General features: G+C 35.7%; 22 protein-coding genes and 4 long non-coding RNA genes across 38 annotated transcripts in view; 14 read left to right on the forward strand and 12 right to left on the reverse strand.

The window, feature by feature from the left end:
- Positions 1 to 776, forward strand: part of LOC140744733 (homeobox protein SIX6) — a 2,451-nt gene extending 1,675 nt beyond the window's left edge. Inside the window, exon 1 of the mRNA XM_073076374.1 lies at positions 1 to 776. This exon is cut by the window's left edge and continues 1,675 nt beyond it. The gene's annotated coding sequence lies outside the window, so the exon portion shown is untranslated.
- Positions 777 to 198,433: 197,657 nt separating this feature from the next.
- LOC140744734 (epoxide hydrolase 4) lies at positions 198,434 to 203,112 on the forward strand. Its single transcript, XM_073076375.1, has 6 exons — positions 198,434 to 198,840; positions 199,297 to 199,607; positions 200,089 to 200,212; positions 200,595 to 200,703; positions 201,142 to 201,330; positions 201,659 to 203,112. The coding sequence occupies exons 1-6, from the start codon at positions 198,625 to 198,627 to the stop codon at positions 201,781 to 201,783; spliced, it is 1,074 nt and encodes a 357-aa protein (XP_072932476.1). The 5' UTR covers positions 198,434 to 198,624; the 3' UTR covers positions 201,784 to 203,112.
- Positions 203,113 to 203,244: 132 nt separating this feature from the next.
- On the reverse strand, positions 203,245 to 214,472 carry Remo (Remoulade). The gene is made up of 9 exons (XM_073076376.1): positions 214,010 to 214,472; positions 212,586 to 212,651; positions 211,737 to 211,952; positions 210,413 to 211,308; positions 209,750 to 209,901; positions 209,350 to 209,517; positions 208,772 to 209,000; positions 208,128 to 208,268; positions 203,245 to 207,833 (listed from the first exon to the last, which is right to left on the reverse strand). Exons 1-9 carry the CDS (start codon positions 214,219 to 214,221, stop codon positions 204,997 to 204,999), a joined length of 4,917 nt encoding a protein of 1,638 aa, XP_072932477.1. The 5' UTR covers positions 214,222 to 214,472; the 3' UTR covers positions 203,245 to 204,996.
- Positions 214,473 to 214,624: 152 nt separating this feature from the next.
- LOC140744736 (uncharacterized) lies at positions 214,625 to 227,020 on the forward strand. 2 transcript variants are annotated; one of them, XM_073076377.1, is made up of 14 exons: positions 214,625 to 215,089; positions 215,666 to 215,920; positions 216,531 to 216,659; positions 217,349 to 217,465; positions 217,840 to 217,990; positions 219,397 to 219,589; positions 220,254 to 220,402; positions 220,908 to 221,034; positions 221,836 to 221,980; positions 222,902 to 222,994; positions 223,150 to 223,185; positions 223,508 to 223,592; positions 223,850 to 225,983; positions 226,813 to 227,020. In XM_073076377.1, exons 1-14 carry the CDS (start codon positions 214,736 to 214,738, stop codon positions 226,946 to 226,948), a joined length of 4,104 nt encoding a protein of 1,367 aa, XP_072932478.1. In that variant the 5' UTR covers positions 214,625 to 214,735; the 3' UTR covers positions 226,949 to 227,020. The 2 variants fall into 2 exon arrangements, with proteins under 2 accessions (XP_072932478.1, XP_072932479.1); XM_073076378.1 differs by lacking the exon at positions 226,813 to 227,020 and adding an exon at positions 226,237 to 226,770.
- A 522-nt stretch (positions 227,021 to 227,542) lies between these two features.
- Slu7 (Pre-mRNA-splicing factor Slu7) lies at positions 227,543 to 235,475 on the forward strand. Its single transcript, XM_073076379.1, has 12 exons — positions 227,543 to 227,848; positions 228,360 to 228,514; positions 228,941 to 229,033; positions 229,389 to 229,578; positions 229,808 to 229,890; positions 230,368 to 230,513; positions 231,216 to 231,399; positions 232,467 to 232,612; positions 232,947 to 233,052; positions 233,190 to 233,295; positions 234,095 to 234,270; positions 235,269 to 235,475. The coding sequence occupies exons 1-12, from the start codon at positions 227,680 to 227,682 to the stop codon at positions 235,440 to 235,442; spliced, it is 1,728 nt and encodes a 575-aa protein (XP_072932480.1). The 5' UTR covers positions 227,543 to 227,679; the 3' UTR covers positions 235,443 to 235,475.
- Positions 235,476 to 236,378: 903 nt separating this feature from the next.
- Snx3 (sorting nexin 3) lies at positions 236,379 to 243,013 on the forward strand. Its single transcript, XM_073076380.1, has 4 exons — positions 236,379 to 236,652; positions 236,809 to 236,904; positions 239,555 to 239,657; positions 240,290 to 243,013. Exons 1-4 carry the CDS (start codon positions 236,479 to 236,481, stop codon positions 240,415 to 240,417), a joined length of 501 nt encoding a protein of 166 aa, XP_072932481.1. The 5' UTR covers positions 236,379 to 236,478; the 3' UTR covers positions 240,418 to 243,013.
- A 591-nt stretch (positions 243,014 to 243,604) lies between these two features.
- LOC140744740 (cAMP and cAMP-inhibited cGMP 3',5'-cyclic phosphodiesterase 10A) lies at positions 243,605 to 252,137 on the reverse strand. The gene is made up of 15 exons (XM_073076381.1): positions 251,800 to 252,137; positions 251,614 to 251,712; positions 250,979 to 251,181; positions 250,295 to 250,468; positions 249,891 to 250,039; positions 249,502 to 249,671; positions 249,092 to 249,225; positions 248,669 to 248,787; positions 246,420 to 246,657; positions 245,871 to 246,026; positions 245,569 to 245,670; positions 245,367 to 245,444; positions 245,149 to 245,247; positions 244,661 to 244,830; positions 243,605 to 243,761 (listed from the first exon to the last, which is right to left on the reverse strand). The coding sequence occupies exons 1-15, from the start codon at positions 252,122 to 252,124 to the stop codon at positions 243,632 to 243,634; spliced, it is 2,346 nt and encodes a 781-aa protein (XP_072932482.1). The 5' UTR covers positions 252,125 to 252,137; the 3' UTR covers positions 243,605 to 243,631.
- Positions 252,138 to 252,731: 594 nt separating this feature from the next.
- Positions 252,732 to 256,878, reverse strand: LOC140744741 (ashwin). Its single transcript, XM_073076382.1, has 3 exons — positions 256,695 to 256,878; positions 256,276 to 256,608; positions 252,732 to 256,044 (listed from the first exon to the last, which is right to left on the reverse strand). Exons 1-3 carry the CDS (start codon positions 256,767 to 256,769, stop codon positions 255,982 to 255,984), a joined length of 471 nt encoding a protein of 156 aa, XP_072932483.1. The 5' UTR covers positions 256,770 to 256,878; the 3' UTR covers positions 252,732 to 255,981.
- A 266-nt stretch (positions 256,879 to 257,144) lies between these two features.
- Positions 257,145 to 328,085, forward strand: LOC140744743 (popeye domain-containing protein 3). Of its 4 annotated transcripts, XM_073076387.1 has the most exons (8): positions 257,145 to 257,993; positions 293,072 to 293,229; positions 309,054 to 309,156; positions 309,484 to 309,624; positions 310,536 to 310,671; positions 326,629 to 326,753; positions 327,513 to 327,683; positions 327,965 to 328,085. In XM_073076387.1, the coding sequence occupies exons 1-8, from the start codon at positions 257,505 to 257,507 to the stop codon at positions 328,082 to 328,084; spliced, it is 1,443 nt and encodes a 480-aa protein (XP_072932488.1). In that variant the 5' UTR covers positions 257,145 to 257,504; the 3' UTR covers position 328,085. The 4 variants fall into 4 exon arrangements, with proteins under 4 accessions (XP_072932488.1, XP_072932486.1, XP_072932487.1 ...); XM_073076385.1 differs by lacking the exons at positions 326,629 to 326,753; positions 327,513 to 327,683; positions 327,965 to 328,085 and adding an exon at positions 317,249 to 317,554; XM_073076386.1 differs by lacking the exons at positions 326,629 to 326,753; positions 327,513 to 327,683; positions 327,965 to 328,085 and adding an exon at positions 313,503 to 313,602.
- Positions 287,379 to 288,135, reverse strand: LOC140744742 (uncharacterized). Its single transcript, XR_012102581.1, has 2 exons — positions 288,100 to 288,135; positions 287,379 to 287,921 (listed from the first exon to the last, which is right to left on the reverse strand). It is a non-coding gene; the product is annotated as an uncharacterized LOC140744742 (long non-coding RNA).
- On the reverse strand, positions 298,002 to 299,092 carry LOC140744636 (uncharacterized). The gene is made up of 2 exons (XR_012102564.1): positions 298,985 to 299,092; positions 298,002 to 298,806 (listed from the first exon to the last, which is right to left on the reverse strand). It is a non-coding gene; the product is annotated as an uncharacterized LOC140744636 (long non-coding RNA).
- DnaJ-8 (DnaJ (Hsp40) homolog 8) lies at positions 322,258 to 324,154 on the reverse strand. The gene has a single exon (XM_073076388.1). The coding sequence runs from the start codon at positions 324,012 to 324,014 to the stop codon at positions 322,998 to 323,000; it is 1,017 nt and encodes a 338-aa protein (XP_072932489.1). The 5' UTR covers positions 324,015 to 324,154; the 3' UTR covers positions 322,258 to 322,997.
- A 543-nt stretch (positions 328,086 to 328,628) lies between the features above and the next one.
- On the forward strand, positions 328,629 to 700,801 carry LOC140744754 (max dimerization protein 4). 2 transcript variants are annotated; one of them, XM_073076403.1, is made up of 7 exons: positions 328,629 to 328,845; positions 328,976 to 329,069; positions 329,181 to 329,210; positions 633,876 to 633,990; positions 665,227 to 665,455; positions 695,891 to 696,048; positions 696,517 to 700,801. In XM_073076403.1, the coding sequence occupies exons 1-6, from the start codon at positions 328,791 to 328,793 to the stop codon at positions 696,046 to 696,048; spliced, it is 681 nt and encodes a 226-aa protein (XP_072932504.1). In that variant the 5' UTR covers positions 328,629 to 328,790; the 3' UTR covers positions 696,517 to 700,801. The 2 variants fall into 2 exon arrangements, with proteins under 2 accessions (XP_072932504.1, XP_072932503.1); XM_073076402.1 differs by having other exon boundaries at positions 328,632 to 328,845; positions 328,961 to 329,069.
- Positions 700,802 to 706,592: 5,791 nt separating this feature from the next.
- Positions 706,593 to 712,216, reverse strand: LOC140744745 (uncharacterized). Its single transcript, XM_073076389.1, has 7 exons — positions 711,924 to 712,216; positions 711,735 to 711,853; positions 711,581 to 711,661; positions 710,891 to 710,999; positions 710,048 to 710,139; positions 709,159 to 709,303; positions 706,593 to 708,641 (listed from the first exon to the last, which is right to left on the reverse strand). The coding sequence occupies exons 1-7, from the start codon at positions 711,949 to 711,951 to the stop codon at positions 708,487 to 708,489; spliced, it is 729 nt and encodes a 242-aa protein (XP_072932490.1). The 5' UTR covers positions 711,952 to 712,216; the 3' UTR covers positions 706,593 to 708,486.
- Positions 712,217 to 712,993: 777 nt separating this feature from the next.
- Haspin (haspin) lies at positions 712,994 to 739,143 on the reverse strand. Its single transcript, XM_073076390.1, has 12 exons — positions 738,675 to 739,143; positions 737,042 to 737,109; positions 734,782 to 736,965; positions 734,444 to 734,526; positions 734,315 to 734,372; positions 733,271 to 733,460; positions 729,958 to 730,134; positions 729,400 to 729,517; positions 717,257 to 717,469; positions 716,075 to 716,170; positions 714,936 to 715,135; positions 712,994 to 713,510 (listed from the first exon to the last, which is right to left on the reverse strand). Exons 1-12 carry the CDS (start codon positions 739,034 to 739,036, stop codon positions 713,309 to 713,311), a joined length of 3,951 nt encoding a protein of 1,316 aa, XP_072932491.1. The 5' UTR covers positions 739,037 to 739,143; the 3' UTR covers positions 712,994 to 713,308.
- Positions 739,144 to 740,187: 1,044 nt separating this feature from the next.
- Positions 740,188 to 745,403, reverse strand: LOC140744748 (uncharacterized). Its single transcript, XM_073076391.1, has 3 exons — positions 745,175 to 745,403; positions 743,764 to 745,087; positions 740,188 to 743,264 (listed from the first exon to the last, which is right to left on the reverse strand). The coding sequence occupies exons 1-3, from the start codon at positions 745,324 to 745,326 to the stop codon at positions 743,106 to 743,108; spliced, it is 1,635 nt and encodes a 544-aa protein (XP_072932492.1). The 5' UTR covers positions 745,327 to 745,403; the 3' UTR covers positions 740,188 to 743,105.
- Positions 745,404 to 745,852: 449 nt separating this feature from the next.
- On the forward strand, positions 745,853 to 762,523 carry Sfxn2 (sideroflexin 2). The gene is made up of 9 exons (XM_073076392.1): positions 745,853 to 746,005; positions 748,721 to 748,881; positions 751,641 to 751,811; positions 758,435 to 758,636; positions 759,093 to 759,171; positions 759,621 to 759,708; positions 760,290 to 760,415; positions 761,062 to 761,109; positions 761,282 to 762,523. Exons 1-9 carry the CDS (start codon positions 746,003 to 746,005, stop codon positions 761,391 to 761,393), a joined length of 990 nt encoding a protein of 329 aa, XP_072932493.1. The 5' UTR covers positions 745,853 to 746,002; the 3' UTR covers positions 761,394 to 762,523.
- Positions 753,474 to 755,809, forward strand: LOC140744750 (uncharacterized). Its single transcript, XM_073076393.1, has 3 exons — positions 753,474 to 753,549; positions 753,837 to 754,788; positions 755,561 to 755,809. The coding sequence occupies exons 1-2, from the start codon at positions 753,519 to 753,521 to the stop codon at positions 754,778 to 754,780; spliced, it is 975 nt and encodes a 324-aa protein (XP_072932494.1). The 5' UTR covers positions 753,474 to 753,518; the 3' UTR covers positions 754,781 to 754,788; positions 755,561 to 755,809.
- Positions 762,524 to 765,436: 2,913 nt separating the features above from the next.
- Positions 765,437 to 873,566, reverse strand: LOC140744751 (uncharacterized). 4 transcript variants are annotated; one of them, XM_073076395.1, is made up of 6 exons: positions 873,360 to 873,566; positions 770,447 to 772,931; positions 769,290 to 769,921; positions 768,058 to 768,373; positions 767,387 to 767,729; positions 765,437 to 767,162 (listed from the first exon to the last, which is right to left on the reverse strand). In XM_073076395.1, the coding sequence occupies exons 1-6, from the start codon at positions 873,492 to 873,494 to the stop codon at positions 766,751 to 766,753; spliced, it is 4,323 nt and encodes a 1,440-aa protein (XP_072932496.1). In that variant the 5' UTR covers positions 873,495 to 873,566; the 3' UTR covers positions 765,437 to 766,750. The 4 variants fall into 4 exon arrangements, with proteins under 4 accessions (XP_072932496.1, XP_072932497.1, XP_072932499.1 ...); XM_073076396.1 differs by lacking the exon at positions 873,360 to 873,566 and adding an exon at positions 869,007 to 869,424; XM_073076398.1 differs by lacking the exon at positions 873,360 to 873,566 and adding an exon at positions 854,336 to 854,585.
- Positions 873,567 to 877,584: 4,018 nt separating this feature from the next.
- On the forward strand, positions 877,585 to 879,021 carry LOC140744753 (protein FMC1 homolog). Of its 2 annotated transcripts, XM_073076401.1 has the most exons (3): positions 877,697 to 877,771; positions 877,862 to 877,925; positions 878,558 to 879,021. In XM_073076401.1, exon 3 carries the CDS (start codon positions 878,565 to 878,567, stop codon positions 878,889 to 878,891), a length of 327 nt encoding a protein of 108 aa, XP_072932502.1. In that variant the 5' UTR covers positions 877,697 to 877,771; positions 877,862 to 877,925; positions 878,558 to 878,564; the 3' UTR covers positions 878,892 to 879,021. The 2 variants fall into 2 exon arrangements, with proteins under 2 accessions (XP_072932501.1, XP_072932502.1); XM_073076400.1 differs by having other exon boundaries at positions 877,585 to 877,771; positions 877,862 to 878,698.
- Positions 879,022 to 879,038: 17 nt separating this feature from the next.
- Acade (acyl-coenzyme A dehydrogenase) lies at positions 879,039 to 897,149 on the reverse strand. The gene is made up of 9 exons (XM_073076399.1): positions 896,998 to 897,149; positions 896,690 to 896,810; positions 890,818 to 890,918; positions 890,129 to 890,335; positions 884,160 to 884,330; positions 881,409 to 881,572; positions 880,843 to 880,987; positions 880,069 to 880,204; positions 879,039 to 879,319 (listed from the first exon to the last, which is right to left on the reverse strand). The coding sequence occupies exons 1-9, from the start codon at positions 897,025 to 897,027 to the stop codon at positions 879,141 to 879,143; spliced, it is 1,254 nt and encodes a 417-aa protein (XP_072932500.1). The 5' UTR covers positions 897,028 to 897,149; the 3' UTR covers positions 879,039 to 879,140.
- A 1,609-nt stretch (positions 897,150 to 898,758) lies between these two features.
- Positions 898,759 to 903,962, forward strand: Ahsa1 (activator of 90 kDa heat shock protein ATPase homolog 1). The gene is made up of 4 exons (XM_073076404.1): positions 898,759 to 899,402; positions 900,633 to 901,169; positions 902,038 to 902,194; positions 903,044 to 903,962. Exons 1-3 carry the CDS (start codon positions 899,046 to 899,048, stop codon positions 902,167 to 902,169), a joined length of 1,026 nt encoding a protein of 341 aa, XP_072932505.1. The 5' UTR covers positions 898,759 to 899,045; the 3' UTR covers positions 902,170 to 902,194; positions 903,044 to 903,962.
- Positions 903,963 to 904,718: 756 nt separating this feature from the next.
- Positions 904,719 to 921,398, forward strand: LOC140744756 (uncharacterized). The gene is made up of 15 exons (XM_073076405.1): positions 904,719 to 904,854; positions 907,461 to 907,511; positions 909,577 to 909,798; positions 910,093 to 910,178; positions 910,603 to 910,666; positions 910,981 to 911,112; positions 911,654 to 911,707; positions 912,501 to 912,539; positions 912,956 to 913,147; positions 917,167 to 917,397; positions 917,579 to 917,613; positions 917,717 to 917,777; positions 918,112 to 918,258; positions 918,836 to 919,066; positions 919,750 to 921,398. Exons 1-15 carry the CDS (start codon positions 904,819 to 904,821, stop codon positions 920,104 to 920,106), a joined length of 1,938 nt encoding a protein of 645 aa, XP_072932506.1. The 5' UTR covers positions 904,719 to 904,818; the 3' UTR covers positions 920,107 to 921,398.
- A 1,761-nt stretch (positions 921,399 to 923,159) lies between these two features.
- Positions 923,160 to 1,142,029, reverse strand: rols (zinc-RING finger and ankyrin repeat domain-containing protein rolling pebbles). Of its 4 annotated transcripts, XM_073076409.1 has the most exons (16): positions 1,113,360 to 1,113,621; positions 954,958 to 954,989; positions 947,279 to 947,689; positions 946,454 to 946,567; positions 931,717 to 931,892; positions 930,848 to 930,992; positions 930,583 to 930,711; positions 930,369 to 930,500; positions 929,847 to 930,052; positions 928,025 to 929,719; positions 927,621 to 927,906; positions 927,304 to 927,414; positions 926,848 to 927,005; positions 926,524 to 926,603; positions 925,654 to 925,888; positions 923,160 to 925,277 (listed from the first exon to the last, which is right to left on the reverse strand). In XM_073076409.1, the coding sequence occupies exons 3-16, from the start codon at positions 947,622 to 947,624 to the stop codon at positions 924,981 to 924,983; spliced, it is 4,110 nt and encodes a 1,369-aa protein (XP_072932510.1). In that variant the 5' UTR covers positions 947,625 to 947,689; positions 954,958 to 954,989; positions 1,113,360 to 1,113,621; the 3' UTR covers positions 923,160 to 924,980. The 4 variants fall into 4 exon arrangements, with proteins under 4 accessions (XP_072932510.1, XP_072932507.1, XP_072932509.1 ...); XM_073076406.1 differs by lacking the exons at positions 954,958 to 954,989; positions 1,113,360 to 1,113,621 and adding an exon at positions 1,141,504 to 1,142,029; XM_073076408.1 differs by lacking the exon at positions 954,958 to 954,989.
- On the forward strand, positions 957,636 to 958,605 carry LOC140744757 (uncharacterized). The gene is made up of 2 exons (XR_012102582.1): positions 957,636 to 957,867; positions 958,273 to 958,605. It is a non-coding gene; the product is annotated as an uncharacterized LOC140744757 (long non-coding RNA).
- On the forward strand, positions 1,009,001 to 1,009,972 carry LOC140744758 (uncharacterized). Its single transcript, XR_012102583.1, has 2 exons — positions 1,009,001 to 1,009,601; positions 1,009,831 to 1,009,972. It is a non-coding gene; the product is annotated as an uncharacterized LOC140744758 (long non-coding RNA).
- Positions 1,142,030 to 1,153,433: the final 11,404 nt, after the last annotated feature.

A 1,153,433-nucleotide genomic window follows, 5' to 3' on the forward strand; every position in this document is an offset into this window, starting at 1 on the left:
ATGTTTAATATTTTCATATTAATAGACTTGCTATCGTATGATTCTTGTTTTAAAAAATTAGGTCCGAATAATTTTGAAAAAATGTCTTAAATAGATTTTTAATCACGGCAATTGTGTGACAATTTATTACCGATTTTTTTATACATTTACTAAAGGCTAACACATTTCGAATATTGATCATCATTTACAATCTTATGTAGAGTATCTAACCTTGACACGTAAAATTGAAATAATTTGATTATTAAGTAGGTACTATTTAATTTAATGAAAATCGTTACGATGAGAACGGGACTCTACCCTTTTCATAATATTGAATACAGCACAAAGTTTTTGCAACAAAGCAATCGGCTCTTTATTTAACATGCTTTTAATTTAATTATTTTATTAGGCACTAATTTAACATAAATCTTATCGTAAACTCTACTTCAATTTAAATTTACTTGTTTAATTTTTTATTTAATTAATACGTATGTACCTACTAACAATCTATGAGGTTTCCACAACCAGGCACCATGACATGTAGGTCACCGTTCTGACATGTAGAGTTTCGGGTTCGATCTTCGAACAACATAACGATCCATTTTGAACTCTACTCTGAAGATTGAATGTCTACGTTACCACTTCTATAAAAACCTAAAAGAAAAATACTTTATTTCCAATCGTTAAATTTTCGTTTGCTGTTTTATGAAATGTTTGCAAATAAGCGTAACACAATTCACAGCAGGAGGCACCCTATCGCTATATAGGTATATACTTAATAACCGGGTCTAAATAACTCTAATATGTAATATCTATATACGACAAAATTTAAACAGACGTTATTACACACTTCGATTATTTTGGTTGTTAAAATGTAAAGCTTGCCGTAAAATTATATAAATTTAAACTTAAATAAATATCTTAACCTTTTTTAATAATTATTAACATTGAAAAATATTTACTTAAATTTGGCTCATTGTGATGATATAGGGTGATTATAAAATAATTTAAAATTATAACCAACATTAAATTACACTAAACCTACTTATGTTAATTTGTTTTTCGAAAAACATGTTTAACTATTTTTTAATATTCCATTTGCTCTTTACAATATATTTATAGTATGGATAGTGTATGTATGGTATAGGTATAGTACCTATAGGTATTATAGGTAGATAGAGTACTTGTTTCAAATTTAAGTTAAATTCAAACACCTGAGTAGCTATATTTTCGGTCTCTATGTGTGTTAGGCTTCTATTGTACAACTCTAATCCCACACACACGAGACATTACAAAATATTTATGTACCAACATTACAATTTTATTTACATAGAGTCGGTACAAATGCATAATATGAAACTTAAAACAATAACGGATGGCCATAAAACGCATAAACGTTAATAAGGCACTTTTTCAAAGTCGATAATGTATGTAGTGTAGTCTATTGGTTCTATAACTGCGAAATTATAATTGTAATTAATTGGCGATCTGCTGATTATGTGCAACAGTGTTGCTTGCTGAATTGATAAGCTTACATACCGGGGGAGCAGGTGTTAAATGGAAAATCGGACGATTATTTTTATATCGTGTTATAAAATATCTATGTTGCAAAACTGATTATGATGAGATATCGATAACGTATCTAGCAATTAAAATCTGTTGGATTACTTTGTACCTAAATTAAGTAAATATTATACCTAGGCACTTCTTGTACGTTAAAATTGATGAATACCTATAGGTAGGTCTAGGTAAAGATTTAGACACTTATTCTACTTATAAAATGATTATTTTGAAAATTGGTTGTAAAACATTTTATAAAACCTCATCATGAAATATTAATGTTGCAAAATTAAGGTATTGATTGTAGGTAATAATGATAAAATATTGATAAAATTGCGTCATAAATCAAAATTAATGGAATCTTTGGTAAATTTGGTTTAAATTTAATTATTACTATAAAATTATAAATAATTCCGATAGGTCGGTACTTGTAAAAAATATATAGTAGGTAAAACACAAAATCTTATAGGTATTCCTTTCAATCGACACAATGCATTCTTGGTTTAAATCATGTTGAAACGATTTATCATGGGATGAAGATTTGTAATGGGTTCTGATAAAAGTCAATTATGAGAATCTGTCTTGTCTCCTAGTGTGTGTGATTATCTTTGTATGACATATGCCTACATTCCGTGTACAGTACTAACGCCCGTTACAAATAAATAATCTTAGTTAGCCAATTTTGGCTTACCGTGTTTTAAAATTTGATAATTTAGGTAGACGTTGTGTAATTTAATTCATTATCCAGCTTAAATCAAATCTAAAATACACTTTGGAAATATGCACTTAATAGTGCGTTAAATATTAAAAGTACATAATAAAACATGAAGCAATTACTTAAATATGAAAGCGTTAAATGGGTATCTGATAATACTATGTGTGAATTGATGATACCTTAAATTAATTTAATGTAAATCTCTGTTCTCATAGATGTGACGTATTTGTCGTATTTGAAAATAAAAAATATTTAAACCTAAACCTAATATTAAAAGTTACATTTATAAAATACAAAATGACACAGTTACGTATGGCATAAACGGCGTGTACATGACCGTAGATACGTTTCTATTATCTAAATGATATTTCATGAATTATTTTGATAAATTTGATAAAAAATACATATAATTTTCAATATTAATAGGAAATAAATATCCGTAAAATATATTTTTATTAAAGAAGTATTTATATAGGTACCTACCTATAAGTTCTTGTAATTAAAACAAAGAAATATTAATTTAACGACTTGCTCAGAACGATTCAATCTAATTTTTATAATATTACCTTTTCGTTGAATTGCTACATTTTTTGTGGAAAAAACCTTTATCATACAATTACGTACATGTGTTTATTACTCTTTAACGAACGTAATAAAGGTAAGACATAAAATTGTTTTAAATCGCAATTTGAATGTAATACCTACTAAACGAGTATAAATGTATGTAGGCATTATTACTGAATGTAAAAATACTATTTTAAATCAAACATTATAGGTACTGCTACGTACCTATCTATATTTAAAAAGTTCGTAAATTATACAACTATAACACAGAATATAAAGAAGAATACAGATTAGTACAAATTTGGAAAACATATAAAATATTGTAGTTCATGAGGGATTTCACCATTGACGCTTTATCCATCAAATAGGTATACTTATATCCCCAAACGAGGAATCCCTGTGTCATGGGTTCCTAAGATACCAAAGAAGATTACACATAGACTCAAAGACCTCAAATAAAAAAATATATCCGACGTCGATTGAACCCGGGACCATTCTCGTGTCAGACCTCATTCCAGTACGGTGACCAATACATTAAGCGCGCCCTTAAAATAGATCTAATTAGGTAGATCAATTAGCATATCCGTACACTATAGAAATTATAACTCAATACTTTACTAGAACTAGAGCCGGTTTATAGTTCAAATGGGTGAAATGTAAGCTAAGTTGTTAGCTCAACCATATTTATTGAGTTATCTATTCCTGAGGCATTCTTGGAATGATAATGTAAGTATACCGATGCGTTACTCATCCCTTTAGTATTGTAATAAGCATTGGTTATACTGGTCATTCTAACATTTACTTCGATAAAAAATAATACTAAAATCAATTGTGAACTAAGTTAGTATCCATTCAATTAACAAATAAAGATCTTCTTTATTATTATTATAGCTCTACGAATTTGTTTCATGACTAACTACTCACAAAGATGAGTTCATAAACATCAAGAATTGTATTAGAAAGTCAATTAATCATCGACACCCATTAGTGGCATGGCAGTGATAGCCTAGTGGTTAAGAAACTCGGCCTCTCGATCGAGGGGTCCGAGGTTCTAATCCCAGGCACGTACCTCTGATTTTCGAAATTATGTGCGTATTATAAATTAATTATCACTTGCTAAAACGGTGAAGGAAAACATCGTGAGGAAACCTGCATACCTAAGAGATTTATAATAAAAAAAAAATCTCAAAGGTATGTGAAGTCTACCAATACGCACTTGGCCAGCGCGGTGGACTATGACCTAATCCTTCTCATTCTGAGAGGAGACCCGTGCCCAGCAGTGGGTCAGTAATGGGTTGATGATGATGACCCATTAGTAATGCTAATGATCAATCTTAACCAATTTTTGTCAACCAACGTAAAAAAATTGACAATGGTAAAAATTAGTTCACATTGAACAGAAGATCTAATGGGCGTCAGATTTTGACTGACCCGATACTTATTCAGATACTCTACACTGGTAGTCAAAAATAGACCTGTATCTCAAATAGACTTTTTTCATACTTTGTAAATATATTTAGGAGTGCTATAGTTAAGTCATATAGGGTGTTTCAACATTTGAATGTAATTTTTCACTCATTACAGCATTATATTAACGTGAATAACAAAATTTATTTCCTAAATACTACTGTTTAGTATTAATTAGTTAACTAAATTCCTACGATAACCAGTAACTAATTTGATCAACGACTTGTTCCACCGCCAACGAGTAAGCGACGAGCGATGCTAATTATTGTTGTTGAGAAATTAATTTTGAGACTTAACCATATAAATAAAATGCAGCATGTATTTTAGTTACTAAAAATGAGGTACCTACTTTTCAGACTGATTTTTTGAGTTTTAGAGACATATAAGTTGAAATGTCACATGATGGAATTCTTATTTTAGTGTTCTAAATTTGTAGATTTATATGTAGGTAAATGTTTATAATGGTAAATTACTTCAATAAAGTGACTCTATCTGCTGTTTTTATTGGTTACATTTATTGAGGATGTATTTCTTGTAGGTATAATCCGAGTCAATAAAGATTGGAACAAAAAATGGAGGCATATACACAGCAATATTTGAATAACCCAAAAAATAAACCACTAAGCGTTTATTGTTTATTCTACGCGCTCATTATAATTTCAAAATAAAATTCAAATATAAGTGTGAGCGAAAGTGTTTACGGCCGTCATTTATGATTCTATTTTTTAATGATTCGAATTATAAACAAAACAAAATACTCATTTACAACGTTAGCACCAATAATACTTATTATTTGATTTACTGTTTATATTATGCTATCTATAAAAAATAATTGTATATGGGCACTGCAATTTTATTTAAGTTAAATGTATTAAAAGTGTATCGCTAGCAATCGCTTCTCGTTTCTCGTCAGCAGTAGGTACAGTCCCTCGCGAATTAGTTCACCCATACTCTAGGCTTAGGCGCTCGAGAGAGCTTGTAAAAATGTATATTATAAACGCAAATTGTAAATATGATATCGACTTACAATACAGTCATTAAAGTAAATTGTTAATAAAATTATATTCGTAAACAATTATCTTGTATTATTTCATGACTCTACATTAGTTCCTATTCTTTATATTTTTTATTTAATGCTATCTTTTAAACATAGGACAGCGCTACGTAACGTTTTAATTAAAGTTCAATTTATTTTATGAAATAAATCTTAAGTAAAATATTATCTATTAAATATTGAAGATGAGAGTAGCCGAAATATTTAATCCATTCAAACAACATTGATAACAGTAACTCTATCACAACATAGAGGCAATAGAAATTTCCAATTTAGGCTATATTTTGTTCCCATAATCCCCTTTGAAATTAAAACATGTATTTTAAGATGTATAAAACATTTTGTCTAGGAACCTGAAAAGGTAGAACTAGACGATTAGATTTCAGAAGGTATCCTAGATTTTTTTGGAAAGCGTAGTATACATAAATATTGTTTCCGAAGTATTGTTAAAATTGTTTCAGCCTTTAAACTACTAACCTATATAATAAAATGGCTATTTCAAAATAATCTTAATTTTGATTATTCTCATATTGGATATCTGCTACCACAATTAGTTGAGATTATTTTTGCAAATACTTTTCAAGTAACTTTCACGTCTATTAAAAACATTAACATTTTTTATTCACGATTATCACTAACTAGCTGACCCGGCAAACTTTGTACCGCTTACAAAATCTATTTATTCATAAAATATAGCCTATGTTACTCGATAATGTAGCTTTCGAATGGTGAAAGAATTTTTAAAGTCGGTCCAGTAGTTTTTGAGCCTATTCATTACAACCAAACAAACAAACAAAGTTTTCCTCTTTATAATATTAGTGTAGACAACATAAGAAGACAGTTGGCGATGACAGTAGATACTTAATACCTTACTATGGCTAAGAAATATACATTAGTATTTTATTTAACTTTAGTTAACACATCTGTTTTAATTTCCTAAAATATCAAGGAGAGGTGTCCATAATAAATATCCAATAAGGTATTTATTAATTTTATTACTTGCTTAATTGTGAAAGACAATATATTACAGATGTCCATGGAAGGTAATGATAACTGATCCAACCAACCAAACAACTTAATCATCATTTTCAACTATTAGAAATAAATAATATGATACTTTTTACAGTTTCTCTTTAAGTTAAATCTGGAGAGACCTTGACGAATTATAAAATGTTTTTTAAACCGTCATTTACTCAAACCCACAAAGCTACTTACATTTCTCTTAAACGGGCCCTTATAAATACACCATTACGTTACAAACAGCCCAAGTATTTGTACTTAAGCAAAACGGTTACAATTTAACCATTCTCTATTTAAATCATGGCGCTGCATTTGAATGTCATTCCAATACGTAATCTGTCATCGGAATGATCTTATTTTTTCTAAATAAAGCAGCAGAGATGGTCAGAAATGTGGTTCCCGGCAAACTGATCTTTTAAGAAACGGGCAGGTTTCTTATAAGGAAGTCGACTTACTTTCAAGAATACCTAAACGAATGATTGAATAATGAGTTCCTTTTAATTAAACGCTTAAGGAAATGAGCGGTCAGGCCTCCTTAATCACTCATCTCGGTTATATAGATAGGTATTTTGAGCGATTGTCTGTCCGCGCCGGATTTCTTCTGACGGTAGATAATGATGACCAATCAAATTTCTCTTGAGACTTGTGACACTTTTATGAGTATTAATAAATAATACCATGATGAACCAATGATATTGTAGTAGAAAGAAAATATATGGAACCTTTACATAACAGGGAGGTTTCTTGTAGTAGGTCCGCATTAGTTACCGAAGTGGACACACTTTTTGGGAAGTCGCTGGTTTTAATACTTTAGTTTACATATGAAATCCATAGGAAGACAAGGAGTGGTGGTTATTCGGGCTAACATTAAATGCTCATAGCATATTTTTGTTATATAGAGACATTAGGTATTGTTATAAAAGTTGGGTATGTAAGTCATAGATTAGTAAAGATACTTCGCCGTCTTGAAACTGAATGAAGCCACAAACGGCTTATTTTAGTAAGTTCTTTTTTTGAATTCTTGACAAATAAAAACATTTTTAGAGAACATTTCCGAATAAATAACCAATAATGCGTAATTTACGTAATAAATAAATAATTATTTCAAATATTTTAGGGATATTTTAGCACGGAGACGTGGCAAAACTTTTTTACGCAACTACTTCAATTCTCAAAACTGGGTACATTTTCTTGTTAGGAGTGAGTAATCTTTACTACTTAATCTATCATGTAAGTTTTCATAATTCAATACAATATCAACCCGTCCGCAGTTTTTTTGATTTGAAGCTGAAAGCATAGTTATAATACCTCGAAATAGCTAACTTTTTAGTTTTCTGAAGTCCCTTTTATGATCTTATTTTGCTGCTACCTACTGATAAGATATTATCAGGCGATATCAGTCCATTGGTAGACATATAAGAAAGCCATGTTTTGAAGATGATAAGATTTTCTGGAAACTGCGTCGGCGTCACCTCCACATATACCTATTTGTGTAGTTACGTTAATACACATTACTTTAGTATAAAGAGTATAAATACGTATTTGTAAACCTTTCAACATCACCCTTAGGAACAATAACACATCTTTTAGCTCTTATATGTACTAAGATATAAAACATTAATTAAATATTATAACTAACTCCAAAGATTATTAAAACAGACAAAATGCTTGTAAAAAACTGTTATTTGAATTAATTCGAAGTAATACAGAATTATTGATGTAATCTTGAGATTACAGACATAATCTCATTATATCTGTTAGAACATTAACTATTAACCTACAGTTGCGCTGTGAATAATAAGTTTCAAACTTAGGTAGGTATATAATTAACTCCGGTATATAAAACCACAATATGTTTGATTATATTTTGTTTTGACCTTAATAAATTCCGTAGAATTAATTTTGTTATAGGAACAATTAGGAACAGTAATTTCACAGAGACAAGGATACCTATCCTATTAAGTATTTTGTCTCTAATTTAAAATATATATTTATTTATTTATAGGTAAATATGGGCGTATTTACCTTTCAATGTATAACCACAAGTTTTTATTTATATAGGTAAGTTGTGTGACAAGTATTTATTTTCATTTTAGATTGTATGTTTGTGGAAATTGTGTTGATGTTGGTGTGTCGTAGAACCACGAATGTATACGGCCACTACGACTCAAATATTCCCGATAAATCTTTGTAATTTCCGTGTCACGGAATAAGTTAGAGTAAAAGGATATTATGATATTGATGCTCGAATTTTCAATCTACCTGTGAACAATGAAGAAGACAAGCCTGTGTAGGTAATAAAATATTATCACGTTACTTCATTTATATTCTTTTTTGATATTAGATAAGTGATAACTTACAAGTAGGTACCTGTTGTATGTTGTAAGGTATAGTAGAATATTACAATCATGACATATCTATGCACTTGGTTTGTTAGTCATTAATAAGGACTAAAAAGTTGGGTATATCTATATATTAAATAAAACTTTTCAATGTTTTTAAAGGAGTGTAAAGTCTATCAAGATTCAGCTTCTGGTCAGGAGGGATATGGGTAAAACTCTTCTTATTCTGAAACACATAGATTATTACCCATAGATTATTACACATAGATTATTACACATAGATTATTACCAGTTATTTATCAATATGTATCTTCTGTCGTATTATCTCTGTACACACTTGAGCAGTTGGTACTTTAAAGATTTTGTTAGCGCAATTTTCAAAAGTGCTCGGGGACTATTTAGTCGAGTACCTATGCAGTATACAGACACATAGACAATCGGTGTTAATAGATTAATTAAAATAAATGCCACTCGTTAGTCGCTCAAAAACCAATTGGAGTGAACAGCAGCGGATTGAGCGACTGCTCAGTAGCTCAAGCGACAAATTTGTAGTTTATGAAGCTATCAAACTATCGCCTTAGGATGCTATAGAAGTTTTCTTTTTCAAAAATATTTTTTTAAATAGTTTATTTCGAATAAAATTTTTGATATGATTCGATCGGTTGTTCTTATTCTAATTGCGTGAAAACGACTGGTTATAGATATTAGGTACTAGGACATATTAATTATAACCAACTATTGTTACTGAGCCATTTACAAATAACTAGCTATTATTATGATTATTATTTTATTTAAATTCACGGCTTCGTGACAGATTTTTAATGATAACTATAATTTCACAGTGACCTGGGATTATGAATAATAATATATTTTTGCTAATGATTACGATAAAATATAAGAAATTATATTTTTAAGTTAAGATTAAAACTACTTCGCAACAATCCGCTGCAAAAATGTATGATAGTATATATTTTTTAAACCATGCAGTATGTACCACCCTCTCTCCCACGAAGAATGCGTGCATATGCAAAAAAATAAATAAATAAATATACACCACCACCAACATGCAAGGTAACGCCTGATACAATTAACTAATTATATGTTTTACTAATGACAATTCATTTTATACAAAATATACCTAACTACTTACAAAAGAAGTATAAATAAGAATAGGTGCGCAATATGCAAATGATTTAATTTATGTATAATAGGAGAATAAGTATTTGTAGAGATCGTTATATTTAGTTTTAATATTTAAATAGTCTTAAAAACTACTTTTTCGTAATAACTATTAGGTTCCTAGCAATGAAAATACTTTAATTAAGTACATAGAGTTCCTAGTGTAAATGTAAATATAGAAAATCTTGTATACAAAATTCTTGTGTCAAAATGTTAGTTACCGTACTCCATCGAAACGGCTTTACCGATTTTTTACGAAATTTTATATGCACATTCAGTAGGTCTGAGAATCGGCTACTATTTTTCATACCCCTAAGTGATAAGGGTTGCTCACCCTTAACATTTTTTTATTTATTTGGCAACACAACGTTTGAGACAGCTAGTTCTTTTATATTTTTCCTAATACCTATGACTAATATTAGCGTTTCACAAGTACAAAGTAGTTAACTCTGATAACTTGAGATAAACCTTTTAGTTATTATAATCCAATCCAACTATCTTTATAAATAGAATAAAGTATATTATATCTATCTATAGACCTAATTATAATACTTTTTAACGAACCACAAAGTTCTCTACTACGATAATATTATAATACTTAACTTAAACATATTTCGTACCTCAATTTACAATATTTCTTACACACAAGCAACTTATATGACATGTTTAGACAGTTCTTAGTTAGTCACAAAGGTTGTTGGTATTTAGTCACTTACACAATTACGCTTATTTGACTAACGACGTCGACCGGCGGCCATGTTGACGTATCTCGTGATCTTACCCTTACTATGAGTTTTTAAGTTTTGACTAATATGACTGTTTTGGTATTTGTTTACGTATTTGCCCATACTATTTCCAAGTTCTGATATAATCCGCTAGGGGCGCTGATTGGAAATAGTATGGGCAAATACGTAAACAAATACCAAAACAGTCATATTTGTCAAAACGTAGAAACTCATGGTAAGGGTACTGAGAAGGTACTTAGATCAAATGACGTGAGGTGTATACATGTTTTGAAAATATAACAAAGTTGCTAAAGTTGTGGCCGGTTTACAAGTTTACGAATTGTTAGAGGTTCGTAAACGACTTTTTTACGAATTTCGTAGCTAAAGTTATCACTCTGCCTATGTAATTCGTAAAGGACTCTACCAACTGGGGGGTTAAGATTAAATATCAATGTATTGTAAAAATGGTTCTTTGCACCTTTTAATTTTATGTATAAGTAATTCGATTTAAGTTTCAAAATATATTAAGAAATATATAATATGATTTTATTTTATATATCGAAATTATTTATATTTCACGTCAGGTATATATACGCAATTTATGGACTACAGTTTTCTTTTTTTCTTATTATCATAAATAGCATCACTCTACCTTATAGAAATATAATAAAGGTCTCATGATATGAATAATAATTTCTTCTTTAATATATTATAGGCCATTGCCATAAATATTTTTAAGCAATCTTTTTAGGTTTATTTTTACATAAAACATATCTCTTGGAAATAAATTGTAACATATTTTTAAGTTTACTTATTTATTTGTGCATATTTTGAGTTACTTGAGGTGGAAAAATTATAGGCACCAAAAACCTTGACTTTTACACATTTTAGTAACCGTATTATAAACTCCTCTCGAATAAAAATTCTTACACAATTTAGTCGCTTACGATCGAGAGAATCGCCTCATGTAAGCCAGTTTTAATGCTTGTCATGTTAACACAAACTTGTATTATATAAAATATTTTAAATGTTAAATTATTACACAGGCTATAAATATTGTAATAGGTTTTTGAGGTGACATTTTCTTGGTCCGTTTCCTAGATGGCACGGTATGATAAAGATATGTTATTTTTATTTATAGTTTAGTTGGTTTAGTGACAGACTTATTAAAATTTAAGTTTGGACTTTATAGTAGGACTAGTATTTTATAGCATCACCTGCTCTGTTTTGATAGATTCTGATAAGTTATTATATTTTCCATTTACGGACCTGTTATATGATTTAGAATATTATAAATAAAAAAATGTTAAGGGTGGACAACCCTTAGCACTTAAGGGTATGAAAAATTGATAGTAGCTGATTAGCAGACCTACTGAATATGCATATAAAATTTGGTGATAATCAGTAAAGCCGTTTCGGAGGAGTATGGAAACTAACATTGTGACACGAGAATTTTATATATAAGACTATCGCGGAATTGATAGGTATAATTGATACCTACCTACCTAGAGATACATTATTTATTACGGCTTGAGTAACATATGACTTTTAGCATATGAAACATTTTCAACATAAATCTCCAACTAACAATTGCAAATAAAGATTTTATATTTTAATTTGTTTTGAAAAAAACATAAATAGAGAGATCTTATAGATATAAAATAAAGAGAAGTAATCTGATCTTATGTTTTATATATTTCTAATAACATATTAACTTATTAATATTACAGTTAATATTCATTTTAACCTATAACAAAGATGACAATAAATTTACTTCACGCAATTTCACAACTTTTCTCTTAAAAAAATCTCAGGCATGTAGATGATTGTAGGTGTCCTCACTTTGTCTTCCTTCACCGTTATAGCAAATGATAATTAAGTGTAACTGCAATAACTAACTCAGACCACAAGATTGAGAAGACGAATCTCAATCCATGAGACCATTGCATACACATACTTTTCATAGTAATCTATTTGTGTAACATTTAAATAAATATGCCGGCAAAACCACAGAACACGGCTTGTACATGTTAATTAGTTTCGAAATAGTGGGACAGAGCGACACTCTCCTATATATAGCGCTGGAAACACAATCCAGAATGTTTATGCAAATTAACAAAAAGAGGTATCGTGTTACAGACAGAAAATATAATTAGCTGATTTGCTTAAAACTTAGGCCGTACGACTCTATCCCTTGCTCTGTCTTGTCGGCGCCTCTGTTTTTGTTAAAAATATTTTTAGCCATATTTGTATCTGTGTCCTGTTGTTCGTTTATGGTAAAAACATATTTTTTACCTTTTCTTACTTCATGTACTAGGCTTATCTATTTGGTAAGCTATTTCTCTTGAGTAGAAAATTTTAACTATTTAATACTAAATTTACAAGAATTTTCTCATCAGTTTACTTTGATTATCGAACAAAAAGTACTTTAATTAAATTTTCAGTTTTACTTCAATATATACATTTATTAATTTAACATATACTTAAGAATGGGCTTTTGTAATAATACTATAGTAGATATTACCTACATAATTCTTAACAAATCCTACACATCACAAATAACACGATCCTATACATAACAAAAATAGGGCCAGTAGAGTATCTGATGTAGAGGGCTGTTCAATATTCATCTTTTGCCCATGGTCATAATCAATAAGCCATAATTATTAGAATCGAATCGCTACTTCTTCGGGGGATGAACTTTGAACTAATTATATAACTTGTAGGTGATTTACACCTACTTAGACTCCCTAGTCTAGGTTATACTCCTGTATATGGTATGTGGTCGCTGCTGCTTAGGGAACTGTAATCAAGTCTATATAGAGCAGGGGTTCTACCTGAAACAGATCACAAATGAAGCGAACATCCTCATATTGTGAAAATCAGTCGGCATCCATACCATTTCACCTAGACTTGAGTAGCTCGCGAGTGAGTGATATAAAAGATATATATCTTCACCAAAGAGCTAATCACTCATCAACTCCGACGAATTTGAATTATATCTTTATATCCGCGTCACATGGTTGAGTTCATAGGTCCATACGATTCCGGATATAAGATCTTCTTCAACTCAACAGTTTTATACTCGCTCGCGAGTGAGTTATGAGTCAAATGAGCGACTGACTGAGAGAGTTTGATTCGAGTCAAATGCATTACGTCTTAAACACTAATTAAAATCTTTTTTCTTTGCTAAGAATATGAAAATAGGGATATACAAATAGTGTTGGCTGTGAAATTTATATATAATTTCTTGCCAGTTTTGTATTAATTATAGGAATCAAAAATGTTGTCAAAACATTTTGATCTGATTCTCTGATATACTGATATAAAATGTCGCTTATATCTTTACAGAGCTACTGAGCTAAAGTGAGTTACTGAGCTAAAAGAGTGATATATATCACTGAGTTGAAAAGATATATATCTCTCTTTTCACTTCAGTGATATATAATGTGCACCTCTAATTTCACCCAAACGCAAAACTTCACACTACACTTATGTGTGACGGTGGTACCCGGTCCAACCATACTAGTTCTACCTTTCATTGTTATGTTACACAATAAAATATAATAGCAGATGTAATGCAGGTCATTATGTCCGTGCATTACCTTTTAGTCATTATACGCACTAAGGTCGAAGTTATTAGTTACCGAGTGCGGAAATGAGTTATTACACGCGTTATGTAATATTTTTTATATAACCATCATAGATGTCATCATAGATGATTGTCATGTTATGTATATCAAAATAATGTTGTTATAAGAAGCCTTGATATTGATTGACGTTAGTGTGCTAAGCGACAGTTTATGAATATAGATGCGGTCTTAAAGTAAGAGTACGCTTTATATAAAAGTAAGTGGGTGCCTATTATTTTATGAATATTAAATAAATATATTTCAAAAAACTAAAAAACACGCTTTTATGATAAAATCAACTAAAAAGTAGAAAAGTATCCTATTTCATTCTTTCATACATGCAGAGTAAGATGTATGTTGATCTCTTTCTACTGAAAAACGGAGTTACTCACTGACAAACATACAAGTGAAGCTAATATAAAGCGTGTAAAATAGTTTTCAAAGGTATGTGAAGTCTACCAATTCGCACTTGGCCAGCGCGATGGAATATGTTCTAATCCCTCTCATTCTGAGAGGAGATGAGCGCCCAGCAGTGGGACAGCAATGGGTTTATCTACCTATAAATTAATTCAATAATGAATTATATTTATAAAGCAATTGTTGTTGTTTTTGTATATGTATTTCGCTCATAAATCATAGGGATAGAGTGGGAGAGGAATACAAATATCTAATGCTAATTTAGGTATCTACCTACCTACTTGAGTACTTAATACTGCAATTTAATATAAAAGCCTTTGTTCTGGAAAGTCGGCTGAACTTGTTAAACTTACATATTTTTATGCACATGTAGAGACATAGGTAATTTATATCTACATACTTACCCACACATAACTGTAAAATCTGCTGTACCTATGACTTATACATATAATAAACGCTATCTACACTCACAGCCCCACACTAGGATTCTCTGTGTCGTGGGGGCCATGGACACACATAGACAAATACACAAACACCCAGACCCAGAAACAGAAACCTATATTCATCATTACGATATCTGTCTGGCCGGGGATCGAACCCGGGATCCTTTGCGCGTCAGATCGGTATGGTGACCGCTCCGCCACGCGGGTCGTCAATACATATAATTCTTTAGTTCATTAAACGGTAAAACATGAAACATTATTATTCCTGTCCAAAATACGTGGAAATGTGTGGAAAAACAGCGCTGCATGAGGTCAACATTTTGATGCAAATCAAACCACAGGTTCCGACATACTTTTAATGAATTTTACTCACTTACATAATGCAAATATATTGTAAGCATATATAATTTCTGTATCAGCCCATCAGATGTTTGTCCTTTTTATCCGACTTCCCAAAGAAGAGAGGTTATGCCCATTAATTTTGACTCAAAATTATCTTTGTGTTTCGTTTTCGTTTTATGTAAAATCTATTTAATATTTTCAAAATGACAGAATTCAAGTTTAAAACTGACACAATTGAGGTCTGTAACTGTAGGTACGCTAATATTTCACTCAAGTATTTTAACTAGTTTTAACTAGAGTTTAACTATTTAAATACCTACCTATTGAGTACTACTAATTACTAATTAGTGAGTAGTGACTAGGTGTGTGAAGTTCACCAATACGCAATTGGCCATGCCGGTGGACTATGGCCTAATCCTTCTCATTCTGAGAGGAGACCCGTGCCCAGCAGTGGGACAGTAATGGGTTGATGATGATGAGTAGGTTGTGTTTACACTATTATGTTTAAGTTAACGATAATTCCGTTACAAGCTATTGTATTTTAATATTATAACCTTTACTTACTATTTAATAGTTAACGTATTATACATTAGGTAGGTATGCTTAGTAGCTGTAACTAACATTGTGACACGAGAATTTTATATATAAGATGATAAGTTGAAGCTTATTAAGTAAACGTAATTATAATTTTAAACTGTAAACTTTACATAGACATCTTAATAGGTACCTATTAGATTTAATAAGCTTATTAGCTAGCATCTAAGGTCCATATTTCACAGTAGAGATGCAATAATAGACCTTGAATAGCATTCTCCGATCCATTAGATACTAACAGTGCTTTCTAATTAGCCTGTAAACCTTGACATGTCTCGTTAGTAAGTTAGTATTTGTTTTTAGCCTGTGGTGCTATTCTATGAAGTAAAATTGAAACATGTATTTAATCCCTAATGCATTGTGACCTGTGTGATTGTTACATGCTTTGAGACAACTGAAGTTGAGACAAGTTTCGAAAAGAAGTTTTTTTTTTATAATATAGGAGTAGCAGACAAGCATGCAGTCCATCTGATGGTAAGTGGCTACTGCCGCCCATGGACATCTGTAATCAACCCCAGATAGGATTAGATATTTCTACCTGAGGTCGGCCACAGATGCGCCGCTACCCCTGAGAACTAAGCTGGAACGCCCCGGAAAAGTATGTCTCCCTTACCACACCCTTCAAAACGGAATACAGCAGCGCCTAACACTGCTGTTATTAGGTAGAAATAGGCGTGGGGGTGGTGCCGCCGCTATTTAGCTATTAAAAAAACTTTACATGCGTTTTATAATATACAAATTCCAATGTTTCTCTACGGTATTCGTCTCAAGAATAGCTACATCTTTTACGTGTCAAAATTAATTTCCAAAAAAAAGCTACGTTTGTAAAAGCAGTGTGGCTTTGACATGTGCTAATAAACTGAACGAGCATAGAGCCACCTGATGTCAAAGTGGCCACTGCTGCATTAACTGACCCCCAATAAGATTGGGTCATACCTGTAGGTACGCTTATCATTTTATGTCTATCGTCTACGCAATAGTGATTATATTGGCAGCTACCCAAAATAAAATCTAAGATCGATTAGTTAATGGATGCTATTATCACATCTTATTAATATCATATTGTTTGTATTTACAGAGCACGCATTCACGATAACACGCATTCGTCAAATTTACATTTACATTTCGAAAATTCGGTTACACCAATTTTGAATTTTAATTGGACGTAATAAAGTATACGACTAATTAGTAATTACAAATAAACTCGCATAGATTAACTTTTTTAATCGGTAAGCGGTTGCGCTGTCAAAATTCGAACGTCAAAGTTTTTTTTTAATTTTTTGTTGAGTGTTGGACAAAAAGTAAGCTGGCCGTCGATCTGGACACGTTAATTGCAACTCAAATAAATTAACGGACGTATCGTTGGCTAATGAGACTAACGGCAATGTTTTTGTTTAGCGCAATGTGTGGATCTGTAAATCACTGATTTCGATATGTACTCAGCATTCTTAATTATTCTGAAGTAACTACCTATGTACGGTTTTAATTATCAATACTAATAAGTTGATTAAAAAAGCTAGCGTTGAATTGTCACCGGAAGACAAACTAAAATTGCTTTAGGATTACGTTTAGATATTTCAGATTACCTAAAGTCCTAAAGCATAATATTTCTTAAAATTTAATATAGTAGGTAAACATTTTTAGCTCGTCATTTCTTAGTATAGTGTTTATTATAAGCTTAAGTTAATGTATGAAAATATGCCACGTTTTTCTTGCTGAACACCATTTTTTTGTTTATGTTAATACAGCTATCAAAATATGCAGACAATATTGTCTTCTTAATTTTTTATCTGTGGCGCGTAGGCCTATTGCCGTCTCCTCGTATCGAGTTCCCGCCGCTGTCACGCACTTTGACAGCTCATAAGAGTTTTTTTTACATTTTATTTTTAAACATAATTCTATTCAGCCAGACCTTTTTTGTTTTTATTAGTTGACAAAACGTTTGAGATGTGTCCGATTAAGTCGCTTGGTTTTACTGTTTATTTTATTGCTGACGTTTGTCTAAATATCCCATTGTATGTCTACATGATGCTCTTACGAATGTTTATTAACAACTTAATCTGTTTTGTGGAGGTATCTCGATTTAACTAAGTTGACAAGGAAAATAATGGCATACAAAAAATATTTGAAATAAATTTAAATAATATTCAGATATTATTGTCATATAAGTTTGTGTTCCAACTTACCTAGTCCTCGGAAGCATCACCGGATCAGCACTAATAATCATTTATATGTGTATTTTGGCACATTTTATCGTTTTTTACCATATATTAGTAAAGATACTTCGCCGCCTTGAAATTGAATGAAGCCACAAACGGCTTATTATTGTAAGTTCTTTGTTCTTTGTTGAATTCTTGACAAATAAAAACATTTTTTGAGAAAATTTACGAATAAACAAATAATTATTTCAAATATTTTAGGGACATTTTAGCACGGAGACGGGGCAAAACTTTTTTACGCAACTATTTCAATTCTATTCTTAAAACTGGGTACATTTTCTTGTTAGGAGTGAGTAATCTTTACTAATCTATGCTTTTTACATACACATTAAACTTACATACCTACCTAAACGTACTACACATAGAATATACAGATAGAATAAATATTCTATTTATTTCGCCTGTGTACGTTGATAGGTGAAATAAGTAATTATTATACTTATCAAGTATATCCTATCAAATAAACATAACAAAAAGTATTAATTCCGTAATTACCTACCTAAAATCATTCACACCCATACCATAACACTACAAATGTAAAAACTACCGTGCGTTGAAGCACCCCACAGGAGCACTTGTTTAGGATAATTAGTTTCTGGTGGCTCGAGGCGAAATTATGATTAATGATTCGGCCATCTATCAAAGTAAGTTTGGGCACGCGAAACGGCTGTCACTGTGATCCAACAGCTGATAACGTAATAACAGAAACAGTAGTATGGTTTGTGGTATCGTAACCGTGTAAGGTGTTTGTGATATTTGATTGTGTAGAAGTAGATAACATTTACAATGTGACTATTTGTACAGGTACTGGACTAATAAATTATATTTATTCGTACATTTATTCACATTCACATTTTGTGACAAATTCATTTTTTTTTTGTAAATATATTTATTCGTACATTTATTCAATTGGTTAGGTTAGGTTAGGTTAGGCTTTTTTTTTTTTTTAAATATACATTTATTCAATTGGTTTATTCAATTGGTTAGGTTAGGTTAGGTTAGGTTTTTTTTTTTTTTTTTAAATTGATTTCGAACTAATTAGTATTAATAATTATAAATTGTTCGTACAGTACCTGTATTGATAGACTCAGCCTAACATTTATGTGTCGAGTTGTAGCTACCGTTTTATGTTATTACGCGCAATACCTACTAAAATATGAATCAGATTTTTTTAGAATGTGGTTCATTTCGGATAAAGCTGAAGCAATTTTAATGACATTTTTTCATAGTTATTCAGGAATATTATTGAGGAATCTTAAAGGAATGATAGTTTCTCTTGAAGCGTCATTAAATATATTTTTGTATTGAGTCAATTTTAGTACTTTACCTGCCTACCAAAATAAGAATCACTTTTTTTCTGAAAGTACTTAGTACATTTTGTAAAATACGAAGCAGTATTATTGTGATTTACTTCATAGGTATTATTTAAAGGGTTTAAAGGAAGGATATACATTCAAGTGTCATTAAAGATAGTTTTTTATTGGATCAATTTTGATAATATTTTCATGTATGTAAAGACAATGATACTGGCTCTGTTTACTATTTTTCTTTCTACTATCATTATATTAGCATACTAGTTCAATAGTAAGTACAAGAAGGTCTAATATTACTAAGACATAAAAGAAAAAATAATACAATCTACAGATAATAATCTACCACAGTCCATTTGTCTGATAATAAACCACAATGAAATATAAGAAGCAAAGTACAATTTAAACAGTATTATTGTTTCACATTAACCTCACTTACATTATAAAAATATTTGTGAAGGAGAGCTACTTAGACACAAAACGTTTAAATGTTTCAACTCAGTCAATCAGGGGTCGTAAACGTTAGGGCTCAATAAGTTGTTGTTTGAACCAACACTTCTCCCCGAGTTACGTACCTCTGGCTTCAACTGTTTAAGTGAAAAGCGGAAGAGGTTTGAAAAGACTTAAGTATGCCATGTCCGCTTTGCCGCAAATTCTAACGTTATACAAACGATTTGCCTTTATTTGGGGAATAAAAAGATCGGTTATGCGCACTTGCAATTTTACATAAATTAACTCAAGCATGCTACCCCCACGTTTAAATTTGTGAGTTTGTGTTACAGTTTATTTTTATCTACAAACATAAGTATTAGGCATGTGCCGTAGAGCGATGAATAAGTAAACTTCTATAAAATGTGTATTAACATAATATGTAATCTACCGTAACCTAGCTCTGCAGACTTGGGCCATGTCTGTCAAATTATTGTACCTAAAGAAAATATGATTTTACTTGCTACATGACCCGTGTCTAAACAGGACTTTAATTGTACAGTTGCTGAACATGCTCATTTAAAACTAACTACTTTTCCGCTGCTTTTTTAAAATCAAAGCTTTTTTATTTCCCTTAGACCACAACCGGCGTCCATTTTCAATTAACCGTTATTTGTAAAAGGAGTCAGAAGTACCGGGAAACACCGAGGCACATTCACTATGTTTTCCTACCTTATTGAACTTTGTACGGAATTTCCCGGGGGAGTGTCAACCTCTTGTCACTTTGTTACCTACTTTTACGGTATTAATCGCTTGGAAGAAATGTGTTAATATGTTAATACTCTTAAAAGGGTGATATAAAACGCTCGTATGTATTCTTCTGTACAAATGAATAAATGTAAAGTATTTGTCTCTGGTTTAATATTAATTAGATACTGTTTTTAAGCTCGAATAGGTATACAATCTTTGTCTGTCTGTATTTTAATAGTATTAGCCATCTATTTTGAAATATGAGGGTTCTTTTCCAAATAACTTATTTAGAAAAGATGCGTCAATTATGTACAGGTCCTTATTCTTTTTAGATATAAACAATTGTAAATCATTATCGATTAGTTGATAGTTTTGTCAATTTAAGGAGACGGTATTCGACTCAAAACTGATTTTTTCAATTGAAACCTGACATATTAACCTGTATCTTTTTCATGACACAATTTCTTAACAGTAATCTTTGTTATTCTGATAATATCGGAAACTGTATATTAATTTTAGGCTATGTGAATGCCTTAAAATTACTACACATACACATTAAAATTATACAATTGTGTTTGAATGCGTGAATCTTAAGAATAATCTAATGCTATCTACATATATGACACTACAACCTACACGATACCTTTACCTTCTAACAATGTCTCCAAATTGTATTTCAATACTAATACGATTGTATAAGATTACCGACGGAGAATCGACGAGTTCCCCCAGCAGTTAGCTGTTGCACGTTATTGAGTTGTCCAACCGACCCACAGATTACTGTAGGGAGAGCGTCTCTACATGTATAAGGTGAGTATGATTTTAGAGAAAGATGAGTATTGCGTTTTAGGAGGTATCGCTTCATGTTTAGTTTTTTTGACAATTTTTAACAGATGGCAAGTATGAAATTTGTGTTACAAGAGTTAGTTATTATAGTGTGAAATTGTAAGCATTTTATACTTACTAGACTAGATACTCTAGTAGGTAGTGTTTTATTTTTAAGGTTGAATACACATAAATTTAATCATTAGTTAAATAAACAATATTTTAAAACGATATACCCACTACGCTAAAGATGATAGACTTGTCTTTCCTAATCTACTTTGATAGTCTCTACATCACCGTTGTTAAGTAAACAATATTTTCTGATCTATACACAATAGTAATTTTTAATACCTAGAAATCAATACAGATTTATCATTATCATCAACTTTATCATCATCATCATTATGATCAATAAAGCTGTCTTAAAAAAATTAAACTCATACTTCATCTTGCCTTTCATTATACATAAACAAAAACTTAACTCATTTATACTTGTCTTCCATAATCCACAATATAACACATGATTCAAATATATGACGAAAAGGGTTGGTGATCTGTATTCCTACCCCAATGCCCCATTGCCCGGGGCGGCGCCAGACTCCGGATATTGCGATTTTCACGCCACCAAACTTATTATCACTGATATTCGTAATAAATTGAATATTTGCAACACAAAACTGTTATGAATTTGTATAGGTACACACAATTTTGTTTTTAAGTACCTAGAAATATAAGAAAAGTTTTAGGCTTAATTGTTACACATAATATGATTATGAGATAAAAATGATTTTAAAATGTGTTATAATAGTATTATTAAATGGCTTTGTTAATGAATTTATGACTTTTATTACACATCAACCCCTTTAAACTCCGTTATATGTATGCGATGTAATTTAGTAATTGTTTACCGAAAAATGCTTTTCCAAAAATGTAATTATTTATTTCGGATAGTATTCTGAACGCAGTTATTTTGTGAGTAGGTAGGTTTAGATCTGTAAGAATACATACAATAAACGTTGAAAATGTTTATTAGTAATGTCAAAATAACTACGACTTTAATATAATCCAAAATTGCAGAGGAGATTATGTAGAGACCATATAAGTATTAAGATAAAAGTCATCAAAAATTAAATAATTTTTTCAAGCCGAATATTTTGCTTTCGGTTTATAGGTATGTATCGTTAGGTTTTAGGTATGTATATATTTATTACCTACCTATCAATTATTTATTATGTGCTTTTCTATGCCTACATTTATTTTTTTGTACTTAGCAAATCCCTTCCAAGGACTTCTAATATGCTCATTTATGAGTGTAAAAAATAATGACCCGGGTCCCTACCCGGGTCATTATTTCTACCTCTAGACGCAGGCGGCACCCATCATAAATATAGGTAGAGATAGTAACACGAGGCTCATAGTCCGCCATACCCGGCTAGTCGATTACCGGGGCGGGCAAACGGATATTAAAATTGCGCGAAACTCATTGCTCGTAAAATTCGTTTTTGCGCCCTGAAAAACTATAGTGAGAATTTGGTTGAATTGATTGTAGATTAACCTTGTTTTTGCAAAAGCATTATTTTTTTAATTGGAGCTAGTTGTGATGATTTCTTATATCTCGCTGCTGGGAAAGAAACTGGAGACAGGTGAGGCTTCAACTATATTTCTTTATCTAGCTTCTCTAATGCAGATTTTTAAAACCTTAGGTAAATATTTCTTCAAACATCATTTAATTTACCTATCGTCGTCAACCCATTACTGTCCCACTGCAGGACACAGGTCTTATTTCTAGCTGGCCGAGTGCGAAATGGTAGACTTGACATACTCGTACTTGTAAGAACTTTTTGTGAAATATATTTAAACCTGTCAAATGCTCGCGTTTCTTTACCTTTTAGATACCTACTATGCAAATAATTTTGAAAAATCAGAGGCCAAGGATTCGAACCACAGTCCCTTCGATTAGGGGCTAAGTTTTTAACCTCTATTCTACGTTTAGTTTAGAACAGCAGCGCTATCCCATGATAACAAATAGGTACCTACCTATATTCTCCGAAGAGCGAAAGCGCAAATTAAATTCAGCCATTGGCGGTCACCCATCTAACTTTCCTATTCACAATTACTTTAATAAAGGTTAAGTATTAAACACCTATCTATGTTTGAATATAAGTACATCGATAGTAATAGGGATAGTTATCCCAATGTCATGCTGCCCGGGGCACAGGATATTAGGACTGCTTCGGTTCTCATTACGACTAATATTAGTTTCTAGTTTTCGCGTGCATTTCTAGTTTGGAAATAGAAGGTTTGAAGCCACCATAAACATGTTTCTATTCCACTGTTTGTAATGGGTCTCTTCTTGGAACGAGATTTAGAACGTAATCCACCATACTCATACTGGCCAAAGACGGATAGGAAGACTTCATACACTTTTGAGAACTTACAAGTCTCAGGCACGTAACTAAGTTTAGGTATACTTATGATGACTTATTTACTTTTCAAGCAAATAATAAATTAATTGATACTAACTTTAAACTATCAATAGTTAGCCTGAAATTTATTGAGACTTATGCTCCTAGTATAAGAGCATGAACACTAAGTTACCATCGAACATATATATCTGTAAGGTCCCTAAAGGATTAAAGTTTTACCTGAACACGGCATTGTTATTATTCTAAATTGAAGAAAATACCTTGCATGTGTATTTTACTTACTTCCCTTCAACAAACAGCCGACGTACGCTGGATCCATGAAATAATGCACATATAATTGAGTTATTTATATTCCTATTAATTATACAAACAAAGTTGTCAATATTGTCAATATATAAACCAACGAAGTCCATATATCGTCCAACAGAAACATTACCATATTTTCTACTCGTACAAGCAGGTTTCGTAACATTGTACGAATCCACCTGTTAGCCAAATACAAAACATAATTAGCACAAGAAGCTCTCACCGGCTAATGGCTTCATACGAAATGAACTTATATTAATTAACACCCTTCAAAGGCAACGTATTATTATTGGAACAATACGAGTACCGACGCGCTCGCTCCTAAAGGCAAACAGAATGTGTCGTCTCCTCAATTGATGCTCCAATAAAAACTCATTCGTCGAATAAAAAACAAATTACCTTGATATACGACACAATAGCACCATTTATTGGACAACTCAAGCAAAATGAACAAAAATGATGGAACACAATTCGTTATGGCAATAATTCCGTTTTTGACGTTAATGGCGTCGAAAAAGGCGCGAAATCCATCTAATTATGGACACAGATAAATTATTTCTTTTTGTTGGCATCGATTTGACAGACATACATTGTAGACTCGCGAAAGTGTTAAAATAGTGGTTTTAGGGCCCATTTGAATTTCAAATAGCAACAAATTGTGGAGTTGAAGGAAATAGTTACTTTTTACGCTTACCGGCTGAATATTTTTTCGCGCCAATATTAGCACCTTGAGTGACAAAAACGAGATCAAATTGATTGAAGATAACACCGCCGAGTTTTACTCTGTTAATAGATGGTTAAAGGGGAAATAAAAAACATATTTACATCAAACAAGATGGAAATAAAATAAAGTTTAATGTAACAAACATTATTGTGGGTTTTGCTGGCTGGCAATAAATTTGTTTTTTATTGTTCGAGTATTTTTAATCGTATCATAATGTAACTTTGTTGGTTTATTGTTTTATTATGAGTTGTTTTAAATTGAAAACAACTAAGATAACGGAAATATAAAACTATTTATTCCTGTACAAATGTTTGTATGGAGCTGTCATTTTATGTAATTTTCAAGTCATATAACCTTCCAGTCACACAATTAGTGCTCATAATTTTTTCTTCAGTAAATCTCTGTTGTATACAAAACATGATTTGTCGAAAGTATGCATGGTAGAATAAAATGTGAATGCGTAATAAACACCAATATTTGGTACACATTTAAAAGTGATGAAACCTTTCATGGGTCTAATAACGCCTATTTCTGCTAATAACAGCAGTGTCCAGCTGCTTTGTTTTGGTTTCAAGGGTGTAAGGGAGACGCACTTTTACGAGGCGTTCCAACTTTGCCCTCAGACGTAGCAACGCATCAGAAACCGATCTTAAAACTCTGACCCTATCTGTGATCAATTATGGATGTCCACGCACGGCAGTCGCCACTTACTATTAGGTAGACTACATTCTAATTAGCTTCTACATTATAAAAAGTTATAGTAGCTATCAAGATCTTACAAGACTGTGTGAGGTACTTGTTAAGTACTTTAGTTAATTGTAATGCAAGAACAGTGCATCATCTGTTGCATAAAGTGCGCTAATTAATAAAACTGGTTAATTATCTGTGCTGTTTAATTTAACGCATCGTTGCTGACTTCGTGTTGGATGGGTTAGTCTCGATTCTCGAGTGGGGTAACTTGATATTTTGGAAACAGGATTTTCTGTGCAATGGTAGTCGGTAGTTCGAAGGTGGCAGAACCCTTTGTGATTCGACTCCGGCGGCACCACTGCCAAACCTATTTCTGCCTAATAACAGCAGTGTTAGGCGCTGCTGTGTTCCGGTTTGAAGGGTGTGGTAAGGGAGACAGACTTTTCCGAGACGTTCCAGCTTAGTCCTCAGCGGTAGCGGCGCATCTGTTGCCGACCTCAGGTAGGCTTATCTAATCCTATCTGGGATTGATTACAGATGTCCATGGGCGGCAGTAGCCACTTACCATCAGGTGGACTGCATGCTCGTCTGCTACTCCTTTTCCTGTTCGGTTCCACAATACATTTGAATATGCACACTAAGCTACATACGTTACATACCACACCTCAATATTATAAAAAAAGTTGGAATTTACAACTGATGTAAATTGGTCATCATATGAATGGTTGACCGAAGTACTAGTCGTAAAAATTGTCTGTGGGAAATAAGATGACGTCTTGGTGTATGTATGTTTGTTTCTTGGTGTATGCACGAGTGTTGTAGAGCTCAGCAGAATGTTTAGTGTTTCTGAAAAAATCACAATCTATGATTGTTTCTGTAAAGCAAAATAGGAAAAGGCCATCTGAATCAAAGTAGTTGAAGATTTCCCAACTAATATCCCAACAACTAGGGATCCATGATAGACACAAATTCTATGGTCTTCGAAGATATCAAAATTTCTACAGATATCAATCTTCTGAAAATAATGAACGCAGGGAAATAACATTTCGGAACCACTGATATACTGTCTCATATTACTTACCTTGAACAAAAAGTTTGAGAACCGCTGATTAACCTCAAATTACACAAAACTGCTTTCCATCAAGATAACAGCAATGCGCAATTGATTAATACGTTCATAGCAGCAACCATCAAGTACTTAATTCGCAAAAACAAATTAGTTTTCAATTTTAAATTAGCATTGAGTTTGTTTTACCCGGCACTTATGTTAATAACAAAATTATCGGTTCCATATATACGGGATCCCCACTTTTCTGGTATTAAGTTATAACACATGAAAAAGTGATTATTAAATTCAATGAGTTATACGATATTGAGAATGTACCCCTTTTGTGACCTTTTCTCGCATAATATCGCAATAAACCTTCATTATGGCGATTGATAAAAACAGAAGCTGTTAGACGTATGTGGTACTGTACGCGAGTTAACGATGTTTCAGCTTAGATAAATATTTTTATTTTTTATAATATAAGGGTAGCAGACGAGCATGCAGTCCACCTGATGGTAAGTGGCTGCTGCCGCCCATGGACATCTGTAATAAACCCCAGATAGGATTAGATATTCCTACCTGAGGTCGGCCACAGATGCGCCGCTACCCCTGAGGACTAAGCTGGAACGCCTCGGAAAAGTCTGTCTCCCTTACCACACCCTTCAAACCGGAACACAGCAATGCCTAACACTGCTGTTTTAAATATGGGAAAATTAGGGCAATTTCAAAATATTATGTTAATAAGTTTTTATTTCTGTTTAACAGCTGTAAGTATTTCCTCATAATTCATTTGTTTATTATATTTGAAATTTAAAAATTCAAATGTACTCGGTACGTAAACTCTAATGATTTACCTTATTCGAACTCGTACTCGAAGATAAATAAATAAATGAAAGAATACTTAATTATATTTTGGCTCTGTATAAAAATTGCTCTCTTTATCCGTCTCGTGTTTTTTATACGTACCTATTCTACAAAATTAGACAACGTCAGGCATAGTCGGACTTTGGATAGGTGACCATTGGTGGTTAAATCAGGCATCTCCGAGTTGTTGAAGAGTCACGTGCCCAACAATGGTATACATAAAGATGCGATCGGAACTGTTAGAAGCGTCACTGATGGCTTTGCAATCGAACCATAACTTTCAGGACCCATAATCGCTATACACAAATATATCGCTCGTCTTTATCGCCGGCAATGTGCCCAGTACCTAAGGCTTAGTGGCTGGCACATTGTTTCCTATAATTTTAAGTTGACTTAAGGTTTTTGCGTCATTGTTTCGGCTGGGAAAGCGACTAGTGACAATTCGCTGACGAACTAGGAATGTCTTAAGTGTACTAAGTAGTAAGTACAATACTTATTAATACAAATATTTTTCATTGTATACATGTAGTACAAGGAGTAAAGTTTTACATGGTAGACGATGATAACAAAGATGTCACCAGAGTCATGAGCGTATTAAGTTAGAAATTAATTATCACTTACTTAAAGTACTTACTAGTGAAGGAAAACATTCTGAGAAAGCTTATACGCCTGAGAATTCTTCATAAAAGTTTTCAAATGTGTAGAAAATTCGCATTTGGTTAGGGCGGTACCTACAGCCTTTTCACTATGAAAAGAACCTCGTGCCTAGGCATTGTGACAGTAATGGTTTAAATATATTATTACTTATTATCTTAGACTATAGTAAAATAATTTTAATTTTTCAGATATTCACTCAGAATTAAACCTGGACCCTCAATGAACTGTAACCAGCCTAATATTCTTATTTCAAATCAATATATAAATAACCTAGTTGATGGATGCTTCATGCATATTTCTTTCCTTTTTCTGGTACGTACGGCAATAACAAGTTTAGGGTTGCCACCTAGACATGGTTGCCGCTTATCATTTCTAAGTTTAAGGGTTACCAGCTAGAATTTTGGATTAACATTTTTTTTAAATTGCCATTCTATTGGGCTGTGGTTACATCGAAGTGTTTATTTTTGATTTTTATATTTATTACTTATGTCATGACAGGCCCTACGCTCTCTACCAACAATGTGAATGATATTCACCATTCCCATTAGATTCGCAGGGTTCTAGATTCAATCCTTGATCAAGCGGATGTCCGAAAGAAGCGATGTGCGGAAGAACGAAGTTGACTTATATTTTTGGTATATTAAGTGTGTTATATTTGGGGTCTATTAATGCAAAACATATTAGTGTAATTTTACTAATTAAATTGCTTCAGATCTTTCAGTGGTGAAAAGAGACTATGGATCTTTTTTGTTGAACAGATAGAATTACAGCCGTAGGTATTGTAGAAAATTCCCGAAAAACAGGGTAATCTAAATTTTGATCTAGCAACCCTAAACAAGCTAGATGTAGGCAGGCGAACGTCCAATCTCATGGATTTCCGCCGCCGGCTCTGCTTCCTGCGCCGCGGAAACGAACCCGCTTACTCACTTGCTGCCCTGCGTGCCACCAGGACAACATAATCTTTTAGACTCTAAGTGGATAATAAGCTACTATTATGTAACTATATTGGTATAATAGTAATAGTAAGTGAAAGGTGGTAGAATGCACAGAGTGAATTTATTTATAATTTAGAGGTATAGGTGAAGATTACAATTTTTTTATAATATAGTCTGCCTGATATATTTGACTACCTCCACCCATGCATATCTTTACTCAAACCCTTAAACTACTGTCTACTACTAATCATTAAACTACCAATCATTAAACTATTGTCGAGGTCAGCCATAGATGAGTTGCTACCGCCGAAAATCCTAAAACACCACAACATGACTTTTTTGAGGTATGCTTAGCATATAACTTATGCTAAGTAGATAGATTCATGGTATGAAGTGTAATTGGTACTGCGATTTCGTACCTACTCTAAGAGAGGATTTATTTTTTCGAAGTCGTATTAAAAGTAAATTATTATTTCCCGAGAAGAACATTGCAAAGAAGACAGGTGTCTATATATCTGATGGCTGACTATTTTTATAAATTTAAAGCAAATGAACACACCTGATGGTAAGTGGTTACTTCCGCGGGCATTTTAATGAGCCTATATAGAATTAGAATCTTACTTGATGTCGGCCACAGATGTACTGGTTTCCTGAGGAATAGTTGGAACGTCTTGAATAAGTTTTTCCTTTCAAACGAGAACACAGCAGCGTTTAACACTGCTGTTGTAAGGTCGAATCAGGAGCCTCTACTACCTTCAAGTTTGGCTATAGGATTCTATATGGTCATAAAACAATTTCAAATGAATTATCTAAACGGAGCGTAGGTAATATAATAAAATGAAGTAACAAAATAACGCATAATCGCCAAATTATATAGCGACCTTGTCTGCAAACCACAAAATGGCGTAAAAAGTCCAAAGCACTGTAATGATAATGGCTGTGGTCCCAAGGTTGTATACCAAGGTTGCGTGTACAAGTAATTTAATAAGTTAGTACTTATAAGGTCTAATCAGACGTTTACAAATATGAAATATTTAAATAACCTAGAAGTATGATTTCGCTGCAGTAAAGATATTTTAAGGTCTAAACTAGATATTTATAAGTAGGTATAAAGCATTTAAATAAAGCAGAAATATGATTACGTTTAAGCAAAGGTATCTTGGAAGTAAACAAAATGCAGTTAAAGCAATGGAAAGATAACGAAATGATTAATTAAAATTCCATGAAATTGAATATACAAATAGCTGTAGATAAATAGATTATTTAGTGATCATGGACGATGATTATTTATGTATAATCAACGTGATAAATGTATATTGACAGACAGAAAGAAAATTAGGTCTAGATTTTTAGATACACGAAATTTTGTGCAGAAATTCGCTGAGTCCACAGATAACCCATAAAGAAGAATTTTAGAACTTTTCAGTCTTCAAAAATATGAAGTTGAAATTTTGCACAAAATAATATGTCTGTGCCTTATCTAGGAATCTTAATCGATTTTGATTCTACTTTATGTATGTTTATCGTCTTTTTGATGCGTATTTATTGCGTAGGTAATAGGTACATAAGTACCTACATTTTACTTCTAAAAAAAGCCTTTAAAATTGTACTTCTAGAAGAAAAGTTTGCAATGTTACATCAATACATATTACAGTCGTCACAATATTTTCAATATGAATAAACATGAATTCTCAATATTTATAAATATTTATTCCCAATATGAATATGAAGTACCGAGACCCTATTTCCAAAAGCTCGATAATAACAAAGTAACTACAGGCCTCGCAAAGCGGCTTAGAGGTGAGCTAACTTTTTCAATTCGCCAACTTTGTGGAGATTGAAACAATAACAGCACGAAAAGTGAAATCCCGGGGGAAGCCGGGGTATTGATTCGATTTGCGCACACAATGATATTACGAGTTGCTATTTTATAGGCGTGAAGAGGGGAGGCGCTGGTTCGAATCCAGAGTGCTTTTGGTTTTGACGTCATTTGCCTTTTCGAAATTGTTGCTATTTGTGTTAGCGGTGAACGTAAACGTACTAATTACATGTGTGAAAAATGCTTCATGTATATGTTCTTTAGAGGTGTGTGCACATCCCTTAAATATAGGCGTCGATTTTAGTCTCCGTGAGCTTTAGGCTGTTTGTCCACTGCACCGTCACCGAGCCGATACCGAGAATGAGATTATTTCGGGTCGATTTTAATTATGACGACGTGACGGCAATAGTTTGTCCACTGCGACCGATATCGGAGGTTTATTTTGTTCCAGCTGTTATCCGTGTGACGGCAGTGTAAGTTCCCATGTATTTTACATTGCCGGCACATCGGCGTGTCAACAACTCGGTGCCGATTTAGCGGTCACGCCGATCTACTCGGAATATCGGCAGCCGGGATGACGGTGTTCGGGTGACGGACGTTCGGTGGACAAGCTGCTATAGTAAATGTATGTACGCTACTTCGGCGTCGTCATTAATTATCGGTATCGGCTCGGTATCGGTGGTTGGTGGACAAACAGCGTTAGGCTTTGAGTAGAACTAAGTATGTAGTTGGTAACAGATATCACGTGCGACAGTGACAACTTAGCATCAGATGGACCGCACTGTACCGTTTTCATAAAAAATATAAAGTAGAAGTAAAAAACTGTGCCGCTAAATTAAAATAACACATCTCGAACATCATCCATCATTCATCATCATTCATTCATCATCATTCATCATCATCATTCATCATCATTCATCATCGTATCATCATCATCGTGTACGAGTTTACATCTCGTAAATTGGAGCGACTAGCTAGTTTATGATTAGACTAAAGAAAACTAAAAATAGACGATAATCAAACCACAATCCACAGTGCCGTTATCGAGAGCAAATCGAATCAACGGAGGCTCTCGGGGATTCATCCGAGTTCAACCCCTCTTATTGTTTCAATCATTCTGACTTCGAATTGACTTCTTTGGTTCTAACCTTGTAAACTTAACGAACTAAGTATAACTAACGCCAGTGAGAAGAAATAGGGAAAACACTGAGTTATTAGTTTGTTATAGACAAAATTGTTTTTAATCTATGGAAATAAATTTAATTTTCACTCTGAGGTGAAATAACCAGTTTTTTAATAAATACCATAGATTAGTAAAGGTACTTCGCCGCCTTGAAATTGAATGAAGCCACAAACGGCTTATTAGTAAGTTCTTTTTTTGAATTCTTGACAAATAAAAACATTTTTAGAGAAAAGTTACGAATAAATAACTAATACTGCGTAATTTACATAATAAATAAATAATTATTTCAAATATTGTAGGGACATTTTAGCACGGAGACGTGGCAAAACTTTTTTACGCAACTATTTCAATTCTCAAAACTGGGTACATTTTCTTGTTAGGAGTGAGTAATTGTGTAGCATTTATTTGATTTTTTGTATGCCCATTACTAATAATAAAATTTTTGCCTACCAAGGATGGAAATTCTATTAGTCGGAAATTGTCTAATTAGAGTTTAATAACACGCAAAAAAATCTATCCATTCTACTTACTATATTTTCTCGACAACTGTTTTGTACCTACCTGTAGGTACTATTTGTTGATGTACCTACACACAGAGTATTCATTAATATTGAATTTAAAATTCAAATTCAGGAATTAAAGATATGCTTCAAGCTGGCTTTAAATATAAGTACCTACCTTGCGCAGGTACTTAGGCTTCTGCATTAAAATTTTGTCAACATTTTCTTTCCTTAAAGTTTTTGTCAAATATTTTTTGCACATAATAAACAGCCTGGCGATGTTACAAAAAAGGAGGCAGTGGAGAGGTGTGTCAAATAAAAAATGGGTATTGCTAATGTTAACGTCAAAAACTTAATTTCATATCAAGTCTTCAGTGTTTTTTATAAAAAAAAGTTCAATTGGCTCTTTTTATGACACAAATGTTATACTTCACTTGAAGTAAGTTACTATAAGACAGGGAAATCTGTCTAACTGCTATATTTGACTCACTTTAAAAGTGCCTTTTGTGCCTTTAAACGCCCTTCTAACCACAATACATTAGCGAGCTCTAAAGCCATTTAAAAGATACTGGGTACATATAACACAATATTTTAGTAAGTATTACAAAAGTGATATTCAAACATAAAATGTATTTATTAAGTATGGTTCGTACAGAAAATAATGATATCTAGATGGATAGAGAATGTACCTTTCTTAAAAATGATTAAATGGGTTATTGAAATTTTTACGTAAAAAATGGAAAGGAACGGTATGCGAACAACACCATTAGCGAAAACAACTCTAATTAATATGAAGACAATTACTTATTTTTCTCAGATTATTAATATTTTATTATATTTACTAAAATTAAATAGGTTAATATTGTTTAACAGTCAAACATTCAATAAGACCTTAATGATCTCCAAAAAAAAAAAGCATCAAATTGGACAAATAAAAAATCTGGACATACAATCTCACGTTCACTTGAAAGGGTCGTTAGAGGGAGACGGAGGATGATTGTAGAACAAAAAGATGGTCGCCATTATACGGAAGCCGCAGAACCTATCATTATGTCGTTGAGACTATCTGATGGGCACAGGCGCCCACCCAACGGATTGTGACTGTCAGACTTGGATTTTTTGTTCGACCAACCACTTACTACGTCTATGGTGATATTCCCACAGATTAGAAAGGTGACGCGATACTTAGGAGATGTGTACTTAAACAGATATTTAATTTTCCTTTGTCCCACTGTTGGACACGAGATTTGAAGTGTGATTTAGACCATAGTCCACCATGCTGGCTAAGTCTGTAGTATACTTTACACTTACAGACCTTTTTAAAGTACTCTCAGGCGTTTATGATATTTTCTGTCACTGTTATCATATTTTTAAAGAGAGGAAACAAACGTGTTGCGTGCTTGTTTAGTTAAGTGTTACTGTATCTGCAGCCAACTAATTTGTCAGGAGTTTTTTGAGGTGAATATTGCGATATATACAGATATATTGCGATTTCTTGCATCTAAAATGTAACGCTTCACTGCTGCCATGAGGTAGAAATAGGTCTTGAGGTAGCATCCGTGCATAAAAAGCGACAGAAACCTTGGCAACTATTTTTTTTAGTATTATTTCAATAATATTATGTGTTAGCTTCTTGTCAAGCTTATCATTTGGATTACCCAAATTTGACAAAAGAAGTGTAACTTTAAAAAACTCTGAATAAATATTGGCCGTCTGTGCTGTGCTGGCTACTGACGGCCATGGATATCTGTAATCAACCCAGATCAAACAAGATTCCTACTTGAGGTCGCCCACAAACGCGCCGCTACTCCCGAGGACTAAGCTAGAATGCCTCAGATAATTATGTCTCCCTTACCACACCGTTCAAACTAGAACACAGCAGCGTTTAAACCACCCTTTTCCAGCAAGAACTTCACACTAATTAAAGGTGTGGCGAGCTTAATCACCGCTACAATTTAATATTCGTAATTTTTCATTTTGCTTTCCTGTAAAAAATCGAAACCCGCTAGTATGCACGGACAGATTCTTGTGAGAAGTTTTTGTAAGTTTTTAGCATAATTACCAAGATGGCTAACCAATACGCTTAATTCGAAACCGTTACCCGTCAACAAAAAGGCACTGATAGTTATCCATCGTGGATCAATTGTGCTGCTTAATAGTTATGCGGAAAAACTGTTGATTAGTTATTTATATTGGTAGGGTTGTCAGTCTCTTACGGTTATTTTTTATTATAGAAATAGCAAAGACGTTTAATTCACCTGATGGTAAGTGGCAACTATCGCTCAATTGGAATCTGCAATCAACCCTAGATAGGATTAGAGTAGAGTAGAGCGTCTGAGGTCGGCCACAGATGCGGCGCTACATAAGAAGGGTAATCCCTGTGGTTAATAATCAATCTATGCGCTATGACATGGGGCTCTACAAAAAAGGTGCAAAAAGAGCTCTCATACAAAGCCGGCAATGCATTGGCGACTCCTCTGGTTTTGCAAATGTCCATAGGCGGCGTTGACTATTGTCCATCAGCTAGCACGTCTGCCAAATCGTTAGGTTAAACTATAAAAAAAACGTTTTTTACCTAGTTTCGAAATTTTATAATTTCGTATAATCTCTCCTTTACCACATATGCTTTAAAATAGAATCAAGTAGTGCTTATTGTAAATCAAAAATACTTGTGGCGGTTGTGTCTGCGGAGTCGAACAACGAAGAGCTCTACCATCTTTTATAACCATTTATAATGTATGCCACACCATATAACATTTATGCAACCCTATGGGTATGATATAGCGACTTCAATGAAGCATCGAGAGATAGCCATCGCTTGCACACCGGAGCACTGAACCCGGTACAGGAAACAACATGGAAGCTTATTGATTTATTCACTTACCATATTACCCTAAAAAGTTCCAGACTTTAATAAAACATTATTTGCATAAATAGGCTATTCTAGAATACGAGGGTGGTGGTGAATGGACACACACAAAGACGTGAGTATAAACACCCAGTCCCAGAAAAAATATAAATATATAGTTACTAGCTGACCGGCAAACGTTGTGTTGCCATATAATCAAAAATGTTAAAGGTGAATAACCCTTATCACTTAGGGGTATGAAAATAGATAGCCGATTCTCAGACCTACTGAATATGCATATAAAATTTGGTGAAAATCTGTAAGCCGTTTCGGAGGAGTACGGTAACTAACATTGTGACACGAGAATTTTATATATAACATGTGATTGAAGGGATCTTTTCGGGATCGAATCTGGAACTCTATATGTGAAAGCGGTACGATACTCAGTAACAAGCTGTAATACTATTAAACTGTTTTCTACGTAGGATCACTTTAAAAAATGTGTTCATGTTCAATGAAACGAAAAAGATATTTAATCAATTTATTTTCTAAAGTAAAAAAATCTGTAAACTTAAAATATAGGTACTACATTGATATGCTTTTAAGTTCTTTACGTTATCACACCATTCATACCAGAACACAGCAGCTCTACACTGCTGTTATACCGGAATAAGTAGCAATAGTTCTTCCGGAGTCGAACCACAATAGATTCAATTTTTTCTTCCTTGTTTATTAATTCTTATCAACAACACACACTGATAAATAGCGTCATAAACTTGTAAAGGTCGCCTATAATTATTTATAACATTTAGATTGACAAAAATTGAAATAAAAACGTAATAACATCAGAACTTAATGAGAGTACTAGTAAATAATTACAAAAGCAACTTAAAACTAAAATTAAAAGAACATTGGGATCAGGCTTATCGCTAAGTGATGTTCTTTCAACATAATTTCAGTGTTTATCGGAAGTAGTACGTTATCGGGTACATCACAAAATGACGCTTGCATTACATTCGTAACACTATGTGACTAGTGATATATGGGGACACACGGACGTGGCGACACGCGAGCTAAAGTTTTTTTTTTTTATAATATAAGAGTAGCAGACGAGCATGCAGCCCACCTGATGGTAAGTGGGTACTGCCGCCCGTGGACATCTGTAATCAACGCCAGATAGGATTACATATTCCTACCTGAGGTCGGCCACAGATGCGCCGCTAACCCTGAGGACTAAGCTGGAACGCCTCGGAAAAATCTGTCTCCCTTACCACACCCTTCAAACCGGAACACAGCAGCGCCTAACACTGCTGTTATTAGGTAGAAATAGGTGTGGCGGTGGCGCCGCCGGAGTCGAACCACAAAGGTTTTTACCACCTTCAAAGCTAAAGTGACATAACAACGAACAATATTTCATTATAATCCGCGTGGCAGAGTGGTACCCATACCGGTCTAACGCGCAAAGGGTTGCGGGTTCGATCCCCGGCTAGACAGATATCTGAATAATGAATTTAGATATCTATTCTGGGTCTGGGTGTTTGTGTATTCGTCTATGTGTGTGTCCGTGGCACCCACGGTCCAAGGAATCCTAGTGTGGGACTGTGAGTGTAGAAATCGTATTGTTTATTATTATTAACTTACTTTTTGCTTGACAGAAATATGTTTTAAGAATAAGAAGATTGGTAAATTTTACATACCTTTGAGAACGCCAAAGTAATTTGTAATTGAAAGGTGCAATTATATGTAATTTGTAACACTAGTGTCCCATAAATCTACAGACGTTGAACGTGTCGTTTCAGACCTAAACATTTTTCCTATACAATATTTTGATAGGGACGGCTCATGAATATGGCCATATGGTTCCATTACATTTTTACGTGCAGAAAATCAGAAGCGTAAATCATAACTACACGGCAATAATTACATGCATGCCAGCATTGCAAACAGAAATCGGAAGACAAGGATCTAATAAATAAATAATAAGCTATTGATTGTCACCGTTACCGTATACTGCAATTAAACAATTAAATCTTCACGTCGTAAATCTATCATGTAACTAGCAAGGAATTGTTCAGTAATTAGTGTGTTCATAACTTAATTGAACTGCAATTGAGTCCACCGTTATACACGCAAAGATATTGATTCGTTTGTTTTTTTCGTCAAGAGGAAAGAAAATCGATTGTCACATTTTTTCATGTTTAATTACTTACTCTGTTTAATGCTAGTTAATGAAGGGTGCTTAGTTTGACACGTGTCTTCATTTACAGCTATAAATAAATTTAAAGGACGTATTATATCTTAACGTAAAGTAATAAATAGATTGTATGCTTTAATAAATACAATTAAATCTTAATGTCATAGACGGAGCGCATGGATACTTCTTTAAGGACAACATACGAACATTAGTGACCTCATTACACGAGTATCAGATGAACATTGAAGATCGCCGATTGTTTGCTGTTTATTGCTGCGTTGGTGAGACATCGGTCACTGACGACAATGAGCGACAGTCGAATAGTCGGCAACGATCTCCGAGGACAGTAGGCTACTGTAGGCCATGTCCCTGTAGTTTGGGGACCAGAATAGGGCTACGGTATCCCCTGCTTGTCGTAAGAGGCGACTAAAAGGGGGCCTCCGGGGTTGCGGGCGGCAAGAGTGGGTAGCTCGAACCGCCCGGTAAGCGACCCCGGGAAGGGCGGCGGTGTGTGTGGTCGCATACCGTCGTACGCACCAGACGGTGTGGCGAGCGTCAAGCTCACCAGGGCAGAGCCCGACGGGGCAACGCGCTAAGAGGACTCCGGTTGCGTTCCTTTGGAGATCCCGGAGCCCTCTACGCAGCGCCGAGGACGGCCACCGGGGGGGTTTTAGTGCGGTAAAAATCCCACATAACCCTGCGTCGCTCCCACGGCGCCGGGTACCTTTTGAAGGTATCCCCCTCGTAAACAAAAAAAAAAAAAGAAAAAAAGGCTACTGTTGGCCAACGCCGACCGCGGTTGCCGATGAGAGGCGGTGACAGTCATCGACATGAGCTGTCGCATGAAATGACGCTATAGCATTATATGAATTAGACTAAAGTGATCGCGGAATTGAGATATTTTAATATGAAACGGGTTCTCACGATACGCTGATAGGGGCAATACGTACAACACCGCGTACCGTGAGTACCCGTACATATTAAATGACGTGCACGCCAATCCCCGTACCCGTGTGTCGCAGACGATGCACGTTGTAGTAAACTTTTCCTCTGTATCATTAATCACGTTTCTTTTTTTGTGTAAATGCGATTTTTATTGTCCGCGCGCGAGTCGTGAATCCATTTGTGTTAATGAGCACCGCAAGGTGGCCTTTCGGATTAATTCAATGTCATTTCATAATAAAGTTTGTAATCAGGGTCCCTTCTGTTTTTTGCCACTCTCCCCTTCACGAAGTTTTTGTTTTGGGATGAAAAAGTGCGTGTGAAATGGCCAGTTGGAGCTAAGCGCGGATTTGCGCGGATTGCGGCTTAAGTGATAAGCGGTAGGGCGGATGTTGTACAATGCGATTCCGCGTAAGTCTTCAGATATGATTTTAAGTTACTACTTACATGTGGTAAGCTGTGGTTTAGACCTATGTCTTGGTATTCTTTATGTAGTAATATTGAAGTTTAGTTGTTATCTTAGTAATGCAATACTTAAGGCTTAACTAAAGATCTACGCATTCACAAGTGGGTCAAGCGGGAATATTAGAATTTTGCTTTTACTCTTGTATGCCCTATAAACGAGATCGTAAGCGAAATTACATAGACTTTTGAGAAGATTCAAGTATTATTGGCCTATAATTTGCGGTTATACGACATTCTAATCAACCCTATGTTAAAATTAACACCAACCCCACAGAGAAACAATGAAAATAAAAAGAGAATAAAAATTGAAATTCAATTCAAATACATAAAAAGGACTTGTATGCACTAGCAACACATCTGTGTTTGCTGTGGAATAACTTATGAGGACTAATTACGTAGTCGGTGGAATGGTTAGTAGTTCAATTGAGGCGGCACCATCGTCACACTAATTTTTAACTTTTAAAAGGAGTGTTAAATGGTTCTGTTTTGTGATCGATTTTGATAATAATAATAATAAACGTCTAATAAACGCTTTCTACACTCACAACCCCACACTAGGATTCCCTGTGTCGTGGGTGCCATGGACACACACATAGACAAATACACAAACACCCAGACCCAGAAACAGAAATCTAAATTCATCATTTAGATATTTGTCTGGCCGGGGATCGAACCCGGAACCCTTTGCGCATCAGACCGGTATGGTGGCCGCTCCGCCAGGCGGGTCGGGTTGATAAACTAAAACACTAACATGAGGCAATCAAACGAAGCCCTAAGGGGTAACAATACATCAAATTTGACCACCGATTGCGCGCAGAGATTAATATATTGGTCTGACACCCAATGGATTCCGGCTTCGACCCCCGGCCAAATAGATATCTAAATGATGAATTTCTATTAAACTTCCGGGTCTGGGTGTTTGTGTCTTTGTGTGTGTCCATGGCACCCTTGAAACAGGAGAATAGTGTGGGGTTATGAGTGTAGAAAGCGTTATTTTTTATCTGTGGTATAACCTAACCACGTGGTAGAGCTAATCTTATTTGAAGTCTACAGATGTCCACACGGCAATGACTTACCATCAGGTGGACTGCACGCATAAAAACTAGGTTTAACTAGGAATCCTGTTCGATTAGGAATTAGTAACAAGTGCATGGGCGGTAATACCACTTTATCAGATCGATATTACACCATTTCATACTTTTATGCGAACCCGTTTACTGCTCTATATAAAGAACTTACTGCACTTATGTGGTCCAATTATTACAATTGTCCAATTCGCATACTGATAACTACTTGTAATGAGTTGGTTAGCATCTGCATTTTAATTGAAAAGGTCTACGTATTGTAGGTGGTCTGTTGTTTTTAGATATTACGTTGCGGCATGCAATTTTTGTTTATGTATTGTATTAAGCGCTGTTTTAACTGTTTTTAGCTGTTTTTGTATTTGTATTTAAAGGAAATGAGCATGCAAATATCTCAAAGGAAGTAGTCACTGCCACGCATGGATGTCTGTAATCAACCCCAGATAGGATTAGATTTCTACCTGAGGTCGGCCACAGATGCGCCACTACCCCTAAGGACTAAACTGGAACGCCTCGGAAAAGTATGTCTCCCTTACCACACCCTTCAAACCGGAACACAGCAGCGCTTGACACTGCTGTTATTAGGTAGAAATAGGTGTGGCGGTGGTGCCGCCGGAGTCGAACCACAAAGAGTTCTACCACCTTCAAAATTAGATAGGTATTACGTGTGGCATGCAGTATTTGTTTATTTATTGTATTAAGCGCTGTTTTAATTTGTATTTGTATTTAAAGTAAATGTTGCAGTCTACCTGATAGAAAACGGGCACTGTAACCATCTGCATATAGTAAATACCTGAAATCGATCACAGATGGGTTGTCCTTCCCGAGGAAGTGAGGACTAAGAGAGTCACCTCATCTTATATGTATATAAAATTCTCGTGTCACAATATTAGTTACCGTACTCCTCCGAGACGGCTATACTGATTTTCACCAAATTTTATAAGCATATTCGGTAGGGCTAAGAATCGGCTACTATCTAGTTTTCATACCCCTAAGTGATAAGGGTTGTTCACCCTTAACATTTTTTTATTTATATGGCAACACAACGTTTGCCGGGTTAGCTAGTAAGTAAATAAATACACTACTGCGTGTTTTATAGTTTAAAGTGATATAGAGTCGCATTAAAAAATCCTATATGCGTTCTTATTCATATATACAAAATTGAAAAGCTTTAGATTATGTTACTCTTAAGAGTTACGTTCTCAAATTTATTTTATAGAAAAAAAATGTGTAATTTTAAATGGTGATGAAAAGATCGTACATGCTTTATAACTTTCTACATAATTCTTATCGTGTGCGAAGTCTTATGTCTGCATGCGTCATCACGCCCATCATAAGCTATACCTTAAATCTGAGGATTAGTCTATAGCCCACTTAGCTTACCTTAAACCCTTATCATATATTATCCGTCATGAGAAACCCGATCAAAGTAGACCAGTAATGGGTCGATGACGTCTCCAGATTCCATCAACAAACCAGCGTAACCAGAGCCAGTAACGAGGAGTGGTCAGAGCATGACGCTGCAGTATGGCCGGCGCCAGCCCGATTACACCTAATGGCGACAAGTGACTGGTTGAACATTCTTGGAATACCTGGGTAATTCTACGTTTTCGGTTATAGAGCTTGGATTGAAAGTCACGGAAATTATGTAAGTAGTGGTAAAGAGAAGTTTGGTAGAACCCTCTGTGGTCAGACTCGAGCGACACCACCGCCACATCTATTTCTAATTACGGGAAACGTACTTTTCCGAAGCTTTCCAGCTTGCTCCTCAAGGTAGCGGTGCGACTGTGGCCAATCTTAGGTAGGAATTTAATCCTATCTGGGGTTAACTCCATACGTACAATCGATCTGCTACGCGAATCACCTTTCTTTTAAGCTCTCAATTAGTTTAATTAAAATCTAAAATATCTTGAAATTCTTCACACCAATTGAAACCTTTATATTATCCTCCATGTACGAATCATTAAAATATCTTCCATTATTCGTTACAACTATCTTAAAGCCATTCGTATCAGTGTGACAGTCAGCGCCGGGCTCCCACGGGGTGCTCCAACGTATCGCCCGATCAGTATTTACAGCGCGTCATCGTGCCGCTATCCGCGTCAACGGCTGACAGATACACGACGACTCTATCTCGGTATCTGATTTGCTCAGCTCTATCTCCGAGCAAGTACCAACTTTACTACGAAGGTTATGTGGAAAAGTAACCGATCTTTAGCTTTGTGGGATTTTCAACTTACTTATTAGTTACGTTGGGAGTGCAAATCTTGCCGCAGGCCACTTAATATTAGTTAGTTAGTATTCATGTACTGTACATTAGTACAGTGCAATGTTTAGTGGTTGAAACTTGGTTGTTCTGTGGTGTGCTTCCAAGGCTCGAATCCCACCTACCACTGATTTTTAAAAAATGTGTGCAGTCTATCGTTCGCAGTTGACGAGCGCGGTAGCCTAATCCTTTCCTTCTAAGAGGAGGCTCGTCTTCTATATAATAAAACATATAGAGATAATAACAAAGTAAGTGTGACTTAATTTTAAAGGGGAAGAAAAAATAAACCAAACACACCTTATGAAACAGTGTTACAGAATGATTCAGTTCTGATTATGTAACCACTCAAACCACTATTAATGGTATAGCATTGCATTATCTTAATGATTCTAGGTCGTATCCATCACGACGCGTATACGCGTGAGAAAAACTATATGTGAATGCAGAAATAATTTGATTTGATTCGTAAGAGATATATTTAGAACGGGGGTTAGGTATAACTATACAAACAGAAATTAGGTGGTCGCGAAATGCTTACATACTATGATGATTACATGGCATGAAAAAGATTGAAAAAACTTGTTTTTAAAGACTGGCTAATAGCTCTAAAACAATTACCTAATAAACGAGCCGTTAGGCGAATTCATACGGTATAGTACATATGCCATCATCATCAAAAACAACAGCAACATTGATTACACAGAACACAGCCGCAAGATGTATTACACTGTTACATGCTTACGTCAACGCCGTGATCAAGCATCGAACCTTGTACCGCCCCACGTCCATATTAAAATGATGTCAGACAAAACAACATTTCATTCGGAAACAATTTTCTCGGCCGAGACGATACACCTACATGATAACATCTTACGGCGGCGTGTCAGACCGAACTGTAATCGGTGAGTGATTTTGTTCTAAGTTTTTTTATCTATAAGTGATAGTGGTTGGAACTTGGCTGTTCAATCAGTCCAAAGTTCGAATCTCAGGAACTGACAATGTTCGAAATTGTTATGTTGCTATAAGGGCAAGGAAAACATTGTAAGGAAACCTTCACGTCTGAATATTCCTAAAAAATTGTTCTTAAAATTGTGTAAATTAATTCACAATTGGCCAGCGCGGTGGACTATACCTTAAGCACCTCTCACACCGAGAGGAGATTCGTGCCCAGCAGTGGGTCAGTAATGCGTCAACGACGTCGACATTTCAACGTAAACTTGAGTGGTAGTAACGCATCCCTGACCGACCTCGGGAAGGATTCTATTTCTTTTAAGTTATAGAAGTTTATAAGCAACAGAGATCAATTACCATCATGTACACTCCATCCTCATTTGCGTCTCACAGATCACAGAAAACCTGAATTTTATCCAGATATCTCATTTATAAGCATAACCAGATAACGGGACTGCGTTTTTCCGTCGCAACGCAGACGTAAGTAAATAACCCCTATTTATGTGCATTGGGGGACATAATCGCCGCAATTTATCTAGATTTTCCCGATGCGCAAGCGCTGCCCGGCCTAAAAACTTGCTATTTCCTTTCCTGAGAAGATAATCGATGGCTACGGACAAAACTGGCACCGCTTAATAACTGTATTGAGTGTTACGCACTTAGAATCGAACAAAAAGTTATGTTTATTGAACTTGCCGATATCTTGCCTCAAGTATTCAGCAATTAAGGTAAATACGAAAAGGGAGATAATAAAATGACCGGCTTCTAATGGGCATTTAGAAAATCCATTCCGATTGTATTTATTCTTATAGGAGGCCGGATTGTCTGGTGTAGATTATTTATCATAGAAAATATAATGTTTTCACGTACAGGATGAGGTTGGAGGAAGCGTAAGAAATAGTTTGGAACTCTTCAAACAAAGTAAATAAGCTATATGTAGGTAAGATAACATTTATCCTTATCCGAATCTTCTGTTTCCATCAATCCAAATCGCGCATGAATTGTTATTGTGATAAAACAATTTTGAAAAATTTCGTGAAGAAGACAGTCAAACTTTTGATCTGATGACGTCAACAACTTAGGTTTCAATGTTGTCTATCTAAGTAGTTCTTTTTGCTTCTGGCTGTAATAACCATATACGTATGATAGAGTCAAGTTTGGTTCAGAAAGAGATCAGATAGTATTAAATAATTTCCATACTAATAAAAATATTTCAACATTATGTTAGGAAATTGACGCGTTACATCACCTGAACTCAAAAAGGAAATTCGATTCACAAGTATGAGAATCTATGATTAGGCCATCGATGTCTATTTTTAAAGAAAAACAATAAACCATTCTATCAGGGCGCAATCAGATCCAATCTGACACTCATCAAGCTTAGGTTAGGAGCAAAACAAAGGTATTTTAATCCTAAAAACCATCCGATTTTTTATCGAGCCATCGTATGGAAACGAAAACCACCGACTCATCACACTGATATCTTTTTTCGATCTCAACAATGAGAATCGGATACAAAATAAATAGTTAGGACGCAGCGTGGAGTAATTACTACGTTAATAAGTACAATGGGATGTTGGAATCAATCGATCGCCATTGACGTTTCAATCAGCGTGCTTTGTTTGTATTGTGTTTAATACGCATAGATCGTGTTACCGATATACTGGTTTTTTGTTCAGGCTGTGAGATGACGGGCGGTTTTGTGCGGCGCCGGGCTTAGGGCTGGCTGTTGGGAAACTTTTGCAGTTGTCTGCTATGATAAAAGTGATGCAGACATCAAGTTCGTCATCAACCCGTTAGAATCCACTGGTGGGCACGGGTCTTCTCACAGATTAAAAGTGGTTTAGTGACTGATAATGTTTTCCTTCGTCATTTAAGTAAATTATAATTTATTTCTAATATGCACATAACTGGAAAAAACAGTGGCGCCCAGGATTTAAACCTCTGACGCCCCAATTGAGACGTCAAGTTTCTATCCAGTAGGCTACAGTGATAGCACTATGTTAGTACATAAGTCGTACATGGCATCCTCCGACTAGAACGATTTGAAAAACAGGTAATTTTTGGATGTAGAGTACAGAATAAATATGGTATATGATCATATAATATATGTATATCTTGTAGATTGCTACCAAAAGATGGATGGATGGTAGAATAAATATAGATTTTTTATTTTAATGATACCCTATGCTTACGCATGTTTAAAAACAATGTTTTAGTGATGTGGCAACCCTACCCATCGATGGTCCGACGTATTGAGATGTCTTATAATTTGTTATTGAGTAGTGCCCGTGGAGCGATTTTCTGACCTTTTCCTGGAAGGCGATACAGTTGGAAGGTACGTTGAGGTCACTTTGAGCTCGGTTGATTGAAAACGAATGTTTTAGACTGATTGAGACTGATGAGGGATCGTGGTATGACTTGCATAGATACTTTGGGAGACTAAAGGGTGATAGGTTAGTGTGGATTCCGGAGGTTTTCGAATTCTTGGTGTAGATTTCGACCTTTTGGTATAGAGCTCTAGTATTTTAATCCCAAGGTCATCTGTGGTTTTTTAAAGTTATTTGCATATTAGTATTACAATAATGACTGAAATCTATTAGCGTATTAGTAATTTACCGGATCTTCTCAGTAGATATCGCGTTACGATCCGGTAGTAGTATAAGAAAAATATTGTAACTGACAATTTGTAAGTGCCGCCGTTGGCCTATAAAACATAAATATATATATTTCATTTCATTTCATTTTACTGCTAATTTGTACTGATAAATCGGTAATTGGATGTATTTTAAGTTAGTTACAGATGTCAGATGAATTTATTAATGTGACATCCACCGGATGTCAAATCTGGCACCATTACACAGCAAACCGTCATAGCCATGATTCCGTCAACATGCATTGGTTTACCATCTGAATTAACACCTACATTAATTCTTTATCTAGGTACTCTTAATAAAATATAATAGGTACAATATTTCCATTGATGCTTCGACGAGAAAATATGTATTGACTAATATGATTCGTTTCTTAACAATAACATTACACCCTCTATACCCACAGGAAACATTTAAAAATGTATTATGTTATAAAAACGCAACTACTTTGAGGTTCTACAAAAAATTATCATCAATGGTTCGTATTAAGGGGAGGTTTATTTGCGTTCGCTTTTTGCGTATTTAATAAACATCGAAAATATCATTTACTTTGCACCTGACTCCGGCCCCTTAAACCCCCTGTTCTACTTTCGACGAGATGGGCGATAGATCTTCAAAAAGATTATAAGAAGTTAGATTATTCTTGTTAGGTTGTTGCGATTATTATAGTACTAATGTGACTAGTCTAGTTTACAAAAATCTACAAATAGAAATATATTTTTAGTTAAGTTTGCTATTGGTACAAAACAGATACCTACAAGTCTGTGGTTTGCTAACTATACAGAGGGCTATTCTTGCTATTTCTCTTCCCAACAAAATCGGTAGTGATGATATCTACAGGATAACAAAAAATATCGAAAAATGACTTATCAATACAGAGTTAATAAACTAAATTGGAAGTAAGCTGATCACATAATTCGTGGGCCAAATAACCCAAAGATTTTTGAATTAACACCACTAGAGCAAAAGGAGTACAGGATGTCCCATACAAGGCGGACAACTAACCTGAAGAAGAAATAAGTTTCAGGAATCAATTACGGTTAAGGGAGGACATGTTCAGCAGTGGACTATAAACGGTAGACCATAATAAAAGGTGTCGATTTCGAATATAATGATTTATAGTGCATTCAATATTTTGATTACGCACGATTTTACTATTTTTAATTCTAACTTTATTTGCATGCACCTGGTCAAATATATAAATATTAAAACTTGTTCATTATGTAGCTGTTTGTGCAGACGCACAGAAATATTTAATTTTTAACAATAAATTTATTTACATCATTATTATTTACCTGTTTTTCTATTATCATATTTTGTATCTGTTACATTTCCAGAGTGAAACAAGTGCTTTACACAAACGTAGACCGTTATGAATTATGATCTAATGACTTCGATTCTTAAAAAAAGTTGAGAAACGTCAAAAATGGAATTAAAATAAATACGCGCGTTCCAATTTCGAACGCCACATGCCTGATGACTTGCGGATTTCAAAATGGCGTCGTCCGTTAGCTTCTAGTTCAATATTTATTTAATTTGAACTATGAATGCGAACAGGTAATATTGATTAGGATATAATTTGAATGATAGGGTGAACAAGCAAAGGGTTGTTTTTAAGCAAATTGGCGCGTTTTCGAGTAAATTTTAAGATATTTTTTTTATATTTGACTTATTTAGTGAGAGAATACATAGATTTTAAATAATTATATAACTTTGTGTTCTTGTCGGTTGAAACCAAGTGCAAAACTTGTTAATTATTTATTGGTTTGCATAGATTAGTAAAGATTACTCGCTCTTAACAAGAAAATGTAACCTTTTGACAATTGTCACTGTCATCTCTTTCTTGCATGAAAAATATTAAAAAAATGTAGTTTTTTTTAGATAATTTACGAATGAGACGATTATTTCTTCGCACTTTTTCTTCGATTTCGTGTATTAACTGCGCATGTCGGCATTGTTCCGTGTCAATTACACCATGACAGCCATTAAACGGCTGGAAAAATTGTCAGCCGTTTAAGTCATTTAATGGCTTTCTTTAATTACAAGGCGGTGAGATACTCGTATGTATACTTAACTATGTTGGTTTGAGACATTTTTGACTAAGCATGGCTCTGACTTGTCGTCTCATTTTCACGTTAAAGTTAAACTCATCCAGATTAATCAGAAGAAAAAGGTACTGCAGTCGTACCTCCTTACTTTGAGGCCTAAGTTGGAATGTCTGAAGCGGGGTCCTATCTGAAACAGATTACTGTCATCGTCCCTTCTGAGGAGTAAGATGGTAGAATGAAATTAGTACTATTAGTATGGGCTTTTTCAAAAATGATTATTTTTATATTTGTTTACGTATTCCCATAAATTTTCAATCAGTTCTGACACAGTCCGCTGGGGGCGCTGATTGGAAATGTATGGACCAATACGTAAACAAATACAAAAAAAGTTATTTTTGTGAAAACATAAAAACTCATACTAAGGGTACTGTTGACATTTCAGAATTGCAAGAGCAAAAATTAGTAGGTATGTAGGTGGTGAATCATACCACCTCAAACTAAAAACTAAACCAGCGTACCACATTTAAAGTACTTATGTAAAGAATGAAAATTAACCTATAATTGTAAATATTTGTATAATAATATAATTAAGTGTGGTAGCAGTGACCATTTAATGGTAACCACATTCTTATGACACTATGACATTAAAATATTATATCGAATTAACATCTCTTAATGTATATTATAAATACAAGATGACACATTAATTTTATTAATGTAAGCTAATTGAGCAAAATTATGCGGCCATATTAATTCAGTTTCTTATTATTGTGGTATAATTTATCTGTTTTCATAATATCATATTTTATTACGACCGCCAATGATAAATAGCGCGACTTAAGCGATTTCTTCTTCTACTTCTGAGTCGCTTCTTCATTGCTGAATGTCGTGCCTGCTGTGGTGGTCTACTGTGCAGGTGTGCTGCAAATTTCGCCAAAGTGCTCGGTCTTCTGCTTGCCTTAGGCATTTTGTGACAGACATCTTAGTTAAGTCCTTGATCTGGTCAGACCATCTTGTTGGCGATCTTCCTCGAGGTCTTCCACCTTCCAGCGGTACCTTCCAGCGGTTTCTTAATTCTATTTTATTTCAAGTATTTATAAAAACATATTCCTAGAGAATTAGTAATTTAGAAATTATTTATCACTTACATATTAATATTTTTTTTAACCACAGAATGAGTGTTTTGTGAAGAAACCTACAACCTGAGAGTTCTTTAAAACAAAAAGTTCTCAAACGTATGTGAATTGTGAAGTCAACCAATACGCACTTGGTCAGCAATATCAACTATGGCAAGCACCATTTATTCTAATAGGAGTCCAGAGTAATCGTGTCCAGTAGTACGAAAGTAAGGGATTGAGGGTAGGTATATTTATGCATTTAAAAATAGCATTATGCGGTATGTTCTGGGGGCCTACTACCATCTCTTAAAACAATATTATTTTAATCATACATTGAAATTTCGTACCACGACGTCGTTAAAGTAAGATTGTTTTTACAATATTACATTAAGCAGTTTTGTATGATGTAGGTCGAAATTATTTATTATTTTTTTGCAGAAAATTAAAATTTTAAGCAAAATATGACAATTTCAGTTGGTTTTATACAATGGATAAGAGAAAAATGAATAAGGGATTAAGTTTGTTCAACTGTGTATGACGGAAGACAATCAAGACCGTGGTGTGAAAGAGATGACACTAGTTTCGAAGTTTCGTTTCCTCTTGGATAAGGAATAGACAAATTACTCATTCATTTACATCGTTCGGCAGTAATAAAACAAAACTGTTTTAAGGAGGTCGTGGTAACAAAATAATGTTGATGCAATATTGAAATAAAACTTTCCTGAACTATGATGGTAAGCCCCCTGACCCTATGATGGTAAGCCGGCGACAGATTTTAGTCCCAGAATGTTTCGACAAGGGAAGCACCATTAGCGTAAAGTATTTCTGCGTTTTGGTGGAAGAGTGTGGTTGCTGGCTGATTTATTTATGAGGCGATCAGCTTAGCTCTCAGGAGTTTCAACGCATCTGTGATCAACCCCGCATAGAACAAGTTTACATGAAGTCAGTCACAGATATTAAACCGCGGTAATATCACTGAGTGATAATTGAAGGTGGTAGAACCCTTTGTGGTTCGACTCCGGCGGCACCACCGCCACACCTATTTCTACCCAGTAACAGCAGTGTTAGATGCTGCTGTGTTTCGTTTTGAAGGGTGTGGTAAGAGAGACATACTTTTCCGAGGCGTTCCAGCTTAGTCCTCAGGGGTAGCGGCACATCTGTGGCTGACCTCAGGTAGGAATACCTAATCCTATCTGGGGTTGATTACAGATGTCCATGGGCGGCAGTAGCCCCTTACCATCAGGTGGACTACATGTTCGTCTGCTACTCCTATATTATAAAAAAAGAACTTAGTGTTTTAAGTGTAAATAAAATAAAAATGGTACTAGCTATTGAAAGTACAATAATACAAGCGAAACCGCGACCGAAGCTAGTATACAATTATAACGCTTCACATACCAACAAAAGCTAAAAACATATTAAAACCTCTTTCAAAAGCCGTATTTGTATTTGAAGTGCTTATGGAGATGACTTGCAAAAAATGTTACAAATAGTTTTTTTAGCAATAACATGCAATTCTAAACATTTTTAACAAAACATGAAAGATGAGGTTCACTCGGTCTCATTAACCACTCAACCCTTTTGATGCTACTTCAACGACGGGACCTTTTGATACCGGCGTTTTGTGTTTTCCTATTATTTCTTTATTTTATCTTTTTATCATGATTTATCTTTGTATCATGTTCTTTATTTTATGGTCTGTCAGATGTATAATATTATGAATTTGAATGAAACATCAATAAGAATGAAATGAATGTTGCAGTCTCGGTCCGTTTAACCCACCTGTGTCTCCATATCATATATGTATTACATTTTTTTTATATTATATAGGAGTAGCACATGAGCATGCAGTTAACCTGATGATAAGTGGTTACTACCGCCCATGGACTCCTGTAATCAACCCTAGATAGGATTAGATTCCTACTTGAGGTTGGCCACGGATGCGCCGCTACTCTTGAGGACTAAGCTGGAACGCCTCGGAAAATTATGTCTCCCTTACAATCAAATCAGATCCCTTCAAATCAGAACACACAGCAGCGCTTAACACTGCTGTTAGGCAGTAATAGGTGTGGGAGTGGTGCCGACGGTGTCGAACCACAAAGGTTTCTACCACCTAAAAAATCTTATAAGATATTCTACATAATGTTAGTAATGTAAATTACATAATGATGTTATACCATCAGGTCACGAAAACTAGAAACATGGATAACTATAATAGACAAACCTTTGCACAAAGAGCTAGATCACAACACTTGTGCTACAATCACCGAATTGCTTGTAAATCTATTATAAAGTCATTCCAACCCTATCAAAGCGTACCAATTCGTAGCATTAGACAAGTCATCAAACCTCCCAGTTGTCAGTCCCCGCGCACCGGTGCGTGAGTAACGCCCTCTGACGCACAAAGCGCACATCGACGCGGAAATATTGCGCCACTGGATAAGGGGTCGGGCGATTGAGAGCGATTTTATTGTCATTTACAGAATAATCTGTGGTGTACGAAGGTTCTTGTGTTATTTTAAGGCGTAAGTTTGAAAGATGTCTTTAGTAACTAACTTAATATTACTCTAACACTAACTTATACACCTTAGGTCTACACCACAAATCATAAATAGTACAACTTTTCGTGGTCAAATGAAATAACTACCGTTATCCAATTATATCTCGTAGCAATGAGAATAACGCTACTAATTGTTTATTGTAAGGTATGGATTCAGTGGATGACGAGCTATTTTAGTGCTTTAGTTACATAGAAAGTTATTCTATGTACATATACACCGTAAACACCAAATGGCACGAATAAGCAAGTAGCGACTGAAAAACATATATTTTTTTAATATTCATTTAATCCAGCAGGCTTTCAAGAGAAACACATCACTATCTTCTATCGCATATTCCACGAAAGGAAACATTACATACTTAAATTCTCTACGATTATTTGACAACATTCATCGTGATACCTAAGTTATGACTTGTTTTTTTATAGTGTGTACCTGAGAATAATACTTTTAGTAAACGTTAATAATTGTAAGGTTTAAAATTTTATGCTTTTCCACCCGCTGTCTGTTGGCCGCGACTTTAATTCTCAACCATAGATAAATGGGGTTTGAAGCATCAGCTCTTAATATTTCACGCGATTTTGCCCCACAATGGGATCGTGTTTCGCGGCCTTTTTACAAAAATGCATGTAAACGCTAATACGTTGCTCTTTTGAGCATGCGTTTAAGCTGTAAATAAATACTTTACTTTGGATGTTATATTAGGATTATTATATATATTTTTTTTATATTTTGTATACAACGTTAGTGGCAAATGCTCAAGTAGGTTAACTCGTAAGTAGAGACATTGATCATGAATATCTATAACCTGTCTAATTCGAATAGAGATCAAATAAGAGCCTATCTTGACTTGTTGGAACAACTCAAATTAATTAGGCTATAATAGTCTTGTGTATTTCAGAGCCCCTAAGTGGATCAAGCAGGAATAACAGAATTCTACTTTTACTCTTACATATCTCGTGATATGCGAGATCACCAGATCATAGATTTGTCAGAAACTTTAAGCCATAGTTCCATATTAAATCATGATCGTATTCGATCGTATTGAACCCGATGTAGACTGTAATACCTACTCTTAGTGGAAACACGACAGTGTAAATAAACTTGCGAATAAATTTGTTTTAATAAAAAACTATAACATTTCTATTACTTCTTAAAACAGAACAGAGAACGCGAACTCTCTACTGAAACCTGGATACATGTAGCCAAATACAAGCGGTTCTAGCATTACGAGACTCTATCATACGCCACTTAGATAATGATTATTAAAATAATATATAATTGAAAATACAATACCCTTAACATAGTACCTAGTTAGTATTAGGTATATATATATTTTATAATATAGGAGTAGCAGACGAGCCACCTGATGGTAAGTAGCTACTGCCGCGCATTGACGTTAATAATTAACCCCAGATATTATTAGGTATTCCTACCTGAGGTCGGCCACAGATGCGCCGCAACCCTTGAGGACTAAGCTGGAATGCTTCGGAAATGTATGTCTCCCTTGCCACACCCTTCAAACCAGAACACAGCAGCGTTTAACCCTGCTGATATGAGGCAGAAATAGGTGTGGCGGTGGTGCCACCGGAGTCGAACCACAAAGGGTTCTACCACCTACAAAAAAATGTATGTATTTTTTTACGTATACCTACCTAAAAGACGTATACCATTTTATGATAACGATTTTAAAACCAAATTCGGTGTTCAATCTACTTACCATAACATTTGGGATGAACAAAAAGGCAAATCACGCCCTCAGAGCCCTCAAAGCCCTCAGCATAACGACACATGTCCTATCTCCGAGTTCATAATCTCGGTTCAATTAAGGGGACAGCGATTCGATTGAGCGTCAAACGCGGGGACAAATTAAAATAAATGACGTGGTATCCCTACGCTGTGTAAAGCTGCTTGTGCATCAACCGATATCCGATATTTCTGCTTATTTACTACGATGTAGATAAAGATAAGTAGCGTAAGTTTTAATGTATATATGCAAGTTTGTATCGTGTGAATCCTAAAAATACTACAGGAAAGTTTTAAAGGTTATTTAAACGAGTAAACGGCGTTTGTATTGTAGTAACGGTCGATATGAGGTGTCAAGTATCTACGTATCTATCTACAAATATTCTGTATTCAATATAATAATGTTTTCTGTGGAATTATTGATTTAAGTAAATTTCTAGAGACAATTTGTATCGAAGAATCTTAAATCAAGACTTACTACATAATCTATGTTAAGATTTATCTGATTTGTCGTCACTGTGTAAGTGCTTTTGTTCAATTTCAAGACACACAACTTCGTCCATTCCGACAAAATGAATGGACTTTTACAAACAAGACATATGTTTGACATATACCTTGCACAACTCCGGTTTAGTGCCTTGACGCAATAAACCTATTTCTGCCTAATAACAACAGCGCTGCTGTGTTCCGTTTTGAAGGGTGTGGTAAGGGAGACAGATACTTTTCCGAGGCGATCCAGCTTAGTCCTCTGGGGTAGCAGCGCATCTGTGGCCGACCTCAGGTAGGTATCTAATCCTATCTGGGGTTGATTACAGATGTCCATGCGCGGCAGTAGCCACTTACCATCAGGTGGACTACATGCTCGTCTGCTACTCCTATATTATATTTAAAAAAAAAAACAACTTAATGAAGTTACGTCATTTTGCGACATTGTATAACTTCGAACGGAGAGTGCGTACAGACTATTATCACATCATAAGTGTTGTCAGTTTAAAAAATTAAAACACCATTTGAGGGGCGTGTCAGTGGGCGCATCTCAATCAGATGAGCGACGCAAACACTGCTGTTTGTTTGTGTTTGGGAGTTTGGACGAACGGTAATTAGTTCGTCCGGAACGGGGTGACAGCTAGCAGCCGTAAAGATTATATCACAGATATGTTTGTGGATTATGTAATAAGGTTTTAAAGAGATTACATATACATATGTGTAAGCCTATATAGGCTTAATAAGCTAAACTGCATGAGTCAGTATGAGTAGTGATAGCCTAATGGCTAAAAACTACGCTACTATGAATGTTGCATGTTAAAAAAAAATAACATGTTTAATCTCCTATGGAAAACATTGTAAGGAAACTTGCAAGCCTAAGAGTTCTGAAAAAAGTTTTAATATTTTTCAAGGGTGTGTGAAGTCTACCTATCAATTAACACTCTTAGTTAGAGGATACCCGTGTCCAGCAGAGGAACAGTAATAAGTTGACGATATGAAGGTAAAGTTCACCAAGAATGAATTGACGACAAAGTAAAGTGCAGCATCGATACTGCGACCGTATGCATTAGTCGCCAAAACGTGATGCACTATGCAAACAATCGCCAAATACTGAATCGCTGCAGCGTCGAAGCAATCGCCAAAAACCGAATCGCCGATACTAAAGTACCTATCTGGTAAAGTAATGCTACAGTATTTACTGTGACAACATTATGACAGCTCCACATACCCGTAGCCGCGTCCTCGTTAAACATAATTCCTTAAATAGGATTGAACTGCAGCTCAATTTGTTTGTATTGACATTAATTCGAACTGTAACGACGCTCAGCTCACGCGACCGCTATTAGTCAGCCAGTTTGATTACTGATAAAGTTATGTCAGTCGAGCTGATAATGTTCTTTATATACGGGAATTTATATATCAAGGAGTTCATAGAGTACGTACTTATTTATATATTAGGTACGAAAAATATGTATAACTTGTAAATCGGTCATAACAGAAATCAGATAGATCAAAACAGAACCGATTAAAGTGGTACCGAGGACTTTTACTGATTTCATAATTGGACTGCGTCGACACCACTATATCTTTTACGATATTCTCTTGTAAAGGTGTAAGGAAGATACACTAGCACGAGGCATTTAAACTTAGTTCTGAGGCGTTACAACGCATCAGTGGCCGACTCTACGAATCCGTTTTAGTCTTTGCAGTTTTAATTTCTTCACGGGGAAGGTCACCCACGCAATGGACTGACCAAATCAAATCAGCCGTGGTCGGCCCATTGCATGAGGGCACCAGAAAATCGGCTAGCCGCGAGAAATGGAGAGACATCGTGAGGCGAACCACATCAGGCTCCCAGGAAAGACAAGAAACATGATGACCACGACCGCTCTGCCAAGAGTGCAATGACAAAGAAGAATTTCGTTCCAGTTACATGAACCGTGGTCACGACGAAACTTCGTCATCACTACTTACTTACATATTTAAATGTATCAATTCGACTGTAATCAGCGACGCACATGACACAGTAGACGTTTCGTGCTTTACTTTTTCTAAATAAAGGATTTCCTAGTTTGATCAGACAAATATCCAAAATTTGAATTTTGATACCTGTTCTGACTTTCAATATTTGTTTTGAACAAAAGCATAACTCACACAACATAATTCTAATATAGGCAGTATGTAATGTACCTACCCTTTCCACTATAACTGGTAGTAAAAAGACCCGAGACAACTTTTTTCAAAGTGAAAATTTAGTATGAAAATGTATTTATAAAAGACCTACCAGATGTCGGTAAGACAACCCGCCGTATTCCCGGTAGACGCGCGATACGTGGGTGATATCGCCGGGATTCGCTGTTCTTACTTGACACGCGTTATGCATGCGTCGGTGGATACACTTGGGGACTTAAAAACTAGCACGTTCAAATCGTTGTTTAAGAAAAAATAGTAGGAGGACATAGTAAATAGCGTTTACTAGGCGGATAGCTATAAAGATGTTTCCTTGTTCGATTTCTGGACATGAAAAATACGTCAAGGTATTATCTGTTCTGAGGCTGGGTGTTACGTGTCGTTGTGTGTGTAAGTGAGACCCACAACATACATAAAAAATCTTAATGTGCTGAGAAGTACTAACAGTAATAACACTTTTCACTATAACTGATATGAAAAAGACCCGCTTTTTTAACGGAATACTTAGTACTCAAATGTATTTATATGAGACCTACCAGATGTCGGTAAGACAACCCGCCGTATTCCCGGTAGACGCGCGATACGTGGGTGATATCGCCGGGATTCGCTGTTCTTACTTGACACGCGTTATGCATGCGTCGGTGGGTACACTTGGGGACTGGAAAAAGACCATATCCAAATAGTTTACATACAAAAATTGAACAAAAGAAAAACGTTTATATCGTGGACATAGGAACGACATTTTGAAAAACTCCGTGGAAAGTAAATGGTAAAACTGGGCGCATATAAGGGAAGCGGGGGGTAAAGGGTCTGGAACTCTGAACTCACCTTAGCATAACAATTTCGCTCTTTTTTGCCTAATTCAGAGACTAATTATTCCAGACCTCAGACCGCCCAGATACAATATACCCTTCGATCACTAATAAGAACAATATACCTTACATTTATCACATTCTTCAAGCCATAAAAAATCGCTAGTCTTCTTCTAAATATATATAACTCAAAGGTGACTGACTGACATAGTGATCTATCAACGCACATCCCAAACCACTGGACGGATCGGGCTGAAATTTGGCATGCAGGTAGATGATATGACGTAGGCATCCGCTATCCGCCAAGGGGATAAAATAGGGGATGAAAGTTTGTATAAATCTTCTTGGTTAATAATATAACTTCGTAACGCGAGCGAAGCCGCGGGCAAAAGCTCGTTTAATAATATTTGTGGTCATTAATACAATGTAAAAAAAATGTAAAAACACATTCAGGTATTATTTTTTTAAGCATATTTTCATACTTTAGTTACAAAAATTGATAACATACCGTAGTACGACAAACATTTTGCTACCAATTGATTTGATAACATACTTCTCATTTTCGATAATCAAATACGCAGTTTTATTTAAATTAACGAACCAAGATATTAGTGAAAGATCCGGAATTCGCACAAAACTTTACTATCTTTTATCTAGATTAAAGATAAGTCAAATGCATACTTAAATTGGCCCGAGTAAGGTCCAGAAGCCAAAGGTCCAGAATGTTGAAGATAATTGAGGCTGCTAGAACCAGAGTGGCCTAACTGCATTTAATGATTTTTGTCCTATCTGTATTTTCGTAATTTAAAAATGTTGTATAGTCCGCGTAAAACTGCTAGTCCGCTCTGAACATAGAAATGAATCGCGTCGCCATGATAAATCGTAAGACTACACCTCCTCGCAACAACTTCAGAGCGGACTATACACTTTTACTTTTCTCCATATTGTAAATCGTTGTGTGTAGTTAGGCGACTCCGGTTCTAACAGCCTCAATTCTTCATTGAATAGATTGGAAATATTAAATTTGTCCCGAGTAAGGTCCAGAAGCCTAAAATAGCGAAGGTAATTATTGATTTAAAAGATTGGTTATATTACTTTTAGTCACATTGAGATATTTTGCTGGCATTTTACTCTTCTTTACAATTAATTTTGAATTGAGTAATGAATATCTCATTTATACCACTTCAAACACGACAATAATTATTATGTAATTATTATAAATGAAATGTACTGTATGTTTGATAGGTGGAAAACCTAGTATGGTTCGAGAGGGGAGGTCCATCGTCATACCTACCTATTTCTAGTTCCAGTTTTGGTAGAAAGGTTTGGTGGAAGTCATACAGTACCAGAATTGGGGAGACTATCTTAGTCGTGAGGAGTGACAAAGCACCTGTGATCGGCTTCAGATAGAACCAGTACCTTACCATGAGTTTTTACGTTTTGACAAATATGACTGTTTTGGTATTTGTTTACGTATTGCCCATACAATTTCCAATCAGCGCCCCTAGCGGATTGTATCAGAACTATAGTGTCAGTAACGTAACATTAAATGTCTAAATTGACAAAATGGCGCTTTATGTTTTGTCTCTCTTTTATGCGAACATGTAAGGCAGACAAAAAGACTTGAGCACTTACTTTTTGTTACGTCTACTCAGTCTACTAAAGTAAACGGAACAGAATAATGGATTGAGTAAACATAACGTAAAATTGTGGGATGTTTTGAAAACTCATGGTAAGGGTACAGTTCTAACTGGAATTGTTCGCTCATCTCCATGTGAAGCAATATCCACACCATTAGAGTAACTATCAGATTTAAGAATTGTGCATGAAAAATATTGAAATAATTAATAAACAGTAATCTTATATATAAAATTCTCGTGTCACAGTGTTAGTTACCGTACTCCTCCGAAACGGCTTTACCGATTTTCACCAAATTTTATATGCATATTCAGTAGGTCTGAGAATCGGCTACTATCTATTTTTCATACCCCTAGGTGATAAGGGTTGTTCACCCTTAATTTTTTTTTATTTATATGGCAACACAACGTTTGCCGGGTTAGCTAGTAATGTCTAATGATTCTAATAATAATACAATGATAATAGTTCATGCTTATTTAAAATTACATTAATGTTAATAGAATAGGTTGATTGTAATTAATAAAATATATTGTAACTACTAGCTTCATAAGGTAATTGATTTAAGTAATTGGTTTTATGTACAATTATCCATATAAGTCCTTTATTAAAGTGGCTTATAAGGATAAGTTATTAATATATTATTATTATGTTGCAATTTATTTCAGGATCTTAAAGAGAGATAACATACATACTATCTCTAATCTTATGTGTGTAATATTATGAAGTAATAAAAATAAAGAATATTCTAGTTACAATCTACATACTCGTATAATCCAAAAATCAACAAATAACTCGACTTATATCAAAGAATCTTTCTAAATAACTATGGTGTGAAATAAAATAGGAACAAAAATGACGGCCTTCTTGATGTAGACAAAATCTTTTCCTTTTTTTGTTTTCGAGGGGGAAACCTTCGAAAACCCGGTGCCACACTAAAACCCCCGGTGGCCGTCCTCGGCGCTGCGTAAAGGACTCCGGGATCTCCAGAGGAACGTAACCGGAGTCCTCTTAGCGCGTTGCCCCGTCCGGCTCCGCCCAGGTGAGCATGCCGCTCGCCACACCGTCTGTTGTACACGACGGTATGCGACCAAACACACCGCCATCCTTCCCAGGGTTGCTGGCCGGGCGGTTTGAGCTCCCACTCTTGCCACCCGCAACCCCGGAAGCCCCTTTTAGTCGTCTCTTACGACAGGCAGGGGATACCGTAGCCCTATTCTGGTCCCGGAACTATAGGGACAAGACAAAATCTTTTCCTAAAAATTCAATAGCGATTCGAAACCTTAGTCCCCCAACTAAGAGGCTGAGTTACAACCACTACATTATTTTGTTTTTCTATATTTCTGTATAGAAATAAATATTTAGAGTGGGTATATTGGTACTTAATTAAAAGTCGATTATAATTTAAACTGTCCTGCGGTACACATCCGTGATACAATATCAGTTGCACAGCGCCACCGGCGTCCGGCCGCTGGACCCACCAGGACTGGAGTATTGGGCTAATGGGTTATTTGATCAGGTTGCAATAGCTCTATTTATATAACACACTAGAGTGCTCAGGTGGATAGTCCTAGCGCAAAAAATCTCGACAGCGCCGTTTATGGGGTCCAAAGTTTTTTTTTTTTTAATATTATCGAAGTAGCAAACGAGCCTACGGTTTACTGATCTGCCCATGGACGTCTGTAATCAACCCCCGATAGGGTTAGAGTACTACTTAGGTCGGCCACAGATTTGCTAATCCTGGGAACTGAATATGAAAATCTCATAAATATAGTTATGGAAACATTGCCACAGTCCACTGACCCACTGTAAGGAAAGAGAATCCTCTCAGAGTAAGAGGGATTTTGGTTATAGTGCATCGCGCTGACCAACTGCTAATTGATAGACTTTTATATACTTTGTGAAGAACTTTCAGGCTCTATGTAGGTTTTTTTTTATAATATAGGAGTAGCAGACGAGCATGCAGTCTACCTGATGGTCAGTGGCTACTGACGCCTATGGACATCTGTAGTCAACCCCAGATGGGATTAGATATTCCTACCTGAGGTCGGCCCCAGATGCGCCGCTACTCCTGAGGACTATGCTGGAACGCCTCGGAAAAGTATATCTCCCTTACCACACCCTTCAAAACGGAACACAGCAGCGCCTAACACTGCTGTCATTAGGCAGAAATAGGTGTGCCGGTGGTGCCGCCGGAGACGAACCACAAAGCGTTCTACCACGTAAACGTAGGCTTACGATGTTTTGGTCAAAATTAATTAATAACCAACAATTAATTTCTAAAATGCACATAACCTTGAAAAATCAGCGATGCGTGCCGGCGATTCTAATATGTAAATAACCTAGAAAAAATCAGCGATACTTGCGCATGATTCAAACCTCGGACTCCCCGATAGAGCTTGCCGCTCTGATATGAGATCACCCATTGCACATTTTTGCTTATCTATCATTTGTTGTAATTTTTTGCATTCCTAATAGGCTTTAGATTAAGTCCCTTATACCAGGTGCATGCTTATTAGCCCCTATTTCCATACAGAAATAAAGAATAACCGTCTTACTTGGTACCATTATAATTCAATTTTATCTTGTTTATCATACTTTATCTTAGTTTATGCAGAAAAATCGCACAGTCAGTAATAAAAATAGTTTTACGATTTTTTTATGAACCAAACGAGCATGTCCACCTGATGGCACTTACTGCTCATGGACATCTGTAATAAGATTGATATGATGTCTTACTTGTCGGCCACATACGTCGGCTCTGTGTAGGTAAGTTAATTTATGGTGGTAGAACCCTTTATGGTTCGACTCCGGCGGCACCACCGCCACACCTATTTCGGCCTAGTGTTAGGCGCTGCTGTGTTCCGTTTTGAAGGGTATGGTAAGGCACACAGACTTTTCCGAGGCGTTCCAACTTAGTCCTCAGGGGTAGCGGCGCGTCTGTGGCCGACCTCAGGTAGGAATATCTAATCCTATCTGGGGTTGATTACAGATGTCCATGGGCGGCAGTAGCCACTTACCATCAGGTGAACTGCATGCTCGTCTGCTACTCTTATATTATAAAAAAAGGTGTTTACGACGATACGCGACCTTATATACCGTCGTCCTCCCAGGGCCGCTTTCTGGACGGTTCCTGCTCCCACTCTTGCCGTCCGCAACCCCGGAAGCCCCTTTTAGTCGCCCCTTACGACAGGCAGGGGTTACCGTAGCTCTATTCTGGTCCCGGGACTACAGGGACAACAACTCATTAACCTATCAGCATATATATATTTTCGAAATTTTAATAGGAAACCGCTAAGGACACCATCATACCTGTTTTTCGAATAATGAGCTAGTTAGGCCTGTGCCAACGGATTCGCATCAGGCCCTCGTTAACATAACTTAGGTCAATTACAGAACACTTAACTACTGAGAAAAAAGTGAAACTAGAATTATTACAGGCGTATAACGTATAGCTGATGTGACCATGTGTCCAGTTTTGAGCGGGATTTTCCGGTTTTTAGGTAGTCTGCCTTGGTGTAACTAAAATGACTCGGAGATGTGAAAATGTGCTATTTTGGGAAATATGAAAATAGCAACGTTACTGTCGCTATATTAGTTGCTATTTATAATAAAAAATATATATATTTTGTATGTACTCGTCTTATTAATACCTTTTTCTCGCCTAAAAATCGGAGACTCATTTTTGACTATTTAGTATTAAAGACAGTTTTTGTAGACGTTTAGGGACCGGCAAAATGACCTTATTAAATGATGATAAGAATATTTAACCAAAATATCCTGCATAGAACAGGTGTCCCGTTTTAAACTAAAAATATGGTCAGTATACGTATAGGGCATGTCGCAAATATAAATCAAGATGATTATGTTATGTTTGTACCTATAAATAATTCTGTATGCATGTCAATTAATATGAGATATTCCACTGGCCTATTTAACGATCCCTTTTTTGGGTTCCGTACTTGCACAGAAAAACGGAACCCTATTACTGAGCCTCCGCTGCCTGTCCGTCCATCAGTCCGGCTGTCACAGACCTCGATCTCGTGAACCGTAATAGATAGACACTAGCATTTTTTTCAGAGTATGTATTCAGAGGCCGCTATAATAACAAATACCTACTAAATATATATTTTTTGTTTAAATAAACGGGGATGGTCATTAAAGAAACCGGTACATTTCGGCGTTTTTCGTTTTATCTTTTGAACCGTAATAGGTAGGCAGTTCAAATTTTCACAATAAATTTACTTTTATAGCTGTTAATAAATACTAAAAAATAAAGAAATAAAAACATGATAATACGGAACCCTCGGTGTGCGAGTTCTATTCACACTTGGCCAATTATCTTTGAGTTATTTCGAAATATTCTGTCAGCTCTAAATAAGGAAGCTGTAACTCAGGTTCCACTCATTAATACCTAGAGTAAACAAATGTTGAGTTGTTTGTTTTTTAATATCAGCTTTGACGACGGGATATTTATTGTTTTTTTGTAGTCACGTGTCTTGGATACTGTAAGTCTGCATTTTTAGTCTGTGAAAGAATCAGAGTAAAAATCAGATACGGGTTGTGTACTTCTTAATAGGGTAGTTTAGAAGGTGGTAGAACCCTTTGTGGTTCGACTCCGGCGACACCACCACTACAACTATTTCTTCCTATTAACAGTAGTGTTGAGCGCTGCTTTGTTCTGATTTGAACTTTTCCGAGAAATTCTAGGTTAGTCTTTAAGGGTAGCGTCCCATCTGTGGCCGACTTCAGGTAATCTAATCCTATCTGAGGTTGTTTACAGAGGTTCATGGACGGCGGTAGCCACTTACCATCAGATGGACTGCTTGCTCGGCTGCTACTTTTATAATATAAAAAATAGTTAGATTTGTTTTATTAATTTAGACTTAAAGTATGATTTTTAGCCGGTATAATTTATATGTCAGGAGTAGCAAAGTAGAGTCAACTTGTCTGTGATTGATAGAGCCAATTTTTGGTTCATTTGTAGTCTATAAATGGGTGGCAAGGAAGACTTTAGATACCTGCTTTCTCATTTGCTATTACATAAGCATTATTCATTAGCACGAAATATCGTAAACTTTCATATTTTCGCCGACACGATCAACTGTAACTAACAATATTTGTGGAAAGCACCGGAGCGGCAAGGCACGGAACAAAGCGCATTACACAATGGTTGATAGGATAATAGCGTTACTCGATATTTTGCAAGACATCTTTATAAATATTTTAGCGGCCGACAACGAGCGTAACAAGTTTCGATTTGCACAAACCTTTAATTACAGCAAAATACTCCGTAAGTCGACGAGTTTGAGTGTAGACTTGTTTGTGGTCAAATTATCGAATGCACATGCAATATAATAATTACTGTAATCGATACGCTATTTTTACGGTACAGATGAGCATAATGAGATTATAGAGGAAACTGGCGAGGCGTTCCGTGAGCTGGCTTAGCGCAAAAAGGACAAGGGATTGTCTAATGAGCCGAGAAATTAGGGTCGGCCGCCTAAAGTCGAGTAGGGCCTATTGTGTTACAAGGCCTTAATTTCATGAGCGGAGCGGTTTTATTGTACCAAAGAGTTGATATATGAACTTGTTTGATTTTTTATTTCAATTTAATTAAATTAAAAAAAAAAAACAAGATGATTAAAATATGAAATCTTTCGGATTTGTGAGTCATTGTTTTATTTCAAAAGTGGCCTTAATTTTAATTCACTTCTTAGGTGGGTATTATCAATAATTATTTTGGTCAAATGTGTCCTTATGTATTAAAAAATGCTTGTCATTAACGTGGACATTTATGATATTTTTATTTTATGGAAAATATAAACGAACTACAATATTAAAGGAATTACACGTTCTTCGCCTAAACCGTAAACTATACAAATTGTAGTAATTTTTAAAAGCCTAATTAGTTTGCTTATACGCGAAAGATTAAAGAGAAAGTGGGTGTACTGGACAAACAAACTACGTCGTTTTTTGCTTTAATTAACAGTTACACAGTTTGTGTTCTTCATTTTTCACAAGTTTGTTCAATAGAATTTTGATTCTCTTGTACCTATATCTCTTGATTTTATCGACTTTACACCGGCTTGTCGGGAACATTTGAGTTATATTTAGTATATAATCAATCCACGGTCCTATGACATTCTAATTAACCTGATGTTGTATTAACATATCGAATATTAATAAAGGAAAAGAATATTAATAAAGGAAAAGAAAGGAAAGAGATGCCGTCAAGTAAAAAAGGACGATTACATTTACATCCTTACACTAGAATTCCCAGCGTCGTGGGTACCATAGACGAATACACAAGGACCCAGACCCGGACAAGAAATTTTCAAATTCATTTAGATATCTGTCTGGCCGGGGATCGAACCCAGAATACTCTGCGCATTATATCTCTCCGCCATGCGGAATAAGAAACAAAATGATTTTTCACTAATTAACCTATTAATACATTTATTTTACCTAAAAAAATCTCATCACAATAAGACACCCATAATAATGATGTCTTTATGGAGTATTTAGGGTGTTCATTGATGATTTGAAAAGGACAGGAGTAATAGTGGGATCGGATTACCAGATACAAAAACTCTTCCAATGCCCACGATTCGCGGTAAAACGCGTTATAAATGTGGTTCAGTTTGCGTGTGGTGCAAGTGAGAGGAGTTAGCGACTCTGCTGAATTCAAAATCTATTCAGAGGTATCTATATAAATAACTGTCTGTGATATTAGATTAAGTAACATAAACAAGCAAAACTCATAAGCTTTAAATAAAGCTTATGAGTTTTGCTTGTTTGAGTCACAACATAAAAGTGTTTTACCTAAATTTTAGGGAAATTATCTTACACATGATTGTCAATGCCCCAGGCATGTTTTTTATATACCTATCACAGAATTAAAAAAATAGAGGTGTGCGCCTGAGATATGAAGCTTGGACTCCCCGAATGAGAGACCCACCTTCTGACCACTAGACTATCACTGCTGTTAGGGCTTACTGCCTGACTACTATCATTATCTGATAGATCATACCACATAATTCATTATCAACCCATTACTGTCCCACTGCTGGGCACAGGTCTCTTCTCATAATAAGAAGGATTAGGCCATAGTCCACCGCGCTGTGCCAAGTGCGTATTGGTAGACTTCACATACCTTTGAGATTATTTTTTAAATCTCTCAGGTATGCAGGTTTCCTCACGATGTTTTGCTTCACCGTTTTAATAAGTAAAAATTAATTTCTAATACGTACATAATTTCGAAAAATCAGAGGTGCATGTCTGGGATTTGAACCTCGGGCCCCTCGATCGAGAGGCCGAGTTTCTTAACCACTAAGCTATCACTGGTATACCACATATGCTACTCCATAAAAAATGCGTAACCTACAAACGTGCAACAAAAAATATAAACAAAACAAGTAAAAAATGTGCCAATAAGGTTGTAAGAGTAACAGTATACGGTCGAGCGTGATATTCCTGCCACCTGGCCACTGATATTTAACCGATGGGTTACCGAGTACGAATTATACTCGTGAATGGAGATGTGGTTCCGAAATTTTGGTTTAGATTTCAATGAGCTCCTTTTGATACATGATATGGTGCAGTGGAGCACGAATTTGAACGTTGGTCTTGTAAAGGAGAAAAAGAAAATAAGGTGCAGTTTTCTAAGTTTGTATCGAAGTTAAAGCGAAAGTTACAGGCGAACTAGACGTAGGGTATCTACCCTACGTCTAGTTCGTTTAATTAATCTATCTTAATTTGATTAATCTATCTGATTAATCTACCACTAGTACTTGTCAACGGTTTCTCCCCTCCACCTCAGTTTCGCCGTGACCACGATCCATGCAACTAGGTCGTAATATCGGCAATGAAAAACGCATGTCGTGAGTACCCGTTACATAATGAAAATTATGTCTGCCATTTTTTAGGTTATTAGGAGTATTTGATTAGGTTTGTGATCTACCATGTTAGCCGCTGATGCTGAGAGTCCAGGAGAATTCGAGGTCATACAAATTATTCGATTAGAACTGTCAAATATTTGATAAAGGTAATTTTTCTAAACATGTCCATTAAATTACTTAATTTAAATGTGTAATTTATTTTTTACAAACCACAAACATTTAGTTTTATTTTCACATCAAACACTTTGTTTTACCGATTTTCTTTAAACATTAGTTATGCATGAATATATCAGATTTACAGAACGTACGTACCGTGCATCTTAGTATTTAATTTAAGAAAAAAAACTATCAACATTAAGGTCATGCCAACAATACACAGAGCATGAATATTAAGATATCAATCACATTTAATTTCTTTAATTAAATAATTACTATAAATTGTAAGGAAAAAATCTTTAACCAATGAATACAGTCATTTACTTACACATAATTTATTTTTTGGCTGTTAACAGATGACAACTTTAAATGGTTAATAATGTCCTTTTTAGTCAATCGAACAAGTAGGAACTTTTTCCTACTAAAAAATTCTTAAACACACAAAAACGAAGAAATTTCCACGGTTATTCAAACTCGATAAATTACCTATTAATCAATAATCCTCCGAGGGCTAACAAGCACTAAATACTTCATGAATGGTACGTTTATTTAATTATATTTACAATTACCTCATTTTTCCTCGCAGGTGGAACTGTCGTGCACTAATTATGAAGCGGCATAATTAATAATTAAAAACGAAGCTAAATTATTTGAATAGTTTGCGGGGTGAATGTGTCCTTCGATGGATTGGTTGGCAGCTTATACACAGTGTGGTGTTAATCTTAAAAGGTTTTTGTGATGTCTATGTATAAAACACGATATGAAATATGTTCTAAGACACGTGTACTGTCTATTACCGTCTCATTTAATTCGTCTTCCTTGTATATGTTGATGTTAAGTTTATGTATGTAAGTTTATCATTGTACATATTATTAGAATATGTTTCAACCATAGATAAGTATAGATATCTCACCGCCTTGTATTGAAGGAAGTCAATAAATGGCTTAAACGGCTGACAATTCTGTCAGCATTTAATGGCTGTCATGGTGTAATTTACGCGAAACAATGCTGACATGCGCAGTTAAGTGGTGCAAAAACACGAAATCGAAGAAAAGTGCGGAGAAATATTTTTTAATTCGTAAATTATCTAAAAACTACATTTTTTAATATTTATCAAACGCGAAAATAGATGACAGTGACAATTTAAATTGTCAAAACTGGTTACATTTTCTTGTTAGCAGTGAGTAATCTTTGCTAATCTACGGTTTCAACAATACCCGGAAATGTAGTCTGTAGAAATTGAAATGAGATCAAACTGAAGATGAATCAACGATAGTCCGCGAAATATATATATATTTTACCAAAAGCTAATACTTAAATTAAAATATGTTAGACTTATATCAAACACCCAAATATTTAATTAATGATTTTTTTAACTTAATGTAGAGAAAAACAGTAGGTACACGAAACTCATCACATTTTTAGTGAATGTTTGCTTAAAGATTCCCGTGACATATCACTCCTTACTACGTTTCATTAATATAACCTGTAACATTTATGTCAAAAAAATAACGCTGTACAATTTATTTTAGTGCATCTTTCACACTACCTCGAGTACATCTGTCCATCCTCTCTTAGATAACACCCTGTATATTATTCCTTTCATTAAGAAATTATAGCGGTATGCAAGTGCGAATAGTTCGTCACGACATCCAACTAGGGTCCTTGCGCATACGCATAGAAATTGAACATTTGGTGTGTTTGTACCGCGTAGGTCCCAATTAAAAGTAAACTTGCTTGTTTATGGTCAAATATGTTTCCTGTTACGTGGATTCTCGTTATTTCGGGCATTTTATAAAATCTTACTTAAATTTTAATTATAATTAAAAAAAATAATAAAATTAATTATTTTGTTTCAAGATAACTTAATTTTAGTCTAATTCAGACTAAATTGGAATGCCTCGTATTCTATTCCCGCACCCTTCAGACGAAATACAATACTTAACAACGTTGTTGTCAAGCAGAAATGGTATGACGGTGGTGCCGCTGGAGTATAACCACGAAGGGAAACCTTTACAACATTACAGATAAAAGGCGGACACGACAGTCACATAAAAACATTATTTTATCAAACGAGTACTGTTAGATACTGTGATTGCAACAACTTGTAGCTTTAGCGATTATTCCCGTAATTTATAATGGAACTATCCAATGTTTTGCCTGATCTATCTGATCGATATTTGACAATTTTTGACATACAGTAATTTCGATCGAATTCGACCGACAATTTCAATTTTCAATTTCAAAATTTCAAAATTTGGATAGTTTGAATATTAATAATGAGTATGAGCATGTAAGATTTAACGCAATAGTTGCTCGGCGATTATTTTGTAGCTCATATATCAATAGTTCTGTATCAACTCGTACGGAGTCGACTGTGGATATATTTTTTGAACATCAATCATGTACCGTATCAGTTGTCCAAATAACACCTATTTCTGCCTCATAACAGCAGTGTTAAGCGCTGCTGTGTTCTTGTTTGAAGGGTGTGGTAAGGGAGACATACTTTTCCGAGGCCAGCTTAGTCATCAGGAGTAGCGGCGCATCTGTGGCCGACCTCAGGTAGGAATATCTAATCATATCTGGGGTTGATTACAGATGTCCATGGGCGGTAGTAGGCACTTACCATCAGGTGGACTGCATGCTCGTCTGCTACTCCTATATTATATAAAAAAAACAAAATGGACGCCTGAGCGATAGGGGATTAAGCTATAGCTTAGGAGCTTAAGCAAATAATAGTCCACGCAATTCGCTCAACCGCTAGCCAAAGCGCAATCAGCCGTACCTACTTACCATTAGCAATAAATATGTTAAATAAGATACATTGCGTAGATTCACCATTGTCGATGACTATCTAGTTATTGGATGGAACAGACACGCAAGTAACAAGTACTGAACAAGCAATTACTCAGTATTACTTATAACTTAGAAACGACTTAACACGTTTTTATATATTACATTAATTATGCAATTGGCTAACACTTACTGTGTTGATTATGAGTACCTGGATGATCGAGCTTTGCTCAGTGTTGTAATAATAAAACAAAAATATGACATTTTCTGAATATAAAACCTAGCTAGATCGATTTATCGCCCCCGAAACCCCCTAAATACATAATTTCAAGAAAATCGTTGGAGCCGTTTCCGAGATCGTTGATATAAATATACAAGAATTGCTCGTTTAAAGGTATTAGATTAAATTAACAAAGTTAGTGTACCTACGTTAGGCTACCTAAGTTAGGCTACCTGATGGAAAGTTGTCAGTGTCACCTATGGACATTTGCAACGCCAGTGCATTGGCAGCTTTGAAAAAGACCACTTTTAGCAACTATCTGCCCTATAATATTTATCTACACCGTTGTCAACTGTCCCACTGCTGCGAGTCACTAACTTTCGTACAATCTCTTACTTTCGTACCACAGGTCACGAACCTCCTATTATAATGAATAGATTACCTTCCAGGCCAAATACAGATTGATTCCACATAGAACCTTTGAGAACTTTTTTTATAGAACTTTTCATGTTTTCATCAAGTTGTCATGCCCCCTTTTAAAAGATGATAAATAATTATTAATACGCACAAGTAATCGGAGGATCAAAATCTTGAACCTTCAGATTGAGAGGCCATTTTCAAACCATTGGACTACGACTGCTTCATGCCCACAGACACCAAGTGAACTCTGACGATATCAGAAACCCCACACATGTGATAGCGGTTAACACACTGCCGCCAGTTCGGCACAATAGCTGTACCACTAATCGAACACGGAAATAGCTATGACATAGTCACTATACAACTATAATAGGTTTTAGAACTCATTATAGGACTATTATATATAAGTGAAGGTATTATATATAGGTGAAGTGAAGGTGGTAGAACCCTTTGTGGTTCGACTCCGGCGGTACCACCGCCACACCTATTTCCATAACCTAATAACAGCGGTGCTAGGCGCTGCTGTGTTTGTCCCTTTAGTTCCGGGATTAGAATAGGGCTACGGTATCCCCTGCCTGTCGTAAGAGGCGACTAAAAGGGGGCTTCCGGGGTTGCGGGCGGCAAGAGTGGGAGCTCGAACCGCCCGGCCATCGGCCCCGGGAAGGACGACGGTATGTGTGGTCGCATACCGTCGTACACACCAGATAATGTGGCGAGCGTCAAGCTCGCCTGGGCGGAGCCCGACGGGGCAACGCGCTAAGAGGACTCCGGTTGCGTTCCTTTGGAGATCCCGGAGCCGTCTACGCAGCGCAGAGGACGGCTACCGGGGGGTTTTAGTGCGGTAAAAATCCCACATAACCCGGCGTCGCTCCCACGTTGTCGGGTACCTTTTGAAGGTTTCCCCCTCAATAAAAAAAATAAAATAAAAGGCGCTGCTGTGTTCCGGTTTGAAGGGTGTGGCAAGGGAGATAGGGTATTCCGAGGCGTTCCAGCTTAGTTCTCAAGGGTAGCGGCGCATCAGTGGCCGACCTCAGGTAGGAATATCTAATCCTATCTGGGGTTGATTACAGATGTCCATGGGCGGCAGTAGCCACTTACCATTAGGTGAACTGCATGCTCGTCTGCTACTCTTATATTATAAAAAAAAAAACATTATCGGGTTTTTTGGTAAGGTATAATTGATATTCTTCACTCTATTGATATGACTCACTTATCTTTAACTGGATAATGAATATTTGTGAATATTTTATCAACACCACATATATAGCTTATTGTTGCCTTGTAGTAGTAATGTAGCGTTACTATAGGTATATCTTAAAGATGTAATCAGTAGCACTACCATGAGTTTACAAAAGTATTACTCGCTAGCGACTGCGTAAAATAAATGTATGAAAAATTGTACAGCGCCTCTGGTGGTTACTCGTAGAAGTAAAATCCGTAGTGGCGTAACTCGATACGTGAAAAACCTATCGAAATCAAATCGCTAGCGAATGTCATTATGATCTATTGCCATACAAATTCGGTCCCATGAGTCATTAATTTGACAGACGTTGTCAAGAAATACCGTAACGATAGTAGTTATGTTATTCACTAGCAAAATGACAATAGTTTTCTATTTACAATTTCTATAGTGGCGTTTCTATGCCAACTCATGGTAGTGCTACTGGAAGGCAAACTTGCTAATATCTTGACGCTTCCTACTCAAAGTGACACACTGAAATGTTATGTGTGTAGAACAGAAAACTAAATTCATCATCTATCAATTGACAACTCCAAAGCATACTCATTCTAACCGTTCTAACCGACCTCAAGTAGACATCTTATCTGGGATTGTGGCTACTTACCATCAGGTAGACTGCACCGTTTTCTACATTAATTCTACTACTATTTCCACATTTTAAAAAATCATAAAAAAATACTAGGAAAACATAACACGAAGACAACACCATCTGTTCGTACGTAGGTACTTCGTAACCTTGCCAACAGTACCAGGCTAGCATAAAGAACGGATGATCAATCAATATTATTGTCGGGCTCTTATTGACTCAATAAGTCATCAATAAGCTTTGTGTTCCCGACGTATGAAGACGTCGCCGTAATTAATGGCAGCCGCCGCCCGCTGCCGTAACATAATACACGCTGAGGTGGCCTTTTGTTTTTGGACCATATTGAGCCGGTCCATCTCAATAAGGTATTTGGACCTCATAACAGCAACTGAATTCTTGTGTGAAGGGAGTGAAGGGACAGTGATCTATGAATGGATGGGTCTGTGAAATGAATAATCAGCCAAATCAGAGCCAAACTAACAGCATCGAATTCCATTTTTATTTTATTTTTAAGTATTATTGTAGCGGCCCGTAATAGACTGATAGACGGCTACTTTTTTGGAATTTGCAAATTGTTTTAAAGGTTGTACAATATACAACCCTTCGTAGTCCGTTTCCAAAGCCACCGCCAAATCTATTTATGCTTAATAACAACAAGCTTGTGTAGCGTGTGCGTATGTGTGTTTTGGTTTCTGTGGAGAGACACGAGACATTCAAGTTTAGTCCTCAAAGCTTCCAACGCACCTGTGACCAAGTTTAGGTAGGCCGTCAATCCTATTAGGAGTTGATTGTAGATGTCCATGAGCGGTAGCTGAATTATCATCAGAAGTATTATATGCTTATGATATATGATACTTCAATTTCAATAACGCAAAGAAAAAAACAACTTTAGCATTTAGGTCATGTCGGACAATATTGGACAATCAGTACTTTCCGTTTAAGGCCATAGCTATGTTTAAGCGTCTCTTCTGAGCTATCGGACGGTTATACGGACTATTTTTAGAGAGAAACCTTACAAAGTGACTTTTCGATGTCGCTTTAACAAGCTCATTACTACGTATTGCACTTTTTTCTTAAAAACTTAATATTTTTTATTGCTGAAGTCTTTAAAACAAAATATCTTCGATTGCTGAGGTGCCATATCCTTAGAAAGATAAAGTCACCTCAGCAATCAAATATTTTGTTTTAAAGAAAAAGTGGTTAGGTACACCGCCACAAAGTTATGAGCGCGCCATCAAAGCGACATCAGGAGTCGCGGTTTAAAGCTAGTTCGTGCTATCATTACCGTATATGTGACGTGTGATCAGAGGCTATTCATCTGGTGGTGTGGCGAATGTCCACAGCCGCGGCCTTAAACGCTTTTCCCAAACTCGTCATTAGCGACGGTGTGTGGTGCAAGTTACAAGCGGAGCGATGGAACTTCCGAATGGACTAACGAAGAAATATTTTTTGACATATTGCTGTTATGGTCCTGGAAATGGTTTGAGAATGAGTTCCTTTCTCAGTCTACGTGTAAGATTTTTCTTTTACATGAAAAAAATAAGAGTTAATTTCACAGTAGCACGTAATTAACGCCACAACGACTTCATCTTGCCCTATAGTGTGTTATTTTCTGCTGCATTTAAAAGTCTACATTGATACCTTGGAGAATAGATTTTAAAAATGATTAAATAGAATAATAACACATCTTCGAACCTCCGTCCTAGAGGTCAGGGTGTAATCGCTAAATGCAAAGATCACGAAATCGGTCTGAGTGGCACCATATAGGAGGGGCCTATACGCCCCTAGCAATGAACCTTCAAAATCTGACGGAGGAGTTTTAGCCTTTAAGCCGCGTTCCGCTTTTCCGTCCCACTTGCACCAAACATGAAAAAAGCTGACCGAAGTTTTTACCACGCGTGTAACGAGTGTGTATCAAATTTGATGCCGTCCCGCATTCCCCCCACATTCCGTGAAGTGAGACGCACAAATGGACCGGCCATAATTTTTATAGATGATATCTGATTTCGACGCTCCTGATTGATTGCGAACAGGTGGGGAAATGAACGAATGGCGTTCGTTTGACACGTTTGTGTTGTTTCTTTTTCAATGTGGCAAATAAAAATATCTATAGGTATAGGTATACGTTATGTCGACTAAGTACGATTGAATGGGCTATTGGACATTTTCAACTTTGGTAAGTAGGTACTTGTTTTGGCTCTTTCTCTGCAAGTGGCTATACTGCGAATGGATGACGGATGATGTTTGCTGCAAGTGCAAGCAATACGACTGTAATTTTCGAGCCTATGTACCTTTGTGTGTCCCTCATCCTTTGGCACGCCCTACTAAACCTAAAAGGATTGATGGATTTCAACATAGCATTCGTTTAGATTGTGAGAGTGCCCTAGGCATATATACCTTCCTTTTCAGTTATTTTTTTCTAAGCAGTCAATTTTGTTTTTTATATTAATTATAGTTCTAATATAGAAGCATACAGTTGACTCGATAAAACGTAGATAGTAAGGATATAACGTTAAATAAAATTAAAACTCTTGCTGAGTAAGTTAAAATACCCTGTATAAGTGTCTACTATGTAAAGCAGACTATTTTGTTCTGGTTTGAAGGGTATGACTAAATAAATATTAGGTGAAAATAGATGCGTTAATAGAGTTTTACTAACTTCAATGTTGCGCTAAAATGTTAAGTAGGTGTTAAATCCGCAACGTAATACACAAACATTTTAACTACTAAATCCCCAACATAATACACATCATCATCATCATCAACCCATTACTGTCCCACTGCTGGGCTCGGGTCTCCTCTCAGAATGTGAAGGATTAGGCCATAGTCCACCGCGCTGGCCAATTGCGTATTGGTAGACTTCACATACATTTGAGTTTTTTTTTATAAATCTCTCAGATATGCAGGTTTCCTCACTGTTTTCCTTCACCGTTTTAGCAAGTGATAATTAATTTCTAATACGTACATAATTTCGAAAAATCAGAGGTGCGTGCCTGATATTTGAACCTCGGACCCCTCGTTCGAGAGGCCGAGTTTCTTAACCACTAAGCTACCACTGATTTACATAATACACGCTAAAAAATATGTTTGAAACGAAAGCTAAAAATAGCAATAAACCTAACATTAACGACCTTTGCAAATTAAAGTGCAAAAAATCCTGAATTCCCGAGATTTGTAGACACCGCCCAGAGGAACATAAAAACGTTTTCATTAAATTTGCTTTGCTTGTTAACTAAATGGCTTTTTGTAGTTATAAACGTTTCGCAAGCTCGCTTATTAAATGTGAGGCGTATTACGTGTTAAATACAGTGCCGGATTTGGTGGAAGCAAAATAGACAAATAAGAATTTCCTGGTTCTTTTCAGGCAAAGTTTATTTTCTCTAGACTAAGGCGAATATATCTTTATGTTTTCATATTTTTACCTTTCAGGAGTTTTTTATTTTAATTTAAAACATTATGTTTAAGTTTGAATTTGGCCTTAATTTATTTTTTAAATCTTTATTCAAAATTTTTCATCTCATTGTTATTGTTTATTTACATTCATAATGTCATGATAAAAGGTTCTTATTAGTACCCTGACACTACAATACAGCACTTTATGCTAATTTATAAAGTCGCAGTTAAACTACAAAGAGTTCTAAAAAATCCAGTAATTCAAATGTTGTACTTCTTAAAGGATAATATTTTAACCCAAATTTGCTAGTTACAATCAAGATTGCACCATAATGCACTAATAATAATAATGCACCAATAATTCAAATCATTTGACTGCAAGCATATTTGTTTCATAGGTATACGACAGAAAGCTTGCACTTTGTGTTGTCATCGCTTCTAAAAGCTCACTGATTAGCCTCTTCAAAATGGATCAAATAACAGTCCAGATAGCATCACGTCAAACTGACGTCTTTATTAGAATTCGAGCGGATTCCGACAATCTAAATTGAAATCGGAAGTACCGAGCTGTAGATGCATCATCAATTCCTTAACGTATCAATTTTAACCCCTTAATTACGGGTTTGCCGAGACCGCCGCGGCGACACTAAGTGTTATTGATGTTTCAACATTAACCACCCCGGGGCAAATTAAAGTTGCTATCACGCAGGTGTCAAAAGCTTTACCGAAGTGGGACAAAAAAGGTCATCAGACATAAAACGCGGAGACGGCGGATTGCGGGCATAGAGTAGTTTGGTGTTGGTGGTCATACTTTTGTGCCTACCGCAATGACGTTAAGTTTATGTTTATATTGAAAAGGTTAAAGAATTTCTCATTTAAGACGTAAGTAACTTAACACCAGTATTGGAGGAAGTAGGACAATACATTTAAAACAGCTAAATGTTTACTTTGATCCAGGTTTTCAAAAATCCAACCATAAAAGTTGTAATTTATTAGAGAGATGCCAACTCTATAGAATTTTAGTTCTTTAGCTGTTTACTTTTTAATTTACTGTTTACTTTACTACGTAAAATCGTCGATTTTGTATGAAAATTTTGCAAGTACAAATTAAATTCTAGATTTCTATTAAAATAAATTAATTACACCTACTTAGTATCCTGCTGCTGCTGCTGCACTGTTATACTGTGTTGGCGACCACAAAAGAGAAATAAATTAGAGCACCGTCACTACTTACTTCCTAAAATTAAATCTCTTAACAATCTACATCTACGGAAAAAGGGGGAGGTGCCATCCGAGGCCGTCACTAAATAAAATATGGCACCAAGTCGACGTATCACAATGGCGCGTCTGCACCACCACTTGGTGCATGTTCCCGATGCGTTAACGTGCGTTTTTATTATTATGACAATATTAAATCAGGGGGCGGGCGGCCACGAGATGATTTATTGGCACCTCGTTGTAAGCGCGAGTCGCACGGCTTAGAGCCGCGGGTTTAGTGAATTAGCGATGAGCCCGCTTCATTATATGCGCGCCTGGTACTTTTTGCTGAAACTTCAATGCTTTTTGTGCGCTTTAGAGGGTCTTGATACAACGATTTGCATAGTTTAGCTTGCTCCTTTTTTAGACCTCTTCACAGCAGCCATTGAAGATACCGCGATTAGAAAATTAGATAAGCCCTCTTCATTTTATATTATTCTGGTTGTTTTTATCATTGTAAATGTTAATACAATATTTAGGTATGTAAGTAATTTATGGCGTCTTATAGTTTTTTCTGTGTCATTTTTGTCTACCACTGTAAGTAGGACAACTCTTCTTCTTAAGCGTTACGCTCTTGTCAGAGTGGTCGTGGTCAATATGTGGTCCTAGTGGCACGCTGAACAATAGCGGACAGGGCAACTCGGTTATGGCAATTCTGTCACTTTATTCGAAGATTGCTCCATACTGCACCAATATTAATTATCTCCACTGAAATTTAGATTTTTAATCGTTCATAAGGCCAACGACAAAGTTCAACAATTGTTGTCTAACAATATCAACTTAACATGCCCTCTGAAACAGAATTTCTATATTCTTATATACATTGTAACACTTTTACTCTGTTGTAATTATGGATTTTATTCACACGTTCTTAAGATTCACACCGTTTATTGAATCAGTTATGCTCTAGTTTTGTTCTTTAATAAGGTTAACCAAGTTGAGTAGTAGTACTTAGTGGTAGTTCTGAGAATGTTTGCATATAATCTACAGTATGTTATCAGTTCTATTCAGTGACTATGCATTGTTGCATATTATAACTTTTTTCTGTAACTAATTGTAATACCAGTGAAAGCCTAGTGCTTAAGAAACTCGGGTTCTTAATCGAGGAGTCCGAAGTTCAAAACCCAGGCACGCACCTCTGATTTTTCAAAGTTATGTGCGTATTATAATTATCGCTTGCTTAAACGATGAAGAAAAACATTGCAAGGAAACCTACACACCTGAGAAATTTTAAAAAAAAGTTTTCATAGGTATGTAAAGTCTAAAAATACGCACTTGGCCAGCGCGGTGGACTATGGCCTATTTCTTCTAATTTTGGGAAGAGACCCGTGCCCAGCAGTGGAACACTCATGGGTTGAAGATAACTTATTGTTATATTACAGAAATTTGATGGAGACGGCGGTACATACGAGCCTAGAAGAGTTGTAGCAAATTAAGATAGAAAACTGACTATAAACATGCACAAAATAAGGTTACATTAACTCTTCGGTAAAGAAACATTAACAACCCTTTCTTCTTAAAGGTAATATTTATCTGTAGACAACGTATAAAATGATTACCCAAAGATTGAACAATACACTGTGCAACCCGATTTTAAAAACTTGTGTTACTTAATTTTCATAAACAAGTTACTTTAAAACATGTCGGTACATCAGTTAAAATACTAATATTATGTTCGTCAAGAGATCTTTCTTACAAATACATTTACTTCATGTTTCTCAATTTACAAAACCATTGTTCTAACCAAATGAACCATTGTGAAGGAGAAACATTGACAAAGTTAATTTCGAAGCGCCACCGTATATTGAAGCCTCGGAAAAATACGTCGGTACCCAATACATAATTAGTAATTCATTATAACAGTCTAACTAAAGATCTGGGCTAATGCATAAGCTTTAGCGGGTAAAATCCCAAATCCACTCTTATTATTAAACTCGGTACCGTAAGTTCAGTAATTTTATAAATGTTGATAATTTAGAGAGATAAATAAAGGTAAAATATAGAGCGTGTTAAGATAACTAAAATATTTATAAAATACAACCCAGTTAGACTGCAAAAGTTTCTTATGTTAGTGCTATAACATGACAGTAAGAATGACGAGGTATTTATCTACAATCGGCATAAAGAAAATTGTGAGGATTGATTCCTTCCTTCCTTCGGTCGTTCGCTCACAGCTGAGCATCGTGATGACCCGCCTCGGTCTTTTTTCGTACGAGCTCCCACCATTTGTGGCGGTCAGTGGCACAGTGCAAGGCACCGTTGACCTTGGCATCCAGTTGCTCGGATATCTGAACCGACCACCTCTTCGGGCTCCTCCCCCTAAGTATCTTTCCTTCTACCTTTCCAGTTATAATTAGTCTCTCCAGGTTGTTAGCGGTTTTCTTAATATGTGTGTAAAGTACGTTAGGATTCGTTCTAGGCATATATATTTATTTTGTAATCAACTCGGAAAAATACGTATGTAACACGGCAACGCTTTCTTATACCTTGTATAGTTATTGCCAAACTGCTAGTCCGCTCTGAAGTTGTTCCGAGCAGGCGTAGTCATGCAATTTGCTATGGCGACGCGATTCATTTCTATATTCAGAGTGGACTAGCAGTTTTACGCGGACTATACCTTCTCGTCCCTTATGACTTGTACCACTCATCTATCAAGGCGGCGTCGTTTGAAGTGTCCGCGGCGAATGAGCGGTGTCGTCCGCTCCGCTCAATGGACTCTGGACGGTTCATTATGTATCTGTGCTAATTTCGGTTCATAAGGACTACATTATTAGTGTTTACCATTAGTTCTGTTTGAGTGATTAGTCTAGCTCTACGAGTAAATTACATCCTGTGGGAAAATTTTCCTGCAAGATGCCTTTATATCTTAATATAATGAACAAAACTTAAAGCTGATTTATGCTTCGATTTTGGAAGCACCATTGCCATACCCTTTTTAGTAATGAGGGGGGAAATCTTCAAAAGATACCCGGTACAGCGGGTTACATTTCTACATACATATGTACCGCGGGGACATATTATGTGAAATTGTAACCCCACTAAAACCCCACGGGTGACCGGTTACCGGTTACCGGAGCTGCATTGAATACTCCGGGATCTCTAAAGGTTCTTGTTTCAAGGGTAAGGTACAACTTAGACCTTAGGGATCAGTCGCTAACCTCAGTTACTAATTCAATTTCATTTGGAACTAATAACAAATATCCATGAGGGAGAGTGACTTGCCATCCGATTTCTTTGCAACTTTAATTATGAAATATCTTTTCGTATTTATTAAATTAACTACTGGATGTGGATGCGCAATACCAACCCGCCAAATGCTCGCTCTGCTATGCGAAGTTTTCCGAACTTAATTCCCCCTTTGGGTAGACATCTAAATAATAATGAAAGTATTTGATCTGAGTGTACCTAAGCCTGTTTGTGTGTTTTTAAATACAATATAGAGCCGTATAGAAACAGTAAGATATACTATATCTGTCAATGCATATGACGAGCAAACCCGTGGAATCTAGTTAATTACCTATACCTAACATATTTTCAAATGAAAATAAATATTCTCTTCTCCATCCCGAGGTATCAAGCCTTGAAACATACAAAAAGCAATTACAGTTCCAACGTTTAGAGTCGGTTGCCTATGACCATGGACTAAGTTATTTAATAGACTCCGAATTTAAGACGCATCAGTCATATAGATCTTATGTAATGTAGACGACGTTTGGCTTCGTTATGTGACGCGTTAGATAGAGCCAATCAGCAAATAGTTCAAGTTTTTGCAATCTACTGGATCGATAGCGTTAGAGCATTAAATAAAATAAATATTAGACAATTTTACAAACGGAAAAAGACATGCACGCTTGTATATGATTTTGAACTTTTATGCAGGCTGGAAGATTTTCAGTGTCTTCTTTCTTTCTCAACCGTTCCCCACCCATTGCTGAGCGTAGGTCTCTTCTAATGCACGCCACTTTTTTCGATTTTGAGCTTGAGTTGTCCAAGCTTTACCTGCTACTTTTGATATGTCGTCAGTCCAACGTATGGGCTGTCGCCCCACATTTCTGTGCCCTGTCCTAGGCCTCCACTCCATAACTCTTCTTCCCCATCTTTCGTCTTGGCATCTGCTAATATGTAGTAATTTTCAGTGTAAATAGTGCCTAATTCATTTTATCATCTGTAAAGTTAAATCTTTATTTTGTTCGCTTAAAAATCAGCACATACAGACAAATACAAAAAGTTTTGGTATTCAACATCATATCGTATAGTCCGAAATTAAAGTCAATATGTTTTGATTCAGTAGAGATTCTTTACAAAATTAGTTTAAAGGCATCATTTTAACATAATTTTATATGATTAGCGTAAATGTAAAATGACTGTATGTGAGATGACGGAGACTTCAATTTTGTAGGTAAGTTAGTAGGTATCTATACAGATTAGCAGTCTATTTCGTTACTTCGTCAGTGCCTGCCTAATTTGCCTTAACGACCTCCAATATTTCGTGGCTGCATACCGCTCACATACCTACAAATTGCTTCTTAATAGCGTTATTACCACTGATAACGTGGGACTGTGTGGATCCTTAAGTAATACGCCTCAGTAATAGTTCTTAAAGCTTATGTTGGTATTAAATTATATATTCTTTATGAAGTTGAAGTAGCGCTCTACATAAATGTTAGTTGGAATCGAGCCCCAAAATAGGATGGAAACTTTCTACCTTTTGTCAGGAAGACGCTACCTTTGAGGACTAAGTCGGAACGCTTCTTTAAGTACTACCTTATAGAATCTAATCTACAAACCAGATTTTAGGGGCAATAAGCTGCAGCAAGTAAGGTAGAAATTAGTACCTACACGGTGGTGACTCTTTGACCGAACTCGGTGACCGAACCGCAGAATTTCATATCTTTAAACAATCTTAAGAGCAAGTAGAAAATGTATGATGTGTCAGAATAAAAGAAGATTCAGACACAAGTTTGCTCATGTATTGCGGGTTGCTAGACATTAGATGGTAGATACAGAACTTTGAAGATTGTTAGAAAATATTTTTTATCAGCCAGACTTTAAAGAGTCTGCAATTTGTATCGTAAGTATACAGAAGCTATTTGTCATCATCACATTTTACACATCAAAAAGCACGAAGTGCGTTATAGTCCGCGTAAAACTGCTAGTCCGCTCTGAATATATAAATGAATTGCGTCGCCATAGTAAATCGTATTACTACATGCAACAACTTCAGGGCGGATTAGCAGTTTGGCGTGGACTTTACTAAATTTTGACAATATCTACACGCGAAAGGTATCAGTGTGTCTTCACCTAAGCTTCACCTTAATATTTTAAGTACCTTTTTTTTCGTATAGGAATGATTTTTTTTTTTTACATGAGTGTTTTTAATTGGATTTTATTTACCTTAAAACAACAACAGTAATGATTACAACAGTAACACTTTTTATATCCCGCTGCAGAGCAGAGTTCCCCCAAAACAAAAAAAAAGTATCTTAAATTGTCAACCATATTATTGTATATCATTGATCATACCATATGAGTTATGCTCCAAATACAATTATTAGGCAAACCAAATCAAATCTCACGCAAACATATGAAAAATGACTCCCAATAAATCCCACAGAGCGTCATAATAGCCAATTAATGTCTCTCAGCTCAGATCTACCCTATGACAATACAAAAATCTTTGATTCCTCGCCCAATTAGTAAGAAAAACACCGAGCGTTAATCCACAAAACAACCGGACATTGAAACATTATTTCGATTTACTCCCAAATAACATAGAAACTGATTACTAGCTTTTAATGTTATAGGATAATAACCCTTAATTAGAATGGCAATACAGCCGTGAGTTGCTTCATAGCTGCTGGTCATAGGTCTGCTTTCGTCTATTGCTTAGTCCAGTGATTCCCAAAGTTTCTGTTACTGCAACACCTTCCCTATTTTCGTGGCGCTCTTCGTGAAAAAGATACATGAATGTAGCTCTAACATACATTAAAATTTTATATTTTTATTAATTTAAGGTTAAATTAATACAAAACTTCATGATTTATGTTAGAAAATAAATAAAATGAAATAATACAACTTATAAGAACAATCAAGTACCTCACAAAAAAAGTATCTTAAGTCGGAGATAAATTATCGCGTAAAAAGTCGCGTGGAAGCAAACAGTGCATATCGTCCCGCGAGTCCTTCCAATAGCGCCCAGACATCTCAACGCAAAATTTGAGAACCGCTGGCTTAGTGAATGTCTACACTTTATAAGCTTCAACCAAACATCACATCCAACTTTTCATTCATGCGACTCTACTTCTTATTCCAACTGCAGTAACGGTCAAATCTCCATACAAGTTTATAAGAGTTAGGTTATTTTTGTTCGTATAGCCAGTACAAACAGTAGGAGGCTTATTATGACGGAGGTCCGTGTGAATCGAAGGCGTGCGTTTGACAATCGCCAGATAGAACTGACCGCTTTTGTACGCATGATTGACCGATGGCTGAATGCTTATAATAACTGACGAAATACTAGAGATCAATGGGGAATAAGAAGGGAATTGTCGCTGTCAAATTGCCTTGTCTAATAGAATAGGTAGGTATTCATTTTTCTAACTTTCTTAATGTTATTTATTTTTTTCTTTAGAATCTGATGGTTAAAATTAATAATATGCCTAAGCAGGCCAGTATCCAGGCAGTTGACATCATTCATATGGCTACCGCATAATTTTTAAGAGCCTTTAAAAATATTGTCAATCAGATTGGGTGCCATGAACAGGGCCCAAAAATGTTAGTAAGGACGCTGGAAATTTTACTGAAAACTTTGAATTGGCATGATGACAATATAAAAAATCAAATAATAAATGATTTAAGAAAACATAGTATATTGAAAGAATTCTCAAAAATGACGCAGTTTAAAAAAATCTTTAAGATTATATTTTCAATTAAATAAAAGTATAAAATACTGCAGTCGTCCATGTTGTCTGAAACGCTAATCGGGGCGCGATAATGCGCGGGATGTTCTAACGTGACGTCACCATCGGACGCCATGACACTCGCGAGCGTTTTCGCGCTAAATTCAAAATGGTTATAAACAAATGTTATTATTTTCATTAATACTGAATTTATTACCAGAATAATCCCATTTTTGGAGTCGGTAGACATGTACCTACGTTATAGAAGGGGTTTTCAAAATTTGTCATCATGCCTATTCAGAAACCTTATTCTTAAATAATTCAACAGTATATGTACAATATTATTTAGACGATAATAATTATTGAAATTACTTCATTTGGATTGAAATATATGTATATGAGTGCTAAGTACAAACACAATTCTTTGGAAACGTCAATTAACAAACACCGTTTGAAGAAACCTCATTTATAATTTTATTATCCATTGTATGTCGATGTCAATCCATATTTATAATAAACTAAGTAATCTTTGCCATTGACTTCAACAAGATATTTAATAATGTCACAATTATCGATTATTGAGACATATCCAATGTGTTAATGGCCATAATCCGCATAGTTTTGTCAATACAAATAACTCCATTGAAACATATGTACATACATTACTTATAGATCCATTGAAACATACTTACAATGACTTTATTAGTATCGAGATTAGGGTTGCCACTTTTTTGAAAAATTGCATAAATATTGCAAACGTCTATAATGGGAAATCTACGAAAATATAAAACATTTATTTTTCTAATGACCTATAGATACTATCTATACAATCTATCTGTACAAAATAGTAAACCATATTATGAGAGTACTCGTAAAGTCACCTTTTCATAAATTTTGTACTATATTATTTTTATAAAACATTTACATTATTTATAGTTAACTAAAATTTTATACGATTCTAGATTGTACTGATGGCAACCCTAAACCAGATCCATATTTGTACTACGTCCGCTATGTGTTGTTAAGATCAAAACATGGATAAGTTTCTGTTCATAAAGTCAATATTTTTACAAGATGCCAACCTATTTAATTTGATGACATAATTTTATTTACTAGAATTCAAAGCACTATATTTTAGAAATTTGTTATAATTTACCTACAATTAGATATAAATAGAAAGTGGAAACAAAATTCATTTACCATTTACCACACTGAACATGTCGATTCTCGATTAAAACAACTATTTTTTTTTAACAAAAAAACATGATATTTCTCTTGAAATTTCCTCGAATTTTTTCGAAAAACCGATATAAATCTGATTCCAAAATGTAATCCCACAATTAAAATAACTTTTTTTTTATAATATACTGCTGCCCATGGACATCTGTAATCAACCCACATAGGATTAGATATTCCTAACGGAGGTCGAACATGGATGCGCCGCTACCCCTGAGGACTAAGCTGGAAAGCCTCGGAAAAGTATGTCTCCCTTACGAACTCCTCAAACCAGAAATCAATAGCGCTTAACGCTGCTGTTATGGCAGAAAAGGCAGAAATAGGTGTGACGGTGGTGCCGCCGGAGTGAAATCACAAAGGGTTCTACCACCTTCAGACTAACTAACAATTGCTAAATACTTAATCTAAAAAAGTAAGATAAATCACAGACTTTTTCACTTAAAAGAAAACAAAAGCGCGGCACAAACAGCCAGCGCAAAATGCCAAAAAGCCGCCATCTTGAAAAGAGCAAAAAGAACAACACAACTAATGAACAGCCACCGTATTATTCGAGAACGTGTCATATTTCTAGTAGGAATATCTGCACACATTAGCTCGCATTATTCCTGTATCGTGTTTCGTTCGTTCACAAGCCATTCACCGGCTGAATGACGACAGATCCATTCATTCGAAACAATAAACCGAGGGATAAATAAAATAATTAGTACGAGTGTTGAGTCGCTCAGCAATAATTGATATTTGAATAGGTTTGTTTTTCACTTGTCTCTCAAAGGAAGCTCACTTCGATTGAAATGGAAAGGATTTTTTCGCGTGAAAGAGGATATGATTTTGTTAATCCATTTACTAATTACGATATATCTATTTCACTTTATATTTCTTTGCAATGTTAATATCAAGTAACTCGATATATTATTAGCGTATCTATAATAATTATCTACTTACTGATATTGACACAACTTAACCTTATCTGAATAGAAATTGTTATCCCATCATCATCACATCCCTTTTTTATTCATTCAAAATTTTCAACGAATATTTTTTTGTTTTGACTAAACAATGAGTATATCCATCACCTCCAAAAGTATTCCTTATTTTGCTTGAAAGGCCTACCTAAATTAGTTTTGCCGTAGAGACAGAATAAAGAGACTAAAAGCATTAGTCCACAATTGCCTTTAGTCTTATTTGTACAAGATGAGTTTAAAAACGGTCGTATTTTGATAACCATAAACGAACATTTTCCATTTATTTAGATATTTTTGTTTTAACATGGGGCAATCAGCATTTAAAGCACTAACCTAAACAAACCATCCTAACCTATAAAATGACAAGACATTTTCCAAATCAGTACTTATCATCTCAATCCGTTGACGAGCGCTTTTTGAGGCATCGAGGCGTTATATTGTTATGACCGCTTAATTGAATTTTGAATAGCATTTACGCTAACAAGGCACTAGGCTATCAAATAACACTCAACAAGCGAGCGAGCGGAAACGATCATCCGAATCTCCCGCCATTTGTCGACGTTGATGGATCTCGTTTTTTTTTTTAAATCTAAAGGGTTAAGACGCTTGATGCCCACAGCCGGATTAGTTCGGATGAATGGAAAATAATGACGCCTTTTTAGTTTTATTGTTAGTTGGATTTATTTTGTATCTGTGGTTTCAGTTTTGTGTGTTAATTGTAGCTAATGGTCATGCTACCCAGATGTTAAGTGGTATCTAGATCATGGAAATGTAAAACCAATTCCAATTACAACACAAGTCTGATCTTATCACTGATGACTGCTCCTCAGAAAATAGACTGTATATTTAATAGTGGTAAGTAGATATAAGGAATTTATTCCGATTTATCACATTGTCTTGTTCTACTATAGCTATAATTGCTTTAATACGATAAAACTGTATAACGCTTTAAATCTGTTCAATTTATTTTAATTTCTTTCGCTTTGAATAAGCTTCTTTTAAAATTAGAATGAAAAAAGAATTCACCGCGTATTCTGTTTCTTTACATATTTTTTTTATTGTTTTTCTCAAACCCTGGATTCTTTCCTTTTGGCCAAACGCTTTTTATTTTAATTGTGACAAGTGCTTCATTATGCACTACTGTTCGGACAATTAGCTTGAATGTCAGTTCTCATCAGCGCATTATTCACGAGATAACATTACATGATCGCTCTTCGATGAAAAAAGAAAGTGTACCGACAGGATTGCCACGCGTACCCACTAGGGATGTGCGGAGTTCCGAATATCCGACATCATCGGATATCTTGATATAAATAATAATAAAGATTTTTTTACTCATCACCAGATTGATCCGCTCATTTCTGTTACGTGTGCTACGGATACACACATTCATTCAGATCCAGAATATGCTAGTCATCTAATAAGAAATATACATATCTACTGTTTTTAACTAAAATGAGTTACAAGTTTGACTCTCAGTTTAGATGGAAATTTAATTGATGGTTTTTAATGTTTCTTAAAGTAGCTGTGCATTCACGAGTGCTTTGTGTGGAAATTACAGATATTGATAACCTTTTTTATAAGACTATCGCATCGAGCATGTAATCCTCCCGATGGTAAGTAGTAGCTACCGCCCATGGACACTCGTAACCAACTCTATATAGGACAGAGGCTCTACCTGGAGGCCATCGGAGGTAAGGATAGATAGGCGTATATAGGCTATAGGCTCATATGTAACTGATCCGTAACCTAATTAAAGTAAGCGAGGCCAGAAGGATAGATTCTTAAATTATCTCTATTCGTATCCAGTTCCGATAGCACATCCGAACAACCCTAGTAAATGCATACAGGTAGATAAAATTACGCTTTTAATTACTAAAGGGCTATGTAGAGTGTACGAATGGCTGTTAAATGTGCCATAATTTGTGTTGAAAACACCTTTCTTATAGATTTGTATTTATTTGATTAGGATGGGTGAGAGATAAATGGAAAAATGTTGACGACCTGCGTGTTACGATGATGTCTTGCTGGTTTCTCACGCAGACATGTTGGATTGTTAGGGATATGATCTGTCTGTTTATATATCTGCTACTATTTTTTTTTATACCAGCTACCGGGGATATATTCGAGAATTCTTGATCTATGCTTAATACCGTAAAACATCAAAGTATTTTAATCACATCCGAATCGTTATTATCATTTAATTTATATTATTAAACTTGAAAATCTTCGAAAGTAAAACATAAGTAGGTACATGAAGCATTCGATGACCTGGTGCGGTTCCATGTTTAGTTCCCAACCAGACTGAAGATTTAGATAGAGCAGACAGATCTAAGTGATGAATTTAGTTTTCTATTCCGTTTGTATCACCAAGTTAAACTTTATTATCCAACATTAAAATCCCAGTATGACTTGAAACTTGTGAGAATAATCATTATTCTGACTTAAGTCTTTAGGGGTAGGTAACATAAGATGATCTTCTTAATAAGACTTAAAATAAGTGAACCGAAGGTAATGTGTCTTTCACAGACCTGTATTTGACTTGCGTGTATTTGTATCTCCCATCATATAACAAAACCTTGATTACCTTTGGTCACTGTAATATCGATGACAACCCTATCCTGTCTTCGCGGTACTCGTTTTTGCCAACAAACCCATCGAATTTCTGGTTATTCAAGACAGTTTTCGGTTCTAATTAATACATGGCAAGGTTTTAATTAAGAGCAACAAAGGGCGCAATTAACGCTGGATCGTGAATGAGCTGTGTCCGTCTGTCTGTCCTCGCTCGATTAATCACGCCCGCGATTCGCGAATGACAGTTAATATCGAGGTTTATGTGGCTTAAGTGAAAGGCGAAAGCGATTGGATGTGTTAAAAAAAATTGAATATGAGACGACCAACTCTGTACTTAGAATGGTAACGCATCTGTGATCGGCTTTAAGTATACCCCTTGTTCCATATGAAACTGGTTACAGACGTTCAATGAGGGGAGTTCAATCTCATAATAATAATTGGGTATTAGATGATATTATTGAATTGAATTGGGTTTAAAGAAATAGAATTTGATGAATAAGATCAACCACTTGTTGTTTATACATAAGGGTTTAAACGAACACAAATAATGCGAAATTATAAACGGTGCTCTCTTTTTTAATATTTAATGTTCAAATATTTAGCACATTCCCATTAGTTTTAATGTGCCTATGCGATTAAGTTTAAGTCAGAAATAACTTATCAATATAAATTTGTTATTCTAAAGTTAGGTGACTGATATTTCATGTGTTGGTTTTACAAAACCTTTTGACTTTATGGACTAAAGACTTCAGTAGATATTAAAACTAGCAGTTTGCTTACTTATTTACATAGTTGTACGAGTATTATACTTATGGGGTATTATAAAAGTGAAGTAAAATATTTGCAAGTCAACATTACTTATTATGTACAATTTTATTGATTTAAACTACAGATAATAAATATAAATAAAACCGAGAGTGTGTTTTTATATTTTTACTTTTATATTTTTCTTTAAAAATTCATATAACCGCTAGCACTTATGACATGGCGGCTATTAACGGCAGTGTAAAGCTCTCCCGAGTTGCCGTGGTTGCACTTCACAGGTGGCATTATGCTTATTGCTTCTTTGCCGTAGTGCTTATTGCTTCTTTTGCCTATTGCCTTTTGCTTACGTTGCTTATACCTAAGTATGTGTAGGTTTCTAGGTGTTTCCATGCTCAATTCAATACTTGCTGTAAGTCTGACGACAAATGGATATTTATATTCTTTTAACTTAAAAAAAAAACTATTTTATGAAATAGTGAATTTTGTTTATTCTTAAACTTGACATAAATATAGCGCCCCTGATTACGTTATAGGATATCGTCAGTACCCGATTTCGCAGTAATATGTATAAGGCGGAACTCTTCGCGCTTTAACTACGTAGGCATAACCACCATTACGGTGTTAAGCACTACTGTTTTACAGGACGTTTCGAGTTAGCCTTCTGGGAGCAATAACACATATTTGGCCTATCTCAGGCCCTAAAGAATCATAGTTGTGGTTGATTAAAGATGTCCAAGGGCGGCATTCGTCGCTCACCATATTCAAATCAAATCATTTCTTTTTATTCCAAATAGGTTATTTACAAAGCACTTTTTGAATGTCAATACAACTACCACCACTTCACAAGGTGTATCGTTATGGAGAAGAAGCGGCGAAAGAAACTCCATAACACACATCTTTTAAAAATTTTGTGTTTTACAATATCAACTTAATGTAATGGTTCATGTGGAGCTGGAGCTAATTCAGACCACACCGTTTTGTCAGTCAAATAATCACTTAGTTTATTATACGCTTTTTTACATAGCGTTTGTTTTACGACATGTTTGAACATTTTTTCTGTGAGATTCAAAATGTGGTCAGGTATTTTATTGTAGTAGCGAATATCGTTGCCCAGTTGTCGTTTGCTACTTCTTTAATAAAACAATGTCGACATGGTAACAAGAGCAGATTATTTACAAAGTTTCAACATTCAATTTAGCGACCCCAAAAAACTAAAATGTTGTCTTAGAATTAAATTAATCCGAAGCGTGCCCCTACAATTGAACAAACAGTTCTAAAACAACAAACATGTAAAGGCATGTTCACTGTCAACAGGGGTTGTGCAATAGGCCGCGCGCACACTCGAGAGGCCTTTTGTCTTACACTCGAGTTAATGGCATCGATAAAGCCGTTGTCCTTTTCAGTGTTCATTTAGCGCTAGTGTGCATCGCACTTTATAGTGAGTGAAAAATAAATATGGCGTTTTCCAAGCGTTTAAGTGTTAAGTGGTTGATGTTTGCTGTTTGCTGTCTTTTGTTTTGTTAGTATAATATGGCACATGTTCTTATGATACGTATGTTGACGTTGATACATCAAGGATTTCGTTATTTTATTTTAAAATATTGTTTATTTCATGAACGCACTTTACTTAATATAGGTACTTTTGAACGTAATCAATATTTTTATCATAATTTTTATACGTTCAAACAATCTTTAAGAGAGCAAACAAACATAAGTAAATACAACAAATATATAATGTGTTACATCATATAACAACACGCGCAACTTCGTCCCGCACTATAAATACACTCTGATCTGTTTTCCCATACACGTATAAAAGTTCTCTATGTAAATTACTATTTCAAGATTAACCTCTACTTGCAGACAGGCATCGGTTTTAAAAACAGATGTTAACATTAGTTTTGATACAATAGCCAAAGCTTAGCGCTTAGGAGCAGTAGAGTTTGGAAGCGTTTCCTTCAAAACCAAAAGAATTCATATACTTATTTGTAAATATTAATCAATCCCGGCAAGTGTTTACGTCAATAGAAGTCAATCACTTTTCACTTCCGGCAATCCACTGAACACTAATCCCTGCGAAGTGGCAAAGGATTGCTTCCTATACCAAACATAGGGTCGCAAGTGGCTTGTACCACGACGTCCAACTCTATCTCTTATCTCTTTCCTTTGTTTTACATTAGAAAGAGATGGTCGAGCATTTAGGGGAGCTTTTCCGATCGTATCACACCGTGGTAGAGGAAGGGTGAGAGCACAATGAGGCACGCGGGCGATTAATCGATTTCTGCACACTCGTTTTGATGTAGTGTTCTGTAAGTGATTTTTCAAGGGCGTTGTTTGTCTTTGATCAAGACTGTTCTTACGGTTTTCTGGAATTTGAGTTTTGGAATTGTTGGGGGTTCAGAATTTAAGCAAAACATACAGAACGATGAGATTTCTGCAGTTTGATACGACCGGATTTAATAAAACTTTAAGCAGCGCAAAAACTGTGGTATTACCTCCTTCTCAAGTGCTGGGACCGTTTTTATTTAGGTCTGCTTCTCCCATTTGGGAATAATTGATATAACATAAGAAATAATATGGGTATTTTGAAAACCTGCGGGGATTTTTATAACGTTAATAAATCGAAAGCGACAACATCTAAGCAACAAACTCTAAGCAACTGCGAATAGAACAGAAGTGTTACCTAGGGTCACTTGATATTAATAGTAACGAAAGTAAGTGAGAATTGAGATGGTCGGGTGTCGCCTCATATGTAAATCAGCCAGCATCTACACCGTTAAAGACACAGGCAAGCTCAAGACTACATTTCGGTGGTATGCTTCGTCTTCAGAGTCATCACCGCCCACCTAATTCTGTGTAGCAGTGTTAAGAGCTAATGTGTTCTAGTTTGAAATGAGTTACCTTAAAGGGATATTTTAAGAGAGACTAAGTTAAAACGCCTTTAACTGAAATCTCAAAACAACAAAGGAGTATTACAGGTTACTAAACCAAACTTTAAAGTCTTCATGGAAATACCACACCAAACACCATGACCCAAGGATACTGAACAGAAACTAATTAGCACCGGTTTAAAACATTTAAATATTAACGGACCTCCAAGAGGTATCTCGGCGAAATAAGATATTAACCTTTCATGAGATCTGTCCACTTCGTCCCACTTGATCCGGAGGGTATACCGGGATTTCTTTGACGATTCCGTCCCTCTCACACCTACCCAATTTCCCTAAGACAGAGAGAGATGCTATGTCAGCAAACGCATGAAAATTGAATACGTTTGTCATAGGGAGTTTCTTTGTAAGTAAAATTGAATATTCAGAGAGAACGAAATCTCAGTTATCCGGCCTTGATGGACTCGGAGTGTCCTGTGCGTTATTACGTATTCTAATAGCCATTGCAATGGCTTTCCCTTTAGCTTAACTTACACAAGGCTAACTTAGTTCTCATGGGAAGGAACACTTTTGTGGCAATTGGTTTAGGTTTTATGTGGGCCATAAATGTGAAAATTTGAATTTGATTTATGCATGTTATACCTACTAATAACTTTGCTTTTTACACGAACTTAAGCTACCTTAAAATACTATAGGAGCTGCAAAAAACAAGACAAACAGAGATAAGTTTATCGCTCCGGTACGTACTCTTTAAATAACTGACATAATTATGTATGTTATACTTAGAATTTTATCTAGAATTGAACGCAATATAAAACGTAGAGACATTTGCTTTATCCATCTAAAATTGTAAAAAGTAAACATTTAAAAAAAGGTTTTCCGAAAGAAGTCCTAAAATTTGTAAATTATACATATATATTTTGTAAAATAATGTAAAACTTGTTAGTTACAATCTAATTAAGGTATCTTTGACTTTAAACTTTAGATAGCCTTTCACTTGCAGATAGCAACTCGTACACGTAATATGGCGTCGCCCAGGGGTGCTCGCGGTAGAAAATTAAATTTCTCCAGCAAGGCAGCGGACATTGCTGCTGACAGCAATCATTTTTTCTACCCCCACCGCCCTTAAGTGGTTGACGGTATAATTTAACTGGACATTATTAATATGTCGTAATAAAGATCTCTTTTACGTGGTAGGTTGTAGGCAATATTTTAACGTTTTTTTTTTTTTATTTCGCCCCCAAAAGTTACCTCTCATTTCAAAATTTAGTTATTGAATCCAGCGATAACTTATATTTTAAAAGGCGTTAAGCCATTGGAGCTGCATTGTAGTGTGTCAAAGAATAAGACATAAATACCCTTGAAAAACATTACCCTCAGATTTCGGGGTTACATACGGGATTGAACAGAAACGCATGAGGACGCCAATCCAAAACATACCATGAGATGCCCTACAAGTACTAACAATTACGAAACCCTTATCTGTATGTCATCTGGATGCACTTGAAGGTTTGACAAGTTATTTATATGTTGGTCCAAACATTCGCCAGCTATAACAATGCCCCGCTGCGCCGCTGACGTATATTGCGGCCGCTCGACCGTTCTCAAATAAATTAAATCGCTTCGCTCAGGGTGGACGTCACTCTTCAGGGCTGGCAATTTATACTATCACATACTTTCTTGTACTTATCAACACATTATTATTTCGCAGCTCAGCAAAGGTATTCTCTTAGAAAAGGTCTTAGGGTACAGTCCAACACGGTGGCTGCTAGCGCATTTATAGAGTTCACAAACCTTTGAGAATACTTACAGAACTTTTAGTGTCGCCTGTAGGTGACACAATGTTTTTTTATTGATAACACAAGTAAAAAAATCTAATATGCACATAGTTTGAAAAATCACAAATGTGCACCTGGAATTCAAACCTCGGGTCTCAGATTGAGATGCAGAATTTTAACTACTCCACCACAAGCACATTATATACAACTGCTTTCGATTGAAAATGGCAGCGATATTGGCTAATTCATATATTTCACTCTTTTATGTTTTATGGTCGTAAAAAATATTTTAACTCATCAGTGACAACCCTACTTGACCAAAAGTCGTGTCCGAAGTGACGTGGAATTGAAATCTAAATCGTTTTCTTTGAGGGTCGATTATGTCAATTTTTATCAGAAATATTGAAAGTTTATTTATAATTTTTATGGTGATGAAACTTCTCGATTGAAATTGACGGTTCTAAGTTCGATTTAAATGATAAATTTTAAATTATATTCCAGCCTTTATAATTGTTCCACTTTTGAAAAGATAGTACCTATCTTTTTTAGTACTGTGTAATTTTTACTACTGTGTTATGAATAACGTGGATGCACACAAATACAAGTAGGTACACACCCAGCCCAGAAAAGAAACCTAAATTCATAATTTATATTTCTCCACAGCTGAATATCAAACCCGGAACCCTTTACGTGACAGACCAATATATGTAGTGACCGCTCTGCCACAAATATGCTTACCACTTACCTACCATTTACAAATTACCTTTTAGTCTTGACTAATTATTGAGTTCTCGTATATAGCACTAAAACGATGAACTAATTTAACGGTATCACGGTAGGAACAAAACATACAACGAGAGCGACGATCACAAGTGGAGATTTATACGCACTGCCGTTTTGGATATTAAGATCAAGATTAAATGGTACTTTCTGAATTATAGTTTTCTTTTTCATTTATTTTTTACTAGCAAAAAGCGCAGCTTTATAAGGGCTCGCGTATCGTGAATGGTATATTCAGTTTAAGATCCTATATCAAGGATAATCTGGTCACTTATTAATTAACAATAAATTATTAAATCTACCTTTCGTCAGAAGACCTATGAAGAGCAAAGCTACCTTAGAACCAGAACCAGTTTAAATGCTTGTGGTGGATACCTTATATTAAATCCATTTTTTGGGATTGTAATTTTTTTGCGATTTATCCTTGGTATCTTTTTACTCTTGAATTTAAACTCCGCCATACTTATAAAATTACTAGTTTTTGCCCGCGGCTTCGCCCGCGTTTAAAAGAAAATAATATAACATACTAACATACATACAACTGAAAATTCATAGCTTCAACTTTGCTAAAGATCATCACTTGATCAAATGCATATTTTACGATTCAATCCTTACTAATATCGATTAAAATAATCGATGTTTTGGGTCCAAAAGATCGATTCTCCGATTAATCGATCTTACATCGCCATCCCTAGTTCCCTATTTCCGGGATAAAAACTATCCTATGTTCTTTCTCGGGTCTCAGACTATCTTTGTACAAATTTTCATTAAAATCGGTTAAGTGGTTTGGGCGTGAAGAAAAGACAACCAGACAGACAGACAGACAGACAGAGTTACTTTCAGATTTATAATATTAGTAAGGATTGCGTCTGATTTGCAAAAAATATTTTTTAAGCATAAGCTATTGTGGATGTCTGAAACATTATAAGCTAATCTGGGGTCTGTTACCAATCAACAAGATGGTGAATGACCTTTATTATTCTTTTCATGTCGATTTGGGTCATTTATCAGTGAATGTTGAATTCACCACGACTTCTTTAATTTACTAAAGCTCCGAGGGATACATTCCGTAAAGCTGCGAATGAGCTACTAATTAATTCTATTAAATAACATTTTTATCAATTGTTAAATTAACTATTAAATTTATGAATTAAATTAATGAATTATGTGTGTGGCCTGCTCAATTAGTTTTGTATTTTCTTTTATGTTTCTACCTAACATAACCAATTCTATACAATACAGGAACGAATTTCCGTAAAACACAATGTGATAGTCGCTAAATTGTAAATTTGTCACTGGGCTTTTTGTCACAAACAAAGTATTTTTTGACGATGGAAATGAAATTTGCGGATGGATTCTAAACGGGTAGTATTTAAACGAGTGACTGCAAATAAAAGTTTTGAATGACAAAAATAATGAATTTTGGTTATAGTATTACTAAGGGAGCAACTGGCTGCGAGTGACGAGAAATCAATAGAACAGCAACTTACAAACATTAATTTGAGCGACCTAATATTTTTCTAAGTGTAAACATTACGTCCTGCGTTTTATTCAATATTTAGCAAATGTTTTTTTTTTTTTTAATACTGAGCAGCATTTTATTTTAAATGAAGTGTTTCGAATACAAAAATCACTTTGAAAAATACTATAATAAGTAGAATATTGTGTGCTCATGTCATTGATCATGAATAAAGGTAAGGTCTGAATTCATACAGATTGGGCCCAACCGCTCGCTGGTCGCTGTCGCGCCCTGCTCGCTTCGTTTTATATTGTCTTATATGTTCCAACCTAACCTAACCAATTCAATTACAAAAACCTAATCTATCTTAATACTAAAGTTGCCTCTCTATATTTCCAGTCGCTCACTTAGTAATGTAGTCGCGCAAGTTATTAAAACAGTATGTCATTATCAGTCGCTAAGTTTTTTTTTATTTGATCGTTTTATAATTTCCCACTGTAAACAAAAACTTAGATTAATCGGATATGTGGAGTTTTTGAAACTGTACTGCGTCAAAACATTTATAATATGCAACGAATATTATAAAGGCGAAAGTTTGTGAGTATGGATGGATTTTTGTGCCTTATATTAATCGGATTTGAATGAAACTTTACAGTATTATAGTCTATAAGTACACCAGTATAACCTGGAGAATACAATTCATAAAGATATGGCTATACTATACTTAGTTGTCAGAGCTATATTGATGTACCTACCATACGATGATACGTAAATTTTATATGAATGGATTAATAGTAATTAATTAGATACATTTTCGGTACGCATATTGTAAATAGATTAACTTTTTCTTTGACATTAAATAAATCGGACGGATAGTTTAAATTAAGGTGGTAGAACCCTATGTGGTTCGACTCCGGCGGCACCACCGCCACACCTAGTTCTGCCTCATAACAGCAGCGCTGTGTTCTGGTTCGAAAAGTGTGGTAAGGGAAACATGGTTTTTCGAGGCGTTCCAGCTTAGTCCAGTTTAGTCCAAGGGTAACGGCGCATCTGTGGCCGACCTCAGGTAGGAATATGTAATTCTATCTGGGTTTGATTGCAGATGTCCATGGACGGCTGTAGCCACTTACTACAGGTGGACTGCATGCTCGTCTGCTACTCATATATTATTAAAAAAAAAACTTATCTGAGACGTTTCAGTTTAGTCCTCAGGGGAGCGGCGCTTCTGTGGCCGACCTCTGTTAATTACAGATGTCCATGGGCGGAAGTAGCCACTTACCATCATATGTACTGTATGCTCGTCGGCTACTCCTATATTATAAAACAAAGAAAAACTTGAAACAAAACGCTTTTAAAATACGCCGGTGAAACCTCGGTGAAACGCTGCCACCATAGATAATACACTGGCTGCCACGTTAGCGTTTTCATATTTTTGATTGACATAATTATGTCATAAATGTCTGCATTCATCATGACGTTTTTTTTATTCTGCCATTATTTAAACAAAAATAATCCAAGTCATACAGCCATCAATGTTACACTAAATTTAAATTTGATACAAAGTGTTTTTTTTTTGTGTACAAAACCTTATTTCAATTGTGTTGGTCCAATCTAGACATGACCTAAAGTAACTATGTTAAGTTTCAAATTTATAAGCCCTGTAGTTTTTTCAAAAAAGGGATGGAAAGCTTGCAAGATTTTCGAATTATAGTGGACTCGCTTCGCTCGCCCTAATTATACGAAAGTAGCACACGAGCATGCAGTCCATCTGATGGTAAGCGACCACTGCCGTCCATGGAAATCATAAGAATCATGGAAATCATTATGAGTCAGATATAAGTGTGGCGGGGCGGTGGTTCCTGATTGGAACCACAAAGGGTGTTAGAATCGCTTAAATTATATATATAGTAACTTAATATTCATAGTATACCATCTTGGGAACCATAGTGCGCAAAGACCTTCAGACTGTACTGTTTGATATATCGTAGCTAGCAGTGGCAACTCGCTCCCACGAGTGATTGCAATCGATAACCAGAATTAACTGATACAAATTGACATTCACTAGCACATGATTATCTGCAGTATAACACACTTATTCTGTGATTAAGGTTTTTTGTGCATCGTCTGAGTGTGAATGAGGTATTGTCGGGAACTCTTTACTTTCCACTGTAGGGTGTGGGGTGTTCTTTGTATAATTATGGGCAATAGCTATTCTTGTCTTCTGCTTACTAAAATTATTTTACCCTAATAAAGATCATCCTTACCTCTTTATTTCACTATGTCACGTTTAAGCATTTATTTCCGAAAATCAATGAATATATAAGTATTTTTCTTAGTTTTAAATTGATGTACCTATTTATTATTTGCATTCGATCAAAAAACCCCATTTTAATCTTACATCTAAAATTCTCGTGTCACAACGTTAGTTACCGTACTCCTCCGAAACGGCTTTACCGATTTTCACCTAATTTTATATGCATATTCAGTAAGTCTGAGAATCGGCTACTATCTATTTTTCATACCCCTAAGTGATAAGGGATGTTCACCTTTAACATTTTTTAATTTATATGTATTGTATATATGTGTATGCAATTTTCTATTTGTGTTCATTGTATATTTATTGCCGAATAAATTATTTTCTTTCTTCTTTCTTTCTTTCTATATGGCAACACAACGTTTGCCGGGTCAGCTAGTATAGGGAATAATATATTCCTTTCCCACTCTAAACAAGTCAACTAGTACAATAAAACCTACAAAATCTAAAAAGAAAACACCACACCACTCAACTATATACCAAACGCAAACAATACTGTATAAACAACATACAATACGGGCTGTACCCGTTCCTAATTTTGTTGCAGGACCTTTAAAGGCGCCGCTCGTAATTAAGTGTTACCTCCATATTAGCCGCCATCTCACCAGATGATCGCGCCCCGGCGAAATGTTAATTGTTGACTATGTACGCGCACAGATAGGCTGGACACACGGACGGTTAGAAACTTTTGAAGGTGTTAGAACCCTTTGTGGTTCGACTCCGGCGGCACCACCGCCAGACCTATTTCTACCTAATAACAGCAGTGTTAGGCGCTGCTGTGTTCCGGTTTGAAGGGTGTGGTAAGGGAGACAGACTTTTCCGAGGCGTTCCAGCTTAGTCCTCAGGGGTAGCGGCGCATCTGTGGCCGACCTTAGGTAGGAATATCTAATCCTATCTGCGGTTGATTACAGATGTCCATGGGCGGCAGTACCCACTTACCATCACGTAGACTGCATACTCGTTTGCTACTCTCATATTATAAAAAAAAAAGAAACACGAACACTTCTCCAAACAAATGAATACACAGACACTGACGTATGGATATTTGGAAATACGGACACATGAACATAGGTAGGTACGTAAAACAGGCGGAGGCTGAACACGTGGAGACCAGGAAAAATACAGACAAGCGAAGACTGGGCATAATGAACACACATGATTGGATTGTAGTCACATCGAAACTGCAATGGCAAGAAAAATAAGCACGTATTACATTAATTTCCCTGCTTATTCTTACTATCGCCTACCTTGCGTCTTGTTCATTTTCGTTAAAATAATATACTTACTCAAATTAAAAAAGGAAAGTTATACTTGCCTTTTTATCGCTATCGAATTACCTATTGTATCATGATGCTGTTGATTCAAGTTAAATCAAATTACGCACATAATACCAACTGAGACCGATGACTTACTAAGTTTAGCGACTAGCACTTACCATTTCGATTCTGACCACATCACTTCGTACTTGTGTTACGACATACACAATCTGCGTTAATATATACACTTCTTATAAACCCTTACTTTTAATTACAAACATATCTACTGTGCGTTCTCTCCGTCCGTGAGTCCACTAGACGGCGGTCGTAAAACTTTCAGTTTACGCGGAAAGGGCCTATCTGATTCGCTTTTGTTAGTCGGCACACTAGCGCCAAAGAACTAACAACGCACATTTGCATATGAAGCTCCGCCATTATAATTAAACAGCAGATATCATTTATGATCGCGATTTTTATTTTTATCCGCCAATGCATCCCACCTGCCGAGTAAACGCTGTTATTCCACACTATTTATATTTTATTCAGTCTAAATAAAGTGCATCGGTGTGACAGATTAATCATAATAATCCAAGATTATTATTTTATTAACAAACAAGGTGCTCGCTTCAATTGACTTGTTCGAATGTTCGTATTTATTAAAATTGTTATTAATACTGTAGCTACTTAAGTGGACACGCTGCTTAAATGATTTATTATGGTGTTATTGTTGCTATTATAATAATGAGTAGGTATCTAGATTGGTATGACGTTATGAATGTGATAGTATCTGCAAAATGACGTATGCGTTTGTGTTTATTCATAAATATGACGCATCTGTGACGTTCATTTACATGTAATTGTAACTTAAGTCAAAATATTTTAAGTAAAATTGATATTATTATGATAAGGAGCATTTAAATTAAAATTCGATGTTGCTAAAGAATAAAGTGAAAATGAATGTTAAAGTTTAATTTATCATGATCAGACGAATATGACAGTTCGTCTCTCTACATGTACCTAAGTGATATGATAGAAAACGAAATTTAATAATAGTGACTATGATTTTTATTTTCTAAAATAAAAAAATCTAATATTAAGTAAAATATAACGTGAACTATTACATAACGCGAATCCCGTGCAGTCATTACCGGTTTTCAGCTCTACACATCACTATTACCACATTGTATTTAATCTGTGCTATACTGACCGGTATTTAAGCCGGTCTTTTATGCAATTGTGTAAGACTGTCAACTTGTCCGATCTAGCTAATCTAAATATCCAAAACACGTAACACAGCAATAATATGACAGTCTGAAAATTAAGTGTTACTTAAACCTTACAACTACATAATTAAACAAATGTGTATGAACCTCCGGTATTATTAAAACGACTACATAACAACTGTAGTGTCATTTATTACCGGTTTCGTATCACGACGACACCTAGCATTTAATCTCTGCTACACTTACGTCACTTACCAGTATTTACATCCTAATACGCAGTATGCACTCACCTCCTAATAGCCACATGTGACGGAACCCGGCCGTCAATTAGGACGCGTTAAGACGCGCTAGTGTCGCATAATTGGCAACTGAGATGCAACACGATTATACCATATCGCTGATCGGGAATCCGATCTGACGACAATGTTGAGATCTGCACGTCTAATCTGCAAGATTATAGGTAGACTAAAATATACTCTGAAGATGTTTTGATAGTAAAAAGACAGAATAGCTTAATAGAACCCTTGGTAATCCTACTTTAGACCCATCATAATTTAATTTTGATAAATCAGCCAAAAGTCTTTGTGGCCTTACTGATAAAGTGTCATCATCGTCAGACGAGCTGAATAAAATTACCGTGAGCTGAGCTAGTTTCAGATCAATTACGCATTTTAATACGCATGTTTTATGATAAACAAATCCTAATATGCAGTATGCACTCACGTTCTAATAGCCACATGTGACCCGGCCGTCAATTAGGACGCGTTAAGACGCGCTAGTGTCGCATAATTGGCAACTGAGATGCAACACGATTATACTGTATCGCTGATCGGGAATCCGATCTGACGACAATGTTGAGATCTGCACGTCTAATCTGCAGAATTATAAGTAGACCAAAACATATTCTGAACATGTTTTGAAAGTAAAAAGACATCATTATTTAATTTTGAAAAATCAGGCAAAAGTATTTGTGGTCTTACTGATAAGATGTCATCATCGTTAGAGAAGTTGAATAAAATTATCCGAGAGCTGAGCTACTTTCAGATCAATTACACATTTTGATAAGCATGTTTTATGATAAACAAATCCTAATACGCAGTATGCACTCACGTCCTAATAGCCACATGTGACGGAACCCGGCCGTCAATTAGGACGCGTTAAGACGCGCTAGTGTCGCATAATTGGCAACGGAGATGCAACACGATTATACTGTATCGCTGATCGGGAATCCGATCTGACGACAATGTTGAGATCTGCACGTCTAATCTGCAAGATTATAGGTAGACTAAAACATACGCTGAACATGTTTTGAAAGTAAAAAGACAGACATGCAGCTTAATATGACCTTTAGCAATCCTACTTTAAACCCATCATAATTTAATTTTGAAAAATCAGGCACAAGACTTTGTGGTCTTACTGATAAAGTGTCATCATCGTTAGAGGAGGTGAATAGAATGACCCGTACTCTAACCTAGTTTCAGATCAATTACACATTTTGGTAAGCATATTTTATGATAAGCAAATCCTAATATGCAGTATGCACTTACGTCCTAATAGCCACATGTGACCCGACCGTCAATTAGGACGTTAAGACACGCTAGTGTCGCATAATTGGCAACTGAGATGCAACACGATTATACTGTATCGCTGATCGGGAATCCGATCTGACGACAATGTTGAGATCTGCAAGTCTAATCTGCAAGATTATAGGTAGACTAAAACATACTCTGGACATGTTTTGAAAGTAAAAGACAGATATGCAGCTTAATAGAACCTTTGTAATCCTACTTTAGACCCATCATAATTTAATTAGAAAAATCAGCCTAAAGTCTTTGTTGTCTTACTGATAAGGTGTCATCATCGTTAGAGTAGTTAAATATCCGCGATCTGAGCTACTTTCAGATTAATTACACATTTTAATAAGCATGTTTTATGATAAACAAATCCTAATATGCGGTATGCACTCACGTCCTAATAGTCACATGTGACGGAACCCGGCCGTCAATTAGGACGCGTTAAGACGCGCTAGTGTCGCATAATTGGCAACTGAGATGCAACACGATTATACTGTATCGCTGATCGGGAATCTGATCTGACGACAATGTTGAGATCTATGCGTCTGATCTGCGAGCTTATAGATACTTATACGTATTTTGAAGGCGTTTTAAATAATGAAATCTTGCTTAATACCATTATGATCTCTGTTCGTCCTATTTGAGACTAAAGGAGACACTACTCTTTGTGGTCATTGTGGACTGCATCTCAATTTAAAGATCCGAGGTTCATCTGAGTTTTCAAAGTTTTGTGCGTATTATTTAATTACTACTTGATATCATAGTGACGGAAATCATTGTAAGATAACCTGTAATAATGTGTAATAATAAGATTCCAAATTCCAATTCACAATTGCCTAAAACCTTCTCTGAAATAAAACCCAGTAGCAGGATAGTAAAGACTTGACGACAAGACGTTTATAAGAAAGACATAGATAGGCGCGGTACGAAACCACTCTACTCGACTCACTACACTCTCATATCTAAGGTATGCGGCAAAGCGTGTGAAACAACGCAAAGAGATGAATATATATTACACCGCTAACTCTAGACATAAGCTAATAATCTTCTCCTCGCTAATAAATAGCATCTTGTAAAACATTAATTACAGAACACAATTGAGTGAGGACAAAAAGTTAGAAAACGGTCGCGACGACAACGCCGCCTGGCGGTGTTACTTTCATCCATTTACATATAATGTGTAGTGACGCAAAAACACTAAACACTTGCTCTATCACACGCGAGTGGTAAGGATTTTCTCGCTATTAAAGGAACAAAGTTTTTAAGCACTAACGACTCTACTTTTACTTAAGATGGAAAATTGTATTTGGCAAAAAATGTGTGAAGATGAAATCGTTTAAGTGATCTCCATTATCTTGGTGTGTATATTATTATTCAAATAAAATACATAACTTGGTGTTCTCTAAAAGGGGTGTTACAAGATTCCATAAGAGATTATGACTACTTTTCATCAGAAAGCCAATCAATCTGCTTTATATGGCCTAAGTACCTATGGTTATTACAAAAAAAAAAAACAAAATTCGTCCCAAACATTTTATTCGCTTGAAAAATAGCGATGTAATTGATTACTGTAAGACGCGGTACTTATGCGATTATAAATTTAGACAGAAATCTAAAAAATATTGCCACAAAAATTTTTTTGATCATCGATAAAGTAATGAATATAATTGAGTGTAAATGTCTTCAAAATCACAGTGTCATCCAAACTAAACATTTTTTTAACGGTTCATATATTTTGCTGTCATACCAGTAGAGTTTTTAGCTTCAAAAACGGCAATTATTGAAATTACAGCCAGCTCGCCGTTATTTATTTGTATAGCCGATTAATACAGGATGGGGCATAAAAATACGTACAGCGATCGTCTGGACCGAAGATATCATAATTAAGTCTCATGGCGGCGTGTTCAAATTAAATTATGTCGAAATTAAACGTTACGGCGGCTATAAATCGGCAAACTGCGCAGGCGCCGCTGTTACGCCGGCGTGATGTATCGACCGACACTCCTATCCGATACCGGCATCGTGTCTAGAGGATGGTCTAAGTTATAAGAATAGGCGGAACGAATCCTGCGCAGTCTATTGAACAAACATAACAAGATAATAACATAACAACATAATAAAATATAAAGACTAATCTGGTTTGGACACCGTAGCGCAATGATCGATTGTGATTTAAACTAACGATTATCGTAAATTTAAAATGCTTCATACATAACTTTGAGTGATTTGATACGCCAGCAGTCAGCACTATAACATTGTATAGACATAAAAATTCAATCAACTATTGACACCATATTACAATTTCAAGCAGAAAGGTGGTAGAATCTATAAGGTTGGACTGAGGACGTATCACTGCCGCACATATGAATATGAAGTAATATTGTCAAAGTAACGAGGAATTGTGTACTCGTTTATATTCCTTATTTTGATAATTAGTATTCGTTACTTTCGTATCGTTATTTTCGATACTATCTCAGTTCTTAGGATAAACAACGCATCTGCGATCTGCTCCTGGTAGACCCCGTTCTATATTAAGTTAGTTACAGATATCCAGCAGTGACTGTGAACATCCGTACATATTAACATAGGAGAGACCGCATACTTATTTGTTCCTTCTATATTTAAAAAATACCAAGTTCCAACTTCTGTAGACTAAGCTTCCTTCACTCCTGCATAACTTGGGCCAGGTATCAATGAACATACAACTTAATCCGCGGTAGTGCTCCCAGTTAGCGTTGTTTGTTTTCGTTCGAATCAATAAAGTGAACTAACCGACACCGTATTAACGATATCCTCGCGACTGCAACCGAGATGCTGTTTGTGGTTCATTTGTTTTATTCTTACTTTAATAGGCTTATAACGGTTCTCATGGTTCTTAACATACCAAAGGAACGTAATCAAAACGCACGGCTGTGCATTGGTCAAATTTAAGGTGTCGAACGCATAAACCTGTTTATATAATATACGAAACGTTTCAGCGTATTTTTCTCCTATTATAACTCCGTTATCTTTTCCACCTATTGGCTTCTTATAGGTATGAAATTTAGTATAAACATGGGCATTAATATTTGTTTTATCTATTAGTCGGATTTTTATGCGATCGCAAATAAATAAGTCGATTCATATAATTCAAACGGTATGATAGGCAGCTAAGTTTACCAATTTTATGAAAACTGAAAGGTGGTCAAATTCAAATTCAAATTCAAATCTCATTTATTCAAAATTAATTTATATAGAATACTTTTTGAAAGTCAACAAACTACCAAGTCAAACAAGTAATGTTCAGGAAGGTATCACTGCCACCTATTTGTTGCCTATAGCAGTTCTAGCATTTGGGTGGAAGGTTGCTGATACGGTCTAACTAACCTTAACCTTAGAAGCAGCAAGTCATCTGAGATCGGCTTCCAGTAGAACCTCTATTTTGTCCCACAATTAGACAGTCGGGTTTTACCTCAGCATGACATTTATTAGTCAACGAGCTTTTGCCCGCGGCTTCGCTCGCGTTACGAAGTTATATTTTAATCCCAGTCCAGTCACCTTTGAGTTATATATTATTACATTTATCGTATTACGGAATCCTAAAAATTAAGTTTTAAATAAGTTAGGGCCTGTTAGTTTTCCACTCTATTAAGTAAAAATCTTTTAATTACAAGGTTTTATCTACAATCCTGTACGGTTAAAGATATTTGGGAATTTGGCTCGTGGCGCGTTAGGGTTTTAGGGAAAGGTTAAATGCCAGCCGCAGGTGCGTCGAAATCCCCGAGATTTTCAACATTCCTTAACTAAATACGGTGGCGCGAATTGTAATGAGCGTTTTAACACCAATATAACCTTTTTATATTTTTTTCATTGCTTAAGTACTGATGGTAATAACTTGGGTCAATAAGGTTGTAGGTAACCAAAATTTGTGGTACTTTTTGTTCTTGTTGTAAGTGAAGAACAAATACAAACAAAATTGGATTTAATTTTTTATTAAAACATTATTAAGGAAATTATCATAAAATGATTCTTTACTAACAAGAGAAAAATTGACTATGAGTTAGGTAATAGTAGTTATTTATAGTAAGTAGTAGTAATGTATAGTAAATAGTAGTCTATATTTATTAAAACGATATTTATTAAAAGATTTAGGTATACTAGACCTTGCACTGTGGTATATATCTACAGAATCTTAATCGAACAATATAGGGTTTTTTTTAAAAAAGATATTCGTCTAAAACTCTAACATCCTATGTTACTATTATTGTAACAAAAACAACATTATTAAAATAAAAAATGATATCTTTAGACTTTCCCATTCGTATCGGTCAACCCGTTACATAAATTAAGGTACAGAATACCCAATCAGATGTATCATGACGCGAAGTTACATGCGGCAGCGGCAGTGTTGCATTGCGTGCAAAATTCAAGCTTAATTTGTCATTCGCGATCGGACAGACGGACAAAACGAAAATTGTATGGTAACGCGTGAAAAATTCATAATTAAGTCTTTCTTCGTGTTTATTGTCGTACCGCCCTTGTAACCCTGTAACGATTCTATCCCTTACTTCCTAATACATTGCTTAGTCTGAACGCATATTAAAATTGACAGTGAAACAAAAGAAGCGATGGATGTTTCGAGGATTTTAGTAGTGGATTGGTTACAAATATTGGTTAGCTCAGTACAGTAGATGGCTGCAAAGACAACACCCAATATGCGTATACAATCAGATAGCATTAAAACAAATTAGCGGCAAGAAATAAACAAATACAAGTCTTGTAGGCGTCCCTTGAATTATGTCTTATAATTAAAGCCTACCGTATCCATGCCGACCTGTTTCTGTATTAATACATACGAATAAATGTAATTGAAGTGTCCGTGTCTGTCTGTAATTTCGAATAACTACTAAGTCTTAAGATGATATCCTGGTTATAAAAGTAGAATAACAAAATGGAATTCGAACTAATTTATAAAATTCTACACTGTACTTTATTTATGTCTAGCGGTGTGAAATTTCGCAAACTCTTGCAAGTTTTGTAATGGCATGGTAAGTGGCTACTGACACCCATGGACAACTGTTATTAACCACAGACAGGCTTTAGGTGGTAGAACCCTTTGTTGTTCGACTCGGGCACCACCACCGTCACACCTATTTCTGTCTAACAACAGCAGTGTTAGGCGCTGCTGTGTTCCGTTTTTATTAATACGCTTTTATTAGCTTCAGACGTATGTATGTTGGTATGTTGGTATGTTAGTATGTAACGGAATCTTTGAACATGATTTTAACCCCCTTCAAAACGTCGGATTAACTTGAAATTTGGCATACTTATTAAGGACCGATGACAATTCAATATTTTAACCATTCTGACCCGTTATTCTTACTAGGATAATCAGGATCAGCGATTTTTGTTTTCCTGAGACCCTACCAGAGAATCTACCAGGCGCGCCGATCACCTAACCTAACCTGATCTGACCTGACCTAACCTGACATGACCTGACCTTGACCTGACCTGACCTGACCTGCCTGACCTGACCTGACCTTGACCTGACCTGACCTGACCTTGACCTGACCTGACCTGTAGCACTACCATGAGTTTACAAAAGTATTACTCGCTAGCGACTGCGTAAAATAAATGTATGAAAAATTGTACAGCGCCTCTGGTGGTTACTCGTAGAACTAAAATCCGTAGTGGCGTAACTCGATACGTAAAAAACCTATCGAAATCAAATCGCTAGCTAATGTCATTATAATCTATTGCCATACAAATTCGGTCCCATGAGACATTAATTTGACAGACATTGTCAAGAAATACCGTAACGATAGTAGTTATGTTATTCACTAGCACTACCATGAGTTGGCATAGAAACGCCACTATAGAAATTGTAAATAGAAAACTATTGTCATTTTGCTAGTGAATAACATAACTACTATCGTTACGGTATTTTTTGACAACGTCTGTCAAATTAATGACTCATGGGACCGAATTTGTATGGCAATAGATCATAATGACATTCGCTAGCGATGTGATTTCGATAGGTTTTTTACGTATCGTGTTACGTAGTGGCTCACACTACGGATTTTAGTTCTACGAGTAACCACCAGAGGCGCTGTACAATTTTTCATACATTTATTTTACGCAGTCGCTAGCGAGTAATACTTTTGTAAACTCATGGTAGTGCTACTGACCTGACCTGACCTCAACTTCGACGCGTCCGTTGTTAATAGCATCATGAAGCGGTGTCTCATCATCCTTATTCAACATCTGCACCTTCCTTTAACAAGATTTCCACTATTTCATTGTTCCCATTTCTTGCTGCCAAATGTAAAGGCATATATGATTTCAGCTCATCGTCATAGTCACAACTTATATTATTAACTCGAGCTGTAAAATTAATTAAACTACTAACAGTTTTAAAATCTCTGCAGGCAGCAGCAACACAAAGAGAAGAAATTCTAGAATTATTTTTGATATTAACATCGTCATGCTGTAATATTAAATCGATGATTGGACGACGTCCTTTTGAAATGGCTAGATGTAAAGCAGTTGACCGTTTTTCTCTTGAGTATTGCCATCAGCGCCTGTTTTTAAAAGATGCTCTATCATCCTTTTACCGTGATTACTTTTATCCAAGATAGAGGACCTGGGATATGGTATAAATTATGAAAGAAAGCAGTTAGCATTGGCAATTCGGATGTCATTCAACAACTCCTCTGGGATTTTCACGTTAACAATAAAAATAAACACCAATGTAAAACACCACTTCGTACAGCTGCGTTAAACAAAGACCCAATATTCATTTTTGCACTGCTAAGCAAAGGTGCTGATGCTGATTCGAAAGATAAACTTGATAATACGCTACGTAATAATCGTTAAAATAATCGCTAAAATAATCACTAAAAAATGAAAAATAAATAATAGTTAAAAAAAACTAAAAAATACGCTTTTATAAAAAATTCGACCAAAAAATGAAAAATAATGTTTTTAAAATTTGAATTAAGAATAGTGTAAATAAGATAAAAATATTTTTTATTGTAAAAAAAGCGTGGGGTGCTTTTTAAGATATTATCAAAATGATAATCCTTCTACTCAATATCTATCAATAAAATATTTATAACTATTGACACCATGCACCCCACGCTTTTTTTACAATAAAAAATATTTTTATCTTATTTACACTATTCTTAATTAAAATTTTAAAAACATTATTTTTCATTTTTTGGTCGAATTTTTTATAAAAGCGTATTTTTTAGTTTTTTTTAACTATTATTTATTTAGGGTGTGGTAAGGGAGACAGACTTTTCCGAGGCGTTCCAGCTTAGTCATCAGGAATAGCGGCGCATCTGAGGCCGACCTCGGGTAGGAATATCAAATCCTTTCTGGGGTTGATTACAGACGTCCATGGGCGGCAATAGCCACTTACCATCAGGTGGACTGCATGCTCGTCTGCTACTCCTATATTACAAAAAAAAAGATAGGATTAGAGTTTCCTACCTAAGGTCGGCCACAGATGCGCCGCTACCCCTGAGGATTAAGCTGAAACGCCTCGGAAAGGTAGGCATATAACTCAATCTTCAGGAGTCCGTAAAACCAAAAAAAACACAACCAAAACCGCGGGGGAACCTCGTTAAATACGCGAGCGTTCGATAACACGTCTTTTGGACACGGATAATTATTTACTGGTAAATTGGTCCTACAATTATTGCGGCTGAGATCAAGACGTTGGGGTCACTGACTCGGATCGGAATGACTTCATGGATTGTTCGGGATGGCTTGACAACTCAATCTGAGCGCTGGGTATGCTGAAGTTTAATGTAGGATAAGGTATAGGTAGTTTCCTGATTTTTTAAAGATAGAGTTTGTGTTGTGTGGTGCCAAAAAGTCAAACCAAAAAGGGTTCTACTAGCTTCGTGGATTTACCTATTCCATTTTCTGCCTTATAAGAGCAGTATTTAAGTGAGTACTATTTCTAGTTTGAAAAGTGTGTTACGAGAGACACATTTGTGAACGCCCTCAAGTATTAAGTACAAGTTCTCAGGATGTACGCTTGCTTTTTACTTACAATTTCATCTAATTTGATAAAAACAGCGGTTTTTCTGATTTGTTTTAAAAAGCGCTGTGAAACAAATCATCTTTTCAAAACAGTCCGTCTAAGTCCTCAGAAGAAGCGATGCGTTTGACACAAGCCGTAACCAACCGAATCATATTTGGGATTGCTTACACACGTCCATGAGTGATCAAATTGGTACCTACTGTCGTTTGTACTGAAAATCGTTTTCTATTACAATTAAGAAAGAATCTCACACTCACATTACATAACTCAACTGGCAGGATACATTTAAACAAATACATTAAAACGGAAAATGTGCACGCTAGCGTCACCACGAGCGGAACTATAAACGTAAGCGTAGAGCTGTCACAGCACATTGCATAGCGTGTACAAATACATTGCCAATTTACGTTCAGAGATCTAGATCGGACGGCTGGTACTGCAATATTAATCGTATTTTGATATCACATTTCATTTGTTGAATTATCAATATATTGATTAATTGCTCCTGTAACGAGAACGATCGCATGTAGATTGCGAGCCTCGCAACGATATTCATTGCGAAATGCAATTATTTTCCGTCATCTAATTACGTGGAGCGACTAACGGAATAGACTTATGCGGGATACTTGGTAAGACCACGCCTACGAAAGTTATTTTTATTGAACATGATTGTTTTAAAATATAAGTAAATACGTTAAACATGCAAGCAGAGACAGCTGAATGATTAGAAACTCTACATCGATCGGGATGTCCGAGGTTTGAATCCCAGATTCGTACTTCTGATTTTTTAAAGTAATATATGTATTAAAAAAATATCACCTGCTCAACGGTAATAGAAAACATAGTGAGCAAACCTGCCTGAAAGTTATGAAAAAAGAAAGTTCTCAAGGATGAGTGAAGTCTCCCAATCCGCATTCTGCCAACGCGATGGAGTAAGACCCCTCTCATTCTGGGACTCTCCTCTCTTCCTCCCCTGCTTAGCAGGACGCTAATCAGACGGTATCAGAACCCGGTAATCTATATGGCGTGGTATTCTTTTGATAAATCAGTATTTATTAGGTGTATTTGATTAGTTAGTCTAAGTTTAATTATGAAGGCTTATTGACTTTTATTTGTGCATAGGTCCTCCAGCACACATTCTTCCATTCTAAAAAGTACACATGTTCACTTTAACTGAGGAAATATATGTCTACCCTTTCTTCGAAAATATTAGGCTCGATGTTTAACCTCAAGAGGTAAACAAAAATACATACAAAAATATCTGCACTCTAAATATTTAAATATGGTTTTCTTAATAGAAATATAATAGAAATGAAAGAACTGGCCATTGAAACAAGATGTCAAATATCCGAAAATAAAATAAAATGTGGAAAATGTGCGGCTATCCTTAGACTGGAGACATAAAGTATCGCAATGCAATTTATTGCAAGATCAACTGCGCTTAGATTACTTTGAGGAGTTTGTCAGATTTTATTATAGATAGAGATATTGCACAGATAGAGCACATGGAGCTCAAGATTGAAGCCAAACTCGATGAAAGATCTCTCAATGCAATAGGACGTCGTCAACCCGCTACTGTCCCACTGCTGGGCATGGCTCTCAGAATGAGAAGAGTTTAAGCCATAGTCTGCCGCGCTGAGCAACTGCGAATTGGTAGACTTCACACTTTTGAGGACGCTTTACTACACTATAGTCTGATTCATAATTAGGTGTCCAAAATGTAAACAAACAAATGTCACTGTCAAAATTAACAAGAAACAAAAACTTTAGCAAACTCAACAAAAAACGAAAATTTTACAATTATTCACAATTTAACGAACGCGCTATGAAAACGGTTCCGATTGTGTTACCATTACCACATTTTAATTTTCTACCATAAACCTTGTTTTTTATTATTATTACTGTATGGAACGAAATTAAGGTAATATAAATATTAGAAAATTTGAATTGATCTGAATTTATTTACACTATTATTTTATTATTGTTGCATTAATTTAATATTGTCAAAAATAAGAAACTACCATTTGAAACGTATTTTCTTGATAGGACAACACCTTTGTTTACATTTTGGACACCTAATTATGAATCAGACTATACACTACTACACTACTACTACACTACACTCACAGCCCCACACTAGGATTCCCTGTATCGTGGGTGCTATGGACACTCACAGACACAAATACACAAACACCCAGACCCAGAAACAGAAAACTAAATTCATCATTTAGAAATCTGTCTGGCCGGGGATCGAACCCGGGAGTCTCTGCACGTCAGTCTGGTTTGGTGACCGTTCTACCATGCGGGTCATTTTTTATACAGCTCTAAGGTGTGTAGGATTCCTTATGATATTTTCTTTCATCACTTAGGTACTTAGCAAGTATAATTAATTTCTAATACGCACATTATTTCTAAAAATACATCAGAGCTACGTGGTTAGGATTTGAACCACGGACCCCTCGATTGAGAGGTCCTATTTCAACCACTAGGCTATAACTGCATTAACCATCTATATATCTCGCTTAATTATCATTATCATCATCATCATCATCATCATCATCATCATCATCATCATCATCATCATCATCATCATGAATCCGTTACCGTCCCAATGCTGGGTGCGGGTCTCTTCTCAGAATGAGAAGGATTGGAGGTCGTGCCTAGGATTTGAATCGGATCCCTCGATCAAGAGGCCGCGTTTCTTAACCACTAGGCTAGCACTGCTGATGATATCTCGCTTCACGCTTACCGTTACCAATAAAACCAGTTCCTTACCAAATCTAATTTGAATTAACAACTCATTTTCATAAACATTTTAGCTAGTTACAAAACAAATAATCGCGTGTTGATTGTGATCTATGAACGTTCAAACGCCACCGCTTACCGCGGTTTTGTCCGTCGAACATTAATTAATTATCTCTCTTATTATGGCTTCAGAGTCTCGCATCCCACTTTTCTTAACACCGCTCATTGTTATCATTGGCCATCGCAAAAAGTTGTATCGCGCCGACAAAAGCTGATACACTAACATAGCTGTGCAGGAATCCGACGGAACCCTCGCTCATTAACGCTTCTCATGCGCATCTATGACTAAAATAACCAAAATGTCCTAGATCCCACAAAAAGTCCAGTCAAAAAACCACTCTACAGCTTTAAACCTACGGCTCTTTTTACTACCACGTTGTTATGTACGAAAATAAAGGGAAACAGTCGTATGTACTGCTGCATTAACCGAAAATTAAATCTAACTTTAGTTTCATTAACATAGAAGTTACTATAACACAACAACAAGGTAGCCGTGTACATCGTTTAAAGAAACGCACAGACATTTCCACTTAAAACAAATAGTCGTATCTACACAACTTATTTTTTTAAAGGCAACCGTATTTGTAGCTTTAAAGCTCCATTTTACGACAACCCTTTGAAGGAACATAGTTAGTTTAAGGTTTATAAATGAGTATACGATGTGCGATTAGTGTTTTTGCGTCGGCGGCGTAATTAGGGGCTATCGGCGGCGCGTATGAAGACATAAATAAAAGGGGTTCAGAATTAGCGGCCTCTCGTAGGTTCACTTGAAATTTCGATCGATCTTACCCACAGATATTTTATCTGAACAAGGATGGAGATTAACTTGCTGTGGTGTACATGCGTAATTGACTGGTTATAAATAGCAAGGTTGCTAGATTGTAATCGGGTTCGGTAGACGAAAATCGGAATTAAGTTGCAGAACTAATCCGCAAGTGTTGCATTGCTGGGTATACGTGTTTATTTCAGGAGTGAGAGGGGTAGACCATGGCCCACCGAAGTGAGAGTTGGTAGAGTTTTTTTTTTCTTTATAATATAGGAGTAGCAGACGAGCATGCAGTCCACATGACGGTAAGTGGCTACTGCCGCCCATGGACATCTGTAATCAACCCCAGATAGGATTAAATATTCTACCCCTGAGGACTAAGCTGGAACGCCTCGCAACAGTATATCACAGTTCACACACATTAGAAAACCTTTTTCAAAAACAAACGACGTGTAGATTTCTTAACATATTTTCGTTCATTATTAACATGGACACAATTTCGAAAATAAGAACTGTCTAGGTTTTGAACCTTTGACCCGCAGATAAAATAGGTTCAGTTCAAATCGGTTGTTCAAGCTCGTCTAAAATGCGAATCTTAGAAGTAGGGAGAAACCTAAAATTCTCACATTTGTTTACTACTGATTCTTATAGTATAAGAGTAGCAGATGCACTTGAGGATAAGTGGCTACTGCCGCCCATGGACTTTTTAATATTTCATAGGATCAGATATTCCTACCCGAGGTTGGCCATCCTTGAGAACTAAGCTGAAACGCTTCGGAAAAGTATGTGTTAGCACACCTTTCAAGCAAGAACACTGATTTTTTATTTGATTTCAGCCTTCAGTAGTAAAGGATACCAATTTATACGAGATTTTTAAACATCAATTCTAACAATACCAACTTCTATTTCAGTTGTAAGTCCTATTCTGGTTATTTCACATCGCTTGAAGTGCATGTCAATTTGTAATATTTATTTTATTTACTAAAACATTAATTTACTATTTATTTGAGAATTGTAATTACATAAAAACTTAACGCGATAGACGTAAATATTCAATTTATTTATTATATTATTACAGTTACACAATTATTTCATTCAGCAATTATTTGGAAATCATATATCTAATGATATTGTTTTTGTAAAAAATAAAGTGAAATCTAAACCGTTTGTAGTTATGTTTTAATACAGGATAGATATCACTTGTAAACTGTAATCATAATTAATCTACTGTTTCACATCTCAGACTAAAAACAGAACGACAAAGTTTTGGAGAACATTGAATTGGTACCTAATACCTATACAACTTATGCTTCCATGTGTATGTTATGATCACACTGAAGTGTTGTTGTATGAACACAACTCACACTTCCATAAGTGTAGCTGGTGTTCCTATGCAATGTTAAAAACCCCATAGCCGGATTGACTGAGCGCCATCGTATATTTTGTGAATATGGTGAATTTGATTTATTAAACGTGATATGATTATTATTTTTGCCAATTTGACGACAGAGAAATTGGCAAAAATAATATACTATATAATACATGAATATATAATATATAATACATGATAATTTTTTTACAAGCGGTCAGTATAATGGACTCTCTTCAGATATTCTCGGATTAAACCCAATCGGCACGATTTGTTATTTTGTTCGAAATGCTAGGTCTATAGTTTTTGCTCTTAGTTCGATATTAATGTAACAAGGTTAATAAATGTAACTCAGCATGAATCCTATTAAGGCGTAAATATTATTAAAGTATTATATTAATGTCAATTTGAAAGTGTTTTAATTACCTACATGTGTTAATCGAATAAAATAATGCTAATACTTATCTACTATCATACATTTTTTTTGTTATTTTATTCAATTTCATCCTTGTCTTGTGATAATATTTCACAATATTATGGTTTTTATAAATAAATACAAGACATTGAAGATTACTTTTTTATCAAATATTATTATTTGATTATCGCTTTAAAGTACTATGTACAACAAGTGGCTGAGAATTGACAATCAGGCAACAAATAAGACTACTGAATATTTCAACTAGGGATGGGTATGTATGATCGTTGATAGAACCAAACATTAATGTTCAAGGAATTAATAAATCGCCTTCTGACACCAGAAAATTGCCAATAGACATTTTCTTTGCATTTCAAAAGCACAATATAAAAGTTTCATAGCTTTGTCATATTCTTTTTGTTGTTTAGCACAGCAGGAAATATATCGAAAATAGATTAATGAGATATCGATTTTTTTGAGGATCGATTCGAATCGATTTTAAAATCGTTTTGAAACGTATCGCCAACCCTATTTCGAACGACTTCTGCGCGCCGAGCCCAGATTTGTAGCAATGCAACAATGTAAGTAATTTATGGATGCCTCTGTTGTATCAACCCATTACTGTCCCACTGCTGGACATGTTCATAGAAGGAGTTTTTGAACCGGTTTGAAGAACAGTTTGGAGAAATTTGGTTTTAGTTTAGTTATGATTTCCCACGATCACGATTTATTATGACCATTAAAATTATTGTTATTACATAATCTATATCATATCTATATCAATATCTTTGCACACGGTTTGAAGAACAGTTTGGAGAAATTTGGATTTCACACGATCAATATTTATTATCACCATTAAAATTATTGTTATTACATAATCTATATCAATCTATATCATATCTTTGCATTTCAAAAGCGCAATATAAAAGTTTGATAGCTTTGTCGTATTCTTTTTGTTTTCAGCAGTGCAGGAAATATATCGAAAATTAATGATTATCGAAGATTAATGAGAAATCGACTTTTTTGAGGATCGATTCGAATCGATTTTAAAATCTTTTCGAAATCGCCAACCCTATTTTGAACGACTTCTGCGCGCCGAGCCCAGATTTGTAGCAATGCAACAATGTTAGTAATTTATGGATGCTTCTGTTGTATCAACCCATTACTGTCCCACTGCTGGACATGTTCTTAGAAACAGTTTTTGACCATCCACCATGCAGACTCAGAATTCGCACGCTTTTTAGAGCATTATGGAGAAATTTGGTTTTAGTTTAGTTATTATTTCGCACGTACACGATTTTTATCGCCATTAAAAATTATTATTTTTACATAATTTGGAAAATTTCAGACACATTGGATTCGAACCCTATGCTTTTCCTTTCTAGTAGGTATAAGAGGCCGAATTTCTACGAGTCATATTTAACCAACAATTTTTTGTTTCCTTAAACTCATTACAAATATTATCGTGCTTTTTTCATCATGTTTTTTTTCGAAATTACAAAGAGCATGCAGCTCATCCACGAGTTACTATTTACATTGCTATTTTTTAAGGAAAGCTCCTTTAAAGATGCTGTCAGTTCATCTGTTTGCTCATTGCGACAGATGAACTATTTCGGAGGAAGTCCGAGGCTACTTATACACCAATTGCAATTATATATGAACACACTACAATTCAATTTGTAGGTATAACGTTATAAAAATAAAAGGTCTATTTACTTGTATCTTGTAGTAATTAAACCGATAGTTTCCACAACGTTCTTATTACCATTCTAATTTGTTACATCATGCTTAGAGTTAGCAAAAACCTTAATATAATCATGCACGACAGAAAATTTGTTCGGCGAACATTTACAAATATTTACAAAAAACAAAACAACTAAAGTGGGGACGACAAAAACAGTTTATCGCAACAGCATTGTTCAATGAACCGATGTTAATATTTTAATTTATTGGTACAAATGTAATCAGAATGCGTATGCAAAGTTCTTATTAACACCTAACTCTGAAGTTGCTCAAGTATCAGTAATTATTGAGTGGAGAACGTTGCGTCTACACATCAGCATATCTAGTAATGTGGCCACATGTTTGGGTTTTGCGAGACTTTTATGTGTAATTTTAGGTCATCTTTGTTTTTGAGTGCTACATTCCCTCCGTCCATTGTAAAATGCTTGAAAAATGTTGTATTATTTTTAAGTTAAAAGTAGGTACACGTTGAAATACAATTATATTAAATGAGTAGCGCTCTTCAATTTGTAGGTTTTTCATCTGTACATCAGAATACAGAATATAAAGTTGCCGAAAAAATAAATAGCTAGATTCAAATCTAAAACAAAATATTTCCATATAGACTTAACAAAGTAATTAGATCTGATCAAATCCTAAAGACAACATCTACTGCTAAGAAAAACCTCTCTGTCACCGTGAAAAGCAATTAGACTATTTGTCATTTGTGTTATTATCATAAACTTTGATAACTGAAGATGATTCTTTTGATTAACGCTTTCCTTCTTAAAATACACTCTTTTATTGTGTATATATTTTTTGTCAAAATAAAAAAAATCTCTTATGAATGTTTCAACTTGGAATATTTCCCATAACACCAACTGATGGTCACCCCGGTATCGGCGATTGTACATCGACATGCAAATAGTGGTAGCTGGCGTGACGGCCAGAATTTCAAGCTGGATTTATTAGCCGTCCTACAATATCATCGGTCACGCCAATTTGCTCGCCTCCATTCAATTTATCTTCGTTTTTGCCACACCTAGCAACAGGAGCCTCTGCGGTTTTAAGCTCCATTTGCTCTTGTGTGTCTGGGTTAGTGTCTTTGCCAGCATTGTTTTCAATAAATATAATTTTAAAACTGTCCGTTTTCAACTTAACGTTGACGCTTTCACTATCCTACATTTCATTAGCACTTTGAGTTGCCTTGGATCACCATAAAAGTACCCTGGGCCGTATCTGTACTGAACTTTTACATAAAGGTTCACCATTCGAGAGAATTTCTTCTCCAACAGTTACCATCTCATAGTATACTGAATTTGATACATTGCCGATATTGCCATTGAGGATTGATTTGGACAACCATTACATGCCCTCTCGTTTTACTTAAAAGAAACCATCGAAAAACTGCTATGAAGCCGAAATATGATGATGACAATCTCAAACAACATTCTTCCATTTATTATCATCAGCCAATATCAGTAGGTACCTATCAGTAACTGTTCGACATAGGACTCTCCCAAGGTGCGCCACTCGGCCCGCTCTTCTACACTTAGCATTAGCTAGCTCAGTATTTAGCTTCACGAACTTTATAAACGAAATAAACATGATTGTAAAAGTAGAATAAAAATAACAACAGATTTTCCTTTCGATGGTCTCATTACGCGAGTATTTCGCGATACACGATCAGTTTCATCGCAATTAACGATCGTCACACTACAATCGATTGGCTATAATTGGCATTACTTGTCGCGGGAAGTGCGTCGGTACATTGTTTATTATGTAATAGTGTTAGATAATTGCCAATTAACCTTATTATGAAGTGCACAGCCCCGCGGTTTGTGTATATCGTAACTGATTTAGGAGTTGAGCAACGTTTGGCGCGGTTGGTATTCGGATGGGTGACCGCTAGTTAATTGTGATAAGAATTTTATGAGCTATTGTGATTTGATTTAATGGTAAACCTAACGGCAGGCACTTATTAAGCAATCTGATTTACAAAGACAAAGGCAAACAAAGAAAATTTTGTAGACGACATAATACTCTACGTCGACTCTCTCCTAGGACTCCTACGTGGATTTGTCTACAGATGTCTATGGGCGATAATGTTCACTTATCATCATCTGAGGTGCTCTATCATTTACTTCCGAATGTTATGACTAACCTGTTCGCTAACTACTTCAAAAATTATATATTATATGTATGTTAAAGGCCCTATATAATATTTTCTCATAACACAATATGCCTACACCACACTTACAATACTAGTACTAGTAGGCCTACTGATAAAGTGATAAAAAACACATTATTTCCACTATATTTGGTATAACACTAATTGAACCAAGCAAAGACCTGTACCTAATATTTAAAACAATTAATATGCAGATGGGGCCATAAAGATGTCTTCCACTAAATTATATGACGAAGCCAATTCATAACTTAAATTATAAAGTTTTTGCTAGTTTTAGATGTTTCATGATAAGTTAAACCCAATATTTTTTTTCGCACCTCATCGCGATGTTATTAAGAACTCATTATGGCCGCATTGTATATTAATTTCGTAATGTACGAGGGGCAGGAATAATTTACATAACGGTGATCATGTTACGTATTCATAGCGCGTAGTGCGCGCGTCATGTGAAACTGACCACCTTTATTGCTTAAGCTGGGGTTGTATTGCAAGCGATGATAATATGATCTTTTATAAGTAATACTAGCTGACCAAGCAAACGTTGTGTTGCCATATAAATAAAACAAATGTTAAGGGTAAACAACCCTTATCATTTAGGGGTACGAAAAACTGATAGTAGCCGATTCTCAGAGCTACTGAATATGCATATAAAATTTGGTGAAAATCGGTAAAGCCGTTTCGGAGGAGTATGGTAACTAGATAACATTGTGACACGGTAGCTAACATTGTGACACGAGAATTTTATATCTCGTCTGATGATTATTTTTTATCAAATCGAATTAGCAAAAGTGCAATACATTTGATGGTATGTGGCCACTGTGGTCATTGGAAACTAGCCTAGTCGGATAGGATTGAATACGTAATAATCAGTTTAACTTAGTCCACTTAACTACATACCTAACTCTGACTACGTGCGGGTTAAAAGATTTTAAATAACTTTATGAACATCATATTGACATGTTGATCTCCTCGCGATTTTTTTCTCATTTAACAAACGCTTAATAACACTTATCAAATATTACCAAAGTGATAATAAATTCGTAAACTGTACATAACGTATTACTTCAGAATTTCAGAGGTCCGTCAAATTTTGTTCTTGATCTCCTGACTGAAAGATTAGAGTTTATAAAACACTATTTTTTAAGTTTTTAACGGTTAATATTCATACAAATTCACTACTCTATTCTGTAACATAGCACCAAAACTTTCGTTTATCTGTCACAGTAAAACACTTGGTTTATTATAATTTCCACTTAACCACTTTTTCTACCCCGAGATGAACTCTTGACATGAGTTTTAATTACTTAGAACACTACCCACAACTTAATACAGTAGCAACAAGTTTTTTAGCCATTTCTAGCAAAAATGAAGTATCCGGGAGCTTGATAACGATGTTATGATAAGAAATGAAGGTATGCACACCGCATATGCAATAATATTATCATACAGGCGCCATTGACCAAAAAATAGACACGTATTGTCATCCAGTATCGTAATTTTTATCGTATTAGCCCTAGCTTTTTATCATCAATTCATTATTCTTCCTATACTGGAAACGGATCTTCTTTTCTAATAAGAAGTGTGTGTAGACTAGAGCTTTAGTCTACACTTCCCTCAAAACCACTGCGACAGATTTTAATTTTAAATAAACGTTCATCAAAAAATGTAAGGTTACTTTCTACTTGTTTGAATAATTTCAGCAATTAACGTGTTTCTTATTTTCTCTTCATGTTACTTACATAAACTGATTCATCGAAATGAAATGAAATGAAATGAAATATATTTATTTTATATAGGCCAACGGCGGCACTTACAAATTGTCAGGTACAATATTTTCTTAAACTACTACCGGATCGCAACGCGACCTCTACTGAGAAGATCCGGTAAGAAACTCAGTGGGTTCGTCTTTTTTAATTTTAAAAATAATTATTCTCTTTTTCTTTTTTTTTAAATGCCATTATTTTTACATACATCGGCTTCAGATATACTCCCTTTCCTTCAAGTGAACTGCATGTTAATTTGCTACTACAATCTTATAAAAAATCTTCTGACATCCAGGTGTAAAGTCATGTCAACCAACCTCCCTACCTCCCTCCTGCTACGGTTAGACACTATTTTTGAACATATTTCGAATTAGGTACAAATAAGACACCAAAAGCCTTATACCTACGTTAGCAATTTAACTGCAGCAAGCATTTGCATCAAATCACAACTGTGATTAGATGCAAAACAACACTCTATTGCAGTGGGCCGCACTGACCCAGTTGTAATATCCCAAGTCGAACCAAGTACTGCTGTATTCAGTGTGTCAATTTCCGCCTAATAATAGTCTGTTATGACGCCAAAATTAGTAGAGCGGTGGTGCGTCCAGTACTGAACTATTTTTTTTATTTATTAAGTAATATTAGTGCTTATAAATACTCGTATAAAACTTTTCTTCTTTCTTCTTGTGACTGAGGGGAATTTTCGGTGAAAATGTCAAGTAACACTTGGCAAGGTTTTTTTTTATAATATAGGACTAGCAGACGAGCGTGCAGTGCACCTGATGGTAAGTGGCTACTGCCGCCCATGGACATCTGTAATCAACCCCAGATAGGATTACATATTCCTACCTAAGTTCGGCCACACCTCTGAGGACCCCTGAGGACTAAGCTGGAACGCCTCGGAAAAGTCTGTCTCCCTTACCACACCCTTCAAAACGGAACACAGAATTGCCTAACACTGCTGCTATTAGGTAGAAATAGGTGTGGCGGTGGTGCCGCCGGAGTCGAACCGCAAAGGGTTCTACCACCTTAAATATAACCAAGACTGTGACCGTAGGAGATACATACCATTTTTGCACACATTACAGATAAGGTACTCATACAATAAATACACCAAAGAACTCCTTATACATGAACAATTTTACTGCAACCAGTTGTGATTAGATGCAAAACAATACGCCACTGCAATGGGTAGCACTGACCCAGTTGTAATATCCCAGTGGAGCCACGTACCCCGGCAGCCGCGCGAGACGGTACCCGGTATAATTACTAATTAACTCTCATAACTCATCAATATAGCAATTTATACGCCGCGGAGTAGAGCTGCTTATTTAACTAATTGCAACTGATTTTCATAAAAATCGCTATTTTGTAACAGTTTTGCGTTAGACGGAATTATATAGAGATGTTACAACCGCAAAGATTTATTTCACAGCTTTGTTTAGTAGTTTGTTGGTAGAGTTCTATATGCAATTCTACTCTCCTATCTATTGCACGTATTCGGCCTTCTGTGTTCAGGAAATTTGATCTGGTGTTTAAGATAATCTGGTTTTAATTAGGCTACCAAGCCTAATGGTTTTAAATTATAATTTTAATGTTTTTGATATTAATTTAGTGTAATGATTATGTAAAATAAATATTGTACTGATTGGATTCGTTTGGACTGAATTGAGGTAGTTTTTTTCTTCAAATTTTATTACACGAAATTCACCAATCATTCGGGGGCTTTAATAAATATAAGCCTGTATTACTTAATCAATATAAGTTCAACAAATTCATGTGCAAAAACATAAGTCAAAAAAACATACAAAACATTAATCATTGTTAAACACATTCTACCCAATAAATAATTACGTCGCCATTGAAAATAATTTACATTAACCATAATAATAACAACTAAACGTATCTAATTGAAAAATAGTCATAGCAACTAAACATGTTGCATACGTAATTAATCCCATTAAACCATTCATGAATAATTCATGTACTGGACTAGATCAAGAAAAGTAGAATTTCTGAAAAACTACTAGTTCCAGGCCACGACGTTCCCTATTAGATAACTATAATTTATATATTTAATTTAATTTGCTTGTACTGATATGGCAGCTCTTTATAGTTCCCCGCGTTGAGGCGCGCGGCCGTTACAACAGGTCCGTCCAGTTTTTGTCGCGCGCCCGCTCATGCCGTACGTTGATAAGCGGAGCAACCCGCCTCCGCTACCGCTTCCGCTACATCTACCAATGTAGAACAAGGATAAAGAGGATTTTTAGCGCGCGAAGTTCATTCGGAATAGTCTCTTTTCCTATTTTGTTAAAATTAGTTACCACCAGAAACAAATTATTCCCCTTTTTTCCTCGACTACAGAGTTCCATTGATAACCACCGTAAAATGATATTGTAATAACTTAATTTATATAGGTACCATAAATTTTAAGTTTATAAAACTATTACAATTTTATAATTATTTTCTTGCAGTATCAAAAGTAATGCAAGTCAATTTATTGGTCAATATAATTTAAATATAAATTATCTCTCAATATAAATTAAAGTTTAAACAAAATAAGGAATACTATATAAACACAACACGTTATACCACATTTCTTACCTACTTATAACAACACAAAATCTAAGTTAATAAACAGACAATTGAAAACGCTCGTTACTTCTCACTTGCACCACAACATAATGCTACAGTTTTTGTTTATTATCATTTAATTAGAAGACCAAAGTCTTATGATTCTTTAAGTATACAGTGACGTCTCATTCGTTACACATATAATTGTGGGTACCGGTGTCGCTATGACCTATTCGATTTGTGCAAACCACTAATCAAGACGAATGTGCCTTTTGCGGTTTTCTCTATCCTGACGTTTTTGCAGTAAAAAGCAAACAGCAAATTGATCGTAATTATTGGATATAAAACACACACATTCAAAGATCTTGGGCCGTATAAGTCCTTTAGCTCGCTACGGAAGTATGTGTTACACTGAACCTGCTTTAGCTATAAGAACCCGGTGCTTATCCCGGTAAGGTTTGAAATATCTGGACATTTCAAGTTTTCCAGGATACCTAAAGATGTCTTTATTTGAGTATGATCACATCTATTTCTTGAATGCAGCAGGTCTGCTGCTGATAGCGTCAACACAATCTACAATCTACACCCTTCCTCTGAAACACAGAATGCGTATTAAGCGATCCTCGTAATCCTTAGGAGCGGTAACGTTTCAAGGTTGCGGTTTGAAGGTGGTAGAACCCTTTGCGGTTCGACTCCGGCGGCACCACCGCCACACCTATTTCTACCTAATAACAGCAGTGTTAGGCGCTGCTGTGTTTCGGTTTGAAGGGTGTGGTAAGGGAGACAGACTATTCCGAGGCGTTCTAGCTTAGTCCTCAGGGGTAGCGGCGCATCTGTGGCCGACCTCAGGTAGGAATGTCTAATCCGATCTGGGGTTGATTACAGATGTCCATGGGCGGCAGTAGCCACTTACCATCAGGTGGACTGCATGCTCGTCTGCTACTCCTATATTATTAAAAAAAAAAAATATATCGACTTCGGTAGAACCGAAGAACCAAGTAAGTTATTCTATATGGAGTTTCCTCTGTTTCATATGGAGATATTATAGATTTTCATGCATGTGAGGGGTATGGTCTAATATTTAATCTTAGCATTGGTAACTCCATCATTCGTAATTTACAGACACAATTTTACTATTTACAAAATTGAAATAATTGGAATGAAGTTATAAATAACTAAAAAAGGGCGAACTATTTTAGCAAGTTTTAGACCTTAACTGATGCCAGGAGTCCTTTTAAGGTATTTTAATCCGAGGGTTGGCTGTCAATGTCACTAAATAACATGTTCGTTAGTAGCTTTAGCACAAAAACCCTTTCGCTATATACTTTTTGTCTTACAATAATTTTCGATGTAAAGACGTCCATTAGTGGGGTCGAAGTCTTACTAATAATCGATTGTGAAACAAACAGTTTGGTGTGGTCTCGGAGTTATAAATAATATAGAGTGCTATAATGCCGCCAACACCATAGTGCGAATTGTAGACAGATGTACTACAGCTGTTTGGAGTAGCTTAGTTGTCAAAATACATTATATTATTAGCTGACCCGGCAAACGTTGTATTGCCATATAAATAAAAAAAATGATAAGGGTGAACAACCCTTATCACTTAGGGGTATGAAAAATAGATAGTAGCCGATTCTCAGACCTACTGAATATGCATATAAAATTTGGTGAAAATCGGTAAAGCCGATTCGGAGGAGTACAGTAACTAACATTGTGACTAGAGAATTTTATATATAAGACGGACTAAATTGTGAATCTAAACCATTCTCAAGTCCCCTTGAACACACACTACAAATTTCATCAAAATCAGTCCAGTCGTTTAGGAGGACTTCAGTGACATACACACGCACATAAGAAATATATATATAAAGATTATTTAAGGCACCATATTTTTTTCAGAATTTTAATTTTTACTTTTAATTCCACAAAATTATCTAACTCGGAGTGAGTTTTTGAACTTGAGTTGAATAATGATTATGCACCCAATGCCGCGCACGTATAGTGAAATACATACACACATATAAATTATAACATTTAACTTACACAATACACAAAAACCCAGATGCAGAAACGAAATCTTAATTCATCATTTAGATATCTGGCTGATCAGGAAACTAAGCCAGAACCTCAGACCAGACCAGACGGAATATCAGACCGGTATAGTGATCGCTCCGCTACGAGACATGTCATAGTGACGGTGTTCTGATCTATGCCTATTGTCTCAGTATTGTATCAGTCTCGCTCTATACTTTACAACCTAAGGTGTGTTAAACATGACATGTATCAGCTGACCTTTCTCTAGCTAGAGAGCATGTTATTCACTAATTACATTTTGACAGGCTGACTGGACACTTGGCTTGTAAGTGTTGTATCATACGAAAGGCGTTTAAGCGGCGGCGTTAATTATGTTTTCAGGTATCAGCGCGTTTACATGTAAGTTAAATTTAATTTTGGTGTAATTATTGAAATATTTTTTTAATATGGGTAAGTTGTTAAAATATTATTATTGATACATAAAATTATTATATTCCCTTATATTAATACACATACACTGTATTGTTTTTGAAATAAGGAATTTAAAAGCTTATAATATTTTATTTAAGACCCTCCTTAAATAAAATATTATAGGCTTTTAAATTCCTAATATATCGTAGATAAAATATAGAAAGCAGTGATAGCCTAGTGGTTAAGAAACTCGGCCTCTCGATCGAGGGGTCCGAGGTTCAAATCCCAGGCACGCATTTATTAGAAATTAATTATCACTTTCTAAACGGTGAAGGAAAACATCGTGAGGAAACCTGCATACCTGAAAGACTTAAAAAAAATCTCAAAGGTATGTGAAGTCTACCAATACGCACTTGGCCAGCGCGGTGGACTATGGCCTTATCCTTCTCATTATATGAGAGGAGACCCGTGCCCAGCAGTGGGACGTTAATGGGTTGATGATGAGATAAAATATGTCAAAACATGTAGCAAACAGAACTATTTTAATGTTAATACAAAAAATCACTATTAATGGAAATAAATTATACTTTATTAATTAAGGCACAAAAATGTATTCCAAAAATCGTTTTCAAACTATCTGTCCCTTGCCCTCAGGCTAAGACATTTCAAGACCAACCGCCTCACATCTGTGCTAGGTCTAAGAGGAGTCATTCAGAGTCACTGTCTATAATGAGTGACGTTGTCTGGAACACGACATAATAATGATTGCTTATGAGAAATTAATTATATCATTCATGTATCACTAGCCGTTGTAAACAGTGCAATTGGAGCTAGAAACGCTGTTCAGAAATAGCTATCAATCTAGCTGTCCCGATAAATAATCAATATGTTTAATTATACTATGGGTTAAGCTACATTGTTGTTATAAAAATGTTTTAGGTTTATTTTAAGATTAGAATATTTGATAATGTATGTTGAAGCAAAATAGAACTGATGTTTGGCTGCCGTGGCACCATCAAACTTTGACTGGTATCAGTCCTTTGAGCTGTACCCTTACCATGAGTTTTTACGTTTTGACAAATATGACTGTTTTGGTATTTGTTTATGTATTTGCTCATACTAATTCCAACCACCGCCCCTAGCGGATTGTGTCAGAACTTCGAATTTCTATGGGCCAATACGTAAACAAATACCAAAACAGTCATATTTGTCGAAACGTAAAAACTTATGGTACGGGTACTGACTGCGGGAATAATGTTTTTTGACAATATATATGTATATGAAAGTAAATATCGTGAGGAAACCTACAAGCTTGAAAGTTTTTTGAAAAAAAAATAGTACTCAGAAGAAGTGTAGCAATTCGTACTTGGACGTCGCAGTGGGTAATGGCTTATCTCCTCTCAATCTGAGAGTAGGTACACTCGGATCCAGCAAACGAGTAATAATAGGTTGATGACAAAGAGCTTCGATCATCGATGTATTAATAGTTAACCACCGTATTTATAAGTCTAACTCGACTAATAGTTAACCACCGTATTTATAAGTCTAACTCGAAAAACGCAGTAACTAACATCAGGTGAACTGTTCTTGTTTTCCATAAAAAAAACCATTACAAGTCATTTGCCGTTTAATTATAGAAAAAATAAACGAACCTATCAAACTATCTGTCCCACTAACACCTGGAGCGACTGATACAGGCCGACAGTTCCACTGCATTGATGAGATCGATCGCGTGACACTAGTACAACATTTAATTAACTCTTTAATTGATAGCAGATAGGCCATTTCGTGTTTTATTTGCAGTTTAATTGTACAAGCTATGACTTAAGTTAGAATTTAAAATTCTAGCATAAATAGTAGCGTGTTGAGCTGGGTTATAATATTATCAAAGATGTGAAGTACCAACACTTAAAAGTGATATACTATAGACTACTCTGGGATCTCGTCATTAAAATACCACGTTATTTTAAAATATCTTCTCACTATTACTTTTAATAACGACGTGTTTTCATTTGAAACCATTTCAAATCTAAAACCGATATAATCCTACCTAGTTCAAGATGATAAAACCTTTTGTGGTACGACTTCGGGGGCACCAATGCGAAATAGAATTTCTTTGAAGGACGTTTAAGGACTAATTTATAGATTAGTAAAGGTTACTCACTCAACAAGAAAATGTAACCAGTTCTGACAATTGAAATTGTCACTGTCATCTATTTTCGTTTTTAAAAAATATTAAAAAAATGTAGTTTTAGAGCACTTACGAATGAAACGATATTTCTCCGCACTTTTTCTTAGATTTCGTGTTTTTGCACCACTTAACTGCGCATGTCGGCATTGTTTCACGTAAATTACACCATTAAATGCCTAACAGAATTGTCAGCCGTTTAAGCAATTGAGATATCTATACTTATCTATGGACTACTTAATCAAATACATAATACATACTCTTTTACTCAAACAACTATAGTTTCTTCATCATATTGTACGACATTATCTTTTATACCCTTTCTTACTTGACTATAATATCTTTCTTAGCCCATAAGTTTATCTTTTCAATCTTCTCTCCTCAAATACCTATAGTATCTCAGACTTTCTCCAGTTCGCAGCGAGCCTGCGGTGCAAGGAACCCCCATTGATTTATGGTGTCTGTGATGCGAGTGAAGAATCTTAATGGTGCGCTCACCGATGCGCGTGCTCGGATGGACATTTTTATTGTGGAAGCCTTTTTAGGGCTTAATAGCTTCTGGGCTTGACCTCTGGTCGCATTACCAGGATGGAGAGATAAGCGAAGGACGGTAGCAACTGAGATTGTGATCGATTGAAGCGGGTTTTTGTAAGTATTCGTGTCTCATTATTGATAATTAATCGATTCGTACCGACCGAAGATCGAAATTTGATAATGTTTTGAATGAAGAAATTATCAAATGTCCAACTTAGTATGTAAAGTACGGATAGATTGATTGTAAGTAACGAGCGTTATTGCGTGAATTCATATTTTATGTTACGATGATTGCTACGTTTCCCGTTTAGGCTATCACTATTTTACTTAGTATATGAATGGTTCCTAAGTATTGAGTATGTACAGCTGTCACAGCCGTTTATAACTCCATCAACCCCCATGCATCATATATAATTTATTTATTTTTTTGGTTTTCCAACCAAATCCTTGCGGTAGAATTTATTATCGCATGAACCACAACATACAGGAGTTTTATCACCAGAAAATCTTCCATTTGAATTTCACGAGACCGAAAAACCTCGTAATAGTTTCTCGCGTTCAATACGACCGCGTACAAACACTTTATTATAATTAGCGCGAGAAATTACTATCAGTACCGCGTCTTATCGCCCATAAAAATGTCGATACTCACTCATCAAGTGAGAAAATTTGTTTTATATGCCCACTGATCAATAAACGGTGTTTGTTAGTGCCCACTATGACTATTTTAGTAGTTAATTAGGCAAAATGTCTTAATTATTATAATATATGGAGCATGCAATTCTGATAAGTGCCGGCGTGAATAGCAAGCAGCTATCAGTAGGCTGAATTTCGTTGTGTGTTCAATTAAAAAATTCACACATGCCAACATTCTTCGTTTTTGAAGAGGGTAAAATTTACTTTATAGTACGTTGATAGGGAACAAAATTGAGTGCTGTAGTGGATGATACTTAATTATTGTTTGTTTAGTAATATGTAGAATTTTATTTGAGGGATATTTATCTAAGTGCTTATTTATGTCCTAGGTGTGCCTGGAGCGATCTGCCAAATGGAAGGAGGCAATGGACAACGTAACTGACAATTAGTGGGGATGTGGGGGACGGGGAAAATGTTCTTGAACTCACTAAGACCATTAATATTAGACTCTATTGTTTCTAGTAATAAAAAAAATGATTTTTTTGGGATTTTGCGATGCAAACAAAATAGTTTTGAATGTAGTGTACAATCGATAAAGTGCAGATACTTTAGTAATATCAACAGTAACTTTTACTTTATTAGTTATTCAAAAACCAAATTCAAGTAGATTAATTATCTGTTTCAGAATAATAAAGCAGGCAGCAGTTACTCCATCCAACTGTTATTTATCGCAACTTAAGAAAATGTTGTTCTTAGCCTAAAAATTGTTTTTAATAATTTGTCCATCTATCTACATATATTATATATGTACCTATGTCATGTGTCACGGCATTTCGAATACCTGTCCCTTTGTCAATGTCTACCTGTATAGTCTATATTTCCTACAGTACACAGACCGCCATTTTAAATTATAATCTTTATTTAATCGACGGATACTGAATTAGTAAGCATATACTATTTATGGTCATCCTGGATAATTATAATCGGCGAACTATGATCCCATTTATAACTTGATAATGAGGTTTTTGCGAGTTATTTAGTAATTGCTATTGAATTCCTGTGTCTATGTGTTACATTATTTATGGCTTCCTCGGATCGACCTTTACTATTGAAACGTCCATGTCAGATGGATAATTCGATCGAATATTTTCGTATATTTTATTCAGGGTTTGTCAAAGTGGGGTTCGCGTAGGTTATTGTATCACGATAATCGAACAAAATTTATAAAATGATCGTTGCTTAGCGATCAAAGTGCACTTGTTCCTAGATTGGACCCAATGCGACAGGAAACAAGCCCGGCCATAACCAGCGTCGTACGAGTAGCTGGTTGGTTGTCGGGCGGTTCTCAGGGCTAAAACCTTCAGGAGAATGCACTCTTGACTCCTACGAGAAATTTAAGTATATAATTTATCTGCATCTATTACGTATAATGAATCCGCGATAGGTCGTTAAAGTTTTAAAACTTAATTGATAACGATAACGATAATTTTCTTTCTAGAAAAAGTGTCGGATGGTGTAACTTCAAATAATATTAGACACTTACGACCTTAATTATGATTAATAATTAATAATACACGTTTATTTTGTTCTATTTGTAGTCTTATAGGGGGACGGGGAGGGTCCCATTGGTTTTGAACATAATGGGGGTACGCGAAGCTACAAGTTTGAGAAACTGTTTTGCGCGAATTGGTAACAAAGTTAAATACCTTTTCAAGGAAGCTAAAGCTTGCCTAACTCGTCTTTGAAAAATGTTGGCCTTTTGTCAAAAAGGAAAAGGATGTCTATCACATAATAATTATATCATTAAAAAACACGTGTCAATGAAAATACAATGGGAGACGATTTATGACGTAGACATATTGACTTATATTTTGTCGGTAGTTATAAATAAATAAAATAAATAAATTATAACATAATTCGTTATTTTTTTTATCATAAATATATTAATTTAAATTCAAATAAAAATGACGGACAGGGATACGGTCGATGGTATGGTGGAATGTGTGGTGTGAATATGTGGATGATATGTTGAAATATCAGTATAAAAACAAAGGATGTAGCAATAGTGATTTACACGAGGCATTCCAACTTAGTTTTCAATAGCAATGCATCTGTACCCGTCCTCACGTCTACTCATACTTACCAGAGGAATGCGAGCTCGCCGCTACATAAAAACACCTCTTCGTAGCGCAGCATGATCCCGAAATTCCTAAGCCCGTCACGAAACGTACTTAAAATTTTGAAACAAAACCAGAAGCCGCGATTATGTCATTAGCCGGCCGGTAAAAAGCGCGGATGTTTGAGTATGCGATGATACAGCGCAATGAGTGCGCGGCGCATCGCGCGCATAGCGGCTTTGCTGCGCCGACGCACCCGCGCGATGTTCGGCGTTGCGACGTTTTTGTGGTAATTGGCGGAAACTTAGGCGTACCACGCACTGGATTGTAAAATCTTACCGATTATTTTTTATATAATAGCGAAATCTTATATAAAAACGATTTCGCTTCAGCGTGGGTTTTATAAAAAATATTTTCATCAACGACCCATGGTAATTGTGGCTTCGTCAGGTGTTTGTTATATGAAAAAGAAGCGAAACCAGGAGTTCATAAACTCTACTTAAGATTTTTTTCTCTAGCAATAATTTATATCTGGGAAGGATTCGATTACACTTGTATTGTTACACCAAAGGACTTATTTTGAACACTTCTCAGAACCCATATAAGTTTAAACAAAATCAGAAACCGCGATTATGTCATCAGCCGGCCGGTAAAAACGCGGATGTTTGAGTATGCGATGATACAGCGCAATGAGTGCGCGGCGCATCGCGCGCATAGCGGCTTTGCTGCGCCGACGCACCCGCGCGATGTTCGGCGTTGTGACGTTTTTGTGGTAATTGGCGGAAACTTAGGCTTGCCGCTCACTTGACTGTAAAGTACTAAGAATTCTTTTTAATACCATTTTTATAGCGAAAAGATACATTAAATCATTCGGATTCAAAATGGGTTCTTTTCTAGCAATTATAGACATTTTAGACCTGAAGAGAATTATATTACTCTTACTACACCAAAAAAACTTATTCTGAAAACTTCCCATAACCCAAGTACCTAAGTATTAAACAAAACCAGTAGCAGCGATTAAGTCATTAGCCGGTCATTATGTCATTTAATTTATGGACAAAAAAAAATAGAAGCTCTAAAATAGCAGTGGCCAACTTTAGTTATCTCCAAAAATATTTTTTACCTACCTTTACTTATAATAAAAAAATACAGAACCCACGAAGCTGTCTCAAATATAATTGATCTGTATTTATTTTTTACAATAAACCTAGAGATAGAGCAGACAAGCTACTTAATGGAAGCATTCACCAGCAGCAACAACCGGCTCAGATGACATGAGGTGCCTCCGAATACACATTAAGCCACAAGCTATCACCTATCCAACTCCTGACCGCACCCGACGTTGCTTAACTTTCTAGATTAAAAACAATTATAGTTATTTTAATTTTTATATAATTTATTTATTTTCGTAGTAAATTATTTACAATATTAACCTAATAGAAATACAAAAAATATTAATAAAACAGGATTTAAAATAGTTATGTATGAAAAATAAATTAAAAACAATTTATATACACCAGTTAAATAGTTCAGATTACTGAGACAAAAGTGACCGTAAAACAAAACAATCAATTGTACACTTATAAAATAACCGCTTAGTGTGAGACCAGCCTTACATTAGTCCCAATAATTAACACATAAAAACGGCATCTCGTGATAAGGGGTTTTGTAGCACGGTGCCTGGAACAACGAATTTGCTTCATTATTAAGCAATTACGTACATTTCTCGGAGTCTAAGCGTAACTAAATGGCTCTCGTAACACCTATTAAGTTTTGACTACTCGATCATATCTTTACTTTAATCGAATAGCTCCTTTTATGTACTAGATACAAACTAGGTATTAATTGTTATGTCTATAAACTTGTTTGCTCTATATTGGATGGTTTTATTTCGAGAACTCTGACTGCTGTTATTAATAAAATAATCAATCGTTGCAAATTAATCGATCAAACCAAATCGAATCAAACCGAATTGTCACAATGACTTGTAAAGGGAAATTGTTATTTCTTTTTTTGTAGGAAAAACACTAAATACTTTTATTTTAGAAGTTTTTTAACTTACAATGTTTGATAACATAGATATACGTTTGATAATCATAATTTTTTTTCGTGTTTGACGCCTATATGTTAGTTATAGTTTGACCGATGTTTTTATGCTAGACTTATGGTCTATAGTATAGGCCTATAGTAGGTAATTATTGAACTTGAATAATATAAAAAACGCGGGTTTCTGTGTGGTTCTAATACTAACATTGCAAAGAGTAACGCAATAAATATCTTCTGTATTTCAGGCAATTAACCTCTTTTTACTCAAAATAGATCTTTTTGATTTTATTTATCTAGTTATACCTAGGCGGTAGCAAAATTTTTTACAAATATAATACCAAATTCATTATGAGATATTTTTTCGCTTTAAAACTCAATACAATTGTATCATGCTAATCTTTGTCAATGGATTTTTTGGTTTATTTGCTCCACATAATTGGTAGATATATCCTCCTGGATTCTCAAAGAAAGGGTAGCGTAACTGTCGCCATATACATCGTTATAGCTAATTAGTTTCAACTCACCTCGGCAGCGCATTCTGATAATTCCTGACTCAAAAACGCTCACAAAAACCCGCGAATGGATACCGCCATTTTGTGTAGGATTGCCACATAGAAAAAACTTAATTTCAAGGAGATTCCCTATGTTTTAGAGTTTTATGTAAAGAACAAAAAACTGACAATTATATATTATTATATCCACCTAATAATTTGTATAAAATCGATGATAATCATAAATTCAATGTTTTATGTATTTATTTTTACCAAAAATGATTTTATTGAATCAATGGCATTGGGGTAAATCCTAGACACCATATTATGTTTATACAGATTAAGTACGTAATTTATACCTATTAAAATTATAAATCCCATTTTATGATTTTAGACATAATACCATTATCGTATGTAATGAGACAATATGTCCTTCGTCATCGTCTTTTCATTTGCTTCTATGATGTTGCAAATGTGCGGCTTAGTACGAAAATTACCGGCCGCAGACTACTTGATAGCTTAAAAATAATTCACACCTTTAAACATTATTTTTTTTATCAATTTGTCCAATAGCATTTGCAATTGAACAAAACTGGCAACCCTAACCGCCGCCATCTTACGTTACAATTACGCAAAATGGCGGAATGGCCAGCGATTGGCCGGTAAAAAGCCAACAAGTGTTAATCGTTCCAGATTTGTTGTTAACGAAGTGTGATTTAAGATAATTACTCACTCGCCGCAGCCGTCATTAAGAATAATAAGACACCGACAGCGTGGGATACTGGATCTAATGACGAGATTAACTACGGGGTAATTAATATGTGTACTTACAAATCACACGTTTTCTCCGTGGCTTCTTGGTGTTAATAAATAACACTGTAACGCAGTAATTACTCACATATTATTTTTTAGGGTTGTAACTCTATTAGTCTACGGTGTTTGATCGTCTGTTTGTTTGTCTGTTTGACGTACCTACGTTCTAAATCTTTTTGGGATAAAAGATCGCCTGTTAAAATTATGTAAATACACATATTACACTAAAAACAAAAATACTCTACTCAATCAAAAATACTTCACTCTAGAAAATGTAAATCGGTAATACGTCGGCAAACATTACATTATGTGTGATTAAACCTAATTAAAAACGCGAACTTTGATTAATTTAATACAAACACTTTAGAGGTTTACACAACCTATTATATGCAACCAGTTTCAACAAGTTTTTTTAAATAATACAAAGAGATGCACATAAAATATAACGGTGGAAAACTTTAAAAATACGTTGACCTCAACTTTAAGGCTGAATTAAAGCCATTTATTTCCGAAGCGCGGACATGAAAAGCAGTGTTAATCCGAAAAACACACATTAAATCCGATAGTCCCGTAAAGTATGTGAAAAACCCTTCAGTTTCGTAAAATATCTCATAAAAATACCTACAAGTGTGTGGTGTTTCGCCGGCCGACAAAAAGCGGGCCGCAATGGTCCGTACAAAAAGCGACGTATTCTGGGCAATGGTTTAGGGATGTGGGAACATGTGAAAAAATCGATTAATTAATAATCGATTTTTGAAACTAAATTAATATTTGGCCGACGAAAAAAAAAGTTCCTGATAATTGACGAAAAAAGACCACATGATATTTGCTCTGTTATTCAATATCCAATTAAGACGCAGGAATAGGGTCATGGAATGTGTGTTACCGACCCCTCATTTCAATTATCAATTTGTAAAAAATAATTCATTTATTCAAAATGAAGATGAGAATGATGAAAATGAACTAATCCTATCTGGAGTTGATTACAGATGTCCATGGGCGGCAGTAGCCACTTACCATCAGGTGGACTGCATGCTCGTCTGCTACTCCTATATTAAGTAAAAAAACGATTATTACTATTAAATACACAAAAACGGTTAATTTCACAAAAAATATTCGATTATTATAAACATCGATTATTTCTTCACATCCCTACAGTGGTTGCATTTCATGTAATTCCTTGTACGGCTGCAGACAGACTGTAAAGCACGTAGTTTTGAGAAACGGAACGAAAGTTGACTAATTGGCTACAATATGTACTTATTAACCTGCATAATTCATGTTGGCATTGGTATTTAGTTTACAAAAAACGTCTTGATAAATATTCCTTCAACAGCCCTTGGAAGGTCATATGATGTAGGTCTTCGTTATAAAGGAGGATATTTAGTGATCGCAGTAGGTACATGAATAAATTTACATGAAGATACTTCTGCCCATCTCCTAATTTTTAATGCCTTGATCGGCTCCAACGCAGAAGTGCCCCCAAAAAACCGACGAGCCTGACTCGCACTTGGTCAGTTTTTTTGTTCGTGGGAAAACACTGCCATTGGGGTAGCGGAGAGGATATGCCGGACCTTACCATAAATTTGTTTCTTTCGCACCAAAAGAAGTATAAATTTAATTAAATTTATTAAAAAAAACTTATTACTATTTAGTTCTAAATGAAATTAACCATAACTCTACTCTAACTCTCTTTGTCTCTACATTAAACACGAAAGGACATCTTATTTATTTAAGGTCCTCTAACATAGTCCATCATCAGACCAGCTCAACAATATCATATTATTGCATTGTTAAAAGCGCAATTCTTTCTCCTCAGATGTTTATGTGATAGTACTTCAAAAGTTAGCAAGACTCATACATTTTTTTTATTTTTTTTTTTATATAATATAGGAGTAGCAGACGAGCATGCCGTCCACCTGATGGTAAGTGGCTACTGCCGCCCATGTACATCAGTAATCAACCCCAGATAGGATACCCCGCCGCTACCCCTGAGGACTAAGCTGGAACGCCTCGGAAAAGTATGTCTCCCTCACCACACCCTTCAAACCGGAACACAGCAGCGCCTAACACTGCTGTTATTAGGCAGAAATAGGTGTGGCGGTGGTGCCGCCGCAGTCGAACCACAAAGGGTTCTACCACCTTCAATACATATTAACACAGCAAGTTTACAAAAAAAGCAAAAATATTTAGATTAGTCCTTTCTCCTTACGTAGTTTCATATCGCTATAACATACAAATAGCAGTTGATATCGATTTCGTAAGCAATAAAAGTGTTGTGTGGGAGTGTGTAGCCGGCGGCGGTGATATTTATTGAGGCCGCGATAACGCCCAAATATCTTCATTAGCAAATCTGGTCGAAAGCGGCGTGTAGACATGCTTTGGTTGTAGTGTTGTGGATTTATTTTTCATTGTTTCAAAGGTGAAGGAAATAGTATAGATCGACTAAGGAGTTAGCGCCAATTACTTCTTGCGTGAACCAGTTATTTTGTTTTGTTTGAAAGGAATGGATAGAATTAGCGAACAACCTTACCCCTGATGATAAGCCGTCTTCGTTCCATCTAAGACCAAATCCATATGGAACATGCTTGATATGGTTCGTCCTGAAGGCGATCAACGATAAGTAGCCACTCATAACGAATAAGATGCTCGCTACAAACTGACAACCCACGTGGCAAAGTGGTCACCATACCGGTCTGACGCACAAAGAGTTCCGGCTTCGATCCCCGGCCAGACCTATACCTAAATGATGAATTTAGATTTCTGTTTTGGGTCTGGGTTTTTTTATTCGTCTATGTATTTGTCATGGCACCCACAACATAGGGAGTCTTAGAATAGGGCTGAAATAGGTGTGACGGAGATACTTTCTGGGTCTAACTATACTAACTCTACCACATTTCTTTGTACTATCAGACTAAGATGAAACACAAACTTACAAAAATATATAAAAATCTGACTTCCGCCCAATTGCAAATAAATTTCACCTGACATTATAACAGAAATCAAATTGTTGAAAAGCTTTACCACTTATTATTACGTTATTAACACCATTACCTAAATCTCCCCACATAACTTACAGAAACTAAAAGATAGTTGCCATTAATCTACAGTGTTCTAGCGCCATAAGTCAGGGGTTCCGAACGGTCGCGGGGCGGGCCCGCTGTCTCGTTAATGGGGCTCTAATTGTTGCCCCGAGATTGAGACATGGAGCTGAACTTTGGCCCGCTTGCGCACTCGTTAGTCATTAGTCACTTGATGACTAACGGGACTAACGTTTTATTGGATGTTGAAGGATGCTAATTAGACGCTACTAGGTTAGATTTGATGGTGATTTATGGTTGAATGTTTTTGAAATCGCTCAAAGCGTACGTTAATCTTAAGGTATAGGTAGTACTTCATGACGCATAGATAATAATACAATTTCTCATGGTAGTAACAGAAAATTTAATATATTTTTTTTAATTTAGTGTGTAGTAAAATTTATGAACACTTAGAATAGCGGCGAAGGTAAACATAGTGAGTAACTATATGCTAAAATTCTCGTCAACATTCTCATAGGTGTGTCAAGCAATTAATATTCAGCGAGTGTGGGATTGCAGGCTCAAAGAACCAGTAAAAATTGTAAGGTCCTACTCAAAGAACCAGAAAAAATTGTACGATCCAGCTCGAAAGCCAGAACATATTGTACGTTTGCGGCACGGTCACGCTTTCCTGACGACATAAAGTGGTGTGTAGGGCGTATGATTGTAAGAGGTATGTTCAATCCTGGTCAACTTTAGGTAATTAGGCAAACAAAACTACCAATCTTACCTTCGTAGTCGATCTGCGGGCTCGAATCGTGTCAAAGTTGATGCGCACGGCGTTGTCATGTCGCTCAAGGAAGTAAGCACGTCCTGATCATCACTCCACTTTACACTTCACAATACACACGCGGTAGTATGGCTAGTCCACGTGAAAAACAGGAGCGAGAGAGAAGTATGTCCTCGCCGCGCGCAAGACGACAACTGGTCGCACGAAGTGACATTGACAAGACAACTCTGGTGGAATATTTACATCTACCCACCTAAAGTTAACAAGGATTGAACACATCATTTACTCACTAACCTAATCTATCAGTCGGCAACCTTTTTGGCAACACAGCCACATTAGCTTCATGAGGAAATGGTAGGCTGCATTTTGTAATTGTATCTAAATTGATCGGTGAAAAAAATGATGAGTCAACAAATAATTACTTTCATATGGGATTTGAACTTACTGTATTTTAAATTAATAATAGCACTCTTGATTCATATTTTGGTTAAAAACGCTACTTCCTTTTTGAGAGGATATGATGGTTGTAATAAAAAAGTGTGGATATATATGTTTGTCTCTTTCTACGTTACGCCTCAACTTTTCGTGTTACACTTGATTTTACTCCTCATAAAATTTCCGTACCAGGCCTTATAACGCAAATCGTTTCTTAAGGAGTAAACTCCAAAAGATTGTCAAGTATAAACACAAGTAGGCTAACGCAGGGTTCTAAGAAGCGGGCTGCATATAGAGGTTCTAAAACCCTTGGGCCGTAAGGAGAGTGTCGCGGGCCATGGGTTGCCGACCGCTGAGCCCTAATCGATAAAGATATTCTATAATGTAGGTACATATTTTTTTCTGAAAAGAACTTCCCTTAACATTTCCTAATTTATTATTCTCTCTCATCTAGACCAATTATGGTTACATTAAAATTTAAGTCCTACGACAAAATCGTGACTTGAGTTCCTTTACATAGTAGGAAGGAATAAAATCCTAAACACAATGACATTCAAATGCAGCTTCGTGTTATGCAGCCAACCAGACAATGGAATTTGTGTATGCTGAACACGTTTCAGTTTTTCAGCGGCGATCAGCATGCAACACGCCCCTCGCGTCAAATGTTCTGAAAGCACTCTACATATTTCAGTGAATCTTTCTTTATCTTTTTGCTCGTAATGTTGACTGTTTAGATTTTTTCTTTTGTGAAAAAATATTATCAAAGAATCTCTTTTCCTTTCTCAGTTTTTTATTTCTTTACCACAACTCCGCATATTACATACAGTGAGTCTATGACGGCACGACGTAATTATCTTTAATAATGCATTTTTGGTGGTGGTTTGATGGACAATTGCAATGGAAGACTGTAATCTGGGACAGGTGAAGTTATAAGTCCAGGTTAAACGGGTTTCTCAATCTATTTCTCTTTTAAAAGGAGATAGCGATCTAAGATAACCTCTTGTGAGGTAAATCTTTATCAAATTTGTTTTCCTTCCAACCTTGTATTCAGAAATTGACTCCTTGTCTTAGTATAATAACTGTCATATGTTTCCATGCGTTGTGTTTGGATACGGCCACTGGCAACGTACCACTGGTAACGTCCTGATGAGATAGAGATCTAACTGTCTCTACGTTATGATCCTAACAAAGCAGAACACAGGAACTCTTAACACTACTGAAGCTGACCATGTTCAAAGAGCATTTAAGTTTATACAGAAAGCACACTACTCCTTCTATTATATAAAAAATCACAGAGCTTCGAAATATATAAAGTTCTTTCAGCAGCCAGCCACTGAACGTGTATCGCATGTTGATGCTACCGACACTGAAAAGTTAAACGTGATCAGAATTATATTGATATCCATGATCGCTATTGAAGTTTATTACCTAAGGATTTTTATCTCATACCTAAAAATAATAAACGAACTTATATTGCACTCAGTGTCTAACAGTTTTACTGTAGTTATGACAGAACCCCAGTTAAAAATAGAAAAAAAGATTTGAAAGGTTGAATATTTAAGGATTCAGCGTTGTCGACCGCAGGACTTTGTCTATTTGGGGTAGATGAAGGTGGAAAGATGTCATTGGATGGTACTGATAACTTGCAACAGTTGGACTGCAGTCAATTGCTAATTAAATTTCATAAAAATAACCTATTTTCTTGATAGAAAATAATCCACGCTATACTCGCATCATTCCGCGAAACTGCTTCAAAACCACAGACCTATATTTAGATATAGGTCTGTGTTCAAAACCGCTTCTATATTCCCTTAGCCCGAGGCGAACAAACATACGCAATATACGTATGTATGAAAACATTTAAACTGTTAGGTACCATTACAATTAGTAAGGTTACTTACAAAATAGCTTAAACTTTATATTGAAATAACATGTAAACCTTAACATGAAAGTTAAGAAACAAAATTACATTAACCCCACACTGTATTAAAACATCAAAAATTATAATTACTTTCACAATTGAACACCTTGCAACAATTTTAACAAAACAGTTAATAAAGACATAACTCCGAGATACAAATCACATTTTTTCCAAACAAACCAAGACCGAGCCCCTATGGGGATATTAACACCTTTGCGTCCAAATTACAGGGAGTATTCAAATGTATGGCATCCAGTAATTACTGGTCCGCGAGCGTCCATTACGTAAACACTCGATAAAACACCCGATAGTAATGTGCTATCTCCCTCTAACGTTCAGGAAGAAACGAGACAGACAGACGGGTCATTTCGTATCATTTGGAGTGATTCTATAAATGCTATTGCCTTTACATTAATTTATACTTTTGGTCAGAAATTGTTTGTGCTATAAATCACGCATTGGCCTTTCATTTCACACTTTTATGATTATGTTGCACGGCGTGCACCTTAGTACCGACTTCGGAATTGACGCTAGTTTAAAATTTCATAAAAGAAGTACTTTTAACACTTAAAAAATAATCTAACAAAGGTAATTCTAGGTTTTAACCTTTCCTGGGTTTACTAAAAAAAAACCGTCTATTAGGTACTTACACCTCTTGCTGTTTGACTAGATTTGCTTGCAATGCTCATGTCTTTAAAAAAATCAGTCTATGGTTTCTAATAAAGCATGTCAGAATATTTTTATTAGTTATAATCTAATCAAGCAGCCTACTAACAGCAACCCCCTATTACAACACACGTTCTTAGGACATTCGAACCGAGCCACGCACCATCAAACGAAAATGACATTTAACTTGCAAACGAGATCCGCGTAAGTATTCCAAGAGATTTAAAATCAGTATAATTAGGTTTCTTGCTATCAGATAGCTCGGTGGTTAGCCATGATGCATGAGGGGCGTGGCCGCGAGGTGTATAAATCGAGAGATTGAAATCAACCCGATACCCCCATTATTGATACCTGATACCGCTCTTTGATACCGATACACGATTGTGTTGGATCTTTAATAGGATTCCGTTGTCCGAATGCTCGATGGTTCCGTATGCGATGTCTCTTATTAGGGTTCTGTACTCCAAACCAAAACCCTCTATGGGTTTTGAGTATATTTTTTCCTAATTAAGTTAGGAGTTCGTTTCTAAAAGATAGGTCTCGTAATTTGAATGGCACCTTCAGGGTATGGTACAATCAGAAATGTGCGAGGTAGCTAAGCTATGGATAAACGTCAATTCGAGTGATAAGATAGCTTGCTTTTGATTAAATGAAATTTCATTAAATTAAAATAAACAACCCCATTGATGCGCTCGCAACCCTTTGGTAGAAATGCACAACAATAGTCCTGTGCAATGGATGTCTTTTCATACTATAGGTTGGCATGTTAATTGGAGATCCTAGAGTCCTCTTCATAGCACTAAGGACCACCCAGGATTTTTTTAAATAAAAATCCTACATAACCCGGTGACGCTCCCACGGCAACAAATACTTTTCGAAGACATACCCCACTTTCAAAAAATGTACTTAAAACAAAGTAAATTTAATCAAGCCCCAATCTATTAAACCCTCAACTATTACGAATAAAACCTACAAAGTACAAACCAAATAAGCGCAGCATAATACGGCATCAATTACCATTCTTTAGCCGTATATTATCATAATGAGCGTTAAACTCAGCTTATGCCAACTCGGTTCAAATTAGTGGGCAGATGCAACACATCTGTCCATAAGCCTGCACTGCGGATATATTTTAAATATATTGTCACATGCAACAATCTTAGTTTTGTAGCCGAGACTAGACTTGGGGACATTTTTGCAAATATTCCGAAATAATTAAAGTTGGTTCGACTCCGGAGTTACAACCGCCTTACCTATTTTTGCTTAATAATACCAATAATAAGCGCTGCTGAGTTATGATTTGAACGGTGTGATTTGTATCTAAGTTGGTCTCCGATGCGCCGCTACCCTGAAGACTATCTGGAATGCCTCGTTCCTTCTTTGGAATCAAAAGTATGTCTCTTTCCTCACCCTTCAAACCAGAGCACAGTAACGTTAAACTTTGCTCTTGAGGCAGGAATAGGTATGGCCGCCGGAGTCGAACCACAGAGGGGTCTGCCACCTACACTTTCACTTCTCTCAGGTAGTTCATCGGAGCAGCATGGTAGAGTACACTCCAGGCCTCCCACAGCTGTCGATCTCTATCTAGAGTTATAGCAATGGACATCAACTGAGTTACAGTAAACTAGCCATTATAATTACTTTCAACGTGACAGTTATTATTTTTTATCAGCTACCATTATGTGTCATCACGGTAAAGAGGCATATTATGACAAAGAGGAGCTATATAAGCAGAAAAGTCATATACAATTAACAAAAATCGTTATTCTAAGTTAACGATGTGCAAACACGACAGCTATCACTTATGAGGCGCCTCGTAAGTACTTTGTACCTACAGGTGTCGCTAAGTGAGTTTTTGCTACCGCTTTTTATTATTTACGAAACGAGAGCGAAGTTTTAAAAGCAAACTCGACCTCTCACTCGGAAGTTCGAGGTTCAAATCCCAGACATGAACCAATCACTTTTCAAAGTTATGTGCGTATTAGAAATTAATTATCACTTGCATAAACAGTGGAGGAAAACATCGCAAGGAAAATTATACGCCTGAATTAAAAAAAGTTCTCAAGAGTGTGTGAAGTCTACCTATGCATTTGGCCAGCGTAATGGACTGTAGTCTAGACCCCTCTTACTCTGATAGGAGACCCGTGCTCAGCAGCGGTACTGTATAGTCACGAAATCCGTCCAAAGTCGATATTTTTAAAAAGAAGTTCCTTTTAATTGTATATAGGACTCGTTATACCTGCCTCCTACAACTTTCTCTCCCTCTTTATCTTCTTCTTACAAGACAAATGTGTGTGTGCAAGTAATTTCCAACACAACCACAACTTATTTATATCAAAGAAAAAGAAAACAATATATATAAAAATACCGATACAAATGTATAATAATTAATATAATTATGCAATACTTTTATGAGCAATAAAATGTCGACATGTGTTACTACGGGAAGTGTTCAATTGCCACCACGAGGCGCCAACTTGACCTTCGATTGAAGGGTTAACGAGGGCCTAAGGAAATAGCCACTTCAATCATCAGTCAATCGTTTTATTGTTTTACAACTGGTCTAATATCAGACGAGAATCAGTCAATCCACAAGTCACATGACACACATTGGGTTCCAGATTCGACCCCTGCCAGATATCTATGAGATATCTATGAGATGAGTTAAGTAATCTGTTCTGGATCTGAGAGTCTGTGTATTTGTCATTGTGTGTGTCATGGTGACCACGACACAGGAAATTCCTAGTGTGGGGCTATGAGTGAATAAAGTGTGCATTTTATTTAATAGTAAATTAAATTCGGTTGATATTATATGTGTTTAGTTACGTTTATGCTGAAACTTTTCATATAAAATAAACCTGCATGCAGGACGTGACAGAAGTGAAACTTCTTTTGAAAGGTAGAATGGTAGAAGTGAAACTTCTTTTAATAATTCAACTTACTCTTTTTCGATTCAGTGGCCGCATTTCAAACACTACGCTAATACAATGATATAAAAAGTATTATTGTCATTGGGCTATCACTGTTTTACACGTCAATAATGAAATGAGAAACTAAATTATCCTTATACGGGTACATAATATAATAAATCATACCACGATATGAATTCTACATCGTAATATTCAAACTGTATGAGCCGGCGACGCAATCAAACTACATTTGTCGGGGACATTGAATAACTTCGTTACCCGGACAAAGGTAACGTAATAGTCCTGGCCGAGCTCTATGTGCTATACTGGACAGGACAATAACATCCGCCTGCATTTTCTTTTATATTGTTACAAAATATAACATAGGCGAATTTTTCATGCCTTATTTTATCGTCATTGTTGTAACTGTTTCACCTACCTGAGTACCTTTCATATATCAGAAAAGAAAAGACAATGATTGAGAAATCTTTATTAAGAATTCCCCACTTTTTTTCAAAACATTGAATGGTCCGCCTTATGGTAAGTGGCTACTGCCATGAGATTAGATTCCTACCTCAAGTTAAGGGCTCGAACACAAAACTGCGATGCGACGCGATGCGAATTCGCAACGCAGAAAATTGCGATGCGAATTGCTGCGATGCGATATCGTGCGGCGTAGCGTCTCTCAAGGTGACCAACAACAACAACCACTGTGCGATGCGAATCAATTGGCAAGTTCTTGCGATGCGTCGAGGGAGCTCGCAGATTTTTGCGATGCGACGTCGCATCGCAGTTTTGTGTACGAACCCTAACCACGGATATTTTGCTACTCCTGGGGGTATATTGACACCCTTCAAAACGAAACATAGTACTGAACACAGCTCTTATTAGGCAGAAACAGGTGATGCGGAGATGCTTCCAGCGATTAAACACAAAGATTTCCATCCCCTTCAAAACATGTACAATTCATTTTGATGCCCTCAATATTAAAGTAATTATTACGTCATTTCTAATAAGCACAAAAACAAATATTTTTTAAACTTCTAGGCTTTATAATTTGGCACATAGGATAGTGTCTGTAAATGGATAAAAATATATAAAATACCTATTATTTTAACGGCCATTCGACTTGTTACTTTACGAATTCTACAAACATCTATCTTATTTGATAAAAAATTTAATTAATACAACTGAATTTAATTTAAATTTATAGACCAAGCTGCAGTGTAGCAAATGTAACAATAAAAATTACATTCGATACCATATCTACCCGTAAATAGGATGACCACAAATTGTGTTAACCTCGGACATGTTTCATATTATTATGATACCGATATTATTTAAAAATCTTTTGCTAAGAACTGAAGTGATTGCAATTATCCCTACCGTTTCCGTGTTTTGACATAAAGACACAGTCTTTTAACTGGCAACTAAGTATGGCAAAAAATATATATACATGAAGCATTTAGATAGAGCTCCTGCTTTAAGGTAAGTAGGTAAATTTTGTGTATCTTTGAAACATGACGTTTAACATCAGATGGACTTCGTGCATTTTCCTCATTATTTACATCAAAGAAACATTGCAACTGTATTTCAAGATAGCATATAAATTCATTAGATTCAAATTCAAACAGATATATTTGAATTTGGATATATAAAACGAGTTCTAAATATATTCCAAATCCTACATTTTTCTAGTCACACATAGCCACAAAGCAGTGATAGCCTAGTGGTTAAGAAACTCGGCCTCTCGATCGAGGGGTCCGAGGTTCAAATCCCAGGCACGCATCTCTGATTTTTCAAAGTTATGTGCGTATTAGAAATTAATTATCACTTGCTAAATGGTGAAGGAAAACATCGTGAGGAAACCTGCATACCTGAGAGATTTATAAAAAAAATCTCCAAGGTATGTGAAGTCTACCAATACGCACTTGGCCAGCGCGGTGGACTATGTCCTAATCCTTCTCATTGTGAGAGGAGACCCGTGCCCAGCAGTGGGACAGTAATTGGTTGATGATGATGATGACATAGTCACCCTACACGCAGTCCTAAAGTTAGCACGGAATGGCACGATCCCCCGAGATTATGGTTATCTATTACAATTCCACCCACGAAGCCTTAACACGCTAATTCTTTGTACGGTCTCGTTATGAAATGCTATTAAAAAACTCATTTCATTCGTATTAATAGCAGATGTTCTTAATAGTAGGTTAAGAAAATACTTCAATTAATGCTGTGGTTCCGTAATGGTGGAGTTTTAATTGTTTTTCCTAACTTGTATTTAATTGGAGACGATGTCATCATCATTATGGATAACTGTCTTTCTGCTGGACCTACGTCCCTTAATGTTTAAGGGTATAAGGGTCTGCCTTGCCCTTTTTCTAGTTTTAAACTTACACGAAGTTTTTTAATCTTACAAGGAGAAAGATTTTTTATATATATTCATGTGCGGCCTTAATATAATTATCCCAGGATAAGGCCTTTGATCATATATGACTGCATAAACTCCTTTCACTCCCATACTAAATGTATCAAAAAATGTGTTTTTATGTAAGAAAAATACTGTTTTTTTTAAATAACTAATAAGCTTATAAAATGTAACCGATTGACAGCCCTTTTATTTAGGGTGATCAATGGTCTTATAAGGGTTTTCGATGATGCTTACTACTGCATTATGTCTGTAATACAGTAGCCATGTGATATTTAGAAAGGTAAGGTAATGCTATTTAAGGTTGATTTATAAGGAAACATGACCACGACATGATCCTTTTAGATTCCACCTCGAAAATTCTATGGAACATAAGCCCATCTCTAGCCCTAACAGCGGCACTTTCACATAAGACTTTAGTAACATGATAACCACCAATGTTATATACATTAAAATATCCCAATTAACAAAGGAACCCAAGCCAAGTGAAGACCGTTAAGGTTATCTACAAACACAGTTGTCGGCTTGTCCGTGTGTACGTGATACGAACCGCGATATATCCGGTAATGCATGGCCGCGGGGCACGGAACATAGCTTTACTTACTTACATGTAGGTAATGTAGGCTTGATAGATGAACTTGAATCGGAAAGATATACTTATCGTAATTGCGAATGTGTATTCATTTTACGTAGTCAGCCGTTTTAGTGGAGCATGGATGGGTATTTGTATATTTTTATACCTAGCTGACCCGGCAAACGTTGTTTTGCCATATAAATAAAAAAATGTTAAGGGTGAACAACCCTTATCACTTAAAAGAAGAAGAAAAATACTTAGTAACCGATTCTCAGACCTACTGAATATGCATATAAAATTTGGTGAAGATCGGTAAAGCCGTTTCGGACGAGTACGGAAACTAACATTGTGACACGAAAATTTTATATATAAGCTATAGAAGTAGCAGACTAGCATGCAGTCCACCTGATAGTAAGTGGCTACTGCCGCCCATGGACATCTGCAATTACCTAAGATCTGCCACAGATATGCCGCTATCCCTGAGAACTCAGCTGGAATGCCTCAAAAAAAATATATCTCCTGTATCACACCCTTTAAACCAAAACACAGCAGCCCTTAACACTGCTGTTATTGGGCAGAAATAGGTGCAGTGGTGGTGGTGCCGGATTCGAACTTCAAAGCGTTCTCTGTGACCTGAGGTAGGTCACATATACATTACCATACTTAATAACAAAAAAGGAACGCCTTGTGTAAGTGTCTTAACATATTCTTTAATATAATAACACAGCAGTCACTATCATGACTGTTATAAGACAGAAAGGTGTGTGGCGACATAGTCAAACTATAAATAGGTTCCACGATCATTCAATATTCTTTACTACCGCTATATCTAATGCGTTCTACTATATTTAAGTAATATTACATTTTAATGCGTACAATCAAATTCATTTACATTACCTACATGGAAAAATAATTGAATAAAACATTTTTTACATCGTCCACTTTGCTAAAACATGCCGCCATTTTTTGTTATAATTTTACTACAGATTATTTCTAATTTACGATATCAAAGTGCATCTATTGAGCTATAAAATAGTATTTACATACGAACAAATTAGCATTGATAGGTTTAGCATTTGCTAATTATGCAAAATGTCCTAGAACTAGATCAATCGGAGTTTTTATAAGTTGCTTTTATGTCATGTAAGATGAGGGGACAGATTGTAATTTTATTACATAAACAATTCCATCAGTATGAGTATGAGTGGTTTTATTAGTGTTATTGCTTAATCGACTATATTTTTTCTTTATAAGTCATAAATGTAGCAAAAGGGATTACAATCCACCTGACGTTAAGTGATCAGTGGCTGTGGACATCTGTAGGACTACCATGAGTTGGCATAGAAACGCCACTATAGAAATTGTAAATAGAAAACTATTGTCATTTTGCTAGTGAATAACATAACTACTATCGTTACGGTATTTCTTGACAACGTCTGTCATATTAATGACTCATGGGACCGAATTTGTATGGCAATAGATCATAATGACATTCGCTAGCGATTTGATTTCGATAGGTTTTTACGTATCGAGTTACGCCACTACGGATTTTAGTTCTACGAGTAACCACCAGAGGCGCTGTACAATTTTTCATACATTTATTTTACGCAGTCGCTAGCGAGTAATACTTTTGTAAACTCATGGTAGTGATACTGTAAGTGAATGGTTAAATAGTGTAACTATAACTGTAACGAACGACAAATTGTAAAACTTTTATGATGCTATTGTTCTCAAGTAAGTGACAATGTGTCTTTTTTGAGAATAAATTCATTAAACCTAAACCTAAACCTAAATCTTACTATACATATACATAATTGTAATTTCAAACGTATAGCGCTATTTCGTATAACAGTAAAGAAATAAGAACAATGAAGATAGTTAATGGCATGAAGGTTCATAACGCGGTTTGCAGTAGGAGTTGTATTGGACCAACCGTCACGTAAGATTAAAGCGTTATGCCTCTTCATGCGACTTTGTATTACTCTACATGGAAGTTGCGAACAAAAAGTTTTGTTATTTGTTTTTATTTTAAATTATAAATGATAATGGCGTTATATTCGCTTACAGATTGACGTCCATTAATTTGTTATCGTCAACCCATTACTGTACCACTGCTGGCCACAAGAGAGAGAGGAGCTTAAACCATAATCCACCGCTCTGGCCAAGTGCGAAATGGACCTCGCACACCCCTGAATTTTTTTAAAAACTCCCAAGCGTATAAGTATTCTTGATGACGTGGATGATATGCGACTTATAAAGGAAGTGATGATTAACAATTTATTTCTATTTCTAATAGCACATAACTTTTGATAAATCAGAGGTGTTTTGGATTCGAACCTAGGACCCATTGATTAAGAGGCTGAATTGCTATTACTACTAAACTATTCAGATGAGATAATTACCGCAAATTAATTTCCATCACAAAAAAATCCATCATTTATACATTAGGTCATGTTAGTATAATTTAATTGTTTAATTACACATTCAGGAGACGTAGGGATGTCTTTATAGGGCAGGTGTTAGTCCACTTGTCAATATTCTAATTTAGTTTAATGTTTGCATAGATTAAGAGCCAATGTATAACATGCATGTGTTTTGTAATGAGTTCAACTGTGACTTTGATCGCGTTCCCTTACATTGTTTCTCTTTTAAGCTAGATCCTAGATGATTTGAGATAAAGACATGAAGCCTTTAAAAATGAGATAGCAAAGGAGAAGGTATTCTATTTGAGGTGATTACCGGTTCTACCCATAGATATCTAGAATTAAACTACAATAGGAGTAAAGTCTTATCTGAGGTCGACAAATGACGATGAATGATGTGGAACACATCCTTACCAAAATTTTCAAAAGAAAATAGTAATATTGTAACAAGAAAAATAAAGGTTTAGCGGTGGTGCATCCAGACTCAAATCGTGAAGGGTTCTACCACCCTCACACCTGTTTGTATTTGACATAAACATTATGGGTTCTACCACCCTCATTTTTTTTTAGATTTGGCATATGTACACATAAACTAATGAATGTTTTACTTGTAACATCATATGAAGTGGCAATGACAGACAGAGCTAGTAAATTATTAGACTACCAAAATCATAATAAATAATTACGTGACTTATAATCATTCTTGCAATTTCCCCGAGATTAATATTAAAGCTGCGATACGTTTCAGTCTCTCAACCGCCGTTTAATACAAGATGAGTTTGTATCTCGCCCGAAAAGCCATCATGGTGGTAATTATTTTGGACCAAAACCTCGTATATCAGGTAAACGAGGTTGAAGACAGAGAGAATCTAACCGTTTAAATTTCGCTTAGGCTTCACTCACACGTACGATTTTGAAGGGTTTTATGATTGACATAGGAGTACTATGGTGTCACTGCTACTTTTGTTTTATTTAGAATACTATAATATACTTCAAATCATAATAGACTTCTAATTTCTGATTAATCTTATTTCTTATAACTAAGTGAGTTAACTTGCACAAAGCGCGAAGATTAATAACTGCGTGTTAATTGGCCTGGACAACTATGTTATACTCGTAAATTGAGATCTGAACTCTTTGACTTTACATAAGATCTATTCGGCTGATCTAATATCAAAAATTATCAAGTAACAAACGAGCATGCAGTCTATCTATAGCATATGGTAAGTGGACTCTACTGCAGTTACTACCCCTGTAGACTAAGTCGAAGGTGGTAGAACCCTTTGTGGTTCGACTCCGGCGGCACCACCGCCACACCTATTTCTACCTAATAACAGCAGTGTTAGGCGCTGCTGTGTTCTGATTTGAAGGATGTGGTAAGGGAGACAGACTTTTCCGAGGTGTTTCAGATTAATCCTCAGGGGTGTGGCCGAACTCAGGTAGGAATATCTAATCCTATCTGGGGTTGATTACAGATGTCCATAGACGGCAGTAGCCACTTACCATCAGGTGGACTGCATGCTTGTCTGCTACTCTTATATTATAAAAAAAAGACTAAGTTGGAACGCCTCGGGCAAGTATTCCCCTTACTGCAAACTTAAACCAGAACACAGTAACATTTAACACTGCTATTAGAAATAGGTGTAGCGATGATGTCTCCAGAGACGAACAAAGGGTTCTACTAAGATCAAAAATCACGCCTTGAAAGTATACCTTCAAAAAGTAGCCCGTGTGAGTATCCCAGGTCTCGCTTGAGAGCCCCCATGTCCTCCGGGCGCAATTAGCGCCACAAAGCTACTCTGTGTCGACTCCTTCCTGAAAACGAAACATCGCTAACACAATTGTGTAGGCTACCGGGACGTCTTTGTACAGCGATTATAAATTGGTTAAAATTTTCATCGGAAGACAGCTTTTCGCATGAAGGCGCTGGGTTATTTAGGGATGAATTAATAAACCTTACGTCACTACGTAAAAGTATGAGATTCTATGCTGCCCTGTCACCTTTGTAGATCGTGATGTACAGAGTTCAGCAACGTCAGGCACGGTCAAGAGTTGGATAGGTGACCGCTAGTGACTAAACATATACCCTATTGCACGCTTCTATGCGTTGAAAGACATGTTGAACCGTTTGTCTCTGTTTTTATATAAGGCCTTATGAACTTGAAAACATCCTTTCCAACCTTTCACTTTGCCCGTGACCCGAACGGCCTGTAAGCCCGTGCCTTAAGTCCTAGACGCCTAAGAGGTGCCTAGACCAGGACTCAAAAAGAATAGTAGGTACCAAACGGGTGCCATGAACTGAAATAAAACTAAATTTAAAGTCATTACCATGATATTAATCTAACATGGAAACCATCATATAAAATTACCATAATCTCTTAGACTTCCAGTATTCTGTGGTTGACTTTCATGACTGCACTTTTTTCATACAAAATTCATCTAAATTTCCAAATAAGCTACACACAAGCGAAGTTACAAATACATTGGATATCTATAGAGTTAATTTACAACCAGAGATAATACCAGATCGGTCCCAACTCCGAGCCGGGTATAACGAGATCGTCTCGGTCGGGCGACACACAATATTGCCACCGAGCCTGCGGCGATAGACGACGATAGCAATATTATATCTATAGCCCAAGTATAATGGTCTCTGAGATTAACTCGAACCAAAGACACATAAAACTATTGTTAATAATGAATCAATTTTTTGTGAATGTGAATCAATGAATATTTTTTTAAACACCGAAGATTGAATTTTGACAATGTCTAGTGCAAAAAAGCTGTCAAATGTCCATCGTTGGTAGGGACAACTATGGATAGGTGGATTATTATTTATTAATAAAGGACAATAGCACAATAGCAGCACTAGATCGGACATGAGGTGGAAATATGTCAGCCACGATTGCTGAGCTCGGGTCTTCTCTCAGAGAGAGAAAGGTTTATGTGGTAGCGCTGACCAAATACGGATTGGTATAATTCCACATTCATGAGATCTTCTTTATGTTTCGGATTTCTCAGGCACGCTTATTTCCTCACAAAGTCCTTACACCTTTTAAACAAGTTCTACGAAAATTACTTTCTAATATTTTTGATAACTCAGCGGTGCGTGCATGAGATTCTAACCTAGGACTTTGCAATAGAAGACTGAGTTGTTAGAAAACAACTAGTCTCTCACTTTTATAAGCCGCTGATTAATTATTACTCATACTACCCTTTCAAACCTTAATCAGTAAATCGGTATTAACTCAGTAAATATGAGCTCCCTATTTTCGGCTCGTATTACAGCATTTGTGGCGCGAAGCATGCGGCGCTGTTATCCTCATTAGGCGGACACCAGACTCCGTAATTGTGTAGATTGCCAAGGGACGGGGTTCGGTGCTCGGCGGAATCAAATTCTGTTCGCTTCGAATGTACTCTGAAGAGTTTGTGAATGTGGTTCTTGCCTTTAATAAATTGTATTCGATAAAATTATTTATTTTAATAATTATCTTTTTCTATAATAACTACGAATCAATTTAACTAAATAAAAAAAAAATATTTTGTACTAAATATAACTCTTATCCACAAAGTTTCGTTTAAAGAGCATAAAAAGAAAGATGTCCACAATTATTTTCGAAATTAAAAAAGACATTGCAATTTATATGCAATCAAATAAGGGATCTATTCGTCTTTTTCGCAGACTGAATACCTGTTAGTAAATTTTATTTGTAAAAACATACCAAAATTTCCCCGACGTTTCCGAAAATGAACACTTAACTTCAATTTACGTAAATAAACTTGTAATAGAACCCAAATATCAACCACCCCAGGCCGTCTGGCAGATTGGATCAACGGATTGAATCTGCGACTCACCAGAACAATATGTCCCCGGGATTTGAGCTGATTCGATTTGGACAGATGACTGATATCCGGAGAATGTTCATAAAGTTAGCTCCGATATTTGATGAGAGTTGTACTATGACGTGACGTCACTCTTCATATTTATAGCGAGTATAATGCGCTGGCCAAGTGCGGTTTAGTAGATTTCACAACTTTGAGAACGTCCTTCTTTTGTTTTTCAGAATTTTATATGTAATTCAACCAGCGTCCACACACTCATCGAAATGCAAGAACTTCTTCACCATGCCATAGAAATAGGTGTGGCAGTGATACCTTACCGATCGTGCGTATTGTTTCTTTTACAATCTATATTATATATAAAAAAAAAACTTCAAATATTTTACAACAAGGAATACAAATTGTCTTCGCAAAGCAAAACAGCTGAAATAAAGAAACTTGATAAAGTTGCAAAACAGCGCAGCGCACCGGCAAACGTCGTTAGGCGCGGGTTCCGACAAAAATACCACTAATTTAAATTGCCATGTTGACAGAGTCCTGCATTATCCACAAACATAAAAACGACTCTACCTGAAGGCGGTCATAGATGCAGTGGCACTCCGGAGGGCTAAGACAGTTGACTCATACGTAACTTAGACGGCATTCACACCTTGAATCGAAAAGCAATTGCTTCACGCAGGAATCACCCACCACCACTACCACCTCAAATATTTTAATAGTAAGACATTTTTTTTTATATTTCACAACAAAAAAAACAAAAACTGCCGTTAGACTTTACAAAACAGACTCGTTGAAATAAAGAAACTTAATAAAGTCGCAAGACAGCGCAGCGCACCGGCAAACGTCGTTAGGCGCGGGTTCCGTCAAAAATACGACTAATTTTAATTGCCATGTTGATAGAGTCCTGCATTATCGTGTTATTTCGCCCTCTGCCCACCCCCTCGCTCATTTTTATAACGAATTAAGGCCTTTGTTACGGATTTTCACTGCATATTGTTTTGTGTAGCTTTTGTTAGCCATTCCGTTTACTAAACTGTAAATATTGAGTCGTCGCCGTGAAGCGAAAATCCTATCAAAAATGTTTAAGACATTGTAATAATCAGACAATGTATGATGTACGAACGACCCATTTTTTTGATTTTGGAAACGTACTAACTGTATGATTGACATTAATAATGTGAATAATATTGAAGAAATATAACTAAATTGATGTGATAGCTTAGTGGTTAAGTAACTCGGCCTCTCGATCGAGGGGTCCGAGGTTCAAATCCCAGGCACGCACCTCTGATTTTTCAAGTTATGTGCGTATTAGAAATTAGTTATCACTTGCTAAATGGTAAAGGAAAACATCGTGATACCTGAGAGATTTAAAAAAAATCTCAAAGGTATATAAGGAAGTCTACCAATACGCACTTGGCCAGCGCGGTGGACTATGGCCTAATCCATTATGAGAGGTGACCCGTGTCCAGCAGTGGGACAGTAATGGGTTGATGATGATGATGATGATGATGATAACTAAATTACATTCTTTACTTCATTTCAAAGTCCAGTACCTGTCATACGCATCTAAAACTAATATGCCAACCATTACACCAAATAGAACACGAGTCCTATTTTATATTTGTTAGTTGTTATATTCAAGTAATAATGCTGCCTGAAATATCGTTCAAACTAAAAACCAACAGCATAGTTACCAATTGAACATACGAGTAAGAATTACGTCCAATCCATTTAATAATTAAAATATACAAAATATTCTTCTGTTAACAAAATTCAGAAATCCGTGTATTACGTATAAAATATTAAAGTGAAGCTTTATATGAAATGTAAATGCAATAAATGAATATTGCAAAGAACAAAAGCGTAAAATATTCGCAACAAAAGCTTTATTCATGAAAGTTATGGCATTAAAAATGGAGCGGTGGGGTGGGCAGCGCGCGGAATAACGTGATAATGTGAAACTCTATCGACATTGCAATGATAATTACTTTTGTTATTGACTTCAATTAGAAAAGGCACTGAGACACCTGGTCTTGTTCCACTGCTATGCACGGGTCTCTTAAACTAGGAGGTTTAGGCCATAGTCCAAATCACTGGTCAAGTGCGAATTGGTAGACTTTTCACACCTTCCAGAAATTGTGGTTATTAAAGAAATCTGTGGCGTGTTACCACGGAATGATGTTGTAGGAAGTAATAATTTATTTGCATTAAAGTGATATCTTAGTCATCTCTAGCAGAACTCAAATAAGACGCTAACCCTATTAGAAATTAGGGGGACATCACACTTGTTTTGTACTTCAGTTTAATTTCACAATGATATTGTAATCTAAGATTTAGTCATATGTATTTAATTTTTTTTTTAATTTACCTCTACTACAAAACGACAAACTTCAGGTAGAGCTTGTAACAGATGTCTAGCACTGGCCACTTAACATTAGTTAGTCTCAGCCACTTCAGTTACAAAAAAGCGGAAAAGACGCAAAACTGTTCTATCAATTCAGTGCCTGATAAGTGGTCTGCAGCAGTAAGAGGCTGGCAGAGCCGTAATAGCTCTTAATCAGTGACGCAACGAAAAAGTGACCTTTTTGACGCTTTTGGCCGTCCAGACAATCACGTGTGTTCGGCCTAACGAGGACACTTCAACATTTAACGATGCAACTTCGCTCCAAAATTTGAAGCGTTCATTAGTTTTGAAAGAGGTCAAAAAGCACCAGAATCTGCATTTTAAAGTCTTTGTGTAATCTAAAATTTTGGTCTTTTCTGAGCATCGTTAAACTTGATTCTTTAAGTCGTTGCGATTTTTAAACTTAAGAATTTTCACTTAATAATGTTTTATCTTTGTAAGCATTTAAATCAGTGAAATTAAATCATATAAGTACTTTAATACAAACAACTTAAAAGTTTCTCAAAAATCTATTCTTAAGAAGTATATTAAATTAAATGAGTCCTTCAAACATTTAATTTCACATCACCCAGCATCTCACAATAAATTCGAAAAGCCTTTGCAAAAGACTAAACAAGTAATGCATTTGCTTCTATAATTACTAGTATTTCTAAGGCACTCGAGAAAACAAAGTTTCAAATCTTACAAAGCACTCCTTACAGTCAAAAAATAAGTCAATTTTCCCACCGATTGAGAAGGGTGACTTATATAACAAATGAGTTAATAATTACTTAGTAAGTAGTTAGTAATAACTCATTGTATAATCGATTTGAAATAACAGCGCACACTTGACGTTGAAGTCAAATATTACAAGGTATTTAGTTCCCACAGCTGATGAAGGGTTTTATAATAATGTTGTTATATTAAGGGCTCTCAACCCTTGACTAATCAAGGGTCCTCGGCCCGGCGAAGACAAAGGATGCCCGTTTAACGTTATTTTGCAAACACCTCTCAAGTGGACTAGAGTTCCCTTTACATTTGTTACGGTTTTATTTGACCGCGAAACTTTGTATTCTTGCCTATAGTAATTTTCAAACGGTTCACATGGGAAATAGTTTATTGTAAGATTGTTTTATGGCAGCCGAATAAAGAAGTTGAATTTGGAATTCAATTCAGTTGTGAATACGAATGTAATACATTTGTATACTTTTCTATGTTCGTCTACAATTTTGCAGATTGATGTCGATCGGACTTTTAGTAGATAATATTTACTGGGTATCGTATGTATAAGCTAACCTCAGTAACTGTTGAATCAATTTGGAGAGGATTTTACTTAAAAGAAAATATTGGAAATAATTTTATAATTAAAAGGCAAAGACATGAACTAGACAAAGATCGATTTTTTTTCAAAATCCAACCTTGAAATCAAGAATTATTGACAGTCCAAATTCTCAAAAATATAAAATACTCTTTAAGTAAAACTGGTCCCAAAAATAGCATCGTATTTTTTTGTTTCGGCGTATGATTTAAAGTCAATAGAGTAAAGGGATTTGCGCGGGGCGATAAGGCGTCCACATTTTAAAAGAGCTCATTAGCGCCCTCTACAGCAGGGGTTAAGCTTGGAGAGGGTTATGTAAGAATGCTCCAGTTTTTAACGATGTCACAAGTTTTTAAGTTAGGCTTTTTGGTGAGGTAAAGATGAAAATGGACTCGAGATAAGGAATCTGCTACAAGTAGAATTTTTATTTTGTTAATTAAATTGATAAATTGTTTACTAACTTTAAGTATGGTCATTTAACTTAATTTTAGATAATTTTCCTAATTGTAAGTTGTTGTTACTTAGGCCACTACGAACAAATATTAGATTAAACTCCTAAATCAAGTTAAACATAAAATTTCTAGTCTAACATTTTCACTTTTAAAGTGACTATAATGTTAAAATGCCTACATGGTTCCATCCTGCATACAGCTATCCAGTTTTGTTTGATTTCTCGCGATGTTTTATGCACCATCGGTCGCCGTGATCGCAAAGTCGAATCTATATTTGCTCAATCACAGGGGAACTTTGCTACTATACGACACGAATACAAACGAATGTAATAGCTTTACATGTCGCCCAATTGATCGGGACATTTTATTATACGTGACAATTTGACAGATGAAAAAAGGACAGATAAAAAATTTAATTTACTTACACCTGCAATTAAGTACGTAAGTATTTACATCTATGCAATAGTTAAACTAAAATACAATTTAAAAGAAGTATCAAAAAACAATGAAAAAAAATGTGATATCTACGTAATTTAAATTATGGTAACATTAGCATTTAAATTACAAAACCACGTAACAGCCGTCTATATTAAATAAATGAAACGTATTTTAACACTAAGTCGCTCTGTAAACACGACGAAACGTTACCGAAAACCATTAACCGCATTTACTTTCCGAACGTATCAAAGAAAATCCACGGCAGCCATTACACGAATTAGAAAAAAAAATCTAAATGCATTTCCCGCCGTTTCGTGTTGCTATTCAAAATAGGAACGTATTACCGGCCGTGAAAAGAACTGTCTCAAATTACTTCGCTTTGCTCGTCCCGCTCTTACTCACAGCTGAATATATTGCTGTCTCGTTCCGTCGCTATACAAACTCAGATAAACAAATACAAAGGGCCTAATTGAGTAACTAGTAAAACGAACATCTCTGTCCCTTCGCTTTTGAGACAAAGTTAAATTCACATTCAAAATTCACTTGTCGAGCGAGTTTGAATCTTACTCTGTAGAAATAAATTTAGCAGGAATTTTGACAGATATTTTTTAAGATGGCCGCCCATACAATTTCGTAGTCTCGCTCTCAAGTGGTAAGGGAGTTCGAGTCCGGGTAGGGAACTTAATTTGTCAACAATTTCAGATATTTGAATACGTTTCGCTGTTCAATGAGCTTCTGTCAGCTTAAATTGTTTTTCTTTCTTTAAAATAATTTGGCTCGCTTCCTGCCCGAGCGCCACGATGCCGTATTTAGATAGAATTTGTACTTAACCAAGCATACAATTTATTTATTATGAATTACAGATATAGTAGGTAGGTGTAGCTAAGTTACGATGATAAACAGTAATTTTACTTGGTTTTGTAATGTCCGGACTCCGGACTGAGTTAAAAAGTTTGCTTTTAAATATTTTCATTTATTTACTATTAACGTGTATAAATAAATTATACATTATAAAAAAGTGCATTTACTAATGATTACTTCTATATTAAAGTATGGGATCAAGTATCTACTATCATTGTTATTAAAGCTTTTTAAAAAAAATACACCAAAAAAAATGGATACGAAATAAAAGCTTTTTAAAAAAAATACACCAAAAAAAATGGATACGAAATAGGTAATTTAAAATTACTTGTCTTCTTTTAATTACTTCAATGTATCTGCCTTTTATTACATAGGTATAGTCCGCGTAAAACTGCTAGTCCGCTCTGAATATAGAAATGAATCGCGTCACCATAGCAAATTGTATGACTACACCCGCTCGCAACAACTTCAGAGCGGACTAACAGTTTGACGCGAACTATAGGTAGTTATGGTACAGGATCCCTAGTATAGTTTTCATCATTTATTAATAACAAGCTGATTTTTCGTGAGTAGCTTCGTTTCGACAAGACGCCCAACATTTTTCCTTACAGCAATGTTGGTAAATGGTAGCTTGATGGGGCAGCAAGGATAAAATATTTTGACCGGACGAATTCTAAAAATTTATTACTAACCAAATTTTTCTTTGTTAATTATCAAGATAATTATTTAAATAACGTGAAAAAATATTTGTCCTACAAAATATAAGGTTTTTATTAAGGCGTCCCCCCTCTCCAACATGTATCATAAACAAGGCCATGAAAAATAATTACTAACCAGCTGATTTTTTTTTTATTGGCTGTCTACCATTTACATAGTCTACCATGCACATTGTCCTACAAATTACATGGTATGTCATCTCGGACCTACACTTAAAAGTTGTAGTACTAATACTTAATGTAAAAATAATTAGTATCAAGCTGAGTGTTCCAGAATAGCTTCGTTTCAATGAGACGCCCAACAAATTCTCGTACGAAAGTTCTCGATTGTGGTTTATAACTAAAATAATAGGGATGAAATATGTTGATTTGACGAATCAAAAAAAAATATTACTAACCGAATTTTTTTTATTAATTATCGAGACAATTATCTAAATAACGTGAAAAAATATTTGTCCTACAAAATATAAGGTTTTTTTTAAGGCGTCCCCCCTCTCCAACATGTATCATAAACAAGGTCATGAAAAATAATTACTAACCAGCTGATTTTTTTTTTATTAGCTGTCTAACATTTACACAGCTTACTACCCACATTGTCCTACAAATTGCGAAGTACGTTATTCCAGTCCGCCAGTTTTATAGTTTATTTATATTATATTATAGTTAAATTACAAATCTTGTAGGATTAATAAAAGTTACCCTTTTTTTTGTAGGACATTGTTTTATTTAGATAAAAATTATATTATCCTATCACGTGATACCTTTGTCCTACAGTTACTAATAAAAAAAATAATCCTGCGGAATTAACATCTTTTCAGCGTAGGTCCGAGATGACATACCATGCAATTTGTAGGACAATGTGCATGGTAGACTATGTAAATGGTAGACAGCCAATAAAAAAAAAATCAGCTGGTTAGTAATTATTTTTCATGACCTTGTTTATGATACATGTTGGAGAGGGGGGACGCCTTAATAAAAACCTTATATTTTGTAGGACAAATATTTTTTCACGTTATTTAAATAATTATCTTGATAATTAACAAACAAAAATTTGGTTAGTAATAAATTTTTAGAATTCGTCCGGTCAACATATTTTATCCTTGCTGCCCCATCAAGCTACCATTTACCAACATTGCTGTAAGGAAAAATGTTGGGCGTCTTGTCGAAACGAAGCTACTCACGAAAAATCAGCTTGTTATTAATAAATGATGAAAACTATACTAGGGATCCTGTACTATTATACAATAAAATGTCCTAAAAGTACTAGGTTAATATCAATAGTTAAACAAGTTTCCTTATAAACATATCCTCTACAATCATAACAGCATTCTCTAACACTTTAAAAGAGCGGATGGGCACCACCATTAATGTCTTACCACCAAGGGTCGGCCAATAAGGCACCCTCGAGCAAGCCAGTTCAGGTGTCGGCAAATATTGATCCGTTGTCATCGAGGGCTAATTGGCCGCGGGAATGAGGCTAAGGCAAATACCAGTGTGTGCTTAGGGAAAGGGTGACATTGTAGCTCGAATGTTGAGGTGGCATTTTAATAAGTGTTTCATATGTGTGTCTTTGATCTGTTTTATTTTGTCGATTTATATTGTTCGACAAACTTTTCTGTTTGTGTGTGGGGTACTTCTGGCCATTATAATGTTGCTAGTATTTCAAAACTGTCTAAGAAGTAGAACATTTTAGTTATTATTTTTGTCAATATTTAACATAATAATAATGTGAAAAAAAGAAAATTTAATTCCATAGATAAATAATAGGTAATTTTTTTTTACATCGTATTTTTATGTAATTAATGTATTAAAATACTTACTTTATTTCGGGAAATTTAAAATTCGCTTGAATCGAGGCTGACAACACATTGTTATTTTCGAATAGCTACTGTTAGGTATTTGAAAGGTGGTAGAACCAGTATGCATTGAACGACTTGCCACCGACACATCTAGGTATTCCTGGCATGAAGCAATTATTGCGTTTTGGTGGAAAAGTGTGAATGCCAGCTGACTTGTAGGTATATGAGCAGATATGTTAGTCTTTAGGAGTGGCTAAGCAAGTCTGTTTAAGATAAAAGTTTTCTTCTATTGATTTTTTTTACAAAGAACACTGATGAACGGAAAGATCGTTTTCTACTCATAAAAAAAAAGAAAAATATTTTCAAACAAAACAATATGCATATATTATGTAGGTGTGCTATACCTACCTAACTAAACTACAAAACACAGCAATAATCTTCCGTTAGGTCCATTGTAGCTGGCCAATACTGGGCAGATTGCTCCCATCCTGCGCTCAATGAGGATGCTCTCATCGCCTCTATTGGTTCATTGGGGACATCCAGAGCTGGTGACTGTCAATCTTGATTATATGACCTATCAAATGCTACTCTTGTAACGGGAAATCATGTCAGTGAAATGACCCATGTTGGATTCTTGCATTGTTTTTTTTTTTCTAAAGCTTTGTATTTTTAACCGACTTCAAAAAGGAGGTGGTTATCAATTCGGCTGGTATCTTTTTTTTTTTTATGTATGTACACGAATTACTCCGCCGTTAGTGGCCCGTTTTTAATAATTCTTTTTTTGTAAGTACGACATAGGGTCTCTGTTCTTACCATTAACGTAAACCGTAAAATACGAGTAATAATAACAATTAATGATAACGTATGATTATATTAATTATTAAATTATGTAATTGCAGACTCATCCTTATGAAAAAGTCTCCACTGATGCGAGCCCTGACTTTGCTCAATGGCTTGGTGGAGTGGAGTCCAGCTGTTGACATTTTCTGCACACCTCTTGCTGAAGTTCGCAGCGCGGCAGGAGCGTACATTGCAAAGCTTTGAACGAATTGGAAAGAGTTTCTGTAATGTTTTATTGCTTTATTTTATGTGTTTAATAAATGAATAATAAAAAATGCCAAATAATCGTTTTTTTGTCAAAAATCAATAAGTCGAAAATCGATTTCGTGTATTGGTACCACATATATTTTTTACTTATTATGAAGTACATATATTTTTTACTTTTACCTTTTTTTTCAAGTGTTCACCTATGTATTATGATTGAAGGAATAGAGCCCTGTCATAAACGGACAGATGGATAAACAGCGGAGGCTTAGTAGTTGGGTTCAGAACATAAAAACAAAAAGGTACGAATGTAACAGGATCAATGGTCTCAAACCGAAGGAAAGACTGTACAAAAAAAATTGTGGCCTTAACTTACTTACTACTTACTTACCTATACCTACTTACTTACCTATAGGTATCGTGTAACGGAACAGCCTCTCAGTGAGCGAGTAAACCGGTTTCAAAAGTGTTGTAAACTTACGTAAACTACTTAAACTCTCTCCTATTTTCAAACATCTCAACCCGTCATTTCCCATTCATCCTTAATTGTTACAATCAAACAAAAATACGTTTTAACGGACAAATGCTATCGTTACTATCAAGCCGGTAGCAGCCGAGCTGTCATAGTCCATTGTGCACACGTCACAACCTCCCGAACTAACGACCGAATGTTTATACCTGAGGTGACCAGACGTTTCTTTTTGAATGGGACTGTCCTGTTTTCGGCTATGGTGCCTCGATGTCCCAAAGAACAAGTTGGAGACACGAAAATATCCCGTTTGAGGAAAATTACACATTTTCCAAAATTAGTTACCAAAAAATTAAAATAAGAGGACCATTTTTTTCGCCGACAATTTTAGAGACATTTTGCCTTTTTCCTCGACGTACCTAAATCTGAACTAAAATTATCCATATATTTTCGATTTTTTATGAAAAAAATCCTATACAGCAAAGATGTCCCGTTTGAAAGTAGAATATAAATGGTCAATATATTTTTACCACAAGAGGCTTCCGTTCTTGCCATTGTTGTTAAGGATTCTACGCCTAATTGTCGGAGGCGGTGAGAAACGTTTTTCGTTAATCAAATAAACATTAATTTCGACTGGAAGTAATTATTGTCAGCTCAACCCGTCAGAGCGTGTGAAGATTATTAGCTCCCAGTCAGCCCGGGATTTGAAGGAAAACAAATTGATATATTTATTTTTGTTTATAAAGTTTACTGAACTGATTTATGTTTATGTTCTATTTCACGATGGCCTGTTAATAATGTTTAAAAGAAATAATGAGAAAATGTTAAGGGTATCTTGATTTTTGTCATCTCAACTTGGAACACCAAGAGAGTCAAGATTTTTAATCAAGAGCATATAGGCTACTTTTAGGGAAGCGTGCCACATCTTAGGCCTCATCATCGCTTACCATCAGGCTATATCGAGGCCAAACGCGTGCCTAAAATAAAAAAATAAAAACCCAAGTTACGCGTTGTTTTGGTCAGCTGATCTACACAGTTAAGACACCCCTGACATGACCGGAACTTGAATGGGTTACCGTAGGTGACTAAATTTCATACGTGCTTTAATATAAGCTTATAAGAGCATAAGTTTAAGTCAATCCCGTTAGAGCAGTCCTTATAGCGGCTAACCCATTCTATTATTCATAATGAAATAGCATGGTCAATAAGGGCTTAGGTCTTCCATACTTTTCGGAGAGATACCTATTCAACGGGACCTTCTTATATTCCTCCGCAACAAGAATCTCCGACAGTCGAAAGAAAGAAAATTGGAAATTGCCTTGAAATGCAATATTGCTCTACGTTATAAGATAAACGAAAATACTCTCATTTTTCAATCCACATTACTCATCAATTCGGTCGTAGCGTAATAGGTTGAATTTCTTCAATCCGTTATCCCATCAGGCCATCACAAAACAAATTACCCCGTCGAATACTTTCCACTGCGCCCCCTCGAGGGGTGAAACTCGACACAGTTTGAGACGCGGTGTCAGTGCAAGCGGCTTCGAATCCGCTATTCTTTTAGTAATACATAATACAGATAATGATTAAATCAATATTAAAACACGCATACGGTACCTACTGAAGCAATTAATTTTCTTTTTGATTTTTGACAAACTAAACTGTAATGAACTTTACTAACTAACTTAACTATTTTTATTAAACGAAACATAAAAAAATCATTATTAAGATATGACCGTGAATTCGTATCTTGCATATTAGTATGATATGAGTTACCTACACGTAAATTAATCTCCGAAGCGGCAAACATTTTTTTTAATTCTGAAATAATATCAAGAACAATGACGTTATTAGAACACTACAACAAAAGAACGAGTAAAGAAAAACATAGTGTGGAAACCTACACGTCTAAGAGCTCTTAAAAGTATTCAACCCCTTTAATTCTAAGAGTAGATCTATACCCAGGAGTGCGACAAAACCATGAATATGTATTTTCGTTGTTTCACCCTCTGTCTCTTACGCCATACCCTACCATGTAATCGTGCGCGAAACTTATCACATTATCAAAAAGCTACAAATCGCCGCATCCTTTGATCTCAACGACTCGCTAATTTGACAATTACACCGCTCTATGTCAAGCAAGGTCTGCTATCGATAGCGATATGAAAGCGAATGCCTGCAACAAATTTTACAACTGTGTAAAATTAGAACTGCAGACAAAGATACCGTCCGAAGAAATAGGTATTAATTTTTTTAATAAATTAAGATATTTGCATTTGCAATTGGTGTGATAATCTTTCTTTACATATGCATCAATATAACCTTGTATATCGATCTAAATGAAGGTGATATGTTTTAGGATAATTTAATGTCTAATAAAACATTACGTTTTTATGAAATTCAAGTATCAAATGACAATGCAACTCACTAATGGTAAATTGTCATCACTGCAGTTTAGGCATAGTATAGTCCCAAAAGGGTCAGACTAATAACTTATATATTCTTAAACCTTCCTAATATTGACTACAAATACCTTTCCACCCACCTAAAAACTAAGCTCCAACGCTTCTTACAAATGTTATCTAACCTAAAATTTTCACCATTTTTAAAATAACCAAAAATCACTATCCTAAAATAAAATCAGTCATCTAGTACTACGAATACGATACTATTATCATCGATATTATTATCGCGACAATCGCCAATCGTTACGCCACCACCCACCACCTTACACCCTGCACACAAAGGCGCCTGATGACGGGTCACGTGCCGACCTCACTAACTTATTCAGTTAACGGTAATAATATCCAGTGATACCGTAATAGATGGATCGAGTACCGGGTAGTAGCAATGAGACGGCCTTAGGGGTATTTAAACCCCTTACGAAATGTATACGCAAATGGTAATATAATAATAAAAAAAATCTAATCTCATACGTCTATAATAACCAAGACCCAGGTCTGGAATCATTTAGATGCCCTTCTAGATGAGGATAAAACCTGAAATCCCCTGAGTATTAGCCCGCTGCCCTATACCGTATTTAGAAGAATTTAGATTATGGTGCCCGCCTTTTCAACCTACCACGTAAAGCCCCAAGTAGAGACCCAAGTACTCGTTCGTACCTTGTTTGAACAGACACAAATAATTAGGTTTCAATTCTAAGGGTGGGTGTTGCATTGTTTTTGTACCACCATTACATCCACTATGCAAATCGCCGTACGTGATTATAATATAAATAAGCAGAAAGATTGTTTTGTTACTCGTACATTCTAATCTTGAATGTATTCTCATCTTTTTAATTAAAATGTAACAAATTTTACAGACACATCATTGAAGTGCTTCGCATTGTACCTGCATTTATGTGTCAATATTGCAAAACAACCACGCTAAGTATAATAATAACTACATTCTTTAAATTAATTCGCACATAACCACTTAAGTAGAATCACACGACCTCATAAGCCCTTCTCTCTAACTGTAGAGTAAAAGTACACCGCCCGATTCAACCAAAAAGGTCGATTCAACTTTCTCGCACAAAACCCTAACGAAATGCGATAACCCTACAATTGTGCCACAGAATACATACATTACAGAAGGTCTACTCAATATAATGTGAATGAATATACCTACTGCTATACATATTTACTGTCATAATAGTGGTTAGTTAGTTGGTGATAGCAGTGATAGCCTAGAGGTTAAGAAACTCGGCCTCTCGATCGAGGGGTGCGAGGTTCAAATCCCAGCCACCTCTGATTTTTGGAAATTATGTGCGTATTAGAAATGAATTATCACTTGCTTAAACGGTGAAGGAAAACATCGTAAGGAAACCTGCATTCCTGAGAGATGAATAAAAAAAATCCCAAAGGTATGTGAAGTGCACCAATACGCACTTGGCCAGCGCAGTGGACTATGGCCTAATCCTTCTCATTCTGAGAGGAGACAAATAATGGGTTGATGATGATGAATAGTAGTTAAATAAATGTCAGGCTTGGTCACGAATGAATTAATAAAAAAAAGACAAAGTACTCAAAGTCCTAATTGGAAAATGGGAAAATATAACTAAATAGCACCTTTAGAATTAAAATAACAAGGTGTTACTTAATTAGTATTTGAAATATATTATGTAATGTGTTTAAATACAAAAACTGAAAAGTGAAAAATATTCTAATCGAAACATTTTTTTATTCGTATCGTAATTGTCGTATGAATTTTAAGTATAATCCTTGTTATAATTAACAATATTGACAATATGTTAAATGACATAATACCCTGTTGTTAATTTCATCACATTCACTAAAATATAAATTATACGTTCCTTTCGAATAACTTAGCCAACACATACGAAATGATCTTGTAAGAATTGTACCTTCTGTAATTTCAGCATTCAGTAGCCGCGATCCGAGACGCATTCCTACTAATTTCACCTTCCAATTTGCAGATCATCTTTCGCAGAAATGCCTGCATACAAAGCGGTCGTCTTTGAGGGTTTACAATACGGCGTTTACCCCGCTTCCTCTGCACAATGAGCCTTTTATTTTATTGAGTATTTTGTAGGAATCACCGCGCCTATTATATGCTCATTTGGGGCTTATTCACGGCAGCAATCGGTGACACTTGGTATATCCGGAGCGGGATCAATTAGCCGTTTGCACAATGCGAGTGTCGCTAGTGTCGGCGCGGTGTAATGTGATGGATGCATGTGAATTGCGGTTTAGTTTGTCTTTAGATAACTTCTTTAGTTGTCTATGCTTTATTCCCAAGTGCGTTCAGTTACGTTGTTGGTTCTAGTCAGCGTTGCGTTCGCCAGGTTGGATTCTGAATGGAAAAAATATGGTGAATTTTCAAATTTCTATTCTCTAAATAGTACAAAAAAGGCACTGTAGTGTATCATATTGTGGGTAGTTTGTCTCGAGCGCATACGACACGGAAGGAGAGGGGATTGTGTGGGGGCAGTCATGCTAGACCGTCGGTGAGTACGGGCGTGTTGGTGCGTGAGCGAGCCAAATGGGGTTTAAGTGATACTACTATCCCGGCGTTGAGTCGGGAACACTACAGGCACTGTGTGTCTGCCAGTCTGTCTGATAACATGCCTGTCTGATTGTTCATCTTTCTCACTGCCTATCTATTGTTCATTTGGGACAGCAGCGGTCGGTGACACGTCAAAAAAGAAAGAGAAGTCAAATGTCACGACTCGCGATAGAATTTTCTCACCAAAAATTCGGAGTACATTATAGGTAATACTTAAGTAGCGCGACAAAAAGCAAGATTGCGCGCTTTGATCACACTAAAACAAATAAACGGATCGGTAATTGAAAATTCGGCAACACCGCGTCGCCTTATAAATTAACTCAACAGGAGTTGTTGAGGTGTCACTGTGGCACTTTGATCATCGTGTTCCCAACGACGGATTTTTCCTTTGTCGAGTATCGCGGGATGATTGACGCCCGATTCGCCGCGAACATTACAATACCAGCACACCCTTTCTATCAGAATTCAGGCCACAAGCGAATCCGAGCTTTATATTCCATGCTACAAGCAATACAATAAGTATAGATCGAGTTTATCAGAAGCAAAAAGAGATTTGTCACCGTGCCGCGGAACAAATCCTTTTACCAACCCGAGATATTGATGTCAGTGGAATATAAATCGTATTTCAAGTTGTTAAGAGGTAAGATAGTCTTTGATAGATGTAAAAGTAAGTTTGTTTCGGAGTAATAAGCAGCGGGGTTGCGTCGTGTTTGGAAAATGAGTTTCCTTGCGCTGTTAACCACTTGTCTGATCAAGATGGAACTAGCGAAAAATACTCAAATGTTATGGTTGTCGATACTTACTCGTAAATTGTATTGTAGAATAATGCTTGTTACGCTTCATATTGTAGAGTCTACGCTTAAAAGGAAGTTTATTAATACACATATAGTGATTATTTTCTAATGTATAACATAATTTTTATTTCAGTAATTGACGAATAAAGGAATCATGAATCTGATAGTCAATAGATGCCCGTTAAGGCTGCATGAAGACAACAAAAAGAGAATCTTAGGCAGACTTTTATATTCATATTGAACTCAATTATTTTTTATGACCCACTACTATGGCTCTGTTTACGACTGTTATAGCTCTGGAGTGTATTATGTGCGGCGCTCATCCACATCAATCAATACTCCAAAATCGAAAATAATAATATTTTTTCCAGCTGCACCTACCTAAATATAACAATAAATTCAGAGACATTTATTATCACAATTATTTGAATTAATATTATCCTTTTATTAAATTAATGATATGTAAAAATAATGGCATTTAAAAAAGGGGAAAAAGAGAATAATTATTTTAAAAATTAAAAAAGACAAACTCACTGAGTTTCTTACCGGATCTTCTCAGTAGAGGTCGCGTTCCGATCCGGTAGTAGTTTAAGCAAATATTGTAACTGACAATTTGTAAGTGCCGCCGTTGGCCTATACAAAAAATAAATATATTTCATTTCATATATTACATTAAACCCGTATATTCATTACACACGTCAAATATATACGTACCTACAACAAAAACAGACGAACTTTCTTATTAACTTTCAAGCGAGAAAATTTCATCACCCGCGATCCACGACTATATTATCGCCGGTGGTGCGACAATCCGGTAAGCATCGTAATTGTCGCAGGCGGTGCCTCTGATCCCGCGCGATCCGCGGCGCCTTTTGATTGTTTTTCCAGCGATCGCCGTTTTTGCAACCTGTCCGAGTAATAGCGCAATGCCGGCTTATTTACGAGGTGTTCCAATATTGCAATGATATTTGCTAGGTACGTACTGTACGTAGCTCTTCCCATGATTAGGCTATCGATTATGAGTAATTGAAGATATGGGACTCTACAACGTTTATGACATCCTATTGGTGACTGGACTTTTACAGTAAGATGAGGCAAGTATTACGATTGATAAATAACTTCGCAGGAAGCTAGTGCCAATCTTCTCTGTTAGAAGAACAATTTTAGATTTTAGAGTTTAGGTTGATTGAAAAGACCACGTCACCACCATTTCTGCCGTATAACAGCAATACAGTCCGTGTGTTCGGTCGAATGGGTGGTGAGGTAAACACTTATGTTAGAGCAGTTCCAAATTAATTGTAAAAGCAAAAAATCATATATTTAAGGGTAAGTCTTACGTATTTGGAGTCCAGAGCAGATGTACCTAGATGTAGACCTATTACCACTTGATATCAGATGAGCTGTAAAAGATATCCTTTTATAATCATAAGATAATAGGTTTGATATATCAACATGGTCCACCAATATAGGCACATAACTTATTTAAAGAATAAAATGAATTTCGATTAAATTAAGGTTACTATTTAGGTAGGTACTTATTTCAATACAAGAAATGCTTAAATATTCAATTGTTTCCAATTTTACTTATCCTTATTTCTACATTAGCCACTCACTGTACATTGTTACCAGAATACTTGAAAATATCCTTGGATGTTTTTCTTTTTTTCTTTCTTTTCTATCTTTCTGTTATTGTAAACTCGTAGTTAGTGTTTGCTGATGGCGCCCGGCGGAACGGAAGAGAATATTGTTTTAAAATCGATCCGTAACCCGACCTCGGCGTATTTGCTCAGTTTTAAACACACGTCACTGGGACCCTGCTAACTTTGGCTAGGGTTGGCAAAAATGTTTTTTTTATATTTTATTTTCTCTACAAATAAATGTTGTAAAGTTTACTTCAGTATATTCGTATTTTGAATAAATAACTTGTACATTCTATTTTCTATTTAGGTTTTTCTGATGTTTTAATTATTGAACTATTTCATGACCTGAATAAAAAAATCATCACCATCATCATCATCAAATAATTTTCTTTACATATGCAAAATATACCTACACATTATTAATATAACATTTAATAGAATTGAATCCAAATTCTGTTCATAATTGTGAATTGAAAGCATTAAAATATTTATAATATACTATGTGTATATGAAAAACCGAAATACTAATTAATTCATGAAAAAAGTTTTAAGTGCTCACTCAATAAATTCGTTTTCTAAAAGATACAAAATCAGTCAGTAAAAAAACAGTATATTGACAGCCCTATGTAGCAGAGTGTAGAAATGCGACACGTATCGAGAAGTGGTTGTTTAAAAACATCTCGCGACGCGGACACGCAAACAGAGACACAACGCGGGCACACGAGCACATGACGGACACGTCACGCCTCGCGCTTCCCACGACACTACGGTAGACACGTACACTTATCATTGTTTTATTTTTGATCCTTGTTAAAAATTAGATACTGTTATGTATAACGCTTTCTACACTCACAGCCCCACACTAGGATTCCCTGTGTCGTGGGTGCCATGGACACACTTATAGACAAATACACAAACACCCAGACCCAGAAACGGAAATCTAAATTCATCATTTAGATATCTGTCTGGCCGGGGATCGAGCCCGGGACCCTTTGCGCGTCAGACCAGTATGGCGGCCGCACCGCCACGCGGGTCGTCTAAATGTAGGTATATACTAAATGGAGCGGTAATCATAACGGTCTGACGCTCAGGGGTACCCCAGCCAGACAATATCATAACGTCTAAATTTTTGTTCTAGGTCTAAGTGCTATTCAATCGCCTTTATGTGCCTCCATGGCAATAACGATAAATCCTAGTTTTTGATCAATTCAATTTTCAGACTTATAGATTTTAAAGTTGACAGAACCCCTTAAGATTTGTCTTTTACTATTACCTCCCTTTCAATGATGTCACAGCTGTTTGTATCTCATAACAGTAGTACCAAGCGTTGCTGTTGTTGCCCAGGTGCCTTACTACAAAGGGTTCTACCACCTTCAAATACTTTACGCTTAGCCGGACTAACTGAAAAATTCAATACACGGTTACGACCAAAGCTATTTTAAAAGAATATTAATAATTATGTTTATTACAAACATTACTTAAAAACCATCCTAATTTATTCACTTAATACACATTTTAACATGTTCCACAGCTAATAATATATGTGTAAAACATTAAAATAACGTTAACAGCTCACATAAACAACAAAACACTTAAACATAATCACCTGTTAAGCTAATTTAGCATATTTTCTAATTAATGCACGAATAACTTATATTGTCGTGTACAACAATAACGTAACGTTATCATAGTGTGTTCGAGTGTGAACAACGGTTGCAACCCTTCGGGCCCATTAGCGAACAATTTATAATCAAATACCAGCAATAAATAGGACTCTTTGTAAAACAATAGACGTACGAAAGCCGGTGTAATGATATTACTGGCAAAGATTAGGGGACAGAGGAGATGGGTTTTTGTTTTGTTTAGTGCCTACGCGTTAGCGATATCTGAATGGAAAATCACAAAAAATAGACGTATGGATAAAATTGTCAAGGAAAGGATGTGATTCCTTGTAGGGTTCCATACCCAAGGGGTAAAAAGTGGACCCCCGTTAGTCTCTACTATTTATTCGTCATTTACAGGTTTTTGTCCCTTAAATCGTAATAGATAAATACTTGATTGTTTATATTGTGTATTGATATATCTTGAAATTAATTTTCCTTATTATGCAGAAACTTACTGATTAGACATATATAATTCAAATTTCAAAATAATGAATGAATAAATCGATTAGAAACAAATTAAGATATTGGTTTTATTCATTGTCCTATTTCCCACTTAATTTCACATTAAATAAAGAATTATCCTTGGTCATAATTCTAAACAATCTAGTTTATTTTTTGCCCTACGTTCAAGTTACCTTAGTAAATTGGCACATATAATAAGTGGATGCATACATTCTATAACAAATAATAATAAGTACCTACCTACTTTACATAATTAAATTGATAATCATTACCGGACGATTCCGTCCGATTTATGTAAATGTTCAATATAAAATAACCAATATAGAATAATTAGCTCGTATAAAAGACTACGTCGTCGAATTGTCACCTCTTCACATTTACTGCCCTTTTTATCTGTGACGCATAAACATTGTGGTGGAATAAACGGTGTAGCGCGTATGAATAAATGATCCTGTGTCCTTATAGGGTTGCATTAAAAGTAATGAGGGTTGCACTTTTCAACTGCATTCGCCCATTAACCGGTAATGCTGGATAATTTATATTATCAGGTGGTCCTTGTGATATCGTCCGATTGTGGATCGGTTCGCTCGGACCACCGAACGGTTTGATCACATTTTTTAAATACCACACACGGATTATAAGTAATACTTGGATATTATTTAATTGAATCGTGCAAGGCTATGTTTTGCTAGTATTTTGTGCAACAGATCTGTAAGTTAAGTAACGGAACGCGGTCGCGAGTAGGATGGATAACCGCTAGTGGTGAATCAGTGATTTGCCAAAATCTGGATTAGGATTTGAATCATAGCCTAGAGGGTCATTCGCACTTATGCTATAACTTATAAACAATATATCTTTGGGCCCGAGCAGACATACTACTTTTAGCATTGGTAATCCGTAATTAAACTGCTTTTCAGAAGTTACATGCGAGAGATCAAACACTGCACTTCCCACACGTATGGACACCGGTGACAGCTTTTAGTTTAATACTCACAATGCACCTACTAATCGCGAAACGCAATCGCCAAAACGCTAATCACCAATGTTAAGCGCAGGTCTGCTATAATCGTAAAATACACCATAAAAATTAAGTCTTCATTTTTTGTACGATTTTTTATCAATACCTATTAATATTCTCACTGACCCACACTCAACGTATAACGGACAACTTGACCGGAGTTACCAAAAAAAGTCATCAGTCCCTCCCATCATCAAGACGCCCACAAGATATTCGGTTGGCAAAAAACGTTAATACATGTTTAATTAAAAGGAAGCTCGGTGAAATGAAGTCATCTCCGATAATTACGCGTTTGGTCGGCGGGGCTGGGTAATGAGTCAGTTAAAGTAAATGAGTTAGGGACTTGCGGGACATCCCGCGAGGAGAGATAGGCGATTTTTTTTTACTAACGAGTATACACTTCACGAGTTAAGCGGTGAATTTGAATTTTATAATGGTCATTTCCTATGTTGAAACAACGCCAAATAGAATTGATTGACGTCTTTAGAGTATTGATGGTCGGACACAGACATTTTTTTATATAATATAGGAGTAGCAGACGAACATGTAGTCCATCTGATGGTAAGTAACCCCAGATAAAATTAGATATTCCTACCTGAGGACGGCCACAGATGCGCCGCTACCCCTGAGGACTAAGCTGGAACGCCTCGGAAAAGTATGTCTCCCTTACCACACCCTTCAAAACGGAACACAGCAGCGCTAAACACTGCTGTTATTAGGCAGAAATAGGTGTGGTGGTGGTGCCGCCGGAGTCGAACCACAAAGAGTTCTACCACCTTCAAAATGCCACCTTCATGTTATATGTTTGGCCTACAACATCCTTCAAAGCAAAGCATGAGAAAGATGAACATGTTATAAGGAAGAAAATGTCAATAACGAGGGCCTCGCCACGTTTTTAAAATGAAAATTTTAATATTCACTATGTTATGAGCGCGATAGACATAAACAAAGACGAGCAAAACACTCTCAGACCAGGACAGAATTTTCAATTCATTATTTATGTCTGCCTGTCGTAGATAGAACCCCAACCTGTCTGTACCTATATATCAATACCGGTATACTATACGTTATCTTTTTGGGTTATTATCATAACTTCTCCTGGCCTATCGCTTATCTTTACCAGCTGACAGTATAACAAGTGTTGGGATTGGTAAATTAAAAGATGGCGCACGAGACAAGCGAAATAATGCCGAGCACCTGTCCTCAGGAGGAAATGCAACTGCATTCGCTGAGAAAAAATACAAGATTGTTATATTTGCAACAACTTTGTTTGTCAGTACTCAAATATATTGTACGGGTACATTATTATATCTACCTCATGATAATATTAGTTGTATACCTATTATCTTCTTTGATGTAATTTATTGGTAATATGACTTATATTTTTTGTAAACAAATAGCACTTAAATCGATTTTCAATTTCAATGGCGCACTTTAAAATTATTGATATAACTATCGACTCATAATATCAGTGACTAATGAATTAATTTATTTTTAACTACAAAGCTTATTTAACTAAAAATAAACTTAAGTAGTACGGTGTTTACTTATAATACATGTATAGGAGCCGAGGAGTAAGTATTACCACTACCCTTGTACCATGAGTTTTTACGTTTTGACAAATATGACTGTTTTGGTATTTGTTACGTATTTGCCCATATAAATTCCAATCAGCGCCCCTAGCGGATTGTATCAGAACTGTAGTGGCAGTAACGTAACATTAAATGTCTAAATTTACAAAATGGTGTTTTATGTTTTGTCTCTCTTTTTTGCGAACATGTGAGGCAGACAAAAAGACTTGAGCACTTAGTTATTGTTACGTTTACTCAGTCTACTGGAGCAAGCGGAACAGAATAATGGATTGAGTAAACGTAACGTAAAATTGTGGGATGTTTTGAAATCTCATGGTAAGGGTACAGTTTAGTGGTAGGTATGTATTTTGGCCTCCGAATTTCGGACCCTAGACATGCATCTGATTCTTCGTAAGTACAGGAAAAACACTTCCTTTAACGATGAAAGAAAACATCTTGGATATGGCAGGAAAGGTATATAGGTATGCCAAATATATATATATAGGTATGCTATAAAGTGCTATGAAAAAGGTTCTCAAAGGAGTATGTCTACTAATCCGCACTAGATTAGCGTGGTGGCTTAAGGTTTAACCTTTCTTACTGTTAGGGGAAGTCCATACCCAGCAGTGGATTTAAAATAGATTGATGGTGATACCTCTATGCAATTTAAAATGGATCGATGGCGATAGATAACTTTTAAGTCTAACATTACTTTAACATTGTCTATTATACCAGATAATTATTTAATAATTATAATCACTCATACGAAAGGTCATTAATGGAGATAAGTATATAGATTTTATCTAAACTGTCTGCTAATTGTAGCAAGCGAACAGCTTATCCATCATGCGAAAACACATTTGACATAAATTAACTTTCCATGTGCGCCACGAACTAGCAGCGCCATCTAGGTGAGAATCATCGCAACTTATTCTAATTAAGATTTATATAGATGTTTTCAAAAAGAAATGATTTGTATTGAGATTTGTATCGATATTTTCGAATGCAATATATTTATATTGTAAACACGTACGGAGCGTGACTCCAATTTGAATAATTGTCAAATACTATTTTTTTCTCTCTAATCGAAACACGACCTACTTATACGACAACATTTCTCGTATAATAAATAATTTTTATTTGATGTTTTTGTACTTTGGAGGCTGACTGTGACTTACAGCCCAGTGCATTGACCAATGACTATACCTATCTGATTTGCATGGGATATTTAAGTAATAGACAGGAGTGGATAGGCAATATCAGTCAAATTATTCCTATACCGAATTATATCTACAAACAGTAAAATGACTCGCTTGAGACTATTCTACTCGGTTGGAGCTGGTTGTCAATTAGCTAATAGTTTCAGCTAAACCAAAAGGTCAACTAATAAACTTACACGAAGAACTTAACAATAAGAAGTCAATTAAAGTCAGTTTTAGAACTTGAACAATGTGTACATGTAACCAATCTATGACTGTCGAGTATACGTTACATCGTGAAATGCTCAAGCTGGCCGAGCGTAAACGAAACCACTGGGAAAAACTAGTCTCATGTTATTGTATGTCATTCACGCTATTGAACCGTCATAAAAACATGGCGCCAGCGGCAATATGAATTTTAAATTCAGAAAGGCACAGATAGCATTGTAATGTAATACGTAGACTTTAGGTTTTTGCGAAAAAACGCAAAGTTTTTATAGCACAATAGAGGAAGCGTATCTGAGTGTTTGTTTAGGCAGTGACGGTGGCCTGCCGTTCGGGGTTTTGTCGGATTGGTCCTACTTTGGAGCGTTCAACATTTATACGATCTCACCCGGTGATATTATTAATAAGTGGTAGTAATATCAAAGGAATAACACAGGTGGTAATATCATAATATAGGTGGTAATATCAACCTTTCAAATAAATTTGTTAATAAACTCTGCACCACTGCAAGACCATTGGTCAATTATATTCGTAGACATGGCTCTACATAACACCTATTTGACTGATATACTTGGTATTATCTGATTATATATGGTACTGCTTTAGTAAATGCAAATTAAATCATGTTAGTTTATTTGTCATAAAATAGATATCATAAAATAGATTTAGATATATTTATTGTACAGAAGACAGTGCTAAAAAAACCATTTCTTGCATGCTGTAAAAGCTTTTCCTGCTTGTCCTTTATGAATGTGTTGTCCTAGTTTTAGAATCTCATATGGTAACCCTACATCAAGTTGGTTGGTATAATGGGGAATAATATTTAGTCGCCATCGCAAATATTGTAGGTAAGCGGCGTGTTTTCACTGCAAATACGTTTCACAGTAACTGTATTTAGTGTTGCTTTAAAGATTATTAGCTGGAGCTTTTACCCTTCGAAATGTATCGATGCCAGTATGCCGGGACTTAGAAAGGAAAAAAAACATTTTGTAAATTTTGTGAATGCATCGATTTGATGATTAAAATGTTGATAAGCTAATCTGTTATGTTATACTCGTATGAATAATAATAGTGAAGGCTGTTTCCACCAATCCACATCAAAGCAACGTGATGGTATATGTTCCTGGCCTCCTGAAAATGTGCGCAACAGTGTGATCAACTAGGATATATAAAAATTAAAATTATCTTTGATAGAACCAACGAGTGAGATAGAGATCTTTTAATTAAATCCAGTAATTACGATTCTACTTCCAATAGACTAAAACTAGAAGTCCTGAGTTCAATATGGACTCTCTACATCTAAAACACTGGAAAAGTACATTTAAAATATAGGTAGGTATTTTTTTTCCTCACATTTTCCGATATTATTTTGAAAAATCTAACCATAGCTCGTATCCATTATTTTTTAATAAAACTTTTTACCACATTTATTCATTAAAATAAAGAAAAAAACTCTACTACCTCAACATTATTTACCTATGTGAAAACTTGTAATCGGCGTTCCCTTTCTATAATCTACTTATAATCTAAATGATCTGTAAGTTTTCCAAATATATAAATATACAATTTACATATAGAAGAAGGCCACACTACCTAAACAAATTTGAATGAATAGGTACTATAATGAATGTTATTATTCTAATCGCCTACGTACTTAATAATGCTACTTCAATTTAGTTTTTTATAAGCGACGCCGGTGCAAATGTACACGCCTATACATGGCATTCTCTAATTAACATTATTCTAATTAAACTTGTAACAATGAACCATTCTTTCACCCCTAGACATCGGAACAATTGATTTAAATATTGAATACATGTTGTATTACCCACACACCCAATATTATATGTTATTAGGTACCGATACTGAATCTATACAAGTTAATAAAATTGAAGTTTCTGTATGTGAGCAAAATAACAGATTTTTTTTACTAAATATATATGAAAGTAGGTATTTTTTTCTGTTTGTACTGGCAAATCTTTGAAATGACTGGAGGGATTTTAACGGGTATTGCACTGGCAGTGATAGCCTAGTGGTTTAGAAACGCGGCCTCTTGATCGAGAGGTCCGAGGTTCAAATCCCAGGCATGCACCTCTGATTTTTCAAAGTTATGTGCGTATTAGAAGTTAATTATCAATTGCTTAAACGGTGAAGGAAAACATCGTGAGGAAACCTGCATACCTAAGAATTCTTAAAAAAAAGTTTTCAAAGGTATGTGAAGTCTACCAATTCGCGCTTGGCCAGCGTGGTGGAATATGGCCTAATCCTTCTCATTCTGAGAGGAGACCAGTGCCCAGCAGTGGGACAGTAAAGGGTTGATGATGATGCACTGGCAGTTGACTGATGCTAAAAGGACAAAGGGTACCTACTCTTATTTTAGAAAAATAATTAGGAGTACGCGCAATAAAAATCCCTTCAAATCTCCAGAGTATTTTCAGTTATAGACACGGGTAAAACCGCACGACTCAACTCGTCAATAATATTATATGAATAATGTATGTCGCCGCTACCCCTATTAGTGGCTTATTCAGAAATGTAGGGCCGTTGTGTTTTGCTGTAAAGATTCTGTATTAGTCCTTATCGGTATTTACACATATATGATCAATACGAGGTAGATAGTGAGTTGACACCTGTCATTCATAATTCACACACCAATTTATGAATGATCAGTCTCCAGCTTGTAGTCGAGTAGGTAACATTATGGTCCCCTACATTTGTAAAAAAAACAAAATAGCCTTAAAGAGCAGGAATCCATATTTGGACGATGGATTATACCTATTACCTACCTTTTTTTTTACACTCACAGCCCCACACTAGCATTCCCTGTATCGTGGGTGCCATGGACACACATAGACCATTACACAAACATCCAGACCCAGAACAGATATTTAAATTCATCATTCAGATATCTGTTTGGATCGTCTGTCTGTCTGTCTGTCTGTCTGTCACGTGGGTCGTCAATTCTATCTGAGGTTAGTTGGAGATTGCTCATTATCATGTATGCTTTTTCGTTTTCAGCTTCATCAGTTATACAGTGCATTGTGTTGTCCAACATGATTCGGTGTAAGAATAAAACGGTATTACGTTACTGCAGATGGATAGACGGATGCGCTGGCGCCGGCGCTCACAGATGCCGCTCGTCACTCCTGAAATGTGATTGTGGAGTAAGGCATAGGATGGAGCGGAAGCGATTATAGAAAATATAAAGTGTTTGATCTTTTGCTTATCTATTAGGCACTTAATAGAAAGTATATTAAAATCTAATTAGATCTTTAGAGATATATAGAGACAAATCAAAAAATTGAAACCATTTTATCGGGATTTATTTAAAGAAATTACATATTGAATGTAAAAGAGTTTAGCAAAGGGATTGGATTGATTGGCCAGCGTATCAGCTCACATAAATGGTGAGCTCTTAAATGAAGAACATACCGTAGAAAATAATGACATTAAGGATATACCGTGGATTTATACATATACCTACATAATTTACTTAGAAGTAATTAATGATGTATAATATCAGAATAACTACCCTAGCTTTCACGCTTCACCAAAACATTTTTCTAAGGACAACTGCAAAACTCTACATTTAAAGTATTTTGAAACCAAAAATGATCCACTACTTACCTACTTGTAGTTTAAATCAAATTTTGTAAAAAACAACATATTACGTAAAGTTGTTATAACTTAGACCACACTCCTGAAACCCGATCAGCGAGGTTCGAAGGTGATCACATAACTAAAATCACTCGTGACAACTGAAATGAACTGCTAAATACAGTGTCAACACTTCACATCACTCCCTTACAATCGTAACGCCTGTAACTTGTGCCATGCAGTGAAACCTTGTGGTGTACGCGTTTACGTTGAAATTTGTTTGGCAATGTTTTGTACATACGGCGTTTTAGAAGCTTTAAATCAAATATAGCTTAAGGAAGGCAGGGTAACACTATCTGCTAAAATGATAGACTGGTGCAGGATGCTTTCCAGGGAATCGGCGTGTTCCTCGTCTCGGCTGTTGACCTTTACCTTGCGAGAGTGGTTCAGACTTTGGGGAAATCACGGGAACATATACATAAGGACGACAGAGTGTTTATCGGACCAGCAGTTCTATTAAGTCCACTGCTGTAAATAGGCCTAGAAAGATATGCGCAAATTGTAGCGAAACTTCGTAAGAAGATATTCCTATTCCGTGGATTTCATTTATTAACCAGTTCTTTTGATAAAAAGTACCTAGTATGTTCCACTCTTGTATGAAGCTACGTTTTCAATACTTTACTAGGTATCTACCTATGTTATGAAATCACAAAATAATATTAAATCTATATCTGTTTTTTAATCTGGTATTCTAAAATTATAGAGCATAGACAACACACTAAACTGAATATTTATATAGGGCTGCTACAACGCAAATTGAGTAGCAAGCGACAATTCCGATTAAAACAAACAGTGAGAACCGCGAATTAGTTAATTAACCGTACAAACAGCAATAGCGTAACTAATCTTTACAATCGGAATTAGGATTAGCATTCAAATTGTGCAAAATCCAGCCCGTAATGAAACGTCGGGCAAATTGGTGGGCGAGTAATTCTAGCAAACAGTACTAACTGGTCATCTGTTAACCCTTCGATGTTTGCGGGCCCCACAGACCCGATGAATTATTCATGGTTGCGACAGCTAATTGTAATGAAATTTATGCCCCCCTCTCACCCCTGCCGGGTTCACATGCCGACGTAATTGTGGTGTAATCATCTTAAAATGTCAGTGCAATTGCATTGTAAGTAACATTACCGTAACGTTGCCTATTCAAGGCTACTGATCGGGCTATTTGTAGAAAGTTAACGCTAATTGTTGTAGCTATATCTATGTTTACGATCGATTTTTATTGTCGTCGGACTTGTCTAAAGATAAGTTACTTCTACTTATTTGAAGGAATGGTTTTAATGTCATCTACAAATCTGTGAAACTCTTTAAAGATATCCCTCAATTTTCTTATGAATATTTCTTTATTTTGCAATGAAAATCGTCCTCCCTAAAAATCTTCTTTGAAAAGCATAAACATTGTACCTAAAGCTTAGCACACGTTAAAAACTTTTTCGTGTTCGTTACGCTACCGTTTGCTAATTAAAAGTCAGATATAATTTCAAACTTAAAAATAATTCATTATGTTTTCACTAATGAAATTCTAAATTGAATATTCCAGCAGGAACACCTACGTTTTGTTGGTAAAAACATTAGGAAATTCATATTTTAGACCGCAATTTCACGCACAAACGCCGCGGATAGGAAGCGGGTACATTTGCATAGACTATATAAGCAACACATTATTATTCATCAACCCGTCAACGCCGCCATGTAAGCCAGTCGTGACGTCAAGCGTTAGAGAGCAAGTCTTATTATTTTATTAGTTGCCGCGCGATTTAATCACGATTGTTGGTTTTGGTAAGTTAATAAGCGGATGGGGGGTTAACTTGACGAGTAACGAGTAACTCTTTAGCGTCTGTCATGCGTCTATAAATATACATGAAGGAGGATATTTCCCTACCTCGGAGGATATTTGATTAACTCTATGATTCTCTAAGCATAGAATTTTCTTGCAAGGAGAGTCTAATTTTATTTTATATCACAAAAAAACTTGATGTTTGATTGAGACTCTCTTAAAATATATTTCAACATAGAAATACTCTGACGGGTATAGATTTATTTTGTTTTTTTTTTCAAGTTTAAAGTTAATATTAAATATTTACTTGCTATTTGTATTTATATTGGACCCATCTACTTCGGCTTAATTTAGTTTTCTGGTCTGGTTCTGGTTGTTTGGGTATTTGTCTTTGTGTGTATAGGACTCACGGCACAAAGAAATCCTATTGTGAAACTATGAGTGTAGTAGGAATACGTTACTTTTTTTGTAGATGTAATTCGTTCAAGCATATTACTTCTTCATATTAGGTACCTATATAATACACCCCAAAATAATTTTCTACGCAGACAGAGACAGATAAAAGATAAAGATTTGGATAGATAAAGATTACTAAGCTTCAGACAGGAAATTACTCGCACCCTAAATGTGAAAGTGAAAAAACTCATCGGAGACATTTTGAAAATCCTCAATAGACGTCTTTGGTGATCGTTACAATAGATACCGGGTGAATAGGGGTGTTGGCAGGCCTTTTTTAATACTGAAAAACAACTTTACATTGTCATTCATCTACCTTCAACTTTTTCTAAATCCAACTTACTCCCTTTGTAATAAGGGTCAGAAAATATTTTGTGTCTGAACAATTATGTTTGTTTGAAGCAATTTCGGGTAGAGTTGGGTGTTATCGGCGCTGTGTCCATCTATTTACTAATGACTTCCGGCGTCAGGTGCGCCCTGCCTCCCCTTTCGGTTTTTTTGTTTTGTTTAACGTTAGAATGTCAAATACGAGTAGTAAATATTTCGGGAGTGTAAACGTATGGCTTTTGTAGCAACTTGGATAGGTACCTCTGATGAGCAGGCTTCATATGTGAGTACAGTTTAGGAAGATACCCTGTAGGTACCTATTATGTACCATTTTCTTTATATGTAGGTATATGTTTCAGATTAGGTAGGTAACCTGCCTACTAACATTAAGATTACTACGATCATTACGATTTTATTATTTCCATATTAAAACCGTTACTCCGTTTTTAACCCCGTAAATTAGCCCCTCTCACTTCGAAAGCGAGACCTGTGCCCTGCAGTGTGACAGTACCTAATGGATTGACAAGAACCTATATATTTTATATTTTTAAAATAAAAGATTTTTTAAACATTTTATAGCTAATCTCAAGCTTTTCGTGATATTTTATAAATGTTAGACACAACAAATCTAACATCGTACAAGTAATAATTCACAGTTAGTTTTATAGTGATATGATAGAGAAAGTAATCTTTATTTATGACCATATATTATGTAAAGTCCTCTACCTACCAATAAAATAAATATCATCACGATATTCAACAACAAACCATACATAAACCGTTAAATACAAACAACATAATGTTTTAGGTACGTACATAACATTGGACAACAATCACTACATACAAATCACTCTAAATAACACCAATTTGGGCTCAGCGTATCAATTACAGTAACATGCTGCACCAATACCATACTTACTCCAACGTAATAAGTAACAAAATTCCTTGTCATACCATAGACAAACTAGGGTATCGCTTACAGAACTTCGTATTTCTGACGCGGGAATTTCCGCTCTATGGTACCATATTAAAGGTGGTTATACTCTGTGGTTTGTTTAGAAGAAGTAGGGTATCAGTTACAGGATTGGCTGTCCCGGACCCCGCCCAGTAGGGACGTGTATATTACACCGTACCTAAAGGCCTCCCACGTACATTAACATTGTAAGTACAAAGTACCGTTACGTCACTATTGCCGGTAATTGAGGAGTGACGTGTGAGTGAACTGAGAGTGAGGGTAATGAAAGTTATAATGCCGATAAACATCTAAACAGATAGGTAACTAATTTATAAAAGATCTTTAAATTTGAAATAAGAAATAAGTCAATGAACTTAGACAATGGTCAAGATTAAAATGTCTAACTGACAAGAAATCGCAAAAAATAGTGTTAGAAAATGTCACATTCCATTTTTAATCTAAATGTAAGTAGGCACGAGTAGTTAGTTACATCTCCGATACCTAGTGATATTTTAAAACGTAATTAAATTCTTAACGCCTCTTTCATAAGGCTACACTTCCCTTCTACGACATCATTTTGTTAATGGGTTTCTAATATCTGCTCATAAGCATACATTTAAAATAAACTAAAACAATTATTATTTATTCTCATTTAGATGAACATTTTATCATTTACAGTATGTAGGTAAAATACAGTAGATCTTATTCTTACCTACGTATCTATAATGTAAGTACATATCGAAGCCAATAAATTAATCTCTGTATTATGTTTGTATCAAATTTGAATCTGAATAGAAGGTCAAAATCTTCATTTTAGACGTTACACCATGTTTCGTTATCATAGACGCATCAAAAATTATAGCACGCACTATTTATTTATATTCCGTAATTATCAAAACATTTCAATAAAATAAACTAAAATAAAACTCAAGTACCCCAATTTATATTCAAAACGATTTATCTTAAAAAGATGGTCCAGTTGGAATAACACAGCATCCCGCATATTTTGACTGTCATCCCGTTACCATAGATAATAACGGACGTGACCACAGACAATAGATGACCACTTCAGCTCGAGTGACCGGCCGGTATCAGTGACTCAAGCCGTTTGGTCAGCTGCCGGTGTCGTCAATTAAATTAGAATACTTTTTAATCTACGCACGTAGGCCTTTTTATCTTTCTGGGATTTTTAAATAAATGTGACATTATAATTTCAAAGATTAAATATATTTAACCTTTTCTTTGACTACAAACCTAACATAAAGTCTTCACGTACCTTAATTTAAAGAAAACTTAAAAGTTTTACTGTTTTTAAATAAGTCATCCGAGTTAAAATAAAATAAAGTGATTTATTGCCCAATTCGCGAATTAAAATAATCTACAACATTATTTAAGGTCTTGTCAGAATACCAAGTTATTTAATAGTAAACTTTATTCGCATAGGAATCAATATACGTACCTACTAATCATTACCACTTAACTTATATGTGGTAATGATAATGTTGAAAGCAAATGGTAATTGGTAATGAGAAAACAAACGATAGACTATACAGCCCTCACTTAGGAACTAGTCTTAGGCAGTCTATGCCAGGACCCCATACACCGGAAGTACCACTAACATCTAATCACTAACACTGAAGCTCTTAATTATAAGCTGCAGCTTGAATAAATATAATTAATTCAATTTTTAATCAAAAATATTAAAATTTATTACTCATGTTATCAATATAATTCAGTTAAGACAATTAAGTATACCATAGCCAAAGTAATTCCTTACTAATATTATAAATCCGAAAGTAACTCTGTCTGTCTGTCTGGTTGTCTCTTCTTCACGCCCAAACCACTAAACCGATTTTAATGAAATTTTGTACAAAGATAGTCTGAGACCCGAGAAAGGACATAGGATAGTTTTTATCCCGGAAATCCCACGGGAACTAGGGATGGCAATCTAAGATCGATTAATCGGAGAATCGATATCTTGGACCCAAAATCGATTGTTTTAATCGATATTAGTAAGGATTGAATCGTAAACTATGCATTTGATCAAGTGATGATCGTTAGCAAAGTTGAAGGTACAAATTTTCAGTTTTATGTATGTTAGTAGTATTATTTTCTTTTAAACGCGGGCGAAGCCGCGGGCAAAAACTAGTAATTCAATATTTTTACATGATTTAATAACTTGCCTGTTCATAGCGACGATAATTCGAAGTAACGTACTTACTTTATTGAACATGACCTAGTAATTGGCAGTAATTTTTAAATTATAGTCTGGCTCAACTTATTTATTTGTATAGATTATCTATTTAATGTAGAGCCCCGTTTAACAAGACAACATAAAATACGCATTAAAAACTAGAGAACTAATTTCAATAATAAGTAGGTATTTCCAACATTAATAAAAGCTAATTTATATCTCGCCCACCAACGTTTCCCCTCAGGATTCATAATTCAAAGACAGGAACAGGCTATAACTAATAATGATGAGTGGGTACAATAAAGTACAAATAATGTACCGACCGCATTTAAATTAGCCGCTTCCCTTATTCGTGATGAATAAATTTGCTCGCAGACGATAAGCGCTTGTTATAGTATGTTTATTATGTTTTAGTGTACCGTACAATATAGATGTACCAATAATGTAGGTAGATGTTACAATGTATGTGATTAAAAAAGAGAAAAATTGTATAAGATTTAGTACGACCTACATGTTTTCTTAAATACAATATACTTTCCGTATTTGAATAAGTTATAGTCAATAACAAAATAGTGCTTATTGCCTACTAGTATATTGAGTATTGACTCACATAACATGACGGCGATTTTAATCCCCAAGAATTGCTTTCGGCTTTAGGTAGAGCTCTTGTTCTATGCGGAGATGGCCATAGATGTCCCTGGGCGGCAGTGCACACTTGTAATAAAAAAGAACAGAAAAATTAACAACCTAAATTTTTAAATACCCTGCTTATATACACGATATAAAAATTGATATTAAAATTTGCATGCATTTATGATCTGTATGAAAATTATTTTGCTTAAAAATGCACACATATAGGTACTTTCCCTTTACTTGGAAAAGAAAGCCGAGGTAAGTACCTACCTACATTTATCAGGAATCAGAAATATTAAGTTCATTACTAACAACTAAAATTCAGTATTCCTCGAAACTAAAGTTCAGTTATTCCTCAAAACCTTACTTTAGTATTAAAATAACTTGGAATTTAATACAGTTAAAAGTAGAAATGTAGCAAGTACTTGCAGAGACGCGCTCTCGACCAACGAAGCCACTCGGCAGACAGACACCTGCCCGTCATCTGTAGCACCCTACAACCCTCGCTGTAAAGAGGAGGAAATGATATTATTATATGCAGGAAAATTTTAAATTGGATTTTCGTGTTAAAATTTGTCTAGGGAAGTAGTAAATTTTTACAGATGATATAAATGATATCACTTGGTTTATTGCAAAAGGACACATCGTGCTATGAGCTACATGCCTGAGAGTTATTTTAAAGTAAATACAAGTAATTATAATAAAAACAAAAACTTCTTAAAACTTACAGAGACTAAACTTACTTATAGCCTTTAACACTACCATATTTTTGACGAATCATACGTCACTACATGTTAAAATTTGTCAAATCCGTATGGGGTGTAGGGCGTGGTAAAGAATGAGGCATACATACAAACATAATAATGTACCTACATACATATGCTTGAAAAACATTACCCTCCGAAATCGGATAAAAAGCTATCAAAAAATCTGTGTGAAGTCCATAAAATTGCACTCTGAAAGGAGCCGTGCCCAGCTGAGTTGAGCCCAGTTGAGTCAGTTCTAGTATAAAGAATACCATACTTTTGGACTTATATACTTACTTATTTGGGACAACGTTCACCCGTCTCCACTAATATTAAGTAAGTAGTTAGGCACATATATAAGTTAGATTTTTTAGATATGATGAGACATCATATCTAAAAAATCTAACCAAGTCATTAGACATACCTTCATTAGATACACGATATACATAAGATCCCTCAATGGCATCAAAATGAAAATCAAGTTCTTCCAAAGTGTTATGTAATCACGTATCCCGCCCCCATATCTACTGCTCCTGGGGTAAGCACGTGCCGGCAGGGTGTTGGAGGGTTGAACGTGACATTGCATAGACAGTGCCTCGGAGATGTCGGTGATATTGCATGAATTTATTAGTGGATGAAGCGAAATTTCTTTATATATAAAACATGTTACACACTTGAGTAAAAGTTTGAAAGGTAGAACGAGTAACTTTAGTTCGACCGGAAATCTACCAACTTCATACCATATTTTTTATACCATATTTCTAGTGTGAAGCATTTCTGAATTTCGGTTTTATAATGTAGATGCCAGCTAATTTACACATGAGGCTATGAAGCAGTTTCTGTGATTCGATTTTTTTTTTATAATATAGGAGTAGCAAACGAGCATGCAGTCCACCTGATGGTAAGTGGCTACTGCCGCCCATGGACATCTGTAATCAACCCCAGATAGGATTAGATATTCCTACCTGAGCTCGGCCACAGATGCGCCGCTACCCCTGACGACTAAGCTGGAACGCCTCGGGAAAGTATGTCTCCCTTACCACACCCTTCAAAACGGAACACAGCAGCGCCTATCACTGCTGTTATTAGGCAGAATTAGGTGTAGCGGTGGTACCGCCGGAGTCGAACCACAAAGGGTTCTACCACCTTCAAAATGGTAGAACATTCGATGCTAGTAGATGTGGCACATGAAGCGACCCTCTTATTCTGCGGGAATGGCAACGCATCTATGAACGACTTCAGATAGGACCAGTAGTGTATATGTAGTTGTTTACAGACTTTTTTAAAATACGGAGTAGCAGCGAGCATGCAGTCCACCTGATGGTAAGTGGCTACTGCCGCCCATGAACATCTGTAATCAACCCCAGATAGGATTAGATATTCCCACCTGTGTTCGGCCACAGATGCGCCGCTACCCCTGAGGAATAAGCTGAAACGCCTCGTGTCTCCCTTACCACAAACCAGAACACAGAAGCGCTTAACACTGCTGCTATGAGGCAGAAATAGGTGGCGGTGGTGCCGCCGGATTCAAACCACAAAGGGTTCTACCACCAGCAAATGTCCATGGGCAACAATATTCACATACCATCAGGTGGACTCCATCCTCATTTGTTACTACAACCATTAAAAAATAGACAGAAAATATTATTAAGCTACCTATATCTAAAACCCCACTAGTCTGCGAAGCGAATCAAGCACATAAGTATCCAGTACATAGCCCTCGGGGACTGTCAGTTGTCATGTAAATGGCGGCGGGGGAGACACGGACACGACGCGGTTACGTGACGGGATTACTGATTAGGGTACGCTTTTTATGAAATTGAAGTACCTAACGAGCATGCAGTCCACTTACTGGTAACTGCTCAGTACCTATGGTCCTCTGAAATCAATCCCAAATGTTGAAGCCACTTGAAGTCGGTCACAGAAGTGGTGTTACTCTTGAGGCTAAAGTTTGAATCCTCCGGTAAGTTTATTTTCCTTAACCCTTCAAGCTAAAACACATTTCTACAAAGATGCAGAAATAGAAGAGGCGGTGGTTTAGAGTTCATCGACAAAAGGTACTTCTAGAACAGGGAATTATACCTATAATTTTCCTATACACACATAAAGGCGAATGTACCTATATTTTGTGAACAATATTTTTATTTGACAAAACTTTATTAATACTTCGCCATTTTGAATCAGTATTTTTATCGTAACAAATTTCAAATACCGATACGAAAACGAGACGCAAGGCGTCACATTAACCACAAACCCACATCAGGGTATACAAAGGCGATGCCTTTTCAATTTCACACCCAAAATTATATTTGAAAGCATTCGCTAATCGAATAATAGCCGGAATCCCTAAGGATGGGGATACTTATCAAATTATCGAGCATAATGGCCCAGGTACCATGGTGTCTCGTTGCCAGTAACACGACACTGCGGCTCCGTTTGCAATTTTAGGGCTCTTCAATCAAATTTAAAAACCTTTATATCATAAATTTATATGCTTTATTTATATGGTACGTTTTTAAAGGTACTTGCTTGCCTGCTGACCTGCTCCTTTCATATAATGATATAACATATACACAACAATATATACACAAAAAATGGTTTTATGTTCATCTTAGGTCTTGAAATGATTATACATATTTCAAAATTAAGTGCACTCGAATCTAACATAGGCATAAAGGGCCTTAACTAAACCCAAAGAGAATAATATAACCACTACGTTTACTAAACCTAGAATTTAATAAAGTAGGGAGATATTTCTAACCATTTTACACATTCTATGAATAATCATGAAAGATTTTGTTGTACCTGTTATACATCTTTTTTTGTACTTTTTTAAATTATTTCTTTGGTACGGAACACTTAAGATCGACTCTCACTTGCTCTTTTCAGACCAATATTATAACATTTATTGAGACATCCGGGCTCACTTTTGTAATATATCACAAACAGAATTGGGTAATACCTATACCTATTTGTATTGTCGTTAATTATAAAAGGAATAATGTAGGTAATTACTTAAAAATCAAATTAATCTACCGAAACGTTTCGTTCAGGTCAAACGTAACAAGATTCATCAATTTTTCCTAGCTGGAACGTCAATCAGAGACTACAAAAATAACGAAGTCTGCTCACCATTTCGCAGCTTATTCCGCCTAACTGACTAACGGCTGTGAATTCCGTTTTCAAATCAGCGTTCCCCACACGTTCTAAAACGGAAAAAAAAACAATTCGCAGATGCAATGAACGCGGGAAAGCTGACGTTATCATTTTTTACTTTTTCGCTGCATTAGTATGCTCTGCCGGTGACTGGTAACCACATTATGCATTTTTACTCTGTGCGACTTTTATAAAAGAAACGGGTAATTTTTTATAATAAATTGGTCAGAGTTAAATGAAAACTTAAATATCATAAAAAAAATGCTGAAAAACACGTTCTAGGCATAAATGAACAAGTAAGTTTAAAATTTACAGACGCTGTATTATGTTGATTTGTTATTATATCTTTACATATAGCTTTCCATAAGCTGTAATCTTAGAAACTTATTTATGTATAATATGTACCTAATATATGTAGATCTACTGAAGTAATTTAAAAGTACTGAAGCATGAGTCGGTTAATTTTATTCTTTTTAAGAAGATAGAATAATATGGACTATAATAGCAATGTTTTTATATTGCAATTTAATCTTGAGTGTATGATGGACGTCTTGCAAAAAATAACGGCTTGTTAAATACTAGCTGAATATAATATACTTTTTTCTAGCATTGGTTATGGTAACAGCCTGAGCAAGGGAGCCACTCGTTGCGTACTTGACTGTGTAACTTCGTTTGTTCCCTGCCAAGCTTGCTATAGAGCTTTGTGGACTTTTGTTTAATTGCCATATTATTATGCATGTAGGCGATGTTGACATAACATTATTTCCTTTTAATAGAACCACAAGGAACTTATTTAATAATAATATTGCTTTTTCAATACCAGGGTGACAGTAGTCTTTGCTATTTGACACCATCATCATGTTCACCCTACCAGTAATTTTTTATTCAAAACTTATTTTCTAATCATAACACTTAGCTGTATCTGTGATTCAAGATTAATACGAAGGTAAAATAAAGGAATAAGTAAATTCCATATTCAAAAAATCTCTAAATAAAATGATAAGATGACCATTGAACTCACATGCCTAAAACCAATCGTTTTGATTTCTTATAGGGCGCAGAGAGCTCGCAACAGACGCAATAGCTATTACGGACCCCAACGCAGATTCATTTTCAATATTATTTAACACCAGGACTTCTATTGTGTTCTTTTCTATGTGCAACATTATTAAAATTTTAGCGGGAATAATATTGGACTCTCGACTCTACGACTTTGCCTCATGAAAAAATAATAGTTGACATGACGCCATCTTGTTTCGACATAAGGGTGCGTAACTGTTATTGACTCGAGTTATTGAGTTATATTGAGTAGTTACGGTTACGCTTTAGAATTGAGTAGACGGTAACGTTTCTATTATAATTAGAGGGGGTAATAAACGTTAGAGTTATTGTTATAGAATTGACTAGTTTAAACTCAATTAACATTTAATTTTCAAAAGTCACAGTTATGCTGTTATTTTGCACTCCACAAGTTAACATAGGGGACTTAACATCTTAATTATTAAATCCAGCATGTCGGGCTTGTGGTTCCAAACTAAAATTTCTAAAGGATATAAAGGATCCAAGATCCGAAGATTCTATCTGTCTGTTTTGGAAATTCAATAAATATATGTACAAAATTCTTCCCAAAAATAACAACAAACTTTTTGTAAAAATATAGACGGAGTATTATCTATCATGTACATTACTGTAGGTTTACATTAATTAATCATTATCGTTTTTGTCATAGATTAGTAGTTTTTGTTTATAAAAATTAAGTACCATATAAGTATGTGATTCCCCTGATAGTAAGCTATCACCATAGATTAGTAAAGCTTACTCGCTCCTAACAAGAAAAAGTAACCTTTTGACAATTGTCACTCTCATCTATTTTCCTGTTTGAAAAAAATTAAAAAAAAAGTAGTTTTTACAACATTTACGAATGAAACGATATTTCTTCGACTGTCTTAACTGCGCACGTCGGCATTGTCAGCCGTTTAAGTCATTTAATGGATTCCGTCAATTACAAGGCGGTAAGATATATACTTATCTATGGCTATCACTACCACCCATGCAAATCTATATCAGAAACGATATAGAATGGGAAATAATAGTAATGTTGAAACCTCCTAAAATAATATATACGATGCATTTGTCTAAAATATGCATTGTAAATGTACCTCGTGCATAAGATTCGTTAAATAGTGCAACGCTACACTTGCACTAACGAAGTCAATTTTCCGTCGGCGTAATGAAGCTACGACCCGCGCGCCAAATAAGAGCACTTCCAAACTCTAGCCTGGGACGTTAAAGCTAGATATGGTTCATATTAATGTAGTGTGTGTAGGACTCATAGTTATATAAGTTAGGTTAAGCTCAGTATTAAGATAGTAACAATAAAGTCATCAAACAATTAAGACGCCTCTTCAATACCTAAGAGCCTGCTTAGACATTACATGGCGACCCTGCCAGTCCGGTGCGCGTGTGGCGCTGCCACGTTGCACGCGCACCGGGAGGCGTTCAAAATGAAGAATAAATAATAAGAAGAATTAAAAAACAAATTAAAATGAAGATCGAAGATGAAAAAGTAATCTATTATAGAAGAAGAAAAAAAACAAGAAGATGAGTAAAATTTGCACCGGAAATTAACGTTGAAGATCACAAAAAAAAAACGAAGATGAAGAAAGAAGAAATTCAGTATAAATAAGGAAGTTGAATAAAATAAAGTATGGAAGAAGATCACCCACATCGTCATCGTGAGGAAAAATATTATGGAACTGAAAAATGTCGTCGACCCCATCAATCGTCATAAAACAGTCATGGAAGAAAAGAGTGAAGTAATTACCAAAAGAAGACTATCTACATCATCAAAGGACACCGGACCAGAAATTTTACTGTGAACGGGGACCAGCCCTTCGGAGAACTCTTGGCGTAAGAAAACGGCACAAAAATCATCGTGACACGAAAAACAACTTAAAGGTTGCGTCATCATATACAACAGGTATAATATGAATCGTATAGTATAAACTAAATTAAAGTAATAAGTTCTCTAAGTCTGTACAAGTATTTAAATTAAATATAAAGTAAATTAATTTCCTGTTACTCGTATACGTAAATTGATTTGATTGTTATTTTTGTATCATTATTATACTTACAGTAATAGTATTAATGTCATTTGTTTAAAGTTAAATTGCGTGTTATTTTATTATTGAATCATATTTGGTAAATTTTGTTTTAGCAATTAAGGTAATGTTGTAATATAACGAGCAAACCAGGTAGCAATACTAGTCTTTTCGTTCTTTGTTCTATATCGCTGACTACCAAAAACGTGTTACGATTCATGTTACCCATCCTTTACGGGAATGGAATGTTCTTGGGTTCGGATTGCAATAATGATGCAATACCGACGCCGTTTCTAATTGCATTACATTCTTAGATATTTGATTCTAGCTTAAACTCATAGACTGTTATATGTTATTGATTGTTATTTTGTGTATGTAACGAGTACTTAGATAAATAGTAAAGATGATTATGATGATATTAAATATGATTTGAGACTAAAACAAAATGTTATGTTTGGAAACAAAGGAATGGATGAATGTTTACAAATGGATCGTTTGTATGGATTTTTTTTATGGATTTCTTCTGTAAATTAGTATTTTTGGTAATGATCGAGATTGATCCCTCGAAAATTAAGAAGATACCTAATATACTGATGAAATATATCGATTGTTAGTTAATGTTTATTGTTGGTTAAGGCAGAATATCTTCACGCTGCATGATCTGCAGTCATCTGCGTGCAAGAAGTAGATGGAAAGAAACTGAAAGATGAGTGTTAGGACTATAATGAGAATTGAGAAAAAAATATATATTGAGAAGTATGCCTTTTACATTTTCTTGATCATGTAGTTACGCGAGCCGTATACGTGAAAGAAATGGATCGAAAGGATATTTGAATGTTATAGAGAGAGTTTTAATTATTATAAAGAAACCGTTATCTTGATCATGATGTACGCGAGACGTCTTCGTGAAAGAAATGGAATTATGGAAGGATTATCATAAACTTAATGAAGTTATGTAACGAATAAGAAAGGAAGTGAAATATATGAAATGATCAATAATGTAATAAAGATATGAAGGGATTAATAATATAATAAGAAATATTAAGTAAAAATTATTATAAAAGGTAAAATGTTTGCCTAATTAATTAAATAAAAATATGTGTAATGTAGTACAAGGATTTTACCTACCTACAAATATGACTGATGCTTCGATTTGACTATAGGCCACATGGTTAATTCAAGCAAATGCATAAAGTAGGTATTTACTTTATATGATTATGTGATATGAATATGAATATATGAATGATATGTTCTTATACCTAATTATGAATATAAATGTTACTGGATATAACAAGTGTACACTTAAACTTGAATTTGACTTAAACTTAAATAATTTAATTTTATCTTGAATAAAACCGAACGGATATGACTTTAAACCGGATAAGACAATTGTAACGCGTTTAGAATAAGTATTTTTTAATTAATCTATAAACATAAAATATGAAACATAAGAAAGGCTTTTTTTTCATGTATTTTTTTATATTCAATTATTAGTAAACGTTAATTAATATTATACATAAGATTTTTATGTATATTCTTTTTATTTTTTTAAAGAGGCCTTAACGTGCATTACACCTACCAAATTTGTGGTAAAAATAAAATATTTATAAATAAAATTTTATTTAAAATAACCCCCGGAGGTGTAGTGTGTGTAGGACTCATAGTTATATAAGTTAGGTTAAGCTCAGTATTAAGATAGTAACAATAAAGTCATCAAACAATTAAGACGCCTCTTCAATACCTAAGAGCCTGCTTAGACATTACATTAACACTAACTACATTTTTGAGTTATTAAATATGATATTGGGTAAGCAAACTGAGTAATAGTTTAATAGTTGGTCATAGATTAGTAAAGATACTTCGCCGCCTTGAAATTGAATGAAGCCACAAACGGCTTATTAGTAAGTTTTTTTTTTTTTAATTCTTGACAAATAAAAACATTTTTAGAGAAGATTTACGAATAAATAACGAATACTGCGTAATTTACATAATAAGTAAATAATTATTTCAAATATTTTAGGGACATTTTAGCACGGAGACGTGGCAAAACTTTTTTACGCAACTATTTCAATTCTTAAAACTGGTTACATTTTCTTGTTAGGAGTGAGTAATCTTTACTAATCTATGTAGTTGGTACAACTTTCATACAAACTGCGAAAAATTGACTGTGTTGGTACCTAGTTATTATTATAACTCTTAATTGAATAAAGAATAAGTAAATTGATGTCTGTTTACCCATTAAAAGGCATTAGCGACACTAAAAAAACATTTTTACTTGAGACTTGAAACATCAAATTAACGTAATAATTAATAATGAAATTAATATTCCTACGTACTAGATACATGACAACAATAGTTACTTACTCATGGCTTTACAGAAATCTTAACAACGGATCAACTTCAATCTGTTTACAAGTGCATCAACGATTAAAATAAGTTGAAATGTTGTGGCTGTGAGATGAACGAGATGTCGATGGTCAAGGGTTTATTTAAAAACAAATTAAGGTTCCGAGACAGGAGGCACTCAGGCCTCGTAATGACGACAAACGCAGAAAGGGCAAGTCATGTTGCCTAACGATGGGATAACGAGAGGCCAGTCGCCGTAACGTTTAAATTTGCTCACAACGCAAGGCAAAGGACTTTGTGACGCCTACGACAAAAGCAATGAGTAACCCCCGGCTACACATTGGCGCCAAGACCAATTTGAATTTGGAATGCATTCTTATAAATCGTGTGACGCTCTAAAATGATCAAGTGATGTAGGACAGCTTATGATTGACTGAGGATGCGTGTGAAAAGAGAAAATGACAACGTATTCTAAGCTTGCAGTTTAAGACTGCAATCAGTTTATTGTAATAGATAGTTAGTATTAATAAGGATTAATCATATAAGAGGTTATATTTAACGCTGAAATTTACAAAGAACCTTGAAAACTGTTTTTTATTTAAAAATAATAAAAAAAATAACTTACCTAATAGGTACTCAAATATCATATATAATTGTTCAACGTTAAAAACCAATATTCGCTGGTAGGGAACCGTTCAACCGATCAACTGAACAGCATCAGTCACTCCAATGTGTGGAAGCGTAGTGAAGATTTTATTTCAGTAGTCATTGCCTGATGGATGACGAGCTTATTCGCCTCGCAACGACTTATTGATAGACTTAAAAGTTATCTGTCATTATGGTGATTCATAATACAAAGAGGAGCACATACAACTTGCAACCAGATATATTTTAAAAGTTTATCCTTAAAGCGATATACCTAAATGATAGAAAAATTGTATAGATTTCAATACAAAGCTTTAACTTAAGCATTCATATAAATCCTTGTAAAAGTAGATACATTTTATGATCATTTACATTTTCTCATTTTACATTTTATCTGGAGTTATTTTATGTTTTATGTTATTTTATGTTACGTCCACTCGAAACCATCTGATGTTAATTGATCACTGCAACCGAGTAGTAAAGAACTTTTTTTTTTATATAAAGCGGATTGCATTCCCATCCTATTAATAGAGAACTTGTGGTAGGAAATTAGTAAAAAATGTAGTTACAAAATATTTGCTTTCCAATATATTCGTTTTTATAAGTTTAAAACAAACAAGCTAATGGTTAGTCTCATGATGCTCATGAACTCACGAGTATCCAACTCCATGTAGAACAGAGTTTCTATCTGAAGCCGATCACAGAGGCGTCGTCACTCCTGAGTAATTATGAGTTCTACCAACTTTTCCTTATGCGCTTACGTACAGCATGGTGCATAAGGTTATAGATTTCCTTTAAATGAAGGAGGAATACCTCGCTAATAATAACATGCTTGTTACGATATTACATATAAAATATGCTAACTTTTGTGCCAACTTTAATTATCATCTATACCTATTATTAGGTAGTAATGAACTAGGTACCCGTTACCAATACTAAAACACTCATTATGAACATTACTTATTATTTTTTACAATGTAGCAAAAACCAAACTCGCAACATGACAGAACAAAGTCACATTACAATATTTGACAATTTTAACTTTTGACACGCTGTCTCATTGACAAAGACACTTGACAGATGCAGCTACATCCGTTTGGTTCAAATTAAATCGAATGTCGAATGATAAAAACTGATAAGGATGCGTTTGCCACAAAAGATCACGTAAGCGCCGTGCGTGTATTACTTTTACGTTTAAAATATATAGGAATATTGTTAAGTTAGCTATTTATTATTTCTAAATGGGTGCAAAAAGCCACAAAGTGTTGCAAGTGGTGTCAGGATGGCCTGCAGTGGAGCTGGCGTTGCAGTGCATCTTCATTGGACTGTGGCAACTGCTACAACTCGCGGTACGAAGGTTATGGAAAGGGCATCGCAGGAAATGGGCGAAGAATACGCCGCCGGTCGAATTAACAGTGGATTCCTCTGTCGGAGTTCATTGCTACATTAAGATTATGGTATGTTTCTTTACTATTATTGTTTGAATTAAAATTTCTGTCCTAAATTAGTCAGGTATTTACAGTAAAGTCTTTTAAGAGTACCTAATTTTTGAGAAGTAAATATTAGAGGGTACATTGTAATTTGAAATTTATATTTTTCTATTTTCTTAGTACCTTCAATACTTATTCTATGAAAGCTATGAAAAAACACAAATTCAAGCATAATTATATAGTCTCAAACCCACAAAAGAAATTTAAATTCATTAATTTGTGATACAGCTCTGTCTGGTCTGAGTCAAACCTGGTTCCCTAGTCATCACCAGTACCAACATATCTGTGAACTGCTTCTAACAGAGATCCTTTTATATATGATCATTTGCTATTTTAATCTTATGAAAGATAAATTTATAATTCCAACAATAATAACATTACAATGAATCACTGCAACTATTATAATATCCTAATACTTTTCAGGGAGTAAAATACCACTATGTGGAAACTGGTCCAAAGACAGGACAACTGGTTCTTATACTTGGAGATGCACCGGACACCTCCAACATGTGGGTGCCATCCTGGTCATCTGTCATCAAGAGACTAGTCGACACCGGTCATCATGTAGTCACTTTAGATCTGAGAGGCACCGGTGGCAGTGAGGGTGGTAGCAGAAGTGATCTGTCTCCACCTCAAACTGTTGAGGAGTTAGCCGGTTTGATGGATGCATTAGGTGTGTCAGATAGCCGTCCGGCCATTGTTATTGGCTTCGGTATTGGGGGCATGGTAACTTGGTGAGTCAATGTCTTATCTTACAAAGATGTTTTATTATCTATTGATTACTTACAAAATTTGGGCTATATTTTATTTACTATGTAAACTATGATGATGCCCTTTCTAAATGTTATCTACTTATAGAAATAGGATATATATAAAAAATATATAAAGATTCCAATTATTCAAATAAGGCTTATCATAAGTACATACTTACCAACTTGGAAAGGGTTATAAATAAGTAACAATTTTGGTAACCTTGAAAAGTTCATAGAAAACTTAGAATACATAACTTAAATTTATTACTATACACATGATGAATATTGAATAATTAGTATATAAAATCATATTCATTTAATTACAGACTATCACTTAACACTCTTAATATAAATATAAATTTGTAAGTGTGAAGACCATAATATTTTCCACAGTTTAACCATAAATGGACATTATATTATAATACAAATATTGTATATTTTTATATGAAATCTCATCTTACAGGTACTTAGCACACTGTCAAGGATCCCTAATAAATAAATTTGTGGTGGTTGGGGCTCCACACCCTAATCTATTCTGGCAGTACCCTCCTGCCGCATTCTGCGATCGGGTCTTGCATTTTATACAGGTTTGTATTTCCAAATCTTCTATGATCTATCAATATTTTGGTGAATTGCATGACATTCTGTGATGTGAAGATGTCTAGCCAGAGCTCCTATAGAGGTTGAGTCCCTGAAGGCTTTGAATTTTGAATATATTATTACTAAGCTGTTATGTCATAAAAAAACACCTCTGCAATAAAGAAGCTATCGCCCAATCTGATGCGCTGCACTAGTGGAAAAAATTGAAGATATATTATTCATAAGATTAAAATCGTCAGTTGAAATCGTCGCGAGAATCTTGCTAGAAACCAGAATCCACATTCTCGTTCCTCGTGCTTCACACTCGCGTTCCACATTCTTGCGAGAATTTGGAGCGGGCTTTATAATGTTGATGATGATGCTCCCCAGTGGCCATACTTCCCCGAGCGCTGGCTGGCAGAGAGCGAAGCGGCGGCGGGAAGCAGCTGGGCCAGCTCCCGCGCTAGGGACTGGAGCGGCGCTCTCAACTACGTCAGAGGTGACTCTTCTTAAGATTCCATAGAACTTACATAATAGTAATTTATACAGAATTTAAACTTCTTTTTATGGCTAAATGGTTTACTAAGTACGGCTATGAGTGTCATGTGCCTATCAGGTAAATTATTTTTTCAATGTCGAGTAGTTTACAAATTACTAGGATGAGTGTCCCTATCAGATTAATTAAATCAGTCATCATTAAATACAAGAAGGAACATTCCATGGAAATTATATTTCCCATTAGTGTAATGCATGCCACTAACAATCATCCATTTAATATCTGACCACACTTTGTTACAACATAATACTATACATGGAAAATGGGGAGGGTAGTTCATTAAAAAGGAATTAAATCTGTTATTGATTGCAATATAAATGATACCTCCGCAATCAATAATAGAAACTGGCAGCCAAACTCACTAGAAACCTTTCCATGCAGGAGCGGCTTGGTGGCGCATCCACCCCGACCATAAGATCCAGGCGAGAGGGCTACTAATAGGGTCGAGGGACAGCGCCGCCCAGTTGGTAGCGAGCGCGCAGCACTGCGGGAGCCCTGCGCTGCGACTGGTGGCGAAGCCCGACCCTTCCGACACAGAGTTGCAAGGACTCATATTGGATTATTTAGTTGGTGAGTGAAGTTATGAAAATACATTTTAGTTTAATAAAACAGGGCAGTCTTATTAAGTTTATGGCATTATTGGATTGGTAGTACTCCCCTGTTGGTAGTGCTTATGTGACATAAAGTGGCAGAAATTTCGTGATTAGAATGTCCTCCATAATTCCTGTCTTTATATTCAGTCAGTAACATTTTAATGTTTTGAGATTTAGATAAGTGTAATTTTTCATAGTATAAAAAGCTTCCACAACACAAAATCCTACATCTTACATCAATTTATTCTATTATTGACCATTACATTAAAATACATAAATAAAATTAATCCTATTTTATGCACCAGGTAAAGAGAAACCACCAGTAGTGGAAGAAGTGGTCCCACGCGCCGGTCTAATGGGCCGCGTGCTGGGCGCCGTGGCCGTCCGCGGTAGAGGGCTCACCCGCTTGGCTCTGCCCGCACATGCGTAGCATGCATGCATACACCATGCTTCACATGCATGGAAGTTACTTACAAGTGATGTGAAATGTATCTGATAGTGAATGTGTTGTGCCGTGAGTGTGTAGCATGGTAATTGTGTCATTAATGTAATTTACTAGTTACTGTGTGATTTAAGTTCTGTAGTGAAATTAGTGTTGGAAAAAGTCAGCAGTAGTCCAGTATATAAACCAGTCGATTAGATTTTATAGTGCTGTATGTATAATTATATAGAAAAGAAATATACACTTGGCAATATAGACAATAGAGAATAATCATATGAAAATACTATAAGATAGATGAGGGACCATTGTTTTTATTTTTAATATATCAATTTGTTATTTGTTGTCTGCATTATTTTGTATTGTATGCTTTTGGAAGCAGCAATAAATTACAACAATTAAATAATCAGTTTAAAATAAAAAAATTGCTGACTAGAAAATCTCTTATAATTATTCAGTCCCTTGTTTCTGTGCAATGTTATTCATATTACATATTGCATTCCATAATATGTAAAATTAATGCATTTTTAATATATTATTTCTTCATTGATTTCCTTTGTTGTTTAAATGTAATGCTAGCATTTTTTAATCATAATGTAACTTTATTTCATTAAAAATATTTGCATTATTTAATTATAAGAAAGTTTATATGGTTTAGATTACAAAACTAAAGGTCGCAGTTTGATAATTATGTTAATGAGAAATTGATAAAAGGTCAAAGGTGTTTGTTGCATGAAAAGTACATAATATTGATTCATGCTTGCACTGATAAGAATTATAAGTTGTACTGTAGACTTGTCACAGTATAATTGTTTTTCATAATGATAATTTATCGTTTCATAATTATTATAAATTAATTGGATATTGGGTTAAATGTATTAAAGTTTAATTTATGTACTAATTAATTGATAAGGCATTTGCATTTTATAGGTTGACAAAAAATAATAAAAAAGAAATGCTTTATATAATACCAATGAATGATATTCCATGTCTCACGGAAATTAATATATAAATGTAATTAATATATAAATAATGTAAGGTTTTTTATTATATTTTTGTATCAAAATTATATTTATATTTTGTGATATTTAGAATTTTTAACTAAAGAATGCATTATGTTTAAAAAATAGTACATGAACAAAATCACTTAACTTATTGATCATAAATATAATTATTCTTTTCCAGTTTTATTCTTAAAACTGTTATAAGAAATTAAACAGTAATATGTTGAATCTTTGTAAAAAATATAAATTTATTTTTCTACAAAGTTTGCACAATTTTAATATTTGTCTTACGAAAATGAATGTTCCTATATCATTGTGATTTTAGTAAAGACTCCTACCAAATATATATGTAATCACCTAATCACTAACCAAAGATTTTTTACATAATTAATACTTAACGAGTAAAACAATTTTATATGTATGATTTTGATGAAATAAAAATTCAAAATAAGTGCAAATGCATTTTAATACGCAATATGCCCACAAAAAGCTAAACATTATAAATTTTCACTATTCAAATGTTATATTACATACAATATTCACAAAATGAAAAATCTTAAAAACAGCTGCCTAATATTTAAACGCATTGAACTGCGCGAACATCGAAGGAAGATATTATATCACAAGAGATCTTTTATACATAATTTGTGCTAATTTGTTTACTAAACTAACATGATATTTTTATAGAATACGATAGATGCGCCATAGTACGACTCACGTCCATTATTAATAATCAATCTATCGAATGTTTTGTCGTAAGATCGTCATTTAACATTTACATCATACTACAAAATGTCATATTTCGATTTTTAGTAAGTACAAATTTCGATAGATTGTATATTAATAACTGCCTCTGAAGTTTGTTTTATAAATATGCTTCACATAAATGCCCTCTTTGTCAATTGACTATAAATGCATAAATAGCGAGAAAAAATTATTACCAGACAATATAAAAAAAAAACCTCTGCTCGTTAACAGTAAGATATAAAAATTACAGTTGTGTAAATACAACTGCAGCTGAGCAGTGCTTTGGTCAACCAGTTTTACCAGAGAGTAGGGGAAGATAGTTGGTTACTTGTGCAGGTAACCAAAAATTTATGTTCAATGTGAGCATTTGTTTTTATAAAATTACAACAACAAAATTTAAGCCAACGAATGCCCCTATTTTCACATACAAAGTAATATCGGGAACTGTCTGTATATATTTATTACATTATTATTAATACTAAAAAATAACAGAAGTAATTTGATACACATGACACACAGTCTACAATTAAAAATTGTTGAGTATATTTTGTGCCCAATTTTACGTATAAATTAAAAAAAAACTATCAATTTCTCTATACTATAACGCATCTATATTCCGCTACTTTACAAAACGTCACACTTTAGGCCACAACACGTACTCGTAACAAGAGAATTTGTAATAGGCACACTTCGAAATACTGCAGCCGCTTACTCACTCTAAACAGTGTATAAAAAGAGGGACAGACGAACCGAAGACTAGACTTAGGCGGGGCAGAATTTCAGTCAAATTTCGTGTAGACAGTCGAAAATCGCGAAGGAACTATTAATATTACTCACTCTTGCACAATTTTGGCACATGGTACAAAAAACCTTATATTTATGAATAATTTATGCGAAGACAAAGTACATTAAGCCAGTTATAATGTTCCCTAAGTTGCATACTCTTTTAATTAATTTTCTTCATTATATTTCCAAATATATGTAGAGTTGCGTACATAAACATTTCCTTTTAATACTGTAATTCTATTATTTATTACATAGTTGCCAATATAACAGCCAGATATTTTATATAAATGTAAAAAGAAAATTCGAGTATACCACTCAAGTTACAACTCTATCAGACCCAAATAATATCCTTACAAATAAATAACTTTACAATATAAATTACAGTTAAAACTCTACAATTTACAACCTTAAGATAATGGCACTATTATAACAGATTTACATGTATCATAAATTCAAATTATTTCTCTAAACAAGTTTAAAATGATACATATAGATCTATCTGATATTTTATATACTTATTACTTACACTCAAAAATTGTATAAAATCATTTTATAGTGTCAACATTTTATACTTAAACTTGGAAACATACACCAACTTATTTGTCAATGTTCATATACATATGTAAAAATAAAATCACTGGTCACAACTACGTTCATTAAAACAGAACTAAACTGTTGTTTCCCCTCTCACTTCCATATCGGACACCGCCTCACTCACACAACTGTCACTGTCCGTCGGTTTGAGCGTGACGTCACTGTTCACAGTCACATCTAACCCTAAGTCCTTCCGCGGCGTTCTGTCCTTATCCCTACTAGTTATTTGCGTGTAAAGTTCGTCTAACTCACTCGCGAATGAGACGGGACTGTCTCTATTTACTTCAGGACAGCTGATAGCTGGCGTTGGCACGTATTTTCCTAATTTCGGATTGTTCTTTATCGTTTCACGCCATCCAGGGTCATAATTAACGTACTGGCTCTCTATGGTTGAAACGTCGTCATTGCTGAAGCTTATTTCGTTCGGACACATAGAGGACGGTGACGGAGCGTATAGGCCATGACTTCGTATACTGACCTCCGACATTTGGTAGTTGGGACAGTAAATGTCGCTTTCGTTTTCAAAACCTTGCTCGCTAGCGTTTGTGCTGCATGTCTCGAAGTCGTATGTCGTTTTCGCCATAAAGAAAGTTTCTTTATCATCGTCGATTTTTTCCTTGGATCCATGTATGTCATCCGGATTTTGAAGTAAATTGTCCATTTCTCCCAAACCACCGTCCTCTAAATTCTGAGGAGTGCCTATATGGTTAACATCAACGTCATCGCTGTTCATTGTACACTCTTCCGAAATGTCTTGCAAGGATTTGTCGATACCATCCTTAGTATCTTGAGTCTTATTGGGTTGTAAGTAATCTATGTACTGGCCGAAGCTTTCCGTGTCAGTGATTTCGTTCGTTGAACATAATGCACTATGCGTCTCTTGGAGTGACGTCATTTCGGAATGAGTGTTCAAAGTTTGGTCTGAACAAGTGTGCGGCATCGCTATTTCGGAAGCTGAGCTATATTCAAGACTGCATTGTTGAGAAATGGTTCTCATTTCGGGTTGCTCACTCGCGTGGCTCTGAAGGCACTCTTCAGAAACGCTACTCCGTTGGCCGTTGAGGGTTTTTGGGATATTAGCCTTCACGATCTGATGCTGCGGTACTTGTGTCTCCGGAACATTTGTGTAGATGTTCATTATTTGCGATCTCCCGTTTTTGGGATCATCGTTCTTGATCCACGATTTGCTGTCTGATGCGTAATTTTTGAAGTTATCTTTCGGATCCTCTTCCAACAAATTCGGATTGTGAACATTTCGTGTCTCTTTGATACCATTGTTTGACCTTTCAACATGTAAATTTGTGTTGTTAACTTTGGTTCCAGCATTAATAATGTTTGCGACACCATTATAAGCTTCCTTGGTTGGCAGAGGAAGGGAGATATGGGAATCGTTGTCACAATCTCTTCTTAGTGGTAACTCCAAACAATTTCTCTTCATATTCTGTCTTTGTTTCTTGAAGAATTTCTTAGCGACGTTCATTTGGTTTGGGTTGTAGAACATTTCCGGACCAACATTGCCAGGTTCCGGATACGTCATCATCGAGTTATTCGATCTGTACTGCTGTCTGTGTAGAACCACTAAGTTTATATTCGGCGTTTTACCATTTGTATTTTTAAGTACATCCTTTTGGAGAGTCTGACCATTTAATTCAGCGCCAGCTTTGTATGTGGAACTGTTATTTGTTTTAGAATTAGTTCTATTTGAACTCCTACTGTCTGATCTCGATCTATTGTCATTAGGAATCGGCTGCGCGGTCGCAGTAGTTGTCTGGTTTGGTGGTAAATTTTGTTGGTTTGCGTCAAACACGCTTCTATTCCTACAACACTGTTTACTATTTTGAAAATAACAATGCATTAGCGACCACTGAGCCCGGACATCGCTCCTCGCTATTCCATAGAAAAATAAAATGAACGTTCCCAAAATAGTAGCACACAAAGCATAAATAATACTGCAAATATCTTCTTGATACGGTAAATATGCCGGTAGTGGTCTGTAGACAGTAATAGCACCGCACGTCCAAACGGACATATAGAGACACAGTACAATCACTTGAGCTCGTAACTGAATGATCGGTGTGCGTTCAATATCGTCCACTTCTGAGTCTAAAGCAGACTTTATACTACGTCTTTCTGCGCCTTCAGTACCTTGATTAGGTTCCCACATTTCAAGGTCTACGTTCTCAGTCGCCTGAGTTCCTTCAGAAAGCTGCACATTCATATTTCTTATAGTACAGCGTATTAGTAGAAACAGGATCAGTAGAAAGAGTAGCAAAATACCACCAGGAATGAACAGAGCGCTTAAAGCCGCTGCAGTACTTAGAAAACATTGTGAGTACCCAGCATAATCCTTCAAATTAACCGCGCCTGAAATCCCGCATACGATCAAGGCAATACCCCATCCAACGAGATACAAACCCAAAATTGGTTTCTGTATAGGAACGTCTGGTGGAATCTCATCTTCTGGAGTTCTCACTGGATTGTGTGTCTTTGTCACCCATTTGTACATGTTGCTCGCAGACACACACATCCACAGCAAGCAAGAAAGAGACAGATAGTGTATCAACAGCCCCAGCTTCTGACAAAGCTTCACGTCTTCTGTTTGGTAAATGCCCAAAGTGTACATAAAGCATAGCAATACTATCGCTATCCAGGTATTTATCAAAGCATGTTTAGTTTTCTTCGCCATTTGTATGGCAGGGTAACACATGATGTATGTAAGAGTGGCGCAACTCATACATCCGATCAGAATTAGGCTTCCTACGTATACCGCTGGGTGGGAAATCTTGAACCTCGCACCGTCTATTGGAGCTCCGTAGATACCAGTTTCTACGTTTTGCAGAAGACCAACATAAGCTAGTCTCGTACACCTGATGATGATCATCTCGGAGACTACGTGAGATACTTTACAATCTGAAAAATAAAAGAGAATATGTAAATAATGCAAGAAATTTTTTAGATCTGTATGATCTGTAATGCTAGTAAATTATTGTTAAAATACTTTCCTTGTAGGGTGTAGTTGTGTATGGTGGTACAGTGGTGGAGTATTGTGGTGTGCATTGACCGGATTACAGTATAGTATGATGGACTACCGTCGCGTAAGGTCGCCTTACTACCCTTGTAGTGTGTAAGTAATAGTGTGCGATATGATGGAGTGTAGAGTATATATCTGGCTGTAGTAAGATGGGGTATAGTGGGGTACGTTACCCGAGGCGTTATCAGTCCAGCGTCGTGTGTGCGGGTCCCACGTGGCGGCGCGGCCGTCGCCGCCGCCGGGCGCTCGCGCTCGCAACGTCGCTATCACCGGCTCCAATAACTCCCCGCTTGTTCCCTCTGCACCACCATGCTCTGTAAACACCCATACACATTACTAATATAAAAATAGTACATTACGATACGCGTGGCCAAAGTAGCCTATTATTGCACGGCGTGAAGTTAGCGCCCGAGTGCTATAAAATATTTTTTTATAAAATTTAAATCATGCAGAAAGGTCAGGTCTATAGCAAAATGTGATTTATCTTGCTACGCTAAAAGCACTGTGTCTATCTATTTCATACACCCATAACATCCCTGGGACAACTATTGTAGTGAATATTGCTAACGGAAATACTATATATCCGTTAATATTTTTTTCTAGTAATGCCAGTGCTTTTTCCACAAAGTGTTGTATTATTTTACTTAAATACATTTGTATAACTGTTGTAAGATAATAATCTTATTCAACCTCAAATTCAGGAACATGTAAATATATAATTAAACTATGTGTTTGTAAAAGACAGTAAATACAAAATTTAGGATACTCAGGATACCGAAAACCAAATTTCAAAAATATATCATCAAACAAAACTCACTAAGCTGAAAGCCGACAACCGGCGACGTGATCTCCATATTCATATCTTCTCTTTTAGTGCTCCTGCCGTAGCAGTCCTTCGAGCGATGTCCCCTCGCAGGCCCATCATCCATGACGGGCAAAAGAGGAAACAGGGACGCATCTTCAAAGAATGACACTACCAGGTCGTGGGGTTTGGCTTGTAGGAGATCGCCGGATTCTGTAGTACTGTAGAGGAGAGATGTTGGTATCTGAAAAGTGAATGATTTTAGGTTAATTTTTTATTGCATTTTTATTTGCAACGTTTTTTGATTTCTCATCTGAAACTTTCACGTTATGGGTGTTTCTTTGATGACTGAGAAGTATTATAATACCCAAAGTTCAACTTATACGAGTGTAAGCTGGCATAACACGCAGTATGTGGCGGCGGCATCCAACTGATTTGGAGAAGCAGTACGCAAGCAGGCGCCCGTCACGTGAAAACGCGCCGTGCATTGGTCGCCTGCCGTGCATAATATCACTTAATTTGTACGCTGTGCTTCACACACGTCACACCGCTGTAACACGCACACGTCACGCCGCTGACGTCACGGCCGGTACCTGCACGCTGGCGTGTATGAGCGCGTCGGACACGGTGAACAGCGGCGCGACGGTGCGGTTGGTGGTGGAGCAGTGCAGCCGCGGACCGCCGCCGCGCGCGCTGTGCCACACGCACGTGACGCCAGCGAAGCCCTCGCGCGCTGGAAACCGCTCCACTGCTAGATTCGCCTGTGAATATAAATAAGGCTCTTTTCACATCTGCCCACATTGTACGATTCAAAGGAATAAAGATAAACCCACACTTCATAGTCGAAGCTTTTCCAATAAAGTTTTAGTAAGAGGCACTTGTATTTTTATTATATTAACTAACTTAACTTACAGGCCAAATACAGTGTGCAATACCACATGACACAAAGAATCTTATTAAAGAAATATTCAGTAGGGAACAAAATCATCATACCTTATGCCCCTGCACAGTATTCGCTGTATAAGCAGATATCTCCTCGGCAGCGCGCAGCAAGTCTGTGGCGGCCGCGTATCGCACCTCGGCACTGGCCATCACAGACGACGATATGTTCATAGCAGCACTAATCACATCTAGTAGGGATGAGCCTGGAATAAGAACAAATTTAAATATTAATACTAGCTGACCGGGCAAACGTTGTGTTGCCATATAAATAAAAAAAACTATAAGAGTGAACAACCCTTATCACTTAGGGGTATGAAAAATAGATAGTAGCCGATTTTCAAACCTGCTGAATATCGGTGAAAATCAGTAAAGCCGTTTCGGAGGAGTACAGTAACTAACATTGTAACACGAGAATTTTATATCTAAGATTTAAGTGTCTGTCTAACATAAGGTCAGTCACAAATACATTACTCTCCTTAAGGTTTAAATTAGGATGATGATGATCCTGTATGGTGAAGCAGACTTATCATATTTATAATTTAGAATATTGTAAAAAAGTTGTTAACCTACATAACCCCGTGTCGCTCCTACGACACTGGGTACTTTTTGAAGGATTCCCCCTCGTAAACAAACAAAAAAAAAAAAAAAAAAAGTAGCATGCAGGCATAGGTGTACTATCACAGTCATACTACATTCTATTATAATAAAACTTACCTAAATCTCTTTCTTCAGCAATATACTGCATGTAATTCCTAACAGCTTGAGCTATGAACATGACGTCATCTGGGTCGTTGATCTCTGCTAAAGGATATGTTTTCTCTTGAATCAGCATAGCCAGCCTCTCAGTGGCGTTCAGCGCTGAGTACTGAACCAGACTGACGTTTAACAACGCAAACTGTTGTAGTAACTTTGTCACGTTGCTAATGTAGGAGCATTCTGTTGTGTTAGCTGGTCCCCAAGTCCCATTGGTTCCCGCATTCTCGTTAGCATTGCAGTGTCTGTACGCCATTCCTTCCCCACTGCGACAGGGCACCGTTGCTGTGTGATTCAATAACAACTGGGGCCATGAATACAGTCCTTTATTATCAATTGTATGGCCGGTCATACAGTACCTAGTCCTATTTGAAAGAACAACAACTTCTACAGAATGGTTCCGCTTTATGTGATTCTGGTCTCTATACATGCACGTCCAGTTGCCCATGTGATGGTTAGTAATGTTTGGGAAGTAGACAGATGTCTCCGCGATACCCTCCTCCTGCATATCAGTGTTGGTGACGTTGACGTCACATATTTCAAGCATGGGATGAACCCATTTCAGTTCGTAATTCGCTATAACGGAGGCGAATGGGGCATTGCAGGTCAACCTAAGGGTATCCCCTTCAAAAACCACTTGGCCATTCTCTGGCCTCACCATCAATGTGTTTGATGGAAGAACACTGCCACATGCAGGTAGGTCTAAGTAGATCTTCAGCTTCTTTATGGTATTGTTCACCATGTTTTCGGGGAAAGCGCATTTAGGATTGCCGACTAGTTTCACACTCGTATTCCTCGCCCAGTCGCCAACCCATAGTAACTCACAGTCACATATTAATGGATTTTGTGTTATATCTCTGAAAACAAAAACAAATATGTCATTATAATCTGTTTGACTGTTTATTACTGAAGTAATCACCCATTTTATAACTGTATTCTTCCACTGCTAGACACAGTTCTCTTTCCAAACTAAGAATGTTTTAAGCAATAGCCCATGATGCTAGGCTGATGTTGGTAATTGCTAAAATTTATTTAATTTTAATTAAAAAACAGAGAATAAGAACTTAGGATATCACACAATTTTTTCTTTACGCTTATCAAGTAATAAATAATATGCAAACCCATATTCAAAAGTTAACTAAATAAAAATCCAAATGATGTATTTAAACACCTATTTGGTGTCTGACTGCTTGCATGTATGCCTGTCTATTTCTGTAGCCCCACAATATGGAGAAATGTAATGTTTTCCTTATTTTAAACAACAAAATATACAACTCATACTCACAGTTGTTTCAATCCAACAAGATAGTCAAAGGTGCCGGTTGCCAGCACAGATATGTGGTTTTGGGACAAAACCAATCTCTCCAGATTGACGAGGCCTTTAAACATCTCCTTATACACATTGCTGATTTGATTGTGCGAGAGGTCTAGTCGTTGCAATGAAGTCATGTTGTAGAATGCATCAGATTCTATGAGGTTGATTTGGTTTCGACTAAGATCCCTGTAAATTAAAGTGATAATTATGAATTTATCTTCTTTTTAAATCAATTAAGCAACAGATGTTCTAAAGTGCTACTTAGTATAAGCATGCAGACCACCTGATGGTAAGTGAAAATGCTGCTCATAGACCTAATTATCAATCTAGATAGAATTAGGAATTCCTCATAAAAGTGCCTCCCCCTTACTACATCCTCCAAACAAGATCACAGCCTACACACTGTTGTTATAAGGCAGTGTGGTGCTGGGCCTTCCAGCATCACAACACAGAGTTCTAACACAGTACCATATGAAAAATAAACACATTTCATAGCATAGTGACTAAATAACATCAACGAGACTGCATGCCCATTTGGTATTTGTATTAAACTCAGTGATTTAACATCAAACATATATTTTAAGTCCGACAATGTTATAACAACTCTTGGCACAAGTTTTTAGTGTTTCTTCACGAATTGACTAATGAAGTTTTTCATTTAGGTTGTAAACTAAATATATTTACATATTAATTTAGTATACAAAGTTTGGAGTTTGTTACATGGTTACATAGTAAGTATCTATACCCACTATGTAACCATATGAAAGTTTAAACAGTTATTGTACAATTTCCAAAAAGATAATAGTCCTGAAAACTTACAATTTCTGTAGATTGGGAAGATGTAGTTCTCTTGATAGTGTAGATATAGCATTTCCAGACAAGTTCCTGTAATATTAATATTTGTAATATTTGTAACATTTTATTCTAAATCATAAATCAAACAAGTGTGTAAAACTTAAAAAATACAATATATAGTTAGTAAAATGTTTTTTTTTTACAATATAATTGCCTGAAAAGGTAGAATGAGAGGAAATTGTAATTTTAAGACCTTTTGTTATGTTTATTATGATTATGAAATTCATTGAATGTAAATGCGATGCAAACCGTGCGTGCCCATGCGATGTAAACCACTTGAGACCTGCACTTAGTCCACATGTAGACATTTAATGTCTAAATATTGCCTTTTTCATTTAAAATAGTTCTATTGAAGGTATCTCTCACAACATTGTATAACTTATAATCATTATTATTTTCAATTCGTACAAACACAACACTGTAATGTCTCATACACAGGACTTTAGTTATATATTACAATTCATTCCACATCCACCATATTATAAATGTCATGCTCATTTATTTGTCCTTTCAAAACAGAGATTGGCAATTAGAACATTAAAACAAAAGGGCACATAATTGAACCTTCTACTTTCCCATTCATTTATTTGTATTGTACAAATGATTTCGACATGATATATTTCAATTTCCAACTTTATTAGCATAAGTGAATTGCTATCCAGTCTCATAAGTAAAGATGTCCTATGTAGGTGAGGAAAAAAAAGCAGTGATAGCCTAGTGGTTAAGAAACGCGGCCTGTTGATCGAGAGGTCCGAGGTTCAAATCCCAGGCGCGCACCTCTGATTTTTCAAAGTTATGTGCATATTAGAAGTTAATTATCACTTGCTTAAATGGTGAAGGAAAACATCGTGAGGAAACCTGCATACCTGAGAATTCTTAAAAAAAAAAAAAAAGCTTTCAAAGGTATGTGAAGTCTACCAATTCTCACTTGGCCAGCGCGGTGGACTAAGGCCTAATCCTTCTCATTCTGAGAGGAGACCCGGTCCCAGCAGTGGGACAATAATGGGTTGATGATGATGTGAGGACCACACTATAAAAATACAAACTCATATTACTGAAGTGTTTTACACTCAATCAAACCATTCTTATCATATACCTGCCACATCAAGTTCATTGCCAATCCCTACTCCAGGACATTATTATAATTATGTTAAAATTGTACTCTCATTTATGTTAACACTAAATAAACCACTTTAACTTTTAATATGTTAGAATACCTATAATGATAGTTTAATGCACTAACAGATTATACATTGTCATTGTGAGCACATATACTGTTACTTTAGTTGATATACTTAACTCTTAAACAAAATAAGTGGCCAGTTTATAATTATATTTAAACAGTCACACATAATGTAAAACATAAAATAAGGTGGTATTCTACTTACAAACTAACAACGACAGTCCAAAGCTTGCTGAGATCAATTTCCTTGAGCTCCGTGATCTGAGCCGGGCTGCCGCCGCACTTCAGCCTCAGGAGCTCATCAGGCAGCGGCTCGACCACGTCTCCCGACTTGTTACTCCTACACACACACAGCGACGGACAATAACCCAAAGACCCTTCCACCAAGAATACCACTATCACGAACGAGAACTTCATCTTTACTGATTCCCTCAAAACGGACCGAGAATATGGCACAAAGCCAAACCCAAAAGAAATCTTCACATCTTCAAAGATTCTTCAACCCATTAATGCCACATCTCAAACATCACTAAAACCGAACCCACAAATAACTGTCAGTAATAAATGAACTATAAGCGAGACATTTCTCTGTTGGCACCGTTTTAATTTTGCAAAAATAGAAATATAAACAACCCTGGAACCATACACAAGCACTCGCCCGACATTTGTAAAATGACTGACTGAGTGAATGATCGAATGATAGACCGAATAATATTAGTGATGTCCGTACAAAAGATCTGACCGTGTATATTAAAATCCTTTGACACTATTCACATTAGAAAACAAAACTTACCTCTATGACATTGTAGTGACGTCACGCATGACATTCATTCAAAAATTCAAACGAAGACAGTAGAGCCGTTGATGTTTATTATCGTCGTGTTTTGTAATTTTCTAAATGTTTTAGCTTTTAGTTTTATGTAGTTTTAAAATGTATGAACAACGTTTTTCTGACAATGATGTGTCGAGGCGCGACGTGCCTTCGTTTATTGAGCCGAGGCCCCCGTTGATTTCAAACCCTTTTATGAGACCTAAGCCGCAGAAAGGTACGAACTTATTGGAGTTATTTGAAGAGGATTCGGATTGTGAGGAGCCTGAGTTGGTGCAGGTGTACTTGAGGTTGAAGCCGTGTAATACACCAAGCAATTTGTACGAAGTGCGGTCGGAGCGCTGCCTCATAACTTCGTTGGACACTACCACAGCTGGCCACGGACGGCGCACACAACACAATGTATCAAAAATGTACACATTCTCCCATATCTTCGGGCCTGAAACGAACCAGAAAGTAAGTGGATCTTTTTGAAATAAATTATGTTAATATTTAAGAAATTAAAGTTAAAGTTACAACTAATGAAACAAGTTTTAAATCGTCTGATATTAAATTTCTTTAAAAGAAAGGTCTATAAACTAAATTGGTACAGGAGTTTTAACGATGTGATTGTTATTTTGCTAGAATTTTGAAAATAGATTTGTGCCCTGTTACTCCTACATTACATTGCATGTTTTTTTTTTATACATATTATAGGAGTAGCAGACGAGCATGCAGTCCACCTTATGTTAAGTGGCTACCGCCGCCCATGGACATCTGTAATCAACCCCAGATAGGATTAGATATTCCTACCTAAGGTCAGCCACAGATGCGCTGCTACCCCTGAGGACTAAGCTGGAACGCCTCGGCAAAGTCTTTCTCCCTTACCACACCCTTCAAACCGGAACACAGCAGCTCCTAACATTGCTATTATTAGGTAGAAATAGGTGTAGCAGTGGTGCCAAAGGTAGAAATAGGTGTGGCGGTGGTGTCGAAAATAATATTGTTAATAACAGTCATAACTAAATCTTGATACATCATATATATTTTCAGGAAATATTTGAACATGTTGTAAAAGACAATCTAAGGAAACTACCAGATGGTCACAACTTCACACTGCTGACATATGGAGCATCAGGCTCCGGGAAGACATATACCCTGATGGGGACGGTAGCGTCGCCGGGGCTGGTCCCCAGGTCCCTAGAGTATGTGTTCAGGGTGGTAGATGCTGCCCAGCAGCCGCAGTATAAGCCATCCGAAGGTGGTGCTGATAAGCTGAACTATGCTGAACAGGATTATGAGTTGCAGGTAAAAATTAATAATTTGGTTAGCTCAAAATATTATAAAACACAAGAACAATGTACAGTAGAATCCGTTTACTATGACTCCGTATATATTGACAAACCGCTTATTATGACGTAATTACACAGCGAAGTTTGGTTTTCATATAAAATTATTTGTAAAAAAATTGGATATAATGACTTCCCTTACACTGTGTGACACTGTGACATGTCGCTTATTATGACCTATTGTCGAAAAATGATGTCCGGTTTGAATAACCGATATGACAACATATTTTTTACATCTTCGGTAATGTTTGTTGATCTTTGTGGTCACGAAACCTTAAATTAGGCTAGATTGTAATTTATATAAAGTACCTATTACTCACTCGGTACTTTATACAAACAAAAAAAATCTCAAAATAATTAGAGAAAAATCCTATTTTAGTGAATAATCGAAATAAACACACCTTTAAATTGATGTAGAGTGTGAGATGTGCAAGTATGTTATATTTTAGCATTACCTACATCTGAAACCTGAATAATCCTGAATACATACACTGTTATCTCTCCATTATATATCAAATATCTCTATATGTATCTTAAAATTTTATTTAAATTATTAATTTCTGTTACAGTGGGTCAAAAGGCTACGACACGTTTCTGCGCCGTTACGAGAAAAATACCGGCGTATGAGTGCTCGACTGTGTGGGGATATGACCGCCAGTACTATTGACCTTTCAAACAGGACAAGATATTATGTTTGGGTAAGTGTAACTGACAAGCTACATATTCCTGATATTATTATTATTTTTCTTATAATATAGGAGTAGCAGATGAGCATGCAGTCCACCTGATGGTAAGTGGCTACTGCCGCCCATGGACATCTGTAATCAACCCCAGATAGGATTAGATATTCCTACCTGAAGTCGGCCACAGATGCGCCGCTACCCTTGAGGACTAAGCTGGAACGCCTCGGAAAAGTATGTCTCCCTTACCACACCCTTCAAAACGGTACACAGCAGCGCCTAACACTGCTATTAGGCAGAAATAGGTGTGGCGGTGGTGCCGCCGGAGTCGAATCACAAAGGGTTCTACCACCTCCAATGGTAATTCAAACAACAAATAGCTGCAAGCAGTGATAGTCTATATGTAAAATACTCTGCCTTTCATGCCATTCAAGTAGTTGCTGCTGTGTTCTGGATTGATGGGTGTGGTAAGGGAGACATACTTTTCCAAGGCATTCCAGCTTAGTCCTCAGTGGTAGTGGCACATCTATGGCCAGGTAAGAATATTGAATCCTATCTGGAGTTGATTACAGATGTTCATGGGCAGAAGTAGCCACTGCATGCCAGTCTGTTACTCCTAAAATAATAATAGTATCTAAAATTAACCTGCTTACAACAATATTTATCTTACTATTGGTATTTTTAAATATTTTTCATCAATATTGCAGGTCTCCTTTGTGGAAATATACAATGAAGCCATATATGACTTACTGGCTCCCGGTGACAGAAGAACTGCTTCTAAGCTCCTCATTCGAGAAGACTCCAACGGAAATGTATATGTGAAGGTACTTCACTTTTAATTAAGTCTCCGTTACTTCATGACTAATAAAATCCTCATGTACGAAGCATACATTCTTATGAATGATGTACCCTAAACATTTTTACAGTAAAAAGTAGCCACTCTCACATCTAATGAGTTCTTTGTTTTCATGTAAAAGTACTACAAAAATCAGTAATTTCCAAGATTAGCACACACAAAAGATACATACAATATTCAGAAATTACTATATTTTGATGTCCTGTAAACAAACAATGCGCGAAACTCTTCCTTGGCAGGTGGGTAAAAACAGTTTATAAAGAGAATCTTATAGTCATAAAGAGAAACTTACGAAGTATATAAATAAATATATATATAATATCTTATTTGTATTTATATCAGGGTGCCACTCAAGCTTTCGTGCGTACCGGCGAGGAGGCGTACGACGTGATGGTGGCGGGGAAGCATAATCTGCAAGTGGCTGCCACTGGGGTCCATGCACAGTCTTCGAGATCCCATTGCATATTCACCATAACTATGTTGACTCATACTGGTTAGTAAATTTAGATAATAGAGAACAGTACTCTAATATTTTGTATATAATACTAATAGGTAATAGGATTACTGGATGAAAGGGAATATCTTGACCATATCTTGGCATTCTTTACAGGACCCATTTTACTGTAGCCCTTTAAACTAAGTTTAATCTATATTGCCCTTTGTCGAAGTTTTGGGTTCTACCGAAATTTATTTTGTCAAAACTACTATTTTTTCACGTAAGTCTTTCTTAAGTCCTACTTAAAACAAACATTTTTGTGCATGTATGTTTGCATGTAAGTCTCATTCTTTGGGATGGCCTACAGCACAAAAGCTTGAGGCATTGTAAAATATGAGGTGTTGGATTAGTCTAATTATTATTATTGTTATTGGAGTTTACTCCTTAAGAAACGATTTGAGTTATAAGGCCCGGTACGGAAATTTTATGAGGAGTAAAATCAAGTGTAACACGAAAAGTTGAGGCGTAACGTAGAAAGAGACAAACATATATCTGTAGGATTGAACGTGTAAAAGAATGAGATGGAATACATTACACAGCGTATCTCATTCTCGGGGTCTCCTCTTTGCGCGATACTTCGTAGTCTCACAGTCTCACTGTATAGTTCACTACCTCCAGTCTGAGAGTTGAATGTGTGCGTATGTTTGTACGTGTGTGTTGCGCGCCTGCGTATTACGATAATTACAGTATTTAAGAATGATAATAAAATTTCAACGGGAACAGAAATCAATCATCCTAAAATTGGATTTGTATAAATTGAACACAATTATTATTATTATTATTTATATTATTTTGTAACATACTTTACGTAATACGCATTATTGAAGTAATATAAATAATCCGAATAATTACAGATTACGTAATACGCATTATTGAAGTAATATAAATAATCCGAATAATTACAGATATATGTTTGTTTCTCTTATCATTTTAGCAGATGCGTTCATTTACCGTTTGTTTCTATTCGATATATATCATAATTATCGTTCGTAAGGAGTAAACTCCAATCGTGCGTCGTAGCTGACACACACACACTTTTTTTTTTTAACTCCTATTGTCCTGCAATCTGCCTTTCAAGGCATTTAGCTGGAGGTTATGTGGTTTCTAGTAGGCATGCATGGTTTACGCCCAGTGGCGCACCCATTTATAAGTATATCCTTGGAGGTAATTTCTAAGAAGGGAGAAGGTCCTGGGGAGCTCTCCTTTTGATGCGCTTAAAGGTGTCTAATTATGACAAAGGCTATATTTTTAAGCAGTTGGGCCTTTTGTTTTTATTGACGTCAATCTGTCTCACTGCTGGCCAAGTTATATTAGTAGACTTTACATACCTTTGAGAACTACAACTTTTTTTTAAATCTCAGATATGCATTTGTGTTTATGATATTGTGTAATTGTTTCCCCAGATGAAGGTGTAAGAATATCATGTGTCCGTCTATGTGACCTGGCGGGGTGTGAGCGCGCGCGTCGTACTCGCAACACGGGTGCCAGGATGCAAGAGTCCCGAGCTATCAACTCCTCGCTGCATGTACTCGAGCGATGCTTGCATACTTTGCGACGGAAGCAACGGGCTACTAAGACAGCTCTGGTGCCTTACAGGTAGGAAACATATCATAGTGGCTTGCATGTAGGACTATCACCTACCTTCATACTTATTGGTGGAGCCTTTTAACCATCTATAAGTTACTAAAGCACCTTTACTTTATTAATTTATATTTCGGAACTGGTGGTTCTTTATCGCTCATCGTAATCTTCTGTGGGCTTCAGTGGTCATTATTACAACACAGGAATTACTTCGATTATAATTAACTTAGATTAAGTTAAACTTAGATAGGTATAAGTAGCTCGAGGAACGCGTGATAATTTTAGTGTCCGCAACGGCCGACCGCCTTGCTCGCAAGTCTTGCTCGCAAGCCCGGTCGGTTCCACACCGGCGCATTCCAACACTTAACTTTATCAAGTACCACTAGATGGCGCTAGCGCTCCGGAAGCGCCTCAGTACCGCCATTTCCGACATATACGTATATGCTCTGTACATAATGGAAAACAAAGTCTGTGACTTACAAGGAAGCTAACAGAAAACAGGGGATATACCTGACGCCGATCACAGATGCATTGTCACTTCTGAGGTCTAAAATAATAGGTGCGGCAGTTGCCTGGTGAACCATGTCTTTCAAATGTTTTGTTTATTGATCAAAAACTGGCCAATCGTAATTACATAATATGTTACATGTATTATTAGATCTGTATTATGTTGTAACAGGGAATCAAAGCTGACCCGACTGTTGGGTGCGGGGCTATCAGGCGCTCGTGGGGAAGCAGTGAGCATGGTAGTGACTCTTAACCCAGCACCGGAGTATGCGCACGAAACTCGTCACGTGCTACAGTTGGCCGCAGTCGCTAAGGATATACGTGAGTAACGTTGGTAGGGTGGTAGGGAGTTAAGGGGGACTTCCGAGGATTACGACCGGCGGCGCCTTGAAATGCCTGCCTATAAGAATAACACTAAAGGGCATAAAAAGTTTTTGTACATCTGTCGTTCCTTCTTTCTACCTGTATGTCTGTCTATATATTTCTTCAAGATTTAAACGACTGCACCATGTGAACCATGTTGATTATCATAAAATACTTAAAATAATAATAAAAGATTTTTGTGGCATTATTTATATATTTTGTTTTTAGTGTATGGATTACTGATCAATATAAATTAGTATGATTTTGAAATAACCTTTAAAATAAATATAATAAAAACCCATAAAAAATTGCTGCATATTTTGATCGATTTTCTCCCGATTACAAAATTAAAAATAATAACTGAATTTTTTAGATACCCCCCCATAACCGACATAAACGATAAACGCATAACAATTCACTTATTCATGGATGGATGATAATCCAAATATTGTTAATTGTACAGAAATCAACAACACGATATCAGACTATGCGAGTACTTTAGAGACTTCTCAAGATTCGACGCTGGGCGGCGCTGTCGACGTCATGAAACTGCGCGCGGAGAACGAACGACTACACTTTGAGTTGGTCCAGTGAGTATGCTGATCTTTATAATAATTCTTAGAGGATTAGTTCCATAAATTAATAGGTGGTGGACTTGTTTTTTTTTGTTACGCGTGGGAAATCTTCAAAAGGTACCCGACGACGCAGGAGCGACGCCGGGTTATGTGGGATTTTTAACGTGGACCTAAAGAGATACCACGGTTTCATCCATTTCTCGCTTTAAGCACTTCTGCGTATCGTAAGGATGCCAGCTGACTTACATAAAGGCAACCCATAGATGGCAACACCTCTGTAAACGTTTTCAGATATAATGGATATTTCAGATATATATATTTTATACGGAATTGGTCGCAAACGTCCATGGACAGCTACAATCACTTATCATGAGATGGACTGCATGCCGTTTTAAGTGGTAAAGCAAAGTATGTAATCGAAAATTTAATCGCTTTTTACCCGATTGCGGAGGGTAATGTTTTCAGCGTATGTATGTACGAGTATGTCTCATCCTAAATCAAATCAAATCATTTTTTTTTTAATTCAAAATAGGTTCTTTACAGAGCACTTTTTGAATGTCAATACAACTACCACCACTTCACAAGGTGTTACGTTATGGAGAAGAAGCGCTAAGCACGCCTTATAGTTCAAAAGACGTGTTATATGTGGTGGAGTTGGATTCGTCTTAATTGGGAGTGACATCGGCTATATTTTTATGGGTTTAGGTTTTTGTTTCCACAATAATTCCATGATCAAACCATATGATTGTAACGCGATGTACAATCATATATTATGATATACTAGAGAATCCTTGTAAAACATGTATATTGATACAGATCACAAGCGCGCAACAAACAGCTCTGTGCATCGATGGAAGAGCGACAGGCCGCCGCCGCGGACATGATGCGGGAGGTGGTGGAGGAAGCGAAACAGATCACGAAGCAGTACTACGAGACACAACTGACGGCACTCAGGACTGAGGTGGGTGGTGTGAACTGTGCCGTTGTTGTTGTGCTGTTATATTGATGATAAAACAACTTGGGACTGATCAATGACAAAAGTATTAGTTCATTAACAAAATGTCAAAGTGTAGCATATCTTGCTGAACAAGCTTCTTTTTTTAGATAAATGTAAAGCAAGGTACTGGAGTTAATGCTTTATGAATTACATGTAAAAATGATGGCATTTAAAAAGAAAAAAGAGTTTCTTACCATCCGGTAAGAAACTCTCCTTCCCTTCTCAGTAGAGGTCGCGTTCCGATCCGGTAGTAGTTTAGGAAAATATTGTAACTGACAATTTGTAAGTGCCGCCGTTGGCCTATACAAATTAAATATATTTCATTTCATTTTATTTCATTCCGTATCTATAGGGTGGCAGTACTCACAAAATGCCACGGGCCCTCAGCCGACGGGAACCCTGCCCAAAGGTTGCGAGTTCAGAAGTGACCAGATAAAAACATAATCAGCGATAATTAAATTCTTTTGAACCTTAAAAATAGGTCGCCAGGACTAAAGAACCACTAAACTAGGTATTTGTGAGCGAAAATCTCTTAGAATTTACTTGAGGTGCTGCTATGATATATTTACGCCACTGGGTGTAAAGACCATGTTTGAGTTTGTATTTTGAGTACTTGAATCAATTGTATCTTCAGCTATATTTTGAAGGCTCCAGCCTTACAAAGAATCTTCAAATTTAATTCCTAGCGCAGATGCACGCACGCACACACATACAAACATAACCTCCAGCCCTCGAGCTTGAGTATTAAGTAGGAGTAGCTATTTAAACAATTATTAAGACATATCAAAAAGATCTCTGCTACATTGGTATTTTTGCAATAAATTATACTTATATGAATATAAAGTGTACAGAAAAAATATATTATCATGTATATAATTTTTCCAGATGGAAGAAATGGCTGAAGAATACGAGGGCAGACTGAATAGTGTGGTACTGCCACCAACAGTCGAAACGTCTTCGCAATCACTCCAAAAAAAGGTAATATTAATTTGTCACTGCAAATATACCATTTAAAAAATAGCAATACTGCGAATAACAAAATGTAAATTATTTAGACTTCATGTTTTAAATGAACTATTTAAGTGTTTCATTACTATTCACTAAATAACTTCTAACTATTTTATTATTTTCAGATTACGGAGCTCATGACAGAAATCGCAATTTTGGAGGTACAATGCAAATATTTTTAAACTATAGATAGTTATAAGTATAACATTTATGTATTTTACTTAATCACACGATTGGTGGAGTGGTAACCTTACCAGACATCAGTGGGTTTTGGATTTGATGCTTGGTTAGATATTTTTCTCAAAAAATCTTTTTCAAATGTCTATTTGTATCTGGGTCCTGTATCCATGTCATCTTAGTGTGTTTCCATAGGACTCATAACGCAAAAATAGAAATTGTCAATTTTTTTATCTTTAGTATGTGAAATTTTGATGGATACAGTGATAATGTGTATATTATTACGTTATATATTATTAATTATAGGAAAAGTTGAGTGCTGAGAGACTCGCAAGAGCCAGAGCGGAGGAGGAAGTGCAGCATCTAAGAGCCTGTATTGAAGAAAGAGATGGTAAACTATTGAACTATTGTTCATTTACATATAAATTTTCCTTACACTATTAGTGTTTGATGACTGAATTTATTTGAAATATTAAGGATATAGCTTATTAAGTTACAGTCAGTTACAACTCCAACGTCATAAAATAATTATATAAATTGTTATCGGAAAAAAATATATGCAAAAAAAGCAAAAAATGCACAAGATATTTTTTTAAACAATTCTTCATAAATTCATAATAATTCATAATAAACATATTTTATTTCTAGAAAATGCAGCTACTAGTAATGAAGAAGTAATGTCGCTAACAGACAGTGACAATGATAGCAGCGATGTAGAGGACGATCCTTGTAACGAAAGCCTAGAACCGACATTTAAGAAGGAAGATATAAACAGATCCCGTTTGATTCGACAAAGCCTGCTAGAGCAACCTAGCGTGCACAACGAAAGCATCGATTCATCTGACAAATCAGAGGACAGCGTTCTAGAAACGTCCACAGATACGATTAAAGATAATAAAACCAACAGTCTTGATGATTCTTACGCAACTGGCAACGAAAGTGACTTAAAGAAGGTTGATCAAACAGACTGTGATATTAAACGCTTGACACAAACTGAAAGCTTAGATAAATCTGACGACGTTTCTTTAATAAAAGATACAACTTTGGACAAAGTAGAAGATAAAACAAGTTATTTTGACGATGGAATGGAAATCGGCGCCAATATACTTAAAAATGTAACTATAGATAATAAGAAATGTTACTTTGATGATGAAATAGAAGTGAAATCTAACGAATTTAAGAACGATACGAGTTTTAAAAGCGTTTGTCGCGGTACGTACTTTGTTTCTGAACCAAAAGTCCAGAATGTGAGTGCAGTTAAAGACTTTGATAATACAATCCCGACTATTGATGATATTGAAGTTAGAAAAACTATGGATATAAAGAACAATAGCAATGCACTCTACGAGACTATTACGCAAGACAATGATGTACCAGAAAAGATTGAAACTTATGATATCAAGAAATCTATAACCACACAAGAAAGTATGGATGTAATGGATTGTGATACAGAAATTGTTTCTGAAGAAAGTAAAGAAGTTGATGATGATAAGTGGGAAATACCACGTAAGGCGTCGGAAACGCTAGTCAGTAAAATTATAAGCTCACTGCAATCCACAACAAACAGTAATAGTTCGTTGGCGCAATTCGAACAACTAGAAAAAGCCACGAGAGACTGTCAAAGCGTTGGTAAAGAAGAAGCTGATGAATTCTGTAACATCAATATTCTAAAAGAGAAACGTAACTATTTTGATGACATTACAAAGGAGAAAACGGAAGAATCGAAAACTTTGGAAAGAAAAACTTATTTCGATAACATAAGCGTCAATTTAAATAAAGTTGCCGATAAGAGATTAACTGAGATTCGCTCTGATATTAAAACTGACGATGATTTAAGGTCGCCGTCCATTGTTAAAGAAGATGTTACAAATGATTTTGAACCAAGTACAATAAAGAAACTACTTGGAGAAAGTATAACGCGTCATCCAGACGTGACGTCAACAACTCAACAAGTGTCAGATCATAATATAAAGAAGATATTAAACAAAAAATGTGATTCCATCGACGTGTTTGATTCTCCACAAATACCTGCGGTAGCGGCAACATTTGATAAAAATATGGAAAAATTAAATGAGCCTATTGAAAACATTGTATTAGAAAACAAAGTTAAGCCCAAAAATGTTAAGATACCAGCTATAAAAATTGAACAATCATCACTGGAAAAAGATTTTGATAAAGAGGAACACAATGAACCAAATCATTCATTTGGAAATAATTTACCTTTGAAAGATGAAAAGCAGGCAACATCTATCAAACAGGAAGATACTGTAGCACCCAACATTAACCAGAGTAACACATCAAGTTATAAAAGCGATAATACAATAGAGGAATTCGAAAATATTTACAAAGATATAACAGCACCTCGAGCTACCGAATTCGACTTACTAGTTTCCCAAGAGGTAACCGAATCAAACAATGAGACTGTACCCGAACCACCAGACACTTCACAAGACAAAACAAAGTATAACCTACGTGATCGGTCCCTTAAATTGGATAAAAGCAAAACAAACGAAGATGACAATACAAAAACGAAAACTACGAAACGAAATCTAAGGTTACGCAGACGTAAGAATATGACGGATGAAGAACGTAATGAAGTGGATGAAATGGAAAGAGATGAAAAATTAAAAGACATTGTGAACCTCCAAAGTGAGTTCTCTGATGTCACTATTGATGTGCCCGCGAAAGAGAAAGAAGTAAGAGATATACCGTCCCCGGAGAAAGTGGAAATGGAAGAGAATATGCCGCCCATGATGGGAATACAAAGTTGTCCGTCTAAAAGGTAACTATTAACATAAACCATTTTCTAATTAAAACTATCCTTGTAGTAAATTAATTTTAAAAGAGAAAGACATCGTTCATAAAGTCACATGTACTTCAATGTTTAATTCCTAGTGATAGACACGTAAGTTTTTGGACGGCGTTTGAACCGAATATTCAGTTTGCGTGTATACGCACTCGAACAAAATATATAACAAATTCCATTAATATTGTATTAATAAGAAGTTAATGTTTTTACCGTTTCTTTTTTATAGGTAAACCTAACGGTAAGGCAGGCAGGCTACCTCATATAATGTAGTCACCGTCGCCTATGGACATTTATGGAGTCGTCAATACATCACTGACATGGAAGGAAAGCTTTTTTGCAATCCTTTTTTTATATTGCATTTCTATTTTATATCTATATTTAATTACGTTTTTATTTTTTCAACGATAATTTTACAATATCTTCATGAAAAAGCTTGGCACCGAGAATGGTAGCTCTCTTATTATCCAGATTAAAGTAATGTAAAATATTGCTTAATGCCTATATGATAAGTTATGTTGTGTTTGCAATAAAGCTATAAATGGTATAGACCGCGTAAAACTGCTAATACGTTCTGAATATAGAGATGAATCGCCTCGCCATAGTAAATTGTATAACTACACCTGCTCGCATCAACTTCAGAGCGGACTAGCAATTTGGCGCGAACTATACACATCACATAAACTTTATGTCTATATTTTTCTTTAGATATATGTGTATTTCTGCTTATATTATGATGATATTCAGTCGTGTATTTCTTATTTTGTACAACAATAATTTTATTTATATTTATTTTACATCCCAGCGTGACCCGCAGCCGTCGAAAGCTATTTACACCCCGCGCAGAACCATTCGACGAAAGCTTGCAAGGCAACAGCGGAGAGAGGGTATGTGTACCGCGACCATCCTACCACCGCCCGCGAGCTCGTCGCAAGTTGTAAATAAGACATGATGACGTGAAGTTTATGCTGATTATAGTTATATTTTGTATCCAATAAAGAATATCTAATGAATTTGTTTTTTTTTTATAAACTGTGATGTACGTAAAAAAGAGGGTAGTAAATATTCTTGAGTTGTATAAAAATGTATGTTATCTTTCATACATTTCCTATCATTAAAATTTTATAAGGAGACTTGAGGCTCCTGCACACCTAATAATCCTTATTATTACAGTTAAAAGATAAAAATGAGGCATGGTTTTTATCAACCTTAAAATTGGCTCTGCATTTTATTGTTGTCATAAAATATATTCATCTACTAGCTGACCCGGCAAACGTTGTGTTGCCATATAAATAAAAAAATGTTAAGGGTGAGCCCTTATCACTTAGGGGTATGAAACATAGATAGTAGCCGATTCTCAGACCTATTCGGTGAAAATAAAGCCGTTTCGGAGGAGTACGGTAACTAACATTGTTTATATATAAAGAATATTATTCACCTTTCCTCACATTGTCAATAATCTGTTCGTTGTCTATGGTATCACGATATTTTTAAATTTTAGTCTGTGGTCAATGACCCAATATGACGTACTGTCAATGTCAAATTATTTTACGTCATTCTTGTAAATCGCAAAACGTATTTGTGTTCAGAATCTGACTGTATTTAATAAGTTAAATGTAAATATTATGACGGTTTCCTTTTATTAAATCCCATTGAGAGTTTAACAAGCAATATGGCTGTAAACGTGCGGGCATCGGTGTCGCAAATATTGCGAAACAAAGATGATATTGGAGAGGAGGAAGATGAACCCAAAAAGAAGTCCAGGGAAGACTGGCGTAAGGCTAAGGAGTTGGAGGAGGCGAGAAAAGCTGGTACAGCACCCGCTGCTGTCGATGAAACTGGTATGATGTGCATTACTTACTATAATTTATGGGACATAGTAGTCAAACTTATACCTACATAACTACTTTAGTTGATGCTTAATATTAGGCATGATATAATCTTTTAAGGAAATAGGACGTAAATGTTATTTATATGTAACATATAAGAAGTAGCACATCATATTCATTTGCACTATATAGTTTTTATAATCAATAAATTCGAAACAAACTTCATAACTACAGAACAAAGAATGTAGGTACTTTTTGCCTTCTATACACATACACAAGGACATGGTCACAGCCAATAGAGTTAGCCTCATAGCCTATTTAAATTATCAAACATAACAAAAACACACATTTCAATCATATGGTCTCTCCTGCTGGTATTGTACCATCCATAGATTGCAAGTCATAACCTACAAATGTATAGTTTTTAACTATATGTACTGAAACAAATATTTTTGCATACAGTTAAGTAGTTAACATAAAACATTACTATTTTGATTAATACCCTATTGTTTTATTTTTGTAGGAAAGGACATAAATCCCCACATCCCTCAGTACATTTCGTCAGCACCATGGTACTATGGTACAAGTGGTCCGACACTCAAACATCAGCGGCCACAAGAAGACAGAGAGGCTCAGTTCACTAAACTCGACACATATTATAATAAGGGAGTTGACTCAGTAAGTACTTTCAAATATTATTAGAGTGGTTTATTAAACACTACCTGTGGCTTCCTCCGTTTTTTATTCAATCATAATAAAATATAGCCTATAGCACTCCTGAATAGTGTAGCTTTCTGATTGTAAAAGAATTTTCATGATTGGTTCAGTATTTCCGAAGATTAGCTTACAAACAAATAAACAATCAAAGCAACAAACTTTGCTATAATGTTAGTGTAGATAAGATACTTTGTATCAATAATAGATGTGTATGTTGTAATTACATAGAATAAATGATCTGTAGTAATTACCAGAAATAGCTAAATTCTAGCCTCTAGAAATTTGTTGATTGTGGTACTCAATTTTTGTATCATCCAATCCTTGTCTTATATACAGATTTGTCATATTATATTGACTTTTGTATAAACAAATGTTTTCTCATTTCAGTCAAAGGTAGTAACAAAATTCAGAAAAGGTTCATGTGAGAACTGTGGAGCTATGACACATAAAAAGAAGGATTGCTTAGAGAGACCCAGAAAGGTAAGATATTGCTTTATTTTGGTGTTAAAAAGTCAGTCAACAATAATAATAGTTTTAAGAATAGTAGTTATATATGATTTTTAATTTTCTTTTTCCAAATTTACTTAAAATAGCAGCCTGTCTTGGATTAATATTGCATCAATCTTGTTAGAAAAAAAATATTATATCAACATTTTTGTATTGTTTGCATGCATACTTAGGTAACGATACATCTTTTATTGGCTTCTGGTAATCATATTCTTTATGCAGTTGGTGGCTGAGATCCATGTGTGACAGTAACCACTAACCTTCAGGTGGCATGCAAGCTTGTTGGCCAACTTTCAACCGTTAAAAAAATACCTCTTACTATTTACAGATAGGTGCAAAGTACACAAATGTGGGCATAGCACCAGATGAGTTCAGTCAGCCGAACCTCAACCTCAGCTATGACGGCAAGAGGGACAGGTGGAACGGCTACAACCCTGAGCAGCACAAGGCTATCATCGAGGAGTACCAGAAAGTGGAGGAAGCTAAGAGGGAACTCAGAGCTAAGAAGTTGGATCAAGGTAAAATAACATTCCTTGTATAAGTTAATTTTAAAGTAAAAAAAAAGTAAAGTAAAATTTAAGGCTGCAACTGAAATAGAAATTATTTTAAATTTACAAAAACAATCCCAAGTTTAAGATTTTGATTTTCAAAGAGTATAGTATCTAAAGAGTGGAGTAAAGAGTTTGAATCTTCTATTGAAATTTTTATGTTGAAAAAATCTATATCTTGATTATATAATAATTGCAGATCCTGATGCCAAAGATGATGATGAAATTGCTGAAGAAGATGAGGACAAATATGTGGATGAAGTTGATATGCCGGGTACTAAGGTATAGTTTTGTGTTCCAATGGAATTGAGGCCTTTCAAACTACGATACTGCCATACCGTTATTTGTTTCTTAACATTTTTTTTATAATATAGGAGTAGCAGATGAGATCTGTAATCAACCCCAGATAGGATTAGATATTCCTACCTGAGGTCGGCCACAGATGCGCCGCTACTCCTGAGGACTAAGCTGGAATGCCTCGGAAAAGTCTGTCTCCCTTACCACACCCTTCAAAACGGAACACAGCAGCGCCTAACACTGCTGTTATTAGGTAGAAATAGGTGTGGCGGTGGTGCCGCCGGAGTCGAACCACAAAGGGTTGTACCACCTTCAAAATAAGCAGTAACATGTTATTGTAAAGTCTTAACTGAACTTAGAATAGCCTCTTTTTAGAAACTGTTTTGTATATAACTTAAAAAAAAACAGCTGAAATTGACTCAATAATTAAAATGTTAATATTCTCTTCCTTTGAATTTACAGGTGGACTCAAAACAACGTATTACAGTGCGAAATCTGCGTATTCGTGAAGACACAGCCAAATACCTGCGGAATCTTGATCCGAATTCAGCATACTATGACCCCAAGACTCGTTCAATGAGAGACAATCCCAACCCAGAAGTAGCTGAGTAAGTAGTATTAAAAAATATACATTCCGAAAGTGTATAATTTGCTTTTAAAAATATGTTAATTTGTGGAAGATAGGATTGGTGTGTGTTATACAATTTTCACACATATACCTCTGATCGATTTGAAACTTTGCACAAACCTTCCTTTGGATGTTCAAAGACAACCTAAAGGGATTTTTGGCGCATACCAATAGTTTCCGAGAAATTAAATTTTGAAAATTGGTTTTTTGACCTTCAATTGAGTTGTAATTTTGCACAGGCCTTGTTTTTGCTATTTTGAGATGATCTAAGGATTTTTGGCGATTTACTGAAATTAATGAAGTGCACCCCACTGTTCTTTTGTAAATCACGCCGAACATAAGTACACAATTCGTATTTTATTTAAGTTTAACAACAATATAAATTTAAACAAAAAACAATTTAACACTATTTAAAATAAAATAAAACTAATACAATTAACACTAAAATTTTATAAATATATAATACTTAAATGAGCCAAATCGCTACCCGTGGAAGTGTACTCAAGATACTAGCAGCATTACCTCGCTGAAGTACACATACATTTTGTTGTTTTAATTTGATTGATTGATTCTCCTTCCTTTCCCCCACATCGCAGTACACACACTTTTTTACTATTCTCTTATCAACGTCAGTGACGTGACTACACGGACCGAACGAACTAAGTACCCGCTCACTCCCCAGATCGGAGTACCTCGGCGAGAACTTCGCCCGCTTCTCCGGGGACACGCGTGCCCACGCGGCCGCCGCGGTGTTCGCCTGGGACGCTCGCGCTCGCGGACTGGACGTGCACCTGTTAGCCGAGCCCACTAAGCTACAGCTGTTGCAACGGCAGTATGATGAGAAGAAGGAGCAGTTTAAGACGCAGGTGAGTGCCGCTGAAGATGTTGTTTCTCACTGCTTGTGAGTACGGAAAAGTAATTGTGTAGGATGCAAAGGGGGTTGAAGTTAGAATAGCTCGGTCGGGAAATCGGGCGCCTTAAAACGCGTCCGATTGTTTATTTTTGTCCCTGTAGTCTCGGGACTAGACTACGGTATCCCCTGTCGTGAGAGGCGACTAAATGGGGCTTCCGGGATTGTGGACGGCAAGAGTGGGAGCTCGAACCGCCCGGCCAGCAACCCCGGGATGGACGGCGGTGTGTGGTCGCATAACGTCGACGCACCAGACTGTGTGGCGAGCGTCAAGCTCACCTGGGCGGAGCCCGACGGGGCAACACTAAAAGAGTTAGTCGAGCCCACTATGATGAGAAGAAGGAGCAGTTTAAGACGCAGGTGGGTGGTGGTTAGTTGCTACTATTTAACGGTTGTTTGTAGTGGTGAGGATGAGGTACTAGAATGTATATACAACTTCGAGACGCAGGAGTTGATTGAGAAGCAAGTTCTGATGCTGGTGGAGATAATGTTTTCGTGTATGTCCCATCACAACAGTACAATGAGGAGTTGTTTTAGACGCAATCGGATGATGAGTCATTTATAGCATTTTTTGTGGAGTCATAGAGTTAATCTCGCGTCGCCTACCTTTACAAGCCTGAGAAGTAATATTGTAAGATGAACGTCAGCGAGTGGTAGGTTGCCAATCATCCCCTTCTTCTGCTTTTGAAGGATGAGAAGGAGCTATTCAAGATACAGATGGTAGGTGCTGTTGACGATGTGCACTGATGGAGTGATATGATGAGTTTGAAGTGTATGAAAAAAAATAATGTATCTTCAACTACATACACAGTGTTGACTTTGATTGTTTCACAATGATATTTTTCTTATCCAATCCAACATTCTTACATTCAAACATTTTTACACTTTGGTACTATTTGACAAAATACTCGCAACTTCTGCAAAATAACTCAAAAAGTTATTTTAAGTCTAAGCTAATAATCATTATATTCTATTGAATCGCAAAGTATTTTTAAAAGACCATTCCGTAATTATTACCCTCAGGTAAAACAAGCGGTCCTAGAGAAGTATGGCGGTGAAGAGCACCTGAAAGTGCCGCCCCGGGAGCTGCTACTCGCACAGACTGAGGTCTTCACTCGCTACAACCGCGACGGAACTTTAGTACAAGGGCCAGAGAAACAACTCGCTAAGTATGAACAATGCAGTAATTCTAGAATATATTGATTAAAGACGAAAATTGCTTAAGGACGACTGAGAGACTAAAAATTTATCTGTTTTGAATAGTTTACTCACTCCAAAATATTATAATAGATTTTTTACCATCAGATATAATTTATATAGAACAAACATTATGCAAAAGAGCCAGCTACAATTAGCCAGAGATCTCTCCCCATAACTTGAGAAAGGCAGGATTATACTTCAACATATGCTATTGGTTTTTTTGGTGTAAATTTTCGAATGGGTACACGGTGACATGGAGGGCCGTCCAATCTATAACTTTAATAAATCATGTTATATTTTCAGGAGTAAATATGAAGAAGATGTGCTGATAAACAACCACACGTCAGTGTGGGGATCATATTGGAAAGATGGGCAATGGGGATTCAAGTGCTGCCACTCTTTTATAAAGGTATTTGAATTATTTCACTTTAATGAAAATTTAAAAACTCTCATATCTATAGACAAAGCTTATTTATCCAAGAAAAAAAATAGGTAAATATGATTACTATTTTTCTGTATATATTTAATTAAAATCATCTCTTTCAGATGTCATATTGTGTTGGCGAGGCTGGTAAATCGGTGGTAATGGAAGTACCAGAACAGACTGGAAAACATACCGCACCGAGTGAAGTTACTGAAAAGAAAGAAAAAGGTATAAAATTTTAAATACATACATTTTACAATGTACATATCTTTAACAATTTTATGGGTATTATATTTCACCTAATGATAAGTGGTTGTAAAAATCCAATAATATGTTGACTCTGACTTCAAATAGAATAGAAATCCTACCTGAAGTTATCCTATAAACATACCTTGACAGTCAATAGAGCACTTAATCATAAGTAAATCTTCTATACCATACTTTCAGTTCAGAAAACAGCAGTCTAACTGCTATAAGCTAGAAACAGATGTAACTAAACTCTGTGTTTGTGTACGTGTGTGTGCGTGTGCGTACATGTCGCTGCTTCAATTCAACAATATCACATATCAAAATAACACTTTTTTTTACAGGAGAGCTAATTAAAAAAAGTACTTTTTTTCCTTTATAAAATTAATGTATAACACAGTTTAGTTTTCGAGATGTGGCACTATTGTACAAAAGAGACGTGCTTTCAGCTCGTTTGTCGACGCGCAACTAACAATATAATAGTTTAGACTTTAAATTATATTTCGCGCGTTGAAAACGAAAATTCAGAAGTAACAGATCCGTGGGTTTTGTATCTCAGAATGCAAAATCAATGGGAGTATTGGCAGTCTACACTTGTCAGATGTTGCTAGGATGTCACCCGAGGAGGATGGTGTTTATGGTGTCTAGGATGTTTTCAGAGATGATGAAACATTGATAAACACTGTTTATAAACAGTTTATAAACAAATGTTGCCTAATGAATACAAGGCTTTAGTGTTAACCAATATACTTTTATATACAGTCAATAATTTTATTTCCAGCTAAATCGGACAAGTCTTCGTCGTCGTCAAGTTCGGACAGCAGTTCGTCTGACTCGGAGCCCGACAGTCGCTCCAAGACGGAGAGAACTAGCAAGAAGAAGAACAAGAAAAAAGCCAAGAAGAAGAAAAAGAAGGAACTAAAGAAGGAGAAGAAACTAGAAGATAAGCTGAAGAAGGTAATATTCTACTAATTTATTTCTAACTAGCTGTGACTCGCGGTTTCACCCGCGTTAATAAGAAATCTAACAATATCATAAACAAAAAAAATCGTCAAGACTAGATGGTCTTTGTAATTTGCCTCCCGGGGCCGAATTTAATTTCAAGGTCTTCCTTTATAATATACACGTAAAATAAAACATAAACCCTATTTTTGCCCCGGCGGTAGAACCCTTTGTGGTTTGACTCCGGCGACACCTCTGCCACACCTATTTCTGCCTAATAACAGCAGTGATAAACACTGCTATGTTTTGGTTTGACGGGTGTGGTATAGGAGACATACTTTTCCGAAGCGTTCCAGCTTAGTCCTCAGGGGCAGCGGCGTAACTGTGGCCGACCTCAAGTAGGAATATCTAATCCTATCTGGGGTTGATTACAGGTGTCCGTGGGCGGCAGTAGCCACTTACCATCAGGTGGTCTGCATGCTCGTCTACTACTCCTATATTATAAAAAAAAAACCTGTTTATGTGGAGTAGAGAAAAATGTATAATTTGGTTATAAAGTAATTGATGTATGAAAAAGCGATCATATCACACAAAAAAGGCAGCTACATAGTCTGCCTATTATAAAAAAAGCATATCTACCTTTCGGCAAGAATTCTAAGTATTTTTAAAATAATCCTGCCCAAATTAATGTTAAGTTTTAAGATTTATTGATCAAAGATTAAAAAATATTTTGGCATTACATTATTATTTTAATAGACAATCTTATATATAAAATTCTCGTGTCACAATGATAGTTACCGTCCTCCTCCGAAACGGCTTTACCGATTTTCACCAAATTTTATATGCATATGCATATTCATATGATAAGGGTTGTTCACACAAAACATTTTTTTATTTATATGGCAACACAACGTTTGCCAGGTCAGCTAGTAGATTTGTAAATTTATATTTGCTAAAAAACAAGAATAAATTAACTCTGGGCTATTCTATATTCTATTCATTTTGTCCATCAGGCCCTTGAAATGGAAGAAAGGCAACAGAAGCATGCGGAGTACCTCTTGTCAGTGGACGAGAGGAAGCGGCCTTACAACAGCATGGTGCAGGTCCAAGCGCCCACGGAGGAGGAGCTGGAGGCCTACAAGATGAAGAAGCGACGAGAGGAAGACCCCATGAGCCAGTTCTTGTGAATTGTGAATAAATAAATATAAGTTTATGAGTAATGTGTGTTTTATTGGGGAAAATAATCCGTAATAGACGTATTGTTCCATTGGCTGGTTATTTGGGACAATTGGATACATGTTAGACAAATAGATCCTAGGTGCATGTTTAAGCACATATTCATTCCGAGGCTAAAGAATACAGTATGAGTTAACAGATAAAAATATTAGTAAATTGATTACTACAAGAAGTCTAAGTCCTAAGTCTTTTTCAAAACTCAAAACGTGTGTTTACAACATAGAGTATTATTATATACAGGGTAGTTTACAAGTAAAAGCACACACTTATATCACAGAATATCAATTCTGATTATCATCGGGTCTTGATCATTACATCGGCCTATGATAGTCGATCTTTATCTTGGAAGATACTATATGACCAAAAAACATATATTATTACATGGTCGAATTGACAAACCGCCTTTTTTGATGTCTGTTAAAAAAATACGATTCCACTGCCAAAAAATAAGTTAAACAATATAATGGGTTATTTGACTTTAATATTATCGTGTAAGAAATAACCTACTTGTTGCCCTCTTTGTTACGAAATTGCATAATATTAACTTATCCTCCTCAATATACATTTTATTAAAGTCTAGTATAAAACTGGCTTGGCAAGTAACATTCCTTAGTCATCGTTGCATTCTGCAATTTAAAAAGATTCTTGTTTCAATGTTGCCATTGCTACTTACATTTTTATTAGGTAGATTTAGTCTGAGTTAAAAATTTAAATTTTAATTAATAAATCAATTTGATACTTTTCGTCAATAATCACAAAAAATGACATATAATTTTTGGCCTGACGTGCATCTAAATAAAACGAAATTTTTAGACGGTGAATTACAAGAAACATAAAAATGGTAGATTTTTGAAAACAGCACTGACATTGACATATCGCCATATTTTTTCAAACGTCAAACTGTTTCATTGATGTCAGTTTCATTTCCTTTTGATTAGTGATCCGTCTTTTAATAAGTTTGTGATTGTTTGTTAAAAAAATAGCGTTATGATGGCTGAGGACACAACAGCCGACGCTACGAGGCGGCTAAACGTTAAGAAGCAGACCTTAGACGATGCGTATGCGGCGCCCGCAAATTTCTTAGAAATTGACGTGGTAAACCCAGTGACCACTATGGGAGTTGGGAAAAAACGCTACACCGATTACGAAGTTCGCATGAGGGTAAGTCGACGTCGGAGCGGTCCGATGCCATTGTCAGATAATTAGATTAACCGCTCACGAGATATTGACAGCGGCGCGCGGTAGTGGTGGGCGTATCGGCGGCGAGCGATTGAACTCTAGGGTCGGTGTGTACGATAATCAATTTCCTGCTTGCAGACAAACCTGCCTGTGTTCAAAGTGAAGGAGTCGAGCGTGAGGCGACGGTACAGTGATTTCGAATGGCTGAGAAACGAACTGGAGAGAGATAGCAAGGTAAGCGAACTTGTGCAGATAATGTCTGATTCGCATTTTTTAACTCTTTGTTTTTGTTACTATCAGGTCGATGTTTAACCTTTAGAGTTTGTTTTACGCAAATCGGTCTTTGTTGTTCACCTTGTACTTGCATGCATATTTTGTATTAACGTCTGCAGTAGATGAATCATGCAAGGATGCATGCATATGATTATATAAATAATGCTAATTTGTTATAAGGTATATGTAGGTGAAATATTTTAGTTTCCATTCTTACCACCTAAACAAATAGAAATTTCTTTGTACCACAAATATTCTGACTCATCATCGACCCAAATTGCATTTCTATTATATTGTTCTAGGAAATATTAAAAATAAATCTTATAAGTAGAATAAGTCAAAAACAATGTCTTTATGGTAGATTTGGCATTTCATTCATATTTTGTACATTGGCACTTATATACAATGCTTAGATAAGAGTTTATTGACCAATCAACATATAATATTTTACTTAACACACATTGATGTAAACTTTGCTGTTTTAAAATCACTCGTAGAATTTCTTCTCTGTAAGTGCTTGCAAAGGATACATCCATTTTTGGTATAAACAACTTTATTGTATTACAAATTTCATATTAGAATTATCACTTGCTATAACAGTGAAGGAAAACATTGTAAGGAAACCTACACATGAGAATTAAACTTAAAAATCAGATTTGTATAAATGTTGCACTTGGCCAACGCAGTGGACTATTGTCTAAATCCCTCTCACTCTGAGAGGAGACTTGTGCCCAGTAGTGGGACAATAATGGGTTGACAATGATTATCTTAAAAAATGTCCCATATAAGACAAACTTAAGCTGACATGACAAAATAAATACATAATAAGTACACGAATATTTTAAACTGCATGTGTGAAATGTAGATAAACGAAGTCATACCTTTGTTGTGATGTACATCACCTACTTTCTATTAATTATGAAGTCACTAGATGCTTAGTCATTAATATGAATAACTTTTTTATTTGTATAATGATTGTTCATGTTAACTTCAAATAGAATTAAAGGAATTCAGGTGTTACTGAAGTAGCATTGTTAACCCTGAGGATAAATATAAATGCCTCATATAAGCATCTCTCCCTTATTGCAACATGCCAAATAAAAACAGAATTAAAAAAAATACAGACAACCAAATATAGCACCTTGTTCTGTTTCAAAGTCAGTCAAATCAGATGATTATCTCAAGCCCATTATAAATTCAATTTACTTAACAAGTTGAATACATTGTATAAATAAATTGTTAAAATATGTTGATCTTTAGTACGAAAAATTGTCGATAGATTGATTATCAAGAATGGGCATTATAGTGACCCGAAGCTGTAATGAGCAATCATTATGCCGAATATTAATTAACTCTAGCTCTTATCTATAGGCAAATATCAGAAAATAATTATGAGTCACCCAATTCTGTTAGTGACTCATGTTTTATGTTACATATAATATTGTTACTATGATGAACCCATTACATTCATTTTTTCGCAAATGTTTATATGTTATTAATTTCTTGTTTTGAAAATGTTTAGAATTGCAATATATATCAATACCTTAATTCGCAAATCAGCCAACTCCACTTCTTTTCAAAATGTTTTCTTTTTATTTATTATGAATTCATTCAATGCTATTTATTGTGAAAATAAATAAAAAAAACATTTTGACAAAAAGTGGAGTTGGCTGATTTGCGAATTAATTCTTTTTATCCAAATCCTCTCATTAGTGTGTAAAATGTAATCTTTTTATGCAATATAAAAATATTACATTTTACACACTAATGAAAGTTGCAATTGATTTGGATTACAATGGAAACATAGTTTAAACACATGTTAAGATCAAGATTAAAGTAATGTAAAACAAGATGCATGGGCATAATTCTTTTAATATTTGGATGTTGTTTATGCAAATATGCTTCATGCAAATTAATATTGCATAGTTTGTATTAAATATGTCCAATGTCAACAAAAATTTCAAAGAAAATAATGTGATAAAAGTAGAAGTATTTACCTAATAGTGTGATGATTGTTTTATTGTATCATGTTGTGAAGGTAGATAACAATCAATTTTTTTTAGATAACTTTCCATTTCATAAGTTTATTATCAAAATCATCATGAGCAATTCTGATAAACAAAATGTAGTGAAACAACAATATTTATGTGTATACATGTTCCTGACTAGAGCAACAGGTATTGTAAAAACTAATGATGTAATTTTAGTTTTTATCAAAATCAGTCTTGTATAGTCTGCGTAAAATTGCTAGTCCGCTCTGAATATAGAAATGAATCGCGTCGCCATAGCAAATTGTATGACTACACCTGCTCACAAGAACATCAAAGCGGACTAGTAGTTTGGCGAGGACCATAACTCCTTTCAGCATTTTTTGCTCACCCTTATAGTTTCGGATTTAACCCTGAAGGCCATATAATACCATAAATATTTATTAAAAATATTCAAGGATAAAGTAGGAAAATCATATTCTCTATACAGCGAGGTAACACTGCCAGTGTTCTAATCACTATGCCACAAGTGGGAGTTTTGGATGACATCTTTATTGTATAAGTATAATTTATTAATTACTTTTCAGGATAAAGCTACTTAAGTATTATTTCACTGTTTACAGATCGTAGTTCCCCCACTCCCCGGCAAGGCTTTAAAGAGACAACTGCCCTTCCGAGGTGATGATGGCATCTTTGAGGAAGAATTCATTGAGGACCGCAGAAAAGGTAATTTAATTTATAATCAACTTATCCACACTATTAATGGTTGTTCATAGAAATAAAATTGAATAAAAAACATTTTAGAATTAATTGCATATTAAATTTATGTACGAAAAAATGTAGGTGTAAAATGTAAACAAATATACTCTCGAAATTCAGTTCCATTTTTCAAATATCTACAGTCTTAAAGGTGGTAGAACCCTTTGTGGTGCGACTCCGGCGGCACCACTGCCACACCTATTTCTACCTAATAACAGCAGTGTTAAGCGCTGCTGTGTTCCGGTTTGAAGGGAGTGGTAAGGGAGACAGACTTTTCCGAGGCGTTCCAGCTTAGTCCTCAGGGGTAGCGGCGCCTCTGTGGCTGACCTTAGGTAGGAATATCTAATCCTATCTGGGGTTGATTACAGATGTCCATGGGCAGCAGTAGCCACTTACCATCAGGTGGACTGCATGCTCGTCTGCTACTCTTATATAATATAAACAAAAAAAAAGTCTCCGTACCGAAAATAATCTACCAATTAATTATGATCCTCTTGATGGTTCAAAGTTGGATGTCTACAGTATGCAATGTCCCCTTAACGTAACATGGGCTATACTATTCATATCCGCTTGCTAATAAATATAATAAAAATTTTCAGGTCTAGAAGTATTTATCAATAAGATAGCTGGCCACCCTCTAGCGCAGAACGAACGGTGCCTCCACATGTTCCTCCAGGAGCCGACAATCGACAAGAACTATGTGCCAGGCAAGATACGGAACACATAACCACCCCGCACCGGCCTCGAACTCTCAAGCGATTCTCCCGACTGCCCGCTGTGCAGATTCCATAGATAAGTATAGATATCTCACCGCCTTGCAATTGAAAGAAGCCATTAAACGGCTTAAATAGCTCACAATGTGTAAGCCATTTAATGGCTGTCGTGGTGTAATTTTCCGCGGAACAATGCCGACATGCGCATTTGACACAAAATCGAAGAAAAAGTGCGGAGTAGAAACGATATTGTTTCATTCGTAAATGCTCAAAAAACTACATTTTTTTATTTTTTTTTTAAACACGAATATAGATGACAGTGACAATTTCAATAGTCAAAACGGTTACATTTTCTTGTTAGGAGTGAGTAATCTTTACTTATCTATGGCAGACTCAAAAGTGCCACAAAAACAGGGGTAGCGCTGAACAACAGAAGTATAACTTCAATATCGGTTAGTTTTATCTATGCCACTTTTATTATCATTTGTGATAAAAAAAACAATTGTTGTTTATGGTCTCAAGTCATGGAGAATTGTTTAAGAGTTCCGTCCTTAATGTAATGCAGTTGTAAAGAATGAATACACTATTTTGTTTAAAATCACAGTATGAAACGCCAGTAAAGTAACGCACTTCATTCCATAGAGAAATAAACAAAAAATGACATTGTGTGTCCTCCTTTATCGATTATAGGATAGGACTATTTAGTTTAAACTGTTCTCGAACAAATTCTAATTATATTCATATTTAAGCAATATAATTTTATTCAAAATTGTGTGTAAGGAGTTATGGAAGTTTGCCACATTGCCATTATTTTTATGGCGAATACTCGCATATAAACTCATATTGTTTTTAATCAAAATTTTTGTCGTTAGAGTCGGTGTATTTATTTTGTATGAACGTATCATGCTATATAAAGAATATTTTGGAGAATATAATCTTTTGTCAGTGTAGTTAGTATCCAAATTAAGACAAATTGAGTAATCTTGGATAGATGTAATTAGTTTTAATTTTCTTTAATAACATAGGAACATGACTGTGTTTTGAAGGTTTATTTCAGTACTCAATGGCAGTGCCAGTTCAAAATTTTCAAATATTTAATTTATTAGAACGTTGAATTGAATTTCTGTGTGGAACTCTTATAAAAAAAATATTACCAAAATTAACATTTACAATAACATAGGGTCGGTATCAACATATCGAAAAAACTGATCAATTTAAATGTACATACAATTGATGCCCAGTATTGGGCAAAAACGTGCAGTTTAAACATTAAACCTCAGAGTTTACTAGTAATTCGTAATAACAAAGGGAAATCGTTGTGGCGAGGCTAACAATGAAAATACAGTTGTTATGGAGTCGAAGTAATGAAATATTTATGTAGCGTGTATGTCTATATTATAATTTATAAATCTATAAGTTTATCATGAACTATTTGTTTATATTGGCATTATTGTTATAAAATGTGTAGCTTAAGATTTAAGACCTGTATGGACAGCACTAGAAAACAATCTAAAAAAAATAACTTTTTATTTTAACTTATGAGTCTGAATACTGTTGCTATTGTAGTAATGGTTTACCATATTCATATGTAATCTTTCCAAATATAGTTTAATCTGAGTTCAATAATCTTTGTTTTTAAATATGTTGAAAAGTGATTCACGACTATATCCCAGTTAAATTCAGTAAAGCCCGTTATTGATAATCGATCCATGCAATTTATCAAAAATGTATGAAGAACTTGTCAAACGTCGATCTTTGGTACGCAAAACCTTGGATAGATTGATTATTAATAATGGATAAGTCAGTCGTTTTTGGCGTTAAAATGGAATGTACAGTTGATGTTGACTGTGGGTAGTATCTATACCGTACCATTAAATTATCTATTTTTAATCTGGTATAGTATCATATCATACGTTTGTTGACGTTTAACATTTTTGTCTAACTTCAATTAGTTTTTTTATTATATAAATGTAACTATTTTTCAAAATTTCAAATCTGATGTTATTTTTAGAATGCTTATTTTGTAGACGCTTGAAATCGCTTCCGCTTTGCATTGAAGTCCTGGAGTCTAGCATAATTGTTATAAATAATAATAATAATGTATTAAGAATTTTGGTTTTTGATTACAGATTTGAAAAATAAATCGCACATTTTGTTTGATGCACTACCGCTAATTTTCAGCGTTGCCGAATTTTACTTTGCTATAGTTGAAAATGAATGTTCTTTCATTAATGAATGCGGAAGCGATTAAGGCTTGTTGTAACATGTTCAAAAGATAAATCAAAGCGATCTAACAATACAAGCTATTTAGTTACAGTACTTAGTCTATCTCATTTCTGTTTTGGTCACAACAGTGTAAATATAAATAAATTTTATCATAACTATTTATGGTGTAATAACCTTAGATTATATTTCCTATTGTATGTTGTGTACATCAGATCTTGCGTCTAGCTAGCCAAACGGCCAGCCCAGGCTAGGCTAGGGTATTCCTAAATGTTTGTATAACTGTAACAGAGTTGTTTAGTTTACAACAGTTGATTTTTGGTTACACTGTACTGTATTAGTTATATATCATTAATAGGATAATGAAATAAATTTGCTATCATGTCACTGGTTGTATGAATTTGAACCTTTTATCAGTATCGCATTTCCTTCTCATGCATACCAATATAGGTATATGAAATAGTGGTTATTAATTTATTATCATTAAAAGAAATTAAGTAGTCATTTTGAGGGAACTGTAAATTTATTCAGAACTTGTATAAAGGTACTTTGAATCCAGGAAAAGTTAAGGACCAGTAAGATCTCGGTTAAATACTTCAGATTTTTGGGCATAGCTTTAGCATTGGTAAGGGAAGGGTGAGGGGAGGTATGAAACATAGTAGAGACTTCGGTCTCTGATTTTTTCTCTCCCTACACTAAGGGTCTGGGTCCGGAATAAATCTTTGAAATTTGGTGACGGGAAACAAAAAGGTTCTAGTTTGAAGATTTTTCTCGCCTATGCTAAAGCGGGGTATCTGAAACACTTCAGCCACTCTCCTTATATACACCTATGTTAAGATTTGTAGACTTTGGTAGTTGTTGACATCTTGACGACAGCGCAATAACCTTTGCATATATTATTCAGAAAATTATATATTATTCTGTAAAACCGCCCGCATTGCTATGCTACGTATATTAAAAATATATTACACATTCATCCAATAACATTTATTAAAAATAAACCTTTCAAAGTAACTCATCAGACTTGGTCTTGCCGAGCAGGCGGCCGCGCCCCATGCTCGGCAGCGACTCGTCTTGCCGCCACAGCTTCTGACCACGAATTTCTATCTCCTCGTGCCAAGCGTCCTTAGTTTTTCTGTAAAAATATTTAATTAAAATCTATCAGCATTTCATTAAGTATGAAGTTTGTAGGTGCTAAAAGTGAGTAAATTGTATTGTATTATATTATAAAAGTAGTCTTAAAACACTTTCAAAATTACTGCCACACGACTACCAAACTGATAAAACCTATTTTTCTTTACAATCTTAGAAAAATATTTCAGTTTGACGTTTTATTCGCTGACTGTATTTCCTAAGTCAGCGAAATAAAGTAGGTAATTAAAGTATAAAGTTTAAATCCCAGCTTTATATGAAGTCTTAAGGGGTCGTTCAAGTATCACGTAACGCAATTTTTTCTTGTAAAACGTTACGATGCGTTACAGGGGCGGGAGGGGGTCTTCCGTAATACACGTTACGTAACATTTTTTTAATAAAAAAAATAGGGAATTAAAACTCCTAAATTGGCAACCCTTTTCATTTACGTTTTACGGGAAATCCCTTGAATGAGTGGGTTCAGCCGACTTAGTTCGGCCTTTTCGGAGTTGATGTTTTATTAGTTTTTACTCTTATTCGGATTAAAAATCTCTTGTTTTATTTCTTAGTATTATAAAGTAAATAATATGTAAGTAAAAGTATCCCAAGGATAAAAACTATAACATAACTTTATAGCGAGTTTAGGGTAAAAATTGACACTTGAGTGTTACGTAACGTTAGGGGGGGGGGGTATAGAAAAACGTTACGGTGCGTTACAAGGGGGGGGAGGGGGGGTCAAAAATCTTCAAAAATTGCGTTACGTAATACTTGAACGGCCCCTAATGACTCTGCCTCTACCACACCTCTGGAAATAGAACACAGCGGCATTCATATTTTTTATTTATGAAGTTGTGACATAATACGATAAAAGAAAAAAAACACAACTGGAATAGCAGAAATCACCTGCAATTGTCAGTCAGTGGACTAGTGTTGGGAAAGAGATTCTGCAGCAGCAGGAGACACGGCAGTACCACCACCGAGAGGAACTGGATCTGCTCGGCCGGCTGGTTCACGCTGCGACGCCGGTCCATCATGCTGAGAGGGGTGTAGCCCATCTGCCTTTCTCTATCTCCCTAATAAATTAGTGTACTTATTTATAGATTAGTTATTTATTAATGAATATACTTTGCAATAATAAAATAGAACAGTAGCGGCACTAGAATGAAACCTTGTAGTATTCTTTAGCGTGTTATGAATCTCTAATTACCGTAAATACTTTCGCTTTTTCTGTGGCCGATTTTCGAAGATTCTAGTTTTATTTTGGTGGTCCTCAAATTCAGATTCTTAGGAAAGATACTGTTATGAAAATTTATTCTTAAACGATACTTACTGGTCCTAGAATAGAACCTTCTAACGGCCTGTAAATTACAATAATACGAAAGTTAAATCACCTGATTATAAAATTCTTCGTAAACGGCTTCAGTGATGGCTTTTGATATGCCGAATGGCTTGCAACTTCCCGATAAATCACTCGTTGTCATTAATATACCCTGATGGGATTCAATTAAATACATTATTATCAAAAGTCTGAGGTAGGAAGAGAGTATCTTTATTTTACGGCACAGGATGCACTCCAATTTAGTTTATTATTATTACTATGAGCATGTACCTTTAAGAGCCTGCGGTGCGAATTATCCGTCCAATCAAAAGCTCGTTCAGCTAATAAAGGCGTTAGTTGTGCACGCACCTGAGAATTATCACACTTCGTAATACTGTAACTAACTACATAGTTTTACGCAAAATTTTACCTAAAATAGGTTCAAAGTATATTTTATGATTATTATTGGATGCTTAATAGGATCAAGACGCACCTGAAAATATAAAGCCAAATCCGTACACAGGATATCATACTTCATTTCCTGAAGGATTCTTTCCCGATCTGCTATAGCTAACTTGCCTAGGAGATTTTTATCCTGTAAACAATTTAAAAACCCTTAAAAACCGATGAATCGATTTAAATATAAGTAACGAAAAAAGGCAGATTATTGATTTGATTAACACCTCATTTAAAATCATCTAGTAAACTGTTTGAACATAAATTGCAATATGATCTAATCGACCCGTCAGATCTTAAGATACTATTTCTACTTCCGTAAAATATAAAAACAAAAACCTCGATAATCTTCTTAGCAAGGAAATAGTGGTGGTTCTCCAGCATCGAAGACTTATACATCTGCGAGAGTGGGTGTTTGCACAGTGCGAGGAAGTTGTTGTTGTAACCAGGGTGGTCCAAGTCGTGGCACAGACCTGCTAGCATCAACGCGGCAGTCTGTCAACAAAGTTGTTTAGTCATCAATAAATTACTGCACGTGCTCCGCTCAGCCTCTCCAAATGAGAAGGATTAAGCCATAGTCCACTGCGCTGACCAAGTGCGTATTGGTAGAATTCACATACCTTTGAAAACGTTTTTGTTTAAGATTTCTCAGGTTTCCATAGGATGTTGTACCTACTTAACCGCTTAAAGAAGCGCTTATAACTTTGAAAATCGGAAGTGCCTGCCTGAGATTTGGACCTCGAACCTCGGACCCCTCGTTCAAGAGGACGAGTTTCTTAACCACTAAGCTGTCACTGCCTGCCAGTTGTTTAGTATTTAATTGATTTTTTTCATCTTCTGTCTATATCTCTTTTTATCTATCATGATCAATGCATTGTCTAGACATACCTCAACAAAATCGAAGTACCCACAATTATTGATCAAAATAAGAAACATGGTGTGGGTGAAACAGAAGGCGTGCTCAGCGTTGTGGTACGGATTGTTTCTGTAGCAGCTGAGGATGGTGAGCGTGAAGTCGGCGAGGCTCTGCCGTTCGAAGTTGCGATCCGCGAACGTTTCCACATACATGTAGCAGACGAGCCCTGGCATGTCTTCGCGGCTGCCTTCGCTGATGTGATAATCGTAGCTGAGAATCAAGAAAGTATTTTGGACAATTACTTCTTGATGTTATTTGGTAAGTTATTATTATTACTATGTAGGTCATTAAAGTTGTAGGTACAGCTTTGGGCGATTGCATAACCTAATTTTACGTCTACGATTAGTTGGTATTGTTAAATCAAATCAAAATTTTTTATTCAAAATAGGTTCTTTACAGATCACTTTTTGAATGTCAAAGCAACTACCACCACTTCACAAGGTGTTTCGTTATGGAGAAGAAGCGGCGAAAGAAACTCCATAACACACATCTTTTTAAAAAAAAATGTTTTTGACAATGTTAACTTAACGTAATGGTACATGTGGAGCTGGAGCTAATTCAGACCACACCGTTTTGTCAGTCAAATAATCACTTACTTTATAGTACGCTTTTTTACATAGCGTTAGTTTAACGACATGTTTAAACTTTTTTTCTGTGAGATTCAAAATGTGGTCGGGTATTTTATTGTAGTAGCGAATACAGTTGCCCACGAAAGATCTAGCCACCTTACATAATCTATGTTTAGGAATTGCTAATTTATTTCTATTTCTGGTATTAAAGTTATGGTGGTTACTATTTTTTTCAAACATATCAGTGTGTTTTCTTACATACATAATATTTTCATAAATGTATTGACTATGCACCGTCAATATATTAATAGTGGGAAACAGTTCTCTTAGGGACTCACCACGCCGCAGACTATATATTGACCTTATTGCTCTTTTTTGAATAGTAAATATAGAGTCTATGTCAGCAGCACTGCCCCACAGTAGAATGCCATAAGACATAATGCTGTGAAAGTAACTGAAATAGACAAGTCTGGCAGTGGGTATGTCTGTTAACTGTCTAATTCTTCTAACTGCAAAAGCTGCAGTACTAAGTCTGCTGGACAAAGCAGAGATGTGGGGACCCCACTGGAGTTTAGAATCAATGGTAATCCCCAAGAAAACAGTTTCATTGACGAATTGCAAAGTCTCACCATTTAGAGCGACATTCATCCCCGTACTCCTTACATTTGGTAGCATAAATTTAATACATTTAGTTTTATTAGAATTTAAGAGTAGGTTGTTTGCATCAAACCAGTTCTGAATCCAGCAAAGAGTTTCATTAATATCGTTCATATCCTGTGATTGTCGTTTTACTCTAAACACCAAGGAAGTGTCATCAGCAAACAAAACAACCTCAGATAAATCCTTTACTACATTTGGCAAATCATTTATATAAACTAAAAATAGAAACGGACCTAGGATGGAGCCCTGAGGTACACCTATTTTAATATTAGAACCTGCTGATAATGCTCCATTTACTTGCACTCGTTGGACTCTATTGTTTAAATAAGAATTTATCAACTTTAGAGAATTTCCCTGAATACCATAATATTGTAATTTTAACAATAAGGTTTTATGATCAACACAATCAAAAGCTTTAGACAAGTCACAAAAAATACCTATAGCATCATGTGCTTGTTCCCAACAATCAAAAATATGTCGCAGCAATTGAACACCAGCATCTGTGGTAGAACGGCCTTTAGTAAAGCCAAATTGCTTTTGATGTAAAAGATTATTTAGTTTAAAATGAAGCAACATTTGGTGTAAGAGGATCTTTTCAAAAATTTTACTTAGAACAGGCAGTACTGAGATGGGTCTATAATTGTTGGGATCTTTAGTATCACCTGCCTTAAACAATGGAATTATTTTGCTATGTTTCATTAAATCAGGGAAACAGCCCTGATCAACACACATATTAAAAATAGTGACTAAGTAGGGAGCTAAAGTTTTAATGATTGAAAAATGTTTTAATGATGTTAAAATGTTGATCGAAGTTTAGCGTTAGAAATTTTAGTTTACGATCTTTAAACTTTCTAAATTATTTGAAGGATTCGCAATGCGCAATAAAGATTATTCTGTAGGTTGGTTCTTATTTTTATTGTAATTTCATTGTAATTACTCATGAAATGTACCTAAGTATAATCTACAAAATATATTGTAGGTACAGTATTTACCTTCTAAAATTATTGGGTGGTAAAACGATACCGTTCGTCTCCATTATCTCGTCCATGTCATGTCTACACGGAACCAGGTGAATGGTGAGGAGTTCAGAATATACTTTGTTTAGATTGTCCTAGGAAAGTAAACATATTTTTACGTAGTTCATTATCAAAAAGGAGTCATTAAATAATCCTCTGGTTATCCTCTGGTCCTCCTAGAGTGCTTTCATTATAAATAAGTATTTTTCTTCTTCATTCCAAGAAGGCACTATTAAGTATGTCACACTTCTAAATGTGCCAATGTGTGCGGGGCAATCACCTATGCAAAAATAGCGCAAAAGTAAACTATGGGCTTTGGGTATGGGTATCTACCTATTGATTGATGATAAGGAAATATGAATAATGGGAAAGAATAGAATTAATTCGTTTGAGTCGTACATGGTATATTTTCCTCTGCTGCATGTTATAAAAATGCACGATCAGCGAACAGTAGTTGACAAACACACTGAATATCGCTTCGTCATCTGCGTCGAACGGCTGGGCGTTGGTTTTATTTGTGAGTTGTACCACACCTGGAAAATTGTCCAGCAATTAAGAGTTTAGACAAGTAACTTTTACAGTAAACATCACATTTGTAGACGTTTGTCGCTTCTATTTAGGAACAGTAGATCTTTGATACGTTACCAATTAAAGGAATATCCTGAAAAGTGCAAAATGTATTTAATTCAATGTCACAGTACAGAAGAAAAATCGGATTCGTACCTTGTCCTTGCTTGACGAGGAATATCTTTTTTTAATTCAGATTCAGTTTTTATCTCTAAAATGTGTTTTAAAACAATGAAGCCTACCTATAAGGCCTCTCTTGTCCATGATAGGATACGCCAAGCAGGACCTCACCACGGTGCCAGTGGTCGGATCTACTTCCTTCACGAAACGAGGATCCTTGTATGAGTCTTGCACGTTCAACGGTTCCCCAGTCCTAGCGACCAGACTAGCTGGAGTTTGTTCTAGAGTTAAGCTGAAATAAAGTCAATAGTTGAAATACATCGTTAAGCTGCGAAAGGAAACCTTTCATCTTTGTACTTGGTTACACATGATCAGAGGTGAGACCATGTCTGCCAACTCTGAAATTGCGAGCGTGGTAGTTTGTGACAAATTAAGCTCATGCTGACTTTATCTTAGACTCTTTTTCAGTGATGATTGCTATTCAACATAGCAATTGAAGATCATAACTTACTTAACCTTGTTCTTTCGCTTGGGCATGGCACTTTTCTCTGAGGTCCAGCCGTCGTCCCACATGTCCGCCTGCACGTGCTCCCCAACGTGTTCCTTGTCCAGGATGTAGAAAGTGCTTCTCATCGCGCCTATGAATGATTTCACTACGGCCTGTGAAAGTATTTGAAGTTTCAGATTCAGTTGCTAAGATTCATGGAACTCAAAAACACAAAGATGTTTATTCTCCTTACTAATTTACCCACAACCCACTGCCTCACTTCTGAATATTGTTTTGGAATTTGAAAACGATAAAAAAACGGATAAATAATAAAAGCATAAGTGATGTAAGATGGAAAATTAGTTTAGGATAAGGAGGGACAACTTTGCTTAATAATAACAGTGTAGCGCTGTAAATCACGTAGGTACCAGCATGTCAGTAAGCATGGTGTCGATGGATGCCAAGTCGCAGAAGTAGTCGTGGAGTAGTGCTCGCAGCTCGCGGTTCAAGTGTGCTGTTCGCTGGAGCGTTACTCTCGCCTGAGCCTGATGTACCGCCGCGCCCGCCCAGCATGCCACGCTTACTACCGTGTACAGGATGTTCTGGACGGGAGACATACAGGAATTGGACTATTGTAGATAAATAGAAAAATATGACACTTTTTATAGTCATTAACCTACATTAATATCTCATTTTGTTTATTCCATTTATGGATGCATCTATAAACAGGTACCTAAATATGTCGTTAGTGTCGGTTTCTGGAACCATACGAGTGTTAGAACAAAATGGCAATTGCCCCACCACGCTAGTCAACAATGAGTAATACAGAATATGGTATTTTTTTTCTTATATCTGACAGCAGTGGTGCTACCGCCAAATGGCAACCTTTCTTATGTCCTACGGCTTGGTTGCTGGGCCGTGTCTTCTCAAAATTGATGGAGGCCAGAACCATTCTCCAATTGGCTGAAGAACACACATTGATAATCAACCACTATCAGATATCGTCAAGCCACCAGATTCAGATATAAGGCTTATACAATTATATAAGATAAGTATGCTACCGCAGTCACGTTAGCTATTGACTAGCTACACAAATATAAAAGAGTTATTACATTATCATAAGGTTCAGCGAAGGTCCTATAGAGCTCGAGCACAGCATAGCAGTCCCCGTCAGGCTTAACGATCGGCATACAGAGCGCCACCTTTGCGTCGATCCATCTCAGGCCCTCTGCGAACCGACGGTCACGCTGTACGTCCTCCAACAGAAGGAAGTCTTTGGTGGCCGCCGCGTGCGCTGCTGCTACCTTCCCTTCCTCTGGATGGGGGGAAAACAAGTGACTGTGTGTATCTTCTCGCTAATTTTAGATCGTAAAAATCCTAGTTCTGGTAGTAATAGTAGTGTCATCATTTATTGTAGGTACCTACCTCCTCAAATGAAAGCCTGTACGTAATCACGTAAGGGGGAAATATAAGTTGAAATTGTTGTGTTTTAGTGTTTTTAATTATCGTTAAACATGCTTTAAACAAATCTAGCAGACTGGCTATCTTCATGGAAACGAGAAGTGAGGAAGCTAAAGAATATTCACGTAGGTACGGGTAGAAATTTCAGAAATTATATTATATGTATCTTTTTTCCCAAGAAAAACAAGCATTTTGAAGGCATTTAATAAGGTAAGGGCATTAGAAGTTGGTATTTTAAATTACCCAAGTACCTACTACTTTTAGCTAAATTTATTGAAATTCTAACCGATCGGAATGTTTACTTCGTGTCGTTCCGGATTTTTTGTATTAGGAGTCATCAGCACTATTTCATTTCTCAATTTGTTCACAATGTAAACAAAAACACCTGGAAATCAAATTTACTTAGATATAATACAAGACTATAGCTGAATTACATTGCTGCTTCAAGGCACAAACTACACAGTTTCATTACCTGAACTCCCCGTAACTGTTTTCAACACATTAGCAGTTTCGTTCAACAGCGAGTCCAAATCTACCGTATCTTCGAGAAATACGTTAAATCTATTGATATCCAAGTAAGTCCCTTCTCTTTGCTCATCTTCCTTCAAACCCTTGCGCTCTATTTGTGCGTAGGGTGCTATGACGCGTCTCGTGACTTTGTCCAACTTCTCAGATGGGACAAGGAAATGAGACTGAGTTTTTGTTACCGTGGCCCTTTTACCAGCCTCCTCGCTTTGAATAAAAGCATCCAATCTGCTTTTCACAGATTTTGCAGCTTTTGGCACCGGATCAGTCATTGTTTGTTAGTATTCTTTACCTAATAGTGATTTTAAATTACGTAATTTGTTTGTGGTGTCTTGCTTGACAAATTGTTGACAAAGGAAACTAATGTAACTGTAACTACTTTTTATACTGATTGTATAAAAGAGGCCATTCGTTGTTGTTAATTTAATTATTTTTAAGCTAGGTTTTTATCAGTTTTTAGGATTGGATTTTTTATGGATCAAAATTTCCTAAATAGGTGTATGTAGTCTATGAAAATTTCAGCTGCCTCTTTTGTTAAATTCAGTTCGTTCATTTGGTAGTATATCATTCTCAGCTTAATAATAGTAATCCTGGCAGACTTAGGCAATCTTGACTTCTATATACCAAGCGCAATTAATTTTATTCTGAGCAGTTAGGAATTTGCGCCCATCCAGCGACACTACATCCAACCACCATTAGAAAAAAAGACAAATAAATCACGCGAGGAAAATAACAAATAAAACATTTTTTAAATTATTCATAATCTATTTACAACACAACATCAGGAAGGATCACATTTGCTTATCAATAAATAAGACAGGAAAGTTATAGCAGGGACAGCTCCATACAACATTTAGATCAATACAAAATATATACATAAAGTTTGTGACAGACTTATTTAGTTTCGTGCTAACATTTAATATTTTGAATAGATAAGTATGAGTACAGTCAGCGCCTACAAATTGTTCGGCAGTGGTTTAGGCGTATGTAAGATATTTTCTCGAGCAACATCTGCATCTGATGATAATCTATCGTCCGTTATTAATACCCTATCTATCCAAATGTTGCCTAACAAAGACCGAAATTTGATTTTTTTATTACGTACAAATTGTTAAATATCGATATTTGGATGACAAAACATTAGATAGATTAATAATAACGGGTGTATATCTGTAGGATTGGAATCCTACAAATAGAATAGGAAATAAGGCACTTAGCATACGCTATTCCATCCACCATCCACAATTTTACATTTTAATACATAAAATAATTCATACACAGATTACATATTTATGCTAAAATAATATCACATAAATTAGGACTAAAACATATACGTATAAGACATGTACGACGTCAAGCCATCGTATTCCAAATTGATATTTGTACCGTCAAAATCAAAGACGTGCATTGTAAAAAATCACCACAACATAGGTCTTGTTTATTTGGTTGTATGTTTTACATAATGCTTACATAATATTTTACATAATGACTTGTCAGAACGATTAATTGAGTCAAAAAAATCATATATAATTAGAAACTTGTTATAAAAAAGTTAAAGTAATTTTTATTTTTAAAAAAGTTCAGGCGAATGAAGTGTGTATGGTACAATAAAATTTAAACACACACTGTACTCAAACTCAAGAAATACTTAATGAAATACATACATTTTCTCTACTATTATTTTTCTCACAACATCGACTTACAAAATCTGAAATATATATGAAATCTTTGAATACACAAACATTTATTGCCTCTACTTCCAATCGATCCTAGAGCCCTTATCAAGTTTGCAGAGATGTCAGATCAACTATCGTGAACAACAATTAGACTTTATTTATAAAGCAGCATTTAATAAAACGATCAGCAAAATCATTTAAAAAGTTAACAAATAGTAAAACAATATTATGAAGACAGGATACTGTTAAAACTATATTTATGAGATTTAATTGTAGAGTAGATTTAATAATTATGTGGAAGTTGACTTTCATTGCATCCAACTTATTAATAGCACACATAATTCACATTATACATGAATGCATGCATAGTTGTATTTCATGAAGGCATAGATTAGGAAGGATTACTCACTCCAAACAAGAAAATGTAATCAGTTTTGACAATTGAAATTCTCACTGTCATCTATTTTCGTGTTTAAAAAATTAAAAAAATATGTAGCTTTTAGATCATTTACGAATGAAACGATATTTCTCCGCACTTTTTCTTCCATTTCAATTATTGCACCACTGAACGCGCATATCGGCATCGTTCCGCGTAAATTACACTATGACAGCCATTAAATGGCTGACAGAATTGTTAGCTGTTTAAGCCATTTAATGGCTTCCTTCAATTACACGGCGGTGAGACATCTATACTTATCTATGCATGAAGGTTATTCTAATAACATGTGCCAGGTATTCTTGAGTGCTTGAGTTTAAGATCAGAATTGAGTAATTGATATTTATTTTGTAGTGAACAAGGCTGTTCAATCAAACATGAGTGATATTTTACACAATTATGAATATTTACCAATATTTCATTTTTCTTTATTTCTCACAAACAATTGATACCATACTACATTCAAGTAATTATTTCTCCATGCTATCAGTCAATTCAAATACTGGAACTCAACCCTCATACATTTACAAATCGTATTTTAAAACTACATTACACAAATATTGTAAATCATAAATTCATCAAAGTGTACACTTAAAAAGCAGTTGAAACAGTAAATTGAGCTTCACAACAAACATATAAATAACAAAACAAAAATAAGCATAAAGTTTGCACCTACAAAACATGGTTTACTCACACTTATCACCTTATTATTTACATAACAATATTTACTAAATAGCTGAAAGTCATACAATAAAAGTTATTACTTCAAGTCATACAATGAAACTTGTTCTTTATTGAATTAAGCAATACTAACTTTGTTTCTTTCAAAGTTTATTCATTTATGGTATAAATTTATTTCCAGTTAAAAGGTTACACAAACAATAAATTTCATTTAAACGAAAGTAAATGACATAAATGAAGCAATTAATTAATATAAAATACCTTATAGACTTTTAGAATTTCATATGCTATCTTCTTAAACCATGTGATATATTAAAAATAAATAAATCACCATTTTAATAAGTTATGATGAATATAGTAAGTAATCTTGCATATGTTACTTCCACCTTTAAACTTAAAAATGATAAAATAAAAGCTGAGATGCCTAACAACCCCTTTTACTTGTCCTAATAAAAGTGGTTCTGTCATGTCCCCAAGACCATATTTTTTTAGAAACTATATCATACAAGTCAAAGTCTAGTGAAAGGAAAAGATAGACCTTTGTATTAAATAATTTTAACATATTCAATAGAAAGTACTATAATAATGCCATCTACGTAGTACAATTCCACTGCAAAAAATATTCTACAAATATTTTTGAAGACTTTCATGTCATATGTAGTTGAGTAAATGTACTGACACAATGGTTTGATACATTCTCTTATATGCTGCAGAGATTTTAAAGCATTAAGTTCCATAAGAAACTTTTGACCACATTATGAATTATCTAGTAGATATAGGTAACTCTTCAAAATTCTTTGCATTAATACAGCAAGTCAGCCGCAGTTTCCTGTACTGGCTCTTTGAGTTAACTCAAAAGTATACCACGGTGCAGTAAAATGGAATAGGCCGATTGAGCTGCACTGGTGCATCACAAAGTTTAAGAAAAAAGATACTCATAGCCCCGTACCAGGATTCTCTGTATTGTGGGTGCCATGGACACAGATACAAAGACAAATACACAAACACCCAGACCCCGTATCGACATCCAAATTCATCATTCAGATGTCTATCTAGCCGGGGATTGAATCTGGAATACTGTGCGCATCAGACCAGTAAGGTAACTGCTCCGCCACACAGGTCATCAATATGTTAACATCTTTACTATTTAGCATTTTTATTTCTAGTCCCCAGGTTACTTCATTTATTACAAATCGTCACCTACAACTATCTTTACCTTTTACTAGTCATTGTTTATTTTACAAAGAATTCATCTAAACATACTCGCTCCAATCACTTTGTATAAAATATCAAGATTATTCTTAGGTATAGTATGTAGATTCTTTGCTGATGCACTTCATGGCCATGTTATTGGTTTTCTCTCTTTTTTCTGAGGAGGGCTGTCAGTACTTAGTGTGTCCTGGAATTACATAAAGAATTTAATATACTTAATAATCTGCTTTATTTATTTTGATCGTAATGAAATGAAATCATAATCATTATATGAATCGACTCGGACAATTTATGATTTTCACTCCATGTTTTGAACTTCCCAAAAAAGTTAGATTAAATCAAAACTGTATGTATCTGAAACAATCATAAAATTAACATTGATTGATTGATGCATATTTTGTAATGAAATTTTACTTACAGTGATCTTGCGCTTAAGATTATTGTCAATAGGCAAAGCTAGAGTTGTGATCTTAATCCTCTTCATGTGTCCAGCCAGGGCGTCCGGGGGTGGCTTCAGCCTTTCATAACCATCTGAGTGTAACATAGTCTTATTTTGATTACTAAAAACTGGATGGTTCATGCTGTTTAGGTTAAATGGGCGTTCAGGGCTCATCTGTCGAGTCTTATTGAGAATTTTACCTCTCCCTCTATCTCTGTATTTCCTCTGGCCGTACGGGACACAGAAGTTATGAAACAATTCCAGTAGATCATCCCTAGGCATACTCTCGACGTTAGGAATACGTAAGTGCCTCTGAAAATACATAAAAACAGTAAATAACACAAAAGTCGGCGAACTGAACGGACCTAGTACCATGAGTCCTTGAGTCAATAACTCACCTCATGAATCACTGCTAATAATTGCTGGTTTGACAATAGTTCCGGGTGCGTCAACATTTCCAAAGGCACGGCCATATCTGTTATATAATCTCACATAATTTTTTAAGTGACTAATTTGTGTGCTTCAAAATATTTATATTATTTTTGTTAACTTCAGAACCGCCATTTTCGATGTCACTGTCACTTTAGAACACAGACAATTAATATGATAAAAATAATCTATTGCGATGTGACCAGACTGTGATTGAAATACGAATATGTATTGAAAAAACCTTCAAACGCTTAACTCAAATTTTAAACTTAAATAGTTATATTATTTTATTGATAGCATACATAAATATTTTACTTGTAAAATACTCGATACTGTTGGCTGAAAAGGATAAATTTGTTAGGTTTGTATCATAATTACGATAAAAAACGACCTTGATTTGTCAAAGAACTACTGTCAAAAGTGTCAATAGTTGCTGTCATTCTGCAGGCTTCGATTGTTTGCTTCACTGTTTCCTAACATTTTATTTTGGAGTCTCGGAGGCATTATTTCGATTTGAGTTATTTCGTTTAAGTTATGAGCATTCGTTAAGTTTTCCTATAAGTGCTTCTTCGCACGTCAGTTCAATGCAAGTGGACCGTTTTGTTAATTTTATTTCAGTTGGTTAAAATAAAGCTCGCAAATCGTGTAAATATATCCATGTTACCCAAAATACCGCGGGTGCCCGTGTGCTGCAGTGGGATAGAATAGCGCGCAAATGCCCGTCGTCGGCGGGAAGATATCGATGTGCGTAGTGGGCCGGGGGTGCGTCGGGTGGGACTATGTTGTTTCTCAGTGCCTTAGCGTTCGGTGTGATGACCGGCTTGCAGAACGTGACGGAGGCGCCGAGCGCGGGCAGTGACGTCACGAGCGCGGTGGCGGACGGCGAGATGGGGTTGCTGGGCACCACCAAGCTGCCGGGGCCGGTGGGCGGCGACTTCGTGAACGTGACGCTGCAGGAGCGGCCGTCGATGTGGGACATGTACTTGAACCACTGTCCGAAGTGGCGGCCGGTGAACCACATATTCTTCCAAGTGGCGAACGTGTTCTTTCTCCTGTCGTTCCTGGCGCCGCACACGAGCAGCGGGCTGATCTGGCTCCGAGTGGCGCTGATCCTCGGGTGCGCCTTCTCCGGCATGTGGGCGTGGAGCATCGAGTGCTACCTGGACGCCGTGTTGTGGAACAGTGCATTTATAGTGATAAACTTTGTATATTTCTCAATACAGTTCTACTTGATGAGGCCCATCAAGTTCCATAAGGATATAGAGGAGGTAAGTGTATCAGACTTCTATTTTTTATAATTCATAATTTCTTAAATTAACAAATCTTATTATTGAAGATCTATAGCCTGCACTATAGCATTAAGACCCCTCAAAGAATGTAGTAACCTTCTGGTTTATCTAGCTCTATCTAGCTTCAAGACTACAATATATCTTGCTATCAAACATAAATTTAAACAGACATATTATGCAAATTGAAATAGAAAATGTACACAAATGAACTTTTGTGCATGTGTCTCAAAACTTGATTTTTAGGGATTAGCCTTCATCTCTTAATTAAAATTCATGCCCTTATTTATCCTTGAGGATAAATAAGGGCATGAATTTTTGTAAAGCTTTTTTAGTACACATCTATATTATATAAGTTAGTCCTATGTAAAATTTTGGTATACCCACAAGTGCAAATGGTATGTTGTCATTCAGTTATAGGGGTAGATTTAAGAGGGAGGGGCTAAAGGCCTCAATCTCTCCTCCCAAATCCACAATCATATCCCTCACTCCATCCATGAAATTCGAAAATTAGGAGGACATTTTTGATGACTTATTTTGGAGACTGCACCCACATATTTCCCTTTATAGAAAGAGCTTTATTCTCTGACCTATTGCTATGGAGGGTGATATTCTTTTAAATATTCTTAGATGGGCCAAACCATTACCAAACAAAAATCCTAGATCCACCACTGTCAGTTGGAGTTAGTTTTTTTCGTCAGATAGACATTTTACAGGACAATGAAACACATCTGCTGAACAACAAAGCCTCTTCAAACATTACATCATATTAAAGCCTATTATATAATGTATAAATACATAATAATACCAACCTTTATATATACAATGCTAATCACAATCATTTGATTAATGTGTGGGTTGAACTGGCCAAGTGTTATTCAATTAGTATACTGTAAACAGTATACAATGATAGCTTAGTAGTTTGAAATCAGGACTCATAGAGTCCAGGATTCAGATTCCAGGCAAGCACCTGTAACTTAGGGAGGTTATGGGTATATTAAAAAATAATTATCACTTACTTTACTAGTGAAGAAAACTTTGTAAGAAAACCTGAAAAATCTAAAAAAAGTTCTCACAGTTGTAAATCTCTCAATCTGCACTTGACCAGCTTGGTGGATATGGTCTACACCCACTGACTCTGATAGTAGACCCATACCTAGCAGTGGGATAGAAATGGGTTGATGATGCAATATTTTACAGTAAAATGCTCCTAAATCAAGTGTGACATTTTTGTTACAAATGAGTGTGACATTTCCTTAAAGTCAAGTTAATCAATATGAAACACAATTTCACTTTGGTTCAGTTTAGGCAGCGTGCCAACTACATTTACTGCTAACAGATTATTTTAGGGCAGTTAAGAAAAAATATGTTCCTTTTATAGTACCGGTTTTTGTGGGCGAGTTTTATATGCTGCTATAAGTCTTCAATAGTCCTATCAAAATAATTATTAGGTATTTCCTTTGTGGAGAAATTTTGTCTATTATATTATAGAGATTAACTATAACAGAAATAATAGTTTAAGACATTCTATGTACAATCTGTCTTACAATAGGTAAACTAATTAAATCTTTGTGGGTGGTGAGAGTCTTAATAACTTTAAATTCTAAGGACCATAAATTTTAGTTTTTGTATGAATACCCATTAAGTTCTATGCTGGACACAAACTCCTCATATAAAAGGACGCTCTGTCGTAGTCAAAAAGCTAGGCTATGTTGACTGCAGTATGTATAACTTCCTAAGAAAGTGGTGCTAGGGTTGCAAAGTTAACGAGAATGTCGATACGAATACCGATATTTTTTTCGAAGGCTCAAAATACCTATAAACTATAATATCGGTTATCGTTATATGGATAATACAAAAGATCCACAAAGTATACGAATAGTAGAACCTTTTTCGCCGACAAATTTCAAAGACGATTTATTCTTGACGATATGGCGATCTCTTTTTCGCTGACAATATCGTCGATATTTTACGGTCGTTATTATCCAACTTTCTATATATAGTTGCATCGATAGCTGCTGCACTTCTTCTCCTTTTAGTTTTTCTAATTCTTCGTTACCTCCGAAATTCATAGGAAGAGGGTAGCGCCACTCCAGGCCTACATACACCGGATACGAACATTTAATATAGTTTATCTATCTATCTAATAGGTAATATACTTTATCAGATATTTAGTTTCATATTCATAGCAACCTTGAGTAAAAGTGATGATAAATGCAAAACGATACACGTTATGCGTCATATGATATTACGGTGTAAAAGAGTATAGAATGGGAATACATTATATGCGCAAATCAGGCTATAAACTTTGGTATTTAGTATTGATTTCAGATTATAATATTTTTATGATTATTACCTACGAAATTTAGACGCGCGATACCACATAAAATGTTTCGCGCATAGTTTTTCATTTTAACCAAAAAAGGATTTCTCAATTCGACGGTAATTTTTTACACAACAATTAAACAAAGTTGGGGTAAAATGAAGTTCTCGTTATTCTTTTTTTATATAATATAGGAGTAGCAGACGAGTATGCAGTCCACCTGATTATAAGTGGCTACTGCCGCCCATGGACATCTGTCATCAACCCCAGATAGAATTAGATATTCCTGTCTGAGGTCGGCCACAGATGCACCGCTACTCCTGAGGACTAGGCTGGAACGCCTCGGAAATGTATGTCTGCCTTACCACACCCTTCAAACCAGAACACAGCAGCGCTTAACACTGCTGTTATAAGGCAGAAATAGGTGTGGCGGTGGTGCCGCCGGAGTCGAACCACAAAGGGTTACCTACCTACCTTAGAATTCGATTCCTCGCGAAATCTTCTATTTTTATACGTAACATTCTAGTCGTAAATTTCAATCATTTCTTAAAAATAAATCCCGTACTTAAGTGACGTACATACGATATTTATTTATTTACTCTTATATATACTTGTTATATTTTACTATTTACTTTTATATCTATTTGCATTGAAAATTGTGTTAAATTACTTTATCTTAATGAGCATAAGTAACTAAGTGGTGTGCATTAATTTATGTCGTAGCTATTGATAAGAAATGCAAATACTAGTGATTTGAATAAATTCTATTAGCTTTGGAGGTTCTTAGACAGAACAAGATTTGTATGCAACCTTTAAAATAGAAGAAAAAACTGCACATTCTCGTTCTTTTTTATCCGACTGTGGAACACACCCTACATCTAATGATGATGATCAATTTTAACATATAATGAGTCGTTAGATTCGTTCAAATTGTTTAACTAGGTTTTACTAGCGACTTTGCACGTGGTATAAAGTCGATAACAATACAACAATTTGATAACATCGATCTAACTATTGATCAGTTAGTATGTGCACCTTAAAAGTTGTTTTTATCTGTCGCTCAGGAAAGTTCCTTTTTCGAGAATAGTTGTAAAATTTCATAACAATCTTTTAAAGCGGCAGTTAAAGCGAAACTGTAGCAAACAAAGAAACAAGCACATAATCGCATTTATAATATGAATTAGGGTGCTTTAGTATAAAAATATCCCTATGGAACGTAAGAACCAGCAATATAAACAAATTTAGTTTCTGTCGCTTACGTTGTGTGTAGAAAGTTGGTTACAGATGTCCATTGGTTGCAGAACTCATTAGTATTCATCTCATGTGTAATCCCAATTGGTACTTCTATTACTTTTAAAAAATTACTTTGGACTATGAGAACACGCTTAGCAACAATTGTTATCTTAATTAAGTCGTATCGTACTTTCTCGGAATATTTTAAAGAAACTACAAAATATGGCTGCTTATATAGGATTCTCTTGATTCGTAGTGTAGCATCATGGTATATCATGATCCAGAGTTACTTGAGGTGTATCGCGCCTCTACACTCAAATTCCCAAAGGTCACCCGTTTCTAAGGAAACTTCTGAACTTGGACTCCCTGACCACCGAAAGGACATCCGTCAACCCAACTCGAGTCTTGATAAAAAAGAAACGGCGGAAAATATTACCGGGGAAAGTCAGACCCTTGAGAATTGCCCGGATATAGAGGAGTACCTCGCGACCCGTATATCCCACTACGAAGGCCCGAAAACCACATATTAACCCTCGCTTAGGTTCAATTCTGAGTCAAATGCATCTTTTAAGTCTGCCAGACTTAGCGAATAACAAACCATTTTGTTATTGTGCAAGGGTTCAAATTGGTATCACTTCAAATGAACCAACATCTATATTTATGTCAGAGTAGACATGAAAAATTTAGCAATAGCGAAAGAGGTCGCACAAATGAATCATATTGGTTTCGAAAGGCAATAGGCTGGGGACTGGCGTGCGGCGTACGCTCGACGCCTAATATAAGTACGCTCTAAGTTATAAGCCCTAGCATAATGTTGATTACCAGCTTTATACAGCGTAATAATAAAAAAATAAAATTTATGAGTTGAATGGCAGTTCAACACTAAAAGGTGTTCGTTAATGTGAGGCTTTCTAAGAAAGTATATTTTCTTTCACAGCTGCTATACTGCTATTATACATTAAAAATACTGGTGGATGTGGCGGTAGTGGCACCTTAGTTGATTACGGAATTATAATAAAGCGCCTTTAAAATATTACTAAAATATATTGTTTCCAGGGATATTTCCGTGTAATGCATGAGGAAATTCTCTTTCATTAATTATTTTATTTTATCATTAAAAAGTGTTTTGTAAATAACATGTGTTACGGAGCATTTCTTAGCACATAACACGCTGCCAACAAAATTACTTTATTTTAATATTAAAACGCTGTCGTTTATGACTTAATATCCACAACCAAGAACGTTGCATTCGAGCTTATTGCTTAACTTCGGCGACAAACAATATTATTAGTACGTAACAGCCGCCTAATTGTTTTCCTTTAACTTCGAACATGAATAATAGTTCAACCAAAAATATATCTCTTGACTAATAAAATAAAGATATAATTGCATTTTTTCAACCATCGATGCATGACTTAAGGAATCAGTTCTGGAGTCCGCAAAAACGGGGTACGCCATAATTAGCCTGTTTGTGTTTGAACAGATGATTGATGACATTTTATGTCCTGAATTGAATCCCTATACGAAAATATAACAATCCCTATATAATTGCCATAACATGGACAGAGGTAGAGAGTAGTGTTAATCCAGCCGCCACCACAAGAAACGTATTTTATGCCACATTCGAACAAAATTAAGTAGGTAAACTTTGGATTAAAACTACTTCGCAACAATCCGCTACTAATATGTATAATGGTATATTTTTTAAACCATGCAGAATGTTCCACCGTCCCTCCCACAAAGAATGCGTGCAGATGCAAAAATAAAAAAATATGCACCACCATGCATACCACCACCAACACGTTTCGCTCCAAAACGGAGCATCATCAGGGTAAGTTGACTCTACGACGGTTAATCGTTAACCAAAAACTAATAAATAATCTTCATCCACCAATCTGTTTTGGAGTGCAAATTATCGGAGCAGCAAGAGTATGATCTAGCTCTCCTCTTGCGGTACGAGACCGGTTAAAGTTCTATCTCATAGATGAGTAATTTAGATATCTATTCGAAGTCGATGTGTGTCTTTGATTGTCTTGATTTTGTGTATGCGTGCACCAACTACAACACATGGAAATCTAGGCTAAAGTTACCCAAGTCACACAAACAAACTTATAATATTACTTTGAAAGCATTTCGGGTGGATTTAGGTAGTTTAATTCCGCGCATCTGCAGTATTCACCCTCGGTTAGTATTCGTTAGTTTTACGTTTTAGAAAGCGGCAACTTTGCATATTTATGTACTTTGCGTTAAAGAACTTTGCATAAGGTGCGTTTATAGCATAGTGGAATGTTCAAGTGATTTGTGGTTTTACTTTTTAATTACCTTTATGTAACGGGACTTAAAACTTCAGTCTTCATTAAATGCATTTGACTTTCAAACAACATAGTCCTAGTTAGCCCTATTAAGGGATAAATAGCCCCACTGTTTTAATATCTCTGTCAAAACAAATGAATGACTTATATTGCTTGACTGCTAGCTGCACCGCCACGGTGCAGCTGAGCCTGAAAGTTCTAAAAAAAATCAAAATTGTTTGGTGTGTTTCACCTTTGGTCAACGTGGTAAACTATCGAGTATAACTCTGTTCCCAACTTGAGAGGAGCCTAGGAATAAGAAAATAATGGGTTGATGATGAATTCAGCAAGCGGTAGAAAATTTTGAAGGAGGTAGAACCCATTGTGGTTCGACTCCGGCGGCACTACCGCCACACCTATTTGTGCCTCATAATAGCAGTGTTACGCACTGCTGTGCTCTGGTTTGAAGGTTGTGGTAAGGGCGACATACTTTTTCGAGGCGTTCCAGCTTAGTCCAGTTAGGGGGCCGCATCTATGGCCGACTTCATGTAGGAATATCTTATCCTATCTGGGGTTGATTACAAATGTCTATGGACGGCAGTAGCCGGCATCAGGTGGACTGCATGCTCTCTTCTGCTACTCTTATATTATATAAAAAAAAGGAATCACATCGTGTGCACTAAAGTAAAATTGCGTTATATATAAAGAGGTCAAAACCTTAAGGTTCCTGTCGGCTCCAGGAATCTGCGCCGTTATAACTACATCCGTCGTCTTGGGAACGGATTCATCATTTCCCTTCAGATGCAGATCATTTCCTGCACAGAACTGGTTCGAGGAATAAACAGTGCTGTTGTTGTAAATCGACGAAGCACGGATTGAACTTTAACTCCAGTTATGACGTTAAGATTAGATACCATAATCTTTTTACGCTATCATTTTATGCTTTAAAGAGAATACGTGGTTTGTTAAAAGTCTTGATATTATCTATTTATACAATGTATCATAAAAATTACAAAGTGGTTATGCTCATTAGTCGAAATGCTTTTGCATCATACATAATTACATTTTCGTAATAATTTAAAATATGACTTTAATTTATTTGCGTTATCAAATTAAATTTCGCATAATTGGATAGATAATTTTTTGAATGCTAGTATATCATCTTTTATATAAAATTCTCGTGTAACAGTGTTAGTTACCGTACTCCTCTGAAACGGCTTTACCGATTTTCACCAAATTTTATATGCATATTCAGTATGTCTGAGAATCGGGTACTATCTATTTTTCATACCTCTAAAGTCTAAGTGATAAGCCGTACTTAAAACAGAAATTTGATTTTTGCTTTGCCGAGAATTCATCTTGCACTCTTTGCAAGTCAGACCGATGTGACACCGTGACGATTATCACTTAAAATAAGAAACAGTTACAGTAATAGTATTATATCTATTTATATTTTTTGATTATCTTCACATTCGAAATTTTGTAAACTGACAAGTATCGGACAGCTTCGGAGAGCAGAAAGTTTTAATGATGTCGCCATTTCGAGACTTACATTTTGAAAACAACGAACTAGCAATTGTGAAATGTCAAGATGCTCGAACAGTTTCAAAGCATATTCAATTTACCTGCTCCAGTTGTGCTGTCGATGCAGGGGACTTTTATTTCCGCTAACATTCCAGTTACTGTCATAACTGTTGTCCCTTGGTCTAGATTTGTAGATATTTTTGTACTATAAATTATAGATGTTGAACGTGCATGAGGTCCACGTTTTTCGTGTAATTAATGAGTAGAAGACAAGCACGCAGTCCATCTGATCATCTAAGTTGCTATTGCTGACCATGGACATCTGTTATCAACGCCACATAAGATAGATTCTGAGCCAGAAGCTGAAGTCGATCATACACTTGTCCCCTGTCCAACTGGACTCACTCGGAAGATTATGTCTCCCTTATCGCACTTTCAAACCAAAACAGCGCTTAACACTTTTATTATTTGGCTGAAATAAGTGTGCCCGGTGTCGAACTACCACCCAAAACCTTGCTAATTAGACCAATATGGTCACTAGGTTCGAAACACGGGTCAAATGTAAAACTATACTAAATACTGGACTTACAACCTCCAATGTTCAAAGTTTCGAATCCAATAATAACATCCTATCAAAATATTAGTTAATTATTCGTTGTTGGTACATATTACAACAACATTCGATGTCTCGGAGCGGTTCTGAAGTTTCTGCATGAATAAAGCACCCACTCACACGGAACAAACATCGGTAAACATATAAAATGGAGTTAGGATTAGTGACACAGAGAAACGGGCGTTCCATTTCGCTGAGATGTCGTAACCTCGATTGTTAAGGCACTTGTGTCACTTTACGAGATCATGCTGTACATGGAACGATAAACGATAAATGCGAAACGTGTACGTCTGTTAATTCAGAAATGTCGCAATTTCGCTGCCGATGAGATGTGACAAAGTTATTAGCTTTTTGTAAATGGTGGCACTGTAAACATGTTAGTTGTCATCAGCCCTTTACTGTCTCATTGCTGGGCACGGGTTTCCTCTCAGAATGAGAAGATTAGGCCATAGCCCACCTCGCGGGCCTAGTGCGTATTGGTAGACTTCACGTACCCTATAGATTTTTAAAAGATCTCTCAGGTATGCAGGGTATCCTCAGGTTTCTTTCATCGTTAAAGCAAGTGACATTTTCCAATTTTTATCCGTGAATCTTCTAAATATTTTACGTAATGCCTACAAAAACAGAAATAAAATTTTACTTTTAAGTGGGTTTTTCTTATTTATGAAACGGAACAACTGCACGAACTTAAAAAGTAAAAGTATTTAAAATCTATGTTACCTGTTTTCTCTGTATTATATAATAGGAAATGTTTAATTGAAAATTGAAACAAGCCTTGTTATAGCGTGCCGTCCCTCCATTCTTCCTGCAGTTATTCGTTGCTAGCCGATAGTCGATAACTTCCTATAACAACGTGCCCACACAATGGGCCTACGCGGTTATTGCATTAGAAATTGCGTGTGCCTCACACATTGGATGATAATTGAATCGATCGATCGCTCGTGACTAATTTCATTAATTGCGTAATCGTTTTGATTGGGATACGTTTCCCCAATTTACAGTGCTGAATGTAATCGGTTGGTGAATTGAAATAAAAGTGAAACTTTAAGTGTTCCGTTTTTATGTAACAGAAGAATATGGCGTGCTGTCTACTTGATGAAAACTATTTTCTGTCATCATCATCATCTAAGGCGCAGCAGCCGAGGGTGGGCTTTGGCCTTAGGTTCAGTTCTTGTCATGCCATGAGGCTTTAATTGAATGACTATCTACGCACCTGAACTTTTGCTTCCCTCGGTTTCTTCACCCACCCAGTTTACCTTATATGTAGTAAATGTTCGGGCACTCTGGTTTTATCCATATTTCAAACCCTTCAAACGGAACGCAGCGTTTATCATTGCTTTCATTAGCCAGAAGTAGGTGTGAATTCGGAGTTGAACCACAAAGAGTCATACCAGTTTCAAACAAAACTTGCTAACTGCTTCAAATGTATCTTGAAAAATATAATAATAAGTGTATTATTACCGCTGAGTAAGTAGCCTTTAAAAATATTAAAAACTAAAATTCAAAAGGTGTTTTGAGTTAGGATCGCCTGAACATTTGAAAGCACTTAGCGAAATCCATTCGGAATGATATTAAAATCAAATTATTCAAGTCGCTGCCACTTTTCTGGAAAACTCGTGCCCTAATGACTAATCTAATCTAGTGCTGAATACAATTTCCTTTGGGAAAATTAATGGCATCTCGGGATACGATGACTGTCATAATGCTAGGAGTTTGGGATTCGATTCCTGGTCAATTACATTTTTAAATGTTTTTTCTGGTTTAAGGCATTTGTGCGCTTGTTTTACTGTATGTGTACACACTCATACAAACAGCTGATAAGCGAATTAATGTCTATGAAATAGTTTCGGATCCGACTCTCGCTCGAGGAGATATCAAAATTATTATTTGAAAAGTGTTAAAATGAGAATGATTCTACTCGGCATATATCACCGCCAAACCTATGTCTAGTGTGAACCAGTTCTAGCTTTTCGGTTTACATAACATTATATTAATTATAAATTAGTTAATTTTAAAGCAACAATCTTTATTCTCGGAAGTGCCAACGCATCTGTAATCTGCTTCAGGTGGAACTCCTGGTCTATATAGGATTGATTACAGATGTCCATGAAAGGCAGTAACCACTTACCAACAGGTGAACTACCTCTCGCTAGTTTGCTACCTCGATCTCAAAAAAATAATTTGTATATAACTATACTTGTCTACGTTTGTGTTTATTTCATCATTATGTATCAGGTTGGTGAATTCTGTAAAACAGTGAATCCAATTTAGGTGATGCAAAAAGGTGTTTGACGCAGCGTTTAGCGATTCATAAAGCATTATGGTCGGCTTTGATTAAAATGTATAGGGAAATGCATTCAGGTCTGAAGTCCACTTTGTTCGAGTATGGAATTATGTTGCGACGTGCTGCAGTGTTTCTGTAGTATAGTGACTAGGGAGTAGGGATGCATCTCGTTTTTGGTGATATTATTGATATGGATATCGATATTTTTATTGTAAGCGTATTTTTAGCGATAACCGCTAGTATTTAAAATTTCATAGCGTTATCGATGTATTCAAAACTTTCACAAAGTATATCTTTCTACCGACATATTTAAAGAAATTTGTTGACCTTTTTCGCTGACGTATACATAAAATATTTTCGATGTTTTCGATATTTTTGATATCGACAATTTAGTTTTTTTCGATAGGGTAATATCATAGCAAATTATGTTCAATGTCGATGTTTTTAAGTCGATATTATGGAACTTTGGATATATCGCGTACTAGTAACCACACTGAGGAGGAAGTGCTTTGTTTACGATCCCGACGTGGTTTGATTTCGTTGCAGTGATTGCGGCGTTTTGAGAGCAATCGTAATATGTACCAAATTTGGTACGACCAAATATTATATTCTAGAAGTACGAAATTTTGTATTAATGGTTGGTTGGCGAGTGTTATGTATTTTCTTATTTTGCTTGTCTTTATTCGTGTATTATGAACGTGTTGTTGGGCGCGGGTTTCATCATATTCATATAGAATTTCGGAACATGTGGACTTCTGTAAGATATTCTTCTCATTGATAAATATTTTCTTACAAGTGACGTGATATTCATTAGGCCTGAAATGGCAAAGGTTCAATCGGACTTGAAATCTTAAGTTCATTTACACCCATTATTAGACACAAACTTAAACAATTTTTGTCTATTAAAATTCGATATTGGAAATTGTTTGCTTACTTAAATTAGTTAGTTAGTAACAGACGGCAGCGTGTAAACTATTTAGTCTTTACCCTTAGGGCACAGGGCTTAATTTTCTTTACGCGGGAGAGTTTAATCAAATAGTCGGGGAGCTCACGATGCTAAATGTGTAGAAACTCGAGCGTCTTTGGGACCTTTACGTTTGTGTAGATTAGATATTAAAATGAAGAAATGGTTATATGATATTTTTCGATTCAGCGGGGGGTTTTCTTATTCTGACAATTTGAAAAAAAAAGTATGAGATTATATGAAGAATAATGTATTTTCCCAAAAATGAGCCTTTTCCTTTAGTTTGTGATGCATCATTACTTCCCAGGGGTTCATGCTAATAAGTGGCACTATCAGAAAGCATAATAATACAGGATGTTTTTTTTTTTTTCAAAATGATTTTTTTTCACTACTTCGACGTGTGGTAATCGGCAGATTATGATGTTTCCCGTTTTCTAGCATTATTTCCTTTATATTAAAAATAAAATTGACCACGCTCGAGCGTATCCAGTGATCGATTTTTTTGATTCTGCAAACCCCTCGACGTATAAAGCTCATTTAGGGTTTAGGATACTCTACAGGGTGTAAGGTATCTCCCATATCTTAGTCTGACGCGCTCGAGACACTCCCGAAATCCCCTCTTGGGCTCCCCAACTAAAAATATTAGTTTTTTTCGAATCAGAATGGGAATCATACTTCGTACACCTTTTTTTCAATGATTGCACCAGAATGTCATCTGCATGCCGAGTCAATGTCATAATTATAAAACCGTTATCACTCGACCGGTTTTCAGCAAATCTGGGCTTATTGAAACAAAAGCTTTTATGAAATTCCGTCCCAGTCGTACATTTTAGACATTTCGTTAGTTCAACTTCATTACGTAAAACGACCGATTGTGGAATGTGTTGCGGTATTTTGGTTTCAAATTTGACGTTTATCGATTTCCATATTTTTTGATTCCGTGAAATGCATATAAAAATTGTTACAATGTATTAGTAATGGAGCTTTTGGTTTAGATCGCTCAAAGAACTTACCTTTTATCTGAACTACATACGTGTCGATACTATTCTGGTACTACTTAAGTCTATGTAGTCAATGACTATACGCTTTTTGCTATGGTGGTATTTATGAATCTAATGTAATCCTTTTTAAAATGTGTTATAAGTTTTTTCAAGCTTTTTTTTATATATAACGTAGGAGTAGCAGACGAGCATGCAGTCCACCTGATGGTAAGTGGCTACTGCCGCCCATAAACATCTGCAATCAACCCCAGATAGGATTAGATATTCCTACCTGAGGTTGGCCACAGATGCGCCGCTACCCCTGAGGACTAAGCTGGAACGCCTCGGTAAAGTCTGTCTCCCTTACCACACCCTTCAAAACGGAACACAGCAGCGCGTAACACTATAAGGCAGAAATGGGTGTGGCGGTGGTGCCGCCGGAGTCGATCCACAGAGGGTTCTACCACCTTCGATGCTACATGGGATCCTCACAGTAGTAGTAGTAATTCAAACAAAACCAAGAATAAAACCCATATAACTCTAATAAAGGAGCTTATTAATATTGTAAAGTAAAAAAAATCCGATTGAATTTAAAAGCAACTTATGAAAAATGTTATACGTTCGTTTCCTCTCGACTCATTGTCAAAGCCACTAGTGTGTTTCATTCTCACATAAAAGTAAATCTTGAAGTGCTTTGACGACTTTTTCAATATGATTCCACAAAAGGAAATTCCATCGTTGAGCGAAAGTCAAATGGTTATGAAACGGTTGCGAATACTCCGCCAGCTTTTAGCGATTCTCGGCTCATTGGAACAAAAGCTTTTATGAAACGTTCATTCGTGCTATTTTTTGGCCTTTTCAAACGCTTTGAAGTTGTGCACGTGGTGAAGCTGATTGATTTTGTTGTGTCATAATTTTTGAAGCTTCAGCAATATGTCGAAAACGTCTGTAGGATTTACACTTTGTGATGACGAGATGAGACCCGCTATGGTCACATATTGTTTTTGGTCACGAAGGCGGCAAAGACTAAGAATTGTTTGCTCGAGGACAAGCGTAAGGGAATCACGCAAGGGAAGCATCTTTTTTTTTTTAGTTGTTTACGAGGGGGAAACCTTCAAAAGGTACCCGACGACGTGGGAGCGACGCCGGGTTATGTGGGATTTTTACCGCACTAAAACTCCCCGGTAGTCGTCCTCTACGCTTGTTGGAGAACTCCGGGATCTCCGAGGGAACACAACCGGAGTCCGCCAAGCGCAATGCCCCGATCGGGCGACCACAGGGACAAAGGAAAGCATCCTGCATTATTATTTCATTGGAGATGTCAGCATTTCTCTGCATCGGTAGGGCAGTATTGAAGAGTTTTTACTAAGTTTCATAGCCCAATCAGATTAAATATAAAAAAAGGTCAAGCCATAAAATCCCTTCAAAGACTCCTAACTAAAGAATAAAAGTGACGCCACGGATTGGACGGCCTAAATAAAGAGTTAGACCCAAATAAGACCTAAATAAAAAGTTACGTGTAGCGTAGTTTTATCGTCGAGATATTCAGTAGGTCTCGGACATTTAACACGTGGAATAAGTTTCTTTGTTAGGTATTTTCGGAATGATACGCTGATCCTGGAAGGAGACTTCTTCTTGCTACATGTACCGATGATAAAAGTACAATTTTCATGGACTTGTAAATTGTAAGTGGTTGTAAATTATGTTTAACCTTACGCAGGTCAACAACGCTTCTGTAATCGACTTCTCAGTGTTAATTGTAATTTTATTCGAAGATTTCAACCGAATCCACGGCCGAGTTTTACAACTTAAAATTAAACCTATTGCATGCGTTTTCTATTTCTATTGAATAAATAAAATGGTGAGGGTGTTTTATTGATCATCCCGATGGCTTATTTCTCTAGTCTAGCCTCAAATTTATTGACAAAGGCACTTTCTACTCCCTTTGCCCCAAATTCTCGCTACATTTTCGTCAATATCTATTCCTCTCGTTACGTTCATATGTAATTCGGTTCACGTTTGCGCTTCAGATCGTTTTAACCCAAAATCAGAAGGCTTTGTTGACATTGTAACAAGATTGTGGGTTTGTTGTTGATACAGATCACTAGTTTAGGTTTAAATACGAAATACGTTAAGCTGACTGTCAAACTTTGCTATTTGGGGAGACACTAGATTATCATTACGGTTCCATTCTAAGTTTTCCCATACTTTATCCGACTGTTTAGTAACTTGATGAGACTCACTCAATCATTCGTTACTCATAACAATCGTGAAGAAGTATAGTTTATCTATTTAGTGATTTTGATAAATATTGGATGAAACGTATTTAGGAGTAAAAACTGTGGATGTTACGACTTCTGTTGTATGGTCAATTACTTTCAAATACAGTAACGACAAATTACATGTAATAGATAATAAATTTTAAGACCGGCACGCTCATAAATACGAGTCTATCTCTTCACACGGCAATGACGTCGTCGACTTTATCGCCGGCGTAATGACTCGGGGCATTAATCTCATTGTGTAATATTTATGACTTTTTCTCGTAGATTACTTGTTACTTGAACGTTTCCTCGCGATATTTTCTTATTAGGTGGATAAAAGTGAAATTTTATATCTTCCTCACAAACAGATTACAGTCCCGGTCTTAATGCTGGGAACGGACTCTGAAAAATAAAGGGGTTTTAAGCTATAGACTACCACGCTGACCAAGTGCGGATTGATAGACTTCACATACCTTTGAGACGATCATTATTTTAATTTTGAATACTATGATAGATCGTAACGTAACCGATTTATAAAGTTGAGCAACGTTAAAAAAGGGTTGCGGCCACGATTTTATCTTCGTAATCACGATATATTCCAACTGTGTCGATATAATAGCGTATCGCTATATCTTAAGAAATTTAATCATTCCTTTTGTACAGTCAATGAAATGAAATGAATTATTGCACAATCTTCTTAATTACAATTACGACATAATTTAAGGCCTTGAAGGTATATAACAGTAATTATTAGTACATACATGTATATGATAGTTACATACTTTTTCGGTCTCTGGTTATTCACGATAGCGGTTAAAAGAGTACTTAACACTTAATTTATTGCTGATAAAAAGCAATTATAGGTTAGTAATGCGAATTGTCGAGGCCTCAATTTTATATTTTTGTTATGTTTGTTTTATACTACAATTCCAAAATTCCTTACGATACATTGAGAAAAAAGTTCAATTTCAGTTGTAGTATGTGTAAAAATTGCTTTTTATTAGCCACTTTTTTATTGTTAATTTATTTTATTACAGTGTGCTGCTTCACAGTATATAACTTTTCCTTATACGATCTACGAAATAGCCCCGCTAAAAAGGGCTGTAAAATCGTCTCGGATGCCTATAAAACCTTCAGAACTTCGATAATCCGACCTGCATTCACAACACTTGGCCGCGGAAATTCGTTGGACGGAGTTTCTTTCATAGGATCGGGTTAGTGGGCCAGCCAGGTTGAACGCCCTTCGCGCGTGACGTCACGAGGGATCGCTTAGCATACGAACCGCGTAATTGTGAATATCGCTCATGTATGATGAGTGTTATGTGTGTGTGTTTGATTTATGTATGTGTTGCGATTTTATTGTGTTCTCTCGCGTTTGGCATTATAGGCATTAATTTAATATGATTATTGATACCGTAATTGCCCATGTATGATGAGTGTTATGTGTGTGTGTTTGATTTATGTTTGTGTTGCGATTTTATTGTGTTGTCTCGCGTTTGGCATTATAGGCATTACTTTAATATGATTATTGATACCGTACGGTATTTATGTTGGTCGTGAATGGTAACTTAATATTTTTGTTTATTGTGAACGCGAATTATAAGTGATGGGTCTTTTGGCTTTTATAATGTGAATTTTGCTTGTGTTAGGGATTCGTACGAGTTCCTTTTATCACAAACACCGCGGATTATTATACAAATTTCGTATTTATTTGCGTCGTATACCTAAATATTTATGTACTCATCATTATCATCATCATCAAGAAGTAATATAAATTACAGAGTTAGACCAAATATTATAAACGCGAAAATTGTAAGGGTGGATGGACCTTTGTTAGACTTTCACGCAAAAACCACTGATCGGATTTGGATGAATTTGACACACAGATAAAATATGACATGAATTAACACATATGATTATCTTTACCATGGTAAGCGAGGTTGATCGGTAGGTCATATTAATATTAATAACTTTATTAGAAAATGTATAAAATGTATATTTATGTTCTATTGAAAATACCATATATTTATAAAGTAGATACTTCTATTTTAAACACATTTATGTTTCGAATTTTGCTCAGACAAGAAAAGGGCGTATAATAACGTTATTTAATCAGGCCAATGCGTTATGTATGATTGAGCACTGCAGCGATGCTGTGTACGTTGCACTCCGGCTGATAAAATTAATTCCTTAATTAAACAACCAGTGCTCCGGTACCAGATGTAATTTATCCGCAGAACCTCTGTTTGGTCTGGATTAATTCGATAGGCCGGTTGTTTGGTGGTATGTGTGATTTATTGATGTTCAGAATAGCAGAAAATTTACCAATATTCCTTGCTTTGATACAATAAAGAAAGTGGCAAAATATGTTGTTTGTTTTAGGAACTTGTATGTGCATAGGACGGGCCCACGTTATCATTGTCAGAATGGCATTTTCTGCATTTTCAGATTGCATAGCATTGATATCGTTTTTTATTGTCAAATTGGCATATTACATGGTCTTAACACCGGTTTTTATGCGAACGAATATATCTCAGAACACACATATCTCCAAAAATGATATAGACCTTTTTTCTTTTCTTTTGTGGGAGCGACGTCGGTTTATGTGGGATTCTTACCGCACTAAAACCCCCCCGGTGGCCGTCCTCGGCGCTGCGTAGAGAACTCCGGGATCTCCAAAGGAACGCAACTGGAGTCCTCTTAGCGCGTTGCCCCGTCGGGCTCCGCCCAGGTGAGTTTGACGCTCGCCACACCGGTGTGAACGACGGTATGTGACCACACATACAGCCGTTCAATGGTGGAGAACTTAGTTTACCGAAACCCATTTTAAGCTGGAGTAGTATCTGCAAGCCAGCTCTATTATTCTTAGTTATTATTTCCCAACATTGTGTTCCAGGACAGCGCTTAATTGTAATCTTGGGGGCTGTGAAGCAGGATGCGCGGTATATACCTAGTTGGAGCCTCGCGGAGCTTTTTAATTGCAGTAATGGAAATGGAACACTAGGAGTGTTTCATACACTACATAGCGTATTTTAATTTGTGTTTTAAGTTTTTTTATTATATTGCAAGCAAGCATGTCGTTTTTTATTTAATTAAAAACACTGATATATGATTATTGATGTTGATAAATGTACTCGTATGTTTGTTAAGTGGAAAATGAATTAAATATTTAAGGAGGTTTAACTATTGTAGACAAAAATTGTACTAGGGTTGAATTTTTGTTATCAGACCTTGATCCTTGATTTGTATTTGTCATATGACAGCAAAAAATTTTTAACCAAACCTGGAATATGACAGTTATTTTTCTGGGGGATACAGTCAGGGCCGGATTTAGAGGTATAGAGGCCTTGGGGCAACAAAGGAGTTAAGCCCCAAATTATTTTCCGAATAAAATGAACAATTTTTTCAGTTGAGTTTGTCTATAAATATTTTATTGTGAAACGCAGGTAGATTCTTCTAGTATTCATGTTTGTACAAAATACTGTAGATAAAAGTAAAACAGCGAAAAAAATATCAAAGGAAAAGATATTATTTTTTTTACTAGTGTTTACTAGTCGGAATTAAAAAAAAAATCCGACGTCTCTATTGTGGGGGCCCCTCTTTCGTGGAGGCCCCGGGGCTGCCGCCCCGGTTAACCTCCCTTAAATCCGGCCCTAGATACAGTTGTCTATTAGAAGTACCTTGGACGGATCTGAAACATTGCTGACGTGCATAAAGTATTCCGCTGAAATTTGGTTTTAGCGAACAAAATTAGAATGGACGAAATATGTGAACATTATTTTATTTCGGATAATATTCGCAAATAAACCGGAATGCGTAAAAATTATAATATTACGTCACATAGCCAAAAATTTATCGTATTTATGTCGTAATATGTTTGTGTGGTGCTTTATAAATGACATTTTACGGTTCCCTGTTGAATATTGCACGAGTTGGAGAGCCGGGCGGTGTTACTAAAATCTACGAAGTAGTAGTAGAGGGAAGTAACTAAGATATTAGTACTGTTTGCAGGAAGGATACTGTGTTAAATAGATAGAACACTGAAAAACTTAATTAATGGATGGACAGATTAGACCTCTTGAATATGAAAAGGAACTATATTTCAACGAGTCGAATCATAATAATACCTACTAGCGGTGATAGTTTCTAGTTGTTTTCTTTATTTAAAAAAAATCCGAGCCAAAAAGGTACACGCCAAAAATTTGATTTTGGCGAGTAAAATTAGAATGCTCATAGAAAGCACAAGAACAATGAGAAAATATTTTAATTTCGGAAAAACCACGAATTCGTGGCAAAAGTATAATATCGTTCGGTACGTAGCCAAAACTTAATCGGAATCATGTTGTTATGTGTGTTTGTGTGGTGCTTTATAAATTACATTTTACGGTGCCCTGTTGAATATTGCACGAGTCGGAGTGCCGGGCGATGTTACTGGAATCGGGAAGTAACCAAGATATTTGTGCTGTTTGCAGGAAGGACAGGGTGGTAAATATAACGAGGAAACAGTATTTTTAGTAGGACTACGGTTGCATTTTGATACAAGGTTTTTGTTTGATTCTTTTTGTGTTCATAAATGCGAATTTTTTTGTTGTAGTCTTTTTGTTTGTTAGAGATAAACTGAAGAACGCAGTGCATATATTTACCAGGTATATTTTGCAGAAAGTACGTTTTCTTTCTATTCAAGTATAGTGACAATACTATCTATAGATTAATTACAACGGTGTTAACATTTTCGCAATTTGGTTTATGAAATCGAGGTAGCAACAGAGTATGCAGTCCATCTGATGGTAAATGGTCACTTCCAGTCTTAAACATTAAATCCTGTATTTTATCTTATCACTTCCTTCAAACCGAAACAGCCCCGCTCCAAAATGATTTTATATGTAGGCTTTAGGTTTACACCTACTTCTGTCTATTAACAGTAGTGTTACGCGCTGCTACGTTCTGGTTTGAAGGGTATGTTAAGAGACTACACTTATTAGACATGTTCTAACTTAGTTCTCCGTAACAACGCATCTGCAGTCGCCTTCAGGTAAAATTCTTGTCTGGGGTTGATTACAGATGGCGACGCGATTCATTTCTATATTCAGAGCGGACTAGCAGTTTGACGCGGACTATACCATCATAAATATGGACTTCATGTACGTTTGCTATTTCAAAATTAAAAAAAAAAAACAAAGTTCGTCGGCTTTGTATCATAATGTATTTGCGTTACGATGCTTTATTTGACATTTCACCGTCCAGTGTTGAATATTACAGCAGCTGCGGCGCCGCTACTAAAATGTGGTGTAGCGCTTTCTGCAAATCAAATTGTTGGTTCCGTAAATATCTCGTTACATGCAGATATCACAGCGTGTGGTGTTGTTTTAACGGGTTTGTACGGTTATTGTATAGGGATTTAAAGTAGTGATTCATTTTTTTTATTTTATGAAGTAGGTTCACCACTTCCGTGCATTTTGCTAATTTCACATAAATGTTTGTGTACACCTATTTATTGGCAACTGTGTGTGTCCTTCGTTGGTTTTCTTCACTATTAAAGTAAATTAAAATTATTTTTTCGGCACTGAAGTTCCAAATATATTTTCTCGATGATTATTAATAACACGTCTTTAGATTAGAAATTTTAAAAATCTGCATGCGTCTTAGATTTGAACCTGGAATCCAGTGTAAGATAATTTTTCAACAATTATTGCTTTTCCAAAACATACTATTTGAAGTGTCCAATGAGTATTTTTAGAAAGTATTTATTCACAAATATTTTGAATCTATAAACGGCGTTGCGTAGGAAAAAATCAATTAATTATCTAAAAACTCAAAACAAAGGTTCATTTAGAATGATGAACGTGCGAAAATCCGGAATGAATAGGCGTTTTATCAATTGTTTCTGTGTAATTTTAACTGACGAATTATTTATACTTAATTGTTCGTGTTGTAAGAAAATAAATAAATAATAAAATTTTGAAAGAAGAAGTTTTCGACGATTAGGTAATTTATATATGCATAGTTTCACGATTCCAAAATATTAAATTGCCATACATACATACGAGTACATAAAATTTAAGTAAATAGTGTAAATACTACAAAACAATTATAACTTTTTGTTTTTGTATTAATAAATAAGTTATTCAAATAGGTAAACCAATCAGAAAAGTAATTACACTGGCCCAAATTTTTTAACCAAAAATTTTTCTCAACATTCTCGTAAAATTGAAAATTTGTGCAGCATTCTTCTTATTTTAAAAAAATGTGCATGCCGACATTGCTGACATCATTTTATTAATTACTTTCGTAAATAATTCCTATATAGCTGTGGGCGCTTGATGTTGGGTAGAGTTTGCCGCTAACGTGAAAAGGCACTTGTCAGCGGAGTTGTGCAATGTGCTCTCGTGCGCGCTTCGAGGGTACGGAGTACGTGCAGTCGTTAGGGGTAGTTTTATTTGGTTTACTTGCGCGTGGGGAAAATTATATATTCCAAGTTTAGTGCTGATAAATCTAATGTTGGTAGGACTCTTCGTTGTTGCACTTTAGTGACACCAATGCTTCACCATTTCTGCGTCACAACAGCAGTGTAACACTCGTCTCCAGGTCTTGTTTGAAGAGTGTCGTACTGCTGACCTACATTTTAGAAGCGTTTATAGACTATATTAGTATATGGGTGATTGTACTGTTACGGTTTCACCTAGTCGAGATATCCCATCTTAGTTCGCAGATGTGCTCCTAATCTAATTGGTTACAGGTACCTCAACATCAAGTGGATTATTACGTTTTACTTCTATACGATAAAAATTATATCCTGTATATGTATGTGCTTAACCAATTTTGCCACAAACGAGGAATGGTACTCATCAGTGCTCGCAGTCGTGCAGTTCTCGACGTTCTCGTGCGCGCTTCAAGGGTTTTAGTACATTCGCTACAGGTTAAAGTTTTGTTTGAATTACCTTTACGCGGAATAAAGTTCTTCTTGGAGCTTTTTGCAATTTTTAAGTAGGAAATAATTGTTGGCCTTCATGGCTTTCTATGTCTATCTATCTTTCTATGTTCCATTTAAGGATCTCTAGGAATGAACATCTTAAAATTTTCAGTTGTTTCTTAATATATTCGTAGCTGTTGAAAAAATAGAAAGCGCAAATATAAAAAACAACCTCTGGTCTTGAAAACCCAGCAACGCAATTACGCAAAGTCAGACCATCTTCATTCGATAATTCGGTTACGTTTGGTAGCTCAATATCAACAGAGCAGCAGTTACGCAAACCTGGTATTATTATGACTTGGCTCCATCACGACAGCGCTCCGAGATTGCGGAGCACAACAGAAATGTTTACGAAAGAACGTATCGATTTTATGCACAAGTGGTGCACCCCAACGGCTGCCAATAAGGGTAAGGCCACACGGGTTGTTTTAAACTTGCCAAAATGCTGCCCATGATTTATAGCTCTCAGTGGGTCAGTTAGAGTCAGCAGCATTGCAGCTTGTATGGCCTTACCCTAACTAGCGGACGTTCAACGCTATGACATCTATGTTCGGGTAAGGGCCAAGTTGGACGGCTTTCAACGATTATGGTAACTGACACGTGGCCAAGATGTTAAGGTTTGCTTTTTACGATTGTCTCTCGTGATTCTAACTTTTCAACACTTTGACCCATAGTAAGCTGATTGACTTGAAACTTGTAATGGGAAAAATTATACTATCTGGCTTTGTAAATGGAATGAGACAGGAGACCTTCTAGCAAAGTAAGAAACCGTACTTGGTGGATCCTAATTTGGGGCTTGTATATACTCCTATAAATTCTAGCAAGAGGATTACAAAACTTCATACACAAGATTCATGTTATGAGCAGAATCTCTTAGTAACAGAAGTTCCTACAACGGTATAACTTTTCAAACATCTGGCTTAGTCATAATAATGTTGATCTCATTATTATTTCTGTCTTTGCACTTAAATGTGTGAACATAAATAAAAGTAGTGAATATCAATTAATTTTTATGGCATCACGTATGTATTTATTACGCGAAGAATTTTGTCAGTCTTAAATAAGACAGGTCTTAAAAAATGCCCGACATTGTTTTCGTTTAACAAATTGCAATATCGTTTCGCTCTACCTAGTTAATGGAGTTTCTTTAGACTTGCAATCGGCATGCAAAAACTGTTGGAAACTAATCAATCACGATAGACGCCTACATTCCGACCTTTTTGTTGCCTTCACGGACCGGACCTTCTACCTGTTTAACACCTCGGGTTACCGAGGGATTCATAGTGCGGCGTGCCCGTGATGTTTCTAGTTTTTGTCGTGACTTGCGTCCAGGGGATCCTTGTTTTGTTTTCATTAGTCGCATATCTGAACATGTAATAACTCTTCGTTGGTGCTTTGCTGGCACAATAAATCCTGCTCGTCTATGTGATCTGTACTTGTACTGTTGTGTCTACACACGTCAATCATAAAGTAGAAATTTAGAAAGCTGCTATGGAGACTCAATTTATTTCGTTATCAAAATGACGACATCAAAATATAATATTTTTTTCTGACATTTTTGGATCCGTACTGAAACTTTACTTTTAATACTATTGACAGGATATTTTTTCAAATATATTACTATTTTTACTGCTATTTATATTTTGCCAGTAGTGAACCAATAATGACAAATGGAATATGCACTTATACATACACATACGCAATAATTTGGTGGGCGTTGCTTCATATTAATTTACATACCTAATGATTATTGTTCATATGTGCTGAGATGTGGGATTTTTATGTGGATTAGTTTGCTACCCATCCAGGAGACCTTACAAGTCCACGGGATATAGACTATATTGTTACTGCTCCTGTTGACAAATGAAGTAGATAAATAACTTAGCATATAGGTGATATTTTCTATCTCCTAAATTTCATCACTATGCTCCTCTTTACTATATCCTTGCAAAAGGAGAAAATCGTGCTATTGTGGCCCTACACGCCATTGTGTGAATGCTTCCAAAGATACCTATGACATATTCTTTTGAAATGTGAACATTTCAACCCAGGTTTTCTTATGTACACAAAAAAGACCACTCGTTTGATATCGAAACCGCCGGGAATAAAATGCAATGGAAAAGTCTATTCGTATTTTTCGCCTGTTTTATAAAGGGAGGTTCTGAATACTGCGCATGTTGGTCTTTTTATGTTCTTTCAGCCATTACTCGAAAATGCCCTAAGATACCGATAAATTTTGAAAAATATACATACAATGATAACACGATAATGAAATTTCGTGTAATTAATAAACTCTCAAAAAAAGCAAACGGAAAAGTGTTCATTAAAATTTATAAGAGACAAAATACTCGTATAATACAATCGGCTTCTAAAACACTACAAAGTGGGTCTTTTGTGAGGTAATTGAGCCTTTTTGTAAGAGGTGTAAGTGATGATTTAATTGTCGAATACAAAGGGCGATAAAAGGTCCATGATGACGTAGACCTTTTCATTGCGTGCTCGTTATTACTTCTTCTTCATTAATTCGTTTGTTTGATAGCTTTTTATCAGCTGACTTCTTTATATTCAACGATTCGTTTTAACTTAAACGGGTAATTATGTATAGGTCACTTGTTACGATTTTAGTTTCATTTTCGAGCTTCATTGAATTTTCAATAGTGTTAAATGTTTTAGTTTCGTATAAAGAAACAAATTACTGGGTAAATCAATAATACTTGCCATATATTTTATGTCCCACATCTAGGCATAGGTCTCTCGCCACACCTGGAGGTGGCCTGAAGCATACTCCATTAATTAATTAATTATCTATGTCATATCATATGATAACACCCCAACCGGCGGTTAAGCGTATTCTTCAAAACAAATTTAGCTACATGTGCTAGCGGTGGGTAACCCATCTTACTCCGATTGCACCCAACGTTACTTAACTTTGTTACGATCAAAGTAATTCTCCAACACGATATTATTCCTCTTCAGAAATTTACATTACAAGTAAGCATAGACTAACTAAATAGGAATTCGTTCTCAATCCTTATATAACAAAACAGTAGTGACCTTTTCTGTTAGACGTTTGTAGAAATCCGTAATATGCAGTGACCAGTATCTGTCGCTGACTTGCACTCCATGTTCTTTGTGTTTAATGGCCATTCCAAGGCATTCGGTCAGTCCACTGCAAGGCGTCTGTGATTAATCACCTTTGAACACTTTGAGCATAACAATTCTTACCTTTAAGGTTGTCACTTGCTTATGGACTGCGGCAATATTGCAGTTGGTGTCTATTGTAAAGTACTTTATAATAATAAGTTATTTTTGTAACTTTAAATAAATTGGGGATCGTTGTGACAAATAGTGTCTGTTTGCTGTCATCAATGTCTGTAATACATTTTTGTGGTATTGGATGATAAGATAATAATCCATGAAATTCTAAACACGTCTGTCTGTACGTGTGTTGCATCGTATCATGTCTCTTTACATATGTGGCATTACAATATTATGAGACAGCTAAGATAATAACATTATACTGAGTGGGATTTGCAAGTCTAAAATGAGCGAATTTAGCAGTGTATGTAAAAGCGGTTTGTCAATGAGTAGGATGTACAATAAGACAATGACAAAGCGGAGGAAGTTTTCATTCAATGAATCGTACAGACGACGTGGGCGGGATAAATTGAGATGAAATAAGATTGGATCCACAAAGGAATAATATGTGTATATTGAGAATTGTAATCCAAATATAAACTCAAAACTGAAATGGGTAAAAAAGGCCTCCTTGGCAAACTCCTTTTTCTCAATATTGGAGAGATGGGGAAAATAAATCTTGTACGAACTTTTTCATTTTTTTTTTATTAAATTTTAAACAGCTAAACATTTTCTTACTTAATGGATTCTCGATAAAGCTAAATAGGCCATTGAAGAGAATCCAACTTAAGTGAGGTCGGAACAAAAGCTTTAAAGCTCTCACTATATGTGCTTATGGGTCGGCCTACTTCGTCAAAACTTCGAAACCAGTTCAATTGAGTATCGTTTTTAGCAGTTCATTGCATTGTTACTAACCGACACAAAAAGTTTCTTACTGTATAGCGTTTTTAACGGACTGCGGAGGGTAATGTCTTTCGAACGTATGTATAGTCCGCTCTGAAGTTGTTGCGGCACAACTACAAGCATATATTCCGTAGCAACGTAAAGGGATACTAACGCAACTATGTACCCATGGGCGATGGGGCAGCAGACGGGTGTCAGGAGGGGTCCCGCGCAGTCTTCGTCCCGCTAATATCTACAATTTGCTATTCGACGCGACTCATTTCTATATTAAGAACGGACTAGCAGTTTGGCGTGGATTATACGTATGTAATTATGTATGTCTCATTCTTTGGCATGCCATGCTAGCCAAACAGCTTAACAGATTTTAGCATATGAGGTATCGTTCAACTCCTATAATTGTGGGAATTACATATGTTTTTAAATAGTCGGGTAGCTCATTTTTATAATAATTGTCTACTAAATTGTCTCTCTTTTATTGAACAATTGTTCTGACCAAAAATGATCGTAATATTAATAATGACCACAAGTTTATTGATTTACCGACTTAAGCAATAATGGATTCTAACCGATGTCCCATAGGAATAAAACTAGACATTCTTATTGCAAGCGAGCGCTGTGCAAGTAAGCCAATCAATTAGTTCCATCGGTATCTGCTCGACACGGCATGTAATTGAAATATATATTACTCTTTTATTTGCAGGTTGTGTTCGGGTACCTTACTTTTTAAATTTAATTTATCAAAAAGCTATTATGTACATTTTTAAGACAAGGGTTATGTGTCCCTCTTAGGTCATCTTAGCTATTTATGCTAATGTGCATATTGCATAGTCGATGCTAAGCATACGATTAATGTTATATATAAAATTATAAATTGACTGTAGGTACTATCATCAAATTACCGGACCAAAAGTAGTTCAATTTAAAAGAGTCCGAACAAAACAACGTCAGCTGTTCCTTATAAATTTTAAGTATGCTTTTACTATGATAGGAGAGGAGAGCCCGACTCCATTCAAATATGGGAGTATTCACGAGCAAGTCCAATATTTTTCCAAGGAATCGGGTAAACAACTACCGAGAGTGCGTTCGAGCCGAGTGAAGTCTCATTTCGCTAAAAGACAAACATCTGAATGGTATTCTGGTGCAAAACGGGGCTTGCAATGTTGCAATACCTGAAGAGGACGTTATGATCAAAGATGGAAAAATATGGAAAATATTTTTTGATTCTGAAAGATGGCAAGGCAACTTTAAAATAATTGTCTATTTAAATGTTATTTCACGAACTGATAGAGACTGCGTTGATTGCTATGTAATACTTACGGTAATAAAACTTTAACGGAAGTCTGTTTTGCATTTTAAGGATATCCAATTTCGTATTATTTCATTTTAACACTTCGTAACAAATAACGTTTACTCGTGAGTAAATAACAATTTCTTGGAAAGAAAAATACAACACATAGCATGAAATATTAGCCTATATTAATATTTCAGAATTTAGTTCACGATGCCAATTAGCGAGGTACATTTCAAGATAACGATTTAGAGGTAACTATGTAAGAAAACATACTTCGAAACTCATTAGAAGAACAATATGTAACGAAGTGCTGAAAGCAGAATTTAGGAAAATAAAAAAATAAGCGAAAGTACGTTCAAAATAAGCTTTCGGAAGGCAGTAGACTAGACAATAGCAGACTTGAATACGTTCGACGGTGGCCGAAAGCTATTGTTTGGTTTCCCCCAGTGTAAAGCGTAAGCTCCAACTTCCTAAGGGTGTTTGTCCACCGCCGCCGTCACTGGACCGTCACCGAGAACGAGATTATTTCGGGCCGACTTTAATATGACGTGACGGCGATCGTTTGTCCAATGCGATCGTAATCGCCGCGAATCAGCTATCAAACAATAAGAATAAATAAGTTTACTACTTAAATACGAATATTAAAAATAACAACAATTAAATTATGATAAAACAACATATATATATGTAAGTATGTACCGCTACTTGGGCGCTGTCATTTCGTTCTAGGTGACGGTCCGGTGACGGCGGCGGTGGACAAACACCCTAAGTGTCCCCGAGCGGGCACCGGTTTAAAGTTTCCATGAGATCGATTTTTTTGTTGCCATGAAGGGTTGGTTCGTGAAGCAGGTTACACGATACTGTTGCACTTAAGGGGTTGGGGTGAAAATATTACCTGTTATCCTAAATCGATTGTGTTTTATGAATGCGGGGACTATGTTGGCTATTGTTAAATATCCTTGTCGTGTCATGAAACAAAGGAAGATAACCGCGTTTTTTTACCAAACCACCCTGCCGTTTAATTTTAGAATTATTTATACTGGTTTAATGAATAATAAAGTTAAAAATGTGCCTGATGCAAAACCTTGAAGTTTATTGACCATATGTCCAAGTGGTGCATTATCTAGCTTGTAATATTCTTCTTCTTAATTCATGATGCCAAAATTCAATGTAGCGTATTTTATCAATTCCTCTAATACGCATATATCGATTTTTTGAGTAAAAATAAAATCGGCTATTATTATTGAAGAAATGACTCTATAATTATCATTGTTTTCGGAATGTAAGATGTCTAGCCCCGTTTTGTCATGTAAGCTTGTTGGTGGTTCAAGTCGTAACATTACATAATAGAGGGCTGTTAACTCGTTTCAGTTGCATCCACTATAACCGTACGTAATCCGGTTTTGTAACGAATGATTAGCCACAAGCGTAATTAAACCGCACGTATGAATGGAGACCATGTCGGCGACGCCTGCTGTAACCGGGTCTCGCGTGATGTCACACGGTGCACTGCGATTGTTTACTTTGTCGATAACTGTTTTATTTGTACTAGTACTAGCGTCGGTTAAACGTTCTGTTAGATCATCGCGCTACGTAAAATTTGTGAGCATACTATTCGGGATGATATCGTTACGTTTAAATAATAATTATAGTTTAAGAACCAAAAACCACGGTAAAACGGCACAAGGAATAAATTTAATCCTGATTTCTGACGATCCTGGGATAAAATTATTTAAATCGTGTATTGTCATCGGTTCTTGATAATGGTCCAAAATTTTAAATTAATCGGATCATTCAAAGTGAGTAAAACTCGAGTTCAAAGATTCCGTTACATACATACATAGAGGTCAATCTAATAAAAGCGTGGTAATTGGCTACTTGACACTTTTTGGGAAAGTGTTTTAATGAATTAGTATACGTATTATATATGCCTTTCATTGATCACTTTTTCGAAAAAAGGGCTATTCATTAATAAAAATCGAACTTTCTTTACGGTGAACGGAACGTCGCATTAAATCAGGCGGTCAAGTGTCATTTTGTGGCGGAACGTCATTACACTGTAAACAAACAACGCTTAGAAGAAAATTGAGAGTTATTTAGCTATTATAACTAAAATTTAAATAAATGACAAGTTATAAGACGTGTGCAGTGACGATGTGTACAAGGACGATCGTAACAAATTTGCTTATACAAGTTCCTAAACCCAAATCTCATAAACGTTAAAGAACTTGCAGATTCTTATATGTTATATCCTCTGTTTGCAAGCAATGACATTTTATACTATCTATGTAAGAGAAGTATTATTGAAAAAAAGGAATAAATTAAGTAACTCTAGTGTAATTCGTCAATTCCAAATCATTGGAACGGGACGTAATCAAAACAAAACAGCAAGTGGAAGTATTCATATATTTAACATATTATATAGATGTCTATGATAAGAATAGAATTATAAGAAGTCTATGAGAATTCTATTTTAAGGGCCCATTCTGTAATTAATAGGACACAATTAAAATATTTCATGACTGTGTTATTATTGATGGTGCATGTGCACTGATTAAGTTACAGGACTGTATAATTAAAAATACATGATTTGCTAATATTAGTATTTTATTAACCGATTTCTTTGTTTATTTGGTTTATATGGTTCTATTAGTGAGTACACACAGTAGAACTTTTGTATATATTTATCATAATTATGTTACAGTTACAATCATTACTACAGATCACCTAAGCTAAATTTTTATGCTGCTTGCGTGTCTGCTTTTCTTCATTACTAAAATTATTTTCCGTAACAAATGGATATATATTTTTATCACTGTCATTTTCAGAATTAAATTGCAATGCAATAATAGGAACTGTATGGTCACTTTTCTTCCTTCATCTTGTTGGGTAGGTTACGCAAGTAAAGAAGTACTATTTCCCGTGTACTTTACTTTATGTATTTCAGACTGGTGCCCACTTTCGAAACTTTTGGCTCCTCACTTCTTCTAGGCAGGACAGTCATCACATTTTCATTTTCATTGATGTACCTTGTGTTCAGGACAACTTTTACTTTTCATGAAACACAAACTTGCCTTCCTCTTAAACTGCACATACTCTATAACGTCGTCACTATACGATTGTCGGGAAGATCTATAAATATAAATATAACCAATTAATAACCTTAAAACAGTTCACATAAGAATATAAGTATATTTAAAAAAATCTTAATAATCACTTGAAGACAACCTTTCTTCTGTCTGAAGTCAGTTAAGAAATGTTTTAATTGTCCGATAGTATTAAATGTAAATATAAAGAATGTTTTACTTACGTTGTTTATTTGATATTTCCATAGGTTATCTCACGGAAGTAAGGCCCGGTACGGAAATTTTATGAGGAGTAAAATCAAGTGTAACACGAAAAGTTGAGGCGTAACGTAGAAAGAGACAAACATATATATCTGTAGGATTGAACGTGTAAAAGAATGAGATGGAATACATTACACAGCGTATCTCATTCTCGGGGTCTCCTCTTTGCGCGATACTTCGTAGTCTCACTGTATAGTTCACTACCTCCAGTCTGAGAGTTGAATGTGTGCGTATGTTTGTACGTGTGTGTTGCGCGCCTGCGTATTACGAAGTTCTGCCACAACTTGTATACTGCTGCCGAGTACAGGGTATGTATGCTGTATAATAAATGCATATAGTAGCATCTATTGTATACATCTATATACAACGTACATAAACAGCAACCTAACCATCAAGTTTTAATGTTTTTATTATTATTATTATTTATATTAATTTGTAACATACTTTATGTAATACGCATTATTGAAGTAATATAAATAATCCGAATAATTACAGATATATGTTTGTTTCTCTTATCATTTTAGCAGATGCGTTCATTTACCCTTTTTTTCTATTCGATACATATCATAATTATCGTTCGTAAGGAGTAAACTCCAATCGTGCGTCGTAGCTGACACACACACACTTTTTTTTTTGTATCCATTTTGATTTATTGCACTGCATATATGGATTTTCTTTAAGCAGGTTCACGCTATCAGCTTTAATATAGTATGGCTTCATTTCGGTTCACAACATAAATTCAACCAACTCTAACAGCAAACGATTTAATTATTATTTGTCTTGTTTGGTTTCGATGTAGTGACGTCACATGACATTTGAGGTAGCACTGTCGCCGTTTTGGGATTTAAAATCCACAGATAAAAAATCGAAAATTTCTTTTTAAAAATTAAAATACTTAGAACGTATTAAAAAATAAACGAAATACTGCATAATTTATGTTTACTTATAAGCTATCATATCCAACATATTTCATATTTTATTGTTATAACTGTCAAGTACCCAATTATAGAATTTGTCTAATTTATAATTGGTGACAAAAATTTTTCGACCAATTATTTCTATGTATTTCTTTATTTTAACACACTTACGTTATAATATTGACCTTTCTTTACTAACGTCTGACGACAATTGCATTGTTTAACTTTATATAAAACTAAATTTGGTTCTGGTCTCTTTGTTTTCCTTTTTTGGTAAATTTAACTTAAAAGTTTTATTTTTCTACTCTCCGCTAATGTTTTGCGTTACGTCTACGTTACGTCACACGCTGCAGTAAAATGCAAATTGAAGTTGTTCTTTATTTTTTGGATACCAAAATGTTATAGTATGACCAAAACCAAACGAAAGTTCCGTAGTGATAATTTCTTCTTCTGGTGACTTTTTTGAAATTTATGTAATACAAAGGGTATTATTATAAGATTCTTTCACATTAAATCTTTTACTTACATTGCTCACTATCGTCGTATCGTAATCAATTTTGTAATAAAGAAAAGAATAACTCGAGGCTAAAAATATGAAGCAAGCTTTTGCAATTTTTAATAAGAGCTCGCGATCCATTTTTAAAATTCGATGAGCATCAACTTTCCGGCCAGTGAAGAGCTGTTTTATGAACTTTGTAATAATCTGTGCTATACTTGTCCAAGTCTATAGTTTGTTACTGTTCACTTCATAAAAAGCTTAGCTTCAACTCTTTTAATGTTAAAGAAAATAGTTTCGTTCAGTTCTGGGGATTTCAGAAGTTGTGTAATTAAAAATGGCAATTAAGTTAAAAATTTAATTACTCAACGGTTTGTTATATTATAATGAAGTTATTTGTTATACGTTATTGTTTGTAAAGTAATTTATTTAAAAATATTTTCTTCATTATTCTATAATTTTCAAACATAAATAACGTGAAAGTTTGTTTGATGTCCTGCATATACAATAATTTGCTATTAAGTACCGTTTGTCTTCAATCTTAATTAAACTTAAACGTAATCTTAAAATAATAATACATTTCGTCTTTTCTTTGATGATCCGGGATTCAAATGCCAAATCACAGGTTTGCCCTATCCTTTAACTACGTTGTGTTGAGTATCCGGGAATCGATAAGTTCATAATAGTTTATTTAAAAGAGATACAACTACGTCAAGTGTTTTTTATTAATGGCTTCTGCATGCACAGTGTCTTCTACTTCAACGTCTTTTGATAGCTATGGAGTCTCAGAGGTCGAATCGATGACCTGAATTCTATAACCGACGAATAATCCTCTTATAAAAGCAGGTTTAAATAGTGGCGAAAGATAATAGTATCGCATTTGCATTTCAATTATAAGTGGGTTAGAGTGGACCGGCGTAGATACATATCTGCGGTTTGCACCTTAGCGCTTATGTTACTGTTTTGTAGTTCACACGTTTATGAATTACGTGTGTTAGTTTATTCTAATTTAAGGACACACGACATCTTATATTTCGTATACTCTGCTATAAACAATTAGAGTGCTAAATGGTCTGTGAGAATTGTTTCGTTACAGTTTTAGCCTAACTTTTCTCAAAGGAAATAATAAATTTGTTTCTTATTTAAAATTAAAAATATAACGAATATCTATGGAATGACTACAGCAATTAGTATGTCAATGAATACCGTTTCCTCAAAAGAATTCAAAATAGGAGTGTCGTTTTCTACCGGTTTAACGACGATTGTTATGCATATTTTGAATTCTATTCAAATTAATTTAATATTCACTAACGATTTGAGATCTGAATCAATTCCTTTAAAGATTGGAATCGCAATGGATCTTATTCGTATTTCAAGAGACTGAAAAAAATATGTATCCTATTATTTCCGTAATCATTTAGGAACAAACCCTTTACCTGAAAGTCATCAGCCGTTTGTTCTAAATATAACCTGAGAGGTGTGCTTATATTAATTTGAGCCCGTGGGCTCCGTCTCGACCTCTTATTATAGCCTTATTGCTGGAATAAAAGATAATCGCGCCTCAAATTATCGGTCCACCCAACTGGCCATTCTGTGAATGGGCTTTGAATTATGAAAAAATATATTTTTCCCTCTTCATCCGAGACTTGTTATTATGTCTGGATGAAGCCTTATGTGAAAGTTGGCTTGTTTGTTGGTTTTGTTGGATGTTTGGTATACGCAATGTACTCTTTAGAGTTTTGTTCAAGTACTCCTACTTTATTTTACGATTTAATAGTATTAGGTACAAAGCTAACTAGTACCACACTATCTATAGTTTCTATAGCGAATTCTATAGCGAACCCCATTCAGAAGAAGTCTCCTATCAAGAACAGTTTTACAGCACTATATTTACTATTTAGGCATAACACATGCTGCGGTAGTGCCTTTGCAGTCAGATCACGAAGAGTTCCACCTTAAATACCGTGTTATGTTTTATTTTTAGATAACTCCTCAAACGATTACATGCCAGTACAAATTTAAACATTTCCATTTTGATTCGTTTAGATAACGCTTATATATCTTGTGCAATGGCCCACGCAAATGCTTTTTACGTCGAGACCGGCGACCTTCCCGTCAGGTTTCACTCCGCCACCTGATTGCTTGTTTACTAATTCACTTTCCTGTTTATCTCGTATCTTGATTCTTGTGTCATTTCATTTTGTAGACTCACGTCAGACGCGGCTTAGGTCTTGGTTGCTTAATGATAAGTTATGTGGAGTTAATGTATATGAGTCTGGATCATATCTCGTGTAACGTAATGGTGAATAAGTAAATAGGAATTTCTAGGTGACATCATCTCTTCTTTCGGTTTTAATGCTGCAGTGTCATACTCAAATGGTTATATGCTTGTTTTGTCGTGTTTTGGTTACTAGGCGGTGGTAGGATACGAGCATATTTACATGAGATGTTTTAACTGAACCCCCGGGGGATCCAATGTATTTGTGATCAATTTGAGGCTGGAATCCTATTCGGGATCCATTACATTAACATCTGAATTAATGAATAAATAGCCACAATTCTGAGTCTATTAATTTTGTTGTTCTATATTATATTTGAGTAGATTTCTGTCCAGAAATTGAATTAATACGATTAGCCTGACCCGTACCGATATGGAAATTTGACCTACATTGGTTACATACGAGTTTGAACTACATTGGTTCAGATGATTAATGACTCATTAAGAGTTCTAATTAAAACGGTTCACTTGCGATATAACGCTCAGAACGGGGGATATATTCCATAATTGGAAATTTGTACATAAGGCAGACCATCATGTGTAAACGAGCATACTTAATACACAACAAAGAAATAGGTGCCAAGCCTTTTACCAATAGGTACCAATCTTGAAGAGGTCTATCATGTTTACACTATTGCCGTGTTCAGTAAACAAAGAAATAAGTATACTTGGAATTTTCATATCGTTTAATTTGTAGCGAGTAAAGTTGCTGACAAAATATATGTGGAGGAGTTATCGAAACTTGATCGGATATCTAAGTTTTCCATTGAAAGTTGTGTGTTAAGCCGGCTAAGTTTCTGAAGAATGTTCGATGAGGTTCTTGCACACTTGAACACATTTTATTAAGGTACACCTTTTTTTTGGTCTTTATTTTATGATCAGACGCTTTAGGACCAAGGCTGCTCATATTAGCCGTGTGGTACCAACCTACGAGTAGACCATAACTTTCTATGTATATTAAATTGGACGTCGTAGAAAGTGACTTCAGGATTTAATCCAGGAAACAGGCAGTAACGTCTTTCAGAAAAGTTATTCCTCAATTACATTGGTCATCAATATTTATCCATGCTCCCGTGACAAAATTATTTCCGTCCAGGAAGTAGGACTCCCCTGATCCAGCGTCTAAATGTATTTTTTTAAATATTACGATAAACAACAAAAACAAATTAGTATGAGTTTTAAATTATTAACTTTGCAAGGCAAATTGAGATAAATATTCAGATTCGTTATCTTCCTTGTTCCAGGTGTACGTAGCTCTGTTCAAGCCGCTGCGGGTGTCGAGGCGGCAGTTCCGTCGGGTGCTGATGTGCATGAGGAACGTGAGGCACCTCAAGTGCCACGAGCTGTACGCGCACGAGAAGGTCACCAAGGTGGACAGTCTCTCGCTAGTGCTCTCCGGCAAGTGAGTGGTTTTATGCATATTGATTGCGGAAAGGAGATAAATTAAAGGGTATTAGATCAGTTTGTAAGAGAAGATCGTAGAGAAGAAGTTTGTAGACAAGATCTGGGTTTGGTGGATCTTTTTATAAATGGTGGAATACAGCCAGTGTCATTATAAATATTTAACGTTATAATCATAGATTAGTCTATAATGGTTATAATAGTAATTTCACAATAGGAATTTTCACATACATGTGACCTCGTGTATCGCCAGGCAGTTTTTATACAAGAAAATATTATTTCCATCTTCCAGTTTTATATATTTCTTTTTGCGCATTCCTCTATGTAGATCTTTTGTACATAAAAGATAAAACACGATTCACCAGATTTATTTATTTTTGTTTCTTGCATGTGGGTATTTTAGGACACACTGCTATACCAATACCTTTTTTTAGTCTGTCCACTATTCTGGCAAATAATTAAGACAAAGTTATCCGACCCAATTCGTTAATTGGAGAATATCAGCGGAGAGAAATCTGAAAATTCCTGAAATGTGCACCCCGCATGCGATGTTGCATGTGCTCGTATGATGGGAAGGTAATAATTAGTCTGGCGGGCTGTACAGTAATGTATGTTCTGTTTTATGCTAAATCTTAACGAGCTGATCGTGATACTTACCGGTTCGACGATAAGTATCTCACACGTGTCGATGCAAAACACATGATACTAGCAAACGTATTGATCTGAAACTTATGGGACTACATACTGGCGCAAATGCCAACAAATGTTCTCAAGTAATCATTTGTGGTAGCTAAATTTAAACTGGACTCAAATTAAGATACGCAAAGTGACTTATATCGTAATCTTAACGAACAAATTCAAAAAGAAGCTCAAACAAAATTGTTCGTAGTCAATCATTACAAAGTCCGAGTATGCTTCAAACATCCGGTGAGCGAAACAACAAAGTCTTTGTATATTTCGCGGGTGATTCATTCCTCTCGCGAGCCGTTTCTAAGAAATACATCTGGAGCGTGCATCAAATAAATTCGCAATGGCGCCCTCCGAGCGAACACATTCGTCCTGTTCTCGACGAGATGATGTCAGAGGCTCAAGTCGGTAAATGTTGTGCATGATGTGATTTATAATGCGATTAGTTCGTTAGCTCTCGCTGTGACGATGTACGTGTTTTTAAAATAATCGTTTATAAGGAATTTTGTCGGTGATATACATGTCTCCATATTCCTTCTTTATAGAGTTCAAAATAATATCTTATAGTCATCATGTTTTCTTCGGCAGTTAACTTTTGCCGTTCTTCTCTGTAAAATGAGATTTCTTTCAAAGTCAAATTTCATTACCAATTTGTATGTTCATCATTTAAATATCGTAGTTATCTTGATATCGTTTGGATATTTTACTTTTGTATTTGTTCTGTTGTTCACATTCACCTGGGTCTATGATCATACAGGTCTAATAAGGATAATTTTAAGCACCCAGTTTAGAGAACTTGCTTTCACGAATATCCAGAAAACGCAAAAAGGCTTGAATTTCTAAAAAGTCAATCAAACGAAGGAACGAACGAAGCAACTTAATAAAAACTTATAAAGATGCACGTTGACTTTTATTTTACATAAATTAACATTGTATGTCGTAATTGTGTGTCTAAAAAGTTATCTTTGAGTGATTAATTTTATCTCGTGTTTTCTGTTCCAAATCGTTGGCTGTGTAATTTTGCCAAATTTGTATGTCATTTTCCTGATACGCTTCCGTTTGAAGTCCTTTGAAGTTACGAATTGATTGCTTTTACCCTCTGAGTTGAATTTATGTTCTTAATTACTCCCAGTTTTCTCTTAATGTTTGTTGGTGTTCGTTTTATTCGCTCGTTCTTATAATCGTTACCTCGCCCGACCTCACAGTTGTCTCGATACACTAACTGCATTACGTCGGTCACGGCTGTATACTGTCTCAGTAAAGATGAAGGTGAAACTGCTCGCTGATAACGCTCACTGCAATTACGAAGTTTTCTTTATTTTTTATATTACCGTGTATTCTATAAAATTATCGGTGAGCGGTAATTCTGACTCACGGTCATTTGCATTCACCTGATACTCCGAAAGGTTTTGAATTTTCAATTTAAATCGATCCTTTGTTCGTTTTTATAGTAATTTAATAACCCTTGGTTTGGTTTTGTTGTTAATTTTAAGTTTTAGTAAGGTATTTAAGCCAATTTAAAACACTATAAACACAATTCTGTCATTGAATATCGTTATTGAATGATGGAAGTATTGGAACATCTGTTGCTTTTCCTGACACCACCTATACCAAAATACAACAGCTTAAAACAACTACCTAATCGAATCATGAAGTTTTAAGATTGTGAAACATAGTAATAGTAATAAACATAACATAATCATATTTTCTACCGAATAGTCCCATAGTTAATTCACACGTAGAAATGAAGTACCTAAATGTCTTTTCAACGAATTGACTTAACTCGCAATCGTCGATACTGTCTACCTGATGTTCAATGACGCAGAAGAAATGCCGATAACGGAGACAACCGGTTGGAATGAGATGAGTACAACTCATGGATGTATGTGTAGAAGTATAAATGGTGCCGACTAATGAATTTGAATGAACCGTCCTAAGCCCAAATATATCCCGTCCGTCTCGTGGCTGCCCTGTCTCTTTGTTACGAAGTAATAAATAGATTTCAAAATTCCTTTGCGAGGAAACCATAATTATATTAAAGACGTAACAATGAGATTGAGTTTATTTTTGATGTTCGTTGATACGATAATACTGTAAAATATAAATGGTTTCTATTTATAGAGCAAGATTAATATGACGTGGAGTAATGGAGAAGAATATACGAGTAATGTTGGTGGTTTCGGTAAATCTGCAGTAGAGTTATTGTTTCCATTAGTTGCTGCTCACGCTATCGTTCCTAATCGGTTTGATTAAACAACTATACGTGAATTCAAATCTCTCTTTCATATCATCCATGTGTACAGTTGAGCTGTGACGAATGTGTCCACTCGTGATGATTAGCAATCATTTAAACATGGAGTAGCAAGTTGAAATGCTTTGTTAAGAAATCTATTTTACCATCCACTTTAATAGCGAAGTTGTTACTGTGTCCTGTTCCATGTTTAAACTCTAGGAGAACAACTTATGACATAAAATGAAACTCTTAATTCGATGCCGTAAGCTTTGCTTTCATACGTGCAATTATTGCATTGATTGAAATGTTTTATACACTAGTCGTTAGTCGGTATGGTCGTGACTAATAAGGGGTGAGTAACGGGAGTGGAGACAGGCGTTCATTAAAACGGTTCCTCGACCTCGGGCGGGTTCACATGATACCTCCATTTGTGGCGTTCGATTGTGGCGCTTTTTCCCCAACGCGGCGGCGGCAGCTCCTGATGGGCGTGATGGGAAATTGAATTATTGTAACGGTTCTTTATGTTAGAAGTCTGTTTTTTAATTAATGGAATTGGCATCTGTTGTCGGAGGTTTTACGTCTTGTAAATACGAGGTAGAGACTTTGTAATAAGATGGTTTGCCAATTGATAGATGCCATCTCTCCCTACCTCCCTATCGTGTCTACATATTACTTTAAATTAAATCAATAACATGTAAATTTGAGTTTTCAGGTTACAGTTCAATTATTCGTTTAGGATAATGTTTTAAGAGGCAAAATGTCGACTTTATATAATTATCATCATAAATTAACGAAGTGAATCGATAATTCAAATTAAATATTAATTATGTATTTACATACATTTAACCTCGTTAATTTTATCTTTATTAGCAAATGTTTATGCCAGTTATCTTCTCATTCTCTTGGGAAAGTTTATGTTATAATTGCTTTTCTAGTTTATTATTATTCAAATACGCATCGTGCGTCACTTAATCTTTTTAAATTGACTGATTCACTGCAAATGTTTAGACATAAATAGATGCAAATGAAGTTTATACTAATCAAATGTTATTTTTTATATTCCCTAGTGGATGTCCAGTTACATACTATTTTCAGTGAGAATTGGCTACTTGACACTTTTTGGGAAACTGTTTTAATGAATTCATATACCTATTATATATGCCGTTCATTGATCATATTTTCGAAAAAAGGGCTATTTATTAATAAAAAACATATTTTTATTACGGTAAACGGAACGTTACGCCAAAACAGGCGGTCAAGTGTCATTTCGTAGCGTGACGTCAACACATTGAAAATATAGAAATAAACTTCGACGCTACACATACTTCAGGGGAAATCTTGGGAATTATTTACCTTTTATTAGCAAGAATGTCAAATTACAAGGCGTGTGCAGTGACGATGTGTACAAGTACGATCGCTAAATATCCTAACAAATTTGCTTATACAAGTTCCTAAACCCAAATCTCATAAACGTTAAAGAACTTGCAGATTCTTATATGTTTAAATCCTCTGTTTGCAAGCAATGACATTTTATACTATTTATGTAAGAGAAGTATTATTGAGAAAAAGGAATAAATTTAGTAACTCTCGAGTGATTCGTCAATTCCAAATCATTGGAACAGGACGTAATCAAAACAAAACAGCAAGTGGAAGTATTCATATATTTAACATATTATACAGATGTCTATGATAAGAATAGAATTATAAGACGTCTATGAGAATTCTATTTTAAGGGCCCATTCTGTAATTAATAGGACACAATTAAAATATTTCATGACTGTGCTATTATTGCTTGTGCGTGTGCACTGATGCCACTGATTAACTTACAGGACTGTATAATTAAAAATACATGATTTGCTAATATTAGTCTTTTATTTGTTTATTTGGTTTATATGGTTCTATTGAGTACACACAGTAGAACTTTTGTATATATTTATTGTCATATCTTACAGTTACAATAATTACTACAGATCACCTTAAAGCATGCTGAAGCTGTTATTTCCTTCGTTTATATTGAAGCTCTTGCTAACTGAACTTAATCAGTGCACATGACTGTGTTATTATTGATGGTGCATGTGCACTGATTAAGTTACAGGACTGTATAATTAAAAATACATGATTTGCTAATATTAGTATTTTATTAACCGATTTCTTTGTTTATTTGGTTTATATGGTTCTATTAGTGAGTACACACAGTAGAACTTTTGTATATATTTATCATATGTTACAGTTACAATAATTACTACAGATCACCTAAGCTAAATTTTTGTGCTGCTTGCGTGTCTGCTTTTCTTCATTACTAAAATTATTTTCCGTAACAAATGGATATATATTTTTATCACTGTCATTTTCAGAATTAAATTGCAATGCAATAATAGGAACTGTATGGTCACTTTTCTTCCTTCATCTTGTTGGGTAGGTTACGCAAGTAAAGAAGTACTATTTCCCGTGTACTTTACTTTATGTATTTCAGACTGGTGCCCACTTTCGAAACTTTTGGCTCCTCACTTCTTCTAGGCGGGACAGTCATAACATTTTCATTTTCATTGATGTACCTTGTGTTCAGGACAACTTTTACTTTTCGTGAAACACAAACTTGCCTTCCTCTTAAACTGCACATACTCTATAACGTTGTCACTATACGATTGTCGGGAAGATCTGTAAATATAAATATAACCAATTAATAACCTTAAAACAGTTCACATAAGAATATAAGTATATTTAAAAAAATCTTAATAATTACTTGAAGACAACCTTTCTTCTGTCTGAAGTCAGTTAAGAAATGTTTTAATTGTCCGATATGATTAAATGTAAATATAAAGAATGTTTTACTTACGTTGTTTATTTGATATTTCCATAGGTTATCTCACGGAAGTTTTTGTATCCATTTTGATTTATTGCACTGCATATATGGATCTTCTTTAAGCAGGTTCACGCTATCATCTTTAATATAATATGGCTCCATTTCGGTTCACAACATAAATTCAACCAACTCTAACAGCAAACGATTTAATTATTATTTGTCTTGTTTGGTTTCGATGTATTGACGTCACATGACATTTGAGGCAGCACTGTAGCCGTTTTGGGATTTAAAATCCACAGATAAAAAATCGAAAATTTCTTTTTAAAAATTAAAATACTTAGAACGTATTAAAAAATAAACGAAATACTGCATAATTTATGTTTACTTATAAGCTATCATATCCAACATATTTCATATTTTATTGTTATAACTGTCAAGTACCCAATTGGCATGATGTGTAAAACGCATTAATGAAGTGCTTTGTGTCATAGAACTTATCACCGATATAAGTAAACCTATGAACAAAAGGCGCAAAATTCAATTTATCAATTCACTATACATGATGATCTCGATATTTCTATATACATAATGGTCATGTCTTACGGACAATATTAAATCGTGTAAATTTATAAATACGAGAAAGTATCATTATTGATAGATTAATATATTTTATATATGGTATATCTTTGACTTTTGTATAAATGTTATTCCGCTCTAATCAGGGTCATTGCCAATAAGTGCTAATGGCATTACGAGTAATAATCCAATAAATTGGTGTTCGCATTAAATACCTTACGTACATATCGTTCTTATTGAGAAGGCTAACAAGCTTTTTGTGAATGAAGCATCAGCGGTTGAAAGCAAAAGTAATGCCTTGTACGTTATCTTATAGGCGTATTGCGTAATGTAGGACCGGCTTCGCGACCGGTGTGATGTAGGGTGGCTCTTGCAGCGGATATCTTAATCGCTTATGATGTGTTGTCATTTTTAGGTAAATTATAATGTAAATGTGTGTGTATGGTTGAGAACAATGTTAAATAATATATAGAAGCTATGGGCGTTAAGGGGAGGTATGGGTCAGAACCCCCGCCTCTTAAGCCAGAAAATCTTCAAACAGGAGGACCTTTTCTTTCCGCCTACAATTTTTCAACACAATTTTTTCCACGAAATTTGCCTTCATATCTGCTAAGGAGGGGGTCCTTAGCACATATGAAGGCAAATTTCGAAGACTAGACGAGATTTTGATTATTTTTCGCTGAGCACTACACTGCTTTAGAGACCCACTTAGCAAAGCTTTAGCTACGCACGTGCAGAAGATTATTAGGTTATAACTTTTAGTTTCCCTTTATATTGCTCATCTTTATTCCGCAGGTTGTATATTTACTGGTTAGTCCAGACAGGCAGAACACAAATTCAGAACAGCACAAATGGTGTAAGGTAGAGATAGGTAGTGGAACGATGGAGATAGAAAGGCAGATAGAGGCTCGTAGTTGTTTATTGCTACTACGGGTACATAATAAACTCATTGTGTTATCGATTCCTGGTAATTATGTTTAAAATCAATTTTGTTTTGACTTTTGAAGCGTTCATGCGTAAATAATTTACAAAGGTCGTCGTTAAGGCTGATTAGATTTATGAAAACAAAATCTATTTCAATCTTGGTATATTATATACCAAGATGAAAATAAATTTGCCTGGACGGACAAATTTGAAAATAAAAAGAACACAACTATAATCTCCAGAAAGTTAGGTAAACTTAATAACGTACTTTTATATTTTTTGACAATTTATCACCATACGCTGTTATTATTATTACGCTATATTATTTAAAGAAATCATAAGGGGTTTTGATGAAATAAAAATCGCTACGACTGATAACGTATTACATGTAGCTATTGCTGGGTAGGCCGTAGACCTTGTGTCGACAATGCAAGTAGGTTCTTGCTTTCGATTGTATCTCATTGCTGTCATATTTAACTAATGGTACACTTGTCCCTTGGGGCTATTTGGACCTTATCTAGTACTCACATCTTTAAAGTACACTTATATGTAAGATGAAATTACTCAATTGATTGTGAAAGCTTTGCCATTGCTTCTTTTCTAAAATTGTTACATATTTTTCTGTTTTTGTACGTCGGCGCTTCCGTTGTCGTTCTCTCTCCCGCTTTTAGTTTTTTCAATTTTTACACGGGAATATTTTCGGAATAAAAGATGGATCTATTTTGACGAAACTGTCATGTCGTGACTGATGAATTTAAAGGAAATGTCACTCCTTTTTCATTTCAAAAATATCCAAAGCTACGGTTAACAAAATTGAAAAACAGCGTTTTTGAAATTTCTAGTCGATCTTGAATTTTATGATGTCGTGAATCTCTTTTATAGCTTGTAAAGTTTCTATAGTCCGTACAGACAAACACTTCAATTTTATTTGTTCGTATAGATTGTAACACAGCATGATCGTATCGTTAGGTAGCCTATTTCGGGCGGCCGTATCATTTTCCTTTTCAGTGTGAACTCGATGGAGCTGGCACCTTTGATCTCGATCACTTGCCTTTATAAACATCGCTCTCGGCGGCGTGATTTATTGTAAGGTCCATTTTCTCATTTGTTCTTTTAAAATTTCCACTTATTTAATAGTACATGCATATCTGCTTAGAAGCTTTGTAAATCTTCATGCATGGTATCGAATCATTTTTAAGGTTTCGTACTTTAGCTGTTTGTGTAGGGTGCAACATGGCGTACACTGGATTCGGGGTTTAGAGCCCAGAGGTCACTGAAACCAGTCATGGTCTATTAGTAAAGAAATAGTATAATGGCTCAAGTCTATTGTACTCCAGTCCTTAAGACTAGCAATTTATTTGTGATTATGTTCATGTGAAAGGGAGTTCTATATTTGTACTGCTGTATACACAGGCAATCTTTTTATTTACGAGTAGCAATCAAGTTAGTGTAATTTATAGATTTTTGTTTCTTTATTGTTTTACGTTTTACTTTTTGAACTATGTTGTTATGTTTTAATTGTAAGAATTTTTATGGAAAGAGAAACTATAAACACCAGAAAATTTGCGAAATTTAGCCCCAAAACTCGGAATCTGGAATTATGCCGGATTCTAGTAAGAAGTTTAATCTTCAAAAACAAGAGCCTTTTTAAGAGCCATTAGGTCAAGTGGTTGAAACTTGAGGGAAGGAAAGTTTTGCAATTTGTATTACGTAAAACTGGATCTAATCAACTGGAGGCCTATTTGCACTAAATTCTCCTGCAAAATTTTAAGTCTTCTTCCTAGAAGCATTTGACCTATTTATATACGGCAGTCTTTTTGTATATTGTGGTCTCTATTGCAATCAAGGGGATACCTTTCCTTTTCTTCAGATAGCGATGTTAATAGATTTTCAAATCATTTCTCATGATTTCGCTTTAGAAAACCGACAAGATGTTTTATTTGCCAGACGATCCTAGTACCCTATTTTTTCATATGAAATAGTTTAAATGTGCATGAATGACTTGAAATACTTGAAAAATTACCTTACAGTAGATGAATAATAACATAAAAGCCGAAGGTATCCGGTCAAACTCAGGCGTTTTGTAAGCCTCCTAACGAACCATCTCCACATCATCTCTAACCGCTTACGTAGATAGTCGTCACCGTAAATACTTTACGATTTCCAAGTAAATTTACAAAGGTTGGCTTAACTGAGTGACACGAATACTAAAGACAGTAAGACACTTATGAACACCGTATTACCTCGGACGCTATCTCAGCTGTCGTGTCACTTGCTACCCGTCGTATGGATTTACGAGCGATCGTTAGAAACTATATTATCCACAGTCGGAGGGACGTTTTTAAGAGGATTTGTAACTATAAGGACATCTGCGTGTTTTTTTTTAATTTTTAATATAAGAGTAGCAGACGAGCATGCAGTCCACCTGATGATAATTGGCTTGTGCTGCCCAGGTAGGAATAGGTCCCTACTTGAAGTCTGCTCAGATGCGCCGCTACCCCTGAGGACTAAGTTTGTACGCCTCGGAAAATCATGTCTCCCTTACCTCAACCTTCAAACTAGAATGCAGCAGCGCTTAACACTGCTGTTACTACGAGTAGAACTAGATGTAGTAGTGGAGCCACCAGAGTTGAACCACATAGGGTCCTACCACCTTCATCATCCATCCCTATAGATCCCTAAAGACAGTAAGACACTAATGAACACCGTATTACCTCGGTCGCTATCTCAGCTGTTGCGTCACTTTGAGCTCGTCGTGTGGATTTACGAACCATCGTTAAAAACTGTTTTGTTCCCAGTCGGAGGAACGGTTTTAAAGGATTCGTAACAATAAAGACGTTTGTGGGATTTATTTGTTGTTCTCCTATCCGTAGTTAATGAAAAACTGGGAATTTCGATCGCCTGCTACTCTTGCTGGCTAACGATATCTCTTCACAAGTTGAAAAGGCCTAAAACAAACTCCACCACGCTGTTCCAATGTGAATTGTCGGAGTTTGAGTTGAATGAAGATCTTTTTCGTCTCTTAAATCATTCCTTATCTTTTTGCTGGCGGTGGGCCGAGTCTCGCGGGTCTATTAAATGCGTCTTCACCTAATCTATAATCGATCCTCGTACGGAGAAAGACAAAGTTCTTAATTATACTGTTTTTACACCGTTTTATCAAGTCGATCTACATCGACTGGCTGAACGCAGTGACACGATACACACGGCAATTACTTCACACTATCCATGACTGACGACAAAATACGGTGCTATTACAAAGCCTATTTTTGTAAAATAAATGTAGCAAATGAATGTAGTCCATCTGATGATATGTAGCCACTGCCGTTCAGGGACATCTGTATTGCTCTTGATAGGATTGCATTTCTACTTGATAGCGGCGACACATGCATAGTTTCCTCTAATTGGAATTGGAATTCAACTAAGTTGGAATATCACATACAAGTCCTTCTAACGTAGCGTATCCTTCTAATCAGAAAGCAGGAGCGAACAGTGCTTACTTTAACACGCTTTTATTAGATAGAAATAGGTGTGCCGCTGGTGAGTCTGGACTAGTACCATCTTAAAATACATTACGATCACAAAGCCTATTTGTAAATGGTGGCTTAACGCAACGACACGAGTACAAAAGACAATAAAGACTGGCTTGTCCTGAACAGTTTACTAGGACGCTATCTCAGCTTTGTTCCCGTCGTTCGGATTTACGAGCGCTCGTTAAAAACTGTATTATCTTCACTCGGTGTAATGTTTTAAAGAGGATTCGTAACAGATATGTTCGGTAATAGTCCAAGACGTCTGGGGGATTTATTTTAGTTGTATTCGGTTGTGTTTCTTATAAGTAGACGTGTCAGTATGTGATTGTACATTTTTACCCGACTGTGGGTGGTAATGTCTTACGAGCACATGTACATGCATGTCTTATTCTTTTGCATGCCCTACACCTTACGGATTATAACATAAGTAGTGTCGTTGGAATCGTTTAAATCGGAGTGACTATGTGAGTGCATTACTTCACTTTAGGATCATTTTTTGTTAATAAATATAGATATCTTCGAATAAGTTACGGACGGATTGCTAATTTTTTAATTATTCCCTAACCGTATAACAGTATGATTAAGATAATTAAGCATAAGATAGAACTGCCCGCAGGCACACTTAGTAGAGAGTTCAAGAATAAAGTGTGGATAAACAGGATAAAATCATAATATAATAATAGATAGATAAAAAGCAATAGAATAGATAAAAAGATAAATCTAAATATAAGGTAAGTATTTAAAAATTACGGACAGATTTTATTTATTCCTTCATATATTATGGTTCAGTGAAACAATCATTATTTTGGGCAAGGTTCGTCCCTTATATTTATAGGGCTCGACCTTCACGTGTAATAAGACATTTTCTATAAAATGGAATGAGTATGGGTTATACGTAGAGGTTACGGAGTGATAAAAATCCATTAGGCTCGACAGGTTCTCACGTACCACGACGAGGGCGTTTGTATTTGTACAATGGGGATGAGTAGATATACACATAAATACATATTATATGCGGTATTTTTGATTTGACCTATTTTAACCAAATTAAAAGTAAAGAATTTTTTGCGATGTTATAAGGTTTCTTACAAAAATCCAATATACAAAGATATACGTTTGATATTTTGAAGGTGACAGTACCCTAGCGAACCATATTAGTACATGGTTCGCTAGAGTATGAAGCACCGCCACACCTATTTGTAGCGTTAATGCCGACTGCGCACTTGTAAGATACTCCAGTTTTATAAAACAGACTCTTTTTAAAATACAATAAAATAAAGTGATCGCCTTACCGAATTTGTCTGCAAAAGGTTTCCGGGTTCCAAAAATGTCAAGTAAATCCATTTTTAAGTTTGTACAACTCAAATCATGCATCATATTTGTTACAACTGATTTCCGTTGCCCGCAGTTTCCACTCATGCTCGTATGCTTCTTATGTTACATTCTGAATTCCTGAAACATGCCCGGAAGCATACAATTATTCACCGACCATCCGCGTTATGACAGACAGCATTATAGCTCCACTTGAAGTTAAGTAATGTATTGGATTTACGAACTCTTGAGATATTAGTTTAAAGGCCAGTATAATAAATCAAAACTCGCTTAGAATTGCCTTGTCATGGATCCAAACCGCCCCAAAATGTTAAATATCGTGTGATACATCGCCATTGGAGCGCCGCCAAGTGACTATGACAGAGCATCATGCGGTGTCTAGGATGTACCCTGAGAATATTAAAAATATGCAGACGAGTAGGTGGCATTAGGGATATACGGATTCATATTCTGTTCCTTAACGTCGACACCAATGTCCTTATACATCAATACATGTATAAGGCAGAAATATCTGCTTCATGCCTCTTTATAGGCTCTACTGTACTATATATATTAGCTCTACTAGTGTTATTATTGAGGAGACTTCAAATTAGCCACTGTCGCATGAGTGCAGCGCTGTTATCGCGTGGCTTTAGAGTGTTGTCCATTCAGTTTCGCGATAGATTCCGATGAAAAAACACGCCTTTTGGTAGCAGCTCTGCAGTGGCGCAGTTTTTTATAGATTTACGAAGTAGCGCAAGCAGCGGTTAATTTGAAGGCGACTTTATGGTTGTATCTGTCTTGAGTGATGATTCAATATTGATACTTCCTAGGAGTAACTATGCACCTGTGATTAATATTACCTAAAATTTTCTGCTTTGGATTTAGTTATAAAGGTTGCTGTGATTATTGTGGTATAGTACCATAAGTTACATGTACGTTTGCTGCAAAAGAAAAAAGTACGTCATTTTGGACTTTTATTATATGTATTGGATACCTAAGTGATGAAAATTCAATAAAGAGCGCATTCTACATTTTCCACATTCTTTGTTAATGACCAAAGTTCAATCATGTTTCGGGCTTCGGATAATATATAAAGTATAGGTCAGGGTCTTTTGTTGGTAAAATGGTAGGGTCTTCCTTATGATCACCTTTTTACACGCTTTTTATCATTGCTTTAAAAGACGCGCAAATTCTTTTTTATCATTTTTCTTGATAGTACGTAATCAGTGCCGCCCATGGCCTATGGGGTTTCGAACATAATCCCAGGATTTAGGTGGAACGCTTTGCGAAGTGTCGCTTTATTGCCACGCCCTTCTGTGGCCGAACTCAGGTAGGAATGTAATAAGCGAATATGAAGGTGGTGAACTCTTTGTGGTTCGACTCCGGCGGCACCACCGCCACACCTATTTCTACCTAATAACAGCAGTAGTGGCGCATATGTGGCCGAACTCAGGTAGGAATATCTAATCCTATCTGGGGTTGATTGCAGATGTCCATGGGCGGCAGTAGCCACTTACCATCAGGTGGACTGCATGCTCGTCTGCTACTCCTATATTATAAAAAAAAGCGATAGGTGGAATTACCATTAGGTGGACTGCATGCTAGTCTGCTACTTATTATAAAAAAAAATTGAGATTAATTAAAAGATGTTTTGTATTTTCAAGCCAAAACGTATATTTTCTGCTCCCCTAGATTTTACATGACACACTTATTCGGCCAACTGTTTTACATTTCATTCTTTTTTACAATAGAAAAACATAAACCATACAAACTACTTGTAATTACATTGCCAGCTACACAGACCTGCGGGTTATTTATTTTCTATAAAAAATAATACATATATGTAAGGGTGAAAGCGCATAAATATATTTTATAACAAAAGGTATATTGTGTAATAAATCGCAATTTTACTCGTCATGAATATGAAACGTTTGAAAATGTTAAATATTGGACATGTTGGAGCGGCGCCAGGCGTCCGGTTGTGACAGGGCGTCATGCAGTCTGGGATGGGTTGAGTGGTGCGAGCCGGCGGCTGACCGCAGTTCAATCGTAATTGGTTATAGGTCAGGGGTTCTGTGGGTAATTGTGGTTCATTAGGTGATTTTATATAGACGAAGAAGTAAAAAGCTATGATTGTCTTTAAGTAATTATTTCTAAACATTTTTATATGACTGAAGTAGCACGAGTATGCTGTTCACCAGATAGTAAATGGTCACTGTTTCCATGGACATCTATAATCAATACCATCTAGAATTCACGACCATCTAGTTCTACCCGATATGCGTCGCTACTTCCGTAGACGATACACTAATATAGGGAAGCTACTTCTGAAGATTAAGATGGTTTCCTCATCTGTAAGTCAGTCGCTTAAATATGTGGCGGTGGTACCTGGCGGAACCTAATGGTTCTATCACCTACCTAACTTACTTCTAACTACTATGTTTTTTTTTAATTATAATCTAAAAAGAATGTCACAACTACTTCCTAAATGCATATTTTTTTCAAATACAAGACAGATGCTTATAGGTACCAATTACCAACGTACGCATATGAACACAATTAACACAAACGTACCACACTTAACTCAAACGTGTGACAATTAACACAAATGTAAGTTGAAGAGCGCGTTTAACGTGGCGAGGCGTCTCGTAACTCTTGTTAATTAGCGCCTTGCGGCCGGTGGAGGGTGGTGCAAAGTTTGAGTTGCTTTGGGTCGTTTGCGTTTTATGCTACACTGTCTTATGAGCATATATATTGTTTAGTAGCAGTTCCAAAATGTACATACAGTTAATTTAAAAAATGCCCTGTGCCTAACCTATTCTATAATATATTGCTATTACTGACAGTGTGTGCTTTTGCCATCCCGCGTGTCCACAACTTAAATGTAAATAAGCGTACACTCTCTAAGCGGTTAACAAATGACAAATTTGCAGAACGCGTTTAACATGGCGAGGCGTCTCGTTGCTCGAGTTAATTAGCGCCTTGCGATCGGCGGTGGGTAGCGCAATATTTGAGTTCCCTTGCGCTTTGTTATTGTGGTCCGTTTTACCGAAATACTTCCTTAAAAAGTGGTGTTGTGACTGTGGCTTAAAAACGATGAAAGTCTGTTTATGCCTTTTCTATGTTAGAAACAGCCTAACCGCTTTTAACATGTTTTTCACGCTAGCATTCTCCTTAAAAATTGGAAATCCACGCGATGGAGTACAGGAAATTCGTAATCAATATAATAATGTGTTTGTAGCTTGTTATAGTCAACAATAACTCAAATATAAACCGCCGTACGAATGTTGAACACTTGTCACAAAAGACAAGCCTGAAGAGCGCGGTTAACGTGGCGAGGCGTCTCGCAACTCGTTTTAATTAACGTCTCGCGGTCGCCGGCGGGTGGCGCTAAGTTTGTATGAGTTCCTTGCGTCGCTTGCGCTTTGTCGTTGTGGTCTCGTCTACAAACGTCTCTTTACGTACCGTTACAAATGAGTGTAGTAAGCATTAATTAGGTAACTTGTACTCAAATATGTTCTTTTTTTCTTGAATTTTGTACCCAGGATATTTTGTATTATATTTATTTAAAATAATAAACTATATCAAAACGAAGAATGGTTCAACCTTCCACATCTTTTAGGTAATAAGGTGTTGCCTAGCAATTGGTGCGAGTGTTGAATATTTTCTAGCGTCTACTCGTGACTTAACCATCCTAATATGGCAGTCCCAGACTGCTGGTCCACTAAACTATATTATGTACTGCAATGTTTCAGACTGGTGGTGTCTCAAAACCAGCGCGCCCTCCACATAGTGTTCCCACACCACTTCCTGGACTCGCCCGAGTGGTTCGGTGTCTCCACTGACGAGTACTTTCAGGTAAATTATTATATTATTTTAATGCTTCATCTACTGTTAAGTGATCACGAAATGATATAGTATCATGGCATAAACAGATCACAAAGTTTCCATATCTGTGGCCCGCATAATAAAGAAATATTTCGTAGTGGTAAATTTCATTAAACTTGCAGTGTCTCGTTAGTCTTGATACTCGTGATACTCGTAGTTCCAAAATTTGCAAATAATTTGAAAACAAATATACCTATAAAAATCTCATTTTTTACGAACACTTCACGTTATATAGATCGAGTGAGAACTACTCGTACATTTGATACATCCTACCGAGTCACTGCTGAAATGTTCCAGGTGTCGATAATGGCGATGGAGGAGTCGCGGGTGCTGGTGTGGCACCGGGACAAGCTGAAGCTGTCCATCATGTCGGACGCCTTCTTGCAGGCAGTCTTCGACCACATCCTCGGCAGGGACGTGGTACACAAACTTATGCAGGTTGGTCAAATTACTGCGTGATATTTTCCTACAATTCATATGTTTCGTCGTTTGTTACTTCATTAATTGACTATTTCATATTATATTTAATGATTTAAATTCCATTCAATCCATTCATTAATGAATTCCTGAATCCATTATCCATTCATTCATGAATGAATGCCTTCAATCTTATCCACTCTTTCATTCATCCGCTGATTTTCTCTTGATTCTTATTCACTGTTCATACGTTTTATCGTTTGTTACTTCTAAATAGTTTTTTTCAGATTATATTTAATGATTTTCATTCCATCATTCATAAATTTGGGTTTAAACTTATCCACTTTTTCATTTATCCACTCATTTTCTCCTTCATTCATTTTATTTAAAGGTGGTAGAACCCTTTGCGGTTCGACTCCGGCGGTACCACCGCCACACCTATTTCTACCTAATAACAGCAGTGTTAGGCGCTGCTGTGTTCCGGTTTGAAGGGTGTGGTAAGGGAGACAGACTTTTCCGAGGCGTTCCAGCTTTGTCTTTAGGGGTAGCGGCGCATTTGTGGCCGACCTCAGGTAGGAATATCTAATCCTATCTAGGGTTGATTACAGATGTCCATGGGCGGCAGTAGCCACTTACCATCAGGTGGACTGCGTGCTCGTCTGCTACTCCTATATTATAAAAAAAAAAAACATTTAGTCAATCTTGCTATCATTCTTTATTTCTCTCTTAATGTTCACTAAAATCACTAACTTTATTGGTCTTTTCTCAAGTTATTCGTAATAAATTTTGTTCCATACTAATATTATTTGTATCATGCATGATACACACACACACACACAGAAACGCAGACCCAGGACATACACATCCAACGGGTTTGATAAACACAGTTAGATGCTACTTTTTGCTTATTAGAAATACGCCCACAATTCCAGGTGAGCGAAACGATGGCAGTGAGCAACGGCCACCTGCCGAACAGCTACGAGGAGGGCGAGGACAAGCCGATGCTGGTCGTGAAGAAGGCGGGCGACGGGCCCGGCATCACGGCACTCCTTAACCGGCAGCTGCAAGGTGAGATAACACAGTGGCACTTGAGCTCGGGGAGTAACGGCTAAGGCCTCTTTTACATCTACAGACATTGATCGTGTCGTATCAGACAAGATTTTGTCAGGCACGGCCCGTGTCTGGCGATTATGGAAAATATTAATAATAAATATGTTAATACACATTGTATATACATAATGATATTATTATGATTTTGCTACGGACCGTGTCTGATACGTCAGATGTCTGTCGATGTAAATGCACCATAAAAGACAGACACACGATTCGGCGTCGTATAGTTGCATGTAGCGAGGTCGTGTAAGGTTGTGATGTCGTGTCGTCGATAGCAGGTCGAGAGAATTGGTGATGCTTGTATAAATATGTAAATGGTTGTATAAATTGTAAGAGTGGGAGGGAAGGGGGGTCTATGTATTAAGCAGTCGGTTTTTTTAATTTAAAAAAAGGTTTTTTCATTATTCACCATGGTAATGTGTGTATGGCCTCCGAGTTTTCTTGTGATGATGCGGCGCCGTATCGTGTATGTGTTTAATGCACTATGGATGAGTGCTATGTGGCGCTTGCGACGTTACGTTGGTCATGTTCTATGTGGGTACGCCGTAACCTTGGGAAGAAATGGTGTATTCCCGTGCACTTAAAGGCGCTAGTGATATTATATTCGCACGTATTTAATGTGGGCAGCAATTAAAGTATAACTTGATTCAATAAAAATTGTAATGTAAAATGGCCGCTTTTATTAATGTTTAAGGATTGATCGCATATTGTTTGCAAAGGAAAATCTCCCACCCGGGCTTGGGGAGCGGCTGTGCTCTAACAATTTCAGTGCGGAGTTTGTATAAATGCAAGAAAACTTCGATAGCATGATTCAGAAACATGTGGCGCCATCTCTTGATGAGTTGTGGGTAGTCGCCACAATCGCTTCTTAATTACACTTTATATAGGTCGCTAGCAAATTAGCCCTTTTGCGTAACAATATTTACTGAATCAAGTTTCAAATGTGGGTAGTAAATACAATAGTATTTCCTTTATTTTACCTTTCGCTATTTTTTCTACGATTTATTATGTGACAAATGAGCAAAATGCCAACATGTAAGTATTGAATATTTTGTTAAATATACTGTTTTGTGTTGTTCTTATCGGGTGTAGTGGAGAGCAAAAGTCACTAGTGCATACATATAATATTAGAACTAAAGGCAATGATAAGATAGAACTAATGAATGGATATATCAACATTAAATTGGATTGTGTGCATACATATGTTGATAAACGATGTATGACGGAGGTCATCATAAATACTTATGTATACATATGCCTTCACTGTTCCAAGGAAATTGGATGGTGTCAACTATCCTTAGACCATATAACATACTGTCCAATTAAGTTTTATTTGATTATTGTACCAATAAAGTTTTCTTAATTAAAGCGTCAAAACAGACTTTTCTGCTCGTTTAACTCTATGCATTTTATATTAAATATTTGTTTTAAGTGATATAGTTGCAATTTTTAAAACGTTTTTATTAGACATTAATCTTAATTTTTGAAAAATATAGTGAAAACATTGCTCCTATAACTCCTTGCATTTTATACGAAATATTCGTCAAGTGTGTTGCTATTTTTAAAACTTTTTTATTTAGACATTAATTTAATTTTTGAAAAATCTAATGAAAAAAATGTAATAACTTTTATTATAGATAAAAAGATTTTTTCAGTTTTAAAATTAGCAACAATGTAGTGTAACGGTTAAGTAAATGTCTTTTAGCTCGAAAAAGCTTAACGTATTGTTATTATCACCATGAATAACCAGCGTTCAGTTTTTGAAAATAATTTTCAGTCTATCTCGTTGTTATGTCTATGACCAAGACAGACTATTTTGTCTATGCCTATCAGAGACAATAAAATTTTCAAAAAGTGTACGCTGGCAACCCTCATCTTAAGTCATTTTATGTAATGCTTGGTGCGTACTGTATTATTGTTTGTGCGTCTGTCGAAATTTTGCAAAATATTTCTACGGGCGCATAATATGTAAATTGTGTATGAGTAGGTGCACGACTCACGGATTTCGACTATCATTATATACTGACCTCAAATTATATCGGTTATTAAAATCCGTTACTTAAAAATAATTATCTACGTAATTACGAACTAGTGATGTGTAGTTTTATCCATAGGTAGATTATCGTAATTGGAAATAATTACTATTACTTACATTCTATAAAAGGCTTATAAGTATCCAAAATCTTTTATAATTCACATATTTTAATATTTGCAATAATTGTGTTTTAAAATAAGGGAATGTTTAAATCACTATAATAAAATCTCATGGAATAAAGTCAAGTAATTTTATTGGTGTATTTGACAGCCATAGCTCGTACGTCTTTAATGGAAGGGCCCCTTAAAGATTGTTAATAGCTACAAAATAAACATACGGGTTGAAAAAAAAGAAATCCGTAAATTAAAAGTATAAACGGAAATCATTTTGGCGAAGTCGAAGGCGAAGTAAAGATTACTGACTCCTAATAAGAAAATGTACCCAGTTTTGAGAATTGAAAAAGTTGCATAAAAAAGTTTTGCCACGTCTCCGTGCTAAAATATCCCTAAAATATTTAAAAAAATAATTATTTATTTATTATGTAATTTACGCAGTATTAGTTATTTATTCGTAAATTTTCTCAAATGTTTTTATTTGTCAAGAATTCAAAAAAAAATTGTGGCTTCATTCAATTTCAAGGCGAAGAAGTATCTTTACTAATCTATGGGCGAAGTATATAAATGAGGATAGATCCGTGAGTGGTGCACAGGCCGCTAGCGGTGCGGGTGGGTAGCCGTGTGTTGTGTCGCAGGCGAGCACGCGCCGCTGCTGCGCGCCGCGCCCGCCGCAAGACTCGCCTGACGCCGCCACTCGCCCCTATACCCTACCCCTTTACCCTACCCTACCCCATGCCTCGCAGCATCCTTACCGACTCCCTAGACGTTACAGCACCCTTACCGACGCTCTAAACCTTACAGCACCCTTATCAACCCCCTAAACCACCTACCTTACAGCACCCTTACCGATTCCCTAAACGCCTTACCTTTCATTACATTTACACTTATCAACCCTCTAAATACGATCTTAGCGATTACCTCGCCTTATTATATCCATACCCTATGTTACCTTCTATCCCTCTAAATACGATCTTAGCCGTTACCTCGCCTTGTAGTATCTATATTTTACCTTACCCTTGCCTCTCTATAAATACGATCGTTGCCATTGACTCATTATAATAACGATACCTTAAATTACCCTTTATCCTTACCTACTTACTGTCCCTATACATACGATATTACCCGTTACCTTGCTTTATAATATCCTTAACTTACATTACCCTATAAATACGGTCTTGTGCCCGTCAATAATATTCAATCTATCCAATGTTTTGCCTACCTAATTTGACAATTTGGTAGGTACATGTTGGAAAGATTGATTATTAGAAACGAGCATTTGCAAATACCTCACCTTATCATAATATCCCTCCATAGTATCAGTACCTACGTACCTTATATTACCCTCCAAAAACTTTGCCACTCGTGGAAATAACGCCGTATGCCGCTCGCTACCTTATCATTCACATTTGATATCTTAATATCTTGGCGCTATTCCAACCGTCGAAGAATTAACTTTTTATTTATTTACTCATTTAATCTCACGATTTACCCTTGCATTCGATAGTCCAGTTATGGTATCCCAGTACTTTTGCATCTCCCGTAATTTACAATTTATTTATGATCTGTTAGCTTACCATCTATCTATTGGTATTTGTATGTCAGCACTTATCTATTACAATCATCATTGTCCTATGTTTTCCTAGTATCCTCAATACTTTAACCAACCCATTTACTCTTACCCCTAATTGTACGAATATTTGTATGCTATGCATTATGCTCCTCGCTTCCTTATGAAATAAAACAGTTATCACAACTCATTTTACTTAATATTCGCAGAAAATTCGCAGATTAAACAGTTCAGTCCTACATAAGGTTATTGAAATATATAAATTCCTGGGAATGATATTGATAAGACTTGTGACCATACTTGGATAGGTAGCTCAGCAAAATTCATCTTTTAGTATTAGTATTTTATTAACAAAACATAGAGACATTTCAAATGCTCTGTATTTAATACTATTAGTGATGTTTAGGTAAGCTTTAGTAGACAGTGCATATACACATTTCTTTCACACTTTTCTATTAATCGAAGCACTGTGGACGTCCCCACTTTGTAAGTAATCGAAGTTTTGTAAGTTTATGAATATGATAAATAAACTTATTTGCATTAAATTACATTTTTTCTATGTAGTATTTATATAGTGTGACTTATAAGGAATCTGATTATTTTGTAGATAATTAAGCGATTATAAATCACAAATGTTGCTAAGTATTAGGTCACAAGAATTTAAGGCACTAGGTACTTATAAGTAAAATAACTGTTATTCCCGATCGCTTCCTCCTTATGACACTGCAATATTTTACAATTATTAAGGAATGTAGAAATATTATTTACGCATTCTAATAAATACTCCACTGTCATATTTTTCTCCTAATATCATATATCCAGCATTATCATATTACTTATTCTTAATTAATATGAATCTCTATCATAATTATGTCGCATATTCATTTCTTAGGCTTGGGATTGTAGCTAATATCTAATATCTGGTGGTTTTAGCTTTATTGTCTGCATTATATATTTACGTGTTACGTACTATGTACATATTATGATGTATGTTTAATTTAATATTAGTATCAGTATTTTTGTTTTAATATAATGTTTTACTTTGCATGTTTATGTATGTGTGGTGGTCTGTACACGTTCAGTATTATTGAAGATTGAATGGAAATTATTGACACACATCACACAAATGAATGATGTCTTAATAATAGACATATCAAAGGTAATGTTTAAGTGAGTGTGGAATGTGAGTAAATTCATACGAAATTGAATATTTTATAACACTGATCGTGTGCCGACCGCCTGTCAATTACCGTCCTAGTCTATAATTTGTGCTAATATCTCTATTTTAAGGTATATTAGGTATTAAACAAATAGGTGTATGGGAAAATATGATGTAAGTTCACTAGTAATTTTGATAGATTTGTAGGTAAAATTGGTCATTATAGGACGGACGCCATTGTCAAATTTGACGTTCGTTTTTTCATTATATTATTTGAACCTAATGTTTTTATTCATTCTGTTATGAATACTATGTTAATTTCAACTTGCTTCTTGATAGCGGCAAATAAATATAGCATTTTAACTTTACGAATTAGAAACAATACTTGGGCCTGTTCATTTAAAGTGTTAAGCGGGCCTAAGACGATCCATTATTACTCACGATATTTTTGATGCAAGTTCGTTATATTTAAAATATTAATCGTTTATTTTATTAACCTTAATTTACATAACTGAACTCGTTATTAATTTAAGCCCTTGATGTTTTTGACTTTATTGTGTGGTTTTATACTTTGTTTGATGTGTCTATGTAATTAATTAATTATCATCAGTCTAACTAAGTACAAGTTCAGTAAAATATATTGAGCGTCTTAAGGCCGCTTTATACCGTTCCCCTGACGTCAGATTTGACAAGCGATGTCTCGATCTAACAATGACTTTAATAACCCCTCTTTAATTTAATAATACGTTTGCTTTAAAAAATAATGTTACCCTCTTCCCCTTTTAATATTTAATCTATGTAAGTTATAATTGAGCTTTATAAATAATAATTATTTCCCTAAGTCCACTCCTTGTATCCGAATTCCGTAAGCATGCTTGGAAGACCGGCAAAGAGCAGGTAATTTTATGTTGGTATTATTTTGATTTTTTTGACACCCCACGCACTCCTTTGTTCAGTGATATCACAGTTTTGATTTTTTTATTAGCACTGTACGGCACGGTTGCTTACAGTGACACGAATTGAAAAATTACGTATAATTTTCTGTGTATTTTTCGTTAAAATGGGAAATAAAAAAGAATATATTATTATACTCGCAAAGGGCACAAGAGGCAAGTTGGAATTTTCTATAGTATTGTATTTGAGTACAGATTGTATTTAAATAATGTACACGTTATTATCAAAACTAGCAATGTAATACATATAATATTATATTATTATAAAAATCATCAATGGGAGTAACGTTAAAAAATAAATGTATTAATGTTCTATGGTTATTTAAAAGTATCAATAGAGATTGCACCTCTATTTTCAAGGAGCACGCGCTTCCTAAACCTAAATTTTACTTTCTAACTTTTAAATATAATGTTTGCCTCAATTAGGTTGAAAATTTTAAGATGGCTGCAGTACTTATCAATTTTTCTTGTATTTGTAAGTCACTTTTATAATTGAATTGCTCACATACAAATTAAGTTTGTGATTCAATACAATCTTAGTGTGTGACATGGCTGAGATCGTTTTGGTAGGTAATGCTATATTGAGATTGGTTATAGAGATCAAAATTTGGCCATTTCTGATTGCACGCATGTTTGCGGCTTTTACTTTTAAAATAAGTTTCGTAAAAGTTATGTGAAATAATTCTTATTTTTTGAATATAGCGACGGACCCGAACGCGTGGCGTCTGGGCCGGATCGAGGAAGCGGACCACGAGACGCCGGTGTGAGGGCACCGCCGGGCCGCGCGGCCCGCTGCCTTCTGACACCTGGTGCTTGTGACTGTAGTGTCCGTGGAACGTTCGAGTTGAGCGCCTCTGACCGTTGAGTTTGAATTTGGAACGGATTTTATTCACGAATTACAAACGTCGATACGAGCGACTGTGTTGGTTGAGTTTGAATTTCGAACGAATTTGATTCCTGGCTTAGAGCGTTCGAACGCTGAGTTTGAATTTGGAACGAATTTGATTCCCGAATGTTCAACGCGAGCGATTTTCTTTGTTGCGTTTAAATATGGAATGACGAATTACGATGCGATTTAAAATTGATTTTCGAATGTTTAATAGGATTTATTGCTCAAAAGGGAAATTAATGTTTTTGGAATTTGTTTTACGTTGTTACAAAATTGATTTTATTGAATGGTTGTATTGTATCTCTCGAAATGTGATAATCTGATTTGGTTCTATTTTTTTTTTGTTTTTTTTTTATTGTTACTATTAATTAACGATGACGAGATTGTACATAATGACAGAAAAAAGGTATATATTGTGACACCCAGAAACATCCCAGAAATGTAAAAATAATGTTGGTTATTTTTTCTATTTCGATGGAGAGACATATTTTATATAAGTATCCAATTTTATACAGATAATTAAAAATGGGAACCGCAAGAGGAAAGTATAGAAATTCTTTGCGTAATATCTACTAAGTGAGTTTTAATAGAAAAAAAAACTTGTCAATTACGCTTAGTAAAATTTCTGATTTTCCTCAATTTATTTGGACTTTTAACACAGTTTTTTTCGTTGAAAATATTTACGTGATATTTAAATAACTCACCTTCTCAAATAGCGAATTTCATATTTGAAGACATAATACAATAATTATTTTGTGTACACCTTTTATGTAGATAGATGAGTTACGCGCATTATATGGAAATAGAACAGAGAATTACTTATGCTTCTACTATTTACCACCATTGAGTTCTTTACGACTCGTACCAATATGACATGCAGTGGGCTTTAAGTGTAAACCCCAAGCAAACTTTTGTGAAATAAATGCTATTCTCTCTGTGTTTAGGGATATATTTGAGTGGTATAATAAAAAAAAATGTCTTGCATACTAAACTTGGTACTCAAGTACCAACTATGGTCAAGTTGTAAGCCGCTAGTTGATGGATTCCAGAAAAACTGTAAACCAAAAATAGAAAGATTTCGGCTAAAAACCTTATTTATACATATAGTATAAACGAGAATGTAATTTCGTTTGTTTGTTTGCCTACATAACCGATTGTCATTGAATTTTCTACACACCCTGTCAGAGATTCAGAAAATAGTGCCACTTCTCCTAAAAATACCGTTTCCGAAGTATAGATAAAAAAGTCTCACCACAAGCGAAGCTGCGGGTAAAAGGTAGTCAAAAATAAAGAAATCTCGCATCTCGTGATTCGTTCTGTTCTATTTCTGTATATCGAAACAGTATGTCCTAAACGAAAACTATGGAAAGAAGTTCAATATTTAAAGAGTCATTTGTAAATAAATGGACTAAGATAGGAATTTTCGACGGGAACTGTGTGTACAAAATGGATGAACGACGGGTAGTTTAATTCCCGTATCTATAGTCGATGGGTCATAATGAGATATATTAAAAAAAACTAAGTGATATGGAATTGACATAATACAAATTGATATAATAAAATTGTATAAAATACTCGACTATGAATACAGGTGTACAGCTAGTTAGGAGACGAAATTACGAAAATTTTTAACATTACAATAAATACGAACTTATTCATCCACCACAGAGTAAACTAGTCAAAAGCCCGCTCCACATTCGCGAGATTCTTGCGAGATTCTCGCGAGAACGCGAGAAAAGCCAGATTCGTATTGGCTCCACATTCTCGTTTCTCGTGCTCTTCTCGCGTTCTCGCGAGATTCTTGCGAGAATGTGGAGCGGGCTAAAAAACAACCATTTTAATACATTGTGGCGCACATTATTCTGGTAATTATTACAAATGCTATATAATTGTTTGTTTATTTAAATTTGGAAATGTTTATGCAAAAATAATGGAAATTGAAATTTTAAATAAAAACAGTTGCCAGTTACTGTATTAGTTGGTATTTGTGTAAATTAAAAGAAATATTTATATATGCGCTAAATAAAAAAATACCCTTGATTTGTCACTGTTGGGTTTATTTTTCCATCGGGACCATTGTGGGAATTATCGAATATCTATTTTTTGAGATTCCAAGTGATGTTGATATAGTTCGATTTAATACATTAATAATATAATTATGTACCTAAGTATACATTTTCCATATTTACATTCAAAACTAAAACAATTATATCGCATTTGTTTTTATATTCAATCAAAAAATAAAATATCCATCTACGCAATATTAAAATAATGACCATTGTTATTATATTATACTAATGTACAGATTATATCGTTGTACATTACAAAATTAAAAAAAATAAGGAGCCTTAACAATAAATGTAAAAGTAAATTCTGTATAATACAGAGATAGGATAAGTACCTACCGTTAATGAAGTACATCTGCCAATTTAGAGCAGCGAGGTGGAGTATGCTCCACGTGTTTTGTTATGAAGCGGAATGTTTAGATGAGAACATAATTCCTCCATAACAGAAACGGAAGTCTCTGCGCATTCAAAAGTCGTTTGTTTGTGATATATTTTTTGAGAGGAGTTTAACCAACTTTAGCTGACCTTAAAAGGCCCATTTACATTAAAATGTTATTTTCAAATTTTAAACTAAGTCACATAAGGATTCAACGTGACTTGAATAATGCCTTAAAACCGAACATCGAAAAACAACACGATTTTTGTACGCGCCGCGACGGTATGTGGTGTCTAAACAAACAGTACATAGAACTTAATCTAGGAATGAATAAAGGTGCCCTGTTCTTTATATAATGTGTGTTGTCGATGGATGCGTGGTATCAGAATAAGAAAATGTCATAGGTAGATAGTACATTTCAAAATTGATTTACAAATAAATGGCTACAACTCTGCTCTATGATTAAAGCGTTTAGTTTATTTTGGTGTCAGGTAAATTTATTGCGATTCACAGACAAAATTGGCGAAACATTTCGATAATATGAACTTTTAAAAGTTTAATGCATTATAATTAAAATACCGACGTTATCTACAAGGAAGTTAATAAGTCATTTGATTTTATATTTTGATTTGTTCTTAAATAATCTAACTATTCAATATAATTGATTCACCAGGAACATCAAATTGAAAGATCAATGCCTATAGTCGATTAATTCATCGATTAATTCATTCAACTAGATCAAAACATGAGTAAGAAGTCTAATGTCAGTGACCTAATTTAGTAACCTTACTTGCAATCCATCGCGACACTTTCTGCCTTGTGTCTCAATATTTGGGTAATCGTTATATTGTTAGGACACAGTCATTGGACCGTAGTGGAACAAATTTTACTTTTGGCCATTGCATTACATGTTACGTTCCATTTCTTTGTTATTTCGAATTTTCTTTTTTGTTACACAGTGTTTCCAGTATAATGAAATCATGTAACTTGATGAATGATAGAAAAAATGGTAGTAATGAAAATATCTAATAACGTTAAATTGGTCTTAGATGAGTAAAATATATTTTACTTATCAAATAAATTGGATAAGCTTAAGTACAACAAATATTTTTTTTATTAATTTTGAGACAGATTATAAATATGACGACATTTTTTAAAATGAATTTTTAACGCCATTACGAAGAAAGACAATTGTAGTTTGCTAGATAGGAATTAAAATCTTGGATGGTTCGTTGTAAGTAAATTCCACAAAATCCAAATAGACATCGCCGTTATTATAGACGGCACTAAATAATGTTTGATTTATAAATCACGCACAAGTATGTCTGAGTTACCGCGCTACTCAAGTATGGAGATATAAATTTGGTGCATGTGAGTAGCACGTGGACTTATTTCAATGCCTTTTAACAATTTATTTGTAACGGAAAAGTGTTAAGCCTGCGTACTTTCTGCAGTATGTAATGTGTCTGTAAACGGCTCCAGGACATAACTTGTGACCAACTCTCAATCGAGTTGGTCACAAGTCATAGGCTATCTACCATCAAATGAGCTACAAGCTAGTCTGCTACTTCAATCTCATATTTAAGAAAAAACTGCAGCGTAAAAACACGAATATTTTTAGTATGAGAGTTTCTACTTTTTGACATAGTGAAGTGTTGGGACGGGCCCGATAATACTAGGCATTCCAAAAAGCAATAATTTTGACTAGATGCAAGATTTTTTAATTGAACATTGCAGCTTTATTGATTATTATATTATGTACGTATTCTTAAGTATAGAGTATCGTGAATGCACTGCCATTGCAATTTTACTAATAATAATGATTTGTGACAGAAACGAAAGTTACTCTTACGCCGTCAGTACATCGGTTAATGTTGTTACACTTGTTACTAAGGATCTCAGAATAATTTTAAGGTAGTCTATGAGAGTTTCATTATACTTGGCCGTTCCTGATTGAAATAAATGTAAATGGCGCAGTATGTTTCTTGCACTGATAATGATATTGACCAAAGATATGAAAATGTTAATAGATTCGCTATACAAGCACTGGCGCCATCTATACAAGTACAACTTCAAAATACTTACCATAATATATTAATCATTTGAAGATATCTAAAGTATCTATATAGAAAGAACTTTCTATCGGCAAGTTAGTTCAGCTCTCATATACCTTTACTTGCCTTGATGTATGACGTGAAGAGCACCTGATTCGAATGGTGGTAGAACACCACATTGACGTACCTCATAGTGGTGTGCTACCACAGAATGCCTTAACGAATTGCCATTTGTGATGATTGTAAATTATAAATGTGTGGTTGATCTGAATCATTGTAGTACATGTTACATGGGACAAATAGAGATAAAAAATAAAAATAATAACTTGTGTAAAAATTGTTTTATTTTTCTTCAGTAATCATATTTGGTGCATCATTATCGAGTGTCGAGATTAAAGGTTTTAATAACATTATTTACAATATAAATAAGTGGCTTATTAAACAGGTGTTCTTACAATGTTTAATATTCATTTTCGGATAGTGTTGGTTACAATAAATACAAAGGCTGAGTCCACATTGCGTTTTTGGTTAGCATCCTTTCCTATTTACATTCTAGAAAGTATAATTCACATTCGACTCACATTTATGTTGCCTCATTTTGAATAAGGATTGTAAAAGTATGTGGTATTTGAGAAGTAGATGTAGAAACTGAAAAGTTATAAGATGACTCCATTACAAGATACATTCCTAATAATAGAGTTACTAAAAAATAATAACTGGACTGATACAATATTATGTGTATAAATTAAATATCTTATTGGCTAACAGAAGAAACAGTAAATAATAGTATTTTCACAAATTCATTCAACATAATATCATCAATTAGTTTTAAAAGTAACATTTTCCTATTTTACAAAAATGTAAGTATACAGAAATTAAGGCCAGTATAAATAAATGAAAATGTTTCATAAATATGTAATAAAAATTTTGGTCACAACTCCAAAAAATAATTTGCTTTTACCCACTTTTTGAACACTGTCAACTTAGAACCAATATCAAAAATAGTAAGTAAAGTAAAATTTAAAAACCAATCTCACTCGTTGCTACAGTAAATTATTTAATATTATCACGAATCGTCAAATGTCATTCTACCCACCCCATGTTGTTTTATGTACCTCCTGTATTGCTTATATTTATTATTATCTGCTAAAGCCTTCTTGGCTTCTTCATCTTTCATTTGCTTCCATGCCACGAAGTTCTCTTTTATCCAGAGCTCCTCATCGAGGAATTCTTGTTTGTCTTTCTCTTCTAATGCACCGAATTGGTGCTGACCTAACTTTAGGTACCTCCTAACTAAGTAAAGCTTTTCTTCCCTACCGTAAGGATGTTTCATGATGGTGAACTTCCAAAACCACCTCAGATACCAGTAAATCCAATATGCAATTGAGTATGGGAGTATTATCAATTGGACCCACAGTATGTCAAGTATCTCTGGCTTAGCGTACGCTCCCTTTATGTCCATGTTCTCTTCTATAACACGCCTCACTATCCTGTCCTGTTCTTCTTTTAGCTCCGCTTTACTCTTTTTAACTTTGTTTCTAGTTTGTGACTCCTTGGTTTCCGCCTTCGCTATCTCTAATGCCTTGTTCCTGTACTTGGGTATGGTCATGAAGTACTTGATTGCCGTGTCGTACTTCGACCAAGCGCTGTAGTACTGTATGATTGATATGATGGTGATAGTTACCGCGAGGACTATCCGCACGTCGACTTTGGGCGCCATCCGACGCCTGTAGTAGCGGTAGTAGTGAGCATAGTACTCCTGCGGATTGTCCAACATGTAATCGTAGTCTGCTCGCTCCTCGTCATCTCGTAGGATCTCGTACGCGGTCGCGATCTCCTTAAACTTCTCTTCTGCTATCTTCTTCGCGTTGGCTTCCCTGTGCAAGTCCGGGTGATATTTTCTGGCCAACTGTCTGTAGCTCTTACCGATCTCATTTTTAGTTGCTTCTCTCGAAACTCCCAAAACTTCATAACAGTTATCTTTGCCGCAATAAATTCCTTCGAGCAGGTGGTCGGCACATAATACTGTGCCTATTAGATATAATAACGTAAAAACAATAAAATAGCTATATTTGAGGAGCATTTTTGAGTTACAACATAATCTCTGTGATTAAATGCACTGGCTGTGACTAGCGGTGAAGATATTCTGGTAATTCAGATAAAAATAAAATTCAACAAATCGCCCAGCTGGCTGTCAACAATTCATTGCCAACATAATGTCAACATTGACAACGTACAACGTCACTTATCAACGTCAGCTAACTAATGATTCGGAAACATGTATTGAATTTGTTGTAATAAATGATTTTTTAAACATTATGCGTATTCTTAGTTAACTGATTTTAATCTCTTTTACTAACTTGGAATAAATGTTATCAGATAAAGAAAATAGCATTATAAATACTATGGCAGAACATTATTTAAGTCTTAGGCTATAATTATATAGAAAAACATTCAATGACATTAGGAAATACCAATTACCATTGAAAACTTGACATTTCATATTTGATTATGTATAACATGACAGCAAAATAAATCTTTCTTCAATCAGTATTCAGTGCAGAAGTGAATATTTTCTTTGGCTAGGATGAGTGATTAAAATAACAGTGGGCCAAAAATAGATATTATTCGGACAAAAGTTAGTATCTAAATCACTACAATGTTTCGTGACGAGCTTCGTCAGTTCGTCAAAAATGTTTACCAGTTCCTTATTGGGAACGATGGACCTTCAGGCAGTGGGCTAATCGTGAAACATATGGGAACCCAAGAGAAGGACGGAGATTACAGTTTTCCTAACACAATCAAGCCATGGTGGGAACATTTGATAATAAAAGAGGGGAAAAGTACAGAATGTACTTTCCTTCAATACATAAACAAAGACGTTCAGACACTCGTAAGCGAGTCAAAATATTGGGACATATCTATCGCTCGAGCGATGGTGGTGGGTGATCGAGTGCACCTGTTTCTGAATCGAGCTTCAGCCATATTGATTGGCCTGTTAAATGCGATAGAGACCCACCATATGATCGCACAATGCTTCACGATAAAGCCATCTTCCGTGGAACTCGATCCGTTATGTGACCACTCGCGTGATGTAACCTCGATGCGAGTAAAACGTTTGGCGAAGGTCATCGAGAATTTGTATGCGATCAGCGCGAAGTGCCGCGAGTGGTCACCTCAGATATTTGTCACGACGAAATCGACGAGCAAAAAAGCTGACAGTCGCGTCATATACTGCGGCCCTGTTTTGAACGCAAAAACTGGCGTCAAGGAAACTTCGGTCAGCGGAGATGAATTAATTAGGTGAAGTACGCTTATAGAGCATAACTATTTTTGTCTTAGCTATATTTAGATCAAATATTTTGACCCTGGAGAGTAACAACCTGTGTATTGCCTCTTAGGAACCTTGAATTATAATGAGTCTCACCTTGTAAGGTTAGCTGCAGATGTATTTTACTTTCATTGGCTACATAGTACTTGATTGACGTTGCAATAAAGGGACAAAGTTAATCTTAACTCTATGTAATGATCTGATACATGCAACAAATGTTTTGTTGACCTTCTACTGAATGTAGCAGGCACAGAGTAATATTTATAACATTAGAAATTTAGAACATGGTCATTTACACATGTTTAGTGTGGACAACATAGTATGAATATTTACATTATCCATTGTGTAATGGGTTTGATTGGGTTTGCCCAGTCAGTAAGAAATATAACACAAGTGACGGTTGAATGGTTGATGGTTGACACTAAGATATCATATATTCCCTAAAATATACGTACACATCTGTATGTGACCTAGAACAGATCAAAAACATCATTTAGGTATTTGACTGAGCGAGAATTAAATAATGAACTCTCAAGTTGGCTGTTGCTCCTAGAGGTCAATAATTATATATTTAAAAAATTGTTTTAGATTGTATATTAAAACCTTTAATTCAGGACATCCTTCTAAAAAGCTATTGGAATAAATCTTGTTTATATTGTATCAGATGAATTAAAACCTAACATTTTCTTAAATTTCAGCATGCGACAGACAGACTTGCAGCTAATATTTGAGCACAAAATGGGAGGGAGGATTCCGGCGAATTCGCCATGGAGCGAGTATATGCTTGTTGTGGGGGAGTCTTCAGTTTCGTATGAACTGTTGAGGACTAAGCCAAGTAGTCCCGTAAATATTGAATTTACGCCATTAAAAAGTGCAAATAAAGGTAATTGTATATTTCAATAATTTCTTTGATTTATGTATTGTTCTTTACTTACATATTATTTGAGTTTCACTATCAATATTGCATACTATACCCCTATTGCAAAATTTATCTACTTTGACACAATTCGGCATATATGTTGATCTGTTTAATTCTTGAGTTAATATTTCAGTTTATTGAGTTATGTTTAATTAGCTGTGTGGCCAATAACTTAATTTTTTGAGTTATAAATTGAGTCACAAAACAATGCAAAAAAACTTGATTACCATTTGGCTTAAATTGAAAATGCATTACCAAAATTATGTGTATTATATATTAATTAATATGCTATAATCCATATATTCTCAATGCCCCAACTGAAAGACCTCAAGCCTCCAAGGCATATTCTACCATACTACAGTGAATATATTTTTCTAAAACATACTTGTCACACCTCTTGAATAAGAGATAATATTATATAAGACTATAGAACAAATCTATTTACAGAAGCAACATTCATCCTATACAATGGTGCAAGACTGCAGAAACTGCTGAGCTACTACAACCTTTCACCAACATTCCCACCACTGCCTGATTTCGAAGATGCAGATTTTACTCTGCTCACTCATGAGGTAATTGTATATTTAAAGGTTGTTGACCTCACAATTACATCATCACTTTATTTATCTTGTAATAGTATTTGCATTGGTGTAGTGTGTGGTAATGTCGATAATGACAAATATTAACACTTAAAAATGGATTCTTTGGTGTTATGGTTAAATTATTTGGTCCTATAAGATGGTTATTGAGCAGTAACAGATAGAGCCCATTTGCTGCAGCAAAAATATAGCCATTTGTCATCAGTCCGTTAATTATAAAAAGGAAATCTGAGAAGTGTTGATATCAATTACCCCTTAAAAGTTTCCTAAGTATAGATCTTTCCTAGAAGCTAGTTTTACTCTTGTTACAATGCTTTAAGTGTGTTAAGGATATTGGTAGATGAGCTCACAAGAGATCTAGATGTCCATTTCTGGGATTTAACTGTTTGTCTTATAAAATACCTACAAGACGGAAAGGCATGGTGCTATTCTTCTTCTATGTTGATAACACTTGGCTAGAAAGCACATTCAGAAATTTACAAATTTTCTTCTAACAGGAAAGCATAAGTGGGACATATTATTTTTTATTCTACAAATAAGTTTGCTGCTCATTTGATGTTTATTGGTCACTGGAGCTTTTTCAAACCAGAATACCACAGATTTACACTGCAGCTTTCAAGATATATGTATAGTGATGCTGTCACAACAGACGTACGAAATACTATGAATGCTAACTTTATATATTTTTAAAATCTGATCATGCAAGGTAATAATTAAATTCTTCTGTTACAGGATGAGTGGAATTTGGTGTTCAACTTTATCCTGGGTCTTCCGTGGGTATTGAACACGGTGGTGCAGATTGACGACAAGACTTGCGTGTTTCGACCGCACTCCATCTGCATATTCGTGTCCGCGATGGTCAAAGCTTTCAGTAAATACTACAGGAATGTGAAAATATTGACGGTAAGAGCAGTAAGATCATATTTATAAATTCTAGTTGGAGCTGTATTCTTTATTTCAATCTTCAGAATTGTAGAGAGGGTTCCAATAATGTCTTTTGCTGTAGGTGCGATCTAAAAATATTAGAAGATATTTTATGTAACCATTTCAACTACGCTACTGTGTAGGCGGTAATAAATTGCCTAAAAAGTGATTTGTTGCCGAAAATAAAAAGCAATAAGATTCTTATTGGAATCTGTTTGTGTCACTTAATACCATAATGGTTTTTATTTCCATTGTTTCAGGCCCCAAGACCCCACCTGTTACCAGTTTTATTTGCCCGTATTTATATGCTTAAGATACTGAACGATTGTTTAAAATTTTGTTTAAAACTATTAAATATCAAGACAGTTCGGGAAATGTAAAGTTGCTTTGTTTTATTTTCCTTTGCATATTTTTTTTATTTTTAATACATAATACATAGGTAAGTAATTTACCTAATTGTAAAAATATTGGCATGTGTTTAATGACAATCATTGAATCGATTTCTTCTCTTGAATAATACCTATCAATAACATATTAAACGTTGATATTATGTTATGGATTATACATTCACTTTATCTAAATTATGTAAAAAGAGATTGTTGATAAGGTCACGTTTATTTGGACAGGTTGACATTGAAACTTCGGCGCGCGGTTTTCAAAAAGTAATAAATTTGTTTTGCAATGAGCGCATCAGTGTAAAATTAGTAGCAGTTCCATTATGTAATGATTGTTCGTTTCCAATTGCGAGTAAATGAAACTTTCTCAGTGTAACAAACCCGTACTACATGAGAGCGCAGAGAAAAAAAATGTTTTGTTTGGAAACACAAAGTTCACGTGATTGACCCAGGTATTTTATTATGGGTATTACTCCGCGGCGATTGGCCCGCCGAGCGGCGCACGAACGCGGCCGACAAATCACGAAGCGTTATACACGGTCGCGCTTCCCGAGTCGCCTAGTGTGTTTTTGACATCGGTAAATGCAGTCGTGAACTTCGGAGCGGATAAAGATACTTTTATTTATAGTTTTAATCGAATAAAGTCGTGTGTCGTTCGTGAATACCTGTGTCGAACCGGGATACAATAAATATGAGTATTGCTGCTCTGATCCAGGCCGCTGAATACATCGAGAGGCGGGACAGAGGTGATTTGGATTTTCTTTGTTTGAATTGTCAATCGAGTGCACTGCTCGCACACGTCAACATGGCTCCCGTCTATTTTTGCCGTGCCATAATCAGCTGATTTTGACGGAATTACAGTTTTCTTTGTTGCAGAGTCTGAGCACGGATACGCGTCGAGTTTGCCGGCGTACGAGGAGTCTAGGACGGGCGGAAGGCGTCCGAAGACGAAAAAATCGCAGGGCAGCAGGTGAGTCGTCGCCCGCGATAGTGCCAGTGTAGTGATTAGTGATTAGTGCAGTTTGTGAAATGAAATCAGTGTCGCCGTGAGCAGTTACCAAATGTATGCTTTCTGTTCCAGGACCACTCATAACGAGTTGGAAAAAAACAGGTGAGTGGATGTTTATATTATTATGTAGTTACGGAGCGTTAGGTGTAGGGATTACCGGCGTGCGGTAACTCGTGGCGCAGTGACCTTGGCGAGCGTCGTCAAGGGAAAGAGTGCATGCGGTTCGTAATGAGCCGGCTCACCGGTTGTCGCACGATCGGTTGTAACCTATTTGGCAGTCCGCGGGCCGCGGCAGGGCGCGTTACGTCACCACTGTCACACTCCCATTAATACCTCACCACTTAATGGATTTAGAAAAATCTAAGCGCCGTTTGGCATCATTCATTTCTTCCATTAGGGACGTGCGTTCAGTATACGGCGGTCCGCACCGCTCGTACCGCCAAATGTTTTAGTTTACAAGCTTAGTTTACGAGATTATATCTATTAGTAATGTTCTCAGTTGAGCACACGAGATTACGTTGTGGTAGCTTAAACTCTCTCTAATTTAGGTATTACCCTCGAGACCCATTTGTCGAGATTTGTATCCAATATTAATAATTCATTATTCAGAATAGCGAATGTTAGGTAGTTAAATATCGAAGCGTTTGTAGGCATTTCATTAAAAAGTTTAACCTTTGTTCAAAGGTCATTTTTTGCTCTAAAATAAGTACTTGTGTTTAATTATTGAACTCGTATAGTGCGCAAGAACTTATAGGTGTTAACTGTGATTAGCCTTATAACAATAAATTGATAACTAGAGCAATGATTTTTTACACATTTTCCTTAGCATTGTAATTTGGTCCAGTTGGGTAGGTATTCTATTGTTCTTCTCTACCCACCTGCTTAAAACCTATTTGCATGTAATTACTATTTTCTATAATAATGACCTTCATACATGCGAAACGAAAATCCTTATGATCTGAATAAATAACGCTGACATTCATATTAGTATTCTTATTCTTACTACTAACTACTAGCCATTAGGTAGGTATAGTAACAAATAACATTTAACTGATTTGTGCCAAAATCCTAAAAATATTATTATTACTTATTAATGAATACGCTGTGATCATGCTGTGATCCATTGAAATTCATATAAGCCCAGTAACTTAATTAAATTCACATAATCGAGAAAGTTGTCCTTTCTGAAATGTCGATTTCCTCGCGATGTTTTTATGCGCCGGTTAAGCGAATGATAACTGATTTTACTACGCACGTGACTAATAAATTAATCTTGATTCCAACCAGTTCATTCATACCAAATTCATACCAGTTTTTCCTCACTAATTTTATTCAAGAACTTTCATCGCATTTGTTATTACTATTTTTATATTATTATTTATACACGACCTATACTACTTCATCGTGAAAACACTAAGTCTTATTTTTAGAGAAATTGAGAACTAACTCGTGTGACACCAATCTAAATAATACATCGCGAAAAATTATAGCACACAAAAATCTTACTTTTTTCCGCGCGAGTTTTTTGTCACTCACATTTGCCGTCGCAAAAATTGCTATCAGAATCATAGAGTGGAAAGATTCGATTTTCAATTTGAATTTCTTTTCCGTTTGAGGCATATGATTTCGTTCAGCTCTGCCAATATGGCGGCGACGAAAGCGTTCAGATTTCGCACGTGATTTTGAATACGTTCGCAGTCATAGATTTAAATCATAGATAAATTCTACCTTAGTAAAATATCTTCAGGATGTCGAGAATACGAGTCGATGAAAGTCTGAAGACGAACATTATAAATAAAATTCTGTCTCTCCGCCAGATATTTTATACAAAAAAGTAAATAACTAACTAAACAAAAATAAGCGACGAGTAGATAATCTCATTCCTTTGGAAAGTCGGTTAAAAAGCAATTCCGTGATTTCAATAGAATTAAAGACACAATCCTGAAGATTACTTCGTAATATTGTCCGCAAAATAACTAATATTGTCTCTTTGAAGCTTGTCGTCCAAAAATAATTCTGTTCTGTGAAATTCAGGATCTACCCACATTCGTCATATAAATTTATAAAGTACCAAAATTGTATTATATCAGGAACTTTGAACGCCATGGTCGGTGTTGCGAATATGTGGATGTTGATTATTTGATATTGAATTATATTTGCAACATTCAGTGAAACACAAACGCATATAAATTAATCTTTATCGTTCTTCTTTTTCCTCTCTTCTCTATCTATCTATCTTCTCTATCTTCCATTCTCTCGTTCTTCTTTTTCCTCTCTTCTCTATGAAGGTGGTAGAACCCGTTGTGGTTCGACTCCGGCGGCACCACCGCCACACCTATTTCTTCCTAATAACAGCAGTGTTAAGCGCTGCTGTGTTCCGGTTTGAAGGGTGTGGTAAGGGAGACAGACTTTTTCCGAGGCGTTCCAGCTTAGTCCTCAGGGGTAGCAGCGCATCTGTGGCCGACCTTAGGTAGGAATATCTAATCCTATCTGGGGTTGATTACAGATGTCCATGGGCGGCAGTAGCTACTTACCATCAGGTGGACTGCATGCTCGTCTGCTACTCCTATATTATAAAAAAAAAAAAAAAAAAAAAATCTTCCATTCTCTTGATCGTTATACGGGCAGGGACCAAATAAGGGTAATCTCACCATGAAGATTTTTTGGTCTAAGCTCATCTTTATTTCCATCAATATATTGCCATGTGTTTATATTACATGGCACATGGACTATAAGCGTAGAAGGAAACAATACTAAGTATTTAATCATGCATTGTACGTGTATATCACTTTAGTGAACGGAAGGAAGCAGGTGGTTTTCCTGTAAATGTAAATCGTAAACGTAATCCCGTTTACAGTTAGCACCAAACCAGTTTAAATTCGATTCTTACGTGTACCGTTTACCACAAACGGAGTGTCGACAAACAACGTCCCGACGTGACAGCGCTAACACGTTACGTGTCAGTTTATTTTTACACGGGTGTGTGGACACTGACGGAGTAAACAAATAGACTGCTAATAGGAAAATTGTTAAAAAAACAGATTATAAAACTAAACACAGTTTGAATATAAGTCCGTATAACCAGCACCATTTATTTATGATTATTTATTAAGTAAGTAATTTAGGTAACAGATAATAAAAAACCGTTTAACATCACCCAATATTAATTTCAATTAAATTACCGTGATATTTTAGTCTTTTTGAACGATACATTAACCTAAAAACTTTGCATTTTGGTAAAAGCAACGTCTGTTTTATTTTAATTCAATTAATTCACTTCATAAAATGTATAATGGGCGCAATCGTAGTTAATGATTTTTGCAAAATAAACCCGTAAAGCTTGAATAATATTTTTGCACACGAAACTTTATTTATCTAATTAAATTTTATTACATACACAAATTCGTAGAAATAAATGATCTGTAAATAATTACAAGTAGGTTTTTATTATTCAAGTACTCGTAGAAAACGAGCATAAAGTCCACATGATGGTGTGTCGCTATTGCAGTCCATAGACGTCTGTAAACACCTCCAGATTTCCCCAGATAAGCCAGGTAAAAGTAGATTCCTACCTGAGGTTGTCAAAGCTGCGTTGCTACACCTAAATACTAAGTTCGAACTTGAATTAATATGTTACATTTATCACACCCTTCAAAGCGGAACAGCAGCGCTTAGCACTGCCGTTATTAGGCGAGAATAACGTAGGGGTAGTAGTAGGTACTGCTTTTTCCAAAAGATTTAAGAGTATCCTAACAATAGGAGGATCGTCGCAATACACGTCCTAAACCCGTTTAAATTCGATTCATACGTGTACCGTTTACCGTGGTCGGAAACAAAGCGATGAGACGTGATGTTTTGAGGTGGCCCGACTGGTACTGGCACCGTTGTCACACCTATATCAGTCTGCACGTAACCGTTTTCGCTTAATGATTAAAGATCTACCACCAATTAGTAGTTCGAAGACCTCAACGCCACGATTAGACTTAGTAACAGCAGTGTTAAGCGCTGCTGTGTTTTTTGTTTGTAATGTTACTACTCAGTTTTCTAAAAGCACACGTAGTGTTCCAACGTAGTCCCCATGAGTAGTTATGTACCTATTTGTAACTTATAACCTTGTAGCAAACATTGTAGATGATTAGTGGTATTTGCTGCCCACGATCTGTAATCTTATCAAAGGTCGGCCTCAGATACAAATGACACAGAAAGCCTCGTGTAAGTGTCTCCGTATGTCCACACCCTTTAAACCAAAACACTGAATGCCTTTTTATACTTTTATAACGTTTGGACGTAAACCCTTTTTAACGTTTTCCACAATTCGAACTAAATTATAAAACTTCTAACAATTATGTTACCAAGTTTACCCTTAACGTGAAAGGAAGCCTAATGGCTGGTATTTCAAAAGAAATTTATTTAAACAGGTAATGTAGTAGAAGTTTCAGCAATTTGAATAGTTTCTCGCTATTTAGAGCTTTGAATAATTTAGCACATCAGTGACCTTTGTTAGACGAATGTTGCGAAATAGGGATGTCATGGATATGTTTCGGATCTGGATTTGGAATAATTATATCGGTTTCAGATATAACTCCGGATATGGATTTGTTTTAGATTATCCGTTCTTGTTCTTATATCCGTTACCGAAACTGTACGGGTAACGGATACAAGGTTTTTAAGGAATTGTAAAAGTATAGGAATAGAAGTAAGTAGGCGAAGTGAATACAAATAGGTTTAGTATAAATAGGTTAAATTTGTTATTAACCGACTTCCCAAAGGAAGAGAGGTCTTTGGATGACGGCGTAAACAGCGTGTCCAATATGAGCGCCGACTTCAGAACTATGTACTAAACCAACTATGTACCATATTTATTTGAATTATTTTTTACTTTGTAGTGACATAGAAATCGGGTTTTATTTTTTGTTAAAAAAAATATGAACAGTGTTGGCTTGGTCAGCCAAAACCTTTTCATAATAGCGTGTCATATAAACTCCTCTCTTATCCGAAATCATTCAAATTTATATTTAATTCAGTTACGGTTTCGCATATAGTTTTATTTCGGATATCCGATAGATTCGGTTACGATCACAAAGCTCCGTACAATCGTACATCCCTACTGCGAAGGACGCAGTTTCGCTTCGCTAGAGAAAGTTTGTGATGTTCCTAAACATATTGCTTAATGACCTTTCCATTAGACCAGGCTTTCCCAATCCTATTTTTATTTATTAGGCAGGTTTTATATTTATGGCGATTTTATAAGAAGTTTCCTTAACTGTTATTACAGTCTTATTCATAAAAAAATACATTCTTTGTCATAGCTTCATAGGAAATCCCAAAATAAAATAATAATGATTTAAAACCTAATAATTATTCGAAATGTAAAGAAGAAAACAGTCCTATATTATTATAGTATGATCAGCGCTTGCTTTTTATCAATTTTGAAAAAGGAGGAGGTAATATGTTCGGCTGTATGTATTTTTTTATAAGCCTGACTTCTAAAATGGGGGATAAATTTCGAAATAGTGTGTAATATGGCTCGCATTCCCCCAGGATAGAGCGGCGCCCCAGGGCGTCCCGACGCAGTTTGGGAAACGCTGCACTAAACTGTGTACATAGGTTTAGAATGTAATTAGTGAAATACTCGTGGTGAGTGCAATGGGATGTTTATTAATGTTTTAAAAACATTAAGCACACGCCAGAGACACTCAATAACGCTTTGTATTAAAATCTAAAACGGTACCTATATGACACTTATAATATATTAGTTTTATTTTAATTTAATACCAAGTATGTATTTTAATAGCATTAATAAATTAAAAATAATAATTCGTAGTTTGTACTAAGTAGGCTTCATTTTTGGAAAAAGTTCTACTGGTAATAGTTTATTTTGTATAACTTTTATCAACCATTTAGCTCTTTACAAAATAGATGTAAAAATCCTTTCCTAGAATTTGTTACGCTCCTTCTTCTCTACGTAAACCATGTTAACTTGTTGACGTTCTAAAAGAATCCAAGAAGAAAATACAACAAAATACAATTCAACACCTTTCATAAGATACTATCGTAATTTAAACTATGCATACCGTGAACTTTCGTAAGTAGTGTATAAAATTTTGTGATGTTCTATCTTCTGTTACTGATTTGAAGACAACTGTACTCTTAGTATGAGCTTTTACGTTTTTTTTTACAAAAATGACTGTTTTCTACAAAATTTCTAATCAGCGCCTCCAGTGGACTCTATCAGAACTGATTGGAAATGTATGGGAAATACATAAACAAAAAAAACAGTAATTTTTGTATAAACGTAAAAACTTATACTAAGGGTACTGAACCCTAAATGGATAACGAGGCGTGTACAGAAGTCATAACGTGTAAAGGTCGAAGTAACTTTTCAAATATAATTGACATTTAATATGACATTAGCAGGTTGAACTTTTGTACTGTTATTCGTGATATCGCCTTGAGAATGTGATTGTGATCGTAAATATGTAGGTAATGTAAGCTAGAGCTTGATATTATCTAGGTAAAGGTGGTAGAGATGCCTTTGTGGTTCGACTCCGGAGGCGTCAACGCCACACCCATTTCTGCCTTAAAACGTATCAGTGGTAAACCCTAGATAGAACTGGAGTCCTACCTGGGGTTTATTCCAGCTGTCTTATCATGTAAGTGATAGTAAGTGGAGCCATAGACAGCTGTAACACGGTAATCGTATCAGTATTACCGTGTCTGTAATAAAGCCCACATTTTTAGTTTTGGTAAGCGTATTACGTCATCATCATTAATATATTAGTGTATTTTTATATACGTGGTTATGATAACTGATTATTAAATTCAATTTTACTCTATATACTTTATACATGAGAGCATATGTTTTCATATATATTACATATTGCAAGGCCACATCATAGATTAGTAAAGATACTTCGCCGCCTTGAAATTGAATGAAGCCACAAATGGCTTATTTTAGTAAGTTCTTTTTTTGAATCCTTGACAAATAAAATCATTTTTAGAGAAAATTTACGAATAAATAACTAATTTACGTAATAATTACGTAATTTACGTAATAAATAAATAATTATTTCAAATATTTTAGGAACATTTTAGCTAGGAGACGTGGCAAAACTTTTTTACGCAACTATTTCAATACTCAAAACTGGGTACATTTTCTTGTTAGGCGTGAGTAATCTTTACTAATCTATGGGCCACATATACAGTTTATATTTATATAACACAGTTCATCTGATAAAATTGAAAGGAAAATGACTTCTAGCTAATGAAATTTCTTTCTCGAAGGTTTCGTATTTGATATTAGAATATTACAGACTTATAATGGATAGGCTTTATAGCGTTCAACGGATTCCTTTGATTTTTAGGATTATTTTCGGAAATTAAAGAAGGCATAGATATTATACTATACTTTACTTGAAGCCTTTAGATTTTGTACATTACATTTTAATGTGGAGCTATTTTCAAGATATTTTAAATGTGTCTAGTTCACATTGAAGTAGTGAGGTGGAGTACGCTCCAGTCTTCCCCCAGTTGTTCCTTCCCCAGGAGTTCCTTGCCCAGCTGTGGGACATGTGTAGGTTTTTTCTCTATAATTTATTGCCACTATTGTTTTATTTATTCTTTGTTTTACTGCTTGCATAGTACGCTCGTTACGAGTTGATACTCTTTTCAAAGAAAATGTGGTACTATGATACTCTATCATAGGACAAGACTTTGTTTGCGATTTTATATATCACGGAACATATAAGGGTAAAAGTAAAATTCTGATACTAATTGTGAATAATGTAAAAACAAGCGTATAAACCCATTTACTTATTTAATTCGCTGGCGGAAGTTGTGTAAAACCGTGTGAAAGTAGGGCCCAAAAATGACCTACAGGACTAAAGGATGTCGCTGCCTCGTTCGGCACCCCAATAACCAGGTGCTGGGAAAGGAACTGCAGGACTTTCCCTACCACCGGATATTAGCGAAATAAAAACAAAAGCGCCCCCAACGGATCGAGAGGGGACCAAATGTATGGACAATAATTTATATTAGTTTGTTTGATTGCAGATAATAATGTATTGTTTCGTTTGTGCGGTGTTAGATAAGTTGTGAAAAAGTCTAATAAACCCTAGTTTTTTTTTACTCTTATAAAGAAATAATAAGCATTAGAAACCTATTATTTGAAACCAACGATTCCTCTAACCATGAACCATATCATAATTAATTTTAGATTGTGTATGTAAGTGACGAAAAAAATGAAGAGACCAGTCTCTTATCGTTTTATCATTCGTTAACTTTCGTTATATCTGTCTGTTTGTCCGACTGACCGACTGTACGTTCGTAAGTCAGTTTCTTCGTATGGCTCAATACTTTCACTCAGAAACAATTTAAACTATAAGCTATATAAATATATTTTAGGTGTTCTTTAAACCGTTATATAATGGCATTACGATGTTACCAAAAAAAATGTGATGTCACTCCATACACTTAAAAGTGCGTGAATTTATCAATGATAATGATTTCGAGGAAAAAATATTTACATTTTTTGTTCGTTTTGTCAAAAATACAAGCTTATCTTATGTTAGCTGTTCATCGTAAATTAATTTCGACGTACATTTTCATATAATTTCTTTTTCAATTCCAATTCACAAAACATATCGTATACACAAACATTTGAAGGATTTCTTCCACATCAAGAAGCGTCGTGTCACTATCACCGGAAATTAGCGAGACGAAAACAAAACCGCCCTGCGATGGAAAGGGGACTAAATGTACAATGAATCATACTATTGTCTGTTGCACTCGATAATGTATTTCGATGTGTTTGTTGGTTCGTAGTGTAATAGATAGTGATGATAATTGATTCTTATAAAAAAATAATATCAACATTTCTTTGTTTTGTTTGTTGAAAGTTATGGGTTTAATATGGGTTATGGACCTGTTTAGGTATGTTTACGGAGACCGGTCAGATAAATTTATATTTTACCATCAAAGTACTATCAATACTCGTTGGAGTAACGTGGTGATGTACCTTACGCATCAGGCGACGAAAGGGTTGCAACTATTAAGCCAAGTTGTATTGCTTCAACTAAGATCTTAGAAGTAGGAATGCTAAAGTATCATACATAGGTAATTACAGTGCTAATTAGTATTCCTGTTCTATCTGGATTTGATTTGATCATCAGTCAAAAGAATTACTTCTTTCGTCCGATAAAAACTAGATATAGCCTGCCAATCACAATGATTGCAATGTTGGCAATTGTTTTGTATTATCTATCGATCCACGTGACATAGAAATAGAAGACAGCCATCAATTATTTAGCACGGTGTCGTCGGAAGGCGCTATGCGCTATTTTTAGTAGAAATAATGGTTTATGCTCAAGTTATAGGGAAAAAGACACATGTGGTTAAAGACAATGTTGCAACTGTACAAGGTATAATAATCTTGTAATATTCGCGCAATATTTTGCTTTTTACCTGAATGCCAAGGAAGGATATGATCTTCGCGCGTATCTTGTTTGTAAATATATTTATTACTTCGAATCTTCCATACGAATGGTTGCATTGCATACTCGCCTTAAATAACTGTATTTTAATTATTGTTTATAGAATATATAATAAATATTTTTAGCCTTTGAGTAGGTAAGGCAGGCTAGCAGGGCAAAGTAGGGATCGGGCTTTTTATTTATTTTGTCATCCGACTGCAGAGAGTAATGTTTTTCGAGCGTATGATTGTAAATGGTATGTCTTATTCTTTATCTATTGCAAGTCCTGCAGCCCAAATAGCTGGATGAAATTTAACATATTAGGTGGCATTTAATTCGTCAAAGTTGCGAGAATGATATAGGTTATATTTTAGAGTAGTCTTGTTTTTATTTTTATTAAAAATAGTTTTATTACGTTTTTACAACTTCGTTATAGTCCGCGGTAAACTGCTAAGTCACTCTGAATATAGAAATGAATCGCGTCGCCATAACAAATTGTATGACTACACCTGCTCGCAACAACTTCAAGCGGACTAGCAGTTTGGCGCGGACTGTACTACTGATAAAAATGTCTCTAAGTAAGCAATATTGTGTACAGTCGTTAATATTATACGATTACTAATTGATGGCCCGATCAAATAGATAGCGATTATTGATTTTTAATTGGGCTTTGACAGCTCAAAATACACCAATTATGTATATATGGCTTAATAGCGATATCGAGTATAATGAATTACTACTTTTTTGTGCATTGAACTGTATCAATTTTTTTATTTATAAATTTGTGTACACAGACACATAACAAAAAAAGCATTAAAAATAATTATAGTACAGAGTATACATCTATATATTTTTACTCTTAAAAATATATACAATTTATCCATTAATAATTATTTGGTTAATATAAATTTCTATCCGTCTGAGTTAGACATGAGGCTACCGACTTATTCTTTAGTAGTGAGAATTAATCTGTGATCGACTTTGTTCTATATCGAGTTTCATATATCTGTCTATGGACGGCAGAGGTCACTTACCATCTGTTTGTTCGTTTGTTGTTTTAATCTTAATATACAAATATAACCCTATTTAAGCAGTTTTTGTATAATATTCATAGCAATAGAGTATGATGGGAAGTGGCTACTGTCGCTCATAGACATCTATTATGAATCCCAGATAACATTAGATTCTTACCTGAGGTTGACCACAGATAAGTTGAGGACTAAGGTGAAACATCTCTGATAAATGTGTCTCTTTTACCACACTCTTTCGGATGTCATTAGATAGAAATAGGTGTGACGCTGGTGCCTCCACAGGAACTATCGGTCCTACAACATTAAGAACCATAAGTATAGTCCGCTCTGAATATAGAAACGAATCGCGTCGCCAAAGCAAATTGTATGACTACACCTCGCAGCAACTTCAGAGCGGACTAGCAGTTTGGCGCGGACTATACTACTAGTTCTATAACATGACATGTCAACACCCACTTCAATCTTAAAATTCTGCGTTTATATTACAAACCAAACCTTCCAGGAAAGACTCACTTGACTCCGCTAGTCCATAAGAGCATTATGTCAATATTGTTTCACGACATTAAAATAAAATTAGTCAAGTGCTCGAATTCACATAGGAAGGGTTCTGTACCACCAGATGTTGTGATTTTAGGTAAAACCGGTAGATTATCATGGTAGCTGTAGCTAAGTACCTACAGAACAAAGGGATAATTTAATGTGTCTAGTTATTACGGCTCCTACTTACTTACGGAAACTTTTATTTACGGTAAACTGAAAAAGGCCGAAGAAGACCGGATGTTTGTATGGGGAATTCCCTTTATTTTAGTTTCTTTTTATATTTTTGTTAATTGGCAATATTCACAATTATACACTATGTAAAATTTCAAATGTTCATCAATTACGACTTAGAGATAGAGTTTTGTGAAAGACTTACAGACAGACTGAAGAATCGATGCACAGGCGGCGGAGTTTTTAGACATAGTCCCGTTCTAACTTGCGGAACCCTAAAAACGTGGTCGCTTAGCGCTGATAAAAACTAAAACACGTGTACCTCGTACAACAAACAGTCTTGCATCAACAGTGAAAAAACGAAGTGCTGAATCACTGGCACAGCGGCTGCCCTTTTGGGTCGCGTAAAACGTCGTAAGTGCATACTTAGTGTGTAGCACTTACGTCGTTTTGTTATCAGCTTGAGTGATTCACGCGTGTCGTACTCGCCTACATAACAGTTATGTAACGTTTATTAGTAACGTATTAGCAGTATGTTTAGTTGAAATTCACGTTCTGATGAGGGGGTCCCGGGTTCATTCCCAGGTACGCTTTTTACATTATTGCGGAGGGTAATGTTTTTTGAGCGTATACTATGTTTTTTATTATATAGGAGTAAGAGACAAGCATGCAGTGCACCTGATGGTAAGTGGCTACTGCCGCCCACGGACATTTGTAATCAAGCCCCCATAGGATTAGATGTCCTTACCTGAGGTGAGGATTAAGCTGGAACGCTTTGAAAAAGTATGTCTCCCTTACCACGTGTATGTGAGGTTAATTATTTCGCATGACCTCCAGCATAAAAGGCTTGACGGATTTTATCACATGAACGATTCGTCTAAATTCTGGGCGTTATATAGGCTATATATTTGCAGTCGGGTTTTTCTTTTTATAATAATTAGATCGGTGGCGTGTTGGGAATTATCATTTGCTTTAACAGTAAAGGAAAACATGAGGAAACCTGTACAGTTTTCTCAAAAAATATTCCAAAAAATTAATATACCACTCCGCAGATATCCAGGTTGGTGGACGATTTCCTAAACTTAATATGGTTCCTGCCCACCTAGTGGGACATGATGATGTACAAACAAACTGCCTTTTTTATTCGTATATTTTGGAAGTTTGTCATTCGATTGTTTGTGCATAAGGAAAATGGATATAAAGTAGTAGGCAATTATTAAACCTATTATGAAATAATATTAAATGTTATGATTTTTTCCTTAATGTCATAAATAATTATCGATTATATTCCGTTTATGGTATGTTCTTTCCTGATTTTTGTTTAATCTGAATGGCATTTAGTTATAGTATCAGTTTTGTTTACATATATTCGTATTTAAACAGTAAGCAACAATATTAATATTAACATGCTGCATTATTAACGTAATCTCATTATCGTCCCACTGCCTGGGCACGAGTTTCCTCACATAACTTGAGGTACGTGAATAATTTGAGGCTAGGTAGCATTCGAACCTGAAACCCCCTGACAAGAGGTTGAATTGCAATCGCTTGGCTATCACTGTTTTGTGACGTGTTAAATGCGTGCACAAATCATGGCCTCGCCCACACGTCTTATTTCTACTTGAAATATATTCTATACTATATAATATATTATAGGTATACCATAGATTAGTAAAGATTACTCACTCCTAACAAGAAAATGTACCCAGATTTGAGAATTGAAATAGTTGCGTAAAAAAGTTTTGCCACGTTTCCGTGCTAAAATGTCCCTAAAATATTTGAAATAATTATTTATTTATGATGTAAAATACGCAGTATTAGTTATTTATTCGTAAATTTTCTCTAACAATGTTTTTATTTGTCAAGAATTCAAAAAAGAACTTACTAATAAGCCGTTTGTGGCTTCAATCAATTTCAAGGCGGCGAAGTATCTTTACTAATCTATGGTTGCATTATTATCGTCATCTCATTATTGTCCCACTGCTGGGAGTGAGTTTCCTCACATAACTTGAGGTGCGTGAATAATTTGAGGCTAGGTAGGATTCGAACCTGGAACCCACTGACTGAGAGGTCGAATTTAAATCACTTGGCTATCACTGTTTTGTCACGTGTTAAATATGTGTACAAATCATGGCCACGCCCACATGTGTCATATTTCTACTTGAAATATATTCTATACTAAGTATATAATATATTATAGGTATACCTAGAACATATACAACTACTACTACGATTGTTGGGGTTATCTCCAATGACAGACTTGAATCCAGCTAGATTAATTCCAAGACCTCCACATACATCGTCCTTGTCACCTATAGTTTCCCGCCATAATCCCCTTTTGTTTTTTTAAATCACGAATACAGCGTTACATCCAATTAAATGAGTGGCCAGCATTATTGTTCGAGTGAAAGGTTTTCATAACTTTTAAACTATTTTTAATGTTATCTATTTTTACATGCTTTATATTAGCTTCACTTGTATGTTTGTCAGTGAGTAACTCCGTTTTTCAGTAGAAAGAGATCAACATACATCCTTATCTTACCCTGTATGTATGAAAGAATGAAATAGAATACCGAAAGCTTTTTAGTTGATTTTATCATAAAAACGTGTTTTTTTAGTTTTTGAACTATTAATGTTTATTATAATGTTGAACTGACGCAATAAAGTATAATAGTGAATGTAACCTTACACGAGAACAGTAGACACATGTAGTTGTCGCCTCGCTGACTGGCTGAATACAATATTCATATATACTGTAATGAGTAATGACTGTGTGTTACAATATATTCATGTAGTCAGTTGAATGTTTTGACTGGCACGCACCTCTGACTTTTCTAAGTTATGTGCGTATGAGAAAATTAATTATTATTTACTGTAATGGCGAATGAAACATAACCAGGGAACCTGGAAGTAAAAAAAAAATATGTTAATTAGAGTTTACGTTAAGTGAAGTCAAATTATGTACAGTAGAAATAAAAAAAACATAAAAAAAGTTTTCGAAGGTCTTCTCACCCGCAGAGGGAGATCCGCGCTCAACATTGGAACATTAATTTGAAGGAGGTAGAACTGTTTGTGGTTCGATTCCAGCACCATCACCACTACACTATTTTATAGTTCCAAAGATGACATCTGTGACAGACGGACACACAGCGAAGTCTTAGTAATAGGGTTCTTAGTAGTAGGGGAACCCTAAAAAAGTAACCAGTTAACATGATTATACTTCTATAAACAGTTTTCTATTTACACTACGTATTGTTCTTAATCTACGTTGTTACATAATCTGAAACAACACGTGTGCCTGAAACCGCCTTGAAGGGAAAGTAAACGTGTCCACCGTACCGTAAGCTGATGTCATGTTTCAGCTGACTAATCACTTGGCTTCGGCGAAGGTTGCCTCGTTAAGGTAAATAAGTTACGAGATGATAGGGTTACGGTACCTTATATGTTAACAAGGAAGTATTTTTAGTTTTAGAGAAACAAAGTTTTGAAGTTTATTTATTTATTTATAGAGATTATTGTTTTTGTTCTTTTTTGTATATATGAACATAATTGAGGCTGCTAGAACCAGAGTGACCTAACTGCATTTTAATGATTTTTGACCTAGCTGTATTTTCGTAATTTAAAAATGTAGTATAGTCCGCGTAAAACTGCCAGTCCGCTCTGAATATAGAAATTAATCGCGTCGCCATAGTAAATTGTATGACTACACCTACTCGCAACAACTTCAGAGCGGACTTTACACGTTTACTTTTCTTCATATTGTAAATCGTTTTTTGTAGTTAGACTCAATTATAATTATAATATACTATGGATGTTAAATATGTTTTTTATAAATAATTTAATATATCTAGTAAAAAAATCAATAATATTTCAACTAACATTTGAAACAGCAAACCAAGCGATTAAAATAAGGTTAATTACAATCGTTCATAACTTTGATGAATTCAGTGAATATTATTCATCCGTTTGAAAAGAATATTTTTTTTAAGTTTGAACATTATCGATCTTTGTATTGTCTTTTTCATGTTTGAAAAATATCGGTCTCCTTTTCAACGGTGACTTCATTCATGCGTGATTGCTTATTAATGCTTTATTGAATGTTTCTTTAGCTCAGAGATTCTCAAATTGTTTTACAAATCATTCTCTCTTTTATCTTCAATGCTCGTCAGCAGGTAACGTCGCTCACTTTGAGAATCATTGCTTTAGAAGGAAAGTACCTTTCATATTCTGTAGAAGGTTGATGTGTCTTGTACGCTTGTCAATAGCATCGACAAAAGCGAAATCCAAATAAGAGTATGAGTGTAGACAGCTATTCTATTCGTATCTCCAATCCATAGAGCTGTCAATAACTCTATTGCTCCAAATCATCGAATCTAAGCAACCAATACAGGTACTGCGATGCTATCACCATAGACACGTTATGAGCTGAGATTACACCTGTCACTCCCGTTGTGTGGCTGCCGGAGATACGGGAGCTGGCGTTTGTGGAAAGGACTTATGTGGCATATTGGACGTTACAACTTCGCCTGTAGTAGCAACGTATCGGTCTATGTAAGGTACAACTTACTTTGGAGTTGAGCTCGTTTGTCAATAGGCGGCGACTATATCAAAAAGGTCTTCAGTCAGAACTCCTATTAAGGATCTTTGATATAATGAGAGATGATAAACCCGGATGTTACTCTCACTTCATATCCACTCGATATCTCCTGGTGACATACATCTGACCTCTGCTGTCCAGCGTTCGGACGGCAGCCAGATCGAAGTCCATAAGTCAGCGCAGACCACCGCCGATAAAGTTGGCTTTAACCCAGAAAAGATGAGCATTATTTACATACCACTTTATTTTACAGAACGCTGTCATACACGGAGCCAAAATATAACTATATGACCTAAAGTTGCAACACACGGTCTGGTAATTGAGACCGTTTCGTTGAGTTTTATTTTTGTGTTTTTAAGAAAGAGTTTTGATAAGTTATCTTTTTTACGGATAAGTTATTTTTATTCCTTATTTAATAATAGCTGTGACGCTTTTCTTTTTAATACGCTTTTATTAGCTTCAGACGTATGTATGTTGGTATGTTAGTATGTAATTGATTCTTTTTTTCGCAATATCGTGTTGAAATGTTTCTTACAGATTAAGTTCATTTGTTTGTGATCGGCCACCGTCTAAGTCGCAATGTTTCTTGTGTGATTTAAGATTCATATTGTTAATGCTTTGTCTTTATTTAATAGACATGCACCATGGTAGCTTAAGCATTTCAGGCATTCAACAGAAGTAGGAAATGGTTGCAAATATACAAAAAATACTATCACATTTAAAATAAAAAGTCTTTAACTCCTTATCCTCCAGGCAAAGCAGATTCAGTAAAAAAAAATTATATCTAAGTTTCTTGAAATAATATCTGAAGATCTACGACTGAAATAAAACTATTCAAAAAAACCATCCGTGTGTTTCCACGTCAGAATCATTTCATTTTATAATTACTCTTCTAACGCAGTCGACGTAATATGACGTTCTTTTTCAAAGTCGTCCAATCCGAATGATACGAGTAAGCGACGCGGCCTACATACTGATGAATAATGACTACAGCCATTTAAAACGCTATCGTGTTTAAAACGCCCGTTTGTCAAACCATCGCCCTATTTAGCGTTGTCACAATTATCCGGCGTATGATAAAAATGCTAACGAGATGGCTCTATCCACTTAAAAAGTTGTAGCGTTTTTTTACGGTCGTTTTGTTCCTACAAGTCGTATGTAGATAAGAAATTTCGCGTGTTCGTTGTAATTGTATTGTTGTGTAAGCTGCCTTAATGAGCTGTTTGTGGCTGATAATGTATTTGGAAACTTAGGCTGGCGTTTGTGTAGTTTTCGGGTGTAGGGCCATAAAAGGTAGAGTTACCCTTTGAAGTAAAATATTATAGTGTAGAAAATTAGGCCGATATGTGTAAGATATCTAGTACGTACTGGTCTGGATATGTACATATAAAAAAGTGTGTGTGTGTCAGCTACGACGCACGATTGGAGTTTACTCCTTACGAATGATAATTATGATATATATCGAATAGAAAAAAGGGTAGGTAAATGAACGCATCTGCTAAAATGATAAGAGAAACAAACATATATCTGTAATTATTCGGATTATTTATATTACTTCAATAATGCGTATTACATAAAGTATGTTACAAAATAATATAAAATAGCGCCATCTAGTGGCAAGTTTTATAAATTGTAAGTTTGCAAGTTTATCAATCTATGTATTTTGGTTCCAAATATTATAATGGTAACTTAATATAATTGTTTATATTAAAGTAAATTTTAATATAATATAATTATTTATATTTAAAACAATGTTAAACGTTTTATAACTTAAAACTTAATAATTATAATTTCTTTGCCATCTATAAAATATCCTTGTTGCAATTTACGGATGAAATTTATATGAGACTCAATAAACATGTTATTATATGTAATTTGGATTGTTTCTGAATGTTTTATAATTCTAGAATTCATTTAAAACGTATTGCTAATTTTATATAACTTATTTTGAACATAATTCATTAGCAATAATTCTGTAATAAATATTAAATAATACTGTTTTGATTTTGCCCGTTTATCGTTGATAGATGGTGCTGATCAATAATGCATCCATTTTTATAAGTTAAATTAATATATCAGTAACTTACAAAAGCCTCTTTATGTTAAAAACTTATTATGCTAATATTATATCTTATTCAATTGCTTACTGATTTTATATGTTACTCTTCTTTAAAAACGTTCATAAAAGATTGTTAATCATATTATGGCGCCAATGTTCATATTTTTCACAGTGTTTATAAATGATCAAACCTATAACTTAATTTATGCAAAAATGTAAACAAATTAGTTAATGACGTTTTAATGTTTTATATATTGCTAATTATTTTTATTGTAATAATTACTTTCATATGGGATTTGAACTTACTGTATTTTAAATTAATAAAAGCACTCTTGATTCATATTTTGGTTTCCGTTACGCCTCAACTTTTCGTGTTACACTTGATTTTACTCCTCATAAAATTTCCGTACCGGGCCTTATAACTCAAATCGTTTCTTAAGGAGTAAACTCCAATAATTATGATGATTGCTTTTACTAGTACAAAATATTATATAAGAAAAAAACAATTATGCCTGTTGTAGGTACGCAAATATAATTCGGATCCGATTTGCAATATTGACGAAATATGCTCAGTCACAGTCAGATACATTTATAAATCAAGTATACTTGTATAACAATGGATTGCTTCAAACGGAATTCGAAGGCTGCACCTCGACTCAAAATTCCGCCCACACGTACCTCGTCCACTCAACTCTATGGGGGCAACACCCTTTACATTTTAAACTAATAACAATGCTACTTTTATTGTGTTTTTCGAAAATTAATTGGCCTTAAATCAATTTGATCGTACGACTCGCATCGTTAAGATAATTTTTCGAACACAAAACCAAAATAGGCTTCAATTTAACTATCAATAAATGTCTTATCTTGTATCTACATGAGATATGAAGATATTTCGTATATCTTTTTGATCGTTAATAGTCACTATTTTCTATTCTTCCTATATTTTTTTTGTTTTAGTAGCGAAGTCGTAATTTCACGGCGTTGATATACCACATATAATGTCGTAGGCTCCATAGCGCTTACAATGAGTACGGATTATAATGAGTTATAATTATTATATAAATCCATTAATTTTTCCTCTAGGAATAGAGAAGCTCGTTGTCCAAAATTTTACCTCAATTCGAGCGCTCTTGTCATAATCATAGATTCTAAGCATAAATAAAATTATGACAGTTTAAGATAAGTACGACAAATGGTTTTATCACTAAAACAACGATCTCTATTAGACTACTTTCTTGCACGACAACATGTTAGTTGTTCATGTTGCCCTTTAATTAGGGCACCTTTTTACGAAAATGTGCGAGGTAGCGAAGCGAGTAACATGTGCTATCAAAATATTTAAATCACAGTTTAGTTAAGCGTATGAAAATGGAGAACGTCTATTGGTTGATTATATATAAAATACTAGCTGACCCGGCTAACGTTGTGTTGCCATACAAATAAAAGAATGTTAAGGGTAAACAACCCTTATCACTTAGGGGTATGAAAAATAGATAGTAGCCGATTCTCGGACCTACTGAATATGCGTATAAAATTTGGTGAAAATCGGTAAAACCGTTTCGGAGGAGTACGGTAACTAACATTGTGACACGAGAATTTTATATATAAGATAGCTACGAAGCACATCTCAGGAATTGCACCATAACCACTCAAATTCACGTGCCTACTTCACGATACACGACTTAATCTTAGTCCTACTTAGACTACTACGGCGTCAGAGGACTTCATGGAGAGTCTCATAGACAAAATTTTACCCGGTTTCTGTCTTAAATTAGAAAAACCATTCCCTGTTCACGGGGTAGCTTGGTTGCGAGAGTGGAACTGGCTCACCCATTAACATTGTAGCCACGTATCAAACGCTCAGTTTCCGAGTTTTGTGCAATTAACCGACTTAAACAGCACGGATTTGAACCAATGTTTAAATCTAACTGTTGTTTTCGATTTACGTACGTGTTACGTAACTTTCTGCTAAGGGATGTGTGTGGGAAGTTTAATCTCGCCAACTTTGCATGTTAAAAGTTCATATCACGGCTTCTCTTTGGGGTTGAAGATTGTAACATCGTTAGTTACATTGTGTGTACGATGGGTTCATTATGGGGTCTTAGTTATATTGCATTTTGTAGACAAGATGATTAAAGCAGTGATAGCCCAGTGGATGAAACTTGGCTTAATCTGGGTACGAATCCCAGGCACGCCAATTTTGAAAGATATGGGCATTACAAATGACGTATCATTTGTCATAATGGGGAAAAAAAAACATAGTGAAAAAGAGTTATCTAAAAAAATTTCAAAGTATATCTACCAATACGCACTGGGCCAGCGCAGTGGACTATGACCTAAACCTTTTAATTTGGAAGGAGCCCTTGCCCAGCAGTGGGATTAGAATGGGTTGAACACAAAACGAATAGATATGTAGGAAGTACCAAGGTGTATTCTGCAATTTAATTCCACTTGCATGTTTTAAGTTTGCAATTTTTCCGCGAATTATATTTTCGCAACTAACATTTATGTCGGGTTGCAAGAATACGTGTTTACTATGAATTACAATTAATTTGAAACGGATTCATAAATCAAGTCGGATGCACGATAAAAATTCGCTATCTATGCTAATTTGTGCATTAATTTAATTGTATTCTGTGCAAAATATTGATGCAATTACATACTAGTGTGTGGATTGGTTGGCCAAGTTATACAATGTGTATCTACACTTTAAAGGTGTGTACTCCTTGTGGCTCGTCGCCAGAGGTACCACCGTCACACCTATTTGTCTAATAACAGCAATGTTAAACGCTGCTCGGTTCTGACTGAAGGGTGTGGTATGAGAGAAATACTTTTTTTTTATATAATATAAGAGTAGCGGACGAGCATGCAGTCCACCTGATGGTAAGTGGCTACTGCCGCCCATGGACATCTGTAATCAACCCCAGATAGGATTAGATATTCCTACCTGAGGTCGGCCACAGATGCGCCGCTACCCCTGAGGACTAAGCTGGAACGCCTCGGAAAAGTCTGTCTCCCTTACCACATCCTTCAAACCGGAACACAGCAGCGCCTAACACTGCTGTTATTAGGTAGAAATAGGTGTGGTGGTGGTGCCGCCGGAGTCGAACCATTAAGGGTTCTACCACCCTCAACTTTCCGAGTCGTTCCAACTTAGTTTTCAGGAGTAGCATCGCATCTACGGCCGACCTTAGATGTAACTCTAATATTATGTTGGGCTAATTATCAGTCAGTGGCCTCACTATCAGGTGGACTAAATGCTCGTCCGCTACTCGTAGACCACAAAAAAATATGAACTACTCTGTTTTGGCTTGAAGGGGTAATAATTAGTTGTTAATGGACATTAATGGCCATTATCACCGAATGAGCTTGTCTTGTGATTAGAAGTGTCTGTGTGTGAGGGTATCGGGTCCATACTTGTATAAAGTCTGTAAGCGTACGACACACTTAAAATATTCGTACACAGTACCTATTCTACCGGGCGCATAACCTCACCCCCATTGACTACTTCAGACACCTGGATTTACCTGGAAGAACCGCCCGGGGCTTCCCGAGACTTTTATTTCTACAGATCGATTCTGTCTATCTGTTTCGTGCACCTTCTCTATTTCAAACGATATGTTTCAATTGAGTGTACGAGTCACGAATTGTTTTTCGATATATTTTTGTGTGGATACTGGGAAGCAGAAGTAGTTTACTTCGTTGGTACTTCGGGGATAAAACACTTAGTTTCAATATATTTTCCGTTTGTACTTTAAAGATAAAAGTGTTTTCAACATGATTATACTGAAAATATTTTGCAATTTAATAAGGTTTAGGAATATAATAAGATTCCGCCCTTGTGCAGTCATTCTATTTTTACAAAAAAGTCTAAAGCATGATACAAAATTATTGTATCTAATAGCTAAAAATCGGTTTAACCGAGTTCAAGATTACTTCGTACAAACAGACGACAATTAAGACAAGCTAGAAATAATGATAATAAGTGTAGAAGATTAAAACACATAAATTTAATTTTATTTATTTACTAGCTGACCCGGCAAACGTTGTGTTGCCACAAAAAAAAATTAAAATCTAACATCGAGCGGTATGAAAAATTATGAAATTACTGAAATGGCTATTAAAAAATAGGGGTTGGCGATAAAAAGGTAAAAATTTAGTGTTGTATGTATTTTTAATGCCACATTATAGAAAAATAAACACAAAAAAAATTGTTCAAAAATTAAAAAAAAAGTAAAGGGTGAACAACCCTTGTCACTTAGGGGTATGAAAAATAGATAGTAGCCGATTCTCAGTCCTACTGAATATGCATATAAAATTTGGTGAAAATCGGTAAAGTCGTTTCGGAGGAGTACGGTAACTGACACTGTGACACGAGAATTTTATATATATAAGATAAAGATTATATGTTATACAGACAAAATATACAGATATCTTTGGTGGGTCTAAAAAATATAGGTCTCGAGAAAAGCACCACCAACTATACACACACAACATTAAATTAAATTTGAGTATAAGCATATTCTAATATGTAACACGATTTTTACATTTGTATGGTTTTATATCCCATATTTATAAGGCTGGATAATACCAAACTCGTTTCCTAGTTTCGGTTTCTATGTAGGTGTAGGTTTAAAAGATAGTATGTTGATGTAGACTTACATATTTGTAGATGAAAGTTTTAAGCTCTTGTTACGTTTGTCATAAACTTTCTCGGTTCGTGAGTTGCGACTTTTTGTTGTACACATCTGCAGCAAAAACTTGTGTCATGGAAATGTTTTAGATTTTACTGATTTTTGGAAAGTTTTCGGGATAGTAGAAAAAATGGTCAAAAGTAAGTCGAACTCGAGCATGGAGGGTTCCGTACCTACTACCAAATTTTTTTATAACTAGGTACTTTTGTTACCACCAAAATTTCATCGATTGTTTATTTTTATTATTTGTTATCGTAACAGCCATAGGAATAAATGCGTAGTAAAAAAATGAACTGTCTATAATGGTTTATGGCTGCCATTTATTTTCAATTTTTATTTTCAGTATTTGTTGTTAATGCAGCTATCATTATACATACTCTGTAAAAATTTCAAGTGTATCCATTACGGTTAAGGAGAAAGAGCCCTGTGATAAACGGACAGATAGCAGAGGCTTAGTAATAGCGTTCCGTTTTTACCCTTTGCGTACGGAACTCTAAAAAAACCGGGGATAGAGAGTACGAGGGCGTGAGTGTACGTATATGTGATTTATTGGGGCCACTTACTTAAAAGAGTATGCATCGCAGGTTTAAATTTTTTTTTGTTTTTCTTAAGAATATAAAAACTCGGAGAATCTGTGTTGTCAATCTTAATAAAAAAATCTAATCGTCTATCATCGCTCGTTTATACTACTACTGGTTAGTCTACATGTCACCTTCGGGGTAGTGACAATTTAACACTTTGTGCACAACAAGTCTATTTATTATTATAAAAAGAAAAAAGAATTACACAATTAAATACGACAAACATACCCCAATAAATTTCATTTATAACTTTACCCAAGCATTAAAACATACTTGAATAAATTTAATTTAATTTATAACCTTCAACCCTTATTAAACTGGGCATCGCATAGTATCATCGCATAGGGCATAGGGCATCACATAGTGGGTGGCTTACTTGAATATTCGTATTTTTGATAGAATCAATACACAGACGTGATCCATTCAATACATTCGCATGGATGGATTGACGCCGGTGGCGACAGATCGATGGCTCAATTAGCCGGAACGTTATGCAGCTTTTGGCCTAAGCTTTGATAGCCTATTTCTGCTTTGTAATAGCAATGTACATGTGCACATTTCGGCGCTTATTAGTCTTTAGGATCTTATGAATTTTCTAGGACTTCTGTTCTATGTAAAATTCGTAACTGATGTTTTTATGGGGTTGACCTTTTAAACTGCAATGCATGGTATGTCAATTTCATTAATAAGGTACGCAAGGGAAGGGTTTTTCAAATCGTCGGCCATATTTAACATAATAAATAAAGAGAAATAATAATAACAAAAAGCCCATTCAAGTTACATTAGTACTCTTTGAGAAAATCAAACAACCACAGTTACATATGGTCGAATACAGAACCTCTATTTTGAAACCTGTTAAAAAAGAACTAGGTGCTAATGACGACTGTTATAATTATTTTGATACATAGGTACATGCCGAAGTTACACTCATTTCGACTAGTTCTAAAAACGGCCGTCGTAAATATGTCATAAAAGGAAAACAAATCGTGAGCACATTTACACGTGCAGGCCATTTGCATTAACATCGTACATGCGTGCAAGTGTTTCTGTTTACGAAACATCGAGATGTAGGCAAAGCGCACCAGTTCACCTTGACTTTTGGGACCACTCCCGCACGCCCCGCGGCCCACTTAGTGTGGTGTGGCTCGGTAGGTTAATCGAGACTGAGATATCATCACTCGTCAGTGGTGTACTTTTTTTATAATAACAGGACGTAAATATAAGTGTTGAAGATTCGGCTGTCGTCGGCTATGTTCGGATTTAAGAGCGGTTTTTATATAGAGTTGTTACAACATGCGCTACTACACGCGGATCTTTATCGTCCGGTGGTACGAGTACTCGTATCAACATTTGAATTGGAAGGAGATTACTGATTTCGTAAAACATTAAAAAAAATACATCTTTCCTTCTTTTTTAGGCTCACAGTCTGTTTTCCTGACAACTATAAGCCAGAACTGTTCTAGGAGTAAAAGTCTTCTAGATTTTAGGCTATATCCTAGAAGGCATCCGACTAACTAAACGCAAATCTATTGAGTCAGTTAAACTTAAACCACGCAAGTCAAAAAATTATGACTCACAACTTACAAAATTACCTCATTTCAGCCGCATCCTCTATAAAACACAACGCAACATAATCGAAGCAGCTCGATCAATACACTCGATTACTTGATAACATTACCACATCTCTACGCATCGTACCGTTCGTCGGCCGGGATGGACGAAATCGTAAGTGAACGTGCAAGTGCGGCCTTGCGTTTTTTGTTACGATATTCGGTAGTCGGTGACGTAAGGCGGCATCGTGAGTCGATATGTAGATTGTACATCCGAAGTTTCGGATCCGACCGAAAGTAGTTTGGCCCGAAGTTTCGGATCCGTCCGAGAGTAATTTGATTTTATGATCCGATGTCAAAATTACCTTTTTTCAGTGACGCTTCAAAACATACAGGGGTATTCAAGGGTAACAGCACATGTATGGCCGACCTCCGATAGGACTCTAATGGTATCTGGATTTGATAGTTGCATCTTAGCAACAAATGTCCGAAATTTCGTCTACATGTATAAGAACGTCCGAAGTATGTGTCTACGATTCGCCAATTGTTTACGGGTCATGTGACTATTTTGTAATAGTATTGCGTGTGCATGTGTGCAATTTTTGCATACATTGAAAACGATTAGTGTGATTCGTTGAGCACTTTTATTTCAAATGGTGAATACCTACACGTTAGAAGTAAAACTTCTAGAATATGTGTCGAAATAAAATTTATTGTACTTAATTGTTATGCACATTAATAAACAATTAATGTCTTAGTAAAGAAAATATATGATACATAAAGTTAGCTACGATACTTGAAATATTTTTATTGATATTTTCTGTAGATTTTTGTATATTTACTTTAGTCATCCTTTTTACTAATGTACCCAAATATGAAAGTGAGAGTTTTTAATTGCCGCCTAATAAGTTCTATGACCAATGACCATATCTTGTACTGGGTAACTATGATCAATTTAATGATAGCCGTAGATGAAGTTATCTAATAGACTCCTAAATATTTTCATACTTATTAATGTATGAAATCCTCCCATAGTGTGGTGGTAAAATATGACTCGCTAATTGGCTGGCAAAGGAGCGCCGCATAATGAGACTAATAATATTTGTGGGCGTGGCCTTACGTCACTGATGTAATAAAACAAACAAAAAGCGAGCCACGTGGTGCGGTCACCGTACCAGTTGATTTGCTGAGGGTTCTGGGTTCATTCCCCGGCCGGGCAGATATGATGATGAATTTAGATTTATGTTTTGATGTCGGCGTTCCTCTACTCTTCTGTACATGACACCCCTGACATAGAAGAAACGTGGTGGTATCAAAGTCAAAATGTATTTTCAAACAATTTGTTAAAAAAGTTGATAGATAAATAAAAGAAATAGCTATGAAAAAAAAATATCTACGCCATAGCTTAAAATCAAGCCAACTGTATTTTGCCTATAAAAAATAGAAATTGTCCAAACTCGACCGTTAGTAGGCAAAGATTAAATAAATTGGTTATTAATTTAGGGCGATATACGATAATACAGAATTAAACAAAAATACTGATTTAAAAAACTAAAAAAAACAATAACGTTCCTTTATGGTACGGAACCCTAAATATGAACAGAAAGAAATCTTGAAATTAATATTTTCCTTCTATTGTATGTAGAGTAACTAATTTTCTAGTCACAAAGCCGCAGAGGGTAATGCAAGTAATTCCTCGTAATAAGCAACGGTTACTAACGGTGACATTACTGGCTTTTACTTACTAATAAGCAGAAGTGGTTCTCTATAAATTTATAATATTAAGCAATAAATTGTAGTGTGCCACGATCATTTTGTTTAATGACTTGGTTCACCGCGAACGGGTAAGCGATACGCGATAAAAGGATTATGAAGCAGCCTATTGTGATTCGTTAGTGGAGTTACTGCCATAATTATTAATGTATTGTATGCCCGCCTGTCTGTAAGTTTTTCCACTGGGTAGCTAACAAGACATCGACTGGATGAAAAGCTAGATATTATCTTTGAACTAGCTAATAATATCCATTACTATGAAAGTAATAACAGGTTTAGGTCTCGAAGTCGAGGCAGGGATTATTAATTTTTCCAAGTTATTTATCTATACAATAATATTATTATCACTTGATTTAATTGCTAAAATACGACTACGCTCACCTTTCTAACTTTAACATGAAGTCGCATCCAGCCGGCACTATCGCTACGTTACCTTTTGTTAACAGATTCCGTCTATACCGCCGTGGCAGTGTTGTTTATAAGTAAAATCCACATCATTTTTGCAGTCTACCCTCATGCTCATTACTTATGAATGTAATTAATCTTAAGTTCTCATTTAAGTGAAACCAATTCTTTTGAGAATAAATGATCTTTAACCACAAAATATCATTAGGAAGTCCACATAAGATGTGTTTAAGCCTTCTCAAGGTGACTAAAGTCTGATAATCTGCACTTGGCCAGCGTGATGAACTACAAACCCTACTCATTCTGAGACCTGAGCCCAGCTCCACTACTGGGCTCAGGTCCCACGTACTATGATCCCACGATCGTAGTACGTGGGACCTGTGCCCATTTCTATTGTTTAAAAATAGAACCTCCGTTTTTAAATTATTATTATTTATTATATTATCGTCACTCGTCGACGGTGAAACAGGTTTATTTACAGGTTTCACTGGCCAGTAATTGCGCCACTTACAGTAATTGATGTTTTGTTTGCCATCAACCTGAATTGTCTGCGAGCCATTCCAAGTAAGTAGGTAATTTTGTATTGATTCTTGGCCAGCTCGGGAACAACATTGAAGTTTTGCAACGAATAATTTTGGGTATTATTTTTAGTAAGTCTTTATTATTGTTGCAATTAAACAGTTTTATAGACAAACTGAACCGGAAAACGTTGTGTTGCCATATAAATAAAAAAATGTTAAGGGTGAACGACCCTTATCACTTAGGGGTATGAAGAATAAATAGTAGCCGATTCTCAGACCTACGCATGATGATATGCATATAAAATTTTATGAAAATCTCTAAATCCGTTTCGGAGGAGTACGGTAACTAACATTGTGACACGAGAATATTATATATAAGATAACATACAGACAGATTAAAAAAAAGCGGAACGTTGTCTGTATATTTACTCTGCCTGTAATGTATTTCGATAGTAAGTATGTTTGCATTTAGGTATATCTCATTCTTTGGCACGCCGACAGCTCAAACGGACAGACGAATTTTAACTAATATGTTGTATCGTTAGATTTGTCTAGTGATAGTGACCTAGGCTATATTACTTCCCTTTTCAGTTTATTATTTTAAAGCAGTCTGGTTTTAGTTACTCAATAAAACTACATATGTTTTTAAACTTTTTCGTCTTCCTTTTAAAAATATTTAATAATTAAAATTGCATTCTGACGTATCACATTTTCTATCTTATATACAACTTATTATCATCGGCCAAAAATATTAACAACTTTTCAATTCAATTTCAATCCTTAAAGCTTACCAAAGTATCTTACTATTATCCTAATAACACAAATAATACATACATAACATAAATCTAATCTGTGGTACGGGCTCAGTCAATCGATAGGTAATATTATAGACGTTTCTGTCGAACCCAAATACCCTAATTCTGATTCAACAGACACGAGTTTGACGTTCAGACGTGCCCTTTATGTGAGAGCGTTCAGTCAAAGTTAATCCTGGCCATAGAGTTGCGTTTGACATAGAAATGGCATGAAGGAAACAGAGTGCTAATTGTTTGTACTACTGCATATTTTTTATTTCTACCAAATAACATGTTACGTGTTATGGTTCGAAGGGCGCGGTAAGGGAGGCATGCTTTTCCGTGGCGTCCAAGCATAGTCCTCTGGAGTAGACGCGCATCTGTGGCCGTCCTCGGGTTTCCTACCTATTTAATCCTATCTGGGGTTGATTACGGAAGTCCATGGGCAACAGTAGCCACTTACCATCCGGTGGACTACATGCTCGTCTGCTATTTCTATATTATAAATAAAAAAAAAACAATTTGAAAGGTAGAGTTTGGATCTGAAATCTTCTTTAGATGAAAATCTTTTTGGCATTTGTTATAGACATGTGTGTGTAAATAAACTCATTTGCTGCGTCCATTTCATAAACAATCTCGTTTTTTTATCGGTTAATTTATAAGTAAAGTGCTTTAATTAGACTCAAGACGGCATATTATACTTTTTCGATATATTTTTATGTTAGACATTTCTAGGATATACTAATATCTATAGTTCCGAGATGTTTATACCATACTATATACCTTAGAGTAGATATAATATAACCAATGTATTTTCAACAAGTATTTACTTAATAGGGAAACCCACGTATGTACGTATGTATGTGTGTTGGACATGTATGTGTTGCACTTTATAAAACTGAAGTCATTCGAGGAAGGAAAATCAAAGTCATTGATTACCTTAATGATGTCAAGGTTACGGAAAAGTCCTATTAAATTCAAGTTTTCCTTTACAACTTTAAAATTATTACCGGATAGTTAAGTAATTTTCGAGTAATAAGATTTTGTAAAGTTGTTAACTCTATATTTTTCTGAAAGGTGGGTTCCGCTACCTGAGGACTAAGCTAGAACACTTTGGAAAAGTATGTTCACCTTTCAAACCAGAACAGAGCAGCGCTTAACACTGCTGTTACTAGATAGAAATAGGTATTCGATCAACGACATTCCGGTCGGCGAATCGGATTGAAAAATTGCGAATGTTACGATCCTAGAATTCGGATCATATACAAATATGATCATAAGGTGGTAGAACCCTCAGTGGTTTGACTCCGGCAGCACCACGGCCATACCTATTTCTGCCTAGTAACTCAGGAGCGGCGCGTCTGCGACCAACCTCAGGTAGGAATCTAATCTTATCTGGGTTGATTACAAATTTCCATGGGCGGCAGTAGCCACTCGCCATCAGATGGACTGCATGCTTGTCTGCTCTTATTACAAAAAATAATCGTACATCCCTACTAACCAGGTATAGGTGTACCTGTACGTATAAGTTAGTTTTGATCAACTCGGCACGGGCCGGTCTTGATCAGGGCCATTGTCGGCGTCGCCTTTTGTCCCAAACGTTAATTGAAAACACCTAAAAATGGAAACAACATTCGAGGCAGTAATCAAGCCAGTTTTTTCCGACACAGCTGATGAAAAAAGACAATCATTTGATGTATTTTGATTTTTAATATTAACAATGAATCAATGCGTGATTGCTAAAGCCTTGAAAGAATATTCCTAAAAATATTTTGATCTCTGATCTAAACGTGATAAAAATAATAAAAGTGGTATTTCAACTCTTCGATTTTAATATGGCAATTGATGCCACCATATTAAAATTTGCTTAACTTCTTAAAACATTGGCTTTACTTCTTTCTACTGTATTAAATCAAATTTTATGCAAGTAAATGTTTGCGCAATTCCTAACAGTTAAAATTACACGTTCTATCATCTTGCTTTATTTCTTTATTAGTCTTCTCCATCTCTGCATTCCTTTTAATTTTTATCTTCTTTTTATGTATCCTGACTTTTTTGCGATATCTTTCGCTTTTTTTTGCGATGCCTCATCTCTTTCTATTCGCCTGCAGAGAATAATGTTTCTCAAGCGTATGTATGTATGACTGACTCTTTGGCATGTAATACAGACCAAATTGCTTGATGGATCTTGACGCATAAGGTATCATTGAATTCTTTGATCCTTAACATTATAAAAATAATAGAGGTGGTATTTCAACTCTTCGATTTTAATATGGCAACTGATGCCACCATATTAGAATTTGCTTAACTTCTTAAAACATTGGCTTTACTTCTTTTTACTGTATTAAATCAAATTTTATGCAAGTAAATGTTTGCGCAATCCTAACAGATAAAATTACACGTTCTATCACTTTGCTTTATTTTTTTATGCTTATTTACTTAATCTTCTTTTTATGTATCCTGACTTTTTTGCGATATCTTTCGTTTTTTCTTGCGATGCCTCATCTGTTTCTACTCGCCTGCAGAGAGTAATGTTTCTCAAGCGTATGTATGTAAGACTGATTCTTAGGTATGTCCTGAAGACCAAATTGCTTGATGGGTCTTGACGAATAAGGTATGATTGAATTAGTGTTAAGTATGTGAGTGACATATTTATAAACAGTCGCATTTTTTGTATTTACAACAATTCTCTAGTTGCATTTGGATTTTAATACAATTTAAATATTGTAATGAATCGATCACTTGAAAAATTAAACCAAATGCTACTCGATAGCGTCACATCGCTATCGAGAAATTCAATCAAACGAATAAAACTTTTTAAACGGAATTCATTTAGTTAATGTACGAGCATAACAGTATTGACAGTTACAATTTCTGGAAACAAACAGCTGATTGCTTTTACGGAAAACCATAAAGCTACGACACGCCACCTAGTATGAAATGTGTGCAATAAAATATAATGGTGCAAACAAACATATTATAGGACGCGATGCCATGTGTTGTTGCAAATATTTTGTTGCTTTTTATTTTGCACGAACGGTAATTAAATGAAATGGATAGTTTTGGTACTGTGTGTTTGTGTTTTATGGGTATTAATTGCTTTATTTCGGCTGTATGTGTGTCGATCTAGTCTCTGTAGTCTTCGCTTTGGGCTCTATCTCTAAGGGAAGTAGTTAGCAAATTTTATTAACTTTAAATTCGCTAACTATTGTAAATTGAATAAACTTGTTTCACCTATTTTTGTCTCATAACAGCAGTGTTGAGCGCTGCTGTGTTCTGGTTTGAAGGGAGTGGTAAGGGAGACATACTTTTCCGAGTCATTCCAGCTTAATCCTCAGGGGTAGTGGCGCACCTGTGGCCTGCTCCAGGTAGGAATATCTAATCCTATCTGGGGTTGATTATAGATGTCCATGGGCGGCAGTAGCCACTTACCATCAGGTGGACTGCATGCTCGCCTGCTACTCCCATTATAAAAAATATATAAAGGTATAATTAATAAGCTCTCACTTTAGATATAATAGTGAAAAAGTGTCTCAGTAAAAAATATTACCTACCCACTTTTAATTCTTGCAATATGGAAATTTGTAGTTTGCAAATTTAAATATTCTCCGATATGTATTATCGGATATAATTATTGCACGTCAACCCGATGTCATTATGAAACTGTAGAATTCCATTATCGGAACCGATGTTATCTATTACGGTTGCGTGAGTAATCTCCGGTACACCAAATGTGACCATGTGTAATGCTTCGGGCGGGACAGTTCTGCAGTGTTGTTTGAGAATTTCAAAAATTTGAACCCATGGCGCAGGTTTTATGTCAGTATGATAAAACAATTTTACGGCATCGATATGTGTAACTAACGTGCTAGATATAATATGATATGTTCTTTACGAGACCGCCGAGGGTAATGTTTTTCAGCGTATGCACATGTCTACACTAAAGGACACTAAAGGATTTGATGGATTTTAATATACAAATTTTCATGTGATCATGGTTATTTGTTATTTATAATGTTTCGTAGTTTTTTCTATAATATTTCGTAAGGGTCTTATTATAAATCCAAGAATGAATGGTAACTTTAAATATACCCAGTGGAAGCACATTTCCCGCAAATTATGTTGTGTAACCGAATTACATGCATGATATGTTACTCTATCAGGACTAGAATTAAATTAAACTACCTACAAATTAAATTAGACGACTAGTGAAGCGGAGTGGTCGCTATACCGGTCTAACTCGCAAATGGTCCCGGGTTCAATCCCAGACGGATATTTAAATGATGAATTTAGAATCCTGTTCTGTGTAACGTATTCGTTTTTATGTGTGTCCATGGCACGACACAAAAAATCCTAGTTTGGGACTGTGAGTGTAGAAAGTGTCTTATGTAGGCGTTTTGTTGTAAAAATCACCAATACTTGGATTTTTTCACAATATTCTTTATTTATGTGCTAAAAGAGCAGTGTATTGGTGACCCAATGGGTACTACATTACATACCCATACCCGCTCCGCTCATTACTCTCGCTTCGTTACGCGATATTCGGCTCATGTGCGGTCACTCCCCACTCAATTAAAACGTTGATGGCTTTGAGTAGCTATAATGCGTCGGATTACCCGAGTGCATATATTATATATTGGCATGTTACGTAATACGTAATGATTATCAGTTCGTATGACGTTTCGGTGCCAATTCAGATAGGTCGGTAGTATACTTTTGAGTATGTATACGGGGTGATTTTTTCGACTGGGTGTAGATGGGCAAGTCGGTAAATACAGGAATAACTGAGTCTTAATACCAGTTGTGCTAATAAAGGCTACGTGCATTAGAACATGTAACGTATACGTTCTTTATAACGGAAACTATTAATATTTTATTGTGAACTAGTGGTCATTATAAACTTAGTCATGCTGATATATCATAAAGAACTTCTTGGAAGTTGATGGGCAATCTAAAAATATGCTCAAGTGTCAGTTGAACTCTGAGGGTTCCCTACCACAATTTTCAATATTGTTTTCTTTTTAGTATTCGTTATCATAGTGGCTATAAAAGTTAATGCATTGTGAAAATTTAAACTGTCTGTTACGGTTTAATATATAAAGCGAAAACGATGATAAATAGCTTTCCTTGTATGGCGACTCCCATTTATTTTAAGATTTTAGATTTATTACATTACATTTATTTAGATTACAGAATTCCATGGTCAGCAGATAGATGCTCGTTTGCATATATTTTTGTATATTTCACAAGACGTAATATGTATATTACATAACAAACACTCTTGCTTCTAGACATACATATATCATAATGCGATTTTAAATCCGAACTATTCCGAACCAACAAAATGCAGTCGTTATCAGTATTCAACTAAGGCTAACGCGTGACAGTGACAATCAATACAGCCCTTTGTCCTCGACCAGATAAACCACATTCGCCCCTATCGGCCGGCGCATTTATGCTAATGTCATTTACATTTAACAGTGCGAAAGGTAGTTAAACCCTTCGTGGTTGAACTCTGGACCGCATCTATTTTGGATTTATTGTGCTGGTCTGGAGAGTTTTTATAATATAGGAGTAGCAGACGAGCATGCAGTCCACCTGATGGTTAGTGGCTACTGCCGCCCATGGACATCTGTAATCAACCCCAGATAGGATCAGATATTCCTACCTGATTGCTGTTATTAGGCAGAAATAGGTGTGGCGGTGGTGCCGCCGGAGTCGAACCATAAAGGGTTCTACCACCTTCTTATAAGGGTAAGTAATAGTTCTTATAAGGGTAAGGTAGTAGTTGTAGTAGAATTCGTAGTTGAAACTGTAGTATTCCGGTTTGTAGGAAGAGAGTTTACAAGACGTTCCAAATTTATTCAGTAGGAAACTAATGTTTTTGTGGTAGATGTTAATGGGTTAAGCATGAGTTAAGCGGATTATGGGCTAAGTAGTGATAGCTCAGAGATCTTAATAAAAAATCTTAAGAGTTTTCAAATGTTATAATTTTCAAATCACCCTCCTTAATGCGTCCGATGCATCCTTAAACCCGATGTCCACAACTCACCTCCAATACCTACACAAATATTCCAATTAGGAGTTATGTAAAAACACATTTCTGTTGTTGACAAAAAAAATAAGAAGTCTCCAGTGTAAGCGATCGTAACAACATGTTATAACAACCGGTATGCTGCCTAACGTGCCGTTCGAAGCACAGAAGCAAATAAGTCATTAGGCGTCGTATAAGCCATTAGGCGTCGTATAAGCCATAAGGCGTCATATAAGCCGCGCTAATAATTTAATCCGCCTCATCTCGCTTACGTGCTACTCATTTTTTCACGTTTTAGAGCTACAGTCTGCAATTTATTAAGTCTTCATTCGGTGTCGCTTGCGCTCAGACGTTTAAAGATCGTCGCACACTACGAGACTTACGCCCGTTTTAATAATCAATCTATCCAACGTCTACCAACGAACGACATTTGACAATTTCTTCACACTAGAAATTGTCTATTTTCGATCTTTACAAGCAAAATTTGGACAGTAATAACGGGCGGGCGTTTCTCGTTTAAATGTACTAGTTTATGGCCTTTTACATTATTCAATTTTCCTGCCAATTTTGTCCTATTTGTAAAGGTTATAGTAATTTTATAACGTAAATTAAATAGACTTAGGTATATTAATAATTACTTATTTGTTAGTCATTATTAGGCATGTATTGTTGTAATTGTTAGGTATTTTTGTTATGTAAACTTTGCAAAGTTTAAAGTCAATGTTACTTAACGTTACAAATATTACTTTTTATTTAATAACTACTATAAATATGTCTTAAAAGTTAAATAAATAGATAAATGTGGGCAACGTAGACAAAATTGTTTTAATTAAATTGCTTCTATATAAAAGGCACATTTGACTTAAAAAATATATTATAATTATTTTTGTATCTTTGCATTTTAAGCGAATTTCCGTTCCATCAGAAATGCAGTGTTTCGGTGTACGTTGTGCCTTACAACGAAGAGGCTCTTCTAGCCGAGCTTGGTTATACCAGGTGTTGGTATTGTGTTGCATAATGCCTTTCGGAACTGAATACTCGTACGTACTTTTTGAAAAAAAAATATCAGTCATAAGTACCCTGCAGTACCTACTCAGTCTACTCACATACATTTTATTTTGTTGATAAGATTTAGTGTTAGTAAGATTAGTTCAATGGTAGTTCGGTTGTTTGTCGGTAGCTGTCCTGGGTATCTTACGACAGTAATGGTTTTACGACGACGACATACAGGAGACTCATGCTCAACAGTGATGCTGGGCAACACTCCTCTTAGAGTTAGAGGTGTTAAGGCCATAGTCCACCAAACTGGCCAAAAATCTGATAGAGTAGGATTTTTTTCTTTTTTTTATTATAATATAGGAGTAGCAGACGAGCATGCAGTCCACCTGATGGTAAGTGGCTACTGCCGCCCATGGACATCTGTAATCAACCCCAGATAGCCGATATAGATAGCTGAAACGCCTCGGAAAAGTCTGTCTCCCTTAGCACACCCTTCAAACCGGAACACAGCAGCGCCTAACACTGCTGTTATTAGGTAGAAATAGGTGTGGCGGTGGTGCCGCCGGAATCGAACTACAAAGGGTTCTACCAACTTCGACTTTGATAGAGTAGGTATTTCTAACGTAAAAAAGTTATCCTTGAAGACTAAATTAGAACGACTCGTATAAAATAATCTTCCTTACTACATCTTCGGATCAGCTCACAGTTGTTATAAAGCAGAAATAGGTGTGCATCGAACTTCGAAGGGTCTACCACCTTTACTACTTCACTGAGATATTTATAACTCCTTTATGAATTACGGGTTTGAAGTAATACGTTCAAATCATCTGTTCGTTTCGTGAACCACTTAACTTCAAATTATCTATTTTGATTCATATTTACAAAGACAAAGAGTTTAAATTGTAATAACAACTGTCAGTAACACACAGTTTATCAAAAAGTAACTTTATGTTAAGTGAATAGTGTTAAGTTTTCTTTAGTTAATACAAGTATTGAATCGACGTTAATTTCAAATTCAGTGTTGTTAAATTTAACCGTAAATTATTTAACTGTTACCATATGAAATAACTGAAAACGCATAATCTAATGTGTTTATGATATATTTATGTCTTAAGTTCGTATAAAATGTAATGGGCTCGCAAGGCGTTCCAATTTAGTCTAACCAAGTGCGTGATATAAGTGAAGAAAGTCTACATCTGCATTAATAGTTCACTACATTAGGATTCCTTGTGCTATGGGTGCTGCGTTCACACAAAGAAATACTAAAACACCCAGAGCCAGGACAGGAATTTAGATTCATCGCATAGATGTCTGCATTACCGAGTTTCGAACCCGGTACCTTCCGAGTCTAAGACGAATATGGTAACGGACGCCTAACTTATAACTTTATAACCTTTACAATTAAGTTAGGATTAAATTCAGATCTATAATTAGGTAGATCAGTTATTAGGTAGATATAGGTGTGAACCACAAAGGGTTCTACCACCTTCAAACTTACCTGTGGCCATTTACGACACGCAAAAATAGTATTTATAACGCCTACAGAATCTGGTTTTGTAATCTTTGGAGATTTTTGTAGCTCAAAATTTTTGTTCCTTTTTTGCTTTTTTTTTTTGTTTTTCTTGTTAATTAGTTTTCTGTTTAATACTCCTCTATTAACTGAAAAAGGTTACAAGTACTAAAATATTATTTTGATAGTTCGGGCTTTGATTCCCAGCTTAAAAATTAATGCTTTTGTATAAGCCTATGTTGTCATAGGCTTATGTCTTACGTATATAGAAAGCGTTTAATTATTTCTAAAATAAAATTTAAAATTCGTATATACCTTATATTTAAAAACACATAGAGTTGCACTCTGTATAAACATTTGTAAATTTACATTTTACAATGGTATTAGTCATTAAACCAAACTAACCTTAAAACTCGTATTCGATCTGATTTTATGCGAAAAAGTGTAAGAGGGGTAGCTGTATAATTTACGAGCCGTAAAATGTTTAGAGCACCTGTGGCTATTTACGACTGTTCGCGCGAACGTCGCGATCGACAAGTGGAACTCGTTTTTATAATGCCCGCTACTGTTTCTGTGGTTAGCAGTTGGCTTGCCGTTTTTTGTTTAAAAACAGTTTTAAGATCTGATATGATACAACAGCATAGTATCGGTAGATCATGTGAACCGTAGTGATCACTATACTATCATACTCCCTATGTCTGTTCGACAGAAAATTCTAGAAAATCAAAAGCATTTACATATTTATTTTAAGAAATATAATTAAACGATTATTATAAAAAGTTGATATTTACCTTTTAGGTACCGAATTAACAGAACATTTTATAAGAAAAAGTGTTTGATGGAATTGTGTGCAAAAGAAGTGTAAGAAGGGTAGCTGTACATTTACGACCCGTAAAATGTTTAGAGCACCTGTGGCTACTTACGACTGTTCGCGCGAACGTCGCCATCTACAAGTGGAAGTCGTTTTTATAACGCCCGCTACTGTTTCTGTGGTTAGCAGTTATATTGTGGTTTGTCGTTTTTTGTTTAAAAACAGTTTTAAGATCTGATACCCGTTTGAAATATAACAGTATGGTATTGGAAGATGTTGTAAAACATAAAGATCACTATACTATCATGTCACTCTGTTCTGTCTGTTCAGACGTATTTTTTTCAAAAGTAACAGCATTTATTTATTTTAAGAATTATAATTAACGATGATTAAAATAATCAAATATTTACCTTTTAGGTACCAAAATAACTGAATATTTATAAGAAAAAGTGTTCGAATGAATTTTATGCGAAAATGTGTAAGAAGGGTAGCTGTATAATTTACGAGCCATAAAATGTTTAGAGCACCTGTGGCTATTTACAACTGTTCGCGCGAATGTCGCTATCGACAAGTGGAAGTCGTTTTTATAACGCCTGCTACTGTTTCAGTGGTTACGTTGTGGTTTTTCGTTACGTCACTTTTAAAGTTTTTTTAAAGCGGTTGTAAGTTATTGATTTATAAAATGAGTAAGTATTGAATTTTATATCAATACTGCTATGTTTAATATGCCGTATGGTACAATGGTCACCATTTTGCCATATCTGTCTGCTAGTCACAGGATTTTTATTTTTAATTTCGGTATTTAATTCTTTTATGAGCTCAGTTTACATAATTAAGGTCAGAAATTACTAGATACTAAAATATCGTACTAGACGGAAAACTAATCACAAAGTGAGTTCGATTGAATTTTATGTGAAAGAAGTATAAGGGTAGCTGTATAATTTACGAGCAGTAAAATGTTTAGAGCACCTGTGGCTATTTATGTGCGCGTGAACGTCGCGATCGACAAGTGGAAGTCGCTTTTATAACGCACTATAATATCTTTCTTTAGTTTAATATTTTAATGTGGTTTTGTTCTAAGCATTTTAAATAGGTTTTTCTTTTGAAAAAGTGTTTTCGGCTTCCGATTTTAACGCAAACATCTTTAAATGTGTTCGATTATAAGGATGAATTATCATAGGTAAAATTTAATTTGGTATCTGTTCAGAAGTTTACAAACATCCGTAACACATGGTAATAATTCAAAAAAATCGGCACATGAAAAGACAAGTTCTCAAAAAACTGCAAATGAGAATTATATATTTCGTGCGATACATACCTATGCGATTCCTTTGGTAACAAGCGTTCCGATGACAGAGACAACTTTCCATAGGCTCACCTTATACATCGCTAGTTAAAAAATCCACCAAGTACTCTAAACAACCTTTTATCCGTTCCTGTGGAAACTCAGAACATCTCAATCGATAAGCACAAACATCCGGACATTCTAATTATGTTAGTAATTAGCGTCGTTGTAAACGACTCGGTCCACTCTCACCCACACACCCACTTTATACCTACATCCTCCGTATCCTGATGGAAATCAGTATGGTACGTAATAGACGTAGTGACGGCTTTTTTGTTGCCGAAAGGAAACCTTCAAAGGGTACCAATTTCCATTCGATATCAAGTTATGTGACTTTCTTACCCATTAGAATTCAGTGACCGGCCTGAGCACTAGGGTCATTAACCCGTTACTGTCCCACTGCTGGGCAGAATGAGAAAGATTAGACCATAGTCCACCGCGTGTAAAGTTTTTTAAAGATCTCTCGCGATGTTTTCTTTTACCGTTTAAGTCAGTGATAATTAATTTCTAATACATCCATAACTTCGAAAAATCAGACATACATGCCTAGGACTGAATCTCCGTTGCGATCGAGACCAATGCTATCAGCAATGGTGTTCCGTTTTTTGTCCTTTGGGTACGGATCTCTAAAAATGTAACAATCCATATTATGGAGCAAATTCTACTGATACTATCATTCTACATTTCTTTCATTACTTTAAAAATTCAACTCATTCTATGGTTGGTCATTATTTTGATATCATCATCTTCATCGTCCAAGGAGGCTTCTAAGAACTACTAGTTTACATTACGATTATCTGTTACGGGAATTAAACGCTGCCTAGGCCAAGTTGTTTACCAATTTTAAGAACACGAATTCTATTAGCACTTACATTATTGCCATAAGGCTCAAATTGCCCTTAACAAAGTAGGTATTATACCACGAATTCTGTAGTGATGAAACAAACATTAAAAGAGTTGTTTATTCACTTTGAACTTAGGGCTTACTAGGAATTTTACTTAATTAAGCCTGAACCTTCAAAAACATCTTACAGTAAACAGATGCGTGGGAAGAAACTTCTTAAATGGTTACAAGATTTATTTTTAAGTTATTAGTAATTGAAAGGAGTGTTGCGTTTCACAAAGGTGACAAGGTTATGTATATGGACGGCTGAAGATAAATAAAGAACTAACAAAATAGACTTCTAATAAATAATAGATAAATAAAAGTCTTGTGAGAGGATATAAGAACGATTGATCTTAATTGCACGCTGATTACAACAAGATTGACATAATAAAATTATAATAAAATATGCCGTATTATTTGAGTTACACTGGTTACTTTTACTACTTCGACTTTTGGTAGGATGGTCGACTTTTGGTAGGAAAAAGTAGATAGATTAATTATTAATACCGGACGTTAATGTGTAGGTAATGTTTATAGAAACAACTAAATTACTATTACCAAACGTAAATTATTACTAAAATTGTAAACATTTCACTAATTTTCCGAAAGCATTCTAAATAATACAAGCGTAAAATAACGAAAACAAGAATTCTCAAATCTTAATTACGTCTGAGAACTAAGTCTCGAAATTTCTAAGACCATTCATTTCAAAACCGCCTCAGAATATTCCTTAAAACCGTTTCAAAACATTCCTGAAAACGAAGGAGGCAAAAGGAAAGTCGCGGTTTAAGTTGAGACCTCGCGTGTAGAAGAAAGTCGATTGGGGGCTAAACAAGAGCATAAACTTAGTCGATTTTCAAAATCAGCAACTGGTTTTTAAAGCAATGAGTGCTAAATATTTGGGTCTTAGACCGGGATCAGTATCTACCTATAGATTTGATGTATCGGGATTAAGATAGGAACGTGTTGAAGACCAACTTCCTTCAATAAAAGTTGATTAGCAGTTCAATTAGAGCTTTAGTCGATGTAAAAGTCAGCAACTGTTCTCTTAAACTATATTTTTGTTATGCTATATTTCATGTGACACTCAATCTTTCTAAAAGTGACTTTCCCCAAAATCATAAGTACAAAGAGAAAACAACCAAAACACGAATCTTGAATCTTAATTCCGTCTGAGAACGCTCTAAGTCTCGAAATTTCTAAGGGCATTCATTTCTGGAAACGTCTCAAACATTCCTCAGAACAAGCGGAGGCAAAAGGAATAAGTCGCGGTGAGTCGAGACGCTGTTACGAATGGAAAGTCGACCGCGAGCTAAACGGGTGCTTCAATTTAGTCGGTCTAAAAAGTAGCAGACTTTTGGTACTAACTTTGTACGTCCTGGTTTTTGGGTGTTCAAGGCAAACTTCTATGTTTGTTGCTCTATTGTTTCTGATATATGGCAGGTTAATCTTTGCTTTATTCCTATCCAGCTGTTGTATTATGGATTCAACAGAGACTCATCTTAGTATTCAGAAGTAGTAATTTTTCTATATTCTCTTTAGGTAGGATTCCAAGTCATGGTCTTCAGAGGTCCCAATGCTTCTAAACCGACTTTAAGTATGACTCTAATTCTATTCGGGATAAATTGGATAGAATGGCGATAATGATCCTTGACTTTTTACCATCAAGTTCACCGCATGCTAGTTTGATACCACAACTTTTTGAAAAAATTGACAATGTTTTCTCGTTTCACATCGAAATGTTGCAAAATTTTCGGGAAATTTTCTTATACCGTTAAGTGGGTAGTCTGGAAAGCGGCGTTCACTACCTAGCTTCATCTCACATCCGAAATGCGACAAATAAAAGTGACGTGAAAGCGAGGCGTTGAGTACTCCAAAGTAGCTGTTTTCAAAGGCGCTCTGAGGAACTTTGCTGAATTTATAATTGTTCGCCCGGAGCCGCCTCGGCCGCTGTAATTAGGCGCACAATGCCGATAGTGTAGTGGTTCTCACTTGAAATGTATTAAATGCTGTAATGTTGAAGTTAGAACAATAGGTTCTTACCTAAGTATACTATAAAATTACTCGTAGCAGTATACTGTTACGTAAGCAACAGTGACGACTTCTAGATAATTTCCTCTAAACACGTTGATGCTTAATAAGTAAATTTGAACAGTAATTTTGGTAACCTTATCATCTTTAACCAGCTCTATAAAGACCAGTGGTTCTGTTTGAAGCCGATCGCAGAAGCGCAGCTATTCCTGAGGAGTAAGCCTCATGGGTAAGTTAGTCGGCATCCACAGTTTTTTAACGCAATGCAAAACTACTTAATGCTAAAAATAGTATGGCGGTGGTACCTACCGGGTTGAACTCATTCATTCGTTCTACCAGCTTACTAAGTCTATCTCTATCTATATTTCTAGAAATATAGTTATACACGATATATATATAGTATTACACGTATTTGAAAATATCCGCGCACGGTAAACGCGGCAAATATTCAGAAATTTTTACCAAACAATAAAATTATGATGCATTTCGCATTGGCGGAATTTATATTTTGCATAAATCCATGCAAATCCGGATAATGGCGTATTCCCAGTTACGTGCACACGAATACATCATGCGGATTTACGCGGATTTGTGCAACGCACTGCACCTATTTATGAAGCGGGTTTAGATCCGCCGGTAAGTAGTTTAACTGACTTACCAAGTAGTGAGGTGCTGATTTCGTTTACGAGTTTTACACGTATATTAGGGATATGTGTGATTCAATGTCGTTGTGTTCTAGAAAAGATTAAAAATGATTATACGCGGATTTGAACAACGCACTGCACCTGTCTATGAAGCTGGTTTAGATCCGCCGGTAAGTAGTTTAATTGACTTATCAATGAGGTGCTGATTTTACTCTTGATGTTTTTTTTTCTGCAGATTTACTTACGTAAATATCATTTTGTTCGATATATTTCGACGCAAAAGGTCAGTACAAACGTAATAATTACTCTTTCTTGACTATATTTCGACGAGCAATTATGGTCGCCCGTCATTCGCCTGCAAGTCCATTGCCAATTCGCGGGAAGAACTCTGGAATACAAATAACAATTAATTGGAAGCGATCCGACTTTTTGGGAAGCCGCGCATTTATCATGCGAAAACAAAAGGGTATCGCTGTCGAACTGTCTTCCGGCGATGATTTACTGAGCTGTCTCACGTTGGGCGAGTGAGCGATAGAGTAGGACGGGGCGATTTCGTTTTGAGTATTAAAATAGCTGTAGACATGTGAAAAATCTATAGCTCTTTAGTAAAAAAAACGACAATTATTGCCGATAAAAATTGACAAATGTCGAACCTTCTTTGGAAGAATAGAATAATTGGTTTAGATCATTATTAGTAACGGACGTGTAAGAACCCATATCAAATAGGAGTACAAGACGCTTCGTTACCACTGCGGACAGTGATAAACGCTGTTGATTTGAAGGATGTGGTATGGTAAGATCAAATAGGTATGATGCCCCTAGCATGGCAGAGAATGGCATAGTAAAGATACTTACACGAGGTCCTCAAATTAGACTTTGGTCATAAGCTCAGACGACGAATGTGATGTAATTTAGGTAAAGCCCTTATTTTTCTCGGAGTTGTTACTTTTCTAGGATATGGATGATTCGTCTGTGGTCTATCGATCATAAAACATGCTCAGGTTGTAACTTTTTGTGTTCAATTTCTGGGCAAAGGTTTCACCACAAATGAGGTCACTCCGTCTTGCATCTCTACGCATCCGTGCAAGTTTCCATCTTTCCCCAAAAAATGATTCAACTGGATTCTCGCAAAGCTATTTTGCGAGTAGTTATTGGCCGTGAAACTTGTTAAGCGTTTACTCACTTGGGTAATTATAGATGTACTATCACCTTATTATAGATGCCCTATCACACGTTGCTCGTGTTGACATTACGATTAAGATCCTAATTATCGTCTGTGCATACTTAGATGTGTAGTTGATTGCGAACGTGTCGTTCCGGTTATGGTTTTAAGAGGAGAGATATTTAAGAGCTGTATCGCTTGTCGCTTCTTGACTGCAATGGAACTTGCGGTTTAAGTTTTTTGTTTTTCTTTTTGTTTAATCAGTTCTATGAATTTTATTATATAAAGGAAATTAATACACAAAGTTAAAGTGATCTTATGCTACTTCTTTTTCAAGACTAAACTAACTTTCAAAGCAGTAGTTGTTGACATTCAAACGTATTTTTTAACGTATAATTTTTAAACACGAAATGTGAAGGTCAGTTCTGGTTATCGCCCGCTATTAATATTTAATCTATCAACTAAGTTTCTGCCTATTAGAACTTTTCAAATCTCAATGTCTGGTTAGCAAACTGTATAGATTGATTATAATAAGGGCATTTGTTAGTCGCTCAGTTTTATCCGCCAGTGCGACCAGTCTCTAAGTCTGTTGGCATGCTCGCCGAATCCAGTTGGAAACGCCGCCTCAGCAATTATTGCCCCCAAATAACATTATAATGGGCGGGCGACGTGCACATTATTTGTCCATTACGCCACCGGCCAAAGCACGGAGCTTTATAATATATAGACACGGCAAGAGCAAGGTAGCACCTATCACCTATTTCTGCCTCATAATAGCAGCGTTCAGCGCTACTGTGTTCTGGTTTGAAGGGTGTGGTAAGGGAGACATACTTTTCCGAGGCGTTCCAGCTCACTAGTCCTCAGGGGTAGCGGCGCATCTGTGGCCGACCTCAAATAGGAATATCTAATCATATATGGGGTTGATTACAGATGTCCATGGGCGGCAGTAGCCACTTACCATCAGGTGGATTGTAGGCTCGTCTGCTATTTCTATATTATAAAAAAAATATAAGCTTCTATAGAAGCTATAAAACTTTTAACCTGCTAATTTTGAGACTCAAGACTTAACGTTTACCTTGACAAATTTAACAGTGAAGCCATTTCTATGAGTTCCATTGTTCTATGGTCGAGAGCGACAATAGCGCCACGTTGCTAGGTAGGTACCCCCACGTACTTTATGCTTCCTTGTAATTTATCTCCACCTGTGTCGTAGTTAGGTTGGCTTTAGAAATTGTGGAAATTATGGCCCAGCCAGCTCCGCGCTCGGACTCGCTGTCGTCATAAATCGCTGTTATTCCTAAATTATATTTGTAATTAAATAATGTTTTTGGATACGTATGATCTAGAATGTATGTGTGCAGCTAGTTGCATATTTCGTGCTAAACGAGTGGTAAGGTAAGCTATATGTCGCATACCGTTATGTACATCGGACGGTGGGGTGATTCAATCTCACTTGGGCGGAGCCCGACGGGGCAGTGCGCTGAGAGGACTCTGGTTGCGTTTCTTTGGAGATTACGGAGTCCTCTACGCAGCGCTGAGGACGGCCACCGGGGGGGTTTTAGTGCGGTAAAAATCCCACATAACCCTGTGGCGCTCGCACGGCACCGGGTACCTTTTGAAGGTTTCCCCCATGAGAAGAAAAAAAAAAGTAAGCTATATGTCCCCGGGTAGCAACGCCGCGAATCGCGATCGATCTCAGGTAGGAATTTTACATGATTGAAGTAGAAAACGAGCTTGCAGTCCACCTGATGGTCAGTGGTCACTCCTGCCTATGGACACATGTAATTAATTTCTCTACCTGAAGTCGATCATAGACGCGTTGGCCCTCCTGAAGACTCAAATGGTCGCTGCATGTAAGTCAGCTGGTATTATCATCCTTCCATCGAAGCACAAAAACTGCTTTACGCTAGAAATAGGTGTGGCGGTGTTACCTCTCCGGCCGAATTATAATATAACTACTTATTCTACCTTTCGAACTACCTTTCAAATTTCATTATTTTTAGGGAGCATTACGTATGTCCATTCACGCCATTGACCAATTAATGACACGTGGACAGCCTCTACTACTTTTATTTTGTAACTAATAAACTTGCTTAAAAGAGCTTTCTTATAACGATGAATACATCTTGTAAAGTCAAAGTTGTAAAAATAAATGATAAAATAACCAAGGCAAGTAAAGTTTAGTACCGTACCCGTAGGTCATCTACCAGTGAAACAGCGCTATCTCCGTTTCCAGGTCAAATGTTTCCAACGTAAGCTGGTTCCCGAAAATCTTATTTGAAAAGGAAAAAATGACGTGTGGCCAAAGATAAATCACTGTAACGATCGCATTTTTTCCCGGTTCGTGGTTATGTGTTGGTTTTTAGGGTTCCGTAATCGTAAGGTAAAAACGGAACCCTATTACTAAGCCATCGTTGCGTGTCCACCTAGCACAGGGCTCCATATTTTAAACCGTAATAGAAAGATACTTGAAATTATAAAGTGTGTATCGGTATTACCACCTAAACAATAAATAGGTACTAAAAATATAAAAAATAGATATAAGGACGGTTCCTTATATCAGTATCGGTAAAAGTACCGGTGTATTTTTCGACAATTTTCGTAATAACTTGAACCGTAATAGAAAACCAGTATAGATTTTTATAACACGTTTACAACTATGTCTGCCACAATAAGTCAAATCAAATCAAATCAAAACGTAGAACCTAATTGCTAAAAATAAGCTAATATTTTTTTTTTGATACGGAACCCACCGTCTGCGAGTCCGTCTCGTACTTGGCCAATTTTTCCTTTCTTTCTGCGCTGCCAGCTGTTAATTGTCGTTTCCTCCAGGTTAGTTATGGTACACTTCCGAACGATCATGTTGTTTATGGTTGCGTTACCTAGTCGAAATATTATATTGTTTCTTTTACGTCACGATTTAACATGGTAAAGCCTTTGTGGTTCGACTCCAGAGTCACCACCTTCACACTTATTACCATCAGGTGAATTGCATGCTCTTTTGTTATAATATAGGAGTAGCAGCCGAGCATGCAGTCCACCTGATGGTAAGTGGCTACTGCCGCCCATGGACATCTGTAATCAACCCCAGACAATATTAGATATTCCTACATGAGATCGGCCACAGATGCGCCGCTACCCCTGAGGACTAAGCTGGAACGCCTCGGAAAAGTCTGTCTCCCTTACCACACCCTTTAAAACGGAACACAGCAACGCCTAACACTGCTGTTATTAGGTAGAAATAGGTGTGGCGGTGGTGCCGCCGGAGTCGTTAAATACTTAACAAATAAAAATGTTCCCTAATAGTATGTGGTAGCTAGCTATTATCTACGCAGAAATAGAAACTCAGTCTCTCAATCGAGGTTCTTCACTTCTAATTTTCAATGATATGTGCTTCTTAACATTAATGATTATTTGCTTAAACTGTGAATAAAATGTCGCAAGGAAAACTAAATGATTTATAATGTTTATCACACCCTTTAAATCAGAATACAGTCGCGCTTAACACAGCTCTTATAAGGCAGAATAAGACATGATTTGTGAGTAAGCCAATACTGCCATCGGAGTGACCTGAGTTAAACCACTAATTCTTTTAGCCATACGGTTTCTTTTAGCCACATATGCCACCTAGTGATACAACACACCTGAATGTTAGTGATCATCGAGTCTTAAGTATCAATTCGACTTATGTATGACGCATGACGCAGCCGCAAGCCGCGTCGCCCACGCGTCGCCTTATCCACTTTTTAACTATCCAAAGCTGGTCCCGCGGGATCCATTTCCGCCCTCTAATAGAAGCCACCATATATCTTTTTACACCTCAATTTATTTCTCTGTTATTTATGCATCCAGATCCAAACCCGTTTCTTTGTTTAGTATCGTATTAGGGAAGGGCGGTTCGTGTAAGGGTCTGCCCTCATATAAGGATGGTTCGGCTTGAGGCGGTCAAACAAAGCGGATTCGATCAGTGTGGGCAGACCCTATCTCGGTCCAAATGGGATCGAGCCTTCAGCTGACTGCAAGACTAATGACGGGCTGTCAAACGCTGACAGAATTGTTTCTACTGCGGCTTTGTATATTTTCAAGGTGAATTCTGTTTTTCGTATTCAGTCGAGGACAGGTAATAGTTCTGTAAGCAGTTATAGTCTACTGGATTTAATCTTGCCTTGTCAATCGGAGGGTTCGAGGTTCGAGTACCGAGCACGCACCTCTGATTTTTCAAGGTTATGTGCGAATGTTTCAAGTATTTTAAATTAATAATCAATTGCTTAAGCGGTGAAGGAGAACATCGTGAAAAACCGACACGCCTGAGAGTCTTTCAAAAGTTCTCCAAGGGTACCATTTCGCACTTGCCCAGCGCTGTGGGCTGCCAGACTGAACTAATTTCCTCCAAAGAGAGGAGACTCGCGCCCAGTAGTGGTACAATAACAGGCTGACGCCGATTCTTACCGTATTTGCAATTGGTCAGAAATTCATGCAGTGGTGATTTATACGAGGCTGCAAGCTTTTTGCTACTTTTGTTACCTAAAAAAGCAGTAAGACTTGAAGTTATTGAACTAGTCGAGAACTGAATCAATTTCCGATCTATCCGACTGATAAATTGACGAAAGAAACAAAAACTGGAAGGAAATTTCCGTTTTGTTCTACAGCACCATGACGGATCGGGCCCACAGATTAAACATTTCGATTCTATTCTGCATTAGGGATGTGCGGATACGAAAGTTCGGATACGGATACGGATATAAAAAATACGCTTACACAGATATAATTATTTAGGATTATCGAATAGTTTCGAATATATTTATAAATATAGCTATGTGATATTATTACAAAAAAGTCTAGCCTTTACTGTATCTGTGACTCATTTACAGCCTAACGGGTCAAAATGTAGTGTATCTATAAATATGGAAAATAATTATGCTCCTTGATATCTAATGCAACGACCTATAAATTACAAATTATCACTAGATATTGATCACACTTAGAGCACTTGTTCTAAATTATCATCAATATGTTATGAAACCAATATGGACGTGATAATAACATTAATTTATCAAGGTATAGAATCACAAAATTGCTCGACTCATTCAAGATGCAGCAGGGTTGTTACAGAGCTCCATAATTATAACCGAAATTATCTTATAATATATAGAATGATTTAGAAAATATTTATTTAAATTTTTAATTACATTTGAAATTATTTACAATATTAACCTCATAAAATATGTATATTTGAAATCATAACCGAATCCGATAAAAAGTTTCGAATATTTTTGTAGGCGCAGAGTCTAATGCCCGTTATCAACAACTAACCTATCCAACATTTTGACAATCAAAGATCGATAATGGACAATTTCTTCCTACTACACCTGTGAAAATTCTATATTTTGAAGGTAAAAATTAGATACATAGATCGATTATTTATACGAGTGCTTGACAATCAAAGAAGAAATTCAGATTACCGTTAACGTCATATATTGCCATTATTTCAAAAGCAGTGATAAAAATTCGATCACAGCGACTAGAATCGGCCCGCGTGATGTGTCACGCTCGATAAACAAGCGGCGGTGGAGCGACAAAGAAATTTTGTGGTAGCGATAATGTTCTAATGGCATCACGCGATAGTAGTGCTAAAGCGATAAATGCCGCCTATCACGACACGAGAGCAACAACGAACGGTCTTGCTCGATGTGAGATTGGAAACGATCGAAGAATCGAACATCTCGAAGCGATGGTTAACGTTGAATGTTTGTTTTGATAGGGTTGCGGGGTTACGCAAGAAGACACAAGAGCAAAACAATCGGTGTTTGTGCTGATGAGATTGGGCGATTGAAATTCTTGAAGCGATCGTTAATGTTTAATGTTTATATTTTGATGGGGGTTTGGAGTTATGCAAGAACACACGAGAGCAACAACGATCGGTCTTTGTGCTCGGTGTGAGATTGGAAACGATCGAAGATCTCGAAGCGGTGGCTATTGATATGATTATGTATTTTGATACGCTCTTGGAGTCATGTAAGAACGATGGGATTAAATAAATTGATTATGAAAAAAAAGAAACTATTTATAATTAAAGGATAGAAAAGGAAACTAAGTTTGTTGATATATCTTTTGAGTTGAAGTCGTGATCCGTGATTAGTATAAGAAAAATAATTGTTATTGATTGTTCTTACTCGTATAAGTCTACGATAAAATTTAATTTCAAATTTCAAAGTCAAATCAGGCTATCCATTTGCATACGAATGTTTATCGTCATGAGAATTAATTTAAAATGTCATACTAGTGTAGAATTATAAAAATATGTTTATAGGCATAGCTTTGAGAGCACCAAATTTAATCTATTTTCTCAGTATTTCGTATGAGGGTCGTACTTATTATAATATTTATCTCATTAAATATTTGGGCGTATATAAGTAACACGTTTTTTCTTGGAAAGTAACAAATGTTAATCGTTTTTATTAGCATATTAATTGGAAAAGTAAAACTGTTAATTTTTGAGATTAATCGGCGTGGACATAGCTTTAGCTTAACTCATCTACTATACCTATGTGTGCGTGCCGTAGTATACTAACATCGTGAACACACAGTTCGCAAGAAAACAAAGTTAGATCAGAAATACTCGTTCAAAGGCGCATTGTTTGCAGAATGTTTGCTCCATAAACATTTCTAACAAGCCGTGTAAAACTTAAAAGGCCAAGTAACCGACTAGACGGGCAGGAGTTTGTATAAATAACGCATAAGGCATAAGTTGTTGTTGAGCACGTCGCTGATATAACAGCCTGTTTGTCCAGGGCCGTACACCCGGCACACTTGTACGAACCTTGTGGGATTAAACATGAGGTAACTGTAGAGGTACTTTAGCCGCGCACTGTACGAGGTCGAGTGTGAGTTGAGTTCATTCTAACGGTACGCACCGGTACCGACCCGCTGGCGACACCGTATGTCTTGTGCTATACCTCGGCTAAATCTACACGAAAAATAGATACGTTCGCACTCTATCAGATATTCTAATTCTGCAACTCAGCCTTTTTAGTTTTAACTAATTTTATATGCAATACAATGTTAGCTAAGTTCTGTTGTAACCGGAATTGCTGGAAGACTAGAAATTATGGTGCATTTATGAAATTTTCCTCTAGTAACAAGTTACCTAGCCACACGTGCAAGTTTAAGTTAAACGTACCTAGTTTGTTCGTAATTACTGTCTCCGCTAACCGGGTACAGCTCAGCGTAGAAAGTTTCGCACAGACTCGTCCATCGTCTCTTAATTACCCTATTCAAACAATCGTCGAGCGAAAAAATCTAACGATGTCGACACGAAAGTCAATTTTGGCGAATTTGCATAAAGCCGAAGTCGAGCTTTGACGTTTCGATTTTCGCTTAATTAACGCTCGTTGGGGTCGGTTCTGCTCCAAAGAAAGAGTTGGATTTGCTCCTCCCCATGTTTCCGTTGCGACGTCTCCTCCATTTCGAATTTTCGGTCCGACTTTATTCGCTAGCAATAAATTGATGTCGTCGACTCGCCCGCCTTTTGATAGTCGAATAATTTTATCTTCATCAAGGTCCCATTTTGTAATCATTGTGTAATGAAGACGTTTCTCTGGAAATTATTTCTTCTCCGTTGATTTTTGACGTCGTAACGAAGTCTGTATTTAGCGCTCGGGGTATAAATATTGGTAAACAGCGGCAACGCGCACAAAGGGTCGGCACTCCGGGAATTTTATCTTCGCTCTCAATTTCACTGTATACTTTTGTAGACTCGTACATTAGCGGTTATGTGCCTAAGTGGTTACAAATCTCGTCGTTTGATATCAAAAGATATTTTTCCTAGAATCTGGAGGCACGGCAGTGCCTCCGCCATTACTTATTCATCTTCATATTTTCCATTTACTCCAATTCACATATTAACCACTTTATCGAATACCGAAACGTACATCAAAACACATTCCCAAGAAATATTTTTTTGTCATCCAATTTCTCCGAAGACACATTGTGTGAATCAGTAGTTGTCATAAATGGCGGTAAGCGACATTGTAACAAAAAAGATAGTTCTCGAAAAATTTCCTACTCCGTCGATTTCTCTATTGCTTTCGACACAATAGCGGCCGAGTTTATAACCGGCGGTAAATATCAGCTCGTATAACGAAACTATATTTCTCGAGAAATTATTTCCTCTCGGTAGATTTCCGTCATCTATTTCGTTGTATTAGCGGTAACGTGGCGTGTATCGTGCAACGAGTAGGCGGCAGTAGCGTGGCGCGTGTAGTGAGTATAAACGGTGGTAAACATCGGTGTAACAAAGTTGGCGTGGGCGAGCGGGAGCGGCGGCGCCCGGTCTGGTGCGGGACGTGCCCCGACATACGTGACTGTAAGATGACCGAGGAGACTCCGCGACTATTTGCATAATAAGCCCGTCCGCCGCTCCGGGAGATTAAACTTTGGCGTATGACGTCCCGGCTGCAGCTCTCGTATAATTCAATAGTGGCAAACTGATTTCCGAGTCCCCATCTACGGCGTCGCTCGCTGTGATTGGATGCAGCGATTTGCGTTACGGCTACGTAGGGAAAGCGCCTCCGGCTATTTGCCGTGTAACAGACTCTCGTCTTTGTTGCCTCGTGCGAGAGGATGAGAATATTGGAAGCGGAAATAATTATCCGATCTCGCTTTGCTCATATTTACTAGGCGCTCGATGTGTACAAAGGAACGATTGAGTTCGCGCGGCTGCACGTTTAAAAGGCCATTAAAATGTCACAGGCTCGATGCGGGTAAGCTGCACGACGGCCCCGGGGAGGTACGACTTATTAATTATTTATAGTTCTTACGAATGGAGCGCTCCGCGTGGCCGCTCTGACAGTTCCGATTTCGCGGATTCATCGCGGGACGCCTTCACCGATAGTGGAGATTGCCGTCACGTCAGTCCTTATAAATTTCGCTATTAATTCCGAACTAATGAATCTGAATTCGGAGCGGGGAGGCAAACGTCCTTCTTCAATTGATAGGCCGTCTTAGCTCCCTCTCCGTCGGTCGTTAGAATGCGCCTCGTCTCTTTCCCTGTATCGACATGTCCGATTCGTAGCGGACGAGGGTCGTAGGTCGGGTCCGGCCCGTAATAAATGCCCGCCCGGCCCACTCCACCGTTTCACTTTTCTCAATTTCGTTGACCCCATTAACGGAGACGCGCTCCGTTTGGCTCGCAACCCTCTCGCGTGCCGTTACACTGTCACATTCATTGTCAATTAAATGCTCCCGCTACCGCGGAGCTGATTATGGACCACTGAACTTTTGTTCGGATCGGAAATATCTGTATGAGATGTATTTACGGTCGGTCGGGTGCGGAGCGCGCTCGCATAATTCGAGACTCTCGTGCATGAGACGAGACGCCGAAAACACTCGAGCGGTCCTCGAGGGAGGGATAGGCAACAAGCGTTGCGTCACCGAGCCTCTCGAAACGCAATCCGCTGCAGGCTCATGAAGCATCGTGTCAATGTCTAGACGGGACGAGAGCGACACGTCGTTATCGATTACGCCGTTAGTGGAAATTATGTAAGCGGGGAGAGGCCGAGCCCCCCGAGTCGTCCCGGGGGACCGGCGGGACAAAGCGTGGCTCACTTCTTAATTACTTGTGACGTTACAGATATCTTCCCTCGGCCGCGGCAAAGGGTGACAGTCGGAGGTCGCAGCGCCGCGCGGCTCCGCCGGCACCGGAATGTCGTGTGGCACCGGTTATGAAAACATTATGACGCGAGGGTCCCGCGCTTAATTACACCGCGATGTGTTTGTACGATTTTTAGTTTAATTCGCGTGGGCCGGCCCGGTTTAATTAAACCCGCGCTGATTTATTCAGAAGATGTATTTCTCATCGCGTCGAGCCCGGCGCCGGCCACGTGGAGCGCGGGACGAGCGTCCGACGTAATTTTAATGTTTTGTCCGCGGAGTGAACTTTTACAATTCAATTAGAACGCTCCGTGTAGTTGTAACTTGTGGATTGTTTTGTTCGTTTGCGTTGTAATAATTTATAAAGTTCCGATGTCGGCCGCGGCCGGGTGCCGGCGGACACGAAATTCATTTAGCGCTGAATACGAATAGCGGGGAATGAATTTATATGGAAGCAATCAAAGTAAAGGGTAGAGCAACGATGCTTTTTGCGGAGTTTGATTCAATTAGGCCGCCTTGCATAATGGGATTCGTCAACTGCTCATCTTGTTTTTTAGCGGGACAATCAAAACATTTGCATTTATTTCCGTTTGTTGCTCGAGTCCTACAAAAATGGGGTAAGCGCGCCGTTTTCTGCCATTTAAAATTAATTGTGTTTGTTGCTCCTCCGTGAAATTTCTTCACTCCTTTGATATTTTGTTTTATCTTTTTGGATTAGATTTGTTTTAAGGATTATAAAGTTTGTTTTTAGATACTGATTTTGGACTATGGCACCAAATAGTCATCTTTTTTTTTTACTTAAGAAAATTATTCTAAGAAACACGTAACTAAGTTTTTTAAAATGACAGCGAATTTTTTGGATTTTTTGGATTCCATAATTTCATAGCGCCAATTTTTTTTTTTTTTTATCTTACTATAGGCTTGCGTTTGGCTGCAACGTTACCTGATGTTAAGTGAGATGCAGCCTTGGATAAAACACGCTTGCCAAGAAGTAGCCTATTCACCCTTGACTTGAACAATCCCAGGTCGTATGTATCGGGAAACAACGAAGGCGGGAGTGTGTTCCATTCTTTGGCGGTTCGCAGCAGAAATGAGTTCCTATAACGCTTTGTTCGCACAAGAGGAATGTCAACTAAATATTGATGGTATCCCGCGGTTCGTCTAGACGTCCGATGATGAAAAGGGAATCCAACTATGTTCGAACTGATCCGATTTTTCGTTGAGGGATGTACAGAATAGACCTCCAGAAACATGCAGCAGAGTATTAAAGCCAGCAAGATCGAAGGCAGTGTCATACAATCCGCCGCGGTCGGTAGTAACCTTGACTCGCGATACTCTCTTGAAAGTTGTCAAGCGTATAGATCTTATGTAATCGATGTATCTTTTTTAATAGATTATTAATAATGTAATACGAATGTAGGTTTTGTGTGTATGAAATCTAATTGAAGTATCATATAAACTAATAACAGGCGGCAATCAAGCAAATATAGAAGATGTTTTTACTACTTTTTCCTTATAAAATAAATACAATACCTATACAAAAAAAAAAATGTGGATTTAGTGTCATATTTAAGAAAAAAATTGTAAGATAATGTATTATGATATTAATTCAAACTTATGAATATCATACAACATAAATATGTATGCACATACATATGCACATGTTGTACATCTACATACATATGTATGTGCTGCTATTTTTAACTGTGTATGTGACTACGTACTTGTGAATTTATAGAGCGTTTCTCTCATTAAAATAATTAGACCCACATTTTGATTTTGGCAAAGTTTTTGCGCTCATAACGGATTAGGATTAGCGAATACAATCGCGCATTGTTCGGTGTGGCCTCGGTAGCGATACCCCGTCGCGATTGATCTTAATCTAGATTATTTAGCTCCTAGTTTGATATTACTGGCTTTGGAACGTGAGGTTGAAGTCCTAATTTGGGAATTTAATTTTTATTTCCTTGTGACTCCAATTGATCTTAGGTTCATTTGAGAATCTTATATATAAAATTCTCGTGTCACAATGTTAGTTACCGTACTCCTCCGAAACGGCTTTATTTCACCAAATTTTATACCCATATTCAGTAGGTCTGAGAATCGGCTACTATCTATTTTTTATACCCCTAAGTGATAAGGGTTGTTCACCCTTAACATATTTTTATTTATATGGCAACACAACGTTTGCCGGGTCAGCTAGTTATTAAATAAAAAAAAGTCACGGGTCTCTAAATGTAAGATTGATAGATTTAACACTTTTGTTTACTGTATTGTCAGGGATGTATGTTTCCTCACGTTATTTTTCTCCAAAGTTAAAACTAGAGTTAATTGATTTCTAACGTAAACAACGCTCGTAATTTCCATAAATCGGAGGTGTGTCTTTGCCTGGGATTCGAACTCCGAACCTCCAGCGTAAGTGAGGCCGTATTTCAATCTCACTACCTCTATGTTTTAGGTAAGTAACACACGAGCGACAGTTCATCACCACGACCGCTAATCGCAGAGACTGTCGGTGACGCACTTTAACGACAGGCACATGACATCTCGACATGAACTATCGCTCGTATACAACCTACCTTAGTAGGACATAAAACATCTTACATCCTCACATAGCTACATATATGATATCACATGTATATCTGAGCATTGAGGTTAAGAACCGCATAAGGGCCTGCTAGATGTAGGTATGGCGATAGACACCGTCACGTTTGTCTGTGCGTAATCTGAGCGACCTACTCAGGCATAATAAGTTAAAAGATTACTATGTTCTACGTGTCAGAACACTTGTCACAAAAATATATAAAAAATGTAGAATTTTAAATAAGTTTGTAAAAAGTTTCTTAAATGGAAATTTTGAATAGTATATTTCTTTATGTACCTCTTGCTTTCATTTTTAACCGACTTCAAAAAATGAGGCTTCTCAATTCGACCGTATATATACATATATTTTTTTAATTTTAATTTTACTTTTTAATTCAGTAAGGTTTTGTTTTATTATTGTGTTTGTCATACTAAAATTATTTTAGTTGCTTTGCTTTATGAAATCTTGAAGAAATTATTTATTTATTATGTATAAAAAAATTCTAATTGTTTTTTTTATTTTTACAGGTAAAAACATCTCTACAACTTCTAAAGCCTGGATCAGTATGTATTGTAGCACAATTTTTATATTATACCAAAATTTGTAACATAAAATTTTAAAACAACAAATTATTTTAGATTACCTCAATTGCCTGCTATACTTTGATATTAATAATGGAGTGATCAATCAGAATTGAAGATAGTCAAAAATGATATTTAATAGTGTTTTGTAATTAAAATATAAATAATTATACATAGTTTAATAACCACGCTAAAATCCCACAAGGAAAATCGTTAATCCTGATTCCTGACGATCCTGGTTAGGAGAATGGGATAAAATTATTAAAATCGTGTATTGTCATCGGTTCTTGATAATTGTTCAAAATTTTAAATTAATCGGACTATTCAAAGTGGGTAAAAATCAAGTTCAAATATTCCATTACATAGATACGTACATACAACCCAAGCTAATAAAAGCGGGGTAAAAAGAATAGTCAAATACGTCTCAAATTTGAGTGAACACATTTGTTGGTAACATCCCGTTTCCTTTGGGAATTAGAATTAGAATAAGGTCTACAATTATTTAAATAATATTCTTTATTGTATCCAGAAATGATAATAAATATAATTCTAATAATAATAAATAATTTTCCGTTTAGCCTAAAAACCTTTATACAAACTTTGAGTGAAGCTCTATATTTATTCTTAAAATAGTCTCTACCATTTTATCAAATAAAGCCTTCGTGACATCAAAGCCTCATTACTGCGTAACTTAGCACAATAAGTTCCAACAACTTTAGTAATTGTCTGGACTTTACTTTAATTCTACTGAACTAGTTTCTAGAAAGCGTAGAAGTTTTTTTTTTTTTTTTTATAATATAAGAGTAGCAGACGAGCATGCAGTCCACCTGATGGTAAGTGGCTACTGCCGCCCATGGACATCTGTAATCAACCCCAGATAGGATTAGATATTCCTACCTGAGGTCGGCCACAGATGCGCCGCTACCCCTGAGGACTAAGCTGGAACGCCTCGGAAAAGTCTGTCTCCCTTACCACACCCTTCAAACCGGAACACAGCAGCGCTTAACACTGCTGTTATTAGGTAGAAATAGGTGTGGCGGTGGTGCCGCCGGAGTCGAACCACAAAAGGTTCTACCACCTTTAGAAAGAAGAAAGAAGTACCGTTAACGTAAATTCGCTACCTTTCTCCCGTATCTTTTAGACGTATTTTAAAAATATTTGTAATAAACGTTACTATTGTAATATATAGGAAATTCTATGTAGATTGGCATTACAAGTTTAAAAACACAAATTGGCAATTGGCATTACAAGTTTAAATACAAAATAGACGTTACCTACTATAATATTTTAGTAAAAATAAATGTTACAACTATAAGACAAGAATATGTTTTATATATATTTATATCATTTTGACATACAAAAAACATATGTGACAGTAAATATATCATAGTTAAACATAAAATGCTGCGTTCGCATTCTTGCCAAACTGTCGCAAATACAAACGTGTGGAACCGTTTGGCTTGGTTTGTCTAGGTTTGAAAGCACTTGTAAAATATGACTTTTGATCCAGCAAAACGTTTTGAATTTGCGATAAACGCCAAGCGTGTGGACCCGGCTTAACATGTAAAGTAAGCTAAGCTATTAAAAAGTAAAATATTTTCGATAAAACCAGATGAAACTCGAGATGTCCCAGTTTATGCAAATTTATTATGCTAGGCTTTTTTAAGTTAATGCATAATATTGGCAATAATGTGAAATAGACGACATCGTAAACAGACAGCATAGTTTTTTATATATAGACGATTGGCCTCCGAGACGCACAACAGACAAATTCCAATTAGCCTTTTGTCGGTCGTCGCTCGTAAATAGGTCATTGAACTCATTATATCTTAGGTAGGCATGAATTAAGTATTGTTAGTAATGTGAAGTGCCTATTAGCCTGTGATATTCGTGCCTATTTGCCTATTATATTGGCTTCAAACTGCGAATTTAGCGCCTAACCGAATTAATTTATTCAGGTGACGCATCCGTGTATTTGGCAAGTAGAGATCGTTCAACTGTATTTTTTTATATAACAGATGTTTAAACAGTGATTTAGATTAACAATTAAGAGGAATATGTTGAATTTTCTCGAACTCATTAACGTCCGTTATTTATATTTAATCTATTTAATTTTTGCCTATTGAAGATCGAAATTTTATCATTTCTAGTATGAAAAAATGTTCATAATTGGAAGGCAAAATATTGTATTATTGTTTATTGTTAATACCAAGATTAGAGAAATATTAATTAGATAATTGAAAAAGTTATTACCAACACAAAACTTATTATCAACTTGCAAACTTCTACAAATGCAGAAACGTGTGAATGAAAGTAGTTGAACCCTTTGTAGTGTAAATTCCTGAGACACCATCGCCACGCTTATTTCTGCCTGATAACAGCAGTGTTAAGCGCTGCTGTGTTCTGGTTTGAGGTGTGTGGTAAGGGAGACATACCTTTCCGAGGCGTTTCAGCTTAGTCCTCAGGGGTAGCAGCGCACCTCGTGACTGCGCGTTACCCGCGTGACCTATCTGGGGTCGACTACAGATGTCCATGGGCGGCAGTAGTCACTTACGATTTGGTGGACTGCATGCTCGTCTGCTACTCTTATATTATAAAAAAAACCGCTTGTGGTACCCTTTGCTAAAAAACCAACACTCCTTTGGAACTGCTACAAGGGCTTACGAGCCTACAGAAATCAAGTCAAATGCTTTATATATATATATATATATATATATATATATAATTTTATTTTTTGAGAGATGCACGCTAGCGGACACGCGAGCGAGAACTCGTTTTTTAATATACATATCATTATATGATTTTACCGATTAGTTCTCACGATTCGCGAGACGACACGCGAGGTGGCGAAATTCACCGGTTCAATAAACCGGTAGTGGGTTCATTCTCGGTTTTCGTCACCGGCGCTATTACGGCTATTATGGGCAAGGGACCGTCCACACACTTGGCGGTGTGGCGCGAGTGATAGCGGGTATCTTAACATTTACGATTTTTTGTATGTTCGTAATAAATGGTACCTTCTGTTTTTAGTTTCTGCATCAATGGAAATAAATATTTGAACGTCAATGACCTTTTTTCCGGAGCGAATTGAAAATGATGTTACTACGTGACACGTAATACAAAGTCAATATTTACAATAATTACAAATAACCCTTCCTTGGCAGTCGGGTAAAAAGAATGCCACAAATATTAAAAAGAGTAATTTTTAAGGTTGTATAAACTACACAACATTTGTTATCTGTCGTACGAATTCAATAGATAGATATTATTTTAGCAATCTTTCTAAACTCTAGAATCGGGTTCAATGTCATTGTCGTTGAGATAAACTACAACATTTTCTAGATAACACTTTTATTTTATCTTTAATAGATACACAATCGTAATCTAACAATTGATTGACAGATTAAAATGTGCGTGGAGTTACATAATTTATCTATTTCCAAAATATATCTTTCTTTTTTAATAAATTTGAAGAGATAATAAGCACGCAAGATAATTGTAATAAACAATTGCTATAGTTGTACATTTGCAATTTACCTTTAGTGGTACGGGCAGCCTATTTGCGATTGGCCACAGATTTATTCTTCAAACATTCATTACGTCATTTTCTAACTACACTCTTGAAACTAGAGCATAACACTGTCTACTTTTATAAGGCAGACGACTGTCTGTGATGCCTTTAAAGTCAATTAACCCAACTTCAACATAGATATAGAATCATTTTGTTAATACGTAACATCGATCTTAATGATACGTCCAAAGTCCCGTTAAATTTCTTAACCGCTCCCGCTACATGCTATGAACCCGCTGCAACTGGCACCACGTCGGTACAGTCGAAGTGAGCGATTTCTATTCACAACGCGGCACGCACTTGCGTACACTTTCTAACTCAGCGCGGTACACTGCGTAGTCGGCAACGTTATTTGTTCATGCAAATTACACGCGTGGATCGTACGTTTGGATATCGGACACTTTTGAGTGTGAAGTAAAATCGTGCAATATGTGTATCGTAAAGTAGTTGTAATTTTTAAAATAAAACCATCACTGCTGGGCACTAGTCTTATTTCAGAGTGAGAGGTGTTTTTCATAGTTGACACTATTTCAAAAAACTTTCAAGTGTGCTGATCTCCTCATTATGCTTCTCTTAATTAATTAATTTAAAATACATACTTAACTTTAAAAATTAAGACGTAAAATGTGTCTGAGATTCTGAACTCGGAAGCTCGGGGGCCGAGTTTCAAACCACTAAGCCAATACTGCTATTTCCGCTATCCCGAACACGTACAAAATATAAAACAGCAAAGTAATTCATTATTTTGAATATTCATCCCCGAACTCCCAACTTGGAGTCCCGGAGATGGAGCGCGGGAACATTACACCCACCGTTCCCGACTTTCGGCTTTTATTAATCCGGGAACCGTCATTCCCGGTTGATTGGGAACATTTTTCTTATAGCACCAATATGTCGTTGGAAAAATTTGGCTTCGACGTATAAATATCCGATGGCTTCACCTAGAACGGTTTGTGATAAGAAAATGTATGTCACGTAACTTTATGGCTTAGTTTGGATGGGGAAATCTGTTGGTTTATATAGTTTGTAGATGTTTGGTTGTACGTGTTGTTTAAATATTAATGAGGTTAAATAAGATTAAATTAGATTTAGACCATTAAGCATTGTTGGTGAGCTCTCATACAAAGCGGCGATGCATTGGCGACTCCTCTCGTGTTGCAAATGTCCATAGGCGGCGTTGACTATTTTCCATCAGGTAGCACGCCTGCCTAATCGTTAGATTAAACAATTAAAATAAAATATCCCATTGACGTAGGATTACAGATTACACGACGGTGAAATTATAATTAATTCTGTGTATTATTGTTTATATTTTAAAATCTTCATGAGCACAAAGAACGGAAAAGAAAATGTCTTCAAGGTAATATCCATATCTCACGTTACCTGTTAAGATGCAGAAAGAAGTATCACTTCTTTAATGAACAGGAAATAGCGGCGCCGAGGGCTAGGTTAGTATTTAAATGAAGTCTTACCTAGCTCATGTATTCAATGAGTAGGGTTTCCATTTCCAATGTAAACGCCGGACAAAAACTTTAAGAACTCTGGACTTTTTGGCGAAGTCGACTTTTTCTTGGACAACTCCCCCTTTTGAGGTTAATACTGTGTACGAAAATAATGTATTTGATTGTGATTAATGACTGCATTTTAAAGGTTTTTTATAACATAGGAATAGCAGACGAGCATGCAGTCCACCTGATGGTAAGTGGCTACTGTCGCCCATGGACATTTGTAATCAACCCCAGATAGGATTAGATATAGATACGCCGCTTCTCCTGAGGACTAAGCTAGAACGCCTCGGAAAAGTATGTCTCCCTTACCACAGCGCTTAGCACTGCTGTTATTAGGCAGAAACAGGTGCGGTTGTGGTGCCGCCGTAGTTGGACTTCAAAACTTGTTGTGATTTATTTCATAAAATTCAAATAATTGCGTGTACACACGAACTTTATAATCCCGGAGAGTCTCCACACTTAAAGAGAAAACTAGAATAAATCCATTCAAATTCGCACTTATGGTCGCCCTACCCACACAAATCCTTGTAAGGCTCTCAATAAACTGGTTTATGTCTCATACCACTAAATTTGATGCCTACAGACTATAGCTTGCATTGGAATCGATGTAGTTATTTCACCAGACCTTGTACAATATCGGATGAATAATTTATTGGGCGTTCGTAACTTTACCTACGATTTATGGCCGAATACATACATAATACAGTTATCAAGCCATGTAAATCACTAGATGGAATTACATTGGAATTGTAACAATTAATTATTGTGACGCTTTAGTTGATATAAATATACTAGCTGGCATTCTAGCTTAGTCCTAAGGGGTAGCAGCGCATCTGTGGCCGACCTCAGGTAGGAATATCTAATCCTATCGGGTTGATTACAGATGTCCATGGGTGACAGTAGCCACTTACCATCAGGTGGACTGTATGCTCGTCTGCTACTCCTATGTTATAAAAAAAAAGTATTCTAACAATGGAACTACTTTGCGTATAATAGGAGAACCGAAAAATAATTTTGTTTGTCTTCTAACAAAATCATTTCCATCATTTTCAAATATTTTAAAGTGATGATTAATATTATTATGTAGGTTAGCTTTAAATATGTCTTGAATAAATAACTGTTTTTACCGGGTAACAAAATTTTCATAACTTTTTTGTTCTATTAATTTTCAATCACACTTTTGGATTTCTGGGCACGTGTACGTATAAAAGTCCAAAGTTGAACCGGACCCCGTAGGCGTTAATTCCGGGATAATAACACCAGTTAACAAAAACAATAGAAATACTAACAAGTGAAGGTCAGTAGGCAAAAATAAGACCAGTCACCCGTACTGGTAGGTTACACGTGTCTGCTAGGGATGGCGATCTGAGATCGATATGGAAGATTCGATTTTTTATAACCAAAAATATCGATATTTTGTACTTAATCGAATCGAACTTAATCAGTGAATCGATATTTCATCATAGAAAGTCGGATTTAAATTTTGTTCTGTTTCGATAACAACTATAAAATTATTTACAATTATTTTAATGTACCTACTTCCCAAGCGCGTCTAAATGATTAATGAAAGAACTCAAAAAACTCATTAAATGGATTTTAGACATGTTATTACAGCGGCTTTTTTGTTTTCTATCGTTTGGTTTGTAAATACGATCTCAAAGACCAAACCGAAAAAGATCGATTTTTATGTTATTTATGTTTATCGATTTATCAGACTTCGGTTGTAATGTATTTAAGAATCACCATCCCTAGTGCTACCGAATATATGTATACAAGTAGTCAAGTAGATAAACATGTCTATTCCTTTGTTTGGTACAAGGTTCTATTCTCGGTCTTAGACTAGTGGTCGGCAAATAGTTTCGAGTGGGGTCCAAATGATTTACCTTGTAGAACGGTACCTAAGATGTTCAAAAGGACTCTGTTATAATGTATATTGAATAAATTTTGATTTCAGTTCATTTGGTTTATTCTTTCAATTGAGTTTGGAAGATGTTGGGGAGGTGCGGAGGAATTAATAGACCAGAAAAATCTAATATTTGGAATCTCAAAATAATCTCTTGATAATTATAATTATTGTGTATGTCTATGAAGCTTCTTACCTCCTTTTCTAACCTAAGACCATAGATTAGTAAAGATACTTCGCCGCCTTGAAATTGAATGAAGCCACAAATGGCTTATTTTAGTAAGTTCTTTTTTTGAATCCTTGACAAATAAAAACATTTTTAGAGAAAATTTACGAATAAATAACTAATTTACGTAATAATTACGTAATTTACGTAATAAATAAATAATTATTTCAAATATTTTAGGGACATTTTGGCACGGAGACGTGGCAAAACTTTTTTATGCAACTATTTCAATTCTCAAAACTGGGTTCATTTTCTTGTTAGACGTGAGTAATCTTTACTAATCTATGCCTAAGACCTAAGTTGTCTTATTTCCTTCACTGTTAAAGATTAGTTAAATAAATATTGAATGAAAAAATACTATTTTGTCAGTTACGCTACGAGTCTGACACGCTCTATGTCTGTCTGCGTAAATCGACCCTAAAACGTGCAATAATTTCTTATAGGCATATTGGATGTTATCCAAAAAAATTGATCTACCCGGGAATTAAACCCTGTATCAAGATTTCTGCCTGGGAATTGAATCCTGGCTTGAGTCTGCACTGAGGTGCGAGGTTAGAATTCATACCTAGACCATTCTTTCTCAGCTATTGTATATTTGGGACCTATAGCAATATACTAGAGCTGTGTCTATTGACTATATAGAGTCGCTAGACCTGTGACATTCAGTCTATATACGTGTAGATTGAAGTACCTCACATACACGCGTATAATACAAGTCAACAATACACGACCCAGTTCTCAAATTGGATAGGTGGCAAAATATTATCAACGTTTTGGAAAGTATAGCTTGTGTCGCGTTCACACTGATGTGTCGGATGGATTATTGACTTTTGTTGTTTACTATTTTGCTGCATTTGTCATACGATTAATAAACTTTATGTAGTAATGCACGTTTGTATGTTGTCGATAATGTTTTGTGATGATTTTCTGTACAAAAATGTTATAGTATTAATTTATCGCTTTTGGTGGCAGATGATCAGATAGCCTTTGATTATTAATCAGATGATCAGATAGATTTGATTAATTAATCTTTGATTAATTAAGACAGTCATGTTATCTCGCAGAATTCATTGTATTGATATGTGATTGTGGGTTTTCTAAAAAAACTATTTTATAAAACTATGTCTGTTAAGAATATCACACCCTTCAAACCGGATATGATTTGATTTGAATAATTGGGGCATTACAATATGCCCCTAGAGTCGATTCAAAAAGATCTTCAAATTTTAATCATTAATTAATTTACCAAGTTTCTAATCAACTCGTGAATTTTCCAATCTTCGTCGGTGTGCACGCGCCCTAACAGATTCGGTCGGCCGTCTCTGATCTATTGACGAATTTCCCACGGCGGTTCGTTTCGTCGGAAAACTGTCGCGGCGTATTTTTCCTCTGTTTGACTTGGAGATAGTTGTTTCGTTGGTAATGTTATACATGTGTTTGTCGGTGTGCCGTCTCGTGTTGGAACGCAATTACATAAATGACATAGGGCGGCCTAATTTAATATTGGCGACGGTGACGGAGATTTTCAGAGAAGAGTTGAGGTAATTTAGGAAGGATGTTGTAGGTAATGGTTATATATTATATTTGGATCTATATTTGTTATTAAATAAAAGTTATGAAGGACGCTGAATTTCAGCCCAAAAAGTTATTTATATAATACATGTCAATATGTCGATGCACTTGCGTAGTACGTGGTCATAATATAACATGGTTCTTGACGTGGTCCTTTGCGAAGCACAGCTCCTTTTATGATTAATGCCGATATTTTGACCCAATTGCGCGAATCGTGGTCACATCATACATTGTTCCTGTAGAGCACTATGCCAATATTTCGAACCACTCGCACGGATCCTGGGCAAAAGAGTGATTTTTTTGAAGCACGGTTTACATGCCGTGCAGATATTTCGACTCAATGGCAAGAATCATGGTTACATATTTTTTAGTTATTTCTTTTTGAAACACTACGCCGATATTTCGATTCACTTGCATGGATCGAGGTAATGACGTATCATAATTCCTTATGAAGCATAGTTACATGCCTTGCTGATATTTTACTGATATTTCGACTCAAAGGCACGAATCGTGGTCATAGCGTAACATGATTCTTTATACAGTATGCCGATATTTCGAACCTCTTCATGTATGCAGGTAATGACGTATTATGACCCTTTATGAAGCACCCGACATTTGATATTTCGACCCTAACGCGCAAACCGTGGCCACAGCTTAACATTTTTTTTTTTATAATATAGGAGTAGCAGACGAGCATGCAGTCCACCTGATGGTAAGTGGCTACTGCCGCCCATGGACATCTGTAATAAACCCCAGATAGGATTAGATATTCCTACCTGAGGTCGGCCACAGATGCGCCGCTACCCCTGAGGACTAAGCTGGAACGCCTCGGAAAAGTCTGTCTCCCTTACCACACCCTTCAAACCAGAACAAAGCAGGGCCTAAAACTACTGTTATTAGGTAGAAATAGGTGTGGCGGTGGTGCCGCCGGAGTCGAACTACAAAGGGTTCTACCACCTTGAAAACATGGTTCTTTATGGAGCACTATGCCGATTTCGACCCACTTGCACGGATCGTGGTCACGGCGCACCGTGGCCCCTCTAAATATAAATATAGTTACGCGAACAACCGCACAAAAACAACACGACAGCATATTTACATAAACGTTACGTTACGCTGAATGGCAGATAAAAGTGAAAGTTCCATCGGAATCCAATTAGACGTTTTTTGCGCGATGCTCACGTCTCACATGCATAAACCGGCGAAAATTATACTCGTATCATGATATATACGCGTCGTCGCGTGTATATCTTGTATAATTTATCTGTAAATCTGTGTTTGGATGGTCTAGTTGTAATAGCAGTATACGTCTATAGTGTTGGCAACACCAACAAAAGTGTGAATATAGCGGTCATGTGGCAACATCGCAGGTTCTCTTCCGCTCGCCACCATAACGAAGCCTGTACGTGTCCTAGTAAATAATAAAAGATTCTGCCTCAAAAATCAACAAAGCTTTTAATACAATCCGCAACAAACCCCCAACATTGGTCTTCGAGCCGTGCATTACACACCTATTTCTGCCTATAGCAGTCGTGTTAGGCGCTGCTGTGTTCCGTTTTGAAGGGTGTGGTAAGGGAGACATACTTTACCGAGGCGTTCCAGCTTAGTCCTCAGGGGTAGCGGCGCATCTGTGGCCGACCTCAGGTAGGAATAACTAACCTTATCTGGGGTTGATTACAGATGTCCATGGGCGGCGGTAGCCACTTACTATCAGATGGACTACATGCTTGTCTGCTACTCCTATATTATAAAAAATAGTCTTGTGGTTGAACCTTGGCCTCTCGAGCGGGGGTTCCTAGGTTCGAATCGGAGGATATAACAGCGAAGGAAATAAGGAAGCCTATACGCCGAAGAGCTCTTAAAAATGTGTGTGACATTTACCTAAAACAGAACCGTAAACAACATTAGAAATAGCAACGTAACAATCGTAAACAACATAAGATACAATAAATTTTGTATAATTTAAGTGAGTAACAGCAGTTATTTTGATAACTAGACGGCAATCCAATGTGTATATAATATAATTAAATAACAATGTTATCTACACTTATAGCTCTACACTAGGACTCTTTTAGTGGGTGAAACAGATTTGTATGAAACAAGTACGCACACAGTCAAACCCAAAACCGAACTCAGATATCTACCTGAAAAGGGCATCGATTTTTTTACTGCTACAATGTAAACATTCATCACATTATGGACGCTTTTCTTGTCGCGCGTGTTTGCGCCCGCACACGCGTCCCAAGTGCACACATGAATTAATTTTCTGCAATCTATTCGCGACTTGCTTACGTGTGCATATGACACGGTAGGACGTAAGTGGCAGGCGTGAGCATTGGACGCGTGTTTGCGTGATATACACGTGCATATACGCGTGATATATACTTACATTTTGGTTATTAAAATAATTTAATAGTTTCTGACACCAACAACGGAGTGACACAGATATTGCATATATAGTTTCATACTACCGCTATATAGAATATATCCCTACACAATTTTTATATTTCTAAAGCGACGCTACGAAACGGAACGCCAATTTTTTCCAAACGGACATTTATTGGGAGGTTGATAAGTTTCCTAATTCCCAATATGTCACATATATTTTTGGAGGAGTCACAAAGTGGATTGAAAACGAACGAGCGTAACTTTGTTAGCCAATCGCGCGATTGGTGCAAACTTTTGTGTGAGAGACCTATTGCGTCGCGTGGATTGGCCTTGATTTATCACGTTTATTTTGGAGATTGTTTTTATGTCTGCACCCGCATCCATGAAATACCCAGCTGCAGTCTTTTCGCAACCCCTGTACAACGTGTGTGTGCTTATAAAACTATAAGATAATAATATAAATAAATATTTTATTTTTATTTCATGAAGCATTACAAAGGTATATTTTCATATTCTTGGGGTAATCTTTATATAGTAGTACACTATTTAACATAATTAAGTATCGTCAGCTGCCTTAACTTGGTAAAAAACCTGTAATATAGGCAACTGAACTGTCCCTAAATCGTATCTGAGTTACTATATAATCTGTTTAATTGCAACTAGTATAAGCTTGTACATAGCAATATTGCTTCGATGATGTGATTGCTAAGATGAAAGTGGCACGCGTGTAGGTGGGACGCGCGTGCTGTAATAATCACGCGCGACAAGAACATATATTATATTTTCAAAGTGAAGTATCCAAAGTGGATTGAGAACGAACGCGCGTAACTTTGTTAACCAGTCGCGTGATTGGTATCACGCGATATGTTATCACGTTTGTGCTCGAGAATGTTTTTACGTTTACACGCGCGTCCACCCGCACACATGAATTACCTTACAGTCTTTTCGCGACCCGTGTACATGTGCGCATGAAACGATGGGACGCAAGTGGCAGCCTTGCGTCGGTATAAATATGTGCGACACGATATAAATCCATAATATTGTCAATTTCATTTAATATAGTAAAAAGTTAAGTATTTAAGACTTATTGCGCCGCGTGAATTGGCCTTCATTTATTACAATTCTATTGGAGAATGTTGTAAGACCTGCACGCGCGTCCCACACACTAGAAAATGGACTATGATGAGAGTGAAGATTTATTAAATGTAATTTCATAAACGCACACACTCACACGCACACACTTAGTAAGTGAACAAAACTTGTAATTTTAAATAATAATATTTGTATTATGCTATGGAAGAGCGGGGCTTCGTGTCACAGGTATAAATATACTTAAAAGGAGGCCCCAACAATGGATTACTTATGTAACTATATTTATACAAATAAAATATTTTCATTTTCACATGGATCACCTCACGCCAGTCTCTTCTCGACCGGTTTGCGCGAGCGTATGAAACAATAGGACACAAGTGAGAGACGCGCGTGTAGGTATAAAGACGCGCGACAGGAACATACATAATATTGTCAGAATAATTTAACATTGTGCAAACTTTGGTATGCGAGACCGATTGCGCCGCGTGAATTGGCCTTGATTTATCACGTTTGTTCTGGAGAATGTTGTAAATCATCATGCCAAGTGAAGAATACATATCTTAGCTAATGGAGTAATGTGAAAGTAATTGTAATTTTGGAGTTATATATATGGTTTGGTTTTCTAAGCTTATCCACAATCATTTAATTAAAATTACAATTTGAGAGGGTAATGCAAACCGTGGACTATCTTATCCATATCCGCATCCTAGATCTATATCCTACCTAAGTATAGTATATCGGAACCCGGCAAACAAAATAATTTACCTATCAGCATAGTCGAAACAATAGTCATTTCTTAACCCTGTATCTTAATGCTCCATGCTTGACACAAAGTAACATTCAAGGTAGAACTCTTTGTCCTTCGTCTATTTTTTTTTAAACAACGGTATAAGCGCCTGTGTTCTTTGATGACGGGCGCTTTGCTAGAAATGTATATGCTAATGGAAGACTTGCCAATTTAGACCTTAAGGTCAATCATCTCACCGTTCGACCTGAACAATCTTAGAAATGACGCCTGTCATGTTTGGGATTTATTGTAGATCTATGGACAGCAAAAAACATTTTTGGTTAGAAGAACATTCTCTTTAAAAGAAAAAAAAATGACATATTAGGTATACTATTATTCTCATAAGTACAATGAGAAACTATCGAACCGGCTTGAACTAGTTACAGATTGGGTACAACATAATCTAAGGTCCGGTGACAGCGGAGTGACCGGTAAATCGCGTTTATAATGCAAATCATAGCTTGCGAACGATTTGCTAATGCGACTGCGGTTCGGGTGTGCGGCTCGCGGCTGCGGCTCGCGGCTGCGGCGTGCGGCTTGCAATTTTTACTCTTTTTTATATAATGTATGAGTAGCAAACGAGCATGCGGCTGCATGATGGTAAGTGGCTACTGCCGCCCATGGACATTTGTAATCAACCCCAGATAGGATGAGATATTCCTACCTGAGGTCTGCAACAGATGCGCCGCTAGCCGTGAGGACTAAGCGGGAACGCCTCGGAATAGTATGTCTCCCTTCAAACAGAACACAGCAGCACTTAACTGGCTTAACACTACTGTTATAAGGCAGAGATAAGTGTTATATAAGTTAGCATAGTAACTTCATTCGTACAGTTTAGTAGCTTGTATGCTTTGTCTCGTTCCAACTTAGCATTGAAGTGTTATGATGGAAGGGGACAAAGTTAAATAGCTTAGAGTAAGTTTGTAGTAACTGAGCTTGTATGAATGTTCCTTGTCATGTTTTGAAGTATCCAACGAGCATGCTGTCTATCTTAAGTGGGTACTGGAGCCAATGGAGCAAAAGTCAATGGAGACCTGTCACTTAATCCAAATTGGACGTTTACTTCAATTTTGAAACAATTTCTGGAAGCTGATTGTATAGTTTCTATGATTAACAGCTAGATATTCTATTTAAAGATAAATTCTGTTTTAACTTTATTTAATGGAATTTATTTCAAAAATGCATTATCCTGATGTTAATATTTCGAAATCAATTTAGATTTATTAATCTATCATTATCATTCATTTATTGATGAATAATTGACTTCTTAAATATTCTTTAATGATCGCTCGTTGTTAACAATCTGTCCGTCTCGTTTTTACTGACTAAAAACCGAAATTTGACAATGTCTAGTATGTACAAATTGCCAAATTTCGATATTTGGGACACAAAACGGTGCAATAGTACCCTTACCAGGAGTTTTTACGTTTCGACGAATATGACTGTTTTGGTATTTGTTTACGTATGGGCCAATACGATTTCCTAGTTCTGACACAATCCGCTAGGGGCGCTGATTGGAATTTGTATAGGCAAATACGTAAACAAATACCAAAACAGTCATATTTGTCGAAACTCCTGGTAAGGGTACAGTACATACAACAAAATTTCACCCGGTTGTATCGTACTAAAACAGTAGATAGGTATGTAGGTATTAGGCACCATGTCCATCAGTATCGCATACCGCGCGGCGTTATCGCACGCCGCACGATTCGGCGATAGCCACCTAGCGGCAGCGGGGTCGACGACCCGCGAACAATGCTATCGTAATTGTTTACTTGGCCGTAGTGATACGGTATCGGGGCTCGAGTATCGATATTCGATATATCGTTGATACTATATCGATATATTAAAATTTAATAACCAAAACCAAAATTTTAATGAAATTTGATGAGTAGTTTTTGAAAAAATCGCGGACACAAATATACAAACATACATAGCGGCCGAATACAGAACCTTCTTTTTTGAAAACGGTTAAGAAATATATAGGTTTTGGTATTTTAGTATATAGGTAAGTTATGCAGCGAGTTTAAATTACACGTAACAAATTCACATGCCCATTTTTATTAACCTCCCGCGTATATGATATTTCTATACTTTATTAATTTTATCGCTAATCCAGATTACCGATTTTTTACAATCTTTTATTTAAAGTGTATTGTTAGTTAGTATGTATATCAGAAATGAATTATCACTTGCTTGCTGAGAGATTTAAAAACATTCTCAAAGACTGGCTTGGTCAAGTCTACCAATACGCACTTGGCCAGCGCGGTGAACTATGGCCTAATCCTTCTCATTCTGAAAGAAGACCCGTGCCCAACAGTGGGACAGTAATGGGTTGATGATGATGATGTAAAAAGATTGTGAGGATTATGTCTTGCAACTGATTTTAAATTAGTTGACCTAAACCGATTGAGCTGAAATTTTGCATACAAATTCGGTTGGGATGACAATATATAATTACATTAGTGACCGCATTCTAAATTAAATACGGTGCTCGACCCAATATGGTAGATCAATTGTTTTTTATGCACACTCATGATATGGGTATCAAATGAAAGTTTTTTTTAAAGAATAAGAATAAGAATGAAAACAATGTTTCTAAGAAGGGTGTTTTTAAAAACTTTTTTAAATATTAATTTTAATGTTAATAAAATTGTAGCCTAAATCGTCCCCGAATCAAGAGGCTCTTAATTTTATTGGTTCTAACTACCATTAACTTTTGCAGTTACAAGCAGTATTTTTAGTTATTTGAACTTACTTAACTTACGTGACTTAATGATTAACCGTCGTAGAGTCAACTTACCCTGATGATGCTTCGTTTTGGAGTGAAACACGTGTTGGTGGTGGTATATATATTGGTGGTGTATATTTTTAATTTTTTGATTCTGCACGCATCCTTTGTGGGAGAGAGGGTGGTACCTACTGCATGGTTTAAAACATATACCATCATACATATTTGTAGCGGATTGTTACGAAGTAGTTTTAATCTTAACTTAATAGCATGGATTTCCGCAATGTAACGCCTGATACAATTAACTAGTTATTTAAAAACGTTAGTATGAAAGCATAGATAAATATAACACAATAAATATATACATAAACCGATAAAGTAACACTCTCATGATATTAGTAGCGTAGTTTCAAACGAATAGTTGGTTTCATTTGTTTTAAACTAGCCATTGTTATATTGATCATCTATGCTACAATCGCGCGGCGACCGCACGTTGCCCGTCCGTTGCACGCGCGTTTGCAAAACGCAACCCAAATACGCGAAAACGGTTCGTTGAACCGCGTCGCACAAGCCATGCGTGCTGACGTCACTAGGGCTGCCACTACGTAGTTCGCCTAGACTTGAGCACTATTTACATCATGATATTTAGAAGTTTTTTTTTGCTTAAGCTGGAAAAATATTTCGTAGTTCGACTACAGCGTCTCACCTTAACTCGTGTCTCGGCTTTATGATAGTGCTTTGTAACTTTAAGTGTACTACCTTTTCGTTTGTAATGTATAGTAAGAGAAAAACAAAGTAGGTATTCATAATGGGATGGACAGTACGTAATTTGATACTTTTATATCATGAGAAAATATTTTTTTACTATTCACATTTATGGTTAACAGAAAGCTACTTAGTAAACTAAATACCAACTGCTTCATTTAAAGTAAAGTCGCGAATCTATTACTAGTAAATTAAATGTCTCAAGTGTATAGCGACAACCCTATTCCATTCGTATTCAAATTTAATTGATATCGCTCCTTGAAGGGCCGTGGGTTATTGCTAATCGGGACATGTCGGACACGCATAAGGCTACCGCTGCAACAATGGTTACTGCTACTTAACACATATCTAATGTGTGGTAGTGTACAGTAGGGCAGAGGGTTCCGGGTTCGATTTTAATTTGCTACTCCAGATTTTAGTATGATTGCGAAATACCGCTACAACTATTTCTGCCTTATAAGATCAGCGGCAAGCGCTGTTATGTTCATATTTGAAAGGTTTTCCTATTTCTACCTAATAACAGCAGTGTTAAACGCTGCTGTGTTCTGGTTTAAAGGGTGTGGTAACGGACATACTTTTCTGAGGCGTTCCAGCTTAGTCCTCATGAGTAGATTCGTCGCTTTTAAGGCGGATCTATCCGAAGATAGGATTCATATCTGGGATTGATTACAGATGTTCTTGGGCTGCATTGACCCCACTGATTATTATCATCAGATTCATAAAATAAATTTCCCTGATCTGACAGACATAGGTACAAATAGTTTTGTCCCTGTAGTTCCGGGACTAGAATAGGGCTACGGTATCCCCTGCCTGTCCTAGGAGGCGACTAAAAGGGGGCTTCCGGGGTTGCGGGCGGCAAGAGTGGGAGCTCGACCCGTCCAGCAAGCGACCCCGGGAAGGACGGCGGTACGTGTGGTCGCATACGGTCGTAAACACTACATGGTGTGGGAGGAGCGAAAACTGCTCCCCCAGGGTAGAGCCCGATCGGAGCATAGCGCTTGGAAGGCTCCGGTTGTGTTCCGTCGGAGATCCCGGAGTTCTCCAACAAGCGTTGAGGACGGCCACCGGGGGGGTTTTAGTGCGGTAAAATCCCACATACCCCGGCGTCGCTCCCACGTCGTCGGGTACATTTTGAAGGTTCCCCCTCGGGAAAAAAAAGTACAAATAGTTCGGGATTTCTATTGAAGATCTCAGCGACAGGTTTTTATACTCTTATTTATGACTTTTTCAGTATTCAGATATGACCCCGAATGTTTAATTAGTATAATCGATACAATATACTTACAGTTTTTGTTGCCATATTTCTATAAAGTATCGTAATTCTTCTTACGTGTAAGAATTTTTATTTCGTTGGTCAATTATCCCCTAAGGGCTTACCTTCGCCCACACTAGTGGCTAACACAGGGCATCGAACCTATTTCAAACACACAGTACTTACTATTATTAAGGTTATACTTCTTTTGGCGGTAAACTGAGTGATATCCCCTTTTTTAAACATATTGTAGAATGTAGACTATAATATATAGTATTTCTAAATTTATATTTCTTTTGGCGTTAAAGTTTTGAGGGTGGTAGAACCCTTTGTGGTTCGACTCCGGCGGCACCACCGCCACACTTATTTCTGCTTAATAACAGCAGTGTTAGGCGCTGCTGTGTTCCGGTTTGAAGGGTGTGGTAAGGAAGACAGACTTTTCCGAGGCGTTCCAGCTTAGTCCTCAGGGGTAGCGGCGCATCTGTGGCCGACCTCAGGTAGGAATATCTAATCCTATCTGGGGTTGATTACAGATGTCCATGGGTGGCAGTAGCCACTTACCATAAGGTGGACTGCATGCTCGTCTGCTACTCCTATATTATAAAAAAAAAATACGTACATACATCCCTACCCATACGTTTTTTGTATGTAATATTTTTGAAATCGATGATCGCGTGTTATCAAAGTAGGCTCTTTCTGCTATTACTTACACGCGCGTGCTAATAAAATTATGCTCTATTGATTGAAGTGTAATTATAAGCAAATGACCTAAAAATAGGGCTGTCGGTTATGATATGTTTGCAAAATATCAGATATGAGAGAAATGTGCAAAATGTCAGAGAAAAAATCAAAAATAGAGTGTGATAAATATATAATTCAAAATATATTAGCAACTATATATAATAACATTGTTGAATCTTACAGGATATTTTCTTGGAGACCAGTGGAACGTCCATGCACAATTGTGGGATAGTTATCCCATTACTTGTAAACACTTCTACATAGGTTCATTTTTGTTTTCTATCACATCTATCATTACTGCAGAAGTAATTTAACCCAGATCCTTCCGTTAATATGAGTTTAATGGAAATGGGAGCTCACTTTATACAGGCTGTGTGTCAAAATGTAGCTCTATCGTTACTACTTCTACTCCTGTCTTCATATCGAAATAAAATATATACCAATATTTAAGTCAAATCACAAGCTTATAAACTCAAAAAGTTTTATTAAAATCGATCCATTAGTTTATACGTCAAGCTCAAACAAACACAGACAATTTTTTATACATACTAGCTGACCCGGCAAACGTTGTGTTGCCATATAAATAAAAAAAAGTAAGGTGAACAACCCTTATCACTTAGGGGTATGAAAAATAGATAGTAGCCGATTCTCAGGCCTACTGAATATGGATATAAAATTTGGTGAAAATCGGTAAAGCCGTTTCGGTAAAGGAGTACGGTAACTACTCGTAACATTGTGACGCGAGAATTTTATAAGATTACATGTGATATGTATAGTAAACATATGTAAGTTAGGATACCTATACACGTAAAATAAAGTGTTCTAACTTCTGACCAGGCATTACGAAGTGGCCGAGGGGACATAAAATTTAATACTCTCCGAGGCGCTAGGAGTTTCTTACGAGTGACTTTTACAAATGCAACTCCGGGGAATAAGTTCCAACTAAACTCGAGGTGGCACGCCACTTCGACGGTTCTTAGCTGTATTTATACGGGGACGGTACGTAGATGTTTTTTTAGTTAAAAGTAACATTAAATGTAGTACGCTTGGTAAATTTAGGAAACAGTGATAGCCTCGTGGTTAAGAATGTCGGCCTTTTGATCGAGAGGTCCGAGGTTCAAATCCCAGGCACGCATCTCTGATTTTTCAAGTTATGTGCGTATTAGAAATTAATTATTACTTGCTTAAACGGTGAAGGAAAACATCGCGAGGAAACCTGCATACCAGAGAGATTTATAAAAAATAAAAAAATCTCAAAGTTATGTGAAGTCTACCAATACGCACTTGGCCAGCGCGGTGGACTATGGCCTAATCCTTCTCACTCTGAGAGGAGACCCGTGCCCAGCAGTGGGACAGTAATGGGTTGATGATGATGACGCTTGGTATTTTTGGATTTAAGTTCGAAAAAAGTCTTGGAACATTAATGCCTAATAATGATTATTAAGCCCGTTATCAAGATTTTCCCACAAAAGATTTCATCTTCATTCACACTCACATCATCTAAGATTAACTGATTTGACATATATGACAGAACAAATTATTACCAATAGGTAATAGTTTGTGGACGACATTTTTATCTCCTTGTTTGGTCTTTTGTCTTTCTTAGCCTCTTAGTATCTTAGACTAATATGACTAATCTTAGACTAATCTTTATTTTATTTATTTATTTATGCACACATAAATAATTAATATCTTTATTAGTTTCTTAGACTAATGTTGAGTTTTAAGACCGAAAAAAATACTATTCAAGAATCCTACTACTATTTAATATAGCTTTTAAGAAATTCAGTATATTCTATGATATCAGTTTACTATTTCCCAGACAGCATGTAGACAAACAAGGCTAGCACAAACATTAGGGTTGGTCCAGGGTTGCTTAATGCGGGCCACGTACAAGATCGAGCATTCGTAGAGCGTCCCGCAAACAGATTTCAACCCGCCCGGCAACTATATACACGATTTATTTAATTTCTACACAAACAATTGAGTTAGGGGGCATGTGACCGGGTCGTTTGAAAATAATACCAATTTGAGAGAATACCGATTCTCGATGTCTGGTACCACCGTCACACCTATTTCTAACATGAATTAGTTCTTGCGATTCGTTGGACGGGTGTGGATAACTGCTTGCTTAGCCACATGTCTTACATCGACATATAGACAACCATCATAGTCTTCAGGGATAGCAAAAAATCTGTGTTCGGCTTTAGGTCGAAACACTATTTTATATGGCGATTACAGGCGTTCGTAACTAAGATTAAGGCGGCTTTCCATCCCCATCCAACATCCGACCGCGCTCAATGTTGCTTAACTTTGACGCTTTGTGCGCTTGCATACGCTTCACCGTTTACAGATTTATTTTTATTACAAATACTAACGATTTATGATTCGTTAGATGACCGCAAAGCTATGTTACAAAATATTAAAACTCATCTTGAATGGAATATATTAATAATGTTACACGTATGTGGCACATATTGTTATGAAGTAACAAAACACATTACCTACCTCCTTTCTCTTGCCTAATGTTTGTTTTTATGAGCGGTTATGCCAACACATAATATATAATGGCGGTTAATTGTTAGATGTTGCGGCTTTTTTATAATATAAGAGTAGCAGACGAGCATGCAGTCCACCTGATGGTAAGTGGCTACTACCGCCCATGGACATCTGTAATCAACCCCAGATTGGATTAGATACTCCTACTCGAGGTCGGCCACAGATGCGCCGCTACCCCTGAGGACTAAGCTGGAAAGCCTCGGAAAAGTCGGTCTCCCTTACCACACCCTTTAAACCGGAACACAGCAGCGCCTAACACTGCTGTTATTAGGCAGAAGTAGCTGTGGCGGGGGTGCCGCCGGAATCGAACCACAAAGGCTTCTACCACCTTCAAAGCTTAATTGATGGCTACCAACCGTACCTCTATCGTATCGTTCTCTATCGTATCTTTCAATGGTATAAAAACCTTTGTAGTTAAGGAGATCCCTTTGTGGTTCAACTCCGGTGACACCGCTGCTACACCTATCTCTGCCTAATAACAGCAGTATTAAGCGCTGCTGTGTTCTGGTTTAAAGGGTGTGGTAAAAGAGAGATCGATCCGAGACGATCCAACTTATTCTTTGTAATAAATCTGTGCCCAATATTACTAACATTATCTTATTTGGAGTTAATTACAGATGCACATTGGTGGCAGTAGCCACTTAGCATCAGATGGACTTTCAGAAGCTCGCTTGCTCTTTATTAAAAAAAAATACATTACAGTTGAATAACATAATTTGCGTGTTTAGCAGTTTTGTTGTACCTGGTTTACATACTCGCCGAGGACAGACGGGTAGGAGCGAGTACGAGTATGTAAAAACTCATTTGGGCGAATTGAAACGATTACGCGACGTTTATATATACTCGTATATTATACTCGTCATTGTTCAACAAGTTATTCGGCCATTATTCATTGACAACCCATTACTGTCCCACTCCTAGGCACGGGTCTCCTCTCAGAATGAGAAGGATTAGGCCATAGTCCACCGCACTAGCGAAGTGCGTATTGGAAGCCATCACATACCGTTGAGAACTTTTACCGTTAAAGCAAGTGATAATATAATTAATATCTAATATGCACATAACTTCGAAAAATCAGAACCTCAAACCGCTCGATCGAGAGGCTGAGTTTCAACCACTTGGCTATCACTGCTGTGTATTATGGCCGATTGTTCGCTAGTATCTGCGTCTGGCATTTATACACAAATATTGTCAAAGATGTCAGCAACACCATAGACGAATACACCTTGTCGATGGTATTCGGTGTCACTTAGCCAACGGTTGCCATGGAGACGGTAAACAGTTGAATTTACACAACGGTCGATTTGGAGTTGAGCGCTTTATGGATCTTTTTGGATGTAATAAATTTTAGGTTTAATTATTATACTCATGAGTAAAAATTATTGTAAGTTAAGTTGAAGGGAGATATTTACGAGGCATTCCAACTTAGTCCTCGGGAACATGTGTAATCGACTTTACGGATAGGTAGCTACCGCCAATGTAAAGCTATATGAAACAACTTCTAGTCAAGTTTAAAGAACTACCGATACATATGTTAGCGTTCGCGTTCCAACTTAGTCCTCGAGGGTAACGGCGCATCAGTGGCCGACCTCAGGTAGGAATCTAATCCTATCTGGGGTTGCTTACAGATGGCAGTAGGCACTTACCATCGGGTGGACTGCATGCTCGTCTGCTACTTCTATATTATAAAAAAACCTCAAATATTAATTAAATCACTCCCCAATTCGTACATTCGTTGAAGATGAAAGTAAAATCCGCCGTCTGTTTCTCGCGAGTAAACAATGGTATTAAATTGGCCCGCACTCTTTATTAGAGTAGGCACTCGAGCAAACAGACCATTCGTGATAATCCTCTTGTCCTATATTAAGCAACTCGCACAATAATAGACTGGGGTAAAGACGTGTCAGACGCACGGCGGGGGAATTGCTACGTTTATGTGTAAGTAACGTGTGTGTATGTAATGTATGTAATGTAATATGAATTAAGGAGATCGAAGGAATTAAAGGTTAATATTACAGAAAAGGCAGGGAATGTGTATTCAGTACCCTTACCATGAGTTTTTACGTTTTGACAAATATGACTGTTTTGGTATTTGTTTACGTATTTGCTCATACAATTTCCAATCACCGCCCCTAGCGGATTATATCAGAACTTGGAAATTGTATGGGCCAATACGTAAACAAATACCAAAACAGTTATATTTGTCAAAACGTAAAAACTCATGGTAAGGGTACAGATCACTGTTCCTTAGTATAATTTAGGTTCACGTGTTTAATATTAGGTACAATAGAATACTAACAATTTATTATTGTTCTTAACAAATGATTGTTTTTTTTCCAGGTATGTCCGAGCATTTTTTGTATGTCGACACCATAAAATGGTATGTGCTTAAATGAGATTTTTTTAAATTTATCAGCAAAACGTATGTGAATCCAAAAGAGATTGTCCGAAAGTTTTACTTGTTGCATTAGTAAAATCCGGGAATTGTACATACACTCTAGTACCCTTGATACAGAGGATGTTAATTTCAAAATGTGTCAAATTAAGAAATATACATATAATAAAATCGGTCTCTACTTTAAACATGAACACCTTAGTTTCTATTTTATTATTATTGAGATTTCTGCCTAACAACAGCAGTGTTAAAGTTTGTGCATGTTCCGCTTTGAAGGGTGTAGCAAGCGACATACTTATTCGAGTTGTTTGAATTTAGTCCTCTAGTATAACGCATGTTTCGGCAACCATAGGAACCTAATCTTATATAGTCGATTTATCGATGTCTACAGCCAACAGTATCCACTTATCTAACAGTATCCGGACTGCTACTTACACAAAAAAATTAAAAAAATAAATCGACCGCGTCTCGTCTGAAAACACACTCGCACAAACAAGACACTCGCTCATTGCTACTGCAATTTTTATTCAGATAACGATATAAATACACACGAGTAGACAAACATACTCGTGTGTATGTGTATGTGTAGTGCATTCGTTTATCGCTGTTTCTAATTAACTATGTACTATCGGCCTGTGCTATTAATAGCATAGCAATATCATTCAATTGGTTGCGTTAACATTGATGTTACTATTTGTTTAACTATGTTGAGTTATAACCGCGTGGGTTTCTTTTTATAACATAGGAGTAGTAGACGAGCATGCAGTCCACCTGATGGTAAGTGTCTATTGCCGCCCATGACCGTCTGTAATCAACCCCAGATAGGATTAAATAGGTAGGAATCCTGAGGTCGACCACAGATGTACCGCTAACCCAGAGGTCTAAGCTGGAACGTCTCGGAAAAGTATGTCTCCCATTCAAACCAGTACACAGCAGCGCTTAACGCTGCTGTTATTTTATAGAATTAGGTGTGGCGGTGGTACTGCCGGAGTCGAACCACGAAGGGTTCTACCACCTTCAAAAGTGACCAACGCCGCACTTATTCCAAGCGTAAAGCAGTTCAGCATTTCAGGGAAAAGCTGTGGATGCCGGCTGACTTACATATGAGGTGAGGACTATCTTAGTCCTCGAGTTACACATGAGGTGAGGACTATCTTAGTCCTCGAGTTACATATGAGGTGAGGACTATCTTAGTCCTCGAGTTACATATGAGGTGAGGACTATCTTAGTCCTCGAGTTACATATGAGGTGAGGACTATCTTAGTCCTCGAGTTACATATGAGGTGAGGACTATCTTAGTCCTCGAGTTACATATGAGGTGAGGACTATCTTAGTCCTCGAGTTACATATGAGGTGAGGACTATCTTAGTCCTCGAGTTACATATGAGGTGAGGACTATCTTAGTCCTCGAGTTACATATGAGGTGAGGACTATCTTAGTCCTCGAGTTACATATGAGGTGAGGACTATCTTAGTCCTCGAGTTACATATGAGGTGAGGACTATCTTAGTCCTCGAGTTACATATGAGGTGAGGACTATCTTAGTCCTCGAGTTACATATGAGGTGAGGACTATATTAGTCCTCGAGTTACATATGAGGTGAGGACTATCTTAGTCCTCGAGAGTTTGCTGCATCTGTGATCAGTTTCAGGGATAGCCCATGTTCTATATGGATTTGAGCATCTGATTTGCAGATGGACGACCCGTCCACCTTAAGTGTTTTTTGGCTTACTACGTCATTCGTTTCCAAAATTATTTTTCAAGAAAAAATGGAAAACTTTTTTTTTTTTTTTAAAATTTAAGTTTTTCTGTCCTGAAAAGTAGGGGTATTGCGTATGCCACCTATGCCCACGATTTTAGATAAGCGGTAAAAAGCCCATTTTTCGATTTTTCATTGCACATGAAAACTAGTTACGAAAATTAGTGCTTTCGTTTGTGTTTTGCGCCGGTAAAGCTATAAAACCGCCTACTTTTAATATCATAGGTAATATCTAGAAAGTCAATTGAATAATCTGTAATTTTCCTTTTAAATTGCCTCAGTGGTAATAAAAATATTAAAACGCCGAGGGAAAGTCCGGGGCTTTTTATGGACCTCTCGTAAACTTTCAAATGGAGTATTGTAAAACTAATCCGTAAGTATTTTCCTACAACTTTCATTTGTTGTTATAATTTTCAGCTCAGTAATCTATGAAAAAGTGGTTCGAAATTGCACGACTCATGATGCGAAGCATCAGAGAGTGCTTTACGATCGAAAAATGTTTTTCGCTTCATTTTGGCGGCTATTTTTATTATTATAGCCTTGATAGTTCACGGAATCAAGATATTTTGCATACTATTGTCGAGATAATTTAATGGAGATTAATTCCATACTTTTTAAAAATTGATTTACTGCAATAGAATTGGAAAAAAACACCAAAATAGGTCAAAAAATTTTCCTGTCCGTCATGTGTGAAACCTGAAAACACTGTAACTTGTGAAAAAATCCATCATTTGAGTTAATTTTTTTTTTAATTCTAATCGACGATTGTAGGTCACTGAATGCGAATGATTAATTAATTCAGTGTCGTTTAATTGCAATTAATAAAAAACGAAAACTACAAGACTGTATATCTATAGATATTATGTACATGGGCATGGCACCAGGGGCGCTTGTGCAGTACCTTCTTCCTACTACAGCTGTTTTTTCGGCAATTAATTTTGAATGACTTAAGTTTTTTTTTTATATTTCATAATTAAATGAGCATTATGAGTCGTGCACTTTTGGATTTTCCAAACTTTTTTATTAACGTCCAGTTTTTAATTCTCAATATTTAAAACCTATTATAGAAGTTCGAATTTTGAACAATTTAGGTACAAAAAAATTTGCTTAAATTGTTTACAGACAAAATAATTAATTTTATCTTATCCATTTTATTGATTTAAAAAATATGTAACAATGAGACTCAGTTAAAATATATATCGAAACATTTTGATTTTCCAAGCTTTTATATTATTGTTTCTATGTTATGAAAAAATAAATAAAGCTTCATTTTTACTTTACTTTCTTACTACGACTTTCTTATATTTTCTCAATTACGGTCACTAAAAATAATAATAATACAGAAACTATAAATACTTACTCTTTATTTTACGATCAACCTAATATGTTACACAAAAGTTATTTCAAGCAATATTACAAGGATCCTAACACGAGTATTCCTGAACTAGTTTTAGTCACAAATAAAACCCTCCAGAATAGTCGCGGGACTAAACGGGAATCCAATCGGATAATGCGGACAGACGGACAACGGGATCGGCTAATCGAATAACGCTAAATGATAAAAGCATCCCTTTTGCTAAGTTAGGTAAGTGTCTCAGTATCTAAGGGATCTAAGGGCGAATGAAAGGAGCATAGGAAAAAGACATATTTATTACAGAACTGGCAAATACCCGCTGTTTGATAAAAAACTATTTTGATTAAGATTAGCTAACTGTCTCATCATTGGCGAATGAAAGAATATTTAAAATTCGTATTTTTTATTTTTCGTATTGAAGTCGGAAATATCGGAGATCAAAGTTAGGTAACAGCATCACTATCTATGGGTGGAAAGGTGTATGGAAAATTTCGAAAAAGTGGCAAATAACTAAATGAAAAAAACATTATTTTTGGTCAAACTTTTTTTATAATATAGAAGTAGCAGACGAGCATGCAGCCCACCTGATGGTAAGTGGCTACTGCCTTAGAATTCAACCTCAGTAAAAAGGGGGAGGACTCTTAGGTAAGCTAAGTAAATGTTTCGTTATATATGCGAAATAAATAAGAAAATATGTTTATGGACCTGATATTAGTACAGTACTATTTCGGACTTACACGATTGGTGGGACTGAGTGTTAACCCAGTAAGTCGAATTTGCGTAAGTCGGGGTATGCATGTAGATAACATTGTATGGTATGATTTTGAATGTGTTAACTCCGCGCAACAAATACAAATGTTTACACGAATAATTGTAGGGTCAGTAAGCTAATTTTTTATAACCGGGAGTTGCGGCATGCTCAAATCAAAGGAGAATCGACGAGATTTAAAAATCGCGTAACTCCGAATTCGCGTAAGTCGGGGTAGCGTAAGTCGAGGTATTACTGTATTACTATAGACTTCAATGTATGTGACGAATGCAAATAAAACAGGTGACTTCCATCGGTATCGTTGCTCAGAACCACTGGACTCTCCTGCACCTAATCCCTTAATTGCCGCCGACATTGATGGGAATGGGGAAGGATGGAAGCAGGGACACCAACACCACACAAAACGAAATCAACCTACTACCTCAATAATTTTACATTATTTAGTATGTAATATGTGTATATGTAATTATGATATTGGCATTAATGCTATCAATGTTATTATTTTTAATGATAATATTTATAATGAAGTTATTAAGTGTTGCTTCTAACAAAATTTATGTCGCTGACATCATCATAATCATCAACCCATTACTGTCCCACTGCTGGGCACAGGTCCCCTCTCAGAATGAGAAGGATTAGGCCATAGTCCACAGCGCTGGCCAAATGCGAATTGGTAGACTTCACATACCTGCACAAAACTTTTTTAAAGATTTTCTTCATGGTATTTTCCTATACCGTTTAAGCAAGTGATAATTAATTTGTCATAGGCACATAACTTTGAAAAATCAGAGGTGCCTGGGATTTGAATATCGGTCTCCTGGATCAAGAGGCCGAGTTTCTAAGCCACTAGGCTATCAATGCTTATTTATTTAATTAATTAGAACGGCATTATACCATTTACACTAATTAATAAAACTAATTATTCTACTACTTACGAGTATGTCTCTGACATTTACATATAATATAAAATTGTGTATTGTATCCGGAGTCTATTATTTTACTACGTCAATGTACGTCACTGGAGTGTTGCATGTAACAGAGGGCTGCATCTCAAAGGCAGCGGCGTTTTGTAATAGAACTAGGTACTAGTTACAGCGTATCACAGTGACACTCTTCAAAGGGCCGGGTGAATAGGCTTTCTGGGCGAAATGGGTTTCAGGTACGCACGCTCCTGTAGGAATGTGGTACACTGCAAGCGAGTAGCGATGTTTTATGTTAGAGACGAAGGTTATGTTACTTTTTTATGAAAAATAATTGTCAAACGATCATCCGTCCGTCAGACGGTAAGAAGTTATACATGAGATCAACACAAGATTGGATTTTAGTTCTATCTGAGGACGGTCCCAGATGCTTCACTAATCGTAAAAACTAAGATAAAGCGCCTTAAAAAGCAATAGCTAAAATAGAAAGCTTGTCATATTTGGGCTCTAGTTTTACATAAATGTGTTGCTCCTAAATAATAAGATGCGTAAATGCTCGTTGACTTAAGATTTTTTCTTGTAAAATTGGTGTAATTTATCGTCGCCTATCGCTTATACTACATGGATGGGACACAACCACGAGTTTCCTTTTGAGTTACATGTAACTTGTATAGTGTATGTCACTTGAATTTTCCGCTCTGTAGCATTTCCCTGTGCGTGGAAAAGCGTAAGGACACCGCGCCCTGCGGCGTGTAGATCTTAGCTGATATGAAGAGTTAAGCAAAGTAAGGCGCGGTCTGCAGATGGATGGGTGATCGCTGATGTCATATTTGAGTGTGTTTTCGTCCTTAGGAAGGTCTACAGCATCCTCCACCATGCTGCGTTAATTCCGATTGTGTGAGACGTGGATTAGTAGCCACCAACCAACTCGTGTCGTCAACCCATAGGACCCATAAAGCCACCGATATTTAACGATTGCTTATCAATCATAAAAACCTAAATAGACGGTTATATGTACTTTCCGTTGCATGGAAGTGTACATAAAATTTAGCCATTTCCGGTCACCCATCCATATCCCAACCACGTCCGAAGTTGTTTAACTTTTATAGATCAGTTACGATCTACAAGAGTCGCGAGACTATGCATGCATATGTGCTTAATTCTTATGTTAATGCCATATAATATGTAGATTGTATTATGCACATGAATAACATGTGAATTAGCTAAGTGTATTGTATAATAGGTATTATTAAGCTTTGATGTACATGAATCAAAACTATATTTTATTAAGCATAATATTAGTGATAAGACAACTCTAAAGTATGTACTGTGAAGTAATTTATAAGTGAAAAACATTTTTCTTCACAAGTCCATATTTTTTTCTGCGGTAAGATAACCGAGCTACTTTTGAGAAGCTATCTAGTCCAACACCATTACTTAATCGTAAAATCTAGCAGTACCCTTACTATGAGTTTTTACGTTTTGACAAATATGACTGTTTTGGTATTTGTTTACGTATTTGCCCATACAAATTCCAATCAGCGCCCCTAGCGGATTGTATCAGAACTATAGTGTCAGTAACGTAACATTAAATGTCTAAATTAACAAAATGGCGCTTTATGTTTTGTCTCTCTTTTTTTGCGAACATGTGAGGCATACAAAAAGACTTGAGCACTTACTTATTGTAACGTTTACTCAGTCTACTGAAGCAAACAAACAGAATAATGGATTAAGTAAACGTAACGTAAAATTGTGGGATGTTTTGTAAACTGATGGTAAGGGTACTGTTCTTCAAGCTGTAGTAGCTAACGGGCTATCAACCTAAATTAAATTACCCAGTTTTATAATTACTTTCACCGAAGCTACATTCGAATTTAGTCAGCATTTTCACATGTTACCTCTTAACTTTTTCCTTACACTATTCTCATTTGATCTTTTGAAGGTGATAGAACCCTTTGTGGTTCGATTCCGGTGGCACTAAGGCCATACCCTTTTCTGCCTCATAACAGCAGCGTTAAGCACTGCTGTGTTCTGGTTTGAAGGGAGACATACTTTTCCGAGGCGTTCCAGCTTAGTCCTCGGGGTTAGTGGCGCATCTGTGACCGACCTCAGGAACGATACTTAATCCTATCTGGGGTTGATTACAGATGTCCATAGGCGGCAGTAGCCACTTACAAGTAGACTTCATGCTCGTCTGCTCCTGAAAATTTGATACCAGATGGCGTTGATCGCAATTTTATCGATCGTACGACACGAAATCGATTCGCAAGCGATTATTCGCGGCGCGCGCGTGGCCACTGCGTAACCTTGCGTACGATGATAAACACGTGACGTCGCCGGCTATATTTAACCGTGTTTGTGTGGAGCAGATCAGCGCGTGCGCAGGTCAACGGCCCCTACGCGATTTCACAAGCTACAACACGTCCGGTGAACTTCGCGGTTTCCATTTTTGAATCTGTGTATAGTCTGCGCCGAACTACTGGTCCGCTCCGAATATAGTAACGAGTCGCGTCGCAATAGCAAATTGGAGATATTAGCGGGACGAAGACAGCGCGGGATTTTCCCAGCACCCTCCGCTGTCCGTTCTCACCGACGGGTACATATGTAGCTGCGTTAGTGTGCTTACGTTACGTTAAACCTGCGTGCAACAACTTCAGAGCGGACTAGAAATTTGGCGCGTACTATACCAGTTGTGTGTTAAGGTTTTCCGTTTTTGAATTTTTGAACGCGTTCGTTCCTTTTCCTCTTTCAATTGTGTACCCATTTGAATGATCGTTTTCGTATTTCGAATTTGTGAACTTGTTCGATGGTTTTCCATTTTCAAAATGTTTCTGTCTGATCACTCGTTTTCTAATTTAGAATTTGTGAACTTGATCGTTGATGTTCCATTTTCAATTGTGTGTGCCCGTTCGATTCTATTTGTAATTTCGAATTGAGAACTCGTTCGACTGTTTTCCATTTTCGAATTTAAGAACTCATCCGCTCGTTCGTTTTCCATTTTCGAACTTGTGAACTGGAATACCGGAATGCCGCTGATTCGCAGGACCGCATCGGCATCCCTTTGTCAGCCCTACGCTGGGCGCTACAAAGGGCGTCGATGCCGCCTACGGTCCGTTTCACTGTTGCGAAGCTTGGCACGATTCAATTAAATAAATAGACGTTCTCTACATTCACAGCTCTACGATTTCCGTAGGCTCTTTACAATTATTTACATGTCTGACTGATTTGAATTTTTTTTACCAGATAATTGTGGTGACCACCATTACAAAAAGGTTTAAAAGTGGTAAAAGCTTTTGAAGGAAAAAATTAAACAGTAACCTACACGCCTGATATATCTTAATAAAAGTTCTCTAACATGTGTGATGTGTGCCCACCTTACCAGCGCTTTGGTCTGTGTCCTTAATTCTTTCTCACTAGAGAGGAGAGGCTTTTTTATAATATAGGAGTAGCAGACGAGCATGCAGTCTACCCTATGGTAAGTGGCTACTGCCGCCCATGGACATCTGTAATCACACTCAGATAGGATTAGATATTCCTAAGGTCCTACCTGAGGTCAACCACAGGTGCACCGTTACCCCTGAGGACTAAACTGGAACGCCTCGGAAAAGTACGTCTCCCTTACCCTTCAAACCAGAACACAGCAGCTTAACACTGCTGTTATTAGGCAGCAATAGCTGTGGCGGAGTCGAACCACAAAGGGTTCTACCACTTTCATACACCATATACACAGTGGTACCACGTTTACAGTGGTACCACATATTCGCACTTGACAGCGCAAGGGTCTGTCTTCTCCCTCCCACTATGAGACGAGTGGCTTGCTCATCAGAGGGATAGTAATAAATTAACAATATTATTTTTAAAGGCTGGGACTTCTCAAGGTCCGCAACATCATATCAAAACACTAACTAGACCTCCAGACTCTAGTATCTTACGAGAAAGTTACTCGATGGTTTTACGTAATTCGGTCGTTGAACTCTATCGTCGGATCTACTCTACTCCAGCGCTGCGACGCCGTACTACGTTATCGTCGGCCTATACGACACGTGAACCGTGCTAATTTGAAAATAAAACATAAAGTTCTCCATGAAATAAAAAAAAATAACGGGTGGCACTCCGAGAGTGCCGACAGAAACGAAAACTATCGAAACCTAATCTGAATAATAACATATAATAAATAAAAAATAAAACTGACACCCATTGACGTTTTTCTATGCTGACACCGTACGGCTTTTGCAGTTTGATGTGCCGTCTTACGAATTTTTGATCAGGCCACGTGTCCTGACGCGAGTTTAACATTTTTTACCCATCACAAAAAGTACAAAACGCCGCTAAAGAAGTTTTCACTTCAAAAAACTAGAGACATATTTATAAGGGGGTCATAAAAATAATATAGTAGGATGTTAAATATTATTAAGTGTATGAACGAGGCTGTTTTATCTCTCTATTTTTTTACACGCTTTATATTAGCTTCACTTGTATGTTTGTCAGTGAGTAACTCCGTTTTTCAGTAGAAAGAGATCAACATGCATCCTTATCTTACCCTGCATGTATGAAAGAATGAAATAAAATACTTTTCTACTTTTTAGTTGATTTTATCATAAAAGCGTGTTTTTTAGTTTTTTGAACTATATTTATTCAAACCTAACTTCAGCCTATTGCAGGACTATTTAAAGTTATGTCTCGAAGTAACTAAACTGCGTTTTAAACCCGACGAGACAGTAAAACCATATAGGCTTAACATATTCGAGATTATGTCCGCGAGAAACCGTTATCGTTACGCCGTATATGGTGGATCGAGCGTCTCTAAGATTTTTTAGCCGGCGACATCGATTTCGCAACAGCACACGTTTTTATGGACCGCCTAATGAGGGAGAGCTCGTTTGGTATAGTCCGCGTAAACTGCTAGTCCGCTCGAAATATAGAAATGAATCGTGTCATCATAGCAAATTGAATGACTACACCTGCTCGCAACAACTTCAGAGCGTACTAGCAGTTTGGCGCGGACTGAAGGTTCCAAAGTGTTATCGAGTCAAAATGTTAAATACTTCTAATAATGTCTTTATTATAAAAATAACTTATATAATAGTGCCACGGGCTAGCTCTTAAACGGAGAGAAAAGTCTGCAAATTGGTAGCGACTTTGTAAAAACTTTGGTCGTCTTGGAGAAATTAATTTAGCTGGACGAAGACAATTTATTATCGGCTTCCACCGTTTGTTTTATATAAAAGGTTTATAAGCTTGCAGTTAAAGACCGGAGGGAGTTCATCTGTCAGCCCTTAGCCCATGCTAGGTATAAAGGCAAGAACCACCGATAAATCTACTTCTATCTTGAAATATAAGTCTCGTAGAAAGCAGAATAAGGGTTAAAAAGGTGGTATTCTTTTGCTTTTGTAAATTTTGTAATAGTTATAGGTTGAACCTTAACGTGGTATGCCTTCGTGAGTCGCCTGTTGTGGAGCTACACCGTTTCCATTATAACATTTAGCATTAGCGTATCATTTAGACCAGGCATTCTTCCTTAGATATTTAAGGCAGCGACGTACTTGTTGCTAACTTCGCATAGTACTCCAATCCCGTTTGGGTTAAGGATATTCGTGGGCTGCAAATGACACCTAGTATCAGGTAGACTCTTCGCCATCTTGGGCTTCCAGACAAAAACCTAACGCAGGATTTGACAGGAATGTTGAAAAGGAAGGATGAAAAGTTTTAGCATGCAATTTTTTGAGGCCGTAGAAGTTTTCGTGACTCGACTATCGTGTCATTTCACTTTACTTTTCTAATAGGGGATAACCGCCATTGATTTCTTCTTTTAATAGGCAATGCCGTTGCAGTGTTCACATCAGTTGACCTACAAAGAAACCTATCCGATTTTGATAAAAATCATTTTTGCACCAGATCGCGAACGACTTTGAAATTTTATAATCTGATTCGCTCTTATCTGTCAGTTCTTAGCGCAAATTGATAGCAACTTTTAATAACTGCGGATTTGTGATAACTTTTAAAGGAAACTTACCTTCATTCTATTTGTTTGTTAGGAAGTTAAAGTACCACAGTATAAGGATATATATACTGTGGTAATACGTATTACTTGTGAGATACATTATGTTTTCATCACATCACATGTCGTTACACAAGTAACATATGATATTAAATTGTATTGTTTAGTACAATTGCCAAGTCAATTTATTTATTTAAAACATAAACGATTTTTAATATTGATATGATCCCATTAGGTCCCATAAGATTTTAGGTTAGCTAATTACGTTATAACTTAAGAAAGAAAGTCCTTTAAGTAGGGACTGAATTAACCGACTTGTTATTACGTGGATCTCACAACTTTTTACGGTAGAAGAATTGAGTAGCAAGACTTGGTTTTTACCACGTTATAATTAGCTTGACCTGTATGTATGTAACTGAATCTTTGAACTCGATTTTACGATCCGATCAATTTAAAATTTTGAACACTTGTTAAGATCCGATATGACAATAAACGATTTTAATATTTTTTTCCCATTCTTCTCATCAAAGTTGCCTTGTGCGATTTTAGCGTGGTTTTTAGTTTTTAAATAATTATTAATTATTATTAATTAAATAATTAATAATTTATTACCGTAGAAGAATTGTGAGACTTGTTTTTTTACAAGTTATGTTTTTGATGGCATTTGTAATAACTAAAGGAAACTTGCGTTCAGTAACCAAGTTCTATTTGTTTGTTATGAAGTTTCTGCAAACGGTTCCGTTTAACTAACGGCGGGGTTAAGTACGGCGCACCGATGGTTCAAAGTTTGTAACAATATTAATGGATAGATTGCACGATGCTATTTGTTACTGTTTCTTTGTATTGTATACAGGTCTTAATAGTATTTTATTAATCTACTAGCTAACCCAGTAAACGTTGTGTTGCTATATTTATAAAAAAATGTTAAGGGTGAACAACCCTTGTCACTTAGGGGTATGAAAAATAGATAGTAGCCGATTGTCAGACCTACTGAATATGCATGTAAAATTTGGTGAAAATCGGTAAAGCCGTTACGAAGGAGTACGGTAACTAACATTGTGACACGAGAATTTTATATATAAGATTACACAGGTATTTAGAACTAGCTTGGAGCTGACTTGCGCCTGTTACTAATTAATCTATGTAATTTGTGAATACCAAAGTTTGTTTATAATTTTAAGTAAGCAGAAGTTGTTCATTTTCGATCCTTAGTGGACAAAACATTCAATAGATTGATATTGATTGATGGAGGATAGGCAGAACAGAATTCTAACTTCGTTATTGACATATCTACGTGATATAGGTACTAAATAATAAATTATAAGAAATATTATCTTAATTCTTTGTGGTCGAACCATTAGGTACTGTCTCACTGCTGAGCACGGGTCTCCTCAGAATGAGTAGAATTAGGCTATAGTTCACCGCGCTGGCACGTGCGATTGTGAGACTTCACACGCCTTTGAAAATGATGCAATTCTTTCATCATTTAAGCAAATGACTAATAGACACATAACTTAAATAAGGCCTCTGATTTCTTAAACTTATGTGCGTATTTTACGCATCTCTATGCGTGGCTGGAATTTTAAACCTCGGACCCCTCGATCGAGACGCCAAGTTCCAACCTTATATAGCTTAAATGCTTACTTCTTTCATACCTAATTTTTTATCCCCACAGATACTTATTGACATGCATATATTAAGATCTCGAAATGATTCATAAAAGGACGACCAGGCATCAAGATGCAATATTAAAATCCACCATTTTAATCCCTTAAGCAGCTTCCCACAAGGTACTATTTATAGAATTTAATCTTGAATATCCAATAGGTAGTCATTTGTGGGTTTCAGGCAACGGGATACAGAAAACGGTGTATCTTTGTAGGTTTCGGGATGTCTCAGATTTCTAGCGGTCGGTATTATGTAATATATTAAAGATGAAATCTATTTTAAATTTAATTAAAATATTTAAAGTGTAATTCAAAACTACTAAGTTTATTATTATTAATATGTCTTAAATGTTGTTCATATAATTTTTATAACAAAGTGGATCTCAGTATAAATCAATTCTATACTTATTCTATTAATAACTAGCTGACCCGGCAAACTGTGTACCGCCTCAAAATCTATTTATCAAATATATTTCATATAAAATATAGCCTATGTTACTCGTAGATAATGTAGCTTTCGAATGGTGAAAGAATTTTTAAAATCGGACCAGTAGTTTTTGAGCCTATTCATTACAATCAAACAAACAAAGTTTTGCTCTTTATAATATTAGTGTAGATATATAAAGTTTATTTTGTAAATTACTTGTAAATTTATAAAATTAATTGTAAATTTTGTAATTCAAAATACATTTATTTTAATAATGTTATCAGTTAAATGTCACTTAACATTGTCGGTTAACGGTTTAATGGAACTGAAGCTGGAATTATTATATATAAAACCATTATATATAAAATTCTAATTACTATGTCGCGCCAAAAATCTGCCATTTTGATTTTTTTTTCTAACACTAGTTTTTGGTTTTCTTAGGATAAGTTGTTAAGAGTGTTTAATAATATGTATCGTAATAGATAAGGTTTGTCTACTACTGTAATTTCGAATTACTAACTGGTATTTCTTGTTGGAGGTTTTTAAGAAACGAAAACAAAAAAAAAAAGTATTATAAATTTTGTCTATGCTATCGGTACTTCTAAAAATCTGATGATTAGAATTGGGCAAACCAACAGAACTTACGCAAAACTAGGATTAGGATGTAAAATTCAAAAACCTATCTGCGATGGGAGATAAAATACATAACTCCTTATACCTACTATGCCCAAAACAGAAGTAGTCAAGATATAAAACCCAGTATGGGATTGACATATATGGTCGTTATAGGTATTTAACTGTGACCGGAGTTAATTCGCGAGCGTTGACCCCTCGCCGAGGTTCACACATCTACATGTGACGTCACGTTTCCCATCTTCATATGTTACTCGTATCTCGTGTAACCCCACGCGCGGGTTTTGGTTCTTACCTGGGAACCCTAAATGTTTATAATGTGTGGTAAGGGAGCCACTTTTCCGTCGTGTTGCAGCTTAGCCTTCAGGAGTAGCGGCGCACTGTGGCTGGAAGGAATCTAATGTTATCTGAGGTTGATCACAAATGTCCACGGGCGGCAGTTGCCACTTACTATGTAACTGGTGAACTGCATGCTTATAAAATAAAAGTAGTTAAGCATAAGGCTTATTATAAAAACAAAAACATGAATGCTTAAAATTATAACCTATGTTACTCCCACTACGAGTATTTTCACATTGAAGACGACGCGTAGTTAAATTTATTTAATTATTTATTTTATTTTTATATCATCTGTTTTGTCTTATATTTATCTGTGTTTGTTATTCTCTTTTATAATATTGAGTTGTCAAAAGAGCCTTGTCACGATATATTTGAGTTGCTAAATAAATACGTTAAATGTTGCTTTCTAAATCTTTTCGTGGTTATAATCCAATCATCGTTTGGTCCACAACATACATATAAATACAATATACAATTTACGCATATACATACAAGCCGTTTGGGCTACAGGGCATGCTAAAGAAAAATTAGCAAAGAAGGAGACGTACATACTTAGGCTCTAAAGACATTACTCTCCACGTAACATATCGTATATCTCCATTAACATATTAAAACTAGACAGTGGCCCCAAACACACAGTGGCAACACTGTTATAAGGCAGTAATATGGTTAAATGGGTACCTCCATAGTCGAACCGCAAAGTATTCTGCCACTATTTTGGTGTCGCACCTGAGATTTCTTTAGAAAAAAAGTTTTCAAAGGTGTGAAAAGTCTACCAATTCACACTTGGCCAGCACGGTGAATGGTTTAACCCCTCTGAGAGAGACAACTGAGAGGAGACCCGTGCCCAGCAGTGGGACAATGGTGGGTAGACGACGATTTATAATTTGGGTAATTTTAAGTCCTCAAGTAGTAGTGACTAACATTGGGTTTAAAATTTGTTGTTTCATTTCGAAAACAATAATTCTTACTAACTATTCATTAGTGGTGCAATGACCTGCGTTATCGCGTTTACGTAACGCTACTGTGACGTCATCACATTCCTTCAGTGACCTTATAGTAAATTTTTAATCCGTGCCAATAAAGATTAGAATCGAAAATGGCATGTATACCGAACTATGGAATAAATGAAAGGTTTGAAAAATATTTTATTAAAGTATGATCTTAACGATGAAGTACTCGTAGTAACTGTTTTGAGTATTTGTAAATTACTTTTTTAATTATTTTGTGTGGGTTTAAGGCGCTTGCAATATACATAATAAAGGTGCCTATTGTTTTATTGGGATTGTATGCTAGGGACTGAAGGTCTTTGTAACATATTAATTTTAACCTGGGCGTATGTATGCACGCATGAAACTAAGTATGTCTCATTCTTTGACTGAAAGACCTCTATGGCCCAAACGGCTTAACAGATTTTAACATATTCAGTGTCGTTGGATTCGTCTAAATTGTGGATAATTTCCACAAATCATTAAAGGCTTCATTATTTCCCTTTTCAGTGTTTTTTGGTCTTAAAGTAATATCTCCACAGTCTCAATTTCTAGTTTTGATTTATTACGCAAGAAAAAAATGCCTAAATAGACATTGGAACCCACACGTAACCTCAACAAATTTGGTTCCGACGGTATATTTGACAATCACTGGCGACCATCAAGGTTCGTTGACCTCAGTTACTAAATACCTAAACGCTTGTTGGCTAATAAATAAAATTTATCATGTTTTATTTTTTAACTGCTGTTCTTTCCTTGTTGATGGTATTATGTTGTTTTTAGGATTCTGCGCCCAAAAAATTATTAAAATTTATAGGTGGTCACCTTACCGGGAATCAGTGTTTATCAGCATTTTTCGTACTAACTCGTAGCGATATGAATCGAGACCAAGTCTTATTAAATAATTATAAATAAGAAGCGTAATGTCAACTAATTTGCAGTTCACATTGCTTTGGACGAAGCTTTAAATCCACGGTGTGGTAATATAATCAATGATGTAAACTGAAACTGGCAAGTCCGTATGAATCCCATGGAAACAACGAAAATAATTAATACGCAAGTTTAAATGACTGCATTACTTATTACGCATGTACAGGGTGCCCCTTTATTCGAACAATGGGCTATCGGAATATCGAATTGTTTTAGGCCAAATTCTCATGGTTTTCGAGTTGGTAGTTTTGTAAACTTGTACAAAATGTACAAACTCCGGTACTCGTTGAGGTGTGACAATCGTAAGTCGAAGGATTTTCCAGTGATTTTTTGAATCATGAATGGTGTTCTATCAATAACCATCGTAAAGTAACTTTTTATTTAGTCGTAAGGTTGACATTTTCACAAAACTAAATTCCATCTTAAAAATTTTGACCTGCAATAAAAAAATGTACGTCTAAATCATCATCATCAACAACCCATTACTGTCCCACTGCTGGGCACGGGTCTCCTCTCAAAATGAGAAGGATTTGGCCATAGTCCACCGCGCTGGCCAAGTGCGTATTGGTAACGTCTAAATACTATTTTAAAAAATGCATATTTTATGTACTTGCTAAATGATATGCTACAGGAAGTTAAAGTTATGTACGATTTACAGTACACCCTGTATTTTTTATACAGTTATACAGTTTTTGCGCCACTTATAATAGATCTATCGGAATGCTGATAGTCATTTATTATGGAGTTGAAAAGATATTTTATCTTCATTATTATTCAGCCTTGGTACTATTGAGTGTTATGCATAATTTTGATGCCTCGTGTAAGGGGTTAAATTAAAGTCATTATTAAACCATCCTTGGTTCAAAACGACTAAAAATATACAGCAATAAAGTTTTGCGTTGAAATCCGTCACAGAAGACTAAAACCGTAGATCAATTTATGTCCACTGGTGAATAAAAGTTAAGTTAAAGTTAATTCGAAGAAGACAACATTTTCTTGAATATATGAGAGAAATAATCTATAAGTAAGCAGGCAAGCAGTGTTTTACGCACGTACAAAAGAAAGATTTATTTCAGTTCTTCAGCAGAAACCAAATACAAGAAATAGATAAGTAGTAAATACTTATAATTTTTAATACAATCCATTATTAAAATGAAATAAACATAATGTCTTTACCCCAATTTTACAAAAAATACAATAATGAAAATTACTGACAGATGTAACAGAAAAACAAATTAGGTACTTAAAGAAATACAGATATTCAAAATTACAAGATAAGATTTTGTATACCAATCATAAATTTAAAACCAAAGTCTAGTCTACGGATGAAGTCGCGAGAAAAGCCTAGGAGAATTATATCTTGGCTCGCTGACAAATACTAAAGTGATGTTCTGATAACAGTTTTGTTGGTCATAATATATTTTGTAGCGACTAAATATTATGGCTTAGGGTGAATTCGGATGAGCGATTAACGGTTGAATTATAAATGAGTTGTTTCACATCAATTATATGCCTAAAGTGTTTTCTACGCAATTATAACATAAAAAGACTTAGTTAAAATGTGTCAAGCTAGGTTGCTTTTTAAGAAACTTTTCTTTTTTATAATAATATTGAAGTTCTGGTGATAGTGCTGACGCTATGGTTACTGTCGGTCATGAACATCTTTAATCAACCACAGATAAGATCCCTACCCCAGGTCAGATCGGCCACAGATACGTTGCTGACTCTGAGAACTAAACTGGAACGCTCGGATAAGTGTGTATCCCTTACCACACCTTTCTAACTGGTAAACAGTAGCTCTTAACACTGCTGTTATTGGGTAGAAATAGATGTGCCCGTGGTGCCTCCATCGAGTCGAAAAATGGGATCCTAAAACCTTTAAAACTCATTAAACTCCCAAAACAAAAAATAATTGACTCACCTTTGAAGCTTACTGCTTAAACAAAATAACATAATAAAACTTCGCATTTATTTTATCACCCACTAAATAAGTACGAAATAGAAAACATAACATACATCACTAACCCAATAAATATAAAAATCGTCTACATTTCTCCGACCCTTTGATCTTACCAATAAAACCTACTTGCAATCAGCCAATTCAATTTAGAATTCAAACCAGCCGCAAGCAGGCAAATTGCGTCACCCTTTCCCATATAACTTTAGTATAAAAAGCGAAACAGTTTTATTTCGTAAATTCCGATATATCGGTTAATCCCCAGGCGGTATTATCGAACTCGGGAAAAGCGTCTTACTACAAGAGAGGAACGAGTAGCGAGAGAATCTAACATAACAAAAATAGATAGAACTAAGTGTGTATGTGTGTTCTGATAACTATAAACTGAAGAGTATTATCAAATTGACATAGTAATGTGAAATTGAATGAAATTCCTTATGGAATCCCCTATGCGTCGCCGGCTTTGAAAGAGTTATTTTTGCATCTTTTGAAGAGTAATTCTAACCTATAAGGATTACAAAGTTTATAAACAAATGTGACAAATTTTAAATCACTTGAACGGAAACGCTAATCTATGGCTCAAGTCTATTGTGATAGCAATGGAATGGACTGATTATACTGATGAGTCGTAGAATTTTATTACCATACTGTTACGTAACACTCATCAGTGTTATCAATGAAATTGCACTAGCTGTTTTACTATGTTAACTTAAGGTTTTACGATATAATTAGTTAAATAACTATAATAATACTTAAAGTAAATAACTACTTCTAACTGGTACTTTTCTGAATTAGCGTAACAGTATATAAATAAGTATAAAATAGTAAGAATGGACATTAATAATCACAAAAATATTATAAAAATCAAAATCCCGACTGCTAAAAAATATAGTCTATGCCACTTCCACAATTTAGATGACGACACCTCATATCTTAAAATCCATCAAGCTCTTTGGCCTGCAGGGTGTGCCAGAAATGAGACATACATACACACATACGCTCAAAAAATATTATTTCACAATTGAGTAAAAATATCTCTGTCTTGTCTTATCTTCATTCGATAAAATCGCTCATCGCCCGCCCTTCACACGCCAGCGGTCGCACAATCCCGCGATACTAACCTATTTCTGACGTGACTTTCACCGTGTCACAGAGGTGAAACGAATAACGTTCTAAATATAAAGGTTTTATGAGAAACGTCCAGATTGCGTTCGTACAGTACCAACTACCAACGCATGGTATCAGATCAACGATTTTCTAAAATAACTGGTGACCTTCGCGGAGTTAATTTATTTGGCGTAAGTCCGCTGTCACTCTCGGTCTGACACGCTGAGGGATGTGCCTCGCGTAAATACCGGGATCCCGGAGTTTTTAAATATTTTTGTAACAAATCTCGGTGTTGAGATGTGGATACGTACGTAGCGGTGGCTTCACGTAGAGATTGTAAAATTTATGTAGGCACGCACGTATGGTTTATTTAAAAATACACAAAACATTTAATTTGGTTTCAATTACGTGCGCAAACACCAGCAAATGTGCCAAACTGTTATAATTGAAACCTACTTTTCAGGTTTATCTTACAATATTTATGTTTATCTTACAATTTGTTACATCGTCCGATCCATTATATTTCGTGAAATATCTAGAAACCTTTATTAACTTACTTGGCACAACAATTATATCATGACAACATTATTACGGTATGTGTTACGTACATATATATGTAGTCCGGATTTTTTAACGAATCCCTACTACCTATTGTGATTTGTTTTTTTTTCATTCTATTTTTTAATAAGACACCGTTTAGTGTATTATGTTTGTAAGCATTTATTTTGCCGTATTTGCCTCATACAATACTAATTTCAAAGTATTTCGCTCGAAGTTTGAATTAATTAATTGAGAGATGATAACATTATTTATTTTTAAATAGCCACATTATTTATTGCATTAAGTGCACTTTCTCTCACCTTCTGGCTGCTTTATCACAAAAACAAAGTGGCGTTGTTGATAGTTGCACCATTATTTACACAAGCAAGCGATAAATAAATGATCCATTTAAATGGAGGTTATCTTTACAAATTGTTAAGTGTCTGATTTGTTTTATATAAATTACTTATTTACTTCGCCAATCGCCAAAAATTGAAATTAATTTTACTTTTGTAATGGTATTATTTTTATTTCATACCTACAGTCTAAATATTTTGTAACTCTACTGTAGGTAACATTCGAAAATGAAATCATTTGTCAATTTATTCTATAAAGTCAATTTCTCAAAATCCCGTGCGCCCGGGATCGCTCGCTGTAACACAACGTGTGATAGGATTGATGAGTATTAATAGCCCTTCCCAGGTGTGTTGCGTAATGCACCTGCATGGGACAGTTTTGACACACACTATATCGCCAGTGTTGATGCAATTTTTCGTGTAATATACACGGTTACGGTATGTGTACAGTGTACAGTGTACACGGTGAGTTTTTTTTATGCAGCTTCTTTTTAAGATTGTAGTTACAAACGATTTTTCGTACATATGATGTTTCACGGTAGGATTATATATATATATATATATATATATATATATATATATATTTATATATATATACCTTTAATTCGATTGTCGTAACTAACTTGCAGTCCACCTGCAATATGCTCTACCTGATGACTGATAGTAATAGCTTCTACCTGAAGCCGATAAAAATGCGGTAACTCCTGAGAACTAAGGTAATAGCTTCCTATGTAAATTAGCATAGATGCACAAATTCCACGGGAAAACCTGATTTACTCTTAAAAGGGTGTGGCTGTTGTACTCGTACTTCCCCCCTCAAATCATTCTTGGACTACCTTTCAGTGGACCCTAATAAATTTCGAATAGGGACAGAGTTTCACTTGAGGTTGGTCACGGATGCGTTGCAACTATTATAAGTTACGCAAGTGTTGCGATAATGCCCACCATGTTTCTACCACCTGACATATATAACTGCTACCCTTTATTTCCCATTACTGGTCACAGGTCTCTTCATTCGGTAGACCTGAAGCATATTACACCGCTGTTCAGTATGCCGCTATATCGCTGCTTGAATATACATTGAAAATAAAAAAATAGCTTTCTGAATATATTCCCTTTTCAAAATATGTTCCGTAGCTGTGCCTTGTTTATCAATATTTGCATTCGACGCAAGCCAGCAAATTATACGTCGAAACCGTCCAGAACTGTTGACTCGAACGTCAAAGGCATTCGGAATACACAGCAGATATCAAAGTGCCGGCTTCCGAGAAATGAATACACTGAATCAGGGTGTGTGGGGTGGAGAATGAACCTAGAATTATTGTGTGTGATTAAAGATATTGTGTAACTTACACATGAGAATGTATTTGTTGGTGAGGTCATGCGGTCTTCTGAAAGATCGGATCCGATTAGGTCATATTATTATTTGTTGTTGTTTTATCCAGGATTTTTCATCCAGAGGTGTTCCATTTTTCCAGTTTTCTAAAGATACCTTTTAGGAGAGAGATTGGGTTATGCCGTTATGCGAGATTTTTACTGACTTCAATTGTTTGGTTAATCCTATATGCATAGTAAGGCCACTCATGTAGGGAATCTCTAGAATCTCCAGAGGAAACCGCCGGTGAACCACTTATTTTGCATAACAGCAGTGTTTGAAACGGGTGGTAGGGGAGTTATATAGGATACGAGACATTTTTAGTAAGCATAACAACATTTGCCAATGTTGCCAACTTCAAGAACTTAAGTCCTATCTGGGCTAAAGTTAACATTTTTTTTTTTATATTGTAGGACTAGCAGACAAGCATGCAGTCCACCTGATGGTAAGTGGCTACTGCCGCCCATGGACATCTGTAATCAACCCCAGATGGGATTAGGTATTCCTACCTGAGGTCGGCCACAGATGCGCCGCTACCCTTGAGGACTAAGCTGGAACGCCTCGGACAGCTTCACATATTACAGTTGTCCACGAACGGCAGTGAAATTACCATTCGGTGAACTGTATGTTGATTTACTACTTTATATTGCATCTGAGGTGGAAGTGTGTGAACACCTCATATTAATATTATTATACCGTATATGTATTCCATACCTAACATCATAACACTTCAATGATCGGTATTGCGTAATACAGTGATCGCATGGAAGCAAATTCAGCTCAATCGAAGCGACGTCCCTTTGAGATCGTATGAGCAAGCACGTTTGATGGCGCACGTTACGTACTCTAAGGGCGGGTTGTACCGTATACCCGGTTAACGTAAACTATAACAATAACTATTTAGAAATTGAAGGCGAGCACACAGTGCACCTGATGGTAGAAACCGCCCATGGACATCCGCTATCAACCTCAGATATGATTATCTATCGTACTACTACTTGACATGGGCCACAGATGCGCCGCTAACCCTGAGGACTAAGTTGCAATACCTCGGAGAAGTATGTCTCGCTTTACCACACCCTTCAAACTAGAAAACAGCAGCGCTGCGCTTAACACTGCTTTTATTACGCAGAAATAGGTGTGGCGGTAATGCCGCCGGAGTTGAACCACCACCACCTTATAATAATAACATTGACGATAGCGATGGCATATAACACTTCTGTGTTGCAACAAGTTATTCCTCATTGAAGTCATTTGTGTCACTGTCTCCCTGATTTTTAACACGCTTTTATTAGCTTTTGACTTTGAACGTTCAGTTTAATTCAAAATTTTAAAGAATTATTGTTGACGTGGATAGAGACGAAAGTTGACAAAAACAATATCTTTAACCGACTGGTTTCACCCGTTTAACGTTAACGTTATTAAAGTGTTAGTTATGGCGTCACATTAACAGTAATTAAAATGATGTAACCCATAAATTGTACTCGTATAACCGTAGATTTATGTTAGGTTTTTGTCAACGTTAAAGTTATGGTGCAACCCGCCCTATGTATATGCACGTCTACGTCTCTCGGTAACTATGTGAAACGTGTAACTAATACAGTTGAGATTGCTGATGTTAACTGTTAATATTGAATATACGGAATACAGCTTTGTGTTGGTTCATCTTTTGATATAGTGTATGTAGTAGAAACCCTTTGTGACTCGACTCCAAAGGCACCACCGCTACTCCTATTTCTGTATAATAGTGTACAGTGTTCAGCGTTGCTGTGTTCCGGTTTGGAAGGTGTGGTAAGGGTGTTATACTTATCAGAGGCGTTTCAATTAAGAACTTAAGAAGGGTCGAAGGTGGTAGAACCCTTTGTGGTTCGACTCCGGCGGCACTACCGCCACACCTTTTTCTACCTAATAACAGCAGTGTTAGGTGCTGTTGTGTTCCGTTTTGAAGGATTTGGTAAAGGAGATAGACTTTTCCGAAGCGTTCCAGCTTAGTCCTCAGGGGTAGCGAGGTAGGTTCTCAGGTAGGAATATCTAATTCTATCTGGGGATGATTATCTTATCTTATCAAATCTAAGTAAAGATTACAAAAGTCCATAGGCGGCAGTAGCCACTCCACATCAAGTGTTCAACTGCTTCACGCTAGAAATAGGTATGGTGGTAGTATCTTCTGGCTTGTTCTACCGCCTTCTAAATGTTTAGTTACATTATAGTAACGGTTATACAGTTTATTATATGTAATTTTCCAAGAACAAAAACAGCACTAACTTTAAAACAATAAACATGGTTAAAAAAACTAAAAAACACGCTTTTATGATAAACTCAACTAAAAAGCATTATTAAAGCAACTTAAAGCATTTGTAAAATCGATTTTATTTTATCAGTTTATTGGATTTACGTTCAATTTTTTCTTTAAATATATAGATTCGAGAACTCATTCGGTAGGTCACGGAGGTGTTGTGAAGGGCGCGATAACTTTAGGGCGTAACGATAATGTAACTTTATTTAATAATAAACAATGATAACGCGAAAGTATTTATCGATAGCCGTTATACCCGTTTAGAGATGAATATTGCCGAGTCGACACAATTTTTATACAATTTTTCATATTACCTTTTGTTCGTAAAACCACGGTACAAATATCCTTAATAGATCCTTATACTGTGGTAGTTTTACCACAGTATAAGGATCAGTCACGTGGTGTGATTCGTCGTTATATTATAGAAAAACAAACGAGGTTACAGTCCACTTGATGGTAACTGGCAACTGTCGCTAATGGACAGATGTCCCTAACCAGTGAAAGCTTAGTATTTAAGAACTCTACCTTCCAAACACAATACACAATACAATACAAGAAAATATTATTTACTAAACCTTCTTTAAACGGTGAAGTAAAACATTGTTAATGTGAGGAATGCTCACGATGTTTTCTGTCGTCTGAGATTCTGTCAAGTCTGAGATTATTAAGGGAAATTCTCAAGCACAAACAACATAAAGGTCTGTGTTCTCAAGGGTATGTGTGTGTAAAGTCTACCATCCCGAACTTAGCCAGCGTGGTGGACTATGGCGCTACACCCTTCTCGCTGTGAGAGGAGACCCGCGCCCAGCACTGGGATAGTAATGGCTTCACGATAGCTACAGAGTTATACGCCCTTCAATAATATAATCATAAAATAGGTACAACAATAACTTCGGCTTTAATAATGTCTGAGAAATATCTTTTCAGCAATGACTTAACATCCTGTAGGTTTACCTTGTTGTTCTTATTATATATTTATTATCTCGTAATTGGTGTGCTACGGTAATACTTTTGTGAAATATTCACGAAAATAAAACGAAATATTGTATTATTTTGTTGGTATTGAAGGTAGAAACAACCGTAGTAATCTCGGTTTCATCAAATGTCTGTTACGAAGAGTATGTAGGTTCGATTACGAGATTTAGTTCTAAGATTGAAGTAGCTGACGAGCATGCATTCCTCCTGATGGTAAGTGGACTCTGTCACCCTGTCACATTGGATATCTGGAATCAACCCTGGGGTTGATTCCCCTGGATCTTAACTGGATAAGACTAGATTCCTACCAGAGATTGGTCACATATACGTAGGCGTTGTGACCCCTAAAGACGGTTAATGCCTCGAATAAGTATGTCTCTTACCACATTTTACGAACCAGAAAACAGTAGTGCTTAACACTTCTGTTCATCAACAACCCATTATCATCTCACTGCTGATCACGGGTCTTCTCTCATAATGAAAAGGCTTAGGCCATAGTCCACCCCGCGCTGGCCAAGTGCGTAGACTTCACATACCTTTGAGATTTTTTTTATGAATCTCACAGGTATGCAGGTTTCCTTACTATGTTTTCCGTCACCGTTTAATCAAGTGATAATTAGTTTCTAATACGCACATAATTTTGAAAAATCAGAGGATTGAACCTCGGACACCTCGATCGAGAGGCCGAGTTTCTTAACCACTAGGCTATCACTGCTAACACTTCGGTTATCAGGTAGAAATGGACTCCAGAGACGAACAACATGGCATTCTACCACCTGCAAAAATTTAAAAAAAGGAGATATAATTAAACGATTTTGAAACAAATATTTCTCACAAATGTGCCTTGACATCACGTGAAGTTATGTAACGTGACGTCATGTTGAATATAATTAATTAATTATTCTAGAAATTAATTTGAATATCGAGTTTATGCGTTTAATGTCACTCTAATCAACATATACCATTGTAATGGCTTCACTTCATTATTAATAGTGCCATTAACGATTGTTTTTATTTTATGTAATCGCTACAAAATGTAACAACGCTATAAAATAATAATAAATTGCATTTTAGTTGGAAAATACTGCAGCTTTTCAACAATTTACATCGGGGAATTTGTTCAGCGCGAGATTTAATTGAAAATTCAGCAATAGAGATTTATCTTTTAAACTTGTTTTGGCTACTTGTTCGACTGCGGCGGGTAAGCGATACGCGAGTTTGCTCTCTTGATCTATGATGTTAGTGGGAACATAGGGCCATTTTTATAAGGCACGGGTTTGTCCAGATGCGGATCTGATTCGCATGCGTAATGGTTACAATTACAACCTTTCATTTGATTGATTTTTTTTTATATTATTTAGGAGTAGCAGACGAGCATGCTGTCCACCTGGTGGTAAGTGGCTACTGCCGCCCATGGACATGTATAATCAACCCCAGATAGGATTAGATATTCCTACCTGAGTTCGGCCACAGATGCGCCGCTACCCCGAGTACTAAGCTGCAACGCCTCGGGAAAGTCTGTCTCCCTTACCACACCCTTCAAAACGGAACACAGCAGTGCTTAACGCTGCTGTTATAAGGCAGAAATGTGGCGTTGGTGCCGCCGGAGTCGAACCACAAAGGGTTCTACCACCTTCGATTAATATTTTTCTTGTCACGTATATCAGATGCCCACGGGTCCATCGTTAGTTAAAATATGCGGCCGGATGTACGACCAAGTACGATCAAGTACGGACATTAACCCGCGTGACAGGAAAAAGGCCCTAAATTATCGCCCGAACAGGGATCACAATATAACGAAGTACCAAATACAAATAATGTCTACTTTACTTTTTTTGTGGTTGCCATGGACACTAAGAGGTAGGTATAAAATCAAATCTAGATTAGAAAATTAAATTCTTCATTCAGATATCTGGCTGTCTGGCCTAGACATTAAACTGGAAACCCTTTTCATGCCAAGGTGATAGCAGCTGCATCACGCGCGATTCTTACACTCTATGACGATAAATTAATCAGATAAAGCGAAAAAATCGCTCTATCGCTCATCGTGCGCAATATAACAAGTCCGCCATAATGCAAATTTAACTTTATTTCGTTTCGGGCTACAAAGCGCATATCTGTTTCCATTTACATCCCATCGTCGAACCTTTGTTTTGACGCACGTCATTATTCACCGTTGCGTGCTCGAGGCCGTTATAAATGCAATTTTCAAATAAAATTTCTCTGTCAACAACAGTTTCGGGTTTTGTGTAACAAAAGCGCTGTGTATTTGTATTTAATATTGCTTTTGTTATCGTTCCAATTTACGAGTGGGTGTGTGGAAACGTGCTTTGGGATTTTGTTTAAAAGTATGGTGCAGTTCACCTGCTGTGATGTAAAACTTGTTTTATTAACTGATAGAACGTTGACATTGGCGACTATGGATTTGTAATATGAAAAGCGATGAACAGTTGTAGAAGGTGGTAGAACCATTTGTGGTTCGACTCCGGCGGCACCACCGCCACACCTATTTCTGCCTTATAACAGCAGTGTTAAGCGCTGCTGTGTTCTGTTTTGAAGGGTGTGGTAAGGGAGACATACTTTTCCGAGGCGTTCCAGCTTAGTCCTCAGGAGTAGCGGCGCATCTGTGGCTGACCTCAGGTAGGAATATCTAATCCTATCTGGGGTTGATTACAGATGTCCATGGGCGGCAGTAGCCACTTACCATCAGGTGGACTGCATGCTCGTCTGCTACTATTATATTATAAAAAAAAAAAAAAAAAAAAAACAAGGTGGTAGAATCCTCTGTGGTTCGATTCCAGTGCATTACCGCGACACATATTTCTGCCTAATGATAGTAATGTTCGGCGGCGGTGTGTTCTGATTTGGTTTGATTTGGTTGTTGGCCACATATGATTACACATATGATCCGAATACACGTTTGCTGCTTGAATGAAAAAAAATAGATTTCCTCACGATATTTTCTTTTACCCTTAAAGCCGTTAACAATTCGAAGACCTCCAACATGATCTAAACTTAATTTTTTTGTATGCCCACTTCTGGGCATGAAAAGATGCTGCATTAGATATTCTTTAGTCTAAATCTATTGTAAATGTATATCATACTAATGAGCGCGAAACAAAAAAAAAAAAAGATTTTCATAATATATTTTATAGCAATATTTCAAATCCCGTGGCATGTTGCACGCGCGGCGGAAGTCGGGCATTTGTCCGGACAAGCGCGATTAGTCCGCCGCCTGTCACGAGCTCTGTCTGCTCGGGTAATGCTCGACAACATTTTTATTAATTAGTCTTCTGACCTACTTTGATTTTAAATCAGTTTTTGTTAGGATTGTTTATTTTACATATAATATAATGCTGGAGGGCAGATACTGCCCTTGTATATTTGTCTTGAGGTAAATTTAGCGTAAATATTCTAAAGTTGCAACCACGCTAACAGTGGCATACTTTTTTATCGAAGTAATGTCAGCAATGTTATAGCACACTAAACGAGCATCCAAATTTTGTATTCGTCTTAGGTATATAAGACAGATTCCATTTAATTAGCTTAATTTTACAACCATATCAGTGTCATACGTTGTCTTTTTGAAGAAATTAAAACTACTTGTATATAATATTTCTGAGCAATATTTCAAATCCCGTGGCATGTTGCACGCGCGGCGGAAGTCGGGCATTTGTCCGGACAAGCGCGATTAGTCCGCCGCCTGTCACGAGCTCTGTCTGCTCGGGTAATGCTCGACAACGTTTTCATTAATTAGTCTTCTGGCCTACTTTGATTTTCAATCAGTTTTTTGTTATTATAGTTTGTGTGCTTTGTATACAGGTGGTCCGAGTTTCGCTTAGTGTATTATTTATAGCGAATTTAGTCTATGATCGCAACATCGCTAACAGTGGCATTTGTTAATTGTTTTTTGTCAGTTTACGTCCGATATAATACACCGTTCACATAACATCAGAATCTCTTTTATACAAAATATCAGACAGACCCCAATGTAGTAGTATCTACCGTAAAATCATATAATATAACAACTTACTAACCAACCATCTGCACCACTCTTACCACTCAAATATTAACTTTATTTTTACAGCAAAGCTTTATTTTTACCATAACCATAGTACAGTAGTACATAAAACCCATTCTCCACTCCAAAAGCGCATAGAACTCACAGCTTCCGTATAACTAATTCAACGGTTATGGATTTCCTTTAAAGCATCCACCCGACCACCACACTCACACATGAGCTCCATACTGAATATATTCAGGTAAAAATTCACAATAATCCGCTTACGTAGAAAGCTACAGCCGAGCGGTAAGTGCATCAATGAAATGATTTTAAATCCATACGTAACGCAACAAAGCCGTATGTGGGGCCTCAGACTAAAAAAATAGATGAAGCCGAATAACAGAATATTGAAGTAAGCCGATTTGTAGATTTTTTTGTTCATAACTTTATGTCGTAGTGGTCAAAATTATAACCTTCATATATTTATGTATTTGTATATTAGTAGCAACCGATTGTAAAAAGCCGCTATCGCAAATGGACATCTATAATCAACCCTAGAAAATATTACAGTTTTACCTGAGATCGGCCATAGTTGCATTTGGAGTTAGTCACACACAAAACTGCATGTTTCAATGCAATTCCTTTAGTCATAGTCTTCCTATTTTTGGTCTGGGGTACCGTAATGTAGTTTGTACGCATTATATGCTCCTCGTATGTATGAAACGAATGAAAATCTGAGTGCTTTAAAAGGTTGAAGTGAAATTTTTATTTCGTTTCAACGTTACTTGTTCTGGAGGTAGATATTTGCGTGTGTTGGGATGGTAGTATTGCTACTCTTGTAGTAAAAGTTTAGGTCTGGGCCTCAGATAAAAAAAGATAGATCAAGGGTCTCAAAGAAAAAACGCATAAGTAGGTATACAGGGTACATTTTTCAAATAAGCCTTCATGGTCAAATTGGAAACTATAAGGATTAGCAAAAATTCTGAAAGGAGTTACGAGGACGATTTAATAAAAATCGCTGGACATACTTAAAAAAAATAATTAAAAAAATATACGCGACGAATAGATAACCTCTCTTCCTTTGGGAAGTCGGTTAATAAAAACGAAAACTATGTAAAAAAAAGTGTGTGTGTCAGCTACGACGCACGATTGGAGTTTACTCCTTACGAACGATAATTATGATATATATCGAATAGAAAAAAAGGGTAATTGAACGCATCTGCTAAAATGATAAGAGAAACAAACATATATCTGTAATTATTCGGATTATTTATATTACTTCAATAATGCGTATTACATAAAGTATGTTACAAAATAATATAAATAATAATAATAATAAAAACATTAAAACTTGATGGTTAGGTTGCTGTTTATGTACGTTGTATATAGATGTATACAATAGATGCTACTATATGCATTTATTATACAGCATGCATACCCTGTACTCGGCAGCAGTATACAAGTTGTGGCAGACCTTCGTAATACGCAGGCGCGCAACACACACGTACAAACATACGCACACATTCAACTCTCAGACTGGAGGTAGTGAACTATACAGTGAGACTACGAAGTATCGCGCAAAGAGGAGACCCCGAGAATGAGATACGCTGTGTAATGTATTCCATCTCATTCTTTTACACGTTCAATCCTACAGATATATATGTTTGTCTCTTTCTACGTTACGCCTCAACTTTTCGTGTTACACTTGATTTTACTCCTCATAAAATTTCCGTACCGGGCCTTATAACTCAAATCGTTTCTTAAGGAGTAAACTCCAAAAAACTTATTCTCTAGTTTAGCTTATTACTTTTATAAATATCTTAAGAGCTTCTATCCTTTACAAAACGAAAACACCTCACCGATGAGAATCCACAGAATCCCTTTAGAATCTTAGCTTCACTTCTAAATCTTTCCCCAGGAAGCAGTTTCGCAAAAAGAGTGTCGAAAGCGCCTCCACGGTTGCTTTGACAAAGTTGTAATGAGAGATAAAAGATTCGACGGAGGACAAAGGGAGCACTTAGCGCTGAACATTTGCATATAGCCGAGATCGGCCGATGACCCTGCCTGACGTTACTTAATACATTGCTTTGTAACTTTTTCGATATATACGTTAGACAGACTTGAAGGTGGTAGAACCCTTTGTGGTTCGACTCCGGCGGCACCACCGCCACCCCTATTTCTGCTTTATGACAGCAGCGTTAAGTGGTGCTGTGTTCTGATTTTGAAGGGCGTGGTAAGGGAGACATACTTTTCCATTTCGTTCCAGCTTAGTCCTCAGGGGTAGCGGCGCATCTGTGGCCAACCTCTGGTAGAAATATCTAATCCTATGTCCATGGGCGGCAGTAGCCTCTTACTAGGTAGGCTACATGCTCGTCTGCTACCCCTATGTTATAAAAAATATATATCAGTCGAGTTTTTCTTATGTAACGCCGATGATTGCTATTGCTGTAACTACCCGTGTGTCAGAGGAGTCACCATACTGGTCTGGTATCGCAGACGGTTCCAGGTTCGATTCCCGGCCTAACTGATGATTGAATCCGGGTTTGTGTTTGTCTATGGCACACACGCTGTGAGTGTAGAAACCATTTATTACAATTATTTATTAAATAAAAACAATTAGTATTCCTCCACATCCAAGGTACCTACCTACCTACGTACCTACGTACCTACTACTTACGTATGTATGACAAACATGTAACCATATTTATTTTAAGTGTTCACTAGCTTATGGACATCTGTAATCAACTTTAGACAGTTGAGAGAACATACAAGTACTCGTGTAAGTCGTAAGCCGATCACAAATGTGTAGCTTCTCTGGTATTAAGTTAGAACACTTTCAATAAATGTGTGACTTACTACTAGACGTTGAGGGTAATGTTTTCGAGCGTTTGTCGTTGTCAACACATTACTGTTTTAGGGATGACGATCTGAGAACGATTAACCGAAGAATCGATCTTTTGGGCCAAAGAAATCGATTATTTTCATCGATCTCCAGTCATGGATCGTTTCAGTGAATCGATCTTTCATGCTAGAAAATCGAAAGTCGATCTTTTGGAAGTTGATGTGTGTTAAAGACATTTTAATGCTGATGGATACGTGTTTCGGTGCTTGTTTGGTCCTGATGACCTTTTTTTCGCTACCGCCCTTTTCAGTTGAAAAGATCGAAGATCGGTTGTTCGAGAATAGATTCTTTGGGCCTAGATTTTTTGTGAATCGATTTATTACACTTTGATTCGGATCGATTCAAGAATAGATCTTTTCCGGAAAGAATCGCCATCCCTATACTGTTTCTGATGGGCACGGGTTCGATCGATTCGGATTAGGTCGCAGTACACCGCACGAGCTGCATACTTTTGAGATTTTTTAAAGATATGCACGTTTCCTCACGATGTTTTCCTTCACCGTTAAAGCAAGTGTTAATTAATTTGTAATACGCACATTTGAAAAATCAGAGTTGGCTGGGATTCGAACCTCGGACCCCTCGATCGAGAAGCCGAGTTTCATCCACAAAACTATCACTACTATATTCTAACTATTTCTATCCAGAAAATATAAAAGCAACCAAAAAGGAAAATAGTATTCCTGAACATACAAAAATGCAAACAGGAAAACGGTAGCCGAAATATTTTGAAAGTTGCTTTTCCCGAGTCCCAAATTGCAATGTTATACGTGCCAATGAGAGAAAGGGACAGAATGACCCATTGTTGATGGTCCAGACAGAGACGGACATATGTTTATGCGATCGGAAACCACTGAAAGGTGGCGAGCTTTTGCTTGTTTATGCCAACTCGAAATATTAGCGGGTGGTGATGTAATCTCTATTTCAGTCTTATCACACTCAGATAATACTATCTATGCTTTATCAGCTGGTGAATAATCAAAAAATGTCGGTCATAGCTTCATTAGGATTTCCTATGGATAATTGGATACCACACATGCCTAGAGAGGTGTCTAGCGTTTTTGAACTGAAGACTTCTTTAGCGGCATTATGCACTTTTTGTGGTAGATTAAAATAGTTAAATTCGCATCAGGACACGTGGCCTGATCGAAAATTCGTAAGGCGAACCGCAAAAGTCAAGATGTCATCCGGTGTCAGCATAGAAAAAATATGTCAGTGTGTGTCAGTTTCATTTTTTTATTATATTTTATTATTTGGGTTAAGTTTCGAAAGTTTTCACTTCTGCTAGCACTCCTGGAGTGCAAACCGTTGATTTTTATTTTTTGTTTTCGAGAGGATAACCTCCAAAATGTGTTATGTGGAATTTTTACTGCACTAATCTCCCTCCCCACTAAACACGTAACGGCATCATCATACCGGTCAGACGTACAAAAGGTCCCGGATTCGATCCTGGCCAGACAGACATCTTAATGAAGAAATTAAATATTTGTTATAGGTCGCCGACTCTTCTTTGTTTGTTTATGACACAAACGACACAGGAAATCCTAGTGTGAGGGCTGTAAGTGTAGAAGCGTTTTTTTTGTTTTTGAAGACTTTAGGCGCGTTCAGTACCCTTAGTATGAGTTGTAACGTTTTTACAAAAATTACTGTTTTTGTCTTTGTTTACGCATTTCCCATACATTTCCAATCAGTTCTGATACAGTCCGCTGGAGGCGCTGATTGGAAATGTATGGCCAAATACGTAAACAAATACAAAAATGGTCATTTTTGACAAACTTAATAACTCATACTAAGGGTATAGTACTTTTTGGGTGAAACCACCGAACATTTATGATCAAGAATCAAAGTTTAGATTGATTATTGAAACCAAAAATAATAATATAATAGCTCGATACAATTCACAAGTTTCGATTTCTATCGACAGTCTCCAAAGACTATCCTGTTCTTTTCATCGTTGAAACACTAATTGGTGCCAAATACACATGGAATCCGGACCACCAACGTCGCAATCGAAATCCTTATCACCATGCCTTTTAATCTTACCACCGGTAACGTAACTTCAACAATAGACTAAGCGGTACTAACAAGCCGTAAGCATCGCTGGCGTGCTCGTAACTGCATCATAAATCAAGCTTACAGTACAAGCAGCTTATCATCCGGCGTGACTCATCATGATCACTGACTTGGGTCGCTAAGTCTGTGACGCGGGTATGTCCACGTTACCAAAGAGGTGGATTTTTTTTTTGTATTATAAGAGCAGACGAGCATGCAGTCCACCTGATGGTAAGTGGCTACTGCCGCCCATGGACATCTGTAATCAACCCCAGATAGGATTAGATATTCCTACCTGAGGTCGGTCACAGATGCGCCGCTACCCCTGAGGACTAAGCTGGAACGCCTCGGAAAAGTCTGTCTCCCTTACCCCATCCTTCAAACCGGAACACAGCAGCGACTAACACTGCTGTTATTAGGTAGAATTAGGTGTGGCGGTGGTGCCGCCGTAGTCGAACCACAAAGGGTTCTGTTCCTTTTGTGGTTCAACTCCGGCGGCACCAACGCCACCCCTATTTCTGCCTAATAACAGCAGTGTTAAGCGTTGTTCTGTTAAGTTCTTGTTACGTGTTTTTCTGGTTTGAAGAGTGTGTGGTAAGGGAGACATACCTTTTAGAGGCGTTCCAGCTTAGTTAGCGGCGCATCTGTGACCAAACTCAGGAATATCTAAACTTATCTGGGGTTAATTACAGACCATGGGCGGCAGTAGCCACTTAACATCAGGTAGTCTGCATACTCGTCCGTTACTCCTACATTATAAAAAAATACAGGACGACTCCATAGCTTTCTTTAAAGCCTGTTAGATAGTAAAGCCGCAAGCCGCAGCCGCAAGCCGCAAGCCGTACCCGCGTGCCGCACCGCCCCACGTCAGCTGATTGTAGGGCAGCCGCGCAGGGCGCAGGGTAGGGAGTAGGGACAATCGATAGTAACCACGTGCTCGCGTTGTCATTCTTTGTTTTCCGACGCCTCACACTGTTTGACTGACACACGAGTTTGTCATGTTATAAGTCGGTTTCTCGCGATGAGATTTGTACATGTATAGTATTTGTATTCTATATGTGTATATGGATACGAATTATTTATTTTTTCGATATTATTATGTGGAATTTTTGTTTTTTTTTGGATGTAATATACATACCTAGTTGATAAATTTTAATTAGACATATATAGATAAATTACATAGACTTGTCAGAAAGCCATAGCCATTGAGCCATAGTACTCTATCAAATCGCGACTCTATGATATGAATTAATCCTGTGTAGGAAATAACTCTACCGTTATAATGAAGAAAGACAGTAAATTTAAATAAACCAAATTATCAAACAATTCGTATAAATGAACGAGAGAATTGATTGAAAACCCTTGAAAATATGCCTACAATTTGGATGAATCCAATGTCACCTCATATGTTAAAATCCGTCAAATCGATTGGGCAGAGCATTTCAAAGAATAAGATATACTACGAAACACTCAAAAAAACATTACCTTCCATAGTCTGACAATAAGTACTATTATATTAAAACTAGGTGAAACGTAAAGCGTGTGCATTGTATAGCCCTACGGCCTTTGTACAGCTGATCGTAGGGCGCAGGGCGCAGGGCGGATCGATAGCGGCCACGTGTTCGGAACTCTTTGTTCTGTTGTCAGCTAACACGTAACCTGATGTAACTTTGGTAAGTTTGTGCAAGTGGTTGAATAATTCGTAAAATGTAGGACGATACGTTTTAGGGTTTTGTGTAAAATAGGATAGTGTATATGTCCGACATGGTAACCACCCTTGGTATGAGTTTATACGTTTTTCAAAAAAATGACAGTTTTTGTATTTGTTTACGTATTTGCCCATACATTTCCAATCAGCGCTCCTAGCGGACTGTATCAGAACTGTATTACCACACCCCTCAATCCAGAACACAATAGACAGAGCAGAGTATAGCGTTGTTATTTATAAGTTGCAATGTCTTCCGATCAGATTAGAAGTTAATGATTTTAAAGGTGTTAGAACCCGCTGTAGTTCGATTCCAGCGGCACCGCCACCCCTATTTCTGCCTAACAACAGCAGTGTTAAACGCTGCTGTGTTCTGGTTTAAATGGTGTGATAAGGAAAACATACTCATACGAGGCATTCCTCTAAGTCCTCAGGGTTAGCGGCGCTTTTGTGGGCGACTTCAGGTAGGAATTTAATCTTATCTGGGGTTGATTACAGATGTCCAAGGGCGGCAGTAGCCACTTACCATTAGGTGGACTGTATGATCGTCTGCTACTCTTATGTCATAAAATAAGATTAGATGGACTGCACCTGAATGTTTTAAAAATGGGTCACAGTGTTACTTAAAGGATAGCTGGATGATAGACACGTATACCTTCTCTTCGACATAAGGGCCACTTAGGATCGCGGGTTCCTCGGGGTCCTAATAAAAATTGTAGGTAAGAACAGACCTTTTTAGGATTCTTTATATTCAGGTATGTAAATTAATACGTAAATTCTTGCTTCTAAGCATGTGTATTTACGATGTCCACGATTATATTAACGAAGACGAACATAGTGTGAGAGGAATGTTCTTTACCCGACTTAGAGGGTAATGATTATCGAGCATGTATTTATAAAAGTACCTACCGAAACCTCGAACCGGGAACTTTCTAAAAGATGGTGAGCATATCTCCACTTATGTCGGACCTCATATGGAATTTCCCGAGTAAAATACAATGTCTCCAAAACCCATTGTCTACTTCGGGACATATTAAATAATTTTAACTACTTTTCGTAAACAATTAACTATTTCCTACATTATTTAGTCCAAAAGCGACGTATTTACCACGTAAATGAGAAAACTATTCAATAAACTGAACTAAACGCGAATTTTCAATGTTTAAAGTGAAATTCAAACATGTTAACTGTAGCGGAAAATAATTTTGCAACTTTTGAGTTCAAATATTTGCCAAAAATTTGATCAAATATATACGAACGAAATTCCGCGTATTTCAATATCCGACGCTTGGGTTATAGAAATTAAGTTGCAATCGCTAAAATTTAAATAAAGAAATATTTCTCTTTGTTCCAGGTAAGCACAAATCAAGAATATGTTTTAAATTCCATGTGAAAATAAGTGGTATCTGTACATTGCATAGAATTGAAAATTAATAGGTATGTACAGAGATCTCGTTCTATGTGAAATATTATTGTAATTATTATTAATTATAATCGGCTATCGACGACCGACCACAATCGCCTATACAAACTGTCGTGTCTTGTAAACTCACTGTTGTTTGTGTCTACATATATTGTGACGGTAAAATAATTATAGTTTTAAAACAAAAATTCACGTTGAAATCGCACTAGGAAAATCGTTAATTCTGATTTCTGACGATCCTGATGAGGTGAATGGGATAACATTATTTAAATCGTGTATTGTCATCGGTTCTTGATTGTTCAAAAATTTTCAAATTATTCGGACCGTTCAAAGTGGGTAAAAATCGAGTTCATAGATTCCGTTACATACATACATACAGGTCAAGCTAAAGGTGTGGTAAAAACTCTTCCAGCGCACTTGATCAAGTATACTATATAGTTACCCATAAATTATTACAAAAAAATCTTTTTCACATTTAACATTATTTACTATGGAATTGAATAGTAAACACTTAACTAATCCGAAATAGTTCAACCGAAAATGTTCAATACTATTTAGTATTTATATGTTTTTACAAACACCAAACAGAAAAAGTTGAAAAATGATAAGGCCATATTTTTGCAACGTCAACTTATTAATTGAAAGTAATAGTGTCCATTACTTTCTTACATCTTTTAGTAAGTATAAATAAATCCAAAAGTAAACGAAGTCCGCAGTTAGTTTCTAATAAAAAATTACATCCAGCGTACAGAAATATATGTTACAGTCGTATGCACTCAGTCGGATATCAGGAGGCACGGCAGTGCCTCCGCCAAGTCGAGCCAAAGCCATATTATTTAGAGAGAGCGTTTACTTGGTGCCATAGATTTAGGAATCAGATAGACACCTAAAGGTTTAAAAGATAATAAGGTTATAAAGTACTATTGTACACTTAAGAAGTGATAAAAGTGACAGTAATAAGCAATTTTGTGAGTCTGTGGTTCAAATCCTAGACATAAGATATTGAAAATTAATTTATCACTAACTGTAAGTGAAGAAAATCCTTCAGGGTAAAACTACATGCGTGAAAGTTATCTAAAGAAAATCGTCTAAATTGTGTGAAGACTACCAATTGTCATTCGCCAGCATAGTGGACTTTGAGCTAAGCCCTTCTTTTGCTATCAAAAGATCATATATATTGGCCACTGCTAGGCAAGGGTCATAGACCCTTGCCTAGCAGTGGACAATAAGTTAATAATTAGTTGATGATGATAATGTAATAATAATAAACATAGCCAAATGCCTAAAATCCAGTTCGACCTAAGTAACTTATTATTTTCTTTATTAAATGTTCGCCCCATCACTATAAACGCAATTTATTGTTTAATAATTCTAAGGGAAGTAATACATTTTCTCTTTATTAAACAAGTATAAGGATCACTATATGGATCTTCACTACCTACTTGTACTACCTTAGAAATCTCGTGCAAATATAACACTCAAAGGTAGAGTACGTGCAGTGGCGTAGAAACTCGAAATATATTTTATTTGGAGAGCCTTCGACGATGCGATGAGATCTGTATTGGCGAGTGACGCCCTGTCTATGCATCTGCAAATATTGCATTGAAAATGTATTGTGATATTTACAAGTACGAGTAGGTACTTGCAACGAAATGCTTGAATATATTATTTATTATTTGAATATATTAAAATATTATTTATGATGGGATACTAACGTTAGGGCGCTTATACATGTGCTACAGTTCACGTTAATATTAGGCGATGTCGCCTGCGACTGTCAGCGACTGTCGACGACGAAATCTGACTTGTGTGTTATCTCCCTTAATGTAGATACGTGGTACAATGGGACTTAGCCATCTACCTATATAGACTTGGAATATTGATCCGCTCTACTGTGTTGTGTTTTAACGAGAGTCGTAAGAGAAAAAGTATAGTCATATAAAAGGGGCATTCCAAAATATACGCAGCACTTACGGTATATAGTCTTTGAAAACCGGCGCACATTTCACCGATTTTTTCCGTGGCACCACCGACAGGGGATTTGGCCGGCGTCCAGTTTACAGATAAATGTCATTTTTTTGAATAACCCAACACACAGCTACCAACGTGGAAAGTGGCGAAAGGTATTGATAAATTAGTTTTGAGTTGCAGCTGCCGCTACGATTAATATTTAGTGAAAAATATTCGTTTTGTAATGTGAAAGTGTAAACGTGGTGGTGGTGGTAAGTGGTCACTGCCCAATAATGCTTGTAATAGTCTCAGATAAGATTAGATTCCTTTTAGAGGTCGGCCATAGACATATTGCTCCCTGAGGACTAAATTGGGACATCGGATAAGTACACAATGTCTCCCTTGTCACGTACTTTTCAAGCGGAATACAGCAGCGCTTAAACTGCTGTTAATAGGCAGAAATAGGTGTGGCGATGGTGCCGCTGCAGTCGAACTACAGAGGGTTCTATCACCTTTAAACCACTTGTGGACCACCCCTTCCCCACAGTAAAAGTAAAGTATTGAAGCCAAGTAAACAAAAGTTTAACAAAACAGTTACACTATTACTACAATATGAATTGAAATTAAGCTAAGTAGGTTCTATCAGTTTTTGCGTTCCACTCAATAAATAGCACTGAAAACCTCATTTTCGCTTATCTAACTTTATGGACTGTCTATCCCCAGTAAAGTTTTTCGTTTAGGGTTTAGTTGAATCGATTTATCATGTCCTAAATTTCAGCGTAATCCGATAAAACCATTAACCTTGCGTACGCGTGAAAAACTTGGAGATTTCTCCGCTGGTGTCAGTGACCGGGATTTTCGTTATCGTAATAGTACTATAATCTATATTTGGTTGTTTTCGTTGTCATTAGCTGCAATATATCGAAAGTATTCGATATGTTGCTTCTGCTACTCCTATATTTAAAAAAAAAAGCTTTATATCTACACTAATATTATAAAGAGGAAAACTTTGTTTGTTTGTTTGGTTGTAATGAATAGGCTCAAAAACTACTGGACTGATTTTAAAAATTCTTTCACCATTCGATAGCTACATTATCTACGAGTAACATAGGCTATATTTTATATGAAATAAATTTGATAAATAGATTTTCGAGGCGGTTCATAGTTTGCCGGGTCAGCTAGTATGTAATATAGAAGTATCAGACGAGCATGTCTACCTAATGTTAAGCAGCTACTATCGCCCATGGATATATGCAATCAATCCCAAACAAGAGCAAATTCCCTTCTGAGGTCGACCACAGATGCGCCGCTACAGGTGAAGTCTAAGTTGGAACACCTCGGAAAAGTATGTCTCCCTTACCACTCCCTTCGAACCAGAACACAGCAGCGCTTAACGTTGCTTTTAATAGGCAGATATAGGTGTAGCGGTGGTGCCGCCAAAGTTTAACCACAGAGGGTTTTGCTATCTTTGAATATACGAGTATCATGTATATCGAAACGGCTCTAACTTGTCGATGTTTTTATCGATATTTAATAGTTGCTGCTACGATATTAAGAAGCACGGAGTGCGTTACCAAATTCCGGTAACACACACAGTACTGTATTATCATATTAAAAAAAAAACTAACTATCGGTATCTGAAAATTTTAAATATTTTATATAGTAACACAACTTAAAAAATAGAAAAGAGGTCATGAGAATTAATAATATTTGAATTATGTGGGCGAAAAAGGTCCTCCTACGTGAGTTTTAAAATATTTGAATCGCATGAAATTTTCGATACCGATATTTATATCGATAATTTCACTAACTTGCTTTGAAATTAATTTAAGCCGTTCACTATGTTAGTTATTTACGAAAGATTAGCCCAGAGATCACTACCGATGTAATGTTTTTTGTTTTAATTCCTGAATTTACGAGAATTTTCTTTAATTACGATAGGAAGAAATGCGAGTAAGTTTTTAACAAGCATTAGGCATTAGGGAAGTGATAGTGAAATAGTTGCGCGCGCGCACGCCGTCACACGAAAACGACAGGGTCAATGACCCTCGATCACGATTGTGCGATTAGCGAGAGCAAACAGCATTGTTTTACGCAGCGTCTTTGGAACAGATTATAAAATTAAAAAAATTCGTCGGTGTCGCCAACACACATGTATCCCACTGCTGGGCATGGGTCTCAGAGTGAGAGGTTTTTAGGCTTTAATCTTCCGCGCTGGCTAAGTGCGATTTGGTGGACTGTACACACCTTGAAGTTTTTTTTAAAAGAACGAACGAAGAAAGAAGGAATTTAGGATTTTGGTAGAATGTACACACCTTAAAGTTTGTTTAAAGGAAGGTTTTTTTCAGACGTGCCATTTTACGCGTGCCAGGGATTTGACCCTCAGACTCCCAGATTGAAAAGCCTAGTATCAACCATTAGGCTGATAGCCTACTCGTTAGTAGCTTGTTAGTTTTACAATCCATAAAATAAAACATCATTTCCACGCAGTTGGCCTCTTTTCATTCCTTTATTTCTAAAATAGCCATTTCTGTATTTCTCGATTTACAAGTCAGTATTGTGTTGAATCTAATACTAATCTAATATTTCTCGTTCTTGTGTTACAAAGCTTTGCTATTTGAGATCTTTTATTCGTTGTAGGCGTCACATTCCACTTATAAATTTGAATGATAACGGAAAAGTCTTTTATTACACAATAATGCTTTTTTTCTGAAGGCGGTAGATCCTTTGTAATTCGACGGAGGTACCGCCTCCACACCGGTTCCTGTCTAATAACAGTAGTGTTAAGCGCTGCTGTGTTCTGGTTTGTAGGGTGTGGTAAGGGAGACATACTTGTCCGAAGCTTTCTAACTTAGACTTCAGTTATGTGGAATTTTTACCGCACTAAAAACCCCTCCGATGGCCATCCTCAGCGCTGCGAAGAGGACTCCGGGATATCCAACGGAACATAACCGAGTGTCAGAGAACTCTCAAGTAGAGTTACAAAGTTTCCCTTCCCCATTAGTTCACAATTAGGTATATTAATTTATAATACGCACATAACTTCGAAAAATGCGGTGCATGCCTGGCATTTAAAACTCCGTTCATCGGTTAAGGTAATATATTAATCTCGAACCTATTTAAATAATTAAGGACAGCCACACATACCCGTAAATGTAAATTCCCAAGATTTTTATGTAATGTGATATTACGCGTCGCAAGGCTTTTTTACCGACCCAATATACTATCGATAAGTATCATCTTGTTATTGATTATAATTAGTCTATTTAATCAATTGACGTGTATTAAAGAAAGCATACTTGAAAATAAAATAAGTGCGAGATTATTATGTTTACGTATTAATAAATTATAAATTTCCTGATGTTAGAAAACGGGACGATCTTTCATTACATCTAATATGAGTAATATATAATACGAGCATTTGCCCGCGGCTGCGCTCGCGTTACGAAGTAATATTTTCATCCCCTATTTTATCCCCTTGGGGGTAGAATTGATCAAAATCCTTTCGTAGTGGATGCCTACGTCATAATATCTACCTGCATGCCAAATTTCAGCCCGATCCGTCCAGTGGTTTGGGCTGTGCGTTGATAGATCACTATGTCAGTCAGTCACCTTTGAGTTATATATATTAAGATTTTATAGATTCAATAAATATAATTTCTGACTTTTAGCTACCACCGATTTGTGACGTCACGTCTCAGGTCCAAAAACATATTAATTACATCGAACGTGCTTGCAGTTTTCATACTGCGAGTATGTGCTTCACCCTTAATCGGAGTAATTAATTACAAAATGTAAAAAGTTCACATCTTTTGTCCGCCATCCCTTTATTCGATTCCCGGTAACTATTGAATATGAATTCTGCTTTCACGTGTACAAATAACCCTTTATGCAGTCATAATGTAAACATTTTGAAATACTATCCATTTGATTCATTACAAAGAAATTTAATATTGTATTCATAATGGAAAATGTTTTAATAATATGACGTGATGAGCAAATAATGTATGGAAAATTTCTTTTATTTTTCATATTGAACTTAATGTTGATTAAAAATTTTGGTACCGTAGTAGGTACAATGAATATGTTACTTACCCTGTGGTGCGATCCAATTAAACAAAACTACCCTTATTTTATTTAGTAACAAACAAACACAAGAAAAAATCCGAACAAAGGAAGCGTAGAAACATTTCCATTAATAAAACACGATATACCCAAACTACACGTTTTGCAGGAAAGAACGAATTTATTTATTTTCAAGGAAATTTTGGCAAATTTTCCGCGTTCTTTGCTCATAATAATGAGTTCTAAAAGCGAGTACAGTCCACCTGTAGGCATGTGGTTACTGCCGCCCATGGACATCTGTAATCAACCACATGTTAGATTCTGAGGACCTTTAAGGTACGAAGTCGCTGACAAAAGCCAGTAGTATTAACATGAACTAAATTAAATTAAATAAAAGGTATGTGAAGTCTACCAATACGCACTTGGCCAGGGCGGTAGACTATGGCCTAACCCTTCTCATTCTGAGAGGAGACCCGTGCACAGCAGTGGGACAATATTGGGTTGATGATGATGAAATTAAATTATGGAAACTACAGACAGCAGACAGACTTCTAAATTTTGAATTTAGTTCTGTTTCTGGGTCTGGGTGTTGTGTATTTGTTTCTGTGTGTGTCCATAGTACCCACTATACAGGGCATCCTAGTGTGGGCTGTGAGTGTAGATAGCTTTTTATTTTAAAGAAATCACTATAATATACTTCACACAAAATTTCCAATAATTATCTATATTGAATAATAACGCTATAACGCCTAAACAATTATCTGTCGAATTAGTAAACTCCCTGTCAATTTGGAGCAACTGGCAGCTGTCATATCAGCGAGCGTGCCAATAATTCACCGCTTGTCCGCTTCTATTTGCCAGACACTTCAATATCAACTTTGTACCAGCGAATTCAATTAAAATAGATATACCCTTATATCATAACTAACTCACGAATCTGATTTAATTTGTAAACAGACTACTCAATGTCAATCACCAGTGTTATTTTGGATGAACTAATGGCTATGCATAGAAACCACGTGGCTTAATGGATGAATAAAATTAAAATCACACCTGATTTCGGCCAGAGATACATACTACCACTGAGAATTAAGTTAACATGCCCCATATCGTATCTCTCACTTACAATGCCCTTCAAATCAGTCACGTCTTCTTTCAATCTAACAGTACGCAACAGTGCTTAACACTCTTGATATAAGATGGAAATAGGTGTGAACGTGGTGCCTTCGGAGTTGAGCTACGAAGGGTTGTACTTATCGCTTATAAATAACGAAGTTGCTAACAAAAGTTTATATTGACATAAAGTAATTTACCTCTACACGAAATTTCCAATAATTATCCATATTGATATACCCTTATATCATAACTAACTAACGAATCTGATTAAATTTGTAAACTGACTACTCAATGTCAATTACCAGGGTTATTTTAGATGAAGTATTTTATGGTTATTTTATGGTTATGTATAGAAACCACGTGGCTTAATGGATGAATAAAATTAAAATCATACGAGTACCTGAGGTCTGCCAGAGATACATACTACCACTGAGGATTAAGTTAACATGCCCCATATCGGATCTCTCACTTACAATTCATTTCAAATCAGTCACGTCTTCTTTCAATCTAACAGTACGCAACAGTGCTTAACACTCTTGTTATAAATATACAAAGGGTTGCACTTATCGCTTATAAATAGCGAAGTTGCTAACAAAAGCTGATTTTGACATAAAGTAATTTACCTCTACACGAAATTTCCGATAATTATCTATATTGAATAATACCGATATAACGCCTAAACAATAATCCGTTGAATTAGTAAACTCTCTGTCAATTTGGAGCAACTGGCAGCTGTCATATCAGTGAGCGTGCCAATAATTCACCGCTTGTCCGCCTCCATTGCCAGACGCTTCAATATCAACTTTGTACCAGCGAATTCAATTAAAATAGATATACCCTTATATCATAACTAACTCACGAATCTGATTAAATTTGTGATATTATATATAATGTGTGATAAACGGATGAATCAATGTCAATTACCAATGTTATTTAAGTAAATGTTTTGCATGAATTGAAGTTTGTTTATAGAAGCGCTTGGCTTGGATCTTAACGGATAAACAAAATTGGAGTCTTACTTAATGTCCAAGACGCATCTTGGGCATTAAGTAAGACTACCCCTGTGAACTAAATTGAACCAACCAAGCCGAATACAGCAGTGCAATATGGTGGAAATAGGTGTGATGATGGTATCATCGAACCACAAAGGGTCGTATGACCTTTAAAATGTGTCAATTCTAACATTACATTGAAGTGTTAAAGGTGGTAGAACCCTTTGTGGTTCGACTCCGGCGGCACCACCGCCACACCTATTTCTACCTAATAACAACAGTGTTAAGCGCTGCTGTGTTCCGGTTTGAAGGGTGTGGTAAGGGAGACAGACTTTTCCGAGGCGTTCCAGCTTAGTCCTCAGGGGTAGCGGCGCATCTGTGGCCGACCTCAGGTAGGAATATCTAATCCTATCTGGGGTTGATTACAGATGTCCATGGGCGGCAGTAGCCACTTACCATCAGGTGGACTGCATGCTCGTCTGCTACTCTTATATTATAAAAAAAAAAAAAAAAAAAAAAAAGTGTATACTCAGCTAATGTTTATTACCGTTCATTTTGAATGACGCGAGAGCTCCGTATGAGTGACTTCTTCCGACGTGTGTTTAAAGAGATTTAGAACGTCTTAATCACATATGCTTCTTTATCCTTAAAATTGCTAATACATTTTTGAAAAACACTGTAACATTGAAAAATAATTACGGATCTTTTTGCACGACTTTATATGTTTTTTCGATCTTATGTTATTTCCTTATGTATTATTTTCGTTGTTTTGTAATATGCCTATTCGTTTTACATAGTTTTTATATAGAAACTAGCTGAACCGGCAACCGTTGTGTTGCCATATAAATAAAAAATGTTAAGGGTGAACAACCCTTATCACTTAGGGGTATGAAAAATAGATAGTAGCCGATTCTCAGACCTACTGAATATGCATATAAAATTTGGTGAAAATCGGTAAAGCCGTTTCGGAGGAGTACGGTAACTAACATTGTGACACGAGAAATTTACATATAAGACATTGTTTCTAAGTTACGGCTAACAACTAATACTCTATGACATGGGGCTCTTCAACACAGACGGAGCATATTTAATTTAGCTGGCCGCGATTCGCGACTCCTCTGAAGTTGCAAATGTTAAACTACTTTCCATCAAAAGACTTCTTTGCTTTATCTCTTACTTAAAAATATAGAAGGGTTATACTTAGATACTTATAGAACTATCTATAGAATTCGCACGCTTCAAAGAAGTCGCCTGTCTCAACCAATTTGGAGCTACTCGCGTCTGCGCGCCAATTACTCACCGCTCGCCTTCGTCGCTGGCTTATGCGCTCCAATATCTAACTTTTTACAAGTTTTAGATAGCCATTTTCACGTTCTATATAGTGAATATATAAATTTAATTATGCTGCTATTTTATCATATTGTGTACTTAAAGTTTAAGTGAATGTTTTAAACTTTTACCACTTTTTCAAGCACACTCAAATGCACACTGATTGACTGAGTCATATCTTAGGAAGGACATTAATAATGCCGAAATCAGAAATGTTCAAAAAAGTCTCAAAAAATCATCGGGGCAAATTTCGAGTATGTTTTTATTATCATCTTTTAAGTAATTGTGAAAATTAGAGGAAAGCGGATCTATTTTAAAGTAACGTGTACTTTTGCATCACATTAGTTAAGATAAATAAGCGCAGTATATATGTAATTATTCATAGAAATACATGTCTTATAATATACGAGCATAGATCTATCTATACCACAACAAGATATACTTCCTACAAGCCCTCATACTCTTCAGAAGAAGTAGGAAAAGTATCACAAAGACAACTATAATATTTACAAAAGTATATAGGACACAACTTCAATTTTCATTTATACATAGAACTATAAATATATAGATAGAACTCTGTTCAATCCGCACGCTCTTCAGGCAGTCGCCTGTCTCAACCAATTTGGAGCAACTCGTGGCTATGCGCGCCAATTACTCACCGCCTTCATACCTAGCTTACGGCACTAGCAGACATGCGACTTTTAGTACCGACGGTTCGCGATTTCGCGATTGTATCTCTTTATTACGTTGTGGTGACTTGCTTTCGGTCGCGACATTGAAATCTTGCGTTTAGTTGCATTAACGCTAAATCGCGTTTTTTGCGTTGAGTTGATGCATCGAGTGTCTTTAACGACGATTTTTACACTGAAAGCCCCATATTGACTTTTGAGTCAATGTGGGGTTGACTGGCAGAGAATGCCATCAAGCATTAAGTTTGCCCTATTGTATCTTTTTATTTTTATAGAGGTGCAATAAATAAATAAAACACACACAAAAACACAAACACCCGGACCAAGGACACATATCCAAATTCATTCAGAAGTCTGTCTGGCCGGGAATCAAACCGGGAACCCTCTGCACGTTAGACAGGTCTAATGACGTGTTTCTATCGGTGCATCTACTCGCAGCTTCGGTAAAGCAGCTAATTAGTCGATCGCAGATGCTAAGAGTAGCACGTGTGTTTGGGGCCTTATGCACTTTAATATATAAAGTTTCGTATTTCGCACCGTTGCTCATAACACTGTATAGTATTTTTTTTGTAATTTATGAAACTACATATTATTATTTATTTTTTTAATAGGAAGTATCATTTTGTGCACTTTATCCTTCAGTTGACTATTTTTATATAGGTGATCCACCTGAAAGTAGCTCATGCAGATCGACATCTGTAATCAACCCCAGATAGGATTAGATATTCCTACCTGAGTTCGGCCACAGATGCGCCGCTACCCCTAAGGACTAAGCTGGAACGCCTTGGAAAAGTATCTCTCCCTTAACAAACCCTTCAAATAAAAACACAGCAGCGCTTAATACTGCTGTTATTAGGTAGAAATAGGTGTGGCGGTGGTGCCGCCGGAGTCGATCCACAAAGGGTCCTATCAAAAACTATAGGTACTACATATTGACTAGATATTTAGTGTTTAGATACTTAGTGTACAGTGTGTATATGTGTGTCTAGATATTTAGTGTATAGATAAAAGCGGCGAATAAATGTTGATGCTCATTATAGATTTGGCACAAAAATCAGATGCGCAAATATTTTTCTTATCTATGATATGAGTAGGCCCAATTCCAAATCGAAATCAAGATAGTGAATTAGTCTTTCTGGGTTTATGAATACCTAATCTCAAAATCACAATAAAATACATAAGAGTTGAATGCATATTTCTAAAATTGCACTTATACGAGTACTTTTGCAATGTAAGCCTCCAGTCTTTCTTGTAATTTTTTCTTTTTGTTTACAACATGTATTATATTGACATTTTTTATTTTCATAAAAAATAAATGAGATCGATCCCACAAGGAACTTGGAACTATAAGCCCTTGGGAACCCTTTCGCATGTGTTTTTAGTTTTTACATACCTATGACTTGAACTACACATATTTAGTTCATCATTCGGAGCCCTCTTGTTTACCAGGCAGAAGAAAGGTTTTAAATGTTTATATAAGTGAAGAAATCTCGATGTAAGATAACTTGCTATTGGTATATTCTATTTGCTGTACTCGTACAAGTTGCTGTATAGATTTTCGATGTCAGCCTAGATTATGATATTGTGATTTTTTTAAAACACAAACAAGGAATTAAACTAAGGATTCCCTCAGACGGCGTTCGTCGTAAAGTCGATATTAAAATAAACAATAAAATAAACTCGATAAGTCTATTGCATGCAGTTGTCCAGTGTGAGAGGGGGTTGTGAGGGAGCCCTTAACTTAAATTAACCGTAAAATTCTCCATGGACTGAGTGAACTATAAACAGCAACACGACAGTAATGGGTTGATATCAATATTTAACATTGCCGATATTCGCAAAATACATGAAATACTATATCGTTGGATCCAACAAATAAATTCATGTTGATTTTGTATTTTTAACCGGATATCCGATACGCGCGTACTTCAGCCTCTGCAATGTTTCTGGCGGAATATTCTTGGCATTCGAAATTTTGGTTTATTGCGTATTTGCCAATACGGAAACGCTAGTGAATGGTTGACTTAAGTATAAAAAAGATATAGTTTTTGGGGATTTTATTCATGGTCTTGAATCTTGGACAGGGCCATTTGTTCCAATGCGATGGCAATTTAGTTTTTCCTTTAAAGTGCAAATAGTTTTTCTGGTTCGTAAGATATAGTAAGGTGGAATATAGACGTATGATCTTATGCAATGTACAGATGAACATAATTTGTGTATATAAAATTAAGCATAAAATTAAAATCAAGTAAAATAGCGTTCTAATAAGTATGAATCAAGAATTCTTGTAATAATTTCGGGCGGTATGACCACAGGTCGTACACCATCTTGCCCTATATACGAGTATATATAAGCATAAAGTGAACAACAGTTAGTATCATAGCTAGTTCATCTTAACACTAGAGTTAAACGACACTTTTACTGTGAAACAGTTTTATTGTAAAAATTAAGTAAGATATATAGATCGATATAAATTTTAGTATCACAAAAAACACTTTTTAATATCTAAAATAATATACAGTTAAGTAAATATCTAAATTATTAGTCAATTAACGATTATAATCACAACATTGTATCCTTTACCAGCTTTTGGAGTGACATCGGTCCTCGATATACAAAGTTAAAATTAACCGTAGGTACCGCACCTATCCTTGTCTTTCAGCAGCAGTTTACCTATCGCCATCTCATTCGCACCTTACCTCTAGGTTAGTTGATAAAGGTCTCATTAAATTTTCATTTTCACGCAGATCTATTAGGATGCTCTAAATATGTTTTCTGTGTCAGTTGTCAAGTCCAATACATCTCTTGAATAGTTAATCATCTAAAAATCTTACTGTCTTAGTATTGGTTAAGGGTTTCTCAGATTTGAGGGCTAATCTTAGAATAGAACTTATGGAGCGATTTCCTTAGCACAGTGGTAAGGGAGACATACTTTTCCGAGGCATACCAGCTTAGTCCTTAGGGGTAGCGGTGCATCTGTGGGCGACCTCGGGTCCGGTACAGGGGTTGATTACAGATGTCAATGAGCGGTAGCAGCTTACCATTAGGTGGTCTGCATGCTCTTCTGCTACTCCTATATTTTACAAAAACAGTCCAAATATTTTATATCGTTCTTCGCTTATGTCTGTTGGTGGTGATCTTCCGTAACCACAGACCCTTCCTATGGATTTTCGAATAATTACATGCCTCCTATTAAGCCGTCTGCAAATACTTTAGCGTTGGGTAATTCTGTCCCCCGTTTGCAGATCGCCGGTTCGAGGTTTAAGTTGCTATTTCAGGCAATATTTGTCTATCGGATAGATCCTTATCCCCGATTTCGTCGCCGTGTTAGCTGTAGACCTAACAATGTATAGATATGGCGTAGGAAATAATAGCCATATCTACAGAATCATAACAAACTAGAAAATTATTGTAGCAACCAAAAATCTGACACCTTATAAATGTATGACTCCTATGTCACTCGCACAAGTTAGACGAATCCAACAGGTCATATGTTAAAATATGTCCAACCGTCTTAGCTGTAGACCATGCCAAAGAATGTTCACACATACTTTTTCATACAAGTAATTCGATTTTAAAACATAACCTGAACTTAACATGGAACAAATCCAAATCTCCGAGATGCAATATCGTTCCCTGGAAAGACTAAAAGTCTAAAGCAAAGGGGTCACTTTGCGTGCTAGACTTTTAGCCTTCCTTGTGACGATATGTATATTGTACAATATTTTTTTACCTTTTTTAATTGTAAAAATTATTGTAACTTCTAATCTTAGCTTCTAATCTCTACTAAATATGTATTTTATGTCTATAATATCTACTAACAATACCAAGACTTATTTTAAATCGGACTTCAGAACGTACAGCTTAGTTACACTGTGAAAACGTATAAATCATAAGCGGATGCCATTACTTGCCATTTCTGTTCATTGCCCGTTCTGTGGTCCTGGATCGTAATTTCACGATGAATGCTTGTAATTTCTATGGATGGCTTTGGGATAAATTGTTTTTTGATACGTTGCTCTGAATGTTCCTTTTGTAACACATAATAATATTGTTAAATTGAGTTTTACGTGTTTAAAACTCGGTTCTCGGGAGAGGTCCGAGGTTGCAATTCCAGGCATGATAACATGATTGTCCAATGTACTGGTATCACTAAATTTAACGGCGGAGTAAAACAAAGTGAGGAAATCACTTGAGAAATCTTAAAAAAATGTTCTCAAAGATGATAATATGTCAAGTCTACCGATACGCACTTGGTCAGCGCGTTGGGCTCTGGCCTAATTCTTCTTCATCTTCTTCTTCTTCTTCTAAGAAGAGACCCGTGTCCAGCAGTGAGATAGTAATCGCTTGACGAGATAATTTATGCAAGAATATGTTTTAACTAAAATCGTCATAATAACATAACACACGGACATACATATACACACACAATGCACGATTGGCACGATGGCAAAACAAAACCCAGACCCAGTACAAAAATGTCTGAAAATATCTTTGAAACCGGGTTAACTGGACTCCAAACCGAACCCCTCTCTGGAACCGTCAGAAATGATAGTTTCAATACAATCATAACAGTCCCAATCGTTACAGCTAGCCACCATGATACCATCTGATGCTAGGGATGTGAGTACGAGTAAAAAAATCGATTATTCAATAATAATCGTTTTCCATTTTTAAATAAATCGTTTCGTAAACAACGATTATTAATAATCGATTTTTGAAATTAAAGTCATAGGCCGGCGGAAAATGTCGTCATATACTCAAATTGTACGTCCACGCGTGTCTGACAGTTCATTTAAAATAATCGTTCAAATAAAAATCGATTCTTACTATTAAAAAAAATCGATTACTTCTTCACATCTCTATTTAATACATACATCGCCCTCGTAAGCTTATCAACCCACCCGACAGTTACTGTACCAAATTGGATCCGATAAACAGTTTCTTCCATTTTTTCTGTTACTCGTAAAAAGATATCACCAGCGTACGCCTCGGGCGAATGTCATTGAATTTTCAACAACGATTTGAGAAAATTGTTGTAGTCTGCCCGTTTTAGTTCGCACGACACGACAACGACCAAATGCGGTGACGACAAGTCTCATATGCTTGTATGTTTTAACAAACCGACGTCGCGTAGATAACAGTACCCTTACCAGGAGTTTTTACCTTTTGACAAATATGACTGTTTTGGTATTTGTTTACGTATTTGCCCATAAAATTTCCAATCAGCGCCCCTAGCGGATTGTGTCAGAATTTGGAAATAGTATGGGCCAATACGTAAACAAATACCAAAACAGTCATATTTGTCAAAACGTAAAAACTCATGGTAAGGGTACTGGTCGTACAAATCCGTAGGTACATTCGATTACGTATTTCGGCCATATAACAATATCAAGCGCCGCTGTATTAAGAAGCCATGTCAATTATGTCGCTATCGTTACGACGTTTTCATTGCAACAATAATGTAGCTATTGTAAACAGATTTAAGTTGCTAATCGTTGTTTGAATGAAAGAAAGCCACGACTGAGAGTCGTAGAGAGGAGAAGTCGTATCGCGAGGTAGAAAGTTACCCGCCGCGGTACTCTTAAAGCAATCTATTTACAGCTAAATTCTGAATACATTTCTCAAGAGCACGCATTACATAATAATTATATGAACGGCTTGCAAATTCGTAGTTTGACTACGAAGCCATCGCACCTACTACTTCATAATTCTACGAGCTTATACTTGGCCAGCAATGTGGGCTATCGCCTGATATTGATAAATCAACCCAATGTTTTATCAAACAAAGATCGGAATTTGACCATTACTGCCTATTAGCAAGTGTCAAATTTCCACCTATCGTAGACAAAAGATTGATTATTAAAAACGGGCATTATGTTAAATATATATCAGGCGGTCATTATGTCTGCATGTCTATTGGCAATTTCTGTTCCTTACATCATAAAATCTTTAAATAAAAGGAAATTGTATCTTAGAGCCGTCGCATCAACCATCAATCTACTTAGGCCACTTAAAACAGTGCGCTTCACTTTGAGTTCAAAATAAAGACAATTGCTCTTGGAGGGATTTTTCGGAATTTGTCGCTCCCCAAATTAAAACAAAAGCTCCTTTCGCGAAACACTGCACTATCAAATTACACCAGCATTCGGCAACAAAGCCTCAGACAGCATTATTCAGGGACCACCCCTTTGTTTTCTCGACCGATCCCCGAACACTTACTCATAAAATAAAAGAGGTCTTCTCACAACGAAAATCTCCATAAGTTATGCGTCTTCCTTTTGAAAATCCATTAGCAAATTACTAGCGGACTCTTCCGGTCCTAGCTTTGCATAATTACAATATGTCTACAATAAACTGTGACTATATTTCATTTGGAATCACTCTCCTAAGTTATGATAATGGGATCGTCTCGCGATGGACGTAAATCTTGCTTTTTTTGGTACACTTCGTAAGAAATACGAGTACTTATTCAGGTTACTTGCACTTAGTTTCTGAAAGGATTGAGAGATTTTAGGAGAAGTTTGGCTCACAAATATTGAATGAACTCGTTTTAATCCATTTTGGTTATACAACTACTCTGGGGAATCTGAACTATCTTAACTGTAAATCTTCTTAATCTTTGCTTTATACATTTTTTATCTATTAGGCCACCCTCACCAGGTAAGACATAAGAAAGAATAGGTAAGGTAAGTGAGTTTCTTTTCGTTTTTTGTTGTGAAAGCAAAAATGATTATTTATTTCTAAAGCATCATGTCCTTCAATGATGGAAGCTGCTATATCCCATCTTACTTCTTGACAAGCTCCAAGGAATCTATTATTGACTTTAGGTATTCTTTTTAACTTTAGGACTTTACTTGATTCAGGGTCGTGTAACGTCTTTGGGCGACAGTGACATGACTTGCTTGCTACTTTCATTTCAAGTCCGAAATTCCGAAAAATCTATTCCCTATCATTTCAGGGATAATTCTAATAAATCATCACTACCCTTCGATTCTGCATCGTGGACACTTGGAAGGAGCTTCGAAATTAATGTTTTCTGAATCGACCTTTGAGCTGCGTGAATTATTAATGGTGAAGGTCACGACCCTCCGACTAATGAGGGCTTCTAATTTCGTATCCGAAGGGGGACCGCGATTCGAAGAAAACAATTCGGGTTGGCCAAATACTTTTATAATACCATCGATACTGGGTTTTCTGGGAAATATTTGCGCAATGTTTGTCGCCAATGTTAACGAATGGGGTCGAGACGTGGTCTTTTACTGTAAGCCTTTTTATAGATTCGAGGTCTTAAATGTTCCTAAAGTGTTACATAGAGAGAAAGGCCAGTCATATCAAATTCGTATTTGAAAGCTTGGCCTTACTTACCAATAGGCAACATAGCTAGGAAGACTGACAAATTATTGAATTTCTTTTCTTCGCTTTTCTAGGGCACAGGTCTTTTAGAATAAGAACTACGATCGAAGCTGAAAGACCAACTCTCTAATGATTTAAAACCTTTTCGTCCGTTCATTCGAACATCTCGCAAATAGTACGATATTCGTAAAATACTCAAGTATATGATAGCTATTAATATATTACATTTATTATCAAACCTTATCACTGTTATGTAAATATTGTTAGTTTTTATTGTCTATCTCAACTTTCACACATTCTAAAAACACGTGCTGTTTATATATTTTATCAAAATTATATCAGAGTTTCATGTTGCGTCAATTCTTTTGACTGATAATAACAATTATTGTAGTATATAAGTATGTTTATCTGTAGAATTGTGTGTATTGCCTTTTATAATGATTTGTAATTGTTTATTACCGCTCGTTGACATCTATTTTTTTTAATATTGAATGATCCAATGAGCATGCAATCCTGCTGATGATAAGTGGCTACTGCCGCCCATTTGTAGTCAATTCCAGATTAGATTAGAGTCCTGTCTGAAGTTGGCCACGGATGCGTTGCTACCCCTCAGAACTAAATCGGATCGCTTCGGAATATATGTCTCTCTTGCGACATCCTACAAATCAGAACACTACAGTGCTTGATACTGCTGCTATTAGACAAAGGTGATAGAAAAAGGTGTCCCCGGAGTCGAACCCCAAAGTGTTCTATCATATCAAGGATTAAGATACATAGGATTGTAGCGCTATCTGAAGTAACATACATGGCTACTATTGAAGACAAAATTATATGTAATAGGTAAGTGTCTTCCTTACCACATCCATCCATATACTGCTTTCTATAAGGAAAAATAAGTACAATAGGGATATGAATAAATGACCAATGACTATAGTCATATAGGTAAGTATCATGAATGATAGTAACAATAGTGTTATGATAGTTTCAATTGTTTTATTAAGATACAGCACCAGTTACTTGTAACGTGTTTATTCGCATTATCAATTTTACACGCGGCACGTGTCGTTGACCCCGCGCTCTATTTATCTTTACGTAGAGTAGGTACGTTAATGTTCGTTTAACACTATTGTTGAATATGTGTTTATGTTGTTATTTTTGTTTCTGTGGATGTGTGAGTTGTGTGACGACTATCTTAGTCTTCAGCAGGCTTCAGGTAGTACCTTGAAGGTGGTAGAACCCTTTGTGGTTCGACTCCGGCGGCACCACCGCCACACCTATTTCTACCTAATAACAGCAGTGTTAGGCGCTCAAGGGGTAGCGGCGCATCTGTGACCGACCTCAGGTGGGAATATCTAATCCTATCTGGGATTGATTACAGATGTCCATGGGCGGCAGTAGCCACTTACCATCAGGTGGACTGTACGCTCGTCTGCTACTCCTATTTATAAAAAAAAACCCTTGTTCTAGGTCTTAGATGAGTAAAATACATAGATTGATCACTCTTAACCAGAAAGTGTTACCAGTTCTTAGAATTTAAATTGTTGCGTAACTAAAGTGTTCCGTTCTAAAATGTCCCTAAATGTTAACAGTTTGTTATAGACGTCGATGGGCCGCAGTAGCCATTTACCGTCAGATGGACTGCATGCTCGTTTGCTATTTTCGTCTTTTAAGAAAAAAACCTTGTGTCAAGAGCACACCCGAATATGCGAATACTTAGACGAGAAAATACAAAATTACTCTAATCTAATTAATAATTATGTCTATCTGACCGAAGATCGAACCCGGGACCCTGTGCGTCAGGTCACTGTTATATTCGCCTCGCCGCGTGGCTTGTCTATCCCAATCATATTATGTTTAATTCGTAACAATGAATGGTGAAAATTTTATTTTTCAAGATAAAGATTTATTTTCCTTAAGAAATTATTGATTTATTGTTATAAAAATATTATTTTCCTCATTGCTTATAATTCACTGTTTCCATTGTTTCAGGTAAATCCCCTTTCTGCTCGAAAGCGCTCGTAAGTCAACGTAAGCTGTTAAGGGTTTTATTTTCTTGGCTTATATGTAGGTATTACGCTCCGCTTATATTGGAACACTTAAATGTTCTGTTTTCCATCGGAATATTGTTGTTTCTAAGGTTATACGTACCTTACGTAAATGGGTGAAAAATGGTTCGTCAATTTTATAAATGATACGTAAAATACGTTTATGTTCTTAAGCGGCTTATGTTCTTAGAAATTGGCGATTAGTTAAAATTATTGTTTATTTCTTCGACGAAAGTACTTTATTTTCTATTTTACTTACAAAACTATTAAATTCTACCTACACCTTTCTACAAAACTATCTACTTAAATTGCCTATATTTATATACCCACTCTTACGACACTAACAGAAGTTTTCTGTAAAATATTTGAACTATCTAAAGTTATGATAATGGTCCAATTAAAAACATATAATTTCTGTTAAAAAATACCCAAGTTGATACTAACGATGTTGTTGAATGAGATATATCGTTTGGGTTAGAGGAAATTTATTTTTAAATAATTTCAAAAGCTTTTACAAATGAATCATTATGGCGCAACATAAACGCATTAAGCCAAAACAGTTAAACTTTAAAATAGAGAGTTTTAGGAACACGATAGCATTTCCAATATATTTTTAGTCCCGTATAACAGTCAAACAACTAACGATTTTATCAATAAAATATATAAGAGCATCAAATTTGAGTACACTTGGAGACAAAATGTATTCGATATATTAGACACACAACACAAAATATAATTAAATAGCTACAAAGAAGTCAAAAATGAAATAAAAAGTGTTACGTAAAACGTGCCACGGTATTATTAAGTATTTTAATAAAATTTTATGATGCGTAGTACACGTAATTTACGAATATACATAGACTGAACATTAAAAATAAAAAATAAAAATTACAGGAAAAAAAATGTGAGCCGTCACGGGACGCCTGGCAGATGTGAAACATCGACATTATTTTGTAAAAGTAATATGCAGAAAAGAACATATTGTGATAGGAACTAAATATGTCATAATGATAAAATAAAATATTACGATTTTTTTCCAGATAACGATGACTATTTATTGAATTCGATTGCGCATGGCGATGCGTCGCCACACCGTACACACTACTGCATATAGACTGTATATATATACCATCGTATAGCGTGGCGACGCCACGGCATGCGTCGCCACGCCAGAAATCGGTTTTACGTGCGGCTATAGATGTTTCACATCAAAAAACATGTAATAGTTTTACGATCACAGAAATTCCTGCACTATTCTAAAGTAGGTGGGCGACGTTGCATTTTTCTAACATTACCCTCTCGCTCCAAATCGCCTGTAACTAAACCCGTGGCCGATAACGTTTCTAATATATTCTCGAGTGTGAATTTATACCGGCAACTAATGCCCGGTCAGGCCCGTAAATAAGATAGCTCGCTGCCGAATGCAATCTTGCTGGATGCGAAGAGTAACGCTTGAACACGGCCCTTAATGGTTTCATATATTTAAACTCCACTGTTATTACTGTGAATAAATTTTAATGTTAGTCTATTCGAATAAAATAACTGTTGATATTGTTATTTATTTTTTTGTCGTCTTATTTGATTTTCCATCGGTTATAAGAACGATTAATCGTTGTTCGTCATTTATCATCATTAAACCGAACTATTGGAGAAGCTACTCTTCTCAGTGTGAAAGTTTAACGTCACTTCAGATTGCTATAGGTCATTGTAAAATTGGCCGATCGTTCTGGTGGTAAAGCGCATTGTGGTAAATTTCCGTTATAAACTACTGAAAATTTGAAACACTTGACTCTTCCGTTTAAGTAATCCATACTAAGCTGAACTAGGATTCAGTTACCGTTTTCGATGCCTTCAATTTAAACATGACTTTATCCTCTAAACTGGTCGAAAGTCGATCAAAACAGTAAAAAACAAACAAAAAAATAAAAGCACTCGCCAACTTTCCGCATTCGGAGCCATCCAATTAAAAGGAGCGAACTAATTCCGCGCAACCCTTACACGTTTACGTTGAGCGAAGTACCGACCTCTCGTTGGCGAACGTGCTGAAACTTCGTCGGAGATTCGTCGTAGATAGAGACTCGCCGGTAAATTCGAGGCGAGGTTGCGTACTTTCTAGCCGGTTGATCGCGATGATACTCGTAAATACCGCGTATCTTTACGCATGTTGTGTTAATAACTTTTGTACGCGACTGTCTTGGGTTCTATGTCGTTCGTTGCAATTGGGAAAGTCCGTGCTGAAGATCGCGATAATACTTATCGAATATCGACGATACCATGTATAATCTCGTTATGCATGTGTGGTATAAAATTTGATATGTTATACTTTATATACCGTGTGACAACTTATTACCATCACCAGACTTTTAAATAGAAAATATTTGGAATTGGTATTTTTACTCCATAGGCGGCACCGATTATCTTTATCAGATGAATTGTATCGTCTTCTATAATTTCTATTACCTGAGTAATACATGCACCTCCGATGAAACGGTCATATTTACGCAATGAAATGAAATTAAATATGTATATTTATTTTATATAGGCCAACGACGGCACTTACAAATTGTCAGGTACAATATTTTTCTTAAACTACTACCGGATCGGAACGCGACCTCTACTGAGAAGATCCGGTAAGAAACTCAGTGGGTTTGTCTTTTTTTTTTTAATAATAATTATTCTCTTTTTTAATGCCATCATTTTTACATATAATTAATAAAGCAGTATTGGCTTCTCGGTAATTTCGAAATTGAATTTAAAAGTTTGTTGTGCGACAGAATGTCTGTGGTGTATCGTTCACACCCACGAGTATTAATAACAGTATTAGCTGAGATTGTCATTGTATAATCATATTCGCCAGCGCCGAGAGACAATGAATGCTGTTTAGTTGACCGCATTTACCTATTCGTAAACGGAGTCACGTTGCATGTTTAGACATACACGTTTCACTTTTGAACGTGATTGTACATCTGTAGCACGGTTAGTTGATACCGGTGCCATTCACTCGCTGGTAAATATAGTTAGTAAAGTAGCGTATGATTGAAGTTTAGTTGACCGCAATGATACTCATAAATGCAACATATTTTTACATTTCATTTTATACGTTTCACTTTAGCACGCGAATGTACCCACAGGACGGCTGTTGAGAATGAATGTGCCTATTAAATATAGCAACATAGTGAAATTGCAAATGATTAAGGTTGACCGCGTTAGTACACGTTATGTCTAAACATAGTTTCACTTCTGGGCTCGTCTGTACAGTACTTAAACGAGCCTAGATGTTCTGTAATCGTAAGTAAATAGTTTTGACACAGTTACTGTTGCGAATGGTTTCTCGCGTTAAAGGGAATGAAATCTTGAACCTTATGTTGTATCTTTATTATACTTAGGTATACATTAGGTATACAAAATTATTATTTATACTAATTACTGAATCACTTAATTGAGATGAATATTCACATAATATATTTTGCAATTGTAATTCTTGTCTTATTTCTTCCTCACACCAGGACTTCATGTAGCCTAAAAAGAACCAAAAATACAATTATAAAGACGAGTTCTAAAACATCCCGACCCATTTTTTTATTATTAAGATTTAGATTAGTCTTTTTAGCTAGATTTGAATTAAAAGCCCTGGCTATTACGTCACATGGGTCACAAGTTTCTTTTGCCCTGAATTTACCTGTGTTTCGGGGTAAAATTATTTGCAGTATATGTGACATCAGACGTAAGAAGCGCTGTGAAGTGAGTCGTAACGTAACCGCGGCATCGCGCTGCGACTCGCGCACGGTAACGACTGCGCCACCGTGCCATAAGGGACGAGAGGTAGCGATTTGTTTAAAAAGTAAACAATTTTATAAGAAAATAGACTGATATGACACAATAATAGATGGCGTTGGGGTGATGACGTAAATTTTCAATAATACCTAAGTATTATTTGCCCCAACCTATCTTTAATATTCAACTTTATTTTATTTTTAGTATTTGTTGTTATAGCGGCCACCGTTATGCATCCTCTGTGAAAATTTCATGTTCTATTACGGTTCCGGAGATATAGCCCTGTGACAGACGGACAGACGGACCGGCAGAGAAGTCTTAGTAATAGGGTTCCGTTTTTACCCTTTGGGTACGGAACCCTAAAAATGTTACCCTCCGCAATTGGGTTAAAAAAATAAGACACGATCATACAACTCACACGACTTTAAGTGGTCACTACCGGCCGCGGGCATCTATATTCAACTCCAGATAGAATTGAAGACCCAACCAATATAAACCAGATACAGTGCTACTCCTGCGGACTAACTTAACTTGAATAACTTTATCTTTTAATAGCGTTTATCTCTCATACACTATTAAAATAAGAACATAAGCGCTTAACACTGCTTACTTCGCCGATACTATGAGACGAAAAGGATTTATAAAGCCCATGTTCCCTCTACCCACTTCATAAGCAACCCGCTCTCCGCCAATCACTTACGCCGCGACGGATTAAGCGCGGATAACAGCAATTTCGCGGATTATCCAGCAAGTCGGGGCGTATACTACAGTACCTTTGCACTTTGTCGACTAATTACTAAGGCTTTGCCCTATCTCTCCTTTGTACACGCGATATTAACTTTAAGCGTTCTATGTACCCGTGTATCGTTGTTTATTTATTTACAAGCGTTCATACCTTATTTAGCCCTTTAAGGGATCTTTGAAAATCTCAGTGATTATCTTGAAAAGAGTTGGGGATGTAATGTTTGTAGAATCGTCGACATAAATTCGTTATGAACAATCAATCTATCCTATGTTTTACCTGTCAAAGATCGAAAGTTGAAAATTTCTGCCTACTAAAAATGTATGAGTTCTATAAGTTCTATAAGTTCAAAAATTGGAGGTGCCTGACTAGAACCTCAAACTCCCTGTTGATACAGTTTAAACCACCAAGCTATCATAGCGTGGAAAGTACGTATTAAACTATACGGGACCGCTTCCCGAAGCTCATGAATCCAGTTTAATCGGTATCCGTCGCGAGCTAACGCGGTTATAATTGTATCCGACGGTTCAATTCCGCGAAATGTAGTGAAAGTATCCGCACAGCATAAATCCAGCTGGTAGTTATATGGAAGTGAGTAATTTCTGCTTTTATATTTATAGGAACTGACTGTTAGGAAGGAAATTTGTAGCACAAACACAGTTATGAGTTGTGATAATTCGTAACGGTTTTATTCGCCATTTTAATTTTTTCTATTATTGAGGGTTTTTGATAGCAGACCTTGTGTTGGCTAAACTACTCATAAGACCAGCGTGATAGACAAATCTGTCTTAGACCTTTTCATTATGTTAAAAAAACCCATGCCTAGCAGTTAAAATGAAGAAAATGTGTGTTGGTTAACTTCTATTAATTGTCTATAAACATATATTTAGGTTTTATTAAATCCGATTAAAAACATAGAAATAGTGCACTCAGATCTTAGACTATCGATTGTAATAGTCGCTGTTAAAATTATAAACAAAGGCTGGCTTATATAGACATGTAAATGTATTTACATTTACATTATTGTCTACATTACGTACAACGTACATAATAATATTAGTTTACTCGTACTATTTAATTATTACTCAACACCTATGTATATACGTTCTTACCTCAGTAATATAGACTCCGAAACAATAAACAATCGCTCTACAAACTTCATTGATCAACATAATCCCGAGTGACGTCGCACCCTTAACCCTTACGCTGCGAACGCAATAGCCAGCGCGGTCATTAGTCATGGCGACCAGCTGGGGTTATAAGCTCTTCGAGTGGATGTTTACGGGTTAATATTATATTGCAACACGGTAACATACTATATTAAGTAAGTAAGTTAATAGGAAATTAATTAATTAATTACGGTAAGTTAATAGGAAATTTTAACGGTCTTTTAATTAAAAATCATAGCTGTGCTAGTCCCGTCACTCCTGATAGTTGACGGTGTAGAGCTATAGACTAATTATTATTATCATTATATTCAGACTTTATGTAAAAAGGCATAATAAGGCAAATAATTTTTCAAAAATTCGACTCTATAGGTAGCGCTGTCGTCGAGTTGCTAATACATTCAATTAACATATTCTCAACTTCAACGTACAGCAAACAGCAAATATAATTAACTTGAAACCCACCTATTGTTGAGCGGGAAGAGTAGAACATCGTTTGCTAGGTTAGTTAATATACGTAAATATGATAAAATGTGACAAACTGCGACTAACGCCTAAACTTAAAATAGTAACTTCATCGCTCCGTGTAATACGAACCGCCCTTAACCCTTGCAATGCGAATAGGTAACATTAGGTGCGGTCATTAGTCACTCGGTCACCAGCTGGGTTTAGTAAGACCCGCGTAAACAGTACGTAATAATACGAATACTGATTAGTTATTTTACACTAAGTTATTATAGACGCGTGTTAGAAATATATATTACCGTTTTATGATTTTTAGGGTTTTTACAGAAATAAACTCTGCTACAAAGCTTTAACCCGTCATCCATCTCAATCTCAAGTCTTGGGCCTTTAATGGACCTTTGGATCATTATAAAAAGTCAATTGATTTTGTATTAACTAACAGCGTATAAAAGAAAAAATATAAAGTTAAAAGAATAAGGTAATCTGTCATATTAGTGATTTTTATTTTTATTTTAAAGAGTCAGTGTGATTACGTCATTTCTTCTTCTTAAAGTGCCTCTTCTACTGGAGGTAGGCTGTTTTCAACGCCGTTTTCACCGTCATACAAAAGTAAATAAAATTCAACATTTTTAAAGTGAATCCTTAATAGAAAGATTGTAATAAATGGTGGTACAAAACTATATGCTAGTCAGACTTGCAGACTTGGCACTGCAGGCTATGTATTATTCTAAGGTGACTGTTTTACACCAAGTCGTTAAAGTTATATTTCTTGTAACGAGTCATTGGTTAAATTTACATAATGTGTACGTGGTACACATATATTTTTATGTATTATAACAAATATAAGAGAAACTAGAACGTATAACTGATCGTATCGAAATAATGACGGAAGTGAAATACGTCGTAAAAGTACCCTTTGGAAATCAACCTGACGCCATTTTGCTGGTGTAGTGTTTTATGGTATTACAAACTACAGCCAAATACTCGTAACATAGAAATAACATAGTGAAGTAATGACAGGTATTAACGGACTGACTTACTAATAAGGCAACCATTTTAGTCGCACGCAAGAGTTGCAATGCATACATCAATATAAGCGTTGATCACAGTATGCTTTGATGCTATGGAGTGCAGTGAAAGAAAAACTCAAATGATGATAATTTTAAGGACTTCGCTGGATTAAAACTTTAAACACAGGTTTCGTGAATGAATGATGGATATTTAGAAGAAGAAAAAGATTTTCCATAAGAGACGGAGAGGGAGAAAGAGTGTTGACATTAAGTTCACGAATTAAGATATGTACTATTTTAAGTATGGTGCGTCGGTTTTTGTTTTAAGTATGTATAGTATATATATACAGCTATGATGTTGACAAACATCAGACAGAACATCTCTCGAGTTTTGTCTTGTAAAGATTAGAAGATTAAAGTTTTTGACTAAACTTGGACATATTCACATCATACAAGTTGGCGCCACAGTACAGAAACAAGTCAACTTCACAAAGACGTTTGATTGCGATAATTATTAGACGCTTCAGCTACACTTTTATTATTTTACTTGATCCATCAAATTACAGATAAGCAGAACGACTATTGGAATAAACAACGGAAAGGCGTCAGGTTCTACTATCGCGGACAGTAAAAACTTGGAAGGGTTCGTTTACGACCCGCTGATGCTCGATACGATCTGTTATTACGTTTGTTTACTGTTTACTTGTAAGAAAATGCTTGACGTTACTATCGATGTAAATAGAAGCATAAAAGTAGTGCAAGGCAAACAAAATATCGTGTTGCGGAAGTAACATTAATGTCGGAGACGTTGTATGGAAAATAAGATGTTTTTCGCTTTTTGTAAAATTAGTACCAAATGTGTTTGCAGTTCATTTGATGGTAAGTGGTTACTGCCACGCATTGGCATGATCTATATGAACTAGGGTTTCATTATTCAAACGCCATAAATTGGCCAAATAATAATTGGGATCTTGTTTTCTAAATTCCTTTCTACTCATCATATTTATGAAGATATCATTTGATATCGAGATGAAGATTGAATTATCTAAGAATGGTAATGGGGGACTTACTACTTAATATAAAATGTATGCTCGTTTACTACTGTGAAGAATAACAATGTGACAATGATATAGTGCGAAAAATCGCTGCACTACTTTGATCCGTTGAATTGTAACACTTTAAAGACATACCTACTGGTACAGTGTTTGCAAAGGTTGGACGCGTGTCAACATAGAAATAGTTGGCCAGACATTTGAACCAATGCTTGTATTCTATTAAGATCACATACATTGTTTCGACGGTTATATTTGGCTTGGTCAGTGTAAACGGTAATGAATTTATGAATACGAAGAAATTGTTGGAATTCGTTCAAATTTTGATTCAAAGAGGAGTTTAAACGATGTGATAAGGCAAAACTTTTTGTCCAGTATGGTACTTCACAAATGTGCAACGGTAGCAAAAATCAATCTATCAGTAGGTAAATAGGCTACAGCTTAATAATTTGTGAGATTCATGAACCAATATTGGTCATTTAGAATTTCAACTACGGATCTTGTTTCTGCAAAATGCTTGGGTCATTGTTTCTACAAAATGTTTATCTTGTTCAAATCCATCACGAAGTAACATAACATCGTTAACGGAGGCCAGACGATTTTTATGTGCGAATTTTGAGAGGCGGTTTACGAGGTGTCTACCTTACAGCGGCATGCTCCGGTCCCACCGGATTCGGTTACTATGCTGGTTTATTTTCGTGTTTTACGATTGGAAGATTTTAATGGTCGTGAGCCATCGATTCGCAATGTCGCTTATGACAACATCGAAGTAATATTTAGGATATGTGGTGCAAGTGTATACTGTGGAATTTATATTACTTCACAGATAATTGCAGAGTTGTTAACCAATGTTGTCAGAATAATTCTTCTGAGTTGCAAAATTTTATCATGTTTTATTCCTGTTGAGAATCAAACGTAAAACGATGAGAACAGCTATCCTAATGGAATCGAAAAATATTTAGACTTGATGTGTCTTTTGAAAACACAGACCGACAGAGATTTTATTAATTTCAATTAATCCAAATAAGTACCTTTATTGAAGTATAAATTGCTTATTTGGATTTCATTTCGATACAACAGGAGGCAATTACATCGGCGAAGTAAATGTACGAACGCAAGTGAAACGTTTCTCGTTTCTACGTAACGATGAGTGCGCTTGTTTCCCGGCGACCACGCCGTCCGAGCCGTTTCGGTAACAACTGCGACCATACATCGCTTACAGCTTCCCGGGGGAAATCTAACGCTATCTTGAAGGCCGCAATGAATTTTAATCGGATGATACAGCGGCAGAAACTAGGAAATAAAGTAGACACTTAAAACGCTAAATTGTCTGCCCGTGGCGCAGTGGTCCGTGAAAGTGTCTCGGGGTGGGATAGTGGTTATAATATTCAGTGTCGTTTGGGATGAAACGTGGACGTTTTAGTTAAGTAATAGTCGTGTCACGGTTCACGAGTGATGATACTCTTTGATATAAAGATATAGCAGAATACTTGTTCTACTATGGCTGTGTAGTGTCATATTACGTGTGTAAGTTTTAATCACTAATTGCACGCAAGTGTGTTCGATAGCCGTGCATGTTAGTGATGAATTTTGTTCTCAATTGAAAATAAGGATTGTTACGATTACTAAATCTATATATATATATTTCTTATGTGCATGTGTATGTCACTGAACTCCTCCTAAACGACTGGACTGATTTTGATGAAATTTGTTGTGTGTGTTCAAGGGGACTTGAGAATGGTATAGATTCACAATTTAGTCCGTAGGAAAAGGTTTTTGTGCATGAGCCCACGAAGGTTTCTGAGTTGGTACAACAAATTTTCGACAGTGGCGCAAATTTTCAGTTATATCAGTAATTGGGTCACAATATTATTCGCGATTTGCGTAACACCAGATATCTAATTTATTGGACGTAATCTAATTTACCAATTCTAAATACAATTATTTCAATATATCAGTCGGTAAAATTTTAAATTGATCCAAAATGTTTTACTTTCTTATTATTATTTACCCGAATGTAATTTCGTATAATTTATTACCGATGTTATCTAATTTTCCAATCGTGTTACAAAATTCCTGATACCAAATTGTACCTGTTATTTCGAATTGTACTATATTATTCGGGCCAATATATTTAACGGTGTTAGTAAAGTTGTGTGACGAATTATTTATTCAAGGTTATTCATTTTCTAAATCCTAAAAATGATTGTTTAGAAATTTTCTACTGTATTAATTTTTATTTGCTATTGTAATAATTATATTTTACTGCTTGGTCCTATATTAATCTCAACTAACATCGTTTATTACCTTATAGTTTAATTTTATTCGATATGCCAGTCCTAAAAAACGATAAGATTTTATTCTTTGCTAGTAAGAATATTACTTTATTTTACAATATTATTCGCGGCTTCAGAATAGACAAATTTATAATTGATAGTGAATTGTACTGCAATATTGTTTATTCGAATATTATCCGCTTGCATAACATCAGATAACTAATTATCCGTTATCCAATGCGGCCGATTGCGTCGGCGAGTTGGCAAGTTCCCGCATACCATTGATACTTCTCCGTTCAGAAAAAAACTGTTTACGCTCTAATCTCCGGTCTGTTTACTGAACTTCTGGTTTGTATTTCACCGGATAATGGAGCTACATCGATCTTAAGAGAACCAATTTGTCCAGTTCACTCATACGAGAACCTTGTCCATTTTTAACTGACTTCCCAAAGAAAATAAGTTATCTATTCTTCGCGTATATCTTTTTTTGTATTTTCTATATCATGTGTAAAGCTTCGTATTTTTTTACAGAGACAGACAAACTGCGGGTTTTATAGTTTTAATTGACAATGTTTATTGTTTCAATATTCTGTGAGATATAGTGATGTTCGTAGATTCATTCACTAACTATCAATGACCACGAAAATTAATTATTATTGTTTTATACATATTTGCAAATATGTACTGATTTAGATTTAGATGAAATGAAGACTCTGGACGAATTTTCACGCGTAAAATAGGGCAAATATTTTCATTGTTTTTTCATTATGTCATTTTAGTAGTCTTTTAAAAAGTCAATTTAATAAAAAATGATTGACTTACTATAGGCACATTGCATTTTGTGCATTACAAATCCTCGGTTTTTGTAAATTAAAATGTTATATGATTGCGAATAATGAATTCTACTATGTCAGTATCATTCACACAGTGCAATCGGCATTATAAAACGCAAGTGAAACACATAACATAACCCTCGACCGCCACGTAACGTAACCCGCGATGGATTTAGACCGGGATTATTTTCGCCCGTCTATTTCTATGAACAGATGCGGACGCGACCTTGACATTGGCGCATGCGCGCGCGTCACCGCCACGCACCGCCGCCAGCGCAACACTCCATAGATCACATTGTTACCAACACTACAATGTTAATTAATAATAATAATAATAAAATCATTTATTCGCAGTTGTATACATAAAAAAAAAACACAATGATATAAAAATAGACAACACAAAAAAGAAAGAAGAAGATTTAATTGATTTTTAAGCCCACAAATCTATGTTTTTTTGACCGCGCACATTTTTAAGTCCTAAAATCTAAAGGCCACTTTAGTGGATACTTAAATATACAATTTTTAAGGCTAATGTATCATTTCTTAGATAGTATGCCATTAAGCATTCATCGATGTGCAAGGAATCGATACTAGTATTATGATATAATGTAAAAAGAACCGTGTAAACTATACATATGTATATGTATGTGTGTATGTAACTACGTGCATATGCATTTCTATATCTATGTGGGTGTGTCTGTGTGTAAAGGGTTGTCGTCCATTAAAAATACGTCACTGACTCATTTTCACTTTACAAAGGGCTGCGACGATAAGTACAGATGACATAATCAGAGCTTTCGCTGAATAATACATTTTAATGAGAGGGGTAGGTATAATTTTTGTACAATACCGTCCTAAGGGCGTCATTACCACCAAGCCTGTACTTGTTACGCCGCCTTATAGATCATTAAACTGATTATTACTTAACAATATTAGAACGTTAGACTCGGCTTCGTCTTGAGCTCGTAACGTGAATAAACTCGAATTGTGTTGAATAGCTTTGCGTGATAATGTTTTTGGGGCTTTTAAGGATCTTTTTAAGACTCGAAATATAGCTTCATTTTGGGCTGAAGTGTGTCATTATTTGCTATCGTTTTGAATGTCGGCGTTTGCGTTATTTCAATTTTATTATTGGTGGTACATTTTTTTGTGTTTGACAATCATTTATATCATATATGATACATGTCTTGGTCCACCATGCTGGCCCCTTAACTGAATCCGCGTACTTAAGTCAGAAAAAAGTTGAAACAGATTCCTTAACGTTGCTTTCTCTTGTCGAAAAATACCATAGGCATTATATTGCAACACCGGATAGTTTAAACATTTATACTACTACAATAGTGTAGTGAATGTATCTAACACAACAGATACAACTATTTTAAATGACGTCCTATTTAATAGTGACAGTAAATGCACTCCCATACATTTTAAACGAAGCCCCGAGCAAAAGCTTGTATTGAATTAAATTCGTCTAAAATCCACTATAATGGCCGTCGAAATTTAAAATTCAAACCGACGTTCTTTTCGGGCGTATGCAAATCCCTGGCAGCTTGGGAAAAATGAAATAAACAACTACCATTGCCGCATAACAAAGCACGTCTCTTTTTCGTGGGCGAAGTGAAAGAGCAATGGATTATGTAGAGTGCATAAGTGTTTGAGTATTATACTAAATGTTGCTTTAATGTTGTAGTGGGTTTGTTATTTTCGGGACTAATTGAGTGTGGATAATATTTTTGAATGGTTCTATTAAAGTAAATTAGAAGGAAAACAGAATAAACTTTTATCTACGTTACTCATTTGACAATACATTGTATATGAAACGGAACCTTGAGATTTTATCCCGAAGGAAAATAGGCTTACATGTATCACCAAAATTAGTAATTTAAAAATCGAATTCATATTCATATTCATATTCATTTATTTGCTTTTAAATGTGGTACAATGTGGGTTGGTAGGAGTATTACAATTTTTCTCACACTTAGCTTCAGGGAAGCATGCAAAATTTTAAAATTTCATTATAATATATTAATAATGATTACATTTCATTTAATTATACAATATAGATTATAGTGTTTACTTCATGAGAACAATTTATATATTTAAAATGTTTGCTTTAGTTTGGTACATTTAATCATAAATAACGTCAATAATGTCAATAAATGAATCACAATGTCAATACTAATAATAATAACAATTAATATGTCAATATATACAATTAATAAATTATTAAATAAATTAATTTCATGTTTTGATTAATAGTGACCCCAAATACATCTTACTGGTGCTTGACATAACCTCTATTATTTAAGAAATATTAATTAGTAGATTGTTGTTAGAAAGAAAAGCTACTAATTGGACTTAAAGATTGCTTCGCCAATTTAATTTAAGGTGGCCATCGATCTTCATCTTTAATGTGGAGAACATGACCCATCATCCAGAAACATGTTACACTCATTGCTACAACTAAAGTTTAAAATTCATAGGTATGACGCAAAGTTCATACTATTAGGCTTATTATAATCAACTGATTAAAATAGTCTGATAATATAATACAATTTTAGTTAACTATGATAACTACCACATAATAATTAAACGCCAGTGACTGTGGCAGTTGGCATAACTGACCTCTAACACAGAAAATGATGAAAATTATTCATTAAACTTAGAATATATAAAACACACAGAAGGAGCATAAATCTATTAATATGCAGATAACTTTACGTTGCTAAACATATTCTGTTTTCTGCTTTTGTCTCCCACCGACATTTGTGATTTTTAAGGGAAAAAAATAACGCAAGAAAATATTTTTTATCTAAATGTCTATTTAAGAATACTAACTACTCTCCTTTAAGACTTTTACAAAATCTATGTGCCTTAGTACCGTTTAGCTGTTCTTAGTAATGATTATAACAATGTTAAAGAATCTTTGGGAAAAAGGACTTTACATAAACATAAATATGCATTTTTTGCTCCGAAAATGGTTAAATGGAACACTGTTTATAAAGTAACGCGGGATCTGAACATTTTGAATAGTATCTGTACATTCAGTTATTTAATACATTCCGTTTTTAATTGTACGCGTCACGCACACATACGGAAATTGATTATGACTTTTGCCGACAAAAATTCGGTTAATGTAATGCTGTATAATGTAATTAACGGAAATGTAATGGAAATAGACTAAAATACACACTTAGAACCTTCGTTAGAACAGATACCTACTTCCTCTGTTCCTATAGATTATGTGCCTATTGCAGGTAGCCTTGAAAGTTGCGGGACGATTTTAAATATGTTGATGATGGCGCCGTAAAAAAGGTCTCTTCCTAATATGAAGTGCTTTAGCGATTGCGTCTAGACGCAATCGCAATCGCAACTTTTGTCGCCCAAGAAATAGGACGACGAAGTAACAGAGCTTCCAATAATCTTCCACACACGAAATATATCCATTAATTAGTGGATTTGTTAATTCACTTTTATTCGTTATCCATATTCTCGCTTACTTACTTTTGTATCTAAATTAATAATTATAGAAACGTTATTAAATTAGCATACACAAAACATTACATTTGAATTCCATAAATAAGCTCAATTACAGCCGCGAGCGAGTTGCACACGTGCGACATTTATCGCGTAAGATAGCGATCGTTACGGGCGCAGTGGGTCACAGTGGCCGTGAAATGTACGACACATGGTGTTTTTAGGGTTCCATACACATAAGTTTGAAGGTGGTAGAACCCTTTGTGGTTCGATTCCGGCGGCACCACCGCCACACCTATTTCTGCCTCGTAACAGCAGCGGTAGGCGCTGCTGTGTTCTGGTTTGAAGGGTGTGGTAAGGGAGATATACTTTTCCGAGGCGTTCCAGCTTAGTCCTCAGAGGTAGCGGCGCATCTGTGGCCGACCTCAGGTAGGAATATCTAATCCTATCTGGGTGATAACAGATGTCCTAGGTCGGTAGTAGCCACTTACCATCAGGTGGACTGCATGCTCGTCTGCTACTCCTATATTATATTTAAAAAAACAGAAGGGTAAAAACGGAACCCTATTACTAAGACTTCGCTGTCTGTCCGTCTGTTACAGGGCTCTATCTCCTGAACCGTAATAGATAGACACTTGAATTTTTACTGAGTATGTATACGGGTGGCCGCTATAACAAAAAATACTAAAAATAAAAATCAAAGTTGAAAATAAATGCGGGGTCGCCATGCAATAATATGCTTTTTTTCGCTTTACCTATTTAACCGAACCGACAGTTCAAATTTGTACGATGTATTTACTTCAATGCCTGCTATTAATAGAAAAAATAAAAAAAAGATATGAAAATGGTGGTACGGAACTCTCCGTGTGCGAGTTCTATTTGCACTTCGCCAATTATTTATAAGAATACATGTGGTATTTTTTGTTAACGATACACGTGGCTTGCTAAATGTGTGTATAGTATATTTGCGTCGGATACACGTGGTAGTTTTTTGTGTAAACCACAGCCGTAGCCTTGAGTTTTTTATCCTGAGAATTAGTCACTCCGTTATTTACAATCTGGTACCACTTTTTGCTTATGGTTAGTCTAGATTTTTTATTGGAATTGGTAGGTAGTATTTTGTGCAAAGTTTTACTCGTGTTATGACGATGCAGATAACTTTAACGGTTTGCTACTGTGTTCTGGGTCAAGGCATTCCAATTTAGTCCTTTGGGGCAGCAATGAATCTGTGGCCGACCTCCAGTAGCTGGTCCAAGACCAATCCTAGCTGGAATACATTACAAATGTTCATGGATGGCAATCACCAGTTACCTCTATCTGAAATTCATTAAATAATTAGCTACGTACCAAAATACTTAATAATTCCATTAACTACTAAGCTTCTACAACTTACTCTAAGTCTTAGGAACTTTCCAAGAAATTATAACGTCGACCCCATAATAAATCCGATGAAAAGGGCCTTACACACGCTCAAATTCCAACGCTGTAAATATGTAAAGCGGCTTAATAAACTTTAATACAAGCTATTGACTCAAACCTTTTTAAAAGTTTGCCTTTTCAAAACATTTTAAAACGACAACCGGGCTCTTGAATGCCCTGTATCGCTTGTTCGACTACTGCCGTGTAACGATAGGCGATGATAATGCTATAAAATAACTCTAGTGATAGTGACGTAGTGAGGTACAATTTCTCTTTTCTGTCTGAAGTCTCTAAGGAATTACGAGTAGTTCCCGGATTACATTAGGTTACTTATGTGCTCTGCAAAACATCGTAACTACGAAGCTACCTGTGCTTGCTGAAGCTTTTTGTCTAGAATTTCCAAATGAAGGAAATCACAGTGCCCGAGTTCCAAATTATCTTAAAGTCGGTATAAAAAGAGAAAAGCGTCTAAATGTGTGTCCAACATTTTTTTCTATGAACTCGACCGAAAGTCAATTTGTTATTAGATCAAGTGCCATTAAAGCAAATACACCAATGTATAATATTACACGTTAGCATGCTAGGAATGTCATCAGTCATCGCTTATCGCTTCGTCGGTGTTAATGAGACGGTGGTCGTTTCACGAACATGTTCAAAGCCTTTGACAGAACCAACTAAAAATACGACGTATTATGAGTTTGAAACGGCTTTGAAATCACGTTCGTTGTAAGCTTTACGTAATTAAGTGAGCCGTAATGCTGATTTTCTTTATTATTTTGTTTTTATAGTTTCCTGGTATTTGGTGTTATGGTATCAATGTCTTATGATCGTAAAGTCTTATTTTTTAGAGCATCTTAGATTTGAGGTCTTACGGTCGTAAGGTCTTATAATTTGAGATCAATATAGAATTAAGAGACTTATGGTATTAAGTATCATATGGTCGTAAATTCTTATAATTTTAGAGCCTTATGACCTTAAGATTACATTATAGTTTTATGTCATGATATAACTAAAATAGAATTTTTAAAAGCTTTATCGTTTCATCGTCTTAGATTTTTGGTCTTATTGCCAGTAAGCATTGGCCTATAGTACTTTAAAGTGATCCCCGTAGAAAAATCGTGAAATGGGTGAAACAGGTCATTGGGAACATAATAAATCGTGGTTTGACGTGCTCGCCCGTTGTCAATCATGCGACGGGGCACGTGTCGGCATGCTGTATTGAATACAATGTGCCGGTCATGCAACACAATGCACCTACTTGTCGCTTTAAAAGTCTCACTTGGTTGCCTTCGTGACCATAATTCCATCTATACCATAGATTTATATGTAGGCCTTTTTCAAAGGGTTTGTCGACACGTGTGTGTGTATTTGGTTGTGCGTGTTGGGATCGCGGTAGAGGTAGACGGCTAATAATTACTGTTCTTCTACTAGACGCGGGTCTCCTCTCAGAGTGAAAGGTTTAGATAATAGTCAACCGCGCTAGTCAGATGCGAATTAGTAGGTTTCACATACGCTTGAGAACTATTTTAAAGCAATTCACATTTGTGTAGGTTTCCGACTTTTACGGATGACAGTGTCTTTAATTATCTTATATATAAAATTCTCGTGTCACAATGTTAGTTACCGTACTCCTCCGAAACGGCTTTACCTATTTTCACCAAATTAGATGTGCATATTCAGTAGGTCTGAGAATCGGCTACTATCTATTTTTCATACTCCTAAATGATAAGGGTTGTTCACCCTTAACATTTTTTTATTTAATATTTTATTACATACCTACAATCTACATAATTTAATATAACTATTTATAGTCGTATACAAACATATAATTATCATACGAAGACTCGACTTAAGTAAGTATCGTAAGACTTGCCTATAAATAAATGTTAAAGTTAAGAGTTGGAACTTCTATTAAGATTCCCAAATATATTGTCTAGTTAACATATCAACTAGAACACTAGAACAAGGTCAGACCCCGTTGTGACCTCAATCGGGGGTCACTTTGAGGAACGATCGGCATTTCACCCCTAAGACCCTATCGGGGTACGGAATATGATTCCGATTAATATTTTGTAACGACCCAATTTTGATCGGTTAGATGCAATCGAAATTAATCAGTAATTTATTTAAAGGCTTTGTTTTCATGTAAATACTATTTAGAATTAATAATTTATGCAGGTTACGACAAATAACATGCAAATACGAGTCAATAATGTGTCTTAAATCTAAATGATAATTTAATTTTATTATTTCAAACTCAGAACATCTTAGAGGCTTCGATTTTACATGTGTCTCTATGTATTTTTTCTTAAAGTGTACCTACAACAGTACACTATATACGTTACTTGATAAGGATTTCAAAACTATACATTTTGGAAAAATGTTTCAAGCATTATTTGTTCAACGTAAATTTACGTACAGTCCAATTTTATGTATGTGTACATGTACTTGTAACTGTACAGACAACATTAAACTAGTACACTTTACACGCTCGAGTGTTACACGCAACTGGCGTGCCACTGCCTCACATGTTGACGCAACAATGCTCGCAGCATTAGCATAGTCGCCGCCTTTGTCTCTACTAACCTGTATAGGCTGTAGGTATACAGCCATCGAATCAGGAATATATTTTATAATATTGTTTTGTATATTATGATATTTTTAATTATTGTGATATAATGAAAATGTTAAAAATGTCCCTTTCTTTATTTTCTGTAAATATCTCAAATTATATTTTTTTAAAAGTGTTTGAAAATTAAATTATACGACCCATCTTGTCTTATATAATGATAATATACATTTCAGTATTTTATAATACAAGTAGTTTTATTATCTATGCAGTCAACATTAGATATATATGGTACACTTTACTCGCTCGAGTGTTACACGCAACTGGCATACCACTCGCGCTTGTCGACGCAACAATGCTCGCAACATTACCATAATTGCCGCCTTTGTCTCTACTAACCCGTAAACAGTTACCGAATCGCGAACATATTTTAAAATATTATTTTTTATATTGTGATATTTTTCATTATTGAGACATAATCAAAATGTTCAAAATTAACCCTTCCTTTATTTTCTGTAAATATCTCAAATTATATTTTTTCAAAAAGTGTTTGAAAATTTAATTATACGACCCATACTGTCTTATATAATCGAAATATACATTTCAGTATTTTCTTATACAAGTAGTTTCAGTAAGTATGCAGTCAACATTAAACTAGTAAGGTACACTTTACACGCTCGAGTGTTACACGCAACTGGCGTGCCACTCGCTCGTGTCGACGCAACAATGCTCGCAACGTTAGCATAATCGCCGCCTTTGTCTATATGTGAACATTTACTAACTAATATTTAAAACTATCGAACTAGAAATATACTTTTAAATATGATTTTACTTTAATAGACAAATAAAGTAAAGTAAATCTCACAAATTAGTAAATAAAAAAAACTTTATAATAAGATTTTAGGTTACTCAAATCCCCTTACATTTCAATATTACCTAGATTCTAGACGCACGGCTATGCGTCCACCAAATTCAGAGATTAGTAATAACTGGCACTCATCTTCAAGGACCAGCGCATCTGTAACCGATCTCAAGTTGTTTACCGTTCACAAATTCAATTTAACAAAAAAAACTAATATTTATCTGTCCACATTAATTTAAGTGTTGATACATATTTGACATAGCTATTCGGATAATTCCGCGCACGTCGCGCTATGGAGCGCTGCCAAGCCGCCCATTACACCGTCGAGCATGGGACAATACCGCTAACTAATAGACGATTTGGTTACGAATGTAGGTTCACATTATACGGTGGTAGTGTAGGAAAAATATTGTAAGTGATCATTTGTAAGCTGCCGTAGTCTAGAAAATAAAGGTGTTTCATTTGGTTTATGCAAACTTACTAGTATCAGACCAGTATAAAAACATAATCTGACGTTTAATTGTAATTTAGTGAATGTCACTCCCACAATTCATACGAACCCAACGAAATATCATATGGTAATATCTGAGAAGCTGTTTGGGCTGCATAGCGTGCGTAAGAATAATAATACATAGAATAAGCTCGAAAGTATGATGATGAATGTTCGAACCTTTTGCGGTTCGACTCCGGTGGCACCACCGTCACTCTTATTTCTGCCTAATAACAGAAGTGTTAAGCGCTGCTGTGCTCTGATTTGAAGGGTGTGGTAAGAGAGACATACTTTTCCGAGGCGTTCCAGCTTAGTCCTCAGGGACAGCGGCGGATCTGTGGCTGACCTCAGGTAGGAATATCTAATCATATCTGAGGTTGAATACAGATGTTCATGGGCGGCAGTAGCTTACCAACAGATGGACTTCATGCTCGTCTCCTACTCCTACATTTTATATAAAAAGTACTTTTCACCCGCTCTCGGAAAAAAGATAGGTATTAAAGTTGTTTATTTTTAAAGAGTTCATTGTATAAATGCAGGTTGAATAACAATACAAATGGCAACATCAACCCGGGGGTGCGAAAACTGCTATCGTCACCACAAAAACTGTTATCACAAATGAATGCACAGAAATAATTGTGTGCGGAAGTGCAGGGGTGGCGAAATGTAAACAGTTTGTACGGGATTAAAGTATTTTCTTTATAAGGAACATTTATGAAGAAGTAAAAGGCAGTAATAGCCTTGTGGTTAAAAAACTCGGCTTCTCGATCGAGGGGTCCGAGGTTCAAATCCCAAGCACGCACCTCTGATTTTTCGAAATGTGCGTATTAGAAATTAATTATCACTTGCTAAAACGGTGAAGGAAAACATCGTGAGGAAACCTGCATACCTGAGAGATATATAAAAAAAAATCTCAAGGGTATGTGAAGTCTACCAATACGCACTTGACTAGCGCTTCTGAGAGGAGACCCGTGCCCAGCAGTGTACGATAATAGGTTGTTGATGATGATGAAGAAGTAAGGAGAAACGTATGGTCTTCCTGATGGTATGTGGTCACTGCCGCCCGTAGACCTGTAACCACCTATAGCACGGAAGCCTATCACAGCTTCGTTATCACCCCTGAGGACAACCATGTCGGCATGCATCTTCACATCACAACACATCACTGTATCACTGGTGAACAATTGTCCGATCCGTCTACTTTAAATGGGCACAATATGTTTAGTTTTATTATAAATTCAAATTTTAATTCAATGTAAAACATTTCATTCTTTTTTGAGATAAAAATATAATAAAAATATTTCGTCATCAACCCATTATTGCCCCACTGCTGAGTGCTGGACACGGGTCTCCTCTCAGAATGAGAGAAATTAGGCCATAGTCCACCGCGCTGGCCAAGTGCGAATTGGTAGACTTCACATACCTTGAAACATTATTTAATAAAATTATCTAGGTAAAGTTAAATAATTGTCATTTTTAAAAAATCCTCCAAGACAAGGACACCCGCAAAACAAAACAAAATGAACTGTTGTCGTAACCCGTTATCACGGGTGAGATGATATCACACGGTGGTAATGATAACGGTATCAACTCTCACCCGACCCGATATCATTGATTGCCCGATTGCGCTGTTTGATTGTGTAACCTACGGTATTTATGTATGTGGTTTGTGTAATTGTTTTATTTGCTTGTTGTATTTTTGCGTGCGTGTCTGGGATTTGAACCTCCGACCCCTCGATCAAGAGGCCGAGTTTCTTAACCACTGGGCTATCATTGCCTAAATAATTATCAGGCATATAGATTTCCTTAAGCATTAAAACCAAGGTGCTATTAATTTCTAATACGCACATAACTAAAAATTCGAAGTGTGTGACTGTGATTTGAAGTTTGAACCTTCAGTCTCAAGATTGAGACGCCAATTTCAAACCGCTAAGCCTACACAGTTTTTATACTCATTTACTTCGTCAATATAATAAAAAAAATCTTGATAATACTTAATTAAGTCTGTAATTTTCATAATAAAACCCCATAATCACACTTCACACCTCTCCGCGCGATATAATTAAGACCTTGACACAATAACGGTTATATTTAGTGATAAAACTGCCACTGTGAAGTCTCTTACATGATTAGATCAATCTCAGCTAACAGCCTCCGATCACGACCGCTAAATATACCTAAACGATACTTTATAGACTGGGTGTCTGCTATGTTAGGCTCTCTATGATATGATCATTAGCAGATTGATAAATTGATTTTATTAATGACTAGCAGTACCCGCGACTTCGCCCGCTTTTTGTTCAATCATAATAAAATATATCTATAGCACTCCTGAATAGTGTAGCTTTTTGACTGTGGAAGAATTTTCATGATCGGTTCCGTATTTCCGCAGATAAGCCCTTAGAAACAAACAATCAAAGTTACAAACTTTACCTGTTTATAATATTAGTATAGATATGAAAAATTAGAAAATTACATTTAAATAAACTGATGGACAATCCATTCCATATAAGAAAGGTTTTAAATGTGTTTAGGTTAATAGATAGAACTTTTAATTTGATAGCAACGACTTTTTTGTTGGTTAATGTTGGTCAGTAATGGACAATATTTATACATATTTATTCAGATTATAATTAGGTATTGTAAAAATTCTTATCTCTCGTAAATTATTAAATGAATTGTAAGCCTAATGAGTAATGAATAATTGAATTATTGATTTAGTTTTAGATTTACCTTAATTATTGTTTCTTATGTAAACATTATACAATTTACTAATTTCTTAAATCGATTTACATATTTCAATGATGTTTAAAGTTAATTAATTAATTTAAATATTTTTGAAATCTACATCTTTATTTCGAATTATGTCTATTTAGGTATGTGTAGTTAGTAGTAAAAATAATATTTTTAATCCACGCTGCAATGGTCTTGTCACCTGCGTGTGTCATTTAGCCTTATCCCCTCACCCTGAGAGCCGTGTTTAGCAATGGATCTGTATCTGTACTGGGTTGACAACCTATACATTTTAGTTTAGATCTCACGACGCCTATCACAACCAGCGCTCAGTCTATGCTGTCATTTTATCGGTGCAGTTGCTACGCGGTGTGCAGCGTGACGTCACCCGACCTTGCGTCACCGGTCTGCTTTTTACAGTTTTTATAGCGCTATTGTGAATTTTGCGTTGTGTAAGGCGACGAAATCTACTGTGATTTTAACCGACTTCACCTAAACGGAAAAGTATATTGCATAGTTTGTCTGACTTTTTGGATATTTGATGGCAGCTCGGCTGTAGGTTAACCCATTACTGTCTCACTGCTGGGCAAGAGTCTCCTTCCAAGGGGAGAAAGGTCACCATGCTGTCCGAATGCAGTTTGGTAGACTTGATCAAATGCTTACTTCTTTAACTTTTTTTTCATACAAGTGACAATATGCTGCTTTCTTCAGAATGCTTTCCTTCGCTGTTAGAAAGTAATAATTGTTTTTTTAAAGCAGTAGGAACACAATAAGACTTATTATTAGACGTTATTTTAATAGTCTCATAGCAATCGAGCCTAATATGCCGAGATGTGAATAAGGATTTTTATAAATATTTCTAATACGTAATAACAGCAGCGTTAAGCGCTGTGCTATGGTTCTGTCAGAGGTGATCAAGCTTAGTCTTCACAGGTAGTGGCGCACCTGTGGCTGACCTCTAATCCTATCTAGGGGTTGATTACAGATGTCCATGAGCGGCACTAGCCACTTACTATCAGGTGGACTGCATGCTCGTCTGCTACTTCTGTATTATGTAAAGAAAACCATTACACAGAATAGTATGTTAATGGCTATCTTCATCTAGAATTATGTAAGTAGCTAGTACATATTAAGTTTACGTAATTGCTGTCTATAACCAACGCTGGTTGCAGTTAGCAACCGTGCAGGATGACGTCACTCGGCCTTGCTTCCTGTTTTTGTAATGGCCATAGAGTACTAACCAAATAGAGTCCGCATTGAAAATTAGAATGCAACTTTTACTGAGCGACGCTAAGTGCTGTTTATTGTAAACTAGCTGACCCGGCAAACTTTGTACCGCCTTAAAATCTATTTATCAAAAATTAATCATATAAAATATAGCCCATGTTACTCGTGGATAATGTGGCAATCGAATGGTAAAAGAATTTTTAAAATCGGTCCAGTAGTTTTTGAGCCTATTCATTACAACCAAACAAACAAACAAAGTTTTCCTCTTTATAATATTAGTATAGATAAATTAAGAAATTATACGTGACCTGTATTTTTATTTGTATAGAAAAATATGTACAATACTAGTTAACACGATTTTACTAAATGATGAATGATGAATTAATGAATGATGATTCAAATCCAAAAGCATCCTAATACACAACTTACGATACCTAGTTTGCAAATATTTCTCTTCATGGCGATGAATATTGTATTTAGAATAAACATATCGACAGACATATGTATACATGTGTAAATCGTTAAAAATATATTACATTTTTGTTTGATTTATTGATATTAGTAACATCTCAAAATATTGTATTTGTGTCCTAGCCAATATCAACAAATCAAATTTCGAAATAAGCGACTAGTCAGCACCAATGAGAACGGAATGTTGCTTAGTTCTACAGTAATTGCTCATAGATCATAGATAGTATGAAAATTATTATATAGGTATACTAGACGTCTATTTGTTTCTTTCATCAGTGGTACCGGTCGACGCGAATCAGTCGGAGGGAGATGAAGCCATTATCTCTTCTATTTATAGATTTACTAATGGTGTCGAGGGTTTAATCTTAACGATAATATTGATAATGGGAGATGATATATTGGAGCAATAAATATGAGTATTTGGTCTTTTCGTTCGTCATGTGATTCTGTTTAAATAAGGGATCGAAAGATTATTTTGAAAATAGTGTTAATCAATCTCATTTCCTGAACCCTTACTGATACTTACTGATTACTTTTAAACATCGGAAAATTGACAGTCAAACACTAAATATTAACATCATGATTCCCGAATATTTGAGAATAAGATTAAATAACAACCTTTTTGAATTAAATTGCTTTAATGAATATAACAGACGCTGTGTAAAAGGTTTAAAAACATTTCACTTTGAATAAGAAAGAAAAGATACTGTTTTTAAACAAATAAATGGTACCTACTCGTACTCTTTAAACACTATTGCAAAAATAATTTTGTAAATATGTAATAGTAAAGAATGATCTTAACTTTGGTGACGAAATACCTTTACGTTAACAAGAAAAACAAACTTATACCTACGAGTATATTCGAAATAATATTACTTCTTCAAATCGAATAACATTTGGCCGTGTGCCTGAATTCATATTTGAGCATAACTTTAAACTTTAACCCATTTCGCCTGACTGAATCCAGTCGTAGAGAGATTTTGAAGCAGCAAAGAAAACCAACAGGTTTTTATAATAATATAAATGTTAGGAAAAAGAAAATAAGATATTGTAAAAAATAATAAATTGGTTCTATTCATTTTATACTCGTATATAAAATTCTCGTGTCACAATGTTAGTTACCGTACTCCTTCGAAACAGCTTTACTGATTTTTACCAAATTTTATATGCATATTCTGTAGGTCTGAGAATCGGCTAGTATCTATTTTTCATACCCCTAAGGGATAAGGGTTGTTCACCCTTAACATATTTATATGGCAACACAACGCTTGTTTATATACCCATGCTTATATACCCGATATATAATATTTAATTAAATGAAATTATGTGGAATTATGCAACAGTTAAAAGATAAGAAATCAATTATATTTTGCATTTCGTTCATTGATTTTGAGATTGCCTATGTAAAAGAAAATGATGTATAGTAAATGGAAATATTACAAAATAAATTTATTAAATTAGATTTGAAACTTCAAAGGACAGATTTGCGCAAAAGTAAAAAATATTGTTACATTATGGAAATTTTAAACTGTCTGGGCTTTGTTGCAATACCCAAAGACTAAATTGGAATGCTTCATGTAACGTTAACTTCTATTAATATATTTTTGATATGCTTTGAAGGTAGAACCCTTTGTGGTTCGACTCCGGCGGTACCACCGCCACACCTATTTCTACCGAGCAGTGTTAGGCGCTGCTGTGTTCCGGTTTAAAGGGTGTGGTAAGGGAGACATACTTTTCAGAGGCGTTCTAGCTTAGTCCTCAGGGGTAGCGGTGCATCTGGGGCCGACCTCAGGTAGGAATATCTAATCCTATCTGGGGTTGATTACAGATGTCCATGGGCGGCAGTAGGCACTTACCATCAGGTGGACTGCATGCTCGTCTGCTACTCCTATATTATAAAAAACAAAATGCTCATATAGAGATTGGAGGTCTTAAAAAAAATCCAAAATAGCTCCCGTTTACAGTCCACGGTGTTACTGACTCTTTTCCGCAGAGTGACTACTTTCCCTTACATACCCCTATTTGCTAAAAAAAATGCCGCGAAATATTTTAGATTTAATTACCGTCCAAGTGCAAATCGGACTAATTTGCATACCTCATGTATATGTATCTGGTATTATGTAATACAGAGCATAGGAGCGTAAATTTTACGCAAAGGATTTTCCGAACGGTTGTTTGTTGAAAAAATTTTAGTGTTGTGACGTCACTCGGTCATGCGACGTGCAATTTGTGCATCAGCTTGAAATACCCGCGCTACTGTAAACATGTACGTAATGTGAGGTATCACGGTGGTGTAGGGTTGGCACTTTAAGATTTTTCTAATTTTTAGCGTTGTGACGTCATTCGGTCATGCAACGTGCAATTTGTGCAGCATTCTAAAATGTCCGCGTCATTTTTATCATGCACGTAATGCGAAAAGGTGCCACGGTGGTGTAGGGTTGGCACTACACTGTAGGGTTGTTTACCTAAATAATTATGTAAATGACTACTATACTAAAATTTGATCCGATGTTCAATTTACTTCTCAGTGATGATGTCGAAGGAATTGTTAATTATCAGTTAGACTGCACCCCAATTGCCTCTTGCACGCCAAGTGACAACCCTAACCACGTAAACACTGCAATAACAATATTTGCATTATATTTTGTTTACCAAGATGCATTTACTGAATGCGCTGTATCACAAAGGCATCGAGTGGTACATTGTCACTTTTTGACCACCTCAGGGTCGCGATAACAATAATAATTCGTTCCGTTGTGCACTCGAATTGCTTTGAATGTATATTATAATAACTTTTATGTTATGCCAAGGTTTATGTTTAATGATTTGCGTCATAGTAGACTTCGACAGTTATGTTAACGTTGTGCTTGTAGGATAATTTGAAAAACGTCACACTAAAATGAGAGGATGAAGGAGTATGAAAAGACGCGGGTTGGGCAGCTGTTGGGTTATTATGGAATATGGATATAAAAATTTGGAACTAGATATGTTTTATTGTAAATTAATATTTATCGGTTATATTAACGAATAATTTCATATACGAACCGATATAATTATCGGTTTATTTCGGATAATTTTGGTTCCGGATATGAGATTTTATTTTAGATTAGCAACAGTGAATAAAAATAAAAATAGGTAATGATTTAATTTTATTTACCGTAACCGAACAGCAACGGCTTGGTCGGACGATATTTTTTAAAATACTTAGTCATTTAGGCCCCGCCCTTTTCCTAAATTATTTGTAATTTCTATATCAACTTACGGTATCATATACTCGTAACTATGTAGGAACTATTCCGTAAGTATCTATAACTAATCCCTACTTGTGTCTAGTTCTAGATTAAGATTCAAAACTAGTTACATGTGTATCCGAGCCGGCGGATTAATTATTCTCGTGAGACGACAGTAATTAATCCGGCCGGATGTCCGCGTAAGCCTTAACACCACCACGTGGTCACCTATAACCTTTAGGCGTCGAAAAAATTAAGGCTTCGAATTTTATTATGTTACAAATGTTGTAGGTTAAATTTAAGGATTTGATAGCAAACAAACGTGCAGTGCATCTGATATCAATTGATCAGAAATAACACTGTGACCTGTGTAGACCTGTGAGAACTAAGTTGGAATACTATATAGGAGTAGCAGACGAGCATGCAGTCCACCTGATGGTAAGTGGCTACTGCCGCCCATGGACATTTGTAATCAACCCCAGATAGGATTAGATATTCCTACCTGAGGTCGGCCACAGATGCGCCGCTACCCCTGAGGACTAAGCTGGAACGCCTCCGACAAGTCTGTCTCCCTTACAACACCCTTCAAACCGGAACACAGCAGGGCCTAACACTGCTGTTATTAGGTAGAAATAGGTGTGGCGGTGGTGCCGCCGGAGTCGAACCGCAAAGGGTTCTACCACCTTTAAAACCTCTGGTAAATATGACCACAGCAGTGCTTAACACTATTGTTATTAGGCAGAAATGGGTGTAGAGGTGGTACCGCCGTAGTCGAACCACAAAGGGTGCTAGCACCGTAAAACAATTTAAATAGGTATATTCATTGCGTGATTCTTATGTCATTTTATGTTATGTAACACAATATGTTTAACCGTGGTACAATTATGTAGCTTACATTATATGTATATGTAGGTTACGTTACGTAGAAATAGAAACATATAATGAATGATATTCAACAATAATATAAATGTTATGTCTACGAGTATGTTATGCTATTCAGCACCGATTAGAAATTGTCAATGAAGAGAGATTGACGGTTACAATGATAACCTAATGTCAATATGTAACAATGTTGTAACAGTTAGCAACCACTGTTGCAATAATAATATTGTTATTATTGCGCTACTTGCATTTTTAATTCATACGATGTGTTTGTTTTATTTATGACCATTATTAGTAATCAATATATCCTATTGTCAGGAAACTCGTCAGGAAATTATTTAAAAATAACGTTTATAAATCGAGAACATTTTACTTCACAATTTTACTTTACTAAGTTAACAAATGAACAAGAACCTAAGTATATAAATTATAGATTCGACAACAAAAGTAGCAGTGTAACTTTCTTTACAATAGTCGGAAAACAACTACCCAGAAGGCGATCTCCACTGCCCTTTTATGCGCCTAATTTTAGTTAATACCCACATTTCACAATTAAATTTTCTTTCTTCTATCGTCGGTGCTAACACTATGTTTTTTCTAGCAAAGATTCGACAATATGTAATACCTATGCTACAATTGTCAAATATTTGAAACTTTGATACGGAAAATATTAGACAGATTGATTGTTATAACGGGCTTTAGTTAAATATGTCTGCTTTAGTTTTTATTTCCCTCTGTTGGACTGGGAGTTGTTTTCCCACAAGTAGTACCACACGAAACTTTCAGATTAGGTATGTCCAATATCGATTGGTAGTGAATGGTAAGGGTTAATAGGAAGCCCTTGCTTTCTATCTTCTAAGCATCTACCATTAAATAATAACTAGGACCGACAGCTTAACTTGCCCTTTAAAGGGCGGACGTGTGATAAAAAATCTAGCTGTCACCCATCTAAGTCTCGAGTGTTTCCGACGTTGCTTAAATTATTAGTAGTAGATAAGTAATCCAGCCACTATTGCTATGCGCGGTACAGTGTATTTTTTTTTTAATTTGGGAGTAGCAGACGAGCATACTGTCCACCTGATGGTAAGTGGCTACTGCCGCCCATGGACATCTGTAATCAACCCCAGATAGGATTAGATATTCCTAACTAAGGTCGGCCACAGATGCGCCGCTATCCGCTATGTGTTTATTTTCTGCTATTATATTGATTTTCTATTTCTAACAACGATAGCCAATAACAGAACAAGTTAATCATTTTCGTTTGTTCCTATCCTATCTATATCTATATATAGCATCTATCTTATCTGTTTCAGCAATGCAGAAGGTTTCGTATTCGATTCATGTTTAAACAATTTAACAATTATTTTCTTGCATCTATGCTACGTATAGGTACATGGATGAAAAGTGTACTAAACAGAAGAAAATCCCACTTACGTATTATAAAAATGAAAAGCAAAGGTCACATGAGCTTCCCTTATCAGTGCTACGTGACTTCGTGATAAATATAGCGATCGCGCCACACCGCCGCACAGATGTTCCATAGTAGCCTTGACATTGAACGAGCGCTACCATTGTTGCGCGGCTCGATCGAGGAACGAGTGATTTTGACGTTTAGTGATACATAATTATTTTTGTTATTTCTCACACGGAGGGTTCCGTACCAGCAAATTTTAATTATTATTTTTTTATTTTACTGTTTGTGATCATAGCAAGCTACTATGCTTTGTAAATGCATTGTAGATTTTTTTTATATATTTTCAGGAGTAGTAAACGAGCATGCAGTTCGCCTGATGGTAAATGGCTACTGCCACCCTTGGACATCTGTAATCAACCCCAGATAGGATTAGATATTCCTGTCTGCAGTTGACCACAGATACGTCGCTACCGCTGAGGAGTAAGCTGGAACGCCTCGGAAAAGCATGTCTCCCTTACCACATCCTTCAAACCATAACACAGGAACGCTTAACACTAACGTTATAAGGCAGAAATAGTGCAGTGGTGCCGCTGGAGTCTAACCACAAAGGGTTCCACCACCTTTAAAAGTATTTAGTGATACATAATAATTTATTTTTTTATTATCATTGATACTTTCTCGGTTCGATCGAGGAATGAGTGATTTTGTTATTTAGCAATACATAATTGTTTGAATGTCTTTATCATAGTTACGCGCGGTTCGATCGAGAAACGGATGAATTTGTTGTTTAGTAATAAATAATTGTTTGAATGTCTTTTATCACTGTTACGCGCGGCTCGATCGAGAAACGGATGATTTTGTTGTTCAGTAATACAGAAACAAGATTATTATTTGAAAAATGCAATTGTTCTTTATTGATATATAAGACATTTGGACGTTCAGGTGATAACATTGCTAATATGTTACATATTTTTAGGTGTCCATAAAAACAGAGTAAATTGGAAACCTGTTAATTGTCCTTCGCTGTCGCAACGTCTCTATCTTGAACCTTAATAAATTATTTTATGGTGTACCTTTGTGCAACGTTCCCTCTTTTCCTGTCAATGCTCCATCAAAATCGAGTAAACCGTTTCGAGTATGTACAGAATCCTATAGAATTAACAAAAAAAATGTTTTGGATTAATATTTGTAATTTCTAAATTTAATAACATGTATGTATTTACTATGACTAGTTACGATAAAGTATGTACTCCTATGTGCACTATTTGTGTTTCTCGCTCACACATTATACACAACAAACGAGAGGTATACATAAATATCAGCATTTTAGATCAATATATAATGAACCAAATTCAACCTTTACATTGACATTGAGAATTGGGAGCGGTAACGTAACCGGTGATTAGTCATGAATTCATGTTCCACACAACATACCCACATATTGTCACATTTTGTATTGATGTGCGAATTTCTGTTTACTAATAAAGTCACATGCGGTCACATGTGGCGTTGTAATTTATAAATTGTTGACAGTCTACTAAAAGGTTTGGTCGGATTTAGGTCATATTAGAATATCAATACCTTAATTCGCAAATCAGCCAAGTCCACGTTATGTCAAAATGTTTTGTTTATTTATTTTGATAGTAAATAGTGTTGATCGAAATGAAAATAAATAAAAATAACATTTTGATAAAAAATGAAGTTGGCTGATTTGCGAATTAAGGTATCGATATATGAATTTAGATACAGATGTTTACGGGCGGTGGAAATCAGTTTATCATGGATATCTTTTTATTCATTATTGTTAAAAAGTTCTCAAAGGTATGTTAAAGTCTACCAATTCGCACTTGGCCAGTTTTAAAATCTTACCTATACATGTAAAGAGTATGAAGACAAATATTATGTATTTTGTATATATATTATGTATTTTTGATTTAAATAAATATTATTTAAATCAAAAATAACTTTGTTTCTTCTATGTCCTTCGAAATCTCGAAGTTGGCTCAGCCAAGAATAGTCACAGTGAAAAATTTAATAACAGGTTTTTATATTTTGACATCGTCCAATTAAGCACACGAGCAAAATAAACCATTCAATTTGAAATTACAGACAGACATGTCCATATAAATTTGTGTACACGTTAGTATGAAGTCATTGTTAGGGTTGGTAACTTTCAAAAGAAAAATGCACAAAAATGTTATTTTTTAGTTTAAATAAATAAAAGTGCCGTTAAAAGTGTCAAAACTAAAAACATGAAACAAACTTTACGAACGTTTAATAAAATTATAATTCAAAGTTAATTTTATAAATGTAACGAACGTAACATTTTGTTAACACAATAATAGATTAAACTATCTCAAACTAAAATTTTACGAAATTTTATTTTTATATATATGTATAAAAATATAAAAATAATTCCCAATCCTACGCTGGTTACTTCGCTGCTACTTAAAGTTAATTAAAAAAAAAAAAAAACATTTTTCTCCCAGAAAAAAATAGTCTTGACAACCCTACAATGGCTGGTACCCTGTGGTAACCCGACATTGACATTGAGGTTTGGGCGGCTACTGTTGCCGAGTCCGCTCGCGCTTATCGCTCCATCTTGATTGAACCGACCGGTTTGCAATGATCGATTGGTGATTCAACTTGTTGACATTGAGCTGTCCTTTCGTTTTTATCTGTTTACTCTTACTTTTTATTATATTTATTATACTTAAAGTGATCTAGAACGACGTGTTGTTACAATATTGGATAGACATATACACGAGGTATGCCAGATTAATAGTCTTTAACCGTAGAACCGTAGGACTCCATTCCTATTTATGGTTATTTATAAATTGTCCACGTGTAACATTCAATATCTAGTGGAATTCATGATGTTTTACTAATGTTATTACAAAAGAACATGCGTTCGCCTTTGATCACTGACGAAGCTTGAAGGTCACTATAATTACATAAATCTATTTCATTGGTGTTCCTTTCAAATGATTTCTTCTGTACATGACCTGATGTATTAATATTAGTAGCGATTTGACCGATTTTGCCGGATCATCCACGGGAAAGTAAACAACTTAAAAAACCTTACTATGTAACAAATCTATTTTTATTTACGTATTCTAGCTTTACGTATTCAAATAATCATAATAGAGATTATTAAAACATTGTAAACGTTAACCTTGGCATTGACATTTCGCCCGCTTCTAGATTCATTTAGCATTTTTTGCAACTCGCCTCATTTGTGTCGACATGACCGGTTTATATTGTTTTAGTTTAGTTTGTCGACAAAATGGTTTATTATTGAAATGAAACTCAAGGATTCGAACGGACAACAAATTAAATGCTATAATTATAGAGCGTTTATTTTTATTTTTGTTTATTGTTTCGATTTTTTTATTAAGCATTTTCCCCTTTTCAAAGTTTTGGTGCCATTTTTATTACACAGATAAATGTGTGTAAAAGTTTCACGTGGTTTTATAGTAGCGATATGATATACTCGTATCAGTCAAATAGGGTGAATGTGCGCACATGTATATATATATTATTTTTTTTTTTCATGATATCATACATACTATTTCAATTAAGCTGGTACAGTTATTTACTGGTCCATCACACAACTGAGTTCGATCTTTGACGATGCAGTATTATAATTTTGAATGTAGATTTTCTTTCGTTCTGGTCCTATGTGTATCTAGACTACGGTGTTAAAATTGTGATAATACATTAATTTGTTGTAGTAAAAGGTACAGATAATTCCACACTTATCCATTGTAAGTGATGAACATTTTTCATTTAACTCTACGTTACAAGCAAACACTTCTTTGTATCGATGTTATCTATAGCATCTAGATAACCGGCACGTGTAAGCGTATGTAAACACGTTCAGGTACGAGATATTTATTAGCCGCGAGGTATCCTCTGGTTGCGTAACGTTGCGGCTTGCGGCTGCGGCGTGCGTCATGCGTTCAATTGTCTTTTTTCATGTCGGCCGTATGTCTATTGCCTTTAAATTCCTATAACTATTATTTTTATTGCCTTTTACCTTCCAGTGACAGTCGTTACTATGGGTTTTGCTGTTTTCAAGATTAAAACCCCGTCTTACACCCGTTACTAATATTCCATCTATCAAATTTTAGGTCTATCAAAGATCGTCATTTCATTTTTTTTTTCATATTTGACAATGTCAAATTTCAATCTTTGGTAATTATTATAAAATGAAATTGTTCAAGCTCTGTTCGTTTTTTAGAATCTATAAAATCGATATAAGAATCTCGTAGTAAGTTTTTTAAAAATCACTCGAAGATTTCAAAACTACTAACTGAAAAATTTTCAACGGAAAGACTGAAAAAAACAAAAATATCTTTTCTGTTTTCCCCACAAATAACCAATATTTCGACCGGACGGCCGCTGAAATAAAGCAATTGTACGAATTACAGGCCGACTTTTATTGTACAGGCTATTTCTATTCTTATCTGAAAGCGATTCGGCTCTTAATGCGGTGTAATTACGATTTTAGAGCGAGATAGGGACGGGCCGCCGTAATAGGGCTGCTGATTTGGAATTGAAGTTGTTTGTAGTTAGGGTTTATATGTGAGAAATTAAAGTTTATTACGATATTTATAATATTATACGAAAAGTATTTGCTTTTTATGTTAGTAATGAAGGCAAAATTATTATATAATCACATTTTAATTTTAATATTTTAATGATAGAGAACATTATTATAAAATCGCAGAAGAAATGGTTGTTAAATTGTTTTTTTTTTTAACTTGACTTCTCATGTGGCCGAACTGTCCATACCGATCTGCCGCGCAGAGGGTTCCGGATTCGATCCCGGGTCAGACAATTGTCTGAATAATGTTGAATGTATATTTGTTTTTTCAGTTTGGGTGTTTATGTATTCGTCTATGTATATGTCCATGGCACTCAAGACACAGCCGTGCTCTAATTTCAAAGAGCTGGTACGACTGTATGGTCACATACTCACGTACTCAGTAAACTTGGAAATAGGAAATATCAAAAACGTAGACTCACTCGTCTCTCTTATACAATATAAAGTTCCTTTTCTTTCCGTATTTTTAAAATTTCGGATAAGCGTCAACCCTACATGCGACCGATTATATACCTAATTGTAGCGTAGAATGAGTATCGATCGAGATTAACGTTACAGAATCGAGTGAGATTACATGGTAGGGGAACAGGTGTTTATTTTTAACTCCCAAGGATATGGCTTGATTTTCAGATGCAATTTACATAACAATATGGTTGATACTCATGTTATTAACAATGTAGCGACCTCGACATACCTATGGACAGAGAATTTGCGATTGTTATTTATCAGCGGTTGATATGTTGGAACTTGGAAGTTGGGACTGATGATGCGGTGACGTAATCATTCCAAGTTTGTTGTTGTTTGTCATTGTAATTGCATGTAATTATCGTAGTTACTACGCCACTAGCGCCACTACACATAAAGTTAATTAGAGATTTTTAAATTGCCCATAAAGTTTCCTCACGATGTTTTCTATTAACATTAGGTATAACAGTAAACGGAAATATTGTGAAATCTTATAATTCTTCCGAGTTCTTAAAAAAGGTTCTCATGTTCGACCAGCGTGGTAGGCTACAATCTTAAGTCTAAACCTTTTCACTCCGAGAGGAGAACCGTGCCCAGCATTGGGTCAGTCGTAGCATAGAATTAGATCAATCACGAAAAGACACTGGAATTTTTTTATACTTTTACCGCGCCCTATGATGGTATGAACACCAATACTTAAGTATAAATAAACGTATGTATGAAACGAATAAATAAGTCAACTTCAAAAATATAGAAATATGACCAAATCTCTAAAACACCGCACTATCCATTGGACTGTTAGAGAGTAACAAACACTGGTTCAAGGGGCACGTGCCTCGTTTATTGGCCATCGCGTCGCGTACGTGTCAGCGATACGCGAGCGCTCCATACGGCGTTCATACGCGAGTAGTGTACGGTGTACGTCGGACGTGATGATGTTCGATAGCTATTATGAATGTACTGTATGGAATAGAAAGTCTTTTTCATAAGATGCCTATAATAAATGATTTTCTTGCCTATACATCCTAATAATAATAAGAAAAAGTTACATAAAAAACATAAGGTCGAAAACAAAATCTCTCTTAGTTACTAAAATACTTTTAGACGGCATAAGATATTTATAATTTCAATAGGATATCTTTGCACAAAATTAAAACAGCAATTTGTAGATGACACTATTCCATTTTCTATTAAATCCCCTTGGGGAAATAATTTTGAAACAAAAAACATTTGAGTGTTTCTGTACTTTATATAAGGAATCCTCAGTGTACTTCAAATTGTATAATGTATAACCCCTAACTTGTAGTGTCTGCCTTGAAACAGTAAATACAACACACATATTAAGTCGTAGAATGTGTTCTCTGGCTCAAGGGGCACGTGCCTCGTTTATTGGCCATCGCGTCGCGTACGTGTCAGCGATACGCGAGCGCTCCATACGGCGTTCATACGCGAATAGTGTACGGTGTACGTTGGACGTGTTTATATGATCGGACGTTAGATAACCATATTCAATGTACTGTATGAAGTAGTAAAGGATTTAATATAATATATTTTGTTATATATGTATACGAAGAATAACTCAAACATTTACCTTTCTTAATTATTTATTTACTTTATACAGAAACTTCTACATATTCACACGTTTCTATACGCACAGTTGCCTGTCAGTCATTACTTATAACAAACGATGTATATGTGTAGTGTCCGCTTTTTTTACAGAGTAAATATTTCACATCATAGTATAGTTTGCTCACCGGCGAACGAGACACGTGCCACGTTTATTCCACTTCGCGTACGTGTCAATGATACACCACTGATACGCTCCGTGTTGCCCACAATACGCCAATAGCGATTTGTGTATCATCTTTTTTATGAAATAAGTAGTAGTAAAAACAAAGTGAAAGTAGCGAACGATCTTGCAGTCATAGTATGTGTGGTCTATGCATATGAGGTCTGTTTGAACTTAATCATTGGAGGCTTTACAGAAGCTGGACACAGTCGCATTGAGACGTCTGAGAACTAAGGGTATTAATACAAGAGCAACTCCCCACGTCAACGACTGCCATTCGACCACGGTTGTCGATATCCAGCGATCGCCGTGTGACACCTGCCTTAGTTGAAATTATAAGAGTAGGTATAAAAATTATATCAATATGATTCATACTGCGTACAATTAACTGTCGATGATAAATGATGATGTAAACATTATGAAATAGTATAGTTAGACTTGTGTCACTACGTGATGCGATCCACGCTTGATTGTACAGGAAATGCCGATAAAAACTAATCGGTCCGGAATACTATTTGTTTATATGTACTCATTAATGTAATTATTTTATCTTTAAATACAACTAAACTAAATAACAATAAACAAAAGGTAACAGGAACAGTTGGCGACACCACAGATGCTCTTATTTTATGTCTAAAAAATCAGTGGCTGTTGTGTTATGGTTTAAAAGTTGTGTTATTCAAGGCATTTTAACTTAGTCTTCAGAAGTACAAGCGCATCTGTAGCAGACCTCAGATAGGGCCTTATTCTTATCTGGTGTTGAATACCGATATCCATAAGCTGCAGAAGCCACATACCTTTATTGTTTAAAATTCTCTTACCCTAGACATACCAACATATTCTTCTTGCAATTCATCTTGCAACAACTATGGCCGACCTCAGCTAAAGCTCCAATCCTACATAAAGGCTATAACAGATTCCCCTTGGGCATCCAGTTCGGCAGTGATCAATTAAAATCAGCATGCTGTTAGCTTCGTCCATTACCGTTTCCAGTCGTAATAACGAACGCTCAACCGAATCAGTTAAGAAATAACCGTAAGATCTGTATGTTATTTATAGTTCATTTGATGTAGGGCTCAGACTGCCTGTCTGCGTCGCTGGCACCCACCCAGACCTTTATACCTTCGCTCTAGTACTATTGTGTAATAGTGTAATACCGTACTTTATATTTGTACTGTACCTATCACATTTAAGCCGGTATCTGACTTCGAATATGATAGGAATCGTGGGTAAAGTCAGTTACAGATACTTGATATCTGATGGCGGTGGTGCTGCCGAAGTTCTACCACTTTAAATTATATGCTTAATATTATGCTTGTGAGTAATAGATATATAATATAGGTACCTATTCCGTTTATGAAATAATAGTGATTTTGCGTCAATCTTTTAAAGACTAAATCAGTTGAGGGAGTTGGCAACAAGAATCCAAAGAGCCAGCATATGCGCATATGACGAACCCATGCCACAGCTGCAGTGCAAGGCTGGCGTGCCGCAACGCACGTATGCATGTATACATATGCTTACATATGCATATGACGCGAATTATCGAGTCTGCGCTATTTATAGCTCGCTCATGTAACATACGTTTTATTTTTAACACGATAATGTTTAGCGGAGAAATTGCCTTTTGTGAGTCACTTGCACACAATGCGGTCTTAATTCGAATGACCTTATTTTTCGATTTATCGAAAGTCATTTGCGACTCGTTTCGCTTCTTATACCCTTCCATACATTTATTTGTGCCTTATTATAATGGGATAGGAAGACGACTGCCTGGAGAAGATCATGATTGTTGGGAAAGTGGAAAGTAAAAGACCTCGAGGAAGATCGCCAACAAGATGGTCTGACCAGATCAAGGACTTATCTAAGATGTTTGTCACAGAATGCCTAAGACAAGCAGAAGACCGAGCACTTTGGCGAAATTTGCAGCACACCTGCACAGTAGACCACCACAGCAGGCACGACATTTAGCAATGAAGAAGCGACTCAGAAGATAAGGGGATACTGTATAAATAACAGAGCATTGCTGAGTTCTAGTTTAGAGGGACTGGTGGAAAGGGAGACATACTTATACGAAGTGCTTTAACTTAGTCCTTAGAAGTATCAATATAGAAGTAACAAACAAGTATCTACTCTACTTGATGATGACCCATGGGCATCTTTGATCAACACCAACAGAATTGCAGTCCTATATGAGGTCGGCCAAAGATAACGCATCTTTGGCTACGCCTAAAACTTTCAAAAGGTCCCACCATGGGAGCGACGCCGGGTTATGTGGGATTTTTACCGCACAAATACCCCCTGCTCTATCAGGCTCTGCCCTGGGGGGAGCAGAGTATTTTACGCGTACCACACAAACCACTGTCCTTCCCGGGGTCGCTTGCTGGACGGTTTGACCTCCCACTCTTGCCGCCCGCAACCCTGGAAGCCCCTTTTAGTCACCTATTACGACAGGCAGGAGATACCGTAGCCCTATTCTGGTCCCGGGACTACAGGGACAGAATCACTCCAACCTGTGGTCGGCCGTAGGTCGGTTGTTATACCCTCCAAACTAAAACACAGGAGCGTAACATGCATGCATAGCATGTTGTCATGAAAAAGGAATTAAAAATGGCCCCGAATTGCTTCGAAAAAAGAATGGTACGGCCATGCCCCTTTTTTATTTTTGGTTTTATTGGCTCAACTTGGCGGAGGCACTGCCGTACCTCTAGATAAATGCGGTGGTGTTTTTCTAATACCTTCAAAATTCATAGAAAAATATTTCCAATCGCTTCCGCAGTTGAACCGCAAAGTTCTTCAAACTACAATCCCCGATGGCTCACAAAGCATTCCATAAGCTTTACAATGGAATGTTTAATACAGTGAAGGTAACCGATGCTCACTCGGCCGTGATGTACGGAGCCACGGCCGATCATTCCACTTGTTCATTCGGTTAGTTGCTATCGCATGTAGAGGTTTCTGGCCGTTTTAGTACTCACGACACGACACGATAGACGAATGATTTTTTTGCAAACGACGAAGGTTATACGTTATTTTACAACGGCGACTTTATATAACACTAGCTGACGCGGCAAACTTTGTACCGCCTCAAAATCTTTTTTATCAAATATATTTCATATAAAATATAGCCTATGTTACTCGTGGATAGTGTAGCTTTAGAATAGTGAAAGAATTTTTAAAATCGGTCCAGTAGTTTTTGAGCCTATTCATTACAATCAAAGAAACAAACAAAGTTTTCCTCTCTATAATATTAGTATAGATATCTTTTTCTGTCAACCGTTTTTAAGGGACGACGCCGCAACGACGATATTTCAATCATGTCGTGTGTGCCACGGATTTCGTTGTAATACATGTCATTATTACAAATGCGCTCGAATATGCTATTTTGATGTGAAACATCTAAGCCGCACGTAAAACCGATTTCTGGCGTGGCGACGCATGCCGTTGCGACGCGTCGCCACGCTATACGATGGTATATATATACAGTCTATATGCAGTAGTGTGTACGGTGTGGCGACGCGTCGCCATGCGCAATCGAATTCAATAAATAGTTATCGTTATCTGGAAAAAATCGTAATATTTTATTTTATCATTATGACATATTTAGTTCCTATCACAATATGTTCTTTTCTGCGTATTACTATTACAAAATAATGTCGATGTTTCACATCTGCCAGGCGTCCCGTGACGGCTCACATTTTTTTTTACATATAATTATGATTAATATACATCGACCATGACACATTTAAAAAATCCAAAAGTCGTGACAAAAGATTTTCAATACAGCTATGCTCAGAGATCATAAGTAGAGTCGTAGTCGTCACGACCAATCGTGTCGTACGCCAACCAAACAACAGTCAGAAGCTGGTGTTCTCTCGATCGATCTTCGAGCTTAGTTAGAACATTCTAGACATGCTTTGAGCTAGGACTTACTTGTTACCCGAAACTCCGGCTAATCGGATTATAACTTACCGACTGGTACAAGTACTTATGATGCAGATCAGTCAAGTTGACAAGTTAGAGTTGAGCTCGCACCTAAAGTGTACAGTGGATTTGAATACCCAGTATGTATATAGGTAACTAGTATGTATTGTATTATATGTAGTGTATATATTATATTAGGATCAAATATGATTTTGGAGGTGGTAGAACCCTTTGTGCTTCGACTCCGGCGGCACCACCGCTACACCTATTTTGGCCTCATAACAGCAGTGTTAAAAGCTGCTGTGTTCTGGTTTGATGGGTGTGGTACCTAAGGGAGACGTACTTTTCCGAGGCTTTCCAACTTAGGCCTCAGGGGTAGCGGCGCATCTGTGGCCGACCTCGGGTAGGAGTATCTGGGGTGGATCACAGATGTCCATGGGGGCAGTAGCCACTTACCAACAGGTCCACCTGTGCACTGTGCACATGCATGGTCTTATAACAATCTGTATATTAAGTGTGTACTTAAAGTTTTGGATGCATAACGCTTAAACAATGTGTGCAACCTTCGATCAGTGCAGACGAGCTGTTTACCTCGTATCATTTATTTTTTGGATCTTTACATATAACAAGTTTACGCACCATAATTAACAATGTTTTATTTAACGCTAATTGCTGAGGAGACCAGGGCCGGATTTGGAGGTGTGAAGGTCCGATTTCCAATAAAAGGGACACATCTTGTTCGTCAAGCCTCTATTTTTTTATTGGCATAAAATAATTATTGCATCATAGAATGGAGTAACTTTTTAACAATAAATAAGCTGCTAATTCGACGAAATTTGGTTTTATACCACGCTTCTATTTACTCTGAGGCCCCTTCTGTTTATAAATCCGGCCCTGTGAGACTTTTAGGACATCAAAATAAAAATAAAACGTATATAAAAAAGATATAAAATAATTTGTATTTGTAATTATCAGAATAAGTAATATTAGACTAGTAAATAATATATAGAGGTATGCACCTCAATTTAAACTTGAATAAATTAGTATAATTAGTTTTAAATACCTAATAAACAATGACTGTACATTGTACAATACTAGGTACTTATTTTAAAAATTGAAGTTCAAGAATTTTTGATAAAACATTATCCCACTGCTGGGCACGGGTCTACAAATCCTGAAGAGGGATAGCCCATAGTTCACCACGCTGCAGCATTTTTGAACTTTATTTACTTTAACTTTAAGAATTTTTGAGAACGTGTGTCAATGCCCTATCCAGGTATACTTTGACAGTTTAAAAATATAATACGAATAATGATAAACTCTTTCCCTCGTAAAGTCGATTTAAAATATACATTTCTAATTTTTATGTAACTTTGAAATTACACGCGTGTCTGCGATTCGAACCTGAAACCTCAAGGAAAAGTATTCATACCAATGTTCCACAGTCTACATATTAACATTGTGAGTCGCTAGTATCGGCGGAACGTTGCAGTACGTACTTATACAGCAAGACGGCATATACATATGTTTTTCAATATGTTCGTATGTTATGCAAGTCTATAAATACAATGATTTTACGATATGCATAAAACTGACCTATGGCTGAGTCATTCGTAAACTGCTACTACTAACGCCATCTAGCGGCAATGTGGGAAAACATAGAAACAAACATTGTTCACGATACACGTGTAAGATGACTTTGTTATTATGTTAAATAATAAAAACTAATTATAAAATATTCGTTTTGTTTTCGTTACATAAAGAAATACGTAATAAGGCGTCGTTTACTTGTTTTTCTTTGCACGTGTAGAAGAGAATTACATTTTTGTTGTACTATTTCTAACTAGTCGAATAATTTGCTACGTAGTACGACTTTTTGATTAACTACCCCATAGTCAAAACGTTTTTTATTCGATTTATTTGTATAATCTGTAATATTCCTAAGTATCTTTTTTACTTTGTAAATATAGTTAGGTAAAAATGATTTGAGTGGTATCCTTATAATATCAACTTTATTTTATCTTTGCAAAAATCGCGTCTGTCGTTGTCCCTTTTAAAAATCTGCTGTCGAATGTTCATTTTGTGAATTGTCTACAACTAACATCGGCAAATTACAATTTGTAATTAAATTTATAAGACGAGCATGTACTTGCTTATTAGAATGATGACGTATGATATGTGATGGGGTGTGGCTTAGCGTATACAATTTGTATATATTGCCAATGTTCATAATTTTCTATTGGACCAATCCAAATGATCCTGACTTATGAAAACTACCAAAGATATACAAATAAGGTATATATTCGCCAAGAAAAAGCGGCGTCGTATGCTTGGGGGCGTTTGTTACTTGGCTAGATTCCATGTAGGGATGGGTCTGCGCATCGTATATCTCTCTGTGGTGGACGACGTGAGTTCACACATAAACAGGGACAGATACACCCAGACCTAGAATTCATATACGCTGCACTGTAGCCTTTAACCTTGCGAAATAAAATCTTAAACCTTCCGAAACGCCTTGATTTTCTCTTTTCCATATAATTTTAAGACCGAAAGTATATAAAGACACTCTTATATAGAAATGCTATGTTTTATAAAAAAATGAAGTCAATCTGCCGAGCATTTTTCAAGATTTTCGGACACAAACATACGTAAGTTAAATCTTTACACATAAACATATTATATTTCTTAACCACTAAGCTTGCAAGTTTATAAGAAACGTTATAGTTCGGGAAATACATAAATATTGTGTCGACGTCACGTAAACTGTCGCGTTAACGAGGCGATCGGTGACGGCCGTGACGAGGGTGCTTCGCCCGCGCAGCGATACGTATCGAAGTCCCGGGTAGTGACGTTTTCTAAAAATATTGATACATACAATAAAAATACTGATATCTTAACTTTTAAACATTTACAAGATAAATTAAGCTACCGTTCGCGATACCCAAGTTTGAAATCTGACAAAGCTTTTCACAATTAAAATGACATAAAAACACTATCATATAGAAAATGCATGGTGTTGTAAAAATTTTAAATCAATCTGTCCATTACTTTTTGAGCTTTACGGACACAAACATTGAAACTGATGGTTTATATAAGTATAATAAAAAGATGTCTTAGCTACTAAGCTCGTAAGTTTATAAGAAACGTTATAGTTCGGGGAATACATAAATATTGTGTCGACGTCACGTAAACTGTCGCGTTAACGAGGCGACCGGTGACGGTCGTGACGAGGGTGCTTCGCCCGCGCAGCGATACATATCGAAGTCTCGGGTAGTGATGTTTTTTAAAAACACTTCTTAACTCTTATTTAATAGCTAAATCAGGCTACCGTTTACTGGGGTTTAGTTTAATATTTTACAAATGGTTCGGAATGAAAATAACATAAAAAAACTCTTAAATAAAAATACAATATTGTGTAAAAAATTGAAGTCAATCTGTCGATTACTTTTCGAGTTTTACGGACACAAACATACATAAGGAAATCTTTACTTATAAACATATTATATTTCTTAGCCACTAAGCTCGTGAGTTTATAAGAAACGTTATAGTTCGGGGAATACATAAATATTGTGTCGACGTCACGTAAACTGTCGCGTTAACGAGGCGATCGGTGACGGCCGTGACGAGGGTGCTTCGCCCGCGCAGCGATACGTATCGAAGTCTCGAAGTGATATTTTCCAAAATACAGATGAATAAAATTGATGTTTGATTTTTAGATTTAGACTGATATATTTTACCAAATTTTTTTTTGTGAAAAAAATCCTCGTGTGATATATAAGAATTTAAAATGGAAATCAAAGAAAATTATTAATATTGGTCAAAACTATTGGGCCATTATTTATTCCGAAAATACCTCTAGGGTTCCAGTTATTTTTTGTAAAGCTTACTTTGATAAATGGGGTTTAATCTTTCCTATAAAGTAGTAATTACTTGAATGTACTACGGTTCTTGAAGACTAAATTGGAACGTGTCGTGCCTAATCACATACTTTAAAACGAATAAGACATTGCTTGACTATGATCAATGCTACCCCTCAGGACTAAATTGAAACGCCTCATATCTGTATGAAGGTGGTAGATTCTTTTATGGTTCAACTCGGGGTGGCACCACCACCACACGTTTTTCTGACTCATAAGAGCAGTGTTCAGCGCTGCTGTGTTCTGGTTTGAAGGGTGTGGTAAGGGAGGCATAATCCTATCTGAGTTTGACTATAGATGCCCATGGGCGGCAGTAGCCACTTACCATCAGGACCACCATCTTGACAGCATGCTCGTCTGCTACTCCTATATTAAATATTAAACATATCTTGTCTGGGGCTCATTATTGATATCCGTGGGCGGCAGTACCGTCTTACCACTAGGTAGCCTGTTGGTATAAGACAGAAATTGATGCGGTGGTGCAGCCGTACCAAGGGTAGTAAATACAATCTTAAAATACGCTAAAACGTCTTTGTTAAGGATAAATGCCAATAAAACCATAGTAGATACTTAGACAGTGAAATTTAATTAAGCCCGACGATTCAAGTGCCGTTCAAACTATCGCCAGTACAGATGTCGGCCGATGAATTTTTTACGACCTTCTGTCCTCGTAAAATGAAACTCGTTTGTACATAATATATGAATTTATGTATTGTCTCAATCTGTAGCTGTTTGTATGTTTTATGTATGTATGTATCAATGAAGTTAAGTAGGTATATTAAAAATATCTATATTGTAAATTACAAATAATGTATCTGTATTAAATTGATAGATAAACTGTAATGTAACGTATAATTTCAATTTATTTTCATTTTTTTTATACATTTTACATTTTACTATTAATCTAAGATTTTTATTCTCTGCGGAGTTTGTTGAATGAGGATGATTTTTGAGCGTATGTTTGTGTGTAGGTATATCTCATTCTTTGGCACCCTACAGCTCAAACGGCTTGACGGATTTGAACATGTGAGGTATCGTTGGAGTCTTCTAAATCGTGGGAATGGCATCGACTGACATTTTTGAATACTTTTCTCGAATATTATCGCAAAAGAAAAGACATAATGCTTTTGGTCGAAAACAGCTTGAAAAAAACCTTATACATTTACCAGTACTAGGGTTCCCTGTGTCGTAGACGAATACACAAATACCTAGATTCAGAAATTTAGACCCAAAACAGAAATATAAATTCCTAGTTTACACATCTATGTGGTCGGGGATCGAACCCCGAACCCTCTGCGCGTTGATCCAGTATGGTGACCGCTCTTCCACGCGGGTTAAATCTCATTCTTGGTCTAGGTAAAAACCATAGCACTAAAAAACTTTTTCTTAATAATTCCTGCATTTTCAAAGTTCTTCAGACTTTCTTAAAAGCGTAAAAAACGCGAATTCTTTTATTAAATAATTAACTAACGCTATTAACGCTTGGTGGTTGAGGGTTGTTTAAGAAAAAATAAATAAGGAAGTAAGTACCTAAGAGAAAACTCGCCGTGGTCAGCCCTATTGACTTCAGTATTCGGGCTTAGTTGTAAGCACCCCACAAGCGCCCATTGAGTTTTTAATAGGGTTGCCACGTTTTATAAATGATTTAACACGTTTTGCTTAAGTTATAGAAATAAAATTTATTTATAATGAACGGCAATGTGATATTTTGATCTTAGTGTGAACATTTTAAACGGTACTGTTGACAAAAGATTACTTATTTAGATTTTTTTGTTGTACAAATTTTACTTTGGGATGTCAATTTTTCTTTGGGATAATTTTTTGGGGATGACAATTTTTACTTTAGAATTATAAAATATATTTTAAATAAAATATAGTGATGGACTTAACCTAATGGTTTTTATTGTTTGTTTGTGAAGGCACTTCTTTGCCTTATTACATATATATTCCATATATTCCATAACATACATTCATCATACATATATCAAGTGAGCATAAGTTCTAATTCACTTTGCAAGAGCTTAGTTTTAATAATTTCCAAAAATAAAACTAAATTCTTAATCTTAATTAAATTAACTAAATAACAGAAGACATTTAAAAATTATAATTAATCAGCCTAAATTAAACCCAAAATATTAAAAAAGATTATAATTTTGAAAACCGGCAACCCTATCAAGATTACGGCGCAATTATATCATTCAATACGGTAACTCTCGGAGCCGGTGTATTCACTAACTTCGAAGCTTCAGAGCTTCTGAAGCTCTATTCAAAGCGTCAAGGTGAAGCTCCGCAATTGTAGTTTAACGGGTTATCAAGATTTAACCGATTACAACAATGCGTTTAATAATGGAAACGTTTGGAGTAACTTTGCTTTATTCGTTCTCGTAATGAATCGTTAAATACGCTAATTGTACTGTAACTGCTTTTCATGAAAGGGATTTAATATACGTATAGGGTTTTAGAGAGTAAATTTTCAAGATTTTCGCACAAAAACTTTCATCTTGGTTCAAAACTGATAACATATAGGATTGACATACGTTTAACATATAACATCCTGTACCTCTGTATTCTTCTTTTCGTTTCTTCAATATTATGATTCTTTGTTCTCTGACGCCTTTAGCATATGATAAGAGATTTTTCGCTGATATATTTCAGATACTAGTCGACTTTTTCTTTTTTCGATGACCTCGATTAAGCGACTGCTTACGGTCAAAAGAGTAGCTATTATCTAGTAGTAGCTCCCGATGCATCAGACCAATGATAGACAGCCTCTGAAATAGTAATTTAATAACACAATCGTGGCATCTCTTCATGGAGCATTTTTGACTATTGAATATTTTCAAGCGGCAAAACGATATGCTGATCCACAGCAAGAGAAAACATAATTATGACCGTAGCTTACGGTCCAGTTTCATGAAAAGGTTGAGAACCCCTGCCTTCTAACTGTATAACCCAATTCGGTATACCACTTTCGTCAACTCCGTATTTTCGTACAGGAAAAGAAATGCTTAAAAACAACTCAACCCGTACGCCGCTACGTACTTAGCGAGATTCGTTCGGAATAAATCAATCGGAAAATACGATACCGTCTACATGGGAATGACGAATTTGGCAGTGGCCGGTCTATAGGCGTGACGGATTATGATGACGAATGGGGAGGGGGAGGTGAGGGGAGGGCGGGTGCAATTTTAGCATTCTTGCTTTACAAAGTCGTCTGGCTTGGCTCGTGTTTAGATATGTCAAACGGGCATTTGGATACTTAATAAATGGTAATTACATATTTTGTGGGATTTATTTTGTACATGGTTTAGACTATTGTCTATAGACATCTGTAATCAAACCTAGATAAGATTAGAGTCCTGACTCAGGTAGGCTGCAGACGCTTTATCATGACGCACAGCAGCGTCCACCAAATTCTGGAAATAATAATATTATTTTGTTAATATAATAGTTAGTTGTAATAAATGTTATTATTAACAGACTTCGAAAAAAGAAGTGGTTCTGTCTTCGGCTGCATGTATTTCATTTCTTACTTATCACTTCTTATAATAGAAGTGTTACTTCTGAAACGCATATCTAACGTCAATATTTCTTTATTTTTTAAGGTTTGCTAATAATCGTTACACGACATAACATATCAAACACACACATTTCTGTTAAACGCTTCCTTCGCACACACACGGAAGAACAGATTCATTGTCTATATAAAAGCGAGGGCTAGGAACTTTTCTTTAGGGGAATGGGAATTGTAGTACTACTTTTCTACAAGACATAAGTCTTTTTACGACTTCATTCGTCTAATGTAACGAATGCTTGCTCTGATGTGTAAGATAACATATTTCCATCCCGTTTGCCCATTCCTCATTTACTTTTTGGGTTACGGATTTTTTTTTTGCTGAGTATTTTTATGACCTAAGTAGGAATATTTCTCGGGTTTATAGGCCCTGCTAGATAAATCATTGTTTATCTTCTAAAGCTAATTTACTTGGATCGTCAATGCTGTTAGGTTAATAAGTATTTTTCGAAATTAGTATTTTAGTAAAGTAGCTAATTAAGGAATAACTAAGTTATGATCTAGCACGCGTACTCGTATGTTATTAAAACATAGTTCCTGAAAAAAAAATGATTATAAATATTTAATTTTAAATGAATAAATTAATTTAACATTGTGTTAACATTAAAAAGGTAACAGCCCTTTGTTCCCTTCAATTATTAATATATATGTTATATTAAAAACAGATTATAAAATTTCCTCGCATATAAATGTACTCGTAACTAAATACACCAAGTATTTGGCATTTATATATTTTTTGTCTACCGGACAACATTAATATTTTTTTATTTTCTCCAATAAAACTGTACGAAAAACTTGTATATCATTACCCTGTTTGTTAAAACTATATATCATTACCCTGTCACTAGTTTGACATTTTTCCCCGCTTATTTCAATATAAAGCAAACCGACTTCAAATTTATTTATTCCCAAGCCTAAACAATGGTTGAGGCGCGCTGACCTGAATTTATGACCGCTTTCTTGTAGGCACATTTTGTTAGAATTCTATTAGAATGTCTAAATTTTTAGGTCGGCAAATGTTGTAAGAATTTTATTTTCCATAATAACAAAGAAGTTTAACCACCACCACCACTTTTTACTGTGGAGAGTAATGTTTTTCGAGCGTATATAAATGTGTATATGTCTCTTTCTTGGCATACCCTACAAACCAAACGGTTTGATGGATTTGACGGTTGGATGAACCATAACAGTAGGGGACATAACAGTGAGCAATAGAGTTTTTATCCTATAGATATCTAAAGATTTCTTGTGCAACCTGAAAAACCTAGTACAATAATGCACCCCGCATTTGAAAGCTGTTAGGGTTCCGTACGGAAATTTATCAGTAACCTTATGCCTTCCATCTGTCTGCCCTATGCTAAACGCTGTATCTCGGGAATATTTTACATCTACATTAAAATAAAAATACCTATAAGTGTTCTCTACCTAAGAAAACTTTTTATCATTTATTGCTCTGTCTAAGTTAAAAAGAAAGTTACAAAAGGGGCTCGTCCTAAGAATACCGAACAGAATGAAAGAAAATACTTTTACTAAATTTTAGCTAATACATACATAACCACGACGGTACGGCACTCTTGAGTCTGTGAGCCCGACTCACACTTGACCGTTTTTTAATATCGATGTACCTAACGGAGTGTTACGGCGCAGATGCGGCCGGATTACGCCGCCCGCCAAATTAATTTGCCGGCAGTAAATTTTGCTCTGTATAGGAATTATGAAGGCAATATAAATTACGGTGGCCATTGTTTCAAGGTGAACTTCTGCTTTATGGGCCCGTATATTGTGTTGCGGGTGAATGATGGGACGTCGGGGTGCACTGATTCCTGTGTCTTGGCTAACGTGGAGGTAGTAATCGAATAGAGATTGTGATAGGTACATTGTGATGTGATAGGTACATAATTAAACAAGAACGTGTGTGTCTTATATATTTGGGAGAAGTTACACTTCTTTGGCGTATTTAATAAAAAAAAAATAAAGGTTTTGAAAAAACCCTTTGTTTTCAGACTCTGGAGGCATACCTTATTACTGCCTAATAACAAATGTTGAATGCAGCTATGTTTTGGTTTATAGAGAGATGTCTCTCTTAAGTAACTTAATCGAAGCCACTTAATTCAACTTAATCCTCAGCGGTAGCAACGGACTCGTGACCGACTTCAGGTAAAAATCTTATCTGGGGTTGATTACAAATGTCCGTAGACGGCAGTTACCATTTACCATCATGTTATGCCGTGTAACAATTTTCACGAATTCAGACGCATACCAAAGAATGAGACATACATACATACTTACATACATATATTGACTCGAAAATCATTACCCTGTGTAATCGAGAGAAAAGACTATATCTAATAATATTCTATTTCTTTTCCAGGTAAGTACATGTGTGTATAATATACATGTACAAGTATACGCATTAGGCCGGTGACAGGTGAAGTTATTGCATGCCGTTCAGCTCGGTAAGTCGTGCCATGTATCAATTTTTTCGGAACTTTCTCCCATTACTATTAATTTATTGCGAACCACGCAGCAGATGAAAAAAGTAACGTAAATGGCTCCACATCCCTTGTGGGGTATTTTTTCCTTTAGTTATACTGTATGCGGTATAATATTAGTTTGGATACGATTTATACGTTGGGATGTTATTTTGGTTAAAAGGGCTTTTTAAGTAGTGAAGGTTGAAAACGAGAATGCAGTGTAATGTAGATTAAAGAGTGTTATACGGATATCAAAAGAGATCAAAGGAAAGTCATTTACCCGATGTCCCGATGATTAGGTATAAGCTAGAATTTATGGAAATGAGCGTTGGCTGCAACATTTTTTGCTAGGCTCCGTACTCCGACTCCGTACTCCTGGCTACTAGAGTAGCGAGGAGTATAGTGATCCTACGAGTATTAGAGTCGAAACCTTCTTGGATATCTCTACTACATACGAGCTACATTCGAGCTATTTTAGCCAATTTTCACCCGTCAGTGCAGTATATTCATTTATTCCCCAGCCTTTGTATGTATGTATATACTGCTAGACATAAGTCGTTCTCAGAAAGGTAAATTTGGTATATTGTGTAAGTTAGGGAGGTAACACACTAGCGCCAAAACGTGCGGGCGACCGCCGTCTACGGCCACCAGTATTTATGGGTGAAGGATGGCTGCAGTCGGCGATGGTCGCCGGCAACGGGCCTCGACAGTTTGCGACCGTAGGCGACTATCGTGGGCTGTCCCCGGCGCAAGTTGTCTCTTGTTGTTGTTTGTCGTTGTTGTTGTGTCATAGTCGCGATCTTAGACCTCACTGTTTTTATCATGACATTATTCGTATTTACTGATTTTACATTCAGTCATTGGTCAGTACGTCATATTTATGACTTTACAGGCTGACCTCATTTGTACAATATCCACAAATATCCCCAACGAGATTATTAAATTTAATTAATTCGCGCATTTCACATCCGAGAATTTCGAAATGCATAATTTGGGTCTTTGTCACCCCGTTAGCTGTAAATCAACACGGCAGCCATTTCAAAAGGATTATATTGCATATGAAATTAATGTAATGTAAGTCCTCTGACTGCAGCTATATGAGACGTACACTTGATTGCGAGCTTACTATTTCAGAGGTGAACACTGCCGCCAGGGGACTGACAGCGTGTTTATCGTTGCGTCATTCCCCTGTTCACTAATAATACGGGTTGGAGTCGGTAGCGCTGAGGAGGGAGCGTTATTTGTTCGGTGTGAAATTTCGGTTCAAGTTTATTTATAAGTCCGCTGCTGGAGTGGCATGACAGTTGCTTTAGTGGATGAGAATGCTGTTATCTTTTGACTGTTAGAACATACATTACTAATAGGAAACCTAAATTTAATAAGCAATTTATAGATTGATAGTGAACCTAGCAGTTTTTACATATGTTTAGTGAATTATTCTAATGAAGAAGATTTTAAGGATGCATTGCTTGATCTTCCGAGGAGCTGGCTTTGTTCTTATTTTTATTTCTTACATATTTTCAGGGAATTCCTTTTTGTTTACTGTTCTTGGAGAATGATCCTCTCAGGTGTCTGTCCTTATTTTAAAATTCTAGTGCAAGTTTATTTCGAAGTGCGCTGGTAGGTATTACATGAGAGTCTGATTTAAAATTGTGAAACCTGTAATTTGTTGGCAGACGCTTACATTCTAAACTAAAAACTAGAAGTAAAATAGACCAGACCGGTATACATTAATATTTGTGCATATCTAAGGATTGAAACCGGAACTCTCGGCATATCAGACTCATTTCATGACCATGGACCGGTACGCCTCTCATCATAATAATATTTTATAATTCTGTTTAAAATATTTTTCGTCATTGCTGAAATAAAACAAACGCAAAGTTTAAACATGCCGTCAATTTAGCATAATCGTCAGGGGACTGGCTCCGTGTTTATACTCGCATCATTCCCTTGTTAATTCCCCTGTATTGTTGTAAAACTGCTCAGGTGTACGTTCAAAGTTATGAAATTTTACTTGAAGTTTATATCCAAGTGCGCTGCAGCGACGCGACAGTCGGCTTCGTGAATGAAGAAGGTAATTCGTTTTCGAGCGCTTTCGCTGTTCGAAAAGTTTAGCGCTGAAAAGAATGCAAAACAAATAAACGTAAAAGGCTGTTAGCGTTTTTCTATTGCTCTTGTTATGTCTCACGTCTGCCTAGACAAGGGTACAAAGCGAAATGCATGGTGGAAATCGCACGGTTTATAACACAAGTTCTCAAACGAGGAGTCAAAAAGATCATGATGTTGTCGTGACAATGAAATAAACAGCTCGCTATCTGTTAAAATGAATTTTAACAGATAAAGTCAAAATATATTTCTTCCACGAGTATTATAAGTGTATAATTCCAAACATATATTTGTTTAACATATATTATTAGGTATAATGAGTAGACAGAGTAATGATCTTCAAAAAGGTTTATTTTAAACAAATTCTCAATTTAGAATCAAAACGTTTTTATTCAAAGGAGACAATGTGTGCACATTAAAATATTCCAAGAAGGCATTACTTAAATAGTAGAGGCTTGGAGAATTGCGCACCACACAACCATAATGTTGATCAATAATGATGAGAGTAAGCAAATCTATTAAATACTAGCTGTACCCCCAGCTTCGCTTGCGTTTAATAAAATTAACAATCCATGACAGTCAACATGACCTATCAGTAGTATTAGCTCCCTTACATGTAAAGTGGTTTCTTTCTACACTCATCGTCCCACTCTATGATTCCTTGTGTCATGGTAGGTAACTAGGCACTGACACACATAGAAAAATACATACACACTCAGACTCAGACACAGAAATTTAAATTTATCATTTAGCCATTTGACTGGCCGGGGATTGAACCCGAGACCCTCTGTGCATCAGACAGTGATAGTGACCGTTCAGCCACGCGATTCGTCGCCCATGGAGGGTGTCTACTGTCTATACTTTTCGTTCTGATATAACCTTCTAAATTTGCGTTGAAAATACGGCATTTTATTTCGTTATCCAAATCGTTTCCCCCTTCCTTATCCCCCCTACTAGTGACGCAGATCATCTTATACCGTATTGTGATTGATCATTCACTCGCTCAGAAAGACTAAGTGATCGTTCGTTCATTCATCCGCTCGCTTGAATTCGGTCTTTATTTCACGAGCTTTTTATTGACGGAGTACAGCCTTCGCGCGTTTTACTTTTATACTGATTTGATGTTGAGTCGAACGAATTCCTCTTTTCGAACCGATTTGAAGAAAATCCGCAAATAGTAACGTATTGTATTAAAAGGTGTATACTTTGGTGCCGAAATAGAGAACGTAACGTTAATGTTTTTCGTGTCACTTGTTATATTAAGAAAATAGTATAATATAAAAATAGTAGTTCGTACCAAGGATACATTTTCAATTCTTACATAAGACGGCCAGATATTACATATTGGCTACTAAAATAAATCACGCGTCATGAACATCTCATGCCGTCGCCCATGGACATCCATGATCATTCTTAAACGGTATTGGAGTATGTGAGGCCTATATATAAAAGATATTCGAAGGTGGTAGAACCCTTTGTGGTTCGACTTCGGCGGCACCACCGCTGCACCTATTTCTACCTAATAACAGCAGTGTTAGGCGCTGCTGTGTTTCGTTTTAAGGGATGTGGTAAGGGAGACAGACTTTTACGAGGCGTTCCAGCTTAGTCCTCAGGGGTAGCGGCGCATCTGTGGCCGACCTTAGGAATATGTAATCCTATCTGGGGTTGATTACAGATGTCCATGGGCGGCAGTAGCCACTTACCATCAGGTGAACTGCATGCTCGTCTGCTACGCCACATTATAAAAAAAACCACAAATACTACTATTAACCTTTAAGTTATAACACCTAGGATAATTAATGTCTCTATTCTACTTCCTTGAAACCTGAACATAGCTGCGTTTTAAACACTGGTGTTATAGAAATTTATAGAAAATAACGATAGCGGTGATGGCACTGCATACTTAAATGCATAATAATATTATCTTATGCTATTTAAAATATGGCTCTTTACTAAAGTAAAACAAACGCAAACTTTTAACATGCCGTCAATTTAGAACATTCGTCAGGGGACTGACTCCGTGTTTATACTCGCATCATTCCCTTGTTAATTCCACTGTATTGTTGTAGAACTAGTCACTCAGGTGTGTTTAAATTATGATTTTTTTACTCCAAGGTTCCTTTAAATATACATATATTTATAACTTGCTCTTAAAGACCTTAACCTAAACAATCAATGGTTGACCCAGGAAAAACAAAGCTTATAAAAGGCACATCGATTTGTCTCTGTCTTGACTAATAGAGTTTGACAGAGACAGAAGACTCTCTTTGTTTCGAGATGTTTGCTTTTCTATAGCATCAGAATCGGGTTGTGACTTGACAAATGCAATCTTTACGACAATGTATTGGGAGCGGAAAATATATTGTTTGATCTCAATATGCTATATACCTTATTTCGTAGATATAGTAACATATCTTTAATAAAAAAAAGTCGTCGATACTCCAATAATGTACCATAACTGGGCACGGGATCTTTCTGGGTGAAAAGTTGTATATGGGCAAGAGTCCACTGTGCTAGCAAATTGCGAAATGGTAGACTTCACATGACCTTAAGGCCTTTTTAGCCTAAACTGTCAGAGGTGCAGGTCAAAATGTTTTCCTTCACCGTTTAACCAAGTGATTATTTTGTAATATGTACGTTATTTGAAAAATCAGGGCAGAACCCGACGGGTCAACGCCCTAAGCGGGCTCCGGTTGCGTTCCTTTGAAGATCCCGGAGTCCTCTACGCAGCGCCGAGGTCCGGTAAGAGTCCCACATAACCCTGTGTCGCTTCCACAGCATCGGGTACCTTTTTAAGGTTTCCTCCTCGTAAAAAACACACCAATGTGCGTGAGATTTGAATCTCGGAATCCTCACTGAATTTACTACACTCATTTGTTTCTACTACCTTGGGTATGTCTATTGATCTTCTGAATGTGTATGTACAGTTTCCAACATAACGTTTCCACAAGATACTCGCATCGTATCAAAATATAGGTATTCCGAACAGAACACCAACATTTATCCTAACTTTGTGCAATTAAGTTATACTCTCGTCAGCCATTCGCGCTCGTCTTCACTGAAACATTGAAACTACTGAATTGCACTACAATATCGTACACGTCGTTAAAATTACAAGTTGCATTTCTGTATATCTATTCTTAGTATTATGAAGCTGGAGAAGTTACTTAACTTATACTGGTGGTATACGAGTATTTGAAAGAATAATTGTGGTTCTATCGGAAGTAGTATATTTGAAAGGTGGTCGAAAAAAATGTGGTTCAATCGCGAGAGTACCACCACTACACCTTTTTTATATGTAACCTACCGATAAGGCAGACGGGCTACCTGATGGAAAGCAGTCACCGTCGCCTCTGTACATTTGCAACACCAGAGGAGTCGCCAATGCATCGCCGGCTTTGAAGGAGAGCTCTTTTTACACCCCTCTTGAAGAGCCCCATGTCATAGTCCTGAGAGAATACCTCAGGAGGAAGTTCATTCCATATTTTGCACGTACGCGGCAAAAATGAACGATTAAAACCCAACCGTGGAGGACCATCACGGATCCAGTTGATCCTTTTTTTTTTTTTTTTATATTTGAACCTGACGATAAAGCAGACGTGCTACCTGATGGAAAGTAGTCAACGTCGCCTATGGACATTTGCAACACCAGAGGAGTCGCCAATGCATCGCCGGCTTTGAAGGAGAGCTCTTTTTGCACCTTTTTTGAAGAGCCCCATGTCATAGCGCTCCGGGAATACCTCAGAAGGAAGTTCATTCCACATTTTGCACGTCCGTGGCAAGAACGTCCGCGCAAATCGAACCGTGGAGGACCGCCACGAGTCCAGTTGGTGTGGATGGAACTTCATCCTTCGGCGAGTGGTGCGATGGAGGAACGGTGATGTAGGCACCAGGTCAAATAGTTCCTGGGAACACTCACCATTGTAAAGCCGGTAGAACACGCAGAGGGAACCTATGTCCCTCCGTAAACTTAAAGGTTCTAGCCGATCGGAAATCCTCGGATCGTTGACGATTCGTACTGCGCGTTTCTGTACGGAGTCAAGTGGGTTAAGTTGGTATTGGGGTGCTCCTGCCCAGAGATGCGAGCAGTACTCCATGTGGGGTCTCACTTGCGCCTTATAAAGCAGAAGGAGTTGCCCCGCAGTGAAGTACCGCTTCGCTCTGTTCAGAACGCCCAGCTTCCTTGATGCCAACTTCGCCTTAACGTCCAAATGACCCCGGTATTGCACATCACACGATATGTCAACTCCTAGGATCCCTATACTTTTATCAATGGTGAGTGGAATTCCCTGGAACCGTGGCGCTATGACGAATGGGGTTTTTTTAGCGGTGAACGCGCAGACTTGCGTCTTCGTGGGGTTGAACTCAACAAGGTTAAGTCGACCCCATGTCGAGACCTGCTCCAGAGAGTTCTCGATTTCAGACACAAGTCGGATTCTGCTTTCCTCCACGAGAGTCCGAGAGGTGTTTGCACGGCCTGTGTACACAGCATCTCCCGTACTATCATCTGCATAGCAATGAATGCTGCTAGATTTTTGCAACATGTCATTGATATGCAGAATGAATAGCGTGGGAGAGAGGACAGAGCCCTGGGGCACGCCAGCATTAACAGGCTTCGTGTCTGAGCAGCACCCGTCAACTACGACTTTGATTTGCCGCTCAGACAGAAAACTGGCTGTCCATGTGCACAACCTCTCGGGAAGACCGTAAGATGGAAGCTTCGCGAGAAGGGCCCTATGCCAGACCCGGTCAAAGGCCTTTGCGATATCCAGGCTAACCGCCAACGCCTCACCATTACTCTCAACGGCTTGCGCCCATCGGTGTGTGAGGTACACCAGAAGATCACCAGCTGAACGGCCCTTGCGGAAACCATATTGGTGATCGCTGATCAGCTGGCGATCCTCGAGGTACCTCAGAAGCTGGGTATTAACCACACGCTCCATTACCTTTGAGAGCAAGGAGGTTATCGCAATAGGCCTGTAATTAGCCGGGTCACTGCGGTCACCCTTTTTAGGAATCGGGTGAACGAGGGCTACCTTCCACGAAGACGGTACTTCACCTGTGGTATAGGAAAGCGAGAATAAACGCGTTAAGATGGGAGTCAACTCGGGAGCACACGTCCTCAGCACCACTGCGGGGATTTCGTCCGGCCCACTCGACTTCTTGACATCAAGGGACAATAGAGCTCGCCTGACAGCTTTCTGCGTAAAGCGTATATCAGGCATAGAACCCTCACACCGCGGGATGGTAGGCGGTGTGGCCCCCTTGTCATCAAGAGTCGAGTTTGAGGCAAAGAGGTTGCCCAGAAGATCGGCTTTCCCCTTTGCCGTGTGGGCCAGAGAATCGTCTGATTTCCGCAGGGGCGGTAGTGAGGAGTGACAGAAATTACCCACGACAGCTTTGGCCAGCGACCAGAAGGCTCGACTCCCATCCTATTTCTGGAACAGTTCTTACGTTTGCGGTGGAAGGGCATGGTCCATGGCTGTCCTATATATATGTTATAGTCAAAGTCCGATACACAGTCTCTTCGCGGAAGGACTGGTTTATCCTAGGTTTGGCCAAAGCCATCAGGCAATCCCCGAAATACATTTCAATTTCGCCCTTTGCCTGAAGTATTTTTAGTCAAACCCAGGAGCTCCTAACTTTTCAGTCAAACGTCGAAAGTAAATTATTCTGTTTCGGTTTTGGCCTAGTTAATCCTAGAAGCGACTGCAAAACTCTGTCAAACGTTGATCTGAACATGTTTAAACAGGTTCATAATGTCTCTCGCGGTGTTCCGACCGATTGTTTTGTCATTTCATGTTCGTTCATTGAGCGTGCGGGCGTGTAATTGTGTAAAATTGAAGATGAGTGAGGTTAGGTTAGGTTAGGTTAGGTTAGGTTTTTTTAAATTATTAAAACAATAAACATCAAAATTTTAAAAATGTTATTTTTTTGTACCTAATCTTACAAACTAACCTCCGTATATTCCAAAGCATTTATTTATTTATTTTATACTTTATTGCACATCGTACAAAAGGTGGGCCTAATGCCACACGGCATTCTCTCAAAGCATCTCAAATATAAAAGTGAAAATCACGTAAGCTGACCAATCAGGTGTCAGAACTGGCAGGGTTAAGCGGTTCTTAAGACTTGAAAGCTGCTTAAATGATAAAATGCTTCCAAATATACGAAGATAAGACACTTCATACCTATATCGGAGTTTGACTCGTCAAACCCCGATTTAATAAAATTGTGTTTTGACGTTTGCCTGACCAAATTAGTCTCTCCCAGGTTTGACGAAAATTGTTTAGTCAAAGGCCGAAAATTTACATTTGTTTGGGCTTTGACTAAGTCATTCAGTCTGACCTGAGGATTGACCAGTCCAACCTAGGAGCGCCGGAGCTTCGGAGTTTGCCTATAACATATATATATTGTTTGTATAAAGTACCAAGTGAGTAATAGGTAATAATTTAAGGCTAATGAGTAATTCTACGCTAACTTAAACTGCTACATAATCATATAATGAAGGTGGCGTCCTCTGACACTGCACTTCTTTGTTTTAACACATAAGGAAGTAGACACATTGTTCTTGTGTTCTATAATGTTCACTTATCACTATTTCACTACGAGTAACACTACACTGTGTCATGTCACAAGCTCAAAGGGTTTAGTCCGTTTGAGTCTTCTCACTAGGTCCTTTGTATCGAGGAGCTGGATCGCCTCGATATTGACGTGATGATCAGGTCTTTTTTGACAAGGTCTACTTTAAGGTCCCGATGTAGATCTTCATTTCTTACATACCAAGGTGCATTTGCAATACCCCTAAGTACTTTATTTTGAAATCTTTGAATAATTTCTGCATTACTTTTTTTTGGTACAGCCCCAGAGTTGTCTTACATATAAGGTGACCATCTTAGTCCTTAGTAGCGACAGCACATCTGTGATCCCAGGTAGAACCCTTGTTCTATATTGAGTTAGTTACAGATGAGACGTAGTGACTACTTATCACCAGGCGAACTGCGTTTCCCACTTCGATGCAAACAAAAAACGCAAGCTCATCCCTCAGAAGTCAATCCCGATTATCGGCTCCCGGTTAAGGCGGCTCCCCAGGAATATCCTGATCCCTTTGACGTCTCTCCCAATGTTCCTGATTGATGGACATCGGCGTCCAGATGAAAAGTGTTCGCACGGGGCGGCACGTTAATACAATATCTGTGATGGATTGCGCGCCATCTTCACGTTACGTAAGTTTAAATGACGTGAATGATGGTGAATGTTGTCATTAGTTTATTGTTTACTGATTAAAGTAGCAGCAGTGGTTGAAATGCCTCTTAATCGAGGGGTTCAAGGTTCAAATCCCAGGCACGCATATCTGATTTTTCAAAGTTATTTACGTATTATAAATAAATTCTCGCTTTTTTAACGGTGAAGGAAAACATCGTGAGGAAACCTGCGTAATGACAAATATTAAAAAAAAGTTTTTAAAGATATATGAAGCCTACTAATTTGCACTTAGTCAGCGCATTGATCTTATTCTTCTCATTCTGAGAGGAGACTCGTCCAGCAGTGGGACGCGAAATTAGTTATGCTAATTCTACTATTTGTTAAATATCAAAACTATAAAATAAATCAGCTTGAAGAGTGTGTAAGAAAAGGATTTACCAAATAATTTTGGAAAGCGCTATCATCATTCTTTCTACATCCATCCATAAATGATTCGAAAATGCAAATTACCGGCAAGCATTTTATTAAGTTCAAAATTTGGCTCATGCCTCACCCACGTGCAATATCCCAACATTTAAATTCCAGCTTAACATGTGTTAACATAATATGGAGCGGAGAATCCAATATTTTACCCGGCGACTTGCCCCGGGCTGTTGCCAATACGAAAAATTGTTTTTAAGTTTATTCGAATATCTAGCAAGCCAAATCGACTTTGTACAGTTACGGGTTAATCTGCATATAAATCAAAGGCGGTTCTTTTGTCGTGTCCCAGCTAGTTCGAGTTCGACTCCACTGCACTTCTGTTCAACATTGCTATGCGATTTTGTTGTACTTTGTACGATAATTTAGTCAATAGAGCGATAGATGACAAAGAGATTGATTGCCCTAATTTTTTTAAAATGGAATTAAAGTACTCTTCTGTTTTGAAAAACATGTACTCTGACATCATGTTGATCATAATCATCGTGTATCCAATAATGCCCCATTGCTGTGCTGCTAGGACTTTTTTCTTTTCTTGGGAAGACTAAAGTTAAAATTCAAATAACCAGTGATTTTTCGAAGTAACGCAATTATCAGTATCTTCAATTGTTTAGGTAATAATTCAAAGCATGTCTGAATCCTTAAATCGTCGTATATTTGACCGTGGATAGAATCCGGAACCTTCTGCCTAACAAACAAAGACCATCGCACACACACCCTTCCAAACAAAACCCTAACTTCAGCAATTACACATTTTTTCGCCCGGGAATCGAACCCTGAACAGCGCGGCCAGACGGGCACAGACGGGATCAATGAACCCTTGCACGTGCGTCTGCGTATATAGGCCGCGAGTACTACTGTACGCAGATTGGCGAGCTTGATTGATCTGCTACTGGTATTTTTAGCACTTATCTAAAACACACTTGTTTTGTCTGCGAAGCTATTTCAATATGTAACCTGTAACAAACGAGTTTTATCTTGAATTGGAGTGGTAGACGAGTGTACAGTCCACCTGATGGTAAGTGGCTACTGCCGCCCTTATCGATCTGTAACCAACTCCGTACAGAAAAATATTTAAATTGCCTATATGTTGTCGTAACACGCATTGATAGCCTAGTAGCTCAGCCGCTCAATTGAGGGTCCCAAGTTCGAATCCCATGCACGCATCTCGCTTCGAAATTATCACTTGCTTTAACGGTTAAGGTAAACAACATCTCGAGGAAACCTCTTGATCTGGAAAAATTCTTAAAAAAATATTCTCTAACGTGTGTTAAGTCTACCAATTAGCTCTTGGCCAATATACGGAGGAATATTTAATATATGGTATTTAATTTATGGTAAGAGTAGACTTGTGCCCAGCAGTGGAACAATAACGGAGTGACGGCGACAGCGCGGTGAACTATGTCTTAAACCCAGCTAACACTAAGGGGAGACCTGGGGGTCTACCACCCTTTAAAAACCATCATAGTTCAGGAAAGTTTTATTTCAATTTTGTATCGAAATTAATCTTATATATAAAATTATCGTGTCACAATGTTAGTAACCGTACTCCTCCGAAAGGGCTTTACCGATTTTCAACCGATTTTTACCAAATTTTATATGCATATTCAGTAGGTCTGAGAATCGGCTACTATCTAATTTTCATACCCCTAAGTGATAAGGGTTGTTCGCCCTTAACATTTTTTTTATTTATATGGCAACACAACGTTTGCCGGGTCAGCTAGTTATTTATAAATTTAATCGAATTATGGTACGAAATTGTAAAATATGATTAAAATAATATTGTTTTTAGAGATGGTAGTAACCCCCCTGTGCCCAACAGTGGGAAGGTAAAGGGTTCGCACTTCTAACCCGAAGCGGTATCCAATAATTCGTTAAACAAAAGATACGCCAAAATTTAGTTTTTAGAAAATTTCACCGTGAAAGTTAAATTAGCTAGCCTGTTGTGTTTATCACAGTTCGCGGGATCAATAAACTTTCGCACGTGTGGTTCGTTATGTAGGTCGTGTAACGCCGAGTGTGTGGTGCACTCGATTGATTCGCGTTTGGCGTGTATTAGCTACTCGGCGAATAGGTGAAAACTTAGCTGGTGTTATTTTTATTTTAATAATATATTTGACTTTTATTGACATTTATATCTTTTACCGTTTTATTACCGTGATATACCCTGCGGTTGTCTCGGCCTCTTGGTTAAGTGGTCCATGGTTCGAATCCCGGCACGCAATTCTGATTTTTCAAAATTATTTGCAGAAATTAAGTTTCACTTGCATAAACGGGGAAGGAAAACATCTTAAAGACCTACACGCCTGAAAGTCCCTTTATAAAAGTTTTCAAGGGTATGTGAAGTCTATCAATTCGCATTTGGCCAGCGTGGTAGACTGTGGCCTAAACCCATCGAGAAGGAAACCCATGCCCAGTAGGGAGACAAAAATGGGTTGACGACTTGCAAAAATAAATGCGCCTATGGTGCCGCTACTTAAAACCGCGGTTCTATTGCTTTGATATCCGTACCTAATTTTAACTACAACTAATTAAATTATATATATCTATTTTGTCTGTACATCTGTCAACAACCTCACCGCCCCCGCTGTCTAGCCGACGATATTAATACCCAATCAAGAAGGCTTTGTACTGACGCATCTCAAATATTAGTAGGAAACCAAAACAGCGAGACATACCCATGTCTGCTCGTAGCTACGAGTATCTTGTGTAGTCTCACGACTTGTGTAGATAACTTGATGGTGATAGAACCCTTTGTAGTTCAACTCCTGCAACACCACCGCCACAGCTGTTTCTATCTAATGATAGCAGCGTTTAAGTTGGAGTGGAGTCCAAGACAAAAAGTAGCAGTCACATCTTATTGGTGTAGATTATAGTTGGGTCAAGTAATTAGGTCAACTAATAATCTGGCGGACGGCATTTTAAAATATGGTAAACGGAAGTGCACTCTTTAAGTTTGGACATATTTTTGCTACTTAATTGTTGGTAGCCTAGTGGTTAAGAAACTCGGCCTCTCGATCGAGGGGTCCGAGGTTACAATCCCAGGCACGGAACTCTGATTTTTCAAAGTTATGTGCGTATTAGAAAGTAATTATCACTTGCTAAACGGTGAAGGAAAACATTGTGAAAAAAAAATTCAAAGGTATGAGAAGTCGGTATCAGCGGTCTACCACGCTACGTATACCGATACGCACTTGGCCAGCGTGGTGGACTATGGCTTAATCCTTCTCATTATGAGAGGAGACCCGTGCCCAGCAGTGAGACAATGAGGTTTTTTCATATTCATTTTAAGAAACATTAAATGAAATATAATACAAAATAAATAAAATAAATAATAACTCACCCGATTCACCTACGAACGTGCAACTCACGAAGAGAAGAAATAGTTTACCGAATACTAAAAATTTCCTTCATGCACCATAAACGTTGGCAAGTTTAATAATAATTCATATCGCTAAGCGAGCAGCATCCTAGATAATATATTTGTGGAGAATTCCTGGGAATTTTCTAGGTGGATCTGGTGGGAATTTCGAGAAAAATACGCGCGGCGATGTTTCCGTAAACCAACGATTTGTTGTTCCTCCTACGAGCCTTATTTATACAAAATTCCGAGGTATATCGTCTACGTTGCTGGAATACTGGACGTTTATATTTATCCCCTTAAAAACTCGAATGTACGTGTGTGGATTAGATGTTTGGAATCGGTGATATTTCTGCATGGTAAGTAATAATCTTGTTAAGTTTCATGGGATATTTATTTATTTTTATAAGGTAGCTAACAATTGTTACACGAAATGTATTATAAATAAGTACAAAATAAAGATCTTATGTTATCACCATACATACACATTATTATTTGTAGTTTTACGAGTATGACGTTTTACGTCAAAACACTTACACGTCAACAAAGAAAAATGACTTGTTAGCAATTAAGTTTTCCTTAACTTAATTAATTTTAGTCTAGGAATTCTCGCTATTTTGAGAATAAAGTGTTATTCTGTGTAATGTCGTATTCATTTGAGCGAAAATACTACCAAAATTAATTTAGCCGTTTTAAAAATTAACCTGAACAGACAAGGATATAAAAGAAAACGCTGACCAATAAAGTAGTTATTCTCGAAAATTGTGGAATAGATGAACTCCTTTCCGAGAATTATGGTATTTTTCGTTTTCCATAATAAACATATTACAGAGTAAACAGTTTATTAAATTAAACGTTATTATCCTTTCAAAATAATATATTTTCATGGTAAAAGTATAAATTTAAGGAAAGAAAGGTATAAGTGGCGTCTTTTCACCGAACTTTTTGTAACGCAAATATTTTCTTTATAAAATTTAGTTTAAGACCTCGATAATTTTAATGATAATTCTATCTCTTAAACGAAAATACTGGTTAATGTATATGTGGAGGCTCGAGACAGCCGCGTATTATAATCGCATTAGATAGTAGACACGTTATTACACCGCGCTACAGCTAGCTTCATGTTATACTTCAAACCTTGCCTTCAAATGTTATCCTAATAATGGGATCTGTTTTCACAATTTTTAATACGTTTTTGTTTTGTATATAATAAATAATTGTCGGAAATTATTTAATTATCTGCGTCATTGTAGCACTTATACTAAGATTATGGGTCAGAGAGTCCCATTTAAAAGTATGTTAATAAACTATGTCTTACTTTTCGACTGTTACTACAACTGAGAGCAAAAAACAGTCCTTTTGTTCCTCATGTTAAAATGTTTTGCACTGAAATTCTGTGGCGTGGCGAGGTTAATATTAATTCTTATCTCGCAAACGAGAATACTGGTTAATTTATATGTGGAGGCTCGAGCCAGCCGCGTATTATAATCGCATTAGTTGGTACACGCCTTATTACGCCGCGCTACAGCTAGCTTCAAATGTTATTTGGCAGCGTAATGTTATACTTCAAACCTTGCCTTCGAATGTTTTTCAAGTAATAGGATCTGTTTTCACAATTTGTAATACGTTTTTGTTTTGTATATAAGAAATATGTGTCGCGAAATTATTTCATTATCCGCGTTATTGTAGCACTTATACTAAGATTATGGGTCTAAGAGTCCTATTTAAAAGTATATTCATAAACTATGTTTTACTTTTAGACTGTTACTACAACTGAGAGCAAAAACAATCCTTTTGTTCCTCATGTTAAAATGTTGTACACTGAAATTCTGTGGCGTGGCGAGGTTAATATTAATTCTTATCTCGCAAACGAGAATGCTGGTTAATTTATATGTGGAGGCTCGAGCCAGCCGCGTATTATAATCGCATTAGTTGGTACACGCCTTATTACGCCGCGCTACAGCTAGCTTCAAATGTTATTTGGCAGCGTAATGTTATACTTCAAACCTTGCCTTCGAATGTTTTTCAAGTAATAGGATCTGTTTTCACAATTTGTAATACGTTTTTGTTTTGTATATAAGAAATATGTGTCGCGAAATTATTTCATTATCCGCGTTATTGTAGCACTTATACTAAGATTATGGGTCTAAGAGTCCTATTTAAAAGTATATTCATAAACTATGTTTTACTTTTAGACTGTTACTACAACTGAGAGCAAAAACAATCCTTTTGTTCCTCATGTTAAAATGTTGTACACTGAAATTCTGTGGCGTGGCGAGGTTAATATTAATTCTTATCTCGCAAACGAGAATGCTGGTTAATTTATATGTGGAGGCTCGAGCCAGCCGCGTATTATAATCGCATTAGTTGGTACACGCCTTATTACGCCGCGCTACAGCTAGCTTCAAATGTTATTTGGCAGTGTAATGTTATACTTCAAACTCTGTCTCTTAATGTTTTATACGTTATCATTTTAAAATGTAATGTAAAAATCCTTTTTCATCAAATGTTTGTGTCAAAAGTAGTTTTCTTTTTATATGAAGTTAATCTGTAATTCTGTATTAATTATTGTAGCCGCATATTTTTATCACTTTACTTGGTACTCACCTTATAAAACTATCGCTACGATTAGTATTTAAGTGTTTCGTTGCAGTTTTTTTACACCAGAGATCTTGCACCACCACCATCATCATCATCAACCCATTACTGTCCCACTGCTAGGCACGGGTTTCCTCTCATAATGAGAAGGATTAGACCACAGTCCACCGCGCTGGCCAAGTAAGTATTGGTAGACTTCCCATACCTTTTAGATTATTTTTGGAGTTTACTCCTTAAGAAACGATTTGAGTTATAAGGCCCGGTACGGAAATTTTATGAGGAGTAAAATCAAGTGTAACACGAAAAGTTGAGGCGTTACGTAGAAAGAGACAAACATATATATCCACACTTTACGCGCAACACCAGTGAAGTCACTGAATAGAAATGTCATAATTTTATTTTTTTGTACTAGTGACGTGAAGGAATGCGTTGTATCGGTAAAATAGGTTCACAGACTACATATTAAAAGTATTTTTAGCCACAAATAAAACATAGATAACTTAAAATAAGCCAAATACGAAGGTGCTAAACTCGGACATGTATACATGTCCGTGGACGGTTACGGTACATTTCGTTTCGGACATGTATACATGTCGCTGGGCGGCAACGTATAATGATCCATTACAATCCCTCCTTTTTATTACAATCATCATATCCTCTCAAAAAGGAAGTAGCGTTTTTAACCAAAATATGAATCAAGAGTGCTTTAATTAATTTAAAATACAGTAAGTTCAAATCCCATATGAAAGTAATTATTACAATAAAAATAATTAGCAATATATAAAACAATTATTTTCTATTTGATATATATCATAATTATCGTTCGTAAGGAGTAAACTCCAATCGTGCGTCGTAGCTGACACACACACACTTTTTTTTATAAATCTCTGAAGTATGCAGGTTTCCTCACGATGTTTTCCTTCACCGTTTAGCAAGTGATAATTGATTTGTAATACGCATATAACTTTGAAAAAATCAGAGGTGCGTGCCTGGGATTTGAACCTCTGACCCCTCGATCGAGAGGCCGAGTTTCTTAACCACTAGGCTATCACTGCCATTGATCTTGGGTATGATTTTGCACGTCATAATTAAAATATGTGAACGTACGTTATAAATCTCATTAATCGAAATCATTTCTCGTATTCAATTTTTAATTTGAATGTTTCTGTTTCAGGTACGTTATGGACAGCTGTCGATGTGTCAGTTATTGTAGTGAGTGTACAAATTATTTATGTTTTCTGCTACCTCGATTAATTTGGTGTAATTTTTAAATGTCACGGTCTCGAAACCTTTAGTGTATAATTATTATCTTTGATATTAATTCTTAATGCTATTACGACCATATTTTTCCTTAATTTATGATAACTTAAGTGTGTTTGAGGGTCAAGATTGTGAATTGACTTTTTTGTAGATTCGATATATGGATGATATTAATTAGTAATGGTATGATAGTCCATCCATTGATAGTAATAATAGTAATATTCTATTAAGTTTAATAATATTTATTTGGTTGAGAGTCATCGTAACAGTTTGTTTTGATAAGCTTTTTTCTTTCGAGATTGGACTGAAGGATTACCACTGTCAATGTCCTGACATGTCTATTTCTGCTTTATTTGATTTTTAAGGGGGATTAGCAAATATTCCTATAGCCAACTTACATTCAGGGGACCTTCTTAACCTTTAGGAGGTCGCTATTTCGTCTACTGTCAAAGAATTGCGACATTTGTCTGCAAGTTTATAAATGTTTACTGTAAGTATAATAACTGTAATAACATATTATTCGCACATTTTTCCACTCTTTTGAATGGGAAACCTTCTTATAAGACCACATAATTAAACCAAATTCAACTCCCTATATATGGGTTGGTAGAATTTGCAAACGAATCCATGTAATCAATACCCCGTAGAAATTAATTGTCAGTGCTTCTACGGAGTATCATAATGATGTATATTTCTTAAGTGTCGTCTGCAGGCATGGATCTCACCCCATAGGGGTTAATCCGGAGTTATCTCGTGCCCTTTATCCTTACAAACATACGTCATTTGATACGTTAATCTATTGATACCCGGCTTTATTGCTTCTTGGTTATCTCTTGATGTATTTATTAGTGCTAAGGGATAAGGGTTTCTTTTACGTGCTACGAAAACACTGAAATGTGTGTTGTAAGTGCTATAGATACACATAAAGATGAGTACACAAATATCTAGACTCAGACCGTTTTTTTGGTTTACGAGGGGGAAACCTTCAAAAGGTACCCGACGACGTGGGAGCGACGCAGGGTTATGTGGGATTTTTACCGTACTAAAACCCCCCCGGTGGCCGTCCTTAGCGTTTGGTGGAGAACTCCGGGATTTCCAACGGAACACAACCGGAGTCCTGCTAACGCGATGCCCTTCTATCGGGCTCTGCCCTGGGGGGAGCAATTTACGCTCCTCTCACATCCCCTGGTGATTACAGCGATATGCGACCACACAAACCGCTGTCCTTCCCGGGGTCGCTTGCTGGACGGTTTGAGCTCCCACTCTTGCCACCCACAACCCCGGAAGCCCCTTTTAGTCACCTCTTACGACAGGCAGAGGATACCGTAGCCCTATTCTGGTCCCGGTACTACAGGGACAATCTAGACTCAGACCTAGAACAAACTTAAATTCATTATTTAGATGATGAACATTGTATATGTTAAAACGCTACAATGACTACTCAACTGCGGAAATCATGAATATTTATTATACCTACTGTTCTAGTAAAGATCTCTTTCCACTTTATTTGTATTGGAGTAGTATCGAACATTAAAGAACTAACTACAGACACAATTCACGCTATCCCGCGAAACCAATACTAAAGACACGCCATTTCGTTTCGTTTCGTTTCTACCGTGCATTCGGTGCAAAACGAAACGATCGTAGCTTGTTGAACACGTTCGGAATATACGAGGCGGTCATAAATCCAGCGGACGTCGCGGCCTACACCGCATTGGGGACTACGGTCTATATCTCAAATGTATCTCGTCCGCGCCATTTGACGATTCGGCTCCTTCTATCGCCTCTTTACAATTTATGCTGCCCTGGTAGCCGGGGGCGCTTTATGCGTTCTGCTATCGACGTTCTTGACTTTTTTCGTGGCTCTTTTTGAAACTTGTTTTGATCAATTCAGTCAGAACTATGGAGCAATAATATCTTCCTCTTTTTAGATTACCTTTTAAAATAAGTGCCCTATTCGAATCATTTTTTTGCACAATAGTAGAACCTAATCTGCTGTTTTGAAAAAAATGTTATCTATGCCTATCAAAGATCGAAATTTTAATAAGTAGAACTAGATAGACGTTATCTTTATGCAAGCAAAACCTTATATGTATTGATTTATTGATTATTGAACGGGCGTTACTTATCAAAAGCAACATTATGTTGCGACCGGCCTAATTTTGTACTTCAATCTCAATTTCAATTAATTACAAATGTTTATGGTCGGTAAGGGCAATTTACTTTCAAGCGGATATAGCATGAAATTTACGAAAAAAACATTATTTCAATGGGCAATAGGCAAAACTTAGTTTGCTCAAAATATTTTCGAACCCTGTATGAATAGTCAAAACGGAGCGTAGATTTTTGAATGCACTTTTACGAGGTCAGAGTAGTGGTGAGATAAGCCTGATGTTTGCGGTCGACGAACACGTGAAGCGGCGCGCTGTGAGCTTTGTGCGACGCAGCGCTAGATCGCAATCGGGTGGCCTTTTTTGTGGATCTGCTCTCCTGATATTTGTATTATTTTTTTGTTAGATCTGTTTTTCATTAAAAAATAGTTTGACTTTAATAATCAATTTAAAACGGACCAATTAATTTAAATCCAATAATATCTTAAGTTTCTGCAGAAATGTTTTTAGTTTTGTGTATTTTTTTCAGTAATACGTTCTAAAGGTTTATCACGCATGTTTTCATGGAAGGATTTTTGAATGCACTTTTACGAGGTCAAAGTACTGGCGAGATAAGCCTGATGTTTGCGGTCGACGAACACGTGAAGCGACGCGCTGTGAGCTTTGTGCGGCGCAGCGCTAGATCGCAATCGGGTGGCCTTTTTTGTGGTTCTGCTCTCCTGGTATTTGTATTAAATTTTTGTTGGATCTGTTTTTCATTAAAAAATAGTTTGACTTTAATAATAAATTTAAAACGGACCAATTAATTTAAATCCAATAATATCTTAAGTTTCTGCAGAAATGTTTTTAGTTTTGTGTATTTTTTTCAGTAATACGTTCTAAAGGTTTATCACGCATGTTTTCATGGAAGGATTTTTGAATGCACTTTTACGAGGTCAAAGTAGTGGTGAGATAAGCCTGATGTTTGCGGTCGACGAACACGTGAAGCGACGCGCTGTGAGCTTTGTGCGGCGCAGCGCTAGATTGCCTTTTGCCGTATCTTACCTTTTTGAATTCTCCTCTCATGGTGCGTAACTTGTAAATATTGGAACTGACTTTTAGGAAATATCTCTGGATGTTGCCCTTATTTGTATTTAATCAATAATTTTCGAGAGAACCGAATTTAAATTCAAGGTAGTATAGTTAGTTTTGGCATATTTTTTATTTTGAGTATTTATTTAAAAATAGTTTGGATTCTAAACTTTTTTAAAATGAAACGAGGATTTTTTTAATATGTACTATGTATTTTGTTCGATAATACGTTGGAAACTTTTTCACTCGTGTTGTCTATATTTCAAAGGATGTATGAATTGTGAAAATTCAGAATAGATTTAATAAAAAGCAATTTCATGAAGTCAGAGTAGTGGTGAGAAAAGCCTGATGTTCGCGGCCAACGAACACGTGAAGCGACGCGCTGTGCGCTTTGTTTGTTGCCTTTTGCCGCATCTAACCTTTTTGAGTTCTGCTCTCTTGGTGTTATTATTTCTTTCTATCTAAATTAAAACTGTACATAAAACAAAATAAACCTACAATTCCTTGCAACGCGCGAACATCCGCGCTTTTCCATTTAAAGTAACAGAAAGGCCGGTGTAAATTACACTGGAAGCTCTATTAAGTTTGAAGGGCGTTATCGCGATGGAGCAATCGTGCCAACGGACCGGCGAATGGACTCGCTGCCAAGAACCCTTCGCAATGGAACTTAACTAAAGTGTTGGTATTCATTCATTCGCGTTTCGTTCATTCAGCATTCGTCGGTCACTGAGTTACGTCACACTTATTTCATATTTATAGTTCCAAGAATGTGACCATAAATTTTTAGATCATTAAATTTACCTGAATATACGTTTTTGGGTAAATGTTTGTTTTTACTAAGACTTCGATGATTGTCCATTTGTTTACCTGTCGCCTAACCTTATCTCTTAAACGTGAGCGATATTTTAGTGATATACTCTAAGTGATGTTTCCTTCGGCGGACTAAGAACGTTCCGTAGAAGCACTTTGGTATATCCTTATCCTTCAGGATACCAGCTTTTCAAGCTTATTAGAACTGTGTTGCAATCCGGAGAATTCTAGTACATTTTAAACTTACTTGCTTTTAACATTCTTGTAGCTCTAAACAAGCGCATTTATGAATGCATACTCGTAACGCCAGTGAACTGTATTGGAGCTGCGTTTCATATTTATGAGCCGTTGTCACGCGGCCTCTTGCGCGGCGGATGGAATAAGTCTCGAAACTGCATATCGGTGCATAATCCGCCCGTACTGCTCGAATGCGTTACAATGTTGCATTGAAATATTGCGAAGGTGCACCGCTGTTAACACCTTCGCTGCTAGGGTAATTATAGAAATGTATTATGGGTAGTTGGTACCGTTGATCTGATAAAAACGTCGGGTCTGTTAATCATTTTTAAGTAGTAAACTAACATGCAGTCCACCTAATGGTAAGTGGATACCAATTTAAAATAAGAATAATAAGCATTGAATAGAAACCAATATGAAGCCTCTGTTTAAAATATTGTAATAGTTATGTTGAAATAATACTTTTACAGTATAATCTTTGGAGGTAGATATAACGATGTTTTGACAAGGAACATATTAAACGTCATTATAGGACATTCTTTACGTTTGTACATTTAGACCTTACATTTAGACCGGACATTTACAATCGAAAATGCTATATTCATGAGTTGATAGATCAATGGTTGGTAAAACTCTGTTTGTTGACAGTAAACTTAGCCGAAACTTCTGTGGTAATTTAAAGTTTATTTACTTCCTGCTGGGCCTAAACTTCGAGTATTTTATGATAATGACTTTCGAATTTGATTATATCGAGGCTCAAAATACCCTTAATAATAGCTTTTGTACGTTGCCAGTGGAATCAATGTTCAATATCGTAGTTCTATAATTAAACCTGTTTACATTTCTACTACCTATTTCTGCCTATTCACAGCAGTGTTAAGCGGTTTGAAGGGTATGGTAAGGCAGACATACTTTTCTGAGGCGTTCCAACTTAGTCGTCAGGGGCGGTGCATCTGAGGCCGACCTCAGGTAGGAATATCTAATCCTATCTGGGGTTGCTTACTGATCCAGTCAATGAGCGGCAGTAGCCACTAACCATGTGGACTACACGCTCGTCTGCTACTCCCATAATATAAAAAAATCTTTTTTGCGGTCTATAAAAAGTGTAATCCAGGGGTATTTTAGGCCCATCCGTTATTATCGGGTTATAACGGTAAACTGCATTCGTAAGGTTTGGTAACGTTTGTCATGTTGTGAGATTTATAATCTCCTTAACTTTAATGTAAACGATAAGTTAGCGGATTATTTTTGCAATCAATTATTCATGTAACTGCTACGGAAGTGAGGCAGTCGTAGGAATTTGTCAACACAAATCGTGACCCAGTGTATAAAGAGCAAAAAATATCAGAAAAACACTGTTTTACAATATCTGGGTTGATGTACTTGTCTAACTACTGTGTTATCCACAAAACGTTGTCTGAAGGAAGAGAAAATCATTCTTAACCGTCATTAAACATCTTTTTAATTCTGGCTTTTTGAAATCATACACATGTAACTGAGGCACGTAAATGACGAGTTTTGATTTGTGGATGTTTTTATCGATTTTGTATGTATTGCGCCCATATCACCGATTTCACCGGAAATCCATTTCAGATTTATAATCAGAGCTAAGCGCTGCATTTAGTAGACAGTTATAGATACTGAAGGTGGTAGAACCCTTTGTGGTTCGATTCCGTCGGCACCACCGCTACACCTATTTCTACCTAATAACAGCAGTGTTAGGCGCTACTGTGTTCCGGTTTGAAGGGTGTGGTAAGGGAGACAGACTTTTCTGAGGCGTTTCAGCTTAGTCCTCAGGGATAGCGGCGCATCTGTGGCCGACCTCAGGTAGGAATATCTAATCCTATCTGGGGTTGATTACACATGTCCATGGGCGGCAGTAGCCACTTACCATCAGGTGGACTGCATGCTCGTCTGCTACTCTTATATTATAAAAATATACTAATAATAATACTAAAAATAAACTATAGTAACGTATCTATAACTGACCTTAGTTAGATTCTAATCCTATTTCAGATGTTGGGGTATCATTGAATGATCACAATACCCTAATACCACTCATAATCCAGCGGACAGCATGCTCGTTGCTGCTACAATTTTACAAAAAAAAACTTTGCAGTAGTTCCTTAGCGACTTTTAACACGCGATTTTTTTACAACATTTATTACATGGTTTAATGAAGGAAGAATATGGGCAGTCACGCCAAACGCACGAAACGGTCACATAACGCAGAATAAACGTACCGGACACACATATATCACGCTTATTGTGTTATCGATATGGTATTTCATTAGGGCGGACGTACACGTTGTTACTTTCTGACGATTTTGTGTCGCAGTTGTATATGGCATCCGTATCAAGATTGATACAGTAGATACTGTGACACACAAAATCATATTCTACAGACAAAATATTTGAAGGCGGTATAACCCTTCGACTACGGCGGCACCACTAACCTGTTTCTGCCCAATAACAGGAGTGACAAGCGCTGCTGTGTAACTCCGGTTGCGTTCCTTTTGGAGATCCCAGAGTCCCCTACGCAGCGCTGAGGACGGCCACCGGGGGGGTTTTAGTGCGGTAAGAGTCCCATATAACCCTGTGTTGCTCCCAAGGCATCGGGTACCTTAAAAAAAGCGCTGCTGTGTTATGGTTTGAAGGGTGGGGGTATTTGAAGGGAGACATACTTATCTGGCATTTCATCTAAGTCCGCAGATCTAGCGTCGCATCTGTAATCGATCTCGTCCTCTCCTCGTCTCGTCCTCTCAATCGAGGGATCCGAGGTTCAAACCCCAGGCACGCACCTATGATTTTTCTGAATTGTGTGCGTATTAGAAATTAATTATCACTTGCTAAAACGGTGAAGGAAAACATCGTGAGGAAACCTGCATTCCTGAGAGATTTATAAAAAAAAAATCTAAAGGTATGTGAAGTCTACCAATACGCACTTGGCCAGCGCGGTGGACTATGGCCTAATCCTTCTCATTCTGAGAGGAGACCCGTGCCCAGCAGTGGGACAGTAATGGGTTGATGATGAATGCTATCAGGCAATAATTTGGTCCTTTCGTGTTTTTTTATTTTTCTAGATGCAAAAAATAAATAAATAAAGTATTTCCAAAATACAGGTAAACCATAAACATTAGTAAAAGCTACTCACACTTTGTTACTCCCGCAATGTTTTCGAAAAGCTGCAACGCTAAAGAGCTTAATGTTCTGAGGTCTTGTACCGGCGCGGGACTTAGCGCTAAACCTTAGAAAATACTCGGTGAAAGCTGAAAGCTAGGTATACAGTGTACACCCCAAATTTACGAACCGTAAATTCACTTAAAGTAGATTCATTAGGATGTCGTTTATTAAGCCATTCTTTGTTGAAATGCACAGTAGGTAAGTTGAAGAATTGCGCAAATGTTTTACGTTACAAAGGGAAGGTAAAATTCAATCTTAATGAAGGTGGTAGTTCGTGTTTGAATGCATTTTATTTGTCACTACAAATTTTTCTCCAAACTTTTTTATTAATATAGAAGTACCAAACGAGCATGCTGTCCATCTAATTGTACGTAACTATTGTCGCCCTCAAAGGGTGGCAGTGGTCATTCAATTAGTATTCAAAATTATACCATATTTATAATATCACACTTAAAATATGTGATATTGTGAATTATATAAATACTAGCAGTGATAACTTAGTAGTACTTGTAAATTGAAATTAAGAGTAAAAGTAATTTGGAAATTATTCGTGGTTCGACTCCGGAGACACCACCGGCACACTTATTTGTGCCCAATAACAGCAATGTTACGCGCTGCTGTGTTCCGATTTGAAGGGAGACATACTTATCTGAAACGTATCTTTGGCGACTTCAGATAGGACTCTTATCTGGAGTTGAGTATGGATGTCCATAAACGGCAGTTGCCATTTACTATCAAATAAACGAGCTGATGGACAGTATATTATATTTCTGATCTATCCCTCGAACACGTACGCTTGACTTAATAAATATTTGGATTCGGTTTTGTATTTCGACTCGGTACACAAATGAACAATGCTTTGTGATAGCCACCGCGGCCACGGGGAGTCAATATTGATTTCATTGGGTAAGTGAAAACATACAAATAGTTATGTATATACGAGCTTCATGGCTGTATTTATTTAAACATTTCGTGTGATTTTCAGTTTTTAGTACGAAACAGTTATGTAGTGGTTAGAGACGTCTGTATGTAAACTATTTTTGAAGGCGGTACCCTTTGACGTTCGACTCCGGCACCACCGCCACACCTATTTCTACATAATAACAGCAGTGTTAGGCGCTGCTGTGTTCCGGTTTGAAGGGTGTGGTAAGGGAGACAAACTTTTCCAAGGCGTTCCAGCTTAGTCCTCAGGGGTAGCGGCGCATCTGTGACCGACCTCAGGTAGGAATATCTAATCCTATCTGGGGTTGATTACAGATGTCCATGGGCGGCAGTAGCCACTTACCATCTGGTGGACTGCATGCTCGTCTGCTACTCCTATATTATAAAATATATTTATATGTATATATATTTGATTTGAACCAACCATATGGAATAGTTCTATAGAAATACGTCTCCCAGTAGTAATCAAGTGTCTACATCTAAAAACAACTTGTCAGGTAGTACACCTGAATGTTTATTCATCTTTGTAACTACATAAATATGAAACCCCATTTAGATTAGACCCATGAATACTAGATAGCCACTAAAATATTTGTCAGCATACAATCCATCTGATGGTATGTTGCTACCATCGCCCATGGACATCTATCATCAACCCCAGATAAGATAAGAGTCCGACCTGAGTTCGATACCAGATGGGTTGCTACCCCTGAAGATTTTTTTGAACGCGTCAGATAAGCATGTCTCCTTCAGCACACCCTTCAAACCAGACCACTGCAGCGCTGACCACTTAGTAGTAGCAGGTTATAATAGCTTTGTCCCTGTAGCTCCGGGACCAGAATAGGGCTACGGTATCCCCAGCCTGTCGTAAGAGATGACTTAATGGGGGCTCCGGGGTTGCGGGCGGCGGGAGTTGATCTCTCATCGAACCGTCTGGCAAGCGACCCCGGGAAGGACGTCGGCATGAGTGGTCGCATAGCGTCGTGAACACCAGACTGTGTGGTGAGCCCTGAACTCACCTGAGCGGAGCCGGACTCCGGTTGCGTTTCGTTGGAGATCCCGGAGTCCTCTTAGCAACGTCGAGGCCACCGGGGGGGTTTTAGTGCGGTAAAAATCACAAATAACCCTGTGTCGCTCCCACGGCACCGGGTACCTTTTAAAGGTTTCTCCTCGATAACAAAAAAAGGGTAATAATAGCTTATTGGGCAGAAAACGGTATCGCAGTGATGTCTCCAGAGTTAAGCCACAAAGGGATCTACCTTCAATTTGGTCATAGAAATATACGCCTATGTGCCGCGGTGACCACTCACAAACAGCAGACTAAGCATGACACTCGCGCCTCTCGATTTCGCGTCGATCATCGCCCGGGGGCGCAGGAGTAATTTTTCCCGGATGACTTGCGAATACCGGATCGTTTGTTTGAAAGTGAAATGGGGTATTAACCCGGGCAAGAATGGTTCTAATAAACATGCCGACCAATTACGCGCTGTCGACTCGGCTCCGTTGTTCCGTGGAATTCGTTACGACTTCTATATTGTATCGTTACGATGATAATGCTCAGATTATTAAATATTAGAAATAGTTACGCGTTACAAAGTAAAAAAAAAATATATAAGTGTCTGTTTTTTCTACACTAATATTATAAAGAGGAAAACTTTGTTTGTTTGGTTGTAATGAATATGCTCAAAAACTACTGGACCGATTTTAAAAATTCTTTCACCATTCGAAAGCTACATTATCCACGAGTAACATAGGCTAAATTTGATATGAAACATATTTGATAAATAGATTTTGAGGCGGTACAAAGTTTGCCGGGTCAGCTAGTTTTTAATAAATAAGGTTTTAAAGTTTGTGTCTTTAATTAAAAGTTCGTCTCATCAAATAATGTCCCTTTACAATTGTAAAACTGTAAAAATAGTTTCTTTTTCAGAGAAATTGTTTCCTTTCATTTGAGACCGATATTATGGGGGTGCATGAAAAATATTCTTCCGCCACATTGGATTAAGAATGACATCACTAAGTTTATTAATCATTGTTCTCCCAATGAAAGGTTTATTTCGTTAACTGGTTTAGAATTCAGTTGCATAATTTGACCCGCACAAAGGTCCATATGGACTAACTAAGCAAGTTTAATAAAAGCTTGTAAAAAACAAGCTTACCGAGACGGAACCGTGCTCATCGTTCTATATAAATAATAACTAGTCAAATAAATAAAGCAAACTGTACAGTGAAACACACTTTGACGCACAAAGTCCCACTCAACTAATGTAAACAGGGTACGGATGCAAAATAAAAATACTATTACAACAGTTTGAAAAGGTTCCGCTTCGAAAATGTTTACAAAACCTGGATGTTTTCGAGCTGTTTCTGTGTGGTATGAATATGCTTGGTGGTACCACTGCGACATACATTTGTGTGTTATTATTATTATTTTTTTATAATATAGGAGTAGCAGGACGAGCATGCAGTCCACCTGATGGTAAGTGGCTACTGCCGCCCATGGACACCTGTAATCAACCCCAGATATGATTAGATATTCCTACCTTAGGTCGGCCACAGATGCGCCGCTATCCCTGAGGACTAAGCTGGAACGCCTCGGAAAAGTCTGTCTTCCTTACCACACCCTTCAAACCGGAACACAGCAGCGACTAACACTGCTGTTATTAGTCTTATCAGATTAAAGTGGCAAATGAATGTGCTCAATGCTCATCTAATGGTAAGTGGTCATTGGCGACACCGGTTTTTTATATAATATAGGAGTAGCAGATGAGCATCAATCCCCCTTATGGTAAGTGGCTACTGCTGCCCATGGGCAGCTGTAATCAACCCCAGATAGGATTAGAAAGGAAGGATACTTATCCCGAGGTATTCCAACTTAGTTCCCAAGGGTAAAAATGCATCTGTGGCCGACCTCAGGTAAGACTTCGTTTCTATTTGGGATTGAGGACAGATATCTATGGGCGACGACGATGATTATTAGTCGAAATCTGCGCGCTCCTTGGTTGCTTACAAATAGCTAAAAATATATTTTTACAACATACACAATATACATATCACGAGCCCATATACTTTCGTTTAACCAAACAAAAAATACCTTTTTCAAGCAGAATGTTTTGCAAGTCTAGATAGCCCCAGGTAGATCTAGCCCTACTTAATTTCCATAAGACCCCCATCCACGTAAACTCGGTAAACACCAATCGAATCATACTACCGAACTCATACATAAAACATAGCCCGATCTTAGATCTTAAACTACTGAATCGAAAAGCACTTGAGTATCTCGTTTATGCGGACAAATTTGCTCTCTGCATCCCCGTATTAAGGGTTGGTGTTTCAGAATGGCTTCTGGGTATAACTGACTTTAATGTTCCTGCAACTAATGACTATACCGATGCTTATGTGTGTGCCAATAACAAGAGATTAGCATATATATAATAGAAATTAAATATACGTGATAGAAATAAGAAATACATTTAAAAATAATGTAACGTTATTCGCTCATTTATATAAGGATTATTTATGTGGGTATTTACGTCATACAAAGTAATATCCACAACTAAAACATACTTTCATATCCATCGTTTATATGTTATACATGTTGACCCAACCGGGAATTTGATCCTGGAACCTTCTAATAATCTGCAAGCGACAATGTACACCGCTTTGCAGTTTAATACTTAAATCGTCTACTTCTTCATTTATTTTCGAAAATGCAAGTAATTAAAAATGCCACTTATTTAAAGATTATAAAGAATCTTTAGCTATTAAATACAATCTAAATTCGTACTACACAATCTTGAAAATGCTTAACGTAAATAAGTGATATTTATCTGGCCCGCTTCATCTTATACCTTGCAACTCTTCAAAACGCTAAGTGTAAAACTTTTAATGCGTTAGCGATCTCGCAGAACAATCGCCGGATCATTCATTGTCGTTTCACCGCTCACTACTCGAACGAGCCATCGATTCTAGTGGCCGTTTGCATTCAATGAGCTCAAACATTAGACGTTACGCATAAACAGTATAAACACTCTTAACGTAGTCGTTCTTGGATATTTGTGGACGAATAAAGACAATTGAAACTGAATAAGATGAGGTAGATAACGAGGAATTGATAGCGTAAGAGAACAGGACTGACGGAAAAGTGCCAATTATGGTTAGTAGTGGAGTTATGGTTGTTGCCTATGTTTAGTGCACTTTCAAAAGCTGGTAGGAGTATAAGTTTCAAAAGTTGGTAGGAGTATACTCAGATACTCACCGGACATGGCTGTTTCGGTGAGTATCTGAAAAGGATACAAAGAGAAGAGACGGCCCGGTGTTACCATTGCGGGCACGACGAGGATTCCGCACAGCACACGCTGCAGTTCTGCCCGGCGTGGGAGTCGCAGCGGCGGATCCTCGTCGAAAAAGTGGGACCGGATCTCTCTCCGTCGGCCATCGTCGGAGCGATGGTTCAGCGCAGCGAAGCCTGGGACGGCATGATCACCTTCTGCGACATGGTCATGTGTGCGAAGGAAGACGCCGAGCGAGCAAGGGAGCGCGCTGAACCCGCTCGGAGGAGAAATCGCCGCGGCCGTACTTAGCGGTCCCCGGCGAGGTATCCCTGTAGTTCCGGGACAAGAATAGGGCTACGGTATCCCCTGCCTGTCGTAAGAGGCGACTAAAAGGGGGCTTCTGGGGTCGTGGGTGGCAAGAGTGGGAGCTCGAACCACCCAGCCAACGGCCCCGGGAAGGACGGCGGTATGTGTGGTCGCATACCGTCGTATGCACCAGACGGTGCGGTGAGCGATAAGCTCACCTGGGCGGAGCCCGACGGGGCAATGCGCTAAGAGGACTCCGGTTGCGTTCCTTTGGAGATCCCGGAGTCCTCTACGCAGCGCTGAGGACGGCCACCGGGGGGGTTTTAGTGCGGTAAGAGTCCCACATAACCCTGTGTCGCTCCCAAGGCATCGGGTACCTTTTGAAGGTTTCCCCCTCGTCAACAAAAAAAAAAAAAAAGGAGTATAAGTTTATTGGTGTTATACTCTATTTATATTTTGTTTAAAAAGTCTAACTAAATAAATATAGAGAGTGCTTATAGATAACTAGCGACATGGAACATTTTTATATAAAACTTTGGGCTCATTCGTCTAGCTTCGCAATTTAATATGTGTATTTGGATTGCTTACGTTGTTTATACATTACCAAAACAACTTCTCAAGCTATAGTAACATCACTTCGTAAATATAATGTTAATTTATTTGCTTTATAAAGTACATCATGTTTAATAATATACAATATTTTTTAATAAATTGAACGTAGTTATTCTAAATTTACCTATTTGGAACTCTTTTGACTCTTTCGTTCTCAGTAGTTTTAATGTAAGTTTTTTGAGTCTAGTCTCAAGAACATTTTCTACATAATATCGCTTACCATTTCGCTACTTGAGCCGATTGCCAATGAGCCACCGATTCAAGGAGCCGTTTCGATTCACGATTCCGTATTAGCGACAGTTGAGCATAATCGGTGCTAACGGCGTCGTGAGAGGATAGCATCTTTTAATAGTGTTTCTGAATCTAAGACGGTTTTCTGAATGCGTTGTATATAAAGATTTTAGTCTTTTCATCCAAATTTAAAGGGAAATGTTTTTCGAGTGTATGTATGTTTGTATGTATGTCTCGTTCTTTGGCACTCCCTACAGCCCAAAGACATCACGGATTTTAACTTAAGAGCTATGTCGCAGTATTCGCTTCAATTCTGGATGTAAAATTACTTCCCTTTTTAATAAATTAATTTTGAGCAATTGGTATTTTGTTTTTATTAAAATTACTATTTCTGTCTGTAAATATAGTAATCTTTTTAGTTTATATTAGTTGAGAAAATTTTCTAGATAATATCGCTAACCATTTCGCTACTTGAGCCGATTGCCAATGAGCCACCGATTCAAGGAGCCGTTTCGATTCAATGAGCTCCCGTATTAGCGACAGTTGAGCATAATCGTTGCTAATGGCGTCGTGAGAGGATATCATCTTTTAATGGTGATTCTGAATCTAAGACGGTTTTCTGAATACGTTGTATATGAAGACTTTAGTCTTTTCATCCAAATTTAAAGGGAAATGTTTTTCGAGTGTATGTATGTTTGTATGTATGTCTCGTTCTTTGGCACTCCCTACAGCCTAAAGAGCCGTTTCGATTCAATGAGCTCCCGTATTAGAGACAGTTGAGCATAATTATTGCTAACGGCATCGTGATAGGGTATCATCTTTTAATAGTGTTTCTGAACCTAAAATATTCGAATGTTTTGTTTTCTGCAGGTTTTAATTTTTTGATGATTGCAGTGACGCGTTATATTGTGCCCATATGAGAGGTTACATATTCGAGGCTAGGTTATTTTTAAGCGTATAAGAGGTGTTCCTGTATAGCTCTTAATTATAAGAGATATTCCAGCATAGATCTTAATGTACATTCAGATTCTGTAAGTATCTACAATTGAATAATAGTTTACTATAATACTCTAATAGTCTTATTTTATTTTGGATCAGTTATAGTCCGCAGGCAGCAATGACTTTTTAATATTAGTCTGGCTACCCATTACTAAATTCGCTTTTCCGAGAATTTAATACTAAAATCCTAAACATAACTTACGTGTTTCTATTGCGATGCCAGTGATTTTATATTTAATATCTCCGAGATACTTCAGACTTTTCCGCTTAATAAAGTTCTAAGACACATTAAAAATGCCATCCGAAAAATTCCACTGGAATTTCAAAGTTTAAAGCGAGGGGCAGCTGTCGCGTATTTTTAATTAGTCGCTATAAAATGACGCTAGAATTATATTTGAGATACTATTGGCAATAAGTTAGAGGATCGAGAAGTCATCATTACTCCATTATTGCTGCTGCTGGGCATGGCTGACTTCAAATGGGGAATATTTTGTTTATAACCTATCGCGGTCAAAATTTATAATAGAGGAGTAACAGACGAGCATGCAGTCCACCTGATGGTAAGTGGCTACTGCCGCCCATAGACATCTGTAATCGTGCCAAGATAGGATTAGATATTCCTACCTGAGGTCGGCCACCCACGCCGCTAACCCTGAGGACTAAGCTGGAACGCCTCGGAAAAGTATGTCTCCTTTACCATACCTAACACAGTGTAAGAAACTACTAGTAGACTTCAAATCATGTACTTATAACGCTCAGGCAAAGGCAGGTAGGAATATCTAATCTAATCTATCTAATCTTACCATCAGGTGGACTGCATGCTTGTCTGCTACTCCTATTTTATAAACAATAGAGTTAATAAATATTGTTCGTCCACTAGTGGGACAATTACTAGACAGTTTACGAAATTGAGAAAAAGCAAGTCAGTTGTAGAAAAAAAGTTACGTATATACATACATTTTTCAATTTCCATACTAAGACTTAACGGCATTTCGTCCGAACCTTTTTCAAGGGAAGAAGGAAATATTCCCGGTATTAAGACATATTGTTGGAGGCGAATGCCACCCGGATTCGGGCTCGGACAGCGTGGAATTCCTGGAATTACGGGAAAAACGGGAACCATATACTCGTACGGATCCACGAGCTTTAAGTTTTTCCGTGTCGTATTGGAAATAATACTATTACGTTGGACATATTGTCTTTATATTTTTATACGGTTTATTTTTTAGTTTTTCTGCCTCATAACAGCAGCGTTAAGCACTGCTGTATTCCGGTTTGAAGGGTGTGGTAAGGGAGACATACTTTTTTGAGGCGTTCCAGCTTAGTCCTCAGGGGTAGCGGCGCATTTGTGGCCGGCCTCAGGTAAGAATATCTAATCCCATCTGGGGTTGATTACAGATGTTACATATGTCCATAGGCGGCAGAAGCCACTTACCATCAGGGGCTTGCTGGTCTGCTACTCCTATATTATGAAAAAAAGTAAGGTACCAGCGGTTTAGATTTAAATATTCTAAGGTAATGTAGGCAGGCGCAAATACTAGAATAGAGAACTATCATACGACACCTTACATGTTAAAATTAAATATTTAAAATACTACTACTAAACTTACATGTTACAATAAAAGAAAAAAAAAAGAAAGAAAAAAAATGGTTGCCTGTAAAGTCGGTTTTACGGGCGAAGATTTTACGTGACAACGTCTTTTTCTCGGTAGAATATTTATTGATATGAATATAATTAAATTGCACAATAGGAACAAGGAATTGAATGAAAATAAGAATTGCACAAATTTTAACTATAGAAATATATTTTGTTTAGTCTCTAGTGCTGCGCGCGCGGCAGACCGATCATAGTTGAGTGGGAGAGAGACGCAAGGCATTCGGCGGGCCTCTCTCTCGTTCGGTGACTCATCGTAACGTTACCGGGCGTTACACTTTTTCATAAGTGACTCCCAGCCGCAACCTAATTTAAGACGTTGTCACGTCAAAATATCCGTCACGCCAATTCATCTGCAGAACTTGCCAAAGTGTGAAACACACCAGTCGAAAATTGAAAAACATTACCCCCGCAATCGGGTAAAATCTAGCCATCATTATTTCCCGTTATTAATATTCAATCTAACCAATGACTCGCCGTCTAAAGATGAACTTTCGACAATTACTTCATACTAGAAATTGTAATTTTTCGCAGTTGAGTTTTGATATTTTATAATAATTTGTTTTACTTGGTTTATTTTAAAACGATTTATGTGGTTAGATAATTTACAACATATTTATAAGCTTATTTTATTTGTGTTTCTTTTTTAATAACAAACGTAGAACATTTTAAATGAAATGAAATATATTTATTTTTTATAGGCCAACGGCGGCACTTACAAATTGTCAGTTACAATATTTTTCTTAAACTACTACCGGATTGGATCGGAACGCGACCTCTACTGAGAAGATCCGTTAATAATTAAAATGTACTTTGAGATACTCAGTATTTAAAAACTTGTCTGATGTATTTTATACACTAATTGTTGACAGACAAAAGTCTAGATAACATATATTAAGTAAGCCAAAATAAAATAAATAAATCATTAAAAAACAGGTTAATTTGAAGAATTCCAGGTAACGTTTCCTGAAACATGACCAGTGGAGAATGTTCACCAGAATTTATTCTCAAGCTGTTTAATTGCAAGCCGGTAGATTTATGGCGCGAATTAGACGGGAACTCTGGCTTGCTTTGTTTTTCGTTAGTAGCTCATTGTTTTAATGACTTTTAAAGGGTGCAAGTTACTTGAGTATAGTCAGGTAAAGATTATTTATTAATTAGATTGTTTAATTAATGTTATATAAGATAATAGATAATATTGTAAGATAAATAAGTAGAAAGTATAAGAACTGAATGTTAATTATAGGAACAGTTACCTTTTTTTTTGTTTTTTTTTTTGTTGACGAGGGGGAAACCTTCAAAAGGTACCCGACGCCATAGGAGTGACGCCGGGTTATGTGGGATTTTTACCACACTAAAACCCCCCCGGTGGCCGTCCTCAGCGTTTGGTGGAGAACTCCGGGATCTCCAACGGAACACAACCGGAGTCCTCCTAACGCGATGCCCTTTTATCGGGCTCTGCCCTGGGGGGAGCAATTTACGCTCCTCTCATATCCCCTGGTGATTACAGCGATATGCGACCACACAAACCGCTGTCCTTCCCGGGGTCGCTTGCTGGACGGTTTGAGCTCCCACTCTTGCCGCCCGCAACCCCGGAAGCCCCTTTTAGTCGCCTCTTACGACAGGCAAGGGTTACCGTAGCCCTATTCTGGTCCCGGTACTACAGGGACAAGGAACAGTTACCTATGCCAAGAAGATTAAATGTAGGTATACCTCATAATCATTGTCTTATGTTGGTAATCCATAAAAAATAAATTAATTGATTGAAATGGATGTTGGGATTTATCTGACATTTATAACTCTATTTTCAAGGTATCTTTTGTTGCAATTTGCCCCTAGACGTCATTGTAGCACTAACTCTTATACCGTTCACCGCCATTAAAATTGACATACATGGGTAAATGCTCCACCTGCAATTGCTTATGCAAACGACCATTAAATTTTAGATAACATATAGACATAAATATTTACATTTTGTAAAACTTATATACAAAAACAACATTCTTAACTAAACTATATATATTATTCTAAGGTAATTTAACTATTATACATATAAATAATGAACTTAATAAAAATAGTAACTATAATTAAATGTAATAGGCTTCATCCAAATTGTTGTCCTTCGGAAGAGTTCCCAAGACACTGGCGATATTACCCCGCTGAATAGCTAAGCTAATTCTCTACCCGAGGTAAGCGCCAACCCTTTAGACTTTACATCATCATCATCATCAACCCAATATTGTCCCACTGCTGGGCACGGGTCTCCTCTCAGAATGAGAAGGATTAGGCCATAGTCCACAGCTCTGGCCGAGTGCGTATTGGTAGACTTCACATACTTTTGAGATTTTTTTTTATAAATCTCTCAGATATGCAGGTTTCCTCACGATGTTTTCCTTCACCGTTTTAGCAAGTGATAATTAATTTCTAATACAATACAATACAAATACGCACATGATTTCGAAAATTTAGAGGTGCGTGCCTGGGTTTTTAACCTCGGACCCCTCGATCGAGAGGCCGAGTTTCTTAACCACTAGGCTATCACTGACTTTACATATAGACTACATATTATTTTACAAAAAACATACAAGCGTTCTAACAGATTCTGTGAGTGACCTATACAGTGTCAGAACCCTTCGTAGTTCGAATAAAGAATCAGTATCAAATACTGTAAGTACCGGTTTCAAGGGTGTGGTAAGGTGTTAAGAATTAAAATCGTCATAGACATGAATAATAACTTTTGGAAGCTTAACAAAAATATATTGTTGGTATTGTCCAAAACTGAATGCATACTGTCAAGTGTACGGCCATAGGGTCACACGGGGCGATTGTCCCGTTGACATTTATGGTGCAATTTATATTTATGTCCGCTTCCCCTGTCTCCCCTCAGAGTAGATGCATAGGGAACACAAAAACGTCACATGTACTAAATACCACTAAAAACACGCTAAGAGGCAAGTGGGGTCGAGATTGAATAGTTTGTTGTATTTTTAAATCTGGTTTTGATGTCATGCTTCTTTAGGCGACTTAAAAAAATTGAGTGGAGTATCTTTTACATTTATATGTGTGCAAGTCGTCATATCATAATAGCAGGTTCAATTCCCTTTGACGGCGATCCGAAAATAGAAACAATTTAAATTCTAAATCACTTGGAAATTAATATATTTAAATTGTATTTTAGGTATACTTAAATTATATTATAATAACCTGTGATAATAACGATATTTAGGTTTTGAAGCAAGGTGATTAAATAATATTTCTAGAAAAGTCTTAAGTCCGACGGTGGATTTCCAATATTTAACACCTTTGTCTCAAAAAAATATCCAAAAAAAATTACCAATTAAAAATTCATGTAAACTGGACACTTCCGTGGCGCCTATTGAGATTATGTTTGTGTGCAAACGGCTTTTGTAAGAGGATTAGCATCATAAATATCGAGTTTCTTTGTTTTTGAAAGATTCACTGAACTGTTTAGTGTTGAACCCGGTCTCTTAGACCCCACACTTTGATATAAAACCCAATATCGCCACGTCATCATTAACCGTGCGCCCGCGAGTATATCGCTGCATCAGACTTTGTCGCGGTACCAAGTACCCTTTTCAGCCGGCGATTTACGAAAATTAAAATTCACAAAGCGGAAAATAGACGGGCGAAGCATTTTCGTGTGAAATTTGCAAGCTTTTGTGTATAAGGTGCAAACATCTATAGGGTTTTAGTTTGGAGGAAAATGTTCTATTAGTAAGCGGTATTAGTATTAGTAAGTAGTAAGCGGCTTTGACGTAGCGGATAGATCAATATTGAACGTGGTCAGGTTTCGGATGAATGACCATTACTGATAGATGCATTTGGGTTTCTGGGTTTGAAGCCATGTTTCACCACTAGATTTTTCTATCTACTACAAAAGCCTAGATTCAGTCTTTAAGTCAGATTTTGTAATTATTCTTGACGACATACACCATTGTTATTTCTTGCTCTTGAAACATTTTCCTGGTAAAAACATTGCAATTTTAAACTGGTTTTTATTTAAACACGAATTCACTGGATTTAATATCAATTAACAGAGTAACTAAAATTGTGATGTTTACTTTACATTTCAAATTGAATTTGACAGTCACTACAATTCGACCATCATTGAACCTTTAAGTACCAAAGGACTAAGCAACAAGGACTTTCTATAACAACCGTTCATAAAGCCATATACACATTGAAGCGATACGTCAAGACCTTCTGCGGCGGTCGGCGTCGCTCGTAAATTAGGACCTCAGACCGCGCTCGCCGAATTAACATAATAAAAAGGGCGCATTCATAGCCCGGCCGTAAATAAAGTTTTATAGGCGACGCTCTAATGCGCACAGAAATGTCGCCCATGGGGTCCCCGAGATTCACACTCAACGTTTGTGCCGTTTAAAGGTAAACGTATAGTGAGCTTACAAATTGAACGGAGAGAAGTTTAACTTCTCTTCTGAGAACCAATATTTTCGTAAGTAGTTTGTATTTTTGTTGAAATTTTACGTCTTGCACGAGTTACGAGTCAGTATTTTCAGTCAGTTAACGGATATTATATCGGAATAATAATATTGTGCCATAATTATTATTTTGAGAGACTGTGGAGGGTAATGTTTTTCGAATGTATATAAAGGGCGCATTCATAGCCCGGCCGTAAATATAGTTTTATAGGCGACGCTCTAATGCGCACAGAAATGTCGCCCGAGGGGTCCCCGAGATTCACACTCGACGTTTAAAGGTAAACGCACATTGAGCGTAGAGTAGTTATACTTCTTTGTGAGAACTAATCAATATGTATTCTTAAGTGTTGTATGTAGTTTGTATTTCTGTGGAAGTTTCACTTCTTGTACGAGTTACGAGTCACGAAACAGTAGTTTCAATAATATATCCGAATAATAACATAGTGCGCTGATTATATTTTTAGCTGACTGCGGAGGGTAATGTATTTCGAAAATATGAATGTAAAGGCTCATTCACAACTCTGGCATAAATAAAGTTTTGTAGGCGACGCTCTAATGCGCACAGAAATGTCGCCCGAGGGATCCCCGAGATTCACACACGACGTTTGTGCTGTTTAAAGGTAAACATAAAGGTACATTGGGCGTAGAAAAGTTCTACTTCTATTTGAGGGTTCGTTCAATATGCAGATTGCGGTTTTGAAGAAGTTTCACTTCTTGCACGAGTTACGAAGTACTGAACAGTGTATAATAATATACTCGTATGAATACGTTTTACGAGCGTATGAATTTCCTCTCATTCCTTAGCATATCCCACAGTTCCTATTACTTATAAATGCTTTAAATTAGAAACCACGTAAAATACGTAACGCACAGAAATTGCGTAATAAAGGCGTTTTATTGACAGATGAAGAAGTTAACCCCATCTCGTGACAAAGTGTGACGTCACTTTTCATTTTGTGTCAAAATCACAATCAGGTAGAGTGCTTGTGAAGTTTAAAAATGTAATTTTAACAAAATGTTTTGAAAACAAAACTGTATTTTGGTGGTTGCAAAATTTTATAGCGTGGAAATTGTGCACAATAATCAGTTTCACCTGATAACGGTCACTATGACCTAAATTCGGTTTGAAAATTAAGTTTCATTGAATTTTGTGGGTTAGTCAGCATTTATTTCTATGTATGTGGACGACGCAGTTTTATTAAGTGGACTTTTTGTTTGTTTTACGTACTTAGTTTTTGCCGTGAAACCGTAATGTTATTACCTACATTTGTTTGTTTGTTTTGTTCTTTGCTTTGTGTTTTATTTCAATTTATATATTAATTCGGAATTAAACTAAATTATTTTTTCTAAATTAGATTTTTTTATTTCACAATTAGCAAGGTATTACGATTATTACACTGATCCATGTTACAATAACTTAGAATTTCAATACCCAACTGAAAGACATCCAACAGGTATAAAATATGAAATCTGTTCTGAGCCTGGGTATTTATATATTGATAGGAACGACGGTAGAAGATAAATAATTTAATTGTTAAATGTATTAACTAAAGATAGGCGTATAAAAAGGTGTTGTAGATCGCTTACGAAATATTCAATTTCTGATTGTTGTAAAGAACGTTACTGTGCCACTTTTGTCATCGATTTTATAATTTTATTAACTTGTAATTTTGTTAATTTATTTAAAAAGTGAAGTAAATATTCTGGGTTTATAAAAGTTGTTTTTAAATAATATCCTGATGAGTTTCCTAATAATAATAATTTTGTTTATGTCCATTGCATCACTAGACGATTAAAATCTTTTCTTCTCTACCTTGATTTATTATTAAGTTTCTGTCATCTATTTTATTCCTTCCTACCCTCAGTATGCGTTCACCCTGCGTACGTGCGACAATGAGATAGGTGCGACAATAGGTCAGTTGAACGTCGAGGGTGTTCCAAATTGAATATTAAATACAGAACACGATTTAAAATTCCTGAGTGGGGACGGGCAATTTGAGGGTTAAGTGGCCGTGGTCTTTCGAGTGCATGTACGAAATGGTGAGAATGGAATACATTAATATTAATGCGAGACTATGTATTTTTTTGTAAATAAATGCTTAGGGTGTCACCGTGTCTTAATAGGCATGATGACAAATTTTGAAAATCCCTTCTATAACGTAGGTACATGTGTACCGATTCCAAAAATCGTATTATTTCCGTAATAAATTCGGTATTAACGAAAATAATAGCATTTATTTATAGCCATTTTGAATTAAGCGCGAAAACGCTCGCCGGTGTCATGGCGTCCGTTGGTGACGTCACGTTAGAACATCCCATACAAAATTTCATGCAATTCAGTTACATACCCAAAAATTAGATCATTAGCGCCCCGATTTGCGTTTCAGACAAGATGGGTGCAGTATTTCATACTTTTATTTAATTGAAAATATAATAAATCTTTAAGTTTTTTTTTAAACTGAATCATTTTTAAGAATCCTTTCAATATGTTTTGTTTTCTTAAATCATTTATTCTTTGATTTTTTAATACTGTCATCATGCCAATTCTGGTGGTAAATAAAAATCACCATTAAAAGATATGTTTAACTTAATCCCAGAGTTGAACGATATTTTATGTATGAAGTAAAAGTAGAAAACCAAAACTTTACATACGACCAAGATACTTCTCTGACCTGTAGGACTGTAATTCTCCCGGCCAGCGGCCCCGGGAAGGACGACGGTATGTGTGGTCGCATACCGTCGTATACACCAGATGGTGTGGCGAGCGTCAAGCTCACCTGGGCGGAGCCCGACGGGGCAACGCGCTTAGAGGACTCCGGTTGCGTTCCTTTGGAGATCCCGGAGCCCTCAACGCAGCGCAGAGGACGGCCACCGGGGGGGTTTTAGTGCGGTAAAAATCCCACATAACTCGGCGTCGCTCCCACGTTGTCGGGTACCTTTTGAAGGTTTCCCCCTCGACAAAAAAAAAAAAAAAAAAAAAAGGACTGTAATTCTATTTACGATTGCAATCAGATAAATTGCTTGCTCAGATGCTACGTAACTACTCGTATGTATATATTGTGAAATGTGGTCAAACCTTCTGTGGTTCCACTTCGGCGGTACCAACGTCACACCTATTTCTGCCTAATCTCAATTGTGTTTAGCGATGCTTTATTCCGGTTTGAAAGGTGTGACAAGGAAAACGTACTTTTCCGAGGCATTCTAGCTTAATCCTCAAATGTAGCGGCGCATCTATGGTAGACCTCAGGTAGGAATCAAATCTTAGCTGGGTTAATTACAGATGTCCATGGGCGGCAGTAGCCACTTACCATCAGATGGACTGCACGCTCGTCTGTTTTTCTTTTTTTAAAAAGGCTCTTATCCTACTAATTGCCTGCTCGGTTGCAACGTGTACATTGTAAAAACGTCACTATAATTAATGTACCCAAATATTGAAACATGGAACCGAACGAAGCGCTATCTATCCTCGTACATCATATAATCTCTGTATTAACCAGCTCCCCAGTACAAACAGATCAGGTATCGTTAAGTCTCGCACAAAGAGATCGTCGGTTTTATTTTCCGCTTTGTGATTTTTAATTTTCGCCAATCTTCAGCTATAAAGGGTTTTAGTGGGAGCTGAAGGCTTGGAAAGGGTGGTATTGTCAACAATGTGTACATATATGTAATATAATGTGTGTACGATATAATACTCTATGATGTAATTTGCCAGCAATTATGTATGCCTAATTTATAGCAAAACTAGCTAACCCGGCAAACGTTGTGTTGCCATATACATAAAAAAAATTAAGGGTGAACAACCCTTATCACTTAGAGGTATGAAAAATAGATAGTAGCCGATTCTCAGCCCTACTGAATATGCATATAAAATTTGTTGAAAATTGATAAAGCCGTTTCGGAGGAGTACGGAAACTGATATTGTGACACGAGAATTTTATATATAAGATATCTAAAATATACAAACGTAGATGATGATTTACGACCCACATGGCGGAGAAATCATCATGACGTTTGACGTGCAGAGGGTTCAATCCCTGGCCAGACCAATACCTAACTAAATGATGAATTTAGAATTTCTTATTCTATTTATATAATATTTTAATGAATTTTTAAACAGATTAAATTTTCAGTACGCCAGCACGAAAGAGCTATGAACGCCTTTTACTTAGATAGCGAATTTTCAGTGAAAATTTTGCCACACAAAAATGTAACCTTATACTATATAAATAAGTACGCAAGTCGCAAACACCCCTAATTCGCTTTTTGAACACCTTCAAAGATTCTTGTCCTATTTTCTTCCGAGAAACATCAAAGACGAAGGAGGAATGTGGAAAAGTAGCTTTTTATGAATCCGAATTTTTTTGAAAATTCGCGATGAATTTCCGCGACATACGAGACTGTTTTGTGCTCAATTGCTAATAGCGGCTCACTAATGAACGTCCGTATAGGCACGCCACTCTCCCCGTGTTTAGATTTTTACGTGTATTACATTTTTCCAACAGTCCTAAAATGTTAATGCTTTCAAAATTAAATCCCCAGTTCACTTCCATTACAATTCTGTAACGTACATAAAATTTGAATAAAACTATAGAGTCCAGTGTTATACGAAAATAGACTCCGATATTCCAAAACGCTGACGTCATCCAACGTTACCCCGTGCCCGTCAGGAATTATTTAATTCCGCCCGATTGTTGGCGCTGACAGCTACATGACGCTATTGTGTGGTGCACGAACACGGTATACCTATATCCCTTTATAAAGCACAAGAATAATATCTAAAATTTCTTCATAATAAGCGAAATACCGAGTGAGTTCTCGCACGGATTATTTATATATTTTAAATAGAAAATGGACACATAGTACATTTGAACGTAAGTAGTCACGCCTTGGGAAGTTTATAGCACTAAGAAGGGTCTGTAGTCTATACTAAACAGGACAAAAGTTCTACCTGTTTCTTAGTGTTTTTGCACATTTTTCTATAAGGCCAAATTGTAAATAAAATGACACTCCACTATTCCTATGCTTACGTCAACGTTACCCCGTGCTCGTCAGGAATTATTTAATTCCGCGCGATTGTTGCCGCTGAAAGCTACATGACGCTATTGTGTGGTGCACGAACACGATATATTTACCTATGAAGCGCGAGTAAAATATCCTACAATTTACCCATAATAAGCGAAATACTGGAATTGGGCGAGTTTTCTTTCGTATTGTTTATAAATTTTAAACAGAAAATTGACATGTAATACATTTAATATTAAGCAGACACGTCTTGGGAGGTGTATGGCATTCAGACTCTGAAGTCGATACTAAATATGTCAAGAGTTCTACGTATTATTTATTGTTTTTGAACAATTTTCTGTAAGGCCAAACTGTGAATAAAATGAGCCTCCACTATTCCAACGCTTACGTCGGCGTTACCCTGTGCCCGCCAGGAATTATTTAATTCCGCCCGATTATTGCCGCTGACAGCTACATGACACTATTGTGTGGTGCACGAACACGGCACCCTTTATGAGGAACGAGTGATGCGTGAACATCAGCAGGCTACAGGAACACCGAAGCCAATTCTGTCCACTAAAACAAAGCAGGTTTTCAGTTTTAAAATTTTTGTTTTGTTGTTGAGTTACCATGTTGCTACTCCTAAGACATTGGAACGCCTAAAATAAGTTTTTTTTTTATAATATAGGAATAGCAGACGAGCATGCAGTCCACCTGATGGTATGTTTCTACTGCCGCCCATGGACATCTGTAATCAACCACAGATAAGATTCCTATTTTAGGTCGGCCACAGGTGCGCCGCTACCCCTGAGGAATGAATGTAATACATACTCTGTAAAAATGACAAGTGCCTATATATAACGGTTCAAGACATAGAGCCCTGTGACAGACGGACAGAGGCTTAGTAGGTATAATAGGAGAAGAGGTTTCCGTTTTTATCTTTTCCGCACAGAACCCTAAAAAGCTCCTTATACTGGGTACTTGTCTGTCAAATCATCCTCAGTTTCTCTATATAAGTTTCAGATGGAAGATCTCCGCCGTCACAATATCGGTGGGCGGCGAGGGAACCGGAAATAATATTTAATTCTCTTAGTTCGCCGGATTGTTGAACGTGACATGGGCTTACATGAACGCTTTTGGTTGTACACACGGGCGTTTTAAAACGCTGTCTCGGCTTTTTATGTAATTAGCTAAAAATTGTGGATTTACGGGCGGCTGGTTTCATACGATACTGATAACAAAAACCTTTAGATATGCTTTGAAGTTGAATAGATGACCACTGTTGAGGGCGTATGGGAGGGTAAATATTCTTCTATGGAGCTCCAATGCGGGTTGCCTACGTGTAATTGTTTATTTTTAAAACGCCCATTGAAATTACGGCAAGATTGAACGACTGTTGTCTAAAGCTAATAACAAGATCAGCGGCTTTAAATGTCCTCCTTAATTTTAAAGCCTGGAAATGGATATGCAATTTAAATAAATTATTTTTATTTTTACAAAAACTATTACAAAAAAATGTTTATACTTTCAACGTACCATACCATTCCCAAAAGCTTAAGTAGATAAAGAACTAAATAACGTCAATAATGTGACAACGTCAGTAATAAAATGTCAGTCGCAAAATCGCAAAATCGCCCGTCTGCGTGTCCACCGCGAACAGTTTTCCGAGCCATGGAGCCAGAATACAATTCGGTTACATATTTCTGTTTAGTAAAACGGACGCGCCGCGGACCTTCTCAACTATACGCCTCATTATTTTTTGCTCTTTCCCAGATTCGAATCTTTTGGAGCGTAATGATTGTTTTTCCAATACCGTTCGCAGTAAGAACTTTTTGTGGTAATTGCTGAATCACTTATTTTTGAAAAAAAATACAGGAAATTATAAGTACTCGTATTTAAATTTAAAATTGAAGTTAAAAATCCGCATGTTAGAAATTAAATAACTAAAGTTTTCAATTTATTTGTTTCATTACTGTATAATTTTCATTATTGTGTTTGCAAAAGAAACACTCATGAGAATTCTATACACTTCTTACCTCAAAATTACTTAGAAAACTTACTAAAATGTGTTAAACACTATTTTAGGCTATATCTTTCTACCCCATTCGATTACTTAATAACATTGCAATTGCTAATTACACTACAATAGTAGAGTTTCGCCGTGACCACGATCCATGCAACTGGGTCGAAATATCGGCAATAAAAAAACGCATATCGTGAGTACCCGTTACATAATAAAATGTCTCAATTCCGCGATAATTTTAGTCTAAAATCATATATTACAATAGCCCCGACAACACTAAAACTACAACTGTCACTAAAATTATTACCATAGATCGGAATTTGACAACGACTAATAATATGACAAATGTCGATGTTTGGTAGGCAACACTTTAGATAGATTGAATAGTAACAACGGACTATAATCCATCCGGCAATAACTATATTTTACATAGAAAATAATAATTAATTGACTATAGTATGTAGTCAACTGTACTTTATGACAATTTAGCACTTCTATTAAATCAAATAACTACCCCATTACATCCCTGCATTCTCTTAATAGGCAATGCGTGTGTTTTCATAATAAAAATAACAATTAATTCACACTCGTGTCGTTCATAAGCAGATAATATAGCGTGTTGTGCAAATGTAACTGTTATTGTAATAACAGTGTTATAAATAACTAACAAGTGTTATGAAGCGAAAATGTAATAAAAGTAATGTTATTTAATTGTATGAATAGCCAAATTGTGTTTTAGTATAGTGTCCTTAATTAAAGTTAATATTAAATTAAAGTAACATAGAGTACACTTAATGATAAATAGCACTGTCGTCCATGAAAATATGCATTGAAATACAGATAACATTGTAGTTTTATCTGATGGCGGCCACGGATCCAATTTTTATAATATACCTACGAGCATGAAGTCTACCTGATGATATATGGCTACTGCCGCCTATCGAAATCTGTTATCGACTAAAATATAAGACAAGAGCCCTGTCTAAGGTCCGCCACAGATGCGTTGATCCTCCTGTGGACTAAGTTGGACGCCTTGGATGATATGTCTCCTTTACCACACCCACAAAAAACAGTGATAGTCTAGTGGTTAAGAAACTCGGCCTCTCGACCGAGCGGTCTAAGGTTCAAATCCCAGGCAGGCACCTCTGATTCTTCAAAATTATGTGTGTATTAGGAATTAATTATCACTCGCTTAAACGGTGAAGAAAAACATCGTGAGGAAATCTGCATACCTGAGAGATTTATACAAAAAAAGAATCTCAAAGGTAGGTGAAGTCTACTTATGCGCACTTGACCAGCGCGATGGACTATGGCCTAATCCTTCTCATTATGAGAGGAAACCCGTGCCCAGCAGTGGGACGATAATGGGTTGATGATGATGATGATGATACCGCACCCTTTAAAACTCAACAAAGCTCAGCTTAATATAGCTGCTATTAGACAAGAAAAGGCTATAAGTATAGGGAGCTCCCTAGTATTATATGTATTTATATACCGGTAATCTCTACACTCACACTACTAACGCTATTTACACAACTATACAACATTGATGAACATTCTTACCAAACAACAAATCTTGCAAAACGTCGATAGCCGAAAGCTATTTAGGGTTGGCACACAACGACGCACTTAAGGGAGCATCCCTTGCCGGGTAAGGTCCGGGATTAAAATTTTGGCATCGGAGCGTAATGAAATGTGCACGGGCCATTAGCCACCAGCGGCCATTACTTCCTCACGCTTGTAATTATAGCAGTTGAAATATGATGGCAATCGATCGTAGGTTCTGACTGGGCCCTTATGAGAAACCTATCATGTAACTTTTTATGAGATTTTATTTGAAGAATCCTTTGTGGTTCGACTTAGTGGTAGCACTGGCACACCCATTTCTGTTAACAGAAGTTGTAAGTGCTGCTATGTTCTGGTTTGAAGGTGGTAAAGAAGACATACATTTCCTAAGCATTCCTTAGGGGTGGCGGCGCATCTGTGACCGACCTCAGGTAGGAATCTAATCTTATCTGGGTTGACTGCAGATGTTCATGGACGACAGTAGCCATCATCTTGTCATCAGGTGGACAACATGCTCGTCTGCTACTCACACATTCGCTCTGTCGTACGTCTAGATTAATTACCTCTGACAGGTGGAATTTAGACCATGGTCAAGGGACTTCAACACACTTTTGAACGCACTTGTTGTCACTTACTATTTTGATTTCTAATAACACTAAAAACAATAAATATAAGACAATATTTTATACTATTTTGTATGTAACGGTTGACAACCCTAACTCCGGGGCTGTCCCTAGCATAAAATCGCTGAAATATTCCCATTTCGTTGTATAATGAAAACTGAAGCTCGGCGTCCCGGGACATTTAACATTCCACTAACGGAACAGTTTACTGGAGACAAACAATAAGTACTAACGAGGCTATTCTGTTAAACTGACAAGTTTTTGGGTAACTAAATTTGATTTAGGGTTTCCAGATCATGACTTAATTAAATAACGTTTTGTTTATACTCGTATTAATCAATGACAATTTATAACTCAAGGGTATAAATTACCACTATTTCAGTCTGAGGTTCAAATCCCAAAATTTGAAGGTGGTAGAACCCTGTGTGGTTCGACTCCGGCGGCACCACCGCCACACCTATTCCTACCTAATAACAGCAGTGTTAGGCGCTGCTGTGTTCCGGTTTGAAGGGTGTGGTAAGGGAGACATACTTTTCCGAGGCGTTCCAGCTTAGTCCTCAGGGGTAGCGCGCATCTGTGTGTGTCTCTGTCTCTGTGAATATCTAATCCTATCTGGGATTGATTACAGATGTCCATGGGCGGCAGTAGCCATTTACCATCAGGTGGACTGCAGGCTCGTCTACTACTCCTATATTATAAAAAAAAAATCCCAGGAAACTCGTATATGATGATGATGTTGTAATGATGAACGAAATTATTGGAAAAGTTTTCTATATTATACGCGTTGTTACTTGTTACCTTTGAGGATTAAAAACGCCTCGTATAAGTTTATCACTCGCCAAACCCTTCATACCATAACACATCAGTGCTTTACACTGCCCTAAAGCGCTAGTTCTAAAGGCAGAAATAGATGTCGGTGGTGTTTTTGCTTTAGGACTGCAAATTTTTCTGCCACCATTAGAACGGAGTGACCTTATCCCAAATTGTCCAATTTTTAATTTACTATTTTCGAGATTGTCTAGTATTGGACAACTCAGTCACACACACACAAAGAGATGGCAGTCCTCCTAATTAGTAAAGTTACGTATCGATAAAGTCAGATCTATACCGTAATCGAGTTTGTAACTTTGATGCGCTGGACTCGAAGGAAGTTGTTGTTACAACTTTTGTAGAAGATTATAAATAATAATGAAAGAAGTGAAAATGAGTTTTTGAAAAAAAAGTAACGTAAGGAAAATTACATGAACGAAAGATCTCTATACCAATACAACTCGCGGTGGACAACTCTACACACGCCGTCTCTCTCGCACGCGGTACGTGGGAGAGAGATCGCATTCCTGCTAATTAATAAAGTTACGTATCGATAAAGTCAGATCTATATCGTAATCGAGTTTGTAACTTTGATGCGCTGTACTCGAATTAAGTCGGGGGTTTTTTGTTGTTAAAACTTTTGCGAAAGATTATTTTACGAAGTTTAAAATGTTTGAATGTATTCTGTCGGTACATTTAGATTCGCAAACGGAGATGCGAAAAGTTGTGAATATTGAAATGAGTATCATGTCTTGAAATTAGTAAGAGCGTCACATTATTTTGCAGTTACTGATCTATCAGGAACTGCAAAATAATAAATGTCTCAAATTGAATGAATTTGTTTATAAAGAAACTAGCTGACGCGGCAAACGTTGTGTTACTATATGAATAAAAAAATGTTAAGGGTGAACTACCCTTAATCACTTAAGGGTATGAAAAATAGATAGTAGCTGATTCTCAGACCTACTGAATATGCATCTCAAATTTGGTGAAAATCGGTAAAGCCGTTTCGGAGGAGTACGGTAACTAAGTGTTAGTTAACTAACAATGTGACACGAGATTTGTACGAGTATATATCAGATTATCATGGAAAAAACCATGGTGCGTCGAGATTTTTGTGAAATAATATATTCTGCGATTGAGTAGCTACCAAATATTTTTTCTTTACCAAATATTTACACGCATTGTTTAATGGGTACGGGTTTTTTGGAGATCCTAAAATAACTGAACAATCTAATAATTTAAAACGAATTGTTAGGAATAGGATCAAAACTTAAAAACCTGTACTTAAAACAATGAAATTGTATTATAGAATGGTTTAAATTTAAAATTTACTCCTTTCGCCTAAAGTTTAGGCGTTTTACCCTCAATTTAGTCCCTCGTTGACCGCTGATCCACTTAAACTATGTTGTAACTAGTCGAAAATTTAGGGTCGCAGTGTGACTTTTTCCCCATACGCGCAATTTATTCCAAGTGCTATTTATTTGCAAATAAGACGAGCGTAATTGAATTTAGTTAACGGGAGCACGATAGGGTTGGCACTTAGTGTTAATAAAAATATTCTTTATTAAAAAAATAAAGAAGAAATGAATGATGATTTAAAAATAAGTTAACTTATTGTTTTAGACTATAATTTCCACTTATATTATTTAATTTCAAAATATATTTTTTTTAATGTTATCAAATGTTGCAGTAAATGAATTGCTTATTTTTGTTTATTTAATTGAGATTAAAACCTGCGGATTTATAATTTTTATTTTGTTAGATTAGCCAAGTTTAAAATCCCACTTTCAAATGGGGTTTTTATTTATTCTTCCTTCATTATTTCAACTTTTAAGCTATATTCGAAAAAACACAATTTTATTTTTTATTCCAAAATAAATTGAATAGTTAGAAAAGGCGACAACCCTAATCGAAACGATATTTCGGCGTCGATTTACAGCAGCCCTGCTGAGCTGTTTGATTGAAAAATCCCCTTCTGTACGCATTTTGTAATCATGTTTCGGGTAAGCAAGCGTACTTTATGAGGAAATTGTCGATAAAGGCAAATCTATTTATGTAATTGTAACTAAAATAGTGATAGCTTAGTGGCTGAAATTCGACCTTTCGATCGAGGGATCCGAGGTTAGAATCCCAGGCACGCACCTCTGACTTTTCAAAGTTATGTCTGTATTAGAAATTACTTATCACTTTCTTTAACGGTGAAGGAAAAACATCGTGAGTTTACTCACGCCTTAGAGATTTATAAAATAAATGTGAAGTCTACTAATACGCATTTGGCCGGCGAGGTGGACGTGGTCTAATCTCATTGGTGGACTTCACATAACTTTAATAACTTTTTTTAAAGATCTCTCAGGTATGCAGGTTTCTTAACGATGTTTTTCTATACCGTTAAAACAAGAGATAATTAATTTCTATAACGCACATAACTCTAAAAAAACAGAGGTTTGAACCTGAGATTTGAACTTCAGACCTTGATCGAGTTCCAACCACTAGGCTATCACTTCATAAAATAAACATCACAAAATACGATCCTACTTCTATTCACGAACAAAGAACAAAGAGATTGCCGTAATAGAGAATTGAGCGCAAATTGCGTAATCGCTTACGAAATGGCGTGTGCTCAAAACAATTTGCACTTATAAGTGTCTGCTTACGAATTCTTTTGATTATGAGCCTGTAGTATACGCTCTCAAGTTTATTTCGAGTTATATTTCTTTTGGTTTTTAGGAAGAAATAATGAATGAGAATTTTTACATAACTTACAAAGATTACAGGTTGTGATTAGAAATCTACCTCTTAAGAGGGTCCGAGGCTTGAATCCCACGCTTCACTGATTTATCAAAGTTGCCTTTTAGAATTAAAACTTGCTAAAAGGTGAGCGAAAACATCTTAAAGAAACCTGCAAGCTTGAGAGCTCTAGAAAGTTCTGGAAGGCGTGTGAAGTCTACCAATTCGCACTTGGACAGCATAGTGGACTATGGCCTGAACCTCTCTCATCCTCAGGAGGTGACCTTAGTGCCCAGCAATGGGGCAGGAGTGGGTTGACGACGACAAGAAGGAAGTTAGTTTTTCGATATTGTAAAAGTGTAGGATTTTTTAGGGCAGTACATTTTTTATATACTTCAATATGAATATGACCATAAGATGTGATCTAAGAAAATATCACTCAATTGAATGTAGTGTTCGATTAGAACTTAGACTAAGCGTCAAGATCAGAATGTATTGAATTGATTCAACATAAAACTAAATAACTATCTAACTATTCTAACTAACTATCGGAACAAAACTATAGTTGTCTTACAACGGCGTCGCCGTTAACACTGATCGACTGCCTATACAAAGGATGATAAAATCGAACGGCCAATAAAATCGGCATAAACTTCGACTAACTACAAAATAACTAATTTAACCGTTGAAATGCAAATAGTCGGCCGTCTACTTCGTCTTTGTTATTTACAGCCGGGTAAACTGTTATGGGTTTATTCGGAATGATCGTTAAATTTAACCAAATTCTTATTCTAATATTGAGTATTTTGGAGTGGTTGTGTTTATTGCTTTTTACGGTGTCGGAAAATTGTAGGAAAAATTGAATTACTTCTCAATAATTTTTAAAACTGTAGTGTTTCTGTTTATTTCTTAGTTTGGCCATTTGTTTGGTTAATCAATCTGTTGATTGATTGATCAAGCATCACGCAAAATGGTAATATTCGTTAATCGTATTATCGGATTAATCTTATCGTATTAAAATCCTTCATTTTAATAATTTCATGACTGATTATGGTAATAAGGATGTATTGTTACTCGTGTTACCTTATTATTATTTACAAGTTTATTATTAGTTTATTATATCCCTATTATAGAAGTAATAAGTGATATAACAACAAAAAATACATTTCTCACAACCAAGTGCAATGTATCAATGATCATTTTTAAATTGCAATATTAGACGAGTGACGTATGCATCGTCAGCTTTGAAGGAAAGCTCTTATTACCCCTTTTATAACAGACCCAACATTTCGGCAACACATATTATATATTACTAACTGACCCAGCAAACGTTGTGTTGCCATATAAATAAAAAATGTTAAGGGTCAACAACCCTTATCACTTAGGTGTATGAAAAATAGATAGTAGCCGATTCTTAAACCTACTGAATATGCATATAAAATTTGGTGAATATCAGTAAAGCCGTTTCGGAGGAGTACGGTAACTAACATTGTGACACGAGAATTTTATATATAAGATATCTCGCAAGTAAATCCTACAGGATTACGTAACATAACATAATGTACCTACAACCACTTCATTCATTCTCTGAATAAGATTGAACCGAAGCTTAAGACGTGACTTCAAAACTATCCACACCATTATTTGATCCATAAACGAAGCTCATAAACTTAACATGTCAATGACACGATACAAAGAAATCCCCATTGAAGTTTGTTCGTACATTTAATCCGCTTATTCAGTTGGCACTATTGTTATTATAATAAGAAACATAATCCCCTGATTGTCTGCTTCTATAAGGATGAGATCTCAGGCTCGAATTAATTACTTTTGTTTCGGTCTTTAGTGTTTTATTTTGTTTGTGTGATGAGAATACCATTAGCTTTTTGAAAATGTTAAACGTGTAACAATTTATGTAATCTAGACGCTACATTACAGCACAGTGTGATATAATTATTATTTAATAATTCAACTTGAAATATCGTAAACAATGGGGAGGTTAGTGTAGGTTACATTGTATGTATGGCAAAGAAAAAAATAAATATACCGTGTTTATACAATGTCTACTTGATTTCTGAAAATTCAGGCTTCCAGCTTTCTTTATATACAACGAAGTTAAAGGGCGACAAAAATGGCCTGAATAGCTTCGAGAAAAATATGGTACGACAGTGTAGCTTTCTTTTTGGCTCGACTTGGCGGAGGCACTCCCGTGCCTCTAGATTATATTCTCACATCATAGTCATGGTCATCTTAAATTCTATATTGGTAATCTACTGAATATATCTCCGGACAGAAGGTTTTAGGCTAAAGTCCACGTCTGAATTAAAAGACTCCCAACTTCTTTTTTCGTAAACTTTTTTTACCATGTAAGTACGTTTCTCAATATTTTCCTTCACTTTTAAAGCATGTGGTATTTTATCCCTATAATGCTTTGTATTAATAATTGTACTGCCACTTAGCAAGTAGAGATTATTCGATAATGTATGTATGTTCGATGTAAAAGTGAAAAGTATGTTAGTGACCATTAAATAATAAATAAATAAGCTGAAATTTATACCACGAAATAGCCTCTTCACATTCATCAACAGAAAACAAAAGTAAATTTCAAATTTACAATGTTACTTCATCCACGATAGTACGGAATTTGGAAAATCCCGCAACTCGGCTTACGAGAGCGCTGAACGATACAAAAACTTTGCAACTGCACAGCGGAGTCCGGGGCAGTCTAGTTTCAATACGATAAAGCTCGAGTCACACCTACCACGTGTGCTTAGCGACACAGTAGCTATTAGCTATACACACTGACTTATGTCTAAATCAGTGTTAAGCACTGCTGTGTGCGCTTAATAGCAATGTTAAGCTCTGCTGTGTGCACTTAACAGCAGTGTTAAGAGCTGCTGTGTGCGCTAAACATCAGTGTTAAGCGCTGCTGTGTGCGCTTAACAGCAGTGTTAAGAGCTGCTGTGTGCGCTTAACATCAGTGTTAAGCGCTGCTGTGTGCGCTTAACAGCAGTGTTAAGAGCTGCTGTGTGCGCTTAACATCAGTGTTAAGCGCTGCTGTGTGCGCTTAACATCAGTGTTAAGCGCTGCTGTGTGCGCTTAACATCAGTGTTAAACGCTGCTGTGTGCGCTTAACAGCAGTGTTAAGAGCTGCTGTGTACGATTAAGAGCAGTGTTAAGCGCTGTTGTGTTCTACTTTAAGGAATGTAGGCATCTACTTTAAGGCAGTACATTATGTATGTACTCGTAAGTATGCATGTGTCATTCTTTGGCACTTCCGCTAGATGTTAACATAGGTACTATTTGTCGGTGGATTTTTTAAATTGTGGGAGTACCTAACATGGGCTATACAATACTTTCCTTTTCAGTTAATTAAGCTTAAAATACGAATATTTTGTGTTTATATATTTTTTAGTTTCGCATTTTTCCTCTAAAATAAAAGTAAGTACGTATCATATCACACTTATGTGCGTGTATTGTGCGGGCATCTGGGCACAAGTGTGCCAGAGTTATAAAAAAAACTCCTAGTTTAATAAACCACACTGGCCGGTATGGTGTGATCTGAAGTGGTTCTAGCTCCACATGTACCATTAGGTTAAGTCTAACATTATAAAAAAATATTTTTTTAAAAGATGTGTGTTATAGAGTTTCTTTCGCTGCTTCTTCTCCATAACGAAACACCTTGTGAAGTGGTGGTAGTTGTATTGTAATTCAAAAAGTGCTCTGTAAAGAACCAATTTTTAATATAAAAAAATGATTTGATTTGATTTGCCTTCATGGACCTTCTTTTTTAACCGACTTCAAAAAAGGAGGAGGTTTCTCAATTCGACCGTATATATATATATATATATTTTTTTTTTTATGTTTGTTCGGCGATTTTTTTCTAATAAGATACCCGTGCCTAGCGCTGGGTGCAACCCGATTGCTATATTTACAAATGTGAAACGAGCTTTAACCGTTAACGAAGTGTTGATTCAATGTAACTTCGAAACAACTGAAATATAACGTGAACTCGAAGAAACAAACTCAAGATGAGGAGGGTAGTTCGCGTTTTTATTAGCCGCCCTTTAATTAGCTAGGATTTGAAACTCTGTTGTTTATTGTTCTTTGTTGCCGCTTGTCTGACGCAAGGCCTCGTGCTAAGCTAGGCTACCTGAAAGTCTGAAGTCTTAGACGTACGAATAAAATAGACTCACGATAAAGATTTATTCATAAACATAGGTTTTGAATAATTGCTCATTTGATGGTGGCAGACCCCTCTGTGATTCGACCCCGGCGGCTATTATTGCCTAATAACAGTAATGTTAAGCGCTGCTATATTCTGGTTTGAAGGTAAGGCTGGTACACGTATTTGAAGTCCTCAAGGGAGAAGCGCAACTGTTGTCAACATCAGTCAGGAATCTCATCTTATCGGCGGTTGAAAACGACTAACTGTCAGATTGCTTGTTTTCTTTGGACTTTCATATTATAAATAAGTATTTTTAACGGAATCCACCAGAAGGAGGGTAATGTTATTCGAGCACTTATAACTGACATTGATTCACTTATCTAATATATCTCTCGCTTCTCGTTAGTATTCTTCAATGAAGCAAGTCATTTACACTAATTGGATTTAAATTCGTATCTCTCGCAAACAAAAATGTGATCTTGTTATTCGAAAACTGTCTTGAGTATCTTCAAAGAGAATCTTGAATCTATCACTTTGTTCTGGGCGACAGTGTTTAATTAAACTTTTGAAAAATATCACGTGATTTACACCAATTGAAACGAAACTCGGTATAACTTACGAATGCTTATTTTTCTTTTAATCCTTCAGTATTTTATAGTACTACTAGTGTTGCCCGCGGCTTCACCCGCATTTTAAAGAAATAATATGACGTACATAAAACGGAAAATTTGTACCTGCATTGGAATGACAGTAGTGCCATCTGTCGAAAATTGGTCTCACCAACTCCCAAACCCTCGTGGGCTCTTGGACAACAACTTTGCTAAAGATCATCACTTGATCCCCTTGATTACACACAACAAATTTCATCAAAATCAGTCCAGTCGTTTAGGAGGAGTTCAGTGACATACACACGCACATAAGAAATATATATATAAAGATTTGCTGTAGCTGTGTTACTGTCAATAACTTAACCACTGATAAGTATCTCTAACCCCAACTACTTAAACACTACTGCTCCTGTCCTAGATTGTATCCCTTACATACCTCCTGTGATATCTATGGAAATAGAATGTTTTATTTATATAATATAGGAGAGCAGATATGCAGTCCATCTGATGGTAAGTAGATACTGCCTCCTATAGATATCTGTACTCAACCCTAGATAAGATTAGACTCCTACCTGAAGTCGGTCAAAGATGCACCGCTACCTCTGAGGACTAAGCTGGAACGCCTCGGAAAAGTATGTCTCCCTTGCGACACCCTACAAACCAGACAGCAGCGCTTAACTTAACTCAGGTGGACGGGACGGCATGCTCATCTGCTACTCCCAAACAGACTCCCAGAAAGATATGGTGACTACGCGGGTAGTCAATTACAATGTCCTTAAATTATTCAAACCATAAAACACATTATGCGTAGATTTTTTCATTACGTTGCATAATCTGTGCTAACTTTTAAAATCTCCTATTACTAGTACTTAGCAATCAATCTCGCAAGATACACGATAAGTGCAGCTCAGCCCGCTAGAAACTTCCCACCTCCCGCCTAAGTCCAGGCCGACTAGAGCGGATTATGGGCAGTAGCTATTTCAATTTGAAATTTAGATGGTCCCAGTGCAAGCGGGTGCATCAGCGGAGCGGGTTATTAAACAATTTTTTTTTAGATTTTGTTGCAATTTCTTTATACTAAAACGTTGTTGATCAATTAAATGACTATATAATGTAAATGTACTTTGCTAACTCAAAGGAGTTGGGCATTGATATATTTGATTACTATTCTTTGTTATTAGGTTAGCGTCGCAAGAAAAAAAATACTCATAACTTAGATCAATGACTAATTTTTAACGTTACATTTATGCACAAAATCTAAATTGTCTTATGAAATAACCAACTTTAAACGAAATCAGTACTAAAATTATGTAAGCGGAAACGACATGAGATGAACATAAGCACAAGTTATCACTCCCTTGGAACCTGATGCATTCCATTAAATGTCTAATCAAGATCAAATACATTAATTTCTTCTAGACTATCTTATATATTAAGTCTTGGAAATAAATCTTCACCCAAATAAATAAAATAAATTTTACTTTTACGCTGTCACTGAGGACACGCCCCAAACTTCACCAGCGAGTTCTTGTGGCTTCGTCGTGCGAAATTAAATCCCCGATAGTATCCGTAACCTTAGTATTGGGAACGATTTATTATTGCTGGAGCACCTTAGATGTACGGGAGATAAAGTTTTTTAGTTTGAAATTTTCTTTTTATTCAATATAATTTTGTTTTCGAAATTTAAGGAACATTTTTTTCATTGTAATTTTCGCTCGCGAGTTTAAATGCGTGGAGTGTAAGTTTATAAATACTGTTTTAAGTGGTTAATATCCAAAGGGCTTTAGCGAATAGTTACGAGTATGTTAAAATAATTATGTAGGTGACGATTATTATGTAATTTATTTATTAATTATGTAATTTATTAGTCTTATGTAATTCATTTCACTTAAAATATTGTATTTATTTACAGGTAATTAACTTGAATGTTTAGACCTCAAACTGTAAGCTGATTTGGTAAGTCATCAATTATTAATAGAATGACTCTACTCATATATTTTATTTACCCAATTTCTCTCCAGTCTGTAGTAGAAAAGGATTACTTTGCATTATTTCGTTTTTTTGAACGATAAAATAAATTGACAAATCCGACGATACTGCAAAAGTTAAAATCTGTAAAGCCATTTTCTTCTGTACTTTCGTAAATATCATCCTCCATACCGCTAAACTAAAAGCACAATTATTAACATCTAAATATTTCTCGGTATATACAACACTGATAAGGTATAACAAATACACAGATAGATGATTATATACACACATTATACATCGTAGCAACACATCCTGCGGACTTGTAATGTATACCATCGAACCACAGGACAGCAGACCGCAACCTGCCAAAATAAACAGGCACACGGTATTTGCCTAGTGTACGACACAACCATACGTGGTCGGTTATCGATTGACTAATCCGATACCGGATTTAACCGGTTATTTTGTGCGGCGAAAGCTCACGTGGTTTTTATTTTAAACTACAAATCAATGGATCGGGTTCATAGTATAGGCGCTTTTGATTTTTGTTCTTAAAGAAGACTATTTATTAAAATTGGCTTTTTTACTTCAATGGTTATGTTCTTCTTCGTCTACGTTGACTGCGTCTCATTCTTTGGCACACTCTACAGTTCATACGGAATGATGGTCTTGAGCATAACATTAAGTCTTTGGATACATGTTGTAGAAGTGTACAAGAATATACACACTGTTAATACAACAACTTTTTAGTTTTTATAATATTTTTGATTAAGAGAAACTTTTACAAGAAATTTACATATATACACAGAATGAATTTAGATTTCAGTTCTGGATCTCGGTATTTCTGTATCAATGTTTGTGTGTGACCATAAAAATAAGTAAAGAAATTCCTTTAAGAGCTTACAATACTTTTTGTGTGCCAAAGAATATATTAAATTGTTTTTATCTCAGACCGACTAAAATTGATGACGTATAGAGGTACCTGTAGTTACATTTGTATCACCCTATAGAAATTCTGAGCATGTATTAATCTTTATCACACGACACTAAGACGGTATACTCTGTCACTCCGCAATAAATATGATAAATAGATGTCTTTGCGAAGGGCGTCGCTCTGTCATACCTTTTAACTAGGTTAACCCATCAAATGGCTTTCACACTGGCGACTTATGAACGCTTTGTTTTTGAGTAGCATTTAGTGCTAATGGGTCGTAGTAATAAGGTGTTTTAATAATAAAATATTAATTAATTTTATTCTGATACAAAAATAAATGAATAAGTAGGACTCCATGTTGTTCGAAAGCCACCGCCACCGCCATTTTGGTATGATACCTTTGGTTGAACGTTGCTGAGTTGTGTTTTGGAAGGGAGAAATAATACTCAAGCTTAATCCTCATGGATAACATCAAATCTACAATTCACTCGTCGGCTTAGATAGAACACTTTATTAGATAGGCTGTATAATCGTTTGATACTTCAGTTTCATAAATAAAATTAATTCATGTTGAAGAAATGAACCTTCTTCATAATTAAACACTTAAATAATTTTTGAGCGTTTCTATTTCAACAGCGGCATCTGTGCGTTTAAAATTGCTAATATGAAATACATGTTAACGTCATTATAACAGTCAACCACCAAAGTTTATATACACGACTTAACATGCTACACATACCAAAATAGGCAGTAGTGCGAAATATTTAAGGGCCATATTAGTACGCGCGTTGTGATGACATAACCACCCTAAAGGACCACACTAATGAAATCATGTAAGGCATCGGCAAACAAGCAGCGATTTTCAGCTGTGTAGAAGATGAAATTATTATAATAACAAACATTCGACTATTTAAAATTCTAGCCTATGTTACTCCTACAATTTAGTCGAATCCAATATAATCCGTTTGGTATAATCCATCAAGCTGTTTGGCATAGAAGTCGCAGCTGAATTAGCAATCACTTTTTATTCTTAAAATTTATTTATAATTAATAAGAAATAGTAATCATTACTTTTATAAAGCCTGCCATGCAAATATAAGTTAATTCTAAATTGAAATTGATTAAATAAAACCAAAAAGTGTGTACTTGTAAGAAGTTACACTTTCTTGGACATAATTAATTAAAAAGTATCCTTAAGTGTATTTGTGTTTAAATGCTACATTTTAGGTATTGTTTCAAACTCATGTTTCAACCATGCCACTAATCTCCGGTTTCTTTAATAACGTAGTTTGTACGTTCGATCTCTGTAAATGTTCAGGTAATAAAATAGCTGATGTTTGGACGCGGGTTTAATTTGTATTAACAGTAGATCAACATATTATGATCGCGACTTCATTAGCGGTTAACTGCTGTGTAAAGGCATGTGTTTGAGTGTGTTTTACTATAGTTGCTCTAACATCATATACCTATTAAAAATAAAATAGTTAAAATAAAGATAAAAAAGAACAAAAGAAACTGGTTACAAAGTTTGCAAACCCCAAACTCCCTTACAACATTTTTAGCGTATTTCAGTTTATCTTTGACGACCCGCGTGGCGGAGCGGTCGCCATACCGGTCTGTCGCGCAGAGGGTTCCGGGTTCGATCCCCGGCCAGACAGAAATCTAAATGATGAATTTAGGATTCTGTTTCTGGGTCTGGGTGTTTGTGGATTTGTCTCTGTGTGTATCCATGGCACTCACGATACAGGGAATCCTAGTGTGGAGCTGTGAGTGTAGAAAGCGTATCTGTTGAACCGTAATCTGAAGACAGGTTAAAAGAGAATGAGTTTATTTTGAAAAAAAAACACACCCTTTATTATCCCATGATTGGATAGTGTCGCTGATAAGGATCAATATCTGGGAAGTAATAATATGTGACAAACTGAAGATTTGCCTCGTAACTCCTTTCAGCATTTTTCGCTATTTCTTGCTGGTTTTAGCCCTAAAGGTCCAATTGAAATATTCACCTTGTATACATCAGCCCCATACATCTTGCGAACTCCACAACACAAACCCGTAAATCGATACCTCTGTAACCCGTTAGCTGCGACCTGGGGGCTAATTAGACGAGTATTAAATGTGAGGGACATTTAATACCCGTCACTGTTCCCGCAAATTGTACTTGGAAACGACGCACGACGGCATTCATTAATTATCTAGTAACGAAACATTCTGTCAGATTTCCCTGAACTAGTACTGTTTCCTTGAAACCTTAAAATTAATTCCCTGCGAGGTCAGTAAGATATTGTAGAACGTAAGAAGTGTTTATAATTGATTAATGTTGCAAAATTCTCATTGGATTAATCGTGCCCATCGTTGGTTAGTAGTTCGTAATTTCAAAGAATGAAAATTGCTTTTACATGTCAATGTTACCCAAAAAGACAAACTAAGGTGACAATTATTTCAACATCATTTTATCCCTTTTGCATGTGTTTATATGATGAGATATTATATGATGTGGACTCCCCAACATAAGCCCGTAACTCGATACCTATGTAACCCGTTAGCTGCGACCTGGGGGCTAATTGGAGGAGTATTAAATGTGAGGGACATTTAATACCCGTCACTTTCCCGCAAATTGTACTAGGAAGCGACGCGCGACGGCATTAATTAATTATCTAGTAACGAAATATTCTGTCAGATTTCCCTGTGCTAGTACAGCTTTGAAAAGCAAGGAAAGTATAAAATTAATAGTTTTCGAGGTCAGTAAAATATTGTGGAATGTAAGAAGTGTTAAGAATTTGGAATTGATAAATAATGATTAATTCTGTTAGTGAAGCGTGGGGTGCATTTTACTGCGGTTGATAACTATTTTCTCTTAGATAATCGCTAATAGAATGATTGTAACATTGAAAATCAGCCCACGCTTTTTACTCTGAATTGAATTATTATTTTAATAACTTAAATTTTATTGTAATTTTATTTTGAGGCGATTCATTATGATTGATTGTGCGATCTTCTACTACTGTAATATTAAACTCTGTGTCAAAATTTATTTCTAATTCTTAGTTAGCAATAAAGGCGTTTTTTTTAGTTTTTTAAACTATTATTTATTTTGATAAAAGTCAGACTTCAATTTTGTTTATTTCTACAAATGTAAATAAAAAATAAAGACTGCATACATATGTAGGGCAAGAAAATAGATTCTTCGCCCTTAACTATTAATAAGTTAGAAAGTCTCAGCGGTAACCAGCATTTATGTAGGACCCTATACCACACGGTGCAAATTAATTTATTGCTTTATTATACCCCGCGTAATGGGTATTTATTTACCTTTCTAGGTCAGGTGTAAGTAATGAGTGTGGGTGGTTTTATGGAGAAGCTAGGAATAAAGGTCTGGAGAATATATTTTTTTCATTTCTTTGCTATTTAAATATACATAATATACAAAATATAAAAATAATATTTTGTCTAGTTGACAAATGTATATACATATACTTTCTTTATTTTTTTAATTGCAAGGGACAAAGTTTCTGATGAAGAATATTACTATAACAGTACGTATTTTTTACAAAGACGATACAAGGCGCACTTTCGAATTCACACAAGTAAAATCGAGAGAACAAAATATTTTAATTTAAAACGTATGCTAACAAAACAAATATTAATTGTCATTGGTTATAAAAATATGCGACCTCTTCTTTAAGAACTCTGTTAATAGCTAAAACCATGCTGCCAAACAAATGAAATAAGCCAGGGGTTCCCAAAGTGTGCGCCGCGGCGCCCTGGTGCGCCGTAGAAAGTAAAGAGGGGCGCCGTGAGTCGATCCTCTAATCATTGGACACCACAAATATTGGCGTTTTGGTCATCGATTCAAAATGAATATCCAAATTTAACATCCAAAGCATTAAAAAAATCATTCCGTTTGCAACATCATATCTATGTGAAGCTGGGTTTTCAGGTGTAGCTGTGATAAAGAACAAATATCGGATCAATGTGGAGCAAGAAATGAGAATAGCAGTGTCAAGTCATATTCCCCGCTTTGAAAAACTGCGCGGAGATCACTTAGCTCACCCTTCACATTGATTTGACTGAATAAATATCGTATTTTATTTTTGTTATCCTCAAGTCTTTCTTCTTGTTTTCCGTTTAAATTATTTTATAATAACGTATTGTACAATTTCATATTGTGGTGTTTTAAATTTCGTTTCGCTCAACCTAAGGTAACTACTATTATTGTAGTTACCTATTTCTTTCGACTGTCTTCTTCAAATAGTTAGCTAGGATAGGGCACAGGGCGCCGTGAAAGAATATTAAACTTGTAACTGCGCCGCAGGTTACAAAAGATTGGGAACCCCTGAAATAAGCAAAACCAGGACCTTACATAAATTGAACAAACGCATTACTTCACCGACGCCGAAAAAACGCATAAATCAGCGTCGCAATTAAATTATGCAATGTACGCCTGAACGCGATACGTGTAAAATGCTACGGAGCTGCACACACGGCGTACTGGGAATTTTAGTAGCCACGGGTTGCCAGTGTTAGCGGTAAAGAGATCTGCTATGATTAATTGAAGGGTGTATGATATTTTTTTAGTGCTAGTATCATAAAGAATCTCATAGCCTTCCAAACTTATAGCCACCGTTTTAAACATCCAATTGCTTGTCGGTCGGTTACATTTGCAACTTGAAAAAAAAGCATAATAAAAAATATATACTATTTGAAGCGCTTTTCGGCTTTGTACTTTGTACTTAACCAGAAAATGTACGAAACTAACCGAACCATCCCGAAGTGTACTAAACGCCGCCCCGCTCCACTTCAATCCCCGCTGTCACTGCGTCCTAACCCTCGCATGGCGGCACTTAATAAATACATGAATGTGAATATAGTTCATGCATTTCCGTATTCGGCCGCTAATCACGACGTCCGAAACGTTACACTGAGCATACTTAGGATTGACGACTTGTGAATGTGTGTTACTGTGTTTGGACACGCTTTGAGGTATTATACTTTTTATTGTTTTTTTGTTTTGTTGGTCTGTGATGCGCCTCGGATTTGGATCCTGGTAATGCGATATTTAAGGTAAAATTGCTGTTTTCGTTTTGTAGATCTACGGTGACTCACCCCGGGAAGGACGGCGATGTGTGTGGCCGCATACCGTCGTAAACGCTACATGGTGTGGGAGGAGCGAAAACTGCTCCCCCAGGGTAGAGCCCGTTGGGCATCACGCTTGCAGGGCTCCGGTGGTGTTCCGTCGGAGATCCCGGAGTTCTCCAACAAGCGTTGAGGACGGCCACCGGGGGGTTTTAGTGCGGTAAAAATACCACATAACCTGGCGTCGCTCCCACATCGTCGGGTACCTTTTGACGGTTTCCCCCTCGAGAAATAACAAAGGTCTACGGTTGTTCAATTTCCTGGGGGATAAAAGCATTCTGCATTTTTATGTTTCATGGTGGGCATGGGTGGATACCCATACGCAATGGAGATCCATACGTAAAAGCATATGCTCTGGCATACTATTTGTTTAATGTTCTTTGCCAACCTGTGTTTGTATTTTCGAATCGCCCATAAAACCTTGAATAAGGGTTTCCAAGCGGTATACAATAATTACATTAGGGATTTCTGCCTAGATGCACCTTCCGAAGTAAATAACATTTCTAACTACCAATTAAAATGCAAACTACAAAGTTTTTTATTATTTGCTTTAAAACGGATTCATCAAATTCCTCCAAACTACGTAATAGAGAAAAATGGCGTCAAAGCCTTCGATAATGCGCTAATAGCACAAAGGAACGGTACGGCTTAATGAAAACCTGTATAAGTCAGTTAGAACCTTTATAAGTCTTAATACTATGTAATTCAGCTTGCCTGTAATTTGCCTGTCCAACTAATAGGCAATGGGAACAGTAGCGAATAAGCTTTTTTGATGAATTAATGGAGTGAGATTTTAACTAATCAGTTCTAGTCAATTTATGAGAGAATTGTAAAGATTGAGCATCGAAAAATGTAAGAAAATACCGTATTGTTAGTTGATTTATACTTACTATTTAAATGTCCAAGTACGTTACATATCCTATTAATTTGTTACAAACATTACACTTTATATATTGCAAATACCATATATTACATTACATTCCTCGAACGATATATAAAATGTAATGCTTCTCGTAATGTACGCCGGTGAAGTTCCTTTCAAACTGCACCCTTGACATTGCATTTGATCTCGCCCAATGCGCTCAAAGTTCCGCCCGTTCATATAAATAGTGACACTACTTTTGTAATATGTCGCGATGACTGACAAAAAACTTCGGTCGACGCTGAACGGGTTGACTTGTGTCGTACTGTTGACGATAAGCGTTAAGCGAGTGACGCAATGAAAACATAGATTGAAACGTTTTTTGTTTCCTATATTTTGTGTATGTTTTGTTAAAACATATGTAGAATTAATCGTAACTTAAATCGCACCAGTCGTACGAGTATCTTCCTATAGGGCGTGAATCACAATATTTCTGTAGGTGCAGAAAACCGACTGCTACCTTATTACGATAATTATTATTGATAACTTAGAATTACTTTCTTTATCAAATTGTGGATAAAGCTTGAAACGCTATCTTCGCTTTTATCACATATCCTAGGTGACTAGAGGGCTGGAAGCTTGTTGCCCAAAAAAATACCCTTACTATACAGCGAGATAACGCTGAAGCGTTCTGGGCACTATGCTACAAAATGGAGATTTCGAAGACATCTTTATTTTGTAACTATAATATTATTATTATTTTTAATTTTATTATACAATTTAATTTTAGTTTAGTTAGCATTAGTTAGTTGTGTATTTTTAGGTTATTCGCTTACGATGTGACAGTGCGCGTTACCCTGTTTACAATTACATGTATCGACGTCGACGCGATACGTTTAGATGATTAAAATCCAAGAATTAAGAGGCAAAACTATAACTGTATTATTAGTTTAAAAAAAACATCACCCTGTATATCTATCGTTTATCCGCTTACGATGCGACAGTGTGTGTTACATTTACAATTACATGTGTCGACGTCGACGCGTCTAAGTGATTAAAATCGCGACGTTGCGTCGAAACAAAGCGGACGAATGTTCAGATGAATTTAAATGGGAGAGAGGACAATGGGCGCGTCTTGCTCTCTTGTTTGTTAGGGCATACCCTTACAGGAGCATACGTCATACGGAATTCTAAACGGTATTGAGCTGTGTTGTGTGTTTTGGTGGTGTTGCTATAGCTTTGAAAGAAGTTTTATGATCCCGAAAATAACGAAGTCAAAATGTTTACGTTTTTGGAATAACATAAGGCCAAAACGTCATATCGAAACATTTCTGTAGCTTTGGATATTAGGAATAACCCAACTGTGAAAAGTTGTCTTATTATACCTCCACACGTTATAAATGATTGCTTATTAGAAATTGAAAACAAAGATGTGTCGACAAATTTGTCGCCAAAAAAAAAATTCAAGAAATTAGTACATGAGACATAAATTCGCGAGGCTTTTCTGTGCTTTTAACATATTCCTTAGGGTTAGCAATGCATTTGTCGTCGACCTCATTTAGGACTATCTTATCTGGGGTTGATTATAGTTGTGGCGGGCAGTGGCCACTAACAGGTGAGCTGCACGCCCGTTTGCTACTTCCATACTATACAAAAAACATGCAGCTCAAAATGATCCTCCTCTTTTTAAACCTTGTTATAAAACATACAGGTGTAAACTTCCAGCCTGCTACTCTTTTAAAACCTTGTTGGAATTCGTACCGCTAGGCTATCACTACTAGCTATTTTTGCGGCAAATCGTGATTGGACGTGATTCGGTGTTGTAACAGTTAGGATAAGTTCGTGTCGGTATCGCTGCCAGTCAATTAATGCGCGCCCAATTTCCGCACGAGCGATCTAAGTTACCACTCGCCCATTAGTTCCGCAGGAATTGCTTCCGCGGTATCGACTGGAGGGTAGCGACATGTTACACGTGTAATGCGTACGATATATATAACACAGTGTGAATTTTTCAAATGGGCCTTCAAGGCCTAATCCGAAACTATAAGAAACAGCGAAAAATGCTGAAAGGAGTACGAGATACGATACGAGACCTCTTTGAATTGACACTAAAACTGCATCATTAGATTTTTTCAATCTATTTCTCTAGCCAAGAATCGAACAAATTCATGGACTTCTGCAGTCCCAATTGATGCCACTCGGGCTGGTCTTATGCCCTAATCATCCACTTAATAATTAATTTCTGTCTTCTGCAAGTCATAATCTGGTTCGAAGACACCCTCTTCCTTACCTTGACCTGATCGACTGTTGAGAACGTTTCTTCTCAGTAACTCAGGAGAAGAATAATGAAAGATATATGAAGAACTCGCGTAAAGAAACTATCCTGAGAGATCTTTAATAAAAGAACCCAAAGTTGAAGACTACCAATTTGTATCTTAAAATAATGACCATTACTGATAAACGAATGATTTTGTAAAAGTTACTTTATTACACAAATAATGAATAAAATAATAATAAGAAATGTAAACAGATAATAATCTACAACATTTTTAAATTTGACATTATACATTTTTTTCGTACAATACGATAGTTGTGAAAAAATACACATATTAAGGCAAAAAACAAATGCTGATATGGTTATGGCTCGTAAAACTGGTGTTTCATTTCTTGTGGGTCATTTTAGCCAGATTAAACTGAGCGAGCAAGCTCTAGTTCTTTCATCACCCAGACTTAGTCATAAAGCTCTAATGAGATTTGCCTCCGAAACGACCATAAACAAACAACGGTTATATGCAATTCATAAAATTAGAATATTTAGAGCAGTTGGTCCTGTATTTGGAGAACATTTTTAGGCCATTTCGTATACTCAAGATTGACAGTATACGAATAGAATTTATAAAAAGATGTAGATTAACCTCTTATCACAAAATCACTTAAGTTTAAAATTAAATAAAATGTAACTTAATTTGTTAATTACTTATTTTATTGCTTTTAAGTTAGTTAAAATTTCACTTCGTACGTCAACTTCGTACCTCTGTGTCGAATAGACATTTTGGTTCGACAACGCAGTAAAGTACAACTATTCAGTTCTGATTACATTTTACACCTCTATTAGTCACATAAGCATTATATTTACTGACTTATTAAATCTTACCTTATAATAATCTGAAACATCATTACTGTATTGCACCAAATATACGAATTAATTCACGATTTATCCGACGCAAATGTGCACCGTACAATCAATTGATACGACTCGAAGCCGGAATTCAAATAAGCGCTGCGCTGACAACACGCTGCTCTCGGTTACAAGCACTGGGTTATTATGCGCTTAAGACAAAGGAGAATCTTACTCGAATATGCGACACGTTCTTTAAACAAACTGAAGTAGAAACTACAATCATCTCTTTTTATCCCTGATGTTATTGCATAATCTTGGATCTTTTCAATTTATTAATCAGGCAGCTAATATAATTTAGCGACTATTATTCACTGATGACAGCAGGGAAGGAAGGTTTATCTTGCTTGAAAACACGGAAACGAACGTTAATAACGCCACTAGTGGCATTCCTGTAACTATCGTCCATGTCCGACTTTTTTTACCTTTTCTTTGGTGTGTGTTTTTTTTATAATATTGGAGTAGCAGACGAGCTTGCAATCCAACTGATGGCAAGTGCCTACTGCCGCCCATGGACATCTGTAATCAACCCCAGGTAGGATTAAATATGGACCTGAGGTCGGCCACAGATGCGCCGCTATCCCTGATACTACTAAGCCGGAACGCCTCGGAAAAGTATGTCTCCCTAACCACACCCTTCAGACCAGAACGCACCAGCTTTTAACACTGCTGTTATGAGGTAGATTTAAATGTGGTGGTGGTGGTGGTAAGGTATACGTATTCCTCAGTTAAACTTAGTCCTCAGAGGTAATAACGCATCTGTGGTATCTGATCTGGGGTTAATTACAGATGTCCATGAACGGCAATAGCCATTTACAGTCAAGAGGTCAGCGCGCTCATTCACAAAATGGAGGAGCCACACGCAGAAGCTCGTTACGAATGCGAATACAAATTAATCGCGGGCGCGGTGCATGCGCCGACGGAATTCAAATTAGCGCTGCGCTGACAAAGCAATGTCTCTCCGTTTCCGTACTGGAGTTTGATTTGCCGTAAATTTTCAATTTCAGTACCGGATTTTTTTGGAACGGTATGTTCCCAATAATGATAATAATTCTTCTTTTAGTAATTTTTGAGTAGGCTTTGTCGTTCGACTCCAAAGGCACCTCCGCTACAACTATTTCTTCCTGATAACAGCAGCGGTAAGCGCTGCTATATTTTAGTTTCAAGGGTGTGCTAAGATAGACATGCATTTCCAGGGCCTTTAAACTTCGTCCTGAGGGATAACAACGCATCTGTGGCCGGTCTCAGATAAGATTTTAATCTTATCTAGGTTGATTATCGATGTACATGGGTGGCAATGGTCAGGTGGACAGCACACTTATTTACAAATCGGAGATGCATGTAGAAGAGTCACACGCAGAACCTCGTTACGAATGCGAATACAAATTAATCGCGGGCGCGGTGCATGCGCCGACGGAATTCAAATTAGCGCTGCGCTGACAAAGCAATGTCTCTCCGTTTCCGTACTGGAGTTTGATTTGCCGTTGTTAATTTACGATTTCGATACCGGATTTTTTGGAACGGTACGGTATGTTTCCAATGATGAAAGGGATTGTGCTCTTTGTAAATTTCGATTATCCAGCATTTATTCCGAGTAGTTTCGTGTAGACTTTATCAGTAGTGTAGCATTGTTTTTGTTGAACGAAGACTGATGATTTTTTGTTTATTTGTATCAACAATACCTTCACTTATTTTTAAAGCCGCTTAATGTAAATAACGAATGGATCTTACATTCAAACTCGATGACAAGAATTCGGTCGAATGTTTTTTTCCCAAATTATTCCTTTTCGCCTATAAACAATTAATTATAAATCATGAATAATTATTTTAGTGGTACTCTTTGTGATTTGACTGTGGTGGTGGCATTTAAGTGATGAATTAAGGTCATGTTTTCTTATCTGTGTGTGTATATTCGTTTTTATGTGTACCATGATACAAGTACGAGTAGATAGAAAACGTCCTGAAATGACTATTTTCAGGCACAAGTTTGTAGAGTCCAAAGTTTGATCTGAATATTAAGCGCGATACGAAAAATATTTCTTAGTAATATAAATGTACAATATTAATATACTTTTCTAAATTATTTCTTTTTTCTGTTGTATTTTTGGTCTATTTCGAGACTCACCGGGCCGAATAAATAATGTTGTTAAGATTGTTTGTATTGATATTTGTGCGGTTTCAAGGCCTATTCAGATACGCGATTTGTATCACATCGCTACAAAAATGGATTAGGCACTTGTCTGACTATATTAGCGATTGCTGACAAGTGGTAAAACTGATTATCAATATACCTAAAAAACAAAAAAAAAAGTAATAAAACCGATTTTAAATATCTGTTTATTGACACAATCATGTATTTCTTCAAAATAATTGATTTTAACAATTACTTTTTGAAAGTATTAAAAAAGAAGATCATCATGTTTTAGCGCATGGATATGAGTTTAAAAAAATCTGTTATTTAAATTCAGTAATAAAGTTGGAGCAGTGTTTTGGAGCTCGCTCCAGGCCTCCTCCAACTTTGAAAAGAAACACAGTTGCCACCAAAATTGTGTACAGCGTAGTAGTTTGTACCTAGTTTTGACTTGGTTGGTTCCAACATGAAGCATTCCAATTTGGTTCTACGCTATAGTAACGCACTAATCAACTTTAAGCACGACTTCTGTGTGAGGAGAGGAAATCTTTTATAGTTACTCGTTTGAGAATATCTACTTAGCATTACGTCCCCCTATTGTACCACTATTTTTATTGGTCAATAAAGTGTAATAAAAAAAATGTCGCATTTCTCCCAATCGCCGGCAATACGACCAGAGCTCACGACTCCGTAAATAAAGTTCGGAATGGAGACGCAACGGAAGCGCGTTCGACGCGGAGATATAAAATTGAACGGAGCGGCGACATCAATGGGACATGTTTACGTAGCTCTTTGCGCGTTCATAATGTAATTCAATGGTAAAAAACCCTGCTTCATGGGATAAGCGAGACTTAATTTTCCTAGGTACCTATTCAAAATAATTCAATTCAATTAATTTATTTATCTGTCCTGATGACTATACTACGAAGTACAGACAGATATGAGATCCATTTCTGTTTGTAGTATAGTCATCAGGAGTAGCAGCGCACCTGTGGCTGACCTCAGATGGTGGAAGCTGGAATGCCTCGGGGTCTCCCTCACCACACCCTTCAAACCGGGACACAGCAGCGTTTAACACTGTTATTATTGGCAGAAATTGGTAGGCGGTGGTGCCGTCTGAGTCGAACCAAAGAGTTTGAGGTGCTCCAACTTAGTTGTTGGGGGTACCAATGCATCTTTGACCAACCTTTTGAAGGTGGTAGAACCTTTTATGGTTCGACTCCGGCGGCACCACAGCCACACCTATTTCTACCTAATAACAGCAGTGTTAGGCGCTGCTGTGTTCCGGTTTGAAGGGTGTGGTAAGGGAGACATACTTTTCCGAGGCGTTCCAGCTTAGTCCTCAGGGGTAGCGGCGCATCTGTGGCCGACCTCAGGTAGGAATATCTAATCCTATCTGGGGTTGATTACAGATGTCCATGGGCGGCAGTAGCTACTTACCATCAGGTGGACTGCATGCTCGTCTGCTACTCGTATATTATAAAAAAAAACATACACACGCGCGCACACACACACAAACAGTTCATATAACCTAACAACAATACAACAAACTCGAATTATCTGTACAGGTGTTCCAGATGGCGTCACCGTGCAAGTAGGTACGAGTAATATGCTAAGTCGGAAGTTCGTGTGTTCCGAGTGGAATGTCGGATCGAGTTGCGTAATTAGACGTCGCGAGCGGAACACGACACGTGCTGGTGCTCCATTGTTCACACTTTGTAGGGTTGTCACACTTTGTTAACAAATTGAGCTGTTAATTTAAGATACATGTTCAATTGGTTGAACATGTATCTTAAATAAATAGATATTTTAAATAGGTCATAGAATAAATATTGTATTACTGTAAAACGGCGCTCAATATATTTCGTTGGGTAACGATGTAAATAGCGTGTCTAATATGAGCGCCGACTACATAAATATGTACTAAACCAACATTTATTTCAATTATTTTTTACTTTGTGGTGACATAGAAGTCGGTTGTATTTTTGATTAAAAATTGTTTTCACACTTTTTAGTGACGACATACTAACATTTATATTAATACAATATAAAATTGTATAAACGTGATGATGAATGAAGGTAAGGTCTGAGTTTACATTGATTGGAACCGCCCGCTCGCAGGGCGCTGCTGCGCTAGTCAATGATGAACTGGCTTTGTAATTTCATTAGAACCTACATCAAATATCTTCACAAACAAAACTCAATTATACCCATCGGTTGAGGAGTTACATATTTTGTCTCCAGAACCCACTCTGATCCTCATCATAGTTCCCCTCATTTTCTCCAGAATCCATCGATGGATCCTAACCATATTTAAATGGGACCAATTTCCAGGTCGTCTCTTTACAATAAAAAAATAATTATTAAAATCGGTCCACTAACGGCGGAGTTCGTGTACATAACTACATACATAAAAAAAGATACCGGCCGAATTGATAATCACCTCCTTTTTGAAGTCGGTTAAAAAGATCTTATTACAGTAAATAAAAAAAATTCTGTACTCTACAAGTATCATGATTTACCATGATTTCATATTTCACACTTGCCTCAACAAATAATAAGCCTACACAAATTAAAATTAAATGGAAGTCATTTCTCTCTATAAATTATAATTGCAACACAAGCACTTCACTTTCTCGAAGTAACCGGTGGTTGATTACAGATAACCACTTGGACCGGGTTATCCAGATAGCGCGAACTCTCAGCAAACTTGAATAGTAACTTAGGTAGTCGGTTACATTAGGTAGTCGGTTATACTTCGCTCGAAGAATTACTGATTGTACTAAAAGTAACAATAGCAGTGTTAAGCGCTGCTGTGTTCTGGTTTGTATATATGGCGGTAGATATATTGACGTTCAAAAAGAATTCTGTAAAGAATCTCATTTGAATAAAATATTATTGATTTGGTTTGTGTGATAAGGGAGACATACTTTTCCGAGGCATTCCAGCTTAATGTGGCTTAAGGTGTAGCGTCGCATCTGTGGCCGACCCCAGGTAAGAAACTAATCGTATCTGGGGTTGATTACAGATGTTCACGGGTGGCTGTAGCACCTATTATGAGATAAACTGCATTTCACTCTTCTCTCTCTTTCTCCTCTCCTCCTCCTCTCCTCTCCTCTTCTCTCCTCAATCTTTGCTGTAAATTAAATATGTTCATGAGTTGCAATGAAAGCTTAGTATCCGATGGCTATTTCTATTTCTAAAATGTTGTTGCAACTGTGAGCAATGAATAATAGACTCCTAATACTCGCTAGCTAGCCCCACCTCTATATTTCCGTTAAGTTTCAAAATCAGTAAGTAGCCAACGAGTACGCAGTCATATTTTCGTTGTCAACTTTCATTTCTCAAACATTTTGTTGCAACTATGAACTATGAATAATAGACTTTTAATATTCGCTAGCTTCCAACAATATCTCAGTTGAGATCTAAATCGCGTACCCATAGGCAATGTTTTGTGAGTTCGCGGGTAAGCGACGAGGGTAATTAGTGCGTAATGTTTCCCCTTTTCACCAATCTACCCCTCCAGACAAGGGTAAGGGTGGGAAGGGCTCTTTCTATTAGGCATGCGCCTGTTTTGTACGCGTCGTCACTTTTCATTACCAACATATAAAAAAAAAAAAAAAAGATTTTGAGAAAAAAATGTTGTGCATCTCTGACTGTGTTGTGTTGTGGATTAAATTTTTGATGCAAGGTACTGTGTTTTCGAAAGCTAGTTCAGTACACCTGTTCGTCATGCAGTGGGCTTGGGTTCAATTCCCCCGCAAACTAAATTATTATTGATTTCCACTTTGGGTCGATTTTTGCCTGTGCTTCTCCTAAAATTCTTTCTATGATTAAATATGCAGTATTTAATCGTAGAAAAAGACCAACTGTGATCGACCTCAGGTGGGAGTCTAATCTTATTATCTCATTTGGGGTTGATTACAGATGTCCATGGGCGGCATTAGCCACTTACCATCAAATGGGCTGCATCTATATTTATTACTTCAATATTACAAAAAGAAACTAAACCTCAGCCGAATTCCTACTTGCACTTTCTGCATAAAAACGTCGAAAGATTGTTCGTGTCAAAATCTAGGGCCTTAAAATTGTCGCCCCCGTGTCAAAACAAAGGGTAATTAGTGCGTAACGTTTCCCCTTACGAGTCTGCCCTACAAACAAGGGCGGGAACAAGAGTCCTTTCCAAGGCATGCACTATTTTCAACTCGTCGGCAGTTTTTTGGAAATGCAAGTAAGCGGGCGTGTACTATTAGAAATTAAACGAACTTACCTAAGTGAAGTTCCATTTCAATTGTACGAACTGCATAGTCTCGAAATGATAATGTTGACATGTAGTACACCGCCAGTCGCCAGCCTTGTGTCACGTATATTCAGAGCTAAAAACCTCGAATTCAAATAATTTAAAACAATATCCAACCTACTTATAGCGCCCCCTACCGGTAAATGTCATTAAGTTTAGAGATCCTGGGGTCAAGATGTAAGTTCATTAGCTCGATTATTTTACAACATAGATGATATTATGGGTAATACTTATCGTATATAAGTATGGGTGGGTGGGTTATAATATCATTTCGAGACTATGCAGTTCGTACAATTGAAATGGAACTTCACTTAGGTAAGTTCGTTTAATTTCTAATTGTACTTCACTGCATAGTCTCTTCAATGATAATGTTGACATGTAGATGTTTAGAGATTTGTAAAATAACGAGCATATTAAACAAAATACAAAAACATTTAAATCCTACTATTTTTAAAATTCCTAATTTAATATATCTATTTAAATATTAATTACAGTTATCAAGTATACGTTTGATGTAACGTCTCTACTACAAAATTGAACTTAGATCTGATCCATTCAGCTATCCATCTAAGAGGGTCTTAACTGACACTCATATGTTTAGACGTCAGCGTAGCAGCGTGGTAATGCGTGCTCTCTAATGGTATGTATTGTAAAAAATGATATATCAATGCCATCATCCTCCGTGGTTGATAAAATCTAGAAACTGTCGTCTGGAAGGTCACTGTATTATAAGATTACATAAAAGAAATAAACTTATTCTTGCAACTCTCAAGTGTTACTAGGCCTATCTAGGTAATTTTATTAAGGATGTGCTGGACAAATACTATGATTACTATGAAATAATGGTAATACTAGATTGTTTGAACACTGGTTATAGTAAGGTTTAAATTCATGTGGCAATTTAATATACAATATCTTCCGCCAAGCAATTTGGTTAATATACAAAAATGTTATTATTATGTTTATGTATACTTTTTAGAAGTCTCGACTCAGATGTAGGCGAATCGGTAGTAATAATGGCATTCACGGGCTTACACCAAGTGAACGTCATAATATATACGATATCTATTGTTTTTATATATTACTTATATATATATATATAATATATTATTATTGTTTTTTTTTTTTTTTACTATATGAGTAATTACAATAACCAAAAAAAAATAAATAGTATTTTTTCTTCATCTCCACTAAATAATATATAATATTTTACACTTAACTCGCTAAAAATATTTATACATCAGATGTAACTATCCCAAGTAATAGCATACTTGGGATCTGGAGGATAGAAAACCTAAATATGCATTTTAAGAACAAAAATAATTCTAGATTAATTCTAATATTCATATAATATATTCATATTAATTATAATTCTAGAATAATTCTAGATATAAATATATATATATCAAAATGAAAAGAATATTGTAACCAGTCTACAGATAGATCTAGTTATTTACACTGTTTAGGCCAAAATATTATAAGCACCAGCATCACGTTTTCATTATTGCGTCTAACATTGCTTGTAGAGCAACAAAATCTTGAGATTCGTGTATAGAAACGAAACGCTCCACGAGGAAGCGAGTAACATACAGGGTAAAGCGTTGACGAAAAACAATTGGATTTAGATCTTTTTTTTTTTTTTTTTTTTTTTCTTTTTTTTAAATTCATATGAGACCCAAAGTGCAACCCTTCCAAAATGAAAGGTTTATTTATTTATTTATTTATTTATTTTTTTTTTTAATACTATTTTTTAGGACTGGACCAGTCTGGTACTACCACAAACTCCCCAACCGTTCAGAGATAATCTTTAACAACAATTATTTTATTAGAAATAAAATGAATATTTCCATTTAAATAGTATAACCTTAGTCATGACATGTAAGTCATACTTCTTGTAGGTTTCCTAGTAAATAAATCTATTTAAAAACCTTCAAAGTGTTAATTCGCAATGTATAATCTTGATTTAGTGATAGCAAATTGATTCTGAAATTATTGAATGTATTATGGAAATAAAAACATTTTTTGGGTATTCAATAAATCCAATATGTGCCTTGATATTACGGTTAAACACCATGCTGTATCTATATGAAATAACTGTGGAGTTGCCTACACGTATTAGGGTTTCACCGTGTTGAAGATGATTATTGAAAAAATATCTTTAAGCACAAGTAACGCTGCATTTAACTTTAAATAGTTGATCGGATTTGTTATTTAATTCAAATAACAAAAATACCGAGAATAATAATGACCATATGTTACATAACTGATTGTGTCCCGATAATAAAAATAATATGACAACTACCACCTGTAATTATATCTATCTGTAAGAGGGATAGTATTTTGATAAACATTATTAAAATTGTTATATATATATACATATCTTTGCATTTATTATAATTTTTATTTTTTAATATTATTATTATATATATATTTTTTTTTTTTTTTTTTTTTTTTTATTTCACCCTTGTGTTGATTTTTAATCTTTTATCTAATGGTAAAGCAATTTTATTTTTTATTTATTTATTGCTTGTATAATACAATGAACAACCTTAACAGTTGTATTATTTCCAATTATCAAACTATCTTTTAAGTAACCAATAAATCCTAAAGAATGATATAGCTTATTATGTCTATGATCCTAAATTACTAAGTGTCGTTATTGTTCCTTGTCCATTATTATGACATTTCAAATAGGAACTATGTTATATAAATATATAACTGACACAATGTCCCTAGATCTTAATCAGTTATGTATGGTCTTGTATCTTTTAAAAGGTTAGTAAAAACATAAATATAGTGTTCTGCTCAAACCAAAGGAAAGAACTTGAAATGCATAGAATTTCCATTTAACCATAGACATGTAAACACTGTTTAAGGTAATCATGAATTAGTATCCAAATATGCTTTCTTGAAAACAATAGTAAGTAGTGAGTGGAATGCCAGGCTTTATTTAAAGCTCAAGATTAAGACCAAGATATTCAATATAAACCAACATCACCATCATCAGGTGTTGGTAAAGTAAAAATATTGTAAAAAATTGGTTAAGAGTAAACAATATGTTACCACTGATGTGAGAAGTCTTTCTACACACATACCGAGTATATTTTGAAAAAATCTTCATTCCTTGAGAATAATGAGTTTAAGTGTTTATACAAATAGACTCTTAAAGCTAACCACTTGCAAAGCTTGGGTCAATAGTTATTTGTTACAACTGGTCTTTAAAAATATAATTATAATCGACCACATTATTAACCACTCACCTAAAAATCTGTTGTGATTGAAGATTTATTCCAAAGGAAACTTCGATCAAGCCTTTCTGTGACACAGGTATTTGTGCATGAGGCTTGTTGTAAGTCAGATAATGACCCTATTTGGTATGAGTATCTCAAACTTTTGGATGAAGTTTATCATAGGATGAAGTGTAAATATCTTCGTTATATTTGTTATTATAAAATATTGTACTTTATTATGAATTGAACAATCATTGTTTCTTAAACCATTTTTCCGATCATTTGTTCCAGTACTTGTACTATGAAATTTCTTCTTATTATTTATTATACATAATAAATGACCAGCACCAGTAATAAGATAATTGATAGCAAATTATCTTTATAAAGGCAAATAATTTAAAATTATTAAGAAACAATCATGTCAAATGCTCAAGAGCAGTAAGCATTCGCCTGATGTGGCATGGCTTTTGACTCTTTACAGCTACAATAGTAACTGCGACTTGTGCAACTTTTAAAGTCTAATCATATGTTATCCGTCCCACAGTTTCCTAGAGGCTAGTGTTCTTCCTTTAAACTATTTTTTCCTTTAGTCTATCTATCACCATCTAGATAGATAGATAGTTCCTTTAGTAAATTACTCTTTAATATGCTGATCTACCTAGATACCAAATTCTTATGAATGGTTAAACCAAATTTAGGTACTTCTAGAGTATTACAAAAGGATATAAATTGTCACCTCTCTATATCCTGTATCATGTACATTATTAATCTGAATGATTCTTCAATAAAATGTTCATTCATTAAAATCATTACATCCACTCGATGGTAATAGTTGTGTCTATCTACTGATTATTAGTATTTTGTTATATAGGTTATTTACCCAATGTAAAGGACATAATACCCTATTAGAATGGGTGAATATCCGTTGTATCCGTCTACTTAATAGTAGTATCTTGTTATAGTTTTTATATAGGTAAATATCCAATATGTAAGGGTCCCTTATTTGAACGGATGAATATCCATTAGGTATATTCTACTCAATAGTAGATTATTTTATGTGAGTAAATACTCAATATAAACAGGTTGGTACCCACGAACGGGGCTAAATAGCACCCTATTTCTTGTAATGTAGGTAAATATCCAATATGTAAGGGTCATAACCTTATTTGAACGGGTGAATACCCATTAGGTATATTCTACTCAATAGTAGATTCTTTTATGTGAGTAAATACTCAGTATAGACGGGTTAGTACCCATGCACGGGGCTAAATAGCACCCTATTTCTATGTTCATAGCTTTATATAAGCGAGATTTATATAAGGATTTAAATAAGCGAGATCACCTAAATAGGTGACAAGCTTAGTTAATGAACATAAGACGTCAAATTCCTTGCTACAGAACAATATGGTAATCTAAAAATCCTTTGCTTGGAAAAATATATATGTAAAAATTTACCTTGTCATTCCTCATTAATATATAAGATTCTCATCTTATCTTTAATAAATGAAAATAATACATTTTCAATTTGCGACGGCATTCGTAATGGCCGCCTAGTACAAATCTTCAGAATAATTTCGTCAAAATTCTTTATTTTCCATTGTAACTTTTGTGCACAATATATCACACCTACGTCTTTTATAAATTATTAATTGAAATATTTGTTATAAATTAACAATTTTTACTATAAATTACTTATTTTATTTCTTATTTTGAAATACCATAAATGTACACAGGCTGCACGAAAAACGATAATGACATTTACCGGTAGGGGGCGCTATAAGTAGGTTGGATATTGTTTTAAATTATTTGAATTCGAGGTTTTTAGCTCTGAATATACGTGACACAAGGCTGGCGACTGGCGGTGTACTACATGTCAACATTATCATTGAAGAGACTATGCAGTGAAGTACAATTGTCTTATACAGCCACTTTTTTAGATTCGTCGTGAACCCATTATTGTAACACTGCTGGGCACGGGTCTCCTCTCAGAATGAGAAGGATTAGGCCATAGACCTTTGAGAACTTTTTTTAAAGGTCTCTCAGGTATAAAGCTTTTCTCATGATATTTTCCTTCACTGTTAAAGCAAGTGATATTTAATTTTTAATACGCAAATAACTTTGAAAAATCAGAACTTCTTGTCTGGGATTTGAACCTAGATTAAGAGGCAGAGTTTCAACCACTAGGCAGTCCTAGCTATGTTCATTAGATGTTAACATTGGATAATAGTATTTGAGCGCTGCTGTGTTCCGCTTTAAAAGGTGTGGTTAGATGATTTTTATTCGATACAATCCAACTTAGTCTTAAGCAATGCATCTGTGGCCGACCTCAGGTGAGATTCTAATCTTATCTGGGGTAGATTACAGTTTCTTATGGACAAAAAAAAAATCACATTCAGTCTTAGTGCTCAAGAGTTCCAACGCTTTTAAAACTTTCGCATCCTCTATAGCCTTTTATTTAAAATGTTTTATTTAAAGCTTATCATTAACCTGTATATCTGAATACACATGATTCCAAAGTCGATTCCTCTAAACATTCCCAATCAGTTGTCGTACGCCTTCAAACAATTAACTGAAATTTATAATGTACATTATAAATTACAAAACTTTGTTCGGCGTCGCTGGCGCTTGAGTAATTGAATTTCAAATAATTCTCCATCGAGGAGACTCGAGCCTGTCCCGGTTCCCGGTCTCGGGACTCGAGTCTCGAGTCTCCGGTCTCGTAAGCGGTAACATTCAACTCGAGTTTTTCGCATCACTGCGCTCCAATTATTCAAAGAGTGATTCATAATGTACTCCGTTTAAGATACTTTGAATGGATTCTTATATACTTTATCTGACAACTTTAAACGTGGTTTCATCATTTGATATACATTTATATATAACAGAATTATATGGAAGTGGTGATTTGGAAAAGATTTTACGATATGCATGAAAATATCTGTTTAGATGACGTTAATTTAGCTACAATTTATTTATTTATATATTTATTGTAACACTAACACAAAGTTATATTACAACAGGGCAGACTTAATGCCTGATGGCATTCTCTACCAGTCAACCCCTGGTGAATGGAGAAAATTTGCGGCAGGTGTACAATAAATAAACAATATAATACATTAAGCATAAATAAATAATATACATATATTATACATACAAACATACATAAAGAAACTTTATTTGTCAGATGAGGTGCTCAGATGCTTTCGGACAAGTTTTTTGAAAACACAATTACAATGTAATTCAAGATAAGACCTCATTCCCCCTAATAATTAAACATAGGCCGCCCCACCTAATTCTGCCTAATAATTAAACATAGGCGAAACCGTGAGCAAAAAAAAAACTACCAAATACAATCAAATAATTAATTATTTTCCAAAACTTTATGTACAAAAAACCGTTGCTATCTCGATGGGAATCCTAAATAAATATAAACTAATTAGTTTATTTTGATATCCATACCAAAAAAATACAATCCCAAAAAATCCAAAAGTTGGTTGAAAAGGCCGCCCTCGGGGTAATAAGTTAATTTTTTTGTAACTTATTTTGAAGGCTACAGAAGCAATTTGTTAAAACAAATTCAGTCGCCGTCGGACTGCGAGTTATCTTAATTAAGGTTCAGAGCTAAGGGTCGGCTTTTTGTAGGGTTGTGTGACCTCTTGGACTTGTAATAACCTCTTCGATGATAACTGATTGGATGCTGGGCATAGATCTCTGGTAGTTTACAATTAATAGAATAAAACTATTTCTTGAATCAATTTACAACATTTTATTATTCCCGCGCAAAATACAACTCAAACGTCAAGAGCGTTTTTTTTTATTTTTTTTTGCTAACTCATACAATCGTACCAGCCAGTGACTATATAAATGGACACTTAATATTATAAAAAATACACACAATAAACAAAATAATTAATTAAAATAATGTTATAATTAAATAATTTGAATATATTTCTAAGACAAGATAGAAGTAGATAGAAAATATCTCGAAATGTTTAATACGCACATATTTTTTTGAAAAATCCAAAATTGGGTGTCTGATTTAAAACACGGACTCCCTAATTAACAAGTCGACTTTCAACCATTAGGCTGAGGCGTACAACGAAGGATTCTACTACGTAATAATCAATTAAGGCTTTCCTACTTTGGGAAAGGGAGATCTCCCGTCGAGCTAGGTGTTCATGCCTGGGGAGCGGCCGTACTCCGACAGTCTCAGTTCGGAGCTTGTATATATGCCAGATTTTTAGAAAACTTCGATGGCGTGATTCAGCAACGCCATCTCTTGACGAGTAGCGTGAAGTCGCTACACTACCTTCTAATATTTTAATATTTTTGCAACCGTTTACCATTAAGTGCCATTTGCCACAATGGACATACTATTTTGCTAATTTTATTATATAACAAAAATACTTTGTACCTTACGTAATTTCATAAAGCTTTCGTCTTCAATTTTGAGTCTATCTCATTACTTCCTCAATAGCACTCTTCGAGATAAACCTGCAAGATATACTTTAATTTTTTGAATATTTCTTTTTATTTAAAAATAAAAACAAAAAAAATGAGCTTGAAAATTGAAATTAATTTGTGGCGCATAAATCGCATATAAAAATCCAAAGTTCGTAGCCGGCCTTATGACATCATGTTTTTTCCGAATGAATGTCATTCTGTGCGTTTATTAAAATTCTTGGCGCGAGACCACTTCTTATTTGCAACATCATTAGTAATTTCCGGTTTTAAATGGAGCGGATATAATGGGAAAGCGTTGAGTTACGTTCGTACGGTGCTGAAGTTGTATTTTCGACTTTCAGCATTACATAATTATGAAAACATTTCTAATTATACGTTAGAATCGGTTTATTTATCGTTTTAATTATGTAGGGCCATGGAATTAGTGGGCGCTTACGATTATAAAATAGTTTGTTGTTTGGGCTTGCTTTCTTCGGAGGGTATTTTGAGCGGTCCGATTATATCACTGTTTTTTTTGTTATTATGGACAAAGCAAACTAGCATTAAAACTCTAATTATTATTTTTTAATACAAACTATTACTTTGTTTCAGGTAAACATATGTCCCGCAAACTGAAATTATTCCGGTACGTTGTTTCAACATAAAACGTATCACTCAAGACACCCCCCCCCCCCCCACACACACACACACATAAATACGACGAGTCGCAAGCAAGGTACGTCGTTTTTGTTACAATAACTAAAACAAATACTTACGGGTCGCTAATGTGTACGCGGCCTAATTTTCCCAGTATAAAGGATGAGGTCACACTAAAGTTACACGCGTCCCTAATATAGATCTATCCTTTCCTAACCCTACACGTGCGAAGGATCAAGTTATTATTAACTGTTCGTATACGCTTTAATAAATTTTAGGGCTGCGCTATTCTCGCGCGAAGAACTGACCTTTGTCGATACCCTTGTTCAATTAACCTAACGCGTTAACCCGTAAATGTCATCTTGTGTTATGCACTAATCGATATATACGTAATTAGCCATAACATTAATATATAAATCTACATAAGTAAACAAACTTATTTTGTAGGTACAGGTATTTTGTTGTTATTTTGGCAAATAAAGATTTTTTGATTGATTTGAAATGTGTCGGTGATAGCCTAGTGGTTAAGAAACGCGGCCTCTCGATCGAGGGGTCCGAGGTTCAAATCCCAGGCACGCACCTCTGATTTTCAAATTTATGTGCGTATTAGAAATTAATTATCACTTGCTTAAAACGGTGAAGGAAAACATCGTGAGGAAACCTGCATACCTGAGGGATAAAAATCTTAAAGGTATGTGAAGTCTACCAATACGCACTTGGCCAGCGCGGTAGACTATGGCCTAATCCTTCTCATTCTGAGAGGAGACCTGTGCCCAGCAGTGGGACAGTAATGGGTTGATGATGATGATTGATTTGAAATATTTTGTCATGAATGCTTTGAGAATAATTAAAAAAAACATGTTTTATATAATTAGTGTATTAACTGGATGGCAAGGGTTGACTGCCGTGCATGAACATCTGTAGTCAAAAACAAATAGAATGAAGGTCCTACCGAGTCCTAACTAATCATGCGACGCTTCCCTGAAGACTAAGTTGGAATAACTTTTTAGTAAATCTGCCTTGTTATACCCATCAAATCAGAACATAACAGCTTTACATTACACTTATTATAAAAATGTAATAGTACCTAATTATGCTGAAATGATGCTTCGTGATGAATCTAAAGTAAAGGAACAAAGTGACATTAAGACAAATTAGATGCATGGTAGTACATTCACTAAACTTCGGGATTTCCCTTACATGAGGAGCTTCAACAATTGACATAAACAAATGCGTTGTAACCCTGAATTACTAATTTTTAGAGCTATAAATTCATTTGTAATTTATTAGTGTTTTTTTTTTATAATATAGGAATAGCAGACGAGCATGCAATCCACCTGATTGTGGGTGGCTACTGCCGCCCATGGACATCTGTAATAAACCCCAGATAGGATTAGATATTCCTACCTGAGGTCGGCCACAGATGCGCCGCTATCCCTGAAGACTAAACTGGAACGCCTGGGAAAAGTATGTCTCCCTTACCACACCCTTCAAAACGGAACACAGCAGCGCTTAACATTGCTGTTATTAGGCAGAAATAGGTGTGGCGGTTGTGCCGCCGGAGTTGAACCACAAAGAGTTCTACCACCTTTAAAACTGTATTGTAACATTCCATATTCTAACACATAGACGACTTCTCTAACTAACTCTTGTTAAAATATATTTTTTCATAACCAGTGAACTATTTGTGTCTCCACAAAGCTCATAATATCCCACCAATGTAATTAGTCCGTGACGACTAAATCTAATGAATGCCGTCACAGCTAGCTTTATTAAATCTTGCCGCCAGAGGTCGCGATACTCGCGTTATTAAAATATCTGTCCGTTATAATTGGGGTAAACTTTGAAATTAGTAAGTTTAAATGTTGATTGTTATTACGAGTCATGTCCTACTAGACTGTCGCGTGGATCGATCTGAGTTTTTTTAGTATAGGCATCAAAATTAATATGCAATCCCTGATGTTAATGTCGTTGCCCAAGATATCCGGAATCAACCCCAGATAGGATTGAAATTTTACGTATCTAATTAATTCAGCAATACATTAATGGCTGACCTTATGGTTGGCGACATATTTATTGCTATCTCTAAGAACTAAGCCTAAGATGGCTTCGTATAAATGTATTTCCCTTACGGACCTAGCAGATTAGATAAGTACTTTAAGCATCGGTGATAGGCGCTTTCGCCATTGCACTGATGCTGCATCGAGATTTACCGACTTACTGCGTTCGGTCGCGGTACCGAAAACGCGCGTCTTTTAACTGTATTAATGCAACATCACGTTCGTTCTGATCAATTGCTATATCGTGCGTCCAATACTATATATCGCTACATTTAGCTTTGGAAAGCAACTAAATGGTCGATAGCCGATGCAAAAAGTAACTCACTCATTACTCAAGTCATTACCCACGTCCTTCAAACTAGTTTACAGCACTCATAACTGTTTATTAAGCAGGTTATGTAAGTACGATGATGTACCTCTGAAGTACGAGCCACAAAGTACCCCAACCTTCAAATCTAGTAAAAAACGATCCTTATTTAAATCTTACGATTATAAATTTTCAGATTAGGGTCTCCGTGATCTAATTACGGAATGGGACACAATCTCGTTAGCGCCATCAAGTCTAGCTTTGCCTTAATTAAACCCCGCCCGCGGCCACGTCATTAAAATATATCAATTTAAGCCGCTTACGGCCACTGGCCATGGAAATTGGCACATTTAGGCTTGAATAGTATTTATGTGAAAAACCATTATTTTAGGGATAACTTTGTATTTAGTGGTCGGGTTTTAATAGAATCTTGTGGTTAGTTATGGACGATTAATATTGGTTTTAACTGCGTTCGGGCCACGGCTTTGTCTATATTTGTAATGATATAAAGTTCATATTTATTTTACTACGGGGCTACGGGGGCACTTATAAATTGTCAGGAACAATATTATATATTTTTTATTACACTTTCCTTTTTACTTTGTATGTAGCTAATATATGTGAGGGTCAAATAATGCAATTGAATTTAACCAGTTAACTGAAACCGATTGTATGAAATTTTGCATGCGTTTTTGGTTTGGATGACAATGTACGATTAGACAAAGGTGGTAGAACCGCTTAGTCGTTCGACTCCGGAGGTACCACCGCGATACCTATTTCTTGCTAATTATAACAGCATTGCAATGGCTATTTCCACATAATATCATAGGAAATACATGCTCGTTTGCTATTTACACACACAAAGTCACTAGACAATACCTACAAACCTACAATCGCAAGAACAGTTGATAATAAAACGATCCTCGAGTGCATGCGATGCAATATATCGTCGAAAAGTCTCAACATTAATAAAAATGTAAGTGTGCGTCAATATAATATTCGTGCCAGTACACCTGCACGCTATCGGGATATTGTTAATCCGCTCGACTGCGACTGCAATTGCCAATGTCGATATGTCGCTGGTAATGTTACTGTGAAGAATATTGTATTTCATTTTTATTGCTAGGAAAGTTTATTTGTATGTAAAATATTTGTCTATAGGTATTTTGAGAATGCTGTGATAATTTGGATGGGACTTGAAACATATAGGACTTTTAACCCGAAAATATCTAAGGTTTTTTGTAATAATCGAAAACCACAGTACACTGGCTTTTCATTACATACACACGCACACACTTACAGACGCGTAGACACACACAAACACATATAGTCTTACACTCACACGCGCGCACGCAGGCACGCACGCGCGCGCACAAACAAACACACGCGAACAGCCATGCCTACATGCAAATTGAATTATACACATACATAATTATTATACACAAACGAGGATGCATACAATACGCGAGCACACGCATGCGCGTCACACACAGTCACAGACAATACCTTAAAACAAAACAAGAGCACAAATTGACAGAGAAAAGTCTTAACATTATTAAACATGTAAGTGTGCGTCAATATAATATCCGTGCCAATACACCTGCACGCTATCGGGATATTGTTAATCCGCTCGACTGGGACTGCAATTGCCGATGTCGATATGTCGCTGATAATGTTACTGTGAGGAATATTGTATTTCATTTTTATTGCTAGGAAATTGTAGTTATTGCTATTTAACTTTCATAGAAATAGTAAAACCTAAATCTGAGACATAAAACACATTTCTTCATAATAATAACTTGAATAATTTTAAAGAGATTTAGACAGTAGGTACATATGAAAAGACATGTAACTAAGTAGGTTGAAGGTAGTAGAGTTCTATTCTAGACCCCGGTAACACCACTGCCACGTCTATTTCTGTCTAATAACCTGGTAATAGGCTGTGTTCTAGTTATGAGGGTGTGGTAAGCAACTTATTCGCCAGAGATAGCAAGGCGTGCGTTCCCGTTCTTATATTTGTTCCTATGTTTGAGGTTACTGTTTTTTATAATATAGGAGTAGCAAATGAGCGAGCAGTCCACCTGATGGTAAGTGGCTACTGCCGCCCATGGACATCTGTAATCAACCTCAGATAGGATTAAATATTCCTACCTGAGGTCGGCCACAGATGCGCCGCTACCCCTGAGCACTAAGCTGGAATGCCTCGAAAAAGTATGTCTCCCTTACCACACCCTTCAAACCGGAACACAGCAGCGCCTAACACTGCTGTTATTAGTCAGAAATAGGTGTGGCGATGGTACCGCCGGAGTCGAACCACAAGTGTCCTACCACCTTCAAAACCTCAATTACTTACCTTACCCTCCTACCTCATATACCTCAATTATTTACTTACCTCAATGTCAAGGTATCCTCAAAGGTGGAAGAACCAGGTGGAAAGCATGCTTGTTCGCTGCTAAAGCTTCATAAACATATTACCCAGAAAGCGCGGTTCTAACGACACTTCACAAACCCCACGTCTACACGGTAGTGTGTAACCTGAAACGCCAGCCAAAACTCTCTATAAGTGAGTATTTGTGAGCATTCGACTGATCTCCTGGCCGCTGCCCAAACAGATTAGCGAGACACTTTATTCGCCGCGCTAATGCATCTGCTCTGAAGATATTGAAATGACAATACCGCTTACACCCGTTTTCGAACAACTGTAGATGAATTTTAAATTATCAGTAGTGCTTCAGTCAATTGCAATTGCGTCTGAACTGTTTAATTTCGATCTACCACCATCTGTCCAATAAATGAAAATTTGGTGATACGGAACCCTTGGTGTACGAGTTCGACTCTCACTTGGCCAATTATTATTATTGCCATTTTAATTAAAAACTTTTAGACATAGGGAACGGCTTAACGTTTTTTATTTACGTTATCCACTATTACAGTTTAAAAGATAGAAACCTTTTTGCAAGCAGGTATGTGCCACACAGGCTTAGTAATAGAGTCCATTTCGTTACTAAACCCTTAAAATTGGGATCTGAAAGTGTAAAAACCCGTATCGTTAGTCAAATTTGGAGATGCGCCTTAATGTAAGCCACGAAAAAATTGTTTTAGAAATCTCAATCTTCATACATTCAACCAAGCTCCACCACGAGGGTACTTACAAATTTTTTAATGAATAAGTGATACACACTTGACACTGCCTTTGAAAGGTGTTACCAATTAAAATTTCGCCCACTTGAAGCGTGTGTTGAATACACTATAGTTTTATTTTAGAAATGCAACGACTGCTACGTTTTTAGTAAGGAAATAAAGTTGTGTTTCGATAAGCCACGCGCCGTCGTGAGATGCACGGCCCGGTGGGATAAAGCGACTAGGGCAGTGGTTCCCAAACTGTGCGTTAGGACGTCTGGAGGAATTAAACAATTTCAAACTTCAAAATTGTATCTCAATTTGTGATTTAAAAAAAAAGCCTTGAAATATAATTGCACAATTCGCCTGCAAGTCCCTTGGAAACTTAAACATAATTTAAGAAGCTTAGAAAAACAAAAATTAATCGTTTTCAAATGTTGTAATACTTAATTTTAAGCGTAATTTATACCTAACAATTTTTAAATAGTAATAAACTTTTTCTCTGCTAGAACTATATACACAAATACCTTTCTTAAGAATTGTCTCGCGAAAAATTGCACTTTAAAGTCTTAGTAATATATATTGGGAAACACTGGACTAGAGTAACATAAATAAACTTGAAATAACGAAGCACTTGTGACTCCATTAAATATTTAACGTAACTGAATCCTTCGAGAAAGAAACTCTTTTGTAGCTCTAATGAAATGGGGTTTTCTTAGTTGAAGAAAAACTAAGGACAGTCGCTAGTACATGGGCGCTTTACACCCGACGATCACGACACGACTTTTTTAATGGGATTAGTTTTATTAGTTCGTGTAATGTGACAAGTAAAGAGATGAAATTAAAGAAAATTATATTGTGTAAGTCTGTTAGTTAATGCTCGTGCGTAAAAATGAATTTGAAGTAGTTTTTACCAAATTTCGAAATTTGACAATTTTTTAGGCAATAACATTCAAATTTCAACCTTCATATAGTTTATTATCAGTTTTATAGAAGGGTTCTTACAGTTTTTCTACGTTTTATTTCCTATCAGTCTTGAACCACCCAGCACTCATTTTGTACCACATTTTATTAATTACGTGAAAGTGACGACGACGCCATTAACAATAATGGTCGTAGTCGCAAGGTACAAGTGTCCTTTTAAACTACATTTTTGATTAATTGCACTCGTAATCCGCATTCCTCCAATTAAGCCACTCGGAAGTTCGCCTCGTAGTTTCCCGGTATTTTCTTACGGATGAATTCTACGGAACCATGAAAATTATGATTTTAAAATTTGAAAATGTTACCAAGAAATCCCGTCGCCGACGACTGAAATATGAACGTTTCAATGAAAGAAAATTCATTAACATACCAATTTACAGTTTTGTTGTAAAGAATTTTTCAATTTTCCTCTAGTTGGGAATTTTTCGTACACATACCTACTCGAGCTTTCATGAATTAAATTTAATGAAAGTGAAAATGTGTAAGAAATTCCCAATGAAAGCTCCATTCATACGTGAAAATCTTACAGAACTGTTTTCGGTTCAACGCTTATAGAAATTATTATTTTTCATTTTTGAAATGGTTCATTTTAGTTGACCTGTTTCACCTGGAATTCCACCACTCCTTTTTACTCATCTACAGATGTTGGAAGTAGGGTATAAAGGCTTTAAACCTGAAAGTAGGCAGAGTAAAAAAACGGATGCCAAATAAAGCAATCTTATAAATCTTATATCAAAATAAATCTTAGTTGTAGGCGATCACAGTGGTCCCTAAGGACTACTGTGTTTCCTGCGTGCAATTATTGTACCCTTTAAAGAAGAAAACAGCAGTTTTACACTACTGTCACAACGCAGAAACTGATATAATAGCGTCTACCAAATCACTCGAACTAAGATTACCTTTAAATATAATCTTTAACCGTTTTTTTTCCATCCAACAGCATTGTACCTACAAATTTAATCCTCCACCTGCCCCAGAAGACAATTCACTTTTTACTAACCCGACATTTTATGACGTCATATTTTCAAAAACACACCCATAACTCTTCCGCTCTCGAAATGAAAACAACTGACACCTGTGTACCTCGCGTTACGTCGCAGTTATCGTGAAAGTTTAATATAAAGTGGTGCTAAATCTCTATAAAACAACCGGTAGGCACTCTGTAGGATGCGATGGCCGGGCGGTGTGTATAGCATTTAATAAATTGGCGGGGTTTAACGAGCCCGCGACGAATGTTCCTCTAGAGGGCGATACGGAGAGGTGCTGTGTGTGGGTTGAGTATGTGTGTGGTGTGTACATGTGTAACTGGTAAGTAATGGTGGAGCAATGGATGGTTTTTTTTAGATTGAAGTAATAAACGAATGCAGGCCACCTGAAGGTAAATCACATCCGCCCAGAGGCATCTGGAATCAACGTAACTAAATGTAAAACAAAAGTTCTACCTATTTGTGACGTTTCAATCACACATAATGCTTCTGTGGAGCATTAAGGACAAGGCTGCCAGCAGTCTCTCGGTCTCCAGACCTCGACTATTACACGATTTCGTCCCTATATCAATCAAAGGTGTATTGCTATCCCCGAGGACTGAATTCGAATGCCCCAATATGGCAACAATGTATATTAGAACCAACACACAGTACACTGGTACAGTCCCTTAATAATTAAACCAATGCAAACATAGATATGGTGTTCGTACCGTCACAGTAAGACTAAATTAATTCTAGCATCTATATATTATTATCCATCTTTTTGAGACAAATATTCATATTCAAAAGTGAACATATTCCTCATAATAAACGTTCATTTCTCCAAATAAATAAATGTTCATATGTATCCAACGAAGCCTCGTATTTGATTTAATTCCATGTAAGAGTATTTACTATTTACCATACTGCCGTTATTACCCGTTTTGGATAAATAGTAAAAATAATTTTAAGCAAAAATCGTAGCGTACTGAAATACTGCATAGCATTTGCGTAGCGCCCGTAGACATGCTACGACATCATTAGCTACGCGTGTCTACGTACATGTTATTTCTAATGATGATATTGCTTGCAATATCTCTTCCCATAATTGACGAAGACTACTCCGATGATGACCCACGTGACGAAGCGATTGTGATACGGTTTGGCGCGCATAAGGGTCCCGAGTTCGAGCCTCAGCCAGACTGATATTTGTATGATGTTTTTTTTCTGGGTCTGGGTGTTTGTGAATTTGTTTATGCGTGTGTGCTTGACAACCACGATACAGAAAATCCTAGTGTGGGGCTGTGAGTGTAGAAAGCTATTTTTAGTATAAACTCTGATGCGTCGTATTTTATAAGTTAGTTCATCATCATCAACCCATTACTGACCCACTGCTGGGCACGGGTCTCCTCTCAGAATGAGAAGGATTAGGCCATAGTCCACCGCGCTGGCCAAGTGCGTATTGGTAGACTTCACATACCTTTAAGATTTTTTTTATAAATCTCTCAGATATGCAGGTTTCCTATAAGTTAGTTACTTAATTGTAATTGACCATAGTAATCAACAAATCTAAACATAACAACTCACACGATAGTTACCCGTTCTAAACCGCACGCGAGTGGTCTACGTGCATAATTACACCGGTTGACAACCCTCACCAACTAACCCCACTGCACTCGACTGCAACGTGCTTCAATTCCATCAAGGCCACGCCGAGACGCTGCGAGATGCATTCTATCCCGACGCTACTCGCCCACTCACTCCGCGAGGATTTGTTTCAATAAGTGTTTGGTAATTCTCTAGCGATAAATCTGTCGTAATGCTTGTGGCTGTGTAGAAACAGCGTAGCAAAACGGGTTTCACGAATTTAACGGGTGTAACAGTACCTAGTGCGGTTTTTTTATTGAGTTTTTTTTTATACGTTTATTATAATAGTTATTAATGAAATAATGTATTCAATTATTGCCTACCAATTTAATAGACAGCAATAGGCATATGCCGATCTTTGATAGGCAAAACATAGTATATGATTATTATTAACGAGTGTAAGTCTACCTTGCCTATTATTTTATATTATTTTTCGCCTATTATAGTCAATTATAGAGAATGAATGCTATATTATGTGGTAGCATCTCACGTATATTGAAGAATAAGCTTTAAACACAGACTTCATTCAAAGGACCACTAACATGAAAGGCCGACTGTCAAAGCACGGGGTTATCCGATGTTATATATATAGACATCACACATAAATGTTATATATTATTGTGCTCATGTAATTTATGTAATCACATACATCTGTTATTTCGATATACTCTTTTCTCCCCAGAAATGCAGCTTTTAACTTCTCACCATTCTTCTCACCATTCTTAATACTTATAGCAATGCCTTAGTTTCTGTATATTAAGTTCTGTATGTAAGTACACAAGTAAGTTTTATTCGCACCTACTAGTTAAGATACGAGGCCTAAAGTAACAAAAAGATGTAACATTGAAATATCCGGTGCTAATGCAAATGTACCTATTCAGAATCGGACGAAACATTACACAATCTCGCCGGAGCCGAGTGGGTACAACTCCGAATCAATAAATCATTTCGACATTGTGACGCGAGACAATAATGGCGGCGATTTACTTCGATTGACTCACTATGCGCGATAAGAGATAGACGAGTACTTAAAATTTAATTAAATAAATAGTCAAATATTTTCGTAAAATTTGTAGCGACTTTCACCTCGTCAAGAGATGGCGTTGCACGTTCTGAATCACGCTATCGAAGTTTTCTCGACATATTTTACAAGTATAAGCTTCGGACTGAGACTATCGAGCACGGCCGCTTCCCGGGCATGATCGCCTAGCTCGGTGAAAGATCTCCATTTGTTAAAATTTTAAGATACAATAAGTAGTGTTAAAAATAAAAACTAAAAAAGTACAGGTAAAATCACAGAATGAAGTAAGATAATAATTAATGCTACAGTTCTATCAAAACCATTATTTTTATTTATCATTTTAATGCTCAAAACGTGTAACCTCAATTTTGTGTCATCGCTCGATACTCGCCTCGCCGTATACTATGCGACTGTTCCTAACGGGAACATCGAGAGCAATATTATAATACTAAATGACAGTCGACAGGTTCCATTACTTTTGATATTCACACTCAATTGACTGGAAGTCGTCCTAATGTTAGACTGGAGCTCGCCAAATACGGCAACCCCATAGAGAAGTTTTATCATACATATGTCAATCATAATAAGGGTCGTGGCGTGTCGCGGTGGAAATTGAAATTGCTGGAGTCACCCCAGATATTGTGTCTCGTACAATGAACTCTGGGATTTTGGTCTTTTCACAGTTTTCTCCACGATCGAGTTATTTTGTATGAGTGGCGTGTTAAGTGATTATATTACATTATAGCTTTACTATGTTTGTGATAGCTAGTGGTTAAGAAACTCGGACTCTCGATCAAATCCCATTCAAATCCCTGACACGCACCTCTGATTTTTTGAAATTATGTACGTGTTAGAAATTAATTATCACTTGCTAAAACGGTGAAGGAAAACATGGTGAGGGAACCTGCATATCTGAGAGATTTATAAAAAAAATCTCAAAGATATGTGAAGTCTACCAATACGCACTTGGCCAGCGCGTGGACTATGGCCTAATCCTTCTCAGTCTGAGAGGAGACCCGTGCCCAGAAGTGGGACAATAATGGGTTGCTTTTATCCTGATACTTGAGCGCGCGTGGCGAAGCAGTCATTGGAGAGATCTAAAACCATGGGTTTTGGGTTTGATCCCCGGCCAAGGACATTTAAATGACGACAGTTTTCTATTTCTGATTTCTGTTTTGTCCTTTACCGTTTTAGCAAGTGATAATTAATTTCTAATACGCACATAAATTCAAAAAATCAGATGAGCGCGCCTGGGATTTGAACCTCGGACCCCAAGATCGAGAGGCCGAGTTTCTTAACCACTAAGCTATCACTGCTGTATCAAGTATCAGGATAAAAGCAAAGAAAGGACTTCCGGACAGAAGTAAGAAACATTGCACTCCTAACTAACTCAAACGTCGGTAAGTTTATTTGGAGATGTCTAACGGGCCAGATTGAATTTGAAGTTCAGCTGCCTGCAGTCTCTGAAGTTAATGTCTCACACGGCCTATTATGTGTGAAGTCGGAAAACTTGCGGTTTATGTCTAGGTGTGAGTTATGGCGTGATTTTTCCAAAGTTTAAAAGTTAAAATGGAAAGATCCCAATTTGATTGTACATATTGATTTAAACTCTGATTTTACCCTGAAATGATAAATTTATAAGTCAGGATTATATTAAAAATAATTTATGATTATAAATATTTCTTTTCAATAAAATAATATAAATAAAGAAGAAACTCTTAAAACATTTTAGAGTTCAAAGCTTCCTTTCTTTTCCTTCAAAAATCTTCCTGTTCGTTTCTACCTCTGAAACAGCCTCTATAACTATGTCTCTTATTACATCGAAAGCAAAGTCAAAAGCTGTTGAGCTTTGATAATTGTGGACAAAAACAAATACGAGATATTCATATTTACCCCCTAGGGGTAGCAACGCGCTTGTGATCTTAGGTAGCTCTGCTCATCTCTAACCGCCCGGCTAGCGACCCCGGGAAGAGTGATGGTATGTGTGACCTCGTTCCGCCATACGCTCCACAAGGAGTGGAGAGCTTCATGATAATCTTTGCGGAGCCCGAAGGGGCAACGCGCTGAGAGGACTCCGGTTGCGTTCCTTTGGAGATCCCGGAGTATCGCGGTGATTTTAGTGCGATAAAAGTCCCACATAACCTGTCGCTGCTCCCACGGCGTCGGGTACCTTTTGAAGGTTTCCTCCTCGACAACAAAAAAAAGGTAGCTCTGCCCGTATTTTCGCATAATTATAGATATCTTTAGGCAGTGACCACTTACCACAAGAGGTAGCGAAGTAATACTACCTATAAGCAACAAATCGTATACTACAATGGCGTTGCAAGTTTTATATTGTCGACTTCCACTACAACTTCAGGTTGTTGAGAAGTTCTCTCGTCGCCTCGTCCGCGGCAGACTTGCGGAAATCTCAACATTTTCACAAACTTTCACTCTATTTATTCACGAGTTGCAACTCAGGCTCGAGACGGGCGTCTAGAGTTTATATTTTACGTAGAACCCTTCATATTTTGGGGTAATAATTAATTTGTGTATGTTATATTACTCATGTATTATATACTGTACTTGCGCGTTACGTTGAATTATTACTAAAATTTGCCATTACCAAGATACATACAAACTACCACAGCAAAATACACTAAAAAGTAATTGAATATTAAATTATAAATCCATTTATAATTATTTTCCATGTACAAGCCTAATAAATCGTATATTTAAATCATATCGTGTATATTTTACTTACTTCGGCTTACTTGCATTTAAAGAAATTTTCACATTAACAAAATTTAATTCGTGCACAAGCGCATAATCATGGTTTCCTGGTATTTTTTTAAAAACAACATATTTAATGAGGGAATAATTAGTTATGATATTTAAGCAATTTTGAAATAGTAATTTATAGAATAGTATTTAGTAGTAATTTCATAATTTAAGTATAAACTAACCCCTTACACCCTTAACTCCCCTTAAGCCTCCTTAACATATTACAACATGAACGTTTATCATCTGTGCAATGCAAAGAATTACACCCTTCAACAAACTTCATTTAGTTTAATCTAGAATCTGGCTTCCATGGCAACCCATCAAAAGTTTAATGAATACAATACAAAGCTCACAATAGGGTGGCTACTGAAGAACTTAAGACTCTGTAACTGAATAAGTTCTATTTCTCGCAAAGATTCAATTTCAGTTTCGCACAATGTTGCATTGTCCGCGCTGATAAGGCGTCGTGGCTTAAAGCTGGTATATTGTCGGTTTTGGATACGTTTGAAAAGTGGTAGAGCTTTCTAAAGGTGGTAGAACCCTTTGTAGTTCGACTCAGATTGCACTACCGTCACGTCTATTTCTGCCTAACAACAGCAGTGTTAAGCGCTGCTGTAATCTGTAGTTCCCTTAGTATGAGCTTTCACGTTTTTAATACGTTTTTATGTAAGAACTCATGCTAAGGATACTGGTTTGAAGTTTGAAGCGTAAGGGAGACATATTTTTCCGAGCCGTGTTTGACTATGACGCCACTTCCTTACCCATCTTTTCCAATAGCGATATAATCGGAATCCTTTTCGATTCTCACTGTTGGTAGGTTGCCCTGAAATGCTTAAAGTTTATAAGTAGGTGCTGCTTCATAGTGAATTGGCGTAGTAAATGATGACTTAATGATCAATCCACATAGGATATATTTAAATTAAACATAGGACTTCTGGTGTGGTTTGAGTGCTAACCACTAGCTATTAAATTTCAACTATGGGTGGATATTGATTTATGTAGGCGGCACACCTAATGTAGCAACCACCGTAATAATATATGGAAGTTCCTGAGTTCGATGTTGGAACTACCAGAAATTGGAATGATCTATTTAAATTTCTGTTTTGTATTCATGATACCACGAAATTTTATGTAGAGTCACAAGTTTAGAAATAATATTTTAATGTACTGAATAAAAAGGTAGACTTGTAGTGGTAGATATATCAATAAAAGTACAAGCAAATAAATTATTCAAAATATAATAATCACTATCATTTTAAATAGAAATGAACATTAATTGCAATTAAAATATGTAAATATTACATGCGTAAACAGAAAAGAGAAAACTTTAATAATCTACCCAATTTTATATTCTCCTGTACCAACCGCAGATATGAACTGCAATCAGAACATTATGTAAATATTATCCGTGCAAACTCTACAAAAGTAATTATTGGGTAGAGCCGGTATTGATCAGCCTTCGGGTCAGAACCGCTCACTCTGTCGGACCGTGCAAACCGCCCCGGGACATCGTGTAGAGCACGAAATGTAGTAGAGCATGGAAATCAGTCAGTGTACATATTTAGATTTATGAACACCCTCTATTTTCGTGTAACACTTTATTGTAGGTTGACTGTTGTGAAAGAATTATTGTCAAAGGACATTTACCGACTACTATCCTAGAATACTAAGTTAAAATATTTTACATTCTTCTTTATCAATCTCTTCCAATAACAACTGAAAGGGTTTTGTTGGAAGACAAAAAACCATTGATGTATAATTCAATTTTAAATTTAATCTGAATCATCTTTATTACAATGTAACAATTTGTTAATTAGGCTATCTTTCGCTCAATTTAAACACGAAACATTAATTTCTTTAATTTTTGCTTTTTTAACTTTTTCATACTACACACTTTTACAGTTTTGACGTGACAACGTCTTAAATTAGGTTGCGGCTGGGAGTCACTTATGAAAAAGTGTAACGCCCGGTAACGTTACGATGAGTCACCGAACGAGAGAGAGGCCCGCCGAATGCCTTGCGTCTCTCTCCCACTCAACTATGATCGGTCTGCCGCGCGCGCAGCACTAGAGACTAAACAAAATATATTTCTATAGTTAAAATTTGTGCAATTCTTATTTTCATTCAATTCCTTGTTCCTATTGTGCAATTTAATTATATTCATATCAATAAATATTCTACCGAGAAAAAGACGTTGTCACGTAAAATCTTCGCCCGTAAAACCGACTTTACAGGCAACCATTTTTAAATCATAAGGATTGCATCTTATTTTAAACGTCTTTCAAATTCCCAAAAAGCAATTCAACAAAAGGCAGCCATCATAAAAATGGGGAGGGGGAGAACCGTTACAACGCTGGTTAAGCCTAATCTACGCGACATCCGGCGGAAGCGCACCGCGCGCCGGAAATGAGCTTCGATATCCGCCCGCACTGTCCGAATCAATTCCTACGTCTGGCGAAAAACGCATCGGAATACCGGTGATTTAATTACAGCGGATACGGTGTGCCGTCATTCGGATTTTACATTTTACTTTTACAGCTTCAAAATCGATTACGAATCGATAGTTGAGTTACAACTTGTTTGAGTTAGTTACACGATACGAAAATTTAATCTCGTATGGGATTGGATTTGTACATGATTTCTCCTCATACATTGAAAAGTAACATTTCATAACATTTTAAAATGTCAATAAAATATTTTTTGTTACCTAAAACTGGCTAAAACTTATTGAAATACCGCGGATACGGTATCATTCGGATTTTACATTTTACTTTTACCGTTTCAAAATAGATTAGGAATCGATAGTTGAGTTACAAACTGTTTGAGTTAGTTAGAGAATACGAAAATTTAGTTTCGAATGTGATTGGAACTGCATATGATTTCACAAGATACATGTAGAGATTAACATTCAAAATATTTTAAAATATCAATAAAATATTGTTTGTTTCATAAGACTAGCTAAAATGCATCGGAATACCGGTGATTTAATTACAGCAGATTTTACATTTTACTTTTACAGTTTTTAAATCGATTACGAATTGGTAGTTGAATTACAAGCTTTTAGTCAGTTCCGGAACGAGAATATTAAATGTTTCAGAAGACTAGCTTAAAACGTATTGTAATGTCAGTGATTTGATTACAGCGGATGCGGTATGCCGTTATTCGGATTTTACTTTTACAGTTTTAAATTCGATTTTCAATCGTTAGTTCAATTATAAGAGGCAAATAACAGTGTTTGTTTATTACAGCTACAAACCTACGGAAGCCGAAACTTTTATATGTATATTAAGACTTATACGTTTTTATATATTATTCAAATCAAATCAAATCAAATCGTTTTATTCAAAATAGGTTACACTTTTTGAATATCATTACATCTACCGCCACTTCCACTTCACTTCACGCCGTGTTTCGTTATTGAGAAGAAGCTATTTAGAATTATATATTATACGTTTCTACGTTTCTATTCTACGTTTTAAAATCTATAACCGCGTGTATGTAACATCGTATCAGCAAAATTTAACTGCGCATGTACTGGGGCGGAGGTCAACTCAATCTGTATGCAAAGCGTCCCGCGGCGGGCGGCTCGTTACCCACCCTCGAGACACTGTCCACCAACTGTCTGTCAGTAATGGGATTAGGAAAAACCGGTGCTAATTATCTTATTAAACAAATATACTTACGGATTGTTCCAAAAAGCGAATCTTGTAAGTTTTTTAAATGTGGTTTTGAGGCTTAAAATTGTTTAAATATTCTCAAATGACAATATCACTATACTATTACACATTGTGTTTGTTATAGCAGCAATTGTTAAAATAAAATGGTACCTAATGTTAGAATATTAGTAGTGCAAGTTATTACGAGTACGAGTTAAAACTCTTACGTCCACTTAACTCATACGTACTCTTGTTTGTCCACTGCAACCGTGTACGCCGAATGACGGCGCCGAAGTAGCGTACATACATTTACTATAGCAGCTTGTCCACCGCACGCCCGTCACCCGAGCACCGTCATCCCGGCCGCCGATATTTCGAGTAGATCGGCGTGACCGCTAGATCGGTACTGAGTTTTTGTCGGGCCGATGTGCCGGCACAGTAAAACACGTTGGAACTTGTCCATACACTGCCGTCACCCCCGATATCGATTGAACAAAGTAAACCGCCGATATCGGTCGCGGTGGACAAACTATCGCCGTCACGACATATTAAAATCGGCCCGAAATAAATCTCGTTCTCGGTTTCGGCTCGGTGACGGTGCAGTGGACAAACGACCTTATTCTTTCACTACTATGATAGGAATGAAACTAAGTGAGGTAGTAAATGTGCCCTAACTGATCAATATAACGTCACGTCTGTACGGGTTAATATAGATAAAATATAAAATCTCTTTTTGGAGTGCCTGCCTATGCTAGCATGCTACCTCAGTACTTATTAATATATAAAGTATACATATTCTTCCGTGGGATTTTTGTATAATTTAGTGAAAGCTTCACCTTTAGCGAGCTACTTATATTTCGTAGAATGCTTGTCTCTACGGCGTAGGTAGCTACGCGATAAGTGTAAAACACGAACGAGCTAACATTTTACTATCGCTACGTGATGCTACGAACTATTAATTTGTATTGTAAAGGACGATCATGGTATCGCAATTTGTAAACAAATAACAGATACATTTTCGCTTTTTTATATTGTTTATTGTATATTTCATATATTGATTAATTTAAAATATCTCATATGAGCATATATATGATTTATCACAACCGTTAAACTTTAATGGATTGAATATGATTAAATAATTGTTAAGACCATAATGTAATGTTATGATATTAATTTTTGTAATGAGGTATATTACGAATATTTTAATTTATATTGATCGTTTATTTTACATATAATATAATGGAAACTGCATTAGGCTACGCCGAGCGTATCATTCGTAGATCTACTACGTGGTGCTACGCGCTACGGTCTGTGTAACGTGACACATGTGCTACGGTTTAATTGCGTAGTCCGGCCGCTACGTGACGCTACGCGATGCTTATCTGTATGTAAAGGGTACACGTGTCCGGAATGACACATCGTGTGTAGCTCAAATAATTAGTGTTTGTATGGTAATTGTGGACGCGTTATGTTACAACCGGATTAGCCAGTTTCGTTTTGTCGTTGATTTTTATCTCGTTGAATGGTGTAATTTTTGTTGAGTTTGATTAGATATTGATGATTTTTGATGGAAGATAGATTCGTGCGGTTATTAGAACTATTTAGAAATGCTTTTTGGAGGTAGAAAGGGAATCTAAGCGGATTGTAGAGGGGATTAAGTATCATTTTATCTACTACTATACTCCTCCCCTTGTGAAGCTGTAAATGCTACACACAAAAACAATAATAAACCACTTTCAACCGTAGATCATGATCTTTTATCAACAACTCATGCTTAAGCTTAATTATTTTCAGTCTTGAGAAAATTTAAACACTGTGATATAGAGTGTATGTGATTGTTTTACACTGAGTATCTTTTTTGTAAACAAACAGGATATATAACTATTATTCAAATAATAATCTCGTTTAGAAGAGCTACGGTTATACCGTTCTTATAAAGTTGTTAATTTAATTAAAATTATTGAAGTTTAATGTGTGTTAAAGGCATTTAATGTAAACGAATCACAAAGCCAAATTAACTGAATCACGCATATAAATGGCGAAACCATTTGAAATATTAACGGCTAATTGCCAGAAATATAGGTTTACTTAATCGATTATAAAACTTGAACGCAGCTAATATGCAAAGTTTAATTCGTAGCTATAATTGGAGCGATTTAATTTCGACATTTAAACGAATCGACGAACGGAAACTTTCGTGGGGGCGTTGCTTGCGATAAAACAACAGTTAGTCAGTTTATTTAGTACGCACGACACGACACGACACGACACGAAATGCGTCGACGATTTTGACTTTCATATTTTATACATTCTTTTCACAGAATATCACCATATAGTATGTACAAAAGGACTTAGAGACGATGTCTCCGTTTTAATATACACTACTATAAACATAAGTATTTTTATGCAATGTAAATATAATCTGTACATCAAACATGTATACATTTAATAACAGCAAACGGCACGACAATCGTTGAAAAATGTACTCAAAGACATGATGTTTATGTGTGACGATGTAGCTACGTCGTTCCAGTATGCCGTTTCATGGAAGAGCAGTACCCTTACGGTACCCTTTGGTAAGGGTACTGACGACAAGTCGTGTTGCACGTCGTGTCGTGTCGTGTGAAGTAACCAAGACTCCCAGTATTGTGAGGCCCGAGCGATTTATGTACGCGGAAGTTCGGCGTTAAACCGGGTAGAATTAGACCCGTGAACAAATTTACTTTGTGAGCTTAACACTGTATAGTTAGCGCAGAATAGTTTCTTATCAAAAGATAACTTAGTTATTACTTAACTTTGGTGGTGATGGCTTTGAGGTATGTTAAAGAACATTTGTGTTGTAGGAACGATTTCGAATGTATTACGTGTTTGAAGCGATTTTACCAGTTTCTCGTATTAAGGTGCCGAATTCGATTCTTGGCCAACTGATTGATGAATTAAGATTTTTAGTCATATATTCCTAAATGATAATTATACTACCATTCGGTTTTTATGCTGCGTTTCTCCTTTAAAATTTATAAGTTACAGTACGTTATAAAAAGTTTTTATAAACAAGACTACGGCGGTATTAGGAAGCGTGCAAAGAAGAAATGCATAATACATATTATGTTTGATTTTTTAAAAAATTATATTGGGATTAATAAAACAGCCTCGCCTTCTCTCTCTATATGTAGAAGCCTTAATAGACAACATCAAGTGGACGTGTTGCCTGTACCCTTACCATCAGTTTTTACATTTTGACAAATATGACTGATTTGGTATTTGTTTACGTAAATACGTATTGGCCCATACTATTTTCAAGTTCTGACACAGTCCGCTAGGGGCGCTGATTGAAAATTATATGGGCAAATACGTAAACAAATACCAAAACAGTCATATTTGTCAAAACGTAAAAACTCCTGGTAAGGGTATTGATAACCGCTCGCGCTTCACTCGGTTTACATACAGATTGCGTTCACTGGTTGCACTCGCAAGCTTATGATTACTGCTGTTATTATATGTCGTCCTATTCATACATATAAATAATTACTCTTTTGAAGACCCACCAGATTGATTAATGCAGATTGTTGTTCAATCATTCCAAAAAGCTACTCAATCTAATATTTGCTTTGTCTGCGTTTCTCGTTTAAAATATATATTCAACTAGCTAACCCGGCAAATGTTGTGTCGCCATATAAATAAAAAAATGTTAATGGTAAACAACAATCGTCACTTAGGGGTATGAAAAATAGATAGTAGCCGGTTCTCAGACTTACTGAATATGCATATAAAATTTGGTGAAAATCGGTAAAGCCGTTTCGAAGGAGTACGGTAAATAACATTGTGACACGAGAATTTTATATATAAGATTAAAAATGTACGTATTAGAAAACAAATAGATTGGTCCGCTTGAAAAATAACTAAAAAATATAAAAACGCACGATACATATTTACGTTTCTTTTTCTATCTGGATTTCTATTGGATCTCTATTTCTATAAAATAGCCTCGCAAATCCTTCGCTCTTTCTATACTCAAGCCTTAAATAGGATGGCTTGTTTTGCATACAGATTGCGTTCGCTGGCTGCACTCGCTTATTTGTTATTACTCTTGTTATAAAATGCCTGACTTACAATACCAAAACAATCATACTTGTCGAAACGTAAAAACTTCTGGTAAGGGTACTGTTTGTTTGCTATTTGTTTTTAAATTAAATTGTCAATTTACGCCTTTTTTCTTAAATAACTCTTAAACTTTTTATTTTATAACTAACAAAACTGTAAATATGTTGGATTAAAAATAATTTGTCTGTAATTAACATACCTTCATATGTTATTTTTATTATAGTTTAAAACAGGAGGTAATTTTTGATATTATGTATCAAGTTAAGCAAAAAGTAAAAAAAAAACAAATATTTTGATTTCCCACTCGTTACGTTTAATCAAACTCTACATATAGCAGCGTCTACAACTCTACACGCTACATAACGTTACGTCAGCCTTAGGCTACCCGTGGGTTAGTAGAGCCGGTACCGGCGCAATCTGTATGCAAAACGCGACGAGCCACGTCTGCTCTTCAAACATTGCTCGCCCTTGTTACACCACGGGAACTCTACCTAACTCTACTATGCCATATTGTAACTCTACATGTGAAATTTCGTACGTAAGTCAGGAAATACGCTGATAAGTCAGTTTTTCTTTCTTGTGTGTGTTTTCCACATTTTTCACTACTTTTCATTTATACATATATTACCTATACATACATATTTTCTAAGGTATATATACAAGGGTATATGCAAGTATTTTACTCAAAAAAATTAAAACTTTTTGGCTGTATTGACTACTTACGATGAAAGGAACCACAAGTTAGTTTATCAATTTCATACAAATTAGTTTGTCCATTTCACACAAGTACATAGAAAAAGAAAGAATCAATTTTGTCACTTTTTCATACTTCAATTGCAGAAAGTACATAGCAAGCCAGCTTTTTGATCAATACGCCACTCCACAGTATCTTTGGATGGCGCTCGAAGCCCCCGTACGTGCGGGTAGTTCACGCATAAAACCGAGTGATTATTAAAGAAGCGAGGGAACGCGGGTTGTATTGATTGCGCGTTGATTCGTGCGGCCGGGGTAGGGTTGTCACTCGGAATTTTTTAAATATATTTTTCGTTACATTCGCGTTTTTGTCTCTGGGTGGCTTACAAATACTCGTCCTACTATAAACTATTAACTTTAATGTTCATTCTCGTATCAATTGGAATATAATGAATTAAATTAAATGACATGTAAATATAATAATATGTTATGTAAGAAGTTAATCTTAAAGCCATGATTGTTTCAACGTGTACTGAATTGTTTTACTGTGTTAAGTTTTGGATTGTTTTTTGAGCGTTAAATCTATAATACTCTCTTTTTCTGCGGCGCTGAAAGAATAATTGGCTTTATCATATTGTAAAATTGCAATTACATTTGTTAGTAAGTAGTTAATCCATAACTTATTAGAACTGTAACAAAATTAAAACATTAGGGTCTAATAAAAGTTTTTTCTGTCGTTTCATAATGCATGTTATATAAAGAATCACTATTTTTCTGTAACATTTTTATTCTATAATTTTTTTCTTTTACATTTTTTATATTTTTCTTGCCTAGTGACAACCCTAATTTGAAGCGTAGTGAGGGTCAATTACAGCGCACACACCCGCCGCGACGCTGATACTCGCGTATGGTGGCAACTGCGAGGTATTACTCAATTTTCAAGTAAAAAAATATTACACTCAAATATAAGACATGTATGAACTATAACTTAAATAAATGAATACACGTGACAAACAATGATTCTCTTTTTTTATAACATAAGAGTAGCAGACTAGCATGCACCACCTGATGGTAAGTGGCTACTGCCGCCCATGGACATCTGTGATCAACCCCAGATATTCCTACCTGAGGTCGGCCACAGATGCGCCGTTACCCCCTGAGGACTAAGCTGGAACGCCTCGGAAAAGTATGTGTCCCTTACCACACCATTTAAAACGGAACACAGCAGCACTTAACACTGCTGTTATTAGACAGAAATAGGTCAATTCTTCTTAAGCTTTACACTCTTATCAGAGCGGTCGTGGTCATTATTTGGTCTTAGTGGCACGCTTAACAAAACGCGTTTCTTGTCGCCCCCTTCCTGGTACATTCATGTAGTGGGGCGTTCACTATAATCTTGATTACGAACTTACGAACAATTATATTCTCCACTAATTGCGATCTATTTTAGGTTTAATCTAATTACTGAAAGCCTTAAATTAATTTCATAACTGGATCAGGACACTCACAAAAGTAAACGTCTTTTCTTCTTATGAAATTGAAGACTATATAAATAACCTTTAAATGTGTAGCTTTTGCAGGTTTCTTGCTTTCCTTAATTTCTTTGTTATGAGTCTAGCTAAATAAGTGGGAATTGGTTGACTATATTTAGTACTATTTTCGGCGGTAATTCGACTTAAACCTAATTTGAAAGCGCCCACAAATAAGGTGCTTTTCAGGGGAAGGGCCAGAAGCGGGAGGTCGTTCCTACAATAAAACTTATTCTTACACTGTTTACGTATACGATAAAGAAACTATGATTACAAGGAGTTTTTATGTACTTTTTTACGTTCATTTGACGGAAGAAAAAATAAATAAAAAAACTTTTTACTGACCAACTTTTTATTGCAAACATAGGTGAGTTGACCCGTAACGCGACAGAGTAATGTTCAGTAAGATTTATGCTTTGAACGGCCTATTTTCTTTTTGTTCCTGTTTATGATACTCTGGTATAGCAATGGAGTTATTTAAGTAAGAAGTCGACGCTTTGTTTTGATCTGTCTCTGTTTAATACCCATTTAATTCTTACATTATAATTGTTTTAAACCACGTGAAGAATCGATTACGGTTCCGATAATATGATGTGTTTAGGGTTCAGGGTTCAGGTTTCGGCCAGGCAAACATCTATAACCAACTATATTATAAAAATAATGCCTTTCTACCAGAGAAGACCAAATAAGGAAATATATCAATCAATGAAATTTCATTCAATGAATATCAAATAATCCTATTAGTGGATTTGACTCACATCCATAGCGTAGCTGCCTTCGTCCTGAGAGTTGTAACTAAAGTTGTTTTGATTTTTGTATAATTTTATTTCTTAACTTTATCTAAAAAAAAATCCTTATTTCTACTACTTTTACGAGTTTATTTCTTTTACGAGTTTGTTTATTTGTTTATTTCTACTATTTTAAGGAGCTACACACTCCTACCCTTCCGTTAATATTGTGCAGTAATTCCATCCGCGTTTCAGTAGCGTTACGCGATACGTTATCGCGGTCAATTTACCAATAAAGGCTCGGCCCATCAAACCGGCGAAGTCGTGATTTTTTTATAGCAATATCACCCATAAATCGTATTTGTCGCAACGTATCCGTGTCGTCGGCTGTAAACGCGCTCGTTATCGTGATTGCTTACTTTGTACGCCTCCTTTACGATTTACGACTTTTGGAACTCTGTACGTTCTCTACTGAAATGTTTTGTTTACGTGTGTCCATTTATGAGGATGTGTTGTTACTTATGTAGCTCTGTCTCTCTCTAACACTCGGTATCTTCATCTTCTGTCTCGCCACTTAGTATAAACTTGTACGCATTTGTGAGTATTATTACTAACTACAATTTACAATATGTCAAAAATATAAAATCTATATTTTTTTAATTTTGCATGGGCCTCCTTATATACGAGTAGTCGTAAAAAGTTTCACCAATTTTGATTAGATTTTCACGCTATATTGGAAGGCTCTATAATGGACTACTACCCTACGTTGATACGTAGGCAGCTACGGATCCATAAACGTAAACGTAAACGTAACGATAACGAAAAACGTAAACGTAGATTTAAAATACCTTACAAAGTAATCATTTAATAGATATTTTATTTCGAAAACGTTACTGGTTTATGAGAATTTTATGACCGCTTTAATTGTGCAGAATTGCAATGTTACTGCTGGAACGGTTTGAATGTTGCAACTGTGGGTTGCACAGGAATTTGGTTTGTAACAAGGTATGGAGATACCCTTCTCGGTTCGACTGTAGAGGTACCACCGTCACACCTGTTTTTGTCTTATAACAAATCAATCAATCTTGATCGCTGTTACACTCTGATTTCAAGGATATTATGGGATAGTCATTGACATGAGGTTTTCCAACTTAGTTCTCAAGGACTCCAAAAAATATGTTTTGCAAAAACCCTTGCTTATATGTATGTTTACCGATGTCCGTAGTTATCTTACTACTATGTACTTACTATCATGTAGACTGTATGCTAGGTTGTATGAAAGCAGTGATAGCCTAGTAGAAAACTCGGCCTCTTGATCGAGGGGTCCGAGGTTTAAATCCCAGGCACGCACCTCTGATTTTTCAGTTATGTTCGTATTAGAAATTAATTATCACTCGCTTAAAATGGTGAAGGGAAACATGGTGAGGATACATGCATACCTGAGAAATCTAAAAAAAACATTTCAAAGGTATGTGAAGTCTACCAATTCGCACTTGGCCAGCGCGGTGGACTATGGCCTAATTTTTCTCATTCTGAGAGGAGACCCGTGCGCAGCAGTGGGATAGTAATGGGTTGATGATGAGACTGTATGCTCGTTTTCTACTTGAATTTGTTTAAAATGTACGTGAATATTTCATTAATCCAAAAATATTTCTTAAATTGACTCCTTATGTAGGATAGACCTAAACTCTGCCCAAATTATTTCCTTTGCAGATGACACAGCAGTATTGTTTAGTGGAAACAATTGGAACAATGTCAATAAAGCTGCTGAGACTGGATTCTCTGAAATTACTAAATGGTTGAATCATAACCTCCTAACGATAAATCTTGACAAAACAAAATACATTACATTTCGCGTTAGAAATGATAACCTCCCTGAAACTGAAAATTTTAGCTTAAAAGTACATAATTGCAATGAGACTAACGAATGTCAGTGTTATGAAATATCAAGAACTGATAAAATAAAATATTTGGGTGTAATGGTAGATCAAAATTTACGATGGACTGATCACATAAAATTACTTGTAGGCCGGGTTCGGAAGATTATATATATATTTAAAGGATTAAGACATATAAAGGAAGATAACATTTTAAGAAACGTGTACTACTGCCTATGCCAGTCAATATTATCATATGCCATAACTATATGGGGTGGCGCGAGCAAAACGTTGATGCTATTAATTATACAACAACATAGAAATCCATTAAACCCTGATTTACAATTGAAAAAAAGACGTGTGATTCCATATGCTATTCCATTATATAAGACAAAATTTAGTCACAGATTTTCCCCGTATCTGGGCCCCTATTTATACAATAAAATAAATAAATACACAGATATACTAAATGACACTACTTATTCATGTAAGAAAAAGATTGACAAATACCTACAAACAATGACATATACTGAAACAGAAAATCTTTTGAATTAAGAGCGAATGATACAACTAGGTAAGATCCAGTACACTCTTTTCAATAATGGAAATCAAATTGCTTCTTTACACATTAACACAGATATATGCACACACATTCACTTATACGCACACGATCATACATATATTGAAATTATTTTGTACATACATACACAAACACACACACTTTGACTCATACGCACACGTTAATACACACTTATCCATACATAATAAATTATTTATGTATATAATAATTATTATTATATATTAAAAGTACTTCACACAAACAAATATAATTTATTATAATAATTACATTATAACCTCCAATTATAATCTGTGAATTATATATGCTAACTTAAAACCGGTATGAAAACATGAAACAAATACTAATATAAATAAATAAATTAAAAATAGTATCAATTAAGTGCAACTAAAATAAACTGAGTTTTTTCCTATTATTTTACTTATACTACACTGTTGAATTGTGCAATGTGGGTACATAGAAATAAGTGAATAGTGAATAACGAGCGAGTGACGCTGTTCTGCCGTCATACAGTGCAAACTAGTACGGAGAATAGAATAACATGCCGTTTTGAATTATTCTGTATCAAAATTGTATAGGTACCATTAACCACTATGTATTAGCACTTAACAATGATGTATATCGCACATTACATTACTGCTAGATTGTCAGATAATCATTACCTAATGTACATTGCAAATTATTATAAAAAGCGGTAATATTATGTAAAATTTTTATTGATTAATAAAGATTGTTATTGTTATTGTTATTATTTCTTAAATTATTACAAAACGTTTTTAAAACCACTGATTCAAAATACTTTTCCAACGTTTTATTATTATCAAATCTGCTAAAAATACGGCTTCCAAAATAATCCTTGAAAATTTTTGATCCAATTCTCTATTATTGAACGAATATTTTCAACTTGCTCTTGCTGGAGCTGCGAATATTTTCTAACTTCGTTTTATAAACTTTCTGGTTACTAAAACTTTAATCTCATTTATCGGAGAAAGCTTTTCGCCCAAAAACGAACCACAGGCAAATGTCTCTGCATTTCCAGCTTCTCTGCATTTCTTAAAAACTGCTTTCTTGGTTATAATAGCAGCTTCAAGCAGGTGTGTTATGGTGTAAATGGTTTGGTAGGGACAAAACACATTTTTAATGGGGGTTCTAATGTAGTTCTCTCAAAAAATTACTTACTGTAGCCGGCTTTAATAATTTGTATTAAAGTTTTCATAGGGAGTACTAAAGAGCTGATTACTTCTACGTTCTATCTATTTCATTATATTCTATTTCAGAAATTAAAAAATACGTTTCTTTGCCCTTATCTTAAAAACACTTAAAAACTTCAGCAAGTGTATTTGATAAATCCATGTATTTGTATATCCTTAACCCAACTAAACCCGGTCTGCTGATATATTTTACCTCAATCGTATTATGAAATGTCTGCTAACATTTAGCCTAAAAACTTTTAGCTACCCAACCACCTATAGACACATTTTCTGCTTTAACCACATTAATCCTTAAAAACTTTTTCCACCTACATACATTTCTTCACTGCCATCATTCCAAAAAGACCCCAAAAACCCAGCGGCCTTTGCGTTTGATGAGCCATAAATCTAGCCGCGATCGCTGCCGGTAGCCGGGCTCGTAATTACGACGATTGTCCGCATTATCATAGTGGAGAGCGCCCAATTTTCGCTTGATGACTTTTTTACGAGTTTTCCAGTCGTACGTAATTTACGGCGTCGTAAACTCCGCGGCGGTTCCCCGATAACAATGTACCGACGCTGCACTGTGTTACGCCGCGCCTAAATGTCACCTGATAAGTGACGGTTAAAGTATGGGATGTATAGCGGGTTCTAATAGCACGCTATGTAGACAAATAGCGTCTGCTATGTATGCTGCGATTGTCGCTAAAACGCTGGTTTTCGAAATATCATTCCGCTTAATAAACCTCTGTGTGACAGACAAAGTACAGCGCAAGTCTCCACTCTGTAACTGTAATCCTATATGAAAATAATAGTAAATTCCTTCTTAATTTGGCTACGGTGGTTTCAAAACCACACTTATTTTATCCGTATGACAGTAGTGCTAAAGCGCTTGTGTTCCGGTTTGGTAGGGTGGAGTTAGTAGTATAGTAGTAAAGTTGTGATGAATGGGTGAGGTAAATGGTAATCAAGTGGCATTTCAATGTAAACTTCAGTGAACATAACTAAGTTTTGATAGATAAAACAATGAATTCACAAAGGTTAGTTTGACAGTTATAAATAGTACAGATTTGGTACTCTTTAATTTTAGACGTAACTCCAATCCTAATTGGGGTGGATTACAAATGTCCATCCATAACAATAACCTTACCATCAGATGGACAACATACTTATTTATTGCAATAAAAATATACACCTATTTCTGCCTAATAACAGTGTTAGGCGCTGCTGTGTTCCGTTATGAAGAGTGTGGTAAGGGAGACTTACTTTTTTTTCTTTTCCGAGGCGTTCCAGCTTAGTCCTCAGGGGTAGCGCCGCATCTGTGGCCGACCTCAGGTAGGAATATCTAGTCCTATCTGAGGTTGATTACAGATGTCCATGGGCGGCAGTAGCCACTTACCGTGGACTGCATGCTCGTCTGCTACTCCTATATTATAAAAAAATAATACAAACAATACAACAAGCACACACAACATGACACAAACACCGCGCCACAAACATAGTAATGGTTGTTTCGAATATTAACCCATACATTAGAGTGATACGTCTGAGACATTTATCGTGCTCCAACGCTCCAGATATTGTTGAGCGAGGCTCGGAGCAAACGGCACTTTCATTGATATGGAGTGCTTATGGAATTTTGACGATGATATCAGTTAGAGTGGCTATTTTGAAATGTCTGCAGCGAATCTTGCGACGTTACTTGTATAATGCTCCCTGAGATGAACTATCTATTAGAATTTTAAAGAATTAAACTTGTTATTAATAATAATTAACCAATCCAATGTTTTGTCTATCAAACATCGAAATTTGACAGTCGCTGCCTACTAGATTTAATAATAAATATAATTTATATTGATTAAAGTTTTCCTACCTAAATGAAAATTATCAACTCTACATGTTTTGAAAGTCGTATATTAAAATTTAAATGTGGTAAAAATCTATGGCGGCATTACCGCCACACCAATGTCGGTAGTAAGAGCCGTTAGTTATAAGTTAGCAGAATATATTAGCATTAAGAAGACAACACACGAGCAGCTGACCACCTACTGCGATCACAGACCTAGTCGGCATTAACTCACGACAGGCGGCGACAGTCAGCAATCGTCGGCGACAGTCGTGCATATGAACAGAAGCTTATTTATTAGCTCATTGTCGGTCGTGTGTTACTTCCCTTAATAACGATTACATAAACCGTTTTTGCAACAACGAACCGTTCTACTTCGGTTATTACGATATCACTGTTACTTTTTAAAGCAACGGATCCTAAACCGAAATCTCAAACCTTCTCAGTTCCTTTGAGACAATTCTCAGAACCCATCCGAATAAGATTACTATTCAGACGCCATTTACGAATAAACGCAAACATTCCGTCCACAATGGGATAACATATAAAAAGCGATAATAAAAGAAAACTTCCACCATTCTGCGATCTGGACGCATCGCATCACCCTAAGCAAATTTTCAATTTTTGCCCGACATTAACGCGAACTTTAGAAAGGACTTATTTTCCCCCACCTCCCCACAGACAAGACGGACTTGCATAACTGTTTCTTTGTGTTTATTAAGGGCAGAGGAAGTTGGGGCGAAATGTATACTGTAATTATTATCTCTTCGCTTTAGCGATTATTTCGTTTTTTATTTTTTCGGAAAGTATTCCGTTCTCATTATCGGGTGGTTCGTTGTGTTAAATTTTTGCGGCTGGTTTTTTATTTTAATAGTATATTAAAGATGCAGTCCTCTCGACAAATGGCCACTATGATCCTCAGATATGTGACCAAAGTACACAGAGTCGGCACATTAACCTCTTACCACTTCTAGTGGTATTTAATGAATAAAAATGTCTTACTCCAACGCTATTTTCTATAGTAACCTCCAGTATTATAAACATAATAAAAATACATAAACATGCCGACTCAAAAGTGAATTCGATAATTATCATTTAGATGTCTGCCTGGCCGAGGATCGAACCCGAAGCTCTGCATAACAGACCGGCATAACCTGCACGTATGCAGAACTACTGCATCACATAGAATACTGATGATGTAGAATAGAGAAGGCTCTCACTATGTAAACATACAAAAGTAGACAAAACATAAGTTCCTACGACTTCACATACAAGCCCCGCATACATTTCCGAATGAGATGTTTTCATTCACTTATCGTTGATTGGATTTTATTTTTGAAAAACCCCGAAAAGACCGGGAACAAAGACCGAAACAATCTCATTCGCGACCCGCATACGGTCGTATGCATTTTCCGTTTCACTTATCGTAACTTCGGAATTTCCGATTCGGCGAATTCGGCTTTTGTTTATTTTTTTTATTTGATGCATTGGCATTAGGCACGAAGTCCATATTGACGTGTTTTACGTTTAAAATAGAGTCTACTACAAGTACTTGAAGGATTTTTATAAATATATGGAAGTGGAAATCAAGCTTGCAGACCACCTGATTGTTAGACTACTACCTCCCTTGGATATCTGCAAGCAATTAGAGATAAGTTATATTACTGACTGAGGTTTGCAACATTCGTTGTTATTCCTGAGGACAAAGTTGCAACGTCTCGAAAAAATGTCTCCCTTACTTGAGTAGGTACTATAAACCATTGTTTTATTTTTGTTAGTAAGTAAATAATTTTTATTTAACTTATTTCGGTTAGCCCTTTCTGCTGATAAATTTTCGAAAATCCAAATGTTCTAAATTTTCACACACGAACCGTAGACATTTTTTGGGTACTTTTCTTTTTGGGTACCTGTAATCCCGAAATCATAAAGTTTTCTGTTTTACTTAAAAAATAAAAAAAATCTTGTATTGCATTGGACAGTTACTCGGAAAATCTTAAGCCTATACTTTCAAACATCATCACAATTTCGCAATTAAAGTACCAGTTAGAAAAACACGTCATGTAAATCTCAATAACCAAATCGGGGGCGAGACTAACAGGCTTACGTATAAAAGACGTTTAATTAACTGTTAATTTTCTCAATTTGTTCGTCCATAAAACTCGACACAATTAAGTGCAGTAAATCGATCGTCAACATATCATCATCTGAAGTGCAAGTAACATTCAAAATAATAACTTAATAATCCACACGATATTTAGATAATGTAGTATTATCTTAGTCCAGGGCAAAGTACTTCAAAAGCGTCGCCCGTCGTCGTGAAGTATCGCAACAAATAAGGCATACATACATGCGTCGATTTCCGAGCGCCCGTAGCGGCCATTTTGTTCTGAACTGTCAAACGTCAGGCGAAACTGACAGGTGTGTATCAAGTTCGCGCGCCATTACCCGCCCGCCGACGCAAAATGAAATTGTACTGCAATCCCCGTTCCGTATCGAGTTTCAGTCTACGTACTCGAAAATTTTATGAAATAAAGTCGTAGTCGTCTGGTGCCTACTTTGTTGGCGCTACTTGAATTGTCAGGTGCGCTGTCTATAAATAAGGGATTTTGTGTGTGGATGCTCTTTTTTTCGTATAGAAAAAGGGTTGTTTTGCGATGGGAAAATTGGTGTGATACACTAAATTTGGTGTGCAAGGATTTTTGGGTTAATGAGCTGTGAGTCAGGGATGTGTTTGTGTGGTGGGTACCGGAAACATAGGTACACAATGAAGAGGACATAAGAACTTAGACCCGAACAGAAACCTAAATTCACCATTTACATATTTGCTTGCTGATCATTTAATTTAGAACCGACTGCATATATTTGTATGATTACCGCCTCGACACGAGTATGATGCAACCACTAGTGTGTCTTAGATAAGTGTTTGAAAGCATTGTCCGTTTGCAAAATTAATTATACCACGTATAACACAATCACTATATGGTGACAGTACCGGTACATTTCGACCGGGGTTCCACCACCATGCCTATTTCTAGGAAGGGTGTTTCGGTGGAGGAGTGTGCATACGAGCTCTCTTACATATGCAACAACTTTCCTCTTTATAGTTAGTACAGATCTGTGATTGGCTTCAGTTAAAATCCCTGTTCTACATATAATATATGTAATTAGTGACAAATATCTATTGGAGACGGTGATCAGGTGACAGAATTGAATGTTTGTTTGTTATTTTAATCTTCAAATTATCACCTCTATATTTAAGAGCCGAATTATTGGGAAAAGGAAAACAGTTATATAAGCCGTATATTTTGTACCGGTTTCCCTATTTCGCTTCACCCAGGTACAGGAAATTCAATAAATACACGTGAGCCAGCTCACAATTCAAGTAATATGATCGGAGCGAACAGGCTAGCACATCAGCTAAATTTGTAGCTGTAGCCATATGTATTTATTGTATACTTAACATCCGGTCTCTATAAGGTTTTCAATTGATATCGTCGCTGATTGGAGGTATTTAATTTGTAACGGGAAAATGTTATATAAATGTTGCGATTCAGCTGATATAGCGTCGTATCCTCGTGATAATAAATACATAACTATACATATAAATAGATACAATATACATATTGTATATAGATAGGTACATATTTATCGTGGTCGTGTAATAAGGACACTTCGCGTATGTAGTTATATGACAGTAAAATGATTGCAAGATACTCATATTAGTAAACCGTAAGCTTCAGTTGAGCTGAAACTGAAAGATTGGTTCATATGATCTGATTATTTGAATGGATGCAGAGCAGAGCAGAGAAGATTCCCATTTGTAGCTACAGACATTGAACTTGTCAGACACGTACCGTGTCAAATAAAATATTTTTTTGCCGTACAATGTCTATTATCGTAATTAATGTGTCTACTGACTATGGTAACACATCCTCGCCGACACAGGCTGTCTGTCAAAAATATTTTACAAAACAATATCTTCTGCCTGCCACGTCTCGTGTCTGGCAGTACTGCCTAGACGTAGACGTACGTATGTTTACCATGTACGATATGTTTGCATAAAATATAATAAAACCAAACACACTCAGAAACGAAAGCGAACATAATCCTTGCTTGTATTCTCCGCGAACGCACCAATTAGTGGTTTACGCTTTATTATTTCAATTCTCCATTCACCCGCCACCCGAAATACGCCCCTACCCCATTGTAACACAGAACATAGTCCCGTAAAAAAGTTATGTCGACCCGTGCAATACTGCAATCCATTTTGTTTTATCCGTATTTTTCAAAGAATATTCTTCATCTGTTCTTATTTGTCCGGGGAATAATTTTTACCTGGATAATTACTTTGTCTCTCTGCCTCGGAGGTACGACGTTGTACCATTGTTTTGTGCTATGTATTTGCTTATTCTATTACCTTTTAGTTAAGCTTTTTATGTTATTTCTCGTCGGGTCTAGAATTAAAAAGGAATTTCTGTTAGAGCGCGGCTTATCCTAAGAGAGTTATTTCTGTTTTTCCGTATACATTTCCAGTCGGTTCTAATTATTACGTGGAATATAATTAATTAAAACCACATGTCTCTGTGTCCATATTTGTTATCCAACTTTATTTAAATATGCGGTGCATCAAGCGCTAGGATTTAAACCGGATATTAAGTACAATTTAATATAAGAGTCCTGGACCTTGACCAGTACCTTTACCATGAGTTTTTACGTTTTGACAAATATGACTGTTTTGCTATTCACGTATTTGCCCATACAAATTCCAATCAGCGCCCCTTGCATTGTATCAGAACTATAGTGTCAGTAACGTAACTTTAAATGTCTAAATTGACAAAATGGCGCTTTATGTTTTGTCTCTCTTTTTTGCGAACATGTGAGGCAGACTCCTGGTAACTCCTGGTAAGGGTACAGGACATAACCAAAATATCACTATCTATCAGTACTATCAGAGAACTAAGAATTTTTAAACAAAGAACATGAGTAACTAGTTATATATTATCAGTGAGTTTTATGAAAGTAACATGCAACCCATGTGATGATAAAGTTAGTTAACGCTACTCGTGTGCCTCTGTAATGAACTCCAAATGATTGGAGGTGGCCCACAAATGCTTTTGCTACTGAAAACTAATTTAGTAATTCTTATGTAAATGCTTTTTTAACCTTTAAACCAGAATACAACACATAACACTATTATTGTACATTTAAAGCAAAAATAGTTGCAGTGGTGCCTCCAAAGCGGATTTTCTAAGTGTTCTACCAACTTCAAGCTATACAAGAGCTTAATTCCCCTTAAAACACCACCAAACAAAGAGTTCTACCACCTTCAAGTGACTGAAAACCCTTAATAAATCTAGTGCAGATTAGAATTTGTTCGCTCCTAATGACGTAATGAAACAAATCAGCCGTAATTCGTTAAGTGCGGTGCGCGGCTCGTCACGAACCCGCCACTCGCTAACAAAGCTCATTTGTTCCGTTACTATGGGTTCTCGAACGATTGTCGATTGAAACTCGATTATACGTTCTTAATTTGTTTTTTTAAAGTTGCTTTCTATTGGTGTTTGTAGGTGGAAGGAAATATAATCTAGTTCTAAGGGTAATTTATAATTAACAGCTTTAGTCCTATTATTTTTGAAGGTGATTACATATATTACATGTAGTGAGCAATTACCATGAGCTTAACACATGTATAGACAAAATTTATTTATTACATCTATACCGTTGTAAAAATATAGTACTAGTCAATTTTCTTCTTTGATGTTATGAATCAATAAAACCAGAAACCCAATTTATTTTATCACACATTGGTTATCATTGGTATGTCGCAAGGTTTAATTAAGGTTTTTGCAATAAAAACATAAAGAAACTTGTGACATGTTTCATGTATCTGTATAATATTAATTAAATAAATGAGCGACACAAATTAGTAGTTTCTCGCTCAAAGTGTGGTGGATCCGTCGCTGCCGGCTGTTCATCTCCCCGCCGGTAACAAAGCTTATTTGTATCCCTACTATCTGTTCTCGAACGTATTTCGATGTAAAGTCGAACTGAAATCAGATTACTTTTCGTTTCGTTCGTTCTAGTACTGTTTGTTGTGTAAAAGACATATGTAATAAGGATTCAGTTTATATATATATAACGTCAAAATTAGGACAACTTCGTTTCAGTGTATACTAATAATCACCCTTCATATACTAACGCAGGAGACGTTTTCTGTATTATATAGGATCGGATAGAGATTAATCAACAAATCGACAAGCGTTTGTAGTTATATAGTATGTGTTCAATATGAAATATCCTGTTTATACTGCTGTACTTTGATAAAGAATTTCGAGAAATTGTGAATCGAGACATTTCATTATCGAATTACAATAGTAGGGACACTAAGCTTTGTACTGAACAGTCTCAGAGGCTTAATTATGCTTCTTTATATGAAGTAAAATCATGTTATACTTACATTAAAACATAACATACATAATTTTAACTTTTTTATCATAAAATGGCATATTACGGTAAACTTTCACCAATTTGCACTTGTCAGCGCAACTACGGCCTAAACACTTTTCACTCCGGGATTAGACCTATGCCCAGCAGTGGGACGGTTATGGGTTGAGGACCACAAATTTAACGTTAACTTCCCTTTGTTTCAGGAGAGCACACCTCAGAAGTTGCTTGGAAAAACTGAAGGACATGGTACCTCTAGGCCCCGAAGCGTCACGACACACAACTTTAGGATTATTAACAAAAGCCAAAAGGTTCATAAAGGTAAGAGAAAATACATATTGCCTAATTTTTACCCGACTGTGAAGAGTAATGTTTATCGATCGTATGTCTCATTCTTTAGGATACCTTGCAGCCGTTTAGGCTTGACGGCTTTTAACATAAGGTGTCGTTGGATTCGTATACATTTCGGGAGCGGCCATATGATCATTTGATCAGCCGGGTTTTCGTTTTTTATAATGATTCCTTGTTGTTATATTAGACGATATATATTACAAACGTAATTATTTTAATGTTAGACCTGTATCCACGGTAATCTTAATGTGTAATGACTGGGCTGCCTTTAAGCTAGATATTTATACACAGAGTCCGTATTATTGTTCCAAATATTGAACGCGCCTTTGTCGGCATGATATATTTATTAAGATAATAATTTGCTGCTAGACTATAAATTTGGAACTACATGATACCACGTAACTCTAAATATTTGGAAAAAAAATTGAGACTTATTCAAACGATGTTCTATTTTTATTTTGACATACTTGGCTATAAATTATTGTCATGGTTAACTGTCCCTAATAATAGTCGTCCATTACCGAAATTTCGAAACATAACAATATTGAAAAACAAAGGTCAACAGCCTGTTTTGTTAAAATGGTTTTTACATTTCATATTTCGCCTCCAACAGAACCGAAGTCGAGATAAACAGTAAAGAAACCTCCGTCAAACAAAATGCAGTAAGGGGTTCACTTCCGCTTCGTACGGTTTCCGGGCCGCCACATCCGCTTCCCGAACCCCTTTCCCAGAACCCCTTGAGCTACCCCCAACCCCCTCAAAGATTTACCCCAAGGCGATATTTGTAACTGGCTAATTTAAGCACGAATTTCTGGTATTCGTTTTCTGATCTGGACGTTTTTTTTCGCCTACGAAGGATATTTTTTTGGATTTGTATGTATGTCTCATTCTTTGGCACGCTGTCAGTCCAAACGGCTTAGTGAAGTAGAACTAGCCTAAAAGTGAATTTTGACAGCTTAACTATACTTAGCTATATATACTAGCTGACCCGGCAAACGTTATGTTGCCGTATAAATAAAAAAATGTTAAGGGTGAACAACCCTTATCACTTAGGGATATGAAAATTATATAGTAGCCGATTCTCAGACCTACTGAATATGCTTACAAAATTTGTTGAAAATCGGTAAAGCCGTCTCGGAGGAGTACGGTAACTCACATTGTGACACGAGAATTTTATATATAAGATATAGTCCACCTGATGGTGAGTGGCTTGTGCCATATGTAATCAACCCCAGATAAGATTAGATTCCTACCTGAAGTCGGCGACAGACGCGCCGTTACCCTAGATGACTAAGCTGGAACGCCTTGGTAAGTATTTCTCCTGTCTCAGCGCTTAACACTGCTTATATAAGGCATAAATAGGTGTCTCAGTGGTGCCGCCGGAGTCGAACCACAAAGTGTTCTTCCATCTTTATAATTTAATTGACAGCTAGATTTCAAAGGGACAATTATATATCATTGACACGTAATGTAGTGTCAGTGTGTGTAGTGTAATTTTTTTTGGTTAGTAATATGTAGTTCTCTGTGTATCCATAGCATCCAAGATACAGTGAATCCTGGTGTGAGGCTGTGAGTGTAGAAAGCGTTATATGTTTTCATGAAAATGTATACATACCTACATTTCTATCTAAAATGTAATGTATATTTCGAACGGCGCTGCTCACTGTTCCGTTATGTTTGCGAAATGTAAATAAATAATTATTATTTACACTCCGGAACGATGTTGTTTTAATAAATGTATGTTAGTGTTTGGTAATGTAGATACGTGGTTGTGGAAATTGAAATATTCGGGTCTATTTGTGATAGGAATAGAATGTAATTAATTATAGGTTATTTGTCAAAAATATTAATTGAGAATGTATTTTTAGGGTTCCGTACACAACGGAAAAAAAATACATACATATATCTGCATAGCGGTCAAATTCAGAACCCCTTTTTTGAAGTCGGTTGAGAAAGAACCCTATTACTTATCCTCCGTTCTCTGTCCGTATGTCATAGGGCTCTATCTCTGAAAACGAAATAGGTACATGCTTGAAATTTTACATAGTATACATAACGGTAACCGTTGTAACAATATATACTAAAAATAAAAAAAAATGGCAATTAAATGGGGTTGCCATAAAGGGAACCGCTGTTCGGCATTTTTTGCCTTATATATTGAACCGTAATATGTAGACAGTTCAAATGTTTGTAAACCATATACTTGTATGCCTGTTATGATGACAAATACTCAAAATAAAATAGTCGTACAGCCGAATACGGAACCTCCTCCTTTTCTAAGTCGGTTAAAGATTAAAATGTGAAAAATGAAAATGTGGTGGTACGGAACCCTCTGTGTACGAGTCCGACTCACACTTGTCCGATCATTATGTACACAATTGTTGTACGTGAATGTTAACAATATATGCCTTTACACAGTATATGTAATGTTCATCATCATCATTATTAACAATCCATTACTGTCCCACTGTTGGGCACGGGTCTCCTCTCACAATGAGGATTAGAACATAGTCTACCGCGCTGACCAAGTGCTTTGAGATTTTTTTTTATAAATCTCTCAGGTATGCAGGTTTCCTCACGATGTTTTCCTTCATCGTTTAGCAAGAGACAATTAATTTATAATACGCACATAACTTTGAAAAATCAGAGGTGCGTGCCTGGGATTTGAACCTCGGACCCCTCGATCGAGAGGCCGAGTTTCTTAACCATTAGGCTATCACTGCATTATGTAATGTTAACAATACATATATGTACTGTGGTATATGACCGTATCACTATCCGCTACGTACTAAGCGCCGTTCGGACACCGGACACTGCTCGCATACATCATCGCCATTGTTTTGACCTTTACTGTGGATGAGTTATGTTTACTTTGAACTATAGCTCCTAATTAATTAATATATTGTTCATAAATAATATTTAGATTGAGTGTGTTACGTTTTCACTGTTTTCATTTCATTAATGTATCAAAAATATGTTTTTTAGGGTTTCGTACCCAAATGATAAAACGGAACCCTATTACTAAGCCTCCGCTGTCTGTCCGTCTGTCCTTCTGTCAGGGGTATTTATCTTAAACCGTAATATGTGGACATTTAAAAAAAAATCGTAGCATCTCAGCGTTTTCCGTAGTATCGAAATAAGCGTGATCCTTTCTATGGCTGCTATGATAAAAAATACTAAATAAATACGTGAGAATTTGGTGTAACGTGAATGTTAACAATATATGTAATATGTACACAATATGTATATGGTATGGTATATGTACGTATCACTATCCGCTACGTACTAAGCGCCGGTCGGACACCGGACGCTGCTCGCATTCATCATCGCCATTGTTTTGACCTTTACTGTGGATGAGTTATGTTTACTTTTAACTCTATATCCTATTAATATGTTATTCATAAACAAAATATTGGTTTGTTACCTCTTTCTCTCTCTCTCTCTTTGAGAAAAGATCAAAAGATGTTGTATTTTTTATTTCGCCCATCGTCTAGTCGTTAGAATGCTTCATAATTACGTGGAGTATTGTTTTGTAAAACTTGAATATTACCTCTCACACATTATCCAAAAAAAGTCATTTATTTTGAAATACAAATAGACAATTGACAGATTTAGTTACACGTAAAACTTTATAACACACTAGCTGACCCGGCAAACTTTGTACCGCCTCAAAATCTATTTATCAAATATATTTCATACAAAATGTAGCCTATGTTACTCGTGGATTATGTAGCTTTCGAATGGTGAAAGAATTTTTAAAATCGGTCCAGTAGTTTTTGAGCCTATTCATTACAATCAAACAAACAAACAAAGTTTTCCTCTTTATAATATTAGTATAGATATATTATAATATTATAAATAAATATAGACTACAGATATGAATATACGGACGGACAGCGGACCGGTAGCCATTCATCAGATCTATTGTGTGGAGCTTCCGTTGTACGCAGATGTTGATGTTTGAAACAACACAGCTTCACTACACTGTAACTATAACCCTTTTGGTATCCCACTGTTGGGCACAGATATCCTTAGGAAAGGGAGGGGTTTCATTACATAGTTCACCGCGCTGTTCAAGTGCAGATTGGCATAACACAACTTTGATTTTTTTCCAAAAATAATTCTTAGAAAGGAAATCCTCATAACGTTCTAGTTTATCGTTATATCAAATGATAATAAATCGTATCACTGAAAGACACATAACGCTGAAAGAGGTACATGTCTGGAATCTAACCTCAGACCTTCAGATTGAGAAGCCGAGTTTCAACCACTAGGTATTCACAGCATTTTATGCTGCTACACTCACTACTGTAGGTCGGTAGGTACATATATGCTTCGACTACACTTTGCATTTCATAGTGTGAACGTAGCCTTACATCCGCAGGAAACCGTCGGAGGTTTTCCGGGTGTGACTGTTTACGAGAACCTCCGACAATATTCACACGAAATTCAAGGAAGGTTTCGGTCGTATAAAAGCGGAGTCTTGCCGCGTCAGGGGAAAATATTAAAAAATACTTCTTTAATGTGGACTTACGAATGTGATCTCTATATTTTCTTTTCAATAATAGTACGCATACACATAAACACACATAGAACACAACCACAAACACAATAGAATAACATTGACGCATAGAAAATCATCTGTTTCAATTAAATATGCTTTAAAAATATAATAGGACTAAGTACATAAAACAAGTTGCTTATGATCATAATATATTTAATAGTGTTCTCTATGGATTAATTTTTTTGAATGATACATACGATGATAATAATGAAGAAGATATAACGTAATAATAAAAACGTTGAAGGTGGTAGAACCCTTTGTGGTTCGACTCCGGCGCCACCACCGCCACACCTATTTCTACCTAATAACAGCAGTGTTAAACGCTGCTGTGTTCCGGTTTGAAGAGTGTGGTAAGGGAGACATACTTTTCCGAGGCGTTCCAGCTTAGTCCTCAGGGGTAGCGGCGCATCTGTGGCCGACCTCAGGTAGGAATATCTAATCCTATCTGGGGTTGATTGCAGATGTCCATGGGCGGCAGTAGCCACTTACCATCAGGTGGACTGCATGCTCGTCTGCTACTCTTATATTATAAAAAAAAATAATATATATTTTTAAGTAAAATCACTGCGTGTTGTTAGAATTTCATAAATCCTTTGTACGAGTAAACTATTATCTAATTCATTAAACCACGTTCGTGTCCATTCATTAATTATGTCTATCATATTAATACACGACATCTATCCATCAATCCTTATAATATTTGTTTATAGAAATTAGGGTTTTGCCCTTGACTGTATCTTTCAAAACAAATATTATTATCGATATTACATTTGGCAAAGACAACACACCGATAACAGTTCGAACGATATAATGATTGAAATATCGATATTATGTTTATCGACTAGAACCCGGGCGACTATATCGTCAGTATGCCGAAATCACTGTTTAAAAAAACTTCCATAACATTTTTTATTGATATGTAATTTTTCCGATTCACGGTCTGACATTCGTTCTATACGCCTCATTACATATATTATAATATTCGTATCTAGAAATTAGGGTATTGACGTCATAACTAATAACTGTATTCCAAATCAATTACTTTCGATATTACATTTGACAAAGACATCAATATCACGCTCGAACAATATCATAATGATTTAAATATCAATATTATGTTTATTGACTGGTATCGACTGTATTCTGAAATCGCTGTTTGAAACAAACTTCCATCACATTTTTATTTATATTTTACTTATATGTGTGTTACATTTTATGTATGTATATCGTTTATCCCATTCTCGATCCGTCATTCGCTGTATACGCCACATTAAATATATTATAATATTCGTGTCTAGAAATTAGGGTTTTGTCGTCACGACTCTTGACTGTATTTCAAATCAATTATTATCGATATTACATTTGGCAAAGACACACCAATATCAATTCCAATGATATCATAATATCGATATTTATAATGTTTACCGACTACAATCTAAAATCTTTAGAATAGAAAATATGATATTGTCATATCGTCACTTCGTCAGCATTCTGAAATCACTGCTTGAAACAAACTTCCGTCGCATTTTTTATTTATATGTTAATGTACTCGTATCTATGTATGTCGTTTTTCCCATTCGCGATCCGTCATTCGTTCTATACGCCACATTAAACACAGTGTTAATGCCTCGATGCTGATGACTCTGATAATGCATCGTTTGCTAAAATAAAAAAGGTTTGACTGATTTTAAAAATATCAATATTAATTTTAAGACCTCCTCTGTTCTCTCTCAAAATGTATGCAGCGGTTATATAGATTTTTATTAATTCATTTATTTATTTCATGAAACATTACAAAGGTATATTTTCATATTCTTGGGGTAATCTTTATATAATAGTAATTTATTTAATAAAATTAAGTATCGTCAACAGCCTAAACCGCGTAAAAAGAAATACCTGTAATATAGGCAACTGAACAAGAGGTATGTGTTATCTACTTATAACTTTGGTTTGGATGATGGATTGAGACCTTACAGGTGAGAGTAGAACCGTAGTTGGCAGTGTCATAGTGATTTTTTAAACGACGAAGATTCCTTCTCTTTGAAATAAAAAACACACAATCCTGAAGCGTAAATAAACCTTAAAACTGAGGTAAAGTTAAGAAAGATCGGAAGCGGTCAACATTAACTTGTGTGACAACATTTTCGACGGACTCGTTAAGCCTTTGGTCACGTTTATCGTCATTGGATAGTCATTAATAAATTTTGGCCCTAACCGATATCTCCATTCACATTGGAGGAAAGCATTAAAAGTGATCCAGGCTATCTCAGGACTATCATAGGAGCATTTAGAGTCTAATAGTAGAATATAAAATACAGCCAAGATACAGGAGAAATAACCACAATAATAATACATACAAATAACACCAGCCCTTACGCCATAACACTCAACGATTCACAGGTTGTCATTCGTTCTGCACGTCACATTAACCACGGCGCGAACGGCGCTGATATGCATTTGCGAAATGTTTTACCGGATTATTTTGCACTTTTATGTTTTAATACGAGTATCTTTTGCCAGCGACTTCGTGCACGTAAATTATAAAATAATTTAATACAAGCGTTTAGCCCCAAGTATTGCTGGAAAGACGGAAGTGGAGAAGGACCTGTGCGACCTCCGCGTGGACGATTAGCGGTAGATGTCGCAGGACAGACCGAAATGGAGGCTCTTATTGTTGGAGGCCAAGACTCATTGGGTCCTTGCACTAACCCACTATCTCACTAATCATCAATGACTGATTTATTTAGTGTGTCCCAATCAGCACATAGTCAACGTAGTGGACTATGACCTTATCACTTCTGTGTCTGGCAGTAGGACTATAAGGGGTCAGTGATAGAGGTTCCTCATTTACTCCACTCACAAACATACGAAACGAAAACATTATATACATGTATGTTTGCATTTCGAGTTCTATATTATAAATTCCCAAAAATTGTTTATGATTAACTATTTTACGACGCCATAAAATATTAATTTAACAAGTTTAATGAAATAACTAATAAACTCATCCAACCAAAAAATCCTCTACTGAAATTACAAATTAGTTTCGCTTTCCAACAAATTAAAAATGACCCTTTAGTGAAATTTAAATTAACCTGCCCGTGGTGTCCATCTAAAATGTTAACGGTGAATAACTTTAAGCGCCTAGCCGTTAAATGTTTATCTAGTAAAACAGAAAATTTTAGTGAACATTAAGTTTTTTTTTTTATTATAATATAGCAGACGAGCATGCAGTCCACCTGATGGTAAGTGGCTACTGCCGCCCATGGACATCTGTAATCAACCCCAGATAGGATTAGATATTCCTACCTGAGATCAGCCACAGATGCGCCGCTACCCCTGAGGACTAAGCTGGAACGCCTCGGAAAAGTATGTCTCCCTTACCACACCTTTCAAAACGGAACACAGCAGCGCTTAAAACCCTGCTGTTATTAGGCAGAAATAGGTGTGGCGGTGGTGCCGCCGGAGTCGAACCACAAAGGGTTCTACCACCTTTACTTTAGTTATTTACCTTTAGTTATATTATAGTTCAGTTTTAAACTATAACAACATAACATACATGTAAATAGAAATAGAAATAAATTTGCAATTTCTAAACTTAGATTATGTAAGGTGGCTAGATCTTTCATTGGTAACTGTATTCGCTACTACAATAAATATCCAACCACGTTTTGAATTTTACAGAAAAAAGTTCAAACATGTCGTTAAGCAAACGCTATGTAAAAAAGCGTACTATAAACTAAGTGATTATTTGACTGACAAAACGGTTTGGTCTGAAGTAGTTCCAAATCGACATGTACCATTACGTTAAATTTGACATTGTTATGGAGTCTCTTTCGCCGCTTCTTCTCCATAACGAAACACCTTGTGAAGTGGTGGTAGTTGTATTGACGTTCAAAAAGTGCTCTGTAAAGAACCTATTTTGAAGAATAAAAAATTGAATTTGATTTTAAATAAAGTGAAAATAAACATGGATGTCTAAATACGTGGTAACTAAAGTGGTTGTAAAGATACGAGTAGACCTTCATGGTGACTGTTGGTATAGTCCGCGCTAAACTGCTAGTCTGCACTGAAGTTGTTGCGAGCAGGTGTAGTCATACAATTTGCTATGGTGACGCAATTCATTTCTATATTCAGAACGGACTAGCAGTTTGGCGCGGACTATACCATCTTAGATGGATATGATATAGATGGGATACCAATATAATGTTCTACTTAAAGCCTAAAGCGTATCATTGCATCTGAGTTATACCGTATACGGGAAACATCTTTTTATTCATATTTTTTACCTGATTGCGGAGGGTAATGTTCATGTACGTGTCATTCTTTGGCCGCAGCCAAAAGGTTGACGGACTTGTAGTATTAGCTTCGTCTCAATTGTGGGATTAATTGTTTTTATAATAATTCTTTTGTAATTGCAGTGGCTATAAAATAATATGTTATTTTTATTCTTTCTTTTTTTCTGTTATCTGTGATCAACTTCATGCATTAACCACTTAATATCAGGTGGACTGCATTAGCAGCGTCCATTAAAAATGCAAATTAACCCATCTAAAATCGATATCGCGTGTCGAGTATCATCCAGCGACACACTAATAACATAAGGCGGGTACACAAGCAAATCGCATGACACATTCATCAAAGAGACATAATTAGTGTGTACACGACCTTCATACACCACTTTGTAAAGGGAAAAAGTAATTGGCCAATATGTTCACTATGAATTTTATTCCAAGTCCATCTAGGGTTTTTTCAATGGTTTGTCTATACTTGCTTTTCCCATTAATCGAAATTTGACCATAAGAAAGTTGAATTAGCATTTTTTCAAAAGTTTTTATTGATAACATACAAGCTACAAAACAAAGAAAAAACATAAACACATACAAATAGATAGATTTCAGGAATTTGTTTGTTTATTCCTTTGTTGTCATTGGCAGAAAATTCTATAATTTTGATTTCAGTGTTATTTTTGAAACTTCAGATGAATCGATTAAACCTACGTTAAAAATTTAATTGCTAGATTTGGCATACACACTTAGGCTAATAAGGAACTTATAAAGATAATAACAACAGTGAAAGAGGAGCAATTTGTGCGATTATTTCGTACACTTGCCCCCGATGTAATGTTACAAATGAGCCGTTTAATCCGGCGCTATCGCCGCCCCGCACTGCCGTCATCGCTAACGATAATGCCTCGGGAATCTCCGCGAATATCTCCTTCGAACGCCGGCCGCTCGTATCAACTCGTCGTTAGCATGTATACGGGTGTTGTGTAATAATGCTGGATTTGGGAGGAGTTTTAGCAAAGCTAGTTTAAGGAATGGGAGGGAAGAAGTGATTTTAGAAGTTGTGTCGATGAATACCTTTTACAACTACGTTAAATTCGGGTTTTAGCAAAGTTTTAGAAAAGAGGAACATGGAAATGATTTTTGGAATTGTGGCAATAAGTAGATTTTGGCAACCACGTTAAAATGACAAAGAAAACAAGACGAATGATGGTAGGTATTTAAGACTTCCAATAAAATCTGGATTGTTGATTTATCCGAAATCTCAGCTAAATCGTTTAAACGGACGTTAACTATTGGATTGGCTACATTTGAGCCATAGCTACCAACATAACAAGTTAATAAGGAACTTATAAAGATACTAACAAAGTGTTGTTTCATTAAAAAGAGGAGCAATTTGTGCGATTATTTCGTACACTTACCCCGATGTAATGTTACAAATGAGCCGTTTAATCCGGCGCTATCGCCGCCCCGCACTACCGTCATCGCTAACGATAATGCCTCGGGAATCTCCGCGAATATCTCCTTCGAACGCCGGCCGCTCGTATCAACTCGTCGTTAGCATGTGTACGGGTGTTGTATAATAATGCTGGATTTGGGTGGATTTTTAGCGGATCTAGTTTCAGAAATGGGAGGGCGAAAGTGATTTTAGAAATTGTGTCGATGAATACCTTTTACAACTACGTTAAATTCGGGTTTTAGCAAAGTTTTAGAAAAGAGGAAGATGGAAATGATTTTTGGAAGTGTGGCAATAAGTAGATTTTGGCAACCACGTTAAAATGACAAAGAAAACAAGACGAATGATGGTAGGTATTTAAGACTTCTAATAAAATCTGGATTATTGATTTATCCGAAATTTCAGCTAAATCGTTAAAACGGACGTTAATTATTTCATTGACCACATTTGAGCCATAGCTACCAACATAACAAGTTAATAAGGAACTTAACAAAGTGTTGTTTCATTAGAAAGTGGAGCAATTTGTGCGATTATTTCGTACACTTGCCCCCGATGTAATGTTACAAATGAGCCGTTTAATCCGGCGCTATCGCCGCCCCGCACTACCGTCATCGCTAACGATAATGCCTCGGGAATCTCCGCGAATATCTCCTTCGAACGCGGGCCGCTCGTATCAACTCATCGTTAGCGTGTATACGGGTGTTGTGTAATAATGCTGTGTTTGGGAGGATTTTTAGCGGATCTAGTTTCAGAAATGGGGGGGTAGAAGTGATTTTAGAAATTGTGTGGATGAATCTGAGAGCTACGGTGCAGCTATAGGTGGTGTTAGGGTAGGGTGAGTAGGTGTGTGGTAAGGAAGACCTACTTATCGAGGCGGCCCAATACAGCCCTCAGGGGTAGCTGCACATGGCACTGTGGCCAACCTTAGGTAGAAATATAATCTCACGAAGGTTTGATTACAGATGTCCATGGGCGGCAGTAGCTACTTGTACTCACCACCCGTTGAAATGTCTGCTCGTTTACTATTTTAATATTATGACTTACTTTTATTATAACTTATATATATATTTCTGAATATAAATCTATATTTCTCGAGTGTATCACAATAAAAGAAACATTTAGAGGAAGATGATGATGATGATGATTTTATAACAATGACGATTATGACAATTACATACGCCGCACCGCGCCTCACCGCACCACAGATTAAAAATCATTCTGCCACAGTATATATATTATAACTTACTTATTATACTTTTTAAATTTATCTTAATCTCTTTAAAAATCTTCTAAAAAACTAGACAGCGTATTTAAATTATGAAGTGAAATTATCATAATACAATAAATTTATTCCGGTCCGTTAGATCTTATAGCCCAAGTTCATAATTAGATTAGCGGGCAAAAGTTGCATGTTGCCTAGCCGGTTCTCAAAATATACAAACCGAGTATGAATATTGCTGGAGCAGTTCCGGCCTACGCGTTATGAGGCGGGAGGAGGATCTGTAAGTTTTCCGATTAGCACTACCGCTAGGGTTGCCATCATTCCCGAGTTTTCATGTCTTTCGATTACTCTCCTTCAATTGATGACCGATGTTGCGGAGCGGTCACCCTGCTGGCCCAACACGTAGAGGGTTTCGGATTTACTTCTTTATCAGGTAGACATATTAATGATGAATTTCAATATCTCTTCTGGGTATGTGTGTCCATGCTAACTAAGTATGTGAGACACAATAAAACCAAGTGTAGTACTATAATAATAGAAAACATTTATTTATTATAATTACGGTATATTTAATTATATATATATATATTATACTACTGATATAATAAACCCCAAATATGACAGGAATCCAATCTAAGATTGACCACAGAAGCATATGAGGTTGGACACCTTAAGAACTGGTTTGGAATGCCTCGTTCTAACTAATCAAACAGTTCAACCACAACACAGCACGTAACACTGATAAGGCAAAAGTTTCCTGTCTTATATCTTTGTAAAATACATACACAAATATAATACATTTTTGTCTATCTCTGTCAACAACGAAATCGCAAAATAAGTGTAGAAAAACACTATGCGACGTAGATCCAATTCGAAATATGCAAGATAAGGAAAAATAATACATTTTGTGTGGATATTAACAGCGCAACACCTCGAAATTTGGGAAAAACGCGTACACGAGTATATTGGAGAGATTTACGAGTGAGCGAGGTAAAACTTATTTTCCCGGAAATTTGTTTTTAGACATGGCCACTAGCGCTCCACCCCCGACAACCCGCCCGCGGAAACTGTAAATCTTGGCTACGTTGGAATTTATTAACCATTAAACCTAAAGGGCTAAGATTTATAATTAAGTTTATTTTTGTGCGCGACCTTGTTGTTTGTTTTCGATTAGTTTACCTTTTTGCTTTTGCCCCAGTTTACCCGAATCGTGTACGCTGGCCGCTGGATAAGGTTTTTTTCGGATAAAGAGGAAAAACTTTTTATAATAAACGATTTATTATTGTTTATGAGAGTTTCATCGAGGATTCCTTAATCCAGGTAATGTAACTAATACTATTGTACTGGTCATCATTATGAGTGGTAGGGGAACTACGCTTTTTGTATAAAACTCATTACAAATAGCATAATTATGTAATTAATCAATTCGCGTTATTTGTTTAGGTATAAATCTGTCTGAGCAAGGATTTTCAATTTATACCGATGTTACTCAAAGTGTACGACATGCAAAATTATTGAAGGGGTCATTTAATTATACACCCCTGTATAATTGAGGGAACCTTTGAAAACCACTATTCGTACAGTGAATGTGAACACACACCCGTTGTATCCACGTAATAGGATCTCTGGCCACTGTCGTCACAGATTATTAAATATGCTGTCGTGTTCAATTAGAGACCAGATTGCGACCGGATCAGTTGTGACATACTGATCAATTGCTTTTATCATGTTTTACGTGTTATATAGTGTGCAAGATTCTTGCACAAGCTACTACATGAAAACAGTGAATATTTTATTTCGTTCTTTTATTGAAAAAACGTTGAAAAAGGATGTATTTTTTTTATTCGTCTTAGACGTAACTTGCATATCACTCATTATATTACAAGATGACCCCCTACATAATTTATTCGTACAAAATTTGAGAACCACTGTCTCATACAGTGAATGCGAACACACACCCGTTGTATCCACGTAATATGATCTCTGCCCACAGTGGCCACGGTCGTGTTCAATTAAAAACCGGATTGCGACCGGATCCACTGTGACATATTTATTCATTTATGTATACATTATAATTTATTTATTTTATTACGTGTTGTAACTACATTGTGAAAATATCTTGCAAAAGCTACAATATGAAAACAGTAAATGTTCTCTTTCGTTCTTTTATTGAAAAACTTTCAACAAATTTGATAATTCTTAATTCGTGTTAGACATACTCGTAACTTGCAAATTAGCCAAAATTATATAGGGGTTCATTTAATCATATAAAGTTTGAGAACCAGTGTCTCATACAGTGAATGTGAGCACACACCCGTTGTATCCACGTATTGTGATCTCGGCCCGCAGTGGCCAGTATCGTGTTCAATTAGAGGCCGGATTGCGACCGGATCCGCTGTGACATATTGAATTTCAGCTTGAAATTGGGAAATTGAAATGTCATCCAGTTGTAGATATATCGGGAATTTAGTCAGACACACGTATTGATCTAAATTCCCGTCCGGCGCTTTATTAGTTTAGTGGACCGAAAGCTTATTATATACGAGTACGTGTGGTTGGTTTGTTTGTGGTAATTTCGAGCTTTGAGCTTTTGGGCAGAGCTTTCGACGAATTTCTATTTATATTTAAACCCTTTTACATACGTTATTACCAGACAATCTATTCAATGTTTCGCATACCAAATATTGAAATTCGATGACATCTACTGCCTTCTGGAAATAGTTGAATGTACCGACTACCGCCTATGAAATGTAATCAATCCCAGATTAAAGTACTTTTTGAGATTACTCCTGAGGAGTAAGTTCGAGCGTCTTTAAAATTAAGTTCAAGAAAAAGTGCCCTGTGACAGACGGATAGACAGCGGCGACAAAGTAATATGGTTTCGTTTTCCGGCACGGAACCTTAAAAATGAAACGCTCACACAAATTATTAGCAATCTTTGTATAAAATGTTTGATGTTCAATTTACCTGGAAACTCTCCCGTTCTGTACAGCAATAAACCCCATTGCATCTGTACACAGAACCACTAATTGGCCCTTCCCAGGGAAAAAGTCGAGAGCTTTCAGTATCTTTCTTGAAGACTGATTGGGTCGTGACTTTGAATAAATGAATATTTGAATTGTATTTCTAACGATAGAGGGTTTTCATAGTACTCGCAAAGCAATGAGGGTAGTAAAACACAATTTTCTGATAAATTTTCTATTTTTATAACAGTCGAGTTGTATTGTTGTTTTATGAAAACATAGATTAGTAAAGATACTTCGCCGCCTTGAAATTGAATGAAGCCACAAATGGCTTATTTTAGTAAGTTCTTTTTTTGAATCCTTGACAAATAAAATCATTTTTAGAGAAAATTTACGAATAAATAACTAAGTTACGTAATAATTACGTAATAAATAAATAAATAATTATTTCAAATATTTTAGGGACATTTTAGCTAGGAGTCGTGGCAAAACATTTTTACGCAACTATTTCAATTCTCAAAACTGGGTACATTTTCTTGTAAGGCGTGAGTAATCTTTACTAATCAATGTATGAAAAGGGTAAATCTAATAATTGAAACTTGGTCTCTCATACCGAGTTTCGCATCCTATTCGCGCACCTTTGAAATTTAATGTGGTTATTAGAAATAAACGATTACTCTTATTTTCTTAACAACGAAGGAAAACATCGTGAAAAACCTACACGTATAAAGGGTTCTTAAACAAAAATTCTCAAAGGTGTGTAACGCCCACTGATCCGCGTCTGGACAGCGCATGGCCTAAATCACTATCACTGTAAGAGGTGACACATGCTCAGCATTAATAGATTTACCACGACTAAGGTATACCAACGCATCTGCTACCTTAGATCGGACTCCAATCCTATCTGGTGCATCTACAGCCGACTTCACATTCGAGCTATATTTTAAGGTGGTAGAACCCTTTGTGGTTCGACTCTGGCGGCACTACCGCCACACCTATTTCTGCCTAATAACAGCAGTGTTCGGCGCTGCTGTGTTCCGTTTTGAAGGGTGTGGTAAGGGAGACATACTTTTCCGAGGCGTTCCAGCTTAGTCCTCAGGGGTAGGGGCGTAACAGTGGCCGACCTCAGGTAGGAATATCTAATTCTATCTGGGGTTGATTACAGCAGTCCATGGGCGGCAGTAGCCACTTACCATCAGGTGGACTGCATGCTGGTCTCTACTCCTATATTATAAAAAAAATCCTATGTCAGTTTGATTTCAGAGGTTCGTATCCTTTGTTACGATCAGGTGGTCTAAGCTCGTTATCTACTCGAGTCTCATAATAAATACCGGTTTTAGTTATCAAGGAGTCTTCACCGCTAGGTGCGAGTCCACTTTTATCGGCCATTAGACAGATAGGTATACGGATAAACGTCATTAGGCTGTAACGTGCGAGCCCGACGCGTATTAATTCCGCCATTATGGCGATACCCTCGTTAATACCTCCCCAGAGGCAATATCTCGCGGTTATTGCAGATTTTTTTCTTTATTCGCCAACTTGTGAATGGCGGTTGTGATGGCCAGTGTTTGTTCTATGTTGGTCTTAATTGGAACTGGAAGGGAGATAAATATTTAGTGGTACTTAGAAACAGTGATACAAGGATAGTCGGTTGAAACTCGGCCTCTTAATCGGGTGGGTCTGAGTTTCAAATACCAGACACGCAATTCTGATTTGTTAAAGGAATGTGCTTATTAGAAATATATAATTAGCAATAGGGCTATATTAAAAGGAAACGATGTAAATTTGTCCTCGTTTACAATAAAATAAACTCATACTAAAAATATAAAAAATCAAGATTTTTTCATATTATAATAATCCTTTTATTTGATAGATTGGGATGGATACAAAATATACGTGCACCGTTGCGGTTTACTGGTTTAAAATGAAATTTCAAGACTTGACCCTCGCACACGGACGAGTACATTACGAAGTACAAACTGACATAGCAAGTGAAATAAAAGTCTTAAAAATAACTTAAAAATTTAAAACAACAGACAGACTGTTACGAAGTACAAACTGACATAGCAAGTGAAATAAAAGTCTTAAAAATAACTTAAAAATTTAAAACAACAGACTGCACCTAAACATCAATAGAAATGATCTAGCACTAGAGCCGACAGGTTATTTATTACCGGCCTGTTTATTTGACAAATAAGTAGGTTCGTGAATAAATAACCTGTATCCAAGTATGGCAATCTATTCTAGATTCGGTGCTGCGGCCCAGATACTTGGGTAACTGATGAGGTGCCATTACCGAACTGTTTCTATCACCCACACCAATACTTGAAACTTGGAACGATAAATCATTGGAAAGACATAAATTTATATTCATTGTATATTCTTATGTCGAACTACTGTTCATGTCATTTATGATATATGTATGTAGATATATGTTTTTTTTTATATAATATAGGAGTAGCGGTCGAGCATACAGTCCACCTGATGGTAAGTGGCTACTGCCGCCCATGGACATTTGTAATCAATCCCAGATAGGATTAGATATTCCTACCTGAGGTCGGCCACAGATGCGTCGCTACCCCTGAGGACTAAGCTGGAACGCCTCGGAAAAGTCTGTCTCCCTTACCACACCCTTCAAACCGGAACACAGCAGCGCCTAACACTGTTGTTATTAGGTAGAAATAGGTGTGGCGGTGGTACCGCCGGTGTCGAACCACAGAAGGTTCTACCACCTTCAAAGTAGAGGTTCTTAACTCAGTTGCCTCGTATAATAAAGATACGTGCATTTTGCATGTAGTCTACCTGATCGTAAATGGTTTGTGGTGCCCTTGGACAACGATAACTAACTCCATTTTATACAGAGATGTTACTTGATGCCGGTCACATATGCGTTACCCCTCCTGAGGTCTAAGATAGTGGTCACATGTGTCAGCCCGCATCTAAACCCTTTTACTACGTCAAGCTAGAAATATTGTTAGGCGGCCGTACCTCCCCGGTCGAACTATATTCGTTTTACCACATTTTAATATAGATTATGTTCTTATTAAACTTCTTTATGTGTATTTATCTAAGCTAGGATCATACCATGTCATTTATTGCAAGGTTCTTCTTAAGAAAGCAGATTTAGTAGAATTATAAGTGAATAATATCTTTACGCTTATATCCGGTGTTTTTGTAACTATAGTCGTAAACTATATATACCTTGTCGCGTAAACATTCTGCAGCTCGACTGTCTGCTGAATAACTCGATAAAAATCAGGTTAACTTCAGCCTGTCCGCGTCCAAATCGTTGCGATATGAAACGCTGAGCGGAATTCAATTGTGTCGCGACAAAAGAAGCGTTCCGTTGATTGCAAATGGCATTTGAAAGCTTTTAATATTCTGTTAGGTTCTAGTGCATCCCACATTGCATGCATTCTGCAATGAGAGAAAGATAGAAACAAAGATTGAATGATGAAAAAGAAAGAAGGAAGGAAAAAAGGAAACCAAGTGATTACAAAAATACAACATGTCTGCAGCTGAATTTTGTACCAAAAAACATAATTTTGAACGTGGTACTTTCATGGTGATCCCTTTGTGGTTCGACTCCAAAGGCCCCACCGCCGCAGCTATTTCTGTCTAACAAAAACAGTTTTAAGTGCTGCTGTGTTCTAGTTTGAAGGTGGTAAGGGAGACACACTAATCCAAGGCATTCCAACTTAGTCCTCAGGGGTAGCTACGCATCTGTTTCGTACGTTTGTGTGTTTCGTTCTGTACGCATCCAACGTCAACGCATCTGACTTTGGCTAGGGATGTCCTCGGGCGGGAGTAGCAACTTACTATCAGATGGACTGTATGCTCGTTTGCCAGTTCAAAATTATAGAAAAAAAACAATTTCCCACTTATACCCTTCGAAGCCATCATTGCAAACCCATCTTCAAAAATATTTCTATATGAAATCTAAAACGTATAAAAACTCAAGGTCCATTCCGACGTACGAATGCCCTCAGTACCCGCTAAACCCTATCCACAAGGAGCGGCTGCCGAATGTATAACGTCGGTGGGCGTCATAAATTTCCATCGATAGCCATCAACGACGCACGTCGTAAACACACTCGTAGCGTCAAGCGTTACGAGCGGCCTTATTCTGGTCGATTCGTTGATTTTGTGCGATCCGATTTAGAGGCGATGTCGATTTTTTGAGATTTTTTTGTCGTTGAATATGAGTAAGATTGGTATTATTGTAATAGGCTCTTTTATTTTTCGTGTAGCATGCTATGTCGCAGCAATGTTTTTAGATTATTATTTTTTTTTTGTACGATAAATAAGTGATGGGTACTGTATACCACGTAATATTTGAATGTCAAAATTTTAAAAAATACGTTATTTTTATATTTAAATAAGCAAGACTTGTTATTTACCCAAGAAAAATAATAATTTGGTTTATTTTACATTAAGTAATAATAGTATTAATCCATACAGCAAAATTTGTTTATGATTAGTTTAGATTAGAGTGAGAAATACAAAAAGAATACTAAATATCTTCATTGCTATATAAAAATTGGAATAGTACCAGAATAAGGCCGTAGGGCTGTCTCTCTTAAATAATTCATACGCGCCTCTGGCTTACAGAATGAACTGCATGGGCACTACCGTCGGCTGGAGTTCAGTTGGCTAACACACACAACACACAAAATAATATACATAGTTTTGATTATCTGTGAACCTTCCGATTTAACCCTTGCTATTTTTCAAAAAGGTTTTGTTTTCTTCTTTGCTGTTATTAGAAATAGAATATCGCCTATATTTTAAATGTGATGCCGTGATTCTTTATTTGGTCAGTGCTATGGACTATGGTGTAAACTCTAAGAGAAGGTCTGTGCCCAGCAGTAGGACAGTTATTGATTGAGGACAGGGCTAATACTTAAAGGTTTTAAGGTATTCGTTTTTCTTAAAGGTCAAAAAATACTGGACTCCAAGGGCTCTTTTCAAAGTTAGTCTGTGTGTTTTCCACATCATATACGTATTATACCACATATTTACGAAAATAAATGATCACTTTCGCATTTGTTAAGAAATATTATCAACCATTCCTAAAAGTCATAAAAAAGTTCCAATTAGGTTCTCAAATTCCTATAAAATCTACGAACCCACACTTGGCAGTCTACGATCGACTGTAGCCCAAACCATCTCCATCCACATTTTGACAGACCCATGCCCAGTAATGTGAATTATCCCTCAGTATTGACTGGTAGCTTTATGACGACCAATTGAGTAATTTGCAAGTTGTTATTACGTTTTAGAACCATCCATAATAAACTAAAACCCAGTATGAATAGAACTGGAGTAATGCAATTTGTATCCATTCAAGACCACTCACCATGACTTCTTTTCAGCATCACCCTGTCTCTATCCTTTCATATCTATTAAAGCGAGACAGCAATTTCATCGATTCACCGTGAATAGAAACTTGATTGCTATTCTTTACGATCGCAGGTGATTATTTTGACGACATACGTCAGTCAATCACAATTTATTGACAGTATATGGAAGGTATTAAAAAAAAGAGTTTAAGAGAAGTTTTAAAAAGGTATGAGAAGTCTACCAATTCGCATTTGGCTAGTGTGGTGGACTATGGCCTAATCCTTCTCATTCAGAGAGGAGACTCGTGCTCAGCAGTGAGACAGTAATGGGTTGATGATGATGATGATATTGAAAGTAGAACCAATTGTGGTTCGACTGCATCGGCACCGTACCTATTGTTTGCCTTGTATTGCTGTTACAAGCGCTTTATTAAGCGCTTCATTAAGCGTTGCTACCTCTGAGGACTAAGTTCGAAATCGCCTCGGAAAAGTATGACTCCCTTACTCGTACCACACTTTTCAAACAAAGCGCTTGACACTTCAGTTATCAGACAGAAATACGTTGCCGTTAGGTTTTTTTGCAACAGAGAAAATACAGAACAGAGACGAAGAAAAGATATTTAACATAGATACTTTCCCAGTGTTGTAATACATACATCATAGTACAGTACATTTTATGCCAAACTAAAATTGTTGCGTAAATAAAGTGTTCTTCTCCATTCTAAAATGTCCCTAAAATGTTTGAAGTATTTTATTTATTTATAATAAAATTACGTAGTTATTTAAAAGTAAATTTTCTCAAAAATGTTTTTTATTTGTCAAGAATTCTATCAGTAAACGATAAAATCATCCTTTTGTGGCTTCATTCAATTTCAAGGCGGTGAAGTATCTTTCTATTTTACTCATCAAACTAACGTAATCTTCAATCGTTCCATCTATCAACTGACGCGAATCCCAGCTATCTAGTATTTTTCCAACCTACAATAAACCAAACTAAGCCCGCGAATTATTAACAAACTTCCCGATGCCACTGAGATATCGGGGACATTTTTCCTTTGCTAATTATCCTGGATATTTACTGCGTAAAGCCGCCAGGCGGGCCAGGAGCGGGGTAATTATGCCCGTGATTAATACGGCAGAGGGGCGTGGCGAGCTGGTCTGCTCGGGCTCCTGGAGGAGCTACGGGATCGCTACGCTAAAAGCTTTGTGATATATCGCGCGTTACGTATGTCTGGCGGGTTATTTCTTAGTGGAAGTTTTTTTATGGGAAAATTGTTAGTGCTAGGAAAGTTGTACATTGTATGTGTGATGCTGTAAGATTGAATGGCCCCTACTTAATTCTACAAAGTAAGAAAGGGATACTGTTTGTTTTTTGTTATAAACTTCACACTATAATTTCTTTTCCACAAATAAGACATAATAAACATAAACTCATATTACAGCTCAAAATATACACTACTTTACTTAAATTTTATGACGATTAGTCTAGTAAAGCGCACCGTATCATATGGTCCATTGAAGCACGCCGTAATTATCATAAGACTAATAATAATTGTACGGAAGTACTTAAAAACTAAGACTAATAATAATTGTACGGAAGTACTTAAAAACTAAGACTAATAATAATTGTACGGAAGTACTTAAAAACTAAGACTAATAATAATTGTACGGAAGTACTTAAAAACTAAGACTAATAATAATTGTACGGAAGTACTTAAAAACTATTTCCCTTATGACTCACCAGAAATGTCTTTAAACAGATTGGAATGTAGTATTTATTTTGAAAATTCGTAGCATAAATCGTTAGAATGGAAGTTGTTTCATATTTTTTCTGTCTCAGAACCTATAAAATTATTTTACCCTGGTGGGTTTGGGTTTTTTGCGTAGCGTACCTACTCATCCGCATCAGTCAACAATACGCGTATTCAGACTTCAATCCTTTAACTAACTTTAACTCAGTTCGCATAACTTATCGTCACAGTTTCATTATCACATTAGTGTTATGTGTGTGTGTTTCGTTGGCAACGCTCCAAGCCGGGATGTCGGAGGCCCCAAAACATCACCAACTTAGCCCCGCAACGCATATATCATGTCAGTTGAACGGGACTCGTACCTCGATTTCATTGTTTCCTGGTACTTTGGATTTGCATACGGTGCCTGGGTGGCTTAGTGCTTAAAAGGATGGCACCGCCGTCACACCTTTTTGACGTTATGCGCTATGAAAAAAGTATAGGTAAAAAGGGTTTTGTAAGGGAAACTGTTACTCTGGAGTGTTACGTTACATTAGTAATATTTAATTATTTTTGATTTGTAGATATGATATCAATACAACACGACACAATACGCATCGTACGGATACGATACAATATCATTTATCTCGTAACTCCTTCTGTACGGATATATTTTAACACATCCTCTTATTTATGACACATAGTATCAATGGGCATTTCATGAATTTCTTACATTAACATTCAGAACATCTGTCCTCTTGTTAAATTACCTACAACTCTTAATACCATATATTATGCATTTTCATCTTTACTCAATCACTTACAGGCTAAAGTCGTGTCTGTAGAAAATAAATCAATACATAGAATATATTTATGGTTGCTGAACATTTGCTCCCTTGCAGCATGTATCATGTCACTAATTTCCGAACAGGCGAACTGTAGAGGAATCTATTCGGTTCCATTCTAGCGAAACCATTAGATTTTGCATACGGGTTAGTAAGGACGAAGTAACAAAATAGACATCTAATATGTAATATAGGTAGTACATAAAGTATAACAGACCCGCCCAATGATTTGAAAAGCGTCAAGAGTTATAATAAGATAGTTAGTGTTTTTTTAGTGGTCACAGGCGCAAATTCACGCATGCCACAAAATACAGTTGAAAAAGAGATAACAGATGGGTTGCTATGAAAAGTCAGCTTGTAATACAACTTGACTTGACTTTTTGAAGGTAAAACCCTTTGTGGTTCGACTCCGGCGGCACCACCGCCACGCCTATTTCTACCTAATAACAGCAGTGTTAGGCGCTGCTGTAATCCGGTTTGAAGGGTGTTGTAAGGGAGACAGACTTTTCCGAGGCGTTCCAGCTTGGTCCTCAGGGGTAGCGGCGCATCTGTGGCCAACCACAGGTAGGAATATCTAATCCTATCTAGGGTTGATTACAGATGTCCATGGGCGGCAGTAGCCACTAACCATCAGATGGACTGCATGCTCTTTTGCTACTCTATTATACAAAAAAAACTCCGGCTGTAATTACGAGTATCGTAAACAAGTCACGAGTAAGGCCACGATTCTAAAAGCCTTTGACCACTTTCAGAATTAGGGTTCTGTGCAAAAGAAATCCATGGAATTCCCCAAGTTTTTACGCTTTTAAACATTGATAAAACCGCGGGGCACAAGTCGTAAGTGATATAATTCTGAGAATATAAAAACAAGAAAGCCTGCTCTAGCATTTTCGAGAGCAGAATTGGGGATCTCGTAATAGGAAGAACTGTGGCAGATATCTCCAGCGCCACTTGGGCACGTGCCCGAACGCCACTGGAGCGGATTGTCGAAATCCTCGCCACTCGTGACATCTGCACCAAACTGTGTGTAAGTGTCGTAATTAGGTGTCTATACAAAACGAAATCGTTGTAAAATATCTAAGCTGTGGTTAAGAGTACCTATTTCATTTTTTAATTTGTAATTGTAATATGAAAGACTATATCCGATTTCAGTAATATCACAGCTACGCAGCTGTGTTGATATATTAGGCATTCCAACTGGTCTAAGTTGGAATGCTTAGGGGTAGTAAAATTTCGTGGTCGACCTAAAGTAAATCCTATTAGGGGTCGATTACAGATATACATGGCGAACAATGGTGACTTATATAAGATGGAGTATTTCCGTTTTTTTCGTCGCATATAACTATAAATTTAATTATTTTGTTCGTCCACCATTCGCAAACACGTCCGCTCTCGACGCACGCTAATTAGAATTATCACGCACATACATAATTGATTGCGAAATGGAATTGGTTAGATATCCATCAATTTTTAAAACGTTTCATCCCTTTCGGTAGAAAATAAAGGACACATATAATATACTTTAACGTTTTTTTATCGCATACCGTATTAATTTTTATTTATTTTTCGTCCACCATTCGCAAACACGTGCGCTCTCGACGCACGCTAATTAGAATTATCACGCACATACATAACTGATTGTGAAATGGAATTGGTTAGATATCCATCAATTTTTAAAACGTTTCATCCCTTTCGGTAGAAAATAAAGGACACATATAATATACTTTAACGTTTTTTTATCGCATACCGTATTAATTTTTATTTATTTTTCGTCCACCATTCGCAAACACGTCCGCTCTCGACGCACGTTAATTAGAATTATCACACACATACATAATTGCCAAGAACACAGAGACGGGTTCTTAATGTTTTAAATCCATTCGCTAGAAAATAAAACATACATGTAATATACTTTAACATTTTTTTTATCGCATATCCTATTAATTTTTATTTATTTTTCGTCCACCATTCGCAAACACGTGCGCTCTCGACGCACGCTAATTAGAATTATCACGCACATACATAATTGATTGTGAAATGCGCCCGCTTCGAATGCGGCGCCGTGCGTTGCGGGCCGCCATTATACTTTTTATAGGCCATAACTCGGTTCCAACCTTATAATTCGGAGCTATTTCGTGGGTGAAAACAAAAATAAATGTCGATAAATCAACGCGGGGAATTATCGTGTTTATATATTATGTATGTTCGTAGGTATGTGTATGGGGTGAATTTTTCAAGTGTGTGAAGGGCTTGTTCCGAAACTATGGAATATCCCGAATATTAAAGTGTGGCAAGGAGTTACGGAGCCAAGGTTGATGAAAAACGGAAAGTGATCTACTTTACGTTGAAAAATTTATAAAAGAATGTAAGTTAAAATAATGTAAACGACATAATATACAAAATATTGCAATAATTGAGCCTTATCAGAGTGTATAGAGATTACGGATAAGCGGTATAAACATTCGACGACATTAAAACTGAGGGATGGAGTATGCTCCAACCCTCCCCCAGTTTCATCGTGAAGCTCGAGTCCAACAGTAGTGCATTAAATCCCCCAAATGAGGTAAAAGATCCATAGCATAGGTACATACTTAAAGCCTTAATATATTTCATGTAAAAAACACAAAAAATGCAGTGTATTTATTTTTATCAAATTTATTTTAAAACCCATAACATTTTCACTTAATTTCCTTTTGGCATTTTCCCTTTGATATATTAAAAAGCTCCGTTCATAAACTCTACACTTACGACGAAAAAAGAAAATGTAAAGACAAAACGTTCAGCTTCGAGGATAATGTAAACTAGTATATGCACGCGACTCTGCCCGTACCTTTACTTATTATAAATAATTTGGTGTTATAATCTTATTGGTCGTCAAACTATTACTGTCCCACTTCTAAGGGTGGGGGTCTCCTTTTAGAAAGAAAAGCATTTGTTATTGTACCACTTTTAAGCAAGAATAACGTTCTGAAACAAACTTAATTATTATAAAAACAAAAAACACGACTGATTAAAAATTTGGCCTATCACTCTCATTATTTAGACGTATCCAACGACACCTCCTGGGCTGTAAGGCATGCCAAAGAATAAGACATACATCTGGGCACATGACAGCGTATCAGCCAAGTTCTAAACAATATACATTATTAAGTTCGAAATACATAATACCGTCGAGTCGTGTAAAAAAGTCGAGTAAAAAACATTCTTAATTTAGCATACAATTTAATAAATTGTACAGACATACAAAATGCACAACATTATCGTACATATAGATTGTAATTCGGTATAAAAACTACGTAGCGTTCGCGAAGTGTTTTTTGCGATAACAAGCTTTCTTTGAGGACGTAGAACGAGTCCCGTTTTACGAGATCGCTTCATTCGGGATACAGGAGTAAGTATCCTGAGCGCTGTGTGGACTGTGTTAACTTAGTTTTATTTTACGGGGGAAATCTTTTCGATAAATTCGCTTTTTTTTTTTTTGTCAGCGTTTATTTGCGCTATCAGACTGATTGAGAATATGCTAGGTTTTGTAAAAAAAGTATGGTGTATACTGTATACATATTGGTTATTTTCTCAAAAATAACATTTGATAATAAATTGTTCGGAAATAATTAATAATTAATTGTCAAACGTCAATCAATCCGAGATAATATCAGTGTGGTTGTAAGATAAAAGATTTTCTATGAAAATCTGGTCAATATCCACTCCATAGCATATTTCATCTCTGTGCAAAAAACGGTCATTTCACAACAATTTTATACACATCATATTAAGAATTCTTAATGAAAACAGTTCTCAAAGTTGTGATGAAGTCTAACAGTGGGTATGTACCCAGCGCGGTGGAAAACGACCAGAACCCCTCTCATTCTTAGTGGCAACCATGCAACCTTTTCTTGAACCATGAGCACGAATATCGGGCGCTTTATAGAAAATCTACCAAACGATAGGATGCAAGTGGTAAGCATGCAGTCAAGATCCACACGCGGACGCAATCCCGCGCGACAGGAAAGAGGCCCTGCGTCGCGGAAAACACAGAAACACACAACCGGGCCCCGAAATCACGTTCTCGATTCGTCCGACCACAATTATTCTAATATGTTAATGCCGTGCCGTTTCCCGGTTCCTTTCAGACAATTTATTTCCGTCTTGTTAATATGCGGGACGAATTAAAGGGGGCGGCGGGGAAGCGAGCAAATTCCTCACCAGTCTAACAGACAGCCTTGTAATTTTTCAATTAAACTTTGCCATCGGCGGAGTATAATTAAGGGACTGAGTTAAGAAAGGAAATGAGTCGTAAGATTGACTTCGTTCATTGTTTTATTATCTCGTGTTTCTGTTTTATTTAATTTTTTGGACTTAATTAATTTAGTTTTTTTTTAATTACTAAAGTAACCACGTGAAGGAAAATGGTCGAAGTTTTCTGCGGATATTTGTAGAAGAGTCTGCGATACTTTGATGGCTTTGAAGGACAGGGGTGTTTGCTGGTGTTTTGAAGAACTCCAAAGGAAACTAGACAATTTAAATTATATTGATAACATTTTACAGCTATTTTCATACCATTCGATGCGTATTTTCACCCATCGTCGTATTTTGTCGACTGACGCAGCCTCCCATCAACATGAAGCGCATTACACTTACAATTCGAGTACATAAAACACCGCTCGCCCATTTAACACTTGATCACGAAACAAAAATCATTTGCACTCGCAAACAGAGTGCTATGCAAATCCGGTTGGACGGGAAGCAGTTAAAAAGACAACAGCAACCTTTCCATTAACCGCTGCGCTAAGCCAACAAGAAACTAATCGCATGCAGAGCAGAGCTTAAACGTTGCTGAAGAGGATTTGAATTTCACTGTTTTTAACTGTATTTTGTATAATCTACTTAGCGTAGACAAAAGACCTTTAACTGTGTATGCTAAATACATAGGAAAGGGAGGAAGTGTGCTCCAGGAGCCAACTATTACCAATTGGTTGTAAATTGTTCAGAAATGTCTATCAAATATTACGTTTGATGAGAGAGATTATCTCAGTGTGAAGCAGAATGAAAATTTTCCGAAAGTCCAATGTAGAAATAAGTGGACTTAAGTGATGGAAGGTCGGACATAGCGAACTGCCAGATAGGGCAATAGCATTTCCATATAAGTAAAACCCTTTATGACAAATGACTTTAAAAGTCACTCATCATTAAACCATTTCAGTATATTAGATGGATACGGGCTTGAATTCAAAAGTAAAAAGGTCTTAAGCCCACCTGCGAAAATTTTTCTTTTTACACAACTCTCAGAGATCGTCACGTGTATGAGTTTTCTCTCAGCATAATGTACCGCTAGGCATCATCTTCTTTTTTTGTTCTGTGGTTAAAATTAACAGAGTAATGACTACCCGCGAACACGAGACCGCGGAATTGCTGATGCAGATTGGAAAAGTTTTCAGATAACCAATTAAATTGTAGCCGATACGATGTTCCGATCCGGCTACGGTTTAAAATTCATCGGAACGGTAATTTGCACCAGTATTTGTTTTTCATTCATGTTTATCTTTGTCGAGCTTTGTATTGTCGTCCCCTGGATAGGAGAGGAGATGGATTTTCCAAAACCCTTCTCAGTACTCATCAAAGTGTTATAATGAATTCCAACGCAATATTTAATTCTTCCAGAGATAGAATTTTATTAAAAAAAAAATACAAAAAATCATTCAGTAATTAGTGCACACTAATTAGTAAGGGATGAATTTCCAAAATTATTTCATGCTGCTCCTCTACATTTTATTTATATAATAGATCCAGCGACCTCCTATATGACTTGCAGCTATTTCAGAACATAATCGTACGAGTACACCCAATTTTAGGATCAATTCACATTCTATTTGATGTAATGCTAAACTTGATTTTATTTTCTATTAATGAATTCGTTTCAATAGTTATTTATTTCTTTACATATTTTGTGGCCAAAATATATTTTTGCTGAAATCTTTTTTCATACGGTTGTCACATTCTTGGTAGCAAATACCTTTAACCCTTATTTACTAGTAACGAACAAGACCTAAAACCCTTAGGACATCACGGCACGCTGTAGAGAATAATACGAGGTTTTAGCAACTTCGGATCTAACGGGCTTACCCTTTGTAGTTCGCTTTGAGCGTTTTTACATAACAAGTTCGTATGTCTAATTCGGCACATTTCGTAATAGAATTATAAAAAAAGTTAAAGTTACACTATCTTGCTCGGACCGTGTTTGGGTATTTCTTTCGCTGTGTAATATAATGTTACATATACTCCACGTGTGTAGAAATTGTACAGAAAGACCCGAAGACTGTTCAGCAGTGGAACATAAAAAGGTTACAGGCGATATTATTCCCACTGAAAACATCAATGTGAAAAAACAGACAAGTTCATAATATTATTATAAGGGAGTTTCTGAGTTGTCGGCGAAGAGTTAAGATATTAAAGGGTTAGTAAATTTCTTACTTCTGACTTACTTAAATCATAATAATTTACAACGATTTTTCCTAAAAACACTGTTATGTTATTTAATATTTTTGTATCCTGAGAAATAAGATTAACCATTAAATTAACCTCAACTTTATGTAACGCTAGAATAATTAATACAAGCTTTTACACAGCCAATACGTCGTCAATTTTCCCGAACTTGGCTGTCCCACTGCCGTGCGCCGCTACTCCGCTGAGCTATTTCGTGGACTATGAACAAGAAACTGTCCATTTATCATATGTCCAAGCGACATTTACACATATTCGCGCACACTCAGATATTCATGGGAAGAGGCTATCATCATTTCTCAGCGTTTTTCTTGGAAAACTGAAGGAATACACTGGAGAAATATACCTATGGAGGAATGTTGCCAATTTTTATTATATTTATCTCTACGATATGTAATATTAACGTTCTTTTTATTAACTACCGTTGAAAGTAATGCTACGTCTTGTACCTTATACTTGTACTTATGAAAAAAATATTGAATTTTTTGTCTGTCTGTCTGTTTTTCTGGCTAATCTCCAAAACGGCTGAAACGATTTTGATGGGACTTCACTGGAAGTTAGCTGATGTTATAAATAGTAACTTAGGTTACTTTTATTTTAGAAAAGCATTAGGGTATTATTACCCTACTGCTAGGCACGGGTCTCCTCTTAGAATGAGAGGTGAATAAAGCGGTTGATAGACGCACCCTTTACAACACAAAGCTTTTTATTAAGAAGTCTCAGACGTGTTACTTCACGATGTTTTCTTCCACGAGTTATGCAATTGATTGATAATTAATTTGTAATACGCACATGCACATAACTTACATATTAAAAGGTAAATGTTTGGAGTTTGTTCTTCACACCTCGCGATCGAGAGGACAAGTTTGAATCACTAGGATATCACTACTTTTAACCGATTTTAATTTAATTAAATTATCAACGTTTAAGAAATTATTACTTTAGGTGCAATGTCTAACGAATTTTCAGCTTGTTCTTCAATAGAAAGCATTTTATCCACCGAACGCCCCATACAGAGTATAATGGGGAAGTAACACGTAGAATATGAAAAATAAAGCAGAAGGAGCGATCGATTCACGGAGATGGAGTAAAGATTTTTTAAAAAAGACCACCGGCCAGTGTCCGGCTGTTTGAGATCGATAGGCCTGTGTTCTATAGTTAGCGATACTGTAGCTGTGACATCGTTTTAAAATCTAACGACTTGATTCTGCTGTTGTCTTTAATATGCATGTTTTACCGTTGCAATGGTCATAGGTAACTCGGTGGAGCTGTTGCCGATATATAAATAGCACAAATTGTTTGGAATTTTCACCTGATATATTCCAGGAGAGCATGGGGTTCTTCAAATGAGGTGCAAAAATAGCTCTCCTTCGAAGCCAGCAGCTATGCATCGTTGACTCTCTGGTGTTGCCAATGTCCGTATGCGACGGTGACTACTTTTCATCAGGTAGCCTGTCAGCTTCATCTTTAGGACAAGTATACAAAATAAGAAAACAAAACAGCGGTAAATTAGAGGGATCATAACGCTTTTATCTTACGTGATGATTTCTACATTGCAACAGCTCCCGCAAATCGCCTTAATAAACTTCATTCCTTAATTCATGATCGCTCTCGCCGGACATCGAACCTGTGCTCCAGTGGGTGTTGGGAGCGGGGGCCACATCACGATACCGGCATCGCAGATGAAATATCCCCTCATAAATCTGCCACGACGCCGCTCGACGCCGCCTGTCCCAGCCTCCATAGGCGTAGTACTGATTTAATTTCTTTGTAAATCTCTTGTTTTACTTGCGAAATAACGGCCTTGTGTAAACTATATTGTTATATACTTTTGGCAGTAGTCCTTTTGTTTTAGAAACATCTACAAGGCATCCGATAACGTTTGACAAGTGATATGAAATTATAATAATATGAGGATCTAACATATTTTACCCTAGGATAGAAGATAGTGACTGGATCTAAGATTAAAGGCATACATATCCATACGACAAAGCCCTTTAGCATAGGGCATAGCATAGGGCGGCATTACATCTTGTTAGAACTACATTAGGATTCATTTTCCTGTCTCTTTGAGATAGATGTAATATATCCATGTTCTGTAATGTCCACGTTATATTATATTCAAATGGTGCAAGCAACTCTCTTTACATAAAAATGAAAAACGACTGCGATACAAAAACTTCTTACGAGTATATGCATTTTTTTTTTTTTGATTCGGGCATTTTTCTTCACGAATATAGATACTTCATACTTAACGTTCACTTGTTACTAAATAAACGGTGTCATCAATATTGTTCCAGAACCTAGAAGAACGAGAGAAAAAGCACTCACTCATCAGGGACCACCTCGCGCGCGAACACCGCTACCTGAGGCGGCGGCTCGCGCACCTTCGCTCGTCCCGTGACGTCACGCGCTCGCCCTCCGAGAGCTCCATGTCGACCGCGACGCGCGCAGACTCCTTCTCCTCGCTCGAGTCCTCCTCGGGAGTGTCCACGGCAACCCGCTCACCCTCATCCATCTCGGAAAGTGGTGAGTGAACAATATGTAATATTAAGTCACGCCGCGTGACATCTCACGGACTAAGAAATGTTCAATGCTCAATAGCGTAACATGATACATATAATACACTGCAAAACACGTAGTACTGGCAGTATATAAGGTCTCCCGCTTATTTTTATCACACCAACGATCGATGTCGCTGATATAACATAACGCATGCGACGTAACACATAAAGTTGCGCGAGCGCTATCCAAGAGCTCGATGATGTACACTCCGACTCGAGTCGGGACAGTCGGGCAGACCGCTCACCCTCCTCCGTCTCGGAAAGCGGTGAGTAAACAATTATATATGTATTATAAAGTCACATCACGTGACATCTCGCGGACTAAGAAATGTTCAATGTTCAATGACGTGACTTGGGAATCACAATGAGAAACACGCAATATTGACAATATAAAACGTCTCCCGCGCATCTTTATTACGCGTTTATTAGTACTGATGAATTATACGCGATGAATTACATATCGTTTCGCGAGCGCAGTCCAAGAGCTCGATGATGCACGCTCCCGCAGATTCGTTTTCCTTACTCGAGTCTCAGAAAGTGGGGAACAATTAGATTAATAACAAACATGGTGTCAACTTACGTATCATGCGCGACGGCTTGCTGTCTGAGAGTACGATGGCGCACCTCCGTCCTGACTCGTTAATTTCGTCTAATAACGTTTACAAACTTAAAAAGACTTCAGAGTTAAACAACAGAATACGTACGTGCTAAGAAATCAAACACTTGCTATTAGAGAGTACTGTAGACTGGTACTCGTTACATAACGTGACATTAAATTTACGTTTAAATGGTCATGAATAGCGGTATTTGCTCATAAGTTCGTTAATAACGCAATATAAACAATAATAAACAATTTGCACTGTAACGTAATTCCGGTATAAACTAAATGTCGATCGAGGGTACCATTGTTAGTCATTGTTCCCGCGTCACGCAGTACGGATAATCCGGGAACACGGTAATGGCCGTTACTCGATTGTTCCCGTGTCACAAGGCTTTGATATTGATACCATTGTAAACATAGTGACTAATTGCTGTAGCGTGTGTTGGAGGTGGGAGATCTTGGCGGTTTGTCTGCGGCGGCATCAACGTCGTCAACTCGTTACTGTACCACTGCTAGGTTCGAGTCTCGTTTCAGAGTGAGAGTGGTTTGGGCCAAAGTCCACCGTGTTTGCCATTTGAAGATTTAATATATCTTGGATAACTTTTTTTAGGAAATCTCAAGCGTGGTGGTTTCCTCATGATAAGTTTCTTTAACGTTAAAGAAAGTGGTATTTACAAGTAATTTGTAATACGCACATAACTTTTAAAAAAATCATACGTTAGGTCTGAGATTTCACCATCAGACCCGTCGATTTAGAGGCCAAATATCAACTTATCACTGCCCGGCCAATATTGGGACATGGGCAGTCGCATCCTCTTTACTTCAAGCGAAAAAAGGCACGAAAAAGCTGACCAATCTCAAATAGCAATCGCATAATAATTCCCTGCATAGACTTAAGTTCATTCGTCCATGAACGTTAGGAACAATTTAATATACTACAAACCATCATCTGCTAAATTGTTCATTTAATTCCCAGTCTTAATCGTGAAAGCCGTTTGCAATCATTGTACAATTAGTCAATTTGTAAACTGTATTAATATTAAAGGGCGTAGACAAGGGAACAATGGAGTAGCATCCATTGTATGTTCCAGCTTCAAGGAACAATGGAATGGGCTCTCGATCTGACATCCAACTGATCCTGAATTACATTACCGTGGAAACTCTATGCCTTTGTTGTTTCAATCCTAACCATAAAGTAGACTAAGGACATCTGTATCCCTATTCTGTTTAATTTATTTATATGACAGTAGCAATTGTGATTTAAATTATGGTATAGTCTATATCGACTTGGAGATGATTTATATTAAGTGGGATTCAGACGTCGGTCAAGGAATAATGTTTTGATATTCTATGAATTAGGTAATTTCAACTTTTAAGCTGGCGTTTAGAAATACAAATATAAAAAGGCTATAAGTTCCATACATAAATTATAGCGTTAGTTGGTTAAAATACGAACTTAGAGACAAGGACCATGTGTGGATGGAAATGAAAGGACCAAACAAAGTATAGGAACTAGGTAGTATCACATGTGTCTATAATGATCCAGTTTATTTTATGTATTTCCAACGTAATGAAGAGAAATTACACTTAATTTTTTGTACGAAACACGTGACTTGTGGCATTATTACGTAATATGACAGACTCGAACAAACCACAGGACTTTATTTGACGCCAGCCCAAATTTCCTTCTTTTAACGAGATTTAACCATTTCAAGGAATAAAAACATGTAAAAAACAATATATGTAAAAGAACAAAATTCTCGCGAATTTGTCCTTAGTACATTTTAAGCTTCGCAGTTTTCCAGTCGACGTTAGTATGAAACTGCGCTTGATTTCTCTAAATACACGTGTTTTATTATGCAAGCGGGCGCAGAATATCGTGGAACAAACCACGTGACATGTGGGCTTATTACGTGACATGACAGACTCGTACACACCACGGGACATTATTTGCCGCCAGCCCAAATTTGCACCGTTAAATGAGACGAATATTTAAAAATTTTCAAGGAACAAATACATATTAAGTAAGGGAACAAATATCTCGCGTATCCATTCTCAGTACGTTTTAAGTTTTCCCAAGTCGACGTCAGTATAAAACTCCGCTCGATTTCTTTCAATACACGTGTTTTATTATGCAAGCGTACGTAGAGTGTCTGGGAACTAAGCACGTGACATGTGGCCTTATTACGTGACACGGCAGACGATCGAACAAGCGACGGGACATTTTAATCTGACGCCGGGTCCTCGAAGACCCGGACCATTGTAAGAGGCTTAGCGTAATAGGCCCCGCCCCTTCCGGGCCTATATTGTTGCCTTTTATTTATGCATTAACTTTCTCAATTTAACTGTCAAATGCACAACCGCCGACGGACATAAATCGCGTCTATTGTGGTTAGGGTTGCCAAAGGTAATATATAGTCGATAACATGTACTATTAGGAAATATATAGTACTCTACATTTAAGTACCTCAGTTTGCATGCAAATTCAAGAAAGATTAAATCGGTTTAAAAGACAGTTCATTTATTTACTACCGCTATGTGTAATTAAGTATTAACTTTAATGGTTATATTTTTCTTAACCGTACACATCCTTAACATCGTGAGGAAACTTGAATATCCGAACTCTGAAAAAAAATCTTATAGATGTGTGGTGTCTTCCAAGTCAATCTTGGCTAGCATTCTCAGCGGATCCGTATCCAAATGTGAAACAGATAAAAATTACAGTTATTAGTAGTTAGTTAGTAGTATTTCTAGTTATATTTCAAATATACTCGTCGTATTTAATTAAGTTCGCAAATTAGGTGGACATAATTATGGTAGAATCCCGCTTCGTTGTGCGATTGCGGAGGCGCCACCGCCGCAACGCTGCCTTTATTCCTGTCTAATAACCAGTGTTAAACGGTGCTATCCTCTAGTTTGAAAGGACATCCTAATTTGAGGCGTTCCAACTTAGTCCGCACGTAGCAACGCATCTGTGACCGATCCCAGGTATCATGGGTCGATGACTCCTATCCATGGAGAGCAGTAGCTACTTACTATATTGTTAGGAATATCGTCAGGAAATTATTTAAAAACCAACTTTTTATAAGCCGAGAACCTTAACTTTCCAAAATAAATTAACCGAAAAAAATTTAAACGCAAATGAGCAACAAAACTGGCAGAGTAACATTCTTTACAAAGATCGGAAAATAACTACCCAGTAGACGATCTATTACAGCGCCCTTTTATACGCCCACTTTTATTTAATACTCGCATTTGACAATTAAATTTCTTTACTCTTACCATCATTCCTAACAATATTATTAAAAAAGTATATATAGTTAAGTTCGGTAATACAGTCGTGATCCCTAATAGGGGGCTCGGAAAACAGACTCCAAAACGATTGATATGGTAAACAGGGGTTTATTGGCATTATAAATAGTTGGCGAAGCGATTAGTCGACTCATTAAACGTCTTTATGTGGATTGAATCCCCCAGTCGCTGTTTCTTATACTAATAACCCGTCTTTCATATGATAATAGGATGCGTCGATGTCGGTTATGGATGGATATTAGTGTGTTATAAAACTTAAACTGTTTTATTTTTATATGTACATTATGTGTAATACAACAGTAACTAAAGATAAATATTATTTAAATATATATAAGAAACTAGTGGTGTCCGCGGCTTCGCCCGCATTTTAAAGAACATACATAAAATGGAAAATTTGTACCTGCATTGGAATGATAGTGGTGCCATCTGTCGAAAATTGGTCATACCAACTCCCAAACCCTCGTGGGCTCTTGGACAACAACTTTGCTAAAGATCATCACTTGATCAAATGCATAGTTTCCGATTCTATAACTACTTACGAATTAAAAATTAAATAAAAAAAACCTTTTCCCACGGACTAAATTGTGAATCTAAACCATTCTCAAGTCCCCTTGAACACACACAACAAATTTCATCAAAATCAGTCCAGTCGTTTAGGAGGAGTTCAGTGACATACACACGCACATAAGAAATATATATATAAAGATGTGTAAAGAAACAATAAAGATAAGATAAAACAATAAAAGATAAAGAACAAAAAAGAAAAGATGGTGTAAGTCTTAAAATAAAATTTAGAGATAAAACAATGACTCCAATGACCCTTTCGGTAGGGTCCCAAGAATGCTGGCTATGTTACCTCCTTATATGGCCAAACTTAATATTTCCCAAAAATAAGCAGACAGCATCTAAGATCAAAGTAGCGTTGATTTAGCAAAGCTGTCACTATCCCCTTGCCGTCCTTAACAGTACCTGTTACAAACTGAACGACGGGAAGTTATTAAGTAATCAAGAGTCAATTGGTTTGTCTATGTACTTCCCGATCATATCATACATATGTATATAGTTTATATATGTGTGTCATTATACTCTAACGGGGTCCGGTCTTCCACTGATGTCTCCTCCGGTCGTTTGTATGTTGATTTTGGTGTTATAAAAATATATATTAGCATATCAATCGAGTGTTTCGGGCAAGGGGACGACGGGCTAAGTTGGATCCCGAGAACGCCTTAATGTGAGCGTTATCATTCGGGGACACTTTATGTTTGACGTTTATCTTTGGATTTTGCGGTCTCCGTTCTGATATTCTGTTGAAACGCGATATATTATTATGTATACGTAGTCATAGCCTGATGGTTGAGTGTTTTACACTCCTTTTTTTATTAACCGATGCCGTGCGAACGACGCCATGTTATATGGGACTTTTACCGCAGCAAACTCCCCAGGTGCGTAGAGGACTCTGGGATCTGATAGTTCAGATAAGAAAACATCTTATCTGAACTAGAAGATCCCAGATAAGAAAGATATTTTCTTGTTTCATAAATGATTGAATGTGAGGTAACATAATTTATAACCAGCAGACAAAGATGCTTCAAACATAGTGATAAGTAATTTCGATGTTATGAGATCGCAGATGAATATAAATACATACTATACCCTTACCATGAGCTTTTACGTTTTGACAAAAATTCCAATCAGCGCCCCTAGCGGATTGTATCAGAACTATAGCGTCAGTAACGTAACATTAAATGTCTAAATTGACAAAATGGTGCTTTATGTTTTGCAAACATGTGAGGTAGAGAAAAAGACTTGAGCACTTACATACTGTTACGTTTACTCAGTCTCCTGAAGTAAACGGAACAGAATAACGAATTGAGTAAACGTTCCGTAAAATTGTGGGATGTTTTAAAAAATCATGGTAAGGGTACTGGTCAAAATCATTTGCCCCGTTTTACCTCATCATTGGATGATAAAACATGTTATATCCCTAAACAGTCCCATAGTAATTATACCTCTTTATTAATGACTATGTTACTATATGTCCTCTATTCTCTTTGTATATTATATAGCAGTGATACAAGCTTAAACGCACACCAATCGATAATGATTTACTACCGATAACCTAATCGCATTATAAGCCATTAAATCACATTAAATTTATGCTATATCAAGTTTATGACTATGGAAATTAAATTCATATATTATAATTGGCATTCAATATTCTTATCTTCTATGTAGGTGCGTGTGCATTTATATGATTGTGAATGGCTTAAATATATTTATTGCTTACGTTTGTAACTATTTTAATATTGGAAATGAATAAACCAGTATAGATGAGATTTTCTTACGAAGTTAACCGACTTTTCAGAGAATCGCACGGGATATTTTTACCCCGAAAGTATCTTTATACTACTAGCTGACCCGGCAAACGTTGCGTTGCCATATAATTAAAAAAAATGTTAAGGGTGAACAACTGTTATCACTCAGGGGTATGAAAAATAGATAGTAGCCGATTCTCAGACCTATAATACATATAATGCATATAAAATTTGGTGAAAATCGGTAAAGCCGTTACGGAGGAGTACGATAACTAACATTGTGACACGAGAATTTTATATATAAGATATGGATTTCATAAGGAACCCATAGTCTTGTGTAAAAATGTAAAACCCATTCGCTAACCCCAATCTCGTTACCCACGTGCTAAGCTTGTGAACAACACCCCCTTATGTAATTTTAACGGTTAATTTTTCAGTCACGAAACACGATTAACTTCAAGTACTTCATTAGTCTATTAGGGGAATTTTAAATCGAGTACAATTTCAAAATTTAATCGCGTTTTCATTTGGAAAATCGCAGTTAATTAGCAATGTTCGGTCGAACGAGCTTCGAAAGCTCACAGCAGCTTACACGCTGTGAACTTACACCGTGTAGTTTCATATGTGGCGGTTACAGTTAACATCGCTTGTGAAAATGTATTAAAAGCGATATGTTTTTATTAAAATTGAAAATGGTGCCTGAAGTTAAGTGCTCACTGTTGATGGGCATCTGTAATTAACTAATTGGATACTTTTTTGTATAATTTTAAAGATACAAAATATAATTTGAAGGTCGTAGAACCCTTTGTGGTTTGACTCCGGCAGCACCACCACCACATCTATTTCTACCTACCTAATAACGGCAGTGTTAGGCGCTGCTGTTTTCCTGTTTTAAGGGTGTGGTAAGGGATAGAGACTTTTCAGAGGCTTTCCAGCTTAGTCCTCTGGGGTAGCGGCGCATCTGTGGCCGACCTCAGGTAGGAAAATCTAATCCTATCTGGGGTTGATTACAGATGTCCATGGGCGGCAGTAGCCACTTACCATCAGGTGGACTGCATGCTCATCTGCTACTCCTATATTATAAAAAAAAATGTTCTTCGGTTTCCTTATTAGGGTGATGGTCTTAATATGGAGTGATGCACCAGATATACAGTAATAGTATATTTATTAGCAATTGCTTACACTACGACGACATCACATACAAGACAATGCAAATAAGTGCTTCCACCTAGTGGCCTGACATCATACTAGTGACGTTCCATATCACAAAAGAGCATGCAACCTTCCTGGTGATCATTGTCGACCAGGGATATCTGCGATCAACTTCAAATAAAAGTATAATCTTCTTGAATACTTTATCTAAGTATCTTTAGCTTTTCAAAGCAAGTCACAAATTTGGCACTCAACTCTCCTGTATTTTTTATTAAAACATAGCTATATGTTATACTCGTATTAATATTAAGTATATTTTACGTAAACACATCATAATTAATGGCCGAGGGGAACCGAGAGGTAATCGAATCAAGCTCCGGGCACCGTGAACCGATCGCACCTACTCAGTAATTCACTTCGCGATAAGCTAATATATTACACACATTAACTGGCGCTGCCTCGCGGGTTTGCCTGTGTTGCTGTTTATGCTAGAATTTTATAATAATTGTATTTATATGTAAGTAAATAAAGTCTGGTCGGAAAATTGAAATAACCTGTTTTTAGTAAAAATAGAATTGGAATGTTATTTAAGGCTCATATCTGGTCACAGACGCATTGGTACTCGTCGAATTAAGGGAAAACTTAACCTACCATACCACACCTTTAAGACCAGAATCAGAATAACTCAGCACTCCCCTGCCGCTATAACTATAACAGAATTAGATGCAACTGCACTAAAACTTGAACAATTGTTCCTGTATATCACGTAGTTGCACTGAACACTGGGTGGCCTGGGGAGTAGCAGCGTAATTAATAAAACGCGAGGTGTCGAGAGCGATAAACCCCGCTGCACTCGTAAATCACCCGCGCTAATGATACGCGGCTACAATGTTACACGCACACTGCTGCTATAACTATAACAGTACTAGATGCAGTTGCACTAAAACTATGAAAAACTACCTGTACTTACGTAGTTGCACTGACCGCTGGGTAGCCCGGGGAGTAGCAGCGTAATTAATAAAACGCGAGGTGTCGAGAGCGATAAACCCCGCTGCACTCGTAAATCACCCGCGCTAATGATACGCGGCTACAATGTTACACGCACACTGCTGCTATAACTATAACAGTACTAGATGCAGTTGCACTAAAACTATGAAAAACTACCTGTACTTACGTAGTTGCACTGACCGCTGGGTAGCCCGGGGAGTAGCAGCGTAATTAATAAAACGCGAGGTGTCGAGAGCGATAAACCCCGCTGCACTCGTATATCACCCGCGCTAATGATACACGGTCACAATGTTACACGCACACTGCTGCTATAACTATAACAGTACTAGATGCAGTTGCACTAAAACTATGAAAAACTACCTGTACTTACGTAGTTGCACTGACCGCTGGGTAGCCCGGGGAGTAGCAGCGTAATTAATAAAACGCGAGGTGTCGAGAGCGATAAACCCCGCTGCACTCGTAAATCACCCGCGCTAATGATACACGGTCACAATGTTACACGCACACTGGTGCCATAAGTATAACAGCATTTGGTGTTGGTACATTAAAATCGTGAAGAATTCGACCTGCACATCACGTAGTTGCACTGACCGCTGGGTGGCCTGGGGAGTAGCGGCGTAATTAATAAAACGCGAGGTGTTGAGAGCGATAAACCCCGCTGCACTCGTATATCACCCGCGCTAATGACGTGCGGTTACACGCACCTATGCGCTCAGGATGTGGCTTCGTTTCAGGTATGACGAAACAAACTGATGACGTCACATTCGTGTACGGTGTGCAAAATGTGTTTTTTCGGGAACATATTTTTATATGAATGTAGCAAAGTATCTTTCTTTAGCACACCCTACAACCCAAACGGCTTCCGGATTTTAACATATTATGAGGTGTCTTTGAATTCGTCTAAATTGTGGTCGTAATGTAGGCTATATTTTTAACAGTTTGGCTTTTTGTTTTTATAATAATTGTTTTAAAACCTTAAGTTTTAATATTGTATTAAAATCAAATTTTCTACAACTTATTTTCATAAATATTGTTATTAAAATACCCGCTTGTAGAAAAGCGCGAATTTCTGTTTATTTCTCGCAAGTAATATACTCAAAATAGTTTCCCTAGAAAAGCACATAAATCCCCAGATCCTGAATAATAAATTAAGATTTGAGCTCTCATGTAACAAGTGTGTCGCTGGCCTAACGACATCTCAACACCGATCTCCATGCCCGCAATAGGCTCAGTCGACAATTGAGCACGTCCCAGAGATCTGAACCTGGAGGGTAAAACCTCGACTAATTGTACCGCTAATTGGTTTTTTGGCAGCCACTCCGAGAGGCCTGGAGGGTACGTGATAGCCTCAGGAGCGTGTTCAGAACGGATCCCGTAGCACTTTAAGAGTTCGGGTAACCAGCTCGCCCAATTATGACAATAGAAGTTTTTTTTATGATTTAAGCGGATGAAAAAGTTATTTTTAGAAAGATTTGTTTAAGTTACTTATTTTTTGGGATATACGCTATCATAACATTGAATTATTATATGAAACTAGCTGACCCGGCTCACGTTGTGTTGCCATATAAATAAAAAAATGTTAAGGGTGAACAATCCTTATCACTTAGGGGTATGTATGGGGGTATGTATAGTTGCCGATTCTCAGACCTACTGAATATGCATATAAAATTTGGTGAAGATCGGTAAAGCCCTTTCGGAGGAGTACGGTAACTAACATTGTGACACGAGAATTTTATATGTAAGATTAACATGAGCAAACGGACAAGTTGAACCTAACAGAAGCCTGAATACTAAAGTACTAAATAAATGATAACGTAAACAGATTCCTCTTAATATTGCTTCTAAAAATCCAATTTCAACCAAATTCTGTGACAAAGAAGGCATTTAGTTTAAAGCCCACTAAACGAGCGAGACGGCATCATTCGCGAGACAGAGACAAACGCGAGCGGCAAACGGAAATTGGAATCTTCCTCTTTATAACGGAATATATCATACGCCGAAATAATAAAACTGAGTTTTTCGATGTTTTTTACAAAACAAAATGTTTAAGTGAATTTATGGCGCTCAATGAATGGGTGTTGGGCAAAATTGTACGCTCACTACATTGTACTAAGGGTGTTTTATGGTTGTACATGGAAGATATCAAGGTAGTAGCAGCCTCTGTAGTTCGACTACGGCGGCACTACCGCCACACCTATTTCTGCTTAATAACAACAGTGTTAAGTGCTGCTGTGTTCTGCTTTGGAAGGTGTGGTGAACATAGTTATCCGACGCATTCCAAATTTGTCCTCAGGGGTAGTGCATCGTGGTAGACCTCAGGTACGTACTTCACATATCACACATCATGTATATGAAATCAAATTAAAAGTATAGTCCGCGTAAAACTAGTCTGCTTAGAATATAAAAATGAATTGCGTCGCCATGGCAAATTGTATAACTACTCCTGCTAGACACAACTTCAGAGCGGACTTGCAGTTTGGCGCGGACTATAACTTTTCGTTATATGTATTCCACTTAAAGACCGCAATGACGCTCTTACAAATCTCTCACATAATAAATAAGAGCAATAAGGTATCATTGCAACCGTTTAATGAAGCAGGGGTAATTTATACCCCATCGTCTTAAAACACCCTCAAGTTGTGTAAGCACCACATTCTGTCATTCACACGTCAAACCCGTCATACGTTAGGGCTGCGAGCCTCTGATAAGTTCCGTGTTACGTTATCAATTTCAGAGGGGTTCGTGTTGGAGGTACTAATTACCCCCCGACTATCCAACTTAAATTCGGGTTAACCCTTTAATGTAGAACGGTTGTTACGAACAAAATTGTGATGGTGTTTTAAAATGCGGGTAGACTAAAGTTTGTTGATTAGACGCTTAAGTGCATAGAAGGTGCTAGAATAAATGTGGTTCATGATGTGTGTTTACGGTGGTACCTCCCGGATGGTACCACCGTCACACCTGTTTCTAACGTAAAGCGGTTCTTGCGTTTGGTGGAAGGCTGAGAATTCCGTAGATATGATGCGTCCATCTTAATTCTGACGAGGAGCAACACATCAATGGCTGACCTCATGTAAGACTGCTAGTAATCGAGTCTAAATAAGATTATATTATTCATGTAGTTTCGGCACTAGAATAGGGCTACGGTACCCCTGCTTGTCGTAAGAGGCGACTAAAAGGGGGCTTCCGATGTTACGGACGGCAACAGTGGGAGCTCGAACCGCCCGGCCAGCGGCCCCGGGAAGGACGGCGGTATGTGTGGTCGCATACCGTCGTGCACACCGGAGAGTGTGGCGAGCGTCAAGCTCACCTGGGTGGGGCCCGACGGGGCAACGCGCTAAAAGGACTCTGGTTGCGTTCCTATGGAGATCCTGGAGTCCTTTAAGCAGCGCCGCGGAAGACCACCAGGGTAATTTTAGTGCGGTAAGAGTTCCATATAACCCTGTGTCCCTCCCACGATACCGGCTACCTTTTGAAGTTTTCCCCTTCGTTAACAAAAAGTTATTTTGCTTAATTGCTAATTCAATATTATAAAAAAAAACTAGCTGACCCGGCAAACGTTGTGTTGCCAAACAAATAAAAAAAATGTTAAGGGTGAACAACCCTTATCACTTAGGGGTATGAAAAATAGATAGTAGCCGATTCGCAGACCTACTGAATATGCATATAAAATTTTGTGAAAATCGGTAAAGCCGATTTGAAGGAGTATGGTAACTAATATTGTGACACGAGAATTTTATATATAAGATATTGAAGCGAGCTATAAAGCTCATTATATAGGTACGTAGGGTTCTCCCTTTTTCCAACGTTAGGGACCTGCTAGAAATCTAATTTGCCCTCCAATTTGTCCGAAATTGAATCTCTTCACGCATCAAATGATATTCGAAATTTAGCCAAACAAGTCGTGGGCCTGGCGCTCACGTTCAGTAACTGTTATTCAAATATTGCCCACTGTTGGGCATATACATCAGTGTCATATTCAGCTATATAAATTTAATAGCATGCAAATATTACAATTAAAACAATTTCAATATAATTAAATACAATTAATTCAAAAAAGATTCAACATTACATTATATATTATTGCATTGTTAAACGTTAATTAATTTATATTAAATGTCATAAATTCATGAATGTCATAAAAGTTTTTTTCATAGAAGATTTTTTAACTTTAATATGCATAAGTTTGCCGTTTTAAAAGAGATGTATGTATAATTGTATGAGATTCATTAAGATGCGAAAGTTTGCGAATTGAAAGATATGTATGTAATTGTATATGTCTAGTTAAGTAGCGAAAAGTGCAGAAAAATCATCGTGGTTTAACTACGGCGGTACTATCACAAAATATTTCTAATGTTGCATTTAATTTCATGAGAGGTTCCAAGTTAGTCCTCATGCTTTGTCAACTTATGATTGTGCTTCTTATGATTATCTATAATCGTTCTTAAAATAAGCTCGATATCTTACTTAAAGTCGCATATATTATTGTTACCTCTGAGGCCTAAGGAATACCTCGAGTATCTTCCTTACATTCTTCAAACGCGATATATATTATACTAGCTGACCCGGCAAACTTTGTACCGCCTAAAAATCTATTTATCAAATATTATTCATATAAAATATAGCCTATGTTACTCGTGGACAATGTAGCTTTCGAATGGTGAAAGAATTTTTAAAATCGGTCCAGTAGTTTTTGAGCCTATTCATTACAATCAAACAAACAAACAAAGTTTTCCTCTTTATAATATTAGTATAGATGTAATGACTAATGACCATGCTATGGTCAAACACAAAGGGTTCTGCCACTCTCAACAACGTATTATATAAGTAGTGAAGATATAAATCATATATCTATTTATGGTAAGCGATGTCAACTTCCTAGATTCTCTCAACTCTACTCGATACTCAGCTGGGGTTAAACATGACCCTTACGATCAAGCACTAGAAACATCCATTGTGCAAGAACTATTCACCCCTACCTACCCTTACGCGAATTAATTAAAACCCTAAGCTTTAGGAATAAAATTGAAATTACGTCGACACAACATCCTAGGGCATTTCGAAGTCAACAATTCAGACTCTCACTCAACCCTTTGATGTTTGAGAAGGTTCTTTAAGTCGCTAACCCTTTGCGCGACCTATATAAAAATAGGCACGATCTGCAATGCGTGTGAAGGTAGGGTCTTTTACACCCCAACAGCCTAGATGCTTTGTATTGTTTCTTTCTGAGTACATAATTATGAGATATGGTGCTTTGAAGACGTGTTTTGTACACCAGTCGATAAAATTTCATTTAAAAGAGCGACAATCGCTAACTATCGTCAATGATGGTTGCCAACGGTTACCACTGTCGCTGGTGTGTTACCTCCTTAAAGGTAAATTTATTTTAATTAATATTTGATTAAATGATTGTCTTATATAAACGCTATATAAACGGTTTCCACACTCACAGCCCCATACTAGGATTCCCTGTGTCGTGGGTGCCATGGATACACACAAAGACGAATACACAAACACCCAAACGCAGAACAGATATCTAAATTCATCACTCAGATATCTGTCTGGCCGGGGATCGAAACCGGAACCCTTCGCGCGTCAGATCGGCATGGTGACCGCTCTGCTATGGTGTCTTGGAAAGATTGTGGGGGAAAATGTGTTTGAAGCTCCTTGTAACCTTACAGACCCCCTTCTTTTACTTGTATACCCATTGTAGTGTATTAGTAAGTACCCTCATAATTTGACACTAAACATAGATACGAGTACTAGTATGACGTGCGGTAGTGGTGCGCATCTGGCGACATTGAGTTAGCTGTCAGTTGGTCTGGTACGTCACTCTTAGTGTGGACGTCGTTCGGGTAGGACAGTAGTGAACCGATTTGTATTATATTTGTACTAACCGAACCAGTACACCCATTAAAGCAGATCACAGTGGTGCTTACACTTCTGGCATATCACAGAGTCGAACCACAACGAAAGGTTAAATTTCGACATACACAAATTTTATAATTCAGTATAAGTACTACATTGAGTGTTTCGGCAACCACACAATCAATTACACACGAAAAGTTCTATAATCATAATCATAATCCTTTTTGCATCATGCAATTATCACATGCATATAAAGGTGTTGCAAATGTTGATACAGTGGCATGAAAGCCTGTAAGGGTGTAGCAATTTAAATTAATTATAAGTAAACATAAGCTAAAGTAACAATAATTTAAAATTTGCAATTACGATCCGTTAATAGTACAGTTTACATTTTCGTATTCGAACTGAGTTACTTATGAAAATTACGCGAACCACCTTCGAAAGCGTTATTTTACGAGAACACCTAGCATTTCCCTTCCTAGCATATATTTTCCGTAACAAGACGGTATATCATCATTACATCAAAACAACCACTCCACGTTGAAAGAACGAAATGAAATACTGATAAGACAAAATGGCGGATGACAATTTGTCTCGCATCCGATAATTTGTGTACGAAAACAAATAAATAACGGAGTTTCGGGGGATTAAGTTAGTGAGGTTATACGCAAACAAGGCTTGTTCGGTGGCTACGCTTCGGTTACTCTTTTTTTTTGTCTAAAAAGTTAGGAAAATTACGTTCTCTTTGATATCAATTTTGTGTAAAGATTATCTAGGTGCACGGCAGTGCGTCGGACAAATTTTGAGTCTTTCGACAGTTCCAACCGAACGCACTAGTCTAGTTATATTATCCATTTGAAACTTTAGTAATCCAAGAAGCAAGTAATGTACAAACGAGTATAACGTGACTTGTCAATAATTGATGAAATTAGAAAACAACGTCATCTAGTGACAATATTGCAATAATATGTGAACGGAAATTTCATCATACAACAAACGTTTCAAAGATTTTACAAAAATAGAAGACACGACCGCATTTAATGTTTTTTTTTGCGTCATAAACATCTAAATTCGCCGTTTAGACTTCCACCGGCCCTAAATCCGGGACCTCTAAAGACCGATATAAACCCACCACTGTGCCTATCGTAACAAAAGTGTGGCCTCCGAACGCACATTCAGCCGTGGACACCAGGAAGAAAGGAGCAGGATTTATAGGTGCGAGCGCAAACAATCTGAATTATCGCCTGGAGATTTATTAGCACCCGCCAGGTGCCACCTCGACTGAATAAAAGTGAAACTATAAATAATTCACGCTGCCCCGTTAAATATTTTATTTGTTATCTACTACCCCTAACATTGTGTGGACGGTTCGGATATACAGGGTGGCTGAGGGTTTTTAAGTGTGTGAAATCTGAAATTATAAGGATTAGCGAATGATAGAGTTACAAGGCCGATTTTGAGGTAAAACTAAAACTGCATCATTACATTTAAAAACCTCTACCGGGGAATCGAACGTTTTTTGAAAATAACACAAGCTGTATTATTGCACTATCGGGTAGTGTCGTTTTTGTGGATCAAATTCTGGAAAGTAATGATAAATGACAAACTAAGCGAAAGGGTTCATTTTTAATAAAACACAATTTCTTTCATATAAGTATGTTACGAGTACATAGACTGTCTTATTTATCAGCGCTGTCATTCCAGGTTTAGATGGTACGTAAAAAATTGTCTGTTCTTTCTATTTCATCCTAAACCTTTGAAGTTATCATAGTTCAAAGTTAAGAATTAACTGGACAGGCATAAAAGATTTACTAGCGAAGAGTGCACCTTTATAGGTGCATAATATCTGCCTTATTTTTTCTCGCTCACTTCCAGTAACTTGATGATGGCGAAAAGTCCTTTGAAATTAAGTCAATAACTCCCCGTAGAAAATGTTCTAACTATAAACTCGATTCTCAGAACCTCCTTATTACGAAGCAAAGCTTTTAGTCGAGTTCCGTAACAAGCCAGCTGAAGGAATTCTTGGAAAATATGAAAATACGTAGCGATATTTTCAATTTGTATCATATTATTTTTGTTTCATTATGAAGTTATGTCTAATGTAAGGTATATTAGAAATAGCTTGTTGAGAGCAGCTAAATGAGATATTATTTATTTATCCGTTGTAGTAGTCGAGTAGAAGTGTGTGTGCCTTCGTGTAGGCATGCGTGCGTGTGTGCACGCATGCTACCGTGTATGCGTAGGTGCATGTTTGCATGCGTGCATCCATCGTTGAGATCGTTTTACGATCTATCAATTAGAATTAATAAATATAGTGACTAATTTAAAATTTGCACTTGAATACAAAATACATTACGCTTCTTCTCCATAACGATACACCTTGTGAAGTGATGGTAGTTGTCACTCACAATATGCTCTATAAAGAACCTATTTTGAATAAAAAAAAATATTTAATTTGATTTTAAAATTATATCTCAAGAGTTCCAATGCATCTGTGACATATGATGCATGCGTTCACGATATCTTTTTTTATAAAAAATACATAAAAATAATAAAATTACTGGAAATTATGAAACACAAGAGGTTTATTTATAGTATTCAAGATACTGCCTTTACCGGGCTCTTCCGAGCTTGTTACGTAATAATTCTCAGTAAGCTGCCTTCCTGGTATCAGAACTGTCATATTTCGTATACAACAATATCGTTAATGATGAAGAAAATTTCTGAGTAAATATAGAGAGAAATTATTTTATGCTTCAGAAAATTATTATTGTTTATATACTTCAGAGTTTTTATAAAATTCTTTACGAATACTATAAAACTTTTTTGCGAATATGGAATGGGTATTTGGGTAACGTGATTTGCCCATTCTGTAATATGGCCGTGCCCAGCAGTGGGACAGTAATGGATAAACATGGTTGAATTTTAAGCAAACTTTTGATGCATTCGTAACTGTTGAAATTTAATTAAATAGAAATCAACTTTAAATAACTAACTGGTAACTTCATTCATTCTTTTAACAAGTGACCTTTAGCTTAACAACTGAACAAATCTTTAACTTAACCCATCGTTAATCAAATCAAATCATTTTTTTTAATTCAAAATAGGTTCTTAACAGAGCACTTTTTGAATGTCATTACAATTACCACCACTTCACAAGGTGTTTCGCTATGGAGAAGAAGCGGCGGAAGAAACTCCATAACACACATCTTTTAAATAAATGTTTTTTACAATGTTAAACTTAACCTAATGGTACATGTGGAGCTGGAACTACTTCAGACCACACCGTTTTGTCAGTCAAATAATCACTTAGTTTATAGTACGCTTTTTTACATAGCGTTTGTTTAACGACATGTTTGAACTTTTTTTCTGTGAGATTCAAAATGTGGTCAGGTATTTTATTGTAGTAGCGAATACAGTTACCCATGAAAGATCTAGCCACCTTACATAATCTATGTTTAGGAATTGCTAATTTATTCCTATTTCTAGTATTGAAGTTATGGTGGTTACTATTTTTTTTCAAACATATCAGTGTGTTTTCTTATTTACATTTACAGTTACCTAATCAAAATAAGATCATTTTCATTAAGCTTTAGATTTCGTGTCAACTTTTCATTTTGTGCTTGAACCGCGTAAAGCTAGCCTGTATTTTTTACTACTGATCACTCAGCAGTGATAGCCTAGTGGTTAAGAAACTCGGTCTCTCGATCGAGGGGTCCGAGGTTCAAATCCCAGGCACGCACCTCTGATTTTTCAAAATTATGTACGTATTACAAATTAATTATCACTTGCTAAACGGTGAAGGAAAACATTGTGAAACCTGCATACCTAGAGATTTATAAAGAAAAATCTCAAAGGTATGTGAAGTCTACCAATACGCACTTGGCCAGCGCGGTGGACTATGGCCTAATCCTTCTCATTCTGAGAGGAGACCCGTGCCCAGCAGTGGGACAGTAATGGGTTGATGATGATGTTGATGATGATGATCACCCAGCTAAGAACTGACTACAGTTGACGACAACAATTTTCATTAATCTTCCGTAATCGCATGTAATGTTATCATCACCAACAATATACCGCATAATAATTGCGAAGTAATACCCATTCTCATTTGCTATTCATAGAAACATTTCGAACAGATCTCTGCGAGATAAACTGAAATGTTATAGCTCATTAATAAATCTGAATCCATTACGGATTATCTCGGGGAAGACATGACATTTCCTTAGTAACGATTAGTGTTCGAGAGACTCGAGTCTCTTGGTCTTAATTTAGAGACTCGACTCTTAACTTGCGACTGTCTATCATGAGTTATTTGAATTGAGTCTTGAACTCTAAGCTTGCGACACTATGCTATTAATCAAATGAAAAGACTCGAATAAACAGTTTTATATAATCGGAGCAAGTAACATTTGATCGACATAATAATATAACAATCTCTTTATACTAGACATTGACATATTTTGATCTTTGGTAGGTAAAACTTGGATATTTTTACGATTTACGATAACGATTGGTTTATGTTCTACATATATTTTTTTTAATTTTACATTAATGAAAAACAATTTTGGACACAGTGTTAATAATTAGAGCCATATTATTCAGACTGGAGTTTTAAACTAGTCAATAATATTATTGAAGGACTAAGGACTCGAGTGCAGTGCCAAAACACTTGATTTAGATTGTAATTTCTTAGTTAAGGGTAGCATTTCTTAAATATCACTTTCTCCTACTTTCTTTTAGTATAAAATGACGTAACATTTTATCTGTATCATTATCAAAGGATCAAAAAGTAATCCGTACCGCTGTATCCAAGGTTTTTCCTTGGAAATTAATTGGCTTAATGGGTTTAGTTTTGATGGATGATTTTTGCTAATCGTACTAAAAACAAATGTTGATTTGTTACACGGATATTATGTTTCTTGCGTTTTGAAGGAAGTTTTTCTAAAGCTTTGGCAATAGGGTGTGGATAAATTAAACTTTATTCTTCCATTACATGCTTCTCTGGTTGATAGCTATTTGTACTATAATTTTAACTCGCAAGAAGTGTTTCCTCCACTTTCAGAATGTTATTTTTTTCTTAATTTCAAGTTGTTGCTCTTACGGTGTTATTAACAATTATTATTTTTATGTAATTAAAAAAAGTCCTTGAAAAACGTGATTCTATTCGTCTGAATCGAGTGAGCTATCCCTCATAGCTCATAGAAGCTTAATCTCTAGTATTAAACCTCGCTACCTTTTTGATTTTATGAAAAAACTAGATATCCATGAGATAAATTACAAAAATCAATGTGTGTAGATAAAATTTCAACGAAAACTTACTTCGGTTGTTTACACGAAGTGTTCCATTATAAATAGTTACGTTGAATACATAACTTAACCTCCTATTTATAAGTCCAAATAAATCAATTTCAAAGCAGTCTCGGATAGAAAGGATTTCGGATAGAAAGGATTTCGGATATCAATTTTTAAGGGAAACCCTTAGACTGTGGCTCTATCTTTGGCGAGTAGTTTGAACGTGGGACGATTTACTTTTATGTTGCTCTTTTATGCATTTTTCTCTGATTTTGTACAGCTTTCCGCACGTATAATAGTACTTTGTTATTTAATGTTCCATAATAGTATAGCATCCGATTTTAGACTAAAGCGAAGACGTAATCCAATCCTTAATAAAGATTTTTAGACTTTAAATATAATATCTTATATATAAAATTATCGTGTCACAATATTAGTTGCCGTACTCCTCCGAAACGGCTTTACCGATTTTCAACAAATTTTATATGCATATTCAGTATGTCTGAGAATCGGCTACTATCTATTTTTCCTACCCCTAAGTGATAATGGTTGTTCACCCTTAACCTTTTTTTATTTATATGGCAACACAACGTTTGCCGGGTCAGCTAGTATTTAAATATAAATGTCCTCACAAGATATGTCGAGAAAAGATTACGGCTATGCCCTTTCTATTCTTCTGCTAAACTTGGCGATACATTAATGCACGAACGAACGGCAGTGCATCCACTGCCGTTCTCCTAGATGAGACTCACGTCACAGATCTCCAAAAACATCTCGTTACTAGTTATTTGTAGGACATAGGGTTTATTATGGAGGGTGTAAGGGACGAGAGGGGGCGATTGGCGGGCATTTAACATGTATTGCAGGAAATTGGCGCGAGCGACGCCATTGCGATGCTACCTACCCTGGTGCCGTTCTGTAATTATTAGTCACGGCTTTGTAGTTGAACTGCCACGTAGATAGCTAGGTTTGGCAGTTGAACTGCCACGTAGCTACGTGCTTGAGCCTAGGTGTTGGTTGTTGGACTGGTTATATTGTGAATAACTAAAAGTATAAAAAGGGCTATACTGATATTTCATTCGTGTACCAGCTAACCTTGGCTCCACCAAGCAAATTTTCGAGTTTCAAACATTTCTTCATATTGATATTGATGACTTTGTCACCATATTTACGGATCTTTACACACATTAAAAACGGTTCAATCATCTACCAAACAGAAAATCATGCAGACAGACAAACATTAAAAGAAGTTTTCGTTGCTGTTTGTTTTTGTGCGCTACGGAGGGCACGGAAAGCTGACGGTCGATCCCATTAGGTATCATTGAACAGCAATTTACACGTTGTCGAAGGTCTTATGTGTGGTTTTAAAATATTAAATTTGACCACTTCTTCTTCACCATTCGTACTGAAGCAGTTTAGTTACAGTATAATCTCTCAGTACTTATGTCATTTATAAAAGATCTGCTTTTCAATTAAGTATTGAGCAAGGGTTTAAAATTCAATGCAATTTGTATGAAAATGCATGATGGAATACATGTATGCATAGTTACATTGAAATGCATTAATATATCTGAAATGTCATATTATGTGTCTGCAAATAACCGCAGATGAAATGGTGGAGTTTTCAAAAGATGATTTCGTTTTATATTGCCTTCTATTAAGATTGACATTGTGGAATTATTGGTAACTGTTATAAATGTCGAAGAGCAATTTAATCCAACTGTTCCCAACCTTTTTGAGTACTATGTTTTTTTTTTTTTTTTTAATAATATGAGAGTAGCAGACGAGCATGCAGTCCACCTGATGGTAAGTGGCTACTGCCGCCCATGGACATCTGTAATCAACCCCAGATAGGATTAGATATTCCTACCTGAGGTCGGCCACAGATGCGCCGCTACCCCTGAGGACTAAGCTGGAACGCCTCGGAAAAGTCTATCTCCCTTACCACACCCTTCAAACCGGAACACAGCAGCGCCTAACACTGCTGTTATTAGGTAGAAATAGGTGTGGCGGTGATGCCGCCGGAGTCGAACCACAAAGGGTTCTACCACCTTCCAATTGTATGTTATATTATGCTTTACCATGAACTAAGAAACGAACATGCAGTCCATCAAATGGTACTTAGCTTAGGTGCCATCCTGATGGACTGTCCTGCAGTCAACAATGGGTAACATTCATTTCCATTTGACTCCTTCAGTGACCACTTATCACTCTTTAGGACTAAGTTGAAAGTGTTGATACGTGTAGTACTGGTGTCATTGACTAAAACCAAAATACAGCAGCGCTTAAAACTGCTGTTAAAACTCAAAGTAACGTCGAAAGTGAAACACGTTTATTTAAACCATCAAATACCTATTTAATTAATAAGTGCCATTACAAATGTATAAATTAATTTTTCATTTGTTCTTGACTTATGTTATCGAAAAACACTGAAAATCAGTGGCCGTGGTTCGCCGCGGTGAGGCTGTGTTTTTTTTTTTTACCTACTTTATTACCTTACCACACCCTTCAAACCGGAACACAGCATCGCCCAACACCGCTGTTATTAGGTAGAAATAGATGTGGCGCTGGTGCCGCTGGAGTCGAACCACAAAACATTCTACCACCTTCAGTGTGGACCCTTTTCTTAAATTTTACTGCAGCAATGTTCTGATTTGAGAATCATTTACTAATATTTATGCCATATAATGTTGTACTATTTTTTACAAATAAATATTTCTTTCTTTCAAAAATACTTACGTGGTTTCTGCCAGTTAGGGACCCTTCGCACATGTATAATATTGTATAATATTTAAATATAATACGTCATGAATCCGTCTGACGTTGCAGCCGCAGATGTACTAACAAAATTTCACATTCAATAAAGTGCACGGTGGCCGCAAAGCTAGTGCTGTCGCCAATACAATATTTCGCCCCGGGATTTATTTCCCAGAAATTGAACGGGCGAGCGCGACGCCGCATCCGTTAAAATATATTAACGTTTTAAATTCAGACTGTCGGTGTGCCCGAAGGCGAAATTGAATAAATATTTCGCCATATTTGTTTCGCTTGTCCGCGTTATTAAGTTCGTATCTTACGTTTTATATAGTTTTTCGAAGTTCTAACAAGCAAATGATTGAAAAAATCAAAGTGTCTCCATTAATATACGTAACCTGAAAAAATAATGTTTATAAGAATTCAATTCTGTCTCTTAGTGGGTTGCAGTGAAGATATAATCACAAAAGTTTTAGAAGAACAATTGTTTATCATGTCCTTAGTGTTTTGAATTAGAATTAGCGTTTTATGTTCTAACCACAAAATATTTGAGTCATAAATGTTTAACAAATTTAATGAGGGTATAAATTCAACACTCACAACTATTGGAGATTCGTCTAAAAATGTCTTCTTTAATTTTTTAACGCTTTGCGGAAGAAATATTTTTTAACATTATTACCAATCAAGTAAAAAAACAAAATTAAATAGTCACAAAATATGGCATGTGCAATTGCGCATGGCAACTTTAAAACTTTTACGTCATTTAGTTTATGTATGTCTATCCTTTAAAATATGTACCTACCGTTGACCCCGTAAACTCAATTTTCCGTACCCGCGACCCACAAACACCCTCGCCACAATTAGATTTTTTATTAATTCATTAACTTATTCGCATCCATAATGATTATGTCCGGAGTTTATTACGTACAATAGACACGTAATATTGTTGCGGGACCCTAGTCTATAATTCATGTTAATGACCAGAATCGCCTGTAGCGGTTAAATTAATGGCCCAAGTTGGTGCAACAATGCTCAGGTGGAAATGCAGGTTTAATTTGCGTTTATTACGATACGGGAAAAGAAATTCTGCTGGAAAAATATAACGTTCGTTCGTACAGGCTCTTTTATGCCCATAATAGTAATCGAGCACTTTTTTAGAATTTGAAGCTGCAAGTGAGCATGCTTATTTTTTTAAGGTACTACCAGTGGTTGGTAGAACCGTCACACCTATTTCTAGCTTGATGCAGTTGTTGCGTTTCGGTGCAAAGGTTGGATGCCGGTTGACTGTACTCGTATGAGGCTACCATTTTAGTTCTCAGGAGTGGCAACGAATTTGTGGTCGACTTCAGGTACAATCTGTTCTATATGAGTTGGTCACAGTTATCCATGGGCGACGGTCACTTACCACCAGATGGACTCACCTAGTGATATATACATAGCTTTGCTTGCTTCTCCAATCTTATTAAAAAAACTTTACTTATATGTTTATTTATTTTTTGTTGTAATATCTAATAATCATTATAAATAAATATACATATATCAATGGACAGTAAAAAATAACATCTCCTTAACAACAAAACTTTGAATTATGTTCCATAATGCACTTGTTAAGTATCTGAAGTTTTCGGGTCAAAGGGAAAGTTCTACCGTGGGAAAACGGACACCCATTATTTGACCATAAGGGCTCGAACTGACGGCAACACGTTGCGATTACGCGATTCGGTAAAATTTACTTAAACGTTATTCTGCGTTTCCCATAGTATTTTTATAGTATAAAAATAGCAGACGAGCATGCAGTCCACCTGATGGTAAGTGGCTTCTGCCGCCCGTAGACATCTGTTATCAACCCCAGATCAGATTCCCACCTGAGCTCGGGCACAGTTACGTCAATATCTCAGAAGTATGTATACCTTCAAACCAGAACACAGCAGCGTTTAACACTGCTGTTATTAGATAGAAATTTAGTCTCTTGCCAAACAATCATATTATGATGTTAAGAACAGCATAAAAATAGTGCATCTGGTTTTGTAGATAAATGGTAACATAGGTTTGTCATCGTCTCACCCCAAACGCATATACAGTTCCATCGCGGGTAAATACAGCCGAATACAAGGCTCAACAGTACCCTTACCATGAGATTTCAAAACATCTCACAATTTTACGTTACGTTTACTCAATCCATTATTCTGTTCAGTTTGCTTCAGTAGACTGAGTAAACGTAACAATAAGTAAGTGATCAAGTCTTTTTGTCTGCCTCACATGATCAAAAAAGAGAGACAAAACATAAAGCGTCAATTTAGTCATTGAATGTTACGTTACTGACACTATAGTTCTGATACAATCCGCTAGTGGCGCTGATTGGAAATAGTATGGGCAAATACGTAAACAAATACCAAAACAGTCATATTTGTCAAAACGTTAAAACTCATGGTAAGGGTACAGAACCTCCTCCTTTTCGAAGCTGGTGAAAAATAATTTCTCCTCACTAACTATAATTAAGTAACGTAATTCTATTCAAAGCAGTAGATGTTAATTTGAAACAGTTGAATCCTACTTTCGCGCGATCAATCCTGAAGTGCTCGGCTCGATTGAAATTTCTCTAGATGATCAGCAAATTACTTATCGATTCTGCGAAAACGGTTCCACGGAGACCTCATTTGTTACTCTTGTTCGAGCGATTCGGTTCGTTTAATTACGTTTAAGTGTTATACATAACTTAATTATTTCTTCTTGAATTCCCTAATATTGTAGATATTCTGTAATATCGGGTTCAACATTCTGAATTTCGAAATTATATCTATTTTATAAGGACATAGATGTAGCAAACGAGCCTCCAGCCAACCTGATTGTAAGTGGTTATTATCGCTTATTTTCGAAATGAAATTTTCTAAATGAAGTCGATCAAATTTTTGTTCATAAGTTTGTCATAAGAAAGTCAGCCGGCCCTTCCATTCAATAATTCCATTGAAACGCCAGAATTGCTTCACGCTAGAAATAGAAAGAGAAACCGTGGAACTATCGTAAAATTGCAATCCGGATTGCGACTATGACCTTCCTCAATCTGTGAGGACGGAGGACCTTTACCCAACAGTGAAAAAATAAGGGTTAGTCATGATAATCTTAATTTCGGTTTACTCTTATTTAGATACATATTTAGGTATATACATACATATACGAGACTACGTTTCGGCCACATTCCTTCTATTTATTTCTTTAAAAGCTTCACCGAAAAAGAACGAAACTCAACATTTTCCTATATCAAAACGAAAGCCCACAAAAATGAATCTCGCTTCGTCCAATTTGTGCTCGAAATGGATGCTGTTACCGCGACGACGCGAAGATGGAAGACCGATATATAATGGATATCGTTTCCACACAACAAAAACCAGATCTCGAATCATATTTCCATCAGCTTATCTGCGATAGCCGTGCGAGCGACGTGAGTGCCGTAATCCGTTGAGTGGGTATAACGCGAATATCATCCATTCATGCATCCGAACGTGGTTCATTTCGACGTGATGCGATTGGGTTGATAAACACGTGGGCGGGGTTGTCTCTATAATCTATGCAAAGGCTTGGATCCGGACGTAGGAAACTAATAGACTCCTAAACGGTCTTGCTTAGATCCAATCGATGAAGGTGACTTTCGGCGAGCAGCGTGAGCGAGGGAGAGGGCGGCTTAACAAAATTTAACATATTATTTTAGTAACATATGATTCGTCTAAATTGTGAAAATGACACAGGCTATATTTTTAAGCTATCGAGTTTTTATTTGTATAGTAATTCTGTAGAATATCAAAGGTGGAATCCCTTGTAGTTCGAATCCGGAGGCACCACGGTCGCGTCTATTTATTTTTGCCTAATAACAGCAGTGTTAAGCTCCGCTATGTTCCCCTTTGAAAGGTGTAAGTAAGGGAGATATACTTATCCGAGGTGTACCAATATAGTGCTCAGAGGTAGCCACGCATCTATGGCCAACCTTGGGCAGGACTCTAATCTTATCTAGGCTTGATTACAGATGTTCATGAGCGGCAGTAGCCATCAGGTGGTCTGCATACTCTTTTATTACTTATATATATATATATATATATATATATATATATATATATATATATATATATATATATATATATATATATATAAATATATATATATATATTTCTTATGTGCGTGTGTATGTCACTGAACTCCTCCTAAACGACTGGACTGATTTTGATGAAATTTCTTGTGTATGTTCAAGGGGACTTGAGAATGGTTTAGATTCACAAATTAGTCAGTGGCAAAAGGTTTTTTTAAATTAATTTTAATTCGTAAGTAGTTATTGATTTTGGAATGTTTCACATTGGATTCGACAGACTTCGCTACTATCGCAGTTTCAAATATTAAATAATAATCTATTTTAATGATGTCACAATGTTAGTTACCGTACTCCTCCGAAACGGCTTTACCGATTTTTACCAAATTTTATATGCATATTCAGTAGGTCTGACAATCGGCTACTATCTATTTTTCATACCCCTAAGTGATAAGGGTTGTTCATCCTTAACATTTTTTTATTTATATGGCAACACAACGTTTACCGGGTCAGCTAGTATAATATAAAAAGCAAACATGTTAAGAATTATTTATGTGCGTATTCAGTTTAGGAATGCATTCGGTTTATTTAGTCTAAGAGTCTATTCAATTACTTCGTCCGTGTTCAGATCGCGCTCCGCTCAATCCGTTTTGCATCTTACATCGCGTTGAAGTGATTATTTGCAGCCACAAATTGAATTTCAATTCTTTATGCCTGAGTCTCGGTTGAGCGTCACGAACGGTCGGACATTATTTATTCTATTATGTCTTTATCTGTTAGAAGTACTGGTATATGTAATAGCCTTTTTGATTTGCCATTGAAGGATTTATATAGTAAGTCTTTTATAAATAATAAGTTTATTTCGATTATATTATGTTTAGAGGTTTATAAATAACAAAAAGAAATTATTTACATTTATAACAAGATAATAATAAAAATACAACGATTAGTAAACTAAAATAAACTAAAAGTGAATAAAATTAAATTATAAATAATAATAAAATAGGTCTCTTCATAATATTATAAGAGAAACGAGCGTGCAGTCCATTTGATGAGAAATGCCATTCTTGGACATCTATAATCAACCCCGATAGCATAAGAGACATGAAGTGGACCACAGAGGCGTTTCTCCCCTCGAAGACTAATTTTTTTTTTTTTTTATATAATATAGGAGTAGCAGACGAGCATGCAGTCCACCTGATGGTAAGTGGCTACTGCCGCCCATGGACATCTGTAATCAACCCCAGATAGGATTAGATATTCCTACCTGAGGTCCGCCACAGATGCGCCGCTACCCCTGAGGACTAAGCTGGAACGCCTCGGAAAAGTCTGTCTCCCTTACCACACCCTTCAAACCGAAACACAGCAGCGCCTAACACTGCTGTTATTAGGTAGAAATAGGTGTGGCGGTGGTGCCGCCGGAGTCGAACCATAAAGGGTTCTACCACCTTCAAAACACTAAGTTGAAATGCCTCATTGCCTCATAAAATAGAATCTTCCCTACCAAATCCTTTAAACCAAAACAAAGCAGTGCTTACTCCTTACTAAGGGATATAGGTGTGGCGATGATGTCTCCAGAATCGAACTATAACTTTTCTACATTTAAAATCTATTTTAAATATAATTATTTGAAGCCTAATTGGAACGTTGAACGTAATATTAAGGATTTCTAAAGAGCTTTCAATAAAGTTCGAGTTATTAAAATGTAATATTAAATCATGAAGCTCATTAATCATTGTAAGTAAATATATTAAATAGCTTTTAATTATTTCTAGTTTTTAATTTATAGTCGAGTACATGGCAACTAATTTTATTACTTTGAAGCCTTGTATGGGAAACTTATATTACAATATTTACTGGAAAATAACTTAGTTATGGGAGCTGGGCGTGGAGGAAAGAATCGAAATAGTCTATTTCGCGAACGAATTAATAGATTTATTTAAATTTTACACAACTTGTAACAAAAAATATATGATGTGATAGGTAGAGTCACTTTCCGCGATGGAGGTGAACTGTTCTCATGGCGGACGGCCACCTGCACGTAGGACGCGCCTCGTCTGCGTTGGCCGTTCCGCGAAGGCACAATGCAGCGTGAGCACGGTGTAGGGCTGGCGCGATGCAGCCTTAACGTGTAGGGCTGTCCCTTACACGTAACTACTTTATAAGTATTTTTAAAAGAACATCACGCATGTTTTAAAAAAAATACATTTTACCCGACAGCGCCGAACAGACCCGAAGTTTTTCGAGCACATGATGTTTTATCCCCTGGTACCTCCAGCCCAAAGGGCTTGACGGATTTTAATATTTGAAGTGCCGTTGGATTTGGCTAAATTGTAGGGTGCTAGCCCGATTGTTAAAAATATATACCATAGACTATATTTTAAGCATTCGGGTGTTTTGTTTTAAGAATTTTTCAAATTTAAAATAAAATTTTATTTATTGTAATATCAAAAGTTTGTGTCACTAAGAGTCTATCCGTTAGTTCGTCTATGATGAAACCAATTTTCATGCGTCGTAGAACGTCGTCGAGCGTCCAACAGGTCGTGTCGTGATGAAATACGATTATTATGGTCTAAATGTCATCTCTATCGACGTGCCCTAAAAGCAAAATGTCGTTTTACGTAAGTGCATTTCGGTGCTGATCATTTTTAAGAGAATTTGTGATATTCTAGAAGATGGCCGATATTTTTACGTACTCTATATAAATCTGTGACATTAAGGTTGATCCTACTCAAAAGCCGAAGCGAAACCGAGAATAAAAAACTCATATACGAATAATTCAGTTTAAACGAAATATCGAACCTAAAACTTTATGCATTGTAATTAAGATTATTAAAATAAAGAATGTTATTGTTGCACTTTATTTTTAACGTTTTTTTTTAATTTTTGTTTAAGGCAAAAATAAATAAATTTATTAAATTAAATCTATTTCACCGATATTATTGTTATGGAGCGCACGTAGTCACGTAGCCACAGATCTACCAAGGTAAGCACCATCTACCTGGATCTGGAGTTGGATGGGTAACTGCTAGTGGCTAAACTTCGTTCATATTTTTGTGGTTCCATGGGAATGATGTAACTTAACTACGAATATATCTGAAGCCTACAAACGATTTAGAGCCCATGATCCCGCACGTCTGCACCATCTACTCCCTAAAATTACAAGTACCTCCTACTCAGCCCTGAAACTTAAAAAGTGTAGCCACTAAAGAATTATTACCCATATAATAGCAACATCTTTCAAAGCGGTACTATTCTCGACGTGGAGTATTATTTCTCGTCATTATTACCGGATTGTGGCATCGATCCTTCAGAGCCGCGTGGGCGTTCGCTAATACAAATTGAAAAGTCGAACCTTACATTGCCTTCCCTCTTATAAGCTTATAGCTTCCTTTGTGAATGATTCCTGACTCTATTTTATACGCTGGAATATTCCTTTAAAATGGTTTTGTTTGTGAAATTGTATTGTAATGATATTTAGTAAAAAGGCAGGTTTTTATCAATCTTTCAGACTGTGGGCGTTTGTTACGAATTATATACGTTTCTATTCTAATCAATGTATATGTATTATTTTATTTTATTTTCAAAGATGTTTTATGAAATTTATTTTAGTGTGAATGAAGACTACAGCTACAGATTCGCAGTTACCCCTGTGGACTAAGGTGGAATCATGTGGAATGCTTCGGAAAATAATATCTCTCTCACCCTTCGATCAATTAGTGATCGAAGCTCTTACCACACCCTTCAAACCAGAACACAGCAGCGTTAATCTGCTGTTATTAGGCAGAAATTAGTGAATAGTCACGCTGCTGCAGTCGAACTACAGGGTTCTGTTATCTTGCTATCTGTAGTAAATTAATGAATATTTTTTATATCTAATTTTATTAAGGGGGAGGGATTAAAAGCAGTAACGTAGCGTTAGTTTGTGCGGGCGAAAGCGGTAGTTGAATTTGACCTCTAACTTGCATATTTAATATTATTTTTTATTGAAACTAATTTCACATTTTTTTGTAATTCCAGACGTGGACGTAACCGGTTACACGTCGAACCAGAGCGACAGCGAGTCGCTGGTGTCGGGGCACAGCGGGGACAGCGGGGTGGGGGTGGCGCGCGGGCGGCGCTCGCGGCGCTCGCAGCCCGCGCGCACCCGCCGCGCGTCTCGCTTCACAAGGGTCTAGGTGGGTATACAGTTATACACTTTTGTAAAAATTAATAGGGTAGACTACGAAATCTGTAAAGACTAAGTAAGAAATAAGAAGGATTGCTGGCTACCACAGATACCTAAATGCGTTGTTATCCCCATTAGTCCTTAGGCTGAGAGCTAAATTGTACTCTTTGTCAAGAAGTAGAGTCGACAGCCTAGTACAAAGAAAAAAAGCTGTTTACAGAACACTTATTTATGAGTTTATGATGATAATTAAATATTAATGTAATAAATTACGGTTTAGGTTGTTTAATAGTTACACATTGTGTGTTTCAAGGTTGATCTTCACATTATTCCCTTGTACAGTGTTTCAATTCCTACCTATTTTAACCGTAATGTAATCCAATGTAAAACTTCCGATACTCCAGAAATAAGTTTACACTTCATTTTGATTGGTTGTATGTTTGGATAAAAATAAAATGCATTTTTTTCTCCTTTCCAGGTGAACGGTGCGCGGTGCGAGCGCCCCCGGTCACCGTGCGACTATCAACGTTGTAAACAAACGTAGGACATTCTGTTGTACCGTACATTCTATGTACTGAGGCGATCGTGACTGAGCGGGCCCGCCCCGCCCCGCGCCCCGCGCCCCGCGCCGCACACACTCGACACCACACACGACACCTCCGCGAACCATTACCGAGTACAAAATTGCCAAAAATTTATATATTCAAAGTTTATTTTCTCTCTTTCGCAGTCTTCTTTTGTCAGCGCCATCTTTGAAACATCGGAAACATGCACGTGTTCGTGCACGATAAAACGTAATGCATCACCACACTATCTACTTTATCACAATGGGCTATTATTCATCACAGTTATTTAATTATTTACTTTATTTTTAATGTTTTGATATTCTTTCGTACAAAATTGCATTAATCTGACCAGTGGTCATGTAGAGATGAGTTTGTTTTTTAGTTTTCGATTCCGCTCAGCGTCACCGATTAAGTAAATAAGATTTACTCTTCCTAGAATGTGACAATAAATTACTTTATAAAAATATGCGGAACATACTTTCCTTTACATGACCACTGGTACTATATTCGCTAATTCTAATATATTATTTTATTATCGCGTTAAAATTACAATTATTATTATTATTTCGTTTTTATGCTTTTCTGTCAATTGTAACGATCGGAAAATGCGTTTATATATTCCTCTGGGTACTTATTGTTAACGATTTCCACAAACAAAAAAATATAAATATCGCTCACACAGCGAATATTGTATAGATAAATATCAATTTTATATTTTGTATATAATTATTTTTCTTGTATAAATTAATCAAATAGAATTAGATCTGTGAATGTTGGCGGGTATACCGCCGCGAAATTCTACCATTTTTGGGTTCGACAAGATAATGGCAACCCACCAAAAAAATGTTAATTTAAGTTCTAACACGAGACATTACAATTGAGGTACTAAAAGTTACGGCTATGAGACAATCTAGTAATAGGACCAGAATATTTGATCGCTGGATTTAATTCTCATGTACCGTAATATTGCGTATCGCGTTCCTGGCATGTTCACGCTATTCTGTTTCTTATATCTTTTGACTTGTGCACTATAATAGCGTGGATTGTCGTCAGAACGCATGCGCCCAACATCGCTAACTAACATCGTATTGTTAAGTATTAATATTGAATGTTAATGATCTCACTTCATTGTCACGCGCCCGTGTTGCTATTGTGCCATTTTGCTACGAAGAAAGTTATTTACGTTATTTTTATATGGCAACCCGACAAAAGCTGAATTTCGACGCCAAATCAAAGTTAAATTTAATTATATTGAATAGGTCTCTTAATTATTCTTGGTCAGTCATGATTGTCTCAAAAATTAGATTAAGTAAATTATTATATTTCTATTTATTTAAATGTATATAATTGCTCATATCAAAAAAATGTATAGGTATTCTATTTTATTATTTTTAATTAGGTAAGAAAGAAAATTATCACAAAATTTATTTACATAAACGGGTCGCAAAATGGCACAATAACATGCACTTATATTTTAATTTATGTGGACATACACATGTACCAAAAAACTAAATGTTATATATGGAATGAAAAGCTGGACAGACAATACGCCGTGTCGACGATCGGGAAGACATCTAGAAGAGTACACAATATATTTTTGTTATGACTATTGTATCTTGTAATAATAAATTGTTAATTCATTTTAACGTACGACTGGTTTTACTGTTTTCATGAGTTCATGATTCGATGGCAATAACTCGATGGGTACCGTGCGCCGCTCGACTCAACCTACCCACGTCCGGCCCACGAGTTTTCCATGTAAATTTTATTTCTAATATATGCATAAAGTTATTGTAAATTGTTTTAGGTATGGATGTGTAATAAGGATAGTTGTAAAGGTATCATTTTGTAAGTGTATTTGTTTTAGAAATGACAGTCTGATCTCTTAAGGTTATGCGTTATCGGAGCGGCCAGGCCGCCGTCCGTCGGGCGCGAGCACTGCCCTCTGTTGCCACGATTCCATTCTCAAAATTCGCCAATAAATGTGTAATAGACAACAAAAAAGAAATAAATTCTCATTTTTACCATTTTTTAAGAGCAACATTTTTCTACCATAGTAGATTTCTAAGAAAATCATTATTTTTGTATGATTTAATCTTGAGGTTCAATCCTTTTAAATTGTATTGCCTTCGAAACTCGATTGTCGCTGACCTTCGAGAAAATTTAATAAACTTTGTCAAATTAACGGTTTTTTATAGATGTCTCTAGATATTATTAGCCGTATAACATAGTCTATCAAACACTATTTTTAAGAGATATCAGTATCAACATATATTTTACAGTACTGTTATCTCTTTAAATATAAAATTGGCATTTTTTGAGTGTGAACCGTCGCAACGGCAGGGTGCGATGCTTATGCCAGCTACTCGCGACTCGCTTGTGGCGTCATCAGCAAGCTCTGAAATGGGTTACGTCATCGTTAGATCCCCGGCCAGTATATTTGTATCCAGAAGTAGCAACGGTCAACCGATGTAACCAATTTCGGAGCCCATCCGAATTCACGGAGCTAGCGCCTCTGTCAAATCCTGCCTGAACTATGTCAACAAGAAATTATTTATCTTTTGGAAAATTATTTTTTATGTATCACAAAATTTATTATATTTATTTTAGGAAGTGCTTTGTCGATTGTTATATATCGTACCAGTGTTATGCTTCGTCATCGCATCGTATCGGGTAACCCTAGTGCCTCCGTGGCGTCATCTACCGACGTGTAGTTTAGGGATAGTAAAACTTCACAATATCCTCTCGTTTCTTTGTGCAACGGTGCAAGCGGCGACGGAATGCTTCAAGAGTACAAATTCTGTATAAGCCCCTACTTGAATGTTAATTCTGAACGTTAATTTTAAACTCGAAACAGGGAGAAGGTATCGTGAGTGCGATTCTAGTATAGGTAGCGCGGGCGACAGTCGTAGCCGACGGGTCAGTCACCTCTGCCTTCGGTGTTGTCTCTTCCTTAACTAAATTGTCTGTATCCTATTGCTACAGTGAATTTGATTTGCTATATCTTCCGACTGTATCCTCTTCGGCTCACACATAGCTATATAATTAATAGAAATAACGCAGACATATTTTCTGTAATTGTAATGCTTAAGGGTCGAGTATATAGGTGTATCGTAATGTCTTACTACCTTTATATATAAAATTCTGGCTTGTGTTATCGTATTTATTTTACTCTTATACTATTTGACCTATTTTTAATTTTTTGTTGATCTTATGAGGTCACTAAGATATTTTGTAACAATACTTGGATCAGTTAGATGGCACTGTTGTTTGTGGAATTCAGAAATTTACTCTTATGTTTTCTAAACATTTTTTATTTCTCATATAAAAATACACATAATCTTCAGCCTATCCTCGACCTACATAACTATATGGCTATGTGTGAACCACCTCTTCTCGTAGATATACCGCGGCGTAGCGCCCTATTACGACAGGTGTCACTGTAACGATAGGGTATTAGAGATGGTGCGTGCACTGTACGCGCGCGCATCGCATTAGATAAGAAATGTGTTATTAGAATTTCTAATTCATTTCTGATTTAGAAGTGAATCGCAAACGATTGTCTTCGCCGCGACGCTCCATCGCACGCCACTCGGCCGCTGTAAATTAAAACTTAGTCCGGCATTGTAAAAATATTACCGATTGTAAATATTTGGAGTCAAAATTTTTATACAAATTATTTCATAAATATATTCTTGGAGCGAGCTGTGAGCGACGGAGCGTGTCGGTTTCGGCTGCGGGAACAATACACTTGCCGACCAGCTGTATTTATCTATGGATTGGTCTATGGAAAGACCATTGGTCAGATTTATATATTCACTGACCACGTGCTATACAAGAATATGATATTTTTTTCTACAATTTGGTCAATCCATAGACACATCCACAGACAAATCTGTCTGGTCGGACCGTGTTATGTCTTAACGCCCCTCGTGGCAATCATTGGATCATAAAACATCTTAGCTTCTTTTTCATTTCCCTGGCTTCAAGCTTTAGCTATGCTAAGCGAATGATAATGGAGCTACGAATGTGAATAGACCCCGTGAGTACCACCAAGGGAACGCAGCCTCGTCTGAGTAGATGACTAACTGCTGAAACGATTTGGCAGCATTATTCAATGTAATTGACGAACTTGCACATATAATTAACTATATGTAAAAAAGTTATAGAATTAATTTAATAAAATTATAAATAAAATTTCTTTTGTATTATTTTACACCTATTTGACAAAATTCTGCAAAAAAATAAATAAAAGAAAAACCTTATACATCTATAAACCCCGTAACTCCCACATGGAACACTATGAAGTAATATCAATATAATTTTCATGTTCATTTTAGTAATTGTTGTAACCTAACCATAGGTACTTAAAAAGGAAAAAAATAAATTTCATGTAATAAATAATACCTTGATAATATGACATTCAGAAATTATAATTATAGTTTTTTAAAGTTCAAAATCTTATGAAGCATTTCAAAAAATTTGGTAGAGATTTTTTACAAAAATCCGTCAGATTTTAGTCAAAACCATGAGGTTGCAAATATTGCATTTTTTATTTTTGTCTATTTTTTATAATATAAGTCTGTCTTATCTAGGGGACTTGAAGGGAACTACTTTGAAATTAAGATAATTAATTTTGTTAATAAAGCGAATCTGAAAATACACTAATAATAAATAAAGAAAATCATAACTGCTGTAATTTTGAGATATATGTCTCTTTTGTTTTATATGTTGTATCTCACTCACACGTTAGCGTGAGAGTGAGACACAAAATTACAACATGCTGCCATCTATTAAAGAAGTTAAGTACTTTTTAGTTCATCGGTTATCTTAATGTTTTATGGTAAGGAGAGATGTCGCTGTTGGAATTGTATAACTTTTCCAAATAAAGTATACCAAAAATTACAACGTCGATTGAATATATTGAATAACTTATTGAAAACAACATTAATAAATTATGAATGAAAGTTGAGATAACGTAGAACTTTTTAATTTTATCAATGCCTATATACGTTTCACAATTTCAATTTCAATTTCATTGCATCATTCCCGAATACGAAAAATTTATCCGGTGTTTCCAACAATACAATTCAAAACATTACATATGTGATAACAACTAACGGAAGGAACACGAAAATAAACATTTTTGTTTGTAACCTAGTATAAAAATGATGCATTTGTTATGTAAAACAAAAGATAGATTCATTATTAATAACAGGCGATGTTTTTTAGAATCAAAGAAGTAAAAAAGGAAGTTTTTATGACAATTTTTAACAATGCGTTTTTCTACCGAATTCATTTTGGGGGGTGTGCGCAACAGGTTCACGATCTAGTTCCCCCAGCCATTCTACCTTCGGACATCTAGACGCACGGCAGGCTACTACCCCTATCAAGTCGACCTTCCTTTGGTTCAGACGAAACGTTTTGCTTCGTCATTTCTAATACGAACCGCCAAGGAGTGGAATGCTCTGCCGGCTTCTGTGTTTCCCAATAAATATAATCTAGGAGTCTTCAAATCAAGAGTGAATAGGCGTCTTCTAGGCAAGCTTGGCACATCTTAGGCCTCATCAAACCATCAGGCGAGATCGAGGCCAAACGCGTGCCTATCAACTAATAAAAATAAAAAAAATATATAACGATAAAAATAGTAAAAATACAGTTATGTATGTTCAATATTTTATTACTATACATTCGACGATTAGAAACATCGACCAGCGACCAGAACATTATACATTATTATTATATAATACAGAAATTTTGACAGGAAACTGTCAGACAATAATGCTTCAAGATTAATTGTCTATGACACCAACAATAAACAAATAATAGACATTATACCAAAGACAAAATATAACAGGAATGTAAAAAGTACTTATCTACTTTAATTCTCTAATATCTTGAGTAAAAGATACATTCCGTATCTTTTACATTAAAAAAAAACTCTTTGGTAACATTCAGGCTTCAACTCTGACACTTCATTCAGAAACATATCCTTCTCTCTTTGGAATATTTAAATCTGGAACACTCCAGATTAAAAAAACAAATACATTTTCTTAAACATAAAATTTTCCATACAATTTCCATCGATCCTCACTATTCCAATAAAAATGGCACCACACATTGGCAAAAACAAAAATATACAGAATAATATTTCGACTTATCTCCATAATACTTCAGCCAGTGACTTACAACTACAAAACATACGTGCTTACACTAAATACTAAATATGTATTTAACGTACCTATCTAACCTACACCCAGCTTAAGTCTATGGCTAAATGCACAGATCAAACAACAAATAGAAATGCCTTTCATAGACCCGTGCCAAACATAAACTAATATTTGAACAAAGATTTTGATCACACATTTGCACAATTGTTTGTTTATTCTTTTTTAACCTGTCACTCATGTCATGGTTTCCTAATAACGTTCTTTACGCATGTGTAGCAGGTTCCGCACATATTTGAAGTTTGAACGCTTTGATGTGCACTCGAAAAATTGAAAAGTGCAAATATTTAAAACAAGCTTCGAACAAATACTCATATGACCGTGCTTCACTATGTTCAAACATGCGTTCAAATGTTTGTGCTATGTCTGGCACGAGCCATAAACAAAACAAACTTACCAGACAACTCATATTATAAAATTAAGATATATATATTTTTTATACAAGTTGAAAGTTATTGAAGACACAAACTATGCCACTACATTTCTATTTGTTACCTGCTCTGCGGCTTAATGAGTATTTCATATTTGAACATAACATCAAGGATAAACAACGAATCAACGTAATATATATGACACATCGTAACAATAAGCTCGGGATAGAGCACCCTAAGGGGAAATGGTCTACAATAAACATCCATACAAATAAGTACAAATACAATTTTTACAATGAAATCAGAAATAACACTACATATTTGGCTACTCAAGCGAATTAACGGAAGCTTTAGGATTTTGATATTATAGTTGATCAAGTAAATTTTTGATATAACCAAAATATATAAAATTATCTTGGATACTACGCAATTTTAAAAATTAAGTATGAAATTCTAATAATGGAGTATAATCAAGTACTTATTATATTTTAATTATAATTATTGGAATATTCAAAGGGGGTTACAGTCACATTTTAGATAATAATAACAAAAGTATATGTTTTGAAAAATAATTGTGAATATTTATAGTATATTATAATAATTTTAACAGGAAGGTAGAAATATACAATTAAAAGGACTGTGCTGTACAACAAAATAGACATATAATTTAGAGATTAATTGCCAAAACTAAAATAGCATTAAAACGGAAAAAGGAACAATGACGCGTCAAAAACCATGTTAAGTAAAAACCGAGACGTAAATAGAAAAAAAATTGGTATAAATTAATGGTATTAAAAAACTTATATTTTTTAAGTTAATGTATTATGCAAAATCTTAGCATAATATAACGCAGATTCTTTTTACGAATTACATATATTTAGATACGAAGTCATGTGAAAACTTTAATTTAACAATAGGCATAATGATAAATTTTGAAAATTATAACGTAAGTACATGTCTACCGATTCCAAAAATCGTATTATTTCGGTAATAAATTCAGTATTAACGAAAATAATAGCATTTTTATAGGCATTTTGAATTAAGCGCGAAATCGCTCGCGAGTGTCATGGAGTCCGATGGTGACGTCACGTTAGAACATCCCATACAAAATTTCAAGCAATTCAGTGACATACCCAAAAATGACGTCATTCGCGCCCCGCTTAACGTTTCAGACAAGATGGCCGGCTGCAGTATTTTATACTTTTATTTAATTGAAAATATAATAAATCTTAAAGATCTTTTTAAACTGAGTCATTTTTGAGAATCCTTTCAATATATTGTGTTTTCTTAAATCATTTATTCTTTGATTGTTTAATACTGTCATCAGGCCAATTGGTAATTGTTATTCTGCTATAACGAAAATTCTGCTATTTACTTCATAACAAACGAAAAACTCTAGCGACACAGTCCTTATACAATTCTTAATAGTTTAAACAGTAGATAATATTAAGGATTTCAAATAGGTATGTAAAAATATTTTTAAATTATTTATCTTCAAACATCGAAGAAAAATGTTTTAAATATAAATCGAAATTCGAAACAGACTTATAATTACAAGAAAAATATACGATTTTTAATTGTAAATAAATCAATAAATAAATTCGTACATAAATAATATATAAAAAATACATAATATTAAAATGGGTAGAGAAATAAGGAATATGCATTAAATTTAGAAATTACTGATGACGTCATCATTTCAACTAAATACAGGTAACCAATGTTTTAAATTTAATGCATACTTTGTTGGAATGTTAATTCAATTTTCAGCAAAAAGTGAAATGGCAATGTCACTAAATATTTTCCATCGCTAACCACTTACGCTAATTCAACAATTTTGTAAATATTCTAAATTATGCTATTTACCTGGTAACCCTAATTTTCAAGCACGGGTCATGGACAAGATTCACAACACTAAAATTAGAATTAAAGGTAGAAACATACTCACAACACTAATTACGTGTTCAATAACAGTAAAGAGTCCATCTACTTTCACCTTTAGTGCTATGAAAGCATGTCATATTATCTCTAAGTTTTGTGTTATCTGTAACGCTACTTCTATGTGATCTGTACATTTAAATACATCAAATATAACGAGTATAAAAATTCTTAATATAATATGATGTAAGTACAACAAAGATATCATACACTTTCAGATTCAAATTGGTGAAGGTAACTAAAAACGTTAGTGTTAATATGTACGTGTGCGTAATCTTTGTATGAAGCCAATTCGCGGGAAAAAAATTGTCCAACTGACAACTAAACGGCATTTTGTCCAAATATGACTGTCATATTATGTATTTATATAATATCTCTGAAGTACTTTTTAGAATGACAAAAAACATACAATATTGCACATAAGGTAATAATAACAAGTAAATAAGGTAAGAAATTAATAACATAAGATAAACTTTTTTTGGTGTTCGTTAAATGGTTTATTCCAAATTAAGAAGTAAAAAATAAATAAACATACTTTGTATAGAAAAAAATCATAACTACAAAATTAACAGTACTTGAAGTACATTTTAAAACTAAAAAGAAAACAGATTTTTAATTATTTTCACCATTAGACTAGAGCTATTGAAACTACGGTAATTTCTACGTTTATTAACAATATTATTAGCGCTAGAGTGAGCATTTAGGAATTCTTTGTATGTATAATATCGACATATAATCAAGACGATAACTATGCCTATCTGAGGTAACTCTCTTATCCCAGTATTTTTATACAAGTCTTCTTATTATGTGTATCGGTAACTTATGTTTAGTACGCAATGGTAAATTAACTTTTTCGAACCCTTTATGATAATCTGACGTAGGCAGATATGCAAAGGCTTTATCATCGTCATTCAAGTTACACCTTTATTGCAATAAACCGGCTGCCTTTGTAACCACGCCCTCTTTCGAAAGTAAACAAAAATGTGTTGGTAATTCCGTTTTGTTTATGTTACTTTGAAATAGTGAAGTAAACAATACCACTTTACGTATTCCGAGAAATTCCCGTTTTACAATTAGCAAAATTCCGGAGATCCAACAGATTTATTATTATAAAGAGCAATCCACAAGATGAATCAGTTGAAATATTCGCGGGATATTTTTAACAATTCTAACATTTATTAATGACGCACGCCGGTAATATAATATGCTAACAATTCTTTATCAAGATTCTTCTGTTATATTATTTATTAGTTTATTAATTAATTTATTTTTCTTTATCAATCTTTCGAAACAGGTTTTAATAATTTCTCTCACTAATTCTTTACTAAATTCTTCTCATCATTAATAATCAATTTTATTTATTATTAATAATAATATTTAAGCTAATGCATTAATATTATCATGAACTCAACGCCCATTGCACCCAACCGTACCTTGCTACCCAACCTCTTGGAACGAGAAGTTATTTATTTAACACTTTCCCGGAGTGCAAACCCATTCTAAATCGAAAAAATGGCACCTAAGCAATCTAGCATTTGACTACGAATCAGAAAATATTTTCATATTTCAATTATTTCTCTAGTTTTATTAATTATACTACAGAAAAGTTTATTTTTTAATAATTGTTTAATGTCTTCACTTCAAAGCCATCTTCAATATTTTCCTACATAATGGTTACAATCATTTTTATGAGCCACTGCTGGGCATGAGTCTCTCCCCACAACTGGGAGAGGCTTAGAGCATACTTCACTAGTCAGCTGGTACATAATAATAATTAAGATCAATTATTACGTATCACGATTTTTTTTATTTTTAGTACAATTAGGGCAAAAAATATGCTTGGAAAATGCAATGGAAAATACATTTGAAATCAGCTACTTCATGGTAAGTGTTCACAATAATAGTTGCATGTTCCTATTATAAAACCTTCAAGAAATGTTAAGTAGCCGTAAAACCTTTTCGAAGTCTACGATATTGTGTATCATGAAAAACCATAAAATATGCCGAGAATATATCACCATTATCGACTTTGATATTGCAAGTTATATAAAGTAACCATTAATGTATCCGATAAAGCACGTTAAGCAACTGCTACTACTTATTGCAAAAAACGTCCGTTTATAAGCACCTTTAAGGTCACAATTTTGTGATAAGCACGCTAGCTTATTCTATTCCTTCTTGTTTAATATTGCAATTTGTTTTTATTTACTGGCCGTATTGTTTTCTCTTACTATTGAAGAAGATAGATTAAGGCTACCTTCTCACTAGTCAACTAGCAAGTAATTTGCTAGTCAGCTAAACATGTCTGTGATTATATCATTAATAAAACTAAAATATCATCAATCTCATATTTAACCATGACTTATCATTTTTATATTTCTTCTAAGGGCAAGAATCTTCTTCAACTCATATTTCTAACTATAAGGCGGTCTAAACAATAAGAGACAACTTACTATCACTAAAGTAATTATTATTTTTTGGTTTTATTTTTAAAATATTCGTTTACACAGAAAAATCAACTTTTAAGCAACACAAAACACGCAACATTATATTTACCTTTCAATGCACTTTTCACATACATTTATGTACCAAGTTAATGTCTTGATTTGTTTCAATTCTGAGTTGCTCCGAGTATAAACCGCTTTATAGCAGGATTAATGCCATAATAAGGATAAACTTGCAGTAATAAGTACTTAATAAGTACTTTCTCTCTTAACAATCACAATAAATCCAGTAAAGGACATCTTTATAACAATTTAAAGGTATTTTAAAGATCTTTTCGTACCCGATATCTCACTATCTCATAACATAACTTCTTTGCAATCGTACATTTTCTTTACAAGAAACAAAAAATTGTATGTATGACTTTCCATGAAATTACATACTAGTTCATACTAGTACTAGTACTACTAGTAAAATCATGAAGCATCATACGGCTTACAGAAGTTACTGATAAAACAATCCATCAATCATAATAATTGTCCACTCGTGAATATCAATCAGTCCCAGATAAGATTAGAGTCCTACCGGCAGTCGGATACCTTTAGTGTACCTGAAAATGTATCTCCTTTAAAAAAAAATATGTGTATGTATAAGCAAGAATCTCATAACACAAATCTAAAGATTTAACAACCGTACAAGAAAATGTGAGATTGCAAAAGAATTTTACTCTTGCAAGAATTCCTCGATTACAATCTACTCGTTCAATCGATTACGACTCGATTACAATCTTACTTGCAACAGCTTGGAAGAACATCTTGCAGGGATATATGCAAGAATCTCATTGGTCTCACAGGACATTTAACTCATATCTCATCGGTCACAGGACAAACTCATTAGTCTCATCTTACTTGTCACAATCTTGCACGAGCTGCACGCTGTCCTCGCCCCGCCGGTTGGTGTGCGGTCTTCTTAAGGGCCGAGGGTGTTGGAGTATTGAGAACCTTTCGTTTTGAGATCCGCTCTGCTTCTTGCTGAGCGCTGTGCGTAGGTGGGTCTCACCTGGAATAGAATTAGGGTTTGATTATATTTTAACCAGTCTATATTGGAAATTTAAACAAGATAAATAAAAGGTTGATTAATGCCCGAAATTAGTAATAGATCTATCCAATTTTAGTCTACAAGACATCGAAATTTGACTAGTATGAAGAAATTTCCAAACTTTGATCTTCCAAAGGTAAGTGATTGGGGAAAGAAAAATTATTCGAGTGAATGTAATATTAACAAAAAAAGCTGTTTTTTTTTATTATTAACTCAATTCTTTGGGCAATGTTGTAGCCAATAGGTTACGACGATTTTTCCGAAATTAAAAACCATCCATGGGCCCATGACAGCTACGACTCAATGAATCCCGCTGCGTGACTGTGAGTGTATAAAGAACTTTACATCTAATACCTGACAAATAACAGCGTCGCCCACAAATCAAGTGAAGTCGTGTGACCTAGGCGTCGTCGACCTGGAGAAGTGAAGTTTCCTAGCGAACGCCTAGTAATTCCTAGAAGTATTAATATTCCATTACCTGGTAAAGATAAGGGTCGTCCGCAGAGCGACAGGTCGTGTGACCGGGGCGATGCTGATCTCGAGGAGCGAGGTCTACTGGGAGTGCTGTTCCTCGCCTCCTCGCACCTAGCCCCGCGACGTGGGGACCGACTGCCCAGTAATTCCTAGAAGTATTTACAATTATAATATGAGAATTATATGATATAATCTTCGATCACTAATAGGAACAATGATCGAAGGATATAATAGGATTTTATTGTGATTTATGGCTATAAAAAAATTATGAAGAGGGAAATAGCTTGATAATCCATTTGGCTTAGTGAAATAAAAAAATAATACTGTCGAAATAATTTGTACTTCCGATGAAGCTTTAAATGTAATTAAATAAGAAAAAAGCCTTATTAAATTAGAGATTTATTTTTTCCTAGTAAATTGGATTGTTTCAATAGATAATACTGTGATTAAGGTAATAGTGTAATTATAATAATTAAACACTTTTTATATAGTTTACAGCCGCCCATTACTAAATAACTTCACAAAAGCTCAAGTGATATAAACTTTGGTGCATTAAATTGCCCATTGCTTACTTATATACTTGGTTACTACAAATAAAAGCTCTTAGCTACCATAATATTCGCAAATCCATTACTTAGTTATTACATAATTTCTAAACACCCATAATTTGGCACATGTTACACCCAATACTTTATAAACAAAAGCTCTGTACACCATAAAATATACTATACCAATACTCATTCCATATTTACTACTCCAAACAGTCTGAACTGTAAGAACTTATGTGTCATCACACTCATCACTAAGTTACCACACAAGTGCACACCATGCAAAGTGCAAACAAACAAACAAACAAACAAACACAGACACAATAAGGGTGACATGTTAGTAACCTTCTCCTGTGAATTGACGGAGTAAGCGCTATAGGAGACGGGGCTGTCCGGGCCGAAGTCGAACGCGCTCGACGCACGGTGCGACAACGTGTCTGCGGCGACAGGCGATAGTGATTAGTATGCGGGATACAATACACGTTAATGTATATAAATTTGTGTGGATAGGTATTTATAATAAGTTTGAGGATGGTATTAGGAAATAAAGAGTGTATTATAAATAAATATTATGTCATTATGTTAATATACTGTAATTATTGTATATTTAATAAATGATATAAAATATAAAACTTGAAATATAGATATAACATATAGATATTGTTCTTAGCCAAAAACTTTAAATACTTTGTTTATGTAAACTTGTTGTCTTATGTAAAATGAGGTTGTTTAAAGCCTTCAGTCATCAACCAATATTAAGTTTGAAATTAATTTCCCATTTGGGCAACCAACAAGCCAATTTGGATTAGGTTAAGCTGAATACAGACAACACATTCAGCGATTGACCTAATGTAAATGGGTCTTTACCCAAAATAATATTTAAGGTCAATATTAAAAATTCTATATTTGTCATACAGGGGTCACATCACTGATCTTTAAATGTCAAAGAGTAATACTAAATTGTGTGATATTCTTCTGTAAAAATATTAATCCGGACATATTGATAATTGATACTTTTGGCTGTATTTACCAACAGAGAATAGTAAAATTGTTTAAGAAATAGTAAAGCATTAAAAAGCTCAGCATAGATTATGTAATTAATTTTATACATGAAAGTGTTAATATGCATGGTTGAGGACAGATTTTGTTTTTTGTATTTGTTTTATATTTATTATCTGTGGTGTTTACCGTGCGGCCAGCAACTTATCGGTGGTGGTGACCTGATCATGTGTTCATGAACCTCTTTTAATGTGAGAGGATCATCTTCCACTAAGTCCAGAGCTGTACTGCCAAATTCCTGTAATTTTTGAAACATATTCTATTTATAAAAATTTACACACAATTTTGAGCCCTACTTTATTTTGCTCTGTGACAAAAATGACACATATTAAAAAAACAGAAAAACAATAATTTATTATTTGAGTACAACACTGTATTATAATATCATTTGCTCTATTGTATTCTGGTTTGATTTGCAGTTGTAAATTTACTTATTAAAGCATTCCAAATATTAAATTGCGGTCTTAAAAATGCTTGTGGTCTCAATAATGTGGTAATAAAGAAGAAACTTCTTCTCTTGATAGACAAGAAACTTCAGGAAATAATTCACAATAACATTATTAATAATGTACTGATACTGACAACTGATAAATTATATAACTACTGGTTTGTTATTCAAACTATATTTAGACTTATCACTGGTTTACATTTAAATGGACCATATGACTTATAAATAACAGTACTACAATAGAACAAGACATGTCGGACAGAACAACAAAAGACATGAAAACCAGTAAATATAAATAAACAAACATCATTATAAAAAATAATTTTAAATTATGCTATTCTTTCTTTGTTTAATATTAAGTATAACATTACCTGGGACATTAGGACTGTGTCATCCGACTCACACTCATCCGAATGACTCTCAATCAAGCTCTCTCTGCTCGCCATCACTTGCTGCAAGCAACAAAACAAGTTACAGCACCAAACCAGATAATTACTACATAATAATTATATAAGAATTACACACCTGCAAGTAAGGGTTATCTTGACGGGACAATCTGAGGGCCTCCATGTCCTGCGCGATGTTCCTGGTCCTGCCAGGAGTCAACAGCACCGCGGGAGAACCACCCATGGTCGGACCCAGCACTAAGATACAAAACGCGATGTTTACACACATTTCAAACACGTATTGTATTGCTTTTAAACCTAAACTCACCCGAAAGAGAATCGCTGCTGCTATCCATTATTATTACACGAGATAAATCTAAAAATATGTCCTCAATTCCACGGCAACTCCATAAACCTATGGTTTTTCGGCGAAAGAAATTAATTTGTACTAAAAACAATGGAAATAATCGCCTATAACACCAGACATGTAGATTACGTACTAACGACGTTTTAGCTGTTTACTTTTCTAATGAGTTTTTGTAAGTTTTCGCTAGAATAAGCATTAAGAATGGCAATGGGGGTATGGAAAATTGATAGAATACATAACTGACAGTAATGACAGCATTGATAACCTAAAATTGATGTAACCAGATGTGACACTGACAGCTATTAGCGAATTTATATTTTCGAACGAACTTGCGGCAAAATATGCGTTAATACAGCCATTAAAATAAGCTTTACAAAATATTTTCAGAAAATTGTGTAAAAGAGTAAAGTATATTGCAAAGAGTATAGTAACTTAAGTGTATAGCGATAAAATAGTTGCACCCTTGCATCTATCAATTACGCTAAATAATAATTTATCACAACAATAAGTAATTTTAGATGAAACAATCTCGTGTGGTTTTCTCCGGAGTTTCCACTGCCATAACATTTATAATAACACCAGTGTTCAACGCGGTTCGAGTTTGAACGGTGTAGTAAAGGAGACATGTTTATTCGATCCGTTTCAACTGAGTCCTAGGTTAGTAGTGGCAATATTAATGTGACAGAACCAATGTGTAATTAAGAGGAATTCAGAAAACATCATTTCATCACACAATTTATTATAGACACACAGCTGTGCGTTCAACAAATTCATGCCACATTAATTTTGGTTACCATGGCCATATGTGGACTATATGGCAAAATATGTATATCAGAGGTAAAAAAAATGATTCCCTTGTGATGCCCTTATGTCGTTTAAACGCAATCCAATATCGTACTACTTTATATTGTACGATAGGAATAGTACTGGTTGTACCAAGTAGCTGCATTGTAGAGAGGAAATCAGAAAAATCCATAGCTCTTTCGATTTCGCACACAAAACAAAAAACAGGATAAAATGAAAGTCATTGGTAACATAATATAGGCTTTTATTTTTCTGAATAAAGGCACTACCGTACCTAAGAAGGCACCTTTCTGCTGATATTTTTCTAATGCAACAACAATCTTGTAAATAACTTCAGCGTCTACAAATTTAACAAATTTACTCGATGAAACATTATTATATACATTACTATAATTGAACTTCGTGTCTAGGTTTTTATAACAAACTGTGCAAATTAGGTCATCCATTTTGATATTCTAAGTAAAAAAATATATATAATATTATATTGTTTTTCTTCAACTGTTATAATTTGTCAATGAGGATAATATCATAATAATTTCGTTTTAAAATTCGTTGTCAGTGAGTACAAATTGAGTGGCGCTTCCGTAGTCGAGTACTCTGTTCTTGATTTCCTTCAGCTTCGCGATATAATGCTTATGAATTTTCGTGTTCGTCCTTGTGTAGCGGAGAGCTGTTATCATTTTATCAACAGTGTAATGCAGCCACAGGATGTTCGTGTACGGCTCGAAATTCTTCCAATCATTACTGTAAAAAAAGAAAAGAGATATTGTTATTCATCTTATATATAAAATTCTCGTGTCACAATGTTAGTTACCGTACTCCTCCGAAACGGGTTTACCGATTGTCACCAAATGTTATATGCTTATTCAGTAGGTCTGAGAATCGGCTACTATCTATTTTTAATACCCCAAGTGATAAGGGTTGTTCAACCTTAACATTTCTTTATCTATATGGTAACACAACATTGTTGGGTTACCTAGTATGTAATAATTTTTTGAAGTAATACTTCTTTTGTGCACTTGATTTCAAAGGACTTTTATTACTGATACTTTTGATTTCATAAAATAATTAATGTAACATTAAAAGATTGTATGTTTTTATAGATGAGTTTAGTATTGTAATTAGCGTAATACATTGTATACGTTTTATATGCTGATGAAATCAAGAGAGTAAGAATATAAATAATCAAGTTTGAATTATTTATGATTAGATAAGTAATAATTGTTGTGAGATGATTCATTTACACGTGTGACATTTTCTCATGGTACACGTGATGTCGATGCATTTTATAGCCCAGAATCTGATAGTAAATAAGTGGCCAGATAATTTTGAAGCCACTGAGAATGGCCATAGATGTGTCGCTACCACTGACGAAAAAATTGACATGCGTCATATTAGTAATCTCTTTTATCATTTTAACATACTTGTGGTACCGTATGAACCGATCGCATTGAGAAGCACATATTTAGTCGCGTGTAAGGGCTGACACGAATTCAAGTTTTACGGTACCACACATTTGTCTAACCTAACCGAAACATCGGTAACCTAACAAACTAACAATTTGTGCGAAGAAATTTGACGAATGCACCACAAATGCGCTCGTTAGTGAAAGGCTCGCGAGCCGTACGTGTTGAAAATATAATGCGTTCTGTTTACGCGCCGCTACTGCACCACACGCGCGTAGCTAAGTACTCTGAAAGCCGCACATGAGTTAATGGGTTCGCTAAACAGACACAGCCACTACTCAAGTGCGGCGCGCGTTTTTTTTTTTTATAATATAGGAGTAGCAGACGAGCATACAGTCCACCTGACGGTAAGTGGCTACTGTCGTCCATGGACATTTCTAATCAACCCCATATAGGATTAGATATTCCTACCCGAGGTCGGCCACAGATGCGCCGCTACCCCTGAGGACTAAGCTGGAACGTCTCGGAAAAGTATGTCTCCCTTACCACACCCTTCAAACCGGAACACAGCAGCGCCTAACACTGCTGTTATTAGGCAGAAATAGGCGTGGCGTTGGTATCGCCCGTGTCGAACCACAAAGGTTTCTACTACCTTCTTTTAACACTGCTGTTATGAAGCAAAATAGGTGTGGCGGTGTTGCCGGCGTCGAACCACAAAGGGTTCTACCACCTTGTTCACCATGTTTCGGTACTATCAACTCACCCCAGTTTGTCGCGCATGAGCCGGTACACCTCGAACTGGTAGTCGCCGACCGCGCCGAAGAGCGCGTCGTCCGCCCCCAAGTCGTTGTAGAGCGCCCGGCCGCCGCGCGCCGCCCGCGACAGCGAGTAGTCGATCACGGACGCCGCCACGCCGCAGCGGAGCGTGCGGTGCAGCCGGCCGCGGATCACGAACGTTGCGTACTGGGGGATGATAACCAAATTAATATATATTTTTTTTTATAACATCAGAGTAGCAAACGAACGTACAGTCCATATGATGGTAAGTGGCCCCCATGGACATCTGTAATCAACCCCATATAAGATTAGATGACTACTAAATAAATGAGATTTAAAAAAAATAAAAAAGATTAGATGAACATTGCGTACTGACGGATAGTTTTTACATTAGAGCACGGACTGGACCGCATGCTCGTCCACTGATGGTAAGTGTATGCCTCCATAGACATCTATATTCTGTCCCAGTTAAGATTACGATAAATATTACATATTGGTGGAAATTATCATGATTTGTATTTTTTTTATAATTAATATTAGAATGATGAACATGCAATCAACCTAATGGTAAGTGGCCCCCATGAACATCTGTAATCAACCCCACATAAGATTAGATTAATGTTGCATACTGATGAATAGTATCAGAATTAGATTTTTTTTATAATATTAGAGTTGTGGACGAACATGCAGTAAAGATGGTAAATGGCTACTGCCCCCCTTGGACATAACCTGTAGGCACCCCCAGATAAGATAAGATAATAGGTAGGATAAGATTCCTATCCGAGGTCGACAACAGATTGTCGAATTTATTGGTATGTATATAAAGGAATCCTTTTTAGCAGAATTCATAATTATACTTAAAGAGTACTTGTAGAATATTATGTCATAACATATTCCCTACTGTACCACTGGTCAATTACTTAAAATAATGTTTAATGCTCGACAGATTGCAACAAAAGCTTGTTAAAAAGATTGTGAATTTTTATTTGATAAGCATTGCATGAAATTCGCTTCAAAGTAACCTAGTAACTTCATTTTTAAATACAACAAATCCAATTACTTCAAATGATCCTTCACTTAAAACTACAGTTGATGACAAAATAAGGGTATAAAATAAACACACACCTTCTGATCAGTGGGTGATATAAGCACGTTGCCCCAGTGAAGATCGCGATGTTCGAACTGGAACGCCTCCTCTGCCACCGCCAAGCCCAATGCTATCTGGAAACGAGAATAAGCATAAATTAATTCAAACTTCCATTGAAGGGGCAACATAAAAACAACTAACATCAAATACATTTTAATTTTAATTTAAGCATTACATACATTACAAAAATAATAGACTTCATCTAATTGGAGAAATGTCAGTAATTTCAAATAAAAAATATCGTTTTCGTTAACACTATTATATAAACTATTTTTGTTTTTTTTTTATGTGAAAAAATACTTTGGAAAAACATGCAGTCACATAATTATCAGCAAAATTTTTTTATGCTTCAAATAAACATATAACTCAAATAAATAGAGCATAATAAACGTTATACATCAATAATACAAACATGCACACAAAATTAAAAACAAAATTAAAACAATAATAAAAAATCAAATCAAAACAAAACAAAAAAATAAAACCAAACAACATCACTGGGTGCACATCAAAAGCCGCGCTACATCACGCCGCAGAGGATAAGTGAAAATCTAGTCAAGGATATGAACAACTTGCACTAGACAATCACTCATCGTCCGCAGTGCGTCTGGCCATGCAGTTCATAGCTGAAAATAATACAACAAACAAAACAGAAAAACAAATTAAAAAAAACTTCTTATGTAAACTTCACATTGGTTGGAAACGATCATGTTGATGTCTTATGAGATTATTAGGGAGCTATTGGACCTATTGGTAATTAATGTTCAGAGATTAAATAAAAAAGAACTACTAACTAACTAACTACAAACGTTAACATTCGCATATTCTTTATGATGATACTAATGGACTCTTTGAAAAATTCAAAGAATATGGTGTCCTTTCTTGCAAGTTTACCTTATCCCTAAATCCTGCTTTATCATTTCTAGTTACAAAAAAAAACTAATAAAAATCGGGACAAAATGAGAACAGTAATGCCAAAAAAAATCAGAGCATACAAATCAAAAAAATAGCACGTAATTCTACAAAAACACTAAAACAAAAAAGGAGACATCTCTGCTAAAATTAAATTCTTTGGCATCAGAAAATTACACAACAAAACAATCAGAACAAAAACAAAAAACAAACACAAAATGTAAACTAAGCAGCAACAAACAACAAACCTGCTTGAACAGCGCGAACGCCTGCTCGGCGTTGTTGAACTGGTAGCCCTCCAAGTCCTGGCCGGCGTTCGCCAACTCCAGGACAATGTAGCTCTGGTCCGCGGGCAACGTCGCCGGGTTGTCGTTCTCGGAGCCCTTGCACTCGTCGTACAACTCCCAGAGGTCGAGCAACCGCGACGGGTACGGCCCTTGTACGCAACGCACCGCTAGTACCTTGAACAACGGAGTTTACAAGTTTTAGAGGTTTCCACTTTCCATACAAGGTAGCAATTAGACCTTCAGATATTGTTATAAATTTGGTTATTCGAAAAATTACACAGGTTTACAATATTTTTAACTGATTTTGAAAATGGGACCTCTATAAGCTTTTGTTAGGGATCTGAAGTAACATTAAAGTTTTCTATATACATAGCTTATATATTCCCCTGTAAATAATCTCTTTATATGCATGAAAATTCCTTAAAGACGCAACCTATATCCAAAATTTGCCCCTTGTAGAAATAAACATAAAAATATGTTTTCATGACTTATAAAGAAGGGTAACAGCCACAAGGCCACAAGGGACAGAACAAGTTAAGTGCCTCCAATAAGGGTAAGCCATACCCAGTAGTGGACTTCAAAAGACAGAATGGTAAAAGGATCGACGATAAGTTAATTAACGATAATTATTTTATATCACGGCGTGCGTAAATGGACGTTTTACGCACGCTTCGCGTGCGCAAAACCCCCATTTCCGACCCCGTAATATAATAGTACATTACAATACGAGGACGAAAAATTTTTTTCTGTCAGAAATTAAAAGTCAGTCAAAAAAAAAGTCAGAAAAGCATTTTTCGTCCGCGTGTTGTATAAAATTTTATATCACGGCGTGCGTAAATGGACGTTTCGTCGTTTCGTCCTCGTATTGTAATGTACTATTAAGGCACAGGACATTTTGATTATCTGTGGTCGATGTGATCACCGTTGCATTTAATACAAGAATTTACTTTACCATCAAGTTTCACATATAATTTTCCTTATTAGTACCAGTACCAGTACGGTTTAACCCGGCTACAGAACAGAATGATACAAAAATCATTACAGAAACACCGTTAAATCCAAGATTACGATAAAGCACGATTGGACGCACAAAAGAAATAAATTAATGCACAACCGGCGGCGGTAGGCCTCCATCTTGAAACCCGTTATGTTAACAAGATAACGAGTTGCATACACATTATGCACAATCTTATTTCGCATCGTAAAATGCAGTTGCATGGTTATTGCATCATTGTGCGTTTCCGCCTTGCCCGTTAATGTTTCATGAATAATCTTAACGAGGTTTGCGAATGAATACGACTGTTAATTAGCGAACGTTATAAACGGACCTAGGTCCCGTTTATATCTCCAGACAATGCGCGTGTCAGACACGGCACGAGGCATACAAAAAGTGTATTAACGTATTTATGATCTTTACTACCGCAAAGAAACAAGGGTTGAAATATTGTATACAATTATATAAGTTTGTCTGCCACGACCGGTGTCTAACAAACTCCAAAGTTATTAGATATAAACTAACCCTTATTTATTAAACATACGAGCAACCAACGTCGCCTTGTGGTCTGAGTAGTTGATTAAGGCGCTGCCAGGGTGATAAATCTGTGATTTTCAACCGTGCTTTTTGTAATACAATTTTGTGTCATCTCCAATGGACGTCTATATTTAATTGTACTTATCTCTATAAATTTATACAATTATTATTCATATTAACGATAGGTTTTTTACTCCTAAAAATATTAAAAGTGGTGGAAGTTTAAAGGTGGTAGAACCCTTTGTGGTTCGACTCCGGCGGCACCACCGCCACACCTATTTCTACCTAATAACAGCAGTGTTAAGCGCTGCTGTGTTCCGGTTTGAAGAGTGTGGTAAGGGAGACATACTTTTCCGAGGCCTTCCAGCTTAGTCGTCAGGGGTAGCGGCGCATCTGTGGCCGACCTCAGGTAGGAATATCTAATCCTATCTGGGGTTGATTACAGATGTCCATGGGCGGCAGTAGCCACTTACCATCAGGTGGACTGCATGCTCGTCTGCTACTCTTATATTATAAAAAAAATAACAATAATAAACTATTTTTGTATACACTGACAGCGCCTTAATAAGTATGACACACACCGCCGATCGGAAATGGTAGTACAACATGAAATAATCTGTTAAAATAAACAGGAAACAAGATTTCAGATGACGTAACACTGTACCTATACAACAAAGGAAAATACGTAAAAGTTTTTTGTTTTGTCATCTTATCAGGTTACCGAGTTTCTTGACGAATAAACAAGCTCTTAATTTCGAATTACTTAATAGCGTATAGTGAGAAATATCTTTTAATCACTCCATTGTGCCGGTTTGGTGAAAGAGAATAAAAAGTAAACTCGGACGGTAAATGGTAACATCGATTTGGATTACAAAACGAATATTTTGATTACTTTAACTTTAAATTTTCCTCTTGAAGTGCACATAAGGAATTCATGCAATGCAGCCCCACACCACAAAGTAATTAATATAATTAAAACCTGTTGTATTATTATATTGTTATTAATTATTATATTCCCCTCGACCACGTCAGTATAGCTCTATTTCCTTTACATCCATGAAACATTTACGTGTAATTATAGGAAATTCCCATGTGCTGAGATTTGCGTCAATGAGTACAAATTGTATTTACGCACCGCTACTTTACATAAGCTAAATATTTGCTAGTAAAATAATACAAATTCCTTACGTCCGATTTATTAAGATAGAGACAAGTCAAGGAGAGATAAAACAAAGTATTTCTTAGACTTATTTTTCAATTTCCCATTATCGTGTTTAAATTTATTAACATCAATTTCGACTTACAGTATTTAAGTATGTACTGTATGCTTGGAGTATTCTAAATAATTTGTGGGATTAAAATGAAACTAATGATTAGTATATATTCTTCATACTGAAACTACCTGAGAGACAGAATTCGAGATTATTTTAGAATATACGAATATATTCAACTCAAGTAGCGTATAACAGAGTATATCAACATATTAGACTCACAATGTAAGCAAATTATCAACAACTTAACCACATGAACCTCCGATCCAGTAGCAAGCATCGGCTATTTGAATTTCACACGATGTTTACAATATCCCCGTGCAAACTGCACTACACTGTGACGCAAGCCATTGTGTGGGAATCTCATACATTATGTAATTGGAGATTTGATTACGTAGCCATAACTAATGCACGTGTCGGTTGCGGCTCTCTGGTTAATACACATACGATAAGAGTATACGAATAGTTCAAATAAAACATTATATAGTTGTATAATAATGTTATAAAGTAGAAGAGTTTGTTTGAACGCGCTAATCTTAAGACATTTTAGTCAGATAAAAAGCAGGGATAGCCTAGTGGTTGAAACTCGGACTCTAGATCGAGGGGTCCGAGGTTCGATTCCCAGGCACGCATGTCTGATTTTTCGAAGTTATGTACGCATTATAAATTAATTATCACTTGCTTCGTTGCTGCACGAAAACATCGCGAGGAAGCCTGCATACCCGAGAGATCTTAAAAAAAAAAAATGTTCTCGACGGTATGTGAAGTCTACCAACACGCACTTGGCCAGCGTGGTGGACTATGGCCTAATCCACCTCATTCTGAAACGAGACCCCTGCCTAGCAGTGGGACAATAATGGATTGACGACGAAAAATAATATTTTTCAAATAGATTAGCTTTTTATTAAGAAAGGTTTAAAAATAAAATTTATAAAAATCGGTAATCTGGTACTCGAAATTCAGCTTCATCTGTCTGAAGCACGGAGTTTCATAAATAAGAAAGGTCTATTAAAATGGTCTTCAATTGAAGAATGTTAAAAGTGTGAATTCGATGTATATCACGTTACTATTTCGAAATAGATTTATCTGTAAATAATTAATACGCCAGAAGGGCGTCATTGACAAGTAATCTTTTCTTTCAAAGTAAACGATTGACACATAAACTGTAGGTAATAACGCCCATAATTTGCGTCAATGAGCATCAATCACGTAAACGTCGATAATTCGATTTGTATACTACGACGCTATTACGAGTTATACTACGACTTACGCAATGCGCTCTATTAACTACACAATAAAGAAAATAAGCGTGACGATTAATAATTCCACGGGTACTAATGAACCAAAATTAAAAAGATGAACATCCCTAAAGCCCGCTCCACATTCTCGCGGGGAAAGACCGAGAAAGGAGAATGTGGAGCTGATGCGAATCGAGTCTATAGTGTTATCGGGTCGAATTTTCGAGAATGTGGAGCGGGCTTAAGAATCCAGGAAAATGTATAATGTTTAGTGCGCACCACCCGACAATAGATGAAGTTTCTATCCATCACGTGTATTACACGTTCGCAATTCAGTATGTATGTTGTTTAATCACATACATATCATAATGTTTATAATATGTGGGATGTGCCATGTACTTTTTATTTCGTTCTAGTGCCTTTAGTCTGAAAGAGTTGTAGCAATTGATTGTGGATAAAGACTAAAGACACAAAGAATAATAAATCTAACATAGGATGGATATGGCAAAGATCGACATTTCACAATGTTTCATACTACTCACTTCATACCATGTCAAATTTCTATCTTTGGTAGGTGATCGTTGGATAGATTGATTATTAACAATGGGCGTACGCGTATCGTGACTCACGAAATAATCGACACAAAAAAATAATTAATTTTGAAATTAATAAAATCCTCGTGTTAATTATTAACGGAATTATACAGCTGATTATACGTAACAGTAGTTAACAGTTACCATAACCTTGGCGATCGATCTTTAACCTATACATGAGGAAATATATTCATTTAAATATCTATTAATCTTTTGTCTATTATACGCTGACACTATTGAATTTATTAGCCTATATATTGAGATAAAATGCAAATTTAATGCCAAATAAAATTTTATACGATATAGGTTAGGAGTGAACCATAAACTATTAAGTAACATTGGTATTTAACCATTGACAAAATCCAAATACAGGAGTCCTATTTAGAGTTGATTACTCATCTATAACTCTCGTCAAACACTAAGTTGGAACGTCTCATATAAATATAAAAAACTAAGTGACAGATTATCTGCTCTGCGTGGTCTTCGTTTCATTAGACAGATATTATTAAACCAATTGATATTATAACCACGCTAACAGTGCCATATTGTACTAACAGATAGTGTTATGATAGTGGTTCCCAGTGGTTTTGTAAAGACTATCTTATTTAATACACCTATTTATCCAAATGATAAACACGTCATCCCAATCGATAGAACCTAGTCCGAGAAACCAATTCATTTCATAATTACAAGAAGAAATTACATATATGTATTATAATAACAATAAGAATTGTTTTGTATGGTAGATAGTTATATGACATCGTAACAATACTTGTTATCCACGCCGCTTCGTAACAAACAATCAAAGGCAACGGAAGCCAAATATTGTTAGGTTAAATAACGCTTGGCATTTCCCCGATCCCAGGCGAACTCGTGGAACGAAACGTGACAACATTTGATCCAAACTTTTGCGATTTCACAATCTAATTTTCTATTGTTCTAAATTCACAGGTTTCTAAATCGGGATCAAGTATTTTTATCCTTATTTAGAGTGGTTATAATTCTATAAATAGATTAGAACAAAACAAGTTAAGAACATTTGTTGACAAACAGGCGAAAACTGGCATTACTGTCAGCGGAGGTTATTTTGTATGATAGCAACAAACGAGCACGAAGTACTCATGATAGTTGTATTTTTTCATAACTCGCATTTTTACGCTCATTTGCACGGTGACAAAATATAAATAAATCACGGTAGTGACTGACGGACGATTTAGGCCTTATTTCATCGGTGGATTCAATGCCAGAAGTGGAAGGTAGCCAAGCATAGTAGTTTTGTGATATTTGTAAGCTTGAAATTCTAAAAGACAGTACAATAGTAGCACAATCCAATCGTACCTATCTAATTGAAACAATTTGGTTCAATACGGCACTGACATTAGTATGGGACATCTATTTTTGTGGCTATTGCGGTCAATTTCAAGGCGAATGCCCGAACGTTAACGTTAATATGAACTGAAAGAGCATGATAGTGTGTGTAATCAGTGCCAAAAATCTCAACGACAATTTAAAACTACTTACGTAAAGTTCCAATTGCGACTTTTACCATCCAAATTGCGGTAACAATTTTACACTCGAACAGCTCTGGCACAATAATGTACGTAAAATCGTCATATTTAATTTTAAGCTGAATGACACTTACTGTAATCTTAGAAAATTAACACTTTAGAAACAATATCATAAGTGAGAAATGATAAATAACATAATTACATATTAAAATTATTATGAAATTAACACCGTAGGATACTGATATGATACCGCATATTCTTTCATAGATGAAAAAAATAAATAAAAAAATATACGTCGGAAAATATTGGTTTTATTGAAAATTTACTTCGGCCCATTTAAATCTGTTTAGAATAGCATGACAAGTCTCATTTCAATAGCTCAGCGTTCAGAATAGGTATATGACCTAACTGGTAACAAAAACTCAGCTCGTTCAACATGGATTGGCCCCGTTGCTCCAACGAAGCGTGGAAACCCACGGCGCACTTCTAAAGTGTGTCAAGTAAATTTCTCGAGGAAACTTCCTTGTGCGCTAGAATCTTGGGATTTATAAATAAACCTTTGTTCGGGATTTCAGATAGGTTTCACCTTAGCGCCTAGACAGACACGTGTCGGTATTTTTGTATACGCGACCTTTCCTACAATTTCTTTGGCGGACACAATTCAGATCTGTAGTTTCGAACGGTTGAATTTTCATTATAAAAAGTGACAAAAGTCAAATCATGATTCATACTGATTGACGTCCGTTATTACTAGGTACTCGATCAGTCTATCCAATGTTGTCATCGAAAGTACCTGCCTGTAAGAAATCGTCAAATTTCGTCTTTGGTAGACAAAAATAGGATAGATAAATTAATAGGACAGATAGTTTTTTAATAGCGGTTTTCTTATTCTTCCTTATTCGTCTTACGTAATAATAAAATACCGGTAGTCTTAATTCCGTACTTTGAGTTTTATCTGTAATTATTTCCTTGTATAGCACACACTTTGCGTGCGAACTGCGCAACTATAGGGCCTCAATAAAAACCATTTGGATCTTCACTGCTTACCATCATGAATAATGATGACCTTTATTTCAGTCATAGGCTTCCTTGTACCATGGTTGCCATATACTGACCACCCATTAGAGTATACATAAGCAATTTAAACCAAGTAGTCAAATTCCACAATAGAAACTTTTTTCTATTTATGGCTTCTTTCTTGCTTCTTATAAGAAAACCCAGTTGCATACTTTAACCACCTGACACCGCTTGCATAAGAATAATCATGTCAGGGAAATACAGATACGTTATGTAAATAGTTGCGATTCGACATTGATATAATATATTACCTATATTTGTATGCACTGTGATTGTACTCGTATGTAAGCAAGCAGAGGTATAATTCCTATGCATATAACGTACAGATCCCCACTTTTTATTCATTAAACAAAATTGAAAATTCTATCATAGCAAAATACGACATCTATCCCGGGAAATAATTTACCCTATATTTCTGGTATCGCGAATAACGTCAATGCTATATTTATATACAGCTCTGGGAGATCTAGACACGACAACAATAGGGTTGCCAACTACACTGAAATATTACCCCAAATTGGTTTAAATTGATTCTTTTTTAAATTTCTATTGGTCTAAGATCCGAAGCTAAATCGAACTGGACCGAGCTGATAATAGAATGAAACTCATTTTATAATGAAATTAGTACATTGGGTAATACATTAAAAATGGGTTTGCTAAAAAAATCCTGGACAGGATAATTTTAATTATTTTTTGAAAAATTAAAATTTAATTGAAAATTAAATTTTGCAACATCAAGATAATAAGAAAATTCTATTCTGAGTGAATGTTAAAAACATACAGAATGTGCAGGCTTTGGGTTGCCTATTATTTACGTGGACGAACTACTGGGTTGTCAGGTATAAACAGGTATTTCGCTGGCAACTACTTTCACTCATGATGATAATAGATAAAATTTTATATCAGTAGAAGCGCTGTTTTATTGTGAACACGTTGATATAGGGTTGTCTGCAAAATGAAAATTATTTTTTCAAAAAATTATTAAAATTATCCTGTCCAGGATTTTTTTAGCAAACCCATTTTTAATGTATTACCCAATGTACTAATTTCGTTATAAAATGAGTTTCATTCTATTATCAGCTCGGTCCAGTTCGATTTAGCTTCGGATCTTCTACTATATGGTCAATAGAGACGGTCACACAAATGGTAACATTTTTTTTTTTGATAATATTGCCTATGAAAAAATATTTTGTTGGTTTAGTTTGGTTTTTTGCTCCTTAACATTATTATATTATTAACCTTATTTAAACAAGAAAGCTTGATGCCAAAATATTTGCTAACCTTTTTAACATCTTTATAATGCTACGGAAATAAACGTCCAGTCCTTAAAAACGTGTCACTGCTAACATTGAATTATTCATACTATACAAATATGTTTATATGCACATACATGTGTGTGACCTAGTAACAGGAAATGTATACGTAATTTATTATGTACCTACTCGAGTAATCTTGTCACACTACTTGGAAGTGACATAGTAATCACCTACTGCTGTCTTTGCTTGAGTTTTAATTAGTGTTGTATTTTATTAACTGGTTTCAGTAAAAGTGTGGAATACATTTTAATTTAAAAAATTGGTGGTAAAATTATTTTATCGAGTATAGTTGTTTTTTAAGATGTATATTTGAAGCCACAGTTGTCCAAAACAGTATCCAATTTTATATCAATACTTTTTGATGTTTTAGGGTTCCGTACCCATAGGGTAAAAATAAGCTCCTACTACTGAGTGTCCGCTGTTTGTTCGTCTGTTAAAGGGCTCTTAAACCCGAATAGACTCTATGTACTAATTAATCTCGCACTTAGCCGATTTCAATACAACAATTTCAATAATTAATTACATATCAAAGCACAAATAATTATGTTATCGATGGACATAAATAAACGACATACAGTCATACAAATGATGAACGGCTCAATTTCAATAAGAACTAAATTACTGTAGAGCGCTCATTGCTCATTGAACGTTGATAACGAGCCCAATATCTGACTGTCCCACATTCCTTATCGGGTACCTCATCGCTAAATTAGTTTTATCGCGTAGTGTGCACGCATCTTTATGAATGGAGTGATTCATGATGCAGATACGTTGATGGTAACCGAATTTCGTTTTGCAATCTAAAGCTTACGATTGTATGTTGCCACAACATCAGTACACAAAAACGGCTAGACATAAGTATCTGAGAAAAGCGAGGGCCACGTATAAAGGGATTTTATATATTTAAAAAAATGAGTTGTTATGTCGATATGCTTTTACATTACATACGTCACACAATTAACCTTATTAACTACAATATTATTATACCTTGATTAATTAAGGCACAATCATTTGTTTATGTTATACATTCTTGAAAATCTATAAGTCACGTTACCGTCGGTGTTATATGTTGTATATCAAATTATTACGTTTTTCCCGCATCGCAGCAAATTCGGAGAAAATTAAAAACCGAACAGAGAGACACGAGTTTTTATGGGAAGTGCGTAGAAAAACATGTATAGATTCCTAGAAATTCGGCAAGCAATATAGGAGGAAAATACGACGTAAATATGTTTCGCGTCAACATAAAATCTGCGCACATTATTATGAATGAAGTGATTCATAGTACGTATAACACATTAAAGTAGATACTAAAAGTGTATGCCGCCAAAACGTGTTTTTGTAGTGGTCATTGCACTTAAGTCGGAACTTGCGACAACAGAGGCCAAATTAAAGGTTCTAGATTATTGAACTGATAAAAAATAACGAACGAAACGTTTTAAGGCAAACGAAATACTTTACAATTGACTATCTGAATCTGTTTGAAAATATAGTTAGCCTATACGACTAATGGTCTGGTCACGGTAATAATATTACCGTGGTCTGATAGTGGTAGTCTGCGCAATGGATAACATATTTTTAAGAATAAAATATTCAATAATATTAGTAGCAAACATGCAGATGTTTTACAGGGCATCTATAACCATGCAGAAAAGTTTTTCTAAAGATGCATTGCCATTGCTGAAGTCTAAGATGGTGAAAGAGCACCAATCAAAAAAGACCAAGGAAATGCAAATTGACTAAAACTATTTTTTATTATTTTCTACTATTTCCAATCCTGAAGAAACATTCTTCTTTTTTTTTTAACAATTTATTTGATTTAAATTAATTCAGTACTTTTTGTATGATGCGCGGACGCACAGAAATTGTATATACGCATTTCCTTTACAAACATTTGAACTGAGATACGAGGTCGTAACGGTAACAATATTGTGTTAATAAAGTATTATTATGCTAATCTTTGGCCGATAAGCGAAAGTTGACTACAAAACGTGTACATATACTGAAGTTCAGTGTATGTTGTATGTATGGGTTCAGTAGGTAACTGAACCCACGTCATAGTAACAATGGGTCGCCGTTTAAAGACTACGCATACGTGTCCTTTCTGACATTGACACATGAACGTTGCTGAAGGCATTCAAAATTTAAGTGCTATCGCTTTTTGCATTTGTTATTTGAAAATTTTAATGCTATAGATAGTTATCAAGAAATCTGAAGAGTTGAGTTTAAGACGAGGAAAAATTGTTGACGTTGATTTCTCATGTAATCGTTTCAGCCAACCTCTTTTATTAACATATTTTTACATTCTAAATCTAAATGACAAGAACAGAAAACATTGGCATGTTTGTTTGTTCTTATTTATATTTATTTTACGCGTGACAAAGAAAGATAGGCATTCATTTTATAATAGTAAGCATAGTATAAAACTGGTATCGATAAGAATAGTCAAGTTTTAAGACGGGTCTATAATAAAAATACTTCGATAGAGAGGTATCTCAAGGTTATCTTCAGGTCGCCCGAATGTCTAGACCGTTGAACTTAGACACTTTAAATTCTGTGATTTTCAAGTATCAATACGAGTATTTTGAAGTATGTATTTTAATGTGACGAAAATAAAATACGTCAATAGGTACGTCACTATCAACATGTTCTTTTACGATTTATACAATGCCAAAACATGTTTTAACAATTTTTATTTTTTGCGTTGGCAACGTACACACACGAGAAAGTGTGTCGCGCAAGTTTTTAAAGGACTGGACATCCGACTGCCCCTAAAAGAACATTATTACCTAGCACTTACCATAAATACTACCGGATTTTCAAATCAGCGGTATAAAACAAAACTCAAATCTTAGTAAGTACTGCCTTGAAAGCAAATATCCGCTTATTCGTGTTCCATTATATGACAATAGCGTGTGTGAATTAATCAGCGGGGTAAATGGGTCAAGAGCGGAGGATGTATGATCGTATGAACGAAGATTGACGTTTCAGTGGGGTACACAATCACAAAATAATGAAACGTAACAACCTTTAATGTTTAGACAAGTTAATTTTAGTACATGACACAATCGATTGCAAGATTGAAACTGACAATTTCAAAGGGTAAAATATAAGTTGATAATATAAGAGCCAGCGAGCAAAATAAACATCATACAAAAAATATTGTAAGCTATAAAAACACTTTCGTTTGAGTATTTTATCGAAGAATAACAATATTTACAATATTTTAAATTTTTGTTTTCATAATAACATGTTGTGATCAAACTTAAATCAGATTATATATTATTTCCATAAAATATACCTATGTGGTAACTATTTTTCAGAAATAATTGTAAACAATATAAAGTCAATTCCAACATACTAAACTGACCCTCTTGAATGGTTGCCTCACTAAAAGCCTCACTAAGACTGAACATAATAATGACTTAACCGTTGATAAAAGTATCGCAAACACTAATATTGTCCAATATTAAGAGACAACTACGATGAAAACCATATATGCAAATAGTATTTCACGCGGACAATGTTTCGGTATAAACCTAGCTATAGCTATATAACAAAGAGACTCACCTCATTAAACACGTCAGTGGCATTCTGTACTGAGTGCAAGTCCAATGCGTCGATATCGTTACCGTCATCAAGGTGTCGTTCAATTTCTGCTATTGGAGCGCGCAGTGCGCTCAATTCCCTGCGACAAATTAACATTGTTAATTACATTGTTAAATGACAAATTTCAGCATATCTATATAAATTACAGATGATTAGATATTAATATGCAAATACTAGACTGATCTTGAAGTTTTTGTACAAGTTATGGTTAAACTTAAAACGAGTAAGTATTACAATATTTTATCTTTAAATAATATTATTTTATTGCACTGTAGTCTATATTCTTTTTAAAGCTGACCCATATATGTGATTCCATGTCACAAAACTTTAAACAGTCACTTTTTTATCTATAGAATCAACTACAGCGGAACTACTTTTGAAAATATCTATTATATATTTTAAAACTAGTCTTCACTTAAAGATTGAGAAATTTACATGAAACAATTAGGTCATTTTTAGCTCTAAAAATCTCCATAATACATAAGATAACAATTACCACAAAAAAAATTCAACACTCACATAGCAATCACAATCTCAGAGATGATCTCGTGGTAGTCCTTCTGGTCCTCCCCATTGACCTTGGTAGCACCGGCGATCGGCACTATCTTCATCACACGCGCCCGTCCATCGCCCGCGCGCCACAGGTACACCTCGCCGTACACGCCCTCGCCGATCTTGCGGCAGTTCTTGAGGACCCTAAAGGGAAAACACCCTTAAGTACGCAGGGGATATCGCTAAACTTAAAGCTGTTGTGTATGAAAGAACAGCCCTTTTGGACAGAGGTGTAAACACAAATATAACAGTCAGTAACACATATTATATTTGTGCCAACAGTGGGTTTTTATTTATTTTATTGCATCATCTTTAGGAAAGAAATGTACAAAAGGGCAAACTTAATGCTACATATGTAAAACAGTTACACCACAAGGTATAATGTGTTGTATTATATTTTCATATCTGTTCTCATTCGATCATTGCATTTCTATAGTTATATGATGCGATTCAACCCAGCGTTCAGGGAAAACCAGACATTAGTGATGTTTCAGATAAAACACATACTTAAGTTTAGGTTAAAAATTAAATCAGACATAAAATTTGACTTAAATTATATAATACTTCTGTTTCATGACATTCAAAAGGAAATTATTAAAAGCTGAAGAAAGAATACAATACAGAAATATTATTTCAAACAAGAAAAAACATGCTTTCAATAGTTGCAAAAGGTTTAGATAACTTGGTGAGATCAACAAAAAAACCACAGCACGAGTGACTCATTGTGACTCAACATTCAATATGTTTAATAATATTGCTAGAGATTGTAATAAAATGTTGGAATGATATTGAATTGCTGTGCTGGTAAAACTAGTCATTCAAAACAATGTCTATACAGCAATATTGAAATATCCTATGTTTCTCTGTAGACATAAATCTGATATTAAAATAGTTGGTATTTTAGATAGAATAATATTTAAGATCATAAATGGTGTCAAAAAGGAGAACAGTTTAATAATAATACATCTCTGGCCAAGTAAAAGTATTTATGATTTCTTTTTTAAGTTTCTTATATATTTCTAAAACATCTTATATTTTTTTCCTTCTCCATTACAGCATGTTCTATTTATAATTGTCACATAAAATATTTCTGTAAAACTTTTGAAACCTGGCAAGTCAAAATCATTGTGTAAAGTGTCCATCACAATCTTTAAAAAATCTAATATATTTCTAAAACAAATATAACCTAAAAAGCGATGATTAAACTATCTAGTGTCATAAATAAACACAGACATTCGTAAATAAACCAGCTGGCATTATTAAATTATCAGTATCAACATATGTGTACTTTTTATTTAATTATCACATTTTTATTTTATCTGTTATCTGTCTATATTTACATTTCTATCAGAGTACTTCGAGATTAAGTCTGTTATTAAAATTGGGCTTCGTATTGAATATTTCTTATGTCTATGCGAATAACTGTGATAAAGTAGCGAATCTCCCAACATTCAAAAGATTACATTTTTGCAAACAATGATGAAATATGGTGATTGAAGTTCACTTTACCAGCTATATGACGTTTTTTACAATAATTCTATAACATGTATATTTTAATGAGTGAGTTAATTTTTTTTTTTATAATATAAGAGTAGCAGACGAGCATGCAGTCCACCTGATGGTAAGTGGCTACTGCCACCCGTGGACATCTGTAATAAACCCCATATAGGATTAGATATTCCTACCTGAGGTCGGCCACAGATGCACAGCTACCCCTGAGGACTAAGCTGGAACACCTCGGAAAAGTCTGTCTCCCTTACCACACCCTTCAAACCGGAACACAGCAGCGCTTAACACTGCTGTTATTAGGTTAATAAAGTTAACTAGTAATTCTAAACTTTAGGATTACAGTTATTGCTGTAGATATAAACCTAATTGATTCTTACGATTTCGTGTGATCAATATTAATATACTTAAAGCATTGTTAATTATAATTATTTTAGACATAAAAGATTTGTAAATTTGTAAGTTGAGTATTGTAAGTTTTGTTAGACAAAAATTGAACGCTATGCTAGCTGAGAGCCCTATTTCCAGCCAAAGGGATCTATCAGATTTATGAATTAAAAGACATTAAATATTATTCCATATTAATTTCTGTCATTGGGATAGACATGTTGATGTTGCAAATTATATTTCTATGGTGCCTTTCATTAGTCAATTAATCTTTACCATGTATGAACACATATTTAAGTAGAATGCATGACTCACATCACAAAGTCGGAATTCTGAGAAAGCATATGCTAAGATTCTTAAGTACTTTGAATAGCCTGTCTGACAATAACAATAACTATGGAGCAAATAAATAACCTTAAATATGTCAATACATATACAGTAGACCCATAGTCATCTTTGTCGACTGTAATCAGTCTGGCAAAATTGCTTGTATATTGTCAAAATACCAAGAGACTACTCTAATTTATTGTAGTTACAGTATTCCTTTGGACCCCTTTGGTGATATAATAAATAACAAATTGAATCTCATTTGATCGAGTTGTTTCGGACCAAATTGCCTATGACAAATGGCCAGATAGACATATGAGTGACCCTATTCTGTTCTGTTTTTCATTTTTTTTATATATAGAACCCAAGAAACTCAAATGACAAATCTCAGTGTTGGATCCCCCAAGATTTGTTATTCCTCTCTTATACATATTCTCAATAACAAGTACTAGTCAACTCTTCTTGTATACAATAATGAAAGTTGTTCTCATTGTATAATATTATTAACAAACATACAACTTTTTAACTATCAATGACATGTTATATTTGACATGTTGTGTAATATTATCTAATCCACGGTTACACTAACCATGATTTGTAATGATAATGATTATGTATCTATTCAATAAGCATGCTGTCTCTCACTCGAACACAAGGAAAGCATGTCTAATTGTCTAATAATATAGCTTAATAGTAATTTTAGACATGTTTCACTATCCAATAATGCTGGAATTAGGTTATAAAGCTTATTATTTATTCAATTAGTATTACAAATTACACAATACTTAATTAAAGAGAAACTCATTTCGAAATATGTAGTGCAAATATTTCATCACATTACAATGTGGGGTAGAGTGAGAAAAACGAGGTCGCGAGGCTAAAATTAAGCGAATATCACATCAATAACCTAAAAACTACAATAACAAGATGTCATTTGCTGTTTGCCTGACCCAGTAAAAACAAGCTGTTTTATTGTTAGAACAAGGCCATATTGGTTACTGTAAATAACTGCTATTATACTATATATATACAAAGAAGTACTGTAGTTGTGTTTACTTACGGGTCTGGATAGCATTCATCAAACAAGATGGGTTCTGTTTGATTGCAGCGCCGGAGTACGTAGTCACGCGCAGTGAGAATGCGACTCGTATCATGAAACTTGTCTAGAATCGTGACCTCGTGTCGAGAGTCACCAATCGACAGTTTTGATAGCTCGATAATCGTATCATCACAGTCCCCGTTCAAAAATCCTGAAACACAACCCACATTGTGAGTTACATGCCGAACGTCCGCAAGACGGAACGTCCCATCTTTACGGCCTGGAATTATCTCGCGTTTTTTGGAACAGCTACGAAAAATGCATATTACGCTTACGGTCGGAAGAGAAAGGATCTCTCGCCTTTCTATACCTTCACTACTTCACGACTTTAGTTTTCCACTCCCGTTCCTTTTATAAATCTGGATTACCCGCAAATCCTCGCTTGAAGGTTGGCAAGCATCGTCATGAAACGCGGACACAAGGAAGTCGAACCAATGACGATGAACGAACTTTCGCCTTGCATGAGTAAGCGTTGTTACGTATACTAACAATCACGACACGTAAATCATGTCATTATCACCCAAACAATTGAAAAACTAACCTGTGTATTGCAGGGAAAGATGCATGCACTTAGCTTTACACACTTTTGTCGAACAAAGACGCAGAACCAAGCTATTATCCCGTTAGGGATAATAAATGGCAGTCAAAAATGTCCGTTTAAAACACAATTTTCACACAGTTCTTAGTATCGTACTACTATTGTACGCAATAGTAGCACTTGTTAAACTACAAAACTTAAATACCACGCAATTAATTTATAATAATAACAAAAAATAAAAATTATGGACAATGGCCAACAGCGTCTTCTTCCGCGAATGAAGAATGTCATTCATTCACAGATTATATTAAAAATGCACAAGCGCGTACGTTTTTGTGGAGGGGGAACGACGGAGTTGCCAGCTCATCATTGTAAATTACTACCATGGTAAAATATTTTTAAATTATATTAATTTTACAAAATAAAAGAGAATTGCAGCTATTGAAATTATTTTGATCATTACCTACCTTCTAAATCATCAAAATGTACCGAAGAACTTAAACTGACATTGGAAGCATTGGGATCCTGAAAAAAAAAAACATTTATAAAAAAAGGTATAACAGAATTTTAAATATTACTTTCAAAATATGTCTTACTTTAACAATTTTGATTGTAGACCGGCTAGGTTTGGATACAAATGTACTTCTGCGACTAATAACGGATTCATTGTGTAGTGAACCTGTAAAAATACAGATATTGGAACAATACAAATTTGTAAATAATAAATACAGGAAATTTGGCTATGTTTGTAATTATTATGAAATATTACATTTTACAAAACAGTGAGATGTACCTGACATTACACTGAAACTTTGGTTGAATGTGACATTATTGAAGTTTTTTCATGACAAAGAAAACAGTCAATACAATTTGAAAAGTTTGTATAAATATTAAAAAAATATAAAATGTATGAAGTTTAGATAAATAATTTTACCTTGGTATTCTTGCATTTCCATAGTACTAATTACGCTCTGCCTGTATTTTCTTCCTTTTGTTTTTAAGGATTCGTCATCTAGAACAGAGTAATCAAGGGTATCGCCCATAGTCGTCATTCTTCTGTATATGCTTAGTGATCTTTCCCATTTTTTGCCTGGCTTTAATACGATTGCTGGTTTTATGTCACAGTTTTCATCTGCGTGTATTTGCGATGACCTATACATACTTTCTCTAAATAATCTTGAACTCTTTCTTGTATTAATGTTTGTCATTTCTTCACTTAAAACTTGTGGTTCTGCTGGTTCAAGAGTAGTTTCATCTTTCTTTTCATCATCCTTTAATGGCGATTGTACATCATTATCTATCTGTACATCTGTTTTACTATCATCATTAATTAAACTACTTTCAGTGGATTCATTAATTAGGGTTTTATTTTCTAGTACATCAGACTTTTGTAACCTCTCTCTATTATTACTAAGTACAGTCTTATCTAATGTAGTGCTACTATTACTACAGTAAGAGTTATCTAAATTTAGTAGGAACGAATCATTTGTTATTTCATTTCTTCTTCTTGTTGTAACGAAACTTACACATTTTTCTTCTTCATCATTTTCGTTAAAATCAGAGTTCTCATTTTCAGAAGACGATATGATTACTTGATCATTGGAAATTATATTTTCACTATTCGATACATAACTATCATTTTGAATGTTATTATTCGATGAATTGCTCGATAGATTGTCGCGTGATTCTTGTTCTTCAAAACTAGCATAATCACTTTCATTATTATTACTGTGTATGTCATTTTCACTACCAGAACTAAAACTAGTATTATTATGTAAGGAATAATCAGCCATGTTCTCATAATATTTCTGGAATACTGAATCATTCATTCTCTCCATTAAAACTATAGCCTCTTTAGGTTTAACATCCTCTGATAAAGATAACACTGATATATTGTCACTATCACATGTATCATAAAGTGATTCACTTTGTATATCCTCGGAAGCTAAAGATGTATTATTATTACTTTCCTTTAAACATGCATTATCATCATTAGAATGTACGCTACTAGCTGAACTGGTGTTAATATTTTCTATTGACTTACTTGGTTGAATATCTGATTGTCTTTTTGACATGCTTTTTTGATTCTGTTTATCTGTATCAAGTATTGATTGGCCTGCTGACTTTAAACTGAAGCTGTATTCAGTTTCCATAGATGTATCTTTGCTACTATCTTTAGAATCAAGTTTATAATCCTCATTATTGCTATGTAAACTATCTAACGTAGAATTAGCGCTGTCTATTTTTAAATTTTGGCTATCACACTCATGTTCTGTGCTACAATTATTAGCTAAATATTTTCTGAAACGTTCAAGACAAACAACATCGGAATCAGATTTTTCAGTCGTGTTATTGATTATAAAACCGAGAAAAGGTTCAAGTTCTGTAGTCTGTAATGAACCACTTTTCAAAGAGTTATTTGATACTGTAGTATGAAAACCCTCAGCACCTACACTTTTTTCTGACTTGTTATTTTCTAATCCTAAATCTTTAATATCCATAGATTCTGTATGTGTATTTTTATTAGTATCTTTTTCTATCATACTATTTTCTAAGTCTAGACATGTAATATAATCTTTTTCTTTTTTTGCTATAGTACATTCGGTTTGACTTTCTGGTAACTCATTATCTATAGTCATCTCAAATTCTTTTGCGCCTACATATTCTGTATGTGTCTCTTTATTTGCTGTGTTTTTTATAACACTGTTGTCTGACTTTTTTAGAGATATTTCATCTTTTTCCATGCAAATAACACTGTAATTGTTTTTATTTTCTTTTATTGGAGTTAAATTTTTAGAATCATTGATTAAATCCAGACGTATTGGAGAAAATTTATATATTGATTTGCCCCTATACTTTTCATGAAATGGGGTACTACATTCTGGTGAATTTTGTAACAACGGCGATTGGATCACACTTAATTTATTGTTGGTTGAACTACCGCACCTCCGTAATTTACTAAGTGTAGGCAATTGATTCACGATGTTATTAATAGAGTCATCGAGATGTATAGGGCTTGATATTTTTTCTTTTTCTATAACTAAATTATATGCCTTTATGTTTGAGGTGTTGTGGGAGAGGTCACCTTCATCACTTGCTGTATTTTCCTTGTCTGAATCTAAAAATAATATGTCATTTATTTAGTTTTCAGGTAATTCTTACAACTGTTCTTAATAACTGAAGCACATATATACCTGTACTGCTGGAACAGTTGAATTTCTTGGCTTTAGTTTGTTTTTTCTTGCAGTAAGTCCTACCAGCCCTACAACAGAATTATGAAAATTTTGTCATATATTTTGTATATGAGTACATATATTCCTATTTTATATTTAAACTTTTATATAAATAAATATACGGGTAATTGTAGAATATGGCTACAAACCAACAATTATAAAAATATTAAACAATTTATTTGTTTTTCTCACATCAGTATCATGAATAAATAATAAATTTATTCTAAAAATAAACACATGCACATGTACAAATTTATTTATGTACACATTTTCTACTATTTTGTAAGAACTTCAAATGGTGGCAACATTACAGTTTACTTTCTAAGAAATAGATCGGCACTATGATGATTAATACCTATATTCGGATAATGAAGTAATATTTTGAGAAAAAGAACATTTAGTATTATATAATAGTATATCTTGAAATAAGATTGTTAAGTGCATATTCCATCAACTACACAAATTACAAAATAATGATTACTAAATTCATTTTTAATGAGGTAATTTTAATACTGATTAATAATTATTATTTGATTTTTTCTTCTATCTAGTACATAGCACAGAATACAGTATAATTGAATTGAGGCTAACTTAATAATATCTCCATATCTTGTAACGATTATTATTATAGTTATGCTCCTCAGAGTGTGTTGAGACAGTAATTTAATAAGGGGCCGTTCAAGTATTACGTAACGCAATTTTAGAAGATTTTTGACCCCCCCTCCCCCCTTGTAACGCACCGTAACGTTTTTCTAAACCCCCCCTCTACATGTTACGTAACACTCAAGTGCCAATTTTAACCCTAAACTCGCTAAAAAGTTATGTTATAGTTTTTATCTTTGGGCGTGTTCAGCTGAACTAGGTCTCCTGAGTATTCTAAGTTAGTTTAAGTATAGTCAAAGCATATATACTGCTATACTGTACTATACTTAGTCTAACCCAGAATACTCAGGACTTAGTTCGGATGAACCCACTCATTCAAGGGATTCCCCGTAAAACGTAAATGAAAAGGGTTGCCAATTTAGGAGTTTTAATTCTCTATTTTTTTATTAAAAAATGTTACGTAACGTGTATTAAGAAAGACCCCCTCCCGCCCCTGTAACGCATCGTAACGTTTTACAAGACCCCCCTCCCCCCCAAATTGCGTTACGTAATACTTGAACGCCCCCTAATGCAATACAAATTAGTTTTTTTATATATTAGAAAATACATAACAGTGTGTCTTAATATGGAAACATAAGTATAATTTATAACACATTTATCTTTTTATAGAGGTATTTTACAAGATTTATATATTTATTTCCTCTTTATTGACCATATTAAAAATGAAGTACAAAAGGCAGACTTAATGCTAAATAGCATAATAAGTATTTTTAATAAAATTTAATACCTTTTATTAATTTTATTAAGTAGCAAACTGGTGTCTAGTCACCTGGTGGTAAATGATCTGCCGTTGATGTGGTGAGGTTGGCTGCTAATGCTTTTTGTATCAGTATTTACTTTTTAATACTCTTTAAACTTATTGTAAGGAAACAAATCAGGATACATAGCTTTGTTACAAGGTGCTAATCATAAAGAAGGTACTAGTACTTACTTCCGGGGCTGTATAATAGGACTGGAGTTACTTTTACACATATTCGGCGAATTTAAAAGTTGGTCGAACAAATCCGGTGTTCTGTTCACATGAATAGATTTCTCTGGAGTTAAGTATGCGGACTCTGACGACTCCCGTATCGGCTCCGGTTCTTTTAGACGCTTCACGTATTTCCTTTTACGAACTTTATTCGAAGCAGTGTAAGGGTTAGAAGTAACACAAGACATCTCACGCTTGACCTGCTTGATATTTTGTATATAGAACGCATCGAATAAGGAACTCTTATCGTCCACTGAAAGAACCATGTCTCGGTGGTCTATTCCTCCCCCAGTGTCTTTCTTAGATCTATAAGTCCGCCTCATTTTTCACAAATTATATCTAAATTAAGTTATCAAGTCACAAACCAAATTCTCACTTTTCCAAATTTGAAATTGAAACAACAACATAAAACAGCTTGACGGTTTGACTTTGAGTGACAATTGACCACAGATTATGCAAAAGTTAAATATCGTGTCACGGTGTCAGGCATAAATGGAGATCCGATCCGGATTTCGGACCAAATGGATCGCACGATAAAAAGTATAACGAAATAACATTTAAGATAAAAACAAATTCATCAAAAATCAATTAATAATTTATATAATTCCGTCGATTTAAGTACAAACTTGACTGATTGGCCATTGGCGACCCGTTTAAAAGCCCAAGGTTTGCTTTACATTTCTAAAATACGTCGTTGTTTTATATCTAGGTTACTATACTCTATATAGGTTGTCCCTGTAGTTCCGGGACCAGAATAGGGCTACGGTATTCCCTGCCTATCGTAAGAGGCGACTAAAAGGGGGCTTCCGGGGTTGCAGACGGCAAGAGTGGGAGCTCGAACCACCCGGCCAGCAGCCCTGGGATGGACGGCGGTATGTGTGGTCGCATACCGTCGTGTGATGGTGTGGTGAGTTTCAAGCACACTTGGGCGGAGCCCAACGGGGCAACGCGCCAAGTGGACTCAGGTTGCGTTCCGTTCGAGATCCCGGGGTCCTCTACGCAGCGCCGAGGACGGCCACCGGGGGTTTTTAGTACGGTAAGAATCCCACATAACCCCGTGCCGGTACGTTTTGAAGGTTTTTCCCCTCATAAACAAAAAAATAGTCCTATATAGGTTACTATACTCTTTGCTCGTAAGTATTGTAACCTATACAGGAAGTCGTCATCAACCCATTATTGTCCTACTGCTGGGCACGGATCTCGGGATTTTTTTATAAATCTCTCAGGTATGCAGGTGCCCTCACGATGTTTTGGTTAACCCTTAAAGCAAGTGATAATTAATTACTAATATGCACATAATATTGAAAAATAGGGTGCCTGGATTCGAACCTCGGACCTCTCGATCCAAAGAGCCAAATTGCTATCACTGCTTATAAATTTTATATCCTTTATCAACTTTCTTTTTTCTTTTTAAATATGATTGCAACCATAATGTATTTACGAAAAGGAATTTGTGACAAAAATAAAAACACACTATTCCATACTTACATCTATTTTAAAAATACAAATTCCTGTAATATTAGGCTATACATATAATACAGATCGTAGCAGACTACCATAAGAATAACAGTTTGAACAATATTTTTCGTATTTTGACAAAGATAAAGAACATCTTTGGCATAATTCTATTTAAAAGTGGTACAGTTTTGAATTTGTTTGCCCATGATAAGCCAAATCTTATTAAAATATTATGTACGTAATTAATATTACTATAATATGTAAATTTTAACAGTACGAATGTTAGAGTTACATAGAATCAAATTTCAACATTTTTAAGTTCATTAAAATAGATATTTATTTAGTACAAAAAGTTACATTCACGATAAAAGCTTGTGCACTACATGAAGTACATTTATTTCCTTTTTGCATTTAAATAACATTCGTAATCTTATTTAGGTTGGGAGCTGAAAGAACACAGACTCTATAATTTTTAACCATAGATTAGTAAAGATACTTCGCCGCCTTGAAATTGAATGAAGCCGCAAATGGCTTATTATAGTAAGTTCTTTTTTTGAATTCTTGACAAATAAAAAATTTTTAGAGAAAATTTACGAATAAATAATTAATACTGCGTAATTTTCATGATAATTAAATAATTTATAATAATAATTTCAAAGATTTTAGGGACATTTTAGCACGGAGACGTGGCAAAATTTTTTTACGCAACTATTTCAATTCATAAAACTGGGCGCATTTTCTTGTTAGGAGTGAGTAATCTTTACTAATCTATGTTTTTAACCGACTTCTTACTATATTTCACTCCAATCAGCCAGAACTAATTAATTTGATATATAATGAAACGACGACGAAAGCATCAAGTATCTATCCAAGTTAATGTTTTGGCGGGCTTTATACAACCTTTATAGTAAAATTTAACATTTATGATAATTGTAGACTGTAGTAGAACATCTTATAAGGTATTAAAATTTGAAACAAAAATAAATTTCTGTTCAACTAATTAACCTTTATTGTTTACACTAAGACCACAAAATTTGTATTATTTGTTTAGTGCAAGAAGTTTGTTTGCCCAATAACACTTACAGAATATTCTGGTCTAAAAATATTTATACAGTATACTTACGAATTAAATAACAAAACTTTAAATTGGCAATACTCTTGGTTTTGAAACATTAACAAAAATATTTATAAACACGCTGTGTTATTTTTTTAAATAATGTTCTTGTAATATTACACAACATTATTATTTAAGTAACAGGTATATGATATTAAGCAACAGGTATTGATATTAAGTTTTTGTATGGAAAAAAAGCTTAATAAAAAATTAAATTAAGCTAAATAAGCTTAATAAACAATTGACATCAAAACCAAGAGATCCTTCAATTTAGTACACCTAAAAGGAATGGCCATAACTCTGTTATAATTGTTATTCTAAACATAATGAAAAAAATACACATATTTGTAGTAAAAAGTCTATGTTAACAGAAAAATAAAGATCATACATACAACATTTATATTCTCTATATTATACAAAGTATGTAGTAATATTGAAACCAGGATAGTAGGTTTAAACATGGTGAAATTACCATTTTTGGCAGCGTTTTCAGAGATCCTCATAAACTATAATATATTTAGGTACAGAATGTTCCACTATTTACTTTCTATGTATTTGCACTCTAAATCTCAAGGCAATTTAAAATACTTAGAAAATATGACAGCATTTAGAGAAAACACCAACATAAACACTATATAAAAATAGTTTTAAGATAGTTTAAGTGAGTCAAGTTGAAATAAAATAATTTTTCTCAAATTTTTTCAGTCACTTTAATCATAAGGTGCGCATTCTCGATTAATTTTAAAGTAACCGGCATAGTTATACGAATGACATTACAAGTAATTGCAGTAGGTATGTTAGGATTTTTCATAATTTGATAAAATTTCTAACTATATTACACAAACTTATGCCTTATTACAAAATCTATTGCACATTCATAATCAAACCGCCAACCAAATAGCCACACAACACCTATTTACATATTTCAAAATATTTTATAGGTACTATATGAAAACTGCAAATATAAAATAATCCTGCGGGTATGTGGTAATGTAGTGTTAAACTCAAATTTGTATTAAGGTTAAATATATATTTGAAATTATAATCAAATGGTTCTCATATTCTAGGTTTTTTAAAATATTTGCTAACTTCTATAGTTGAATAATTTATTTCATATCATGACTGAACAATTGGAATTGAGTGTAATCATATAACTATCACTTAGTAACATCTTTTTAATCACCTTAATCAAACTTAGCAACTTTGAGTAGATAAAATTGTTAGTTGCTTCATGTTATTATATTATTATTTCCACAATAAGAAACTTTGCCATTTTTCTACCAATCTTCATATTTCAAACATGCTCAGAACTAAATATTGTAGACTATTTGCTACAATAATATTGAATGTCTACAATCCACAAAGCAACACACGAGAAATAATTTGATTTTCAAGTGCTTAATAAGTGACTCAAACATACAATCTTGGTTGTGACAAGGGGGGGAAAAGGCTTATGATTTTATTCTGCATTTTTTAACATTTTCCCTAATTTAACTCTCACTCTAAACATAGGAATAATATCTTCAATACAGCTTTGATTAATCTATGGTATATTACAATATTAGGTATTATATACAGAAAATATTAGGTTTTTGGAAGCAGACAATGTTCAGGCAGAGTCAACCGGAAGATACTATCATACTATCTATAAAGTTTTTATGGAATTTTCAATTTATTAGTCTTGTTTTAAACATAACTAAACAAAGTAACCTTAAACAACTCTAACCTTAAACCTAATGGTCAATGAGTTTGTGCAAATAATTATTTAATTGAGATATCACATCAAATTGTTAAATTCGGCAGAATTTCTTACATCACATTTACGAGAACACATCTATGGGTCGCGGCGACACCGTGGCTAAGTTTGTGTGTGTGGGGCTCGCCAGCGGATCCTCATGAGATTCGGTGCTTTTTGCTTCTATAGTTGCTAGTTTCACAGCCTCTTTGTATGCGCCCCTTTTCTTTTTGTTGAAACGAATCTGAAAACATATGGTTTGAAAGTTAGCTTTTATGTTAAATAAAATTTATCTTTGTATATTTTATTGTGTCTTTTTTATAACATTGTAGTAGCAAATGAGTATGCAGTCTATCTGATGAAAGTAGCTACTGTCACCTATGGACATCCATAATCAAACCGGGATAAATCCACAAAGGGCTGTGCTACCATAAAATATTTGCCTCATGACCGGACTTAGTTGATGATGATGATGATGATCAATCCATTACTCTCCTCTCATAATGAGAAGAAATAGGCAATAGTCCACCGCCCTGGCCAAAGTGTCTAGTGGTAGACATCAGGTCAGTACACAATTGGTACCTTTGAGATTTTTTTTATAAATCTCTAAGGTGTGCAGATTTTCTCACTCTGTTTTCCTTTACCATTTAGCAAGTGATGATTAATTTCTAATTTCTAATGGGCACAGAGGTGAGTGCCTGGGATTTGAAGATATGGTTAGTAAGAATTAAATTTAAACTCACCTTATAGTCCTCCAGGAAAGGGCTCAAACTATCACAGGGCATGAGTGATGATGTCGTAGATGCATACCATGCAACATGTGCCTTTGACGATGGTGTGACACTGAGCACACGGCCTGGCCACCATGGGAATCCCACCACCTTCCCCCAAACAATATCCCCAGGGGACACTCGTAACAACTGCCCACCAACACCCTCTGTACTGTTTGCAGGGAAATCTGGCACTGTCTCCCCCTCCCACTCATCGCTGCCATCTACTTCGTCCCCCCGTTTCTCATACGAATTGCTGCTCAATCTACGCAAACTAATTGATAGTTTTTGCTTAAGACACTGGCCCTTAATATTACTAAAATAATCTATGGGCTCACTGTCTTTGCTTGTGTTTTCGTCCCTCTTTTTTGGAATCTTATGTTTCTTTTTATGCTTCACTTTATGCTTATGTTTTTTTTCTAACATATTTACAGATGGCGGACTATTATCTACATTGTTTCGTGGCGATAATGCGCCTATGTGTTTAGGAGAACTATCAGTAAATAAATCTACAGCTTTTTCAGTGGGATTGTTCTTTTTAGCCTGTTTTTTGGCTTTTTTAAGTGCTTTCTTAACTGCCTTTGAATCTGGCTTGTTCATGTCACAAGACACTCCGGAGTCTTCATTGTAATCACCAGATAATGGGGGTATTTTCACGACAGTGCCCTCTCCTGCACCAAAACATATTTTGAGAGTCCGAGCACTTGAGAATAAATTGCTAAACGATACATCGTTTTTATCATCTGTGTCACACATGTCACCGTTGTCCGAGACACTCACAAAGGCTAATTCTGGAGCGGGCTCCTCACTTTCATCACTAGGTTTTTCGATTTTAACACTCCTACTTTTTTCACTAGGTTTAGACACTTTGGATGGTTTCATGGCGCTCGATATTTCGTTCGGTTGTAGCCTGGAGAGCTTGGGTATGAGCATTCCTCCCATAAGGTACTTCTTCTCCAACTTTCTGGACGTGGAGCTCTCTTGTGGAGCTTCGTCGTCCGAATCCAATTTACGCTTCTTTGACACGTCTACATTTTCACTATTCTCATTGCAGATCCCCTGACAATTGGAACACAAGACCTTGCGAGGCCGCAGCCGCACCGTCATCTTTTGACGCTGCTGTTGCTTGCCCTTGGGTCCAGTTTTTTTCGACCTTTGTACGATTTCGTTCGCGTACTCTGGCTCCTGATAAGTAAATCTTTGACTAACGGAATGTAGCTTTTCATCTTTAATATCAGTCGGGGGTGCCTGTTTAGAGAAGGCTGGGTGCAGGCTGTACACTCCAAAGGGTAAATTACTGTAAAAATCCAAGAAACCACCGTGAAAAACAGTATTCAATAAATAATCGATAAGAGCATTCCATTTAAATTAAACTAATACCAACCCTTTGCTCGAGTCCAAAAGCACTCCTTGGAACTTTTTGTTCTCAGTACTATACGACACAACTATTAAATCAGCTAGGGCTTCTTCAACGTTCACTAGAATTTGAGAATTCTTTACAATAGTCATATCGGCTGTTGCAACGACAGCCGCCATATTCTTTTAGTGAGTCATAGATATGATTTTTTTATTTATTCAATGGGAGGGGCATTGAAAAAATTCCATAATTAACATATTTTCAATTTCCGTCCTTTCCCAAACTTTATTTATAACCTCATCTGATCTGGTAATTAGATATAATTCCACACTACCGTTATCTTTAATATCTATTATTTTATTATTCGAAATACAAATAGTCAACAGTATAACAGAGCCTAAACTGCCTTATAATTCTAACTTCTAATTACTAGAACACTAATCTAACGTAATGATCAAATTTTATTACTAACGCTAAACTAAAATAATAGCATATTATTATTCTTATAATATACTCATTTTAATCAATTTTATGAAAAGGGAACGAAATTTCGCATAACATTATGAAGTGTATTCTTTTAACCGTAGTTCCTTAGTGTGGTTTTAGCATTAACGCATTGAATGAATGAAAACTATGAAAAGTTTATTATTATGAACACACCTTTACACCACCGTTCTCATTCTTGTGCGAATGTTCTTTACTGACAATATTCTTTTACTCACTCATTCTAAATCTAATTGTCAATTTGTCAGCTGTTGATGTTCGGTGGAGGCTGTTGTACTTATCTTTAGTTGTAAAAACAATTTAAATATTAGATACATTTATATCAATATTTAATCCAGGATAGAAACAGATATGGTAAGATTTGTTTTTACTTCAGTATGAAATAAATAGTACCGAAAGACATGTGTTTGTAAACTTATATAATCCGGTTTTCCGCATTAGAAAAAATAGTACATTACGATACGAGGACGAAAAATTTTTTTCTGACAAGTGTGAGTTTGCAGGCCGAGCCGCAGGCGAGGACTGCAATCACACGAGTCAGAAAAACATTTTTCGTCCGCGTGTTGTATAAAATTTTATATTACGGGGTCGGAAATGGGGGTTTTGCGCACGCGAAGCGTGCGTAAAACGTCAATTTACGCACGCCGTGATATAAAAATGTTTTTGCGAACTCCAAGGTTTTAGAATGGTCATTAAAATAGAATTAAGTGGGTACAATACTTAATACGTTGGAATCTAATAACCAATCAGTAGTTTGTGAATATTGTTTGAGCTTATTATCTTCTTAATCAAAGCCAATAATTTTAATTATGTAAAATGGTAAGTTTATTTACATTATTTTGTTATAACGTGTGTCATAATAGGTAGGGTATGAAGTACCCGTTCAGTGTTTATGGCTCATAATCCTAATAATATTTTTTGCATTTAACTGATATAAAATATTTATATGCAGTTATGTTGAAAATTTAAATAATCATGATTTATCCTTGGAAATTAAGAAACTATGGGCATCTGGCTCGTCTTTAGATGCAAGTATCAAATAACAAAATATTAATATTATGAGATTATTGTAAAGTATGTGATGTATTTACATAATATGGCTGTTTTAGTCCCAATGAGGCACCGGTACCAGTTATTTACTTGAATTAAGAAATGAAGGAATAGATACTATATAATTTTTTTTTTGTAATTAAGATGTACCTACAAAAATACTAAAATAGAAAACATTGCAATAAAAAATTATTGGTCATTGACTTGGGCAAAGTCCCCAAGTTTTGGCAGCTTTTCCATATTGTTGGATTGTGCCAATTTTTGGGTAAAATAATACCTCTTCATTATAGACTAATGGTGTTTAAAAATTTAAATCATCAATATTGTTGTTAATCCAACTTCAGTTATTATTTTTCCAAAACTGGATTGAGTTGGACTAAATGGATGTTACTTTTACTCTTGTATTTTCTGTGTTATATCGGGAAGATTTAAATTGCAATGATCTTAAATGACCTGCTGTGTTGTGGTTTTGTTACATTTAGTATGCTTTTTAGAATTATTTGGTACTATGTGTGGAAATCTATGCTATAAAGATTACTTTTTAAGTCTGCTTCCACCATTGACTGAACATATTTTGATATGTGTATGATTATTGCCGGTGCTAATAAAACTATACATGTCTTATGCGAGCACCAAATTCAAAACGGAATTAGGGGGGGCGGGACCTTTTATATTTTACATTGACTATAAAATATATTTAATATAAGATGATATATATTTAATGAAATTAAATTTTGTGATGCGTGAATGATTTATACATTTTTAAATTATAAAATAATTTTCAAAAAAAGAAGAAAAATATAAATTCAATTTTCAATTCCAATTTGCGTTTAATGACTTGGAATAAGATTTAGAAACTGGTTTTTGGTAGGAATTTGTGGAAAATGTAATGTTATCTTAGAAAAGAATTACTAAAATAAATAATTCTTTGTTTTTTTCTTTAAATATATACCTTTACTAGTTTTGCCCGCGGCTTCGCCCGCGTTTAAAAGAAAATAATATAACATACATAAAACTGAAAATTTGTACCTTCATTCCAACTCTGAAATCTTTGTGGGCTCATAGACAACAACTTTGCTAAAGATTATCACTTGAAATGCATAGTTTACGATTCAATCCTTACTAATATCGATTAAAATATCGAAATATCGATTTTTATGGTCCGAAAGATCGATTCTCCGATTAATCGATCTTAGATCGCCACCCCATTTCCCGTGGGATTTCCGGGATAAAAACTATCCTATGTCCTTTCTCGGGTTTTAGACTATCTTTGTACAAAATTTCATTAAAATCGATTCAGTGGTTTAGGCGTGAAGAAAAGACAACCAGACAGACAGACAGAGTTACTTTCAGATTTATAATATTAGTAAGGATAAGGATTATTGTGAAGTATGTATGAGATACTCTTTACATAAGCAAAATCAAATCTTATGTATATTGAGATAGAAAATAGATGTTGTCAATGTAAGCCACTGACTATATATTGACCAACTCAGAATATGTTTGCTCATAACTTTGTATAGACCATACATTGTTTTGACGACACTTCCTTGAGAATATGCAAATATAATCCTTTTGAAAACTACAATGTCTTTACTGATGTTTTGTATCGGGTTTTATTATTATGAGCTACATTGTCTTTTGCTTTTTGAAGCTGTTGCACACATGTAACATGTAACTACTGAAGTTTGCTATTATTATGATGAATTAGATTTTTACTTATTTTTTTAAGCAAGTTTTACTTGAAGTTCTACTTGACGTCCGCCATTGATGTAACCCTTGAATTGTAAGGCGGTTTTTATTTCTTCTTTACCACACTTTTCAAACCAGAGCATAGCAGAGCTTATCACTGCTGTTATAAGGCAGAAATGGGTGTGGCGGTGGTGTACCTCGAATTAAACAAAGAATGGTTCTACCACCTAAAAGACGTTTAAGAGCTGAATATAAATGTCCATGTGATTATGAAAGTTGCTTAAAATGCCTTGCCAATATGCTTAAATATACATACTTTGTCATCAGGCATTGTCAACTGAGAAGAGGATAGACATAACCCAGCCTTTATGGGACCAGAGCACCTTTGTGGGTCGGTTTCGGCACTTCGCCTTCATATCCAACCCTCTGCTGTCTCTGGTACCGGAGAAAGATCTTCACGCTGCTAAGGAACTTTACATAAGTTACAAGTGAGTAATTAGATTTTTTTTTTATAATATATGAATAAAGACGAGCATGCAGTCCTGATGGTAAGTAGCTACTGCCGCCCATGAACATCTGTAATCAACCACAGATAGGATAAGATACCTATCTGACGTCGGCCACAGATGCGCCGCTACCCCTGGGGACTAAGCGGAACGCCTCGAAAAAGTATGCCTCCCTTACCACGCCCTACAAACCAGAACACATTAGCGCTTAACACTGCTGTTATGAGTCAGAAATAGGTGTGGCGGTGGTCGCCGGAGTCGAATCACAAAGGTACCAACGAGAGTATTATATTTTAACCAAAATCACCTCAATTTATTAGTATCCCCTACAAAGTAAGTAAAGTGTAATTTCTGTTGTGTGTTGTCGACTGCAGTTGATAAATTCTCCACTTCTCCCCTAGATTGCCTGGGGACACTTAAGAATATCTGTTTTCAACACTCAGATTCCTATATGAGTATGGTCATAAATGAATTGGTTAATTTGCTCTTGATGAATAAGTCCTCAAGTAAAATTAGTGTTGTGTGTTATGGAGTCTGTTTCACCCTTCGTTTTCTTTTGTTAAATAACTATATGAAATATATGTAGTGAATTTTAATAATCTGGAATAAACACAGATAACAACATATACTGAAAACATATATTTCATAGACGAAATATTATTTCTGTTCTGATGTTATGTCTTTTATTTAAAGTTATAACTGGATAAGTAATAAATTGTAAGACGAACACCAAACATTTATAACACTTTATCCACACTAGTATCACTAGGATACCACATCGTCAAACCATGTACATATTATATTACCAGCAAATGTGTTTATTATCTCCAACAGCTATAGATTATGATTATGTAGATTATGCTGAGAAGTTGGTACTTATCTATTTCGTTAATAAGCGAGCGTAGTTCGCTCATGGATGCAATTGAGAGATGCATTTATGCATGAACAATGCCCTATGTTCATTTGCAATTAACATCTGAATATAAAGGTTCTTTATGGAATACTAAATGTTCTGCTGGAGACCGCATACAAATATTGACAGTGGCCGTCTTACAGACCTTCAAAAAAGCGTGATAGCCTAGTGGTTAAGAAACTCAGCCTCTTGATTGGGGTGTCTCAGGTTTAAATGCAAGGCACGTTCCACTGATTTTTCAAAGTTATGTGCGTATTAGAAATTAATTATCACTTGCTTGAACGGCGAACGAAAACATCATGAGGTAACTTACATACCTGTGACGTTTTAAAAAAGTTTTCTAAGGCATGTGAAGATTACCAAATAGCGCTTGGTCAACGCGGTGGATTATATCAACTATTCCTACCTAATCCTAATCCTGTCTAATCCCATTCTTTCTGAAAGGCGACCCGTGCTCAGCAATGAGAAGATAAAGCGTTGATGATGATGATGATTATAGACTACTAGATGTGTGCTGATAGTGACCGAATACAAATATTTAGTGTGACCGTCTTACACATGTATGAGAGCAAGCAATCTACGTTAGGTTAAATGATCTGTGCCACCCATGGAATTCTGTAACCATCTCCATATAAAATAGGGGTGCTACCTAAACCCGATCATAGACGCATTGCGACTTCTGAGGATGGTCACATCGTGTAAGTCAGCTAGCATCTACACCTTACAACCGAAACGTAGAATAAGTTCCAGGGATCAAATCCCAAAACGTACTTTTCGACGGTCGACATTTTTATTCTAAGCAGAAGTGACTACATGCCGATGATATATTTTAACTTAAAAATGAATTTGTCATCATTAAACCAAACTTTATCTATTTGAAGAAAGGATTTGTAATAGACGGAAAAACTTCTTAACGTAACATCATGAGTGTGAGAATTGGATGACATCAACTGATAATATCAGAATACCACACATATCCTGTTCTCACTGCATGAGAGTGCGTAGTTAAAGAAAGATAACATTTATTTACCATATGGTAATGTTATCTGTTTACAAATTACAAAAGTCTTACATTGTTAATACCGAAGTCTTAAAGATCGTTGAATACATTTCATGGTTCGTCATACTGCCACACCTATTTTTACCTTAAAACAATGATATATAGTTTTACATCATTGCCTTAAAACACTAGTTTAATGCTGTTTTGGTGTGGTTTGAAGGCTTTCAAAAGACAAAATACACTTATGAGACTTATGATTGTGAACAATTTGCGCTAAAACTCCCTATTTGAGGTTGACTACAGATGTCCATGATTAGTATATAATTGCTATTGACTTACCATCTGGTGGACTGCATACTCATTTGTTAATAATAGTAAAAGAGATACAGATAGAAATGTCGACCTTTTTTATAATATAGGAGTAGCAGACGAGCATGCAGTCCACCTGATGGTAAGAGGCTACTGCCGCCCATGGACATCTGTAATCAACGCCAGGTAGGATTAGATATTCCTAGCTGAGGTCGGCCACACATGCGTCGCTTCCTCTGAGGACTAAGCTGGAATGCTTGGAAAAGTATGTTTCCCTTACCACACCCTGTAGACCAGAACACAGTTAAAGGTGGTAGAACCCTTTACGGTTCGACTCCGGCGGCACCACCGCCACACCCATTTCTACCTCATAACAACTGTGTTAAAACTGTGTAAAAGCTGCTTACCGAATATAATAAAATTCAATTTTAACTTACAAATTTCAGAAATATGGGAAGACTATTTCCTTTTAAAAGTCCCGCGATTACCATAACAATTATTATTGCAACATTATTTTAGGGATGGTAAAGAGCCACCGACCACAACGATGGCGCAAGTGGTCCGCGCGAAGCAGCTCTACGAATCAGCGTTCCACCCCGACAGCGGGGAGCTGCAGAACGTGTTCGGACGCATGTCGTTCCAGATGCCGGGCGGTTGTCTTATCACCGGTGCTATGCTGCAGTGGTACAGGTGAGTTTGTCACTGGAAACTTAGATGACGATAAGTCATAACGTTTTTTAGGGTTCCGTACCCAAAGGGTAAAAACGGTACGCTATTACTAAGACTCCGGTGTCTGTCCGTCTGTCACAGGGCTCTATCCTTGGAACCGTAAAGATAGTCGCTTCAAATTACAGAGAATGCATAATATAAAAAGGGGTCCCCATACAATAAATTGGTATTTTTCGACCTAACTGTTGAACCGTTATAAGTTATATATAAATACGTTGGATAACTATGCTCCTTGTTGTCTCGTCCTCGAAGATCAGAATACTATTTATTAGTATCGTGTTCTAGCACTCTGGCGCCACATAAGTTTAAAGAATCTAAAAAAAAAAACTAAACTGAACGCTTCCGTTACATGGGCACATCCTTATTCCAAACCGCGCGCCATCTATAAATTGATTGGCAGAACTACTGTGCATATTTGTCCATTTTAGGATAATAAGATCGTAACATGGCTCTCTTTTCCTGCATAAGTTACTATATTCATTGGCAAGAGGTACGAGGACACTATCAGCCTCGTAACAGGCGCGATTGCAGCATAAGATTTTTTATTATTTTATGTTCCAACCTTATGTAACCTAATCCTATAGAATTTCATACAGGATTGGTTAGGTTAGGTTAGAAAATAAAAGAAAACAGAATACTGGTTGGTCCAAATCATCTAAATTCAGTATGTACTTAAAATATAAATAAGCGATCAATGATAATAGTAATACTAATAAGGTATTTTTATTAATCCACCCCATAGTTGATATATGTATATGATCTAAGGAGACTGGGTGTAAAACATCTCGACATGTCTGGTGTTCAACATGTGGATAATATTACAAAAATATAATTATTTAAGGAAAATATAAATAACATCTTATAATCTTTACCTATAATTGTTTTATTACTTTATCCAAGTCTTTGAAGATATAATATATAACTAGCAGTCCGCGACTTCGCCCGCGTTAAAAAAAATATATCATATACATATAACTGATATGTACCCTTCATTGGGATGATAGTATCGCCATCTGTCGAAAATTGGCCCTACCAACTCGGACAACTTCGTGGAACATGCTCAACATCTTTGCTAAAGATCATCATTACATGATCAAATGCATAGTTTACGATTCAATAAAGGACACAGACAAACATTCATTTATATATATGGATAGCCGGTTAATTTTATTAATTCCATTTCAATTATCACTTTGACCTTTGAGTAGATATTATAAAATAATGGCTGGATATTATGTATAATATCCGTATTTATTATTTTGGCAGTTACATATACATACCCGGGACGGAAAGTAGAATGAGGCCTCCAGTCTTAATCGTGAAATGTTTATTTCAGTGATTACATATTTGGTCCTGGCGACCTTTTTTTTACATTGATAGACCTACATAATATACATTTTATTTTATAATCTTTTTGGGAGTGTACGAGATTTAAAAGTCAAAATACGAGATTTTATCTGTGTATGTACGAGGAAAACCTTCTACAGTTGGCAACCCTGCTTCGGGCGCTTATATTTTGTATCTGTCATTTGAGTTTGACATTTCCTTATGTCGTATTGATCAAGTTATGCCGCTAGCCGCTGTTTTTTCACCGTATTAATTAAAAAGTGTGTGAATTGTGAAAAAATTGCTGACAAGAAAGACAAGTAAAACAATAAGTTACAAATAATGGCGCAGAAGTCCGGTTCGGAGAGCATCGGTAAGTCTGTTCGTGTTAATATTCTAGATTCTGTTTTGTTATGGACACTCAGGCCCAACTGCAGGTTGCGGCGGTGTCAAAACATTTCAAAATATAAAATTCTAAATATAAAAAGGGAAAAACAACTCAAAAATACAATATTTGTTTATTGACGAGTTATTTTCCGTCGTGGATATTCGCAAGTAATATCACGACAATACATATTATTATGTTGTAGTGGCGACGGCCTATGTCTACAAAACAATGTATAACACACCTAATCAGGTCAATGTGTTTTTGTTTCAAAGCATCGACTGCTATAAGCCCCGCAAGGAATATTTCCGTGGCAGCTATTGCGGCAATTATTAAGATGGAAGAAGAAAGTATACTACAAATATTGAAGGAGGAGTCTGAACCTATGCCGGAGGATCCAATTGATGTGGATATATTAAATGCTTTAGGGAATAAAGAGAAAATTCCGAAGGCACCCATTGCTCATACTGAAATTGCGAACCAATGGAAACCTATACTTGCGAAAGGTTTGCCCAAGGACGTGAAATTAGAGTTAATGTCAAAGCACATTCCATTTGAAAATATTCCCACAATAACACCCAAACTTAACCCCGAAATTATAGCAGCCGTTACAGACCCTGTAAAGAGAAGGGATGCTATCATTGCCGAAAGACAAACACAAGTGGGTGCTGCACTAGCAGCCATTGGGAAATCATTACAGCTTCTTCTACAGAAGGGTGATAATATAGAAATTTTCAAAAACATTAATGACGCTGCAAAAATTATGTGTGATACCATTTACACAGACACTAAAAGTAGGCGATCCCTAATAACTTCTGTTATAAATAAAGACATGACAGAGGCCCTCACTGGTGATGCCGATAGCTTGCTATTTGGGAGCGATCTACCAAAAAGAATTAGGGCCACAAAATCAATTCAAAGGTCAGTAAAGTACCTTAAGAAAGCTAAGAAAGCTGCTAAAACAAGATCTTTAGACTCGCAGAGCCCTTCTCGATCACATACCCGGGAACCAGCAGGAAGGATACCTAACCAGTCTGGAAAACAACAGTGGAAAGAACAACAGTGGAAAGAACAACAGCAGAAAGAACAACAGCGGAAAGAACAACAGTGGAAAGAACAACAGTGGAAAAAACAGCAGTGGAAAGAACAACAGTGGAAAGAAAACAGGAAACAGAGGCAATACTTTCACAACAACCGTGACAACAGTTACCAGCATTAGATGTCCAGGTAGGCAGAATTCCATAGTTTATAAAGTAACTGAAAGAAAATCATCAATAATTCCACCATACTGAGTTAGGTATGTACACTACAAAATCCCATTCAAGGTAAGACCATAATAAGATTAGCAGCCTTTGAATGAGCATTCTCATCTCAGGAACACATCCAAGGCTGGAACAAAATAGCTTCAATCACATGAAATTGATAAATGCTTTAGAGTTTAGACAAAAGGATAGTTCTGTTCACCTATCTTGTTAGTTAAGAAACCAAATGGAGATTTCAAATTTATCCTGAATTTAAAGAACTTGAATAATTTCATTTTACCTACTCATTTTAAATTACATGACTATTGTATAGTATGCAAGTTTCTAAAGAAAGATTGTTATATGGCAACAATTGATAAAAGTGCTTATTATATGTGTAGCATTGACCCAAATTATAGGAAGTATCTCAGATTTATACTTTACAATTCCAATTTAATGTACTTCTATTTGGTTTATGTACGGCACCTTATGTATTTACTTTCTTACTTGCAAAACTATTAAAACTTATTGTAATAGTACTCAGAGAATACTTCAAACTGTTGATCAGACCATTGCCTTCCTTACTCAGTTAGGCTTTATTATTAATAGAAATAAAAACAAATGTCAACTTATTCCTTCAATGGAATGTTGATTTCTTGGTTTTTTGTTGAATACAAATACAATGACAATTTCTATTATATACAAAGTTGTCTAAAACTTATTGAAGAATTATTCACCAAGAGTACCTTTTCTTTCAGGTTTAAATTACAGTTTATCTCATCCTAATGGGACGGAGGTTGTCCGGCAGGTGTACAAAGACTGGTATCGATGAAGATGCAGCAGAAGTGATGCTTTCTTTAACAGTTAATAGTATTCACCATGTATAAGTGGATGGTTCTCTTGTTGCTGCTTTAGACAATTGAATCCAACCTAGACAAATGTAACAGTTTAAGTTATAACTTACCTTTCATGTCGGTGCGCGAGACGTTGAAACAATAGTTCAAGGTATCTATATTGATTATCATGATTAAAAATAACGAAAATTTAAGCTTTGTTATAATTTTCTTATATTTTTAAATGTGATGCTCTAACTTTGTATAATATTGATCTCATTCTCATTAGAAAGATAGGTGGTTCAATTATACTTATACTATTGATTATGTATGATAAATGTTCGCATTACAAAGGAGTCAAATATGTGATTTCAAGAAATAAAAAAACTGAATGGAATTTAAGTCTTTTTTTTCTACCTAATCACTTAAATATAGCTCTTCATTGTATGAATTTAAAATTAATAAGATAAAAGATCCGCGACAAAAGTAATGGATACAGATCTTTCTTGTATATAAAGATAATATAAAGATTAATTAACGTTTTCATTCTACAACGGGGCTTTAAACATCTAACAAATAGTATCCGGTTCATCGAGGTCGAGACAACAAGGTGCATTAAGCCTTGTATTCATTAGGCAACATTTGTTTAAAAACACTGTTTATAAACAGTGTTTATCAATGTTTCATCATCTCTGTAAACAGTTTATAAACAAAAGGTGATGAAACATTGTTTCTGAAACATGTTGCTGTGCTCCCCACGTTGAATGGGGAGCAAGACGAAACATTTAGTTTATAAACAGCAGTTGACAGATGTGGACGTATGTTGCGCTTGTTTATAAACATGGAAATAGTGTGGTCCAACGAGCTTTATCAACAGTATAATATACTTTGGGATGTCTCAAATAAAGACAATAAAATACATTTAAAAAATGATGTTTGGGCCGATATTGCTGCACAATTGAATATTTCGCAAATGGAGTTAGACCCCAAGACCATAATTCACGCTCACAATATTCCCGAGAAAATAAAAACCTGTGGTGTACTATGCGATGCACTATGATAAGTCTGATCGAATGTATTGAAAGTATTGAGTAGTTAGTAATAAATCAGGACTCCAAGATTACGATCGTTTATTTTACATTACAAAACAAAAATCATTTCTTTTTCTATTAACACTTTTATGAATTATGACGTAAGCAGCAGAGAGCATCACTATCTCCTCGGGCAACATCCTAGCAACATCCGACAAGTGTAGACTGCAAAGTTTCAGAAACATTGTTTGCGGTAAACTTGTTCATAAACACGCCTTAAAAGTTTATAAACAAATGTTGCCTAATGAATACAAGGCTTAATTGTACAATCGAAAAAACTTACCAAATGCAGTTCGAATGAAATTATGCTCCTTGTCTTGTCTCTAAAGGACTAAGGGGGGGTCCGCCACGAGCCTCCGATCCTGGGGGCCCCCAAACGAAGTTGCTAACTTTTTTTTCTTTCTTATCTTTAACACAGTTGCTAAAGCGCAAAAAAAAGGTCAGAATCATACGTATTTGTCGGCAAATCAAATAAACTTTTTATACTGGGGCCTCCATTTATTTTTCTCGTCTCGTCCGAAGATGATTAATTCTACCGACCCCTGCAGGTGTCAAACCTACTCCCGGATGTTGCAGAATCAGTTTTCAGATGTAGAAAGCTTTAAAGTAAACACTAAATGACAGATAAAAGCGCGGTATGGAATAAGGATGTGCCCATGTAACGGGCGTGTTGAGGTTTGTTGTTTTTTTTTTCAGATTTTTTAAATGGCGTCAAAGAGTGCTAGAACACGAAACTAACAAATAGTATTCAGATAGTTGAGGACGAGGCAACAAGGTGCATAATTTCAATCGAACTACACTTGACAATTTTTTTTAATTGTACAATTTTAGCTCGTTGTTAACGAACACTAATTTCGCATAAGGATGCTACGTATTGTTCTATTATTAGTAGAGTAGGTGTGTCTGTGGCCATGAGTTAGTGAATATTTAATTTTATTAAATAACCATAAATATACGTGTTTGTATTATCAATATTTGTTAAGGAGCCGAATTATTTGTACAATGAATGATATAGTAGGTATCTATTTATTAATATTGCCGTTAAATATCTATATACTACATACGATAAATTAATTATTATGCTGTAGCTCAGCTGCGTTGCGTTGCAAATATGATATTTGTAATAATTAGTTAATTGTAGGATTTACATTACAGTCTCAGGAACATATGATATGAATCGCACAGAATTAAATAGTAAATGAATACTGCGCATAATTTAATTCTTAGTGTAAATCGCGCATCAATGTGCGCATCTGCATGCTGGTCCAACAGAGGGTTCCGTGTTCTCGGCCATCAGACATGTAAATGTTTTTTTCCCTGTTTTTAGGCTGGATTTTTGTTTTTTTGATAAGCAGTCGAGCATGTAGTCCACCTGATGGTAAGTGGCTACTGCCGCCCATGGACATCTGAAATCTACCCCAGATAGCATTCTATTCGATAGCCATTGGTCGGCCAGAGATGCGCCGTTACCCTTGAGGACTAAGCTGGAACGCCTCGGACAAGTTTGTCTCCCTTACCACAACCTTGAAGCCAGAACACAGCGCGGCGGTGGTGCCGACGGAAACAAACCACAAAGAGTTCTATCACCACCATTTATTTCGTCTTTGTGTTTCCATTGCACCCTTGTCACAGGAAACTTTAGTATTTTTTAAGCCTATAAACATAAAAATCATTTTATATAATTGTTACGAACCCTCTCTTCTCACAGGACGGCAACAGCGGTCGTCTTCTGGCAATGGGTGAACCAGTCGTTCAACGCGTTGGTCAACTACACGAACCGTAACGCCAACTCGCCGTTGACAACGACGCAGATGGGCGTGGCCTACGTGTCCGCTATGACCGCGGCGATGTCCACGGCGTTAACCTTCAAGTTCGTTATACAGAAACGCGCCACCAACCCGATATTGGCTGTGAGTTTGTTTGTTTATACACTGGGTTAGGTTGCGTGAGGTTAGGTTGAGATTGACGACTTACGTTACATTTTTTCAAGAATACGGATTAATAAACGAGTATGCAGCTGATATGACGATGAGATGGTAAGTGTATATTGGGCATTTGTGATCAACCGTCAATAGAATTTGGGTACTGTCTGAACTTATGAATTCGTTGCTGCCCTTGAGCATATAATATTTAAACATGTTTGCGTTAGCACAACCTTAGAACCAAAACAAAGCAACGCTAATACTGCTGTTATATGATAGAAACAGGTGTCGTTGCAGTGCAGTCGACCTACAAAGAATCTACATAAAGATCCCACATAAAAATACGCGAGTCTCATGATCCTCTTTTATCGGTGCTCATTTCTAGTTACTTTTAAGTAAATAATAACAAAATGTAATGTAAAAGTAGTGTATGTTTGCCCAAAGCGTTTCGTGCCGTTCGTGGCGGTGGCGGCCGCCAACTGGGTGAACATCCCGCTCATGAGGCAGAACGAGATTATCCTTGGTATGTTATCATTATCATTATCGCCAGCCATCACTTTCATCTTCATATTTCTTATCAATATTATAGTAACCACAGTCATCATCATCCTCACACCTCCCGTTATCATAATCTTCTCTTCAGCATATAGAATATTCTTTATTATACATTGTACTTGAATTTAAACAATAAGTAATATACGCAGGTCAGAGTAATATGCAATAGACGGTCTTAATCTATCATACAATAATTTGTATTGTTGTGATCGATTTCACTATCATCATTATACTCATTATCATTATTATACTCACTGCTGTTAACATCATCCTATAGAGGCCTATGGAAACTTTGCTAGTTCACACACCTTTATGTTCGTCGTCCAAAGGTTTATGAAGTAGTCTCAAGCATAAACGTTTTTATTTCAAGGCCTTTATCTTAAAAATGTTACTTATTTTATTATGTTCTATTTTCAGGTTTGGATGTGACAGATGAAGATGGTAAAGTGATTGGGAAATCGCAAGTGGCTCCGATTAAGGGAATATCGCAGGTCGTAACTTCTAGGTGAGTCCTTCGAATTCCTTTCAATTGAATTGAGTTTTAAAGGTTAAGTGTCTTGTCTCTAGCAGGCCCCGGGTCCTCGTGGGCCCCCAAACGCTTAGCCTGTAGCCCACAGTTACTATCAGTTACATCATCACTGATATTCGTATTTGTCAGCGAATAAGTCTGTAAGATATTTGTATTTTATTAAAAATATTAAAATTTAGACGACCCGCGTGGCGGAGCGGTCACCATGCCGGTGTGACGCGAAAAGGGTCCTGGGTTCGATCCCCGGCCAGACAGATATCTAAATAATGAATTTAGATTTCTGTTTCTGGGTCTGGGTGTTTGTGTATTTTTCTATGTGTGTGTTCATGGCACCTAAGACACAGGGAATCCTAGTGTGGGGCTGTGAGTGTAGAAAGCGTTTATTATTATATATTTATTTTATTAAAATAAATCAACTTCTTAAGAGTGGGGGCCTCCATTCAATTTTCCGCCACGGGCCTTCGACGATAGAAATTGATAAATTATTTATTCTCGTATTCGTATTGATTACAGCTGTCTAAGATCTGCTATGTAAATGTGATTTATCCTAATTTCAGGATAGTGATGTGCGCACCAGGTATGCTGTTGCTCCCAGTGATAATGGAACGCTTGGAGCCCAAAGCCTGGATGCAGAGGATCAGGTGGGCTCACATCGGCATCCAGACTGGAATTGTTGGCATGTTGTAAGTATTTTGCATTTACTGTAGGCTGTTAAAATTATGGACCAAGTGATTCCTATACAAAATTACTAAAACGAAATGGATAGAACCCAGGTTGATCTGTTCATAGTACAAGTATCTCATGATTTATAATAATATATTCTAATGGCACGGGTCCTAAAATTAGTCATAATATTAGACTAAAATGCGGTGGTACTTATGTTCAATCGCTTCATAGTCCAATTTTATGGATAAGCTTATGAAGTGCAGCTTCAATTTTCGATTTAATACCAAAAAGGAGAGCAAGAATTTTAATAATATAATGATATGCAATCATCATCTACCCATTATCGTCCCACTGCTAGGCACGGGTCTCCTCTCAGAATGAGAAGGATTAGGCCATAGTCCATCGCGCTGGCCAAGTGCGTATTGGTAGACTTCACATACCTTTGAGTTTTTTTTGGTAAATCTCTCAGGTATGCAGGTTTCCCCGCTATGTTTTACTTGACCGTTTAAGCAAGTGATACTTAATTTCTAATACACAAATAATTTTGAAAAATCAGTGGTGCGTGCTTGGTATTTGAACTTCGGACCCCTGCATAGATTAGAATAGTTCATATAGTATGGAAAATGATCATGTAAATCTAACTTATGCTTATGTATTTTTCAGCCTAACCTTCATGGTGCCCACTGCGTGTGCGATATTCCCACAGAAATGGTAAATATGGTTTATTATTGAGTTTAGTTTTAAGATAGCACAAAATGGTTTTATTTATAGTTGGTATTAAAATCAATCATTCTCAAAAAAAATGAAGAAGTTATTAACCTTGTATTATTAATTAATTAAAATTATTAACATTCTAATATTCGTATTTTTTTCTATTTTACAGCAAATTGTCCATAGACACAATCAAGCGTTTTGAAAAGGACAAGTACGAGGAAATCTTGAAGAACACAGATGGAAAACCACCGAAATATGTTTACTTCAACAAGGGGTTGTAAACGTACTCGGTAGTATAGTCTGCAACAGATGTTTGTTAAGTCGTTAGAATTGGAAGATTGTAGTTTGAAATGTGAACGGGACATTTTGAGTAATAATAAAATGTATGTACTCTTAGGTTGACCAGTATTGGCTGCTAGATATAGTTGCGTTAGCTACAAACTCGTTTAAGTTACTGAGCAGTCGCTTAATCCGCTGTAATACAAGTATAAAATTTGTTGTGTAAGCAACTGACAAACAACTGACGGTATACGTTTTATTTTATTTAGAAATTCTGACAACAGTAAATTGTCTATGTGTCAATATAGATGCATAATTTACTAAATAGTTGTCGAGCAATATTTGACAGTTTGAGCATTAACCACTACTTAATCGCAGTAGTTAAAGTCTCATTTGCTCACTTGAGGTTACTATGACTTAATAGTAGTCAATGGGTGGTCAGCCTTAGAGTAGTTAGAAAAGTTAGTTTTACAAAACGACAATAGTGTGTTCCTACAAGTAACTACTCATTAATATTTTTTGTTGCTGACTGTACTATTTTCGTTTTATGTTTGTCCGTTGAAACAATCAGTATTCGATATAATCGAATGGTAATTATTTATTAGAGTAAGAATAATTTTAATTTCAAGGGTCACCACTTATCGCCACATAAAATAAGCATCTTTATTTTTTATGAGTTTCTTCAAATATCTAATATTATATATTCAGCTTGTTGCGAATATATTTAATTTCACCATAATTTTTTGGTCTAATTTGACTGGACTAATATTTGATCATAGTATCAAGAAATTCCTTATGCGTATATAAAAACTTGGCATAAAACATAAAGAAAATTCACCATAACTTTTTTAACCAAGTTGTATGCCATTGAAGGTTAAAATATAAAATTAAAGTTTCTAAGGTTTTTTTTCTGCCCATAGTTAGTTATTTATAGTTTTTGGTTGACAATATTAAGTGAACATATTGAGTTAAAGCTTCTGTGGTGAACCCGAAAAGTGATCAATATAGTTTGTAAAACCTGCAATAATTCGCTTTAGTTTAGTGCCATTTATGTCTGCCTTTAGCGCTTTATCAAGTATTATTATTTACGATCTGGATTTTTATCTGAATTATGAATCTTTTTCTCCAAATTATAAAAATATATACAGGGTGAATCTCCATAAAGTGCACATATTGAAACAGGTAAAATTAAACCGCATTTTGTCGACAAAAAAAATAAAAAAAATGAAATGAATTTTTTTCTGGGAAGATGATTCTTTTTTGTTTTTGTTTTTCATGGATCAGTACGGCCTATCATTGGCAATCATTGTTATTTTTGTTTGAACCTGATAACCCTCTTAGTTTAAAAGTTATAGCCATTTATTTACTTCAGGTGCACAATTCCCAAAAAAAAAATTCAAAAGGTCGTAAAACCCAAAAAAAAAAATTTTTAATTTTTTTTATATTTTTTTTGTCGACAAAATGCGGTTTAATTTTACCTGTTTCAATATGTGCACTTTATGGAGATTCACCCTGTATATACATTTGGGGTCGAGTACAAAAATCATGATTTTTTTATTTTATAAATTATGTATTTTTTCTGTTTTTCTTACGACAGGTTTTTTTTATTATTTAAGTATAAAATGGAACATTCGTTTTGAAACATGAAAATCGGCATGATTTATATTTTTTATTTGTATTTTTTTATATTCGTTACGCAGACTAAGTAAATAATACTCTATTGTGTGCAGACAAGTCTAAATTTACCACAACGAGTCGATGCATCAAGCCGATTGGCTGATTGTCTCTACATAAGATCTAGATGACTGATACTCTGTCAGTAATGTTTAATATTCTGTTAATATCTGCGTTATAGTCCTTTTTTTATTCTTATGTCTTCCTTAAATGGTATATGTAACAATATTTTAATATATAACATTCCATCAATTTATACTGCCATTTGCATTCGTTATGTCTGCATTTCTTATATATTTCGATAAAAACAATAAGGATTTTACATTATATCTACATTTATATCTTCGTTATATATTAAATTGAAAAATACTACCAACGCTACCTATACTGAATATTTTAGGATCTGCTCGAGTACTTTTCTATATTCATATATACTTTATGTTTGTCAGTCTTTAATAAGTTATATATTGTTGTATAAGCGATATAATACTCATGAAAATGTTACATAAGTTAATAATGGGAGGATTGTTGAAACAAAAGCTTGTGAATTGGGAAACGGAAAATATGATTTCATGTAATTACTGCCATAGTGCGTATCAAAAAAGAGGAAGTTTCATATTCCATAATTGATAATAAATAATTACGAAAATATTTTCTCAATCTTTCCTAGGCCCTAACGCAAAAAATATAGGTATGAATAATTCTTAAATTTTTATATCAAATAAAACACGCAATAAAACACTAATAAATTATGTTTTTTTTTTAATCTCTTTATTGATATTTTGTATTGCTTGTGATTTTGTAAAAGACATTGCGATGGTTTGTAGTTATTTTTATTACAATAAGAATCATATCAAGCATCTAGTTATATTTGTTTTTGGAAATTATAAATTCTTTATCGTGTTTATTATATTTTTGTCTATATTTCTCCCAGCTATAGGGAAAGGCTCATGCCCAGCGTGGGTTTTGGTTTGGGAAACCTACATTCGTTTGTATTGGTTGTAGTATTAATAATTCTAGATTTTGTATTGTGTAAAACGCTCAACTTTGTTATTATAAATGTTTTCGTTAGCCATTGAAATGTATTTGTTAATGTTGATGTCAATTGCAAACGCCTGCCTCTTGTTATGCCTTGAAAACTCTGACAATAAACGGTTAGAATTCGATATTTTGTTTATTTTTCCCTCATGATAAAATACTACGTGATCATTAAGATAGCAACTATGACTCATTTGCTTTGTACATTTTGAAATACGTAATTGAAATACGTAATTTCGCTCAAAAGTCATATTTTTCGATTACATGCTTTTTATGCAGTTAATGCTCAATTCAATCAAAGATCAATTTCAATCAAAGAGTATAGTAACCTATATGATTTCAATAGTCGTTTTCTTATGCTTGAAAATGTATGAAAAGACAGTGGTTATTTAACTTTTCATATAAGTGTTGTGAAATTCGTTTGTTTTTCTATATTATGTATGTTATTTCGGACGCGTTAGGTTAGAATAACATACACGTACAAATTAAATGTTAAATCACAGGCCAAGTGAAAGTTTCAATTTAATTTGTTTTTCGTACATGAAGCGGCAAAATCCTAAAATACTCATGTAATTCGTAAATAAGAATATCGGACAAGAACATTTTCTTGTTTTACTCTTAACATTTTAGAAGCACTAATTTTATATATTCTGGAGATATTATGAGAATGAATATTTTATAAAATCGACAGATTTAAGTCAATAACATAAAGTTGTTGCAAATTGTGCAAAATATTGCCATCGTATCATGTCAATACAATATTAAAATGTACCAAGTTCAGCTACTAGGGTAATATAACTGTAGAGGAGGTCATTCTTCCATAGAGATACATGTTTGTCTCTCTCGCTCTAGTGTACATGTAGTAAAGTGTGAATAAGAGGCAAATATAAACAACAGTTGGTTTTATTCATATTTTGTGCGGGTGAAACAAAATATTACGAGAGTATGGGAATAATAATAGCATACTGCCATCTATTGAAGAATTTATGTACTTTTTAATTTGTCGGTTATCGTATTGCTTTATACGGTAACAAAAGATGTCGCTGTTGGAATAGCATAATATTTCCAAGGAAAGTAGAGCAAAAATTACGAAGTATTTATTATGATGGTATATTATATTTTAAACCACGCAGTATGCACCACCTTCCCACATATGATAATGCTTTTTTGGACCGAAACAAGTGTTGGTGGTGGTCACAGACCTGTATTTTAGGTCTGTGGTGGTGATATACATGTATGGTGGTACGTACTTTTATTTTTTGCATGTACACATATCGTATATGGGTGGGTGGTAATAATATTAGTTATGTTGTAAAAATAAAAACAATATAAATTCGTAATAAGAAATTTGTATATTTATATTCGATGAATCGTATTCTTAATACAAATATGAAATACGTTTCTGAACTCGTACGAGTCAGTTGGACGCAACTATAACGATAATATAAATTACATGCGTTAAATGTACAGTAATTAAAGTGTATAATACAGTAAATAAGGCACCGACTTTACGTACAATGAGTATAATGATTCAGTTCTACATCGATTGGCACCTAATTTTTAGGCTGTCCCATTTTCCATTTATGGTTTCGATGGCTGGCAAGAAAAAAAGTTATGTACCAAAAAGTAGGCAAGACATTTTGATTTTTTTAATAGTGTTTTACGGCTTTGGCTTTTTGCCTTTCAGCCTAACTTTATTGTACTTTCATTATTATAATTTTATTTATTAATGTTTCCTTCATTTGGTCAAGACATTTTGAATTATTAACATAGACAATAAAGTTTCTTCTTTTTATCCTTGAATGATAGTTTGACATAATATAATTCGTGAATGATACTTAAATATTTTAAAACTGCGTAGTGTGTATACGTCGTTATAAAAAGTTTGAATAATACTTGCCTATTTGTTAATATCAAAATTTTATAGAAAATATTTAATATTTAAATTGCAGCAATTTTGTATTTAATTTATGAAACAAATTTTGCAATGAGACAAACCTTATACTATGAAATAATTATCAATAAAATAACAAGTCTTTCGGTGCCGGACTAAACTAGAATCGTAAAAATAAAGGACTTTTCGTAACTATTTGTGCGCGTTTAATTTTAGTTATTTATTGTCATCTTACTTATTCTTGTCAAAATAATATTGATACATACAACAGTATGATACTAACAATTATAAAATTATTGTGTATCAAATTTAAATGCATTACGTAAATGTTTTAATTTTGAGTTATAATTCTCAACTTTATTGTAATATACCAGAGTACTAATCTAATAATAAAGCTGATTAATTTTAGGAAGTAGCTACACATCAATCATCAACATCTACAAATAAGTTGTTTAGTCTCAAACACATGGTAATTTACCATACTAAATACCATGATGTAATTGATTCTACTAAACTACTTCCACAAACTGGAAAATTGTCTATGGACAAAAATTACCCGTTACTGGTACATACCAGTAAAGAGCTTAATTGTTACCATTCTATTTTGAAAAATGCATCCTGGGTCAAGTCTGACAACAAACTGGCTTAAAATCTTGATACGAAAATGTACATACGAAACAGTTAAAATAAATCTCATTTAGTCAAAACAAACCACGCGCACAAACAAAAATCCATGTAAAGCTATATTACATATCAATAGACGTTCGCCTTCTCTAGCAACACTGAGGCGTCACACATTGCTTTCGCCGTCGACCGCACTAAGAACATTAAGTGCAGCTGTTCGAACACGTTCAATTGAACCCTTGTCCTTACCAGCCCATGCAAAACCGTCGCCCTTTCCAGATCTAACCACCTTTGAAGCGATAACTCCCTTTCTTCCACAGGAACCCCTTGAACAACATCCAAAGGTCCCCATAACATGAACTCCAGGACAGATTTCGCGTGGTTCAACGAAACTGCTCTTTCTTCCTGTAGAACCTCCTTTAGTAATGGCGTGAGTTTCTCCCCAGGCAGCAGGATCTCGACGGCTTTGATGGCGCACTGGCAGAGTGACGTCAGATGCTCTTCTTCGGACGATTTGCTGCAGTTCATCTCGTCACTCAATCTGGAAATGAAATCAATTATTAAAAACTTAACACTAATTTTTTGATAAGACTTACAAAATCGATACTTAATAGACTGAATGTAAAATTGAAATGTTTGCTCAACAGGAATTGAACTTGGCATTGGTGTTTTAATGATTATACTACAGAGATCATGATGATTAATTTACCATCTGGTCCTTTATTTATAATATTACTGAGTATTATCATTCAATAATTTACTTACCCTTGTAATATACACAGCCGCCCATAACAATTCGTCTTGGGAGCCCACAGAGAGTTTAGTCGATCATCTGGGGACGGCAAACTCAGGGTGCTGCCATGGGACATCGGTTGAATGTCCTTCAACGATATGAACGTAGTCAACAATTCTGGGATTTCTTCCACCCCCCGAGCCTGGAGACATTTCAGCCCATTAATGAGTTGGAGCATCATAAATATGGCCTCATGGCTTTGCTCGGATTGAACCAATTGGTGCTCTTTTGTGCTCAGACCTTCAGCTGCGTGGAGATGATCGCCATAAGACTGAATTGTGTCGACTTGTGCGTGGGCTAGAACGACTATTGTTGCTGTAAGGAGAAAATAATATTTTAACACACAAACCAAAAAAGAGTTTAAGTAAAACGGCATCACGATTTCTAATCTTAAAATACTTTTTATATTTGGACTCGTGATGCCTAATCTAAAAACGTTGGATTCAATGTACAGTATTTTTATTGACTTTATAACTTATGATTTGAATTTCTAATTCATGATGAGTTTTTTTTGTAATGTCTAAATTGAATGCAGGAATTTATATTCCTAACAGAGGATAACATAGGTTCCATTATTAATCTTTTGTCAAAAAACATCTAATCTACCGTACCATATGGCTTAGAATCTATAAAATGTTCTTACCTTGCACCAAATCCTCGCCTTCCTCCCCAAACTGCTGCATTGGCACCAAGTCGCAGAACTCAGTTATCGCGTTCAGGCTCAACGTCTGCGGTTGCACCGACTGCTGGCAAACAATCTGCGAGGACATATGCTCCTTGTACAGCATCAGGGTGACATTCACGGGGCCCTGGTTAGAGTTCCACACCGCGGGGCAGAACACCCGCTTGCCGGCTTTGGTGCAGTTCTTCGTGTGCTGGATCGAGAAGTCGTTCCAGCGAAGGTTCGTGCGTGTCTTCAAACCGCGCAGCGACGGCTGCATGGTCGCACTTTGTTGTACCTGAAAAAGGTTGCAGATTTTTTTAGTTAAGTAAACCGACTTCAAAAATTAAAATTTAAAATAATAAAAAGCTTATACGAGTAGTATTCGACTTTCCATATTAGAATAAGTTTAGAATTCCACCTTTGCTTTTCATTGCGTGGATCTTAATCATAATCTAAAAGGGATCTTATGACCACCGTGAGGAAAATAATAAGGCGGTGGTAATCATGATTAGTAAATCATCTATAGTAATAGAGATAATCTATATTAATGGAGCTCCTTAGTTAAACAGTCCCATTTATTTTCATGATATTTTCAATTAGTAATACATAGTCGTAATACAATATTTAGTGCTCAAGTACAATACACATAAGTATGTCCGCATACGGTACATATTATACAAAGTACGTTTGCAACTACGATTTAAAAGGGTGTTGAAAATTAATGTGGTAATTATTAATTTGAATATTCATTATTAAAATAACAGTGTATTTTCGTTCATATATGAATTGGCATTCGTTTTATGCGTAGTCAACTGATTTAAATATACACTGAGCAATATACAACACCTTAACAACGCACGCTAAAATAACAATATGCATAACTTATTACAATATTCAAAATAAAACAAGCTAATTCAATTATTTCAACGTGTGAACATAATTATGTACTTAATAATTTGGTAATACTTATTCGTAGTCACTGATAAAGATTTCGTAACAGCTGATACTACATATATAAAATGCGTATTGACTTTGAATCGAGGTAGAAAGCACGTTTGAAACGTTCCGATTAAATTTACTTTCGCCCTAATGCTGATGGTATTTTCTAGGACGATTACATTTGGATTTTTATATTATATTAAGGAGAATTAGATGTGGTAGTAGTATCGCCATTCTCCGTCGTCTATAGCAAATAATTAAATTTTACTTACTTGTTCTAAAACTTGCGCCAGCGCCTCATGATTCGCAATAACGACCGCGCCGTAATTGTCTTCCAAATTCTTGTGTACGACGCTCCTGCCTTTCCTAACCCTCAACTTGTTTGTCGTGTTCTTAGGCGTCATGTCATTCTGGTAGTCATCGTTAGTCGGACTATCCATATTGTCGTTGGAGCTGTAGAAACTGTACGGTGAATAGATCTCTGACTCAGTTTCACTCCCGCAATACGGTAAGGATGATCTGAAGTTGTTGTATTTCGTGTAGTCGACAGGCTCATCGGTTTTTCGAGCAACTGCTCTTTCAGATATATTTTCCCTTGGCTTTATACCGGCGTCGCATTCGGGCGAGCTGGATCGCGCGTGGTGAACGTATTCGTAGTCACTGTCGCTGTTCTTAGCGGAATCGCAGTTCTCGTCCTCATATTTAGCGTTGTTGTACACGTCATCGTAGCTGTGTATGACTGGGTCGTTGGTCGCCTGCACTAGTTCCTGTGGGCCGTCGTCCACTTCGTCTTTATCGTCGTCTAATGGCGTTCTGCGCTTGAGTAGTTCCAGATGCGATTCTCGCTCGCGCATGCTCGCCGTGCGTTCCGGTTTTCTTGGCGCCAGTGCTGATCTAATCTCGCCTGGAAACAACAGTGAGTCGCATTATTCTCGGCAACTGACTGACTGCAATTGTCTGACTAGGAGAGTTAATATCATTTAAACGCAAACTGAATATTAGCTAACGTCTAATTTATTTACTAAATATAAATAATATGATATGAATGCATTCCATCCTGAATAATCAACTGAATATTTATATAGTATGACATATATTTTGTCTGCTGATTAGTTATGGCTCGTGCATATTTGTAATCAACGCTAAAGAGAACAGACCATAACACCCGACGCATGGCATGGATCACAGTAGTCATATGACGGAATGTATTTTATTAATTTTAAATAATACTTAGTATTTATTAGATAATAACATTATTATAAATTCTATTCTTGGATTAGAATTTGAATAAGATTGAATAAGATTTGAACAAAATACAAGTTAAAATAAAAACTAATGTATAAAACAGAAAATTAATAGGTTTTCCTTCCTCTGTAATATTCGATAACCTAATATTCTATATAAACATTATTGGTATCAAATAACTTACCCAAATTAGCATAAATGTTGTCGCCCTTATTTGGAGCGGCGGCCCAGGCTTGTTGCTTCTGTTTCTTTTGTAACGCAACAGATTTCGGCGGTGGGGGCCTCGCGGGCTTTGGAATACTCGAGCTACTCTTGTAATCCTCACTGGAAATCCGTGGGGGAGGAGGTGGCTTACTCACAACTCTCGGGGTCTCATCAGTTGCGGAACTACTCCCACTGTATATCGACACATCATCGTGACTCACCCTTCGCAAACTTTCCGAAATTTCACAATTCGATTTCACCACTTCAACGCTCGAGCCGTTAATGTCTAGAGGATGTATGATCACGAGGCGCGGCTTCGGTTTCGGTGTCATATCGTATATTTCCTCAGTTTTGCTGGTAACTTTGGTTACTGTAGCAACACTCAGCTCTTTCTTGTCTAAATCCTTTGATGATCCGATACGCAAGAGCTTCTTGATCGAGAATTTTAATTTACCTTTCCTTTTCTCATCTAACAGTAAGTTGTCGTGGGACAGCGAAATGTTTCTACGTGGAGCCGGTTCAGGTACGATTTCGCTTTTCTTTATATCCATATCTTCAACAGTTCTCGTTTTAGGAGAGACTGACATAACGGCTCGCTCTCGTTTTTCCATTTCTCTGACAACTGGGGAATCGGATTTCATAAAACCGCTTGGGTTTCTTTGGTACAAGTTGTTGGGATATTCCTCCGTGGGTGACAATGGCGGCGTAGGTGCTTTTCGTTTGCACAAACTGTTGAGTGACGTATCACTGTCCTGCTTCGTTAGAACCGGTTTAGCGTAATAGACGGAATCAGATTTTTCTTCATGCACTTCAGTTATTTCATTGTTTTTTTCTTCACACGAGTAGCGTGTACTTTTTTCCTCCTCGTCCCTTCTCGTTATTTGTTGCATGTGCATCACTTGATGTGTTGTTGTAACACTTTTCTTTGTTGTTTGTTTGATGACTGGCTTGACAGGCAGTTTAGGTTTTTCAGGTACTACCGGTTTGAGGGGCATTATGTCAGTGATCATACCGTGCAAAAATGACGGACGTGGATCCATTAGAGGCATTGGGCTCTTAGGTAATGCGGGGGCTTCAGTAGTTTCATCAGGATCTGCCCTTCCATCCGGTTCCCCAGCTGACTCACGGCTAGCTTCCGCAGAGAAAATAGTTTCAGGTTGTTTAGGTAGAATTGGAGGCATGTCAATGATCGGGCTTTGGAATGTTGAATAGCCGTTGCTAGCCTGTCCGTCTACTTTTCTTCCAAGCTGTCCAATCGGGGACATTTTGATATTTTTATCACTTTCATTGAATACCTTTATTTTAACGGTTTCTTCACATTTATGCGTCTCGGAGAAGTGGCCGCTATCATCGTTATCAGAATCGGTACGTCCGCTAAAGCTTTCATCGTCTGATGTAAAAGAGTTGTTGGCAGTTGAGTTTAAAGTCCCGACAGCTGAATCGACACTACTATTTTCGATATTAATTTTACAGAACTTAAATTCTGATCGACTTAGATTAACTTTTGGCCTTTCTTGTGTTTTAATCAAGGGTGATTTTCGTACAATACCATTCTTTTTTGTTTCACTCATTTCCTTTTTATCGCACTCGTCTTGCATGCTTTCCTTCATCTTTCCTTCTACTACTGTAGGTTTATTGCAATCATTCTGAGTCAAATTTAAATCAGTACCGTTTGTTATCCTGTTTTGCTGTAAAGTTTCTGAAATTTCCTCTAACAAAGACTTTTCTGTACACAGTATGCCTTCTGGTGGGCCTGAATTTTCAGCACTTATTATAGTTTCAGACTCCTTTATATATGTGGAAAGTATAATGTTAGTTTTGTAACCGTTCGAAGTTTCTTCAGCCGGTGGATCAGAAATATGTATAACAGCTGGTTTTCGTGTATGTGTTTTAACATTTGGGCCTTTGTTATCTTGTCCGAATGGTGTTACGGAGACCAATAGAGTCTTCTTTTTACCATCCGAATCAGTTTGCATCTTCCCTAGCATTAAAGAAGTGTATGACTTAGCTACTGATTCACCTAACAAATTGGCTTTTACAGTGTTAAAATCTGTGTTAGATTTTGTTATCCTGTGGAGTTCTCTCTCTTCCTCCGTGTCTGGAAACGTATCGTCTTCATCATTTTCCTCTGAGAGTTCGAATTCTTCTCCATCAGACCAGTCGTCTCCTCCGTAACCAATAACACTGCATACTTCTTCAGGGAAGCGGACATTGCGTTTATTCTTTTTCTTTGGGTGGATTTTTAAGATGCTTGGTGGGGATTTCTTGAAGAATGTGCTTCTATTTTGGAATGGCGTCGCTAAATACTTGCTACCCTCCGTCGTCCTCTCCTGCTTGACGTGTTCCTCGCGGGATTTGAAGCAGTTGGAGCAAAAGTCTTTCTTCCACGCATTTTGAACAAAGTTGTGGCATACTGGTGACATCTTGCTCTTCGAATAGCGTCTGTTGATTACATAACTGGCATTCTGGAATAGAAGAAAAGTGTCTTTTAGTTAAAGTCCTCATTATAATTAGTTTTCGACGCTAGTGAAAACAACAAATAAGTATGGTGTTTTCTTGTTCTCTTAGATTTATTTTTAAACAAATTTTTAAAAGTAGGTTAACGACATGACCAACAGAAATTTTGCTAAAAATATCATCGTTTGCTTGTATGAAGCTTAGCTTTTCAACGGAAATTAGAGTGGTATGAAGCAATAATCACTTGCTAACATAAATTTTCCTGCAAAGTCATAATAACGAATCCTGTTTAATTTGTTTTCATTGATGTGAAGATTAAATTGATAGATGACCATCAATTAAACCAAATGAAATTGGCAGTGCTTAGCAAACCTGAAATAATTGGGTACGGAATAAAAATTCCAGTACCTTAAACACCAGTTACAAACATTGCCCCTAATTACTAGTTCGCCGATAGTCGATCGTGGGTTAGACACCGATAGTTACATGATTGGCTCTTCAAATTGCTTACGTAAAGTGACGTACGTCAAACCAGATTTTGTTATTCGTCTGGTACCTAACTTCTTTAATGAATTTAGCCTAGCATTCAATTTTTACTCATATTATTATCTATACTAATGTTATAAAGAGGAAAACTTTGTTTGTTTTTTTGATTATAATGAATAGGCTCAAAAACTATTAAACGGATCTTAAATATTCTCATATCTCTCATTCTCTCATATCTCTCATATTCTCTTATCTCTTCATCTCATATGGAGCGTGCAGGTCTATCTGCTGGTGAGTGGCTATTGCCGCACATGGATATCTGGAATCATCTCCAGGAAGGACCCCAATCCTAGGTAGAGTCTCAATCCTTGATTTGGATTTTATCTGAAATTGGCCACAGGTGCGTTACTCTTGCTACAATTGCTAACTAATGTTCGGGATTAAGTTTAAACGCCCCGTATAAAGATCTCTCCCTTACCACACCCTTTAAGTCAAAACGCAGCAGCGCTTAACACTGCTATTATTAGGCAGATATGCCGTGGCGTAGTGTACGGTGTGCCGAATAGCGCTACCCTCAAAAATATATTTTGTTATGGCACTTCGATTTCTTTAAACAATTGTTAGCATACCTACGTGCATTGCAGATACTTTCTCTGCGAACACCGCAGTTTATATTCTAATCAAATATTCATACGAATTGATGCGAGGAAAATCGTCGTTGGAGAAATTCTCGTACAGCTGTCTGTCATTGTAGTTAGCGGCGTAACAGCGTTAGAGCCTATTCACACGTACCACAATGACAACGAAGTGGGTAATTTGTATAAAAATGAATCCTTTTATTCACCCGGTAAAGTAACACTGTTAGAACCTATTCACACGTACCATAATGACAATTGCGTGAGCGAGTGCTGATTTGCATGAAAATTTATAGCTTTATTTACAAAGGTAACATTTTGCTGTCAAAATCAATCTATTCACACGTATTCAATGCTTATCGTTGTCGTCATTCTGTTACTGCACTGCATCGTGGTATAGTTGTGGTACGTGTGAATAGACATTAACAAAGTTAGTTTTCTAGCTGTCAAGCGTTAACTTGAGCCGGATAACTAACTCAGTAGCAATTTCCGACCGGCACACACTACAACGCTATAGTTTTCTCTTTTAAATAACTTATAGTATAACGCAATATTTTGTTAAAAAAATCTGTTTGAAAAAATAATTTTGTTACTTCAAAATTATTTTTTGAAACAGATTTGAAACGGAAATTTAAAGTAAGAAAAATAAATAACTGTATACATAAACATATTTTGGAGATGTTGTCAATAATCTATTCTCTTAAATAAATAAGACGTGTTTAAGTTTAGAGTTAATATTGATATTCAAACACTTCCGTGTGTTAGTAAAATGACGTATTGATGTAAAAGATAGTGACAAACAAAGATAAGATATTGTTAAGCAACAAGGTGCTTCGGTGCATAAAAATCATTGTTAAAAGTCGTCAAGGCAAATATTTTTTTTTTTGTCTTATCGTGCTAAATTAGATAGCCAATCCGTCGTCTAATCCAAGAGTGTCTATGAGTAAAATGCGTAGATTGATCACTCCTAACAATAAAGAGTAACCAGTTTTGAGAATTGAAACTGTTGTGTATATAAAGTGTTGCCAAGTCTCCGTTCTATAATGTCCCTAAAATGTTTCAAATACTGTCTGTCCCTAAAAATATTTGAATACTGTATTGAAATACTTATTTATTATGTAAATTACGTAGTATTAGTTATTTATATCTAATTTTCTCTAAAAATGTTTTTTATTTGTCAAAACTTCAAACAATAAACTATAAAATTATTATTTTGTGGCTTCATTCAATTTCAAGGCGGTGAAGTATCTTTCTATTATACTTATCAAAGACGAGGAGATAGTTACATAACATAGAGTATGCTAGCTTTAATTAACGATAGAAATCTTTGCCCAACAGTGGGAAGCAGCCTGATCTTACGAACTATGAATCCTTCGACCAAATCCACAAACAGAACAAGCAACCAATAAAAATATTGCAGCCTTCGTTTCGAGCACGCCATAATGTTTTTTAAACCTCTTTGTTAAATCTTTTTGATTCCATTGTATTTACGCAAGTATCGAGTTGCGTTGAATGATTTTAAATTGTGTGCGTTGGGAGCTTGGCTTTTTGTTAACAAAAATGCTATAAACTAAGTGAACGCCTGACTTTGTTCGGTTTTAACCCAACCTATTACCTACAAAAGGGGTCTGCGCTCAGGATAAACCTATTGACCTATTAAATGGCAATAAATCTCTTCAAAAACGTCCAAATTAAAAGAGTTACAAAAGGGAACAATGTGCTACACTGGTGGACCTGCAAACAATTGCTCCAGGAACGGATAGAATGTTTATAGTCCCGTTTCATGTGGAAAAATAATTCAAAAATTTAGTAGTCATGAAGGTAGAATATTTTTGAGCTAAGTGGTAGCCCATACCGTATTGTTACGAGGTCTATCCTTAGGTAAAACTGTAAACATAATCAGATTAATAATTTTTAAGAGTCTATAAAGAGACAAATAAAATCCAAAAACGTTTTTCATGTTTTCATACTGCGCTTCTAAGCGTCATAATTAGTTTAGTAAAAAACATTATTTTGTAATTTGATCGACACACAGACACTCTGAATTTATTTATTTGTACAGATAAATCGTAAAACTTTTTGCACAGACATTTTAGATCTTGGTACCGTGATGTAGAGTTTATTTTCGTGGTATAATCGATTCGCGGTATCATTACAGATAGGTTTCACGGTCGCCCATCTGCTCTATTGTTACACAATACATTCCATTTGATCTTTCGATCACTGAACATTTTTTGTTATGTCACGTCGCGTAATACAGACCATAGACATCAACACCTCACTCGTGGCATAGATAATGTAAATAGGTACTTCTTAAGATAATTTTAGATTTAATGTTAATATTATTTTTTTAAATTAATCGTTAATATTTCATTGTTAGTTTTGATATTTACCTAAAATTTTAAATTGCCTTTATAATTTAGTTAATAAAGCCATAAATAAAATGTTAATGTAACTAAATTTAAATATTTAAATTTAAATATAAATAAAAAATAATCGGCAAAATACACGTATTTAAGCATAGCAATATTAGATCTTTTAAAACGTCTATCTCATTTTAAAAACCCTAATTGGTGGTTTAGGGTCTATCGTTCCCAGAATGAGTAAAATTAAGGCCAAAGCCATTAACGCAGGCCAAGTAGTTTGTAATCTTCACACATCGTACACTTGGGAATATAATAAAGAACTCCCAGACGTGGTTACTTCACGATATTTTCCTTCCGTGTCACAGCAAGACATTAAGATAGAGATAGAGAAATCCGTGGCTCAGCTGCTTAGACACTACTGCCCCTATTTGGACTTAAAACAGCTTGCAAGTTTGGCTTAAATGCTGCAGTCTTCTAGTATAAAGGTTGTAGTAATATTTACACGAGGCTCCAACTTAGCTCTCTCATTTATGATTGAATCAAACTAGGATTAAGTTTCTTTTTAATTAACAACAAGAAATCTCCAATGTTCATGATCGGTAATTTCTTACTCACTTTGGGGTAAGCTCGTTAGCTACTGTAGATAGCAAAAATACTAATTAATGAAATATTAAATAATTAATTACTAACACGATTTCAAAAACCTAACGTACCTTCAAATTTAAACTAAAAAGCTACTTATAATGAAATTAATTACTTAGTACGGAACTTGCTAATCGTTCCAAAAGATAACCTTAAATCGTGAATGTATCGAAAGTCGTTAAAGCGAATGTACCAAGCCCATCAGAAGAAGGTTAATAAGCCATCAAATTAGCAGCTTCATCGAAACGACTCCGTTCTCTTGCAACGAGGTCAACGCACCGCGGTATCCTTGGGTCACCCACATTGACGATATGTCGGGTTTAATAAATATATATGTTACTATACATTTGAATGTTTAGTTTATTATGAGCTTTGAGAAGGAATTTACAAATAATGAGGCTTAACAGATTGTAAGTTACGTGCTGGTAAGGATATATTTCCTTACTCTAGTGTCCGATTTGAATTCGGGGCCTCTGATTTTCCTAAATTATTACAAATCGATCTCATCTACTTCTAGGTCGGATTTGGGGAAGGGCAGGCAGGAAGCCTGTTCCGGAGCCTCCACGAGTAAGCACCAGTGAGTGAGCACGAGTGGGCACTCACAATATACATTAAAAACAAGTGGCTCCACATTAGTGATTAAGCAAATTTTGAATATAGAGGTAAAAAAAACAGAAAAGTTAACAGAAAAAAATATCGAAAAATAATTAGAGGCCTCTACTCCTTTCTAGCTTCAGTGCTTTCAGACCGCCATCCATCCATCCGATCCTGCCTTTTTTTATATAATATAAGAGTAGCAGACGAGCATCCACCTGATGGTAAGTGGCTACTGCCGCCCATGGACATATGTAATAAACCCCAGATAAGATTAGATATTCCTACCTGAGGTCGAACCACAAAGGGTTTTACCATCTTCAAGCCTAATTAAACTGAAGAAAAACAAACAAACATTAGCAACGAACCCATATTATAACACATAGGTATACAAACGTGCCTCAAAACTAGAACACAGCGTAACGCTGCTGTTATTACGTTGAAATAGGTGTGGCGGTACTGCCTCAAGCAATTCAAAGAGCACACCTTCAATATAATATTTGTTTTTTGTATTATAAATTAGATCGTGCGTGTGCGCAACCTACATCATGTTTTTAAAATGATTGCTTATGAACTGACAGATGACGGAACAAAATGGCGCACAATTGCCAAAGTCACGTACTTACTTGCATGCGTTGATTTTTATTAGCTCTTACTTTTTGTTTTAATTGTTGTAGTTAACATACAAGTACATAATTGACCATATACGTCCTCCGCTCCTCCAATCAAGTGCTCTGACAGTCAATGTTCCGGGTTTGATTCCCGGATAAACTACCAAAGTTGACATTTCCGTTCTAAGTCTGGATATTGTGTTACCTTTGTGAATCTGTGGTTGCAGTGGCGATGCGCCCCAGGGCCTATGGTCCTAGGGGCCTCAAAATGTCTACAAGTTCCCTTGTTCTTCTACAACCTTCTAAGACTGGGGGCCTCATTAAGCTTTCCGTCCCAGAATCTGGGGGCACGGTAGCGCCCCGCCAAGTCTAGCAAAAAAGCGAGGCCGTATGCAAATAACTTAAAGACTCGAATACATAGGTATACCGAACTATTACGAATTAATAAATAAAAAAACAATAAAACACCAAGTGCACGTGTCGTCTCAAAGGTTGTGTAAATTATAACCGATCTATAAAGTTAAGCAACGTTTCGCGTGGACAGGAGTTGGATGGGTGGCCGTTAGTGGTAAATTTTTATACACACTTTCATGCTTTAGAGAGCACATTTACCCATAGACCCCGTTTGTTATACTTGGATAACAGTCCATTAAACATGTACTCAGTACTGTCCTCCACCAAATGGAAGTGCGAGATGAGTACGTTCCAGAATTTCCGGCACTTATGGGGCCTTTGCCCAGGAGTGGGACAATGACGATACAAGTCCTTTTGACGTAGTTCACGCATCATTGAAACAATTCGATCACAATAGCTACTTTCTCTAGGTCTATAAGTGACACTAAGTATTGTAGTCTGTTGTATTCGGGTCGATCGACCATCTGTTGGGAACCGGAATGTGCCGGTGAAATTGAGGCGTCACGTGTGTTACCGGTTAAGGGACAGGTTTTACTACGAGCGAGCAAAGTTCGTCTTTGTTTATGTATTTTGTAAACATATGACGATGGTTGGTAATGACTGCGTCTTGGATAATTATCAAATTGTTCTCACAAATCTCTCGCAATCAAAAACGAAATTGGGTTAATGACTCCTGTTTTGATAAATATATGTAAGAAATTATTGGAAATTAAATTAAAGTTTAGTACTACTAAATTAGCGTGTGAATAAAATGAATACTAGTGCAGTTATAAAATTCCAACATTATTCAAAATTAAATATGATTATTACTTATAAACCTGACGCCGTAAACCAATATTACTTATTCATTCTGCCGGCGTATACGGAATTTGATTGGGCTTCTACATAAAGATTAAAAACACAGGAATAAGCTTTAAAAGAATTTGTACATTTTTGCAACAATATCTCCAGAACCTTGTAGAAAACACGAAAGATTTTTGTGTAGGCATCTTTTATTCGTTTTATTTACCAAATTAACGATCTAAATATCAATAGCTTATCGCTTTTCGCTCGCGGCGCACATCCAACATACACATGGCATTGTTTTGTTTACAAAGCATGTTATAGTACAATACATGCCGAGGTCGAATGCTAGAATGCTAGAATAGATTTAAAGTGGGTTATGTAAATTACTGCGTTCAGAACAATACTGAAACTAATTTGGACTTGTTTCAAAATAAGATGGGCGTCCTTTGAATGTAGAAAGTTATTTGAACTGGATAAATATTTTTATGTTAATTTGTATTGTTATCTTTGTATATGTAATTATGTTATTAGTGTTACATAAATTATTTATGTTATATCCTGCTGTGTCCGGTTTGAAGGGTGTGGTAAGGGAGACATACTTTTCCGAGGCGTTCCAGCTTAGTCCTCAGGGGTAGCGGCGCATCTGTGGCCGACCTCAGGTAGGAATATCTAATCCTGTCTGGGGTTGATTACAGATGTCCATGGGCGGCAGTAGCCACTTACCATCAGGTGGACTACATGCTCGTCTGCTACCCTTATATTATAAAAAAAAAATCCTTTTTGTTTTTTATAGATAGACTTGAAGAAATCAACGAGGCATACGTCGCTACCTTATGTGTATATTAGTCACCATAATTGGGCGTTTGCTAATGCAGAAATCATCAATGTGAAGTGTGGATTTGAAGAATAGCAATATGTGTAAGCTTCCACGTCAAAATTGCAGAACTTATTGGACATTGTAATTACTAAAGTCATGCTATGAGTTACAGAAGATAACATCAGCTCTTCCGTAGTGTGGTGAGCGTGATACATAGTTGGTTCCGGCTGTTATGATTGGATATCAATGTTAAAATATTTTCGAGGCTTTATTAACTAACCCATGTAAAACTATTTATACACGAGCAGCACCACTAGTTTTAATAGGTAATTCAGAAAAAATCGCAAGTCAGGAGTTTTTTTTATAATATAGGAGTGGCAGACTTGCAAGTAGCCCACCGGATGGTAAGTGGCTACTGTCGCCCATGTACATCCCTGCCAACCATAGATACGATAAGGTATTCCTATCTGAGGTCGGCCACAGATGCGCCGCTACCCCTGAGGACTAAGCTGGAACGCCTCGGAAAAGTATGTCTCCCTTACCACACCCTTCAAATCAGAATACAGTAGCGCTTAACTTTGATGTTATCAGGCAGGAATAGGTGTGGCGGTAGTGGCGCCGGAGTCAAACTACAATGGCTTCTACCACCTTCCAATAATTTCACAATTAAAGCCATACACTCAGTCTGAACAGACACGTGCCCAGTAGGTAAATAATACGCTGACGATCAACATCAAAAATATTTAATAATATATTCTTGACTTTGACGAACACAACAAAGGCTGTCAAAGCTATTGTTCTTCACGTATGCAACTAACATGCATCTTTAATGTTGTCTATAAATAAATCAGTATCATCCTTCATAAGAACCGTTCTACACCCACGTGAAACGTGAGTTGCAACGTGGAAACGTTATGGTTTATTTTATATTAAAAACGCCATCATTATCTATTGCTGTCTTATAATAACAGTGTTATGCGCTGTTATGTTTCAATCTGAAGTTAAGAGAAAGACACTTCATATATTTCAGCTTAGTCCTCCAAAGTCGCCGCATAGGTACATATTGAAAATTTAAGAAGCAAATAAGCATGCAGTCTGTAGGGCTCCGGGGGCGCGCAGCGATGCTTAGAGGAAAGGCTTTATCGAACTAATCGAGGTTTTTTAATTATATGTGGGAAGTTGTGAGAAAAAAGCAGCATTCCTTCATTTTACGTAGTCAGAGGTGACATATATTATATTTTCTTTTAAAAGTACATAAATAGAAAAATATATAAATCCTATCCCTATTGTCAGCCAGCAACCTGCATCGCCAACACAGTCAAAGTGAACATTGACATCTATGGGCATCTGTAACCAACTCCATTCAGAGCAGGTTCTACCTGAAGCGGACTAACTCCTGGAGATGGTCGCTTCACATGTAAGTCAAGCAACATCCAAACCCGGAGACCTGCAAACGGAGAACTGTTTCACGCTAAAATTAGGGGTAGCGGAGAGACTATCGCCCTAGATATATTGAGGAGATACTACCTCCCTTGTCGAACTATACCAATTCCACCACCTTGCTACCTTACCATCAAATGAACAGTACACTCGTTTGTTACTACATTTCTATCAAAAAATAAATAAATTCAAGACTGTGATTTTATGCCACACGTACAAAAAATACCAGTAGGTAAATACCTATATGTAAAATAGTACATTACAATACGAGGACGAAAAATTTTTTTCTGACAAGTGTGAGTTTGCAGGCCGAGCCGCAGGCGAGGACTGCAATCACACGAGTCAGAAAAACATTTTTCGTCCGCGTGTTGTATAAAATTTTATATTACGGGGTCGGAAATGGGGTTTTTGCGCACGCGAAGCGTGCGTAAAACGTCAATTTACGCACGCCGTGATATAAAATATATATATTTTGTGCATACATCGAACGAGCCATGAACTCGTGACATAAGCCAGTGAGATCACGTCCATTTCTATATATGGAATGCTGTTTGAATTTTACCTGCTCAGTCGATTGGTATTAATGTATATGGTTCTATGTCACCTACAGGTTTTTTACAGGATTGAAATATAAAATTAAATATATTTTTATCTAATATCGTTTCATGCTAGACAAATGTGTTTGTTTTAATATGAGTTGCCATACATAGAATAGGTACTCAATTTATTTTAAACGTGTTTTAAGCGCTACTGTGTTTCGTTTTGTATGGTGTGGTATGGGAGCCATACTTATCCGAGGCTTTCCAACTTAGTCCTCAGGGGTAAAATGCTTTTATGACCAAGCTTGTGAAGGACGCTAATCTTATCTGGGGTTGATTAAAGATATACATGGGCGGCAGTAGCCATTCACCATCAGGTGGACTGCATGCTCGCTTACTACTTCTATATTATAAGAAAGACAGGATTTGTCAAATTTATTTGGTTGGAAAACATTGGAGGGATTTATGAGTAACAACGGGCTTAATAAAGCTTTAACTAGTAAGCCGAATACATTATCTTGTCGAATCAAAAAAGATTTTTATTAACACTTGTACTTATTATGTATTCTGCAGTGTCTGAAATTAGTATTCCTATGTTTAATTTACTACAAAACTGCCTGAGAAATGTTGACATTACAGTATATTAATAATAGTCACTTTAGCAATATCGTATTAAAATTTCGCCTACGCAGTAATCTCGTAGAATTTCCTCATCTTAATGATGTTAAGGTAAATGGCAAAGCTAGGGAATTCATGTTTTTGGGTAAGTTGCTAAATGTATGTAATTATTTCTATTATACATATTATATTAACACATTCAGCCAAATCACTTTTAATACTGAAAAACGCACTTATATGTCTATACCGAAATTAAAAATATGTACATAATACTAAGATAGCGGAAATATAACTGTGAAAAAGTTACTTTTCAATTCCAGTCAATTATCATTATGTTTTCTACGATTTCTACGTAATTTAATCATTTTTCACGATATTTCTAAAAAAAACTAAAAAGAAATCGAATTATAGGAAGGGTCCATATACTTACGTTGCACGACTTTAATATTCGCAAAAGCTTCCTTAGTTTACTCCGTTTACCAAACTCTACATCTAATATCAGTGTTATCATAACCCGATTTAAATCCAAAGTTACCACGATAATAGCCAATCACAAAGAATCACGATGTAGGGTTGTGCAACATTCGATCATCATTACCAACAGATTGTGCAACTGTGATCGAGGGCAGCCTAATCACATTATGTTTAGCTGTTTCTAGGCTGCATTATGCAGGTGCTAAGTGGTAAATATACACGAAATTACATTCAACTTAATAATCTTAATCTATACCCCGTGGTTGAGTGGTTTCTATATCGGTTTAAGGTGCAGAGGGCCCCGGGTACGATTCCCGGTCAGAAAAAATCTAAATTATGAATTTAGATTTCGGATCTGGTTCTAGTTGTATGTGTATTTGTCTATGTAAATGTTTATATGTAAATATGTATATGATACTCATGACTCAGAGTATTCTAGTATGGACTTTGTGTGTAGAAAGCATTTTAATAAATATGTATTGTTCATTGGGTAAATATATAGAAATTCAGCTTGGGAATTTTTTGTACGTAAAATCCCAAATTAAGTCCTTGAATTGATTAGAATTTCTACATATATTTCCTTTCTATTATTTTATATAGGTTTTTTAGTTTAATATACTCGTATGTTACGTACTTCCCACTTTCCTCACTACCCTCCTTACCTTTTCCATGCATAGGTTGTCTGGAAGAGATCGCTGCTTAGCGATAAGGCCGCCTATTGCATACAATTAACTAATATAATTGTGTACTATTGTTATGTTCTATTGAAGTGTGCAATAAAGAATATCTATCTATCTATCTATGTTACCTATCCAAAATTTTTGATTGAAATATCTGATTCTGTTCTGGAGATTAATATCTGATTGTAGTAAAGGTAGTTACAAAAGTTATATAAAATGTATGATAGGGGTATTCATGTAATGAAAAGCATGGCTTTATCTCGCTTTTAAATTACTTAATATACCAATAAACACTTTCACTTGAAATACTTAAACATATTAAAAGACGCAATAAACCACTAAATTTTGTCATTAAGTAACATTATTTTCGTATTACATATACGAATTAGTCGTTAACTTTGTATAAAAGGGCGGCCATTTTCCCAGAAAGAATCGTTTAAACAACTTTCTTTCCCACAGTGCTCAGGGTTACCACATATAAAAATAAAATTCCATTTACATACAATAATAATTTCTTAATAAATGATATTAGTTTTAATTTATTTGAAAAAATAAAAAAGGATTTTATTTTTGTATTCTAAAATTACCTTTTAAATAAATGTATTGATTGGTAATTATGTTTGTGTACTACTTTGTTCTTAACATTAAAGTATAATAGTCTCGGTGATATTATTCTATTTTGTTAATTAAAAATATATTATTATGGCAATTTTTATAATATAATATAATTTAATTACTACTTATATTTATAAAAATTGCCGTCCACGTCCACGTAAAAATCCACCAAATCAATACATTTCATGAAAATAAATACTCATGAAAAATAATTTATTGTGACGACGTTTTTATTTTATAAGTTTAATTTTGTTATTACATATTTTTTCATTTTAAATTGTAGATTATGTTTAAGTACTTTAATACAAAAATACAAAATACAAAAAATATTTATTTCTTTAACAATTAATTGGTTTACGTAATAAGTTGTTTGGAGCCGCCTAGTAAACAAATGTCTGTGTTAGGCGGCTCCGCTCTTCTATAACTAGACATCATATATAGTTATAAGAAATAAAAACAAACTGTATCAAGTAACAAATTATCTATGTTATAAATATTATAAAATATATATCTATAAATTTATATAATAAGTATGGTGTGTGTGTGTGAGTGTGTATGTGTGTTTGTGTGTGTGTGTGTGTGTGTTTAAGTGTGTGTGTGTGTGTGTCGTGTGTGCGTGCGTGTGCGTGTGTGTGTACGTGTAAGATTTACTTTGTGTATTTTATAAGGGACTCAGTATCGTCATAAGACAGCGAAATTATCCAGTTAAAAACAGCGAGTCGACATTCCCATTTAGAGCATTTGCAAATATTTAGTTTTTTGTTTATTACGTTGTACAAATGTTTGGATTGTGCTAAAAATTGACATTGAGCAAATTTTGTTTTTAATAGTTTAGATTTAAATATATTATCTCTTCTCCTACCAATTGCTAAATCGTCATGATGCAAACTTTTATGAGCCCGTAATATTGATTTTAAAATGTACAATTTTCTCACAGTTAGTACTTCGCAAATGTTATATAATTCATTTGTAGGGAATCTAAATGGTTTCAAATAAATGGTTTTGAGTAAACATCGTTGTGCCCTTTCAACCTTAAGAATTATAGTTTTCGAAGCCCCGCCCCATACCGGGATACAATAATTTAGTACAGATTGCGCCAATGCAAGGTATATTTGCTTAAGAAGGTTTGGACTAGCTATATGACGAAGCGTCTTAAATGTCCAAATGAGTTTGCGTATTCTATTACTAATAAATTCTATTTGGGTGTGCCAGGTTAGGCGTTGATCAATGTACACTCCTAGATATTTTGTAGATGAAACTCTTTCAAGGTAGTCACATTTACAAATATTGTACTCATTTTCAATACAGTTGTGTATTCTTAGTTTATAATCACTATTCGGTTGGGTTCTATTATTTATGGAAAAGCAGGTGTAGTTTGTCTTAGATATGTTAAGTGTAAGTAAATTTGCCTTCAACCATTTCGCTATATTTGATAGTCCCTTTTCAGCGATTTTGAATACAGAGTTCCACGAGTCACCCGAGAAAATTAGAGCGGTATCATCTGCATATGAAATTATCCTACCTCCTTCAATGTGTAGATTAGCGAGCATTATTTATCTTTAATTATTTATCTTTTCTGTTGTAAATAAAAATTACTTTCTAAATTAAAAAAAAAAATATAATGTGAAAAGCTTTATACCTTTAGCTTTTTCCTTTACATTTTTATTACAATATCTTTTTGTAACTACCATAACAGAGCATAGCATTAACCGCCAAATGCAACAATCTCGAGGCAAAGAATTGTTGGAACAATTTGTATGGAATTTTAATGTGGAAACCTAACATTGTGGGGGTTATATGAAACGTGGTAATGAGTGTAATAACAAGGTCGTCGACCATATTATTATCCCAGGGTTTTTGTTTGAAGGTTTTGTATGAAAACTGCAGCAGAGATTTAACTCTTAAATTTATCTTGGGTATATTATAACCTTTTTGCTTTTAGTTTCGTCATATATTTGATAGCAGTGAGATTTGCTATGCCCATCTTGCCACCTACTTTTTAAGGATTTCCAAGAACTAAATCGAAGAAGAGAATCGAATACTATGTATACAATTATATTTTATTTGTTAAAATGTAATATATGAAGATAAATATAATTATAGAACTGCGTTATTAATATTTTAATTCCTTCAAATTATTGTTACATAATACGATTTGTTAGCTCATCCTTAACATTAACATAAGTAACACAGGAATGTATTTAATATCCTTAACGATATGCATAAAGTTATGGATATGGCAACACCACGAACTTCCTCTGCAGGACCACAGATTAATATTAATTTCACGCGCATAAACAAAGTTCACACTTCCGTTAAAAGTTATGCAGAATAATTATGCATTTATTAAATATTTTATATTCAATGTTTGCTTGTTTGAATATAATTGCCGGTACCATTGCTTATGGTAGCATAATATCAGATGAAATGTTTTAAATTGCCGAAGAAGTAAAATTCAATTTACTCTTTAGCGAAAATTGCATGTTTTTTTTTACGAAATTAAGTAGATTAAGTAATTAAGGGGGTAATTAACGTTATAGATGTTTTTTTTATAATTTATATACGTACACAAAATCTCATATATAAGTACATACTGCATAGTTGGCTATACAGATATTCACTTTCTCGACATAAATGGTAATGCTACGTTTGTCCATGTTGTCTGTTTAATACATAGTTTAATAGCTTTTTATCGTTTCCTGATATGGTTGTATAATCTCATAGATAATAAGTAACACAAACTTCCGAAATCAGTGTTTCAGTTTCTGAAGTTAACAGTAAATAGGTAAAATAAGATAAATAAAACATACAGCTAAAATAGTTTAAGAAAAGCTGTAGAGTTAGCTTACAGTAAATTTACTTTTGTGAACATTATAATATTAGATTTTTGCTTTTTAGTGGGTTTCAGAAATGGAAAAGAAATATTAAAATTAGAAAACGAATCGTTTAATTGTATGCATGTGACGATTTCCAAATACTACGTTATCACGAAAATCTCTTCGAAATCACTATTATGTCTAGTTAAAACTGTTATTTTAAAATAAATACATTAGATTTTCTAATTTACACGAACTATAAACAGCGCATAAATAGTCATCATAGACAAGTAGCGTAAGCCGGTAGGCTCACATGACCATAAAGCATAGAACACCTAGATTTTCAACTATTTACACGGGGAAAGTCACATGTGGTCGACTTATGGTGGAAAAACGAAGCCGTTTACCTCTATTAGGCTAAATGAGTATTTTCACTGGCTTTCCCATACATATCTGAGATTTTTTAGCTTGTATACTTAGTTAGAAGTGCGAGAAACTTCCTTATGGGTTCGAACATGGGTACATTCTCACTTCATTTTTTCTCAGCAACTAGAAATTTAAATCACTAATTAAAAACAACTACGTATTATGTAAATTTCATCAGTATTTCATCAAGTTATATTACTAAAATTTTATACGAGTGGTCATAGATTAGTAAAGATTACTCACTCCTAACAAAAAATGTAACCAGTTTTGACAATTGAAATTGTCACTGTCATCTATTTTCGTGTTTCAAAAATATTAAAAAAAAAATAGTTTTTAGAGCATTTACGAATGAAACGATACTTCAGCGCACTTCTTCGATTTCGTGTTTTTGCACCACATTACTGCACATGTCGGCATTGTTTCGCGTAAATTACACCATGACAGTCGGAGACGTAACACATAGGCTGACACATAGTCAGCCATTTAATGGTTTCCTTCAGTTACAAGGCGGTGAGATATCTATACTTGTCTATGCGAGTAACTTTTTCCTTAGGGTTAACAACGCAATGTTGCCAATTCGTTGCTTAATTTGGAATCATTTTTTTAACTATCTCTGCATAACTCGTCTTACAGAGGTCAAACGTATTGCCATATAAATTAGGTAAGAGCTTTCTACAAAGCGCCCAGTTGCACGCACTCGCTAATCGCAAGGTAAGAACTAAAGCGATATATCTCAAAAAAAATGATTTCTGAAAAGTCATAGATTTATTTAGTTGTAAAAAGTTTTGGCTAAAAAGTTTTGTTTAGATTTGTTTTGCTCTTATTCCTTTGAAATTACGGATTATTCATCAAGTTTATGTCGAGGAATTATTAATTTACATAAAACCTTACTTTTTAGGAGTTATGTAATAAATTCGCCCATGTGCTAATGATTTTAATATAATTTTGTGTGGGTATGTCTTCTGTGACCTCCAAACTACATTTATCTTCAACTCCATAATTGTCTTTAACCACTCAAACTTTATTGTACAAGAAAAAGGAACTTTATAAGTTTTTCTACCCACGAATAAAACGTGAATCAGTATTACTAATGCATTATGTAAGTCTCAAAGTCAAATCACCTGTCTCTACTGCCTACACCATAGACTTCAATCAATAGATGTGCCTCGGGGGCAAAAACCTCTCATCTATCTTTCTATCTTGTTCTTTAGAAAATTCTAGAAGTCTGTAGTATCTATCTATATATACATAGTAGTAGCTAACCAGCGTGCTGTCCACCTGTTGGTAAGTAGGTACAGTCGGATAAAATAGGTGTCCAGAGGTCAACTACATATGCGTTTATCCAGTTAATGTCTTTTGTTAATGTGAAAGATAAAACTGTTTATTTAAATATAGTTTTAGTACCTATAATACGTTATCTGTATAGATTGCTGATATTATTTTACTTCCACTTCTAAAGGATTAATAAAGAATGTGTCATATACATAGTACTTAGTAGTAATTTAACATATTAGTATGCTCCTTCTAGCGGCATTTCTGCAACAGTGGTCATAAGAGTCAAACCAAAAATAACTCTTTAAAATATTTTTTACGTTTATTTACTAGTACTTTCTTAATATATATTTTATTGTTTATTCAAGGATTGCATTTTTTTATTTGATTTCTAATTGTATGAGACAATTTCTCGTAGTAAACGAAATCACGTAAACTAGTTTCTTATTGACGTAAATTTAATATTAAATTAAACTTGCTCGTCTCATAGCTTTGACATTTTGACAGGACATTTCTATCGAATTAATTCTGTGGGCACTAAAAGTCAGGTCACGTGTACAGAACCGGTAATAAATTGTGGTAAAAGATATAAAAAGATATGCGTTTGAAATTCGAATGCTTGATTTAAATCGATATTTTAAGCAGATTGCCTTAAAATACCTGTTGAACAAGTTATAGCTTTAAATTGAGTGGATAGTGACATGCATATATATTTTCTACATAATACCGTTACGAATTCAAGATGGACGACTTCGATTTGTATTATCTAATAATTGTAATATCTTGATAAAAAACTTGATGCTCAATCAAATTGGAGGCTCATTTTATGTAATAAAACTATTTAATGAGCATGCAGTCAATCTGATGTTAGTTTCGTAGTTTAGAAATGTAAAAGATTCCAGTTACGACAGAATTCTTACTAGATGTTTTGTTCGGTCATAGATGATATGCTGAACACTAAGGATGACAAAGATTAAAGATATAATACATGAAGTACATTAAGTAGAATCTGTCAAAAATACTTTTTGCCTTACCACACTCTTCAAACTACAGCATAGCAAGTTATACAGCTGTTTGAAGGTAAATAGATAGATAGATAGATAGATAGATAGATAGATATTATTTATTGCACACTTCAATAGAACATAACAATAGTACTCAATTATATAGGTTAATTGTATGCAATAGGCAAAGGTAGAAATGTGGCTGTCGTTAAGGTAAAATGTTTCTTTATAACAGCTGTTATAAAGGTAGGTTGCTGAATCTTTGGGGGAAGTAACATCTCAGTAACGATGACCCGCATAACGCAGCGGTACCTATTGATACCGGACACGCAAAGGATTCCGGGTTCTATTCTCAGCGAGACATTGAATTGATGAATTTAGATTTCCGTCCTGGATCTGGATGAAGGGGTCTTGAAGCTCGTTTGTGTGTGTTCGTGGTGTCCTCGACATAGAGAATCCTAGTGTTGAAATTTATAAAGCGTTTAGTATTTAGGTATAACTAATAATCTATCTACATTTTTATATATATATTTCTTATATGCGTGTGTATGTCATTGAACTCCTCCTAAACGATTGAAACCTGGACTGATTTTGATGAAATTTGTTGTGTGTGTTCAAGGGAACTTGAGAATGGTTTCGATTCACAATTTAGTCCGTGGGAAAAGGCATTTTTAATTCGTAAGTTGTTCATTTTGGAATGTTTCACATTGGATTCGACAGACTTCGCTACCATCGCAGTTTCAAATATTATATCTATTTTTAAAACCCGTGAGTGATAAGGGTTGTTCACCCTTAACATTTTTTTTATTTATATGGCAACACAACGTTTTCCGGGTCAGCTAATATTACATGAAATAATGATGATGCAAGTAAAAATAATTAGTATTCAATACCAGTTTTACCCAAATTCTGACAACAACACCCTTTAACAAGAAAGGACATTAAACTTTCAATTCGCCACATCAATCGATGAATTTAAAATTTAAATTATTTTGTCGAATCGCGCATCGCTTTTTATACCCGGGTTTTCGAACTCGAATAATACAAATTCGACCATAGACAATCTATTTAGTTTTTAGTCACGATCGCGAGAACTTTATTCGTATTTTCTAAATGTTAACCGGTTTATGGTACGCGATTATGCGTCTTATACCTTCGGAAATATTAATTATACATAATTATTAATTATAATTAACTTTGCCTTTTGAGTAGTTTTAGTTCCGTAATAAAATATTAATTGATCTACATTGATTGATTGATCTCCTTTGATCAGTCTTTATAACCAAGCTCGAGTCAATTAAAAAAGATAATTTAATCAGTCAGCCATTCATTCAAATTGTAGTTGAAAATTTTAATTTTAGAACATAGGTACATATGAGTGGCAGATGTGTTATACCAATCAATCCTGGGTACTAAACCATAGTAATATATTATGTCATAGATTAGTAAAGATTACTCACTCCTAACAAGAAAATGTACCCAGTTTTGAGAATTGAAATAGTTGCGTAAAAAAGATTTGCCACGTCTCCGTGCTAAAATGTCCCTAAAATATTTGAATTAATTATTTATTTATTATGTAAATTACGCAGTATTAGTTATTTATTCGTAAATTTTCTCTAAAAATGTTTTTATTTGTCAAGAATTCAAAAAAAGAACTTACTAAAATAATCCGTTTGTGGCTTCATTCAATTTCAAGGCGGCGAAGTATCTTTACTAATCTATGTATTATGCATAAAGTTGAAAAATATATCACAAGAGCCACTTTAAAATTAAATAATGTTTTTGGTACTACATATATTTAATAAATGAAAAATACAGTTACAAGTAGTTACATATATAGCTACAGTATAGTCACAGCAGAAATATCATTATACTGTGGTATAGTTATCACATTAATAAAATAGGAAGTATTTTGACTTAAAGTATACCTTTAATATAATAAAATTTTGAGTTGTGCGGTTGTTCAGGAAAAGCAGCGATATAATTACCATAAAATCATTTAAACAAAAATATAACACTTCTGTAAAGGTCTGGACTACATGAAATTTGACTTCGTAAAAGTAGTTTGTAAGTACTTTATGTATATAATTAGTGTAATTTCATAATATTTTAGGTACAGGTCGAAGCCTCCATTCTAGAGCAAGGTTCAATAGAACGCTGAATGTCTAATTATTCAGGTCAAGTTGGTAGCACCTGTTTTGCGAGGAATGCAACTTATTGTGACATTTTGAATTTATTACTCTTAATGCCGAGAGGTCTACTTGTACCATAGACTACTATCTCACAGAATTGCTTTTATAATACCAAATAAATACCTATATGTTACACTTGACATGATTCTTAATGAAATAAACGGAGAAAATATCGACTGTGGCGCACGACTAGTGTTTCTGACAGAACTGAACAGAACTGCACTGCAATTTTATAGTTTTATCTGTCTGCTTTTGCATTGTAATTTTTAAATTGAAATATAATGAGAGTGGTATAAGCGAATAGATATAATATGAATAAATTGAAATGAAAATAAAAACGGACTGTTTTTCTTATGTACATAGTTTTTCTTATGCAATAATGATATTAACTACTAAAACTGGCAATTTTATTTTTTTGAAGAGTAAACGATTATTAATAATGTTTAGTTGATGTCTCAGTCGTCAACAGAATTTAATTTACCAGGTGCCGCGTCTACGTGTTATGTATTCTATAGAAAAACCAACATTCCTTCCATTGGCTGTAGGTAGACCAGTTATGACGGTTTCCAAAGTCTAAATAAAAGTTTTTTCCACGATGTGTTTTCTAATTTCTAGAATAACGCTTTCGTTTCGTACCTAGAAATGACTAGTTTGAAGCGTAATTAAAATTGTCAGCATTATTTTCTTTGTGCGCAAATTGTTCATTAAATGCTTTAGAATGTTCAAAGTACTCTGTCTAAAAGATAGACAGTGTTTTCTAAAGGCTGTGTAATTTTAAATGTAAGTATGCTTAGTGTCCATTTGATATTAATATTTAGGGGCATTCAATACTTAGGAATATTAAATGTTGATTCAAATACATTATTAACAATTAAAGATATGCGGTTAGAATGGCAAGAATGAATAGCTGTTTTCTAAGCAAGCGTCCTACATCTGAAATAGCATCTTACTACCAAGTAGGGTTTCCACAAACTATGTTTTTCCTAAAGCACTTATTTTTGCAATTCAATAATTGTGAAACTAATGTGGCAACCCTAATTCCACGCAATATTGCGGTCAATAATGACAAAAATCATAATGTACATAAAAGTAGAGCTTGTCCGTAAGTAATGAGCCTAGCTTACCTCACGACACGACTCATTCGTTCAGTTGATTCACTTTATTAGTTGAAAGCGGATCGCTTAGGTATTTGTCTTATCGGTGAATAGTTCCAGAGGGAGTATGAATATCATTACTTTTATTACAAACGACGAAATGAATAAGCGTGAACCCGTGCACGATTTTTTACACGAAGGTATGAAGTACATCCGAATATATCACATTTTGTAAAGCCTAAGAACAGTAAGGATAACCTTTGCTCAAAAATTCCGCGAAAAATTATCCTCACATAATAAGGAATTAGTCTTTTCTAATTTACGTGTAAGTATTGAAGTTCTAAAAGTTGATTAAATTACTTAAATGTACGTGAATTAAATAAATGTGCCATAAACATTATAAACCGATGTTTTACGTTAATTTGAACAGATAAATAATAATAAAATATAATTTTTTAATATAATTTCATAAATGGTAATTAAAAATATCGCACTTTGCTAATAGCCTGCTCCCATACGATAAAACCTGTACCTTACAGTAGATCCATCAGATAATCGTTTATGACGGTCAATTGTCAATCGATTGACGCACCTTTTGACCATTGTCTCGTTACTATTCGAATGATTCCGCCTACAGTCTAATACAGACAGTAAAAACTATTTTTTGTCTATGGTTTTAGTGTAAAGGTCGCTCTAGTAATTAGAAAAAAGTTGTCTTAGTAATACTTTAATTTTATTAGCGTCATTTAAAACTTCCTAACACTTGATTAGGATTTAAAAAGAAACTTTTTTTGCAACAATTAACAATGAATTGTTAAATATCTATATTTTTTGTAAACTATACTTCTCGTCTTTTTATTAGTATGAATACAGACAGAATAAGAAACTTCTTTTAAAACTAGTTCTCACTAAAATTAAGGTGAAGCTATATTAATGTTCAAAAATCAATACTCAAATTTTACAGTTAAATATAAACGTCAGTCATATTTTTCAAATACAAAAAATAAAAAATACAGTATCTAATTCACAAAACTGGTGTTCATTTTTTAGTTTAAAAAGCAGGTGATTTCTACGTAATTGAGAGCACCTGTCAGTTATCTCGTAGTAAATATACGGTAAATGTGTGTAAAACGTTTAATGTCATTTTTAGACGAGATACTAGTGTTTGGTGGAGCAAGACTCTGACCTGAATAGGAGTTCCGTAGGTTGTAGCGTAAAGGAACTGGCTAACCTTCATCAGATGTATAATTATCACCAAACAGTGCCGCTATAATGCAATGTTATTTCTTAAAAATCATTATTGGGGCATGTATTCTACCTAATAACAGCAGTGTTAGGCGCTGCTGTGTTTTGGTTTGAAGGGTATGGTAAGGGAAACAGACTTTTCCGAGAAGTTCCAGCTTAGTCCCCAGGGATAGCGGTGCATCTGTGGCCGACTTCAGGTAGGAATATCTAATCCTATCTGGGGTTGATTACAGATGTCCATGGGCGGCAGTAGCCACTTACCATCAGGTGGAATGCATGCTCGTCTGCTACTCTTATATTATAAAAAAATGTATATAAAATTTAAATTTAGTATAAACATTGTAACAGATTTAAAATCTATTAGGATTCTGTCAGAATTTAAGGATTACTAAGGAGGACGTATTTCGTAAGCAACAGATATTACAAAAGATAGCCTAAAATGTCTGCTTGCCTTGCTAGCTCATTATACTGATATCACTTTTCTTTTGCGCTGATACGTTATAAAAATAAATTATTGTTAGTCGAATCATACAAGTAGAATGTTTAAATCAGAGGTTTGTTTATCTTATATATAAAATTCTCGTGTCATAATGTTAGTTACCGTACTCCTCCGAAACGGCTTTGCCGATTTTCACCAAATTTTATATTTGTCGGAGAAGGACGGCTCTCATCGACATCATTGATAGAATCTATGGGTTTTGTGGGCGTTGTCATAGGGTAGATGCAGGCACAAATACAGTAATCACAGTATTTATTGTTCTCTTAACATGATAACTTCGGATTTACAAAATAACTATACTATACTACTACTATTACTTTACAAACAAAGGATTTGAGCAGCAGGTTCAAGGCAGTGACTACACGCTCCAAAGCACAACGAAATAATGATCCACCTCGATCACTCACATCAGTTCTTATCAAAGTTTCCCCACCGCGCCGCCACATACCTCGACCCCACTAGAGACCTTTTAAGTCTCTGCTCTGATTCTAATACGAAAGCTATACAATGACTTCGATTGATCAAGTACCAATAACATTACTAAAATACTAAAGTAACAGTATAGCTAAAGCTATATTAAATAACTCTGACTCTTCCTCCGACATATTCATATCCAGTAGGTCTGAGAGTCGGCTACTATCTATTTTTCATACCACTAAGTGATAAGGGTTGGTCACTCTGAATATTTTTTTATTTATATGGCAACACAACGTTTGCCAGGTCAGCTAGTATTATGTAAATAGGAAGTATATGATTGGTTGAGTTTATTATGTCTTATATGTACTTGTTTCATTAATTCATTGATATTGATAAAATCACTTGTTTAACTTATATTTACTGATAACAATTATCAGTATCAATGAAACAAGTGCTTTTAGAAATGTTGAATTCGAATTAGTAAATCTAAATTCTAAACAAAATAATTCTTGTCACTTGCCTTTGTATTAAATGCTTTGAATACATTATCTCGAATCAAAATTATCTCGAAGCTTATCGTTCCAATAAATCTGCCCACATTTTTCATGTCTACTGATAAAATATTATATTCCTTCGCCGCAAAAAAATAAAAATTAAAAGTATTGAAAAGGTTTTAAATCTTTTAATCTAAATATCTTACACTAACAAGTATTTTACTATGGCAATGGCATGATATTTATACATATAAATAAAATTGGAGTGTCTGGTTTTAATATTAAAATAGCCGCTTTTTACTACATGCATATGTATATATTTATACATATATTTTATATATTCGGTACATACACCAAAATAACATTTTTTACAATTTTTGTCTGTCTGTTTGTTCTGGCTAATCTCTTAAATGGCTGGAGCGATTTTGACTGGACTTTTATTGGCAGGTAGCTGATGTAATAAGGAGCAACTTAGGCTACTTATATTTTATGTTATGTATATTGTTCAATTTCTTTTCAACGCGGGTGGCACAGCTAGTATTTGTTATAAATTTTTAACGTTTAAGGGACTAAAAATCCTTAAAACATAGGTACATACAGAAAGATATTATGAAAGTAACGTAATAAAATATTTGAACGCAGTTGTAATGTAATGTGCGACATGATTCATGAATTACATGCATGAGAGTAACAGCAGGGCAAACCTAGTGTTTTAAAGGGAGATACTTGTTTATTATAATTATCAATCGGCATAACGCCTCATATAAAAAATTGAACAAGGTCTGTTTTTTATCATTACTCAGTAGTTTTAATATAGTTTGGTGGAGCATGACTTCAAGATCAAGATTAAATGGCAGTTCCGGGGACAAGCTGTGATTTTTTGTCATTAATATCATTTAATTTGCAAAGATTGACAAATAAATTATAATGGTTTTTGTATATTTCTATAATTTTATTTTCGACAACTTTACATTTAGCAGTTGGTAGATGTTCTAAGTTGTCGATAGTTTTTGAAGTAGTCGGTACATGTTCTAGGTATAGTTCTATACTGTAATGCAACCTCAGAAGTAGCTTATAAATGAATTGCAAAACTATATGAATATATTATGTCTGTCACTGGGCACCTAGGTATAGAAAGAACCACATTGTGGTTTTGTATGGCAAGGTTGCTGTCCTTTTTCGTCACGTTCCGATAGAGCGAGCCGGACTATAGGTACAAGGCCGGCAGTAACACAACACCTGTGTCGGAAAGTTGTAAGCCGTATTAGAATTTGACTTAACACTTTTATTTTATAAATTTGATCCGATATAAAAGAAGACGGCCTTTTGGGGAAACAACGAATAATTAATAAAATATACTCATAGGAAGCGCAAAGATTAATTAATTTAAGGTTGGTAGCAACACTAGCTATTGACATTTCGATATATTTTATATTAACATGACTTAGATTTAAGGCATTTCGTTAAAAATGCTACACAAAGAGTGTATTTAAAACTATATAGCAAGGAATTCCAAAACACTTTAAATATACTTATAATTGCATTCAAAATATTTCCTTTAAGATAAATTAATGTTTTGCTAGAGCACTGATTGCTACAAGCAAAAAATCCTATATAAAGGTCGTCTGATCAAAGCTGCCATTAATTATTTTGATTGCGACGTTTCATAAATCTTGTTTGAATCTGATACATCAGTATCTATATGAAATCGTGTACAACGGGGCAGTAAGCAGCTTTTATATGTAACATCTAACGTATTGTAAATACTTATATACCACACATTGCGTATGTATGCGTATATAAATGTCCTAGGGTATAAGTAACGTTACTTACATGCATATGTATAATTTATATGCTCATTTACCAATATACGGTTAATTTAGAATTATAATGAACTAAATTTCGGAAGGCTGTATACAGCTTTTAACTAATGAAATACTAATATAACAATAGTTCGAAGCCTATTAAAGTATATTATAGACATAAAATAAAATAAGCATTAGTTACAATTCTATAACAATAATATTAGTTGTATATGTAATAAATGTCTACAAAGCGACATTAAGACAAAGAATGTCCTGTTAGAAGTACGCGCGCATCCGTGCAAGTTGGTAACATGCGTCGACCTTTATACTACGCTGTGAACCGTGCACTCTGGCCTTTACCCTTCCCACTCTGACAGGCCCAGTACAACAGAACAAATTGAATTTAATTAATGCAAGTCGTAACCGGTTAATTAGTAAATAAATTAATTAATTGGAAGCGGACAGCCCGGCGGATCATGCAGATTTGAACCGCTCTACAAAGTTATGTAACGTCCTGCGTTTTATGTATATTTTTTAAACCTTAGGAGTACCAGACGACCGTGCAGTCCACCTGATGGTAAGTGGATACTTCCGCCCATGGATATCGGTAATCAACCCCAGATAAGATTTATGGTAGATTCATACTTGAGGTTGGCCAGATGCGTCGCTACCCCTGAGGACTAAGCTGGAATGCTTCGGAAAAGTACGTTTCCCTTACCACACCCTTCAAACCAAAACACAGCAGTGCTTAACATTACTACTATTAGGCGGAAATAGGTGGGCGAGATTAGTATTAAATAAAAAATAATATTAAAACATGTATCTCACATAAACAAGAATTGAACACCATTGTTTAGAATTATAGTCAGTCGCTATAATAACCGATTTAAAATTCGTCTGTGTATAAGTACTTCAGTATAAGTAACAAACAGATTTGACATTTTTGTGTCTCTATGTACGAACTTCTCTTTGCTGTCTTTTCTCTTCTTGTATACTACATTCTTGCAATAAATAAATTTACGAACGAAACGTACGATTGTACGAACTTTGAAAACGGACGATTCGTATTTGAATACTAAACATATTTTAAATCTTTGTCCAAATATGATAAAAAAATTAACGGTTTTAATATGGCTTGAGAAAAATCGTAGGGAATATACACCAACCTTAACTCAGTGAATGAGAGGTGAGTAAGACATAGGCTTCTATAATACTAAACATATTTAAAATCTTTGCACAAATATTATAAAAAAAAAATGTTTAATATGGCTTGAGAAAATCGTAGTCAATATACACGAACCTTAACTCAATGAATGAGAGGTGAGTAAGACATAGGCTTCTATAATACTAAACATATTTAAAAGCTTTGCCCAAATAAAAAAAAAAAATCAATAGTTTGAATATGGCTTGAGAAAAAACGTAGAGAATATACACCAACCTGAACTCAGTGAATGAGAGGTGAGTAAGACATAGGCTTCTATAATACTAAACATACTTAAAATATGCCCAATTATTAAAAAAAAAATCAACGGTTTGAATACGGCTTGAGAAAAATCGTAGTGAATATACGCCAACCTTAGCTCAGTGAATGAGAGGTGAGCTGTACAGCATAACCGTACAAACTGGTTGTTGCGACCTATTTGATTTCGGTTCACATCGCTAGATGTAGCCTCTTGTTATTTAATATACTTCGTGGTTTATAAGACCGACACGATTCGTATACGTAACATACACCGTCTCTTAACATTGTTGAGAATTCATAACTTAAGCGGCAATAGTGGGTATTGGAAAAAGGTTTTGAAGGTGGTAGAACCTTTTGTGATTCGACTCCGGGGGCATCACCGCCACATTTCTGCCTAATAACAGCAGTGTTAGGCGCTGCTGTGTTACGTTTTAAAGGGTGTGGTAAGGGAGACAGACTTTTCCGAGGCGTTCCAGCTTATTCCTCCTATCTGAGGTTGATTACAGATGTCCATGGGCGGCAGTAGTCACTTACCATCAGGTGGACTGCATGCTCGTCTGCTACTCCTATATCATAAAAAATGGATCTTATCTTATTTGATTTGACAGGACCATCGAAACACCTGTTTCAGCTTTATAACAACAGTTCTCAAGCGTTTTTATGCTTACACGAGGCATTCCAACTTAGTCCCCAGGAAAAGAAACGCATATTTGGACGTATACCGGTACGGGTTTAATTATATGTGATTCCATACATCGGTCTGAAGCGCAGAGGGTTCCGGGTTCGATCCCTAGTCAGATATATGTTCTAGTTCTGGGTGTTTGATTATTTTTGTTCGTGTGTGTTCATAACACCCACACAGGGATATTAGGGTGGGGCCGTAAGTTTAGAAAGTGTCTTTAAAGACCAAAAAAACAACAGAACCTCAATCTACAACAGATAACATGTATATTAGAAAATTGTATAAAGAGTTCAGACTACACAGTATCATTAGGACTAAAACCAGTCAACATTTTTTTTTGTCCTATGCACCTTAAGTAAAATAATGTTACTTTAGGTCAACTTACCTGTCCTTTAAAGACACCCTTGACTTTTTCAAACATTATTCAGTAACCATTCAAACCACACTATTCACAAATCAAACAGAAACAAGTGTTCAGCTTAAAAGAAAAAATAGTTTTTAAAACGGTAAATATTTTTGACTTAATTAACACTTGCACGTTTCGAAACACTGTATTCTGTACACAACCACTTAGTATATAATGTATATAATATTATTCAGGATCTTTAACACATATAGATATTTATTTCGATTTCCACGAACTTTTTACAAAGCAGCTGTATTTTTGAACGACAATTAAAATTTTATTTTTATTTCAATCCTTACAGTATCGTCCTGTTTAGGTGAGAACTGGTGGTGTACTGATAATGGTTGTGATTGCCTAATGACTCAAGCGGTGTATTGATTACACTTCCGTGAAAATAACACGTTGCACTGACGTTTGTGTGGCAATCTGCGTTTTTCATGTTTATTTGATTTATTACTAGTTTTTGCCCGCGGCTTCGCCCGCGTTTCAAAGAAGATAATATGACATACTAACATACATAAAACTGACATTGGAATGAGAGTGGCGCCATCTGGCGAATATTGGTCGTACCAACTCTGAAATCTTCGTGGGCTCATGGACAACGACTTTGCTAAAGATCATCACTTGATCAAATGCATAGTTTCGATACGATATCATACTATTCGATCCTTACTAATATCGATTAAAATAATCGACGTTTTGGTCCAAAAAATCGATTCACCGATTAATCGATCTTAGATCGCCATCACTAGTACCTGTGGGATTTAAGGGATAAAAACTATCTTATGTCCTTCCTCGGGTTTTAGACTATCTTTGTACAAAATTTCATTAAAATCGGTTCAGTGGTTTAGGCGTGAAGAAAAGACAACCAGACAGACAGACAGAGTTACTTTCGGATTTATAATATTAGTAAGGATAAGGATAAGGAAGTAACGATAAGGATTAGTAAGGATAAGGATTAGTAAGGATAAGGATCATTATAATACTAGCTGTGGGCGTGGATCCGGTTGCGTTTCTTTGAAGATCCCGGAGCCCTATACGCAGCACCGACGACGGCTACCGGGGGGGTTTTAGTGCGGTAAGTCCACATAACTATTTGAAGGCTTCCCCCTCGTTAACAAAAAAAACTGTGACCGTGGTGTCGTTTATACACTATGTACTTTCTAACCTACACTTTGTACTAATCTTACGTCTTCTTACACCTTACCAGATTACCACACTCCATGTCACCAGTCATTGTCACTTTGGAAGTGAGCATACATTAGTATTTAATTTGGCCTCACAATCTGGGATCGAGGTTCAAAATTCGAATCTCCGGATCTCTGATTTTTCAGTTATGTGCGTTTCAAAAATTATAATCAGCTTTAACAGTTATATACATAGTTGTAAAGTTGTACGGATAAATATGTAAACACAACCATTTACTAGCATATAATAAGCTGCTCCAAATAACCAACACCTTAAATAATAATGTTTTTCGTCTATGACATCAATAAAATGGCGGAAGTGATATAAATCTGGGCCGTCACACGAAAATTCCTTAGTTTTCTGATTAAAAAAGTAGTCGTTATCATCGGACACAGAAGTACCATAAATTCACGAAGCCTACGGAAGAGCTCAAACTAGCAAACCTGAACTCATGCCAGCCCTAAGTACAGTCGAACCCAATAAAAACATACCAGCCTGTAATTTACTACAAGAATGTATGGAAAGCGGCGAATAGTACAACTTCCTACACCCACACGAACCAACGCTCTATTTATACGCGCACCTCATAAACTAATAATAACTAGAGTTACTGACCCGTACATACGAGTAAAGCTAGCTTCATACACCCTGCGATGATGTTACAAAGCGATATGTAATAAAGCTTGCAATTCAGTTGATGTTAAACGATCGCTGCAAATCATAGGCATGTTTAACTTTAATTATAATCTTTTTTTATTTAATAAAAATAAACATCTTTAATAGAGTTAAGTGTCCACTGTCCAATGGAGATTTATAATCTGGAAACAAAAACCTCAAATAAAATAAAAAAGTGCACTTATATTCATATTGTTCATTTTGTTTTTGATTGCAGTCTTCAAATAATTATAAATATTCATTTACGCTTTATTTATTAATTGACTGGTGATAATTTTATGATGTCGCAGTTTTTTCTTATAACTTTTGAAGGTTTGAAGGTTATAACTTTATGTATACCAAATATAAAGTGTCGCTTCGAATTCGGTTTCATTTTGATGTAAGCAAGCCTTAACCTATAAATTTCTGCACCTGAGAGTTTTATCGAATACTTTCCTTTATGCTTCCGCCTAGTTTTTCTATAAATATTACCGTTTAACCCGATGATACACGGTGAACATAAATGTTCCCATAAAAAGTTTAACGTTTAACCGATTTTTCCATTCTCAAATTACTCTCCAGATAGTTAACTGACGGGTAAAATTAACTGGCTGTTTAACAAAGCGGTTTTATTCGACTGATTGACCTCTATCTGATGATTGAAAAATTAAAAATCTTATTATCTGTCAAATAAATTTTATTCGATAGATAAAGTCCACTAACTGAGGATTGAAAAATCGGCCCAAGTCTACTAGCAACACGTTTAATGATACAAATAATTTGTAATAAGAATATTAAATACGTCTAGATTCCACTTGACCGTTTAAGCGATACGTAAAAACTGACTTGATTTTTCTATGTATCTAGTACACAGGAAACGAACACACATTCCGCTTGATGTTAAGTGGTCATTGCCGCCTATGGGTACATCCGATATTGACTCCAAATAACATGCCTTATTTAAGGGAAATATTTTTTTATATTTTTTTTTATATTTTATATATAATAAAACACCTGAAACAGGTGATCATAATGATTTTTATTGAGTCCAATATTATTGGCAAGTGGTTAAACCTTTGCTCAACCCTCCTACTGCTATATCTCGATATTTCTAGCATAAAGCACTTCCTGCATTTGGGTGGAATGGAGTCACATTAGTGATCGATTTGAGATAGAACCTATATTTTGTATGGCGTTGGTTACAGATCTTCATTAGCGGCCAATTAACATCAAGTGGATTGCATGCTTGTTTACTATTTCAAATAAATAATTGGCAATAAAATTAAACATTGTTTACTAACAACGCAGAACATAAATCAATTATATCTATAAACGGATCAGTGATTCGTTATTTTCCAATTAATCTAACAAGTTTATGATTTAATCAAAGATTTTACAGTCAATCTTATCTTAGGTGTTTTTGTCTTGTAACGATAAGACTATTACTCCACTATACGTCACATTTTTATATGATAAGAGCCAATGATAAGTGACGTCATGTGGCCAATCAAAGGTTGGTTTAAATATAATACATACCTAGTTACTTTTAAATCGGTCTGCGATGCTTAAGGCTTAACTCCCATAATACTAATATTAAATTTCTCGTGGGTTAATTAATCATAATACTAGATACAGTAAGTACAGTAGTTATGCCAAATGACAAAGATTGGATTCAATTTTTTTAATAAAAAAACGTTTTTAAGAAACAAGGAAGCTTCTGTCAAAGCCATCAGTGAGAGATCGTCTTTCTCACTCAGACTTCAAACAGATGACAAGGATGGTTTCCTGCTGGGGGACATTCATCAGTCAGCGGCTTGACGCACTGGAACCACATGTGGCGTTTCCCATGGGTATTTATAGAACTGTTGGAACCATAAGGACCCTTCTCTTAAGTATTACTTAATAAAAAAAACGTCTAAATGTTTACAAGTTAACGGTTGTTTACACTTGAAAATGTATTTGTCATCTGGGGGGTGGGATCGTAGGGGATCCGCGTTCGATCCCCGGCCAAATACATCTGAATTATGAACTTATTGAAAGATTTCTGTTCTAGGTGTTAGTGTATGTCTTTGTGTTTGTCCAATGCAACCACGACGAAAGTGATATTTCATTGGAATTATAGTAAGCTTAATACATATTATATATATTTATTACCTGTTACAAGAAATAATTGTATTATTTCAGTTTACTCAATGAATAAAATAATGTTAAATACTTACGTTTATTGTTTAATACCCAGTCCAATAGCAAACAAAAAATTGTATAGTAATTGATTAAAATACTTTGAATTGAATTAATTGAGATTAGTTTACGAATAGCTATTGTTGGCAAAGTTTTTTTTTTCAAATAAATTCAAACAATTATGCATTACCATCTTTCAGGAATTGTAAGTTGATCTGAATAGTAATTACCATTTATAAACTAGCAGTAAGTTATTCAAATTTATCGCAAAATCATTTATCTCGATTGTTTTACACCTATTTCTGCCAAAAACAGCTTTGTTAACAGCTGCTGTGTTCCGCAGAGGGGTAGGTAAGGCAGACCGAGGTATTCCAACGTAATCTTTAGTAAAACCATTATTGCTTCTCATTCAAAGGCTTATGAATATTATACATAATTATAGGTTATTGTATGATATTGAGCCAGTATCTTGAGCGATACTTCCGTGCTTGTGACGTCACGCGCCCCTGAGAATATGTTGTTGCATGTATCAATACAATGATCTATATTTTATTGTTACAGCTTTTTTGAATCACTTTGTTACCTTAGTGTTACTCACCGTTATATTATACAATCGTTAGGTCATGTTTTTCATTTCGATAGGAGACCATATTGTATTTGAAATTTTTTCGTCGTCAATCAATTATTGTCCCATTGCTGAGCACGGGTTTCCTTTGAGAGTGGCTTTAGGTCATTAGGGTTTATTGGTAGACTCCATACACTTATAACAACTTTTTTTAGTCCTTAGATGTGTAGGTTTCTTCACGATGTTTTCCTTGATCGTTTAAGCAAGGGAAAATTATTTTGTAACAGCAATAACTTCTGAAAAAACAGAGGGCCTGAGATGGGAACTTTGGGTGGGTATAGTTCTGTGGAAGATGTAGAAGAAGGGTAGTCTCGACTTTAGTGAGATAGAGATGGTTGTCATCTGAGAATAAGAGGACATTGCCACAGAGACATAGTCAATGGTCATTTGTAATCAACTCCAGCTAGAATAATGAAGTTAGTTACCATGTATCCGAGAAGACTAAATTAGAAGGCCTTATTTTATTATTATTTAATTATTCTAATTAACACCTTACCACTCGCTACTACCCGGACACAGCTTACACAACTATAAGGCAGAAATAGGTGTGACAACGGTACAGTCGCAGTCAATAAGCAACCAATCGTAATTAAAATCGAGTTCATATTGTTCATCCGACACAACCAATTACAACTGTTATGTGCAACGGTTACCATTTGACAGCCACGCGATTGTTGAGTGGTTTTTGTTGAACAACAAAAACAACAGTGATTGTTGGGGACCGTTTTCCGACTTGATAAGTTGGCGTGATGGAGAAATATTGTATGGTTTAAATTTAATACTAAAATTGTATTTTTATAAAATACTGGCCTTTACCCGCGGTTTTGCTCGTGACCAGAGTTCTTCGGGAAGGGTACTAATTTTGGGAGTAAAAAGTACTCGCGGTCAGAGGTTTTTATCTATTCCTCAGAAACGTTCCTCAGGAACTATTTTTTGGAAATTCAAAGAAAGGTTCGCGAGGAAGGATGAATTTCTGTTCTTCTTCTTCTGTTTCTTCAATCTTTTTTAAGAGGAACAATTCCTCAGGAAACTGATGATGAAGACTTTCTACTCTTCAGACGCAGCAGCGTACTGTACTGCCTATATATATCGTTGCAATTTAAATAGCTTAGCGTAAATTAATATTTCTATCTACATCCTTTATACCCGAATAATAACATTTTTAATAAGAATACAAGAGACCTTAACGGCCGCTGTAAATTAGAAATAGAGTCATTTCAAAATGGTGTGACGGTGGTGCCACAGGTAAACATCAGAGTTCTAAAATCAATGTAAGAGAACATCACTTCACAGCGATCGATTCCTAAGAACAAAACAAAGCCTTCATAACAGTAATCAGCTGTTACTCGGAAGAGTTACAACACGCGAATAACAATCATTGACTCGATAGCAATTGTCTATGTAATGGCTATCAGCATGGCAATACGTAATGTGTACGTAATAACTTCCATTAAAGACGCAGTTAATGAAGTGTTGATTAAACACCTATAAACTATTATTCTTACTCTTAGGGGTTAGGAGAGATTGATTCTTTCGAATTTACTTTTAAAAGTTGGGATTTAAAAATGGTTAGGTCAAAATTATTTCCATTTTTCAGATTATTTTTATTTTATCGAATGATAAGCAGACGGGTTTCCTGGTGAAATGGTCTCCCACGAACACACAGAACAAAGGAGTCTTCTATGAAGAATAGTTCTTTTTCCACTTTTCTTGAAAAGGTTAGGATACTTAGAAAATGACAAAAAGCGTGATATCAAGCCCTTAAGGTGGAGTTGATAATGGGCATAAAAAGACAAAATATATTTTGGAGTTGCGTTGCGTCTGTGGACAAATACGTATATTTGTGGAAAAGCATTCTACATTTTAAAATGATCATTTTAAAGTAAACCACACAGGAAATACAGGAAATGAATGAATGAAGACTTGAACCATGTACAATGTACATTCATTATTGATACTCGGAAGAGATGCGTCAATGCGAGTAACACACAAAAATAAACTTCACTTATCGACTATCTGACGTATGACTCTCAAGTCGATAAACGGAAATATACGTATTCCTAATAATGACATAATATACCGACACACTCCTTTAACCGAGTTCAAACGATTATTATGTCATAATAGACGATATAATTTTTTTTTTAATATTTTATTCATAGTGACAAGTATATTAAGATTTTTTCAAATATTTTTTTATGCACTAAAGCACGCGTATAACATATTTAAAAAAATCAGCATCTAGAATGCTGGAGATTTTGCCATGTTTTAAGCAAACACAAGATTGTATATTCAAATTTATTTTTAGATTATCCTTTTTAAAACACGCGTGTATGATAACTCCTTCCAAAACACGTCATTTAATATTACTTGAGATGATTGAAAAGAGGGTTATTTTGAGAAACCCTTCCGTTGCGTGATTAAAGAGATCTCTTAACTTTTAAGGCTTCGTATTACTTTACACTGCCTCTTGGGTTACATACTGAAGTAACTAATTTGTTTCTAATTAACACACTGTTTGTAACTTGAACGTTCTACCACTCTTGTACAATTATAATAATTCTTAATAGTTTCTTATTTATATATATATATATAATACGCATAACAAATAAGTTCTAAAACTCCGGACAGACATTAATCAATTATTTACAATCAGATACAGGAGAGTTTGAAAGGGTTTATGGCCTTAGCTACGAAGCTACAATGCTTTACGTAAAATCAGAATGTACTTATATGTTTTATATTTAGAGTCTATCACGTTACTTTTCCATGACAAAGGTACATTAACTGACATCAGATCCGTTACACTTTGTTACATTTATTAACATCGGAAGAGTTGCATGTATCTTTCCTACTTCCATAAAATTAAGCAATTAGGCTAGCTCAAAATTCTCACGGTTAACATAACAAAAAACTAGAAATTGTTATGAGATTTTTTGTTTGACGTGTGAGAAATGTCGTCTTACATTAGTTTTATCGTTACAAGTTTAGTTACACTGGTTTTTGCTCCTAAAACAATTAAATTTTACTGCCTGAGTCATAATTTTGATTTTACCATTATTTTCTGCATTTCAAGCTTGTTTTATGATACCTATCTAAGTTTAATGTCATGTCTTTCACATTTACGATTATTTCGTTTAGTATTCTGAAAGATAGCTTAAACGGTATATGAGATTGTTCAGCAAATAAATAATTATAGCAAACATTCAATTCATTCTTGAATCTGTCAAACGTATTAAAATGTTGGCCCAATAGTCTCGTTTTTACGTCGATTTGATATTTATGTGTTATGTTAATTTGTAATTATAATGTTTAATGTATAATGGTGTATTTTCCAAATAAAACAAGCCAACATCAAAATCACTTAATAATAAAATTAATGGGCCTATTGGATCCACCTGGAGCTACCACTGTCTCTCAAGCCACTTACCTAAAATTAAAAATCTTTTTTTACTCATATATTTTCTCAAATTCTCTTAATATGTATATTTCCTCTGCACAATGTGAAAAAATGTATTGCATAAAGAATACCCACGTAAGATGGTGCGGTTATGTGAGAGCAAGAAAGCGTTTCCCGGACGACTTGTAATTAAGTAGCGTTATGACGGTAATTAATGAAGCACGATGAGCCTTGCTTTTGTGGAATGTGTATGGGTAATTGGATTAGCTGTCTGGAATGATTTTTGTGTGGCTTGGGCGTAGATGTGAATGGGTACACATAAAGAAAAAATAAGAGATTAAGAAAAAAGGAAGAATTAAATTATTGTTACAAATGATAAAAGTGCGATGAATTAATTTTCAAATTGATCGCTTAGATTCTGATATATTGCATATTTTAAAAAAGAAAATAATTAGAAGACGAATTAAATTAAATTATAACAAATTGCGATTTACAAAGTTATTTGAATTTCTATTATTACTTAAGTAATGTTAAAAGGCTTAACACTGAATGGCAGAATCAATGATTAGGTATGTTGTCCTACAAGACTTTGGCGCAAGCAGTGATTGCTGTAGTTTTTATTTGCTTCAAAGTACAGCAAACAATAGTTATGTTGTCAAATATCCCTTAAGAAATTCCTAATTAATGTTTACGAGCCAAACCATAGCAACCAAACACAAAGGCTACTATGCTATTTAAATGACAAAGAGTTACAGATTGTCAACGCCTTACATAATTTGCCTTTGATTTTCCGGAACTTGAAACATTAGTCATGTCATTGTCTTCATATACTTCACTTTTTCAACGCAGGGTTACATTAATAACATGCGTTATACATGTGATTTATCGAAGAATATTGAATAGCTACGGATATTACTGAAGGTTACCACATTCTCACGTCTGCGTTTATATTATGCAAATGAAGTTGATGGCAAAACGGAACTCCCACTGGCAATCGTTCACCTAGACTCTTCGAGACTTTTAACGCCAGGAAATTTGGAAATAACTCAATGCCAGAAATAAGTCACAGTTCGATGGTTGACGTCAAGTTTGGTAAAGTCATTTAGAGGAAAACGACAAATAGAGAATTTTTAGTTAATTTGTGAAATTCAATTAAATCAATTGGACATAGTTGTAATATACAATTTAATTATTCGAAAAGTTAAGTTAAAAGTAAGATTTATAAGGATGTGTAATTACAAAAAATGTAAGGAATACATACATAAGGATTTATTGAGTGGTGACGTCATGATATTGAAGTAAAAACAAAATTGTAAATACAAAAACATTAAAGCCTAAAACTAAGCTTACCTTACCGTACCGCTTACTATTGTTTATTTTGCTTGCAATCCACATAATTAGAGGCGGAATGTGGTTTATCAAGAGTTTACATAAACGGCCGAGGACCAATCTGATATTGGGCTAAGTCGTGACTCACGAATTTGCTATTACCGTCCATTTACATAGATGATTTCATTGCTACTGCATTAATTCACAAGAGCTAATTACAACGGTTCTAGTATTTGCTGAACTGATGAGCCAATCGTTTTGTAACGTTGCCTATTTTTTGCCTTTATTAGAAGATATTCTGCAGTCATTTATTTCCCCTCACACCAACCCGATTCCCCCCAGGGGAACAGTCAAATCATAGCCCAGATGTCCTCGATATAACGCTCCTCAAGAACGTCACACTCCGGTTGCGAAACATAGAGGTCCTACACGAGCTGGACTCGGACCATCGTCCAGTCCTACTCAACCTAGGTACCGTTCACAACCCCCTCCAAAGGACCAATCGCATCGTCGACTGGTCTAAATTCGACAAAATCCTTAACTCGACCGACTTACAGACGTTGCCTGGAAACATTGTCACTACACAGGATGCCAACGTGGCTATTAGCTCCCTGACTAACCACATACGGACTGCGACAGACAAATCGACACGGGAAGTCAAAGTGGCGAACGATCGACGCTTTGAACTCCCGGACGATATAAAATCTCTCATCACAGCTAAAAACACTGCCACCCGTAGATACGACCATTTCCCTTCTCCCGAGAACCGTAGGACTCTTAATTTCTACAAAAGGAAGGTTAAAGAAAGCATGAACGAGATACGGAATAACCACTGGGGTTCCCTGGTCGAAGCGATTTCGCCATCTCACCAGGCTTACTGGAAACTGGCGAGATCGCTCCGATCAGAGACTGTAGTGTCAATGCCTCCATTGACCAGACCGAACCTACCACCAGCGTTCGATGATATGGAAAAGGCCGAACATCTGGCCGACAGTCTAGAGAGCCAATGCACACCAAGTACTCAACCGACAGATCCAACACACGTCGCCCTAGTCGAAACAGAAGTCGAGGCTCGGTCTGGCCACCCGCCAATCGATCCTCCACTATCACCTATCACGTTAGACGAAGTGCAAGCAGTCATAAAAGACATGCACGTCAAAAAGGCCCCAGGCCCAGACGGAATTACAAATAAGGTGGTTAAACGCCTTCCCCCCCTCCTGCTAGGACTTCTTTTAGCAATATTCAATGCCCTCCTATCCAACTGCACATTTCCAGACGCCTGGAAGGAAGCAGATGTCATAGGAATCCCTAAACCCGGTAAACCGAGGACTGAGCCTTCGAGCTACCGTCCCATAAGCCTTCTGAACACGTTTGGAAAAATATATGAAAAGTTACTTCTGAACCGACTTAGAGCGGTCGTCCAGTCCAAGAACCTCCTAATGGATGAGCAGTTTGGCTTTAGAGCAAAACACTCCTGCGTACAGCAGGTGCACCGCCTCACGGAGCACATCCTCGTAGGATTAAATCGGAAAAGATCTAGAGGCACAGGTGCCCTCTTCTTCGATGTAGCAAAGGCGTTTGATAAAGTCTGGCACCAAGGCTTGCTTTATAAGCTCTACCATATGGGAGTGCCAGACAGGCTCGTGACCATCATACGAGACTTTTTATCAAACCGCCGATTCCGCTTCCGAGTGGATGGCACACGCTCATCCCCTCGCTCCTTACGAGCCGGAGTCCCCCAGGGCTCCGCTTTATCCCCACTCCTATACACACTTTATACAAGTGATGTCCCGCGCCATCCAAACGTGGAACTAGCCTTGTTTGCGGATGACACCGCTCTCTATTACACCCACCCAAAACCCTCAGTCGTCACCTCAAAACTCCAGTCCGCAGCCACCGCCCTAGGTGAATGGTTTAGGAAATGGAGAATTGAGGTCAATCCAGGAAAAAGCCAAGCTGTTCACTTTGCCAGAAGGGCTTACTACCTCTCTGCCAAAAGGGACTGCTCCCACAGGACCAAACAGGTACTTAAACAAGTATCACTATTTGGAAAGCCCATCCCATGGGCTAAATCCGCCAAATACCTAGGTGTCACACTAGACAGTAGGTTGAACTTCACTGAGCACATCAAAATAACGCGAAATAGGGCCGCTTTCGTACTAGGGCGACTCTACCACATGTTAGGCAAGAAAAGTAAAATGGCACTTCGTCATAAAGTGACGCTTTACAAAGCTTGCGTTAGACCCATCATGACTTACGCCAGTGTAGTCTTTGCACATGTAAAACTCATTGATAGATATCAAAAGCTTCAAAATCGATTCTTGCGCATGGCCACGGGCTGTCCCTGGTACGTGCGTAATGTAGACCTCCATAGAGATCTTGAGCTGCCCACCATCGCTCAATACACGAAGCAACTTTCCAAAAGCTATTTTGATACAGCTATTGACCACCCAAATCAGCTAGTTGTCAAGGCAGCCAGTTACATCCCTGATAAGGATGCAAAGGCTCTACACAGACGCCCAAAACATGTCCTAGGCTACCCTGATGATAAGATCACGTTAGACAATGCCCTCCGGCAAGGAGAACCCCCTCCTCAGCCTCCACACACACTCAACAACAACAGATTCTATACACACCGTCCCCGCCGGCGGAGACGAGGACCCCACTACAGTACAGCCGTCACAAGGTATCCCCGCGTGATTGGTCGTCTTTCCCCTGTGCCCCACATTAGCGTAACTGACCTAAGCCGAGGTCCGTACCTCACAGGAGGTGCCCTTGGGTCAGCCGCAATCCCTATCTGACAAGAGGTGGATGGTCAGGACTCCGGCAGTAGCTGGGTCCGCAACCTTCTCTCCCTCCAGCGAAGGTGGACGGCTTAGGGAACCGGCAACGGCGACCAAAGCTATCCCTCCCTTCCAGCCCATAGTCTTCTTGTCCCGGCTGAGCCTAAGGCTCGCCTCTCAAAACCCGGTGAAGCTGTACAGGTCGCTAGGACCAACAGTAAACTACACAAATCGAAAAAAAAAAAAAAAAAAAAGCAGTCATTTATCTTACTTTTACATCTTAAGGCTTTACTAAATTCACTATACACAATACTTTCGTGTAGTTTTGTTTATTTACTTTTTATCCTACTTCTTCATAAAATTATATGGTCTTGACCCCTAATTATCTGGTCGTATGTGTACGATATTGGCTTGAATTGACTTGAATGTGACGAAAATTAGTAAAGCAAGTGCTAAAAATATAAATAATCGTTAAGATAAGATTTAAAAAATCATAACATTATGTTTCCAAGCATTTAACATATCTCTCTCCTTAGGTATCTACTTATTTGAGGTCACATATTTCCATATTATGTAAGTAATTAAAAATAGTTTAAACCTTTTTTTACCAACCCATTTTCAGATGTTAAGCAACTGTTAGATATTAAAGCTTTCAAATTTTCTGCTGGATTTACCATTTTATTTAAGAGTTCATTAACTTTTGTTTCAAGTTTTGAAGTATGCCTGCTTCTAATATAAAAGTACAGAATACCACAAGTGTTAATTTTTAACTTAACCTATTGATATTTGTTAAGCAAAAAACTCAGATTTGCACATTATGTAAGTATTACGGAGATTTTTGTCTGACATCATTCACCTATCTGCTTGAAGGGAAAACATTTTTATCTGAAACATCTTCATAAAGCAGAAACTATATCTTGGGGTACTAAAGATAACAAGATAAAACAGTATTGTGACAAAGGAATTGACGATATACGTGATTTAATCTTTAATCCACTTTATTTATATATCTTTTATCTGATATTAAAATGCTGGATTTGTAATTCTACAATAACAGTTCTGATTTTTATTTTTATTTTATTTCGGTTCTGTTTTACGATGATCAATGAAGCATGAGTATCTTAAGAATTATTATTCATGCGAAAAAAAATGTTTAAACTAGGTTTAGTTTTTCCCAGTGTTATCGTGATGTCTAATGTTAATTCGCATTTCATATTTGGACACTTCATAGTAATTTTTGATTTGCAATTTTATTGGAATATTTTTACATTTTTTGCGTTTTTTAACACAAACTACTGTCATAAATTATGTATCGAGTAATTAATCACGTCAGATATAGGAGACATGTATGTCTCTAACGGCTAACGTGCATGTAAACAACGACATATATTCAATGTTTTTGTTAAGATTGCCTTTCAAGGTCCTAGTCTTTTTCTGTTTAGTTAGATCGTACATATTGATCGTATTTGTACAATCTAGGAATAAAATCATTTTAATAAATTTGTAGTTTATCATGGTCTAACTCATTACTAGATTTCAAAACACATTCTTCTCTTGAAAGTTCTTTATGATCGTATACTTGTCCATTGTGTCGCAAATTTTTGTCCTTGCCTTGTTAGTATGCTGTATCAGTTTATATGTTAAGTATGAAATTTCGCTTATTGTCATTTAATATTCACCTCATTGTTGCTCGCTTTCCAGGCTTGTCCTATATAACAAGAAGCTCCGAATGAATATTTAAAAACTTTCAGTCCAGTGAAAGTACCCTCGGCGGTTCTTCAAGTTACGCACAATCACAACACTGCACCTTCGACACGGGTTCACCAAAACACAATGACGTCACTGATTGATCGGATAATCGGTTATGGGATTCGAGTTATTGTTTTATGTCACGAGAGCCCGGTGCCATAACAGTTTCGAGTATGATGCGCGGACGCAGCGCACGTCCTCCTCGGGTCGTTGCGTGTAGGCGAATGCGGCGCGGTGCGGGCGGCGGTTAAGTTTGAGGCCTGGCCTGTGTTTGTATTTGGAATGCAATCTCCCTCGCTCTCTCAAACACGCATACGTTTTCTCCCATTCGTCCGACCGTCTCGTTTCCTCACGTTTATGAATGGCCGCGGTTATGCTATGCAGTTTGTGCCCAATAAGTCTTTGGGAGTTACTGTGGCTTTTTTGCCGGCAGGCGAAGGTTCATGTCGTGAGCTAATGTTTTCAACAAAAATGTTTAACGACGGGTGGTTCAAATGACCATTTTGTTACATCCCGTCTGGACAATTAATAAAAGTTTAATGATGATAAACAGCGGGAAATAATTTATTACGGTTCTGCAATTGAAATAGTAAGTAATAAGCAACTTATTACTTTCGAAGATAATGAAGTAAGCAAAATAAAGACCGTTTACATAGTAGATATAAAATGAAAATAGAAAAATGGACTTTGTGATCATGTACAGGAATAACAAAGAGATATAGCAGACAATTAAAGATATGAAAGACTTGGTGAAGAACGAATGATAACATCGCAACAAAAAGTCACGTTTGAAACACCGTTATTGAAGATTTAAGAGCAATGCGCTAGCAACTCTTACTTGCATTAGTTGCGACATAAAACTATTTTTGTGACTTTTTTGAATGGACACTAATCAAAATGTGTGTTCAACTCTGCATGAGAATTATTACTTTGGTTCAGAATGGTTAAACTATTGCATGACAACATTTAATTCATGGAACTTTCGTCATTAGTGAGGTCTGCTTTGTAAGATGTTTTCTGTAGAGAATTAGTGAAAAACCATGTTCATGTTTAACAATAACAATAAAATGCATTTCTTCTATGTTTCAAGTATGTACGTATGTATGTATGTAAGTAGATATGTACTTTAAGTTTATTGCTCCTTAGAATAGCCTTAGGCGATGAAGTTATTTTGATAAGATAAGGACTCAGCATAATTGTGCCACTTCTGCCATTCGTTCCTTTATATATCTGCTTAATAATTTTTAAACAACTTATTCCAGTCAAATAAATTTAAATTTGTTCAAGACAAAAGTAGTAAGTCACAGTTCTCGAAAGTTTACCTTATCTGGCCACACAAAACTAAAACAGATAATTGAACAATGGAAGATTAAAAAAATTGAAGTGAACGCTACAGACCTTTCAAAAGAGGATTTAAATTAAGGTCAGTAATGAGTGAAACTTTTGCAATCTAGGTTACGTTAGGATGAACGAGAATTCTCAGTTCACAGAAAATAATTTAGCATGTCGCAATTAACTTTCATGAAATAATATGCGTTATCTTTGGATTAACTGAACCTCGCAATGAGATTCGCCGTAAGAATACGTTATATAACAGATTTTGCTTAATATTTCAGTCTTTGGAATGTTAATAGTTTTGTCTTACTCAGTTTCAACTTTATAACTTTTTCAGCCAAAATAAAATACTCGTAAATCCAGAATTTAGGTAATTCTGATCTTTATTAAGAAGTACTAAGGCTCCTAAATCGTGTTGGAATGTTAAGAAAGTATTTTTCAAAATGTGTTTATGTCAATGACATAGTAATAGTAAATATTTATTCGTTAACATTATAAGTGCCTAATGTTCCTGTGATGAGCAACGTAATAATTATAGTAACGTATTTAACAGACATAATGGCATGTTTATCAAATTGACTGCAACACAAATAACATTTAAGTCGTCTTTGGGTTCTGGAGTAAAATTAACTCGAGATTTATGACCGAGCCTTGCGTGTATCCGTTTATCTTTCTGAAACAAACGTTTTAGATATTGCAGACGAAACAAAACGAAGGAAGTTGCACATGTTGCTGAACGAAACAGATGAGAACAATGTGTTGAGATGGGACCACAACCTCCGGCGGTCGATTGTGCGAGAAACAAAAACTATTTTAACTATTCAGTGACCTAAGTAACTCCAAAGCAACTTGACAATTTACGCACATTGCAAACAGATGTGGCAGACCCTAATCAAGATTTCTTTCTCCAAGCACAAGAAATAACCGAGAGATGTCAAGTAATAAAGTAGCGTACTTCTCATCTGAAAACATGAGCCAGAATTGAAAACAATGGGTGTTTTTAACGACAGACTATTATATAAGTTACATAAGGCACGATAATGAGTTAATCTTGCATTAACAACGTTTGATGAATTCAAGTTTTTTTATATTGTAAAAAACATATCTATCTAATGTTTAAATATTCAAAATTATTGAACCAATACATGGAAAACGAAATAATCAACAAATTCAAACTCAATTAGATTAATTTGAAATACAATTATAACCTACATTAAAGTATAAAGCAGGATAATAACATAATATTAAAACATAAAGTGCTAATTATAACGGAGCTACTGACATCAACACCGTTATTCAGCGTATTAATGAAATATTGGTAAACAAGGACAGAACCAAAAGTGTTGGGTTTCACCGTATTTGCACAGCTTTTAGCATGACTCTTTGTTTTGTGGTCGTGGATAGAATTTGACACCATACGTTTGACCGACAAAAAATCTTTAGTCTTGCAGTTGAGCTGCCAGTCGTGACTCGTAACACAAATAGATTTGCTGGCAGTTAAGTTTTACACTTTTTCGTTTGAAACTGTCTAGCCGTTTGACGTTGTGGTCATCTGTCTTCCATGTTAGCGGGTTTTGCGTTTCATCACCAGGCAATATGTGACTTATTTTAGACTATTGTTTTTATGTGGTGTCTTGGAACTATAATTATGAACTTTGTTTTTTGTAGATATCCAAGAGGGGAATCCTTGTATATTACTACGTATTAAATGTTTTATGTAATATCTGTTTATTTCCGAAGCCGTATTAGCTTGATAAACAACCGGAACACGTTAGGCCAGTACATCATCCACCATCTGATGCAGTGTGAAGAACTATACTTCCCGTACTTGTTTTCATATATCTGCGCTCTGAAGTAGAGCATAAAGGGGACTGCGCCCAGTTAGGTATTATAGTATTTTTAAAAAAGTACTATACGCGGTATCATAAATGCCTCTAGAATTCCACAAATTGATGTCAGCCTGGTCTATTCGTCCAGTTAAGTGGAATCAACTCCCATTGATTACGCTAAGGGCTACAGCAATTTGTCCTGGTGCGGGCCCTTCGACCATAACTATAAATTACACAATTGCTATGTGAATGACCTTTTGATAGATTCTTAACCGTTAAATTATAGCTTTTAAGATACGATCGGTGGAGTATTATTTTTATTTATAAGAATCTTTTTACAAACATATTTGGACTTGGAAATTATGAGTAAGTATGAAGGTATGGGATCTAATGAGAACAAATAGATTTTATTTTTTATACTTATGTGAGAAGTTTATAAATGAGTTTTCATAATTCCTATAAAATCCATAGACCTTTGAACTGTGATAAAACCTGTGATTATCCTGTTTCAGGGCCTAACCACTACAGTATTTTAGATATGTTTGTAGTACAACATCAATAATGTAGTTTGTTCTTTATAGAACTTTATAGATATTATTATCTATAAAGCTTTTGTGACCAGATTTGAAAACCAATATCATAATATGAAGCCAATATAATATTAGAGGCAACAACGTGTTAAATTTATGATTGACCTTAGATAGGAATTCTATATCATTTAGAAGTACCTAACAGATGTCTTTGACTCTGGGCAGCAATGACATAGTCATTTACGTACATAGGAGGTCTAGATGCTTACTGTAATATTACTATATAAAATAACATGTACACTGAAAATGTGCAAAAGTAGGAAAAAAAAAACACATTAAACAAAATACTAAATCAACATTAGGTACATAGCAAGCCTATTGACCAATACAAATCTTTTGCGATATTCACAAGTGATTACTACCATGAGTAATTTTCAAGGAGTTCCAATCTAAATGAATCAGCGAGTGAATGGACGCTCCGATTGAGCCCTTAGTATGTTAAATCAACAACACGCAACCCAGTTATCCAGAATGTGAGGCGCATTACCCCCGTTTAGCAATAATCATAGTAAACAGTAGCGTTACTGTTATAATTGAACGCAAACACTTGAAAAGTGATTATAAAAGTTTCGGAAAAAAGAGAGAAGTCAAAATGTAACTATTAAAATAAACGAATTAAAACAGAAAACTTTACTGTTACAATTAAATGCAAACATTTTTGAAAATGGTTAAGTGTAAGAGAGGTCACTGAAAAATATCTACAAAAGAAAGAGAAGTGAACATGTAACTATGTATTAAAATAAGTGTTTAAACGCAAACACTTTTGAAAAGTGATTAAGTAATAAACGCTACAGGGGACGATCACAGATAATATAAATAAAGAAAGAGTTGAGAAGAAAAGTTTTATATTCTAATTTAATGTGACCACTTTTAAAAACCAAAGTAACTTAAAAAGACCGAAGAAAAGAAAATAAAGAATTACTTAAAACGTTACAACAAACGCTTTTGGAAAACGATTAAGTAATGGAACTAAATAAAGAAGTAGAAAAGATAAAAGGTAAATAAACAGTAACCTAGGCAATTGTTAGATTTCCAATTTGGGTATCAAAATTCAATAAATTAATAAAAATCATATGCTTACGCATCTCAAGTGTGTAGGAAATCCGTATTGTACGTACCTGAAAAAATAAGATAAGATTAAGATTAAAACAGAAATAAAGATATTTTACAGAATAACAGAAACTTATAGATTCAATATAATTTATAAGAAGCTCTCGTTAATCCTTCTGTTAGTAAAAACTAAAAAAAAAATTCTTGAAAAGAAACAGATTATCCGTGTGGCAGAGGAGACGCTATACCGGTTTTAAAAGCCGAAGGGGTTCCGGGTTCGAGCATACATCGAAATGGTTATTTTTTATTTCTGTTCTGAGTGTGTTGTTTTGTGTAATCCAATAGCAGTCACATAGAGAATTTTAGCGTGGGGCTAATATTGTAACATCTTGTTTCATAAATCAAAGCACGCTTATAATATAGCCGAAAATTTCTGTTATTTCGTGTTGTTATAGCGGCCGTAGTAACAGTAATCTGTAAAAATTTGAAGTGTCTATTTATTACAGTTTAAGAAATAGAGTCCTGTGAGAGACTCAACAGATAGCGGTAGAGTACCTGATAGAGTCCTTTTTCTACCCTTTGCATACGGATCTCTAACACAGAATAGGTAGAAGAGAACAAGAAGAATTAGGTATTACATAATCTTAAAACGCGTATTAATTAATCCTATGAAAACTTTGAATCACGTAAAATCTAGCGAGTCGTTAATACTACTAGTATTAACAGCTGTGCGGCCTTTACTTTGCATTTTGGAAGTTGAGTGGTAAACTTGAATGTGTGTCACGTTAATACGCGAACCGTTAAGTCACGGTTAGGGGATCGGAGGTTTCACTTTCAACATCTTTATGTAGGTACTTAAAAAATATTTTGTTAATTTAAACACTAAAGGAGAATTCGTGGCTTTTGAAAAAGAGGATGTTTAAATCCGAGTTACGTAATGTTAATGACAATCATACCGGCCTTTTGGAGATACACGGAAATGTTATTTTGATGTTTATGGTTCCGTATCCGGTACGGTAAAAAAAAACAACAATGATAAATACTAAGAAAAAAATGGTACGGGCTACGGAACCCTCCATGTGTAAGTTGACTCTAACTTGGCTAATTACTTTTGTTAAAAAGAAGAAAACGAGTTTGCAAACCAACTTATAGTAAGTAGTCACTGCTGTTTATTGATATTTTATAAGCAAAAGGTTATTTCAAATTTACAAGTAGATGTTACAAACATTTTATTTGGAAGTGCGTACATACGTAGTGTATTGGCCATGAGCACAAGGTTGACAAAATTACGAAAAATAAAATACTACTAAAAAGTCTACTGAAAGTATTATTTTAATGATAAATTTGACGTTTTTGGCAAAACCTATGTATGTTGGTGAATGCTGAAAAAAAGAATGTACCAAGTTTTTATAACGGACTAAAAAGTAGTTAATATTTTAAAGTAATTTAAAGGGAAACATGGAGCACATTCGGCAGATTAATTGATAGTTAATCCAAAAAATGTTATACCTACTGCAAACTATGTAAACGGTTGTGGGAGTAATCTTTCTTATACTCTCCACTTAATTTGCATCGTATGCGCTATTGTTTCAAAATAATATGTAAAGAAACACAAATGAAATACGAATGTTACACATACTATCACCAGTATCACACGCATGGCATCCGGAGTGATCCGGGTGACAGCACTAGTATGTTAAATGGTTAGCAACATTGGCACGGGATATCGGTCGCGGGTTCAACACCCGGCGATATATTTAGTGTTAGCGCCAACGTGCGACTAACGGGAAACGCGGATACAACTGCACAGTGGGCAAAATGGCGGATTTATGTAAAGAATTTTTGGGCAATTTTATTTGGTTCAAATTTCGTCAAACGTTATATTTGTGTTAGCGCTCAGAACATGTCTTTTCGAAATGTATTCCACCAAGTGACGAATATGAAGTTTACCTGATATTAACACTACAGTGTGTCACCAACTCGTGGTCCAAAAAAGGGTAATTGATGTGTAGCGCATTGAATGTTACTTTATTGAAGAGGGGGCACTCTCAGCGACACGTTAGACGTTTTTTGAATATCTAGGGGAACGAGGAAAGGGCAGATAGGACAGATGGAGTCCTACCTGAAGTGGGTCACAGATGCATTGCTACCGCTACCGATGAGGACTAAGTTGGAATGATTTTTGTGTTTATGCCTTTAAACTAAAACATCATGACATTTAACACTGTCGCCAAGGTCGAACCTCAAAGGGTTTTACTGCATTTCAAAGTAGATTATTGATAATCATAAGTCATAATAAATTATTTGATTATGTATGAATAATTAAATATTACTTTATAACCAAATGGTAACTTACAAAGCAAATAAACAAGTTAAATGACAAACGCGGATTTACAAATAATTGCTGAACACGTTAGAATTTCTAAATTGTGAAATTGCATATAAATGTGCCAATTGCATTTGAATATCAAATTGTAGAGGTCATAAGCGTTGCCTTTATTGCAATTCAATTGTCTATTGTTCGATTCCCTACAGGGCTCTTAACAATGTGGATTCCATTTCATTCGGTGGAATGTTGTACAGGTGTCTTATATGGTTGACTTGAAAATTAATCGGTTGCTATTCATTCAATCGAATTAAATCAAAATATTTTATGCAAAGTTTTTTTTATTATAGAAGTAACAGACGAGCATGATGGTAAGTAGCTGCTGCCAGTCAGTAATGAATTCCAAATAAGACTAATAGTATTCCTGACATCAGCCACAGATGTGTTGCTACTCCTGAGGATTAAGTTGGAACAGTTGAACCCTTTAAATCAGAACATGAACAGAAATAAGTGGCGGTGTTGCTTCCGAAGTCGAACCATTTTAGAAAATTATTTTCTGATTTTTGGGCGTGAAAATGGGTTTTAAAATTTGAATTCGTTACGCATGCAGCACAAACTCTTTGACAGCTTATACTTTTGTTAATACTGATTTAAGTTTAGACTTATCGGTACATTCCACATAATATTTTTTGGTCAATTGTTTTTTTGCACTACATATTACTACCGCACATTTTTATTGTGTGTAACACGTAAAATTGTACTAATCTTCATTGTAACTTTTCTTTGTAGAAGCCGGCCCGGACCACTGGGCGTTACAGAGTGAATGAGCAAGAAGCACGTATTAGTAGCATTAGTATTACACACTTGGCAATGCTGGCACAATTTCAATTATACGTGAATCACTCAATGACCCAGACTGGCTAATTTTTTACGCCATTCACTAGTTAGAAATGATGACGTGTTGCGTATTGAGAGAGAAGTAACTGAGGCAGATGTGTATAATTACATGCGGCGATCTGTTTTAGTTCCCAGGGATAGGGTTGTGCCTGTAGTCAACTATGACGGCAGGATCAATTACAGATACAATTAATTTAGTTTCTTCAATTATTTAAGACTTTTTGTAGTTTGATCGTATAGGTTTGGCCATTACACCGATTTTTGCCTTATTTCTGTTTTTTTCCAGTTTTAAGGTACCTTGAATCTACTTGCAAGACCCATTACAACTTATTCTTCGAACAAGGAAACACATATATGGTTCATTAGTACCCCAACTCTATTTCGGTTTGATTACTGATGGTGGCAAATATTGGTCCTGCTTCACTAGAAATATGATCACTTTCTTCAAAAGTGAAAGAAAACAGAATGTTCTCCATAAGTTCTCAAAGTGGAATGTCAATGTTCTTCATATAATACGATACCTGTTGTACAAAATTATTCATATAAAATTTAATGGGAATAGAAAACAGATTTGGCTGTATCATCAAAGTGATGGCTTGTTATATAATGATGGCGATTGCTTCGTTATGTAAACAGTAACATTGGGCATCGATCTAGTGACATCGAATGATCGAATAACATGGTCGAATATATTAATTAAATCGGCAATTTATCAATAAATCGAGCGAAGACATGATTTATGGTGTTTTTTATTAATTTATATAATATTATTTATTTATTCGTTCTAATTAATTTCGATGCAGTGACATGGAATTTATTGAAACTATTATGTAAATTTATCAAATAAGAATATTCTTTCTCATTTTCTGTTGAATCTATTGGTAGTTCCTAAATACGTAACTCAAGCAACCAAATGCGGACTATGTAACAGATATTTTTGGTCTCAGAAAACATTAGATTTTTCAGAATTGTATTCCATAGAAATTCTCAAAAACCCAGTCAACAAAGTTTTTTCTGACGTTGCTAAAGTTAAGTTTGTGTCCGGAAGAATCCCTCAACTTGAGTCAGGGAGTTTAGAACTCGACTTTAAAAGTGCTATATTTTACGCAAAAATCGTATTTATATAGTGTCAATAGTCATATCATTAGCCCGACGAACAAGTAATGATCGAGTAAAAGGTGATGATTGTTTTTAAAACATAATTTTGGTTGTACTACAATTAACCCAAGACCTCTACTATTACCGTAAAGTTTGTATTTAAGGTTATTTCTAATTGGTAAGATGAAGACGCGCAATACTTTTTTTTAGCTCTTATTATAACATTGCTCGTCAATGTAATGACAGAAACAATGTAGCTCAGAGAAAGTGTGGCTAAGTGTTTACGTCACGATTAGCTATGGTGACGCGTAACCCAGTGATATAGTTAATTAGTTAGTTAGTTAATTAGTTACTTTTGAAGCTGGTTCGACTCTGGATACACCACGGCTTCACCTATTTCTGTAATAGGTAAAGTGATAATGATAGCAATGTTAAGCGCTGCTGTATTCTGAAGGGTGTGCTAAGGGAGACACATCAGTGTTAAGAGCTACTGTTTGAAAAGTGAGGTGAGGAAGAGACACTTATATGAGGCGTTTCAACTTTGTCCTCAGGGTAATGCATTTGTGGCTGACCATCGGTAGAACGATAATCCTATCTGAGATTGATTCAGACGTAAACAACGCAGTGGCCAGACCTTTAAGTAACCTTTTCGTGGACTACTCGTTTGCCATATAAAACAGAAATCCATCCATCGTAAATTTATTATTACTTAAATGCACCTAAAATTTATTTTAATATGCACAAACAATATGCATAAACATTATGTTGCACAAACCGTATTTCGTAAGTGTATAAGAAACTGGAAGTCATTAGACTGTTATATTCAGTTTATAGCGCTCATCTTCAAAGCTCATCTTAAGTAACGGTTTTTAGTTTGAAATCTATTTACCTATGTGTTCTACGAACTCTACAATGTGGTAGGTTATAGTTGACAGAAGTCAAGACTATAAAGTTGCATGAGCTGTTATTCAACTGAAGTAGAAAACAGATCTGATGGTACCATCCAGTTCTGATGGTAAGTGGTTACCGCTGCGATGTTTGTAAGGCAGACTGATGAGGTTCTATATTAGTCCTCAGACTTAACTCAATAAATATATATCTTTTTTTGTTATCAAGGGGGAAACCTCCAAAAGGTTCCCGGTGTCGTGGGAGCAACACAGGGTTATGTGGGTTTCACACCGCACTAAAACCCCCCGTCGGCCGTACTCAGCGCTGCGTAAAGGACACCGGGATCTCTAGAGGAACGCAACCGGAGTCCTCTTAACGCGTTGCCCCGTCGGGCTCGGCCCAGGTCAGCATGACGCTCGCCATATCGTCTGGTGTACACGACGATACGCGACCACACATACCGCCGTCCTTCCCGGGGTCGCTGGTCGGGCGGTCCGAGCTCGCATTCTTACCGCCCGCAACCCCGGAAGTTCCTTTTAGTCGCCTCTTACGACAGGCAGGGGATACCTTAGCCCTATTCTGGTCCCGGAAATACAGGGACAAATAAATATAGCCCAGCGCCCGTTATTAATAATTAATTTTTCCAATTATTGCCTATTTATTGTATATTGAAATTTGACAATTTCTAGTGGTCTAAGATCCCAATACAGGTCGAACATCACCGAGCTGGTTTATGGATAATATGTCAAAAAATATATTGCAAACTAAAAAAATTCAGTCCAGAGTATGAATGCATTTTTATTTCCTCAACATTTCGCTGGTTTTCTGCTAGACTAGGTAGAAGTTGTCATTGGCGTTTGATCATTAACTTTTTAAAAATGACATATTAATATTTAACTGTCAGCATTTATTACAAAATAAAGTTTGCAATATTGCGCAACTGTCTTCGATTTTCAATTATTACGTTGCGTAAAAATTAAAATTGCAAATTGTATTGGCGAAACGCGATGTAATCTGATGCTCTGATCATCAGGCGGTGATTTCGTCGTAACATCAGCCTTTAGAAATGGTACTTCCGTTGCAGTTTATATGTTATGAAAATATATCCAAAAGGGAACATCTTGTTACAAGTGCAATTACTTCCTCTTCAGGTGTCAGGAGAAATCTTAAAAGAAAGTTTACAAAGGTATGTCTACCAATTCGCACTTGGGGGACTATGGAATAATCCTTCTCATTCTGAGAGACCCGTTTCCAGCAGTGGGACAGTAATGGGTTGATGATGAATTCAGGTGTCATGTCTATTTATTCTTAAATTGTACACATTTACTTTTATGATATAAACAGTTGTCCCCTTTCCTCTTAGGAGATGAATTTGTAAAACTCCTGGACAAAATTTTATGCTTCAAGACTCACTTAGGTTCTGTTGTTGGTGTAGAATAAAACAGCGTTAAATTTATACATACAAAATATAATCACAGATAAATAAATAGTTATGATATAATTGAAATGTCCGTTTTAATTTTTAGAATAACAAAAAATATACAAGCTTTTAACATAGGTAGATATATAAGTTTTTATTACGTTACGCATATAACAAGTTTACATGTTTGTTTTAAAATGTTTGTATAGTCTGCATAGAAATGTTAGTCCGCTCTGAATACAGAAATGAATCGCGTCGCCATAGTAAGTTATACTCGTATGACTACACCTGCTCGCAACAACTTCAGAGCGGACTACCAGGCGGGCGGCGCGGACTATAACAGACATTCTAGCCTCGTACATAGTTTTGAGGAAAAGATTAAAAAATAAACAATTGCACGCGAATAGTACCAAGTGCTATGCTTGCACGTACAATAAATTTAAACAATAGTATTGTACTTTCATTCCCATATAAGTATTTGTTTAAAAAATCTTGTTCCAAGTAGTTCTCATAGTGTTATCAAAATATTCATTGTATTCGTCTAGATATTATGCATTTGGCCGGCTTATTACATTCGATATTTAAAATAAATTAAAAACATTCACCATACTCGTAGTTATGACTGTAACCCTGTAGTCTCATTGCTGAGGGAGAGCCAGAGCTTAGTACAGCATTCTACTCCTATGTCGATAACGGAAGTACGAGTAATTATGAAGGAAGACCCTATCTACATTCACAGCCCTACACTAGGATTTAAGACAGAAATCTAAATTCATCGTCTAGATATTTATCTGGCCGGGATTCGAACCTGGAACCCTTTATAGGTTAGATCGGTATGGTGATCGCTCTGACCCGCGGGTACCCGCGTACTCTTACAACGAAACACAAAACTGTTATATGCTAGAAATGGGTGTGGTCTGTGGCGGTGGTAACCCGGTGAAACCATATACCTTTCAAAATGTCTAACGATTGCAATCTAATTATAACAACGGAGACCTATGGCTCAATATTATGTCCTCTTAGGCACGACAATTTCATGACATTTAGCCGCAAGCGGTCACCGATCTAACTCCCGACCGCACCCGACGTTGCTTAATTTGTGGATCGGTTGAGATCTACATAAATATCAGAGCTGTGCGCGGTTCTCACTATTTTAAACTATACTAGCTGACCCAGCAAACTTTGTACCGCCTCAAAATCTATTTATCAAATATATTTCATATAAAATATAGCCATGTTACTCGTGGATAATGTAGCTTTCGAATGGTGAAAGAGTTTTTAAAATCGGTCTAGTCGGTAGTAGTTTTTGAGTCTATTCATTACAATCAAACAAACAAACAAAGCTTTCCTCTTTATAATATTAGTATAGATATTACATATCATGTACAAATGTACATCAATAACTTGAATTTATTCGTGGAAGTTGAGATCTACATAAATAGCAGAGCTGTCTGGGGATCTGATTGATTAATTTATTAAGATCTTCGATATAATATTATATGTACCTCAATTACTTACATTTATTCGAAAAAAAGATTAAATTGGCGAATTACGATGCATTCTGATTCACATTAATTATTTAAAAAATTACAAAAATATAACTCACGAGTTCCATTTTGTCATTTTTTACTGGAAAAAATAAAATTATTATTTATGAGGCATGACGGTCAAACCATAATTATCATTTCCGCAAATAAATTGAGAACATAGAATCATTGAAAGAGCATGTCATCGAAATAAATTTTTATTATTGAAATACGTAGTTAAGTTTTATTTTTACATAGGAAGTGATGAAGCTTATACTAAACTAGTATTTTTTATAGAGACCAGACATAATTTAGACCCGGAAGTACCTGCATTTAAATTTAACAAGTTACTTTGGGAACCGTCTCGGAATTAACGTTTGGCACAATTAAAAAGTGGAAAGCGGATTCTAATTTTTTTTCATATGCATGAAACACCTTAAACTTGTTATGTTCATGTTACCTAATCATTCTTGGGTCATATACTGAAATATCTTCTTTTCCTTCATAATAATTACGTAAAACCGCTGAAAATAAAATTAATAAGCACTACTCTACTTTTAATATCAGTAATTGCAACAAAATTATCTATTCGGTATGAAAATTCTCTTCAGCTTACGTTATAGCTTTGTATATAGCTGTATGAACATTAGCTGTATAAACATTATGGGCTAAAATTGAATACCCGCTAAATTTTATAACTTGTGACCAAAATATAATGATTTCGAATATATTAGGTCCTACGAAATGTCTTCAGATATTTTATGGTCTATTGAAGCAAGATCACCGCTCGGACAGGTCGTATGGAGCAGTGGTTCTCAACACATGTTACCGCCAGGGGGTCGCAATGCTTCTACAAGGGGGTCGCAGCGGATCACGAAGCTTGCGTTGCACAGAAAAAAGTATAAAGTTCAAAAATATTTTTTAATAAGAAAATATTAATTGAAGCAAATAAAATTTTAACTAAACCTAAAGAATATATTGATTACATTTGTAGGCACTCAAAAATACTAAAATTTTAGCTATCAATGGAAACTAAATAAAAACCTTGTATGGATTTTTAGCTGTTACATAGTAGACTTAGAAAGAGCGGAGAGTAGGGGTTCGCGGAATATTTTCACATACAAACGAGGTCGTGTCATGAAATAGTTTGAAAGCCACTGGTATGGAGCGTTGAACCGCGTCTATCCCGTTCTAATACTATTGTTTATTCATTCTTGCATTTGTAAACCTGTTCAGTACCGGATATTATGTCAAAAGCTTGGGCATAATTAAAACGTACTAGTTCACAATTTAGTTACTGTTTTACGGTGAGAATGCGCTCTGTAAACGGCTTCTGTGGTTATGCCGTTACCCCAGTAGTTGATTTTACCCCATTTTCCAGGTAAGTCATAAGATTATGACTGACAAAAATGTTAGAATGCTTAGTAGAAAAGACACGGTTTTATCTAATTACTTAGTATTTTGACAATTTTCAGACAGAATGATTAGTAGAAAATACATAATACTGATAGAGTATTCTGATAATTTTTGTTACCTTTTTGCGTAAGAGCTCTATCAGAATAGTTACAGCCATTTTCAAATTGACTCCGAACAGATTGATTTACCGACTTCGTTAGCAAGGCTTCCGGGTTCGATTCCGACAGACATCGAAATAAAGATTTTATGTTTCTGTTCTGAGTCTGCATACATAAATAGTGTAATCTTTGTAGGTCTATGTGTGTAGAAAACGAAAGCGTGGATAATAATCAGAGTATAACGTCTGCAGAAAAGCTCAATACCTCCAAATTCATATTCAAATACGAGCTGTTTCCCTCGGTTTCACTTGCTTTTAAATGTGTAAATACTAAAATAATTTCATTGGTTTAAAGGTTCTTTTGGGTCTTTTTTAAAACAAAAAATCTTAGCTACACGTTATAACATCAGCTAAGTGCCAGTAAAAGCCTTGTCAAAACCAGACTAGACGTTTCAGGGATTAGCAGACAGACAAACATTTTGTTTTTGTTATAAGTGTTTCATATCTTTTCTAGTCAAGTTGTTACTTTAAAATTATAAAGAGATATTTCAATTTTAGTTCTTCCTTTAAAGTATAGATTTGTTCTATTCGTAGACTAAGGATTTTTGACATCTTATATCTATTATGGTTCAAGCCATAGACATTATTTTTGTTTAATTTTTTTTAATAGCCTCACACTAGGATCCCCTGTGTCGTGAGTGCCATGGACACATACATAGACAAATACACAAACACCCACACCCAGAAACAGAAATCTAAATTGATCATTTAGGTATCTGTCTGGCCGGGGATCGAACCCGGGACCCTTTGCGCGTCAGACCGATATGGTGGCCGCTCCGCCACGCGGGTCGTCAATTGGTTAAATCACAAAAGAGATTCGCGTAATTCCGAAATTTGTTACGTACCTACTGTTCACCGCACACTGGCAGATTTCGAAAATATTCCACAACATGCACAGACAACAGGACTTGCTTGTCAAGTGAACAGTCGTTTGAGGTCAAAGCCAAGATCATTATTGACATTAAGCCGCGAAGAGTTACTTCGTGACATATCACACAGATGTCACTAGTGGACGTCACGATTTTCATACGATTTTAGACAACTGGTTTTGTTTTACGTTTTTCGAAAGGTACTTATTGTTACAGAGCATTAATCTTACTCGTAATATAATAGTCATGTCTTAATTTTAATGGTTTGAAACTTACCTGGATAGGTATATTAACGGATATATTTCTAAAATCATTATTGAACACCATGTTATGATAGAATTTATTAAATTATACACTCGATGAATTAAACCCAATCTAGACGGACCGCATTACACAGTGATCGACATAGAGACCTTGCATACAGAGGGTCTCGGATTCGATTCCTGGCTAACTAGATATATAAATAATGGCCCATGTAACAAGGAAAGCAAGTGGCATATGTTACCAGAGGAAACATTTAGTTATTATTTTAATTCTTTGTTATTTTAATAATTTACGAAAATACAATAACAAACATACAATAACAAATAAAAAAAACTTTTGCTTACTTAAGAACTTCTTCTTTCTTTAACGCACTTCATTTATACATGCAGATTGAAGAAAAATAGTAAATAGACAAGAATTAATTACAATGCAGTTGATATGTTCACACGTGGGAGCTTCTATTTGGGAGATACGCTTCGTAGACGCCCCATGACCATGAATGTCTCAAATGAGCCTATTTTATGCTTAACAATCGTCTAACCCAGTCCACCTGATGTTAAGTGACTCAGTCGAGCGTAGAAACCTTAGCTATTACCACGGTTTTTTTATAGGTGTAGTGGGCGGCAACTGCCCTCTTCAGTCTTGAAGTGCCCGTTCTTAATTAATTTAATTTAATTAATTTAATCAATCATGAAATACCAAAAAATATTGACAATTCTAATAGGAAAAGTTTTCATATTTCGTTCTTTGGTAGACAAAAATTGGATAGTTTAATTATCGCTCTCGCTTCACGAAACCCTTGGTTGTAATGCAACAGTAGAATCACAAAGAGCTCGTTATTAAACGTATGTTTAATTATAATTTTATTTAATAATTATTTTTATGTAAAGTATTTTAATCTTTAAAATTGACACCAATTGGATTCATTGTTCATAAGTCCAAAAATAAATACATGTCACTTTCACCAGGATATGAGTCAGTTGTATTGTACGTTTTTTGCTTATTTTTTACGGCAAAGGAAGTAAGCGTGAAGTTTATTCGGCGTTTATGCGACACTGGTCTTGTTTGATAGAATCCCTAGAGATTTTTTTTTTTATAATATAAGAGTAGCAGACGAGCATGCAGTCCACCTGATGATAAGTGGCTACTGCCGCCCATGGACATCTGTAATCAACCCCAGATAGGATTAGATATTCCTACCTGAGGTCGGCCACAGGTGCGCTGCTACCCTTGAGGACTAAGCTGGAACGCCTCGGAAAAGTCTGTCTCCCTTACCACACCCTTCAAACCGGAACACAGCAGCGCCTAACACTGCTGTTATTAGGTAGAAATAGGTGTGGCGGTGGTGCCGCCGGAGTCGAACCACAACGGGTTCTACCACCTTTACAAAGGGTTCTACCACCTTCATTTAATAAGGAAGGTGTCACTACTGTCTGTTTGAGACACGTGTAGTGGTTTAAAATCCGACGCTATTCTGATTTTTCGAAGGACAACGTATCTGAATTATTTGTTGTCATATTATATAAGGGTAAAGGAAGACGGTGTTATGTTACCATGTAACTTGTAAATTGAAATTACTGCGCCAAAATTGTAATACATTGTGTAGGTATATCATTATTACCTTCCTTGTACAATACAATTTCCAATATCTAAAACTGCATACAAATTGAACCAGTAGTTCTGAGAAAATTGCGGATATATATAGATACATATGTACAATGTACATAGCAGTCAAATTACGGAAAGTCCTTCTTGAAGTTCAAGATAAAAGAAAAAGTCTACCAATCCACCATGATCAGTAGGGTGAACTATATAATATAAACACTTCACTCTCGGAGACTCATGCCCAGGTAACAATATCACAAGAAGGAGTTGATGACTCATAGGTTTGGTTCAGTACCCTTAGCATGAGTTTTTACGTCTTTACAAAAAAAAACTGTTTTTGTATTTGTTTACGTGTTTCCCATACATTTCCAATCAGTTCTGATACAGTCCGCTAGGAGCGCTGATTGGAAATGTATGCGCAAATACGTAAACAAATACAAAAACAGTCATTTTTGTAAAAACGTAAGAAACTCATACTAAGATTACAGGTATGTCAAAAAACTTACATAAGCTAACTTTTTAACTTTACCGTGTTCATGAACCGTAAACTCCTTGATAAAAACAAGGAGCGACGTCCGGCGGAGCGTGTCCGCGCGAGTAACTCCCGACTCTCCCACGGGCGAACACAGTTAAATGGACAGTTATTTACACATACCAGATATCCTACATGATGGTAATGAAAGCAAATATATATAGCTTGGATAAACCCAAAAATATTTTGAAAATATATTCCGTCGTTAACCTATGTTGGTAGCTTATTCTTGAGAAATATTTATATACTAAAATATTTGACAGAAGATCTAAAATATACCTTTCTTTACCTACAGGCAAGGTAAATTTTAGGTCTTCTGTCAAATATTACCGTGTAAAGAGTCTCAATAAAAAAAGAATTATAATTATCTATCAGACCAGATTAAAATGTATTAATTTAAGTAGACTCTTTCCAAAAATATTTTTTAAACGCATCTTTGCAAAGTATTTGTTTAAGGAAAAGAAGCTAATTTAAGACACCTTTTAGATGAAAAAATATTGAGCTGGACCTAGGAGTTGAGCTGGAGATTTTCAGGTCACACGTTTTTATTATTAAGTAACCATTAATTTTGTAAGTCACTGCCCATAGATATCTGTGACTAACTCCATATAGAAAGTGAATTCTACCTCAACCCGATTACAGATGTGTTGCCTCTTCTAAACACCAAGATAATCGCTTCTTATGTGAGAGCTGATTGTTATATGGGCTGACTACAACATTACAAGCTACAACATAACATGCCGTCTAAAAGCTTAATTAAACAAGCGATTCTTACAGGCCCAAATTCCACAGATCTTTACCCTCTCGTGTTAGACACATCAAACGGAGTGGACTAATCGTCTCTATAAATACATAGTTAAAAAGTTACTTCCTTTTGTGCTGTCTGTTTTGTTTAACTAACCAATGTGTGGTTACTTACTGATTATTTTAAGTATCTTCTTTAGTTAAAATGTTTTAAATGCCATGCCTACAAACTAAATTATCTCCGTTTGATCGTGTTATTTTTACCGAAATTGAAGTAGCGAGCTTGCAATGCACTTGATGGTAAGTGGTTGCTATTCATGGATATCTGTAATTAATCTTGAGAATTGTAGAGACCTTCAGGCCTATTATAGATGCCTTCTTACACCTAAGAATGGTATTGCAACGCCTCATAAATGTTTCTTCCTTACACCCTTGATGCCAGACACACAGCAGCTTAATAATCTTTTTACGAGCGTCATAGCTAAGATTATGATAAAATATTAAGACTGTGCCCTTTGAGGGGGTCACTTTACTAGAGAGAGAAATTTATCGTAATCATTTATCGTAAAATTTGAAAATTTTGACAACCTTTTTCGCGACTGTAATATTGATTGAAAGTCATATAATTTTTGTTATAAGTTTCGGAAAAATGCGCGCCCCTGAGCTACGACGCTGTCGTCTTCATATGTTTAAATTTAAAAGTGATTTTTTTTGGAAAATATCGGTATCGTTAAGTTCGCTCCCTTATCTGTAGCAGTTTGATTCACGTATACTTAAATATATTCTCATTCAAGATCTTAGATACAGTTAATACTGTTATTAGTCATAGCGGATGGTTAGTATGACATGTTGCACCTATTTATTACCAAACGATTACATTATAATTGCATTACTCACACGATTCTCTAGGTAATGTTAGATGACTCAGACAACAATATTTTTAAAGAAGAAATCAATAATTTATAGTGTTTTAAGATAGAAATATGTGTGGTAGTGGTGCCTCCGGAGTCAAAAAATTACGAAAATACGAAATTTGTTTTCGTCCTGGCGCAAAATATCTAGACATCACCAATACATTTATTAAAATAGAATTAAAATAATGTTTAATTTAAAAATAAATATAAACATGAACAGCTGCATCTAAATTATACGCAATTATAACTAAAAACAAGTAAATATCCATAAATTAGATCAAGCCATTGGAATAAGCTGTATATTTCCACACTTTGGCCCTTCGAAGGATAAGTGAAGGGACAACTCCGTTTATTTTTTCTGTCGGAAGAAGTGAAGTCACTAATTTTAGTTCACGACGATGAATTCGAGAAATACCAAATTTACTCCGCTTGATATTTTTTCCAGCTGGATGCATTCCAATATGGACTAATTCTACTAATAATGCTTTATTTTTTTAAGTTATTTACGATTCTTACAATTCATACAGCGCCACCTACCGTATAAATTATTTAAATTTATACAAGTTGTGTCACGAAACGTATAATAATAATTTAAACGTATATTAAACGTATTATTTAAGAGAAAGGTAAAAGGTAAAACTATGCATTCATATTTGTTTCCTTCAACAATTAAAATACCAATTAAATTAGTGCTCAAAATAATTAATTTTATGCATGCGTTTGCAGGCGTAAAATTAATTATACGAATTCTTATAAAATATCCAAATTTCAAAAACATTGTTCGATTATTACATCATTATTTTATTTTAAATAAATTTAGTTCAGTTTCTAAAATATTGGTTAGGTAATAAACCGTTCTTTTATTTGTTACGTATATGTATATGTATACGTATATGTATATGTATACGTATATGTACAATGCTTACGCATTTAAAATGAATATTAAAAACCCAACATTTTATTAAATCTACACAGTTATTAAAATTTTCGGGGATAATGAGAATATCATTTTCCGTCAATATAACTTGCACTTTAGTTACATAATTAAAATATTTTATTTTATTAAATTCTTTGTAAAATAAAATGTACACTAATCTACTATTCAACTATCTACTAATCGAAAGTTATTAGTAGAATTGTGCTTCAAGACTTTATATATCGCAGCGGCGATCTATTTTAAAGAAACGTTCCCCTAATTAGGAGTGCCATGCGCATATGCACTACATGCGTACTACGAGGGTGAATAAATTTTTAAGTGGTAAAGATCTTGATTTTCAAAATAAATAAGTAAGAGTTGGTATAAATATTTTGAATTTTCAAGTGATTTTCCTTGTATAAAAGTTTTTTCATTATACTTAAACCTAGCCATGAGGCAGACGGACTTTCTGATGGAAAGCAGTCTCCGTCTACCTCAAGACATTTTGTAGTGATGTTGCAGGCAGGTTCGAGTAAAAGGTATCTTTCTTAGGTGATAGCTTTATCATGACTAACTTAATACTACCATACACCTATCTTATATTAGGACGCCTTAGCTCCACACTACAATTTGCAACACCAGGTTACCACCAATCGCCAATGCATCACCGGCTTTTAATAATAGCTTTTTTGTACCTTTCTAGAAGAGCCCAAAGTGTAACTGCAGTAAATTAGAAAAAGACCAACCAATTTATCGTCACGAATTAAAAATTAATACCTTTTTCTGTAACGTTTTCCCTACTTACTAAAATTACTTTTATGTGCACATAGAATCTGCATAGCCCTGTACTACGTAAGATTTTTTATGGAAGGCCATAGAGCATACATGCTAGCGAGAATCAGAAACCATAGATAGACATAATTCTATACAAACAATAGAATTCCCATGCATGCGTTAGTTGGTTTTCGTGTGTTAAGCCGACAAGCTTCTCAAATTGCAAGCAATGCGATGAGCGTGTCGTGTTATGGAGGTCGTGAGAAAATATAAGAAAGCCACTACAAATATACGGTAATGCGAAATATTATTACTTATGTATATAGTAATACAGCCGCTCCTACTAGGCTTAAATGAGTTCCTTTGACGGTGACGGTTTTCCTGTAGTTTCAGGAAATCTACATGATGTTCTAAAAAGTCTATGTTTATTGGCTCGGAGTTAACCAGCGATATTAAAACTAAAAGCTTATCCAATATTTAGGAAATCTCAATTATCGACTCATTAAAATAGGTTCAGTTTGACATTTCCCTTTTTGGAGATATATAGGTATGATAGGGGCGAAAAAGCTGTGATAGCCTAGTGGTTAAGAAATTCGGCCTCTCGATCGCGGGGTCCGAGGTTCAAATCCCAGGCACGCACCTCTGATTTTTCATAGATATGTGCGTATTAGAAATTAATTATCACTTGCTAAACGGTGAAGGAAAACATCGTGAGGAAACCTGCCTTACCTGAGAGATTAAAAAAAGAAATCTCAAAGGTATGTGTAGTCTACCAAACCTGGCCAGCGCGGTGGACTATGGCCTAATCCTTCTCATTATGAGAGGAGACCCGTGCCCAGCAGTTTGACAGTAATGGGTTGTTGATGATGATGATGATAGGGTGTCATTTTTAACTTTGGCTTTTTTATAAACCAACGAAATCTACAAAACTGCAACTTTCAAAAACTTAAATTAATTATTTTCGAATATAAAGCATAGCGTAATTATGTTAGGCAATTAATGATGATAATTATTGCGTGTTTTGTTTACTAATTGATAGGTGTAAATACTATATTCTCTAATGATTACAGTTCTCCAGTTTTTATACTTTTCTATTCAAGATGTGCATTTCAAGAGATTAGGTATCTTGGCACTTCTTACAAAACGAAACCAAGAAAATTTCACACGATGTTCTTCAATGATTTGTGATAACTTCTTGTCAAAGATAAGGTTTAAATGAAAGACGATATTATTAACTGCGGGTTTGTAGAAGACTTGTGGTTTAAAACAGAGCAATAATAGCACTTATATAACAGTGTATTATTATTATTAAGCTTTTAATGTTCATAATAAGAACAACATTAAAATGCACTACAAAAAATAAGAAATAATTCTTATTTGAAATACATAAATATATGGACAACAATTTATCAAACTAGAATGTAGCGGACAATTTAGTAGGGAATCATTTTAAACGATTTCAGTTCCAGTTTTTTGAGTATCTCAAATATTTGGCCTAGATTCGACGTAATAGAGAAGTCGGATGGAGATGGAGAGAGGACTGACATCCAGGGACTTCTATAATCGACCACAAAGAGAAGAATCGACTAAATTCTGGCCACAGATGCGTTGTTACCTCTGAAAAGTAAGTTAAAACACTTTGTGTAAGTTTTTTACTACACCCTTTAAACCAGAACACATCATGTAACACACCTACTGACGCTGGTGCCTAAGCTCAAACCACGTTCACCATTTGACATTCATTTGGTTCAGGTTATTCTTAGAATTGGCCTTAATCTAAACCATTATTTCTTATCGGTTTATGTACGTTCGAGGTAAACATCGAATCATCATTAGATTCATCATCCAGTTAAACTGATGAAGATGATCAGCATTAATTCAACACAGTGGAAGGTAATTATGTAAATGGAGACTAATTAAACGAATGAGTGAGTTGGGAAGTGGTTTCCAGAGATCAAGGCGGAATGGATAGAGTGGTGCGTCCGGGAACTCGATCCTACTATAATATATTCATGTTGATCTATATGTCGCTGTGCGGTATTAAGCAAATTTAATTTGACACAGTAGCCGATCAACTATTGTAGTCACTTGCAGACTAAGGGGGAGGGGGGTTAAGGGCCTCCAAATGTCTACAAGCTCTCTTGTAGAGATTTTTAAAAGCTTGTAAAATTAGATCAACTTCTTAGACTGGGGGCCTCATTCAACTTTCCGCCCCGACGACCTTAGTCAACCTTAGTCAACTGTACTCGTAGTATATTCGTAGTATATGTATGTAGAACAAGAAACTTAAATTAAGCATTTGTGTTCCGGTTTATACCCTTTGGTTACGGAACTCTAAAAACTAGAGGCATTTGTTTTTAGTCCGATGCGATGGAAGCTTCCATCGTATCATACCATGTTCGAATCATATAAAAGCTATATCCCTTTTATGTTATTTACGGGACTCCTCATAATTGTACCCTTACTACGGAGTGAAGCGCATGAGCTAGTGGGCTACAAGTATTGTATGTCTTTATCCATCCCAACAAGGATTATTGAGTGCTATCCAATTATTTTGGGTCCTTTGAAGTAATTTGAAACTGAAGAATAATCTTTAGATAAACATCAAAGCATTTGACACCAATTTAACAGGATATTCGCTGACTGTATAAAATTTCTCCAAATAAACCACAAAGACCACAAAGAAAAGAATCGACTAAAAATAGACCACAAAGAGAAGAATCGACTAAATTCTGGCCACAGATGCGTTGTTACCTCTGAAAAGTAAGTTAAAACACTTTGTGTAAGTTTTTACTACACCCTTTAAACCAGAACACATCATGTAACACACCTACTGACGCTGGTGCCTAAGCTCAAACCACGTTCACCATTTGACATTCATTTGGTTCAGGTTATTCTTAGAATTGGCCTTAATCTAAACCATTATTTCTTATCGGTTTATGTACGTTCGAGGTAAACATCGAATCATCATTAGATTCATCATCCAGTTAAACTGATGAAGATGATCAGCATTAATTCAACACAGTGGAAGGTAATTATGTAAATGGAGACTAATTGAACGAATGAGTGAGTTGGGAAGTGGTTTCCAGAGATCAAGGCGGAATGGATAGAGTGGTGCGTCCGGGAACTCGATCCTACTAGAATATATTCATGTTGATCTATATGTCGCTGTGCGGTATTAAGCAAATTTAATTTGACACAGTAGCCGATCAACTATTGTAGTCACTTGCAGACTAAGGGGGAGGGGGGTTAAGGGCCTCCAAATGTCTACAAGCTCTCTTGTAGAGATTTTTAAAAGCTTGTAAAATTAGATCAACTTCTTAGACTGGGGGCCTCATTCAACTTTCCGCCCCGACGACCTTAGTCAACCTTAGTCAACTGTACTCGTAGTATATTCGTAGTATATGTATGTAGAACAAGAAACTTAAATTAAGCATTTGTGTTCCGGTTTATACCCTTTGGTTACGGAACTCTAAAAACTAGAGGCATTTGTTTTTAGTCCGATGCGATGGAAGCTTCCATCGTATCATACCATGTTCGAATCATATAAAAGCTATATCCCTTTTATGTTATTTACGGGACTCCTCATAATTGTACCCTTACTACGGAGGGAAGCGCATGAGCTAGTGGGCTACAAGTATTGTATGTCTTTATCCATCCCAACAAGGATTATTGAGTGCTATCCAATTATTTTGGGTCCTTTGAAGTAATTTGAAACTGAAGAATAATCTTTAGATAAACATCAAAGCATTTGACACCAATTTAACAGGATATTCGCTGACTGTATAAAATTTCTCCAAATAACCATTTCACGCTTCTAATCAACAGACACTTGATATGACAGATAGAGCGTATCTTAGATAAACTATCCTACATTTCGGCGTCTTGCGAAACGGTACAAATTTCTCCAAGAAACTAGATTGGTGAGATTTGATAACGACTGACGGTACTGGCGCTTTGTGTGACAAATATAATTCAAATGTGACAAAGTTAAAGTAAATGTGACAAGTAACGTGAAAATAGAGGGGGCAGATTGAATGAACATCGCTATGCACAGTCCTACGTTATAAATTAATTATTTTTATTTACATTTATAATACGTATTACAATGGCACTTATTTACTACCAAGATATCTTCGCTCATTTGGCTTTAGGGGATAATTTTTATATACTGAACATGTATATAAAAATCTAAAAATGTAATCTACAAGCATGAAATATTAATTATTAATGAGTCCAAAATGGATGATGAATCGAAAAAACGATGGTGGAAGAACCCTTTGTGGTCCTCCGGAGATACCATCACCGCACCTTTTTCTGCAGTGTGCAGCAGAAGCAGGACTCACAGCAGTGTGAAGTGCTGCTTTATTCCGATTTAAAGGGTGTGGTGAGTGAAATATACTTATCAGGCGTTTCAGCTTAGTCTTCAGTGGTAGCAACATATCTACTGGCCTACTTCATGCAGGACCTTACTTGGGGTTGATTACAGTTGTCAATGAGTGGCAGAAATCCCTTTTTTTTTACGAGGTCGAAACCTTCAAAAGGTACCCGACGACGTGGGAGCGACGCCGGGTTATGTGGGATTTTTACCGCACTAAAACCCCCGCGACCACACATACCGTCGTGCTTCCCGGGGTTGCTTGCTGGACGGTTCGAGCTCCCACTCTTGCCGCCCGCAACCCCGGATGCCCCCTTTTAGTCGCCTCTTACGACAGGCAGGGGATACCGTAACCCTATTCTGATCCCGGTACTACAGGGACAGCCAGCAATCCCTTACCATAAGATAGATTGCATGCTTGCTACATCCATATTATAAAAAGCATTTGTGAGCTACTTACGAGTGGAATTTTGGAGTACAAAAAGTGCTCTTCAAAATCGGAAGCACACATGTAACATCCTTTCGTGCGCGTGCGCTCCTGACCTTACATGTACTAATTCTAGTAATTCGATGCTCACACACCAGTTCCCCAATTTAACCACCAATTTGAACTATTAAATGGTTGGTTAGTCATGAAGTTCATTGACATTGTATATGTTATATGTGCGGTATTATTTCGTAATATTATTGGAGTGAATTGAGGCTAAATTTGCAATTAATTGTACTTATTGAAAGTTGAGTCATAGAACAAATGTATGAATGGGCATGGCAAATTGCTTCTGAGATATGATGCCTAAAGAGGCATCAAACATTTACCTATTATGGTTACAAATAATGTTTTATTAATAAATTAATGTGGCGTTGAAAATAGTTTATGTACCTAAATGATTTTCAAATAAATATTAAAACATTTAAAACAGAGTTAATTATATCATACATGCATATATTTTTTCTTTGATATTAATGTAGTTCAGTATTTGACTTTTTACACTGGCTTACAATACTACTACAATTCTATGTTGTGGGACACCCAAAGACGATGCTAACACCCAGACCTGTATAACTCAATCTAAATATTGGATATTAAGTGTGTTTGCTTAGCCGGGAATCGAACCACAGTTTGTGCGTCAAACCAGTTTGTGGATCACTTCATCATACAATTAGTATTAAAGGGGCTTATACTTTAATTAATCATATAGACCACTTCACAGAAAAATAAGTAAAACTTAACAGAAAAAGTAATAAGTGTTCAATGATTCTACTTAATGAAGAAGATTGCACCAATTATTCTCTGAGTTATATGGCTATACCGTTATTCCTAGCTCTATTACAGATGACCCACAAGACTGGAATTATTAAGCACACACATTAGGATTACTTCGCCAATAGAATTATGTGTCGAGAATTTCTTAACCTACATTGGCGAATGAAGTAAGTTTCTTTACTTCTTGTTTAAGCAAGCAATTATTGTCGATCGGTAAAATGATTAACGGCTTTAGCAGACTAGCTACTTAGCAACGGCAGTTTGCGTTTTAACGATTGCATTGATACTGCATCGCGTTTTAGTTACTTGCTGCGTTCGGTCGCGGTAAAAGCGTTTGATCACTACATTTAGCTTCCGAGTAGCTAAAGAAGCTAAATCATCTTTACAGCTGAGCAGCTAAGGGATATTTATATATTTTATATGATTATTAAAATTGAAGGCGAGCATATAATACACCTGATGGAAAGTAGCAATTTGCCCCTATAGATAATCAACCCCAGGTAGGGTTAGTATACCTGAGGTCGGTTACTGGGTCATTGCTACCCCAGAATACTAAGTTACAAAGCTTCGTACAACGGTCTTAGATATCACACGTATCAAACCAGAACACAGCTACGCTTAACTCGGTTTTTATAAGACATAAATAGGTGTGCAGGTGGTGCCTTCGGAGTCGAATCACTAACGATTCTTCAACCTTTCATTACATTAATTCCCTAAGGCTACATGAGATGGAAGCTTGTTAGCTAATCGGTCGCAACGGATAGCCGAGCTACCAGAAAATCTTCTAAGGCAAGATAGGGTTTGAAATGTAAGAAATAAATGAACTATCGCTCGCATCGAAGATCGCAGCCACATGTAGTTGCGAATCGAATGTCGTAACTGTTTGCGTTACCAAACAACATTTCCATACTGTTGCAACGGAACTGTTTTCTATTGTGCTACGGTTGAGACCGCACACCGCATCGTTATCTTTAGCAATGGAGTTTTAATTAACATCATTCCCTAAGGCTACATGCGATATACTTTCAGCCAATTGATGGCAACGAATGCCCTAGTTACCAGAAAATGTTTTAAGAATAGATAGGGGATGAAATGAAAGATACTTTATAGTTCCCGCCAAATTGCCAGTCCGCTCTGAAGTTGGTGCGTGCGGGTGTAGTCATAAAATTTGCTGCGGCGAAGCGATTCAATTCTATATTCAGAGGGGACTTGCAGTTTTACGCAGACTTTACGCGAATAATCACTCGCATCGAAGATCGCAGCCACATGTAGTTGCGAATCGAATGTCGTAACTGTTTGCGTTACCAAACAACATTTCCATACTGTTGCAACGGAACTGTTTTCTATTGTGCTACGGTTGAGACCGCACACCGCATCGTTATCTTTAGCAATGGAGTTTTATGTGTAATGCAATAATGCCTTAACGAAGTTTCGTTATGAGGATGAAATTATGATTTAGGGTAACAGGATTGCCTTCTATTTTGCACCAAAAGTTTACTTTACCGTACTCAAATGAGGGAATGTTGCCAGCGTTATGCAAACTATGTCACAGGTGGGAGTTTTCAGTCGCATATTTAAAATTACTAGGTTGTTTTTATCCTTATTGGTAATTTAACTTCAATTAATATAAATGTTGTTAATAAATTTATCTTTGTTAATTTTTAAGGTTAACTAAATAAACGAACTTTCTTATTATTTATGAATTACAATTAAGTTTCAGGAAAAGTCTTTCCCCCTTCATTCTTTTTAAATTGTGTGCTATTATATTATTGTCACTTTGAGAAATATAATAAGTCAAAATGTTATAAAAACGCACAAATAGTAAGTATAAATAAAAATAAACAAGTATTCCATATCCATTTTTATATCCCACTTTGTTTATATAAACAAACTACACATAATGTTACCATGTGCTAACACTTAACAGATAATAAAAATTGATTGGCTCTTAAATTAAACAACATCATTAATAGTCTGTAGCGTTACGTAACACACTTTCCTTTCCTTGAACGATTCAAATAAGGCAGCTTTCTCTGTGCTCTATGGACAGGGGACATGAAAAATGTAAATATAACACGCTATAACGCTAATTACGTTAACGACAGCCGGAGGACTCAAAAAAAACCAAAGTTACTTTAAACTAATTTATTAAACTAATTAAATTACAATTTAAGATTATAGTGGTCGATGTGAGATCCAGCTATATAATGACAAATAATTCTAATTATAATTCAAATGAAAATTATTAAATGCTGATGTCGCGTCAGCTACATCTAAATTGAGGGCGCGCGTGGAGTTAACACGCGCTGCAGCGTCGGCGGTCTTCATCTAGGTCGCGCATGTAACACCTCCACCCCCAGAGCAGCAACTATTTGAGTACCTTGACCGAAAATGTTGCTGGTACGGCCTCCTGGGTTCTGGATCCTTCAGGAGTAGCATAGGTGTGAGCCTCGTCCTTTTTGGGTTCTGGTTTCTTTTCAGAGGTAGCGGTAGTGCGGTTCACATAGCGGCGAATTATTATAACTGCGGTGACTGCGAGTACCCCAAATATAATAGTGTAGAAGGGTAGCGTCGTATGGTATAGTGAAGAATTTGTGTTGTCCAAGGTGAGTGGCTTCTGAAGAAATATCCTGTCTTCTAATTTATGTAGACTTTTCAGGTTGACGGAGTTAAGAGTTATTTGGTTCATATTACTATCGTCTACGGAAATGTGATGATTGGGGATCTCCGTAATTTTCAGTGGCTGTCCTTTTACTTCATCGTTGATGTTAATGATTGTGATAGATTCTGTACGCAGGGAACATTCATATGGAATAGTGGCGAGATAACTTCCAGAAAGAGATAAGTATTCTTCACGGCCACACTTTAAATCCACTTTCGTAGGTTGTGGGAAGAAAAGAGTGTAGTGTTGTCCGTCCAACTGCTCCATGGCCTCCTTGGTGACTGTAATTTTTGTAGGACTGCAGGATTTATCTATCAGCTGGTGCGTAATGATGCTCTGGATACAATCAGTGTGCTCTCTTAAGAGATGGTTAATATTTTCTTCACAGAGAAGGTGGTGACCGAACTTCGGGCATTCAGCCTCCATGTACATGAATGCTTTTCCATCGGTTGCCATGAAAGGATACGGAGGTAAAAAGGTTTGTAAGAACTTGTTAGGAACGATGGAAAGGCGAAATAATTCGTAAGTGTCCGGGGATATAATCGGAAATTTAAATATTAATACTAATCGTTTATCAACGAAATAACTACCAGGTTTAATGACGTTATAATACTCTCTTAAATCAGCATCTAATATCTCATTACTACTATAAATTTTCCTAAGTTTAGTTAACATATGTTCTAAGTTATCTATACTTATCATACTATGATGAGTGCTCGATGCACGAATAAATGCTAAAATATTTTCTAGTTTAATTATTTCTAAATATAAATCCTCAGCGTTTTCACTGATAATAGCTAAGAGTTGTGCAAATTTGGCATACTTAACTTCGTAAATGTAATTTTTATCTAAAAGTAATTTAAATGTTTCATTTAACTTCTGTTGGTTCTCCACTAAGATGTCAATCAATTGTGAATGTTGAACCATCCAGGCTTTATTAAGGCTAACATGATTATTGAACTCAGATAACAATCTTTGCTCGTTATTCTCTAATATTTCTATTGCGCTGTTATATTTTTCGGCATCCAAATGATCCAAGTTACCAGTTACACTCTTAATTAATGATCCTAATCCATCGAAAATACCTCTTTTTGTGCGGTTAGGTTCTAAGCTTTTTAGTTGGGATCTTATCTTTATAAGTTTGGAGGTCAAATAGTCAATTTGAAGTTCATATATGGGTAGGGTGTTGTTGTCTAATTCAGTCTTAAAATAGTTCAATTGGTTGTCAATAGAGTTAAGTTGGTTTTCCAAGTCTGAGAGCTGTATATACTGTACAAAAGAATGGTAATGGGTAATAATTTTAGTTTGTCCAAGGTTAAAGGGTAGTAGTCCAGGTCCATTGTCAAGTGGTTCCAGTCTTATCTCGAGCGCCATCGTCAGGTGAGCTAACAGTACCAGTCGAAACCTGTAACAATTTTATTTGGGTTTCTTAGGCGCACGTTTAAGGCGGGATTTAGCGATGGGTCCTTTCTTTTTTGAGGTATATATGTGAATAGGGAGGTCGGCAAGGACGGTATCCTGTGTATATCGTGGTGCTAGTTTCTGTCTATTAGCTAATGGGTTTTTAATAAATACTTGTTGGTCAGGTGAGTATTCTATTTCGGGTTCGCGGTTCTTATTTCGGTTATTCATTAATTGGTTACGGTCAGCTGTGGTAGACTCGTTTATCAAGTCGTATACAGTCTTCATTTGTTCACGATGAGTTAAGATATACTGTTGCATTAAGTGCTCGGTAATGTCAATGTCCAGTGGGTCTCTAGGGTCAAAATGTCCTCTTATTATGTCGTGGGGTCTGCATTTAGTAAAGCTGTGTACTGAACTATTATATGCTAATATCGCATAAGGCATCTGATTAATTGTCGGTTCGTCCTTTTGTCTAAGTCGTAATATACGTAAATGCTCTAATAACGTCGAATGAAATCGTTCTATGATTCCATTATCATTAGGTGAATTAGGCAATGTTCGGTGGTGGTTAATTTTGTGAAGTCTTATAAATTCGGCGAAAAGTTGATTTGTGAATTCGGTTCCATTGTCGGTCACTATAGTCAGGGGTAGTCCGTGATGTGTACAGTAGGTCAATAATCCTTGTAAGATACTGAGGGCTGTACCGTCACGTAAATGATAGGCTTGTCCGTATTTTGAAAAGGAATCTACGAAGGTCAAATATTTCTCATTCTGTGCAGTGAATAAATCCATATGTACTATCTCAAAGGGTCTAGTTGCGGGTGGTACGATATTAAATTGTGGTTTGATAGGGTTTCTGTCATATTTAGTCTGTCCGCATATTGTACATTCGTTTATGTATTTGGTTATTTCTTCCTTCATTTTAGGCCAGTAATAACGACGGGAGAGGGACAAATAGCATTCATTAATGCCTCGATGGTTAGTCTTTCCCTCGTGATAGTGTTTTATTATCTCCTGTTGTCTTAGATATTCCTTTACGTCTTCTAGCTCAGTTTTAGCTAAAACTAAGTTCATAGACGAGTTTCTAAAGTTCCTCTGAAGGATTGGAATAACAGAATACATCCCTAGTGGTGGTGTGATTTTAAGGGCGGTCTTTATTTTGGGGTTAACGTATTCTTTAATTGCATTGACAACGTCTTGTTCTAAAGTCGACTCGGAGATTTGGATGTGGGTTCGTGTGTGCGTGTCAAAAGGTTTTGTAACTGTTGTCCGTCGTTTAATGTCACCTACGATTGTCAAGCAAATTTGTCTGTGGAATTTATTTAAGGGTTCGTCTGTGATGGGGATCTCTAAAATAGGGTCTTCATTGGATGTGTGTATGGTGGCTGTTGAAGATCCAGGGGGTTCAGGTCTCGTGGATAGATCGATTCCACATTCTCTAAGGAGGGATTCTATTTCCTCGTTATTAATCTGAACTCGGGATAGGGCGTCTGCGTTGGTGTTACATTTTCCTTTTTTGTAAATGATAGTGTAGTCGTATTCGCTCAGTTTAAGTCGCCATCGTGTCAGTCTAGAGTTCGGTTCTTTCAGGTTCATTATCCATTGGAGGGGTTTGTGGTCAGTCAAAATTTTAAATTTTCGTCCAAACAAATAGGGTCTGAAATACTTAGTCGCCCATACTATGGCTAAAAGTTCTTTCTCGATAGTGCTGTAGTTCATTTCACTATCGTTTAAGGTTCTAGAAGCATAGCAGATGGGTTTGTCTGAACCTATAGTACCTTGTGAAAGTACGGCTCCTATCGCTACGTTAGAAGCGTCTGTCGTTAAGATAAAGTCCTTTGTAAAGTCGGGATATTGGAGAATGGGGTCGTTAGTCAGTAAAGTCTTACATCTCTCAAAACAGTTAATGTATTCTGAGTCTAAAGTTATTTTATTTGATTTTTTTAAGCATTTAGTCATTGGTTTTGTCAGTCGTGCAAAGTCCGGTATAAATTTCCTATAATAGCCTAAAAGTCCTAAAAATTGTTTTATTTCTTTACTTGTCTTAGGTATTGGGTAATTTTGAATGGACTTAATTTTATCAGGGTTCGGTTTGATGCCTTCTCTAGTAATTACATGTCCAAGATAGGCTGTTTCTAATTTTAGAAATTCAGATTTATCCATCTGAATCTTAAAATTAGATTCTCGAAGTCTACTGAAAACCTTCTCGAGATTCAACATGTGTTCTTGTAGAGAAGTACTGAAAACTATGATGTCATCTAAATAAACCAAACATATTTCATTTTGAAGTCCTCTGAGTACATTGTCCATGACTCGTTGGAACGTCGATGGAGAATTTTTAAGTCCCATGGGCATGCGTAAGAACTCAAAGTGCCCATGTTCGACATTGAACGCGGTCTTAGGGATGTCGTCGGGGTTCATTTCGACCTGATAAAAACCTGAGGCTAAGTCCAAAGTTGTAAAATATTGACACCTACCAAGTTTGTCTAAGACGTCTGAAATATTAGGGATGGGGTATTTATCGTCAATAGTCTTGTCGTTAAGTTTTCGAAAGTCGACTACCAGTCTCCACTTTTGTTTGCCGGAAGCGTCCGCTTTCTTGGGTACTACCCAAATAGGCGAGCTCCAAGCAGAGTCCGAAGGTCGTATTATGCCTTGTTGTAACATTTTTTCTATCTGGTCTCTAACTTCTTGTCGGTGTACGAAAGGGTAGCGATAACTTTTGGTATATACTGGGATTTCGTCATGGGTCCTAATATTGTGTTTGATTTTGTTGGTAAATGTCAGGGGTTCTCCTTCTATATAAAATACGTCGGCATACTGTGCACACAAGGTCTTTAAGTTAGCTTGTTCTTCGGGGTTTAGGTGGTCAGTTCGAAGTCGGGCTAGTACGTCATTAACGCGACTTGGGTCTTGTTCCTTAAGGGTACACTCTGCGTTACAGAGTTCAATAGTCATTGGTCGGTCAAAGGTAAGTAATACGTCATTGTTTGTCGGGTTTCGGATCTCCACTATACCAGTATCGTCTGTCACTGTCGTAATGCATTCGTGTATAACACAATTGCATAAAAACTGTTCAGGGATGTATACGTCGCCATTAGGGTGATGAATAGGGATGGTCACTAGGCGAGAGGAGTTGGCCGGAATAATTTCTTCTGGCTTAGGTTTTCTACACTGATAACGTAATAACGGTATACTTGCAAATTCAGTTAACAAAAGGTTATGTTTTAAATCTATTTTACAATTTTCTAACAAATCTAAGCCAATTAATCCGTCGAAATAGTTATGAAATTTATATATGAATAATTTAATATTTTTCTGGCTATTAAATTCCGGAAAACTAGGTATAGTAATTGAATGTTCATGCGTACTTGTCACACGCGAATTAGTGACTTCAAAAGGATCAAAGTTTCTTTGTATGTGTGAGAAAAAAGTATTTACGGCTTCAGGGCTTATAAAGGACTGGTTTGCACCGGTATCTACAAGGAATTTAAGAGGTGGATTGTGGAACTGAATATATGGTAATTCTTTTTTTGATTGCAAATTAAGTTCTATTCTGGTGTGGTTTCGCAGTGGTCCTTGGGAAAATCCTTCTCGGGTTTTCTGTTAGAGGGTTGCGGCGGTTCTTTAGAGTGCATGGGACGTGAGCCCTGACTCTCACAGTACTGAGGGTAATTTTCGTAGTGGTAGTCTGGTACAGTGTGGTAGTCATAATAATTATTATAGTCAGGTTCTGTATAGTCGGTCTGATAGTTATAATAATAGTCATAATAATCATAATTATAGTCATCGTAGTCATAACTCTCATTAAAGTTCATTTCTCTTGTCTTAAAGTAGTTAGATGGAGGGGGATTGCCAAATCTTTGCCAATCGTGACCAGAGATTCGCGGGGGTAACGGCTTAGGTGTAAAATGACTAACTCCGCTCATAGGTTTTGGTCCTGTAGCCTGAGGGGCGTTCCTGGGAGGAAGTCTAAATCCACTATTATTATAGTTTGGAGGGGGAGCTCTGAACATTTGCTGCGTACGAGTGGGCTGCATAAACATACGCTGCGGGGGTTGGTTAGATTGAGGAGGGGGACGCCAATGCTGGGGTGCATTAACAGGCGTGGGGGCAGGCCTCTGCCAGCTTGGTCCGGGAGAATTTAAATTAGGCACAGAATAATTGTTAAAATACGGTACTTTTGGTGTTGGTTGTGGTGTGATAGGTGGACGCCGGTCCGAGGAAGAGCTATTGCGATTCTGAAGATACATCACGTTAAGTTCCTCTTGGACAAATTCCAGAGCCTTCTCTATAGTTTCGGGTCTCATACACCGTATACGGGACCCGAGAGGTTCTTTCAAACCTCTGACATACGCCTGCTTGGTTAATTTACGATAAAGGTTTCGCTTGGCCTCAATGGTTGTAGCCACAGACTCATGCAAAGAAACGTATGTCATAATTGTACTAAAAAGGGTCTGGCATCTGTCATAAAACTCTTGAGGGGTGTCGTTACCTTGAGTCGCTAGAGATAGATCATTGTAGAGGGCAGTTTCATCCCTCTGGTCGGCAAAGTTATTAATTAAGGCCTCTCTAATACCTAGCCAACTATCGGGAATGCCGTTGGAATTAATTGTACGAGCTGCGGCGCCCGTAATTTTATTTAAGATGCCATTTATTAAACATAAATTCGTCAACTCGTAGCCTGGATCATTTTTAATATATTGTAGTACTAATTGGTCACAAAATCTTATAAATCGTGTGAGAATATTAGGATTGCCGTCAAAATCTGGGACTGAGCGTAAAGCCTTAAAAATCGTATCTGGGTCCATATTTAAATTAATTATCGTACTATCTAAATATAAGCTAGAACAATTTAAATCTACGCTACAGTTTAATGAATCTGAATTATTAGAATCCGAATCTAATGTATCCAAATTTCTATTATAATCTAAAGCACTATTTCTATGAATCTGTCTTGAAGAGACAGATTCTTCCCCGAGTTTTCTTAGATGGAAAATGGTGGGAAGGGATAGACAACACGAAAAGAAAATGCAATTCAAAGCACTTACATGTGTCTTCTCTGGTCTTTTTCGGCGCTGATTTCTGAGTGCGGCCTCGGCTGAACGTACGATGTTCGGGATACCTCGACGAAACACTTGATAGTGTACGCAGCTGGTCCTCTTCTGTCCGATTTCTTGGTCTTCTAGAGCCTAACCACTGCTTCGAAGTATCCTACCGACTGCGCCAATTACGTTAACGACAGCCGGAGGACTCAAAAAAAACCAAAGTTACTTTAAACTAATTTATTAAACTAATTAAATTACAATTTAAGATTATAGTGGTCGATGTGAGATCCAGCTATATAATGACAAATAATTCTAATTATAATTCAAATGAAAATTATTAAATGCTGATGTCGCGTCAGCTACATCTAAATTGAGGGCGCGCGTGGAGTTAACACGCGCTGCAGCGTCGGCGGTCTTCATCTAGGTCGCGCATGTAACACGCTAGTCAGATTATATAAGCGTTATTTGTTTTATCTAGTCACACAATTACAACATTATTGTATTATTAGTTAGACAGTAGCGAATAAGCATGCAGTCCAGCTGTAATAAGGTACATCCGTGGACATCTATAACAAATTCCATGTAGAATATTTGTCCTAACTGAGCCGAGCTTCAGATGCGTTGGGACGTGCGACTCTTTGGTTGATTCAAAAGTCAGTCGGCACCCATACCTCTGCAACCCATTTCCCCACTGGGCACGTGTCTCCTCTAAAAGTGCAAGGGGCTTAGACCACATTCCACCGCGTTGGCTAAGTGCGAATTGGTCAACTTCACACACCTTTGAGAACTTTTTAAAGGACTCTCAGACGTGCAGGTTTCCTCACGATGTCCTCCTATACCGTTTAAGTAAGTGATAATTAATTTCTAATACGCAACTATGAAAAATCACAGGTGCGTGCGTGACTTTGGTTTGAACCTCGTACTCAAATGAGAGGCCGAGTTTCTTAACCACTAGGCTATCACTGCTTTATACACCCACACCTTTCCACAACAATGCAAGAACTACTTCATGCTAAAAATACATGTGTCAGTGGCTGGTTCTACCAACTTTCAATGTCAGTGTAAGAAACTCAGTTTATGTTTTTATTATTTTATAACTGCATTTATTTTACGAGTGTCGAAACATGACCTAGTAACAGATGCATAGTAAATACAAAGTTTCAATTTAAATTATTTATTCATAGTGAACATATGATTTTGCACTAGTCTGACAATTTGTTAAAATATAATTTGCATGCAAAGTGGTATAAGATAAGAAAGATTTCGAGGAGGCGTTATCACTTAGTCTACAAGAAACTTCTCATGGAACTCGTGCGAATCCATACGTCGTTGATGCTGAACAGCAATCATTACGAAGTTCTTTTGGTATGTCTGTATTTTTTTATTTCAACCAGTTTTGAAGGTGGTAGAACCCATTGTGGTTCGACTCCGGCGGCACCACCGCCACACCTATTTCTACCTAATAACAGAAGTGTAAGGCGCTGCTGTGGTCCGGTTTGAAGGATGTGGTAAGGGAGACATACTTTTCCGAAGTGTTCCACCTTAGTCCTCAGGGGTAGCGGCGCAACCGTGGCCGGCTTCAGGTAGGAATATCTAATCCTATCTGGGGTTGATTACAGATGTCCATGGGCGGCAGTAGCCACTTACCATCAGATGGACTGCATGCTCGACTGTTACTCCTATATAATAAAAAAAGAGTCTTATGTTATATATACAATATACACGAGTCTTTTAATTTAGTACCTACCAACGTATCTATCAATTTAGCTTATCATAAGTCTCAACTCTCAGCGTATCCAATGATATCTGGGATTGCTTATAGAAATAAATGGATGGTAGTAACCACTTACTACCAGGTGCTACCATGGAATCTACTTCATATTCATTTTCCACTCCTATTTTATCAACATCTTTATCAATCGCTTAATAAACCTGAATCGGATCTACGCAGGAAATCACAGGAGAAAATGTTACGTCTTCAAAAGATCACCTCTAAAATTGTTGAAATCTACTAATTCGATTTTGGTCACTACGGTAAATTTTAGCCGTATATCTTTTCCATTAGAGAGGATACTTGTCCTTAGAAATAGAAACAAAGAAATAAAAAGATTATTTATCCCTTATGTTTTTATCTGTCAGAAATATAAATAGCTTAACACAATAATTGTAATTAGTGTACATGGCTGGTGTAATCCAATATTTGTTCATAGCATACTGTTTACATAAGTGTTCTAATTATTCCACAAATAATGTTGCTACACTTGTTACCTACTAAGTAAAAATAAATATATTTAACTAATTTTAAATATTAATCTGTGATTTTAAATTAGTAACGCATATGCTTGTCTTTATTTGCCAAATACTAAAAAAATGGAATGTAATGGAATGGAATATCGAATAATAAGGGAAATGACCATTTTTTTGACCTTATAGATGTAATACCTATATCATTATTTGACCTCTCATATGTATCACAATCCCTCCCAATCTCAATCTCAATCACAAGAGGATCAAGCTGTTTACTTTAGTTTTTGTAAACTAAATGAAACCAATATTTTAGTATTACAGTTTAGATGTAATATTAAAAAAACGTCATCTTATATATAAGCTTTTGTACTCTTATTCAGCCCTTTTAAATTTTACAGTGTCATTAATTCAGACCTGAATTTTCAAAAACCCTATGCAGTATTTCATGCGCCGAGAAAACTATAAACTGCCTGACAGTAAATCACATGATGATACTTAGAATTAAAATACAGATATGTACTGTTTGGTGTCGTAAAGTAACAACACTTCTATTTACGTAAATAAGTAAACACACAAACAAAGCGGTCGTGACTACACCCAAGACGAGGAAAAGTTACACAATAACTCTTGTAATTCGTTGATAACGCTAATTCGCACCGGCTTTGTACTTAACGTAATAGTTATGGTAGAGTGCTTGTGATAATAATGTTAATATTCAAGAAAATTAACAGGCCTAAATATTGGCTCATGGCAAAGCCATACTCATACAAACAGACAGTACTCAGAGAATGTTTTTAAAAATCCAACAATTTTCTTAAAAGTAAATGTCTTTACATTTTCATGGTTACGTCGAAGTTCATACAAACAATATTGTATTTCTTTTTTTTTATAAAGGAGTAGCAGACGAGCATGCAGTCCACCTGATGGTAAGTAGCTACTACCGCCCATAGACATCTGTAATCAACCTGAGATAGGATTAAATATTCCTACCTGAGGCCGGCCGCAGATGCGCCGCTACCCCTGAGGACTAAGGTGGAACACCTCGGAAAAGTCTATCTCCCTTACCACACCCTTCAAAACGGAACACAGCGGCGCCTAACACTGCTGTTATTAGGTAGAAATAGGTGTGACGGTGGTGCCGCCGTAGACGAACCACAAAGGGTTCTACCACCTTCGAATTATACTACACAAGTAGAAATACAAGGTGTTGCTCACGGTTTCGAATATATTATGGAGAACTTATTTGAATCTGCTCATTTTTTTAATTTTATCTAAATCGGTCGAAGATGAATGATCAGTCGGTCAGATGAGTCTCCTTTACTGGAGAGTAGCACAAAGTTTCATTTGAAATTGTCCATGGGATGAACTCTGGCATATTGCTTATGTGTGTTTTTTCATCTAATAATTACGTGGTTTTGTTAATATTTTTGATCTTATCAATGAAGAGAGTATATTTTTTACAAATAAGAGGTATGTTTTTTGTTAGAATAAAATACATGCTTCTGACATTTTTTCCTTATATAATCCTACTTATTTATTCCACCGGAATTGCCTATTAAGGTACGCGTATCCGATTTGACCGGATATAGTACAAACGACCTTGCAATCACGTCAGTTAAATAACAGAATGGAATGGTTTGTGGACGAATATTTTAACATTTATAAACGTACAATCTAAATTCAAAGATCTCGTCTACCGTTGTAGATGCTGATTCGCCAAACATAACGGTGGTTTAAGATGTTTCGTAATAACCTAGAATCCGACTAGCTGTACAACTTATACTATCTTATTAAAACTTTCGCAACTGTATCTACATACCTGTAAAACACAAATCCAAGTAAGTAAACAATCAAAACTTTGTCACCTGACCACAAAAACACAAAAATCCACAATTTCCTTATTAAAGTCACAATAATAACTAAAACTGTCTATTATAACTTTTTTGGAATCTGTCACAAGTATGCGGAAGTTACTTATTTCTGAACGCAGTTTTAACAGAAATAAATACGTTTTTACTTTTTAAAAATGGCGGCAAGCGGGCAAGACGTCGCGCTTCGGTTGCGCGCGCAGAAGCACTGAGTTGAGCGTCCATATCGCGGCCACGGGTAACTCACATGCACAGATCATAACAGCATTGAAATTTGCAGTAAAATATAGGAAATGTTCAACAAGTGCAACGATATACCGAGCTTGTTATAATGGTCTGACTGTATCAGCTATCATCTATGTCAGTTTTATGGGCAAGGTAGGTAGATTGACTAGATTAAGAAAGATTTACAGTAGTAAAGCTGCTGCGGTTCGTCTGATGTAAGAGTTGCTATGGTTTGGTGTAATTGGTGTAGTAATATAGACAGACATTATAATGAGGCGTATTTAGGACTTACGGGATAGTTGCTCACGTGTTATAGACTTCTGGTGGACATCTGGCCTTATTTGAAACTGTTCATATATACGCAGTAATGATATTTTAACATCATCTGAGCATCATACTGGTTTTCTTAGACAAGGTTTAACCCTTACACATCTATTTTAAACGAAAATTTACAGAAAACTTCATTAAATTGTAAAAGTACATTTTGCTGTTCTTTAGGACTCTGCATTATTATGTGTAACAACGTGTAACACATGCTTTGCATATTTACTAATGCTCTATTGACACAAGTATTCTACTCAGGAAATCCGGGGTTACCTTCCTAAGAATTTTTCATTATTCCTAAGAATATCTTTGTGATTTGAAATGTACCAATCCGCATTGAAACTCATCTGAAACTTGTCCCATCAATAAGAATATAATTGGTCTACGATAAATTTCTTTAGTAATAACGTCCGCCCATGTTACTGGCCCTTATTATTTTTAATGAAATGAAAACTCTTTATAGACTCAATCCAAGACAACTTGCAGAGATTACTACGTCTGAGTTAGCTGTTTCTAAAACATAAAAAGAAAATAGTTCCTTATTAATAAATGATGTAATGTTAATCAGTTCTATAATCCAAACGAATATCATCCCATAATCGTTCTTAATCAGTATGCAATAGCGATCTTCATTCGTCCTAGGGTTCCCATGTTGGCCATGGTACCCATTAACCTCAGCCTTAATATGGTAGGAATCTTTGAGGCAAATTGATTAGACCTTCGTAATTATATTTAATGGATGATCATCCCATATTGAGCTGTAATTCAATAAGTTTCGACCTGGCTTATTGCCAGTGACTTCAACTTTTATGAAACCAAAAATTGTATTAGTATTGAATTTCGGTACACTTGAGTTTGAAGTATTAACTTTAGATGTGACTTTCCCATCAAGAAGATTGGTTGCAGATATTCATGCAATAATGCAATAAAAATATGCAGCAAATATTTACAACAGTAGTTACTTGGTACTCTATGTAAAAATATAATCATCAACTTTGAATAGTAATGAGAATCCGTCGATAAGAACCTATTTGCAATCTGCCATAGATGTGTTGGTAATCCTCAGGATTAAGTTAAAATGCCTCGTATGAGAGTCTCTACGATAAACTACATTTACAAACTACATAAATGAGAAACCTTAGTACAGCGATTATGAGGCAGAAATAGGCAAGTTACATTTGCGCTCTTTCTATTCTATAATCATCGTAATCTTAAGATTACCTCAAGTCAAGATATATTAGCAATGTATGTAACTACATTGCTACTTTTTCTTGACTTGAGATGAAACGTTGGTCCAGTATTCATCAAATGGTGCCAGTAGAGCACGCATCCAAACCGCATCGACAAGTTGCGGTCAGGGCAGCTATTTGGCCATCATTTGGCACAATGCCTTGGCCATCATTTGGCACAATAGCTACATTGGCCAACATACCGCTTTAGTTGTGATTTATATGACAAATTACAGAACATTTCTTCTTTGAACGTGTTGAAGTAATGATTGGTAACATTGACTAATGAAGAAATGTGCATAAATATCAGAGTCAACTTAAAGCACTGTAAGAAAGCAAGAGTCTTGGCAAGAATTTTATTATTGAGATAATACATAGTGTAATATTAATAATAAAGCTTTTGTAAAGCTTTCAATCTCTATCATTAATCATTATCCATTCATTACTCATGGCTATCAAATTGCCTTTCGAGTTGGTAGAACTTTTCTTGGTTCTATTGTTTGATTTAGAATTGATAATTTATCTCTCAGACATATAGGCTCACGATGGTTTCCTATTGATTTCTAATAACCCTAATATAGATAAATCACAGGTAGCCAGGGATTCGCACCTGGAATCCCTCGATTGAGAAGCCGAATTTCAACCATTAGTCGATCACTATTCTACATACCTATAACATATTTCTCATCTAGATCCAACTCCAGTTAGTTACAAAGCTTGCGTCATCAATTGAACTGGTCTTAATTTGCAAACAGCCCACAATACATCATCAACATTCCACCATCGCTCCGTTCTCAATTATTGATAATCGAGTGATACAATCATCATTGATACGCTTATAAAGCGATGCACTAATACATTGTGTATTGGTTATCTATCTCTTAAGTGGAACTGAAGTATTGATGATGTAATGATAGATTAATATAATTGCAATGGTATTCATTTTAGAATGTGAACTATTTATAGTTAACTCTTGATCTATAGTCAATTGAAACGTTATATTGAGGTAGCAAAAGTCAGGGGATAAAAATTTTGTTTCTTAAATTTTTTTGGTGTAGCAACTCATGCCCTCAGCCGCCATTTAAAAAAAAGGGTGGAAGCCGACCAAAAACGAATATTTTACTAAGCGTAGACGTATTTTTCTACTGCAACTACGTGATAACAAAATAAAGCTTTCAAACAAATAACGTAAAGAATCGTACTCTAGACTCCAGAAATTCCTCTGTGTCAGGAAAACTGGTTAAAAGCTATGCCTGTTACAACGTTAATAAGATAATTGATATACACACCCGACCCAGAAAAGTAATCTAAATTAATTATTTAGATATGTGCCTGGCCCGTGATCGAACATGAAACCTTCCCCCCGTCAAATGTCTATGGTGACTGCTCGCGTGCTCGCTTTCCACCGGTTGTCAAATATGCGCATAATTCCAAAAAAATCCAGCTACAAATGATTTCCTTAGCCATATACTATAAGCCATAAGAATTTATCTATATATACGATCTAATGGTAACAAATTAAAACAAACAGCAAAATGGCTGTCGTTCTCGGTAATCAATGTAAAGGTTACCCACCACTCACAATCCACATTCACTCATAGTTGCATAATGCTCCATATCCTAGAACCTTGCAAGGAAAACCTGTGGCCCTGGTGATTGGATATTAATAAATAATTTATACTCCGTTCAATTGCTTTGGTATAAATTAAGGGCTAGGCTAATAGATGTAGGCTTATGCCAAGCTATTATGATTGAACTAGTTCTTAAGTTATTTTATGTACCTAGGTCTCTCTGGAAAATTCAGCGTAAATTTCGAATAATAAAATATTACAGTTTTTTATATTACTTACGACAAATAACATTTTTTTCTTACCCATTCCTTGCCTTCAATTCTTTCCCGATAAAATATTTATGTGAGTCTTTGATAAACTACTCAATTTTTCGAGTGAATTTTTTATCGAAATCGTTTTAACTGCATCCAAAAGAAGTAAGCAGAGATAGCCTAGTGGTTAAGGAACGCGGCCTCTTGATTGAGAGGTCCGAGGTTCAAATCCCAGGCACGCACCTCCCATTTTTTTAAAAGTTATGTGCATTTTAGAAGTTAATTATCACTTGCTTAAACGGTGAAGCAAAACATCGTGAGGAAACCTGCATACCTGAGAATTCTTAAAAAAAAAAAATTAAAAGGTATGTGAGGTCTCCCAATTCGCACTTGGCCAGCGCGGTGGACTATGGCCTAATCCTTCTCATTCTGAGAGGAGACCCGTGCCCAGCAGTGGGACAGTAAAGGGTTAATGATGATGATGAAGAGAAGATTTAATAATATTTTGATATACTTATTCCTTTATTGGAAGTAGACGTGAGGTTATTTATTTTCAACAGATCTCTTACTTTTATTAAATACTTATACTTAAAAAAATGTACGAACATGTGAGTTCCATAGTACAGTCATAAGTAGAAGTTCGTATTAAATTAATATGAATTTTGGTCTACAATTAACGTCATTTCGACACCAACTATTCTTAACATAATTGCTACGTAAAAAGAGTTAACTGCTGTAGAAAGTAACATATGTTATTAATCTGTGGGATCACTTATAATCTGTGTATTAAAAAAACCGTAAACTTAGAAACATACGTTTCTTAATAATTCAAGAACTATTAACACAAGAATTTGCGACGGTTCTCATGAAAAAGAGATAGTATCTTAGCATTCAAATACATTTGAAAGAAAGAGATGGACGACTACCGAAGAATCGAAACAGGTTTTGAATACTTTCTCACGAATCCGAAACATTTTATTGAAGACTGCAATCATTTTATTACGGCCGATTATAATCTAGTAGCTAATTGAAGATGCCAATTAATAGTTATTATAAAACAAATGATAAATTGCATTTAGTAAATTTGCGTCTGAAACTGTGTCCAAAAATATCAATCAAAATGCAGATAAATATAGTGTAGAGTCAATTATTTTATATCTGCGATCATTTGAACAGTTTAATGTATGGCGATGTTGGAGTATATAATTTTTGTAATGAAAATGACCATTGACCACTTGGTTGGATGTTTGTCGAAGTGGTTACTTCACTTATTACCCGTGGAAACTTGTATTAAGACTAATGACGACGGAGTTCTAACTGAAATTGATCACATGCCTAGTCTAACTAACTACAACTGCACTAAATTGGAACGCCTTACATTATTATAATGTACCTTCAAATCAGGTCGGACACAGAAGTTGTTAGAACGTTGTTTATATTATCCGTATGCTACTCTATTTGAACCTAGACAATAAACTAACTATAATGAAGGGTGCTTTTACGATTGAATAACAAAACTTTTGTAAAGTACCTCTTTTTACGATCTCCCCTCATATAAATAAGACTCTTAACACAATTAACTACGAGTATGTATAGGTAGTTACTACGTTTTCCTATAAAAGAGCCGTAGCTTTGAAAAGTACATTGAATGGATCTGCCCTTCCGTATGCTTGTAAAAGAGAATAGAGAGAATCAAGGAAATACCTTAAATGTATTTGTAGCTACAAGTACTTATATATTTTATTTTTATTTTTGACGAGCTTGCCGCGTGCTGTAATCCGTTTATCGTGTTTTCGTCGTTTTGAATTATGTACAAGAATCCTAGTCATTTTTGGAATAACATTATTTCATGATTCAGGAAGAGTTCTGTGACGGGTTTTATTATTACCAATCTTTCTAAAATAAGGTATGTAATATAGATTTCCAAATTGGATTAATTAGGTCGGTCGGCAAACTCAATTAAATATTCTATACGATTATTTTCTTGCAGAAGGATAAATCAAATAATTAATATGAAAATTACGTCAGAGAATAATGAACCACACCTGTAATTTACGACGTAAAATCTCCATTTGTTACACAATTTGATGAATTTATTTACTTTAAGTAGGGTTGCCAACCGTGTGTACGTTATAAACAGCTAGGTTTGTCACCTATCATCATCATGAACCCATTACTGTCCCACTGCTGGGCACGGGTCTCCTCTCAGAATGAGAAGGTTTAGGACATAGTCCACCACACTGGCCAAGTGCGTATTGTCACCTATTCCACGAGGCGTAAAGAATTTCGTTTTTAGAGATAACTCACGTAGTCCTCAAAAGTGACAATGCATCTGCGATCCGATTCAGACAGATCCTGTTCTATATGAAATTGGTTACAAATGTCCTTGTGATGGGCACTAGTATAGTCCGAATCAATCTGCTAGTCCGCTCTGAAGTTCTTGCGAGCAGGTGTAGTCATACAATTTGCTATGGCGACGCGATTCATTTCTATATTCAGAGCGGACTAGCAGTTTTACGCGGACTATACCATTCAGTATCAGACGGACTGCATGCTCTAATGTTATAAAAAGCAGTTCACGCTGAAAAGTGCACGTTAAGTTGACGTTGCTGTTGTACGAAAAAAAAAACTGCATATTTGCGTGTTATTGCTTCACAGTTAATGCTCAAGTTTTATTCGTGGAATAAATGAGATCATATATAGATATATCTATGTATATATATATATGTATATCTTATATCTATCTTTCTATCTATACACTGACTTGGTCCTGCAATTATCCACCCCGATTTTTGCATTCATAAATCTGAGTAATATAAAAAAAATACCTCAAGGTTGGCAACCCTAATTTCAATCAAAACGCGAAGAAAGTTTGTTCTCATCACCGACGAGCCGACGACAGTTTTCTTATATAATTCCTTAAATTTTAATAATACAAAACCAACTCTATTTATATCTCCACAAAGCATTTGTTATTGAATATTAAAGGTATAAAGATGAAAATGTTAAAGCAATGTTGCGAGGCAAACGCAAATTGGTTTGTTTGCGATGTAAAAATAATTCTATTTTACGGTTTGTTGGTTTTGCGAGCGGTAAGCATTTTTAAGATTACGGAGTTGTGGGAATTTTTAATCTTTACTTTTGTTTTCTATTACCTATTTTGCATTAGATACTTATAGAGTTTAGATTGTACACCATAATAGGGTAGTACTTAATATGGTATAATTTGTCGTGGTTCTACTCCGGAGGCACCATCTTCACACCTATTTCGTGATTTGGTTTCGTGAAGGGGGAAATCCTAAATTTGAAAATTTCTAGAACGCGGAAATATCAATCTTTGGTATGTAAGAAATGGATAGATTGATTATTAATAATACGTATTTTACAAGGCGTTCCAGCTTAGTCCTCAGGTAACGTTTCTGTGGCCGACCCCAAAATTCTAAGATATGTTACTGCTCTTCTAACTTGGAATGCCTTATGTACCTATTGTTTGTAGATAATAAAAAACTTTAGCTACGATATCTAACCTTCTGAAGTTACTGTGCAAGGATAATAATAATTGAATTAACTTTTTGTCACATTGAAAAAGTATAAGTACTTAAATCAACTTAATTCTTTTTATTTCGCAAATCAATTCCCATTTATCGATTTCCATTTTTACGTACAGACAATTTGATCGAAAGCGGAGTTCAACAGAACGGATCGGTCACCACCGTGGCAGTTAAATTTAAAACAATAATGGTGAAAGCCATAGATTTCTCCACAATAAACATTGTACGAACAAGTGTCTATGCAAATAAATCAAAGTTTGTCTGTGATTTTAAAATAAATTTATGGTTGTAAAATTTTGACGTTGGTTTTCGACCGCACATTTTTTTTATTATATAGAAATAACAAATGAGCATTCAGTTCACTTGACGGTAAGTGACATCTGTAATGAATCCCAGATAACATAGGACTCCAAACCGAGGTTAGCCATAGATGCGTCGCTACTCCTGAGGAATGAGTTGGAACGTTTCGTGTTATTGTCTCTCCCTTACTTAAGGTGTGTCATCAGAACACAGCAGCTTTTAACGGAACTTTTTAGACGGAAATAGATGTGGCGGTGGTGCCACCACCCTACAAAACCAACCACACGAACCAAAGAAAGTTCTACCTTTAAAAACCTGAGACCCTCTCCAACACGGAGAAATATATCGACAGCTATGCAACGAAATTCTTGTTCATAACTCTTTCATAGTGATAAGGAAGTAATCTCTAAAGCTTATAAACAAATATCAAAAGATATTTCGAGATAATTGACGTAATATACGCAAAACATGCGCAAAAACTATTCAAACAAAGAAACAGAAAGTCACGTTGTCATAAGTGATGTATGTACGAGGACAATACAAGATGTTTAGTCAGTGGATGCCAAAAGGAGAAATCTCGGTATTAGTAAGCTGATATAAGCGGACGTGATAGTATGAGATATTTTAACGTCTTGATAGCGCCGGCGTATGGTCCAAGTGATAAGCCGTAACGTATACGAAAATTACGAAAAACGAATAAATAGCTTATTTAACGGTAAATGGCTTAAAATTTAAGTATGGTTGGATTTGAAGGTGGTAGAACCCTTTGAGGTTCGACTCCGGCAGCACCATCGCCACTCCTATTTCTACCTAATAACAGCAGTGTTAGGCGCTGCTGTGTTCCGTTTTGAAAGGTGTGGTAAGGGAGACAGACTTTTCCGAGGCGTTCCAGCTTAGTCCTCATGGGTAGCGGCGCATCTGTGGCCGACCTCAGGTAGGTAGGTAGGTATCTAATCCTATCTGGGGTTGATTACAGATGTCCATGGGCGGCAGTAGCCACTTACCATCAGGTGGACTGCATGCTCGTCTGCTACTACCTATATTATAAAAAAAAAATGTGGTAGAGCAGACCCGTAATTATTCATATTTAAGATATTCTATCTCAATCTCAGGAATAGTGAAAAGCAATGCATTAGTGGTAAAATTTAAGTAGTAACTCTGTTTTATATAAACCCCATATTTAGAAAAAAGTGACCAAAAGTGATTTACATCAGAATGTTTTTGAGCTCCTCTACTTTAAAAAATAACAGAGTAGTTTTACAAAAGGTTTCTTTTTATTTTGAAGTCAACAAGGACAAAAAATATTTTTTTGTATTTTTACTTGTAGATAAAAAAAACTTATTACTGATTTTTAAAACACTACCTCAATCAATTCCGCTTCATCTTAGTGACATGGACCATACCCAAAACAATTACGTAAACGGCCACCTTTCTCATAACCTTTCGACCGAGTACTACCATGAGTGAAGCTCGCTTCTATGGCATTAGGTCCCTTGGGTGTAAAATCATAAAGTTTATTTTGCAATATAAAATATCCTATTAATAAAACCCGTACAATTAATAATAAAGTTTTATTGTTGGGATAACATGTGTGAGGCTTTCACACGGGCTTAAGATATTAAAAGTTTAAGGAAAATATTTGGTTTACTAAGATAACTGCATTTGCACAGATTATGTTTCAAGAATAATAAATATTTTGACTGGCAGTCTAATAATATACAACAAACATATACATACATACATATATATTAATATACATACAATATAGATAAGTATAGATATCTCACTGCCTTGTAATTGAAGCAATCCATTAAATGGCTTAAACGGCTGACAATTCTGTCAGCCATTTAATGGTTGTCATGTATGTATTTAATGGTTGTATGTCGGCATTGTACGCGGAACAATGTCGACATGCGCAGTTAAGTAATGCAAAACACATCGAAGAAAAAGTGCGGAGAAATATAATTTTATTCGTAAATGATCTAAAAACTACATTTTTTTAATATTTCTTAAACACGTAAATGGATGACAGTGATACTTTCAATTATCAAAACTGGTTACATTTTCTTGTTAGGAGTGAGTAATCTTTACTAATTTATGCAATAAAATTATTATCTAAAACACGAACATAGAAATGCATCTTGCATAATATGCAATTTTGCATCATCATTTGCTTAAACATTCGCAATATTGCATAATATGTTCAAACTGAATTAAATTGTGTGATATAAATTACCTGTATGTTTATTTAATGGTAACACTAAATATTTATATTATTATTATGTTTGCATAAAAGTCGTGTAGAACTGCATAACATTTCTTAGTGATGTTTTATCTGTGGTAAATATTTCGTAAACTATTAGGCGTTGACAGGTTGTCTGTGAGAGTGACAACGGCTTTCGCCGCAAAAATGATAATTGACGAAGCAAGTATTTTGTACTTACTTAAGTAGTTAAGGAACATTCCGTACAGATTTTTGAGTAATTCGCAATAACCCTAGATATTTAAGGATTGGCTTATATCAGTATTTTTCACGTATAATCCTCCATACTTAGGTACATACTTCAATGATTTAATTTAAGTACAGGCATGAGAATGAGAAATATTTTTGTGTATCTATTGGATGTGTATATTCCATTATGCTATTCCAATAAAACATTGTTTTACAACCAACTTTAATTTGGTCGAGGCGCGACATGTAGTACAAATATTGTATGATTAACTTTTTATGTACATACACTCCATAAACATTTATAGCTCTTTATAAAGACATGGGACCATATGCGGGATAAATGTATTCAGACCAAACTTCAAGTAACCACATTTACAAAAAGGTCATCGCGATATCGATCTCAGAACGATCAATCAAAGAGTGACGCACGCGCACGCAACTACTAGCGCCATCTCTTGGCGCCGTCCTGCATAACACTTGCAAACTTTACGCTTGCTATATTTAACACCACACCTTATTCGATTAACATAGAGCTGCTAATCGTATAAAATCGATTTCAACAGGTGTAATCATTGTATTGTCGTGACAGGATATAAATTACATTTAAATTTATTTTGTTCCCTTTGTTTGAATATTTATACCGAAATACTTATTTGCTTCATTCGTTTACTTTTAGTCTTTTTATGTCTGTAAACGCTGAAGTTAGAAGATGCGCTTACACTTGACCTGCAATACTTCACTTGTTGTATTTTCTATTTTTGAATTTAGAAGATTCGTTCTCTAATGCCTTCGATCACTAAAAGGAAAGTGATCGAAATCTAATGCAGTTTAGTGTTTTGTAAGGATTTTCTCGCGCTTCAACAGAAGCAACGAATGAGTCCAAATGATGTTTAGTGGTCAATATGTGGGTTGTAATCCACTATAAATTATATGAATCCCGTAGGAGTGTATTATAATAAAACTTTTATAAGTGAACTTCAGACAAGTAAACATTTTATTTATTTATTTTATTTATCTATATGAAAAAAAATGTATACAGCAGGCTTCTAGCTGGGAAGTGTGATAAGTAATATCATAGGCAATTATAGCCTGTCCCTGTAGTACCGGGACCAGAATAGGGCTACGGTAATCCTTGCCTGTCGTAAGAGGCGACTAAAAGGGGCTTCCGGGGTTGCGGGCGGCAAGAGTGGGAGCTCAAACCGTCCAGCAAGCGACCTCGGGAAGGATAGCGGTTTGTGTGGTCGCATATCGCTGTAATCACCAGGGGATGTGAGAGGAGTGTAAATTGCTCCCCCCAGGGCAGAGCCCGATAAAAGGGCATCGCGTTAGGAGGACTCCGGTTGTGTTCTGTTGGAGATCCCGGAGTTCTCCACCAAACGCTGAGGACGGCCACCAGGGGGGTTTTAGTGTGGTAAAAATCCCACATAACCCGGCGTCACTCCCATGGCGTCGGGTACCTTTTGAAGGTTTCCCCCTCGTCAACAAAAAAAAAGGTAATTATAGCCTAAGCTTGTTTCAATTTGGGTAGAGACCAATTGCCCAAGAGTGGACATCTGGTCTGGTAGTCTAATCTTCTATTTTTATTGTAGTCGGGACTACAACGAATCATTATAGGCCTATTACTGTACGAGTACCACTTCTGGGACCCCAGAATGAAAGGCCAAATGCAAATTGGTAGACAGCTACAACAAATATATTCTCCAAAACGATCTCAAGGCGAATAGAAGCGGTTAGCGGTTACGCAACGGGGCCGCTGCGGTCTGTTTCGCTCGCCAATGGCACGTGACCATGTGTGATGGTGTTGGTGAACCATCTATGTAATAGATACTGAGCATATTTTGTTTACTAAAACGGGTTCTAAAAGTACTTGTACTTAGGTACAAGAGACTTTTCTTCACTTAAAGAAATAAAGTTGAATTAGGTATGTCTATCATCCTTTTGCGGCTTCACCCAGTCTATTTGCACATAAACAAAATTATATAAAGGAGACAGAGACATAGGTAAAACGTATAAAAATGACGTTGTTTTCATATGCAGTGCTGTGTGTCTAGATTTTTTACAAAATAACTTTCGGATTTGTTCGAAATATAAATTAATATAGGAAGGTATATTGATGCTATAATATAATGTACTCAAATACTTTGAAATTATGTATTTTACTCATCTAAGGCAGTCACCTAATTGTATTTATTAGTGCTTATTGATAGAGCAATACTAGAATCTAATGTAAGACATTTAAAGCTAAAATCACCGTGTATTTAATAGCTATGCTTAGTTACTGAGCAATAAAATAATAAACAGGCCTACTAACTTTTTATCTACTTTTCCTATCAGTCTAATTAAAATGTAATTACTACGAACGTTTTGTAACACTAGCGTAAAATTTAGTGATATGTAGAAATGCAAAACACAAATTGATCGACATTACGAGGCCAAGGCAGTGTTGCAATGGATTTCTCACGCGCAATTCAATTATTACTTATACTTTTAGTGATATGTTGATTTATTTTTAAATCTTAACTAGTAATATATATATTAGATTTAAATGTGAAGCGCTGACACCTAACACCTACATAAAATAAAAAGTATTGTAACATGGTCGCACAGCCAAGGTTACTTTGGTCCGGTATCACAATACTAACAATAAATTGTTGGAATTTGTCCTATCCATAAACAAACTTGGGTATACAAAAATTTGAGTTTTACACGCCTAAAATAAGTTGCACTACAGTGTATTTGAGCCATAAACTTAGCTAATGATCCGCCAGCCTGTGTTACGTTTGTGGAATCCCAACATGGACCTCACAGCGACCAATATCATTAATAACCAACCATAGACAAGCTGAATCAAGGGTAGTAATTATTTTAAACATTTATTTTAACATACTGCCTGGTTTAAAATATATACCATCATACATATTTGTAGCAGATTGTTGCGAAGTACTTAACTTAATAGCATGGATTTCCGCAAAGTAACGCCGTGATACAATTAACTATTTTTTTTTTGCACCGTACATAGGCCACAGCTAAACAAACATGCAAACACGATTCGCACGAGATAGCACGAGCTCGACTGTCATATATGATTCTATCCTTTATAGATTCGAATAATACCTACTCAGTAATAAAAACACATCCTTATTTAAATATACTAGTGACGTGCCCCGATATTTATCTAGTTAGTGATGTAACGCTATCGATGTAATTCACGTGCCGGTTATCAATCGCTGCACGCAACGAGATGCGTTATTACGTAAAACCGGTGTTATTCTAACCGGTATTATGTCGCTTTGCCCGTATTTGTATGTGATGTGAATTATTAATACTCTTTAAATATTTATGAAGAGAAATAATTTAGGCACTATTCAGCATGTTTTGTCTAGGTGGCAAGCGCTTTTAGTAAACGAATTTTGAACGACTCATGTGTATTTAGGTATGCAGAAGATCATGTAAATTGTATTATTTAGGTTTTAGAGGTACATGCAGTGTTGCTGGCTTTCATGTCAATTCAATTTTTCAGGCGTTAGACGTACAGCGTTGGCTAACTTTCTAAAAGGAGATCTAAAAGGAATTTTTTTCTGCTTCTGCATTTTAGTTTTCCGGATTTAATTGGTTAGTGTTTTTTTTATATAATATAGGACTAGCAGACAAGCATGCAGTCTACCCGATGGTAAGTGGCTACTGCATCCATGGACATCTGTAAATAACTTCAGATAAGATTAGATTCCTACCTGAGAGCAATCACAGATGCGTCGCTACCCCTCAGGACTAAGCTGGAATGCCGGAAAAGTATACCTCCCTTGCCACACCCTTTAAACCAGAACAAATAGCGCATAACGTTACTGTTATTAGGCCGAAATAGATGTGACCACAACAGAAGATTATACCACTTTGAAATAGAAATAGGTATAACTGTTTTTTTTTAATTTACACAATCTTATTAAAATGTTGTCTTCGTCAGTTTCTTGCTACAAGCAAAACCATAATAGGTAATGCTAATTTGGTAAATATACTTTAACAGGTTTGAAGGTGAAAAACTCTTTGTGGTTTGACTGCATTGAAACCTCGCTGCCGCACCCGTTACTGCCTTTAGTAGCACTGCTCCCACTGTGTTCCGGTCAAATAGGTGCGGTAAGACCACAGACGAAGTAACGAAATAGATGCCGAATAGACTTTGAATCATTTTTAAATGCAAAAGACTATAAATATAAACTAACTATGTGCTGATAGAAGATTTGAATAGCATATAATGGAACTAATAACATTATTTTATAACATAAATTGGATTTATTTTACTGCGTGTACTAAATAATATTATATAAATTTATTGTATGTCAGGATTACAATAAATTTATATATTTATATTTCATTATTATTGACATCTTTAATTATTATTGTATTCATTATTATTATTATGTAACTACACTAACGAATTAGGCTATAAACCTGTAATGTTAGATGTAAGAATTATATAAATAAATAAATAAATAAATATATTAGGAGTCTATTTAAACTGTTGTCTATGGGTAAGACACATGGAGACATTCCAGCTTACTCATTAGGGATTATTTACAAAATTGTATGTATCTGTTCTAATACCCAAAAAGAAGCTATTTACCGTTCAATTCAAACTAGTTACAATCATTTCTATAGTGTAGGTACTACGCTGTATTATGGTAAAGTACGAACCAAATACCGCGGAAAGTGAAAGTAACTTACCTCGTAGTCACCTCGCTCCCGCACCACCATTACTTTTTTGAAGAAAATCTGGGGCATAGTGTCACCTCCGACCTCACTTTGTTTCTAAATGCTAAGACTTAAGCCACAACGAACCATGTCTAATAAACGTTTTTTGTAAAAAAAAACAATACCAATGATTACGACTGTTTTTTTGTGGTTGTACAACCAAATGTCATGGTCAACGCTTTTTTTGATAGCAGCTACTTTTGGCGCGAATTGGATTTGACGTTTACTTTTTTTCTATCTTCGCTTTGTTTTTCACTCACTTACACTGGCTTCTGTAAATCCAACACGGTTAGCGTTCCAATCGTGTTCTAATGTGGAAATAGTAAAAAAACAAACAGTTGCGATTAATTTAAGCACGGAACTTTGCGTTCTAACACTGTGTAGTCAACTAAGCTATACGACTAGTATAATGTTTATAAGTATGAAGTGTCGGGGAACTTGTTGTCGCAATAAATGTTTGGTCGAGCGACTGTATGTTCTATGTACTTGCAAAAGAGTATCTAATACTTAAATAGGTTGAATGCATGTCTATTCCTTCGGCCGGTACAGCAACATCACGATACGAGATAAAATCTCGATTTCTTGATATTGTGGATTTTGTTGAAGCTTGCGAAACACATTTTTAGCGACAGAATTCATGTTTGTTTGACATTTAAGATCCTTGTAGATTTTATCGATGTACACATGTTTTGCAGAGGATATCTTGGTAATAATAAAATTATAATTATAGGAATATTTTCAAAATGACGGTAGAAAACATTAGAATGATAATATGTATTTACAACTAACCACTTATTGGTTTATTAGTTATAGTCCGCGTAAAACTGCTAGTCCGCTCTGAATATAGAAATGAATTGCGTCGTCGTAGCAAATTGTATGACTACACCTGCTCGCAACTTCAGAGTGGACTAGCAGTTTGGCGAAGACTATAACAAATACGATAATAGGGAATTTGTTTAACAGTAGATAAGTTAAACAGCAATATTTTGTAACATCCTTTTTTATTATCAAAACTTAAATAGATGCCGCTCAGTTCAAACTTCAAACTTTTCACTGCCGCCAGACGGCTCCAAATTGCTTAGTAGTCCTAAGGAATCTCCTAGGGATGTCTATCTTGAGAACAATTACAGTCAGATTACAGGTTTACGAATAACGATCATTTATACCCATCACTAGCGCCGGTTTAGGGAGTCATGATCGAGTGTTAACACTAACGATAACACACCAGTGGAGCAAAAGAGTGGAGGCTACCGGAGCAATCATAGACAGAACAGTAACTTTAATAAGTACTTCTGTAAGGCGAAAATGGAGGAGTGGCAGTTTCCCATAACGACTTTTCCGGAAAAAAGAAGATTCCTAAGCATGCTAAGTATCTCGCTTGTAACACCAGATTGCAGATAAAAGCAGTGATAGCCTAGTGGTTAAGAAACGCGGTCTCTCGATCGAGGGGTCCGAGGTTTAAATCCCAGACACGCACCTCTGATTTTCAAATTTATGTGCGTATTAGAAATTAATTATCACTTGCTTAAACGGTGAAGGAAAACATCGTGAGGAAACCTGCATACCTGAGAGATTTATATAAAAAAAAATCTTAAAGGTATGTGAAGTCTACCAATACGCACTTGGCCAGCACGGTGGATGGCCGAATGGCCGGATCCTTCTCATTCTGAGAGGAGACCCGTGCCCAGCAGTGGGACAGTAAGGGGTTGATGATGATGATGATGATGAACTCCAGATTAAAAACGTAACACATTAAAATGAAGTAACGTGGATCTAATACTAATGTTCGGATTTGCAATTTATTTTGTGGTTACGCATGCGGTTAAGCAAGTGCATCACGTTCTCAAAGTTTACTCATAACTATTTTAAGTATTGTTACTTGATGATTTCGATACAAAGTGTAGGAGTCGTATAATAGGTAAGTATTTGTGTAGTGAATGGATCTTCCTACAAGACCTAAGTGTAGGTTTGATTTAAGGTCGAAACTATATGTTTGGAAGCATGTTAATTAAACCTATATACAATCTACACCTGTATTTATATACATTGAACAAAATGATTCGATATGCAATTGTGATGAAATAATGAAACTAGTTGATTATTCGAAGATAATACGAAAAGCTAGGCGCTGCTTCGTAGTTATGACCGGCAAAATATGAATTTTGCCGCCCTGACAGATTTGAAGTTTGCGCCTCCAACATTTTTTCTAGAAAGAGAATTACGCTCATGAGTAAAGTTTGAATACCTTTCTTCTGGGTGGGCAAAATGTTCCCTCAAGATGGATGTGCCAGGGGATGTATGATTTTAAGCGGATTTTCTCCTCTAAGACGTAATATTTACATGAAGTGACATAGGAGATTTTTTACTACGAAATTATTAATTTTCGTTTCCTACATAAGTTAAAAATTAGAGTGAAGTTATACTTGTACATAAATAAACAATACATATACTAATATTATCGTGGCAGAACACTATGTATTCTAAATGTCGGTTTGAACGCGTTTCTATGCTAATGAGCTGAGTAAGGAAGCGTTTTGTCACGGACTGTTGCATCGCCATCGACTCCAAATTCGGACAAATGCTGGTGAAAGTGGTGTGCTGCTCGGAATAATGTTTAATTGCACCTATAAGTTATTTAACGATATTGTGGCGTTGTATGTGGTTGTATCGTCCGATCTTTTGATAAATATAAACGCTTAAACGCTTTCTACACTCACAGCCCCACACTAGGATTCCCTGTGTCGTGGGTGCCATGGCCACACACATAGACAAATACACAAACACCCAGACCCAGAAACAGAAACCTATATTCATCATTTAGATATCTGTCTGGCCGGGGATCGAACCCGGGACCCTTTGCGCGTTAGACCGGTATGGTGACCGCTCCGCCACGCGGGTCGTCGACGATATTGACGATAGATGGCGCTACTCGATACGATATGATGATGGCGATACTCTGAAATTTGTTTCTTTTTCTTTATAATTATATAATTAATAATTATGTATTATTTAATCCGATCTATTCCGGCATCCTACTTCCTATTAAAATTTATGATGTGGTCGAATTACTTTTGATTCCCTATCATTAAATTGTTTAGTTTGTTCTACCTATCTGCTCTGCAAAAGAGATAATGTTACGCCTACGTATCATGTAAGTACTTTTCTTTATTTCTATTCTGCACAGTGGTAGAACCAGTACCTTTAGTACGACCGGGGAGGTACACACTGTCGTCACATCTATTTCCAGCGTAAAACAATTCTGAGTTGCGGTAAAATGGTGTGGAACTGTGGATGCAGGCTGATTTACATATAAAGTTACCATCTTAATCTTCATAACTGGCGACGCACCTGAGATTGGCTTCAGCTAAAACCCCTGTGCCATATGTCTTTGGACGGCAGTGACTGCCTACCATCAGATGGACTGCAAACTCGTTTACTCCATCAATCTTATAAAAAAATATTTAAATAGGTAATTATAAAATTTGTTTCGATGTTCCGTAGCTTCAACTCGGGAAGTTGCAAAAAACCCAGCTTTGATGCAATCGCCAAAACGCGACTCGCTTTAAGAGTGAAAAATGAAAAAGTAGTTATGATAGCTAGTCATACTCTCATTGGCCATTTAAAATTCCGTGGACTGTATCAATTCTTTATTATCAGATTATATTACTTATTTGCATGAAATTAGCAATATCAGTGCATCATTACGGCTTCCGACTTTCTTGTTATTTTAATTAACTAATTAAGTAACGCGATCTTAGTTTAACATGTAACATGCTGTGTGATCTATGTTTACATTATAATTTAGATCAATAACTGAATATAAATTGTTATTTGAATATTTTTACCATATTATTATTATATACTAGGTATATGCAAACTTTTTTTCTGTCTTTTATGGTATTCATTAATTCACACTTTTCAGGGTTTTTTTTATTATTCAAAATCTAAAGTATCTTAATCATTACAAACAGAGGCCAAACAAAAATGTTACAAAATTAAAGAAAATGTTTTGTTGATTCGCAATTAAGCAATAAGTAGGTAAGTAGTAATGAATAACTGTTTTCATACAAAAAAATTATTACTTTTCGGTTTTCCTAATATTTTTCCTAAGATTTTCATTATCTTATGAACTATTTGGTGTTAATACTTATGTAAAACAAGCAAAAATATTATATTTTTCTCGACTGTCAATTGCAACATTTTATTATTCAGATACTATTTTAAATCATTTGTCGATTGTATTACATCTAGAATGTAAACAATCAATATAATTTAAATAAATCAGAAAAGGCGAAAAAATATATAAAAAGCTCGCAGAATACTTACGTTTAAATCATATCCGCTGGTAACCCAGCTGTGCTTATTGAGGAGGCTGCTTACATACTTTTTACGCCACTTAGTCAGCAGTCCATCATTACTCTTACGCCGCTTCGAATGCCGGTTCACTACGTAACGCTCCATTGTCCTCACCTACCCACCATTCAATGTATATTGTCAACCACAAACACAACACGATGGGCGCGGCCAGCCGACTCGCTCAAACTAAATGCATTTAGAAAAACAAACCCCGACCACCGGACTCAATTATAATAATTATATAAAATTAACGCAGCAACCTCGTTAATTACACGTATCTGAATAATTTGCCTTATCTTTTCGCGAGTGTAGAAAGTTGAAATTAGATGGAAAGCGAAAATTCGAAGCTTGAAATTTAAAACAAGCGGGGAAATTCGCGCGCGTTGTATGTTCGATGTCACGGGAGCGTTACATCGTTCGGAAACGTCGTCCTGTGACCGTACTTGCGCTGGTAATAATATCGTTCGGTACACTTATTGTCGTGTGTTACGGTATGTTGGAACGAATACGGACGCGTGATTCGAATGCTATGGGCGTCGTTTTTGATTGTGTACCATACAAAATGGACAATAGACACTCGATATGCGACGCGACATGCGTCCTCCATGTTAGTGGGTAATTTTCCTAGCCTAAATTCTTAGCCAAGGACGCATTGTGCCTAAAGAGGACAATAGTTTTTGGTTTACGTTTACTTTCGTATGCGTAGAAACCGAGCACCCATGCGGACCGTGAAACGTTTTTATATCGCATACAATTAGCCCAATTCAGCGCTTTGTTGATTTAAGTAGGTACTTCTAACTCGTTCAAATCGCTCTCACTTCACCAAGGCCGTTTAGATAAAGTTATTGATCCGACTGTCAAGTTCTAAAACACCATTGATCAATTTTGTAATATTGCAATACGTATAGGTATACCTATTTGTAATGACACATCAATTTCTGTCAAATAACAGTAGTGCCACGGTACAAATATCTAATCCTTATACTGTGGTAGTGCTAATCGCTGCTGTGTTTTGGTTTGAAGGATTTGCTAAGGGAGACATACTTTTCCGATGCATTCCCGGCCGCCTAGTCTTCAGGGGTAGTGGCAAAGCCGTCAGAGAATTTGCTATAGGTATAGGTCGACACAATAATGTTTTCAATAAGATATATGACAAATTCGGGCAACCGCCCCTCATTGTCACCGGTTTGGGCATTTGCCAACTTGCGTCCCCTTAGGTCGGACCTATTTTGTCCCTGTATTTCCGGGACTAGAATAGGGCTACGGTATCCCCTGCCTATCATAAGATGCGAATAAAAGGGGGCTTCCGGGGTTGCGGATGCCATGAGTGGGGTGCTCGAACCATCTAGTAAGCGACCCCGGGAAGGAAGGTGGTATGTATGTCGCATACCGTCGTTAAACACCAGGTGGTGCGGGAGGAGCAAAAACTGCTCCCCAGGACAGAGCCCGATCGGGGCATCGCGCTTGGAGGACTCCGGTTGTGTTTCGTCGGAGATCCCGGAGTTCTTCAACAAGCGTTGAGGACGGCCACCGGGGGGCTTTTGTGCGGTTAAAATCGCACATAACCCGGCGTCACTCCCACGTCGTCGGGTACCTTTTCAAAGCTTCCCCCACGTTAAGAAAAAAAGGTCGGACCTACACAAGTAAGTAGATACACAGTTCACGTACAAACGTGAACTACGAAATATTCATCAATCTCTCTATCAAATAGTTCATATGTACTATCTAACAAACTATAAATTTACTCATATCGCCATTAAAATCAATGCGTCTCATGCATCAATCTCAATGCATCTAGGTTACCGACTTGAAGGTGTTAAGTTTACATAAAGATGACCACACGCTCAACATATAAATGCAAGGCAGCCCAGATCAGATCATCAGTGACTCCGTAGGGCATACTAATATGGCGACCGAATTGCTGGCCTACTTCAATATTACTATTAGGGTTAGTGTGTTTTCTGTGAATTGTTTTCTGAGTACTCATATAGTGTCATAAGAAGGCATAGTTTGTTAAGTTTAAATCATCACATTAGTATAAATAAACTTCCTCTCCAACAAGTTATTGAAGCTGTTAATTTTTTTTACTACTACTATTTTTTACTTTTTTACTACTTACTGTTATATCGTAATAACACACAACAATCATGTATTAAGTACGTACAGAATTTGACATCACATAAAAAATCATATTCGTCACAGTCCCGAAAATTATGGCCTACACTATAACTCAAAGACATTTTATCTGAGGAGCTTGTTTGTCGTCTGGGATTCGAACCTCGTACTTCTTGTCCTTGCGTAAGACGCCGGAATTTATTTAAATAACTGGTGCTACTTTTGGAACCTTTTTTTTTGTTTACGAGGGGGAAACCTTCAAAAGGTACCCGACGACGTGGGAGCGACGCCGGGTTATGTGAGATTTTTACCGCACTAAAACCCCCCGGTGGCCGTCCTCAACGCTTGTTGGAGAACTCCGGGATCTCTGAAGGAACACAACCGGAGTCCTCCAAGCGCGATGCCCCGATCAGGCTCTGCCCTGGGGGAGCACTTTTGGCTCCTCTCACACCATCTGGTGTTTACGACGGTATGCGACCACACATACCGTCGTCCTTCCCGGGGTTGCTTGCTGGACGGTTCGAGCTCAACCCCGGAAGTCCCCCTTTAGTCGCCTCTTACGACAGGCAGGGGATACCGTAGCCCTATTCTATTCCCGACACTACAGGGACAGCTACTTTCGGAACCTACGTGTATTTTATGTTTGAAGGTGGTAGAACCCTCTGTTATTCGATTGCGGGTGGACCACCGCTACAGCTTTTACTGCGTAATAAGAATGTTCAGCGCTTGTGTTCGGATTTAAAAGGTGTGTTAAGAGAGACATATTTATCCGAAGTGTTCCAACTTAGTTCTCAGAGAAAGCAACGCTTCTGTGGCCGAACTTAGGTAGGACTCTTAATCTTATCTGGGGTTAACTACAGATGTCCATTGGCGGCAGTAGTCTTATATATCAGGTGCTAGTTTGCTACTTCAGTACATAGATAAGTATAGATATCTCACCGCCTTGTAATTGAAGGAAGCCATTAAATGGCTAACTATGTCTCAGCGATCAAATGTAAAATGGCTGATTGTTTCCCATTATGTCTCCGACTGTCATGGTGTAATTTACGCGGAACAATGCCGACATGTGCATTTAAGTGGTGCAAAAACTCGAAATCGAAGAAAAAGTGCGGAGAAAATAATATCGCTTCATTCGTAAATACTCTAAATACTACATTTTTCAAACACAAAAATAGATGACAGTGACAATTTCAATTGTCAAAACTGGTTAAATTTTCTCGTTAGGAGTGAGTTTCTTTACTAATCTATGTTTCAGTATTATAAAAATAATACAGCAAATGAAAAAGAAATAAGACAGCAAGCCTTTAGAAGTTTATAAATATATTAGCGCTCCGCGCAAGTCAGTATGAAGTGTAAATTTTATTAAGTGAGTAGATTGTATAAAATATATGCATATGCTATACTGATTAGCTAATTGTGTTTACAATAACAGGTACAAGTAGCTATAAGGCACGTACGAACTCCCAAATATGTCACGGTATTAAGTCATCGTATTGTAAATATTTATACTACTAGCAACTGTGTTATATCTATTTGGCTTCTCTATAGACATCTTATTATTCAGAATATGAGATTGAAAATGACTGGTTTCGTTACGTTATGTAAAAAGATTAGGAAGTATTGGTAAGTTCATAATTCGCAAACATTTAGTAACAATGTAACATACATATACACACTGTCTGAGGTTCTTCATCTAGTTGGGAATAATGTATAATAAATCCTATTGATATTGCAATTGTACATGGGATTATGTTTAAACTCATTTAAATTGAAATCGTTTTTTAAATATAGACGCAAAACAATATTACCATACTAGATGTCGATTGGATTTAGCGCCATCTTTCCACTAACTGTAACTTTAAACGTTCAATGACAGTACTTTTACAATTATTACTCGTTAGTTTATTGAGATAACTGATAGATGGCGTGCCAGTTACTATTGAATTAGATTACATTGGACTTGTGTATATTACAAAATATGAATATGAATTATAATAATAAGCTATAACTTGACACCTTTGTTTGGTGAATCGGGAAGATTTCACAAAAAAATGAATAATATTCAAAAAGAGTAACACACTCACGCTAAGTGTCAGTCACTAATGTTACATCACATCACAAAACAAAATGTCAAAATCCAAATTCGACAGCGATGGTTTTCAAATAATTTCTTCAAAACGAAGTTCAAAAAAATCTACAAAACTCCCACCTCAGCAAACTAATTTTGTAAAGGAAGAAATCCATATTGACGTCGAAAAGACCTACCGGTAAACATCCCTTATTAAAATATAGTGATTTGTTTTGGTTAGTTACACTTTTTGGTTATGTTTCGTTATCTTCATTATTCTTTGTTTTAGGAGAATATTGTCTGCTATAGAGGATTTAAAGACTTCCGAATACTTATCTGACGTCAATAAAGCTGTGAGTAATAATTTGAAACAGAGAAAAGTAGTAGAAATAGTTTGTTTTGGCCTTGGGCACATTGGAGAGTGTACCATATCTCAATACCAGTTAGGCTTGTTACTGTGTTTGAAAGACATTTTGAAGCCAGATAAGGTGTTTGTACATGATCCAATTTTTTACGTAAATGAATGTCAGGTGCTTAAAAAATTCGGACTTGAAATTATTGAGCAAAATCAGGAAGGAAGTTATATAATTTCCGATCAAGAAATCACACTTGTTTATCTTCCGCATTGCCCCAAACAACTGGCAAACAACTTTCTCTGGAGCAATTGGGGCTTGAGATTAGAAAACTGTGTCCTTATGTGCAATAGTTTCACATCTCTAATAGAAAATCACCCAAACAGAATACTAGCTGAAACCGTTCCATATATTTACAGAATCTTTCCCCATACTACTGAAATTGCTCTAGAAAACAATTTTACATTCAGAGACATTTTTAACGACACCTCATTGCACATATTTGAAAAACATAAATTGGATTTGCTTTCATATGAGTTTTGGATTAAAAATGCAAAGCCGAATTACGAAAACACTGAAGAGTTCATAACATCACTTATGGTAGAAAAACTTAACCTGTGATTTGTTTCAAGGTGAAACATGGCATCGATCACGACAAAAGCCCCACTGGTTACACTAAGGCAGCTGTTATCGGAGCTACGTAAGCAGGGTTCTAGTAAAAAGCTAGCGGATAACCAGATGGTTCAGTATATTTTCAGCCAGTACCGAAAATATCAGACCACAGACCAACAACTCTGTAAAGCTGCAGATGAGATGCACTTCAAAGCGAAGACCTACTATGATTATCTTTACCACTCGAGGAGGTACAAGGAAATTAATACAGAATTTAAAGGAAAAGGTGAACGAACAGTGGAAGACACAGCTAGAATGGTTGGCTTCAAGTTGCCACATGATCCTAAACCCTAGACGACGATCATAGGCAATTGAAAATATTAAACAAATGTTTTTATGATAGCAACATATTGTTCGAAATACTTCATTAGTTACATAGTTTATAGATAAAATGTACATTGTTAGTAGATAATCATTAATATTAATAAAACAATTGTTTTATGTCCATAAAATTTTATTTACAATTAACAAGTAATACAGAAATGCATTGATTTTTAAAAATATGGCAACCCTTAGTTCAATATAAAAAGTTGTTATAATAATTTATTGAGTATATTCTTTCTGGATCAGCTTGGCAATGGTCTGCAGTTGCATATTGCTTGTTCCTTCATAAATGGTTCCGATCTTGGCGTCACGGAAGAACTTCTCCTGAGGGAAGTCTCGGGTGAATCCCACACCTCCCATAAAGTCTATGCATTTGGATGTTAGGGTTTGTGCAATTTCTGGAAAAGATAATTGAAATTACTGATTGTAGAATTTATGTATAATTAGACTGTTACTATCAGTATTACTATTATGTCTGCCTTATAGTTCATGATTTTTTATTGTTTTTATTAACTACACTGCCTACAATTACACTAGCCTGTTATATGAGTATGCCCTAAACTTGTTTTAAGTGGAAGGAGCACATCTGTTGTAAATAGTTGACCTCAGATCTGTTTGATATATAAGGAATTAGGCATCCCCGAACATATAACTGGAACAGAGTAATAGAAACATGCTACTCTTGATAAAAAAGATTCAAAATATGTAACAATTTCCATACTCATATCCACCTAGAATTCCCTGTATGTAGGGTGTTATGGACAAACATTAGATTTCGTGTTTTGATTCAAAACAGACATCTCATTTAATTTATTGTAGTAATAACAATGATAGAATATTTTTTAGATCCATTGAAGGCCTCTGCGTAACATAGGCCTTCTTATTTTTTTTATAATAGACTAGCAGACGACCTGATAGTAAATGGTTACTGCCGCCTATGGACATCTGTAATCAATCCCAGATAAGATTAGATTCCTACCTTCCTGGAACGCCTCGGAAGTGTATACTTACCACACCATTCAAACTAGAACACAGTAGCGCTTAACACTGCTGTTATTAAGTAGAATAGGTGGGGCGGTGGTGCCGCCGGAGTTGAACCACAGAGAGTTCTACTACCTTTAGATGTGGTTGTATGTAATTTCCGTACCTGATGCAAAGTATTTAGCCATAGCAGCCTCTTTGACGAACTCCAGTCCATGTTCCTTCAGCCTGGCAGCATTGTAGGCCAGTAAGCGAGCAGCTTCCAGCTGGGTTTGGAGATGAGCGATCTGGTAACTGATGCCCTGGGAAATAAAGGTAAGAAATCATAATAACTTTGTATTACAAGAGTAGAATTCTGAAGATATCCGATTTAAAAGTACATAATCAATATTTATATGATTAACATAGATTAGTCGCCGCCTTGAAATTGAATGAAGCCACAAACGGCTTATTAGTAAGTTTTTTTGACAAATAAAAACATTTTTAGAGAAAATTTACCAATAAATAACTAATACTGCGTAATTTACATAATAAATAAAGAATGATTTCAAATATTTTAGGGACATTTTAGCACGGAGACGTGGCAAAACTTTTTTACGCAATTATTTCAATTCTCAAAACTGGGTACATTTTCTTGTTAGGAGTGAGTAAGTATACTTTACTAATCTATGATGATTAAAGGTAAATCTTAGTGATAGTATTAAGTAAGATTCTTATGGGTGTGCAATCATCAATGCACTACTTTGTAGTAGTAAAGTGCACCAATTTGAAGGAAAACTTAGAATAAATATATAAGTAAGTAATCAATGTTTTTGTGGTAAAACCTTGAGCCAAATTTTACTTTAAGGTAATTATATCACCAGTACATTACATTACATTGGCTTTAAGGGAACCATTCTTAAAATGTTTAAATCGAAAAAAAATATTTTTATATGAGTACCTGGAAATCGTAAATCTTTTTGCCGAACTGTTTCCTCTCGAGGGTGTAGGGAATAGTAGCATCCATGCATCCCTGGCACAACCCGATCATCTGGGCGGCGATGCCGATACGACCTTCGTTCAGGAAACCGGCTGAGTATTTGTACCTGAGAACGAAATAGAAAAGGTGAATTAGTTAAGCATCCAAGAGAAAATTGGTTTGATTTCAGTGAAATGTTATAATTTTGGTGCGATAGAATTTTGTAGCTTCATTACCTTATAGTAGTGTTCCTCCTACTTTTGTATTTGTAAAAATTCATAATTAGAGGAATTTGTGAAATATTTGTTAAAATGCTTATTGCCAGATATGACAGGATCACAATGTTCATTTACTATGCAAGAATACAACTTTTGACCTTGCCATCTTCATTTGCCAAATAACTGTAATTTCACGATCTAGATAGTAAAATTAACGAAATTTCTTCTACAGAATAAAATCACGTCTTTTTCGAAACTTCGATTTAAACCCTCTTCTTGTCAGACCGGTATGGTAACCCCTGACCACACGTGCCGAGAAGTAAAACTTACCCTTTCCCATATTCTCCCAGGATATTCTCTTCAGGTATCCTGACGTTATCGAAGTGCACCATGCAAGTACCAGACGCCCTGATGCCAAGTTTGTTTTCTGGCTTGGCGACGGAAAGTCCAGGGGTATCTCGCTCCACAATGAAACAGGTGATGCCTTTGTAGCCCTGAAAGTATAATAGTAAGATTGCTAAGTGATAAGTGCTGAATAGTCGCTGCCACCCAAGGAATCTGTAAGCATATAGATCAAAGTTCATACTAGAAATAGTTATGGTACTAGCAGCAGCACCCTGGTCAAATCATACATGTTCTTGAGCATTTAAATTGACTACAATCTTCTTTATGCATTTCTGTTGGATATGTGTCTATCGCCACGACTAGTATTGGCTACCACGCTACTCTGTTGGCGGTAGGACGAAGGGAGGGGAAAATGGTTTGTCATGAAGAATTTATTAGAAATTTTCATCATATATTTTACTCGTCATGTAACCGCAATACTTTGTAACAAATAGTTCAAGCATAATGGGCATGATGACAAATTTTGAAGTCCCCTTTTATAATGTAGGCACATGTCTACTGATTCCAAAAATCGTATTATTTCGGCTATAAATTCAGAATTAACGGAAATATTAGCATTTTTAAAACAAATTTTGAATTAAGCGCGAAAACGCTCACGGGTGTCTTGGCGTCCGCGAGTGACGTCACGCTTCAATATCCCATAGAAAAGTTCAAGCAATACGGTGACACGCCAAAAAAAAATGACGTCATTTCGCCCCGATTAGCGTTTTAGACAAGATGGCCGACTGCATTATTTTATACTTTTATTTTATGTATTGCAAATATAAAGTTTTTATTAAAACTGGGCTATTTTTGAGAATGCTTTTAACATATTGTTTTTAAGTAAATCATTTATTCTTCTATTTTACAATACTGTCATCATGCCCATTGCGAGAGAAGATAAATTAGTAATTATGATTCGCTACTATTTTGTATTATGTTGAGCCCATAGTTTGCGTCATTACACAACATGATTATCTATTGTGTTATTTACGTATCTAGTCTCAGAAGTTTATCACAGTAAAATTATCCGATAACGATCATATTTTTAAAATTACATATACATTACGCATACTTGCTCAATTAATTTTAGATTAAAAACTATAACAAGACGTGAATTTAAAATTTGTATTGTTTTTTGCTACCATCCAAAGGTATTAGGTATTAGGTTCGTACGACCTTCAGTCGTCAACTGTTGATAATGGTTAAGCGTTTGAAAAATAATTAAGAGCCATAAAGACTTCCTGTTTGATAAAAAATACATACTTAGGTCATAGATTAGTAAAGATACTTCGTCGCCTTGAAATTGAATGAAGCCACAAATGGCTTTTTATCGTAAGTTCTTTTTTTGAATTCTTGAGAAATAAAAACATTTTTAGAGAAAATTTACGAATAAATAACTAATACTGCGTAATTTACATGAATTTACATAATAAATAAATAATTATTTCAAATATTTTAAGGATATTTTAGCATGGAGACGTGGCAAAACTTTTTTACGCAAGTATTTCAATTCTCAAAACTGGACACATTTTCTAGTTAGGAGTGAGTAATCTTTACTAATCTATGACTTAGGTATATTAATTCTTTATAGAATTATCAGTGAAGAATGCATTATATTATATGTTTTTTTATACAATATAGAAGTAGCAGACGAACATGAAGTCCACCTGATGGTAAGTGACTACTGCCGTCCATGGAAATCTGTAATCAACCGTAGATAAGATTAGATATTTCTACCTAATGCCATAGATGCGCCGCTGCCCTGAAGATTAAGCTGGAACGCCTCGGAAAAGTATGTCTCCCTTACCACACCCTTCAAACCAGAATTCAGCAGCGTTCACACTGCTGTTTTGAGGCAAAAATAGGTGTGGCGGTGGTTTTAACAGAGTCGAATCACAAAGGGTACTACCACCTTCAAATGTTTATGAATCTTGTAATAATAATAACATTGTATTATGATACGAATGCGACATTGCATTAATGTTGTAATTTGCATCACTTTTGCACCGCGACGATAAGGCTGACTGGGTCACTGTTCCACATTACATTAGATAGTACCTACAACGTAGTTGCGTTATTATTTTTTGCTTACTCTGCTGTTAACTCGGTTTCATCATGGTGTTTATATACGATACAAGTAAGTACTTTTACGGATTAAGCTAAGTAGCTTAATTTGAATAATCTAGACGCACGGATGTGTGTCCACCAAATTCCAGGTTTTAATCTTTTGCGTACCTTTAGGTTTTCGTTTGTAATGGAAATAAGTTATTTTGGAATATCGTCATCAGAATAGACGAAAATTAAAAATTAAAATTCAAAATAACACATGCGATTGTCTTTACACGGTTATTACGGTGCTCTGAGTTACAAAACACAATGTGTTACACCTGATTTCTATACTTATATTCGTTTATATTGTCTACAATATCTTTTCTGGACTTTGTCTGCTCCTTTAAACGTTGGTTCTGCCAATTTTTCGATAACCCCTCACTTGATAATTTCTTAAGCTCATTGACATCAGATTAAAACATAAGTACTTCAACTTTCATACATATTTTGGTTGAAAAGTTTGCAGAATATTTTAGGTCGACATATTATTAATTTATTATTATTAAAATTTCTTTGGCTAGTCTCAGCTTCGTGTCTTGAAATGGTGTTTGTAAGGATGGGAAATAAAAAAAAACAGTTTCTTACCTTGGAGGGATCAGCATTAGCCATCACGAGGAAGACTCCAGCAACATCGGAGTTAGAGATCCACATCTTGGAGCCGTTGATGACGTAGTGATTGCCGTCTTTCTTAGCAACGGTCTTCAGAGCGAAGGCGTCTGAGCCCGAAGTGGGCTCTGTTAGGCAGAAACTGCCGGCCTGGAAACGAAATTTATGGACTTCGTGATATTGACTATGTGAATACATTATATCAGAGAAAATGCTACGAGCGTGTGGTATGTTTTAAAATTGCTTATTGACCTTTTAGACATAATTTTGATAATACAATATGATTGTAATAGTCACGATAGGGGCTACTACAATCATATTGTATTATTATTAAAAAGAAAGTCGTCTTCGTCAGTAAGTCAATGTTGCACAGATACCTAAAGTAGTAATATTTAATCCTGTATATTAAGGTGAAAGGGATCATGTAAAGGAAGGTAATCAAAGGCTTTAAATAAATATACAGATGAGAATAGATAGATGATTTAATAATCATCATTAAAATTGCTTATACTTGAGAATTATTATGGGACACCTACCATCATTGTGCATGGTCCTATTGCACGTAAACACATGACGAAATCATACACTCGTCACACGACTTTCTACCACTCATGATGCTTTTAAGTGTGTGTAAAGTTTAACCAAGAGAACCGGTAAGAAATAACATCGAGACTCGAGCAATTCATATTCCGAGCACAAATTGTCCATTGAAATTGTTCGCCTTGAATATAAACGTAATTGATGCTTCGATGTACTCATTATATTGTTAAAGAAATGTATGAACATTCTATTTGGGATCATAAACTACTTGTTGGTAGGATTGAGTATGATATTAAAATTGTATTGACCAAGTTATAGTACGCGTAAAACTAGTCCGCTCTGAATATAGAATGAATCGCGTCGCCATAGAAAATTGTATGACTATACCTGCTCGCAACAACTTCAGAGCGGACTAGACGTTTGGCGCGGACTATACTAAGGCATCGTAAGTACTAATCGACATATATTGTTTATTGTTTATTTTCTGGAAACTTCTTTTCTGGATTAAGCCTAAAGCCTTCTAATCTGGCTGTCGCGATATGAACTGTATTATATGAATTTGTTCAATATTGAGATTATGTTAAGATAAAGAGGAATGGAGTTCTGCAATTTGATTCTCAGAAGTCCTACAATTCATGTGCGGATTTTTCTTGTGATACATTGTTGGAATATAGCAAAAACTCAAGCCTCTTATAATGTATAATATTCAAGTAGGTTATATATGATAAAGCTGGCAGCTGAAAAACATATATTTTTACTTCTTCTAATTTGTCATTCTGTCAATGATTCGATATAATAAAAAGTATCTTTTTGGAGTGAATTTTATTTTATTATATTTCATAGTTTATTTTCTCGTTCTCCTGTGGCCTATTCCCAACAGGTTATGGGCCCAGGCTACGCTATCGTAAAATATTGAAAAATATAGTCATCTACTAAGTATAAAATTTATGTAATATTTCAAACATGGAGTCGCGGAAGAAAAAGACACATGAAAAATGTTTGATGGCGAACGGCGATGGCAAACAATAATATATAAGTGTCTAAACCAATACCGTCTACGGCGAAAACAATAATGGATGACTTAAATAAAATTACGAATGAAGAATTTTTTTGGCTACACAATTATTTTGACTGCGTAAGAAACAACTTAATTTGGAATTGCGACCAGATATCAAACGCTGATACAACTTCTTTTAATGATTGAGTAATATGATCACTAACTTGGTGCTAAACTTGATTAAATGGATCAATGGATGAAATGGATCGACGGATTATGGATCAAAAGATGAAACGAATCGACGGAATGCATATAATTCAATGTCTCATCTTTTAGATTCAATGAATACATTCAAAATGTTCAAAGTAAAATTGAGACCTGAAACAACTGAACTTCAAATATCACACGCTTGTAAAAATATAAATTTTAATATAGAAAAATGTGTAAACTACTACAAGAATACTTACTACATCATGCAGATACACAAGCTAATATGAATTTTTATCATGGAAACTGTTGGTGTAAAAATTATATTTTTTGCGATCTGAACCCGTCGCTATTACTGATGCTAACTGTCATTATATCAAGTACCTAATTGCAACAAAATGGAGACAGTAGTAGCTATATAACTGTAAATGCATTGGACACTGCAAATAAAAATAAGGACAGTTTCGCTTTTATGTCTTAAAAATGAAATTTATTTGATTTTTGTTCCAATTCTAACCCTGACACTTGTTTTTCTTTTAGATTTGAAAACTCTGATCACTTTGAAAATACAAAGGATTAATATGTGTCAAATGACAGACTACGTTTAAAATTGGAGGAGCTAAAGATTTGGTAAAGGTCAAAAACAAAGAATTTAAAATTCTATACTGTTCACCAAAAGTTCTGTGGAACTTTAGTTCTATGGAACTTAAGCTGTACCTATGCAGCTTCTTAGTAAATCGAATTGAATAATAAAAGGTATGTGCCGGTTATTAAAAAATGAAGGGCATATTTATAAAAATAGTAAATGTCTAATATGTAGTATAAAGGATGATAGTATCATTATTTTTCATAAAATGATAGATCACAGTATAAAATAAACTTAATTCAAAGTTAGAAATCGTATTAGTTATGGCACAAACGGTCATTTGAATAAACAGAAATTAAATTTGAATAGCAGTGATAGCCTAATGGTTAAGAAACCTGACCTGTCTAACGAAGGGTCCGAGGTTCAAATCCCAGGCAATCACCTCTGAATTTTTTCAAAGTTATGTGTGTATTAGAAATTAATTATTACTTGCTTAAAAGGTAAAGGAAAACATCGTGAAGAAATCTTCTACACCTGAAAGATTTATATAATAAAAAATCTGAAAGGTATGTGAGTCTACCAATACTCACTTGGCTAACGCGATGGATTATGACCTAAACCTTCTCATTCTGATAAGAGACTCATGCCCAGCAGTGGGACAATAAATGGGTTGATAAAATTTGAATATTTTTAAAGATTTTATTATTGACCGTCATGTGACAATCTTGAATACTTATATGTAATCTGTGATCTTGAATTTCTGAAAGTCAAGACTGACCAGCTAATGGTAAAAAAAAACATTTTTTTTTTTATTATTCACTGTGATGTTTGCGATTCGATAACGTCGACTTCCTTTGATGACAAAAATTGTCTTTATGTTACATGTATTTTAAATGGGAAATAAGTATCATTTTAAAAGTCTAAAAGTGAAAATGTATCCTATAGTAACATTATTCATTTACATTATGATAATGATCGAGAATATATTTCTGAAATAATGAACTTATGGAGTTTTTGTTGGCAAGGTAATTATGTATCATTAAAATTTACCTTATAAAACACAATAAAATGGTGAAACAGAGCAAATGAATCGTATATTAACCGAAATGGTTGTAAATGCGAAATTAAATAAAGCTTTTGGGGTGAAGCTGTTACAACAGTCATATACCTACTTATATTTATAAAAATATACATATTCCCCACTAAAGCTCTGATAATAAATAAATAAAACACCATGTAAATTGTGGCAAGGTAAAAACAAAATCGATCATATTAAAATGTTTTGGTGCTACTGCTACGTTCGTAACACAGTTAGCAAGATTAAAGATAAAAATATTTTAGATCCAGCCTAGTTGGTAAAGATTTTAATGGATATACATTATTAAATATTAAAAGTAATGAAATGTCCATAGCTGCTAAGCAGATCATGTAGTTGATGAATTAAATATTGAAAATAATGACAACAAACATTGAGCATTACATATCAATATAAAATTTAGAAAGCCTGACTCTGATTCAGCGAAACTAATTGAAAGCTAACAACAACATTCCTTAAATGATAATGCGTCAACAATAACTATTAAATACTTGATCAATCCCTGAATTATTATATACGGATGCACAATCCTGATAGCTGATTTTTATTAAGTACTTTGCAATAATTACCTAAATAATTTAAAGGTATTTTAAGGTGCCTATTAAATGGTGAAAAGCAGTACAAAGTGAAATTAAGCCACAAAGGAGCAATCAAATCTGATATTTTGTTTACAGACCTAAATATGTTAACATTATTAGTTGCAAGTGGGTCTTTACCACAAAAAATAATGAACTAAGTAGGTAAATCAGAAAAAATAACAAAGCTCGTTTAGTTGCTCGAAGTTTCACTAAGAAATTCAGTTTCAGTAAGAAATTTTACAAGATTAGGATGTAACGTTCGCACCAATGGCCAGATTTACTACATTTGGATAGATTTAAATTTACACCATATGGACGAAAATACTACCTTTGTAAATTTCATTTGATATAATTAGAAAAATATATTATAATGGTTTTCATACAGAGAATATTTATATGGTAGTACCAGAAGGTAAAGGTTGCTAAAGATAAAGAAGGTTGCCTAAAGATAATAAAGTAAGTAAATTAAATAAAAGCTTTAACGGCTTAAAGCAGACATCTCGGCTTTGGTTTGAACGTCTTCATGTTATACTTAAATATAGGGTTTAAAAACTCTTAAAGGTACATTCTCATGCAGATGCATGTAGATAAATGTTTAAATATACCTATATAAGATAAATTAATACGGATAAGAATATATATATATGTATAGAATAAGATATATGTATAGTCCCACACGTATGTATATGGTTTAATAATTTCAACAAAATAAGCATTATAAATTTGCAAAAACATTTTAATGCAAATAATTTATATTACAAATACAAAATAAATAACATAATTTCTTGATATAGATGTTGAAAGAATAGCAAATACAATATCACTTAATCAGTCTACTAATGTGCAAAATGTGTTAAAAATATTCTATAAGTGTAATTTATCCTAATCACTTTCCTTATAAATTATTCAGTATTAAATACTAACTTATGCCATGTTGCACATTGTAGAGTTAAATTAAAGTAGTATTGTATAGAAATGTAAAAGTAAATGTACTTACGCATCCAGATTTTTTGTCTTAAATGTGTAAATATTTAATACATCTTTTAATGTTATATAAAAGATATAAATAGTTAAACCTAATCAATGAAAGCTGTAATTATAAGTAGTTAATTATTGCTTATGTGGACTCTGACTGAGAAACTGAGAACGCGACGAGACGCACAAACATAGTATTAGAAACTATTTGTTCAAAGTAATTAAAACTGCATAATTTCGTGAAACACACGAAAACAATGTAGACACTGTCGCAGTCTCATCAGCTAAAGCAGAGTACGAGTATAAGGTTTTGTTTGAAGTTTTCTTTGTATATTTGACTGATAAATCGATGTGGTCTGAAGTATCTTCAGCTCCACATGTGCCATGGTTAAGTTTGCCATTGTAAAAACATTTATATTTATTGTAAAAAGATGTGTGTTATGGAGTTTCTTTCGCCGCTTCTTCTCCATAACGAAACACCTAGTGAAGTGGTGGTAGATGTAATGACATTCAAGAAGTGTTCTGCAAAGAACGTATTTATAAATTGTTTTATACTTGAATTTTTGAGGGAGGCTGTTGGAATATAGCAAAAACTCAAGCCTCTTATAATGTATAATATTCAAGTAGGTTATATATGATAAAGCTGGCAGCTGAAAAACATATATTTTTACTTCTTCTAATTTGTCATTCTGTCAATGATTCGATATAATAAAAAGTATCTTTTTGGAGTGAATTTTATTTTATTATATTTCATAGTTTATTTTCTCGTTCTCCTGTGGCCTATTCCCAACATACATGATAGGAAAATAATCCTTTCAAAATTTTTCGGAATTCACAATAATCCTGATCCGACCTCAACCAGGAATACAATTCTATTTGAAGCCTATTTTGTTAAAGAAGTTGCAGAAGCTTTATGTAAGTTAGAAGCCTGATTACTATTTCAAAAGCAATAAAATCTTATAATCTTACGTATTCCGTGCAGAGTTTCGTCAGGTACTTCTTCTTCTGTTCTTCAGTACCCAGCTTCATGAAAAGAGAATTGACTAGGGTATTGTGGATGTCGACATAAGCTGCTACTGCTGGGTCTACCCTAGACAGCTCTTCCACCACTAACATCATGGTCAGGAATCCACAGCCTGATCCGCTGTATTCGGTTGGTGTTTCTATGCCCATTAGCTGTTAAAGAAAGAAGGATATGATTATCATTACGGAATAGTTAACTACATATTGAGGATGAATATGTTTATTTTAATATCTTGTGCTGACAGTCCTTGCAACAACATATCGAACCGAAGTATTGGTATTTTACTGTTCCTGAGTTCTTATTAAATATTAAATAAAGAATAATAAAGAAACTTGTTAAAAATTCATACAATGTTTATCGACAAACAAATGTTAGATAATAGTATTTGTGTATATTTGACCTTCTCATTTACTGTTGACTTCCTAGTTTAGATAAAATTTCAGATGAGCAAACTTATTTACTTCTATTGATTATATGCAATTACTCGTCGAAAGTTTTCTTAAATTATATTAAAAATGGAATCAATAAAGTACGTTATGGTTTGATTAATAGCTCGGTTTTATTTCCAAGTGAATAGTTCTACCTATAATCGTGACTTACGATTACATATTTATCAGTATTTTTAAGTACTTACGCCGTTGTCAAACAATAATTGTCTGATTCCGTCGTCAATTTTGTGTTCATCTTCCATTTTCTTGACCAAAGGAGCTATTTGTTCCGTCGCCAATTTTCTGACTGGAAACATATTTTAAAATCAATAATGAATCCATCAAGCCTGTAGTTCATCATCGGCACGAACATTGTTACTAAGTTGAAGAAGAAATCTTTAAGCAGAAATCAGTTTAGCAATAGTTCGTATAAAAGATGAAACCTTTATGGTTCCACATCTCTAACCTTTATATAAATTTGCCCTTGCGTTATACAGATAGTAATAATACCTACCTACAATTTATATCGCCGTGTTCAAACCGACTGAAAGTATTTAGAAATAATGTCGTGCTGTAAAATTTTGCTTATTTTAGAGTTGACATTTCGTATTTTAGTCTGAAAACAGCGATTTGAAGCTAAGTATAGGCTACAAGATAAGGAATGGCAATATGTAGGTCCTTTCCATTATGAGAGGAGACTCGTGCCTAGCAGTGGGATAGGAATGGGTTGACGATAATGAAAGTACAAACTCACGAAAATTCAATGTGCTTCAAGTAATAATGTATTAGAGGGTTCCGAATAGAAGACAATCACTACATAAAATCGGTTGGATGACAATATACTGAAATAGGTTCTAAAAGATCTAATTTGTGTTTAGAGCATAAAATCCTTCACCAGCCGAATTTTATGTGTGTGCCTGTAACGTCTTGTTATTTGTTAGAAAACTAAACATAACCGCTGTTATCGCTTGAAGTGCTCTTGATTGATACTTCACGTATTACACAATCTTGTTATAAAATTATCAAATTCTTATCACCGTTATTCAACGAATAATTTGCCCGGCAAAGTTTATCTTCGCAAGCATATCATTTTATAATCATTTGTGTTTTTCTACTGATATCTTATCTCTAATCTTAACGATTCAGGGTGCACGAAAAGTTCCTTTGCCGCTATTTGAATACTGTTCATAGATTGCTTAAGTTTTCCGCAGCGCTACATAACTGCTATGTTCTGGAGTAGATTTTTCACAAAGTGGAACCTCTGGTTTGAAGGTTATTTTGTAGAGGCACCATATTGTTAGCAAACTAAACTACTCCAAGCTATTAGTTCCACTTAAAATCACGTCCAATAACGTCGTAACAATAGTAAAAATAACATTTGCAATGTGTCCTCTCCATTCTCTTCGTAAAATTTCATGTTTTGTAGAGTGCTTAGCCTGAGCACTTATTTTGTGGCCTGAGGCAGATCTCCCGCCAGCCTTAGTGGTCATTGCTCATGCCTGTGGAGCTGTCATATTTATAGTCTTAGTTCAGACCGTTCTATACAAGATGGTTGGAAAACTTCGATAGCGTGATTTAGAATTGTGTGGCGCCATCTCTTGCCTAGTTGTCACAAGAATATTCTAAAGCTAACTTGGCATAATTATTAATAATTAATCTATCAATGAGTTTTTTTACCAAATATCGAAAATTGCCAAGTTCTGCCCAGAAAATATAAAATTTCGTTTACGAGCCTAATTCAACTTTAGAGTAAACATAGGTTTGATGAAGGCCAGTTAAATATAAAACAACACACAAGATACGTTTATCTATATTAAATAATAGCTCTTTATACGGAGATTCGACATGGCAACGACGCTTGTGGTCGTATGTAAATAATTTTGTGCGTGTGTGGCTGATAAGGTGATAGTGAAACTAAATTGATAAAGCCTATGGGTGACATTCATATTCATAACTGCTATAGGATGAAAACCTTAACAATTCATTGCAATATAGTGGCTCCCTCACGCTCGCTCTCGCTCACGCATTATAGAGATCGAGCAAGAAGTACATAACAACGTCGATATTTGGGACCACAACGTTTATTGAATTTAGTTATACAGAGTCATTGATCATCAATTGAAGTAGTACAGAGTATTCTACAACAAGTAATGTTAATAATATTTACGCCAGAAATGTAGTGGGTAATGTAGATAGTTCAAATTGCGAATGCAAAACGTTTTAAAATACTTATCTGATTTTAAAAGATAAATAGAAATAATCAGGTGAAAATCAAATAATTTGGCAATTACTTAACGGATAACGGGCGATAGCGAAAAATGTATTTGGCGAAATTTGAGATTCAGATTATTCCGTAGTGTTGTGATAGTGTTTTGATCGCTCGAAAACTCGAAACTTAAGGACGATAGAGATTGTCCTCGTTGAAAACTTCAAAGTGAAAAAATATCTTTTGGGACTAATGTAAAACGAAATTCATCTTATTATATAGTAAAATCAAGTGATAAGGTATTTTTTTAAATATAACCACCTCCTTTTTGAAGTCGGTTAAAAAGAAACACAAATAAATAATACATGCAGAAGAAGTTAATCTAAAATAGAAGTAATAAGATATAATAGGACTTCAGGAATATTAGTTATGTTTGCAATGACAATATAAGGGTATTTATTTCTCCCCACACTAAGTTTACGTTTTCTAACTGCTTTATTCAGCTCTACTAAATTACGGAGTTGTTAACAGTTAAAATAGAGACCTTCGCTAGCGAGTAAAGCGTTTTTTTTTTATAATTTGGATGATCTACACTTTATGTATAATCCCCAGACAGTCTTAATGTGAAATATGCAATTAATATTATATAGTTATCGTGTCAAGGATAACCACTCTGGGAACTGCATAAGTTACTTTAACAGATACTTTTCTATTAACTCTAGTACCATTATTCTTAATTATTTTTATAATATTAAAATATAAAAACTCATATTTTACTTTTAATATCTCAGCAATGCTGAAGGAATTTGTTGGTACTTTCACCAAAGCTTAGAATTACAGGGTCACTTTCTGGAATTAGACATTACTAGATGACCCGGTGAACTTCGTACCACCTAATTATGAGTGACTATCTGTACCTCGTGGTTTCACTCGTGTAATTTATGTATTATGTCCATAAACTACTGGTAAATATTAGGAAATGGCCACAGGAGAACAGGAAAATAAAAAATACAATTAAATAAAATTCACTCTACCTCTCTGCACTCTGTTATTTTTTTACCGACTTCAAAAAGGAGGTGGTTATCAATTCGGCCGGTATCTTTTTTTTATGTATGTACACGAATTACTCCGCCGTTAGTGAACCGATTTTAATAATTATTTTTTTATTGTGTTATTTTTTATTGTAGGTTCTAATGAAATTACAAAGTCAGTTCATCATTGACTATTTAAGGGTCTGATAATGTGGCTCGGAGACAAAATATGTAACTCCTCAACCGATGGGGATATTTGAGTTGTGTTTGAAGATATTTGGTGTAAGTTCTAACGAAATTGCAAAGTCAGTTCATCATTGACTATTTAAGGGTCTGATAATGTGGCTCGGAGACAAAATATGTAACTCCTCAACCGATGGGAATAATTGAGTCGTGTTTGAAGATATTTGGTGTAGGAGGTTCTAATGAAATTGCAAATCATTGACTATTTAGTTAGGTTAGGATGGAACACATAAGACAATATAAAACTAAGCGGGCAGGGCGCGGCAGCGCCCTGCGAGCGGGCGGTTCCAATCAATGTAAATTCAGACCGTACCTTAATTCATAATCACGTTTATACAATTTTATATTGTATTCATATAAATGTTATTATGTCATCACTAAAAAGGGTAAAAAATTTTTTAACAAAAAATACAACCGACTTCTATGTCACTACATAGTAAAAAATAATTCAAATAAATGTTGGTTTAGTACATATTTCTGAAGTCGGCGCTCAATATATTTCGTTCGAATTATTTTTTACTTTGTAGTGACATAGAAGTCGGTTGTATTTTTTGTTATTTTTTTTACAAACACGCGAAAAGAAGTACCTATAACTTCAATAACGTTTTTTTTTAAAGAAAGTTTATTTACTTATAGTACTCTAATCGGGTTGTTGAATAGCTAAAAATGCTGAAACAGGTGTGTAAATAGAAAGGCGATTTATAACAGTCTTAAGGGTTGATCTAAAAAAACAAACAGTGACTCAGATGCTTCATTATGTCTTATGATAATTTTCTTAGTGCTCCAAATTAACGGATATTAAATTAAAGTTCCATACCCGATTAAACGACCCTAAAGGTTGATTTTCCAAAAACGGTGAAAAATGTGTTCTATTATTTTGAATCAAAAAGCTAAATTCCAATTTTCATAGACTTTGCTTCAAAATCTGCCGATTTCTAAACGAAGTGTCTTCTAAAGCCAAATGCAAATTTTTACAGTTTTTGCTTCCAAATTAACGGATTTTAATATAAAATTCCAACCCCTACTTAACCAACTTAAGGGTTGATTTTGCAAATATCGTGAAATAGATATTTAATTACTTTCTATCGAAATCCTATCAAATACCAATTTTCATATAGATTTGCATCAAAACTGGGGGACTTTAATACAAACTTTCAACTCTTATTTATTCACGGAAACGCGGTCGAACAGGATAAAAAGTATCCTATGTTCGTCTCCTGGTTCTAAGCTACCTCTCCACCAATTTTCAGTTAAATTGGTTCAGCCGTTGTTGAGTTATAAAATGCTTCACGAAAACGCGGTCGAACGGGATAAAAAGTATCCTATGTCCTTTTCCTGCTTCTAAGCTACCTCTCGATTAATTTTCAGTCAAATTGGTTCAGCCGTTCTTGAGTTATAAAATGACTTCACGGAATCGCGGTCGAACGGGATAAAAAGTATCCTATGTCCGTTTCCTGGTTCTAATCTACCTCTTTACCAATTTTCAGCTAAATCGGTTCAACCGTTCTTGAGTTATAAAATGACTTCAAGGAAACGCGGTCGAACGGGATAAAAAGTATCCTATGTCCGTCTCCTGGTTCTAAGCTACCTCTCCACCAATTTTCAGCCAAATCGGTTCAGCCGTTCTTGAGTTATAAGTGGAGTAACTAACACGACTTTCTTTTATATATATAGATTTTCACCTCGGATAACAAGGATTCTAGTATTAAAATAAAAAATAACATATATTATGTAAGCGGAATATGAAACTCGTATGATAATGACATAAATTATGCGAAACTCCAATCCGGTATTTCGTTGATTTTTATGGTTGACCTTGGCTTGGTAGTTGTTTGAATTTTCCTCAGTAAATTTTATTTTTTTATATTGTTTTTTATCACTTGTTCGTAATAATCAATCTTAAGTCTTAAACAAAATCATGCGTATATGAAATGTTTGCATAGCTAGATAAATAACCCGTAAAGGTTTGTTTTAAAAAAGATTATTTAATAGGTAATTTTTAGAATAGTCATTTAGTTTAATTTATAGTACATTATGATCAGGCTCTGATATGCTCAGGCTCATCGACTTCAACCCACTACATATAGGGTTAGTTTAGGACCCTTTTACAAAGTGAAAAATGAAAATAACAATTGAATCATAGTTAATCTTTTACATAAGTAATTAAACTTTATTTTAGTTTACCTAAATATATTGTCTACCGTATGTTCAGTAATTGAGTACTGGCTTCTATTTTCGTACTACTGAAAGACGAAAAACAATTTTGCAAACGCAGCCTAATATTTATATGTTAATTTTTGCAGCTTTATTGAACCAAGAAACATTCTGTAAAAGTGCCAGTATGAAGCAGTCCGCTTCGTCGGAGTTCCGCCAGAGCGATATTAAAATTGTTTACGTTAAACATACTTCACGCTATTACAGCTTTTAAGATTTGGAATTTGAAACTATAATTGCTTGTCGATTTGTAACATGTGACCTTTTGTTTTTCAGCTAAGAGATGTTTATTAAAATTTGCTCTAGTGATACTGTTTTAATTTTAACTGATAGCAATATTTGATCGAGAAGATAGCAAATTAGGTAAATGAGTTAAAATATTACTTGTCTCTTTCATTGTCAATTCATCCTCGGTCAACATTGTCAGGGGGCGGGGGCCAGCTTCCGAGCTGTACATTGGCGCCTTTGCAACAGCTGCTGCCGGGGTCCGCCATTGTTCCAAAATCTGCAAAACCGCGCCATGCCGCGCCGTAAATACGATTACAACAGAATATTTTTTTAATTTACGTAAATTAAATATAATGAAAATCAATCACAAAATAACAGAAATACTAAAATACTAAATTGAAGGTTATGAAAGCTTCGTGTCGAGCTTTTTATTTTTAAACTTTTTTTAAACAAATACCACACACCTTACTGCCAACGCGACGCAACGGGATCATTTTTATGATCTTTTTATTTTTTGCAGTAATATTACGCGATTGCAGGCGTGCTGCGCAGGCGCCGATGGACCGGTATACTAGTGGATATAAACTGCGAGCCGGTCTTAATGTTATCTCACTCGCGCGAGATAAGCAGTTTCGTTTGTATAGATACATCATTTTTCGATTAATATCCTACCAATTGTTTGAGCCTTCCACATGCTATTGTTTTACAGAACTATGGCCTTACAAATCTATAATTGTGTATAGATACAATGTTCTTCCTCATCTGATAGATTTTTATCGGTCTATGGGCAAATATTCAAGCAATAATGACACTTCTTTATAATTATTTTGTATGTAAATGTACTCTACCGTGTCAATTTAGTAAAACAAATGTGATTTCTACAATAAAATTAATAATACAACTTCTGTAAGTACCTTTATTATTTTAAGTTAACTCTGTTTTTTTACGCCAACCACATAAAAAGAAACTTAATCACCCAATTATTTCGTCTTTATGCGGCTAGCAATTATCTAGTTAAACCTTTGTCTTCTAACCTTTACATTCTTTCATTCTTCGTATTCTACAGACGCCTTATTGCAGAACTAAAATAGGTATTTTGAATACCCTATAATTCAAAACTCCGTTGATTATGTAGACACTTTGCCTAATATCTGAACTCCTGTTATGGCGTACTCGTTTGAGGGCCCCAGATCTTATTTCAGTTTGAGAATAAAGTATCTCTGTTGTAGGCATTTTCATTCATATTCTTTTATTTTGCCTTATGAAACTCCTGGGTTCGCTCGACGTCGATCATCCGTCATTTCATTTTTATTGCCTCGATATTATTTAAGGCGTGCTTCCAGAGGAGTTGAATATTTATTCTGTGAGAGAAATAATAATAATATAGTAATATTACGCTTATATTTATTATTAAAATATTGTATTCAAATAAATGGATTTTATGCTTAAGTGTTAAATGACGATTTTTTATATCTTTTGTTTTAATATTCAGTGAAACGGAACACAGAGTATCCGCATGTTCGATTGACAAAGTTGGTAGAACAGTTTTCTAGAAACTTACAGAAAATTACAAAAGTGTTGCTATCATTACACAATTTTGGAAAATTTTCTGCAAAAATACTGCCTTATTTGTTATTATTGTTAACGGTTCTATGTAAATAAATCACGTTTCATGTATGTGCAAATCATAGATTAAAATCTTAACAACAATTCTAAATAATAAAAATCCATAAACAAAATTGATAAAGCAGTTAATATACTTTATAAATAAATTACTTACCCTATCTTCGTTATGATAAACGTTTATTATATTTAATTTAAGCTCACGTAGTATATTTTTACGAATACCCACCAGACTTGGTGGTTATCAAGCCTTATAATAGATTAAACTGTATAAAAAATGTATCGGGCACTGCTAGGAGAACTATTAAGGGCTTTCTTGTTGTGTTGTTGTTGTTGTTGTTGATTATAATTAATTACACTACATTACAAAATTTTGCTAGTAATACTTCTAAGTTGATTTTATTATTTCTTGTTTTGTTGAAGAAACAGTAATATTCTTAGTTTATATCAGATAGTGAATATTGTGAATTAAACACATATACTAACATGATTAAATATCTAGTCTTGATCAGGTTTCTTAAATAAATTTTGTATGAAAACATATTGTAATTCAATTTAGGGTAAATGTATGATAACCACAGGCAACCCAGAATTGTCAGTTCAGCTCTGAGCTTCAACCCGACTTCGATTGTCATGTCATTCGGTTGCGAAGACTTTCGGTTTCTTTAGGACTATTCTCGAAAGTGCAAATTTGACGCAAAGTTGCGATCATCTGAAAATAATTTGTACATATTTTGTGTTATTAACGTTATATTTAGGAGGTAACAGTGGAATAACGTGTGTGTTGTGTGTGAAATAGACAGTAGTGCGGAATTTCTTGACAGAGGGCATAGTGACGTTAGGTGTAGTGTTAGAAAACGATCTATAGACCTCGTGTTCACGGTGGAAAATGGCGAAATGGGGGGAAGGAGACCCTCGATGGATTGTGGAGGAGCGCCCGGATGCGACCAACGTGAATAATTGGCATTGGACAGAGAAAAACGCGGGTCCATGGTCGAAAGATCGCTTGAAGGAGTTGCTTAAGAATTTGCAGATCTCGCAGAATGGAGTGGACTGTAAGGTGACGGACGTGGACAAGATCGAGGGGGAGGCGTCAGCTAACAACAGGAAAGGGAAACTAATATTCTTTTACGAGTGGGATATCAAGCTAAAGTGGGAAGGTCGTTTGGTAGGAGGCAAAGACGCTGTTAAAGGCGAGGTTCATATTCTCAACCTGTCGGAGGAGAATGACGTCACTGAGGTGGACGTAAGTAACCTTCTGTTTGTAATCTATATTCTTTAAGTCATTTTGTCGATTTTCATGTCGATTATAACCTATGATTCACTCCATAAAAAAAGTTTTTATATCAGAAATAATAAGATAGTGCAGATATTGCTGTATGAACATTTGTTTGTGTTACATATTTTAGGATATAAAGGTAATCAATCATAAACACTAGTATGAAATTCCCACATGGTACATCAGGCACTTCACCATTTACTAAATATATAAGTAAAAAATAACTATTCAATCCACCTGGTAGCTAGTGGCAGCTGCCATCCAGGTATCTCTGCAATTATCCCCAAACATCATTACTACATTAAGGTCGGCTACAGATGTATTATTACCCCTCAGGAGATCAGGTTATCGAGCTGAAATAGGTGTGGCGGTATTACTGGTAACACCTATTTCTGCCTAATAACAGCAGTGTTAAGCGCTGTTGTGTACTGGTTTGAAGGGTTTGGACTTTTCTGAGATGTTCCAGCTTAGTCCGTAGGGGTAGCGAAGCATCTGTGGTCGACCTCAGGTAGGAATATCTAATCGGGGATTGATTACAAGTGTCCATGGGCGGCAGTAGCTACTTACCATCAGTTGGACTACATGCTAGTCTACTCCTCCTATAATGTAAAAAAAACATTGTCATGATATCCAGGTTAAAATCCTGGTATCTTAACTTCAATATCAAATAATAACAAATTTAAATTCAGTTTTCTTTGAAAAAGTTTAGATACATATTAATATTAAGAATAAATGAAGAATAGTATGTATTTGAACTTTGAAGTTAGACACGGAAACTAAAAATCATAATCAATATACCACAGGAAAGTGACAAAATTCTGGTGAATGTGGTTACGGTAGCGATATGTTATTGATAATCAGTAGAAAATGTGGCTACTGTTGCCCATGGACATCTGTAAACCTCAGATAGGATTAAATATTCCTACTTGTGGTTGAAAAAAATTGTCCATTTCTGTATACTACAAATGTCAAATTTCAATTTAAACAGCCAAAAACAGCATAGATTGGTTTTAATAATGAGGACAAAAGGCCATAAAATGATATTTTTTTAGTTTTGTTCATTCAGATGTTTGCTTTTATTTACTACCTACATGGCAGCCTCTCAGCGTTTTACTATCCATGTCAACATATCTGTTCATAGGGTTGTGAGTGTAGAAAGTGCTATTATACTTATTATAATTCTGGCAAATTTTTCAGATGACTGTTACAATCAAAGGCAGTGGCGAGGAAGCCCAAAGGGTAAAGACCTTTATGCATAATGTCGGTAGGGATGAAATCCGAAAACAACTCAAAGAATATATCCGCAGCCTGAAGGAAGAGTTCTCGAAAGGCCTAATCTTACCTAAGAAGGGTGAATCTTCAGTAAAACCAGACAATATCTCCACAATAACCAGTGGATTTAACAAGAAAATTAACATGGAACCTGTAATAGCACCGAAAACCAATCAAGTTGGGTTAAAACTTGATACAAAAACGATTGAGTTAACAGAGACCTTCCAGTGCCGAGCACAGGAGTTCTATGATGCTATGACACGGATAGAAATGGTAACTGCCTTCACCCAGGGTCATGTGAAGATGGATGCGGAGAAAGGAGGCAAGTTTGCGCTTTTTGGTGGCAACGTTACCGGTGAATTCAGGGAGCTTGTGCCAGGAAAGAAGATAGTACAATTCTGGAGATACAAACAGTGGCCTGAACAACACTTTTCGGAAGTTACATTCAATATTGAAGAGAAGGTAAGTACTCAGTGATGAATAGTCGAAGACTACAAATCTGAGGCTTGTAGTGCTTCTATCGCAACGGATATTCTATAAGACAGGCTTATGAAGTAATATTTGTTCCTTTCTTCTGGTTTAGATGATGTGTTGATATAACTTACAAGATTTTCAACTCATTGCTGTAGGGGTATGCTTCATCCTTTATTAGTAGTTGTTTGGCAGTAATCCTTTAATTTCCTTCTAGAATACATGTACAGGATTTCAAAAAATCATTACTAAGGGCTCGTACACAAAACTGCGTTGCGAATTCGCAACGCAGAAAATTGCGACACGAATTGCTGCGATGCGATATCGTGCGGCATAGCGTCTCCCAGGGTGACCAACAACAACAACAACTGTGACGAAACATCGCAGGAACGCGCGATGCGAATCAATTCGCAAGTTCTTGCGATGCTTTGAGGGAGCTCGCAAATTTTTACGATGCGACGACGCATCGCAGTTTTGTGTACAAGCTCTAAAACTTAAGAAAGTTGTCGAAATGAGTTTGAATGATGTAACAAGGAATAGCAATTTGGTAGTGACCTGTAATATGTCATCTAGTAAAATATCTATGGCTTCCATTCGTGCAATAATGTCGGGTTGGTTAATTAGGCAGTCAGAAGTTCAATGTCTCAGTAACTTATGGTAGAAATGTTATGCGTTTTAAATTAGAATGGGCAGCAATGAGATAATGTGATATAACATTGGTCAACTTTACCAACTTAAAGTTGAAAAATGCCTATGTATTCAGGATACAATTGATTACTTAAGATTCATATACAGTATAAAAATATGTATATTTTTAACAATCACTCTAAAATTGATTTTCCTTTTGCATTATTTCCAGGATGATCATACACTAGTGAGGCTGAAACAAGACCTGGTGCCGGCTGCGGAGGTGGACAAAACCCAGGACAACTGGAAACGTTACTACTTTGACAGCATCAAGCGAGCTTTCGGCTTTGGCGCCTTCCTGTGATTGCGACTCTGTTTAGGCTAATTAGGTCAGTAGATAGATTTATTATAATTATTGAAAGGTGGTATATTAAGCATTGTTTAGTGTAAGAGGTATAGTCTGTAAAACTGCTAGTCCTCTCTGAATATAAAACTGAATTGCATCACCATAACAAATTGTATGACTAATTCTGCTCGCAACAACTTCAGAGCGGACCATAGCCATGTGTAGTTGTGGTACCTCCTTTTTCTACTGTGAAGCAGTTCTTTCATTTCAGTGGAAGGGTGTTGATGTAGATTTTCTTACATATGTGGCGCTCATCTGTGATCGGCATTAGGTAGATACTTTGTTTAATATTTATTTGTTTATTTACTAAATCAACAGTTTTATAAATATGGAACTGGTTAGAGATGTCCATGGGTAGCAATGGCCACTTACTACCAAGTGGACTGTATGCTTGATTCAACTATTTGAAAAAATCCATCCCTGCTTAGACACAACTAAATATATCTTATAGATTTAGGTTGATTGGGTTAGGTATTAAAATAATTTACACGAAATATAAACCTATTTTTGGGTGTGTCCATGGTATCTATTGCTTGATAAGAGTGGCCTTACCATACTTCAAACCAGAACACAGCACCATTTAATAGCAATTGTTTTGTAGTTAAGCCACAAAGATTTCTCCCAACAATATACAATTATTATTTGCTTTTAAAGTGATGGAACATTTTATATTGTTAAGAAGTTGTCGGACCTTTTTTTTAATTAAAAATTTGTAATGTTCATTGATGAAATATAAGTCGAATTTCGCCCTTTTAGAGTCTTACATAGCTATGATGCTAATTTTAAAACGTAAAACTTAAATTTTTTTATAATAATGAATTTCTCATTTCAGGTTGAATTGTACCAGTATCACGCCAGATGAATATAATGAATTACCCGAATGCACTTAGCGATTTCTCTTTTGTACGTTTGTACGTCTACTGTGATCTTTACGAAACCCGATATGCGTGTATGCTTCAAAAATCTATCCACAGGATAGATATTAAGATGAAAAAAGTATAAAGATATAATGTAGTATGCCTTACGGCTCAATTATGGTAGTTATTTGCTGTATTGATTGATTTGTGTATGAGGCACTACAGATGGAGCTGTAATTTTGGTCATATGCCGCACTTATTTGCATATGAGACTTACTGGATGGCGTTGTAAGTTGGCGCTATGTAATCCTACCGAAATCTCATAATAATAAATTTGAAATTTAAAACAAATAATTCTGTATAGATTACTTACATTATTATTTTACTATCTATAATAGTACAACCTGTGATTTGAAATATTTATGTTAAAGTGCATGATATTATATAATTATGAGTGCTCATTCGCTTGACATCAATTTCGTAATTAGGGTTATTTGAAAGGGATTTCTACACTAGATAAAGATACATACAACAATAATGTAGCAACTTGCATGCAGGGGAAACTAAAACTATAAGTATTATAGAAGAGATGATTTCATTGGAATTTCTCTCAAACGGTGTTCATATAGAATTAAATAATAGAGGAACAAGAATAAAATATAACATAATATAGTATTTTTACACCAAAATCTAGTTCTTATATAAAATGTGACGGGATCTCAAACTGCTATTATAAATACTTGATATTTATTCTGTGGATGGAACCATTAGTTCAGAATCGAATTCGCTCGAGCTAATAATGTTATTCGCTTATTTCTTAACTAGCTACTGTATTGTGTAAACTGTTTTTTTTTAATTTATGGATTGATCCAATAAATTATGATAGGTATACCATGCTGTTTTTTTTATTTATTACCTTGATTCTTTGTAGGCTATGTGTCCTTTTTTTTTACGTAATTGAAGAAGCAGGGGAGTATGTGTGTCATTTGTGTAATGCTACATTGTCGCGGAGGCATATGTTGTAAATTTTTACCTGAAACGTCGACAGAGGCATCGCTATCCCCAACGACTAAAGTATTTTTCAAATCAGAACACTTATACAGGCTTGTGTTTTTAATTGTACATAATATAATTGAACAGGAATACAAAAAATACGTTTACTTTTGTATCTCGCAAGATCACAAGCGAAATTATATACCTACTTACGGGAAAGATTTCAGTCGTGACCGTATCCATTGGCGGCCTTGAGATGCCCTAGTCCACCCAATAAACTTGGGTTTTCCATTGGTTGTTAGATGTGGTTATATGTTGGACATCAGGACAAAACCAAAGATTAAAATATACCTACCCCTTGTCTCTTTTTAGCTGGAAGCAAACCCTTAGTCTAGAAATTGTGAAGTCGTGGCCAGACATTTACAGATCTATCCAGAAATAATTGGTAACGACTACAAAAATCTCATCTAATAAATTTTATCATAACTAGTTTTGCCCTATATCTAAAAATAACATTTATTTTACATACCTTCGACATTGACCTGATGTTCATTGGCGATTATTTTGTAATGTCAATAATAATAATAAACTAGCAATGGAAATCAATCGAGTGTAAAGTACTATGGTAGTATCACTATCACGTAGTATGATGTAGGATGACTTTGTTTATAGCTCGCAGAATAAAAAAGTTTATCACAGTTGACCCGCGTAAGGCCGGCGTTATCGTCAGTACTTCTTGAACCTTCGGACAGTGAACATGAAGATATTGTGGCTTAGTGCGTTGTTACCCTTTGTGAGTTTATTTATAATATCATTATCGTATTTACCACATATTTATCCTTAATGAACAATACGATATTTATAAATAATTAAAAATTAAAGTTGACTTTTAATGATTTAAACGAAACGGCTGAACCGAGTATTTTTATTCAAAGCTAATAATACAAGCAAACAGAATATTATCTTATTCTCAAAAAAAATATTTGAGTGAAATTAAAAAAAAGAAATAGATGCAGCACGAACTGCGTGCGTAGTTCACAGTTCACACATAGATTAATAGTTCACATGAAAATAAATTGATATGATGAAAACTGATAAACAAAACGACGTTTAATACATGCTATAAGCTATTAAGATCGTTTGTATTGTAAGTACTACGTACTTTAATTACGAATTAAATTACGCGGCTACAAATGCGACTATTTCTAAGTATGAGTTCTGTTCCAGTTCTATGAGTTTATTTTTTCTATAACGAAAGCAGCAAACGAGTAGCATCTCACCTGATTTTAGGTAAGAGGTTCCTACCGATGACCCTACCCGAATCACTGTAACCTTTATCAATCCTGATATTGGTATGTGATTGAGTAGAGATGCGTTACTGCTTTTAAAGTTTTTTGTAAGCCTCATCTCTTTAAAATACTCTGCAATCTGGAATGTACTAGCTTAACATCATTATTAAAAAGAAGAAATCGGTGTAGTATATCTATATGTAGTCGCATTATATAAATTTGGCAATCTACTCTAATATGGTACGCTCGTAAACTTGCGCGACAGAAAATACCGCTAAAGTCAGAACAGTCGTAGCTTTCCACGCACTTACCTTAAAATTGAATACTATCACATTTCGAACATAATTTAAGGTTCATCTACTTAATTTTTTTTTTTTTTTTTTTTTTATAATATAGGAGTAGCAGACGAACATGCAGTCCACCTGGTGGTAAGTGGCTACTGCCGCCCATGAACATCTGTAATCAACCCCAGATAGGATTAGATCCTACCTGAGGTCGGCCACATATGCGCCGCTACCCCTGAGGACTAAGCTGGAACGCCTCGGAAAAGTCTGTCTCCCTTACCACACCCTTCAAACCGGAACACAGCAGCGCCTAACACTGCTGTTATTAGGTAGAAATAGGTGTGGCGGTGGTGCCGCCGGAGTCGAACCACAAAGGGTTCTACCACCTTCAATAAATGTTTTCGACCATTGTAATTTGTAGTACAAGTTGTTATTGTTATATGGTTGAATTTCTTAACAACCCGTAACAATAACAATGTGACAATTATAATACTATACAAAGACCTAAGAATAATGTATTATAAATGTATCGAGACCTTTACCCTGAGAAATAAATTACTTCCGAATGGTCATACTAAAGATTTTTTCTGAAGCAATTTATCTATGATTGTACCAATATTTTATTAGCTTTTACCCGAGCCTTCGTTCACGGTCAAACAACCATGACTACACATCAGAAGAAATAAGCCTCTTTCCTACGTTGCAATATAAATTACTGACATTCCTTATAATAACTATCTATTAAAATGGCGTAGATCTTATTTATACCTAAACGGGGATTTCAACACAAAATAATAGGCGGGCGTCCACGGGTACCATTTTTTTTTGTTTACGAGGTGGAAACCTCAAAAGGTACCCGACGACGTGGGAGCGACGCCGGGTTATGTGGGATTTCAGCGTTTGTTGGAGAACTCCAGGATCTCCAAGGGAACACAACTGGAGTCCTCCAAGCGCGATGCCCCGATCGGACTCTGCCCTGGGAGCCCTTTTGGCTCTTCCCACACCATCATCTGGTGTTTACGACGGCATGCGACCACACATGCCGCCTTCCTTCCCGGCGTTGCTTGCTGCACGGTCCGAGCTCCCACTCTTGCCGCCTGCAACCCCGGAAGCCCCCTTTTAGGCGCTTCTTACCACAGGCAGGGGATACCATAGCCCTATTCTAGTCCCAGAACTACAGGGACTGTTCACGGGTATCTACGCGCCATTTAAGAATAGAAAGAAAAAAATAAAATGAAAAACATGTCATGAAAGTAGAAAGAATGGAACAAAGAAAGAAAATATGTATTTATTCGGGGACAAAATACAAATGAAGTCGGTTAAAGAAAACAATAAATTATCTGTTCTAATATTATAAAGAGGAAATCTTTGTTTGTTTGTTTGATTGCAATGAATAGGCTCAAAAACCACTGGACCGATTTTAAAAATTCTTTTACCATTCGAAAGCTACATTATCCACGAATAACATAGGCTATATTTCATAAATGAAATATATTTGATAAATAGATTTGGAGGCGGTACAAATTATAAAGAGGAAATCTTTGTTTGTTTGTTTGATTGCAATGAATAGGCTCAAAAACCACGGGACCGATTTTAAAAATTCTTTTACCATTCGAAAGCTACATTATCCACGAGTAACATAGGCTATATTTCATAAATGAAATATATTTGATAAATAGATTTGGAGGCGGTACAAAGTTTGCCGGGTCAGCTAGTACAAAATATAGTAGTGTCGAGATTTAACTTAAATTACTTACAGTACAATTTTAAATGAACGATTTGTTGAATGAAATATGTATATCTATCTATCTGTTCTGTGTTCACAGGTGCTTTCACAGACTGAATTTGGCACATCGTATTTGAAGAATTCTCAGCTGGTATGTATGTGAAATACAAATGTATTTAATGAAGCTGAAAAGTGACTGTAGATAGTAAATATTATAAATGTCGTGGTCCCTTAAGGTGTCGCATAGCCCATAAGGAAGACGCGAAGCCTCATAAAAATACAATAAAAAACTTAACATATTTTTATCAAGAAAATGTTATTTAAAGAGCAGTAAGTCATAAAAATAACTAAATAAAAATATTGTACTGGACTGTTTTTTTAAATAGTAAAATACAGGTTAAAACTTCCGAGGGTAGGTAGTGGGTCGCATTGAAATATTTCAACTTCCTAGAGGGCTTTTAACATCTTATCTGGGGTTTCTGAAGTAATATAAACAGAAATAATACGTTTTATTGGGTTATTAAGTACAACATAGCACGTATTAGGCCCATTTGTGCATATCTATCCTCTTTCTGCGTAATAATAGTAGTGTTAATCGCTGCTGTGCTCAGGTTTCAAGGGTATCGTAAGGGAGAGATTATTTTCCGAGGCATTGCAATTTAGCCCTCAGGGGTAGCGGCATGTATGTGGCCAACGTACAGGTAAGAATCTTATCTGGGATTAATTAAAGATGTCCATGGTCGGCAGTCGCCACTTACCATCACGTAGCCGGCATGCTCGTCGGTTATTCCTATATTACAAAAAAAAATCTATACAATTTTTTAAATTTTAAAAAAATGTTATTGTATATGGTAATTCGTAACTTTACCCGTGCAGTTTGTATTTATGCTTTATTTCCTTAAAAGTTACCTATTTAAAACCACATTATTAATATGATCATTAAATTAAATTATCATCATGTTGTTTTTGAAGTCAAGGAAAAACAATATCAGAAAACCATGTTTTAATTAATTTAGTATCTATTTGTTTGGTCAGTTATAACCTGCCTGAAATAACAATAAAGGTAATGGATGTATTTTCCCATGTGCATAATTTCATATTTCCTTAATATATAAAAGCAATGTGTAACGGAAATCATCGTACCTGGATCATTAAAAATCCACCAGCCTCTTTGTATGAAAATTATGCAGAAATAGGAAAAATATAACAATAATGCTAGATATACTGAAGAAATAACAGGTTCCTTGAAAATTCACAAGGAAAATAAAAATAGAAGATTATGCTCGAGGACTAAAAAACTGAAATTGCATTTTCATGTATCACATTAAAAATCGGCATGAATGACTTCTATCCTGAATCCTTAAATATTCACATTTTCTCTTTTAATGCTACGAGTATATGTTCAATTGCTACGGGCTGTTTTCTTTGAGTGGATTGTAGAGGTTCGGGTCAGTACCCTTAGTATGAGCTTTTACGTTTTGACAAAAATGACTGTTTTTGTATTAGTTTACGTATTTGCCCATACATTTCCAATCAACGCCCTAGCGGACTGTATCAGAGCTGATTCAGTCATTTTTGTAAAAACTGAAAAACTCATACTAAGGGTACTGTAGCCTGTGGTCAACCTGTATCGGCAGTTTTCAAAACATTCCATAAAGCAATTACCAAAGTTCATCCACTGCTATCCAATGAAAATAGCATAACGGACGTCTGTACGACGGAAGTGGGCTTGAAAAAGTCACTGGCGGTAAGTCATCTAACTACCAACCTCGCCCGACGTTGCCTAACTTAGTAAATCGTTTCAGATAATAATTATAGTTTAAAAACTAAAAACCACGCTTAAATCTCACAAGGAAAATCGTTAATCCTGATTCCTGACGATCCTTATGAGGTGAATGGGATAATATTTAAATCGTGTATTGTCGTCATCATCATCATCAACCCATTATTGTCACACGGGTCTCCTCTCAGGGGTTTGAATCTCGGACCATTCCATCGAGAGGCCGAGTTTCTTAACCCCTAGGCGAATGTCTTCTCGTCGGTTCTTGATAACTTTTAAATTTTTTAAATAATCTGACCGTTCAAAGTGGGTAAAAATCGAGTTCTAAGATTCCATTACATACATACATACGGGTCAAGCTAATAAAAGTGTGATAGGTAATTAAAGCGTTATTATACGCATTTCAAACTAAAGAAATAAATCATCTTTTTCCAAGTGCGCACAATGGACCTGCCTGAACAATCACCTCGGTCTCTCGGATGCTCTGCCTCCTAGAGTCCAGTACGAGACGATTCTGCGAGCCTTGCTTCCTGTCGGACCCTGGCAAGATGCCGTCGGTCCAGTCCTGGACACTTGCTACGGAGATCGACCCAGGAGATACACTAGCACATGTCCCGGACAAGCTTTGCTGCACTGTGTCGTAGACCAGTTAATTCAGGTATGTACTTAACTACTTATCATACTATTATTATATCGACGGCAGCACAGAACAAACGGCTATCTACAAAATCACTACTTGCAGATATTTTTTTCTGTTCGGGATATTTTCAAATTCACACACCATCGCGGAATATTTAAAACTTTCAAGCAAAAAAATGTTATAAATGTTCATAAGTAATGGTATGTCACTATTATTATAATGTATGGTTTTATTATTTTTCACTAAGTTCTCACAAGGATCATGCCTACATTTTTAGATATACGTTTTTTACGAAAATCTAAATTTTTACAGAACTGTCCCGCTGAAAATTGGATAACAAAAGATGCGTGTGCGCCTTTGTCCTCCCTTGCTGGCTTAAGATATATGTTCTCACAAAGGTATTTTTATTTACCTTAACTATTTCATATATTTGTTCCTAAAACTTTACTAGCAGGTTTAGAAAGACTGGTTTTATATAATGCGCAAGGATTTGCGTAAGGCGACTGTAGAAGACGAATACTCCTCAAGAAGAAAGCTCTTCTGAATTTAATCCCTCATTCTGTCATCCTTGGGAAAAGAAGTGCTGTTATTCTAGGATGGCTTACACAGCATGTTTTTGATTGAATAACTGTATTCAGTAATAGTCCAATAATTTGGAAATTGCTTTCTACGCTGAGGACGTGGGTTCGAGTCACACGCATATATCTCGGATTTAAAGAAATCGTGACGGTTTAAATGTTTAACGAAAGTTACTTATTAATCTGATAACACGATTATTAATCATGTATTAATTTGTTTTTGTTCTCATGTTTATTATTACAGTCGCTACAACGACATCGAGCTGAATCTACCATCTGATCATCGACCTGCTTGGTTCCTAAAAAATGTGAGTACCCTATATCATTTACACTACGATACATTACATACACACACGTTTACAGGGATGACTTGGGCGCATATGGAGTTTTATAGCCTCCACAAAACTGTGGTCAAAAACAAACATGAGTGGGGAGACCTTTTCGGTTTAAAATAGTTATAATATTTCTTGTTAATTTTTTATGCTATTGTTTGTATTTTGACGAATTTATTTTTCTTTGTTTCTTGAATTCATTACATCCTACTCCTAAACAACAGAGTCGGGTCAAAAGTACCTGTATATATTAAAAAAAGTAAAACATTCCTATTGTTTCATATTTCCAGTATTTCAACGTGAAGTGCTGTGATATTCCACCGTTGTTCAGCGACCAAGTGCTGCAACAGTGTGGCTTCAACTCCATCATCCATTACTACAAGCAACGCACTAGGATCTTGGCACCAACCAGCTCATTTAAGGTAAACATTTCTATTTTAAGTGATGAAGGTAACGGACCCTTTTGAATTGTTTTTATAATATAAGTGTAGGAGACTAGCATGCAGTCCACCTAAGGGGAAGGGGCTACTGCCGCCCATAGACATCTGTAATTAATCCCAGATGACATTAGAACTCCTACTTGACGTCGCCCACAAATCCGCTTCTACCCCTGAGGACTAAGCTGGAACATCTCGAAAAAGTATGTCTCCCTTACCACACCCTTCAAACCAGAACACAGCAGCGTTTAACACTGCTGTTATTAGGTAGAAATAAAATAGGATTGATCTTAGACGCGTTCCTGTATTGTTTCACGCTGCTATTATGTGGAAGATACTATTATGTATTACTGCTGTCGATGATTGAAAGCCTAGCTTTTAGACTCAAGAAGAACTAAAATCGTATACGATGGGAAATGTTGTCCATATGCTACTGTGTCTGTTGCTGTCATGTCAATTGCTATCATTAACGTTCGTTTTCTATCTCGATAAAAAATTATTTAATGAACTCCTTGCCTATTTTCAGGTTGAGAAAAAGCCAACTGACGATGGGTTCGCAATTCAAGTGGTTCCATTTGACGTAAGTTCATTTTTTTACCCATGATATACATTATCACGATCTTGTCGACTTTAATCTATAGGATGGGTGTGGTACGTCGTTAGAAATAATAGTCCGAACATCGATATACTACTAGTAAAGACGATTAGTAGTATATCTATGAGTCCGAAGCTGTTTACACGACAGTATATTCTATAGTTGTATATATTACAATAAAAAGCGAACCTAAGCAAACAATCAGAGAAATTAAAATATTAAAATATAAACAAAAAACAAATGCATTCTACACTCACAGCCCCACACTAGGATTCCCTGTGTCGTGGGTGCCATGGACACACACATATACAAATACACAAACACCCAGACCCAGAAACAGAAATCTAAAGTCATCATTTAGATATCCGTCTGGCTGGATATTAATTTGCATATATACAATTGACCTGACATCCTAATTGACAAATGTCTTTTTCATACAAAATATTAGGTTTTCAAGAGATAGAAGGAGGTTATGCTCTACAAATCCATTATTTTAACATCTGATACTCTATAATGCAATGTCGCTGTCGGCAAAGATTTGTAATACGAGTATGATTGCGGGCGATAGTGGAAATTGATATTCTTCAAAAGCCGAAGCTTCGTTTATGTTTTCTTCATTACATATTGATATTGATATTGATATTGATATTGATATTGATATTGATGTTGATATTGATATTGATATTGATATTGATATTGATATTGATATTGATATTGATATTGATATTGATATTGATATTGATATTGATATGTTTTATCAAGTTTATTATCATTTCAGAATGTTGCGCCTCCGACGCCTAGCGTAAAAGAATATGGCGTAAGTGATTTTATTTATAACATTGATGTAGCTAATGAGCATGCCATCCAGTTTTATCTGAAGATGATCGGCTATTCATTTTCCATATTATTTTGAAAACTGAATGCTTCTATTATTTCTTTAATATTTTATGGGTAAACTTAAAAATATGAGGTTACTACGTGTTACTAAGTGTGTTTAGGGGATCTAGACCTTAGCATAGGTAAATAAAAATCTTCAAACTTTATTGCAATTTATCGAAAACTTCAGAGACTATTTGTTCCAAAAATTTAGAAGAAAAGAATTGAGAGAATATGCGACCTTTTTTTTTGCCGAGCTTGACTACTTGACTACTGTTAGATTACCCCCCCTTAACCGAGTTATATCTACGGCTTTGGTTCTTCATATTTAATGTATCATAACATCATAATTTCCAGGAATACGATCCATTAGACTGTTGTGACATGCACGAATTCATTTCACCCTCTTGGAGGTCAGAGTGTGATTTTGAAACGATGTGGAATTCAGATACTCGACTAAGCATTAAAAATACCACCGCTCCGACCACTACTACGACAGAAAATCCAAGGGTTTTAAAAGCAAAAGATGTGAAGATGGTTCCCCAATCGGTAAGTTATATTGGGTTATTAAATACAGTTTATAGGAAAAACTTACTTATAGTCCGCGTAAAACTGCTAGTCCGCTCTGAATATAGAAATGATTCGCGTCGTCATAGCAAATTGTATGACTACATCTCGCAACAACTTCAGAGCGGACTAGCAGTTTGGCGCGGAATATACCTATGCTTAAGTAGGTACAAAGTTTTTCAAATATTTCAATTTAATTTAATTGGCTTATTTAATCTTATTTAATCTAAAGTTTTTTTTTTTTTTTTTTTTTTTTTTTTTTTTTTTTTTTTTTTTTTATCGTTTGACCTAACGATTAGGCAGACGTGCTACCTGATGGAAAGTAGTCAACGCCGCCTATGGACATTTGCAACACCAGAGGAGTCGCCAATGCATCGCCGGCTTTGTATGAGAGCTCTTTTTGCACCTTTTTTGAAGAGCCCCATGTCATAGCGCTCCGGGAATACCTCAGGAGGAAGTTCATTCCACATCTTACACGTCCGCGGCAAGAACGTCCGTGCAAACCGAACCGTGGAGGACCGCCACGAGTCCAGTTGGTGTGGATGGAACTTCATCCTTCGGCGAGTGGTGCGATGGAGGAATGGTGACGTAGGCACCAGGTCAAATAGTTCCTCGGAACACCCACCATTGTAAAGCCGGTAGAACACACAGAGGGAACCTATGTCCCTCCGCAAACTCAAAGGTTCTAACCGATCGGAGATCACCGGGTCGTTGACGATTCGGACCGCGCGTTTCTGCACGGAGTCAAGTGGGTTAAGTTGGTATTGGGGCGCCCCTGCCCAGAGATGTGAGCAGTACTCCATGTGGGGTCTCACTTGCGCCTTATAAAGCAGAAGGAGTTGCCCCGCGCTGAAGTACCGCTTCGCTCTGTTCAAGACGCCCAGTTTTCTTGATGCCAACTTCGCCTTAACATCCAAATGACCCCGGTACTGCACGTCACACGATATGTCAACTCCCAGGATCCCCACACTTTTACCAATGGTAAGCGGGATACCTTGGAACCGTGGCGCTATGACGAATGGGGTTTTTTTAGCGGTAAACGCGCAGACTTGTGTCTTCGTGGGGTTAAACTCAACAAGGTTAAGTCGACCCCATATCGAGACCTGCTCCAGAGAGTCCTCGATTTCAGACACAAGTCGGATTCTGCTTTCTTCCACGAGAGTCCGAGAGGTATTTGCGCGGCCTGTATACGTAGCGTCTCCCGTACTATCATCTGCATAGCAATGTATGTTGCCTACTTGTTGCAACATATCATTGATATGCAGAATGAATAGTGTGGGAGATAGGACTGAGCCCTGGGGCACGCCAGCGTTTACAGGTTTCGTATCAGAGCAGCATCCGTCGACGACGACTTTGATGTGCCGCTCCGACAGAAAGCTGGTTACCCATGCGCATAACCTCTCAGGAAGACCGTAAGATGGAAGCTTCGCAAGAAGGGCTCTATGCCAGACCCGGTCAAAGGCCTTCGCGATATCCAGGCTAACCGCCAATGCCTCACCATTGCTCTCAATGGCTTGCGCCCATCGGTGTGTGAGATAGACTAGAAGGTCACCAGCTGAACGGCCCTTGCGAAAACCATATTGATGATCGCTGATCAGCTGGTGATCCTCGAGGTACCTCAGGAGCTGTGTGTTTATAACACGCTCCATCACCTTTGAGAGCAGGGAGGTTATCGCTATAGGCCTGTAGTTGGCCGGGTCACTGCGATCACCCTTTTTAGGGATCGGATGTACAAGAGCAACCTTCCACGAAGACGGTACTTGTCCTGTGGTGTAGGAAAGCGAGAATAAGCGCGTTAAGATGGGAGTCAACTCGGGAGCACACGTCCTCAGCACCACCGCGGGGATTTCGTCCGGCCCACTCGACTTCTTGACATCAAGAGACAATAGAGCTCGCCTGACAGCTTTCTGTGTAAACCGTATGTTAGGCATAGAGCTCTCACACCGCGGGATGGTAGGCGGTGTGGCCCCTCGGTCGTCGAGAGTCGAGTTTGAGGCAAAGAGGGTACCCAGAAGGTCGGCTTTCCCCTTTGCCGTATGGGCCAGAGAATCATCTGGTTTCCGCAGGGGCGGTAGTGAAGATTGACAGAAATTACCCTCGACAGCTTTGGCCAGCGACCAGAAGGCTCTACTCCCGGAGGGGTAACCAAGTAGCCGCTCGCCAATTCTGCCGATGTGCCTAGACTTCGCCTTAGCCATATGCTTCTTTGCTGAACGGGAGGCAGCGTTGAAAGCCGTTCGAAGCTCGGCGGTCTTCGGATCCTTGCACGCGTGCGCTGACGCCCAGGCTTGGTAGATCTCTTGCTTATGACGTGATGTCTTAGCGCAAGACCCATCAAACCAGGGCTGACTCCGCCCACCGACGGATACGACAGAGTTTGGAATAAAGCATTCCATGCCCTGCCGAATCACGTCGGCCACAGAGTCAGCGCACGTGCTAGGATCACTCGAGACGAAACACAGCTGCCTCCACGGGTATGATGCCAGGAATTCCCGTAACCCGTCCCAATCTGCTGACCTGTAGTGCCAAACTTGTCGCTTCCCAGGGGGTCGAGCCCCCATGGGACGCGACAAGGGCACAGAAGAACTTACCAAGCAATGGTCAGAAGATCCAAGAGGAGCCTTGACCATTACTTGGTAGTCTTCAGGACGGTTGGTCAGCAGAAGATCCAGCAAAGAGGCAGTATGGGTCTCTACATCAGGTACCCTTGTAGGGCCGGGTACGACCTGGGAGAGCCCATATGCCAAAGAGAAGTCATACGCAGTTCTTCCGGCAAAGTCAGTGGTTCGGGAGCCCAGCCACTCAATATGGTGGGCATTAAAGTCACCCAGAATCACCAACTCCGCCGAAGGACACTGCTGCAGCATCCTGTCAATTGCCCACTGGACGTGCTCGAATAATCGAGTTGTCTCGACATCTCCGCTATAGGACCTATATAGGCACGCGTAGACATGGGTCTGCCCCCCAATATCTGCGCGCACCCACAACAAAGATAGGTCCTTGTCTTCAAGGCAGCTGAGACGGCGGCAGCAGATATCACCCCGAACATACACACATACCCCGGCTCGACGCCTAAAAGCATGTTGTAAACTGTAGCCGGGGTAATCTAAATACGATGTATCGCCCGAGGGCGATATCTGCGTCTCCGTCAAAAAGAGGAAAGCCGGCTTTGCTGTCTCAAGGTGGTGGTGGACAGCATCCAGATTGGAATGGAGCCCCCTGATGTTGCACATATCCACAGTAAGTGTGGAGGAGGTCGCCGCTGTGAATAACTTTTCCTTTTTTTTCTGCCTTTTCATACTGGTGGTCCAAAGAGATGAAGGACTAGAAAGGATTTGCGGTGCTCCGCCGACACTCCACGGGACAAGGTGCGGGTCTCGTAGCGCCGTGCTTACAGTGGTAATGTGGGATGCTGGCGCGGGGGACGGAAGGGCCCCCGGTCCCCCCCGTGCACGACTACCCGGCTCCACTCCGGTCTCTTACTCCGGCAGGGTAATCGTGCAACGGGACTTTTCGCCGGTTGGCGGGACAGCCTCCCGGGCCAGAGGTTGACGGTGTTGCCCGGGTTCGGGTCCCCAACTAACCGGCGGGCGGCCAGCGGACAACCGTTTCACCGGGTCTCCCTGGCCCCCGCGCCAACGCACCACGCCTCCGAGAGCAACGATGCTTAAAGAGACCCACCGGACCCGAAAGTTGCGCCGTCGGAAACACCACAAGAGGATGGGCAGGGGGGGTTAAGGGGATGAACTGGCTCCCAGGCGCACTACCGAAACACGGCGAGTCGTTATCAACGGTAGACTCCGGCCTGAGGGTGGTAGCTAGCCAGGCAGATCCCACGAAGAGATCTTACCACCAAGCAAAGTTCAAAGTTCTTCTGGTCTTACAAATTAAGTGGTAATTTACTGACTTCCTACACTTATGGAATGGTTTAAAAGGAGTTTAATACTATTAAAATTGTCGGAATGGAGTTTTCCATTTAAAAGATTTCTTTTATGTTTTAGTGTACAGATAACAACTGTGTATTCAAAGCCTTAAACATCGTTTCTGATGATGGGGTCGTTGACATCGATGCTTTCTCGAAACTTCTCAACAATTTGACTGACGAGCATCCCGCCTGGGTGAAAGCTAAGGGCAGAGTTATCACCAAGTGCCTTAGTAAACCCATCAGAGATTATGAGTATGATTGCCAAATCAATAACGTTCTGGCTTGTACCTTTGATGTTCTTTCTGAGGTAAGATTTATATTCATTAAGGTAATTTAGGTACTGTAAATAATATGAAATAGTTACTCTAGTTGTAATGCCTAAAAATAGTATAACTTCATATATTTTCGTACTTTACTTCTTTACGGTGAATAAAAGTTAAGTAAAGAGTAATTAACACTCCTCTAATTAATAAATAATCTTTTTTCAGAATTGTCCAAATTCACGATCTCCTGATGTTTGCCGGTAAGTGTCAATATCTAAATGTCGATATCGTAAAAAGAAATTTCAAAGTTTTGTTAATGAACTAATCGATTATACATACTAAAAACAATTTAATTTTACTTAGACACTCTGGGACGACTTACAACGAAGTTATTTGTCAAATCAGCTCTTCAAAATATAGACCTGTAAGTATTTTTTAATTACTTTTTTTTTAATACATTTTCTCGTGTACAATACTTTTTTCTTTTTTCGAATTTAGCAAATCTTAAGTTTAGCTTTAACTCAATTGTTGTACCTGATTACTCCTTAAAACCATTTCTTTTTATTGCATGGCGAGTTACCGCATTAAATTTATTAAACATTTTGTATCACTGATTATTTTTATTACATTTGTATTGTTATCGTGTTTCTAAATTAAGTACATATAGCTAATATTTTTTTCTATAAAAATCGTAAATCGGCGTTATATAGATTGCATATCTACATATTTTTTTAATTTGATTATATTTTGCTTTCCAGAAAAACCGCAGGCTATTTTGCGGGATACCAAACCTTGTGAATCACGAGGTTTTGCTCCAGTGCAACATGAACTCCCTCATACATTTAGAATATGTGCCTGAAACTGTACTCAAGCCAAGAACTACTTTCAGTTCAGTGACCTCATTGGTAAGATATTTTAATTTGTACTTCAGTTGCTTATCTACACTAATATTATAAAGAGGAAAACTTTGTTTGTTTGTTTGGTTGTAATGAATAGGCTCAAAAACTACTGGACCGATTTTAAAAAATCTTTCACCATTCGAAAGCTACATTATCCACGAGTAACATAGGCTATATTTTATATGAAATAAATTTGTACAAAGTTTGCCGAGTCAGCTAGTTAATTCATAATTATCTATCATCAGTTAGTTAATCGCCATTCTCCTTTCTTTCTCAGTATAAGAAAAAACAATATGGCCTATTTAATCCTATACGCAGGTCATGTAGCAAATGAATAGAATTTACACATCTTTTAAAAAAATACAGATAATTTTGAAGCATATATTATTTCCCTTCTAAAAGTATTAAATTTTTTACAAAACAAGCTTCGAATTTTTTAAAATACTAAAAATCAATAATAAGACAGTTTTATTTTAACCTACGTCATAAACGTAGAAGGTTCAGTTCATATATTTAACCGACTTCTTTAGTCACTATTATTAAATGAAAGAAATTTACCGCGATTTTATCGTGTTATTTTCAGTGCAAAGACTCAACACCGTCCACCGTTTGCTTGATGGACAAGATGGGTGTGCTCAACAAGTACAACTTCATGGACTACTTCAAGATGAAGGACAGGATCCGGGCGTTCAGCTATGGAGAATGGTTCCCGTACAACAAGGCCTTTACTGCGGTGTTCCAAACCGTGCCGCGCTATAGAGATCACTGTAGCTCACCAAAGAAGTTGTTGAATGTTATCGATACTATGCTGATGGTAAGGATAGTTTTTTTATAATATAGGAGTAGCAGACGAGCACGCAGTCTGCCTAATGGTAAGTGGATACTGTCGCCCATGGACATCTGTAATGAACCCAAGGTAGGATTAGATATTCCTACCTGAGGTCGGCCACAGATGCGCCGCTACCCCTGAGGACTAAGCCGGAACGCCTCGGAAAAGTAGGTCTCCCTTACCACAACTTTCAAAACGGAACACAGCAGCGCCTAACACTGCTGCTGTTATTAGGCAAAAATAGGTGTGGCGGTGGTGCCGCCGGAGTGGAACCACAACGGGTTCTACCACCTTGAAAATATGACTATATGAGACAGTGTTACTTTTTATGAATTTGAGGCGGAAGAACTCTTCGTGGTTTGTGGAAATATCACTACCAATATTTATGGCTCGTAAAATGTATTTTAGCGTCTATGTAGACTGCTTTGATGAGGCGTTCCAAGTTTCCAACGAAGTCCTCAGGGGTAGCAATATACCTGTGACCGTTTTTAGGTAATACTCCAATACTAATTGGAGGTGATCACAGATGTATATGGTCAATGGCCAAAATATACCTAGTCAAGTGGATTCCTTGATCAATGTTACGAGTACTTCAATTTTATATATTTAAAATAATATACAAACCAAATCAAATATGAATAAAAATACACTTAATTCATACATTGCAGACCTGCCCAGCCTCGAAACGACGTAACACTCCGCAGTGCAACAAATTATTCTTCGACCTCAACAAGGACATCCTCAGGGAAGGCAGCCAAAACGAGGAGCTGATCTATCACTTCGGTCACGTCATCCTCACTAACCAGCACCTGGATATAGGATTGAACCCTCAGAGAAAATATTCCAGCCCGTTGTTCGATTTTGGAATATTAAATTCCGAAAACGCGCCTCCAGTCCGCATCATAGACTTAAGAAGTACAGAGAAACCACTTGTATTGTTGCCTGTTTACCAAAGGACACCTTTAAATCTGTACCATAGGGATCCAGCCTTGAGGAGCGCCCCTATTTCGCCTAATTCTGTATAAGTTACTTGTTCCCATAGATTAGTATAGATATCTCACCGGCTAAAATGGCTGACTGTTTTCCCATTACGTCTCCGATTGTCATGCTGTAATTTACGCGGAACAATGCCGACATGTGCAGCTGAGTGGTGCAAAAACAACACTAAATCGAAGAAAAAGTGCGGAGAAATATCGTTTCAAAATTACTTTTTTTACTATTTTTCAAACACGAAAATAGATGACAGGACAATTTCAATTGTCAAAACTGGTTACATTTTCTTGTTAGGAGTGTCTTTACTGATCTATGCTTATTCCTATAAATAAGATGGTAGATTTATAAAGTAGATTAACATGTAGCCGTTAGGATGTCACATAGTTAGGATAGCAGTATACAATTGGCATGTGGTCTGCCCGATTTTCTGTGGTTCAGATGGAGAGGAGTGATCACAGAGGCTAGTAAACTGGGGTAATGTCCATTGCATATACAAAGTTTCTTTAAACTTTACCGCACGGAACAAACGGAATACATACATAAGTACATACAACATCAGAAAAGTATTATACAAAAGAGATCTTAAAACTGTTATCGTTGTATACCTATTATGTAATTGTTATTATGCACAGACAAGATTTCTATCGAATATTTAATATTTTAAAATCCCTTGGCTCTTGTACACTTCATATAATTGATACCAAAGATACTTTCCACTATACACACCTACATAGATTACGTGTTGCACATGTTTATAAGGATAGTAAAAAAACACTGAACAATAAATATTTTTTTCTTTCGTGTTCGGCTAAGGGAGATCTTCCGCCGGGCTAGGCGATCATGTCCGGGGAGCGGCCGTGCTCCAACAGTCTCAGTTCAGAGCTTGTATATATGCCAGATATTTAGAAAACTTCGATAACGTGACTCAGAATACTCGTGGCGCCATCTCTTGACGAGTAGAGGGAGGTGGCCACACGTGAAACAAACAGACAAAAATATAAACTGTGTACAAAGTTCACGAACTTAACCAGACGCTTGTATGAACTCTTACGCATATGTACGAATAGGTACGTACGGCTTGTTATAGTCCGCGTAAAACTGCTAGTCCGTTCTGAATATAGAAATGAAATGCGTCGCCATAGCAAAGTGTATGACTAGAACTGCTCGCCACAACTTCAGAGCGGACTAGCAGTTTGGCGCAGACTATACCTTTTAATTTAAGCAGAAATATTTTTAAATATTTTTACGCTTGTTGGTAACATATATTGCTCATTAGATAAGTTACATTTTGTAAAGATTTTTTGAAAATAAATTATTTAAAAAAATTACACATTTTTATTTGCTTTGTTGTATTTTTAGCACCTTGTTCAGTCAGTTATTTTTATTGACTTTTTGTTTTGGTTACTTTATATTACAAAACTGAGTAAGGGATAGCGCGCACTGGTGATATTTGTCACGGTGACAATAAATTATTAGTCACTGTCATGTCACCATATTTTTCGCGACTGCGCGCATTTGCGATGACAGTAACGAAATTTTTTACATTTGATAAAATGGATCTCGAAGAGGTGGTTGTCGGTGAGTGTGTGTGTATTTTAAGAAATAGAAAAAAAAGCAAACGTAGAAAGTATTGGGTTCACCCGCTTTGGAGTAATAGGCTGATAAATGGAAAGTTCTACACCATGTTTGCCAACCTACGTACATATGCAGACAAGTTTTTTCGATGATGATGGCCTTGGTGATGAACTTGACGCCATTCTTGAAATTAAAATTTGGAGCTGCAATGCAACACGTTGCTGTTTCTTGTTTATGCGGAAGACGACTAGTATGGAAACCGCAAGGGGGAGGGGGAACGACATGACATTTAGTTTCTAATGCGCGCACGGGCATACAAATCTATAGACGCGGTGACACTTGCGTCATGGGCGTGTTGCCATCCTCCGCGGACAAAAAGTCACCCAATTGTCACGTATCCAAATGCGCGCACCTTCATTAAGGGTGATGTACACGGTGACAGTGACGCAACAGTCACGGTGACAAAAATCACTAGTGCGCGCTATCCTTTAAACTTTTCTTTTTCCTTTACCTTTTTGGTGGGTATTTAAATTTTTATCGTTTAAATATAATACGTAGAATTTGTAACACAAGTACTGGGGAAATATAAATTTATAGGAAATTGTAGGTATTATTCCGTGGCATCATAATATTTTTGAACAAGTAACACAAAGTACTAGAAGAACATAGGTCCATAGGAGGGTAACTAACTATATTATTCCATTAGTCATAAGCATATATATAGCTTTTTACTCTAAAATACGAGACAGCGCAAAGAATATATTGTGTGACTTGGGAAACAACAAATACGGTTAATTGTGGCGTATGAGTAAAATTTGATAATTAAATTATTATGCGCAGAATATGAAAATAAGTAACACAAAGTACTAGGAGTGCATAAAACCATAGGACATTCATGGCATCATAATACAGCTTTCTTGCTTTAAAACACGAGACAGCGCAGTGTAACAATGAAGAGCGACTGAGACACAAATACGGCATATTCTGACGTGCGAGTAAGATGAATAGTTGTTAAACATTTCGTTTACGGTTGCGTTTCATATATTTTCCGCTACTCGTCAAGAGATAGCGCTGCATATTTTGGAATTATGCAATAAATAAAGTCTCTTCAAATAAATGCGCACAATTTAGAAACATACAACACAAAGTACTAGGAGTACATAAATTCATAGAAGATTACCGAACTATATTATTCATGGCGTCATAATATAGCTCTCTCGCTCTAATACACGAGACGCAGAGTGTAACAATGCAAATAACAAGTGACTGAGAGACAAATACGTCTGTTCCAGCCGTGCGAGTGAGATAAATAGATGTTAAGCATTTCGTACGGTTGCGTTTCGTATGTCGTTGCATGTTTTTGTATATATTAATGCTCGGAACTGAGACTACTGGAGCACGGTCGCTCTAGGCATGATGACTTAGCTGAGCGAGATATCTCTTTTTACCAACTAATTTACTTTATTATTTAAACATTAATTCAAGATAGGAAAAGTAAAAGAAAAACACATTGAAGCAAATAGGAAAATGTATTTATAATTATACATACTGTCACAGTAACTATTGTACTTAACCCCTAGTTTTCTACGATTCACTTAATATAATTGTTTCAATATGGTATCGAGTACCGAATAACAGTGTCAGTCTTTAAATATCGAATATTTGCCATATAAATATTTTTATTTATATTTCATTTAAAATTTTGTTGCGATGTACGCATATTTGTATTATATGTAAACCATATTGAGAATATTTCATATTTATATAATCAGGACAGTCTTAACGACTGTATTTTTATGTAATTTCATTAAAACATTTTTATTTTAAATTTTACAATAAATATTTTAACACGCTACACATTTTTTATCTTAAATTTTATCTAATTTAAGTCCAAAACAAACATTTTCACAACACGAATATCATGCCTTTTTAATAATTATTTTTATGTCACTTAGATTTTTCTTAAAAAGGATACAATTTTTCAATAAATTAGGAATAAAGCAAGAAAATGGGCACGCGAGTTTAACTCAAAAAACCTTACAATTTAACAAAAATAACAACTGAAAAAATAGTGTTACATTACTTTTACGTACTTTAAATATTAAGGCAAAACTTTAGTACCAAAAGTCACAATTTTTTTGAAGCTTGGTTTTGAATATTTGTCGGCAAATGTGAGCGAGTAAATTGTAAGAAAATATAGTATGCAATAATCCTGTAATTAAATATAGTTAAACAAACCAACAACATTTAATCTATGGCAAGAAGAAATGAAAAATTCTGTGTTTACAGTAAGCATTACTCAATTCAAAGGTTAAAAAATTACACTCGCTTCAAAAATTATTCATATTTAAAGCATTCAATAGCTTCGACTAACCGAGAATTTCGAAAGACACTTATCTACTTAAATGCAATAATATTATCTGTGCAATAATGTAACCAAAAAATTTAAAGCATAAAAAATTTCATAATGGCAAGGTAAAAATTTAAGTGCATCATTCGAGTCTAAAAAGATACAATTTAAAGTATACCTATAATATATTACATGTAAACGAATACATATTTACATAATATAGCGTGTCATTTGATCACAAAATAAAACTAAAGCTAAAACCAAAAAGCTCAATAGTATAAATTATAATATTTCTTAAAGTAAGAAAATTATGGATCATTAATAAAATATGCCAGCACTTATAAAGATATGAAAAAATATGTAAGTTTACATTTACAGAAAAAACAATATGAACTTAAGAATAAATATGTGAAATAGACAATGTCTACGTCACACTGAATAACGAAATCAAATTAAGTTATAATATCTATATAAAGAATAGTTATATCATGTATTAATATATTTTAAGTATACAATACAACTCCTATTATATGAAGTTGAAAACAATTACGTGAAGTAAAAACTTAAAACATAGCAACTAAAGTAGAAAGTTACATTTGCATTGTTAAGTAAATTTTCAGGTGGCGTTGTTCTTTTTAATCAATTAATTTTTGTGTTAATGTTCATTTTATTTGAAGAAGGAATTTGACAGATAATAACGATCATCTTACTTGCATTCTCATTTTTGTAACTCAAATTGTACTCAATAATTCATTATATCTTAGACTTCCTCAGAATTATTCTATTTTTTTATTATTAAGGTTTACAACATTTATTTTCAAATGAATAGTGGTATATTCCTTTAAAGAATATTTTACTTTCTCAATTTCAATTTATATCCAATTATTGACTATCGAATGCTTTTCAAATTTCTTTATCCTTCTTGTTCATGATATACTTCATCTAAATTTTGTACCTACAACTTTTGTACCTAGACGTCATTCACGGCATATTTAGACTGATAGTGTCAAAATTCCTCAAAGATCTATTATCGCCGTTCAAGCTTACGGTTGTTCCACTGTTCATTCGTGATAGAATCTCCTGTTGTAACGCTTTCAGAGTCCTGACAGCTGACATGTCTGTAGATGGCGCTAGTAGTAACGCTCTTCGTGCGTGGGGTAAGGCTTCTGATGGCTTGTTCATAGCGAGGATTGCTCTGGACATTGCGTATGCGCATTCAAATGCATTCGGGCGTAATAAAGATGCGCGAGCGGCTAGGTCTAAGGCTTCGGATGGTTCCTGTAAGACGAGGAAAAAATAGATATGAGTAAAATAAAGTTTATTGACATCCTTGTAAATATTATATTTATGATTAATTATGTAAATTATATTTTTATCAGGGGAAATTAATGATAAGATTATGAAAAACTTTAATTCACCGTCTGAATTAAAAATATGTGACAGACAGCACTATACATTTATATTGGATTACAGTAGCATTTTTATTACATAATCTTAACACACAGTTGCAACTTAAAAAGAAAAATCTATTTTATAAATACGTTAAAATATGCTCGTGTATACGTCATAGTTCCAAAAGTTACCCGCTATAAAATTTTCTGCCAGTCCAGTCCAGATTACAAAAAATACATTGAAAAGCATTTTAAAAACTTACATTGAGCTTCCTCTTGCACCTCGACAAGTTGAGGAGCAGGTTGGTCTTCAGCTGGACGAACGCGGACAGATGCTCATGAGGCACCGGCTGCGTGGACGGCGTGGACAGACCCTCATCGCTGATGAGTGGGTTGATCTTCTTTAACGCATACTGGTACCGGTGGGCGGCTTCCGAAGGTCTGTTCTTCCGGTACAACATGTTCCCGTCTTCGAGTAACTTGTTTAGGAGTATTAGCCTGGAAGAAGAATTTGTAATTAGAAGAAGTATAATGAATTTGGTTGTAGAAAGTAGCAGAGAAGTATTTTGTTTAGCACCTATCTCTGTCTTCTTGAAATGTTGTAGTCATATGCTAGTTTAAAGCAAAGACTATTTGTAAAAGATCATAGATTTTATTATTATTTATGAGGATAAGTTTATATCGTACAAGTGTCTCATAATCCCCCGACCCGCGTGGTGGAGCGGTCACCATACCGCTCTGACGCGCAAAGGGTCTCGGGTTCGATCCACGGCCAGACAGATATCTAAATGATGAATTTAGATTTCTGTTTCTGGGTCTGGGTGTTTGTGTATTTGTCTATGTGTGTGTCCATGGCACCCACGACACAGGGAATCCTATAGTAGGGCTGTGAGTGTAGAAAGCTAAAGCGTTTATCTATCTCTGTCGTTAAGTCATAGTTTAGATGTGTTCTGGTTTAGTGGGCTGGATGAAAATACTATTTATAGAAAATTTTTGATATATGGCTGATGAGGAACAGGTTCATATCATATAAGTATCTTAGTTATCTGAGATCTTCAGATTCGTATAACACGTGGCGAAAACTTTTTTCCGGTGAGGAAAGTTTTGATAGTAGATAATTGAATGGAACTTACATAAATTCTGGTTTGCCTGAGGCCATGACCCAAGTCGTAGGGCCAAGTTTCGCACCTTTCCGCAAGAAACAATTTACCACCTGAAAGTTAACAACATGTCCAATAAGAAATAGGAACAAAACTTTTCGTCGTTATCTAAAAACAAATTTTAAAGAATTCTTATGCATATATTAAGAGCCCAAATGGAGTATTAAAGCCCATATATAATAGAATGCTAAAAGAAAAAATCTATAAATCTTGCATTGAATATTTTCTTGTAAATTTAGGATCGGTATTAAAATTCTAACGTCTACAGTACCTACAATATACAGAAGGGTTACTTACGGGAACATTCCTCTGTCCTATAGCCCTGTCCAAAGGTCTCAGGCCGCTGTGGTCAACTCTCTCCAAGGAAGCGCCTCTTTCTAACAATATCTCCACCAGCTCTGCGGGACCTCCACAGGCAAGTCCTAGCGGTGTTCTACCGTTGCCGTCGGGTTGATCTGTAACATAATAACAATGTAATGTAAAGTTATATGTACGAGTATATAATATGCGACCATTTTACAGATATGCCTTATATACAATCAATATTAATTAAAATCGCAAGACATGAACAAGTTACCAATTCATGTAGGAATAATTTTGTGAATGATCTTTATAAGCCTTACTTAAGGTGAAATTTGGCCAAAATATTTTTTTTGGTATATTACTATTATAAGTTGGAAAGTCAAACTTCTTACAATAATAGAAGTTGATCACGTTGGTATGAATGAAGATCTTGAAAGTAAAAATACTCACCAATCGTAGCTCCTTTATCCAAGAGAACCACCATTGTAGGTATCCTGGACCTAAGGCAAGCCCATCCTAGTGGTGATATGCCGTCTCCATCAACGGCGTCCGGATCAGCACCTAAAATATGACAAAATATTTTTGAAAAAACACATACCACATAATCTTACTTAATTTAATTGCTTTATTTTCATCATCAATCCATTATTGACTTATATGCATGAAAATTCTAACGGTTAACTACTAAATAAGTAAATTGAAAGTCTCATGTACTACCAAGTGTCCAACATCTAATTCTAGTAAAATATTTATCTGTAATAACTCACAATGTGCGAGAAGCATTTCAACAACATCAGCATGTCCTTCCGCAGCAGCAAGAATCAACGGGTTCTTGCCTCCTGAACCCATCACATCAGCTCCTGAGTCTAACAATCTTAACACGAGAGCTGTTCGTCCATTTTTCGCTGCTAGTGCCAGTGGCGACATCTGCCTAGCGTTTAGTGAATATGGAGTGGCTCCTCTGATGAGTAAAGCATCAGCAATGGCAGCGTTTCCGGTGGAGCAGGCAGCGGTCAGCGCCGTCTCGCCGGTTACTGGACAGATACCATCCGGCTAAAAACAATAACTTACATTAGTATTGCTATAAACAAATAATTGTGTTAAGTGTAAGGTTAAATAGAAGGATATAGGGATTTTAAAGTTCCCTTAAATTTGTAAGCTTGATACTCACTATTAATTCAGCAGTATCCAACAAATACTCCACAATGTCCAAGTGACCGTTTTGCGCAGCCGCTATCAGCGCGTGACGTGACCCTGGCACCAGTTGTTCAATGTTTCCTTCATCGATGTGGATGGGGTTCCTATCATCCTTCCCTGTTTGACAGCCCAAAAGATATATGACTGTGTCTCTGTGTCCGTTCTTTGCTGCGTGGACTAGAGGCGTCTGCTCTGCTGTATCTGTGTGGCTTAGCGATGCACCAGCTGCGATCAATCTTCTGGCTACATCGGTGTGCCCTCTTTGACACGCCAAGGAGAGAGCTGAACAGCCTTGTGAATTCGTCATTTCTAGATCTGCTCCAAACTCGATCAACAGTCCAACCATTGATATAATTCCTTGATGGGCATACATACATAGTAATGGAGCATTTCCAAGACACTCCGTTATTTGATTTGGAGATCCACCAGCCAGAAGCATTAGTCTAGACACCTTTACATTGGGTGTATAAATGTTTCTCAAATTTGCGATAGCTTCACCGACATTAGCTGAGCTGGACGCTACCATCATCGCTTGCAAATCTCTCGGGCACAGCCCTAATTGCGCGGGGCCCATATTTCTGTACATATGTGCTTTTAAGATGTGGTGACCTAATTCCATGGACTTCTCCGGGTCTAAAGGCGCTTGTACTCTGGACAATCGGAACGCAATACCGCAATGTCCAGCTCTCAAATCACATAGGAATTTAGGACTTTCGTTATCATCGCGTCTGATCAACCATTCCCTGAAGGAAGGATGGAAGAACATGTACGTGTTGTCGATTCTCTTGACGAGGAAATCTGTGAGGCTGTCGAATCGGTGACAAAACTCCTCCCAAGGTAAGAATGTGTCAACCAATAAAGAGTTGACTGAGTAGTATATCTCAACTAAAGTCAAAGGATAAAGAGCTGATAAGCAGACACTTAAAATGTGTGTTACCTTTTCGAAGGATTGAACGGTGGGGAATCTTAAATTGAATTGCAGAAGAAATATTTGTGCTAAAGATATTGGCACAACCTTGTAGTTGGTTGACTTTACGACAATATGACTCCTTTCCAGCAAATCTAAGATTAATTTCAGGAATAGAAAAGAGCCTTGACTTAAATGGAGAACGTAATGCGCAAATTTCATGACTGAGTTATGTACTCCTTCCAATTTGCCCGTGGAGCATTTTATATTGGTTTCTATTATTGGTGCAGCCTGTACTCTAGCATTAAAATACTCCAATAAATCTTTATGGACGTTATCCGATTCATCTAAACTCAACCTTGTGTATGGCAATTGTTTTGTGAGTTCCAAAAACTGTGATCTGATGGTAGCTACCACTTTTAGCCATGAAGGCATCTCTGGTACGTGTCTTGCTAGGAAAGACGCTATAGTGTATCCATGGTCTGGTCTATGATATTCCGCTTCGCAGAGACCATCCACTAAGATTATGCTGTTTGAGGAGTCTATGCTGCCGTTTCTCCTCAATATTATGAGAGGTTCAATAATTCCTCTCATAAAAGCCAAGTCTGGATCAGCTATGCACTCTTTCAACGATAAGCTAGCTAAGAGATGTGGCTCGCTTAGTAGGTACTCTCTGTACGCTTGTAATCTTGGGGCTTGACATAATTGTGCTGCTAGGGAGTGTACGAACTCGCCAACTAAGCAGGTACTGTTGTTATCGGCCTGAAACAAGAAAAAAGTGTCAATTAATTTAATACATTGCCTACTAAGTGGTGAGAGTGACAAGAGATCACTTCCATTGCATACTAGCCACTAATCTAAGTAGTGCAAGTTTAAGTTATGAGTTTACCTGACAGAAATGATAAGCGACGACATGTGATGCGAGTTGCGTGAACATCCCAGTAGTAAGTTCTTCAGGCAACACTTCTCTGATATCCGATTGCTCTTTTAGCTCTTCATACTCGAAGTTTCTCTTTCTTCCGAAACACGAATATTCCACCAGTTGCAGGATAAGAGCTGTTTTGCCTGTACCTGGACATCCTGATATAAGGATACCTGAAATTATATTGCAAATATTACAATTTGATTCTTGTTTTTTAAGGCATATTTAAATAAACGCTTTCTACACTCACAGCCCCACACTAGGATTCCCTGTGTCGTGGGTGCCATGGACACACACATAGACAAATACACAAACACCCAGACCCAGAAACAGAAATCTACATTCATCATTTAGATATCTGTCTGGCCGGGGATCGAACCCGGGACCCTCTGCGCGTCAGACCGGTATGGTGGCCGCTCCGCCACGCGGGTCCAATTTTTGAGTTTTGGTTATCAATGCAGGAAGTTAAAGGAGAAACCTAATATCTACCTGAAGATGAGGATTCTAAGGCCTTTTCCATATCTCTCATGAGCCACTGACGTCCAGAGAAGCAGTCCTGATTATCTGTTGACGGTACTTCGAAGAACAGCGGTCGCAGGGTAAGTTGAGGCATTGGATGAACTGGAAATTACCAAAAATAAGATATTAGCTCAAATGGTTATAAAAATGAAGATGCGTAAGTGACTTATATGAAAATGCATACCTTTCTTAAGTTCTGATGAAGTGGTCGATTGTTTGCTGCTGACTCGAGCGGACCTTCGAGCCGCTGTTTTCCTGTTTTTGAAGAATCCACTTGACATTCGTTGCAATTCTTCCCGACCATTTTGCAGGGCTGGAAATAGTACCAATAATCATAAGATTATATTGTTAAAGGAAGGAAGCTCATAAACCACATGAGACCCTACAATGCCAATAATTTAGTTAATCAGTTTTGGAATGGTTTTTCTGTGCAAATCTAAGGAAATTACCAGTAACGGAATGACGCCTGCTTCCTGGACTTGACGAAGAACAGTTGCTGGCTGCTGACAACGACATGGACGCTAAAGAGCCGAGCGAGTCACGACCGAGGGGTGTCGCCGCTTCAACTTCCGATGATCCTGTTAGGGTTGACACCTGGGAAGGGAAAGATAATAATATTGTAGTAATTTAGCATTGTACTTATTTACGGCGCTTTTAAGTTACATTTTAGTTATTTTAATGAAATTGTTGTTGTTTATTTTCTTGAAATTTAAAAGTACTTAAATTTTGTTTAATAATTTATTTGTTTTAAGCAAATTTGTCGGTGATTACAGCACTATCTATATATAAATTTGTTGCAAGGAAATGTTTGAAGTCATCTTTTTACTACTAATGACTACCCACCATCAATTTATTAAGAGTCATGTTATCAACGCATTTAATTTAAGCATAATTAAGTTACAAATAACGAGTTAAGCCGAAAAACCATAAGGCATCTAGGATGTAAATAATTATAGTTTAAAAACTAAAAACCACGCTTAAATCGCACAATGAAAATCGTTAATCGCGATTCCTGACGATCCTAATGAGGTGAATAGGATGAAATTATTTAAATCGTGTATTGTCATCGGTTCTTGATAATTGTTCAAAATTTTAAATTAATCGGATCGTTCTAAGTGAGTAAAAATCGAGTTCAAAGATTCCGTTACATACTACGTACAGGTCAAGCTAATAAAATTGTGGTAAAAATATCTTATTAAAGACCAAAAAGCCCATCCTAAAACGAATGCTTTATAAATATGCCGGTTGAAGAAATATCTAGCATAGTATTTAGTGTTACGTTAATAAAAAAAAATAGACGAGGGTAATCTTCACTTACGGGGCTGGTATTATGCGAAGCCAGGGTATGGGCATCCAAGGACGCGAGGGAAGTGCAGCTTTCTCTGGACTTGTTCCTGGAGCCTCGTCTCTCTCCAAGCAGAAGACCCAAGCGCATATAAAGGTCATTCTGCCGCCTGGACTCGTACCCTTGCTTGATGTGACCTCCTTCATCGTCTGGAAAGCATTAAGAAAAAGTTAGATAGGGCTTTAAATATTTAGGCTGTAATAGGTGCGTTTATAATGATGCTGACTATAGGTTTGGAAGTCAAAGTCAAAGATATTCCCTTAAAAATAATAGTGATGAGCAAGTTACCTATGGCGCTCAGTATCTGTATAAACGCACCCAATTAGCAAAACAACATGCTTCGTATCAAACAAATAGACGCAACAATAGAAGTGCATCCAAGTCAATAAAATTCTCAAATCACACACTCAAATACACAATGGATATATTTTTATATAGCTATAAATACGAATAACTTTGTTTTATCTTACACTGCAATGATTTAACACTTACGGAAATTTATAAACAACTTATTTGTGCAAAAATAATAATTGTAATTATATATACAGTAGTCATATGTAATCACACACTTAACACACACTCACATGCCTTTGTATGTCATGCTTATTCCTGCAAGTTTTTTTTACAAACGATTAATAAATATATTATAGGTACACATAAAAATATCATTTTGGTCATAGAAAAATGAAAGTCGAAATGTCTCTTCACATTATTTGCATTAAAAATGTATTACCTTCATAAATAAAACTTTAAAGGAATTAACAAACTAACCACAAATAAAATTTAAACTTAAACTCAAACTAACTTGATAACAGAGGTACCCAAGGTATTCAATGTAGGGTAGTACCTATAAGTAGTAACTTATTCGTGTAGAAAAAAAAGTTAGAAAAGACTCCTTAGTGTATCAGATATGAAAAGCTTCAAATCAGAATATGCAGCAATTATATTGTCGCAATAAATCAGATATAAATGTTACGGTGGTGTCGCATTTGATTTCAAGATTATTCAAGTCGCCCCCGAAAACTAGCGCGTGTGCTCTCGTGTTTTTTTTATAATATACGAGTAGCAGACGAGCTCATGCTATTCCACCAGTCCACTTATTGGTAAGTGGCTACTGCCGCCTATAGGTATTTGTAATCATCTCCAGATAGGATTTAATATTCCTATCTGAGTTCGGCCACAGATGCGCTGCCACCCTTGAGGCCTAAGCTAGAACGCCTTGGAAAAGTATGTCTAGGGAGACAGTATGATAAGGGAGAGAGTATGATAAGGGTATCACACCTTTCAAAACAGAACACAGCAGCGCTTAACTATGTTGTTATGAGACAGAAATAGGTGTGGCGGTGGTGCCGCCAGAGTCGAACGGTGGGAGCCCGCTCGTATACTTTTCCCTAAAAATCTCCTCGAAAATAATATAATATACAGTTGAGCGCCGCCTCTAAATACTACAGGTCCCAGACCGTACGGAGCAAACGCGTCTATTTTAGCGGACGCCTTAGAAGGAATGCATAGTTTTAGTATCGAGTTTAATAACTGCTTAACAGACATAATGGAGGTTCTATGCCTCTAATTCGCATTCCTTCATGGATCAATAAAGTTTTTAATTAGCTTAAGCACGAGAAAGTAGTTTGGCAAAAACCTACAAGTTCACATGACATTTGACTTGTACTGTGAATGTACATACCAACAACTTCCCATGTTTAGTATTGATGTAGGGATTATTGTTTTTGAACTTTGTACGTGAGATTTTGATTCGCTTTTGTTTTTATTATGTTTTTGCGTTTGATTATAGTCTCGTAACCTTTCCTTGAAGAGACGTGTCAGAGTCAATTTGACGTGGGATAGTAACGAGGCTATGATTCTATTTGACCTAAGTTCATCGGATGTTGAATGAACAATTGATTGTAGCCGCGTGACAATCTAGGCACGATATTGGTTTTATCACGCGAAGTGTACCGGGTTCGATTCTCTCCTAAACTGACATAATAATTAATTTAAACTGACGAAATAATTAGTATGGATTTTGGTTTATGAACTAAGTGACAAATATAATGACGATTATTTTTCATCGTACGCAAAATACGTGTTATTCTACACACCAATCTAGGCAATGGAATTCATGACACAGGGAATCTTTTTTTGTATTGATAGTTATAACAATTTATAATGATCAATATAAAAAGTATTAAGAAGTGGTGGACTAAGCTGGTCAGATGCCCGGGGAGGAAATGTTAAATGAGGCCTCCAGTCTAAGAAGTTGACCCAATTTTACAACATTATCTAAATATCTATAAGGGAACTTGTAGACATTTGCAGGCCCCCCAGGACTGGAGGCCTGGGCTGGACCGTCCCAGCCGTCCCCTCCTTAATCCGTCAGTGCTCTTAATCATTTAAAAACAAATGAACTGGATTTTATTTATATGTATACCTATTTCTGTCTAATAACAGCAGTGTTAGGCGCTGTTGTGTTCCGTTTTGAAGGGTGTGGTAAGGGAGGCATACTTTTCAGAGGCTTTCCAGCTTAGTCCTCAGAGGTAGCGGCGCATCTGTGGCCGACCTCAGGTAGGAATATCTAATCCTATCTGGGGTTGGTTACAGATGTCCATGGCCGGCAGTAGCCACTTACCATCAGGTGGACTGCATGCTCGTCTGCTACTCCGGTATTATAAAAAAAATATGCCATTTAGGGCACTTAAAAAATTGTCAGTACTATTTTTACATGTTTAATAAAGCAGTAAAGACTATGGTTCTCATAGTAAAAGTACTTGATACATTTATGTATCTGATATGAGATGGTTTGCGGTGTAAGCTGAGCGCACCTGCGGAAACCGCCGTGGGAACAGGCTGACGTGGTTCCGCGATTCCAATCTGACACTGTTGGGCAACGAGACCAGCGGGTTGTTTGAGCGGAAAGGAGAAATTAAATACCTTAATAAATATTATAAATGTGAAAATAAATATCCAAACTAATACTCGTATAATAAATGAGAAAGTGATTTGCTTGTTCGTTTCTTTGCTACGATTTCGCGCCTAAATATTGTACTGGTATTGTCAGAAGTCCAGAAAAGCATAGGACATTTTATCCCGAAAAAAGTACTTTACCTGAGGGATACACAAAAACGCTTTATTTTTTATGTAAGCTGTCGAGTTTTCTTTTTTTAGTCGGGATTACAATTCAATAAAGTGGCATTCTGAAAACTGGAAAATTTCATCTAAAATTACGATTAAATTCTGGAATCGTGACTTTAGTTGCTACGAGTATCAATCGACGTTTACGGTTTAAACAAAACATGTTTTACATGTACCTACTTCCTGCCAATGAAATTTTAAATGTCGTAAATTCGCCATTTGAACACACAATATTTACTTAATTATTTGTTGTATCATAAACATAAGGTGATATATAAGAATAAACTGATTGTCGCTTGTTTTGTGGCCCTTAAAATAACTGGACAATGCATCCATTGTTAGAGTATTCCTAAGAATTACCATAATATGTTCACACTTGCATAATTATATAGGTACGTATTTGTTGATATTTGTACTTTTGCCTTCTATTTTAAAACGTATGAATTCTGTAATATTTAAACCTTGACCTTTGGTCAGAGTTAAGTTAAATAAAGAACTCGGATACTAGGATTAGGAGTTTATATAAATCCATCCTAAAATGGCGAGAGCTTGAACGAGGTTATGTTCCACGTAAATTGATTATAGAACTCTTTGTGGTTCGACTCCCGCAGGGTTAAGCGCTGCTGTGTTCTGCTTTAAACGATGTCGTAAGGATATATACAGTTCCAATGCGTTCCAAGCGTTCAAACTTAGTCGTCAGAGGTAACTAGTAAGGCATTTGTGGCCGACCTTAGGTAGATATCTGGAGATACCGATATCCATGGGCAGTAGCCACTTACCATCAGACTGCATGCTTATTTGCTACATCTATATTATAAATAAAACTTTCTCATCACGCTATTTTCCTTCACCGTTAATCAAGTGATAATATTATTACCAACACGCGTGATTTATAGATTAATTAGACTAATGTTCCTCGATATGAACCTCGACCCTCATTGCATTATAGTTTCAATAATCACAATATTTGCATAAACAATCCGGAGACGCAAATAATAATTGTTTATACACAATAATGATAACCTTTGGGAGTTATGTAACAGTTTCCAATTACTGTTCATTCCACGTTCCACTGGCATTTGCGTGGAACAGGAATAATGGAATTATCTTTCCATCATATATCTGTTTTGTAACAGAGAAAGTTATATTCAGTTATTTACCATCACCATGCAACTATTTCTACCTAATTACAGCAGTGTTAAAGCGCTGCTGTGTTCAGGCTTGAAGGATGTGGTAAGGAGACATACTTATCCGCGGCGTTCCAGCTTAGTCTTCAGGGGTAGCGGCGCATCTGTGGCCGACCTCAGGTAGGAATCCTAACCCTATCTATGTTGATTACGGATGTTCATAAGCGGCAGTAACCACTTACCACCAGGTCGTCTGCTACTCCTATGTTAAAAAAACCGGGAAAAGATATTCTATTTTTATACACTACAATTCTCTGTGTTTGTTTGGTCGATATATGAAAACGAGGTAACACCGGTGCCCCGTTTTCATTTTTTATGAAATTTAAGTAGCACATGATCATGCACTTCACCAGTCACCTGATGGTAAGTTACTACTGCCGCCAATAGACAACTGTAATCAACCTCAGATAAAATTAGATTCCTACCTAAGGTTGACCACAGATACGTTACTACACCTGAAGACATCGGATAAGTATGTCTCCTTTTCCACACCTTTCAAACCCGAACACAGCACCGTTAAACACTGGTGTTATGAGGGAGAAATAGGTGTGGCGGAGGTGTCGCCGGAGTCGAACCCCATTTCCCCCTTTTTAATTAATTACTCTTCATAAGATATATCTTATTTTGTACCGGTACATGTTTTAATTTTATAAAGCGTTTATTCCCTATTAGTATTAGCAGTCTAATTAGTTATTTCGTCTATGTCTCAACGAGGAACTCAAATCAACAAGTCACTTATAGTAAACAAGTACCTATAGTTATGTCTAAACTGGTTTAATTGTGTAGCAGTCGTAATTATCATCGTACTGTTGACAGCCCTTAGGGAGGATAAGGGCGTATACATAATAAACATAATTATTATTCTGTAGGTCCAAAGGATTAAAGGTCGGTCCCCATTATAGTGTTGGCCAGACAAGTTTGGTCATTTATTAAAGTTACTAAAATGCATATTCTTAAGGTATTTCAAGCATTTAAAAATACCCTAATCGCTACCCTATTTTTATTTTAAAGTTGTATTATTGCCGCCTCTGTGTTTTGTATTGAAATGTATCATCATCATTATCATCATCAACAACTCATTATTGTCGCACTGCTGGGCACGGGTCTCCTCTCATAATGAGAAGGATTAGGCCATAGTCCGCCGCGCTGGTCAAGTGCGTATTGGTAGACCTCACACACCTTTGACATTTTTTTCTATAAATCTCTCAGGTATGCAGGTATACTTACGATGTTTTCCTTCACCGTTTAGCACGTGATAATTAATTTCTAATACGCACATAACTTTGAAAAATCAGAGGCCTGGGATTTGAACCTCGGACCCCTCGATCGAGAGGCCGAGTGTCTTAACCACTAGGCTATCACTGCCATATTTACATATTATTATTTAAGTTTAAGTGCATGTTTCCGCAGGTAGGTAGGTAGGTGCATGTTTATGCAGGTAGGTAATAGGTGTCAGTGGACTGCAGAGGTCACTTAACCAGATGAACTGCCTTCAAATCTCGATCTAGACGAAAAATAACAAATGGGCTATTACACACTTTAGGGGTCCGTAATTGGATATTACATTCATTCCGACCGAGACTAAGAAACCACGATAGTGTGACACGACCTTTAAACTAAAATGACAACTTTGATCAACGACGCTAACTAGAAGTCAATTTATATACTTCTGTCATTTACGAAGCTGGATTGAGTGGTATTGATACTTAGCGTGGCAGGTTTATTTAGTTTTGATCCTTAATAGATTGCTTAAGTCACGGAATAATGCGGTTTATGCTCTAAACACAATCAAACAAGTTGTCTACTAACGTAATAGGACATTAGGATTAAGTATTGATTGACAAACAAAACAGTAGCTGTCTTGCAAGTAGCTAATTAATTGTTTTTTAAATGCTTGAATCAAAAAAGATGCTTTCTTCACTTATTAGCATAGTAGGATTGTGTTTCGTGGTTTCTTTTGAAACATAGAAAAACGATTATACAAGCATCAAAATGTAGAACAAAAACCAAAATTCATTATTTAGATATCGTCGAGAATCGATTTCTAAATGTTTAGATTTCTGTTGCTGGGTCTGGATCGGTCTGGGTGTTTGTGTATTTGTTTATGTGTGTGTCCATGGGACTGACGACACAGGGTATCCTAGTGTGGGCTGTAAGTGTATAAAGCGTTTAACAAAATATTTACATGCACGGGGTTTCCGATGTTGCATAAACACGTTCATACATATGATATATTTTGTCTTACACGTGCCTAAATATATGTAGCTATAAATCAATATCTATTCCATGTAGACACGTTATACATATAAGTGTTCATAGTATTGGGCGCATCCAGAAACTATACAACTACGTCACAGGATTAGTCAGGATGTGGTGAGCGCACAAAAACTAAGCTCTCCCACGCTTGGCAGGTTCGATGCCTGTTTAACCGATGCAATAGACAGGATGACTTTGTATCTATGTATAATAATAGTGTTAATGTTGTGTATTCAGATATGTTATGTAATAGGTGACAAGTGTTTAGATAAAATATATTGGTACGTAATAAGGAATCTAGTCTCCTTTTATTACAATTTTTTATTCATAAGATTCAATAGACAGGATGACTTTGTATCTATGTATAATAATATTGTTAATGTTGTGTATTCAAAAAATGTTATGAAGTCGGTGACAGTCTTTAGTTAAAATATATTGGTACGTAATAAGAAATCTAGTCTCCTTATAATACAATATTTTTATTAACATTAAAGTGGCAATTAGTATGCAGTCCACCTTAAGGTGAGTGCTCACTGCCGCCTATGGAAATCTGTGACCATCTTCATATACAACAGGGGTTCTGTCTGAAGTTTATCATAGATGCGTCGCCAATTCTGCAGACTAAGATGGTTGGCTCATGTAAGTCAGCCAGCATCCATACCCTTCCATTAAAACACTAGAAATATATATGGCGGAGGTAGGGACGTAAACTGGCGAACCATATAAGTTTTACTTTTCCTATTAATTATACGTTAAACCTTAAAGTCGGAGGCTCTGTTACTCTAAATAAAACCTACAACCAAACGTGGGAGGTCCAATAAAAAATAAAGCAACATTTTACGCAACATTTACTATGGCATTTAACAACGCCATTCATTATACACCTGAGTATGTTTTAACGAATCAATAAACAAGAACAAATCATCTCGAAACAAATCTATAATATGAAATATTATTATGTTATACGACTGGGTCTGCCGTTAATCCTCGTTGCTACGAGGATTAACGGCAGACCTTTAATGTCCCACAGCTGGGCGTGGGTCTCCTTTCAGAGCGAGAGGGATTTAGGTCTATTTCGCTGGCCAAGTGTGGATTGGTAAACTTCACACAACTTTAAGAACTTTTTAAAAATAAAATCTTTTAAGAAGTGAATTAAAAATGAATACACCACATATATTTGAAAAAGTAGAGAAACGAACGTAAGATTCGAAGCCACTTAACCCTTTATTAATAATCAATCCATCCAAAGTTTTGCTTACCGAAGACAATAAATAGATTGATTTATTAACAATGGCCAAAAGATATCGGAAGAAAAATTGTAATTTATCCATATGGAAAAGGTCGGGGGCAAACCCTAGTAAAAATATAATTAAGAAGTGTTATTTTACCGCTCGCAACGTACCGTGACAATAATGTGTACAGACAAATAGATAGATAGCAGATTGGATAACATGACTGTCTAATTCCGGCAAAAGTCACATTGTGGAACAACGGGGTCATTGAGGCGTTGTTTAAAGGTCAGGTGTGGCTTGAAGGTTTCGTGGTTCTGTATATATTTTGTATTTAATACGAACTATATCGGCATTTTAATTGACGGCTTAAGTTGCGGAGCATTTATGATTAGTCTGACCCGCAAAAGGTTCCAGATTCGAACCACCAGCAAACATGTATTTCTTCCTGGATGGTGTTTGTGTACTGGGCTCATCCATATGACTCAGGATACAGAGGATATTAGTGTTGGGATATGGGGGTGAAATCATAATGGAGGGTGAGTCGACATTGAAAGTTATTCAATTTATGGAAGATATTCCATGAAGTCAGTCAGTCAGTCATAGAAAGGTCAGAAACAAAGCGGATACGGTTGGTGGGCATTTTATAAACTACCTTTTTATTTTGCCTTGTTTCTCGCATGCATAGATTAGTAAATATTAATCATTATTATCAAGATAATGTAATCTTTTGACTGTAATATTTTGTTTGAATACTCCTGTTAGGGGTATCAAATGAAAGGGTTTTCTGAGATAAAAAAAAACTGGCTATTTAATATGTTTTTTATTTTTTATTTGTAATATTAATATAAATTCTAATATAAATAACTCTGCGGAACCCTACCGGCAGTGACAGAGCATTTCTAGTCGTGTGTTGAATCAATTGCACAGCGACCCCCTACGGTGGACGGTCACGGCGGTAGCTGCTTCGCATTGGATCCGTTCATTTGGAACGATTGATTTTGTTTACTGTTTAAAGTATTGGTGATTGGATCGAGGCCTCCTTGGATTAGACAAAATGATGGATTTAAAAAAACCTTTGTGTATTATTTGCGTTCGTTTAAAACTATTGCTTTTGCTTACTGTTTAAAGTATTGGTGATTGATACTAGGTTTCCTCGTCTATTCACTATTGGACAAGATTGAGTATCGCTGGATTGCAAAACTTTTTGTATCACTTTTTATTTAATTTAATTTATATATGCAATGTATTCAATTTGTATTAAATACGTGTGCTTAGTAGCATTTTTTTTATTCAATTTTGTCTATTAATGACTCTATATAGAGTTCGGTTGACGTGTTGCAAATCATAAATACTAATTTATAATGCTTTATTATCATTTGTTTCATCATCGGCCTCAAACCAGAATACAAGGAACAAGAAAGGCCGTTTTCAAAGATCTAATACCTGTCGGCAAAGATAATAGTCTCTACCATAAAATTACATATTTACTCTAGAGTAAGTAGAGACTCTACATTGAACCGGTGTATGATTGACTTGTGAAGCCGAAAAAAAAACAACCAATTAAGACACTCGAACGTGTGAATCTTTCAGATAGAGTCGACTCTACGTAGAGTTAGGCGTACAAGCTGTCACAAAGATAACGGTATTTAACAGCTTCAAAGAGAAAATTCCATTGAAAGGTCAGAAACAATGCGAGTAGTTAATCCGAAGCGACGTAACAATTGCATCATATGAAATAGACAGCTGGGCGCACGGCAGTGATGGCGCCCAGTTGAGTACATTCTGGGAGCCATGTTACTTAATGTGCTTGTGGACTGCTTTTCTTATAATTTTTGTATCTTTTTTTATTGGTCGTAATAGTTTTAAGTAACATTACATATTGTGGTATCACTAATAACCGTATATGGTGGTATTGCTAAACTGCGAAACTTTGATGACATTGATAAAGTCATTTCAATTTGGTATATCTTATATATAAAATTCTCGTGTCACAATGTTAGTTACCGTATTCCTCCGAAACGGCTTTACCGATTTTCATCAAATTTTATATGCATATTCAGTAGGTCTGAGAATCGGCTACTATTTATTTTCATACCCCTAAGCGATAACGGTTGTTCACCCTTAACATTTTATTTATATGGCAACACAACGTTTGCCGGGTCAGCTAATATTTCATATAAAAATAAAGAAACGTGTGTTTTTTACCTAAAAACTGTGTGTGTGTGTTGTGTGTGTTACTTAAAAATCCTTAAAACAAATATACTGCAATTTAACCAAAACTATTATTAATCAACATATATTACGGGTACCACGTGACCTCTACAGTCATATATCACAGTTTTGGTTAACAAATGACAACGCATGACCACCTCCACCGCATGCGGGCTGGCCTTGCGCACACAAAGGACCAGATGTAAGTGACCTTCCACCCACCAGACAATAGGTGACCGTCATGGAGGCGAGCATAAATCACTTTTATATGAATCAATAGGGTGTGAACGGGCGCCTACGATTTTTTTATATGGGACTAGCTGACCCGGCAAACTTTGTACCGCCTCAAAATCTATTTATCAAAAATATTTCATATAAAATATAGCCTATGTTACTCGAGAATAATGTAGCTTTCGAATGGTGAAAGAATTTTTAAAATCGGTCCAGTAGTTTTTGAGCTTATTCATTACAATCAAACAAACAAACAAAGTTTTCCTCTTTATAATATTAGTGTAGATTAGCAAACGAGTACGCAGCTGATGTTGTTAGTGGCTAATAGCTCTATGGACATCTGTACCCTTACTATGAGTTTTTACGTTTTGATAAAAATGACTGTTTTGGTATTTGTTTACGTATTTGCCCATACATTTCCAATCAGCGCCCCTAGCGGATGGTATCAGAATTAATGGAAAATATATGGGAAATACGTAAACAAAAGCAAAAACAGTCATTTTTGTCAAAACGTAAAAACTCATACTAAGTGTACTGTAATCAACCCTATCTATCTATCTCAGATAAGATTTATCTGAGGTTGGCCTCCGTTGCGTTGCTATTGATGAGATTTAAGTTGGAAAGACTCGGAGAAGTATGCCACGTTCCGAACCGGAATACAGTAGCGTTTGACACTGTTATTAAATAGAAAGATATATAGTGGTGGTGCCCGCTGGAGTCGAAACACAGGATTGTACCACATTCAAAGTGGTAATTGTTTCCAAGTGTACAATGCTAATGCTCACTTTGTCAAATATGTCAGTTAATATTTGTATAGTGGTTTTCGCATGACAGGGTCGTTTTTGACTGGACGAATTGAAAGTTTTGACCGATAGGTAATACAATTTTTGCTATGTTAAACTAGGAACACGTACATCGCTTACAGCATTTTAATTTCAGAATGAAAATTTGACTCGAATATTTTATGTGGTAAGTACACTAAAAATGTCCATGGACCTACATGTCAAGTATGGAGTCCACCTCATTTCCAAATTATTTTTTTTATTGTTGATTGGTATGTCATTTACACATTATAAATGAAAAAAGTCAAATGTTACCACTTCTCACAAATATAAATAAGTGTCCTAAAATACCCTCATTAGGGTAAACGCCGCAAATATTATACAACTCCCCTTTTTGCGTGATTACAACCAGCAATTACTCTGTCAGATGCGACTCGTCAAAATACCAGGAAATTATAAACTAACCTGGGAACACATTGATGATGCAACTACACGCTGCATTAATATTTACTTAAGAGTTACTTTTAGAGCTTACGATCACGACGCTGGAAAGATACGGCCTGTACCATAAGATTCAAATCACGTGTTTGTGAACTTAAAAAAAATACAAATTCACAAATTTAATGTAAATTTACTTAGACGTCTATTAGAGTAACTATATCTACTCATTTAATGTAATTTTACCTAATGATGATTGCAAAAATATGGACTTTATATCAAAATTAAAATTGTGAGTGTGTTGTATCTTACAACCACTGTTATTAGCTACTTTGCTTCTACAAACTGCTAGATATATTACAAGTGGCTGATACTCATAAAATTTTAACCGCAGCCGTCCTTCCTTTGCGTGTCACTTCAAACTTTACGATATTACTGTAGCATTCGTGGTCGTGTCGTAGTCGTTGCATATAAACATCTACACACTTAAGCAATACAGACACTCAGTGCCGCTACTACGTTGCTGCGATTACAAGCCTTAGCCCATATTAAGTCGCGAATTTAGTGCAAATATGGTAGAAAGTTATGCGTTTTGTTGTACATAATTATGTTGTGCAATTTTGCTGCGACGTGTTTATTGCAACTTGTCAGCTTTATTTATAACTGTTTCTATTTATATATTAAATACATGTAGTTTTAATGTCTCTTACCTTACTTCACTCTTCAAAGAAAACATCTTAACTCTAGAAAGCTGCTATATGACTTGAATGGAGTATTGACAACCCATTGGCATGAATTATAACTTTTCATATTAAATTCTAGGTTCCGAATGCTCGGGGCACACCCCTGATTTTTTGCAATTAGACCTTTATGATTTATATGTTTTTATAAGCGAATAGTACTTACAGCACAATCAAATAAGTTTGGTGCATGCTAATTGAAATTGCGCGAGGAAACCTGATTGGCTCAAAATTCTTTGTTATCAAAAATCTACCATTTAGTAGGCCATTTTTGCGATTTATGATCCAAAATCTTAGTTGCAAGAATTCCCAAGAGTAGGAAAATTTAATTTGGGATTTGAACCACCGACTGCCATCAAACAAGTATACTATTTTAACTTAATATACTTACCATCTTCTGTGTTCTCTTCTACCGTTTAATTCGTATTTCCTAAACCTTCACAAATTGATATTTAATAACAATATTAACACATTTTAATTCATGTTATTACATCATGTGCATAATTTAGATATTATGTGCAGGATTGATACTTTACATGCAGAGTTGCTTCGGATGTGGGTTAAATAGTGCGTAGGTACGTGAAATTTATTCATTGATATTAATGTATTTACATTTGTTAAACCTGAATTAGATGACAATATTATTACACAAGACGGTGCTTTAGGTAATGATGGAGCAACGTACTTATTTCTTTTAGTTGAAGTTGAAAATGAAATCCCTAAAAATATTAAATTCATGTTCATTTGTATTTGTAGATCTATGGTAATAAAATGAATTTATTTTAGGACCTTGTTCTAAGCCTTATGTTAACTTATTGACTTGTTGTTGTAAACTTATAATTTACCATTTATAATATTTTTATCATGTCCTACTACTGATTTGGAAAATTATCTTTACTGAGAAGAATTATGAAGAAATTTATGTACTTTTTCTTTGCTCTTTTTCATTATACTTATTAATTTTGCTGTCAATCTGATCACTGCAATCTTATAACACATATAACCTACTTATAGTTCTGCAGCCTCGGTTGGTTTTAGATACATTGCTGCACTTAAATACTTCCCTCAATCATACACTCTTAATTACAGTGTTTTAGCTATTAAATGATCGCTTTCTTGACGAACCGTACTAATCGGTAGACCCTTGGTATTAGGTTATTTTAAATAAGTCTGTAATATTTATATATCCGAATTATTACAATTTTTATTTTAGGTGTATATGAAAGGAATTTTTATGCAAATAAAATTTAAATACATTAAAAACAGTACATAAAACTATGCAATATCTACATATTTGTTAATAAAATGCTATTTATTATGCTCAAAAACATAATTACGTTTTCAATACTTCAAACATCACTAGAATAATGTAATTTGATGCCACAAAAACTAACTTATGAGTTTCTTAATGATGATTTCCACATTGATGATAATTGCTTCATGTAATTGAGATGTGAGCATAAGTAGATAACTACAAATGTTGTGTTTAAGATGATTTATTATTCTATACATAATTTAAACTATTAATAAGTCAAATTAAAATTGTGATTAATTGCTTTTGTATTTCATTTTAGATTTCCTTTTGCAATGACTAAGTAGAAACAAGGGCCATAAACTTAAGAGGTCCAATTTTTGCATATAAATCCGAAACTGTTTGATGCCGTTAAGAATTTAAGCGGAGAAACAACAAAATTTACATATTCGAAAGTAGCGATTTCTTAGATCACTATCTTCTAGTATCTTTCATCAAATTCTTTATAATCAGATATCATACTATAGACGTGCGATATTTTTGTCACCGTATCACTATCACGACTAGCACCAATTGTTCGAACGTCTCCAGAAAGTTACGAGTCATGCGTGGATCGTTACATCCATTCAAAGGCTTTCTACCTTCAATCGACGAGTGCGACAAAACTGCTCAGTCATTCCATGTAACATCGATAGCCAATCGGTTAACGGTTAAATTACTGGTACAAACAGATAAATTAACTTTTGCTGATGATACGTTTCAAGCACCTATAAACAGACACGCAAATTAAACACACAGATGCAAAACAAACGAAAACAAAACCGGTCTTGATAAAAAGCTGTGCATCAAATGGACCGAGGCGGCTGGCGATGTACGCATACAGGCAAAAGGGTGTGCAAAAATCGAGCGCGACCGTGCCCGATTGGGCCTGGAGGAATGTGGATCGAATACCCTCCCAGGTATTTGTTTAACGCGAACATATTTAGTTTCGTTTTTTCATTTGACGGAACGAATTCTTTATTGGCAGATTCAATCAAAAACGCTTCAGATCTGACAAAAAATGATTGCGTGGCATTGATAAAGCTCGATTCAATTTAACGATCAATTTCAATCTATTTGGAAGTCGACGTAAATTGTTTATAAACTTTAATGTACTGTTGTACTATCACTTCCGGCGAGGAAGCGTGAGTAGTAATGGACTGGGTGTATGATATCTGATCCACATTCCATCGACATATTGGGTATTCCGTGCCTGTTAACTGGTTGAGTCCCTGCGGAACTGACGAGTGCGCGGACCATAGCGATCTGATTTTATTGAAAACCAGACTGGGCCACGCTGCACTCCTGGGACCTTCCTCTGGCAGTCCTGTTGAAATATAGCGGAGCCTATCAATAGCCTCACAGAACTCACTAAATCATGTCCTTACTACGGTTACTCATAATTTTCAAACGGTCATTCATTATTATAATGTCCATAATAACAATCTTTCAAGATAACAAATCAGGGATGACAATATTATTTATGTTCGCCGATAGAAACGTTTACAACGACTGATGGAGCGCAGTAGCTCTAGCAAGTGGCGTGGCGAATTGAAACTAATAGTTTATTAAGAAACCACAGCTGTGATCGGACCACATTATACATATTTCGACGTGGACTAGAATGATGTAATTAATGGAAATAGAAAATGTAACAGATGCCGAGATAATATTCGCAGCGGCCTGCAGTCTGCGCGGGCAGCGTTGCAAAAGTCAATCCGTACCTAAGCTAATAAATACGCTAGGCAACAACCGGTCCTTTGCGGAACCCCTACGTACATCCGGCGTACGGTGCGTGGGTGCAGCGTGCCGCAACTGTCACTCACTATTATTTACGACCGGAGGATTCCTCGTTCACGAATGGCGCATAAAAGTTACTAGGAAAGTGAGAGGCTAGTGAATGAAGACTCAATTTTGCCGCGGATCCCATCAATGAAATGCGCATTGCGTGTGCATAAGTTTACGCAATGCGATGCAATATCGCTACCACGCACGGGCCTACAGGTATGCTAATTAGAGATGGCGTGCGATAGCTTACCAGATAGCGGGACGTGGTTTTCATGTGAATGTCGCGCGCGCTGTCCGAACGGGCTGCGGAGTGATTTCGGGCTGAGGAAGAATCTTCTTCTGGTGTGCGGTGGTGTGGGGCAGCTCTGGGCTAGGCTCGAGGGCTGCTTCGGTGGTTTGGGTAGACGCATCGGTGACTGCCAGTCCGGTTCTGCCGGTCGTTGGGGCGAGGGTGTGTATCGTTCCATCATTTGTCTCCTGCCTTGGCTGTTTCTCGCGCAAATGGGGCACGCTTCGTTCCGAAACATGCAGGAGTAGCACCGTTCATGGCCGCAAGTGTCGATCAACTTTCTCTTTTTACCCTTGTCAAAGGGCATGTTACAACTCGGACAAGTTGTGCCTCCCGTCTCGCTCTCTAGCAGTTGTCGCAACGCAGCTAAGTCTGAAACAAGAAGGGACAAGTTAATTTGTTATTCAATTAGTATTGCCAACATACCTACCCGATTTTTATTAAACTGCAAATAGTTTAATAAAAATCGGGTTGCATTATTTATAAAGGATTTTGATGAAAGTCGACAACAAAGATATCATCATAAAATAAATAGTTTAATGGGATCAATTTCTTGTATAATTTTACTTAATTTTATAGCTTTAATAATGTTTCTAGGTTTATACGAACAGGGATGAATAGATTATAATTATTTAAATGTCTCCTGAGGTTTCTCGAGTCGCATCGCACATTAAAATCGATTTGTGTCATAACGATGCTTGAAATTACGTACTAAAGGATAATTATATAAGTGTTATGCAGGGTTGGTTATACAGTTATATAAAATAAGCTATGGCAAGAATGTAAATAGGTTTATGATCGCCTGATGACATTTATTACATTGTTTTTGTTGGTAATCTTAAGTGAACAATTGATCATTCTTATGATGTATTTGCATAAGGTTACAGGCCTTACAAATCGATATGTAAATAAAAAGCGGTTTCGTTAGCCATGAGGATTTTTCTAAAATATTATTTTATATATATTAAATTATTTTGTTTGTTTTTCAAAGTATTTGTCAATGGCTCTGTGACAAGAAGTTTATTTACAAAAAGTTTTATCTACTGTCATTAATTTAAAACAGCACGTTACGGAAAATATGTCACGTAACTCACGTATAATTACAAAATGTTCTTATTTTTGAAAAGCAATTATTAAATACTAAGTTTGTCTATTCAAAAGTTTTATAGATCTGAATAGGAAATTTGTGAAATAAGTGAGGACTATTCGGGAACTTTTTACACCAGTAAAAAACTTGTGTAAAAATATACAACATCCACATTTTTGGGCCACACAAATTTATTAATTGGGCAACATTTAAAATTTAACAGTTTTCTCAAATACGTCTCATGAATAATCTTTTAGTGTTTTATTTTAGGGAACAACTAATTGATTGAATAAAATTTCATGCTGCTTTCTCGAATATTTAAATCAACACTTTCAAATTAACCGATCCGTAAATCAACTGTCTCCAAACGAAGTAATTAAATTCGGCCCGTGAGAGTGACAGAGACAGATGGATCTTGTTTCTCTCTCACTCTTGAGAAGTTCGTAGCCCTGTGCCGTTTAAGCTAATGACATTACAAGAAGATTGACTGCGCATTTGTTGAATTGTCGGACTTTCATACTTGCTGAAATGTGAATGTGTGTGAAAAATCTCAATGGTTGGATTAATGACGTACTGACTGATGTCTTCATTATTTGATGTGCGTTTAATTATCGTAAAGCAAAGAACTTTTAAAAGTAGTAAAACCCTTTGTGGTTTGATTCCGACTATTCCCTATTCCCATTTCTGCCTAATAACAGCAGTGTTAAGCGTTGCTATGTTTTGGTTTGAAAGGTGTGTAAGGGAGACATACGAGTACTTTTCGGAGGCGTTCCCAATTAGTTTTGAGGAGTAACAACGCGTCTAATTTTACAGTCATAATATATTTTAGAAAATTAAATTTGTGTTATGTTTACCCCCTATGTCTTTACCTTAGGCAGACTTCACATCCTTACTCATGAAAAACTACAAAAATAAAATCTGCAACAGTATGAAAGTAGCCTTATAACTTAAAAAGCGCTATCGTCCCATCTGTGTGTTTACGCGAAATTAGTTTTTATGGTTGTAAATTAAGGAATAAAATGTAATGAATACGAAAATGATTTATCATTATCATTAATGGTTGACGTGTAAACAAAGTTTTACATCACCGTCGCTGCAGGGTCGCTTTCGTTTTCTGACCTTTAAGTTTATTCGGGAGGGTTTCTCCATATATAAAAATTGAGAATCTGCTTTAATCGGTCTAAAAAGCTTTATAAGCACCTAATGAGAGAGACCGTCATTTGCAAAACGTTTGTATGGAAATAACGAACATTTTAATTTCGTCGGTTTACAGCTAATTCCATTTGATGTCATACAGTAGTATACCCAGTAGGGTATAGGTGTGTAGAACCCAGGGATGCGCTTCTGATTTTTCATAGTTATGTGTGTATTGGAAATAAATTATCACTTGCTTTAACGGAGAAGGAAAACATCGCGAGGAAATCTGCGTACCTGAGAGATCTTACAAAAATATATTAAAAGTATGTGAAGTCTATCAATACGCATTTAGCCAGGGCGGTGGACTACGGCTGTATCAGTCTCATTCTGATAGGAAACCAGTATCAAGTGTCTACAGTGTGGCGAGCGTCAAGCTCACCTGGGCAGAGCCCGATGGGGCAACGCGCTAAGAGGACTCCGGTTGCGTTCCTTTGGAGATCCCGGAGTCCTCTACACAGCGCCGAGGACGGCTACCGGGGGGTTTTAGTGCGGTAAGAATCGCACATAACCCCGTGCCGCTCCCACGGCATAAGGTACCATTTGAGGGTTTTTCCCTCGTAAAAAAGGGGCTATCTAACCTAATTTTCGTTCTTCTATCTATCTAACCATGTTCGACATTAGTTAACTTTGTAGCACGGTTGCAAACTACACAAACCGCGTGGCCGCGCTGATAAGTATGGGGACACCCTAAATTACATTAAGATTTAATGATTTTTGGGAAAAATAATTCCACCGACACATGCCACTTTTTAAGTAGTTTAACTGATTTAAAGTGTTTATTGGAGTGTACAAAAAATACATCTGAGGTTTACCACAGATCCGCGGCATGATAGTGTGTATCCGTGTAAAGTCCCAGGTTCGAGTCCTGGCCATGATGGAAACATACAAGATTTTGAATGTATTTTCTATGTCGGATTGTATGTGATCTTATTTTTGTGTATGATTATACCACTCATAATACAGAAAAATCTAGTAGTAGCCATACACTATACTATTACATGTGTAATGTGTGTAATATAGTGTATTAGTAGCAGTGGGGTATTATACCTAAATAGGGACATTTTTTTTTATAATATAAGAGTAGCAGACGAGCATGCAGTCCACCTGATGGTAAGTGGCTACTGCCGCCCATGGACATCTATAATCAACTCCAGATTATAGATGTCCATGGGCGGATTAGATATTCCTCCCTGAGGTCGGCCACAGATGCGCCGCTACCCTAGAGGACTAAGCTGGAACGCCTCGGAAAAGTCTATCTCCCTTACCACACCCTTCAAACCGGAACACAGCAGCGCCTAACGCTGCTGTTATTAGGTAGCTTACTTAAAAGACGAACACAACTCAAGAATCTGTCTCATTTAACTTAATCAATATTTAAAATCGATAACGAAGATTAGTCAGGGTGAACATAAGAATAAAGAAAGCAATCGACGGACTCATGTGTATGTACCTACTGCATTTCCTGCAATTATTATTTAATGTCCAAAACCTGGAAATCGTCATTATTGGATGTCAAGACGAAATAACTTGTATCCGACTTCATAAATCTTTCTCCCACTAATTTATCACACGACTCCTATATTTACCAACGTCGAAAAATCTGGTATTAATGTCTTGTGATACGTATAATTTTGTCGTATCAACTCGTCTCAAAAAACGGATATGTTCGAGTCGGACTGTAGGTTATGGGTTCCGTATGCCATACGATATATTTTTTTTTAAATAATATTTACTGCTAATATTAAAGGTTCATACCTAATGTGTTAAAGTAAAGAAATTAATTGTTTTACGTTATTAATTTATTAAATGAAAAATGAAATAAAATTATGAAATTATTATTAAAAGTAAAATAAAGATGGCTAGATCGGGGAGGTATCACTGTCATAATTTCAATATTATTAGATATAAAGTAGTATACCAGTTTGCAATTCTCATGAAGGTAAACCATAACCGAACTAAATCACAACTTGACACTGCTGTCATAAGTCAAAAAGAGTCAAGGCTCATTAGCCTCTGCTGTTGAACCATAAAATTCCCACAGATAAATATTCCCATTTAGACGCTTGACCGGATACATCAAAAACACCCGCAAATCTGTCCGTCTAACTGTAATGAAACTAGATATAACACGAAACGATAATTTATTGTAGCATAAATAATTCACGTGTATAATATTCATCTACTTAATAGTGATCAAATTACATTATCATTAGAAGATGGCAATTTGGTTTTTGCTCGTGTTAGGAGATATTTCCGATTGCTATGAATAACAAGAGTCTGTCTGGCTGGGCAGACGCTGACTCACTGGCCAGTGGTTCTCAAACTTCACTCATCTTTCTGTTAAGGTTGCTACAAGCGAGCGTAACGGTTTACTGAGTTACTGTTTTCGAAGCAAAGCTAATGATGGCTGAATTGATTGAGTTAGTGCTATAATTATAATTATGTTGTTGCATTATAATTTCGCACTTAGCGATAAGTACGAGTACTGATTATGTTATGAATAGTTTTATCGTTTTACTTAACAAAATTATAAAATGTACAAGTAAATTACATATAAGTAATTTACGTCCAGTGGTCAATGTTGGTCTTCGATGGCCATTTTTATTGATTAATTAATGGAATAAAAGATAAGAATGGAATTTTGAGTCTGGCTTGAGACGTGTTACGTATTACCCTGTACCCTTACCATGAGTTTTTACGTTTTGACAAATATGACTGTTTTGGTATTTGTTTACGTATTGGCCCATACAATTTCCAAGTTCGGATATAATCCGCTAGAGGCACTGATTATTGATATGATATTTGTCATATTTGTCAAAGCTGATATTTGTCAAAACGCAAAAACTCATGGTAAGAGACCCTGAAGACTACGTAAGATGTCATTTAAATTGCCAGTGATTCACCAGCATTTTAATGATATAGCATTGAAAATGCATAACATTTAATGTATGTTGAAGGTTGAGAACCACTGTCGTTGAGGTAAAAAGAACGGTCAAGTGGGCATCGAATTTGACTTCAAGTGGATTTGGCTGTCGGATAATATTTGTGTGGTCATTATGATATATCTTTCTGATGTATCTTTTTTTAAATACTTATTTCCGTTTTAAAATCGGAACTGTTATACACCACACTTTTTCCTACATATTTAAAACAATGTATCTTATTTTTATCTTATCTCTTATCTTTCTCAATGACAACTGTAACTTTTAGGAAGGACTTGTCAATATAAATTAGCGTTTGTTGGGTCCATGTTATGTACGAGCATTAGCCGATATCCTATGTGATTTGTTTTTTATGTATATTATTTGCAGAACAAGTAAACTGCAATTAAATAAATATTTTTAAATGGAAACCAAAAAGTCCGTATTCCTTTTCTTTGTAACTTTTTTTCACTTTTCTTTTATCTCTAATTTCATACATAAAATTCTGAATGTATACTTTGGCAAAGGGTCTTCCGCCGGGCTAGGTGATCATACCCGGGGAGCGGCCGTGCTCCAACTGTCTCAGTTCGGAGCTTGTATATATGCCAGATATTTAGAAAACTTCGATAGCGTGATTCAGAATATTTGTGGCGCCATCTCTTGACGAGTAGCGGGAGGTCGCCACAATACATTTATAAAAGTTATTTATATTAAAGGGTAAAAGTTATTTATATACAATCTGATACTAAATGCTGCTCATTATTACTGTCATTATTTATTTTACGAACGAACCCTAATAATTACAGAAACATGCAGCCTAAAACTGATCCTTATTACCATGTATTAGGCACTGGTTACATCTTTACGTGACCGTAAACGACCTGCGTTTAGAATATCATTTTCTAATAATTTTCTTTAACCGCTCATCAAATTTGTTAAAAGTTGTTGTTAGAGTCCGCTAGACAGCGTTATTGTGTTCGGGTCCGTTTTATTTGGTCATACGCGATTTGGTACACTTTTTTGGAGTCATGTTTATATTTTTTAAAGTGCCTAATAATCATCTCAATTCTTTAAATGTTGCAAAAAGCGTGCATTCTTTGGTCAAAATGTGCACATATGCTATAACCCTGAAGACTAATTTGGAATGCCTCATGTACCTTTTGTTTTATTTGGCTACACACGATATGGTACACTTGTCTCGATTCATGTTTATATTAAAGTACTGAATAATTATCTCAATTCTTTAAATGTTGCAAAAAGCGTATATTCTTTGGTCAAAATGTGCACATATGCTATACCCCTGAAGACTAATTTGGAATGCCTCATGTCAAACATAAGTTCCTTGTAAAAATGATTCTGGCGTTAATATAGCAAAAGACCTGGAAAGAATTCCGTTGATAATTACCATCATTATTTTTTCACCTTTACAGCTATTATCCTTTAAAACGTCTTTGTTCTATGTATGTAGTCTTTTTATGACTACATTTTAGTCTATGGTCATAATTTATATCCTGTATCATTTTTTTGGTCAATACTTCTTGCCCCCAGTACGGTCGGGCAGTCAATTAATTGTGTAATTAATGCGCTTAATCAACTTCAGGATTATGTCATAATATCAGTGGTTAGTCATTTCCTCTTGTGAAATGGTAATGACGTTGGGTACGTTAATTGTTTATTGTATGGGCTTTGTAGGGTCTTGTATTTATGTACAGTTGAACGGAAGTCTATATATTATAACGTGTATTATAAAATTATTAATGATAAAAGTAATAATAATAAAATTAAGTTCTCATTGATGTGCATTGAGGATAACTAACTTAAATATTGCTTAGAACATTTTATAGCTTCTTACTCAGTACACGTTTATATATATTGAGGAGGTTAATTAAAATGGTCGTTTCTGCAGTATTTTGAAATGGATTTAAATTTAGTTCACGTGAAAGTAGTGCCCTAAAGCTAGTAGGCAATATTATTAGTACTTTATTTATATTCGACCAAAAGGTACCCCGTTTTATTTAATAGTTTTTTTACGCTTTATTTTTTAAAAAGGCTTTCTATATAATAGTACTATTAGAAGCAATATTAGAAAGTAAATATTACATTTTGTATAGGTGCACAAATCGGAATAACCATTTAGTGCGACGTAAAGAAATAAAATAAAATTGTTATTTTGTTTCATCTATTTCTACGTACGTGTGTTTTGTTCTATGTTTTTTGTTCCATTTACGTATTTTATTGTTATAATATACAAAACATATTAAATGACTACAACTTAACGGTATAAACAGTCTATACAATTATATTAAATGGGGTGTGTTATGGTTGACTATAAGATTTATGTTACATGTCAATGTTTATTACCAACTATATTAATCCCAACAGCTCGCCCAGTTGAGGTCAGTTTATTAGTTATGTTGAACATTTCAAACACTCACGAATTATGACGGTTTCGCCTACCACTCGGTACCTAAACAGGAAAATATTTATAGTTATTTACTTCATAGTCATAATTGCTATCGTATTAATGGTAAGATTCAGGCATCTATATTTTTGTGTAACAGTCGTTAGAAGTGCCCTAGTAGAAAAAGGCTTTTCGAAGTACGTGGGAAGGGGGAGAGTTGAGTGAATTGGTAATTCTTCAGTCTACCTTGAATAACGTTATGAAGAATTATTACTTCCAGAATTTCTCAAAATTATAACTCTTCATACCCTTATTAGGTTCCCAAGACAACAACGAATCCTTTAAAAAAATGATAAAGATAGGATAAAACAAGTTATTTTAGTAATACAATCACAATTAATATGAGGGTTTGTTTTTTGTCACAAATTGAGTTGATTCCATAAGCATTTTTTCCTTTGATTTATTTGAGGAAGAAGCCGACATTACATACAATTTTGTGGTTACACAACTGGTGTACCCCAAGGGGTACGTTTTCCCCATTTTGAGATAAACTGATACAGAGCAATTCATAACTAATTATTCAAACGATAACGTACCTGGGACTCAAACTCCAGACCTTCTTAATAGAAGGCAAATATTTATTCAGTCGATATCATTAGATAAATAATTCAAAATATTATCTGATGAAATATACCATCGAGATTTATAGAATATAAAGTAATTTGTGACTTCCTATACCATAGGCATAGGCATAGGCATATCTAGAGTTATATCTTTGATTAGCATAAAAAATAAATCACCGGCTGATATGATAACCGCTCTAGATGCAACTCCACAGATTTGATCTCTGACAGATCTATGTAGAAATTTATTGGTGATTGTTGCTGATGTGGTTTGTCACATATGAGAAATAAGTAAGTTACATTTATATAAGTCGCTGTTTAGATATCTAAAGATTAAGAGTAAGGGTAGAAGAAATTACTAAGGATTTTTTAGTGAGCAAAATATCAAACGGGAATGCAGTCCACCTCATTATAAGTAGCTACTGTTGCCCATAGATATTTGTAAAATCATCCCCTGACATAAGTCCTACAAAACAAAAAGAAAAGAAAAATGGTCGGGCAAAGATCTGTTACTTATGGACTAAGTTAAAACATTTTGGATATCTCCCTTAACACACCGTCAATCTGGAAAACAACAGCAAGACGTGTCAAGCGCTGATTTAACACAATATTGTCCAACTTTGACGCATTTGAAATAATCTAGTGATTTTAATAATAAATTCTAATAGTGCTTAAAGTGTTTAAAATAGCGGGGTCAAATCATGTCATCCGTACGATATGATATCATTAACACTGGTCATGACAAAGCATTCGCGCTTCGTGATCACGTTTTAAGTGTTGACTTTTGATTCCATGTTTTGTTTGTTGACTGGTATTACCGGAGCTCACGGAGAACTGTGAAGTATACGCTTTCTACTCTCATAGCAATATGCACATGAAATATGTCTATAGCATATGTTTTTGTCATATACGTCATACATATATTGTATGCACATGTAATCTATATTGATGTAGAAAAATTCACACCCATAAAAGGCATCGAAGTGCTTTATTAGAATTTTTATGGGAAAATTAGGAAACAAGAATGGTTATGGTAAAACTTTTGGTCTGCAAAATTTATCAATAACTTAATCAAGACACGATCTATTAAATTATGTATTTTTAGATTCCGTATCAAAAGGGACACCGTATTATAAATATGTTGAAAATAAACGTTATCCATGTATGGAAAATTGTTGGTATGGAACCCTCATTGTGCTTGATTTTGTAATACTCACTTCGAAATAATTTATTAATCAAATTTGGCAACCTTAGCAAACTGGTGTTTAATGACAAAGATCCATAAATAAATATCGGAACCTAAGATCCATTTATGAGTACCAAGTAACATTTACTTAGCTTTTCAGAGAAGATCCCAATCTTTAACCCGTCCAAACGTGACACAGAATTGGAACATTCGCGCGTTTACAAAATCGCGTCGTGATGCGACTTCGTGGCGATTATCGTTGTATCGCGATGCCGTGCGATAAAATATCGAGCGCTGTTGTGTTTAGCACCTGAGCTACAGGTCACTAATGCTCAGCTCACGACTTGTTTGTTCATCACTCTGATAGCGGAGCATTAGCGATTATGATACGAGATATGTTTGTTGTGGATGAACAGAAGTTCCAATGAACGTAGCTTTGGGGAAGTGGATTACTGTCAACCCATCACTGTTTTGGTTTTGAGTGGGAGACTCGTGTCTTTTTCATGAGAAAGGATTCAGTCAACCACGCTGGTTTAGTCAGATGGGAGGATTTTTCTTTTATCAGTTGACACAAGTTATCGTTTTGAGTGGGAACATGATTTTGTATACAACAAAAGCACAAAAATGTTACTAAGCAAAAAAATTCCCGAAAATATGAAATTAACCAAAAATATCCTAATAATTAAACCTTTGAATTTCATTTATAATAATATCATTTATACGTAAATTTGGTTATATCATTTCGTTTTCTTCAAATGCTTAGTCGAACAAACTAAATCTAGTAGACGTTAAAGTTATGTATAAAACTTTTACCTACAAAGAAAGTGAAAAAAAAATCAGTAAATTCATTCTCTCGCTCGTATGGACCCGATAAGCCTGAAGGCGAAAAGAATATTAACAACCACAGACCTATATCTTAATAGATCCCGCATGTGTACGTATTAGCGTGGCCAAAACTCGGGTTAAAGGAAGAAGATTCAGCTCACTTCGATGAAATGTCATTTAGTCCGAAAGTAACATTTGTTGTCATCGGATATCAATTGACAGCAATAAACATGCCGAATTGCGCTATAATAAATTGTGTAAATTCTACAAGTAAAAGTAGCCGCGATAAAGAAAATATTTCCTTTCATACGTAAGTACCGTTTTTCTTAAAATATGTATTATTTATTTTATAATTAATTATTTAAAATTTGTTGTGGTTTCACAATGACAATTAGTTACTGAGTGTGTTTTATCAAATTTTTAATCCATTGCAAATTTTGGTTACAAAGTTGTAAAGCTTCTGTATTAAAACACGCAATGAAAAGTAAAACGATCGATATTTCATCTTGTTGCTTAAAGATGATTGTCATTGGTTATTTCAAAATGAGTACCTGGGGTTGTACATGCCAGTTTCTTGTTCTCGATTATTTAATCGATTTTCGAAATGGATGAATAATAATGTTGTCTTAATAAATATTTTGTAACATATTTTTTTTATTCTAATCATGTTAATGTTTTTTGTTCTTTTTTTTAATATTTACCATTCAATTTACAGGTTTCCATTGCGATTGCGAGTGCGCCTACGCACCATCGCCATAATCAAATAACGATATGTTTACAACTTTCTATGAGAACTATGTATATAAAACAGTGTAAGCTACCTTAATATAGCAAGTGTTTTTATTTATCATTTTATGTATTTGTTCTTATGTTAAAAAATGAAGCAATATAAGTTTTTCTAGGTCTATTATCCATTTATAATACGGCACATACACGGGGTCTACTGAAGTCGAAGGACTTCAGTTGGCCCCTTGCTGAGACTATTTTAACACCAGAATTTAATAAATGTTTAAGCAATATTTATTTTGTATTAAATCTTTTTTCCGTAGACATCTGTTTTATTTTGTTGACTAAATTTATGGACGACACGGTAGATTTTGATAATGATGATTCGGCGACTTTTTTACCAAAACATTCGCAGAGCACCAGTAAAATAAATCTAGACGATCGATTTCTCGAAAATCTATCTTCGATTTTTCGATTTCAAAATCGATTTTTATAGCAGAACCGAATCGACTTTTGAAACGATTTTCTTTGAAAGTCGAAGGACTTCAGTTGGCCCCTTGCTGAGACTATTTTAACACCAGAATTTAATAAATGTTTAAGCAATATTTATTTTGTATTAAATCTTTTTTCCGTAGACATCTTGTTTTATTTTGTTGACTAAATTTATGGACGACACGGTAGATTTTGATAATGATGATTCGGCGACTTTTTTACCAAAACATTCGCAGAGCACCAGTAAAATAAATCTAGACGATCGATTTCTCGAAAATCTATCTTCGATTTTTCGATTTCAAAATCGATTTTTATAGCAGAACCGAATCGACTTTTGAAACGATTTTCTCTCTGACGGAGAATTAACAATGCACATCTCTAAATCTTTCTTGACAAGTGTCAGTCGATCGGATAAAAGTGGCACGCTTGGTTTTCATACAAATGAAGGTACATGTGTCATCTATTTAGATATAGGTCTGTGTTAACAACACACGAGCGTGCAATTTATAATATTTCAGTGTCACTTAATGTCAAATATTATTAAGTGCCGCCACTGTGTGTGCCTGCATTATTGATAAGCTATAAACTGAATAAATCATTTAAGCGCACCTTTGGCTTATGCTACATTTTTCCATTTTAAAGACTGCAATAACTCAATCAACGTCAAACTTAGAAATATTTGTTTCATATTTGTGGCTTAAGCTTTAGCTATCTAGAAATATTTTGTTTATTAATTTTCTTTAGATATCGCCTGTATCCTTTAAATTGTAAACTTTGCATTGTGTATCAAGAAGCACGGAGTGCGTAACCAAATTCCGGCAACTTACAGTACTGTATACTACGTGATTTTTTTTATATGTTTTTCACCTTTAACTTTCTTCTCAATAATTTTAAGCAAAACTGTGGCAAATACAAAAATGATAAAATTATTAATAGTCTATTGAGCTACTTGCATTCCCCAATAAGTGAGCTCAGTTTACTGAAAATGATCAACGCTGTCACAATTACGTCAAACACGGGAAGCAAATCAATCACTCATAGACCGTCGCAGCTATTTAATGAAATTATAATTAAACTATTGAGCTACTTACTAGCACTCCCCCAAATGAGCTCAGTTCACTGAAATCGGTTAATGCCGTCACAATTATGTCAAACACGGGAAGTCAATCAATCACTCAAAGACCGTCCGAGCTTAACTCAGTCTCATTCGGTTGCTAATGTCATTGCTCCACATTATATTGACGGAATAAATTGATCTAAAATGAATTACCCATGAATTACATCATCTAGATCATGATTTAACTAAGTCAGTAGCTAATCTTACAATAAACATAAATCAAAATTATAAGATCAATAACAATATAACAACAATATTTTAAGATAATTAATTGGTATTTTTATGAGATATGAAACTTCTTCTTTATGACAGCCATTGCAAAAATATATAATGTAGGTGCATAAAAAATGGGAACATATTACCAATAAAAATAACAAGTGAAATTTAAAAAGCTTTGGAATTATTATATATGCACTATTATCAGATTTGTCAAAGACAAAGATCATAAATACCATGAAGAACAACGCATGACAGCACTAAAGTCCATGACTTTCTATTGGATTGTATGCGTAATAGGCACGCGAGGGTGAAATGGCCATATTTTGTGTAGATCCAATTATACAATTGAAAGGCTTAAACGGAAGGCCATTAAATAAGAATGAAATGCTGTCTTAAGACAAAAAATAAGTGTGGCGGTGGTACCTCCAAAAAAGCTTTACTTTTTCAAAAAAGTAACACGTACATCACCATTCCATCATTGAATCCCTTTTGACAGACTTTCTGTAAGCAATCCAACTTATTGACTCGGATTAAAAATAGACTTATTTACTTAGCTCTGTGACATAATCGACGTTTGATTGAAATCGGCCGAATATTTTTATATCAATCAATATCAAATAGAAATTCAAATTAAATCGGTGTGGCCAGGATATTGCTTACAATTTTAAATTTTAAATCAACTGACAACTCTATTTTACTTTGAACTCATTCTGTCAAGTTTACTCCAAGTCTACTTTACTTAGCCGACACCCCAACGCTGGGTGTGAAGCTTTGAAATATATGGAATAGATTTATGAAATTTATGGAATTCGCAGTGTGATCTGACTTAATAGCAGCATAAGTTGAGATAAAAATTATTTTAAGCTTTTGCAATTTTATATTATTGGCAAGTCGCTGACATTTTTGACATTCGTTATTTTAAAATCATAGGCACTTTAATTACGTATTTATTACATCAAATATATTTTTAGACTTGTTGGTTCCTTTTATTCCTACAATTTGACTTTATCTAAAAAGACAACAAATACGGCGAAACCTTTTTAACACAGGTAAATAATCTACAAATATCCAAGTTTTTAATGAAATTGCATAGATTAGTAAAGATAACTCACTCCATACAAGTAAATGAAGCCAGTTTTGACAGTTGGAATTGTGTGCGTAATAATAAAGTGTTGCCACATCTCCGTTCTAGTCTCCCTAAAATGTTTGAAATACGTATTTATTTATTATGTAAATTACGTAGTATTCGTTATTTATACGTAAACTTTCTCTAAAAAGGTTCTATTTGTCAAGAATTCAAATAATATAATGACCAATCCCGTCGTCTGTATCTACACCACATTACGAATTGTTTTCTTAGTAGAATAATTTAGTAGGCGCTTAGAGTAGCAAGGGAAAAGGGATTAAATTAAATGTGTATTACGAAAGTAATGTTTATTTGTGAAATATACTCAACGCACACCATAACTAATAAGCAATAAAAAGTAAAATATATTAAAAATTAACTAAAAATATACAGAACTAATAAGCAATAAAAAGTAAAATATATTAAAAATTAACAAAAAATATACAGAAGAAAATATATGACAGTGACAACAACAAACATAAAATATACAATTGCTATAATAACGATTAACTAAATCCGTAAATGTACAAATTAAACAAAAAAAATAATAAATAAACAAGCTTCATGGAATCACAAATCACAAGTAAATGAGGAGATATTACTGTTTCATTATTTTTCGTGTTTGGTCCGCCATGATTAAGTTACTGACAAGAAAGAGACAATGTATTCCTTCCAAAAGTAAAGTGACGCAAAAGTTACATCGATATATACGTATGAATATTTTGAAGGTGATTATTATTATTATTTACCCCTTATGATTCGACTGAAAAAAATATTTCAAAAATTTAATTATAATTTAATAATATAATAATATTTCAATTTAATGTTACTCGTACGTAGCTATTATTTCTGTTAAATTTAAATAAAACACATAATCAATATCAAATTTTACTTGCAAGTTATTTCCCACATGTAAAGTAATTTATAATGAGGTACTGGCAACACTTAGTACTGTCAATATTATCTATTTTCGTGTTTGTGAAATATTAAAAATATGTAGTTTTTAGACCACTTACGAATGAAATGATACTTCTCCGCGCTTTTTCTTAGATTCCGTGCTGTGTTTGTACCATTTAACTGCACATGTCGGCATTTTTCCGCGTTAATTACACCACGACGGTCGGAAACGTTATGGGAAAAACCGTAAACTGTTTTACGTGAGTGTGTGCGTAATTTCGTGTACATGCATGAAACCCGTAAGCTGTTTGATTTTTTTTTGACTTCATCAATTACAAGGCGGTGAGATATCTTTACTTATCTATGTGAAATTGAAGTAGAAAATAGTTTTCACACCATGATGAAACAGGGCTGTCCCAGTCTCAGTCAGAATGGCAGATTTATAAGAATTTAGTTTAGTTTAAGATTTTAATTGAGGGCATAATTAACCGCGCCGGTCAAATTCTTTTTTATTCACCTTTGAGACCTTTTTTTAAAGAACTATTTTATTTATTATTATTTATGCGTTCTTTTATTTATGCGTATAAATTCCGTCATGATTTCCCCTCACCGTTACAAGTGATGACTATTTCTTAATACGCAGATAACGAATAAATCAGAATTGAATGCCTGGGTTTTGACCCTTGGACTTCCAGATTGAGAGACCACTCATCCCACTACGCTACGAGTAGCCTTACAGCATAAACAACTGTTATAAAGCATCTGGTCTTCTGGAGATGAATGCGATAGTCAGATTACCGCGGTACAACCACCTACAGTGAAGCTAATGAAAATTTATATAACGCCATTGTGAGCTCCGACTGTACCTACTTGTATCCGGTTCTGCATCTTTATGATTGTGGGACATACGCCATTTCCATTGCCCAGTTAACTAGCCATGGAACAGTAACTAGCTATTCAATCTCTGTTACATCTGTACGGAAGTGACTAATTATAAAATAATATGTTACTTATACAATTTCAGAAGAAAAATATATAGTAGTGATAAAGATAAAGCAGTATTAGCCTAGTGGTTTGATTACTTATAAAGCGTAGTTTTTACTGTATTATTTTATACTTAAATTAGCGATTACGCTAACGGGCTCTGAGATGGAAAGTCATCGTCGCATCTACATTAGCAACACTAGAGGAGTCGCCAAGGCATCGCCGGCTTTGAATGAGAGCTTTTTTGAAGAACCCCATGTCATAGCGCTCCGGGAATACCTCATATCATGATTATTACCTGTAAACAAAGAAAAACAATTGTTAGTATATAAATGTAATTTTAAATTGAATTATAAACACCATGATACTAAATAACATATTATTTCTCGGTTCTGCACTTAAATTACGTAAATCAACTAAATTAGTCTCGCGAGCTGCGTAATTGCTATAATAACTATTAAATCTAGTTCTATCCTAGCGATAATCTTAGTATAAGTTAGTAGTTAAATTTAAATAATAATGTACATAATTTTTGTTAATAAATACGTGTATTAAACGCAATTAGCAATTTTAAATCTGGAGGCACGGGAGTGCGTCCGCCAAGTCGAGCCAAAAAACAGCGGCACGGCCGTTCCATACTTTTCTCTTAGCAATTCAGGCTTATTGTTTTGTTAAACGTAGATTATATATTTATGATTTTGTATTTGGCCTCTTGATTGTCCGAGGTGAATCCTAGGTATGATTTTTAATCAAATTACTACTATTTTAAACAACAGCGAAGGAAAACATACGAACTACGTACACCTTGAGAAGTCATTAAAAAAGTTTCTCCAAAAGTATGTAAAGCTTATCAAGTCTTACTTGGCCAACGCGGTTGGCTATGACCTAATCCCTCTCACTCTGAGAGGAGACCCGTGCCCACTGGGCAATTATATTAAATATGAAAAGAAAAAAAAACAGTGTTCTTAATGCGTAATGAAGTTACAATGTTGACTGATTTAATAATTTTGCAATGGCATTCAATTGCCCTTTAAATATTAGTACTTGAAAACGCGTAAGGTATTAATTGATCATAAACCTGGATAACGTTTAATGCTCTAACGCTTTCAACATAAGCACACTAAGATTTTCTTAGTGGAAATCAGACAAATACAAAAATATAAACGTCTACATTCACAAATTAATTTAAAGGTTCACTTGGCCGGGATCGAAGCAGGATCTCTCTGTGTGTTATACCGGAATTAACTATAACACTACATGAAGAACATAAAAGTTCCATATAACAAAAAACCATATAGCAAATTCACAGCTAAATGTCAATTTCGGGTAGTCATTATTATTTTTAGTATTATTAAGATTTTTTATTTTTAATTGCAGTATATTCTAATTATTTTTTCAAATTTCAAGTATATATCTATTAGGGTTCCAGAGATAGAGCTGTGATAGACGGCCAGACGGACAAACGGGCAGACAGCAGAGGCTTAGCAATAGGGTTTAGTTAAATCCTAAAAAAGTCAATTAATCAAAACCAAAATGCAGGAAAGAATTAAAACCCATCGTATTAACCGGAAAAAGCAGAATGTCTGCACTAGCTACTTCTATGTGCTTACATAGGTGTATATACAACTTGTTCGTGATGTGTGCAGTCTTGTCTACTGACAGAAGCAAACCCATTTGATTGTCCGATTGTGTTCGGGCCGTAATAATATATCATCGGCATTTCATTCGCGTGAAAGCAGTGATTTATACTCTACCGGGCAGCGCGGACTAATTTCAATACGTGGACTTAATGATGGTGGTGGTCATTATGCCTTTTGATATGTTAGAATGTTCTTCAGTGGAATTTCCTTTTGTTGGTTTTTTGTTAGAAATTTTAGTTTGGTCGATTTTAATATGAAATGTCGTAGAAGTCATGGTTTTTTAATTTGTTGTTTGTTTTTTTCATGTGGGCTTAAAGCTACGTTGTTGAATGAATAGCCTTTGGTATTGGTTGGTAGTGGTATTTTTTAGAGAAATGACAAAGATTCTTCAGTCCACTAGATGGTGAATAATGATTGTCGGCTGTGGACATTAGTAATTAATTTTACGTAGGATTGGTGTTTTACTAAAAATTGGTTACCTACTACTATTATTGGTTATTTGTTACTCACTACTTTTTAGGAACACCTCTTGTTTCTCTTTTAAATCACCTCTCAAACTAGAACGTTCATGAACTAGCTGGTAGAACCCTTTGTGGTTCGACTCCGGCGGCACCACCGCCACACCTATTTCTGCCTCATAACAGCAGTGTTAAGCGCTACTGTGTTCTGGTTTGAAGGGTGTAGCCACTACCATCAGGTGGACTGCATGCTCGTCTGCTACTCATATATTATAAAAAAATAGAACATACCACCATTTATGCTAGAATTACAAAATGGAAATAAATGTGTCAGTGGTACTTTCACAGAAAAGTGTTCTATCCTTAGAAAAAAAACATTGCATTATTCTTAATAATAATTGTGTTCGATCTCACTAAATAACTATGAAACACAGTTTAATCGTGTTTTAGCTTATTTGAAATTAAGATGTCCAGTGAGAGACTGTGTCGCTGAACACCTTAGCCTTGTGAAATTACGAAAACGATTCGATTTTCTGCAGATGAATGTTATTAGATTTAGTAATGTTACTAGAACGTTACGTCGACGTTTATGTGTTTCAAAACTGCCTACCTTTCGCAAATGTAAATACAAAGTAATAGTAATATAGGAAGCCTTACTATGAATGGCGTTGAACACTTATTAATAAAATCAATACATTCAGTTTTTCCCTTCCAAAGATCGAAAGGTGACAATTTCTAGTAGGCAGAAATTTCAATCTTAGGCAGGCAAAATATTGGCTAGATTGATTACGTTAGTATATTCCGCGCCAAACAGCCAGTCCGTTCTGAAGCAGGTGTAGTCATACAATTTGCTATGGCGACGCAATTCATTTCTATATTCAGAGCGGACTAGCAGTTTTACGCGGACTATAACGGGCGTAAGAAATTCAATGTACTTAGGATGGAAAATAATTATTTAATAAATTATAATAATACTGATTAAGTGGATATCTTCGGAGTAAACAATAGTCGAAATTACCTTTAATATGTAGATAAAAAACAAATGAAAGTGTTTTTGGTAGATCTTTGCCATATAGATTTATTAATTTAGGTTTTTAGAACGTTTAGGTGATTTAGAAAAAGCGGCTTAATTGATCGTATTAGATCTCTAATAGATGCCTAATTAGACGTTTTATTATATGTCGGAATATACGCACCAAGTGCCATGTAGTAAAATATATTACACCGATTTCAATAAATCATGATCGACGTAAATCAAGACACATAAAAACATGATTTATCTTAAATTGGAATTTGCATTATTTTGAAAGCAAATAAAGCTTTTATTTTCAAAACAAAAACATTATAAATCGAGAACATACAGGTAGCGATGGGAAATTGCCTCATTAAAGCGAAAAAACTTCCCGAAGGTGCGTAATTTGGCACAATTACAATAATTTAGCCATTGACAGATTTGCTGAGAAGCCTCATTACTGTCGTGAATTTGAGCTGATAAGGCACCTGTTATAAAGCGAGCGGTAAGCGATGCGAGCTTTAATCAATTAGATTCTTATTTATATTATAATTTTTCTTTAAAAGCCTGGCTGGGGATTGAACTAGGATATCTCTGTGTGTTACACTGAAACCAAGCTAAAAGTAATTATACTCTAATTTGCCCACTTTTTTTCAAATTTTGTGAGGAGATCTAAGTGAGAATTTCTGTCAAATAGCACTTTTGTATATTTCCTGAGAGGGCATAAGAATGTTCGATCGGACAAGCTGTAATACTAACAAATAGCTAATTACAATTAGCTATGGGACAATAAAACTATTCCTCTCGAATGTATGGTTTTAAAAACCTCTAAAAAGTTTGTATGATTCGCTTTTGGACGAATCCGAAACTTGTGACAATTCCGTCCAATTTACCTTCGGACAAAAGTTCTTCATTGATGAATGTACTTACAAAGTAGACCTTCAAAATAACAAAATATGTTTTACTTAAGTATATAGTCATTTGTATCTTATCGTAACCCTTTCTCAGTGAAACAAGGCTTATATTATATAGCTCAGATAATTACAAGACCCAATTAGGCACCGCCATTCATCATAATAATTATCATCTTAACAACCCATACCAACAGATTTGTGTTAAGAAATGAACCCAATTGTGTGGTTTGTACTGTAATTTGACCAATGTAGGTTAATTATGTCCTTATCCTCATAATTATATGAAATGTTATGTTTGTTTGTGCATTACTTGAAACTGAAACGAAAAGACGTGTAATTAATTACTAGTTTTACTGGCAATTAGTTTGAAACAGGTACATTCAGGTAACTCTTATTACTCCCTTACTTTCTCTACTTTTGTTTACAATATTTTTCATTATTTTACCGAATTAAATATAAGTAACTTTTGTACGCGATATAACATTAATTTGAGGTTAAGAGTTTATTTACTGTTTGTATTATGACCAGTTAAAGTGACGATTTCTTAAATATCTTTATAATAATTAAATATCTATACTAATATTATAAAGAGGAAAACTTTATTTGTTTGTTTGATTGTAATGAATAGGCTCAAAAACTACTGGACCGATTTTAAAAATGCTTTCATCATTCGAAAGCTACATTATCCACGAGTAACATAGGCTATATTTCATATGAAATATATTTGATAAATAGATTTTGAGGCGGTACAAAGGTTGCCGGGTCAGCTAGTGTTATATAAAGTAATGAATTCTTAAATATATAAAACAGATATGAGTTGTCATATCTGTTATATATATTTAAGAATTGAATTGAATTGAATGTTGTTCAGGGTAATCAGTCAAACGTTAAAAGTTTAACAATAATATGTTCATATATAGTAATTATATTATTTGATTTATTATTGAAAAATGCTTATTTATTGCATTTTATACCCATAAATTCTCAACGTATAATGGTGAAAACACAATTACTTCTGATTGTCACTTATTAAATTAACCGCTCACAATAAAAACGTCATACAAGATTTTCCCGTGTAATCTGTATCGATGTTTTAATATCCTGATACCTAATTATTTTATTAATTCGAACCACCTTAACTCAACGAAATCAATTAGACCTCCTTAAATCATTAACGTCTGCTTCAATTAAAAATCCCATTAATACTTGGACCCTTTGACTCAAAAACATTCTTTTAACGTCCTACCGAGGAGCGGGTCGAAATATTTTGGATGGTATCATAAAGTGCACAAACTTATGGCTCTGATATGCACTCTTAATGTACCAAGATCGAATTTCTGTGCTGATAATAATCAGAATTTCTCGTTTTAAGCTTTTCTTATAAGAGAGAATAAGGTTTGTGGTGCGCGGTTCGGCCATAATTAAATGTGCTCTTAAACATATGTAGAAATAATGTTTCGTTATTTGTAAAGGATTTTACGTGGAGGGATGATTTTATGTACGTTTGTCTGTGTGTCTTTGGTACGCTCTCCAACGCAAACGTTGAGGTGTCGTTAGATTCGTCTAAATTTTCAGATCGACATACTAGGCTGTATTTTTAAGCAGTCTGATTAGGTTTTATAATAATTCTCTAGATTTATTCTACGTCTAGGTCTTAAGTGTTAATTTCACATCACATCACATCAACAACCCATTATCGTCCTACTGCTGGGCACGGGTCTCCTCTCATAATAAAAAAGATTAGGCCATAGTCCACCGCGCTGGCCAAGTGCGTATTGGTAGAGTTCACATACCTTTGATTTTTTTTTATAAATCTCACATGTATGCAGGTTTTCTCACGATGTTTTCCTTCACCGTTTAAACAAGTGACATATATTTTTGAAAAATCAGAGGTCAGAGGCGTGCCTGGGATTTGAATCTCGGACCCTTCGATTGAGAGGCCGAGTTTCTTAACCACTCGGCTATCACTGCTAGTGTTAATTTAAGTATTAAAAATGTTTCTCGTAATATCTATAAATATATTAGTGTTTCATATTTTGAAGGTATTACCGGTATACCTTTTCTGCGTCAAAACAGAGTCTTTAAACGACAGCGCCTATGTTTTAGTTATGAAGAGCGTAGTACCTACCCCATATGTTAAAATCTGTCAAGTTGTTTCGACTACAGTACGTGCCAAAGAAACATAAATACGTTCGTATAACATTACCCTCCACAGTGAGATAAAAAGGCACCAAATGTACTTTATTACAGTATTACTCAACGAAATCGAGCTCCCAAAAACCAGTTGCACTTACAATGTTTTATGCAATCAACGCAATAACATCAATTTCATACATGTTTTACGAAAATGCTTGTCATTAAAGTAATCCAAATTATTGAAGTAACTTTCGTTAACTTTATTTTCGGATAAAAGGTGTCTCTATAAAAGGTATGAGTGAAATGTAGCGGTCGTATAATTAGATTAAGTTTTTTTGGGTTCCGTAACCAAGGGGTAAAAACGGATTGCTATTATTAAGACTCTGCTGTCTGTCCGTCTGTCATAGGGCTTTGTCTCTTGAACCGTAATAGATAGAAACTTGTATTTTTACAGAGTAATTAACGGTGGCCGCTATAATAACCAATATTAAATTTAAAAAAAAAAATCTTGTAAGTGTTTGTGTGGCCATACAAGAAGCTGCTACTTTCCACGTGTTTCGTTTTATCTACCGAACCAAAATAGATAGATCAATCTTTTACATTACATTCACTTCTATGGCTACTATGATAACAAATACCAAAAAAATCTAGTACGGAACCGTCAGTGTGCGAGTTCGTTCCCACTTGGCCAATTATTTGTAAAAGGTAATTTAAAATGTTTTACCTTTAAGAGCTACCTCTAGGTAGATGGCGCCTTACCATCTGTGGCAATCTTATATACAATGTTAATAAGATAGCGAATTCAAAATAAAACTTTAAGATATAAAATTGTGTCTACATTTAGGTCCAAAATAAAATTCCGTGTATTGTGGGTGCTGTGAACCCACACTAAGACACGAAGGTCGTAGGTATGAGGGCGTAGACAAAGACATGACATCTAAATTAGTCAAAGTTTTGGTATCACTTGGGTGCTAATCGAACTTGGGACCTCGAACCATAAGTGTGATAGCTGACACAACGATCACCCACGTGGGTGATTAAATCTTAAATATGTTTATTCTTATCTTAAATTATCTTAAATATCCTAGATTATTTTAAATTCAATTAGGGTTTTTTTATAATATAGGAGTAGCAGACGAGCATGCAGTCCACTTCATGGTAAGTGGCTACTACCGCTCATGGTCATCTGTAATCAAACCCAGATAGGATTCGATTTCTGCCTGAGATCGGGCACTCATACGCCACTACCCCTGAGGACTACACTGGAATGGGTCGGTATGTCTCCCTTACCAGACTCTTCAAACCAGAACACGGCAGCGCTTAACACTGCTGTTATTAGGCAGAAATAGGTGTGGCGGAGGTGCCGTTTAGTCGAACTACAGAGGATTCTACCACCTTCAGAAATTAAAGAAATACCTACTTATATCTTATATATAAAATTCTCGTGTCACAATGTTAGATACCGTACTCCTCCGAAACGGCTTTACCGATTTTCACCAAATTTTATATTCATATTCAGTAGGTCTGAGAATTGGCTACTATCTATTTTTCATACCCCTAAGTGATAAGTTGCTCATATTAATATTTTTTTTTATTTATATGGCAACACAATGTTTGCCGAGTCAGCTAGTATACCTTATATACCTGCAGTTACAAAGCTACTCCTTCCATATCAGATATCTATAAATTTCTACCCAGATTACTTCCAGGTGGTACTTAACAGGAGAGACAGATGCAAATCATTTATGTATTATGTTAAGAGGCATACTATAAACAATTATTTGACCACAGTACTCGTTACTGTCGATGCAGTATTAAGCACGGGTTTATTAGCGTGGGAGGCGTAAGCGATTGGAATCTATCGATAAAATCCATTGGGGCATTTAAAATGTACGACTTGTAAGAGAGTGGTATAATTCTTTGTGGTTTCCCTGTAGGTAAACTTTTTTTATTTTCTATAGGTGTAGCAGACGAGCCACGAGCCGAGTCCACCTGATGGTAAGTGGCTACTGCCGCCCATGGATATCTGTAATCAACCCCAGATAGGATTAGATATTCCTGGCTGAGGTCGGCTACCCCTGAGGACTATGCTGGAATGCCTCGGAAAAGTCTGTCTCCCTTACCACACCCTTCAAAACGGAACACAGCAGCGCCTAACACTGCTATTATTGGGTAGAAAGGAGTCGAACCACAAGGGGTTCTACCACCTTCAAAAACTGCGGCCTATGTCTGCGTTGTAGAAGTATTAAACGCTGTTTTTGGCTTGTAGTCTGTAGTATAGTTCACGCCAAACTGGTAGTCTGCTCTGAAGTTGTTGCGAGCAGGTGTAGTCATACAATTTGCTATGGCGACGCGATTCATTTCTATATTCAGAGCAGACTAGCAGTTTTACGCGGACTATAACAGTGTTCTTCACCGCTTCTGTTGTTAGTTTGAAGGGTGTGGCAAGATAAAACCAAACTGAGGCGTTCCAACTTATTCTTTAAGAGTATTAACGTATCTACAAATGACTTTTGTGGGGTTGTAATCACATATGAGCCATAAAAACCTCTATATTCGCTCGCCATTATACGAATATCAATAACCATGAAGAGATTTAACTTTCTTATCCCGTTTTTTAATATCACTGAAATCGGATCGTCGTCGTGTCGAACACTATAAACACCTTATCTCGCCACAATACAAAGTAGTATCTACATCGACCAATTAAAGCTGTCCAGCAGTAGAAGTAGCTTTCACTGGAATAATTAGCGATCAGGCTGACGTCACTAGTTGTCCCATGTTCCTGACTGGACCAGATTGGCTGATAACGTAAGATTTTAATAGTTCCTTTAGATATAGATAAGGAATATATTGCGCGGTGACAACTACGTTTCTTTATAATATAGGAGAAAAGAAGCAGTTCACTTGATGGTGGCTTCCGTCACTCATAGACATATGTCATGATTTCCGAATTTAATAATTATTTTGTTGTCGTCTTAACAGCAATAATTGAAAAATTAATATTAAAATAGGTAGTTTGATATTAAAATAAACTTATATTGTGGGTAGTATGCACCTAAAATCCCTATAAAAGTCTGTGGTAACGTTGGCTCTGGTAGTCGGTTGGGAGTCGTACGGTAACCATCAAGGTGATAAGTTGTTTAGTGGAAACTATGCTAGTTGGCTGATAAAAGTGTTAAAAATGGAATAAAAGTATTTACTGTGCAATTCACAATTGGAGTGTTTCCGATACATATGTAATGACATAGCTTCTTCTCTAACGAAACACCTTGTTAAGTGATGGAGTTGTATTGACATTAAAAAAGCGCTTTGTAAACAACCTATTTTGAATTTTAAAAAATGTTTTGATTTGGTTTAATCAATCTCAAATAAGGTTTGAATCCTATGTGGGATCTACCACAAACGTTGCAATCCGTGAGAAGTAAGTTGAAATCCCCCAGATGTCGTTCTTAGCATATCCTTCATACGACAACACAGCAGCGCTCAACACTGCTGTTATTAGGCACGAATGGGGTTATCGGTGGTGGTGGTAACCAAACCACAGAGGGTTCTACGATCTTTTAACTTTTAATATACCTTTTGTGAAAAAAGTTAAATGTAAAAAAGACAAATCTATCTAGGCCAATGACCTTAATGTTAATAGATTTAATGAACAAATAAATTGAAATAATAACATTTATAACAGTGTAATACTTATTCGAATATATTCCGTAATTTTTGATTTTATATTACTTAGGAAGTACTTCGATTCTCAGGCCCCAATTTTAATAACAAAAGTTAAAATACCGAAGATTCTTTTATTATGATAATTTCAAGCCGACCCTGTTTCGAGGCTAACTTTAAAATTGAAATTTAAAACAACTTTAGCGCGTTAGCACAAAAAAGCGTTTAAAAATATCACAATCGCGCATAATAACGCCTAAGTGTTATTACGTACGGTACTTTTTGTATCGCAAAAAAATCAATTGGAATATTTAATGAACATTTAAAATTGAAATTTACAAGGAATTCGCTTTTAAAAGCGGTATTATCGCACCAATTTGTTTAACGTCACAAGTTTTTATTGTGATTAAGTTATAACGATAATGTTATACCGTTATTTTCACGTTATATTTAACGTTAATGCTAAATAATATTCAAATTGATACGCATTAGTGTATCAGTAACTGCGTTAAATCGTTTAAACTGTAAAACGGAAGGTAAATGATAAGATAGATTAATAAAAATGATCTTACGAACGAGAGAAGCCGGTAAAGGTATGGTGTCGGTTAAGGTATGGTGTCTTTGAAAGCGATTTTAATGTTGATGTTATTTTATGCCAGTGTTCCTTTTTTAAAACTGCTGTGATGATTCAGGAGTATTTTTGTGTGTAGGTAATATTGTATCTAAATATAAATCACAAAAAGTATTTTAATAGGAGTAAGATATTGATATTTATGAACTTGGTTACATGATGTACATGGGTGGAATTGACTATTTACCATGAAGTGGACTGCATACTCGTTCGCTTCAATCTTAAATAAATTAAAAATAAACTTATCTCGGACACTTAAACTCGCTGTTAATAAGACCACACCCATAAACAAGTCTGTACTCTGTATACACAGAATCCATACCGTAGTGTCCACAGGAAGCCTTATTGGACCTTCCTGGAAACTGGCTTTTAGTTTATAAAGCCTTATTAGCTTAAAATGCTTGCCATTTGATATTATTCGTTTTTTTCGTTATGATGCAGAGATGGTAGAGTGTGAATTAGTTGCGAATTTAAAAATACCAGTTTTTAAAAGTAAGAGCGTTTGCTTCTAATTGTCAGAAATTGTCATGATCTTTGGACAGATTGATTATTAATAATGGGAGGTAAATTTGAGTTTATCTGAGATTACATATCTACTCATCTTAGTCTACTACAATTTGATATCTATTTTTGATAATTTGAAATTCTATCACAAATGTAAAGAAGTTGACATGATACTAACATCACTTTGACATGCAAATTGGTCATTATTTTAGGTTTTAATCATTTATTTAGTCGTAAGCTTTCGACAGACAATCCTACCCTTATTAACACCCCTTTTACCTTCGAAAAGATGACCCCAAAATAGACAGAAAACTTCGCACCCTTACTAATACTATTTATATTTATTACTTATCGATGGTAACGATGGGACTCTGCGTTTGAACGCCAGACCGAGCAGCCCCGCCTGCTCGCGCTCTAGTGTTTCCTAACCCAGAATTTTCTCTGGCCTTTCGGCCGGTTCTCGCCTACTCGATATTATCGATAGCGGTCCGTGTTTTGTTTATTGCCAATTTATTGGGAATAAACAAAACTCACGTCCCGACGCGTTTGAGTTGGTGGATACCTAACGGTGCCAACGAAACCAGCTAGCGTTGACCCGGTGCGCTTCTCAGACCTCTCGGCCTGAGAGAAACCGGCAGACCCGATCCCACTGCACTTGGGCTATCCCAAGGGTGACGGTAGCAGTTACTTTCCCTTAGGGGTAATTGCATTTCCCTCCCCCTCCCCGTTAGCTCCCTGCCTCGGCAGGGAGGCATCCCAGGTTACCATGGCCTACATGGTAACAGATAGGTTTTTCGAGGCTCTGTCCTCCCTCTTGAGCAAGGAGCTCAATCGCCCATTTGACTCAGTCAAACTCCGCTCCCTTTGCGAGCCCTTGAAATCCGTAACGGATCCCCTGTCCGTTACTGATTCACCCACATCCCCTGATGCCACCCCGAGACACGAGATGGACTTCGATGCCATCTCGCTCAAACGCCCCGCCTCCTCCGACGAATCGTCGGAGCACACCCTCATCACCGCCCCCTCCTCCGACGACGACCAGGGTTTCACCCCTGTCAAGTCGAGGAAGACCAAGAAACGACCGGTGAAACGCGTCGCTAAGGCGACAAGTGAAACCTCTTCCGAGGCCTCTTTCGAAGCCACCCCAGCCCCAGCGGCCCCCGCTCTGGCCCCCGTGCCAAAAGCCTCCACTCTGGCCCCCGTGCCAAAAACCTCCACCGAGCCCCAGAGCTCAACCCCCGCGGCTAAGCCCGCCAAGCCAGCCACGCGCTGCGAACCGGCACTTGCCAAGTGCAAACCGCCCCCACACATTTTCTTCAGAGATAAGTCGAAATGGTCCGACTTCTCTAAAACCCTAGTGGAAAAACAGATCCACTACACCAAGGCACGTAACCTTCGCGACTCTATTCGCGTTTCATGCCCCACCACCGAGGACTTCAGGAGCCTCATTAGGCTCCTAACTCACCTTCAACTCCCGTACCACACGTACGCTTTAGAAGAGGACCGCAAAATCAAAGCGGTCCTTAGGGGTCTCCCCTACGAGCTTCCCACCGACGAAATCCAAACGGATCTAGTCAACCAAGGGTTCCCCGTGGAAGGTGTACACAAGTTGTACAACCGCAACGGGGTCAAATACCCTCTAGCCCTGGCCATTCTAGCCAAGACCCCGTCCTCCAAGGACATTTTCAAGGAGAAGGAGCTCACAATCTGTGGCCTTTCTGAGATCAAGGTGGAACCACCTAACAAGCGTGGCTACCCTGCCCAGTGCCACCGCTGCCAGCTTTACGGCCATGCAGCGGCGAACTGCACTGCCCCCCCAAGGTGCGTCAAGTGCCTAGAACCCCACGCCACACGTGAGTGCAAGAGAACTCGTGAAGACGAGTCCCCTCCTGCCTGCGTGCTATGCACCACTTCAGGGCACCCGGCTAACTACCGTGGCTGCCCTAAAGCCCCCCGTCCCGCTCAAAAGAAGGTTGCTAAAAAGCAGCCCTCGAAAGCAGGCCCACCTCCGGTCAATTCGACCAATTTCCCGCGGCTAGGGGCCTCCAAAACCCCAACCGCTCCCATGAGTTGGAGGAAAGTCGCACCCGCGACCGCCCCACCAACCCCGGCCCCTAAGGCCACCCCCACTCCCCGTCCCACCCAAGACGCATCGGTAAGGGAACATATCATGTTCCTTAAGGACTGCGTTAAGGGCGTGAACCTCGACGAGATCATACTCGTCTCGCAAAAGATGCGTAACGCCAGCCAGGCGGAGCGCATCGCAATCTACTCTGAACACTTAGCGTTGTTCAAGTCCATTCAATGAGTAACGTTCATACTCAACCCCTTCATCCCGGTCGTCAAAAACCTAAAGGCGTCTCGCTTATCTCCTTCAATGCACGAGGTCTTAAGCCTTGCATTCCCGAACTCAAAGAGTTCGTCCGCAACAGGGATATCGACCTGTTGCTTGTTCAGGAAACTTTCCTCAAGCCCTCCCTTAAAGGCGTAAGTCTCCCCTCTTACGCGCTTGTACGTAATGACAGAGCCGACGACCGTCGTGGCGGAGGCACTGCCATCTACTACAAGAGATCCTTCCATTGCACCCCTCTGGAAACACCCAAGCTCACCAATATGGAAGCCACCATATGCAAATTAGGCATGACAGGACACCCGTCCCTGATCATAGCCTCAATTTACCTCCCCGCCAATAAAGCCCCTCTCCAAAGCGACTTGGAGGCCCTCCTCTCGCTCGGAGACTCTGTCGTACTATTTGGAGATTTCAATTGCAAACATACCGTTTGGAACAGTCGTCTGACTAACACCAACGGTAAGAAACTCTTAACCATTTCCCGCGCACTGGACTTTGATATCTTCTCTCCAACAGCGCCAACCCACTACCCCGATCGGGAAGACCAAGAACCCGACGTGCTGGATTTCGCCCTCCTTAAAGGCGTCGCGCTCAATACAAGAGCGATCGAAACACTGGACGATCTGGGCTCAGACCATCGTCCAGTCTCTCTACAGTTAGGTCCCTATGATCCAACCCCCCATACCTCCTCGAAAACCTTCACTAATTGGGAAGGGTACGAGAAATCTCTCACCTCGGCCATAGAGGCCCCCGATTCACCGTATACTATTCCCCCAGACTACCTTGTTAGCTCGGAGAAAATAGACAGTACGGTGAACTCACTCACCCAGCTAGTTCAGACTTCGCTTCATGACAACGCGAAGGTGGTAGAGGTCCCGAACCGCAAACTACCTCGTGAGGTCAGGAAGCTAATCCAAACTAAAAACGCAGCCCTCAGATGGGCCGCCAAGTATCCCACCCCTGTCCTTAGGAGGCGCGCTAACGCCCTCCAAAGGAAAGTCAGATCCCGGCTAGCCGAAATGAGGGACTCCAACTGGAACTCTCTCATGGAGGATATCCAACCTTCTCATAAGGCATTCTACAAAATCGCTAGACGATTTCGTACCGAAGCCTTCTCAAGCACTCCCCCTCTCACGCGTCCCGACGGCAGCGTAGCCTTCGAAGACGCTGAGAAGGCCGAATGCTTCGCAGATAGCATCGCTGCGCAGTGCTCCCCCAGCACTCAACCGTGCGACCCTATCCACATTCACAAGGTGGAGGAGGAGGTCCTTAAAAAGATCTCTCTCCCTGTCACCTCTGCTCCCATTAAAATCACTACAGACGAGGTCCGGACCGTCATCCGCGGTTTGAAACCTCGTAAAGCCCCAGGTCCGGATGGTATCTCCAACCTGGCGCTCAAACACTTCCCCGAGCAGGCACTGACCCTTCTGGTCATTATCTTCAATGCCTGCCTCGATCTCAGCTTCTTTCCAACAGCCTGGAAGACAGCAACAGTTATCGGTATTCCCAAGCCTGGGAAACCGAAACATATTCCCTCCAACCACCGCCCCATTAGCCTCCTCAATGCAATGGGCAAGGTTTTCGAACGGGTGATCCTCGTCCACATAAGAGGGCACCTCTTCCCAATAGATGCTCCCCCACTCATCATTCCTCACCAATTTGGCTTTCGCCTCCAGCACTCGTGCCCCCAACAAGTCCACCGCATTGTCGAGTACATCACAAGCGGGTTTTATCCAAGACGTAACAAGACACTAGCAGTCTTCTTCGACGTCGCCAAGGCTTTTGACAAAGTCTGGCATGGAGGACTGGTATACAAGCTATACCATTCTGGTCTTCCTGATCGCCTAGTCCGCATCGTGGCTTCCTACCTTCAGGACAGAACCTTCCGCTACAGGCACGAAGGTATCCTCTCTCCCCCACGCCCCGTAACAGCCGGAGTCCCTCAAGGCTCAGTGCTCGCTCCTACATTATTCATATCGTACTCCAACGATATTCCTATCCCCAACAATGGGGTGCAGCTCTCACTCTTCGCCGATGACACCGCCCTTTACATCCAAGGGCAAAAGGAGTCATCTGTCCTCGCCAAACTCCAACGCTCGGTCAACGAGTTAGGAGATTGGTTTAGGAAATGGCGCATCGAAGTCAATGCGGAGAAAAGCTCCGCAATGCGCTTCGACCACAAACGCAGGCGCTTAAACAACCTGCCCTCCGTCAAATTACTTGGGGCCCCCATTCCATGGAGGCCCACAGTAAAATACCTAGGAGTTACCCTTGACCCGGGCCTCACCTTTAGACCCCACGTCTCTAAGGTCACCCATACCGCCCGCTCTTACATGAGCCGCCTCAACGCCATGATTGGCAGACACAGCAAGTTGTCAGCCAGAAATAAGCGAACGCTGTATAAGGTTTGCATTCGACCGGTGTTAACATACGCCTCTCCAGTCTTCGCTCACGCGAATCCCACCATCCTAGACAAACTCCAGGTCATACAAAATCTCTTTTGTCGTCGGGCACTTAATGCCCCCTGGTATGTCAGAAACGCTGACCTCCACCGCGACCTGGAGCTCGCTCCAATACAACAAGTCCTCAGACAATTCTCTGAAGCGTTCTTCGACCGCTCAGAAAACCATTCCAACCCCTTAATCAAGGGTGCAGCGGACTATGCTGCACCTCTTCCTACCCGTTACAATTGTCGTCGGCCAAGAAATATCTTGACCGACGCTCCTAACAAACTCTCCACCGATGTGGAGAATCTTCTGGCCGCCCACAGGGGCGTACAACTCTCCATAGAGAATCGTCTTCCCGACGATTCTAATCTTATTCATGATACGTTGACACCTTCAGTGTCATCTATCCAGCGGTAGCTCTCTAGGGAGCGCCGCTAGCGCCTCTCGCTCCGCAAACGAGAGGTCGCTATCCGATGTCGGCTGTACGGTCCCCTTGGACGAATGCCTTAAAGGAGTTTTTAGTGGGATGGTCCTCCCTTCAGGAGGACCTTTCAGTCAGCCCCACACGACGCAGGCACCGGCCGTCGCGGCCTGTAAGTGCTTGGACGCATTTTTTGCTCCTCCCTCTCCAAAAAAAAAAAAAAAAAAAAAAGGTAACGATGGGCTAAGGGTGTTAATAGAATAGGGTGGATTTGTGTAGGACTCATGCCACGTGGCCGATGTCTGGCAATATTTTATAGCTATTAATCCTCCATTTGTAATCTGTGCCACGTTTCTAGGGAAAGGGAACTTATTTGATGTCGGTTCAATAGTCTGAACGAAAAAATAAATAGTAAGTCTAATAAGATTTATACCCCTCACTTGAATAGTTTTAGATTCGAGTCTCAGGCACGCATCTTCACCTTTAACTTTATAGGGTCTAGTACCCTTACCATGAGTTTTTACGTTTTGACAGATATGACTGTTTTGGTATTTGTTTACGTATTTGCCTATAAAATTTACAATCAGCGCCCCCAGCGGATTGTATCAGAACTATAGTGTCAGTAACGTAAAATTAAATGTCTTAATTGACAAAATGGCGCTTTATGTTTTGTCTCTCTTTTTTGCGTTACTTATTGTTACGTTTACTCAGTCTACTAAGCAAACGGAACAGAATAATGGATTCAGTAAACGTAACGTAAAATTGTGGGATATTTTGAAAACTCATGGAAAGGGTAGAGGGTTCGAGTCTCAGATGCGCGTCTCCGAGGTTACAAAATGGTTTACAGATAACGTAAAACATATGTGTATGTTTGAAAGCATTTTTGAAGAACTCTCAGGTGCATAGGTTTCTTCACGATTCCTTACCGTTATAGAGAGGAATTTATTGGAAAATCACAAGTAAGGGATTTGAACCTCAGACCCTCTGGTTGAGAAGCCGATTTTCAACTTTTTTTATAATATAGGAGTAGCAGACGGGCATGCAGTCCACCTGATGGTAAGCTACTACCACCCGTGGACATCTGTAACCAACCCCCGATAAGATTAGATACCTTACCTGAGGTCGGCCACAAATGCGCCGCTACCCCTGAGGACTAAGCTGGAACGCCTCGAAAAAGTATGTCTCCCTTACCACACCCTTCAAACCAGAACACAGCAGCGCTTAACACTGTTATGAGGCAGAAAGGTTCTACCACCTTCAGATCTCTCCACCTACCTCCACTTATGCTACTTAATGTAGTAGGCTGCTTCTTAACTCATTCTATTCAATGCACATGACAAACATAGTCACATCTTACCACACTCTTTCTTATTAGGCTTTAATTATTCACATATTACTAATTTAAATATATTTTATGTATAAACCTACGCGAACATGTCTTATGGGTAAATATTATGCAAATTTGACCATAATAACTAATTATGGTTGGCCATATGTCTTAAAATCAATACTTTACATAATTATTGATACTAAAATTGGCAAAGTCGTAAATTAAGCCTGTTACGATGGATTTTATGTACTTATTCAATGTTTGTTTAAAACTATTGGCAATATTTATTGTTGGAGAGCCGTTGAATATATTAAAGTAACATAACTGTTAAGTAGTATGTTACTTTATACGTATGATTAATTAGTCAATAATTATATTGTACAAGTAATACACTCGTATTTTATGGTCCTGTTTCGAATTCATTCATCTGTTTCTCAGTATTGTCTTAAGCTAAGAAGATTAACAAGAAATATTTTAATATTTTAAATATTTTAGTGTTTATGGTATACACTTCTATGGGTCTTTATACTGACATGAGATATAATACCAATTATCTATTGAACATCGTAAAGGAGCTAATTAAGCTATAAATAAACAAATTATAAATATGATATACAAGCAAAATATAGTTCTGATTTATATTATAGCTTTATTTAATTATTTGATTTAAAAAAAATGCTGCGATTAGCCCCTTTGAAAACGGACTTTGAGTAGTAGGTGTTAAGTGTCTAAAATAGTTATATTTTTTCCTCCATTTCGTCGACTAAAGACGCATTGTTACTTCTAAGGACTAAGTTGAAACGCCATAATAAATGATGATAGTTAAGTATAACCCAACAATCAACAATCACAACAGTACCTATCCTTAGAATGAGTTTTTACGTTTTTACAAAAATGACTGTTTTTGTATTTGTTTACGAATTTGCTCATACATTTCCAATCAGCGTCCCTAGCTGTATCAAAACTGAAACTGGAGTTGTATGGGCAAATACGTACACAAATACAAAATCAGTCATTTTTGTAAAAAGTCATACTAAGGGTACAGGTGTGCCACTGAGCTGTCGACGCGGGGCGTGGTTACGTTATCGCCGATTGTATTTATGAGCTGAGCTGACTTATTTATGAGGGCTGATTCCACTCAGCTAATTGTCTGCGGACCACACACGTAAACGGTCTGTTTTGTATCCGGTTTATATAGAAATAGCAAACGAGCATCTTATATGTACAGTCAGTTCCATTAGTAGAAGAGCCAATCAAAAATTCAAAAATACCTATACACCCAAACGTTCATCAATAGGTAAACACCCTTGGCACCATAATTAGTTAAATATCGTGATTTATCAAAATTAGATGAACACTAAGGCGCTAAAAGTAGTTGAAGACCGTATGTGAAAATTGGCTAACGTCACTCATATAATATAACCGTGTTCAGGTACTTTTGACACTGTAGTGTTCATCTACTTTTGGAGCTGACTTGTACTTCTTGACGTCAGCTACAGATGCGTTTGTACTCCTGAGGACTAAGTTCGAATGCCTCGTATACGAGTATGTGTCTCTACTTTAGGTACCCTTCAAACCAAATACAGCAGTTTAACATTAATATTATTAGATAAATAATTATAGGCATAGTCTGTAGACACGAACCACGTCGAATTCTACCACATAAAAATACCTTAATGTGTGGTAAGGCAGATTAACTTTAAGCGTTTCATCTTTGTCCGTGCATGTAGTAAAAGCTCTTCTACAGACAACGATGTATTGACTTTAAGTGTCACAAATATTCACGAGAGTAATTTATGATGTGAATTCCATCAAATGACCTATCTGCCATATCGCTAGTAAAATATAAAAAAGCAACGCATCTGCGATCGATTTCACATAAATTTTCTCTGATATATGAAATTAGTTACAGATGCCCCAAGGTGATAGTGACCATATGCGCATATTAACAACAAACTTTATAAATCATTGCTGAGAGTTATGCGGGCAATTTAATAAATACTTTTCTATTATTTGCATCAGGTGTAATTTAATTTCAAAGTATATTAAACTTTACATTAATTGCAATTATCTCGTCTATTTGATAACATGCAATTAAGTCGACGCTAAAATATCTGCTAATCACCATGTATATCTAGAAATTTAGTCCTTATATGGTCATAATTTGCGTCTCTCCTAAGTCTCTTGACCTCATTGAGAAACATGGATTTCTTAGGAAACAGGTTTTAGTACGACATTCTGAATTATAATCTTATTTTTAATGATAACATATTAATTAGCTCACAGCTTGTTGATTGCTAAGATAAAGTGTAACAAATAGGTGTTTGCCGAGCTATATATGGGACCACGTCCGCTCTAGTAAAAATTATAAATGTTATCATGTTAGACTGATTGACATTGACAGATAAGTATGTTAGGATACATGTTTATATTTTGTTTTTGCACTGCGTCTAGTTAAAGTTGATCGAATTTATCGCTTAAAAATTACACGCGTGCGCAAGACTTGGCTTTTACTCTGCCGTGCTTCAAAATAGCACTATATTTGATTTAAAAATAACATAAAATCTGAGATTGTTAAACAATTGTAGAAATGAATAAATTCATTATGAATTTTAAATTATTTATTTATTAATCGGATGTCTGTGAAAATTCGACGTCCAAAATGAATTAACCTTTTTTTAAAATCGCGATTGGAATTAAAAAACAGACATAAATATGTCGATAACTTAAGATTGACAGTCGATAAAGTTAATAATATAAGTTTACAGCTAAGTACGTTAAATTATGATTTCATACCAACGTAATAAAATATTTACAACTAACTGTACCCGTAATAAAATGTAAGTATGAATTCCTAAACCCAACAATAAACGTTAATGAATAAAATAATTATAAACGTTAAAGCCTAAAGCTGTTTACACACAATACGTCTCGACGTTAATTAATTATTTATGTATTTGTTTATCTATTTGGGAATCAAACAAATTACATTGGAAACAACTCATAATATATATTAAATGAATGAATAAATACGATTTCCATTATTACATACTACAACAAATTGAACGAAATTATATAATGAAATGAAAATATTACAAGAAAGAAACATAACAGAAAAATAAAGAAGAAAATTGTGTTTTAATAAAGACATGATATCTATGTAATAAATATCAGTTTTGGTGTACATGTAGAATTCTTAAAATATGGTTAGAACTTCTAAAAATATGATAGAACCCTGGAAGGTTTACTACGTTATAACAACTATATCCCTATTTATTACGTAAGAATGTATTGTTTAAGTATCTCTGTTATAAGTTTTATCACATTACAGTTTCACCAAAAGAATAGAAATTCTTGACTTTTATTTAATAGTGTAATATGGATACTTGAAACATCAGAGGAGTCGCTAATGCATCGCCGGCTTTGAACTTGAGCTCTTTATGTACCTTTTTTGAAGAGCCCGTACTTATATAATATGAAGTTAATAATAGAACTTAAAGTTCTGAAACAACAAATGCTGTTAGATTAACCACAAGGCCAGCCAATCCAGTTAAGGTCAACGCACCTGATGACATAATGTTTCATGACTCAAGCATTACCGACTTTACGACTCTGTAACGACTTTATTACGACTTTTTCGGATACCAAGCGTCCAGGATTGTTTAAGATCTCATTTTTGTTTTAATGTGTTTTTTATTTTGGTAGCTTAATTTAGATTAATGTCCGGGGTTTGGTTAAATTAAATAAATGAAGGCGAATAGTTTGGTAAATACAATCAGTTAAAAGAATTCATTAGGACCACATACAGATTATCAGAAGTTCACTAACGCGCGTTATTAATATTCGATCGATCCAATTTTTGTCTACCAAAGATAAAAAAATTGATAATTAGGCACACATTGTCAAATTTAATTAACTGGTGTAAGAAAACTTATGAACCTTCATCTTAAAAGAACTGTAATATATGGTTAAAATCATAGTTATATAAATGTGATTATGTTTTTAACAATTTTCAGGAAATTGCGATTTTACCTAAAGGTACGTAATTATCTTGTATATATTAGCTTTCACCTATGGCTTCGCTCGCGGGCATTTTTTATCTATTCCTCAGAAACGGTACCTTTGCTTCGGGATAAGAGGTAGGATACCTCTTATCCCGAAGCAAAGGTACCGTTATCCTTTTTTGATCCCCGACAATGTATGTACAGAATTGCATTACAATCAGTTATGTAATTAGGCTTAAAAGTGTGGCAAGCAAAAAAACAGTCACATTTGCATTTATAACATTAGTTAGGATGTCCTTTTTAATTTTAATTAAAAATAAATATATCACGCCGTACTCTGGTATGCTGCCTTCGTTTTTGTTGTTCAAAGTGTTCGCATAAGAAAGGCCTTATGTAGTCAATATTAACTAGAACGGAAGACCAATCACTGATACCAAAGCAAGTTGATATCCGATAAGCCGTTTTGAGATTACACTGATATGCCCGTACGCCCATATCTGGTTGATATCGTTAATTTAATTAATTGGGTTCTAGACATGGGTATTGGTCTAGTCAATGCCTTAAACAAATTAATTGGTTTTGTGTATACTAATTAAATTACAAATGAATAAAGTGAAAGTGTTTGATTTTGAACTGATTTTTTTATGCTAATAGGAATATTTGCACAATAGCTTACCATCCATCAGCTTTTAAAAATACACTGCTGCGGGGTTACTGCCATCTCTTAAAACAATATTATTTTGATCATAATTTTACTTTTTGTTCAGGAAATTTAACTTTTTATGCAAAATATGACTATTTCAGTTGGTTTTATACAATGGATAAGCGAAAAATTAATAAAGGTTTAACTTTGTTCATTTGTGTATGACGGAATATTTTACTGTTGAGGATATAAAACTGTTGTAAATAAGTAAATATTATAATCTTTATATCCAAAAAGTATTGTTATAGGTTACTAAACTCTTTGGTAATGTTTTCTGAGGTATTACTTCTTGTCAAATATTAAGAGAAATAAAGATGTGTCTAAACTAAGAAAAATAAGATTTTATTATTTAAAGTATTAACGATCCTATATTTTAACATGGTAGCAGAGCGTGGTTAGTAAAAAGAATTAGAATTACAAGAAAAACGCAGTGTGATAAAAAGACGCGTGCAAGAAAGAAAATAAAAATTTGTTTAAATGCTAGGAAAACGTTACTGTCACAAAATGGCTAAACAAGCGAAGATTGAAGATATTATGATACCTATATTTGATGGTGCAAATTATTCAAGCTGGAAATTAAGATTATTAACTTTGTTGGAGTATAAAGAATGCAACGAGGCCGCCATTGTGAAAAAGGAAAAAGCCGGCGCAGAATGGAAAAAGAAGGATCTTAAAGCAAGAACAATAATTATGAGTACAATCTCTGACAAGCAATTGGAATACATCACCGATTGTAAAACAGCGTATGAAATGCTAAGTAAGTTCGATAAAATATACCTTACTCAGTCTACAGCCATGCAAATTATTTGCAGAACGAAAATAGAAGAGATTAAACTAAACAATTATGATACTATAGAAGACTTTTTTGTGGAGTTCGAGAAGACAATAAATGAGTTTAAAACGGCTGGAGGAAAAATAAATGAACCTGAGAAGTTAAGGTACCTACTAAGAGCGATTCCGCCAAGCTATAGTTATATTGGAGACTTTCTCGATGTAATTCCAGAAGAACAAAGAACAGTTGATTATGTATGTTCTAAAATAAAAGAGAAAAATATGTCTACTAGAGACTCAGATAAGAAAAATAATATGAACACATTTGCCACGAAAACTATAGCTCAATGCTTTGTATGTGGAAAGACCGGTCATCTCAAGAAGGACTGTTGGTATGCACAGAGATATAATCAAGGACAACAAACTGCTAGAGGTCAGCGAGGATCTCAGAGAGGTTACAACAGCGGTGGATATTATAGAGGTCATAGCCGAGGCAGAGGTCAAAAACATTTTAAGCGTCAAGGTCAGTCCAGTGGTAAATCTTCAAACAATTTTGCAGGGGAGTCATGGACAGCTCAAGTATGTAATTCGGAAATAAATCAGGTAACACAAGAATATGATAATGATGGTGAAATTAATTGGCTTTTAGATAGCGGGTGTACCGACCATATAATAAAAAACGATACATATTTTTATGATTTTATAGATCTGAAAAGTCCTGTTTATGTAAAACTGCCAGATGGTAACATGTTAAAAGCCACTAAAGTAGGCACTGTTAAAATTTATTTTAAAACCTATTATAATCTAAAGTATGTAGATTTAAAAAATGTTTATTTTGTCGAAGGCATTAAACAAAATTTGTTAAGCTTTTCAAAAATAACTAAAAGTTGCACTATAGTAGCAAAAAATGAAAATGCAAAAATTTATAATGGTCTTAGAGAGTTAATAGCTGTCGCTAATAAAGTAAACAATTTGTATTGTATAAAAAGTTTTTTATGCAAAAGAGAAATGTATGCACATTCAATAACTTTGACTCAGAAAGAAAAATGGCATAGGGCACTTGGTCATGTCAATTTTCAGTATTTGAATAAATTGATAAATAATAAATTATTAGATGGTTTGCCTGATAGGATTGAAAGCACAAAAATGAAATGTTCAAATTGTATACAAAGTAAAATGAGTAATGTGCCTTTTGAAAATAATAGAACAAAGACAACTAAAATTTTAGAATTAATTCATACTGATTTAAATGGTCCACATAATACGACTGGTTATGGTGGGGAGAAATATTTTCTTACATTTATCGATGATTATAGTAAATGCACAAGGATATTTTGTATTAAAAGTAAAGCTGAAGTTGCGAGTTGTTTCATAGAATTTGTTAATTTATTAGAAAATAAATTCAACCAAAGAATTAAGAAAATTCAGTGTGACAATGGTAGAGAATATTTAAATAAAGAGATTTACAATTTTATAAGGTATAAGGGTATAGAGTTATTACCATGTCCACCCTACGTTCATGAATTAAATGGAGTAGCGGAAAGATATAACAGATCTGCTATGGACATAGCTAGGTGTTTAATGAGAGAAGCTAAAATTCACAGAAGGTATTGGCCTGAATTTATAAAAACAGCAGCATATTTAAAAAATCGTACAATTGCAAATACGGTAGAAAATAAAACACCTTATGAGATATTTTTTAGAATAAAACCAAATGTCGAACATTTAAAAATATATGGAAGTAGAGTTTATGTTAGGGTTCCAGAAGTTTTAAGAAAAAGTAAATGGGATGATAAAGCACAAAAGGGTATTTTAGTAGGTTATAATGAAAATAGTTATCGAGTTCTATTAAATAACAAAATAATTAATGCTAGGCATGTACAGGTAATCGAAGAAAATACTGAACTAATTTGCTTAGAAAAAGTAGATGATCCAAAAGATAAAGATTTAGAATTTGACCAAACTTTAAAAGAAATAACTGAGGAAAGTGATGAAAAATATGAAGATGCGGAGGAGACTAGTTCTAAAGATGCCTTGAAGGATCTTGTAGTTGATGATAGTTTAAATGATAATGGAGATAAGAATGTAGTAGAAAAGAGAAAGAGAACTCCAGTTTCTAGATATGGTAATCCAGTTTCACATTTTATATATGTTAACTATATTGATGCCAATGTACCTAATACTTTTGAGGAGGCGATGAACTCCAATGATTATAAACAATGGAAAATAGCAATGGACTCAGAAATAAATAGCATAAATAAAAATAATACTTGGCAAATTGTTGAAAAACCAAAAGATAAAAAGGTTATAGATGTTAAGTGGGTTTTCAGAAAGAAAAGCAATAATATTTACAAAGCTAGATTAGTTGTCAGAGGATTTCAGCAAAATGATTACATTGATAATGCTTACTCACCGGTAGGAAAAATGCAAACTTTGAAAATTTTATTGTCATACAGTTGTAAGAATAATTTATTTATTGAACAGATGGATGTAGAAACAGCTTTTTTAAATGCTTATGTAAAATCAGAAGTTTATGTAAATCAACCGAAAGGTTATGAAATTGGCGACAATAAAGTTTACAAATTGAAAAAAGCACTCTATGGTCTTAAAGAAAGCCCTAAAGTATGGTACGAATGTTTTGATACATTTATTAAAACGTTGAATTTTGTTAGAAGTAACTATGATAACTGTTTATATGTTAATAGAGCAAGCAAAGATCCAATATATATATTAATATATGTTGACGATTTTTTAATTTGTTGTAAAAATAAAACTAAAATAGATGAGGTAAAAACTAGTTTAATGAAAAGATTTGTTATGAAAGACTTGGGTAAAGTTAAAAGCTATGTTGGAATAGATATTGATTATAGTAAAGATAAAGGTATAATGACTCTAAACCAAACAAAATATATTGAATCTTTGGCTGCAAAATATGATCTGAAAAATACTAAGTTATATGATACTCCAATGGAAACAAATTTAAAACTAGAACAAGCTAGAGAAATAGATGAAACTATTAAGTACAGAAATATAATAGGTGAATTGTTATATATAAGTACAGGCACAAGGCCAGATGTAGCGTACTGTGTTAATTATTTGAGTAGATACCAAAGTTGCTATAACGAGACACACTATAAATATGCAATGAGAATATTAAAATATCTCTATAATACTAAGGATCTAAACTTAACTTATAATGATAGTGTGGATACTGAAATATTAGATTGTATGGTAGATTCTGATTTTGCTGGAGATAATGTGGATAGAAAATCTACAACTGGTTTTATTATTAGATTGTATGGAAATTTAATTTATTGGAAATCACGTAAACAAAATACAGTAACTAAATGTTCAACTTTTGCAGAATATACTGCTATGTCAGAGGCAATAACAGAAGTACTTTTTATTAGAAACTTACTAAGTGAATCATTTGATGTAAAATTTCGTGATCCAATAAAACTGTATGTAGATAACTCAGGTGCAGTTGCAATAGCTAAATACGGCAACTTTACAAAGAATTCGAAGCACATCGAAGTGCAGTATCATTATGTAAATGAGAACTATGAAAAGAAAATAATTGATATTGTAAAAATTAATACTAAATTTAATTTGGCAGACATATTAACTAAAAGTTTAAATAAGGCAAGTTTTTTGAAGAACAGGTTAGAGTTAAGATTGATTTAGATATGTTATTAGTATGTAATAGTTATGTTATGAGATTATAAATTTAAGGAGGCGTGTTGTAAATAAGTAAATATTATAATCTTTATATCCAAAAAGTATTGTTATAGGTTACTAAACTCTTTGGTAATGTTTTCTGAGGTATTACTTCTTGTCAAATATTAAGAGAAATAAAGATGTGTCTAAACTAAGAAAAATAAGATTTTATTATTTAAAGTATTAACGATCCTATATTTTAACAAAAACTTTCCTGAAATATGATGGCTTTTAAAAGATGGTGGTAGCCCCCCTGGACATAATCCTCCTTCTTCTAATGTGCGTCACTCCTACGGGTAATATCTGATTGTTTTTATTTATTTCAAATTTATGTGAGTTTCTTTATTTGATTGGTTGGTGTTGAATCTTAGACACGACTGGTTGTATTTGAATGACATTTTTACCTAAGAGATAAATGATACTGGAGATAAATCAAGAAATAGTGTTTAGATGTTTTCTTTTTTCATAAAAGAAATGTTTGTTCTTTCTTTCATTTTAAAACAATCACATAACTTGCATTGGGACTATAATTATTAAATAAACTCTTTCAATTTGTAATTTTGACAGAACAAACGATATTTTTTTCTTTCTTTCATTCTAAAACAACCACATGCCTTGCAGTGTGATAGTAAAAGTTAGATATAATCGATTTGAGTACAGTTACTTAGAAATATAGATATTAGCCACATTAGCTCGGGGCAATCACATACTTCACATAAAATGGTACAAGTATAATATTTTTATCTAACGATGTTATCTAGACTTTCATATTCCTATCCAGTGGCTAGACGTAAAGAACTATCATTATATATTATTAAAATGTTTTATATAAAAGGAAATAGTATCATTTTATTATCATAATTGTATGTTATTTTATTTGCGAGACAAAATTGATTTATCGAGATATTTTGTACCGAGATATAGAGTAATTGAATATTCGATCATTTTGCAACTTTCTTTTACTAATATCAGCATTTTAAATTTTGTACTACGTTTTTTGAAGTGAAACATTCTTAAACTTGTTTATGGATAGACGTAGTTAGTATTGGTTTTGATTGAAGTGATAGAATTCGGCGGAGTTTGAGTGTTATATCGGTAGTCCAAATACGCAGCATTCTGCTCCTTTAATCAATACAAAATGGTAGTAATATACAATTATACATGTTTAAATAAGACAGATATGTTACCACTGCACTATTCCAAATCATCCTTTGGGGTAGTGACGATCTGTGATCGACTTTAAGATTTCAATCCATTTGAATTGGATTACAAATGTCTCCAAGCAGGGGCGGCTCTAGCTCGTGTAGCGCCCGTGTGCAATGAAACCCTGGCGCCCCATAGGCCTGACTCCTGAAATAAGGTTTATTTCGAGTTGAAACAAAATGTTCGAAAAAGAAGCCCCCCATAGGGCGCTCGCGTTTGATAACTGCCGTCACCGCGCTGGCTGGCCGCTTCTGTCATATCATTGTTGTACCATGATGGTCCAAGACGATGCTCTTAGCTGTCTCAGGGAGCGTCGCGGCGCCCCCTGAGACGGCGGCACCCGCGTGCATTGTACACCCTGCACCCTATAGGTTAAGCCGTCCCTGTTTCCAAGCTTTAAACTTTTTATTCAAAACTTACAATCTGATACTTCAATTTCAATTAAAATATGAATAAAAGAAAAACATTTAAATGTACACTCTAAAATGGAAGTATTACTAAACCCCATATGATGCTTTAGACTTAGTCTTCAAAGTTGTTTTCATATTGAACAACTATTTTGTAGCAAAAACTCAGGTACGTAGTATGACAACTTATTCCTGATAATAATCTAGTCCGGCAGATTCCCGGTATGTCTTCATAAAACAACTCGTGCGGTTCCTTTACAAGGCTCGATGGTGATACCATACTTTAGTGATGTTTCAGGACAAAAATATAATGTTAATTATCGATTATTTGTTGTTATAATTTACTGTAAGTTATTTGCAGCTTAAATCTTTCAATGTCCTTCTTTTTGAAGGAAATTATTGGCGCATACTTACGCAGCTTAATTTGTCAATGACGCTTTGTTCAAAGTAATTACTTGTTTTAAACTCTACTATGATGTTCCACTATATTCATATTCATATTTTTAGACAAATGTTAAGACAGTAATACCCCGTTTAAATCTACAGACATTAAACGTATCAGACACGGGCCGTGGCAGACAAAATCATAGTTTTCTATAGAATATTTTATAGCCCAAATCTGCGCGGCTTTGTCATAGTGGAAGTAAATACGTTAATACACACTATATAGAAAAAACACTTTTGTCTGTCATGGCGAGCGTCTGACACAGTCTATGTAGATGTAAATTAACCTTAATAAAATATAACATATAACTGTATAAAACCACTAATTCTTTAAGCTTCTGTAAACGTGAAATAAAATATTTTTTCGATAAATTAATGAAATATTATCCGATTATGATTTAATTAATAATGAGAAGATATAATTAATTTAATTAGTGTAATTGGTCCAAAAGAAAACATTATAGTTGAACATAAATAAAACGAATAATTAAATATAAGCTACGTCATTTAAACAAAGATTTCATATTATTATAAAATCAAACTTTCATTTCAACCATCGTAAATCAGTATGGATTAATTTCACAAGTCCAGCGTAGTGATATAGCAAAAATTAATAAAGAGCTCACTTAAGCGGATATCGACCGAGATCTCGATTCTTATCGATATTCATCAATAAATCCGCCCTTCTTATATCGATATTGCAATCGGTTATGATTTTAAACAGACAATATCACGATGAAAACGTATAAATGGACGTGAGTGAGACATCGAGAGTTTTTATCGGTTTTTTTGTATCGATTTTGAATGCCTTCGCACGTGTTTAATGAAATTTCGATGAGGAATTAGCTTTTGTGGTCATGATGACTTGTATTCGTTAGTTTTTGTGAGTGTTGTAATGGTGATTATTGTATTGCTCAACAGGTGTACTGTGCACGGTTCCAGATTCGATTTCCGGGTAAGCAAATATGTATGAGAATTAATATATTTGTTCTGGCGGGTGTTTGTGTATTTGCTATTATGAGTATTAAGCAATTCAATTTCAAGGAATCTTTAAATTCCATTATTTCACAAAAAAACTTTAATTTCCGTTTAAATTTGTATCACATCGTAACATCATTAATAAGAGTATATTAACATCTTGTGTAGTAAAATACTCTAATATCCCACATACAATGGGTATTATATCAGGAATCAAGAACAAAAGCTGAAGATTTTATGTACTTTAGTCAACCCAAGTGCGGGACTAAGGCAAAACCCTTAAAGGAATCTTTATCCCGTAATTAGCTTTTAAATATTGTTGTAGTACAGTTGTTTGCAATATTTCGCTTAGAAATATGATTATTTTAAGCATCACTGGATCCTAATTTAAAGGATAGGTATGAGGTAGAGACTCTAAGACGAGGCTTTACCAATCGCTTTACCAACATCTGGTCCATATAGACCTGGTTACGGATATTTTCAAGTGGACTACATGTTACTTTAGAAATTCAAATTCATAAAAAATATGAGATAATAAATAGGTATCAAAATTCAAATTCATAAAAAATATAGGTTCAAATGCGAATAAAAAATGACAGCTAATAAATACGAAGGAAACACATACCACGCTTGCGTCAAGTAACGGTGCGTTTAACGAAGCACGTCACTATCGACATCGATATCACATCACTAGCTGTCGGCCGTGTTATTAGGTCTTCCTGCTCGATACACGACTATCGTGCTCCAAACGCATGTTCTAGACTAGTTTTTTCGTACGGTACCGCTCACTTATCACTGATATTTTATTGAAAGGCTATTAAATCCTTAGTGTGATACATTGAGAAGAAAAAACAAATGTTTCGTTTATAGAAGTTTTTTATAAGACCTACATGTTTTATCAACTGTTATCTAATCAGGGCTGTTTATTTATTAAATGTATAATTTCATAAACATGCATTATGTGTGCACAAAATAATAAAAATAAGAGCAAGTAGCATGGTAAGAGACTTGCTTATCCGAGGCAATGCAATACTGACCTCAGATAGGACTCTAATCGTAATCGATTTGACGTTGGTAGAACCCTTTGTTGTTCGACTCCGGCAGCAACACCGCTACACCTATTTCTGCCTAACAACAGCAGTGTTAAGCGCTTCTGTGTTCTGGTTTGAAGGGTGTGGTAAGAGAGACATATTTTTCCGTGGCGTACCAGTTTTGTCATCAGGAGTAGCGGCGTACTTGTGGCCGACCTTAAGTAGGAATCTAATCCTATCTGGGCTTGATTACAGTTGTCCAATGTCCATATACCTTATACATATCCTATACCTATAGGTAAAAAAATCTGGGATTAATTACAAGTGTCTATGGGCGGAAGTAGCCACTCCCTATCAAGTTGACTGCATGCTCGCTTACCTCGCTATTAAAAAAGAAAACTTTCTCCAACTAACCAAACCAATTGAAGCAAACAGGCAAAAAGCCAGACAGTATAATTGTATAAATATAGAATGTAAATTCTAGTGCTAATACCATAAAAATACAGTTATGACTTACTGGTATTCGCTAAGCAGAGTAACCTGTTATTTGAGAAAGGAGATAGCTCTCATACATTACTTGAATATGGTTATACGAGAGTTTGGATTGAAATCCTTCATTACTTTCCCTAATATTAATACTAGTTTACTAGTATGTCCTTTCAAAGTTGTCATCGAGCTCTCTAATGCATTGATTAAAGTCATCTGCTGAAGTGATTTTCCAATTAAAATATCCAAAGTGACACTAGGCCAGATAGTTCAAACGTGGGAAACCACGTTTTAAATGAAAACGAGCTTTTTTCCGCGGCTTCGTGCGCGTTACGAAGTAAAATATTCATCCCCTATTTTATCCCCTTGCCTGGAGTTTGACCCTCGAAATGCTCGATGGAGCAGCCGAATTGCAACCCTATCTTCAATTCTAATCATATTTATCACTGTTTTTGGTGTTATTCTGATAAAACGAAATCTCATCACAAATTTTATACAGGCATTCAGTAGGTGACTTTCTTTATAAAGAAGCAGTATACGATCATCTTATCTATCTGGTATGTGGACATCTGCATTCAAATAGGCCATCCCACTTGAGTACAGCAAATTATACAGAAAATGTATCAAGTCATTGCATTTGTGTAAATATTTTCCTGTGTTTGCATTTAACGCCAATTAGAGTTATCGATACTCAATATCTGTAACAGCTTCGGATGCTGGTCTCATAAACAGATCTCGTTACGGATGCCTCATCTTAGCTACTAGCTACTCTTTGCGAGTTTGTTTACTTGTGTTTATTTTGTTTGATACGTTAGCCTAATGGTTTAAACTCTTTAAACTCGACCTCTCAGACGAAGAGTACGAGGTTCGAGACCCAGGCAAGCACCTCGGATTTTTCAAAGTTATGCGTTTGATTAATTATCACTTGCATTAACGGTAAAGGAAAACATCATGAGAACCTGCATATCTGAGATATACCTATTTAAAAAATGTTCTCCAAGATATGTGAAGTCTACCAATACGCAATTAGCCAGCGCCGTAAACTGTGGTCTATTCTTTCTCATTAATTAATTCATACATCCCTGATACTTAAATACGTAAGTCTCAGACAAGTCTCACAATTTGAATGCTGATCGTCTCATAAACAAATATCGTTAGGAACTTCTATAGTTTAAGCTTAGATGAGTAAAATATATAGATTGATCACTCTAGTAAATAAAGTTCTGCTACGGCTCCGGTCTAAAAATAAATGTCCCTAAAATGTTTGAAATACTTATTTACTTTTTATGTAAATTACGTAGCATTATTTATTAATCCGTAAATTTTCTCCAAAAATGTTTGTTATTTGTCAAGAATTAAAAAAATAAATGATAAATCCTTTAGTGGCTGCATTCAATTTGAAGGCGGTGAAGTATCTTTCTATTTTACTTATCAAAGAGTTAAAGTAATAAAGTATGTATTTAATGAGCAACAGTTGATTACCGTCAGCTTCTGCTCGTTACCTTCCTCTCCTAGCTATTAGATTTGAATAAAAGTAAACTTATACTGACTTATAGATTAGGTAACTATGTTATAAGTCAGCAGCTTATATAAGCTAGTAGCTTATTCATGCGATATAATCCTACAGTTTACACCTTGCATCTGAATATAATTTTATTATTATTGTATAAGAGATATAAGAGGTAGTGTATCTGAAATTTAAGTGCCTTTTTACAATGTCTCATTTCCCTTATATCATTTTAATTATTATGAGAATTTATATTATTTCCCTTATATCTTATTTTATTATATTAGATCAGTAAATGCACTTGAAGTTCATCTGTTGGTAAGTGGTTACTGTTGTCTATGGACATCAGTGTTTAATAGTTTAAAAGTCTAACCTTTGATGGATTATGGATTCGTTTTTATCTAAGGACTAAAATATAACGCCTCTTGTGTGTTACTTATACAGTCCCTAGCCCAAAAGATACGTCGCTACCCCAGAGGACAAAATTACACCACCACCACCACCATCACGTACGCACCAGACGGTGCGGTAAGCAATAAGCTCACCTGGGCGGAGCCCGACGGGGCAATGCGCTAAGAGGACTCCGGTTGCGTTCCTTTGGAGATCCCGGAGTCCTCTACGCAGCGCTGAGGACGGCCACCGGGGGGGTTTTAGTGCGGTAAGAGTCCCACATAACCCTGTGTCGCTCCCAAGGCATCGGGTACCTTTTGAAGGTTTCCCCCTCGTCAACAAAAAAAAAAAAAAGAGGACAAAATTGGAACACTTATTGCCCCACTCAAAAAATATAACAATGTGACAATATTCACTTACGAGTATGAAAGATTATTTTCGTACAAGTTTAGTTTAAAATTATGTGTCACACACAAGCTTATCTATCTGTCTAAGTGTGTATTTCTCGAATCACGGTCTGAGTCAAGAGCGGGGCTATAAACTTGAGAGAACGCTCGAACAAAAACGCGTTACTACAACTTGCATTCCATGCAACTTGTGATACACGGGCGTGGGGAACGAATAGCTAAATTACAATGGTTTTCGGGTATAAACGTTTTGTCCCGACATCAAGTAGTGGCTAACATGTAGGGGGGCACCAAGTAGTGGCTACCATGTATCAGCTTAATCCACTCCCGATACACTAGAAGCCATATTTCTTTTAGCTTTTTTTTATTAAATTGGCGTAATACACAAGCGCATTTTCAACCTGATATAGAGATGAAGCCGAATTACGCGTTCATGATCATTAAAAACACTTTGTGTATTTGAAAAAACTGTATTTCAAGTGCTACGAAGTCAAGTAAAATACATGTACAGTCAGAAGTTAACACAGATAATAGAATAAGTAAGTCTCAACTCTACATGAAAAGTTTGACCTCACAAACAGCATTAGCTTTAAAAGAATGTGAATTACTTATAATATTTCGTCGTGGATACGGATTCAAAATTACAAAAGCATCTTAAATATGCGCTCATAATTTCTTATCAATATACACAACTATCATCGTTTTAAACACACTATTGCAACAAATGTTTGCTATTCTCTTAATCCGTATGTCCGTGCCACAAACCAAACCTACACTGTATGGCATTACATTTATAATATCGCGAACGTTTTTCCCGTATCACGTTACTCTAGATCCACGTCCTGTCCTCGGTAACCCTCTGTTTCTTCAGACAAAAAGATGTATTTTAGTATCACGCTTATCTTGAGTATGACGTGTTTAATAACAGGAACTCTGTTGGACTGGTTTCACTGTACGCGAGTAACGAGAAAATGTAATATTGAAGGAATTTATGGTCGTGATATCGTGGTTGGTGTCAGCAGATTTTGTTTAAGGAACTGATGAAGAAATATGTCAGACTTTTCCATCTATTTGGTCGCTGCAGTCTATAGGCATATAAATAACGTAAACATAACATACTCAAGGACCAAGTTTCATAATTGTTTGATCTATTTAATAGCTTTCTATAGTTCACTTTTCAAAGTTCCCAGACTTGCAGATTTCGATTGGTCCTGAGGTATCGAGCGGTTTCTAGTTATCTTCTAGTAGTCATTAGTGCATCGAATTTTGAACATGCTTGCATTGCTTTTGACCAACCGTGGGCTCCAAAATTTTTACATTTTTTTATCTTCAATGCGTTTATTTTGCTTACCTTAAAATCAAAAAATATTATACCATTAACTTTTGGAAATAAGTCTGTGTTTACCAGTTGGATATTAAAGCGATTACAGGTACTTTATATCGCTTATCTCCCACAGTGAGACCCGTAAAATATCTGTCTACTCCTTCCATTATGCTGTCCTTAAGTTAAAGTTACGATAAAATATATTGAGGATTAATTTCAAGCCCGTTTCGGCGGATGGCAAGAGATATAAAAATACATACTGACAGACTTACGGTTTTCCGTGTTTTGCGGGCGCCTGATATAGTATGACATTTCATATGCAGTAATTTTGAATTTTAATTTAGTGGCGATAAGAATATAATTAGAAATTAAACGAACTTACCTAAGTGAAGTTCCAATTTCAATTGTACGAACTGCATAGTCTCGAAATGATAATGTTGACATGTAGTACACCGCCAGTCGTCAGCCTTGTGTCACGTATATTCAGAGCTAAAAACCTCGAATTCAAATAATTTAAAACAATATCCAACCTACTTATAGCGCCCCCTACCGGTAAATGTCATTAAGTTTAGAGATCCTGGGGTCAAGATGTAAGTTCATTAGCTCGATTATTTTACAACATAGATGATATTATGGGTAATACTTATCGTATATAAGTATGGGTGGGTGGGTTATAATATCATTTCGAGACTATGCAGTTCGTACAATTGAAATTGGAACTTCACTTAGGTAAGTTCGTTTAATTTCTAATTGTACTTCACTGCATAGTCTCTTCAATGATAATGTTGACATGTAGATGTTTAGAGATTTGTAAAATAACGAGTCTATTAAACAAGATACAAAAACATTTAAATCCTATTATTTTTAAAATTCCTAATTTAATATATCTATTTAAATATTAATTACAGTTATCAAGTATACGTTTGATGTAACGTCTCTACTACAAAATTGAACTTAGATCTGATCCATTCAGCTATCCATCTAAGAGGGTCTTAACTGACACTCATATGTTTAGACGTCAGCGTAGCAGCGTGGTAAAGCGTGCTCTCTAATGGTATGTATTGTAAAAAATGATATATCAATGCCATCATCCTCCGTGGTTGGTAAAATCTAGAAACTGTCGTCTGGGAGGTCACTGTATTATAAGATTACATAAAAGAAATAAACTTATTCTTGTAACTCTCAAGTGTTACTAGGCCTATCTAGGTAATTTTATTAAGGATGTGCTGGACAAATACTATGATTACTATGAAATAATGGTAATACTAGATTGTTTGAACACTGGTTATAGTAAGGTTTAAATTCATGTGGCAATTTAATATACAATATCTTCCGCCAAGCAATTTGGTTAATATACAATAATGTTATTATTATGTTTATGTATACTTTTTAGAAGTCTCGACTCAGATGTAGGCGAATCGGTAGTAATAATGGCATTCACGGGCTTACACCAAGTGAACGTCATAATATATACGATATCTAATGTTTTTATATATTACTTATATATATATATATATTACTCATATATTATTATTGTTTTTTTTTTTTTTTTTTTACTATATGAGTAATTACAATAACCAAAAAAAGTAAATAGTATTTAGTATCTTCATCTCCACCAAATAATATATAATATTTTACACTTACGAGTAACTCGCTAAAAATATTTATACATCAGATGTAACTATCCCAACTAATAGCATACTTGGGATATGGAGGATAGAAAACCTAAATATGCATTTTAAGAACAAAAATAATTCTAGATATATATATATATCAAAATGAAAAGAATATTGTAACCAGTCTACAGATAGATCTAGTTATTTACACTGTTTAGGCCAAAATATTATAAGCACCAGCATCACGTTTTCATTATTGCGTCTAACATTGCTTGTAGAGCAACAAAATCTTGAGATTCGTGTATAGAAACGAAACGCTCCTCGAGGAAGCGAGTAACCTACAGGGTAAAGCGTTGACGAAAAACAAATGGATCTAGATCTTATTTTTTTTTTTTTTTTTTTTTTTTAAATTCATATGGGACCCAAAATGCAACCCTTCCAAAACGAAAGGTTTATTTTTTTTTTTTTTTTTAATACTATTTTTTAGGAGTGTCTGGACCAGTCTGATACTACCACAAACTCCCCAACCGTTCAGAGATAATCTTTAACAACAATTATTTTATTAGAAATAAAATGAATATTTCCATTTAAATAGTATAACCTTAGTCATGACATGTAAGTCATACTTCTTGTAGGTTTCCTAGTAAATAAATCTATTTAAAAACCTTCAAAGTGTTAATTCGCAATGTATAATCTTGATTTAGTGATAGCAAATTCATTCTGAAATTATTGAATGTATTAGGGAAATAAAAACATTTTTTGGGTATTTAATAAACCCAATATGTGCCTTGATATTACGGTTAAATGTGGGTATTAAACACCATGTTGTTTCTATATGAAATAACTGTGGAGTTGCCTACACGTATTAGGGTTTCACCGTGTTGAAGATGATTATTGAAAAAATATCTTTAAGCACAAGTAACGCTGCATTTAACTTTAAATAGTTGATCGGATTTGTTATTTAAATCAAATAACAAAAATACCGAGAATAATGACCATATGTTACATAACTGATTGTGTCCCGATAATAAAAATAATATGACAACTACCACCTGTAATTATATCTATCTGTAAGAGGGATAGTATTTTGATAAACATTATTAAAATTGTTATATATATATATACATATCTTTGCATTTATTATAATTTTTATTTTCTAATATTATTATTATATATATTTTTTTTTATTTTTTTTTTTTTTTTTTCTTTTTATTTCACCCTTGTGTTGATTTTTAATCTTTTATCTAATGGTAAAGCAATTTGATTTTTTATTTATTTATTCCTTGTATAATACAATGAACAACCTTAACAGTTGTATTATTTCCAATTATCAAACTATCTTTTAAGTAACCAATAAATCCTAAAGAATGATATAGCTTATTATGTCTATGATCCTAAATTACTAAGTGTCGTTATTGTTCCTTGTCCAATATTATGACATTTCAAATAGGAACTATGTTATATAAATATATAACTGACACAATGTCCCTAGATCTTAATCAGTTATGTAGGGTCTTGTATCTTTTAAAAGGTTAGTAAAAACATAAATATAGTGTTCTGCTCAAACCAAAGGAAAGAACTTGAAATGCATAGAATTTCCTTTTAACCATAGACATGTAAACACTGTTTAAGGTAATCATGAATTAGTATCCAAATATGCATTCTTGAAAACAATAGTAAGTAGTGAGTGGAATGCCAGGCTTTATTTAAAGCTCAAGATTAAGACCAAGATATTCAATATAAACCAACATCACCATCATCAGGTGTTGGTAAAGTAAAAATATTGTAAAAAATTGGTTAAGAGTAAACAATATGTTACCACTGATGTGAGAAGTCTTTCTATACACATACCGAGTATATTTTGAAAAAAAATCTTCATTCCTTGAAAATAATGAGTTTAAGTGTTTATACAAATAGACTCTTAAAGCTAACCACTTGCAAAACTTGGGTCAATAGTTATTTGTTACAACTGGTCTTTAAAATTATAATTATAATCGACCACATTATTAACCACTCACCTAAAAATCTGTTGTGATTGAAGATTTATTCCAAAGGAAACTTCGATCAAGCCTTTCTGTGATACAGGTATTTGTGCATGAGGCTTGTTGTAAGTCAGATAATGACCCTATTTGGTATGAGTATCTCAAACTTTTGGATGAAGTTTATCATAGGATGAAGTGTAAATATCTTCGTTATATTTGTTATTATAAAATATTGTACTATATATATATATGAATTGAACAATCATTGTTTCTTAAACCATTTTGCCGATCATTTGTTCCAGTACTTGTACTATGAAATTTCTTCTTATTATTTATTATACATAATAAATGACCAGCACCAGTAATAAGATAATTGATAGCAAATTATCTTTATAAAGGCAAATAATTTAAAATTATTAAGAAACAATCATGTCAAATGCTCGAGAGCAGTAAGCATTCGCCTGATGTGGCATGGCTTTTGACTCTTTACAGCTACAATAGTAACTGCGACTTGTGCAACTTTTAAAGTCTAATCATGTGTTATCCGTCCCACAGTTTCCTAGAGGCTAGTGTTCTTCCTTTAAACTATTTTTTCTATCTAGATAGATAGATAGTCCCTTTAGTAAATTACTCTTTAATATGCTGATCTACCTAGATACCAAATTCTTATGAATGGTTAAACCAAATTTAGGTTCCTCTAGAGTATTACAAAAGGATATAAATTGTCATCTCTATATCCTGTATCATGTACATTATTAATCTGAATGATTCTTCAATAAAATGTTCATTCATTAAAATCATTACACCCAATCGATGGTAATAGTTGTGTCTATCTACTGATTATTAGTATTTTGTTATATGGGTTATTTACCCGATGTGAAGGACATCATACACTATTAGAATGGGTGAATATCCGTTGTATCCGTCTACTTAATAGTAGTATCTTATTATAGTTGTTATATAGGCAAATATCCAATATGTAAGGGTCCCTTATTTGAACGGATGAACATTAGGTATATTCTACTCAATAGTAGATTATTTTATGTGAGTAAATACTCAATATAAACAGGTTAGTACCCATGAACGGGGCTAAATAGCACCCTATTTCTTGTAATGTAGGTAAATATCCAATATGTAAGGGTCATAACCTTATTTGAACGGGTGAATACCTATTAGGTATATTCTACTCAATAGTAGATTCTTTTATGTGAGTAAATACTCAGTATAAACGGGTTAGTACCCATGCACGGGGCTAAATAGCACCCTATTTCTATGTTCATAGCTTTATATAAGCGAGATTTATATAAGGATTTAAATAAGCGAGATCACCTAAATAGGTGACAAGCTTAGTTAATGAACATAAGACGTCAAATTCCTTGCTACAGAACAATATGGTAATCTAAAAATCCTTTGCTTGGAAAAATATATATGTAAAAATTTACCTTGTCATTCCTCATTAACATATAAGATTATCATCTTATCTTTAATAAATGAAAATAATACATTTTCAATTTGCGACTGCATTCGTAATGGCCGCCTAGTACAAGTCTTCAGAATAATTTCGTCAAATTTCTTTATTTTCCATTGTAACTTTTCTGCACAATATATCACACCTACGTCTTTTATAAATTATTAATTGAAATATTTGTTATAAATTAACAATTTTTACGATAAATTACTTATTTTATTTCTTATTTTGAAAAATCATAAATGTACACAGGCTGCACGAAAAACGATAATGACATTTACCGGTAGGGGGCGCTATAAGTAGGTTGGATATTGTTTTAAATTATTTGAATTCGAGGTTTTTAGCTCTGAATATACGTGACACAAGGCTGACGACTGGCGGTGTACTACATGTCAACATTATCATTGAAGAGACTATGCAGTGAAGTACAATTAAAGTAAACGTGGAAGTAACATTAATTTTCCTAATTAATTTATTATGTGTTTCTTGACAGATTTTTATTATACGGTTTACGCAGGTCTTATAAGCAAACGAAGTTTAGAAAAAAATGAATTTTTCGATGTGGTTGTAGTCATTTCACATTTCAACGGAGTTCTTTAGTTTACTTCTTTAGGATTAAATCTTGAAGTCGTGTCGCACTAAATATCCATAATAGTTCATTTTACAAATAAGCTTGTACATATGATAGTTATAACCACATCAATATATTTTGACTGTATGATTAAATTAAATAACAAAAAATGAACAATGAAAAATAATTTATTTATTTTACCAGTAGGTAAATTGATAACGAAAACAATAAATTTGTTTGTCATGATCCCTCAATGAACTTAATAAATCCAATGAATAAATACGTGAGCGCAGATAATATGAGAATCATTAATGAATGGACATCAACACATCATTAATGATGTTCTTCATTATCCAGTGCCGGAAATGTTTCTTTCGTTGTCGGCTGTTCGAATTTCGAATGATACAAATAGCGACGACTTTCTCATATCGATATTTCGCTACATGAGTGTTTGAGTTGACTAAATTAATATCCAATGATTGATAGTTATAATTATTGCTTTACATTAAACTTCACATTTCTTTAGGTATTTACTGTTACAATCATTTAATAGTATTATATACAAATTACACAATTGTTTCTGGGCCTCTCGAGGTTATAAATGCGGCATAGTCCGGGCCAAAATGCTAGTCCGCTCTGAAGTTGTTGCGAGCAAGTGTAGTCATGCAATTTGTTATGACGACGCAATTCATGTCTATATTCAGAGCGGACTAGCAGATTTACGCGGGCTATACGTAGGTATAGTATAGTATAGTATATAGTAGGTATAGTATATTTAAGTAGTTAAATAGGTTTGAAATTAGGAGGATTGTTTCTCGCTACTTTTTGATACTTCATGGCAAGAAAAAAACGTGCTAAACGTGTTGGAATAATTATTTTACAAAGAAGTGATACTCAAACGAATAATTTTCAAAAGTTTTCAATACAAAATCAATGAATGGGTTTCACTCAAAAAACTTGCCCACAATTTGGTGCAGGTACATAATATAGATCCAATATCAAAACGTTATTTCGATATCAAGAACTCGATATGATAAATAACGAGCTGTCACTTAATTATATCGATCTGGACACGAGCCTTTTCACTTTCGTTCATGTCAATTGGTTGACGAGACAGAAATCTGTGGACGTTTTCGACTTTTTGCCCATATCGGCCATTCACTCTTTAATACTTTTAATTGCGATTATTTCTTTCAATGCTCTTTGTCGGCAGTTATAAATGACATTTTGTTTTTGATAATGTGTCGATTTAAATCTTGGATAGTCAGTTCAATTCGAAAAATATCTGACTAAAAGTACATTCATTCATTAGCTCTTGGAAGCGTAAAGGTCTCGAAAATAAGGTGTAATACTTTAACCACTGGTTCGGATAATTAAGACAGGTATCATATTTCTGAAAAATATCTTCAATAGCTACAATCCCTCTTCTCCTAAGCCGGCTCTACAGAAGTTAGACGACTTTTATGGTGTTGCAAATGCTTGTAGGTGATAGTAGGTTTTAATAACTGCAGTGTTAAATTCTACTGTGTTCCGCTTGGGAGGACGTGGGGAGATTCCTTATTCCTTAATCCTCAGGGATACCAACGTATCTGTCGCCAACCTCTGGTAGAAATCTAATCTTATTTCGGATTGACTGCAAATATCCATCAGTAACAGCCACTTACAATCAGGCAGAATATGCTCAGATGATAACTCAATAAAATAAAAAGGCAAGGTTTAATTAAGAACAAAACCACTTGACACTACATTCCATTAACCCTCATAATTCTAAGTAACAAGCATATGTACCTTACAAAACGTTTGTAACCCGACAAGTGTCAATTACGTGAACAGACGTGCACTCTCGTACGTAGTGATTTGTGGCTGGAATGGCTCGAAATTGCTGGTACTCACAAATGCTGGTTGGTTGGAGCTGTTTGAAATTTGATTGAATTGATGGTTTGTTTTGTAAGCTGGGTTACATTTTAAAAGATTTATCAAAGCTCAGTTTGAGCTTTGAGTTAGGATTTCTTCTTTTAAAAAATCTTCGTTGAGGACTATTTTTTAAAGTTAATAATTCTTAAAATGGTGTAAAGTGTATTAACTGGCACTTGATGTGGGGTTCGCACTTCAGTATTCTTAAACGGATCAGGGAATCTTCATGAGTAACAGTGATAAATATTTATTGGATTGCGGGGCACCAACGCAACACCAATACATCTATTCAGACCTTTTAACAGCAATTTTAAATGTTACAGTATTCTAGATCCAGGCGTTTTTGACTGACCTCAGGTAGGGCTCCAATTCTGAGAATTTGAAGTTACAGATGTCCATATTATCCATAACTTTCCATTAAGAAGACTACACTTCGCTACTTCGATTTCACAAGAACCTTACCGTTTTGTAATACAAGTAAGTACGATGCAACAGATAATTTTCGAGTTTCCATGAAAAATGGTATTGCAATTCATTTCAATTATCCTGAGGCCAACCGAACAATTTCTGTATGAAATATCCGACATAATAGGCCGTAATCATCTTACCGAGAATGTAAAGATTTCACTTATATTGAAAAATGTTTTGTTTGCAAAAATTCCGCTAAAGCTACTTATGAAGCGCTTGAAGCGATTGGTGGTATGAGCTAATTTGTTAAGACGTATGTAAGTAATGGTGAAGGAGGCAGGATTTCATTTCGAAATAGCTTAATCTTCTCCGTTTCATTAGAGTAACTTATATACCTAGTACGTAACTTATGTGTGTGTAACTTTTGGGTATTTCCAATTTTCAACTGCGATTTTTACGTGGTAATATTAAAGTGGATTTTTTCAGTATACATAAATAAAATATATTTTTACGTCACTTTTGTAAAATAAAATGAAATATGAATTAAAATTAAAACGCGTAGGTACATAGCAGTACGTTTTTATACGTCTAGTTCTACATTAGGATTCCTTGAGTCAGGGATTATATAGGAACACATAATTTCGAACTTCGAAATCCCCAGTACCATAAAATAATTCATCATTTAGATGACTATCTGGCCGGGGATCGAACATGACTCTATCGTCATAGTCGTAGAACAAAGACGGATCTGACATAAATGCGAAATTCACTTTTTATAATATTTGGATAACATATTGTCTAAATATTATTACTGCATTACAGAAATTATTCTATGTATTTTAGTTTTCAAATGAATCAGTCGGTATGGTCGGTCGGACGGATTTGAAATACGCTCATAGTAAAATAACGTTTGTGAATAACTAAAAAGGCTGCCCTGTAAATTTTGGTATTTGTTAAATCCGACTGTGTTCTACGACTATGACGCTATCTGTTTTAAATCGATATGACAACCACTTCTTCTGTTACAGCTTAATAACGTAACTTAATATAATTTATCATAATGAACAATGATAATGATAACATGATAACATTGATAATAAGAGATTGCCAGGATAATTCCCGTAATAGAACCCCTCTTCCCGGTGCCCTAAATAGGATAATTTCTAATTGCGTGACGAAATTGGTCATATCCCGACAGCAGAGGCGTAGATTATCCTTAGTGGACCTTAACACATGATTATAGCATTTCGTAATAGGGTTATATTAAGCTCAGAATATAGGGCAGGAACATTATGAGCCCGTGTACCTAAATGGGCTTGAAAAGTATCCCAACTTGTCCTTAAGGTGTTTTGTGTAGAGGCATTTTTATTATTGTAATTTTAAAAAGCAAATGTGATTTTTTTTTGTTACATTATCACTACTTAACTAGATAATCTAATCATTAAATTTTGTTCACATATTTTCAGGGCTTCAGAAAAGGGCATAAGGTACCTTTTATCCTCAAAAAATGTATCGTTCCCGAAGGATAAACAAGAACATTTTTTTGATTAATGAGTTTTATTACGATATTATTTTGTTAATTTAATCTTAAACTGGCTGTAAAGTTTATGTAGGCAAAGTAATATTAATGGAAGGCTTAGGCTTATCAAGATTTATTTAGAACAACGTAGTAAACCTTAAGCTTTTTCAACGTTTTAAAGAATAAAAATATTTTTTAAGATTAAATAAAATTTAAGAAATAAATAAAGAATATAATTTTTGTGTTTGTGTTTTTTTCTTTCAAATTCCAATATTTGCCCAAATTTTTCAGCTAAAGATTTAGTTTTTTTAACTTAATTTTTTGCTTACAGTTCATTACATAAAAAATAAATAAAAAGGAATAATTTTGAATAATTAATGAAGTAAAAGTATATGACAACCACTATGGGACTTTCACCTTTAACAAGTTGAAAGTCCAGTTAAGTGGCTGCTTAATATCTTCGTTTATCATACTACTATGTTAACTACTTGGAACTACAGAAATTGTTATTATTAATTTGTAAACACCTTATAATGTGCACGGTGCTCATGTCTATGGAATTATAGAGAAACTTCCAAAAGTTTTTAAATAGGTAATTAATTTTAAGGAAATTCGAGATTTTCTACAGTAGCGTTTTATACGATAGATATATAAAACAAAAAGTAAAAAAAATATATGTTTCTGTATTACGAGTCATCTTATATATAAAATTCTCGTGTCACAATGTTAGTTACCGTACTCCTCCGAAACGGCTTTACCGATTTTCACCAAATTTTATATGCATACTACTAAACCTCTAAGTGTTGACATGTGTAACACCTGTAAAGGTAGCATTTAATTGAACTGTATGTATCTTATTGACCTATTGTACTAAATGCTTTACACAATAAAATAAATAAATAAATAAAATAACCTACCTACTGAAAGGTCTGAGAATCGACTACTACTATCTATTTTTCATACCCCTAAGTGATATAGGCCAGTGCCGAAGCCTTTAAAAATGGTAAAAAATGAAAAAAAATTACAATAGAATGAAACCCATTGGAAAAGGAGGGGAATATGATCAAAATGAAAGGAAAAATAAATTACGGTCGATCCGAGTTCGGGAAGTGGGAGGGGGTGAGCTTTTAAGGGTAAAAAATGGTTTATCTAGATTTCCGGCTAATCTACACGTCCTATGTGAAAAAGTTCAATGGCAAAGTTGTAGGTAATAAAAAGATCTACAACTTTTGTATTTGCAATTTTTTCACATAACCTCAAAATTTGGGTGAAAAATTCAAAAAACCAAGTTTTTGGTTTTTTATTTATATCTTTTTCAAAAAAAATTTATTTTATACGAAATTTGGTGAAAACTTACCTTATTATGTCCCAAATACACTGTAATTTATTTGATTAAAAATATTTATTTTTTCGCCTTATTTTCACTTAATATCAAAAAAGCATCCTAATTTTCAATCGAAAATTCTGACGTCAAAATATCATCTTTTTTAAAAAAGTTTGGGGGCTTTTTGTTCGTTGAAATATCTACTTTCTGATGGTGTAAAAAAATATACATAACTATAGGAAATGTTCTCAGAAAATGCAAAAAATTGAAAAAAACCCAAATTCGAAAAAAAAATTTATATCATTATGTACAATTTTGAGGTATTTATTAAAATTTACACTTTAATTACTCAAAAAACGTAAGATTTCATGTTTTATTGATAAATGAAAAAGTTGCAAATTAAAATATACTTCAATAATTAACAAACAAATAAGTTAATAAAGTTAATATTTAATAAGACATCTACAATATTTTGAAAAAGTTGTAGAATCTTATTTAAATAATATTTGTAGATGTCTATTTACTGCTGTTTTAAGATAATTTATATACCTGAGTGACCTTCGGTAAATTTTAGCCCATTGTAAGTTATTTCATAGAGAAGTGGGGACGGACCTAGGAGGGTCTGGGCCTTACTACATACCTGCTATTTCGTAGCAGCTGTAAAAACCGTTAGCCAGTATTCGAGATACAGAGCAGTGTACAACATCGTTTTTAAAAATACACGTGCAGGCTCAGTTACTCTAAGTGAATTGTGAGAAATTTACTTTATTCAAAAAATCGTTTGGAATCTACATAGCAAGGTAAATACAATCTGTATTTTAATCTATATTAATCAACTTTAAAATAAAATAAGTAATATTTTCTTTCATAAATAGTATGTTTAACATAACATAACCTAAAAAATTAAAATTGAATGATATTTTAGTACAAGAATAAAAAATAGTAATTTCGTTTATTTTATACAAACAAATTTAGTTATACTCATGATAAAACTTTGAAGGCATTATTAATTTAATTTTGTTTTTTCAGATTATCAGTATGGATGGATCTGTTTGTATAATCTGCAATTAGTCAGATGACAAGCAAGTGTATGAAATAAAAAAAATCAGCTTTGAATCGTTATAGTGGAGTCTAGCAAGAAGAGAATCGACAATAAATACAATTGGGTTTTTTTCAATTTTTTGCATTTTCTGAGAACATTTCCTATAGTAATGTATATTTTTTTTACACCATCAGAAAGTAGATATTTCAACGAACAAAAAGCCCCCAAACTTTTTGAAAAAAGCTGATATTTTGACGTCAGAATTTTCGATTGAAAATTAGGGTGCTTTTTTAATATTAAGTGAAAATAAGGCGAAAAAATAAATATTTTTAATCAAATAAATTACAGTGTATTTGGGACATAATAAGGTAAGTTTTCACCAAATTTCGTAAAGAAAAATTTTTTTTTGAATAAGATATAAATAAAAAACCAAAAACTTGGTTTTTTGAATTTTTCACCCAAAGGAGAATGCCCATTCTTGGTACTGATTTTTCTCATGCGTCAAAATAAAAGTAATATTAAAATTATTTTTTGATTTTTTTACATAATTTGTCGATCAGAATAGTTTCTTTGAACAGGGAATTCCATTTAAGATATAATAAGACGAAATGTTGATTGTTTTTCTTAAAAATTAAAATGGCGGAATTTTATACTCGGAAATCAATAAGATCTATTAGTGTTTTGACTGATGATTTTTCTCATGCATCAAAATGAAAGTAATATTAATATTATTTTTTGATTTTTTTACATAGTTTCTCGATCAGAATAGGTTCTTTGAACAAGGGGGTTACATTTAAGATAAAATAAGACGAAATGTTGATTGTTGTTCTTAAAAATTAAAATGGCAGTATGTTATACTCGGAATTCATTATTTTGGGTTTTTAGGATTATTTTAGGTTTTTTTACCTACTACCTTTAAAAGTAAATGGAATATGTTAATCGAACTACATTATAGGTACCTACTCTCAGTTAAAACCGACCATCAATCTATCGTCGGATATTTTCGATTTTGAGGTTATGTAACATTTCGGTAAATAACTTCAGAACCCGGGTGCTGATCTAAAAAATAATTATTGGTCGTAGTATTTGGTTAATTATACATCGTCCACAACAAGTTTCAATTTGATGCAACTCTGGACGGCGGTTCATACTTTCATGGGCATTGTCCTTTTGAGGTTATGTGAAAAAATTGCAAATACAAAAGTTGTAGATCTTTTTATTACCTACAACTTTGCCATTGAACTTTTTCGCATAGGACGTGTAGTTTAGCCGGAAATCAAGATAAACCATTTTTTACCCTTAAAAACTCACCCCCTCCCACTTCCCGAACTCGGATCGACCGTAATTTATTTTTCCTTTCATTTTGATCATATTCCCCTCCTTTTCCAATGGGTTTCATTCTATTGTAATTTTTTTTGGTTTCAAAAATTATCGACCCTGGTCTAATAAGGGTTGTTCACCCTTAACATTTTTTTATTTATATGGCAATACAACGTTTGCCGGCTCAGCTTGTAATGATATAACATCTTAATTTGTGACATCATCTAACATAAACGTGAATTTTTATTTTCACATAATTGTAAAGTTTAAAATATTTTATTCTTATTCGTAAGAAATAAGTATATGCCATCAAAAACAATGCTTGTAAAAAGATCCAAGTCTCGCCATTCAGTTCTTCTACCGTAAAAAGTTTTGAGATCTATGTAAAACCAAGCCGGTAAATGTATGCAGTCCCTACTTAAGGGACCTTCTGTCTTAAGGTATTATCTCACTATCTAACCTAACAACATCTCATGGGACCATACCAATATTAAAAATCTTTTATGTTCTAAATAAATTAACGTGGCAATCGTACTGCAAGTCACATTGTGTTTTCATCTTATCATATCGCATCACACAGGTAACATTAGTACGATTGCCACGTCGATTTATTTAGAACATAAAAGATTTTTAATATTGGTATGGTCCCATGAGATGTTGTTAGGTTAGATAGTGAGATAATACCTTAAGACAGAAGGTCCCTTAAGTAGGGACTGCATACATTTACCGGCTTGGTTTTACATAGATCTCAAAACTTTTTACGGTAGAAGAACTGAATGGCGAGACTTGGATCTTTTTACAAGCATTGTTTTTGATGGCATCTCATTCCTTTTTGTAGATATTTCTACTCTTTTCCTTTCCGGTACCTTCTACTAGTTGAATCTCAACAACAGATTTTTTAAAGCCAATTAAATTTTTGTAGTTAGTCTTTGTAGTTATGTAAATAATCTTGCCATTCATCATCACTTTCATTCGAACATGACAATAAATTAAATCAAAAAAAGTTACTATTTTGACAACTGAAATTATTCCCATTGTCCTCAGGAAAAAACATCTCTACTGATTGTGATTTATTTATTTATTTATTTATAGTGATTTAACGTGTCTTCGTATTAAATAATCGACATCCCTTACTTTCTTCTGAATATCCGACAAAAATCATTGGTAATCTTTCACTGACTTCGTCGGACTCCGGTTTTTTATATAAACCACAGTATTTACTGCTCTTGCTCAAATTCGGTTCAATTTATAATATACTTCTGACTTCTGAAATGAAATTAAATGAAATGTTTATTTAATAATGATAACATTCGTTTTAAACTTCTCGCATTTACAATAATAGTTCTGTTAGCTGTTTCAACCACAACAATTTGTTTAGGGGTATATAGCATCGCCTTCTGATGTAGAATTCCATTTGTTGATAAGAAAATATTGAAAGCTCTATTACAAAATTTCGTTCATCCATCTGATCTCATACCTACATTTGTTCGACTTGCTAGTTCCCATTTCAACACTTTATATTTTTGAAATTTCGTAAATACTCACTCTTATATTTGAGAAAATAAACATGTGTCATTCGTGAATAATAGTCGATAAATAATAACATGTACCTTGAACCGTTGAGTGAAGTAGCTTCCATGGGACCACATGAATCTGTATGTACGATCTCCAGTATATCGTTCGTTCGCGTTCAGAGGTTTGGAAATGGTTTCTTACTAGTCGTCATATCCGTCGTAATGTTCACATCATCAAGCCCGGTCATAATATTCTTATATTCCGGATTAATATGGGCTAGTCTTCTATGCCAATATTTATTTGACATTGTCAAATATCATATCGGTGATTTGACAAATTGTTTAAATTTATATATACCATGTACGTTGTGGCCAGTTGCGATGATGTTATCCATAGAGTTACTAATAGTGCAACCGTTTTTCAAGAAATTAACAGTAAATCCTTTTTCAATAAGTTTACTCACCGCTAACAAATTCATACTAAAATTATTAGTCTGCATTTGTCTTTTGCATTCAACTGTAGTTATTTTTAGAATTATTATTTGCAGAGTATATTAATAATACATATTTTCAGCTAGACTATATTTTTATTCACTTCTATTTAAAACTTAACTCACCGTACAATATAATTTTATATATAGCTATTATAGATTACAAATAATTTATATTAAAAAGGTTTCTTATAATAGTTTCCACGTTTTTTCCGGGTAGGTATTACCACAAAATAAAAACTAACAGAAGTCAATCTTCATACAAAGTGGGCTGGAGTAACGCACACATAGACACCACTTACCGACTAGTTATCTCGGGGGGACTCGACTCGACTCGTCAGTTCATTTTTACACGCATTTGTAACTGTTTTGTGCAAGCAATGGAGCAAAAAAATACCCTAATTGTGCAATGGACGGTTGTTTAAATTCAACATTAAACTGTGGATTTTCGTTTTTTTTATAGCTATCAATTATCAAGCCACTAGGAGCTGATATTTTTGGTGATCATGGCAAGAATATGTTATAAAGTGGCTATCTAAGCTCGATTTATATAACAGTTTCCTATTTCGAATCACTTGAAATGAATATAACTAAATTTTTGTAATATTGCGTTGAAATGTTAGGTACCTAATATTACGTAAGTTGAAAACATGATTTTTTGTTCGTATATATATTGGTTTGTCTTTAATGCCATTTGGTAGGTTTAGGTCTAAAACGGATAGGGCAAAAGGAATTGTGTAATTAGGGTAATCCTTTTAGAAGTTATTAGGGATTTTCCATTGTGAACATTGTAAATTTTTATATGTAAGCTTATTTTCATAGACATTTATTTATGCGCAATAAGGCCGAAATTTGCCTAAACACTTGTTTCCTTGGAAACAAACTTATTATTATTTTATAATACGGTGACAGTTGCTTTACCTCACGACAGTTATTGTATTTTGTGTATGTTGCCGTTAGATTGTAGAATACGTTAGCATACACATTAACTAGGCAGTCTTAAGATTAGCTAGAAAATATGCAGATTAACTATGTAGTTAAAATTTGAAACATCTTTTCAGACTTGTTCTTAGGACTAAAACACATGCCTTTTTACGACACGACGACGTAGTGTGATACATAGCGACATCGTGCCGCAAAGCGATATTGTTTCGTGAAAATATACAAAGTTTGTCGTAAATTCATGACACGACGACGCATCATAGCATGCATGGGTCGACGTCAAGGGGTAAAAATTGATACAATCTTCGTTTTGTACTTTAGGTAATGGACAAGCTAATCTGCGTTTTAACTGATTTAGGCACATTAGCCGTAACATCTAGTTTTCTTCTTATGACATTTGTCAGAAATTCGGAATGTTTTTGATATTATATAACTTTTTAGGGTTCCATACCCAAAGAGTAAAAACGGAACCCTATTTCTAAGCTGTCCGTTTGTCTGTCTGACATAGAGCTCTATTTCTGGATCCTTAATAGATAGAAACTTAAATTTTTTTACGGCATATTTATAATGGTGGCCGCTTTAACAACAAGTAATAAAAGTAAAAAGAAAAACTTTCAAATAAAGGAGAGTTGCCATACAAAGACCTTCTTTTTCTTTATGAAGAGGAGGAAACCTTCAAAAGGTACTCAACGACGTGGGAGTGACGCCGGGTTATGTGGGACTTTAGCCGCACTAAAATCCTTCGGTGGCCGTCCTCAACGTTTGTCGGAGAACTCCGGGATCTCCGACTGAACGCAACCGAAGTCCTCTAAGCGCGATGCCTCGATCGAGCTCTGCGTTGGGAGAACAGTTTTCGCTCCTCCTAAACTATCCGGTGTTTTTTTTTTTTTTATAATGTAAGAGTAGCAGACGAGCATGCAGTCCACCTGATGGTAAGTGGCTACTGCCGCCCATGGACATCTGTAATCAACCCCAGATAAGATAAAATATTCCTACCTGAGGTCGGCCACGGATGCGCCGCTACCCCTGAGGACTAAGCTGAAACGCCTCGGAAAAGTCTGTCTCCCTTACCACACCCTTCAACCGGAACACAGCAACTCCTAACACTGCTGTTATTAGGTAGAAATAGGTGTGGCGTTGGTGCCACCGGAGTCGAACCACAAAGGGTTCTATCACCTTCAAACACTTTGTTCACGACGGTATGCGACTACACATACCGCCGTCCTTCCCGCGGACACTTATTGGACGGTTCGAGCTCCCTCTTGCCACTCCCAACTCCGGAAGCCCCCTTTTAGTCGCTTTTTACGACAGGCACGGGATATCGAAGCCCTTTTTTAGTCCAGGAACTACAGGGACAAATATATAAGGACCTGCTATTTTTTGGCGTTTTTCATTTTATCTATTGAACCGTAATAGATGTTACAGTTGAAATGTTCACAATGCATTATATGGCTGCTATAATATCAATTAGTAAAAATAAAAATAAAATAAACAAATGTTTTTGTGGTACGGAACCCTCAGTGTACGAGTTCGATTCGCACTTCACCCATTATTTGAATTGAATTTAAATTGAAGTTGGAATTGAAAACGTCTTTTGTCTCGAGAATAAAAACAATTGACGTCGCCTATAATAGTAGGGGAGCCCAAGACGGGATTTCGAGAGTGACTCGAACGCGGCAGATTAAGATATGGGAGATACCTTACATCCTATAGAGTATCTTAAACTATCCATTTGGGGGGTTCAACCAGGGAAGTCCATCAGACTATTAATAAAAAAATGTATTATCTATAGTAGCTTAATTACATTCTGAAAACAATAAATTTATAATCTGATGATTTGAGGGCGGCGTTAGGGAGTAATAAGGTTGCAAAAAAATCTATACCTGGACATACTCGAGTGCGGTAATTTTTTTAATATAAAGGAAATAATGCTAGAAAATATGCACTATCTGATAGCGCCATTTATTAGCTTGGATCCCTGGAAAGTAATGGTGTATAACAAACTAAAGGAAAAGGCAAATTTTATGGAAAATACATTATTCTTCATACATTCTCATTCTATTTTTTTTTCAAATCGTCAGTATAGAAAACCCCTCCACTAAATCGTCAGATGAAGGGTTATGATAAGTAAAACATCAGTTGGAATTTCCTGTATAATAATCTTATCCTGTATAATAATCTTCGAAGAGTCACTGACAGTCTTTCGAATCGAATCGTCAGTTTTTCGAATGGGCGACTCATCTGAGGTAGCTTCATATCCCCTTTGAAAATCTAATGCGCTGGTTACTTTTTTTTCCATTTTTACCTCTCGTATGACTATCCCAAACCAGCAGATAAACATATTTCCGGCATCAGAGATATATACTCTATCACTAACCTGCCGCGCCTTGAGTATGTCTGACTCTGCTTTTAACATCTTTCGAATCATCTAGACACTATTCCCACGGTGAATCGAAAAATATCACACAACCTTTTCTTCACTCTAACGTGTAATCTACACAATCGTATAGGACCTATCGGCGCTCGAGTTTCTACCCATTTAACATCATCGGCTCCCCTACTACTCTTACATTTCGCGGACAGAAACACAGATTCATTAACGGCAAATGTAACTTTGTCATCCTATATAACTTATATAGGATACAAAGTTATTTAATGTAGTTGGTGTATCTAGATAACTGGACAGAAATTGCAAAATATTTTAGTTTTCCCATGAGTTATATACTAAACACTAATTGTATTCTCAATTTCAACCTTCTATGTCTGCTAGAAGTGCCTTAAAGTTTTGATGATCGGTCAGTCAGTCAGTGAGTGAGTGACAAAATTACGAACTTTGACTACTTGTAATTCTTAAACTACTGGTTCAAATTTAATGAAATTTGAAATATACCGTGTCTACACAATGCTTGCTTGGCTCCTGAAAATTCAAGCTTCTAGCTTCATATGCAACGAAGTTACAGGGGGTCGAAAATGGGCCGAATTGCTTCGAGAAAAGTATGCTACGGCCGTGCCGCTTTTTTTGGCTTTGGCTCGACTTGGCGGAGGCACTGCCGTGCCTCCAGATAAAATGCATTTTTATAATAACTATAAATATTAACAAAACAGTTTCGATCTCAAAATTTGAAAATAATTTTGTGTAAACCCGGAATCGAATCTAGAACGGAGCTAACGATAATATCAGTGCCACAACGCCAATCACTCCAACCGGTTTTGCATATTAACACCAACAACTTCACACCTAATAAGGACCCAATAAACTGGGTTTGAAGCCATTTGAGATAATGTACTGCTTCCCGTATCGTCATATTAAGGCAGTAAGGAGATCTAGGTTTGTTAGAAAATCGCTATTTTTATCACTACCTTATTAAGAAAAATGATTGTCAACAGATCTTTGTAAGCCTTTGAAGCCAATTATATGCAACTGAATACATGTTTATTTTTTTATAATTTTCTACTAGGTTTGTTCACAATCTCGCATAAGCGAGATAGCCTATCCGCTCTGTGGTATTAAATTTTTAATTTATTATTTTACATAATAATATACATACTTGATTTGAAAGCCCGGTTTATGTTGATCGACATGTGTGACAGCGCGTACTACAAACAAACAGCTGAGCCTTAAGTCTCATTGATCCGAACTTGTACGTTCAATGTGATTATATTTTTTGAAAGTATAAAATATCCAACCAAATAAGTTAGGCAATTTGCGCTTGATTTGTGAATGGACAAATTTAATTTAAAAAAAATGTTTGTAAATCACTAAATTGTCGATGTGATGACATGTGAACTCGTAAAAAATAAAGAGTACGTACTTAGGTGGCAAAACTTAGTTCGACATTTAATTTCTCTTTTCTCTTTCTATGAATTCAATAAAATTGTTTAAATGCAGTACAATACCAACCCTCGCACCAGCGGAGCAGTATTCCAAATCCCTCCCAAATTTGTCACCGGTGTTCACTTACCTGAAACAACAAAACGATTATTAAACAACAGGCCGAAAGTACAGAGCATAAATAATCTCACACAAAGCCAAAAATAACCGACCGAACGAACGAATCACACGATCATAATTTTGATTTAAACGACATTTTATCAAACGGACTTAATGCTAATAATTTTATTGTAAGGTAAGAAATGTATAAGGACTCACTAGGTCCGATTTATGAGTCCTAAATCATCAACACAAAATAAACAGACAGGTACACATGAGAATTCTTTGATGCTTTTTTGGGTTCGACCAATTTGGTCATATTGGTTCCTTTGATACTCGTACATTCTTTTGGTTATGTCTTTGGTTGTTTAGAGAGGTAACCGTGTTTAACCTTTTGATGTAGGTACATGAAAGGTGTGGATGGATTTTAGAGAAGTTAAAATTATATCAAACAGCACAAAAAAATAAATAAAAAAGACAAAGAATAAATAAGAGGGAAAAGCAGAAAATAATTATATAGACAGAAATGTTTAAATAATATATAACAGGAAAGAAATAAGTAACGACGGACTGGGAGATATGAGACCAACAACAAGATGTAATAGGTAAAGGGAAGAACGACTTTAGTGATTGGGGCAGAATAAGCACGACAAATAATGACATGAATGAAATAAATTAAGAGGGAGAGAGTGAAGAGTAGAGCGAAGTAAATATGAGGGATAAAGGAAAGGAGGCATTTCGCGAAAAAAAAAGAAAAAATAACGAAGGAAGGAATCATTGAAAGAAACAGAGCGAGTTCAACAGGCAAGATAAAACTTTGTAAATTGCAAGAAGTCAAAAGAACCAACGTTTCTCGTTATGATTTTAAGACAACTTTAGAGTAACTCGTGCTCGCTCGCCTTGATGGCATCGTGACGAGGAATGGTGTTAATCTACAATGTTTGCTCGTGTGCAAGTGTTGACCTGGTTTGGGAAGCGCTCGGCACTGATCTCGATGCGACTAAGTGAATGTGAGCTTGGGGATTAACTGCAAGTTAGTAACTTAGTAAGTATTGTTTCTACGTTTGCATTGTTTGTGTATATACGAGAATTATGTGAACTGCATGTGAAGAGTTCGCTGTGGTTATATTATAATCTTGTACTTTTCGTACGGATACAAGAATTAAGCTGTGCGTATACTTAAGCAATTAACTTTCATGTGACTTTTATTATGACAACTGACTTTAGTAGTGAAGTGGAATAATTGATGAGGTGTAAGGACGTATATTTCAAGAAAATCAAGTACAAAGTAACTCATAAATATTGGAAGCTCACATGTAAATATTCTAATGCTCTGAGCCCTGTGAAACAAGAGATTTCCTGTTATATTCCTTATCAAGTCATTACAGTAGATCGTGGAACGATTTTTATTTTGTCAAAGCGTATTCTAAATATAGATACATAATTATGAATACGCATAGAACGAATACGAATAGAATGTGATTACATCAAAAATATTTTAACACCGAATATTATATCGATATAGAGATGTTAAACACCCTAAACAAATATATTTCACCTACATAATAAGTTATAACTACAGATCGAATGATGATCACGTCTCATTCGCCGTTAACCGGTTGTCCAAACATTGTCCGTAATGGAAACTCCTCACCTGGACAAACAGGGCACAAGGAACGGTGTAATAGTAAATATTAGACAACATTGACGCATGTTTTGGTTGGACTGTCTCCAAAATGAGTAATCCTTGAAATACTTCAAAGTACAGATGTAGTGTACTAGATAAGTGTGACAGGTAATATATTGTTTTTTTTTTTCAAAATTAAGGTACAAAGTACAAAGTTGCCGAACTCACATTTTGTGTATTTTATGAGCTATATCTATCTGACTATTTGCTTAACCTTCTGTAATTTTAAGAATATTTCAAAGATTTATTAAGTTAAATAAAGATTATTTACATAATAATTTCACAATAATAAACAAAAGCGACAAACCAGTCGGTTAAAAATTGAACGTATAAATAAGCAATTTATATATTTACGTAACAGTAAATATTGGCGATTGAAAAAAAAACAAACAATGCATTTACTTAACCAATCCAATAACAAATTCTTGTCCCAAAAACAATTTATTTGCATTATTTTGTTATTTATTTGCCATTTAAAACAATTTGCTTTTTACAGAACACATTTTCAAGGTAATAAAAACAAAAAAATGTAACGATAATAACACGATTTTGGACAATTTACGAGGGCATTGTTATTGGCACGAAGTAGCTGTGTTTTTATGTAACTTTAATAAAATTTCGTGTGTAACATTGAACAAAGTTTTGAATAACAATATTGTGTGTTTGCCAAGGACGTTTCTTTATATTTAATTCCATTGACCAAAAAGAAAATACTTAATAATTGTAATATTGTTTGTAGTGTAAAATTTAATAAGTAAGTCTGATATCAAAAGTAACTTTGTATTTGCGGTCAACTTTATATAAGGTTCTAAACTTATTTATGGTACTTATAACAGTATTTTGTGGCAAAACAGCGACTTTACCATCTGGTTTTAATGGATTGCACTTTTACAATTTATATGAATTCAACGAAATCTTATATGCCAAAATCAGTTAAGCTGTTAGGCTGCAGGACGTGCTAAAGAAACAAAAATCTCCGTAATCGTGTAAAACCGAGAAGCAATCCAAAAGCTGTACATATTTTGAAGGTGGTAGAACCCATTGTAGTTCGACTTCGGCGGCACGACCGCTTCACCTATTTTTGCCTTGTGACAGCAGTGTTAAGCGCTGCCGTGGTCTGGTTTAAGTGGTGTGGTAAGGGAGGCATACTTTTCCGAGGCGGTCCAGCTTAGTCCTCAGGGGTAGCGACGCATCTGTGGTGGACCTCAGGTAGGAATATCTTATCCTGTCTGGCATTGATTACAGTTGTCCATGGGCGGCAGTAGCCACTTACCATCAAGTGGACTTCATGCTAGTCTGCTACTCCTATATTCTATTTTTTTTTCAGGAGTAAAACCACGAAATACACCAGTATAAATTGAGAAACAGAAAAATGGTCGAGGGCAAGCAGTACAAGTATTCCGCTTCATAACTTAACGCCCACGGTACAGTGGCGCCTCGGCTACTGGTTTGCACAACAAGTACAAAGTACAAGTCAATGACATTTTTTAATTCTTTAAACTGGGTTTTTAGGTCTCTTGTAAGTTGGATTTATTTTTATATCATGTGTGTTTTCATTTATACATTATCTTTTTTGATCTAATGTAATGTATTACAATTATTTTATTAATATGAACTAACTAAATAAAAAAGATCGAAATAATAGTAAGCAAAAAATGGAAAAATGCATTCGTACCAATTTCCCAATGAACGTATCAAAAGTACCAAAAACTATGTTTTTAGTAGAAAAAAAAAGGAAAAAATTATAAACGCCAAAAAATCACAATATATTATTATTGGTGAGCAATATTTTGATATTAATAGAAATATATTTTCATCAATAGGTACCTATTATTAATATAAAAAATAATTGTACGTATGTCCTTATTTTGTTAATGAACCCTATTAGTCTTCAGAATCCCTTACATCCCTACATCCCTACAATCCCTACATTGTACGTGCAGTAACCTACACTGATACGAAGAAAGGGAATATACTAGGCTACCATAAAACAGTAAGTAGAAAGTTTGTAAATTGAAATTTAACGATACGCGAGGTACTAGGAGCTATGGAGTTTATGATTCGCCGTTTTGTAACTTAGTGCGAAGTGTGAACTAAATGTGCGCGAACCACGGACAGTGAATAATTGATAATAAAATGTACATAAGTGTTTATGTGAAACAGACACGATGAAGACTTGACACATTATACGTGTGTAAAATAAGTCATGGTTTCTCAAAGTTATAGCTCCAAGTACACCTATTAAAATTTCAAAATAATGTTTGACACACTTATATGAGGCACCATAAAAATCGTGCATTTTCTTTGAACTTAGTTCTCAAGGCTGCTACCCCCAAAGAACCTAATATCTGTGGCCGAGCTCAGATAATAGTAACCCTATCAGGGGTTAATTAGTGATTTCGATGTATGCTAATGCGAATGACAAATAGTCCGGTTTTGTAACAATTTGTGAAGTATTTTAAATTTGACTATTTTTGTAGAGTTATGTTGTAGCAGGACATTGACTCTACCTAATCTTAATTAATCTAAACCGAAGCTTAATAGAAATCAATTTTAAAACCAAATCCAGAACAGGTTATTAAGAAAATGCGAGCGAAGTCGTATAGACAGTAGAGCCCATATATTGTAGAGCGGACTCTACAATCACTATCAAACGGTCTAGCCCGAGGCGGACCACCGGAACTCTTGTTATTCCAATGCCTGTTTTTATTTATCTCGAACATTTGCGAATTTCGAAACAAACAAGTTTCTAGACTTCGTGGCGTGTGATCAACATTTTTGATGATTTTTGCCTGAGGAGATTTAGATAATTTAATGAACGGACATTATTAAGTTCTGTAAAATTGAAACGTGTATCTAATCCTGTATGGCTGTTGTAGTTACTTTCGAGCGCAAAAAATGACTTGCTTTATAGAGAGCAACACTAGCATTTTTCAATATTTTCCTTTCCCTTAGACTCTTTTCTTTATTGGTAGCATAAGTAGGTATAATGGGTGGTGGTGGTAACGTTATCTAAACAACGAAGAGATTTCTTTATTTATTCTCATCTACTACACCAACCTACCACGCAAAATGAACTAGTATACTTAAAATGTTTTTGAAAAGCTACAACTTTACTTCTAATACTAGGCGTTTATTTATATGTCTTTTACAGTTATATTCGAGATCAACTCCAGGTAATACTAACATACATTCCACTCCATTTCACAACTATTGGGGTTTTTTTTATGAAGACTAACTTCAGGTAAGAATTTATTCTACTCCGTTTAACAATAACTTTTGCGGTTCGCTTTATCTATCGGTTACTTATAAGGTGGACTGTACATGTACAATGTACAGTCAGCTTCATTAGTAGATGCGCATATGATAATTCGTAATTCATCCTAAAAAAATCATCCGTTTACATCGAAAGTATTTACGCCATACATCAAAATAAACCTGCACAGAACTAAAGATCAATATCATCTCACGCACGTATAGATGTTTGATAGATATGTTCTACTTTCAATTTTCATGATTTCGAAAACGTCCACCTACAATCTCTTTTCTTTATCTTAACTAATAATTAAAATCTTTAACTAATAATAATTGCATATTTGTGAATCAGTAAATGATACACATCTGCTAGTAGCCATAGTAGCCATATATGTAAATGAAAGCAAGAGTCACGACAATTTATTCGGTTTCGCCTACAAGCTCCATTCATATTCCTTTTAAATGTATCGGTAAGGTATAGCGCATATTAGTAAGATAATAGTGAAGCGTTAAGGAACCATCCTTATATTATCTAAAAGTGCAGTTTAATTGCATGCCACTCCTACTACGTGGTACATAGGAGTGGCATGCAGTTAAACTGCACTTTTAGCGTTTCCATTCGATTCAATGATATAATCTGTACGATTTCGGTGTACATCCATTTACTACATTGTTACAATATCAAACATGAGGATAAAGTGTTTGTCTTGGCTTTTGAAGTTCGATGTTTCTTTGTTTTTTAATTCACCGCAATTGCTTTTGACGCGTCCACATATTTGTGAGTTTGTAGAGGTGTAGTTTGCAAGTTCTAAGCTTATGTATGCAGCATTAAAAGCTCTTGCTTATAATGAAACAATTATCGATTATCGTACTATCTACCGTAGTACTACAGTATAATACTTAGAGGGACTAAGCAACGTCGAATTCGATCGACAGACGACCACTAGTGGATAATTTTCATGCCGGTAGCTTTAAAGGCGGTTTCGAAAACTTCCGACAGGGGTTGGAAACTTTAAACCCGTCCTCTTCTAGTAACTCGCGTCAAAGTATAATGGAGCCTGCCTCAGGGTTTTACCATATTTAGAAAATGCTTCATGTCCATCTACCTAAAATTCCCTTATACCTTTGTTATTAATGAAAATTGTATGTACCCTGTATAATATTTTTCATTCTAAGGAAAAGGAAAAACAGTAACGCAATGTTTAATATTTAACTTGTCTACATTCGTAGACGATACATATGACGAGGTGCGTGGCGGAGCGGTCACCATACCGGTCTGACGCGCAAAGGTTTCCGGGTTCGATTCCCGGCCAGACAGACATCTGAATAATTAATTTGGATATCTGTTCTGGGTCTGGGTGTTTGTGTATTCATCCTTGTGTGTGTCCATGGCTCCCACGTCACAGGGTTTCCTAGTGTCGGGCTATAAGTGTAAAAAACGTCATCCACTAATCCACAGCCAGATATTCTCTCCTCAAAATAAAACCTAATATTTGGCTAGCTTATTTAAAACATCATATTTCACTACACGTAATCTTACGTGAACCGAACCGAGTATAGAATTTCTATTTACTTTCGGTCATCAAAATCAAGTGTCAAATATCATCGTAGAAATTAATTAGTTGAGTATTTTATTTGTCTTTCTCATTAGTTTAACAGCTCGAAACCGAAATTGATATGCAATGAGCAAGAGTAAATTAATACCTGGCGTATTAATTATAAGTTATGATCATCAAACAGTCAGATTTAATTAGTTTTGAAGTAGAAATGAGTTGTTGACTAATAGAGTTGTCTCCTTATACCTTATACATACGAGCCATAGCATATTTCAACTATTCAATCTTTGGTTTTCATTACACCATATTAAAAAAAAACAAAGCAAATATACTAAGGATTTGAACTAAGCATTTGTTAAAGGTTGTTTTTGAAGTTTATTTAGCAAGATTTTCATGGTTCCTCTTTTAAGTAAGTAAGCGAGTAATCTTTACTAGTCTATGTGACGTGCATTGCTTAAGTAATTTAATTTGATCTTATCTACGAAGTTTCAAGTTTCGGGTGCAGATCTAAACTTTATTTTACAAATAATGGCAGTGTTTATAAAAATCTGCAATTCACATATTATTTATCGTTATTGTTAAGCAGCTTTACGTCCCGCTCTCCGCTCCGCTCATCAATATTACGTGAGTGCGGTGAGCGTCACACGAACATAAAAATTAGCATTTCCGTGCGTCGATTGTTCGAAACGAGATCGTAGTGTAGGCCCAAGGTTGCAACCATGTTTACCTACTACGGACATTGCTAGAAAGTGCTAAAGGATGAGTAATTGTCTATTTTGGACAAGCATTTTCAGGCATTAATATACCGAATCGACTTGGAAAAGGGAAATTGAAAAACTACTTGAACTCTATCCTTTGTCGATCCCACGACAATGTTTGACCCCAAGACAAACACAAACAAGACCACATTCCCACCTAAGGTCGGACATAGATGCGCCGCTATTCTTGAGGACTAAGCTGGAATGCCTCGGAAAAGTATGTCTCCCTTACTACTGCTTAACTCTGCTGTTATTATTAAAGTGTTATTAAAGTGAAATAGGTGTTGCGGTGGTGCCACCGGAGACAAATCACTGAGAATTCTACCACCTTTGAAATATCTACCTACCTACCCATATCTTCTAATATCGATTTGTAATATTGATAGATCAGGTGCGTAGGATTCGAACCTCGGACCTCGTGAGGGGCCGATTCATATCACTATGCGATCTTACGTCATTACACACATTTGGCGACAATGGGTCGATGAGTCACCGACCGGCGCCAGGTTACATATAAGGCATGTGCTGAATCGCACATAATGAGCGAGTTGGGCTTACTCCGCTCGTGAATGAGTGACGTGTTCACTCATTGTAATACCTATAGTATTTAATATAGAACTAGCAAATGAGCGTCTGCCTGTAAGTGGTTACGCTAATGAATATCAGTGATCAATCCACGGATTGGAGCTCTACTTAAGATTGGTCACAGATGCGTTGGTACCCCTGAGGACTAATTTCCATGTTTTTCGACCCAAAAAACAACAGCGTATAAGACTGCTATTATAAAGCAGATATAGGTGAGGCGGTTGTGTCTTCGGAGTCGAATCACGCAGAATTTTACCGCGTAGAGGAGACGTGGAAATATGTAGTATTTTTTATACATGCTCGTACATTAGTTGACCCGGCAAACGTTGTGTTGCCATATAAATAAAAAATGTTAAGGGTGAACAACTCTTATCACTTAGGGGTATAAAAAAAAGATAGTAGCCGATTCTCAGACATTGTGACACGAGAATTTTATATATAAGATTTTATTGTTATCCATCCTCAGTGGAAGATTGTATCATCATATCTATATTTGACTTTTACAGCAGTCTTAAGCGCTGCGGTGTTTTGGTTTGAAGGGTACAATATGGGAGACATATACGAGATCTTACAATTTCATCTTTAAAGGTAACAATCTTGCTTTTCTCTTCTATGGTAACAATGCATTCGTCGCCGACCACAGATAACACCTTAAAAATATACAGTTGAATATAGACTGTATGTGTCAAAGACTTGCAATCAGTTGGACTGCATGCTGGTTTGTTACATCAATTGCATAAATAAAAAAAACATGTCAATGGCAATAAAATATTGCGAGAAGACATAAATGCCAAATTAAACTCCCATGAAGGTTCTAAAACTGATTCACACATTTAAATGAAAATACGAAACGAGAGCACGGAATAACTGCTAATATATTAAGTGACCTCCTGCTGTCTTGAAATGAAAATGGCAGCGTATTTTAAAATGAAGTGTATCTGAATTGGTTTTCGGTGATCAAGGGACTTCTAGATGCTCCAATTTAGAATATTATTATACCTACTTAAGTTTGAAATATTAGGTTTGAATCACGCATTATTAGCATATAAGGAATTGTATTACTTCAAAATAATAGGATTTTATATCGATGATATTATAATGAACTTCTTCTCAAGGTATTCCCTAAGCGCTATGGAATGGGGCTTTTGAAGAAAGGTACAAAAAGCATTTCTTACATGCACACAAACTGGACTCGTGGCGGTCACCACGGTTATGTCCACGAACGGCCAAGATGTGGAATGACCCACAAGGAGTGGGGTATTCCCGGAGTGCTATGACATAAAGCTCTTCAAAAAGGTGTAACAAGAGCTCTCCTTCAAAGCCAGCGATGCTATGTAATAGCGGCTGCACTGTACCCCTACTATGAGTTTTTACGTTTTGACAAATATGACTGTTTTGGTATTTGTTTACGTTTTGGCCCATACTACTTCCAAGTTCTGACACAATCCGCTAGGGGCGCTGATTGGAATTTGTATGGGCAAATACGTAAATAAATATCAAAACAGTCATATTTGTCCAAATGTAAAAAACTCCTGGTAAGGGTACTGGTGTGGCAAATGTCCATAAGCGCCTTATCGCTAAGTTCAACTACAAAAAAATACCCTACAAAAAGTGTCACATTGTCACTAGATGGCATTGTTTTATCAAATCTACAAGCATAAGCGTTATTCAGAATACTTTTAGATGACCACGAAAGAATGAAAAGAAAGAAAGGAAGAATGACCACAAATCACTTACTATAAGATTGACTATATGCTCGTTTGTTAAAAGTTAAAGAACAATTGTTTTTTTTTTCACAAATCACATAATTGTGGCAACTCTATATAATTACCTAATAACTCTATATTATGTCATATAATTTAACTGCGTATAATTTGATCCTTTTTTATCAGTGCCATTTACAGTTCTGTTAAGGCTCTCTAGCCTTTATCTAAACCCACAACCATGTAAACGATGTTATTGCAGTATATACGTTAGCGGCGATGCGTGTAACGGTACTTAGTAGGAAGTGCGTAACTTGACGCCTCTGTGCGGGTAATATAAAACGCATCCATTCTTCAAACTGGATTTGCGAAGTTACTGTATCGTCGTACATTATTCTGACTTGTACCGAGGAATGGTACATACCTATGTTACATTTGCCATACGTTTTTGTTAGGAAATATAACTTGTGTCAACTATTCTTCTCTCTTACTACTTATTTTGATTCGAATTTGAACTTAGAACTTTGATCAATACTAATGTTTTTTTTGTTTTGCTTCATGTGTTCAGTCGGACATGTTTTACCCGATTACGGAGAGGAATGTTTTTGTATATATTTCTATTATTTAGTGCTCATTATAGCTAAACGACTTGAAGGAGTCAATAAATCTATCTTCCTTCCTATTTCAGCATTAAGATTGAGGGCTCTATCTGACTGTCTTCCTTGCTTTCTGTCTGTCATTTCTTCTTGTATCTCCTTTTTTTTTCATTTTCTTTATTTTTTACTTCTAATGATTTATTTTTATCGTAAGTCATAGTCACTCACAAGACGGCAGTAACCATTTAAAATCAGATGAACTGCTTTCCCATTACTACAATAAAAAATAGGGCCAGAGCGCCCTAAGCATTAAAAATCTAATAACAATCGTACCATAAAATAACTTATTCCTTGTTTAAACATCGGATCTCAGCAGTAAATCAATAGTTTAATGTTTAGAAAACCGAAAACGAATAGCTTTCGTATTTTATAATGTAAGTTTAATCACCGAACGTAATTGGATAAGGTGAGGCTTACAAAACTTTGTTTACAATTTGAATTTGAATGGAAATTGAGTATCAATTAGAAAAGATAGCGGGGATTCGAAGTAATAGGTTAAGAGTTTGTTAAATAACTAGTTACTTTGCCGACAGTTTTTCTCGTTATGTCCCAATGCTGGGCACTATGTCTAGGATAAGTAGGAAGTATACCACCATGATCCCTCAATACTAATTAGTAGTTGGGATGAAAAATTAAGTATCTTCAGTTACAGATGAATTAATAATTTGGCATGATATTTTTATTTATTTAATTCAAGTAAAATATATTTAAGCCAATGACAATATATTTTACCATATTGATAATGATTGATTTGATAAGAAATGGTATAATTCATTGCACACTAGCTGACTAGACACGTATAATGTTATTTCCCCTTACGATATTTAAAAAAATATGTACCAGGATTCCATGTGCCGTGGGTGCGTAGACAAATACATAAATGCCCATAATCAAAAAACAAAAATCAAAATTATTATTAAGATATCTGTCTAACCTGAGATTGAACCCGCAGCTTTGCCTGTCAGATAGAAGTAACAAAAGTACCATTACAATTAATGTTCCATCACTATCCATCATCCCATCAGTAACATTTTAAGGTATCACTGCTATGTGATACTACTATCACATCACATTAAACAATGATGTATCAATATTTTAGAATCCAAATACTAGGATCCCATTTATCGTAGATGCATAGATACGCACGAAGATACTCGTAAGTATAAAAAACCTGGAATCAAAACAAAGTCAAAGTCATTATTAAGATGACTGTCTGAACCGGGATTGAACCTGGAATTTTGCGTGTCAAACCGGCAAGTGTTCCAAATTACAAAAGCATCATTGCTATTACCACTCATTACTCATCACGATCCATCATACCAGCACTAACATTTTAATGTATCACTATGTGATACCACTATCACATCACATTAAACAATGATGCTTCAATATTTTGACAGGCAGCATTAATGCCTGCCCTTTGCAGATACAATGGTGAAAGTGGGCATCTATATAAAATGGCCTTTGTTGGTTTGTTACGGCTGTCGTGATTGCGCATCACTTAAGTGTAATCTATCTATAAATAGATAATTGAAGTGTCTGTCTGTACTGTAGACGTCGGACAATATCGACACGTTTGGTTTTCGCACGACCAACAACAAAAAAAAATGTTGATTAAAATATAAAAGGGAATTATGCATTTTTTGTCAGTCAGTCTTTTCAGGATTTTACTGAACCGATTTGGATTGGATTTCGACGAAACGATATATATAAAATTCTCGTGTCACAATATTAGTTACCGTAGATACTCCTCCGAAACGACTTTACCGATTTTCACCAAATTTTATATGCATATTCAGTAGGTCTGAGAATCTGCTACTATATATTTTTCATACCCGTAAGTGATAAGGGTTGTTTACCCTTAATATTTTTTTACTTATATGGCAACACAACGTTTGCCGGGTCAGCTAGTTTAACTATAATAACGGATCTTAATATATTAAGGAATGTTTAGTAAACGTATAATATGTAAAACTTAATTTCAATTGTGAATAACTTGACCAATCTCAGTCTCTATAACTTAAGTACAATACTGAGTCTAACGTAAAATTATTTTACAATTTTGATCAATCACAAAAATCACAAAAATTAATTTTATTTATTTTTAGTATTTTTTATATTAGTAGTTATAGTAGCAAATTTATTGTCAAAATTTGAACTGTTTACCTATTACGGCTCAATAGATGAAGCGAAAAACGCCGAAAAATAGCGGTTTCCTGGTCTAGCTTGGCGGCCCTTATTTATTTTCAAGCTTTTTATGTTTAATATTTGTTGTTGTAGCGATAGTAAATATTTCAAGTGTCTGTGTATATTGCAGTTAGCCTTGTGACAGACGGACAGAACGCGGAGGCTTAGTATTTCGTTTTGTACCCTTCGTGTACGGAACCCTAAAAAATGGCATTTTGTTATTTTAATTAGTTGGCATGAAATCGCAAATTATTGACAGAATGTATCAAGTTATGTACATTGACGGATCTCGAATTAATAGCTATTTCATTAACTCGGTATTATGAGGTGAGCTTTCACCGACCATTGAGGCTTGATTAGGTACTTTGGCTATTAAATTGTTCAGATAGAATTTTCTGTTTTTATTTATTTTGCGAGAATTATGCTTCAATTGTCGTTATATTCAGCGGGTTTTGTTAAATACAAAGAAGGAAAACAGAGAGTAATGTAATTTATTATATTGGTCTGTATGGCTTGTAACTTGGACTTTCAATAGACTTTTATTTGATTTTATACAGGCTAAAACTAACTGTTTAATTTTAAGGGATGGGGAATTTGGTGAATGTAAGACATTTGTATAGTTATGTCCAGGAAAGGGATGGATATAAAAATTATGTGAAGATATTTTGATTTGGAATCGCTGATGTATCCTCCGTGTACATAGTGTAAGATAACCGTGATCTGATTTTAAGGTTACCCTCAAAATCAGAACCTAACTACCAATATAATACGCCTTTCTACACTCATAGCCTCACACTGGGATATTTCCTGTGCAATCAACATCAGACATCAATCAGAAATCTACATTCATTCTTAGATATCTGCCTGCCCGGGATCGAATACGGAACCCTCTGCGTCTCGGCCGTGTGTTGATACCCTTACCCCTTAGGGTCGCAACTCGCAACGCATGTGCAACCTCAGATAGAATTCCAATCTTGTTTAAGGTCGATTACTCTATGAACAGTGGGCATTGCTGGTTCGCTCATTAGCGTACGTAGAATCGACGTTTCGTTTCACCTACGGTAAAGTTGTATGCAAAAACATAGAATTTAAATGCTCAGAATACCTACAACAGTACTTTCATGCCTACATTTGGTATATCTAGAGCCCTTAGCATAAGATTGATTACAGGCTCATTTGCATAAAAACTAACACGTATGTCACTCCGTATATAGTAACTCGAATGGGCATGTGTGCAATTAGCCTATCCGGTACTTACTTATTAGCATAGTTTGTGCTTTTCGGAATTTCTGTGAGCACTAAGGCTGGCTGCACATTGGCTACTATCGAATGCGACAGTAGTCGCTTAAGTTACTGACAAGTCGCATAAGCCTCTACCGTTCAGGCATCTAATTTGGTGTTTGTGCGACTGTTAAGCGACACATATTTTAATCGAAAAAACTAAGAAAAATCAATTGTCTATGTCTAAATAGTCAATTGCATTTGACAGTCGCGTTAACCACTTAATCGCTACTATTAGTTGCTTAAGCAACAGTAGCCAATGAGCAGTCAGCCTAAGGTTGTGCTTAGATTGGCACGTTCTAGAAAGGTGGTAGAATCTTAAGTGGTATGAACGGCGGCATCATCGCCACACTTATGCCGGTTATAACAACAGTGTTCAGCGTTGCTGCGTAATGGTTTCTAAAGGTGGTAAGGTGTTTAAATAGCACTCTACTTTACGAGGTAGTACACTGTAGTTCTAAGGTTTATACAAATCAATTTTGTAAGATGAGACAAATAACCTTATTTTTTACTTTTTTGTACATCCCAAGTCACACGTGATGCAGGGTCACGTGACACCGGTCTACGTCATACAGAGAGAGATCCGGATACGATCCCAAATAATTTTAGATAAATCTAGAATTATCTTATCTGTCTGCTTGTTTGTATGTTTCTGTGTGTGTCTATGGGTATCGTGATACAGAGAACCCTGTGTCACTCTTATTGCAAAAGTTATTTTTTTTACACAGGTTATTGCTAACCTCCATATTTAAATGTATATTTTTGTGTATTTTATCATATGTAACTATTGTAAAAGTGATTATTTTTACATAGATTACTGTAAACCTCCATATTTTAATTAGGATCCTAACTTACATTACAGAGACAACCCACGCAATATAAGGTTGCAACACATTATTATTAAACCACATATTCCCAGTACTGGCACCACTGTCACTTAAACCTTACACAGAAAAACCTCGTAATAGTAACATTTACATAGAAAGTACAAAATTCCCCGTACCGCAGATATGGTCTCCGTTATGAACAATTGCGTTCGTGATGTGAATGCAAATTGTATATCAACAAGTGATATAACTGACTGGATGTGACATTACTGTGAAAAATTTGAAGTGAGGTATGTAGAACCCCGTGACTTATATAGAACGTTAATCGTAAAGAAAATAAAACACATAGGATTAGGTAACATCGGGCTTTGGGAATTAAATGTTTAAAAAGTTATAAATCTGACAAAATTAAGCTTTGTCGACTTTTGGAAGTAAGATGAGTGACCGCTAGTGGTTATCTCGTTCTCGACTATTGGTAAAAGTTTTAAGTGAATATTAAACAATTTTAATGAAATGTATATAGGTAAATTAAATTATTTTGGTTCATAGAAAAACGTTTTAACTACACATACAGAATCATATGACAGAGACAATTAACTATCTTAATATAAACACATTATTATCATGCTAAAAAGATTTAACATAAAAAATAATTCATAGATCAATTTAAAAAATAAACAAAAAAAATATTTTATATTTATGTTTACACACATTTACGTTTACATTTTACATTTATTTTTTTGAAACTAACTTACAAATTTATTGGATAATAATAAGGTTATATACAATATTTGAAACAATATATTTTTTTTATATATTTATTTATTGTATATTTCTTTTTTACATACATTTGCATCTTACATTATTTTTTGTATTGTATATTATTGCTTGCTAAGTTCGCTCAACATCTACCCCATCTAGTACCACTGCATCATTGGCACCATAATTTTCTGTGTCACAGCCTGTGGTTATGCAAGACATCCTGAATTTAAGCGCCATAGCACTTTGCCCACGCACTGTAGATGCAGAACAATTGTAGCCCACACGTACTCATGTATAGGAATTCAGACAGGAATTCTAATGAGTACGTCTGGTGTTTGTCTGCGAATGTATATAAATAAGCTGGAAGGGTGAATTGGGGGGAATTTTGAAATTGGAATTTTTTAAAATCATTCCCGCGCGGAAAATGAAAGAGCATGGCGAGTGTTGAATACACTTGTGGAAGATATTTACATACTCGTCCTCGCCTATATTAGGCATGATACACTCTCGCCGATATTCGACGAGAGTCTAAATGTTTAAAAGTGTTGTTCATAGATAATAGGGACCACTTACTATGAAGCGGACTGCATGCTCGTTTGTTTTTTTTTTAATTTTATAATAATAAAGTTCTCGTTTTTTTTAATATAAGAGTAGCAGACGAGCATGCAGTCCACCTGATGGTTAGTGGCTACTACCGCCCATGGACATCTGTAATCAACCCCAGATAGGATTAGATATTCATACCTGAGGTCGGCCACAGATGCGTCGCTACCCCTGAGGACTAAGCTGGAACGCCTCGGAAAAGTCTGTCTTCCTTAGCACACCCTTCAAACCGGAACACAGCAGCGCCTAACACTGCTGTTATTAGTATATGGTGTAAGTTGAAGTATAAAATTGACATTTGCATTTCCCATGCTGTGACAATGGTGACGGCATAGGGTGCTGTTTAAACTTACGCTTTATAACCCTACTGTATGACCATAGTGTAAGTGTGGGTACATGGGGTATATACATAATAAATAAATAGTTTTTACTGCCCTTCGTACCAAAAGATACGGTTTAATGAAAAAATATTTTTTTTCTGGTGTTATGTACCAGTATTATGGATATCTGGTACAAAAAAAAATAACGCACGAACGTTTAACATTCAATAATAGATAAAAAATGCATATATTGTTATGTTTATTAATAAATGTAATAGAAAAAATGAACAACGTATAGTTTTCGCCAAACTGCTAGACCACTCTGAAGTTGTTGCGAGCAGGTGTAGTCATACAATTTACTATGGCGACGCTATTCATATCTATATACAGAGAGGACTAGCAGTTTTACGCGGACTATACTTTTTTATTAATGAAGAATGACATACATTTTCTTTAAACGCTTTTTTTTCAATGGCTCGCAGATCAACAAAATAGCAATTTGTGTAAATAACTGAAATTTTATCAAATGTATTGTTTGCCTCTGTGTACTCCCTACTCTATGCAATCCACGAAATATATTATTTTAATTTTTTCTCTTGCATTTTTGTCTCTACACATCACCTACTCTGTGCTGTCAACGTTTTAACATGAAGGTGTTTACACAGGGAAGTAGTTTGAACTCTGTCAACAATGTGAGTGATGAGGCTGTTATAAAAACGAACCTACTTTTGTCGAGTGTTTTCACTTCGTTTCTTTAGTTTGGAAACTTTTTAAAGGGTATACGTGGAGTGGAGTTGCGAGCTAATATTATACTACTTTTAAACTACGTATTGTACTTTAGGGGTAGTTAAAATGTGGTATAAATATGCAGTTCGTTAAAGTTTAAATTAAATTTTCGAATAACAAAATTTTGTTTAGAATGACAGCTTCCAGTTTGCTGATTTTTATAGGTCCTGACAGACATGCCACTTTTAGCATCAACTAAATTGTCGATCGCTGACTTCATACGCCTTCTATAAAAAGTCTCAGGTTAGCAGATTTTCTCACGATGTTTTCCTTTGTCGTTAAACCAATCGATATTTTTCTAATATACATATACTCGTAACTTGCAAAAATAGAAGCCTGGTAATAGAACCTCGGGCTCCACGTAGGATGCTAAGATTCATCAACTAAGCTAACTGCCAGTGCATTCCAGTTCCAACCTACGTCACACATACCTAATTACTTATACTTCTATCGCAGTATACAACTGTGTTCAATTTATTTGCATTCCAATTGGAATGCCCTTCAACGCGCAATAGAGACAATTAAACGGCATTGCGTCAAGTGAGATCACCCGCCAATTGTTGGGAATAGATGAATCAATTCCAGGAATTATAATCTATTGTATTGTATTGGAATTATTGTATTTATATTTTAAATATAGGAATAGCAAACTAGTATGCAGTCCACCTGATAGTAAGTGGTTACTGCTGCGCATGGACATCTATAATTAACCCCAGATAAGATTAGGTACCTGAGGTAGACTACAGGTGCGCCGATACCCCTAGTCCCGCTAGTTGGAATGGAAGAGGTCAGCGTCTCGCACGTTTTTTAGCAATCGAAAATAGGATTAGAGTCTTATCTGAATCCAGTCCAATGGGTTGCTACCATTATACTCGTACTACTATATGCATGTGACAGTTCCTTACAAACTACCTTCAAACTAAAACAGCAGCACTTGAGCATTAAGGCAGAAACAGAAGAGTCGATGCCTTTATAATCGAACCACCGACATTTCACCTTTGAACTATGCCATTCCTAAAAATGAAATAGAAAGAACAATAATAGATCGCTCAAATCGAAATATTCGAAACTAATAATTCCAGTATTATTTATTAGGGCGTCACAGGCGGATTTCGCAGTTATGTTTTGAGCTGTAGAGGTGATTGTAGGTTCAAGTTATTTACCCATGTGGCATAAAAATTACGCAATAATAATGCAAATCATCCGTAAGATAAAGTCCTGCTTTAAATTAAGCGCAATTTTCATTTGTACAATACTTTAATTACACTTTTAATTAGTCGAAATATAACTAGAGTCATCCATAGGACTAACTTGAAAACCTCGACACTGCCTTATACAAAACAAAAATACAGATCGCGAAACAACCGTATAGTGTCAGAAGATGTCACTGGAAATGGAAGACTAAAGGAGAATACATTGTGTGCCTCTATCTTCATCACGAAATACAGCCACATTTGACAGTATTATAAGATAGAAACAGATATGCCGATGCCTCTATAGTTGCCACGGACACCTTTTAACTATGCAAATCAGTAAGATAAAGTCCTACTTTAAATTAAACGCAATCATCTCAAAATAGCAAATGAAAACCAGCTCAATTGAGTCGATCGCTCAATGCTTGATCGATTTGTTGGAGCGTGTATCTCATTACTGCCGGCGCCGTCTCACTCTGCTGGAGATGGCTTTATTTAATGTGAGCATACGAATATAATTTGATCTGACATGTGTAGTCTGTGTGTGCGGATTTAGTCCTGGTGAGGCAGTTGAGACAAGGACAGAAGGTGTTTCAACTTTGTCCTTTGAGCGGTTTGATCTCTGGCTGATCTTAGTACTCAAAATTTATGTAAACTACAGGAAACTTGTAAACGGAATACAGTTACGTATAAGCGAAAAGGCTTAATTTTTTTATAAATTGTTGTAAACCTATGTAAATTTGTAAAATGTATGACTAATAAAATATATTGCAAAACATTTTGCGAAAACAATTGCAATTTGTGACCTCATAGTAAGGCGCTAAAAACCAGCCATTAGAAGAAATATTTAATTATGTATAACTTATTAAAATCTGTTTACCCGTTTAGTACTTACGATGGAATATAGGCATGGAATAATATACATACAGACAGACATACATAAATACAAACAAACAAATAATAATAACAATAGATGTATCAATAAAAACGAATGATTTCAATATAATCGACCGATTAAAATATCCAATCCCATGCAATTGACCTATCCATTCACTCAATAGACTAATCTCGGTCATTCATTCCGAATGATTTATAAGAGAATCTCACAAAATTTAAACACAGCTCACCCTTTGCTACCGACTAACGGGTACAAGATTTATGGGACTTAATAAAGCAATTACGATATGAATATAAGGTATCTTTCAATATTGGAATTCCCATTTAACTTAAGCCTTTGATGTATTCAAGATCATGAATACATTATCAGAGGTTAGATATTAAATGGCTTACACTCGATGGAATATGAAGCTATGGTTTCCTATAGTTATTTTTGTAACGTCTTTTTCCAACTACTGATTAAAAAAATCCGATTGCTTAAAATTTACAGCCATGTCACTCTTACAATTTAGACGAATCCAACGAAACCTCATATGTTAAAATCCTAGATCCCCTTTGAGCTGCCGGGTGTACCCAAGATTTATATACATATAGTCCGCGCCAAACTGCTAGTCCGCTCTGAAGTTGTTGCAGGTGTAGTCATACAATTTGCTATGGCGACCCGATTTATTTCTATATTCGGAGCGGACCAGCAGTTTGGCGCGGACTATACCTATATATGCCCGAAAAACATTACCCTCTGCAGTGGGGCAAAAATTGATAGACAAAGCCTCTCCAATAAAATTATGATCCACTGCAAATTTTCCCAAGTTTCCTGCTATGCATAAATTAGACACAATATATAAGATTTTTTTGATTGCTTTTAACATTAAATATCAATTGTCAGTTATGTTTTGCAATAATAAGCATTGAGAAGAAGATGTCAAAATTTCATTGTCAATTGAAATAAAACTACATTTTATTTATTATGAAAACGAATAACAATTACCAGTGAAATTAAAATGCGGTACTCCAAAAAAAATAGGCATCACTTTTTATTAATATATGCACATACTATTGGCGGCGACATGTGTGAACACTCTTATTATGTATGTGTATGTGTATGTGTGATTTGTATGGACATTAAAAGCGAGGCCGACAAGTTTTAGTCTGCATTTCTTGAAGTTTATTTTACTGCGAATGTCAATGTAGGTATTTATAATATCTTTGGTATGATTTAAAAAGCTTTAGGGCATCAAATCTTTAAGTGGGACAATGTACCAATATGTCAATGTACTGGAAGAAATTCAAATTACAATTATGTGTATTTTGTAAGATGAAGCAAAATAATATTTATGAAAACATGAAGTCTTTATAATATATTTTAATAGTAAGTACCTACTAACTACTAATAAATAGTAATAGTAAGTATTATTTTATTAGTAGTATCTTTAACACATTTTCGTCCAAATAAGTCAACACAATATAAAGTGAATACACTAATCAAATACCCAATGTATATACAAAAGAGACATTCATCCGATTGACAAATGACAATAATAGATCTCACAAATCGAAATATTTGTAATCGAAACGAATAATTCCCATTATTTATTGGGGCGTCACAGGCGGATTTAGCAGTTATGTTTTGAGCTGTAGAGGTGATTATAGCTTCAAGTTATTTACCCATGTGACATAATAAATCGATACGATTACAGAGCTGTAGGATATTGGATTTGCTCTCAATTACAGATTAATATCGGAACGTTGCGTCACTAAGATTGTAATTAATGGCAATGTGGGCGGCAGGAAATGTAGGTGTGAAGTGGCAAAAAATGGGGCGGATTTCAAGTAAGGTTTTGATTAGATGTTTTGAATAAGATGTTTGTTTATTCACGAACTTCATTAGCGCCGGATATTAATAATCAATCTATTGAATTTTTAACTTTTTTTTTTATAATATAGGAGTAGTAGACAAGCATGCAGTCCACCTGATGGTAAGTGGCTACTGCCGCCCATGACATCTGTAATCAACCCCACATAGGATTAGATATTCCTACCTGAGGTCGGCCACAGATGCGCCGCTACCCTTGAGGACTAACTGGACGCCTCGGAAAAGTTTGTCTCCCTTACCACACCCTTCAAAACGGAACACAGCAGCGCCTATTATCGCTGTTATTAGGTAGAAATAGGTGAGGCGGTGGTGCCGCCGGAGTCGAACCACAAAGAGTTCTACCAGCTTCCTATCTTCTATCTATTGTCTATCAAAGATTGCTTAAAAATAATCAGTCTATCCAATTTTTGCCTAGAAAAGATCGAAATCAGATAATTTCTAGTAGGTAGAAGCCATAAAATATTGGCAAAACATTAAACAAAATGATTATAAAGACCGATAACCTTTTAAAAGAAGTGGATATCATTTTCTTTCCAATATTAATTTAAAATGGGTTAATCAATTAATTCTGTGGGTCCAAGCATAATTAATAAATCCAACGAAAATGCATCTTTAGCGTAATTAACACGTAATTATCTTCTGAAGTTCATCATATAACAGAAATAAAAATATGTTATTATGTTTCTCAACAAAATCTTTATAACCTTTAATTACACTTGAGATACAAATTTACTATAGCTATTTTGACAGGCGTATCTTGTTACAAACTAATTAACTAATCAATCTAATGTAACACACAATTATCCGGATTGCGAAAATACTCATGGTTGCACGGATCGATATATCAGCTGTTGATTAAGTTACCTAATTAAGAACACTTAGTGTCTACTCACATGTACCACAACTACTTCATATGACAGCGACAAAATATAAGTGGCTACCGTCACCGACGGAAATTTTTCACTAAACACAAATGACCGAGATTTTCGCACATTTGAAAGCATGTCGCTTATGATGAAGATGTGAAGAGTATCGATTTGATTTGAACGGAAAATTGTGATCATCATATCATTCATATATATTTACACCGGCCGTGCAGTTGCCGTTGTGGTGTGGTAGTGATGTGGTGTGGTCGAGGTGTGGTTGTGATAAGGTTGTGGTACATGTGAATAGAAACTAAAGGTTATACCATATACAGGTGCGTACCAGGTGTTAAATATTATACGGCAGATTTTTTGTATTTGTGTAAACTGATATTTTACTTTTTACTTTTTACTTCAATGTCCATTTTAAGGGCTTCTTGTAAATCAGCCAATACTTACTTTCTAAAGAACAAAATGTAAAGCATTTAAAGTAGCTACTTGTACAATAAATTGTAATTAAGATTATTATTATAATTTATTGTAACATTATTTTTAAACTCCGTATATTAATTTGCCTTACATTACATTAGGTTGTTTACAAACGTAACGTTTTTTAATGCAAAAAATGTGATCGCTTGTAAAATTAAAAAATATAATGACTTTAATATAAGACTAACTAAATAATATATTTGGTGAAATCATATGGTTTATTCATTGTTAATTGGCTAAATGATACCTTCTCTGTAAGTGGTATTGGAGTAATCAGAAGGTGGTAGAACAATTTGTGGTTCGACTCCGGCGGCACCACAGCCACACTTATTTCTGCCTTAGCAGCTTAAGGCTGCTGTTATGAGGCAGATAGTAACAAAATTATTTATATTTAGCATTTACCATATTATTATCTTTTAATTGTCTATGCCTAAGACCAATCATTTCAGTACATAATAAGATGTAAACAGTAGAAAGTTAATATCAATCATAGCTACATAATTCATACAGCGTACGTAGAGTGGACGTTCCGAACGTAACATTTGAAGGGCCTTAAACGACAACTCGGATCATAAATCTTTTAGCTTACAGTACCGCTTAGAGAGTTATCAGACTTGGAGAAAGTTACATTGTACAGGCACACAAGGCGTTCTGACTGTACTCAGTAGTGGAAACGTTGTTTTATTCTGTACTATTCTGTTTATTTTTGAATATGACAAAAATGTTAAGGTAATAAGCATATTATTATAAAATATATACTTGTATTAGACTGTGCTTCTTAATATAATTTAAGTCGTTAATTTATCGAAAATATCCAAATAGTAGACAAGAAGTATTGATCGTAACATCGGTACATATTTCACACACAAACGGACGTTCGAAACGCAACGTTTGCGGCGGCTTAAACGATAAGTCGGTTCATAAATCTTACAGTTATCGCTTAGAGAGTTATCAGACTTGGTCGGGGAGAAAGCGTCGAATGAGTTACATGCCAGGGACTGCAATATCCTATGAAAGTTAGACTAATAGCATATTAGACTGAAGCTGATAGCAGGCTGAAGCAGTGATAGTGGTTAGGAAACTCGGCCAATTGATCGAGGGGTCCGAAGTTCGAATCCCACCTCTGATTTTTTTAAATTGTGTCCGTATTAGAAATTAATTATCACTTGATGGAACTGTGAAGGAAAATTGTGAGGACACCTGCATGCTTGAGAAATCTTAAAATAAAAGTTTTCAAAAGGTTCATTCTAATTTATATCATATCATTATTTGTGTACATAAGTAAAAATAAATCGCTTGTAAGAGGCATATTTTCGAAACCCGATCTTAAAACATTATCAAGATTTTCATTATTAAGATTTTAATATTATTATTAAAATCTTAATAATGAACTAAATATTAATAGATGTCAAAAATATCGTAAGTATGAAATATACAAAATCAATCATATTATGCATAGTGGATATAGTTTTCAGCAATTCATCGAGCTTACCTTCAAGTACAGTAACTTATTCAAAGTACAAAATCATAAGCAAGAAGTGCTTAAAGCCTATAAAGTTATAATCAAAAATCATTACCCAACTACTTAACCTAATCTTAACGCTATGCAATATTTCCGTGAAAGCTCCATTGTAAATAACATATTGTATTGAGTACTACGTTGTACTGAAATGGGACATTGTACCATCATTCACTTATAAGATAGTACCACGGCCATCACTACAGCCGTAATGCTAAATCTATCTAACACATTCAATGTTAGCAATTTAATAGAAAGCTTCCATCAAGCTACACGTAGTTGTACCAAAGTTATTGGTACATATGCTACATGCTACATGCTACATTTGCATGAAACATGTTCACTTGCTGTTAACTGCTTGGTAATGCAAGGAATGAACGAAGTGAAAAATTTAAATGCGATGCTATGTGATTTTATAGTGCATAAATAATTAATTGCATTTTAAGGATGTAATTAATATGAGACGATTTCAAAATTTAATTCAACGTGATATTTCTAACACAGGAGAAGTTATTTGTGCTTGATTTTATATATTTTTTTATGAATTGGAGAATTTAACTTTTATTATTAATATAAAGAAATCAATATAACATAGAGAAAAGACGAAGAATTAAAGTAAACACAACCTAAAATTTTAAATTAAAATTTCAATAATAATAAAATTAAACTTATAAAATAAAAACGTCGTCCAAAACTCTTTTGGCATACTTAGTGCCCGAACACTTATTCAACTAATATCATAGATATGAATTAAAGTATAGAATATAAATATGTTAATTAAATACGCATGTAACTTTTGAATTATGAGAAGATTTCAAATATTTTATACGGATTAAGCTTAATGCAATGCAATAAAATAGGGACAACGATGAATTCGTAAAAAGTGACCTTACCTATGGTATTTTACTCAAAAATATTCAGGCAAAGATTTTCTAAATAAAAAAATTATTATCATGCAAAAAATTAGTATTCCTAACATTTACGGTATACATAAATCCTAGTCTGTAGCCTTTCGAAAATAAGGCTTTAAATGTCATTAACTTTTTTTACAAAAAATATTAAAATAGGTATGCTATAACAAACTTTTTAACATCAAAACATTAATGCTATAACAAAATACGTATTAATTTGAAAACGGTAACTAAATATTTTCGCCGATCCACATCGCTACTCTATTGTAGAGACTAGACGCCCTACAATCTCCCCGCTTCTCTACATACACGTTTGGTACGTAACGTTACTTAATAGCGGCTAATAAAAACTGAACCAGAAACCTTGTGTTGGCTTTGATACTCTTTGAAGGTAAAAAACGTAGTACGGTACTGATGTTTTATTATGTTTTGAAGGGCTTTGGGAATTGGGGCGGTTTGATTGGTTCGCATTATTCGGTGGGTCTTATTATGATAGAGTTTGAATGTTCAAAGATAGTTTTTCGAGGCATTTGTAGTAGTGGCACTTGCTTCTTACTTACACTTACATAAGTATAATGTTGCAGTTTTTTGGCGCTTTATATTTTTAGGCTTCTATATTATACAAGCAACCGCATGCAGTCCACTTGATGGTATGTTGCTACTGCCGCCCATGGACTGTAATCAACGTCACATAAGCTTAGACTTATCTGAGGTCCATTACAGAAGTGTTGCTTTCTCTAAGGACTAAGCATGGAATGCTATGGAATGCCTCGGATAAATCTCCTTTACCTACGTTATTAAAACCAAAACAGAACAGCAATAACACTGCTATTATTAGGCCGAAATAGGTGTGACAGCAGTGCCTTTTGAGTCGAATCACAAAGGTTTCGACCACCAAAAATTACAAATAAGTTCACAAATATATACATATATTTCAAGTAATTTATTTCCGGAGTCCGGAGTCTATTCCCACCCATTAGTGGTCTAATCCGCTACTTAGTCTCAGCTATCCCAATACGTGCATCGTGAGGTGTCACTCGGGGTAATGTGAAAGCATTCGCTGCTATTGACAATACGAGCACATACTTCAGATTTGAATAGCAACGGTGGCTTGTCTCATTTGAAATCCGAAGACACTCGTGAATGTATAACCGAACAGTCTCCCAAGTTGCGGAGTACCTTTAACACCTAGACTTATACGTCACAGTTCGGTGGTCATATCACAATACATATAATATTAACATCTATTATATTTATTATGATTGTCTGTTTTGTATGTTAGCTACGCTATATATACTTACTTTCTTATATTATATTAGTGGCATTGTGTTGTAATTAAGTTCAGAAATAAATGTCTTTTACAACTATTTATACATTTAAAGCAATAGAAGTAGATTATTATCTATATATCTATAATAATACATAGTTGTTTTCGATATACAGATAAGTGGCGTGATCTCCAGCATCACGCGATGGCGCAATGCGTCGCTATGCCATCAGACAGTCTGCATTAGATGTTTCAAATGAAATAATGATTTATTTAATGTATTTATTGGTACTATTTACTCCACTGTGGAGGGTAGTGTTTTTTGAGCATATTTTTGTAAGTAGGTGATAATGACTGCTTTTTTTCGCACGCCCTTCAACCAAAACGGCTTGGCGGAATTTAATATATAAGGCTTCGTCTAAATTGTAGTAGTGTAATAAGTTATATTTTAAGCTATAGGGATTTTCGTTTTTATCACACTTTTATTGGCTTGACCTGTACCTATATATGTATGTAATGGAACATTTGAACTAGATTTTGAGAACATTGAGATTTGAAGAAAATTTTGAACAATTATAAAGAACCGATGATAATACACGATTTTAATAATTTTATCCCATTCTCCTCGTCAGCATCGTCAGGCATCAGGATTAACGATTTTTCTTGTGCGATTTTAGCGTGGTTTTCAGTTTTTAAACTACTTATAATTATTTCTTATTAAAGTAATTCCCCAGTTCATATCACTAACCTGAGACCATTTATCGCTAAATTACTATTAATTTATTTTCCTTTCCTGATAATTTCTCTACCCGTCAACCCCATTACCACAGCCAGTCCTAACAGTAACGCCTAATGTGACAAGGATCCATACTGAACGTCACCATATCGGGCGACGGTAATTAAAGATAACGTTAAGTACATAACTGGTTCGCTAACTGATCTAGGTACTTGTGAAAGTCATTGCAAAGTGGAGTATATTAAATATTGGCAATAAATAGGGTTGATGTCTAATGAAGAAGTTACAGATTAAAGGAAAAAAGGCTTATTTGAAATGACAATGTACATTTGAAACTTGACTGGAGTTGTACACCGAATGAATTTTAGCCTTATAATAGTAGTATTTTAGCCTTATAACAGTAATGGGTTGTTGATGATGATGATGGAATAGTAGTGATATCATAATCATCAACCCATTATTGTCTCACTGCTGGGCACGGGTCTCCGCTCATAATGAGAAGGATTAGGCCATAGTCCACCGCGCTGGCCAAGTGCGAATCTGAGAATTCTTTAAAAAAAAAGTTTTCAAAGGTATGTGAAATCTACCAATTCGCACTTGGCCAGCGCGGTGGACTATGGCCTAATTCTTCTCATTCTGAGAGGAGACCCGTGCCCAGCAGTGGGACAGTAATGGGTTGATGATGATCTTCTACTAAAATTTCCTTTCTGCTGATGTATCGATGATTTTCTGGAGGCCAATATCCATATGCGGATTTTTGCAGTAGAGCATTATTTTGATTTAACTACATAAAATGCAATGACTATAGCTTAGCAATAATCTAATTTAGCAACGTAGCCGTGAACGCAGCTCTCGTCAATAGTATGGCTTCAGTGACCAGTCGTATAACGTCAAGGGAATACAATCAGAGTGAAAAGGCATAATTGCATTATAGACAGTATCTGTTTTGCTGCTTGATGTTTTGCGAATTAAAATTTTACGATAAACCCTTTTTATTTACCTATTCGAACTGAATTTTATCTTTTTTAACACTGTATATTTAGTGTTTCTATGTGGTTGGTGTCTGTTGACTTCAACATATAAGATTAGTGCGTCTTAGACCCGCGAATGAATATGGTTACTACGGCTCAACTCTAGTAGCAAATAATGAAGTAATATATATTTTATCCACAGTGCCTGCAACCCCTCAGTCGTTACATCCTTCAGTGGTCACGTTAAGTCGTGGATTAGATAGTAGCTATTTATCATTTTGGAGGCGTTATGACCTCATGTGTCGTTTGATAATTTCTACAGCTTGATCTACTTACACCCTTGACTAATCTGCATCGGAATGGAGACTTGAGATGCCATACAAAAGCTTAAGTTTTGATAATATCACTGAAAAGCTTTTTTTTATAATATAAAGTAGCAGACGAGCATGCAGTCCACCTGATGGTAAATGGCTACTGCCGCCCATGGAAATCTGTGACCAACCCCACATAGGATTAGATATTCCTACCTGAGGTTGGCCACAGATGCGCCGCTACCCGTGGGGACTAAGCTGGACTGCCTCGGAAAAGTACGTCTCCCCTAACACTGCTGTTATTAGGCAGAAATAGGTGTGGCGGTGGTGCCGCCGGAGTCGAATCATAAAGCGTTCTACCACCTTCAAAGCATTTCATATAAATAAAATAACTGACTTTTTACAACGGCACCTAACGCCCTCATAGAATCATTTACTTTAGCGAAACAAATGGTTCTCTTAAATACCCATTCAGGTTTCTGTTGAACATGTGTTTGACATTTATGTAACAGATTTTTCCTGTAAACACGTGTAGAGTAATTTACTTCGCAGATTTATGTAATCGTCTATTTGTTTAGTTACTCTTTTAATTCCCACCCACAAAGTAACCGTTACGTATAGAAAACATAGAAAACACCAAAACAACATATGCGATTAGAAAATCTATAAGTGAATCCAAATATGACCTTTATATCCATTAACATAAGGGCGATAATTGTATCCGGTGAAATCGTTACGAATATTTTGATGACAAAACAAAACAAGATTTTTATTACGAAGATTGAAATCTTAAGATTCAAGTTGATCTTGAGATTATAAATGTTTTGTAAGATCTTACGAGGTAAACTTTAAATAAATGTGGTCTGTAGTTTTTTCGTCTTATTCACTTTCAGTTTCAAGCAGCGGTTAATAGCTGTTATGTTTTCAAACTAAAAGTTTGAAAGGTGCGATAAGAACTTTACAATTCGGCACTTGACTAAGGCTATGGACTATGGCCTAAATTCTACTAATTTTGAAAAAAAGATCCGGGCTCAGCAGCAACCCTTTACAATATGAGAGGAGATCTGTACAACGTGTCTTATCATAGTTGGCAAGGTTGTTGACGATGATGACGTTATGAGTAGCAACAATAATCAAATTAAAAAACCGCGAAACAATTAAAGATCATTAGCTGAACCCAATCCAAAATTAATTCGAGCTGCCCGATACGTATCACGGGCCGTACCATTTGCCACGCGCTTTCACCTCGACTCGAACAAATTACGACATGATCCCGAGTAATTTCACCGTTCGAACATATCTGATCGAAGCTTGTCAATGCGAAAATGGCGGGCACAAACAATATCGGGCGCGGTAAATGTCATCGGACGCATCGGCTTTGAACGGGCGTGGTTTGGAGAAATCGCCTTTATAAGCCTTCGTAACTGAGACCCGTATCTTTTATTTTATAGGATGAATTCATTTCTTGTGTTTCGTCTAATTTTGTAAGGTTTATGAAGGTATACAGCCTAGCTTGAGACAAAATAACGAATAGTCTTCTAGAGCCATACTTTCTGGTATCACATCAGTCTTCTCCTAAGTAACAAAATATCATTGTATGAGTTTCATTGGTTGCATTATCTGGCGCGCTTGTTCCCAATTCTATAGATGAAGCTATTCAATTTCTAGGACAAAATATAGTCTTTCATATTCATGTTAAGTATATTGGGCGAGTTAATGTCATCGGACGCATTGGGCTTTGAACGGGCGTGGTTTGGAGAAATCGCCTTTGTAAGCCTTTGTAACTGAGAACCGTATCTTTTATTTTATAGGACGAATGCTTCATGCAAGACATACTCATAGTCTGCTTTTAAAAAAACTAACACATAGTCTTCTAGTGACATACTTTCTCATATCACATCACTCGTAGCCTAAATCAGATCTATTTATTGATCACATTATGTGGCATGATTTTTTGGTGCAATCTTTGGAGGAAGATCTATTTAATTTTCAGGATAAAAATCGGTTATTATTTTGTTACTACTGAAACATACTGTAACGTAATAACATATGTTTTATGAAAGTATTAAGCGTATAATTTAGATATCAGAGTAGCGGTCAATTGCGGATTAGTCACGATTCGCGATCAAGAAGCCTCTACTTCGCTACTCATTTGTTTTGTTTTTACATTTACTCTAAATTTATATTTGTTTTTATTATTTCATTCTATTAAAGCGAGTAATTTAAATTAGCAAATGCAATGGCAACGGCTTTAAAATCTTAGGAAGTGTTAAAAAGTAAATAATTTAATAACAAATATTCACTCACATATAATTACGACTTTACTTATTTTTGCTAAAATATTTAATTTTATACACAAATCGTAGTCCACGGAACCCTGTACAGCCATTTTGTTTTATAAAAGCATTAAGCGTATAATTCAGATATCAGAGTAGCGGTCAATAGCAGATTAGTCACGATTCGCGATCAAGAAGCCTCTACTTCGCTACTTGTTTGTTTTGTATTGACTCTAAAATCAAATTTATTTATATAATTTAATTCTATTATACTAAAAAATAAATAAATTAGCAAATGGCAACTGGTTTAAAACCACAAAAAGTACTAATAAATAAAAAATTCAAAAATAAATAACAATTTTCTAAAAATACGGATTTATTTTTATCTGTTAAAATATTTTATTGAATGAAGTAATCGTAGTCCACGGAACCCTGAACGGCCATTTTGTTTTATAAAAGCATTAAGCGTATAATTTAGATATCAGAGTAGCGGTCAATAGCGGATTAGTCACGATTCGCGATCAAGAAGCCTCTACTTCACTACTCGTTTGTTTTGTTTTTACAGTTACTCCGCCGAAATTAGAATTGTGCGAAATGATACTTGCATTCCTTTCAACTAGCAAATCTGAGAACTGTGACTTTTATTTTAGACTGTTTCTTGTATTTTGTTTTTTTATTTTTATGTAACAGAATTCAGAATAGCACGGAAATGCAGTTATTTCGATTCGTTACAGTTTTTGGAATTTGTCTGAATTATTCGTAAAAGTGTGACTAATCTATCCTGCAACAATGAGATTGAAAAGTGTGATAAAATACGCGGCATTTCAACTTACAGTGGTAACGGCGGCTCTGTGGTCTACTCCAATCTCATGGTTACAGATGTACATTTTACAGAGGTAGCAGCCATTCACCATCAGGTGTAATGCATATAAACAAATCTCTTTACAAAGCTGCAGATAAAAGTACCTACATATAAAACGTTCAATCGTTAATCTCTTTATTTTAATGAACAGTTCCTTGATATGACAGCGTATGCAGATCACTCACATTCAATTAAACAGGTGTATTCAATTAGAAAATGAAAGTTAAAGTGTTGAAGTAGCAAATATTAAGTGAAATTAATTGTAATGTAGTGAGCGGTGTATTGGTTTCTGATAGCTCTCACTTCCTGTGTTGTAGTTATAGGTAAGGTATTAAGTTCAGAGGATGGGTAAGATATTACGACCCATTCGTTGGACTCAATCCCATGGCTACCTATTTACTGTGGCGACTTTCCGCAACTCAAGAGATGGCTTCTGAATCACGCTGTCGAAGTTTTATCATAAGCTTGCTTACATACAAGCTCCGAACTGAAACTGTCGGAGCATGGCCGCCCTAGGCATGGTCACCTAGTCCGGCGGGAGATCTCCCTTTGGTCATTGTTTATCCAGGGACGTTTAAGTGCTAACGCTTAAATTGGCTTAAAGGTAGTTAATAGGAAAGATACGTACATAGAAAACCTGATACAAATACTTCAATATCCATCAACATCTACACACAAACATCACTATTTTCATATGTTCGTGTCACTTTCCATTTCATTTCCTTAATTGATTTATGTCAAGATACCACTCAGCGTGTCGATAGAAAGAAACTAATAGACACAGTGTTAGATCGTGAGACACTCTCGCTGTGTTGAGAGCAAACGAACACGATACGTTCGCTACACTTTTGTTCTCCTTCGTATAAGCGAACGTATTGTACCGCGAAAAGCTTAACAAGTGCTGATATGAAGTATTTTGCTTTTTAACCGATTTCACGCTTCTTAATATGTCATGAATGTCATAATTATCATAATGTTGTGTTGTTTATTTGTTTTTATTAATAAAAAGTTAGACGAGAACTATGTTCGAAAACTGATTTAATTACATATGATTGTCATACACAGTGAAAACATTTACTAGCTAATAAATCAGCTATTTCATTGGTGGAAGCCCACTTAAATATCAGCTTTTGTATATTATATATCTTTAAAAATATTTTAACGCAGAAATGATATTTCAAATATTTAAAATTTAATTTTAGTTCAACGGGAGTGTGGTATCGCCCTATAAATTTTATTATGGTATCAATAAACTTTCTATGCGAATATTCGTTAATATTTACAACCGATACTAATGGTCATTAAGAGGCCATAAACAAAATTTTATGTAATAACAATTACAACGGCAATATTCATTAAATTTTGTGATAAATGGATTATAATGGTGTTAAAATAAACTTTATTGCTTTTCTATGTTAAGACTTAACCGATGATATCAATTTTTCATAGCTGTAAAGAGAACGTTGGTAAAAGTTGGAAATGGTGGCCGTAGAAAATGATTTGGCCTAAAAAAGTATACTGTGGCTAATGACATCAATACTAAAACATCAGAGGTTAGTTTAATAATCGGAATTAATTATTAAGTACTATTTAATATTAACATTTAAATAAAAATCACGTTATCTGTTTAAATAAAGTTACTGTGTGCTCCTTAAACGTGGTAAGTTTATTTTTAGACATAATATCATATGCAGGTCAAAAATGAATAAAGCACACGTGGAATGTATTCTATACGATCTGTAAATCACTACATCAGCAATTGACTTGTGATAAGTTTCTAGTGACATAGTATTTTAAGAAGGCTCTGCCAAGCAGTGAGACTCCAAAGTATTTCAACTTCCTTTTAGATCAAGTTTTTCATAAGTACATTGATGACATCACATCAGACTAATTGCAAGAACGTGAGTTATTACCGAAATAACTGACGTAATTGAGACTTTTTGATTTTGATGCATATTGAAACTTTTAGAAATTTACTTTCATGTCTATGAGATAAACATTAGGTTACACGAGGATAAATCTAGTGAATGAAATGGTAATCGTGAAAACAGTTCAAGGGAAGCAAAAAGGACAAACAATGCAGAATACCTTAGCAATGAACACAGACAAATAAATGATTTCTTCACGCCGGGGCTATTTTTAGATGTGCTCAAGTTCAAGGCTTCGTGCAATACAATGATTGATGCACTTTGAAGGCGAGGCGTGAAAACTATCGCAACACAATGTGGTTATAATTATAAACACAGACAGGGTTTAAAATGAAGACGGATTTAGAATCTCATTCGTTGAATCGTTTGTTTAATGAAAAGATTTTAGTCTTTCAATAACTATAGTTATAATTGATTTACTTAATATCCTTAATTGATATGAACCAGTTAATATACAATAGAATTTTAATGAAAATAGTTTTTGCTTATTATAAATTAACTACGCATATTGAATCATAATAAAAATTAATTCCAAGCAAGACCTTATATCTAATTGAAAAAATCTATTCTAGAATCATCTATCTAAGAAATACTAGAGTAAGGTTCTATATGTAAAGCGTTTTAATTTCGAAAATACTCCAGTTCCATAAATACTCCAGTACCTACGCCAAAAACAGCCATTGTTTGTACATCTTACCATAATCCTGAGGTTTAGGGATTAGGAACTTTCGTTGAAACCCTACGATGGTCATAAATAACCAGCCAGCAGTTTAAGACGTCATTACAGTCACGAATTGTGTTAAACTCCTTTCCATGAAGATTTATCGTTTGCCCTTTTATCGCTACAGGAACTGACGGGTTGCGGCAATTTAGATTTTAATTGGTTTATGCAAAGCAATGTAACTGTACTGTGCTGTACCGAGCTACGGCCATTTCAATGATGGGCGAGGTAATCTTCTCAACACATTTGAAAGTGTTAATAACATGCACTTTGGCTCCTCTTTTCTTAATTATGAATGTTTTATTTCACTTGGGATGATTTATAACACATTTCTCATCACAAGAATATGGATCATCAATATCACTATCATTTCAGAATTATGACCGTAAAAAAGACTATGTTTCATTTAATTTCTTAATAAAAAACTTCTTCAATCTCATAACAGATTTTAGTATTAAGCTCTTGGGTGTAATTCCTGTATGAATTATTCAGCGAATAAAAACATTCTATATACTGATCATTTGCATATGCATCTTTAAAAATACGTCTATACATAAAACCAATTTCAGTACGACGAGAGTCATTAATTAGATACATGAGCCATTCCAACTTTATGTTCAAGGATAGCAACAGTATCAATGATTATGAATCGGGCTGACTAGTTAAAATCGGATGCTGTATTCGTATTAACTTTTTTTTATAATATAGGAGTAGCAGACAAGCATGCAGTCCACCTGATGGCAAGTGGCACTGCCGCCCGTGGACATGTGGACGTATGTAATCAATCCCATTATATATCAGATAGGATTAGATATTCCTACCTGAGGTCGGCCACAGATGCACCGCTACCACTGAGGATTAAGCTGGAACGCCTCGGAAAAGTATGTTTCCCTTACCACACCTTTCAAAACGGAACACAGCTGCGCCTAACACAGCTATTATTAGGCAGAAATAGGTGAGGCGGTGGTGCCGCCGGAGTCGAGCCACAAAGGGTTCTACCACCTTCAAAACGTACTACGTAAGAACTTTAGTTCAGGAACAAAAGTAGGGCATTGTTGATGTACCATTGCCAAAGATAGAGAGTGAGAGCGGCCCTCGTCAAGCTGTGGAATACTAATAGATAAGATATACTAAAGAAACATATTGCTACACGTCTGCACTAAGATTAAATCTGTATAAGGCCATCACGCTCTCTACGAAGTATTTCAGAAAATGTTTTATACAAAGCACTAGGCAAATCCCCTGATGACATTATTAAGGCATTTCGTGCCAACTTGTCGAGGTAAATTGTTGTTTTGCAATTGTATTATTCGTTTGCAAAGATTTCGCAATAACACGTTTTGTTCTCGACTGTGTGATTTCACTGGTTCACTTATAAATTTTATATTTGCCCCATTTGGCGTAGGCAGTCTATTTTATTAAACATTTGTGAACATTACGCGTAATTTTGCCAAGGTTTTAGAGCCATGATAGCTAAATTTAAATATAGTATCCTTCTTATTACAAAATTATTAAAATTGCTACGTATACATAGATCGTTGCATATTCGTTCTCCTCATATGCCACTCCATATATCTCCATGTATATCCACTTCTTATTATTTCTTTAGGAAATATGTTATACTACAAATCTTGTCATTTAGTATTATTTTCTTGTACAACAGGTTCTATATTCGTTCTTTTAAGTTCGTTTCAAGTTTGTTTACTTAGAGTGTAAAGGACCTTTGAACATATCTTAGGAAGCGCGAAGTCAAAGTAAATTAAGTTATCAACGGTAAATACTCAAAACACGAGTAAAATACTTAAGTAAAAACCTACGTTCCGAGTAAAAAAGTATACTCAATTCTGAACTTAAAACAAGTAAAGATAAAGATAGAAAATAGCTGTAAAAGAGACTACAATACAAATTTTAGATAAAAAAGATAACTTGTAGACATAAGTTTAAGCGCGTGTAATGCAAAAGTAAATAGTCTTTAATGAGCTTTATACTTCTATGAGGCTTCAGATTCCTCGTATTGAAATCTTGAGAGATTGTTTCAAAGGTTTAAAAAAGATACGAGGAACTCCAAGTATTTGGTGAAAGATATTTAAAAAATAACACATTATTTACCTTGAATATGATGTAGAAGACCATTACAGAGATACTCTTAAAGATGCTATAGTGCTTACCTGTAAAAAAGACATGAAAAGGTTTTAATAATTGCTTTCATATATGTAACAAGAAACCGAAACTTTGGAAACCGATATAAAAGCTAGTAATCTTTTTATATCGATGCCCAAAGTTTTAGTTCATTAGGAAATTAACCATCATGATATGAAATAAAGTAAGTAATAAAAACTATAAAGTTGCTTTACTTTTAATTTAAAACGTAACAACTAAAATATAAAGTTAATGATCATAACTATAGGACAGGAATCACAAAAACAAACAATACCTCTAATTGTCTCACAAAGAAACCTTTCTGATGACAATAAAACAAACAAAAGGTCAGAGAATCGTTCACTGAATCATGTTTTGTTAAGTAAACACCCATTTGCATTTGGCTACAAAAGATACGGGTACGACACGACTCACGATACGATATTTTACAGTACCATTACTATAAAAATATCGAGCCAAATTAGAAGAATTAGACATGGATTAAAACGTAAATTTATTTTGGTGAATGGGTACCTGAAGGTCAGTAAAGTTTTAGACTTCCGGCGCCTTTATTTTTAGGTATGTTCGCATACCATCTGGTGTGTGACGTGTTCGTTTATTTTGCAAAAAATGTAGTGCGTACCAGATTATGCATAACTAAATTATGTAGTATGCTAATCACAAAAAGTTTTAATGTGGGCAGTCTTATAATATATACCGCTATTACATATTTTTGGTGTTGTTTATCAATAACGACAGTTGTATTGATTTTTTCACCCTCATTGAATAGCTCTTGGTTTGGAAGCATACGATCATCAGTCGTAGTCGAAGTCGTTGTCGTTAGGTTTAAATTACCATTTCAAAGGGTACACAATACTCAGGTATGACATTTGCTGCCAATGCAAAGTTTCTAAAGCAATTAGTTTTTGCTTCGGGAAAGGTCTTGACCTTTCAACCGTAATACAATAGTACCCTGTTATAGGAATCTGTACTTGTTTGGAATACTTAATGAGTTTGTTAAGTAATAACATGTTTTGTTAAAAAAGAAAAACACTGCTTACTTACTAATAGATTTCTATCAAAAAAATATGTCTTAAAGTTATTATTATTATTTTGTATTTTTTACTTGTATCAATAAGGGTGTAGTTACAGAGCTCAGATATCATAAATGGTTAAGATCTCGATATAAGACGACATTCCCCGAGCTGCTTAATGGATAATACAAATTTCTATTTTTTTTATATCAAATTAAATTTTCAATTTCAAAATTTTCAAAAAATTATATTGGAAATGGATTGTCTAAAAAATTTCAGTCCGAGATTTTTTTTTCTACTAAAACCTTTTATCGTTATCACATCCATTTTATTAGTTATTAGTAATATTGCATAGATCTCATATAAATTATTCGACACAAATACGATTTTACCTTTAGTTAGTGCTAGCGATTCGTTTCGAATACTACGGTTTCTATTGTATGGTATTTCATTGTTTGCTTAACTGATAAGGGCATCCGTTGGTTTACCACCATAATATGGAAATTGGCACACAATTTGGCTTTGTAGTTTAGCACTAATAGTATTTGCAATGTTGTTTCCTTATTCTACTTATTTATTCTAATTCCTAAGGTGTATTGTTAGATTTCAGTTATGTATAATTTTTGTTAAATTTGTAAATTGATGAGGATTTAAAAAAGAGGTTATAGATTTTATGTTTCTGTTATTTTGTATCTCTTTGCTCTCTTATCGTAACTGCTATTGTTATTATTTTGATTGTTTTACTTTGTTCTTAGCTTCAATTTCATCATTTTAATTATTATTTTAGAACTACATTTCGACTGCTATGCGATTAAAATTTACAATAGACGGTATAGAGAGTTCTTAGTTTAACTGTTCATTTCATCTTTAAAGCGTTTTAGGAAAATATAGTATCTACTTCGCTCTGCTTCATTTAGGATGCTACTTCGTCCTGTTTCATACTTAATTTATTTTTGAAAGCATTAACTACTTTAAAACTGCGTTTATAAAGTAATAGTATAAAAATATTTTTAAATTAAAGAATTGAAATTTTACGTTATATTTTCGACATGAATCCCTGCAAAAAGTGTTATCGTTGAGGCATTATTTGAGGCACGTAAGTTGTACATACAAGCGCCAGGCGCCGATACTTTAAACCCATACTATTTATGGCAAGGAATGTCTAAAGACAACATACATTAATCCTTATCACCATACAAATGAATCTCAGCTTTAAAATCCAAATGTAGAGTTCGTTTTTAACTCACACATTTTTCATATTGAAATTTAATTAAATTTGAACTTTAAATGTAAGACGTAAGATTGGTTTGAGACTCTATTTTCATGTATAGTCAGACATATGCCCATTGCACAGTTGTTCAATGTTTTCAAATATATGCTTTAAGTCGTTCCAATAAGACATGTTTGAAGGGTTTAGATTATTTTTAATACCTAATTAATTACGCTCTACGGGATATCAGTTTACGGGCAGTGATACGAACAGGGGTTTCAAACATTTTTGCGGATTATTATAGATTTTGAAAGCAATAAAACTAATTTGTTTTATGACAAAACTAACGAAACTAACGAAAAGATGCCTTGTATAAACGCTCACACTAGGAATCCCCGTGTTGTGGGTACCATGGACACATATATAGACAAAAAGACACCTACATGAAGACCCAGACCCAGAACAAAATCTAAATATAATTAGATTTTTAAATTTAAACAATATGTCATACTCTATAAGTTTCTATAAGTAACTATATTGCGGTATTAAAGTTCAAAATATATTACAAATACCATAATTAGAGCAACTTGGCAGCCCTAAATATTTTAATGTTATGGCATGTTTTGATTTACATGAATAAAAAAATATTTTGAACCCATTAAATTATAATGAAGTAAACGCTCTAAGTACCTCCGTAATTAAGCGAAGGGCAGCTGTTGGGTTTGAAATCGTTTAAAAAGGACACAGCGGTATGTCTTTATGTACATTATCCAACCCTTTTCAATACAAATTTGTATGTAAGTGTAATGTACATACTATGAAAATGTTTTGATGGTTTTTATTTTTATAAGAGTAAAGTAGCGGCCCATTAATATAAATTGCACAGCAGAAAGTCTAGGGTTCAAATCCCAGGTGAGTACATAATCATATTATGCAATTTCAAATTAGCGAATCTATAAAAAATATAACAAAATCAGGATATTTCATAAATTAATTAACGAGCATATTTCTTAAAATTACTAATCAAAAATTATAAAATAAATTAAATATTAACATACGTATATAGTTGTGCCGTATTATTAAATTATTTTCTCATCAAATACCTAATTTCTTACTTTCGCTACCGTTTAGAATAATATCATTTATCATTATGATTAAATTTATCAGCAAATTAGGTGAAACTTAAACGGGCATTAGGAAAATCCAACTTAATCTAAAATCAAATGTCCAATGGCAATTAATGATCAATTTAAAGACATTTATAGTCAAATCATTTCTAATATTAAAATTGATCACGATTCATTTGAGGACAAAATGTGTTGGACGATAAAGCAACTGTCTTATCGCTGGCGTTAGCGATTTGTATAATTATTTGTAAACGAAGTTTCTTAGTATAATTTATTTTTTATTCTTTACAATAAGAAGTATTTAATATACGAAAAATAAGTATTTTTAAACATTAAATTTTAGTAGTGTGTCTTATTATTAATGAAATATTGTTCAAAGTTTTAGCATCAAGTTGTAGGATATCGTTTTTAAGTCCCTGGAAAAAGAAGTCCCTAAGAAAAGCGCCCTCAATAAATTATTATTGTTTACGTGACTATTCCATGCAATCCATGTGCCTTACACTAGACCACTTGAGATTTCGCTTGACAAATATTACTTCTACTATATTGAAGGTGTTATTGCATTCTGCCATAGTTAGTATATATTTTTTGTTAAGGAAGAAAAGATATTTATATTTCGTATATTGCATGGGGTTCCATAGATGTGTTCCGTAAATTAACGGATTATATCAATAAGAAAATATTTTGATTCGGAGCATAAAACATAGCCATAAATTCTAAAATATACCACTTTATCGCTTACCACTACTCGCTTATAATAAGACACGAGACCAAACGTAAGTTAGCAATTAAATCGATATAGTTACCCAACACTTTCCTGAATGAATGGTTACCCATTTTAGTAACTGATTAAGGTGTGGTTTTATCACATCCAATTGATCGATCTGGGCCTTAATTACACCTGCCAACAGTAAGTAATAGTTTACCATGCATAGCGGAAATTATCGGGGAATTGTGGGCTGCGTGACACGTTATAAGGGAGCTGTTAAGTAATACTATTAATTTATTTACTAGTTGCAGTGTGCGGCTTTGTTTTACTCGTAGTTGTTTTGTCATCTGGCGGCACCTGAGAATTATTCTGGTCTAACATGAAAGATCCCGGTTCGAATCCTAAACGTCTAACGTTTAAAACAAAATTAATTCGTTTACGTAGTATTATTTGTACGTGTTCATGGTATTATGCTAATGACAATAGGAATCTTCGTATATTTTATTTTATATGAGTAGGACTTTGATCACTAGAAGTAGGAGGTTAAAGCATTATTTCTTCAACATTCAGTTACAAAATATTACTGGCACGTTTCTTCTCATAGATTGAAAAGGCTTTCGGTTATATTCGACTTAGTTTTTGATTTTGGTTCCATAAAACTACACACTGAGACTTGATGGAAAAATCTTAAGCGTTTAAGAACCTTTGAGATGTTTTCAGTCATCGTAAATTAATTAATTTTGTATGCTCATAACTACGTATTTTTAGCTGTGACCACGATTATGCTAATGAGTTAATGACCAATGCAACATTTTATAAAATAAAATAAAACAGCAATCAATCCCGGCAAACTTGCTTGCTATTTACAGAAAAATCGAATTGATTCTACGCGCCAAGTGAATGAGTCAAATCTGAAGTATAATTTAAAATAAAATACGGTTCTGTACAGAGGAACAATAACGGGCCCATATACGACAAGAAACGAGGTAACGTAATGCCGATGTTGGATATAATAAGACTTTGTTATTTTGTCTGATGAACGATAAGCGACAAGCTAGGATTCGTTGTATCGCTTTAAAAATAGCCCAGTTACACTAGTCATTTAAAATAAAAAAAAATAAAACAACTCTTTATACTTCAGTTGGAATATTGTTGTTCTATAATGTTTATTTTTGAATTCACGATTCTAAATCGGATACTGCACATGATCTCTACATGTGTAGGGGTTTTAAAGCTTAGAATTCACAGACAAATCGACAATATTTTTGCCAAAAAATGGTACTTCTACGTGATAATATTTAATGTCTTAAAGATTTAGAGCTGTAATAAAACAGCGTTATCGTCGATTTCAAAAGATGATAGATAAAAAAAATAGTAAGTAGGTGTTGATGATACCATAATCGAATCCTAGACAGCTATTCAAGTTCATAAGTTGTTAAGTATCGATTTGGAATTTTGACAGTGTTAACGATCGTCAAAATAAAGTATCGCTTGTATTCCTTACTCGCTGTCGGTAGAACCAACATACACAAGCAAGGACCGATGTAATGCCAACGTAGGCAATAATAATGCTACTTTACGATGTTATCAGACAAGTAAATTGTTTTTAGTGAAATGGAAATTCATGTATTTAGCCCTTAATCGATCCGTCAAGTTGTAACGTAATAAACATGGCGCCAACCAGACGTCTGACCGGCTATGATAAATATAAGATAACACTATTTATCTTTTTTATCCTTTTTATCCTTATCAACAATAACAGTGATAAGTGTAATGCATTTCGGAACCATTTGATGACTTTAAGCAGAATGTTGTAAAATCGTACGATGTACTGTTAGTGATTCTGATTAAAGATTAGTCGAATTAAGTATGCTAAATCAGAAGTCGAGAATGGTATAATCTTCAGTCTTCATCAATGAGATTAAGTTTGTTCCAACGCCTGCTGTAAATATCTGTCTTGTCTGCATTGAAAATAACATACAGAAGCGCTTAAAACTGTTGTATAAGTAAAAAATAGTGTGAAAGAGCGAAACAGGTTAAAGGTCTGAGCTCAAATTTTCCCTTAAAAACAAACCACGAAGCGGATTTAGGTCATCCTCTAATATTTGGCATACGCACATTGGTTGAGTTCAAAAACCGTAGACAATATTGTAATATTGTTTGTAAATACAGTTTGTAAAATGTTATGCTTTTATTATTCGTAAAGGGTTTATAATTTACGAATATATCGTTTACGAAGAATAAAATGCATGCGATTTCAAAAACGATAATGTCTTTGAGCCACATTTTTTTGCATGTATAAAGTACCTTAAGAGACATAAGGCACTTTATATTAATTACAATCTAGCCTACTATAAGAGTAATGAGTAATTTTACGATAACTTAAACTGCTAAATAATCATATAATGAAGCCAGCGTCCTCTGACTCTGCACTTCTTTGTCTTATCACAAAAGGAGTAGACACATTGTTCTTATGTTTTATAATGTTCATTATCACCGATAGCCACATCTGATTCTAATTTGAGGCGTTTCTTTAATCAACCTGCAACAATTATGATAATAAAATTACATCATCATCAGCAACCCATTACTGTCCCACTGCTGGGCACGGGTCTCCTCTCATAATGAGAAGGATTAGGCCATAGTCCACCACGCTGGCCAAGTGCGTATTGGTAGACTTCACATACCTTTGGGATTTTTTTTATAAATCTCTCAGGTATGCAGGTTTCCTCACGATGTTGTCCTTCACCGTTTAGCAAGTGATAATTAATTTATAATACGCACATAACTTTGAAAAATCAGAGGTGCGTGCCTGGGATTTGAACCTCGGACTCCTCCATCGAGAGGCCGAGTTTCTTAGCCACTAGGCTATCACTGCTAATAAAATAAATAAAATTACAAAACGGAACAATTTTCTGTAATAAACCATGGCCGAACGGTTTCGTATTTGGTGATAATACTGTAGAAGTGTAGATATTGCTTCACTGATAATCGTGACCTCGATAGATAAGTACTGAAGTGTCGTGTGGACGTTTTCCTTCACTTTAGTTTTATTGATGACGAGTACATTCTAGGTACAGGTTTGAGTAATAGTTCTAGTGAAATACGAGGATAATCAATTTTAGATATAAATAGATACACTTTCACGTAGGTTATAGTAGGGAAAAATACTTTTAGATAAGGCAATATAATAAATTGAATTTTCATTTTTTAAATCAATTATAATCAAAGAGTTGTACATATTCAAAGTCCCTGACTTAATTAACATACGCATACGATTTTTGCAACGTATTTTACATATGCAGGCGGAGTTGAAAACAATAGCTAGTTAAAAACTATTTAAGCAACACCTACACTACTAAGTTGTCATTACTTTTATTAAACGATGTTATAAATATTGATATTGATAAATTTACAATAATTCGAGACATGGTTTAACTCTTATTGACAATGACCAGCCATAAAATTAATTTAACAACACCGAAAAGTGTATGTACTTCTTAAATCAATTATTCATATACAGTGTCGCTCATTTATCATCCGGTTGATGAATCATTCGTATCTAGTTTTTAAGACAATTAACTTTAATTTTAGAATGTCTGTTTACATGTTGAAGGTCAGGCAAAAGTAAAAATCATGTTCACTAAAAATAAAACGCAAATTGCTAAAATGCATAATATAAAAATATATTGTAGGGAACGGGATTTATTCGCGAACATTGAATACAATTTTAACAAGGTTAATGGATCCATCGACGATCTCGTGAATGACGTCATATACAAATGACATTCTGGAAATAACCTTGATACTTAAAGGAGTGGCTTGTACAAATGATATCGGAACAGCGCTGACAGCTACAAAAGTGATTACGAACAGAATTTTGATGAGAGATGAGAATTTTGATGAAAGCCAAAGAGAAACTAGGTAAAGTGCAAGCTGATGGCCCATTCATGGAACTCGCTTCAACATAAACGCAAAACTTTCTGATGAAAAGATAACACGGAGTAATTAAAAAATTGCCAATTCCTTCCGACTGTAATTATAATGATTAAACATTACAAGATACAAATCTGCGGAGCAAATTCTCAATAACAAAAATGTTAATACCCAAATTTGTCATTGTCTCTTCCGATTTAGCTTCCAATAAATTTATCTTTCGGCCAATTTACCTTTCTTCGGAAATGTTACCTACGTTAATGAGGTAGATTTAAGAGTACACCAACAAAAACTGTTTACATAATGAATTAATACCACCAGTTATCATTTAATTAATCAATGTAATGCATAAAGCTATCGCTGTCAATTTTATGTATGGAGAAGCAAATTGTAATTGCCCTGTATCTGTTTGCTCTCTGATCGTGGTCTTTACTTCCTTTAAATAAAGCAGACTTTTGATCGTTTTGTACAATAGAGTCATTATCAAGATACGACTTTTCCTCACATCGTTATCTCACTTTCTTATTGTTTAATGTTGTATTTATTGTTTCCGTCCGTAATATTTCCCTCGAGGGTGTTGCGTTTATACAATTTATATCGAATTTTGATAACCGTCCATGATTGTGTTGATTTAACGGGCGATTTGTTGAAATTACAACATTGACTGGGTTTAGCTCGGTATAAATAAAACTCGGATTTACAGCTACACCATTTACAAAACACCTGGGGTCTAAAGTCTATCTGCAATTTGTTTTGCTCACAGCGTACGTATCACGGCTTTCCATTCCGATCTAAACTTGAGAAAGTGGCACTTTTCTGCATATTGGTTGAGTGGTAATGTATGTCTGTTGCGTAAGGGCTGTTTACATAACAAAGGGAATTACTTAGCTTTGCTAAAGACTTCCTAGAACCTAAACTTTCATAGACTGCTAAATGAGATACACGATCTTATAATAATTTATATTATAACATAACAAACGCAACGTAATATTTAAGGAAACGATTCGATTCGAAGTGTCACGTTGATATCATAAGATAACATTTTTCCATGAACTTTTTATGAACACAATGTGTTTTCTAGAAAGATATAAAAGTCGATTCTAAGAAAATTTGTGACTTTGAAGCAACTGTCAAGCTATCAGCAAAGTAATAGCGGCGCTTTTATATCGCTCGCGATATTATCTTATAAAGCGTGCCCATTATCGTTAATCTTCCTTCGAAAGCCGGGGCAGGTGATGTTAAAGCAGAAATGTATATCTAAGTGTTTGATGCGATTAAAGGATGTCGAAACGTGGTTTGTTTATCATTGACGCGTTAAGTAGCAGGAATGACCATTAATGGTCTCGCTGTTCTTTTACAAAACTCACCGGATGACAGGATGCGGCGGCTCAGGGTATAAGAAACAGATTTTTTATGTGTGATATAAATCTTAATTTAATTGAACTGAAATGTTTCATATAAGCAAATCGAGCCAAAAATATCTTAAATTATTTACAGTGAGTCAATTCCAACATATTCATAAGTATGTGTGTTCAAAATACAATGAGACATATAAAGAGATGCAAGACTATTAAAAAATGTGTACTGCTTTTCCCCTGCTGGTATTTCTGATATAATCTGCACTTTACTTCTTGTCCCTCATATACAAAGCGCTCTAAGACCTTGACCAACGAGAGCGTAGACAAAATTATAGTTCCACTGTCAGCCATTAAATCGTCCACTTGAAGTGAACCGCATCTACAAACAAGTTCCACAAACAGTTTGTGGCATACAAAAATGGCCGCGCTTGCGTGTACGCAACACGATAATATCGTGCTCGCACTAGATCTGGAACCGCCGACAGCTACAGATTGAGCGATTAGGAAACTCGCCGCTTTGGACGTTGGGTTTTTTAATAAAATGATTTAGTACTCCGATCTGGATTTATAGGCTGTCTATAAGAAATACAACCCCGTCCATGAAAATAATTATCTGGAACTTAAGCAATAACGCTATAAGTAATGATAGATGTGCACTCGTCTTTCACTCGAATGATTCATCAGATGCCTAAGAAAGTTTAGGAAGATTGAAATTTACTAAGGTATATAAATATGAATAAACATTGTTGTAAACTGAAGTAATACACTGATTTACAAAAAAAATCTCAACAATAACAAACAAAACATATTCTTTTAAATTACTACAGCATTCTCGCATAAACAAGTGATTATCTTTGCCTCAACGTCTCTTCACCGTGTCTACAGCTGCATTTATGTCATCTAGCGTACCAATAAGCCCATAAAACACAAAGTCCTGAGCTATTTGCATATCATTACTAACGCCACACGTGACAGTGGTATTGTTGTATTCGTCATTAATATTCACGGGCTCTGTTATCGCAATGGCATCATCATATGATATCATAAATTCCTCAGAAGCATTCGCTTCATTGTTCGCAGATTATTATGTGACAAGATTAATAGAGTAAATTAACACTGTACTGATTGTCCGTGTTATAATGTAGTTCGTTTTCTTTATAATACATCGACCATTGTGTATAATGTTTTATTTCTATGTCGTTTTACTCAACGGTTAATTTGTTTGCAGATATTGTTTACGGAACTAATTTACAATTTAAAACATTTTGTTTTAAAACATTGTAAATATTGGATGAGAAGTAGTTTAACATACACATAGGCTTGTATACATAGGCTTAGAACTAAACCAGTTACCGTTAAGCTATCATTACCCGTGATCTTTTGACAAAGCACTTGTTAGAGCTTCCGTTTGCAAATGCCTGGCAGTGTTCGCAAAAATAATGCGTGCGTTGACCGGCCATGAAATAGCAGTGGAATATTCAACAAAACAATTGCAGAGTGTAAAATTATTTCGCACAAAAGCAGAATAAAGAGGTATTGTAGTCAACCAGACTACATCCTGCGAATTGTATCGAAACAAGGCTAAATTGAAATGATAGTCATTATTTCAGTCTGGTAATGTACCTATTAATTTCTAACAGGTACAAACAATTGGAATGAAAAAAATGCTGCCATGGCTGTTTCTTTTCCGTTAATGTTGCAAATTCTTAAACAATACATATTGTAAATGAAGGCTTGGAAAAACATACGTAACCTAATTTTAAGTAGAGATATTGTTTTATATGGAATTAAAGGTAACTTTTTGATAACAATGCAGCCAACGTTCAACACGTAAAAAATGCGATAATGACCGTATAATGAATGAAATTTACTGAAAGATAAAAACAGTAATTCTCATCATATTTAAGTCCTATAATGAGAAGTACTTAAAACCTCATTACCATATGCGGTGCAAGTTACAATCACGCTATCGGCTGTCCTTAAAAGGGCTGATACGCATTAACATAAGCACCAATGAAATTGGAGATAAAAATCTGTTCACCGATTGAATGTAAAGAACATGCCACCAATGATTTCTGTCACAATCGAGACACAGATCATTGATCGAACGGTCTTCACGATTGCATTCGAGGAACTTGTCATACTGTTTTCGTATGGCGTGAAGTGGTTAATCAAGATGAGAGAAGACAGAGGAAAGAGTGTAAAGGAAAAATTATTAACAAGTGAAGAAAAATACTAAATTACTCATATTCATCAAATAAAATTTGAAACCTAAAAGAAAGAAGCAAGATTTTCAAACGCAAATAAACTGTCAATACGGCGTATATGAATCTTTATTAGTTTATAGTATTTCATTATACATATTATATATTCTTATTTTTAATTTTAAAAAGTTACAGAGGAACGAAATTTTCTTCTTGAATCTTATCACGTTTGTCATTTACTAACTTGTAGTTCGGAAGTTGATAAAGTATTACCTATACTAATTACTGCAGTAAATTATTTAAAGCAATCAAATGTTGAGATAAGATGACTATCGAGCTACTTCGAAACGTTGCATAATCCGAGGCCCAAAATATCGAAATCCGGCTTGACCATTGGTCCGTGTACTCTCTTGATCTCATCGGATAAACAAAATTGGGATTAATCAGTCTGGAATGAGAGCCATATTTCAATGGCCACCAACGCAGTGTATTTGCATAATGAGTAACTGAATAAATGGTCTTTTTGTAAGGTACAGAGGTTGTTTGGGAAGTTTCTTTTGGTACGGTGTTTTGTATTTCATGTCCATTATTGTCGTGAGTGGTTTCGGCAATCCTTTAAATACGTGGGCCGTGAATATCTTTATCTTCAGATTAATTTACTGGTGTTCATTTCGCAATGTTAGTTTCTGTGCTTTTTTAACACATATTGTACAGGGCTCGTCTGTATTTGTTTTAACATGCGCTTGTTATATACCATCAGTTTTTCGGGCCCTTCCGTTGGAGGTTCGAGGTTTGAATCCCAGGTTATCATTTCAGATTTTTCGAAATTCGGTTCGTTTTACAAATTGTCATAAATGGAGGAAGGAGCATCTCATTCAGAAGAAGATTGTATTCGTTAGCAGGACAGAATTAGGTTAACAACGATCTTTTGATTATCTATTACCACAATAATTCGTAAATTTCGCTCTTACTTATAAAGTGTATTAATTAATTCACTATTTGTTAGTCCCTACTTATCTTGTACGTAAAGTCTCTACACTTTTAGTTCAATGTAATCCTTATCTACCTCCTTAAACAAATCACATTTGTAACCAGAACTCTGTACGTGAGTTAAATTACTTCGTTGGTTTCGTAAGGTATACTTTACTTTATCGCCTGTGGTGGAGTAGATAGCATCGGGTCACGGGTTCACGTCCCCGGTACGGTGGCATGCGAATTTATTGAAATTTCAACAGGAGTTAAATTATTAGATACATCGGTTTCCGATGGTACTGTCGACGTGGCTTTATGATTTTCATAAATGTTAGAACTTATTTCATCTTCGTCTAATATGCCTTTTTCAAATGGTTTAAGATGGAGGCCTTATAGTTTTGAGTACTAGTGGATTGATGTTAAGAGTTCTAAAACTCTTGTTTCCAAATTTTAGTCACATAAAAAGAAAATTACATGTCGATTTAGTATATTCATTGATAATAATATTATACTTGTACGTTTTACCTATTAAAATAACATAATACAACATACCAATAATAGATGTCGCATAAAGAAGAAATGTCAAAAGCAATCCTTACCTGAAACAAAAAAAAACATAACTTAGAAAATTATGATTTACCATACCTTATCTAGAGATCGTATATACACATAGAAGCTTTATATATGTGGTTAGAACATACACAACAGTGTAATGGGCAGCGTGTTTAATAGTTCCTTTGTTGTTCGCTACGGTCCTTAGGCGTTATGAACTATGATTTGTGATGGGTGCATGCGTTGAAAGTGCAGAAAGTGCTTAGGGTTTTCAGTAGGTGTGTATGGGATATTTGTTTGATAATACTTATAAAGCTGTTTAATATTACAGTTACTATAATCATATATTTTTTATATGTAATATAGAAGTAGCAGACAAGCATGCAGTCCATCTGACAGTAGCGGTGGTGCCGCCGGAGTTAAAACCACAAAGGGTTCTACTATATCATTCGTTTTTTTAAGTGTATTATCGAATTGTAAAAAAAAATCTCTAATATGCAAATTTGAAGATAAATATAATACGGAAGATAATAGTTTAAAATTTAGCTGTAAACAATATTTTATATTGAATCAAATACATAAGACGTAAAAAATCTAAAGTGGGTTTTTTGTATTGTTTATCTTTTACGATTTCGCTTATCTTTTTATTTTATTTCACATATTGTTACATCTACAGGAAATCATATCTTAATTGTTATATTTTTTAGGATACATGATTATAACCACAGATCTGTATTTGTACTGTACCTAAGGACTGTGATTATAATCTACAAGTCCCCATTCTACATGCCTACTATGTTTCATTGTTATGTGGTACAAAAAATATCAAAAAGGCCGGGATAACGGGACACAGGGCACGCCATCCAAAACACGTGTTCGTAGGAAGGAAGTGTACAATTGACATCCTGGGAACAGCCCGTTGTTTTTACATTATTTTTATTTTGAACATACAGACAGGATAGTTTATTTCGTTGTTATGTAGTTGCGTTGACGGCGCGTATTTTATATTAATGTGGTTTATGTTAAGATAAAAACTCTATTTTTGGGTGGTCTGATGTTCATCATAATCATCATTTCAACCTTTATTATTCCACTGCTGGACATAGGCTACGTCTGCCGATATGTGATCGCCATTCGAGAACTCTACGTGGTCGCCATTCGAGACCTCAAAGTCTGATGTTGCTGTACTTGAATTGTTTGGCAACGCCAATTTTCCGATCCTATCTGGGGTTAATCATAGATGTCAACGGACGGCAACCGCTACTTATGATTGAACTGCATGTCATGTTCGTTTCCTACTTTATAATTTAAAAAAAAAAAAAACAATAAAAAAAAAAAACAAATATTGGTTCACAATTACTCTAGTATTATTGAAATCATTTACACAGTTAACATTGGTAGTTGCAAAATGATAACAATCAGTCAGTTTCTGCAATTATCATAATTGCTTCTAATTACTAGAATTAACTCCTTTGTCATTTCAAGAAATGAAAAGGTTAAAAATAATTTAACCATAGGATTGCTAAGGTATATAAACAAAGTGTGTAACCAGAAAGTTGAACCAGTTTAATTTACAAGTGTAGTGACCTCGGTTTCAAAGTAAACCTAAAAAATAACATCTGTACAAATCTTAAACAAAAAAGATAGACATAGCTTCTTAACCAAAATAGTCAAGAACACAAAAACATTGGTATCAAAAATGGAAAAAAAGTATATCGTGAGCAACAATTCCATAGTAAAATGTCTCAACTTACAATGTTACAAAAATCTGTCATGTAATCCTGTTGTGTTCTGTAATACACGAATTACACATATATGCTGATTACATTAAGTACTACGGAAAATCTTTAATGAGTAATGTTGGTGTACGATATCACGGTATAATATTACATTGTTGCCAAATGATTCGAAAAAAAAGTCATAATTTTTTCTTTAAAAACACAAAATATTTAAAATAAGCCCAACATAAAAAGTTCATATTTATAAAATCTACATGGCAGTTTCAGTTGTGAATTGCACCGTAAATTGTGTGAATTTGATATATTGCTAGGCGTAGTCTTTTTGTTACGTCTGAGTTGCAAATACACACGACTGGCATACTTGACGTTTGGCATGACGGGCACGACTTGAAACGTGCAATGAACTCTGTGCCACTATTTTCGAAATTTGGTAATGTACAAGTTCTCTTATAGTACTGAAGTTGGCTTGTCTGTTTTTTTGTCATCCCTGTAACAGATACCTTGTAGCCATAATTTTTTGACAATTTCTGACTTTTATTGCATTACAGTAGCCAACGAGCATGCAGTCCACGTGAAGGTGAATTGTCACTGACGTTATGGACATCTGTAACCAACTCCATATATAGCATCGAAGGTGGTGGAACCATTTGTGGTTCGACTCCGGCGGCACCACCGCCACACCTATTTCTACCTAATAACATCAGTGTTAGGCGCTGCTGTATTCCGTTTTGAAGGGTGTGGTAAGGGAGACAGACTTTTCCGAGGCGTTGCAGCTTAGTCCTCAGGGGTAGCGGCGCTTCTGTGGCCGACCTCAAGTAGGAATATCTAATCCTATCTGGGGTTGATTACAGATGTCCATGGGCGGCAGTAGCCACTTACCATCAGGCGGACTGCATGCTCGTCTGCTACTCTTATATTATAAAAAAAAGCAGTGGTCCTAACTGAGATTTCAGTGAAGACTATTCCTGAGGACTACTATTGTCGCCTTATAAGTAAGCCAGCTGACATCTACAGCCTTCCATCGAAGCGTAGGAACTGCTTCACACTAGAAATAGGTGTGAAGGTGTTACCTCGACAGTCTTAGAAACTTTACCATGTTTTGAAAAAGTCATTACAACTTAAGCTCCAGTGTAACTCTTTTGCTGTTTTGTGGCACTTTTTCTTTGGATGCTTTCGAGACTTCAAGTCAATAATACCAACGGACGAAACCAAACGTCACACAATGAGACAGTTAAGTTTAATAATAGCATCTCAAACATTAATTAACTCTTAGTCTGATTAAAACTTTTAATTGGACAAGATATACGTGGGAACCTTTTTTCGCTGTGGGTTCGAAGGTAATAGAAAACGACGGGTAAGTAGTGCTATGGTTTGAGTCCATGAGTGTGGTCAGGGAGAGACTTTATGCTGATTTCCTGGGGTAGCAACGTATCTGGGGTTGATTACTGATGTTGACGGCAGTGGCCACTTACCATCAGGTACATTGCATTACTCTTAAAAGTTAAAAAAGTGTGTATTTATTAACGCACATAAAAAGTTACACTTCTTCCGCGTAATTAATAAAATAATAAACGCACTCAGCCGTTTTTAGTAAAAAAATGACTAACAGAGAAATACTACTAAATTACTACATATACTACAAAAATAATAACTACAAAAAATAAATACTACATAAATAAATACTACAAAAATATTGTGTTATATCGACGCGCGTAACATCATCTCACGGTAAATAAATTCTGATCTGTTTTCCTAAAAGAAGTGTAACTTCGAAAGGCGCTAACATCAATTTACTTCTGGTTAAAACTTTTAATTGAACAAAATGTATGTGGGAACTTACGAGTTTAAAATTTATTTACCGCTCAAGTGTTTAAGTAGTAATAAAACAAAGTACCGTACATAAATGTCGTGGCTTTTTCGAGTTGCGCGTAATATATTGACTATAATGTTTGGAACTGTAACAAGCAATGGAACAAATGTCGACTATAGTTGACATAAATATACGATACGATTTCCATTGATGGGTAATAAGAAATTGGTTTTATGGTATGCTAATCGAAGGGTATGTAGTTGTTGATGTAAAGCAAAGTGGACTGTAGGCTGCAAGTTCTCAGCTGGATATTTGAAAGGTGGTATCAGTATAGTTCAATAGTGTTGGTAGCACCTTGATATCCTATTTTACTGATTTTCTTCTGTTTTGGTTGAAGGGTGTGGATGCCTGTTGATTTCTACTTCAGGCAAGCATCTTAGTCCTTAGGACCGACCATGCATTGATTCGGCTGCAGATAGAGCCCTTCATCTATGTGAGTTTGGTAGCAAATATTCATGGGTGGCGCTTTCAACTTAATATCAGATGTTCTTACTTCATGTTTTTTCCTATTACAATAATAATAATAAACCCTTGAGATTCTGACAAAACGTCCGAAAAGTTCCTTGCCCCGTATTGGAACAAAAATAGATTATTGGTTATTTCTAATTGGGTAAATATCTTCGAATTACGACGAGCGAAAAAGGCCAATTTCTATTTAGATTACATCTACGTTTTACATAAGATACAATTTACAATGGGGTAGTTAAAAGTTAACATCGACTGGTCACCAGAAACAAAGTAAGTTTCGACATATTTAAACCGAATACCCGTTTGGCTTGTTACTTGTCGATAACAGTTTATGTAACCAGCTTTGTGGTTCGATTACAGATTTCAGGATCTATAAGATTTTGCGATAACTTTATAGCTAAGCTAATAATTTAACGCACATATTTCGCAGTTTTAAAATCGATGTCTATATAAATGAGAGAAATGAAATAAAATCAATAAAAATGTGTAAATGTTATCCTGTCCCAAAAATATCTTGATTTAATTGCCATCTGTTGTGTCTAAACAAATATTTCTTTCTTAGGATTCGAAATATTTGTTGCACAAATAATGTGTAACGCTTTGTTTGGTGTAAATTATGTTGACAATGAAATGTAATGAAATATATATTTTTTGTACAGGCCTGCGGACGCACTTACAAATTGTCATTCACAATATTTTTTCTTGTACTACTACCGTATCGGAACGCGACCGCAACTTAGACTATCCGCAAAGAAACTCCACAGATTATGGAAAAAAGGCATTATTATTCTTTTTCTTTTCTTGTTTTTTCATTTATCCCTCCATAAACATAAACATTTGTTGTCCTTAAATACGCTTTCTACACTCACGACACACGACGTCGAAAAGACAAACATCCAGATCCAGTGCATATATTATCTAAATTCGTCATTCTAGATATCTGTCTGCCCGGTGGTCGAACCCGGAACCTTCTGCTCGTCAGACCGGTATACGGTCGCTCCGCTACGCGGAATGATGTCATATGACTAAGAAAAGCGAAAAAGTTCGCCTATTTATGCCTCAGCACTGTTACATTGCTGCTATAAGGCAAAACGTGTGGCGGTAGAACACTGGCGACCAGTATAGTTCGCGTAAAACTGCTAGTTCCCTCTGAATGTAGAAATGCATCGCATCGCCATAGCAAATTGTATGACTACACCTGCTCGCAACAACTTCAAAGCGGACTAGCAGTTTGGCGCGGACTATACCTTTAAAAACAGTAGGTATAATAGTATAGTTGTAAAAGGAAGGTTAATAAGATCGCTATGCACATTGGCTGCAGACAGACCAGATAGTATCGCTCATGACACGTCCTGAATACAGATTTTATGGCATTAGATGTCTTTGTCTTTGGACAAAAACTATTTCTAAGAGGCAATGCAACTGGAGTGCTAATTCTGGTTGTCGAGTATAAAAATATGGGTGTCTGGGGTTTATAAATATTTAGACATTAGCGTAAAAGTCAGAATTCGTACGCGGAACTCATAAATAAACTAGAGAATTATAAAAAAAAAACACTGCTTAAAATAAGGCATATATCACTCTCACAATTAATGAATCCAAAGACACCTCATATGTTAAAATCTATCAAGCCATTTGGGCTATAAGGCGTGCTAAAAATGAGATATACTCGTTCATACAATATTATGCCCCGCAGTTGGGTAAAATATATATAAGTATTTGAACAGGTGCCAGAAAAGTTGTGCAGACGCAGTGATCTGCTACAGAGCTAAAGGTCCCGACTTCGATTCCTGGCGATAGAAATATGTTGTTTAACGGACAAATATTCGCATATATCTAAAAAAGTTTAGTGAAACTTAAATTATATTCCTTAAAAAAAAACTTTTACCTTTAAACTCTTAAAGAAAGGGTGCATAAAGCATGCACTTTAGTGCATATGCAGGCGTTTATTATGCAAGTGCCGCGGCCCGTGCGTTGTTCTTGCATAATTGAAATAAACTCCTCGACGGGCAGACTGAATTATGTATGTATATTTACACCAATGCGAAACGCAATACTCATATTTAGTAGGTACTCTTAAAGGATTGTTACTACTGCTAAGGACATCTGTAACTCATAGTTTCTACTAGACATACTTTGAAGACATGCTTAAAGGCGTTTCAATTTGGCACACAGGGGAAGCAACGTATTCGTAGCTGATCTCAGGTAAGATAATTAATATCCATAGGCGGCGACAGCCACTTACCAACAGGCAGACTGCATGGTCGTTCTTCTTAATTACCTCCTCCATTTTATAAAAAAAAAGCTGAATCATTTAAAGACCTATTTCATTGAGTTATTTAAAGCAACCATTTTTGTCCTGTTAACAGTGACAGCGTTGCCGCGTAACCAGAACATGACACAGTCTAGATAAGGTCTAGATAAGCCATTCTCAATCGGCAAAAGGAGTACAGGACGCCCCCCGACCAGGTGGACTGATGACCTGAAGTTGACGGCGGGTAACCGCTGGATTCAGGCGGCTTAAGACCAGAGTGGCGCAAATTAGGAGAGGCCTATGTCCAGCAGTGGACTAGTAAAGGCTGATGGACGGATGGATGAAGCTATTCTAACTTAGTCCTACCCAAGTAACGCATCTGTTTCCAATTTCAAGTAGGACTTATCAGTCGGTCTATACGACGGTGATTTATCTGGTGGACTGGATTCATCTGCCAACTTCTTTCGTAACAACGATTATATAGAGATTGCCCAAACCTCAAACTGTAATAATATTTAATACGGTAAACTACTTTTTAATATGATTACGGTTAAACAAGTGACATTTAAACGTTCCGTAACCGCTTTCCCGGCAACTGTCTCAGATCTGTTATATTTCGTAATTGAAAGGTTTCTGAATTGAACCGAACTGTTAAGGCTTTGTTCGTAATGTCGGAAATTATCTATCGAAGTGCTTACAGCTTTGCACATAATATTCGTAAAGATATTATTATCGGCTCTTTACGTACCGTCCAATATATTCTTAGATTAGCCACTGTCAAACTAACGGGTAAATAAGGTTTTCTAAAAAAATAATATGATTTTTAAAACATAATATTTCCAAAATATCACTTTCTTAGCACTTGAACGATGTGAAGGACTTTTCATCGATCGGTTATCGAGCAGTAAACATGTAAAATCCAGCTTTTTCTTAAAATTCGAAAATTTGGATACTTCAAAATGTCATGAATTTTCGAAAAATAAATGCAATATAATCAAGTTCTGAGATGTTGTATCAAAGGCTAAAATATTACACACCTTACGAATAAACGTCATTTCTCATAAGACCCAACACCAGACACTTTTTGCATTGAAAATGCATCGAAAAAAGGAAACTACTTTGAAACACACACCTTTCTATGCAACACCAGAATACGTGGTGCGATGAAAACATCAGATATGATGGGACAATACGTCATTTGCGATTCTTAGACCGGACACCAGACAATGGGTCCCATTCAGGTTTTAATGGAAATGTTCCGTGTTGACTGTCTTGGAGGCACGTGCGTGAATAGAGAAAGGTAAAAAACCTAGTCAACGAGATAGGTTGGATTTTGTGGAGGAAAACATGAGAAAAGAAATTTTGTGGGTATGGTAAAGACATCGTACTGACATTTTATCAAAAGTCTAGTGGCACAAGATTTTTCTTTATTATGCTTAGATTGTTTTCGATATACTCCAATACCGAATATATAATTTGGTATTGGAGTATCTTCTGAACATAGGTCATATAAAAAAACAGACATATTGCACATTTTCGGTAATATTTGTCACTAAAATTAAGTTATAAAATTGTATTATTTATTAATGCCACTCTCATAGTTTGCTAAAAAAGTATAACAGTTTAATAACCTCGTAAACGTATACAGAAGTAGAGAGTAGGTAGAGAGAGGTAGGTAGGTAGGTAGGTATGTGAATTTGAAGTAAAATCCAGGTTAGGCTTGCCGGTACTCACTTATACTGGTATCGTTAGACACTATAGTGCGGAGCATGTAACTTCCGTTTCAAGTTGACAGAAGAAAGCCATTAAATGTACCAGACGGACAAACATGCGCATTTCAGGCACAAAAACTATCAATTACACCATACTTCCACCATTCGTTAAGACAACAGTAACTGGTCTTATTTATAAAGGAAATGAAAAACGCACAGTGCGTCTTATTGACCGAAGGCCAGACAAAAACCAGGATCTGTTTATCATCGAATGCAATCCCAATTAATACATTCGAATGCCATCAAATGTCATTTAATTGTCGCGTGGGTGAATATCCGTGTTAGAAATAATAAATCCCAAGTTGTTTAACTGCATGAATAAATCTTAGCGGTTGATTTTACAGACCTTCTGGCTATACCGTATTGATTGTTTGAGATATTAGCTAAGTTACTGCGTTGTAGATGTGTTGACGAATAATAATGAGAATAATGGTTTAGTATAAAGCTGACGTAATAACACTTAGCATTAAGAACAGTAAGCGTAATATTTGATTGTTGCTGCTGATAAGATGGTTTAGATCTGGATCAGCAAAACGAAGTATCATGTATTTATTAAAGCCAATTCTTAGAAATTTGATGAAAGATAATAGGCGTACCATTAATTTTATTCGTCTGTATTATTTTTGAATGCAACAAAAGACAAGACGATAAGGAATACATAATTAATTATGACATTTATACAAAGATATATTATAATATTTGGTACGAATCTTTTAAGAAATAAAATGTTTTTTTTTCTGTTTGGCCTAAGATTGATAGAATATTCCCTATTGCACACTTCAATAGAACACAACAATAATACACAATTATATAGATAAATCGTATGCAATAGGCTTATCGCTAAGAAGCGATCTACCTAAGATTAGGTAAATAAAAAATCTTACCAGAAGTTTTACCAGAAGAACTGTTTAGTAAGAAAATACCAACATAAAAATACTTTTTCTTATGCGAAGACCATCAAAGAGCAATAGAGCTGAATGTCAGAAAAGGTAATTTAAGATAAAAGATAAAAAATTATAAGTGTAATAACCGTTTATTTCTAAGGTCCATTGCAACACGTAGTGTATTAAATTGATTAAGCACTTCCTCTTTCCATGAAATTTACGGTAAGCCACAAATTTGTACTAATTAACGCTAGTAATTTACTAGTATGGGCCTATAATCTTACCGTTAGCCGCGTAGGCCTGTTGCCCAATTCATGAATGGAATTGACCGAGTGGTCCGCCCACGGTTATAATATCAATGAGAACTTGTAGAAACGACGTCGTGTCTGCGAATACTGTTACGAAACCTGCCATTGAAACTCCGCTCCGCTTTTGGTCAACAATTTTGTGCCAATTTTTTTGTCGCGTAGGTGGACGTTTCACCTACTGTGCGGTGTTTGGAATGTTCGCTATCGCTTTCGTTTGCTTTACATTTTTAATTGTTGTACAAAGAATAAACTTTTATAATGTTTTTGTCATTATTGTCATCATCATCGACATCAATTTTAGCAACCTCTTTCTGTCTCACTACTGGGAGTTAATGTTCTTTAAGATTGATAAGAAATGATGCAATAGTGCACATCTAGCTGAATGTGGATTATTATCTTTTGAATACGTGATCAACGTTCGACCAAAGATTCAGCAATACAAAGCTTTTACAACAAAAAGCTCAGTCTCTTTGGGAAACCCTCTAAACTTAATAATTCCTAAGACTTTCATGCTCTTATATGCTTTCTAAAGCGAAAGTCTTATGTTATGTTTTATTTCTGATTACGCTGGTAACGTTATCTTTATTATAATCTACAATACAAATAAAACAGAAGTAGATTAAGTTCATAAGTTAATAATTAATATTATTTTTAGAACTTCCGTAATACTTTCAAAAGTTATCCAACTATGAATCGTTCTTTTCTCAGAAAAATAATGAAATCTCATCAAAGCCGTATCAGTCGATGTCAAGATTAACCTATACATACAAAGATAATGAAAACGGGTTTGTGCATTGACATCGTGCTAACAAACTTGAAAAATTGAAGATATTTGATATTATAAACAGACTTCAACGTATTTATTTGATAGTAGGTATTCTTATTTAAAATAGTAGTAGCAAACGACCACGTATTTCACCTGATGGTAAGTGGCTACTCATGTGGCTCATGGATATTATAACCTAGTTTTTAATTCCTACTTGAGGTTAGAAACAGATGCTAAAGACCCCTGAAGTCCTGAGGACTAAGTTGGAACGCCTTGGATAAGTATGTCTCCCTTACCACACTCTTCAAAGCGTTACAAAGCAGCGCTGAACACTTCTATCATTAAGCAGCAAAAGATGTAGCAGTGGTGCTTCCGAAATCGATTGAAGAGTATTATGTATACTACTTGTGTTTTAAGGAGTTTTTTTACATGATTGCCATTTAAGATTTCAACGTAATTGTGTCGAGAACATTTCAACCTTTTAAGATAATTAATATAAGCTAATGGGCTCTTCTTTATTGGGAAGAGTCCTATTTCCTTTTTCAGAACTCTAACTTTATACATATAACATTTCTTTAAAATCAATTGAGTAATTTACCTGTTATATGATGAATACAAATGCAAAAGTACCTCTGTCAAATTGACAGAGGTACATTTGTATTACTATTAATAGATATTATTTCTATGTATCGGTATGCCGATACTACCTTCAAGCATTCCACAGTTCCCACATATACAGCTAGTAACAGGCAGAAGAGCTTTCAGATTTCTAGATAGGCAGTTAAATATGCAACTAAAGGCCTTAAATCTTTGTCAAATAGACCGACCCGTATAACCCTCGCCTTTTCACACCTACTGAAATGACGTCGTAAGGTATAATCTGAGGGCGGTTATCTATAATTTTAATAATCTTAATCGTGGTGGTAGTGCTTGGTTTCTTTACAGAATGAGAAGGGCGTTTAAATTAGTCAATCGTTAAAACGAGTATGAATAATGTCGAAATTATAATAATAAAAATTTTGAATTGGACCGAACCTTCAAAGTAATAGGCCAGCATCATTAGACGTGAAATAACTAAATTCACTAACATAAGTGTGATACACCAACAAAAACAAGTATTTGTAAGTAAAGTGTGGACTATGCTCCAGACCTCCCTTGCTTAAAGCCAATTATATAACGAGGCTTGCATCTATTTTTGGAGTGAAAACTTCTTAAGCGGCGTTGTGCACTTTTTGTGAAGGGTAATTTTTTTAAAATGAGTTTCATTTGTATTTGGCTTTCAATTTCCGCTCATCTTTTCTAACATACACCATTCCCATACCAGCGAGAATCTACCAAGCCAATCACTGACACTGATCAAATGGTTCACTTAGGGCGTTAATCATTTTACCAGTCGTGTAACTGTACTACCTGCTAGCTACTTGTTTGACTAACAGCGAGAAAGTTAATGTCGCGATTAATAATGTCCATAAACATATTTATGTATCTATGAATATATATCTAATTAAAAATAAAAGCCTCATATACATTGGTAATAAATGCACATTATAACTGCACGCACGTGATTTATTTTTATTACAAATGTGTGTACTAAGAAATTATTTAAAAAACATCCCCTGAGGGGCTCACAACAAAGGAATAAACATAGCTTTCTATACTCATAGCTTTATACTAATTTTCTTAGAATTGTGGGTGTTATGAACACACATAAAAACGAATATATAAACAAACAGACCTAAGTAGAACAGTCTTTAATTTCATTATTTTGATATCTGCCTAGTCGGTGACCGAACCCGGAACCTTTTAAGTCAGGCCGGTATGCTGATAGCTGCGCAACGCAGGTCGTCTGATTATTATCGTCGGATTTATGATTGAGAAGTAGTAATGGATTATCCAGTTGTAATGTATTGAAATATAGGATTTTAATCCTCATGCATGCATTAAGAAGTATTTAGGTTTGACACAGTTATGTGCGTATTAGAAATTAATTATCACTTGCTAAACGGTGAAGGAAAACGATGATGATTATTTCCTTTTTATATTGCGGAGCAATAGGTCTCCACTGAGACTAGGAAACGTTTCGGTTAGTCGACTTTTTGGAGACCTTCAGACATGACAGATGTGTGACAACTTTTTCTTTCTCCGTTACAGCTTATTATCATCCTTTATTAATTACTGATAATTAAAATAAAACCTTGACTTTTCCACTTCACTATATGACAAGTGCCTTACATGCGGAGGCGGGTTCGGCTACCTAGATTTTTAATTAGGGTTAGGATAGGTTGGTTGCCAGTACGGTGAAAGTTGCCTATTTTTGTGGGAAACTCTCCCACTCTACCTCCAACTATTGCATTGCCAACTATTCATAGAATCATCTGGACGTCACGCTGCTTAGTGTGGATAACTAAGATAATAGATAATACTTTGTGGAAATATTACGCCACGTACCGGAGTGGAGTGCAGATTATTTACAGGTTTAAACCCTTCTTGGCTCAATTGCCGCGGCACCCTCATATCTATTTCCTATATGTTGTAAGGCGTTCTGTTGCCAACCTCTGGTAGGACTAAAACGGTGTATTTGCCATCAAATGGGCTTCATCCGTTTGTTACTTTACAAAAAGTCAGACAAACAGATAAACATAATTATATTTAGATATCGTGATAATCACGGCTTAGAAAAAGCCAATCATTTCGAAATCGCAAACTTCTATAGAAGATACTTCAATTCTATTTATTTGTATAGATAATTAGGTAAGTATTATTGCGTTTCGTGCTAACGTCTTATCATAGACAATAAAAAGAGTTATCTGAATAGCGCTCACTTTGATGGGCCATTAGAAATGCCCGCCAGTTCCTAACCGTTAGAAGTAGGGTTGTCAATTTTGTTAAAATACGAACTTATGAATAATAAACTTATGAATAAATCTGTGGGCTAGAAGAAATAGGACATTTTCTGACGAAATATAATTAAAAATTCTTATGAATAAAATAGGTGAGGATAGGGCAGTTTTTTCTTAAAAGCTTGCAAGGCCTATTTAACACACTAAGGGGATATATATTCATATTATTTTCAGTTTCCGGGTACATTATTATAAGGAACTGGTGGAAACTGAAGCTGTATGCTCTTAGTCGTAATGATTTAAGCTTTAGGTTGTCAGTTAGAAAAGAAATGGTACAGTTGTAAGAAAAGAAACAAATAATAGAACGAAGAAGAGCTAAAAGTAAACTTAATATTTTGAAGGAGTTTTAAATATAATTAAACTTGCGTCTGTAAAAATATCACGTAATTACATATTAGCACAATAATATTTGAAACTTAAATCATATTTAGTACTTGATAATTCTAGTATTTTTCCATGAAGGTGCCAACCCTACTGGTAGATGGACTCTCTCCATTGTCAGTCTGGCAATGATATAAACGTTTTTCAGTACGGAGAAACGTCTCGGAATATTCGAATGTGAATCCTATTCCATACAGCTTACAATGTATTATAGAACAAAATGGCTTTGCGGCTTAATTTCATTGTTTTTCTGTAAGAGACCGTAAAGTTCTAGGAGTATTGCATTCGTAGGGCAGAAATGTGCTTATTTAATTTATTTTACATTTAGTTCAACTGATTAACGGTAACATAAAGTTAATAAATATAATTTAAATGTATATAAGTTTTCTTTACTTAATTTCCTTAGGGGATTAATTTTTAAAATTGATAAGTATTTATCTAAAATCCCAGTCTCCTAAACTCATCAGTTTAAGCTGTTTGCTGTGTGTTACTTAGTCAATGTTATAATTTAGTTCGTAGATTTCCATACGTGGTACTCCAAATAATAATAATAAAAAACTTCATACCGTAATAATTTCAAAGCCGCTAAGGTGTATGAATGGACTTAATTCTTACCTGAAATAAAAAAAGACAATTAGAAAACACAAGTTATTAAAAAAACAAAAACTTATTATTTCATTTATTAATTAACCTAGAAATGTAGGATTTGTTTATTTATGAATACCTTCGTTTCACTTCAGCTTTATAATATTAGTTATTGCAACCATTCATTGATATTTTTCATGCTACTGATTAATAAAACAATTAACCTAGTTATCCGTCTATTAGTATCGCATATATGATGTCATACTAGCATTATTTTTACTTAATGTAAGGTCAATAGTGATAACTTATAAAATCGTAACTTATATTAGAACTCACTCATTAATTAAATCTTTAAATAAAATATGAATTGATCAAACATGATTTTAAGGAATGAAAGAACTGGGGCAGCTTGGTGGTAGGGCAGATGCTTTGAAAGTTACAAAGCATGCGAGCCTAGTAGTAACTAATTAAGCTTTTTTTTCACAATATGTAGAAAATAATCATAAATGCCTTTCTACTCTTGAAGATTGTGATAGAATGACAATTCAAGTGCCATCTTTAGGAGGATTTATACCGATTTTTTAGGCTTTTAGGTTTCCTTGTGTTATATTTTTCACTGTTACAGCAAGTGCTATGACCTGTGATGGTCATGATTCAATTGCATTATTTTAAATCTGATTATGTTCTCCATCTAAGGAGGTTAAAATTACTACCAATAGACTATCAGTTTTACTAGGTTCACACTATTTATTCTTATTTAGTTATTATTTTATGACATCCAAGATGTTGACATTCACAATTGTACTGCCATTTACTTTTATTTAATCTTAGTGTTAATATGTTAGTGACCTCTAAAATACTAAATAAATATTCACTGTTAAGTACTACTCATAGCCTTTCTGACATAAATATTGTAATAATAACATCAGAGGAAACATGTTGAAATATTGCACTTATTCGTGCTAGTTATAACTGTATAATTAATAGCTTGTATAATACGCAATAAATTCATGTTTATTTATCTGTCACATCGGAACCGGCTCCTGTTTAATTTATACAATTTATACAAATTATACAATCTCAAGTTGTTTGATCGACATCGAATTATGTAGGTATGTTGGTGAGGAATTTATGCGTTGCGTTTGTTTTGCTAAGTGTGCTGTTGTTAGATTTTTCTGAGAAATATGTGTATTATCATATATTTTATTTGTTTTTAACACTCGAGGTGTGAAAGGATGGTATGTGTATTATGGTGTAGATGTATAATTTATTATCAGCTATTTAATATCACACTAATTTAAAAATAATCAAGAACTGTAAGATATACGTTTAAGGTATTACGTAACTTTTGTATAAAAATTATAAAGATTATTTTTATGTTTAAATATTAAAACCATTTTATTATCTAGTTATATCCGTAGAGTATCGTAATCGCCTCGAAGTTATAAAAATATGTATGGGCATATTTGTTACAAATTGCATATTTTTCTTGAAGGAAAAACAACAGAATACTATGTATGTTGAATTAATTTATGATTCTCTACGCACAATTTCATATTTTTAATTACTGAAAATACCCTATTTCCAAATATTCCTCATATTCATTAATTTAAATATAAGCACATAGCCAAGAGCTTTAAGCTGTATAATTGGTATGAAACCAACGGTAAGTAGAGCAGCTTTACTGACCATAAACTATATAATGATTATAATAACAAGATTTAGGATTAGGAGCTTAGGTTGGGTAATGGCAACCGTACGTGATGGACGATAAGATAACTGAAGCGATGAATTACAAAGATTTACATGATTTACAAAGCTTGAAAAAATACATCAATTACAATGTTCATTTATATTTAAGGGAAATAGCAAAGTTTCCATTTGTCACTCTGGCATATAAGGCAAACAGAGGCAAGCATCTAGACACTCTGCGTTTGAACGCCAGACCGAGCAGCCCCGCCTGCTCGCGCTCTAGTGTTTCTTAACCCAGAATTTTCTCTGGCCTTTCGGCCGGTTCTCGCCTACTCGATATTATCGATAGCGGTCCGTGCTTTGTTTATTGCCAATTTATTGGGAATAAACAAAACTCACGTCCCGACGCGTTTGAGTTGGTGGATACCTAACGGTGCCAACGAAACCAGCTAGCGTTGACCCGGTGCGCTTCTCAGACCTCTCGGTCTGAGAGAAACCGGCAGACCCGATCCCACTGCACTTGGGCTATCCCAAGGGTGACGGTAGCAGTTACTTTCCCTTAGGGGTAATTGCATTTCCCTCCCCCTCCCCGTTAGCTCCCTGCCTCGGCAGGGAGGCATCCCTGGTTACCATGGCCTACATGGTAACAGATAGGTTTTTCGAGGCTCTGTCCTCCCTCTTGAGCAAGGAGCTCAACCGCCCCATTGACGCTGTCAAACTCCGCTCCCTTTGCGAGCCCTTAAAGTCCGTAACGGATCCCCTGTCCGTTACCGACTCACCCGCATCCCCTGATGCCACCCCGAGACACGAGATGGACTTTGACGCCATCTCGCTAAAACGCCCCGCCTCCTCCGACGAATCGTCGGAGCACACCCTCATCACCGCCCCCTCCTCCGACGACGACCAGGGTTTCACCCCTGTCAAGTCGAGGAAGACCAAGAAACGACCGGTCAAACGCGTCGCTAAGGCGACAAGTGAGACTTCTTCCGAGGCCTCTATCGAAGCCACCCCAGCCCCAGCGGCCCCCGCTCTGGCCCCCGTGCCAAAAGCCTCCACTCTGGCCCCCGTGCCAAAAGCCTCCACCGAGCCCCAGAGCTCAACCCCCGCGGCTAAGCCCGCCAAGCCAGCCACACGCTGCGAACCGGCACTTGCCAAGTGCAAACCGCCCCCACACATTTTCTTCAGAGATAAGTCGAAATGGTCCGACTTCTCTAAAACCCTAGTGGAAAAACAGATCCACTACACCAAGGCACGTAACCTTCGCGACTCTATTCGCGTTTCATGCCCCACCACCGAGGACTTCAGGAGCCTCATTAGGCTCCTAACTCACCTTCAACTCCCGTACCACACGTACGCTTTAGAAGAGGACCGCAAAATCAAAGCGGTCCTTAGGGGTCTCCCCTACGAGCTTCCCACCGACGAAATCCTAACGGATCTAGTCAACCAAGGGTTCCCCGTGGAAGGTGTACACAAGTTGTACAACCGCAACGGGGTCAAATACCCTCTAGCCCTGGCCATTCTAGCCAAGACCCCGTCCTCCAAGGACATTTTCAAGGAGAAGGAGCTCACAATCTGTGGCCTTTCTGAGATCGAGGTGGAACCACCTAACAAGCGTGGCTACCCTGCCCAGTGCCACCGCTGCCAGCTCTACGGCCATGCAGCGGCGAACTGCACTGCCCCCCCAAGGTGCGTCAAGTGCCTAGAACCCCACGCCACACGTGAGTGCAAGAGAACTCGTGAAGACGAGTCCCCTCCTGCCTGCGTGCTATGCACCACTTCAGGGCACCCGGCTAACTACCGTGGCTGCCCTAAAGCCCCCCGTCCCGCTCAAAAGAAGGTTGCTAAAAAGCAGCCCTCGAAAGCAGGCCCACCTCCGGTCAATTCGACCAATTTCCCGCGGCTAGGGGCCTCCAAAACCCCAACCGCTCCCATGAGTTGGAGGAAAGTCGCACCCGCGACCGCCCCACCAACCCCGGCCCCTAAGGCCACTCCCACTCCCCGTCCCACCCAAGACGCATCGGTAAGGGAACATATCATGTTCCTTAAGGACTGCGTTAAGGGCGTGAACCTCGACGAGATCATACTCGTCTCGCAAAAGATGCGTAACGCCAGCCAGGCGGAGCGCATCGCAATCTACTCTGAACACCTAGCGTTGTTCAAGTCCATTCAATGAGTAACGTTCATACTCAACCCCTTCATCCCGGTCGTCAAAAACCTAAAGGCGTCTCGCTTATCTCCTTCAATGCACGAGGTCTTAAGCCTTGCATTCCCGAACTCAAAGAGTTCGTCCGCAACAGGGATATCGACCTGTTGCTTGTTCAGGAAACTTTCCTCAAGCCCTCCCTTAAAGGCGTAAGTCTCCCCTCTTACGCGCTTGTACGTAATGACAGAGCCGACGACCGTCGTGGCGGAGGCACTGCCATCTACTACAAGAGATCCTTCCATTGCACCCCTCTGGAAACACCCAAGCTCACCAATATGGAAGCCACCATATGCAAATTAGGCATGACAGGACACCCGTCCCTGATCATAGCCTCAATTTACCTCCCCGCCAATAAAGCCCCTCTCCAAAGCGACTTGGAGGCCCTCCTCTCGCTCGGAGACTCTGTCGTACTATTTGGAGATTTCAATTGCAAACATACCGTTTGGAACAGTCGTCTGACTAACACCAACGGTAAGAAACTCTTAACCATTTCCCGCGCACTGGACTTTGATATCTTCTCTCCAACAGCGCCTACCCACTACCCCGATCGGGAAGACCAAGAACCCGACGTGCTGGATTTCGCCCTCCTTAAAGGCGTCGCGCTCAATACAAGAGCGATCGAAACACTGGACGATCTGGGCTCAGACCATCGTCCAGTCTCTCTACAGTTAGGTCCCTATGATCCAACTCCCCATACCTCCTCGAAAACCTTCACTAATTGGGAAGGGTACGAGAAATCTCTCATCTCGGCCATAGAGGCCCCCGATTCACCGTATACTATTCCCCCAGACTACCTTGTTAGCTCGGAGAAAATAGACAGTACGGTGAACTCACTCACCCAGCTAGTTCAGACTTCGCTTCATGACAACGCGAAGGTGGTAGAGGTCCCGAACCGCAAACTACCTCGCGAGGTCAGGAAGCTAATCCAAACTAAAAACGCAGCCCTCAGATGGGCCGCCAAGTATCCCACCCCTGTCCTTAGGAGGCGCGCGAACGCCCTCCAAAGGAAAGTCAGATCCCGGCTAGCCGAAATGAGGGACTCCAACTGGAACTCTCTCATGGAGGATATCCAACCTTCTCATAAGGCATTCTACAAAATCGCTAGACGATTTCGTACCGAAGCCTTCTCAAGCACTCCCCCTCTCACGCGCCCCGACGGCAGCATAGCCTTCGAAGACGCTGAGAAGGCCGAATGCTTCGAAGATAGCATCGCTGCGCAGTGCTCCCCCAGCACTCAACCGTGCGACCCTATCCACATTCACAAGGTGGAGGAGGAGGTCCTTAAAAAGATCTCTCTCCCTGTCACCTCTGCTCCCATTAAAATCACTACAGACGAGGTCCGGACCGTCATCCGCGGTTTGAAACCTCGTAAAGCCCCAGGTCCGGATGGTATCTCCAACCTGGCGCTCAAACACTTCCCCGAGCAGGCACTGACCCTTCTGGTCATTATCTTCAATGCCTGCCTCGATCTCAGCTTCTTTCCAACAGCCTGGAAGACAGCAACAGTTATCGGTATTCCCAAGCCTGGGAAACCGAAACATATTCCCTCCAACCACCGCCCCATTAGCCTCCTCAATGCAATGGGCAAGGTTTTCGAACGGGTGATCCTCGTTCACATAAGAGGGCACCTCTTCCCAATAGATGCTCCCCCACTCATCATTCCTCACCAATTTGGCTTTCGCCTCCAGCACTCGTGCCCCCAACAAGTCCACCGCATTGTCGAGTACATCACAAGCGGGTTTTATCCAAGACGTAACAAGACACTAGCAGTCTTCTTCGACGTCGCCAAGGCTTTTGACAAAGTCTGGCATGGAGGACTGGTATACAAGCTATACCATTCTGGTCTTCCTGATCGCCTAGTCCGCATCGTGGCTTCCTACCTTCAGGACAGAACCTTCCGCTACAGGCACGAAGGTATCCTCTCTCCCCCACGCCCCGTAACAGCCGGAGTCCCTCAAGGCTCAGTGCTCGCTCCTACATTATTCATATCGTACTCCAACGATATTCCTATCCCCAAAAATGGGGTGCAGCTCTCACTCTTCGCCGATGACACCGCCCTTTACATCCAAGGGCAAAAGGAGTCATCTGTCCTCGCCAAACTCCAACGCTCGGTCAACGAGTTAGGAGATTGGTTTAGGAAATGGCGCATCGAAGTCAATGCGGAGAAAAGCTCCGCAATGCGCTTCGACCACAAACGCAGGCGTTTAAACAACCTGCCCTCCGTCAAATTACTTGGGGCCCCCATTCCATGGAGGCCCACAGTAAAATACCTAGGAGTTACCCTTGACCCGGGCCTCACCTTTAGACCCCACGTCTCTAAGGTCACCCATACCGCCCGCTCTTACATGAGCCGCCTCAACGCCATGATTGGCAGACACAGCAAGTTGTCAGCCAGGAATAAGCGAACGCTGTATAAGGTTTGCATTCGACCGGTGTTAACATACGCCTCTCCAGTCTTCGCTCACGCGAATCCCACCATCCTAGACAAACTCCAGGTCATACAAAATCTCTTTTGTCGTCGGGCACTTAATGCCCCCTGGTATGTCAGAAACGCTGACCTCCACCGCGACCTGGAGCTCGCTCCAATACAACAAGTCCTCAGACAATTCTCTGAAGCGTTCTTTGACCGCTCAGAAAACCATCCCAACCCCTTAATCAAGGGTGCAGCGGACTATGCTGCCCCTCTTCCTACCCGTTACAATTGCCGTCGGCCAAGAAATATCTTGACCGACGCTCCTAACAAACTCTCCACCGATGTGGAGAATCTTCTGGCCGCCCACAGGGGCGTACAACTCTCCATAGAGAATCGTCTTCCCGACGATTCTAATCTTATTCATGATACGTTGACACCTTCAGTGTCATCTATCCAGCGGTAGCTCTCTAGGGAGCGCCGCTAGCGCCTCTCGCTCCGCAAACGAGAGGTCGCTATCCGATGTCGGCTGTACGGTCCCCTTGGACGAATGCCTTAAAGGAGTTTTTAGTGGGATGGTCCTCCCTTCAGGAGGACCTTTCAGTCAGCCCCACACGACGCAGGCACCGGCCGTCGCGGCCTGTAAGTGCTTGGACGCATTTTTTGCTCCTCCCTCTCCGTAGAGGGTCAGCCCTTTTTCCACCTACATCTGGGCGCCAAAAAAAAAAAAAAAAAAAAAGCATCTAGACAGGTTATTGGTATGAAGTAGTATGAACAATTCACAAAACACATTGCGGATCGATGAAAGAATGCGCTGATATTATTACGTAAAACAATTCGAGAAATGTTCCCCATCGTTTATCTTAAATACTCCGGCTGTGGGGCATGTACATAAATAAATCAGCTAAACTCAATTTACACTTTATAGTGCAGAAACAGGTTATATAATTTAGTTTTCAAATTGATCTGGCGAAGTGCAGTAGCTCAAGCAAATGGATTATTTTGAGATTAGATACCGTATATTATGTGAAGTAAAAAATAGTTTATTTGAAGATAGATATTCGTGGATAGTATTGGCATAATGGTCATTTTGACTGATGCTAAGTGTCTTAAGTTCGACTATTATTGGATTAAACATGTAATGTGTCTACGTCATCGTCGTCAATCTATTACTGTCCTAGGGCTGGGTACGGACGGTTGCGTTCCTTTGGAGATCCCGGAGCCCTCTACGCAGCGCTGAGGACGGCCACCGGGGGGGTTTTAGTACGGTAAAAATCCCACATAACCCTGCGTTGCTCCCACGGCGCCGGGTACCTTTTGAAGGTTTCCCCCTCGTGAACAAAAAAAAAAAAAAGTGCTGGGTACGGATTACCTCCCAAAGTGAGATCGGTTTAGGCCATAGTCTACCGCGCTGACCAACTATTTGGTGGAATTCATGGACGTTTAAGAACTCTTTTTTTAATCTCTCAGTGTAGATTTCTTTATGATCTTTCCCTTAACCGTGATATCAAGTTCAAATTATGTTTTACTTTTTAAGATACATAATTGAAAAATCAAAAATACGTATCTGGGATTGAACCTTGATTGTAAGACCTAGTTTCAACCAATAAGCTATCACTTTGTTTGGGTCCACATTTTATTGAAATTATGTGTGGACAGCTTCCAAATAGCTAATATAAGTAGTATGAGTCAAGACTCATACTACTTACATCCCCTAATTATAAACACTTAATCCCCTAATTAGGCCCCTTGGGGTTAAATTTTCAAAAAATCTTTCTTAGTTCTCTTGCACATAAATTAGATTTTAGAACTTCTGTACAAATTGACTATCAGTCACTGTTAGTTTTATTAAGTACATTATTTGTACATTATGATAAATAACAACTATTTATTACACAATTGACACTTATTGAACGTAATAACACTTAGGTATTATAGTTCCACTAAGTCTGGATTTTATTACTGTTTTAGTACTTAAATTGTTTACAACTAGTTCTATGACTTTAATGTTATTCTTGGGGCCTTATTACATGTATAATTTCGGCCTTTGTTTAAGAAATATATTATGTATATGACAATTTTAGTAATCTGACTAGTAACAGTTTGTACCACCGATGTACCCTTTTCTGCCTAAAACAGCCAAGCTGCTATGTTTTTATTTGAGGGGAATAGTAATGTAGATATACTTACATTTGGCATTCAACTTAGTCCTTAGGTAACAATGCACCTGTGACCTATTTTAGTTGGAGCTTCAATCCTTTTTGGAGGTTATTACAAATTTCCAGGAGTGCCATTTCCCACTTTTTAGACAATAGTAGTGGAGATTTCTGCCCGTGGACATTTGTAATCAATCCCAGGCAGAATTGATGTTCCACTTATAGTGAGCCACATTTGCTATCCCTGAAGCCTAAGACGTGAGTAACACCAGGGTTACTCGCATAATACCAGTATTATAAAGCAGAAATAGGCGGTGGTGCCTCCAGAGTCGAACCACGAATTGTCCAGCTACAAGTTTCAAGCACTTTCCTTGAAGAGGCTAGGAAGAAAAGTATACTGGTATCGCCTTGGACTCCGTTTGAGTACTAGTTTGAATAGGTAAGATACGCCGTTTTAATTTCTTTATTCGACCCAGTTGCATGTATCGTGGACACAGCGAAAGTAATATTAGTCTCTTCATATACAACCTTAGTTGTTTACCAAAGTGTAGAACGCTAAACAAAAATGGCGCCGGTGTCGATTGTAGATATCACTTATAATTGCTTCCGACAGAACTCTAGACTATACAACCCGGTGCTGTGCAATCTAGATACACGAACAAGCCAAAGAGTAACATACAGTACTGCTCGAGTATAAAAAGCTTACTAACTTGCTCTTATTGTAATTAATTATTAGACGATTTTGAGGGCCATATCTTCAACTGAATTTTAAACCCGTTAACCACAGTGGATTGAGCCAAATTTTTTATACACGTTTGATTTGGACGACAATGCAAGATTAGTTTAGTGACATTATTCTAGATCCAATATGGAACGCTAAAAATGGCGTCCATATTGAATATTTTTTACGGTTTTCTGTGCAGAATACAAAAAAAAAATATAAAAAATATTACCAATGCAGTGAGTAGTGAAACACTACTTCTACAGAACATTAATAGGTGTGAGAATTACATGGGCACAAAAGTTTTATAATGCAGCTAATCTATAATGCAACTATTTTATAATGCAGCTAATCAGCCAATGTAAATCGTATAAATTTTATTTTCGAGTAGTGTGTATTTTCTTTGGCGAAGGTTCAACCCGTAAACTCAAGACTGTAATGATGGTATCAATCAAGCGATGCGAACACCAGGTGGTCAGTGTAAGCTTCGGTGGTTAATGACCATATTGGTAGTACATGTGAACAATTTAACAAACAAACGATTAGCCCGTTTGTTTGATAATGGTCAATATTATTGTTGCTATGCTGAGTTATGCCTTGTTCACAATCATGAATGTGAATTTATATATATGCGTTCTGATTATAAGATGATATAATGTGTATTAAAAAACAGTCATAGCCTAGTGTTAAAAACTAGAGCTTTCAATCGAGAAGTCTGACATTCATATACTAGGAAGTATGTGCTAATTTGAAAATAATAATCAATTGCTTGAAGGGTGAAGGAAAGCTTCGTGAGGTGCACGCTTGACAAACTGGAAAAAAAAAGTTCTCAAGGGAGTGTGAAGTTTACCAATTCACACTTGGCTAGTGCGGTTGACTGTAGACTAAACCTTTCTTACCGTGAAATTTAGTTAATAGTGATGAGAATAAAATGTTACCAAGATTAAAAAATGCCATTTATTGTTACGAAAATATAATGATATATAATAATCTCGCACACCCAATATCTCAAGAAAGCAGCGAAACGACGCGAATTCCGCATTAGAAAGCAATCTTCAATCACAAAGGATGCGAAACTGTTTAATCAGGCATTCTTCAAGGCAATCAACGACCAACGTCCGTCTAGAAAGGCCTCAATTTGCCTCCACCTCATCTGCCATTAGCGAGTTATACTCTGTCACTTTAATTCCTCATAATGCCAGTCCTTAACGTTGGCTTTCTCTAATATTATTAATTGAGAGCTAACTGGCAACTGGCGCCTGATCTAGCCCTGTTAATAAGATTACGGGGCGATAGGCATCAGTCTTTAAGTGTCGCTTTTGAAATTATTAATGGCTAATCAAAGTGTAGACGGTAGGACTGTCTTGTTTGACCAGGACAGTTTAACTAGTAGAGTAAGAGGGACTTAAATACGTTTCCAAAATAATCTGTAGTTATATTAGAGCGATAGATCGTGACGAGAATTATTCGGTTAATATAAATATTCTTATAGAAACAGTAAAACCATTTATAAAATAGACAAAAATATATCCCAAGAATCATATCTGAATATGATTTCAAAATATTTAAACAAACTTCTTGAAATTCATCAATAGATGGAGTTATTTTCTAAAGTCAAAATTATGTTAAATTGTTGAAGTATTTACTTTTTAACATTTTCGTGTACACCAAAGTATTGACCCGTTATCCATTTATAAATTTAGTCCTATACATAAAATATTAAATAATCTAACTCTTGCATTCTTGTTCAACTAACCAATTATCATTACACGTTAAAAAAAGTAAGACTTTACAAAAAGACAGACATTACTAAAGCGTATCACTATGAACCATACATTTCTTCATCTCAAATGGTAATTTAAATGTGATCGACACTTCATTGGGAAAGTAATTTGGTACTGCAACAGCTTGGAGCTTGGAGCTTATGCAATAAGCTTTGAAAGCTAATAAACGTCTGATGGACGCTTTTGTTTGGACTGAGCTTTCCTTTCGTGACTCGTTTTAACAAACAGATGCCAGAATATTTTTCTTTGATCTTCGCATTAAAAGATTAAGGCCATAATCCTTCAAATGGCAAGGTGATACCGTTAAATTGCAAGATTATAAGGTGTTAAAGTTTAGCGTAACAGTTATAGCTCAGTATATTAAAATTCGGTCCCTTACTTAGTTTGAATTCAAGATATGCAGCTCCGATTTTGAAAATTATGTATGTGCGTATTTAGACAATAACTTACGGTCAACCTTTAACTCTGTAGAAAAACTTTGGAAAGATACTTAAAGTTAACAACAGTTCTGTAATAAAAATAAAGTTATCAGAGGTATATGAGGCCTAGATAATTTGTAATCAACTCCACGCTGGTTTAACATCGGAATTAGCAATGTGGCCTTGTCATTACTATAACAATTTGAGATTTCTTTTCTTCATCATCAAAATCCAAAATTTTTAGTAAATTACCTTTGCTAGCTTGTTCATTCGCTACTTTTTGTGCTTCAGCGCTTCATTCTTGTTAGAAACTGGATCGGAATGGACCAGGTCCGTTTTTGGCCAAAGCGGCCTGCATTTTCGGAATCACTTTCAAGCAACCCATATTCGGAATTCAATGGCTCATGAATTATCCGAGACGGTGATTTTCTTTTGAGTCCAGCTTTTTGGTGTCCGGATAATGCCTGGCAACATGGTCTGTGATAAGCTTCTTAAGTATGGACTTCCTAAAGTGAATTCATTTCGAACCTTCGAGCAGCTATGAGATTGAAAAACTTGTCTTGATTGCCAAAAAAATTGTTATTTTTTCTTATGTCATATTTATGTGTTTTCATCTTCATGTTTAAAAGTTATGATTACCGATTATATTTGATTTGTTCTTTTTCACCAACTTTGATATAAATATATGTATGGATCACATTGTTATCATTATTTAGTTATTTCTAATTATGTTGTTGTTGTTGTTGTCCTCCAAGACGCGTGTACTAACTACCAATTTATTCCGCTAGAGGCGGTTTTGATTCAGTATAAATCTCAAAATAATTATATGCTTAGAAGAATTATACGACTTTGAAATACATATATTAGAGTCGTCATCTTCATATAGCTTTCTGGATAACTAATGCTATACTCAAACGAAGCAAATACATAGTAAACAATTTTCCTTCTTGATGTTGCATTAGCAAACAAGCTTGCAGTCCACTTGACGATAAGATGGCATTGCCACTATCTATAACTCTATCTCTATAATCAATCCTAGATGGAATAAGAGTTCTACCTGAGATCGGACGCAGACACATTGCCCATCCTTTGAACCGGAACACAACAGTAGAATAACACAGCTGTTAATAAGCAGAAAATGTTATAGGGTGGAACCACCGGAGTCCAACCACAAAGGGTTCACTCACCTTCTAATATTAATGAATGCTATTAGATTTGATTTGGATTAGTCAAGAAATTTCTATGTACTCAATCTAACCCATACGTGGTCGCGGTCAGAAGGCCAGTTCACTAACATTGTGGTTTACATCACACATTTATCTTAGTTCGTCTCCAGTTATAAATTATCGCATTCTATTATCCTTCGACACGATAATTAGAGATCGTGTAATTTATTATTCACTGATAGAGAATGGCCGGTTAGGAATAGCGAATTTGTTAGGGTTAATAACCTCTGACGATGTTGCAGATTTGTATGGATTTTTGTTTGCTTTATTTATCTTTTGGGTTTCTTATTGTGAAGATTTTGTTGTTGAAGATCAGTGTTATCCCTGTCTCTGTTTTAAGCTTTAGCTGTTTCTGATTAGGTAATTGTGAGATTGTTGTGCTGTTAAGAGCACGAGCAAGAAGGTTAAGAGCACAGCTTCTTAACCTTCACGTCATTATGAATAATTTTACATTTTTTTTTCTTTGAAATGGACCACCAGTATTAGATAGCGCACTGAGGTAGTAGCACTTCACTGATCACTTCCAATATTGCTACAGAAAGTCTCTGGTGGTGGCGGTAGTGGTTATGATCGGTTTAAAACCATCGTTATTCAATTACAGCAGTACACTCACCACACCTATTTAGTACCGTTATGTTCTGATCTGAAAAAGTTATAAAAACCTAGACGCTTAAACGAGGCGTTCTAAGTAATATCCCAAACCCTCATGCCCCACTTCAACTACGATTGCCATTCCTTTTAGTGCTAACTATGGACAGTGAACACTTACGATCAGGTTGCAATGCAAGCTCATTTGCTACTTCAATTTCATAAGAAAGAAGTGTATGGGGGCAAATACCATCGGCATCTTCAAACAGAACACACACTATGGCACCAATACGTACTTTTATTACTACAGTATACTTTATGTCGGCTATATAGCGCAATTAACATGAATCTTGCATTACTGCACTATCGTGAGTAGAAATAAAAGTCTTTTGACTATAATTAGTAACAAATTTTAAGAGGTTCTTTTATCTTGTAGATCGTTTTGTGGTATGTAATAATATGCGATATTTAACATTATACCATTCTGTTTGCTTTTTATTTGTATCAATAATTCTACATTTTGTTAAATAGTTTACTTTATTTATTTACTTCTTCGAGGTTTTGTTTAATTTATTCAGTATTTTCAAGGAATAATGGCTCGTGTAGAAAGCTTATTTATCACTACTAAGCTACCACTGTAATAAACATAGTTTCCAAAACAGAATCTCAGAATGCCGACGTTCTAAGTGTAACAGAAACATTCCCACGACGATACTATCTGGCCATTGAGCGTTCAATCTAATTAACTTGCACACTATTAAGCTTCGTGCTTAACACTTGTCTCACTACCAAACTGGAGCGAGAATTACGTTTGATGAACCCCTTGTAGTTCGACTTTGCCACACCCGCTACTTCTCTGTTTATCATTGTTATATTAAGATCTGCTGTGCCTTAATTTTTACAGGGTAGTAAGTGGCGTTTTCGGACACGAGATGTTTCACCTTAGTTGTCAGGAGGAAGACACATCTACGTCAAAACTCAGGTCCTTACACCTGTGTAAGACGTGAAGCATATCCCACCAAGCTATTGCCATATAGGATTAAAAACAGAAGCGTCACATTAGGCACTAGATAATCCACAACGTATATTTTAACCCATAAAGCCTCTGATGAGGTTTAATAACTACCATCAAGTCTGCAATTAGGTACATACTAACGTGACCTCCAAACCACGGAAGTACAAACAAAATTTACCAACTCATGCAAATCCCGATCGCCGACGATACTATAAGTAGATCAGTTACAATCAAAACAAACAGGCTACGAGTGTTTCATTTGTATGATTAATAACATCATAAGCATATCGTAGGATACTCTAGTGGGATGACAAGTGCCTCATGGTCGAGGCTAAGCGGTGAAAGGCGACGGTCAAATGCCTAGTTATCGGTCTTCTAATGCATCTTGAGGTAAGCTTTGGATTAAATTAACGTCATCTGGTGTCTTTGACAGGGAGAGAGAGGACATTCTTACGTCTAAGTCATAAATTCTGGAACCAAGTTGTACCGTAATCCATTATTTTAATTTAATTCATTCAAAAAATGGCTACTGTTTTAAGGTACTTAGGTATGTATTAGGATAGTTATAGTTAGCCTTAGCATGCACTTCTTACCTTTTTAGGATATTATATGCCTAGTAGAAATACATAATATACTAGCTATAATGAAACTTTATGGAGGTTCTCAAAAAAATAAGCTTAAGAGTTTTCCATGAAGTACTGTGAAGTCCACTGATCCACTATTGGGCAACGTGGTAGCTGTTCTTTTCGGTACTTCTCTGTCCATCTTTTTGTTACAAGTTTCCACCTTTCTCCTTTCTACAAACAAATCTTTATGTGTTCTATCTAAAATAACAAAATCTCTATTCTTTCTCAGTATAAAATCAACACCTTTATCCCAGGCGCTAAGGGCTTTGAACAGGAATTTAGAAAGCGGTATGAGCTAATTGATGTCGCAATTACACCGTTTTCACTTCACTAGAGCTTATCTTCTGTTACTGGTTTACTATCCTCATTAACGGCTATTTATGTACTGTATGTTAGTTTTTCTTGTTATTTTCATTACTTGAACACTTCAACACATCTTGCGTTTGTACGAAAATTATGTTCGGTAAGATTTTGAAATGTTTGCGTTACGATGTTGATGTTTTGAGTTATCTTGTCAATAGTGCAGCCTTTTTTTAAGTTTTCCTTAATTGTGATTTTGGATATCATACAAAGTTTAGGATTTTTTTTATGTGGTGTTGGAATGATGTATTACATCAATTTCATGTTTCTTATAACACTTAATGGTAACTAACAGAATGTCTAAAACGATATCAAAAATTTATTTTATTTGTTAACGCCAGCCCTTCCTTTTGAATAAGTACTTTATCTTGTCGCATTTATATCCAAAATATATCGAGAGACAATGAAGATTTCATAGTTAAGATACTGTTAATAGCTTAAATACCCTGTTAGGATTAGATCTACGACTAGATCCGAGTATCGACAAGTATTTCCTGCAATAAACCCGTAAAACTCCCAAATCGGATCGTATCAACAGATTACAAATTGTTGCATCACGTCGATATGAACGCTTGACCCAAAATAGGCAGGAAATATAACATCAAAGATAACACGGCTAATGCAAGATACTGTCTAAATAGATACGTTGAACTGTTACGCTGAAGTATTTAGTACTATTTATTATTGAAAATGCTCTTTTGAAGTTATCGTTAAAATGACAGAGGAAAATAATTGCGCAAACAATTACATGCTATCGATAGGATCGTGTATAAGACTAATATATTATACAAAACTACACCGTTGCTGTACCTGGGGAGATCTTCAAACTAGAACACAGCAGTGTTTAAGAATTATCATAAGGCAGACAGGTACCAACGCTAGGTTGGTGCCTTCGGAGTCGAACCACAAAGGGTTCTGCGACCTTTTAAACGAAAACACCACTAAAAATTTACCTCTTAAATTACAAGTCAATATTATAATTATATTAAGTCACCAATATTTCATGTTAACTCAATAAAAAATAATTGTATTGGTTATTATACATTACAAAAGAACCGTATTTCAGAGGCAGTTACTTTCGACCGTATATAAAGATTTTGTAACAATATTATGTGAAATCGACGGGCTCCCTTTGTAAATATTTTCGACATTGATGTAAATATAGCAATGGTACGACGGTTGTGTAATAAGGTTTCGTTTATTGTGAAGTTATAAATGTAAGTGAATACGTGGTTGACCAACACATTGTACTTGTAGAAGACCTGAATATCAACTATATCAAGGCTTGGCTAAAACCATGCTTCCTCCCTTCAGGATAGTAATTATGCTGAATAAAGGCCTCCCTCAAGGTGCGCCTCTGAGCCCGATCTTTAGCTTGTTGCCCTCTGTTGAACAAAGGCCTACCCCAAGGCGCGCCTCTGAGCCCAATCTACAGCTCGTTGACTCTCTTTCCTTCTCTCTACAAGCCTTGAGGTACTTAAATCATAAAGAATTAGCCAACAACTCAGTATTCTAAAGAAAGTAAAGCACTACAATATCACACAGTTTTATTACTTAGATACGATTTCAATAAGTGAAAGCGAGAAATTGCAGGGTTCCGTAAATACTTTACACTCATTACTAGATTTCTCTAAAGGTCTCTGAATAGAATTTATTTTGGTGTTAAGTAAGGCTTTCGCGCTGCCGCAGGATGTCAGCGATTTCCGGTGGTATCTAATGAGTGAAGTCGTTGATATGAAATGTTTTCCTTAATTACCATAAGTCAGTGATTTTCTAGCGTGTCTCTTAGTAAATCATTGAAGTGATATCCGCAGGTGTTACTTAAATCAGCCCTTAAGTCTCCTAAGTAAGGACTTTTTTAGACTGAGCATACTTTTTAAGCATAATGGCGCCTAAGGGTACCAAATTCTTTTAATACAGGAACTATAAATCTTTAGGGATTTTTTGTAGGATAGAAAATATACTTTGTTCTCTTACATTTACTAAATCTTACTCCAGAAACTGTTTTATGCATATTAAGACTGATGATTCTGAGACTCCTTTGAGCATTTTAATATATTCCTTACACTTTAGGATTGACCATCAGAGCCCAGTCAAAAATTTACCGTGGATAGTAGCCAACGGTAATTTTTAAATACGTTAGTAACGTGTAATTTCTTTCATAAATATACTTTATTATATTTCACGGCGAGTATAATGTTTTTCTTTTGTTTCTAATAAATTGTTTCATTGTTTCTGAATTGTTTTAAAATATTATTTCCAACTAGTTACCGGTGTGCGTTAAAATGATGCTATGTCGGCGGTTAATTTATTATGGGTCCATATCTCTGCGTTTATCTACTCGCAACAGTATTTATACAAATCGTTTGAGAATATGTTTGATAAGAAATCTCCACAAAATAGTAGCTATAGTTTTACGAGGGAAAGTTTTCGCATTTTCTTCAAAGACCTCTTATGATTTCAAATGAAAATTAGGTACTTGTCATGGGTGCTATTTACATACACATATATAGATCTAAGTACCTTCTGGGTCTGGGTGTTTATTATTTGTGTCTACCCTGGTCTGAAGACTTTAGTGTAGCGACTATGTCATAATAGTGTTAATTTATTCTTCATTATTTACTTACATTACTTTGCGTAATCATTTGTAGAATATACTTAACCTCCTAATAATATAACATTAAAAATAACTACGTAAATTTACTAACGGTCTGTCTTAAGTTAACGGTCAATATCGCCAGTTAATTTATTATAGGTCGGTATCGCGTCCATCTGTTGCCTTCATACAAATGGGCTTAAACCCATTAATGTTCAACCATTGTACTGCTCGAAAGTTGCTCTTTAGTTACATTGTTAAGGGTTATTTAGTTTCAGATCTAATTGCCTAGTATTTAGTGTATCACTTTCATCTGGGCTAAGACAAAGGGAGTCTATACCTTCATACTGCACCTACTGGAAGACAAAAATCAATTCTAATTAACAATACCAACAACAAGTCAAAAACGACGAATGTGAAGACATAATTTAGATTTTTTTAATTTTAATGTATGCATCATTGTTCTAAGTTTTATTCACACAGTGACGCTTCCAAGACGAATCGAGCGATATTTTATATATCTATCAATCTCATAAGAGTTCGAAAAGAAGATTGCTTAGCGAGCTTTGAGAAACGATTTTAAGGGTATACGATTTCATGTTCGTAATATGCATCTGAAACCTGTATTTTTTTTTCTAAAAAAAGAACGAAAATTGTAAAAACCTACTCAAAATGGTATAAAAAAACGATAAACGTTGTGTATCGCAGTCGAACCGAGAGCTATTCTCTCTCTGTCAATAATACCCGTAACCCTTAAGTTCAAATTAAATTGCCTACACTATAGAGAATCATTGACAAGTATACGATATAATACCGTACCATGTCCGCGCATTAATACTAACAACACTTTATTACGAAGATGGCGAAGGAGTATTAGTTTTGCGGTCTTCTATCGTAAAATGTAATTTATACGGAATTGCTTGTGGTTTTATGCGAGTTATTAAAGTAACAGAGACAGCGAGCATTATACTCAATAATTACTGTATGACAATAAATGTATTAGATACAATGAAGAACAATTTGACATTAATATTGCAATAGAAGTTTTTGTATCCCTTCATTCACTTATTGTGTTGTCGTGGGTTTAAAATAAATGTGTCCATGATATAAGTAATAATAAGGGATGCTTATAAGACAAGCTCAAAAATCCTTTGACCAAACATATATCAATGTGGAACTTGGTGTCAAAAAAACAAGCAAAAAAAAAATCAGCCAAATTCCAACCAAAGATCGAATATTTGGGCAATTTGAATGAACATAAAATGTCAAATGTCAATATTTAGCAGGCAAAAATTTTGTAGATTGAATATTAACGGGCGTTAACCCTGTACAGTTATGGAGATAATTTATATAATTTTAACAGTAAAATAACAACCCGACAATTTGGACTCGTGGAGTTTTTTCGCAATGAAATAAATCCGCAAGAAAACAGATGGCATAATTTTGTTTCCGCGGGCCCAAGGGTCATGTCGTGAATGACACCGCCAATAAAGTTTGAGAGGCCTTGTTCTCAACAAATTTATCAGCAACAATACAGCCTTAAATGACAGGGCTGTCAAAATTAATTAAACAGTTAAAAAAAATATATATATTCTGTCAATGTTTTTTTTTTTTTTTTCTTTCGCTGTTAGCTTGAATATTTATGTCATTAATTGTAGCTTACTGTTGTGATGACTTTATAATGTTCTACAATGCATGTTTCTTGCTAAAAGTCTAAGGTAAATCGGTTAAATATTTCTTAAAGCAGTTCATTTAGGACTTGTCTTACTACTTGTTGTCTTAATACCTTTCGTAAACTTACATTTAAATCCGTTTACATTACAAATTTATGGTCTGTTCAACGGTTTGAAAAAGTATCCATCGGTCTAATACTCGTATGTTGTGGGTAGATTATTGTAAGACAAACTATAAGTGGTTAAATAGGTCGCCTGTATGTACTCGTAACAATTCTAATGAGATAACAAGGCAAGTACGTAAATAAAAAAAGGTCATCTTTTCACGTAACATCTGAATAAACATACAAGTTATGACACACTTTAACAAATTTATATATTTAAGGATTGTTTGGCGCAACAAACTATTTTTTTAAACGATTATTTATCAATATAAATATTTAATCTACTACAATCATCTCATATTAATAATAAGAGTGACAATTTTATTAATAAAAGACGCCCCAAATTTTAAACAACTTCATAATCCATATTTTGACAGCCCTGTTCAATTTGCAATAAAACTAATAAAATGTCCCATAAAAGACTGAAAAACATTTAAACTTATTCTTTATGGAATTAAAACTCATCAGTTGACAGCCCTATTCCCCACTGCGAAATGAAATAATGGACGAAAGCACGCATTCGCTACACTAGATCCCGCGGCGGATTGTAACAGTATATTACACTGTAATATAATAACTTTAGTGCGTTTAGTTGAGCATTTAGCGAAATATTTCCTCGACTGTACCTCTCCAACGTAATTGGTGTGACGTGCGCGTAAATTAGGTTCTGCTTGAGGCTTCAAAGTACAGACAGTAAACAAGATTGTAAGAGAAAAACACACTGAAACCTTTCGTCAAGTAGAGTACTGGGTGCGTTTCTGGTATTTGGTAACACACTCCGTGCGTATTAATTTGTATGACATTGCGTTGATTTAGAACCGAGAGAGAATAAACTTTTTCTGTATTGCGGTTATACATAAAGCGGAATACACAAATACCCGAGTCCTAGAACACAAATCTTAAATAATTATCTGTAGGTTGTGTGGTCGGGTATCAAACCCTGATCCTCGTGTGACCACGCTGCTACGGGTTATCACTAAAACCCTAATGTAAATCATACGATCGATCTCCAGTAAACAAAACTGTTTTTATAACGATTGACTTTCAATTTGTAACTGTTTTTATATGATCCAATGTATCGACCTGACTCTGACCTTGTTAACCCAACACTTAATTATGTACGAATTCTCTACGGTCTAAAGTTAATTAAAGTTTCATTAATAATAATTGGAAACTAGATAAAGTGTAAGGTGTTAGATCTTCTCCAGCTGAGATAATGGCGAGTGTTATAAACTATGAACTGAAACTCGTAGTAGCACGATCGACCCCATTATACTTCCCACACCACATACGGGATTGTTTTTGATTGTTTTTGATTTGATTGTTTTGGGGAGTGGCAGTGATAGCCTAGTGGTTAAGAAACGCGGTCTCTCGATCGAGGGGTCCGAGGTTCAAATCCCAGGCACGCACCTCTGATTTTCAAATTTATGTGCGTATTAGAAATTAATTATCACTTGCTTAAACGGTGAAGGAAAACATCGTGAGGAAACCTGCATACCTGAGAGATAAAAATTTTAAAGGTATGTGCAGTCTACCAATACGCACTTGGCCAGCGCGGTGGACTATGGCCTTATCCTTCTCATTCTGAGAGGAGACCCCTGCCCAGCAGTGGGACAGTAATGGGTTGATGATGATGATGATACGGGATTGTTTTTTGTGAGTGAATGCTATGGAATTTAGTATATTTTAGTAGTTAAATCATATACGCACGAAACAGTAAAACAATCGTTAATTATATTTTACTTGAGTGTTAATTAGTGATTCTTAACATAAAGGTTGCTTTCACAAGAACTAGCTAAGCTATGGATGTAAGTGAATTTCAACAATAGCTTTAGTTGAAACTCATTGAAAATCCAGCAGTTCTGTTGAAAAAATTGACATACCTAATTTAGCGTCCTAATAGTACCTTGGTTTGAAACAAAGCACTATATAAAAGCACTATAAAGCACAAAGCAAAAGTGCTTTGCTTTGTGCTTAAATATAGTGATATTGCTATAAGGATGACAAGAAAAGGAGTATTACTCGTAGTATGCTAAGTATTTAATGAAAAAAAAACATAATTTAAAAGTACATAACATAACAGTTCATTAAATTGTTGCGATTTATATTTTACTTCTACGTTCCACAGATTTATTTATACACTACCATAACAAGAAAATTGATTGCACAAGCAATTGACATGAGCTCGATTTATGTAGCGAATTTATGAATGAGCGCGCACGCTCATAATTTATACTCGTATGTTTACAACTGCTGTCCCATTCTCACCTCACAAGTGTAATGTCAGAAGTCCTTTACGCAATTTATAATGATGGCTTTCTTACACGAAAACACATGGCCTTAATTAAGCGGCGTTAAAGCTGATATTCGTATGTGGCTTGAGGGTGAAGAATGATTTCGACACCTCGTCTGGATAATCATTACTTGAGTTGCAAACTTGTATTTTTCTTAAAAAAGGAGTGGTTTTGTAAGGATCGACTTCATTATTGCAGTTAAAAATAAAAGTATTTCTGTATTATGAGTAAGGGTGCCTACATATTAAATGGTCCATCGTCAATTTTCCGTAGATTGGGGTCGCCACTATGAAGGGGTTATGAAGGTGGTAGAACCCTTTGTGGTTCGACTCCGGCGGCACCACCGCCACACCTATTTCTACCTAATAACAGCAGTGTTAGGCGCTGCTGTGTTCCGGTTTGAAGGGTGTGGTAAGGGAGACAGACTTTTCCGAGGCGTTCCAGCTTAGTCCTCAGGGGTAGCGGCGCATCTGTGACCGACCTTATGTAGGAATATCTAATCCTATCTGAGGTTGATTACAGATGTCCATGGGCGGCAGTAGCCACTTACCATCAGGTGGACTGCATGCTCGTCTTCTACTCTTATATTATAAAAAAAAAGGGTTGGTCATTCGGTCGGTCAGTTGAGAAAATATTTATAATAATAAACGTGGTTTGTAAGTAGGTACAATTAATAAAATGGCTTAAACTTTTTAAAATAACAGATTTATCCTTACTCTTACATAATATTTAAATAGTTTTTTTGATATTGAATATAACATTAAAAAGTATTGTTACACAATCTACATAATGTGATATAATGATAACTATATTATATATAACTATATGAATTATTTTATATCGTTATGAACTTCTTTAAGAAATAATGATAATGGTAACCCAAATTCGTGAAACGCATTCATTCTAGTGATAATAGCCTCGATGGAACCAAACCAATTTCAATTAGTGTTGAGCGAACAAAACCGTGCGTTCATTATTTTATTTGGGTTCATTCCCGTCTCGGACATTTTTTATTCCATTAACAGGTAGTACGCTCGACCAGTTCCATTTGCCCTTTGCGAACCCGGTGTCTGGTGCTTCTCAAATTTTGGAAATATATATAGCGGATAAAAAATCGGCCCGATTTTTTTCTTTTTGTATTGATTTTTATTTGCTGCTAGCAAAATATTGAATAACGTGAATTTGAAAAGTATCCTACAGATAGTTATTTTCATGTCATCGGACTGTCTATTTACACTGCTGTTGTAAGGAAGAAATATATTTGACAGTGCTACCGTGTCATACAACCAACAAGTGATTTCTGGCACTCAAAAATTTTAAAACTACTACTCAGAAACTGGAAAAAATACAATATAAACAAAGATTTTTTTGTAATAACATAGATAGGAGGATAAAAAAATGGGTAGATTTTTTTACACTAAACCCCAAATAAAATTAAACCTGGCCTGGCCACCTTTAACGCAAGTTACCGGCGCGATTATATTACTAGAAGTAGACTTGTAACACTTACAGTAAAATTGTACAGACTATATTATCCTTCAAACCAGAACATATAATATATATATTTGATAGTAAAATGAAGTAACGCGTGTAGGTACTGTGATACTGAAAACGTCACAAATAGTATCGATTACACTATTTAGTCACACTTTAACAATCACTGTCACGTAATAGTCGTCGGATCACAAAAAACGACCCAACTCCGCTTCTTCGGTAGTGAAGACAATATTCACCGTCTTCCATCCCTCTTACACCTATGTTGTGTGAGCGAGATGCATATTCAATTCCAGCCGCCCACGGGACGCTTCCCACCCGCTGGCTTGGATGATCTTGTTTCAATTAATAATATTACAATACAACACTATGTTGAATTATTATCACGGAACAACAATTATTGTTTAGTAGTCAATAATAATATCAATAGGATTCAATCGGACGATAGATTACAAACGAATTTGATTGTCAGGCGTAATGCTTATCATTGAAGATATTTGTAATCATATTAGCGGGTAATGCGGCTGTGTTTAGTCCTACAAGTATGTCTATAATTTCATATTTAGCTTAAGTTAGGTTAATGTATTTGATATGAAATTCAAAAAGGGATAACCGTTCTGAAGGAAGAACAAGTTATGAGGTTATATACATAGACAAGTTTATTACTTATGTAAGTAACATTATATTTTTCCTCAAAATAATAGTTATAGTAGTTTACGTCGCCAGTTCTCCATAACTGATACACTTTATAAAGTAATGGTAAGTAACTGATGTTCATGAAGGATTTAATACTATGCCCGATTGATTAAAGATGATTAAACACGCCATACGTATGAGAACTAAGTTGGAAAGAATTATAAGTCTTCACTACTCGTCAATGAGATAATAAGAGAAACCATTACTGCTACAGACTAACAAAAACAACTTGATTCCGACCAGATCTTTTTCGTCAGTAGGTAAGTGATTACGTAAAAGAACTTTGCATTACAACTCAAAGTTAAAAGCGTTGCGCAATATCCCATTTCATTGATAAAACCAGAACGACCAATCACAGAGCAATTACTGACATGTCCACAAAATGGCGGCCGTATACAAACAAATTAAAAAATAGACTGACCAACGTTAATAGCTTTGCTCAACAATTCAAGCCAAAAAAGCCTACATGACGAAATACTCACACCCCAGGTGATAAATTACTTGCAATACCAATTTGCATAATTTTAAAATTAAAAACACGACGCCATTTTTTGGTCCAAACTGCGCTTTTATTTTAAAAGACAATTTTATCGCTCGACCTTGCATAAATTAGGATAAGAGTAAGAATATTTTTTTGGTTAATAATAAATGATTTTATTAGGCGATTGTCGGTGGTCTTATAAGTGTCTATTAAATTATAAATAAGATGACGTTAAAAGCTATAAAATTACTTTTTTAATATACTTATCAACCAAATAAAAAAATCAAATAAAAAGTTTACGATGTAGCAATAGAACAATAACAGAATAAACCGAAGATAGTTGTAGAATTCGAAAGTTGAAAATATAAAATTTTATCACAAATCCTTAAGTAGTCATTTACGGATTATCCCTTAAATAATTATTTAGAGACACGATAAACGGCTAGTCACTTAAATTTGGATTAGGATTACAGTTAGCTAACAAACAATAGTAACATAATACGACAATAGTAACTGATAGCGACAATCTCTTGTTCACTGGATTGGAACCCATCAATTAACATCAGGTGGAGTCAAGACCGTTTACTTATATTACATGTGAGCCCGAGAGAGGTCCCAAAAAATGTCTCCTCTATACCGCCATTTACCAGGTCCAAAATTGTCCATGAACCAACCATGAACATTCCAAAATTGTATTGAAATCGGTTGAGCAGTTTCGAAGGTTAGCATGTACGGGCATAGTAGCAGTGATTTATTTATATTAATAAAAAATATATACAAAGGTAAACATGATCCCACGCAGCAGCCAAATAGTAACTAGCCGGTGTTTGCAATAATTTAAGCGTTTTACCATAAATGTTTATTGGTCACGATACTCACTTTCACTTCGATTCTCCAGAGGATTGTATTTAGTAGTAAGCGCAACATTTACCAAACATAGCCAATTTAGCCATTCAACGATTCTGTAGAAGATCAACGTTCGTTGATCAAAGTTTGATTAGAAAGTGCGTGATTGTTTGAACTCAGAAAAATGACGGCGATGTGGATGATAGAAAAATAAAAATCTAACAACAATATTAAAAACATTGAAATTAACCAAAAATCCGAACAAGCGAATACTGTAGATACACATCGTTCGGATGGTCCTGACCACTTCAGATTGCTGAATAAACGTCGATCGGCAGACAAAATAAAGAACTGATTGCTTTATAAAACAAGTTATCGACGTTCAAAAAAATTAAAGGGATACAAAAACTCACACACCTGCTTTTATGTCTACCCGTATCCGATGAACCCTCGCGAAGGTATCGAACAAAAAACGCCGGCTCTTCCCAACCGTTACTCCAGCTGACAAATTAGCATAAAGTCAATGTCAAAATGATTAGTTCAATTTGTCTGACCGTCACTTTTGGCACGGCCGTAATATGCAATTGTTTGATGATTTTGTAACTGTCTCGTAAAAAGTGTCGGATGACCTCAATCTGTTTGGCATTTATTTGGATTAGTTTCATATAAAAATAAATAAATAGGCGGACGCTACGACTAGGTATAACTCGAGTTATACCTATTTTCGATAATAATATTTATAAAGTTTAATGTAGTGAATACCCATAAAGCCTAAATGAGAACAACAAAACAGATGCAACATCAAAACTCGTAAGCATTACCTACTTGAATTTTTAATTTGAAAGAGCCCATCTGTTCCCTACACAGAGAGTAAGTTACATCAACTACTCTAAAGCTTTCAGGCAACTTTCATCCATAAAGCTCAGGTAATTACATTATATAATGCCATAAATGAGTCCAGATATGATAACAAAAGCTGTGTACAATGCACTTGAGTTAAGGTTCGTTGCACCTCGATACGCTAATTTAGCGAGTAAACTGCTATGAATGATCGCAGGTAGGTGTTATTTTGCTTGGTTTGTAGGCTCTGCTTTAATTGCTTAGCATAAGTTACCCTTGTTTCTGAATAGGTGAAAGTTTCTGTGCAATACGCAGTTAAGTTTATTAAAACAGAATTGATCTTACTGTTGCTATACTGATTTCTGGATTCGTGGAACCCATGATATAATTCTCTTTCTTTATTTCTTTTCAACCCAGTTTTGGGTATGCGTCTGTTTTTACTGTGCCAGACAATTCCAAGAATGGTAGTTAAAACGGTTTTCGGTCCCACAATCTTTTGGTGATTTCCTTTGGGGCACCATTTAAAGTTAACTTGTTAAGTAAACAATATCAAAAGTAAACAATCGGTCTAGTATAGCATGTATTTCTTCCGATACGTGTTCATACCATGTTCAGAAACGACCATATGGAGGAGTAAAAGCAGAGTCAATATTTCGGAAACAAATTAGTATACCTGTACTATTTTAAGGCCGATTGTTTGTATTTGCTTAGGCCCCACGATTTTAATGCATTGTCTTAAGACCATCTGTTGACTTGTCTATTAGGGTTGAGTAGGTAATACTACTGACATTCATATTTAAATAGTTTTAACATTACTGTTATATATTTTAAAATATGAAATAAATATTAAATGCATACAATTTTTTACTAAAGATCAAGAGAAATTGCAAAAGAGAAAATTCAATTAAGATACCACATGCATTTTGTAGATATAAAGTGTTATTTATAAAATGTGGTAAAGATAATAAATAAAAAATGTCTCGTAAAGTTGACGATAAACGAGATAAATTTAAATACTTGTAATTAATATACAAACGGAACAATAAACAACACAGTAACGGATCATAAAGGATTTGATGTTGGAATAAAATAAGATAATAACGCCTTCTCGAAGTCATAGCGACAGTCGATTAAAACAACGAAAATGAAACCTTGGCAAGTCCTTGCGCTAAATTTACAAGCCAATAAAATTGCCAAGTAGTGCTCATAAAGTGTTAATAGTTAACACTAATGTATAACGAGACATTGTAATAGGAATTCGGAACTTAATGAAATGTACTATTACAATTTGAACTCGTGCCAAAGATGCTATTGGGAAAGGTCAAGAATTCCTCGGAAGTAGATGAAAATGTGTAAGCACTTTGTTTGAAACAAGGCAATTTTATTCAGTGATACTGTCGGTGGAGAAACTGATGTACTGCTGTTTGGCTACTTGCCAAAACATCAGGAAAGGTCAGTTACAGATATACAGTCGTACGATATTTACAAATATGTATTCATTGTTGAACATCTTTACTTCTGTCAATTTGGTTTCTAACTTTTTTATAGTTTGTCTACATAAGTTAAACAGTGATAATCTTTACTACGTATTTAAACCAACAGCTTTCATAAAGCTTAACATGTTTGATCGCTTTTATTTAATCTTTATTCATAATTTTTGACATTCTTATCGGCTACCTTATCTATTATAATGATCTTACCGCATGCCGTATATACTTGAGTTCGTACTTACTTAAAGTTCTTTTGGTATTTAATGCGTGATCTCCAACGGAAATTGCACACATATGCATTTGCACCCACCCGCATTTTTGCAGAGGTCGATGTTCCCCATGCCCCAAGACCTTTACCCAGTAGGACATATGTTTGCTCATATTGATACTCAGCATTGTTTTAAAATCTTTAACTTCTTCGTACAATGTACTTACACTTTAAATCTTTTGATGTTTTCGAAGTTTACCTCTAATTACCATCCACGGCTTTAATATACCATGATTTTGTGTATATAAACATATGTTACTAATGTTGATTTTAAATGCCTATGACTCAAAAATCTGACTGTTTTGAAATTTTAGTGTGTCATAAATTCGTCATCCGGTATTCATACTGTAAAAAATGTCATCCTTCCTAATTTTAATCTTCCGGCAACTTGATAGCATCCGCTTTTAAAACAATAGTCTGCTGCCACATTACTCGTTATAGCTTTTAGAGTTGCTTCATTGCACTTATCAAACTCAAAAACATCTCAGAAGACAACGTGTATAATGTAACGGTTTTTTTGTAGCTGATCAGTAGACCATACAAGTATCATACTCTAATACACAACTAAACCAACTTTTTTGAGGATTACGAAGGATTACAACGGTTTGACATAAAACGATATCCTAAACATTGGGATAATCATAAACGTCCCGTGATTTACTTAAAATGTAAATGATACAGTTGACAAGAGATAAGTTTAATCTTAATCGTGCATCAAAGCTTAGCTTCAATGGAGTTGAATAAATGAACCGTGGAAAAGCCACGCAAGTTTACACATATGTATGTGAAAGTTGACAGAATAGAGACAGAAAGTAACAGAAATGAATGAATTTAACGGAATTCCGACAAATAATCACGTGTGAGATGAAAATAATGCATGTGAGTCATAATAAGATAATTTATTTTATCAATTAACTCTCAGTTGACTCAGATAACTAAGTAAAGCAATGCTAACATCTGACACTTGAATAATAAAACTGTACATAACAATTAATTTCAGATGTTTTGCTACCTAGCAAGGCTGTAACAATGTTTTGCAGCAAATAAAAGCTACCAAACAAAGAGCGAATACAAGTTCGATGACGTAGAGGCTATAAAAACATTGCAACAAAGAAATCTCTATGGTCATGCAGACCTATGTCAGCTACCAACCGGAAACTAGCTATTGAACTCGAATAACACTCAGAAGGAAACAAGTTTATACGTGTTTCTTTTCGAAACACACTGGCATGTGATTGATAAGGCGATACCGATTGAATTCAAGGTACACATAATAATGGACACTTCTATAAACGGTTGTTTATATTATGACATGTTTCTGTAAGTAAATGTAAATGCGTCTTGATCTATGCGTACATGTAATTAACATTTAATATCAATAATTGCTCGTTGATTAACATTAAACTATCAAAACATGAATTAATGAACTCATAATCCGTAATATTCTATAAACATTATAAGTACGTAAATCAACAGTCATAAGGGAACAAACAAAGCAGACAAAGTTAAAAACTCAGCAAAATATCAGTAATAACGTGGCTAAAAAAACAAAAACAAATGGAACACGAATCAATTTCTACCAGAACGAAATTGTCGGTAGAGTATTGAATGATATTGACACACATACGGGCGGGGAGTCTACTCTACTTGAGTCGGTCGTGTACGTTGTAGATAGCAGACAAAAAATACTTGAACAAACACCGGCTGCTGTTCGCCCGACCCAACGAGCTCAAACTCGACAGGCAACATTCAAATAGAATATAGTGCATCTATTTCGAATAAAATTTCACTTTATTAAATAAAATTCACTTTATTATGGGAGGTTCAATCTAACCCATTACCTTTATCAAAGAAAACGTCTTTTTGTAAAGTTATTATCAATATGTCCTCTTAAACGTCGCTTAGCTTAGTGAAAGCTTATTTGATAGGTTTTATTGCGGGTAATGGCTTTAGTGGTCGCAATTTAACTATACTTAGCTCGAAAACGTCCAATGTTCAAATGATCACTGTCTTTATTGACCAAATGAGTCGGTAAGAAGAAAGTATAGAAAAGTCTATTATAATCAAATGTTTTATATTCATCAGATTATTGGATATTACGCCCACGGTTAAGGCAGCGTTTGTTTATAGCACTGTTGAATAACAGTACTTGCCCGCAGGTGTATTATGGCTTCTTGCCACTCGTATATTGGTAGAATTATATAAAACTCAGGTTCTTGCATACTTTTCCATGCCAGAAAGCTGCCACTTACAATCAAAAGCAATTTATCGCTCGATCATACGACAAGATATTCTTGAGTGCAATAAATTTTACATTACGAACTTATCGAAACTTATAGCCGACAATAAATTAGACTCAGTGTGTGGCAGTAATTAAATTAATTATAGTGCCAATAAAAAGTACGAAAGATCTATAAAAAAGAACTGGTTTTGATTGGCCCTCTGAGGATTATCAATTCGTGATACAGAATCCATGCAAAAAGTTTGATACTCCTAAAATTCAATCATAGGATATAAAATAGAAAAATGTCCAATATAAATGTTCATTCACATCTCAAAATGCATTAAATGCTGATAAGGTATTTTCATGTCTTTGCTAATCAGTTAATTTGAATAAATCTATAAAGAAATTTGTTTAAATAAGTAAAAATTTACATTTGACCTCTATTAAAACAATGGGAATGCAACAACTTGAAATGTATCGGAGTTGTAAACAAACCTATCTGTATTTGTGATGTTGTCTTGATTCTCTGTGCAATTTTCCTGCCTTCCATCAAGTTGATCATCATTTGCATACTATAATCAATCAGTAGATTTACGGAAATAATACAAAATGCGGGATTTTTCCGTTGCCGTCTCAAGCTTGATAATCACTTATGCAGTCGAACATAATTTATGTATATAATAGTACACCACTATCAATAATACTGAGCATTATTTCTTAGATATGGATGTGTTAATTACACACATTGATAATACACGTATTGTTATTGTTCCTTAAAATAACGATATGATTATTTAAATCGATAGAAATGTATGGAAGCTTCATTTATTTATCTTACTTGATGGTAGGTGTAGTATATAAGTCACTCGTCTAGTGTAATCACCTAAAGCTTATGACATGTGCTCAGCTGCCTGACAGTAATAAGTTGATAATGATGAATGAGATATTATAAACTAGTGCATAGCCCTGAATCTCCTTGGCTATGAATATCAACATAATCATTTATCTAGACATTGAATAATGTACCATTAAATTTTGCCTCAGAACGGGTCGTGATTACCTTATACTGCGTTTTCTTTCGAAGGCACATTCCCATGGCGTATCACAACTGGTAATAACCCCTACCCTTTCTAATCCTTTTATCTAGACAGAGACAAATAGACAGGTCCTTTGCGCTACGAAAATGAAAACTGGCAAAACATACTAAGCTCGAGATCATTTTTTGGATCAGCTAATTTTGGCAAGGGCTTTATCGAAAGATTGTATCTTTCTACCAAAATAAAACGTAAAGTTAGAAGATGGAGAAGACAATAAGCTTACTGAGTAGTAAAATAGTCTAATCTGATAATCTGAATTTGAATCTAGAAGTTCTGATGCAATAGTGCGATTCCTACTTCATTAATATTCTATTAGCGTAAAAATAAACAATTGAAGGTCTTACTTCCTTGACAGGGTGATGTCGCGTGGGCGATGGATTCAGCTCCAGTGGATCATCTGAGTCATTACGGAATAGGATTTGTTGTATCTCTACAATTCTATGAACCCCCACGTATGATCCGAACGGTTTATGGTATCGCATTAAAATATATTTCAAAGTATGATGAAATATATGCAGAATAATAATATATATCCGAGCTATTTCAATCTTTGCTGTTAAATTTTAATCTCAACTGTTGTTTACCTCGAATTTTGTTTAATGTAGTCGTTTTGGTACTTTTACTTCATGTATAAGCGTTTCATACATATAAACTTGCTTTATTTATCACAGAAAACTTTGAAGCAAAATCCTACATTCACATAGCCGTGTTCTGTAACATTACTAAAATATTCCCATTCAGATATAAGCAGATAATATAGAAGTAAATATTTACAGTGTATTCAGTGAATGAAGTTTATGTCGCTTGATCCTTATGAACTTAACAGGACACTTATAACTCCAAGAGAGCATCTTATCATTGGTTGCACGTACATTTCTCGATATTCCTATCAGAAAGTCATAATAAATTATCGTACCAGCCATTAAATATTCTGATTCTGTTGAGGCGCCATCGAATGGTATATAAAAATACGAACAATAAAACATATAACGATAAAACATTACCTAGGAAGCTGAGGTTCAGTTTCTCGTCCACAGAGTCGTCATCGTTGAAGTACTCCAACTTTTTCGAATTCATTTTCAATGTTTAGAACATATCCTTTATCACTAACACTGAGTTGCACACAAATGTAACACACGCACACACTAACTAACACAAACGGGAATGTCACTGTCTTTCTGAATTTGAATTTTGTTCGTTACAAAATGGCGGCGCACGCGCTTCCGTCCGTCGCGCGACGAGCCACCGACGCGAATGACGCCGCCGCACCAACATGTGCGTTCACCGCGCTCGGCTAGATTCCTGCCAGACCGACCTGCACGATAATCTGATTAAAATGCCCTTTGCTCATAGTGTTATTGTTCCATTTCCTACACTCTTGCCGCTGTGAATGAAATCGTAAACATGATGCTGATATTCTCGCTCTGACCCCAAAGTTTAGTTGCAAAGTAATACTTGATAACTTTAGAGCCAATAGCTACTGACCCCGGACTATTAAGTTACTTTGTTATACGTACTCTCTTAGTTTCTATTGAACTACTTTATCAATAATTTCCTGATTTAAGTTATATACAAAGAAAGGACTTGAACTCATATAAGAAATATTTTAAAACCGAAATACTCATAGCATGATTACAGGATTAATACAAAATGATATTTTTATATTATCAAAAGCAGTTTCTCGAAAATATATTTCGTAATTATATCCTTCTTGTGCTATAAGGGCAAGAAGGTAGCCAATAGTTTGTTTAAAAGTTGCATGTCTCCTTTTGCAGGACGCAAAAGCAATCAGAAAACAGGTTTTGCATCATAAAACCGTTTATAAATTTCACAGTATATTTTTAGCTTACGCATAGCTGTTGTCATCAATAATCTGCTTAACTGACAAAATGTTGAACGCATTTACAATAAGTGTTTAATCAAGATTTTAAAGGTATAGAATTAAACAAAAGATTATATATCCGAAATAATCAATGAAAAAAAAAAATAGCGACAAGTTTTAATTTGAGTCGTAAATAAGACATATTATTTAAAATTAAGGAACTTAAAGGTATTCTGGGTTATTAATAACAAGAAATAAATTAAAACAATAAAAATATCAAAGTAGACATCTAAAATCAAGTGCAGGTTGTGCATAAAAATGAAAGTACCGAACGTTATAATCCGGAAACCTTGACATAGAAACCGTACAGCGGAGTGAGTCAAACAATATTTTTTTACAAAATCACGCAAGAGTCACGTTTTGTCTTGTCCCCGATTTGGGACTTAATGCAGATGCATTAAGTGCCTCGTAAGCTACCAAAAATTGCCAAGTTTCCGGTTTCAGGTCAGAATTTTAAAAAATGGGATAGTTAGAGCGGTTAATGTGATTCATTTGCAAATTTCTTTGTGAAGAAATTCTATAATTGCACTTAAAGAGAAAAGGGTAACGGGTTTATATTATTTATGGTATCATATAATTATAATATGAAAATATCTCAGAGGTAATGTTCATGATATTGTTTCTAGGACATAGACATTGTAGCTCTCTTGTAGTATTTTAACAAAATTAATTATATTAATGATATTAAAAAACGAAAAACATACGTAACTGAATGTGAGGAAGAATAAACACGAAACGAAAGTATTTTAATCCAGTGTAAGATTACATACCGATAGAATTACATCCGAAAATTTGTAACAGCAATTTTACTAGGAATTATTGCAAAAACTGAATTTGCATTTTATAATTCACCGAAATTAGATCTTCTAATCCCAAAGGCAATAGTCGTCCAAATTAATCCCACATTTCGCATGCCCCACAATTTATGCTAACTAACAGAGAACCATTCACACGAAGCGAAACACAAATTATTACTTGCGAAAGGGTCGAACCCCACACTATACTACCTATTGTTCCACCATCGCCACAATACCATCCCTCGCTTAGCTTTTTATAATTCACTAGCATATCAAACGCTTTTGATAGGTCAATGTTTTTTTAAACTTCTCTATTATTTTTTGGAATATCTATTTATTATTGCTTGTTTTGTTGGAATGAAATATTATTTGAACCTTTTTATAAATAGCCAAATTAGTGAAAACATTCACAAATTATTATTAAATATTCATATATTATTAAATTACATTTAAAACGACAACCTTAACATCTTTTTCTTTCCTTTTCTCATGACATTGGTAATGAAAAACATGAGTTATGTTAATTCGGTTCTTTGTCAGTTTGTCGTCGAATATGAGATGTCTACTAATGTTTATTTATAAAACGCCACCCAAATGACATTTACACGAAATTAATACTAAGTTACAGAACATAACCATATATTCGGAGCGACTAATTAAACTGGTATTGATGACCAAAAAATTAATTTCCATAATTGATTGGGTACACGCTGTAAGTATTACTGCTGCCATAAAAATTTGATCGGATCACCGCTTCCTTGCGACAGAGAAAAAAAACTTTTGGACATAACTGGTTGGTTCCCACACGCTCTACAGGTTTTTATGGCTTCGAACTCAGGGAATACGAATCCCATCGCAATTTCGTTGAGCAACCACCATATAATTTGGTGGTCCATTAATCTTAACCCGGGATCCAGTTTGACAAAACCAACCAAAAAGATATATATATTACACAATCTTTGGACACTGTATCACCGACCACACGTTGGAATTTGATTTTAAAAATTTCGTATTAAATAGTTATTTCAATCGTCCCATATTTTACAAGGCAGGCCAATTGTAAGCATGTTTGGTAGACTATAAAAATATAAATATATAACAGTAGTTTCCATAAAAACCTAAATATAATTAATCTTACTAAAGTACTTTATTTATGCGATATACTAACGGTAAATGTATTTTTAAAGCAGTTTGAGTTAGTAAGAAAATAAAAGTATTTGAAAGTTTTATGTGAATTTTAAAGTTTAAAAATGTCATAATGCTATTTTCTAAGTATAACAATGATATTGCTCCTGCACAAAATCATACTTGTATAAATAAGTTAAGATAGCTTCCTATGCTCTCTTCATTACCACCCCAAGCAAAGTCATACTAAGATTTCAATACATAATATAGTACAACTGAGCCGAGTTAGAAATTATTTAGCAGATTTACCTTACATTGCCATTGGGATAGTTTTAGAAAGTTTATTTCCTCCTTTCATTGCCTTAAACAAATAATGTGGAAATACGCGAAATAATTGCAATATCAGTTTGATTAATTTTAAACTTTCACTGCGAATGGGTTCAAATCCAAATTACTGTAATCATAATCGAATTAAAGATTACGATCGCACAAATTTAACCGGATTCCATAACGATATTGCATGAAATTCCAATTATTATGAAATTGTATAAAAATGAACAAAAAATGAGATTATCATGTAAAACTTAGGAATTGATCAAAATTTGCCATATTAAAGGTTAGGTTACATATATCTCTTTTTTTTATATTTGGCCAATTTTGTAGTTACTCGTGAAACAGCGCAAGTGTCCTCAAGATATTTAACTTTCAGAATTGAAGGTAGTAACTCAAGTAAGTATATCACATAAATTGTAACATAATATTCACATGTGTCTCTTCTTACCAACTGAGAGAGGATCAGGTAAAATTATTTATTTCGTCTCTTATAATCCAAGAAGCTTCTTCATCTTAGTTCTCGTTAATTCTTTACAATGGTTCTAAAATTGCTTATTTAAATTAAGTAAAAACAAGATGGCACTCTACTAACTCAGATAGCCAAACTTGATTTTTATTCATTTAATTCTCCTCTCTAAAAATATTACTATGTTATCAAATAAAATGAATTCATTTTGCAAAATGTTAATTGAAAAGTGATTTTTTAATAACAAGCCTCGGTTTTCTGAATTGCAGCTTATAAATAAACAAGGCACTTCATCAACACAAATTAGTATCGTAATTTTTCCCATTTCTGCTACTTTACGACGAATCTGATTACAAAAGGTTCAATTTAACTTTCACGTCATTTCGTTTTATAATGCAACCATATTGAGCGCTACTGCATTGGGACGACACGACACGGCACGATATTGACGTCTACAGCACGACATTGGCATTTTTTTTTACTTTTGATTGATACTGACACGACACGGCAGGATCTTGACTCTTAATTATTTAAGTAATAAGGGAAGGATTAAGTATGATATGTAAATTAATATCTTTATACAAATATAATAGAACTTTACGTGTGAAAATATCACATACCTAATCCCATTTTTGCTACTGACGACAGTCGATATTGGCAAGGGACGTCGATGTCATGCCGGGCCAGAAACAAGTATTAGGATTATGCGTCCATTTATCTTGTATGCGTTGCCGTTCTAACGTCGCGTCGTCCCATTGAAGAAGAGCTCATGGCGTATTCCGATTCTTTACAACGTGATACTGTTAACGATACGCTAAAAGCTGTGATTGAACATTTATGGCGACCGAACCAAGAGCAGAAATCCATTGAAGTCGACATAATGTAGGCAGTTAATGTTTTAATGGGGACCGATGCTGACCACACTGAGCTCGTTATTGGTAATAAAGTAAGGGGTATAATAACCCACATTTACCGACAGGTGCAGTATTGTTTGGGATCCATACATTTCACGAATTACGTTCGAATTGACGTGTTACAAAATATTTAAATACAGTACACAGGTAAACGAGTTACCATGGAAATTATTTTCGGAATTGCAACAGGCTTCTGGGATTTTGGTTATTGAGTATTAAATAATCGAAAATATTTAAGTACTTTACAACTCTGTTGCTTATAATCATAATTATTTAACAACAATACTGGCTAGTAAATGTCGAGAAATTGTTTGGATAGTATTTAGAAATTTGAAACGTATGGGATTTTTATTTTTCTCATACCTCGTTATGTGTTGATTGATGAACGAAGCCTGGTTCTACGAAAGAAAATAAAAGGAACCCCTATCATTAGTATTTGAAAAATAAAGGCTTGTAAAATAAAAACGAAAGGAACTAATGTGCTCACAAACATTTTTAAATACGTATAAAGATATTAATATTGTTGCAGCTGTTCTGATGTACGTTATGATTCATATAAAGTTTTTACAATTAGAAATTTTATACAAGGATGCTCATTTTATAAAAAGGAGATCAGGTTTTAGGAGTAAAGTTACTCATAGCATGTTCAGCCTTATATATTCTTGAGAATCATACAAAATATGACGGAGAAACGTATCAAGAGGGTTTTGACTAAGCGGGTTGGTTGAAACTACATGTAAAAATTACTTAAATAAGTCAACGACATTTATATTATCCGAATTGAGAAGCACAAAGCCCTAGTCTATTTTAGTGTTCCCTAAAAACGAATTCCGAAGACAATGAGGTTCCGAAGGTCAGTTCTAGAGGTCGCATTTTTGGTCCATCACTCGGACCTAAGGAGCCTGTGGCATCCCGCCGTTCCCTAAAAGGAGTCCCTGTTTAAAATTCCGCTCCCGTACTGTCGAGGCGCGCGGTACATTTTTAGGCGTTCGACCAACTACGGACATTCCCATAGATTTTTTGTAGTAAAAAATTCTTCGGTTGTTTTAGGTTCTCAGATGGATTTATGCGACTGATCTAATGTTTTGTTGTGTAATGTCAGTGGATACAGGGGTTGATAAGTTACTGAAGAAACCATTGGTATTTGTTATGAGGACAAAGCATTCGATCCTGCACGGGTGGTGTTTTAAAATGTGTCACGTGTCAAATACGATGAAGACGAGACAGAAGCTCTTCAATTTACGACAATAACCATGCCTAGCAAATGGAATTGATCCAGTGAATGGTAAAAACGCATGAAAATAATCCCATGTATTGAAAAATAATAGTTTATTTATTATTGCTATTTCAAAGCTGGTAATAACACAACAGAAATGCATAAAAATGGTTTTTCCTGAAATAATGTAACGTAAAGTCATAAAAATACGAAAAGATTTATCATTAAAAATAAGAAAGGAAAAAAATAAGTAGCTTATTCCGTACTGATACTTTTGTAGTAAATGAAAGCCATTCATAAAAATATTTTTTCTTAAGAAAATCCTTCAAATGAGTATGTTTATGTCGATTTATGAAGGATCGCAATAACTCGCGGGCAAGACACAATTTTGGATAAAATGCCAATGTTATGACATCATACGAATAGCGTCAATTTGGGCGAATTAATTACACTGACAAATTGAAGTTTCGCAATTGTATCGATTGTAAATTCCTAACCTTTAGAACAACCTGAATAGAATACATCAATAGTGTAATTTACATAAATATTAGATTTGTTCTCTGTTTTGTCTAAAATAGCATTATTTTTAATTTTCTACAGTAAGATTTATTATACTTGTCTACTATTATACTTCAGTTCTATTTCGTCATGAGAGAAAAGTATTGTCGTTACAGAAACGGTTACGTTGAGGCGTTGCACTTTCCATAATGAGATGTTTATAGTTTTCAATTATTATAGAAAAAATAGATGTTACGATACATTCCTACCGAGAATCAAACCCGAAACCTAGGTAGAGATTTCATCAGTACGCTATATTTCGAAGCTATATGTACTTATAATCAGTATAATCTGAAGGGTTAACACTTTTAAGCCCTTTTTTATTAAATTCCTATAATTTCTTAAAACAAAGTGTGTTGAGTATTCCAATTTTATGACGTCATATTTTATGGTCCTATCCTATCCTCAGATTAATTGGTGAGATTGTACCGTGACGTGTGACCTGCCTGAACAAGTTTACTGTTAGGCTGCCCATACACGGTGAGTTCTAAGGATTCGTACACACTCTGTTCAGCTATTTATAACTTAATGTTATTGTCGCTGTCATTGTGCTTTGTAGCGTAATTAAAAAAGCTCCACATTTCTTTAATAAAATAATTATTAGAGTCATAATAAAATATCAATATTTAAATTTTTGTTTGTTTTGCATAATTGTGTACGAAAACAAGACATGTTTCTTTTTTCTTTAATCCAATGGGAAGTAAATATTGAACATACTCAACTATGTTAATAATAGTAATAAAAATAAAATACGAGTATCTTATCTTTATTTCTCTAATTAGAAAATAGTCTTATGATTACTAAGTCAATATTAAGTTCTGTTTCCTATTGTATTATATACATAATAAATTATTAAGTTATTTTATGTTAACATAATATTTTATTATCTATTATTTAAATAACATTAAGTGCACTGTTATTGATATTATAATTTTTATTTTTACATTTAAAAAATCAAACTAAATATTTCACATTACATGTGCAAGTGTGAAGCGCCCTTAAATCTGATGCACAGATCCAAATGTAGAGCTCGATCGTGCACAGAATCGAAATTTAAGGTAAGAGTAAGGATTAAAAAGATATATTGTTAAGTAGACAGAAACTTTCTGTAAAATGTTAAACGTTTAGAAAGTTGTTTGTGATATAAGTAATGCACCATTTTTTATTTATAATATTACGTGGGTAATGTGGGTATTAACAAGAATTTATTTTTAAAAAAATATTCGCGATTTCTTAAGTTTGTAAATTTTATAATACCTGTCTACATATAAAGTATAATACATAAGCGATTATGTATCATACAAAATAAAATATAAGTGACCGTCGTTTTGTCAAAAATAAATTAGGATCCATTGAAATCTGACATAAAACTTATCAATCGCAGTTGCAGACAATAAGTATTCTCCTCCCGGTATAAATTAGCAAACTATCCAATATTTACCAAAGATCGTGTAAATTCAATCGTGCAATATGTTCATTTATTTAATATTTATTATAACACTTGATTTGGGTGTTATTATGTTTGTATTATACTATTTTGGAAAGGGCTAAAGCCTTTATTTACCTTAAATTGTCACAATGCATTAAATAAAACCATTCTTAATGAGTACTTACAATCACAGTTAAATTCGGCACTTACCTGAAACAAAAACAATTTATGTAGTTGGTATTTTATTTTTATTAAAATTCTTGTCGTATTTAAAATTAAATGTTACTGGAATGTATAATATATATCAATCGAAATACGAACAAAGATGTTAATAAAAATGTCTAAGTAATGTTCTTCACGTAAACAATAAAATGACAAAAAATTTTTGGTAGCTATTCCAATGTAAAATGCCGAAATGTAAAAAAGAGTTAAAAGTAAAGTCCGTCAAAGACTTAGTCCGCATCCGAGCGTTAACTCGATGACTCATCCGCAAAAGCTTGTGGGCAGCTAAAATGGCGCTTTTGTATGAAAGTAAAGTAAGAAATTAAGTAAAACTTAAGTTGTTATTAACGTCATTTTAGCAGTCATTCAGTCAGAATAGAGAGACTTTATTAAAATAAAATACTTTGGTACTTTTAATAACTATACTTTTGAATAAAAATAAATTTGTATTTCATAAATTACCTACCTACAACTTATCCGCTGTGTGAATTATTACATTTATTATTAGTATTATGTATGTTATTAGTAATTTAAATAATTTTTCAATGAATATGCCATATATTTTATGAATATATTTACAGGTGCCATGTTCCCGTAAATTATTTAATATTGAAATTTAATATCTATCTGCATTATATGTAGCATCATATTATTCGCTCACAAATTAGCGAAAACGTAAACTTAATGTTAACTCAGACCATTTTATCTGTTATTCTGAATTTAACGAAACCATGATCCTTAATTAAAGTTTATTAGCACTAAAGGGTTATTATAGCCAACGGGGTTATTAGTAAAATCGATCAACGACTATACCTTTGTCGCTCATTGACTCGATGACTCATCTGTGGTTCGTGTAATAAACACTAAAATGCTGCTTTGGAATTGCAGGAACGTCTGGATGAGACTTGTTGCAACCTGTTTTGTTTAGATTTAACATGTTTTGGACATTGTTGTAAAGAGCTTTTGTTCCGTAAAATACTTTTAAGAAACTATTGTCATTGGTCATCTATTAGGTTAAGAAAGTGCTAAATGTTAATGTTCTTCACAATAGGTTGGAGATTTGTTTGCTAGGCATTATTTTTTTAAAATATAATTTGAGTTATGACTTATTTTCAGAAGATTACATAACACGGTCCTAGGTACTAATCAAGATATATTTTTTTCTAAAAGAATCAGTCGTATTCTTTAACTATGCTTATTTTCCATAAAATAAATTGTTTTTTTGTTAGTTTAAATATGAAAATACTTTGTATTCTCCATTTTTTCACAATATTTCTCAATTGTAGTGATTCATCTATAAATATTAAGCGTATTCTTAGTGTTTTAAATTTTTCTTCGAATCTAATAAGTAAATTGTAGCTATAAATGGCTCGGCGCAACCTGTTTTCATTGTTATTCTGCGGAGTGAAAATACATGTTGAGCGCTGGACAGTCAACACGACAAGTTGTTTCATGTGTAAAGTTTTATATGTAAAGTTGTTCATGTGTAAGTCATAGATTAGTAAAGATTACTCACTCCTAACAAGAAAATGTACCCAGTTTTGAGAGTTGAAATAGTTGCGTAAAAAAGTTTTGCCACGTCTCCGTGCTAAAATATCTCTAAAATATTTGAAATAATTATTAATTTATTATGTAAATTCATGTAAATTATGCTGTATTAGTTATTTATTTGTAAATTTTCTCTAAAAATGTTTTTATTTGTCAAGAATTCAAAAAAAGAACTTACGATAATAAGCCGTTTGTGGCTTCATTCAATTTCAAGGCGGCGAAGTATCTTTACTAATCTATGGTGTAAGTGTGTAAGTTATTTTTTTTATTTTACGTTACTTATAATACAGAAAATATTTTAAAAATAGATGTATGAAAAAAATAACCTAACTGGGAATGTCTTACATTCCGGCCATATATTGAACTTACCGTACTCGCGGCAAATATAAGAAATCTGAATTGAGGTGGAAGATGACTGTAGATTTGAAAATAATAAATATAATACTAATATTTACAATGAAAACCTTATTTATTTTAAAGAGAAGTTGGTGCAAACATACGTTAATTACAAAAATACCTATTATTAAGATTTTTAAATTTAATAACAGGGTATCACTTCTCTCACTGACTGTACCAGTAACCATCTTTGTGTGAATGAATGCTCAGCTTTTGTTTTTTGTGTCCATTTTGCTGAGAATAATGTATAATTTTATGACAGAAATAGATTGATTGTCGACTGCCCTTTTAGGGTATCCAGCTGTATGAATAAGAATGTCCTGTGACAATTGCTAAGTAATTAGATTGAGTTAAGGTTCCACTTGTATTTTTATATAACTCAGGTTTAATACAACTTTTAGTAATTAATAGAAAACAAGTTATTTATAATCAATTTAGCCCATATTTTGAATAATAAAGGTCAAATTAAACAATTTCTGTACGCTAGAAATGGTCAAATTTCGATTTTTGGTAGGCATTTCGATGGATTGAGTATTCATAATGGGAATAAATTGAAATTTCTGGTTTAAGTGAGAACCTTTCCCAAATTTACCAATCCAACACAGCAGCGCCCACACCATTACACAGTAGCTATGGGTGATGGTCATGAGGACATATGGGTAAGTAACCGACTTGCATTGTTTTTTTTAAAACGCAAAAGGTACTGAACAAGGTCTAATCATTGCTATCCAATGACACCCGGGACCAAGGGCTTGACGCGCACGAAGCACGACAATGCATAAAATATAACCACTAATGGTCACCCATCCGACTTCCGACCGACGTTGCTTAACTTTATAGATCGTAACAAGCCGCGGGGCTATGCGCTTTGTGTTAACTTCAATATGAATAAACAATGAAATACCTATAAATAGGCAGTGAAATTAAGATTAGGGATGCAAGTTCATGAAATTATCGACACAAATATCGATATTTACTTGTATATCAAAAGTCTAACGATATTTTAGATATACCAATTTTATCAAAATCTTCACCAGATATTGTCGACAATTCAAAACATTTACAATTTTTAAAGTAATTAATATTCTGGTGACATTTTTCCCCCGTATTACTAAATAAAATACTAATATTTTCGAGATGGATATACCTATATGTTTTTTTGATATAGTGTTTAATATCATATCATATAAAAACTTACTAAGAATATCGATATTTCGAGGTCGATACCTATATAAATATTATATATCGTATTTTCGATAGTACGTTACATCCCTAATTAAGATCTCTCCAAAGGTCATCTCGCAGTAATGAGATGAACGGCCTAGACTTTCATCACGCCCACTTTCCCCGGCTTAATAAGTAAACTTGGCTATCTTCATTAACTTTGTATGATAGCGGCCCGCCCCGGCTCGCTCGGGTGGCGAAGGGTTTCACTTACGAATTGATGTAGCGTCAAACAATTAGATGGTGAAAGTTTACTTCGACTTTAAGATTGTCCTACCATTGACCCATTAAAGAAGATGCGTAAAAGGTTTTATAAGTCTGGAGTAGCAGAGAAAATTCCAATCCACACAGTAACATATGTAAATCAGCCGGCATCCACACCCATCCATGAGACGAAACGCAACGAGTGCTTCTAGCTAGAAATGGGTGTGGCGGTGGTACACTGTAGTTTATAGTCCTTACATCATGTACATTGTACATTCTAAAATTATCAACTAAGTCAAATACATTCGCAGTGACAGCTTTAAATACACGATCGACATTCGGTTAAGGGAAATCTATAGACAAATAGAATTTTGCCATTCAATCCGGTTCTTCAAAAGATAAAACGAAGCCGCCAACAGATTTCACTACACCACATCTAAGCTCCAGTTGTTAACCAATTCAAATTAAACTTTACATTTCTTGAGAACACATAAAGTTTAACATTTATTCCACACATCCGTGCTCTGTACAATTTCTACAATAATTCATTATTTATATAACATTACCTTCCGCCCGATAAACGTAATTCAATGGAAACCGATACCGTTCTATTTTGAGCTTAAAGCTCAGCTTGATTACGGAAGTGATACAAAAATAGTAAATATTTACGTCCGCCTTACTGCCACCGTAATGAACATCTGGCTTTCAATCTGATTACAAATGGTAAAAGAAAGTGATTATCTTTTGTAAAAAGAAAAAGATGGGAGACATTAGGGAAGTTACGATTAACTCCCCCAAAAACTGACACTACTTACGTACTTTTATTGATTTATTTTTTTATTTTTTACATTTTTAACCCCGACATATACACACACACTTCTTTCAAAATAGAACAGCGAAGACAGGGCTGCTATTAGACAGAAAATTTATCATCAACTAATTACTGACCCACTGCTGGGTACGTGTCTCCTCTTAGAATGAAAAGGATTAACCTATAGTCCACCGCGCTGGCCAAGTGTGAATCGGTAGACTTCACATACCTTTGAAAACTTAGGGAAGAAAATGATATCTGCTTTCAATATTTAACTACTGCTTCTAATGATGGGCGTCAGTTAAGCCACACACTTCAACTCCCAATAAAATATACGTACTGCGAAAAGATACAAATCAATTTGACTTTTTCATCCTTACGCTTCAACAATCTCACAGATGCTAGAACTACAAGCGTCATTGGTATAATAATACGTATATGTACTAACATGAAACAATGCGAATTAATTCTATTCACCCATACCAGAGCTGCGTACATTGACACATTTGGACAATTTAAGCTGATTAAATCATTGTTGCTCATTGGCGACGCGGCGATGGTCGTGCGCATTCGTTTATGAACTTTAATTGATACTGAAACCTTTGACGTAAGACGTAGAGGGTATTTAGGACGAGAATTTTGCTAGACAAGTGGCCGAGCCAGATTCATATCAAATTCTATGGTACTATACGGCTCTCTGCTCGTAGAATAGGTTCAAATTAGGGTTGAATCAAGTTAATCTATGTCTTTCGTTCCTGAAGTTTAAAGTGTAGTGATACTCATTCTTGGTTACGAAGAACTTTGTTAAGAACTAAGTTAGGAACAGTTCTGTTCCTAGCTTAGTTAGGAAGAAGGAACTAAGTTAGAAACAGTTCTGTTCCTAACTTAGTTCTTAGAGGCTTATATTACTCATATATTAAGCGTTCCCTGGTAATGGAAACCTACCAAATAAGGTTGCTTACCTGACACCGATCAGAGCTGTTATCAGACAGAAATAAGAGTGACACTATTCCGTTACAGTTGTACTATGAAGTACTGTTTTTGACTCCTCTAAGGGCTTTTTTTCTATTTCAGCCTTTTACAGCTGTTCCCAGGCCTCTTAAAACCCGACGCCCAACCGTTCAACACGCTAAGAAGACTCGGGTTGCGTTCTTTTGGAGATGGACGGCCACCGGGGAGGTTTTAGAGCGGTAAGAGTCCCATATAATCCTGTGTCGCTCTTACGGCACCCGGTACCTTATGAAGGTTTCCCCCTCGTTAGCAAAAAAGGCCTTTTAAAAAGTTATACTAATTAAAGAGTCTAGGACCGAACAGAAGCACCCTGACTAAGTCATTTCCACATAAGCAAGGAGAGAAAATCTCTCAATTTAACCGAAGGGCAGCAAATCCCAGCATGGTCTTATCCTCCTATGTATCCCGAAGTACTCTGATCCAGTTCTGGCGGAAACATTGCGTGCCCAATACCACAGCTTTACAACTAGAAGCTAGCTTTCATCATCTCAATTACAGGCAATTAGCGCAAACAAGAGAACCAGTGACACTAATGTGAACAAACTAGAAAATTACACGTGAGAGTAGGTCTAGGACATTCTTCAGTAATTCCTCGACAAGGTGGGGGAATTACCACATTTATCAGCACCATATCGGGTATTGAATTATTTGGACCAAAATGTCAGCATAAATTGACAATGACAATTAAATACAAATCAATTAATTGAAATAAATCTCACAAATTGTCTAAAATTAGAGTTAATCTCTGATACAAAAACGTCCACAGATAACAATTTTATGGTTTCTCTACATCTAACTCATGTCTAAATAAAAAATCCGGATTCTTAGGAAAAACAGAGTCGTCAATCCATTTCTGCTTCAATTCGGGGCATGGGTTATCCTCTCATAGTGAGACGGATTTGGGCTAACCATTTGGCGGACGCTAGACACATAGACGGCTAGACGGATTAGGCTGGCCAAGTCTAAATTGGCATCAAACAGTTAGTTATATAAATTAAGTCGTCATTTTAATGTTATTCGTGTCTATTTCGTGCGATTCGTTGCTGATAAATGAGGGTGTTCCCTCAGGGAAAGTTGCATATTTATTTAAATACATGTAGCGTGTGAACGTTATTATTTATAGCGAGGCTGGTGGTTGGAAAGCTGAGGAAAGTGTCTGTCGGTCGGGTAGTATTGGTTAGTTGAACAAGACTTGGATATAAGATATGATTTGCTGTATTCTGATCGAAAAATTAACTTTGGGCAGGACCGAAACTAGTCCCAATAGTCATTTTTAAATTTTTTAAGACTTTGATAATTATAGTGCTATATGAAACTGAAGAAAAAATGCCCGTGAAGTTACTCTGATTCACTCTATTTGTACTCTAAATAGGATTGGAGTGTTATCAAACTGCAGGGGTCGGCTAGAAATGCATTGCTATCGCAAAGAATAAGAAGTTTCACTTTAGTATCTCTGCTTTATTACACCTTTCGATCCAGATTAACTTTATATCTGTGAGCTATATAGGTATTCATAGAATTTTATTAAGGTTCACGCTTTGCTGAGTATTGGTGACCACTGTAATAAACAACAATAGTGTTAGGCGATGTTGTGTTCTTGTTTGAAGGGTGTTGAAGAAGAGATCTTCTTTAACACGCTCACTTCGAATGCCTCAGATATGTACATACATACCTACTTAACGATTTTCGATTGCAGATGTCTATGGGCGGCAAAGGTTATTTATCATCAGGTTGACTCCAAGCTCGGTTTGCTACCTCTATATTTAAAAAAAAACTTTCTACAGGGAAGGGTCCACCCATTTTCTAGATTGAAGCCCTAAGTGGCTTCCTAAAATATTGTTAGTGTAGCTTAAGGTGTTTAAGGTAAACACCACCCGGATTTTTAGTATTAAGTCGTTATTTTAAAAGTTTTATGCTTCAATCGGAAATTATCCACATAAGCTTCACATAAAACAGGAAATTTTATCGCAAAGCGCCTTCCTATTCCAATCAATTACACACTTTACGTGTTAAAGTTATCAAAAATAATTACGGTAATAAAAAACTTTGCAATCAAAGTTAATTGTACCTACAAATTTTATGCCAAAATTATGTTATCGGATACCAAATTGGTATTTTCATTAATTGTCACACACTTACTGACTTTATATGGTGCGGAAAAAGTAAATTATGATGTGATAAAATTACCTTTTTGATAACTTTTAGGAGAAAGAATAATTTCAGTTAAAGTCTCATTGCGTGCAAAAATGTTAATACACAAGTTGTCTTTAAGCTTTCAAACATGATTCTAAAGTATAGCTAGCGTTTAGTTTAAAAATGGTTTACGATGTCAATGTGTTTATATTTTTAGGGTTCCGTACGAAAAAAAATCAAAATGGGAACCATTGTAGCGGCACTCGTGTGCCTGTAAGTTCGCTTGTCATCGTATGTCACAGATTTGGTACTCATTTGTTTTCCTAAGACCCAAAGATGAAGATGTAACTTAAATAGGTGAATTTTTAATTGGACACTGACTTTAGCCCGTCCAAATAAAAAATGAAAAATAAAGTTTTGAAATACTGGGACATATTAAATGAAAAGGCTCGTTGTAGGCATGTAAAATATATTTTTGTTATAATTCTATATTCGTTTTAAAGTTATTCAAGATAGAAGATTACCATTAAACCTTAATTAATTGTACTTATTCAATAGAAATTTTCCAACCTTTCCTACTTATCTATAACTAGATTTAGTACCTAACCTAGTTGTCACCAGTAACCAGATGATATATTTGTATGATAAAGTATAACTTTCCTTGCTCATTTACTGTGCTTTCCAGCAATCAAGTGTTAAATCGAAGAAAATATCTTGAAAAGTCTATCGTCTGCTTAATGGCATTTATGCGTTGTCGTATTGCTGGCGAGTGGCGAGTAAACGGTTACTCGTTTTAGTTATTGTAGAAATAATATCGATGGTTCTAAAGGTTTGCTCTGTTGGTAGACCAAAAGTACGTAAATAAGGTATGAAAGACACATCATGGATGTAAGTATATAACGGGCCTAGAAGTTAGGGGTCCGTCCTCGCCGCCCCTATATACTCGTAGCATAGAAAAAAACAAAAAAACTTTTTCACCGTCAAATATCAGAGACTAGACAAACATTATGTTTTATTAGCTGAAAAATGTGTATAAAAAGATTTAAATTCAATTTCTGCTCTAAGCGGACCATTTATCCAGCACCCTTAAAAATATACAGCAGTGCTTAAATTTCTTCATTTGGCATTATAAGTTACTTGTTGACGGATTTTGATATAATTATGCGATGTATTATGATTCGTCTAAATTATATTATAAATAAACAAATTATATTATAATAATTAGAAGTATAGTTATAAAACCGAAAGCGGTGCTATCCTTTCCTGAGCGAGTTTTTGTTACATTTCGTAGATAATACGACACATGTCTACCCTTACACTCAATCAACGTTAGCTGTAGAATTAGCCCCGTTTTCCCCACATTTGCATATAGAATGCAGTGAATATTTTATAATAGTTATAGCTTCGTGTAAATTAGAAGAACCGCATTTAATTTTGCAATACATTTAATTTGTGATTTCTAGATAAGATTAGTAAAACGTTTCTTGTTATAATGGTTATTAGGAGAATTTCTATGTAATTACCAAAAAAGTTGATCTCTCAGCGCTTTAGCAATGGTGCAAACGTGAATACCTTCGTGGCGTAGCGGTAATTTTACTGCCTGCCACGTAGAAGGTACCGGGTTCGATACCCAGTCAGACAACGGTAAGGGAGATCATTTTTGACGCATCTGTGGCTGATCTCTGTTCAGGCACGACGCTTGTCTTATGTAGAGTTGATCACAGATGTTGATGGGCGGCAGTAGCCATCAGGTGGAGAGCATGTTTGTTTGCTTGAGCATGCTTCTTCCTTCTAAAAAAATGTGGGCACACCATTATTACTACCATTGTATATCTATATCAGGATTGGCTATATCTAATCCTGTCAATCCTTATCACAATGACAGTTTCAAAAAAATACAGTAAGTAAAAAATACCAGTTAGTCCTAGTTAACAAATTAATATATTAATATATATATTGGAATATTAATATATTGGAACCGGACAGTTATAATCCGCCCATACCGTTGATCGCTAAGAATACCCGTATAATTTGCGTCTAGACGTGACGTCACCAGATGGTTCCTACTTGCTTGTAAGACAATATTAATCAAAGGAGATTTAGGTACAGCATCAATTGATTAATATTTACTTAAGTAGATACTTATGGTAAGTGAAACCAGTAGCAACAGTAGGTAACTGTGTTGCGTAACCTTTGCCTTTTAACGGAAAATCTGACAGCAGTAACTATGATATTCGTAGGTTAGTGGTTGAAACTCGTCCTCTCGATTGGAGGGTCCGAGGTTTTACTTATTATGACGGTAAATAAAAACATCATACACGCCTAAGCGTTTCCAAAAATGTTCTCAATGGTATGTGAAGTCTATCAATTTCGTAGCGCAGTGGACTAACTAAAGTTTAGATTCTAAACCCTTTTCACTCTGAGAGAGATTTTTTTTATAATATGGGAGTAGCAGACGAACATGCAGTCCACCTGATGGTAAGTGGCTACTGCCGCCCATGGACATCTGTAATCAACCCCAGATAGGATTAGGTATTCCTAGCTGGAGACGGCGACAGGTGCGCCGCTACCCCTGAGGGCTAAGCTGGAATGCCTCGGAAAAGTATGTCTCCCTTACCACACCCTTCAAACCAGAACACAGCAGCGCTCAAAACTGCTGTTATGAGGCAGATATTGGTGTGGCGGTGGTGCCGCCGGAGTTGATCCACAAAGGGTTCTACCACCTTCAGCAAATAGTTGAATATTTTGAAGAAACCTACAGGCCTGAGAGTTAAAAGTTCTGAAAGGCATGAAGTCTATCAATTCTCAGCGCAGTGGACTTACTAAAGTTTAGATTCTTAATCCTTCTCACTTAGTAATCCCATGCCCAGTGGTAGGATAATGGCTCAACGACAAATAAAATTTAAAACATAAAGTGTACTCTTTCGCAAGCGTTAAGAAGCAGCGTAGGTTTAGTTAATACTGTTCTACTTAGATCGTTATCGTGGTGTGAATTGCTTTAACGTGAGATATTTATCAATGGAGGAAATGATGTCCGTGGCACGTATGTCACGTTTGAACTTGCTTTTTTATGGATGTAAGTGATTTATTTCTTTTATGTAATGGATTCAAACGAGCATGCCTCTCACCTAAGCTTAGGCACGGGTCGTCACTCAGAGTGAAGTTTCCCTCTTTCAGAATATAGAATTGCTAGACTCCACAAATGTTTGAAGACAATTTTTTAAGAATTTTCAAATTTCCGCACTTTCATACGATGTGGTTTGTGATTCGATGTGTAAGTGAATTTTTAATACGCACCTAACTTTGAAAAATCACCTCGTGCCGGGGATCTGAACCGCAGACTCTCCAATCGAGAATCCAAGTATTTTCCACCTTTAACTTTTTTTTAAATCTCTCAAATTTGCAGGTTTCCTCACGATGTTTTCCTTCACCGTTTAAGCAAGTGATTAATATTTTCTAATATGCACACGACTTAGAAAAGACAGAGGAGCCTAGTATTTGAACGTCGGACCAAGATCACTGCTAGATTGCAGGATAGTATAAGAAAACAAAAAAATCTCAAAGGTATGTGAAGTCTACCAATACGCACTTGGCCAGCGCGGTGGACTATGGCCTAAACCTTCTCATTCTGAGAGGAGACCCGTGCCCAGCAGTAGGATGATAATGGGTTGATGATGATGATAAGAAAACAAAAACCCTAAAAATCTAACATATTATACATACGGAAGCTACAAAAATCTATACAAAATTCGACGTCGTATCATTTTCTTTATTTCCCCAACTCTATTCTTAACTCGTTCGTTTTCTTTTTAATACGTGAAAGTAGAATCCAGTTACATTGTAGCTAATGGTTTAACTAAATACCTTAATGCGGTTATACATCCGTTGCCGCGTGTTTTGGATTGTATGCACTCTGCTTTCCCTTCGCGAACGCGGTAGATTACGGTTGAGTGTTTAAAATGTCTTAGGTGGTGATATTTACGCGTAGCTCGAGCTTATAAGATCTTAATCAATATAGGAAGTCACACAGTGTGCAGTCGGAAGTTGGATGGCTGACCGAGCGATGAAATTTTTCGTGCGCTTAGGAGGGCATATTAACGTATAAGTCATGGGATGGCCACTAAAGCGTATTTCCGTCCTATAGGACGAAAATACGCTCTCAGCATTATATATCCTCTTCATTTTGGATTATAGGAAGCATTATAATCAGCATTATATTCCTTCCTATAATCCGAAACGAAGTGAAGTATGCTCCAAGCTTCCTCCAGTTATAAGGATAAACCTACACCCAGACGTGGGACATACCAATAATAACGAGATAGCTCAATTATACACGAATAGTCAATTCGTGTATAATAGTTTGAATAATTTTGAAGGTGGTAGAACCCTTTGTGGTTCGACTCCGGCGGCACCACTGCCACATCTATTTCTACCTAATAACAGCAGTGTTAGGCGCTACTGTGTTCCAGTTTGAAGTGTGTGTTAAGGGAGACAGACTTCTCCGAGGCGTTCCAGTAGTCCTCAGGGGTAGCGGCGCATCTGTGGCCGACGTCAGGTAGGAATATCTAATTCAATCTGAGATTGATTACATATGTCCATGGGCGGCAGTAGCCACTTACCATCAGATGGACTGCATGCTCGTCTGCTGCTCCTATATTATAAAAAACAAAATAGTATCAACCAGGTCCTGAATCACGGAAGCGCTTGAAAAGGTACTACTACTAAGTACTACTACTCGATTGCGCTCAACGTTGGTTACGCTGTAAATCATAGGATTTACACACGTGCGAGCCTATGTGCGCTTTAAAATGCCAATAAACATATTTTAATTCCTGATAAACCTTACGCTACCCATATACCTACTTTCTCAGAAAACTGTTATCTAGACACGTCGGTTCGCTGACCAAATTTCGGGATTTAATTTACAGGCTTTGATAAGTAAAAAAGAAAGATAATTCACCGCCTTAAAATTGAATGCAGCCACAAACGGATGTTTTTGTCAGCTATTTTTTAATTCTTGACAAATTAAAATCATTTTTAGAGAAAAATTACGTGTAAATAAGTAACTAATACTACGTAATTTACGTAATAAATATATATTTTTAAAAACATTTCGGGGACAATTCAGAACGGAGACGTGGTAACTGGTAACACTTTATTTACACAACAATTTAAATCCTCAAAACTGGTTACACTTTCTTGTTAGGAGTGATCAATCTAAGTGTTTTAGTCATCTAAGTTTACAGGATATTAAATACCTTAATGGGCACTTTGGTAATACGGCACTGTCAGCGAAATATCTTTTAATCCTCTTAAGTACCGTATTGGGGGCCTACCACCATATTTTAAGAACCATCATAGTTCAGGAAAGTTTAAATATTGCATCAACATTATTTTGTTTCGTTACCACCACCTCCTTTAAAACAGTATTGTTTTATACCTGTCGAGTGATGTAAAAGAATGAGTAATTTATCTATTCCTTATCCAAGAGGAAATGAAACATCGAAACTAGTGTCATCTCTTTCCCACCACGGTCTTGATTGTGTTCCGTTATACGCAGTTGAACAAACTTTAACCCTTATTCATTTTTATTCTTATCCCATATTCATATTATAAAACGAACTGAAATGACAATTAAAAAAAATGCTTAAAAAGTTAAATTTCCTGCAAGAAAAAAGGATGAATAATTTCGACCGACAAAATACAAAACTGCTTATTGTAATATTATAAAAACAATCTTACTTAAACGAGGTTTTGATACGAAATTTCAATGTATTATTAAAACAATATTGTTTTAAGAGATGGTAGTAACCCCCTGATACAAAATTTAAGATTGATATCGACTTAACGAAATTAACGGTTTTAAAGCAGAGATTACGCAATGAATGCGAACGTTTGAGATTTAACGCGATTGTGTTTTTGATAACTTGATGCCGTTTTAACGGGTTTTTGTTGAACGATTGGTTTTAGGTTTGGTTAGTGTCATTTTAATTGGCAAAACCTAGGACAACAAGGAAGTCCGTTAAAAGAATGCATCATAAAAAAGAACATTAATACAAGTATGTAGTTAATAAAATTATAAAACTGACATAAATTGCCGGGTTTAGAAGTTTAGTATTTGACTCGTAGTATTAAACTCGTAGTAATCGGAATACTCATAGATTTAATTTTAGACAAGTTCCACCACAAAAAAATTAAAGTCACTCACTGCTTAAGTATATTTTTAACTTTGATAAGAGTACCTGATGTACGGTTCAAGAGATAGAAACTTTTTTTGACGAGGGGGAAACCTTCAAAAGGTACCCAGTGTCGTAGGAGCGACACGGGGTTATCTGGGATTTTTACCGCACTAAAAACCCCGGTGGCCATCCTCAGCGCTGCGAAGAGGACTCCGAGATCTCCAACGGAGCGCAACCGGAGTCCTCTGAATGTGTTGCCCCAGGCTCCGTCCAGGCGCTCTCCACACCGTATGGTGTTTACGACGGTATGCGACCACACATACCGCCGTCCTTCCCGGGGCCGCTGGTCGGGCGGTTCGAGCTCCCACTCTTGCGGCCCGCAACCCCGGAAGCTCTCTTTTAGTCGCCTCCTAAGACAGGCAGGGGATACCGTAGCCCTATTCTAATTTCGGTACTACAGGGACAAGAGATAGAGCCCTGTGACAGACAGTGGAGGCTTAGTAATAAGGACCCGTTTTACCCTTTGGATACCTAAAAATACAGCAGCGAATTTTTTTCCTATAAAGTATAAAAGTGGAGCAATGGTGTTGTCACTGCCACTTGTTCACATTCAGGGGTAATCATAATTCGCTTTCTATACTCACAAGCCCACACTAGGCTTACCTTTCTCGTGCGTGCTATGGACACACACAAAGATAAGTATACAGACACGTTTTTTTTATTTTTTATTATATAGGAGTAGCAGACGAGCATGCAGTCCATCTGATGGTATGTGGCTACTGCCGCCCATGGACATCTGTAATCAACCCCAGATAGGTTTAGATATTCCTACCTGAGGTCGGCCACAGATGCGCCGCTACTCTTGAAGACTAAGCTGGAACGCCTCGGAAAAGTAAGTATGTCTTGACCCTTAAAACCGGAACATAGCAGCGCCTAAAATTGCTGTTATTAGGCAGAAATAGGTGTGGCGGTGGTGCCGCCGGAGTCGAACCACAAAGGGTGTTACCATCTTCAAAAAGACGGAAACAGATATCCAAATCCATCAATCAGATGTCTGGTCTGGGGTTGAACCTGGACCTTTTTGCGCGTCAGACCAGTTACCGCTCTGCCACGAGGGTCGCCCCCACTCAACATAACCTCAAACCATTACAACCTGAACTCATTGACATGCTGATTAATACCATGACATTTAATTAATAAATCAAGTTAAACATTAACTTTACGTACCGTGCATCGTCTGTAGGTTAACTATTTAGCGTTCTAACGTTCAATTAACTGACCGATAGTTAATATTGCTGATTTATCTGCCAACCGAGCGAGACGCTACTCACTTGTGCCAATTAGATTTCTATGTTGCTTATCGAAGGTGTTACTATGGGTGCTTATCTGCGTCTCACAGTGAAGTCTCAAAAGTGACTTTAGAGTGAGATGAAGATGACAGGCTGGGAACCCATATGTATTCGAGGTAATAAAATTGTTCAACTCATCTCGCTAGATTCCTATTGTATTTCATTTTAAATCTGGCTTCTACAATAACATTTTTCAGCTGTTATTTGGTTTAAAGAGTTGTATGGGTTGCTTCTACCGTTATCACTTTAAGCCTTGTGGCATGCAGCGCTTACCCTACCGGTCATAGATGGATAGAAAGCTCCAGGTTCGATCCTCGGCAAGACACATTTAAACTATGAATTTATTGGGATACTTCGAAAATACATGGTGTTTATAACTGTAGAAAGCGTTTTCTAAGACTGACTGCCAACAAAAATTTAAAAATAATATAATTAAAAGTAAAATGAAAAAAGTAGCTTCGACAAATAGTAGTGGAACCGCTCCAATTACTTTTTCTACTACCCAGCCCTGCATTTAAAGCTCATATATCGTGACACTTAAATCGTATGTGATTATTTCTTGTGATTACTTATAGTTCTAGTTTTTCTCTTATACAATGAGACAGTATTAAGTTACTGTGTAGTTAGCCACATCAATAATACTTAGAATCAAACGATTGAGAGCTTTCGTGTAATGTTTATAAGATATGTTCTGCTTTTATTTTATTTAATGAAAGTATTTATAGGGTACGTATTCTACTATGTGTTACTGTGTAGGCTATTGACATCCGTAACCAACTTTTTATGAAAATTGATAATAAACGAGCATAAAGTACCGTTGTTAAGTGGTTGCAAACCCTTTATCTAGATTAATATCTAATACTGTTTTTTTTATTTTTAAAAATTGAAAAAGCGAATGGATTTGCAGTCCAACTGATGGTAATTGGTCAATGCCGCCCACGGGCGTCTGTAATGAATTCCTTAAAGAACAGGAGTTCTACATAAAGTGACTTGGTACTCCCGAGGACTAATATGGTCGCCTCATAATAACGTTAGTCAGCCGACTAACTACCTGAGCTCGAGCGACACATCTATGTCTTTTAGGGCTAATTTGCAACCCTATTATAAGTGTCTTCGCCTTTCCACTACCTTTACCAGAACACGTTCCTACCTCCGAGGGTTGGAATACTTTTCTGCTATACCACTCCCATGAAATCAGAGGCTTATCACAGTTGTAACCAAAATTGATAGTTTATTTAGTCTACACGATTAAATCATATTACAGTTAGTCAAGATAACAATAGTTTAACTAACAATGGTAAGAAGCTTATGTCATTGTATTGAAGAAATGTACCTCTACTGTGGAGTAACAATGGTCGTCAGTCTAGGTCAACTACTAAACAGATAGCCATGCGTAGTGAATTGATGTCTATTAATCGGCCTCATTTATGAATAAGTAGAAGGACTGCAACCAATTGTAAGTCCCACTGCAGGCTTCGAGCAAACACTACCCGGAGCGGATTGTTGGACGTGCTTAAGAAGGTAATTGATAGCTCGTATAGGATTTGTTTAGAATCCTGATGAGACTTCCGAAAGGGTGTAATGACTGGTAGCGAATATGGTTTAATATGCCTTCTACAAGAGTCGCGAGGTTCTACACGTTTGCAAAAACTACAAAAACAATTTACTCATCAAACCAATTAAACACCAATTAAAATGGGATATGGTTCTATTAATTCTACCAATACGCAGTTGGCGAGCGCGGTGGACTATGGCCTAATCCTTCTCATTATGAGAAGTGACCAGTGCCAGCAGTGGGACAGTAATGGGTTGATGATGATGATGGTTCTATTGACGTTTATGCGTAGAAGACTAAATGAAAGCGTTATACCACTTTATCAGAACATTTAATTGCAGTTTAAAGAAGAAACGTTGTTGGGGACGAAACGTTAATATAACCAAAATTTACGCTAAAACTGTCATATCTTCCACTTGAATACTAAATAGTAATTACTTACAAAATGGGTCATATACTAGTACGACACCTCGCTATCTGCTACAGTAGATACAGAATGGCATTCAACGAGATAGCATCTTGATGGATGTGGCTGCAGGAGAAATGGTACTCTCGTAATGAGCCTCAGAACTTTCTACTGTTTAAATAGATTTATTATGCGACACTGCCACTTTTATTGGAGTTATGCTTTTGGTTGGAAATGGAAGTGTGTTTTCTGTTAAGTATGGCGAAACTACCTGACATAGGTCAATTTCAAAACCGATTCGAAGTGAAGTCTGAAGAATCGATCGACACAATTGAACCTCTTACACTCGTTAATAATAATAATTAATCTATCCACGAATCTACATTTGATAATTACTTCATAATTAGTATTAGTAATTGTAATTTCATCTTGGTAAATTTCCATAGATTGAGTATTAGAGGCATCGATCTTAACGCCCGTTATTAGATAATAGAAGAGTTAACTTTACATGTTCCGAAAATTAAGTTAAATAAAAGTATCATCCTCCCTAATGCTCTTTTTTTCATGATAAATATGTTATTATTAACTTGCAACGGTATCAGTATAGAAAGTAGGTAGCTCGTCTGTTGCATCTCATAATGCGATTAACAAAAAACCGTGCCAAATTGCGAAATAATAACCCGGCTCAGTCTCAAGACGGTATTGAAATTTTCGATCTTAAAATACTTATTCTCAAAACACTCCACTTGGAGCAAATTTACAGCAACTCTTAAAGAACTTTTAATAGATATATAAAATATTGTCATATATGGTATATTTAACAAATAAAAATCGTAATTTATGTGCGAATAAAATATAATAAAACTGAATGGATTTAAGTTGAATGCTAAAAATATTTGGGATTCTCAAGACTTCTGTAACTTTTTGAGAACGGAAAATTTTAAATAGATATTTAATTGATAGAACAGGAAACAAAAATATGAATTAAGGCAAATATAATCAATTCCCAATGCTATTACTTGCCTACCAGAAAATGATTTAATCCATAGTTCTCAACGTTGTCTAAATGTAGATTGAAGTTATAGGGTCCTACCAGGTCTCCTTTAATAATGCAATGAGCAAGTGCTGTTAATCTTTCAGAGCTACTATCTTTAAAAATAGGATCTACTATTTCTGTCGGACAATCAGCCATTGAAGTCTATACTATTCGTACGTCAATTTTGTTGTTATTGTTAAATTTTACGAGTGCTTTCGTACTAGACCCCTAAAGCGTATCGCGGTCTGTTGAAGCTAATGTGTTCCTCAGTGCCTGTTTAACAAAAAGTTCGCGGACGGTGCTCTCTGACTGATTAGAGATGCTGCGAATTCAGTCTCTAAAGTGCTTTCTTATGCTAAAAAGCAATTATTTTTTAAACGAAACAGATAAATCAAAGTCAATTTGGATGTGATTTTGTGTTTTTCAACTAAGGGGTAAGGGTATGTTGGCATGCACGCCAACATACTCGTCTACTACTCCTATATTGAGCATATCTTGTAAACTTCTCTACTATTAATATTAAATTTAAATAGCAATGCAGCATGTCTCCCTTTTGATGGTAAATGGTTACTGTCCTCTATAGACATTTTTAACCAACGTATGCTACCCTGAGTGCCCTGAGTACGTGCACGCCCAATGTGGTAGAACATAAGATAATTGTTATAAATTTAAGATCCTTGTAAAATACTATGTTCTTGCAAAATAAATGATTTGATTTGATTTGATTTGATTTGAAGTTGCAACGCGAAAGACATGCGCTAGTATATAGCTGAACCATAAAATCTTCCTATTTACTAAACAACTTTAAAACCCACTTGGGGATATCAAAATCTTTTTAAAGTTTAGGAACACAACCTGTTAAAACATTTTCAGAAAGTACATGCTCTATCAGTCCTATTTACGCAAAACTAAGACCGCTTAGGGATATTTCAATCTTAATGTTTGGGAACGACATCTTTACAACCTTTTTAGAAGTAAGAACACTCTCTGTCAAAGTTTAATCGTGATCAGTATAATCCGAGGCTTACCCAAATCTGCGTGGGAGTCGATTTCCTCTTTCAAAGCACAATTTCCACCTATCCGAATGAATCTTGTGTGCTTGGACATTTTATTAAGTACATCTACATATGTAGGGTTGTCAAATAATTGTAAAGGCGACCTGTCAAGCACTAAACTTGTTTGCATTCGCGATAATATCGCTTTTATAAGACAATTTTACAAGAAATTCGATACGCATCCATTTTCTGAATTCATCAATAGATATAGATCACACCTATTTTTGATTTTTAATCTTACTTAAAGGCATTTGGTTTAAGAAGATGGATACACCTTTATTTCTTCTAACTTAGTCTTCAAGATAGCAACGTTTGTTCTTACTTACTATAAGGCAAAATCCAATCTTATTTTGGAGATCACGTTATCTGTCCATTAAGTTTGCGTGCTCATTTGCTTTGCGCACTTTTCTTTCATCTACAGTTCTAATATCGGTTACCGATTATAATCATAAGCTATAACGACCATTTAAAATCAAATGACCTTATTATTTGCTAATATAATATCATAAACCTTATCAGCCCTAGCGTCGCACATTCATATACACATCACACACACATCGAACACGTGTAACACATGTAACACATGTTTACACGGTTGTTTATAAACAAAATATTGGACAGTGAGAGACCCGTGCTACGTGGGCCGGTAATTATGTAAATGAGTCGGATGGTCATTGATCATCTACAGGTCAACGCACCGAGATTTGGTATCGATTGCATTTGATGGTTTGGTTTGGGCTGATGCTGGAATGTCTGTGGTGTACGACTAATGAACTTTTGTTACATAGTATGTATTAACGTATAAAAAATCGATTTGAGGTTTTAGCACGAAAATGCTACAAAAAATAGTGAACTAGTTATTTTTTGGTCAGCATCGTTTCAAATATGAATACCTTCTTCTAATAAATAATAAAAATATAATGGATTTCTGTGAAATAAAATTATGCGAAAATTCGACGCAAAGGTATAATAAAGGAAAAACGTAAGGTTTCGTTCAAATTACTTGCTTGACAGTTTTTTCCCCAAACAACATTTATAATGACACTCAATATGTCAGTCCGGCGTAATGTGAACAAAACCCCAATCTTATTGCTTAGCGCGCTGAGCGTTAGGTAGGTGCATACATTAATGTCCCTGTAGTTCATTAAAACACAGCATGGCTTAAAATCAGCAGTTATGAGAAGAAATAGCTCATCGCTGTCACGTCCGCATTATAATTTCTTAAAGTGACACCTACATTAAAAAAATTGACATTATCTAACCATAGAATAAAGAAAAATGAATAAAAATAGTGCTAACCTTGATTCCAAGCAGACGTGATATTCTCGTGGTAGAAGTACTCGTTCTCCTCTTCATCCGACCACAGCACCCCTTCAATGCTCGACGTAATCCCCTGACCCTCTGGCCCGTCCAGAATAGACCTACGCGACAGCTGGTCATAACTCGGAGGTCTCGATAACGAACAAGACGATATATCAGCTAGGGACGACCGAAAGTTCTTGACACTTCGACTGTCTATCGGCCGATAGTAACGCAAGGAACGACTATCTTCAGATTTAACTGAACGAAGCGACCGACAGTCATAATTTAGGCCATCATTTATATTAGTGATGTCTCCTAAGGATACTTTGAAGTTGTTTGACGAGATGTCTCCTAACGGGACCTCGCATGAGCGTCGTTTCATGCTAGTCTTCTGGGATGGTGTCTCCCCCGTCGCCTGCATATGCCGGCTCACGCCAGCGCTTTGCAGGAACTCGTTGGAATTGTACATTTTAAACTAACTTACACCTAGGTAAGGTTTAGGAACTTTGTTTTGACTAATCGAGTGGAATTATTCGTTCATTGCTGTTCGCGGTGAGTGATCTGAAACAAGGATAAAATAATATTAGGCTAATTATATAAAACTAGTATAATAACCAAAATTAGTATCTTTTCATGAAATGTTATTTTAATACTTTTATTTTACTAAAAATGCAAGCAGAATAAGTTTTAGGAAACTGAATAACATTTCATCGAAATTGGACAAGACAATTACTAAAGGCAACAACGCCATCTAGCAGTTAATTCTTAAATTACTACGTCATGGGTGCAGTGTGAGTGATACGTTGTATTAACTTGAAGCTGACAGTATTCGATGTAGTTATGCAACATGCCCATAGATGGCGTTGAAATCTATCTTAACGTATAATATCTGAAATTAAAGAACGGATTGAGAAATACGGATATGTAATAATCTTTAATTATTCGATAGACTGAGTTTAAAGGAACTTTTTGTGGTTCAACTCCGAGGGCACCACTGCTAGGGCACCCATTCATTTGCCTAATACCATCAGTATTAAACGTTGTCTTTCGATTTGTAAGGTGTTGGTAAAGGATATGGATACATGAGTGGCAGTAGTGACTTACCATCAGATGGACTCCACTTCAATATTATAAAAATATATTATTTATTTAGACGCCTAAGGGGATTGAACCAAAAAGTCACAGCAGAAAACCGCCATAATGTTTTTATTATTTTCCTCATCTCAAAATCCATCTCTTATTTTCACGGTCATTGTTTTATCTGACATAAATATTAACGCCGAGTACAAGGGCTGACCGGAAATTAAAGGACAGTAGTGCAAAAGTAGGTCAGGTCCTTTGGCGCGCGAAAAAAGTTCCTTCAGAGAGCCACAGGAAATGAAATGTCTATGGGCAGATTTCTGTATAACACAAGGTTTGTTGAGATGATATCTATCTTTGGTTATGTGAAGAAAAATATAAAAAGATAAATCCAGATGATATCTGGAGATATAAGATAAATAAAGTTATTTTAATAATTATCCACCATGTGGAAGTAGAGTAAGTACATTTCATTTGGTATATATATGACATGTGCACATTACTTAATTCTTTTCTAACTATTATGTGTAGGATATTATGGGATTACTTTTTTTTATTGTAAAATTACACTTTTAAGGTAATGATGCACAAAGAATTCCGGGTTTGATCCACAGTCAAGCATGTACCTACATATAAATATCTCTTTTGTCTTCAACACCTGTTATTTATTATTTAATCTGTCCGTTTTCTTGCCTTCCAAAAAAATTAAATTGACAATTTTACGGAAGAGAAGAGAAAGCTCTCTTCCGTAAAATTTTGATCTTCGATAGGAAAAAATGTATAGATTACTTAATAACGTCTTAACGGATAGACAATTAAACAATGATAGTCTTTCAAAGTACACAACAATACACACATATGTATACTACCAACATCCATCGGAGTCGCTCGAATTTATTGTCAAAACTTAACGGGGCTAATTTATGTTCAGAATAAGTCAGCGCCCAAAAGTTTTCGGTACCACTTCATTATTTGGCTTTTAATTTATCGAAGTTTCCAATTTAAGCACCCTACCTGAAAGGGCTGATTTATATCAATTTTACTTTAACTTATTTACGGTTATTTCTCGACTTCATTAAATTCGGTGTTTTGTAAGACAGACTGAAGAATAAGTAAGCGTTTTATTTATGTGTTTTCGTAGGAGTCCTTGCACGGTATGTCTCTGTCTGTCAAAGTAATGCATAAATATTAAGGTATATTCTAAATAAATATAGTTAAAAACAAACACGCTTTTATGTTAAAATCAACTAAAAAGTAGAAAATAATTTTCAATCTAGGAATCAATTAAGGAACAGTAAATTGTATAATTGTAAAAAAGCGTGTTTTTTAGTTTTTTGAACTATATTTATTTTATTAATTTTTAGTATTTGTTGTTATAGCGACCATCATTATGCATCGTCTGTAAAAAAATCAAGTGTCTATCTATTACGGTTTAAGAGACAAAGCCCTGTGACTCACGAACAGACAGCGGAGGGTTTCGTTTTATCCTTTGAGTACGGAATCCTAATAATCATTCTACAAGATGGCATTATAGACATGTTTCAGTACATTTGAGTTATAGGGAAATAACTTTATTATTTTCCAAAGCTAAAAATCAATCTAGTAACTTTGCCTGAACGCTCCATAAGGCGCTTTCTCTCGCCTCGAAAATCGTTAATCCTGAGAATATTGATAATGACAATGGTACAAAATTATTAAAATCGTGTATTGTCATCGGTTTTTGATAATTCTTCAAAATTTTGAATTAATCTGAACGTTCAAGGTGGATAGAAATCGGGCTCTAAGATTCCGTTACTGTTACGTACACACATACAAACGTACAACCCAAGCTAATAAAAGCGTGTTAAAAATAGCTAATAGAAACAAAAAATGTCTTTTCTGTTAAAGTACCTATTCTGTTTCAGTAAGTACCTAATAGGAACATTTTGATTTTAAATGCTAAGCGTCAGAGGTTTATATCCTAGATACATTCTGTTAATAATACCATTAGAAATTAATTCATGATGTCTATTCATATCTGGTTAGCCTGATGGATTAGCCTGAGCTTTCCCAATTTTGCGAGGACTCATGCCCAGCAGTGGGAAAATAATGTACTCGTAATGTTATATTAAAACAGTATGTAAATCTTTAATCAAATCTCCCTTTAATAGAAAAAAATACCACAATGACTCAGTGTCCTACATTTTCCCATGTTGCAGTCGATAAATAATTTCCACCTTATGAATTAGACTTTTAAAGAAAGGCCTATTAAAGTACGAGTATCTTTTGTTAAAAGTCTTTTAGAGATTCGACGAATGTTTCTCTATATTCGTATGCTTGGGTTTTCTGTGCCTTTGTAACCCTTTCAAATTCAGTTTAGATGATTTATTAGAAAAAAAGATGAAAGAAAGAACGATTATAAATAAAACTTCTATCGAGGAAATAAAAAAATGCTTTCAAAAAATTGGTCACTTTTTATTTTATCTAAAAGTTAACTGCCCTATCTTCATAAGACTGCGACATAGGAGGGTTTTGTTGTTAACTAGGGCGAAGGCAGAGGGAATCCTAACCTCACAATAACTGACGTTGCCTTTACAAATAGGAATGCTAGGTTTCCTCCTTTTACCACCCTTTCCTTTCTATTTCAAACAATACAGTGATGAGTATTTTGCGGGAAACGGATTAATTATGACATCTTGTTGTTACTCGTATATAGGGTTAAGAGTGTGTCACAATTGTCTCTTTGTAAAAATATGCTTGTAACATAACAAATAATTAAAAACAGAATTGATTTAAAACAAAAATCACTGCTGATGAAAACAAAGGCTATGTCACTCCCGCAATTTAGACGAATCCTACGGTATCTCATATATTAAATTTGTCAATCCGTTTGTGCTACAGAGCACATCAAAAAAATCATTCAAAATACATACACAGATACGCGCACCTACATCCATACAAGTCACACGTCCAAAAGAACATTACCCTCTCGAGACAGTTGTATAAAATACCCGACGGTTACAAAATTTTCTACGTTAATTTCCTTTATCGCTAAAGTAAGTAATAATTATTTTTTAATGTACCTACACGAACTTGGAAATATCAGTATAATAATACAAATAGCATAGTAGATAGGAGATACACGAATTTCTAACTAATAAATGCTATGTGAGCTTGTTTGATTGTTTTTTTTCCCTTTTACAACGTAACTACATAACCGATTGTCATGAAATTTTGTACACACGTGGTCAGGGTTCCAGAAAATGACATAGGGTACGAGGGATGGGTAAAAAGTAACTATTGTCATAACCTCTGACGCAAACACATAGTTATGTTGTAGTTATTATGTAATAGTTGTCAATAGGTATGTCCATTATTACAGCCAATCAGTTAACGTTTGACTATTGACACAGACTCTATTTGGAGCTGTATGGAGACTCCGTTTGGAGCAATTAGTGCAAAGTGCTATTCCAGTTACGATTGTCAGGTCTAACTTGATTGAACTATTGACCGTACTTTGAATGCACGTGGAACAAATACTAAAGCTTTTTAGAAAATTAATTTTGGAAATGCAAATTCAATTAAGTATTCCTCGATGTCACAGTTGGTAAAATATGGATCAATTACTTATTTTTGCAGCAAAAAAATATTTTTACCATGTAGATATTTGCTATCGTAGTCGGTAATTCGTCGCCTGCTTTTAAGAACTCTATTTCCACCTTTATTGAAGACCTTCATGATAGCGTTCCACAAATGCCTTCAAAAATCTATCGATTTTTCCATTTGCTTAGTAAGATACGTCTCTCCAGTATTTGCCTGCACCGCATACTTAAATACTTCGCTCATATAGCCCGAAGAAATAATGACAACCTAGAAAAGCTACTGGTGACAGGAACGGTGGAGGGCAAAAGACCCAAAGGACGCAGCCCAAAACGATGGTCAGACCAGGTATCGGACCATCTAAAGATACCGGTCAGCGAGGCGATACACTAGGCCACTAATCGCAATCTCTGGAAAGACGCTATAAAGCAAAGAAGTCACGATCCTCAGCATTGAGGGACCGACTATATAGAGAGAGAGTAAGATATGTAAAATATATACAATCATAATCACCTACTTTTTGTCTGTAGCCGAGCAAAGATTTTATTGTTTGATACAGATTTCCCTTCAAATTAAAATGACAATCCTTCTAATGGTAATTGGTCATCGCCGCCCATGGACATTTGAAACCAACTCCATATAGAACAAGAATACTACCTGATTCCGATCGACGCGTTCCCATTCTTGAGGGCTAAGCTTGTTACCTCATATGAAAGTCATAGTTTATCGCATCGTTTGAAGTTGCCTTCGTCAATGATTAAAATTTCACATCGGAACTACGAGTAGAATTTGATGTAACTCGCATATCACCGACTGCAACTGGAGAGCTATTGTCGCGGTCTCTATTAGGACCTGTTTGGAGCGTTGGGAATTCGTGTAGCAATTATCGCTAAGTAGTGTTTGTTGGAAATTGATTAATTCGATTTTATGTTTCTTCTACTAGAGTTACTTTTAATTAACCAATATGTTTCAAAGTTTTTTGCACAAAATAGAGTAAAGGCCATTTTTGTATATTTTAGAAAAATATCTTAAAAATATGTTTTCCTAATAGTTTCTTGATTCTTTAAGAATATCTACCCTAAAAAATGTAGGCTTTGGTTTAAAGGCTTTAGGATTAAAGGTTTGATTGCAATGTTACAAAGAGACAAAATCAGTCATGAGTGTTAAATTATGATGTAAAAAACGAAATGTCTAGACCGTAACCGTTTATTCAGGCTACATTATCGTACATTCTTCTGTTTTACGGGTGTTTAAGACTCAATTATATTATTTATTCGTTAGCTCTTTTTCATTTATTATCCTTAATTTGACCCTGATAAATTCCGTGCTACAAGTTAGGTAATTCCCACCGTTCGAAGTAAGCAGAATCCAATTTGGCGGAGCTTGGTTTAATCCCGCGCTGCGCTTACATGGCTCCCGCAAAAGTTTTTAGGCTATTTCGGGATTTTTCTGCTTAACGAAAACTGTAATGATTACAAAACGAGCCTATCTGGAACAACTAAACGCTCAACTTGTTTCATCCCACGCTTGTGTCTTATATCTCGAATATATGAAACATTTATAAGGTATGTAATCTGTACTAGTAAAATGTCTTTAGGGGGAAAAATGCTTTTATGGCTTCAAGACCTACGTCAAAATTTTTTGGTTTATAAGTGTACTGAAAAACACAACTAAGTATATATCTAATAACTTGTTACACAAAAATCACTCAGAGCACAAATAATATTCATCATTGATGCGGTTGACCAACCCGAGATCGAGCCTGAAACACGCCGTGTGACAGTTGTAATTTTGGATCAATACAAGGTATTGTTACATCACAATGTATAAAAAACTTTTTTTAACATATCTATTAATTCAACCTAAACCAAAAATATACGGGCCTCTGCAAACCTGCTGCTTATAGCATTTGAAATAGACAGTTTATCTGCTTTTTGAAGCTCGACGCTACATTCAGTACGTTTGGAAGCCGATCTTACCTAAAATTGGCTGCTTGTTGCAGCAATTGACTAGGAAAAACAATGTAACATTAAAGCAGTCGCGAAAATATATGTGCGACAGCAACTGATGCAGCAAATCGCTAAAACATGATGCAGCATAGCTTCAGTCGCTAAAACGCGAATCGCAATGCTAAAAGTATTTAGCTTGCCGCGACCGTAAGCGCTTCAAACCTCATGCTCCTGCTTACGTGAAGATCGCGACAACCGTTCTAAAACTATTGAAAGACGAAAAACTTTATAATACAGTTTGGCGTTGAATGGAACGCTGAGTGCTTTCTAAGTTGTAAATGTTGTGTTGTGTGAAGAAGTGTTTAAATTTAAAACGCCGGTATTAAATAAACTTGTAACGAATGGCAGGCAGTATAAACTATTTTTAGACTTTACTGGGACGAGGTAATAAGTTTTTGTACCACTAATATTGCGAGACAAGATGCATGCAATATTCATAAAGATACAAATTTTATGAGCTATTTTATTGAAAAGTTATTTTTTCATGTAAAACACACTATCTATCAATTGAAATTCCAGCCACTTGCTAAATTCAAGGAACGAGCTATATTTAAACTATTGACGATATCAATGCGTAATCTTTTCACAAGTTCTGTAGGTAATGGTTTAAAACAGTTGAAATCGGTCTTATCATTCAGTTTGTCGTCCAATTACGAATTTGCAAATATTTACGAATAGTAGGTATCTACTGAAATCATTTGAGCAAAATATTTCCAGTTTGAGCGTTGAATATTAGAATTTCTAGAGCGTTCTAGAATATTAGAATTGGAATATTCTAAACAGCTTAAGTTATTTATAGTAGACGACCAAATGTTATAATGATATAGTTGTAATGATAATAAAACAGCTTTTATTATTATTATAACATAGGGGTCGAAGACGAGTATACAGTCCACCTTATAGTCAGTGGCTACCGCCGCCGATGGACCTCTAACGGGTAATCAACGCCAGATAAGATTAGATTTCTACCTGAGGTCGGTCACAGATGCGTTGCTGCCCTTGATGACTAAGCTGAAATGCCTAAATAGTATGTTTCCCTTGCCACAATTCGTTGGACTTTACTAACTAAATAACTTTTGCCATTTTTTAGTTTATACCTCAGAAATATCAAAAAATAACGCTCCAGGTATAACCTGTATTTCAAGCTAAAAACTTTACAATGCAGTATTCTGTAACCTTATGCAATGTTTAAGAAAAGGTTGTTATGTAAAATGCTCTCTAAGTTTTAGGAAGAACTTCCCGAGTTCGCGATGACAGAGTTTTTAAAAGACTTCAAAAAGTAAGATCTACATTCGATGTGTAAATTTTTGAATGTGCTAAGTTTTATTGAACAGGGTTGTAGTCCACTTGGTTGTTAAGTGAGAGAGGTGCACTGTTCATAAGGAGAGCAATTGGACTTACGATGTAATACCTTTTCTATTTCTACCTTTCCTATACTTAGCTTTGCAAGAACTCAAGAGCAGTTATAAAAATTAAAAATCACATCAGTTTTGAAACGGATCACAAAATCGTTCTCTAATGCCATGTTTGATCCATGCTCTTTCTAAAACAACCCATCCACATTCGTTTTGTAAATACCAATAAGGCTATTTCATCTCCATACTTTGACCCGAGCGTTTTTGAAAAACTCCAACTTGTTCCAACTCCACGATTTGACCCGAGCCTTCAAAAGCAACGTTGAAATTTCATAAAGGACACAGAAATGACTAAACCTCGACAAAGTTTGTACAAACGAAAACCTCAGATTAATCGTCACAGCGCATTTCCAGTACGGGATTGGCTGCAAAATCCAGAAGTCAGCTTTATTTTTCGAAAGGCTTCAAGTTTTCCATTACCTCCACTTTATTTCGCGTGCAGTTTCCGCGAAATTTCCTAGGAGCTAATACCTTGCTGAAAGCGTCACTGCAATTTGTTATCGGAAAAGGCTTACTAGTTTTATTTCTGTCGATTTCTACCAAATTCCTTTTTGTTGTGGCTCAGCATTATTGTTTCTGCGCTTGCAATTTGTTATGATTTTATTGAATCAATGCTGATAGGTTTGCGATGTGATATTATTGAATTGTGATTAAAAAAATAATAACAACTAATTGGTAAGTAACACTGCTAATCTCTTGTAAAGTTTTTGTTGTTTTTGGGACTTTTATGCTCACTAATTAAATTAATTCTTATATGTCAGTATTTTTATTTGTTTTCTTCATTGTGTGTCAGTCTTTTTCTTCATTTATGTCAGTAATTCTTCTTTGTATTTTTTCTTTACGATCAATAATTAAGATTATATTTGTCATGATTCTGAAGACACGGAAAATTAGATCCATTAAATTGAATTATTTAACGAAATTTAATTCTACAAAATCTAATACCGTATCCTTTCAATACAGTTTTAATGGGCATTTCCTTACAAAATCCGCCTCAACTTTGCCTACAAAGCCGCGGTACTAAAATATTCAACAGCTAGGTAAGGACGGAGGAAATTCGGAAATTATTAGTTCGCACAAAATCCGAAAACTGAAAACACGTTCATCCATTATGCATTGCTAACAAGCTCCGAACATCGTCGCAGCTCCAACGTGCAGCACATATCGCATATTCTATACGCTTGTGCCACAGATTACAGTAAGGGAGATGAAGCATAAAATATGGAACTGTAAAGGGAATTTAATGAGATGAGCAGTGCGGTAGATAATTTGCTGGCTCTTTTGGCATTCGTAACAGGGAAAGTCCAAGCGGTAATACAAATAAATGGGCCGCTTCTGTCTATCTGTGACAACGAAGATTCATAATCGACGATAACCACTTACCGTTAAATAGACCACCGGTGTATGAATATCGATGGAGAAAGTACAATTGTGGGTCACAAGTATGGATTGTTATCAAACATTAATAAGGCCTTTGACATGGTTTAACGACTGTTATCCTTTGATAACAATAGCACAGACTCTCCAAAGCACGGATGAGCGCATGAAGTTAAGCTCCTAGCGGTTATCCATTTAACTTTTGATTGGACCCGTGTTGTTTAACCGACGGATTCTAGGGTATGCACGATTCATTAAGTCTTCGTATATAATTATTAATATAGAAGCAGTACACGAGCATTCAGTTCACCCGTTGGTAAGTGGCTACTGCTGGCTATGAAAATCTGTAATTATCCCAAATAAGATAACAGATTTATTTGAGGTCTAATACAGATGCGTTGCTTACCTGAGGATTATTTTGGAATAAATAAATCGAAAAATAAGATTCTGTGTTTAAGATATCTGCCTATCTCTATAGGTGTGGTGGTGATGTCTCCGAAGTCGACCCACTAAGGGTTCTATCACCATCAACTTAATATTTAGTCCAATGCTTCCTGTCTTACCTGGAACTTCGAAGCGAAGTCGCAATCGGATATTGAAACAGCTGTGATTTGTGGCTAATATTGCGGAGAATTTAATTTAACGATACGAAGTTTGGAGAAGTTATTCACGAGATGCGATGGCTGGCGAATTCTCATAATTCATTTTTGATACCAACAACTTTGAATTGATAAGATACATTTGAACTTAATGGTGAGAGAATTGCGTAATCGAATTATCAAAACTTGGTCCGCTGTCTGTTATATTTCCTGTTTCCTACTTATATATTAGTATAGAAGTAGGGATTAATTAACATCAAAATTTTATTCTTAATTTGAAACTTAAATACATGCCACTTATCTATCTATCTATGGTGGTCTTTGTGAGTGTTCAATAATGAATGCTATCTACAAATCCATAAGATTTCTCGAATATCAATAGACATAGATTAAACGAAAATTCCAAAATGAGGAATCATGTTTCTAGCTTCAAATTATAGATAACGAGAGGCTAAATTTGCTGTAACCGAAGTGAAGCGATCCAATATGCTCGCAATTTAGTGACGAAAGTTCCAGAACGCCCTCGATATTTGATAATAGACGAGCATGAGTTGAATTTTTAATGCCACTGCGGTTCGAATTTCGCACAATTGTGATGAATAAAATGGCATAGCTATTCATTGAATATAGGTGGTATTTTAATCATCCAAATTGTCATTTATCTACTGACGTATGGGTTTTGTTACATTTTTTGTAAATTTAGAATTATTGTTTTTTTTTAATAATATGGCAGTAGCAGACGAGCATGCAATCCACCTGATGGTAAGTGGCTACTGCCGCCCAGGGCAGTAATCTGTAATCTGTAATCTGTAATCAACCCCAGACAGGATTAGATATTCCTACCTGAGGTCGGCCACAGATGCGCCGCTACCCCTGAGGACTAAGCTGGAACGCCTCGGAAAAATATGTGCCCATACCAAGCCTACCACCTTCATATATTTATCTGACATTAAATTGTGAGGTATTTTGGTTACAATGTGATTTAATTAAAGTACGATTACGAGCTTTCCACAAATGCTTTTTGCTATCCAGAAGAACTGGCGTAAAACATTAAAATGTTATTACAAAATTTATTTATTTCAATTACGCCGTTTGGTTTAAAACGTATTTATTATTCAAAAATCCAGTATTACACATGAAAGGACGCATATTCAATTTAAAAATTTACCTCTGGAGTATAATTTATAGAGCAAAGTTTCGGGGCGAATACCCTTGATAATTGTCACGGGCATACGCTTGAAATTTTTACACCCGAGCGGTTCGAATTTCGCAGCCTCGGAATGAATAAATGGCAAATTTCCGGGATGAATAAATGGCAACTTTCGAGGTTGGGAATATGGCAACTTTTGTGGTTCGTTTTGTCTGTGCGCCGCGGTTTTTGCAATCAAATATGTTGGGTATCATTTACATTATTTAATTACTAGTGTATAAACGCCGAACCTTTGTGGTCTTTTAATTTGTTAATTGGCGTCCCCTACTCCGTTTTTCCTTTATGGATATGGATATTTTTCCTGACCATGTCAACTCTGGATAATTTATATATTATTACCTCTCATTATTTGTTATAAATAGGTACAAATTTAAACCAATTACTAAATTCCATAGTCCTCTGTTCCTATAATGATATTGTATTAAGTATTTTCGTGTAAAATTATTGATATTTAATTGTAATGACGATAATGAATGAATGATATTAATTGTATTAATGTTTTAATTGGAATTTGCATGCCTAACAGGCAAAAAATAAGAGGACATTGTACCTATTGACTTATTTAATAACAAATTGTACCTTATTTTTTGCAAATAAAGATGATTATTATTATTATTTGTATATTATAAACATTATCAACGAAATAGATTTAATATAA

Source organism: Epargyreus clarus, unplaced genomic scaffold (genome assembly GCF_041222505.1).
Source record: "Epargyreus clarus isolate Ecla_fem2 unplaced genomic scaffold, WU_Ecla_fem_2.2 ptg000009l, whole genome shotgun sequence".
In the NCBI taxonomy this organism is placed as follows: domain Eukaryota; kingdom Metazoa; phylum Arthropoda; class Insecta; order Lepidoptera; family Hesperiidae; genus Epargyreus; species Epargyreus clarus.

Bases quoted from the DNA above. Each gene is read 5' to 3' on its own strand.
- LOC140744756 (XM_073076405.1), top strand. From the start codon at position 904,819: ATGAAGATATTGTGGCTTAGTGCGTTGTTACCCTTT. The intron at 911,113-911,653 runs GTAAACATTTCT...GCCTATTTTCAG, and splicing joins CACCAACCAGCTCATTTAAG to GTTGAGAAAAAGCCAACTGA. The intron at 917,778-918,111 runs GTAAGTATTTTT...TTTGCTTTCCAG, and splicing joins GCTCTTCAAAATATAGACCT to AAAAACCGCAGGCTATTTTG.
- Haspin (XM_073076390.1), bottom strand. From the start codon at position 739,036: ATGAGGCGGACTTATAGATCTAAGAAAGACACTGGGGGAGGAATAGAC. The intron at 734,373-734,443 runs GTAAGACATATT...TTTTTTTTTCAG, and splicing joins CTACAATCAAAATTGTTAAA to GATCCCAATGCTTCCAATGT. The intron at 717,470-729,399 runs GTGAGTCTCTTT...CCGTTGTTCAAG, and splicing joins CCACTGACGTGTTTAATGAG to GTACTAGCGGTGCGTTGCGT.
- rols (XM_073076406.1), bottom strand. From the start codon at position 1,141,975: ATGTACAATTCCAACGAGTTCCTGCAAAGCGCTGGCGTGAGCCGGCAT. The intron at 927,415-927,620 runs GTGAGTTATTAC...GTCATATTTTAG, and splicing joins TGAAATGCTTCTCGCACATT to GTGCTGATCCGGACGCCGTT. The intron at 927,006-927,303 runs GTGAGTATTTTT...ATTATGTTACAG, and splicing joins GGATAAAGGAGCTACGATTG to ATCAACCCGACGGCAACGGT.
- Ahsa1 (XM_073076404.1), top strand. From the start codon at position 899,046: ATGGCGAAATGGGGGGAAGGAGACCCTCGATGGATTGTGGAGGAGCGC. The intron at 899,403-900,632 runs GTAAGTAACCTT...CAAATTTTTCAG, and splicing joins ATGACGTCACTGAGGTGGAC to ATGACTGTTACAATCAAAGG. The intron at 901,170-902,037 runs GTAAGTACTCAG...CATTATTTCCAG, and splicing joins CATTCAATATTGAAGAGAAG to GATGATCATACACTAGTGAG.
- LOC140744740 (XM_073076381.1), bottom strand. From the start codon at position 252,124: ATGACTGATCCGGTGCCAAAAGCTGCAAAATCTGTGAAAAGCAGATTG. The intron at 251,713-251,799 runs GTAATGAAACTG...TTTGATTTCCAG, and splicing joins AACAGTTACGGGGAGTTCAG to GTGTTTTTGTTTACATTGTG. The intron at 250,040-250,294 runs GTACCTACGTGA...ATACTTTCACAG, and splicing joins CCATGCTTACTGACATGCTG to GCCGTAGTGAAATCATTCAT.
- LOC140744745 (XM_073076389.1), bottom strand. From the start codon at position 711,951: ATGGATAGCAGCAGCGATTCTCTTTCGG. The intron at 711,662-711,734 runs GTGTGTAATTCT...TGTTGCTTGCAG, and splicing joins AAGATAACCCTTACTTGCAG to CAAGTGATGGCGAGCAGAGA. The intron at 710,140-710,890 runs GTAAACACCACA...CTGTCGCCGCAG, and splicing joins GATAAGTTGCTGGCCGCACG to ACACGTTGTCGCACCGTGCG.
- LOC140744734 (XM_073076375.1), top strand. From the start codon at position 198,625: ATGGGTGCAAAAAGCCACAAAGTGTTGCAAGTGGTGTCAGGATGGCCT. The intron at 198,841-199,296 runs GTATGTTTCTTT...AATACTTTTCAG, and splicing joins ATTGCTACATTAAGATTATG to GGAGTAAAATACCACTATGT. The intron at 200,704-201,141 runs GTGACTCTTCTT...CTTTCCATGCAG, and splicing joins CGCTCTCAACTACGTCAGAG to GAGCGGCTTGGTGGCGCATC.
- Slu7 (XM_073076379.1), top strand. From the start codon at position 227,680: ATGGCTGTAAACGTGCGGGCATCGGTGTCGCAAATATTGCGAAACAAA. The intron at 230,514-231,215 runs GTAAGTAGTATT...CTCACTCCCCAG, and splicing joins CCCAACCCAGAAGTAGCTGA to ATCGGAGTACCTCGGCGAGA. The intron at 234,271-235,268 runs GTAATATTCTAC...TTTGTCCATCAG, and splicing joins TAGAAGATAAGCTGAAGAAG to GCCCTTGAAATGGAAGAAAG.
- DnaJ-8 (XM_073076388.1), bottom strand. From the start codon at position 324,014: ATGCTCCTCAAATATAGCTATTTTATTGTTTTTACGTTATTATATCTA.
- LOC140744750 (XM_073076393.1), top strand. From the start codon at position 753,519: ATGGCGCAGAAGTCCGGTTCGGAGAGCATCG. The intron at 753,550-753,836 runs GTAAGTCTGTTC...TTTGTTTCAAAG, and splicing joins GTCCGGTTCGGAGAGCATCG to CATCGACTGCTATAAGCCCC.
- Snx3 (XM_073076380.1), top strand. From the start codon at position 236,479: ATGATGGCTGAGGACACAACAGCCGACGCTACGAGGCGGCTAAACGTT. The intron at 236,653-236,808 runs GTAAGTCGACGT...TCCTGCTTGCAG, and splicing joins ATTACGAAGTTCGCATGAGG to ACAAACCTGCCTGTGTTCAA. The intron at 236,905-239,554 runs GTAAGCGAACTT...CACTGTTTACAG, and splicing joins AACTGGAGAGAGATAGCAAG to ATCGTAGTTCCCCCACTCCC.
- LOC140744754 (XM_073076402.1), top strand. From the start codon at position 328,791: ATGAGTATTGCTGCTCTGATCCAGGCCGCTGAATACATCGAGAGGCGG. The intron at 329,211-633,875 runs GTGAGTGGATGT...CCTTTGTTTCAG, and splicing joins AACGAGTTGGAAAAAAACAG to GAGAGCACACCTCAGAAGTT. The intron at 633,991-665,226 runs GTAAGAGAAAAT...ATATTGTTCCAG, and splicing joins AAGCCAAAAGGTTCATAAAG to AACCTAGAAGAACGAGAGAA.
- LOC140744741 (XM_073076382.1), bottom strand. From the start codon at position 256,769: ATGGCCGTGCCTTTGGAAATGTTGACGCACCCGGAACTATTGTCAAAC. The intron at 256,609-256,694 runs GTGAGTTATTGA...ATGTATTTTCAG, and splicing joins TATTAGCAGTGATTCATGAG to AGGCACTTACGTATTCCTAA. The intron at 256,045-256,275 runs GTAAGTAAAATT...ATGTAATTCCAG, and splicing joins ATCTTAAGCGCAAGATCACT to GACACACTAAGTACTGACAG.
- LOC140744743 (XM_073076387.1), top strand. From the start codon at position 257,505: ATGTTGTTTCTCAGTGCCTTAGCGTTCGGTGTGATGACCGGCTTGCAG. The intron at 257,994-293,071 runs GTAAGTGTATCA...TCCTTGTTCCAG, and splicing joins TCCATAAGGATATAGAGGAG to GTGTACGTAGCTCTGTTCAA. The intron at 309,625-310,535 runs GTTGGTCAAATT...CCACAATTCCAG, and splicing joins TGGTACACAAACTTATGCAG to GTGAGCGAAACGATGGCAGT.
- LOC140744736 (XM_073076377.1), top strand. From the start codon at position 214,736: ATGTATGAACAACGTTTTTCTGACAATGATGTGTCGAGGCGCGACGTG. The intron at 217,466-217,839 runs GTACTTCACTTT...TATTTATATCAG, and splicing joins ACGGAAATGTATATGTGAAG to GGTGCCACTCAAGCTTTCGT. The intron at 223,593-223,849 runs GTAAACTATTGA...TTTTATTTCTAG, and splicing joins CTGTATTGAAGAAAGAGATG to AAAATGCAGCTACTAGTAAT.
- LOC140744748 (XM_073076391.1), bottom strand. From the start codon at position 745,326: ATGGCGGCTGTCGTTGCAACAGCCGATATGACTATTGTAAAGAATTCT. The intron at 745,088-745,174 runs GTTGGTATTAGT...GGATTTTTACAG, and splicing joins CTTTTGGACTCGAGCAAAGG to TAATTTACCCTTTGGAGTGT. The intron at 743,265-743,763 runs GTGAGTTTAAAT...ATATGTTTTCAG, and splicing joins CTTTCCTGGAGGACTATAAG to ATTCGTTTCAACAAAAAGAA.
- LOC140744751 (XM_073076395.1), bottom strand. From the start codon at position 873,494: ATGGAGCGTTACGTAGTGAACCGGCATTCGAAGCGGCGTAAGAGTAAT. The intron at 772,932-873,359 runs GTAAGTATTCTG...CTTCTATTCCAG, and splicing joins CCAGCGGATATGATTTAAAC to AATGCCAGTTATGTAATCAA. The intron at 767,163-767,386 runs GTAAGTAAATTA...TTTCATTTCCAG, and splicing joins CGGCTGTGTATATTACAAGG to ATTGAGTGACGAGATGAACT.
- LOC140744753 (XM_073076400.1), top strand. From the start codon at position 877,632: ATGTCAAAATCCAAATTCGACAGCGATGGTTTTCAAATAATTTCTTCA. The intron at 877,772-877,861 runs GTAAACATCCCT...TCTTTGTTTTAG, and splicing joins GACGTCGAAAAGACCTACCG to GAGAATATTGTCTGCTATAG.
- Remo (XM_073076376.1), bottom strand. From the start codon at position 214,221: ATGAAGTTCTCGTTCGTGATAGTGGTATTCTTGGTGGAAGGGTCTTTG. The intron at 209,902-210,412 runs GTAAGTTTTATT...TTCTTATTCCAG, and splicing joins TGCTGAAGAAAGAGATTTAG to GCTCATCCCTACTAGATGTG. The intron at 209,518-209,749 runs GTATGATGATTT...TTATATTCACAG, and splicing joins ATACTGTGCAGGGGCATAAG to GCGAATCTAGCAGTGGAGCG.
- Acade (XM_073076399.1), bottom strand. From the start codon at position 897,027: ATGATCCCGTTGCGTCGCGTTGGCAGTAAG. The intron at 881,573-884,159 runs GTAAGAAACTGT...TTATACTTTCAG, and splicing joins CTAATGCTGATCCCTCCAAG to GGCTACAAAGGCATCACCTG. The intron at 880,988-881,408 runs GTAAGTTTTACT...TTTCGTTCTCAG, and splicing joins CTGGGAGAATATGGGAAAGG to GTACAAATACTCAGCCGGTT.
- Sfxn2 (XM_073076392.1), top strand. The intron at 759,709-760,289 runs GTGAGTCCTTCG...TCCTAATTTCAG, and splicing joins TCGCAGGTCGTAACTTCTAG to GATAGTGATGTGCGCACCAG. The intron at 761,110-761,281 runs GTAAATATGGTT...TCTATTTTACAG, and splicing joins GCGATATTCCCACAGAAATG to CAAATTGTCCATAGACACAA.